Here is a 1,135,839-nt window from a genome sequence, read left to right as displayed (position 1 = left end):
AGGGATAATATTAGAAAAGATACAAGCCAGATTCTCTTTGGACATGTGAACATGATGCACCACATTGAATTGGATTAATGAATGTTGGGCACATATTGAAGATGTAAATCTGTAAATATCTAAAAAAAATAAATAGTTGGTAAGACATATTTACTTGCCATTTGTTCAAAAGACATTAAATAACCTTCCTTAATAAGTTTGTAAAAGGAATAATACCTTTGATTTTCCATATAGAGAAAGATTGATAAATTATTGATGGTTGAATTAAATAATGAGAGATAGCACTAGATAAAACAAAGTTTTTTTATATATTTAAAAATCCTAAAATTGGAACCAGATTCACAAGTTTAAGAATCTGGTCCCATAGATCCACCGATAAGGGTCTTGCAAGTTCCAATTCCAGAGCCTTTTTAATCTTGTCACGAAATAATGGATGTAATTTCAATAATCTACCATATATAATTCCAATTAATCCTTTCTGGGAAGGATTCAGTTAAAAAATATTATCCACTAGATCTGGTGGATATACAAGTAGAACGTCTAGTTATATGGTAGTAAAGAAATCTGTAAATATCTAAAAAAAATGAATAGTTGATAAGTCATATTGACTTGCCAGCTATTCAAAAGACATTAAATAACCTTCCTTAATAAGTTTGCAAAAGAAATAATACCTTTGATTTTTCATATAGAGAAAGATTGATAAATTATTGATGGATGAATTAAATAATTATGAGAGATAGCACTAGATAAAAAAGTTTTTTTTTATATTTAAAAAAAATCCTAAATTTGGAACCAGATTCACAATATATTTTTGAGTATTGGATTAGATATATCCTTATTGATCTTGGAAAAACTAAATGGAAGAGAGGTGCCCAATAAAGAGGCCACAGAATACTGCTGTATAGATTTCAATTCTAAATCTCTCCACATTGGATAATACAATTTTTCAGAATAAAAAGAAACATTCAAAAAGTTAGATAACCAATATTAACAGCCCAATAATATCTAAAATTAGGTCAGGCTTTACCTCTATCTTTTTTCAATTTTTGTAAATTAAATTTACTAATTCTCGAGTTTTTGTTCTTCCAAATAAAAGAAGAAACTTTTGAGTCAATATTATAAAAAAAAGACATTGGGATGAAAACTGGAATCACTTGAAATAGGTATAAAAACTTTGGTATTATTATCATTTAAACTGCATTAATATGACTTATTAAAGATGACGATAAAGGAGACCACCTAGAAAAAGGCAATCTCACATATTCAAATAGAGGAAAAAAATTGAGTTTGTCTAAATCTTTAAATTATTTAGTAATTTTAACCCCTAAGAGTGTGAAATTATCTCTGACAATCTTTAATAGAACTTGAGTGTAGATAGGGACCTGCATATTAAACAGAATAAGTTCACTTTAATGCAGATTTCATTTAAAGAAAGAGCTTGATAACTCAGGTACCATAGCTGGGATAGATCTTTTGGGATCTGAAGTATAATATACTCAATTTCTGATGAACACCCTGAGTGTCTATAAGGAGTATTACCAGAGATTCTAAAGCTAGATCAAATAGTAAGGGGCTAAGGAATCTAGTTCCCCTAAACAACCTAAATAAGGAGGATTTGTTATTATTAGTAACTACCATAGCTAAGGGGTACTATAAACGAATTTAATACATGATATAAAGCCCATACCAAAATTAAATCTCCTTAATGTTTCAAATAAATAGTTGCACTCCACTCTGTGAACAGCATTTTCACCATCTGGAGAAACTACACATTCTGGTACTTTATCCGAAGGGGAATAAATAATATTCACTAATCTATGGATGTTAAAATGTGAATAGCAACCTTTAATAAATCCAATCTGATCTTTAGATATAACAGAGGGAAGGATATTTTCCAACCTACTGGCCTAAACTTACAAAGAAAAAGTCTACATTCAGCAAAGAAATTGGCCTATCGGAAGTACAGTGATTCTAAAGGCAAATCAACAAGCTTCTTGTGCTGTACAAGAAAAAGGAAAATGTTCACTACTACACCTCTACGCAGAGAACGAGGAAGTGAGAATAATGAATCAAAGGCAGTGTTTGCTCCACGAGACTGCATGCATGCCACATGCACTTTGAATTATTTAAATGCTGAATTATAAAAGTAGTCACATACTTCAAATTTTGAAGTACAGCATAAAATAAAGCAGATGTTGATTAATGTCTTTTGTTTTGTTCCCACTCTATTGTGTTACTGACAGCAGATTGGTGGTCATCATTGTTGCAAGTTCCCAACTAGCTGAGAATTTGCAAAACCAATTCTACCCATGCAACAGTGGGAAATTAAACTGCTCAAAAAGTAATGAAAGGAGAAACTCAAATTGAAACCTTGATTGGATATTTCCAGAGCACCTTAAATGACATTGAAGTATCCAAGCTGCATTTTTCTTTCACAACCAGGGCGAATGAGAAACCATGATGGGATGGAAAGGTCCATGCCCTTCTCAGAGCTCATGAGATTGCCTTCAGGACAGGGGATAGGATACCACTCAGATCTGCCAAGGATCTCCCATGCATTCCAGAGGCAAAACAATGGTACATAAGAAGATAACAGACATCTTTGCAACATTATGCACATATTGCAAGGGGGGTCAAGACTATTACAGATCACAAGTCAACCTTGCGAATTAAGGATAATAAAACTTGTTTAGAAGGATGATGCCAAAGAAAGCTCCGTGTTCCCCTGATGAACTGGCCCTCTGTATAGCCACGGCCAAGGTGAGGAGAATCCTATCCAAGGTGAACCCACACAAGGCAGCGGAACCAGGCAACATACCTGGTTGGGTACTGAAGGACTGCACAGAAAAATTGATGGAGGTCTTCATAGACATCTTCAACACCTCACTGCAGCAGTTCATCATTCCTGCAGGATTCAAGACAGCTACCGTCATCCCAGTACCCAAGATGGTGACAATAACAGGCCTCAATGACCACCCAGTGGCACTGACCTCCACCATTATGAAATGCTTAAAGCATCGAAGCACACCTCCTAGTGACACTGGATCCAGGGGCAGCATGGTTGGTGTTGCAGTTAATGCAACGCCCTTACAGCACCAGCGATCAGGACTTAGGTTCAAATCCTGCGCTGTCTGTAAGGAGTTTGTATGTTCTCCTGTGTCTGTGTCGGTTTTCCCTAAGGGTTCTGGTTTCCTTCCACCATTCGAAATGTAGCAGGGGTGTAGGTTAATTAGGTGTAAATTTAGCGGCATGGGTTCATGGTCTATTACCATGTGGTATGTCTAAATTTGAAATTTAAAATTTCAATTTGCCTATAGAAGAAAGTGTTCCACAGATGATGATACAGCCTTGTTGCTTCATTCCATCTTGGCCCATCTGATGAATGATACCTCATACACCAGGCTGCTGTTCTTTGACTTCAGCTCGGCATATAATATGACCATTCCCCAGAGGCTGGTGGAGAAGCTATCCTCACTGGGACTCAACACCACTCTCTGTAATTGAATCCTGGACTTCCTACAGAAAGACCACAGACTGTCCGGGTCGGTAGCAGAATATCAAGCACCGTTACACTGAGCACTGGCATACCTCAAGGATGTGAGCTCAGCACACACTTGTTCACTCTACTGACATACGACTGCATTGCCAGATTCACCTCCAACAGTGCCATCAAGTTTGTAGAGGACACAACAGCAGTGGTCACATCAACAACAATAATGAGTTGCACTGCAGTGAAGAGGTGGACAATCTGGTTAAATTGTGTGCGGATAGCAACCAGAGTCTCAACGTGGACAAGACAAAGAAGGTGATCATTGTCTTCAGGCGGACCTGCAACAGCCACCCTCCACTACACATCAATAACTCTACAGTAGAGAGAGTGGAGAGCACCAAGTTCCTTGGAGTTTACTTAACTGGTCACCTATGGTGGACACTCAACATCTCCTCATGTATCAGGAAGGTGAAACAATGATTGCACTTCCTAAGAAGACTGAAATAGGCTAGGCTAATGCCCACCATTATGTCAACCTCTAACAAAAATTTGAGCACTGCTGTGTGAAGAATTCAGACACAAAGTCCATAGGCTGTACAACAGGTTTAAATCAATTTAAACTTGTACATACCAGGGCTCAGTACACTCCTGGCCCCACATGCCTGACTGTTCCCAAAGGGGCTGGCTTGAGTTTCTATACAGGCAGATACAGTGGTTGCCCCCTGCAGTAGGCTGGTAGGAGTGCAGTCAGTGTAGTGGTTGTATAACCACAAGGAGCTCCATCGAGAGCATCCTGATGGGCTGATCACAGTGTGCTATGGTTGCTGAAGAGAAATGGATCAGAGGTCAAATCATAAGATTGGCAGAGAGGATCGCTGGAGTCTCCATCCCTCCTGTCGACATGATCTACCAGATTGTTGTCTGAAGGGGCGGAGCAAAATCATTGAGGACTCCTTCCACCCTGCACACAGCATCTTGTAGCTGCTCCCATTGGGGATGAGATACAGGAGTATCAGAACCTGCACCAACAGGATGAGGAACAGCTTCTTCCCAAGGGCTGTGAGAATGCTGAACCACCAGAGGAACTGCTCACAAAACATCTGAGAATTTCGTTAGTACAAATATATATATATATATATTTTTTTTTTATATAGCTATAATACTTGTCCTGCATATGTATTATTTGTTTGTATGTGTGTTATGTCTGGTTGTATGACTGCATGTTTTGTTTTGTGGGGTTGTACTGGTACAATATCAAAATGGTAACGACTTCTATAGTTGCTTCTCGCAGCTCTATTTTTTAACAAATTCCAATATTTTACTAACATGATCACTCAGGGTCCCTCTTAAATCTCTACCCTCTCAAATTAAACCTATGCTTTCTAGTTCTGAAATTGTCTACGATTGGAAAAAGTCTGTGAACATTGACTTCATCCATGACATCATGATTTTATAAATCTCTATCATGTCACCCTCAACCGCCTCTCTGCAAGGGAAGAGAATCCACAAATAGGAGTCATAGGGACATACAAATCTACAGCAGAGTACAGAGCCCTTGTCCCAGAGTGTATGTATAATAGAACCACAGAATATTACAGCACAGAAACAGACCCCTTCACCCCTTCTAGTCTGTGCCGAACCATTTTACTTTTGCCTATTCCCACTGACCTGCACCCAGCACACAGACCTTCAAACCTATCCCATCCATGTATCTTTCCAAATTCTTCTTAAGCTTACGTGCACCACTTCAGCTGGAAGCTCATACCACACTCCCACATTCTCTGTGTGAAGAAGTTGCTCCTCATGTTCACCCTAAATTTTTCGGCTTTCACTCTTAACCCATATCCTCTGCTTTGTATCTCACCTACCTTCAGTGGAAAAAGCCAATCTACATTTAATCTGTCTATCCAATCATAATTTTAAATAGCTCTATCAAATCTTCCCTCATTCTTTTATGCTCCAGGGAATAAAGTCTTAATCTGTTTAACCTTTCCCTGTAACTCAGTTCTTGATGTCCAGGAAACATCCTAGTAAATCTTCCTATCTGATTGATATTTTTCCTTTAGATAGGTGACAAAAAAGGCACATAATACTCTACATTTGGCCTCATCAGTGTCTTATAGAACCTCACAATAACATCCCAGCTCCTAAACTATACTTTGATTTATGACAGCCAATATGCCAAATCCTCTCTTTACAACCATATCCACCTGTGACACTACTTTCATGGAATTATGTACTTGTATTCCTAGATCCCTCTGTTCTACTGCACTCCTCAGTGCCCTACCATTTACCATATATGTCCTTTCTTGGTTTCTCCTTCCAAAATATAACACCTCACGCTAAATTCCATCTGCCATTTTTCAGCCCATTTTTCAAGTTGATCCAGCTTCTTTGCTGTCCACAATGCCTCCAATCTTAGCGTCATCTGCAAACTTGCTGATCCAATTTTCCACATGATAATCCAGACCATTGATAACAAACTACAATGGTCTCAGCACCAATCCCTGAGGCACCCCACTAGTCACAGGCTTCCAGTATGAGAAGCAATCATCCAGTACTACACTCATACTTCTCCCATCCAACCATTGATGAATCTATTCACTACTTCACCATGAATACCTAGTGTCTGAACCTTCCTGACTAACCACACATGTGGGACCTTGTCAAAGGTCTTACTAAAGTTCATATAGACAACATTCACAGTGTTTCCTTCATCAACTTTCCTGGTAACCTCCTCAAAAAACTCTACGTTTGGTTAAACACGACCTACCACACAGAAAGCCATGTTGACTATCCCTAGTCAGTTTCTTTTGTTGGAATCTAGGGGTTAAAACAGTATGAAATAAATGATTAATTAATAAGTGTATATTTACTGCATGGTTCAGGGAAAAAGGAATGTGATTAAGTGGCAATCACAGCATGGAGCAAAGTTGGCTGAGCAAAATTGTCTGCTCCAAAATACAGGGAGAGGAAATGCATAAAACGATTTAGGAGGAATGCTCAAACTAAAGGAGGTGGTGAGTAGCACAGGAGACACAGGCCAGATCAAAACAAAGAATGGCCTGCAAGAAACAAAGGGAATGGAAAACCAGTGTAGGAGGAAGATTAAGGCAGGAGGAGGTGTTAAAGAGAACAGCAGAAATTGGCCGGACAAGAACAGAATGGTGATTAGAAATATCTGGGGATGAATTAATTTCTGATCAACACAACAGGATAGTCTGGCCTGGAGGATTAAGATGGGAGTGCTACACCCCAGATATCTGCAAAACAGGAGATGACTTGTGATAACCCTTATGCAAAAAGATCTAGCAAAGGAAGACAACTTTTGTTCTGTATGATAATGAAATCTAGCAAAGGAAGCCAACTTTTGTTCTGTATGATAAGGTTGACTTTTATAAACTGAACCAACTGGACAATAGGGGTCAGTCTTGGGGAGTAGCTCACTGTGCAGGTGACCTATGAACTAATGAGTGACCCAGAGCTCTGTTAAGTTTTATTCTTGTGCTGTGTAATAAATTGACTGTTGAACCGAATACCTTCTCCTATCACTTCATTCAAAGAACACGCTGGACTCAGACTACACATAGACTAAATTAAGAGTAAGGTAAAGCCAGAGTCCGACACTTTCCATCCAAATAATTGTACATCCAATATCTTAGAACACCTTCCAATAATTTACCTACAACTGACATCAGGCTCACTGGCTATAATTTCCAGGGTTAATTTTGATGCCATTTTTAAACAATGGACCAACCTGGGATACCCTCCAATCCTCTGGCACCACATCCATGAATATTTCTGCCAGAGCCCTCAAGGTCTGAGGGAATATCTTGTCAGGCACTGAGGATTTATCTACCCTTATATGCTTTACGACAGCAAGCACTTCCTCCTCTTTAATGTGCATAGGTTCCATAACCTCACTGCTTGTTTTTCTTACATCCAACAACTCTGTGCCCACTTCCTTAGTGAATACCGATGAGAGAAAAAAAAAAGTTAAGATCTTCCCCATCTCTTTTGGCTCCATACAAAGCCAACCACTCTGATTTTCAAGGTGACCAATTTTATACTTCATTTGCTCCGTGTTGTCTCTACCTCTATCTTCTTCCAAACCAGATCCCCAATATCCCTTGAAAACCAAAATTGCCAATGCCTGTTAACTTTGCCTTTAATCCTGACAGGACATGCAAACTCCGTACTCTCAAAATTTTACCTCTTAAAGTCCTCCGCTTAGCTCACACATCCTTCCTTGAAAATAATTTATTCCAATCCACATATTCTAGATCCTTTGACATTTCCTCAAAATTGGCTTTTCTCCAATTGAGAAACTCAACCTAAGGCCATGACCTATCCTTCTCATAATGAAACTAATGGCATTATGATCACTAGACACAAAATGTTCCCCACAATATACTTCTGTCATCTGTCCTGTCCTGTTCCCTTATAGGCGATCCAGTATTGCATTGTCTTTCATTGGTATCTCTATACATTGATTTAGAAAACTTTCCTGAACACATTTGATAAAGTCCAAGCCATCTAACTCTTTTACAATTTGGGTGTCCCATTCAATTTGTGGGAAATTAAAATCTCCTACTATCACAACCTTATGTTTCTTGCAGCTGTCTGCTATCTCTCTACAGATTTGCTTCTCAATCTACCCAAACAACTGTCTAGAATTTCCCTATAGCATAACCATCCATTGTTATCAGCTCTATGTACCTACCTAACAGTCTGTTAGGTAGGTACATACATTCCATGCATCCATCACTGTGTGAATGTTACTATTTACATTGCTGTGTGTGGAGGAACTGTGGCCACCCTGCCTCTCTGGAATGTGTGTATTGTGGATGATCACGTGCCCTCCCTGTCTGAAAGATATTCAGAGGTCACATCTCCTGTCGATCAAGGTTGGACTCCAGCCACCCATTAGTGTATACCTTGCCATTAACTAATTTAAAACACCTAGGGTCATTAATGGCTAGAAGCATAGATTGGCACTGTATAAAATATCAATGCATAGCACATTCTTTCTCTCTGCCTCATGGTCCAAGACCCGGACATCATTCCACGCCAGGTCACTACTCTGGATATCGCTGGAAGTGTCTTGGGTAAGGTGTGCACTACACTGAAGCTGAGCTATAGTATTGCAATAGATCAATACTTGGAGAGACCCTGTTGGTACAGGGAACTGGGTGTGTGCAAGAGTCCCTGTTTGTAGCGTGGGTACTCAAGTGTGTGAGTATTGTCGGAGTCCAACCTAGGTCCAAGGTGAATCTGTATATCATTGCTTAAGTGAAATAATAATCAGATACCGTTTAGCTTTCTCCCCCATTTGTCTCCCTTTTGTTAATTAAAGTTATGTGTGATTGTAACACTTCTGATCAGATTCATCTCTCAAAGCCATTGAACTTGATACTCATCCCTCCATGACAATTGGCGCTGCAAGGAGGGTTCAAAGAGTTTCAGCTGGACACATGTGTAGTCCTATCTATGTGGGTGTAAGAGATGATACTAACAATGAGAGAGATCATATTAACAAGTGTCTGTGTGAGCGTCTTGTAGGGTGCACCTGCTCCCACAAATAGGAGAGGGACCCAGGGGTTGGATTATAAAATCCATGGGTGGACCAATGACCGTCATTTGGTGGTGTGTTTGACAAGTCACACCATGCCAATCAATTGGATTGACAGGTTGGACTCCAATGGAGAGAAAATAAGGCACCATATGGTCTCCCACATGGAATTACTGGGGTTTCCCAAGGCTGGGGGGGGGGGGTAGTTTTCAGGGAGCCCTGTGGTTTATTATATCTCTGTTTGGCCACCAGTAGGGTATCACTTCTGAGTTAAGTAGTCAAGGTGCAAAGAAAGATAGCAAGATAGAATTCCTGCAGCATCTCTGTTATGCACTACAAGAGGCTGTGCAGATAGCCCAAGGACAAGAAACCAACCTAGAAACTAAAGTCATGGAGGCAGCTTCCAAGCTAGTTGGATCGCAACAGCTGCAAGCAGCTCGTTGGTCTGTTTCACATATTGACTCAGGGAAATTCCGAGCTATTGTCCAGTGGGGTGATGGGATCTACCCTTGGTTGGATAATGGGTACGTGTAGATGAATGGGTATGACCATGAGGAAACTGAGTCCCACGACACACATCCTCCCCCCACCCCCCATGCGCCTGAGCCTTTACAAGCCTGAGAGTGACCATGCAGTCCCAGATCTGCCACGAGGGAACCCCACCAACCGTCCAAAAGGGGGAGGTAGCCGAAAATGGGGGATGTATGTGGTTACAGTGAGACAATGGAGCCCCAAGACTACTCTGCCAAAGAGTTAACCGGGCGAGGGAACCGATACCACCGGCAGCTAGGTGAACACCTAGTCATGCCACTGCTTCACTTGAGAAGCGAGAGGCCTAGACAGTCGGTCTAAGTAGCAAACGATTCCCAATGCCTTGCGGGTGCCACCAGAAGGGGGTCAACGATGGTTAGGGTTAACAGGCTGGTGCAATCCCATCATTGATTTCAGGTAGCACCGTTCAAGCAACCAGCAAGAAACAGAATATTTCACCTATTATGCAAAGAACTCTCAGCAAGCTGTTACCTGGAAACCTAAACCTCAACACTGGACATTCAATTGCATCTTTTGTTATGCGCAGTCCGGGTGCAGATTTTGTAATGGAGCTTTTGTTTTTCTCAGTTTTTAATCAGCCAGAGCTGTAGTAATAATATCTTTAAGCACATTCAGGGAATTGGGGTTACAGTTCATTGTTTCAAAGTTACAGATATAAGTAGAGTGTCACAGATCAAACACTAGAAAGAAATGTATATATTTTGTTTCACTTGACCATTAGGCTTTTCACAGAAATCCTGCGATATTGTCCTATGGAAGACCCACCATTAAGCTGGCTTTGGTCATTTACACTGAACCAAACAAAACTGGCATAATGCATAATGTTCTTCTACACAGCAAGCCGGCATTTTGGGAGCAAAAGAGGCGGGTCATGTTACACCACAGCATTAGCATCTAGTGTCACGCATAACCTTCCATATTCCACTACATGTTAGACCACCTTTTTTTGCCAAAAAAAAGGCTAAAATTATTCCCCCGGTCTTGTATGTGAAGTTGAAATTAGGGTGATAATTGTCACTGCTTAGCTCACTAGCTTCACTGCTATCCATCCTGGCACTGGTCTTTGTTTTGTGGAGAAAGTGTCAGGTTTGAGAGAGATGAGTCTGGACACAAGGATTTGCAATCAAATTTTACTTTTATTAATACACAATTAATAAAAGAGCATGGGAATAAAACACATGCACAGAATTTATAAAATAGTGTGGGAATATCTACTGCAGAAAGTTAAGAAATCCAAGATGGCAGTTCAGGTTCAAGCATTGATGAAAGATCTTAATTTAGTAGATATTTGGAGACATCTTAATCCGACAGAGAAAGATTTCTCCTTTTATTCATCTAGACATGAATCGTTTTCAAGGATTGACTTCATTTTAGTATCGGCACACTTAAAAGGGAAAATACAACAAGCGGTATATAAAAGTAGGGTGATTTCAGATCATTCTTTGTTATATTTTACATATGCAACTTCTGAGAAAATTCAAGTGGCCTATCGTTGAATTACGTATGTTTCGCGTGATAATTATAATTTTTTTATTAATAAGTGGTTGTTATATTCAGAATATTTACATTTCAATTTACATTGATTAGATCTTAATATGTATATTTAATTTTTCTTTAATATTTTTTCTTTTTTTCTTTCTTTATGGCTCTCCTTAGGAGAGTTGGCTGAAGGGGGGGGGGTTCTTTTCTTTTTTTTTCTTTTGTTTTCTATATATAAAAAATAACGTTCATGTTTATGATTAATTGTTGTATATGTCATATATTATTTGTTTTTTGAATGAATAAAAAAAGTTTAAAAAAAGGAATATCTACTGCAAGTATTGATCTAGAGCAGTGATTTTCAAACATTTTCTTTCTAACATATCACCTTAAGAAATCCCTTACTAATCACCACTCTTTATCATTGGGGGCTGATGGTGGGCTGTCAGAGGGTGGTGGTAGGGGGCGGGGAGTGGTGGGAAGGATGGTGGGCTTCAGACTTTTAAAACTGAGAACAAACCAACAGACCAGCTTTCTCCCAGCACAAAATGACTAGAAACACCTGGGGACACCTGAGAGCGGGGCAGTGGGACCAGAGACACAATAGGAATTAACACGAATCTCCTCTCCCTTAATAGCTGAAGGTCTGTCAGTGACTGTCTTGAATACATTCAGTCACTAAGCATTCACAATCTCCTTGTGTAGAGTTCCAGATTCAGTACTCTTTGATGCATACTTTTTTAAATCTTATTCATGAATGATCAATAGCCACCCCACATCTGTCCTGTCAAAATCATGAATTGTGTTCTCCCAGCAACACATCAGTGTTTCACCCACCTAATGAAACGGTGAGCCTTGGGGGAGATCATGAACAATTTATTTTCTTCGGTATTCACTAAAGAGAAGGATATTGAATTATGCAGGGTAAAGGAAGCAAATAGGGTAATTATGGAAATTGTAGTGATTAAGAAAGAGGAAGTACTGGAGTTTTTGAAGCATAAAAGGTGAGTAAGTCTCCAGGTCCCGACAGGATTTTCCCCAGCACCTTGACAGAAGTTAGTGAGGCTCTGACAGTGATTTTTCTTATGTCATTAGAGATGGATCCAGTGCTGGAGGACTGGCATATTGCACATGTGGTTCTGTTGTTTAGAAAGGGTTTGAGGAGCAAGCTTAGCAATCATCGGCCTGTAAGTTTGACATCTGTGGTAGGTAAATTAATGGAAAGCATTCTTAGAGATGGTATATATAAGTATCTGGAGAGACAGGGTCTGATTAGGAACACTCAACATGGATTGGTGTGTGGAAGTCATGTTTGACCAATCTTGTTGAATTTTTTGAAGAGGTGACTAGGATGAGGGTAGAGCAATAGATGTTGTCTATATGAACTTAAGTAAGGCCTACGATAAGGTTCTGCGTCGATGGTTAGTTAGGAAGGTTCAATCGCTAGGTATTAATTTTGAGACAGTCAAATGGATTTAACAATGGCTGGAAGGGAGATGCCACAGAGTCATAGTGGATAACTGTTTGTCAGGCTGGAGGCAGGTGACAAGCAGTGTGGCTCACGGATCTATATTGGGTCTATTAGTGTTTGTCATACAATACAAACACAACATATTCCATCACAACATGTCCTCCCTGTCGGAAACTTATTCGGAAGTCACATCGCCTGTCAATCAAGGTTGGACGCCGGCCACCCATTAGTGCACACCTTGCTGTTGGCTAATTTAAATTACCTAGGATCATTATTGGCTAGAAGCACAGAAGCATAGCACATTCATTCTCTCTGCTTTGTGATCCAAGCCCCGGACATCGCTCCATGCCAGGTCACTACTGTGGACACCACTGGAAGTATCGCAAGTAAGGTACACTACACTGAAGCTGAGCCGTACTTGCAGAGAGCCACACCTCCATGGGTACGGGAACTGAGTGTGTGTAAGAGTCCCGCTTTGTAGCGTGTACTCAAGTGTGTAAGCGTGTCGAGTATAGGTGAACTATTGTCGGAGTCCAACTTAGGTCTGAGGTGAATATCTATATCATTGCTTAAGTGAATAGCAATCGATTACCATTTAACATTCTCCCCTGTTTATCACCCTTTTGTTAATTAAAGTTGCATGTGATTTTTATCATTTGCGACCAGACTCATCTCTCTGTGAATCCAATGAACCTGAGACTCTTCCCAACACGACATACATCCCCCCGTACCTACTCACAAGCGTTTTAAAACCATGAACCCTCATATCAGCCATTTCAGCCATGGAAAAAAAGCTTCTAGCCACCCACATGATCAATACCTCTCATTATCTTGTACACCTCTATCAGGTCACCTTTCATCTTCCATTGCTCCAAGGAGAAAAGACCAAGTTCACTCAGGCTATCCTCATTAGATCTTCTCCAATTAAGAGCATCCTTTAAAATCTCCTCTGTAACCTTTCGAGATTATCCACATCCTTCCTGCAAGTGAGGTGACCAGAATTGATCACAATATTCTGAGTGTGGTCTAACTAAGGTCTTCTACAGTGCAACATTGCCTCACAAATCTTGAACCCATAGTTAATCAAGACCGACACACCATGCTAACACATCTTCTGAACAACACTATCAACCTGGGCAGCAGCTTTAAGCATCCTATGGACACGGATCCCAAGGTCACTCAGTTTAATCAAATTGCTCAGACTCCTCCCATACGATGAGTGATAAAATTATGTGTCAAGGTCAAAATGAATGGCTTGATATCTAATTTCAAGAATTGGATTCATGTTGAAAGATGGTGTGGCGGCGAATATCCTCATGGCGAACTGGCCCCGCTTGTATCGCCACGTGGTGGGGCAACCATGGGGAAATGGTGTCGCCAGAGGTTTCTCTCTGACTCCAGCATCCCTTCCAGCGCCCACCCAGGGCACCAATTATGATGTCACAATGCCCCAAGTGACTGAGCTCATGCTGCCCTTAAGAGGGACGCGCTGAATTTGAATAAAAACAGTCGTTAATGATCCTCAATGTGGTGGCTGTGTTTCTTCCACTGCTCACACCGCCACAATGGTGACCCCGATTAGCCCAGACGTTTTTCTGGACTCAAAACACCATGGATTCAGCAGAGGTTAATGCTGTCTCCATCCAGCTTCCCCCGCTGCACGCTAGACCCAGACGGCTGCTGCCTGAGAAGCTCCAGCAGACAAAGGAGGAGTCTCTAGGCTCCAGGAACTGGGAATCGTCCGGTGCTCAGACAGCGCTTGGGCATCGCCACTCCATATGGTCTTGAAATTGTCTGGGGGCTGGAGACCATGCGGGGACTACCGTCAGTTGAATGACGCAACCACCCCCGACAGTTACCCAGTGCCCCACATACAGGACTTCTCCGCCAACCTCCACGGTGCACAGGTCTTCTCCAAAGTGGACCTCATGCAGGGATACCATCAGATCTCAGTGCATCCAGATGACGTGGCTAAGATGGCCATTATCACCCCTTTCGGCCTCTTTGAGTTCCTGTGTATGCCCTTCAGTCCAAAGAACGTGACCCAAATGTTCATGGACTCGGTTGGAAAAAGACCTTGCATTTGTGTTCATTTACCTGGATGATATTCTCATTGTCAGTCGCAACCGCGACAAACACAAAGACCACCTCCACACACTCTTTGACAGGCTGGCGGACTTTGGCCTCACGGTCAACGCAGCCAAATGCCAGTTCAGCAAGGAGTCCCTCCAGTTCTTGGGGCACACCATTTTATCGGCTGGGGCTGCGCCAGTGCCGGAGAAGGTAACAGCTGTTCAATGATTCCCCAAACCTTTCACCCTAAAAGGCCTCCAAGAGTTCATGGGGATGGTGAAATTTTACCATCGTTTCATCCCCGGAGCCGCACACACCATGCGCCCATTGTTCGCGCTCATGGCCACCAAAGACTTTATCATGGTCAGAGGAGGCGGACAGGGCTTTCATCACGACAAAGGAGGCTCTAGCCAGCGCCCACACGTGGAGGTACACATGGTGCTCTCTGTGGATGCCTCAGCTACAGCAATGGGGGGTGTTCTAGAACACTGGCTCGATGGACAATGGCAACTACTGGTGCCATGCTGCTGATGCACCCGTGGCTGGAGGCACACACAGTGTTCTCCGTGGATGCCTTAGCTATAGCGGGGGGGGTTCTAGAACAGTGGCTCGATGGACAATGGCATCCACCCTCCTTTTTCAGCAAGCAGCTGCGCCCGCCAGAGCTCAAATACTGCGCCTTTGACAGGGAGCACATGGTGCTTTCTTTGGCCATCTGCTATTTCCACTACTTCCTCGAGGGCAGGCCGTTCACAGCCTTCACAGATCAGAAGCCCCTCACTCAAGCACTGGCGATGACCAAGGATCCGTGGTCCTCCAGACAGCAGCGCCACCTCTCGTACTTGTCTGAGTTCACGACTGACATCCGACACAGGGCCAGCAAGGACAATGTAGTGGCGGTTGCGCTCTTCCATCCAGCCATCAACACTCTCGCACCCGACCTGGATTATGGGCAACTGGCTCAGGCACAGAGGAACAATACGGGGGCCTTGCGCCCGCCACCTCGGGCCTCAAACTCAAGGATGTCCGGGTGCCCAGCAGCCCGGACACATTGCTCTGTTATGTCTCAACAGGCACGTTGCACCAGGTGGTCCCGGCGCACTGGAGGGAGAAGGTCTTCAGTCTGATCCACGACGTCACTCACCCAGCGGTAAAGACAACCGTGCGAATGGTCACAGAGCAGTTTGTGTGGCATGGGCTGAAGAAATAGGTGGTAGAACTGGAACTGTACCAGGAGCCAGACCTCCAAGGTCCAGCAACACACATGACACCCCATCCAGAACATTGACCCGGCGGTTCGCAGATTCCAACTCATCCACGTTGATGTCGTCAGACCCCTGCCGGTGTCCAAGGAGGCTCGTTTCCTCCTCACAGAGGTGGATAGGGCCACAAGGTGGCCGGAGGCCATCCCAATTAAGGAGGCCTCCGCGGAGACATGTGCCAGGACGTGCATCAGCCAATGGATCGCCCATTTTGGAGTCCTGGCGCACATCACTAGTGACAGAGGGGCATAGTTCACATCTGCCCTGTGGATTCAGATGGCGAAGCTCCTGGGACTCAAGCTCCACCACACCACAGCATACCACCTGCAGTCCAACGGGTTAGTGGAGGTTCCACAGGCACCTGAAGGCAGCGCTTATGGCCAGGCTCTCCAGACCAGACTGGGTGGATGAACTACCCTGGGTCCTCCTTGGGATTAGGACAGCTCCTATGGAGGACATGCAGGCTTCAGCAGCGGAGATGGTCTATGGTGCACCGCTTTCCCTGCTGGGTGAGATTTTTGGCCCAGACCCTGACACCACGGTCACCGACAAAAACCTGCTGGCGGACCTACGCAGGCGACTCGCCTCCCTAGCTCCCCCACCCCCCAGCACGCCATGCCACCTGGTCGTTTTATCTCCCCAAAGACCTCCACTCGGCCCAGTTTGTTTTTTTGTGGAGGAGACCTACAGCGACCGTACAAGGGGCTATACAAAGTCTTCCATCGGTCTGGTGGAACCTTCACGCTGGACTTTGGGGAAGTGAGGAGCTTTTTATGGTGGACTGCCTGAAGGCGGCCCATCTGGACATCACAGCCGGTGCAGACGGCCGCACCCAAGCGCTGGGGCTGGCCACCTAAACCACAGGACACGTAGCCAGTTCTGGGGGGGTTTTGTGTGGCAGTGCACATCCTCATGGCGAACCGGCATCGCTTGTATTGCCACATGGTGGGGCAGCCATGGGGAAATGGCATCATCAGAGGTTTCTCTCTGACTCCAGCATCCCTTCCAGCAGGCACCCTGGGCAGCAATTATGTTGTCACAATGCACCAGGTCACTGAGCTCATGCTGCCCTTAAAGGGGCACGCTGAATTTGACTACAAACAGTCGTTAACGGCCCTCAACATGGTGGCAGTGTTTCTTCCACTGCTCACACTGCCACAATGGCAGAATAAAATTCCTTGCATTGTCTAAAAATTTTGCTAAAATCAACTTAATTTTAGGACTGATCAACTTTTTGTGCATTCTCTTCTGTTTCAGAAGCTTGTTTTGTCTTTCAAATACTCATCAGTAATAGGAGTGTGTTCATCAACCAGGCTGTGATTTTCCTGCAGTGGAGGATGGTTGAGTTTCTGTGCAGAGTAAATAAGCCAGGAGTACAGTTTGGCAGAATCACTGTATTGAATCCTATACTTGGTGCCTCTGGGAAGGCCCTTGGAATTCAGCAGTCTATTAATTCTAATGACAAAATAGAGGCAACAATCAAAACCCAGGCAGAATGAATATATGATTGTGGTCTATATTATGCCAGCAGAGGGTTGAGCACATCAGCAGAAGAAGAGGGATGGTTAAAGTTTTGGCTTGGAACCCTGGCAACATGGAGAGTGTAGCAATTAGCGCAGACTATAACAGTACCAGCAAAGAACTGGGTTCAAATTCAGTGCTGTCTGTAACAACGATACAGTCTCTCCATAAGTATGTGGGTTTCCTCCAGGTACTCTGGTTTCCTCCCAAGTTCCAAAGATGTACAAGTTAATCAGTTGCATGGGTGTAATTGGGTGATGTTGGCTCGTGGGCCGGGTGTGCCTATTACTGTTCAGCATCTCTAAAAATTAAAATAAAGGTTCTGGAGTTCATCAAGAAGATTGTTGCTGCTTCAGCATCAGCAGGACATTATGTGTCTCCATTGTCTTTCATGGGTCCTGGTCATTTGTTACATTCTCTTTGAGTGGCACTGTCAACAGAAGCAGTTATCAATGCCCCAGGGCTTGGGATTGAAGAAATCAGCTGAAGCGTAGATAAATTCTCTCACACGACTGGAGGGAGAACAAACACGTTTATTAGCTTTCAACAATGGTAGGTTTCACTAGTAGGCTTCAGAGGGGTTCTGGGTTTAGGCAGGAAACCAGGGTTATATATGGGTAAATGGGGGTGGAGCCGGGAGGCGGGGCCAGTCATCAATACATCACTCTCTCCGTGAATCCCAGTTCACTGTATTCACCCCTTCCTGCAGAATTAAGGGTCTGTGGATGAAGAGAACATGGGATCAGAAGCTGGCAGAAGTCAGAAAAAAAGAATACACACTACGTACACTATTTACAAATTTAGGTGGTCCAGATCTTGAATCCTGGGCCTTGGGTTTCTTGGGTCTCCTGGTCCCCCTGTGATGAAGGAGTAGTAGTGGCTCCAGCTCGATGAAAGGGGAGGGGTTCAGTCTCCTCCTGAACTGGATCCCCTGAGGCCCTGAGTGGGAGTGGAGAGAAAGTGTTCGGTCGCTCATGGGACACCTGAGGCAACGTACTCTCTGTTCCGGCGGGTGCCAGGTCCCTGATGGAGACGGCGTCCTCCCTGCCATCTAGGTACTCCACATAGGCATATGTGGCATTGGCATGAAGCAGTTTCATCCTCTCTAGCATCCAAAATATACAGACGAAATTTACAAAATTCATTCCTTTGAATGATAAATGAACTATACAATGTTTTTGTACATACACCAAACGGGACTGGGACACGAGGACGATTCAAAAATTAAAAGGATACATTTTTAAGTTATACTTTTGTACAGTCCGAGTCTATAAAACTTTCCTTGGAGCCCATGTTGATTAGGCATTTGGTAGAATGTCTGTTTACCTTCACTGTTACCATAGAGTTACTGAGCTGGTGTGGTCTGTTTCTGGTTGAGGACCAGCGATGCCAGTTCACCGGAGACACCTTATTCCTCACACGAGTGGCCCCCTCTGTCCTGAGTCGACCTATGCAGGTAAGATGGCGCCGACCTCGTGGCACTGCAAGACAGCCACTTTCCTTCCTTTTCTGATAATGATGACGTTGAATTTGAATTCGGGCGCCGGGTTGTGCAGCAGGCGATATCAGGCAAGTTCAGGGCAGTCAGCTTGCTGCTGGCATTGGATACAGGAGTGATGCAGGCATGGACTTCCCAGACCTCCCTTCATGTGGCAGACCCTCGCCGAATGTCCCTTCTTTCTGCAGCTGGAGCACACTGAGTCTTTACCGAGGCAACAGGCTTGGGGGTGCTGACCTTTGCAGAAAAAGCACTCCCTGGTGCAAGAAGTGACAGCTGTTAGAGCAGGGGCAGTCATAAAGGGAGCAGCTGGTCCTTGCAGGTGCTCACCTGAGTGTATGAATTTGCTGGCTTCAAGATTGTTGTTTTTGAGCCTGGCCTTGTTACAGTGATTTGGCCAGCTCGACATGACTAGCAAAGTCCTTCTTTCCTGGCTCGAGTAGTCGCTGCCTCACGTACCTCGAGCGGACTCCTGAGACCAGAGTGACCCACACCTGCTTGTCTTCTCGGACACAGCCCAAAGCCGCTTCATACCTGCACTTCTTAGCAAGTGTCTGCAGATCCAGCTGGCAGTCGTCAATTGACTCTCTGGGCCATTGGTGACATAGAGTGAGCCGGTGCCTCACTAGGACCTCGTTCAGGGCCATCATGTAAAGAGTCTTCAGTGCCTCTACAGTGGCTTTGTACAACTGGCAGTCTCTATCGACTGTGTATCCTTCCGTTCCTACCTGGGAGATGAGCGCCGACCTCTGGAGTTTGTCTGTGTGGAAGACATCCCTGGTTGCATTCAGGTAGGCCTGAAAGCAGTCTAGCCAATATGCAAACTCATCATGTTCTGGAACACCCAGAAGAGCAGACAGCTCTATTGACAAGTGAAATGGAGTAATATTTCAGGTTGAACACCCTTGATTGTCATTAGATATGGGGATAGTGCCGAAGGATTGGCGCATTGCGCATGTGGTTCCGTTATTTAAAAAGGGTTAAAGGAGGAAGCCTGGCAACTATCGGCCTGTAAGTTTGACGTCTGTGGTAGGTAAATAAATGGAGAAAATTCTTAGAGATAGTACTTATAGACATCTGGATAGACAGAGTCTGATCAGGAGCACTCAACATGGATTTGTGGGAGGAAGGTCATGTTTGACCAATCTGATTGAATTTTTTGAAGAGGTGACTAGGAATGTGGATGAGGGTACCGCAGTGGATGTTGTCTATATGGACTTCAGTAAGGCCTTCGATAAGGTACCACATGGAAGGTTAGTTAAGAAGGTGCAGTCTTTAGGTATAAATTTTGAGATAGTCAAATGGATTGAACATTGGCTGAAAGGGAGAGGCCAGAGAGTGGTAGTGGATAATTGTCTGTCAGGTTGGAGGCCGGTGACCAGTGGTGTGCCTCAAGGATCTGTATTGGGCCCATTGTTGTTCGTTATATTCATTAATGATCTAGATGATGGGGTGGTAAATTGGATTAGTAAATATGCAGACGATACTAAGATAGGTGGAATAGTGGATAATGAAGAAGGTTTTCAAGGATTGCAGAGGGATTTGGGCTGCTTAGAAAAGTGGGCTGAAAATTGGCAGATGGAATTTAATGCTGATAAGTGTGAGGTGCTTCATTTTGGTAAGAAGAATCAGAACAGGACATACCTGGTAAATGGGAGAGCATTGATGAATACAGAAGAGCAGAAAGATTTAGGAGTAACGGTACATCGTTCCCTGAAGGTAGAAACTCATGTGAATAGGGTGGTGAAGAAGGCTTTTAGTATGCTGGCCTTTATCAATCATTGCATGGAATATAGGAGTTGGGAGGTGATGTTGAGATTGTATAAGACGTTGGTGCGGCCTAATTTGGAGTTCTGTGTGCAGTTCTGGTCGCCTAATTATAGGAAGGATATAAACAGAGTGGAGAGAGTGCAGAGAAGGTTTACCAGAATGTTACCTGGGTTTAAGCATCTAGAGTATAGGGAGAGATTGGACAGATTAGGTCTTTATTCTTTGGAGCGTAGAAGGTTGAGAGGGGATTTGATAGAAGTATTTAAGATTATGAAAGGGATAGACAGAGTGGATGTGGATAGACTATTTCCGTTAAGAGGAGGAAAGATTAAAACAAGAGGACATGAGTTAAGAATTAAGGGGCAGAGGTTTAGAGGTAACATGAGGGGGAACTTCTTTACTCAGAGAGTGGTAGACGTGTGGAATGAGCTTCCGGGAGAAATAGTGGCGGCGGAGAAAATTGTATTATTTAAGAAAAGGTTGGACAGGTATATGGATGAGAAGAAGATGGAGGGTTATGGGCATTGTGCAGGGAGGTGGGACTAGAGAGGGGTGTTTGGTTCGGTGTGGACTAGAAGGGCCTAATGGCCTGTTTCCATGCTGTAAATTGTTATATGTTATATGTTATATGATTGGTTCAACATTGAACATTAAATCTGTTTCTTTCTCTTAAGATGCTGCCTGACCTGCTGGTTTCATTTTCATATTTGAAGTATCTAAATTTTCATAGGAAGTTGCTCAGTTGCAAAATGTAAAATGTCCAATGGTTGAAAGAAATCTAATAAACTAACAATAACTACAAAACATATTCCTACTGTGTTCCCTTACAATAAAAAAATGCAAACATGCAAATAACATGGGTGGCATGGATGTCGTAGCAGCTAGTGCAACGCCTTTCTAGTGCCAGTGATCGGGATCGGACCGGGGTTCAAATCCTTCGCTGTCTGTAAGGAGTTTGTACGTTATCCCCGTGTCTGCATGGGCTTTCTCCGCGGGCTCCGGTTTTCTCTCACCGTTCAAAACTTACATGGGGTGTAGGTTAATAGGGTGTAAATTGGGTGGGACAGACTTGCGGGCTGAAATGGCCTGTTACTGAGCTGTAGGTCTAGATTAATGAGCACAGACATATTATGACAAATTGTCTAAGGTGAGCTCAACTGAAGCAGATTTAGTTTCTGTGATAAAGATGCAGGCCATTCAACCATTAAATCCATGTGAGCTCCCAGATGAGCCATTTCTTCATTTATTCTTTCTCACTCACCCACACCACTTCCTTGTTTTGTCTCAGCCACCCACTTACACTAGGGAAAGTTACATTGGTCACTTCACTGAACATCCAAAATGCCTTTGCCAAGAGGGAGGAGGGAAGACACTATTGCATCCAGTGCAGAACCATGCTGTCACAGAGAGAAAACACAAATCCAGGTCCCTGTAGCAACAATTGTTGGCTGAATAAAAACTGTGAGTGGCACATGATTTAAGCCATGAATGATCCCTCACAAACAAACAGATGTTCAGAATGAAGGAAGGTCAGGAGCACCTTGTGTCTTCTGCCAGCGGCCATCTGATCAAACACGGAATTGGATAGAAGGCTGCAAACAGAGCGGGGTATAAGAGGTAATGCCCCTGAGGGGATAGCTCAGGAATGAAGTAGTCTGATCAAGTATTTGGATGTGAACTGGGCATGGAAAGAAATGGATTTGTTTAATGGCATTATGTTTGGTTCACACATCGTGGATGGAAGGGCATGTTCTTATGTGGTACTGTTCTATATTCTTTAAATGATCATCCTCAGACAAATCTAGCATTAATACATGCAGTGTGTGTGAGCTTAGGACTTTTAAAAGACCAAGTGAAGTTGTCCGCAGGTGAAAAACTTGATGGTTTTCAGTTGATGATACCAACCACAGTAAATCTACAGGCCAGGGACGGAAATCGGCTACATTGGTAGACAACAGCACTCACTGCTGCACCACTATGCCACCATCATAAGTTTAATACATTTCTTGAAGAGAGAGAGGTGGAGAGACTATCAGGGAAGGGACACAAAGGGATGGTCCTATACCCAGATGGAATGCGATCCCCATGTAACTCTACCATTCATCAAGCCTGTGGCCTCATTTCTCAGTGAGTGTCTGAGGTGAAATTGACATTCAGCAACAGATGAACTGGCATAGACATCATCACATTTAGAGAAAAATAGCAAACTGATTAAATTTGGTCAATAGTGGAAGCATGCACAACTTTTCATTGTAAAGTTTTGCCTTTAAAAGGGCTAGCGTTCCACCACCCCCTACTGGTTATATTTCTTCACTGCATCTCATCAGGAGCTATAAAATATGCTGCCAACGAACTAAAAGAATTTGGTGCAACTCCAATCCCATTGCCGAGACTGAACTACCACTGCCAAAGTCTGTGCACAGCATCATCTGCCATTTCTGCATGGTCACAGGGCAAGACATCAGCTGTTTAGGATAAGTGAGGGGAAACTTCCTGACTCACAGCATTATACTCCTTTGGATTCTTCATCTCAGGTGGCCATGAAGGCTAATTCAGCACTGACACATTTTCTGGGATAAAAAAGGATTTGGTGAGAATGTGAAGAAATGAAGTCTTCTACCTCCATTTCTGCTGCTACTGCCCGCTCTTCCATCTTGTCCATTTTCTTTCCCATTTCTGTTAAGGTCATCTCCATTTTATTTATTTTCTCTTCTGTGTTGTTTATTCTTTTTCTTAAATCCTTAAATTCCTGTGTTTGCCATTCTTTAAATGACTCCATGTATCCTTTAATAAGAGCAAGTATATCCTTTACCTTGCCTTTCTTTTCTTCTTCTATTTCACCGTACTCTTCCTCTTCCTCTTCTTCTTCCTCTGGGTTGACCATCTGTTGTTTCTTTGTTGCCCTTTCCTCCTCTTCTTTCTTGTTTCTATTGTCTTCTGTGGTCTCTTCTTGCTGCAGGTGTTCTGCAGCTGTCGTTGCCGGCTGTGGAGATCGACTCCCCAGCTGGTCCCCCCTCCCGTCGGTGTGTTTTTTTGCATGCGCGGTTGCGCACTTTTACTCGGCTCTGCGAGCCATTTTTGTAGTCCATTATTTACCGACCTGAGGGAGCGGGTTTCTCTCTCCGCAGCGGGCCTCTTCGGACAGGTAAGGCCTTCACCTTTTTCCTCCTTTGTCTTCTCTTCCTCTCTTCTTACCGTTGCTTTCGATTTTTCTTTTTTTGTCGCCATCTTCTTTCCACCTTTATACTCACTTTTCTGTAACTTTTATTTCTGTGCCTTTGTGTTTTCCTTTGTTTTTCCCGACTTTTCTGGAGAGGGCTGGAGTTCACCGTCCGGCCACTACTCCATCACGTGACTTGTCGGACTCTGGCTTTACCTTACTCTTAATTTAGTCTATGTGTAGTCTGAGTCCAGCGCGTTCTTTGAATGAAGTGATAGGAGAAGGTATTCGGTTCAACAGTCAATTTATTACACAGCACAAGAATAAAACTTAACAGAGCTCTGGGTCACTCATTAGTTCATAGGTCACCTGCACAGTGAGCTACTCCCCAAGACTGACCCCTATTGTCCAGTTGGCTCAGTTTATATAGATCAACCTTATCATACAGAACAAAAGTTGGCTTCCTTTGCTAGATTTCATTATCATACAGAACAAAAGTTGTCTTCCTTTGCTAGATCTTTTTGCATAAGGGTTATCACAAGTCATCTCCTGTTTTGCAGATATCTGGGGTGTAGCACTCCCATCTTAATCCTCCAGGCCAGACTATCCTGTTGTGTTGATCAGAAATTAATTCATCCCCAGATATTTCTAATCACCATTCTGTTCTTGTCTGGCCAATTTCTGCTGTTCTCTTTAACACCTCCTCCTGCCTTAATCTTCCTCCTAGACTGGTTTTCCATTCCCTTTGTTTCTTGCAGGCCATTCTTTGTTCTGATCTGGCCTGTGTCTCCTGTGCTACTCACCACCTCCTTTAGTTTGAGCATTCCTCCTAAATCGTTTTATGCATTTCCTCTCCCTGTATTTTGGAACAGACCATTTTGCTCAGCCAACTTTGCTCCATGCTGTGATTGCCACTTAATCACATTCCTCTTTTTCCCTGAACCATGTAGTAAATATAAACTTATTAATTAATCATTTCTTTCATAATGTTTTAACCCCAAGATTCCAACAGTCCCCCTTTTGGTCTCATGAAAATGAGACCAACCACCAGTTAACTTATGGGACCAAGACCTCAGGAGTTTTTGCAAGGACCAGCATCTCCGACCCCTTGTTAAACTTAACCTCACAAACTTGGCCATTATGAACACATTTCAGTCCAGTGGGCCTCCCAGGCTGACCACAAACCCTTTGTACAGTTGTTTCCTTCTCCAGATGCTTCAAGGGCTAGGAACAACATCACCCATAGTCCCCACATAGTGTCCATCACAGCTCCCTTCATTGTTTTGATGCCAATAAATCGATTATGCCGTCAACCACTGATACACAGTCACCGTAGTCCAATAGTCTCTTTAAAAAGTGATGTTAAGTGTTCTTAGTCCGTGGTTGCTTCACAGGTTTTCAGTCACCTCCGTTCGAATCTGTTCCAGTGTCCGTGTCGGTGGGTCCGTTGCTGCACACTGACTCCAATGATACCACGTCTCGCCTTTTCCTTGTAGTCGAACCGCGTGGGACGTCCTCTCCACCACTCTGTAGGGTCCTGTCCATCTGGGCTCCGACCACTTTCTTTTGATGACCTTTAGCAGAACCCACTCCGCGACTGAAGGTATCGGTGTTTCCCCTTCTCTGTTGGGACTTGTGACCTGTTGTGAAAAATCTGACACCAGAGCCATTAGTTTTTCATAATAAAGCTTGCATCCCATTGAACTTACCTCATTCTTCGTAGTCTGAATTCCGGCTCCCGGTCCTGGAAACTGGTGCCCTGTTTATAGTTCATATGGAGTAAATCCTGTCACAGAACTTACCGAACTCGTTATTGACATTAATGCCAGGGGCAACGCATCCACCCAATTTAGTTTGGTCCGTGCCTGTACTTTCCCGATCTTACTTTTTATTGTTTGGTTCATCCTCTCCACTTTCCCTTGGGATTGTGGATGGTACACCGTTCCAAAGGCATGTTTCAATCCCAACATTGCTTCTACCTCCTGTAGATCATTATTCTTAAAATGACTTCCATTATCAGACCTAATTTTTCTAGGAAATCCGTGTCTCGGAATATACTGGTTGATCAGGAATTTACATACCGTCCTTGCATCTTCTCTTTTGGCAGGGATTGCCTCCGGCCACCCTGTGAACACATCTACTGCTACTAAGAGGTATCGATAGCCACTTACCCTCTCAATCATGTTCGTATAATCAAGTACGATTTCCTGCCCTGGTAACTTAGGTAGCGGGAACTGACCTTCATGTGGCTTTACAGTCGCCTTTACATTGAAAGCTATACATACCTCACACTCTCTAATATGGTTCTCCACCATCGCCGGCAGGAAGGGGTGCCACCAATGTATCAAGTACCTTATCATCTGCTTCTTTCCACAGTGTGTTAGCCCATGCGCCTCCTCGAGGAGGGGTTTCATGAGTCCAGATAGTAAAACTGGCCTCCCGTCTATTGATCTCCATAGTCCTTGATCCTCGGTTGCCCCCCTTTCCTCCCATACCATCCTTTCCTGAAGTGATGCCTTTGCTTGTTCCTGTACTATTACTTCTACCCTACACGGTGGTAATAAGTCATGTGCTGTTCTGTCTGCCTGTATCATAATAAACTGAGGGCCGTATCCTGCTGCCCTTTTAGCGGCCATGTCCGCTTCCTGATTTCCCCGAGCCACCATCGTATCTGTTCTATCATGTCCTTTACATTTAAGAACTGCTAATGCCCTTGGTTTCAGGAGAGCCAAAGCCAGTTTCCTAACGTCCTTCTCGTGTTTAATTGGGGTCATTCCTGCTGTTAAAAACCCACTTCTAATCCATTGACTAAGTTCAACCTGTATTGTCCCTACCACATATGCCGAGTCTGTATATATATTGACCTCCTTCCCTTCTGCCCATTCTAATGCTGCTATCAATCCCTGTAGTTCTGCGAGTTGTGCTGACTCCTTTCCTCTCACTGTCCCTGTAATGATTTCTTCAAATCCTCCTGTAGTTTTTCGTACCACCGCATAGGCAGCTTTCAATCCATCTGTGGGGTGTCTGTAACAACACCCATCTGTAAACAAGGTTTCATCTGGTTCTCTTAAGGGTGTAGCCTGTAAGTCAGGTCTTATTTTAATATCCTTCACTACCCTCTTCTCACAACAGTGTGGTTCTCCCTCTCCCATATTGTCTGCCATGTTAATGCCTTCATGGGTAAATGTAACATTTGGAGCATTCAGGATCTTTTCTAGTCTCGTCTGCCTTAGTGAAGTCATTGTAAATGCTGTCGAGCTCACAAATGCTACAATGCTATGTGTTGTTAATACCGTCAGGCCATGTCCCATTACTATGTGTGCCACCTTTTGTAAAATCTTTGCTACTCCCGCTGCATGTCTCGTACATGGTGGGTGTCTGTCTTCCGTCGGGTCTAGTGTGATACTCACATACATGAGCACACATCTTCCACCCCCTTTTTTCTGAAAAAGAACATCATCAATTGTGTGTGCTTTTTCAGAAACATCCAAAAAGAAAGGTAGTTTATAATTTGGAATCGCCAAATCTATAGCTGTTGTAAGAGCTTGCTTCAATAGAATAAAACTCATCTCAGCCTGTGCAGTCCAATCAAGTGTAGCTCCCAGATTCCTCATCCCCTGCTCATTCACCAAAGTTCGCAGTGGATGTGTCAACTCACCATACGATGGGATAAACTGCCTACTATAACCTGACAAACCCAAAAACGAAAGCATCTCTTTAACTGTCTTTGGTTTTGTATGATGTAGTATCGCTGTTCGATGTGCAGGGGAAATCCCTGTGCCTTTCGCTGAGACCATTCTCCCTAAAAAGGTGACCACCTGTCTGCAGCATTGCAGCTTTGAGCGAGAGACTTTAAAGCCTGCCTTGAACAGTTGCTCTAGCAGGAGACAGGTGGCCTCCAAACAGGAAGTATGATCAGGTGCTGCTAATAGGATGTCATCTACATACTGGATCAGAACTACCCCACCTGGCAGTGCTAGCCCCCCCCAGCTGTTCTTTCAACACCTGATTGAAAATCCCTGGAGATAAAATAAAGCCCTGCGGAAGCCTAGTATACCGCAACTTTCTACCTCTATACGTGAACGAAAACACATCTCTTAATGGTTCTGCCAGCGGCAAGCAAAAGAAAGCATTCGCTAAATCTATGCAAGAGAACCACTTGTGGTTAGGGGTTAAAGCAGTCATGGCAGTATATGGGTTTGGTACTGGAACTGTGGGTGTTCTCACAATACCATTGATGCGCCTTAAGTCATGGGCCATCCGATATTTGCCCGTGTCTTGTTTAGGAACAGGTAAAATGGGTGTATTCCAACTAGAACGCGAATGTTCCAACACCCCTTAATACATAAGGCCATCAATGGTCTCTGCCAAACCTTCCTCAGCTTCAGGTTTGTGGGGATACTGCATCTGCCAAATAGGGGTGTAATCTGACAGTTCGAAGGTTATGGGATCAACCTGCTGACAAAAACCCACATCTGCTGATCCCACTGACCATAGGTTCTCAGGGAGAGAATCTAGCATAGGGGCCGAGTAGGGGTGATCCATCTTCTCTCTACCATGAAAGCATTCAATCTGTCTATGCTCAAGGAGGACTCGATCATATATCGGAGACAAAATTCTGTATGCCTGACCAGATGAGGAGAACTGCACTGTCGGTATTTGGGTGTCAGACCAGTCACTAAGGGACATCAAGTTCCGACACATCGGTCCCAAATCTTTTGCCTGGTGAGTAGTGCCAATTGCAAGGGTGACATGAGGAATGGCCTCACCTGCCATCTCATACCATTCCAGCTGTTCAGATGTCAGTGCCACCGTAGCGGCCACTCCCTCCTTTCCTACCACTATGTAGTCCGAATTAATTTCCCATAGCATGCCCTCTATCTCTTCATAAAAGACATGCTGATACATTTCATCCCCATCCCTATCGTAAAAGAGGGTAATATGGGGAGGGTCTGAGGGAGGGGTATACGGGTGTAACGTCTGGATCCACGGCTTCCATTGATTATAAAGCTTTAGCAGCCCTCCCATCTGTGGGTCCTCTGGTTGCAGCAACCCCCAGTAAATGTCAGTCCATTGTCCCTCAGACGCGGATCCTCCAGCTGCCGCCAACAACATCTGAGAACTGGAATGCAGTGTAGTTAATGAACAGTTCATAGAATATCCATTTGGAAAGGTGACCTCTATTCCGCTGGGTCCACAAAGGATCGATGCTCCGCACTTGACCAACAGGTCTCTGCCCAAGAGATTGGTAGGGCACCTGGCTGACAAAATGTATTGATGTGTAAAAGTCTGTCCCGCCACAGAAGTGACTAGTGGTGTAGAAAACAGCAGATTTTCTGGTGTACCCGAGAACCCTATTAGCTGGACGCAAGAGGATGATGTTTTATCTTGAAATTCAGTGCCAGTGAGTGTTGAAAATCTGGCTCCCGTATCCACTAAAAAGGATACTTCCATGTCCATTACTTTAATCTGCAGGAAAGGGTCTGCCAACCTAGCCTGCTCATGGGTGCTCGGGCTCCGTCACTGTCGGCAATATTGCTCCTCCTCTGTCAGCAAAGGGGATTGTCTCTTTGGAGCTAAAGCCGCATGGGGTGCCTGATGTACCGGGGGTGGCACTGACGATCTCTGGGGCTGGACCCAATGCTCATTTTGTGGTGGTCCATATCCCCTTCCCCCAGTGTCCCGAGGATCCCAAGCTAGGGGGCAGTCTCTCTTCCAGTGTCCTGGCTGACCGCATACAAAACATACGGCTGGTTGCATTCGTGGAGCACCCTGACCTCTCCCTCTTACTCGGAATCCCCCCATTGGACCTCCCGTTCAGCCCACATAGGTGGGACCCGGTGCCCAATATGGGGCCGGGTGCCAACTCATATTATTCCCTTGTGGTGGCTGCGGTGGCTGCTGAATCATCTGGTTCGCACCCTTTGAGGAATTCTTTTTTGTCTCATTTGCCTTTTTCCTAGCCTCTTCCAATTGAAGCTTAAGGAGTTGCACTTGTGCAGACTCCATGATTTGTTTGTCCTCCTTTTGCTTAGCCCTGTATCGTTTCATGTGATGGGTCAAATGTTTTTCCCATTGCTCACTCGAGCAGCCAGGAATATCAGGGTTATTCTCTAACGCCTCCCTAACTACAGCTGGCAGCCCGCTCGTTACTGCAGCCCTAAAGAGTGTAGTCTGCAAGGGATCTGTGGCTGGGTGTACTCCTGCTTTATCCGTCCAACTCTCCTTACACTGACTCAAAAAGGTCAAGATCTCCTCATCCTCTGACTCCTTTTGTCTATTGTGAGGAGTGGGGGTGGTGTGATCCTCTGACATTCCTACCGAGAAGGCATTCTCAAGTGTCTGTTCTTGCTCTCTCTCATTTGTTTTTTCCAGTGGCATACTAGTTTCCCTTACTTTACATACATCATTCTGTATTTCCTTTGTTAACTCCTTCATTTCCTCCACCCTTTCCTGCATAACTCTCTTAAGTCTCTCCTTCGCCTCCTGGAGTTTGTGACCTGCTAATTCAGTGACATTCACTATTCCCTCATTTATCTGCATCACTGGTATCTGGGGAATAGGATAAGGTGGTGGCAATGTCTCTGGTAACTTTGGATATAACGGGGCTGACGGCTTCACCTCCCCCGTATTCTCCTTAGTGTTATGGGATCCCTTTTTAATATCCTGTTGAAGGTTCGCTTCCACAGCCATGCAAGCCAATGTCATAATGTGTAAATCTGCCCTTCTCTGTTCCTTCACTTCTCTCTGTTGTTTAAACCTTCTTCTATTCCATATAGATCCTTGTCCTTTTGCCTCATGTTCCTGTACCTCCTTGGCTGCTTCCCTCTCTGCTTCTCCTAAGTACAGTACCAGCCGGATTTTTTCAAACCCTCGAGGTACCTTCCCCTGATTCTGCAGCTCTCTCCATATCTGTTCGTACCGTGCCATAGCCTGTACCTCCTCTCCCTTCGGTAATCCTCCCAGTAATTGATTCCTTGTTTTTTCCCACTGTCGGTTTACAGATGGGGGAACCCCTCTATCTCCCCCGAGCTCTTGCCCTACATCCCTATTTACTCCTTCCATCTCCGTTCTGATCTTTAACCCTTTAGACTTCGTACTTCACTGGGTCTCTCCCTGGTAGGACTTTGACACCCTGCAATATACTTCGTCCCTTCCCACGTTATTATGAACACCAGCAGCTCACTACACACGATCCTTAAACAAATACTTATTATAAACTATTATGATACACTAGACGATTCCTAAACAGATACTTAACCACTATAGAAGCAAACAACTATAAAACAATACATCTTATACAGATACTGATTATCCACTACTATGGTATACGATCCTTAATCAAATACTTATTACACACTATGAAAACAAATAACCATCACAATGCACCTTATACAGATACTTATACACTACTATGGCACACGATCCTTAATCAAATACTGCTTACACACTATAGAAGCAAATAACCATCACCATACACCTTATTCTAATTGGCCAAGTGTCTAAAGCTATCTTTCGAGATCGCTACGAGGGGACTCCAACCCCGTTCTACTAGGAGGACTCCAACCCCCTTTTACTACAGGGGACTCCAACCCCGTTCTACTAGGAGGACTCCAACCCCCTTCTACTACAGGGGACTCCAACCCCGTTCTACTAGGAGGACTCCAACCCCCTTCTACTACAGGGGACTCCAGCCCCGTTCTACTAGGGGGACTCCAACCCCCTTTTGTTTTATTCTTTGGCTTTAATGAGGGCTTTTGCAGAGTAGTGACAACACACAATTTATCTTTGCCAATAGCAGAACTTCGTTAAAACAGGCTTCTGCTTACCTCCCTTTGTAGGATGGTCACTTGTTGTTATCACCACACCACAATCGACCGGTGTTTCGTATCTTTTTCTTCCGTCACTTCTCCATCTTCATCACGTCGGGGTCACCAAATTGTCGGACTCTGGCTTTACCTTACTCTTAATTTAGTCTATGTGTAGTCTGAGTCCAGCGTGTTCTTTGAATGAAGTGATAGGAGAAGGTATTCGGTTCAACAGTCAATTTATTACACAGCACAAGAATAAAACTTAACAGAGCTCTGGGTCACTCATTAGTTCATAGGTCACCTGCACAGTGAGCTACTCCCCAAGACTGACCCCTATTGTCCAGTTGGCTCAGTTTATATAGATCAACCTTATCATACAGAACAAAAGTTGGCTTCCTTTGCTAGATTTCATTATCATACAGAACAAAAGTTGTCTTCCTTTGCTAGATCTTTTTGCATAAGGGTTATCACAAGTCATCTCCTGTTTTGCAGATATCTGGGGTGTAGCACTCCCATCTTAATCCTCCAGGCCAGACTATCCTGTTGTGTTGATCAGAAATTAATTCATCCCCAGATATTTCTAATCACCATTCTGTTCTTGTCTGGCCAATTTCTGCTGTTCTCTTTAACACCTCCTCCTTCCTTAATCTCCCTCCTAGACTGGTTTTCCATTCCCTTTGTTTCTTGCAGGCCATTCTTTGTTCTGATCTGGCCTGTGTCTCCTGTGCTACTCACCACCTCCTTTAGTTTGAGCATTCCTCCTAAATCGTTTTATGCATTTCCTCTCCCTGTATTTTGGAGCAGACCATTTTGCTCAGCCAACTTTGCTCCATGCTGTGATTGCCACTTAATCACATTCCTCTTTTTCCCTGAACCATGTAGTAAATATAAACTTATTAATTAATCATTTCTTTCATAATGTTTTAACCCCAAGATTCCAACAGACTCCTCCATTCATAAAGATTCTTATGAAAACTTTAACATCAAACTCTATAGTCCTTTAATTGGCCTTCCTTTCCAAATGAATCACAAATTTTTTGTGAAGCATATCGCGGTACATTGAAGCAGCAATGCCAAATGCCGATAGACATCAATGCAGTGCACCCAAAGCATCTGAAACAAATATATTGTGTGCATGGAAAATCATAATAAAATTATCTTTGCATTCATGAAGACAAAATTGTTTCCAGAAATTGACATCCAATTCCAAAGCTTTCATCAAGTGAATAACAACATTGGGCTTTGCAATGGAATTACTAACATAAGGTTTAATAATTACAAGAAAATATGCTAATACCATACAACTTAGTGGCATTCAATGTCAATCAGAAGGGAATTGGTGAGTTGGGGAGGGTGTTGAGTTGGGCAGGATCTGGTGGTTACATGGAGGTTCTGAGGATAGAAGATGAAAGAAATTCAGAAAGGTGGCTAAGTTAGGTTCTTAATACACCATTAAAGCCTGGTTAGGCTGAGTGCACTTCAGAATCATATTGACACTTTGCTCAGATATTCCAGTTGAAAGCCTTCTGTTAGACAGAGCTCTCAAACTTACACTTTAGTTCTCATCAATCCCATGATGACTGCAATCCACAACTGAACTCCATGATCCAGATAGAAGAAGTGGAAGAAGGTGTCATGAACAAGTACTAGGCAAGTTTCATCACCTTGTTGGTTTCTTGTAACATTAATCCAATAGAGCATCATTTAGTTTTAAAAAAAAATATTTCCTGTGAATTAGATAAAATAAAGATATGCAAAAAAGATTTTATTTGATAAATACACCTCCATGATAGTTAAAATGTCAACAAAGCCACTAAATGCTATTTCTCCTGAGTTGTACACATCCTAGCTCATGCAAGTATTGAACTATTAAATAATTTTGAGATGTACGAGCCCAGAGAACCCCAAAACCCAGCAGCAATAGATAATCACCAAGACAAATGGTTACTTAAACAAAAGTTGTTTTTAATTATCTTTAAACATGAAAACAGGATCAAACTTCATCTTATCACTATTAACTTAACTCACCTAACTTAACCCCCTTCTAAAACTAAGCACCCGTGTATGTAAGTTCAGAAATGTTCTTTGATTCACAGTCCAATCTCACTTCTCACTCCTCTAAGTTCACTGGTTGCAGGAAATTCTGATACTGTGCCCAGAATTTAACCTTTATGAAGTTCACCAGGCTTTGGTGTTTCAAGGTAAATGGTTACCGACCGCTCAGGAAGGTTCTTGTCGCTTTTCAGAGAGAGATTTGTTGTTCACTGGACACAAACTGATCCCTTCTAATCAGCCACATCAGGGCCTTGCCGAAGAAACTTGCCCCATCAGAGTTTTCCAGGTGATAGCCTCTTTCTTTCAGGTCACCACAGAGTTCCTTCTTGTTTCTTGTTTCCCCTATTTCAAGTGAAACATTAGGCAGCCAGTCCTCTCCTCTTCTATGGAGACCACAAGGGCTCACAACCCATCTTCCATATGGGTTTTTTTCCACAACCTGCTGCTGATCTAAATTCTTTCCTTCTCTCTTTCTCTCTCAGAGAAAAGCCTGTTTGAGCCTCTCTGCTTGCAAAACCACATGACCCTCTTAGAAAAGCAAGTTCTCCTCAGACAGCCTGTGGCTCCGATGAATTATTTCATCTGTTGCTTTTCAAACCAACAGTCCATTAGTGAAGTTCCTTGACATTTTTCAAAGCTTGTGCAAAGGCCTGTCTAGTTTGAGCAGAGCTCCAGTATTTTAAATGAGGTCTTTTTTGAAATGTTTGTATGTAACCTACACTAAAAAAAACCTGCTACACTTGATCTTCCCAAATCATATCTATACACAATATGAAACACAACATATTCTGTCACAATCTTTACATGAAAGTAGCATTCTCAAGTAACATCATTTTTGGCAGGCAAGTGACTAAGTCTTCCTGAATAATAAGCCTGTTATATAATATTTTAACTATGGCTAAAGATGATATACTGAAGAATGAATGACTAGCAATTACAGACATGAAGCTTTCAGGGCACTGACTGTGAATCTATAAATTTATCAAAGATGCTGTAATTGTATTTTGCACAAAAATGCTGAAGAAGCTCTGCAAAGAAAAAGATTCAAAACCAACGTTTTGGGCCTGACCCTTTCATCAAATTATGAGCAAAAGGTAGATAGATGCCTGAATAAAATGGTGAGGGAGGGGCAGGGTGAGGAGCACAGGCCCACAGGTGGATATGGGGGGGGGTGGTGGAGGACACAAGAGACAGGAGGTGAGAGGTGATAGGGAGAGGGAAGGAGCTAGAGGGAAGAGATAGAGGGAGGGATGAGAGTGGAAGACAGGGGAGTGGCCTAATGGGAACCAGAGAACTCGATGTGCCCTGATGGAATATTAGGGGTTGCTCCTCCAATTTGTAGTTAGCCTCAGTTTGACAGTGCTTAAGGTCATGGACAGGCATGTCGGTGTGGATGTTGGGTACAGAATTGAAATGGTTGGCCACTGGGAGGTCTCTGCTGTCATTGTACGCAGAGTGAAGGTGCTCAACAAAATTATCACCCAGTCCCTCCGATGTAGAGAAGGCCACAACAGGTGCAGTAGTTAACCCCCGCAGATTCGGAAGTGAAGTTTTGCTTCACTTGGAAAGACAGTTTGGTAGTGAGAGAGGTGGTGGGGCATGTATAGCATTTTCTGTGGTCACAAGATTAGGTGTTAGGGGACGATTAGTGGGAAGGGATGAGTCTTAGCAATCGAGTTTCTTTTGCATTGGTTGCACAATTTTGGAGGGGTGGGTTATGGGAACTCAATCAGAGTGAATGTTGGTCACCTGTAGAGACTGATAATGATGACGTTGATGACAATTGACATATGCACCCAAATTCTTACTTGCTGCACCAAACAGGTACTTTTAAAGAAAAACTATGAGAGTAAACTAATGGAATAAACACATATGATAAGATAGAAATTTTCACAGCAAACGTCAAGTAAAAAAATGACATAATGGTGCAGAGAGTACTTTTGTGTTATTGGAGCATTCACTGACAAATGTAGCAAGGGAAGGTTCAAGCCTGAAAGCTCTTGGAAAGAAACTGTTCTTTAATCCATACGGACGTGGATAAAACCCATTAATGCTGCATGACGTATACAATAGACTTAAATAGTTTTGGTCAATACACAAACTTTCTTCCATTCAAGGAATTAAAGTCATGGGTTCTAAGACCAATAACGCACATTTGTCTGAGCAGAAGACAGTGAAAGAGCTAGATGTTTATTTTAGATGGAACATGAAAAATTAATATATGTTGAGGAGGCAATTTACTTCCAAGTTCCCAAATGTAATTAAAAAAAACTTGGGTTAGGCATGGAAAAAACATGAGTAATTCATATTTAATTATTCAAAGCCGACAGATTGAGCACAGAATAAAAATCAAATACTTTGTTTTGAAGGTGACATGTTTAACTATGAAGAATAAAGGCACTTTCAAAATTTTTTAAAAAATTCAGAAGTTGAGTAGCTGTCTTGAGATTTGGAACTTCTCAAGGGAAATTGGGAAGGGACCCTTTGCTTAATGCAATAGTGTTTCTTCAATAAAGAATAAAATGAATTATGCAGGAGAATGCAATCATGAATAAACAGAAACTGTTGTTTAGCCAGTTAGTAAGGCAGAAATGTATTGGATATTTACACCTGAAATTGACTATGTATTTAATTAATAGTGAAAAGATGTTGTTTTCCAGTTTTAAATGTCAAAGAAATTAAATATAAAAGCTAGAATTCCTTCAGGAGCAGAGATGCAACGTTAAATGAAAAATCTACCATTTATTTATTCAGCATAAATCTTGTAGATCAGTGCTTTCTAAAAAAAGGTGTAAACTCAATATTTAACTGTATAGTCTCAAAATAAATGATGGTCTATTGGAGGCATGCATGTATTATAAATAACCCTCAATGACTTTAGCACTGAGAAGGCCAATGATGGCGCCACCTACCTGTGGAACAAGAATTGCAGTGGGCTCACAAACATTCTGAAACTTGTGTTTTGCCTTTCATTCAAATGGGAGTTGATGGCAAATTTCTATTTGTATGGCTGAGGCTGTCACTGAGATTGCCATGTGATGGCACTGGTGGATGTTGTTTAATCGCAAGTATTTTGTTTGTCTCCTTAAATCAAACACACCATTGTGTCGCCACATGAGACTGCAATATTTATCAATCTGATATGTTTCATACCTTAAGGTATCAGTCATCTTACCTTGCTAAGGGGAACCTTAAACAATCATTCAAACCAAATTTTCTAACAAACAAATTATTTAGTTAATTGATCCTAAATATTGTGAAAATTAGTGATTGCACCTAATAATGCATGAACACGCAATTCAGGCAATGTGCAAGTTTACAGGTTACCTACTTCTGTAACATAGGAACATAGGAAGTAGGAACAGGAGTAGGCCAAAAATGGCCCATCGAGCCTGCTCTGCCATTCAATAAGATCATGGCTGATCTCCATGTACTGCATTGGTTCTGCTCTGAAGAGGAACAGGGGAGTTATGCTCTGTAAGAAGTAAAAAGCAAAAGTTTGCAGACAACGAATCTGAAGTAAAAATGCAACGAGGGAGAAACTCAGCAGGTTCAACAGTGCACTTTATAAAGCAAAGGTAAAGATAGATAACCAATGTTTCATGCCTGAGTCCTTCATCAAGGAAATGAAAAATGTCAGCAGGTGCCCGAACAAAATGATAGGTGGGGGGGTGTAGGTGGGTGGGGTAGAGGGAGAAGCACAGTCCTAAAAACAGGAGGTAAGAGGTGAATAAGGGAGGGTGCACCAGCAAACAGAAGGAGAAGGAATGGCTCTGTGATTAGAGAGGGAAGGGGGCGGAGAGCTAAAGGAAAGAAGGGAGGGAAAATGGAGAGCAGGTTAGCAGAAACCAGATAAGTCGATGCTAATGCCATCCAGATGGAGAACGCCCAGATGGATAATCAGATGTTGTTCCTCCAATTTACAGGTGATCTTGGTGGGTTAGTACATGAGGCCATGGACAGACATGTGAATATTGGAGTGGGACACAGAACTGAAATGGTTGGCCACTAGGAGATCCCTGTCACTAATGCAGACAGAGCAAAAGTGCTCAGTGAAGCACCCTCCCAGTATGTGCCCAGTTTCTCCGATAAGGCCACAAAGGGAGGTTGCAATAGATTACTCCATGGATATACAAGTAAAGTGTTGCTTCACTTGAAAGAATTTTGGGGGCCCCAAATTGTGGTGAGGGAGGAGGTGTGGTCGCAAGTGTGACACTTACTGTGGCTACAGATGAAGGTGCTAGGGAGGGGGATTGGCGGGCATAGATGAGTGGATGGGTGAGTAATGGAGGGAGTGGTCCCTACTGAAAGAGGAGAGGGGAGGTGAGGCGAAGAGTATCTAATAGTGGGATTATGCTCTAGGTGGAAATTGCGGAGGATAATGTGTTGGATGTGGAGGCTGGTGGGGTGATGTGTAAGGTCAAGGGGAATCCTGTGTTTGCTTCACCTGGGGGCAGAGGAGGCCAGGGCAGATGAACAGAAAATGGAGGCGATGTGGGTAAGGGCCAAGTTGATGGTGGTGGATGAGACAGGCATAGCCGGGAGCCATGGATACTCCTTTGATTGTAAAGAACTGAGATAAGTAAATGTTATTAAGAATGAGAACAAGTTCTACCAGGTGGAGGAGGCTGGTGGTGGAGACAGACTAGTTGGATCTCTTGTCAAGAAAGAAATGAAGTACTTTGAGATCTTCTGTATGGGGATGGAGGTGTAAACAGATTAGACGTCCACTGTAACAGTGTGGCAGTCCTGATCAGTGAATTTGAAGCCATTGAAGAGATGGAGGGCATTGTGAAGTATCACAGATGGAAGAGGGAGGGGATGGACCGGGGAGAAAAAATGGAGTGGAGGTAAGACGATACTAGTTTGGTGGCGCAGAAGCAAGTGGAAACAATGGGTCTGCCAGGATGATTTGGTGTACTTATCTTGAGTAAAAGGTAAAACCAAGCAGTGTGGAGATGGGAAACAATGAGATTGTAAGTTGTGGGAAGGAGGTGACCAGAAGTGATGAGGTTGGAGATAATGTGGGAGATAATGGTTTGATGTGCTTTGACGGGGTTCTGTGGAAGGGGTAAGTAGGACGAGGTGTCTGAGAGCTATCATCTGGCCTTGGCGAGGCAGAGGCCAGTGCACCAGGCCATAACAGCACCACCCATTCTCCAAGTGATGTCACTCAGAATATCAGGTTATCCATTTAGGATGAAGATGAGAAGAAACTTCTTCACCCAGCGGGTGGGAAATCTTTGGCATTGTCTTTCCAAGAAGTTTGTGCAGGTTCAGTCACTGAATGTATGCAAGGTAGATGTGGGGAGATAATTAGATGCTAAAATGTGAGTGCAAGAAAGCAGTGCTCATGTAAAATATCAGCCATAAGCCCTTTCACTGGCAGACCAGGAGTCAGCTTCAACATGCTCTGCCCATAGACCACAAGACATTGCAATGAGTTATGAACGCAGCTCAAGCCATCACACAAGATCAACTTCTACTTAATCGACTCCATCTACACATCATACTGGTCTTTTAGGATTGCATAATTAATAGGGAATTCATAGTACCACATCCCAGGTTCAAATCCCACTGGTGCTTCATGAAGTTTGCACATTCTTAGTTCCATGTGGGTTTCCCCTAAGTGATCTGGTTTCTTCATAGACACATTGGCAGCTGTCAATTTCCCCAAGTGTGTAACAGTGTGATGGAATTTGGAGTGAGTTGTGGAGAGAATAAAAGTGGAGAGATATGGGATGAGTGTAAATGGGTGCTCAGTGCTTGGTAGGAGTATGATGGTGGGGAGACCTGCTTCTATGCTGCATGACTCTAAATTGCAGAGATTTTGATGTGGGCATATCCATTGGCCATAGTTCTTTTATTACAACAGTAACTAATCTTTAAAAACTATTTTATTAATGAGAGAAAACACTGTAGGTTGCCTTCATCCAATAAATGCCAGAATGCATGAGTAAGGTCGAAATTGGTGTCAGGAAAACAAAGCTTGTAGCATCAAATGATGGTTTTAGTCTTAGCATTGTTCAGTTACAGATATTTACAACTCTTCCTTGTCTTTGTGTAAAAGGCATACACCTAGTTATGGAGCTGTATATACAGTATAAGTACCAGCAGCATACATGTCGAGCGCAATCAGCACCCTTGCTACCACAATATATATTTAATATCTTGTGCTTGTCAAAAAGAAAAAAAATGGGGTTTAACATTTATTATCAACCCATCTTTAAAACTTTCTCAACCAGTCATATTATCACTTGTCTCAAACCTTTTGTTAGCTTCTTTTTTTTAGCCAACTGTTAACATTAATTGGACACTCTTGCACCAAAACAAATGTGGCGATCATCAACTTCAGGATGTAGGCTGGAGCACATGTCACGGGGTGCTGAAATGGAGATGGGAGGGAGCTTTTGATGGTTTAGGTGTAAATTTTGCCAACAGCTCTGGTCAACAAAGCACTCTCATTCCTCAGAAGCCTAAAGACATTCAGCAAATCCTTATCATTTTTTATAAATGCTCAATAGAATGCATCCTGTTCAGTTGCATCACGGTTTCAGTTGGGAACTGCTCTGCCCATAGGCCACAAGAAATTGCAATGAGTTATGAACGCAGCTCAAGCCATCACACAAAATCAACTTCTACTTAATCGACTCCATCTACACATCACACTGTCTTGGAAAAGAATCCAAATTAATATAAAACTCATCCCATCGTGGTCAAACTCTCATGCATCCTGTCAGGCAGAAGATACATCAGTTTGAAAGAGTGTGGCACCAGATTCAAGGACAGTTTCTTCTCTCCTGTTATCAGACTATTGAATGGAAAATACCTCTACCCTTGGTTTCTCTACAACACTATCCTCAGCACCTTTTTATTGCACTACCTGTTGTTCTTAGATATGGGTTGATTGACCTGGATAGAACACAAAACAAAGTTTATCACTGCATCTCTGTATATTTATCAATAAGCAATTCAATTCACTATTGCTATTGTATACATATACCAACAGCTTATTGCTTAATTAACCTCAGCGAGGAGTAGAAAATAATACTCTTCATGAGATTGAGATGCAAGGTCTCTTCTTATCTTTATTAGCAGAGAGATAACCAAGGAGATTATGACAGTAGTTATCAATGCTAGTTGTATTCCATGGTCGAGATGACTTCAGGAATATCCATAGATCCATATTTTCTGTGGAAGCTAGAAGTTTCTAGTGGTGAAATCAAAATAATGCAGCATTGACTGCAAGAGTTTAAGGTTATTTGAAGTTATGGAAGGTTCTATATGAATGTAAATGTATCACCTTCTGAAATGTAATGAAACTAAGTTTTATTGAGTATGCAGAATGCCGCACTAAATTTCAGTACTGGAGCAGTACAATGAAAGGTAAGTTCCAAGCATGATTTCAATTCAGTTCCATTTTATTGGTTTTAACTACACCTTTCCTTTCTCTGAAACACTATACTCTGCATTTTTTTGCTTTACTTTGCAGTACCTGTTGTACATGTGGATTTTCCTGGAAAGCATGCAGAATAATGTTTTTCACTGTGTCTCTGGATGTGTGACAATATTCAACAATTTAACAAAGCGGTTCATTTGCATGAACTGAGATAAAAAATATGGGTTGTTGTCATAAAGCCTTTCCGCCACTAGATGGGACTATCGGCCTGTGTGAAAGTAAACACATGCTGAACTGCAAGTGTTCTTTCTCAGATTGTACAGAAGTCATGTAATGTGAATCAACCAATACATGTGAGAGAATGTACCTTGCATTTCTATAAACTTGTGCCTGACTCATCTCAGTAGCACACTAAATGCTTGCAATGGCTCTGTTTTCATTTGTAGTTGAACAGTGCAGAACTGGTCCCTGAGCAAGTCCCATTTGCCTGCAATTGGTCCATGTCCTTCTGAACTCCTGATCCGTATATCTGTCCGTATGCCTCTGAGTATCGACATCTTACGTTGTTCTACAGTTTTTACCCTAACATCCCAACTCCTGTCCTCAATACTTTGATTTAGAATCAGAATCAGGATTTATTGTCTTGAAAAAGTCACAAAATTGCAGCAGCAATAATATTGGAAACATTCTTATTTTAACCATCTTACAACATTAACATAAAAAAAATAATATTGCATGTAAAGTGAGGCAGTGTCTTTGGTGCATTGATTATTCAGGAATCTGATGGCAGCGGGGAAGAAGCTGTCCTTGAGCCATTGAGTCCTGTCTTTAGGCTCTTGTCTTTTTCCTGATGGTAAGAGAGTGAAGAGGGCATGACCTGGGTGGTGGGGTCTTTGAGGATAGAGGCTGCTTTTTTAATATACCACCACATGTAGATGTTCTCAACGGAGTGAAGTTTGGTGACTGTGATGTTGCAGGCCGAGTTACCAACCCTCTGGAGTTTATTCTTAGCCTGAGACTTGGATCCTCCATACCAGGCAGTGATAGCACCCGCCAGAATGCTCTCCATGGTACAGCTGAGGAATTTTTGAGAGTCTTTGGTAACATACTGAATCTTCTTGGACACCTCACAAAGTATTACCGCTTGCGAGGCTTCTTCATGATTGCATCAACGTGGAGACTCTAGGACAGATCCTTGAAGATGTTAACACTGAGGAATTTGAAGTTTTTGACATTCTCCACTACTGAGCCCTCAATGAGGACTGGGTCATGTTCCCTTGACTTCCTCCTGAAGTCCACAATCATCTCCTTGGTTTTGCTGATGTTGAGCGCAAGGTTGTTGTTATTACACCATGCATGCAACGAGCTGATCTATCTCCCTCCTGTTCACTTCCTCATTGCTGTTTGTGATTCTGCTGTCAACTGTGGTGTTATCGGCAAACTTGAAGATGGCATTGGAATTGTGCCTGGCCACACAATCACGGGTGTATGAGTAGAGCATTATGAAGGCTAATGTGCAAAAGTGCTGCTTGGTGCCACATTCAGGGAATTCCTAGATCACTCTATTCCACCACACTCCTCAATACCCTATCATTTGCCATGTAGGGTATTGCCCTTCAAAAATACATTAAATTCCATCTGAAAATATTCAGTCCATTATTCCATCTGGTCCAAATCTCACCACAAGCTTTGTCAGCCTTCATCGCTGTCCACTACACCTCCAATCTTTGTGTCAACTGCAAGCTTACTGATCCAATCTACCACATTATCATCAAGATCAAAGTCAAAGTTCAAAGTTCAGATTTATTGTGTTTCAACATAGAAATTTGTCAAGACTATGGTAAATTCAAAACAATAATTTTGTATTAGTAACTGATAAATGATTAATAAATGATATAACATTTCTTACTTAACTCTAAACTTAACCCCAATGTGCAAATGTATATATATGTACGTGTGTGTGTGTGTGTGTGTGTGTGTGTGTGTGTGTGTGTGTGTGTGTGTGTGTGTGTGTGGGGGGGGGGGGGCTAGATCTCAAACCATTACAGATTAGGCACAATCCTGAAGATATTATTCAAATTTAAAGTTCAGTCTTGGAAATTTTTTGTGCTGAAACTCAGACTTTAAACTGATGTTCAAAAGTAACAATGTAGTTAAGACACTGAGACATCAACTTTTCAAAACTCACAAATTCTTGTAGAGTTGCTTTCAGTGCAATATTTCCTCACAATTATTTTTAAATTCCCCTCCCCTGCATGGAGGTTACAGAACCAGTGATTTCCATGTTGATTTTCCAAATTCAGGGAAGGTTTTTTGACAAAATGAACATTACAAATTGCCTTAGTAGCATTGCTCCATCAGAACTGGGAAAAAACAGTTGAAGTAGCCATTTTTTCCAAAGCCACTTTGATTCCATACTTCTCCCTTGACAAGGAGAATTCAGAAGAGTTCTTTTTTCACAGAATGTTACTGCATTTCTAACATGGTTATTGATGCATCTGTCCATTTTATTTAGGAATATGACAATAAACGTTCATACTCTTATCTATTTATGTGGCCATGCTCCCTATACAGTGCAACACATACATTAATATTTCCGTTGATTTAATTTTATGGTCAACAAGTAATGTCACGAGTCTCGACTGACATTGTGGGGGAGTAGCAAGAGTAAGAGTGGTGGTGAATAAGTTTGAAGGAGGTAAAAAGGGATGAATGAGAAAGAATGAAGGTAAGGATTGGTGATGGAAATCAGGAGAAATGGTGGAAGAAGTATTGAAAGAATAGGGAAGGAGCGTGCCCAATTTTGTTGGGGGGGGAGAGTATGGGGAGAAAAGGAAAGGGGAAAGCAGAAGAGAAGTGAACAAGGAAGAAAATAAGCTTGGAGAAGGTGAGAAACAAGAAGGGTAAGGATAGTAAAGGTGGAATGGGAGCCTTAATCTCATAGCCAAGAAAACTGGCTTCATATCCCATCCAATAATACTGTCTGATTTGTAAATGCATTATTTTATCTGTTCTGTGAGGGCAGAAGAGCTACAAGGTGAAGGGATGGGCCATGACGATGATGATTTCATCTGTTATCTCATGGGAGTGTTGAGATTCTCTCCACCCCTCCATGAATTAACAGTGAACATGTGAATGTTATGACACAGAGAAGGAATACAGTTGTGAATTCATCACTTCTCACTTCCACTACTTCCATTAGTGTTCCACACAATCGGAGGCAACAAGGCAGTGAGCTGCAACAGAGTCTCCCTCTCACCATTCCAAATATAACAGGAGAAAACAAGCCAGAACTGCAGAAGCAGCGAAAAGCATAAACAAGTTTAAGGCTCGTGCATACACTGAAGCATTTTTCACATTTGAATTGACATTTCATTTGCTATAAATCTAACCCTTGAAGAAATTTTCCCCTCTCAATGCAGAAGACAGAAATAACCATAGTTCAGAATTTCCTTGATCTGTCATCGGATGTATCCTGATCCACTTCAAATGAAGGCCAACATTCCATTAGCCTTTTCAATTGTTTTTTTTTGCATTTAGTGATTTCCGTACTTGAACTCACACTTCTGTTTGTTCACAGACTGCAGCTTTACACAATCCTAATTTGCTTGGAACTGAGGACATAATTCACATTTTGGGGCTGGAATTACACACAGACTAGAGCAGAAAATGATGGTAGACCTTCCCTAAAGGAATTTAGTGAATCAAATGAGATTTTGCCTTAATTGAATGGCATCATGGTGCCAATTGTTAAGACCACTTTATTTTTTAAATACCAGAGTTTAAACTGCCACGACAAGATTCTAACTCACATATCAGGATCAACAGTCCAGAGAGATAAAATGGAGAAGTGGGCCAAGGAATGCCTGTTGGAAATTAACTTAGCTAAATGTGAGGTGATACACTTTGGTAAAATAAACTAGGCAGAATAAACACTAAATGGTAGCCCCCTAGAGAGTGCAACAGAGATCCCTAAGGGTACAGGTACATGCTTCCCTGAAAGTGGTGGGAAAGGGAAATAGAGTAGTGAAAAAGGCATTTGGCACTCTTCCATTAATTGATTTTGGAAGGTGTGATGTCATGTTCCATCGTGCCAGAGGAAGAGGTAATGGTGAGTTCAATTATAAATGTTCAAAATACATTTATAGGTTCATGGATGGAAAAGTTGAGAGGAATATGGGTGAAATGCAGGCTCCAGAATTTGCTCAGGTGCACTGCTTTGTAGGCAAGGAAAGGTTGGGCCACAGAATCCATCTCTGTTCTGTAAAATTCCATCACTGCTATCTCACTATGACAGCACTGTGTTCCTGTACCTGTCGATTTACACTCATTCTCATTGATTTCCTTCTGCCACAGTTACCTATTCCCTCAATCTCAAATACTCATTGCATCCAAGTTTACTAATACACTGGGTATAAATGTATGAGTTTTCCAACCCAAGCATGGTTTCTGGGTACAAGAACCATAAATTATTAACTTGAGTCAGTGCAGAATGTCTCACTGATATAAATTATGTTCATGGTAACAACTATATTCATGGTTGAAAACTGTGTACAAATACAAATTTTTAAAATCTATCCTCATGCTATAAGCACAGAAAATGTTAATTGTTTATTAGATCAAATGGTGCTATGAATCAAACATCATCAGACTGAGAATTATTAGAAATTATCCTTTGAGAGAGGTTGTGGCTGGGGTTTCCACACGCAGTCATACTACAAGGAAGGCAACCAGAATGAAGGAAGGAATAGAAGATCCTTTGGAGAAGAAGCAGGAATCTGTTGAGCCAAAATCTCTTCCAGTTGAAAAGATTTTTGTGAATCTTGAATCTAAATTATCTTATACAATGCAGGTATTATTCAAGATTATGACTGAACTTGGTACTAGGTTTAATACTTTGGTGAAAATACATTCTCAACAGATGGCTGAGTTTGGAGCTTTTAAGCTTGAAGTGAGAGATAAATTTAATTCGTGTAAAGAAGATATAGACGAAATACGGGATCAAGTTTTTGATGTGACCAAAATGGTCGAAGACTTACAAACTCAAAATAAAAATTTGGTGAAAAAGATTGATTATTTGGAAAACCAATCCAGACGGAACAATATGAAGATTATTGGTTTGCCGGAAGGTATAGAGGGATCAGACCCAAGAAAATTTTTTACTGAATGGATTCCGCAGGTGTTGGGTCAAGAACATTTCCCCGAAGGTATAATACTGGAACGTGCTCACAGAGCCTTGCGTAGAAGACCTATTTCAGGTCAAAGTCCAAGACCTGTTTTGATTTGTTGCTTGAATTATTACGACAGAGAAATAATTTTATGAGTGGCTATTAGAAATGCACAACAGAGAAAATCACCCTTGATGATTCAAAATAATCGAGTTTTCTTCTATGCGGATTTGAGTCAAGAAGTTATGTTCCAACGACGGGAATTCAATCCTGCTAAAGAGTTGTTGTGGAAGAAAGGTTACAAGGCAACTTTTAGATATCCAGCTGTTTTGAAGGTTTTTCAAGATGGTTGCCAACCAAAGTTCTTTGATTCTCCAAAGGAAGCTATAGCATTTGCTCAAGAGCTGCCAATTACTCAGTTTCAACAGAGATATAGTCCGCCGCGATCTCTAAGGAGACAAGAGATGGAAGAAAAGAGCCATGCTCCAAGAAGGAATGGTTGTAATGGTGACTCGGCAGTTGGAGCTGATTAAAAGAAGAGTTGTCCTTTTTTTTCTAATGTTTTTTTTTAAAAGGGATATTAAATAATGATGATGTTAGTTTAAGATGAAGTGAGAGTTGGGGGAGAGAACTGGATAGGCACTATTTCCTGAAAGTCATCTGCTTCGTGTGAGTTATCTCACACCCATTTTTTTTTTGGGAGTTACCGCATTGCGCGGTTTAGACGGGAGGGGGTATTTTTAACCTCCTACCCGGTTTTTTTTTCCTTTTTTTTTGTATTATTAGATTAAAGAGTGAAGGGGTTTTTTTTTGTTTAAATATAAAAAAAAGCATAAGAAAGTACTTGATTGTTTAAAAAACTAAAAATTGATGTGGTTTTTTTTGTAAAGTTTATTCAGTAGATAAGGAATATCTGAAATTTAAATGTGAATGGGATGGATAAGTTTTTTTTATATTTTTTCTTTAACTTTAAGGTGAAAGGAGTGGTAATTCTGGTGTATATTATTTTGCTATTTTAGTTATAGAACGAAGGGAATAATGGTGAAAGTTATAAATTGAATTGTACAATTCTTAATGAGGCTTGAATTTTGTTTGTGGTTTATGCTCCATTCGTTGAAGATATAGATTTCGTTGTAGATGTGTTTTTATTATTTGGATATGTGAATTTTAATGTAATTATTGGGGATATTTAAATGTGGTATTGGAGCTTTTATTGGATAAAAATTTAAAAGTGAAAGGGAAAAATGGTGGAAGAGCACTAAAATTGAATTGTACAATGCTTAATGAGGTTTTAATTTTGTTTTAAGATGGTGGTTTATGTGACTAATATGATGATAGATGTGAAGTTAGTTGATATTTGGTGAAAGTTTATCTCTATAGAGAAAGTTTTTTTTCATCTTTTTTTCATGCTACAATTTTTTTTTAAGAATTGATAATTGTTTAAGAATTTTTGATAGATAATGTTACTAACTTTACTAATTTTTTTATATTACATTTGAGTTAAATATATGTTTAATCTTAACTCCATTTGTTAAATATATGCATTTAAGTTTGATTTAAATGTTTTTTAAGTCTGATATCTTAGTATTAATTATTTTTCTTTTTGTTAGTATTTTAATCGGTTATGTTTTTGTTTTTTTTTGTAAATGGGTTTTTTTCTCACATATATTATTAACTTTATTAATTCTTCACTCTTTATTTTGGGGAGGAAAGGGGGGTTGGACTAATTTGAGTTGGGTTATTAATGTGTAATAATTATTGGGGAGGGTATAGTTTATTTAGATTACTGATATTGTATTGTAATTTTATTATTTTATTCTTAATTTTTTTAATGTAATCCTATATGTTATTCATGTTATAAAATCTTAAATAAAGTTTAAAAAAGAATTATCCTTTGAGTTATGAATGTCCCATTTCTTATTTTGTGGGCTGAGGTATGATTGTGCATCTCTGTTGATAAATGGATGTTACAAAGTGGTCTTCTACTTAAATCTAGCATAGCATTTGACATTATTGCAGATGCTTTGAAGAAACATCTTAATTCTTTGTTGGAATGGAGAAAAAAAAATCCAAATTCTGTTTCTAGCATACCTGTAAATACACATTTGCAGCTTTCAAAAATATATGCATATATCTCGTCCATTGCTTCTTACCTGCTTTGTAACCCAAGCCAATTGTTTCTTTATTTTCTCACTAGCAGGATAGACCCTTATTATATCCGTAAATAATATATACAGAAAATGCTGGAAAAACTCAACTTGTCAGATAGCAGCTGTAGAGAAAGGAAAATAAAGGATTAAATGTTTCTGTTTCATCAAAACTTGAAACATTTAGAAAACTGGCACATTTTAAATTTTGGAGAAAAATGTTGGGGAATTAGAGAGATTTAAAAAAAAGAGAGACAAGAAATGTTACCCTGCGGCCAATGGTGCCATTTCCCCGTGACTGTATAATTGCTTTTAAAAATTGCATTCAATAAGGAGCTCCAGAATTTTAATCCAGAGCCCTTGCCCAAAGTCATATGGACCTTGCATATCACCAAAATATGTCAAAAATATGATGGAATATTCCCCACTTGGTTGGATGAGTGTTGCCCAAAAATATCCACAAACTCCTAGACATCTAGAGCAAAGCACTCCACTTGATACCCGATCCATCATGCGGACTATTCATTCCTTCCACCACCAGTCCATGATGGACACTATGCATCTAATCTAGAAAATCTAGTTCGTTGCTCAGTTGACTCTATTAGTATCCTCAGAATCTATAATTCTACCATCAAGAACAGGGCAGCACTAAAGCATGCAGGCCCTCCTCAAAGTTGCCAACCATCCTGACCTGGAAATACATTGCTGATCTTTCATTGTCACTGGGTTTAAATCGTGCTTCTTCACCAGAGGGACTGCAGTGGTTCAAGAGGTGGCTCACTACCACCTCTAAGAATAGTTAGGGATGGGCAAAAAATGCTTGCCTTTCCACTGATTCAGAAAAAGGAATACATTTAAGAACAGTTTCAACACTTAGTGTTCATGCTGGATGCACTTTTTGTTAATGAATTACTGAATGATCAATATGAACAGAACTGCAGTTGTGATCGGAGCCTTTGGGCCTAACCTCCTTAGCATAACTATGAGAAGTGTGTTGAAAATTAAACCACAAACCACGGGATTTTTGCAAGAACCGATAGACATGTGGGTCCACTTTCCTATCCTGCCATGAAAAAATGTAACTGAAATTTAAAGAAGGCAGAAAATAAAGCAGGATTCTGTCGTTGCATGAAGGTGATAACAGTGTGGTTTGGAGTACCTTGTGAAATTGTTTTACAGTTAGGAAGAGTTGTCAAAACTATAATTTATCAAATCATGTCCCCCCCCCACTTTTCCATTACTTCATATTTGAAGTAGTTAGATCCTGTTTTACTATCAACATTTACAAATATTTCCTGAACCAGTTCATTTCCCCCAGATCACAACCGTTTATACTGCAGTTGCTATCTGCTCTTTCAACAGTCGTCTGTACAAAGTCATTTACTGAACTTGAAACTTTAAATTCTCTCCATAATGACATAAGAACAATAACCACATATATCGTAACAATGGTTCCCGTCCAAGGAACTCATTGCTGATATCCATTGATGAATGTTCTCTGTCAAATTCTAGAAACTGTTATGTGTGCAAACTGCTTAATGCTGAAATATTTCAGTGCTTAAATTTTGACCTTGATCCATTAGAATCAGCAAGAAGATGTGGATTTAATTTTTACTAGAAGATCATGAGGATTTAGTTTTTTTTTTAAACTTTTTACTAGAAGATAATGTGTATTTACTTTAGAATCATAGTACATACCATGGGAGAGAAGCATCATTTAAATAAGTAAAAAATGCTTGTTAGAATGTTATGCCTTCATATTGGGGAGAGTATTTTCATCTATGTTTCAGATAAAAAGGTTAATGTGTGAGGTTTTGAAATTTTTGTTACTTTACTTTAATTAAATCCACTTTTAGTTAAGGAACTGAGGAAATGCACCCCTCAGTTTTGTAAGGGAGTTTTATGGTAATGTTCTCCAAGAATAACTATTAAGGGATCACTGAAATATTCTGTAGGGGTTATTTTTACTCTATTTATTAATTTAATTGGACAGAACTGAGATAGCAGAGGCTGGCAATTGCGAAGGGAACTGCTGGTGATCGTTTCTCATAGAAACATCCTGAAGTTAATGCAGACTCACCTATGTCTATGATGAGCAAAGTGACAGAATTCAGTGTTTAACAACATGGAAATCACTGGTAACACCAGGAGTTGGTGTCCATCCCTAATTATCCTTGAGAAGGTGGTGGTAAGAGGCCTTCTTGAACCATTGCAATCCTTGATGACGTTAGACCCATCGTTTGTAGGGTGTAGGCACAAGGTTTTAGACCCAGTGATGAAGGTATGGTGATGTATTTTCATCAGGATGGCATGCTGAAAGTAAATTTGCTTGCAGTTGCTTCTCTTGCCCTTTTAATTGCTGTGTTGGTTGACTTTAGTGTTGGTTTTCGAGTTGCATTCAAGTCAAATCAAGTTTATTTGTCATCTGATTGCATAAGTAGAACCCAATGAAACAGCATCCTCCAGTTCTTGGTGCAAAACATGCAGACACACAACCAGACATACAGACAAAGAATATATATGCAGGACAAGTATTTCATATATACAAATAAATAAATAAATATTGTTTCGGAACTATGAGAGTCTCAGATGGTTAGTGTGAGCAGATCCTTTGTTTGTTCAGCATTCTCACGGGAAGCAACTGTTCCTCAGCCTGTTGGTTTGGCTCTGATGCTTCTGTATTTCTTTTCCAACAGGAGGAGCTGACAGATGCTGCGTGTGGGGTGAAAGGGGTCCTCAATGATTTTGTGTGTCCTAGTAGATCACATTGATGGATGGGAGGGAGACTCCAGTGATCCTCTCTGCCACTCTTATGGACCTGTGGATTGACCTCCAATGCATTTCTCTGCAGGAACTACATGACACTGTGATGCAGTTGGCCAAGGTGCTCTCAATAGGGTTCTGTAGAATGTTGACATAATGGTGGCCAGTAGCCTTGCCCATTTCAATCTTCTCAGGAAGTACAGTCACTGTTGTGCCTTTCTGACAAGTGAGGAGATATTGAGTGTCCATGATAAATCACTAGTTAAGTGAACTCCAAGGAATTTGGTGTTCCCCACTCTCTCTACTACAGAGTAATTGATGAGAAGTGGAGGGTGATCATTCCTGAATTCCACAATTATTTCCTTCATCTTGTCCAAGTTTGTTACTCTCGCACCATTTCATGAGATTTTACACGTCTTCTCTATCGTTGTTGCTGATGAGCCCAACTAATGTGCAAACTTGATGACACAGATAGAGTTGGATCTAGCAATGCAGTTGTGGGTCAGTAGCCTGAGCAAGAGTGGGCTGAGCACAGCCTTGAGGTGCATCAGTATTCAACATGATGGTGCTTGTCATTCTGCTATTGGCCCAGATAGACCATAGTCTTTCTGGTAGGAACTCCAGAATCCAGTTACAGAATCCACTGCTCTAGACCCAATTGTTACTGAAATATTTTTTTTTTAAGAAAACTTGTCATTGGGGGGCCGTTGCATGACGGCATAGGATGGAGATGAGAAAATACATCTCTCCCGACAAATTAATTAAAACCTGACTGGAAAACCTTTTTTTTTAAATGGAGATATTGAGACTTATTTTAAAACTTACCATGGCTATGAAGAAATCAAACTGCGTAGAAAACAACTAAGAAATAGGTTAGCATGACTGAAGAAATGGGGCCTTTTTCATCGATCAATTCTGCCGAATTGCTTCTTCTCCCTCCAAGAACGACCCAACAATCGACGGCCAAGATGAATGTTATACCAGCACCACTTCCTCGGGGAGCTGACGAAGGTGACACTGGAATACAGAACAGAGTTCTTGAAATGACGTCATATGAACCACTGCAAGCGAGTGAAATTTAGCACATGCACATTATTGAATCGGCATCTCTCTATCAAACAACAGAGCCTGCTAAGCCCATGTCGACTAGCATCGCTAGTCACACCTGGGCTAAACAAAAGGCCTGAAGACAAGTGAAACAGGATTTTAACATCAACTGAGGAAGAAGAAATAAGAACAGCAGAGGAGGAGACTTTACAAGAATTGGAGTGAGCAGAATCAATATATCATGGACACAGACCCCAAGCTTTGCAAGGTATGGAAGAAGGGAAATTTGAAGTATTTCAAATTACACTTCAAGCTGTAGATTCTCTAGCTCAATTTTATATTATTTCAGAAAAATTAAAGCATTAACAACTTGAATAACTTGCCAATGAGTTTTATTAAAGTTGATATGGCAAAGGATACTAAAGCTGTGGATAAAGTTAAAGCTAAAGTTCAGAAAAATGAAGAAGATATTCAGGATTATCATCTCGATATAGAACAATGTAAGGATACAGTTAATAAAATTGAAGATTTACGTCTTGGGAAGTTCAAAGGAAGGAACATTTACAAAAAAATTGATATATTGGAAAATTATAGTCATAGAAATAATGTTAAAATTGTTGGACTGCATGAAGATTTTGAAGGTCCTAACACAGAACAGTTTTTTCAAAGATGGATTCCTGAAATTTTAGGTCCTGAAAATGTTCCGAATGGTCTGGAACTTGATAGAGTTCATAGAGCTATCAGAAAGAAACCATTTCCGACACAGACTCCACGCTCTATTAGATGTCTGTGTTACCAAGATAAGGAAATGATATTAAGATAGGCAGTCCAAAATGCTAGAAAACAGCAAGGTCCTCAAATGATTGGAAATAGCAGAGTATTTTTCTAAGCAGATTTAATTATGTCTATTGTTAAGAGAAGGAAATAATTTATTCTGGTGAAATCTGTTTTATGGGAAAAGGGATATAAATCTGTTTTTCGATATCCAGCTGTACTTAAAGTTTTTTGGAGAAAATCAATCACATTTTTTTTTACTGATCATGATGAAGCTTTGGAGTTTGCTCATTCATTGCCTGATAATAAACAAGGTGCTACTCAAAGTTATCCTTTTCAACAACCTAAACTGAGTCCAGATAAACTGTGAGATAGATCTCAGATGATGGAGCACTGAGATTGATTGAAATGGATGATAAGCAAGTAAACAAGGATCTCGAAGAAGCTTACCATATTTAATGGAATGATGAATATGCTTTTTTATATTCTGTCTGGGGAGGCGGACTTTTGTCCTCTCCTTCTGCAATCATGTGCCACTTAGTGGCAAAGGCCTCTTCCCGTATAATAGAGGGGAGTAGTACTCTGCTTTATATAAATACATTTTTTAGAGAATTTTCTCTTTTCTCTTTTTTTTAAATGAGTTTATTGCTTTCTTTCATTTGGAGATGTTACTTATTTTTAGAAGCTGCTGTAGAGCTGGGGTCTACCGAGAAAAGAGTTATCCATTTTTAGATTTATAATATGGCGGTAAATAATTTGAATTTTGTAACTTATAATGTGAACGGGCTCAATAAACAAATTAAGAAAAAAAACGGACTTTAACTTATATTTAAAAAGTTGAAAGTTGAGACTGTTTTTTTACAAGAGGCTCATTTAATTGAAAAAGAACATCAAAAATTTAAAAATGGAATAGATTTGTCAAGTTACAGCTTCATCTTTTAATTCTAAGGCAAAAGAAGTTGCTATTATAATTAATAACAAGTTGCCTTTTAAATTGCCATCTACTGTTATTGATGCTGTGGGAAGGGTTGTTTTAGTAAATTGCCAAATTTATTCAGAATCTTGGATGCTTTATGAATTCATATGCATGAATGCATATGCATGAATGTAGATGATGAGAAATTTATTCAGGATTGCTTTGTTCATTTTGTGGAAGCAACCTGTAATGTGATAATTGCTGGTGATTTTAATTGTTGTTTAGAACCTTTACTGGATAAGTGGTAAAAATCATCAACTGCGAAAAAAAATTTTGATTAAGTATTTGAATTTGGTTGATATTTGGAGAAATTAAATCCAAAAGAAAAGTATTATTCATTATTCTTATTCTAGAATAGTATTTTTCTTAATTTCAACTCATACATGCAGAATATAAAGCTATAATTTTATCAGATCATTCACCTTTATTGATTTCATGTTTAGGTTCTGAAAAAAAACTAATTCAATTTATAGATGGAGATTTAATTCTTCATTATTGAGAGACATTTATTTTTGTAATAATATAAGAAATGAAATTCAGTTATATTTAGATATCAATACTGATTCTGTTGAAAATAAATTCATTTTATGGGATGCTTTGAAAGCCTATTTAAGAGTTCAAATAATGTTATTCTACTAAAATTAAAAAGGACCATCTTAAATAGGTAGATAAATTGGGAAGAGAAATAGAGACTTTAGAGAAAAAAATTGCAGAAACATCCATCTGAAAGGAAAAATAAAGATCTAATAAATAAGAAAATATATTATAATTCAGCACAAACTTATAGAACAGAGAAATTAATTGAAAGAACTAAGCAGAAGTATTATGAATTGGGGAAAAGGGCACATAAGGTCCTGGCTTGGCAACTGAAGATGGATCAGACTGCAAGAAATATTAATACTACTAAAAGAAATTTTAAAATTACTTATAAATCTCAAGATATAAATGATTATTTTAGAAGCTTTCATTCTAATTTATATACATTTTAATCTAATAATGGTGAAGTAAAGATTGATGTTTTATTTAAAATCTGAAATACATCTTCCTTCTTTAAATTGCCAAGATCATAAAGATTTGGATTCCCCATTTACAAGTAAAGAAAGTGCCCTTAATTATATGCAAAGTGGTAAATATCCAGGGGAAGATGGCTTTCCATCTGAATTTTATAAGAAGTTTAAAGATTTGTTAATACCTCCATTAATGGAGGTATTGAAGCAAGCAGTGGAAACCCATTCTTTACCAAAGTCTCTTTCAAATGCAATTATATCTATGAAAGATAAATATTTATTAAAGCCTTAATCTTATAGACCAATTTTGTTATTGAATGTTGATTATAAAATTATAGATAAAGTTTTAGGGAATAGTTTGGCAAAGTATTTACCAAACTTAATCCATGTGGATCAATCTGGATTTGTTAACAAATTATATTCTGCAGATAATATTGCAAAATTAATTAGTTTAATTCATATATCTCAGAAGAAATCAGATTTTGCATTGGTTTTTATCATTAAATGCTGAAAAGGTTTTCAATAGATTAGAATGGTGTTATTTATTTAAAGTCTTGGAAAAAAAATTAGATTTGGATCAGTATTTATTAGTTTATTAACACTTTATATAAAAATTCTTCTGCTAAAGTGGTGAATAATGGACAAATTTCTTCTGTTTTTTCATTAACTAGATCAACTGGACAAAGATGTCCTTTGTCTCCAGTATTATTTGTTTTGAACCTTTAGCACAAGTAAAGTAAAGATAAGATATTAATATTAAAGGAATTACAGTTAATAGTGAGGAATTTAAGATTAATTTGTTTGCTGATGATGTTTTGATTTATGTAACAGATCCTGAAAATTCTTTGTGCTTATGATATACGAGACCAAAAGAATATGATGAAATATTAGGTTATAAAATTAATCGGGACAAAAGTGAAATTATGCCATTGGTTGAAGGGGATTATAATCAATGTAAACAGATTTCCCAATTTAGATGATCAGATAATGTAATTAAATATTTAGGTATTAAAATTGATACAAATTTGGATAATTTATATAAATTGAATCATTTACCATTACTCAATAAAATTAAGGATGATTTATGTAGATGGAATAATTTACGTACAATTTTAATAGAGTAAATTGTATTAAAATGAATATTTTTCCAAGGATTCAATTTTTTTTCAATCTATTCCCAGTCAATACCTCAATTTTATTAAGGATTTAAATTTCATTATTAGCAAATTTTTGTGGATAGGGAAAATGGGTAGAGTATCCCTGGAAAAAATAATTTGGAGATTTCTTTCCACCCACATACCCTTACGAATCACAAAGCACCTATGGCATAGGGAATACTTAAAGTGGTATGTGAGTGGAAAGAAAAAGGTTGAAAACCACTATTATAGTCTTGATCCCTTGTCACATGCACTTCATGTTATTGGGGTTGCACAACTGTCTGTGGATCTTCTATGCGTACCCCCAGTTTGCATTCTAATTACATGGGAGAGTTCAGCCCTGGTTGATTTTTATACCATCCTATCTCTTGTCCTGAAGGCAGCATCATCTGCTCTGAGAAGTACAAGGTCCTCTGCATCCAACTGTGGTTTCTGAATGTGATTGCAGTGTAGTTTGTAAATTATACATTCTGTAGCCACTCTGTGCCAGGTGGAGGGAACAAATGTGAATGGAATACCCAGCAAGCTATCCTGTAAATGGCATCAAGCATCTGGAGATTTGTGTTTTTTACAGATGTGGAGAATGTTCTATCATGTTTATGACTTGTGTTTTGCAGGCAATAGAAATGTTTTAAAAATCAAGGAAATGAGTCACAAGATACCCTGTTTCTCAAACTTCAATTTCAGTTCAAGGACATTTTATTTTCCAATACTATCAGACTACTGAACAAACCTCACACTAGTGAAACAGTTTTGGTCTATTCCATTCAAACTGATCTCTCACTGAAACCCATTCTCTATGCTGTGTCTTATTCTGCTGTATTTATGTAGGGATAGACTCGTTGGACAGCACACAAAACAAACATTTTCACTTTAGCTCAGTCTATTCAGCAATAAATTTGAACTTAAACTTGACCTGTTCTCTTAAACACATGGAAGCCACTGGTCCCACATGTGCAAGAGTGCATGTCCCATTGACATATCAATCAACTCAGAAACCAGAGAACTGAGGCAAATCATCCTGGATCCCAAGACACTGCCCAAAATGGATGAAGAGGTTGATATTAAGATAGTTCATTGACTTCAGTACCCCAATTATCAATTTCTCAATCATGTTAATAGACATGGACAGAAATGATCCTGAAACCCTTTGAAGAATTCTCCTACACTTCTGTGAAATATTGGCTGTAATAGTTTATGCCTACTGAGAGAGAAAGGACAGTAGTTCAATGTAACATCTCTGTACTTCCAACAGTGCAGCACCCTGCAATCTCAGCCTGTATTTTTATGTTCAAATCTTTGGAAGGACATGAAAGCCTACTGAGTCACACTGACAACTGACACCTCTAAGGGTTATGTCTATTAAAATCACTCCAGCCAGCTTAAATGTTTTTTTTTTAATTGGAACTGAGCTTCATGATATCGGTTATTGCTTATCCCTACACCATTTAGAACCTACTAATCTTAAATGGATTCAGGTCCCCAGGGGAGAAGCTTGATGATTGCATCTCAAAACTTGTTTAAAAGCAAAATCTCAGACAATTAGCACTGCTTGAAGTTTAGATTGGCATATTAGGTCAATGTTCCATCTGTCTGGATGGATATGAAAAACACCAGATTAAATCTGTGCTGCCCAACATCAATTCAATATTACACCTGTCATGATGCTTAATAAAATAGATGATTTACCTTATTTGGAGAACATAATGGCAAAGGACATCAGTTACCTGTTAAATATTTCCTGATTAATATCTCAATGTGTGTATGCTGGTCATGACTAATTGTTGAAGCAAGAAAATTACAGTGGGAGAACTATGTCTGTACGATGATGGTATTGATGTAATCTTATGAAATTGTTACCATCTTGTGCTCTGTTATCTTCTATTTCAGGAATGTGTATGATGCAATGATAGCCATGCACTCTATAACAGATGTAAGTACATAAGTAAGCCAGTCAAAAACAGTTTTCAAAATGTTTTACTGCTGATCTCATTATTTTTTGATGCCCTATTTTCTGCTGTACCTTTTGAAATGCACCAATACGCTTTCCCAATGTTACATGAAGTGTAAACCTCAGCTTGAATGTGGTATATGTATGGAGCATTAAGCATGCACTTTTTAATGTCTCATTAAAATTTAAGTTTGAAAGTGTGTACATACTGGAAAGTTTGCATTTATTTGGAAAGATGACAAATGTACTGCAGCTTTGGCTGAAATATCAATCTTGTAAAACTATCATTATTTGTTTTACAGATATTGATCAGACTGTTAGGCATTTCAGAACTTTGTGTTCATGTAACATTTACTGCTTGAACTTAATATTTGATTGATGGTTCTGAATTTATCGCACAATTACACAAGGAATGTGGAGCAAGGGGAAAACTTGGCAAGAGGAGTACTTGAGTGCTTCCAGCATGTATCCTGAGCACACGTGGTCTCACTGGGTTATAATATTCAAGTTTTGAATGACTCTAATTCCATGGTAATGTACAGTGGCATAAACATTTGTAAGGACAATCCTACCATATTCTACAGGATAGTGGCTTGTAGTGTGCATACTTGTCAACAGAAAGCAGAAGAGGTAGATCATGAAGCCAATGGGATAGGTTGACAAACTCAGTGGCTCAATCTTCCTTCCAATTTACCTGGCACAGAGTGAATGATAATCCAGCAAAAGAGAAGAATCATCCACCAAAATATTTAAAGGGGTCTCACTGAAAACCACTCCCTACTCCTTTGTAACCTAACAATATCTATCTTCCAAAATAATGAAATAAAATATATTCGGAAATCAGTGGTCAGAACTTGTGAAAGTGAACAAAGAAGGAGTTGGAAATGATATTGAAGAAAATTCATAAAGAAGTCGGATACGAAATCCAAATTTTTTAATACCATGTTGGGACAATATCCAACAGTTTTCCAGTGTGCTGAATGGAATTAAACAAGAACTGCCATTTTTTTTTGGAATGAGATTATGATATGCTGCATCAAATACAATAGGATATCTCTATGCTGTTTTTTTTGAGGCAGCCATCATGTATATGGTCTTAAATGTAAGTTCATAGACTTAGAGCCAGAAAGCATGAAAACGCATCATTCAGCCCATCGTACCAATCCTACGTAGCCCTGTAATTACCCCCCTAGTTTTCCTTTCACCTTTCTGTAAACTCCAGTGATCTAGATCCTTTATTGGTAATTGAACACATAGTCTTGCCTATTAAATGGAGTCATTAAGATGACTCCTTTATCACTATTCCTAAGCTACTGCACATGATCATTTTGCTGCACATGTTTTAAAAAGGATACAATATCCTAACAATAAAAAGCATCATAATATGGTGAGTTACCATTGCTCTAGTTCCAGTTCTCTCATTCCCTGTCTACTTCCATTGGCCCAAGTTTTTGCACTCCTTAACTACTCAATAGTACTCGTTTCCTGGTGCTCCCTAGAGACATCTAGTTCACTCACCAGTTTTCCCTTAAAACTTACTTGATTCTGTTTCCCACATTCCCTTTAATCTTTCTGGGATTGGTGAATGGAGTAACATCTTTAAAAAAATAATTAAAAGTGTGAGGATTAATAAATAATACTTGATACTCTGGAAAATGTGATGGTCCACCACCATTGCAGCTCCTAGGTGCTGGGGTAATAAAATTGTACTGCACTACACTCTCACCATCTTTTACTGTACTTACTTTGGCCTTTAGATGCAGTACATCCCAGCGTTTGTCCTAACAAGCTGGTGAGGATGATTGTAACAACATGGGAAGCTAGTTCTTTCACTGGCCAAATGCTTCATATATATTTTTGGAGACAGAATATTTAACAAGTTTCCTGACAATTTACAGATAAATCACCAAAAGTGTTTAGTTCGAGTTCCCATCTATTTTCATTTACTGACATGAGAATGAATTAACATGCTCAAATTGCCAAGCATTTCATTTGACACAGTCTATGATTCTCCCTCACTCTCATAGTTTGACACAGTCTATTATTCTCCCTCACTCTCATAGTTCTAATTAAACAGGGTGGAAATGTAACCCAAACCTGAAACAAAATCTTTTATTTTGTAACCATGTCCACATGCATTTTAGGTGGTCGTGTGATGCAGCTGGTAGAATGCGGCCTCACAACCCCACTGTCCATTGTTCACTTCTGGCCTCCAGTGATGCATATGAGTGGTTTGCATGTTCTCTTTGTGACTGCATAGATTTCTTCCTGCAAGTCTGCCTTAATTTCATATCCAAAGGGAAAGGCTGTTCATAGGCTGGTTTGCCCTTAATGGGATGTTGATAGAGATGTAGGAAGAATAAAATATATAATGTTGGAATAGTGCAAATGGGTGATTGATGGTCAGGGGATCTCAGTGAAGCAAAGGACCTATTTCTGTGCTGCATGACTTTATGATCCCTGTTCTCTACATTTCAATAGAAGGCAAAGAAAATCAGATTCATTTCAACAACCTTCTACATCATTTTGGAGAATATTAGTGACACATACAGAAAAAAAAATCCAAATAGAGGTAAGTTTTGATGGTTATAATCTGAATTTACAAATAAACAATATGCTTTCTAAAATGTCAACGTATCATTTGTCCTGGATGTTGACAATCTGTTGAATTTCTTCCCAATTTACTGATTTCATCCAGTTACTTTGAAGGTAGAGTATAAATGCACTGACATCCAGAGTAAAGGTGTGAAACCACATTCAAAAAGACTATAGCGACTTTGATCCAATAAATAGTTGCTTGAAGGCTAAGTGAGACCCTTTAGTGACGCGTTTTCAATGAGTTTCAATTCAAGTCCAGATGTATTTAATCTTTTATTTAATAAGTGAACTTGAAATGATCTTCTTTAACGTTGACATGAGCTATTCATAAATAACTTCTGCACTGATGCTCTGTAGATATAGAGTAACATTAGTGCACATAGTCAACTAAAGTTATGGCGATATCACTCACTCTTTTTGTACGCCATTGCCAGGTTTAATATTATATCTAAAACTCCAGATTCGCGTTCTTCCCCACTGCACATGCACCAACCAACACTGCAACCTAGAACACACTGTGCATGCTCCCGGTACCAGGCATGTGCATAAAAAAGATGGCTGCGAAAGATAAAAACCAACTCGGGGTGCCTGCGATGTCCATGCAAGGTAAGTAAACACTTTACACATTTTTGGCCATTTTGGCTCCTACAAATACACCAGGTAATTCTTTTGCAATTGTCATGACATTGGCTAGAAGATTAATAGGACTTCTCCAGTTGAATTTAAATATGATGCTAATGCATAATAAAGAGGTTGGCAAGCTTCTATACTCACTTTCATCTCCTATATTTTCTTATTACTTTCTTCAGTATTTTTAAAGTCATGATAAAACTCTCATCTTGTGATCAATATCATATTGTCACCCAGAGTTAATTCCTGAATTGGAGGAATAGGCTAACTACAAACATCTTCATCCTCAATTGGAGCTATATTCGAGTGCCCCTCTGACTTTTGATCTCATGGCTGTATTTTTCCTTGCTTTGTCTCTTTTTTGCAAAAGGCAGAATAGATAAGTAACGTTCTTACTTTTGGACCAATGGCATTTGAAGAAATTGTTCCTTTCAGCAGTCAAAATAGCTCCTTGATAGATCAAAATGGGTTCTAAATTATTATTAAAATTGGCCTAGATCTGGATTGATTTAATGTGAATTATTTTACCATAGTGAATTATAAATTGTTGTTGAATATTCACATTATGTCTCTTTGAATCTCTCAGGAAATGAATAGAAAATAATGTTCAAATACATTTATTTATATTTGAAAACAAAAGCAAGACAACTGGCTTTTTTAAGATTTCTGTAAGGGACCAAAATGAATTAAATATTAAAATATTTGAAGGACAGAGGATAGAGGTATAATGTAATGTGTCTTATTTTATACATAACACTCAATGCACAGCTGCAAAAACTGAGTACTTTGGAGAAAATTGTTTAAAGTCTTGGGTTGAAATGAATGCGTTCCAATTGTTTGCACGTCATGACATTCCTCAAATTGCACCTACTTTTATCGGTATTTCAACAATAAAAAAAATGAATACAGATGTTTTTGTAATGCTATTTAAAATTCAGGTGTGTAGACATTTCTTCTCACAGTGGGTGGTGAATCTCTGGAATTTTTCTGCCTTGAGGGTTGTGGCAATGGATCGTTCAATGTATTCAAATCAAAGGCAGATATATTTTTGAATAATCTGGGAACTGAGGGCTACGAGGAGGCAGCATAAACGAGGTTCTGAGCCCACAGAACAGCTATGATCACATTGAATGGTGGGGCAGGCTTCAGAGGCCATGTCGCTGGCCCCTGCTCCTGTTTTCTCATGTCCTTGTTAACTAGGATAATTGAGTTTGCTACATACTTTTCCTTCCTCTTCTTCCTAACCCTCCCTTCTCCTTTGGAGAAGTTGGTCAAAGTGCCCTTGCATGATGGGTAAGTTGTGGAACATTTGTTAGGATGCACTTATACTGCTCTGCACAGCTGCTCTAAAGCAGTCCAGGCAGAAGAAACTTAATTTTAGCATGTCATTGATATGCTCCTTCTTACTTTATGTGATGGTGGGGCATCTCTTACACCCAGGCTGTTCATGTTTCAGTGGGTAGCTCAATGGTGAGCTCCTTATATATCAGTAGTCACCCTTTGGTTTGTAATGGTGATTTAAATTCAGATGGCACACCCAAAAGCCACAAAAGAAAGATAACATGACTGCAGTCAGAAGCAGACAATAATTGGCACCATGCATCTGAGCTTTAAAATTAGTGACAGACTTCTATTTGCTAAAATAAAAACACAATGCTGCAGAAACTCAGCAGGTCAAACAGTGGACTTTATATAGCAAAGATAAAGATACAGAACCATTATTTTGGCCTCAGCCATTCATCAAGGTATGAGCAAAATGTACACGGATGCTGGGGTGGGGGTGTAGGGGCAGGAGGAGGGACACAGGCAAGAGGTAATAGGTGGATAAGGGAGGGAGGGCACAACAGTAAAGAGGATGAGGGGGTGGCTCTGTGTATGGAGAGGGAACGGGTGGAGAGATGGAGGAAAGGAGACAGAGGGATAGGGAAGAGAGGGAAAACAGGAAGTTGTTGAGCAGAAACTGGAGAAGTTGATGTTAATGCCATCCAGAGGGAGAGTGCCCAGATGGAATATTAGGTGTTGCTCCTCCAATTTACGGGTGGCCTTGGTCTGGCAGTGCACCAGGCCAAGGACAGACATGTAAGCACAGGAGTGGGATACAGAACTGAAATAGTTGTCCACTGGAAGATCCCTGTCATTGAAGCAGACAGAGCGAAGGTGCTCAGCAAAGTGATCTCCCACTCTATGTCCAGTCTTCTGATACAGAGGAGGCCACAGCAGGAGTAGCAGGTGCAGTAGATGAAGTCGTGTTGCTTCAGTTGGAAGGACTGTTTGGAAATTTGTTAAGGTATATCTCAGCTGACATACGTTGCATTCAATGACAAACTACACAAAAAGATCTGTAAAGCAATTTGCTAATACTGCCTGTGATTTATTGCAAACAGCTTCAGTTGAAACCCAAAGTTTAATGTTCATGTTTACAGTCACGAGAAGGATAATCCTACTCTTACTCTCAGATTGCAGCAGGTGACAGATTTCAGTGTGGCTGTGTTTACTGAACTACAAATCTCTTCCACTCTGCTCTGGCTCAGTTTACTTTCTGATCACTGCAAATGGATATAGTCTTTTTTATATTAAAAAAAATAATTTGTATCAATATAAAAAGAAACACAATTTTCTCTATTTCATTTAACCATTAATTCAATATATTTTCTGTAAATGGATTAACACCACTCATATTTCTTGGTTTAAAATACACCCATTAAGTTTTCCCAAGGCTGTTACACAGAACTACGTTCCTCTGTGCATAGCAGTGGTAGGACTCTAGACTGTGGATCCTCCTCACAAATCCTTTGCATTGGCTGTAGTAAGCTTTATTGTGTCACTCAGAGCATATTCCTGCAGTTGCCAGCCTTTAACTGAGAGCCCTTCTATTCTTCCCTTCCTTTCACTCTTTCTGTTCTGAGTAATTTCTGCCCATTTCCAGTCACTTCAAGGTGAAAACTTATTAATGCACCCGTGTACAGAGGCGAATATGGAAACTTGAAATGCAGGGAAACCCTTCTACACCTGGAATATCAGTCCCTGAAGACTGTAATTTGAAACAATTGCAGAAAGAACTCCAAGCCACAATAGAAACCACCTATACAAGTCAATTGGGCACCAACTGAATAGAGGAGGTCCTAAATCATACAAGGATTCAGAAATGATTCAGCAGGATGAATTTGGATCTCAAGGGCTTGAGTTACAAGGAGACGATAGAAAGACTAGAACATGTTTTCCCAAGAAGGGTAAGAGGTGATCCAATAGATATATAAGCTGAATGGTCACAATCTTTTTAGAGTAGAGGAGTCCAAATTAGAGAGCAGACATTTAAAATGAGAAGGGAAAAATTTAAAAGGAATCTGACCACTTCTTTTTCACACAGATGGTGAGGGCTATGTGAAATGAGTAGACAGAGGAAGTAGTGAAGGGAAGTACAATTGTGTTGTTTCAAAGACATTCAAGGAGGTACGTGGATTGGAAAGGTTGGGAGTGAAATGGGATGAATGCAGGCAAATAAGACTAGCTCATTTTTGAAAACGCAGTTAGCGTAGACAAGTTAGACAAGTTTCTGTGTTGCATGATTCTCTGGGAGACTAATAGGTGGAATGTTGAGGTCCAGGGTGGCATCAGACCAGCAGTCCCTGCAGTTACAGGGTCTCTGAACAGCAAGTGTTCTCATCAATCTACTAGACAAGCATAATGGGTAACAGGCACAATAATGGAATCAAATGGGTGTCAAAGAAACATTTGCTTCCAAATGAACTTTCCCTACCTTCTTGAATTCAGGTGTCTCAGAATATTGTGCAGTCAATATGTGTCAGAAATTTGTAGCTGTGATCCCAACATAAAAAGAAAATCGGCAAATGTTTATGGCAAGGTGGGGGGGAGGGTGTTTATGATGAGATTAGTTATTCAATGTTGTTGTTGCAAGTTAAATATTGACCAGGGTACCATGTGAACTTTATTCATTTTTAAATATTTTTTATTATACATGTTTTTTTATGATTTTTTGTCATTTATTCCTCAATGAGCCTGTTAATTCTTTTGAAATGTACCATCACCAATATAGCACTCTTTGTGTAATGAAATGAACACACAACCTAGGTTCCCAGCAGAAAAGATTCTTGGAGATTCAGAGGTATACAGCATGGAAATAGGCCCTTTGGCCATGAGTGCCTGGTGACCATCAACACCTCCCCTCATTCAGTATATGGGATGAATCCAAAATGAAATTGCTACCTAAGCAAATAAGGGCACCAAAAGCAGGGAGAACACCACACATTGAGAAGGAGCAGCATAGGAGATGACCCTATAGGATGAACTCCACAGAAGTGGACCAGTGAGGAGCTCAGCAGCTGAAGTACTCACATAGGTTGAAGGCTGTTGGCACCTTACGGTAGAAGGACCAATACAAGCTGCAGGCTGCTGGAGTCCGGCTCATGGGATCATTATTACATGGCAACAAAAGGAAAATTTGAATCTTTGAACTATGCATGATACTTTGGTTCCTAAATTTGTTCTGTGAAGACAATTAGAACAAACCTTTTCAGTAACTTACTGTAGAGCGCGTCAAAAGAATCAAAGGCTTGTTGATCCTTACACTTACATTTAGACACTTTTACATTTAGTCTTTTGTGGAAAATGGGCACTTTGCCAAAGAAAACTCTTGGCATTGTATTGTTTTCCTTGGTATGTATATTCATTGTGGATAAAGTACTTTTGCACTTGACATGGTCATGATGGACTGAAGATCTGTTCCATGATTAATATTTGACTTAACTTTAAAAAGAATGAAAAGAATTGTAGAAATTGAGACAATTGAGACATTATTGAAGTCAAACCAATCCGATTTTCCAAAAAGGACAGTGTATTTTTTAAAAACTTTCAACTGGACTGTAAAGTGACTGTGTCACAATTTTGCAAATGTTTATTCAATCAACAGACACTCGCTATGAGACTCCCTCAAGTTTCACTTTCCCTGCATAATGAAAGCAGGATGGGTCTCAGGCCTCTTTATGCTTGTCAAACTGGGGGATATTCCTGGGAAACAAAAGCTGGAATCGAAAACAAAGACGGTTAACACTGGAAGAACTCAGCCAGTCGAGCAACATCTGCGCAAAGTGAACCTAGTTAACGTTTCAGGGACCCTTCCTCAGAACTGCAGGGAGTGTGGATAAGGTGGTGAGCATGAGTACTGACTGACTACTTTTCGTCTTGTGTTCAATTATTTTTTTATAGAATCTTTTGTAAACTTTCCATTCCTTCTCCAGTACTGAGGAAGCATCGTTGATCCAAAACATCAACTTGTACATTTTTTTCACAGATGCTGTTTGACTGGTTTAGTTCTTCCAACATTTCTGAAATTGTGGGCTCTGTTATCCTGTGTGTACAAGTATTTTGGTATTATGAATAATCAGTGGAAAATTGCTTTCTGGCTTTTAAACCTTCATCGCACACTATTACTTCTGATACATTGTTTGCAGTGGAAATTAACTGCAAATGTTAAACATTGCCAACCATGTAGAAAATTACTAAGTAAAGCAGTAATTTAGGTTGGAATATGCTCAATAAGCCCAGTAATGACAGTGTTTATTTTCCACTTTAAGCATTTGTGCAATTAAACTGTTTTATTGTTATCACTTAATTTTCCATACTGTCAAAAAAATACAGCAAGTATTTCTGCAATACTTGCGATTTATAGTACTGTATGATAGGATGATTCCATATTTCATTCCATATCAACAGAATGGGCAGCAAGTAAATCTGCTGCCTCACAATGCCATTAATCTGGATTCTATCGATCTCCAGTGTAGGTCCGTGTAGAGTTTGCACTCTCTTCCTGTGACTCTGTGGATTTCATCTGGGTGCACCGTTTTTGTTGCACATCCCAGACGCCTGTGGTTTGGTAAGTTAAATGAGGCAGAATTTGAGGTTAGTTGATGGGAATGTGGGAAGAATGAAGTGTAGTTAGTGTATGAGTGTAAATAGGTGTTCAATATTCAGGATGGATTTGATAGGCCAAAGGGTTATTTATGTCCTGGTTGAGTCTATGATTCTTTAAAATAGCTCAATATTTATTAAATTGAGAAGATAATTTTATTTTAATTGAGCATATGCAACTGCACAAATGAAACAACAATTTGATAGAAGACTACAAAGTGAGGGAAAAATGGATTTGGATAAAGGAAACATTGATAGTAAAAAACCATTGGATGGAACAACAACCAGGATATGAAAATTTGAGAAAGCATCAAAAATGTCATTAACAAACACACTTGGCATTGTTTGGAATGTGTAATTCTTTGTCATTAAATATTAATGAAACCAGTTCCAATTCCTTTAAACACAAGGTGCTTAAAAGTTGGTATTGACCAGATGAGTGTGATTGGATGAGATTTTGTTGGGAGATTGTTACCTGAATGTCCATATCCTGTTATGTATTTAGGAATTTTAAGAGCTTTCTGTTAATTTACTAGGGGCATGTCTGAAGTGAAATGTTATAATATTCTTTAGGAAATCTATAAAGTTGCTGTTGATAAATTGGTTAAAACATTTCTTTCTTCCCTACTACCTGTACATGTTCCATGGCTTTCACCATGGATAATATTACAACATTTTGGTTTTTCATGTTTCATCTGATTTCTAAATAAACCTAAATTTTTAACTAATTGTACTTCTGTTTGCAAGCTTTCTAGTTGCTAAATTGTCAACTAGATAACAAGCATTAGATAAAAATATGGACTGAATGCATTACCATAAAAAGTTGACTATGTTATACCCTGTTTCTATTAATTTTATAATAACAGTGCAATGAATACATCATTGATAAGTCTGGAGATAATTGCCTAAGTCTAACTATTGTTGATAGGTTGGTGTCATCTTTAACTACTACAATCCACACAATGAATCCCAATGAAATTGCATAGAAAATCGTCTAATGCCATTAGAGGAATTACATGTCTGAATCAGGACAGTGTATTATATGTGTTTATGCACCTGCCTGCAGCCTTTGTACATCTTGAAAATTTATCAAGTTAAAACAGAAGGGGATCTTGATGAGCCCTTGGTGAATTTCATAGATTTACAGATTATGCAGAATGGAAACAGGCCCTTCAGCCCATATTATCTGTGCTAACCAAGATGCCTATTCACATTCAACTCATTTGCCTGTGTTTGGCCCATATCCCTCTAAACCTTTGCTATCCATGTACTTATCCAAGTATTTTTTAATTGCTATGAACAACATTCCATATACCCACCACCATCTCTGACAAAGTTGCCCCTTAAGACCCCCTTTTCAATCTTTTCCCTCTCACCTTTAACCTATGCCTTTTAATTTTATACTTCCTGACCCTAGGAGAAAGGCTGTGACAAACTATGCCATCTCTACACCTCATAATTTCTTCACATCTTACATTTCAAGGAAAATAGTCCAATCTTATTCATACTCAAGACCTTGAGTACACAAGCCCTTCAGTCTTGGTAACATACCGATGAATCTTTGCCTCTCTCTAGTTTAATTAAATCTTTTCTATAGCATGTACTGGATGCAACACTCCAAGTACAGCCTTACCAAAAATTTGTACATCTATATTGTAATGTTACAACTCTTATACTCAAAGCTTTAGTCAGTGAATGCCTTCTTTGCCACTCCTGTAACTCGAGTTCTTGCTGATGAATAACACTCCCCAGGGCCTTTCCATTCATTGTGTATGACCTGAGATGGTTTATCTTCTAAGAATGCACCATTTTGCATCTGTCTAAATTGCTGTAAGCAATTTTAGATGATCCATACTGCAGCCATGGTGATGGAATGAGGGAATATTTAGTGCAGTTTATACTTGGGCCTTATTAGTAGGAATGGTGAGTCAGCATACAGAAATATAGTGCCGTCACTAACAGACTGGTGCAGTGCCAACAACCTGTATCTGAACATTAATAAAACAAAATAGATGGTTGTTGACTTCAGGAAGTCCCAGGGGACCATGCTCCACTGACCACTGATGGCTCGACCATTGAGGACATCAAAAATACCAAGTACCTTGGACTGCATTTGACAGAGAATTTCACCTGGATCCTGTGCAACTTCATCACCGCCTGGTTTGGAAGTTGTACCTCCTCAGACCATAAGACCCTGCAAAGGATAGTGAAGTCAGTGGAAAAGATCATTGAAGGATCTCTTCCTACCATGAAGGACATCTGCAAAACTGGGTGCAGGTAAACTGGTACCCCCCTCATGTAAACTGTTCTCCCTTCTGCCATCTGGTAGGAGGTAGCGTAGCACACGGGTCCTTGCGTCCAGATTGAGGAACAGATTTTTTCCCCCAAGCCATCAGTCTTCTGAATTCCCAGAACTTTTGTGGATAGTGTACAGTGAACTTTTACTGTATACGTCTTAATATTTTAATATTTCAATGTGTTTAACTTCTACTCTAAATTGTATTTATGTACATATGCTTCGTAGTCCTGGAGAAATGCTATCTCATCTTTGCCATGTGAGAATGGTATGAACAACAAATAAAGGTGACTTGACTTGAAGGATTGCATCTTCATGAATTCCAACAAGCTATTTGAGTGGTATTGGGGCCAATACTCTATTATTCCATCACACTCATAATGTGCCTTATACATGATCAAAATGAAGTGAACCATTTTCTGAAGCATACCTCTGCTCTGCTGTTACATTTTGCATTAATATTTATGGTTCAATTAGATTTCAAGTCAAGAAGCAGGATGGAGATTCGACCATGGTTAAGCAATGAAGTGCCAAAGGTAGACATTTAGATTTAGATTTAGAATATTACAGCACAGTACAGTCTTTTTGATCACTAAATCCTTCCTACCTCGCAACCACCACATTGATTACCAAGAGGCTAGCATGTATCCAAGCAATTTTTTGGTCATATCTAATGAAACTTCCTATCTCAATCAATCTTTCAGATGATGAGTTTCAGATCTGACGGTGTAAGGTGCCAGTTATTAAATAATCTTTGAGGTTTTTAGCATGACATTTATAGAAAGACAAATCGCATTAAATCGTGCAAATTCATATCCTGGAATACAGTCTGGAACAAAAGTTCCAAATGTCACAATTTGTAGAAAAATATATAGATCAGTATTTCTTGCTCTATGTCTAGAAATTTACATGATTGCATAGTTGTTCATATTTGACAATTTGTACCAATCAATACAAGTGATAAAAATCGTATAGAGTAGGTGTGGCAAAATCATGATTCATGAGCAAAACGAAGGATACCAACTTTGATGAGGAAGGTCAAGAACTAAATGGAACTTCAATTAATCATTAATTTTGATTTGAATTACTATTTCCACATATGCTGGGTGTTTAAATATGGCAATCCATTCTCAGACCAATGGCAATGCTCACTCATCAATGAGCCATTCACTGATTCTTCCGATTGTTATTAAACATTACACTTTGTATTGTATTATATTTCCTTCACCCTGCCATTTTTTAATGATTCCTTCAACAGCTCATTAGACTTCCCAAGCACTGAAGATATCAATATTTGGTGCTGGAAAACATCATAAAGGATCCCTTTCACCCTCTTCACAATCTCTTCGCACTGCTATCTTCAAACAGGAAGTCCAACATGTCAGTGTGGAAAAAGTTTATTTTTCCCCCAACAGAGATCTGGATCTTGAATCTTCCCATAACTATTGCACTAAACTCACCAAAAGATATGCAATATGAAGCATTTTTTCCACTAACTGCAAATGTAAATGTTTATTTAACCATCTTGATTTTATTAACTATTTTTCTGTCTCATGGCATATTGTAGTAATTTAATTTATGCTGTTGATGGTGGTGGATCTTACATACCTGTGTGCCTGCAGCAAAAATTTGGACATTATACTTGTGTAAGACAATAAACTTTGATCGTCATACTCAGAAATACACCGGCATACTTGATTTTCTCTCCTATCTTTTCAAATCTAATTCAGCATCATTGCAAATACATGCAGGAAGGATCAGAAGTTCCAAAGATATCTCTCCTCTCACCTACCTTCAGCCCAGTATCACCCCCCCCACCCGATTAGTAAACACTGCCTCCACTGTCTCCAATGCTCTAATTAGTGTTTTTCAAACTGCCCCCCTAAACTCACATTCCACCCTAAGTAATCCCAATACCATAAGGGCTCTGTGATTAGTACAAGTACTCTATCCTTTATCTGGACATCTAAAATCCTGAAAGTTCTAAAATCTAGCAAGTGGGGAGAGAGACAGCAGCGTGAGTCGGGGGGAGGGAGGGGGAGTGACCAGCAGTGCGAGTCAGGGTGGGTGAAGGGGAGAGACCGGAAGCACGACATGGGCAGACGTGAGACTGGCAGCATGACTCGGGCAGGCGGGGGGGAGGGGGGGCGGAGGGGAGAGACCGGCAGCGTGAGTTGGGCGGATGGGGGGAGAGACCGGCAGCGCGAATCAGGCGGGCGAGGGGCTGGGAAGACTGGCAGCGTGAGTCTGCCAGATGGTGGGGGGGGGGGGGAGACGGTAGCTTGACTGGAAGGGAGTGGGGGTGGATACGGCAGCACAATTCGAGTGGGCTTAAATCTGGCTTTCCGAAATGCAGAAAAATCAAAATTTTGGAACACACTCTCCCCGAAGGGTTCTGGATAAAGGATCATGTAGGAGATTGCTTAATGTAATAGATGAATGAGAAGGGAAGGTTGAGAACTACTGCTCTAGACACAATTGTGACTGACATGTTTTGCTTGAGAAAAATTGACCTTGGCCCATTTCTTTGTAATTACGAGTCAATTACGTACGATTAAAACAGTGGTTTTCAAACTTTTACTTTCTTTTTTTATTTTTTTCTATTTTTCACACTTTTAACCATATTGACCAAAATACACATAAACATTTCCCTCTTGAATATACGCACTGTCATTTTCTCACCTTTAACCCCACTCCCTTCTCTCCTTCCTTCCCACCCCCTCCCTACCCACTCAACGCTCAACAAATATGATACATTAAACCCATTAAACAATGCCATCACACAATGAAAATAAGCAAGAAAATTGTGTCATCCACTTTTACACACTGGGTCAGTTCATTTCGTCTTCTTCTCATTCTGTTATTTTAGGTGGTGGAGGTCCATGGTAGGAATTCTCTGTTGTGTTCCATATATGGTTCCCAAATTTATTCGAATACTGTGATGTTATTTCTTAAATTATATGTTTTTTTTTCCAATGGAATACATTTATTCATTTCTATGTACCATTGCTGTATTCTCAGGCTACCTTCTGATTTCCAGGTTGACATTATACATTTTTTTGCTACAGCTAAGGCTATCATAATAAATCTTTTTTTGTGCTCCATCCAAATCGAGTCCATGTTCTTTACTTCTTATATTACTTAGAAGAAAGATCTCTGGGTTTTTTGGTATGTTGCTTTTTGTGATTTTATTTAATACCTTATTTAAATCTTCCCAAAACTTTTCCACTTTCTCACATGCCCAAATTGCATGTACTGTTGTACCTGTTTCCTCCTTACAGCGAAAACATCTATCTGATACTGTTGGGTCCCATTTATTTAACTTTTGGGGTATGGTGTACAGCCTGTGTAATCAATTATATTGTATCATGCTTAACCTCGTGTTTATTGTATTTCTCATAGTTCCGGAGCATAGCTTTTCCTATGTTTCATTCTTTATCTTTTTGTTTAGATCTTTTTCCCACTTTTGTTTGGGTTTATTTCCTCGTTCTCTTTCTCTTGCAGTTTGATGCACATGTTTGTTATAAATCTTTTAATTATCATTGTGTCTGTAATCACATATTCAAAACTGCTACCTTCCGGTAACCTCAGCCTGCTTCCCAATTTGTCCTTCAAGTAGGTTTTCAGTTGGTGGTATGCAAACATTGTACCATGAGTTATACTATATTTGCGCTTCATTTGTTCAAAAGATAATAATTTATTTCAAGAAAAACAATTTTCTATTCTTTTGATCCCTTTTCTCTCCCATTCTCTAAAGGAAAGGTTATCTATTGTGAAGGGGATTAGTTGATATTATATCAATATTAATTTTGGTAGTTAATAATTTGTTTTTTTTTCCCCTTTCTATGTGAATCTTCTTCCAAATGTTGAGCAGATGATGCAGTACTGGTGAATTCCAATGTTACACCAGCTTTTCATCCCACTTATATAGTATATGTTCAGGTACCTTCTCCCCTATTTTATCTAGCTCTAATCTGCTCCAATCTGCTTTTTCCCTTCTTTGATAAAAATCTGATAGGTATCTTAATTGTGCTGCTCTACAATATTGTTTGGTAGCTGTAAGCCCCCTTGTTTGTACCATTATGTTAATTTATCTAGCGCTATCCTCAGTTTCCCCCCTTTCCATAAGAATTTCCTTATTATTTTCTTTAGCTCATTGAAGAATTTCTCTGTTAGGTGAATTGGTAACGATTGAAATAGGTATTGTATACTTGGGCATATATTCATTTTAATGCAATTTACCCTTCCTATCAGTGTCAGTGATAAATCTTTCCAATGTTCTAAGTTGTCTTGTAATTTCTTCATTAATGGCTGATAATTTAATTTGTAGATTATTATCTAGTTGAATACCTAGGTATCGGATAACTTGTGTTTGCCATTTAAATGGTGATTCTTACTTAAACTTTGTGAAATCTACATTATTCATTGACATTGCTTCACTTTTATTTGCGTTGATCTTGTACCCCAATCCTTCTCCATATTCCTTCAATTTCTTATGTAATTCTTTTATTGATAATTCTGGTTAAGTATACTATGATGTCATCTGCAAATAGACTGATTTTATATTCCTTCTCTTTTATTTTTAGCCCTCTTATTTTATTTTCTGTTCTTATCAGTTCTACCAATGGTTCTATAGCTAACACGAACAGTGAGGGAGATAGTGGCCATCCCTGCCTAGCTGACCTGCTTAATTTAAATTGGTTTGATATATATTCATTTACTGTCATCTTCGCCAATGGTCCCTTATATAATGCTTTAATCCAATTAATATACTTCTCTGGTAGGTTGAACCTCTGTAGTACTTTGAATAAATAATTCTATTCTACTCTGTCAAAGGCTTTCTCTGCATCTAAGGCAACTGCCACTGTTGGTGTCTTGTTTCCTTGTACTGCATGGATTAAGTTAATGAACTTACAGATATTGACCATTGTTCGTCTTTTCTTAATAAATCCAGTTTGATCTAGTTTTACTATTTTTGGTACACAGTCGGCCAATCTGTTTGCTAATAGTTTAGCTATTATCTTATAATCTGTGTTGAGTAGAGATATTGGTCTATACAATGCTGGTGTTAGTGGATCTTTCCCCGTCTTTGGTATTACTGTAATTATTGCTGTTTTGCATGAATCTGGCATGTGTTTCTTCAATCTGATTCATTACTTCCAGGAGAAGAGGAATTAATAACTCTTTAAATGTTTTATAGAATTCTATTGGGAGTCCGTCCTCTCCCGGCATTTTATTGTTCGGTAGTTTTTTATAAATATATCCTGTATTTCCTCTATTTCAAATGATTTTATTAATTTGTTTTGCTCCTCTCCTTGCAATTTCAGTACTTCAATTTTAGCTAGAAACTCATCTATTTTCCCTTCATTCTCAGTTCGATATAATTGCTCATAGAATTCCTTGAAGTTTTCATTGATCTCCATTGGGGTTACATGTAATTTGTTTCTCCTTTTTCCTTGATGCCAATGCCGTTCTTTTAATTTGTTCTGTTTTAAGCTGCCAAGCTAATATTTTGTGTGTTTTTTCTCCTAGCTCATAATACTTCTGTTTTGTCTTCATTAGTTCTTCTTCACCTTGTACGTTTGTAGTGTTTCGTATTTTATTTTTTTGTCCGCCAATTCTCTTCTTTTAGTTGTATCTTCCCTTTCCAGCTGTTCTATTTCCCAATTGTAGTCCTTCTTCATCTTAGTTACATAACTTATTATCTGCCCTCTGATAAATGCTTTCATTGCATCCCATAGTATAAATTTATCTTTCACTGATTCCATATTTATTTCAAAGTACATTTTAATTTGTCACTCAATGAATTCTCTAAAATCTTGTCATTTAAGTAGCATGGAGTTTAATCTCCATCTATATGTTCTCGGTGGGATGTCCTCCAGCTCTATTGCTAATAACATGGATGAGTGATCTGATAACAATCTAGCTTTATATTCCGTTTTTCTAACTCTCCCTTAGATGTGGGCTGACAACAGGAACAGGTCTATCCTTGAGTATGTTTTATGTCTTCCTGAATAAAATGAGTATTCCTTCTCCTTTGGGTATTGCCTCCTCCATATATCCAAAAGTTGCATTTCCTGCATCGATTTAACCATAAATTTCATTACTTTGTTCTTTCTGTTAGTCTTTTTTCCAGTTTTATCCATCTTTGAGTCCAAATTAAGGTTAAAGTCCCCTCCTATCAGTATATTCCCCTACGAATCTGCAATCTTCAAAAAGATATCTTGCATAAATTTTTGATCCTCTTCATTAGGTGCATATACATTGAGCAAATTCCAAAATTTTGAATATATCTGACACTTTATCATTACATACCTCCCTGCTGGATCTATTATTTCCTCCTCTATTTTTTTATTGGTACATTTTTATTGATTAATATAGCTACTCCTCTGGCTTTTGAATTATATGATGCTGCCGTTACGTGCCCTACCCAGTCTCTCCTTAATTTCTTGTGTTCCACTTCAGTTAGATGTTTTTCCTGCACGAATGCTATATCAATTTTTTCTTTCTTCAGTAAATTTAACAGCCTCTTCCTTTTGATTTCATTATGTATTCCATTAATATTTATAGTCATATAGTTCAACATGCCGATTTCATATTTTGTTTACCTCTCATTTCCGCTTCCTCATCACCACCTTTCCCCCATATCCATTTGTTTTCTTTTTTGAACGCACTGTAAGACAACACTTCTAAAACATAAAATATTTCCACTATTCCCACATCTAAAATTCCCTTAACCCAAAATGTCCCCCCCCCCTCTCTGAGTTGCCCCTTGTCCCTTGCCGCGCAACCACAACTCCCCTCTCCATTTGGATTCTGAACCCTCTCGCAAGCGTCAACTGATTTTGCAGTGACTCTCCCACCCAACCCCCTCCAGAAAAGACTTATATCTTCACATATAACAAGGCTCACCCTGTTAATTCCCCTCTTACTTCCTTTCTTCCTTTTTCTTCCCCTCCTTAGTTCTTACTTATACGTTATTTTTCTTCTTTATATGAAGTTTGTCGTCATTCTTGTTCTTGTTACATCTCATCATCTCTCTTTCTGTTTTGCAGGCGTTCTGCAAATTCTCATGCTTTCTCCGGATCTGAGAACAGTCTGCCTTGCTGACCTGCGATAACTATTTTAAGCACTGCTGGATATCTTAACATAAATTTATAGCCTTTCTTCAATAGGATCGATTTTGCTGCATTAAACTCCTTCCTCTTCTTCAGGAGCTCAAAACATGTCTGGGTATAAAAAATTTTTTGGACCTTTGTATTCCAGTGGCTTTTTGTCTTCTCCCATTTTTTTCATTGCCTTGTCCAATATATTTTCTCTTGTCGTATATCTCAGGAATTTTACTAAAATGGATCTTGGTTTTTGTTGTGGTTTTGGTTTCGGGGATAATGTTCTGTGTGTCCTTTCTATTTCCATTCCTTCCTGTATTTCTGGCATTCCCAGGACCTTGGGGATCCATTATTTTATAAATTCTTTCATATCTTTGTCTTCTTCATCTTCCTTAAGGCCCACTCTCTTTATATTGTTTCTCCTATTATAGTTTTCCATTATATCCATCTTCTGAGCTAACAACTCCTGTGTTTCTTTAACTTTTTTTATCAGTTTCTTCCAATTTTCTTTTTAAGTCGTCCACTTCCATTTCTATGGCTGTTTCTCGTTCTTCCACCTTGTCTACTCTTTTCCCTATTTCTGTTATGACCAGCTCTAATCTACTCACTTTTTCTTCTGTACTTTTCATTCTTCTTTTTATTTCATTAAATTCTCATGTAAGCCATTCTTTTAATGCTTCCATATGTCCTTGAAATTTTTTAAAATCTATGTACTGTCCAATCCTTTATCTTCTATTCCTCTGTGCAGAGCTTGATGTTCTCCTTCTTCTTCTTCTGTGTCTGCTCTAGGGTTTGTGTCTTCTATTTCTCTTCCTTGTATCTGACTTTCTTGTTGGGCTGTTTTTCTCAGTTTGTTGGTTTTTTTTTTAATAGTGTCTTGATGTTGGTCCTCTTCTTCTGGGCTGGTTATTTGTTGTGTCTCTGGTTTCCTTTTTTCACTCTCATCTCTTCTGTCCCCGTTATTTTCTGTATCTTCCCACTGGGAGCCCTGCAGTCGGGTCTTCTCAGCTGTTCGTGCTGTGGAGTTCTATTCCACAGTTGGTCCACCCTCCCATCGGTGTTGTCTTTGTCATGCGCAGTTGAGCACCTCTGTTTGGCTCCGTGAGCCATCTTTGCAGTCTTGCGTTTGGTGGGTCACGACCCTGCGGGGTTTCCACTGACCTCAGGGAGTGGGCTCCTCATTCCATGGTGGGTCCCTGCTTCTTCATACAGGTAAGTCCTTCACCTTTCTCTTCCGGTGTCTTTCCTTTTTCTTTTCTTCCCATTGATTTTTGCTTTTCTTTTTTTGGTGCCATTTCCTCCACACCTTTATTTTTTATTTGTTGTGATTTGTGTGTCTGGGGCTTTGCTTTTTCTTCACTGTTTTCCTTCTTTTCTGGAGAGGTCTGGTGTTCTCCTACCAGCCACTACTCCATCACGTGACTCCTCCCAAACTTTTTCTTTCCATGTACCCATGCTTTGGATGCAATGCATCTTTTGGTGATAGACAACAAAAGTTGGAAACTTAAGTGAGAACCTCAGTGTTATTGTATAAATGGAGCACACGTGATAAATGTAGTGCTAGTCAAGTTAGCTGTTGTACCTGGATGGTATTGAGCTTCTGGTTGTACTTGTTTACTTCAGCATAGAATCAGGCTATTTAGCCTACTGGGCCCATGTCTGCAGATCAATCCCATCAATTCAATTCCCCTCTCATTTTTTTCCCTCCAGGCTTATAGCTTACTCTCTCTTATATGCCATTCAAGTGATCAAGAAATCCCAGATGATAACAGAGAGATCATGCAAACTGCTCAGACACCGAACCCAAGATCCAGGATGAACCTATATTGTTGGACTCATGTGGCCACAGCACTATCAATTGCAGCCCTGGGCTGCCCATCAGTATTGTTGGAGCTGTTGCCAAGCAGGCAAGTAGTGAGTATTGCATCACACTAATTTACCCCTTGCAGAAAGCCTTTGGAGCACCAAGAGGTGAATCATCTCTTCATATATGGTCTCATTATTTATGACTTTATATTGAATATGGAGTTCTTCCTTGTGGAATTTATTTCCTAGATTTATATTAATCATCATTTATTTTTTGACCATCTAATTTATACATTCAGTGATTTCTTGATAATGGTTTACTCTACTTTTCTCCCAGTTTGTTTCTCTTCAAATTGTCTTGTTAATCATATTGAGGTCTTATTGGTTTAGTTTGTGTTCATCAGACCTTTAAGTGCAATTATTTTAAATGATTATTGTCATGCTGTTAAATACTTCTAATTTAACTCCACATGAAGATTCTGTCAATTCTTCCACAAATATATCAATTAAAGTGCACCCTGCATTTCCTTAAAATTATCTTTAAAATTACATACACAAATAGATTATAGCACTTGTTTATTTACAAATTACCACAAAAAAAATTAACGTCATGAATAAGTCACAAAATTCATTATTTTGCGGCGGCTGCACAGTGCAATCATTCAGATAAACTGTCTTACATTAAATGAATATAGTCCACGAGAAGTCAAAGTAAGGCAGACTCTTCGATTCAATGATTATTCAGGAATCTGATGGCAGCGGGGAAGAAGCTGTGCTTGTGCCACTTAGTGCTCATCTTTAGGATCCTGTACTGTTTACCTGATAGTAGCAGAATAAAGAGGGCATTGCCTGGGTGATGGGCTGCTTTCTTAAGACATTGTCTCAAGTAGATGTCCTCGATGGAGTGAAGTCAGGTGCTCATCATGTCTTAGGCCAAATTAACAACCTTCTAGAGTTTTTCCTTGTCCTGAGTGTTGACACCTCCATACCAGACAGTGATGCAACCAGCCAGAATGTTCTCCACGGTACATCTGTACAATTTTTTGAGAGTCTTCAGTGATATATCTAATCTCCTCAAAAACCTCACAACATATAGCTGCTGGGAAGCCTTCTTCATATTGCATTAACATGGATGCTCTGGGACAGATCCTTGGAGATGTTGATACCCAGAAATTCGCTCTTGATCCTCTCCACTACTGAATTGACAATGAGGACTGGATCGTGTTTTCCGGACATCCTCCTGAAGTTCACAATAAACTCCTTGGTTTTGCTAACATCGAGCGCAAGTTTGTTGGTGTTCCAATTACAAGTGCTATGGAGAAATCAGTTTTTCTAATATTAAATACATTGCCAAAAATGTAGCTTTTTCTTGACTTCAAATAAAAAGACTTAGTATTTAGTACAAGTGTCCAATAGTAAATGTTAGCTAATCTAGTACAGTATAACAAATAATAATTTCAGCTATTATTGAAAAGATCAAGCTTGAAATCAGTATTTTCTCCAATGTGTATAGTAATTGCATCTCAAAGAATCTTCATGACACTAAATTCTACAATTCCTATTGATCAGTTTGTCATGAAGTATCAGCCTGGTATTTCATCCTCAAGTAATAGGATGCCTGGAGACCAATCACCTGATCGTGACAACATGCGCTGTGATGGTTAAGTGTACAAAGAAACTGCTTTGCATTAGTTTTTTTTTTAATTAATTTCACTTTAACTTGTAATGTTCAGCAAGTAAAGATCTTCCATTCTCCATGAAGTGTTATAATTTTCACCTTTATGTGGACTCATATTTCTGCCCTTTGTGTTCTAGGTATAAGCAAGGTTCCTTTGTGCATAGAACATACAAACAATGTAAATCCATAAAGGGAAATCAGTACTCTTATCTAACAATGTTTGAAAGCATGATGCAAGCACTATTGGGTATATCATGTGAGTGTGATCAGTAGGATAGATTGGAAAAAAACTGGAATTAATACCTTGAAAGTGAAATATTGCTTTCCATGCCTTTTTTTGGAGCCTGGGACACATTAACAGATTTGGAGAGACTGTCTTGTCAGTTCACTTCCCTGTTAAAGTCTCAGCTTTATTTGGATTATCGAGCATTACACTGGAAAAAGGTCAGTCATAACCTGTTTCAGGACAAATCTTCAATTGAATCCAACCCCCTTCCTCACTGAACTTAATGGGAATTCACATCTATATATTAAGGGGAAAATTCCTGAAATAAATTCCTTTATTTTCATGAATGCTTTTAGTATTTCTAGATCTTTCTGCATTTTTAATTAGCTTAATGTTTTTTTTTCCTGATGTTACTTACATGTTTTTGAATGTCAAATAAATTACTTCAAACACAATTTGCTGGAGGAACTCAGCGGGTCAACAACATCAGTGGGAGAAAAAGAATATTTGACATTTTGAGCCAAAACCCTTCATTGAGCCTGTAGTAGAGAAGCCAGAATAAAGAGAACAGGTTGAGAGAGGTTGGACAGGGCCCCCATAATGTCGTGGCAGACATTGACTCACAGCTCGGACTTCTGCCAGGAAATTTCAAGGGCAGAGCTTTTATACTAACTACATTGTCCATAGTTGAGGCGCCACTGTTTGCACCTTGCTGCCTGACTCAAGGAGGCAGAGGGTCTATGTGATGACCCCACTATAAGTGAAGACATTTAAGAACCTTTGGTGGAAAGCCTGGCAATGGACATGAGAAGTGTTGTCCGTGATATTTGGTGCTTATTTACTTTCTCCTAGCATCTCATCTCATTGAAATCAATAACCACCGAAAAGGAATTCTGCATTTTTTTGGCTGTAAGTCCATTGTGGCCATTTCACGTTTTAATAATTTTCAGAAGGTGCCGGAGAAAGCCATTTTAGATAAATCCATTAACTTGTATAGTGCAGTACTGAGGGGCAAATAACAACATACATTTCCTTACCAATTATATTCAACATGAACTATTAAGATTTGGTTAAAAATATAGTAACTTTTATTTATATGTTCATAGAATGTCTATATCTTTGACAAGACCAGCATTTATCATTCATCTTTAATTATTTCCTGGCCATTTCAGAATGACTATAAATTTGTTTCACGTTCACTTTCAAGTTTATTGTCACATGTATGAAGGTGCAGTGATAACATTTGTTTTGCTAAAAATCTCATACATAGTACAGTAAGTAAGAGGCAGTTCAGAAGTGCAGAGTTGCAGAGAGAGATCAGTTGTTACAGAGCAAAGGGTGCATAATTTTACAGTTGTGAGGGTCATTCAAGAATCTAGATATAGCAGAAAAGAAACTGTCCTTGAATCCAGTAGTGCATCACAGTCTGGCAGCTCACCCAAGCAGCAGGCGATCCGGCACTAGCAGTCGCTGTTGAGTCCTCAATCAGTGTGGGGCAAAACAACGGACAGAAAGTTGATGTTACTTCCACCCCACACAAGCGTTATGACCATTGGAGCCAGCGTGTTTGAATCAGTTGGTTTGAAATCTACTTGACTCAGCGCGTTTCTTCCACTTACGGTGGCCCCGACGGCCCTACAGCATTTGGACCTGACACAAATTATTCCAGAAACCTGGACAAAGCGAACAACTCGACTATTTAAAATGTAGTTTCACTTAAATTGCCAACTTTCTGGACCACTCAGCCCCTTGTCTGGTTTCAACAAAGAAAGGCCCAGTTCTGGGGCAGAAACATTGTCTCCGATAAGACCAGGTACAACTGCGTGGTAGCGGCATTTGACCAAGGTCCAAATAATGGACTCCCTGCAGCAGCCCCCAGAGGGCAGCAGGTATGAGGCACTCAAAGACTTGGTTGGCATCTTCCGCCTCTCACGTTCCAAACAGGTAGAGCAGTTGCTGCATATGGACAGGCCGGACGACCGTGCACCGTCGGACCTAATGAGTGACATGCTGGTGCTGGCAGATGGTCATAAGCTGTGTCTACTTTTCAAACAGATTTTTTTGGAGCAGATGCCAGAGGACATCGGCCTCCTACTAGAAAATGAGGAGTTCTCCCACCCAGGGAAGGTGGCTGTCCTGTGGCATGCAAAAAGTGACAGCGTAACAAGCGTCCCAGCAGCAAAATCAGCAATGCCCCCACCAAGAGATGACAACAGATTAGAGTCTTGGTGTCTCTATCATCAGAGGTGGGGATCCAGGACCCACCGATGCCAACTGCCTTCTCTTTCCAGGGAAACAACAGGGCCAGTCGTTGCTGATGGCTATGGCAGCTGGCCAGTGGGATAGCCTCCTGTATGTCTGGGACAGACACTCCAGGCACAGGTTCCTATTAGACACAGGAGCAGAAATCAGTGTCGATCCCCCCTCGAGCCAAGATACCAGGACCAGCAGGGCTGGACTGGAATTCATGGCAGCCAATGGCAGCATCATCCACACCTACCCCTTTGCAATTTTGTTTCAGCCAATTCACCATGGACATCTACACTGGCCGTGGGGTCAACCATTGTTGAGTGCAGACTTCCACCGAGCACACTAATTGCTGAAGGACTTGAAGGGACAAATGCTCGTCGACACAAAGACATTTCACACCTTTCCCCTCAGAGAGTCCAGATTGCCGGCTCCACACCTGGACTCAGTCACATGTTAGTATGAATTTGCCAGAATGTTGTCGGAGTTCTCATCCACCTTCATGCCGCAGTTTTCCAAGACAGCCACAAAACACGGTGTGATACATCACATTCCCACTCAGGGACACACCTTGCACATCTGAGCACACAGGTTACTACTAGATAAGTTATGACTAGCGAGGGAGGAGTTTAGCAAGATAGAGGAGATGGGTATCGTGCGGCTTTCAGACAACTTGTGTGCCTCTCCACTCCACATGGTGCCCAAGTCCACAGGAGGATGGAGGCCATGCAGGGACTACAGGAAACTGAACAAAGTGACAATCTCTGATAGATACCCAGTCCCGCACATCCAGGACTTCACGACCAACCTGCATGGGGCACGCATCTTTTCAATGATAGACCTGGTGTGAGGGTATCATAATATCCCAAAGACAGCCATCATAAACCCATTTGGCCTTTTTGAATCCCTTAGAATGCTGTACAGGCTCAAAAACAGAGCCCAGACCTTCCAATGCCTCAATGGGGAAGTAGGGCGGAACCTGGACTTTCTGTTCATCTACCTGGATGACATCCTGGTAGCCAACCGCTCCCACCAGGAACACCTAGCACACCTGCGCCTACTCTGCTGCTGCCTTAGTGTCTACAGTCTGGCAGTCAACCTCGCCAAGTGCCAGTTCGGCCTACCCGACATTTACCCTTGGGGCATCGGATCGACCATCACGGAGCTGTTCCCTTGCCAAGGAAAGTGGAGACCATTCGCAAATTTGCCAGGCCCAAGACAGTCAAGAGCCTGCAGGAATTCATCAGGATGGTTAATTTTTACCACCATTTCATCCCCTCAGTAGCCCGAATCAAGTGCCCCTGTTCAGCTTTACGTATGGCAAAACCAAAGAGGTAGCTTGGACAGAAGAAGCGATAGTGGCTTTCAACAAGGCCATGGATGCTCTAGCAACTGTCACACTCTCGGTCTACCGCTGTGTAGATGTCCCCACGGCCCTCATTGTAGATCCCTCCAAAGTGGCAGTTGGTGGCGCACTTGAACAGTTAATTGAAGGCCAATGGAAGCCGGTCACCTTCTTCAGCTGACACCTGCGGCCCTCAGAGATCAAGTACAGCGTGTTTGACAGAGAGCTGCCTGCCCTATATCTGGCTATTCAACAGTTCAAGCGTGGAAGGGAGGGAATTCTCCATCTTCACCAATCACAAGCCCCTCACCTTCACGTTTACCAAGGTATCCGACCCATGGTCAACCCGCCAGCAGCCACACCTGTTGTTCATATCTGAATTTACTACCACGTTCAAGCATATCTCGAGGAAGAGTAACGTGGTGGCTTACGCTCTCTCCTGGACGTTCATCAGTAGGAGCACGCTTTGGCTCTGGGAGTGCGTTATGTGGCATTAGCAGAGGTACAAAAGTCACTGGACTCCACCTTGAGGATGTACCATCTGGGCCCAGAGGTATCAAACTCCTGTGCGACACTTCCACTGGTAACGTCAGCCCATTTTACCGACTGCTTGGAGATGCCAGATCTTCAACACTTTGCATGGGTTAGCCCACCATTCCATCCGGGTGACCACCCAGCTAATCACAGAACACTACATGTGGCATGGCCTAAGCAAGCAGGTCGGCCACTGGACACACACTGGCAGACCTCCAAGATCAAGAGGCATGTAAAGGCACCACTGTGCCCTTTCCAGCCAACACACAAGAGATTCGAGCATGTGCACGTGGCCATCGTCGGCCCACTACCCATCTCAAGAGAAGGAAGGTACCTATTTACAATGGCGGACAGGTTCACGAGGTGGCTGAAAGCCATCCCAATCACCGACACAATGGCAGAGACATGTGCTAGGACACCGATCACACACAACTTGGGTGGCAAGGTTCGGGCTCCCTGCCTACATCACCTAGACAGAGGGGCACAGTTCACCTTGGCTTTGTGTCAATGGTAGTGCAGCTACTAGGAATCCAGCTCCACCAGATGACTATGTATCACCCTCAATTGAATGCTCTGGTGAAACTTTTCCCACAGGCACCAGAAGTCAGCCCTGATGGCATGACTCCCAGGGCCCAATTGAGTAGATGAACTCCCCTGGGTAGTACTGGGCATCTACACACCCCCTAAGGAAGACCTGGCAGTGTCATCCATTGAACTAGTTTATGGTGCACCGCTCACAGTACTTGGCGAATTCGTGCTTGCTTCCTGTGGCCAAGAGGACACACCAGCAGAGGTCCTGACCAGACTTCAGGAGAGACTCTGAACACTGGCTCCAGTGCTGATGTCCCACCATGGAGGATCGCCTTCCTTTGTACCCAAAGACCTGCAGCAGAGTGAGTACGTGTTTGTCCGCCAAGGTGTGTACAGATTGTATGAAGGACCTTTCAAAGTGGTACATCTTTATGGGGCAACTTGTGTTTTGGATGTGGGTGGCCAGGGGGGGAGGCATTTACCATAGACTGACTGAAGCCAGCACACCTGGACATTGAGCACCCAGTCATGGTCCCACTGAGGGTGGCCACACAATACAGACAGTGCATGGAGTATGGTTTCAGCACCTCCTATTGCCAGTTTTGAAGGGGGGTCATATGGCAGCAAACCGGCGTCAGCAGTTGCAATCAAGTCCGCACTCAGAGACCTACTCAGGAGCTCTCAGTGCGGGGCAAAGCAACAGACATGAAGTTGATGTAACTTCCGCCTCGCACGAGTGCTAAGACCGCTGGGACCAACAGAGACCTCTTAAGTGCATGAGTTTGAATCAGTAAATCAGTTGGTTTGAAACTCTACCCAAATCAGTGTGTTTCTTCCACTCGCGGTGGCCAATAACCACAACAGTTATGATTTTTTTTTACCTGATGGGAGGTGTGTGTAGTGAATATAGCCAGTATAGTCTTTTAATATTTGTTGCCTTTCAAATGCAACAAATCTTCTAGATGTAGTTCATGGGAGGGGAAGGGGGTTAGTGCGATGAAATGAGCTCTTTATGTGATTCTGAAGCCACTAATAGACCAGATTGAATAAGGGAATTAATTTCCTCCCTGAGAGATTACGACCATTACTGTTATTAGCTTTTTTCATGGTGCTCCCACCAAAGAAAAACTAATAAATTGGGTAATTCCAATTATGCAAAAACAGATGATGATAATTGGAGTTAGACTTAGAAGGAATTAGAAACTAACTAAAACTTGATCAGAACAAAATAAAATTCAAAATATACTACTTCCAGCTGCATATTAAATGGGATATTAAAGAACAGATGGATTCTTTAAAAGGATAATTGAATGGAATTACTATGAAGTACAGATGGGTTAAATGTATTCTTTGTGTCATTCCTCACAAACAAATAATATGGATTCATTCCAGGAACAATTATATTGATTCAGAAATCCATATCATATGTAGAGGTCAGAAAAACATGTGTTACAAATACATTCAAGCCTGTTACCGTGCTGTACATCTAAATTAAATTAAAAATAATTTGTTTGAAAGTGGTCTGCTGTGCATTTATCATACAGCATTCAAACAAATGAGTGAGCTAATGTGCAATAGGTTGGTTGATATAGTTAGACTTACAAGAAGTGTATGATTATAAGCTGGAAAAGCAGTAGCTGTTGTACTCGTGGTATTTAACTGAAGTGGGAAAATTGTACTTAAAGCCTCGCATGGTAGATCATGGTATAGACGCTTGTGTTATGTCCTAGGTTTGATCCTGACCAGTGGTGCGGTTCATGTGGACTCTGAACATTCTTGTGTGACAGAGTATATTTATCCACAGGTGCTCAAGTTGTTCGTTCACACATCCCAAAGATGTACTGAATGCCAGTTATCTTGGTTCCTGTAAAGTACACTTAGTTATTGGGCATATGAGAGAGAATAGTTTACAGGGGAATAATTAGAAGAATGGAATAAATGTAATTGCTTTGAGAGTTGACATAGGCTCATTATGCTGAATGGCCTTTCTTCTATGTCCTAAGGAAATCTGAGGAGAAAGGTTTGGTACAATATGTTTCTGAGTATCCAAGAACGACTACTGAAATTTTCAGTTATCCAAGAAAACTTTTGGTGGAGACATGATGTCACAAGATGATTTTTTTTTTAACCTGCCGTGCTCAAGTTGGTCTCTGATGCACTGTTAGCACAATTTTGAATCTAACAGAGCTCTCGTGTACTCAAGGTAAATTAATTAAACTTTATTTCGTGTTTGAAAAATCTTCCCTTGTTGTTATTGTATGCTGGTGCTATTGGGCTGGGATTGGAGCGGGGACCTCAGGCATCTGGGCAGGTTGGGTGACAGCAGTGTGGATATGTCGGGCTCCTGGGCAGGTTCAGCAACAGCGGTGAGGAGGTGTCAGGGATCCGAGCGGGGACATTGGGCGTCTGGGTATCTTCGGCGACGGTGGTGGGGCGGTGTTGGGGATCGGAGCAGAGATATTGGGCACCCGGGCAGGTTCAGTGATGGCAGTGGTTAGGTGTAGGGGATCCGAGCAGGGACCTGTGGCAGGCTCAGTGACTGGGGTGGGGAGATGTCAAGGATTGGCGACAACCAATATCAGTATTCTGCTGCTTAAACTGGGCTGCTTAAAGCCACTTCTCAGATATCCATTAAATGTAGTTAATTGATACATGTCTGGTCCTGAGTGTTTCAGATGATCGGAAATGTACTGTATTATTATACCTGATTCATCAGTTCTGGCTTCTTTATCATTGTTTTGATTTAATTTTGTTTCAGCATTCGTGCCTTTGAACATTTATTCATTATTGTTTATTTGCCCAAAGTATAGACTGCTGGCAAAGCCAGCAGTTATTGTCCATCTCTGATTTATCCCTGATTAGCATGGTAACTAAGGGAGCACAGAGTACAGTTAACAATAACCAACAGTAGTCTGAAATCACCATTGGACAAACTGAATCCCTCCCCAAAGATTATTGCCAACAAATAGGATGTTTTGCATCAAATCTGTCATGTTGTGATCATCATTACAATTTCATTTTATCTAATTCCTTGGATTTTAATTTGTCAATGACATGTTGAAATTCAAAGTTCTGCATTCTGATCAATGCTGCCAAACCAGCTGAGTGTTTCAGGATTGTTGGCTTCTGTTCAGATTTCCAGTATCTGCTCTTTTCATTTTTATTCTATATAACTAATCTGACTTTTCTTCTTCAATGAAATCCTGACTCTTGAGACATTACTCTCTGGATAATTGTTCTTATAACTGGCACATATTGAGGAGCTAGAAACACATTTATGATGACCTTCTGGAGGAATGTAATGGGCCAAGGAGCATCTGTGGAAGGAAATAAACAGTGGATGTTTCAGGTCAAGACCCTTCATCTTGGCCAAATGAAGAGTCTTGACCCTAAACATTGACTGTCCATTTCTCTGCACAGATGCAGAATGGTTTCTGCTCCAGATTAAAGCATCTGAAGTCTAGTGTCTGTCCATGCTTTGACAACACTGGAAATCAGTACTCCAGAATGGCTTATGAAACTATACCAAAGAGTTAAATTATTAAATTTGGCCACAACCAATACATTTGCAATTGATTTTCTTTACAACCATTCAATACATAGCCAAAATCTGGACTAACAACACCAAAGAGGCTCGGGGACCGTCACATGATGCGGTAGATTCAGCAAGTGGAAATCTGACACTCCCGGGAATTAGTTAAAAAGCGCCAAATAAGCAAAGTACTCTAAGCCAAAACAGTAGATAACTGCTCAAGATATATTTTATAATGATCTGAGAATGTCACCTAAGAAAGGAAAAATGTCGCTGGCCCATCGGGAATGCAACGAGAACATTGTCAAGAACAAGAAAGAAGGCCTACCACTTTGATGGATCTGTGAGTTGAGGTGAGTGCTCCTCCCTGGGCAAGTCAGGCCCCTACAGGGACCGTTAGACACTCTACAGCACCATCACAGCCGCTTCTGTAGGGAGTTGGCGTCGAAGAAGATGCTGAAATGTGCATGCGCAGGAAGATGTGCATGCACAGATCAGAAGAATTTGCTGGCTCCAATAAGTTTCAACTCTTACAACAAAAGGTTTATTGATCTGAATCAGGCCAGCAATGAAAATGAAGAAGACCAAGAGGAGGAAGAAATAAAACAAGTAGAACTTTCCAAAGACAAAAGTTGGAAACTTAAACTGCAAGAAGATGGTACGAAAGCTAAATTATTAAAAGAGAAAGAGATGAGAACAGAAATGAAAAATTCATATAAACAGATGAAGAGAAACTATTCTATTGTGAATAAAATGCAAAATAAATTGGATAGCGTGGATGATAGCATTAAAACTGAGGAGACTGGTATGGAGGAGGTAAAGAACAGAATGGGGAAAGTGGAAGATGTGACAAACACATTGACTATCGAAAAGAAGCAACTTTGGGAAAAAAAATAGACTTACTAGAAAACTTTAGTAGAAGAAACAGTATTAAAATTGTTGGCCTTAAAGAAGATAAGGAAGGTGATGATCTAATAAGATTTTTCCAACGATGGATTTCGGAGGTCTTGCGATCAGATAAATTTGAAGATATTATTGAAATTGAAAGGGCAAATAGAGCTTGGAGGTCTTGGCCAATACAAATCATAAATCAAGATCTATATTGGTAAAATGCCTTTGTTATCAACATAGAGAAAAAAAATTAGCACTAAGCAACACAAGGAGCGAGAAAGGGTGCAATGAAATTATATGGAAACAAGATCATTTTACTATCCTGACATAAGTTTGGAATTGCTGAAGAGAACAAAAGTATTTAACATGGTAAAGCACACCTTATAGCAAAAAGGTTACAGATTTGTCCTGCATCAACCTGCCACTTTGAAGATTTTCTTGCCAGGAGATTATGTCTCTGCAGAGGAATTTGTGGAAACACTGCCAATTAATCAGTAGGCAGGAACATGAAAATGCTTTGATTAACAGAGAGTAGATTTTTAGTTTTCTTTTGTCTTTAAATGAAAGATGTACATATATGGTAAAAATTCAGGGGGTAGGGGCTAGGTTTAGAGGTGGTATGGACTGACTGCTAGCGAGTTATGTGTGTATTTGTGGCATATGGAGGGGGGTAATAATGCATATTATTTTATCTATATTTTTTGAATTTTATAACCATTATGATTGTAAATTGATTATGTACAACTTCTTCTTTTTGTTACCTGAATTGCCAAGGAGGGCATCTGCTAATATGGGAGATAACAAATACTCGAATTGTCGAGGAGAGAGGTGAAGGGGAACTATCAGTAGACTGGGATTAAATTAAATATCAATGAGGAACACACTAATTTTTAAAAAAAGTTTTAATGTTAGTGGTCTAAACGGACTGGTGAAGAAAAAAAGAATATTGACACATATTAAAAAAAAATGAGAGTAGATACAGCTTTATTGCCAGAGACTAATTTAATTGAAATAGAGTATCAGAAATTAAAAAGAGATTGGGTGGGCTATGTCACACCTTCTTCATTTAACTGGAAATCAAGAGGAGTGGCAATTTTGATAAAGAAGACCCTTTTGGTACAGATACAGATTGTAGTAATTGACCCTGCAGAGAGATATGTTATTGTACATTGTCAATTTTTTTCTGTGTTATGGACTCTTATGAATATATAAACCCTAAATCTGGATGATGAAAAATTTATACAAGAAATATTTCTCAACTTGGCAGAAGCACATCAGTATATATTAATAGGTGGGGATTTTAACTTTTGTTTAGACCAGTGGTTCTCAATCTTTTTTTCTTTCCACTCACATACCACTTTAAGTATTCCCTATGCCATAGGTAGTCTGTGATTAATAAGGGCTTGCTCAAGGTGGGATATGGGTGGAAAGAAAAACTTTGAAAATCACTGTTTTAATCGTACCTAATTGACTCGTTATGTGCAGGGTTTCATAATTCTGAAGGAAATGGGCCAATGACAATTTTTCTCAAGCAAAATATTTCACTAACAATTGGGTGTAGAGCAGTGATTCTTAACCTTCCCTTCCACTCACATATCACCTTAAGCAATCCCTCACTAATCACAGAGCACTTATTCCATAGGGATTACTTAAAGTGGTATGTGAGTGAATAGAAAAAGGTTGAGAACCACTGGTTTAGACCCAGTCTTAGCTAGATCAACTAGAGTTATAACAAATGCAAAAGAAGAAAAACTAACTTTGATGTTAATGAAAGAATTTAATAGACACATGGAGAATAATCCATCTGAGAAAGAGAGATTATTTATTTGTTTTATTCAAAAAGATGATTCTTATTTGAGGATGGATTCATTCTTAACATCAACACATCTCCAAGGTAGTATTAAACAATTTGATTACAAAGCAATAATTTTATTGAATTATTCCCTTTTGTTAATGACAATTACAAAGTCAGATAAAGAAAAATCAGTTTATGGATGGAGATTTAACTCAATGCGATTAAAAAGACCAGGCTTTTGTGATTTTGTAAGGCAAATTCAAATCTTTTTGAGACTAATTCTAATAATAAATTTATTTCATGGGATGTGATGAAAGCATACTTAAGAGGACAAATTGCAAGTTATACTTCTAAAATTAAGAAGGATTATATGAAAGAAGTAGAACAATTGGAGAAAGAGATATATTTTAAAAAGATATGAAAAGGTGGACTTCTGAGGAGAAAGGTAGGACTTATTAATAAGAAACTTCATTACAAACATATGGAACAGAGAAAGCAATAATGAGAAATAAGCAGAAATATTATGAGCTGGGTGAGAGGGCTCAAAAGGTCCTCTCTTGGCAGTTGAAAAGAAAGCTAGTCTCAAGAATGCTTAATTTAATTAAGATGAATTTGAATGTGACTAGTTACACACCTAAGAAATTAATGAAGCCTTTTAAGCAAATGTATTCTAAGTTATATCAATCGGAGTCCCAAAGAGATGATAAGATAGAAGACTTTTTGTCACAAATAAGTTTCGAAGAGCAAGTGGATCTGGATGCCCCCTTCACTCTAACAGAGGTGAGGGAGGTATTGAGCTCGTTACAAAGCAATAAAACTCTAGGAGAAGATGGCTTCCTGCCTGAGTTTTATAAAGAATTTAAGGGTTTGTTGATCCTTCCTTTTATGGAGGTATTAGGCCATGCAGCAGAAATGCATACTCTCCCAGAATCTTTTTCTACAGTGATAATAACAGTAATACCAAAAAAAATAGGGTCCCTTTCAAATCATTGTCATGTAGACTTCTTTGGCTTGGCTTCGCGGACGAAGATTTATGGAGGGGGTAAAAAGTCCACGTCAGACTTCATTATTAAATGTTGATTATAAGAAAATTGCAAATATTTTAGCAAATAGGCTGGTGAAAATTTTACCAAAGCTGATAAATATGGATCAGACAGGGTTTATGAAAAAAAGACAGTCTGCAGATAATGTAGCTAGACTACTTAGTATAATACATATGGCACAAAAGCAGAGATATTTAAGTGTGGCAGTGGCTTTAGATGCAGAAAAGGTGTTTGATAAATTGAAATGGGATTTTTTTTGTTTAAGATGTTGATAAGATTTGAGTTGGGACAGATATGTACAAATTGGATTAGAGCTTTATATAATGAACCTAAAGCTAGTTGTAAAAAATGGATAGGTTTCTGCATCATTTCAGTTAACTTGATCTAGTAGACAAGGATGCCCATTATCACCAGCTTTATTTATTGTAGTGTGACAGAATATTTAGAGGTGGCTTGGGAAGAATTGCTAGAGCAGCTTGCACACACACATTTTGAAATACAGAATATTTGCAGGACTTTTACAGAGTGATTTTTTACAGCTTGCCTGGGAGAGCATGTGATTTTTGCAGGCAGGGGCAGAACAGCTTTGCCCTCAGAGTGAGAGAGAGAGAAAGAGACACAGAAATCAGTTCCAGGGGGACAAGCTGGCAAACTGTGGAAGGCTGCCTGGTCAAAGGAGAAGACTGGCAGTCTGAATGGTGACCTGAAAGAAAGAGGATCATCAAAAGAACCCTGAAGGGGCAAGTTTCATCAGCAAGATTGATTGAGAAGGAATCAGTTGCAGATGTCCTGGAAAGGAATCTCTCTCTGAAAACCAGCAAGAACCCCCCCCTTGAGTGATAATTATTTGCCTTTTAAGCACCAAAGACTGGTGAACTTTGTTAATGTTAACTTCTGTGCACAGTACAAGAATTGCCTGCAATCAGTGAGATTGGACTGTGATCTAAAGAATTTTTTCTAATCTTAAATATACATTACACACACCTCTGCTTAGTATTAGAGGGGGGATTAAGTGGGTTAATTAATAAGTTAAAGTTTAATTCTGTTTTCTTGTTCAAGTATAATTAAAAACTACTTTTGTTTAAGTGACCCTGTGTTGTGGGACATATCTATTGCTGCTGGATTTTGGGGTCCTCTGGACTCCGTAACACTAGTGATAGAACCACTTGCAGAATTGATATGATCTGACCCTGATATTAATGGATTTAAAGTTAATTGAGAGGAATATAAAATTAATTTATTTGCAGATGATATTATTATTTATTTGACAGAGCCAGTAGGTTCGATACATAAATTATATTTGAGATTAGAGGAATATGGGAAAGTATCAGGCTATAAAATAAATTGAGACAAAAGTGAAATTATGCCACTCTCTAGAGGGGATTGGATTCAGTGCCAAAGAGACACCCAATTTAAATGGCCAGTGAATGGAACAAAATATTTAGGGATACAGATAGATAATAACTTAAACAATTTATATATGTTTTCTGTATACTTACGGAAGATTGTTGTGAAGGAGGAAACATAATGTCATTTGAACAATTAAAAAGTAAATTTGGGTTACAAAACAATACATTTTTTTGTTATTAGTAACTAAGGGCACATTTAAGAGATAAATTGGTCCAACAACATCATTACCGAAATGTAGTGATGCGGAGATTTGATTTCTAATAGATATATACAGAAATTTACATCAGCTATGTACATTTTATTGCAAAAGCGAACTCCTCAGCAAGGGATACATAGATCCAGACAGAAATGGGAATTGGATTTAAATATTAATATTAATGAACAAAATTGTTCGGTGCTATGCCAAGATAGTATGACAGATAGAATAAATGTTAGCTACCCATTAGTTCAATTAAACTTTCTACATCAATTATATCTTATGCCACAGAAACTAAATAGATTGAAGTCATATTTATCAGATCAATGTTTTAGATGTGGCCAGGAGATAGGTACATTTTTACATTGTACTTGGACCTGCCCTAAAGTCAGCTTTTTAGGATAAACTTGAGAACATTTTTAGAACAGGTTACAGGAATTAAATCTCCACAAAATCTAAGACTGTAATTAAGATTAATTGTATATCAAAAAGAATTTGTAAAGATTGCATTTGCAGTAACAAGAAAATGTATAGCAGTAACCTAGAAATTGGAGTCTCATCTTGGTATGGACCAATGGAACACAGAAATGCATAGCGATGTGCCCCTTGAGAAGATTATTTATAATTTAAGAAACATATATGATGTATTTTTGAAAATTTGGCACTCATATTAACAAATTGTATGAATTAATTTATAGATGTTTTCCCTAAATTTTGAGAACCTCATTAACCTCCTTGGAAGAATTCAAAAATATGTGCTGGGTGGCGTCTTCTTGGCAAACAGGTTTCTTTTCTTTACCTTCTATTTTATTTATTTTCTTGCTTTTTTTAAATCTTTTTTTTTCTTTTATTTATTTGCATTTTTTTGCTAGGGGGGATGGGGTTTGGGGCTTTATACCATCATGTATAATGGACCCGACATTAATATTTGATTATTGTATTTTGCTAATATTACATGTATGGATAAAAACATCAAATAGACTCTGGGCTTTATTGATGCTTTCCTGATAAGTGATGAAGCTAAATTGCTCGACTTATGGATAACATAACAACAATGGGCCATGTTAGTGGTGAAGAATCCAACAATCGCTCTAGAATTTATCATGGCATTTTCAAGGAACGTAACATTGACCTATCTCACCTGAGTTCTCAGTGCTCCATTTGTAGTCTCCTTTTCCTACTGTTAAATGGAAAATGAGAAAGGATGATATTCATCAACAGTTTAATCAAATTATTTTTGTTCCTATGAGGCTGTTACTGTGATAGTTCAGACCTATCACCAATGTATATAGTTACAGTATCTAGAGTATGTAATGACTGTGCTTACAGCGATTGGGTGAGAGCTTAGCCACACCTACTGTCTGGGCCTTAAAGGGTTGTGTCCCTAGCCAGGTCGGATCATTCCGGACTGGTCGGCCACCTGTGAAGAGCTCCTCTCTTTTGCTAATAAAATCCTTGGTTTGGATCAACAAGTCTTTGGTTCTTTCGACGAGCTCTTACATATTTAAAATGATGAAAAACTTTGGATATTAGAGCTTAAGAAAATCTTTGAAAATTTAGTTTAATATCATATGTTCACATTTTTCAGCTGCTCATGCAAACATTTGATGTGGGGAAGTGCAAGAACTGAAAATGCAGAATCTTGAGCAAACAAAGAGAAGTTGGAGGGATTTACCGGGCCACTCAGCATCCACGAGGAGGAACATAGTCGAAATTTTGAGTTAGGACCCTTTGAAAGACTTATATATATTATTCTTTTGTGGCTTAGGGTTATTGAATTTATGCCAGTGTTTAAAAAATAATCCACCCCTTTTCACCATGCATGTATTCATTCGGTCTGTGCAAAAGTGTGCATAAAAACAGAATTCTCCTTGGCACGTTCTGATGTAAACTGAGCATAAATTCCATCGTGTGGGTAAGATTCATTTCAAAGCATTTGTATTGTTATGTATTTTCAGCAATAAAAAAATATGTTCAGTGCAAGAAAATGGATAAAGTTAACATGACAGGTTCATCAACTTACAGCAAGAATAAATAATGGATTTCTTCACCCATACAGATGATTAGTTGTGTGGAAAGTAGAACAGGTCAATTAACTCCTTAAAATTAATTTTTAAAGTAGCAAGAATAATGCTAATCAATGGTTGTAGATGTTTAATGAAGTCAGCTTCTCTTCTCTACATTAAAGAAGGTTTGCCCTTGCTTCCACTTGTTCCTTGCTTTTGAAGTATGTTGTGCACTCTCGAATGCATGATTTTGCATTTCCTCTGATCTGCACAATACAAATTTTCCATAACCCATAGTATCATCAGAAGGTTTTGAGATGTGGAAATTGTGCCTGAAATAATGATCGGTGGACTAATGTGATATTTTAGTGTGAATACCTTTGAGCATACAGATTTGTAATTAAGGCACTTTATTTCCCTCCTCAGGGGAAATAACCACTCAGGATTTTTCTTCTAGTTTTCAGGAATCTATCTCTTTCTCTTATTTAGTCTAACATAAAATTCGCAAACACACATTATTTCAATTGTCTTGATGTTCTTTTTTCATATTATTGACTCCTCAGCTGATTGTTCCCTTAATCCCTCTGTCTAAATATGGTCCATGCATCAGTTTAAAAAAATGCAATACTTTAAAGAAAATTCTCCCAAAATGCTTAATGTACACAATTGGTTGCTTCCTTTGTTTTGGACTCATTCACAAGAATACCCTCCTTCAAAGACAAAAATCCATAGGTTTATGTTGTATTTCTTAGTAAATATAAACCTTACACGGTCCACATAAAATATTATTGATTGTAAAGGATATGTCAACAATGAGATCAAAATCTGGTGTAACTGTTAATGAGTTCTTTGGTCAACGGAAGTACAATAATGAGTCGTCAGTACCCACTTGTCTTCTGATAAAGATCATTGCTGACCCAGCTACATTTCTCCAAGTCTGTGGATATTTTTATTGACTTGCCTGTCATACTGAATCTTCTGCATGTCACCAGTCTTGACAAGGGCAGTTCTCACATGGTGAAAGGCAAAAGGAATTTACAGCATTCAAAATTCTCAAGGCTTTTTCAGGCATGGTAGATTGGGGCATAATGTCCTATTTAAATTTGGAAAAAAATAGATATGCAATTAATGATTCAAACATTAGATGTCAAATGTTATGGGGCCTGTTTATGGATTATTACCCATAATTTCTAGGTTTAGTGTTAATACAGAATTTTGGCCCTGTGTTGTCCCACTTCAGTGAGCGACTTTGTTTCATCAACACTAACTTTCAACCTTATTTAGGGTTAGGGGTTTGAAAAATGGAAATTTGCTATGTCCATTCTTTATTATTATGGATATGCTTTGGGAATTCCTATCCATAATTATTCTTGTAGTGTTTTTCTTTATCTTTTTTTTCTGTAGCGCATTCCATAACTGTATTGTACAAACTTATTATCACTGAAAATCAACAAATATATTTTAAAAAGAATAGAATGGTAGAATGGAACTGATAAACCACATGGTTCCAGTATTTCATGAATCCCACTTCAGAGAAAGATTAAATAAATGTCATAGAATCATATTGTGTACTCTCTGGTTGCCTTCGTAACCATAAGTTGTTGTGGGTAGGTGGGTATAAGTAACAATCAGTCTAGTTATGATGTTTTATCATTATAACATCCTGTAAGCAATTCAGCTCTTTTCTAAATTTGCACTTGGTTGATATTGAGGAATATTTAAAGGAAGCCATATAGTTTCAGATTCATATTCATTTTAATGTCAATTTCTATTGAAACTATATATCAAAAATGTATTGGTAAAGTGTACAAGCTTGGTTGGGTAAATCAATCATTTATCAATTTTTTAATTGGAAGACATTGGGTGAGCAATCATTCCTGTATTTCAGTTGTTAGCAAACAATTTATGCAAGTTTTTATAAAAATAGGAATTGTTTATGAATATTTGCAAATCTCAGAAGATTAAATATCCATAAAAATGTTAATAATCTGTTGGTTGTTGCCCAAGAATCCAAGAATAACTTTGGAAAGAACAAAAAACAGAAATTGTGAAGTTCCTTCAATGAGCTTGTCAAGCATTTTGTTCTGTTAAAGCATAGTGGCACTTGGTATAAATATTAGTGCAATTGTTGTTTACATTCTAGCATTGTCATGTGCTCTATGTGGCCAAGATTTTACCTATTAGACATTTCTCGTGTTTAGAATGAGCATGGTTTTAAGCCATACTTCTGATTGAGATTAATAGCACGATCACAAAAATTAGGAGGGCAATACAGAGAGTTAATAGTTGGTCATTTTTCTTCATGTCCAAACAACAGAACATAGGATTAGGGCAAGGAGTAAAGGGGATCTGAGATGTTCTTTTCCCTCAGAGGTGACTGGAATCTGAATCATCCTGTCTGAATTGGTGGAGGAGACAGGTACTAAAGAAACATGTAAGAAGTGTATAAATCAGCTTGTATCGCCAAGTCACACAAGGCTTTGAATTAAATGGTGGTAAATATTAAATTTAGACATATAGCATAGTAACAGGTCATTTCAGCCCATGAGTTTATGTCACCCAATTTATACACAATGTACTCCTGGTACATTTCGAATAGTGGGAAAAAACCGAAGTCCCTAGGGAAAACACACGCAAACATGGGGAGTGTGGTGCACTGTCGGTCAGAAGCAAACACACAAAACCAAAAGACTGTATAACAGGCTTTATTCAACATATACTTCCACAGAGTCAGCTGTGAGGAGAGCTGCTGGAAATTCTGAGAGTGTCTTCGAAGGGCTGCCTCAGGCTTAAATTGCGGAGGGTGATTGACACCTGACCAGGTGTTTCCCATCCTTTTCTCACACCTCACACCAGACTGCAAGCTCGTGCTCTTCTGCAGCTACAGAAGTTGTCCCCTGCAGTAGGCCAGTGGTGTCCCACCACATTCACCTCCAGGTGGGGGGGGGGGGGGGGAAGTTGCAGTAAAGAGCTCCAAAACATATATACGCAGTATTTACAGATTGAGATTGTCCAGCAGCCGTCGGAGTCTCTGCAACCATTGCAGGACTGGCTCCTGGTCACTGGTCATTGAGGGTGTGCAAGATTGGGGGCAGGGACCGGAGTAGCTGACATGGTGCAGCACGGAGGAGTGGCCGGGGGGCCAGGGTTAAGGCTTGTGTGTCACATCAGATGGGCAGGGGGTAGGTTCATCCCCCACGGTTGTAGTAAGTCCTTGGTGTCCAAGGAAGTCTTAAGTGCTGGGACTGGGGGTGTGTATCAGAGGTCGTGGGCTGGGGGATGCTGTGCTGTGGTGGGTGCTCCTGCTGGTGCCAGGTCTCTGGTTGAGACGGTGTCCTCCCTGCCGCTGCTGAACTTAATGTAGGCTTAGTTGTGATTCGCATGTAGGAGGAGCACCTGCTTGACCAGGGGTTCAGCCTTGTGTGCCCACACGGGTCTACACAGGAGCACCGGTCCCAGGGTCATGAGCCATGCTGGGAGAAATGTTCCCGTCATTGATCTCCTGGGGGATGAAAACAGGCATTCGTGAGGGGTCTCGTTGGTAGCCGTGCACAGGAGTGACCAAATGGCATGGAGCACCTTGGGAAGAGCATCCTGCCAGTATTCTATGGACCACCTCTTTGAGTTAAGGGCCAGGAGAAATGCCTTCCAGATCACCCCGTCCTCACATTCCATTTGCCCATTACCTTTCGGGTTGTAACTAGTCGTGCGACTATTCGCGATGCCTCTTGTTGTCAGGTACTGGTGTAGTTCCTCCTTATAAAACTAGACCCCTGGTTACTGTGGATAAATGCGAGGTAGCCAAACATGGTGAAGGTCTGTGTTAGTGCCCTGATGACGGTGGTCGTGGAGGTGTCTGGGCAAGGGATAGCAAAAGGGAAGTGGGAGTACTCGTCTATGACCGTGAGGAAATAGACATTCTGATTTGTGGAAGACAGGGGCCTCTTTAAGTCCACGCTGAGGCACTTAACAGGCCAAGTGGCCTTGATGAATGTTGCCAGCTCAACTCTCCAGCGCAAGATCTTGTCGTTCTTGATCTTGCCCCTATGGGTGGTGTTGAACCTGAACACCACTGCCCACTAGTTGATGAGGAGGGTGAACCTCCTGCCGACCAGGTTGTGGCGCCAATGGCGGTCTGTTTCCATGATTGTCTGGGCCTCCTTTTCGATGGCAGAGTGCCCTAGCTCAGAGCCATGGACGATCCTGGAGAAGAAGGTGACCTTGGTTGAGGGTAGCGGCAAGGGCTACATCGGAGGCATCAGTCTCCACCTGGAAAGGGGAGTCCTCCTCCACGGTATGCATCGTGGCATCTGTGATATCCCGCCTGATGCGCATGAAGGCTGCTTGTGCCTCAGGTGGGAATGGGAATGACGGACCTTGTCCAAGAAGCGGGGAACCCACTGTGAGTAGTAAGAGAATAAACCTAGGCACTTGCGGAGGGCTTTGAGCATGGGGGAGGGGAAGCTCCATTAACGGGCTCATCCATTCTGGATCTGGGCTGACAGCTCCATGTGCCACAATGTACCCCAGGATGGCGAGGCAGGTGGTAATCCATGACCATCCTCGACTTCCTTCCCCCTTTGACCACTAGGACTTGAGCTCTCCAAGGGCTGTTGGTGGGCTCTATGACACCTTGCACCAGAAGCCACCGCACCTCCGCCCTCATGAAGTCTCTGTCCGCAGTGCAATAGTGCCTACTTCTGGCAGCTATCGGCTTGCAGTTTGGCGTGAGGTGTGAGAAGAGCGCAGGAAATACCTGGCCGGCTGTCAATCAGCTGACCTGAATAGACCAAGCACTACCCAGTCGGATGTCAATCACCCTCCGGTATATAAGCCTGAGCTGGCCCTTCAAAGACACTCTCAGAGCTTACAGCAGCAGAATGTCACAGCTGGCTCTGTGGAAGTTTATGTTGAATAAAGCCTGTTGTACCATCTTTTGGTTTTGTGTGTTTGCTTCTGACGACAGCGCACCACAACTTATTCGACATAAATTCTTAAAGCTGCTATGAAAAAGCTCCTAAGTGCCAGGAGCCTCCAAATCGACCCACACCACCCGGAAGCACAGACACGCTTTGAGATCAGGAAGCACAGGGTTGAAACGATCATCAAGGCTCATGCAGACGACACCCTGGTCTCTGATCGAAAGAGGCTCGTCAAAAATGGCTCCCTGAGCCTTCTCAAAGACTGCACCGGGTACTCAGAAGTGATGAACACACTTGAGACCATGTATAAACCTCGCACGAATGTGGTCTTTGCAAGGTACCTCCTGAGATTCCGTGCCCAACTACCTGGGGAGACGGCCGAGTCTTACCTGGGAGCCCTGCGTGAGTTGGCCTGACCTTGTCTGGCTGAACCCCGGGTAAATGAAAGGGAGGTCGAGAGGTTGATCAGAGATGCCTATGTCCGAGGGCTACATGTGAGGGCAGAAGCTGCTGGAGGACAATATCTACTCCCTGGCTAAAACAGTGGAGGTAGTCCGAACCCTGGAGGCAGCAGACCTGCACACTGAAGCCTTCGATTCCAGACTTCCTCAGACCTCCATGTGGTCAGCACATTCGGCTGCTGTGGCCCTAGATCAAGCTGGGAAAGAAAACATTGCTGCTGCGGGTGCCCAGCACCCATGTAAGTACTGTGAGTCCCAGTGTGGGTCTGATCATCGATTGCGCCAAAACTGCCCATCCAAAAATCAGTATTGTTCAAGATGTGACAAGAAAGGCCACTTCGCCAAGGTATGTCTCTCAAAGCCAGCTGGCAGCTCAGTGGCCCTCTATGACCTCCCCCCGCCCCGCCTCACAGTCCCCACCATGTGCAATTGCCGGGCGACACCATTGTCCCCGCAGCCACTTTTGGCCTCCCCAACACCAGCGGCCCAACTTCTGGCCTCGCCAGCAACGATCGGCGCGTGCGTGCCATGCACTTGGACCAGCCCTCGCTCTCGCCAGCGCCGCATCTCTACAACGATGTCACCTCCGGTCTACGGAATGATGTCACTTCCGCTGGCCAAAAACCAGAGCCCCTGGGGAAAACACTCGCAAACACAGGGAGTAAGTACAAACTCCTTACAGACAGTGCAGGATTCGAACCCCTGCCCCAATCGCTGGCACTGTATTGTGCTAATTGCTATGCCAACTACGTCACCCATTACTTTTCTGACACCTCCTGCTTAAAACTACAAAGCATAGAATAGTCATGAGGCCCCATTTTCGTGGTCTTTATTCATACTAAAAATCAAGATCAAGAAAGCATTTGCCCTTGTGCTTTATGGGAGGTTTCTGTCCTCCCTGAGCTCACTTTAGGACATCTGCGTTAGGGTGTATAACCCCAGTTGAACTCCCCACCTGTCGCTGTCCCCGGAGTGAGTTATGCCTGGCTGAAATGGTGCATCCAACCAGAAACAAGTACCCTTCTGAGATCTCCTCCCTGTCTCACCAGGTAAGTGAAACAACAATGTTTATCCTGATTCCATGAATCCTTAATCCCTGGCACTTTTTAAAAATGCTGTTATTTTCTCTTTCACTTGCCAGTCCCCAAACAACATAAAATGGTTGAAACTGCAATCTTAATAAAAGTTTGGCAATTATGCTCCAGTTACCAATTTTTGTTAAATACAAATAAAAGCAGTGTAGGTGCTTAATGAGACATGATGAACTTGTGAGTCTGCAGCTAAAATTATTAAAGGGAATAATTTTAGTTTTCTTAATACCATCTTAATAATAGTTAGATTACTATTGTTCGCTTTTAAAGAAAACTGAAAGATGTCCTGTTTGGTCCACAGTACGATGTTGAATTACTAAGCAGGATTCCAGTTCTCCTAATGGAAGCCCAAAGCTGAGAGTGCATCCTTATAATTCACCAGCATATTTTTTTCTTGTGATGTTATGTGACTTTGGCAAGTGAGAGCTGAACCCTTCCAGTCAATTTGAAATTTTGTTTCTTATGACAAGTTTTGAAGCATTCTATCATTTTTGAAAATTGATTTTTTTTTCATTCTAGAATGAAGCTTGTTAATAGCTGAAAATAACTGGTTTCCTTTGGTTCCAAAGAGCATCAATGTTTCTCAATCATTCAGCTGGAAGCGAGTCCCAGATATATACAGGCCAGTTGTCAGTTTGGGCACTGAGTGATTAACGCTACCATATCCACTGAAATCCAATCAGGACCCTTACTATTGCTGAAATTCCATAGTTCTTTCCAATTTCAAGTTTATTATCATCTGACATCTATCTATCTAGGAAATGTTGCCGAGAATCCAAAGACTGTTTGTGTATATACATTCCATAAATTTCAGCTCATAAGACGACGCTTGAAACTCTCAAAAAGCACTCAAATATAAGGGGTTGACTTGTATGCCAGTTATTAAAATTATACCGTAAATTCAATTCAAAAAACCACTTGATGTAGAATCAGTATATAATATGACCCTTGAAACACCAAAAAAACCCCAACCTACAACAAATTTTCAAGCTACCAATATATTAGAAAGAAAATTTTATTGGAAAAAAAACACATTTAAAATTATTTTGCTGGAGGCTCCATGATAACAACCACCTTCTGGCAACATTCAACAGCTCAGTCAATGTGATTTTTGAGGGAATCGACTTATATGCCTGATATAAAATAAAACCGTGGAAATGAGGATGAAAATTGCGACCTGACTTATCTGAAGGTTGATTTATATGCCAAAAAATACTATGTATCTATTTATATCTCTGAGTGTGTGTGTGTGTGTGTGTGTGTGTGTGTGTGTGTGTGTGTGTGCGCAATTTCCGATTAAACAAAAATCTGATCAAACAAACTTCAAAATATCCAAAAGTGTTTTCCAGATGTGACATGACATCACAATTTGAAAAAAAGTTGAAAAAATTTACCCATCATGATCAAGTGGGGCGAGGAAAAGGTAGCATTGATTATTTATTCATAAATTGTCATTTTTTTGCTATGAGTTACTGCAACTTTGTGATAAATTGCATTGTGGCATAGTCAGAATTTGAAATGAATATCGCACTCCCTCCCTGCTTGCCCGCCCGAGCCTCGCTGTCTTTCCCCCCTCTCCTGCCTGACCCACATTCTCTTCCCACTCTTTCTCCACTTACTTGTCCAAGCGATGGCCTCTTCCTGCTTTCTTCATGCTCGTCAGCCAAAGCCGTGCTGCTGCTCTCTTCCCGCTCGCCCGAACTGCTCCCTCTGTGTCCGGGGTCACTAAAAAATTGCTGGAGCACCATCCCTATAGGTGAGGTGAGACCTCGGGCTCCCAAGCTGGAGCAGGGACCTCACGATCCCGGGCAAGATTGGCGACGGCGATGGGGTTGGTATCAGAAGTCAGCAACTGCGTGGCGACGTGTTGGGATTTGGTGAGCTCCTGATGCTATTGGGCTGCTTTAGAGAAAATTACATAGAATCCGAAAAATCTGCTTAACTGAGATAGGTCCAGTCCAAAGCATTTAGGAAAATTGGAAATGTACTGCGTATAACACACACACACACACACACACACACACACACACACACACACACACACACACACACACACACACACACACACACACACACACACACACACACACACACACATGCACCCCTGTGTATTTTTGGGGGTCTTTTTTTTGGAATGATTTACTCATTTACAGGATACTGTTTATCAGTCTCAGATTGTGGGAAGAAGCCTGGTAATCCTGATTTTGATACATCTGTACCTCCTTTTTAATGGTAGTCGGACAAAGATACTAAGTGTTTGATAGAAAGGGTCTTCTATAATTCTTTGAGCTCTATTTAAGCAAGGCTAATAGTAAATGTCATCAATAGAGGAAAGGTAGACCCCAGTGGTCATCATAGCCATTTTGATAATTCTCTGCATTGACCTGGTCCAATGCTTGCAGCAACCAGACCATGCTATAATGCAGCCAGACAGGGCATTCTCCTGTAAAAAGTTGTCAAGATGGGAGAGGTAGCCTTGCCTCCTCAATCTCCTTAGGAAGTTTCTTTCTTTCTCTCTCATGAATTTATCATCTTTTATTTATATGAATTTGACCTAATTCCTTGAACGCACATCTTTTTCCCTTTGTCCTTACATTTATATGTCAACTAATTGGAAATCAGTGTGGGTATGACAACGGCTCTGTATACGCTTATCTTTGTGAGGTTTTTCAGTTGGTTGTTTTTCCAGACTCTTTTGTGTAGTCTTCCAAAGGCGCTATTTGCCTTGGCGAGTCTGTTGTCTATCTCACACTCCTGTTCGGCTCCGAATCATGGGTCCTCTACCGGCACCACCTACGGCTCCTAGAACGCTTCCACCAGCGTTGTCTCCGCTCCATCCTCAACATCCATTGGAGCGCTTACATCCCTAACGTCGAAGTACTTGAGATGGCAGAGGTCGACAGCATCGAGTCCACGCTGCTGAAGATCCAGCTGCACTGAATGGGTCACGTCTCCAGAATGGAGGACCATCGCCTTCCCAAGATCGTGTTATATGGCGAGCTCTCCACTGGCCACCGTGACAGAGGTGCACCAAAGAAAAGGTACAAGGACTGCCTAAAGAAATCTCTTGGTGCCTGCCACATTGACCACCGCCAGTGGGCTGATAACGCCTCAAACCGTGCATCTTGGCGCCTCACAGTTTGGCGGGCAGCAACCTCCTTTGAAGAAGACCACAGAGCCCACCTCACTGACAAAAGGCAAAGGAGGAAAAACCCAACACCCAACCCCAACCAACCAATTTTCCCCTGCAACCGCTGCAATCGTGTCTGCCTGTCCCGCATCGGACTTGTCAGCCACAAACGAGCCTGCAGCTGACGTGGACTTTTTACCCCCTCCATAAATCTTCGTCCGCGAAGCCAAGCCAAAGAAAATTGGAAATCAGTAGGCGATTGTGGTGGAAAATTTCAAACTTCTCTGTGGTATTAATTTTATTTAATCTTTTTAAGTAGAGTTTAACCTCTCACATCTTGACAATGTTAATAAATAATGTTGCACCTTCTCCAGCACTATTATATCATTTTACAACATAGAAACCAGAACTGTTTGCACAATTCCAAATATGTTCTGACTAAGCCTCATGACTAAAAAGCTAAATATAGATCTTTGAATTATTTTGTTTTAAATGCTACAAGTTGAAAATGGCTCCTACTGATGTCACAAGGTGCATCCTAATTAATATTTGTAAAAATGTTAAAAACTTAATTAAATAGGGTCCTGCGGGAAGAGCACCAAAATATATTTGTCCATCAATTTTCATCAATCATTTCCAGACTCCTCTGGAAGCCACAGAAGATAAATTAATGGCTGGCTGACTGTCTCTTTGCAGGTTTAAAGAACAAAAATCACATTTTGTGCTTGTGCAAATCACAATGAGAGGGTTGAATTTCATCCTTTATAACACATACTAAACAACCACTAGAAAGTCTGCTGCTAAATATGCATCCCGCCTGGTCTTCTGCTCTAATATATTTAATGAGCCAGGCATCAACCACGTCCTCCTCATAGCTCAGTATCCTTGCCAGCTCTTGGCAATATCAAAGCACAGAATGTGTTAGAATCAGGTGCTCTTCACAAGTGATTCCCTTTGCTTTATGCCAAGGATATTTGGCATAAGTGGTGAGATTCCATTCATTTGAATGGGATGAGCAACCTTGATTAAAAGGTAAATGGTTTATTGCTTATTAATTTATTTTTATCTGTGCCTTTAATTAAGTTCAAGTTGTTTTAAGTGGTTAATTCTTCCCATTTTTAATATATAATTATAATTATTTGAATTATTTTAAAATATTCTCTCCAAATTGCTCTCTGCTAAAAGGTTATCTGGGCAACTTGGGTTCAGGGTGACAGAAACATCGTCTGAGGGTCAGTCATGCTCACAGACATCATCGACCTGAGGAACTCCAGGGTGATTGGTCTATTTAGCAGTGAGAATAGCATAGGGCAGCAAGCATGGGAAGCAGACCAATAGAGTTAAATGCCAGGAGGCAATCGACAACAGAACACATTACAGTCTGCCATTATTTCTGAAGACCTCTCTAAGAACCAATACTTCGAGGCAATTGTGAAAAAGGCTCACCAATGTCTATACTTTCTAAGAAGACTGAGGAGATTTGGTATGTCATCGAATATACTGCAGGTACTTTGTGGGAAGTAAAACAAACTAGTTGCATGACAGCCTAGTTTAGTAATTTGACTGCATGGGAAGGCAGAAGCTACCAAACCTAACCAGTTCCATCATAGGCTCTGACCTCCAATCAATTGAATACATTTACATGAGGCACCGGCTCAAAAAGGCAGCAACATCACGAAGAACCCCAATCACCCAGGTTACAAAACCTCTTTTTAATGCTAATTTTGAGCAGAGAGAATAGAAACTGAAGACCAGCTCTTCTAGGTTCAAGATCATTTTGCAATTGTCAGCAAACCTTTTCAGTTGTGGCTTTAAGGTGGAAGAAATGGAGTTAAAATTGTTGGAGGTTGAATTCCTGCAATGATGTCCTGGGACTGGTACGATTGGCTTCTGACAACTGCAACGATCTTGCATTGTGTAAAGCAGTGGTTCTCAACCTTTTTCTTTCCACTCACATTACCACTTTAAGTATCCCCTCTGCCATTGGTGCTCTTGTGATTAGTCAGGGATTCCTCAAGGTGATATGTGGGTAGAAAGAAAAAGTTTGAAAACTGCTGTTTTAATCCTACCTGATTGACTCGTTATGTGCAGGGTTTCAGAACTCCAAAGGAAATGGGCCAATGACAATTTTACTCAAGCAAAATATTTCAGGAACAATTGGGTCTAGAGCAGTAATTCCCAACCTTCCCTTCCCACCCACATCACACCTTAAGCTATCCCTGACTAGTCACAAACTACCAATGGCATAGGGATTACTTAAAGTGGCAAGAAAAAGGTTGAGAACCACTGGTGTAAAGTGTCCTTCCAACTGTTAGACTGTTTGTCTTTTAATGTCTATTGACTTCAATTTTGCCACACCTCCTTCTTAGTACCCTTGATCAAATGCTGTCTTGATGTTAAGCGCAGTGACAATCACTTGGACAAATGTGCTGATGAGGTATTGAGCCAAGGAGTTTTGGGGAAATTCCAACTGGTTATCGGGGAGCAGATTGTAAGGAATAAGCTTCTCTTGACTGTAATGTCAACAATACTTTTCATCAAGCTTACTGATGATTGATAGCCAACTTCCATTGGACATACTTAACTAGATTAGAATGTTTCTACTTCTGTGTACAGGACATAGCAGGACAATTATTCAGATATCACTGTTGTCACATACTGAAATAGCAGTTATTTCTAGAGTTCTGGTTTTTAGCACTACAGCTGAAATATTGCCTGATCTCACCATTTTTGCTATGTATAGTTCCCTCAGCTCTTTCTTGTGAAGTGGATCGAATTTTCTGTAAACTGGCTTCAATACTAATTTACCCAGTTTGTTCTCCCCTCATTCTGATCAACCATTCTCAGATTTATGACCCATTTTAGTTTACCGTGATTCAGTTCAAGTTTATTATTATCTGACTGTACATATACAACCAGACGAAACAATCTTTCTCCAGACAGTGCACACGCAATACACAGCACACAATAATGATGTACATACCTAAAGATATAATTTTAAATAAATTAATACAAATATTTCAGAATGATTTACTCAATTACAGGCTAGTAATCTCACAAGCTGTGGGAAATAGTTATTTTCCAGCCTGGCAGACCTGATTTTCATGCTCCTTTACCCTTTTCTTGATGGTAGTATATATTTGGGATGTAGAAGGCAAGAGAAACACCCTGGGAAAACTGATACAGTCACAGGGAGAAGTGAAAACGCCACACTGCCAGCCCCCGAAGCCAGTACCTGTGATTCAGTGCCCCTGATGGTTATGCCACTCTGCTATCTTTAATAAGTAAAACATATTACCTAAAGACAAAAAGTGATAAACTATAGGCTATGAACAGATAGATGAATAAGAATGGTTCAGAGGAAAATAGATCCAATGCAAACACATTGGGACCAGTCCAGAATGCCAATCTGGTTGGCATGGATGACTTAGGTCGGAGAGTCTGTTCCATTCCCAGTGACTCATTTTATCCAATGTTATGGATATTTGGAGCTAATTTAACAATATCACTCACAGGACCAATAAGAGACATGTTTACTGAAGAACATAAGAAATCAGAAGTTGGGTTTTCAGTTCCTCCTGTCTGCTGTGCTAGCCCACAAAATCTTGGTCCTCACCACAATTTTACTGTCCCATCCCTATTGATTTATCTGCTACCCAGAAATGTGTGAATCTTTTGTTTTGAATGTAACCAACGCTGAGCTTCCATATCCTTCAAGGGTAAAGATTGACAGTTGAACCGTGTTAATGTATAGTGCTTTGCTGAGCAGCTTTACAAAGTTGTATTTACAAACGTACATAGCAAATAAAATGTTTCCAGTGTCAGCCTTTGCTCCCTAGTGGTATTCATCACTGACAACTCAGCAATAAATGCTGGCCTTGTCAACAAACCAGATCCTGAATACGTCATAAATAAAATTAAAATTCTCTTTTCCAAGCTTGTGGTTCACTCCAGTGACATCAGCACATATGTGTAAGGCTGAGTTATTCGCTGCACTCCTGAATGTGTTGTATTTCAGCCAAGAGGTCTGACCTCTCCTGAGTGGCTGAATGTATATTATCCCATGTTACAGGTTTGTCAGCTTTCCTTGACTTGAAATATTTCAAATTGATTTTAGGCCAGTGAATTGCTTATGAAGTAATATTATGCATGTTGTAATGAAGGAAATAGTGGCTGGCAACGTTTGCAAAGAAAGCATACTGTGTAATTCTTTCTGCTTCTGGACACTAACCGAGAATATGTTGGCATTCAATGCTTCCTTTGTTACAAAAGCGATTTCACTTCATAAGCAATTCACTGACCCAAAAGCAATTTGGAATGTTTTGTGTCCAAAGAAGGTGGAAAAGCCACATAAAGTTTGATTGCTCTTGATAAGGATGGATATTTGCAAAATCAAATACTGTTTTTCACTGAAGAGAGATCATAAGTTCGGTTCCTCAGTGTGCAGGGATTGCTAATGGTGTTTCTGGTCAGTGGCTGGTTCAACATGCCCTGTGTATAATTAAATTCCAAGGTAAACTGCAATGCTGGCAGATGCTTGATAGTGCACTGAAAGAACACAACTCAGCAGATTGTGATGACAATCCATTGCATAGCTGTTTCTGGATCCTGATCTCAGATCACTGAGTAATGTAGATTAAAAAGAACAAATGTGGGGCATCAGTGAAATAAGTCCCTGTCTGGTTTCCATCTCCACAAACTGCTTGATGCCTGAAATCAGCTGAATTTAAAAGCTATTGAAAGAGAAATTCAGTAAGCGTTAAAGATTCCTCAGAGATTTGAGAGCTGACAAAGCCGGGCTGTTTATTCATTCTCAAAATATTCAGGACATGCATTCTTCAGTACACCCCTCTAAAGGCTGTGCTGTAAGAAGCAGAGACGCTTCAAGCCAGGGATATTATTCATCTGCACCTGGTCCAAATCATTAGGAAAATATCATGGGCAATGGTTTTGGGAAGCAATTCTATACCAGCTAGATTTAGCCCCCAGTTATTTTGAAAGGCCATCTAATTTCTCAGCAAGCAGAAAAATCAAATAACTGACGAGTTTACCATTTAAATCCGATGCCAACTTGTTTATACATTGCAAACAAGAAACCGCAAAAAGCATTTTAATGAATGAATCCTTGAATATGCACATTAGAGATCTGGCTCCTGATGTCCGCTGGCTCAAGAAGTACCTAATATTTCATCAGCTGTGTGGTAAAAGTAGATTAGCACAATTCTTATAAAGCAGAGTTTCAACACGTAACAGGAAATTTCCTCTCTTAATTGCTCCTCACAGAATTTCAGTTCTTTGTGCATTGTTTGTAAGAAAATAAAAAGAAAATTAAAACAAAACAACATCCCAAGATTATAATTCTGCTAGAAATACTAAGAAACTCTGAAATACTTTTTTTGTTAACATAGCAGAAAAAACAAGCTCTTCTTTCATTAGAATATTAACTCAAATAGAATGCAAAACAACTTCAAAACAAGGGGATGGGGTTCCTTACATTCACTTTAAGAGAAAGCAGAATTTAACTGACATTTTTAATAAATTAACAGTCAGTGAGAGTGATTTTCATTCTGAAAATAAGTTGTCAGCCCGAACACATTCTCTTTTGGAGGATCCCTCCTGGAATTTCGATTCCAGACCATTTGATGGGATGGTCCTTGATGATTTTGCCAGATCGCTACCATGGGAATAAAGGTGAAAACCAATCGTTGGCAGATATCATTAATTCTTCTGGCAAGAGCTTGATATTGACAAGAAAAGAACACATTTGGATGACACTTGACCAAGCAAACCAGAAGGTGTCACTGTTCATTGCATCATTTTTACTTCTGTGCCTGTGGTGCACTTCTTAAACCAAAATTGACACCTCTTATTTGCGAGATCTGTACTCACTGCCAGCAGTAGTGAGTGACTATTAGTTCTGAGTGAATAATTAGCTGTTTTCATGGTATTTCTGATGAGTAATTTTTAAAGATTTTAGACATAGAACCCTTCTGGCACACAAGTCCGGGCCGCCCAATTACACCCAAATAGCCTACACCATCCTGATACATTTTGATAGTGGGGTGGGGGGGGACTGGAGCACCTGGAGGAAACCCCCACGTGGACATAGAGAGAACGTACAAACTCCTTGACCTCAGTGCAGGATTTAAACCTGGGTCCCAATCCCTGGCGCTGTAACAGCATTGCAGTCTGCTACGCAGACTGCCCTGTAAAGTTGAAAGAAGATGTTCACTCACCTTTGAATCCCGTTCAGGAATTTTCATCATGTTTTCCAGCTCACAAAATACTTTTGATCATCATTATAACTGAGAAACAAGACATCGAGTTATCATAGAGCAAGTTTCCACAAACATCACGTTACCCAAATGATCAGGGAACCCATTTTACCAATTTAGAACAAGGGATTAATATTGGTTAGAACACTGAGCTTCTTCCAAAACAATGATTGGGAATCCTTTGCTTCAATGTAAAAGCCTTCCATACAAAAAGGGTCCTCTGTTTAATACATTTTCTCATATTATTTTAGAGTGCTTAAAACCCCATAGACAAGCTTTGCCACACTCTGACCTAGCTTTAGGATTGATGTTTTAAGAGTTTGCCGAGCAGCTTTAAAAAAGTGCCTAATGTAACTCTCATCAATAATATTTAACTTCAAGTGAGAGAGAGTTTCACTTTTCTCGATAAGAGGGCAATGGAAGTTTTTGTTCCTGATTGATGACAGAGATAATGAATTTATTGTTATATACATTGTGCAATGTGATATTCTTACTTGCTCCAGCGAGATATAAAATAAAAGTTAATTACCATGGTAGATATTACATTCAATTTAAAGAAATAATAAATGTAAAAGATATATAGATCATAAATAGTTACTGTAGATCAAGACACAGGATGTGCAAGCCAGGAGAAGGGTCTGGCAATTGATGGATGACCTTCCACTGTCTGCTCGGTGGTAAGGGTGCTCACATTTGGCAGCCAAGCCGGAAAAACCAGGCCCGCGAGTTGGTGTCCAGACAAATTTCTATCTCTACCCTCCCCTTTGATACTAGGGAGCAGCTCCCAAAGCACCCTGCTCCATTGGAAACTCATTGATCCTGTTTGGAAGGGGGGAACTGGTGAGGCATTGTCATTGAATTTGATTATGTTCCTTGTCCAGCATATCCTTTTGTTCCTTTTTTCTTTTCTTTTTTTTAAGTTATAACAAATTTGTTCATAGTGATTGCAAAGTAATGTGAGGGGTGGAATGTTGTGTGTGAAGGAAACATGGCCTCCTTGCCGGTCTGGAATGTGCGTATTGTGGATGGTCACATGTCCTCCCTGTCTGAAAGTTATTCAAAAGTCACATCACTCGTCAATCAAGGTTGGACTCCAGCTATCCATTAGTACACAACTTGCCGTTCGCTAATCTAAATCATGTAGGATCATTATTGGGTAGTTGCACAGATTAGCACTGTATATAACACCAATGCACAGCACTTTCTTTCTCTCTGCCTCACAGTCCAAACCCCGAACATCGCTCCATACCAGGTTGCTACTGTGGACAACGCTGGAAGTGTTACAGGTAAGGTGTGCAATACGCTGAAGCTGAGCAACAGATCTCTGCAACAGATCACCACTTGCAGAGAACGGTACTCCTGTTGGTGCAGGGAGCCAAGTGTGTGCACGAAAGTTCCTCTCAGAGTGTGTACTCAAATATGTGAGCATGTAGAGTATAGGCGGCCACTGGTATCGGAATCCAACCTAGGCCCAATATGAATGTATATATCGTTGCTTAAGTAAAATAGTAAAACTGAGGTCCTCCATCAGCCAGCTCCCCACCATGACTACCAGCCCACCCACATCTCCATCGGGCACACAAAACTCAAAATGGTCAACCAGTTTACCTATCTCGGCTACACCATTTCATCAGATGCAAGGATCAACAACGAGATAGACAACAGACTCGCCAAGGCAAATAGCGCCTTTGGAAGACTACACAAAAGAGTCTGGAAAAACAACCAACTGAAAAACCTCACAAAGATAAGCATATACAGAGCCGTTGTCATACCCACCTCCTGTTCGGCTCCGAATCATGGGTCCTCTACCGGCATCACCTATGGCTCCTAGAACGCTTCCACCAGCGTTGTCTCCGCTCCATCCTCAACATTCATTGGAGCGCTTTCATCCCTAACGTCGAAGTACTCGAGATGGCAGAGGTCGACAGCATCGAGTCCACGCTGCTGAAGATCCAGCTGCGCTGGGTGGGTCACGTCTCCAGAATGGAGGACCATCGCCTTCCCAAGATCGTGTTATATGGCGAGCTCTCCACTGGCCACCGTCACAGAGGTGCACCAAAGAAAAGGTACAAGGACTGCCTAATGAAATCTTTTGGTGCCTGCCACATTGACCACCGCCAGTGGGCTGATATCGCCTCAAACCGTGCATCTTGGCGCCTCACAGTTCGGCGGGCAGCAACCTCCTTTGAAGAAGACTGCAGAGCCCACCTCACTGACAAAAGGCAAAGGAGGAAAAACCCAACACCCAACCCCAACCCACCAATTTTCCCTTGCAACCGCTGCAACCGTGTCTGCCTGTCCCGCATCGGACTTGTCAGCCACCAACGAGCCTGCAGCTGACGTGGACATTTACCCCCTCCATAAATCTTCGTCCGTGAAGCCAAGCCAAAGAAAGAAGAAATTGAGTACTGTTTGATGTCTCCCCTATTTGTCTCCTGTGTGTTAATTAAAGTCATGTGTGATGGTAACACTTGTATCCAGGCTCATCTTTCTGTGAACCCACTGAACCTGATACTCTTCCCAACATGATATTTGGTCACTAAATAATCCATTTTAGATTCTCTGTTGTTTAGCAAATGATGAGAATACAGAAGTCACTGTTACTTGATGTGGTTACATGCATTGAGGTAAACTGTTTTGGGAGTCAGAATGAAAGGATTAGGAGGTGAAATGAACAATTGTGAGGGGAGGGTTAATTACCTGCACAAATCATATTTTAATGTAGTTTTTTTTAGGATCTGTGTATTGCTGGCAAGGAAATTCTATATTGCCCACCTCAACTTTCCCTTCAGCAGATCATGGTGAGCTATTTTCTTCAACTACTGCACACTTTCTGAAGGTATTTTCACAAGGTTGGATAGATATTTCAGAAGGCTAATTAATGTTCAATTTAGAACATCTTGGATGGTGATGTTCCCTGTGCATGCTAACTCTATCCTTGGTTGTGGAGGCTATCGGTTTGTTTGGGAGTTGGACAGAATGAAGTGCTTCTGTCTTTGACAGTCTATGGAATCTAATTGTCCACAGGTAAAGTGGAGTCACTTGAAGGAGAAGTTGGTAAGCAGGCCATCTGCAGGTGCTAAGGTCTAGTACAATACACTAAAGTGCTGGAGAAACATGGCATGTGTGACTGTATGGCTGCAGCAAATAAGAATTTTGGTGCTTCTGTGCATTGTTCTTGTGTAGATGACAACAAACTATCATACAACAATACACTCTTATGCTCAAAGAAATGCACCACGTATAAAGATAGCAAAAGAGCCCAGACTCAAAGCTGAAGTTCTCATTGAGAATCACTGCTTTAGAAACAAGGCAGAAGAATCTATTGTGGATATACCATAGAACCTTGAAAATAGTGTGAAATCACTACACATAACTGCACTGAATGCCTTGGCTCTGTGATTTACAGATATGTCTTTTTGTACATCATGCATCGAAGGAAATGTCGCAAATCTGGCAGATGAATTCAATAAAACATTTTTCCATAGAATGCTTCCATGCACTTAATTATTTCTAATCCATTGTCCTTTCTGGCTTTCTGGCATCTGAAAGACTGATATTAATTGTTCTTATATTTAAATATGTGTCTCGTAATGCTATGATAAATAAACACATGCAGCTTTTAAAATGTTGAAGTATTGTTTTACTTTGTTCAAAATCTAGGTGTCATCTTTCATTCTTTAACAGTGTTGTTATTGCTCTTTTTGACAAAAATTGTAGGGGCTTGATTTAAAACAAAATACACATTTATTTGGAAATCTCAGAAAACATGAAGTGTCAAATGCCTTCAGAATTGCTATTAATAGGTCACGATAACAAGAAATAAAGTACAGGACTTAAAATACTACAGTTCAACCCATTTTTTTGCAGGAAAGTTTTCCAATTGAACTCCTAAGTAATTTATGCAGCGTTTAATCTCTACCTGGAACATCTCAAGTCAAGTCGTCACCTTTATTTATCATCATACCATGCTCGTACAGAAAAGACAAGATAGTGTTTCTCCAGAACCTTGGAGCATATTTACTTAAATTAAGATGGAAGTTAGATGTATACTGTAAGAGTGCCTGGTACCAAGTTACTCTATGCACATATTTTCTGGGAATTCAAGAGCCTGATGGCTTGGGGGATAAAACTGTTGCCAATCTAGATGTAAAGGTCCTAGTGCTACAGTATCTCCTACCAGATGACAGAAGGGAGAACAGTTTACCTGAGGGATGTGTGGAGTCCTTCACAATGTTTATTGCCTTTCATCTGGATGGAGTGTTGTAGATGCCCCTCAGGGTAGGAAGAAAGCCCCCAATGATCTTTCCCACTGACTTCACTATCCTCTGCAGAGTCTTGGGGTTCGAGGACTACAGCTTTCAAACCAGGTGGTGATGCAGTTGCACAGGATGATCTCAATACATCCTCTGTAGAATGTAATGATAATGGAGGGTGGGAGATGAACTTTCCTCGGCATTTTCAGGAAGTAGAGGTACTGCTGGGCTTTCTTGGCTATGGAGCTAGTGTTAAAGGACCAGGTGAGATTCCCCACCAAGTGCACTCAGGGAACTTAATACTCTTTTTTTTTCATAACTTTATTTATTCGTTCAACAAAGTTATTACATACAGTAAAAAAAAGTACATAATATGAACGATAAATTTTTTTTTAAAAAAAAGAACCCCCCCCTCCTCCCACTCTCAGCCAACTCTCTTTAGGAGAGCCAAATAAAAAAAACTGAAATATATTTACTAAAATCTAATCATGGTAAATCTAAATGTAAATATAAAGACCACTTATTAAGAAAAATAATCTTGTAAAACATACGTGATTTTTTTTCCATTACCAAACAAGTTTTCATCCCATTATGCCATCTATTAATATCAATCACATTAGCATTTTTCCATGTACTTGCTATACATTTTTTTGCAACAGATAAAGCTAAATATACAAAAGCAATCTGAAATTTGTCTAATCCCAAATCTTTCAAAGGCTCCAACTCACCCAACAAAAATATTGTCGGATCCAGAGGTATTTTGATCTTATACAAATGTTCCAAAAACAATTGAATTGCTTTCCAAAAAGATTGTATATGTACACATAACCAAACAGCATGAAAAAAAGTTCCAACCGAATTACCACATCTAAAACAAGAATCTGATTCACTAAAACCATATATATTTTTTTAACTTTTCAGGTGTTAAATACAATTGATGTAAAAAATTGTAATTAACCATTGCATAATGAACATTTATCGATCTAGTAACATGATCATGACAAATATCTAACCAGTCATCCTCAGAAAAAGTAAGGTTAATATCCTTTTCCCATTTAATCTTAGGTCTATCCCATCCCTTTTTTTCCATACTTTCCTGTAATATTTGGTACATCAATGAAATATATGCCTTCTTTGGTGGAATCACAAGAAAAGATTCAAATTTAGTCAATTTAGGTAAAATCATACCTCTATCAAATATTTATTTTACTAGGGATTGAAATTGATAATAAACAAATAAAGAATTCTCATTAATACCAAAATCTTCCCTCATTTGATTAAAGGATAAAAATTGACCTTCTTGAAAACAATCCCCCCAAGTTTTTTATACCTTTAGATTTCCAATGTAATAAACATTGATTATACATTGAAAAAGGAATAAGTTGGTTATTATATAACTGTGTTAAAGTCAATAATTTACCCTTAGAACCTATCGTTCAACTTTTCTTCATCCATAACTTCATTAAATGCTTTAGTATAGGCACATTATATTGTTGTAATAAATTTAAATTCCACCGAAACAAAAATTGACGTATTTCAAATTCAGAAATATTTGCCATCTCAATTTTAGCCCAACTAGGGGGCCGTTCCAAATCCATTAATGAACTAATAAATTTAAATTGAGCTGCCTCATAATAATTTTGAAAATGTGGTAAGCATTATCCCCCAATGCATATTTCCAGGTTAGCATATTCAAAGCTACTCTCGGAAATTTACCCTTCCGTAAAAATTCCCCAACCATTTCATTTAAATCTTGAAAAAAATTCTTATTAAGTAAACATGGAATTGACTGAAACAAATATTGTATACGTGGAAAGATATTCATTTTGATTGTATTTATTCTTCCAATTAAATTTATAGGAAGATCCTTCCACTTAATCAAATCAGCTTTGATCTTTTTCATTAATGGTACATAATTTAATTTATATAAAGATTGATGATCAACATCCACATTTATACTCAAATATTTAATTCGATCAGTCCATTTCAAATTAATAATATTCTTATAAACTGAATAATCTCCTTCACCTATCGGTAAAATTTCACTTTTATTCTCAATTAACTTTATATCCAGACAAAGATCCATATTGTGTTAAACATTCCTTCAAGTGTAAAAGTGACTGAGCTGGTTTTGTTAAATACACCAATACATCGTCAGCAAATAAATTAATTTTATACTCCTCATCTAAAACTCTCATACCTTGTATCTGTGTATTTTGTCGTATCAACTGTGCTAAAGGTTCAATTACTAATGCAAACAAAGCTGGAGACAAAGGACAACCTTGTCGAGTTGAATGAGTTAATTTAAAAGGTTCTGAGATCTGACCATTTGTCAATACCCTGGCTATTGGTTTATTGTATAAAGCTTTAATCCAACCAATAAAAGAAGGATCAAACTTAAATTTCTCTAAAATTTTAAATAAAAAGTTCCACTCAACTCTGTCAAAAGCCTTTTCTGCATCAAGAGGTATCACCATCAGATGGTCAGGGCACTGTCGATATTTATTAATCAAATTAATCACTCGAAGAATATTATCAGAAGCATACCTATTCTTTATGAAACCTGTTTGATCAACACGTATCAACTTAGGTAAAAATTTAGCCAATCGATTCGTTAATACTTTACGAGCCTGCAGCTGACGTGGACTTTACCCCTCCATAAATCTTCATCCGCGAAGCCAAGCCAAAGAAAAAACATTCAACAAAGAAATTGATCTATATGAAGACACCTTTAACAGATCTCTATCCTTCTTAGGAATTACAGTAATTAAGACACTAGAGCATGATTCAGATAAATCATAATGTTCATTAATCTGTCGTAACGCATCTCCAAATACTGTGGATAAATCATCATAAAATACCTTATAAATTCAACCGAAAACCTGTCATCACCAGGTGATTTTCCATTTTGCATTTCCAACATAGCCGATTTAATTTCTAAGGGAACTTAATACTCTTGACGATGATAAATGATATCACGTGGATATAGAGACAGAAGGACTGGACTGGGGGTATAAAACAGAGCGAGGTATCCCCAGGCCCTCCTGAAGTTGACAACCATCTCTTTTGTTTTTTTAACTTTCGGATGCAGGTTGTTGGCTGTGCACCAGTTAGTGACTGCACCTCATCTCTGTACGTTGACTCATCATTTTTACTAATAAGGCCCACTATGGTCGTGTCATCAGCGAACTTGATGACGTGGTTTGAGTTGTGTTTAGCTGCACAGTCGTGGGTCAGCAGAGTGAACAATAGAGGTCTAAGAACACTGCCCTGAGGTGTTCGTGTGTCCAGTGTAATGGTCTTGGAGATCTTAGACCAATGTAGTCTTTTCAGATCAGTAGAAAATGTGAGACCAAATCGATACTGGAAGTTTACGATTACAGAAAATTCTTTGGCTGTGCTTTTGGTTTTTTTTATCCCTATTTAGTTGAAAACCTATTAAAATCAGCTTTATGCATTTCAACTATTGAGTGTAATTGGATCCAATACTTTGCAGTCCAAAAAAAAATTGGCTCCTGATTTCAAAACAGTTAGCTGGAGGGAATTGGCACTAAGTTATGAATGGATTAGGCCAAACTCTTGAAACAAGCCAGGGTGTATAATAAGACGACAAGCTCATTTGATTGCATGGCGGTAAATGCAACTATAAATCAGTATTTGAATGCCAAACAAAAAAGATTTACAAATATATATGCAGTTGAATAAAAAATAAAATTGTTTGGCAAAGTGATTTTTATAAATGAATTTCAGCATTATGCATGCATGAGGTCATCCTAATCAAAATAATTAAATCAATGATAAATTTTTGCAATAAAGTTTTCAAAAGTTTTCATGTTTATATTTACCTTCTGATCGTCAACATCAAGTAAATCTTTAAATGAAGTTGAATCAATCTATAGCAGAAGTGAATTAAAATTCCAATTTTTTTTCAACAGACGTACAATAAATTTACAAGTCAAATCAAGTTTATTGTCATCTGATTATATCAGTACAACCTGACAAAACAGCTTTCTTTGGTCCTTAGTGCAAAATATGCAGGCACACAACCAGACATACAGACAAAAATTACTTGTGTAGGACAGCACTGATCCATGTACGACCCCTGGGCCAGCCGGCTTCCAACTCCCCCAACTTGCTCGACTCGCTGACTGGACGATGTGGTCAACGTCCGTGTGTACAGAATCGCGCACCCACCACACCCCACACTCCAAAGGGCACAGGCTGGCTGCTATTCACCGCAAATGTTGAGGAGCAGTGACTCAGACCCCAAGGTGGTCCTAGCATCCACCATGATAACAGAAGACATTCCTCATGGACTCAGGTGCTCAATGATGGACATCGCTGTCAATGGGAAGGTAACAAAATGTCTGTTTGATAGCAATAGTACTGAGAGCTTTGTGCGTCTGAATGTGGTCCGAAATTAAAGGAAATCGGCGACTGGCTAACATCTCCAAAAACCGGCACTCCTTCGCAAACACATGGTGTCCCACAAGTCCACTCCCTGCTCGAGCAGGTGCTCCTTCTTCATTCAAATCCAAACTGCGCCTACGTCAGTTCCCCAATGGATGTGAAGACACCGTCTCGACCAGAGATCTGGCACCAGCAGGGGCCCAACCTTCCCACCATGGGCACTCCAGGCCCACCCAGGATTCCCTGGTAGTTAACCCACTCCTCACAGATCTGCCCCACACATACACCCCCTCACTGCCAGACTCCATCCTGCCCTGGACACCCCAGACCCAGCCAACCCTCCTGACCATTGACCAGGAGCTGGCCCTGCGATGGTCTTAGAGGCACAGACAACTGCCAGACCACCTGAACTTGTAAATACTACCTAGTGCGAAAGGACACCACCACCCCCAACCGAGAAGTCATTTTAAGAAGGGGTTGAATATACTGATACAACCACAACAGTGGTCACACTCCTACCAGCCTACTGAAGGGGGCAACCACTGTACCTGGGGTGGACAAACTGGGAGGCTGGTCCCACCTGGCCGGCTGTCAATTACCAGCCTTGAGCCAGTCTCTCCTGGGTGCAGCAAAGGACAGTCAGGCACACGTGGAGCCAGCAAAGATATTAAGATTGGTGTGTACAGATTTTGAGCTGATTAAAGCCTGTAGTACCATCTTCTCATGTTTTGTGTTTGCTTGCTGCACCACAGGACATCACAATTAGTTAAGTGAACTCCAAGGAACCTGGTGCTCTCCATTCCTCCTGACCACATCTGTAACAAGTGTTGTTTGTTTGAAGAACTCAAAATCAAATTTGACAACCAGGAATCTGATCTTCAAACAATGTGACACATCGAGGAGTGGTAGAGCTACCTGGATGCTGTGTTTCAAGTGGCAGTCACACCCATGGAATTGGTTCCTGATGTTCTTGGACTGTTTTCCCTGGAGTGTTGCAGGCTGACTATTGACTTAAGAGAGCTTTGTAAAATCACGTGGACACAGCAAAAGTAAATAGTCATTGTCTTTTTCTTCCAAGGATTGGGGATTCTCAACTGAAAGGACATAGTTTTGTGAGTGAGGAAAGATTTAAAAGGGACTTGAGTGGCAACTTTTTCCACACAGATGACGGCTGGTTTATGCAATGAACTACCAGAGGAAATGGTAGAGGTGGACACAAATACAAAGATTTAAGGTTCATTGATAGGAAAGGCCCATATTAATATGGGCAAAGAAGAGACTAGCTTGGGCAGACAATTTGGTTAGTATGGGTGAGTTGGGCTGAAAGGCCTTTTACCATTCTGTATTGCTCTATAACTCTGTTCTTTTTGACTGGCTCTTAAGCTTGGCTTATTCATCTTAGATATAATTCGCTGTATGTGTTCAACATTCTGAAAAATTTGGCGAGATTAAATTAAGTGAAGTTATTCATAATTTCTCAAGAGGGCACAGTGGATGTATAATAACTGAAAGAGATATGCTGGGAAACCATTCTAGGCAACAAATAGTTATGATCTGGACACACAAGTGCTGCTTAAAAATGTAGATTACACCTAAATGACAGTTTAAAATGGAATTGGACAAATACCTAAAAGGGGAAAACAATCCTACAGGGACCAGAATTTGTCACTTATAATTCAGAAAAAAATTTATGGAAAATATACAATGTGATTTCAGGTCATGATTATAAAGCAGCTTTTCACAAAAAAAATAGAGCATGGGATACCAAAAAAAATCAATCTATTTGGAATTTAAAGCACTAGGCCTTGCATTGCACAGAAAATAGCTGGAATAGACTATTAAGACTCTGCATTTACTTCACCATTCTATAAGAACAGGACTGCAAACTAATTTCAGTGATTGGTGTAACTCAAATACCGGAAGAAATACTGTGTTCCCGCTAACAGCAATCATTTGCAGTTAATTGGATGCTAATTGACAAATCTTGTTAATTGAGTCTTTTAAAAACTGTAACTTTCACCTTTGTTGAAGTAAAGGTTCCATTATTGTCATGTAATGCTACATTTAGAATGCAACATACTATGAAATTCTTTAAGTTCGTCTACCGTAAGAAAGACAGAGAGGTGCCACTTTGCCCAATGCTCCTCATAGAAATGAGGCCCCAGCGAGGAACGAAATCAAAACCCCTGGTTTACAGGAACAGTGCTCGATCCACTGTGCTCTTTTTGTGATGGTTACGTATAAGAGTTTTTGTAACTCTTAACATAACATAACATAACATAACAATTACAGCACGGAAACAGGCCATTAGGCCCTTCTAGTCCGCACCGAACCAAACACCCCTTTCTAGTCCCACCTCCCTGCACAATGCCCATAACCCTCCATCTTCTTCTCATCCATATACCTGTCCAACCTTTTCTTAAATAATACAATTGACTCTGCCGCCACTATTTCTCCCGGAAGATCATTCCACATGGCTACCACTCTCTGAGAAAAGAAGTTCCCCCTCATGTTACCTCTAAACCTCTGCCCCTTAATTCTTAACTCATGTCCTCTTGTTTTAATCTTTCCTCCTCTTAACGGAAATAGTCTATCCACATCCACTCTGTCTATCCCTTTCATAATCTTAAATACTTCTATCAAATCCCCTCTCAACCTTCTACGCTCCAAAGAATAAAGACCTAATCTGTCCAATCTCTCCCTATACTCTAGATGCTTAAACCCAGGTAACATTCTGGTAATCCTTCTCTGCACTCTCTCCACTCTGTTTATATCCTTCCTATAATTAGGCGACCAGAACTGCACACAGAACTCCAAATTAGGCCGCACCAACGTCTTAAATAATCATGTGAATGAAACAGGACCAATAAGGCAGGGGTGATAGCTTTGAAACATTGATTGACATTCTTACATCATGCATCATAGCTGAACTGGAAACATTTCCGAAATGTTTAAAAAAAATTGGAACACTATAATTTTTTTAATGGTTGACTGCAATCCATAGAACTTGCAGGTTCTTCAGTTAAGTTGATCAGTTCACTTCACGTTACTTTGGTTCAGCTAGATTTTTAATTATGCTGGCTTCAAGCCTACTGTGCAATTTGTTGTTTTATTAGTCTGTCAATGTTGTGCATTAGGATTTAAAGTTTCTATTAAGCCTGGAAGCTCTTCTTTCAAAGAGAGCAAAATTTAAGTTATAAACAGGAAGCACCTAATGTGCACTCTTCTAAATCATGACCTAGATTAAAGGGTTTTGAAGTACTCCAACTAATTAATTTGAAATAGGGCGATGAAAAGATTGTTGTACACAAATAGATGTGACTGACATTGTCCAGAAAAAAAAAAGCCTTTTATTCTCTCAAGTTTGTTTTTCCAAATATTAAAACAATGCATATATTCATCACTTTGAAGTTCAATTAAAATGAACAACTGTTTGGCTTGAGTCTTGTTGTGCATGTTCTTTTGAACTTTAGACATTGATTGTGATCATTCTGAAGTGGTCTATATTTTTCACTGCTAGAAAATGGAATGGCAAAAGGTTACAGGCCATCAAATGACTCATTGTGAGACATTCCCTTCTATTCAGTCCGTAATATCTCAAAGTCACAATTTTCTCTGCTGTCACTTCTAAATCTATTCATAAAAGGTGCTGTTTTATGCAAAAATGCACCTTGCAAATAAACTAGATGGCTTGGAAAGTTTTGTATTATATAACTTATAAAATAATAATGGGGATAATATCGTCAGTGTAGCAGTTAGCACAATGTTATTACAGCGTCAGTGATACGGATTCGAATCTGATTTTCGTTCTCCTTGTGTTCCCATGGATGTCCTCCTACATTCCAAAAATGTATGGTGTTTGTAGGTGAATTGGTCATGTGTTACTGTGCTATACCTCTAACGGATTAAAAATTAAAATTAAAACAAATAATATAACTAATCAGTTTATATTGAAATGTATCATCTCAATTGCCCAAGTGCCTACCTATTCAATCATTTTTATCTTACAATGCATAAACTATTCATTTTCCCATTGTTCTTTGGCTGATATATTATACATAGAAGACACCAAAGTTGAAACACATTGTTTCTGCTCCATTCCCCTAATATTCCTTGGGTAACCAAGACAATCCCTTCTTCAGGAATTTGTAACCTCTGATTTAAGACTTGCTTGAAAGCACAGTATTCTATTTTCTAAACACCCTTTGGTTCCTTTTATGTGATTATTTTAATCAATGTTACCAGATCAATATTGAGATGTACTTCAAATTATGCTTTATTTACAATGGAAAAAAACGTATACAAGGAAAACACGGCAAAGATTTTTTTATTCAATCTATACATTTTGATTCGGTTCATTGTTGTGTTTGCCAATTTTTATTCTAAATAGCACAATTGCCACTGATGTGGCATTCTTGGGTGATACCCCTTTCAGTTGTTTGAAGGGCTTTCCCTACCTCTCAGCCCTCAAATCTCTGATGTTCTCCTTAAAGTCTTTCCATTAGCTGAACCAAGCTTCAGTACATCCTTGAGCACATACTCCTGCAGCCTGGAATGTGCTAATCAACAGTATTCCCACATTGACATCTTATTGTACTAGAAGTAGTGTTGGCACCAAAGGGAGGAGGGCATTCATGGGCACTGTCCTGCCAAATAAGTATTATGACCCCCCACTCCCACCCATGCTAGGGTGGCTAGATGTCATGTTTTAGGCCGAACAGTCTGGCTGTCCTCATTTGCGGCGTCCTGGGGTTCGTAGGCCAGGTGTGGCCATGTTTCTTCATGCGCACATGCACTAGTGCCAGCTGGCACATGTGCAATAGATTGGAGTACTGGGGCCTAGCGTCATTTCCATCAGAGGGAGGGGAAAGTAATGCTAGTGATGCTAGACCCCGGTACTCCAATCCATTGTGCATTTGCCAACCGGCACTAGCGCATATTGTAAGAAAAAAACAGCCCATGGATACCAGGATGCCACATTTAATATGGAAAGTGTTCCCCGTCCCGTCCCCCCCCCCCATGGAGTGAGTTTTCGGGTGGAAAATTGTGCCCCCCAATTACTCTATTACCCCCCCTCCACCGCTAAGAGCTGCTCTGGCACTGATCCTGACTATAAAGACGAGTAAATTTCAGATAGACCAAAGAGCGTCTTTCATTGAGAGGTGGGTGACTGTCTCCTCCCCATCACAGTCATCGTGAGGGCAATATGAGTCAGGGGTGATGCTCTGGTATTTTGAGAAGTATTAGGAGGACCCCTCTCATTGCCATCAAAGTGAGATTTTGGTGCTTGCTGTTGAGTTCCAGTGATGAGGCATTCTGCCAGATGTACAAACTTCTCAGGGTATAAATAACCTGAGGAACGTATTCAGGTGGAGATGGGGGGCTCAGATAAAGAATGACAAGATAGAAAGGCCTCACTTCAGTTGCATGCAGTACAGAGGAGACTGAGTTGCAGAGTGTTTGAGTGTTGCTTCAATGAAACCAACAAAAACTATTTCTAACTTTGATTCCCCTTGTGATTCACTTGTTAATGTTCTGCTCCATTTAGAAGTGAGTCATAAGGAACACAAAGGTGCCAAAAGCAACCTTTGATCTATGCCATGTTGTGGTGGTGATAAAAGAACAGTGAAATTAATTCCTTTAACTTTTGATTTCACTAAACCTTTGATTAACCAGAATTTGATTTATCAGGAATGAAGATTTCAGCTACATTTAGTCATCGAAGCATACCATTTGGAAAAAGGCCCTTTGGGACATGGAGTCCATCCAGGCCATCAAACATTCATTTGTACCAATCCCATTGATCTATTAAACTGTTACTATATTTAGCCCTTAATGTTCAATTAAGAATGCCAAAAATAATTACAACCTTAAAACATCTATCAGATAGTGGCCATGCTAATTGCTACCTGCAGAAATTGTAAAAATATTCAATGTCAGATCAGATAGAAAAGATGCAAGTTTCATTTGCTTCAAATTTAAATAAAAATTTAGACATACAACATGGTAACAGGCCATTTTGGCCTATGAGCTCATGCTGCCCAATTACATCCAATTAATCTACAAACCCCAGTGCATTTCGAAAACACGGGGAGAACATATTAACTCTTTACAGACAATGCGAGATTCAAACTTCAGTTCCGATCACTGGTGCTGTAACCTCATTGTGCTAACTGCTACGCGAACCGTGCTGCCCTTCATGGCAGGTAGAAGCACTAGAAGAGGGCGTGATGAAGATGTAGGAAATCAGATTAATGGTGGGTATTTGTGTGGGGGTGCACATATTCAGTGTGTGTAACTGCATCCTTTCTTGGCACCTCCCTATGATTATTCCCACTGGAATTCCATGCCACAAGAGATCCCAATCCTGTCATGACAGCTGGAATAAGCAGAGTTCTACCATTGATCCTGAATACAACACAAAACAGTTCAGCAAACTCATTCACAAACAGGAACCAATATCATCAATGTCCCAGGAAGGAATATTTTCCTCACATCGCCTATACTTCAGTGATACTGATTGTCAATTGCAAACATAACATTTGCACATTATAGGTCCAAACGGATAAGGCAGAGATGTGCACCAACATTTTTGATGTCATTTTCAGGTATGATTAACTCATTGTTTTAGGCATATGTCTCCCTTTAGAGTACAGAATGAATTGGGGGAAGATTGGATAATGTTTGATATTTAGACTCTGCTACTCAATCATTAGGGTCTTTTGTAGAAAGAGGATGCAAACTGAGCCATGTCCACAACCACTCACCCACTGAGGACATCTTTATGAGGTACTGATTCAAAATGGCAGCCAACATCATAAAGAACCACTAACACCCCAGTTACAATCTTTCCTCACTGCTACCTTCAGACAGAAGGTAGGGAAGCTTGAAGTCAAGCACATTTAAGTTCAAGAACAGAGGTTGTTTTCCAATAGCTGTAATGTACTATCAATTGCTCAAAGACTGAAGCAATCAAACTGAAGGCTTTTATTTGTAAGAGATGGACAGCATCCCTTGTGTTGCTGGCTCACGCTGACCCGGACTCAAAATGGGGGAGGGCTTGTGGCATGACATCCTTTATGGGGGAGAAAGGGGAGGAGTGTGGAGAGGTCACATGTCAGACTTGGTGATTGGGTTTTGGGTTTGCTGGTTGGCCATGTAATGGGGGGGGTGGTTTAAAAACTGCTCTTCACAGTCTGTAAAGGGAGGGTGGGGCCTATTGTACTCCATGGTGATGCTCTTCAAGTTGCACTAGAAGTCAAATCCCAGTAGGATACGTGCACAGAGCTGTGGCAATACGAGGAGTGTAAAGTTACTGTATACTGTACCCTGGACAGTCAGTGTTATTGTACAAATGCCACAAACCTTTGCTGAGTGGGATTGGGATGCTAAGGAGACACTGTACCTCACGGGCTTCACCTCAAGGAAGTAGTGCTGTGCAGTGTTTGGGTGAATGAAGCTCCCAGTGCTTCCACTTTCAAATAGGCAAGCGGTGGGGCGGCCATTTACCTGAACATTCATCATGGCCCTGGAGAGTCAATGTGGTCTGCGTTGATTCAGGATACCGATGCCAGATGGCTTCTGGCAGTCTGGTAAAATGGTGGTCAAGATGGCAGCACCCATGGTGCGCATGTCATTGTTCACTGGAAGAGGGAGAAGGCAGAAGTGATGTCATCATTGTCGATGATCTCCGTGGTGCGCATGTACAGGTCCTCAGAAGTGATGGTAGAAGTGACTGCATCAAAGATAGCAGCTCCCCTCTCACACGCTGTGCTGCTGGACTTCAGGGTTTGCTTGGACTTACAGACCTTCACGAAGTGCCCCTTCTTCCAGCAGTTGGATCAGATGACATCCCTGGCAGGGCACCATTTCCATGGGTGCTTAGCCTGACTGTGGAAATAGCGTGTCGGGTAGTCACTAATGGCAGTGGAGGTTAGTTCAAGATGGGAGGGGGCTTGTGATCTCGCCTCCCAAGGTGTCAAGAAAATAGCTTGTTCATAATACTATGCTTCTCTTTATTCATGCTTAGGCATTTAAAGTGGTAAAATAAAAGCAGAAGATAATGGAAATGTTCAGCTGGTAAAGAAATAGCATAAAGAGAAACAGACCACATTTCTCAACATTTACAGTATTTTCTAGCATAATTATCAAGGTTCAGAATTCTCAAATAGATTGGTTCTGAGAGATCATTATCAGATGGTTGACACTTTTTGTTTCAATAGAGTCTAATGCCTTTCACTCAGCTGTTCCCCAAGATATTCTTATGACCTCTGTGGCAGCAGATGCTAAAGTCAGGTAGAATAGATAGGCAGGTAGTTGGCTAATGTAAAGTCAAGTCTCTACACCTCAGTAGAAAACCTACATAAACCTGTGACAAGGACTCAATTTCAGTGGAAGGGGATAATTGAAAGTATCATTAGCCACATAATGAAATATTAACTCTTTCTTTTTCCACAGTTGGAGCCCGGCCTTCTGAGTATTTCCAGCATTTTTGTCTTGCAGTAGCTGAACCACTCTAATGTTTGAAATAATGAGAGTTCCAGGATAAAGTTACATTATTATTTTTTCTATAGTAAATATTGCATAATGTTTGAAGGCAAAAGAAGCTGCAGTTTCTGCAATCCAGATCAAAAAAAAAGCTGGAAGAACTTTGTGGGTCTAGCAGCATTTGTGAAGGTAAAAATGTACAAGAAAATTACAGAAGTTTAAAATTGATTGTTGAGACCGAGCATTAGGACTGAGAGAAAAGAGGAAAGATTGCTTGTATGTAGTAGAACAAGGAGTTATTGAGAGTAGGTGAGATTTGGAACTTCATGCATGGAATGATGGGCAGATAGAACCAGTTGGGCGGGCAAGGAGAAAGATGATGGGATAGGTGAAGAAAGGGAGAAATAGTCTAGGTGGATATGTGAGTGCATATGGGGGAGAACACTTAGAAGTGGTTAACCCTGAAGTCAGAAAATTAATTGTTCACTTAATTTGGTTGTCTGCTACCCAACTGGAATACAAGACATTCTTTCGATTTGCATTTGGTCACTTGGTCACCTCACCTAAGCTTGGTCTTGACAATGTAGCAGAGGTCACATCGCGAGAAACGAATGCTGCAGAGAAAGCGTTAAGGTTCAGGTGAACATCTGCCTCACTCTCATTCCCTGGATCATGGTTAGGATTGGGGGTGAGAAAGGAATGTGTGACATCATACTGGAGCTGGTAGAAATTAATGGTGGAGGGTGATGTGTTGGATGTGGGGGTTGGTGAAGTGAAAGGTGAGGACTAAGGGAACTCTGTCTGGAAAGGGAGTGAAGGGGTTGGAGTTTATTTAATTTTGCAGGATTATTTTACTTATTTTATATTTTGTATGTTAATTTCAGTTTTAATAATTCAATAATTTGATTTCAATTCCATAAGAAACTGCTTTAACTTGGTCTCTTATCAAGCATTTTATCAAGTGGCTTCTGAATCCATAAAATAACATCCACAAATGTTTTCCTGTTGATCACCTCTTTAAAAGAAAACTTTAATCAGTTACATCTTGAACAACATATCCATTACCAATACCTGTTGGCTCTCTCTAATCAGCTGAATAGTTTGATGGTGTAATTTAATCCTTAAATATGAGTTAATAATTACCTATTACACTTTAACATTTCATAGCACCTACCAGTGGATGTATATAACTTAAACTACTGTCTTTAATGTTTATTTATATAGTAATAGCCCCTTTATCTAGAATTCAATGAACCGGCAGCCTCAAGCAACCAGCAAAAATATTAAAGAAAATAAATAGGTAAAAAAATTACAGAAGTTTAAAATTGTCACTCCTTAACATTAGTTCACCAATCATGCAACTCATGGTCTCAAACAACCAGAAAATTCAGTTATTCTGCATCTACGAATCTCCATAGGTGTTGGATACCAGGGTTTTTACTGTTCCTTAATTCTGCCCATAAAGTCTTGATGACCTCTTTTATAAATGAAATGATATGATTCTTAATCTCAAAGGTTACTGTATAGCCCCATTTATTCCACTGAAGACTACAATCTGGTATATTTAGTTATCAGTCCTAATCATTATATAGCCATCTCCTGTTAGTTGGTAACATATTAAATCTTTCAGTCACTATTGGCAGTTTATTAAATTAGTTCCTTGTCATTATGCATTGAGAAATGGAACAGGCCTGATGGTAGTGTTTGGTAGCCAGAATTCCACAGAGAACACCCAACTAGATGTAATGTGCATGTTGGCATATCTGGACAGAGGTCTGGCACCAACTTGAGGTTGAATCCAGGCACATATAATCCCATTCTCTGTGTGGGCATATTGCAGAGCAGGACTTTTACCTCTACATTTCCCAAAGCTGTTGTGCATTGTACCTGTGAATTTAAAGGCAAAAATGATTTATACCAGTCTCATTGATATGCAGCACAGTTAGTATAGCAGTTAACGCAACGTCTTTACAGCGTCAATGATCGGGACCGAGATTCAAATCCAGCGCTGTCCGTAAGAAGTTTGTATGTTCTTCCAGTGTCTGTGTGGGTTTTCCCCAGGGGCTCCTGTTTCCTCCCACTGTTCAAAAGGTAGGCAAATTGGGTGGCATGGATTTGCAGGCCGTGCTGTATATCTAAAAATAAAAATAAATTCAATGCTTGGGTATTAAAGCTTGAACTGAAAGGCGTATGGTGCTAGAGTTTATGACCAAAGTGAAAGCCATGCCAAACAGAAAATGATCAAGATTTGGTACTCTAAAGACTATCAATAGTACCTGACTCAATCTGAGCACAAATTCCCTTGCACCCTCGCAATGTACGAGATGCAAGAACCATCATTTTCTCTTGTCATTCTCCTTTAAATTATTTATTATAGTTCTTATTCCATAATTTGTCTCAAAACATACAAGTTGCACTGCACATGTTGCATCAGAGTCAACTGACAAACATTCACATCTTTTGACTCCTATTCCATTAGTCACTTGCCTTTTTAGTGGACTTTTCCTTGGTCCATCTTTTGTCTTTCTTCTATATCTGATACAATGGTGTCAGTGCTATTAGAAGATCTGATGACAACTGAGCATTATTTTACCATGCCCAAGTCCTGTGTTGTATTTAGACTTCCTTGCTTTATCATTTCTTCTAACATTTTTTGACTAATTATTATCCACTTTTAATCAACATTTAGTCTGCATAACTCTTGCAACATGAATATGCATTTGTTGTTTTGAGCATTGTGTTGTATTCCCAAAGTTCCCCTCCAAAATATTAATTGTAATGATCAAAGATTTCCTTGTGTGTGTATGAGCTTGGATGTCACAAGGTATAATCAGATTCTTGCCAGCTCCACAGATCTTTAGAGCCAATTTCACACCACAGGGTGGTTTTGTCTACCAATGCTTGCCTCTCTATTGCCAAATATTGCTAACACTATTTGAGATTGAGCTGTAAATATGCACCTCTCAGCTCTAATGCAATTTTTTTTAACTTATGCCAATATAGATCAGGCAATGGACATTTCTCATTATCAACTGGCTTGATCAGTGGTATCCTGTAATCACCTAATAATTGAACAGTCTTGACTGCTCTGGACACTATAAACTGTTGCAGCTCAGTTATTCTGACTTGTCTTTACTGGAGCTTTATTTCATTCTAATCCTGTCAATTGTCACAGCAATTTGCACTGGTCTTGCCCAAATACTTTTGTTCTAATTTAGAACTTTACCCTTTGCTGCCATTTGTGGTTATATGTGTACCTCACATTGCATGAAATACCTTAGATTTCCTAGCCATCATTTCAATGAATCTCAATTCTGAATGTAGTGTCAAATGGAAGAGTCCATGCTCAATAGCCTTAATTTAATTTACTGATCAATTAAACAACAAACTTGTCATACAGTGCACAGTCTAAAGGCATGTTGTAGGTACAGTATTGAAACAGGCCCTTTCATGAAATAGGCCTGCCAACAATAGTGTCTGATGAATGGTTTTGAGTCTGCAGCTCACCACAAATATCATGCAGTTGAGGACTAAAATTATGCATAACTTTATTTATTTGTTAAACAAAACATATTTTACATCAAAGCATTTGATAACATTTGGCTTTAAAACTCAATTCAGTTGTAAAAATCTGTGACTATTGTGATAGGGTTCTTTCATGATGTTGGCTGCCTTCTTGAGGGAAGGGGTCACAGACATCTTGAGTGGATGGGAGGTCAGATCCTGTAATGAGCCTGGCTATGTTTGCTATCTTCTGCATTCCTGGTTTGACAATTCAGACAGCATACTTTTCAGTGCACCTGTAGAGGTTTGATAGAGAGTTCAATGACATGCCATATCTCCTCAGACTACTGAGAAACTGAAGGTACTAGTGTGCCATGTTCATCATTGCTTCTGTGCTGGGCCTATAAGAGATCTTCTGAATATGGTGTTATGAGCCCAGAGAACCCCAAAACCCAGCAGCAATAGATATGCACCATGACAGAGGGTTACTTAAACAAAAGTTGCTTTTATCTTTGAACATGAAAACAGAATCAAACTTTAACTTATCTCTATTAACCTAACTAACCCAAATTTACCCCCTTCTAATTCTAAGCGCACATGTGTGCAATGTGTATAAAAGTTTAGAAAAGTTCACAGTCCAATCTCATTGGTTCCAGGCAATTCTTGTACTGTGCACAAAAGTTAGCATTAATAAAGTTCACCAGACTTTGGTGCTTAACAGATAAATGGTTACCACTCAGAAGGGTTCTTGTTGGCTTTCAGAGAGAGGTTTCTCATTCCAGGTCAGCCACTCCAGTGTCTTGCTGACAAAACTTTCCCCCTTTCAGTTTTCTCCAGATGATAACCTCTTTCTTTCAGGTCACCACAGAGTTCCTTTCTGTTTCTCCTATTCCAAGGGAAACACCAGAGAGCCAGTCCTCTCCTATGACCAGGCAGACTTCCAAAGCTCTCTCCTCTCTCTCACTCCCTCCCTCTCTGAGAGCAAAGTTTGTTCTCCCTCTGACTGCAAAGATCACATGCTCTTCCAGACAGCAAACTGTTTTCAAACAAAGTTGCTGCTTTGCAGCCCAACATGAGTCTGTGAGCACTCTGCAAAAATTCTGTGTTTCAAAGTGGGACCTGCTCTAACAAACCTCCCAATTTATCTCCCAAACACCTCTATATACTCTGTCAGAATGGTCTCCAAGAAACTTGGTTGTGACTCTCTCCACATTTGTTCCATCAATGCAGGGAAGTTCATGGTCCCTCAGACTCCCCTTCCTTCTTCAATATATTTATTGAAATTGAAATTCCACATTGAAAAATACAGAGAACATAAAAATACATATTAAAAGACAAAAAACCACATTCCACTTAGATCATACCAATTCATCCAATTAAACAAATTATATTACAGTCATTCTTTATTATAAAAAAGATCTAGACCCACTACAAAAATGAAGCTGTTTGACAAGGAGAGGAATAAAAGAATTCCTTATCGAAATGATAAACTACCTTATTAGTCAATACTTCTGCATTCATATCAAATCAGAGATTCTAAAAGGTCCCCACAGTGTTTGAAAAATAAAATCTAATACATGCAAATCAGATGTCATTAGTTATGCCACTCTTTCAAATAAGGCAGTTAGAGGATTAGGCTTAAAATAACTTTAAAAAGTACAGAAAAAGTTTGAAATACTTCATTCCAGTATTTCTCAAGCCTATCACATGTCCAAAACATATGAATTAATGAAACATCTCCATTGTTGCATCAATCACAATGAGGAGATTCATCCACATAAAAATGAGATAATTTGACTTTGGACATGTGATCTATATGGGACTAATTTAAATTGTAGGAGGGAGTGGTGGGCACATAAATATTAACCAATTCGAAAATTACATTCTAAGTTTCTTAAGAGATTAAAAGCCGTAGGTCCTGTTCCCAGGATTTTTAAAAAAATTATGTAAAGGAGACTCTCTTATTCCCAACAACATATCATAAATGTTAGATAGTGAACCATTATAAAAAAAAGTTGCAAATTTAAAATGACATCTATTAAATTCTTATCAGTGCTCATAGGAAATGTATGTGATTGAGATCGCAAAAATTCTCTAATCTGTAAATAATGAAAAAAATTAGTATTTGGTAATCTACATGTAATTGACAGTTGTACAAAAGAAGCAAGATTTCCTTTGATAAATAAATCTTTGAAACATTTGATGCCTAATCTATACCATCCTTTAAAAGCAACATCAATCATGGAAGGTTTAAAGAAATAATTATTAAAAATAGGACTAGAAAGAGATCATCTCAATAAATCAAAATGTTTTCTAAATTGTATACAGATCCTCAAAGTATGTTTAACCACTGGGTCATCAGTTAATTTATATAAAGTTATAGGAAGTGAGGATCCTAGAAGGGAAATAATGGAATTATTTTTCAACAGAATTAGATTCCAAAGAGACCTATATTGGGAAAGCAGAATCTACTTCCTAAAATCAATAATAAGATCCTTGATCTTGGTGACGTTGAGAGCATGATTGTTGTTCTTGCACCACACAACCAGATTCTTCATCTCCATTCTGTATTCTGACCCATATTTCTTGGCAATATTCTGTCCTTTCTACCCACACCTTTGGCTTTCCATGCTGGCTTTACTCTTTCTTCATTGCTTCCCTCAATCTGCATTCTTTTCCCACACAATCCTCTCCTTTCCTGCTTTCTCCCACCCCTGCACCTACTCATGGTTCATATGCGGTACGGCCATTGAGAAAATATTATTGACCAGTATTGATGTAACATGCCAAATGCTCAGCAACAAGGTTCAGTTTGAATATGAGGAACTCGCCTCAGACCACATACTATGTTGAGATTTTCAATACAGGTCAACATCTTCCAGGAACTAATGTTGCGGCAGCCTCTTTGAACTCATATCACAGGAAACATTACATCAATTAGTACCCTTTAACAAAGCTGTTGCCTCATGCTTAGTTAGTTCATATAACCGATCATGTGATGAGCCACTGAATGAGTCTAATGAAACTATGGGCATCTCCAGAGACTTCTTTATTCATAGACTGGATAAAGATGATAGATGACCAATTAGGTAAAGCATGCAGAAAATTTGTTTTGAATCAGAGAGAGGCAAGTGCTTGATTTTCAGTTATTCCAAGATTTATCAAGACATGGATATGCAAGATTATTAGCTTTTCTGCCTATTGTGAGCTTTTATGGGCCAGTCCATAACCTGTCAAGTTAAATACACATTAATGTTTGTTTTTGAGCACTCAGTAAGTGCTATGTTATCAAAGAATCCACTTTCACTCTTCTGCATTTCCACTATTCCCAGTAATTGGGCCTGAGGGAGATGATCACCTCGTCTCTCTTCATTAGATCAGACATGGAGCACAAATGTTGCAATCCTTGGTCTAAATGATTATTGCAGAGGATTAAAGCAAAATTGGCAAACCTGCCATCAACTTGAAATGTCACCATTTGGCTCTTGTCGTAAAGGCACATTCTTTTTTTAAGAAAAAAAGAGTTGTCAAAGAAGTCTAATCATGTAAGGGAGCCACAATAGATGCTGGAATCTAGAGGGAAAAAACAAACTGCTGGAAGAACTCACGAGACCATTCAGTTGGGTGGGGCAGAGTGGGGATGGGGGGGTGGGACGGGGTGGGGATGGGGGGGTTGGGGTGGGGTGGGGATGGGGGTGGGGCAGGGTGGAGATGGGGGGTGGGGCAGGGTGGGGATGGGGGGGTGGGGTGGGGTGGGGTGGGGATGGGGGGTGGGGTGGGGTGGGGATGGGGGGGTGGGGCGGGGTGGGGATGGGCGGTGTGAGGCGGGGTAGGGATATGGGGGGTGGGGCGGGGTGGGGATGGGGGGGTGGGGTGGGGCGGGGTGGGGATGGGGGGTGGGGTGGGGTGGGGATGGAGGGTGGGACAGGGTGGGGATGGGGGGGTGGGGCGGGGTGGGGATGGGGGGTGAGGCGGGGTGGGGATGGGGGCGTGGGGTGGGGTGGGGCGGGGTGGGGATGGGAGGGTGGGGCGAGGTGGGGATGGGGGTTGGGGTGGGGTGGGGATGGGGGGATTGGGACGGGGTGGGGATGGGAGGGTGTGGCGGGGTGGGGATGGGGGGTGGGGCGGGGTGGGGATGGGGGGGTGGGGCGGGGTGGGGATGGGGGGGTGGGACGGGGTGGAGATGGGGGGGGAAGGAATTGCTAATGGTGTAACAGAAATTGTGTCTGGGTAGTCTACAATGCAACTGAATGAACATTGAACTTGCAAATTTCAGGACATCCTTTCTAGACTGTTCGACCATTCGTTAAGATCTGGCTATGTACTCTGCTCCACATTCTCCATAACACTTAATTCACCAGCTCTTTAAAACATTGAATGAGGTAGTTCCTACTGCTTCCTTGAGCAGAAATCTCCACAGATTCACTATTCTCCAGGATGGGCATTCTTCCTCATCTCTCTTAAATCCATTCTCCTGAATCTTCAGCTATGCCCCTTGGTTTTAGTTTTGCCTGCTTGTGGAAACAACCTGCCTGTTTCTATGTTATCTAATTCCTTCCATAATTTTATGTCTCTATAAGATTCACCAACCTCACCCCATCATCATTTATAAACACTCCTTGTAAGATAATATCTTTATTTCCAGAATCAACTTAGTGAACCTCCTCTGCACTGCCTCCTAAGCCAGTATATATATTCTTATATATACTTTGTGTGTGGCCTCACCAGCACCCTAGACAGTTGCAGCAGAACTGCCTTTAAATTCAGTACCTCTAGCAGTGAAGGCCACCATCCCATTTGCCTTCTTAATTGCTTCTGCAATTTGTACCAAATCATTGTGCATAGCAACATGCTGCAAATTTCTGTTACTTAAATTATAGTTCAATCTTCTTTCCAAAGTAGATGCATATTTACTGATGATGTACTCAGCCAGAACCTTGCCACTCACTTATCCACATCTCTCTGCAGATTTGGTACACTTCACACAATTTGCTTTTCTATTCAATTTTGTGTCAATAGGAAACATAGATGCATTACACTTGGTCCCCTCTTCAAAACCATTTATGTATGTTGAGAATACATCTAGGTTCAGCACTGATCTCTGCAGCACTCCATTAAATGCAGACTGGCAACTATACAAACACCCAACTCTGTCTTCCACTGGTTAATCAATATTCTATCTATGCATTACCCATAAAATCTGAGCATCTTTGTGCAGGAATATTTTCTGTAGAACATAATCAAATATTTTTGGAAGTCTAAATATTTCATCTTTCACTGCTTCCTCTATCCACTCTATGATATCTTCAAAGAATGCCAGTAAATTAGTAAAACATGATCAGAATCCATTCTACTTGTGGTTTTCACCCTGCTCTCTCTCCCCTTCCAATCAACCTCTGCTCCTCCCAATTTTTGTTTCATTTCCCATATCCTCCTTGCTCTCCCCATCTTTAATTTTCTTCCCTCTTTTCTCACCCCCTCCTGGTTCCACTCACCTAATATCTGTAAACATCATCATCAACATTCCCTTCCCCATCTGATTCCATCTGTCCCTCATCACCCAAAATGGTTCCCATCATCATTTTTCTTACTCATCAGTTTCCAGCACTGGTACCCTTTATGTGACTGCTTATCACCCTCCAAGAAGCTGTCTCCATCTTCACCATCCCCCACCTGGATCCATATGCCTTTTTTTTCCTTGTCTGCTTTCCACCTGCCTCCCAACTCTGCACCTTCCCACTGATCTCCAGGAGCTCATTGTCCTTCAGCCAACTTTGGTTTTCCTGGCTCCATCTCAATGATTTCTCCCATTCCTCTCTATACAGACTATCTTCTCTCTCCACTCGCAGGTCTTAATCCAGATGCAATGTCAAAAATTTCCCCCCCCCCCCCCAACAGATGCTGCTTGACGACATTCATCCAGCAGTTTGATTTTTGCTTTCATCATTTAAGGTTCTGTGCATTTGCATTTAGTTGAATAGCAACTTGTGCAGATATTCCTTCATTATGAAGGATGGCAACAATAAAAGCCTTGGATTGATATGATAAGAAATTTCTCCTGGCCTTGAATGAGTGCATGTCAAGGCAGTTGATAACTGTTTCATTTTATATGCATATGTGCGAGTTCTTAAGACAACATAGGGATGAAGGAAAATGTTACTTACTTTAAAGATGATGTAAAAAGCACATGAGGCATGTCATGACACTGCAAGTATCCATTACAGATACTGCATACTATGCCTTGCTCTGTGTGTCAGCCCCCTGCTGGTAGCCAAGTCTAATCAAACAGTAAGGCATTGCTAGTTGCATTGCAACCATGATAACTATTATTACATCTCCCTTTCTTAAAACAAAATTAGCTTACTTTTAACTAACATATTTTCTTTATATAACTCTGCAATTTTAACTTTAACATCAATAAGTTACATTTGGCATTATTATAAACATTGTTAACATTTTAAAACTTATTTTGTGCATTCACTTTTACAAACACTAAAACTTGACGAGTGAATGCAATAGAACTACTTCATTCTATAACAGGAGTCTTTAAATTTGTTCAATGAGTCTCTTTGGAGGATTCACATGTTTTGACAATCTCCTGATTGATGGACCTTCAATCTGAGTTGTTGCCTCAGACAATGTCTTCTCAGATGTGCATTCAGGTTGTTCAACAATATCCATCTTCCCATCTACTGTGATTAGTCCCATTTGAAGGTCTTGATGATTTCTTCACAGAACAGGACCTTCATCTGTCTGAATGGTGCATGATCTTGGCTGCACTTCACTAAGGACTGTTCTCTTCTGAGTCCATACATTTGTTTTGTCTTTAAGTCTTACTTTGTTACTAGTGTGGAGTTCTGGTAGGTTTTTTGTTCCTCTGTCAAAGTAATACTTTTGTTTCCTTTCTATTGTTCTTTGAACTTCCTCATGTTCTCTCCCTCTTTTGTTTTTAGGAGGTTCTCCTGAATGGGTAGCTTTGATCTTAGCCTATGTCCCATAATGAGTTGTGCTCATGACATACCACACTCGAGCAGCATTGTGTGGTATACTAGCATGTTCTGGTAGAAGTCTATTCCATTGTCTTTTGCCTTGTTCATCAATCTTTTCATTGCCTATACCAATTTTCCCACTAGATCTTTGGACTGTGGAAAATGAGGATATGACGTGGTGTGTACAAAATCCCATTCTTTGGCAAAATGACGGAACTTTAAATTGATAAACTGGGGTCCATTGTCTGTGAAGACTTCACTCGCCATGCCATGTCTGGAGAATATAGCTTTCATACCTGTTATTACAGCATCTCCAGTGGTGGTGTTCAGTTTACACACTTCTGGATACAGGGTCTATGACTACAAGAGAGTCCTTCCCTTGACATTTGAATAGGTCAGCGCCTACCTTCTGGTAAGATCTGTAGGTGCTGGGTGTGGCTTTAGTGGTGCTGCAGGATTACTTGCCTGATATTTTTGGCATATTGTACAGTTTGACACTTCATTTGTTATATCATTGTTGATTCTTGGCCAGTACATCAGCTCTCGTGCTCTTTTCTTACTCTTTTCGATTCCGAGATGTCCTCCATGGATAATTTTTAGCATCTCTTTTCTCAGACTCTTTGGGATAAGGATTTTGCTTCCTTTGTAGATGATGTCTTCAACCACTGATAGTTCTGCTCTGTAGTTCCAGTATTCTGAAACATCAGGTAAGCAGTCCTGGTTCATGTTGGGCCATCCATCCAAGATGTTTTTTTCTCAATTGTCTCAGTGTTTCATCTTTCTTTGTCTGTCTTTATCAACTCCAATTTTGCATCTGATATGGGCAGTGCACTTGTGATCATGTCCATTTTGGTGTTTGCGGGGTTTCTCGTGTCAACAGCTCTAGACAACATGTCAGCTGTGTACATTACCTTACCTGGAGTGTACGCTACATTCAGTGTATAGTGTTGAAGCCTAATCATCATTCTTGGTATTCTATGTGGATATTCATTTAATGGCTTTTGGAACAATGCAATCAAGGGCTTTTGGTCAGTTTCTACACTGATTACTTGTCCTGACACAAACTGATGAAATCAGTATGTGATGCTGAGTAGTTCCTTTTCAATTTGAGCGGATCACGTCTCCCCATCTGTCATTGAGCATGATCCATATGCAGTGGGTTGCCGGTCATTATATTTTTGAAGATGAACTGTACCAAGCCCACTATGTGATGCATCTGATGATATCTTGATGGGTCTCGCTGGGCTTTAAAACCTCAGAACTGGTTCCTCTGTGAGCAGTTTCTTTAGTTCCCTCCATGACTTTTCATGCTCATGATCCCACTCCCATTCAATGTTCTTTTCTGTTAGTCTTCTCAATGGAGCCACCTGTTCTGAGAGGTTGGATATGAATTTACCCATAGAGATGACCATTCAATTAAATCTCTCTATGTCCTTTTTGCATTGTGGTCTTGGCATGTTCCCAATGGTGGATACTTTTCTGGGATCTGGTCTGATGCCCTCACTGACAATAATATCTCCTACAAATGTTAGTTCTGTCACCTCAAGCAGGCATTTCTGTCTATTCAGCTTCAGGTTGGATTTCCTTGTTGCTTCCATCACTTTCCTTAGTCTCTCATCGTGCTCCATTCTTGTGGTTCCCCATATGATGATGTCATCCATTGAGGTATCAACTCTGTCCAGGTGCTCATAGACCATATGGATAGATTTAATGATTTGAAAAATCATTAGAATTGTTTATATGAACATAAGGAATAGGAGCGGAATAGGCCATCCAGGCTGATATTCAAAGTGATCATGGCTGATCTGATGATAGGTTTATCTCCATCTACCTGCCTTTTCCCTAGATCCCTTAATTCACTTACTATGTAGACATCTATCTAAACTTGTCTTAATTTTTTTTTTTTATTGAGGTTTCCTCCACTGATTCAATTGGCAGTGAATTACACAGATTCACCATGCTTTGGGAAAAGCAGATGCTCCTCATCTCTGTCCTAAATTTACTACCCTGAATCTTGAGGCTACATCCCTATTTCTGGTCTCCTTACTTACCTCAATCTTATCTAAGCCTTCTATTTTTTAAAATATGTTTCTATTAGATCTCATTCTTCTTAATTTCAGCAAGTACAGACCCAGTTGACTCAATCATTCCTCATTGGCCAACCTCTTCATCCCTGGAATCAACATGGTGGACCTCCTCTGCACCACATCCAAAGCTAATACATCCTTTCTCGAGTAAGGATACTAGAACTTCACATTTTACTCCAGATGTGTTCTCACCAGTACTTGGTTAAGATGCAGCATAATCTCCCTGCTCTTAAATTCCATCCCTCTAGCAATGAAGGCCAACATTCCATTTGCCTTCTTGATAGCCTGCTGTATCTGCAAATTAACTTTTTGTAATTCATGCACAAGCACTCTCAAGTCCTTCTACATCTCAGCATACTGCAATCACTTTCCACCTAAATAATATTCTGATCTTCCATTTTTCTTTCCAAAGTGGATAATCTCACATTTGCCAACACTATATTCCATCTGACAGACCCTTGCCCATTCAATTAATCCTTCTGCAAACTCTCCATATCCAATGCACAAATTGATTTTCCACTCAATTTAGTGTCATCAGCAAACTTAAAGACACTGCACACTGATCCCTCCTCCAGATCATTTATTTATACCATCACTGACCCCTGCTCACCAATGATTACCAATGAGAAAAACACCCCTGTACTCAAATTCTCTTCTTTCTATTGGCTAACCAATCTTCTATTCATATTAATTCATCACCCCAATTCCATGCATCCTTACCTTCTGTATAAGTCTTTTATGTGGCATCTTATCAAATGCCTTCTGGAAATGGAGGTAAACAATGTCCATCTGCTTGCTTATGTCTACCACGCTTGATATATCCTCAAAGAACTCCAGTAAATTTGCTGAATCCATGCTGCATCTGCCTGATGGATCCATTTTGTTCCAGATGCCTTGCTATATCTTCTTTAATAATAGATTCAAGCATTTTCCCCAACTGGCCGATAGTTCCCTGCATTTTGCCTGCATTCTTTTGTGAATAATGATCTAACATTTGCCATTTTCCAATCCACCAGGACCTGCACAGAGTCCAGAAAATTTTGGTAAAATATCACCCAAGCCTCAACTATAACTTTTGCCATTTTTTTCAGTACCCTGGGATGCATTCCATCAGGACCAGGGGATTAACACATCTTTCGACTCTCAAGTTTTCAGAGTATGATTTAATTAGTGACAGCTTACACATCCATAATGTGTTTCTGGCATGTTCAGCATGTCCTGAACCATGGATAACGAAGCAAAATAGTTATCCAAAACCTCAGCCATTTCCTCATTATCCAATATCAATTCTCCCTTCTCATCTTCCAAGGGTACAACCTTTACTTTTGCCACCCATTTGTGCTTTATATGATCATAAAACCTTTACTGATCATTTTTTTATATTTCATCCTAATCTTTTCTACTATTCTACATTCCCTTTCTTTATTGCTGCTTCATGGTTCTTTGTTGCTTCTTAAAGGTTTCCCAAAGCAGTCAACACAGCCTATGGGATGCTCTATCTTTGTTTCAAAGAACTTTGTCTACTCCCTCTTACTATACAATCCCAGGCCAGAAATGACAAATCGAGCCCCGAGATTTTCCTAGTTCAGCTGAACACACCTTCTGCCATGTTTTGACATGCTAAACTAAGAATTGTCTCAACTCTTGCAAGACTAGCCCACATACTAGCCACGACCCATTGAAGGAGAGAGGAGCTACAGGGGAGAGATTGAAAGCCCACAAATTTTGTCAAAGAGATTCAACCTTTTCATTGGTAAGATAAGTGCTTTTAGAGAAGCCTTATATTGCAACCAGAAGTGTCATACATTGTTGATTTTTGTGTTCAGATACTTTTTGTAATACGTCAACACAAAAATCTGTTTCTCCATAGTTCCCAGTCATTCACAGTTTGGAAAATATTTTTTCTTTCTCAGTCCCAGTGAATCGATTTTGAGATCCATTAAATTATTGTATATCATATGGTATTTTTGTTAAAATATTCCAGAAGATTGATGCTAGTCTATCCTATTTCCATAAATCATCTTGCCTTGTAAACATATTTATCATTAATATCTGATCATTTCAACATTCTTGCGCTGAAATTACTAGCACATTCCTTTCTGGCTGACAATATGTGGATGAAATACATAAGGTTTTTGCTGGAAAATTTGCAATCTCAGAATTTTAAATGTTCCGTTATTATTTGCTAGGTGTTTATATTAATTAAACTATAAAAAGGAAGGGAAGATCATCAAAAGGAATTTGAGGAAATGTTTTGCAGATGTGTTGCCTGCAATTTAATAAATCCCATTAGTTTTGTTCTGTTTGCCAATGACCAAATGTTACCTTCTTTAAAAAGAAACAATTACCCAAATCTTCACTTGCTCATTAATTTGTCATACTTTTTTCATTAGAACATATTACAACTTAAAAGTAAGGCTTTGTAATATGGCAGATTGTTTCAATTCTCTCTTATAGCAGGTTATAGGATATTTCTGAATTCCAGGTCCATGTCAGCAGGTGACTCTGAACTGGTCTTAAAATATTTTTTATATGTAGGCCTCTAGACATTTTGTTGAACTGGGGAGATTTTCAGCAACAATTAAAAGCAAAACTAATGAAGGCTGCATTTTTGGAATTTTGGTCATGTTTCATTGTCAAATAAAATTTTAAAATCAAGAGAAGTTACTTTTTGTTTTACAATAAACAAACGACTTTTTCTTAGTCCAAATAACCAGCAAAGCCTCCTTTAAGAAAGATATTTGCTTTTACAATTTATTTTCATTCTTGGATCATGGTTAGCAGTAAAAATGTAAATGCATTGCAGAACCCATCTAATTTATTGGGAACTATTGCTTCAGGCTGATGTCATGAGTTCAAATATTTTCTCGGATCCATTTTTAAAAATGTATTGCATTTGTCCAGAATGAGATTTTCCATTCTGGAATTTCACTACTAGATTTTGCAATCTTTGAGGTGCTGGAAGAACTAAACAGGTCAGGCAGCATCTGTGGAAGAAAAGGGATGGTCAATATTTTGGTTGAGACCCTAATGAGGAGTCATTGACACTGCCTGGTCCATTGAGTTCCTCCATCACCTCATTTTTGGCTCATAACTCCAGCATCTGCAGTCTCTATTGTAGCAATCTGATTGAAAACAGGAATATTAATGGCAATGTGTAATGAAAGATAAATATAGTAAAAATGTGCACATTTTAGTTGTGGTCTTGTGCGTTCAATTTAAAAAAAAACTTCCTTAAGATTACTTCCCCAGGAGAAGTGAAAAAGATTCCAAGCTGTCCAGTTGCAGAAAAAGAAAAAATCAAATGAATTTCAAAACAGGTTTAAAGAATGATGCATAATAATATAATGCTAAGACCAAGTCTCAAAATTAAGGTGCAGTAGATGCTGGAAATCTGAAATAAAAGAAAATGCTGGGCAATCTCTTCAAGCAGCCTCTATGGAGAGTTTTAATGTTCCAGATTAATAAAAGTAGATATTTTTAGAATAAAATATCAATGATATGACATTCTGAGGAGAATCCAGGAATATTTGTGTATTTTATAAAGATATATAAAATTCATATCCCTTAGGTTTATCTATGGAATTGTAGAAAAATTGGTATTGCATAGACACAAACCACGTTAACCAATTTTTTACATATTTCCAGAAATGCTAATTTTACTGGTTGTTAAGAATGTAGTTTTTTTTTGGTGTGAGATTTTTACAGTTTATTTCATGTTATTTGTTTCCCCAAATGACATCGACAGTAGTGGGAAGCACAATATTTATCTATAGTGAAATTGGTCATTGCATTAGTCTTATAGCAATTGTTGCTATACAGTCACAGGGAACACTGTTTAATATTCCTGAAACTTAAATTTAATATACTTAAAAGGTCAGACATTTCTCCTGCGATAGAGAGGAGTACTGCGCAATGCACTGTGAAGCGTACCTATACAAATGGGATCCAAGGTACCTCACTGGCAGATAGTTGCATCTGATCTTATAGAATTATTCATTGTTCTGTGTGCCGTTTACTGTAAAAAAACATGCTCTCCAAGCAAGTCGACTCGTTCACAGCAGGTAGTGCAATAGCAACAAATAAATAAACAGCAGAGGGAGTAGTGTTATAAGTGAAATAATGGAGGGTTCAAAGCAAAGTATATTAAAAAAAATAGTGCAAGAGTGTATCTTGCCAGTGAGAGATCTGTTTGAACCTGATAACAGGAATAAAATTATCTGGAGGTTTGTTTTCAAGCACAATACTTTGGTTTCACAAAAGGCGAGGATAGAACATGTCAAGGGTGGGATATCTCATTTACTATTTTAGCAGCTTTCGCAAGACAGCAGGCAATAGAAACATGATGGATAGGAGTTTGGTTTGGATGATGGCCTGACCTGCGTTTACAACTCTGCAGTTTCTTGTGATCTTGGATAAAGCAGTTCCTGTATCATGCAATGACACAGCAAGACAGGATAATTTCTATTGTGAATCTGCAAAAGTTCTCCATTGAAATGAACTGGCCAGGAACTCCAGAATAAATCCTGCAAAAAAGAACTGCTTCATGTTCACGATCAGAAATGAGAGGGAAAAAAAAAATAACAGGGCATCTGACAAAATAGCACAAAACATCATTTCTACTGAGGATTACTTAAATCCATACTTCCTGCATGGCCCTGCTTCAAAGACCAAATTGTGCTCATGACCACTCTCTTCTCTCTGTGTCATGTAACCACTTTTCGTCCAATAGGGGCTTTGTAAAATTGAAAAATAAGAAACTGACAAAGTTCAATTTTTGGTAAGAAAAAGCATTTCATACCTGAAAGGATGCAGAACTCCATTAAATGTAGACAATCATTGGCTTTGTGATCGATTGCAACAGTTTTGGAAAGGTATTCAATCTGTTTTTAACAGTTTATATAATATCCGTCTTGTATTAGATCCCGATATATTTTTATTAGGGAACATGCAATCATTAATCGATTTAGGTTTAGAGGATTATCAGATTTCATTTATTTATTTAGCTTTAGTTGTGGCTAAGAAATGTATAGCACTTACTTGGAAAGATAGAAATATACTAACTTTAGATAAGTGGTATTTGGAAATGAAATTTTGTTGACTATTAAAAGGATATATTTTTCAATTCAGGATAAGATGTCTTTTTATAAGTTAAAGTGGACTCCATTTGCTAATTATGTGCATTTAAGTTTGATTTAAATATATGTTTAAGTGTGATATTTTAGTATTGACAATTTTTTTTTGTTGTTAGAATTTTTTTAGGTTAAGTTTTATCTCTTTTTTGTAAGTGGGTATTTTTTTCATATATAATATTGTCAATTTTATTAACTCTTCACTCTTTATTTTGGGGGAGGGTTGGACTAATTTTAAGTTAGACTATTAATATTGTGTTACAATTAACGGGGGGGTTTATTTGTGTAGTTTTCTGATGTAATATTGTAATCATACCTTTTTAAATTTTTTTTTCTATTTTTCTTTAAATGTAATTCTTTATTGTATTCATGTTATAAAATTTTTAAATAAAGTCTTTAAAAAAATGTAGACAATCATAAATAGAACTGTTCCTTACAGCGACTGACTAGAGATACACAAAAATTGGTGATACTGAAATCTTGAGCAAACAAAGAGAAGCTGGAGGGACTCAGCGGTTCAGCTGAATTCATGGATAGTAATGGTCAACAAACTCGATAAAGGGTTTAGATCCAAGAATAGAATGAAGATTTATACACATGGAGGCTGCCTGACCTGATGTATCCCTCCAGCTTCATATTATTTGTCCATACAGTGACCTTATTGGCAACCATTTACCACAGATGTCTCTTGCACAGGAAAACTCCTTCCTGTATGCACTCTCCTGCAGAAGCCTGTGCATGTCCATTGGTCTCCTGGGAGGATCCTGTCAACTTGCTGACCTCTCCATTTTAATCACATGCACTCATTCATGGTTAGCTCCCCCAATGCCTGAAAGTTGTATTAAGATGTGAGCCTTGAGAACCTATCTCTGAGTTTAATCCTGTGAAAGTGATATTGATGCAAGAAATTCAATACAGGCTGTTCTTATGACAAGATAGGATTACATGGGAGGAGCGATGATTTTTTTTTAAAACTGATAAGGATTTTTTTTTAATTATCTTTTTGAAACAGCATCTAAGATTGCTCTTGTTTAACACTGAATGTATGTGAATTTTGTGAAATATTTCTGATGTAGCAATATAGATCTAGTTCTCCACTTGAATTTAAAAAAAATCGTTCTAAACTACAAAGGTAGCTCAAATAAAATCATGCGCTATGGGAAATACTCCAACCAAGGTTGCAGGGAACTGCAAATTGTCGTGATTATACAAATCAACAATCCCTCATTCGACATGGCCTATGCTTCCCAGTGCTTCAGGAAAGTTGCTGACAATCACAATCTCTTCTCCCTACTGTTGGGCAGCGAATACAGAAGTTTAAAACAACCATTTGATTCAAGGGCAGTTTTTTTCCCAGCCTTTTACAGACGATTGAACAGTCTTCTCAAGAGTAAATTATCTCTTTATCTCACAATTCCTATCTCTTTGTGCTTCTTGTACCATTTTAACTCTACTTCTCATTGTATCCCTATATCCTGGACTTTTGTTTAATTTTTGCACTACCTGTTGATGCACAAAGTGATCGGGGTGGAGGGTGGGGAGGGTGGTTGAGGCCCATTGCTCATTGAAGGTGAGTAATAAAGAATGCTTGGCGTTGTTGGGCAAGACACTAAAAGTAAGGAAGTCATTTGGAGTGATATACATTTTTAGATAGGCTGCACTTGGAATACTATGTGCAATTCTGTTTGCCCCTTTACAGGAAGGTTGTGGAGGCTTTGGATGCTTGGTTTAGAGAATACAAGTTATGGGAAGAGCTATGACAAACTTGGAATGTTTTCTCTGGAGGATCGGAGACTGAGGCGAGAAGTTATAGAGGTGTGCAAAATCATGAGAGGGACGAGGGGGGGGACAGTCAGAATCTTTTCCCAGGGCAAAAGTATCACACACTAGAGAACATGGGTTTAAGATGTGGGGGAGGGGGTGAGGGTGGGGGGGGGGGTAGTTAACAGGAGAAGTGCGGGGCATATATTTTGCAGACTGGATGATACTTTGAATGGGCAACAGGAGTGGTGATGGAAGTAGATGGAGGAATATTTATCAGATGCAAGCAGCAGAATTTCAGTTTAATTTGGAGACCATGGTTACGTGGCTGAAAGGTCTATTCTTGCACTGTTCTGTTCTGTGTAGAATATGATGGACTTGCCTGTATAGCACTCAGAAAAAAAAATATTTGTCACTATCTTGGTACAGATGACAAATAATTCAATTCAATTCCACAGGTACTACCTGGTCTGCTGAGTGTTTCCTGTTCATTTTGTTTAACTAGAGCATAAAGTGCACAGTTATTAAAGCATAACACTCTGGGGCTCTTCCCTCTTGGAACAAGAAGACTGATATTTTAAACACCAGGATTGTAGTTTGATAGGCAGCATTGGGGAAATGTTTCCATTTGTGGTTGAAAGTCTAATGGGGATTTGGGGAACTTCTTTACTCAAATCATAGTATTGAGAAGGAAAACAAAAGAGGAATATGTTGATGGTGTTAGCGAAGGATCAGTGTGAGGAGCTTCATTTGAAGCATAAATAATAACAGATCTCCTGGGTGAGTTTTGTTCTCTCTTTCAGAAAATTGCACAATAAAACTTAATTTGTGGATGGCTTTCTGCTGGATTAAGGCCGCCCTTTCATTTAAAGCACCATGTATTGGAAGAATTCTTGTGTTCCATAGTTACGGATTGCACCAGAAACAAACTCATTACTCCATCTATTCACACATATTAAATAACAAACAGATGGGTGATTGAAACAGGCTGCCAGCATTTCCATGAATGTCCTATTAAAAAAAACAAAGATGTTTTATTTGGGTTTATTCTCCATTTCTTTCTGCTTTCCTGGCAGATGGCAGCTGGTTGCTAAGGTTTGGACTGGCACAGATGAACTAACTGTCTGTTTGCATGAAGCCTGATAACTCTTTTGAACTGTTGCTACAATGTCTATATTTGTGGGACAGAGCCATTTGATATTAATGCACTGCAATGAAAATATCAAGCTTGAAGAAAGAAAAACCAACATATAATTAATCATGTCACACCCAGAAGAATGCAATTGCTTCATCGGTTTCTGTAGCCAATAGGATTAGATTTAGACATACAGCATGGTAAAGGCCATTTCGGCCCACGAGTCCATGCCGCCCAATTTACATCCAATTAACCTACAGCCCCGGTCGGTACCTTTTGAAGGGTGGGAGGAAATCAGAGCCCCCGTGGAAAACCCACGCAGACACAGGGAGAACGTACACACCCTTAAGAGACGTCGTGGGATTCAAACCCTGGTCCCGATCGCTGGCACTGTAAAGTCGTTGCACTAACCTCTATGCCATTGATGCCACTAGTTGCATCATTGTTTGGTAAATAACGTACCAGTTGATCTTAACTAACTGCAGAAAATGCTCCTAAAGCTTATATTTGAGAAGTTCATTGAATGTTAAAGTTAAAAAAACAATCTCTTTATGTCAAGATTCTGGTCACATTTCCTTGCTTGACCGAGTCAAATTTTATTTGTTAATGTTTTCTTGAAACACCTTGATATTTAAGGTAATATACTGAATCTTATTATTGAATTAGTTCATATCTATTTTCCTTTACTTCCATATAATTTCAAGTCCAATTTAACCAATAAAAGTTTACAACCCAAAATGTTGACTGACCATTTCTAACCTGACACCCTGAGTCTCTCCAGTCTCTTTTTGTTTAAAAATCAATGACTATGTTCCTCTTTAATTTATTGTTTATGTCAGATTTCTTTCTTTAGTTATTGTCTGAGTGGACACCAATCTGCATTGATGCAATTATTTTTGATTGAAGTAAGTGATTCTCGCTCCAATATGTTTATTAGGGAAGTAATATAAGAAGACTATATACTGCCTTTTAATCCTCAGTAAATTATTGCTGCAACATGGGTAAATGCAGCAGCCAATTTGCACGCAGACTTGTTCTGTGACTGTGTGGCATGAATCAGCTGATGAGAGGTGGTTGAGAGATAAATATGGCAAGTAGAAAAAGAATGGTGCCACAGGAACATGATCTGAGAATGCAAATTAGTGGCACAATTTTGCCCACCCTCATTGATGCAACACAAGCCAAGCAACTTAAATATTCTCAAGGGTAATGCTTGAACTAACACAACTTGAAATCTGAGTTCAGTGAGCCATACTTGATATCTGGGAGGATATAATGAATGACTTTGATATCCAAGTTTGAATAGAGTTTGACTTTGTACATTAAAATCCAATTATAATTGATACAGATAGAGAGGGTGAAATAGTACATCTTTCCCAGATATTTCAAATGATCAACAAATTCATGAAAAACAAAAAAGGAAGCTTGATATTTGACAGAAATGTAAAAAGTGGATGAACATCTGTACTATATTCTCTATATGCTATTTGAATTCAATGCTTTATCAACAATATTTAATAATGTATTGCTGGAGTTGGAAATGTAACAAAAGTTTACGGCTAAATGTCAATTAGATTAATGATTATTCATTAATTTCATTGTCACCTTTTCCACAGCTTTTAGTCTCGTGAACCTCATTGCATTACATCTACACATACAACTCCGATTATCCAAAATCAGATTCTCACAAATCCTAATTTATCCAAACAATTTTTAAAATTTTGGAAAAATTAGGATATCTAAAACAATCAGAAGTCCTCATTTATTCTAATCTTTTCGGAGCTGAACTGTCTGGGGACATCAGGCTGCTGGGCAGGAGTGGGGCCTCACTGGGGAGGTGTCATTGATCACAGAGGCCAGCATTTTTTTTGGTGAGAATTAAAATTTATTTTAATGCTTAAAAAGGCTTCCCTTGTTGTATGTTATTGTTTAAACACTGTTACATGTTATTTGCTGTTGCTTTTGGGCTGTTTTTTTTTTAATGGCTAGTTCTCCAAAAATTATTGTTTATCTGATAGGCCTGGTCCCGACCATTTCGGAAAACTGGAGTTATATGGTATTTCCCCCAATGGACCTACCACCTTCATGCACAAGTGTTAATTTTCAGTAACCAATTAATTATCAACAAGCATGCTTTCAGGTTGTGGAAGATAACCAGAGTACCCAGGGAATACTCAAGCAATCACAGAGAGAGATAGGCAGACTCCACAAGGACAATACTAGATATCAGAATTGGACCTGGGTCAATGGGATTACCTGTTACTCTAACATGCCACTTATTGTTAGTGGTTCTACAGATAAGAGCCTGTAACAACCACCTTTTAACAAATGTGCCCAAGCACTGCAACCACAGAATTCCAAAACAAGAAGGAGGACAGGTAACCACACAGTCGTACTCCTGCTCTGTATGAGATCACAAATATCCAAAGTTCAGAGACTAAAACACATTTAAATCAGGGATGGCTGACTTACGGCTCAATCCCATTAATTTTATAATGTAACCAATTTACACTGAAAATGCAGATACAGTATGCGGTTTATCTTCCTTCATTTTTGTTGGAGGTTTTTTTTCCCCCAATGTGAATTAGAACTACTGTTCTCTATTTAGGATAAATAAAAATATTCTCTTAGAAGGCTGAGGGTTTTTTTGAAATTTCTTCAAAGTGTGAGGAAACCAGTTTTCAAATATTTTTAAGATGTTATTGTAGTTCATATGCCAGTGGGTGACAGAGCAGAATGTAAGTTAAAATCAATCCGTCAATATTATTCAATGAGAGCTGAATGGTCTAGTCATTTCTAAGCTTTAATGAATTTGTCAGACAAGCACTTCATATCTGTTTCTTCAAGTAAACTGAAACTGATAGTAAATGTTGTTTCATCGGAGAAATAATGGCTTCTGACATCAGATATGTAGTGAGGTGAAGGGCTGCTCCCTGCTGTACAACTCCATGATCCAATCAAAGCCATTGCAAGAATACTAAGAGTGGGATTTGTGATCCCTACCTGAGGCATAGTCGCAGGTTTGTAGGAATGATAAGGCAGCCAAACTCATGGATGATCAGAACAAAGCAGCCATAGGTAAAGTGTAATCCAGCCCATTAATCAGCTATATTTGCAAACATTATTTTAATAAATGATGACAATGTTAAAACAAAACTCAAATCGTAATTATAATAATGATTCGTCAATACAAAGAAGCCAAATGAAGTAATTAGACTACCATGGAAAGGTTCTAGAAACTTTTATCAGTTCAAAAATGCTATTTTAAAATCGAGAATAAATATTTCATGTGCTACTCCTTTCATCCCTGCTCTATTTTTATGTGTAACATGATCCCACGTACACAGTGTGATTTTTAACTAAGAATAATTTGTCTCCCAATTAATCAAATCAGTTTGTCAGTTTGTATTTTCCTGCTGTACTTACAGCAGACACAGTAATTTACCAGACAAATGTAGTAAAAGGTTAATAGGTCATAAAAGATGTCTGAAGACCGAATAGGAAGTGTATAACTCTGTTTATAAGGAATGTTTACTTTAATAGACACCATATGACTAAGAATCATCAACACTGTTGAGACCTCTGCTCTCTTACAATAAATAAGAAAAAAAATCTCAATATTGAAAATTAGGGTAAATCCAATAAAGACAATGCTGTGAAGGAGAGAAATATTCTCTTATTGAGCTTAACTCTGCTAAATGGGATACAAAACTCTTTTTTAAAAACTCATTAAAAAAATATATTTATTTATGGACAGTGGGCATCATGAACAAGACAATCGTTTAACACCCAGAAATTACCATTCTTGAGAAAGAGGTGACGAGTCACTGCTGGCTGTGAAGGTCGCCCTGCAAGACTGCAGGGCAGAAAATATCTGGACTTTGATCAGGTATTTTGTTATCTGCTATTTAATATTTATATCAAGTAGCTCACCAATTTCCAGTTCTAAATTTGCAATACAACATGGGCTGTACATTGTATTCAACTGAAACTTCTATTTAGTTGAAGTCAATGAAAATCAATAAATTGAATTTTGGAAGTAGAATTTTGTGTCTATATTTGGTTCTACCCATCTACACTGACCAACTCCATTTTTCCTCACCCCATTGATGGGCTGAGCTGAATCAACAGGGAAGAATGCCTGCTGAGCTAGTCCAATTTATTTGCATTTTGCCTAACCCTTTTCTTTCCCATCCATTCTCTTTGGTTACTTTGGTTAAAGCAACTAAGCTAGAGTTTATTAGTGCATAGAAATTAGACAACTTTGTTGCACTCTGTGGCACTTTAAGCAAGGCAACAATTATACCAAATCCTGATTAATCTCATTGAGACTGAAAATTCTTATATCAGTTTATTGTTTAAAATGTTCATATTTTATGTCAGAACATTTGCTTATTTTCTCAATCTGTCTTTAGTCACATTTTCTGAATCTAGTCTTTTTTTTCAAATGCCTATTTACATTTCTAAACTGATTTCAAAATTAAATTCATCTCTTTGTTTTCATCTTGCATTCGTTACCCAATCATTTTATCTTATGAATCTCTTGGACTGCCTGTTCATTAAAGCAACTCGCCTCTTGTCCACTGCTGCTGCTATTTGTTGCAATTGTACAGCTAAATGTAGCCGATTAAATGAAAACGTGACCATCAACTTAGCTCATCTGGTGCCATCTTATTAATGAGATATTAACAGTGGCCAATGCCATAACAGTCAATGGAAAAGAAACTGTTTGCTATTATGTTATAAATATCAGGTTGTCAATTCTGGAAACCATTTAAAGTAGATTTGTTATGATTTTTATAATCATGCATTGGCCTCTTTAATCTTTCCAAATTTTGCATTCCAGTTAAGTTTTTTTTAAAATTTAGACATACAGTACGGTAGCAGACCATTTTAGCCCATGGGTCCCTGCCATCCAATTAACCTACACCCCCGGTATGTTTCAAATGGTGGGGGGGGGAGGGAAACTGGAACCGCTGGAGGAAACCCACAAAGACACGGGGAGAACATACAAACTCCTTATAGAGAGCGCGGGTTTCAAACTGGCACTAAAAATGCATTGCGCTAACCACTACTCCAACTGTGCTGTCAGATTTTCTATGAAATATTTACCTCAGCTACTTCAGAACATAAAGTTCATAGGGCATTACATTTTATTGGTTTTCCTAAATTAGAATTAAAATATAGTTGCATCGGACATTGTTGGAGCTTCATGTCAGAATTAACCAGAAAGAATACCTTCCTGGAATCTTATTTATCCCTTTAATGCTTTCAGACTGTATGATAAAAAGGATAACAACTATGTCAAAGGACCAGCTTTTGTGCTAGAATAGCTCTAGTCCCTAAAAGCTATCAGCATCTGGATTGTTTAGGGAATGTAAGAATTCAAAGTTATTTTACTGTGGTCATAACTCAACACCAATGAGTTAAAATTTATTCTCTTGCTTGACAACTCCAGTTCCTCTTTTGCCAGCAAGTGTTCCCTAGGTACAAAATAAAGGAACATTTATCTTCAAACCACAAAATATTTAATAAAAATATGCTAACCTAAAGCCTATTGAGTAAGCATGTATAGAGAATTTTGGAAGTACTCCACATGTCTGTTGTCATCTGTAGGGGGAGAAGCAGAGTTAACATTACAGGTTGCTTAACTTTCATCAGATGTGGGGAAATAAAGAATTAACAAGCAGAGAAAGTTGGCAAAACGTCGACAGCAAAAGGGAAGTCAGTGATGAGATGGAAATCAGGGGACACTGAATATGAGGGTTGATAAAGTGTGAAATGAGTGACTAATGGGGGGCATTTCTGGAAGAAGTGTGAAGAAGAGAATTTGAATGAATTCAAAATACAAAAAGAGAAAGGGACTCTTTCTTTCTCATCTGGGGCTGCTTGATCTGCTTTAAAAAAAACTTGCATTTCTATCTATTTTCTGATACTGAGTGTGGTGATACAACCACAACTCTGGCTGTGCCAACCTACTGCAGGGGGAAACCACTGTACTTGCAGGTAGGCAACCTGGGAGGCTGGCCCCATCTGGCCAGCTGTCAATCGTCGGCCTATATATAGACTCAAGCCGGCCCCTGCCAGGTCAGTCGGACACATGGAACCAGCAAAGGACAGCCAGGCACACGTGGAGCCAGCAAAGATATTAAGACTGGTGTGAACAGAGTTTGAGCTGATTATAGCCTGTAGTATACTCCTCTTGTGTTTTGTGTTTGCTGCACCACAGCATATCACAATTAGCATATGCAGTATTATGCTTTATAATATATAGGGAGTCATACCACATGAATTGTGATCTTATTGAATCTGAGAACAGATTAAAGGAGTTGATTGTTCTATTTTTATTGGTTACATTGGAGTACTAATTGAGATTTGTAAAATATGTATGGGCACCACCTACGGCTCCTAGAACGTTTCCACCAGCGTTGTCTCCGCTCCATCCTCAACATCCATTGGAGCGCTTACACCCCTAACGTCGAAGTACTCGAGATGGCAGAGGTCGACAGCATCGAGTCCACGCTGCTGAAGATCCAGCTGCGCTGGATGGGTCACGTCTCCAGAATGGAGGACCATCGCCTTCCCAAGATCGTGTTATATGGCGAGCTCTCCACTGGCCACCGTGACAGAGGTGCACCAAAGAAAAGGTACAAGGACTGCCTAAAGAAATCTCTTGGTGCCTGCCACATTGACCACCGCCAGTGGGCTGATATCGCCTCAAACCGTGCATCTTGGCGCCTCACAGTTTGGCGGGCAGCAACCTCCTTTGAAGAAGACCGCAGAGCCCACCTCACTGACAAAAGGCAAAGGAGGAAAAACCCAACACCCAACCCCAACCAACCAATTTTCCCTTGCAACCGCTGCAATCGTGTCTGCCTGTCCCGCATCGGACTTGTCAGCCACAAACGAGCCTGCAGCTGACGTGGACTTTTTACCCCCTCCATAAATCTTCGTCCGCGAAGCCAAGCCAAAGAAAGAAAGATGGGCATACAATACAGGAAATGTTATTCTTCAGGATACCAAATTTCTCTCGCAGATAAACTTCAGATAGGTGGAACATTTGATAGGATCATATACCTTGGCCACTGGGGGCAAATGAGGGCCGGGCCTGATGTCCCATTCACCAAGGGAAAGTGTATGTATAGCACAACCGAGTGTCTGGTGATATAACTGGATGGGTAGGCTGGGCTCTGTTGGAAACCAGCCTAAGGAAAGGACAACTCTGATTTTAAACCTGGGCAGATGGGGCTCCAAAGGGCCACAGAAAAACTTGATGCTGAGGAAGGTGTCTACATCGATTGATTTTCATTGATGCACCGATGGCAGCCTGTTCAACCTGAGTTGGCTATATTCCCACACGAAGGCTTTGGAGAAACTTATTCGAGAGCTACTCTTCACCGATGATGCCAGCCTCGTTGCCCATACAGAGACAGCTTTGCAGCATATAACATCCTACTTTGCAAAGGCTGTCGAGCTCTTCGGACTGGAAGTCAGCTTGAAGAAGCCAGAAGTTCTCCATCAACATCAGGAAGAGTACCACCCTCCTCGCATTACCATCGGTGAGATTGAGCTGAAGATAGTCCACCGGTTCAGGTACTTGGGATGCCAAGATTGATAAAAGCAAACAGTGCATTCGGCAGTCTGTACAAAAGAGTCTGGAACAACAAGCATCTGAAGAAAGGCACAAAGATCAGTGTGTACAGAGCCGTTGTACTGACCACCCTCCTGTATGGTTCCGAGTCATGTGTCACCACCTACACTTCTTGAGTGCTTTCACCAGCACTGCCTCAATATCCTCAACATCCACTGGAACGACTTCATCACCAACAATGAAGTCTTCAAACAGGTAGAGGTTCCAGAATTGAGACTATGCTATTGAAAATGCGCCTATGCTGGGCAGAGCACATCTCCAGGATGGAGGATCATCACCTGCCCAAGATTCTGCTGTATGGAGAACTCTCTACTGGCCACTGTGACAGAGGGGCTCTAAAAAAGAGGCACAAGGACTGTCTGAAGAAATCCTTTGATGCCTGCCACATTGACCATCACTAGTGGTTTGCTCTAGCCTCCGATCACATGGTGTGGTGAATCACCATTCATCACTGTCTCCTCCAAGAACACGCGCAGGGCTGGCCTTGAGAACAAAAGAAGATGGTAGAAGAACCATGGCACAACAGCACCAAACCCTGAACAGAATTTCCTTGCAGCCACTGTGGCCAGGTATGTCTGTCCTACATTGGCCTCGTCAGCTACCAGCAAGCCTGCAGCAGACATGTACAACCCCCCTTCTTAAATCTTCGGTTACGAAGCTGAGCCATGATTCCTTGACCTCACCTCCACTGATATTTATCACCAATTGGTTTCACAGATAATGCAATTGAAATTATGTTTGTGGGTATAGTTATTATCCGTTCTATCACACACTCTGAAAGCATTAAGTGGGTAAATAAGATCACAGGAAGGTATTGTTGCACATTCCTGCTTGGCTGGTTAACTCCAACATGCGGAGTTAACAGTCCTTACAGTGTCCTTACAGTGTCTGACATGACTATTTTAATTCTACTTTAGGAAAGCCAATCGAATGTAATATCCCACTAATTGTAATCTGAAGTAATTGAGGTAAATATATCAGAGAAAATCTTACTTAATCTTGTAACTGGAATGCAAAATGTGGAATGCTTAGAGGCCAAAATCATAACAAATCTACTTCAAATTGTGTCCCAAATTGACAACCTACTCTTTATCAACATAATAACAAACAGTTTATTTTCCATTGAGTGTTACTGCATTGACCATTGTTAATATCTCATTAATAAGATGGCATCCAGATGAGCTGAATTGATGGTCACATGCTTTGTACCTGTTCATTTAATTGGCTAGATTTAGCTGTAACATTGCAATGACCAGCAACTTCCTAAAGAATGTTTGCCAACTAAGCAGTGGATTGTAGGTGAAAAGAGGTGAGTTGCAGTACAGTGATTAGCTTAAATGTATAGGCAGACCAAGAGGTGCACAAGACAAAACAATTGGGTAATGATTGCAAGATGGAAGTGAGCAGATGAATTGAATGTTAAATCCAGTTCAGAAGGGAAATAAAGAGTTGAAAAGAAAGATGACTGAAAAAGTAAGCAAATGTTATGACATAAAATATGACATTTTAAAATAATTCACTGATATTTGAATTTTCAGTCTCAGTGAGTTTGATCCGCATTTGGTAGTAATTGTCACCTTGCTTAAAGGTTAGTTGCATTTATGAATGCTTTCTCTAAGTGCCTCTGGTGAAGTTCGTTTACATCTCCCCATCCTCCATCATCCTCTGTAGGTGCCTGCCTGCTTTTAGCTTATACCTTGAGAAAGGGCTCAGGCCTGAAACATTGGTTCAGTACCTTTGCTACATAAAGACCACTGCATGGCTTGCTGAGTTTCTACAGCATTATTCTGTAAACTACAATCACTATATTACAGATCTTTAATGTTTAATTTACATCTTCTCATGCCTACAATATGCAGTCCATATCTTTCAACAATGAGAGAAAAATGAAATATTATTGTCTTCAGAAGGCCAGTGGCAAAAGAGATAGCAACTTTTGGAAAGGTGTACTTCTTCACATATCTGCCTCAAGTGAAGGTAAAACTTTTCAATCATTCTGAAAAGTCATAAATCTACCTCAGAAGTTTTTTGTCAATAAAAAGTTTGCCTTGCATTAGCCATGTTTCTTATAACATTATTAGGAAGGATGTTCCCCAACTTAGTGACATTACCATGGAGATCAAATATTTTCCCTCCTTCTGTTGGACTCCCTGAGGATCCACTCAATGGTAAAACAATAACTTGCCATATGCGACCTTAGACAGATTATCTCAAGATTACTTTTCATGGGAATGAATTTGATTTATTTCCCCCACAAGTAGATTACCCAGTATTATTACAAGGTTTTATTTATCGCATTTATATAATGTTACACAGAATATAAAAAGTTGAGCATTTTCCATTATTCAAGTTTTCCTTAAAAAAATATCTGCCTCCAGCAGCTGCCAAAACCAGCACAACCAGAAGTAGTCAGTCAACAAATGGCAGATTTGCTTGTTTTTTTTTTCCCTTCTCTCTATTTGTTTTTGTCCTGTGACCATTTATGGAAATTCAATCCTCAGAACTTCAGGGAAACAGGCAAGGCCTTTCTTCCTTGGGAAACAAAATAATATAAAGAGGGTAGGTCCCTAAGGTCTGCCGCTCCATGATATGATTATTGCTAATCTGCCCCTTGCCTCTTCTACTCTTTCATGTCAATTTTAAATAGCTCTCAATTTTATAATCTTTCAAAAAATCTATCTTTAAATATTTCAAACCATCTAGCTTCTGCAACTCTATGGGGCAGAGAATAGCGAAGATTTAGCATCTTTTTCAAGAATAAATTTTGACACACCTCAGTTTTAAATAACTATCCTTTTGCCTTTTATCCCACCAGAGAAAATCTCTCAACATCTACCTGGCCATTCCTGTTTAGGATCTTGTATGTTTTAGTACCATCACCCCTTATTGTTTAGAACAGATCCAACTACTTTAACCAGTTGAAGTAATACCATTCATCCATCCTTCCAAACTCATTTGGACTGGAATGCCTCCAATGCTACTAAACCTTTTTTTTTTAAATGTAGACATACAGCATATGAGTCCATGCTGCCCAATTAACACCTAATCGACTTACAACCCCGGTATGTTTTGAACAGTGAAGGAAACTGGAGAGGCCAGAGGAAACCCAAATAGATAGGGGGAGAATGTATAACTCCTTACAGACTGGCCCAAATTTGAACACCAGTCACTGGCACTATAACGGCATTACACTCACCATGCTAATCATGCTTCCCTTCTTTAAATTGGGGTGGGTGGGGGGGAAAGGTGTGAATAGGGTATTTTTAGTGTGGCCTCATCAACAGTGTACATTTACAGCAACATTTCTAGACCCCAACTATATTTAATAAAAGTCAATATACCATTTTATTTAAAAACATGCTGCAACTGAATGCAATTACAGTTACAAGATCTTTTATCTGGAACCTTTTGTGTTCTGAATTTTGGATTTTTCCAGATTTTGGAAAGCCCATCCGAATTGTGCAGCTGCATCTATGACTACCCCCTTCCACACACTCAGCCGCCTATCCTAACGGCCAGTCCCTCAGCTGCCTCCCCTAACCGCTGGTCCCCACTTGCCGGATTTTGGAGCTTTCCGGATTTTAGATGTCTGGATGAAGGATCATGTACCTGTATTTTTGATTCACCTGTGATTCATTCATTTTCAGTCAATCTCCATTTAGACGATCTACCTCTTCATTCCTCTTAAAAATGTGAGGTCATGCACTTTTCCACCTTAAATTTCATTTTCCAAGTTTGTTGCCAAATTACTCAACCTATCAATATCCTGTTAGAGTGCAAATCTCTCAATTAAACCTGCGATCCTACCCCTTCCACACATTTCTGTGCTGTGGCAAGAATAGATATCTTGCATTTTGCACTGTCACTCCAGATTATTAGTCTAAATAGTTAAGGTTCAGAAATTGATTCCTTGGAACTCAATTAATTTCATCCTTCCAGTTTAAAAAAGAACATTCATATTTTCAGCAAGTATTCTCCGCAAAAAAAATGCCAATACTGTAGCAGCTGCTACACAGATTGAAATGCAGCATGACCACATTGGGGGTTTCAACAAACTGACTTATTCAAACTTCATGCGCACCCCTTTAAGGGTGGTGTGAGCTCCTCCCCTGCATCGGCGTGCGCCTTGCTCAAACCCCTGCAGCATGTAGGTCCCCCAATGGTGCCATTGTCTTGCAGCTGTCCCACCGGCGCGGAGGTAATAGCGGGGCCGGATCGCCACGAGGATGAACGCTGCTACAATACCTAAATAAACTTTGCAGAAAAGAATTTCATCCATGTCATAATGGTCTCTGCTTTCAAAATGATCCAATACTCGTACAGTGTTGTGAGAGATTTTAAGACCTGAATAAATAAAAGGCCTCTACCTTGCTGTAGATTTAAAAAAAACAAAATCCTCATTGAAGCTTCTATCCATAGTGTTATTGTAAAAATGCTGCAGCAGTTTAAAAAAAAATTTGGATTCCTTGGGCATGCTTCACCCAGTTAAGTCACCCCCCCCCCCCATTTATTTATTTAATTTTCAATCAACATGAAGTTGCAAAACAAAAATCAAAGAAACATTACAGATATACCAACCAACCTACATGTAGATGTACAAAGAAGGAAGAATCGACTCATTATCACAATTATCAAATTCTGCACTGTTGTTAATAAATACAAAATTACACACTGGGCCGATTCTCAAAAGAAATGTAGGAAACAGAAAAAAGGAGAAAGAACCTCCTCCTCCAAAGGAAAAGGAAAAAAAGGAAAAGAGGTAATTCTCACATATAATATGTCAAAATCATCTGTTTTCCAAAAGCATTAATTACATAAAGATGAATCATTTTGTGATTCATCCAGAGCTTACTTCATCATTTAAGGGATAAATGTCGACATAAACATAACGAGGGATATTGGAGATAGTGGTATTGGAGACTGAAGGGGGAGAGTCATCAAAGGTTAAGCCGCATGCACCTTAAATACAGGTTCCATATTCTTAAAAACATGTCGTAATAATTTCTGAGGTTATAAGTAATTTTCTCCGGCGGAACACAACTCTGCTTTTCTGACTTCCGGTGGGTCAGACTCAACTGGGAATCAGATTTCCAAGTAATGGCTATGCATTTCCTGGCCACCGCTAAATCAAGTTTAACAAATTTCAATTGAAATTTCAACAGCCTCATTTTAGGCCTTATTTAGGCCTAATTTCCCCAATAAAAAATAAGTCTGGAAAAGGAAAGAGTGAAAGAGGAGATCACATAACATAAAACTCATCAATTAGTTGCCATGGTTCAGAACAACACCACTAATGTGTGAAAAGGGGATTAATAATTCAACCCCATATAATCCAAATACGGGCTCTGTTTTAACAAAAAATAAAAAGTATTACATAAATTATGTCACCTTTTCCCAAAGTAATACAAGATTTCATTTCCAAATGCCATCTCTGAATACTCAAGTTAGTCTGATTTTTCCAAGTAATTGCCAAACATTTTCTAGCCACAGTTAAAGCCAATCTCCAAAAAGCAATTTGAAATTTATTTAATTTTAACTCCAAACTCAATCTCTTAATATTACCAAACAAAAATACTAAAGCATCAAGAGGAAACTTCAATTTAAAAATAGCTTCTAAAAGTTCTTTAAATCTATTCCAAAATGATTTCACTGTCTCACATAACCAAGTAGAATCTAAGAAGGAGCCGACTTCCTTATGACATCTAAAACATAAATCCGAAGAAATAAACATATTTCCATAATTTCTCTGGAGTTAAATATAATTGATAAAGAAAATTATAATGAACAAATCGATACCTTACATTTCCAATTTTAGTCATACTATCCTCATATAGATTCATCCAATCATCTTGAGAAATAGATACAGCCAAATCTTTTTCCTATTTTAATCTAGATTTATGAACATCCGGCTTAACCATTTTATACTGTAATAAAGCATACATCTCAGATATGAATCCTTTCTTGCCACCTTCAGTAAGTAAAATTTGAAATTTAGACCATCTATGTAACCATAAAGTATGCCCAAAATTATCCAACAATAAGGCTTTAATTTGATAATAAGAAAAAGAGAATATTCGAAGATGCATCATATTTTTCTTTCATTCTTTGAAATGAAATAAAATATACTGCTTCATAATAATCTTCTCCCAATTTAATGCCCTTTTAATCCCACAACTTCAAAAATTGATTATTAAGTATAAAATGAAAAAGCTTATTTTGATAGAAAGGGGTTTTGCCTGAAATTTTACCTTGAGTACCTATAGCTTCATTTTTTTTAATACCTTAAATCCATTAAGTGTTTCAACACAGGTAAATTATAGTTACTCAATAATTGAGGATTTCATTTATAACTAAACTGATCCATCTTCTTCTCACCAATATGAGATAATTCAATATTAGCCCATATCAAAATTTTATCCACTTCAAACATCCCATTAATAAATTTCAACCAGCTGATTCAAAATAATTTTGAAAATTAGGGAGTTTCAAACCTCCTAATGCATACTTCAAAGTTAATTTCTATAATGATACCCTTAACATTTTATCTTTCCTTAAGAGGTGGGGAGGTGGGAGGGATGGGTGGGTTAGGGCAGGGGGTTGTAGGGGATAATATTTACATTAAAATATATCATGTATGTATTCTGTTTTTTCTCAAGCTGAATTTTTTTAATTGGATGGTTTATCATTCTTAATAAATATTTAAAAAATAATAATAATTCTGGCACCTGAGAATATCAAATTCTGGTATTTATTTCAGGAGATTCCCCAAATCTTCCCAGAAGGATCTCACCTTTGGGCATGACCAGGTCAAATGCAAACAGGTCCATATATCTTGACCACATCAAAATCATTAATTGGATAATTCAGATTTGAATTTATTAAATTTTTGTGGAGTAAAGTACAGCTGATGAAAATAATTATAATGCACCAGCCTGAACCTTACATTAATTCTGATGCTCATGTTGTCCCAACACAGGTCAGATCAGCAAAATGGATCAATTTGTATCCCCAAATATGATTCCCATCTGTGTCTTATCTAGCCCGTGTTTAGGGGCTTCTGCCTGAAATAAGAAATACATTTTGGAGATAAATTTCTTTGTGATCCCCTTTTGAACCAGAGTCTCTATTTCAGTACATTGTGGTAAGGTCAGTACTGGACTGAATTTATCCCTTAAATAAGATCTTAACTACAGATAGCAGAAAAATTATGTATTTAAAACTCCAAATGCCATAAATTGTCCCTGTTCCAAACAATGCTTGATATATTTGATCCACTCTGAGATCAAGTTTCTTGAATTTTATTATCAATTTTTAAATGGATTGGTGAGAAGATAGCAGAACATTTTGTATCTAAATGGAATTCTAAATTACTATTTAGTCCTAAGGAAGTCCCCGTATTAAAACATATTAATACAATTTGGAATGAACTCAAAGGTCAAATTGGTGTTAGGGGAGGCCTCTCATGCAAAACACCCCTCGCTCAAAATAAATTAATCCCAGTGAAGTTTTTCAGTGAATCTCACAAGAGATTTTTTTTTTTTTGCTTTGTTTGCTTAATTTTAATTTCACTAGCAATGCCAACCCTAATTGCTCCTTACAGTGAATAATTTCCTGTACTATTTCAATAGGTTGTGAAACGTTAGCCACGTTGGTGTGTCTGGAATCACAATGGCCTGACTTTATAAAGCTGATAGTTTTCCTTCCCCGTTATTTTTTGAATTAGTTACACTAGGATTTATTTTCAAAATGTATTCTATTGCTTAAATGTAAGCAGGTTCCACAGTAAAACTTGAATTCCCATCACTTGATCAACAATGCAGGAGTCCATAAATAAGGCAACTAAATTAATCCACATGCTACTTCAAGTCATTTTATAGTTAAGCTTCATTAAAATTTGAAGCCTTATTGTCAAAGTACACATAATCAAATTTATAATTTTTAATGGCCTTTCTAGATGCACTCCATATTTGTTCACTTGACATCAATAATTTTATTTTTCTTTCAGTGCTCCAGAAGATTGTCTGGCAAGAAAAAAAAAGAAGATTTATTGATATGTAGCATAAAATTAATCAGCACTCATATCTCTGTCAAAACACTCTCAAATGACATTGTTATTCAATGAGAAATAACAAACTCAAATACAAAAGCTCAAATGGTGATGATGAATTAATTTCCCACAGTCCAATTCCTTGTCCACTTGGGAAAAGTGTGATGATTATGTTTGGCTATTTGTTAATCTCTTGATCAGAATTTGATTAAATTACCTGATTTAAGTTTTACTTGAAATAAAAGTAAACCACCAACAGGCTGTATAACTTGTAGTAATCTATTCATTTTTTATTGAGGTGGAGTGCACTGTATTCTTCAAAGGAAACACATAAAATGTGTAATGTATATCTGACTGTTAAATTCTGCTCTGAATCTCATTTCAACTTTCAGAAGCAGTGCTTAACCCACATAAATTACTAAACCATTCACTTAATTTGTATGGCAGAGGGCAGGTAATTCTCTAACAATGGAAGGGGACAGCAGAGCAAACAATATCTAAAAGGAAAAGGCTAGTCTTCAGTGCCAATGAAGTAACCCACTAAATGTTAATGCCCTTGTGCTTTCCTTTGGGTCATAGATGCATTTCTGATTCTTTTAACATTTAGAAGTATGGCAAAATATTATCAAAAATATTATACAGCCATAAGTCAAGTTTTGTATGGTCCTACTTGATTTTAATTTTTTTGTATTTTGTTGTGGCCATATTTCACAATGAATTTCTGTAAAGTTTTTAACTTTTATTTTTCCCTTGCTGTTTTGCTTCATCTATTCATCTATAAAAGGTTGCAGTGGAATAAGGTTGTAGCCTACCATGTCTGCCCTGAGTCATTATGTAAACTGTCTTGATTAAACACACCTTTTAGACCTGCAAAAGCATTTCTTAAGCTTGATCCAATTTGATAAAATATCTTATTCTTGAATCGGTCTTCCACTTAAATAGTCTCTAATGCAAATAATATCACTCTAAAAAAAGTATTTTCTCTTCTTTCTAGTTCACATACCATTCATTTTAAAATTATATTCTGCGATAAGAATGAAGCCCACGTCAACATTTATGTGCATAAAAGCCATCAATGTAGTTACTTCTTTTGGTTTATTTGTTCCTGCACATGAAAATGATTCTGAGTATCTTGTTTGCTGCATAAATTTTGTTGAACTATATCCCACTGTAGGTTGGATACACATCATTTGAACTCCTGTTGATCAAGTGAAAATATACCTGAAATGTAATTATTCCAAATTTCATAAGCAGATACCAGTTGTTTTCGTCAAAAGGTAGGTAGACACAGTCTTTTTCCTAAGGCAAAGGAATCAGAAAGTAGAGGGCAGAGAGAGGAAAGATTTAAAAGGGAAAAGAGAGGAAAATTTCTTACATAAAGGGAAATGGTTATATGGAACAAACTTTCTGCAGAGATGCAACAGGCAGTAAGCATTATGAAATTTTGAAGGTATTTGGGTAAGACAGTACATTGGAAAAGTTTGGAGGATACAGCCCAAATACAGGCAAATTGTACGAGTTTCAGTAGGAACCTTTGCTGGAATGGAGAAATTGAGCCAAAGGGCATTTTTCCATGTTTTACGTTACAATGACTGTGTGTTCCCAAAGACATTTTTTGTATCAGTTACTTGTGAAATCGCAACAGACTTTCACAGACCCAAAACTAATGTAAAACTGATTTCTCTTCTGTTTCAGGGAGTATCATCATCTTTGTTTTTTTTTACCTAACATTGTTAAATTTATGTTTACTGAAGTGGATTTGGGTGTCTGTGTTACTAACTCTACAATTGCCTAATACTGGGTTCCAATGACAGCAACTATTCTTCAGATACTTATTGGCATAGCAAAGCAACATGGGATTGACATTCCAGTTGGTCACATGTTCCTTTGGTCCCATCCACCTTAGCTCAGCATAACTGTCACAAAGGACACCTGTTTTTGAAGTGTCAAATTAAATAATATATTTCCCATATTCTTTTAATTAAACTACAATATTTAAAAAATAATTCTGAGGAACATCATGGTACCTATATGGTTACCAATTACATTTCTATTGACAATGATCTGGAACTTGCTGACTTGACCCTGTAAGTGTCATCCATGATTCTTTTAATCCAGTCTATTAATGATTTGGGTGCACAAAGATAATCTCACTGGCTGTCAGCATACTGCAGTCTCAGGAAGGGACCACAGTGAGATCAATGCCTTGAGAACAAAATGGAGAAGCTCCATCTCCAAAACGCTTTTGAAATCTTTCTGCGGTCAAAAGAGAAATAATTTTTTAATTTGTTTAAATATATCTGGTGACAATTTAAAAATATTCTGAATTAAATAAATTAGGACAAAAAATATTGAATTAACCAAAGACACTAAAGCATATTAATTGGAAAGACAATATAAAAACAAATTAAAATTAGATACTATTTATTGTCATGTCATAAAACATAGATGTAATATTGAATGAAAGTGCCTTTAGTCAACCATAAGACAGACAAAGATTTTCCATTAGCTTTTCCCAGTACCACTTAGTCAGAGAAAGAGAAGCAAAAGAGAGTCTCCCAGAATCAACGAGTGTCCATGGATTCACCCCATCCACTCCTGTAGCCTCTGCAACTGTGAAAACCCCTGTTTGATCCATCGGCATCCCAAGCTCCAGATCGAAACCTCCAACATGATGAGGAAGCCTTCAGCATCCAGGGCCCTTCAGGAGGGCGCCTTGCTAAAATTCTGTTAAAGAATTCTAAGTTTCCCATTAAATCTTTGGGCTGAAATCTGAGATTTTGGATGTTTACATTTCTAATTAGAATAGTGGGTGATAACCAATATGTTCCAGACCACTGTTTAATAAGACACTTGGGTATTTAATAGATGTAAATTAAGCCTCAATTCAATAACCACTTCATTTAATATCAAACCAATATATTATGAAATCCTCTTAAGTTCAATTTTCTTTTGTGAATCCAAATGAACAGAAGTGCTCTTCGCATTGTTGAGTGGGATTAAATTTTGAAAAAAAGTAGATACTATGCAAAAGTCTAGATTAATATTTCATTAAATAATCCAGATTTATGACTGTAATCACAGCCCTCAAACTTTCATCTATCATCAACTTTAAGAAATTGCTCTGAGGCAATACCTCATCAGAGAAAAAAATATTGTTGGGGTGGGGAGCAAAAATATGTATTGCCAAAAGAAAAAGTGTAAATGAAAGTTAACAATAATTATTTTTTCATCGTGTAAATATAAGAGGTTCATATAGAAAATATCCCTCTATAATTTTTTTTCAAATAATTGAAATTGATTGACTGATGAAGAGTGGGAAGGGAAGGATGAGAAATACTGCTCTAGACCCAATATTTAGTGAAATATTTTGCTTGAGAAAAGTTTGTCATTGCCCCATTTCCTTTGGAGTTATGAAACCGTGCACATAACAAGTTAATTATGTACGATTAAAATAGTGGTTTTCAAATATTTTCTTTCCAGCCACATATCACCTTAAGCAACCATTTACTAATCACAGAGCACCTATGGTATAGAGATTGTTTCATCTTGTATTTGTATGTGTGAGTTCTGAGACAACACATGGATGAAGGAAAAGGTTATTTACTTTAAAGTTGTAAACAGCAGCATGATGATGGCCGTGAGGCTGAAGTCTCCATTACAAATCTTGCATACTGTGTGTCAGCTGCTGGCTGGCAGCCAATTCTAATCAAACAGTAAAGCATTGCTAGTTGCATTGCAACCATGATCACTATCATTACATATCCATTTCTTAAAACAAAAGTAGTTTACCTTTAACTAACATGTTTTCTTTATAAAACTCTGAAATTTTAACTTTAACACCAAGATCTTACATTTTCATTATTATCAATATTGTGAACATTTTAAAATTTGTTTTGTGTTCACATTTACATACACTAAAACTTGAAGTGCATATAAGATAGCACTACTTCATTCTAGAACAAGAGTTGATGATCTCCTGATTGATTGTCCTTCAACCTCAGCTGTTGCCTCAAACAATATCTTCTCAGATGTGCATTCAAGTTGTTCAACAATATCCATCTTTCAATCTACTGTGGTTGGTCCCAATTGAAGATCTCAACAATTTCTTTGCAGAACAGCACCTTCATTTGTCTGAATGGTGAATAATCTTGGCTGCACTTCACTAAGGACAGTTCCCTTCTGAGTCCAAAAGTTTGTTTTGTCTTTAAGCCTTACTTGGTCACCAGTGTGAAATTCTGGTAGGTTTTTTGATCCCCTGTCAAAGTATTACTTTTGTTTTTCTTTCTATTGTTCTTTGAACTTCCTCACTTTCTCCCCCTCTTTTGTTTTTAGGAGGTTCTCCTGAATGGGTAGCTTTGATCTTAGCCTATGTCCCATAATGAGTTGTGCTCGTGACATACCACATTCAAGCGGTGTTGTGTGGTATACTAGCATGTTCTGGTAGAAATCTATTTCATTGTCTTTTGCCTTGTTCATCAGTCTTTTCACTGTCTATACCAATTTTTCCACTAGATCTTTGGACTGTGGAAAATGAGGATGAGACATGATGTGTACAAAGTCCCATTCTTCGGCAAAATGACGGAACATTAAATTGAAAAAATGGGGACCATTGTCAGTGAAGACCTCGCTTGCCACGCCATGTCTGGAGAATATGGCTTTCATACCTGTTATTACAGCATCTCCAGTGATGGTGTTCAGTTTACACATCTCTGGATACTGGGAGTAATCATCTGTGACTACAAGATAGTCCTTCCCTTGACATTCAAATAGGTCAGTGTCTATCTTCTGTTAAGGTCTGTATGGTGCTGCGTGTTGCTTTATTGGTTCTGCAGGATTACTTGCTTGATATTTATGGCATATTGTACAGTTTTACACTTCATTTGTTATATCATTGTTGATTCTTGGCCAGTACATACCTCTCATGCTCTTTTCTTACACTTTTCAATTCCTAGATATCTTCCATGTATCACTTTGGCATTTATTTTCTCAGACATTTTGGGATAACAATTTTGCTTCTTGTGCATATGATGTCTTCAACCACTGATAGTTTCGCCACGCAGTTCCAGTATTCTGAAAAGCCACGTGAGCAGTCCTGCTTCATGTTGGGCCATCCATCCAAGATGTTTTTTCTCAGTTGTCTCAGTGTTTCACCTTTGTTTGTCCCTGACTTTATGAGCTCCATTTTTGCATCTGATAATAGGCAGAGCATTTGGGATCATGTCTACAAAGGCATTCATGTCTTCATCCATTTTGGTGTCAACAGCTCTAGACAATATGTCACCTGTGTACAATAGCTTATCCGGAGTGTACACTATATTCAATGTACAGCATTGCAGCCAATTCATCATTCTTTGTATTCTCAGTGGACATTAATTTAATGGCTTTAGGAACAATGTAATCAAGGGCTTATGGTCAGTCTCTACACTGATTGCTTGTCCTGACACAAACTGATGAAATCTTTCACAGGCGCATGTGATGCTGAGCAGTTCCTTTTCAAATTGAGCATATCGCGTCTCCACGTCTGTCATTGAGCATCATATTTTTTGCAGAAGAACTGCACCAAGCCCAGTACATGATGTGTCTGATGATATCTTGATGGGTCTCGCTGGGTCGTAAAACCTCAGAACTGGTTCCTCTGAGAGCAGTTTCTTTAGTTCCCTCCATGACTTTTCATGGTCATGATCCTACTCCCATTCAATATTCTTTTCTGTTCATCTTCTCAATGGAGCCATCTTTTCTGAGAGGTTGGATATGAATTTTCCAATAGAGTTGAACATTCCATTAAACCTCTGTATGTCCTTTTTGCATTGTGGCATGTTCCCAGTAGCAGACACCTTTCTGGGCTCTGGTCCAATGCTCTCACTGCCAATAATATCTCCTATAAATGTTAGTTCTGTCACTCCGAGCTGGGATTTCTGTCTATTCAGCTTCAGGTTTGCTTTCCTTGTTGCTTCCAGCAGTTTCCCTAGTCTCTCATCATGCTCCATTCTCATGATTCCCCAACTATGATGTCATCCATTGAGGTATCAACTCCATCCATATGGATAGTTTTAGGAATCACTTCAGGAGCTGAGGCAATCCCGAATGGTAACCTTAGGAATCTATATCTGCCAAATGGACTATTGAATGTGCATAGACTTGAACTTGCTTCATCCAATTTTAACTGCCAAAATCCTGACGATGCATCAAACTTGCTGAAAAACTTTGCTTTTGCAAACTGTGACATAATTTCTTCATACATCTGAAGCTTAAATTGTTCTCTCCTTATTGCTCTGCTTAGATCTCTGGATACAGGCAAATTCTAAGCTTTCCATTCTTTTTGTCACAATGACGAGTGAACTCACCCATTCCATTGCCTCATCTATCTTCTGAAACATGTCCAGGCTTTCCATCCTGTCCAATTCTGCCTTTAGTTCCTTTTCAAGTGCAAATTAAACCTTTTCTGTATGGATGTTTTATCAGTGGCACACATTTATCAACTCTGATTGTGTGCTCTCCTGGAAGGCAGCCTAGACCTTAAAATAGGTCATTGTACTCTTTCATGAGTTCATTATACACCTTCTCTCCTTCGCTTTCCACAACGAGCACTCTTTTTACCAGGTTCAGTTTCTCACAGACTGTTAAACCTATTATGGCCTGTACATCCTTTGGTATCATGATGGATGCTAGCATGTGCTCTTTGTCCTTGTGTTTCACTTTGATCATGAATTCGTCTTGCACTGATATATCGGCAGCGGAATATCCTGTCACCTTCACTTTTGTTCCATACATCTTTGGACTGGGTCTAATTTTCTTAAAATCAGTCTCTGATATTACATTAATTTGTGCTCCAGTATCCAATTTAACTGAAATGTATACGTCATTCACTTTTAATCTCAACATCCAGTCTCTGTTTTCTTTCTTGTTTTCAGTCACAACATCTACATAGAATTCCTCTATCTCCCCTTCATCAACTGCATGAATCTTGCTTTGTTGCACTTTGTTCCAACAGCAACAGGCATAATGGTTGCTTTTGTTGCACATATTGCTGGACACTTTTTTGGTAAGTGTTGTGTACATGGCTTTCGATTGTCACTTTCATTTTTTTTTCACTGGTCCACCTCTCTTTCCAGTTTGGCACTCTCTTTGTTAAAATGATTTATGTCTGTTCTTGCTCACTGCATCCATGTTGCAGCTAGTTTCACTGAAAAGCACTTTTGCCTGCAATTTTACAGTTTCTGCAGCTCTACAGAGTGCTAAGGCTTTTTCCAAGTCTAGATTTTGCTCTCTTAGCTGTCTTTCCCTTAGACTGCTATCTGTAATACCACTCATGTCTGTCTTTTATCAGTGAGTCAGTCAGTCCACCGAATTCACAAGTTCTGCTTCTGTATTTCAATTCAGTTACATACTGATCAATACTTTCTTCTGTTTTCTGTACACGTGAAAAATTTGTGCCTCTTAAATGTAACATTACGTTTAGGTATGCAGTATGCCATAAACTGCTCCATTATTTTTTCCAGTTTCATTTTGTCTCTTTCAGCAGTAAATGTGAAGTTATTAAACACCTCCAGGGCTTCATCACCCATGATGTATTAAACTGATGCTTTCACTTTTATCATTTTTCTCGTCGGCTCCGACTGCCGCTAAATGCAATCCAAAATGCTGTTTCAATCTGTTCCAATTTTTAGCCAAATTATCTGTCAACTGAAGTTTCGCTGGTGGGTGTAATTCTTCCATTTTTCACTTTGTTAGCTTCTCTTCACTGATCAGTTGCTGACTTTAGATTTTACCTTTTAAAGTATTTCCTTCTAATTTTCTTCATCCTGCTTATGACACCATGTTTCATCTGGTATTAGTATGTGTGAGTTCTTAGACAACACATGGATGAAGGATAAGGTTCTTTACTTTAAAGTTGTTGCAAACAGCATGATGAGGCAGGCCATGAGGCTGCAAGTCTCCATTACAGGTCTGCATACTGTGTCTCCGCCTCCTGCTGTGGCCAAGTCTAATCAAGCAGTAAGATATTTCTAGTTGTATTGCAACTATGATCAATATCATTACAGGGAATACTTAAAGTGCTATGTGATTGGAAAGAAGAACATTGAGAACCACTGCCCTAAACAATGGAGAAAGAGAAGCAAAAGCTGCACAGATTCCAGGTCAAATCATTGCCAACCTGAGCTCCAGATCCAGATCCAAGTTGCACATCAGGAGCCTTTCTTGCCCTCAATACCCTGTCAAATCCCAGTTCTGGTACCTAGTTTCCAAGAGCCAGTCTCCAGCAGCCTGCAGTCTGTGTGACCTTTGACCACAAGCCGCCAATAGGCCATAGTCTGAGTGAGTCCTTCAGCCCCTGAGCCCCTTGCTATGTTCACCATCTTTTTGGGTCATTTCCTGTACTTCACCTACTCAATGGGGAGTGTTCTTCCCTATCCTCCCTTCCAGCCCTCTGGCACCCCCTTCCATCCCTGGCCCAACCCACCTTCCATCCAACCCTTGTTCGTGTTCGGCAATTATTTTTGGTTTTTGTTTAAATGGGAAAAATACAGATTTAATGTAATTCCACACAAATTATTTAAAGCACGTTCGGATGAAAAGCCATTCACCCTTTTCAATATGTTAAACACAAGCAAAGGAATGAACACATATATTCAACTCTCCTCTCAAACTGTTATCCATTTGAGCCAAACTTTAAAGTAGATGTAATGTGCCATTGATGTAGTGTATATTCATAAAGTTTTCAAACCTATTCCGCAGAAATGTAACTCCATTTCTGATGTAGTGATAGAGCACATAACCAAGGCCTGACTCCATCAACTATGCCTTATTTTGGATGAAGATGAATTGCATTGATTTTGTAATTCATTGTCTTGGATGAAGACCCAATTCAGTTCAAGCAGTGAGCAACTTTTCTCAGATGGGGAGAGAACTTGCACCACACTGCTTGACTGAGTCTAACATCTGAATACAACTACCTGCAGCTGGGAAAATTATCTAGAATTTCAAAGCAGCATTTTAAAGTCACGTTTCACACCAGAAATTCTATTTCATCATTTTGCAGCAGTAAGGAATTTCCAGACATAGTGTACAGTGACTGTCCCCACCAAATAGCTGTCTTGTGCACTGCAGAGAGGTATTATGCATACAATTGGAACATCTATGAGTTTTGCCTTCAAAACAGCACTCAAATCAGATAGTGCTGAATGCTTGTGTAAAAATGCTGATTAAATTTACTTTTTCTATATATTTAGACATATAGCACAATAACACGCCTTTTCGGCTCACATGCCCATGCCGCCCAATTATACCGGATTGACCTGCATCCCTGGTACATTTTTTTGAATAGTGGGAAGAAACTGGAGTCCCTAGGGAAAACCCACATCACAGGAAGAACGTACAAGCTCCTTACAGACAGCGCGGGATTCAATCGCTGGCACTCTCAGGCACTGCATTAACCGCTATGTCCCTTTGGAGTACAGATGATTCTCAGTTAACTATTCCTTCGTCAAATGATTCAACAAGCACAAAGTATGAGTCTTTATTTACTCCTTTGCACCTGGTGCTTGTTGGACTTCATCAATTTATTCTTGAGCTGTTCTAAAATGCTTGAGATTCCTGATCACCAATCTAAAATGTGTTAAAATAAATAATTAAATTCACAGAGTGCTGTTATTTGCAAGCACTTGATTAAACATAAGACATGCTTGAATCAGATAGAAACTCAATATTATAAACAGATGCAAGAACTCAGCAGACAAGGCAGCATTTGTGGAGGTGAAGGGGTGTGGAGTTAAAAGTTAGCTGGTACCAGATAAGGGGAGAGATTTTAGGCAGATGGAACCTGGTGGGTGAGAAGAGGGAATGTCTTCTCCCTCACTTGAGTTCATCTGCCCATCATCCATCCCTCTCTCATCTGGTTCACCTATTAGCGTTACCCCTCTCTCAGTTCTATATACTGGGTATATTTCCTCACCAGTCCTGATGCAGAGTTTCAGCCCAAAATGTCTCCAATCCTTTCGGTTCCACAGATGCTGCTTAACCATTTAGTTTTTCCAGCAGGTTATTTTTTTTTTGCTGCTGATTGCCGCATCTTCAGTCTTTATTTTGTCTCTAATATTCTATGGAGGTAGGATTGCTTTAGAAGTATCTTTCAAAATAATTCAATTTCTTGGGAGATAAATGAACATTGGACACAATTTGGCATAATATTTAATTTTTTTAAGTGTCAAATGTTCATAATTCTTAAAATTTACTTTAGTATGTAGAGTGCTGAAGAATTTAACGTTATTTTTCATTAAAGTTGCTCACAAAGTAATCGTAGGTAGTTGGCAATTTTTCAAGCCATAAATTTCCTGTGGTTCAAAAGGAATTTATCTGATGTGATTTGCAAGGTTACCTCGATCAATAATAGACCAGTAAGCATGCAAATATCAAAGAAAACACCATTTTAATTAATGTAATGATTTCAAAAAATATTGGATGCATGTTTCTAGCAAAGGTATAACTTACTCTATTCCCAGTAATGACAAGCAACACAATTGGAAACATACGAAGATTCTTGACCAAAGAAGCATGAATTATAACTTTGATTTGCATGAGCCAAATATTTTAAAGTTAATGGAGTACTACGGAAGACTGCAAAGTATTTAATTGCGTAAAAAAGGAGAACAGAAATTTAGGGGAGAGAGAAAAGAAAACATGTTTCAATATTGCAGACAAAACTTGTCTTATTTATATGGCTCTGTAGTCAAATTATTTCAGTTATTTATGTCAGCTGGTGCATCTATTCATCACAAAAATTACATTAAAACAGTCAAGATTAATGAATAGCTCTGCAGAGAAAAGATAGCAAAACATATGAGAAAGTGTGTAATATTATTTGTATGGTCATGTCAGTTGCTTATATAAGGAAATTAGTCAAAAGGCCAATGATAGAATTCTAAAACTGATGCTATTGATGAAGCTAGAGCAAATCTTTAAAGAAATGACATTGACTTGCCTACGCCATTTTGACAGCACCCCTCAAGCATCAGGAAAGACAAGAGAAGGTAGGTGTATGGGAACATCACTACCAGGAAATTCCTCTCTAGGTCACATCCAAACCTGATAATCTTCAGCCCAAATAGCCATTTGCCCTATCAGATCTATGTTGGATCTTAGAACAATTCTGTAAATTTTATCGATCCACTTATTTCCTTGTAACCGATTCACTCCCACATGTCCATCAACTTCCCCGTTTACCTTAGCGTTAATTTGCAGCAGCCAATTGACCTAACACTTGGGATGCATTTGGGATGTAGGAGGAAACTAGAGAAAAGCCAGAAAATCCACATCCTGTGATGTGGAGAGCAAGTTCAGAGGGTCCAAGAAGTGACGAGTCTGAAAAGAGTTTAACACAAACAAGGATCTTAACTTACATGCAGTGGAGGGAAGACAGGGGATGTCACAACAGCAATCACAGTTACAAACACAGACAGACAAACTATACCCAGTTCATGCACATCGGACACAGCTAAAAAAACTGATACGCCCTTCTCCCAACAGATTGTTACTAATCGCAGTTCTCGCAGCTAAACCTGAGAGTGAAAAAAATAGAGGCTGCCTCATACCCCTCACTAACTAGCAGGCATGGTATCCTGATTAGCTATGCTAATAGGAACGAAGAGGGCACAACAGTCCTTTCTGACGATAGACCCCCACTGCTACCGGTACACACTTTACAATTGACTCTCCAGCATCAACCATAGCTTGCAACATGGAGTGGAGTTAGGGTTCATTCTCAGGAGAAAAGAGAAAGAGCTGCTCCATCTGGTGGGTTTTATACCATACCCAGCTGGACGGGCTAGTTCACATATGCCCAGATGAGGTAAGGTGTTCAACAGATGCAATCGCAAGGTCTGTGCTCACCCACTTACAGGCAGTTGAGGAGTCTTTTATTTTTGAATATTTTGAAAAATTTTAAAACCACAATACATTTAATTCATTATGCATATAAAACAATACATATGGTATATAAACAGTCTCCCTCCACCCACCTCCCTCTCAAATATCCCTAAGAAAGAAAGAAGAATGGAGATTTTCAATGAATATATAAATTCCAATCAACCGCCATGGAACCAAGAACCACCATCAAATTTAAAAGCTTAAATTTTCAAACCAACTTGTTGTTGATATGGGATCCATATTTTCAAAAAAGAATGATATTTATCACATAAATTGTAAGTTATTTTTTCAAGAGGAATACAAAATTTCATTTCAGTATGTCATCTCTCCATTCCCAAATCCATATCAGACTTCCAAGTAATAGTTACACATTTCCTTGAAATAACTAAAACCAATTGTAAAAATTCAGTTTGATACATAATTAACCTTAGTTTTAAAATAAATATTTTAATATTACTTAATAAAAATAACATTAGGTCTAATGGAAGTTTAACCTTTAACACTTTTTTCTAAAAATAAACTAATTTATATTCTAAATGAATACACCACCTTGATACACTACCAAGTCAAATGAAAAATAAATCTATTTTTATGACATCTAAAACATAATTCTGAATAATTTTAAAAAACATTTTGAGGTGTTAACTATAATTGATGCAAATAATTATATTTTACTAATCATATTTAATTTTTAAATAACATTCTCCAATCATCTTGATCTATTTTTCTACATAAATAATTTTCCCACTTTAATGTTGATTAATGAATATCCAATTCAGACATTTTCCTTTGAAGTAATTTATACATTTCTGAAATAAATTTATTAATACTTCCTTTAGTAAAATTTCTAACTCAGATAGTCTAGGTAATCTTAAACTTTGACCTAATTTATCAAGTAAAGAAGCTTTAACTTGATAAGAAAAAAGGTATTATTTAGAACATTATTTTTTATTTCATTCATAAAAAGAAATAAAATAACCAGCTTCAAAACAATCTTCTATTATTCTAATCCCCATTTGATTCCATATCTTTAAAAATTGATTATTAATAGTAAAAGGAAAAAAAGTTGATTTTGATATAAAGGTGTTTTGCATTAACTCTTACCTTTCCCACCTATCTCATAATCTATTTTATTCCATAATTCAATTAAATGTTTCAGTATTGGTGGGTCATTATACCCAATTAATAATTTGATATCCCATTTATAAATAAATTCTAATATAGATAATTCATCTATTTTAGCTAATTCTATATTAGCCTATGTTAAAGATTTATCTAAATCAAACTTTCCATTAATTAATTTCAAATGAGCAGCTTTGTAATAATTTTGAAAATGTGGAAGCTGTAAACAACCTAATTCAAATTTCCAAATTAATTTCTCTAAGGATACTTTTACCATTTTACCTTTCCACCTAATTATTAAATTTAAAACCCTTAAAAATTAAGTTATATTACAAGGAATAGATTGAAAAAAGATACTGAATCCTTGGAAAAATATTTATTTTAATACAATTCACTCTACCTATTAAAGTATAGGTAAATCACTCCATCTATTCAAATCTACTTTAATTTTATTAAATAATGGTAAATAATTCAAATTATATAAATTATTAACATTTTTATTAATTTTAGTACCCAAATATTTGATTCCATTATCTGATCATTTAAATTGAACAATTGATTTTTTTTTTTGCATTGAGGTGGAGATTTAATACTTTGCTGCTAAGAAATGTTGATTTTTGTAATTATAGAAGAAATCAAATTCAGGAAAATTTGGATATTAATATTGATTCAGTTGATAACAAATTTATTTTATGTGATGCTTTAAAAGCTTATTTGAAAGGCCAAATAACAGCCAGTGAGAGTAAAAGCTAGATTTTGTAGCATTCTAGTAAAGCAGACAAGTTAATTCAAAAGGACCAATTAGCATGACAACTAACTACAGGAATTTACTCTGAACCAATCAATGAGCATGTCAATCTTATGTAACAATGGAATTTGTACTTAATTGTAACTGCATTGGTAAGAATGTATTGTGTGAGCTTTTGATTGGGCCAAATGTAACCTGACCCATGAGTAAACTGAACAAAAGCAAGCTGTGAAACACGAGGTCAGTCTCTGCCCTCCTTTATAGAGAGGGAATCTTTGTGTGGCCTTGTGCAAATAGCTGACAATTCTGTAGAATAAAATAGTCTGACTGGGACGAAAGTTTGGGTAACATCATTTCATGTGATCTACTGAACAAACTGGAATCCACAACTATCTTAAAGAAGTAGATAAATTGGAGAAAGGAATAGAGGAATTAGAGAAAGATTTGACTGAAAAGAAAAAGATAGACTTAATGAATAAGAAAATATATTATAATTCGATTCAGGCTTATAGAACAGAGAAGTTAATTCAGAGAACTAAACAGAAATATGAATTTGGGGGGAGGGCTAACAAGGTGTTTGCTTGGCAAATGAAAACAGAACAGGCTTCTAGAACTATTAATGCTATTAAAATAAATTGAAAAAAATTACTTGTACACCTCAAGATGTAATGATTATTTTAGAGATTTTTATATATCTCAAATTAATAATGATGAAATAAAGATTAATAATTTTTAATCTGAATCTTATCTTCCTTCTTTAAATTGTCAAGATCATGAAGATTTGGATTCCCCATTTAGAGTCAAAGAAGCTAGTAATTTACTTAGTTCTATGTAAAATGGAAAGTCTCCAGGTGAAGATGGTTTTCCATCTGAATTTTACAATAAATTTAAAGATTTGTTAATGCCTCCATTAATGGAGGTATTGAAAATGGCAAGGGAAGTCCATTCTTTACCAGAGTCTTTTTTTTTTATAATGCAATTATAATGTTAATCTTATAGATAATTTCATTATTAATTTTGATTATAAAATTGTAGCTAAAATTTTAGCAAATAGATTGGCTAAATATTTACCAAATTTAATTCATTTAGGTCAAATGGAAAAATGGTATTTTGAAGATAACATTGCTAAGTTAATAAGCTTAATTCATGCTTCTCAGAAGAAATTTGATTTAGCAATGTTTTTTATCATTAGATGCTAAAAAGGAGTTTGATAGATTAGAGTGGAATTTTTTATTTAAGGTATTTGAAAAAATTGGATTTGGATCAGTATTTATTAGTTGGATTAAAACTTTATATAAAATCCTTCTGCAAAAGTGGTGACAAATGGACAAATGTCTTCTACTTTTTCATTAACTAGATCAACTAGACAAGGATGTCCTTTGTCTCCAGCTTTATTTGTTTTAGCTATTGAATCTTTAGCACAATTAATAAGACATTAGTATTAAAGGAATTATGGCTAATTCTGATGAATTTAAGATTAATTTATTTGCTGATGATATTTTGATTTATTTGACATCCTGAAAATTCTTTGCATTTGTTGTATATGAGATTAAAGGAATATAGTGAAATATCAGGTCATAGGATTAATTGGGATAAAAGTGAAATTATGCCCTTGGTTGAAGGAGTTGGTGTCTTCTGACTCTTTGGCTTGGCTTTGCGGATGAAGATTTATGGAGGGATATGTCCACGTCTGCTGCAGGCTCGTTGGTGACTGACAAGTCCGATGTGGGACAGGCAGGCACGATTGCAGTGGTTGCAAGGGAAAATTGGTTGGTTGGGGTTGGGTGTTGGGTTTTTCCTCCTTTGTCTTTGCTAGTGAGGTGGGCTCTGCAGTCTTCTTCATAGGAGGTTGCTGCCCGCCGAAATGTGAGGCGCCAAGATGCACGGTTGGAGGTGAGATCAGCCCACTAGCGGTGGTCAATGTGGCAGGCACCAAGAGATTTCTTTAAACAGTCCTTGTACCTCTTCTTTGGTGCACCTCTGTCTCGGTGGCCAGTGGAGAGCTCGCCATAGAACACGATCTTGGGAAGGCAATGGTCCTCCATTCTGGAGATGTGACCCACCCAGCGCAGTTGCGTCTTCAGCAGCATGGATTCGAAGCTTGCGGACTCTGACTAGGCTCTCAACAAAGGGATCACGAGACCCTTCTCATTTCATGCCCTTTACCAGAAAAACTAAAGCAATGCAAAGCCAGCACCTTCATAAGGACAAGAAACTCAACAGGTCATGCAGCATCAATGGAAAGAAAAAGGCAGTTGATATCCATAATGTCACCTCTACCATTACATTAAGTTACATATGTCCATTGATCTTTCATGCATTTTTTCAATGAGATTTCAGGGTTTTTGTAGGCATCAATAAATGAAATAGTGGTATGTCTCTCAATTCTCTTTGCAAATTATTCACAGTACAATTCTAATAATCTGTTGTATAACTGTTTAGAAATCCCATTGGTTTGGCACTTGGATCACCAGTCTTAGGTCCTGAACTTCCTTTCACTTAAAGGGACCCACACTTCCATGAAACTCACCTGGTGTTATTTCCTGCACTCCCTTTAGAAAATGGACAATTTATTATTTCATTGCATAACACCTAACAATGAGAGTTAAAATTTGAAGTTGATATCCCACAAAGCTGCAGATTGGATGTTCTGCACATTCAGTTATTTTAGTAGCCCTGCATATTTCCACTTATTATCTTATGACGCAAAAGGGAAGCCATTTGACCTATCAGATCCATGTTGAATCTCAGAAAAATCCTGTAAATCTCATCAATCCACTTCTTTCCTAGTAACCGATTCACTCCTACATGTCCATTTACATTAGAATTAAAGTGTAGCAGCCAAATGACCTACCACTTAGGATGTGTGTGGGATGTAGGAGGAAACTAGCCTTGAGAAAACCCAGTGTGCCAGAGGAAAATTTGTAAATGTCACATAGACAACAATGGAGGTCAAGACTGAACACTGGTTGCTGGCACTGTAAAGAAATAGCTCTACTTACTGAACCACGGTGCTTGTTGGTGAGCACCACTGTTCCATTGTACCTCTTAATGCCAGGAACACCTGGACTAATGAAAGTGATGGATGGTTAGTGCAAAGCTGCTAAAGAGCCAGCAATTGGGGTTTGAATCTGGTGCTGTCTATAAGGAGTATATCTGTTCTCCCTGTGCTTCCTCCCACCATTAAAAAAAGAGTAGCAGGGGTTAGGTCAATTGGGCGGCATCGGTTCATGGGCAGAAACAGCCGGTTACTGTGCTGTTTGTCTAAATTTAAATTTAAAAAAAAGCATGAGCAATGAGACAGGGTAAGATGTGGGTTTGAGTAATGAGACTGAGAGTAGGCCTTATGGGTAACACTGGCAATGTTACTTTTCACCCTTTTGGGTGTAAAGCTGATGAAGTACCTTTGAAATATGGTCTATGAACAGTGCGACAATGTTTGTTTCAGCCATGAACAGCATCTGATCTATAAGGCCTTGGGCTACTGATGTCACTTGGAAATGTTCCTTTGTGTGCTGCACTATTGCAGAGATTACAGAAGGAAGCAATGTGCAGACCCAGTGCCTGGGGAATGTTTAAATAGGGTAGGTGCTGGTCTGGACAGAGAAACCTAATGGCTGGGGTATTGGTTCCCAAATTGGAACCAGAATTGGGAATGGATTAGAGAATTATGGTTTGGAATGTTATCTTGTTTGAGAGTTATCAGTGTTGGGATGCAGATTGTAGAAAAGCCAGGAATAGGTCATTGGAACATGTTTGTCCAGAGCGGCCCCCCCATGGGAATGCCTTAAACAAGTGTGTGTGTGCGCGCGTATATAATTATTTCAATCCATGCTTGACAAATGTGGAGATTGCATTAGCATCATCATTGTTCCCAGTTGGGAGTTAGGAGTCAAATTTCTGACGTAGTGTGTCAAGTCCAAGATGATCACCACCACATTGTGCTCTTATGTTGTACACAGTTGTTCGTCCATAGTTGCCAATGAAGACCTCGACACCACTAGTCACTTTAAGATTAGATGCGTTGTGTCCGAGGATGACTGGTCAATTGTTGGGCAGATGTGTAGGCAGGGCAGATGTTGCACTAGTGGCTCTAGACTTGCACAGCTCGAGCCTATGTTGAGCTTCAGCAGTGGGCCTCGTTTTGTAAGTTTGACAGCCCATGTGGATAAGGCCACATCAGGTAGGGCAGTTTTGTGCCATTGTTTCCCAGGTTGTTGTGACTATGTCAAGTGACTTCTAGGAGGCCTTTAGTGTGTCTTTGTAATGTTTCTTCTGCTCTCCATGCGAGTGTCTACCAGCAGAGAGTTCCTCAAAAAGGTATGCAGTCATCCAGCATACGGATGACATGACCTTCCCACTGTGTCTTTGTTCTCATCAGCAGTATGTGGACTAATGGTAGACTTGTGCTAGAGAGAACTTCAGGATCTGGTATATTGACATGCCATCTGATGCCTAATATTCTATGACGACAAGTCATGTAAAAATGGTTGAGCTGTCTTGCATGCCTTCGATACACAATCATCCAGGAAGGTAGTGAGTACCACAGCTCTGTAGACATTTAGTTTGTTGCTGGACTGATTCCTCAATGTTTTCATATAGTAGAACGCAGCCTTTTCTACAGTTATCAATAGTCAATGCACAGGAAAGGGTGCTGCCAAGGAAAGTGAACTGGTCCACTGCCTGTAGCTTTTGCACTTTGATTGCGATTTGGGGTCCTGTATACGGAGCATGAGGAGCAGGCTGGTGTGTGAATTCAGTCTTTTTAATGTTGATGGTGAGTCCAAGGTTGATACAAGCTGTCAACATTAAAATTTGTCCATAGAATTGCATCTCTGTCTCTGAGCCAGCATGCAAGGCACAGTCAATGGGAAAGAGGAAGTCTCTCAAAACAGTCTCCTTCACTTTGGCAATAGTTTGAAGTCTCCTCAGGCTGAAGAACCTCCCATCCCCTCTATACTTGAGACTGATTCCAGCATCACTGTCCTGGAAGGCATCATTCAGCATGCCAGTAAATGTGGGTGCAAGCACACAGCCCTACTTGACACCATTGGTGATTGGGAATGCCTTAGAGCAGGGAAGGCCAACCTAAGTTTTAAATTTAGACTTACAGCACAGTAACAGGCCATTTCATCCCACGAGTACGTACCAGCGGTGTAGGTTAAATGGGCGGCACAGACTGGTGGGCTGAAATGGCCTGTTACCCTGCTATATCCTAAATTAAAAGATTGAACATTTTTGCCTTAGAGGATTCTCTACCGTCCAGCATTCTGGCCATCATGCTATCTGGAGTGGCACACCATTTGAATGAATTTGGCAGGTCAGCCGAACTTTGACGGCTGACAGCATTGAAGTCTTTCGTGAAGTCAACAAAGGCTATGTAGAGTTTGAGATTCTGCTCCTGACACTTCTCCTGAAGTTGGCATGCAGAAAAAATCATGTCAATAGGACCACAACCTTTGCAGAAACCACTCTGGAACTCTGGCAGCAGGCCCAGCTCCAGATGAGTGACCAGACAATTTAGCAGGACTCTCGCAAGAATTTTTCCTGTGATGGAAAGCAGTGAGATACCTCCGTGATTGTCACATACTTGTCAATTGGCCTTTTCTAGTAGAGGTGTATGATGGATGAATCTTTAAATTCCTGAGGAATGGATCCTTGTGTCCAAAAGTACTGGAATAACTTGGTGAGCATCTCTATAAGTACAGGATTATTGGCATTATAGATCTTTGCAGGTCTGGTGTCTACCCCTGAGGTTTTGCCATTGGATAGTTGGCTGACAGCTTTCATGACTTTGGCTACTACTAGTGTGTCATCCATGCCGCTGTTGATATCAACCTGGGGAATCCTGTCTATCGCCTCATCGTCAAGGGCAGTTTTGAAATGTTCAGCCCCTCTCTGCAAGATCTGACCCTTCTCTGTAGTGAGAGTTGTACCATCTATACTCAGGAGGGGGGAGTTCCCAAGAGACTAAGGTCCATAGAGTGTTGAGGGCATCATAGAACCATTTCAATTCATTTCTGTTAGTCTATCCCTGTGTTTCATCTGCCTTGGAGCTCAGCCAGGCATCTTGCATTTTACGCAGTTTATTTTGGACTGTCCTGCGAGCGCTGGTGAAGATGTTTTTCTTGGCAACTGATGATGGGTCATTCTGATGGGCATGATGAAGGTGATTCTTTTCAACGAATCTGTATCTCCTCATCATTCTCATTAAACTAGTCATGCTGCTTGTGGGTAGAGGACCCTAGCATCTCCAGTGCAGATGAATGTACATATTGATGAATGGATGTATATTGTGCACAAGATATTGAACAAAGATCATGCCAGATTTTTAGGCCAGATTCATTTATCATAGTCTGCAAACATGTTTAGTTTTCAAAGTATGCAGACATAAACTGCTTTAAGTTCTGTCCCACTATCAATACAATCTCAGTATTAATAGGGTTTCATGTTATGTAAAGAATAACAAAGATATATTGATGTTCGTAGACATTTAGGATTCTGTTGCTCAATGATTATGTGACTTTGAGGCCTTTTCATTGCCACAGAGAAACCAATTTAAACTTAGGCAAAAGAATTGGGCTCTTCAGTTAATAACATAAATATGGATTAAAAAATGTTCTTGTTAAGTGTGGCCATGAAACTTGTAGGGTGCAATAACAACTCCAGTCTGTAGAGATGAACCAAGAAGATAATACTTGTCTCAGACCAAGAGCATGTGGTTAATCCTCAACTGCCCTCTGAAAGACAAAGAGTCTAAGAACTATCTATAAGTGTGTGCGATCTAAGCATCTAATGAACTTCCTATGTTACTAAATGGAGATGGAACTCTTCATGTATCACTGCAGGTTCAGAATGGCAAATAGTTTTTGTTTCTGAATTATAAACAGTGTATGGAGCAAGATTGATATTGAAAATCAAAACTAAAATCCCAGATGCAGAAAATCTGAAATAAATAATAGAAAAGGCTGGAAACCCTCCTGAGGTCAGCCAGCATTTGTGGAAAGGGAAACAGAGTTACTGTTTTGGGTCAGAGACCACTGAGGCTTCATCCTGAAACTTGATTCGGTTTCTCTTCCCAATGCTATCTCAAAGATTCAGGAAAATGCAAGCTAATCTTTTTTTTTGGCATAGAAGTTTCATTCAGAAAGAGTCCTGGTTAATCTTTGTTTAGTAGAATTAATTGATGAAGCATAGGTTGGTCGGCAGATTGAATTTTTTTTATTAACTAGCAATCGAAGAAACATTATTATTGCACTGCATGAGTGTAACTATATCTCGGTTCAATATAATTGATCCCAAATGCAGAATGAAGCACAATCTAAATTCAGCAGTATCATTAATTAGTTAAGGCACCATATGGATCTGTTTAAATTATTTTCCCACTTAATTTTCTAAACTTATTCTTATACTCAAAATATAACAAGTAAAGAATTAATCAACCTAATTAACACTTTGAAAATGGAAGTAAAACAGCGCATTTTCAAAATAAAATGAATTAATATATTATCTTGGTTCGCCATTCTCATTGAACATCACTTATTTTTTTCCCTTTCTTGAAATCTCTATAAACATTTATTTTAAAATTTGTTGTTTGGCTATTTTCCAATTTCACTTCTCATCCCACCTCTGTTGGGAACGTACATTTCCAGAAGGCAACATATCTCTGATACTTGATTGAAAACATTGGCCTTGACAGTGTGGGTGATAAATTAGTTGATAATAACAATGTAGAAAGGAATATCAGGGTAACATTTCTCAGTTATCTATCCTAGTCCTGAAGACCTTGACTGATGGAAAGTTTGGACAGTAAAAATATTGTTTTGGAAACCCATCCCTGAAAATAAAGCAGGAGACCAAATCTTTCAATATCCTTGGAGACATGCGAGAGAATGTAGATGTAGATGTTAGAATCTGGAGGAACACACTATCTTCTTGAGGAGCTCAGCACATTGAGAAGCATCAGTTAGAGAAAAATAATTTTCATTGTTTAAGAGGTCAGAGGACACGTAATAATATTAAACAAACCATTCCTACTGAGATAAAGTACTGAGCTAGGGAGCATGATTTGAAGGAAAATGTTTTGTTAGTACATGTGCCAGGGAAGATCCAAACCCAACCTGCTTAGCCTCCTTTTTCAAAACATTTCAAACCTGTGTTCTCAACTACCTGAAAAACATGGGCAACAGGCCACCCTATATATATTGAAAAATGTTGTTTTGTGTGCTATTCAGGGAAGTAAACTCATATTTGAGTGCAACGGCTCATGCAAAATAAGACAAGAGTAAAATATAGCATGTTATAATGTTCAAATATCACAGTGAAAGGTCATTGTTGTGGTAGTTTTGTGAGAACAAGAGATTATATTTTATCAACGAGAGATCATTTCAAAGGACTAATAACTGGAGGGAAGAAATTATCCTTTAATCTAGTCGTATTTGTTTTTGAATCATAGCAGATCACCACCACCTCCTCATGGGCAATTTTGAACATGCAGTAAATATGTCCATTCAGTGATACCTGCATCCTGAAACAAATAATGAATAAAACAATTGTTTTTATTGGGTAAAGCAGACCATTTGCTCTATGGGCTTGATTGAATTCTGCTATGGTTATAGGAGTATTGGAGGAGAAAATTTGTAGAGCGAATGCAGAAAACATCACAAAAAAATGAAAAAGTCATCATATGCTGCGTATAAATTGGTTGTAATATTACAGTACAGTAAAGGCCCTTCGGCCCATGATGTTGAGCTGACCTATATATAACCAACAATAAAATCCCTAAACCTTCCTCACTTCACAACCCTCTATTTTACTTTCATTCATGGGCCTCTCTAAGAGTTTCTTAAATGCCCCCATTGTTCCAGCCTCCACCACCACCCCTCACAAGGCATTCCAGGCACCATCCCTGATGTCTCCCCTAAACTTTCATCCCTTCACTTTGTACAGGTGACCACCAGTGTTTGCTACTCCCACCCTTGGATATTGATGCTGGCTATCTACCTTATCTATGCTTCTCCTTATTTTGCAGACCTAGATATGGGTTACTAGGATTCAAAAGGCAGAGAACCAATTGGCTTATATCACAATACAATTTGGGTGCCATCCCTCATTGGACTATTGATGTTTTGTTTCAAGATGTCACTCCAGTTCAGGTGCAACTGAATGCATCCTTATTACATAGTCCCAACTACCCTGCAAGAGAGCTCAATGATCCATGTACATGAAACACTCCCTTCTGTACCAACTCCTTGGAATGTGGAGAGAATGGTAAACAATGGGACTAGTGTAGGATTTGTGTAATTGTGTGTGTGATAAATGTGTAAATTTCTACAATTTACCGTGGAGATTATTCTGACTGGTATGGAGGTGCCAATGCACAGGACAGGAACAGGCTACAGAGGGTTGCCATCATGGGCATTAATCTTCACTCCAATAAGGACATCTTTAAGAGGTGATGTTTCAAGAAAGCAGCCTTTATCTTCAAGGTCCCTCACCACCCTTTTCTCAAAACTACCATCAGGAAGAATGTACAGGAGCCTGGTCGAAAACCCAATGTAAAACAAAACAGCTTGTTCCCCTCTGCTGTCAGATTTCTGAAAGATCATTGAACCACAGCACTATATCACTTTTTTTTCACATCTTTTGCACAAATTTAATGTTTTTTATATATAAATAGAGTATTTACAAAAATCCCTAATTCTTGCTCCGGTAATGCACAATACTGGATGCAAAGCAACAAATTTTGCGACACATTCATGACAATAAACCTGATTCTGATTCTAATAGTCAGTGCTGTATGTTTCTAAGTGAATAATAGGCAGAGATGAACGGTTGTTAGCAGAATACTGAATCATTTCATGTAATTAAATTCACAATTGATTTTTAATATATGCTGATGAAAGATAATAATCTGCAGTAAAAGCAAAACATTTGATCTTTAAATGTATCGTTAGAATATCTTTAAGAGGTCTATTCTTTCAATCTAGATCCAGCGCTGATACCTGATATCCAAATGACATAGGCCTCTGACATCCAAATCCTTATAATCTGAATTCTTGAATGTATTCTCTGAATTTTATTAGTATTGTAACAAAGAAAAGGAATTCACTGTGGATCAGTACTCAGTGCAGCTAGGGATAGATACCCTTTTACAGTCTCACGAGAGATCTGCCATCATATCTCCAAGTTGGTGATGAAAGAAAATCAGGTGCAACTGTAAGTTGGGAAAAGCAACACTGGCAAATAAAGTGAATGGGCAAGTGATGAAATTGTAGGAAAAATAAGAGATCAACCATTTTTAAAGTAGTAAACAGAAATGTAGAGTACTTCAGGAAATGTTGGTGTCAAAAATGACCTGTTTTTTGAGAATGCATCCCTCAACATCTCAGAAAAAAAATCAACTTTTGGTTTTACTGCAGATGTTACGACAAATCAGCTGGCCACTCTCTTCTGGTGGTTTCAGAGACTTGGGAAACTCACAGTAGGTGAACTCAAGAACTCATGACTTTCAGGAAATTCCCAATGGTAAAAGTGGAGAACTTGGCTGTAGAGTTTGGCTGCACCAATATCAGGTCAGCTACAGAAAGAATAACCCCATTCATTTCCACAGAGAGGAATAGCTGTGCGGTAAGTGTTGTGATTAACTAAGCCCCCTTATGTTTTTAAGCATCTACATGGCTACCAATGCCTCATTAGTTAGAATTTTGTTTCTAATTTAATGTTTCTCAATGTCAGGATCACCCAAAAATATACAAAATTCTTCACTTGCTGTCACAGTTTTACATAATTGTCTCAAGGCAAGGGCTTTAGTACTGCTTTATGCGGCTCACTATCAGGGCTTCATCAGAGATCTGGCCACTTTCTGAGAACAAGATGAGTGTTAGACTGAACTTTGGCAAGTTCATGCATATCTCATTGAGGAGTACAGCAGCAAGATCAGCCTGTTGCTACACATCAGAGAAGTAACTTTTTCCCCACAGTTGAATGTTTTTTTTTAAAGTTGGTAAAACATTTCTGTAAAGAACAAAATGGCTTCTTAATAAATCATGATGGAGCCATTAAGTGCATCAGTTTTTGAATGGTATTGTCAGAGCAGGGGAAAGAAAAAAGCTTTTACATGTAAAGATAAATTTTGATAGTGTTCTTTGTGCCATTGCTGCAGTGTCTTTCCCCTCTCATTCCTCCTTGGGGAATGTAAACATGTGTTCAACCACTTTTAGCTGCAGGAAATGGTGGTAGGAATTATCTTGAAACCAAAGTGGACAGGATTGTTTAGCATACATCCAAACATGATTTGATCAGTAAAAAAATTATTCAGCAAAGCAGAAAGTAAATGTCAAATGGTTGCAATACTTAGATCCACTGGGAGAATGAGAGAGAGAATGAAAAGACAAAATCTGCTTTTTTTCAACTACATCTTATACATCAATGATAACCCACATGATGACTCAGCAGCATGTTACTTAAATAATATTATGCTGCATTTAGATGATAAGGTTTAGAAATGGAAGCAGTTTCTCACAAAGCCACACAGAATCTGCTTTTAGAAAGCTTCGTATGTGTCCCTTCACAGGTTGAGGGTGACTTGCTTCCACTCTGGTGCCAAGGGCTCTGCTGTGGCTGATGAATTCCATGTTGGGCACTGAGACCATGAGCAAGGAGGTGGATGCTCTGGATGTTGGTATTTTTTGAACCAACAAAGTATTGTAGAAATATGTGAACATAGCTCACATGCAAACTAGGCTCCCCTCCAACAACTCAATCTTCATTTCTCACTGTTACAGAAAAGCAGCCACTTATTGAAATGCCCATCCTACTTTGGTCAAACTCTCTTCTCCCACCTGCCCCCTCCCATCTGACAAGATATACATGAGTTTGATAATACCCAACTCCAGATTCAAGGCAGTTTCTTTCCTGCTGTTACTAGACCACTAAATGGACTTTTTAATCTGTAAAAAGATGCTGTTCTTGCACTATTTAAATATTTTCTCCATAACATTGTATTCTGCTCTCTTGTTTTATTTTGCACCTCCCATTGTATGAGGATAGGTTGACTTGCCTGGATAGCACAAAAAAAAGGTTTTTCACTGTATCTCCATCCACTTGAAAATTTAGTGACAGAACTCTGAGTAGATTAATTGTCTCAGAAGTTTGGTATGAGACATGTAGACAAAGTGCCCAACCAATGAGGTAGAGCATGTTCAAAGATTCTACACTGGGTATGTTGGTTTTCGAGAGGAAAATGCCTTTGGTTCACCCATCCTGCCAATGGATTTGAAAGATTTAGACACACGGTATTTGCAGTACCTCATTAGTACCTGGTGTAGATCATTGGTGCATAGTTGGACAGGATCAATGCTAACATAAGAGACTGCAGATGTCTTGATCAGAAGCAAACAGAGATTTGGTATTACACCAGAAACTGTGGCAAATTTCAACAGAAGTGTGGTGGAAAGTGTGCTGACTGGCTATATCACAGTCTGGTATGGGGACACCAGTACCCCTGAGCATAAAGCTCTGGAAAAGATAGTGGGCACAACCCAGGACATCACAGGCAAACCCTTCACCACTACCAAGAACATCTACAGGGAACGCTGCTGTCTGAGAGTAGCAGCAATCATCAAACCTGGAAATCAGAAGAGAGCCTGAGAATACAGCAATGGTACATAGAAATGAATAAATGTATTCCATTGGAAAAAATAACATATAATTTAAGAAATAGCATCAGTATTTGAACAAATTTGGGATCCGTACATGGAACACAACAGAGAAGTCCTACCGCGGACCCACACCACCTAAAATGAGAGAATGAGAAAAAGACAAAATGAACTGAACCAGTGTGTAAAAATAGATGACACAATTTTCTTGTTTATTTTCATTGTGTGATGACATTGTTTAATGGGTTTAATGTATCATATATTTTGAATGTTTAGTGGGTGGGGAGGGGGGTGGGAAAGAGGGAGGGAAGGGAGGGGGAAAAAGGGGAGAAAATGACACTGTGCATATTCAAGAGGGAAATGTTTATGTGTATTTTGGTCAATATGCTTCATAGTGTGAAAAATTAAAAAAAAATTAAAAATGTACAACACCCAGCACCCGCTCTGTTCTCACAGATACCATCAGGAAAAAGGTATAGATGTCACAAGACACGGACCACCAGGTTCAAGAACAGCTGTTATCTTTCCATCATCAGAAAATTATTTAAATTATTTGCTCCTGAGAAAACTGACAGACAGAGAATAAATATACTGAAGTTTGAAATGGATAGACTTACAAACTTTGGGGGGTCAAAAATAGCAGGGACCTGGCAAAAAAAAAGTGAACTGAGATTAAGATTATATCAGACATATGTTTTTGTGAACAGCAGAACAGGCTTAAGGTTCTTAATAGCCTTGTCTTATTTATATTTTTTATGTCATGAGCTGAAACAGAGTTGAAGCAAGGAACAGTGCTTCAAATCCATTCAATTGGTATAAAGGGCAGAAGTGAATCAGTAACGGACAATATTAGACAGTTGACAATAAATGTTCCTCCATTAAATGTACCAGATCAAGAAGGCTTCCACCCACTTAGTGAGATCTGTTCATGGTAGGGTCTGCAGCATAAATAAAATTATGTTAAGAGGTGCAATCCCAAAATACATTTTGATGGTTTTATCCTGATACAAAAGCATATATTTGAATTGCACATGGTTTTTGTTAAATCCTTTTAGCGGATATCCTGCAATAGTTTGTACAAAATGGAGCAAATGGTAGTTTTGTGGTGACACACATAGTTGTAGTGGTGAACCAGCCCTGCTTGTCACATGCGGTTAGCAGTGCAGCAGCGGCAAAGATGGGGTCACAGGACCTTCCCTTCTGGTCCAGACCAGAAGAGTGCGTGCCTGCTTGCGTTAGCGTGACGCAAGCTCCGGAACGCAAGGTGTGGGCCAGAAACAGTCTTAAAAGCTTCAGTGTGGAATTCACAGTAAAGCAGTTGTGAAATTTTATAGATATATTTTTGGGAGAAAAATTGGGGCATGTTTTTTCAGTGTAGGTCACATACAAACACTTTAAAACAGATCTTATTTAAAATATTGGAGCTCTGCTCATGCTAGACAGGCTGACGGCAAGAGCCTTTGCAAAAGCTTTGGAGAGCGCCCAAGGGGCTTCACTGATGGATTGTTTTTTACAAAAATGTAACAGATGAAAGAACTTATCGGAGTTGCAGACTGTCTGGAGTGGAACTTGTTGTTCTAAGAGGGTCATGTAGTTTGGCAAGCAGAGAGAGTAAAACAGTTTTTTTTCTCTGTGACAGAGAGAGAGAATTCAGTTTTGCAGTGTTACAATCAGCAGCTGGAACTGGAACAGGTCAAGCTGGAAAGCTTGTGGGAAAACACCATTTGGAAGATGGGTTGTGAGTGCCTAGTTCAGCCTGGTCAAAGCCCTTGTGGTTCATACAAGAGGAGAGGACTGGATGCCTAATCTTTCACTTGGAATAAAAGAAACAAAAGGGAACTCTGTGGCGACCTGAAAGAAAGAGGTCATCATCTGGAGAACCCTGATGGGGCAAGTTTCTTTGGCAAGACACTGACATGGCTGATTAAAAGGAATCAGTTGTGGGTGTCCAGCGAACAACAAGTCTCTCTCTAAAAACTGACAAGAACCTTCCTGAGCAATAATCATTTACCTTTCAAGCACCAAAACCTGGTGAACTTCATAAATGTTCAATTCTGTGCACAGTATTAGATTTGCCTGTAACCAGTGAACTTGGAGGAGTGAGAAGTGAGATTGGACTGTGAATCAAAGAACTTTTCTAAACTTACACACACATTACATGCATGTGCACTTAGAATTAGAAGGGGGTTAAGTTAATAGTGATAAATTAAAGTGTGATTCTGTTTTCATGCTTAAAGATAATTAAAGGCAACTTTTGTTTAAGTGATCATTTTTCTTGGTGAATATCTATTGCTGCTGGGTTTATGGGTCCTCTGAGCTCATAACACAGTTGTGTTACTCGAGATCTCAGCCTGTTGTCTCAATCTTTTTGTTGTGCTTGCACACAATCCACTACACTGACAAATCTCCATGTCTTGAAGATTCAGCACAATGGACACTGCAGCTGTAGGTGCTGTTATGCTGAAGTTGCCAACTTTCTGGATGACCAGGCCTCGCACTTGGTTTGGCCAAGCAGAGGTCAAGTTCCAGATCAAACAGGTGACCTCCAATTCGATGAGATACATCAGGTGCCACAAGAGGAAGGTAAATACATGGCTCTTAATAACCTCCTCATTAGCATATACAGACTTTCACAGTGCGAGAGGGCCACCAGGCTCCTTCACTTGGATGGCTTAGTTGATAGGACCATGTCTGCCTTCATGCATGAAATGCTCACCCTGGCAGAAGGGCACAAGCCCTGCCTCATGTTCAACCAGGCTTTCCTCGAACAAATGCCCAAAGACATCAGACTGTTATTAGCTGATGTGGATTTTAGTGACCCGCGAAGAGTTGCAACAGGAGCAGATGTTCTCTACTGCTCCAAATGTGAGACCATAGACTCAGTCAAACACATTTCACGGGCAACACCCAAGTCCAGTCCACCAGATGAACAGGTCCCTTCCCGCCAGAAAACAGGAGGTTCTGACTTAAAATGGTGCTTCTACCATCAACACTGGGGGCATCAGCTTGCAGGTGACACCAACCATGTTCATTTCTGTAAAACAACAGGGCCAGCCACCGTGAGTGGCTATGGCTGCTGGCCAAATGAACAGCTTTCTCTATGTCTGGGACACGATCTCGGGCCACAGGTTCCTTATGGACAAGGGGACAGAGATAAACATCATTCCCCCTACATCTCTCAAAACATGCTTGAGACCTTATGGCCCCACCCTACGCACAGCCATAAACACCAGCATTAAAACTTTCAGTAAGAGGCAAATTTCTGTATATTTTGGTGAGACCACTTTCAGTTGGTCATTCACGCTGGCTTTGGTGGACGAGCCTCTATTTGGAGCAGATTTACTTCGGGCACATTCTCTACTGATGGACCTCCAGTGCAGAAGATTAGTCCATGCAGAGACTTTCCAAACTGTGCCTCTTGGTACATCCAATGAACAGTCCATCCTGCTTGCCTCCTTTGAGGCTCCACACAACCAACACAGTCGCCTCTTCGCTAGCTATCCCTCCATCTTCTGCCCCCAGTTCACTACCGTCATGCCAAAGCATGGTGTCCAGCACCACATTGCGACCACAGGTCCACTAATGTATTCTCTAACTTGTTGCCTAGCCCCAGACAAACTCAACCTCATCAAGCAAGAGTTTAAATGCATGGAAGATCTCTGCATTGTCTGCTGTTTCAACAGCCCTTGGGCCTCACCTCTTCACTTGCTACCCAAGTCCAATGGCAGCTGGAGACCGGTACAGATGCCTAAATGAAAATGCCTGATCGCTACCCTATTCCCCACATCCAGGATTTTGCGGCGAACCTCCATGGCACCAAGCTCTTCTCTAAAGTTGACTTGATCCGTGGGTCACCATAAGATCCACGTGCTCCTGGACAATGTCCATAAGACCACTATCATCACCCCTTTCAGCCTTTTAGAGTTCCTCCGCATGCCTTTTGGCTTAAAGAATGCGGCCCAGACTTTCCAGTGCCTCATGGACATGGTTGGCAGAGACTTTTCCTTCCGTTTCATCTACCTTGATGATATCCTGGTAGCCCGAGGAGCTCATTGCACATCTGCACCAGCTTTTCAACCATCTTGCAGAAGTTGGCCTCATCATTAAACCAGCAAAGTGCCAATTCGGCCTTGACAAGATTGACTATTTGTGTCACAAAATTATCAAAGATGCTGCTACCCCTCTACCCGTCAAAGTGGAGGCTATACAACAGTTCACCAAACCAATAACACTGAAGGGGCTACAGGAGTTCATGGCCAGGGTGAATTTTTACAACTGGATCATTCCTACGGCTGCCAAGATTATGCGCCCTCTCTTCACTCTAATGTCAGGCTCGATGAAGGAGCTCACATGGATGGACAAAGCTTACAACACTTTCAAGGAAACCAAAGAGGCCCTGGCTCATACCACAATGCTAGTCCACCCACAAATGGACATACTGATGGCCCTCACAGTCGACGCATCCAAAAAGGCAATAGGCACTGTCCTGGAATAGTTCGTTGGCAACTCATGGGGACCGCTCGCCTTTTTTAGTCACTATCTGCGACTGCCTGAACTGAAGTACAGGGCATTTGGCAGAGAGCTGCTAGTCCTCTACCTGGCCGCCCGCCATTTCTGCTACTTCCTGGGGGGGGTGGCCATTCGCTGTCTATGTGGACCACAAGACACTCATTTTCCCCTTCTCTAAGTCCTCCGACCCATGGTCCACCCGACAGCAGAGGTACTTATCCAATGTCTCTGAATTCACCACCTCCATCCGCCATCTCTCAGGTAAACAAAATATTGATGCTGATTCACTCTCCGGACCAGCAGTCAATGCCTTGTTGCAAGACATTGACAACCATGACCTAGCTTGAGCCTAGCAAGATGACCCTAAAATGCACAGGTTCAGGACTCTGTTCACGGGATTGCAACTCCAGATCCTCCCACTAGACGCTAATGGCATTGGTCTCCTCTGTGATGTCTCTATGGGTTAAACCCAACCGCTGGCCCCTGCCCAATGGAAGAGAACAGTTTTCGATACGATACACAGCTTGTCTCACCCGTCCATCTGAATGACAGTACAGATGGTGTCCTTTTGATTTGTCTGGCTCGGCATACGCAAGCAAATCACAGAGTGGTCAAAAAACCTGCACGGACAACCAGACTGCAAAGGTCCAGCAACACACCAAGACCCATGTCCAGCAGTTTGACGCTTCAACTTACACTTTCCCCTCAACATAGTCAGGCCCTTGCCAGTCTCCCGAGGTTTGCCCTACCTGTTCACAGTGGTGGACTGGTTCTTGATAGCTAGATGTGACTCACCTCCAGGATGCCTCCACCAATATGTGCACCATTTTGGTGTCCCAGCACACTTAACAACAGACCAAAGAGCCCAGTTCATCTCTGCCCTGTGGAACGAGCTCTCCAAACTCCTAGGCACCCAACTACATTGCACCATGGCCTACCATCCTCAGGCCGACGGGCCAAAGGGCCTACTCCAGCTCCTATTGTCTATAATCAAACCCTTCCATCAGCACCTGAAATCAGCATTGATGGCATGGCAAGAGGCCCAACTGGATAGATGAGCTGCCCTGGGTTCTCCTGGGGATACGCACAGTGCTTAAGGATAATCTCAAAGCCTCCTCAGCTGAACTAATTGAAGGCAAGACCCCTGCAGTCCCAGCCCAGTTTCTTCCTGCAGCATCTAATCAATCCACCGACATAGCAGTTGTACTCGAGAGGCTCCAAGATTGGGCTGCCTTGCACCACTGCCACCATCCCAACAGTGTCAGCCACCTGGCAACTACCCCTCCAGACTTATCCTTCTGCGACTATGTATTCGTGCAAAGGGGTGCACACAGGACTCCCCTTCAGTGCCCCTATGAAGGTCCCTACAAGGTGCTGTGAAGGAACACATCCACCATTACACTCAACATCAGGGGTAAGGAGGAACTGTTCACACTGGACCACCTGAAACTGGCCCACCTGGACTTGTGACAACCAGTACAAATGCCCCCACCGGTACATAGAGGTCGGCCGCCAAGACAGTAGACCATACCCTTGACGCATCGAGAGACCATCAGTGCTAGTTCTTGATGGGGGTGGGAGGTGGGGGGGAGGCGTGTGGTGACACACATAGTTGTAGTGGCGAACTGGCCCCACTTGTCACACATGGTCAGCAGGGCAGCCGCAGCAAAGATGGAGTTGAGGTACCTTCTCTTCCGGTCCACTGTGACGCAATCTCCGGAATGCAAAGTGCAGGCCAGAAACAGCCTTAAAGGCTGCAGCGTGAAATTCAAAAAAGCAGTTGTGTTTCATGAGCTCTTAGCCTGTTGTCTCAGTCTTTTCGCTGCACTCATGCACAACTCGCTATAGTTTCACTTAATATCTCCGAAGTATATCAGCCGTACCAGAGCTAGGGGAAATTAATAGAATGCAGAAGTAAATTAAGTCTGGTATTCCAATTCATCTTGTTAAGAATCTTTGTTTCAATAAGTATAGCACTCAAATTGATGAGGAACGTTATCTCAAGGACTTGATATTGATGCACACAAAGTAACACACAGCTCAATTTATATTTTGAAAAAAAAATTCTGAACAAATGGCAGTTAAATGTTGTCCCTTGAAATCACAAAATAGCCTCTACCTATTTCCTGAATTTGTTTTGTAACTCATTCAGTTTCACCATGTCTTACTATTTTTCCAAACTTGCTGAAAAATTCTTGAGAGAGAGAGAGAGAGAGAGAGAGAGAGAGAGAGAGAGAGAGAGAGAGAGAGAGAGAGAGATAGATAGATCTATAGCTGTATATCATTGTTTTGCTGTTATTTTACATTTTATAATTCTACCAAAGATTTTAATTTAATTTTTTGGATGTCAGAGTCATCAGGCAGTAGTCATTTAATAAGTTACGTGTTTCTCTTTGGTACCGGTGTGATAGTACGTAATCCTTTCAAAGCAGGTGGGAACATCAGATTGCAGTTGGGAGAGGTTAAAAATGTTCATAAGTACATGTAATTCAACCAGCTGGTCAATTCAGGTTGAGAACATGGTCAGGGATTGCATCCAAGTGAATCACTTTCCATGGATTCACTCACAGAGAAGGTGATCTGACATCTGCAAAAATGATCATAGGTACAGATGTACCCAAGGTTAATGGGGAAGTGTGGTGCTATGTATATTTGTATTGTATGGGCTGACCCGCCTCCTGAACCTGTGACTCCTCCCTCCCAGGTATCCCCAAAAACACTGTTACACACAAACCCCTCCCTCAGTACCTGCCTTGGAACCGGGTCAGCAACATGCCAGCTGTGCTGACACTTCAAGGTGATTAAACCCCATTAATCATGATTCTCTGTCTGATTGTGGTTGATTGGTAGTACAATTTAATCATTTTAATTTTGACACCAACCCCAAGGATCTGGAGGCCTAGACTAAATTCAACCAGTGGGTGCACTACCTCAATGCATTCATGAGGCACGATGACATGTGGAGTGAAGGAGACAAGAGAAAAGTGCTCTTTGCTCAAGTTGGCCACTGGGTTTTCCAAGCGATTAGAGACTTTGCTACTCGCTCGAAAGCGATGGAGTTCCTGCAGAAGCAGTACCGGGCCCTGACGAACGTCATATACACACGATTCCTCCTGGGCAGCCGAAAACAAGTGCCGGCTGAGATGATTGACGAATATCTGCTGAGAAGTCTCTGCAGCTGCCCACCTCGAAGGCCTAATATTGGATGCATGTGTGGCTAGGTTCAGATCTGACTACATCAGACAGAGGCTACTAGAATAGGCTGATTGAGACTGCAGGAAGTAATGAACTTGGCTAAATTGCTAGAGAGAGTGCAACGAAGCGCTGAAGCATTCTTTTCAGATAACACTGCCACTGCATAGAGTTCACAGGTGCCACCATCTTGGGACGTGGGGTTCCTCGTCACTGCCGCCACCATCAAGAGCCAGAACTGCTACTTCTGTGGGAAGGGGAAGCACCCCCATAAGAACTACCCAGCTCAAAGTGCCACATGCTCCACTTGGGGGAAAGAAAGAGCACTACACAAAAGTGTGTAGGTCCCAACCCTCCCCCAGCAAAGCCATGTGTGGCCAACAGCCATCACCACCTTGGACTGTCCCACTTTTGCCTCCACCACAGACATCACTTCTGGTTGCCGGGGATGTATCCACAGGGCCCTGCGGATGACTTCTGGCTCCAATTCCAGAGACACAGGACAGCACCACGTGCACGACATGGGGATGGCCATCTTGGCGAGCATGCCTGAACCAACACTGTAGTGGCTCAGATAGTGACCAGACGCTTGCCTCCATCATCCTTAAACAAGACAGCCTGCACCAACTGGCCAAAGCCATGATGAATGTCGAGGTAACTTATTATATGAACTGTTTATTTGCCACTGGAAGCACTGAGAGCTTCATCCACCCGGGTACTCTACAGCAATATTCCCTCATGGTGACCCTGACACAATCCCACTCAGCCGAGATTAGCAGCTGCTGCACCGTGATGCTGACTATGCGGAGCTTCAACTGCTGATCATGCTGAACCTCTGTGCGCTGGTCAGAGTGGGACTCGGCTTCCAGTGCCAGCTACACTGCGTCCGCATGCAGTTCAATGGCCCCCACATGCCCCTCACGGTCTTCAACACAAACCAGCCGACCCCCCTGAACATGACCTGCAGCCTCTCTATTCTCCAGGTCCCACCACCGTCCATGTTCGATAACGTTACCCCCAAATAGGGCAGACATTACTGCCCCAAGGACAGAGCCTTCATTAAAGCGGAGGTCAAAATACTCCTAGCGGAAGTGGTCGTAGAACCTAGCACCAGCCCATGAAGAGCCCAAGTAGTGGTGGTAAAGAACAGAGAGGAACAATGCATGGTCATCAACTACATTCAGAACATAAATTGCTTCACCCTGCTGGACTCCTACCCACTTCCTCGCATCACTGACATGGTCAACGAGATCACCCATTTCCGGGTTTTCTCCACCATTGACCTCAAGTCGGCTTACTACCAGCTATCAATCCAGCTGGAGGACAGCCCTTACACTGCCTTCAAGTGTAAGGCCACCTCTACCACTTTCTCCATGTTTTCCTTCCTGTCATTGTCATTGAGGCATCTGTAGTCTCCACAGGGTCTCCAGCTGTTGTTGGACTTGGGTAGCAAGTGGAGAGGTGAGGCCCATGGACTGTTGAAACGGCGGACGATGCAGAGATCTTCCATGTGTTTAAACTCTTGCTTGGCGAGGTTGCATTGGCAGACCTGTGGTCGTGATGTGGTGCTGGACACCATGCTTTGGCATGATGGTGGTGAACTGGGGGGAGAAGATGGAGGGATAGCTAGCAAAGAGGCAACTGTGTTGGTTGTGTGGAGCCTCAAAGGAGGCAAGCAGGATGGACTGTTCATTGGATGTACCACTTCCTCTGTTTTCCAGAGGGAGATGGACCACATAGTTGATGACTATGGATTCAAGGCCACATTCCCCTACCTAGACAATGTGACCATCTGTAGCCCCGACCAGCAGGACCATGATACCAACCTCTACAAGTTTCTCCAGGCAGCCAAAAAGCTTCAACCTAACCTATAACCAAAAGAAGTGCATCTTTAGCACTTCACAGCTGGCCATCCTGGGCTGTTTGGTGGAGAATGGCATCATTGGACTAGACATGGACCACATGCACCCCCTGTTGGAACTCCTATCACCCCAGATCCTCATAGCCCTGGAAAGGTGGTTGGACTTCTTTTCCTATTATGCCCAGTGGGTACACAATTACATGGACAAAGTCCACCCCCTGATAAAATAGGCCACCTTCCCTCTGTCAGCAGGAGCCCAAACAGCGTTCACACACATCAAACACGAAATCACCAAGGTGGCGATGTATGCTGTAGATGAATCTATCCCCCTTTCAAGTGGAGTGTGATGCGTCCAACTTCACTCTGGCCGCCTCGTTCAACCAGAACCCTCCAGAGCCCCAAGCTCTGGCACTCTGCCATCAATAAAGAAGCCCAAGCCATAGTGGAAGCTGTGCACTATTGGAGGTACTACTTGACCGGAAAACCGTTCACTCTACTGACTTACCAAAGTGCTTTCATGTTTAACAACAAACAGCAGGGAAAAATTAAAAACTATAAGATCCTGAGGTGGAGAATTGAGCTATCCACCTACAACCACGAGATCTCATACCAGCCTAGGAAGTTCAACGAGCCTTCCAATGCCCTGACCCGGGGGACGTGTGCCAACATGCAGCAGGATCGCCTCTAAGTCCTTCACAACAACTTCTGCCACCCTGGAGTCACCAGGCTTAACCACTTTGTTAGAACCCACAACCTCCCTTACTCAGTTGCAGCGACAGACAAAACCACCAGACAGGCGTTAACCTGTAAGGGACTTTGGAACTGCAACGAACACTAAAATACACCACCCTGCTGGACTTTGTTTAAAAAGGAGAGGTAAATGTGGTGCTACCACTATGTGTATTGTTACAAGCCCAAATGACCCCAAAACCCAGCAGCAATAGACATTCTCCAAGACAAGTAGCTACTTAAACAAAAGTGGTTTTTAAATTACGTTTAAACATGAAAAGAGAAACAAACTTTAACCTCTCTCTATTAACGTAACTAAACCCTTCTAATTCTAAGCGCATGTGTATGTTATGTGTGTGTAAATTTAAGAAAAGTTATTTGGGTCACAGTTCAATCTCACTTCTCCTTCTTCCAAGTTCTCTGGTTGCAGGCAACTCTCATACTGTGCACAGAATATAACATGTATAAAGTTGACCAGGCTTTGGTTCTCGAAAAGTAAATGGTTACTGCTTAGGAAGGTTCTTATCAGTTTTCAGAGAGATTTGTTGTTCCAGGACACTCACAACTGAGGTACTTCCATCAGCCACTTCAGTGTCTTGTTGAAGAAACTTGCTCCATCAGGGTTCTCCAGATGATAACCTCTTTCTTTCAGGTCACCACACAGTTCCTTTTTGTTTCTCTAGAGTGGTAAATATCTTTGATAGTTGTGGAGCAGTGGTTGAGAGTTTTTGGGGTCTCTGAGGGCATGAGACATGTTGGTAATAGTTTGCTAGAATCCTCTTGAATTTGAGAAACATAAACACTGCAGATGCTAGAATCCTGATCAAATAATAAGATGAAGAAACCCAGTGGGGCAGGGAGCCTCCATGGACAGAAATGGTCAGTCAGTGTTTTGGAGTTAAACAAGAAAGTCTGCAAGCCCTTGGATCAAATGTAATACACCAAGATGGTGGAGGTTATGCAGAATCTAGAGGAAGAAAAGGTGAATCAATTTTTTGGGCCAGAGTCCTTGATTAAAGTAAGAGCAAAAGACAGGCCGGTGCCAAGATAAAAGGAGAAATGGGAAAGCTGAGGAGTACAGGCTAACAAATAAGCAGACATGGATGGATTGTAGGTTGGGACTGAAAATTTAGTTTCAATAGAGGATCCCAACTTGAAACATTAATGAGCTGCCAGAGGAAGGTGTTGAGGCAGGTATAGTTGTGACATTTATTTAGATATTTGCATAGGAAAAGTTTGAAGGGATATGGGTCAAATGGAGGCAAATGGGACGAGCCGAGTTGGGCCGAGAGGTGTATTTTCATGTATGACTCAAAGCACACCCATGTAAAATGAATAATCCTCACCACAATGCATTTGCGTGCGTCTTGGTCAATTGTAAAGACATGATAAATCATTTAACTTTCAAGGACCATGCTGTTTAATGTACCTGTAAAAAAGACAAATTATTCTCTTTGAAAGAGTTGCAGGTGGCAGAGAAATCACGTCTCATCATTTGCATCAATTCCCCTTTCACAGATTGGAGAATATTCCTTGATGAATTGTGCTTCTGCTTCTAAAAGGTACAGAGCATTGCAGTAAGAGAAAGGGACAGGCCCGCAGACTGAAAGAAAAACCTCAGTCGAAATAAGAGCAAAGCATTTACTGTATTTGATGGTATTCAAAGCCCACGGGCATACAAGAACCCACGCCCCCACCCCCAAATTTTAGGAAAAAATTATTTTAGTGTATTTATGGGTGTGATAGTACAGGACACTATCACCAATGTAGATATTTACATATAGTAGTAGTGACTGGCTGAGAGCCGTAGCCCCACCTACTGGCAGGTCATAAAGGGCTGCTCCTAACCAGACCCAGGTCAGTCTGGACTGGTCGATCTTGATGTAATACGCTCTAATCCTTTGCTAATAAAAGCCTTGGTTTGAGTCATTCAATGTGCTACATTGGGTAAGTTGTCGAACGGGTTCTCCCTGCAAGGCCGCTTTTAAGGTGCAATGCAAGTGTATGTGCCTTCACTCACCTCAGTTGAAACCTTCCAGCCTTGCACAGCCAAGATGCAAAAGCCTCCTCACACATGAGCAGAAGCAGCAATATGTCCTCCTACCTGCCAAAATACACTAAAATACACCACCCCGCTGGACTTTGTTTAAAAAGGAGAGGTAAATGTGGCGCTACCACTATGTGTATTGTTACAAGCCCAAATGACCCCAAAACCCAGCAGCAATAGACATTTTAAGGCCGCTTCCCCCTCCCACCCCCACACTGTGCAAACACCGATTGATTGACAGGTGCACTGGGACTCATGGGCGAGAGGAAGAGAAGCCGGTCACCAGGCCAAAGGGCAGGGCCCACCATTGCAGGAGCACACAATCGATTGCTTGCTTTGTGGGGAGTGCTGGGCCTTAGCGATCAGGTTATATGCTGAGCCTTTGTTCAATGAGCACGCCCCCCTCCTCGAGCAAATTGAATGAGTCTCAGGGGTGAATGGTAGCTCAGCTCAGCTCAACAACTGCTCACTCAATGCCACCCACCCCTGTGCCTCATTCAATTTGCTCTGGGAGCTGTGCTCATCGAAATCGAACAGAGGCTCAGCGTGGAACCTGATTACTGAGGCCCAGCACTCTCCTCAAAGCAAGTGGTCAATCATACCATCGGCGTGTACTACAAACATGGATGTTGCGTTGCTGGTGGGGGCCACTGTGGTTGACCCTCTCAATGGGGGAATTGAGAGGCAATGGCAGCTCTGGAAAGCACAGGGCGCCTGAGGGAAGGTGGTCTGCGAAGCTGCCGGCCTACTTCCTAGGCAGCCACGGCACCTCCACGGGCTTCTTGAAGCTGGTCGAGTAGCTGGCAACTTGCTAAATTTCAACTTCACATACAAGACCCTGGGAGCATTTTTGAGCCAATTTTTGAGGAAAAAAAGTGGATTTTATATGTCATCAAATACTACTTTAATACCCTTTCATAAAGGCAGTGCACTTTCCAAAAAGAAGCAAATTGTGAAAAAATGCAAATACTGAAAATCTACAATAAAAAGAGAAAATGCAGAAAACACTCAATAGATAAAAAAGGTTGGCTGGACTCATCCAGAAAAGAAACACTTGTGGAAAGATAAGTCTGTTGGTTGTTTGGGTCAGGGACTTTACTTAGAACTGCAATGAGTGAATTTTCTTCAGTTGAAATGTTAGGTTCTTCCTACAGATAGGACCTGACCTGCTGAGTAAATCCAGCATTTTTCTTTTTTTTTGTTTTTATTTTAATTTGGAGTAAAATATCATTTTATTGGTGTTTTTCTATGAAACAAAATGCTTTATAGTTAAACATCTTCATGAGTATGCTCAACTTTGGACTAACAGGTAAAACGTCTGAGTAAATTTTAAGGCAGAACACTCTGTAATTATTCTGTGATATTAAAAGGTCGGATTTTGTTACTGAGCAGATTTGTGCTTCCTAATGGGGTTAAAATAGCAGCAGAAATATCACCTGTTCATTGGGAAAAATGACCATGAAATGTTATTCTCAAATTCAAATGAAAATTACTGTGTTCTTTTGTGAATGTTGCCGTGAAATCATTTCTCATTTCTCATCAAAAACAAATTAAGGACTGCAGATGGAAAATGGATGACAGGTTGACTATGTAGGAATTAATTTTAGATGGAGAATTGATTAATTTGCTTTCATTGAGCATTGAAAGTGTATACAGAATAAATTGAACTGGATTACAAGCATTTTGTGCATATTCTCTAGTTATCCTTGTCAAATTGAAGAATTTTGAAAAATTAACACCTAATCCAGAGGTAAATAGTAATCCAGCAATTGCTGAGGAAATTAATCAGTCTGTGTTCAACAAAGACGGTATAATGTATTACTTTTGCAAACTTAACATCTTCTCAATGTGACACAATCTTTCTGATGCAATTTCAATAAAAAGTTCGGAAGTGCAATTATCACAGTTGTATTTTATAAAAGAACAATCTGAAAAGAGAAAGCAAAACTGTTTCTGCCAGCTAATTAGTTTGCATCACATGTTATGCAGCCAGTTTTGGTTCGTTAATGAGTAGAATAAATAAGAGTGTATTGTGATTCATTAAAATGTATCTTGCAAGATTGAATTGTGCTCTTGTTCTGTTAACTGCAGTGTTTATTGGGAGGGAAACAGGAAGGAAAACAGATTAGAGCATATCTGAAAAATGTTGAGATAACAATAGACTAAATCTAAACTGGTAGGTTTAATCCATTAATGTCATGTTTTCCGCTGCATCATTTCACCAAGAAAATTCCTTATATATGAAGTAATTTATTATTTTATAATTAGTGTAATTTAAACTAAAATACAGCTATTTTTATGCCATTATTCCTTTTGTTCTTAAACACACCAAGCCCTGTTCACCAATCACCTATGTTGCCTTGCTCTGTTTAACTGTACACTATACCCTGATCATTTACCTTGTGCAACACTATACTCTGCAGTTTTGTTTTAGTCAAGTTTATTGTCACCTGTTCTCCAGTCCTCGGTCACACAGCAACAGACGTACAACCAAACAAAAACACACAAGCAATACATATGCAGGACATGTATTTAATCTATACAAATGAATATTGTTTTGTACATATTGGAGTGTCAGATAGGTCCCTTTGACCGTTCAGCATTCTCACTGCCCGTGCGAAGAAGCTGTTCCCCAGCTCCCAAAGGGAGCAGCTGAAATATGCGGCGTACGGTGTGGATGGGGTCTTCAATTATTTTTTGTGCCCTGTTCAAACAACAATCCCTGTGGTGGTTGGAAGGAGACTCCAGTTATCCTCTCTGCCACTCTTATGGTCCTATGGTTTGACTTCTGATCCATTTCCCTGCAGTGATACTGTGATGCAGCTGGCCAGGAGGTTCTCAATAGAGTTCCTATAGATTGACATAATGGTGGCTGGTAGCCTTACCTGCTTTGGTCAAAATGATGTAGCATCTTCAAGACAAGTGAGGAGATGTTGAGTGTCCAGGATAACACTGTAAGTTAATTCTTGTACTACCTGGGAGTCCTTGTGCAGGATGGCCTAAAGATAAACTTGCATGTTGAAGGCAGAAAATGCAATGCTGGCATTCATTTCAAAAGGAAAAGAATACAAGAACAGGGATGTGACGTTTAGGCTTAATAAGGCACTACTGAGACCTAACTTGGAGCATTTTTTAATCTTCTCATTTAAGAAAAGATGTGCTGATGTTGGAGAGGGTTCAAAGGAGGTTTACATGGATGATTCAAAAAATGAAAGGGTTATTATATCAAGAGTGTTTGACAGATCTTGACCAGTATTCTTTAGAATTTATGAGAATGAAGGATGATCTCATTGAAACATTTTGAATGTTAAAAGGAGTAGATAGAGCAAACGTAGAAAGGTTGTTTCCCATGTTGGGAGAGTCAAGGACAAGAATGCAGAACTTTAGGATTGAAGGGCGTACACTTAGAATGGGCCCTGCACTGAAAAAAGACAAGCACGAAGGTAATGTGCTCTTCCTGGATCCTGAGCCATGGGTGATGCTGGAGACCAGGTTGATTTGATATAATTATTAGATGTAATTAAATTATTGTTTGTTAGTGTGCTGTGACTGGTAGAAATAAAGAGAGTTAGTGGGTATTTAGTGTTTAACCCTCACATTCCCATTTGGGAGTTGAGAATGTTAAGCAGTGATTTATTTGCATCTGATGTGTAGTTATTTATGCATTATTGATGTATATATGTTTGTTAGTTGTGACCATTGTTAAACTCCAGGCTGTGAGGCATAGGCCGCTCTGGAGTACTGACTGCAAAGGGCCTGTCCCAGATCATGAGAAGCAACGACATTGGAGATCAGGTTCATGCGTGTGTACTCGATTAGTTATGCAGTATACTGTGTCTGTGGGCAGTGGGTTTTGAACAAGTTAAGCCCTCATTTATCAGAATACTATGCCTGTGGATGGTGGATGCTGAACAAGTTCAACCCGCGTTTCTTGGTATAACATGCCTGAGGGTGGTGGGTGTAAGTCTCTGAGTGCATGCCCTTTTTGTGAATTCCCCTGTGTGTAAATAAAGACCACTTGTGTGTAGCCTTCATTCTCTTTGAACCTGTCGAATCTATTCTTAAACACAACAGAGAGATTGATATGTTGTACTTAGCTTGGGCAACAAAGGTTATGGGGAGAAGGCCAGGCAGTGGAACTGGCTGGGGAAAAGGATCAGCTCATGATTTAATAGCGGGGCAGACTCGATGGGCTGAATAGCCCATTTCTGCTCCTATATCTTATAGTCTTATACTTGCATAAAAGAATGAAATTCACATTGGCTTCCAGTTAATTAATGCCAAAGTTTTTACATTCCTCTCTTCATTTTCAACTTTCTCTCTCCCACTAGAGTGCTTCAACCCACTAGTTATTTGAGATACCATCCTCCAATTCTGGATCATTTTTTTGGACCCTAAATTTAACCCTGAGTGAAATGCGTAAGTCTGTAGATGCTGCGATTGTAGAAAAAGTATGCTGAAAGGCTGCAGGAGCTCATCCGGACTTTTCAGTGTCCATAAAAAATAAAGATCTATTGCTGATGTTTCAGGACTGAGCCCCTCTTCAAGGAATGAACAGAATGAGCCAGATGAAGGAATCTCAGACAGTCTCCGAATTCAGACAATGCCGACTGGGGGAGGCCAACCAAAAGTGTTAATTGGACATATTAAAGGATGAGGTAAGAATTTATCATGTTTGTGCCTCTGTTTAGTTGCAGTGCTTTCAGCTGCTGAGACCCCAAAGCTCTCTATCTCTCCTTTCTTCTTAAAACTCCTTAAAACAATCTCCTTAGGTGGATTGGTGTCCATTTTTGCCAAAGAACACAAAACAAGAGAGTAGGAGGACATAATTTAGCCCCCTTCAGCTGGCCTGCCAATTAAGAAGATCATGCTGGTTTTCTAGCAGATTACTAATTTTCCAGTCAGATGATTCCCACTTAATTAAGATACCAATCACTGTTTTGAATTCAATCAGTGAGTGAACTTCCATAGCAATCCAGGGCAGAGAATTCTAGAGATTCACCACCCCCTGAGTAAAGAAAGTTAATCCGACATCAGGCACTTTTACACAGGCATTGAAGAGCAGAAAATTTCTTCTGCTTCGGTGGCTGTGCAAAGACAATGAGATGGAATTTATTATGTAAATTCCATCCCATAATTTTTCCACTGGGATCCCTACTCATTTTTTTTACGGAGCGGCTGCAGTGTAAAATGACCACAGCCACTCCATAAGAAACAAGCCTAATGAATACGACGTTCCCCCTCCAACGAACTTGGCCACAAAGGAAAGCTATGTAAAAGTGCCACTGTGTAAACGACCACATCAGGACATACTGGAGGTAAGTATTCTATTTTTTTTCCCCAAATAATTCAGAAGTTTCTGTGTAAAAATGTCAATAGCTTCTAGCTTATCACTGATTTACCCCATCCCAGAACTAAACTGTTGTATCTTCATCAGTGTTCAGCAGGAAGTACATTTTGTATAAGATAGAGATAACAACAATATGCGACACTCACCAAGGGCCTATATAATTGCAGCGAGATATCTTTAGTCTTTCATTGAAGACCAAAATATCATTTATAATTCTGGTCTGCTATACCTACATTTTAACACCATTCTCTTTGAACATCATTGTTTTCTAACTTCTCGCCATTTAACAGATATTCAGCATTCTGCTTTTCAACCATTTTCACTCTGTGCCTGTTTTCTGTATCTCAGTACATTTAATAGAAACAACTCAATTGAAGAGACACAAGAGACTGCAGACTTTGGAATCGGATGCAAATAGAAAACAACCTGCTGGAGGAACTCAGCAGGTGGAGCAGCATCAGTGGTAAAAACAAAAGGTCAATGTTTTTGTTTTGAACTCTTCATCGTATTGTAATTCTTTCTTATGACAGAATCAGAGACCATTTAAGTCATCAAAGCTTGACAGCAAAAAAAAACCCAAGATATGAAACATGAAATTCTGCAGATGTTATGATTTTAGTGAACACCAAAAATGCTGGAGGATCTCAGCAGGTCTCACAGGGTCCATAAGAGGCAAAATATATAACCAATGTTTTGGGCTAGTCTAAACTATTTACAGAATTCTTTGACTTAAAAGCTTGGAATTAATATTTTGCAAACTGAAATTGATGGCAATCACAACATAACCATGAAAATAACATTGAACAAATCTGACTATTAAGTGAGATTCTGCCATTTCTAAAATTCACAATACAGATTAAATATAGAGGATAAAATCTCAATTGACGACTCAGACTGCTCCAATGGAGAAATAACTTTTGGTATGTAGTCAAAAATACCTCATTGTTTTTTCATCTATATCAATTATTTTTGTTTCACATCTCCCAAACTAACAGGTAATTGATCTTGAATCATTCAACAGATTCTATGTGCAATGCTTCAGTCAATAACACTCTTCTCACAGTTGAAAAGTCTTAAATCTCAATTCTACCAAAATGTGCATTGACACTTTAGGGTAATATGCTCAAAGATACTGTCCTTTGGGTAAGATCTTAAACTGAAGTAATAGCTTTCCTTTTGGGGACAGGAAAAACCTCAGAGTACCGTATTGAAGAAGAATGGAGAAGTTATCACTGGTGCTCTGACCATTAGTTATCTTCTAATTCCCATTACTGAAAAGAATAGATTATATGGCAATCATTGTATTGTTATTTGTGGGAGATTACTGAATGCATATTCAGTTATTACTTGCAGCAGGCCACATATTTTATGTATGCAAGTTTACAAACAAGTGTAGTAGAAATTAAACTAGCACAATATTGCCATGTGACAGAAAAAGTGATAATAAATATGAAAGGATCGATAGATTAATATTCACAGTTGCAGTTAATGCAAAAAAAGTAGTTTCACTGGTGCCAATACGACTTAAGGATTTAAGTGCACCTGTACACTGTACTTGTGTATATGACAATAAACTCTAATCGTCATCATTTACACCCATTAGAGAGCACACAAGTGGATGTGCAATCTATCTTTGAATGTAACCATGCAGCATTGCCTCAGTCTGGTTTAAATTTGGGAGCCCAGATTATTGTGATCAAATCTTACAAGTGGTCTTGAAGACCATAGAACATTATAGCAGAGAAAAAGGCCTTTTGGCCTCTCTAATCTGTACCAAACCACTTTCTTTGCCTAGTCGCACTGACCTGCACCCAGTCTTCTGACTTCGATAAAACAAATAGGTGCAAATTAAGCCACAACATATGTGCATAATATTCCTAGTTTCCCCCCCCCCCCCCCCACATCACATAACAAGATAAAGTATGGCTGCAGATCCTACTGAAAGCTGTGAACCAGTTGTGTTCTGATGGGAACCTAACGAACATTAGGTTCAGAGAAATAATATATTTTCCCTTCAGCACTTTTCTTCACACAATTCTAAAAGCTGCAAGCAAGTTGTCTTTGAATTCTCTCAGTCTGAGAAAATGCTGAGCCTGAACCATGAATTACAACCTTGACCCTTTCCGAACAAATGCAATGAACATTTAAGGCTATTATATCTCAATAATTTTTCCATTACATGTACACCACACACACATTTTATTCCAAATAAATAATTAAGCAATTTTCATTAAGATTTTGAATAGAGCCATAAAATTAGAAGTAAGATCAATATCGATGATACTTGAACTTTGCCATGAAACCAATGCCCTGTCAAATTGTTCATCATTATCTTTGAAAGTCATGGGCATAAATTGATGGCATTGAATTTCCTGGCCAGGGTTGCCTGGATGACTCCTTGCCAACCCATTAACTTGAACATGTCTTTCCCAATCCATAAACCTGACCTGATCCTTGCACATTCATGAACGTGACCATGGTACTTGCCCAATTATTTAACCGCAAATTTCCCAGCGAGAACTTTCTAGGTAAATCTAGTTCTGACTTGATAGGTGAATCCATTTGCAGTGCAGGGTCTTCTTTTTGACAGTCCCACAGAAATATTTTGAAATCTGTTAAGATGCAGCTGCAGACTGAACTGGCTGTCACAGATTAATGTTCTTGATGTTTAGTAACAAATAAAAATTAGTTAATCAGTGCTTTTAACAATTCTAAAGGAAATAAAAATGCTAAAAATCAGTCACACATTATTAATTATAATAAAGTATAAATTACCTGTAACTTATTTTACCCCAATGAAAAAAAATGAGCCACTGAACTTGGGGACAAGTCTAACCTGGTTCAGCATCTGTGCACTGCTTTTCCAGAGAATTATACTCCAAAGCTATATTCCATAAGGATTGTTAACAAAATGCTGGGAGCAATTAACTGAGGAGATTTCATGCTTCACGTAAACTCACCCAGAAGTCCTGAATGTCCTCACATTTTGCGTAATGCTTAAACCAGTATAATTTCAAAGTAGATCTGAGATGGTTTTTGGATGAATACATTGTGTAATTTTGATAACGAATACTCCATGATTTTTTAATCTAACATGTCCCCTCAACCTATATCTAATTGCCTGAATAGATCACTAGTTCCATCAAATATAGAACGTAGGCAGAGGGACAGCCTCTTCAGCCCACAATACATGCACTGAATATGATGCTTAATTAAACTAGATCTCTCCTACTTCCACATTATACATACCCATACTATATGTGTCTGGTTAGCTGATTCTTCCTGATAACAGCTCAGTTTTAGCTGAAGTTCTGACATCATGTGCTGGGAAGAATATTCTTTGCCTCAGGGAAAGAGGGAAGCGAAATAAAAGAAGAAAATCAAATAAAACTCTCTGATACTACATACAAAATCTCACTCAAATTTTATCTAAGATTTACATGGAAATGGGAATAAGGGGCCCCAAAGAAGAGAAGCCAAATTAAAACCATTCAACATATTCCAAAACAAAAGTTTCATAGATAAAGTGGAATAAGGTTCTGATAGTTTGAAATATTTTACTGTATCCCAGATCTCAAGTGGGATTTGATCTTCATTTCAATAGTACATATAAGAGTTTTGCCCAACAAGATGTTTGTGCTTGAAGTTGTTGGAAGATCTAAGTTTTGAATGAGCTTTTACTTTCATGGATTTGCACTCAATAGTATGTTACCCACTACAGTACAACTCCGGTTATCCGAAATCTCAGTTACTAGGATATCTGAAATCGTCATTTATCTGATTTGTTTCCGAGCCAAACTGACCGGGGATATCAGGCTCCCAGAGGCGGCAGCAACATATCAGACCTCGGGCCCCCGGCGGTGGCGGAGCAGCGGACCTCGGGGCTCTGGACGCCGGCAGCAGCGGACCTCGGGCCCCCGGGCAGGAATGAGACCTTCGGGCTCCCAGCTGAAGCAGGACCCTCGATAGGGAAGTGCCGGTGAACGGTGGTGGTCAGCATTTTTTCGGTGAGAATTGAACTTTATTTTAATGGTTAAAAAGCCTTACCTTATTGTTGTATAAACACTGTTACAAGTGATTTGCTGTTGCAACTGGGCTGTTTTTTTTTAAATGACCAATTCTCCGAAAAAAAAAAAAAAAAGTTTATCCTGAACAGTCCCGACCATTTCGGATAATCAAAGTTGTTCTGTATATAAAAATACATATTAAAACAAGTGATTATGTCACTATGTCTTCTGACCTCATGACTCTCATAAAGCTATATTCAACTTTCCTACTCTCTTTTAGTTCTTGACTTAGTGGCTTGTGTTTAAGGGGAATAGTTCAATATAATTTAGACCTTTGATGGTGATCCAATCTTCTCTGTGTAGTCTTCCAAAGGCGCTATTTGCCTTGGCGAGTCTGTTGTCTATCTCTATCACAAAAGAGTCTGGAAAAACAATCACCTGAAGAAACATATAAAGAGCAGCGTGTACAGAGCCATTGTCATACCCACACTCCTGTTCAGCTCTGAATCATGGGTCCTCTACCAGCATCACCTACGGCTCCTAGAACGTTTCCATCAGCGCTGTCTCTGCTCCATCCTCAACCTTCATTGGAATGACTTCATCACCAACATCGAAGTACTTGAGCTGGCAGAATCCGCAAGCATCGAATCCACGCTGCTGAAGTCCCAACTGCGCTGGGTGGGTCACGTCTCCAGAATGGAGGACCATTGCCTTCCCAAGATCGTGTTATATGGCGAGCTCTCCACTGGCCTCCGAGACAGAGGTGCACCAAAGAAGAGGTACAAGGACTGCTTAAAGAAATCTCTTGGTGCCTGCCACATTGACCACCGCCAGTGGGCTGATATCACCTCCAACTGTGCATCTTGGCGCGTCACAGTTCGGCAGGCTGCAACCTCCTTTGAAGAAGACCGCAGAGCCCACCTCACTGACAAAAGACAAAGGAGGAAAAACCCAACACTCAACTCCAACCAACCAATTTTCCCTTGCAACCACTGCAACTGTGCCTGCCTGTCCCACATCGGACTTGCCAGTCACCAACGAGTCTGCAGCAGACGTGGACATACCCCTCCATAAATCTTCGTCCGTGAATCCAAGCCAAAGAAGAATCTTCTCTGTTCCCCAGGATGCTGCTCAGTTGCACAGATGCTCATGTTGAGGAACAGGTTAAGATTCGAAGGTTAGATTAACCCAAGAACATCATGGATGGCCATGGTGCTTCTGTTGCTATGAGAGACCTCTGTGCAAATTTAGGTTCCCCTTGCATGGCTGTGCAGAGAGTAGCAGGCACAGTGGGGGTCGGTGCTCTTGGAATGATCAAATAGCCAGAGGCTTGAGTTTAAACCTTACAATGACAACACTGCAATAAAAATTCAGCCTGATATTCCTAGTAACAATGATAAAAAAAACTTTTGAACATCAAAATCTTTACTTTTTCAGAAGCCTGAGAACATTTGGCATGTTCCCAGTGTCAATTTGCAATAGATGCACCTTAGAAAATGTCCTATACAAATACATCACAGCTTAGTATGGAAACTGCCAAGATCACAAGACACTACAGGGAGTTGTGAATGCATCCAACCTCCCTTTCAATTACTCAGTGTATACCTTCATCCATCTCTGAAAAGCTGCCAAGATATCAAAGGACTCAGAAACACACGAGAATCTGAAATATTTAAGTAACACACAATCTGTTTGAGGAAACAAGCAGGTTGAGCAGCATCAATGGGGGGGGGGGGGGGGGGCGGGTGAATTGTCAATGTTGTGGGCCAGAACACTTCACCCTGATGATGTGTTCTGGTCACGAGGTTCACCATTCTTTTTCTCTCATTGATGCTTTTTGACCCTCAGACTTCCTCCAGTAGATTGTGTGTTGTTAAAGGCCCCATCCTACCCTGGTCACTCTCTCCTCCCTGCTCCCATGAGGGTGAAGATAAACGATTTTGAAAATATTCACTTCCATGTTCAAGGACAGCTTCTTTCCTGCTGTTATCAGACTCTTGAACTGACTTCTCATTGTTAAAACAAATCCCTTGTACTGTTTAACCGTACTTACCTTTTTCACATTATAGCTGACATTTTTGTTTCATGTGACACCCAAGCCCACACTTATGTTGCAACACCATCTACTCCTTTGTTTCTATTCTTCCCCTATCTGGAAAGCACCGTTTTACATTGTTTATTGGCACATATTACAATAAAGAAATTCAATTCATTGCAATTTAATTATTTTCCACACAAAGTTCTTCTGATTATACCTTATTTTCCATGTCAGGATCTGCCATTCAAATGAATAGGGACAAGGCATTGATGTTGGTTGATTTAAGAAAAAAAATGAAGAGAATCGTAAAAAAATGAAAAAAATAAGGAGAAAACAATTGTCAACTTATCAAGACTGAAAATTTTAATTAGTCTGTCAATACATTGCACCAGTGCAGTGGATTAAACAGTGCATTAAAATAGAAATTTTAAAAAAAATGATAAAAAAAGTATTATTTTCAAAAAGAGAAATTATTTTCCTTTCTTTTAAAAAGTAATACATTTAAAACTATTTTTAAGAAGTAAAATCTTTAAAAATGACTGAAAAATTGCTTTAAAATATCTCAAATTTGGAAATATTTTAATTGCACAAATAATGTTTTGAACTGAATGAAAGTCAGAACTTCAAAACACTGGACATGAAAAGGCTTTCAATCCACTGCTCACCAGAAAACTACAAACAGCACTTTGTTCTCTGCTCGGCACAATTGCAATAATGCACTAACAAAAGGACCAATCTTCCATCAAGCAGTTTAATATCATGCTCTCAAAGTCATGAGTTCTAACTTTTTTCCTTACATCAGTCAGGTCCTAAACAAAATAATAAGCTTGAACCTTGAAAACTGGGGGTGTCTGGTTTTTTTTAATTTACTGTTGATTCACATTCAATTGTTAGTACATCTGCAAAAACATCGGGCTGAATTTTGTTGATTGCGATCTGTACATCATACTCATTAATTCCCATTTAGCTTGTCAATATCGAAAGAATAATCTTGCAGGGAGAGATTACCCTGTCGTTAAAGGTATCAGAGACATGTATGGTGTGATCAGGTCATGTGGACAACCCAGAGCAAACCCCACCCTAAAATTCCTACTTAAATCAATGGGATTTCAGATTCAGCCTCAGATGTTATTGTCACAAAATTTGAAAGTTGATTCTCAGGTTTAATGCTGATGCATCCCAGAAAATTTAGTCCTTCTGATGGATTCATGATACACTATCAGTAACTCCAAAAGACTGGAATTTATCAGACGAAAGGCTTTTATTCCCTTAAGACTGCACGTGCACTCATGTTTCTGGCCCGATTCCAGAATTCATACTGGAGCAGGGACTTGGGCGTCACCGCCTTTATCGGGGAATTCCAAGTGGGAGGAGTCACAGGGTTGGGCAACAGGGAGGCGGGCTAGCCAGACACACAGAGACAGTACAATGGAACAAATATCATTACCATGGTATCACCACATTCACCCCCTCTTTTAAAAGTAAGTCCAATAGTTCAGTGGTCTTTTCTGTCTATGGGACTGCTGTAGTGTCAGCTGTGGCTCAGCTGCCAGTGCTTGGGCAATGTGATGCATGTTGGCACTTTGCATGTCCAATGACTAGGTAGGAGGGGGGCAGCTGGGGCAGGGATAGGTAGTAGGGTATGTGGTGATTGGAGCAGCTGGGATGTGGGTCGGGAAAGGTGCTCAGATATGTAGTGGTCAATTGTGGTAGTGGTCAGTGGCACTCTCATAATCTCATGAGGCGCCAGGTCCCAGACGGAGACAGTGTCTTCGTGCCCATCTGGGTACGCCACATAGTCCTATTGGGGTTTGGTGTGAAGGAGATGGACCTTCTCGACCAGTGGGTTGGTCTTAAGGCATCGCCTGTGCTTCCGGAGCAGGACTGGTCCTGGAGATGTCAACTAGGATGGCAGTCTAGACCCCAACACAGGCTTCCTGGGGAAGGTAAATATACATTGCTGTGGCATGGTGTTTGTGGGTGTACACAGGAGGGACCTAATCCTGGGGATCACCTCAGGGAGGATCTCATGCCAATGGGAAACGGGCAGGTTTTTCAATTTCAGGGCAAGGAAGATTGCCTTCCAAACAGTGGCATTCTCCCATTCCACCTGGCCATTCCCCTGGGGGTTGTAACTGATGGTTCTACTAGTGGCGATGCCTCACATCACCAGGTACTGACACAACGCATTACTCATAAAGGAGGGCCCCGGGCACTGTGGATGTAGCTCGGATAGGATAAAGATGTCACACAGTTCCTTTATGACCATGTCCCTGGTCATGTCCGGGCAGAGGATGGCAAATGGGAACCCGGAGGTCTCATCATTGTTGATGGAGTATGGGAGGTTTCGGGTTTTGACAAAGTTTAAAAAGCCTGGTGACCCCAGAGTGGCAGAGGCCATCGTGGAGGGCTTGGAGTCGGTTAGACTGCACAGTGGCACATGTCCCCCAGGACAGGGCATCCGGAGGCTTGTTGAGCTTCCCGGTCAATACAATATGTCAAAGATGTAGGCGGAGAGTTCGATTCTCCACCTCAAAATCCTGTCATTCTTTATTTTACCTTGCTGCTTATTATTAAACATAAAAATCACTGCCTATTGGTCAGTCAGCAGGGTAAATCATTTGCCAACCAGATATAGTGGTTCCAGTGCTGCATGGCCTCTTTCGCGATGGAGGAGTGCCGAATCTCAGGGCCATGGAGGGTGCTTAGTTAAGGATGGCTGCTTGGGCAAAGTCGGAGCCATCACTCTCCACCTGGAATGGAGTGGATTCATCCACGGCATGCATTGTGGCCTAGGTGATGTCCACTTTGATACATGTGAAAGCCGCCCGAGCCTCTGCCGACAGGGGGAAGGAGGTGGCTTTCACCAAGGTCGGGCCTTGTTCATGTAGCTGGTAACCCATTGAGCATAATATGAAAAGAACCCAGGCATCTTTTCAGGGACTTTAGGCTGAGGGAAAGGGGGATTTCCAACAGGAGACGCATGTGGTCGTGGTCAGGTACCCTGACTCCATGTTCCACGATGCAGTCGAGGATGGCTAAATGTGATGTGCGGAACACACATTTGTTTTTATTATGGGTGAGGCTGAGTGCCTTGGCTGTTTGGAGGAATTTTTCTAAGTTTATGTCGTGGTCCTGCAGGTCATGACCACAGACAGTGACATTGTCTATATAGGGAAACATGGCCTTGAGCCCGTGCTGGTCCACCATTCAGGAATGCAGCAAAGGGGGTATGTATCCAGCTGCATGAAGCAGTTGATAGTTTGACTGTAATCAATCAATATGAGGAGTTTTTCCCCACTTTTGACCAACAATGATGCCCTCATTCAGAAGCCATTTCACTTCTGATCTGATAAATGCCCTGTCTCCAATGCTGTATTGCCTGCTCTTAGTAACAACAGGCTTACAGTCAGGGGTGAGATTGGCAAAAAGGGGCAGGGGAGGTATCCAGAGGGTGGACAGCCTGCAGGTTGGGTGCCGTGGGCGGATCGTGGTTTGCCACTTGCATAAGTGCTGAGGGGAGAGCATGCAGTTTAAAAACTGATTGTGAGGGGGCAATGGGCCCATCAAATTTCATAATGACACTCTTGAGGTAGCACTAGAAGTCCAACACCAGTATAACGGGTGCGCAGAGCTGTGGCATTACAAGCAATTTAAAGTTTTTATACTTTGTGCCCTGTACAGTCAATGTCACTGTGCAGTAGCTGCAGATCTCTGCTGAGTGGGATTTGAAAGCCATAGAGATCTTGCAACTCGCCGGGCTCTCCACGAGGGAATAGTTCTGCATGGTAATGGGTGTATAAAACTCTCTGTACTCCTGCTGTCAAACAGATAGTTCATTAGGCAACCATTTACCTCCACATCCATCATCGAACTGGCGAGCTGGTGGGGGCTGTCCTAGTTGAGTATGATCGATGCCAGTACGAGGTGTTATCCATGTCGTTGTCCGATCCAGACTGGTAAGGTGGAGCCTCTGGACTCGTACGAAGGTGGCCCCCCCCTCCATGGTGTGCACACGGTGCTATTGGTTAGGGACTGAAGTGACACCGGAACTGCCATTGGCCAAGATGGCAGCCACCATGGCACATATGTGGTACTATTACTTGGGGGCAAAAATGACATTGGCCAAGATGGCTGCTGCACCCACTGCCCACACACAGCACTGCCAGGGGAAGGGGAAGGTTTCAGCTTACAAACTTTTGCATAGTGTCCCTTCTTCCCACATCCTGAGCATACCACTTCCTTGGCTGGGCAGTGTTTCTGGGGATGCTTCTGTTGGCCACAGAAGTAGCAGTTCGGGTGCTCAGCAGAGCCACTGGCAGTTGAAGTGAAATCGGGGCACCACTGCATGGCAGCGGTCTAGGACCCCATTTCCCAAAATCGCGTCTCCCACGAGGCGGAAAATGAATCTGTGTTGCAGAGTGTTACATCCAACAATTTAGATATCTTGACAGCACTCTGCAAGGTCAGTTCGTCCTGTTCCAGCAGCCATTGGTGAATATAGGCTGATTGGATGCCTACTACACAGGCATCCTGGATGAGCTTGTCTGCATAGACATCTGCAGTAACGTCCCTGAAGCTGCAGGCTTTCCCGAGTTTGCTCAGGACCTGAAATTATTCTTCAAGGGGCTCACCACACTGCTGTTTGCGAGTGCCCAAGAGATGTCTCAAATAGACTTCGTTCATCCTAGCCCTGTACTGGTTTTGGGGCCTGTTCAATGGCTTTTTGTACGTAGTGCAGCCCCTGATCACTGTGTAGGCATGGTGGCCAACCTGCGATCGTGGTAGATGCAGCATGTTGTTGTCTGATCCCACGACTTGAGTGGAGGCTTGTAGAAAGTAATTGAACCAGTATAGCCAGAGCTCAAATCGCTCTGGGACTTTGGGTGATTGCAGATTGATGTCTAGCTTGTCTGGCCTCAGCAACTTGTCCATTGCCATTAAAAAAAAGATTTATGGGAATAAAATTGTTATGCTATCAATAGCTCCAAAAGACTGGAGTTACCAGATGACAGGCTTTTATTCCCATAAGACTGCACCTGCATTCATGTGGCTGGCCCGATTCCAGGGATCATACTGGAGGAGGGACTTGGGTGTAACTGCATTTATTAGGGAATTCCAAGGGGCGGGGTCACAGGGTTAAGCAGCAGGGAGGCAGGCTAGTCTTATGCATAGAGACAGTACAAAGGGAACAAATAGCATTACCGTACTATCATCAGAACTTAGAAGGTGGTAATACTGTAGATTTGATTCCCTGGACCTGTTCATATGTCCCTCATTGCATTTATTCCTAACATCGAACACTATTTTTCCCCTTCAGACATGCCTTTCAAAGTGAATCAAATATGGCCCATTTGTTATAAACGTGTTCTCCCTGTTGGCTGATCAGAAAAACTCACTTGTATTCCAAATATGATTCATGCCATCAGCCAATGCTCTACCCATGCTAGTATGTTTCCTGTTATACCATGGGCTCTTATCTTGACTCCAATGCTGCACATTGACAAAAGCCTTCTGAAAATCTAAATACACAACACCCGCTGCATCTCCCTTATCCAGCCTGCTTGTCATCTCCTCAAAGAATTACAATAGGTTTGTCAAGCAAGATTTTCCCCTAAGGAAACCTTGCTGGCTTTGGCCTATCTTTTCATGTGCCTCCAGGTATGCCATAACCTGATCCTTGACTATCAGCTCCAATGTTTTCCCAGCCACTGATGTCAGGCTAATTGGGCTATAATATCCTTTTTGCTGCCTCATTCTCTTCTTGTGATTTTCCAGTCTTCATGGAAAATGCCAGAATGTATTGATTCCTGAAAGAGCTTTACCAATACCTCAACAATCTCTACCGCTGCTTCTTTCAGAACCTGAGGGTCAATCTATCTGATCCAGGAGATTTATCTACCCTTAGACCATTCAACCTTCTGAGCACTTTCTCCCTTCTCTGATACCTTTCGATATCTGGAACACAGCAAATATCTTCTACAGCGAAAACTGATGTAAAATACTTATTTATTTCCTCTGCCATCTCCTTCTCTCCCATTATTATTTATCCAGTGTTATTTTCTAATGGTTCTATATCTACTCTCACCTCTCTTTTATTTTATATATTATCTGCCAGCCTACTTTCATACTTCATCTTTTCCTTCCTTTAAGTTTTTCTTTTATTTATCTTTTGCAAGCTTTTAAAAACTTGCCAAATCATTACCCTTTCACTTTGTTCCCTTGTATGAGCTCTCATTTGCTTTTGACATCTCTTGTCAGCCACAGTTGTACCATTTTTTATCTATTTCAATATTTCTGTTTTTTTGGTCTGTATTTATCCTGCACCTTCCTCATTACTTGCAGAAACTTCATCCATTGCTGTCCTGCCATCTTCCCTACTGGTTCCCCTTTCAAATCTACTTTGGCCAGTTTCTCTCTCATGGCACTCTAATTCCCTTTACTCCAGTGAAATAGTGACACATCTGACTTTAGTTTCTCCTTGTTAAATCTCAAATTGAACTCAATCATACTGTGATCACTGTGCCCAATAGTTCCTTTACTCTAAACTCTCTAATAATCTTTGGTGCAATCCAGTACAGCTGATCCCCTTGTGGGATCATCAACAAGCTGATCTAAAAAGCCATCTCGTATACTTTCGACAAATTCTCTCTCTTGAGATCCATTTCCAATCTGCTTTTTCCAATATACTTGCAAGTTAACACACTCCATGACTACAATATCATTGCCCTTCTTACACATCTTTCCTATTTTCTGTTGTAATTTATTGTCTACATCCCGGCTTCTGTTTGCAGGTTGGTATATAGCTGCCAATAGTGTCCTACCCTTGCCATTCCTAAACTCAACTAACAATGATTCTATGTCTTCTTATCCTATGTCACCTCTTTCTCATGGTTTAATGTTGTTCCTTACCAATAAAGCCATGCCACCTCATTTCTTACCTACCTATCCTTTCAAAACATTGGGCATCTTTGAACATGAAGCTCCTAATTACATTCATTCTTTAGCTACAACTCCGTTATTGCCGCAACATTATCCCTGTCAATGTGTAGTCGTATTACAAGATCATCCACTTTATTTTTTATGTTGGTTGCATGCTTTTAAATACAAAACTTTTAGCCCTTTATTTGTTACTTTTGACTCTGTCCCTATTGCATTGCAACTCATCTCACTGTCTGCAATTTTGCCTGACCTGCCTGTCCTTCCACACAATCTACCTGTCAGCTATCCTTACTTATGTACCAACTGCCACTTTCTCTGCCTCCCTCACCCCTGTGAATCTAGTTTCAACCCCACACCCAATAGAATTTGCAACTCTCCCTACCAGGATATTGGCTCCCGTCAAGTTCAGGTGTAACCTATCCCACCTTTACAGGTACCCCCTTCCCCAGAAATCTTGCCCCCTGCACCATCTCTTCAGCCACATATTTGTGTTCACTGTCTTCCTATTCTGACCTTCCCAAGCTCATGGAACTGGGTGTAATCCAGAGATGACCACCTTGGAGGTCCTACTCTTCAGCCTCTTTCCTAACTCCCTAAATTTACTTTGCAGGACTTCTACCCCATTCCTGCCCATGTCAATAGGATCAATATGACCTCTGGCTGCTCACCTTCCCCTTAAGAATATTCTGCACCTGCTCGGACATCCTGGACCTGAGCACCCAGGAGGCAACACATCATTCTGGAGTCTCTTTTGCATCTGCAGAATCTGCTATCTCTTTCCCCTGACAATCGAGTCCCCTGAGATTATCACTCCAACTGACTTCACCCTTCCCTTCTGAGACTCAGAGCCAACCACAAAGCTATTGGTCCAGCAACTGCCTGGCTCAGATTGGTCAACTCCCTTAGCAGGATTCAAAGGGGTATACATGTTGCTGAGGGGAACAGCCTCAGGGATTCCAGCCACTGCCTGTCTATTCCCTTTCTGTCTCCTGACTGTCACCCAGGTACTTTCACCCAGCCCCCTAGCTGTGATTCCGTCCAGCGTAACTTCTGTCTATCACCTCTTCGGCCTCCCGAATAACCTAGAGTTCATCCAACTGCAGTTCCAATTCCCTAATGTAGAAGAAAAAATCAGTGAAGAAAGTTTTAGTGGGTGACAGAGTTAAAAGTAAGCTGTGCGCTGCCACTTTCAAGTCTATTCATCAGTACAAGGTCTCTCGGTACATTAAGCTGTGTGCTGCCGAATAAGACAGTAGACCCTTTGCATTCTGCCACAGGCTTGGAATTGTTTCTTTATTAATCAACCAATGACAATTGCTTTCTCCCTTATAGGGTGGACGTTCTCAGAGCTTCAGTGTGTCATGTGTCTATTGTTTGTCTTTTCTTTCTTTGGCTTGGCTTCGCGGACGAAGATTTATGGAGGGGGTAAAAGTCCACGTCAGCTGCAGGCTCGTTTGTGGCTGACAAGTCCGATGCGGGACAGGCAGACACGGTTGCAGCGGCTGCAGGGGAAAATTGGTTGGTTGGGGTTGGGTGTTGGGTTTTTCCTCCTTTGCCTTTTGTCAGTGAGGTGGGCTCTGCGGTCTTCTTCAAAGGAGGTTGCTGCCCGCCAAACTGTGAGGCGCCAAGATGCACGGTTTGAGGCGATATCAGCCCACTGGCGGTGGTCAATGTGGCAGGCACCAAGAGATTTCTTTAGGCAGTCCTTGTACCTTTGTATAAATTAAACCAGCTGGTTCATGCTCAGGCAGAGCAGCCCCAGTATTTTGGTGGGACTGTTCTCCAAGATATCTTTTAAATAAAAACTCCTGAAGAGACTCCCTGGTTCCTCAGCCAAGTTATTTCGTTATAAAACACTTTCTACGCAACACCTAACATAGTCTGCAAAGACCTGCAGTTGGGTGCACTTCATGCAGATGAAGTCATCAGGGATAGTGTCGGCTTCCCTGACTACCCACATTCTGCAAGAGGGGCATGTCCCTGCCATGGCTGCCATTCATTAAAGAGGAAAGAGTGAGAAGAATCCTGTCCTGACCTTGCCTTAACTCTTACACCTCTACCTCAGCCTCTTCTCTCCGTAATACAAAGGAATCAAATTCTGCACCACTCATACAATGCTGCTCGGGTTTACCTTCCGTTCCTTTTATTGGCTATATCTAATTAGACAATGGACACATTTGAACAAGCACCTACCTCTCTAGTTGCTTTTTAAATGCTTCTCCTCTTGTCCATGGTCCTCAATGAGACCCAGGAAATGTTCCTTTATAAACTCTTCTCTCTCTGACCCAAGTGTAATTCTCTCACTCTGAGAATCGATTGCTCCACTGCTAATGTGCTGAGATCCAGAAAACCTTCTTCTTATGCTCTCCTCCCCAGACCGAGTGGAGTTCTCTCACACTGCGTATCAATTGGTCTGCAACTAATGAGGAAGAGGCTGTTCAGTCTGTGTGTATATTGTTTTTGAGCAACATATCTGATTTTGGCTTTTGTTGAATTATAGGAAGATTTGGGCTTTCCACAAGAGGAACCAAGGCCAAGTATTTCTGGGTTTTCCTTGCCATTCCAAGTTCCTGGTGGTTGACAAGGTTGAGACTCCCACAGATTTTACTGCTTAAATTCTACCAGCGATTTCTCAGCTGCACTCTGCCATTGAACTCTATTTGGAGGTTCATGGAGGAGTAGGAACTTACTGAAATTCCTAACATTTACTCTTGGAATTTGTTCCTGGTTCACGTGCAAGTTAGATGCAACACAAGCTCTGTGAGGCCACGAACTGGAATAGGAGATGTTGTATCAGGGAAGGAGAAAAAGATAAAGATGAGATAAAGGTACATTTTCTTGAATCACATGCTGCATATTAATTATTTACTTGTCCATGTCATATTTCATTACATAGAAGCTTTCCTCAGTTTTTAGTCAGTTTATATTTATTGAAAATGCTTCAAGGTTTTTCTAACATTTTATGTGCATACTATTATTTTTAGTGTTTCAGAAAGATGGACATTCAGAAATACTGAAGAGTTTCATGGGTGGGGTTTGTGATCTAATTAGATTGGTAAAGATTCTACTGCCACACAATACATTACTGATCGAATCTTGGATGATCTTGGTCATCAGGATCACCATTCCACACTTTTTTTTAAACCAAAAATAGACTTTATTCACAATAAATTATTCACAAAAAGGAAACTTTTCAAAGTCACTTCCCACCCTTTGTTTCGTGTGCATACCTTTCCATCACTCTATATAGTTGCACACGCCATTACCACCTCTATGACATCTTGTCATTACTCCTGTTGTGTGAGGGGTAAGCACTAGCCCCCATTGTATGGTGATTTGTATACGGCAATCCTTCAAACCCTTTCCATCTTGGATCTCCAAATGAACCGGAAGACTGCTCAAGTAACTGACAGGGTGGAGGTGCAGGGCATGGGTCACTGCTGTTCCAAGAGCACCACACACCTGATAACAAAGTTTTTTTCATATTATTGTAAGTGAGCTTCGTGCCCACATATCCAATTTTTGGTGGACTTTTGCAATCTGCTCCAACCAAATTTTGTTCTGCATCTCAGCCCCTCCAAACCAGATTCCAATCGCTTTCATATAGTCAGATTTGTCTTTAAAGGGGATAGATGATTGGTTGAACCAGTTATCAAAGAGCATTGACTTGATCTTCTGTCAGTTTACTCTGGAACTCGATGCAGGCTCAAAATGACCTCATTTGCTGACCAGTCTGTGGACTGATCATTTGTCTGAACAGAAAATGGCAACATTGTCAATATACACCTGCCTGACTTCAGACTTGATGGGAAAGCTATCAGTTTCCCACCCATTGATTAGAACTGTGCTACGGATGACCATGTAAAGCAGTTTAATCCCACTTCAGATGCCTTCGCCAAAGCCCTATTTGGAGAGGATGTTCATTATGTATGTGTGCAGTATTTTCTAGGAAATACAAGTATCCACCCCATTGTCCTGTACTTAGGGGATGGCATCTCTGAGCAACGAAAAGCTGTCAGAGACTTTTCTGCCTGGAACCATACAGGTTTGGTCTCTGTGGATCACCTGCCTCAGGACAGATGATTCAATTAGGGATAGATTTGGAAAGGATATTCAGATTTTGGATTTATTTTCAGAGTATGTACTGTGTCAGATTATCGATATTATTTTGGGAGATAAATTGTGACAGTTTATTTTTAGTGCAGATCACAAACAAAAATTTCAAAACAGACCTCTTTAAAATACTGGAGCTCTGCCCAAACTAGACTGGCTGGCTCCAAGAACCTTTTCAAAAACTTTGAAGAGTGCCCAAGGGACTTCACTAATGGATTGAAAAGCAACAGATGAAAGAACTCAGAGGAGTAGGTTCGGAGCCACAGGCTGTCTGGAAATGCTGTTTGCTGTTCTAAGAGGGTCATGTGGTTTTGCAAGCAGAGATGGAGTCCAACAGGTATTTTTTCAAAGAGAGAGAGAGAGAGGTCAGTTCTGCAGTTTTACAGCAAGCAGCAACAACTGGAACTGGAACAGGACAAGCTGGCAAGCTTGTGGAAAAAAAACATTTGGAAGATGGGTTGTGAGTGCTTAATTCAGGCTGGTCAAAGCCCTTTTAGTTCATGCAAGAGGAGAGGACTGGCTACCTAATGTTTCACTTGAAATAAAAGAAACAAAAAGAAACTCTGTGGTGACCTAAAAGAAAGAGTTTATCATCTGGAAACTCCTGATGGGGCAAATTTCTTTGGTAAGACACTAAAGTGGCTGATTACAAGAAATCAATTGTGGGTGTCCAGCAAACAACAAATCTCTCTGAAAACCAATAATGTTAAATTCTGTGCACAGTATAAGAATTCCCTACAACCAGTAAATGTGGAGGAATGAGAGGTGAGATTGGACTGTGAATCAAATAACTTTTCTAAACTTACATAAACATTACATACATGTGCGCTTAGAATTAGAATGGGGATAAGTTAGGTTAGGTAACTTAATAGTAATAAGTTAAAGTTTAATGATAATTAAAAACAACTTTTGTTTAAGTAACCATTTGTCTTGGTGAGTATCTATCGCTGCTGGGTTTTGGGGTATTCTGGGCTCGTAACATTACATACATGACATCACATACAACCTGAGATTCCTTTTTCCTGCAGGTGTGGCAGAATTACCCCTAATTGATGGTGCAAAATTATACTATACACTGTATAAACATGTAAATACATTTAAAAAAATTATAGGCAGATAACAGATGTAAACAAATTCACTGCACAGTACAGAGAGAACAAAGAAAATCAATAAAGTTCACAAGTAAGAGTCCTTAAATGAGTCTCTGATTGACTTTGTCATTGAGGATTCTAATGGTAGAGGGATAGCAGCTGTTCCTGAAGCTGGTGGTGTGAGTCATGAGGCACCTAGACCACTTTTCTGATGGCAACAGGGAGATCAATGAATGCACTGGGTGGTGTGCATCTGCCCTCTGACAGCAGTATTCCCTATAGATGTACTCAATAGTTAATGTTTAACAATGATATGGGTCACCAATTCCTGATATCCACCTTCTTCCCCTTAAGTTGAGGGTGATGATGCTCTACCTCATGGAGTCTGACATGCTGGCTGCCAATAGCATAGCACTGTATATCCAACAGGTCTTGGCTGACCCAGTCCCTCAGAGCCATGTATAATTGAGTCAGTAAGCCGACACTTCCAGAAGTTTTATTCAGCCATGGGAAATTGATGCAATCTGTAAGCTCCAGTGTAATTGGCTGGTTCAGACTCTTCCACTTGCTGTCATTGAAGACCATTGTAATAGAAGACTGAATGTTTTGGGAGGACATTCTGCCTGTACCTTTAGTGTCATACATTTAGCATAAAATGATCTCCAGATCCTCTCTATGCCTATCTGCAAGGATATGACTGAGCCGTCCTCGTCCTTAAAGCTGTGGATCACAGAGATTCCTTTGTGAACCTTTTGGAAGAAGTACGAGCACATCTCATCCTGATACACTGTGAAGGCTCTGGACTGGAGGATGGTCTTGGAGGACTCTGAGGTGAATAGTGCGGCTTGCTGGCTCTTCACCTCTTGGAGTTCCTCCCTCACATCCACCTCTATTGACTGCAGAAGAAGGAGTTGCTGCTGGTCAGTCTGGAGATGGCTCAGTTCCTTTTGCCTCTGCCTTGATCTCTAAATATCCTCAAGGATGACGAATCTTCTTATGTTCTCCTTGGTCACTTCCCACCAGTTTACTGGGGAGTCAAAGAAGTGTTTCACAGTTCTCCAAACTTCTTTCGTTCCTCTGTTTTCTGGGGTCAGCAACTTCAAGTTCCCCTGTCTCACTTCCAGTCCTGATATAGGTGACAGGAGATGCGAACCAGGCAGTGGTCAGAGAAGAACACCATTCCAGCACAACCCTGGTTTATTTACTCTAAAATGATCTGTTAATGTGAAATGTCCTTAAATAACTGCTAAATTTACTTCATTGCTCAATAAATGTGCTTCTGAGATGAGGTTAGATTGGGGCATTCAACACACAAAAATGCCCAATAAAGATCTGAAATTAATGGTAGGAGAATTATTGGTCACATGATCATTGACACACTACCAAAGCTGAAATGCACATTGATATTGGACCCAGTGAAAATGTTTTCAAAGCTGTGAGAAGATAAAATGTTGCTTCTCAAAATAATCTAAAATGCAAAAGCTTAGATAATGAAAAGGTGGAAGCGACCTCAGTTTAATCACAAATTGAATGATGCTGAATTTCTTTTACCAATCGCATCACCTTATTTTAATGACCTATGTAAGCAATTCATAATAAAATGCATGAACTTGTTTTCACCTTTTAATTTTAGTGTTGGTCTGAAGTGGCTTAAACTTGTGGTTATGAATAACGGCAGCAGATTCATTCTGGCTTGGGACCTCTCCACAAATTCGAATGAAGATGAATGGTCCTTAGGCATTAAAGCTTACAAAACTATCACAGTTTTAGGGTCTAATTTAAAATTCAAAAACATTGCATTTAAGTAAATCTTAACCTTTTGGTCTCCAGCCATTTTTAACCTTTTATCATATATACTCGAGACTCGGTCCATGGTCACCAGTACAACCCAGCTGGAGGTTGGGTATAAAACCAGTCCCAGAAAACGGGAACACAGAGTATATACATTTGTTGGTCATCCTTAAAAACTGGGCCATGGAGTCCAAATGGTTAAACTACTTCAAGAAAATATTAAATTTCATGGGAACATTTAGAATTTATAATTTTTTGCCATCTACTTCACAAAGTGACATTATACCATCATAATTGTATTTCCCGTTGCTTTTTCTGAGTTTAACCCAATAATCATAAATTAAAAATTTCAGCTTATTACATTCAGATTAGTGCCATTTTATATGCTTCAATAACATTCAAAGCATTCATACACAGAGCACTGTAATTAAAATTCCACAAAGATTTTAATAATACACTGAACAGTAAGCAATTCTTTTGAACAATCGTTAAAATATTTTGATTGATTTTCTTTTTGACATCAATTAATTATTTTAGCAATGTTGTCTCTTTAATTAAATTTTCCCAGTTTTTTTTTCATCTTCCAAAGTGTATGATCTCATCAGAGTAAATTTTAAAATATGCTGTATTGAAATAGTGAAAGCACCTTGGAAAAAAACATTGTAATCAACATCCAAATTGCTCCTTTTTGTTTATGAGAGATAAGGTGAAAACAGGCACCAACTGTTGAAATTACCCACTAGTCACAGGAAAATTATAATCTCGCTAAAGGTGTATTGTATGATTGATGATAGTTTTGTAGGAGTCCCAGGAAGCAAAATTTTTCCCATTACAAGCTAGTAGCAGAACATACTACCATTACAAAGATGTATAGCCAGAGGAGCAAAGGAGGTTGAGGGGTAACCTTAGTGGTATTTTAAATTTAGTCATACAGCACTGTATCAGACTCTTCTGGGCCACAAGCCTGTGCCATCTAACTACACCCAAATGACCGACAAGTCCATATGTTTTGAAAGGTGAGAGGAAACCAGAGCACCCAGAAGAAACTCGCGCGCTAATTCCTTACAGGCAATGCCGGATTTGAAACTTGGTCGCTGGCGCAGTAACAGCATTGCATTAACCACTCCGCTAACCTTAAAGATCGTCCACATGATGAAAAGTCATCATAGGTTGGGTAGTTTAAAATGAGAGGACATAAATTTATGGTAAAAGGGGAAAGCTGGAAAGAGGACCTGATGGGCATACGTTGAAGATGACAGGGGAAAAGAAAAAAAATGCACCTGAGGCATTTTTTTTTCCAGATATATGGAACAAGTTGTCAGAGTAAGTGGTTGTGGTGAATCTCTGCTAAGCTGTTGGTCTTCCCTTCAGCTAGCCTTGCTGTACATTAGCTGTGCATTATCTCTACTGTTAAGGACACTCCCCTTGGGTATAACTGTGTATACACCCATTGTCTTTCATTATTGTACCGTTAGTTTCTGCTAATAAAAGCCATGATTATTGTTTGACTACATCGTCTTTGTCTCCTTCATCAAGCACTTCAGCGGTAGAGATGGGTACCATTACAAAATGTTTAAAAGACATTTAGGCAAGTAAATGAATTGGGATGATTTAGAGAGATGGGTGAAATGCAGGAAAATGAAAGAAGCTTGGGTAAGCACCTTGGCTGACATGGAAGGGTTGGGCTGCAGGGCCTATTTCCTTGCTCTATAAGTCTATGATTCCTTGACTAAGACTCCAAATCCCAAGCCCTAGGAACTTTTTCCCTTTCCCAGGGGAAAAAAACTGTAATTATTAATTTTCTTTCTGCCTCCTCATGATTTTATAAACCCTGATGTCCTGACAAATATTTGCGCTTGACTCCATTTCACTGAAACAGATCTCCAGTTCATTGCGCTCAGAGGAAACATATTATGCACAAGTCAGTATACCGTTGATTTTCCTGCATTGCACATTAACGGTGGTGGGTGTGGTGTTACGACCACCAGCCTACTGCAGGGGCTGATCTCTGTACCTGCAGGAAGACTGGCTAAGGGCTGACTCCATCTGGCCGGCTGTCACTCAGCCAACCCGAATGTAGACCTGAGCTGGCCCCTCCTGAGCCAGTCACACGGGAGCCACCGAAGCATGAACTGGTGTTCAGACTTTTACCTGAATAATGTCTGTTGTACAGCCTTTTGAGGTTTGTGCTTGCTTGTTGTTCCCTCAGCGAACCACAGTGTGGAATGAGCTGCCAGACAAAGTGGTAAAGGTGAGTTCAATTACAAGTTTTAAAATACATGATGACTGGTCCCTGGATAGGAAAAGTTTAGAGAAAAATGGGACAAATGCAGGCAAATGGGATGAGCTCAGGTAGGCAACTTGGCTGGCATGGACAAGTTAGGCCATGTTCTTTCCATGTTGTATAATTCCCCAACGCTAAGTCTCTCTGACTAATATGCTAGGGTGCTTTAAACCAAACATGAAATGTGCAAAATAGATGTAATAATATTGTTGTTAAGTTATTAGATTAGCAGTTCTGATAGAGAGGTCATCAAGCTGAAATTTTAATGCTGTTTCTTTCTTCACAGATGATATCCGCCCTGCTGATTATTTCCTTCAAACCTTTTTTTCCCCATGGTTCCCATATTGACATCATTCACCTGCAAGCATACAAGTTCAAAGTAGATCGGCCATTCTACTCCTTGAGCCTTCTCCATCATTCAGTAAGTTGTGAGCTGATCTGATAATATTTTAATGCTTTTTAATCCCCTGCTTATAAACAATTGGTCTAATTCTGTCTTAAAACTATTCAAAGGAGCACCCATCATCCTTTCAATTTTTGGTCTGAGTCATAAGATTGAGAGAGATAAGTTCAAACCCGACCATAGCAACTGCATAAAGAAAGAAATCTCAAAAAACGTGAAATACGTCTGAGTGACAATAACCATGGCATTTAAGGACACACATTTAAGGTGAGGGGGAAAAGTTTAAAGGAACTACGGAGTGGATGTGTCTAGAATAAATAACCAGCAATAGTGGTGGAAGAAGACATAATAGTGGTGGTAACAGACATGATGTTGGTGGTAGCAGACATTATGGTGGTGGTAGCAGAAAGGATGGTGGTAGCAGACATGATGGTGGTGGTAGCAGAAAGGATGGTGGTAGCAGACACAATGCTGGTAGCAGACACAATGGTGGTAGTAGACACGATGGCAGTGGTAGCAGTAATGATGTTGGTAGTAGCAGACATGATGGCGGTGGTAACAGAAATGATGGTGGTGGTAGCAGACACGGTGGTGGTGGTAGCAGACAAGGTAGTGGTAGCAGACATGATGATGGTGATAGCAGACATGATGGTGGTGGTAGCAGAAAGGATGGTGGTAGCAGACACAATGCTGGTAGCAGACACAATGGTGGTAGTAGACATGATGAAGGTGGTAGCAGTAATGATGCTGGTCGTAACAGAAATGTTGTAGTGATAGCAGACACGGTGGTGGTAGCAGACACAATGATGGTGGTAGCAGACATGGTGATGGTAGCAGACACGATGATGGTGGTAGCAGTTACGGTGGTGGTAGCAGACACGGTGGTGGTTGTAACACAAACAATAATTGTGATAGACATGATAGTGGTGTTTAGAGGCTTTTAAACAGGTACATAAATATACAATGAATGGAAGCATAATGGTTATAGACAGAATGAAGAGATTTAATTTAATTTGGCATTGTATTTGGAACAGATATCGTGGGCTAAAGGGCCTGTTCCTGTGTGGTACTGCCCTGTTGCATAAACCAATTTGGTTTATTGCTGTTTTTCCTCCAAGATAGGAGATCTGGCATCGCCATTTACCCATTTCAGACCCGTTGGTATGGCTGGCTCATAATTGCCTCCTCAGTTTATTGGAAATTAAGGATGATTACAAATGTTAGCAGTACCAACAATGTCCACATTTGGTGAACCAATAGAAAAGAAAATAATTTGATTCTCTGATGCATTCACTGCTAAATCTAGACTTTGCAGAAAGATTTTGGACACATTGTGGGGTAGGAAAACTTATGATTCTACCTTCAAGTAACAGTAAATAAGTTAACTTAATTTTTCATCCCAATCATTTTAAGATAACTTGAAATCAATTTAATTATGTGAATTGTATATGATTATACTGTTCAGAAAACAGTGAAATAGAAAACAAAAAATAGTGAAAAATAAGACATAAAACAGACTTTGAAAAACATTTTTGACAGGAGTGAAATGAATCACATATGTTATTACTTAGTGAAAGGGGTCAGAACAGAATGGATTTGCTTTTAAGGCATCATTATGACACAAACACACATGGTACTTCTGGATCCTTGCGGTAAATAGTCAACACCATTAGCGCATATAAATAATGCAGAAGCTCTTTTGCTATCTCAGAAAGGACCTCACAAATCTTCTGTTACTGTTGTCAGAAATTCAATAATATTAGTTCTGGATTTGGAAGCATTTTATCTTCTACGCACATCATGTACTTTGCTTTCTCCCAGCCACACCAGAAGTGTTATTCAAAACATCAATTTTAACTCAACTTCTGCCCTCACTGTAATGGAAAACTCTTAATTGTGCATCATTTTCAAAACAATTGTTGAATACAGAGTTGCAAGATTTGTGTCATCGTCTTTTTGCCATTTACAAACCTAGTGTGGTAAAATTCTATGCAAATTAAAGGATAATTATGTGACTTTAAGCTATATTTTACACACTTAATACATGAAATGTAATTGCTAAGCTTGATTTTAAATATACCTCTTTATAATCTTATATAATCTTTATAATCTTATATAATCTTTATAATCTGACTTAGTTTTGAAATGTAAAAGAAAGATTAAGTAAAACCAATATATTGATTGATGTCTCCATTATTTTCCAGCAATGGTGATTTTTCATATTTATTGTATTTTCTGTGTTGCTTTATCAATCTCTTTATTAATTTCTGTGATAATCTTCACATAGATTTTGCACAAAGAGTGATGGCCGGCTTTTTTGAATATAGGAAACTAGCCCAAGGTTAGCAAAAGTATTAGAGTAAATGCATACTGTCAAATCAGCTGTCAATTTGATAGCACTTGAAAGGAAGACATATACAGTATATTACCCATTAAAAGTTGAAGGTAATAGCTTTGTTAGTTTCATGTGAAAAAAACTGCCCATCTAATCCTTACTTTTCTGAATAAAGAATGTGATATCTATTTAGAACCACAGGATCCTCCACACACCCTTCAACAATTCCCCCCCCCCCTCAATTCCATTAATACATTCGTCCCTCAATGACATCAACTCTGGTTATCTGAGATGTTTTATGTAATGAACAAATGAGATGAATAATGTTGCGGTCAGGAGTGTTAATGCATTAATCTAGCTAGACTTAGCAAGAGATTCTTATTTTCATAATGATGTGTTCTGACTTATTTGTTCTCTGATTTCCTATAATTGATTGAATCCTGCTACAAACATTTTTTTTCAAAACTGCAGTTAACCACTGTGCAAGTGTTTGCATAAAAGATGTAGTCATACGTGCATTAGAAGTCATAGACTGACCAGGCCAAGTGGCCTCGCTCGAAGAGTTATTTCGATCATACGCCTGCAAGTTCCCCTAGTAACGGAAACTGAATCCCTCAAACCTGCATTATAACAGTTCAATATCATTGATGAGTTTTACCACCCCAGAAAGGGCCAGCGAGTCTCTTTTTGTCATGTGGCAGATTCTAGGTGGTTAAAACAATTAATACTTGAAACTTTTAAATTGTGATCTTTGACCCTCTGTTCCTCTTATTTAATACAAACATTTCTTCTCTCTATTTCATATCCTGGACCAGATTTAAATCTAATTCACCTTCTTTCTTCATTGCTCCCTGTTTCTTTCTCAATCTTTAACTCTCACAGTTTAAGGCTCCTACTTAGAGGGGAGACTGCCTAGGAACACCAGGTGCTGTGGGTTTCTGGGAGGGGTGCTGGACAAAATGGCGACTCTGTCTGCCTTACGGTAGACAAAAGTTAAAGGAATTTCCTGGATATTACATTCTAAATGCAGTATTACATGGCAGATTGGCGCCTCAGATTGAAGAGACTGCCATCCGTGCGGCACGGATGGCAGTCTCTTCAATCTGAGGCGCCTGCAAGCTCACACCAAGACACAAGAGAAACTTGTCCATGAACTACTCTTTGCAGACGATGCCGCTTTAGTTGCCCATTCAGAGCCAGCTCTTCAGCGCTTGACATCCTGCTTTGCGGAAACTGCCAAAATGTTTGGCCTGGAAGTCAGCCTGAAGAAAACTGAGGTCCTCCATCAGCCAGCTCCCCACCATGACTACCAGCCCCCCCACATCTCCATCGGGCACACAAAACTCAAAACGGTCAACCAGTTTACCTATCTCGGCTGCACCATTTCATCAGATGCAAGGATCGACAATGAGATAGACAACAGACTCGCCAAGGCAAATAGCGCCTTTGGAAGACTACACAAAAGAGTCTGGAAAAACAACCAACTGAAAAACCTCACAAAGATAAGCCTATACAGAGCCGTTGTCATACCCACACTCCTGTTCGGCTCTGAATCATGGGTCCTCTACTGGCACCACCTACGGCTCCTAGAACGCTTCCACCAGCGTTGTCTCCGCTCCATCCTCAACATCCATTGGAGCGCTTTCATCCCTAACGTCGAAGTACTCGAGATGGCAGAGGTCGACAGCATCGAGTCCACGCTGCTGAAGATCCAGCTGCGCTGGATAGGTCATGTCTCCAGAATGGAGGACCATCGCCTTCCCAAGATCGTGTTATATGGCGAGCTCTCCACTGGCCACCGTGACAGAGGTGCACCAAAGAAAAGGTACAAGGACTGCCTAAAGAAATCTCTTGGTGCCTGCCACATTGACCACCGCCAGTGGGCTGATAACGCCTCAAACTGTGCATCTTGGCGCCTCACAGTTTGGCGGGCAGCAACCTCCTTTGAAGAAGACCGCAGAGCCCACCTCACTGACAAAAGGCAAAGGAGGAAAAACCCAACACCCAACCCCAACCAACCAATTTTCCCCTGCAACCGCTGCAACCGTGTCTGCCTGTCCCGCATCGGACTTGTCAGCCACAAACGAGCCTGCAGCTGACGTGGACTTTTTACCCCCTCCATAAATCTTCATCCGCGAAGCCAAGCCAAAGAAAAAGAAAAAGAAATTACATGGCAATAATGGAACCCTTACCATTACCTTTTATTGTGACTTGCCTGACAACATAAAAGGAAAACATGCTAAAAAAAACACCCTGCAGCATTTATGAAAAGAGAAACAATTAATGTTTCAGGTCCAAGATTTTTCATCAGAACTTGGAAAGAGAAAATTTCAGTTTCAGTAGCAAAGAATGGGGGAGATGAGTGGATAATACAAAGGAAATATCTGTGATGAGATGACACCATATGGCTTCATGTGGCAGTTGTGATCATATGTGGGAGGGTAGAAGAGAAAAAAACCTGAAATGTACCTCGTACCTGTTTATCTTCTACTCTCCCCCCAGTTAGCCTGTGTTCTCCCTCCTGCCCCTTGCTCGCTCCTCTCTTGACCCACCCTTTTTTTTTAAATTCAGACATCTGCCTGCCTTTCGCTCTTACGCTGATGAAGAACTCAGGTCCAAAACATTGGTCACCCTTTACTTCCTGTCGATGCTGAGTTTTTCCATCGTCTTTCTGTGTGCATGTATATCAAAGGGCAGTTGCAAATTTCGAGGCTACTGACATCAGGGGGTATGTTATTTAGGGACGCATAAAAGTATGTAAGTCAATCATCTGTAGAGTTGACATTTGCTCTGTAAAGTAGTTAATATTGATACTCTTCTGTTATTCTTCAATGTCAATCCTCAATGGACTACAATACAGATAGAATGCATTAAAAGGAAGAGTCAATCCATTCACTTCAGTAATTACCCACTACACTAATCCAGGCATGGAGCTGAACCGATTCACAATGGTTCGTCAATATTACTGCAATGTAAATATTTTTTCCTAGATTTAGGAAAGAGCCTGTCATACCAGCAAGTCGCAGAAATAAATGTTCAAGAATAACAAGCAATCCTATTGGTTTTAACATGAGAAAGAGCAGTTTAAAGCCCAAACCTACCTCAACAATCTTCTTCTTTTCTTTGGCTTGGCTTCGAGGAGGAAGATTTATGGAGGGGGTAAAAGTCCACGTCAGCTGCAGGCTCCATTGTGGCTGGCGAGTCCGATGCGGGACAGGCAGACACGGTTGCAGGGGAAAATTGGTTGGTTGGGGTTGGGTGTTGGGTTTTTCCTCCTTTGTCTTTTGTCAGTGAGGTGGGCTCTGCGCTCTTCTTCAAAGGAGGTTGCTGCTCGCCGAACTGTGAGGCGCCAAGATGCACGGTTTGAGGCGATATCAGCCCACTGGCGGTGGTCAATGTGGCAGGCACCAAGAGATTTCTTTAGGCAGTCCTTGCTCAACAATAATAACAGGGGGAAACACTGGTTGAGTTCAAAGTTACTTCAATTGATTTCCTCACCTCATGCTCACAATCATTGAAACCATTTCCTCCACAATCTCTATTAGTGGTGAAGCATCACAAGGCTGTGTTCTTATTCCCCTGGTCTACTCACTTTACACTTATGACTCTATGGCTCAGTACGACAATGACACCATCTACAAATATGCTGATGGTAGCATGGTAGTGGGTTGTGTAAAAGGGGACATACAGGAAGGAGATAGGTAGCTTGGCTGAATGTTGTATCAGCAATAACCTCGCACTCATTGTCACCAAAACTAAGGAGCTGTCTATGGACTTCAGAAGGGGAAAACTGAAGGTGTACATTCCAGGGATCATTGGGGGTTCAAAGGTGGAGAGGGTCAGCAAATTTAAATTCTTGAACTTTCCTGGACCCAACACATGAGTGTCATTGTGAGAAACATGTCAACGTATCTACTTTCTCAAGTGTTTGCAAAAGTTTGGTATGTCATTGAAAACCTTGGCAAACATCTACAGATGTGTAGTGGTAAGTGTGCTAACTGGCTATATTACAGCCTGGTACAGGGGCGCCAAGTTTTCTGAGCAGAAGACTTTGCAAAAAGGTAGTGTTCAAAGCCCAGCTTTCTGTTTAGCAGCGGGCCCTTGACATCTTCCAGGTCCTTTGGTTGGTGCTCCAGAATTCTCCTTGACATGGGTAGGGTAGTCCTGTTCAACCTTAACTATTGAGCCGATGAGCCCAGGGTGGTGTTGCAAGGGGCATTTCTTATGTTCAGTAGGCTGAGGAAGACGTTTGTTAGCTGGTTACCACTTGTCACCGCTCTTTCAGCAAGCCCAATTGATTGTGGGTACTTTGTTGATGTGGGTGAAACCTCATGCTGATGCAAAGTCATGGAACCTCTGGGTGGTGAACTGTCTGCCATTGTCCGTGAGAAGTGTGTGAGGTACCCCACGTACCAAAAAGTGCCATTTTAATTTGGTGATGGCAGCTGCAGGGTTGTGTTCCGAAGCAGGTCTACTCAAACCAGCCTGAGTATAAGTCTATTATACTAGGTAATGTTGACTTTGCCATTCAAAGATGTCTGTAGCCACAGTTGACCAGGGTAGTTCAGGTACCGGGTGTAGCTGCAGTGCTTCTTTCTTCTGGTGTGGCTTAGTACTGTTGCACACCCGAGCAGGACTGTACTTCTTCATTTAAGTTCTCTGTTAAACCTGGTCTGCAATTTGTCACTTTACTCTGCAGGATCTCCACGTATGTGTTCTTCAGCGTCCTAGGGTTAACTGCCCCTTGGCCCTTCATCAATAAGCAGTTTGTCGCAGTCAGGAAAGAAGGGTTACACTGCTGGAGGCAGGTTGCATAGTTTGGCCAGCCAACTGCCCTTAATGAAGGGGCTCAGAATGTTTAGGGTTGCATCTTCTGCCGTGTGTTTTCTTGGTTCATCCAGCCGGGCCAAGAATATGTGGGTTACCACCATCACATCAAAACTGTCCTCTTCCTCGATCTGCTGGTCTGTGCATTGCTGGAAGCCTGAGATAAAGCATTGGTTAAATACATTTCCTTGCCTCATTTGTGTAGTGACGTAATGTGGTATTTCAAGAGCCTGAGCATCATATGCCGCAGTCTCGCCAGCGCTGCATGAATTGGCTTGTTTATTATGGCCACCAGAGGTAAGTGGTTGGTTTCTACGGTGGCAACCTGCCATTGACATAATCATTGAATTTTGAGCAGGCATAAACCACTGCTAGTAGCTCTTTTTCAATCTGAGCAAACCTTGCTTCTGTAAGTGACCTGGAAGCGTACGCCACTGGCCTTCCATCCTGCAAGCATGCTGCCCCTAGGCCATACTGTGAGGCATCAGAGGTCAGTCTCACCAGTCTATATATGTCATAGTAGGAGAGGACTGGAGGGTAGGACATGTGTTTCTTTAGGGTATTAAAGGCAATTTTTTGTTGTTCATGCCAGATCCATTCAACGACTCTATGGGTCAACTGTCTGAGCGGGGCTGTCAGTTTACTGGAGTTGGGGATGAACTTGCCCAAGTAGTTCACCATGTCCAGGAACTGTTGCAGGGTAGCCACGTCTGCTGGCATTGGCATTTGGCTGATGGCCCTCATTTTGGAAGGGTCCACCTTCAGACCATTGCTGGTGAACACATCCCACAGAACTGACTTGATTTAAACGGAACCCGCACTTGTCGGGGATGAGCCGCAGCTTTAATGTCCTCTCCATCTTTTATCTTGGTGACCACCATGGAGGATACACATTCCCAAGTCCTGCATTCTGTCCAATTTGCCCTTGACTTTATCCTTCATTGCTACTAGAATGTAGTGTGCTGGCCAGACTACAGGTCTTACCTCCGGATCAAGCCGCATGGAGTAGGTCACCGACAGCCTCCCCACCTCATCTTTGAAAAGTTCACCATACTCAGAAAAGATTTTCTGTGAGAAATCATCCTTGAATGGGTTTATCTGATGGACTCCTGTACTGAATGAAACAAGTCCTATGTCCATGTTATGCACTGAGGCCTAGCAAAGGCTTGATGTCCTCGTGGATCACAAAGAAGGTTAGAATGTGGAGCAGTCCTTGTACGAAACACTACAGTGGTGTCATGCCATTGGTCTGGATTCTGCTGCCTCTATAAGTCACTAGGCTCATAGACATGATGCATTGCTTGACTTGTTCTGTCTTTCTCAGCCAGTTAAATGTCCTCAGTGACATGATATTGCATTTGGCCCCAGTGTGGACTTTCATCTCAGCTGTCTTGCCATTGACTTCCATGGATATGAAGGCCTCATTATTACCTCTGATCTGGGTTTCTGCTGGGTTGCTTGGCGTCAGTGTGGTGAGCCCATCAATGCAATACTCATCATCGGGGGTCACTCGATTTCTGCTCCGGTTCCAAGTGGTTAATGATCCTCCTGGGTCTGGTCTGTGTGGTGATCTGCTGCTTGGATCTGCAGCACCTGCTGGTGGTTCCATTTGCCACAGTTCCTGCACTGCTGGCTGATCCTTAGGCACATCACCCTTCTCGGCATGGAGTCTCCTCCGCAGTTGTCATATCCTGTCCTGGGTGTGGGGTGGCTCTTCATTCTGGCTTCCAGCCACTGAATGCTCACCGTTCCTGCCTCTATTGCATTGAAGCTTGTGGCCTGCTGTTGTGGAGAGGCTAGCCTTTTACTGTTTTCCTCGGTAGTTTTGTACAACAAACATATTGCGATGTTTTCTAGTGTTAGCTCGTGGTCCCACATACTATCATTGCAAATGCCACAGACCATTCTGTCTTTAATTAGTTCCTCGCAGAGTATGCTGAAATTGCAGGCTTTCCCTCTGATTTTTAAATCGCTGATGTATGTGTGCATCGACTCGCCAGGCTCTTGTTCTCTCATGTTGAATTTGTGCCTTTCCATTGTCACATTTCTCTGAAGGTTGCACATTTCTCTAAATTTGCGCTTTAAACATTTGTGATCCTCTCTTGACTCAGCCAGGCTGGTAACGAGGTTCCCACCACAAAATTCACCCATATATTCAAATGACTTTTCCCTTTCATTGGCTTCTGGGCCCAACAAATTTAACAAAATATATGCCCTGGTGCTGCCACTATAAATGCTGTATTCCTGTTCAAAAATGCACCAGCTTTCTGCCACATATCCATCAAACATGAGTGGATCGGGGCGTCTGAATCATCCACCATTATGGCGGCTGTGCAAAACATGGTTGTGGTTACTCACTGCGACCGATTTACAATTGGAAGGCTTCAGGCTTGGGACTCTCTTGATCCCAATTCTGACACCATGTTTGTTATTGTGTGCTTAATAACAACTCAAGTCAGCAGATGAGGTAAGCCAAACAAAAGACTTTACTGAACACAACCAAACATGCCAGACAATGGTAGAGAGAACCCACAGCATGGCATCTGCTCCCTGCCAACACTCAATTCAACTGACACACCCTTGCGGTGCTCGCGCATGCACAGAGCACTGTTGTGAGTACGGAGGCTACACTGCAGTAGCTGCAATGCAATTGCAGTGGGTGAAGAGCAGCCAATGGCAGCCACTTTCTATACTAACTATCCGAGACTCTCATATGTGCAAAACAATATTTATTTATTTGTGTAGATGAAATACTTGTCTTGTATACATATTGTTGGTCTGTTTCTGTGTTGTGTCTAGTTGTAATGGATCTGTATTCATATTAAACCTTAGTTTAATGTTAAAACTATGTTTTATCTAGATAAGGTTTAATAGATAGTTTTGGGTGGTCAGGGAAACAACAATACATTAACATTTCAACAGTCACACATGGTTCTTTGCAGCTGGTAGTTGGCTTCAGTATCAACAAGTGCATTTGCATTTTAAACACCATTGACCACAGAATCCGTTTGAAAGATGGAAGCTGCTGATTGCAGGTGAAGCCAAGAGATAAAAGGATTTATGATGGTTCTTGAGATACTGAAAACAATAGGTGTGATCTGAGAAGCACCTGTGTAAACTCACAGCCATTTTTTGACCATGTGGGCAGATATCACTTAGGCATAAGTAGACTTAGATGCTTTAACACATCAGTGTGAAAAGACATTATGAACTTTAAAGATGAAAATAATCTCACATACCATGTGATATGAGAGATTTGCCAGAAATATATTATTGAAATGAGAGACAAAAGGGAACTCACTGTCCTGTAGAGACAGGATTGAAAGCAGCAATACTTCCTGCAAAGGGGGAAAACCTGCCTATGCTACTCCTGATAAAGGGGAACACAGAATAAGTGGCTTTGAAATAAGTCACATTCCAACTGCTCTTTTGAAAATAAAGAGTGTAGCCTCATCATAGAAAACTGAAGACAGAAGTCAGAAAATTTGACCTCCTGGAAAGACAGGACTTGTATTATCCTATTCACAGGAAATACAGCACAAGTGGCTTTTAAATAAGTAGACCACTTGTCATTTGTACCCAAAAGATAGTCACTCCTGTTTGAAGAATATCTCTGAAAGACAGCTCATCAAGACTTGTGATTTTAAAGAGATTTGAAAATATAATGTTTAAAAGCACTACGTAATTATTTTTGAACTGAAAATTTGAGACCTTAAAGCAAGCCCAAAATTATGCCGAAGTGTTAAAATGGACTTTTCAGAGTTTGGGACTTTAATACACATGCGCATCTACATTTGCACATAGTAGGGTTAAATTTAGAGTTAAGTTTAGAGAAATGTAAGAAATGTTATGTTATTAATAGTTTAATAAAAAGTGTTATTTTCATTTTTTTCCCCATTGCTGTTCCTTTGTTAATGCTAACAAAGTCTCTTTAGTACATAACAAAATTGAGAGGGTTGTTAGTTCGTAACATGTTTTGCATCGAGGACCTGAGAATGCTCTTTTGTCAGGTTGTACTTGTACAATCAAATGACAATAAACTTGACTTGAATATATCTGAACTTTGAACTTTAAATGCTAACTCCATTGATCTACCTTTATTTATGATACACAAACCAATTTCAATTTAAAGTAGAATGCAATCGACATTCAGGAACTTTATTTCTGGAATCGTCATGTTTGTACATGGAAGAGCTAAATAGACATGTGTATTCCAAGATATTCACAAGCCAAATGTATAGAGAACGTGGTGGTAAGTAAACAAGAGATTGCACAACCCAATGTATTACAAACCATAGTCAGTGATTTTGATCAGACCTGTTCAAGTATCACCAGAACATATCCTACTGTGCCAGAGTTCCCAGCACACTTATCTGCTACCTGAAGATAAGGAAAGCCTCTCATTCTCTCCTGATTCCACATTTTGGCAAGTCAGATCATTTGGCAGGCTCCTTCTAACTGCATACAAACAAATAGAGAGGCTCTAGAGATCAGGATAGCAAGAAGGTGGTCGTGGGAGGCTAAAGAATAGTTACAGGATTGCCTCAAATCAGTCGATTTGATGGTGTTCAAGAACTCGCTGAGGATCTGAATGATTACATCAGTGCCGTTATGAACTTTATCAAACAGCTGTGGACGAATGTCTCCCCACCAAATCAATCAGGGTTTCCCCCAACTTGAAGCCCTAGATGAACAATGAAATCCAGAACCTGCTGAGAACCAGATCACAGGCATTGAAGTCCAGAGATCTAGAACACTACACAAGGAGCAAGTATGACCTATGGAAAGAATAGATTCAACGAAGGATACCCGACAGGTGTAGGAGGACCTAACTGCCATAACCTACCATGAATCCAATGAACTAAAAGATAGAAATGCTTCAATCCTGAGGAGTTCAATGAATTCTATGCCCTTTATGACCATGATAACTAGGAAGTAGCACTGCACACCACCACATCCCCTAATGATCATCTAATCTCAGAATCTGATGATGATGTGTGGGCTGCCTTCAGGATAGTGAATCTAAGGAAAACAGCCAATCAGAATGGAAATTGGTACCCGGCTGAGTACTGAAAATCTGTGCTGACCAACTGGCTAGTGTATTCACGGATATCTTAAACATTTCATTCCAGCAGGACATGATACCAACCTGCTTCAAAGAGGCTTCAATCGTACCAGTGCCCAAGAAGAATGGGGTAACCTTCCTAAACAATTATCGACCAGTGACACTCACATCCACAATGTTGAAATGTTTTAAGAGGCAAGTGTTGAAGCATATCAGCTCGTGTCTGAACAGTGATATGGATCTGTTCCAATTTGCTTACTACACCACAGGTCTACAGCAGATGCTATCTTACTGGCTCTTTACTAAACCCTGAAGAACAAAGATGCATCCAATAGATGCTTTTTATTGACTACAGTTTGACATTCAACACCATCATCTCCTCAAAACCAATCAGTAAACTCAAATACCTGAGCTTCATTACCAAATTGGATCCTGGCTTTCGTCACCTCCAGTTTCCAATCAGTGCAGATGAGCAAGTATACCTTCTCCACAATCTCTATCGGCACCAGAGCACCACTGGGATGGATACTTAGCCACCTGCTCTAGTTGTATTACCATCTATGATTGCGTGTCTCACTATAACAACAAGATCATTTACAAATTTGCTGATATAATAGGTGGTATAAAAAGGGGCAATGAGTCATCGTTCAAGAAGGAGATAGAAAACTTGACTGAATAGATTACTAACAACAACTTCTTATTCAATGTCACCAAGACCAAAGAGCTGACTGTATACTTTAGGAGTACAATCTAGTGATCATTTGGGGATCAAAGGTGGAGTTGGTGAGCAAATTTATATTTCTCAGAGTCGCTATATTGGAGGACATTTTCTGGACCCATCATACCAATGCCCCATCGTGTAGAAAGCATGTCAGTGCCTTTACTTCCTCAGGAGTCTGTGGAGGTTCAATATTTCATCAGAACCCTTGGCAAACATCTAAAGATGTGTAGTGGAAAGTGTGCTGACTGGGTACATCATGGCCTAGTATGGGGGCATAAATCCTTCTGATTGGAACACCCTGCAAAAGTTAGTGGCCAAGTACATCACAGTTAAAACTCTCCCCACTATCTACATGGAAATCTACAGTGGCAATCACCAAAAATCCACACCAACCACAACATGCTCTGTTCTTGCTGCTGCCATCAGGTGCCACAAGACTCTCGCCTCCAAGTTCAGGAATATCTGCTTCCCTGTAACCGTCAGACACCTCAACAATAGACTAGTTCAGAGACTCATTTAGGTACTTTTACCTTGCTCATTATTTATTACTGAATATTTATTTTCTGGACATGCAGTCTGTTTGTTGATATTTCTTTCTCCTTGTATACAGTTCACAGTTACTGGTAATTAGAAAATCAACCTGGCCCACAGGGAAAAAGTAATGTCAGGATTGTATGTGATGTCATGTATGTACTCTGAGTGCAGAAGAAAGGCCCTTGAGGCCAGTTCAATAGCAGCCAAGATCCTGAGTCCTGCACACTAATGAAATTTTCAGCTTTGAGCTTAATACATTCTAATATGTGCTGACCATTTTCTTGGTAATAATACTTTGATTTTGTCACTTAAGCTAAATGGGTTCAGGCAGATTGACTATTTCTTTATGAACAGCAGATGGCACTTTCCTATTCCACAGATCCTCAGATGGATTTAGACATTGATAATTTGAACCCGTGCATATATTTATATATCTATATCTATATATATAGATATAGATATGTATATATATCTATATCTATATATCTATCTATAGATATATATATATATATATATATATATTCTTTCTTTGGCTTGGCTTCGCGGACGAAGATTTATGGAGGGGGTAAAAAGTCCACGTCAGCTGCAGGCTCGTTTGTGGCTGACAAGTCCGATGCGGGACAGGCAGACACGATTGCAGCGGTTGCAAGGGAAAATTGGTTGGTTGGGGTTGGGTGTTGGGTTTTTCCTCCTTTGCCTTTTGTCAGTGAGGTGGGCTCTGCGGTCTTCTTCAAAGGAGGTTGCTGCCCGCCAAACTGTGAGCCGCCAAGATGCACGGTTTGAGGCGTTATCAGCCCACTGGCGGTGGTCAATGTGGCAGGCACCAAGAGATTTCTTTAGGCAGTCCTTGTACCTTTTCTTTGGTGCACCTCTGTCACGGTGGCCAGTGGAGAGCTCGCCATATAACAGGATCTTGGGAAGGCGATGGTCCTCCATTCTGGAGACGTGACCCATCCAGCGCAGCTGGATCTTCAGCAGCGTGGACTCGATGCTATATATACACACACACAATGAGCATGCACACACATAAACACATACATATACACAGATTCCTGCACAATACACAGGATCAAGTATATGCAAATGCTCAGCACACATGCCTGTGAACACAAACAGACCAAGCATACATGAAGATGCATAGTTTCTAGTATGACTTAGCACAAACACTCACACACCCAGCTCATAAGCAAATACCCATTTTTAAATGCACAGATAAAGATATTCAAGCAGACACTCAACAAGTTGTACTTGAGTAAAATGATTTGAAATGCTCCCCTTTGGAAATTGCCACTCACAAAAATAAACAAATTTGAATTCATTTTTCAAGGACCAAGGAAATAAAAGAAATCCACCTTGCAGGTAGAGCTTTGACGGGATATTATTATCTATATATTCATATTATTAATTCTGGCAGAGGACAAGGAATGTCAATTTTGGAATAAAATGAACAGAAACTGCTGCAAGTTTCAACAGAAATTCAGGAGAGAGCAACAGGTTTAAAAATTCAGTGCAATTAATGTTTATTCCTTTCTGCAAATATCTTCTTTATTTCTTTTTATATTCTCATTTTTTTCTCATGTGTGGTACTTTAATATAAAAGCTAAAATATATTCAGTGCATGTTAACAAATATGTTGATTTAAAGTACAAATCTTTACCAATAGGTTTGACCTAAAGTTGCAACATATTAAAATTAAACTGTGAGGAGAAGAGAAGGGATTCCATAGTTAGAGGGACAGATAAGAGGTTCTGTGGAAGAGATCGAGTATCCCGGATGGTATGTTGCCTCTCTGGTGCTAGGGTCCAATATATCTTAGATGGAGTTCACAGTATTCTCAGGAGGGAAGATGAGGTGCCAGATGTTGTGGTCCATATATATGTGTAGGAAAAGTGAGAAGATACTGCAAGTAGAGTTCAGGGATTTAGAGTTGAAGGACAGGACCTCCAGGGTTGTACTCTCAGGATTGCTACCCATGCCACGTGCTAGTGAGGTTAGAAATAACAGGATAATGCAACTTAGCACGTGGCTAAAGATGTGGTGCACAAGGGGGGGCTTCAGGTTTCTGGATCATTGGGTTCTCTTCTAGAGATGATGGGACCTGTTCCAATGAGACAGTTTGCATCTGAACTATAGGGGGACAAATAACATTGTGGGAAGGTTTGCTAGTACTGCTCTGGTCGGTTTAAACTAGATTTGCAGGGTAAGGGAACCAGAGTGCGAGAACAGGTGGAAGAAGGAAAGGATGATGTTAAAATTCCATGCACCATTAAAAGTCAACAGATTGAATATGGTGGAAATGATCTCAGGTGCATCTATTTCAATGCAAGGAGTGTTGTAGGAAAGGCAGATGAGCTTAGTGAGTGGATTGGCATGTAAAATTATGACATTGTGCCATTAGTGAAACTTGGTTGCAGGAAGGGCATGACTGGTAGCTCAATATCTCTGGTTTCTGTTGCTTTAAATGCAATAGAATGGGGTGGAAGGGGGTGCTTGGTGATGAAAAGGGGAGGAGTGGCATTGCTCGTCAGGGAAAATATCGCAGCTGTGTCTGTCCAGGACAGACCAGAAGGCCCAGCTACTAAGGCTATATGGGTGGAGCAGAGGAAGGGGAAAGGTAATGACAAAACTCATGGGTTGTATTATAGATCACCAATAGTCAGCAAGTATTGGAGGAGAAAATTTGTAAAGCGAATGCAGACAGCTGCAGAAAACATAAAAGTTGTGATAGTGAGAGATTTTAACTTTCCACATATTAGCTGGGACTCCCATACTGTAAAAGGCCTGGATGACTTGGAGTTTATCAAATGTGTTCAGAAAAGTTTCTAAACCAATATATAGAGCTACCATCTGGAGAGGGTGCAATACTGGATCTCCTATTAGGGAATGAGACAGAATATGTGACAGAGGTATGTATAGGCCAACATTTTGGGTTCAGTGATCATAATGACATTAGTTTTATGTTAATTATGGAGAAGGATAGGTCTGGGCCTTCCTGTGAGATTCTAAATTGGAGGAAGTATAGCGGCCCGCAGTCCAGCCATGGGCCGACACAGTAAATAGTCGTCGAACACAACGATTGGGCACATGGGATGAGACACCCGCTCCCATTTGCTGCAGGAATAGCGGTCAAATCAGCCAATCGCAGCCACCAGATCGCAAGTGGTCCAATCTTGGTCCAAGCATCCATGACAACCAATCAGCAGCAGGCCTCACTCAAGCCATGACCCAGTGGTGACAAGGCCAGCTGTCTATAAAAGGCAAAACTACAGTCCAATAAAGTCAGTGTCGATTACACTCCTTTGGTATGTGAGTCTTCTTCCTACCTCGAGCTATAACCCAAGCTGTAACCATAGCGACCCTGCTACAGTGGTGACCCCAACTGGTCCAAACAGCACTTTGGACCCTGCAATGGAGGAACAGCCTACAATCAATGCCATAACATTGAGGCGGCTTGGCTTCAGGATGTTGCAACCAGGGGTGTGGTTCCAGCAGGCCGAGGTGCAATTTTCCATTCACCAGATTTCCACAGTAGCCCTCATAATCAACTTCCTCCAGCAGCCACCAGAGCAAAGGAAGTATGTGGCCATCAAGGAGCTATTAACCAGCATTTTCGGGCTCTTAAAGCGCAAGCTCACGGTCCAACTGCTGGACATCGATGGTTTGGAGGATAGGACCTGTTCTGCCCTCATGTGTGACACCCCCTTGTCCATTGTTCCAGATCTTTCTGGAGCAGATTTCTGAAGAGATTGGGCTGTTCATCACAAAGGAAGACTTTGACGACACCAGGAAGGTGACTTCCCGAGCAGATGTGCTAGGGGTGGTGTTAGAGGGGCACCTATGCTTCACTCCAGCAGGTGATGGCACCTCGTCAGCAACACCCAGGCAGCAAGTCTGTCGACCAAATGTCCGAATGACTGACCACCCGATTGCCACTCCCCACCAGTGAGAGGTACTGTTTCTATCATCAACGGTGGGGTTCCGAGGCCCATTGATGCTGCTCCCCCTCCGTGTTCCAGGGAAATGCCAAGGCTGGCCATTGACAATGACTGCATCGACCGGCCAACTTTATAGCTTCCTCCACATCCAAGACTCCCTGTCGGGCTAATGGGTCTTGGTGGACACCAGGGCACAGTAAAGCATCCTTCCCCCGTCTGGCCTAGAAGTCCACAGATGCAAGGTGGGCCGAGAGCTTCGAGCAGCAAACAGCCCCAACATTTGAACATTTGGCACCCGCACAATTCCCCTCTACTTTGGGGACAGACACTTTACCTGAAAGTTTACGGTAGCGGTCGTACAACAACTGTTACTGGGTGCCGACTTCCTGAGACCCAACTTGCTACTGGTGGACATTAAGGGGCGTCAGCTGGTACATGCCCGGACATGTCAGACAATCTCGCTCAAGGGCATTGAACTTACTAACCCTCATCTGCACTTAATGAGTACTGCCAACAACAAATTTGCTTGAGTTTTAGTGGAATTCCTCTCCGTCACTACACCCCATTTCAACTTGGTGGAACCCAAACACAGGGTAAGACACCAAATAATTATGGAGGGCCCTCCCCTCCATGCCAGGGCATGGTGTCTTCCTCCCGAGAAACTCAACCTGGCTAGAGAAGAGTTTTGAAAGATGGAGGAACTTAGCCTTGTGTGGTCCTCCAATAGCCCACAGGCCTCTCCCTCCTTATGGTACCTAAGGCAGCTGGCAGTAGGAGGCCGTGCAGAGACTATCGCTGCTTTAATTAGGCCACCACACCCAACAGCTATCCCAAGCCCCATATCCAGGATGTCACCACTAACCTTCAAGGGGCACGGATATTCTCTAAGGTGGACTTCATCAGGGGTTATCAACAGATTTCAGTCCACCCTGATGTCATTCCAAAACTGCCATCATAACCCCCTTTGGATTTTTTAAATTCCTCCACATGCCATTCGGGCTGAAAAATGTAGCTCAGACATTCCAAAGGTTGATGGACACAATGGGCTGGGATCTGGACTTCACCTTCGTCTACCTCGATGACATTTTAATAGCCAGCCACACCTGCACAAAGCACACCACTCACTTAAGACTATTGTTATCCAGGCTAAGTGAGCTTGGTTTAGCTATCAATCCGGCCAAATGCCAGTCCTCGAACACTTAACATCTGACAGGGGAGCCCAATTCACCTCCAACCAGTGGACCACCTTAGCAAATGCCCTGGGGACTCAACTCCACCACACCACAGCATTCCACCCTCAGGCCAACAGGCTAGTGAAGAGGTTCCACAGTCACCTGAAGACAGTTCCGACTCACCGGACTAAACTGGGCCGATGAACTCCCTTAGGTTGTGCCCAGCTTCCACACCACCCCCAAAACAGGATCGTGAGGCATCCTCTGCTGAGTCAGTCTATGGTGCACTCCTAGTCATCCAGGGCGAATTTATGGCGACTTCCGAGGACTTGGGGGAGCTACTGGCAGCTACATTGTCTCGACTGTGTGAACACCTGGGCTCACTAGCCCCAGTTAAGCCCAGAGCTCACAGGCAGACTGTCAATACATTTTCATCTGACACGGGGCCCATTGGCCACCCCTTCAATGACCTTATGAAGGGCCATACCACATCGTCAGACACAAAAGCTCCACCTGCATGTTGCACATTGGTGGCAGGGAGGGGACCTTCACGCTCGACTGGCTGCAACTGGCCCATTTCGATGTTAACCAACCAGTTACTCACCCGACCCCACGGTCCAGGGATCGGGCACCAAAAGGCAGTGTCCCGATTGCCGGTTCTGGGGCACCACGGGCCGACACAGCAAACAGTTGTCGAACACAACAATCGGGCAGACAGTATGCAGGATAAGATACCTGCTCCCATAGGCCTTAGGAATAGCAGTCAAATTGGCCAATTGCTGCCAGTGGATCGCAGGATGTCCAATCTGGGCCTGCACATCCAGGTCAACCAATCAGCAGATGGTCTTGCTCAAGCCACGCCCATGGTGGTGACACAGCCGGCTGCCTATAAAAGGCAGATCTACAGCCCAATAAAGTTAGTGTCGATTACATTCCCTTGGTGTGTGAGTCTTCTTCCTACCTCGAACTATAACCAAAGCGACACACTACAAAAGGATAAGTTTGAGGAAATGAGAAATATTTAAAATGTCCTTAGCCACGGGTGTGCTGGCAGAGGATTGGAGTATAGCTCAAGTTGTTCCATTGATTAAAAAATTCTCCAAAACTAACTCTGGAAATTATAGTTCTGTGACCCTGATGTCAGTATAATGTAAATTATTGGAAGGTGTTCCAAGAGATCGGATATTTAAATATTTGAATAGCTAGGGACTGATTAGGGATAGTCAACATGGCTTTATGCATGGTAGATCATGTTTAACCAATCTTATAGAACTTTTCGTGGAGGTTACCAGGAAGGTTGATGAACGAAAGGCTGTGGATGTTGTCTACATGGACTTTAGTAAGGCCTTTGACAAGTCCCGCATGGGAGGTGAGTCAGGAAGGTTCAAGCGTTAGGTATTCATGGTGAAGTGGTGAACTGGATTCAATAATGGCTGGACAGGAGAAGCCAGAGAGTAATGGTGGATCATTGCTTCTCAGATTGTGACTAGTGATGTGCCTCAGGGATTGTGGTACTGGGACTATTGTTGTTTGTGATCTATATCAATGATCTGGACCAGGTGGAAAAATAGGCTGAAAAATGGCAGATGGATTTTAATGCAGACATATGTGAGGTGCTGCATTTTGGAAGGACAATCCAAGAAAGGACATTACATGGTAAATGGTAGGGTACTGAGGAGCGAGGAAGATCAGAGGAATTCTGAAAGTGGTGTCACAGGGAGAAATGATTGTAAAGAGAGGTTTTTGCACATTGACCACCATAAATCAAAGTATTTGGTACAGGGGTTCGGATGTTATATTAAAGTTGTACAAGTCATTGGTGAGGCTAAATTTGGAGTATTGTGTGCAGTTTTGGTTACCTAACTACAGGAAGATTATCAATTAGATAGGGAGAATGCAGAGATGATTTACTAGGATGTTGCCCAGTCTTCAGGGACTGAATTACAGGGAAAGGTTAAACAGGTTAGGACTTTATTCCCTGGACCATAGAAGAATAAGGGGTGATTTGATAGAGGTGTTTCAAATTATGAGGGGGATAGACAGAGAAAATGTAGATAGGTTTTTATCCATTGAGGGTGGATGAGATTCAAACAAGAGGATGAGGGTTAAGGGCAAAAGGGGAAATGTTTATGGGGAAATATGAGGGTATCTTATTCATACAGAGAGTGAAATGAGATGTCAGCTGAAGTGGGGAATGTGGGCTCAATTTTAACATGTAAGAAGAATTTGGACAGGGACATGGATGGGAAAGGTATGGAGGATTATGGACTGGGTGCAGGTCAGTGGGACTAGGCAGAAGAAAATTGACTAGAAGGGCTAGTAGTCTTTATGGTTCTTTGATTCTTTTTGAATGACTACTGGCATTTAAAAAAAAATAGAGTTGCAGCACCATAATAGGGCCCCTCCACCTTATGTCTTGAGTTGCCCAAATACACCAATTAACCTATAAATCCAACGTCTTTTTGGAAGGTCAGAAGAAACTGGAGCACCTGGAGGAAACCCACACAAATCATGGATTCAGACCGTGTTATAGTGTTGGTGTAAACCACTATGTTAATTGTCCTGGCTAGAAATAAAAATAAACTTTCATATTCACACCTACATCCCATATGCTTTGAATCAGGGCAATGTAATTTATAGTTCTCATTGCAGAAGCTATTTGTGGCATTTACTTTGTCAGATTTCTGCTCGATCCATTTTGCCTAATGCAAATGTCACATCAATGGGAATCCTGGTATCTAAGTGACAGATGTGCCATTAAAATTATTACAGTCGAAACAAAGTGTTGCTTTTATTCATTGTCATATTTTAATAACTTATTTTTATAAGTATAGCGTTTCCCATGAATATAAATTAAAGTTATTTTTCTCTGTATTCACCAAGCATATCAAGTTTTATCAACTAATTTTAGATTCTTATCCGAAGTTAGTACAAGAAGGGAATGGGAAAACAGATTAATCAATATGCCTTGAAAACAATCAAAATCATTAGGTTTTCATTACAATGTAATGTTTGATAAATTAATGCTATTGAAATTGCACGGTTTATCTATTATTGTGAGTCCATATTACCTGCTCCCAGTTCATTTTCATTTGAGTGGGACTGTCACTTTAAGAGAACAAATCATGCTGTGGGACAAAACAAAACTCCAGAGGGTTGTTAATTTAGCCGGCGACATCACACACACCAGACTTTACCCCATCAAGGACATCTACATGAGGCGATGTCTTAAAAAAACAGCCTCCATCCTCAAAGACCCCCATCACCACCACCATCCTCTTCAATCTGCTGCCATTTGGAAAAAGGTACAGGAGCCTAATGATGTGCACTCAACAGCACAAGAACATCTTCTTCCCCACAGCCATCAGATTCCTGAATAATCAATGAACCATAAATACTGCCTTACTTTTCATGACTTTTTTAATAGTAATGTTGTAAGATGGTTATAATATGAATGTTTACACTAAGATGCTGCTGCAAACACCGAATTTCATGACTTGTTCATGACAATAAATTCTGATTCTGATAATATCTTTCAGCCACTGAGCTTGGGTAGGTGAGGCAGCATCCCTCCATCTTATTAATACTGCACATCTAGCCAAAAGAGAGGCGAAGGTCAGAGGATGACATTTGATTCGAGTTAAACGAGTGTCATCTTCTCCAGTCATACCAAAAAGGGCAACCGAAAGGGTTGGGTTCCAGATTTAAATTAAGGATTAGGAACAAGGTTTGGACACGCCCAAGCCTCAAGAAGTACTGGAGGGGCATCTGCAGAGCATGTGAATAAGGGAAGCCTCACCTCTCCTACATTTGTTGCAACAAGAATCCACATTCAAATAAATACTGACATAATTAGACTTTAGATATATGAGCCTTATGCACGACTTTGAATTGCAACAAGACAGTGAAAGGCAGAGAGAGAAGAACAATTAACCAACTTAAAAATTGAATCCCAAACCTCATCCGACAGTGGAAGTTTTAAATCCTGTTCCCAGACAGCTTTGATTTAATTAAGAGGGGCACATCTGAAACCTGCCAAATTATCATAGATAATGGATATTAAACCTTTGTGTAAGGGTTGTAAGGTAAGAAACACATCAACAGTATTTGTACCAGATATCCCAGGGAAGATTGTTAACTGAGAGAGGAGAAAATGCCTGATTTGCAGATATTGGTAAATTGACTATTTGGCAGGTTACATTTTTCAGAAAGTTGTTCAAATGATGCAAAACTGTTAGTGATAAAAAGATCTTTAAAATGCTCAGTACCCATTCTGTACCTTACATGACATTCAGAATCTTGTGAGCAAGGTTGGAAGAGATGATTGGATAGAATGGAAATTGAAAGAGGAAAACCACAAAAAACAAAATATTTTCTGAACTGAGCCCATACTCTCTCAGGATGCCTGATAATCAGATTGCCAATTGATTTTATTTAAGGAAGGAGGAAGAGACGATCCAATATGTGCTGGAACAAAAAAGTTTTTAACAGAATTCAACTCCATTGCTACCCAGTGTACATTGGCCACCCGGTAATAAAATCGGAAATTAGGCAATGCCTTGCCTCCGTCCTTTTTAAATTTTTGAAATTGAACTTTATTTAGTTGAGGGTGCTTACCCTTCTAAATATAAGACAATATAATAGAATAATTGAGTTAAAAAAAAGATTTAGAAATGAAACTTGGTATAGACTGAAAAAAATTTAGGCAAAATATTCATTTTCATAGAGTTAATTCAGCCAACCAGGGATGTAACAAGGGTGACCACTGTATTATGCTCTGTTTCACACATTTTAACAAAGTGAGAAATATTTCTTTAAACACATTTTCTTGTGACTGTAATACCAAGATAGGTACATTGATTTTACACAATCTTAAAAGGAAAATTAGTATTCACTGATGTTAGTTTATTCACAGGGAAAAGTTCACTTTTGTGTAAATTTAGTTTGTATCCTGAGAACTGACAGAATTAGGTAAGTAATGACAGCATGAGGGTAGAGAGGTATCAGGGCTTGATATGAAAAGCAACAGATCATCCGCATAAATAGAAACTTTATGTTCAACTCCATTCCTTCAAATCCCTGAGATATCCTTGCAACTTCAGAACACTAATGGCTAATGGCTCAAAAAATAATGGGCTTAAAGGGCACCCTTGATGGTTTCCCCTTTGGAGATTGAAAGGTTGTGACTGTTGAAGGTCAGTGAGGATAGAAACAATAAGCCACAAGTACAGTAATTTTATCCATGTAATAAAACTTGGTCAAAAATTGAATTTTTCTAATACCCCAAATAAATACGTCCACTCCACATGGTCAAATGCTTTCTCCGGGTCTAGAGAAAGAAAACCTTCAGGAATTACATCAAATATCAAATAGACAACCCACATTAAAATAAGAGTAGCATTTTTAATAAAACCTGTTTGATATTAGGATATAATTGATGGTAAAATGTTCTCCAATCTACTGGCCAAAACATTAGGCAAAACTAACATTAACAGTTAATAAAAAGATTGGCCTATAGGAGGAGCACCGTGTTGGATTTTTACCTTTCTTTGCAATGAGAATGATACATGCTTCTTGGAATGATGCAGGAAATTTACCTTGCTTAAATAAGTTAGAGAGTGCAGAACATAGATGAGATGAAAGCAAAGAAGAAAATTATTTGAAAAAAATTCTGCAGGAAACTCACCAGGACTTGGAGATTTTCCAGATTGAAATGAAGAGATAGCTGCAACTATTTCCTATTGTGATATAGGTTCATCTATTCTTGTTTTGTTATTGGGGAAAGTATAGGGATGTTTAAACAATTTAAGAAATTTGCCATCAAACTGTCATCATTTGTAATTTCAGAGCATAAAGTATAAATAGAAATTCCTGAATAGAGTGATCCGAAATAATGTTGCCATCATCGAATTGAATTTTTGTGATTTGCCATTTTGCTTCAAATCCTCTCAACTGATTAACTGACGGATTGCCAGGTTTGTCACCATGGATATAGAAGAAAAAGTTGATGTTCATTTGGATATGTTGAGAGGACGTCAAATTTAGTTTCGAGTTGCACTTGCTTTTTATATAGTTCTGGATTTTTAATTTGAGTATATTTTTAAAAATATTTTATTTAAAATTTTAAAATCACATAATATTGATCATAATATATTGATACTGTGACAGTATATAGATAAGTTTTTGGGAGATAAATTGGAGCAGGTTTTAGAGAAGGTCACATACAAACACTTTAAAACAGATCTTGTTTGAAATACTGGAGCTCTGCCCCATGCTCGACATGTTGGAGCCAACAGTCTTTACAGAAGCTTTGGAGAGTTCACTAATGGATTGTTGTTTACATAAAGGCAACGGATGAAAGAGCTTGTCAGACCCGTAGATTGTCTGCAGTGGAACTTGCTGTTCTAAGAGGGTCCTGTGGTTTTGCATGCAGAAAGATTCAAAGAGGCTTTCTCTCTGAGAGAGAGAGACACACACACAAAGAGATCTGTTCTACAGTGTTACAGTCAACAGCAGCAACTGGAACTGGAACATGACAAGTTGGAAAGCTTGTGTAAGCCCCATTTTGGAAGACGGGTTGTGAGTGCTTAGTTCAGCCTGGTCAAAGCCCTTGTGGTTCATGCAAGAGGAGAGGACTGGCTGTCTAATGTTTCACTTGGAATAAGAGGGAAATAAAGCACTCTGTGGTGACCTGAAAGAGGTTATCATCTGGAGAACCCTGAGGGTGCAAGTTTCATCAGCAAGACACTGAAGTGGCTGATGGAAGTAAATCAGTTGTGCCTATCCTGGAACATCAAATCTCTCTCTGGAAACTGACAAGAATCTTCCTGAGTGGTAACCATTTACCTTCAAAGCACCAAAGCCTGGTGAACTTTATAAATGTTAAATACTGTGCACAGTATAAGATTTGCCTGCAACCAGCAAACTTGGAGGAATAAAAAATGAGATTGGACTGTAAATCAAAAAATGTTTCTGAACTTACACGCACATTACATACATGTGCGCTTAGAATTAGAAGGGGTTTAAGTTAGGTTAAGTAAGTCAATAGAGATAAGTTGAAGTTTAATTCTATTTTGGTGTTTAAAGATAATTAAAAGCAACTTTTGTTTAAGTAACCATTTTTCTTGGTGAATACCTATTGCCGCTGAGTTTTTGGGTCCTCTGGGCTTGTAACAATACAAATATCACATGATTACATAAACTCCCCCCAACTTCCATCAACCACCCCACTAACCTCCTCCCCAATCCACCTACAATGAAAGAAAGGAGATCATCAATTAAAACAACCATAATCAACTTTTTATCTGTGGACGTAAAGATATCCACTGGAGCAGATTGAGAGATCAAATTTTAACACCAAGAATTTTTAAATATGGGATCCACACTTATACAAGGTATTTATCTCTCAAATTATACATGATCTTTTCTAAAGCATATTATTGATCTATTTCTTTATTTTGATTGATTAATTCTAATAATTCTTTATTGTCCTTCCTTTTCATATTCATGGTATAAGAAATAACTTGCACCTAGATAAGCATTCCAAGTATCCCAATCAATCAAGTTGGAAGTTTCTTCTGAGGTATTTTTATTTTAAAAAAAAAGGTAATCTACTCCTCCATAAATTTCACCGTTATTATCTGAAAATAGGGTCAAATTAAAAGACCAGTGTCTTTTTTATTTAAGGAAGATAAGGAAAATTCATAGTACAACAGTGTTGTGATCTGTTATCACTTCACTTTGATAATCACTAGAATGGGGCAATGGGATCAGTTGATTGTCAAGAAGAAAAGTTATGGCGAACATGTGAGAAGAAAGAATACTCTCTCTTGTTTGGGTGAAAGGAACACCACACATCAGAGATACCAAAATTTGATGGAAAGGATTGTATAAGTATAGTGGACTTACTCATTATGCCAGGGTTAGGAGAAGATCGATCCGCACAGGATCTAAACAACAATTGAAATTCCCACCAAGCACAAGAGAATATGAGCTCAGAACCAGTAAGGAAGAAAAAAGCATTCAAGAAACCCCAGATCACCCATATTAGGGGTGTAAATATTAGCAAAAACTATAATTTTTTATACATTTCCCTGAGACCATGGTATAGCAACCGATATATTAAAGGTTAAACTCCCACTGGACCCGATTAGCTTTATCTGTTTCTAGGAAATAGACATTAGGTGCTGGAGTAAGTCATTCAACCCATTAAGCCAGCACCAACATTCATTTAGATCATAGCTGATCTTCCACTATCAGTGCCCTGTCTCTGGCTTCTCCCCATAACCCTTAATCCCCCAGTCCACAAGAACCTTATCTAACTCCCTCTTGAATTTATCCAGAGAACCTGCCTCTACCACCTTCTGTGGCAAAGTATTCCATAGACCAACAACTCTCTGGGTAAAAAAATACTTTCTCATCTCTGTCCTAAAAGGGCCTTCCCTATATTCTTAAACTATGACCCCTAGTTCTAGTTTCCTCAACATCAGGAACATGTAATCACTTTTATCATGTCCAATCACTTAATTACCTTATATACCTCAATCATATCTCCCCTCATCCTTCTAACTTCCAATGTATACAAGCCCAGGTTATCCAACATTTTGGCATAAATCAATCTTGCCATCCCAGGAACTCACCTTGTGAATCTACGCCACACTCCCTCAAAAGCAACAATGTCCTTCCTCAAATTAGGAAACCAGAACTGGACAAAATACTCCAACTGCAAAAGGACATCTATACTCTTATTTCCATGTTTATGAAGACCAACATGCCATTTTCCTTTTTTATAGCTTGTTGAGCCTGCATGCTTGCTTTTAGTGATTGATGTACAAGTACACCTAGATCACATTGCACCACCCCATTTGCTAACTTGACTGCATTTAAAAAAAATCTGTCTTCCTATTCCTGCCACCAAAGTGTATAACCTCACATTTATCCACATTAAACTACATCTTTCATGCATCTGCCCACTTAACTAACCTGTCCAAGTCCCCCTGCATTTTCCTAATAACCTCCTCTAACTTTACACTGCCACCCAGTTTCATGTAGCTATTACTTGGAAATCGAATATGTATTTAGGAATGCAAAGATGGCACATCGAAGTGAGATCTTATATTCTTCTTGAAAAAAATAACATAGTTCATGTGATAAATATCATTTTTTTCTGAAAATAAGGAGCACATATTTACAATATCTTGTTTTGAAAATTTAAGCTCTCAATGACTCATCCTTGTGGTGGTTTTCGGTTTCACGGTGGTTGATTTGAATTTGTATTTCTATTTTGATAATCTCCTTTTCTTTTCTTTTAGGTGGTAGATGGGAGGGAGGAGGGTGGTGGGGAGGGAGGGATTAGGTTTATATACTACATGTATTTCTATTTATATACATTTATATATATGTGTATTATTATTTGAAATGTAATTGTGGTTTTAAAAAAAATTTAAATAAAATATTCAAAAAATTATATAATGACCATTTAAATCTGATATTATGTTGTGATGCACAAAAGTAATATTTTGATTTATAAGAATTGAGATCCCTTCACATTAGCCTGGAAAGTGGAATGAAAATGCTGCCTCCGCCACCGTGCCATGAGGCGAGAATTATCAGAGTTACAAATGTGTGTTTCTTATAAAAATGCAATTGCTTTTTTAAGTTGATATATGTGTGAGAACACTTTCCTTCTTTTAACAGGGTGTTTTAAACATTTGACATTCCAGCAAACAAACTTTAAAAGGCTATCCATTAATTCTGGTTGAAAATGTGGGTTGGTAAGTACAAATGATTTCAAAACTCCAGGTGTCAAGCTTGAGACAGGAACATAAAACAAATACTAGAATAGAGATAAACCCTGCATAGTCAAGGTCAGTATAGACTCCTAGAACAGTAACAACAATGAAACATGCACCCCCCCCCACCACCACAAACCAAGACAGCTGCCAAAAGCTCTTAAAATATCCATTTCTAACCCCAAAAAATCTTCCTGTCCCCTGTATCATCATATTCACATCCATTATTGTTATTCAAAAGTACATTTAACACACCCAAAAAAACATTTAAATTATTTGAAGAATAACCAAATTTACAAAAATCAATTCCTCATATGATTTCTTAAGTAATTTTGAAAAGTATATAAAATTGAAATATAACCTACTACTCAAAAACTAAGTATAAACTTTCTTGATGATCTTCTCACAGAAACGGAATGGATCACTAAATTTAAAGCAGAGGAAAGTACTATAACCCAAGTGGGTATGTTAGCCCATAAAGTGTTACTAAGACAGGGAGGCACAGCTGGACCTCACCACCCAAATACTGTATAACATAGGCTAGAAAAATTAGAAGTAATAATAATCAATCAGCCACTGGCACCAAACAGACATTTACAATGGGCGCAATGTAGAGAAAAGACTGTCTATATAGTTCTGTGCCTTACCAACTGATGGCAGCCATTTCTTATGTCCACTGAGGAGTGTGATGCGGAGTCATGCAGGATACAGCAGGGTGGGCTTGACTCAACTCAAGATTAACTCAAGGTTAGACAGCAAGTCGTTCTCAACTAAACTTTAACCATTATGCAGGCTAATACATGCAAAAGATTGAGACAAACATAGAATTCACTTCAGAGTAATTGAAACCAGTTAACAATTTAGCTTTAATGTGTAGCTCAGCAATAGGAGATGTTATTGAGACAAAACTTGATTAAAACACCCTAGAAGTTTGCAATATTTATTAGAACAATAGTAGGTACCTGGAATATTTCAAAGCAGTAATCTAATCTCAAGGCTCAAGTAACATTATAAACTGCTTAAGGCTTGCTCTTACAGTCCATGACTTCAACTATATTCTCCTTAAATTGGGTTACAGAATGTTAATCAGTCCCAGGTGAGCATCACTCCTTTTATATGTGAATAGAAGCAATTTAAACTAGGCACATTTGAACAATAGGATCAGCACGCAAATCTGAGTTTTCATTCCTTACTTAATTAAGATGTCCAGGTGGTCGTTGAAATTAGATCTATTTAATTTCTTTCAGAATTCTGTGAGACAACATTTCACCAGAATTTATGATTTTTGTAATATTTTGGTGATGAATAACCATACGTGTTTGGCAATTACGTGGCATCTTTGATGTACTAGAAGTTCCAGTTCACTCACATAGTACAAACTGAGCAGTATGAAGAGATAACAGGATTAAGGATCAAAAGTTTGGTCGCATAATTACATTTCAAGGAGAATCTTAAGGAAAGAGAGAATATGAAAGAGATTTAGGGACATGTTTATGAAGGAAGTACCAAAGTTACAGACCAGGGAGCTAAAGACATTGCTGGCAATGATGTAGCATTTCAAATTTAATTGGGACTGCAGGAGAAAAGAGATCTTGGAAAAATAGAGAATGATTGGATCATGGGATTGTGCAGAAGGCAGCCATTTTGCATTTCATGTCTATTTCCACTCCTAACAAATCAACCCCATTCCCATGCTCCATCGACATGGATCTGTAAATTATTCCCTCTCAAGTGCTTTTTCCTTTTAGAAGATATTACTTTGTTGTGTTTCCAGTACACCCAATGGACAGTTGACCTTAGTCTTTCTGTGGATAAAATGTTTATTTGTCACACATTCCTCTTCCCCCTAATCCGTACCTTGCATTTTTTGTTAAATTTTATTTAACCTTTTGCATCATTACAGGAAAAAATGAATAAAACATTAATAAATATACAGAACCAATTATTAAAAAAAACTTTTATATTTTTCTTCCCATCCACCCTCCCTCCCAAAAGTAAGAAAAGGAAAGAAAAGAAAGAAACACCTACCATTTAATATATAATAATGTTAGCATAGACAATCATTAATTGTTATTAAAGATGACTAATTAAGAGAAGTCGATAAGATAGAAGAGGTGGATGGAAAATTATCCATAAAATCCATACATGGTTTCCAAATACTATAAAATTTTTCAACTCAATTCTTTAAACGTGATTTTTTTCCCCAAAGGTATACAATTTCATATCTCATTATCTTTCTTCTCTTTGGCTTGGCTTCGCGGACGAAGATTTATGGAGGGGTAATGTCCATGTCAGCTGCAGTCTCGTTTGTGGCTGACAAGTCTGATGCGGGACAGGCAAAGACGGTTGCAGCAGTTGCAAGGGAAAATTGGTGGGTTGGGGTTAGGTGTTGGTTTTTTCCTCCTTTGTCTTTTGTCAGTGAGGTGGGCTCTGCGGTCTTCTTCAAAGGAGGTTGCTGCCCGCCGAACTGTGAGGCGCCAAGATCCACGGTTTGAGGCGATATCAGCCCACTGGCGGTGATCAATGTGGCAGGCACCAAGAGCTTTCTTTAGGCAGTCCTTGTACCTCTTCTTTTGTGCACCTCTGTCACGGTGGCCAGTGGAGAGCTCGCCATATAACACGATCTTGGGAAGGTGATGGTCCTCCATTCTGGAGACGTGACCTACCCATTATCTTGTCTTTCTTGTCTTTGGCTTGGCTTCGCGGATGAAGATTTATGGAGGGGGGTAAATGTCCACGTCAGCTGCAGTCTCGTTTGTGGCTGACAAGTCCGATGCGGAACAGGCAGATACGGTTGCAGCGGTTGCAGGGGAAAATTGGTTGGTTGGGGTTGGGTTTTGGGTTTTTCCTCCTTTGCCTTCTGTCAGTGAGGTGGGCTCTGCGATCTTCTTCAAAGGAGGTTGCTGCCCGCCAAACTGTGAGGCGCCAAGATGCACGGTTTGAGGTGATATCAGCCCACTGGCGGTGGTCATTGTGGCAGGCACCAAGAGATTTCTTTAGGCAGTCCTTGTACCTTTACTTTGGTGCACCTCTGTCATAGTGGCCAGTGGAGAGCTCGCCATAGAACACGATCTTGGGAAGGAGATGGTCCTCCATTCTGGAGACGTGACCCACCCAGCACAGCTGGATCTTCAGCAGCGTGGACTCAATGCTGTCGACCTCTGCCATCTCGAGTACTTCGACATTAGGGATGAAAACGCTCCAATGAATGTTGAGGATGGAGCGGAGACAACGCTGGTGGAAGCGTTCTAGGAGCCGTAGGTGATGCCGGTAGAGGATCTATGATTCGGAGCCGAACAGGAGTGTGGGTATGACAACGGCTCTGTATACGCTTATCTTTGTGAGGTTTTTCAGTTGGTTGTTTTTCCAGACTCTTTTGTGTAGTCTTCCAAAGGCGCTATTTGCCTTGGCGAGTCTGTTGTCTATCTCGTTGTCGATCCTTGCATCTGATGAAATGGTGCAGCCGAGATAGGTAAACTGGTTGACCGTTTTGAGTTTTGTGTGCCCGATGGAGATGTGGGGGGGCTGGTAATCATGGTGGGGAGCTGGCTGATGGAGGACCTCAGTTTTCTTCAGGCTGACTTCCAGGCCAAACATTTTGGCAGTTTCCGCAAAACAGGACGTCAAGCGCTGAAGAGCTGGCTCTGAATGGGCAACTAAAGCGGCATCGTCTGCAAAGAGTAGTTCACGGACAAGTTGCTCTTGTGTCTTGGTGTGAGCTTGCAGGCGCCTCAGATTGAAGAGACTGCCATCCGTGCGGTACCGGATGTAAACAGCATCTTCATTGTTGAGGTCTTTCATGGCTTGGTTCAGCATCATGCTGAAGAAGATTGAATGGGCGCCTCCTGTTGGAGCTCTGCGCAGAACAGCGGCTTGTCATTACAAACACCCTTTTTCAGCAGTGGGACAGCCTTAAGACTACATCTTGGTGCGAGAAAGTGACAAACGAGATGTGCTCCACACCAGGGTCATGCCCAGCGCGGAATGCCACACTGACCAACGGCTGGTTTGCTGCAAGCTCAACCTTCACTTCAAGCCAAAGCCCAGGAACAGTAAAGCCCCCAGAAAGAGGTTCAATGTTGGAAACCTGCAGTCAGACGAAGCGAGAGGAAACTTCCAGGCAAACCTCAAAGCAAAGCTCGATGATGCAATCCGCCTCACAGACCCGTCCCATGAAACCCTCTGGGATCAGTTGAAGACTACCATACTGCAATCCACTGAAGAGGTACTGGGCTTCTCCTCCAGGAAAAACAAGGACTGGTTCGACGAAAACAGCCAGGAAATCCAGGAGCTGCTGGCAAAGAAGCGAGCTGCCCACCAAGCTCACCTTACAAAGCCGTCCTGTCCAGAGATGAAACAAGCCTTCCATTGCTCATGCAGCCATCTTCAGCGCAAACTCCGGGAGATCCAAAATGAGTGGTGGACTAGCCTCACCAAGCGAATGCAGCTCAGCGCGGACATTGGCGACTTCAGGGGTTTCTACGAGGCTCTAAAGGCTGTGTACGGCCCCTCACCCCAAGTCCAAAGCCCGCTGCGCAGCTCAGACGGCAAAGTCCTCCTCAGCGACAAGATCTCCATCCTCAACCGATGGTCAGAACACTTCCAATCTCTTTTCAGTGCCAACCGCTCAGTCCAAGATTCCGCCCTGCTCCAGCTCCCTCAACAGCCCCTAAGGCTAGAGCTGGATGAGATCCTCACCCAGGATGAGACATATAAGGCAATCAAACAACTGAAAAGTGGCAAAGCAGCAGGTATGGATGGAATCCCCCCAGAGGTCTGGAAGGCTGGCGCCAAAACTCTGCATGTCAAACTGCATGAGTTTTTCAAGCTTTGTTGGGACCAAGGAAAGCTGCCTCAGGACCTTCGTGATGACACCATCATCACCCTGTACAAAAACAAAGGCGAGAAATCAGACTGCTCAAACTACAGGGGAATCACGCTGCTCTCCATTGCAGGCAAAGTCTTCGCTAGGATTCTCCTAAATAGAATAATACCTAGTGTCGCCGAGAATATTCTCCCAGAATCACAGTGCGGCTTTTGCGCAAACAGAGGAACTACTGACATGGTCTTTGCCCTCAGACAGCTCCAAGAAAAGTGCAGAGAACAAAACAAAGGACTCTACATCACCTTTGTTGACCTCACCAAAGCCTTCGACACCGTGAGCAGGAAAGGGCTTTGGCAAATACTAGAGCGCATCGGATGCCCCCCAAAGTTCCTCAACATGATTATCCAACTGCACGAAAACCAACAAGGTCGGGTCAGATACAGCAATGAGCTCTCTGAACCCTTCTCCATTAACAATGGTGTGAAGCAAGGCTGTGTTCTCGCACCAACCCTACCCATTATACCATCTACTTAATAACACTTCTCTCTCATCTTTCCATGATATCGCTCTACAGTTGCTATTGCAATATTGAAAAATTTTTCTTGGTATTTGTCCAATTTCAATTTTATATACTTTTCATAATTATCTCCAAGTAAAAATATTCTTGGATCCTTTGGTATCTTTATATCCACAATTTGCCCTAATAATAAACTCAGTTCATTCCAAAATCTTTCCACATTTTCACAAGACCACACTGAATGCAAAAAAAGTCCCCATTTCTTTCCCACATTGAAAACACCTATTTGAATAATTAGCATTAAGTCCATTTAATTTATGTGGAGTATAATACAATTGATGAAGAAAATTATATTGAACCATTTTATATCTAACATTTACCATATTCATAACACTTTCAGAACATAATTTTGACCAAATCACCTCCTGAATTTGTATATTTAAATCTTTCTTCCATTGGATTTTTGATTATATAAATCTTTTTTCTTTACTGTCTCTCATAATTTTATATACATATTAGCAATAAATTTCTTAACCACAAATGTATCTGTTATTATATCTTCAATTTGATTTTGCTTTATACTTAAGTTTAAAATCTGTGCCCACTCCCACTTACAAAACTATTTGCTCCTTCTTCACCATATCTAAACTAATGTTTAAACTGTAGACCTTCATCAATTTCTTGCAACCCCAAGCATCTCCATTTTAAGCCTGAACCTGGAGAAGATTACTGAAAGAGGGAAATCCATGGAGGGATATGAAGTAAAAATCCTGATAGACATTCAGCCACAGTAAATTAACACAGAAACATTAGGAATAGGAGGAAGCCTCTTTTTTCACCTGTTCTGCCATTCAATAAGATCATGGATGACTTTCACTTGAACCAATCTACTTACTTTGACTTTTTGATTTCAATCTTAAAGCTGCTTTATATTTTCCTCCAGAATATATCATTTTCTTGGAGGAAAAGGGAGCAGTAGGGGATGGATCAGTTACAGATCTCTATCACTCTTTCTTTGAACATAACTGTCTCTTAAAGCAGAATTGGACATTTTGGCATCCGCAGTTTGGCGTTTGCATTTTGACGCTGGACATTTTTGAAAAAAATAAAGACTTTTGTAGCCCTTCAGACATTTTGCTGTCCACAGTTTGGTGCCGGATATTTTGGTGCTCACATTTGGTGATGGACATGGCATTTAATTTATTATATTTTTAATTAAATATAACAAATATAAAATTATTAATTTAATATCATTTTAATTAGGGTTAGGGTTAACCCTACACCCGTCTCCCCATAGTGACAACTCCACACTCCCCTCAGTAACATTGGTGCACTCCCATCTCTCCACGGTAACATCTCTGCACTCCCCTCTCCCCGCAATGACATCTCCGCACTCAGCTCTCTCCATGGTGACATCTCCTCACTTCCCACATCCTGCGGAGAAATCCTCCTAACTGTTAGCGCCAAAATGCCCAGTGCCAAACTGTGGGCGGTAAAATGTCCAGCGCCAAAATGTTCTAGAAGCTTCTGAAAGCAGACTGCATCTGCATGTGCAAAGAAAGGAAAATGACAAAAGCATCCTAATTGTATTGGATTTTTAAGATAATTTTAGGTCTATGATAAAGGGATATTATACTAATAAATTACACTTTAAATAATTCCATATCACTCTCTGCAGCTCTGCATTATGGACCGCCTAATAAGAAACCAACCATTCTCCAATGAAAGCCACAAAGTTAACATTTGAAAAATACTATTACTGCAATTCCCAATGGGGGTCAAAAGGCAGTAAAGGGGATACAGTTTTGGGAAACTTCCCTGTAGATTGCAATAAATATTCTAGAAACATATTTAAAGTGAATTTTTGAGGCTATGGATCCCTAAATATGCAGCTTTGACCTATAGGCATGATTACACTTCATCTTCACCATTGTTTCCCCTCTCCTGTTCATTGCATTGTGCTTTGGTTTAAATTGGCGAGTGCTCAGTACTATGCCCAACATTTAAGGGGAACAATAATTGTCTGTTACAATTATGCCAGATGGTGAACCTAATCATAGCAGCAACAATCTTTGGCTTGGCTTCGCGGATGAAGATTTATGGAGGGGGTAAAAGTCCACGTCAGCTGCAGGCTCGTTTGTGGCTGACAAGTCCGATGCGGGACAGGCAGACACGGTTGCAGTGGCTGCAGGGGAAAATTGGTTGGTTGGGGTTGGGTGTTGGGTTTTTCCTCCTTTGCCTTTTGTCAGTGAGGTGGGCTCTGCGCTCTTCTTCAAAGGAGGTTGCTGCCCGCCAAACTGTGAGGCGCCAAGATGCACGGTTTGAGGCGATATCAGCCCACTGGCGGTGGTCAATGTGGCAGGCATCAAGAGATTTCTTTAGGCAGTCCTTGTACCTTTTCTTTGGTGCACCTCTGTCACGGTGGCCAGTGGAGAGCTCGCCATATAACACGATCTTGGGAAGGCGATGGTCCTCCATTCTGGAGACGTGACCCATCCAGCGCAGCTGGATCTTCAGCAGCGTGGACTCGATGCTGTCGACCTCTGCCATCTCGAGTACTTCGACGTTAGGGATGAAAGCGCTCCAATGGATGTTGAGGATGGAGTGGAGACAACGCTGGTGGAAGCGTTCTAGGAGCCGTAGGTGATGCCGGTAGAGGACCCATGATTCGGAGCTGAACAGGAGTGTGGGTATGACAACGGCTCTGTATACGCTTATCTTTGTGAGGTTTTTCAGTTGGTTGTTTTTCCAGACTCTTTTGTGTACTCTTCCAAAGGCGCTATTTGCCTTGGCGAGTCTGTTGTCTATCTCGTTGTCGATCCTTGCATCTGATGATATGGTGCAGCCAAGATAGGTAAACTGATTGACCGTTTTGAGTTTTGTGTGCCCGATGGAGATATGGGGGGGCTGGTAGTCATGATGGAGGACCTCAGTTTTCTTCAGGCTGACTTCCATGCCAAACATTTTGGCATTTTCCGCAAGACAGGACGTCAAGCGCTGAAGAGCTGGCTCTGAATGGGCAACTAAAGCGGCATCGTCTGCAAAGAGTAGTTCACGGACAAGTTTCTCTTGTGTCTTGGTGTGAGCTTGCAGGCGCCTCAGATTGAAGAGACTCCCATCCGTGCGGTACCCGATGTAAACAGTATCTTCATTGTTGAGGTCTTTCATGGCTTGGTTCAGCATCATGCTGAAGAAGATTGAAAAGAGGGTTGGTGCGAGAACACAGCCTTGCTTCACGCCATTTTTAATGGAGAAGGGTTCAGAGAGCTCATTGCTGTATCTGACCCGACCTTGTTGGTTTTCGTGCAGTTGGATAATCATGTTGAGGAACTTTGGGGGACATCCGATGCGCTCTAGTATTTGCCAAAGCCCTTTCCTGCTCACGGTGTCGAAGGCTTTGGTGAGGTCAACAAAGGTGATGTAGAGTCCTTTGTTTTGTTCTCTGCACTTTTCTTGGAGCTACAATAATTTGCATTTAACTACACAAAGAACTTTAATTTTCTTACATTATATCATGTTTTACTCCACTTATTCACTTAACATGGCAAACAGAAAAAATGTTTTGTTGAAAACATGTCAATTTGCATGAGTGTTTTTTTTTGCAAAATTTTCATGTTTCCTTGTTCACCTGAATAACACTGTAAGATCTGGTGCAATGATTGGAAATGCTGCAAGGATTTATTAATGAGTTTTTTTTTTTCCTGCTGGCACTGTTAAATTTTAATATGCTCATGTTAAATATTCTGATGTTTCATGTTGAACTGATGGAGTAAGATTGGCTTTTTTCAACCGATCTCCATAGCAAAATAACGTGCACTGCAACTTTCAGAATTGTTGTTATTGATTAATAGTTACTTGCGACATGAAGGGATTAGCTTGACTTTACTTGGTGCAAACCATCTAATACAATCTAGTATTTAACCTTCTGAAGTCAATCGAAACAATATGAATTCATGTTCAAAACAAAAATTCCATTTTATGGAATTTTTTATGATGCACAAAAGTTATTTAAATTTATGCAACATATAATGTTAACATCCTTTCAAAGGCAAATGTGTTTTATTTTAGAATATCTAGAACACTGCATGAGCTAAAAGGAGTTAATATTATGAACATAGTAACTACCTCTCTTGCAACACAATGCATCTAATCAGTGACATGCTTTAGTATCCTTGGATATTATATTATTCATTTTATTCATGTCTGTACAGTACTTATTTGAGATTCCAAGCTCATAGCCAAAGCCAAACAGTAACACTAAAAAAAGAACACACCAGAAAAATTGTGTTAACGGTATAATATTACAAGCAAGGTCAGAGTCCTTTGTAATGGTGCAAAGAGAAATCATCAAATGCTGTGCTATATTTATCCAGTGACCCTGAACTGTCATTTTGACACTGATACCAAAATATTAAACTTCACTGTGCCAAATATGCTGCAGTATCTAGGCAATATTCCTGTCATTTTTAAGCAGGTAGGGGCTCTAATTATTTCCAACAAGAGCTACAACTGAATTATAACACTGAAGTCCAGATGAGATTAAACCCACATGACTGCCCTAATTAGTTCGAAATTATAAACGCAGACCCTCTCCAAGTTATTGTTGTGGGGCGGCTGTATCAGTTGGTTTCCATCTGTCCACTGATCAGAGTTAAGCCCAGACAGGGAAGTATCTCATTAATCCTGTCACACAGTGAGAATGAGGAAGTGCCTCAGCTTCTCATAATGTGACCCAGCTGCTGGTACTGACAGCATCTCCTTGTCCTCCAGGACGTTTCTCTGTAACACAACACTGCCAAAGAGAAAATATTAATGACAGCTCTGAATTTACAGAAAGAAATATGTGCATCTAAATGTTTCAGTAATATTTATTCCTAAATTAGTAAGTAGCGTGTGCAAACAATCAAGATTGATTAGTACATTGCAACGAGACCACTTGGTTAAACCAAGTCTTAATGAGAACTTTATATTCATCAACTCTGTGGACTTCCAATTTCCATTTGCTTATGTTTTAAATGTATAATCCATGATGCACACTCCTCTTGTCCTCACAAGGCATTCATTTATCAGCCACTCATTTTGCTATCATACTTACAACATCAGAGCCATCTTGACTGTATGTTCCCAGTTCTGCATTTTGTCTGGAGTGTTACTGTATTTATTTTCTTCTGTTTGCCTTCTAACATTTCCAGCTGGTCCTTGACAGCTCCATACTTTTTTTTTTGGTGGTTGGATGATATCTTGATTATTTATTATTTTTGCTTTATGTTAATTTTTTTTCTCAATTTGTTTTCTCAATAATGTCACTTTAAGAATTGCAGCACACAGCCAATTGTTCTGGGTGCACTTGATGGATTTTAGACATGCAGTACAGTTACAGGCCCTTCTAACTTGTGAGCGAGCCCATGTTGCTCAATTCACCGAAAACCCCTGTACATTTTGAAGGTGGGAGGAAGCTGCAGCACCCAGAGGAAACCCAAGCTGACATGGGGAGAACATATACACTCCTTACATGCAGCACCTGTTTCGAACCCTGGTTGATGGTGCTGTGCTAACCAGGCTGTATTATGCTCATGTATAACTTGCTTTAATCTGACACTGAAGAGCAGAATCTTTAGATTTCAGCATCTCATGTGACACTGTGTCATGGAATGTTTTGTGTTGTACAGTGATTTAAGGCTCATCATCAAGTGATAAACATGATTCAAATTTGGCAATGATCAACTTGAGCCAGATGGTTCTGGATCTGATCTTTATCTCTGCTTGCCTTACACACATCTGATCATCTACATCTGTGGGAGACTTCCGACAAATTGGAATGGGGTGAAGGTGTGTCATTTATCTTGGAGCCTAACGAAATGAGGGAGATCTTAAATAGATTTTTTTTTGCATCAGTATTTACTCAGGAAATTGGCATAGTGTATAAGGAAGGAAGGGAAACAATCAGTATAATGTAAGAAAACAATCATGGAACATATAGAAATTAAAGAGGAGGAGGTGTTTGCTGCCTTACAGTGAATAAAGGTAGGTAAATCCCATAGACCTGACATTATGGACCTTGAGGGAGACACGTGTGGAAATTGTAGGGGCCCTGGCAGAAATATTTAAAATGTCCTTCTCCACAGACGAGATGCTAGAGGATTGGAGGGTAGCTCATGTTGTTCTGTTGTTTAAAAAAGGCTCCAAAAGTAAACCAGGAAATTGATCCTGGAGTCCACATTCCGAATTGACATGTCTACAGCATGACTAAGTTTCTGGTTTTAAGAGAATATGTGAAGAATAACTTGATGGCTTTTTACCCTGATTTACCCAGAGACCTTTGGGACCTCTGATGTAATTTTTAAAGAACTACTCATATAGGCTTATGTTATACAAAATCTGATACAAGACTTTTTTTAATGATGACTAAAAGCTTCTTGAATTTCTAAAATTTGTTAATAAAACAAAGATGAGCAGATTAGCTGCATTTATTTTAGTTAGGTCTGGCAACTTCATTTCTCAATGGGAAAGCTTGGGGGTCCAGGTGTGAAGGACCTCAATGGCCATTCAGCTAATTTGCTACTCTTAACAAAAACTAATAGTGACCAGAAATCACTATTCAGAGCAGAAGTCAAAAATGAGCTGACCAAGGAAGGGTAGATCACTGGAATGATCTGACCTTTGAGTGACAGATATCCTCATGCTTAGTCAAAAAGAAATGCCTTAAACCAGGAGTCTACGGTTACGGATATAAGGAAATAACTTCAGACTTTGCAATGCAGCAGGCTAAGGACACTACAAGAAGCATTCATCTAGCAAATTCTTTAAAAATAATAGATTTCTATTTTCACTGGCAATACCAAGTAGATAACAGCTTGTCATGTTAGTTTTCAATGTCACTTGTATAAATAAACTGAAAGAAATTGTCTCATTGATAATATCTAGCTAAAAAATAATATTTGTGAACAAAATTAGAAAATGACTGAGGCATCTGCCTGTTAGACAGCAGATATTTGCAATGAAGCTGTCAGACACTTATTGTATTTTGCACTTTTTATGACTGGAATATGTAATGTTAATTTACTTTTAAATTAAGTATTCAATCCTTTTGAGGGGCACTGTTAACAAAATGCACTGGATTTTCATGAGAATATTTAAAATGATTTAAAACAAAATGAAGAACATTGAAAAACAATCTGCATGGAGCCCTTCACATTTCCCCACATAACCTACAAGAACTCTTACATAAATATTCATGAATACAGAAGCTCTAAACTTCCTCTGCGATGCCCACTGCCTTTTCCCAATTACAATCTAACATTAGACATCTCATGTCAGGATCTATCTCAGATTTGAATAATGAAAGATAGATGAAACCAATTGTGTTACCCACTGAATCCACAGGAACATTTAATACATTGCATCAGGCTTCTTCATCAAGGTTTTATCAATGGAACCATGCTGAAGCCAAAGCTGCTTTAGAGCAAAGTATTTGCAAGTTGAAGCCTATGGCTGAAATGCAATATTTTGTGGTCAATTGAGAATTTGTACCACATCCTCATCAATCCAGAGCATAGCATCATAGCAAGGACATTGGTGCAGGGCATTTGGCTTCTCAAACCTGCTCAGCCATTCATAAGGATTCAGCAGTTATTCCACCTCAGCCCTTACTTTCTCTCAGGTCCAAATTTAATTGAATCTGCTTTGAATTAAATCAATGACAGGCCCCTGCTGCTCTTTAGAGCAGTGGATTCCATTATTTCCTAGCCATTGAGTGAAGAATTAAATAACCATCCTATTTATCTTGAGACATTTGCTCTTAACTTTAGACTTTCGAACCAGGGTGAACATTCTCCCCATTAACCACACTATGGCCATCATAGATTTCATAAAGATTACATCAGGTTGCTTTGGCAGATAATGTGAAGGTAAACTCGAAGGGTTCTACAAGTATGTTAAGAGTAAAAGGATAGCAAGGAACAAAATTGTTCCCCTCGAAGATAAGAATTTTCAACTATGTATGGAGCCTAACAAAATGAGGGAGATCTTAAATAGTTTTTTTTTTGCATCAGTATTTACTCAGGAAATTGGCATAGTTCATAAGGAAGGAAGGGAAACAATCAGTAGGGGCATGGAACATATAGAAATTAAAGAGGACGTGATGTTTGCTGCCTTACAGTGAATAAAGGTAGGTAAATCCCATAGGCCTGACATTATGGACCTTGAGGGAGACACTTGTGGAAATTGCAGGGGGCCTGGCAGAAATATTTAAAATGTCCTTCGCCACAGATGAGGTGCTGGAGGATTGGAGGGTAGCTCATGTTGTTCTGTTGTTTAAAAAAAGGCTCCAAAAGTAAACCAGGAAATTACAGGCTGGTGAGCCTGATGTCAGTAGTAGGTAAATTATTGGAAAGCATTCTGAGAGATTGAATATACAAGTATTTGGACAGCCAAGAGCTGATTAGGGATAGCCAGCATGGCTTTGTGCCTGGTAGATTGTGTTTAATGAATCTTATACAGTTTTTTTCAGGAGGTTACCAAGAAATTTGGCGAAGGAAAGGCTGTGGATGATGTTTACATGGCCTTTGACAAGGGAGGTTAAGTCAGAACATTTAGACACTCCGTATCAATGGAGTGGTTGTAAACTGGTTTGAAATTGGCTGAATGAGAGAAGTCATAGAGTGGTAGTGGATGATTGCTTCTCAGACTGGAGGACTGTGATTAGTGGTGCCCCTCAGCGATCAGTGCTGGGTCCATTGTTGCTTGTTGTCTATATCAACGATCTGGATGATAATGTAGGAAAATGCATCAGCGGGTTTGCTGACAACATTAAGACTGGAAGTATTATGGACTGCAAGGAAGGCTTTCAAAGCTTGCGGAGGGATCTGGCCAACTGGGAAAATGGGCCAAAAAATAGCAGATGGAATTTAATGCAGTCGAGTATGAGGTGTTGCATTTTGAAAGGGAGAATGAAGGGATCTGGGATACAGATACATAATTTCCTGAAAGTGGCATCACAGGTAGATAGGGTTGTAAAGAAAGCTTTTGGCATCTTGGCCTTCATAGATCAAAGTAATCAATGTATAGAGTGCAGGAGTTGGGATGTATAAGACTTCGGTGAAGCCAAATTTGGAGTATTGTGTGCAGTTCTCACCGCCAAACTACAGAAAGGAGATCCGTAGGATTGAAAGAGTGCAGAGAAGATTTACTAGGATGTTGCCAGGTCTTCAGGAGTTGACTTACAGGGAAATATTAAACAGGCTAGGACTTTATTCCTTGGAGCAGAGAAGAATGAGGGAAGATTTACAAAATTAAAAGGGGTATAGACAGAGTAAATGTGAGAAGGATCTTTCCACTTAGATTAGAAGGGATAAATACGAGAGGACATGGTCTTAAGGAGAAAGGTTTAGGGGGAGCATTAGGGTGAAATTCATCACTCAAAGTGAGGTGGGAGTGTTGAACGAGCTGCCATCTGACATGATAAATACGGATTCACTCTTCAGTTTCAAGAATAAATTGGACAGATACATAGATGGGAGAGGTCTGGAGGGTAATGGAAAGGGTGCAGGTCAGTGGGATTAGCAGAATGATGTTTCAACACAGACTAGAATGACCAAATAGCCTGTTTTCTGTGCTGTAGTGTTGTATGGTTACCTCTCATCTTTCCTAAGTCCAAATCCTTTGCCAGGAAAATCTTTCCTCGTAGAACAGGCCTGTCAACTCACAAACGGGTATGGGAAATCTTTTTTTTTATGACCTACAGTATGGTAACAGTCACTTCCAGCCCATGTTGCCCAATTACAGCCAATTGACCTACAACCCCCCACTCCATGCAGACAGCACTGGATTTGAAACCTGTTGCTGGAGCTTTAACAGCACTGCACTAACCATTACACTAACCATGCCACCCCCTTCAGAGCACTTCCTTTACTCAAGTATACTTAATCTTCGATCAGTTCAGACCAAGTCATATTTTTACAGCACAGAAACAGGCCAGCCCAACGTATCTATACTGACGAAGTTGTCTACTCAAGCTAGTCCTATATACCTGTCAAATTGTTCAAAATTGTACATCATAATTAAGCTGCAGTCTCATCAATGACCTGAATAACTATATTAAGACATCTTCACTTGTACTCAAATCCTCCTGCAATAAGCATGTCATTCTAAACCCCTACTGCACCCACAACTTAGTTTTCTGGGACAAGTGTAAGAGATCACACTTATGTGAACATCAACACTTCCCCCTCAGTCATCATCATTATGAGCCCCCATGACCCCAAAAACTAGCAGCAATAGAAATTCACCAAGACAATGGTAACTTAAATAAAAATGTTTTTAATTCTCTTCATACATAATAACAGGATCAATATCAACTTATCTCCCTTCTAATTTAAGCACGTGTGTGTAATGTGCATGTGTTCAGTAAAGTTCTTTGTTTCACTGTCCAATCATTCACTTTCACTTCTCCAAGTTCACTGGTATCAGGCAATTTTCATACTGTGCACAGAATTGAACATCTATGATCTTCATCAGGCTCTGGTTCTTTAACCTAAATTGTTACCACAGAGGAAGATCTTTATTGGCTTCAAAGGGAGATATTCATTGTTCTTTAGACACACACGCAATTTGAACTCCTTCAATCAGCCACTACTGTGTCTAGCTGAAGAAACTTGCCCCTTTATGGGTTTTGCAAAAGATAACCTTCTCTTCCAGGTTACCACAGAGACTTCTTCTTTTCCCCCATTTCAGCAGAAACACATTAATCAGCCACATCCTCTTGTAATTGACTACAAGGGTTTAGAATAGGCTGAACTCAGAACCCAAAACCCATCTTCAAATGGGATCTTATAGCAGGTCTGAAAAAACTTGCATTTTCCAACACCTCTTCCTGCTGTAAACTGACTGTCTGTTCAAAGAGAATGGCTTGTTTTTATATATAATCTGTTTGCAAAACCACATGACTCCTCTTAGAACATCAACCAGACTTGGATCGCTAACACCTGCCATTAATCAGTTTCTGAGCCTGGACATCTGTTCCTTTAAAGACAATAGTCTATTTTGATTCCACAACATCAGTCCAATTAATGCCTACTTGTGAAGTCTCCATAGGCACCTTTCAAAATCACTGTAGACATGGAGTCTCTGCTTAGGCATAGCTCTTGCATTTCAAATTCGATGTCTTTTGTGAAATGTTAATGTATGCTTGTGAAGTCTACCCAAACTAAACCCCCACAATCTATACCTTTTAAAGATAATATTTTATCATAATTTTATTAACACATTCATCACACCATTTAAAAAACAACATAACTATTTAATTTTCTTTATCCTTGCATTCATGCAATTCATGTGCCATGTTGTTAAAAACTCATTTATACAGTATATAAACCCTTGGAACACTGCAGCCTTTGACAAAGTTACCATCCTTTCTATAGAACAGTGATATAGCTCAGCTTTCTATCTCCTTTGCTTAGTTATTTGTACAATTCTGCTGTCACCTCATGTCCTGTCTCACCAAAAAGCAATCTTGATTATTGATGGTTCTAAAGAGTTGATTCTGTCTAATACAAACAATTGAATCATGCCATTACTACAACTCATTGACATCTTCCAAGGGATGCAGTGACAACACAGATAGGGTGAACTTTTCATTTGGATTTATGTTCCAACATTTTAACATGGTCAAAACTTAAAATGCTTCACATATAATTTTACTCCTTGCCAAAGATACAATGTTGTCATTATTATTTTCCAAATTCTATTTTCAACAGTTAAAGTACACTTTATATATCTATGATGACCTAGATTAAAACCTAACCTGGAGGTGTGGAGCTTACATTTTCTCCTTATCAATGTGAAGTTTTCTGCCAAATGATAAGATTTCCTCCCAAACCCAGAAAGATGGGCTGGTAGGTTAATAGGCTACAACAAACCACCTCTCTGGGTAGGTGGTAGGAGATTCAGAGGATGTTATTTGGCATCTGAGGGACAAACGGTTAAGTGAGGAAATTGGGATTGATGGATGAAACGTTGTCCTATTTTAAATGAAAATGTGATAAATTTGTAGGATCTGGCTATCATTTTACTCCCCAGCATAAATACCTGTAAATGTAATTATGGGCGGTTTCATTACGTCATATGTAGCAGTTTGGATGAAGCTGAATGACAAAGTCAGGTGCATATTTGGATAAAATATATTTTTTGCTTGAAATATCCCTCATTTATACATCATCAGTTCAACAGATAAAGCAATATCAAATACAAATAAGGGCGGTGGTTAATTTGTTTAGTGGAGCTTCTCTGATTGTTTTAACATGAGCAGAAGATCAGTAGAAATCTCAGACAAATGTCCAGACAATAGTAGGCAACCTTCAAATTTAACAAGTCGATGTCAAAAGCTTGGCATTCACTCTTATCGTTAGGACTGTATAATTATTGGTGCAATTTTCCAGGATATATTTGCATTAAGTTTGGCCTAAACAGCTAAAAAAAACACTGAAGTCCACAGGGTCAGAAAAGTAATTATTTTGCAGTAAAAATCACAATTCTGAAGACACTCAGCAGGTCAAACAGTGTCCTTGATATAATAAACAAACTGGAATTAGAGATTCAATTGTGAGATAAATATTACTTTTTAAGAGATCCAAGTACAAGAAGATATAGGTGTTGAATATGATGTACCAAGTAAACCAGATCCCTTTAACTATTACAAAAGTAGACCTCATACCTAGCCATAGTTATGAAATATACTACAGGCCCTTCAGCCCTTTTGTCCATGCTGACCATGCAGTCCAATTTATTTGCATTTGATCCACTTTTCACTAAGCTTTTAGTGTCAGTGGATACTCCTCTGTCAGGTGTCCATACTGTACAAAAGCTATGGCAACAGAACATATATTTCTAACTTAGCATAGTCAATCACATTCATGTACAAGCTCCTTGAAAGATCCAGGACCAATTTTCCAATCATCAGGAACGATGCAATAAGAAACCAATTCATTTTACAAATTGCTTTTCCAGTTGATTTCAGTTAAGTAGCAGCTACAAACATGACACTGCACAATATAATTTCAAGGATGTAATCTGGTGTTTATCACATGACCACTTGTGTGGTCTTGCTATGCAACAATTGACTGCCTTATTTTTCACATTATCAAATGTTACTTTGCTTAGCAAGTGCTTTGGACATCTCAAGAAGTACTATATGAATACAAATTTTAAACAATCTGCTTACTATGAGATGACACTGAAGGGAGGTCTTGTTGAATTGAAAGGAGACTACAATTGTATGAGAGCTCTCTCACTTGCAAACAGCAATTGATTGTGCTGGTATTGGCATTGTTTGCTGATAAACTTGGAGATCAAGGTGCCCATTGTACTTATTATCCTTCACCTTTGAGTTGGTGGACATTGTAAGTCAGGAGGTATTGAGAAATTACCCAGAAATTCTTCATTCTACTTGCACAAGCTACTAAATAAAATGTGATTGGCTACTACACAGTCAAGTACACTAATATTCATCACTCTAGAAATTGAATTGTTGTACCTGTCTGTGCTTTTAATTCAGAACCAGAAACATCTACATTATCCACTCACGAAGATTTCACCAAATGCAGTGCAGCGTCAGTTGCAATGGCACCAATTACAGCACCACAAATTCAAGCAGTAGATTAACTGAGATTGTGCTGACAATTGAACGAGGTTCAATGCAATTAGTAGAATGAGTATTCTATTGGACTAAGTGCTGAATTTAATCATACAGATCAAGAATCCAAAACTGAATAAAGCTGTATGTAAAAGAAATGTGCATTATAAATTCAGTTACTTAATGACCCTTGTAACGTACTGCACAGGAGTAAAAGCAAAAAAAAACTGCATGTGTTAGAAATCTCAAATAAAAACAGTGAATGTCTGAAATGTATGGGAGATTAAAGGCAGTTTTAACATTTTAGTTTGATGAAATTGAAAAAAGCTAATATCAAAGACACAATAATGCAATTATTTGTTCAACGATTCCCAATATCCTTAAATTTGGCCTGCATTTGACTCCAGACCCATGGAGATGTGGTTGATTTTTGATAATATTTTCAAAGGATCCTGCAAGTCAAAGAGTTTAAATGTAATGAATGATGGGCAACATAAAAATCATTAATGATCCCATCTATCTGATTTGATTTATTTTTTAAGAAGCCTAAAAATAGTTGACTTGCATTTTTGGTACAAGATTCTTTTAAATGATCTCATCTTCATTCTGCAGGCACACTTCTGGGTCGGCAGTGGGGTGAAAAACATTAGGGTTGAGATATCAGACAGGGGGTATATTCTCAGGATTTCATTACATCATTATGCATTCCGAACTGCCTCCACCCTGCTTCCATCTTCCACGTGATCATTTGTAAAACTGACGTACATCTAAGGTGCTTGGTAGCATCAAATTAAATGCAACTCATGGTCAAACAGCCTTCTTTTCTCTGCTGTAATAATTAAAATTGTTCAATGGCAATAGAAAAAAAAACACGTTAATCCTATAAATGGTGAGGAACTATTTCCCTTCCCAAGGATGGTGATCTCATTGTTGAGAAAATGTGAGATTGATTTTATGTCCATAATTTAAATGTGACTATCCTCCACTCACTGTGTTTCTTGGGAACATAATCTAGTTTTACAAGTACAAGTTTCTGTCCTTTTTGAATTGGTGCTTCATTGAATGAATTGATATCTTTCTGTGAGTCATACACCCCACCCCAGTTCAAATTTTGTGGTTGATTCAGTTGGCAACAAATATTCTTTAAAAGAAAATCCTATGTAACTTTCTCAGATGTTAGCTATATCTTTCTACATATTTATGTTTGTATCCTTGAGACAATGATCTCAACAGTCAAAGGAATAATGGTTTGGGGCTTGTGATGTTTGCCCATTCAGTTTTCTTTTATCTCTGATTCAATTCCTTGTATATTAAATCATAAAATTGAACAAGTAAGATTCAGACTAGTGTAATCCCAGGTCCACTCTATGATCTTCAGATTCAGTGATTTGCTGATGCAAAAAATAACATTCAACTTTTAATGTTGGTAAATGACTGGAGAGAGGGACATTCAGAGAGTCAAAGAGAGAATGAACAGGATGCTGGATCAAGTGGTGATTGAGCTGCTCAATAGACAGTGCATTGTGGTTGAAACTTTAATGGACCGAGATAAAAATAAATGAGTAGATTGGTGCTGTGTGCAAGCATCTTTCTCTTTTAATAAGGGTTTCTTTCATGCAGATTCAAGTTTCATACTTAGGAGATTCAAATGAAATTCCAACGCATGCAAAAATAGTAGAGGATATTCAGTCATTAGAACAATAGCATGACTACACACATGAGCAGACAGCTGTGCTGTTAATGGTAAAAAAAAGTAATAATTTCCTGACTAATATTTTGGTATCTGAACTGCACTAAATATACAGAGATAACGTCTTCCTGGAAATAGCCATTGTACATTATAAAATATTTCCTTTGATGAATGCACAAGAAGAATCTTTCCATTTAGAGTTCCAAGTGTTTGATGGGATGGTAAAGCAACAATCTCGTAGTATGTTTGATATTCCTGCCCTTCCTACTTCTGAATGAATCAAACCCATCACTCACAAAAAAACAACCTAAAAAGGCTCAAATTCATATCTTATGAGTACACTTATATCAATTTGGATTGAGTTGAGGCCATTCCAATTCAATTAATTTATGGTTGTTACAGCTGACAGAAGAAAGGCACTACAGGGATACCAAACCAAATGTAATTAGTTTGAACAGTGTGGAAACTGTCCTCAGAGCTGGCTGACATTTCTGATATGTGGTTTGAGAAGCACAGTTTCCCCAGGAGGACCAGGTCTTTTTCAACTCTTTCCTAACATCCATGAGTGAAATATTGCTCCCTCTGTAATACACCCAATCTGGGCAATCAAAACTATTTCTGAATGGCATTTTAAACTGGGCTTTAAGCTCATCTACCTTGATTCATACACTGCATGCATTTAAATCGAGCAGTTCCATGTTCACCACCCTTCTCACATTTGTCTAGTGTTGCCAGACCTTATATTCTCATCCTTTTTTAAAAAATTGTCTTATTTTTATTCCGTCCATTTCAGTAACTTGTCCTGAGTTTTCCTTCCCTTTAATTCCATTCACACTTTTCCAATCTGTTGACACCCCCTCCCCTGCTGTTTTGTTCAAAGCCCAATCCACAGCTACATTTATGCAGCTTTCCAGGTCCCAGCACTGTTTGGGTGGAGGCCATTCATTGGAACAACACCTTCCTCCTCCCCCAATACTGGTGCCAATGTTCTTCAAATCCAAGCCCATTTCTCCCTTTCCAGACTTTGAGCCACATGTTTAACTCCCTATTCTTATGAATCATGTGGTGGCTCAGGTTACAATCCAGAGATTCACCCCAAGCTGCTCAAAATCCTTCTGAGTTCTACCTATGTCGATGGTTTCCACATGGACCACAACTACTGGATCTTCTGCCTCCATCTCCAAATTCCTCTGTTGGTCAAATGAGATGTCCTGAACACAGGCACCAAGCAAGCAACACAGCCTTTGGGACAATCAATCCTTGCTACAGGATTGTTTATTAATCCTTGTTTATTCCCCTCACTATGCAATTCACAATTGACATGACTCTTCTCTCCCCATTTTTGAACTAGTCCGCTTGCTCATCCCTCTAACATAAGGAGCAAGAATCTCCAAACTGTTAGATGACCTCAAGGACTGAGGCTCCACCAGTACTACCTCTTGTATCCCTCTACCTGCATTGTGAGCAGTCACACACTCTTGTTTCTGACCACAGACCAAATATGAAGCAGTTAATCTAATGGGCATCAGTGGCTCTTGAAATAGAATGCCCAGGTAACTTTCCCCAACCTGATGAGTTGCAATGTATGAAGCTCAGTTTCGGGTCATCAACTTTGAGCCTGAATTCCTTCAGCAGCCAACATTCATTGCATTTTAGTCTCCTGGGATCACAATTAGCTCCATCAGTTCCTACATCATGTAACTAGAACAGATCACTTGATCAGGCATGGCTACTTTGTTTAATTACTGATCATTTGGTTAATTTTACTTCATTGCTATGTTGCTAGTATAAAATCATAAAACACAGGAGCAGAAATAAGCCATTCAGCCCATCAAGTCTGCCCCACCATTCAATCATGAACTGATCCATTTTCCACTCAGCCCCACTGCTCATCCTTCTCCCATAACCTTTGATGCCCGGGCTAATGAATAACCTATCAATCTCTGCTTTAAATACACCCAATGGCCTGGCCTCCTGTGACAATAAATTCCACACATTCTCCCCCTGCTCTTATATAGCTCCCTAAATAATGCCTTTTAGTCCTGAAGGGGTTCTCTCTTGACCAGGGGTGATCAAATTGTTTTTTTTTAAATTATATTCTACCTTAAGTATTCCCTATGCCATAAGTGCCCTGTAATTAGTAAAGGATTGCTTAAGGTGGTATGTGAGTGAAAAGAAAAAGTTTGAAAAACTTGAGATTGGGAGAATGAAGGGAGATCTCATTGAAAAATTTTGAATGTTGAAAGGCATGGACAGAGTAGATATAGAAAGGTTGTTTCCCATGGTGGGAGAATCTAGGACAGGAGTTTTAATTGTACCTAATTAACTTGTTATGTGCACAATTTCATAACTCCAAAAAATGAGCCAATGACAATTTTAAGCAAAATATTTCAAATAATAATGGGGTCTAGAGCATTGGTTCTCAACTTTCCCTTCCCACTTACATACTACCTTAAACAATCCCTTACCAATCACAGAGCACATATGGCAAAGGGAATACTTAAGATAGAATGTGAGTTTTAAAAAATGTAGCCCACTCCTGTCCTAGATTCTCCCACTATGGGAAACAACCTTTCTATATCTACGCTGTCCATGCCTTTCAACATTCAAAATGTTTCAATGAGATCTCCCTCCATTCTCCCAATCTCATTTAATTTCAAGTACCAGCCCACTAGACAATTAGTGCGTTTGAGTGGTTTAAAAAGGAAGGTTCCCTGTGAAGTCTACAATCCCAAAAAAAAAGTCTAAAGGGAATATGAAGTAAATGTGGCTGATAAGGTAAGTTAAAGATATCAAAAAAGCAAAAGAGAGGGCATATGGTATTGAAATATTAGCAGGTAGCTAGAGGATTGGGTAGCTTTTAAAAACTGTTAGAAGGCAATTAAAAAAAAAGATGAAATATAAAAGTCAGTTAGCAAATAGCATAAAAGAGGATTACAAAAGATTTTTCTGATATATAAAGAATAAAAGAGAGATGAGAGGAGACATTGCGTAACTGAAAAATTATGCTGGAGGAGTGGTAATGTAAAGAATTTCTAAAAAGTCACACAGGAATGACACACGTTAAAGAAAGGAGACACTGCCTTGTGTAGACTGATAAAATATTTATTTGCTTTACAGATAGACAATTACCATTCATATAAACGAATGCAGAAATATCACTGTGGAATGTCAAACACTAAGGGAAACTTCCTTTGCTTTGTAGAAACATAGAAACATAGAAGATAGGAGCAGGAGTAGGTCATTCGACCCTTCGAGCCTGCTCCGCCATTCAACGAGATCATGGCTGATCTTAAAGTTTAGTACACCGTCCCCGCATTCTCTCCGTAACCTTTAATGCCCTTATACTGAAGAAATATATCTAATTCCCTCTTAAATATATTTAATGAACCTGCCTCTACTGCCCTCTGTGGCAATGAATTCCACAGATTCACCACCCTCTGGGTAAAGAAATTCCTCCTCATCTCGGTCCTAAATGGTTTGCCTATTATCCTCAAACTATGGCCCCGGGTTCTGGATTTTCCCATCATTGGAAACATCCCACCTGCATCTATTCTGTCCAGTCCTGCCAGAATTTTATATGTCTCTATGAGATCCCCTCTCAATCTTCTAAACTCCAGCGAGTACAATCCCAATTTGCACAATCTTTCCTCATAAGTCATTCCTGCCATTCCAGGTATCAGCCTGGTGAATCGCCTCTGCACTCCCTCCATTGCAAGAACATCCTTCCTTAGATAAGGTGACCAAAACTGCACACAATACTCCAGCTGTGGTCTCACCAAGGCCCTGTGCAGCTGCAGTAAGGTATCCTTGTTCCTATACTCAAATCCTCTTGATATGAAGGCCAACATACCATTTGCCTTTTTAACCGCCTGCTGTACCTGCATACTCACCTTCAGAGACTGGTGTACAAGTACCCCTAGGTCTCTCTGCACTTCCCCATCTCTTAATCTATTGCCATTCAAATAGTAATCTGCCCTCCGGTTTGTATTACCAAAGTGGATAACCTCACATTTATCCACATTGTAGTGCATTTGCCATGTATCTACCCAGTCCCTCAATTTATCCAAATCATACTGGACCTTCCTGACCCCCTCTTCCGTGCACACAACCCCTCCTAGCTTAGTGTCATCTGCAAATTTGGAGATAGTACATCCAATCCCCTCATCCAGATCATTAATGTAAATTGTGAACAGCTGGGGTCCCAGTACAGATCCCTGTGGCACCCCACTGGTCACCGCCTGCCACTCAGAAAATGAGCCATTTATCCCAACTCTCTGTCTTCTACCTGCCAGCCAGTTCTCAATCCACATCAATACTTTGCCCCCAATCCCATGAGCCTTGATTTTGTAAGCCAGTCATTTATGCGGGACCTTATCGAAGGCCTTTTGGAAATCCAGGTACACCACATCCACTGGCTCTCCCCCATCTATTTTACCTGTCACCATCTCAAAGAATTCCAATAGATTTGTCAAGCACGATTTACTCAGCAGGTCATACAGTTTTTATTTAGAATACTATTTAGCAAAGATAAAGATACATAACCAATGTTTCGGACTTGAGCCCTTCATCAGGGTATGAAGAAAATGTGGGCAGGCATCTGAACAAAATGTTGGAGGGAGGAGCAGAGGGAGGAGCACAGTCCCACAGGTAGGAGGTAATAGGTGGACAGGGAGAGGGGAGATGGCTCTGAGAATGGAGAGGCAATGGGGTGGAGAGCTGGAGGAAAGTGAGCAGAGGAATGGAGAAGAGAGAGGAAGAATGGGGAGTAGACTAGCAGAAACCAGAGAAGTCGATGTTAATGGCATCCGAATGGAAAGGGCTGAGATGGAAAATTAGGAATTGCTTCTCCAATTTATGGCAGGTTTTGGTTTGACAGTACACAAGGTCATGGACAGACATATCAGTGCAGAAGTGAGTCACAGAATTGAAATGATTGGCCACTGGGACTGAAAATAGATATAGGCATACAGATATAACAAAAGTTGTGTGTAACATCCAGACCAGCCATTCTCAACACTTTTTGTTTTGTCTATGGCCTCCGCAAAGTTTATTGGCCCATTCCTTGTGAAGCAGCCAAGTTTAGTTGGTTTCTTCCATACTTCTCGCCTACCGACTACACAAAAAAAATTAAGAGAGTTGTTACGAGGTGAAAAAAAACAAGTCTTTGACGCTGAGCATAACCATCTGTGGCTTTTGATTCCAGAACAAACACGACAAATAGGAAATAATTTTTATTGAACCTGCAGGAAAGACGAAAATAAGAACATTTTCAATTTTTTAAGAAGATTTTTAGAGTGCAATAATTTGTACACATTCAGGCATTAGGGAACCTTAAGCATAAACTTGGGAATATGAAAACTTATTAAAAGAACTTTTAAAGAATAAATCATATAAAAATGACAATTTTAGTGTGATATTTGATGTTTTTGTGAATGTTTATATTAGACTCCAACTTGGATAGTGAAAGTTGAAGGTCACCATTTGTTGTAGATATCAAGTCAGTTCCTGGATTTTGTCAAGGTAACTACCTTTGCTGAATCCATATTCAACTCAGTATATTGAGGGAAAGGGCAATGAAGAATATTTCGGCCTTTTCCCATAGTTTGGAAATCTATTCGGCAGATCACAATGAACCCCAATTTTGTTTCAGTTGATTGAATTGATGGCATGCAATTGTATCGCAATTAAGATCTATCAACCTCTCTTGAATTTCTGTGTCAAAATTGGTGGGTTGTTGCTCAAATTGATCTAATATCCAATACGGAAGGTTAAAGTTTAATACGTCATTAAATCTTTCATGAAGATCTGTGAGTATTTGCTTTAGGTGTTACCCATAAACAATAATGTCATCATCATTCAGTGTGTCTGTGTTCGTGTTTAGATTTGGAAATGTTAAAAATACCTGAGACTAATATTGATCCAATAGACTTTGATCTTATGAAGGAAAGAAACATTGGCTTCCATTCTATGAATGAGGATATTGTGGTTACCCTGTAAGATCTTGTTCAAGATAACTGCCACATAAAATAAGTCCTCCTTTGCATCAATGAATTTTTCTCCATGCTCATTATGAGAAACAAAGAAAATGATCATGTCCCAGAATACAACAAAGCCACAAAGACCATTTTCTTTTGACTTACACCAGCATCATCTTGCAGCAGCATCTGGAAATGCTTCTCATTTTTTTTTCACACAGCTGCTGGAAGAGATGATCTTGAAGAGGATGTGATTTTATAAAGTTTACAATCTTCATGACAATTGAAAATGAAAGATTTAAACATCCTTGTACATTTTTAGCCATTAAGTGCTCCCTATGAATGATACAATGAACAGTAAAGATTAAAGGTATAGTATAAAATTTTTCAGGCTTGTGTAACTTCTTGATGAATCATCCAACAATTGAAGCTGCACAATCAGTTGCACAGACAACTATGTTCCTATGTTCTCAAAAGGAAGGGGGGGGGGGGGTTCCTTTCTTTTCTTTTTTTTCTATATATAAAAAAATAACGTTCATGTTTATGGTTGATTGTTGTTTATGTTATGTACTATTTGTTTTTGAATGAATAAATAAAGTTAAAAAAAGGAATACAGTTCTTCACGTAATTCTTTTTTAATATTTTATTTTGATTTTCATAGACTAGCAAAATTCAAGGAGTATAATCTTTCAACATTCATACAATATACAGAGTCTGTGTTTATACCCTCCCCTCGCTCTTCCCCACCCCCACACCCTCAACCCTTACCCTACTGAAAAAAAAGTCAATTAAATTGTACAGAAACAAATTCTGGTGGGGTCATAGACCCCCTACAGAAACCTAGGGGGAAAAAAAAACCAACCAGGATGGTTAAATAATAATGGCTAAAAAAAATAAAAAGGGGGGAAAAAAACTTAAAACTAAACTTTAAAAAAACACATCACCTACACCATGTCCCACTTTCTTGGTCACTTTTGTTTCCCTGCTGGGACAGATTGCTATTGTACCCGATTTGGAAGCTGGGGGGTGGGAGTGCTAATCAACCTGTATGCCAATATATTTCAAGTAAGGTTACCACACTCCAATGAATGTGTTGTGTTTCTTCCTTGGATTGTACATGATTTTCTGCGGAGGAATGCAACTCTGCATTTCCATATGCCACCGTGGTATTTAGTTGGTAGTCGGACTTTCATGAAACCACTGTAAATTTCCTGGCTACCACCAAGGAAACCTTCACAAATGGAATTTGATCTTTGGTCAATCTAAAACTCACATCCCCAATATCGCCAGAAGGTACAACTCCAAATCCTGTGGAAAACCCACTTTTGTAATTTTTTTCAGAAATCATCTATTTTAGTAGGATCTCCCTCAATTCAGATTTATATAAATCTTTATAAAACTTCCTAAATGTATCATTTATTTCCTTGTGATCTTGCCTTCCCCAATTTGGATCACAATAACTTCTTGAGGCCTCCTCCGCCTACACCTGCCAGGACAAGACTTTATGGGCCCTCTCCCCCAGCTCATAATACGACTGTCTAGATCTTAAAAATTTACCTTTCAGTCTTTTATGTCTGTACTCTATTATGCTTTAGCTTTTTATTCACAAAGTTCCTGTATTTCTCTTCTGTGCTCAATCTTTGGTATTCCTTTTCCAATTGGGCTATTTTCTATTCCAAATCATTAATCTTCTTCATGTGCTTCTGTTTAATGCTCTTGGTGTTTTCATTTATCTGACCCTTAAGTAAGCCTTCAATGCGTTGCATATTAGGAAGTTATCCTCAGTAGTGGGGAAGTTCGATTCACAGAATAAATCAATCTGAGATCTAACAAAGCTTCAAAATTCCAGTATTCCCAACAATGACATTTTCAGGTGCCATCTATTACACTGAAGCCTGTTTATCTGGAATTGTAATAGATATCGTCAAGGGAGAATGATCCAACAATACTGTATACTCAGTATCCACTATCTACACTCCAATGCGACTGATGCCAAAAATAAATCGATTCTGCATAGGAATCTTGTTGGCTCAAGTCAAAGGAGTAATCCCTTTTTCTCAGATTTGGCCTCTTTCAGACATCTGAGACTTAGTTCCTTCAAAAAAGGTGGACATAGCCACCCTGGCCTTGTTACCTTCTTCGCTATTTTATCTATGACCGGATCCAGACAAAAATTAAAATCCCCTCCAATCAAAACATTCTCACACTTTTTGGTTACTTTCAAGAATATATGTGTATGAATTTTTTAATCATTGAAATTTAGGGCATATATATTCATGAGTCTCCAGGATTCCTAGTATATTTGACAATGCATCAGCCCAAATAGGTGAACACCTCGTGGATCATCACTGGAACATTCTACCCTATCAAGGTAGCCACTCCCCTGGCTCTGAAATTTAAGGAGGACATTACCACCTGGCCCACCCATCCCCCCTTTAACTTTAAATGTTCTTGTTTTGTAAGGTGGGTCTACTACAAAAGCACTATGTTGTGCCAAAACTATTTCTCCTTATCTCCCATTTACATTAAAACATGAATTTGATTGTTTTATCCATTACTGCAAGATATTTCCATTGTTTTCCTCCTCCTTTTCTTCCCTTGATACTTAACTTTCGTCCAATTTCTCTTTCATGGTCCTCCAATTCAGGCTTCCACACTCATCTTAGAACTTAAACAAACTAAAGAACCTAAAACCAAAAAACCTAAAAAAAAAGAAAAAAAAACACGCAATGCCATTTCACTCCTCTCTCGCTCCGTCTCACCTTCCCTTCACAGCACCTATACCCATGCGACTCATGTGAACTATCCCCTTTTAGTCAAGTGTGCCCAACACATCCATCTGCTTCCTACTCTGTTCCTTGCCCCCCACAAGCTACCCTTATCACTTCATAAATTAACATCAATATATTAACAATATAACACAAAACCAATCCCCTCCATTTTCTTATCACATCCAATATGTACAGCCCCACAATCCATTAGTTTATTCCCCAGTCCTAATTACCTTTAGTCCCCTGAGAATATCCTATTTTTGGCATATTCGATCCTTAAAATAATTTCTTAGCCCCTCCCAGCCTTACTATTTTTAAGGTGGCATGGTGGATGAGGGCGTATTCTATCTTTTTGTGTGAACACTTTTTTTTATTGTATCAAATTCTTTCCTGTGGTTAAGGACAGCGCTAATATCAGGGGAAAAAAGAATACCTTATCCCAATCCCTCTCCTTCACTCCCTCAATTGCCACCTGTAAAATTCACTCCCTGTCCTGGTAGCAAAGGAGCTTGACCAGGACTGAACCTTTGACCAGGGGCCAAGCAGGAGACTAGAGGCCGGTGGACTCTCTCTCTATATCCAAATTGGCAATTTTGTCCCTTCCCAGTACCTCCAGTATCCACTTTTTGAAGAAACCCACTATGTCTCTCCCCACAATACTCTCCCTCACCCCCATCACCTTTATATTATTCCTCCTACTCTGGTTCTCCAAACCATCCATCTTCTCCCACATTCAATCCTTCTCCCTCTCCCATGCATCCCACTCACTCTCCCTCCTTTCCAATCTCTCCTCCATTTTTTCCATTCTATCCTCTAGCATTTTAACACTTGTGGTTAATTTATCCATCTTTTCTTTAATTTATTTCTGCCCTCTAACACTGATTTTTTAAAAAACTGTATAATAGCAATCATTAATTCTTTGTTAGAGGGCCCGACACCTCTATATCCTCCTCCCGCACCCCCCCCCCTTCTGTCCCTATGGTCTTTCTTTTCTATTTCTTCTCTTTTTCCTCCTTTGACTCCACCTGGCTAGGCCTGACCGTTCTCCAACCAGTCCTCTCTCTACAGACCCTGATGCCTGGCAGGCCCGATGCTTCCTCCTTATTGCTCTCCACCTTGCCTTCACTTGGCACCCCCTACCAGTGAAGCGAATTTTTTCCTACCTCGGTGCATCCTCTGCCGCCATCTGTGTTGCCGTTGTCGCTGCTCCCATGACATCACACCCCCTCTTCCAATCCTGTCCTCTTTCTCATGCCCACCGGTGCTCCTGAATTTTCCCTCATGGTCTCTTCATGCCTCCCACGTGATCCTGCCACTTTTTGGCCATCCAGACTCGACCTCCTCGGGGGTCTCTTCTTGCTCGTGGAGGGTTCCAGGGCTGCATCATCGCCGCCATCTCCATCGACCCGGTAGGCCTCTCCTTCTCCTGTTCACCATGTGGCAAGCCCTTCTCACGAGGTAGGTTCATCTTCTCTCGCCAATTTTGGTTTTCTTCCCATCTTCTTGTTTTCTCTATATTTTCTTTACTCTCTGATCTGTATTCTGCTGATTTCTGCAGGGGTTTTTAATCTACTTTTTCTAATCTCACTATGCGGAACTCTCTTAACCCTCTACTGCTCTACTGCTGCTATTTTGCTCTCCTTTCTCTCTGTAATTCTTTACGTATTTGAAAAAAAGTTACAATTATCTGTTTTAATCCTTCTTGCAAACATCTCTTCTGGCAGCTTGTTTCCATTCCAGAATCTGGCAAAAGCCATGAGAAGACCATCATTCTCTTGCAGAGTAGATTTGTCGAATTGTAAATAGAATTTCTTGGATTGTAATGAAAAGACTCATTGTTTTTCCAATGTCCCTTGCCAACTTAACGGTTCTTCTCGAAAGAGAAGAATGACTCAAAGGAATTGTCTGAATAATTCCTTTGGCATTTCATGTCATGACTTCAGATATTATTATGGACACTGAAGGCAAAATAAGTGACTCAGAGACGTTATGAGCATTTGCACTTCGAGCAATTGATTCACTTATGTCTGATGCACGAAGACACATTTCTAATTTCTGTGATATTTCAGTAATTATCTGAGCATTAGCCTTCTCTAAGAATTATCTTGAAGGGTCTTGAAGTCACCCAAATATTTATCTTCCTCCTCTTTAGGTACTGTCTCCAAATGTTGTTTCAAACCCGTAGGCAGAGAAGTGTTTTGTGGAGATATCTTCGTTCGCAAAGCCCAGCCAAAGAATGAAATTAATATGATAAGTCTTTCAGCGAATACTGCTAGCACCTCTTTTCTTAGCTGAGGAACTCATGGATAAAATTATTTACGAAAGTAACAAAAATTTTAACTATTACTAAATGAAAGCACTTCTCACAAGGATTAGCTCAAAAGTCATTTTAAATTTTATGGAAAAATAATGAACAATACATAGCTTCTTTAATAAGGATTAGCAGAAGAAGATACATATTCCCTACCCATCACAAAAAGTTGAAGCAAAACTTTTCATCCTGCACGCTTACTTCCTGGAATTGAAGGCGATAGGACAAAAGAGGAAAACTACGTCGATGGCAATTCATACACCGTCCATGTCAGTCCAACACAATTATGTGAAAGCAAAGAATGCTCTGAAAGCATTGCTAATTTTCCATCTTTATCTGAGCTTTGCCTTAAGGTTTGCCAACTGTAGAGCATGCCAACCAGCAAAGTACTTTCTTTCCCCCCCAAAATGCTTAATCTATTCGGTTTCTATGGCCTTCTATACAATTTGAACCCACCTCCCCTCATTAATGATTCCTGTCCATGCCGCCCCTTAAATTTGCTGTGGCCCCCAGGGTGCGTATGGCCTCCATTGAGAATGGATGATCTAGAGAAAGTTATTGCATAAATGCATTATTCTTCCTTTTGCCGATGCTGGGATTTTATTTAATCCACAGTTAGCATGGTGGTTAGCGCAACGCTGTTACAGTGCCAGCGATCGGGACAGGGGTTTGAATCCTGCGCTGGTCTGTAAGGAGGATGTATGTTCTCCCCATGTCGGTGTGACTTTCCCTGGGGTCTCTTGTTTCCTCCCACCGTTCAAAATGTGCCAGGTATTGTAGGTCAACTCGGTGTATTTTGGCAGCACAGGCTCATGGGCCAAAAGGACCTGTAATGTACTATATGTCTTTAAAACTAAAACAGTGCTGGAGAAACTCAGCAGGCACCCCAGCACATCCATAGGAGACAAAGAAATACAATCAATATTTCAGGTTTCAGCTCTTCATAGTCTGACCAAAAAGTAGGCAAGAGCCTGAATTAAAAAAAAACAAATGAGGGGAGGAGAGAAGAAAGTGCAAGGGGATGAAAACAGACCAACAGCCAAGAGATCATAGGTGGACATGAATAGGAGGGCAGGAGGAGAAAAGCTAAGAATTGATTGGGGGGGGGGGGTAGCTCTATGAATGCAGAGCTGCAGAAAAGGAGAGAAGAATAGAGAAAGAGAGATAAGGGGTGGGGAGATGGAGGAAAGAAGGCAAATGGATAGAAAGTCACTGAAAATACCTTCAAATTCTTCAACCCTGTGATGATGGTTAGCTTCAACCATGACTAATTTTACCGAATAACTAGTATTGAACAAACATCAATCTCTGTTGTTCTATCAAATAGGATAGGTACCTTTTCCCTTCCATACACGCACACATACACAGACACAACAGCTTCCACACGTCAACAGCCATCCTATCATGAATAATTACTGGGCAGCACTCACTGACACTTGGGAAGAAAAGAGACTGCAATGCTGGAATCTCAAATTTAAAAAACAAACTCCTTGAGGAAATCAATGGATCACGCAGCATCTGTGGGTTCACTTAGACTACCCAGAAAAACACTTCATATTCCACTGGTAGTATGCAATGGCATAAACTTTGAATTCTCCAAATTTAGGTGGCACATTTTAATTCCTTTCTCTGTCGCTACACCAACACACACACTCTTTTCCCTCATCTGGTTATCTCCCCCTTGCACTCCCATTCCTGATAAGAAGTTCGGATCCGAAATGTCGACCATAACAGAGGGGGCCTGACCCATTGAATTCCTCCAGCAGTTTATTACTCATTAACACTTCCACTATCTTAGAGGACATGGTCACGTATGATCAGAGGGAAGAGCCACAACAACATTGGGTTGGCTGTGTTACGTCAATATACGAATGGCTGTGTCAGGTCAACACTGCTGTGAAAACGTTGAGTCAGCATTGAGGTCATGATACTGGCCCACAGTGGAGTGATTGTGTTGACCATACAACTGGTGGCAGATCAGAAACCTACATAATGATGCTATCCTTACCTATTCCTCACTCATATTCCTCGAGCCCCTCATCTCATGGTCTCTTCTGGCTTGTTTCATCTTTCTCCTCTGATCGATTCTCCCTTCATTTCTTCCTCTTTACTGAGAGTTGTGGAGTGAAATGATGTAGCAGTAGTACCAGAGCAAAAGGTGGATGATGCTCAGACACACTACCGTGTAGTCTAAGAACAATTTAAATGATATTATGTTACATAAGGGTTAAATCAGATTGGGATCTGCCGGTAGTAAGTCATTTCTTTTTAGATCTCCTTATGTCATTCAAGGAGCCAATTCATCTTATCAAATCTATGCTGGGTCAAAAAAAAACCTCTCATTCCCATTCCTCCATTTATTTCCATTAAACCTTCTCTGTCACACTTACTGCTCACACCTGCACTCCCATTCTCCCACCACTTTTTCCAACAGAGCAAATCACCAATGGACAGTTAACTTTCCAACAAGCATGTATTTGGATGAAGGAAAAAAACTGGAACAAATGGAGGGGTTAAAAAAAAACCACACCCAGTCACAGAAATAATATGTAAAGTCCTCAAAGACAAACCCGGAGTTCAGGATTGAACCCAGCTCGATGGATTTGTGGATTAGCATTTCTACCTTCTGTACTTTGATAGGTCATAAGTAGCCTGCAGAGAAAGGTTAAAAAAAGTAGATAATTCACAGGGTAACTTCTCCAGGAAGGATTTGCTCTCATTCCTTAAGTATGTACTCGTTTATTACGTGCTTTTTTTTGTTGGATATTTTTGGGGGAAATCCATATCTCAGTATATTTTGCACAATTTTTTTTGATACCCTTGGGGTAAAATGTTTTGATTCTCACTTACAAGTGCCACCATTTTATTCATAGTTTAAAAGCAGAATATTTCAGGGGCCTTCTAACAGCCACACCTTCTACAATACTTTGTAAATTGAACAAACAGGGAAAAGTCAACCACACTTAGAGGAAAAAAACCCCACATCTTTTATTACCTCTAGGACACAATTCCTTCAGTTGCACCTGTTGTGCTCAGTTCCTGACAATCAATCTCATTGAAAAACAAACTGCAAACACCTGGCAGGTCAGGCAAGTTATTTGGAGAAAGAATCCAAATGAAAAGTTGTGAGATAGAAAGATTTCCTTTGTTTCAGGCTCTATAGATGCCCTCTGACCTCCTAAATATTTTCAGCAATTTCTGTTTTCTTTTTCTGATTTCCAGTATCTGCAGATCTTTGCTGTTCCATCAATTCCTTAATGCATCAATCTCAGGATGTGCTTTTTACCATCTATGGACCACACACCTTCCACGATGTTCCTTTTTAGTGTGTGTATGTTGCAACAGGGTAGGCAAACTTTCACCTCCATTTTATGTCTGGGTGTGGAATAGATAATTATTGCCCACACAGAGGTGATGTTCATATGAATGTGTTCCTGATCATTGTGTACAGGTAGAATGTGGAGTGAGTTTAGTGTAATGTGGGGAGAATAAAATTGATGCTTGATAGTCAGTTCAGACATGATGGGTCAAAGGACCTTTTTTTCTGAGCTGGATGAAGGCATTGGTTTAGATTTTGGGCAAATAATAGCATAAATCAAGTTTTTAAAAAAAATACAGTTATGGATGTGAGATCGGGAAGGAATAATGTGCTCTGGGGTAGGTTGACAAAGGATGGCACAGTGTCATGTGCCAATGGGCCTCTACTATGTTGTAATGTTCTATGTTCTAAAAAAATATTCACCCTCAAAAAGGCAGTCTCTTCAGCTGATTGCAGCTAATTAGTATTTTTTTTAATTGACATGGCCACAAATCAAGTGAGTTTTTGTTTAAATCATTGTCTTTGAAAAAATTCCAATAGGTTTTATTGGAGCGTTGGCAAATTCTGAGCTAGGTTTGGACGAATTAGTGCAAATGACCAAAAGCTTGATCAAAGTTTTAATGAACATTCAAAAAAAGAGAATTAGTAAGGTTTATGGAGGGAATTACAAAGCTGGGGCTGCATTTAGCTATCAATGTGGAGCAGCTAAATTTGGAAAATTGGAGGAATAATATGCTTTGGATACTATATCCATCAAAAGGAAATGGAATGTATTTACAAGATAAAGTTAACAAATGTACCAAGACATTGAAGAAAATAATTAATCTTTATAAAGAATGTCAAACTCGCAAGGATTGTGGACGCTCAAGGCTGAGGTCAATAGATCAAGAGAATCTAGGGTGTAGAATGACAAGAAGGTGGAGATGGTACAGGTTCAGCTATGATTTTATTAGGTAATCTTGAGGAGATGGATAATAAACTTCCCTCTATTTAAGTTCTTCTCCAAGGCAGAATGATGAATGGTTTTCATTCCTTTCTGAGAGATAGATATACAATCAGATATATCACACATATAGGCAAGCAATACATTTGCAGTACATATGTAAAAATGAATAAATACTGATTAATATATAGTAAAGTCTCAGAGGGTTAGTATAATCAATTCATTCAGCAGTCTCACTGCCTGTGGGATGAAGCTGTTTCTCAGTCTGATGGTTCTGGCTCTGATACTCCTGTGCCCCTTTCATGATGTGAGCAGCTGAAAGATGCTACATGCGAAGTGGTAGGGATCCGCAAGGATTTTCTACGTCTTCTTCGAAAAACAATATCAGTAGATCACGTCAATGGAGGGAGGAGACCAAAGTGATCCTCTCTGCCATCCTCGTGGTTCGGTGGATTGGCCTCTGATCTGAAGCTCAACAGCAACTGTACCACACTGTGATGCAGCCGGCCAGGTTGCTCTTGATAGCGCTCCTGTAGAAAGTTGACAGAATACTGGCAGATAGTGCAATGACTGTTGCATCTCCCTGACAAGTGAGGAGTTGTTGTGTGCCCAGGATAGGCCAGTTGGTAAGTGACGAATTTGATGCTATCTACACTACTAAGTTATTAATGTGTAGTGGAGGGTGATCGTTCCTGGTCATCCTGAAGTCCAAAACCATCATTATCTTGTTCATGCTGAGACTCAGGTTATTATTTTCACATCAGAGGACAAGTTTTCCACCTCTTCTTTATAGGATGGCTAATCATTATTATTGATGAGGCCAGCTTCTGTCATGTGAACTTGATCTGATGTTGCAGTCGTGGGTCAGCAGTGTGAACAGGAGCAGGCTGAGCACACACACCTGCTCAGAGTGATGCTGCTCAATGATGCTGATCCAGACAGACTGATCTTTCTGTTAGGAAGTTCAGAAATCTGTTTGAGAGAGATGTTGAGTCCTGGAGATGACATCTTCTCCATCAGCCCCAAAAGTATGATCATATTAAATGCTGAGCTGAAGTTGATGAATAGCTCAGCTAAGGCGTATGAGGCATCATTCACCTGAAGGGTCAGGCTGGACTGGAGGGACAAGGCTATAACATTGTCAGTGGAACAGTTTCATCTACTGGTGAATTGAAATGGGTCCACTATCTCTGGGAGAGACCCTTTGATGCATTTCATCACCAGTCGCTCGAAGTATTTCATCATCGTGGAGATCAATGCCATGGGGCATTAGTCATTGAGGTCTATTACTGACGCCCTCTTTGGTACTGGGATGATGGTGGCTGTCTTGAAACCTTTAAGGTTCATGGACTGTTGCAGTGATGAGTTGAATGTATCTGTAAGGACCTACATCAGTTGGGCTGCACAGTGCTTCATTACCCATCTCACGATATAACCATTTATGGAGCGGAAACAGGCCATGTTGGCCTTTCGAGTCCATACCGGTTCACTAGAACAACTCCACTAGCTCAAACCACCCGCTCACCGCCAATAATGAAGGGAAAGTCAACGATGAAGCAGCTAAGGATGGAACTCCTGTAATAATGTTGGGCTTGAATGAATGGCCTTCAAAATTACAACTATATCCATGTCTATGAAACCAACAACTGGACTATGTCTTCTTTATGGGCATTTCTTGATGTCACACTTTGCCAAGTGCTATCTTGTTGATAAGCACAGTCACTTTCACCTTCCTTTTAAGGCACTAATTTAATTGAGTGGCTGCAATGTTATCAACACTGAGAGGAAACTTCTCTGATTTCTAATTGGTAATGGAAACCTGAACCATAGATGATGAAAGCACAGAAACAGGCCCCTTTGGCCCTTCTAATGTGTGCCGAACCGTTTTCTTGCCTATACACAGAGGGACAAAAAAATCATCCATTAAGTTTGATGGGATGGTAAGTCTATGAATAAGACCTTATATAATTCCAAAATTTAGGAATAGCACAGAAGCATCAATTATATATTATTTTATAGGCTAAATGCATGATATTGTCAGTATAGACAACATAATGACCTACAGGAAATAGAAGCTCTCTGGACCCAATATATCAGCAGGCACTGAATTTAACATCAGATGCCTCTACTCCATCTCACGCTTTTCATTTGGAGTGTGAATTTGCATATCACAAATAGCATATCACATGTTAAGGGCCTTTTCATTGCTGAAAGGCAGATCAACAAGCAATGGTAGGAGTTATATCTGTCAGTGAAGGAAAAGGTATCATCCCTGACCAGGTATGTTGTCTGGTCCCGCTGCTTTGTGTGGGCTCACCTTGGAGAAGGTTCTCCTCACCTCGGCCTTGGCTATGCAGGGGGCCCGTTAATCATGGGGACACAAAGCTTTCTTCGATATCAGCCTACTCTTCTCATCGAACCATGCACAGATGATGTTCAGTCTATCCAAAAGGGTGGTGTCATTGTCTTTAATTTGCAAGGTTCTCTTGTTATCTGTTATGGTCTTGATCCCCTGGCACCTACACCTTATGTCATTGGTGTCGCACAGGTGTCTATGGATCTTATGTGCCTACCCATGCTTTGCCTTCCTGGCTGATCTGAGTGCCATCTTGTCTCCTGACCTGAAGGCAGCATCACGAGTTCTGACGCGAGAGAGAGATTTGGCTGCCGGAGGTAGTGGTGGAAGCCAATAGAAGAGTAGGATTAAGTGGCTTTAAGACAGACATGTGAATGTGCAGATAAGAAAGGAATATGCATCATGAATAAGCAACAGAGTTTTAGTTTAATTTGGGCATCATGTTCAATGCATATACCATGGGTTAAATGCTCTATTCCACTGCTGTATGGTCTATATGAAGACCAGTTATGGGAAGATATTGAATTGACTGGGTTTCTTTTCTCTGGAGTAAAGGACACTTGGGATGACCTAACAAAGGTATATAATACTACAAGAGGCATTCAGAATCTTTGTTCTGATGGTAGGGTAGCAAAGACAAGAGGGCATGGGTTTAAGATAAGAAAGATTTTCAAAGGGAAATGGGTGGGGGGGGGATGTTCTTAAAGAGATAGCAGTTGGTATCTGAAACATTATTGGAGAACGTGGTGGATTCAGATAGTCAATATCTTTAAGAGACAGACGTCCCCTTAAAAAGACATATGGGTGTAGACCTATTGCGAGCAAGTAGGATAAGTGTTGATGGCAAAAATGGATGGCATCGATGTGATGGCCAAAGAGAGTGTTTCTATGTTGCATAATTCCAAGTCTCTTTATAGGGAGGCTACATTTTTGGGCAGCTTTTCACATTTAAGAAACTATTGCAACCAATATTTGCCTGATATAATATATCTAAATTGTTGGAGGTGGTTTTGTTATTGGAATAAACTATGCAGATTAATTGATTTACCTGTGCATATTTGTATTGCTAAGTGAGATGCATGTTTTTGAAGAGTTTCAATGCAAAGCAGATTAAACTATAACTAAGGCTGTGTGTGTGCATGCATTGGTGAAATAAATAAATTACATTAATCTTAGTTATTGGACTTCTGACACTGCTTGCACTGGAGATTTTTTTTAAAAAGGCTATCTACTATTATACCAGTATTACCTCATTGTAATAAATGACAGCCTTACTAAATTAACAAATTCTCAGTGTTAATAATCATACTTTATTGATTGGCATCTTTTTGCAAGTACTATTTTCAAGTACAATAAAGATTTAAATATACAATTCTATTGTACTGCTCTGCTCACCCTCTTTAACGAGAAACTTATAGCCAAACTTGCTAAGTCAAATTTTACTTTGAAGATTGAATGTGATTAATGCTTGTTACATTCCTGTTGTCATAACTGAAAGAATACAATAATATCTATTTTTTTCTCTATTTTAGTATCCACATTTTCCATTTACTTCCATATTTATAACAAACAGTGCCTCTGGATAGTTGATGAAATTACACAAATATATCACATGCTCATATCATTCCTAATACTCATGGATTTTAGATCCATTAGATTATTTATTTAATAAACAAGATTTTTAATGTTCAAAATTAGAGATTTAAATGAAATATGAAGGGAAATTAACATATTCTAACTTTAGAACTGTGGTAAAATTTGGGCCCTGTTTGTAAATTTCATAGCGTTTTACACAGAACACAGGGAAAGACAGAAAAACAGGGGGAAACAATGAGAAGCAGAATGAAATATTGTAGATGAAGCAGATAGTGATACACACAGATAAAAAGAAAGAGAGACAGACATTGAGAACTGCAGAGAGGAATGTCTACTGGGTTTTCAAAATAAGTCCGTTGAATGTAAAACCAAGCAATGATTTCATCAGGGCTTGTGTTCACAGTTACAAAAGATCAAATCTAATCACGCCCACCTGTGAGACAGAGATTCTATTTTCTAACATGTTGAAAGGGTAAGGGACCATACAAAGAGGACAGATGGAGCAAAAAGACAGGCCATTTATTTTCCTCCCTAATTTTATTTCATTGAAAACAAATCTGCTAAATTTGAAGGCAAACAAAAAGGACAGATTTAAGCTGACTGACTGCCTGATGAAAACTAAATAGCTGTATAGTTAATATTAGCCTGTGGAGATCACCCACACCAGTCCCATCCATTCCAATTTCTAGTTACCCAATTGTGTAAGTGGGAGACACTAGGAATGGGAGCAGATGTCGGCCACACCGCCCCTGTCTTTAGGGTAAACTGGGCCCATCTGATCCTGGAGGCATCCAATTTGCCATCTGCTTCCAACAATCTTTAAAATCCTATTCCTCACAACCCTCGAAAATCCGTTCCCCAATGAGCATCAGAATTTTGTTCCCCTAAAAACCCTTAGAACATATTTTTGTTCCAAAACAATCATCAGAATCTCGTTCACACAAACCTCAAAAATGCACCCAGCATACAATCATTTGGAGGAAGGATAGGCTGATAAGACCTTGCGCTAGCTCCATAATTCAATAAGATCAGAACTCATTTGATATTATTCACAACCAATCTACTTTGGTTCAGATAACAATCTTGCATCCTCCTGTTTATCAAATATTGAAGATTCCTTTATTGTTATGTAATAAAAACAATACAATATAACACAGAATTTGCTTTCATCTTCCATAAGGAAGACAGATTTACCATCAGCAGAAATTGCCTGAAGAACCTCTTCTTCTTTCTTTCTTTGGCTTGGCTTCGCGGACGAAGATTTATGGAGGGGTAATATCCACGTCAGCTGCAGGCTCATTTGTGGCTGACAAGTCCGATGTGGGACAGGCAGACATGGTTGCAGCGGTTGCAAGGGAAAATTGGAGTATAAGATAATGTACAGCATGTTGAAGACAGAGTCTAGTTTTCTTCAGGCTGACTTCCAGGCCAAACATTTTGGCAGTTTCCGCAAAACAGGACATTAAGCGCTGAAGAGCTGGCTCAGAATGGGCAACTAAAGCGGCATCGTCTGCAAAGAGCAGTTCACGGACAAGTTGCTCTTGTGTCTTGGTGTGAGTTTGCAGGCGCCTCAGATTGAAGAGGCTGCCATCCGTGCGGTACCGGATGTAAACAGCGTCTTCATTGTTGAGGTCTTTCATGGCATGTTTCAGCATCATGCTGAAGAAGATTGAAAAGAGGGTTGGTGCGAGAACGCAGCCTTGCTTCACACCATTGTTAATGGAGAAGGGTTCAGAGAGCTCATTGCTGTATCAGACCCGACCTTGTTGGTTTTCGTGCAGTTGGATAACCATGTTGAGGAACTTTGGGGGGCATCCGAGGCACTCTAGTATTTGCCAAAGCCCTTTCCTCCTCACAGTGTCGAAGACTTTGATGAGGTCAACAAAGGTGATGTAGAGTCCTTTGTTTTGTTCTCTGCACTTTTCTTGGAGCTGTCTGAGGGCAAAGACCATGTCAGTAGTTCCTCTTTTTGTGCAAAAGCCGCACTGTGATTCTGGGAGAACATTTTTGGCCACACTAGGTATTATTCTATTTAGGAGAATCCTAGCAAAAATTTTGCTTGCAATGGAGAGCAGCGTGATTCACCTGTAGTTTGAGCAGTCTGATTTCTCGCCTTTGTTTTTGTACAGGGTCATGATGATGGCATCACGAAGGTCCTGAGGCAGCTTTCCTTGGTCTCAGCAGAGCTTGAAAAACTCATGCAGTTTGGCATGCAGAGTTTTGCTGCCAGCCTTCCAGACCTCTGGGGGTATTCCATCCATACCTGCTACTTTGCCACTTTTCAGTTGTTCAATTGCCTTATATGTCTCTTCCCGGGTGAGGACCTCATCCAGCTCTAGCCTTAAGGGCTGTTGAGGGAGCTGGAGCAGGGCGGATTCTTGGAATGAGCGGTTTGCACTGAAAAGAGATTGGAAGTGTTCTGACCATCGGTTGAGGATGGAGTCAGAGAAAGCGAACAAAAATAAAATCCTCTCAGAGTCACTGAGTATCTGTGGATTCACCTCCAGCACTGCTGGAGCCTCCCCAAAACCACTGAGTCCAGTCCAAACCATCAGCAGCCTGAGGTCCGGATCCAACCTCCAACATGATCAGGAAACCTTCAGCAGAAAAAGAATGGAGAATAGGAATAATAACTGGTCAAGGATTTTTTTTTAAAATCCTAAGGAATCTCATCTACCCATCCTTGGTCAAAATCAATGGGAATGGCTTGAATTAAGGAATAGATGATTGAAAGCAGAGAAAGATGAAAGAAGGAAAAAAAGGTTAAGAGTGGTTCCCTGCTGGAAAAGGCAAGAGCAGTGTTGGGTAATCAGAGTTTTGAATGATGGTGCTGTGATGTAGTAGAAGCACACAGAAGACTGGGGATACTGGAATCTCAAGCAATAATCTGCTGCAGGAATTCAATGCAGTAGCAGTGGGAGTAAAAGAATTGCCAATGTTTCAGGCTGGTACTCTTCAACAAGAGTGCATGGTTGGAGTTTAATGGTTTCATCATGACAGAGGCATGGATTATTCAATTAAAGATATCCAACTGCAGTACATGGAGATTTTATAATCCTGTAACTAATTAAGTTTGGATTGGTGTAAAAACTCACTTGGCTTTTGCTTTGGAAATCTACCATTATTGCCTACATGTGACTCCAAGTCTTTCTAAAATGGTTGTGCAAACTATACAGTTCCAGGGACATAATGGGAGTGAGACAGTCTGGTGGGAACAGCTGAGTAGTGATTGGTTCGGACATGAGGTATGCAAGTGTGTAAGAGATACGCAAAGGAGATGTAGAAGGTCACATGTTAACAATACATTACTAAATGTGATTTACATCCATTGGTATTATTCTGTACTGTTCGAGTCCTAAATCTCTCAGCCATTAGAGACGGAAATAAAGATACATTGAGGATGACAGATTGAACAGCACTGAATAAGAGGGAAGGAGAGAGAATGATTAAGAGGAAGAGAAGAGGTAATATGTAAGTGAGAAGAATAAAATAAACCCATTCCCAGACTGACAAATAGTAACTGCTTCAACCCAGTGCAATCTTATTCTCCACTATGACAAACTGATCGCATGATTTTCAAATGGATATTAAAATTGTACTTTGTCAATACATTTACAAATATACCAGTGACAGTGCATGGGGTGGAAATCGTAAAAGTCAAGGATGGTCACCAGATGAAGTGGCACGAGGCAGCAAGGAAAAGTTGGACTATCAGGTGCTGACTGAACACAATTTGTAATTTCAAACATTTATGTTTTGTGTTCTTATTTTAACTTTGCCATAAATTATTCCTACATCACTGTTATTAACAAAGTACATACATGACCTTTCATGAAGCAATGTCCTCATTCTTCGACCAATAATGTAGTAACACTTCGGTAAGCAAGAGAATGTTTACATAAGCAGTCTCCATTATAAGTGCAGACAAAGGAATCTATAATAGGCAGTTTAAAAAGAAATCAATGCAGAGATGTTACATATCAATATTGTATAATTCATTGTTTTTTATCTCTTTGTTTCTAATTTTTTTAAGTAGAATACTCCTGTAAATTTGCTTTAATCATTACCAAGCCTTATCTGGGCTTTATCTGGTTATCAATAAACAGTGCAATAAATTGTTGAGATCCATAATGGAAAGATTCATTCATGTATATATATTATGCAGGAAGACAATTTTATTCTGAGCTTAGTTTATTTAAACCAGTTTGACTAAATGTTCTGATTACTTCAATATGTCAATAGCAATGAACAAATCATACTTTCTCTCAAAACCATGAGGAAATGTTAATCCCAGCATTGATTTATTGGTAAATGAAGAATTCTTTCCTTCACAAACTCAGATAAATAGATCAGTAAAGAGAAAAGGACATTGAGATGGAATAAATCAGGAGAGGGAGGAACAGAGTCAGAAGGAGAGAAACTAGATAGAAAAAGAGGGTTGCAGAAATAGACAGAGGTAAAATAAAGAAGAAAAAAGGTTGAAACTTACAGAAAGCAGCATATCTATGGCCAGTCTTACATTATTTTTTTTATTTTGCTATGTTATGAATGAAGTTTAAATCATTATTCTAAAAGTGATCAAATGTGTTGAATGGAGGGAGCAGAAGTCAGTGGGAGTATAGATGAAGAGAGAGGCTTGATGTTCCAAATGGCTTTGTTGCCTTTTTGACATTTTTTTTAAAGATCAACACAAAATTCTGCCATAAGCTTTTTGAATTGAATGAACTTCTGGTGAAATACCATTGACCACAGTAGAATGAAGGCCAATCGAGGTCAGTAAAACTCATTATTTACAAGCATGTTTCATTGGTTTGATTCTCACTTGAAATTTTCTCAGGCTGGATTAGCCTTCAGTTAGAATGTCGCTCAAAGGTATCTTGACATCAGTTCCCCAAAAGAGCAGATAAAAGCAATAGGCAACTGAAGCAGGGAACCTGAAAGGTTGAGAATCAAATTCTGACCTGTTCCAGTTTAATTAATTTGTGAGGGCCAACATAAAACGTAAATTTTTTCTCATCACTGCCAGATTAATGTAAATAATGCATAGTCTTTGTCCTCTTCATACATATTTATTAATATTTTACTGCAATCTATGAGTGGATACATCACACAAAGTATTTGAGTGATAGTCATTCAGAATGGAAGCAGGTCCTTCTGTGTGGCGAGTCCATCAAGTATCCATTTACATTTACCTACATGGATCCAATTTTATTCTCTCTCCATTCCCAAATACTCCTTTCAGATTCTTCCACTTACCTCTACACAAGGAGCAACTGACAATGCCCAATTAATCAACAAGCCCTTGGCTTTTCGGCATGTGGAACGAAACTGGAGTCTTTATGGGCAACCTATGTAGTTCTGGTCAGAAGATACCAACTCCACACCAATAGCATGGGAGGTCAGGATTGAACCCAGGGTCATGAGCTACTCTCACTGAAGTTTAAAAATAAATTCTACTCACAGGAAAGATCGATAATTATTCTCCAGAAACATGATAGTCATCCAAGTAATGAATAAAAAGGAATGTTTTAACCTAACAAATTATTCAACTCCGTGCCATGAAGTGGTTGAAATAAACAGTATAAATGTACTTGAGGATGGTGTCAAGTGAGAGAGGAAAAAATACAGAGGATCACACTGATTGAGATGGGGAAAGAGGGGAAGAAGCTTAATTGGAATGTAATAAGTTAGATGGGGTTCAATTTTGTTGTGGTGGAAGACTATTATTCCTTGTTTGTTGCTGATACACCTTGAGCGCCAGTAGATGGAGCCCCTCTATCCACCCAATCTCAATATTTGTACTACTCTAGAATAATTTTATGTTAATTTCAAGAAATTATGGCAGAATGTCTCTGGGCTTGCAGCTGTTGAACGGGGTGTTATCAGCCCTTCTTATTTTCCTCCTGTTACTATTGACGTAAACCAAACCGAATTTTGGGATTTCTTTCATTGAATTAACGATGTAACCGTCATTGCACAGGTATTTTGCTTCTCATACAGTCTCATTGACAATGGAATATGACAGTCTTTAATAAATTTCCAAGAAAGTAATACCTTCACTACAAATCTAAAGTAACCACTCAGACATTCCCTAATTTGTTTAAGTGATATCCTAATTCTGAAAAAAGTGAATCGTGCAGGTCATAAGATTCAGCAGTTAAAATGTTGCAGTTGTTTAACCGTTGTCTTTGTATATTCTGTGTCTGCATTACAGGAATTTTATATGCATGAATTTTTTATTGATTGAGTTGGTTTCAACAAACTGTAGAAGCAAGCTAAATTTTAATGAAATCTTAGCATAAATTAATTTGCTAATGTGAATTTAAATTTTTTACACAACTGTCCAATTCTCTGAAACACTCTGTTCTTTATTTTTGAAATTTGTTTTAAAGAGGAGGGTAGGTTGCGTTTTCTCAGTTTAATTGATGGGAAGGCCTTTTTTCACTTTTATCGATAGATATATCCATTTGTTGCAGATATTTCCCTTGGCCTTTGGCATATTGATCCAAGCTGTCGAGGAAGGATGAGTCCTTTGATTGCGCTTCACTTGAGAGCACAGTTAATGCATAAAAAACAGTTTATGGTGTGTAGGTCATTGGAAATGCAGGTTATTAATATGCAGCCAAGATTAAAAAAAGGATAAAAGCCGCTAATATTGATGAGAATTCATGATAAGGAGTGTGAGAATACAATTTAGAGCTATAACTCAACTGCACAGGGCTTAATACATTCCATTTCTCTTTAGTTTATATTCCATTTACTGGAACACTTTGCAGAATATATATTTAATTTCAACACAAGGTTGTATCAGAATTGTAATGGGAAAACCTGCCTTTAGAAACTGTTGACATAATTAAATTGGATTCATGAGGAATCTGTTTTATAATTATGAAATCTGAAAATTCTTCTGCAGCAAGCATCAGATTCAATACATTTTATTTCCACAAATCATGAATCAAAAGTGTGGCAACATTTTCTTGATTTCACGTTAACTAACTCTGCATCAAACTTGTGGGGGAAAAATATTTGCTGACAAATCTGCAAAAAAAACTATAAATTCTGTGAAAAGAAGGATGTGCCAAGAAATAAATCACAATAAGAATTTGCTTTGTCTATTTGGCAATCTGAAAGGATTCCTTGTGGAGAAGGTCTATAATCAGAAATTCTCCTTTCTCAGACCAATCCCTTATCCTTCCCAAATCATGCTTTCTTTGCATCTTAAAACTTGTTTTATCTTTAAATTTTAGCAGTGCTGACACCCTGTACATGAGCTCTGTTTCTCTTTCTTCATGATCTACCTGGTCTGGTCAGCATTTTCTGGGTTTTTTTTTAATTTTTGGCCTTGATGAACAATTTTGTAATATCTGAGGGTGTATGTAAAAATATTTGTATATGTATGTTGGTTTCCCTGTTTTAAAATCAGGACGACAATGTACATCTTTATAATGTGTATGAAGCTATTTTTGATGCTCAGTAAATGTATTTTTGGGGGGGGGGGGTAATGAATTCTGAGGTGAATGGGTTCAAACAATTAAACTGTGGAAATAAGTTTTCCTTGCTCCAATTAACATCTAGGATTCTCGGAAAAGAATAGTGATGAATGAAAATCACACTTGTCCTAACATGTTAATCCTGGAGGTGTATCTATAAAAAAACAATGCCACAACAGGTGGCATCTCATACCCCCAAAACCTTTCTCCAGAAATAATTTGTACAACAGGATTTTTCTGCCCTCCTGGAGAACAAATTACATTGAAGATATTGCAACTACAATCCTTGCACCATTCTGCAGAAATGTGTTTCATTTTCCCACGTGTTTCATGTGACAATATTAAAGGAAAGTTGTGGGTGATAAAGTCACACTTATAATGTTGGTTATGACTTTAATATGTTCCAAGGTTCTTTACAGTAAATGTTGTAATCTGGATATGTGGCATGCAGCATATGCAGAGCAAGATCCTACCTGGTGCCTGAGAAATGAATATTAGCCAGAATTCTGGGAAAAAACTCTGGGCACAAAGACATAAAAACATAGAAGTAGGAAGAAAGAAGCCAATAAGATCATGCTCTGTCTGAACTTGGCCTCGTCTCCACTGTACTGTTGAATTCCCAAATTCTTCATTCTACTATAGATAAAAAAATCATCTATATGAATCTTGGATCTATTCAAATACTTAGCCAGCACAATTTATGGAGTAAACAATTCCAATGGTTCAAAAACATTTGAGAGAAAATTCTCTCCATCTCTTTACAGAAATACTCTTTTTACAAGTTCTGTCCTGTCATACAACTTCTGGATTCATTGCTTCTGGATCAATTCTGCACATTTTAAAAATATATATATATTTTTTTAAACACTTCAAAACCACAAGGAATTTTAAATGTACTAATGAATCAAATTAAAATTCAAAGGAAAGTATGGTTTAAAATCTGCAATGTAGGAGCTGAGTTGTTCGTAAAGTGCCATGTGTGTACTTCAATACTGGAACATTGAGAGCAAAATCAGTAAATGATCATCCAGCTGCTAAAAAAACCTTTGACAGTAACTGCCATTCCAGTGTTTTTTATATTCCATTATAAGGGAGGCAGCCTATGATCCATGGGCTGGATCCAAATTTATTAAGCCCGCAATCTGAATTTATCCATGGAGTGCTGCTGCCACCCTTGCCCGATGTGCCAGCGCCACCCCTTGCCCCCCCCAAAATATCTGATGCCGTTGAAAAATCAGTGCGGCACACCATTCAACCACTGACTCAGCATCTACTCCATGCATTGTTAAAGTTTGGTCCCCCTGCTCAATCAGGTCTTAAAACTCCTAAAGTGTCCTGCAACTTTGATTCATGATCTCCATACATTTCCTCTCACATAGATTCCAGGATTTACTATTTAAGCATTTGATATGCTTTGGTAAAATAATCCAACCATTCTATCCAGAGCTCCTGGCACTAATGGTTTACATTCCACCTGTGTTTTTATTTAGTTGCATCCTTTTTTAGATCCTCAGGTGATATGGGAAGCTATATAGAATATGGAACATATGTCTGTGCCGAACAAAGCTTCCAAATCAGACTAAAACTCTTACACCCAATATATATTCCTCTAACCCTTTCATATTCATCTTAAATGCTGCAATTGCATCTACTTCCATCATTACTCCCAGTAGCTTGTTCCATGTACCTACCTCTCCCTGTAAAATATTATCTCCCTTAAACTTCCTCCCCCTCACTTTGAAACGCATGTCCTCTAGTGAGTGAAGCTTTTGCATATATTTATTTTTTATTTAGACATACGGCACAGTTACAGACCAATTTACTCCCAATTAATCTACACCCCCGGTACAATTTTGAACAGTTGGAGGAAACCGGAGCCCCCAGAGAAAGCCCATGCATACACAAGGAGAATGAGCAAACTCCTTACAAACAGTGCAGGATTTGAATCCTGATCCAATCCCAATCGCTGGCGCTGTAAAGGCATTGTACTAACCACTACGCCAAACATACTGCCTTTATTGAGAAAAGATTCTGACTGTCCACCTTTTTATGATTTTATAAACCTCCATCAGGTCACCCTTCAAACCCCAACCCCCCCCAAGCTTCAGAGGAAACAAACCATGTTTGTCCAGTTTCTCGCCATAATTCATCCAGTCTCTAATTCAGACAACGACCTGGAAAACCTGTGTATCATTTCTGAAGCCTCCACATCTTTCCTATAATAGTGTAACCAAAATTATACCTGTTTACCAATTGTGACCTCATCACATTTTTATATAGCTGCAATATAACTTCCTAACTTTTGTACTCAATACCCAACCCATTAAGCCAAATATACCATACACCCTCCTTACAACCCTATTAATTACATGGTCACTTTCAATGAATTATGGACCTGGACCCCACATCTTCTCTGAATATCAATACTTTTAAATTGGTCTAACATTAACTGTATATATTCCCCTTGTATTTGACACATTGTACTGGTCCAGATTAAACTGCCATTTCTCTGCCCATATCTGTAATTGATCCATACCCTGTTGTATTCTTTACAGGGTATTCTCAACTTTTTTCTTTCCACTCACATACCACTATTAGTAATCCCTAGGCCATTGGTGCTCTGTGATTAGTAAGGGATTGCTTAAGGTGGTATGTGGGTAGAAAGAAAAAAATTTGAAAACCACTGTTATAATTGTACCTACTTGACTCATTATGTGCATGGTTTCATTACTCCAAAGGAAAAGGGCCAAAGACAATTTTTCTCAAGCAAAATATTTCAGTAACAATTGGGTCTAGAGCAGTGATTCTCAACCTTCCCTTCCCACTCACACACCACCTTAAGCAATCCCTTACCAATCACAGAGCACCGATGGCATAGCGATTACTTAAAGTGGTATGTGAGTGGAAAGAAAAAGGTTCAGAACCACTGCTCTGCATTGTCCACAACTCCACCAACCTTTGTATCCTCTGCAAACTTATTGACCCCCCCCCCCAACATTCTTTAATTTTTATCCATGTCATATTTCAGATTTATTGTCTGGATACATACATGTCAGCACATTTAACCCTAATATTCCTTTTTTCTACAGGTGTGGCAGAATTATCACTAATTGGAAGTGCAAAAAAAAAGTATACTGCATAAACATGAAAATAATTAAAAGATAACCAATGTAAACAAACAATGCAATACAAAATTTTTAAAAAATCAATAAAGTGCACAAGTAAGAGTCCTTAAATGAGTCCCTGATTGAGTTTATTGTTGAGGAGTCTGATGGTGGAGGTGTGGGTCCTTGATGATTCCTGCTGCTCTCTGACAGCAGTGTTCCCTGTAGATATTCTTGATAGATGGGAAGGTTTTGCCTGTGATGTCCTGGGCTGTGTCCACGACCTTTTGGTCAGGAGTATTTGTGTTCCCATACTAGACTGATGCAGCCAGTCAACACACCTTCTACCACACATCTGTAGAAATTTGCTAGGGTTTCTTGTGTCTTAACAAACCTCTGCAAACTCCTGAGGAACTAGTGATGTGCTTTCTTCATGAAGCTATTGGTGTGTTGGGTCCAGGAAAGATCCTCCTAGATAGTGACTCACAAACTTAAATTTTCTCACCATCTTCACCTCTGATTCCCTAGTGATCACTGCCTCTGGTTTTCCTTTCTGAAGTCGGCAATCAGCTCCCTAATTTTGTTGACATTGAGTGCAAGGCTGTTCTTGTTGCACCACTCAACCAAGTTTTCAATCTTCATCCCATATGCTGACTCTTCCCCTTCCTTTCTACAACCCACTACTGTGGTATCACCAGCAAATTTATAGATGGCGTCATGGATATATATCACAAACAACAAGGATCCCAATACAGATTCATGTGGAACACCGTTGCTCACAGGCCTCCAGTGGAAGTAACAACTTTCCCTTACTACCCTCTGTCTTCTATAAGCCAGCCAATTTAGCCTGCAAATGATTAACTCACCATGGATCCTATGATTCAGCACCTTCTAAATCCGTGGACCATGTGGGAACTTGTCAAATAACTTAGAAAATTGTATATAATGGCCCATTGCCCTACCAAAATCAATTATCTTTGTTAACTGCTCAAAAAATTCCATTAAATTAGTAAGACATGACCTGCCCCTCAAAGCCATGGTGACTGTCCTGATATTAATCATAATTACTCCTTGTATCTGAAAAGTTAGGGTACTAAGCCAAGTAGCTGAACTCATTAGATCCTCTTTGAGTGCCACAATGCCATGCCTCCACCTCTTTAACATGCTTTTGTATCCCATCTAAAGCATCAAATCCAATGAGCTGCCAATCATGTCCCTCTTGCAGATGTGTCTATGTAATAGCCACAACATCATAATTCCGATAAATGATTCAAGCTGTAACCTCACCTGCCTTCCCCACAATACTCCTTGCATCAAAATAAGCACACTTCAGTCCCCCAGTCTCTTGCTGTGACCATTCCTATACCTCTTCGGTTCTTACTTTCAGGCTTACTTGCCGCAGCAGCTGCCATCTCCTTAACCGCTCCAGGCTGTCCTGCTGCTCAGGTTCTCACCCTTCTCTACCACTCTAGTTCAATCCACCCCATAGGCACTTGTGAATCACCCTATGAGGATATTGGACCCCCTCCAGTTCAGTTGTAAACTGCTCCTCATGGAGCTCCAAGCTTTCCTGTGAAGATCCCATTCTTCTCTGTGAGTGTGAGAAGCCCAATGATCCAAAAATCTGAATCTCTTCCTCCTGTATCAGCTCTTTTGCCATGCATTAAACTGCCTATCCTGTTCTTGGTTAACTAGCATATGGCATGGGTAGTAACCCTAAAATTGCATCCTTTGATGTCCTGTTTCTTAACTAACTACCTAGCTTCTTGAACTCATTCCGTGGGACCACATTGCCCTTCCTACCATTCTTGACCACAACCTCTGGCAGCTCACCCTCCCTTCATGGAATGAACTGTGTCTTGTGTTCAGATACTACTAAAACAGTAGTTCTCAACCTTTTTTCTTTCCTTTCACATACCACTTTAAGTAATCTCTATGCCATCAGTCCTCTGTGATTAGCAAAGGATTGCTTAAGGTGGTATGTGAGTGGGAAGGCAAGGGTGAGAATTACTGCTCTGGTCCTAATTGTTACTGAAGTATTTTGCTTGAGAAAATTTGTCATTGGCCCATCTCCTTTGGAGTTATGAAACCTAGCACATAACGAGTCAATTAGGTACAATGAAAACAGTGATTTTCAAACCTTTTCTTTCTACCCACAAACCACCTTAAGCAATCCCTTACTAATCAGAACACCAATGGCATAGGGAATACTTGAAGTGGTACATAAGTGGAAAGAAAAAAGGTTGAGAACCAGTGATCCAAATCTAAGATCAAGATAGATTTCAATTCTATAGACCAAACACAATCTCTTCTTGAATACATTATGACATGGTAAAAAACAGTTTTGTAAGTGTTTTAAAATTATTACAGATGCAAATTAAACCATTTTTTCCATAAAATAAATGGGCTAATTCTGCCTTTCTCATAACAGAAAGAAGAAATGTGATAAAACATTAATCTACTATCATTAGTAGAAATAATTTACCTCCTCTCTTTAATATTCTTATTAGAGAATGACATTAATATGTATTTCAAATCAAGCTTAACAAAATCTATGAGACTATAATTTTCACTGACATTATAGTGGATTCTTTTGAAAATAAACCAACGATAACAAAAATTTGAGTCCACAAGGATTTCGACAATATCTTCCACTGTGCTTATGGGAGCATGAACCTTAGCAATTGTGGAGGGCTCAGAGGACTGAAAATAGCACCAACAACAATTTACATGCAGTAGTCTTAACCCTGGTAAAATGTCCGAAGGTGTTTCACTCATTAAGGCATTACATCAGGATTGAAGACATTTTGCTTGCACTCATAACTGAGTTCTCAGATTCCTGATGCAGCCAATGTAGGATCCATAGACTGCTTCAGGTGGGGCAGGAAGTGTCCAATGGACGAAACGGTTGGGTACTTTTGGAGCAGGTGAGCCTCTTCTGTTATCTAGGCCAGCCATTCTTAACCTTTTTTTGGTTGACCTCCCCTCGGTTTCTGCTCAAAGTTTAATGGCCACCTTCCCTGTAGAGCAGTCAAGTTTTGGATTCTTCCATAATTTCCTCTTGCTGACTTCATTTAAAAAAACAAACATTAAAAATATTTGTTACATGAGGAGAAAATGTGCATTGGCTCCCAGAAAGACATATATGGCTGCCATTGAGAATGGCCAATCTAGACACTTCAGATCCTTCTTGTCCTTTCTGATTGATCCTGAGATTGATGTTTTATGAATCAATTGGAATATTGCATTTATTCAAGGAGGATTTGAGAATATCTTTGAAATTCTTCCTCATCCACCTGGAAATCTCTTGCTGTGAAAAGTTTGGAATTTAAAACAAAACTACAGATACTGAAAATCTCAAACAAAATCAGAAAATACTGGAAACATTCAACTGCTCAGGCTGCATCGGAGAGCAAAGAAACAAAGCTAATGTTTCAGATTGCAGTCCATTTATTTCAATAGAAGACAAAAGAAGGTTGCAATACTATAGGAAGGTTGTTGGATGGTTGTCTCTGACTAGGTAAAGCTGGGGTCATCATGGGAATAAGTGGTAAACATATTTATCTGGTCAATTAATAAGAGAACAAGAATATAGACAAAAAATTCAATGGAAAGAATGTGGGAGTTGCAAAATACAGAGCAAGAAGATAGATCAAGCAGGTCAGTCTGGACATGTCCTACACTCCCAGAGAGAACAAAAAACAATCATGCTAAAGCCAACATTGCAGATGAATGACTTGTACAGTCTGAGAAACCAAGTTACCTAGAGATTCAGAATTCAATAATGAGTCCACGAGGCTGTGACATGTTGAGGCATAAAATTAAGCACATGCTCACTCATCTCATCAGATACTTCCTACTGAATTGGAGCAAGAACCTGCTGTTCCTTCATTGAACCTCATGAGTAATCTTTGACCCTATAGTATCAGAACAGAAACAAGTCACGTTAATCCCAACACATTACTTAAGAAGACATGTCTAAAGAGAAGTTGCATAGTCGACTAAAAGATTTGTGCCAGGTTTTGATCCACAACACTGGACATTTTCTTTTCCTAAAAGGGTTGCTTCCTGAAAAATACAACTTAAAACTGGACACAGATCATTTCAGATATGCTGCATCATGTATGAAATTGTATAAACATTAAATTTTATTGAATTTGGCATGTTTAATCCCATAATGATGTGGACACAATGCATTAGTTCAACTGACCAAAAAATGTTTTGCCAGTGATTTTTGTACTCTGCATCTGATGGCACTTATGTCAGTGTCTATCAATAGTCAGCCAGCACTTGCCCTGATCCATGGTTGTAATGTCTTGGTGAAACTTTTCACCATGTTTGTCACTGATTGCACCAAGATCAACAGGGAAGAAATCCAAGTGCCAATGCAGAAAATGAATTTTCAAAGACATGGTTTTGTATGCTTGAAGTAGATGTAAAATACGACATAAATTACAAAAATAATCTAAAAATGGTACATGATAGGAAAAATTTAAAGTGACTTTCATGATCAGCAGCCTAAAATCTGTAAAAATCCACCCAAAAGATGTCAGGAAGCAAAATCTTTGTTGTCCAGTGTTACCAGTCTTTCTTTATGATATCAAAAGGTGAAAGAAGATAAAGACCAAGAGGAGCTTTAACCAGGACTCATCAAGATGATACCAAATCCACTGTCACTGTTGCAGTCCTTTCTCATTGAGAATTCATAACATCCTTTGTTTTAGTCATTGTGTCCTTTATTTCCTCATTAATAATTGGACACAATGGGCTATTAACGCCTATCAGTAATCTCCACATAGGAATCTGCAGATATGATTGAAATCCCAAATATTGGTAAGGATCTTCAGCCACACGTTATCTCACACACAAATATCACCTGTCTTTAAACTCCACCCTGCTTCATCTGTCTGTTAACCCTCTATCCTCTTTAATTCGCCAATCCCCTCCTGGCCTCTGTCTCACTCCTGCCCCTCTCTCCTCTTTACACTGGTCTCCTCTACTCGCCATACTCAGTCTTGTTGAATTGCTTTGAAGTTGAGGGGAAGAAGTCACCTGAAGATCAAATGGATTTAAAGAATTTTGACCTGAAACTTTGACAAGTTTTGCCTGTACAGCTGCTGCTCAACTCCAATAGATGTATTTTTGCTCAACATTCCAGCATCTACAGTCTCTTGCATCTCTGCTGCTTTTACACTTAGTACATCCTTGAAAATATTCAATTTAATTTGCTACCAGTATCCAACTGTGTTTATAGCTTGGCTTTGATGATTATGAAAATTTCACTGTGCAATGTGCTTGCATAAACATTAAATATATTCGTAGCAAGTTCTGCTGACTGTTACAAATGATGGAATTGTTAACCTCTTCATTTTAATTGAGCTAATACCTCTGTTAAAATAACAGATGAAGGGGTTTGCAAAGAACAAAGTAAACATGCGATCAATGATAGCACATAACTTAATTTGCAGGCTTGTGTCTTTTCCCTTTGTACATCTCCAACTAATAAGCCAATCAATTTAATACATCATCACACAGCCTAGATTTAGCTGAACCCATGAATAATTACTGGGAAATGGTAATAATCATTGCTTATAACTAAATGATTAATAATTATCTATGGTTGTTACCACAGAAATTTTAAGAATGATCATGCAAGATGAAAGGGATGCTATTTGTCTTAACCAATTCTAATTAAGGATTTAAAATATCAAACAACAAAAGTCAATGACAACAGGCTATGTAAAAATCATTATTCAGGACAGAAACTATATTATGGGGTTTCCTTACCTGATCATATTCTGCAATTTATTGTCATGAGAAGAATCTAGATTGATTTGAACGGAGGAATGGAAGCCAATTGGACTTGGTCCAGTTCAATTAAAATCAAACAAAATCAGTGTGCAGGCCAATCTAGTTTCTTTAAGGTGAAAGAAAAATAAATATACAGACAAACTAAATTTCTCCTAATTGGTTTATTTTCAAAGATTTGGCTACAACCCCAATTTAGAGCCTCCTTTTTTCACATCGTATCCCTCTGAACATTCATTCCCAATGTCTGCAATCTACATTGGTAGGAGATTAAAGGTAATCCCATTGCAAACATTTCTTTTCCCCCCCTCTTGGTTTTACATAATAAAAGAATTAATCGTAATGACCTTCATTCAAGATTGTGAGTGCACCCAATTCTGTGCATTATAAGTAGAACTAGACAAGCATGTTGCATCTTGAATAAGAATTACTTAAATTTATTTAAAATAGCTAAGAATCCATTTACTCAGTATAGCAAGATGGTATTTATTGTGCCAATTAGATATGTGTACTATTATGGAAACATAGCTGCAAAATAAACAAGTAAAGTTGCTTATTTCATGATCATGGCATGTCCTTGTGAAAATGTGGAAGACAAAGGGAACACATGAAGTCTGACATAATGGCTCAGAAGCATTCTCCTCTTAATATATCTATCACTCAGCTGGAATTAAGGTGAGCTGCCCATTCAAAGGGCCATGAAATGTGAAGAAAACAATTCAAGAACATTATGATAAAAGGAGAGGAGGAAAGATTAAAGCATTTTGTATAGTCTTGTAAATTGTTTTTTCACCACGAAACACGCAAAGTAGGATTCCATCTAGAGTGGAATATGATTGTGAAAATATTTGGGTTGAATTATTTCACTGAAGGAATTCAATCAAGCATACTGGTTGCAAATCATGCTTTACTAATGATGCAATTTCTACATGATGAAATGATCCTAATTCCATGTAATGCTGCCTCATAACATTGGACTGAAGACTGAGTCATTGTGCTGATTTGTGCCTATTATTGAGCTTATTCAGAACAACCAAGTTCAATGGTGTCCACCTCTGAGCATATTCCATTCAGCATCTGAGAACCCCAATGGTAAAGTCCTTTTATTTTAAGACCACTGCTTTGTGACACTAGTCATAATCCATCCTGATCAATCCCAGCTCACCATCTGTCTGCTGCCTTCAGCAATGGTGCTGATCCACCAATCATCCTTGAGGATCTATTCTCAACCTTAAATACCAGCCACTTGCTCAATTTTCCAAATAAACCTTTGATTTCCAAAACTGGAAATTTGTCTTTCACTTTAATTCGTGTGACTATTGTGGGTTTGTATCCCTAACAGAAAAGCTATTAATGTTCTGCTAATGGAGCCTAATCAATTTTGAAGTAATATTGTACTGATAGAAGTATTCACTTGTCACACACAATATTGGATGGACAATAAATTCCTTCACTAGCAAAGGCAATTTAGATTTCAGATTTATTGTCAGAGTACATGCATGACATCACCGATCTCTGAGATTCCTTTTCTCCTGTGGGTGCAACAGAATTACCACTAATTGGTAGTGCACAAATTAACTGCATACAGTGTGAACATGTAAACAATCAAAAGAACCATAAACAGAGAACAAATGCAAACAAACTGACTGTGCAATATAGGGAGAGCAAAGAAAATCAATAAAGTACACAAGAAAGAATCCTTAAATGTGTCCTCAATTGAGTTTGTTGTTGAGGAGTCTGACGGTGGAGGGCGAGCAGCTGTTCCTGAACCTGATGGTGTGAGTCTTGTGGCACCTATACCTCTCTCTTGATGGCAGCAGTGAGAACAGAGCATGTGCTGGGTGGGGAGAGTTTTTCCTGGAATGTCCTGGGCTGTGCTCACTACCTTTTGGAGGGCTTTACATTCAGCAATATTGTTATCCCCATACCAGAGTGTGATGCAGCTGGTTAGCACCCTTTCCACCACATCTCTGTAGAAATTTTCCAGGTTTCAGATGTCATGCCAAACCTCTGCAAATTTTTGAGGAAGTAGAGAAAACACTTCAACATAAAGTTAATCAAAATATTATTTGCAATATTTTAATTGCTGCATTAAAGATCGAGGAAGTCCAGTTATCCATATATGTTATCTGGAATCAATCCATATGAATAAGTAATCATCTTCCTTCACTTCAATCCAACTACATGGTTAAAAAAATAACAATTATTTAATGCAGTTATTCAGAGCGGGAAAAATGTTATTTCTTCCACTTGTATGATCCAAAATGAGAAAGGTCAGTGTTGAGACAAGTTCCAATGGAGGGAAGCATGTTGATGAGTATGGCAAAAAAAATGCACAGCAGGGCAAAATTAGAGGATAACTGCTTGCAGAATACTGGAGGTTCCAAAGATAGGACATGGGTTGTCAGCAAGGAATTAAAACATGATTTATGATATTCTATGTAATTTGAGAGTTTATTGTGATACACAGAAATCCAATGTACAGATGCACTAAAATTCTTAATAGCTGCAGCCACACAAATGTAAGATAAACCAGCAGTTAACATTAAATTATCATAATACACAATGAGATAGAAAAAGGTACAATACATATAGAAGAATATATAAATAAATAATTGTTTATTATCATCACAGTTGCAGTTCATTGTTTCGATTATATAGACATATATTTTGATGGTCCAACCATAATTTATAGTCAGGATAGTTTGTAGGGGTTCAAGAATCTAATACCTATTGGGGAAATCAAAGTTGTTGAACCTAGAGACTTGAAACTTCTATACCTTCTGCATGAAGGTAGCAGCAAGAAGAGGTTGTGACCAGGATGATAAGGATCTTTTATGATGTTGACTGCCTTCAATGGATGGGATGTTGATGCCCCTGATGGACTTGGAAAGGTTTGCCACTTTCTGCTCCAAACCTGTAGACCTGTAGAAGCTTGCTGACTTGCTGAATCTCCTCAAACTTCTTCAAAAGTAGAGATATTGTTGTGCCTTCTTCATGGTTGCCTTTATGTGCTGGCTCCTGTTGATGTGCTATAATGTGTGGATGCTCAGAAATTTGAAGCTTCTCACCCACTGCACCACCATCCCACAATAAATAAAAGTATGGTGTCTCCCCTTCTTAAAGTCCACAATATGTTCCTTGGTCTTGCTGATGTTGAGAGCAAGATTGTTGTCCTTGCACCACCCAACCAGATTCTAGATCTCCATCCCATATACTTTTTCAATATTTTTTATTGGATTTTACAGAAATAGTACACAAGTAAAAGCCATTAATCAATGGTAATATATAAAAAGGAATATACAGAAAAAAAGTTTATATAAGAAAAAAAAATTAAACAATTATATAATCTCAATATCAACAGTCAAAAGTAAAAAAGTAGCAAATACTTAAACCGGTGGTTCCCAACTTTTTACTTTCCACTCACATCCCACTTTAAGTATTCCCGGTGCCATAAGTGTTCTGTGATTAATAAGGGATTGCTTAAGGTGGTAGGTGGGTGGAAAGAAAAAGTTTGATAATCACTGTTTTAATCATTCTAAATTGATTTGTTATGTGCACAGTTTCATAACCCCAAAGGAAATGGGCCAATGACAAATTTTCTCAAGCAAAATATTTCAGTAATAATTGGGTCTAGAGCAGTGATTCTCAACCTTCCCTTCCTACTCACTTGCCACCTTAAGCAATCCCTTATTAATCACAGAACACTTATGGCATAGGGAATACTTAAGGTGGTATGTGAGTGGAAAGTAAAAGGTTGGGAACCACTAACTTAAACAATTACAACATATGGCTAATATGTTATTAAAAACATAAGATTAAACATAAGATTAAAAAAAATAACTATTATACTATACTACTCATTCTAACCCTTCCCTTCTGAAGTTATTGGGTAAGTACATAGTATTTCATGACTATTTAAAGAAACAACAAACTCATAAAGCAAGATGCAAGTGATCTTATAAATTGCAAAAATAATTAATAAAAGGATGCCATAAACTTACAAAATTTAAATCTGTTACAGTAGAAGAACATCTGATTTCCCCCAATTGGGCATTCCATCATATCAGATAGCCATTGAGTATCAATAGGAGGGACATCTTAACAAAATTGAATATCTAGTAATAAGGGAGGCAAAAGAGACTACATGGGGCTGAGACATAGTTACCTTCAAATCAGTTGTCTTAGTTGATCCATAAAGTGGGATTATAGGATTAGGTATCAGATTCACATTGAGAACAAAAGAAAAGGTACGAAAGATGTCCTCCCGAAAAATGGAAAAAGAGGAACAAGACCAAAACATGTGTAACAAAGTACCTTCTTCAGTCTTACACCTGTCAGATTTTGAGAAAATATTAGAGTGAAATTTAGTCAATTGAATTTTAGAAAAATAAGCTCTATGTACTTCCTTAAATTGTAAAAAGCAAGTGTTGGGCACATAAAGAAGATGAATTTACGAATTTGAATATAGAATCCCTTGTAGCATCTGAAATTGAAAGTTGAAGATCTTGCTCCCATAATTTTTTTTAATCTTATCTCAGGAATTATCACTAGACTTTAAATCATATATAGATGATATAAACTTTTACTGATTTGTTTTAAAATCATAAATTTTAGGAGATTTTTTTTGAACTCTGTAGTAGATATCCATAGATATTATAGATATCCATCCCATATTCTGACATCCTTTCCCATTATTCAGACAACAATGGTGGCATTGTTAGCAAATTTATTTTTTCCATTTGTCAAACTTGGTTCGAGGTGTCTTGTTTAAATTCAAGTGAAATTGATCAAAGGAGCATCATGCAGTGATATCCTAAAATAAATGTGGCAATATTTATAAATCCCTTACTCTTGCTTAGTTAGATCAGTATTCATGGACTGCTAGGGGGACAAATAATAAGCATTGTGGATAATATGGACTTAACACACCTGAGATTTTTTGATCTTGGAAGCTAAGCAGGCACAGGTCTGGTTAATACTTGGAGGGGAGAGCACCTTGGAACACCAGGTGTTGTAGGATTCTGTGAGGGATGTTAGTCAAAGTGGCGACTCTGTCTGCCTTACAGTAAACAAAAGTTAAAGAATTTCATTTATGTTACATTCTAAATGTAGTAGTACATGACAATAATGGAACCTTTACCTTAATTCTGATGATAGTAAATAAATCCACTGCTGCGTTCTTTTTCTTCTACTATCCATGTGCTCTGAGCATTTCTGACACTAGTGACATTATGTAAGAATTGAGGAAAATATCATCATGTTCCCTATTATGTTCTGCAATCCCTTTTCAAAATCCTGTATTTCACATGAACCAATTCTACTGCAGGTGAACTGACATCTTATTGGTTGCCTAAGCCAGAGAGTGATAGAATTATGAAATAGGCCCTTCAGCCTTACACATCCATGCTGATCTTTTTGCCGGGCTACACTGTCCCATTTGCCTACATTAGGACTGCATCAGAAGGATGCTCGACAGCTGTGTCAGGATCTGAGGTGAGACAAGGTAGTATTATTAACTGTGATGTATCATTTCAAAATAAATCTCTGCTTTCTACACTCACTTTGAAAGAAAAAGCAATGATGTACCCTCGAGAACTCCCTCAGTGACTCTGTGCTCCCCAGTTTCTGAGGCTGACTTGAAATGAACCTTCAGAAAACTGAATCCTTGAGAAATGTCTGGCCCTGACAGTTCACATGACTTTGTCCTTAAAACCTGCAGGAACCAAATGGTTCAAACCTGAAATGTTTGTTATGTGTCTTTGACTTTACTATTTAAAGTGCACTGTTTGACCTGCTGAGTTTCTCCACCATTGTGTTTTTACTTCAACCAGTGTCAGAAAGCTTTCATGTTTTACTTCTGGAACCAACTGGCTGGAGTTTTCTGACATTTTCATTCTCTCATGACAACAGTTACAATTTCTCACCTGTTTCAGAAGGACATCCATTATTCTAGTGCCCAAGAAGGACAAAGTTAACCTGCTTCCCCACTATTGGCCAGTGGCACTGATGTCTACTATGATGAAGTGCTTTGAGAAGGAGGCGGATTACAAAGCAGATTTACTCTTATCTCAGGAAGGATCCTGACTGACTTCAATCACCTGTCATCATAATAAAAAAAATATCCTTGAGATCCTCTTTCAATCTCTCACCTCTTATCTTAAATTCCCCAAGCATGGGAAAAAATAGTGATAATATAGCATATCTATCCTCTGAAAAACCTTAAATACTGTATCACTTTTTGGCCTCCTTTGCTCCAAAGGAAAACAAAGTCCAGCCGGTCTGATTTTTCTCCATAACAAAAGTCCCTTAAAGTTCAGATTAACTGTCAGAGCACACACATGACATCACATGCAACCCTGACATTCTTTTACCTCTAGGCTCAGCAGAATTTGTACGTATCAGTTGTGCAAAAAAATGTACTGAAGAAAAGCCAAGAAAAGAGAGAAATGTAAACAAAGAAAGATCGACAAATAAGCCAATTGTGCAAACAGAGAGAAAAAAAAATCAGTAATAAATAATGCGCACAGCAGGTCGTTCAAAGAATCTCTGATTGCATGTTGTTTAGGTGTCTGATGGTGTAGGGGTAGCAACTGTTTCTAAACTTGATGATATGGGTCCTGTGGCACCTCTTTCCTGATAGCAGCAACATAAACAAAGCATGTCCTAGGTGGTGTGGATCCTTGATAATTGCTGCTGCTCTCTGACAGTGGTGTCCCATGCAGACTTTCTGGATGGTGCGGAGAGTTTTGCCTGTGATGTACTAAGCTGTGTCTACTCCATTTGCAGGTCTTTGTGCAGGCAATATTCTGGTGCATCTTCTCTGCATTCTCTTCAGTGCAAACGTATCGTTCCCATAGCGTAGCAATCAGAATTGCATGTTACACTCCAAGAGCAGCCGAACCAGTATTTTGTACTGTGCTTGTATTGGTATGCCAGGCTCAGCATAAGATGCCATGCCGTGTGAATCTACATATTCAGAAATGGAGGAGTCAGCAGATTCTTGAAATCATTTACAGTTTTTGAAGGAAGTTAGGCTAAAATCCTGCTCTTAATTTATTCATAAGATGTCTAAATCCCATGATGCCAGCATTTATTGGCCCACCTTTGTTGCCCCTGGCTTGAGTGACCATTATAGAGGACAGTTAAGGCTCAGTCATATTTTGATTCAAACTGGAGTCATGCAGAGGCTCCACTGAATAAGGGCATCTAATGAAAAGCATTGGATGGTGATGGTGTAATTAAATGGTCTTCGTGCAAGTAATTGAAATGTCATGGAGATATGTATTTATGAGACACAAAGAAGAGAAGGCGCAAGATTTCATCATCAATCATTGTGCTGAACATGTAATGTAGAAATGGTTATGCATATTATACGGATTCTAACAAAGTTCAGCAGATTCAATGGCATCAAATCATGCAAAAGGTTTAGCATGAAGATGCTCCCATGTTCAAAATGATAGAGGATAAATTTCTACCACTATTTGGGTTTTTTTTGACCATTTTCAAATGCAGCCATAGAGACCCAGAATTTCCAAGAGCCTTGGATGCTACTGGTCAAGCCCCTTGAGCAGATCTTTAAGTGACATCTTCACCCAACCATTCAAATTCAACCTAGTTAAAAGGCCCTGAATGATGGAGATTCTTCATGCTGTGACTGGATTCAAACTAGATGCGTACACAATTAGGCCAGTAGATTGAGCTGTCAAATGACTTAAAAGTTTTCAGAAACAGTAAAAAAGTAAACATGCATACAGCATGAAAATATATATTAATAAATGTGTAAAAGTCAAGGGCATAAGAAGAATTAAATACCTTTCACTCTGATTATAATATTTTAATTTGACCTCTCCCCATTTCACCTGCTCAGTTCTGACTCTCAAAAGTTCTACTCTGGCAACCAAATATGTATTTTCATTTGGAGTCAAATGTTGGAACATAATTGGGAAACTCTCAGCAAACACCCATGGAAAGCCCTGGATTGCCACATTCACATGTGCTCACCTGGAAATCCTAATCTTCCACTGAGAGCTACGGATATTTCACAGGAAGATATGGTTTAAATCCAGTTCTCAGGCTCCAGGCCAAAAGAGGCATTTTCCCTTTAAAGTCAACATTCCCAGAATGTAGGACTCGACAATAGTTTAAGCTTCCATCAGTCTCAAATTTACAATATTTGGAAGATTAAGGATTTTTACAATTCATTCAATTTTGCATGATTAGCAAGCATTAATAATTCATTTTAACAGTCATGAACATACTTACATTTTACCAATAGTACTCAGCTCGTATTTAATTGAATACAAATGATAATGAAGGCCGTTATTGAAAAATAAAATATTGTAATCATTAAAAATGTGACCTTTTTATATCGTTGGTAAGAGATCATAGAATGAAATATGCCTCCCTGACATAACACATGACACCTGATTCCTCATTCATTGGTCAATGATATGTATCACATAAAACCAATTAAATATCTGTAACAAATACCATGTATCTCCTTCTCTCCTCAAGGATACAAAAATACAAGGATATCATCCTGCTTTCTCAAAGGAACAGATGAAACTGGTAACACTCAGCAGGTTAGATAGGATTTGTGAAAAAGTCAGTTTTTCAGCATGGAAGCTGGCCCTTCAGCATAACTTGTCCATACTAATAAATTCTGACCCATTTGTCTGCATTCGGCCCACATCCCTCTATTTCCTATCCATGTACCTCTCTAAATGTCTCTTTGATATTGCAATTGTACCCATTTCCACTGGAAGCTCGTTCCATATCCTACACCTCCCTGTGCAAAGAAGATTCCCCTCAATTCCATTTTTTAAATTTTTTCTTCTCTCACCTTATTTCTATGCCCTTTAGTTTTAGTTAAAGTCTTTTTCCCCAGGGTAAGGGAATTTATGCCCCTTATGGTTTTATAAATGTCTGTCCAGTCAACCTCCCTTCACTTCCAATGCCCCAGAGCCACTATCCTCTCCTTACCAGACTGAAGGCCTTACTGAAGTCTGGTAACATTATTGTCAATTTTTTTTTAACACCCTTTCCAGCTTAATGATTTTTTTTTCCTATCACTGGATGATTAGAATGGTGCACACAATACTCTTAACAGCAATCTCAAAAATATTTCGTACAGTCATAACATGACTTCCCTGCTCCTTTGCTCAATGCCCTGACCAATTGGGGCAAATATCTCAATTGCCTTCTTCTCCGCCCTGTCTATATAACCATATAACAGTTACAGCACGGAAACAGGCCATCTCGGCCTTTCTAGTCCACACCAAACCAAGTACTCTGCTCTAGTCCCACTTATCTGCACCTTGCTCATAACCCTCCATTCCCTTTCCATTCATATACCCATCCAATTTTTCCTTAAATGACAAAATGGACCCTACCACCACTCCTTCTCCTGAAAGCTTATTCCACATAGCCACCACTCTCTGAGTTAAAATTTTCCCCTCATGTTACTTCTAAACTTTTGTCCCTTAACTCTTAACTCATTACCTTTTGTTTCAATCTCTCCAACCCTCAGGGGAAAAAGCCTATCCACATCAACTATCTATCCCCCTCATAATCTTAAAAATTCCCCCTCAACCTTCTATGTTCCAAGGAATAAAGACCTGATCTGCTCAATCCTTCTTTGTAATCTAGATTCTGAAATCCAGGGAATATTTTTTGTAAATCTTCTCTGCATTCTCTCTACCTTGTAGATATCCTTCCTATAATTTGGTGACCAGAGTTGCACACAGTATTCCAAATTTGACCTCACCAATGCCTTGAACAGTCTTAACATCTCTTCCCAACTCCTGTATTCTTTGCTCCTGTATTTTATGCTCCTGTATTCTATGCTTTGATTTATAAAGGCCAACATACTAAAAGCCTTCTTCACCACCCTATCCACATGGGATTCTACCTTCAGGGAACGATGAACCATTATTCCTAGATCTTTCTGCTCCACTGCATTCCTCAATGCCATCCCCTTCACTGCATACATCCTGTTTTGATTATTCCTTCCTAAATGAAGCACTTCACACTTCTCTGCATTGAAATCCATCTGCCATCTTTCAGCCCACTCTTCTAAGCAGTCCCAATCCTCCTGGAATCTTTGAAAACTTTCTTCATTCTCCACAATTCCACCTATTTTAATATCATCTGTATATTTACTAATCCAATTTACCACCCCATCATCCTGATCATTAATGTAAATGACAAACAGCAATGAGGCACATCACCTGTCACCGTCCTCCAGGTGGACAAACAGTTATCCACTATGACTCTCTAGCATCACCCTTCCAACCACTGTTGAATCCATTTGACTATCTCAAAATTAATTCCTAACAACTGAACCTTCCTAACTAACCGTCCATGCAGAACCTTATCGAAGGCCTTACTGAAGTCCATATAGAAAACATCTACTGCTCTACCCTCATCAACATTCTTAGTCATCTCTTCAAAAAAATTCAACAAGATTGGTCAAATATGATCTTCCATGCACAAACTCATATTGAGTATTCCTGATCAGACCCTATCTCTCCAGATAATTATATATAAGATCTCTAAGAACACTTTCCATTAACTTTCCTACCACAGACGTCAAATTTGCAGGCCTATAATTGCCAGGCTTGTTCCTCAAACCCTTTTTAAACAAAGGAACCACATTGGTAATATGCCAATCCTCCGACACTATACCCATCTCTAATGACATTTGAAAAATCACTGTCAGAGCCACTGTTATTTCCTCACTAACTTCTCTCAATGTCCTGGGGAAAATCCCATCATGACTGGGAGATTTATCCACCTTTATATGCTTCAAAAGCTCTGGTACTTCCTCTTTCTTAATCACTTTAGTTTTCATAATTACCCTCTTTGCTTCCTTTACTACGCACAGTTCAATATCCTTCTCCTTAGAAAATACCAAAGAAAATAAATTGTTCAAGATCTCCCTTGGCTCCACACACAGCTGTCCACTGATTCTCTAAGGGACCAATTTTATCCCTCACTCATCTTTTGCTATTAATATATGTATAGAAACCATTTTGGATTTATTTTCACCCTGCTTGCTATAGCCACCTTGTACCTTAGCTTTTCTAATTTCTTTCGTGATTCTTTTAACATTCAATGTATTCTCCACGCATCGCCTTTATTCCTTGTTTCTTATATTTATTGTAAGTCTCCCTCTTTTATCAAAAGAAGTTTCCAATATCCCTTGAAAACCATTACTCTCTCAAACTTTTGACCCTGCCTTTTAAGCTAACAGGAACATAAAGATTTTGTACCCTCAAAATCTCACCTTTAAAAGACCTCAATTTCTCTACTACATCCACTCCTCATAAATCATTTCTCATCTCCTCAAATCTAGCTTCTCCCCGCCCCCCCCCCCACTCGAAAACCTCAACCCTAGGCCATGACCTATCCCTTTCCATAATTACATTGAAGCTAATATGATCACTGGACCCGAAATGCTCCCCCACACATACCTCTGTCACCTGACCTATCTTATTCCTCAACAATAGATCCAATCCAGCCCCTTCTCTAGTCGGTACATTTACATATTTCTCTAAAAAACTATCCTACACACATTTAAAAAATTCCGATCCAAGCAGCCCTTTCACAGAATGGGTTTCCCAATCTATATTTGGAAAATTAAAATCTCCCACCATCACAACCCTGTGCTTATTACAAATATCTGCTATCTCCTCTAGTTCTTGCTCCCATTGGGTGGTCTATAATACACCTATAGATGTGACTACCCCTTTCCCATTCCTCAGTTCCACCCATTCAACCTCCCTGGATGAGCCTCTAATCTATCCTGCCTAAACACTATTGTAATATTTTCCCTGAAATACAATGCTACACCACCCCTTCTTTCCCCTCCAATTCTATCAGACCAAAAGCAACAAAATCCAGGAATATTTAGCTGCCAGTTACATCCCTCTTGCAACCATGTTTCACTTAATCGCTACCACGTCATACTGCCAAGTGTCTATCCATATCTTCAGCTTATCTACCTTCCTTACAATGCTCCTAGCATTAAAATATATGCATTTCAGAGATTTCCCACTACTTATTCTCTTTTGCCCCAATCTTTACAAACAACTATATTATGTTCTTTTCCTATCTTCTCCCCTCCATCTTTGTACAGTGTACCTTCCTTCTCTATCACCTGCCTATCTACCCCCAAACTTTGTCTACAAGCTTCCTCTGTTTGCAATCTAACCTTCTCCTTGATATTCTCCTTCACTTAGTTCCCTCCCCCCAACCATTCAAGTTTAAAGTCTCCTGAGTAGCCTTAGCAAATGTACCTGCCAGGATCCTGGTCCCCCTGGGATTCAAGGACAACCCATCCCTTCTGTACAGATCCCACCTCCCCACCAAAAAGGTCCCAGTGATCCAGAAACTTGAATCCCTGCTCATGCTCCACACATTTATCCTCCACCTCATTCTGTTCCTGCTTTGACTGTCGTGTGGCACAGGCAGTAATCTTGAGATTACTTCCTTTGCGGTCCTTCTTTTCAGCTCCCTACCTAACTCCCTGTACTCACTTTCCAGGACCTTTTCACTCTTCCTCCCTACGTTGTTGGTACCTACATGTACCACAAACTCTGGCTCATCTTCCTTCCACTTTAGGATATCTTGAACATGAGCAGCAATGTCCTAGACCCTGGTGCTGGGGAGGAAAACCACCATCTGGTTCTCCTTACTGCATCCAGAGAATCTCCTATCTCTTTTGAGTCCCCTATGACTATTGCCCTCTTCTTCCTTTCCCTACCCTTCTGAGCCATAGGGGCCAACCCTGTGCCAGAGGTATAGCTACTGTTGCTTTCCCCAGCTTGGCTGTCCCCCATAACAGTACTCAAAGAGGAGTACCTATTATTGAGGGTTGCAGCCAAAGGGGTCTTCTCTAGCACCTTTCTCTTCGCCTTCCCTCTCCTAACTGTGACCCACTTATTCTCCTCCTGTGGCCCTGGTGTGACCACCTGGCTGTAACTTTTATCTATGACTACCTAATTTTCTCTGACCAGGGTAAGGTCATCGAGCTGCAGCTCCAGTTCCCTGGCACAGTGCCTGAGAAGCCGCAGCTCAGCACATCTGGCACAAACATGGATGTCCAGGAGGCTAGGACCTCCAGGACCTCCCACATCTGACAATGAGAACAGCAAACTCTCCTCACATTCATCCTTTCTCCCCTTCCTCAAGTGCAAAAGAAACAGCCTTACCTTAATGCGAACAAACTCGACCTCAGCATCTGCTCATTGAAGCCCTGTGAGCCAAAGCCTCTAACTCCCACTCCTTCTGAGCCACTCACTCGCTGGGCCGCTCCTTTTCCTTACCGTCCTTTTATTGGCCCTCTACCAATTAGCCTTGTCACTCTCTCCTCACCCCTCCTCCTCTGACGCCTCGCACGAACTACTAGGCCTGACCTCTGGTAAGTACTCGACTTTTAAAGTCCTTAGTTTGCCATCACTCTCTCCTCGTCCCTCCTCCACTCTACCTGTGTCAACACTTTCATAAATCTATGAATAAATGTGTACCTCCAAGTCCCCCTTTTTTAAAATACTTTCTAGAGCCCAGCCATTCACTGGAATGGTCCTGTCCTGGTTTAACCTACCAAAGTGCAACATCTCTCACTTTTCTGAATTGAATACCATCTGTCATTCCCATTTCACCTCAAACTTGTTGTAATCTTCAATAATCATCTGCAAACTTATTAACTGCATTCAAAGTTATTCATATAGAAGATAATCAGTTGATCCAGCACTAATCTCTGTAGCACACCTCTGGTCACAGGCCTTCAATCTGACTGACAACCCTTCACTACCACTGTATGCCTCAAACTATCAAGCCAATACTCTATCGAGCCAAAGCCTCTATCTCCCACTCCTTCTCTGGGCCACTCACTCACTGGGCTGCTTCTTTACCTTGCTCTCCTTTTATTGGCCCTCTACCAATTAACCTCATCACTCTCTCCTTGCCTCTCCTCCACTCAACCCCTCACACAAACTACTATGCCCCATTTGGATCAACCTACCATGTGAGGTCTTATTAAAGCTTTGCTATAGTCCTTGCAGTTATCTACCACCCTGCCCTTAATCATCCTCTTGGTCACCGCTTCAAAAATCTCAATCAAATTTTGAGACATGTTTTTCCAGGCATAAAGCCATGCTAACTATACTTAATAAGAGTTTTCCTTTTCAAATGCATGTACACCCAGACTCAGAATACCATCCAGTAACTTGTCCATGACTGACATTAAGCTCACCTGTCTTTCTCGCAGCCTTATTATAAAGTAAAGGCACCCTCCACTCCTCTGGCACCTCAGCCATGCCTAATGATGATGCAAATATCTTTGCCAGGGCTCCTGCAATTTCTTCTCTAATTTCCCATCATGCCTGAAGACACATTTCTCCTCTTCTGTGATTATTTTGAAGACATTGCTATTTATTTCCCTGAGTTCCCTACCTTCCATGCCTTTCTCTATGTTTATATAGATGATGAATACTCATTAGGACTTTGTTGATCTCCTGTGGCTCTGCACATAGATGTTGATCTTTAAGGAACCCTATTCTCTCCTTAGTTTCCATTTGACTACAATATATTTTAGAATCTCCAAGGATTTTCCTGAACCTTGACCTCAAATTGATCTCATACTGACTCTTCAGTCACTTACCTTTCCAAGTTTCCCATGTGTTCATGCGTTGTGTACTCCCTTGTCAGGCCATTTGCTTATTGTTTGAGCAAATTTTATTGGAGAGATTTAATAAATTCTGCCCCATCCAAGCCCTTTGAATTCCCAGTTAAAATATGAGGAAAGTTGAAATAATTTATTATTACAACTCTGCTATTCTGCAATTTTCCTACACATTTGTTCCTCTAATTTCTATAAAATGAACATCCCCTTCTTATTTCTAAGATCACTGGACAATGACCCAAGTCATTTTTCACAGACTTCTCTGTGCTTCATTTCTATTCCTTGTCAGCATGTGGCCCAGGGAATAATCCTGAGATTATAATCTGAGAGATCATGTCTTTTAATTTACCTCCTAGATTCTCAACTTTTTTTTTCCAGCACATCATCTCTCTTCCTGCCTATGTTGTTGGTACTAACATGGACCACTCTCCTAATAATAGTCTTGTAAATCTGTTCTGCACCTACTCTTGCTTAATTATTTATTTGCTATAAATAGGTGATAAGATCTTCTCATAATGTTCCAAGGGTAGGCTCACCAATATATAGTGTTAAAACACATCCCTACTTCTGTGCTCATTGTTGCGAATGATGAAGACACTACCCTGCTTACCTGCGTCACTACTTTTATGGAACTATACAACATTCTCTAGTACTCAGGATAAGCCTTAGTTTAAACTAGCAAAGTTCAACATCCTGTATTTGTCCAAGTTAGATTTCATTTGCAATTACTTGACCCACTTTCCCAGTATGTCTATATCCTATTGTAATCATAGATTACCCTCTTCAGTGGGGAATATCCCAGGAACCTCTAATGTTCAAAGTCAAAGACAAAACGTTCATATTTCAGATTGAAAACACTTCATCAAAACAAATAAATTATATCACACCCAAAAGTACTGCATATGCTGGGAATCTGAAACAAAACCAGCAAAAACTTGGCAGATCAGGCTGGGTCAGTGGTGAGAGGCACAAGTTTAATGTCAAGATAATTTTTTATCAGAATTAGTTTTGACTTAGCTCTGATGAAAGGTCATTTACCTAAAACATTAGTTCTGCTTTTCTCACCACAGATGCTGCCTGACTTGTAATATATTTCCATGATTTTCTGACTTCAGATATCCAGCACAAGTAGCATTTTGATGTTGAATTACTGTTTTCTACCAAGTGAGAATAGAACAGAAACAATTTTTGAACCACAATAAATACCATTAACTCTATATGGAAGAGAAAAGTACATTTTATGATGATTGCTATCTTTCAAACATTTGTAAAAGGGATCAAAAAGAGGTTAATTGATTAGCATGTCTCAGGAATAACATTTCAGTACCTTGGTTCAAAGGTTTTGGGGATGAGTTCATTTCTCATTCTTGAAGACCTTGGTTGGTATTGTGATGTGGAGAGCAATCCACTCATGGAGACACCACCTGCCTGACATGATGAGAGTGGTCTAGAATAAAGATAATGATAATGCTATCTGCGAAAGTACTGGAATGCAGTTCAAAATCTATTTGCTTCATCAATGTCTATCAGGAAAGGCAATCTGCTGTTCATTCCTGCGGTGGCAATGTATTTTTTGAACTTTAAAAGTAGGTTGCTGTATATAAATGATCCTATGGATCATTTGTAAAATATTTCTGACATCCTAAAATCAACATAATTTAAAAATTGTGGGATCTTTGAGCACTTGGATTGCTATGCTTTGAACATTACACTAGTATGTATACTTCAAAAGTATTTCAAATTTGTAAAGTTGTCCAGAATTGTCTGAAAGTCCTAATATTAATGCTCATCAATTTACTTCAACAATAATTTTCTCTTGCTACCAAACCAACACTTACAACACTCATTCTATATTGCATCCTGCCTTTGGCCAAAGATTTGGCATGGAATATAATTATCTTCACAGCAAGTGATCTAGTTTTCTGCAATGAAGGGGTTAGGTCCAAAACTTTGGTTACCTTTTATTTTCTATGGATGCTGTGCTACCTGCTGCGTTTCTCCAGCACATTTGTGTATAGGCTTCAGCAATATATTGAAAGAAACAACAAATATGTATCAAAAGAGATAAAGATGCAATTGTAAGACAATACAGTTCATATTATTTGCAAGTCGTGATTATTCTACATGCTGCTAAACAATAAGTATTTGCAAAATAGTTGCATTGCTGAGATACAGATAACCTGCATTACTCTACTGATCAAGAGGATATAAAAATCAAAGTTGTCCATGTTTAAAAATCCCCTCTTCAGCTATCCCCTCTTCCCAGGTTCTGCAAATGTGCACATGCATTTTCCAAAGTTAATTTGGAAATCTTTGAGCTGAAAATACACTTTCCTTTATCTTATCATTGGGCTGAGGTTCAAACAGTTTTCAATCTGCACTATCAGAATTTGGCTCCATCAACAGGATGAAATATGACAGAGGGTTATAATAACACTCAACTAAAATCTAGGGAGTAAAGTTTTGAAAGATCACCATGTGCCAAGAAGTACATAAAACATCATCGTAGAAATTCATCTTTGGAAATCTATCTCCAAATGGAAAAAGTTTTCCAGCGCTACATGACAAAATGATGATTCTTTGTTGTGTTGAATTTTAGTTCCTGCAGAAAACAGTTGGACAGACAACACTGGTTTGCTCTGTTTCATTACTGTGTAAAACTGCCAAACAGGGTACCCTGTATTAATTTTGATGAATATGAACCATGCTTCATAAAAGAGCCATGCCAAAACAAATATAAATTGAACTAAAAAGCATAGGCATCAAAACAAAAAAAATCAGTAACAATAATTTACTTGTTAATATGACAGATAAGTGCAAACAAACTGAACTGCGCTATGCCTTCAAGCATTTCAAAATGTTCTTCAATAAGATGTACAGGCACTGAATCATAAATTGCCAAGAATCTGATATGTGAACGTTCTTTACTGCATGAAGTGAATAACAACTGCTCATTATATCAATGGCAATTGGAATCAGAAAGCTTTGAATGCCAGAAAAACATCTGGTGCATATTCACCTTGTCTCATTATCTTTAAAGGAGGCTTTTATACCCTCTTCAGAGCAAGTAAAAACAGTTTTGCAATGATGAACGTGCTTGCAGTAAGTTCTTCCTAAAGCTGACAATGTCCAAATAAAAATCACATTGGCTTGAAATTCACTGGTATTGCTCACAGTTCTTCATGAAACTGTGGCTATTTATTCCCTATTAAGCCCAGCATTTGGATTTCCCAACCATGATACTGTTGAATCAGAAGCCCTTTCACACTTGCCAGTGATCCCAGGAATTATCTGCCAATCGGCCTTTAAAATGTCTAGTGTGAAAGGAAAATCAGCTCAACGCCGGCATCAGTTGACGTCATCTCATGCTGGGGATTGACAGCCTACAACCTGAGTACAACCCCTGCCATCTGCAGACACCAGTATTGCAATCAGGCAAGTGTGAAATGGGCAATTGTATTGTGGGATTGAAATTTTTGTTTGAGTGCAGGAACATGAAGGAAGAAAAAATTAAAACGAAGATATTAACTTTGCCATGGGAAAGTTAATGCACACAGTGTAGTGCGGGAGTTAGGGGGGGTGGGGAGGGGGGGGTGGGGAGAGGGAGACAGAGAGGGAGAGGAAATAAATCACAATAGCAGATCATTTTTAAATAGTGTGGGAAAGTTTGTAGCACAATTTATAAAGATCATGGGAAAAAGCAATGGCGGACCTCACTTCCCAGAACGACATGTGGTAGAAAAATCCTTCCATAAATGCTCAATTCTGCAGCCGGGCATACAGCCCTTTCTCTGTTGCGTGGAATTCTCAGAGGGCAGGTCCGCCATCACTTTTACCATGCTATTTATAAATTGTACGTGATACCTTTCTCATCCTATACAAATTGAGCACTATAGCGCTACTAACTTTCCCACTCTGTTTAAAAGTTGTCCACCTTTGCTATTATTGCTAGCATTTTCCCACAGAACCTTATAAATGTTTATATAGGTCAGCACATCAACAGGAGCTGAAGGGCTCATACTGTGCTGTACTTAAAGCTTCTTCTTCTTTGGCTTGGCTTCGCGGACGAAGATTTATGGAGGGGGTAAAAAGTCCACGTCAGCTGCAGGCTCGTTTGTGGCTGACAAGTCCGATGCGGGACAGGCAGACACGATTGCAGCGGTTGCAAGGGAAAATTGGTTGGTTGGGGTTGGGTGTTGGGTTTTTCCTCCTTTGCCTTTTGTCAGTGAGGTGGGCTCTGCGGTCTTCTTCAAAGGAGGTTGCTGCCCGCCAAACTGTGAGGCGCCAAGATGCACGGTTTGAGGCGTTATCAGCCCACTGGCGGTGGTCAATGTGGCAGGCACCAAGAGATTTCTTTAGGCAGTCCTTGTACCTTTTCTTTGGTGCACCTCTGTCACGGTGGCCAGTGGAGAGCTCGCCATATAACAGGATCTTGGGAAGGCGATGGTCCTCCATTCTGGAGACGTGACCCATCCAGCGCAGCTGGATCCTCAGCAGCGTGGACTCGATGCTGTCGACCTCTGCCATCTCGAGTACTTCAACGTTAGGGGTGTAAGCGCTCCAATGGATGTTGAGGATAGAGCTTAAGTATGTTATAATTATGCATGATTAATTTTGTTCAAATATAAGATCATAATACATTGATCAGGATTTTGGGCAGGTCCACCATCGCTCAATGCATCATGATGTCACCGGTAGGAGATAGAACTGTCCTAACCCCAGGGATGACTCCTTGCAAGTGTGAAAGCATTCAGGATCCCAGTTCGGAGTGGTCAGATGTGAAAAGCCAAACCTCCCTTCCTATCCTGGGTCACTGAACGGCCAATTTAGTGGGGACACAAGTGTGAAAGGAGCCTGTATCTGGTTATATTGTAACTAGTGCAGGTACAGCAAACACATTTGTTTGAAGAGTGACTGAGGGGAAAAAATGATTTTACGTATATTGCAACAATTGAGTTTGATATAGAACACATGAATCTGTAGCACAGAGCTAACCCTTCAGTCCAAAGTGTTGTGCCAATCTAATAACCTACTCTTACGACTGCCTAGACTCTCCCTGCTGCATAACCCTCCATTTTTCTTAGTTCCATGTACCTATCCCATAGTCTCTTGAATGATCCTATTGTACCTGCCAGTAGTGCATTCCATGCACCCACCATTCTCTATGTGGAAAAACTTAACTCTTCATCCCTTGGACATACTCCCAAGCACTCTTAAAACTAAAGCCCCTCATGTTAGGCATCTGAGCCCTGGGAAAAAGTATTTGGCCATCCACATGATCAATGTCCCTCATCATCTTGTACACCTCTATCAGATCACACCTCATCCTCTGTCACTTCAAGGAGAAAAGACCAAGTTCACTCAACCTATCTTCATAGTAATGCATGCTCTCCAAACCAGTTACCAACCTTGTAAATCTCCTCTGCCTGCTCTCTGTATTATCCACATCCCTCTGAAAGTGAGGTGACCAGAACTGAACACTATATTCCGGTGTGATCTAACCAAGGTTTTATAAAGCTGAAACATTACCTCAAAATATGAAATATTTCAAAAAACTATTTGAAAATTTACATTATATATTTTAATTGTTTTGTTAAAAAATACATTTTAAATGTTTAGTGGCTTATTAGTAGCATGGAATATTTCTAATTATGACAGGAAGTTTTTACCATATGCAAAACTCTGGACATTTTTAACAGATGGCAAAATCTGAGGGCATAGATTTGTTCAAATGTCTTGATTTGTTTTATGGATAGGGTTCACTCTGCTTTCTCCCACACCACAGTGGTGTTGAGTTGTGCATAACCTGTCAGTGTTGGAGGAATACATTGATTATTAATCAGATGATTATTAATCAGTCACCAAGTCGATATTGGCAGATCTACAAATAGTTCATACTTATATCAACAAAAGCCAAGCGCCTGCATGGTCTCTAAGAAAGGGAATAATGAAAGGCTTTAACAGTGACTTCATGTTCATTTCTTATATAGTATTTTCTTCAAGTGTAGGAGGAGGAGACAATTCAGTCTGTTGAGTTGATGCCAGCCCTCAAAGTATTCTCATTAGTTCCTTTCCCCAACTTACTTTCCTGTTACATCCTTTTTCAATGGCCACTAATTTCCTCCTATTTCTCTGTACTTACTTGTACCAGGAGCAGTTTACAGTAACCATTTAATCTCTGTAGGTGTCTTTCGAATGAGGCATGCAAATAGGGGGGAAACTGAAATACATGGCAAAAGCTCATACAGTCACAGGGAGAATGTGCAAACTCCACTCAGAGAGTGTCAGATATTAGAGTCAAACGTGAGTCACTGGGACTTCATGGCAGCAATATGAACTGCTGCACCACTATTTTACACAGTAACTAAATTAGATCAAAGACAGTGGGAAATAGTTGAGAATTATTTTATATTTAAGGGCTCCGTTTGACAACAAACGTATCTAATACTGGAATTTTGATTGATTTTAAAAGGTTAAACTGGCATTTTGTTTTAACACTTAGACATTTTTGAAATTTGTAATCAAATTGAATTCCTTTTTACCATACCTACCAAGTTAGAGCTTTGTTTTGTGAGTTATCAAGGCAAGTTTACTCACACTTAAGTGCAGCAAGTGGTGCAATAATAAAACAGGGAAGAGTGTTACAGTAAATCAAGTGTAGGACACCGTGTTATTGGGACAAGGTGCATGGAATAGAGAAAAGTACAATTAAACAATGCACCATTTTTCTACCAGTGAAAGGTCCATTGAACAGCCTGGTAACATGAAGAAATAAACTTTCTTTCAATCAGGAAACATGTATTTTCAACTCATATCTTCTGCCTGATGGGAGGGGGGGAAGATGATGTGACTAGGATGGAATGGGTCCATGGCAGCTTTCCTGGGGTGGCATGAGGTTCAGATGGAGTCGATGGAATGAAGCTTGGTTTGTGTGCCGACCTGAACTGCTTTCACAAATTGTTGCGATGTCTTGTGGTCTTGGGTAAGCATTCTGAGGAAATAGTCCTTGGTGTGATTTTGGCTGTAGCATTGATGTGGTTGGACTGGTGTAGGTTGATGGGGATATTTACTTCCTAGAACTTGAAGCTCTTCTGCATCTTCAAAGCTCCTCTAATACAAATAAACCTGTTCTTTTCCAGAAGTCACAGACCACCTGCTTATTCCTTTAATTCTGAAATTAGAAATTTTAATAATTGCAGTTAATTTGGGTCATTTTACAATACCAGAGAAACTCCTTGGAAATGAGTTTCCAGGGCCAGATGATAGGTCAGGTGCTCTGCCTCCATCCCATGAGTTTCACCAATCTAGTATCCTAATTTGTGAAACTTTAATATTCAAAGCTGTAAATGTGATAGCAAAGTATATGGCACAGCTTCCAAGGCCTTAGAGAAATGTAAGCCTCAATAAATAGATCTAACATTCAAAATGAGGGATGTTAAAGAGATTCTTCTTAACCCAATAAATGATCATGATCCAGAATATATTCCTTTGAAGTACCTTCAGTGGTAACTTTAAAATAAAGTGGATAAATACATAAAATCATGCAATTACTAGAGGTCTGTTCAAAGAATTGAGGAATGGGACAAATTAGTGGCATTTTCAATGTATACATTAATGGTACTTGACTAGCTATTAGTTGTAGAGTATAACATTTGTGACAGATTATATTATATTTTATATTGTACACAGATATGTTTTAAAGGAGATAAATTGTGGCAGGTGTATTAGTGTAGGTCACATACAAACATCTTCAAAACAGATCTAATTTAAAATGCCAGAGCTCTGCTCAAGCCAGACAGTCCGGGCTCCGGGTGCCTTTGCAAAAACTTTGAAGAATGCCTAAAGACTTCACAAGTAGGTGTTAATTGCACATGTTGTGGAGTAATGGATTATTGTTTTGGAAAGCAAAAGATGAATGGGCTTGAAGAGTAGGTCTGGTGCCACAGTCTGTCTGACTGCAGTTTGCTGTTCTAGGAAGATCATGTGGTTTTGCAAGCAGCGAGAGTCAAACAAGATTTTCTCAGAGAGAGAGAGAATTCAATTCTGTAGTTCAGCAGCAGTAGCTGGGACTGGAACATGACAAGCTGGCAAGCTTGTGGAAAAACCCCATTTTGAAGACTGGTTGTGAGTTCTTAGTTCAGCCTTGTCAAAGCCCTTGTGGTTCATACAAGAGGAGATGGCTAGCTGTATGTTTCTCTTGAAATAAGGGAAACAAAAAGGAACTATGTGGTGACCTGAAAGAAAGAGGTTATCATCTGGAAAACCCTAATGGATCAGGTTTTTTCAGCAAGAAGAAATCAGTTTGTGTTCAACGAGCAACAAATCTCTCCAAAACCAACAAGAACCTTCCTGAATGGTAACCATTTACCTTTGAAGCACCAAAGCCTGGTGAAATTCATACATGTTAAATTCTGTGCACAGTATAGGAATTGCCTAATACCAGTGAACTTGGAGGAGACTGTGAAGTAAAGAACTTTTCTAAACTTATACACACAGTAATAAGTTAGAGTTTAATCCTGTTTTCATGTTTAAATATAATTAAAAGCATCTTTTGTTTAAGTAACCATTTGTCTTGGTGAATTTCTATTGCTGCTGGGTTTTAGGGTCCTCTGGGTCCATAACACATTGCAAAATCTAGTCAAGCACAAAGCTGAAGGTGTTGTGTTGTCTTGGGTAAACTTGTACCTCTCATTTTGTTTGTTTTAGATTGGTCACAATGTTTGAGCTACCGAAAGAAAATAGACACACACACCGAGAGCAGTTCAGTTTATACAAATGTTTATTACAAATTCAAAAGCTGATTTCAAACTACAATATGCAAGCCCTTCCCAACTATACTTATCAACGCCTGGACTGGTCCCAACTGCCGAAGCGAGGCAATGACTGCACACTTGTAGTAGTTTGTCAGGGCGCCGGAAGCAGTTTCTCCACCTCCCCCGACCGGGATGTTGACTGGACTCTAGAAGTTCTTCTTCTTGCTGAGAGATGTAGCCACCTCTCAGAGAGTCTCAAACTTCAGCAGCAGGACCATGGCTTATATTACCCAAAAACTGCTTACCCAAGCACCTATTCCCAGCACAGCAAGAAAGATAAGCAAGCAAGATAGCATGCCTAGGCTTCAATCGAATAACATAATTTTCAGCTTATCACTTTGAATACAATGGTTTATTTTGCATCAAAGCTAGGCCTCTGACAGTCTGTGACCAAAACAAGCAGGACGATTAAATGTTCTTGGTACACAGATGTCCTTTCTTCAGATAACTGCATCTCTGGCCCCTCGGTGGAATTTAACTTATGTCTGCTGATTCTAAAAAAACAAGCAGGTTCTCAGCCTTGCAGAAGCAAAGGCTCCAAAAGTAAAAAACACAGTTAGAATCTTCCATTACATGTGTGGAACTGAATAGTTTTATGAGGCACTTCCCTCTCATGTGTTCCAATAGTTGGGGGATGGTATGACCAATGGATTGGTAGTCAATGGTTGGGTTGATGAAATAATGGAGGGTGGGGGAGAGGAGAGTACTATCAGGCTGGCAAAGTGAATGAAGACAAGGAGGTGGGGATTGGTCTGAGAACTTACTGCAGGAGACCAACCTGTGGTTGATTCCCTATAGCCTGGGCACATCTTAAGCTGGTTTCCTTAGTTTTATGAAGGAATTCTTCTGCAAGAGTGGTCCCAACTGTTGTAGGCCATAGAGCTATCCTCCATCTGACTGAAAGACAAGACCTAGGAAATGAAACTATCAAGTTCGGTGAGGCAAAGAATGCCCCTGGAAAAGAACACTCAAAATAATCCTCAATCCCAACTTGTGTCTTCTGTAGGTACTTTGGACTGAATCCTTTTGTGACTTTTGGGCCAGGATTACTGCCACTCATGATGGACAAGGTCATTTCAGTCAGGTGTTGCCTGATGTCAGAAGCTAACACGTTTGAACCAGCCATTCTTCATGGAGGTCCTACGCTCCCACTCCCCCCCCCCCCCCACCCCACCCACCATTGAGGGACACAAACTGAAATAATTAAAAAATGTTAAATGTATTTGATAGGAGTGAAATACCGAAGAAACTAACTAAACTTATCTGCTTCATAGGGAAGGGGACCCAAAAACATTGACCTAACGGGCCCATACCCAAAACAAAATTGAGAGCGGCAGGTCGAGACCACTGTACAGCAGTGTCTCAGCTGCGCAATTGGTACAAAGACAAATGGTCTGCTCTCCATTATAATTGACCTAATTGTGAAATTGAACCCAATCATGCACGAATACATGGTGCCATGCCACCCAGTTCCAGGTAAGGTGAATGAACTGGTTTTTCTCTACTACATTATTGTCTGGTTCTATAATTCTCGGGCACAATACTTTTAAAATGTTTCACAATTTTTGTCAAAGCCACAATTTATAAAGCAATAACTTACCATGATGACAAAATTCCAAATAATGAAGAATTGATTTTTGAAGTAATATATTCTGAATTAATACCAAACCACTTAACAATGTTAGATATTGCGTCAACTATTGGAAACATTTGCAATCAATGTATCAACAGCAAAAACACAAGACCCCGCCAAAAATAATTGAACAATTTATGAATACCACATGTTCATATCCTTTTCAGACAATATCAATGTTTCAAATCAATATTAAATCACTAAACCGACATTAATTTTCACTGTGTTATAAATATATGTCTCTCTTCATGTGCTTCTCAAATCCCCTTTGCCTCAATGCCATGTTTCCAAAACAATCTCACTTTCCTTTGCTTCTATTGACTGAACTAGGAGACATAGCCTCAAGATTCAGGGAAGAATAATGGTGAGATGAGGATGAATTGCTTGTCCTGGAGAGTAGTGAATCTATGGAATTGTCTGTCCTATGATAAGAGAGGTTACATCACTATAGACATTTGAATTGTAGAAAAATTAAGGGTTATCAGGGACAGACGAATAACTGAAACTTAATCCACAGCAAGATCAACTAATTTCTCATAGAAATGCAAAGCGGGATCGATGGACCAGCTAATTAACTTCTGCTCTGATTTCTTATGTTAAACACATCACAAATTTTCTCACTTTATAGCCCCTTATGTAAGTCAAGCAGCATCGTGGAGGAAAATGTATTGCTTCTTTAGACGTACTTGTTCTTTAGCTGAATTCTTGGTTACTCAACATCTCTCTGATCCATCTGCCAAATGCCTTCAGTCTCTGTTCCCTAGTTAGTATCCTCCCTACCAAGGGGCAGAGGACCTTACTGTTTTCTTACTTCTGGCCTGCATGCCTTTGTGAATTTCAAGAAACTGCTCCTCCATTTTACAAATAAATTTATCCCAGTTTCTTAGATTCTGGCAGTAACTATCCATCTCCTCTGCATCCTCCCCGGGTGTTGCCCCATCCTCAATGTAGTAAGGTAACTAGAATTGTTATTTTGTTGCTTTATCATTGTCCAGCTTTTCAACCCAGCTTACTTTCACAAAGAAGTCTGATAATTACATAGCAATTGCTCATGAAGTTGAGTCTTGTAGAGCTCGTCGAAAGAACCAAAGACTTGTTGATCCAAACCAAGGCTTTTATTAGCAAAAGACCGGAGCTCTTCACAGGTGGCCGACCAGCCCGGAATGATCCGACCTGGCTAGGGACACAACCCTTTAAGGCCCAGACAATAGGCGTGGCTTAGCTCTCAGCCAATCGCTGTAAGCACAGTCTAGATACAGTAACTATATACACTATGTACATTGGTGATAGATCTGTACTATCACAAGTCTGTATTGCATTATGAACCCACTGTAGCTAGCTGCTACAAGCTATGGCTCTACGGAGCCTATAGCACAAGAAAAGTTATAGCTGTATCCAGGTTAGCTTAGAAAGAACAAGCTATTCCCAGAATGAATGAAACAAACCCCAGTTGGATATACTTAACACACTTGGCTTTATTGGGCTCACAGTCCTGCTTTTATTCTCAAGCTGAGGGGCATGGTCAAAACCTTCTCAGCACTGATTGGTGTGTTTGTGATCTGCTTTCCTTGATAGGCCAGTTAAGCTCATTTGGGTGTGGCCAATTGGAGGGCAGCGTTGTGAGCCTCGTGCCGCCTGCTAGATCATCGCATTCATCCTTCGTTTTGTGAGGCTTCGTGGGGGAGCTGCAAAGGGCAGCCACACCACAAACACTTTGCTCCAAGTGTTTATTGTACAGGTGAATGTCCTAATGAATGATGGCAGGCTCCCCACCAATAGAGATGAATTTCATTATCCATGGCAAACTAAGACAAGCTGGAAGGACTCACAGGTCACGCAGCATCCATGATAAAAAGGTCAAAATATTTTACTCCAAAAAACCTTTGAAATTGAAATGTAATGAATATTAATAATTGGATTGGAAATATACTTACTGATCTTAGATACTCTAAAAGGTAAGACTGTTTCTAGAAAAGAAGCTAAGGAATAATTCTGGACAGATTTCAATTCAAAATCTACCCAGAGTGGACGATCAAATTTATCAAAGTAATAAATTAGATCAGCCATGATCGTATTGAATGGCGGAGCAGGCTCGATGGGCCATTTTTGTATAACTTTTTTGAAACAATTTCTAGAATTGAATGTAATGTAACTATTATTGTGGTTTAAAATTTATAAATAAAATAATCAAAAGAAGTAGATAGGGTGGTAAAAATGGCTGTCCATAAATTATGTTTATCACATCAGGGCATTGAGTATAAAAGTTGGAAAATCATGGTGCATCTGTATTTCATTTTGGTTAGGCCACGTTTGGAGTTTCATGTGACATTTTGTCCATTAAAATATTGGAGGATTTGGAAAGACTGCAGTAGAGGTTCACCAGGATTTTCCCTGTACTGGTGAGAATTAGCTACTGGTACAAGGAGTTAAATTGACAAATTTGAATTGTTTTATTTGGACCATCAGTGGTTGAGGGATGAGCTGACAGATGTGGACACAGTTTTGAAAGGAATAGATGGTATCCATAGCCAGAGTCTTTTTCTCAGTGTGAAAATGTCAAATTATGAAGGGGTTTGAGGTGAAGGGAGGGAAAGTTCAAATCAACCATTCTCACCCTATTTTGGCTGTGAGCCCCCCCCCCCCCCCCGCTTAGAATTCTGCTCAAATTTTATGCCTCCCCCCTTCCCTGTGAAGCAGTCAAGTTTGGTTGGATTTTCTGTACTTCTCTCTTACTGACTACATGAAAAAAAAACCTTTTAAAATATTTTCTGCTTTCAATTGCGACTCCCCTTAAATTTGCTGTGATTGATCCTAGGAGGGGCCGTATTGCTTCTGTTGAGAATGCTGGTTTAAACAATATCAGTGAGGCACGTTATTTTCCACAGTGTGTGGTAGGTATTGGAATATACTGCCAGGAGAATGATGGAAGCAGATATGGCAGAAACATTTAGGAGACATTTGGACAGGCACATAAACAGGCAGGTGATGGAGGGAATAGACTATGTGCAGGTAGATGGGATTAATTTAAATTGTCATTATGGTAAACATAGAATCATGGGCTGAAGGGTCTGATTCTGTGCTCTGCTTTTTTTATGTTCTATGTTCTGTATTCCTGAAACATTTACAGAATTTTGCCTCTCTTTTTTGGAAAAAAAATCAAATGCCAGGCTAATGATTTGGAGGACTATATTCTCAATCTGACACGGTGAGTGCTTGAATGTAAAACACTTTAGCTGTTGCCACAGAACTATAAAAATTAAAACCACCAGTATCATGGGGCAATTGTGCCTGAGGGGTTCAAGTCTTTACCTGCTGCTTACCCAATTTGTATATGTGTGGGTCTGAAAATCTGTTGTTTTAAGTAAGAACAGAATGTATGAAAAAGTCAGGGGAATGACAAATATTACACTCTGCAGCTCTATGCAGACTCTATGTGTGTCCATTGCTTTTGTGGGCCAAATTGAAAAATCAAATCCAATTTTAATTATTGGAATAAAAGAATACCAAGAGATAGAGATATATGCATAAAAAATGTGCTATTTCCAAGAACCTCTTTAATTGGAAGGTAATTCCTTCAGGGTATTCTAATGGTTCACAGGCAAAGTAAAGTTGACGGGCTAGGGAAAGGCTAATAGCTGCAGTGTTTTTTTTGCATGGTGACATTGCAACGCTTTGGTATGATGCTGCCAAAAAGATAGAGAAACTACAATCCATGGCATGTGCTTGTTTTGTTTTTAATTTGTGTTCTAACTTCCTACTTCTCTCCCTGCCCCCTAGGTTTTGCAAAGCCAAAATATTAATCCCCTGTTCCCATTTCCTTTTTACCAAAAGAAAATATGCAGAAAGGAAACGTAACTTCTGCTCATGTGGAACTCAATTTCATGGCACATTATCCCTTCCCATTCATTCTTCTCAACTCTCATTTTCATTAAGACCATAGACAAGCATAGATTAATAATTACTTCAGGTTGAATAAATGCAGAACATCTCTCCTCAGCCCTAGTTCTTTTCCCCTCACTAGTCCTTCATGTTCATGCTTACAAAATGTTAATTTAAATAACGTGCTTTGCCCTCATGAGACACAAACCTGTATTTTGCAAGTCTCACCAATGTGTAATGGTCTGTTCTAATTAGATGGCATTACCTTTATCTTCTGTTAAACGAAGCCTTTCACTTTCCTGGTGCAGAATTAATTCTCATTCAGTCTCCGATAATGCTCCCATCCACGTACAACAATGTGATTTCCACTGCAAAAGGAACAAAAGATTATTGAGGCTGGTAAATGACCAGAGTTTCCCTTCAACCAATGAAATGTCTATTAAACTGTTCCCACTCAAGATTCGACAGCGGGTTTAGAATGGTTGAATCCAACTTATAGAATTTGAGAGAGAAACAGAAAATGCTTGAAACACGCAGAAGGGCAGGTAGCATCTGTGGAGAGAGAAACAATTAATATTTCAGTAAAAATAATTCTGCACGTGCACCTTGATACCCTCAAAATTGAAGGGTAATTAATGTGAAAGATTAATTCTGAGAGTTCACAAGCATAGAATAATGAATACTACAAGTTGGATAAATGCAGACCAACTCTCCTCCGCTCTAGAGACACACGGAAACTGCAGTTGATGTAATCTAAAGCTAAACACGATCTGCTGGAGGAACTCACCAAATCAAGCAGCATAGTCGGAAAATAATTAATGGTCGCTTTTTGGGGTGGAAACGATTAAGTCTTTTTTTTCTCAATGCTAATTTTTTCATCTGGTTCCATTGTTCGCATCTGTCCTTCATCAGCTCCCATTCTCACTTTCCTCTCAGACTCCCACAACTTCCCCTTTAATGATCTCTTCCCGTACCTGTCTCTCCATTTCTGCCACTGTAATTTGTCCAATTTTGATCACATCTTGACTCTCCCCAGCCCTGCTCCCCTCATTTCATCCCTCCAGCCTTTCTTTGCTCACTCATGGAGATTGATTACAGTTGAGTGATGAGGTTGGTGGTCAATATAGCAGTGCCTCTCGGAAGTAGTGCAATTGGTGGGATATTTCATCCCCTCATTTTCCCCCTTCCAGGTGAGCTCAATAAACTTCATTCACGGCTCCATCCAGATCCTCTGGCCTTCACTCCAGGCATTGATCCCATTATATTCTGTATATAATTCCAGAGGACCTCCTATCTTCTTTAACAGCTCACATCCCTTTACTTTGCACTTCTACTTCACCAAAGGTGCAGGTTAACCTGCATCTGGTGTCACCTTTTCTGCATTCCTAACCATGCACACCCCGCATTTCATTGAAAAGGCAAGGGTTAATCACACATTGTCAGTTCCAGTCCATTTTTCACAGACTGTTTATTTTAGCTTCTTATAGAATTTTGAGTTAGAGCACTCATTTAATGCTGAAATCAGGTGACAATCACCTACTCACTAAGTGACTGAATTTTCAATCGTTTAAATCATTTGGAGAACAATATTCTCATACTCCGAGTTCTACTGCTCTTTTGGTGTTAACAAATCTGCAATTGCAATCCCCTTTTTCATCAGATAGGCCTCATTAATTTTGTTATTTGCCTCTCTGCTCCCTTATTATTTGATTAAGCCTAGAAAATGAGGTTGGGTTTATGTCCTTGTCAATGTTCACGGTTTAATCTCATACTCATAGTTAATTACAATTTATTCTTCTATACCTTTAATGCCAGAGTTGAAATTCACCCTCTAACAACTTCCACAATGACAACTTCCAACATTTCGACAATAGATCTGACATTGGCAGATTGAGGGTGGCACAGTCGTACAGATAATAGAGCTGTTGCCTCAGCTCCAGTGACCCTGGTTTACCTATCTCTATGGTGCCGTCTTTGTAGAGTTGGCACATTTTCCTTGTGACAACATTGGTTTTCCCTGGGTGCTCCACTCCCCTTCAACATCCGAAAAGTGTGCAGGATGCTATTGACCACTTTAAATTTCCACTTGTGTGTGGATTAATGGTGGAACCTATAGTATGGGGCAACTAATGAGAAAGTTGGGAGAATAAAATGGTTACGTTAGATCATGTAAAAATTGATGTTTGATGCTGAGTGCAGATTCAGCCAAAGAGTTCTTCCTGACTAGATGAGACTGAAACTTTATTAAATCAGGTTAAGCATGTATTTAACTCTCCACTTTCTGGGTCATGATCTCATGGCAATTCTACTAAGATCTGGTCAATTTAAATTATAATCTGTTTTAAATCTACTGATTTATAATCAATAATATTTTTTCCCCACAGTAAGAAATTCAGATCCAACTGACGTTCTCAGTGACATTTTTTGAAGCTTATAAGGTTTTTACATGTAGATATTATAAATATACTCAACTAGAATTGTCTTTTTTATTGAATATCCCATTCCCTGGTGTCTCTACAGAAATCTCTGATTTTGACATTTAAAATGAACATTGCCATTAAAGGAATTTGTGTAACATCTTTTCTGATTTCAAACACGGCAAAATGTCAGCGCTCATAGAACTGCTCCCTCACACTTTCAGGCTCAAATTTGACCATGGGTCCTGTTTGTGCGGAATTTGTATGTGCTTTATGTAACTTGGTAGGTTTTCTCTAGGTTCTGTGGTTTACTCAATATCCCAAAGGTGTCCAATTGTCTTATTCTTTTCCATTACTAGCGCTAGTAAATTACTAGAATTTCCTTTTAACCAATTAGCGTGCCAATATCTGTTCCCTATCAGAATTCAACAACCTAGAAATTTGACATCCCCAAAAGTTGACGCCTGCATTGACACAACCTCATTGGCTCACTAGAATGTCAATCAAGAATTTTGTTATATAGACCAAGATCTTAAACTGATAAGCTCTGATGCAGAAGGCAACGTCCTGTCCTGCAGACCAGAGAGCAACTTGGTAACAAGGGTGTACAAACTTTCTCTTGGAAAACAGAAACAATGACATTTCAAGATTGTATAAACTCCAATTGCATTTCCAACCTCATCCAAATGCTATATATATATCTATATATATATAGATATATATATATATTTGTTTCTTTTCTCACAGGAAAGATACAAAACCATGACAGGAAATTAAGAGTTAACTTGGTCACCATGGAGGTTGTATCTGATTGTGCATTTACAATCAGAAACAATTGAGTTAATGATTAACTTCTCAATAGATTTTTTAATAAAATCAATTAAACTCCATAACAATTATGTGTTGCTTAGTTAAGTACTGCAAACTGCACTATTTTTGGGTTAGGAGGCTCAAGTCATGAAAGATGATATAGAACTATTTCCTGTAATACATCTCCGAGTATCTTAAGCACTGCTTTGTCAGAATGGAAATTAATATACTTTTCAAACATTCATTTTCTATTAACAATCATTCAACAGAGAAAAAAATTAAAAACCAATCATCCATTGAAACCTGGAGGATTACTAACAACATCTTCAACCTTCATTCTAAATTAGACTGATGCAGGTACATTTGATTGACTCTATTGGTAAAAAGCTACCAATAGCTTATTAAGAGAAAAAATAGTTGAAAGCTTAAATAGTTAATCATTTTGGATAAATCCAATTGTAAAACTTAGAACCTGGGTTTATCAGCATACAATAATCCTCTTTTTTTCATTAATAAAAAAATCATTCCAAACAAAGCCTTCTGGGTCATGTATGCGAAGGTGACATTTTGGAGAACATGGTATTGCCACCTGGCCCTGGTATCAGGGACGGAGGGATTCCCCCATTGTCCACTGGTATTGCCACCAGGGCCTGGTATCAAGGAGGGAGGGATCCCCCCCAGGCCCAGGGCGCCACATGAAGGCCCCTACCCCGAGTGCCACTGCCACCTCCAAACCTAAACCCCCCCCCACCAGCATTGTTGCTGCCCCTAACCCTCAAGGAGTAGTTAAAATTTTAATAGATCGAGGAATTTCTGGAAGTGACATAGAGAAGGATACAAGGCCTGGGCCAGATCATTGATGATCACAATACATGGCAGAGTAGACTTAAAGGGTCCAGAGGCCAAATCCAGCTCCTGATCTTGGCACCTCTAATTTCAAGAACATTTTTTTCTCCAACATCCATAAAGCAATTGCATCTCCCTGAACCACACAAGCCCTGAACCACACAAGCCATAAACCAAGACCACCAAAACTCTGAATGTATTATAGAAACTTTGCTTTTTAGACTAATTGCAACTATTAATATTTATTTATCAATAATTTCTACTTATATTTTCTCTCTCATGAGATGTTGTGGTAATTTAACTTATACTATTATTGAGGATGTATTTGACATAATTGTGTGGCTGCAGCAAATAAGAATTTGGGACTATCTGTACACTGAACTTATGATATTGGCAATAAACTAATACTATTACTCTTGCAGACACAAAAGAACTGGTGGATGCTGGAATATGGCACAAAAAAGCAAACTGCTTGAGGAACTTAGCAAGTCAAGAAACAGGTGTGGGGAGGGGGGTGGTGGAGGGTAAAAATTGTTGATGTTACTGGGTAAAGATCCTGCATCAAGACTGAGAGAGGAGAGGGAAATTAATAGGATAAAGAAAGGAGGGGTGAGAAATCGGCCAATAGATCATCGGAGGATGGAGGAGTGAATAATGGCAGATCAGGATCAACTGTTATGTAGATTTGGATAATTCATAAACCCAATTACTTTGTGCATGAAATTATCAGTGTTTATCCTTGAAGATTCATTGGGTGAGAATGTTACAAAGTAAATGTATGTGCCAAACATGACTGCAAAGTAAATAACTGTCATCCAAATCATACTCTTCAATATGGCCTAACAAGAGTACAGGGGTTAGCAATGAAGAACTAAAAATGACAACCTACATGCAATGACAGAAATCACGAGATGTTTGTGAGGTTTTATCATTCTTTTATCTATTTGTGAAATGTAGACACTGGTGACAAGGCTTGGATTTAATTTCCACTCCTCATTCTGTGAAGAATTATCCATATTGTTGCCTGGAGTCAGGTTAGGTACAGATTGCATTTACCCTTCACGGAAAGCCATTGTTGAATAAAATGAGCTTAAAAAATCCATAAGATACTGAAGGAAGAGTGGGCTGGAGGGCATGCTTCATCATGACTGCTCTACCATTCAATAATGAGCTGGGGAACTAGTATCAAAGGAACACTGAAGGACATGCGGTATCCATGGTAAATAATAGACAATCAAAATTTTGGGTCTGAGTCCATCTTCTGGAATATTGAGAATCATATTCTACCTCAACACCACCTACTGGATGATGCACTGATGAAAAGCCAATAATTTATGGTCGATTCCATAGACAATAATCTGTGTCAACCTTCAATATGTTCAACAATTCAGCCACTATCAGCTCTCTGAAGCAACAATTCCAAACATTCATGTTCTTCTGAAATAAGAAAACACCCCTCACCTCATTTCAAAACAATGTAAAATGTTCAAAGCTCCTCAATGAAGGGAAATTCCTCTCTCAAGTTCTATCTTGTCAAGCCTTTATATTGTTCAGTATAAAACATAATCCTTGAACACAATTCAAGTTTGTCAAAGAGCTTGCAGAAAGCATTTATGGATTGGAAAAACCAACCCTATTCAATAATTATTTCGCCCATGTAAATATATAGAACATTATCTGAAAAATTGACTTTCTATGCACGACCATATTTATGTCTGTGCAGTCACAGAGATAAATTTGCACCCACACTAGTACCACAGAGCTGAAGAAAATATTGGGGTGGAACATTTAGCATAGCTGTTACAGTGCCAGTGACCCAGGTTTGGATCCCACGCTGTCTGCAAGGAGATTGTATATCTTACCTGTGTCTGTGTGGGTTTCCTTTGGCTTCTCTGGTTCTCTCCCACCTTTGAACAGCATACTGGAGTTGTAAGTAAATTGGGTTCATGGGCCGGAAGGGCCTGTTACCATTCCGTATGCATGTCTAAATTATTTTTCCTCTGATACAAAATTCACTGATGAATTGTCTTACAGCTGTCTAACAATAGTAAACTACAAAAATACATCTTCCTCTTCTTTAAATGGTGCTACGCTCCATGGAAATTTGACAGCTAATTGTAAATGCCAAAGGTATCTGCTAATACTTCAACACTAATACTGGAAAAATACATTGTCTTTAAATTTCTGGTTACCAGCACCTGCAGCATTTTTCTCCAAGTTACTGATTGATCTTTTCATCAGATCTAAATATGTTATCCAGTAAACACATTAACTTTAGAAACCAAAACGGGATAATACATAGATCATCAAGAAATCTCTTAGTATTGGATTAAAACATGCTTATCATTTCCTTGATGAAACATTGGCATTTTCCCATTTAAGTGTAAAGAAAGTCAACTCACACACAAGCTTAGATGTCCCAGTGATGTTGCCCAGGATCAGATAATGATTCCCCAACTGGTTATCTGATGGAGGCTAGTGATTTTCCTTCATAAACCAGGGATCAGCAGTGGAAGGGGTAAGAAACTTCAAATTCCTTTTGTGTTACCATCTCTGAAGACTTATCCTGGGGCCATCATGTCAATGCAATAATGAAGAAGGCACCCTGACTGCTATATTTTGTACAGAGTTTGAGGAGATTTGGTATGTTACCAAAGAGCATTCTGACTGGTTGTGTCCCTGTCTGATATGGAGGTGCCAATTCATAGGATATGAATGAGCTACAGTGAGTTGTGAACTCCGCCATCATGGGCATTAGTCTTCACTCCATTAAGGACATCTTTAAGAGGTGGTGCCTCAAGAACACAACGTCTATTATCAAGGACTATCATCACCCAAACCATACTCTTTTGCTAATGTTGCCCTCAGGAAGGAGGAACAGGAGCCTGAGGATGCACATTCAACATTACAAAAATAGCTTTTTCCACTCCGCCATCAGATTTCTGAATGGACAATGAACCTATAGACACTAGCTCAATTTTTCTATTTTTTGCACTATTTATTTATTGTTTTAAATCTTGTAGTTAGAAAATTGTAATTTATAGAAATGTTCCTCACAATACCAGTGCTGCAAACAACATATTCCATGACAAATGTTTGTGGCAATAAAACCTGATTCTGATTCGTTTCCCCAGAAGTTGCACTGGGGAATCCGTTGGCTAAATCTGTACTAGTTCAGACCCAGATGGAAATTAATCCATCTAGAGAGAAGTAAACATATCAAGTAACTCACATTTTGTTAATTCATTTAGGTTGCTTTATGCTTAATTTTTGATTTAAAAAAAAGTATTTCTATGCAAGTTAATTTTGCTTTAATTTCTACTTGTGCAATTGATAGAGTGATTGAGTGTTAACAATGACAACCAGAGGCATTTGAAATTCTTCGAAGTTTTGAAAGCCAGTTAAGATGTTAGAGCATAGAACACTATAGCACAGTTCAAACCCTAAAAAGAACTGAACCTGCCTACTTCATAGCCCTCTATTTTACTTCCATCCATGTGCCTAAGTTTCTTAAATGTCTCTAAATGTTTCAGCCTCCCCCATCATCCCTGACAAGGTATTTCAGGCACCAACAACTCTCTGCGTATATTAAAAAAACTTACCTTTGATGTTTCCCTCCCTTTACTTTGTACATATGTCCTCTGATGTTTGCTATTCCTGACCTGGGAAAAGGGTGCTGACTGTCCACCCTGCCTATGCCTCTCAGAATCTTGTTGAAACTATTGTCTTCTCTCGCCCTTCTTCACTCCACAGAGAAAAGTCCCAGCTTTGCTAACCTTGCCTCACAAGACTTATTTTCCAAAGCAGGCAACATGCTGGTAAATCTCCTCTGCAAACTCTCCATAGCTTTCACATCCTTCCTGTAATGAAGTGACCAGAACTGAACACAATACTCTTAAGTGTGGTCTCAGCAAAGATTTGTAGAGTTACAACATGTCTCTTGACTCATGAGCTCAATCCCTCTAGTAATGAACCCAAACATCCTGTAGGCCTTCTTAACCTTGAGAGATGTAAGGATTTGGACCACAAAGTCTCTCTGTTAATCCACACTTTTAAGTAAATGATTATTAACACTGGACTCAGCTGTCTGGTTTGTCTTTCCAAAATGCATAATTTCACACTTAACTGGATGGAATTCCATCAGTTCCTATTCTGCCCAACTCTGCATCCTGTCTATATCCTTTTGTAACCTCCCACAATCCCTCCAACCTCTGAATCATTCACAAACTTACTGACCCATCCTTCAGCTTCTTCATCTAGGCCATTCATAAAAATCACAAAAATCCCAGAGCAGATCCCGGTGGAACTCCATTTGTCACTCACCTCAATCAGAATACTTTCTGCCCACTACTACTCTCTTCTTTTCACATGGAGGCCATTTAAAAGAAATGCACATAGCCAATGTTCCATGAATCCCATGCCTCATAACTCTCTGAACGAGTGTCTCATGGGGGACCTTATCAAATGCCTTAAAAATTCCATATAGACTACATCCACCACCCTACCTGCATCAATTTATTTATTCCCTCCCTTCATAAAGCTATGTTACTATCCTTGAGTAGACTGTACTCTTCAAATGCTCATAGATCCTATCCTTAAGAATCCTCACTAATAGCATCTACACCACTGATCCAAGACTCACTGATCTATAATTCATAGGATTCTCTTTATTACCCTTTTTAGAGGATTCAAAATTCATTGTCCCAACTATTTCTTCCCTCATTTCCCACAGTAACTTGAGGTTTATTGCATCCGACCCTGGGTCCTTATCAACTTTAATGTTTTTTATGGATATCAACACTTCTTCTTCCATAATCTCAACATTGTCCAGCACACAAGCTTGTTCTATTCTGACCTCATCTGGTCACAGTCCTTTTCTCCTATGAATACCAACACCAAGTATTCAACCTCCTCCACCTCCAGATACATGTTGCGTCCCTTATCCTTCAGTGGCCCCTCCTTCATTCTCATCATCCTTCAGTTCTTCACATATTCATAGAACAGGCCAAGGCCTTTTCATGCCCCCTTTGAGCTCTCCTAAGTTCTTTCTTAAGTTCCTTCCTGACTACTAAATACTTATGATCCATTCCTGTTTCCTGCTTCCTATATCTAATGTACACTAATTTCTTCCTCTTGACTAGTTGCCCCACCTGTTTTGTCAACTATGCTTTTATTTTCCCTGTCCCAGTGAGACAAACCTATCCTGAACCCAGCCCAAGTGGCCCCTGATCTTCCTCCACATTAGTTCTGTGCTTTCACCCTTGAATATCTGTTTCTAATTTACTCTTATTAGTTCCTGCCTCATCCCATGCTAATTAGCTCCTCCCCAATTAAACACTTTTCCTTTTTGTCTGCTTTTATCTTATCAATAGCTAAGCTACTTTGTTGTGCCTTTCCAAATTCCTGAAGTATTTTGTTCTTTTTGGCAGTCTTATTTGTCTTATCTGGTAAACACAAAAATTTCAGAGCTACATGTGGGAGAAATAAACAGATAATTTGGAAGACATGGTTTGAATATGGGTTAACACAGCACTGTTACAGCAGGAGCGACCCGGGTTCAAATCTGACGTAATCTGTCAGGAGTTTGTGCATTCTACCCATGTCTGTGTAGGTTTCCTCTAGATGCTCCTGTTTCATGTTCAAGTTTATTTGTCATCCAATTTTACCAGTACAACCTGGTGAAACAATGTTCTCTTCTCCATGGTGCAAAACAATGCAAAAGACCCATATAGAAAAAAATGCACGTTTTGATAAACATGCTACATGTTGTAGGCATATATGTATATTTAAAATAATTATTCTGAATAAATAGTGGAGTCATGGCGAGTTGTTTAGCAGTAATTCAGCAGTTTCACTGCCCACGGGTTGCTGGTCGCTCTGCTTCTGAATGTAGCTGGACAATGCTCCATGCAGGGTGATAGGAATCCTCCTTGAGGATTCACCTCACCTCATTCGCAGCTATGTAAGGGACTTATACTTTAGGGGAAGAAGGAGCTTTCTTTGGCATCAGCCTGTTCTTCTTGTTGGTCCATGCGTAGAAAATGTTCAATCTGATTGGAAGAGATGCGTTGTTATCGCGGACTCGCTAGATTGATTTGTGGTCTGTTATCGTTGTGATCCCTTGCCACCTACTCTTGTCGCTAGTCTTGCACAGCTGCCTACACATCCTCTGTTTGCACCCACATTTTGCCTTCCAGATTTCACGAGGGAGTTTAGCCTTGGCTGATCTTAGTGCCATCTTGATTCCTGTCCTGAAGATGCACCTTGAACTCTGAATACCCCAAAGACCTCTGAGTCCAACCATGGTTTCTGGGTCTTCCTGGTTGTTTAGCATTTGATCTCTGTGACATCCTTGATAATGTGGTCAGTCACTGAGCTCGTGTACTCCTCAATGTTTACATATTGCCGCCTCCCTGAAACAGCTCGTGAATGTGGTCCCAAAGCAGTCCTGTAGCGCTGCTGTGCCCCCCAAACACCATTCCCAGACACATCCAGATCGTCCTTGAACTGGTTTTATTCATTTTGCCAGTGCTCTGTATTCCATTGTTAGCAGAATGAGTATATTGGTCTGAGTGTCCAAGGTGGGGGAAAGGTGCAGCCTTGTCCGCACCAGAAACTTTGGTGTACCCTGATCGAGGGTGTTCTCTCTCCTGGTGGCAAAGTTCACATGATGTTGAAACCTCGAAAACAGTTTAAAGGTTGGCGTGGTTATAGACACTGGTACAATCATGCCAACATCAGGTTGAGAATTCGGGGCTTTGCACAAGGTACCATGAAGCTCTTTCATTGCTTCACCTTCATTCGTCAAAGGCGGAATGTAAACTGTAGCAATCTGTGTGGCCGTGAATTCCCTGGGCAGGTAGAAAGGTTTGCATTTTGCCATGTGTTACTCTATCTCTGCTGAATGGGAAGTCTGCAAAAGAGACATTTGTGCACCAGTTCTCACTGATGCAAATGTACAGTCCACCTCCTCTAGTCTTGCCTGTTTGCCCTGAAGGAGATAAGGCCACCTTGCTGGATCGTTGAGTCTGGAATGAGTCCTAAAGCCAAGTTTCTGTCATCATTAGACCACAGCAGCCCTGCAGTTTCTCTCTGATTCAGATGCAGTGTCAGGTCATCCATTTATTCTCTAGGAATCTTACATTTGTGAGTAAGATTGTCTGGAACATGGACCTGAATAGGTTAATTCTCAGTCTAACCCCAATACTGGCCCACTTGCCACTTCTATCTTCTCACACAACACTTCTGATGACCTCCCATGCGTCTCCAGTGATCGGCTTCATGGTTCACTGCAGTCTGGCTCGCTTCCTTCAAAAGTTAAAATCACTCAATAACTTACTAATTTCCCATCCTTCAAAAACATGGGGATTATAGGTTAATTTATGTATTTCAAGGTTAACAGGCACTTGGACTGGAAGGGCCTTTTTCCATGTTATATGTTTAAATTTAAATTAAATTCATGGATATCTCTATTTCTCAAGCATCCTCTATCACTCCCCTCCTCCTAACAGTGAGAGTGTTACATTGTGCACCATCACACATGCACGCCTTACTTTAGATCTGCTTGACATACACCAGCAAATTAACATCACTTGATCCACAAGAGTGAATTCGATATGAGGTTAGTATGTCTGTCATTGGTAATTGCCCTGGGAGCAGGTTTTTTTTCTCCCACACATTTCAGACTTTTATCTCTTTTACCAATTTTTTATAGATGCATCATAGAAAATATCCTGTTCATTTACATCACAGCTTGTTGCAGAAACTGCTCTGCCCGAGATCGCAAGAAATTGCAGAGTTGTGAAGGCAGCTCATACGAATCTGACCTCCCCTGTGTTGACTTTGTCTATACTTTTCACGGTCTTGAGTAAGTAGCCAATAACAGCCGTTCTGACGTGCTCTCTTCACCATCCACATTGTCATGCTCTCTTCTCCCCTCTCCCTACACGAGGTTGAAAACATGCACCACTATCTTCAATGACAGGGTTCTCCCTCCTCTTGAATGGATATTTCATGAGAAAAATGATACTGCTCTTTCACCTTTTTTAACTGAAGATTTTCCTTGTAAGATTTCAGCTTTATTTTGCATACCTAATGCATTTAAAGGATAGGTTGACTTGCCTGGATGGAACACAAAGCAAAGTTTCTCAGTACATATAAAAATAAACAATTCAAATCAATTCTGCTTTTACCCATCTCATTGCTGTCATAGTTAGAAAAGGTTCTCTAAACAATAAATAAGTTCATCATAGCTGAGTAAACCATTCTTTTGGGACTAGTATCAGTGACCTGACAATAGGATTAAATTACTTGCCTCAGAACACAGGAGGCAAATGAATTGAACATTTCAGCTTTGTTTTCTGATATTTTCTTACCTCTGGAAAGAACTTGGGGAGGAAGAACATATGAAAACAGATAGCTTCTCTCATCGTCATCAGGTCAAAACAAAGTAATTGATGACACAAGAATTGGGACTACTTCAGATGCTGAAACAGGTCCTTCTTTATTCTATCAGCTCTCCCCTAACATCACCGCACAATTGTTTTGCTCCATCCTACTTGAGCTGGGCACACTATCTCAGTTGAATCTCCATTCCATTCCAGACATTGCTTCCCAGCACCTATTGGGTCAACATCTTTCCCCTTTTCACTCCAATGTTCCTTATGTAATGGTGTGAGCAAAGATTTCTGGCCTTCCCATGCTGTCCCAAAACTGTTAATTCTTCCTGGTTCCTTAATGATTTTCTTGGTGATGAACTAATTAAACCAGGTGTTCCATGTACAAGATACCTAACCCCAGACCTCATAAGCTTCAATTCTGCCTTCTTAACATCCATTCTTCATCCTATAAAGTGGTGGAAAGATGACCAAAGTGCATCTGTGATCATGACAGTTTGTGTGGAGGATGTCAAATGGAAGAAAAAGGAAAGACTTCTGCGTATGTTAAAATCTATCTATCTATCTGCTGAGCATGCAGTAAGTAATCCCAATTTCCGTGCTTGTTGAAGTAACAATATCAAACATCCTCTGGCAGTGCATTCTGCTGAATTATAAAAATGCTCACTCAGTGTACATCATCTGGCTGAAGTAATTTAGATATGGGAAAATATCTGTGAAATATATTGATTGCATTATTGATTGAAAAGTCAATTGCTGTTGAATGCCATTTCCCCCATTTTAATCTTGACACATTTTGACATATGGGCCAGAAATTGCTATTGCCTGAAGACAATAACAGCTCAAAAAGACACTGGAACAGTGATGGAGTGGGGGGTTGGTAGCTGAGGGGATGGGATTTGATGTCGGGGGGTGGGGAAGGTGAGGGAGAAGCTCAGCCTCGGGAAGTTTTTACAGAAAATCCTTCAGTTTGCAGAAATAAATAAATTGAGAATAAATAATTAATCCCTGCTTTTTAAAGAACTTTACTTCAAGGTTGATTGAAACTTTAGCCTCAGTCTCAATAAAAAAAAAGCTTCAAATTTTCCAGACCTTGAATTTTACAACAGTGCTTTGAATTATGCAGCATTCAGTCAATTATTCATCTCTTCTATCTTGAAATACCCGTGCTTGAAAAGCATGCAGAAATGGCTTTGCAGGAAGCTATGTATGCTGTGTCAACACATTTCACTCCAGATTGCTTACAAGACAAATTTTTGTTTCAACATTGATTCTATTTTTTTTCATGCTGGTTTGTAATAAGGTACCTGGTTCTGATCAAGCAGCCTTTAGTTTGGTAGCTGTTAAAGTGGAATTATGTTATCATTTCACTAAAGCTTCTGTAAGGGTTTTACTTAGTTTACATTACTGAATGATGTGCATCTCAAAATCAAATGGAATATTTCATATGTGGAAATAGAATCTCATTGCAAGCATCTGTTTATATTTAAAGATCCTGTTATACATTAAAATATATTGAATGAAACAATGTAAATAGATTTAAATTAATATTTATCATGAACCTTCTTAATGCGAAACTTGTTTTCTTAAGAAGGACTCATCTAAAATCCTTCAGACTTAGCTGAAATCACACATCTTACTGAGGGGCTGAATTATTCCTTGCCCTGTCATGTGAATGAAAAGCCAAAATGAAAATACAAATAACAGCGTCATAAATACAGAAATGAACATAAATAAATCATATAAATGTACGCAGTTTGCTTCGCTGGCAGTACAATTATGGAAAATGTGCTTGTTTAACAAGAACTATTGAGTCTGCTTTTATACTGCTTTGCCCTGTAGTAATTCATCTCAAGAAAATAGCACTCGAATGTTTCCCAGTCCTGAGTGCATTGTTTTCCTGTGTGCCATTGTAAATAGCTGACTTCTGTTGTTTTTACCCTCCTGTAGTAAGTAAATATCCTTCTAACATCTAGAAATCATACCAATTGCCTATGTTTTAACCCATCATGAACCAAAGCTCTGACCTGATTTCTAACCTGAGCAATTTGATGTATTGTCTAGGATGAGTGCAGATTTGTGAATCAAATCTGCAGCATTCAGCAAACCCTCACCCCTGGCACAACTCTTAGAGCCTAATGAATGCTAAATCCCTGACTCAGAACATTACTGATAGTCAAATTCAAATTTAGATTTGAATTTAAGACAGTTATTCAAATATGAATAACAATGGAGTACTTACAATAAAGATATTCTCAATCATCTCAACAGCAATAGCCTTAGAAATGGGTGAAATAGTCTAGAAGGACACTCCATGATTATGGCTAAACCTGAATGTTCTTCTACAGGATTGAATTTGACTATTAGTAATGTTCCGAGTCAGGGATTTAGCATTCTTTAAGCTCACAAATAAAGAATGGATGAAGTTGAGTGAGAGGCTTACTTCAAGAACACAAAAATTAAACAACTTTATTGGTGTCATCCATTTGTTCAAACTTCTTCCCTGCGCAATGAAGGCATGATGGCATGCCAATTCATGCTGTTGCCTCACTACTCTAGTGACCCAGGTTTGATCCTTACCTCAGATCTTTTCTAAGTGAAGGCTGGATTTTCTCCCTGGAACCACAAGAGTTTCTGCCCAGGCCTTCGGGTTTTTTTCCATCAATGTATTGGTAGTCATACTGATTGCTGTAAATTATCCCTTTAATGCAGAGAAGTGAAGGAGGATTAGAGGTTAGTGACAAGGGGAATAGGTTGCAGGTCAACAATGGAAATGGAAATAGGAAGATTGCTCTGCTGTGAGTCAACGTGGACTGATGGACTGAATGGTCTCCTAAAGTGCGTGAAGGTGTAGACCATCTGGACTTTGGTGTCTACTTCACTACAGATCAAGATCATGGCTGAAATTCCCCTTCAGTGCCAATATTCCCAGCCTTCAGAAATGTATCCATCTCTGTTTTGAATTGATTCAGAGACACTCTTCACAGCTTTCCAAAAGTTCACCTCCACCACCATCCAAGAGCAGAAATTGCTCCTTGACTCATTCCAAAATGGCTTACTCTATATTCTGGGATAGTGATCCTTATTCTGGACAAATCATATCTGTAAAAGTTTTGAATGTTTCAAATTTATTTGAAAGATAAATAAAAATGGCCTGGCTTCCTCATATAGCACATCCTCAACCCTGCCACTATTCTGGTGAATCTTTATTGCATTCCCTTTCTGGCAACTCTATTCTCCAATCCATATATCACATCACCTTGTATGCTTCCATGTCCTGTTAACCCACCTTCAATATGTAACTTCCAGATAAATCTTCACAAATTTCCTATCTATTGTTTTGTATGAACTGCCATGGAAAGTGCCATTTGACACATCTCTAGCTCCTGTTTTCCTTTGGAGAATAGGTTTTGTGGTTTCTTTTAGAGAGAAATGAAGGAACCTTGGAGACCACGTCCAATATCCTGACCTATTTTACCTCATTGCCCAAGACAGATGAGAGCAGTTGTGCTCAAACTAGTTGGGCCACACTTAGGAGATTGTACACAATTCTGTTCACCAAGCTACAAGAAGGTCATGTTGGCCCAAGAGATGGGGCAGAGGAGATTTACAAAGATTAGAGGATTATAGTTATGAGGGGATACACTCTAGGTTGGGGTTGCTTCCTCTTTACCAAAAGAGATTATGGGACATAGAATTGAAAAGTCCATACAGAGTAAATTGGAGCATATTTTCACCATTTGGGTATTAATTTTGGCATAGACATTATGGGCTGAAAAGCCTGCTCTGAAGTTCTAAATTATCTTTGCAGAAAGGTCAATTGCTGGAGAAAGATTTAAGATGGAATGATTAGAGGAAGGGATGATTAACAAAAAAAATCTTTAGTTTGGAAGTCAGTGTCTGAAAGGAAAGCAGAGAACCCTCATGTGGTGTGCTCTCAGTCAGAAGCAAACGCACAAAACCAAAAGATTGTACAACAGGCTTTATTCGACATAAACTTTCACAGAGCCAGCAGTGAGGAGAGCTGCTGTTAACTCTGAGAGTGTCTTCGAAGGGCTGGCTCAGGCTTATAGCCCAGAGGGTGATTGACATCTGACTGGGTGGGATTTGGTCTATTCAGATTGGCTGATTGACAGCCGGCCAGGTGTTGTCTTGTCCCCATGCTCTTCTGCAGGTACAGAGGTTGTCCCCTGCAGTAGGCCAATGGTGTACCACCACACCTCATTGTAATTAAAATGTATCTGGATGAGTATCTTAGCTGCAATCTGCAGGAGGGTGAACAAGAGCTGGTGTATTTCAAGGCAGCATGGACAAAATGGGCTGAAGGTCTCCCGCTAGGATCACAATTTTTTTTAACGACTCAATTGTTCTGCTCTTGATTTGAGATTTTCCACAGCAATAAAACTCAAAGGAACTTTTTTTCAAATGCACATCATTATCTTGCAAGCGACTGTCAACCACACTGTAAAATTTGGTTTATTAGGGGAAAATTGTATGAAGAGAGAAAATGCTTTGGGTGTTTTTTAAAAAGCAAAAAAAGATATAAAATGCAGCTCAGCAGTAAATTGGATCGCAAAGAATAGGCTTTCTGCAGTCATTAGTCTCATTTGAAAAAACATGTGTTAAAGGGCTTAAGCTCACAGTTAATTTATTGGGCAATTGTTCCCTGGACTGGTAAAGAACTCTGTGAGATTGGTAATAAGATAAATTGCTGGAGAAAGCAAAGGAGCTCACTTTCACTTGGTAACTTGTGCTGTATCTCCATGAGGTTTAGTTCATTGCAGAGCAGAGCTTAAAGACCATTAACATCAATAATTTCACTGTTCACATGATTTATGGTGAGTTGTGATTATTTTCTGAAAAGTGCCCTCCCTTAAATTAACACCCTTGGGCCCTAATTCAAAAGGTAAGCATTAATTTCTTCATGGTCACTGGGCTATTGTATCAGCATTTAAATTGGGAAACACAATTCAGTGCATGAATGAATTAAAGTTCATGCTGTCTCTGCATCTCAACATCCTTTATGAAAATATTTTCAAGAGGATTTTTCTTTTTATTTGAAAAAAAAGGAAATTGAATTATAACATTATCATCAAGCAATCGAGAAGGATTGAATGTAATTATTGGGAAGATATCTCAGTATTTTTGCAGAATGATTTTATGATGTTAACAGATGCCTTTACAAATTTGTTAAACTAATACACAGAGGAAAATACTGTCAGCAATCTCTTTTAGAAAATAAAGTACTTTAGAGGAGCCACAAAACTCTGCAGATGTTGGGATCTGGAGCAAGCAATAAGTTGCTGGAAGAATACCAGGTTAGTCCACATTTGTAGAAGAAAAGAGATGGTTGATGTTTTGAGATAAAAGGAGACATCAGTACTTTGTAGGACAATGTGGTTGGTGTAGTGCAAATGTCCACACTCTGATCTTCTTCACCAGAACTTCTCCATGGAGTTGAGCACAATAAACTGCACATCATTGCTTACTTGAAGGCTTTCTAAATGGTATAAAGGAGATATATGAATGTTGTTGCCAGAGCTGAAAATTTATTACCTGTCCTGAATTGCCTTCAAGAAGGTAGCAGTGAGCTACTTTTCTGAGTTGGTGGAACCCTCCTGCTGAATTTTTTTCCAGCATGCTCATAGGTGGGAACTTCTAATATTTTGATTCTGCCATGTTGAAGGAACAGTCACTTTTTTTCCTTCTGCATTTGACTGGTATATGACTTGGGGGAGGGTTGGACACATGAGAAGTGTCACAGTCCTAAGATGACACAATTGACAAGTTCTGATGCTTTGTGCACAGTTGTTTTGGATCCATTCTAAATTGACCCATCCATGTTGAAGTTTGAATTATTGCATTTCATGTGAATATATAAATGTGTGGTTTTTTTTAAAGAGGAATATGAGTTTGAGGTAGGGAAAAGTTAGATTGTTGTTACCATAGTTTGGAAACATCTTGGGCTGAAAGGCCTGTATTGTGCTGTATATGTTCTTTATGAATTACTGAAAAGACACCAGAAGTTGAATTTCAGAATCAAGAGGTTGATTTATCAGCAAGTTTGACCTATACCCATAGAAGATTAAGAGGTGATCTTAGTGAGACACATGATTTTGAAAGGGATGGACTAAATAGTGACTAGAAGGATGTTTCTTCCTGTGGGCTTAAATGAACTAGGCACACAAGGTTTCAGAATAAAGCTTAATCATTCATCAAGACAGAGAGAAGAAACCTCTTCTCCCATTGGGAGGAGAAATTTGGAGTAAGAGGAGAAAAATCTAGTTTCCGTGGTCGATGTGAATGCAAAGACATAGGTGGAATAAGATAAAGGGATTCAGTTGAGGGAATTTGAGCAGCTAGGGACTAAAGCAGTGGTTCTCAACCTTTTTCTTTCCACTCACTTACCACTTTAAGTAATCCCTATGCCATTGGTGCTCTGTGATTAGTAAGATATTGCTTAAAGTGGTATGTGAATGGAAGATTGAGAAGCACTGCTCTAGACCCAATTGTTACTGAAATATTTTACTTGAGAAAAATTGTTATTGTCCCATTTCCTTTGGAGTTATGAAACCGTGCACATAAAGAATCAATTAGGTACAATTAAAAAGTAGTTTTCAAACTTTTCCTTTCCACACACATACCATCTTTATGCAATCCCTTACTAATCACAGAACGCCTGTGGCATAGGAATTACTTAAAGTGGTTTGTGAGTAGAAAGAAAAGATTAAGACCCACTGGACTAAAGTAAAAAGCAGAACCAAAAACACAATCATCTCTGGATTGCTACTTGAGCCACATGCAAATTGGCACAGGGTCAATAAGATTAGAGAGTTAAATGCATGGTTCAAAGATCAGTGTGTAGAAGTGTTGGGGAAGGAGCAAGATGTTCTGATGGGACATGTTCCATTTGAACTCTGCTGGAACTAGACTGCTTATAAAAGGCACAAATCAGGCTGTGATTTGGGGCTTTAAACTGAATAGTAGGGAGAATAATTGAAAAGATTGTAAAATTGTGGATAAAACAAAAGGGAAGGGGAACACAGGAAAGGTTCCTAAAATCTCCTGAATAAAACACATCAGAAAGTTTAGTAAGGGATAGAATTTAACATCGGGCAACGTGGGAAGAAATGTGAGAAGAATAGTGGTAAATACAGGACTGAAGGTATGCAAAATGCAGAATAATATAGATCAGCTTAAAGCACAATTAGAAATTGGCAGGTACAGCATGGTGAGCATAATGGAGACATGACTGAAGGAGGATCACAACTGGGAGCTATGCATTCAAGGATCCGCATCCTATCAAAATGACAGGCTGGTGAGCAGAGAGGGTGGGGTGACTCACTTGGTTAAAAGTGCAATTAAATCCTTAGTAAGAAGGGACATAGAATCAGAAGATGGAGAATCCTTGTGGGTAGAATTAAGGAACTCCAAGGGTAAATACTCCATGATGGGATTTACAAACTGGCCTCTGAATTGTAGCCAGGGTGTGGGATACAAATTACAACAGAAGTTAGAGAAGGCATGTAAGAGAGGCAATGATATTAATAGATTGCATAGATTTGATTTATTTGCTTCTTTCTTTGCTATAAAATTCAGCAGCAAGGAAAGGCTAAACAAGAAAATACTAGAGTCTATTAAAGAAATTTTCTTTTAGTAGCAAAGTGCGAACAGGCTATAGAATGGAAAGCTAAACCATATAAACAATGTTGTGCCGATCCGCATATGGGCTTTCTCGCAGAAGACCCAGTTGTAGGTTACAACAGGTCTTCTTGTGTAACAGAGCACCTGCTTTGCAAAGCTAATAAAATTGTGTTGTACTCGCATTAGTTGTTATACACTTTTTTTAGAATTGATTTAAGTTAACATTTGGTGCAATGAGCAGGGTCTTGCTGGGATTGGAGGTTACCTGTCGACTGAGTAAGTGGTTGACTCCTGAAAAGGTAGACTGGGGAGAAAATCAAGATGCTTCAGGATCTCTTGAATTCTCTTTCTTGGCTGGTCTTCTGAACGGTATGATCCCTCGTCTGAGGTAGTTCTGTTGCCCTGCTGAGACAACAGAAGAACAACGCAGGAGGCATAATACGATGCTCAAGGTCATTGAGAGCAGTATATTGTTCATAGACAGGAAAGAAGCAAATGAAGCAAATCTATACAATCTCTGCTACAATCTATCAGATGGGGTTCAAAGTGAAGGTAGACTGGGAAAATCAGATTAGCACTAGATTGCAAGAGAAGGAATTTGCAGAATGCCTATAAGATGGCTTATAGGAAAAAAGGCAATTCTGTATTTGGTTCTATGTAATTAACCATTTCAGTACCTGCATGATTTATTTTTTTAACCCTTACTTAGATATTCTCTGTCACATAAAGTCCTTTCAGCCCACTATATGCATGCAAAAATATACCCAGGTGCTGCCTTCCATGTCAAAAGTAGCACATTGTCATTTTGTTTGAAGCTAAATGTTCAATCGTGCAGTTGGATAACCATGTTGAGGAACTTTGGGGGGCATCCAAGGAGCTCTAGAATTTGCCAAATCCCTTTCATACTCACAGTGTCGAAGGCTTTGGTGAGATCAAAAACCAACAAGGTCGGATCAGATACAGCAATGAGTTCTCTGAACCCTTCTCCATTAATAATGGCGTGAAGCAAGGCTGCGTTCTCGCACCAACCCTCTTTTCAATCTTCTTCAGCATGATGGTGAAACAAGCCATGAAAGACCTCAACAATGAAGACGCTGTTTACATCCGGTGCCGCACGGATGGCAGCCTCTTCAATCTGAGGCGCCTGCAAACTCACACCAAGACACAAGAGCAACTTGTCCGTGAACTACTCTTTGCAGACAATGCCGCTTTAGTTGCCCATTCAGAGCCAGCTCTTCAGCGCTTAACGTCCTGTTTTGCGGAAACTGCCAAAATGTTTGGCCTGGAAGTCAGCCTGAAGAAAACTGAGGTCCTCCATCAGCCAGCTCCCCACCATGATTACCAGCCCCCCCACATCTCCATCGGGCACACAAAACTCAAAACGGTCAACCAGTATACCTATCTCGGCTGCACCATTTCATCGGATGCAAGGATCAACATCAAGATAGAAAACAGACTTGCCAAGGCAAATAGCGCCTTTGGAAGACTACACAAAAGAGTCTGGAAAAACAACCAACTGAAAAACCTCACAAAGATTAGCGTATACAGAGCCGTTGTCATACCCTCATGTTCAGCTCTGAATCATGGGTCCTCTACCGGAATCACCTACGGCTCCTAGAACGCTTCTACCAGCGTTGTCTCCGCTCCATCCTCAACATTCATTGGAGCGACTTCATCTCCAACATCGAAGTACTCAAGATGGCAGAGGCCGACAGCATCGAATCCATGCTGCTGAAGATCAAACTCTGCTGGGTAGGCCACATCTCCAGAATGGAGGACTATCGCCTTCCCAAGATCGTGTTATATGGCGAGCTCTCAACTGGCCACCGAGACAGAGGTGCACCAAAGAAGAGGTACAAGGACTGCCTAAAGAAATCTCTTGGTGCCTGCCACATTGACCACCGCCAGTGGGCTGATATCGCCTCAAATCGTGCATCTTGGCGCCTCACAGTTCGGCGGGCAGCAACCTCCTTTGAAGAAGATCGCAGAGCCCACCTCACTGACAAAAAACAAAGGAGGAAAAACCCAACACCCAACCCCAACCCACCAATTTTCCCTTGCAACCGTGTCTGCCTGTCCTGCATCGGACTTGTCAGCCACAAACGAGCCTGCAGCTGACATGGACATTACCCCTCCATAAATCTTCGTCAGCGAAGCCAAGCCAAAGAAGAAGAAGAAAGAAAAGAAAAAGAAATGTTCAATCTTGAATCGAGATATCTCCCAAAATCTCTTCAATTTTGCCTTCACTTTGGCTATTTCTTCAATTTCTCTCTATTAAGCACTCTAGAACTTTTCATTGGATTTAAGAGCTCTGCAGAATCTGAAAACTGTTATTGAACAGCTTCAGTAAAAATTCTATTGTTGATTAATGCAGATTACTGCACAAGACACAGGGAAGAGAATTTGATTTTCAACCTATAAAGCAGTTATTCTTGCTTGATTCATAAAAACCCAATGTGTCAACTCTGAAATGAAAGCTATTACTAATATTCAGTTGTGTGAAATGCACTTATAATTTAGAATGGATAAAGATCCATGTGTTATTTCATCTTCATCAGATAACTATTTGCAAGATTATAACATTTTCCTTTTATTCTGCATATAACTTGTAAAATTAATACTGCATCTCAACAGAAATCTAAAGCTTTGTGTTCTGCTCATTGTAATCCAAGAATATTAATTGTTATAGATGGAATATTTTCTAAAGCTGACAAATATCATTACAAAAAGAGCAGGTCAAATGTATTAGAAATAGAACAAAATAGGAACTTAACACCTCATGGAACAGAATTACTAGCAGCGATACTTGAACATTGCACAGCAGGATTGTAATAGAATAGTGATTAATTTACTGGATTAGCAATCCTGAGGTCTGGAATAAATTCACAAAAAAAAACCCAAATCCCTTCTTGGAAATTGAGGAAATTAAATTTGTTACAATTCAGAACATTGAAAACATAATATTGATGGGTGTCAATAAAAATGTTTCACTAATAATTTTCTCATACCTGACCTGATCAGTGTTCCTCCGAAATGGCTCATTACGATCCTCAGTTCAAGGGTATTTGGCAATGAACGATAAATATTAGCCTTCTCAATGTTCTTACCTGGGAGTATAATAACACAAATTGACCACATCTCCGTCTGATGTAGAAGAAGGCTATTTTGCCCATAATGCTTTACAGAGGAATCCCATTCCCCACTAATAACCTAAACTTTACACATCCACACAATCTCAACAATTTAATATGGTCAAATGTTATGTTACCAGCTGCCATTCAGTGAAAATAGGATTCAACTATCATTGCTTAAATGAAGGATTCAGCTTGTGCCGTTGAATATCCCCAGTTGCATGACAGATCTAGCAGAGAGTCTATCATCGTCTTCATGGTCCTGACAGCAAGTAGGTATGCCACCAGGCTTTTCCCAAGTAAACAGGGAGGCTTAAGAGATGTGTGCAGTGGTCCACTTCAAGAAGGGTGAACTTCAGCAAAAGGCCAAGTCTCAAGCTCGAAATTTTGTCTTCTGAGGTTCAGCATGAGAACAGAATGAACAGAAAGATTGGTTGTGAGATGAGTGCTAAATGGAGACATAGAGACCTCTAGCACAGGAACAGATCCATCTGTGCCAATCCTGATACTGATCAAACTAATCCTTCTGCCTGCACACAGTCTGTATCCGTCAATTCCCTGCCTGTTCATGTGTCTGACTAAATGCCTCTTAAACATTGCTTTTGTATCTGCTTCGACTACATTCCCTAGCAATCGATTTCAACCACCTACCACTCTCTGTAAAAGAAAAACTGCACACCTATCTCCTTTAACTGTTCTCTCCTTCACCTTAAACCTGTGCTTTCCAGTATTTGACATTTCTACCCTGGGAATAAGACTCTGACAACATTAACTGTTTCTGTTTCTAAACGTGCTGTGTGACTTATTAAGAATTTTTAATATTTCTGTGTTAACTTGTTCAATTTGGGGTTGGCAGCCTATCTCCACTGGAAACTAATTTATGGAATGCCACCTAATTTTGCATAAAACCTTCTGAGAAGTGGGAAATTTGACTCAGTTGTATTTGTTGCTATTTCATGTTGTGGGTGTGCAGTTATCTCACATTCTTTGAGTGGCAATTTTCACGTGATGATCTCAATGATTAGATTGCTGACAGAAGTGGTTTGTTCCTGTTAATTGGGCTTTGCCAATTTCAGCATGTGATCTCACCTTAGAAATTAGCCTTAGACAAGCAGGTGGAGCAGCTTAAGGAGGAAAAGAGAAAATGGAATTTGGGAGAAAAAAAAACCTTGCTTTTGCTAATGAGCCTCCCATTGAGTTGTTCTTGTGTGGATTCCCATAGGATCATGCCATCCATGTACACATCTACCCCCATTTATGCCTTCTATGGGGTGCTCCATTGACCTGTGGAACACTTCTGGAGCTGAGGAAATTCCAAAAGGCATCCTCAGACAGGAGTAGCAGCCAAACTGTGTATTAAATGTACAATATTTTGTGTTATCATAATGGAGTTTTAATTGCCGGAAGCCTTGGGATGCATCCAATTTAGTGAAAAATTTTGCACCGACCATCTCACTTGTAATTTCATCCCTGGTTGGAATCTGATAATGTTCTCTCTTTATATTGGCATTGAGGTCTTTTGGGTCCATGCACACGGTTAGGTCACCGTTCTTCTCTTTGACATATAGCATTGAGTTCACCAATTCTGTGGGCTCCTCCACTTACTTTATGACAACGAGTGCCGTTACTTGTTCAAGTTCCTGCTTGAGCTTTTCTTTTAGTGGCGCTGAAACCCGCCTTGGGGCATCCACTACTGGCTGTGCATCCTCCTTTAACTGTATCTTAGAGATGAATGGTAGAATTCTAAACCCCTCGAAAATGTCAAAAATTGATCCAGTATTTATGCTGTTCAGTGCATGGTCACTGTACATGTGGTACACCCTCTTGACTAGGTTTAAATTTTCATGTGCTTTGTCACCAAGTAGTGATTCATGTCCCTCTGGGACTACTGTGAACCTGAGGTGGTGCTCTTTAACTTTTGCCTTGAGTTTACATGTGCCTTTCGTGTCTGTGCTCTCTCCATTGTAGGCCTTAAGCTAAACAGAATTTGGATGGTTGTATGGCTTTATCTTCATTGCCCTGATGTCGTACTCACAGATCAAATTGACTTTTGCACCTTCGTCCATCTTGAAAGGAATATTTGTTCCATTTATATGCAATGACCCAGTCCCTTTTCCTGTTCATGCTTGGCTGTTCATTGTCTATTGGTTTATTATCTTTCTGCACTGCCAACCCACAAAAAGTGATTCACTTAGGGCAGTTTCTTTTAGCGTGTGTACAGTTTTACTTCTGCTTAGTTTCCATTTGAAAAACATTGCTTTGCATAGTAATTCTCTGATCTTTGCAACTGTTACAGACCTTTCCATAGGCTGGGCATTGTTTTGGCACTTGTTGAGTGCCACATTGTTTACAAATGAAGGTTTCTCCGTTTTTTTTGTTGTTTCCTTATATGTCAACTTTCCCTTCCCACCCACATACCACCTGAAGCAATTTTTTACTAATCACAGAGCACTTTTGGCCTAGGGATTACTTAAAGTTGTATGTGAGTGGAAAGAAAAGCGTTGAGAACCACTGCTCTAAACCCAATTTTTACTGAAATATTTTGCTTGAGAAAAATTGTCATTGGCCCATTTCCTTTGGACTCATGAAACTGTGCACATAACAAGTCAATGAGGTACGATTAAAACAGTGGTTCTCAAACCTTTTTCTTTCCACTCACATATGAACTTGAGTGATCCATTACTAATCACAGAGCACTTATGGTTTAGGTATTGCTTAAGGTGGGATGTGAGTTTAGGGGAGCAGTTTAAAAACCACTGGTTTAGAAGGATAAGGGCCAAATACAAACAAATTAGCTCAGGTAGACAACTTGATTGGTGTGGATGAGTTGGGCTGAAGTTTTATAATTTGATAACTGTAATTGAGTCTTATGATCAATGCTGATCTTCATCATTCTCCACCCAAGTGATCATAAACTGAGCAAAGAATGTGTGGTCTTGAATTCTTGCGCAGTTGCAGCCATTATCCATCTGTCATCGTACAGCTATTGAGGCTAGGAAAGTAACAATAAAATGACTACAGATATTCTCTTACATTCTTCTGCAAATCAGCTTAAACTTCCTAAGTGCAGTGTCATTAATAACTGTCAGACAAGCCAGCTATTGTGCTTTTCAGGTTTATCAGTGTGATTTACCTAATGCTTGGGTGTGAGCATTAAAAGTACTGAGTGATATTTCCAATGCAGGACATGCACACACAAACAAAACAATCTCAGCATTTGTTAACAAATCAAGCTTGCAACACAACAAACAGCTTGAATGTGAACACACTCAAATTAAGTTTCTTTTCATACAGTGTACAAACCAGAATTACTTCTCAGTTTAATGGGACTTGCCTAAATAAAAAAAAACTGGAAATATAAGATTAGAAATAGGCCTTTCATCCCCTTGTGTCTGTCCTAAACTTCAATGAAATTGTGGTGCAACATTTACTATCTTGGCTTTGTTACTGTAGGGAATCAAGTCTAATCTTTTCAAGGGCAGTGCAAAAAAGAATAGCTTAACCAATGCCTGAAGGAGGAGTAGCTAACTCTGCCTGGGTGGCAGCCCAATCTATGGCCCAGGAATCCATACATTGACCAAAAGTGTAGTGTCTCATGCCCTGGACAAAACAAAACTCTGTGAATGTACACTCTGTGGTGTAATGACAGAAAGAGGCATAAATTGGCAGTTTAAGCATGTTTACTCTTTATCTGACCACCAATGATTTATAATGATCCAAAAAAAGCATAATATTGACAATATTAAATATTAATATTTAATAATGAAAGATTTTGATGCAAATGCACATTGTGAATGACATCATCAAAATGGCCTCGTCATGTAATGCTTGAAAATGTGATTGCATTCAGTCCCTGGATTTCCTGAGAGATCTGTTGCTGAGGACTATTCATGAGCTCATTTCTCCCTAGGTCTGTACTGTCTTTTTCTCTCATAAACCATATTGCTTCACTCTGCATATATTTGTTTTATAATACTTTTAGATCATTTAAAATAATGTAAACACTACCCATGATTAAACATGTGGTGCACTGTTAGCCAGAATCAGACACACACAAAGATAAAGACTGTACAACAGGTTTTAATCCACAAAGACTTCCACAGAGCCAGGCTGGCTGTGGCTGCACCAACTCTGAGTGAGGCCAGCGCAAGCTTATATCCTGGAGGGTGATTGACACCCAACCGGTGGGGCTTCATCCATTCAGGCCGACTGATTGACAGCCGGCCAAGTGTTGACCTGTCCCCTTACACTCCTGCAGATGCAGAGGTTGCCCCCTGTAGTAGGCTGGTGGTGTAACACCACATTCACCCACTTCTTTAAAATTGTCCCGGTTGGGGGGGGGGGGGGGGGCAGTAACAAGGAATCGCATCCACTATGTACATACAATATTTACAGGTTGAGATGATTTGGCAGCTGCTGGTGTCTTTGTGAGCGTTATAAGACTGGCTCCTGCTCACTGGTCAGAGGGGAAGTGGGGGGGCTGGCGGCAGGGGTGTGTGTGTGGTGCAGCGTGGAGGGGTGGCCGGTGTCGACGTATGTGGGTCGTATTGCATGGGTGGGGGTGTGGGTTCATCTCCTAAGGCTGAAGCGGGCCCCTGGTGGTCAAGGAGGCCCTGTGCACCCCAAAGCTGCATGGGGACGGGGATGTATGCTCGGTCAGTATCGTCCTGGGTTGGAGGGTGGCATGGTGTGGTGGGTGCTCCTGTTGGTGCCAGGTCCCTGATTGAGACGGTGTCCTCCCTGCCACTGCTGAACCTTTCGTAAGCGTGGTTATGTTTGCATGAAGGAGGAAAACCTGCTCCACCAGGGCTTCGGCCTTGTGTGTCCATACATGCTTAGGCAGAAGCACCGGTCCTGGGGACATGAGCCATGCTGGGAGTGACATTCCAGTTGCTGACCTCCTGGGGAATGAGAACAGATGTTCGTGAGGGGTCTCGTTGGTAGCCGTGCACAGCAGTGACTGAATGGCATGGAGCGCCTCGGGCAGGGCATCCTGCCAGTACACAATGGCCCACCCTTTTGACATGAGAGCTAGGAGGACTGCCTTCCATTAATCGCTACACCCAGCTGGATGCCTACCCCCTACCGAGGATTGCTGACATGGTCAATGAGATAGCCTGCTACCGGGTTTTCTCCATGATTGACTTGAAGTTGGCATATCACCAAATCCTTATCCACCTGAAGGACAAGCCCTACACCACATTTGAGGCAGACGGGCACCTGTAACAATTCCACCGAGTTAACGTGAGAATACCACCCCATTCTCGCGTTCCACTTGCCCATTGCCTCTTGGGTTATAGCTTGTTGTGCAATTGGTCGCAATGCCCCTCGCTGTTAGGTATTGGCACAGCTTGTCATTCATTAAACTAGATCCCCGGTCGCTGTGGATGAAGGCAGGGTAGCCAAACATGGTGAAAATCTGCCCCAAGGCCCTGATGCCATTGACCGTGGACGTGTCCGGACAAGGGATGGTGTAAGGGAAGCGTGAGTACTCGTCCACTACTGTTTTGGTTCGTGGAAGGCAGGGGCCCTTTGAAGTCCATGCCAAGACGCTCAAAAGGCCGAATAGCCTTTACAACATGGGCCTGGGCAGGGTGGAGGGGGGGGGGGGAAGAAAGCAGGGTTTACACTCCGCAGAGACCCAACAGGGCTCGGTCATGTCCCTGACGTCCCTGATGGTGTACGGCAAATTTCGGGACTTAATTAAATGGTACAATCAGGTGATGCCTTGATGGCAGAGGGACTCATGCAATGCCTGCAACCTGTCGTCATGCATAGACGTGAGGGTGCGAGAGAGGGCATCAGGGGAGTCATTAAACTTCCCAGAGGGGATGTCATAGCTGTAGGTTGCCAGCTCGACTCTCCAGTGGAGGATCTTGTCGTTCTTGATCTTGCTCTTGTGGGTAGTGTTAAACATGAATGCCATGGCCACTGGTCTGTGAGGAGTGTGAATCTCCTGCTGGCCAGGTATTGGCGCCAGAGTCAGACCGCTTTCACAATCACCTGGGCCTCCTTTTCAATGGTGGAGTGCCCTAGCTCAGAGCCGTGGAGGGTCCTGGAGAAGAAGATGATGGGGCGCTACCCCTTGATTGAGGGTAGCAGCGAGGGCCACCTCGGAGGCATCGCTCTCCACCTGGAAGTGGGAGTCCTCATCCACGGCCTGCATTGTGCCATTGAAATGTCTTGCCTGATGCGGGTGAAGGCTGCCTGTGCCTCAGATGGGAGGGGAAAATTTGTGGCTTGGGCCAGTGGGCGGGCCTTGTCCAAGAAGCGAGGGACCCACTGCAAGTAATAAGAGAACAGGTCCAGTCACCTGCGAAGGGCCTTTAGTGTGGGGGGGAGGTGTAACTCCATTAATGGGCACATCGTTTCCGGATCTGGGCCGACGACTCGATGGGCCATGATGTACCCCAGGATGGCGAGGCAGGTGGTGCTGAACACACACTTCTCCTTGTTGGAAGTGAGGTTCAGCTCCGTGGCCATCTGGAGGAATTTTTCCAGATTAGCATCGTGGTCCTTCTGGTCACGGCCACAGATAGTGACATTATCCAAATATAGGAAAGTCACCTTCAGCTTGTGCCGGTCTACCATGCGATCCATCTCCCGCTGGAAGATGACCCCGTTCGTGACCCCAAAAGGAACCAGGCGGAACTGGTACAGATGCCCGTCTGCCTCAAAGGCGGTGTAGGGCTTGTTCTTCGGGTGGATAGGGATTTGGTGATACGCCAACTTCAGGTCAATCATGGAGAAAACCCGGTAGCGTGCTATCTCATTGACCATGTTGGCGATTCTCGGCAGGGGGTAGGCATCCAGCTGGGTGTAGTGATTAATGGTCTGGTTGTAATCCACGACCATCCTCTGCTTATTTCCACCTTTGACCACCAGGACTTGGGCTCTGCAAGGGCTGTTACTGGGCTCTATAACGCCTACCGCCAGGAGTCACCGCACCTCCGCCTTGATGAAGTCCCTATCTGCAGCGCAATAGCGCCTACTTCTGGTGATGATCGGCTTGCAACCTAGCTCAAGATGTGGAAAGAGTGCCGGTAGGGTGATGCACAGTGTGGAGAGGCCATAGGTTGGCCGGGGCTGGTAGGTTGGTGTGCTGTGCAATGTAAGTGGAGGTTGGGGCCCCCTGAAGGCGAGGGTGACACTCTGCAGGTGGCACTGGAAATCCAGGCGCAGGAGTAGTGGGGCGCAGAGTTTGGGCATGACCAGGAGCCTGAATCCTGTGTAAGTCTCCCCTCCCCCCATTATATCGACTGAGCAGTGCCCAAGAGTACCAAGTTTTATCCTTGGCGGAGAGGGCGATCAAGCAGATGGTGGGGTGAACCTTTAACTTTAGGGAGTGGACCACACTCGGGTGAATAAAGCTCTCAGTGCTACCACTGTCCAACAGGAACTTTGTTACCTGCCAGTTGACTCGGATGTCCATCATCGAGCACCCGAGATCACGGTGGATGTCCTTGGTCAGCATGGTGGCTGATTCGGTGTTGTCGCTATCCGGAGGGATGGGGAGAGTCGATAGGATGGCCTGGTCATCGCCCGTGTTGACCACGTTGTCTTCGGTCACTGGTTACAGCGTGAGGCAGCTGATGGTACCCGGAGGCATGGGGAGTATTGGTAGGCAGCCTGGTCGTCGCCGGTGTTGACCACATTGTTCTCAATGTCATTGGGGGCCCTCTGTGTTGGGCGCTGCCTGGCCCAAGATGGCGGCGGCACATTGGGGGAGCCACTGCATTGCTGGCCTCCTTCCCCAGCGGTGTCCGCTGCGCCAGGGGAAGTGACATCATCATGGCTGGCGGCAGTGATGTTGTTACGTCAGCCGGAAGTGACGTCACTGTAGTTTTCAGTGAGCGGTGAGGGCGGGGGCTGGTGCAGATGCTCGAGGCACACGCTATGACGGTCGCTGGTGGGGCTAGATGTTGTGCAGTCAAAGTCAGGGAAGGGGGAAGTCATCGCAGGGACAATACCACCACCTGGCATGTGCACGTGGGGTGTCCGCAGGGGAGTTGGGGAGGTTATAGAGGGCCACTGAGCTGTCGGCAAGTTTAGAGAGGCACACTTTTGCAAAGTGGCCTTTCTTGCCACATCGGGAACAGTACTGGTTTCTAGCTGAGAAGTTTTGGCGTGATCGCCGATCAGACCCACACCAGGACCCACAGTACTTATAGGGTCACGAGGTGCCTGCCACGGCGATATTCTCCTCCCCAGCCTGGCCTAGGGCTGCAGCTGCAGTGTGAGAGGGCCATGAGGGAGCCTGGGGAACCTGGAATCGAAGGCTTCGACATGCAGGGGTGCTGCTTCCAGGGTTTGGACCACTTCCACAGTCCTGGTTAGGGAATAGATGTTGTCTTCCAGCAGCTTCTGCCGGATGGCCCTCGAGCATAGCCCTCGGACGAAGACATCCCGGTTCAGCCTCTTGACCTCCTCTACACCTACCCCAGGTTCAGCCAGACACGGTCGGGCCAACTCTCGCAAGTGTCCCAGGTAAGACTCAGCCATCTCCCCGGGTTGCTGGGGTCAGGTGTTGAGGAGGTACCTTGCACAGACCACATACATGGGGGGCTTGTACAAGTTCTTGAGAGTGACCATTGCACTCTTCTATGTGGAGCAGCCTTTTGGAAGGCGTGGGGACGCAGCTTTGACCGGAGTAGGACCAACCTCTTCCGATCGGATCCAGGATATCACCCTCGTGTGCGTCGATGATTGCCTCAACTGTTTGCTGCCAGATCTCAAAGTGTGTCTGGTCTTCCGGGTGGTGTGGGTCATCCTCGAGGCTCCCTGCGCATAGGAGTTTTTCTATAGCCGCTGTGGGAAAATTTGTGGATTAAATTGTCATGCACACACAAAGATAAAGACTGCACAACAGGCTTTAATCCACAAAGACTTCCACAGAGCCAGGCTGGCTGTGGCTGCAGCAACTCTGAGTGAGGTCTCGGAAGGCTGGCACAGGCTTATATCTCAGAGAGTGATTGACACCCGACTGGGTGGGGCTTGATCCATTCAGGCCGATTGTCAGGTGTTGTGCTGTCCCCTTACACTCCTGCAGGTACAGAGGTTGGCCCCTGCAGTAGGCCGGTGGTGAACCACCACAAAACTAATAGAATATATGTGTATAAGGTGTTACCTTTTGGCATGAAAAATGTCCCTGCAACATTCCAAAGGATGATTAATTCAGTTTTCTTCTTTGGCTTGGCTTCGCGGACGAAGATTTATGGAGGGGGTAAAAGTCCACATCAGCTGCAGGCTCGTTTGTGGCTGACAAGTCCGATGCGGGACAGGCAGACACGGTTGCAGCGGCTGCAGGGGAAAATTGGTTGGTTGGGGTTGGGTGTTGGGTTTTTCCTCCTTTGCCTTTTGTCAGTGAGGTGGGCTCTGCGGTCTTCTTCAAAGGAGGTTGCTGCCCGCCAAACTGTGAGGCGCCAAGATGCACGGTTTGAGGTGATATCAGCCCACTGGCGGTGGTCAATGTGGCAGGCACCAAGAGATTTCTTTAGGCAGTCCTTGTACTTTTTCTTTGGTGCACCTCTGTCACGGTGGCCAGTGGAGAGCTCGCCATATAACACGATCTTGGGAAGGCGATGGTCCTCCATTCTGGAGACGTGACCCACCCAGCGCAGCTGGATCTTCAGCAGCGTGGACTCGATACTGTCGACCTCTGCCATCTCGAGTACTTCGACGTTAGGGATGAAAGCGCTCCAATGGATGTTGAGGATGGAGCGGAGACAACGCTGGTGGAAGCGTTCTAGGAGCCGTAGGTGATGCCGGTAGAGGACCCATGATTTGGAGCCGAACAGGAGTGTGGGTATGACAACGGCTCTGTATACGCTTATCTTTGTGAGGTTTTTCAGTTGGTTGTTTTTCCAGACTCTTTTGTGTAGTCTTCCAAAGGCGCTATTTGCCTTGGCGAGTCTGTTGTCTATCTCATTGTCGATCCTTGCATCTGATGAAATGGTGCAGCCGAGATAGGTAAACTGGTTGACCGTTTTGAGTTTTGTGAGCCCGATGGAGATGTGGGGGGGGGGGCTGGTAGTCATGGTGGGGAGCTGGCTGATGGAGGACCTCAGTTTTCTTCAGGCTGACTTCCAGGCCAAACACTTTGGCAGTTTCCACAAAGCAGGACGTCAAGCGCTGAAGAGCTGGCTCTGAATGGGCAACTAAAGTGGCATCGTCTGCAAAGAGTAGTTCACGGACAAGTTTCTCTTGTGTCTTGGTGTGAGCTTGCAGGCGCCTCAGATTGAAGAGACTGCCATCCGTGCGGTACCGGATGTAAACAGCGTCTTCATTGTTGGGGTCTTTCATGGCTTGGTTCAGCATCATGCTGAAGAAGATTGAAAAGAGGGTTGGTGCGAGAACACAGCCTTGCTTCACACCATTGTTAATGGAGAAGGGTTCAGAGAGCTCATTGCTGTATCTGACCCGACCTTGTTGGTTTTCGTGCAGTTGGATAATCATGTTGAGGAACTTTGGGGGACATCCGATGCGCTCTAGTATTTGCCAAAGCCCTTTCCTGCTCACGGTGTCGAAGGCTTTGGTGAGATCAACAAAGGTGATGTAGAGTCCTTTGTTTTGTTCTCTTCACTTTTCTTGGAGCTGTGTTAATTCAGTAATCCAACGGTTAACACATACAGATGCTTATATTGATGACTTGGTCACAAAAAGTGACACATGGGAAGAATATCTGAGGAAACGGTACAAATTGTTTGCAAGATTATCCAAAGCAAACTTAACTGTTAATTTAGCAAAAAGTGAATTTGCAAATGCTACTGCAACATACTTGGGTCATGTAGTTGGTCATGGCAAGGTTGCACCTATTCAAGCTAAGGTGAATGCAATTTCTGAATTTTCTATACCCAATTGCAAGAAAGCAGAGAGAAGATTTTATGAATGGTAGGATATTATAGGAAATTTTGCTGAGGTTGCTCTTCCTTTAACCAATCTTTTGAAGAAAGGGGAGAAAGTTGTGTAGACTAAAGTTTGTCAGATAGCTTTAGAAAATTTAAAGGAGATGCTATGCCATTATTCAGTGTTGAAATCTCCTGAGTTTGACAGACCATTTGTTTTAACAGTGGATGCCAGTGAGGGGGAAGCAGGTGCAGTTTTGTTACAAAACATAATGAAATTGACCATCCAGTTGCCTACTTTTCAAAAAAATTCAATGTTCATCAAAGGAACTATTCCACTATTGAGATGGAACTGTTGTCTATAATATTTGCTCTGCAGAATTTTGTTGTATATCTCAGTACTTCTCATGAATTAATTGTGATATTTACTGACCACAATCCTGTGGTGTTTTTGAATAAAATGAAGAATAAAAACAGAAGGTTGTTAAACTGGAGTTTAAAGTTGCAAGAATATAATTTCTTTTATTGCAAACTTTATTTAATATTTTGCAAAATACAATATAATAAACACTTACAATAAAAAAAACTATAATCTACATCCCCACAAAACTAAAAAAAAACGAAAAAAAAGCCAACCCACCCCCCTCACCACTCGGAGCCTTTAAAAATAATATTAAATATTTTATGTTTGATGTGCCATTTACTTAAATTCTATAGAAATGTATTCTAAATACAAACTCCACATATCAACAAAAAAAGAATAATTGTCTCATAAATTATGTTATTTTTTTAAATATAAAGACTATTTCAATGCATTATGCCATCCTTGCAAACTCAGTTGTACATCATTTTTCCATATAACAGCTATACATTTTCTTGCTACTGCCAATCCTAATTTTAAAAAGGCTAAATACCGTTTAATCATTTGTAACTTTATAAAAAGCACATTAATATAACCCATTAAACACATCAATGGATCCAATTGCAAATCTATTTTGAACAAATCTCTAAAAAAACTTTATAACTTCCTCCCAAAAATGCTTAACTTTCTTACATAACCAAACTGAATGTATAAAAGTACCTTCTGTTTCCTACATCTAAAACACAAATCTGTTAATCTAAATCCATATCTCTTCAATTTCTCAGGTGTCCTATATAACTGATGTAAAAAATTATAATTAACCATATTATACCTAATGTTAATTAACTTTGTAACACTATCCACACATATTTTTGACCATTCTTCCCATGTCAAAAAATATCTAAATCATTTTCCCATTTCTCTTTAACCTTATTATTATTTACCTTTTCCATCTTCTCCTGTATCAACCTATACATATCTGAAATAAAACTTTTTCAACTTTATCTGCAATTAATAACTCATTTCATTTGACCTGGCAAAATTAACCCCTGGCCGTAATTCTTATTGAAAAATTATGAAGTTGATAATAAGCAAAGATTTGACAAAATACCATATATCTCTTTTAACCTTTCAAACAAACAAAATTTCCCTGTTTCAAAACAATCCAATATATTAACTAATCCTCTAGTCTCCCATCCTTAAATATAGTGAAAAAGGAATTAATTTATTTTGATATAATGGTGACTTTATAGATATTACCCCATTACAACCTATAAGTAAATTTCAATTATACCAAACATTCATTATATGTCTTAAAACAGGTAACTTAAATGTTTGTAATGATTAAGGATTCCATTTATAAATAAAACCAGTAATATTATTTTCAGAAATCTGATCCATCTCTATCTTTGCCCATCTAGGAGGTTGTACTATATCAAACAATCTATTAATAAACTTCAATTGTGCAGCTTTATAATAATTCTGAAAACAAGGTAATTGTAAACCACCTAACCCATACGCCAAGTTAATTTTTGAATAGAAACTCTTGAAAATTTACCTTTCTATAAAAATAACTTAATTACTTTATTTATTTCCTTAAAACATTTTTTGGTAATGGACAAGGTATTGTTTGAAAAAGATACTGTATTCGAGGATAAAGATCATCTTTATACAATTAACCCTTCCAATTAAAGTCACTGGTAAATCCTTCCACTTATTTAAATCAATTTTGATCTTATTTAATAAAGGTATATAATTTAAATTATATACTGATATTCTTTATTAACTATGCCTAAATATTTAATTTTACTAGACCATCTAAATTTAGTAATTTTCCTACAATCTCTATAATCTACATCAGGTATTGGTAAAATCTCACTCTTTTCCCAATTAACTTTATAATCTGATAACTTGCCATATTAATCCAATAAATCTTGTAATGAATTCAATGAGCTTTTTGTATTTGTTAAATAAATCAAAACATCATCTGCAAACAAACCTATCTTATATTCACCTCCTCTCACAGTAATTCCTTTGATATTAAAATCCTGCCAAACAGCTTGAGCCAAAGGTTCTATTACCAAAGCAAGCAAAGCAGGAGAAAGAGGACAACCCTGACTTGTTGAATGAGATAAATTAAAAGAATTTGAAATATGACCATTCGTCATTACTATTGCTGTATGTCCAGCATACAAAGCTTTAACCCAACTTCTAAATAACGCACCAAAATTAAATCTTTCAACTCGATCAAACGCTTTCCCAGCATCTAAAGATACTTCAATTGCTGTTAATTCAATTGCTGTTTTGCTATGTTAATTAATGAAATTAATTTAACTATATTATCCACTGAATATCTACCTCTAACAAAATCTACTTGATCAATATGTACCAATTTTGGCAAATAATTTGCTTATCTATTAGCTAAAACTTTAGCCACAATTTTGGAGTCAACATTCAATAATGATATCGGTCTATATGATGCCACTTTCAAAGGATCCCTATCTTTCTTTGGTATAACTGTAATCAATGCTCTTGAGAAAGACTCTGGAAATATACCCATTTCTGTTGCCTGTTTCAATACATCCTTCTATAACGGAAGTAGCAAATCATTAAATTCCTTATAAAATTCTATTGTGAATTCATCCTCTCTAGGAGACTTCCCATTAGGCATCGAATACAAATCTTTCCTCAACTCTAAATCAGTAAAAGAAGCATCAAAATCTTTTATATCCAGCTCATTCAATGACGGCAAATCCAATCTGGATATAAAGGAATCAATTTGATCCATCTCTTGATCACCCTCTGATGTATATACATTGTAATAAAATTTTTTAAATTCCTCATTTATATCCTCCCATCTATAAGTAAATTCACAGTTTTTCCTAACAGCATTAATTGTTCTTGATACTTGATCAATTTTAAGTTGCCACACTAAAACTTTGAGCTCTTTTTCCCAATTCATAATAATGTTGTTTAGATCATAAAATCATTTTCTCATACCTATATGTTTGTAAATTATTATAACATAATTTCAATTTAGATAATTGTGGCTTAACCCCCTCAGTACATTTCTTTCTGTAATTTTTTTCTCCAAACTTACTATTTTCTTTTCCAAACTTACTTTCTAATCAATACTCTTTTTAATCCTTGCTGTATAACTAATAATTTGACCCCTCAAATAAGCTTTTAAAGCATTCCATAAAATAAATTTATTCTGCACTGAACCTTCATTCATCTGTAAATAAAAACTTATTTGATCCCTTATATATTTAATAAATTTCAGTCTTTTTAATAACATTTCATTAAATCTCCAATGATAAGCAGTCTCAATTACTTCAGCATCTAAACATTTAACTAACAACAATGAATATAATCTGTAAATTATTCATATCAGAGGTGCAAATAATGTGATAGCAATTGTTTGTCAATATGTTAAAATTTATCATGTATAGAAATATATCCTCTCAACTTTGGGTTACATTGTTGTAACGTTTTATATTGTGTATTGTTATCACTTTAGTGATTTTAAAGTCAGTTTAGTTATAATTGTATTTTAACTTGAGTTAAAATTCCTTTGTAGGGAGAAAGTGTGACAGATTATGTTGTGTTTTATATTGTTCATAGATATGATTTTGGGAGATATTGTGGCAGGTTTTTCATGTAGGTCACATACAAACATTTCAAAACAGATCTCAGTTAATATACTGAAGCTCTGCTCAAGCTAGAGAGACTGGGTCCGAGAGCCTTTGCAAAAAACTTCGGGGAGAGCCCAAAGGGATTTCGCTAATGGATTGTTGTTTTGAAAAGTATCAGATGAAAGAATTCAGAGCCGCCGGCTGTCTGAGTGTAGATTGCTGTTCTAAGGAAGGTCATATGGCTTTGCAAGTAGAGAGGGAGTCAAACAGGCTTTTCAGTGTGTGTGTGAGAGAGAATTCCATTCTGCATTTTATACAGTTCAGCAGCAGCAGCTGGAACTGGAACAGGACAAGCTGGAAAGCTTGTGGCAAAACCCCATTTTTAAGATGGGTTGTGAGTTCATAGTTCAGTCTGATCAAAGCCCTTGTGGTCTATACAAGAGGAGATGGCTGGCTGTATAATGTTTCACTTGAAATAGAGGACCTGAAAGAAAGAGGTTATCTTGCCCCTGAGGGGGCAAGCTTCTTTGGCAAAACATTGACATGGCTGATTAGAAGGAATCAGTTTGTGTCCAGCGAACAACAAATCTCTCTCTCTGAAAACTGAAAGAACCTTCCTAGGCAGTAACCTTTCAAGCACCAAAGACTGGTGAACTTCATAAATGTTAAATTCTGTGCACAGTATAAGAATTGCCTGCAACCAGTGAACTTAGAGGAGTGAGAAATGAGATTGGACTGTGAATCAAAGAACCTTTCTGAACTGATACACTCATTAAATACACGTGCGCTTAGAATTAGAAGGGGTTAAGATAGGTTAGTTAATAGTAATAAGTTAAAATTTATTATAAGTTAAAATTTGATCCTGTTTTCACATTTAAAGATAATTAAAAGCAACTTTTGTTTTAGTAACCATTTGTCTTGGCGAATATCTATTGCTGCTGTGTTTGGGGACTTCTGGGCTCTTAACAGAATAATCTTGTGACTCTGGGGTGCCAAAGGTCATCGTGGAGGGATTGGAAGTGGCCAAGATGTGCACTGGCACATGGGATAGAGTGTGTGGGGACTCGTTGAGCTTGCCCGGCCAGTATAGGATGTTGTAGTTGTAGGTGGAGAGCTCAATTCTCCACTTCAGGATTTTGTCATTTTTGATCTTACCCCACAATTTGGTATTGAACATGAATGCAACAGCTCATTGGTCCATTAACAGGGTAAATCTCTTACCAGCTAGGTAATGACACCAGTGGCATACCACCTCAACAATGGCCTGTGCCTCCTTCTTATCAGAGGATTGCTGTTTCTCAGGACCGTGAAGGGTACAGGAAAAAATGGCTGTTGGCCTGCCTGAGAGTGGTGGCCAGTGTGAAGTCAGAGGCATTGCTTTCCTCCTGAAATGGGATGGATTTCTCCACGGCATGCATCGTCCCTTGATCTAGGTGAAGGCTGCCTGGGCTTCTGCCAATAAGGGGAATCTTGTGGATCTTACCAGGGGGTGGGCTTTATCAGCATAATTGAGCACTCAGTGGGTGCAACAGAAAAAAAACCCAGGTTGTGCAGGATCAGGAGATCCATAAGGGGATGCATGCGGTCAAGATCGGGGGTAATGACAAAATTTGCCATGATGCATTCGAGGCAAATTGTACTAAACACACTTTTTCCTTGTTGTAGGTCAGATTGAGGTAGAGGAATTTGTCATGATTCATGTTGTGGTCCTGATTGTCCTGATCACAGATGGTGACATTATCTAGGTGGGGGAACATGGCTGTCAGTTTGTGCTTGTCCACCATTGATCTATTTTGCTCTGAATTATGAAGACAGCATTGGTGACTCCAATGGGTACTCGGAGGAAGTGGTAGAACTTGCCATCTGATTCAAATGTGGTATACTGGCATTTTCCTGGGTGTAGGGGGAGTTAGTAGTACACTGATTTTAAGTCAATGGTGGAGAATATCCTATACAGGGCGATATTGTTGACCATGCCGGGGAATGGTCTATGCATCCAGCTGTGTGAAGCAGTTGATTGTTTGGCTATAGATGATCACCATATGGGGTTTACTTCTGCCCCTGACCACCACAACTTGGGCTCTCCACAGGCTGGAGCTAAGAACTATGACCCCTTCCATCAGGAGTTGCTGCACCTCGTCCTTTATGGTTGCCCTGTCCTCAGTGCTGTAGCATCTGCTCTTAGTCACTATGGGCTTACAGTCTGGGGCCAGGTTCTCAAACAGCGATGGTGGGGGTATGAGGTGGGTGAAGAGACTGCAAGCGGGGGCTGGCTGCGAGGCGTCCATGAGCTAGAGTTTGTATACAGTGTTGGGGTCCCATAAATGCCATCATGAACTCCTGAAATGGCTTTGGAAGTCTAGCCCCAGAAGGATCGGTACGCAGAGTTGAGGCATTAAGAGCAAATAGAAATTGTCATAATGTTCACCCCGCACTGTTAACGATGCAATACAACACCCGTAGATGTCAGCAGATTGTTCCCTTGCGGCCATTGATATTGTGCTGCCCGTTGGTCTGAAGGGGAGAGAGAGTTTGTAAGCAGTATCCAGGTGGATGAAGCTTTCAGTGCTTCCACTGTCGATCAGGCAGTTAGTTCATTTCCCATTTACCTCAATCTCCAACATCAAGTGGGTGATCAGGTGAGGGCTGCCCTGATCCAAGATGATGGACACAAGTACTGGGTCACTGTCGCTGTCAGAGAGGGAGCCGGTTCAGTAAATGATGGCCCCCGTGTTGACCGCAGTTGCACTGGGAGAGGCAGATGAAGAAGGCAGAAGTGACGTCATCCATGATGGCAGAAGAGGAGTTGGGTAAGATGGCGACCACCGGGTCACCCACGCGGCAAGCTTTTCAAGGCCAGAAGTGATGATGTCACTGTGGAAGGAAGTGAAGTCGGGTTTGATGGCCGACCCCTAGGGGTGCACATGGTGTTGTTCGGTAGGGAAGGATTCAACTTGCACACTATCTTCTAGTGTCTTCCTGCATCCTAAGCAGGTGGCTTCTCTCGCTGGGCAGCGTCACCGGGGATGCTTCTGCTGGCCTCAGAATTAGCACTTCAGGTGCTCGGCTGTGGCAGTGGCTGTAGGGCCAGTCCTCCCTGTACGGAGGCGGTCTGTGACACCATGTCTCAAAATGGCTATGCTCGGAGTCTTCACATGGAGCGCCCGTTGCCGGCTACAGTGCATTCAGTGTTGTGGTGGGCTGAATCTAAACTCTTAGCGAGCTGGAGGGCTCTCTGAAATGGCAGTCACTGGCAGATGTAATTGGACCTCACCCCAATCATGCAGGTATCCGGATCAACTCTTTCATGTACTGGTCCAACGATACAGGGGCAGGGACATTGCCCCTACATTCTCTCCCTGGATCACTCAGGGCCCGAAAGAAGTCTTTCAGATACTCATACGGTTACTGTTTTCTCGAGGCCAGGAGATACCGTGAATAGACTTCATTTACCCGCAGTCTGTAGAGGTTCCAGAGCTCGGTCATGGCTGAGGAGTAAGTGGTGCAGCCCCATATCAGCAAGTACGCTTGGCGCCGACCCTTGCTTGCAGTAACTTGAGTTTCCTCATGTTACGAGTCCACGGGGCCCTCAGAAACTTCCAGGATGTCTGTGAAGCACTCGATCCACTGCTCGTACATCTCTGGGCTCCAGGTGTCTGTGGATCGAGGTCTCATCTGAAAGGTCACAGCAGTTTGTCCATTAGTTTAGAAAATTTAATGTATAATAAATTGATAGGCTTTATCAATAACTCGAAAGCTGTAGAGTGGACTTTATTAGACTTTTAGCTGGCCCAATTCCAAGTGCTCGACTGAAGACGGGGAGAGGGAGGTGGAATTTTATTATAGGGTCACAAGGGGAGGAGTTACCAGGGAGCGAGTCACCAGTAGGGGATGGACCAGCTATCCATCGACAGTTACATATTCATATCACCACAAGTCTCAATAATGTTGGTATGTTCAGGAAAAAGCTAGCATAGAATTGGACCTGTTCCTTCGCTAGAACATTTGCATCCAACTTCGGGATGAAATAGGTTTCTTGATGAAAGTGTATTTACTGCTCTTTATGTTTATTGTCATATTCATTGTACACATGCACTGAAATCCTTACTTCCTGCAACCAAACCGGTACTTGTAAAGAAAACCAATGATGGTAAACTAATTGAATTAAGTTAAAACAAACAATAAATACATATGATAGGTATAAAGATCCACATTAATCCTAGTGCAGAAAAAGTGACCTGCAAAAATCCAGACTGTGCTTTTTCTGCTGAGATTAATCTATGATTGGTGTACCATTCGAATGTTCAAGACCTGATAGCTGTTGGAAAGAAACCGCACTTGAACCCACAGGTGCTGCTTATCAGACTTCTGTACCTCTTGCCTTGTGACCAGCATGGCTAGAATCCTTTATAATGTTGATTCCCTGCCTGTGGCAGCACCTCACGTAGATGTCGGCAATGGGTGGGAGGTCATAGCTTGGAATGCTGGCTGCGTTTTCCACCTTCTGCAGCCTTCTGGATTCCTAAGCCCTTGAAATGCCGAACCAGGCTGTGGTGCATCTAGTCAATATATTTCCCAGAGTGCGCCTGTAAATGTTTGTTGTCATGCAAAATCTCCTCAGACTCCTTAGAAAGTACATATTGGTGTGAGTGAAACAGGAAAGTCTACAGACACTGTGATGGTAGTTAAAAAAAAAACCAAACCAATATATTGCCAACTTCCCCACTCCACCACCATCTCCCCGTCCCAGCCCTCCTCTTCTCCTCTACCCCTCAGACCTCATCTCTTCCCTCTCTCTAGCCACCCTCCCTAACCCCTCTCCTCTGACCTCCCCTACCCCTACTCCCCCACATCTGACCTCCCTCCCCCTCTGACCTCTCTGCCCTGCCCCTCTGAACTCCCCAACCCCCTTCCCCCTGCCAACCACTTTCCTCTCTCCTCCTCCCAACCTCCCCACATCCCACCTTCACCTTCAGACCTCTCCAACCCTCCTCCTCACCCTCCTCCCAACACCCTCCATAATACTGATTTCCCCACTCTAACCCCTGCTTGGTTTTCAGTATCCACTTTGGCCTTCCGCTCTCTGAGATGGAGCACTCGGTCCTCAGTCGAGGCCTCACCTTTGTCTCCATCCACCCCCCACCTCATCGCACACCGAGATGACGAACTCTTCTCTGCCACCTCCACCTCTGGGTCCACTTCCAGTACCACGATTCTTCTCTTTCCCCCCCCCCCCCCCACCCTTCAAGACCCTTTCACCCGCTTCAAGCCTTCTTCCTCCTCCTGGACACCTTCGTTTTGGCCAGCTTCCTGCTCTGGACATTTTTATTTCCAACTGCCACAAAGACATCAACCGTCTCAACTTTACCACCCCCCTATCATATTCCAACCTCACCCTCAGAATGCTTTACCCTCCACTTTCTCCGCAACAATCTCAGCCTCACCACCAAATCCCCATACAAGGGTGGGGCAGTGGTAGTATGGCCCATTGACCTCTAACTTTCAGAGGCCAGTCGACAGCTTGCAGACACCTCCTCCTATCTACCCCTCCTTCAGGATCCCACCACTGCATATCAAGCCACTGTCTCCAACCTCATTGCCTCTGGTTGCCTCCCCTCTGCAGCGACCAACCTCATTCTCTCCCACCCCTGCACAACCCATTTTTGCCTCCTACCCAAGATGCATAAACTTAATCATCCAGGTAATCCATTATTTCTGCCTGTTCCTACCCCACCGAACTCATTTCATTCTACCTTGACTCTATTCTTCCTCCCCTGGTCCAATCCCTCCCCACCTACATCCATAACACCTGACATGGCCTCCATCTTCTCAATGACTTCAGATTCCCTGAACAGGACCGCCTTATCTTCATGATGGATTTCTAATACCTTCATACCTTCATTCTCCCACACAGGAAGCATGACTGAGTTTTGGCTGAGTTCATCCAGCATTTTGGTGTGTTGCTGGAGGCATCAGTGCGCCTTCTTCATGGTTGCTTCAATGTAATATCTCCAGGATAGGTCTTCTGAAATATGAGCTCAGTTGTGAGTGAACAAACAGGTTTCGTAGGTCTCAAAGGCAAGGACTCTGAAAACAGTTTTGATGGTGAAGGATTTTATTTACAGAAGGAAAGTGTGGGAAATGGTAACTGATTCAACACACACACATACACACCCCTCCCCCCCCAGAAATCATTACGACGCCCCACCACCCCTTGATTCAGTGCAGGGGCATGGCTATACGCTACAAGTAACACCAATGAAATGCTCCCAACCCTTTTAACAGTGCACATCTTACCAAGTTTCTCCAGTGACTTTCCACATTTCTGGGCCTGGAATGAAGCAGGGTAGTCCCAAGCTGGCAAAGAGAGAAAACAAAGAATGTATGGCACTTTTATACTGCTGGAAGTTCCAGCCCCGGTCGTTAGCAGGGCCTAGTGCCAGGAGGGTTAATTTAATTACAACAGCCAATGGCCCAAGGCCAAGTATAGGTAGGCTGGAGAGTCCAGTCCAGGTCATTTACATGGATCAACAGCAAGGTGTGCACTCATGGGTGGGGCGGAACCAAACCTTGATTGGCAGTTGGTGTGTTCTCCAGCTAGGTAGGGGGCAGTGCTGTCACATGACAGCCACAACCCTTCCCAATACAGGCTCTCAGGTACAAAAAAGGTCTAATTCTCTCCATCTCCTTCCCATTAATCTGGACAGGTACATGGTCCGCAGTTCCTCCTTCCCAAAATCTTATCTCCTCCTTGGTCTTGATGACATTGAGAGCAAGATTGTTGTTTTGGCATGATGCAACCAGATTCTCAATGTCTATCCTGTATCCTAACTCATCATTTCCAGTTATTCTTCTGGATTGACTAGCTGGGTTGCTTGCAAAAGCAACTTTATGACTGTATGTGTGCCAATAAACTTGACCTTGAACTACCTTTGGAGCTCCAGCTCTTTCTGTTGCTGTTTGCCTATAGATAACATAAGTACTGACTTTAGATACTGATAGAATTGACCAATGTTTATGACAGCCACCTCCATTGATTTTCCATGCTCATTCATATTATTATTTATTGTGAATTTAATGATGTAAATTAAACGATCAGCTGTTAAAACCTACACAAACATACCTGGTCGTGTTTGACTTTTTTTTAAGTGCCAATTTTATCATGTTGCTTTGGATTCTTTTCAATGCATCCAAATAGTTATCAATTGTTTCAGCTCAGTTTTTGGTTTACAAATTTGAAGCTTTCTCTTAAGACGTTAGTTTGAAGCAATTCCTCAAATCTTCCCCTACTTCATTATTAGAAAACTTTTTTGGACTGTTGGCTCTAGTAACGATGGTCAATGTACCCAAATCTACCTCGAGTGGTGGGATTGTTATCTTATGTTCTTGTTTGGCTTTAATTGGAGGAAGCACATTTTTGATCTTTCATCCATGTGGACAGTACACTATGCCCTGGAGAACATTTGTCTGTTCTGTGACAAAACTAAGGAAATTCAAAGTTCTTGACACTGCCGGATCGGATCTGAGTTCATGTTTCACAAGATTTTACAAGATTATACATAACTGCCCATGTACTCTACTCTTTGGATCTCTTGTGCTTGAATCTCAACTTGGGCTTAATCTCTTCAAGTTGATACAGTGAAGTTGCCAGGACAAATCATGAATTTTCAAGGCTCATCCTACTATCGGGAGCATAAAATTGCACAATATATTCAACAAGTGAGCAGTGTTAATCTTGATCCATTCCATTCTCATCAGTACCGTAACATTTATGCTCCTGTTCATAATTTTTTAAAAGAATCTCAGGGCTGTATGTGATGTACATGTATTCTGACAATAAATTTGAACTTTGGTAGAATACGATGCAGCGCCTGCAGAAGAAACACCAAGAATTCCAAATGTATGTCTGCTTTATTCAGGGCTGCTTTCTGACCATTAACATGATGCTCGCAGGATTGACTATGACATGTAGTTATGTGGTGCAAAGTTGCATGTCCTTCAATGGGCAATGTTCTACTGCCCTGCTGTCATGGTCTTCCTCCAGATTAACTTCACTGGCTTCACGAAACATTGTAATTTAAAAGACAAATCTTGACCCCAAGACATCCACAATCCCAACAATATCTCAATCTTGCCTAGAATAAACAAAGGCCCTTTGAAAAATAATGTAAACATTAATTAAAATTGTGTTCTGCATTTGCTTCTAGTTGAGCAAGTTCTGAGGTCTCAGAGGGTTATAGTACTTGATGAGTTTACAGTGCTGAAGGAGGAAGAAGTTGTAGAGATGAAAACTTCAAGTTCAAAACAAAGCTGAGAATTCTAAAAGGATGGCAGTTTAATGAGTGATCGAAACTGTCTGCAAGTATCAGACAAAGAAGCACAGCACAATTAAACCTGTATAATTCCAGCCTGTCTCTGCAGTGTTACACCATCTAAATAAATGGGTTAACCTTCATCCATTTGTTCTATAAACAGAGTCATTTAATCTACAATGTTGTTGCCAAATCTTTGCTTGAGGTCTCCAATTCAGTCCCATTCCCTTGTTTATATCCTCACAATTATTGTCTGTGAAGTGTGACATTAATCTTGGCCAAGGAAGATACCTTAGTAGTCAGAAAAGGTTTGATAAGCTTAAACAATAACTTTGTAGGCATCAAATGGAGATTTCAGACATTTTTATTAGCAGATTGTTGAAAAGAAAGAAAATTAAATACAATACAGTAAACGTGGTTCTCACATTTAAACCAGCCTCAAATAACTAAGCTACCATAGAAAAATCTCGATTTCTTGCATTATGATGTAAAAACAGATCTTTTTGTACAGATTTTGTACAACAAAATTCGTAATAACCTTTTTCTTTAGAAAACTTTAAATATATAGATAAAAATAGACAATTTTCGTATGTCCTTGTTGAAGATGAGGGTGTTCTGTTCCAAGGGCTTGCATAGAGTGCAAATGTGGTTATAATACAGGATACCGAAACATACATGTTCAAGATAAAAAGTATATAAACAATGAAGTGAAAATCAATTGTACTGAGAGGCAATGGACAGAGATGAATGAACAACAGAACTAGATAATTCCATTCTTGTTTAAAAAATCTACAACATACCCTTTCTATGACTTTATAATCAAAAACCTGCAATTCTGTGCTAGAGTGCTTTTTCATTTGAAATCTTCTCTAGTGCTGTATTAGGTTTCTATAAGATTCATTTTACCCTTCCAAGTTTCTGCTTTCAATGCATTTGGCATCTCAAACAAGTTGACAAAGACAACAGGCTGTTGAGGTGGAGAGGCTCAGCATGTCAGGTAGCATATATGGAGAAAAATGGTCACTCATTGTTTTGAGTCAGGATACTTTATCAAGTCTCTCGATGAAGGGTCTCAACCTTAACTGCTGACTGACCATTTCTCTCAAAGAATTCAGCCTGATATGCTGAGTCCCTCCAGCATATTTTTTTTTGTCCACTCAAGATTCCAGCATCTGTAGTTTTTATATTTCTCCAAAAGACAATAGGCTATTGGCCATCAAAGTGCCATTCACTCATTTCACGGATTAAGAGAATGGCATATAAAGATTGGCAGAATATAGTTTTTTTCTTGTCTTGACAATAGATAGCTAACTTGTTGAGATGCATATCAACACTCTTGAACTAACTTTATATGGGACAGGAGAATTTCCTGTCTTCTAACTGTCCCAGGATGATCTACATTAACTTAAAAACTCTATGCAAGGTGCAGAGGAACAACAAATGCTGGATACGATATGTTAAGATGTTTTTTTCAAACAATAATCACATGGGCAATTAAAGTTGTTTTTTTTTGTCAGAACGTGCATCATCTCAGGTGTTAACCCTTTCAAGACCACCATGGCCAGAGAAACAAACAGCTCACTTTTTTCTCCCTCCCTTTTGAAAGTTTTGCAACGCATGCTGGAAAGTAGAACAGTGGCAATGGGAAAATGAGATCCCTTCACGTGCCTGATAAAAATCTTTAGCGATGACACAGGTTCAGGCTTGTCTTGCTATATCTCCAATTTAATTTTCATTGAGATATTGGTTATGATCCCTGGAGACTAAAATATCTGCTTTGAAGGTAAATACTAGAAAGACATCTTGTTGCCAGATTTCTGGATATGGCTAAATACAAAACAGTCATTTTGTTGTTATAAGTCTAACTGAATCCAAAGGGTTTCAGTCAGACATAAAAACATCGATCAAATTGTTTGCTGCACTGGCCTTTAATAGTGAATTTCTCATTCCTTTGCCATGATTTCAAATTTGTATATTTTCTTTTGGAATTTGTGCTAAAAGCAAAATTAGTCTGAAGAATGCAACCTGGTTTCAACAGACCAATGAAATGTCAAATTTAAAAAAAAATAATTTTGTTCTTACAGTGAAAGTATCATGAAAACCTTATCGGTTCTAGTCAGTCAAAGCTTGCCAATAATCATGGAAAATGCCTGGCTACGATTAAATAGTCTGGGTAGATTTTGAACAGGATACAAAGATACCTCATAGTGTTAGAATTAGATGATGTGAATAGGTGAGGACTTGGCAGGTGAGATATAATGTGGAAATATTTTAAAATTGTATCATAAAAAAACTTGAATAAAAGTGAAAGGCTGTGTGTGTGTTTTTTTTTAAATGATGGGAGGTTGACAGATTAGTGTTCTGCAGAATTTAGTGTATAAGTCACTGAAAATCAATGTGTAGGTAAAGCAATCAATTGGATGGGAGATATTATGTTAACCATTGCAATGAGAGGATTTAGATTTCAAGATGTCTTGCTGTAATTATTTAAGGCCCTGCTGAGGCCATAGTTGGAATATTGTGTAGCGGTCCAGTCTTCCTAAAGAAGGATGTGTTAGCATGTGTTAGAGGGAGTGCAAAGAAGGTTCACCATATTGATCGCTTGACTGATTCCTGGGATAGAGTGAGGTTCAGTGCAGGGATTCATAGGAGAACAGACTAATATGACTAATATACTCATGAGCTTAGAAGAATCAGAGTCCATTAGAAACATCTAAAAAAAATTTAGAGCTTGAAATGATAGATGATTCTAGGATTGCCGAGAATAAATAATTGTGATCACAATATTAAGGGTCAGCCAGTGAGAAAAGAATTCAGAAGCACTCACATCACTGAAGGGGAGTGAATCATGGAATTGTCTACCTAAGAGGAATGAGGACAATCAATCTCTGTGTATATTCAAAGCAGAGAGAGGCCAGTAGATTTTTATGAAGGGAATAAGGGAAATGGCTTGGTTGCAGAAAAGTTAGGCTGAGTTAAGGATCATCCATTATATCACTGAAAGGTGGAACAAGTACAATGACCAAAGGGTCTAATCCTTCTTCATTTTCTTGAGTTCTTATGTCCTGCTGTTGGCACACTCTCTCTACAGTGGTCAAAGATGCTGGCTTGCATTGCTTTTTTCTCTTAGCAAGGATGGTCTTTTTAAACAGTTAACATGGCAGTGAACAAAGGCAAAATGAAGAGAAAAGGCTAGGCTAGCAAATTAGCACTGAGATGGAGTTTACTTTCAATTATTTGCACAAAGGTGATCACACATTTTATCAAAGACATTGATAATTACACAAAACCATCCTTCCCTATTACACAGGGAGAATACAGACTTTAACTCACCACTCATCTAGGTTTTTTTTTGTTTCAACCATTACATCAAGTGTTGCTAAGTTCCTTTTATTTATTTTGAAGAGAGCAACGCCTCGAGGTGACACAAAAATAATAATTATAGAAAGAAACAAAGAGAGAAACATTTCTGTTGCTTTATAATCCATCACGCTGCAACGCTGCAAATTGTAATTAATTTAATCAGTTCTGTGTCAGAGAGCAGAGACAAGAAGCTCCCCTTTTTGAATATCAGACAGACAGGGCTTCCCACCTGCCACACTGACCTTGAAAAGGGGCGAAACAGACGCCAAGGATCTTGTTCAGTAATACTGTGACTTGAGGACAAATATTTACATGCCTGCATGCTTTGTTAATGAGCTATATAACCAAAAAAATTGCAGTGTCTGGAACAAACAATGTGACAAAACATATCAGCAGTAAAATCTCAAAAGTACTGTGTTTTTTTTTCTCTAGTAATCTACTGCATACACATTACCTCCCTGTGTCATTTATATACACACGACCAGCAGCTTGGCAAGAAGCAAAAAAGTATTCACAAATATGTGTCTATGTGGAACGCACAAATATATCTCTTTTATGGCGTTTAAAACTTACATTCAATTTTGTTTCTTAGTGTGTGTTTATTTTTAAATTTAGCAGAGGAACCTCAGTCCCAGGTTTATCTCCCATGATTGGATTTTGTCTGAATACTCAAAACAGCTCTCTCCCCCTCTCTCTTTTACACCCCACCTCACCTCCCATCTTTCTCTTCTAATCCCCCTGTGATGCATCAATGTTCCCTGGAAATCATTTGATTTTTACTAACTTGGCAGCCCTATAGGTAAATTTCCTTTGGATCCAGGTGAGAAGGGTGTATGAAACATTTTTGCTGGTCTGAACATGCCAATTCCAACAAAAGGAAGTGGAGGGGAACAACAAACATTTAAAAAAAGACTTTGTTCGCTTCTTTTTCACTACTGGTGAGTTTTTTTTTTGCGCGATGTGCTTAACATTGTAATTGTCAGCACTGATCAGAGATTAGTCCACAAAAAGGACACGTAGTCCCAGCAATAACCTCCTGATGATAGTCACTATTTGAATCTGGGTGTTCCATATTCATCAGGATTGTCTACTTCAGAGAACTCTGCCATTGAAGTCAGTTGCTGGAGAGAATTATCATCATAATACATCAAACATTTCATGGATGGCAAAATAACACAGATATGCAACTGGGTAAAGCTGTCTCAAAAACACAGTTAACCCGCATGTTAGTGGAGGACTTTGTTTTTTTTACAATTTTTTTTCTCATGTTCCTGGTTGAATTTTCGAGTCAAATGGTGGAATTGTTTTAGTACATTACAGACGACTTCAGATACATCCTTCCATCTGAAAAAAAGACACAAAATGCATAAACTTCAATGTTTTGTAACAAATCATTAATTAATAATGGATGGATTCAAATTCAGAGGTTAGGAAGTCTTATTTTTTCATTTCAATGATGTGGAAGATTTCTACATGCATCTTTTATGCTTTTGAGAATATCTGCAAATGAAGACATCCAGCGCTTCCTAATTTATTCTAAACTGGACAGAGATTGTTGATTGTGTTAATGGAGTAGTTACACTTGAACAACAACTCTGGGTCAAGGCAGAACAAATGCAAGTATGGTTCCTATTTTGACTCACTCCAGTAAAACTTTGAGACTCCACTGATGAGACCACAAGATCTGAAGATCTGGAAACAAACTACTGGAGGATCTTGGCAAGTCAGGCCATGGTGCAAACTGATACCTGAGTTGAAAGCTTTCTCATACATCAAAGGACACCATTCATTAACATAACAGAGATACCTTATTACATGCAGGAACAGCCTATGGGCCAGATTTGTCCTTCTCCTACAGATGCTGCTCATATACCTCTCTAACCCTCACTCAACTGTGCTGACACAGTCTTGACCTTGCTGGCTCTCTGTTCCCCAGAATATAGTAATGGGGCTCAGCAGTGAATCAGTCCTATAGTGAGAACATCCTATTTCCAGAACACCTCTCACCCTCTTTATTTGAAGGCAAAGGTCAAAGCCATGAAGAGTTTTTTTTTAATGTTCTTGAACATCAGATTAAAGTTTAAGTACATAATTAAAAATTACAATTATTTAAAAAAATAATGTAGAATGCTGAGAATCACACTGGAGGGTGCCATCTGACCCATGGGGTTTGTGCTCGATCCAAACAAAACAATCAGGTTATCCCACAACCCATTCTTCCCCTTTAGCTCTGAAAGTCATATTCTTTACAATATCCACCCAATTAAACATTACTTTCCCTTTGGCCTCCTAATCCCCATTCTCAGAATCCTCATTATAATCAAAATGTTCTTGGAAATTGGCTGCCACAGGATTGTAACTGAAATTGCCTTGTGTGATGCTGGAAAATCCCAGTTAGACTGAGGTCCTCATGGACCACATTGCTAGGCAAGACATTTGTCTGTCACACATTATAAAGAATTCAACAGCAGGGAAACAGGCCTGGACCATGTTGTCTACAAAGGTTGGTCCCATTTACTTGAATTTAGCCCATTCTTGACCTTTTCTCTCCATATAACTATCATTATATCTCGAACTTCTCCTCAACTATCATGAAACTCTGAAGTTTTGATAGTAGAAAGTCAGTAGTTGCAATTAGACCCATCAATTCCTATGTGGCACTGTTAGTGTACAGGTAGAATGATTAGTGTATGGGAAGCATGGTTAGCATAGTGGTTAGTGTAATGCCATTACAACGGCAGCAATCCAGGTTTAAATCGGGTGCTTTCTGTAAGGAGTTTGTATGTCCACTTCATGTCTGCGTGGGTTTTCTCTGGGTGCTTCGGTTCCCTCCCAATCTCCAAAAAATATGTGGGGTTTGTAGGTTATTGTTGTATTTGGGCAGCTGGAGTTCATAGGCTGGAAGGGCCTGCTACCATGCTGTATCTCTAAATTTAAAAAAAATTCCATGCCCACAAAATTCATCATATGAAGATCCCCCAAGCAGGACTGCCCATATTCTTGTAGGAATGCAAATCATAGCAGGTTTACCATTGCAGAAAAATAAGTAATTCCTTCAAATTCTTAACACTGAGAACAAAAGAATAGAATGGTGTGGCAAGTTTCCCAGCTCCAATAACCTGAGTTTAGTCCTGACCTGAGGTGGGGTTTGTGCATTCTCCATGTCCACATGCTTTCCCAAATGTCAAAAACAAGTAGGTTGGGGGGCTGAGCAAACAATGAGAAGCTGGAGGGACTCAGCAGGTCAGGTAGCATCCATGGATATAAATGGACAGTCAACAATTCGGGTCAGAATAAAGGATATTAATGCGAAATGTTGACTGTCCACATTTCTCCATTGACACTGTCTGGTCCACTCGGTTCTTGTCTCTGGGTTAATAGATTAAATGACAGCTGTAACTTGTCCAACAGGTGCTGGTTGCTGGTGAGTGGTAGAATTTGTTGAACATTGATGGGAATGTGGGGAGAATAAAAGAAAATGGGATTGGTGTAAATTGGTGCTTGATGGTCAATGCAGACTTGTGTGATATGACTCATGATGATGTCATAATTAAAGAACTCTCGAAAGCCATTACACCTCTTTGTAATGGTCATCCAATTATCCCAAAATACCTCTTCTACTAAGTAGCGCAGTATTGTGATGGTCTTTATGTTTTATAGTTTATCAAAACGTCCTGATGGTTTTCAGTTTGTGCTTTATTAGACTTTTCATTCATTCATTCATCTATTGTTTCCAAGCAAAATCATGTCACCACTTGAGTTAGGAACAACTTGTGCTGCTTTATCAGCAGGTCATCAATAGTTAACAAAAAATGTAGGAGACAGTTGCTGATAAATTAATAATACTCGTTATTTCAGAACAGAAAAGCTTAATCTGCTGTCAATGGATTTGGTGAAAATGTTAACATAACTTCTGTCTGTATGTTTGTATAATGCTCCCAACAGATGGATGAATGTATTGTACAATTAAGATGCTGAATGAAATTTATCCTGCCTGCTTCGATTCGCACAGATAAGGTCCCCATGCAGCTTGTTGCATTATAATTTCAGACCTATCAGACTCAACAGATATTTAAAGTGAGAAATATACCCATCATAAAAAAAGCTACATATTAAATTTACATTTCCATTTATTTTTCAAGCTTTGCCAGGAAACAGTTTTCCCAATACAGCAATAACCTTATTTAGTGATTTTTCGTAACCTCTCAATATCCAAACAGTCAGAGGTCAGGACAGTACAAAATACAACAGTAGGGACCAGTCAAAATCTCACTGAAGACTAGACTCTGACTTGACACATTAACTCTGTTTCTCCTTCCACAGATACTGCCTGACATGCTTGCATCCCTGGATTTTTGAATCCCATTCCTGGAATGTCACATGAACCCATATCTTACAATGGAGAGAGAGGATTGGTAAGAGTCTCTGACCAGGACCCACTGATTCTCAGCTGACATCTTTAAAGATCATCAAGCTATTAAGTGGTATGGTATGAGATCTGAAATTCCTGGGGTGAGTGAAGAGATCGTAAACTTGAAGATGGATTTTCTGCCATTGACTTCTACTTTGAATTCAGCTAAAAATCAAAAAGAAAACTGCAGATGCTGGAAATCTGAAATTTAAAAAAAAAAAGAAAATGTTGATAACACTCAGCAAGTCAATGACATCTGCAGAAAAGAAACAGCATTTCTGGTCCAGGAACCTACATCATAACTAAGAGAGAGAGAGAGAGAGAGAGAGAGACAAGTTAGTCTGTACAGTAAAGAAGGTGTTCCTTTCTGCCCAGGCTCCACGATCATAACTGGCCAGTCAGATCCAATGTTTAGGTCTGCACTTGCCCCACCAAACATTTCGTCCACACCTCTGCTACCCAGGATATTGCATATCTTGGTTTTTCATTCTGATGAAACTCCTGGACCTGATCTGTTAACTGTTTCTCTTTGCTCAGGGTAAAAACACAATGCTGGAGAAACTCAGCTGGTCAAAAGTGAACTTAATGTAGCAAAGATTAAAAAAAATCTTTCCTCAGGGTTGCCTGACTTGACTAGTGTTTCCAACATTGTTATTGCAGGGTGGAAATGTGTTGAATTCATCTAGCATTTCCACCAGTAAAACAGCTTTCAACTCCAAGATCAGGTTTACCCTGCTCAGGGTTACGTCCATTCATTTTGTCATTGATTTTGACTGGAAGAGCTTTCATCTATTTTTAAAAAATTCTTTTCCAAGTATGGCTTTAAATATTTTAGAATATATCAGATTGTTTTCTTATTTTAAAGGTGTATTAATCACCACTTGTGGCTTCACTCTATGCTAACATTTCTACCCACCCGTTTCCTTTTTGGAAGAGCTCCTCAAAACCTACCATTTTGGTCAAGTATGGGAGGTGGTCAACATCCCACAGCACCTGGGTCATTAGGACCAGAGGTCAAAAGCTTGGTCAAGGAGTTAGGTGTCTTAAAATAGGAAATAGAATTAGAAAGGAAACAAGGTTTTAGATGATTAATTGAGAGCCATCAGCACAGTGAGCAATATAAACTGGAATTTCAGCAAGAGCCAACCTTCAACTTATTTTCCATGAAACCTCAAATGAAAGCATTATTTGAGAGCTCAGGCGTACGTGCAAATCTGAATGCGCATAACACCACTTGTAATACAGCCATTAACAGCATCTGTTAGATCTGGCATGTCTCCTTTTGATGTATCTAAAGGCTGTGGTTTATTTTTAAACACTACTGTGCCTGGAGAAAAAAAAAGAAAAGCATAATTTATTTCACAGTCATGCCTTAACCTGGTGCGCTAATCATTTTTCCTGAACAACACAAAAGAACCTGACGACAAACAAGTGATAATGTTTCATCAAAGCTGATAACAGACTAGAATACATCAAAATAAAAAGCAAACAAACATCTAGCAAAAACTAAATGTAGATTCTTAACCCCATTAATTTAGATTACTTAAAGCAGGAAGTGGCTAATTAGGGATGTACAGGAATATGAAAGCTGGGGTTTTTTTTTGCTTAGCTTGACTTACAAATAATTTAGAGATGTTGCTGTATAGACCAGAGTGCTTTAGAATTAAGGCAGGAAACCTAGGGAATGGGACTTAACATTCAGTGTGAGACAATAGTTTAGAAGTAGGCACAAAAGGGATTAAGTGGGAACTTGTTGGGATGTTATTCGATGAATGATCCACTTGCATTGGTTTAAATTACTGTGAGGAGGCTGGAAAATGGACCCAAATTTAATGAAATAAATCAGGAATCAGAAACTACAGCAGTAAAGGTGTCAATCGGGAAGAAAAGGGCAAATGTTGGAAATCTGGGAAAAAAAGAATGCGAGAAAAGTTCATTGTCAGGCAGAATCGCAATAAAGTTCCAGGAGAGTTGATTAGTCTAATAACCTAGGGCAGCACTGGCCAATACCAGAGGTACCAATACCATTTAAGGTGAGTGGAGGAAAGTTGAGGGGATATGTCAGAGGGAAGAATGTACTGCTGGGTGTGTTGAATGTGACTTTAACAATTGGGACATTTTAAAAGATTCTTTGATGGCACATGGATGTCTAAAACTGGAGCTGGGCCCAAGTTTGGTGTGATATGAGGTTGGTAAACTGAACTTGAGTAAAACACTAATGGAATCAGAAGATTGGGGGGAGGGGGTGGTTCAGAGTATTGGGAAAACTAGCGGTGTGGCCATTCTAGGGTATGAGGATTAGAGATTGAGATGTGTTGGTGTCTTGGAAGTTTGGAGAATGGGGGGGGGGGGGAGGGGGAGGTTCACTGGGGTTGTTGGTACTACAGATTGGAGAGAGGTTAATGGTGAGAATAATCTGGGCCTTATGGATTAGAAGAGATCATCTTATGGTGTAATAGAACCTTATGGTATTGGGTAGTTAGATGGTTGAGGAAATTGACCGCAGGGCTGGATGACAGGGCTTTGAAAGCAGGGGGATTGGAGTATCTGAGAAATTAGGCCTGGGCCAGATGGAAAATTGTGGAGAAGTGGTTGTTTAATTTGAGAGGATCAGTACTACTGGAAAATATGGGGCAGGACGGGGCTGGTGAACAATGCCTGAGTGGAGCCTCAGTCATTGCAAAGGCCTGGCTAACCCAGTTTTGCCCAACAAGAGTTGCTCCCAGGCCAGCTTGTTTCACAATGTTCCAAAAGGAACAATTAATGGGGAATAATTTGATTTCAAGCTTTGCTGATATGCACAAATGACCTGTGCAAGGAGCAACTAGCTGACTTGATGTGGCAATACTGTGACCATGGTCACCTTAAGATTTTACTCAATTGTAAACACATTCACTAAAATAAACAAATTAAGTTTCTAAGTAAGAGAGAATTCTGCTTTGAGGCAATAGCTTATTATGCATCTGCACTGAATGATTTCACCATTGGACATCAGATCTAACCATGCTACTGATGCTTCTTCATTGTTTGGGATTTATTATTAGATTGATACAGTGCACATCAGGCCATTCAACCCAAGGGGTCCATGCTGACCAAGTTGATAATCTGGCCTCATGATATTTGCTTACATTTGGTCCAAATATATATTTTTTATAAAAGCAGCCTCTATTCTCAAAGACACCCATGCCCTCTTCACTCTGCTACCATCGGTGGGGGGGGGGGGGGGGGGAAGGTACAGGAGCCTAAAGACGAGCACTCAATGGTTCAAGGACAGCTTCTTCCCCGCTGCCATCAGATTCCTGAATAATCAATGAACCAAAGACATGGCCTTACTTTTCATACACTATTTTTAAAAATTATTTATTGTTGGAATGTGGTTTATATGAATGTTTGCACCATGATCAGAATCAGGATTTATTGTCATGAACAAGTCATGAAATTTGGTGTTTGGTGGTAGCATCATGGTGCAAACATTCATATTCTAACCATCTTACGACCTTACTATTAAAAAAAGTAATAACAATTAAGTTCAGGGCCGAATTCTGTGGCTTGTTCATGACAATAAATTTTAATTCTGATATCCTTTTTAGATCTTCCTACCAATATATCTGTCCAAATGTCTTTTGAACTTTGTTATCATACCACACTTATACGACTTTCTCTGGCAGCATTCTATGTGTGGATCACCTTCTCAGCATAAAGTTGCCTTTCAGGTCCCTCTTAAATCTTTCCTCTTTCACATTAAACACATGCCCTCTAGTTCAAGAATCTTCTACCCTGGGATTTAAAAAAAAACCCTGCACATTCACTTTATCCATGACCTTCATGATTTTATAAACCTTTATAAGATAACCCTTCATTCTCTCGCACTCTCAAGATGTTGCCTGGATTGGAGAATGTGTCTCATGAGGCAAGGTTAACAGAGCTAGGTCTTTTCTCTTTGGAGCAAAGAAGGATAGAGATGACTTAATAAAGGTCTGTAATATTACAAGAGGCACAGATAAGGGAGAAAGTCATCTCCTTTTTCCCAGGTGGGAGTAGCAAACACCAGAGGACATCTGAACAAAGTGAAGGGAGAAAAGCTTAGGGGAAATATCAAGCGTGAGTTTTTTTTTAAACACAGAGTTGTGGGTGCCTGGAATGCATTGCCATGCTGGTTGTGGAGGTTGGAACAATAGGGGCATTTAAGAGACTCTTAGACAGGCACATGAATGAAAGAAAAATAGAGGGTTATGAGGTCAGGAGGTTTAGTTTTATTTTAAAGCTTTTTTTGTATATATAGGTCAGCACAACATTGTGGGCGAGTGAGCCCACACTGTGCTGTAATGTTCTATGTTTTAAAGAACTAGCCTGTAGGTCTCACCCAATAACTGGAGCCCTCTCGTCTCAGCAACAACCTAGTGAATCTCCTCTGTACCCTTATGGACAACCAGAATTTCACATAGTACTTCAAGTGTGGTCAAAGTACTAAAACCTTGTGCAGCTAAATCTTGAGGTCCCAGGTTTTGTACTCCTTTTTGGAAGGCAAACATTCCAAATGCCTTCCTCACCAGCTTGTCCATTTTCATGAAACAATGCACTTGATTTCGAAGGACTATAAGATTATTCTTATTACAGACCCCTGAGTAAATATTCATAAATCTGTTCCCTACTTGTTTTGATGAAGTGGAAGGGAGATTATATGATGAAATGGCATTCTCAGTCCATTCTGCTTTGAGTTTAAGTTTCTCCAATTAACCCTCCAACCCTACGTTTTGTAAGTAAAATTCAATTCTTTGCTTCAGTCCATGGCACAATAAAACTCGATGTCAAAGATAGCTGTCAAGAACTTCAATAGGGAGTTCAAGAGGATCTTTGTTTCCCAGGAAGAGTTTAAATAATGCCTTGGGGAGTAACAGAGGTGAATCATACAGAGGCATTTGAGAGGAAGTTAAGTCAATATATGAGGAAGAAAACATAGAAGAGTTGGATGAGTTTCCTCCAGTAGAGCGTAAACAATGACATGCACTGAATAATCTGATGCTGTACCTGCAATTCCATATAATTTAACATGAATCTATCTATTGGTCATTTTTTCATATTCAGTATGCTAATTTTGCATTCTGTCATTATTCAGATTTCAGATTTATTGTCAAAGTACATACATGTCATCACATACAACCCGAAGATTCTTTTCCTGTGACTGTGGCAGATTTACCACTTATTGGTAGAGCAAGGAAAAAAAGTATGTATACATGTAAACAAATAAAGAACAGTTCAGGCACAAAATCCATCTTTACCCTACGACATCAAGTTAACAACTTAAACCAGGGTCCATCTGAAATCTTAAACTTTGAGTGTCATTCCAGACCTGACTTTGAATAAAAGTCCTTCCTTCAGTGCAGACATTTTTTTGATTGCGACTTCCAGATGCATGGCACTCAAGATACCTGGTGGACTATATGGCCCAGTTTTACACAGTAAATTTTCATATTCTTTTGATCTTCATATCAAAGTGTGTGTTCCATTTTGAACTGAAAATGTCGATCAAAGTTATAGCCAGTAAGAGATAGTAAATTGAATTACTTTGATCCAAATTTTCAGAAAGATATATTAACTACACAGACGGCTATAAATGTTATAATTGAGTAATTAGTGATTAATGGAAATAGGTCCTCAATAATGTGAAAGGAAAAAGAGAGGTTGCCATTTCTAAAGCAATGTATGCTGTTCTGTGGCATCTTCACACAATAGACACTTTCACTAACCAAGGAGAGTTTTCATAACATGATGTGTTCTAGGATATATTTAATTGTCCTGTTATGCATGGCATTGTATTTGATAATGTTTGATACAAATTCTTTCAAAAAAAATAGACTCGAACCTTAAGATCAAAATTTATTGTCACAAACAAGTCACGAAGTTCGGTGTTTTGTGGCAGCATCACAGCTTTGGAGAAGGCCACTCCGATATAAAACCTACGACCCAAGGACCTCGCTGCCACGTCCCAGCTTGCTTGGCCAAGTCACACGAACCATGGGTGTAAAGGGTGGGGCCAGTACTGCGCACACTGCACTCCACCTAAAAGCTCCTTTGCGCAGGCCCGAGGACATGTCCACGTCCTCCCCCTCCATGAAGATAGCGCAAACATTCATATTATGAACTTTCTTACAACACTAATATATATATATAAAAAAATAAAATATAAACAGTAGTGCATGAAAAGTAAGGCAGTGTCTTTGATTATTCAGGATTATTTGTTCAGAAACCTTTTCCAGTCTTTTTTTATTGGTTTTTATAGGGAATGAAACTGAAAATACAGATTCACAAATGTGTGTGTATGTATGTATTTATACACACACACATACATAAAGATAAAATTTCAAACTGTATTAACTTGGTTCCCCCTCCACTGATTCCTACCATAAGATTTAAAAAAAACCAAAGGTAAAACTATATCTTATTCGGAAGAGTAAATACATCTAATCATATTATAAACCTGTATATCTTATGAAAATAAGATATAAAAGGTCACCAGGTATCTTCAAATTTCACTAATGAATCACATATGTTATCTAATTTTTTTTTTCTAAACTTAAACAGGACATAATGTGAGAAAACCACCGAAACACTGTTGGGGGTCTAGAGTTTTTCCATTTGATTAGGATGGCTCTTCTAGCCAACAATGTAGAGAAGGTCACAACTTATTGAACAGGTACAGAAAACCTGTCAATGTCAGGGTCAATAACCCTGAAAAGATCAGTTATTGGGTTAGGTCATAGCTCTACCTGGAGTATAGTTGAAAAGATATTAAACATTTCTTTCCAATTGTTTTCTAAGGATGCACAGACCAAAAGATCAATCAGAAATCTGATGGCAGCGGGGAAGAAGCTGTCCCTGTGCCACTGAGTGCTTGTCTTTAGGCTCTTATACTTCCTTCTGAATGGTAGCAGAGTGAAGAGGGCATGACCTGGATGGTGGGGGTCTGCTTTATGAAGACACCACCAGATGTAGATGTCCTCAATGGAGTGAAGTCTGGTGCCTGTGATATCACAAGCTGAGTTAGCAACCCTCTGGAGTTTTTCTCTTGTCCTGAGATTTGGCACCTCCATATCAGACAGTGATGCAACCAGCCAGAATGCTTTCCTTAGTACACCTGTAGAAGTTTTTGAGAGTCTTCAGTGATATACTGAATCTCCTCAAACACCTCACAAAGTATAGCCGCTGATGAGCCTTCTTTGTAATTGAATCAACGTGGAGGCTCCAGGACAGATTCTCGGAGATGTTGATACCCAGGAATTTGAAGTTCTTGACCATTTCCACTACTGATCCCTCAATGAGGACTGGGCCATGTTCCCCTGACTTCCCTTACACCCACCAATTCCCCCTACAATAATCTATTAAGCACAAGTGGGTTGAGGTTTGAAAGTCAGCAGTACAATGCAACCTCACAGTAGAATAAATGGTCGAATCCAGAAGGATAAATTAATGTAAGTGAGGATTTGGAACTGGACAATAACATGTTAAGAAGAAATTCCAATGTGTGATTAGTTAATGACAATATTTATACAAGGCTTTCTGTAGATTGGGCATACAATTCTCTGTCAGTTTATTCCCACCACTTCTTTGAACCAGTGTGAAGTAATGCTAAATTCTATTTCAATATAATAGAGCAAATTCAATTTGAACCAATATTTCCATCAATGCTTATTGTAGGTACATTTCCAAACTGGCAGCAAGGCTAAGTGAGTCACTTTAACCTTCCTTTCACATACTCATTAGGTGTGCCTTTTTGCCACATGACTGTGGATATTTGCTGCATTTGTAAGGGATAATAATGGCAGTTAATCTCACAGAATGTGCCAGGGCATGACTAGGAAGAGCAGGAAACCAGAGTAACTTTGAGCAATCCAGAGTCAGAGGGGTAAACATTTCATCATTGTTCTCTAGTTGGGAATTTTGAGGTCTACACTGCCCAGTTGTTTCACATGTCCCTGTGGATGGAGCTGACTTGGCTTAGAAAGTATCTGGTACATTATCTTCAATTCTCATTCTTTCACACAGAACTGGGATTAATTACGAAGCAAGTGATGAGATAAGACCTTCCACTTTCCAAAGACCCTCTGATATCTTTGGTAAACCTTAAGCATTGTTACAAATAAACATGGACTTCAATCCAAAATTATCTCAATTTGCGATATATCTCCATCCATATATTTGCCGGATCTGGATGACTATTCCAGCACAATTTTGGCTAGTTTCCTTTATCCTGTTCTCTGTAATTCCAAAAGTCTAAAGGCCATTCCTTAAATGTTTACCCTCTTCTTGCTGACTTAATTTGGCTCCCTCTTAGAGATGCATCATACTGATTTTAAAAAGCAAAAATTAAAGTGTTGGAAGAACAGAAAATGCTAAGCAGCATCTGTGGAGGAAAACGATGTTGAGACAGCACATTGACCATCCCTTTGCCTTCATATATATTGCTCAAGCCATTGAGTTCCCTCCAGCTGTTTCTTTTTTGCTCAAGATTCCAGCATATTGTGACTCTTTTATTTTAAAATCTCGAATACTGTTTTCAAATCTCTCTTCAGTTTGTCCCTCTTTGTGTCTTTAATGTCCTCTGATTCACTCCAAATCATCCATGCTCCTTAAATTCTTTTGTTTAATTAGTTCGCTTTTGATAATTATCCTTTCACCTGTTCAAAATGCTGAAATTCTCTCCGAACCTATCTCCCTCTATCTCCATTCTTAAGATGTTCTTCCCTCTGCACAATGATCTCCTCACATGATTTGGTGTCAACTTGTGTTGGTTAATACTCCTGCAGGACGGCTTGTCACATTAAGCTAATGTTAAGTTGCTGAGTTTGAAAGCCAAGATGGCGTTGTTAAAATTCAACACTGTCTAAATACAGATAGTGGGAAGATTATTGCATGATCGGAAATTATGCACTAAAACATAATGAGATCGTTTCCCAAAACATCTTCAAAGTCCATCTCAGAGACTCCAAAAATCTAAAGACGGATATTATTTCACACCGGAATAGTGATAAAACACCTGCAATATTATGAGGCATAAATGTGTTTGCTTTAATTGCTTTGATCGAGCTCAGTGGCTTTCTGTTTATTTTTCAGACAGCAGTTAGGGATCAAGCACATTGGCATTTGTTTTGAGTCAAATATAGATCACACTTAGTTGAGGACAACAAATTTCCTTTAGTAGAGGATATTAGGAAACCAGATGGATTTTTGTAACAATAGAGTGATTTCATTACAGCCAAATGCTGGCTTTTAATCTAATTTCTAATTTTTCCATGGTAGTATTGGAAGTTCTATTTGCGCTGGGTGGGTCACGTATCCAGAATGGAGGACCATCGCCTTCCCAAGATCGTGTTATAGGGCGAGCTCTCCACTGGCCACCGTGACAGAGGTGCACCAAAGAAAAGGTACAAGGACTGCCTAAAGAAATCTCTTGGTGCCTGCCCCATTGACCACCGCCAGTGGGCTGATCTCGCCTCAAACCGTGCATCTTGGCGCCTCACCGTTCGGCGGGCAGCAACCTCCTTTGAAGAAGACCGCAGAGCCCACCTCACTGACAAAAGGCAAAGGAGGAAAAACCCAACACCCAACCCCAACCAACCAATTTTCCCCTGCAACCGCTGCAACCGTGTCTGCCTGTCCCGCATCGGACTTGTCAGCCACCAACGAGCCTGCAGCTGACGTGGACATTTACCCCCTCCATAAATCTTCATCTGCGAAGCCAAGCCAAAGAAGAAGAAGAAGATTTGCAGTATGCAGGCTGTTGCTACCCTCCAGAATCAGGAGCATTGTTGCGACTACACCCAGGGGTCACAGTTGGCCATATGAGCATTATGCCTTGATCTTGATCATACACACTCTTGAAATACGTTATCTTTGTGCAAGTGGTGATGCATTATTTCTTTAAATTATAAACTGGGTTTTACCACCAGCCATGGGTTAAAAACTAAAGTAGAAGCAGTAGTGGGCAAGGAGGTCCCTTGAGCTTGTTCAATCTTTCATTGTGTGCCATTGTCCCTTTTTCTCCAATGTTCCTGTTTTCAAAATATATCCACTTCAACTTGCTTCCTTTCAATAACAGAGCAGCCATAGATCTCTGAGTTAGAGAAATCAAAATAATTCATGTCCTCTGGCTGAAGAAATATTTCCTCATCTCAGTAATAAATGGCCAACCCCATACGACAAAACCATGCCCTCAGTCTGGACCCTCTCCACCTGGGGAAGCAGCCTCTTTGCATCTACCCTGCTAATTAATCTCAAGGTCTTCCATGTCTCAAGGAGATCACTTCTTCTCCTTCCAAACTCCAGTGAACATTGGCCCATTTAATCGATTGTTGGGGACCAATAAACCAGTTATCACATCGCTCTTCTGTAATTACCCAGTTAAGAGAATACCAGTCAGGATCAGCCCTTGAATACAGAGACCACCAGGTAACAGCAGATGAAATAGGCCCATGGCCTGGCTAGTGAGAGGATTCAACAAGATGACTAAATCCAGATAAGCTGATGAGTGAAAATTTGGTTGGCTTGTGAGTGGGGAGGACAAGAGTGAGATTCAAAAAGATGCAGAGAATATAACATTTACAGTGGACAAAAAAGCCAGTTTGGCCCTACTAATCTGTGCCGAACATCTTCTCCCACCCTCCTGACCCACATTTGGCTCATAACCCTCCACACCTCTCCCATTTATATACCTATCCAAACTTTCCTTGAACATTAACATTAATCTCGCTTCTACCACCGCTGCCAGAAGTTCATTCCATATCCCCACCACCCTCTGCGTGAAGAAACTCCTCCTCATGCTTCCCCTAAACTTTTCCCCTTTTACTCTCAATCACTGCCCTCTTGTTTGAATCACCCCCACTTTCAGTGGAAAAAGCCTATCCACATTGACTCTATTTGACTCCCTTATAATTTTGAATATCTCTATCAAATCTCCCCTCAACCTTCTAAGCTCCAGGGAATAAAGTCCCAACCCGCTCAACCTTTCCCTGTAACTTAAATCCTGAAACCCAAGAAACATTCTCGTAAACCTCCTCTGAACTCTTATACTGTTTATATCCTTCCCATAATTTGGCAACCAAAACTGGACACAATGTTCCAAATTTGGCCTCACCAATGCCTCCCAACTCCTGTGTTCTATACTCTGATTTATGAAAGCCAACATACCAAATGCCTTCTTCACCACCCTATCCACATGTGATTCAACATCAGAGAATTATGTACCATGTAAATCTCTTTGTTCCACTGGACTCCTCAATCATCTACCATTTAACGTGTATGTCCTATTTTGATTAGTCCTACCAAAATGTAGCATTTCACATTTATCAGTATTAAATGACATCTGCCATCTTTCAGCCCCATTCTTCTAAATGTCCTATATCACCCTGTAAGCTTTGATAATCTTCCTCACTGACCACAACACTGCCAACCTTTGTATCATCTCCAAATGCATGAGGATATGGATGATGGAACATGAATGTGGCTAAATGTGAGCTCATACACTTTGCACACACAAGAGAAAAGCAGTGTTTTTTTTTTAATCGCTCAATATTGGGAAATCCTGAGGAATCATAGAGGTGTTTTGCACAAATCATTTAAAGCCAACTTGGAGAGGTAGCTATCCTACCCATCATTATTTTATGATAAGAGCATATGTGTGAGTAAAGATGTCTTGCTGCAATTATGGAGTGTATTAATGAGACCACACTTATAATGTATACAGTTTTGTTTTCCTGATGTAAAAAAATATACTTTTGTCATAGGAGGGTTGGATTAAAGAATCAAAGGCAGGTTTGGCCTTTGGGAAAGATTTGAGTATTCAATGACTGTATTTTCAATAGGAGACGATCTTTTGGAGGCTTCCAAAAGCTTTTAGGACCCAAAAGGGTTAATGGAGCAAGAAATGTTCCACTGGCTGTACCAAGGGCACAAAAAGCAATAGGCTTCTGGGTAACAGGGGAAACAAATGATGTGGGGATAGTACAGGGTGAGGGCTGACATATAAGGTTGGCCTTGATATTGATGGACAATGGAGCAATCTCAGAAGCCCAGGTGATCCACTCCTGCTCCAATTTCTTTTTTTTCTTATATTTTTGATATTTCAGTTGCACATGCTTTATTTTTAAAAAAAATGCATTTGCTTCTCAAATAAGATTCTCCTCTTTCCTGTTATTGCCCATTCAGTGGAGGTGGAGAACATAGAAGAAAAACGATTAAAAAAAACACAACAACTAATTATAACAAATTTTCAGTGACAAATGTGCAAAAATAAAGTGTTAATTTTTTTGATCCGTTGTGGTCTGAAGAGGGCGGCTCTAGTTTCAGATGAAGATGATAGATGGCCATCATTCTGTTGTAATTAAAAATGTAATAAATCCTACCATTAAGACCCATGATCTGATCTTGATAGTGTTTAACATAGTTATAAACTTATTAATAATTACATTGCAAATGCCAAAATCACAGATCTTCACAGGTATGGTGACACCAATACCCCTGAGTATAAAGCCCTCCAGAAGGTAGTGGACACAGCCTAGGACATTACAGGCAAAACTCTCCCCACTATTGTGTACTTCTACAGAGGGCGCTGCCATTGGAGGGCAGCAGCAATCATCAAAGATGCACACCACACAGCACACGCTCTGTTCTCGCTGCCGCCATCAGGAAAGAGGTATTGGTGTCACAAGACTTGCACCACCGGGTTCAGGAACAGATGCTACCCCTCTACCATCGGAATCCTCAATGACAATCAGAGACTCATTTAATATCTCTTACTTGTGCACTATATTGACCGATTTTCTTTGTTCTGTCTGTACTGCAGTCAGTTTGTTTACATTTGTTATCTATTTACAATTCTTTTATTTGTTTACATTTTTATGTTGTGTACAGTTTATTTTTTTCACTAGTCATTAGAGGTAATTCTGCCCTGCCTGTAGGAAAAAGGGTTCTCAGGTTTGTATGTAATGTCATTTATGTACTCTGACAATAAATCTGAAAAAATCTGATTGAGTCCTAAGAATTTAGAGTTTGATGAATGCAACATTCAGATCTATTTTTCTTCAACCTGTTGTTAGGAATTAATATGAAAATAATTGACTTGGTTCTTGGACAAATTTATACTTTTCAATTTTTTTCTCATCTCTGAAAGGTAATGTGCTTCATTCAGGAAAACAATATATGAGTTATGTGGCACAGAAATATTGAAATATTTTGTATGATGCTTAGAAGAAAATTGTTCAGGGTAAATTAATACTGGCTTCGTGTATGTGGTCTTTTCTGACTTTGGAACTGGTTGGCACCTCTGTTACTGTTCAGTGCAAGCAATATTGTCACTGACAGCAATTTCTGAAGTTCTTGCTGTTTTCCTGCCTTAAAAACATAGATTTTGTAGAACCCCATCACTTCTGATGGGCATTGTGTAAATACCATTTTTTATTTTAGTAGTGAACTGCTGGCACTACCTCTCACAGATGTTAGTAATTTGGGGTGTTGAGCTTGCTGGCGAAGATGTGTTACTGTTTATCTGGCATTAAACTCTGCATAGAGCCCAAAAATGTATACATTTTCTGAATACATCCTGAATGGGGAACTTGAATGGAGAACAGCTGTGTGGAATAAGGGTAGGCTAATTCACGTTTTTTCAACTAATTCCATTTGATTGACAATTCTACAGAATGGTTGTCATTAAAAAAAAAATATTTGTATACAAAAATATGTTAAATATATTTTTGATAGCATTTTAAAATATTTGAAAATACTTCTGTGAAGAGCCTCAACATGAAAAAGAACTATATAAATAAATGTTGTTCCAGTTGAATTCTCTGAAGCAACGATTCATTCCTGATTTAGACTTGATTAACAGAAGTCATGATTTAAGCGAAGGATTCTTCAGCTATGCCACGCTCTGCCTTTGCAAAGCTACGATGGGGTAATTAGAATGCCAAACACAGGTTAATTCAATAATACTACAAAGTTAGTTTAACAGAACTCTGGATCAAAAATCTCTTCCTTCCTGTCAGGTAGAAAAAAATATAGAACAGTAATAGAAAGGAATCTGACTGAACGATCCTCATAGAAATAGACCAGGGTGATTCTCTTTCCTATTAATCACAGACAAAACTCTTATTAGGGCATCAAATTCTTGTGGTTGCTTAGTTGGCAGTTTTTGATTTGCAGGGTAAATTGATTGAAAAACATCTTCAAAGCCCACAGGGGAAAGGAAGAGTGCATCAGCATTGCATTATGGCAGGACAAGCTGGAGTGTACATTAAAATGGTGTTCTTAAAGGTGAGTGAAAGTCTGTACTAGTGAAGGCAGTTAAAGCGACGTAATTTATAAAGTCAACAATGCAGTACCTCATTATTAAGATATATGAAGCTTCTCCCACTGCCATGTGTTTTTAAATTATCATTATTGTATATTTTGCAGGATGACAGAAAAGCAAAACTTACTCATTTGTAAAGAGCATTAACATCAGAAAAAACAATCACAGTTTACACCTTGTATCATTACATGAAATAGTTTAATATATATTCAATAGTTCAAAATAGTCTGTGGAGGCTAATTAAAAGAGTTCTTGCCATACTCAAAGTTTATTTTAAGAAAAATTAATTATTTGTAATTGGAAATGTAATGCATTTAATTAGTAGGACACAGCCCCAAGCTGCAGTTGGTCTCTTTACCTCTCCAACTGGTGCTTGGCAATAAACATCAAGCTGTGTGTTATGCAATGAGGGAGGTATTTACTGGGGTACATTTGGAATAGATATTGCTGCTTGGTCTATTAATCATTTGCCAGAAACATCCAAGAAAACAAATTCAGTATATTCATTTAAAAAAAGATCATTTGGAATTTTGCAGTTCCCACAGCTATTCATGGGAAAATGAAGAAAAAACCAGGGTCAATCCAGACTGTAAATATTCTTTAAATAAAGAATAAATATTCAATTAGATCTTGAATAAAACAAAGAAATAGTTTTGGCCTCTTTCAGCATAAAATACCTTTGAAAGATTAATTAATACATGCATATTATGCAAATTAGGCACATGCAAATATTTTATGAAGACAATTAAGGGAGGCATTAATTACTGCCTTTTTGCTTCAATGAGATTTGTTCTCTTTTCCCTCTGCAGTTTAACTCTTCAAGTGTGCAACTCTTGGGTTGGTCACATGACCAATGCTTGCAAGCATTTACCCACCCAACCCCTTCAGACAAATATGCACAAGTAAGAAGACATTAGACAATTAACCCTGCTAAAATAATGTTAACAGACACATATATTGCAGATTATACTTCTATTTCAGTGACAGAGGAGAAGATCAACAGAGTTTTCTGATGCAATGTACTGCCAGTAATTAAGAGTCTAGAAGTGAATTTGAGCTCATTCTTGGAAATGATTCAACTTCTGCAAAAGCAATTAATTTGCTTTGCCTATGCTAATATAGTGAAATTATAAAGCGTGACACAAGACAAATAGAAATAATTAGTTCTCCAAAATGATGTTCTCATTAATGCAGTTTTAACAGTGCAAAAACATTATTGCAGTGTGTCTACATTCTGTCCCTTGTCACAATGACCGTGATGAAGTAGTACACATCTAAATTAAGAATTTTTTTATTAGTAGTGTCATATTTTTAATATTAATCTAAAGGTACTCGGTCACTACTCTATAGTTTCTCAAACTGTTTGCTATTCAGGTCTCTTAGAATGGAGCAATATTCGGGAATTAATCTGTAAAACCTAACAGTCTCTTTTAATGGCAACATTAATGCCACTTAAAGTATTATTTTTCTGAAAAATAGATCCTACTACTGAGGACTGCATGAACAGTGCCTTATATTTTTATGAAACAATTCTTTAGTGAATGAATTTTGTAGATCTGATGAAGTGTTCAGCACTGAAGTGATAGGCGAAGGGGAATTCAGCTTCAATGTATGATATGCAAACCTGTGTACAGGGTCTTGTATATCTAATTAAAAGAAAATAATGAAAGGTTTATTGGCCTTACTTACAATTTGGATGTAATTACACAACATATATTGTGTAGGAGTGTTTCAAGAATAATTGGCACAAATAAAATGTGAATTTTGTAGCCTGACACCATACATTAACTGGGCAGAGAATGGCTTTAATTAATAGCAACAAATTCAGTCAATGATTTTAAAAAATATCTGTCAAGTAAAAATAAAAAGGAGGGATAAAACCCTTGGAGGACCCACTATATGTTATCCACAGCTGCAATAAAGAGAGATTGCATGATTACATTTCATCACACAAATCCCTGTTGAATTTCAGAGCTTGTATTCTTCTGAACCCTTCAATAAATGTAATCGAATTTTCACATAAACAATACCTCTAAGTATTCACTCACCCAATGCCTCATACAAAAACACACAGGTAAAAAGATATTTGTCAATTAACGCTACAAAAGTAATGTTAACAGACATATTGTTGCAGAACATGCATCAGATCACTGGAGTTTGTTTTAAAGAAAAGACTTGTCAGGAATGACACTTGCTTCAGAGAGCTAGACATGGCCAGAGCTATAGATGTTTTAAAGTTGCTGTCAGTCTACACTTAGATTTTGATCTAATTCTCCTGTGGAAAATGTGCTATATTATTTACTTTGAGTAAAAAAATTTTATATGGCAGCATCCCCAAAACAAAATCTGACACAAGACAAGTGAGAATTACATCTTAAAGAAAGAAATAGCTTTCACTAGGCCCAATGAAGATCCACTCAAATAGAGGTCACTGCAGTAATGTATGAAATGTGGTGGCTAATTTCCTCACAGAAAGTTCCCACAAACTGCGAAGTAATTGCGGGAATGATAACCTATTTTAGTGATTTTGGATTGAAGAATGAAAAATAGTCAGATCCGCAAAACGAATGCACATTTTCATCTTTCCGCATAATTGTGAGAACAAAGGACAGGTTGAGCTTTTGTCAGGTGAGTGCTTCCTCAGAATGGCACTGTCATGCCAGCTTGAATGAAGCACTGTCTCTGGAGTAGGAAAAACTAAGGAGGTGCATTCCCCAAAATTTGCTTCCATTGGGAAGCAATGGAGATCTCATATTCAACTCTCCAGGTGAACTCAGTCGAAAAAAAAAATGCAAACTTTCTTTAAATGGTAGTAGATGACACTTTTGACTCTTGAGTGAATCCAGCACACAAGCCGAATACAGAAGGCTAGGGCAGAAACTCATCTTCACGACATGTTAAACAAGTGTGTGAATTTCAGTGGCCAGAGAGTGTAAGACCAATCCCTGGGATGTGATATTTTTTTCACTTTTAATACAATTCAAGGCTTCCTCTAGGCTTGAAAAGAACATGCTACAAGCACTGATCTTCAAACACTGGTCTAACTCTGATCTTCAAGTTAATGTTTTTTTTCCCCAAAAGTAGCATCCTCTTTTCTTTGAACTCCTTTCATGAGGGTACTGACTCATGTTTGGCACCTCCTGGTGTGTGTCTCTTGTGATACTTGTGTCCAAGAACAAAGGAGAATAATTAGCTAAAAAAAACTTGTGTGTACTTTCTTTCCACATGTAAGCAGGCAGTTTTTCATTTCCCCTTGTACTTTCTCTATTTAATGGCAGAAGTTGGATCAAATATTTTCAATCTAGGAACTTCACAATAAAACACGAACGACATCATGTAATTTGGATATAATTTGTGTGCAGAAACTTGTCCTGAGAAAATTCTATTTAAAAAAAAAGGTGTCATCAGACCCTTAGTAACACTGTGTAGATGCTTGTGTGAATTTATATTGCGCACAAGCCCCTTATATTTACCTTTTTTGATACTTCAATTACTTCTGTTACAGATGTTAATGAATGATTTAACATTTATTTACCATAGCAAAAATATCCATTCTGCAACTTCTAAGTAAATTATTTCAATTCTGTCCAATTTATGGGGTAAGAAACTTGCAAGAAAAGTGCTCGACCACATCATGATTATTCATAGATATCTAAAAGATGAAATAAGTTCAGTATTCCATTTTTTTAAAATCCGGTCCACTCTACAAGAAGGGAGAGGGGCAAAAAAAAGTAACTTATAGACTTATCAGACTAACTTCAGAAGTTGGCAAAATTCCAGATTCCATTATTAAGTATGAGGTTTCAAATTACTTGAAAGCACAAGATAAAGTAGGCTGAAGTCAGCAAGGTTTCCTTCAAGGGAGATCTTGCATATTAATCTGTTGGACCATCTCTCCTTATTGTGCTCAGAGTGGACATTGGATCACACTGATCGAGGGGCATTAGGATAAGTGCGGAGTGGGGGGGGAGTAGCATATCTACACAAAATAGTGCTTATGGCAGGGGTGGCCAATGTATCAAAATAAACGGTGACAAGGAGGTCTTGTGAGTCCTGGCCTTGGTGGTTGCCTTGTAGTATTTGGCATTGTATAATTGAGAGTGAATGCTAGGACAAGGAAGAAGGACAAATGTATGTCCAGAATAGCATTCAGTGGAGGGGGCCACTTTTCAAGTGGTGCCCTGGGCACATGCTATGCCTGCCATATCCTAGATACAACCCCTGTGGGGGAGGCACTGATTATTTTGGCAACATCAGATCAGAGGTGGGGGGGGGGCATAGCCTGCAAATGCCCCCCATGACACCATCCCTGATGGTGCTGCAGGCAACATTAATGGAGGCAAGTACAATAGAATCCTTTAAGAGAATATTAGATAGGTACTTGGAATTGAGAAAAACTAAAGGATTATATAGCAGAGAATGTAGAGGCAGTCGTTGGAGTAGGTTATTAGCTCAGCTCAGTCCTGTGGTATCCTATGCTCTTTGAAGAAGAAGAAATGAACAGTATAGAAAATAATTAGTTTAGCTGTTAGCTCGATGCTGTTACAGCGCCAGCTATCAGGACCAGAGTTCATATCCTGCGCTGTCTGTAAGGAGTTTGTACGTTCTGCCTGTGACCGTGTGGGTTTCCTTTGAGTGCTCTAATTTCCTCCCTTCCTTCAAAACATACCAGAGGTTGTTGGCTGATTGGGTGACATGGGCTCATGAGCCAAAATGGCCTGTTACCGTACTGTAGGTCTAAATTTAAAAATTAAATGTAAAATTTTAAATTTGAATCAGTGGATGATTTTGGCTTGGATTTTCAGAAAATGTTTGACAGGATGCCACACAGAAGACTGCTAAATAATATCAGAGCCCATGGTATTACAGGAAAGATAGAAGCATGGATAGAAATCAGCCAATGTTCGAAGGCAAAAATTGGGAATAAACGGGGCTTTTTCTAGCTGACTGTCAATGACTAATGACGTTCCACAGGGATTAGTATTGATTCCTCTACTTTTCAGGCTCTATATAAATAATTCAGATGACAGGATTTAAGAGCTTTTTGGCCGAGCTTTTTGGCCAAGTTTGTGGATGATACAAAAATAGGTGGAAAGGTGGGTAGTGTTAAGGAAGTAGAGAATTTGCAGTGGGATGTGCATAAATTGGGAGAATGGGAAAGAAGACAGTGGAGGGAACCATATGGTAGAAGAAATAAAGAAGCAGACTACTTTCTAAATGGAGAGAGAATGCAAAATGTAGAGGACCAAAGGGATTGGGTAAGTCAGGATTTTAATGAACAGTAAGAACAGGATTCCCTAAAGCTTAACTTGCAGGTTGAGTCAGTAGTAAGGAAGGCAAATGCAACGATAGCATTAATTTTGAGGCAACTGGAATGTAAAGGGTGAAATGTAATGCTGAGGCTTTATAAGGAATTGGTCAGTCCACATTTCGAGTATTGTGAGTAATTTTGGGTTTGGTATCCATTAAAACAAATAGAATATTGAAAAGGGTGGATAGAGTGGACGTAGAGAAGGTTTGTAGTGGTGGGACTAGAGGGCACAGCCTCAGAATAAAAGAACGTCCCTTAATGAGGAGAGATTCCATCAGCCAGAGGGTGGTGAATCTGTGGAATTCATTGCCGCAGATGGGTGTGGAGGCAATGTCATAATAATGGGGTCAAAGGTTATTGGGAGAAGCAGGAGGGTTGAAAGGAAAAATACATCAACCATTATTTAAATGGTGGAGCAGGCTTGATGGGATGAATGGTTTAATCATCTAGGTCTTGTGGTGTTTTAGTCCCCTTGGCATGGGTGTTGCTGGAAAGGCTGACATTTATTGGCCAACACTGTTGTTCCATGACAAGCCATTATGAGATATTCTTGCAGTCTATTTGATGTAGATTCTCACAAACAGATATTGCAGAGGTAGTTTCATGATTCTGATCCTACCAACCAGAAAGGAATGCAATTAAATATCTAAATCAAGGTGGCAAATGACAATCTTTTAGCCACATCCTTCCAACCTGTGGTAGAGGTTAAAACCTTGTGTTTATGATTTATGGTTGTTTTATGACTTTTGTTAAAGATTAATTGTTTTTGTAGAGTTACCATAGCTACTATGATGTCATAAGTCGTAATATCTGAGCGGACAAGGAGCTTGTATTCATTCTTAGAATTACCATGGAAAAGATGAGAGTTCTCGAGAAATTTTCTTTGAATTTATCATTATTAATCATTATTAATCATTTATATTTGTTTGAAATTGAGTATTATTATCATTTACAATATGCTTTGTTATGAAGTGTGAAGTTATGAAAATGTTCATTTGCTTTTATCAATGACAAATTAAAGCTATTTACTGCTGCAATTACAAAATTTGATTTATTTGGATGAATAAGATACAATTTGGAATATCGAGGTTTACTTCTCTTGGAAGGTGACATGTTTTGAGATTGAAAATTTTAAAAGCTGGGAAATGTCACCTTACACCTGTGACAGGAGATGCTGAAGAATATATTGTCATCATACAGGTACTCCCCTACTTGCAACCTATGAAACTTGTGTCCATCCACACATATGACTGAATTTTTTTTTAAATAAAGAAAACTATAAAACTTGCACGATTACAGGTGAAAATCGAGCCTATCTATGGAAAATAACCCCTCTTGCGAGAGGTTGGTAGCAATAGCCATGTTGAGATATTTCACCACATTTTAACTCTGTGTCTCCTTTTTTTTCCCTGATTCTGTTGCTCAATATTCTGATAGTCAGTCTGATTTGAGAGGCCAGTAGAGTCCACAGAATGCTCAGGATCCACAGCAACATAGAGAATGAGGAGTATTTGGAGATTCAATCGTTTTACTCTTCAGAATCACAGGTAGAGCAATTCTGCCATATGTCAATTTTGAGATACAACCGGTCATCCAGAATGGAACACTGATGTATCTCAGAGAGTACCTGTACTGTATATCCTGCTATTAGTACATCGCTGGCTTGGGTCTCTCTCAGTGAGATATCTAGTACCTGTTTAAACTCTCATCTTAAGCTGAAGTTTACATAACAAAACTCATCAATGTCCAATTTATTAATTGAAAGTTGGATTTGGATCTAGAAATGGGGAATTGCTTCTTTTGACCAAGCTGCTTACGATGGCACAGTTAGCCTAGCGGTTAGCACAATGCTATAACAGCACTAGTGATCGGGACTGGCGTTTGCATGTTCTCACTATGTCTGTGTGAGTTTACTCTAGGTTCTCCAGTTTCCTGCCACCATTCAAAACATACCAGGGTTGTAGAGTAATTGGGCTCATGAGCCAAAAAGGCTTGTTACCATGCTGTATGTTTAAATTTAACCTGTCTGGTTTCCTATTGCCCTCCCTATTGTCCAGTACTCCCACAACCATGGGTCTGACTCAATGTTCATTGCCAATAAAGTAGATGGGCCAATTTAGCTGCACTAAAATGGTCTTTTGAGATGTTTCAGGCACTGTCAATTTGCCTGAATTATAAAAATATAAGAATTCTAGCTGAAGGTAAATTTTAATCTATTTAATCAGTCTGAATGTGACAAAAGGATCATGGTTTTAATTCTCCTATTTCTTCTCAATTACTGCATCCAAGAAATTCATTCACAATTTTGACTCCATGGCTTCCTCCTGCAACCTGACTCTTTGACCTCGCTATACCCCAACTACCTCCATGAGACAATCTTAACATAAATTCTAGTCATTTTCTTTCATAGGGATCAATGCAGGATTAGTTCAAATGGTTGGCTGGTGATCTATATAGACTCAACAAGATGAAAGGTATGCCCAGAGGCTCTTTATTGGCCAACAATTAGAAGCTATGCTGCTTAAGAATTTCCAACCAGAGATACCATTAACACCTGGAGTAGTCTCCGATTGACATGTTCTGCAGCCTCCAATAAATCTCTGAATAAATCTCCAATAATGTGAACACATCAAATTGAAAATATCCTTCAATATACAATTTTTTTCCAAAATATTCATTAAAATGTCTAAATAAATCTCCAATAATATGAATGGATCCAATTGAAACTACTCTCTAAAGTTTAAATTTCAGATTTACTGTCAGAATATTTACATGACATCACGTTATTTTTCCGATGTCATACCAGACCTTCACAATCTCCTGAGAAAGTAGACACTGCCATGTATTCTTCACAATTACATTGGTGCATTGGGTCAGGAAAAGGTCCTCAGGGATATTGGATACCAGAAATTTAAATTTGCTCACCCTCTCCATTTCTAAACCCCCCCCCCCCCAACCCATTACCACCTCCCCCAACCATTGTACACCTCTGGTTTTCTCTTCCAAAAGTTCACAATCAGCTCCTTGGTTTTGGTGACATTGAGTTGGAGCTTGTTGTTAGTACATCATACCAAGTTATTTTTTGATATTTTTATAAACATTGAAATTTTACATCGAAAAATACAGAGTACTATACATATCTTTCTTTTTTTTTTCTTTGGCTTGGCTTCGCTGACGAAGATTTATGCAGGGGTCTGTCCACGTCTGATGCAGGCTCGTTGGTGACTGACAAGTCCGATGCAGGATAGGCAGGCACGGTTGCAGTGGTTGCAAGGGAAAATTGGTTGGTTGGGGTTGGGTGTTGGGTTTTACCTCCTTTGTCTTTTGTCAGTGAGGTGGGCTCTGCGGTCTTCTTCAAAGGAGGTTGCTGCCCGCCGAACTGTGAGGGGCCAAGATGCACAGTTGGAGGCGATATCAGCCCACTGGTGGTGGTCAATGTGGCAGGTACCAAGAGATTTCTTTAAGCAGTCCTTGTACCTCTTCTTTGGTGCACCTCTGTCTTGGTGGCCAGTGGAGAGCTCGCAATATAACACGATCTTGGGAAGGCGATGGTCCTCCATTCTGGAGAGGTGACCCACCCAGCGCAGTTGGGTCTTCAGCAGAGTGGATTCGATGCTTGCGGATTCTGCCAGCTCAAGTACTTCGATGTTAGTGATGAAGTCACTCCAATGAATATTGAGGATGGAGCGGAGACAGCACTGATGGAAGCGTTCTAGGAACCATAGGTGATGCCTGTAGAGGACCCATGATTCGGAGCAAAACAGGACTGTGGGTATGACAATGGCTCTGTACACGCTGATCTCTGTGTGTTTCTTCAGGTGGTTGTTTTTCCAGACTCTTTTGTGTAGTCTTGCAAAGGCGCTATTTGCCTTGGCGAGTCTGTTGTCTATCTCGTTGTCGATCCTTGCATCAGATGAAATGGTGCAGCCGAGGTAGGTAAACTGGTTGACCGTTTTGAGTTCTGTGAGTCCGATGGAGATGTGGAGGGTGGGGGGGGGCTGGTAGTCATGGTGGGGAGCTGGCTGATGGAGGACCTCAGTCTTCTTCAGGCTGACTTCCAAGCCAAACATTTTGGCCGTTTCTGCAAAACAAGACATCATGCGCTGGAGAGCTTGCTCTGAATGGGCAACTAAAGCAGCATCGTCTGCAAAGAGTAGTTCATGGACAAGTGTCTTGGTGTGAGCTTGCAGGTGCCTCAGATTGAAGGGACTGCCATTCGTGCAGTACCGGATGTAAACAGCATCTTCATTGTTGAGGTCTTTCATGGCTTGTTTCAGCATCATGCTGAAGAAGATGGTAAGAAGGGTTGGTGCGATGACGCAGCTTTGTTTCACGCCATTGTCAATGGAGAAGGGTTCAGAGAGCTCATTGCTGTATCTGACCCCACCTTGTTGGTTTTCGTCAGTTGGATAACCATGTTGAGTTACTTGCGGGGGGGCATCCGAGGTGCTCTAGTATTTGCCAAAGCTCTTTATTGCTCACGGTGCCGAAGGCTTTGGTGAGGTCAACAAAGGTGATGTAGAGTCATTTGTTTTGTTCTCTGCACTTTTGTTGGAGCTGTCTGAGGGCAAAGACCTTGTCAGTAGTTCCTCTGTTTGCGCGAAAGCTACACTATGATTTGGTGACACTAGGTATTAGTCTATTTAGGAGAATCCTAGCAAAGATTTTGCCTGCAATGGAGAGCAGCGTGATTCGCCTGTAGTTTGAGCAGTCTGATTTCTCGCCTTTGTTTTTGTACAGGGTCATGATGATAGCATCAAGAAGGTCCTGAGGCAGCTTTCCCCGGTCCCAGCAGAGCATGAGAAACTCATGCAGTTTGGCGTGCAGAATTTTGCCGCCAGCCTTCCAGACCTCTGGGGGTGGGGGAGGGGGGGGGCGGGGATTCCATCCATTCCTGCTGCTTTGCCACTTTTCAGTTGTTCAATTGCCTTATATGTCTCTTCCCGGGTAAGGACCTCATCCAGCTCTAGACTCGAGGGCTGTTGAGGGAAGTGGAGTAGGGCGGATTCTTGGACTGAGCGGTTGGCACTGAAAAGGGATTGGAAGTGTTCTGACCATCGATTGTGGATGGAGATCTTGTCGCTGAGGAGGACTTCCCCATCTGAGCTGCGCAGAGGGCTTGGGGTGAGGGGCCGTACACAGCCTTTAGTGTCTCATAAAAACCCCTGAAGTAGCCAATGTCGGCGCTAAGCTGGGTTCGTTTGGCGAGGCTAGTCCACCACTCATTTTGGATCTCCCGGAGTTTGCGCTGAAGGTGACTGCATGCGAGACAGAAGGCTCGTTTTTTCTCTGGCCAGGAAGGCTTTGCAAGGTGAGCCTGGTGGGCATATCACTTCTTTGCCAGCAAAAGTTTTATAAACATTGAAATTTCACATCGAAAAATACAGAGTACTATATATATGGATATGTGTTAAAAGTAAAAAAAGATACATTACATTTGAATCGCATAATTTCATGCAAGGTACCTCACAGTTTAATCAAACATTGTATTGATATTTTATTTTTAAAAAAATTGAAACCCATATCCAAGGATGAAGCTATTTGGCCAGAAAATAAATAAATAGACAGATATATAAATAAATACATGGATAAATAGATAAAGGAAAGAAGAATTCTACCTTCATAACCAATCAAAGATTATAAAAGTAATTCAAAAAGGGTCCCCACAGTGTTTGAAAATTTGAATTCATATCAGAAATTGAGCATCTAGCCAAGTTTTCAATCTCCCTCTTCTACGCTGACTCATCAGCCCTTTTTATGGAACTCACTACCCTAGCATCAGGTTGCTCAATGATTCTTCCTTGTTCTGGTGATCAGATCTGGCATAGGAGACACTGAGTTCATCTGGGAGTGAAGTTTTGCCATCTACTGCACTAGATTTGGTTTTGTAGCAGGTTAAGTAATTGATGACATGCTACAGCTGTTAGGTGTCCTTCGTTGTTTCAATTCTCTTCCTGAATCTCCATTTCTCTTGGGATATGGCTTTTTGTAACTACTCCTTATGTAGTGTTCTTAATCTCCTCAGTGTCTGGGATCTTGCTCTCAGCAGGTTCCAGATTCATTGTTCATTCAGGGCTTTTGAACTCGCTCATCCACAGCTGTTTTGGTAAAGTCTGTAATGACCCTGATGTGATCATTCAGATCCTTATCTGTGTTCTTGAAGACTGCCCAATCCAATGCTTGAGACAGACATGTAACCATACTGCAGCCTCCCACAGCCACCGCCTGGCTGACCTGATATCTGGAGATTCTCCATTAAGGCTCTGCCTGTGGGCAGGAAAGGAGCTCTGCAGGTGATCTGAGTTGCAAAGATTTGGTCTCCGGACGAGCCGTAGGTCTTCCTTATCTTGCCATAGTAGTGATCAAATCTGCTGGGATGTCTGATACAGCAGGTTACATGCTGGTGGTAATTGGGCAGTGTTTTCTTGAGACAGGCCTGGTTAAAGACACCAACTATGCATCATGCAGTTCCATAATTCCCTGCTTGTAATTTGCAAAGAGAGGGATATAAACTCCAGTGAGAATCATTGATGAGACTATCAGGATAGATAGAAGGATCTATATTTAATTGAGATTTTCTCTAAGGCAGTGGAGCAGAAGGTCAATATTATTCCCAATGTTTGTTCACCACCTGGTATTATCTAGAAAGCACACACTTCCCCCTGTCTCTTTGCCAGAATCTGAGTTCTGATCCAGTCTGTGAATGATGAAACCCTTTGGTTGTATTACAGTGTCCAGTGTGTTCTCTGTTCACCAGCAAACAACCTGTCTCTGATAAAGCAGCCTTGCCCTGAGATCATGAATTTTATTTTCTAATGACCGGACATTTGCCAGTAGTATGGATAGTAGGGGAGGTGCCAGTCCCCCGTGCTTTAATCTACTCTCCAAAATGGTGTTTATTTTTCTTTGTGTATATATATTGAGAATTGGATTCTGACTCTTTGAATGAGAGGGTGTTAGGTTCAAAATCCACTTGAGAACCAGAAGTACCAAAACTGAGGCTGATGCTTCACTGCAATAATAAGTGAGTATTGCACTATTTTAGAAGTAGTCATTTGCCTGAGGTAATAAGTTAAAGCCCAATTGCTGTCCACTATAAGATCACATTGCCCTGTTTTGAATTAAAACAGAAGCGTTATCCCAGATCAGTCTTCAACATTTCAAATGTAGATTAACTGACAAATGACAATGAGGAAGTGAAGAGGAAGGAGATAGATCCGCTTTTTGAGTAGTGTTCAATGTTAGCAAAACCAAAGAGATGATTGTGGACTTCAGGAGGAAATCAAGGTAACACGACCCAGTCCTTATCGAGAGCTCAGTAGTGGAGAGGGTCGAGAGTTAAGATCTTCAAATTCCTGGTTGTCACCATCCCCAAGGATCAGTCCTGAAGTCTCCATATTGATGCAATCATGAAGAAGAATGACCAGCAGCTATACTTTGTGAGGTGTTTGAGGTGATTCAATATGTCACCGAAGACTCTCGAAAACTTCTACAGGTGTAGCAAGGAGAGCATTCTGGCTGGTTGCATCGCTATCTGGTATGGAGGTGCAAAATGTCAGGACAAGAAACAACTCCAGAGGGTTGTTAACTCTGGCTACGACATCACAGGCACCAGACTTCACACTGTCGAGGAGATCTACATGAGGCAGTGTCTTAAAAAAGCAGCCTCAAAGACCCCACCACCACCCAGGCCACGCTACCATCGAGGGAAAAAGGTATAGGAGTCTAAGCACTCAGCAGCATAGGACAGCTTCTTCCCCATTGCCATCAGATTCCTGAATAATAATTGAACCAAAGATTCTGCCTTACTTCATGTGCACTACTATTTTTTAAATTTATTGTTGCAAAATGATGCATAATATGAATGTTTGTACTGTGATCTGCCATAAAACACCAAATTTCATGACTTGTTCATGACAACAAATTCTGATTCTGATTCTATTATTAAACTGTTGCTGTAGGAGCTTACTGAGCACAAACCACCTGCTGCATTAGCTGCAGTACCACAGGGATGACATTTCAAAATAGTTTCAATGGCTGCAAAGCATTTGAAGATGGTGCAAAGGCAGGTAAAATACTATATATTCCCACTACACTCTCCTACAATTTAAAGTAGTCCATAGGGCTGACATGTCCAAACTATCTCATTTTTAAATGCAACAATGGAGATACTTCATTAATTCATATGTTCTAGACATGCCAGAGTCTTGAGAAATATTGGAACTAAGTATTTCAAACCTTCTCTGCACTTTTTTAAGTTAATTTTAAACCTAATCCCTTAACTGCTTTATTTGGTATTGTTGGAGAATGTGGCATTACATTAATGGCATCTGAGCTTTTATTTCTCTTACGTTAGGCAGGCGCTGTTGCTCCAATGGAGGGATGTTACCCATCTGATCGTGATCAATGGCTACATGACATCATGTTTAAATTTAGAGAAGATTAAATGCTCAATTTCCCATTTGAATTAATTTTCCAACACTATGGGGATACTTTTTGAGTTACTTTTATAATCTTTGATTTGTTAGAGGTTAGAATTATTGACTAATGAGGTAATTCATCACTCTGATAAGAATACTTTTTTTGGCCAAATGGCTTCTTTCTTGGAAGCAGGTTGAGATTTTCCTTTTTATACATAAAATAATCTGTTTGATTAAAATATGGGAAACCTTGGATGAAATGATATGATTTAAGTGTAATGTATCTTTGTGACTTTTAACATGTATCCATTTGTAGTCTGTATTTTTGGATGTGAAATTTTAATGTTCATAAAAAATATTGAAAAAGAAATGCTATATCAAAACAAGCCAGTCTTTCAAAATGGTTTCAATTGGCTTGGAAATTCAGTCATGAACCAACATCTTTCACATAAAAAAGTACAACTAGAATTCACTGGGAATTTATCTAGTTAATTAAAAGTCTAAAACAGTACTCTCCCTTATGCCGTGCCATTCAAAATCTCACACCATGACTGACAAATGACAATTCTATTCATCAGAGAAGAAAACTACAAGAATTACTCAGTACATCAGGCAGAATCTGGGGCTGCAGCAGATGTTTCATGATCTGCACAGCTGCCAAGGCCTTATTGCATGTTTGGCAACATCTGAATGGTGGTTTAGGTCTGTTAGGTCATAGACAATGTTTTGAATGATAGCTATCAACCAGGCCAGCAGTCCTTTGTACATGGTCCCAGTTTGTTAAATGGTGAAATGATAGCAAGGAGAGGTTTGGAGTAATTAAGTCCAGAGACATCAAGAAAGAGAGTGACCAGAGGATGATTTGAGTTGTGACAGTGGTACTAAAGAGAGGTGGAAAGAGTGATGTGGATCAAGAGAGATACAAAGGGAAGTAAGAAAGAGATAGCAGTGGAGAAAAATGATAATTATTAATAGAGAATATAATCATTAGTTATGAATCGACAAAGGGAATGAGATGGAGATAAAGAATAAGATGAAGAGATAGAGAAAATAAGTAGAGAGATATAGAAAAGGGAGAGAAGCAAAAGAGTGAGGGATAAATAGAGAGGGGTAAGATGAGAAAATGGGCAGCTAAATGACAATATCTGTTAGCTGTAGGGAGTGGAGGTGAGGGAAGGATTGTTGAAAATCTAACCCCTCTCTGTGATTTAAAATGATGGCCCCTTTATTTGAATGTGCCTGAATTAGCTGAGTTAAATGGTGTATATCAAATAGCTCTGTCTTTTCAAACATCTCAGCTAATTGAAAGTAAAAGGAGAAACTAGCCAATTTGCTGCTTCCAACTCAGTCACTCTGGATCCATTGGTAATAAAAAATGACATCATTGTCAGGCCGCAACAAAGCGTTTCCACCTCAGCTTTGATTTATGGATACCCTGGGGGCGGTATATAAAACACTTTGCACCTGCACTTTTCTTTCCTGCCTCTTGGCATCAGTTACAGCTCATTAGCATACTGATCTCACCTTCCCTTGAAAGGTGACATTATATTACGAGGATTTTTTTTCTCCTCGTGAAAATGAATGATGGGCAACAAATAGATCAAAGGTGTCAGAATGAGTGGAGCGGAGATGACATTAAAGGAAGGCATTTGTGATAATGTTATCCTGGGAATGAAATAAAGTGGAACTGGTCACAGGTTGTGGGGTGAGTGAGTGGGGGAGTTGAGAAGAGAATCAGCTGGAGAATTCTCTTCAAATTAAAGTGTATAATGTATAAAATACTGACTGCTTTGGAAATGCAAAGCAAAGGCTTTGAACCCAAAAACAGCATTTAGAGCTGAATGTAGTTCTTTTGTGTTAGCTTTATGATGAATATATCCTATTGCCATTAATTAATCTTATCAATACCTTAGTTCAGAGTCATTACAAGGTAGCTTGGTGGAGAAATTTAGCTTGCTTGAAAATATTCTATACTTAATCAAATAATTACACCTTAATCATAACTGGCACATTCCATAGAGTTGTTGCAGTCGGGCAGTATTTCTCAGCCTGTTATCTTCAGTCCACTAGTGGTCCATAGATTTGTGACAGTTGGCCCACATGGAAGACATATATCAATAAAATATATGGTTTGTAAAACAAGGCTGTGAATTTGACAATCACAAAAATATAAAATCTGAGAAGATTTTTCCACCAATAGACAACAAATGTCCTGTCAGTGGTCTGGGAAGGGGCTCAAGTTCCCTAATCTCAGCAAACCACCTGCTCCCCCCCACCACATCAACCCGTCACCCACCATCAGCACCAATGGCAGTCACATTAATTGCAAGCAAAGCTGTTGTTGGTGAAGGGATTATTTTTTTTTTTTAACAACTGGCCTGAATTAGAAGAGGAGAATTCACTTAAATTTGCAGAGAAAGAGACTTGAATGTAACTGTTGAAGCCATGACCCTGTCCTCTTTCTCTGTCAAAGGCAAAAGATTTTAAGGCACTATTTTGAAGAGAACCAAAGCAGTTCTTCCTACTTCCACCGTTAGTATTTATTCCATGATCTTCGTTATAAGAACTTTTAGTTGGAGATTGTTGTGCGCAAGTTAGCTGCCACATAGCCTTTATTTCAACAGTAAATGTATTTAAAACAAAACTTCATTGGTCAGAAGTTTCCTTGTGATATCTTGGGGTGATCAAAACCAAAGGTAAAAGCTCACTTTAGTTTGACAGATTATTCATTGCCATCAGCGAGTTACCAATTGGAGTTTTGGTTACATTAAAGTTACAGTAAAACAGTACTCCTCTTTTGCAGCAATCAAATTCAGTTTGCTTTGTAAACAAGTGTATTTAGAGAGCAGAGGATTCACATCACAGAAACTACTGCCAGTAAAAGTCAGGTAATTCCTGTAGAATATTACTGTAAATGGAGGATAATAACATTAATATTATGGGCATTAGATTAATCCCAGATACTGGCAATGGGGTGCTCATCAAGTTTGATTGTCAAGGGAATCACCTAATTATCTTTAAAATGGCTATGCAGTCTTTTAATGTACGTTGGCTTTGGGTCAACATGCGTTCTCTGTGCAAGCACACAGATCCAGAATGGCCTTGCCAAAATTTGTTTTTCATGATTATTCTGGAACCCTGTTAATTTGAATCATGAACAGAGGCAATGCAAAATATGCTGAAAGGTGTTGGATTTATTGATGTTGCCAACAAATACCTTGTATTGTCCTTTCAGTATCTGTTCGTCCAGTGCTGCGGTCTGCCTCCAGCTCCTGGGTCACTGAATCTATCAGAAGCAGATCAGAGTATCTAAGATCAGTTTGTAAATTAGTTCTTGTACAAAATGCCTTTCTATTATTTAGTTAATTATAAGGCAGGGAGACTTAACAATTATCATTAATATTGTTAATGTTCCAAAATCCACTGTTTCTCCTCTCAATTTAAAGGATCAGCTTGAAGGAGGAAAACTCTTCTCTGTGGGACCCTACTGCCCGGTCGTGATACTATGGCCCATTACAGCATTTAAGCAGCCTGTTAAAAGGGCCGATGTATTTTGTAACTATGGAGGACTGGGCATTAGGTGATGGCAGTCATGTTTGGCAGCAGACCACAATGGATCAGTGGACCAGTGTAGGGCTCGGTGGCTGGAGGACCAACACAGGATGGATGCTTCTGGAGATTGGCTCTTGGACACCAGGTATCAGGGCTGGGATTCGATAAAGTACGGAGGGCAAGTGCTACCAAAGGGTCCTCAGGCGCTGAGCTTCCTAAATTCTATTCTCTCTTTTTCTTCCCTTTCTAATATTGTTGAGGTGCTGGGTTATACTAGTGCCACCTCTTTGTGTGCTTTTACAGTAAGTAAAAGTTGACAAATGTGTATAACACAACATGATATTAAATGAATCTTAAATGTTGGAGATACAGATTTTTTTTGGGGGGTGAGTAAAATTAAAGCTCAGCTCCTGTGGAGGTAAAGACATTCTGAAGTGATCAAGTGACTAGAATTAGAGAAGAAAGATATTGGCGAGTTAGAAGGGAATACCTAGAGCTAAGAGCAGAGAGGGATTTGAGAAAAAGGACTGACATTTTAAATTGAGGCATGATTTAAATCAATTAATGTTAAGGGAATAATTGGTGAACAAGATTTGGTACAGGTATGGAGTTAGACAGAAAGTTTTTCAACCAGTTGCAGTTCGTAGAGAATAGAACAAAGCAGCCTGTTCAGAAGTGGGACGCAGTAGTCAAACCAAGAGGCAACAAATGGCATGAGCAAAGCAAACAGTGGAGTTTAGCAAAGATTGATAATGTTAGGGAGCTGCAGCAGTGTAGTGGGTTGAGCTCTGCACCTACCGTTCAGGCCCCTGAGATTGTCCGCAGAGGCAGCTTGTTTTAATGTCTGCTCGGCTTGCTCTCGTCGTTTGGTCTCGAATTCAAGTGCTTCCTGCAATTTCCTCTTTGCTTTCTTCTCTTTCTTTAACCGCTTCTGAATTATTGCTGGAAAAAGAACACAGGGTCGAGTAAAGTCTGTTTTATGGTATGGCCATGTTTTGTGCTTGGGTTAGAATACATCAGTCCTGTCAAGAAATGCCAGTATCTTGTTCCTTTTGTCCCTGCTGTGTGGGAGTCAGGTGCAGATGGTGGTGGTGAAGAGTGGGGAGAAGCACCAGATGGTCATCGATTACAGCCAGACCATCAACAGGTTCACCTTATTAGTGGACATGTAACCCAGCTGACTGCTCATTCCATTGCTTAACTCCACTGGGTGTGGGAGGGGTCACCAACAGTTGGGCTAAGAGCCCGTTCTTTACCCCAGCCACGATGTAAATTGTGCAGGCCATCATTTACGTGATGGGAAATGTGAATTCAACTGAGGATTTGTTTTGTTTCATTTAACTTTAGTGATTTCACTTCATTTCTATCACCAAAAAAAAATTAATTTATTACTTTTACAGTTTGAAAATACTTTGTGATAAATATTTAATTCCAGATGGTCGGTCAATGCACATATTGTACTGGCCCGCTTACCAGGACGCGACCTGGAGCACAAGATGGCCAATGAACATGGCAACCACACAAACCCCACGGGGGCCAACGTCCTTTGTCCCAGGTGAAAACCTGCATGGTGGGAAGCAACGAGCAATGATGGGAATGCCAATCAATCCAAGGCCGGTGCTGACATGATGTCATTCCTGTTATCAGCAGTGGGGAGAGAATACAAGCAAAGTTGTCATTGCAGTAAACCAGTCTTCGACTTCTAGGGTGTATGTCATTCATTCCACACTTCACAGTAGTATGCATGCTAAACTGGTGACCCTGACAGGTCCAACCATCAGTTGGACGCAGATGATGGACCAGGTGGGTCTTCATGTGGTTTCGTTCAAGCTGCTAATGTTCTGTGTGTCGCAGCCACACATGTGGTGTGAACAGACTGAGGCCCAGTTCCACCTCTGACAGATCACCCCTGACTCCACATGTTACTATTATGTGATGAGCTCGCAGGGTCCGGCAGCAAAGGTCATCAGTTTCCTGTGGTATCTCTAGAGCAAGGGAAATACAATGCCCTCAAGGCTCTCTTGGCATGAGCACGCCATCTGATTATTCCATATAGATGGATTAGGGGGGCAGGGCCCCATCTGCCCTCATGAGTGAGATCCACACCCTTACTGATGGACACAGACCTTGTCTGCTCTTCAAGCAAATTTTCCGACTCTTGCTTGCTGATGAGGACTTAAACAACCCAAGGAAAGTTGCAGTCCAGGCGGACGTGCTCTGGAGTGCGAAGAAAGAAAGCGTCACCTTAGTGGAGCAGATCACTAGGCCAGCAACAAGGCAACAGCAAGTGTAGAGGCAAGTGGACCCCCCCCCCCCCCCCACCCACCAGTACTGTTACCATCACCAATTATGGCATCAATGCCGCCTGCCCTGTGCGTTTCAGGGAAATGCCATGGCCAACCATCATTAATTGCTGCAGCGGTTGGCCAACGTGACAACCTCCTCCATGTGTTGGACTCTCTATCTGGAAGGCACTTGCTTGTTGATACAGATGCCCAAATAAGAGTCCTTCCCCCTTCGGCCTACAACACCAGGAATGGAAAACCGGGCCCGACACTGAGGGCAGCGAACAGCACCACCATATGAACTTTTGGCACCCTCACTGTCCTTCTCCGGTTCATGTTGACATTAATGTTTGTGGCAGTGGTGCAACCACTGCAGACTTCCTGCAAGCCCACTGCCTGTTGTTGGACCTTAAAGGCAGCATTTGGTGCATGTCAGGACTTTTCAAACAACACCCCTGGGGGAAGCCATGTTACCTACCCCCCACCTCAACTCAGTTACTTTGTCTGACAACGCATTCACGCGGAACCTGGCAGTGTTCCCTTCGATCGTGGTGCGACAGTTTTCCTCTGCTGAACTGAAGCACAAGGTAAGGCACCACATTCTCACTGAGCCCCCATGCCCCCCAACTCCACTCCATGCCAGGGCATGCCACCTCCTACTTGAGAGACTCACCCTCGCCAAGGAAGAGTTTTTAAAAAATGGAAGAGCTGGGGATAGTGGGGCACTCCGACAGCCTCTGGGCCTCCCCTCCTGAACATGGTACCAAAGACGGCAGGAGAGTGGAGGCCATGTAGTGACTACAACACCCAACAGATACCCCGTACCCCATATCCAAGACTTTATCGATAACCTACAAGGGGCACGGGTATTTTCAAAACCTGACCTCATCAGGGACTATCATCAGATCCTGGTCCATTCCAACGACATCCCTAAAACCGCCGTCATTACTCCTTTTGATTTTGAATTTCTAGACTTAAAAATGCAGCCCAGACCTTCCAGAGGCTGATAAATGCGGTGGGCCGGGATCTCACCTTTGCATTCACCTATTTGGACGATATTCTCATCACCAGCCGCAATCACATGGAGAACGCAGCCCACCAAAGAAACTGTGCACCCAGCTGAAGGAATTTGGACTAACTATAAACTCTACTAAGTGCCAGATTGGACTAGAAACGATCGACCCAGGGGCATCGAATCAACAGGCACAGTACAAAGCCCCTGCCAGAAAACGTAGAGGCTATTCGGCACTTCACAAAGCCCCATACAGTGAAGAGGCTGCAAAAATTTGCTGGTATGATTAATTTTTAATCACCATTTCATACCAAGTGCAGCATCAAAGGCCCCCTGTTACCCATGGTGGGAAAAGTAAAGACATTACCTGGCACAATGAGGCTTTGGAGGTGATCAGGAATGCTAAGGATGCACTGGCTAATGGCACCCTTCTGGTACACCCCAGGCCAGAGGCACCAACTGCTTTCACAGTAGACACCTCCAGCATAGCAGTACTAGAGCAATTATTCGGAGGGCAATGGCAGCTTGTGTCCTTCTTTAGCAGGCACCTCCGGCCACTCGAACTCATATAAAGTGCCTTTGACTGTGAATTATTGGCGCTGTATCTGGCAGTCAGGCACGTCAAGAATTATTTTGGAAGGTAGACAATTCATGGTCTTAACTGAACCATAAACCGTTAACCTTTGCCTTCCATAAAGTGTCAGATCTGTGGTTGGCCAGGCAGCAGTGACACCTCTCGTATGTATCTGAGATCACCATGGACATTCAACACATCTCTGGGAAAACCAATGTGGTGGCCATTGCATTGTCCCACCCCACGATCAAGTACGTCCAGGCCCTATCCCAGGGAATGTACTATACGGCCATAGCCAAGGCACAGCAGGAAGCTCCTGAGATCCCGCATACAGGATGGCAGTTTCCAGTATCAGGCTGGAGGACTGGTAACCAGCACTGGTAACCAGACCTCCCCACTGGCAAACCCCGTCCCATTATGCCGGCAGCACAGAGACAGCAGGTCTTCGACATGGTACACCCAGTCATCAGAACTTCTGTCAAATGGTGGCCAATAGGTTCATCTGGCACGGTCTCTAGACACAGGTCAGTCAGTGGGTGAAGACCTGCACTATTTACCATTCGTCCAAAGTGCAGATACACGTCAAATGCCCTCCCCCCCAAGACATTTGTGCCAGTGCAACATAGGTTCAACCACATTTATATTGACATAGTAGGGCTGCTTCCCATCTCCTGTGGGGTGAGATACCTCCTCACCATGATTAATTGCTCCATGAAATGGCTGGAAGCAATCCCACTGGCTGACAAAACCACCAAGACCTGCGCCTGGAGTATATGTCTTCCAATAGAGGTACACAGTTCACTTTGGGACTCTGGGTGACACTGGTCAACTTGCTGGGAACCCACCTCCGCCACCCCACAGCTTACAACCCTCTGGCTAATGAGTTGGGGGAGTGGTTTCACAGGCACCTAAAAGCAGCCTTGATGGCTCGGCTCAAGGGACTGAACTGGGCAGATGTGCCTCACTGGATCCTCCCGGGGATCCGCACCAGAAGAAGACTTCAACGCCTCAGCAGCCAAGATGGTGTATTGCGTGCCTTTGGTGATACCAGGGGAGTTCTTGACTGCTGCCAAGGACCCAGAGGACCCAATGGTCTCATTGACAAAGCTGAGGGAAAGCTGGGTACTCCAGCCCCTCTGCAACCTCCACCACACGGCCAGGCCAGGTCCTTCAGCCCCAAAAATTTAGAGACCTGTGAGTACATTTTTGTTTGGAGGGGGATACAGTGGCCCTGCAATGGCCGTATAAGGGGCCATACAAAGTAGTCAGACACAACGGGTTGATGTGCGTGCTGGATATCGGTGGTAAGGAAGAGACTTTCACTATTGACAGCCAGCACATCCGGACATTAGCCAACTGGTCTCCACACAGAACCCGTGATGCAGAGGTAGGCCACTGAAAGTGGCAGACAGCGCTCTGACTGCTGGTTCTTGGTGGGGATGGGGTCGGTTGCCGCCTCCTAACTGGGACACAACCTGGTACACAAGATGGCCAACAAATGTGGCGACCGTGCGGATCCCATGGGGGCCAATGACCTTCATCCCAGGTGACAACCTGCACAGTGAGAAGCAACAAGCAATAGCGGGAATGCTGACCGATCCAAGGCCAGTGCTGCCATGACGTCACTCCTGTCATCAGCAATGGGGAGAGAATATAAGCCAAGTTGTCAGTGCAATAGATCAGTCTTCGACTTCTTGGGTGTGTGTGGCTCTTTCCACACTTCGCAGAAGCACGCACACTACAATATGATTAGTGGGGATATTTTTCAAATGTGGAAATTCAATTAATAATTAAGCTATCAAAAGGATATTTTTCTGTTTGGAGGTGGGCTCTCAGGCCTAAGACTTAGATATGGCTCATAGACTGCTCTGACTTGGAGGACGGTCACAGTCATGAGGCTTTAAGAACATTTGGAATTGTGTGACTACAAATGTAGTCACACAATTCAACCCTGGCATTCATTCCTCTATCAAGATAACTGGAAGGAGTGTGTCTTCTCACAACTTACCTCTGTTTTTCTGTTCCACAGCTAACTGTTTCTCCAAATTTTCCCTCATTTCTCGCTCCCTGAACAGTTCCATCTTTAGCTCTGTCTTTTCAAGTTGCACCTGCTTTTCCTGGGCCCGGGCATTGTCAATGGCAACCTTCAGTAGTCCCTGTCAACACCAAGTCAGACAGCAACTGTTAACAAATCATTCAAGATATCCACAGCAGTGGCTGGAATCCAACACAAGTATATTCAAGGCTGGTCTGGTCTTGTACATTGATTGCCATAGAGGAAAGAAAGACTTGTATGAACATAACCTCAGGTCATTCCAAAGGGCTTTCCACCCAATGAAGTTCTGTCATTGTTATACTTGTTCTTATAAGAAGAACAACTTTACATGGATTTTACACTTAACCGACTTTATTTTCCTTGAACTGCTTCGACTGACTTCCAACCAACAACCTTCATATGTCATGTCCGGTTTCTGCCCCACTGCACACATTGCATGCTGGGAAAAAGTGCTTATTTACACACATAATAACAAATCTTTTCCCTTAAAAAAAGCAAAACACAATACTATGTCTACATAATAAAAGTATCTTCATTCTGTGGTCAGTCTCTTTCCACCAGTTAGTTGCCTCTGATGACTTCTGGCCTTACAAAGTCACTCAAGTGCATCCGCAAAATTCAGCTGATGTTCAGAAATCCGTGAAGAGGTTCCTGTCTATCAGCAAGTTCACAGTCACCAGAAGCTGTTGCTGTTCCTCAACACTCGATGATGAGAAATCACTTCAGAGGATCTGCTATGTCAGCAGAAATAGCTTCATCTTCACGTAAAATATGATTTCCTCGCACATCTTCTAGTTCCATCAAAAGCACCCTATTCTGCTGTGAAAGATCTGACTCTTGCATTTTTGCATCTCTGATTCTCCCTGTTGAGTAATGACGCTTATTCGCCTCATCAGTGCATTTTTGTAAACAGTGAATTTCCTTCATGGGATTTTCTATTTTAGCTGAGGGATTTGCCACAGATATTTGGACATGTTAATATTCTTCAGAGCTTTCATCTCCACCTCTTTCATAATTTCATCCAAATATGTATTCTCTCTTGCCAACAGCAATTGATCTTGGGTTTCAACATATCCATCATTCAACTCTGTGAGCTTCATTCCAGGCTTAACAATCTTAGCCACAGTTGCTGCAATGGGCGACGTAGCTACCACTTCCTCTTATGATAGTGGAACTTTCCACATGGTCACAGAATGTATTAAATCTCCATGCAGACAACACTCGAGTTCAGGATTGAACCTGGGTCTCTGGCATTTGTGAGGTAGTGGCTCTTCTAGCTGTGCCACTTTTATGATCACATCAGGGTGCAGACATTATCAGAAAGACACCTCCTTTATCCCTGCAATGGAGCTTTGGCCTAGATTTTATGGTTGGAGAAAAGTGAATCCACAACATTCTGAAACAAGAGAGCATCACTATGAACTAACGCACCCTAACAAAAGGAAATAATTGAGGCAACTATGTTGTTGCCTATACTGCTCAAATCATGCTTTAAAACTAAATTGAATTTAAGACAAGTTTCATTGTCCTGCTTTTTCAAATAATCTGTGGAAAAATATATTGTTCATGTCTCTTCCTAAGTGAGAGGGTGAATACCAGCTAAGGTATGTGAAATGAATAAAATATAAGAAATAGGAGTAGGAGCGGGCCATCTGGCCTGGCAAGTCTGCTCCACTATTCAAAGAGATCATAGCTTTTTTTTAAATTATTTTTCACACTGTGAACCATATCAATCAAAATACATACAAACATTTCCCTCTTAAATATACACAGTGGCATTTTCTCCCCTTTTTTACCCCCCCCCCACCTTCCCACCCCCCTCCAAACCCATTAAAAGTTCAACATACACAATACACTAAAACCATTAAACAATGTCATCACACAATGAAAATAAACAAGAAAATTGTGTCATCTACTTTTGCATACTGGATCAAGTGATTTTGTCTTCTTATCATTTTAGGGGGTGGAGGTCCGAGGCAAGCCCTCTCTGTTATGTTCCATATACGGTTCCCAAACTTGTTCAAATAATGTGACTTTATTTTTTTTAATTATATGTTTATTTTTTCCAATGGAATACATTTATTAATTTCCATGTACCATTTCTGTACTCTCAGGCTCTCTTCCGATTTCCAAGTTGACGTTATAGATGTTTTTGCTACAAATAAGGCTATCATAATAAATCTTTTTTTGTGCTTCATCCAGCTTGAGGCCTAATTCTTTGCTTTTTATATTACTTAGAAGAAAAGATCTCTGGATTTTTTGGTATGTTGCTTTTTTGTGATTTTATTTAATACCTGATTTAGATCTTCCCAAAACTTTTTCACTTTCTCACATGGCCAAATTGCATGTACTGTTGTTCCCATTTCCTTCTTACAGCGAAAACATCTATCTGATAATGTTGGATCCCATTTTTAAAAAACTTTTGGGGCGTGATATATAACCTGTGTAACCATTTATACTGAATCATGCGTAACCTTGTGTTTATTATATTGATCTAAACATGGATTCAGCTTCACTTATTCACCAATGAGCCATGGCCTTTAATTCCCCTCATATTGAAAAATCTATCTGCAACTTTAACATATTTAATGAGACAGACTCTTCCACTTGCAGATTCATCTCCCTCTGAGAGAACTAGTTCCTCCTCTGTCTTAAATCTACTCCCCTGAATCTTGAAGATATTTCCCTTACTTTTAGTCTTGCCTGCCAGTGGAGGCAACCTCAATGCTTCTATTTTGCCTACTCCTTTCATAATGTTAAGTTTCTATAAGATATTTTCTCATCCTTCTCATCTCCAATGTTGTAACCTGTGCAGAAATTAACACATTTAAAGGCAACTGAATACAAGCCTTAGCCAAATATTCCCTTGTCTGTTTACAGATTCCCAAAAAAGAACATTTATTTATTTGAATAAGGAAAAGAGAATGGAACCAGTACATATTTTGTCACTGTGGCTTCCTGAGTTTTGTGTTCTTGACTTAAGAAATGTCTGAATCATTATCTTCTTGCTTACTTTCTTCTTCAGTCATCAAAAAATTCAAAAGGGAATTCCGATTAAACTTCTTTACTGAATCAAATATTATCAATTCCAAATCCACAAGATGCACAACACCTCTATCCTACCTCACTCTGCTTTTGCCCTCCAACACTGTTACAACAATGCAGAGTGTGAATATGTGCAATAGCATCTCAACATTTGAGTTTGCCTTGTAGATGTGTCAACTTTTTAAAAAAACTGAATTAATCAGTCTTTATAGTCTTGTTATAATTTCAAGTATTCAATTTTTCTTGGCTTTTCAGGTTTACTTCATCTCCAGACAGATATTCTCCTTCCATTCAGCTTCTTTTTCACTAACTGACCTTAAAGACCCTCTATCAGTGGTACCAAACACACTTCAATGTCTTCTGGCCTCCATCTTATCACTAACCTTTTTTATTATCTCTGCACCTTTTCCCTTTCAATGCAACTTATAAGTTGTTTATCTGTACTCTAAGCAGTACAGTTGAAAAATCATTAAGCTGAAAGAGAACATAGAATATAGAAATAGTACAGTACAGGTCCTTCACCCCACAATGTTGTGTTGACCTATGTCGACTTATTCCACAGTTAACCTAATCCATCCCTCTCTCATATTCCATTAACTCCTGTTTTACTGATATTAATGTGTCAGAAGTTTTTTTTTAAATGTTTCTATTGTATCAGCCTCAACCATTCCAAGTACCCATTACTTTGTATAAAAAAAACTATTGACATCTCCTTAAACTTTCCTCCTCTCACCTTAAACAGCTGTCCTTTGGTAGTGGCCATTGTGGGCATGGGGAAAAGGTGATAGCTGACCACCCCATCTATGCCTCATAACATTATGCACCTCTGTCAGATCACCCTCTACAAAATCTTGCTTCCTGACCACAAAGATTGTCGTGGTCAAAAGCACTCGTGTCCCATCCAAGCTTTCTAGGGTTTGGCAATAAATACTAAATTTATCATTATCCTCTCAATGTGGTAAATGTAAGAAGAAATATTTTTTTCTCTCAAAAGACCCTATCATCAAGTGGAGAACTTGTTCAGAAAGTTGAATTATATCTGCTGCCAACACACACATCATCAATCATATTCAGCTTCATTTCTTGATTAGATATGCAATGCATTTTGAGAGGAAAGCACTCAGCCGCAACCAGTACATTTAGCACCAATGATTGAGGGCAGCAAATCATACAAAACATGTAATGCAGTAGAAGCTCAGCAGGTCAAGAAGTGTCCTTTATGTACCAAAGGTAAAGGTACATAACTCATGTTTCATGTTAGGAAGGCAAACTTTCATTCTGACAACAAAGTTTTTGAGGCATATTTGCACAAGTTGGTTCAAAATAACTCCAATCGAATTCAAATTTTGGGGGGTAGTAAATCCATGATTTCTGGGCTAACATATTTTAGGTGAGAGAGAAAGGATTTAAAAAGGACATCGGGGACAACTTTTTCCACATAGAGTGGGTATGTGGAATGCACTCCCAGGTGATGTAGTAAAGGTGGTTACAATTACAATGTTTAAAGGACATTTAGACAATACATCAATAGAAACAGTTCAGAGGGATCTGAACTAAATGTTAACAAATGGAACAAGTTCAGGATGACATCTTGTTTGGCATGGGCAAATGGGCAGAGAATCTGTTTCTGTTTAATATATTTCTGATTCTATGACTTGATGGCTTAGTCAGAGTATGAAAAAAATTATTGTTGAAAATTATCAAACATGAAGATGCTACATTGTCACATATTACATCAGTAAGTGACCTAGCATGAAAAGAAATTAGATGCAAAATATACAATCTTTATTATTTCATACAAACCTGAAAATATTTTACAAAAACACTAAATAACCAGAGTGACAGAAATATTAAAAGTAAATTATTGTCAGGAAATACAGCAGTAATTCAAGTGAGAAAAAGATTGTTACACCAGGACTGTAAATTCATGAGATGCAGGAAAGGTTAATGTAAGATTTAATAAAGGTATTAAAAATTATCATGGACTTTGATGGAGTTGATCAGGATAAATTGTTTCCACTTGCAAATGTCTCCGTAACCAAAGGACACATAATTATTGCCAAAACAAGGAGAAGGGAAGAATTTTTTTGAAGAATAGATTTCATTCTGGAATGCACTGCCGGGAAATAAGATAGATGCAGATTCAGTAATAATGATTAAAAGTAAATTTGTTACAAACTTAAAAAGGCAAATAATATTGGGTTACAAGAATAGGCAAAGAAAGTGGGACCAATAGATTACTCCATTAAGGAACTAGTGCGGAGAAAATGCATCATATTGCCTCACTCTGTGGTGTGAGAAATCAAATAAATTGATATGAAAATTATTTACACACTCAACATCGATAATTCTCAAATGGATTCATGAATAATTGAATCAATGATAATTTTTTTGCATTTGAAAATATCTTACAAACTGAACTGCCAGTGATGGTTTGAGGACATTCCTTTCCATTTTTGATTTACTTTATTTTTGGGATCTGAACATTGTGGATGATGCAATATTTATTGTTCATCCCAAATTACCCTTGAGAAAGTACTGGTGAGCTGCCTTTTTGAACCACTTTACTCCTGCTGAAGCTCTGCCCAGAGTGCCTTTCAAGAAGATGTTTCTGGATTCGGTGAAGGAACAACAGTAGTTTTCCCAGTTAGAGGGTGTGTGATTTGCATGTGTTGGTATTCCCATGCATCTGATCCCCTTGGCCTTATTAGTTTATATAGTTTCAGCTTTTGGAGGTGCCGTCAGAGTGGCCTGGGTGAGTAAATATCGTGCTTTTTGAATATGGGACACAGAACTTAGATCTGATTCATTGGCTATGAGATAGCTTTGACTGTTGCAAGCTATATTTGTGGTTCAGCATGTGACATGCCCTGTATTCATCTCAGAATGACTGACGCTGCTCCCAAGATGCACTGCTACACCTCTCCATTGAACTAAGCTAGGATGTGTGTTTAAATCATAGTAGCTGTAAACTCCAACAAGATATCTACTTCATTCATTAATCGCACATATTTGCTACTCCATAAAATAGTCATCACAGCTGCTTTTTCATTACATTGTCAAAGCCACTCCACATCCTAAGGAAGCATATTCTAACTCCTTTGTGTTAATCACATGTGTTCAAATTAATAAACTAGAACGTCACTTCTAGACAAGTAACCTAACCACATGATATGGAGTATTGTACACAATTGTGGTTGCCAAGCGATAAGAACAATGTGATTGAGCTGGAGAGATTGCAAAGGAAATTCACCTGGATTGGACGATTTTAGTTATGGGGAGAGAAAGGATAGGCAAAAATTGTTTCTCCTAGAATGAAAGGGACTGAGGAGTGACCTGTTAGAAATGCAGAAGATTATGAGAAGGATAGATGGTCAAAATCTTTTTTCCCCCTCAGAAGAAGGAGATTTCACCATGAGGATCTTAGGGACTTTTTTTTAACGCCAAGAATGGTTAAATCTAGAATGCTAATTTCAGAAGAATCAGACATAATTCTACGCTTTAGAACTCTTGAGACTGACTTATTATCATGTGGAAATATATGGACCTAATGCAGGCAGATGACATTAGAGTTGATGGGGGAAAGAGATGGCATGGACATGGTGGGTCAAATGGCCAATGTCTGCTATATAACTCTATGATTCCATTGTAATAATTTTGTTCCAACACCTACCCTCTTTGTAACTAAAAAAAAACAAGTTGGCTTTAGTTACAAAGTTTAAATGTAGCCTGTCCTTTTGAATATTTCTAGCATTTTCTGATTTCATTGAGGAAAATAAATTTCTTAATCAGAATCCAATAATGCAATTTAATGGCAACATAAAAATACCACAGTGTGGCCTCAAATTCTAGCTGTTCTCACCTGAATATTTGTCAGCAGAGTTTCTATGGAAGAAAGTCCATCGGGGAAGAGGAAGGGAGCTGGGAAGCCTGGTGGTAGATGTTGGCCAGCCAGAGAAAGCTTCTCAAAACAGTCTCTTGCAGTTGGATTTGAGATCAGGACTTCATCTGCAGACAAGAGAAAAAGTAAACATTACCCTATTTCACTTTGGAAGGTGCTAACAACCTTGTTTTCAACATCGATTCATTGTATGCAGCATGTATTTTTCCAGTTTCATGTAGGATCATTGAGTAAGAGGTAAGCAAGCAAAGTAGCAAATGAGAGAGAGAAGAGACTGCAGATCTGGAATCTGGAACAACAAAACGCCTTTGCTGGAGGAACACAGTGGGTTGAGTAGCACCTGTGTGGGGGGAAGGGATGTCCCATTTGGCATTCATGCTTAGCTGAAGATCCAATGGTGCAAAGCTACCATCTATGGGATAGTAACTGAATGACCCTCAGTCAGAATCCAAGCTAAAAGTTCCTCTTCACCCCCCCCCCCCACAGATGCTGATCAATCCACAGAATTCCTTTAGTATATACGTTTCCTGAAAGTAGTTGAGACAGCCTATTGCAATTTTTTTTTAACCCGAACACTGTGTCCATTCCTTTTTGACAAATCAGAGACAATGAAAACTGAATTCACCACACACTAAATCTCTCTTGGTTTAACTTATCAATGCTGCACAATTCATTGCATTCCACACAAATGGCGTGGCTGCTCTTAGTTATTGTATATATGAAAATGATTAAGACACTTGCTTGGGTTAAAATTCACCCTTCCAGTATCTCAACTTTGGTTTGAAGATTATGCATCTGCTTCTTCCTTAAATAAAACTTTTTATTTCTGTCCCACTTAAATTGTAAGGATAGGTGTTTTAATTTTAATTGAATACAATTTAGAAACTTTGATCTATCTTGTGATAAGACCATAAGAGACAGGAACAGGATTAGGTATTTTCTTTTCCTCTGCATTTTTATGCCTGCTCCATATGAGCTTTAATGCCCTTACTAATCATCAATTTATCAACCTCCACTTTAAATTTACCTAATGACAGTCTCCACAGCCATTTGTGGCAATGAAATCTGGAGACACATGCAGAAATATCTCCTTATTTCTGTTCTCAAAGAACATTCATTTGTTCTGTGGCTGTGCCCTCTGGTCTTTGACTCTATCTCACTACTGGAAAAATCTTCTCCACACCCACTCTATCCAGCCCTTTCAATATTCGGTATCTTTCAATGAGGTTCTGTCCTTCTAAACTACAGTGAGTGCAGGTCCAGAGGCATCCAACTCTCCACCTATATTAACTCCCTCATCTCCAGGATCATTCCCTTAAACATCCTCTGGATCCTCTTCTATACCAGCACATCCTTGGCTCTAGGGCCAACAAGGTTCCAATGGTTTATAATGCCTTGTAAAGCCTCAGCATAACATCATTGCTTTTATACTGTAATCCTCTCAAAATGAATGCCAACATTGCATTTGCATTTTGCAATGAACAGGAATTCACTTTGACTGTGTGTTGTTCTGATGGCTGGCTCATCCCTTGGCTCCACCCTCACCTACCCCAATAAAAACTTTGATTTTGCCACCTTACCTCAGATTCACCTGAGCACTATTGTATCTACTGGCTATTAATTGTAAGCTATTAAAAGCCTGTTTGTGTTTCTCTCAAGTCTCTGAGTGCAATCAGTCACATTACAGATTTCTTATTACTGATTCAACTTGCAAGTTAACTTTAGGGAATTTTGTATGTGGACTCATAAGTCCCTTTGGACCTCCTCATTCTGAATTTTCTTCCCATTTAGAAAATAGTCTAAATAATCTTTATTCCTTTTACCAGAATGCATGTCCAGGAACTTCTGATGCTCTATTGTATCTGCACTTATTTACTCAAGTTTCCAACCTGTCCAAGTCCTGCTGCAACCTCTTTGCTTCCGCAACACTTCCTGCCCTCCACTTATCCTTGTATCATCTGCAAACTTGGCTTTTTATGAAATTTTGTGTCCATCAACGTGAAAAGAGTAGAGAGTGACTGATATTTTACTGTTAATAGTTTAATGCAAGAATGGAATGACTTTTACTTATAGAAAAGTTCCAAAACCTTGTCATGAAGACCGTTTTTACGAGGTGAATGGGGACATAGGCTGATAGAAGGCTATCTGGTCTCTTGGTCAATCAGCTCAAACACCACTGGATTAGCTTTGTTGGTTTTTAACCAGAGATTTTGTTGCAATATTGGATAGAACAGAATTTTGCTTAAATATGCCAGATCCATAAATTAAACTTCCTGTTGTGATTCATGAATCATGAATCAAACTTCCCATGATCCATTTCAAGCTAATTTTTCAATGATGATCAACGAAAAATAAAACAAACCAATTTAGTCTTACTCAATATAAATTGTTCTCCTTTACCCATTATTATATTTTGCAGTGTGAGTGCTCTCGTAGAAAAGCCAGCTTATATCTGCCTCTTCAACTGTTCTTGAGAAAATGTAAACTATCTTCTTTTTGTGATCTACATACTACACATTGTAGCAGTGCTGTACACAGACTACAACTCCCAGAAGTCTAGCAAACCAGCAAGGGACATCATAACATCATGACATGAATAAACGAGTTCTGATTTACCTGCAACTGTGTGTGTGATAATTTCGCGTTCATCAGCCACCACTGCATATTCAGTGGCTAAGATTGGTGACCCCAATGGGTCCAAAATGAGCTTGGACCATATGGACATTGCAGCTGTTGCTGTTTAGCTACCGCCCTTCTGGATGGCAGAACTAGAGCTGTAGTTTCGACAGGCTGAGGCACAATTTCACCTCAGGAAGATCGAGGTGCACACGACTCGCTATTAACACCTCGTCAGTGCCTTGGAACAAGCTACCGCCAAGCAAGTTTGTGACATCCTGCATGATCCGTTGGAGCATGGAGAGCACAAATATGACACTCCAAAAGCCCCACTTCTGTGTCACCCTGTATGTTCTTGGAAAATGCCCTGGCCAACCATAGTTAATGGCCTTCTATGTTTGAGATCAGTTATCCCAACGTAAATTTTTAGTGAACACAGGATCGAAGGTTAGTATTTTTTCAACAACATTTTCGATACATATTATCCTACCCCTAACCTCCAACTCACAGTGGTCAATATTTCCAACAAACATTTTGTATGGCACAAAAAAATGAATGTTCAGTTCGACGGGAACTTTTACACATAGTCTTTTATTATAGTGGTACTGACACAACTGCTACTTGGGGCTGATTTCCTTCGAGGTCATTCATTCAAGGTAGATTTAAAATGATGTCAGCTAGTGGATAGTACCACCTTTCAAACTATTCGCCTAGCAGAATTGCATGTTCCTGCACCATGCCTTCAAGCTCTGCGTAAGACTGTTGATAAGCTCTCCAGACTTGTAGAAGCTTCCTGACTCCCCCCACTGCGAAACTCACCATATTTCTACCAAGGGTTCTCCCAATCATGCTAAAGCATGTCACTTGCCTCCAGAGAAACTGCAATTAACTAATCAAGAATTCCACAAAATGGAAGAGCTGGGGATAATTTGCAGGTCTGACAGTCCATGGGTCTCCATTACATTTAGTTCAAAAATGCACTGGAGGGTGGAGACTTTGTGGAGATTAGAGATGGCTCAATGATGCCACTACACCAGCTCGCTACTCTTTTCAGTGAATCTGCATGTGACGAAAATCTTTTCAAAAGTGGACAGTGCTTGGATATCATCAGGTGCCAATGGAACCAGATGACATCCTGAAAACGCCAATAATTATCCCCTGTAATTCGACTGATTGCTCTCAGAGACTTGTGAGGAGTAAAAACATCCTTTTAATAGCTTTCAATCAATGGCCGGTAGATACAATAGTCCTCAGGTGAATCTGAGGTAAGGCAGGAAAACCAGGGTTTATATTGGGGTAGGTGGGGTGAAGCCAAGGGAGGTGCCAGCCATCTGAACAACACATACAGTGAATTCCAGTTCACTGCATTCATCCTTTCCTTCAGAATAGAACCTGTGGGTGAAAAACAGAGACCATTCATTCAAAAAAACTTAATACTTTACAAATATTTACAAGTTATGTCTTTCAGGGTGCTTAGTTGTTCTGGTTGAGCACCTCAGTACTGGAGAACTTTAGGCTTTCTGAACTTCCTTGGCCCCCTGTGGGTCTCAAGGACTCCAGCTCTGGTCGCAGAGCTCACTTCCTGAGCAGTGTCATCCGGAACCCTGGCTGGAGTACCTGGTGGTTCCTGGCTTGTTTAAGGCATCAGATCCTCAGTTCCAGTGGGCACCAGGTCTCTGATTGAGACGGTGTCCTCTTTGCCATTAAGGTATGACATGTAGGCATAGCCTAGGTTGGGGTGCAGCAGGTGAACCTTCTCGATCAGGGGGATTGTCTTACTCCTCCTCATGTGCTTTCTCAGCAGGACCAGCCCCAATGCCATTAGCCAGGCTGGGAGGGTGGTCCCAGACGTGGATTTCCTCTGGAAAGTGAACATGAGCTCATAAGGAGTTGCGTTGGTCACACTGCAGAGAAGCGACCTTATTAAGTGGAGCGCTTGCCAGCATGAGTCTGGAAGACCTTTGAACCAGAGGGTCAATTTCACGACCTTCCATACCATTGTGTTTTCCTTTTCAACCTGTCCATTCCCCCGGGGATTGTAGCTAGTCATCTTGCTTGAGGCAATACATCTTATGAGCAGGTAGCTCTTTGCTCATAAATGATGAGCCCCAGTTGCTGGGATACCTGTAAATACAGTGCAAGGTGGTGGTCATGTCTAGGCAGGGGATGGCAAACAGAAAACGTGAATGCTCATTGATGATGTTATGAAATTACACGTTTCTGTTGGTGAAAGGGAGGGGATACTTGAAATCAACACTGAGTTGTTCAAAGGGACAGGGTGCCTTTATCGGGTGCACTTTGTCAGGGCTGTAGAAGTGCGGCTTACACTCCGTGCAGATCTGGCAGGACCTCGTCATTTCTCTGATATCCTCAATAGAGTAGGGCAGGTTGCATGTCTTGACAAAATGAGCCATGCAGGTGATGCCCAGGTGGCAAAGCTCATTGTGCAGTGACCACAACTGGCCGGTGTGTGCAGAGGGACAGCTTCCTCTTGACAGGGCATCTGGAGGCTCATTGAGAGTACCTGGCCTGTAAGCTATGTTATAATTATAGGTGGAGAGTTTGATCCTCCACCTGGCGATCTTGACGTTCTTTATTTTACCCCTTTTTGCTTTATTAAACATGAATGCTACTGATCGCTGGTCAATGAGCAGTGCAAATTTTCTGCCGGCCAGGTAATGCCTCCAGTGCCTGATGGCCTCTACAATGGCTTGGCCTCTTTCTCCACTGATGGGTTCTGAAGCTCGTGGCCTTGTAAGGTGCGGGAGAAAAGGGCAACCACCCTGCCCACCTGGTTAAGGATCATGGCAAGAGCTACATCAGAGGCTTCATTCTCCACCTGGAAGGGTGCATTCTCATCCACTGCATGTATGGTGGCCTTTGCAATGTAGCTCCAAACATAGTCAAATGCCACCTGGACTTCAGCCAATAATGGGAAGGAGGTGGACATTTAGATGGGGGCAGACTTTATCTGCGTAGTGAGGGACGCTCTGGGCATGGTAAGAAAAGAAGTCCAGACACCTCATTAAGGCCTTCATGGTATTCGGGATCGGGAGGTCTCATGGGCGCATTCGATTGCGGTCAGGACCAATGACACTATCCTCCACCACATAGCCCAGGATTACCAGACATTTCGTCCAGAACACGGACTTACTGAAATTTTATGTGAGATTCAGGGCTTTGGCAGTGTGGAGAAACTTCTGGTGGTTGGTGTCATGGTCTTCCAGAGAGTGTCCTCAAATGGTAATGTTGTTGAGATAAGGGAAGGTGGCCTTCAACCTATACTCGTGGACCCTTTTGTTCATTTGTCTCTGAAGTCTGAGACCCCATTAGTGATACCCAAAGGGACCCTCTGGATCTGATAGATCCATCCGTCTGCCTCAAATGCTGTGTAGGGGCAGTCTTCGGAATGGATTGGTAACTGATAGTTTGTAGCTTTCAGGACAATGGTCAAATAGACCTGATATTATGCAATTTCATTTCCCATTTCCAAAATTCAAGGGAGGAAGTATGCGTCCAGGAGTGTGAAATTATTAATTGTTTGGCTATTGTCAATCACTAGCCTGGACTTCACTCCCCCCTTCACGACTACCATGGTCATGCTGTTAGGGTGACACAGGAAGTCCAGGCCCAGCAACACAGAAGGATTCAAATCCTTCAGTACCTACAACTGGAACTTACAAAATTCCCCCCCTTTTACAGTTAGATATAACTATACAATACCCTGGATTGTCACAGAGTGCCAGTGCAATGCTAGGTAAATATGATAGTCTGTCGGATACACTTTTAATTTGTACAGCAAAGCTGTCACAGAGTTTATAAAACTCTCAGTGGAGCCAGTGTCTACCAAGCAATCAGTCAAATGTTCATTTACCCTTACCTCTATCGTCGGGTTATTCAATTGGTAATGTCTTGCGCCTGATCCAGGACGATTGATGCAAGTGCTCCAGAAAACCTGTCGCTCCCCATATTGATGTTGACTCTCTCCTCTGGGCCCACGGGCAGACAAGATGATGTCAATCACATGGCGCGGCAAGATGAAGTTGACCATAAAGTGCAGTAAGATGGCTGCATTGCTTCCTCGATGCTTTACTTCCAGTGGCGGGTCTTGCCATGAGGCACAGCAAGATGCTGACAGTAAACAGCATGGAGAGGCTGAGGCCGCCACTTTGGGACTTTGGCACAGGTCAAACGCCGATATGGGTTCCCCTCGGCCAGGCAGACCTTCACCCAGTGTCCTCGCTTACTACATCCTAAGCACACGGCATCCTTCACGGGGCATCGGGCACGGGTTTGCTGTGCCTGTCCACAGAAGTAGCATCCCCAGTTGTGTGTGGCCGCAACTGTCAGCACTAGGGCTGAGGGGGTCACTGGCATCCTAATGACCTGGTCCTCTGAAAAGATGCTGCTTTTGCCTGTGAGGTCATCAGCTGCTAGTTGGGCCTGTTCGAGAGCTTTCGCCAGCTCCAGGATGCTAGCCAAGTCTTTCTTCCCCAACTACAGCAGTCGCTGCCTCACGTACCTCAACTTCACTCCTGCCACAAGGATGTCCTGGATTTGATCTTTCTCTCTCACTCAGCTGTAACTGCTTCATAATGGAATTTCCTAGTCAGGTCCCACAGTTCAAGGAGATAATCATCCAGCAACTCACCTGGACATTGCCAACATTGATAGAGCCAGTGCCTCGCCAGCATGTCATTCTGAGGCCCCATGTAGTGGGCCTTTAAGCCTTCTATGGTTGACCTGTAATTTGCACAGTCCATGATGACAGCAAACCCCTTAGGGCCAACTCGAGAGAGAAGTGCAGATCTCTGGAGACTATTGGAGTTGAAGACGACTTGCGTGGCTGTCAGGTAGGACTGGAACCACTCCAACCAGTAGGCAAATTCCTCCATGACCTCTGCGGACAGAAGGTTGACCTGGAGCATGCCTGGCTTCAACAGGGCTTCCACCCTGCTTCAAAGTTAAGCTATTAAAATTATAGTGTGACTGATTGCACTTAGAGACAAGTGAGGTGTACAAACATGATTTTAATAGCTTACAATCAATGGCCAGTAGATACAATAGTTCTCAGGTGAATCTGAGGTACGGCGGAAAAACCAGGGTTTATATTGGGGTAGATGAGGGTGGAGCCAGCCATCAGAACAACGCACAGACAATGAATTCCAGTTCACTGCCTTCACCCCTTTGGGATTTTTCAATTTTTTTACTTATGACTTTTGAATTTAAAAAAAATACAGCTCAGGCCTTTCAACGAGTTATGGACGCTGTAGGCCATGGCATGGCCAAAGTCTTCATTTATCTCGACGACATGTTAGTTGCCAGCAAAACTAAAGAAGATCACATGGAACATCTGTGTACACTCTTGAGACATCTGCAAAAATTTGGACTGACCATCAATCCAGATAACTATATTTTCAGACAACAGCCCATAGAATTCCTGGAGCATACAAGGGTGTGGCTCTGCTACTTTCTAATTTCGACACCATTACTGAATATTGCAAACCAACCACTGTTAAAGATCTGCAAGAGTTCTTGGACATGGTTAATTTTTATTGTTGGTTCCTTCCAGTAGCAACAGGTCACGTATTGAAGCCTCTGTTCTATCTGCTGTCTGGTCAGGCCAAATGTAATCAGTGGGCAGATGAAAGTCAAATGCTTACATAAAGATAAAGGAATTATTAGCTCCAGCACCCATGCTCAGTTATCCAGTCCTAAACGCAACACCCGCCATTTCAACAGACACATCTGATGTGGCCATGGGTGCTCTGCAGTAGTATGTCGATGGACAATGGAAGCCATTGGCATTCTTTAGCCACCGCCTCTGTGAGGCTGAGAAAAAATACAGTACCTTTGATAAAGAGCTCCTAGCCATATATTTGTCCATCCGTCACTTCAGTAACTTTTTGGAAGGCAGACACTTCACTATGTTCACAGAACATAAGCCATTGACCTTCACGTTTTCAAAGGTGTCGGAGCCCTAGCCAGTTTGACAACAGCGGCAGTTGTCCTTCATTTCGGAAATTCACTACCAGAATAATGCAGATTTCTGGGAAATACAATGTAGTGGCTGATGCAATTTCTTGCTCAGTGGTGCTCGAGGTATCAGCTATGGACCACGGTATTGACTACATTGCTCTCGCCACTACCCAAGACAGTGAGATGGAGTCAATTCGCACCTCCGTAACCAACCTACAATGGAATCGATGCCGACTGCAACCTGCTAGTTTCTGACATGTCAACAGGACATCCACGGCCAGTGGTTCCAGCTTCATGGAGACATTGCATTTTTGATTCTATCCATGGTTTTTCTTGTCCATCCATCAGACTTTCACATGTTGACAAAACTGCCCCTATTCAACAGCCAGCAGGGGTCGGCCTCCCAAAACAAATTTATTTGGCACAGTCTGAAGAATGATGTCATGCAAGTGGCCAGATCTTGTGTAGGTTGTCAAAAAGTCAAAATCCATCGGCATACGAAAGGACCGCAACAACCCTTCCCAGTGGTAACTTGCCACTTCCACCATATCCATGTGAGCGTTGTGAGACCAATTCAGGTTTCACGAGGCTACCGCTATCTCTTCACGGTGATCAATAGGTTTACGAGATGGCCTGAGGCACTCCCCATATGGCGGATGTTCTTGTGAATGACCATTCCTTAATTCCTGGGTGGCTCGCTTCGGCCTACTGGCGCACACCACTTCTGATAGAAGACCTCAATTTACACCTTCATTATGGATTGCCTTATCTCAGCTGCTCGACTCTAGGCTTCATCATAAAAGCGCCTATCACCCGCAGTCCAATGGGATGGTTGAACAATTCCATCATCACCTTAAATCAGCTTTAATGGCCCGTTTGGATGGTACCAATTACCATGGGTGTTGCTCGGCATTAGGACAACTCCAAAAGAGGATTTTCACATTTAGTCTGTGAAACCGCCTTTGGTGGTATCTGGGAAATTTGTTCCACACGGATCCAGTAAAGAGGAAGATTCCCAAAGAGCTGCTGAGCAGACTAAGGGATACCGTAGGCAAATTATCCCCTGTACCACCATCATCGCATGGAAAACCACACAAACTGAAAGACGGTGAAAACGTGTTCGTATGTAGTGGACAGCCCTTGCAGGAGCCATATGAGGGACCATACAGTGTGATAAGATGAACAAGGTCAACCTGTCTCTTGTATATTGCCGGGCATCCTCTGTCATTCACAAATGACAGGCTCAAACTTTCGCATGTTGACAAAACTGCCCCTATTCAACAGCCAGCAGGGGTCGGCCTCCCAAAAAAACTACCAGTGATAGTACCGGTTCTGGGGGTGGGAGGGTAGCCGTGTAGTAGCACTATAGGTAGACTACAACTCCCAGAAGTCTAGAGAACCAGCACGGGATGTCACAACATTATGGTGGGTGCGGTTCAGTGATTTAAAAGAATACGCGCATGACATGAGTAAACGAGTTCTAATTTACTTGTGCCTGTGTGTATCGTTATTTCATCGGCCACCACTGCGTTTTCAGTGGCTAAAATAATCAAGTAAATCAAGTAAAATAATTGAACAGTTTGATGTTTCTAAAGGATATTAAAGTGGTATTCATTTCACATTCTCTACAACTTTTCATTACCTAACATAATTTATGAATCACCCATTCACATTTACCAGCAACATTCACTGCTGACCATGGTGAGAGGTCTGAAGATCAGCGGGACATTTTCGAAGTTGCCTGCAAACAACAAGGTCCATTCTACCATATATGAACTTTAGCATACAGAATACAAAATGGAGGTGGTGGATGAGCTTGGAGAAGCATTGTCAGGCAACAAGGACTTCTTGCCCTTATTTTTGCAAAAAGGTTTATAGTGCTGTAACAAATGTTGAAGTTACTACTAGCCAGAAGTCTGGGCCAATGATTAGGAGACACGTGTTTCAGTACCATCATAGCAGCTGCAGAAATTAAAATCATAATTATGCCATTCTGGAATTAAAAAGCTTGAACTAGTAACAGTGACTGGGAAACCACCAGGCTGTTGTAAGGGCCCATATAGTAGGAACTTTGCCATCCTTAACAGGCCTGGCTTCAGACCCAGTAAAGTGATTGTCTCTTAACCACCTCCTTGGTTAGGAGCCAGTGAGGAATGCTGCCATTATCAGCAACAATCATATCCCATGAAAGGGATAATTAACAAAAAAATACAATGCAAGTGATGCGCTGATGTCCCTGTTTCTGTATTGTATGAGGCAAAGATTTAATTGAAAAGGTTTGAGAGAGTAGAAAATCACAGCAGCCTGAACTCCTACATGGTTTTCTTTTCCATTTCCACCTCAGGTAACATGACCGGACTTATGAGAAACACGCTGGATTATTTTTTACTATTAATTATGCTTCTTGTACCTTGATCCTTACTGCTGGGTAAACTCAGTGTTCTGAAATGGTTTCTTCCCCCTCTATGTTTGCAATGGCATTTTCAAAGGTACGAAGCACATCACCCCAATGAGATCCATTATCCCAGTGATAAGACCCTGATCCTGTGCATCCTTGACTTAGTCTTAATTCTGGCCAAATCCTCAGGTGATACCTACTCCTGTTATGGTTACTGTTCCCACAGTAACATCTTTGAAAAGGCTGCAGCTTATGAATACCATATCTGTTTAGGAAAAGGGGAGATGCAGAGAGACTTGGGGGTTGCTGTGCATCAGTCATTGAAAGAGGGTATGCAGGTGCAGCAGGTGGTGAGGAAGGCAAATGCTATGTTGGCATTCGTAGCAAGAGGATTTGAGTACAGGAGTACAGAGATCCTGCTACAGCCTTGCTGATACCTCATCTGGAGTACTGCGTGCAATTTTGGTCTTATCTGAGGAAGGACATCCTCACCATGGAGGGGGTGCAGAGAAGATTCAAAAGGCTGATACCAGGGATGGAAGGACTTGCATATGAAGAAAGGTTGGATAGACTAGGCTTGTATTACCTGGAATTTAGAAGGTTGGGGGCGGTGGGGGGGGGGGTGGAATCGTATAGAAACATATAAAATTCTTAAGGGTTTAGACAGACTAGACGCAGGTAGATTGTTTCCAATGCTGGGAAAAACCAGAACCAGGGGTCATAGTTTAAGGATAAGGGGAAAATGTTTTAGGACTGAGATGAGGAAAAATTTATTCTCTCAAAGGGTGGTGGATCTGTGGAATTCTTTGCCACAGGAAGTAGTTGAGGCCAGTTCCTTGTAAATATTTAAGAGTAGGTTAGATTTGGCCCTTGTGGCTAAGGGGATCAAGGGGTATGGGGAGAAGGTAGGAACTAGATACTGATCAGCAATGATCATATTGAATGGCAGTGTAGGCCAAATGGCCGACTCCTGCACCCATTTTTCTATGTTTCTCTGTTTAACCCAGGAAAAGAAAATGTCTTTACCGATTGTAAACCATCACAGAGCCTCCGCACATATGCAGCCTATAGGTGCACCTTGGCAACTCTGACTAAAGAAAGGGTTTGTGTCCTTTTTGCCTGTAGTTTTCATTTTCATGTATTTATCAAGCAGCTGATTTTTATAAATTAAAGAAGTTGCATAATTATTCTAGGTCATTGCCTTCAAAAAGGACATAAATTAACTGAACCAGAGAAGGAAGAAACAAGCACTATATTCATTTATTATAAATACGTCATAAATAAGACATACATGAGCTCAAAGCAAAGTTATATTTCAGTACAAAATTGATGATATATTATGAATGCTTCTTACATACAATAATTAATGTAAGACGTTCTTTTGTCTATCCTTAGCATACAATTGTAAAGTACTCATGTATACCATATGTTAAATGCAATGTGAAAATGTCACCACTATAAATGATTGATGCTACTCTTTAACAAATTCCAGCTCACTTGGATTATTCATTTTTTTAAATAGGCACTGTTTTATGTGGAAGGAACAGTGGAAATCAGCTCACCTACTTTCATCTGGGGTAACAGCCAGTCTTTTTATTTAAAGTTCTATTATTTATATATGCTTGTGCACATTTTCTTTCAGAAGCAGAGGTGCAGATGTGTTTGCAACAGCCAGCTTGCACTCAACTCCACCCACTCCATATGGCAAGCTCAGCTTGGTCTAGGCTCTAACCCTCTCTATTCCACCCCCACCATATGGCAAGCTAAGGCTGCTCAGGGTCTTGCTCCCACTACCAGACCCATATGCCATGGTCAACTCAGCAAGCAAATATTTACCTTGCATTAATATTTTATCTTCTCTAAACACTATACCACAAGTTTTGACAATGACATTCAAATCTGAAACAGTGAATCTATTCCTGGTGATTGAATAGATTGCAAAATAAATGTTGATGTTGGCTGCTATCTTCAAAACACTGTACATGTCCTCTCATTTTATTTTAGTTTACCTATGAGTCTTCATTCAAATGAAGCAAATTATGTATGATATTACAAGCTCGCACATATCCTTCACCCACAAACCACCCTTAATGACTATCTGTAATCACTGCCACTAATAACAAACTAAAAGAAATAGTTTTTCAATAATCTGTACTGGACAAACATGCACTAAATGCATAGTTTTTGAAAAGAATCATTTACAATTCACAGAAGAAAGTTTAGCCATCTAAATCAGTTTAACAGCTTTTCTAATGAATTCTAATCTTCTTGCAGATTGAACTTATCGTTTCTTGGCCTTGTTCAATGATTAAGGGAGCACCAATTTTCACATAAATGTGCATTTTAGCTTTGCGGTAATTTAATCTCAAGGCATATGGTTTGAATTACAAATAACAGTAAAATCGGACAAGCATACATACACTGAGTATCAGGAGGAAAATTTCTATGAATTTCCTTTATCTGAAATACATTAAAGATAGGCTCCCACACGCAGAGGTTAAGCTACAACATAAAAGGATACAAAAAACACATTTTAAATCATAATATGTCAAAGGAGTTCAGAATTAAAAATTAAGATAAGCTCAGGCCAAAACACAAAGGTTAAATACCTAAAAAAAATCTTTTCCTCCTGTAAATCTAAGTAATGACATCATATCTCATCCATCAATTTTCACAGTTGCACATCTGCCATCTGTTCCAACTACCATAACTACCCCTTCTTTCTGTCACATCAACACACACACACACACACACACACACACACACACACACACACACACACACACACACACACACACACACACACACACGCACACAGCTATGTAAAGCCAATGAGCTATTAACTTGCATTCTAAAGGATTGTCAGACATGACTTCCTTTGCAAACTAAATTACGCAGAAAAATACTGCAGCCTCTAATTTACAGATGCCTGCCAAACAGTGGCAACAGCTGGTGCTGTGTTAATTAGTTTATACTATTATTCCATGTATTTCTACAGCAGATTGAGTGAAAACATTGTAGATAATGCCAGCATCTGCACATACACTGTAAGTATTTAGTTACCACTCCTATATCAGTCATTGCCTAATACAAAACATAAAAATGTTGGACACATCTTTTTTTCCCAGCCAAAATAAGTCCTGCTCTTTTGAAGTGATCAAAGCAAATGCAATGCACCCTTCTTTATAAATTGATGAGTCTTTGAAAAGAACATTCAAACAACCTTTATGTATATTTTTCTGTCTTCCAAGGCCTGAGTTTTGCTGATTTTCTTCACTGTAAGTGCTACTATGTTTCAGGACTCCAGAACTCATCCATCCTAAACAAACTGGCCGAGCTCCATCAGTTTCCTGCCAACGTACATAGAGTGGTAAAGCAAGAGCTTGCTGGGATTTTCACAGATGTCTTATGTTGGGTCACTACTTTCAGATCTCACACCAGGTGAGAACATTCATTTTCACAGTGATTTCTGGTTTGCATGGATTGGAAGAGGTACATTATTTTAACTATTTGAATTTTATTCAACATCTTGCGTATTTGAAAGTGTTATTGTTTATTGATAGACATTGCATGAGAAACATCATTAACATTTTGATCACTTTGAAGGCCAGCAAAAGTGGGGCCAGGTCTTAGTCATATATTAAGAGAGCTAGATGAAATTAGTGGTTGGGGTTTGTTATGATCCACTCGGGCCCTTGCTGCTTGATCATGTGGACTGTTGAGATTGGCTTTCCAAATTTGGAAAGGGTAAGCTCTGGGGAATCAGGAATACAGACAGTGAGTCTCACACGAAACAGTCATAGACTAGGGTTTATAATATATTGAACAAACATATGTAACTATAAAAAATTTATGCATTGCATTTAAAATAATTTGAGGTTGTGTTAACAGCATTTAAGAATATAAGAAAAAGAAGCAAATGTAAACCTTTTATTTGCTTGATCCTAATTCACCATTTAATAATAGAATGATTAATTCCTTCAGTTGTCATATCTTTCCCAATCATCTTCTCTGCATCCCATTTGTGCCAAACAATCCACTTGGCTTCAGCTTTGAAAATTCTCAATGGATGAGCTTTCACACCTGCTGGGCTGAGAATTCCAAACACATGGAAGCCACTGCCTAACAACATTTCTCCTCATCTCAGTCATAAATCCTGAGACTACTGCAATCACCAGTTGAAACAACCTTTTAAGAAAACAATATTTTCATCGGTAGCCTCCACTGCCACAAGGTTTCACGAGTTGAAACACTGCAAGGAGATCTGAATTTACAGTTACCTAGGCCGTCGGTGCTCTGTGATTAGTAAGGGATTGCTTAAGGTGGTCTGTGAGTGGGAAGGGAAGGTTGAGGATCACTGCTCTAGACCCAATTGTTACTGAAATATTTTGCTTGAGAAAAATTGTCATTGGCCCATTTCCTTTGGAGTGATGAAACTGCACAATTACAACAGGAGTTTTCAAGCATTTTCTTTCCATCCACATAGCACCTTAAGCAATCCCTTACTAATCATCACAGACCACCTATGGCATAGGGAATACTTAAAATGGAACGTGAGTGGAAAGAAAAAGGTTGGGAACCACTGATGTAGAACTTTATTTCTTAATTTATGCGTGAGGTCAGCATCCTGAAGGAGATGTGAATGATGAAAGAAGCCACCATGTCTCACTTATTGAAACTCGTACAAGATTGCTCTAAAATTACTGATTAGCCTGTCAGTCTCAGCCACATAGAGAAGCACTCTATTTACCAGACAATCATTTTTAAAGGAAACAGATTCATTTGTTGGACATCCATTTGTGCAGAGTAATGAGGACATTGATTGTAATTATTTTTCCATTCTCATTCATCTTTCCACCATAGGCAGTGCTGAATACTAACACAAATCATTTACCTTACGTGTGGCTGCACCTGTTTGTGGTATGTATGTTCGTGTTTATGCACACCACTGTAGTTGTGTGTGTGAGTGGGTTTGGGCATGTGTTTGTACATGCATGTGTGTGGGTTTGTGTAAATGTGCACTTGTGCTTGTTTTTATAGGTGCATATGTGTTTGTGTATGAGAGTCTGTGTAATTTTTGCAGAAATTGAATAAGTTATTTTTTCTTTGCTGAACATTCAAAAATCCATAAAATGAATTTGGATCTTCAACAGTAGAGCATCAATGGAATCTTTATTAAACAGCTTGGTTCCCTTTGCCTCTTCACTCTACATTCTTTTTAAATGAGGGCCAGGTTGTTTATTAATAGAAATTTAACACAGATGCAAAATGGTTTATTGTTTAAAACTGGTTAAAATTAAATGGAACAATCTTGAATTGATAGTCAGTCCATAGTTTATCAGACCTGACGTTTCTCTTACAATCTTAAGTTAGTGATTAATTATACAAACAGTGCAATCTTCTGGGAAAGTTAATAATTAAATTCCAGCATCTGCCACCTAAAAAATAGTTATCCCTCAGTTTCAGTTGAAGTAAACAAATTTGTTGCTTTCATTGGTGTAAGAATAGAAGATTCCAGGGTGGTAATCCAGTGAGTCGTATGCATTTTTATTTGACCATCAGTTTGCAATTATTGAGCACCACTTAATTACAGCAACAGCCGTTCGAGTGTTGGAACCAGAAAAATCAAATGCCTCATTTCCCGGTTATTTTTTTCCATCAGTTCTGCCAACAGCAGATGTGACAACCCTCAGGGCGTGCTGCAGTAAATACTTATCAAATCCTAACAGGTCACCTGTGTCACAAACAACATTACAGCCGCAACTCTTTCACCTGATAATAGGCTGCAAAGGAGAAATGGAGAGCTTTAAATACAATGTATTCAGAATGAAATGCCATAATGTGAAATTGCTTTTTCTCCAGTTACAACAAAGGCACGACAGATTTTGGCATTGATAAATAACCTTCAGATTAATTGTCTCCGCTCTCATTGTGAGGTTCACCATTAAAAGGGCCAGTCAAAGAAAGAATGACAGTGTATAAACATTAGAAAATGACAATGAAAAATATGTCAGTGTTAACATACAGTAAACTATCTTGGGCACTGGAGCTATCTATTTGTTAATGATGTGGTCTGTATCTTTGTACAGTGAGGTTCTGATATTCTAACATCCACTGCATGATGTGTCGCTGTTCTCAGATTCTTGGAAGGATCTCATCCTTTTTTTATGAATTATTAGTGGATATGATTAACTGTAGCATTTCTCAAACCTCTGCTAATCCTTTCAGGACGTTATTTTCTGTTTACAGATCATGTACCCTTTTCAGACTTTCAGCCACAGGATGTCATTTCTTAATTTAGTGGAACGGTCATGATTTTTTTAAAGGAGTCTCCTGCCTTGAGTACCAAGATTGTTGTGTTTTCGAGAAAAGAATTAAATTGTACTGAAATTCATCCTCCATGCTGCATCCTTGTAGGTCATCTGTCATGAAATCCAGGAAACACCTTTCTTGCCATATCTAACAGAGTAAGTTACAGTTGTGCCCAGTAGCCAGGCAAAGAAATGCAGAACCTATGTTTAAATACATTAAAGAGAATGAAAAGAAAATTACTTCAAAGTCACACCAAAGACCATTGTTATTTTCTGCACCCATAAACCGAACCTAGTGTTAGTGGATTCTACTTGCACATTACCCTCAGACCCTACATCAGCATTTGTGCAAAGCACCTAGTTCATATTGGAATCATCATCTCAAAACACAGAGCTGCCAGTGAAACCATCCTAAAATAATGCAGAGGAAGTGGAATACAAGTTCCATTGTAGATTTCTTCTCACAAGCTAACAATTGTGGCTTCACATACACTAGTTATCAACTTGGAATTTTGTTTCGGAGGTTCTTTTGGCTAATGGTTAGTTATGATGATAATTTAACAAATTCCTCGAAGTAGATTTAATCTCAAATTGAAGCACAAATAGTCAGCCGCAATCCAAATTTACAGTAGGTCTCCCAAATCAGTGATAACTTCCTATATGAATTAACTACCATGGGGAAATAAAATGGACAAGATAACCTCAGCCTTTGGCTCACACCGTCCTCAATACCCTAATCTATTCCTTCCGAATTTCACTAAAATGTCCTGACATGAATCGTTGACAGACTATTTCTACCCATGAATGCAGCGTGACCTGGCGAGTCCCTCTAGCAGCTCATTGTTTGATCTGTTCCTTCCTCTCACTCTCTCCTTAAATAGTATAAAAATCTTTCCATCCTAGATATCATCCCCATGACAAACAAAAAAAATTCAAATCATTAACAAAAGAATGAAATGAAGGAAACAAATGCCTCTGCGTTAAGGGAATTCAGTAATAACAAACAGTCATTGCATTAAAAACAAATAAAAATGGCAGACCAAAATAAATGTCAGCCAGTATTGAGGTACTTATCATGTTTCTATCAGGTTTAAGAGAGAACATTTGGGGAATAACATATATGCAAGCTGAACCACTGAGGATCTTGTGGGGATTGAGGGGAAGAGACCACATAAGCCACCATAGCCGAGTGTGAAAGAGACATGTTATTTTTCCATTAGTACATTGAGAGATTAAATGACAGGCTGTGCAAGCACATTTCCAGTGCCCAAAAAGGTGAAGGGATAATCGGTAAAATGCAGTGGTCCGTGTTTCTTAAATGCTATGGAAAACATTAGTGGCACAGCAGAAAATTAGTGATGTGACTTTAAAAGCTGACATTTAGCATGACTTTTCGGAAAGTGACACCCTCATATTTTCTTGGAGGATATCATTAAACTCCAGCTACCCCATGGCAGTGCCTATCCATTAATAACCAATTCACGGTGTCATTTTGGTGTTACTTTGAAGTAATGAGCCTTTCTTTGCCTTTAATAAATTTAAGCATATTCTCAAGGCCACAAAAGATAGGGAATCACAGATGGGTTGCAAAAAAAAAATGTTTCATAAATCCTTGACTGCCTGAGATCACGCAGTGCAAAACAAAGTAAGGCTCGTAAAATATTAAACAATCCCAGCTGTACCAATGCACATTCATTAACAAAAAAAGCCCATTTACTGCCTTTCATGGTGCCTGTGGCTGAAAAGTTTCACTTTAATCAATGCAGAGGCACCCCACACCACCAATACCCATTTCACATCCCTCGCCATTTCACAAACATTGAACCAAGTTGTGAATCAGATGATGCAATTTAATTTATCAGTTTGTTGTTTTCAGCATCAGACTTGCAATCACTGACCTGAGAAATAAAAATAAATTGAACTCGTTTAAGCCATTGATCTAAATTTACATGGTGAAGAGCCAAGATCCTGTATTAATGATGTTGATCTCTCCAAGAGGCCATTCTACTCCAACCAGTCATATATCCTGTGTGGTGGGACCATTTGAAGGCACTGTAGCTGAAAGGATCAATTGGTTAAAAGTGGGGGGGGGGGTGGGGAACAAGCAATATTTTCTCTTCATGTCAAGTGATAAGTATTTTGTTGTAAAGAACATCACATGTTGCCTGTCCATTTGGTTGGCACTTGGTGTCAAATAGCAAACACAATAGTATTGATGAGAATTTTAGATGGAAGAAATGGAGGGATGATAATGAGTTTATTGCCATACATACAAACTTCTTACTTGCTGCAGTAGAACAGGTACTTAAAAAGAAAACCGATATGTTAAATGAGTTGAAATAAATTAAATAAGACAATAAATATATAAAATAGATAATAAAAATTCACAGTAATCCTAGTGCAAGAAAATGGCTTGCAATAGTGCAGACAGTACATGATGAGTGTACCAAGGTGAGGTTCATGATCCCGATAGCTGTTGGAAAGAGTGAGAATGAGTTGTGACTGGGATGATAAGGGTTCTTCAAGAAGTTAGCTGCCTTCTTGAGGCAAAGTCTCAGAAAAGACAGATGACATGCATACAGGCAGAAGAAATTTAGTTTGATTTGAAATGATGTTTAGTGAAAATATTGTGGGCCTAAGACACTGTTCTATGATCTAAAAGTATTTCTGAGTGTGCAGACCAAATAACAGTTACAGCACGGAAACAAGCCAATTTGGCCCTTCTATTCCGCACTGATCCAAGTACCCTCCTCTAATCCCACTTACCAACACTCTGCCCATATCCCTCCATCCCCCTCCCATCAATATACTTACCCAACTCTTTCTTAAATGACAAAATTGACCCTGCCTCCATCATTCCACACAGTAACCACTCTCTGAGTAAAGAAGGTCCCCCTCATTTTACTCCTAAACCTTTGGCAGTCAACTCTCAACCTCTTGTATCCATCTCTCCTACTCTCAATGGGAAAAGCCTTTCCGCATCAAATCTATCTATCCCTCTCATTATCTTAAACACCCCTATCAAATCTCCTCTCAGCTTTCTACGTTCCAAGGAATAAAGACCTAATTTGCTCAATCTCTCCTTATATTTCAGATGCTGAAACCCAGGCAACATTTTTGTAAATCGTCTCTGCACTCTCTCTATCTTGTTAATATCCTTCCTATAAATCGGTGACCAGAACTGCACACAGTACTCTAAATTTGGCCTCACCAATGCCTTGTACAGTTTCCATCATTACTTCCCAACTCCTATATTCTATGCACTAATTTATATAGGCAAGCATACTAAAGGCCTTCTTCACCACCCTATCCACATGCGCTCCTACCTTCAGGCAACAATGCACCGTTATTCCTAAATCTTTCTGTTCTACTGCATTCTTCAATGCCCTCCCATTTACCACATATGTCTTGCTTTGATTATTCTTTCCAAAATGAAGCACCTCACACTTATCAGCATTAAACTCCATCTGCCATCTTTCTGCCCACTCCTCTAAGCAGTTTAAATCCCTCTGCAATCTTTGAAAACCCTCTTCATCATCCACAATTTCCCCTATTTTAGTATCATCTGCATATTTACTAATCCAATTTACCGCCCACATCCTCCAGATCATTAATATATATGACAAACAGCAATGATCCCCATACCGAACCCTGAGGTATACCGCTTGTCACCTGCCTCCAGCCTGACAAACAGTTATCCACTATGACTCTGTGGCATCTCCCTTCCAGTCATTGTTAAATCCATTTGACTATCTCCAAATTAATACCCAAGAACTTAGCCTTCCTAACTAACCTCGCATGCGGAATCTTATGGAAGGCCTTACTGAAGTCCATCCACTGCTCTACCCTCATCAACATTCCTAGTCACCTCTTCAAAAAATTCAACAAGATTGGTCAAACATGTCCTTCCATGCACAAATCCGTGTTGAGTGTCCCTAATCAGACCCTGTCCCTGCATATACTTATATATACTATCTCTAAGAACACTTTCCATCAATTTACCTTCCACAGACGTCAAACTTACAGACCAATAATTGCTAGGCTTCCTCCTCAAACCCTTTTTAAACAAAGGAACCACATTCGCAACAAGCCAATCCTCTGGCACTATACCCATCTTTAATGACATTTGAAAAGTCACTGACAGAGCCTCCGCTATTTCCTCACTAACTTCTCTGAAGGTCCTGGGGCTCTGCGGTCTTCTTCAAAGGAGGTTGATGCCCGCCAAACTGTGAGGCACCAAGATGCACGGTTGGAGGCGATATCAGCCCACTGGCAGTGGTCAACGTGGCAGGCACCAAGAGATTTCTTTAAGCAGTCCTTGTACCTCTTCTTTGGTGCACCTCTGTCTCGGTGGTGCCTGAAAGCTCACACCAAGACACAAGAGCAACTTGTCCGTGAACTACTCTTTGCAGATGATGCCGCTTTAGTTGCCCATTCAGAGCCAGCTCTCCAGCGCATGACGTCCTGTTTTGCAGAAACTGCCAAAATGTTTGGACTGGAAGTCAGCCTGAAGAAAACTGAGGTCCTCCATCAGCCAGCTCCCCTCCATGACCACCATCCCCCCCACACCTCCATCGGGCACACAGAACTCAAAACGGTCAACCAGTTTACCTACCTCAGCTGCACCATTTCATCAGATGCAAGGATCGACAAAGAGATAGACAACAGACTCGCCAAGGCAAATAGCGCCTTTGGAAAACTACACAAAAGAGTCTGGAAAAACAACCACCTGAAGAAACACACAAAGATCAGAGTGTACAGAGCCATTGACATACCCACACTCCTGTTCGGCTCCGAATCATGGGTCCTCTACTGGCATCAGCTACGGCTCCTAGAACGCTTCCATCAGCGCTGTCTCCACTCCATCCTCAACATTCATTGGAATGACTTCATCACCAACATCGAAGTACTTGAGCTGGCAGAGTCCGCAAGCATCGAATCCATGCTGCTGAAGACCCAACTGCGCTGGGTGGGTCACGTCTCCAGAATGGAGGACCATCGCCTTCCCAAGATCGTCTTCTTTTGCTATTTATATATTTGTAGAAACCCTTTGGATTTATTTTCATCCTGCTTGCTACAGCCACCTCATACTTTCTTTTAGCTTTTCTAATTTATTTCTTAAGATTCTTTTTACATTCAATATAGTACCCAAACATCTCCTTTTTTCCCTGTTTCTTATATTTATTGTAGTACTCCCTCTTTTTTTAAACAAAGTTTCCATTATCCCTTGAGAACCCCATGGCTCTCTCAAACTTTTGACCTGACCTTTCAACCTCACCGGTTTATAAAGATTTTGTACTCTTAAAATCCCTCCTTTAAAAGACCCTCTATTTCTCTATTACATCCTTCCCAGAAAACAAATTGTCCCAATCCACCCTTTGTAAATCTTTTCGCATCTCCTCAAACTTAGGTTTTCCCCACTCAAAAATCTCAATTCTGGGCCCAGACCTATCCTTTTCCATAATTACCTTGAAGCTAATGGCACTATGATCACTGAACCCGAAGTGCTCCCCCACACATACCTCTGTCACCTGACCCATCTCATTCTCCAACAGTAAATCCAACATAGTTCCCTCTCTAGTTGGTACCTCCTCCAAAGGGAAGAGAACAGGTAAAGGAAGCAATGTTTCGATAAGATGGAGAAAAGATTCTGTGTTCACATCAATTACACAAATACAAAATCCAGGAACAAATATTCTTTGAAATCCAGGACTCTCCTCTCACAATACCAGTCAAATGAGAGACCAGGTTAGAACTATATGTAGAGTTGTAAATCTACCACAAAATAGTCCTTTAATTTCTGTCCCAAACCCCACCCCACCTCCAACATAGATTTCAACAACCTAAAATGAATGTGATAGTCATTCATTTTTATTTCCTTTTATAGCAGTTTGCCAGATATTTGAGCCGACATCTGCAATGTCTTCACACCAGGGTCAAGAGATTTGGTAGCTTTAGTTGCTCCATCCTGGTGAGATCATGGCATCTTTCCCAGATTAGCAACAAGACTTGGAGCTCAAAACCAGCCTCAATTACCTCCCCACACAATAACATTCTTTGTAGATCCCAAAGGTCATTCCTCCTGCCCTCTGCCTTCAGGAGATGATCCAAAATTCCTGCTACTGATTAGTCTTTTTACCCAATCTTGCCGAGCTACTTGTTATTTCTAATGCTTCCAAGGTATGTTTGAGCAGAAAATGTCATATTCTGCTGTTTCTCCAGCCATGCAACCTATTATTCTGGTGCTTATTCCTGGAGTGCTTCTCACCTTTGGCCTTCTGTAAATGTATTCTCACTGACAAAGAAATCTTAAAATCATCCCTTAAAATTCTACAATGGAATAACAGAAATGCAGTGAAATAATGAGAAGGACAAAACTGGCAAGTATAACACCTTCATGCCTTATGCAATAGGGACAAGTGTATTTCTTCCAACTTCAACCCAACATTAATCTCTCCACTATCCCAGATAAATAATGTCACAGTAATATAACCTAAATATAGGATGGATCTGTTGTCAGGTGTGTAAATACTGATATCATACAACTGCATCAGGCCTACAATTTTAACATTTTGTTCAGCCTGTATTTGAGTTTTCTGTTAAGTCAATGGTCTTAACATTGTAGAGATCAGTGCATTGTACTCCGGCTAGATTTTAAGTAAACATTAAGGTAAATTAACCAATATGCTTTTTTCTAATTTCCACTTGGAAAGCGTTTCTTTAATAGTTTAACAATTAGTTATTTTGAATGAATTTTGTGATTGGACATTTTGCAGGAGGAAAGAAATTGCAGTAGATAATGAGCAGTAACATTATTTTCTGCACTCAACCTATGTACAACGGATGGCTAATAGCCAGTCTTGGACTGGCCTAACATGAAAGCTTCAGCTGTTAATGAGCTAGATGAAAGCCTTTTCATCTTTATTTTACTTCACTGTAATTTTCTGAGGTTTAATTTTGGTTTTGTAGCAGTCCAAATAAATCTATAAGTTGGCAGCCAATATTCACTTTAATGTTTCAGGTCCTGTTGAAAGTAGGAAACAGATTTAAGTCACTACCGTATATTTTGGCGTACAAGCATGAGGCAAAAATAAAGTAGAGAAAGTGCAGTATCTCTTGTGCAATTGGTGGTATGGAAGCTGATTTGTGATGGGACACTGAGGGCAAAGCTGAAATTGCCTCTTTGCCTCAGATGATGATAGCAAGAGTGATTTTGAAGGGTGCTAATTGGGTTGTTTTCAAATAAAAATTTTAAATTAAATCTGTCACAGTCTGGATCTGTTGAGTCGTGAAACCCAAAAAAACTCTCAAAAATGGGGAGGGGGGCGTCGGCTTATACACCGGATATACTTTGAGACCTTGAATTCAGCTCAAATTTAAATCCACTCTGATTCAGTGTATAAGTCAACCCTCAGAAACAAATCATCCAGACTGTGACAGATTTAATTTGAAATTAAATCACTTTGTTTGGTCATTTCAGAGTTTAAGTCTCTGTGTTACATTAGAAGAAAGGATTTTTAGAGAAGATCACCTGAATTCCTGAAACAATTACACCCAACTGGCGTCACCTTAACTCAGCTGAGAACATGCAAGAGGAGAATTCCCAACGCAACCATGCAAGTGATACTGAATAAAATAGCCTCTGCCCAGTGATACCAGAGTTTCACAATGGCATGAGAGATGTCGGTTTAGGCTCAGAGCTGTTGGCTGAACTGCAATTGGACATTTAAAAAATATATATATGTATTCATTCATGGATTTGCTTTGTTTCTGCCAGCATTTACTGTTCATCTCTAATTGCTCTCAACTGAAAAAATATTTGAGTTGATGCGGTCTGGAGTAAAATAAAATGACAGGCTAAGAGAATATTCTCCTCCCTTTATGATAATCAAATGATTTTTTTTTGCTGACTGTTAATGAAAATGCTTTCTGCTTTAATTTCATATTTCAAAATTTTAATTTAATTTAATTTAAACCACCTGAAATTCCCCATCTGCCATGGTGGGATTTGAACTCATGACTCATGACATGGTAAGCGATGGTACCCATAGAATTTTTCTGTGCATGAAGAATAGGATCTTCTCTCATGCATCAGAGCTGGTTGCAGCATGTTCTATATCACAGAAACCAAAGTAAAACATTAGCTGAAATGTGTCCAGAGAATGTGAATAAGAAATTTATTCACAAGAATATTTCACCAGGAACAATTTTTCTTTCAGGGATACATTTTGGCTTTGGAACTTACCCACACTTAATTTCCACTGGAATACTATGTTCTACATTGGTTAATGTTGCATTGTTGATGTCTTGTAGAGTTGAGACCATTTTCCATTGAATAGCAACAGATGAATGTGAATTGGAAACTCAGCACCAAAAGAACTATGTCCAATATTTTGATGCTGTACCTCAGAAAGGAACTGTCGGCGTTCACAGTATTATATCCCTGATTTAGAAAAATAATTCTGGGATTTTTAAAAAGAGGAAACCAACTGAGCTTGTTTTCTCTTGAGTTTCACATTTTTAAATCAATTCAATCAAGGTGCTAAAGTTTTTGATAAGGTGGGTGTATAGAAAGCATTTCTATATCACACGATTAAAAGCAGAGAAATGATCCTGAACCAACCATTAACCACTGTAGAGCTCGTTGAAAGAACCGAAGACTTGTTGATCCAAACCAAGGCTTTTATTAGCAAAAGACAGGAGCTCTTCACAGGTGGCCGACCAGTCCGGAATGATCCGACCTGGCTAGGGACACAACCCTTTAAGGCCCAGACAGTAGGCGTGGCTTAGCTCTCAGCCAATCGCTGTAAGCACAGTCTAGATACTGTAACTATATACACTATATACATTGGTGATAGATCTGTACTATCACAACCACCAATTTAAAATAATCCTACACCAGTTGTTCCCAACCTTTTGCTTTCTATTCGCATACAACTTTAAGTAATCCCTATGCCATCAGTGCTCTGTGATCAGTAAAGGATTGCTTAAGGTTGTTTGTGAGTGGGAAGGGAAGGTTGAGAATCACTGCTCTTGACCCAATTGTTACTGAAATATTTTGCTTGAGAAAAATTGTCATGGCCCCATTTCCTTTGGAGTCATGAAACCTTGCACATAACGAGTCAATTAGGTACGATTAAAACAGTGGTTTTCAACTTTTTTGTTTCCACCCAATAACCACCTTAAGCAATCCCTTACTAATCACAGAACATTTATGGCATAAGGAATACTTAAAGTGGTATGTGAGTGGAAAGAAAAAGGTTGGGAACCAATGTCCTACACTAATTCTGTTGTATTGTTCTCACATTCCCACTAACTTGGCTATAGATTCTGTCACTAGAGGGAATTGAAATGGCCTAGTAATCTACTACATGATATCAGCAATATAACATTGACCATTATGCTACAGTACAAATATTCCACTGGAAAGCTGAACTGGAAGCATACTGAGCACCCTGTGATAAACTCAGGTGGTTAAAAAAGAGAACATGCGAGCTCCATAAAAGCAATGCCTGGGATGTGAAATTGAACCCAGATCATGAACTGCAAAAGTAAAACAAAAATCTGCAGGCACTGTGGTTGAAGTAAAAACACAATACTGGAGAAACTCAGCAGGTCAAACAGTGTCCTTTATGTAGCAAAGATAAGGACACATACCACATTTTGGGCTTCAGCCCTTCATCAAGGAATGTAAAAAATTTGGCGAGTCCAAATAAAAAGGTAAGGGGAAGGCATATGGTGGCGGGGAGGAGCATGGTCACAAAGGCAGGAGGTAATAGGTGGAGAAGGGAGAAAGGGCACAGCAGCAAGCAGGGAGAGGAAGGATGGCTAGGTGAATAGAGAGGGAAGGGGGTGGAGAGCTGAGGGAAAGAAGTCAAGGGGAAGCGAAGGAAGAGGGAAAGGAGAGGTTAGCAGATAACTGAAAAGTCGATGTTAATGCCATCCAGCTAGAGAGTTCCCAGATGGAAATTCAGGCATTGTTCCTCTAATTTACAGGTGGTCTTGATAGGATAGTATATGAGGCCATGGACAGACATATGCACATGGGAGTGAGACACAGAACTGAAATGGTTGGCCACTGGGAAGTTCCTGTCATGGCTGCAGCAGAGAGATGATGCTCAATGAAATGATCTCCAAGTCTGCACCCAGACTCTCTGATGAAGAGAAGGCCACAAAGGGATCATCAGATGCAGTAAATAGATCCTGTGGATGTACGTGAAGCATTATTTCATTTGAAAGGCCTGTTTGAGGTCCCCAACTGTGGGCACAAGTGTGGCACCTCCTGTGGCTACAGGGGAATGTGCCGAGGGTTGGGAAGTATTTTTGATGGGGAGGATTGAGTGCACGAGGGATTTATGGAGGGAGGAGTTCCTATAGAAGGCAGAGAGGCGAAGATGTGTCTGGTAGTGGGATCCTGTTGAAAGTGCTGGAAATTTTGGAGAATATTGTGTTGGATTTCAAGGCTGGTGGAGTGGTAGGTGAAGACAAGGGGAATCCTGTGTTTGTGTGTCTGGGAGCAGAAGGGGCCAGGGCAGTTGAGTGGGAAATGGAGGAGATGTGGGTGAGCACTGAATTGATGGTGCTGGAGGGGAAGCCATGTTTGTGGAAGAAGGCAGACATTTCAGAAGATCTGGACTGGAAGATCTCATCTTGGGAACACATGGCAGAGACAAAGAAATTCTGCAAAATTTCTCCATCAAACATCTTGACTAGTTGTTCTACGATGCCAGCCGTAGGAAGCAGCTAAATAAAATTAGAGCTTGAACTCTGCCATTTCTGAATGTAGTCATTTTGTTGGACACTGACAGCCTTCTTGCTTCAATAGCTGTTGATGTTGTTTCAAAGAAAAATTCCTCAACTGAGAGCAATACGGTTTTGCTTTGTAATCATATGGAGAACAGAAGTCAAGGCTAGATTATACTGAGCAGGGAAATAAAAAGCTTCAGTAGAGAATTGTGATGTGTATTAGAAGTCCTTGTGGCTTTACAAAGTTTTATGCTGTGACAGCAATAAAAACAAATAAAGGATTCTTCCCATGTTATTTTCTTGAGTTCACAGTCAGTAAACAGGATTAGGTCTGAGTCCTTTCAAAATGTCACACTTGAAAATAAATAATTGATAAGCTTCCTCTCCGAAACAGAAGATCAAAGTTATTTTCTTTAAGATCACTGCATTGGAGTTTTCAAAATTTAAAAAGTTGTGAATAGTCAATCCATAGATTGAACAGCATATCAATATCTTTGAGAACTCCAAGGACAAACTTGGCATTTTTGCTTTTTCCGTATTTTTTAAGCAAATGGGTGATGGGGAATTTGCCAGCGTTGGGAGACATTCACTTGATTTCTTATCCACAAATTATAAATTTATTTCACAGGAAGCATGGTTCAGAAATGGGCCTTTCAGCCCATCTAGTTCATGATGGTGTTTATGCTTTAGTCAAGCTTTTTCTCAACTTGCCTCATCTGAATATAAAAGTACAACCTTCATATTCTCTTGTTCAACCTCTCCTAAATCTTCACTTCAATTACTCCCCTCGTTAATGAATTTCACATTCTCATGGATCTTCGTCTAGAAATATTTCAAATAAATTCCCAGTTGGATTGGTGACTAGCTTTTATTGATGGACTCTGGTTACATTCTTCCCCACAAGTTGAAACAACCTTTTTGTATCTACTCTCTCAAAACTTTTCCCAATTTTAAAAGTATCTCTTACGACACCCTTTCAGCTTTCTTTTCGCAAGAATAAATAGATCTATTATGATATTATTACCTACTTCAGGAGAATTCCATATAAAGATTCTAGCAATATATCTTTTAGCTTAAAAAAGGAGTCACCGGTTTTCTCTGTAATCACTTCCACTATTTTAAAGGAAACATTGTGCCACAAATGAAATTAACAATCACAACTTTTAGTTGTGGGAATGCACAATTAATTTGTGAGGCCTGAGGTATAAAGTTTAAGTTTATATTTCAGTTTTTAAGATCATTTTACTCATATACTGTATGACAGATTGACTGAAAACATTATTGTTTTTGTTTAATTATCCATGTCTTAATCAGTCTGCAATCTGACAGGTTGCTCGCAGCCTGGTATGGAGACAGCAACTCTCAGGACAAGAATAAACTCCTGAGGGTTGTTAACTCAGCCTGTGACATTACAGGCACCAGACTTCACTCCATCAAGGAGGTGACTTAAAAAGCAGCCTCTATCCTCAAATATGCCCACCACCCTCTTCAATTTGGTATCATCAGGAAAAAGGTAGAGGGGCCTAAAGATGAGCATTCAATAGCACAAAGACGGCTTCTTCCCTGCTGCCATCACATTCCTGATTAATCAATAATTTTATAAACCAGACACTATCTTACTTTTGCACACTATTAAAAAAAAATTACAACGATGTTGTACGATGGTTTATAATCCGAATGTTTACACGAAGATGCTTCTTCATGACAATAAATTCTGATTCTTCTATGTTCCACTCACATATTTTATGATTTTTAGGTAATTGCTTTGTTTTAAAAATGCTGACATTTTAAAATGTTATCCAATTGGCAGATTTAGAGCAGAGTTTATAGTTAGAATATTAGAGCAAATTGGAAAAAAAAAGTCTGTTATCTTCATTGATCCACATCATTCCATGTGTGAAAAGAAAGTCAGAAAACAAAAATTGCACCATAATTCTTTAAACAATACATTGTTTTGCATTGGAACAAAAGTAGTGGAAACAAGATAGGCTACATTGACTTTCATCCCTGCACCTCTACTGAGGAAGATCATGGCTGATCTTTCACCTCAATGCCTCCAGGTTCCTGCACTAACCCTTATCATTGGAAAACTTTGACATCCAAAAACCTATTGGCTTCTGTCTTCAATGTAGTCAGAATGACCTCCATGGATCGCTTGATCAGAAAATTCGAAAGATTTACAACCCTCTGGGTAAAGAATGTTCTTTATATCTCTGTCCTGAATTATCAACTCTTTGTTTTAAGATGGGAACATTTAACTCTAAATATACCAGTCAGGAAAATATAAATGGTACAGCTACCCTGGCAGCCTGACTGTTTCCCTACACTGGCAGCCTGACTGTTTCCCCTTCCCTTTATGTGTTCTGCGTGCTTGAATGAGATTTACTGTATTTTTCTAAAGAGAATAGAGGTGCGGTCTATTTAATCTCTACTCACACAATGATCTATCTATCCATCTATCTATCTCTTTCTTTCATATTATCTTTTTTCTATCGTTCTGGCTACTCACATGCTAGTTATATTTAAATTATTCTCAGCATATTTTATGTATCTATAAATCTGCAGCAATAAGACTAACCTGGCAATCAACCTTGTACTCCAAGTATTGCAAACATGTATTTTCTCTGGTAGGAAGACCAGATATCGTCATATCATTTGCCTTCCTAATTGTTTGCTGAATCTATCAGTGATGTACATGCAAAAGTGTTCCAGTTCCCCTTGAACAGCAACATCTTTTAATGTCTCACTGTTAAAAAAAATAACACCTTTCTATTTACTTTACCTAAACAGATAACTGAATAGTTTTTGTATTATATTCCAGCTGCCGGCTCTTTGCTTATTCACTTAGTCTTTCTGTAGGCCCTTGGAGCCATCCCGGCTCTTTGCTTATTCACTTAGTCTTTCTGTAGGCCCTTGGAGCCATCCCGGCTCTTTGCTTATTCACTTAGTCTTTCTGTAGGCCCTTGGAGCCATCCCGGCTCTTTGCTTATTCACTTAGTCTTTCTGTGGGCCCTTGGAGAAATCCCGGCTCTTTGCTTATTCACTTAGTCTTTCTGTGGGCCCTTGGAGCCATCCCGGCTCTTTGCTTATTCACTTAGTCTTTCTGTGGGCCCTTGGAGCCATCCCGGCTCTTTGCTTATTCACTTAGTCTTTCTGTGGGCCCTTGGAGCCATCCCGGCTCTTTGCTTATTCACTTAGTCTTTCTGTGGGCCCTTGGAGCCATCCCGGCTCTTTGCTTATTCACTTAGTCTTTCTGTAGGCCCTTGTTGCCATCCCGGCTCTTTGCTTATTCACTTAGTCTTTCTGTAGGCCCTTGGAGCCATCCCGGCTCTTTGCTTATTCACTTAGTCTTTCTGTAGGCCCTTGGAGCCATCCCGGCTCTTTGCTTATTCACTTAGTCTTTCTGTAGGCCCTTGGAGCCATCCCGGCTCTTTGCTTATTCACTTAGTCTTTCTGTGGGCCCTTGGAGCCATCCCGGCTCTTTGCTTATTCACTTAGTCTTTCTGTAGGCCCTTGGACCCATCCTGCTCATAGTCAATGGTGCCATTTGGCTTTGAATCATTAGAACACTATGAGATATTTAACATTTAATTCATTCATGCAAATCATTCATAAAGATTGTGAGTAATTGGGGCCTCAATATTGTTCCCTCTATTCAGCATTCACAGTTTCCCAACCTGAAAATGATCTATTTATTCCTAATCTCTTTAATATGTCCATTAACCAACCTTCCAACCACACCAGTTTATTATGACCAATATCATCCACTCTAATACTGTTGGATGCTCGCTTTTGTGCTACCTTATTGAAAGCTTTCTGAAAGTTTAAGTATATTATCTCAACTGGTTTACCATTATCTATTCTCCTAGTTACAATTTCAAAATATTCCAGTAAATTGTCATACTATTTTTTATCTCATAAATACATACTGGCAATGCCCAATCCCATTAATTTTTAAGTCTGGTTTCTGCAAACTTAAATATTATATTGTATATAAGAGCTTTCATTTAAATTGTTTCATAATGAAGTATTTTATTTAAATTGTTTCAATTCATGCAAGTATTTAGTGAAAATGACTTGGTTGAAAAAGATGGTCAGCAAAAGTGATTAAAAATGAGGCTTTTTCAATTTCAATTGCAAACACCTTCCAGAAGTGATAACTCCTCATTTTGGAGAAAATACTCTTCCTAATCAGTGAGCTCTGTTGAGTAAACACCATGGAATTTAACGAGGCTGAAGCAAAATGAAGTTTCCCATTAACTGGACAGCTATTTATTAACTTCAGCATTTATACTTCTAATCATTCCCAAGGTGTTCAGGAGTTCTTTGTGCTGGAGATGGCAGATAATGTACAGAAAGTGACCCATTTCCAGCTGAAATTAAATCTCTCAATAATGATCTTTACATCCCCCAAAAAAGGTCCTATAAAGCAGATAAGGTCCACTAAATAGCAATGTTGATAATTAATGGCAGTGGTGATATTATTGTTACAAATACAACACAAGTAACAGTGACAGCTTACATTTCAACAGTTTCCATTTACATAATGACTTCAATATGTCAAATCATTCAAAGACACAGTAAAATTCTCATATCAAAGAATTGGAACAGAGTCCCATTAAAAGATATCAGAATGGTTGACCTCTTTTTGGCTTGGCTTCGCGGACGAAGATTTATGGAGGGGGTAAAAAGTCCACGTCAGCTGCAGGCTCGTTTGTGGCTGACAAGTCCGATGCGGGACAGGCAGACACGATTGCAGCGGTTGCAGGGGAAAATTGGTTGGTTGGGGTTGGGTGTTGGGTTTTTCCTCCTTTGCCTTTTGTCAGTGAGGTGGGCTCTGCGGTCTTCTTCAAAGGAGGTTGCTGCCCGCCAAACTGTGAGGCGCCAAGATGCACGGTTTGAGGCGTTATCAGCCCACTGGCGGTGGTCAATGTGGCAGGCACCAAGAGATTTCTTTAGGCAGTCCTTGTACCTTTTCTTTGGTGCACCTCTGTCACGGTGGCCAGTGGAGAGCTCGCCATATAACACGATCTTGGGAAGGCGATGGTCCTCCATTCTGGAGACGTGACCCATCCAGCGCAGCTGGATCTTCAGCAGCGTGGACTCGATGCTGTCGACCTCTGCCATCTCGAGTACTTCGACGTTAGGGATGTAAGCGCTCCAATGGATGTTGAGGATGGAGCGGAGACAACGCTGGTGGAAGCGTTCTAGGAGCCGTAGGTGGTGCCGGTAGAGGACCCATGATTCGGAGCCGAACAGGAGTGTGGGTATGACAACGGCTCTGGTTGACCTAATGTTTAGGCAAAGAGCAAGCCTTTATAAAGTACTCCAAAAAATGCAGAAGAGGTAGTAAGGTTTGGAAGGGATTTCTGAAGATTCCTCACACGCTGCATTTTCTTTTGATGTTATTTCTAGATTCCAAATAAGTTCTTCAGATTTTCAAGAAGACTGTTAAAATGGAAGTGTTGGTGAACGAGCCGTCAATTCTGGTGAGGGGCATGAATGGGTGGCAAACATTTGGGTAACCTTATTTTGCCTTAGAGTGGAAGTAGCGGGGACAGGATTTGAATTGACAAATTTGAAGTTGAAAGGCATGGAAACATGTTCTCAAAATATTACACGAGAAATATTAACAGCCCATATTATAATAGACATGAGGTCTTGGAAGTAGAGTTTTCTTGCAAACAACTGTCTACATTATCTGGAATGTAGCATCCCATGCAGCTAACAGAGTAAAACACCTTGCCACAATACAAGCTTTAGGCAAGTGAGGCTCAGGAAGGATCTTCTATAATTTCTATTTATTTAGATTCATCTCCAGTAGACTGGATGAACAGATACAATGTCAGTAAAACTATTCTTCCCATGTGTCTATGCCATACTATCTTTAGTTGAAAACAAATGGGATTATTGTAATTGATGATATCCTTGGTGTCACTGGGAAGGAGCATCTTGTCCCCAGTAAAATGTTCTTTGACAGTATTTCCTTCAGCAGAAATGATAAAAAATGATGCTGCCAGAAATTCATTTCTTTTGTACATCCTGCTTCATAATAAGGGCACACTCTCATATTGGACACTCTTGCTATTGAACCTCACTTCAGTATGGAAACAGACAGTTACACAAGCAGGCTGATGGCTTTTAGTTTGAAAAGAGGGTGATCAAGATTTTTGGAGATCAGGATTTTCCATGAGGCAGAGAGCAGGACAGTTGAGGGGTGGGGAGGGGGGCGGTGGTGGGTGTTGAGGAAGTGGTGTTGGGAATCATATTAAGGGAGGAATCAATGTGAGTCGGTGGGGAGAAGGGGGCCTTTACAGAGGGTGATGTGTTTTGGGTTGTTGTAATATGGAGATGGATATGGTCCCATGGATACAGGTAAAAGAAAAACTAACCTCACTGGAGGCATCCCAGTCCAGCTCTGTATTGAGAAAGACAAGATTTGCTTGTATCAATGATGGGCCAAATTAGGAGTCTGCAGGAGTTTGCCAGATGAGGGTCACCCAGAAGGGGTCCAAGAGAAATATTACATAAATAATATCTTTCTATGTGGCTCTGACATGGATATCACCTTACATTCCTGAAAAAGTAAATCAATTTTCAATTGTAGAAAACAGTGTTTTGTAATTGAATTTTTGGGCATCAATAACCACTTAAAGTTTCAAACAGTGTTTTGTTAGTGCTGCAATGACAAAAAGAGGTAGAGGGAAAACACACTTTCCTATTTAATGGCTGGACCTCACACGTATTTCCTTGTCACCAGGCCGTATAATTTGGTCAAAAAAATGGGAGATTTTCAACATTCTCTTAACAACTTTCTCCATCCAGTTCTTACCACCAAACACATCTTATCCTCTCCTCCCCTCTTCCCCTACCGCAGTGACTGCTCCCTCCAGGAATCCCTCGTCCACTCATCTCTTATCACAAATTGCCTCCTGTAACCACTGGATATGTTACACTTGTGCTCAGCTCCTCGAACAGTCCTTCCGAGTGAAACAACACTTCAATTGTGAATGCACTGGTCATCTACTGCATCCAGTGGTCTCTTCTACCTCAAAGAGACTTGGCGCAGACTGGGAGATTGCTTCATTGAGCACCTTCATTCTGCCCATTGTAATAGTAAGGATCTCCCAGTGGTTCCTATTTCAATTCCTTGCCCCATTCCCATGCTGTCATGTTTATCCATGATCTCATACACTGCCAAATAGAGACCACCCAAAAATAGGAGCAATTATTCTGTTTGGGCACCCACCATCCAAATATCATGAGCATCGACCTTCAGTTTCCGATATCACTCTCTTCCCCACCCATCTTTGGCTTTCCCTATCCCTATGCCTTCTTTCCTCTAGCTCCCCACCACTCTACCTCTCCCTCTCCCATTTCCTCTGGCTTTGCATCTGCTGAGTTAACCCCGCCCCCCCCACCCCACCACCCCACCCGACCAATTCTCAGCTTTTCTCTTCTTCCTCCTATCCACGTCCTCTTGGCTGTTAGCCTGTGCTTCTCCCCCTATCCACTTCTACCCATCTTCCCCTGCCTTCTTTTTTTATTCAAGCCTGTCTGTTTTTTGCTCATAACTTGACGAAAGGCTCGAGCCTCAAACGTTGGTGATATATCTTTGCCTCCTGTAGATGCTGCAGGACCTACTGAGTTTCTCCAGCACTTTTGAGTGTTAACTGCAATCACAGTGTCTGCAGACTTTCTTGTTTCACTGTTTTCGCCTCCCCCTGTGATAGTTACCACCTCATTGGAAAAAGGTTAAAAGAAGGGTTGCTGTGATTCATTTATGGCAGCCACAAGATTTATATAGTGCCTTTGTGATGGCAAACCATCCCTAAGTGCCTGACAGGTGGATCGCTGAAGATCAAAAAGATCAATGAGCTGCAAAAGAGCTTGATCGTGGTGGAAAGTTTTTAGAAGCATCTTAAAAGAAGATGAGTCAGAAATTTTATAGGGGATTCAAGAAACCAGGAGTACCAGCTGAAAGCCAATTGAAATTAAGGTACACAATACACCAGGATTAGAGAATTCAAATATCTTGGAGAGATGTAGCAGAACAGTTGTGAGTTTTGGAGGGGAGGGACCACAGACTGGATCTTCAATGAGAGAAGTTCCTGAAAGGGAGTCCAAATATTTCCTCAGTGACAAGAACTTAAAAAAATGAGAAAGTTATCTCCAATAATTTGGTGTGCCTCCACACTATGCATTCTGTTCACACAATCTAACTTTGTTCTTTGTATGCAAGAGGCTGCGTGGGCATTACTTGGTTTCATCAAATGTTGATATAAATTGACAGGTTCTGTTTATTGCCAACCAAGTATTAACCTGTCTTCATTATATAAATCAGAGCATTTGGCCATTCAAACCTTAAGCCAATCTGAAAGGTACTTGTGTGAGAATGAGTGCTGTGTACAGGACTAGTTATATGGTGTACCCTGTGGTTGAGCAGTCAACTCTCAATCTGGTGAAAGTTGGCCATTGGTGTGACACACATCATCATTTTTAGCAGAGGAATAAAGGAAAGATTGACAGCGGCTGAAAAGTTCATCTTATTATAGCAGCCTAATAAGCTGGAACAAACAGTTTGCCAAAGATTATCAAAGATACCTTGCTCAATGACACAAAAGCAGTGTTACACTGGCTCAGAAAATCGATCATCCCTCCCAAAAGCACAATGAACCCATCATTCAGTGCCACATTCGCAAGAGAATTATTAACCCTCCAATTGGCACGGATGGGGGAATGACCGCAGGGAGGCAAAATATAGATACAGATTGGTAAATGAGTGCACCATTTTATTCTGCACAGAATTGATCTGATTCAGTAGCAGAAAGATGAAAGCTGCAGAGTGAACCCCATGCAGCGGTTTTTCTGATCTTTATCGCTTCAGGCCTGTATTTGATTTTGCTGAAAGTTTCTTTCTCCCCCCCCTCGCTGCCCTCCCATCCCACCACTTCCCCTACAACAACCCCCTGCCAACTCCTGCTCCCTCTGATAGCCTTTTATCTACTAATATGCGAAACAATTGTAATGTAAAGCATATGAGTGTGGAGTCTTTGCCATCGGGTTGTCATAAATCTTCCCCATTCCCAGTGAACAACACCAAATATTTGCAGCTGAGGAACATTTGGTCTGGCTTAAATTAATATTTCTCAGCAGTCAGAAGTCATTAAGCCATACCACTGAGTTGAAACTGTTTTTTTTTCCATTTCAAAAGCTGAAGCTAGCTGTGAAATTTGGTCTGGATGAGCCTGGGGGAGGAGGTGTGTGGGAGAAAAGCGTTAAAATGGATTTTTGTAAACATTAATGAAAAACTGGAGTCAGGACCACGAATCATGTTTAGCTGATTTGTTATTTAGACAATGTTGACTTGCATCAAAGGATTATTTTTCCTTGCTACATTCAATGGTAGGTGTTGAATTACACAGCTTGCATTTTGCGTCTTTCGAATAGTTAATTTGTCTTGTTTCCGGCCAGTATTCAAGGTGATTTGTGCTCCTCACACTAGATCTATCCCACGTCCATGCTGAATAATAGCCCTCAACTCCCACTTAACCCTTTCTTCACCCACTGCCAATAACAGCAGAATGGATAGTTACAGGGATGTTGGTGTTTATTGCCAAGTGAGTGCCTTCAATCTGCTAACGACTTTAACTATTATTATCATTCATTGTACTATTCTGAGTTATTTGCATTTCACCCAGATCAGAGATGTTTTGAACTGAATGACAGCTTGTCTTGCCCTGGGATCCACTGGCAGCTTGCTCTCCATTCATATTTAAACAATCAGCATAATTTTTGGTCGAACAATCCAGGCCACAGGAGTATACAAAAGACACAAGCATCTGGACTAAAGGGGTGTTTGGAAAATTGCATTCCTTGGATCAGAACCTATAACAAGAGTATCAGTTACTCAACCTTAATTTTATGCTTTAAGCCTATTCATACCCTTTGGTTGCAAAACAGACAGCATTAACTGTGTTCAAAACAGGGAAGGATAATGCAGAACTTAATGTGTAATGTTTCAACCAAGACATAATATACAATATAACTGAAAGGCATTTTAATTCTGACTTATGTAATGGGCTCCTAAGAAAAATGTTATCTTTGGAGTTCAATGTTGCAAAAAGCTGCATATTAATTCAACGTACTCATTTTATATTTTACTTATATTGTTTTAGGTAATCCGAATATGGTTCATAAGCAATGAATGATATTTGGAGTATTATCACTGTTGCAGTACAAGATCGTGATGCACGGAGAGTTCTCACAATCAATAATGTGACCAAACCTCAGAAGTTGCTGGACTTGCAGTAGCAGCCAAAAGTCTGGGCCATGAGTTTGAATCCCACTAGATAGCTGGGGAAATTAAATTGTTAAAAAAAGCTGGTGACAACTAAGTCACTGGGTTATTATGGAAACTAATTAGATTTACTGATATACTTCAGGGAAGGAAATCTGCTATCGTCTTGATGCAGTCTCGACGTGAAACATTGACAGTTCTTATTTTCACCTGCCTCCCCCACCCCCACCCTCCCGCCCCTCCCCACCCCGGCAAAGCTGCTGGACCTGTTGTGTTTCTCTAGCAGTTTGTCTTTTTATTCCTAACGACCCAGACCTACCGGTCTCTTAACTACCTCATCTGCTCATAAGGAATTAAGGATGAACAATAAATGCTGGCATTGGCAGTGATATCCATGTCCCTTGATTTAGTTTTTCTTAAAAAGAGCTTCAAGTTGTTTTGGGACAAAAATATTAAAATAATGGTGTATTTCACATCTTCTGACAGCCCAGTATTTTTTCAGTTTCTATTAATATCTTTAAAAATAATCAACATATTTTTTGATAACAGTATAGGACCATCAATGCTCCCTCTAATTTTTATTAGTCAGGGTGCGAAAAAGTCCTATGTTGTGCAAATTTTTTCCTGTGACAAAATTATGTGTGCACTAAATGCTTGTGCATATGTAAATCTGGAATTGTTTCAAGATCATTTTGGCACAGCCTATCTCTCATGGCTCATAAAGCTGCATTGGCATGTTTTAATATAATACTAGTATGATTGCATTCTACAAAGTAACATATTTAGTTAAGATTTTAATTTATACTTTGAACTGCTGTGTTCAGTTTGTGTGCACATTCATTTCCTTGGTGAGCTGGTTGCAAAACGTTTATGTGCACGCACACACACACACACACACACACACACACACACACACACACACACACACACACACACACACACACACACACACACACACACACACACACACACACACAGCTTAGAGGGAACAGGGCTGACCATTCCTATCCATGAACTTTGCCTGACCTGTTCAGGCCCTCCAGTTCAAGATTTCAGTATTTGCAGATCTTATGTTTCTTTTATATACTACGCTTTTAATTTTCCAAGTAAGGTCATCTCTTTGTGTGACTTTCTGGGGATGTGTTGAATAATTATGATAAAAAGAGATAGGCAGTGATCAACTTTTCCCAACATCTTCAATCACACATGAAGGCACGACATTTGATAGGATCTGCTAAATATTTCTGGAACTCCACTCAATGCCACTTGATGTGATGCTCCTTTGCAAAAACAAACTGCGATTTAATTTCAAGTGAGTGAAGCATTAACCCTCCATGGAACTAAATAAAGAACTCCAATCAGAGAATAAATGAGCAACATTTCCCATAAATATCACCAAATTTGAGTTTCACAGAGAGAATGATGAGTATCTAAGAATGATTAGGGTCCAGTTAACATATCTGGGAATAATGGATACCTGCAGGTGATTATGGGGAGAGAAGTGAATATGGAAGAGTGTTTGGAGAATAAGTTATATTGCCTAGGTGTGAATAATGGATGACCACCAGGAACTACAAAATGATAAATGAAATTCCAAGAATAATTATATAAAAGTGATTAGAGCACCATTAAAAATAGAGCAATTACAAAAAGGAAAAGGGGTATTGCAACTCAGAATGATTATACAATAACTAATTAGACAAAGGAGTAATTATAAAGCATGATGAATTTCAGATTTTTGCTGAAATCCCAAATATCCAACTTTACATAACTTTTAAAATCTCCAAAGGTGTATTCTCATGCCTTTTTAATTTACTCTGAATACTATAGACAATATTATTCTTTTGCAGATTTACCAAATGCCTCTGAAAAGTTAATAAGAAAATAACATTCTCTTTGCACTTGAGACAATTCAAGAGTTAAATTAAATGCTATAGTTTCTTGCAATATTTAATATTAAATTGCTGACAAGAGCCAGCCTCTGCAATGATGTGTATCTAAAATATCCCAGAATACTTTAAACCATATTGCAAAATGTCATACAATAAACTGCTGAACATGTCACATTTTCTGAACACATCAGGTAAGGAACAGAAACATTTTGCATAATAATGAAAAAACAAATGGTTGGTTGCACCATAAACATGAACAGGACAAAAGAATAGGCAATGATCAAGTGTACAATTTTTTTTTAAAAATTCCACAGAACTGTCAAAAATGTGGCAAAGTATAACATATTTGGATGCAAGAGAAATAGATGTAAAATTTGTAATCTTTTCAATACAGGAGATCCTCTGCTCAGTTCTCTTTACCTTTTTATTTAGGATGTCTCCAAATACCTATCACCTGAAACAACATTTTGGTCATCCACATCAACATCCATCTATGTGGTCTCTTTTTTTTTAAATAATGTCCTATGGAAAATATTTTGCTACATATGAGGTTAAAACCAAAATATAAATTTTGTGTGATTTTTCTCATAAACATTCAACCTCTTTGGGCATTATTTGTACATGCTACACGATTGTAAAATTGATCGTAAATGAAACATATTGAAACTTTGAATTGCACGCATCTATTTTCAACTTATCCAACTGTCTGATTTATTTGACCCTTGCCATCACCCTGGTCATGTTCTCTTGTTGCTACGTTGAGGCAGACGGTATAGGACCCTGATGTCTTCAGCACCTCCAGGTTCAAGAACAGTTTTATCCCAACCACTATCAAGCTCTGGAACCATCTCGTACTACTCTAACCAAAACACTGCACCAGATCTGCCTACATTGATCTACACTATTGTAAAGTCACATTCTTTGTATTTACTGCAACTGTGAATATTTATCCATGATTTCTCTTGTTCAATAATTTAATTTATACTCATTGCTTATTAGTGAATTTTATGTACCTGTATATTTGCAATAAACATGAAGAACTTCAGTACATTGGTATATTGATTATTGAGAATGGCAAGCAACTTACCTCTGATACTCCATTGCCTCATTAGTGTTGATATTGAATGACTTTTCTATCACAATAACATTTTCAATAGAATTGTTGTGCCCATATGTATAAAATAATAATAATTTAATTAAGTGAAAATGTACCAAATTACTTCCAGAACTAAAAGAGGCAATGATCATCAATTCTCAAAGCATGTTGAATTCAGATCATAGATGTTATAATGCCATCATCCCTGAATGATATGCATTAGGAGGATTTGAGTGGAGGGGGAATAACTAGACAAGTATTGGATTTGCGAACTTCTGGTGATCAGCTAAAAATAGATGAATGAATTCTTCAAAAGGATGGTATGGTACATTGCAACAATAGTACACAAACTATCCATATCAACAGAGAGAAAATAGTTAACAGTTGGGAGAGCCAACCTATGGATTCATGCACAATGTATGAATAGAAAACTTGTTCTGATCTTTCTTCTGCAGAGTGGTGCAGATAGCTCTGAGAAAGTGAAGGGAAAATGTAAAACATTATTCCATAAAGTGCTCTGCTATGCATTGGCCATTCTGCCCATTGTGAAGACAGATTCTGATCTAATATTTATGAAATTACCATGGGTTTTAAGATTTTTTTCTGAATTCAAAGCAACTATTCTGCTTGCAGATTAATAGGTTCTGCTGAGACTAAGAGACAACTTTTGAAACAGAAAAAAAGTCCCCATGAAAAGCTAGCATCCATTGAAACAGTTCTGAATGTCAATTGAAACAGTAATTTAGCAAAGATTGGGCAAAGGTAGGCAATGTAAACATAAAGAGCAAGACAAGAGTAAAGAAGGTTCTACTCAATAGTTTACTGAAACATATATTAGCAATTATTTGTAAATTCTCACTGAGCCACAGTTACTTCACCAGACTGATACAATCTATCACAAACATTCCCTCTTTTCTTCATCACTACAAATTGAAACACAATTGTTTCTTCACTTTTTCATTTCTGATGCAAGGTCCTTGACCCAAATCATTGTCTCCTCAGTGATGCTGCCACAACTGCAGAGTGCTCCCTGTATTCTCTGTTTTTGTTTCATGTATTCAGCATCTGCAGCTTTTTGTCTCATTAAGCAAGCACTTTCAAGTTTCTGTCCAAATCTTTAAGGTTACCATTCTTGTGGTCCGACCTGTAGGCTCATCAGATTTTTTTTTTTTTTTTGCTGTTTGTTTTCTCTTTCCTCTCCAACTAGTGTGCAAAATTTCTAAACAAAATAACAAATCTGAATATATTTTGTACTCAACAAAATTTGATCAAAGATTTGGACTGTAGTTTCTTTAATGCTATCAGAAGAATATGTCCTCGCGTTACAAACCTTGATCAGCTCTTTGAATCTTTCCACTTCAACCTTATATTAGAAAGCATCCTAGTGAAGAAACTGAATTGATATAATACCTTTCATATCCATTTCAGAATTCTCTGTAGAGTTCTTCAAAATACTGAATTTGCAAAGAAATGTCAGAACATTATAAATATAAAGCCAATTCTGGCATTGCAAGTCTCCACAAATAATATTATCTAAACAACCCATCAGTTTGTTTCTGTGATATTGATTGGGAGTTAAATATTGACCAGTACAGTGAAAATAACATCGATAGTCATCTTCAAAATACCAGTGCAATAATAGGCCCTGCCCAGCCCACGAGCCCATGTTGCCTAATTACACCCAATTGACCACAAACCCCTGTATGTTTTAAAGGGTGAGAGGAAACCAGAGCACCCAAAGGAAACCCATGCAGGCACAGGGAGAATGTACAAACACCTTACAGACAGCACCGGATTCAAACCTGGGTTGCTGGTGTTATAACAGTGTTATGATAACCATGATGTGTTTTATGACTACCTAGTTTACTATTTCATCCAAAAGATAGCATCTCAACAATGTTATCAATCATCAGTACATTAGATTATGTCTGGACATAACTAAGAAGATTCCAAAAGTGAGCAGGAAACATTAAGTTATTCCCTGCATGTCCATATATTGAGCCTTGCTCTTGCTCTGGGAAGATGCATTCCATGGGTTCTGACTGTCTCTCCACAAATTACCAGAACATGGAAGGATGCTGGACAACTTCAACTTTATTCTCAAATTTTTACGTAGACCCAGCCCCAGAACACCAAATCATCCTCAGGCCTCATTGGTACATCAAGTTGTGGATAACATGATGAAACATTCCACCTAAGTTTCCACGCTCCTGATCACAGCACATATTTCTGCCAGAGATTGAACAGTAGCTTCACTATCTAGAAGAGGAGAGGACAAGCCACTCCATTTCTGAGAGATACACAAAAATATAGACTTGATTCTCAGAGGTCATGTGCCTGAATTCCTAGTGTTGTACGGTCATTATCAAAATTGGAGATTGATTACTAGGCAATATTATAATGGCCCAGTGAATCTGCCTCGTGAGCCTGCTGTCCCACATCGAGAGAGCCCAGTGTTCAATTCCTGACTTACATTTTATTTATTAAAAGGATGTAATTTTTTTTTTAAAACCCCATTTATTGTTCACTTCTCATCGCCCTTTAAATGTACAGATTGGGGATAATGGTTAAAAAGCAGTTTAGTGGGAATTTGAAGCAATTTACATTTATATAGCTCCCTTTAAATCCATTTCAGGCTGCTCTATAGATCTTTTAATAACTGGAGTCATTCAGAATCATCGGAACATTTTCAACACAGAGTATTTGGAAATAAAGAACTTCGGGCCTAAATGGAACCATGTATTCTCACAATATTTACATATCTAGAAAAGCACTTGAATCACCAACTTATTAAAGTTATCCACCAAGTGCTGGTAAAAGATTGACAGGATTTAGCCCAAGTGCCTGTTTTGTGATGTATAATTCTGACTCACATGTGCCACCAAGCGACTTTCTTCATCGGCTCCAGTCATTCTGGTGGAATTGCTTCTCCAATGCTATCGAGTTAGAGATTTCAGGAAAAGAAAGACATTTCCAAGACATGATGATGACTGATCAGAGGAGGATAAAGCTTATCCTCAGAGTAGCCTGAATTTGTAACTGCAAAGTATTTCGTAGAGGACACAAACAGAAACCATGATGGCTTAATGGTGGGTTGACTGAACGTTTAGCATGTTTAGATGAATATACAGCATAGGAAAGAAATGTTTTTTTAATTAATGGAAAACACTGCAGGGATTGTGCTCCAGAGGATCTCCTGGAAATACCTATAAAATCATATAACACAAAAACAGGCTCCTCAACCCATGGTGTCCATGCTCTCCATTGCTTGCTTATACCAATATCATTCATGTGCATTATGTACTGACATTCTAGGTCTTGGCAATTCAAGCATCTGTTCAGGTGTATCTTAAATCTAATGAGAGTTTCTACCTCTCCCACATCTTCTGGTAGCATATTCCTCATTCCAATCACCCTCTGTGTGGAAGAAAAAAATCCCTTTGACCCTCTCTAACCATTCTTCCCCTCAGATTAAACCACTGTCCTCTACTCAAACACACTGTTACTATCAAGATTGGCAATTTTAGCTGCAAGCCATAGCTCTTCTCCTCAATCTGACCCAGAATGCATGCAACCGAGAAAAATTTCAAGAAGAAAAGCCTTACAAAATTACATCTGTCCTCAAACAAATAGTGTTTGTGCTATTCAAAATGTTTAAGTGTGTAAAAGTGAAGGGAAATAGATTGTATGCTCCAGGAGCTCTGTACAGCAGCTTTGTAATGTATTTCTATGTAATCATTCTTGAAACATACTGGAAAACTTGTTCATATACTGTTGTCTGCCAAAGATAATTTAACATGCGTAAGCTCTTCCTCAACAGGATAACGGGAGTTTGTTTAGATCAGCTGAATTCAAAATAAACATATTTTTATTCGCCTTTCATGATTAAATGACTCCTACCAGTTTTCAACAGAATTTTTGTTTCCAAAACAAAAAACTAAGAAGAACAATCTTACAAAGAAACAATCGTTAGTCAAGCTCAGTCTCTTCACTGTTTCCTATTTGAATATTTCCCCATAATTAAAGATACTTTTTAATTTAAAATTGAACTATGCTTTTAGACATAGACAACACATTCTCTGCACATTTTTTCCTTTACTTTTATAATTAATTTCTGCTGCCTTGAAGTACTTCACATCCTTAACAAAGAAACATTCTTCAAGAGTAACTCTTGCCACTGGGTCAACTGCACAACTAACCAATAGCATTTTCAGACATTCATCTACACTTTCCAACAGGAATCAATGGGAGCAATTAGGAACTGTACTTTAGGATGATTTTTTCTATTCCCTCATCAAAAGCTGCCGAAGCTAATCACTGTATTTCTTGGGTTGTCTTGCAAATTAACTCAGCATAAGGGCAGAAACTTGAGCTGGGATCTTTAAAGCATCATACAGCATTTGCACACATCAACCAAAGCCCATTTAATGAGAAGAAATACAACACAGCAGCTGCAGATTTCTTGTTTACCAATGTCCTGATGCATGGCACCTTCTGTATCATAACATGCAATATTTTAATGCATCATGCAATAGACTTTGGTGTGAAAAAGTAAGGGTGAGCATAATGTGCTTGAAGATGTTGCGCCTTTGAGCTGGATTAGTCCTAGGTACTTTCACACTGCCCCTGAAAACTGGCATTCAACTACCTTTTTACCATTTCACTTTCTTGTATGAACAAGACCAACACAGTATGTGGGGGGTCATCTTCATCCCTGTACTTACCCGTGAAGCTAGGTAAAATCAGAAGCGATGCATTTCGCATCCGACTTCCTGGGATGCCAATGTTATAATGCTGCAGGTCCCAACTCCTTTTGCACTGGGTTGACAGGTCCTTATGTAAAAGGTTTCACTGAACCAGGTTTTCTTGGAACAGTGTGAACTCTCCAATCTGACCCAACTTTAAACACAGGTCAATGACACGCCAATTTAATGGGATCTCAGTGTGAAAGCACACATGCCTGGTTATGTTGCTGTTGTAATAGTACAAAGCACAATTATACTTCTTAAAGGCTTGGGGCTCATTGATGCAACAAGTAGAGTTACTACTTCTCAGCTCAGAGACCCAGATTGAATCCTGACCTCCAATTTTGTTTTCATAGAGTTTGCACATTCTATCCCTTTTCACACTGGCCAACTTGTAAATTGGCCATTCAATGAACTGGTTAAAGAAGGTGCTTTTGTCGTTCACACTGGCCCACTGTTAATTTGTTCTCTGCGTCCTTTACACTCACCACCAGGCATCTCTGGGGAGAGGGCTGCCTATCCTCCTCTGGTGATGTCTGAGTGACACATCAAGCAATGGTGGTCCTGCCCTCCCAGAATTCTGTGCGGTAGAGAAACCCTTCCATGAGTGCACCATGCATACAGCCCTTTCACTAATGCACAGAATTCTGGAAGGCCAGATCCACCATCATGCTCTATCTCTGTTCCTCTCCCAGAACTATCTATCTGTATTTCATCCCCACTGCAACTTTCCTGTGGTCTTTATAAATTGTACAACTATGTATTTTATTTCCACTACCACTTTCCCATGGTCCTTTATAAATTTAAAAAAGGTTTATATAGTTTGGCACAATAACATAGGCTGAAGGGCTCATACTGTGCTGTACTTAATGCTTAATTATCTTATAATTAGGCATGATTAATTTTATTTATATACAAGATTATAATACATTGATCAGGATTTAGTAAATTGAATACAAAGTTTATACCTTCTTTTTAATCTTTTGTTTCCTTCACACTCCTGCACTCATGCAAAAACATCATCAATGCATCACTACTTTGTCCCCGGATAGTACATGTCCCTTTCACACTGGGCTAATTGGCATGCAGGCATCAGGTGACCAGGGATGATATGCTTTACCTGGGAAGTCCATCCTTGGGGTGATTTGATGTTGTGTAACAATTTGTGAGCATTCATACTGGCCCTTTAACTGGTATATTGGTCATTAATTACTAGGATAAGCTGCCATAGTGAAAGGGGCTAGTGACTGCATGAGTTTCCTTTGGATCCTCTGGTTTCATTTCACATCCCAAAATTGGCCACTCTAAATTGCAACTGATGTGTAGGCATAGTGCATCGTTGAGGGGTAGAATGTGTGGAGCATAAAAATAGGATTATTGCAGGATTCATGTAAATGGGTGGTTGAAGGTGAGCATGCTATGTGCCGGGTGGAACGGGTTCTCAATGAATTTGGCCAACAATAGTGGTAGATCACATCAATGGTTGTGGTGGGGGGGGGGGGGGAGGGGGTTGGTGGGGAGATGGAGACTCCAGTGTTCCTCTCTGTCACTCTTCTGGTCCTGTTGGTGTAGGTTCAAAATGCTGAATGGCTAACTCTGCATTATTTCCTGACTGTCTGACTCAAAGATGGAGCAGGCTAACACTGTCCTGTCTAAATAGTTCCTAGGTAATCCACCTTTGAGTTGGTACACAAAATCTTCAAACATATAGCAACTTTGGCCTTCCTGATCAGACTTATAGTTTTGCCGGTCAGGGAAATTGAAGAAGACAAATATTACCCAGGGACATTGTCCCGAATAATGAAATGTCCCACTTAACATCGGAGCAGGGTGCACGCAATCCCATTTCCATCCAACCACCCAAGCTGAGGCCTACCTAGAGATATGATGTGTCACTTTACACTGTAAACGGCTGCTTTAGGGATTCCAACTATTGTGTGATATAGCACTTTTCATTCAACTCTATTGTTGGATTATAAACAGGGCAAAAATGCTAGCAAATAAGACACACTGCATTTGCTCCATGGTCTCACACTAAACCTACTACAAACTGTTGCACATCATTGAAATGTTACAGATCACACTTAGGCCAATTTCTTTTAACTTTATTAATTGAAGAGCTTTATCACCCAGATTGTGGATATCACTCCTTTCTAATCTCATGCAGCTAATGCTTTTATTTTTTATAGGTTTTGAGAGAATATTTGCTTTGACAGTCATCTATTGTTTGAATGAATTCACAAATCTCATGATAGATCTGCCAGAAAATAAATCTGATTAATTTGATACCAAGTCTTTATTTATCAAAATTTACATTACTTAATTTCAGCAAATCTGTCTTAGTGTTATTCTCTAAACTTGGCTAAGTGATAAATAAAGCATGTTCTGCCCTCACATTATCTGATGCAGTTAACAGAAATCTAGAACCATTTGCATTGCAGATTTCATACAATCCAGTCCTATTGCTTCAAAGGGATTACCATTACAGATATTGATTTGATTATTCCCATTCTGAATTTTTTTGGCAAAGTGTATGGGCCCCTTTCCCTGTGAAGTTGTTTTGATTTTTCTGGACTTCTCTGTTGCTGACGACATTAAAAAAATACTATTCTACGTGAGGTGAAAAAAGACAATGCTTTTGCCTGAATGTGCTTGGCCCCCATGGGAGGGGATGGTGTGTAGGGTGCCTGTTAAGAATGGCTGGATTAGAACATGGTTGTGTTCTCTTCTGATGAAGTCCTAATACAGATATATATGCAACCATGTTTTCATCAGAACAGATTTCTATTTAGATTTCCTAACTGCACAAATATATGCAACAAAAACTACATTGTTCATGGATTGCTTATTGAGTTTTCTAACTCCCTTTCTTGCTGCACCATTTTATACCTTGGAAAATCTTTGAAACTAACTTCAATTTATGCACATTTTAGTTGGAGAATGTTTCCTTCAAAGTGGAATTTTTTTGAGTGTACATTCATTTTCTGTGTTCAAAATGATTTTTTAAAACATTTTCAAACTCCCTTTTTTATCCTCAGAGAAATCAATATCTTCATCAGTTATACGAGGAAGCTTTACTCTCCAATGGAGAGAGTTACATGTATTTCCTTTGGAAAGTGTTCCTTTGTGAGTGCTTTGAAATGAATTAGTTGCTACATGTACTGATAACAAGAAATAAATAGGGACTCTTAAGTATTTACTAATGCCTTCTGAGAAATGTAACATCTTGCACTCAAAGAGAGCTGTCCAGGGACACAAATTATTACAAGTGGAAGCTTTTAGGGCTGTGAAGTTTTATGGATGCAGAAAATTGTTCACAAATTGAAAGTATTCTGAATTAGGTGTGTCGTCTTTGCGCCTGATTCTCTGATCAGTTTTAGCTTGAGTGACAGGTCTTGAAATACCCTAGCATTATAAACATTACTTTCTAATCAAACATACCAAGTACAAAGATGGGACAAGGAACTGATAGTAGAAACACATTCTCTATGGTGCTTTTGAGGTCTGTCCAGGCATTTTTTGAAACAAATGTAGATTTATATTAAGAAAAGCATAGCACTGAAACTCATTTAAAATGCCCAGACTTACAATGTGAACCCAATGTACTTTATTATATTCAAGTGCAAATCAAATAGTTCTTCTTACTGCTCTGCTTCTCTGAATTCTGAGATGTTAAATGAGATGAGTGCAGGACCTCAGATCTTTCCATAGAAGGGAAAGGAGGTGGTTGACAGGACAGCTAGTTTGTGAGATGTTGATTATTTTCTGCTATTACTCATGGCTTCATTTTGCTCCCTGTCCATGAACTTGTTTACAATACCACCTCTTATGCTCCTTTAAATTAAACTGTTGTGGGTCATGGACTCTCACACGAGTGGGAGTATTGCATTTCTTCAAGGCTTAGGGCACATCCTTGAATACTTTCATCTATCCCCATCTCTTCTAACAACAAACACTGCCCTCCTTAACGTTTGGGACAAAGACACTTTTTTTTTCCTTTATCTGCCCCAGTGCTTCACAGTTTTAATTCGTAATCAAACAATTCTCGTGATTAAATTGCACTTTCAGATTCAGATTTCAGATTTTATTGTCATGACATCACATGCAAGCCTGAGATTCTTTATCCTGTGGGCCAGGCATAATTACCACTTATTGGTAGTGCAAAAAAAACTGTACACAATATACACATGTAAACAAAAAAATATATAAACAATTGACTGGGTAATACAGGGAAGAGAGAAAAAAGCAAAGTCAAAAGAGTCCTTAAATGAGTCCCTGATTGAGTTTGATGTTGAGGAGACTGATGGTGGAAGGATAATAGCTATTCTTGAACCTGGTGGCACCTATACCTCTTTCCTGATGGTAGCAGTGAGAACAGACCATGTGTGGATCCTTGATGATTGCTGTTGCCCTATGACAGCAGCGTTCCCTGTAGATCAGTATTCCCTCTCCCATCAGTACTCTGTGATTAGTAAGGGATTGCTAAAGGTGGTATGCGGGTGGAAAGAAAAAGTTTGAAAACCACTGTTTTAATCGTACCTAAATGACTCATTATGTGCACGGTTTCATAACTCCAAAGGAAATGAGCCAATGACAATTTTTCTCAAGCAAAATATTTCAGTAACAATTGGGTCTAGAGCAGTGATTCTCAACCTTCTCTTCCCACTCACATAACATGTTAAGCAATCCCTTACTAAAAGCAGAGCCCCGATGGCATAGGGATTACTTAAAGTTGTATGTGAGTGGAAAGAAAAAGTTTGAAAACCACTGCTATAGATGATGTTCTCTATAGTGGGGAGGGGCTCGCCTGTGATGTTTACCTCTTTCTGAGCTTTATGCTCGGGAGTGTTGGCGTCTTCATACCACACTATGATGCAGCAGGTCAGCACACTTTCCACCACACATCTGTAGAAATTTGCCATGGTTTTCGCTGCCATACCAAACCTTTGCAAACCCCTGAGAAAGTAGAGGCACTGATGTGCTTTCTTCATAATGCCATTAGTGTGTTGGCTCCAGGAAAGACTCTATGAGATTGTGACTCCTAAAAACTTTAATTTGCTCACCCTCTCTTCCGACCATTCCCCCAACCCCCACCAATGATCACTGATCATACACATCTAGGTTTTCCTTCCTGAAGTCAGCAATCAGCTCCTTGGTTTTGGTGACATTTAGAGTGATGTTATTGTTGGTGCACCATTCAGCCAAGTTTTCAAACTGTCTTCTGTATCTCAACTCATTGACTCATTTTTAAATAACCCACTACCATGGTATCATCTGCAAATTTGTAGATAGTGTTGTTGTCATACTGAGCCACATAATTTTCAAGGTTCAAGATTCAATTTATTGACATTGTAATAAAGCTGTCATATTACATAAAATTGCTCTTGCCTGCTCTAAGGCCGACAGATTGGCGATCAGCAGAAATTGCCAGAAGCACCTCTTACAGTCAGAGAAGGAGAAGCAAAAGAGATTTCTCCCAGAGTCACCGAGTGTCTGTAGATTTTCCTCCAGCACTTCCGCAGCTTCTGCATCCACACAGAGTCCAGTCCAAACCACTGGCAACCCGAGCTCCAGATCTGAACCTCTGACATGGTCAAGAATCCTTTAGTGGTTTCGGCACCCCCTTGCCTCCCGGTTCCAATACCTGGTACCCCTTCAGCCATTTCCAAGCTAGTCTTCAGCAGTCTGGAGCCCGGCACGAGTCTCCCAACAGCAGTCCATAGATGTAAAGTGAGTAGAGCAAGGGGCTAAGAACACAGCCCTCTGGTGCTCTCGTACTAATGGAGATGGTGGAGGAGATATTCTTACCAATCTTTACTAATCGTGGTCTGTAGTTGAGGAAATCAAGGATCCAATTACACAGTGGGGTATTGAGTCCCAAGGCTTGGAGTTTGCTGATCATTTTTGAGGGGATGATTATGTTTAATATCAAACTGTAGTTAATAAAGAGCAACCTGATGTATGCATCTTCACTGTCCAGTTGTTACAGGGCTATGTGTCGAGCCAGTGAGATGGCATCCACTACAGACCTGTTGTTATGATAAGCAGATTGGAACGGATCCATATCACTGCTCAGACAGGACCAGATGTGCTTAAACCCCAGCCTTTCAAAACACTTCATCACTATTGATGTGAGTGCCACTGGTCGATAGTCATTTAGGTCCATTACCAGGTGGGTACCATGCCCTGCTAGAGTGAGATGTTGAAGATATCCGTGAATGCATTGCTAAGTTGGTCAGCACAGAGTTTTAATACTCATCCGGTACTCTGTCCTGACTGGATGCTCTCCTGAAGGCAGCCCACACGTCATCCTTGGATACAGGCAGGAGAGGTAATCAGGGAACATGGGGGTGCTCAGTGGTTCTTTCTTGTTCTTGTGGTTGAATCAGGCTCACAAGGCATTGAGTTTGTTAGGGAGTGGAGCTTTGCTGTCTCCTATTGCACCGGTTTTTATAGCAGGTTATATCATTTAGCCACCGCAGTCAGGTATCCCTTGTGTTTTCCATTTTAGTCTGGAAATTTCACTTTGCCTGGGAGATGGCTTTCCACAGATTATACCTGCACCTTTCAAAGTGGTCTGGATCTCTGGACTTGAATGCTTGTAATATGGATCTCAGCAGGTTTCGGATTTCAGTGTTCATCCAGGATTTCTGGTTGGGGAAAACCTTGAATGATACACTCATCCAAAGCTGTTTTGATAAAGTCTGTGACAGCCCTGGCATAATCGTTCAGATCCTCAGCTGAGTCCTTGAATACCGCTCAATCCATTGAATCAAGGATGTTCTGCAAGCATTCTTCAGCCTCTTGCAACCACCTTCTAGCTGTCCTGATCCCCAGAGCACCTTTTTAGGCACTGTCTCCATGAAAGTAGGAGCACAGCTAGATGAACCGACTTGCCAAAATGATGACTTGAGAAAGAAGGGTATGCCTTCCTTATCTTGGGGAGGTAGTGATTGAGTGTGCTGGGTCCTCTGGTATAGCAGGTTATATGCTGCAAAAGTTGGGTAGGGTTTCCTTATGACAGGCCTGGTTAAAGTCTCCGACTAAGATTTGTAATGCTTCAGGGTAGATTGCCTCTTGTTTACTGACCACATCATGCAGCTCCTCAAGTGTCTGTCTGTAATCGGCATTGGGAGGGATATAAACTCTAATGAGAACCATAGATGAGAACTCATGGGTAAATAGAAGGGTTCCAGATTTTATTTAAGGTTATTTGTATACAATTTTGTTTGACATTGTACAAATTACAGCACTTTTTATAAATTGTCCCCTCATTTCAAGACACTATAATATTTGGGACATTTAGCTTCACAGATGTTTGAGTACTAAGGTAAGTTTAATTGCTTCAAAGGTGCAAGTATAAGAGAGCGAGGCTTGCTTCTAAGCTTTTGATCACCTTTGGGGTCTGTAGTTGCCATTTTTCAATATGAGGACCAGAGTTGAACCAATGAAAAATCGAAGACACCATTATGAGGCTAACAAACAAGAAAAATACAGAGACATTGCCAAAACCTTAGGATTACCAAAATCAACTGTTTGAAACATCATTAAGAAGAAAGAGTGTACTGGTGAGTTCAGTAATCGCAAAGGGACTGGCATTCCAAGGAAGTCTTCCACTGTTAATTACAGAAGAATTCTCATCATAAAGAAGAAAAATCCCCAAATACATGTCCGACAGATCAGAAACACTCTTCAGGATGCAGGTGTGGATATGTCAGTGACTACTGTCTATAGAAGACTAGTTAGCCACAGCAACAGGAATAGTATTCCAAGGAAGTCTTCCACTGTTAATTACAGAAGAATTCTCATCATAATGAAGAAAAATCCCCAAACACATGTTCAAGAGATCAGAAACACTCTTTATAAGGCAGGTATGTATATGCCAATGACTACCATCTACAGAAGACTTCATGAACAGAAAAAAAAAGAGGTTACACTGCAAGATGCAAACCCTGCTTTTGATCTTGGGCAGTTCCTTTATGGCTTCACACTTTGCTCTTGCCATTACTCTGATAAAGGTTAATCTTGGTCTCAAATGTCCACAAGACCTTTTTCTAGAATTCTGAAAGCTCTTTTAAATACTTTTTGGCAAACTGTAATCTGTAGTGTGGCTAACTAGTCTTCTATAGACAGTAGTCACTGACATAGTGTAAGGTAAAACATCATGAGATGGGAATGTGCAGGGCTGTAACAAGATGTGAATGCATCCTTGTACTTACAAGATAAGAGAGACATTGATGGATTGAGAGGCAGGAAGCTAGCAGGGAAAGGATAGCAACAGTTTTAGTCATTGGACAAGTAATGATATGATGATGTTCTAAGCACATATCCAAGGGTATAAAAAATCACCATTTTGCTGATAACGGCAGAATGCATTCTCCGACTAACATGGTTAGTCGCAAGTGTTACAATCCGGTAATAAAGAACAAAGAACCCTGATTTCGACTCAGTCTGGTGTTTGTCTCACTCATTCATGAACAAAGCAGACCTAACAATTGCCACACCTGTATCCTGAAGAGTGTTTCTGATCTGTCGGACATATGTTTGGGATTTTTCTTCATTTTGATGAGAATTCTTCAGTTATCAGCACTGGAGGTCTTCCTGGGCCTACCAGTCCCTTTGCAACTACTGAGCTCACCAGTCTGCACTTCCTTCTTAATGATGCTCCAAACTGTTGGTGTTGGTAATCTTAAGGTTTGGGTGAGGTCTCTTCCTGCTTTATTCTTGTTTTTCAGCCTCATAATGGCTCCTTTGACTTTCATTGGCACAAATTCAGTCCTAATGGTGAAAAATGGCAACTGCAGACTCCAAAGGGGAACAAAAGCTTAGAAGCAAGCCTAGCTCTCACACCTGCACCAATGAAGCAATTAAACATACCCAAGTACTTACAAACATTTGTGAAGCTAAATGTCCCAAATATTATAGTGCCCTGAAATGAAGGGACTGTGTATAAAAAGTGCTATAATTTCTATATGGTCAATACAAATTGTATATAAATAATCTTGAATGAAATCTGGAACCCTTCTATCTACCCTGAGAGTTCTCATCTATGCACTTTAATTACATGCAAATTGTTTGATTACAAATTTAAAACTGTGGATGACTGGAGCAAATAAAGGAAAAAAAAAGTGTCTTTGTCCCAAACATTATTAGCTTGAACCAGAGTCCCTGTCTCAATTGTGTTTATGGTGCAATCAATGTGGCTTGCCCAATGGGACCAAGTAAGCATGATTAGGGACTCAAATACTAGGTCCTAGCAGGGCAGGGGTGGCCAACCTTTTTTTTAAAATTTAGACACAGCAGTAACAGGTCATTTCAGCCCACAAGTCTGTGCCACCCAATTAATCTACAGCCCGGTACCCACTCGTAGGCCAAAATGGCCTGTTACTGTGCTGTATATCTAAATTAAAAATTATAAGTTTGCTCACCCCTGTCAGCTCTGGGAAATATTGGCTTTGGTTTACTTATCCTTAGTGTGTATTTGGAGTATTTTAGAGGCAGGGTTGGTCAGTTTTACTTTGAGGCACATCAAGGTCCTTAATGCAAGTTTATATACAGCTGAATATTGACATTCTACCACAAAGAACTCACATAATCAGTGCCTAAAAGATTGGACATATGGATAAAGGGTAGCTCAAAAGAGGAACAGAAGGATTGAAATAATTTTTTTAACAATTTGCTGTCCAGACTGTTGAAAGCACAACTCTAAAAGTAGAGGAAATCAGAGATGTGCAGAAGGCTGGAATTAGTTCAAAGGACAGGAGGAGGTTACAACTGGAGGTGGGGCATTAGGAAGGAATTAAACCTATTGAGAGACATAAACACACAGAAATGATTTTGAAGCTAAAGTTTTGCTCATGTGGACAAGGTTAGAAAAGGCCTTGGAGTAGGGTATTAAATGAATTAGTTGAGTTTTGGGTGAATTTGTGCTGACCAAAGATGGAAAAGGTCAGACTGGTCAGATCAAAATGGATTTAAAGAGGGCCATGGATGAGGGATTTACCAGCTGAAGCAGAGGAAGGGATGGCCAACATTACATGGATGGAACAAATAGGGAGAAGCTGGAAGGGGGGACTTAGCAGCTCAGGCAGCATCCATGGAGAGAAGTAGACAGACAAATGATTTTCTGATAAAGGATTAAAGACTTGAAGCGTTGTCTATGTCTCTCTCCACAAATGCTGTCTGACCTGTTGAGTACATTCAATATTTCTTTTAAGTTGATTCACTCTTTCTGAAAAGCCACTCAAATGTACAAAATAAAATCGAGTGTTCAAGAAGGATCTTAATTACACAACTCTCAGACAATAAATAGAAATATTTACAAAGAACCGTTGCCCATTTTGTAAGGGAGTACTTTGATGTAAACTGGGAATAAGTTCTCCCACCTGAACTAATCCCAATCACAAATTCCTTTAGTATCCAAGAACCTATAACATTTCTGCCCTCTTATCTGGTGTTTCCTAATCCCTCCAAAACAATTCTGATTGAGGTTAAAATTTATACTTTATGTGACTGCAACAAAAGTAGCTTATCCGTTCTTGTATCCATCAGCATATTTCCCACTGCGCATGGAGTTAACTACATTTTTTGTGCCTGTAATGCATAATAACACTGCCACAAAACAACAAATTTTGTGACATGTTCACGACAATAAACCTGATTCTAATTCACCCTCTATCACCCTCATTAACATTTATTTCCAGATTTGCATCACCAGGTTCAGGAACAGCTACTCCCCCTCCACCATCAGACTCCTCAACAATAAACTCAATCAGGGACTCATTTAAGCATTTTATTGTTTTATTTTTCTTCTTCTCTGTATGGCACAGTTTGTTCACATTTCATTATTTGTTTACATGTGTACATCATGTACAGTTTTTTTTTTGCACTACCAATTAGTGGTAATTCTGCTTCGCCTGCAGGGAAAAGAATCTCAGGGTTGTATGTGATACCATGTATGCGCTCTGACAATAAATCTAAAATCATCAATCTTCATGACACCTATACAGCAACTTAGGCTACCTTTGAAAATGCTATGATCAGTCTAGAAAAGGGTTCTGACATTAATATTGATTGTCCATTTCTCTCCTTGGTTATCGCCTGACTCATCGAGTCCCTCCGACTTCTTGATTGTTCAACTGTTCCTTTTTTAAAAAAAACAGGAAAGTGGTCAATCAAATATTCAGCCATAAGCATCAAATGCATTTGGCTTGAATGGTGTATTTCAGTTTTCCCTCAGCAAAATTAATTCTTGGAGCCACCTTGGTGCACAAATTTGCCTCAGGTTGCACACTTTGAACAAGCAAAATACCAGTGCATGAAAGTTGTACTCTTCCCCCAAAATTTGGTTCTGAAATTGATTCAAAATTTAGGTTTACTATTCATAAAGTTTGTGCAACCAAGCACAAATAATTTCTACTCCATGGATGCCAAGGGGACTTTACTGACATTCTCACAATAAAAGATTGCCATTAATTGAGCAACAGTCAATTGACAGGGGATTGGAGACAGCAAGATGGATCCAAATCCCAAGAGTTCTCGCCAGAATGGCAATCACTGCTTCTCACCACAGTATGTTCAAACAGCATCATCATCTCTACCCCACGGGAACAACAAAATATCAGGGTCTCCTTACACAGTGCTGTAGTTCTGCCCTAATGCCTCAATGATAAAATGATTGATCCTAATCTTGAATGCTGTCTGTGTGGAGTTTACACACTCTCTCTGCAAGTATTAGGTTTCTTCCAGGAGGTCCATTTTCCTTCCATCTCCCAATGAAATGCTAGTTTGTAGGTAAAATAACAGTTGTAAATTAGTCTTAATATGGGGGTGTTGTGGATCAGGAGGAGAAACAGAGGCAGTTATTGGGAAAATGTTAAATAATAGATTCTGGGGAGGTGGGTGTGAGGATGAGACTGATTTGTGCTCTCTGAGAGAAGGCATCACCTTAATTTGGTAGTGGATATTAGCAACAATGAAAATGCTAATTTTTTTCCACCATGGAACTCAAAATGTCACTGACCCCTGAATTATCAATCTTTTTTTTTATCTCCACAGATGCTACCTCGCTTTCAAGCATATAGAATGGGCTGCTAGAGAGGTGGTTGAGGAAAGTACTATTGCAATGTTTAAGAAAAAAAATGGACAGATACATTGACAGGGTGGGCCGAATGCAGGCAGTGGGTGTGTTTGAGTGGGACATTTTTGGTGTGGGCAAGTTTGGCCAAAGGGCACTATAACTATATTTCAAGTATTCTCCACATATTTCAGGCTTTCAGCCATTGTAATACTTAAGGTGTGTCCAACATATTTACTATACTCACTAGTTCATATAATCCCACTGATAACTGTAAACTTGAGCCCAGTAGTTGATTAATTTAGCGTCACATAGCATCACGTAGTGAAATGTAATCTTCATTCTCTCAGAATTGTTCTCAGAAGACTGTAATCCAGCTCACTGGGACAAATTTATTTTCTTCACATCTTTGAATGATACCAATCATTCAGAATATTTTCACCAGAAACACACATGTTTTGCCTTAACCTTGCAAATGTGCATTGATAAAGTTAATCTATGACACACTTAATCATCAATTGTTTTGGCATATACATGATAATTAAGCAAGTCTAAATTCTGATTCTGAATATTTTAAGCAAAAACATATTTTGAATGTATGAATTTAACTTGCCCATTCAGCCAGGAAAACCAGCTCTGATGAGTCTGTCTGCACTACAGTCTGTTAATCTATATTTTCCTCCAATAAATTGCTCATTGCTTTGTCTACTTCAGAAATTAAGACAGGAAATAGCCATGGAATGAGTTATGTACCTCATTTAATTTGATTCCAGCACAAATGCTTACATCTGTAAAACACATGAGGGGCACTGGCCACGGATATTTCAATGCTGTACCTTAACAAGGGTATAATCAACCTATCAGTCATTATGCAGATGCCTACATGTGCAGCCAATGCTTCACAGTAATCTCTTCTAATAGCTATAGCAGGTAATGGAACATTCCTAGTCTGTAACTGACAGACATCTCCAATCTTAGTTCCAGCACCAGTAGTAATATGGGGTAGAATATTATCAACTGCTTGATTTTGATTTATTTTCCAAATGGATATCAATAGCAAGAAAACTACTCACTTAACACAAAATAGCTCAGAGATGATATCTCATCAAATATTGTTTTCAACTAGCAGTGTCAGTGAACTATTCCATCTTGTGTAATTGGGCACTTATTCACCCAGTTTACAGTTGCATTGTATTGCACACAATGCCAAGGGATCTGACTAAAATAACAGAGGCCTAAAGCATGCCAATGAGTAAATATTGGTGTTGTATTGTGGACTGGGGAGGAGTAGGGTGTTTCAGAGAAACCAAACGAAAGCAAGGAGAAGGAGGTCGAGTGGATATGGGAGGAGAGAGAAAAAAATGGCCTTCAGGTGAAGGTGGTAGGGGAGCTAGGATGAGGAATTTGGACCTTGGTCTTGGGGATGTGATTGGGTAAGACACAGAAGTTTGGGGACATAATTAGATATGAGGTTATGAAAGACATTCAGAGCAAGGACCAAAAAGTAAGTCATTCCACAGTTTCAAAAGATGGGTTTTTTTATTAATTTTGTTTGCAGCACATTTTTTAAAAAGTGTATGATGCATAAATGTTTCTGGACCAATTTAAAATAATTATAACTGATGCTTCAGTCATCCAGCAACAGTAAATAATGGTGAAAAATGCACCCAAATTGTAGGTAGAAAAGAGCGTTTGACTGGTGTCCCATTCCTCCTGGGACAGAATTCTACATTAGTGACATGCAGAGCATCGTTTTATAAAATGTACAGATTTCTGGCAGCAGGGGGTTAGTACGACAGATAGCATGGCCTCGACAGGCAGTAGGAATGAGGAAGACGGTCTTGAGTGAAATTGCAACATGGACTGTCTGTTTTACATGGTGTCCCATTCACATATACACTTCAAAGTGCTCTTCCAGGGGAATTTCTGGATTTTAGATTATAAAGGGAAAGGATGATGTTTCCTGATCACTTGAAACCTTCAGTCTTTTAAACTATGCCTAAGTTTCATGTTTTGCAGCACCAAGCAGTTATATTGATGCCATGCTGTTAATGCAGTGACATATCCCAGTGGCTTACATAGCCTGGCTAAAGACATGGGGAATTTGGGCCACAAACACCTGAATTCGGAGCAGTAGATCACTTGGCCTCTCAAACCTGCTCTCCCATTTCACAAGATCATAGCTAATCTGATGGTAATGGCAAATACCCAGGGTTGGCACTAACAGGGGCATCCGCGGGCATTGCCCTCCCCAAATGAGTTGCTGTGCCCCCCCCCCCCAGTCGCGGCTATTGCTGGTCATCAAACCCGCCCACACTCGCATCATTAGAGCATAGCTTGACGCACACTAGTGACTCTCCACCCGCCTCTGGCTGTGTCACTAGCATACATCAGTGTCAGTAACATCTAGTGAGGCTCGACACAATAAAAGGAGGGACGTATGGTGTTAACAAGGGATAGGTCCTGGCATCCAATAGCAACAACCTTCCATCGACAGAAAGGTCCAGGCTAGCAACCCACCTCCTCCTGTTGACAGGCAGGTAGGTCCTGTCTAGCCCCCCATCCCCCCACAACTGAACGTCCTCCCTAACAGACTAATGCTCCCTCTAACATTTGTTCTGGCGCCGAATGTGCAAATCCACAAACGTGTGGTAACCATACCACCCCCCTACACAAATATCAAATATCTGTTTCTTCTTTATTAAGATATTCAAATATTTTACTCTGCTGCCATTTGTGAAAAATAATTCTAAAGTCTCACAAACACTTCATTTTTAAACATTGGCCCCTCATTCTAAATTGTTCACATATTCCTGGTCAGGACCTTTCAGATTAGGGATTAATGTGTGTCAGTACATAGCTACATTGATCACCACCAGTGGGCTGATATCGCCTCCAACCATGCATCTTAACGCCTCACAGTTCGGCGGGCAGCAACCTCCTTTGAAGAAGACCGCAGAGCCCACCTCACTGACAAAAGACAAAGGAGGAAAAACCCAACACCCAACCCCAACCAACCAATTTTCCCTTGCAACCGCTGCAACCGTGCCTGCCTGTCCCGCATCGGACTTGTCAGTCACCAAAGAGCCTGCAGCAGACGTGGACATACCCCTCCATAAATCTTCGTCCGCGAAGCCAAGCCAAAGAAAGAAGAAAGAAAAAAAAACATGGCTAAACTTGCCAATCTATGGATTCCCAGCAACATTTTTATACCCAATTACTTGCAATTTTCCATCCCAGTTTGGATCCAGGTTAAATTTAAATAAATGTAATAAACATAATATTAATTTAATTTGGACTTGCAAGCTTCAAAAATTGATAGCAATGTATGAAGACAAAGCATCAGTCGTGAGGTGCGGACATGAAAAAACGGGCAGGAGTAATTATTATAAATGAGTCAAAACATTGATTTGTGGTGCTCCGGGTGGCAAGCATAACCAAAGGCCAATAGCCCACACAGCAGCACTGGCCCCAACAAGCGAACTGGTGGGTGAAAGGCAAGAGCATCTTAAAAGCCCCAAAATGGCGCTGGTCTTGGTGCGCAACCAACCGACAGGGACCGTGCGCAGGGAAGAAGGACATTGTTATGCAGGAAAGTACCCATGTGTGGGAAATCAGCTTTTGTTATGCATGTTGTGATGTCACCCAAGGGGGTCCACGGCAGGAACAATGCAAATATAAAAGTCGGGCTTGAGCTCTAATAAAACTCAGAGCTTAACCTGACTACACTATGTATGTGTGTGTCTTCTTTCGAGTAGCGCGTGTCTACAATTAGTGACCCTGACAGTTTAGATGGCATCTAAACCAGTGATGAGTGAACAGGCAGCAGTCAATGAGATTGGTCTCAAGCTGCTGACCTTCTGGATGAATTGACCATATGTGTGTTTGACCAGGCTGAGGCACACTTCCAGATCTGACAGATCACAGTAGAATCCAACTAGTACTACCACATGGTCAGCACCCTAGACCAGGACACAACAGGCTGGATGGCCAACTTCATCCAGGTGCTCCAATCGGAAGCCACGTACACCGACTTCAAGAATGCTGATTGAGACCTTCGGGCTCTCACTGTGTGAGAGAGGGGCATGTCTGCTCCACCTGGACACGCTAGGGGACAAGCCCCCATCAGCTCTCATGAACGAGATGCTGGCTCACCTGAGCAAACACAAGCCCTGCATCATGTTTGAACAGGCATTCCTGAAGCAACTGCCCGAGGACATCCAAGTACTCTTGGTTGACGCAGATTTCAGCAACTCCTGGAAAGTTGCAGCACGAATGAACATTCAGTGGAAACAGAAGAGAGTGCTCGGCGTCCATGTAGCTCATCATTAAACCCCACAGCCAGACCCATGCAGAACCACCGAGAGAACAGCAGTGCCCCAGAGGAGATGATCCTGATGACGTGGTGTTTCTACCAGCAGAGATGGGGCACCAGAGACTGCTGGTGCAGGCTGCCATGCACATTTCAAGGAAATACCAGGGCCAGCAGTTGCTAACGGCCATGATAGCTGGCCACTAAGACAGCCTTCCATACATTTGGGACTACTAGTCTGGACGATGCTTCATCATAGACACAGGAGCAGAGGTCAGTGTCCTGCCCCCGGCAGGACAGGACACCAAATACATGCAGTTGGGCCCAACGCTGAGGACCTACGATACCCATAAGGTCCATCTGCAGTTAGGAGGTTGCCCCTTCTCATGGTTGTTCACCGGGCCACATTGGAACAACCAATCCTCGGGGCAGACTTCCTGCATGCTTCAAGGGAAGGAGATCAGTCCACATCAAGACTTTTTAAACATTCCCCTTCAAAGACACCAGGCTCCCAGCACTCCACCTGGACTCAGTACAGAGATTGGACAACAAGTACCCCAGGGTCCTGGCCGAGTTTCCTGCAGTGCTCACCCCCCAATTCACCATGGTGATGCCCCGACATAGAGTACAGCACCACATCCTGACCCAGGGCTCCCTGCTCCACGCAAGGGCAAGATGCCTTCCTCTGGAGAAGCTCCACATGGCACACAAGGAGCACCTCAACAACTCTTTGGTCGAACTAGTCTATTGAGCTCCATTGGTGGTCCCAGGAGAATTTGTACCATCCCCAGGCAGACAGCAGGACAACTCTGCAGTGTTCCTCAGCAGGCTAAGGGAAAAAGTCAGCAACCTGGCCCCAATTCCACCTTCCAGTCATGGACACATGAGGACCAACATATCCAAAGACCTACAGGACTGTGAGCATGTTTTCATTCACAAGGGTCTTCATCATCCACCACTTCAGAGGCCACATGAGGGTCCGCTCCGGGTCATCCTCAACAACGGGGCCATGTTTGAGCTGGAAGTCAGAGGCAAGATGGAGGTCTTCACCATAGACAGGCTGAAGCTGGCACATCTGAACGAGACATCAGCACCACGCTGAAGAGGCAGGCCACCAAAGGCTGCAGAGATTTTGCCTCTAGGCACCAAGGACAATAACAAGGACAATACTGCTGATTCTGGAGGTGGGGGAGTCAAGTGGTGGCGGCGATCAAGCTGGCACTCAGGGCGGTGAGCACAACCAAAGGCCAGCAGCCTGCACAGCAGCACTGCCCCAACAAGCAAACTGGCAGGTGAATGGCAAGGGCAGCTTAAAGGGCAGTAACTCCAAAATGGCACTAGCCTTGCTACACAGCCAACAGACAGGGACAGTGCACGGGGAAGAGCATTATTATGCAGGAAAGAACCCGCGTGCAGGAAACCCGCTTTTGTTATGCATGTTGTGATGTCAGCCAAGGTGGGTACAGTTCAAGTATAAAAGTCGGGCCTGAGCCCTAATAAAACTCAGAGCTTAACCTGACTACACTACGTGTGTATGTGTGTGTGTGTGTGTGTGTGTGTGTGTGTGTGTGTGTGTGTGTGTGTGTGTGTGTGTGTGTGTGTGTGTGTTTGTTGTGTGTGTGTGTATGTGTGTGTGTGTGTGTTCTTTCGAGTAGCGCACGGCTATAGATCAGCCTGATGGTTGAGATAAGACCTACCAATAGAAACTATCACAAAAGTGATCAGCAATTCCAGCAGAATTTTCAGAAATCTGATAAGCACGGAAATTAAGGGGAGAAAAATGGGTTGAAAATGAGGAATAATAATTATTGTGAGTTTTGGAACAAAGCTGCCTCCTCACATCAACAATGCTGTGGGATTTATGTGTGACCAAAGGTACCAATGAAAGGTTATAATAAATATCTTAAATCCAGTTGTTATTTCTGTTAATTATCTCCACATTACTTCAAGAAGGGATGATCTAATTGTATTAATGTGATATTGACTGTACACTCTTCTGACATTTATGTATATGAGAATACATGCAATATCTAGCAGAGGAAAGAACATTATGTTCCATGCCTTCCATTTCTCAGTCAATAATATTCCTGAGTATCCATGAACCAAAACTCATGGTCCATATTTCCTTACCCTCTCCATCATTCCCAAAAGGTTTCCACACCAATTGAACCTCTTCCCCTCCTTCCTCAGTTGAACCCAAGGCATAATTATTGGAGAGCTCTGAAGAAAAATCAAATGAATTACTTGAAATTCCCCAGTTTCAATCATTTTGTGACTGAGTATTTTCTAAACCAATTGTCAGCCAGCTATGACCTCTGTTTCCACTGACATAGTTCTTTCTCCTTCAATTCTTAACGTTCAGAGGTCTCCAGATATACAAATCCCTTCATGGCATTTGCTATTCCTATTCACTGTAACCTGTTCCATTCTCCCACATCCTCCAAGCAATCTCCCCTCTACTCTCTCCGTCATGATGCAGAGTCTTGACCGCAAATGCCAACCATCTCTTTGCCACCAAATGTGTTTCTTGACCACTGACTTTTTCAAGGTTTTATTTTCATCCCATATCCTCTTATTCTCACATTGCCTTAGAGACCTTTGGAAAATAAAACCCAAGCAGCAATCAAATTCCTATCTACCTTTCATTATTATTTCCATTATAACCATTCCATGCGCAGTATACCTAGTAAAATCAAACAAATGTACCATGCAGGAAATGCTTGACCTAACTTGATGATACCCACAGGACCACTGTCTCAGGAGCAAGCACTTCACTATTAAAGGACTTTACCATAAAATATAGCAAACTTCAAAGCCTTCCATCTGAGAAATTAGACAGAAATTCACTCCAGATAATTGATCACAGCATTCGAGGATTGTCCCAGCTTTCTGTTAAAGTTTCGAGATGCATTTATCATCCTGCAAATGTAATCAACTGTAGTTAAATTAGCCATTTGATGATTTTTAAAGAGAAATATTCTTGTTCTACTTAACAGCAATAAAATATTCTGCTTAGTGGAAGTAATTGATCCTATACTGTATGTTCAAACTAAAAGTAGTTTTAATGTAAATTATTCAACAAATCCTAATTAGGAGTTGTTTATAGAACAAAAATTATCTGAATATGATGTACTTAACTATTTGTCTCAAGAACCAATATGCTTTACACAACTAATCTTTGTTATCCCCTAAATGGGGGAGTCAGCTGCATTGGGCAGGCCATATCATTTACAATATTTTCCCAACACCAGGCTCCTGAAACAAGCAGTCATCCGAACTTAATCATGGGGGATAGAGTACAAAGTAGACAGAAGAAGAAGAAATATAAAAGGACATGTTCAAAACCTATTCAAGAAAGGCGGTGTCTTTTCATAGACTTCTGGGATTCATTCATCCATGATCACTTCAAGTGGGATAGTGGCCCATGTCTCGCTATATGTTTCTTCTAATCCATGTCCCCATCTAAATGTCTTTGAGCATTGCAATAATACCCGTATCTACCACTTCCTCTGGTAGATAGTATTGTGAGATAGTATTGTGGACCTGAAGGCCATTCATCAGGAATAGAAGGAGTTCAGCGGAGGGAGCACACTGCCTCACAAACTACCCACCAACGTGCTCCATTGAGTACCTCCCTCCTTCCCCATCTTTGGGAGCCATAAGTCTTCACAATGGCCTCAGTAGCCTCATTACTCACAACATCAAAATCAGTTCAAAAAGTGAGCAGAAAAGATTCACAAAGGTGTTTCTGGCATTGGAGGGTGTGAGTTACTAGGAAAGGCTGGATACATTGGGGCTTGTCACCCAGCAGAAGGCTGAAATGTTGAATTTAATGAGGTAAATCATATCTTGAGGAGCTTACACAAGGTGAATGGTCTCAATCTTTATCCCAATGCAGGAGAGACTGAAAACTTCAGAGCATAGATTTAAAGTGAGAGGGTAAAGATTTCAAAGGGGCAACTCTTCCACACAGAGGCATGTGGAATGAGCTGCCTGAGGAAGTGGTAGATACAGGTACTATTGCAAGGCTCAAAGACATTTAGATGGGGACATGGATTAGAAGAAACATATAGCGAGACATGGGCCAAGGACAGTTCAAAATAGGATGTCTGGTATCAGGCGTGCAAATGAGGTAGCTTGTTCAGTGAAGCTGATTCCCCTATTTAATAAATGATGAATGTGTGCATGTGCTACCTCCGACAACAAACATGACCCCCAGACATTTACTCCTGTTTCAAGTTTTTCAGTTTAGCCCAACATTGTTGCTTTTAATCTATAATTCAATGAGGATGTGACTGTGAATAACTCAGCTGATCATTGGCATATAATCTTGCTGTAGTACAACCCTTGCCTCAGTGAGGCACCACTGCACTCACTGGTAGTTAGGGGACATAATAAATGTACCATTTCTTTTAATTTATGACTTAGTCACTGCAAGTTAGGATTAAAGATGGAAACTTCAATGAATTAAAAGTGCATCTACCAAATCTTAATATTGACATTGTTTACCCATTGATGGCATCTGTTGAGCAAATTAACAATGTTGTTTCTGTTCATTTTTTTACTACGTTAGAAAAAGAAAGGAGATTGGACCCACATAATTGTAAAAGAAAGGTCCTTCATTGCTGAAGTTCTTGAGAAGTTCAGCAGCTCATGGAACTCCAGAGCTCTTGTTGAGGATCACACTTCAGGTTATATTCATCATCTGGATTCTGTCTGCTGCAAGTACCGAGCTTCTCTTGCATTGCAAAATATCATGTTCTGTGTCTGGACTCAATAGTGAACTCTCCAGTTGTTGATAAATTGTTTCATTCTCTGCACAAAAGATGCCCATTTCATTGTGACATCCACCTCGGCTCAATTTTCTCTCACCTTTTGTTCAGCCAGGCCCATTGAAGATATCCCACACGCCTACTATTTATAACACCTGCAACCAACAAGCAAGTTCAATTGCTTTCTCATCAACCCATTTGATCTGGGCTTACCCTATCACATATAATCTCTTTGTCCTATCCAACCCCACAATCACCACTGCAATTTAAATCAACAATTTTACATCCTTTGCAATCCTTTACATTAGGTTTCATTTGAAGACTGTTCTGGCATCAATTTCTTCTCCCTAATTTGGAAACATTTTCAACTTGTGTTTGTTAGAATAACTGGGTGCCACTATGACACAGTTATTTGACAGCTGTTGTAGACTATTCCACATTGATGGAACCACAAGGTTGAATGATCAGTGCCTGTGATTTGAGCATGAAATGAAGGCCAATGCCTTGAGGGTGTGTTGCCCTTGTCACAGGTGAAAGCAACTACTGTATCTCATGACTTAGTTCTCACTAATTTCCTTGGAATGATTTACCCTTTTTCTACCCTCTCAGATGCCACATGTTCAATGGACCACAGTTCTACAATAATGGGAGGTTGATAATCGGTGTGGATAGTGAGCCAAAGCTCCTGTTTCCGCACTGTAATTCTTAATGTTTCCATAGCCATTGGAGAACCACTTGTAATTCTTCTAAGTGACCTTTGTATAATAACTAATTCTGACATGGACAGAATATTTAAACACAGGGACGTGACTAATGAATTACAACCAGTACTGACAGACAATAACTACACATGCATGTTAGCAGGGATTTTGAGCTGGGGGGGGGGGGGAGGTGGATGGGGTGCGAATGTCCTTACTCAATTCCCTGTACTCTTTGTGTATTGAATTTTAAGTATCTTTACAATCCCCCTGCTGAGATTGGTCAATTCAGCTGTAAGACCGAGGCCATGTATCCTTTGGTTAATTTTTGCAGAAATGGCAGCATTATTCTAGTTGTATCAAACATGCCACCAGTTGTTACATTGAGGTATTTTGAGAAAGCTGAATTGTGAAAGTTGAAGGTAATTGGAAATATAATTTGAAAAACACTCAAATATTCTATAACTTAACCAAGGGATCTATTTGTGAGGCTATACATCTTGAAGCCATGATCTGACAAATTATTTGTTAACTCTTAGTTGAAATAAAGAATGACATTAGTATTTATCAAATCAATTTCCAGATTTTGGATCCACCAAACTGCTTCATAGCTAATGAAGGACTTACAATACAATGTAAGAGATGTCCATTTTGAACACAGCAAGTTTCCACAAACACCATTGCAATAGTTAAAATAGCCATTTTGTGATGATGGTTCTTGAATAAATATTGGGCAATAAACCCCAGAGAAGGATGGTAAATGGAAATACTACATGTTGGGCTGAAGACATGTTTCTATGTTAATGATAAAGTAATCATGTGCTTTTTTTTTGATCACTTGGCCTTAGCTTAACAGGAAAACTGCATACATCATTTCTTTTTGGCTGTATACATCCTAGTACATTTAGCCGGCAGCACACTTTCAACTGGATTACCTCTCTTATTAGCTGATCCAACATAGTAGTCAAATGCAGATCCTCTCCTCAGTCTTTTGCTAAGCCAAACATGTTATTTAAATTGCCTCATTTGTTTCAACAGCAATCCATTGTAAATTATGCTTACTGCTTGCCCTTCCACAGAACTCGTTAGACTAATGAAAACCTTTAAACCAAAAAAAACTTAAACAATCTGCCAAAAAAGGAGGTCTGAGGTTATTATGAAAATTGCAACTCTGGGAGCAGGATGAAGATCCTTTCATTAATTCATTCTCAGTAAATTGCCAAGCGATTTATTGCATTCCTCTGCATTAATGGTTTATTATTTTCTTAGATAAAAATGTACCTTTTTTAAAAAAAAAGACAGTGCATTTAAAACAATTCCAGATTATTCTAAATTATACTCATGTTTAATGGTTTTATCAATACAAATATATTTTTTGAATAATCATTTGAATGTTGGGTAGAATGACTGTAAAATCCTGCAAGAATGGTTTCAGTCATAGGATACCTTCTCAGTGAAGTGTGTCAATGACATTACTAAATTCTCTAAAGCTTCCTTATTTTAACAATTAAGCTGCAGGTAACTAATGTGCAGAGAAGTAAAAAATAATGGATAGTATACAGTGAACACCAATAGATTCCTCGTATTTCATCAAGGAGTAAACAGCGTGGCACAACATTTTCCTGAACAGGGCTTCTCAATGAATAGTCAATTGATTAGGCTTGTTTTTCCGATTCAGATTCAAAAAAAGTTATCCCTCCAACACTGATAAAAGTACAGAACTGAAAACAGTGCAAGAAGGCAAACAAAGTAGCACAGAAGCAAAGCTAGTGGACTTGCAACCTTGTAACTCCAGCAACCAGATTCAATCTTAACTCCAATTTTGAATTTGTTGCCGACCTATAGTATGACTCTATAAATAGTAACTTTGATCCAAACTGAATTAATTCCAAAATTGTCAAATTTTCCAATACTTAACCTTTTTTTTCTCACAGTTGCTTCTCTTCTTTGAAATGACTGAAGTTCCTTTAAAGTGTTAGCAATGACATGGTGCAGGTTCAGTGGTCGATTCCTGAATACAAATAGTAGGAAATTGAAATGGGTTCATGATTCACTGTTGCAGTGCAGGTGGATTGAGCTCAACATTCATTAGTACCTAAACCAGCTCTAGGATAGAGACCGTGCTCCATTATTTTCTGTCTACGTCGCTATCAGATAAAGGACATTCTGATCTGTGAGGCCTGGCGGAGATTAAACTGGAATACTATGGTCAGCAGATCCAGGTTGTGGAGGATTACAGTCCCAAAGTCCTGATTCAGCAAGCCAAGTACTGCGAGGTAATGTCAGATTATATGAGTGAGGACACAAGCCTTTCTTGCTGTATCCTGCATGACTCCACATCACACTCAGTCAACAAGGCATGGAGCTATATAGACAGTCTTCCCTCTACATCACACCCATTATAAATGTCTGCTCGGTGTCAGTGGCTGATTGATTATTATTACTTCTAATTTTTCTAGCCTATGACATATAGTATTCGGGTGGTGAGGACCAGCTGACCTTTCCTGCCTTAGTAACATTTTACATGTTACTTTGTCTGTCATTATGGGTATACTTTTCCCTGCCTTAAATTTAGTGATCTATTCAGTTTCTGTGAGAGGATCATTGGGAAATTTTATATTTAATTTTTTAGTAGTAGGTTATATTTCTATTTTATAATATATTTTTCAGATTTACTTAAGAAATCTTATGAGGAATTGATTTTTATAAATTTGGTTATGCTTCTAACAAATTTAATTGTTGTTTTGGGAGTGTTAAATGTACTCTTGAATAACAATAGTGGAACTGAAGATGATGATATAGGGGACAGGAAGATTTTTTTGGGTTACAAATGGAGATTTTAAGAGCTTGCTGCTGTGGCGTTTAGCAGCTGTCTTGGTTTGGGTATGGGGTTGCATGTTTCATTGTTGAAACTGTTCTAGGAGTCTATACTCACCTTGACTATGCAGGGTTTATCTCTATTCTAGTATATGTTTTATGTTCCTGTCCCAAGGTCAACTCGTGGAGTTTTGAAATAATTTATGCTTACCAACCTATATTTTCAAACAGAATTAATAGATAGCCTTTTAAAGTTTTTTTTAGCTGGAATATCAAATGTTTAAATCACCCTTTTAAAAGAAGGAAAGTGTTCCCATGCATCAAACATCTTAAAACAGAATTTAAAAAAAAAGAAACACACATTCGTAATTCTGATAAAATAATAGATTTTGCTAATGTCTACACCCCTATTACGGATGATGTTTTTTTGAGCATTTTTTTCTTCCTTACCAGTTCTGAGCTCATAATCTCTAGTGCTTGGTGGGTATTTCAATTGCTGGTTGGATCCTCTACAAAATTGTTCTTCTCCTAACCCTAGTATAATGAGTAAATTTGCCTTACTTATACAATCTTTCCTGTCAAATTATGATATCCCTGATATGCATTTTTTCATCAAAATAGGAGAGAGTATTCTTTCTTTTCACATGTTCACCATATCTTTTCTAGGTTTGATTATTTTCTTATCAACAATCAAATGATCCCATAGGCCCGCTCTTGTGATTATCAAACTATAGTGATATCAGATCATGTCCCTGTTGTACTATTAGTTTTCCTGACCTTCCTCAAATAAAAAGACACTGGCAGTTTAATTCAAATCCTCCATTGAAAGGATTCAAAGCAAAATGGCAAATCACAAAAATTCAATTGGATGATTGCAACATTACTTCAAATCATTCTATGATTAATGATAAATTAAGGAATTTCTCTGAATTTCCGAATTATAACAGTTTGATAGAGAATTTCTTAAATCATTTAAACATCCCTATCCTTTCCCCTGATAGCAAACCAAGATTAGGTGAACCTATAATTGCAAGAGGAAATAGTTACAGCTATCTCTTCATTGCAATCTGGAAAATTCCAAGGTCCTGATGAGTTTCCTGTGGAATTTTTTAAAAATAATTTTCTTCTTTGCTTTCATCTCATCTACATTCTGCACCATCTAATTCATTTAAGCAAGGTAAATTTCCTGCATTATTCAAAGAGTATCATTCTCATTGCAAAGAAAGGTAAATATCCAATACAGTGCTACTCCTATAGGGCAATCTCTTTATTAACACTTGATGTCAAAATTTTGGCTAATGTTTGGCCATAGATTAGAGAACATTTTACCATCAATTATACCTGAAGAGCAAACCTGCTTTATTAAAAACCGCTAGATTTACTTTAATGTGCGTCATCTATTTGATATGTTATACTCACCCTTGGATGCCATTCTTGAAGGTTTTCTTTCTCTAGATGCAGAGAAAGTGTTTGACCATGTGGAGTGGACGTATTTATTTGAGATTTTAGAAAAATTCAATTTTGGACCAAGTTTTATATTACATGGATAAAATTACTGTAATTGTGGCCTTTTGTTTCTAACTTCACCAACTTTCAACTGTTCCATTTCAATCTCCAATGGGGAACCCATCAAGGGTGCCCGTTAGCCCTTTACATTTTAATCTGACCATAGAGCCATTAACAATAGTGTTCTAAGTTGTGAGGCTATGTCAGGGATTTGGAGGAAGAGAGTTGAACAAGTTTCTTTTTATGCAAATGATCTGTTGCTTTTCATATCAAGCCCTGAAACCTCTCTCCCCTCACACTGTCATTACTCACCCAGTTCTCAGGACACAAACTAAATTTACATAAAAGTGAACTTTTCCCTGTGAATATATTTACATAAGTGTATACTAATTTTCCTTTTAAGATTGTGCAAAATCAATTTACCTATCTTGGTATTACAGTCACAAGAAAATATGTGTCTTTTTAAATAAAACTTTCTCACTGTTAAAACATGTGAAAAAGAGCCCTTGATTCATCCCTGGTGGGCCGAATTAATTCTATAAAAATGAATATTTTGCTGAATTTTGTTTTCCATTCCATATCAACTTTCATTCCTAAATCTTTTTTTTTTAAATCAACTCATTAGATTCTGTTATTTTATATTTTTAAGAATAAGCACCCTTGACTAAATAAATTCATCTTCAAAAGTCTAAAGGAATGGAGGCATGGCATTGCCTAATTTCCAGTTTTATTACTGGGTGGCCAATATACACAACCTTACGTTTTGGTTATATTTTCATACTGGAGTTGACTGTCCATTATGGGTAGCAATGGAGTTGAATTCTGCTAAAAAAAAATCTGTTCCAGCACATATTAGATACTTTCTTCCTCTTTCCTTAAATAAAATCAATTGGTAATCCGATATCAGGCATCCTGTGAGAGTTTTGTGATCAATTCAGAAAACTTTTGGGTTTTCATGGTTCTCAACCTTTTTCTTCCCACTCACAATCCACTTTAAGTAATCCCGATGCCATCAGTGCTCTGTGATCAGTAAGGGATTGCTTAAGGTGGTATGTGAGTGGGAAGGGAAGGTTGAGAATCACTGCCCTCAACCTAATTGTTGCTAATATTTTGCTTGAGAAAAATAGTCATTGGCCCATTTCCTTTGGAGTTATGAAACCATGCACATAACGAGTCAATTAGGTACGATTAAAACAGTGGTTTTCAAACATATCTTTCTACCCACATACCACCTTAAGCAATCCCTTACTAATCACAGAGCACCGATGGCATAGGCATTACTTAAAGTGGAATGTGAGTGGAAAGAAAAAGATTGAGAACCACTGCTTTACTCTTTCAACCTTTATTCTATCCCATCATCTCTTCCAACCTGCTTTACATGATTCTGCATTTCAAGTATGGTATAGAATGGGTATTGAGTGTTTTAAAGATCTTTTATCATTAACAGTTTTGCATCATTTGAACAACTTTCCGAAACATTTAACCTGCCAAATAGTCTTTTTTTTTTCCCCGATATCTGCAAATCGGACATTTTCTCCACTCTCAGTTACCAAACTTCCCTGCGATATCTGGTACAAATACAATTGATGTATTTCTTAGTTTATAACCCTCACACGAAGGTTTAATATCTGTTATCTATGATAAGATGGTAGATTTAAGACCTACCCCTCTTGATAAAATTAAAACTGCGCCTGGGAATAGGATTTAAACCAGTGGTTTTCAAACTGCCCCCTAAGCTCACATTCCACCTTAAACAATCCCTATGTCATTAGTAAGGGATTGCTTAAAGTAGTATGTGAGTGGAAAGAGAAGGTTGAGAACCCACTGCTCGAGACCCAATTGTTACTGAAATATTTTGCTTGAGAAAAAGTGCCATTGGCCCATTTCCCTTGGAGTAATGAAACTGTGCACATAACGAGTCAATTAGGTACGATTAAAGCAGTGGATGAGAATTGAGATTCAATATTTAAGTTGGTTAATTCTTTTTCTCTCTGTACCCATCACTGTCTGTTACATTTGAAGTTGTGCATAGGGCTCATATGTCCAAAGTCAAATTATCTCGTATTTATTCAAATATGGATTGTTGTTGTGACAAATGTGAGAGAGATGAGGCATCCCTTATTCATATGATCTGGAAGTGTCCCAGCCTTGAAAAGTACTGGAGAGTGATGTTCCAAGCCCTGTCTATAAACCTCAATTTAACTTTGGTTTCCCTATTTTGGTATCACTGGAGAAGGCAATGTTCATTTAACCTCAATCAAATGTTGCCCTCTGTCCTTTTCCCATCTTTTAGCTAGACATGCGATATTAAAAAGATGGAGGGATGCTGCCCCACCTACCTATACTCAGTGGATTAGAGATATTGTGCCTTTTTAAATCTAGAAAAGTTTTGCTATTCCATTAGTAATATAAACAAAAAGCTTCAAATGGTGTAAGGGGCCTTTCCATAATTATTTTCAGAACCTTACTTAAACTAAGGACTATTTTTTCATTCATTTTTTTTCTCTTTTCCTTTTGTTCTTTTCTCTTCTTCTAATATAAAATGCAACTTCCAGCAACTTAATCTGTTACCACAGGAATGAATTATATTTTTTAATATAAAACTTTGGTGTATGGATGGGACCAAAGAGTTAAGGGCTTTTGGGGATAAACTTATATGTTGTGCTTGTATAACATGCATGTGCTTTGACAATTTTTGATATTTATGTTGTGTACTTTACAAATTTTCTGTATATGCTTTGTTTATTCTTATAAAATTCAATGATAATATTATTTTAAAAATAACTGGTGATTACTGGATTATCTGTCCTCAAACAGATAAGTGGGTTAGGATGAACTTACACAAAAATACTGGAGAAACTCAGGAAGTCCCACAAACTTCTTAATGCAGCAAAGATAAAGAGATCTAGCCAATAATTCAGGCCTGAGCCTTTCATCAAGGTATGAGCAAAATGGAGCAGGCGCCTGAATAAAATGGTTGGGGAGGGGCAGGGTGGATATAAGTAGGAGGGTATAACAGAAAAAAGCTAAACAGTGATGGGGTGGAGATCTGGAGGAAAGGAGAGAGATGAACGGGGAGAATAGGAAGAAAGGGGAGTACACTAACTGAAAACAAAAGTCGATGTTAGTGTAATCCAGTTGGAGAGTGGAGGTTTGTTCCTCCAATTTATGGGTTGCCTTGGTCTGGCATTGCACGAGGCCATGGACAGACATGTCAACACAGGAATGGATGTGGAAATGAAATGGTTGGCCACTTGAAGATTCCCACCATTGCTGTGGACAAACTGAAGGTGGGCAGTGAAATTCTCTCTCAGTCTGTGTCCAGCCTTTCCGATGTAGAGAAGGCCACAACAGGAGCATCATACGCAGTAGATGACAGCTACAAATTCACATCACAAGTAACTTCACATGGAAGCACCATTTGGGGCACCGAACGATGGTGAAGGATATGGTGTGGGTGTGTGTAGCACTTGCTGTAGTCACAGGGTTGGGTACTAAGATTAGTGGGAAGAGATGAGGGACTCCCGGAAGGAGCAGTCACTGTGGAAAATGAAGGGGGGTGAAGAGGATAAAGGTGAGAGCTGAGTTGATGGTGGTAGAGGAGAAACCATATTTTTTTGAAGGAGGAGGACATCAGGTAATCTGGAATGGAAGATCTCATGCTGTGATGAATTTCCTCATCCTAATCCACTAACTGAGAATTATTTAAGGTTGACTCTTTAAAGTTTCTTTTTCACATTTAGGAATCTGCATTGAGGTGGATAACAATCTTCTCTTCACAAGAAATAAAGTGCAATTTTTATGATATGGATGAAGAATTATTTGAAAATTTTTAATGATTCAATGTGCACCAATTATACCAAGACAGTTGATGCTGTGCCTGAGCTCTCTATAGTTTAAGGCTCTACTGGCATCCAATCTCTTGATGATTGCACAAATCAGAAATGGTCCTAAAGCAGTAAAAAATCTATTTTTGGACCACTGCTTCCAGCCAGCAGGAATGCAAGCCAGGATCTTCCAGAAATACTCCTCAAATGAACAGCCAAAGAGATCAGAGGAAGATCAATGGGATTCTTTTCATTGTCTTTGACAAAGACCAATTTGGCAAATAGCTAACCTAGTAAAGTTACACCAGCAAAAAAAAGTGGGTTTATTTTTAACTAGCAAATAAACACCCAATCTATTATAAATGCTTAGTGCATGGTAGAGCACACCTAGAGTCTATTATAGTCCATTCTGATCGATGCCCAACTAATACCTATCATGCAATTTCTTTATGTTCCAACATCATATAATAATTATCAGTATAACTAAGAATTATCAGGCAAAATGTAAATAATTAAATGAGTTGAAATATATGTCAAGAATTGTTGCTTCATTATTGCATGAAGTTTTCAACTATTTAAAAAAAAAGCCATTCATTATGTCCTTTCTCATGTCATAACAATATCATATGCACATAAATTGGATTTGGATATTCACAGCTTTTCTGCAGATCAATACTATGCAATGTTGGTGAACACACAAGTAGTCACCAGGCAGCTTGAGTCACTTGTCCATTTAGCCCATCATTCCTCTTTTCTCCCATGCAGTGCAAATATTTCTATTCCATCATAAACTCCAACATTACATTAAGAATTTTTAATATATTCTACCTAAATATCATCTTTCTCAAAGCAGATCAATCACCATCTTTAAAACACCCTGTAATTATGCTTTCTATTTTAAATGTTTCAACTGACGACAGAACCTTTTTTCGATTAATCATTCATGTATGATTATAGATTCACTGAGATCGCCCCTTCAAGAGCACTTAATAAATAAACAACTTGCAAACCTTTGTAGTTTTGAAGCACCAAACAGTGAGAGCATGAATGAATCTTAGCATAATATTTGCCCAGTTTTAATTCTCACATAATATTAATAAGCACCTCGCATTTTTTTGAACTATGACACCAATCAGAATATTAAATCAAATTATTTTGGTTGCAAAATTTAATTGAAGTAAATCATCCCAAAATATTATATACACAGCTATTTATTTTAAATTATACCTTCATATACATATCTGATTATGGGGGTGGGGAAGGGGAAGGGAGCGTGTGTGTGCATGCGCGCGCGCACATTCACTGCGGGCGGGAGAAATGCTGTCTTGTCTGGTTGCAAAGGTACAGTCAAATGATAATAAACTTGAACTAGATGAATTACAATTGATTGCAAAATGCAGGTTGTCCTTCTTCGTTGCTTTGAGGTAAAGTGAAGGGAGGCATAGAGGTCACTGAAGGGTGGGTCAAAGAGGGAAAGCAACAGTGAAAACATACCCAAGTACTGGAGGAACTGAGCTGGCCTTTCAGCATCCATATAAAGCAAAGACATATTGCTGATGTTTCAGGCCTGAGCCCTCCTTAAAGGAATAAGCAGAGTGAGCCAGAAGCAGGAAATCTCAGAATTCAGACAATGCTGGCTGGGGGAGGAACCCAGACCAACAAAAGGTGTTAATTGGATATAAGGGGAGAGGAGGCAATTTATCATGTCTGACAAAGAGAGACAGGGAAGGGAGGGACAGAGCTGGGGGAAGGTGATGGGGGAGAAGTTGGGGGAGGGGGGAAGGGAGGGAGTTCAACAAAAGCTGGAAAAGTTGATATTAATGCCATCAGGTTGGAGGGCCCCAGTTGGAAGATGAGATGTTGTTCCTCCAATTTGTGGGTGCTCTCAATCTGGTGGTGTGTGAGACCATGGATAAATTGGTCAGCAAGGGAATAGGGTAGGGAATTGAAATGGGTGGCCACTGGGAGATCAATCCATGGTATTGCAGCGGACGGAGCTGAGGTACTCGACAAAGTGATCTCCCAGAGTGTGTCCAGTCTTTCCAATGTAGAGGAGACCACAACAAGAGCATCAAAGGCAGTTGATGACCCCTGCAGATTCACAAGTGAAATTTTGCTTCACTTGGAAGGACTGTTTGGGGCACCTAACTGTGGTGAGGGAGAAAGCATGGGTGTAAATAGCACATCTCCTGCGGTCACAGGGTCAGGTACCAATGGAAGGATTGGTGGGAGCAAGGAGTGGACAAGGGATCATGGAAGGAGTGGTCTCTGTGGAAGGCAGAGATGGGAGGAGAAGCAAATATGAGTTTAGTGGTGGGATTACATAATAGGTGGCAGAAATGGTGAAGGAGGATGTGTTGGATGTGGACACTGGTGCAATGGAGGTGAGGACAAGAGGAATCCTGCCGTTGCGCGTGCGAGCAGAATGGATTAGGGCAGATGTGCAGGTAATGGAGGACATGCAGGAGAGGGCAGGGATGATGGTGGTAGAGGGAAATCCATGATGTTTGAAGGAGGACATCTCTGATGATCTGGCATGGAAGTCCTTATCCTGGGTGCTGATGTGAAGGAGATAGAGGAATTGAGAGAATAGAGTGGAATCCTTATGGAGGATTATGAAGAAGTGTAGTCAAGGTAACTGTGGGAGTTGTGTTTATAGAAGATGTCTATCAGGTGTTTGACAAGATGGAGGCAGAGAGAGATCATGAATGGGGAGAAGTTTGCTAGAGATGGACCAAGTAAATTTGAGGTCAGGGTGGAATTTGGCAACAAGCTCATCATGGGTGCATGAAGCAACACCAAAGTAGCCATCGATGTAGCAGAGGAAGAACTGTGTAGACTTGTAGCAGGACTGCTCTATGTAGCCAACAAAAAGGCAGGCATAGCTGGGGCCCATGCGAGTGCCCATAGTTTCCCCTTTGAACTGGAGAAAGTGGGATGAGTCAAAGGAGAAATTATTGAGGGCGAGGACAAGTTTTGCCAGCCGGAGGAAGGTGATGGTGGAGGGGAACTCATTGGGTTTATTATCCAGAAAGAAATGAAGGGCTTTGAGAACTTTAGTAAGGGGGATGGAGCTGCATAGGGATTAAATGTTCAAGGTAAACAGAGGGCGATTGAGTTTAAGGAACTAGAAGTTAAAGTGATAGAAGATGTGTGAAGTTGTCCGCACATAGGTGGGGAGGGACTGGACCAGGGGAATAATAGAGTCAACAGCTCTCATTCAATAAAATCCAGCATATTTGAGGGGAATGAAATTAGGAATGCATGAAGAAAGTATTACTGTAGCCCCCAACAATTAGATAGACAAGTTCTTGAACATCTAATTCTGTTCTTCTACCAATGCAGAGAGCATAATGCAGCCCACCTGCAAAAATGTTTGCAGCTTATTGACTGCCATTTAGTGAGCTTAGGGGAGCATAGGAGCAGAAATAGGCTATTCAGTCCATCAAGTCTGCCCCACCAGTGAATCATGAGCTGATCCATTTTTCCACTCAGCCTCACTCCCTGGCTTTCTCCCAATAGCCTTTGACGAATTGAGACCAACTTATAATCAAGCAATTTCCTTAATGTGTGGAAAGATAAAGATGAGTGACACGAGAATAACCATAATGGTGTTCATTTCAGAATGATCTAACCAAGCTTGTTACATAAGGTCACATGTGAAGAATAACCAGTTAGAGAAATGGCAGCTACAGAGGTTAATGTCATTATTCTCTGTCTAGGTCTTAGTGCTTTAAGATGGGAAAATTGGAGGAGAAAATTATTTTCTGTGCAAAGCAGGTGCAGGTTGAACTCTGCTTTTGAAAATCTGTTCTATGGATACAATAACATCAATTTCCAGAAGTGGAACCCTTTGTACATACATCATTGCATGAAGATGGAAGCATCCTGAAGAGAGGATGCATTTCCCTTGTATTATCAAACAAAGAAAGCTTTATTTTGTCTCCTGTATCACACTGATGCCACCTTAACCTCAGTAAAATCATTCTGAAGGCATGAGATACATAAAAAATAATTAAGATATGATTCGAATTGCAGAGCAGACCCCATGGCCCAAATGGTCAAATTCTGCTCCCATCTCTTATGGTCTAAGACCATTATTAAATGAGTAAAAGATAAACTACAAGTTGAGAATGACCATAATTTACAGGTTGGTTTTTGCATTCCATATCCTTACCATCACTGAATTGTTTTCTTTTAGATGACTGCTTGATTTACAGATTACTTGCTCATAAATTCAATGACTGGGAGTTAAGAGTATAGAAACCTTTCAAGGTAATGGCACAGGTGAAGTACGGTCAGAGCCCTGAGTCAGGAAGAGCAGCACAGTGAAAACTATTACTAGGATTAAGAACAAATCCCAGATAAACAGAAATTCTTGCCTGCTCTCCAGCAATGGAATGTACTTCGGAATAATTGACTTAATAACTGCAGAACATATATTTGAAACACTGGATTTTACCTTTCTCAGCGTGTATTCTTTTTAATTCATGTCCTCCATCCTGACAGGCAAGATCTCCTTCCTTGGAGCCAGGTGGGATAGTGGGGGACAAACCCAGCAAGGTCTGGTTTATTGATAGTCCATTCTGATGGACAGCTGTCAGAAAAGGAAATAATTTTCAGTAATCAAGCAGCAACAAACAAGTCAGATTTATGAGCACACTACCATCTCTGAACCACATGTGCTTTGACAAAAATTTCCAATATTAATTAAATTTAACTTGCAAGCATTTTTAGTTTTACTCAACTGATAGCGGTAGGTGGCATTATTGGGAGAAACGTAACGGGAAAAAGATAAGTTGGTATCACCAGAAGAAACAGGTATTCATTCAGCAGTTCATGAACTTTTGTTGCTCACGGACAGAAATTCCAGACAAAAAAAAATGGTGGCACTGCCGGAGCTGCTGTACAGCAGCGCCACTGCTGGTGCAGACCTACAAAGAGCTGGGAGTGAAGTCTCAGTGCTCCCCATGGGGTCCAACAGCTCAGCTCAACTTCCATCAGCTCTCCACAGGCTTTAAACGGCGTGTGAAGGGAGCTGGCATTGGTCTACTTTAAAATCTGTTGAGCACGGGGGGGTCTGGGCCTAGATGGTGGCGCCTATGTCTGTCAGTGACTATGAGGGGTTGCAGACTCCAGTGAAGTGGAGGACACAACAGGTCACAGGAAAATGGGGGCACCATCTACCCCCATCTTTTGAGAAGGAGAAGTAGATAAGAAGACCCATAGGATAGTAACCTTGGCAGCGAACCAATGAGGGGCTCTGAGGTTGAAGAACACCAGGAAGCGAGCTGCTGGTGACTGCAGTCAAAGGATTCATAGTAGACTGCTTGACATCGGCTCGAGGGGTACTAGGTATCAGAACCCGGGTGCGAGAGAGCGCTGGAGGCTTCCTGATAGTGTCAGAGGTTTGCATCTGGAGCTCAGGTGCTGATGGTTCTGACTGAAGGCTGTGTGAGCACTGGAGGTGTATCCACAGGCACTCAGTGACTCTGAGGGGACTCTCCTTTATCTGGATGTAAAGGGCATTCTGCAATTTTTTGCTGATAGTGAATCTTCGTCTACCTTACGGTAGTCTAAAAGAAATTTCGTGTAATATCACATTTTCTGTTTTATTACATGACAATAAAATAATCTTGAATCTTAAAGACTTGGATGAAGTTTTATTGGGTGATGCCACAACAATTCTGAATAGGCCAGGTCTATCTTGCCAAGTCCTTCATTGCCAATCTTATAGCTTATCCATTGATCCAGAACAATCCAGATTCCAGCCATATGACCTGATCAGTGGCAGGGTCTCTTGCGTAATAGCAAGGGAACCCCTGTCTCAAAACAGCACTGAGAGATTTAAAAGCCAGAGAAGCCTCTTTTGACAGAGATTTATTATAGAATTTTTAAATCTCTGATATTCTGTATTATATGTGTTATATTAAAATTGGTTAACTAGAAATGTGTGAAATCACTTAAACAATTAAAAATATTACATGCAAGCAATGTGCCATCCTCACCCGTTGTCTGAGAATCCCAACTAAATTCAATAGGGTCCCAAATCCTGCACCCATCCTAACCCAGTGTAGGATCCCAGAGACCATTTCCTCCTGTAGCTCTGGAATATCTCTGCAAGATTGGCTTGTACCACAAGCCTGCATGTGTTTAGCTATGGAGTGAATGAAAAGATTCTGCATTCCGTCTGGAATTCATGAGCATACAGTCATTTAAGTAGCTAAATTCCAACTTTTCCTTAAGGAACCAGTGGATTTATCCAGTCCGATAATCCAGGAAGGTTAGAAGGTTGGAAATCAGTGAGAAAATATGCAGATTCAATTGCATTGCTTATTTGGGATTACACGATTCATCTTCTGTCATCTCTGTCCTGTAAACATGGTCAAAGTACATTTAAAATATACATTAGCCATGCATTTGGATAAATTCAGAAAGTCTCAGAGGAATGAACTTACGGATTCGGTCAGAAGAGCTCTCTGTCCGAGCTGGTGAACTGGATACACTGCTGCTCCGGTGGGAGGAAGGATGACTCCCTGGCTGACGGCCATCTTCCAAAGAAGGTGCAGGTGAAGGACTGTCGGGAACACGTTCCTACAAACAATAAACGCAGAATGTTAATTATACAGCTCCTTGAGAAACTGAGCAGTTTAGCAAACTGCTTGACCTGAAACGAGTTTAATCCATCTCTACAGATGCAGGGTGGGTGTATGTTCTATGCCAAGTCAATGTCACCCTTGGGAAGAATTTGAATTTGGGATGTTCTATCTCCAAGGTGAAATGGCTGGAAGTGGCTACAGTAAAGGGATGAGGTAAAAGTCTCCCACAACTGCTTCACTCCCCATGGTGATGGAGGTGTGAGAATGCCAAGACTTAAATCCAGCGACAATTAATGTATGGTGATAATATTAGACATAATGCATGTTGAAGAGAAACTTACAAGCAACTGTTCTGATGTGCATTTACATCTCAAAGTGTTACAGATCATGGGTTTTGGAAGTACAATTGAAGAAGCTTTGCATCTTTGTGGACGATGCAAACTTCAGTTTCTTTACACTGTTGTGAAAATAATTAATGTCTCGAATGGTTGACAACTTGGTGTTATTTAAGAAGGCTCCTTTGCTTTGGATGTGGTTGAGCTTATTATGTGTGATTGGGACTATACCTTTCCACAAAATTTGAATGTGCCATTTAATATATTTCTGATTTATCCATTATGGTTTACCAAAAGACTTTGAAAAGGGATGTAGGCAGTGATGAAGTAGTGGCTTGCTATGTGATGACCATACTGTACTCTATTCACATTGGCACAGAAAGACAGGGATGTGCATTTCATTTGAACTAGGACAAGAGCCACCAAAAGCAAAAAAGTTATCTTGTTTCAATGTGGTTGCAAAGTCAACAAAGTTGGAAGCAAATCTAAAACTTAAGTCTTGAGCTTGACTTAAGTAATCACTTAATCAGGGAATAAAAACATGGAGAAGCCTTGAGGGTGACTGGCAATCTTCCTCCATTTTACATGTTGGCTCATTAACCCCTTTCCACAAACCATTGAAATCACTGCTGCAAGGTTCAAATTGTGGAAATCAAAAGATGGTACATATATATATATAAAATCAACTTTTCAAGGCATGAGGTTATTAATAGGCATGCTATAAAAATACCTGTATGTAAGCCTCTTCATGCTTGAAGAAGATACATACTCCACGCCAATAATGGAGCACAAGAAATAGGATCAGGAGTAAATCATCTGCCCATCGAGTCTGCTCCACCTACCTGCCTTTACCCCATAACCCTTAATTCTCCTACTTTGCAAAAATCTATCTAATTCTGTCTTAAATATATTTAATTAGGCATCATTTACTATTTCATTGTGCATATAACTCCACAGATTCTCCACTCTCGTCTCTGGGAAAAGCAATCCTAAATCTTGATGCTATTCAAGTTCTTGTCATAACTACTATAACATTCCTAACTCTGTCTTTTCCCTTTCCTAACTTAATTTGTTTCTATGAGATGTAACTATGAATAGCTCAAATGAACATTTGTTATTTTTGGTCTTTTAAAACATGTTTACTTACAAATGATGCCCTAAGCAAATACAAATGATTTAATTTTTGTGATCAATCAATTTTCATTTTTTAAAATGACCGTAACCAAATTATCATTCTCCATATATCAAGAAATAGCTCTTAATGCAAGGTGAATGGTGGATGGGGCAAGGTTGCAACTGACAAGTTTCATTAGTTTGATTTGGATACTTGAGCTACAGATGAAATATGACCACAGCAATCTTAGCCCAAAACCTCAGTATATTAATTTATGGCAGAATATCAGCAATGGGAAGGCCAAATTTAATGGCAGCCGCTGGTTGCTTAGAGAAGTTGGTGGTGAGCTGTCTACTTGAAGCAGGGCAATCCTTCTGGCGGTGTTAAAGTGGACCTGCGAATATTTGACAAATGAATACAAATACAGCTGCAAAGTGCCAACTCCCTTGTAGTGAGACTAACTGCATGTGGCAGTTCTTCTTGCTGAAACTGACTTCTCATGCTTTGCAAAGTAACAGCAAAGCACTTGATAGCTGCATTTCTTTTAGATTGTCAAATATTTGCAGGTCCACTTTACTAGTGGAGGTGCTCCCGCAGTGTTTTTGTGTAGGGATTTCCAATATTTGGATACCAAATGATGAAGCAATGTCCAATAATTTTCAAAGCAAAAATTTGCATGCCTTGAATGGGGAACACATAGGTGAAGGTACTTCAGTGTTCCCTCTGTTTGTGACCAGATTAGGTGATGAAGACCATGGATTTGGAATAACCTTGTTATGTGGCTACATCAACATTTGTAACTGGGACACAGTGCAAAGATGTTGAACAGCAGGTGGAGAGAGTCAATGCATTGGAAGGTGGAGAGAGTGCTCTTTAATAGGACTGCTTTTGTCCATCAAAATATTTGAGCTTCTTGACTATAATTGGAAGAAATCTTAGCCAAGCTTGAGGCGGGTACTCTAACATATTTGGGATCTTATAATGGTGGAAAGCCATCAAAAACCAGGATCCTAACCAGATGTAGAAAGTTACCTTGCCTCTGACCTGTCCTGATAGCCATAGCATTTATTGATTTGGGCTGATTAGCTTTCAAGTCAAATTTGATTTCAGGATGTTGATCGGAATTAATCCTATAATGCCGATGAACATGAAGGGGAGGATGGATGGGAGGTGAGTGTCAACTTGCAGAGTTTCTGAAGTTCTTTGATACTGAAAGTCCAAATGTGGACGAGTTTTCTGAAGAATGAGGGAGGTGTTATGTCAAACAACAGGCATCTCGTCACAAGAATTATCTCCTCTTCCATCTGACTGACAATAAAAACCTTTATTCAGAACAGCTTCACCTACAACCAAGCCAGTACCCACTTGACTTTTACCTGACATGCACTTTCAAAGGTAAAAGATCCACCAATTTGTTGCATGTGCTTGTATTGACTACAAGGGAGAGCCTGCTAACTTCCAAATCCACCAGCTTTCCACCAGATGGCTTGGATTTTTTTTTAAATCACCCACATGCTTTGGAACTAATCCTCTTCATATTTCATTCTGCCTGGAGCAGCATAGCACTGTAGAGCGCGTCGAAAGAACCAAAGACTTGTTGATCCAAACCAAGGCTTTTATTAACTAAAAGGCTAGAGCACATCACAAGTTGGTCGACCAGTCTAGAATGACCTGGTCTGGCTAGGAGCAATCCTTTAAGACCTGCCAGTAGGTGTGGCTACGCTCTCAGCCAATCACAGTCATCCTACACTACAATCTGTACATATACACATTGGTGATAGAATCTGTACTATCGCATTCACCACTACCATCCTGCCACACAATGAATTAACACAGTTTACTCAGCAAGTAATAGAGGCCTCGTAAATCATCCGTGACAAACTCTCTAAGGAATCTAGGTCTTGACCACATATAGAACAAGGCCACAATTAGTCACTACAAATTTATTCATTATAAATGCTGCACGTTCATAGTTCTTATTTCACACACTCAGATCTTGTGTTCCTGTGGATTGGATTGAAAAAGTATCATTGCTGATGGTTTTCAAGTGTGGGTTTCACTTAACCAAAGTTTGAATCAGGTATTCCGAAGTAAAGATACACAAATATGCTGCACTTTTCATTCATTTGTGATTTGGATGCAACCAATTCAATTTCCTGATCTCCATTTCTGTGAATGAAAACCCCTCCTGAAAACCAATTGCCATATATATCAGCATTCAAGGCAGTATTTGAACCTTCAGAATGTTACCCCCAAATCAGGGGATGTCTTATATGCCAAGTATAAAATCCAAACCTCAATATCCTGTGGTTTAGAGTGTTTCCCCACCCCCCCCCCCCCACCCAAGGCAATGGAGAATGGCATAAAACACTCACCTAACTTCAATGGTTCTACCACTAAGTATTTTCCTACTGAAACTTACATTTGGGAAGCTAGATTAATAGTAATGTTATATTAAAACAAATGTATATTATAAACCTTTCTAACATACCTTAAAATAACAACCCAGCAAATGAAGCTAACAACATATACCAGTCACCATTTCCAACAGGTGGCAAATAGTAAGCATTCAGCCAGGGTCCCACGGTGCCTTCTGTTTACACTGCCTCATCAGGCCGATCACACTAAATCTGGCAGTGACATTTAGGAACATGGGAACATAGGAAGTAGGAACAGGAGTAGGCCAAAAATGGCGCATCGAGCCTGCTCCGCCATTCAATATGATCATGGCTGATCTAATTTATGAAATGGCTGATCTAATTTATGAAATGGCTGATCTAATTTAAACTTTTACAGACAGGGTTTCTTGGAAAGGCTCAAGTTTTCACTCCTTCATTAATAATAGCACTCTCTCTCAGTGGTAAGTGCCAGACTTGGGTTAGACTTATACAGTGAGTATAGCTCAAAACCTAACGTTTTAATTTTTAATTTCTATCTATGCTTACCTCTAATAATATAGAATGACTAAAATATTTGTAAAGCATGTTCTGTTGGCAAATCCGGAGGGCTGAGAAATTAAGGGCTATTTGCATCTGATAGTGAAGATCACAAATCAGATTTGCATAGGCCAAAGCCTCTGTCCAGCTGTTTCATTCCAATTTACGCAAGGGTTAGGCCGAGCTATATGCTTCTCACTCTCCAGCCATTCTGAAGATCTGGAAATAATGGCTCATAGGTGCATCAGCCTCAGTATTGAATAAAGAGGAACCGAAGAATACTTTTCCACATGGCTGAAGGAGCATCAAGGACATTTACATATGCCAGTAAAGAGATAAACATGAGCTTCAAATCTGTAATTCAACATTGGTCTTGAAGCAGAGTGAGGATAAGGAGAGTTGGAATGTTTTTTCCTGAAATTCTTCTGCAGTGAGTTTGAAAACAATTGCTAGCATACTGGTAAAATTTCAGTTTGGCTCACTGATAGAGCTGCTGCCCCACAGCTTCAATGATTCACATTTAATGCAGACCTCCAGTACTGTCTACACAGAATTACACATTCTCCGGCTGTTGGCAGGGGTTATTCCTGGGTGTTCCAGACCTTCTTTCACATCCCAAAGAATTGCAGGTTGATTGGTTCTGTAACTTGACCCTTGGATGGGAGCATCTGGGGTGAAGAGGAGGGGTGGTGAAGAATTCATGGGTTACGGGGAAAATGAGTATGGAATGGTATTGCTCTGTGAATTAGCACACACGATAGGCTAAATTTGCTTCATTTTTTGTATGGAACATAAGCACAGAGTAAAACGTCAGCCTGATCTCATGAGCTTGATCAATGATTTGTTCAATAGTTTTTACACCAACAATAATTGAGCTTATATAGCATTTATAGCAATGCAGAAACATTCCCAGACATGTTACAAGAACTTTCTCTGACCAAACTGGACAGAATATAGCCTCAGCTAATACTGGAGGAGGTTTAAAAAAAAGTTTGGTCTCTGAGGCAGGTTTTCGATATTTAGATGTGTGAAAAGTTCAGAGTTTGAGGTTTTCTTGGCAGAATGCTTGGGTTATGAAATAATAAAAACTGGGAATGATCAAGAGGCTAGAAATGAAGGAGGGAAATACTGCGAGGATTCTCGGACTTGTGGCAAAATCATGAATAAAGAGTGCTAAGACCAAGGATTATATGTAACACAGAGAAAATTAAAATTGTAGTGCTGTTGAACCACAACCCAATGTGTGGGGCAGTAAGGCATAGGAGTTGATGGGCAAACATAACTTTATGTTTGTTTGATTACAGTGGCAGATCTTTGGATGAATATAAGAAGGGAGAACATCCAGTAACACCCTGGAACAGTTATGGTTAAATGCACAAAAGGCATGGAGGAGGGTTCCAGTAGTCTAAGGTAGGAACAGTTATAATGCATCATTTCCATTACATCTAATGAAATCATATCATCCATTATAGTTAAACTTGAGATTGGCAAAATAGTTGTAGAGGGTTAGAAGTGCTATTTTTGATGCTTCTCTCACAAGGTAGCAGGGGCACGATTGGCCAAGACAGTGTGAAGCCATGAGTTCTGGCAGGTCCAATATGCACATATAACATGAATTGTATCCAAGAGCAGGAGAATTTGCCAGCCAACTTCATTCCGACATCCAGAGTACAAAAAATATGCACCTCAAATTAAATATGCTTAAACAACATAGCTTGTAGATGAAATATGGTGTTTTCCTGGTTCAAAGGGATCAGCTCTCAAGAAAACCCACAACCACATCTCAGTGACAATCTTCAGATATTCAAGTGTTGATTTACTTAATCTTGCCAAAGATATGAGATGAATGAAAAATATTTACTAGTATCCAATTTTTAATTTTACAAGAACAGGCCATTGATGAAAAGTATATACTTACTAATGTCTTAAATATCTCACAACATTCATAGAGTCCTTATTAGTTGCCTTTGGCTTGGACACATTCGCGTCTTACTAAAATATTGTTGAACTATTTCTCGCACAGTTTGTCTCAGCTCCTCAATGCACAACATTAATATATTCCAGGCAATGGAACTGTATTCATGACAGTGTGAATTTACCTTAATAACTGAGGTTTCCATTCTTGAAGGAAGGCTTTGTACTTGTGCTGCAGCTGCCATGTTAGCGATTGTGGTAAGGTGGTTCATCTGGCTCATTGCCATGGTAACTGATGCTGGAGGTAAGCTAACAGGAATAAGTGGATGGGGCATCATCATAAATGGGAGCTCCAAACCTGAAAAGGACAAGAGTATGAGAATAGTACAAGAATTATTTGTGTAAACTGACTCCAAAATGAATGCGCATTAGGAATAAAGGTTTTAAGAGAATGTTTAATATTCGGCATTTTGTCTTTCAGTATTCCTGTTCTTGTGTCCTTTTACACTTTCCTGCTGAAAAGAATTTTTGATTCCCTGGTCATGTGAAAAATATGCAGAGGAAGTTGGCTATGGATTGCATGTTCAAATGGATTTGCCTTTAGAAATAAGAAATAAGTAAAATTTAATTTATCTAAAACTAATTTTTTTAATATATTTACAAATTAGACACTGTTCAATCTCAGATCCCAGATTTTCCTTGAATCACCGAGGTGACTGTTCTTTACACTTTTTTTGCTCTACAATCTTCCCATAAAGGATTAACATCTTGTATTTATGATAATTTGGCTGATCTAAGACTAGACCCCCCCCCCCCCCCAGTTAAAATCAAAAATGCTTAGGAGCAGGATTTGAATCCTTAATTGTTCAATGAGGTATGGGACTTCATTTTTAATTTGATTGACACTACTTCCTTTTGTGCACGGCATCGTTTGCTGAAATTTAATGTGGTTCATAGAGCACATATGTCCAAAGTTAAATTGTCTCATTTTTATTTAGACGGAAATCCTTTATGTGACAAATGTAAAATAGATGATGCATCTTTAGTTCATATGCTCTTTAATTGCTCTAGTTGGATCACCTCAAGATGTTGACGTTTTACTGATTTCAATTCAAAACCGAATTTTATCTTTTACTACATTGATACCCAGAATGAAATTTTGGTTAAATGGAAAGATAATACTCCACACACACACGCAAACACAATGGCTAAGGGATATTATGCCTTGGTTAACTCGAGAAAAAAAATTAGATATGCTATCAAGGATTCAAATATTAAGTTTCAAAAGATATGGGGCCCATTTATGAACTATTAACACAATCTTAAGATTTAGTGTTGTTCTGGAATTTTGGCGCCGTGCTGTCCCTCTCCACATTGGTGTCACTTGATTAATACATGACAACTTTCAACCTTGCTTAGAGGAAGTGGTTTTGAATTTTTTTTCCTCTCTTTCCTTTTTTTTGTTGTTAAATTTTACTTCATTGTGCTCTGGATTTCCTTAACATGAGAATATTTTTAAGGTTTTCTTGAATCTTATAGCACGTTGTTTAATTGGCTATACTGTAAAATATCAAATGATATTTTAAAAATAAATAAGAAAACTACTGGAGGATGTTTGTGTAATCTGCAGGTGTGTTAACAGAATAGAATACAACTGAAAGCCAGTGAATCATAGAACATCTACAAAACACAAGGAAACCATTTGGTGCATTGGGTTTTGACCAGTCAAGAAAGAGCTTCCTGCACAATTTGATCTCCAATAATAAATAGGTCGGCGTTCTTCAAGCTCACATCCAACTACTTCTTAGAACAACTACTTCTACTAAGTGATAAAATTTATTTTTCCTCTAATCTTTCTGAGAATTATTAAAAACTTCTACCCCTCCTCTCCCCACCACCCCCCCCCCACCCGCTTTTCCTTTGCCAAGGGAAATAGATTCTCCTTACTCACCCTATCAGGTCTCCTCATAGTTTTTAGTCCTCTCAATTAAATCACCTCATCCAAAAGAAAATAGCCTTGGCTATTCAAATATTTAATTGAAATAACAATTTTTCAGTCCTAATGTAGTGAAATTGTATGTTTTTTGTACATTAAAGGAAACAAATTTCAAATAGATTTCAATGTTCATATGTTGCTAACTCAAACTTTTTGACCAGAAGCATCGCCACCTTAAGGGAAAACATCATTTGACTCAAGTACAATAGACCATGATTCCTGATGAAATTTCCTTCTCAGTTTCTAATATCTTCCAAACAATGTTTTAACTATTATTGTCATTTAGATTAACTACAACTATTCTGACTTCAGGCAACACATTATTTCCCACTCTTAAGGACTGTTTATCAAATCCAAATATAATTGGTCAAATTGGCCTTATGTAACAGTTAATGCAGCAAAGATAAAATATATTGAAGCAAATAATATTCATTCACGAATAAAATATAAAATTCAATTTCAATAATTGGGCTCAAAAGCTACCAATCAGCAATTGATCATCTTCAGCCCCAGTTCATGATTGACACACATCCTGCATAATAAGGAGCGAACATTGAACCTTTCTGAAGGTAATGGCAGTGTTCTAATTGCATGTGGAAAAGGCTCACTGACTTGCTTGTTACAAAGGCACAATCAGTCCAGAAGAAACATGTTGTCACATCAGGTCTGAAAACTGCTTATCCCAAGAAAATTTTGAGACCGACTTCATTAGTAACAAAGTTCATCCCATATAAAGAGAGGGACACATTAATCCCTGGCAAATTTCAACATCTGTGTGGTGTAAAATGTGCTGACTGGCTGCATCATGGTCCAGCAAAAGCCCTGCAAAGGGTCATGGATGTAGCCTAGGAAGTCATGGGCAATCTCCCCACCATTGAGCAGAACTACTGGGAACGTTGGCATCAGGGAGCAGGAGCAGCAATTATCAAGGATCCACACTATCCAGCACAAGCTCTGTTCTCACTGCTATTATCAGGAAAGAAGTATATGTGCTACAAGACCCACACTACCAGGTTCAGGAACACCTTCTACCCCTCCACCATCAGGCTCCTCAACAACAAACTCAATCAGGGACTTATTCAAGGACTTATTTTTGCTTTTTATTGACTTTTTTTCGCTGTATCACAGTCCATTTCTTTACATGTGTACATTGTGTCATTTTTTTTCCGCACTGCTGATAAGTGGCACCCACAGGAAAAAAAAAATTCAGGATTTTATGTGATGTCATGTATGCACCCTGACAATTAATCTGAAATTAATATAATGGCAATTTAATCCTTACACAACCTTGCATGCTGCTGGTACGGATAGACAATATTACAAAGGGTCAATTTTTGGTCCAAATTTGATGCATCAAGATTGCAGAGTCAGGCTTGGAGGTCTGTACACTCTCATGCCTCTCTCTGCTTTGTTATATATAAACCCACAAATATATTAATGGTTCAAACTAGGAACAGGAATAGACCTCTCAGCTTTTCAACCCTGCTCCAGCATTTGAATGATTTGACTGTCAACCCAGCCTCACATTTGTATCCACCCATGATAACATTTGCCCTTTGTTTATCAAAAAACTATATCTCTGCCTTAAAAATATTCAAAAATGTCTCCACCATGTCTCCACCACCCACTGAGGTAGAATCTTCCAAAGACTCACAACAATCACTCATCTCATCTCTGCCTTAAAGAAGCATACCCTTATTTTGCATATAATCCCTATTTTTCAATTCTTCCATATAAAGAAACATCCTTTATATATCCACCACGTTAAGATCCATCAGATCTTAAATGCTTTGAAATTATTTTTCTTTCAATATGCTTTCCATCCTGAAAATGAGATGACAGAAATAAGCTCTACTCTTAACTATCTCCAGGTGTTTGAAGCAATTTTATTTCCGTATATTGAAGTATGCTGTAATTCATTCATCAAACTAGCATGGCAAAACAGTAATCTTAAGCAACTAAGATCAAAATGATTCAGTTGCTTTAATTGTTTCATGTTGCTGGCGCTAAACCATAGAGGAGAAAACTGCTGGAACAAACAGATGAACTAAGATGATGGAGATTGTACTCAACAAGAAATCGTATAGCCAAGGTAATTAGTATGTTGGTATTAAGAATTGTCGTAAATTTCAGCTATGTTAATGCATGTGTATATATTTCAAGGTGTATTATTACCATGCTTTCTTATATAGATTTGACTTACATTTCAAGGTTTGTTTGATAATGCCAACCAGTGTGACTAAACTAGACACCAACCTTAAACTGGAAGCTCTACTGACAATTTCCTTCAAGATTCCACTCAATATCTACATGAGGAATCATATATAAATAAAGGGTCTCCAAACATTTCAGTGAGTTAGAGAAGTGATCACTGTTGCTCAGGAACAGTTACGATTTACTGAGTTTGATTCAAATCAGATCCACTGTTCTAATTGCTACTAACTACATGTATTTGGATTTTCATTCAAAGGAATGGACCCATGGTCATTAAGTAGATTTCATGAAATTAGTATTGGTCTATTCTTGAACTGTGAAAATATTGAATGTTCCCAGTGTTGATGTTTTGATGAGCAGAACACAAAAAACATTTTCAATTTCTTGTGCAATAACTTATAGTTTTTAAACACACGGAGCAACCCAAAGGATTATTCAGTAGCCTAAAACTGCACAGCAACCTTTATCTCTATACCCTGATCTCTAAAAAATATATCTTGTCTTTATTCTGTTGCTCGGAGAAATTTACCATTGCATTCTTTTGCAGGAGGTAATAGATAAAAATAATTAAAGATTAATTGGAAAAGCACTGGAGACTTAGAGAACCTGTGGAGAAAAATACCAAAAATGCAATTGAAGAGTTGGGAGAGAGTTTATGGCAATTCACAGGTAGATATTCAGATGTCGTTGGGAAAGGAAAATCAAATGAAGGAGTTGTACAAAACAAGCTCCAGTGAAAGCCAGATCTGGAGCAAAAGTGAATTTTAGATATGGGTGGAAGAAAGCATTAAAATCAGTCAAATAAAACCTTGTTTTTTTTAAAGTTCGTAGCAACCACACAGGTGCCATCCAACAATGAAGATCTGCTCAAATTGGACACCACTCCAACATACAGTGGATATGATAATGCTCCAAAATAACTGTCTGCATGCTACATACACAGAGGTAAAAGCAACAATAGAAAATAAGCTAGCAGAATCTAGAGCCACAGTTCTCCTACATTCTAAAAGGATTAATATGTGGTATGATGCAGAAACAATAGATTAGCATCAATACAAGGATAAAGTGCAGAAGCTCATTTTATAAAATATCTGTTCTACATGCATCACATTTTTTAGATATGATTTAATTAGTTATTTTTATTTGTGCAATGAATATCCCTTGAGGTGCTGTTGACCTACTAATCTGTAAAGTAATTAAATAGCCACTGGCTACCTTTGAACCATGCAAGATAAAAAGTTGCCAGCCACACATTGTTAATTTGCAGCCAACTCAGCATGCTCATTCAACATGGGCATAGATACAAAGGAAAAATGGCAAATACAAGGACATCTGATGACCCAGAACATTGTCCTCACCATTGGGTAATAAGTGGTTCTGCTGAAGGGAGTTGAGGGAATGATTTACTGCGAGGTTGTGATGGCTGGAGATGGCAGCATGGCTGACAGAAGCCTGTGCAGATGGGGCACTGGGAGACTGTAGTTTCTCTTTATCCCAGGGGCCATCGATGCTACCTGTAGGACAGGAAATAGAACACATTATGAGTGAATTGGACTTCACCAGCTTTTTCTTCTGCCCAGTGTCAACTGCTTGGCATCCTGTGTCCTTGATGGGATAGAGTGCATGAAGGACCAGGAGCTTTTGTTTGTGACTAATAGTGATCTCAGCAATGTCTTTTTATCCTATCCTTCCAAGCTGAAAGCATAACACCTTCCTTTTGGTAGTAGTAAACAAAATAATAGTTTCCATAACTGGAGGCTAATTCAATGTAATCAAATGAGACTTGTCTGCAGGACATTGACACAGCACTCAGGCATCTACATCAATGACCAAATATAGTCTAGCACAAACTTACATGCAATGTTTCCTTATAGCCCAATTCAAGCTGAGGAGGAATAGATTTATGAATTGTGGCCAAACCATGCCATTTATTTGAAGCACTCACACTTTCCCATGGACAGGGATAAAAGATAGAAATATTTTAGCTGATGTGGATTGTATACTTTGCCCAGAATTTGATGTTGATGAGGTCCATGAGTAGAATTTCAGAAGGTGAGCATCTTGGGAAGATGATGGTTGGGTTTGGTGCCAATGATGCACTTCCACTCCAAATAAATGTACCCACTCTACCCTTACTTTATCTACATATCCATTACCCTTCTATGTGCTGGGAGCAGCAGGGTGGAGAAGTGGCGGTGGAGGGGGGTGGGTGGTATTTTAGTAACTAAGATAAAAATTACATGGAGTGTACAGCACTGAAGCAGACAAAATGGCCAAACTGTGCTCTCGATGCAAACCTTCTTTCATCTTAGCCAGCACAACTTTTTATTTCTTTTTTTTTTCTCTCTGTGTGGTTCATTTTCCATTATCTCTTGTGGCAATGAGCTCCACAATCTAATAGCTGTCTGAAATTCTGCCTTGGGATAAGAAATCCATTCACTGATTCAATCCATGTTTCCATTTTGCTAAATCTAGATTGTAGAGTGTGAACACTGGTAAAATTTTTGACTTTCAGCATTTGTGAGCCCAACATGATGAGAATTTTGTTTGCCCATGAATAAGTGTGCAAAGAACTACCGCCAAGATCCACTGCTAATAAAGATCAGCACCATGGTACTATGGACCAGATAACATCTCTCCACCAATGATCTCAATAATGCCTCTTTCATCACTGTTGATCACATGTTAACAGGAAGCTCTACCTGTGAATGAGCCACATTGATTTTCTTCTCATGCAGATCCAACAAATTCCCTTTTTGGTTTTATGCTTGATTAGATAGAATGTTAGCACTGAAGGTTGTTGAAATAAACAACAATTTCAAGTTATCCTACTATTTTGACAGGTCTACATTTTTCTCAACAAGCCTACTTTGCCCATTTTCAGACTGAAACTATTAACAAAATATTTTGGTCTTATTAAAGGACCTTCCACTAAACAAAATGAACAGTGCTGGAAATTCTCAGCAGGTCCGACAGCATCAGTGGAGACAGTTCAGACAGTTGACTTGGAAGAGCACGATGTCAAGTCATGCCCTCCAGTGCTCTTCCACAGGATCCAACTGCCCGGTTGTTACACTGACAGCCCTGTATATATTTTAAATACCAGTAGAATAGGCAATCAGAGAACTGATGGGTGTCCATGCCATAAATGTGGCAGCTATATTTGGCAGGCCAGGCTACGATGGTTGCAGGGTCCAGGGGAACATCAGACCAGCACAGGCCACTAGAGCAGGACAATACCACCCTGCTAAGAAGGAGAGCCTGGAAGAAGGACCTACAAGTTAAGAGATGTCAGCAGTGGACCAAAGAGATGATCGGTGGCCAACATGAAACCAGCTCATGGGAAATAGATATTGCAACTGGGATTTGTATGGCGCTGAGAGTGCGCAATGCTCCAGAAAGGCCTCGAGTGTTAACAGGATGGAGGAGGGGCTGAGGATGGTGACTTGGATGCCTGCAGCTTGAGTTCACTGCTTCGGAAGATCGTGTGGCTATGGAGCTTACAGAAAAGCAGGGGACAGTGGCATGAGAGGAGGAGGTGGGATCCAGGATCCCCTTTCTTTTGCTCTCTTTTTCTTCTTGAGAGGAGTGCTGGATTAGTGGCACCTCTGTGTAGAATTTAAAGAGTTTTTTTTTAAGATGCAGGGAAAGGAAAAGTGAGGAAAGAAGAGTATAAAATGAAAGGTCTGTGATACTTAGAGAATAAGATGGCATAAGGAGAGTTGGAGCCAGGTGAAAGATAGTGAGACTGACATTAGCAACTAATCAAAGGCTAGTCCCAGAAACTTGTAAATAGGAGATAATAAATGCATGTGAGACATTACTCTCAAAAGGAGGATAAAAATAAAAATGCTCAAAATGTGAGATTACTTAAAGTACCCATCAGTGGCATTGTGCCTACTTGGAAGGTAAAAGTGTTGTTCTCTAATCTTGTATTGGAATTGGAATTTATTGGGACAAGGGTGGCATGGTTGGTGACCAAAGTTAGAGTTCCACACTGTCTGTAAGTAGTTTGTACATTGTGTGTGGGTTTTTGCTGGAGTCTCTGGTTTCTTCCCACTGATCAAAATGTTCTGGGGGCGTAGGCTAATAGGGTGTGAATTGGGCAGCATGGACTCATGGGTTGAAATGGTTTGTTACTGTGCTATCTGACTAAAATTAAAAACTATAAAAATTAAAAAGGACGGAGATGTCAAAATGGGGAGTTGCAGCAAGAACCAAGGTGTTCTATGCAACATTCACCCAATTTCCATTTTTTTTTCCAGCAGTTCTGCCGCAGTTAAGAAGCCAATGCATCCTCACCATATCAAGTGCAATTATGGATTGGAAATTAAATACTGGCTGAGCTTGTGAAGCCCACATCCTTTAAATCATTACAAACAATATAAGGGATCATGGGGCAGCATGGCTAGTGTAGCGATTATTACAATGTCTTTACAGTGTCAGTGATTGGGACAGATGTTCAAATCCTGTGCTGTCTGTAAGAATTTTGTACGTTTGCCCCATGTCTGCATGGTTTTTCCCTGGGATTTAGTTTTCCTCATAAAGTTTGAAACGTACCAAGGGTGTAAATGGGCAGCACGAACTCAGGGGCTGAAATGACTAGTTACCATTCTGTATGTCTAAATTTAAAAAAAATTAAATATATTTTTTTTAATTTAAAAGATCAATTTGTGAGAAAGGAATGCAGTGCACCAAATTAGAAGTTTGTCAATAATACCAACAATTAGGGGACATCTGTCTGACACAAAAAAAGGACAATTTCAAGCATGGGATGTGGCTGACAAAATTTGTTTAGTTAATCTGCATTTTCTGCCCACAACTGGGGCAGCACAGTTACCACAATGCTATTGCAGCACCGGTGACCTGATTTTGAATCCTCCTTCGCCATATGGGGTTTGTACGTTCTCCCTGTGTCTATGTGGGTTTCCTTCAGGTGTACCGGTTTCCTCCCACCCTCCAAAACAGACCAGGGTTGTAGGTTAATTGGGGATGGCATGGGCTTGAGGACAGGAAGAGCCTGTTATGTCTAAATTAAATTAAATTGAAATAAAATTAAAAATCTGTTGCAGTTTTTTTTTCACCCACTATTTTTAAAGTTTGTCTTTTGTTTAAAATAAAAGCTTAAACTCACCATTTATTAATCAACATTAACATTCCTGTGAGATAGGCACTTCTAAAATGATGTGTATTTATGTCTTGAGAATACTAAATGTGTTAATTTCCCGTTTTGTTCAATCTCTTCTACCTAAATTGCAGGACAACTTAAAATCCACATCAACAGTATATGACCTATTATACTCAATTTTAATGAATCCAAATTGCCTACGAGTTCCAGTGACACAAAACCTATTAATTTAGATTTAATATGAATTAAGACTTAACATAGATAGAACCAGTCTGTGTAAAGTATGTTGTGAGACTTAATGAATATTAACTATGAACTGCTATGTGATAACCTGCTTTAAAAATGAATAGGCTAGATTAATTTAGACCAGAGATTACATTCATTATTTGTAGCAAATCCAACATTCTCAGTTAGAGAGAAAGACCAATAAATTAATACTGTTAGCACTACAGCAAGAAGTACAGAAAACACATCCCCCCCCCCCCACATGTTTTTAAAGTAGCAGCTCAATTAGGCACAAGCTAATTTTTTGTGACTGTTTTATCTAAATTTAAAAAAAAATTAGATCTATTGTTGAAAGTGAGGTGTAATAAAATGTATATCCTCACCCACTTGCCTAAATCCCATTCCAAATCATTTAGAGGAGAGTCAATGAGGAGATGGATGCAGAAGGATGCTGGCTGGTGATATTTGAACTCAAGCCACTGACAATATGCAATTTAACATGATAATGCTGAATTGTGGACAAAGATTTAAGGAGAGATGGTAAAGATTGAAAAGGGAACCAAGGAGCACCTTCTTCACACAGAAGGTGGAGTGTACAATGAACCATCTGTCAGAGGAAGAGATGAAGGCATGGATAATTATAATGTTTAAAAGAAAATTAAACAGGAGTGGAAAGGTTCAGAGGGATATGGGCTGAGAGTTAAGGGTGCAAATTCAATATCGTCAGGGCTCTTAATTCTCGCAGAGGTGCCAACCGAACTCCAATACGCGAACGCACTGCACCAACCGAAGCCTTGCACATGTGCACAGGAATCAAGATGACCACACCTAGTCTATGGATCCTGACTAACAAATTAAGTTCACGCGTTTTGACTCTTACATGCCCTGTTATCCCCGTTATAGCTTGTCAAATATAACATAAACCACACAAATTTAATATTTTTTCATCTAAATATTTTAAAAATTAGGTCGTATATGCGGATGGTCACATAAGTCGCAAGTCAGGGAGTACCTGTACTCCAAGCCACTGAGAGAAATGTTAGTATAGGTAATCAAGAATTAGGTTGTAAGGAGAGCCCAGAGAACAGAAATGCAAAAAAGTGAAAGATTTTACTGAGAGGATTCTGCATCTGGGTGGCACTGTTAGTGCAGCAGTTAGTGCAATGCTATTACACCACCAACAATCAGGGTGCAAATCTAGCGCTGTCCGTCAGATCAAGTTTATTGTCCCCTGACGGCACAAATACAACCCGAGGAATCAGCGTTCTCTGGTCTTCACGGCAAAACACAGACACTCAACCAGACAAAGCACACCTACAGATAACAATACATATGTAGGACAAGTACTCATATTTATAAATAACTAAATATTGTTTCATAAATGCAAGAGTTTCAGAGTTTGTACATTCTCCCCATGAATTCTGTGGGTTTTTCCTGCATATTCTGGTTTCTTCCCATCCTCCAAAATGTACGGTTTGGTAGGTTAACTAGGTTAACTGGGCAGCATGGGTTTAAATGGGCAGGATGGGCTTCTACCATGCTGTATCATTAAATTAAAATGTAAAAGAAATGTTGGTCAGCATTCTGTCTCAATTTAAAATTTGTGAAAGACTTAAAGAGTGAGGAAGAAATACTTAATAGTTTTACTCCATGTTCAGGGAATTAACTGGGTCATGAAGTGCTAACTAAATCAGTCATAAGTCACCCACTACAAACTTGAGATCAGATTTTGGAATCAAAATTTTCCTATGAGGCCAAGGTCTAGGGGATTGATGACCTTGAGAAATTGCAAGCCCGTACAGTCTGAGCTGTAAGCAGGGATCGAGTAGGACTCTAGCCTTGAGTAAAGGTCAGGAATTCAAGATCTTGCTGAAAATATGAGAAAATGTTAGACATGGCAACATCCAGTAGATCAGAAAGTTAGGTGGTGTGCAAACAGGGGTTTTGGAGAGAAACTGGTTGGTTGGAGAGAATTTAGCTTGTTAAGAGTACAGTTTTGGGAGATGGCTTGAAAGGCAATACATCAGGAAAGAATTTATCTAATGTTGTTCTGTGAGGACCGAGTCATTCCAGGAATGTCCCTCTGGATAATGTGGCGCAATTCCACCTACATGGGACAGCCCAAACCATGAATGAAGCCAAACCCCTACACATTGAACCTCTGCTCTGAGACTTTAGCTGCCAGAGGCATCACAATCATTCGCACTACTCATCTCTATAGATGGACTGCTCACCTCAGTATTAAACTAATACTTTCTCTTGCCAGGCAAATATATTTTGTACTCTAAGAACAACTATTTTTATTTGCATAACTCTGAAAGTAAAAAGTGTAATGCAATTAGATTTATAGGCCAATGACAATTCAGCATCCAGACAAATTACTGATTTTCCATAACTGGGTAAATTTTGAATGTGGATCAAAGTAGTTCATTTAGCATTATGATGATGGATACATCTTTATATTCAGTACAAATCTGACTGAGTTATTATATTCCCACTACAATGCATTGGCATAAGAATGGGCAGGTATAGGATAGGATGGGTTTAGAGGGATATGGACCAAATGCAAGCAGTTAGGACAAGTGTGGGTGGGAAATATTGGACAGCGTGGGCAAGCCGGGTTGAAGGGTCTGTTTCCACACTGTATGGCCATGTTGAGCCCTGTAACGTTGTATTTTTGTTCCATGTCTGTTGCCAAATCAAGACCAGCTTTAAGAGAAAACACAATTCTCTGTGGGTTTACAGTATTTTTTCTTACATAAATCCCTATTGTCGCCATTGCTAAAACTGCTGTAGAAGCTTTGACGACTCCAAGTTCTTGTGATCTGGCTCCATTGAAAATATACACAATACTGCAAAACTTTTGTGAGACAAAATTAATCTCAAGGTTCAATGATTATAAAGTGAGTTCATGATTTTATTAAATGTTAAACCTGACCCATTCCCAACCCACAAGTAAATTATGGTTTTGCTTCAACCAGCTCCTACCATTTACTCATTATCCCTCAAGCAGTTTAATGCACAGACATTAACTTTCAATACACTGGAGTGTACAGTACATTTGCTTTGTTTGGGTTGGTTTCCTTGTTGTTTTGAGCCCCACCCCCCACAGCCTTCACATTTATGGAAATATTATAACATCTACGCAGAAGCACAAGGGGAAAGAGGGGATATAAGAAATGAATGAAACCTTTGATTTGTTTTAGCCTCAAACAAAGACTTATTCAGTTTGCACCCACTTCTATAAACAACATATATTGTGCTAGATTTATTTGACAACTAACCAGCAATTCTGTTCAGAAGAGCAACCAAGTCCAACAACCAAGAAAATACTTTCAAGAATTCCACACTTTCATAGGCACACTGCATGTGTAACGTCCCTCTGTCCCACTGGAACCTATTGTTGCTGACCCTACTAAGATGAGGAACTGGATGCACTTCATATCTAGGCCCTCAGTGTCACGTTAGCTGCTACAGCACAATTAGTTGAGTGAGAGTTTTCTACTTTATTTAATTAATATTAAACGTTAATTATTTTACATGTTGAATGTGATTTAAAATGAATTTATTTTTGCAATTCATCACCTTTTTAAACATTCCAACCCAGCATCTAAAATATGAAGTCTTTGATAGCACAGGTTATCAGGTGGGTCATGGAGGGGTTCTTACATTCTATCACCTTCCTGTTGGGAGTTGAGCAGCCATGATATTCAAGTTCAAATGTGGGCATCCCATGAGAATCACAGGCTAGGTCCAATGAGATCTTGGTCATTAAGACATTAATGTTGCACCTTTCCAAAATTAACAGGAACAGTCCTATTTTTTTTCTTCTGCATTTCATGCTTTTGCATGGTACTGTATTTTGAAACCCTCTTTAACTGATCTTCAGCAGAACCTTGCTGCCAATTTGGGCTAAGCCCAGATGCCAAGACATGTAGCAATGATCAACCCCTTGCAATCGCAATCCTTTACACTTCAGTCAATGTAGAGTCTTCTCCTAGTTCAGCAGCATCTTGGCTCCTTGATGCCACATGTTGGCAAATCTGCCTTGCATTAGTGGTGGTCACCTTTGCATCATTTCTGAATTTTGGCTCTATTGACCATGTTTGACCTAGAGTTTATTAAGATCTAGAGCTGAGTACATACAAACATTTGAATTCAAAGGAAGAGAAAAGCATTCAGCCTTCCAAGCTCCTCTGCTATTTAATGTTAGTTACAATGGCTCCTCCAACTAGAACCTCAGTTGTCATTGCTACATCACTACAATATTTCAATCTTGCTAATCAGTTTGCTTCTGACTTCAGAGAGTCTGTTTGTCTTCTAGTCATGGTGTTATACAGCATGGAATCAGGCTAAATTGCCCTTCTGAGCAAGTTCTATCTGCCTGCACTTAGCCCTTGTCCTTCAAAACCTTTCTTATACATATACTGGTCCAAATGTCTCAAACATGTCTTTGAACCAGTCTCTAAAACTTCCTCTGGTACCTCATCCCATGTACCACCAATCCTTGTGGCTCTCCTACACTGGGTTAAAGTCATCAAGTTTATTGTCATCTAACTGTACAAGATCAACCCGACAAAGCAGCATTATCTGGTCCTTAATGCAAAAGACACAGACACAACCAGACATAACACACATACAGACAAACAATACATATGCAGGAGAAGTATTTCATCTATAAATAAATAAATATTGTTTCATAAATACAGGAGTTTCAGATGGTTAGTGTAGCAGTTCCTTTGGTCATGCAGCAAACTGACAGGAACAGCTGAAGGATACTGTGTGTAAGGTGGAAAGGGGTCCTCAATGGTTTTGTGTGCCCTCTTTAGCCAATGGTCACAGTAGATCATGTCAATGGGGGTGGAGGGAGACTTCAGGGATGCTATTTGTCACTCTTATGATCCTGTGGATTGATCTTCGATCCATTTCTCTGCACCAACCATACCACACTGTGATGCAGCTGACCAGGATGCTCTCTCTAGAGCTCCTATAGAAGGTCGACGTAATAGTGGCCTGCTTCAGTCTTCTCAGGAAATGAAGTCACTGTTGCTGACAAGTGAGCAGAAATTGAGTGTCCATGATAGGTGACTAGTTACGTGAACTCCAAAGAACTTGGTGCTCTCCACTCTCTCTACTACAGAGTTGCCGATATGTGGTGGAGAGTGATGGTTCTGGTCCTTTTCATCATCTCCTTCAACATGTCCATGCTGAGACTCAGTTTGTTACTCTCGCACCATTTCACTAGCTTTTCCACCTCTTCTCTGAAGTGCAACTCATCATTTTTGCTGATGAGGCCGACTCCTGTTATGTCATTTGCAAACACGATGACACTGTTGGAGCTGGATCTGCTGATACAGCTGTGGGCCAGTAGCTTGAACAGGAGCGGTCTGAGCACCGAGCCCCGAAGTGACGCAGTGAATAGCATGACGGTGCTCGATGTTCTGCTGCCAAACCAGACAGACTGTTGACTTTCTGTTAGAAAGTCAAGGATTCAATTACAGAGAGGACAGCCTCTGGGTAATGCTGAGCCGAAGTGAATAAACAGCAGCCTGGCGTATGAGTTGTTGTTCATCAGGTGGGCCAGGACAGAGTAAAATGACAAGGCTGTAGCATCGTCTGTGGAATAGTTTCTTTTATAGGTCAATTGAAATGGTTCAAACGTCTCTGGGAGGGGACTTTGATGTGTCCCATCATATGATGCTTGAAGCATTTCATAATAGTGGACATCAGTGCAATGGGGGAGTAGTCATTGAGGCCTGTTATGGTCACCCTCTTGGGTACAAGGATGATGGTGGTTGTCTTCAACCCTGCAGTAATGATAGACTACAGCTACAAGGTGTTAAAGATGTCCATGAAGCTCTCCATCAATTGGTATGTGCAGTCCTTCAGTGCCCCTGCAGCTATGTTGTTTGGTTCCACCATCTTCTGTGGGTTCACCTTGGATAGGTTTCTTCTCACCTCAGCCACAGCTATGGAAGGGGTACATTCATCAGGGGGACATCGGATATTTAGTTGACATCATCCTGTTCTTCTCATCAAATCGTGTATACAAGATATAGAGTTTGTCCAGAAGGGACGTGTCATTATCCTCAACTCTCAAAGTTGATTAGTGATCCCTTGCCACATACGCCTCATGTCACCAGTGTTGCACAGCTGTCTGTGAATTCCCCCATTTGTCTTCTGGATTGCACAAAGAGTTCAGCACTGGTTGATATTAGTGCCATCCTACACCTTGTCCTGAAGGCAGCATCACGAGCACTGAGAAGGGCCCAGATCTTTGCATCCAACCTTGGTTTCTGGTTAGCCCTAGTTGTGAAGCCATTAACTGAACTTGTGCATGCTCTAGGTTTTCATGACCATTGTAGGTGACCTCCAGTCTGTGGTCTCAAAGCAATCCTATAATGCTAGAGTGCTCCCCCAAACCCACCCACTCCCCCGCTTGGCCATGTCTTGATCTCCTTGTGAACTGATCTAGTTTGCTTCCCCTGCGCGTTGTATGCCAGGGTTAGCACGATGAATATGTGATCCGAATAACTAAGGTGGGAGCGAGATGCAACCTTGTATGCATCAGGGACATTGGTGTACAACTGATCGAGGGTGTTCTCTCCTCTGGTAAGTACACATGCTGTTGAACCATGATAAGACCATTTTCAGTTTGGCGAGGTGAAAAGACTGACTATTCACCTTAACTATTGGAAAGTTACCTTTCCAAAACAAAAGGTAACTTTGAGGAAATGTTTGAAACACTCAAAAGATGTTTATTCTTCCTCGTCTTTGCCTTAATGGGCAATACCGGCTTAAAAATCAGTCACTCCTGGTTCTAGATTTCTATCAAAAGGATAATGTTCCACAATCCTTTCCATGTTTCAATCATATCCCCTCACTCTCATCTACACAGTAGTAGTCCTGGCAATCTTGGTCAGCAAGTGATAGATGAGTAAGTGCTTGATAGTTCTGACATTGACCCCCTTCATTTCTTTATTGATGATCAGGTTGCGTTTAAGGAATACATGTCCTTGCTTCACATTTGTTTATCTCACGTCCAAATACTGATTGCAATGTCCCTAATGCTTCCTGGGCTTAATGTTTGCATGCTAAATTCAGCATCAATCTTCATATATATCAGATGAACACTCAATGTGACTGTGACAGGGATGACAAGCCAGCTGTGCCGCAGGAATCTTTTTATGCTGACATTTCATTGTTTAAAAAAGAAGCACAAATCCTAATTTTTTTGCTGAATAAATAAATTAGTTTGGCCTTTATAGGCAATGAATTATTGATACCCCCAGAGCATATGCATTTGAATAATATATAAAATACAGCCTCCAAAACTTATTCATTAAATTGCAATTTATGTAGAATTTATATAATTACAAGGCATTCTATCTTCTAATTGGTTTCTTAAAGGAACACCCCCTTCCTACCACCCTGGCTAAGATCCCCACACAGTAACAGATTATTTTGACCCAAGAGGAGTATTAAATCACTTTTTATTTGCTCATGTTATTTATATGTTTTATTTTGCTAAAGAAAACGATGTGGGGATTATACTTAATTTTATTTTACTCCACTTATGAAACTGTTTGCATCGCAAACTAGGTCTGTCACCCCAAGTCATTCTATCATTTTACACGCACATATTGATTAAAACTCTAAAGTGCACTACAAAGCAACACTTAAGATTTAATGTGTTTGGAAAAGATGTGTGACTAATTTGGTTTTCAGAGAGAGCATAATGCTGACATAATGTAACCAGGGTGATAAATGGGATGCACTCGAAGTCACATTTTCTTAAAAATGCATGCATTAGGCATGTTTCCGTCAGGTAACACTTGCCTGTGTGTCAGAGGTTTTGAATTCATATCCATGTATCTTTTCTTTGGCTTGGCTTCGCGGACGAAGATTTATGGAGGGGGTAACTACACTTCAGGAAAAAGGTGTAATGCATGACGGCAGCAATATTTTGCATGGAAATTTCTGCCCCTTCATAACACCTGATTTCTCCCTATTTTCTTTCACTCTCTGGTCCAGGAACATTGCTCACAGCCATTCCCAAGAAGAGAAGGAGGAAAGACCATTGCCTATATTGCCATTTAACACAAGCAATTGAGGACAATTCTCTACCCCGAGAGCACAGGGGACTATCAATGGACCTACTGTGCCTGTGCCAGTTCTTTGAAAGAGCTCCCGATTTAATCTCTTGCCCAGCTTTATCCCTACATTACCCTGCATGTGTGATTCCAGTTTGAAATCTCCTGTGGGATTCAAAACCACTTTTACCACGTGCAGCTTTCTTTGAAAGATCACAGAAAGATTTGGGAGTGACACGGTTGTCACCTTTCCAAAACAAAAGCTGTCACAAATCATATCACTCCTGTTGTATTGATTCATTTATTGTCAGGACAGTTTCAATGCAATGCTCTCTGAGTAGAATAAGAAGGGAATACTAAACATCCATTTTACAGGAAAAACAATGCTTTTCAGAGTTAGCCCAAAATTAATCTGAATCCCTGTTAAATCTGTGATACAAAATGCCTTTGGCTTAAGTATTCATTACTCTTTGATTCATTATAAATCAAGGATTAAAACATCATTTTCAACATTAACGCTGCAGTCATAAATCATTTGACTTAAAACAGTTCACCTTTCCATGTTTATTCCAATTAAGACTTTGGTAAGAGTCAAGCGGAGGAAAAAAAATATGCTGAGCCCTTCCAGGGACCTATCGACCACGGTAAACTTTGGTGCTGGAGAATATGACGATGATTTATTTTGCTAATATAACAAAACAATATATACCAATACCCCAAATAGGCATCAATCCAATTAATTTGTTTTCTTTTACATTTAGAGCAACAGCATGTTAACAGGCCCATCTGGCCCATGAGCTCGTGCCTACCAATTAAGTGGCCAAACAAGATGGAGAGACAAAAGCCTCTTCAGTGCAACCCAGATTTAATAATGTAAACATCGCTGATCAATTCACTTCATTTTTCAACATTTATGCATGGACATCAACAGTGAAGGAAAAGTTGTGACATATTAATTATTTAGTTGTTTGTTGGCCAGTTGTTATTGTTTACTGAAATGCTAGGTCAGCTGGAGGGACAAATTAAAGGAAATAAATAGACCCAACCAGGATGTTAAACCTGAACAAGAATTGAAAGATACAAGCAGCAGCACTTGAATTTCTCCCTTTTTTTGCAGTACTCTCACCTTGAGGAATTTCTCCGGTCAAAATGGCAGTAATATATCTTTACCTCCTATGGATGTTGAGAGTCCTGCTGAGCTTCTCCAGCATTTCGCTGTTTTTACTACAACTGGAGCATCTGCCGACTTTTGTGTTTTACTGCCTTACTCTTGGAGCACTTGGAGATCTGTTGCTCTTGAAAATTCTTCAATGAAATACCATCTAAATTGTACACTGTTGATTATTTTCAGGTTTACTTTAAAAAAAACCATAAAATGATTAATTTGCATAAAAAAGCAACCTTAGAAAGCTACAACATGATTAATTCTGATTAATGTTATGTCACAGACTAGCAGCAATGGAAATTCACCAAGGCAGTACTATAGATATATTTATTTTAAAACACTATGTTTATTAGAAACTACAAATAATGTAACACAAGTCAAATCAAAATTGTGGCTGTGGAGTGGGTACAAATCAGAAAAGTCATTCTAAAGTTCCATCTTAGAAATCCCTTGTCAAAATGCAGACTTTTAAACTGATGCACAGAAGTAATCTCAAAAGTGATGGGAGAGACTGAGTGACTGGACTGCTGAAAACTCACAAATCCTTATTGAGTTTCTTCCAGAGAAATATCCTTTTGTACGAAGAGTTGTCACAACTCCCCTTTTCTTTGCATAGGGGAACAAAACACGTGACTTCCACAATGCCTCCAAAACCCAGGTATGGGCCATTCAAAATGACCATTACTTTGGTCACAATCTGATGCAGCAATTCTCCTGCTTCCAAAACCCAGTTAGGAGTAAATCAAAGTGACTTTTCCTTTAGTCATGCTGGGCATTCAATAATTCCCCTGACAGGGAGAATCAACTGAATTGTCCATTATCACACAGAGTCATTCTTGCTCAATGTTCGGTGAGATGGCCACTGGTCATAAAGTGCAATATCTTCAGTGTTTCACACATAGGATGCTCTCAACACCTGTGTCTCTGGAAAAAGCACCCAATGTCCGTTTTCCTCTCCAAAGTAGCAAATTTGGTACACTCTGTACTATCTGATGCCATCCAGTCTCTCCAAAGTTCGTAATATTAAAAAAAAACATTCAAAATTGGAGCTCAAGGAGATTAAGCAATGTTGGCAGTACCTTGTTATTACAGCTCTTATCGAACTGTGATTCTGTATCAATTACGGCTCACTCTGTTAGACTCAATTAAAAGCTCACTTACAAGCATCATGAATAGATGGCAAAAAAGCAAATTCAATTAGTCTGTCCGACTCAAATTCACGTTTCAAAATGGCAAAGAAAGCCAAATGATCTTCTTGCTTTGAGAATAGCACAAAAGTGCTTTGATTTGAATAGAGATAATAAAATAAATTAACTTCATTGCAGATTCTAAACTGATTTTTTTCTTGTAATTAAAATGCTGACTGTCCTCAAATGTGCAACAAAAGAGGGGCAGCAATTAGACTTGGCATTGCTGGGACAAAGAAGGGATAATCAGTTGCAGATGTACATACAACTGCTGCTTTAGTGTTCCCTTGTTAACAGAACCAGTTCAAAGAGATGAACCTGATTGCTAAACCAGCTATTATCTGAAGTTCCATAAAGGTTCTCAAACTTTTTCTTTCCACTCACATCCCACTTTAAGTAATCCCTATGCCATAGGTGCTATATTTTGAGTCAGGGATTGCTTAAGGTGGTATGCGAGTGGGAAGGGAAAGTTGAGAATCACTGCTCCAGACCCAATTGTTACTGAAATATTTTGCTTGAGAAAATTTGTCATTGGCCCATTTCCTTTGGAGTTATCTCCACATAACAAGTCAATTGGGTACGATTAAAACAGCGGTTTTCAAACTTTTTTTTTCCACCCACATATCACCTTGAGCAATCCCTTACTAATCACGGAGCATAGGGGTGGCATAGGGGTTACTTAAAGTGGGATGTGAGTGGAAAGAAAAAGGTTGGGAACCTCTGCTCTATTACTTGCAAAGTCAGTAGGATCAATAAACCTGTTGCAACATATGACCAAAGATTATTCAATAGGACTTCCCAAAGTCATGATCTTTCAAGGAAAGCCACACACACAAAGCATTATTTAAGGACTTGCTATTCACTCCCTCAATGCTGGGTCAAATCAAGATACACATTACTTATGGGCAATACAGAAGTACATTTACCAGAAGACTGTAGTATTTTAAAAAGGTAGTTCAAAGACAACCAGAGATAGAAATCAAAAGCTGCCTTGGCCAACACACTACACAAGCAGAAAAATATATGATCCCCATGACAAAAATAACATGTCCAGAGAACTTAAATGAAATACACAGGGCCTTGCAAATTTCAGTGACTTCATGTTTAAATTAGATTAAGATGACATTTGGGAAAAACAGGAGTTGAGAGGGCCAGTGGAGAGGAAAATAACTGGTTGAGGGTGTGGGTGGATCTTCACTAAGAATTAGGCCTGAGAACTGGTTAGCAATTAAAGAACTGGGGATGGAAGGGACAGATTGAGACAAAGGATTATATAGAACCTCAGGATCAGTGGATGCCAAAGATAGATTGAGAGAAATTAGGGGTGGATGTGTTTCTAGATCAGGGCCTCATTCAGTGTCTTCAGGCAATGGATGTCTTATTAGGGATAGAGAGGGATTGGAGTTTGGGCCCAGGGATGTTGCATGTGATATAGGGAAGAAAGGCGTAGGGTGGTGTGGGGAGGGGTGGGGGTCAGAAGGACAAAGGACAGCATAAGATCCACTCATGCTGTCCAATTCAACACTCATGACCCAGGAGTACATAATGATGGTCACGATGAAGGCAATTCAGTCCAAAGTTCTTCATATTGTCCCTTGTTATGATTTGCATATGGAATGATGTACGGTGAATCATTCTAGGAACCACCTGCTTGAATTACAGGAGTGATGTTTGGAAATGACAAAGAAAAACAATTTCTGAGTGAATAAGGCTGAAAGAAAACCACAGCTTAGTGCAATTAAATTGCAGACTGGCAAATCTAGTTAATGGCAGAAATCTAAAAGGAGAAAACATTGATTATAAATGTCTCCTTGAAAAGCAAAAGGAGAATAAAAGCAAATATACATGGCATTTGATACAAGATTGAAAGCTTACAAAAGCATGTTTTGATACATTAAAAATTACTAAAAGATTTAAGTGGGCTAAAATAGCACTGGAGCATGACCACACAAGAATGTTACTGGGACTACAGGGCTGGAGTTAGAAGGACTGACTAGGTAGACTAGGTTTTTCCCATGTAGCACTGGAAGGATGACCTCATAGAGGTAAATAAAATCAGAGTTGAATGGTCACAGTTTTTTCACCCCCTCAGGCTTTGTAAGGAGTTCAGATTTCAGATTTATTGTCATGCATGTCATGTACATGCATGACATCAAATACAACTTAAAATCCTTTAATCTGCAAGCATGGCAGAATTACCACTAATTGGTAGTGCAAAAATAAACTGTACACAGCATAAAACATATAAATAAACAAAGAACTGTAAAGATAATTAATGTAAACAAACTGACTGTGCAATACAAAGAGAACAAAAAGAAAATCAATAAAGTGCACAAGTAAGAGTCCTTAACTGAGTCTCTGATTGAGTTTGTCATTGAGTCTGATTGCGGAGCGGTAGAAGGTGGTCCTGAATCTGGTAGTATGAGTCTTGTGGCACCTATACATCTTTCCTGATGCCAGCAGCAAGAACAGAGCAGGTGCTGTGTGGTGAGGGTCTTTGATGATTGCTGCTGCTCTCCAATGGCAGTGTTCCCTGCAGTGGTGAGAGTTTTGTCTGTGATGTCCTGAGCTGTGTCCACTACCTTTTGGAGGGCTTTACACTCAGGGATATTGGTGTTTCCATACCAGATTGTGATGCAGCCAATCAGCACACTTTCTGCCACACTTCTAGACATTTTCCAGGGTTTCTGATGTCATACTAAACCTCCACAAACTCTAAGGAAGTAGAGGCACTGACATGCTTTCTTCAAGATAGCATTGTGTTGGGTCCAGGAAAGATCCTCTGAGATAGTGACTCCCATGAACCTAAATTTGTTCACCCTCTCCACCTCTGATCCCCAAATGATCACTGGATTGTATACCTCTGGCTTTCCTTTCCTGAAGTAAAAAAATTAGCTCCTTAGTTTTGGTGACATTGAGCGCAAGGTTGTTGTTAGTGAATCATTCAATCTCCATCCTTTATGCTGACTCATCACCTTTCTTTATACAACCCACTACTTTGGTATTGTTGGCAAATTTGTAGATGGTGTTATTATCGCATCAAGCCACACAGTTGTAGTTGTAGCCCTGTGGTCCTCTGAGATTGTGGAGGAGAAGTTCTTACCAATCTTCATTGATTGTGGACTGGAGGTGAGGAAATCCATGATACAATTACACAGTGGGGTGTTAAGTCCCAGGTCTTGGAGTTTGCTGATGAGTTATGATGGGACAATTGTGTTAAATGCTGAACTGAAGTCGATAAAGAGCATCCTGATGTCTGCATCTTTGCTGTCCAGGTGTTCCTGGGCTTTGTGTAGAGCCAGTGAGATAGACCTGTTACTACGATAGGTGAATTGGAATGTATCCATGTCACCGCTCAGACAGGAGCTGATTTGCTTTATCACCAGCCTTTCAAAAGGCATCATCACTGTTGAGGTAAGTGCTATAGGTTGATTTGTCGTTAAGGCAGGTTACTGCACTCTTCCTGGGCACCGGTATGATTGACGCCGGTTTGAAACAGGTGGACACCATGCCCTGCTGGAGTGATATATTGAAGATATCCATGAATACCTTGGTAAGTAGATCAGCACATATCTTTAATACTTGGCCAGGTACTTCTGTTGGGCCAGATGCTTTCCTTGGATTCACACTCCTAAAGGCAGCATACACGTCATCTTAAGAGAAGGGCAAGGTGGGATTAACAGGGGCTTTGAAAGTGCATAGGGGTGGTTCTTTGCTGGTACTGTCATCAAATCGAGCATAGAAGGCATTGAGATCCTTTGGGAGAGAAGCTTTGCTGTCAGCTACTTTACCGGATTTGGTTTAGTAACAGGTTATGGCATTTAGGACCTGCCAAAATATTTGCTTCATTTTTCTCGCACATTCCAAAGATGCACAGCATTGATAGGTTAATTGGTCATATGGGTTTATTTGGGTGGCACAACTCACAGGTCGAAATGCCCTGTAACTGTGCAGTTCTCTATTGAATTAAACACTCTTAAATTTCATTGAGGATCATTATGAAATCTAGTGAGGTCAACAAATCATTTAAAAGCATTGAAAGCCTTTGTTATCAAGAATGATGGTGAGGAACATAGCTCAAAGTGGGTAGCAGTGAAGATACAGGTGAGCCATGCTCTAACTGATCAAAAGAATCAGCTCAAGAAGGAGATCCCAGGTACTGATTATTGTCCTGCAATTTTCTTCTCTTAAAACTCCAAGTAAATTTTCAGAATCTCCTTCCTCCGAGTGGTGCATTTTTTTTAAAAAATACTGGATTTCAGGTATCAATTTCCTTCTTTAGAGATATGGAACTTATTTCCCTGAAAATTTGTTTTTCAAAAAATATTTCATTTTCATGTTTCAAATTCCTGGATTTATTTGGCCTCATTTACTAACACTCTTTACCTCATGGGCCCATAACCACAGATCATCCTCTAAGTACAATACATCTATCAAGACTCGAAAATGAGTACAACAATTTCAATTTGTTACCTTCCAGTATTTTCATTCCCACATTTCTTGTGAATCTCCTTCTCAATTTGCCACAGTCATTTTTCATTTTTTTTTAAATCTCCTCTTAACTTTTGTTCCTTTCTATTATCATCCACTCTATCATTTAATCGTTCTTGGTTTTCATCCACTCATTGACCTTCCCTGGCCATTTCTCCTGCCCACACCCCTTTCCCTTTATTTACATCTTGCAAAGTTAGTGTTAGGTACGTCTGACTTATGGACGACTCTTACTTATGAACTGACTGTTCCCCCAATTCGCACATGCGCATAATGTCACCTCACGAATGCCCTTCCCGCAATGCAAGACATGGATTGAACAAGTGCACAGAAGAGTAAAATATATACTATAAACATTTGACTAACTGCCACTAAAAGCACTAAATAAGAACCATACCTGTTCTGAGTTACCTACAAATTCAACTTAAAGACAGACTTAGGAACAGAACTTTTTCATAACCTGGGGGCTGCATGTAGAGTATTCCCAGTTCTGATAAACAGTCCTCAATACCAAATGCTGATAATGGTTGGCACATCCTGTACTCACTTCAGATTCTCAGCATCTGCCACATCTACAATTGGCATTTCATTGCTGCCTCAATTAAACAGTGGCTAGATTTCAGAAGTGTTTCATCAGTCCTTGTGGACATTTTCTTGAGATGAACACCTTTTTATTGTTTCAATTTCCTGCTGGCCTTTTGGCACTCTACGGAGATGACTTCTCACACAAGCTTGCACATACTCCCTATGATCAAGTGGGCTTCCTTCAGATGCTCCTCCCACGTTCCAAAGGTACTAATTGACCACTGTTAATGGGTGCTTGATGGCTAGACAAAGGAGGAAAAACCCAACACCCAACCCCAACCAACCAATTTTCCCTTGCAACCGCTGTAACCGTGCCTGCCTGTCCCGCATCGGACTTGTCAGTCACCAACGAGCCTGCAGCAGACGTGGACATACCCCTCCAAAAATCTTCGTCCGCGAAACCAAGCCAAAGAAAAAGAAAGATGGCTAGTATGCATTTAATGACCCATTTCCATGCTGCTTGACTCAAATAATGCAATCTTAGTAAGACCTACAGCAAGGTTTAAAGTACCTGAACACTAAAGAGCTGGAGACTTCCAGGACAGAACAACAGAAAAGATAAAGAAAATTCTTCCTTGCTTACGAATGGTGAATGCACAATATTATAGCCATTATGCATGGTACTTTCAAAATTCATCTTCATTGATTTCTAATGACAAAAATTCAGAAGGGGAGGACAAATTACTTGTGAGTAAGAATACATTTCTGCCTTATCGGTAATCTCACTGGGCTGAGTTGTTCCAACCTCCCTCAGACTTCTATTTATTTATTTATTTAGTTATTTATAAATAACTAACACATTGTGCCCATCCCTTTGCTTTAAGATGGAACCATTTAATCTGGTGACCTGTTCACAATTCACTCTCAGTCAATGAGAACTATTTAATTAGTGGCATGGGTAGTGCCAAATCAGGACTACTGGTCTGGTTAAACATTCCTGTGAAGATTTGCACTGCCATCCTCAATTTTTCTTTTCCTATCTCTTTTTCGTTTTTAAAAAAGCCTCCAGTTCTTTTTATCAAATAAAATCTGAAAATAGGCGGCACCTGGCAACTGAGGATCTAGATCCAAAATACTTGAGCCAGGCCTTTTCTGTGAAGAAAATCTTGATTAAAAGCAAGAGAAGTAGAGATTCAAGGCCATTATCAAATGCTGCACAGAAACCAGAGTCCAGAAAAATAGCTTTGTAGGTGACTGAATAAAAATGTAAGGCTTCCTCCTGCACTGATCCAACAATGCTTGGTTAGTTAAAGTATGAAAAGTAGTACTTACAAGGCTTCTGAAAGCATAAATGTCATCCCATTAGGAAAATGGCATTGCTATCAGTAAATAGTAGCCCCAAGGGAAATGTGTGTATTGATTTTATTACTGTGTCGGTTGGTGTGTATTTGCAGTCGTCAACTCTAATTTGAAATTGCACATTAAATGCTCCTTTACCAGCTCATTCAATGAATACTGCACCTTTGTCCAGGCAAATTAAACTTTCAAAGCATCTAAGCAAAAGACAAACACACTGCTGTGTAGAAAACTGTTTTGCTTAGTTCCTATATCATTACAGAAAATAAATATTCTTTATTCCATGGAGAAGGAATAGCAACTTGATGGTAAGATATTATTGCAAAAACTAATGCTCTGTTCGTCATCTTACAGAAGAAATTTTAAAAATATATTTTCTGTGCACATGGTCTAATTTTGTTTACATCATCTTTACGATGACGTAACTAAAATCAGTATAATTGCATCTTTTCTAACGTACTTTCCCTCTCCTTTTGAATGAAATATCATCACTAACTAATCAGGAAAGATTACAATCAAATTAAGATATATGATGCAACCTTTAGGAGGCTCAAAGACTACAAAACAGCAAAGGAAAGCTGTCCCTCATTCTGCAATGTGGTTGGCTAAAAGGAATTTTAGTACATTGCCTTGAATTTACATTCACTTAGATACTGTGAGGGTCCATCTAATTCATCCTTCTCAGTAGATAGTCTTTGAGCATTTAAAACATCTGCCATTATAACGAAACTAATTTTCTGATGTGTGGTTGCTTCTAATAACAAGTTATAATTTCTTTAATTTCAGTAAAACCACCCTGACTGTGCAGCCACCTATCCGGATCAATCGTCTTTTTAACATCTGGATTTGACTATTTAAACCCAGTGGTTCTCAACCTTTTCTTTCCACTTACATTACCAATTTAAGTATTCCCTATGCCATAGATGCTTTGTGATTAGTAGGGGATTGCTTAAGGTGATATGTGGGTGGAAAGAAAGAAATTGAAAATCATTGTTTTAACATAACATAACAATTACAGCACGGAAACAGGCCATTAGGCCCTTCTAGTCCGCACCGAACCAAACACCCCTTTCTAATCCCACCTCCCTGCACAATGCCCATAACCCTCCATCTTCTTCTCATCCATATACCTGTCCAACCTTTTCTTAAATAATACAATTGACTCCGCCGCCACTATTTCTCCCGGAAGATCATTCCACACAGCTACCACTCTCTGAGTAAAGAAGTTCCACCTCATGTTACCTCTAAACCTCTGCCCCTTAATTCTTAACTCATGTCCTCTTGTTTTAAACTTTCCTCCTCTTAACAGAAATAGTCTATCCACATCCATTCTGTCTATCCCTTTCATAATCTTAAATACTTCTATCAAATCCCCTCTCAACCTTCTACGCTCCAAAGAATAAAGACCCAATCTGTCCAATCTCTCCCCATACTTAATTGACTCATGTGCACGATTTTATAACTCCAAAGGAAATGGGCCAATGACAATTTTTCTCAAGCAAAATATTTCAGTAACAATCGGGTCTAGAGCAATGATTCTCAACCTTCTCTTCCCATTCACACTTCCATTGAGCCAGCAATTTTAGCCTGGTGCAATATAACTGTTCTCCCTTCAAGCACTTTTGTTAACTGAACAAAAGCTTTAATCAACAATAATTCTTCAGTCTTCTAATTTACAAGAGTGAAGTATAAATACAATAATGTTCCACAGGATGTCTTCCAAGCTTTATTAATTAAATAAACAGATTTGGTGATGTCAACATTTTATCATACAAAATGGTGTTGCTTACCTCAATAACCTCACACATATTGCATGGCCTAGTTCTATTTCACTCGTTGCAAGTTGGTATAAGAAGTATGCATTAGGTATATTGTTGTAACTTAGATTGAAATTTTGCAATCAAATTCAGTTTTGGAAAGTGCCCAAGAATGGAATAAAATGTTTTGTGGAGCCTGCTGATAGAGTGAGGGAGCAACAGTGGCAGAATGAAATGTAGAGTTCTTTGCAGTGTTGTATAATTCAATGACACATTGATGCAAAATATGCCAGTCTGGATTTCAAACTTGCTGCACCTTTCACCCATTCTCAGATGGCTCCTTTGTGCCACACTAGTGCTGCAGAAAGACCAGTGAGAAATTTGAAGTTGTCATAGCACTCTAAGGGAAAGACAATTGACATTAGGTGCAGGAGTAGGCCATTCGGCCCTTTGAGCCAACACCGCCATTCACTGTAATCATGGCTAATCGCCAGGATTCCAAAATGTAATTCTTTGTCCTTTAGTATATGATTAAATGAAAATCAAGAGCATATCTTAATCTACAGAACTAAAAAATGACCCCGGATTTGCTGCTTCGCTTCCTCAACCTTCTCAATCTCCCGGTCGTGGCGGGTCAGGATCATGAAGCTGGGGCCCCAAAGGTGCAGTGATGATAACTATTTTCATTGATGATTTTCTATATTCAGAACCGTGAACTCACAGTTGAGTGGAAAAAATGATCCATGGACGACTTCTTTAGCCATAATGCTACACTTAGCTGGAACTGGTCTGCTATTCCCAGAGCAGTTCCAGCTGCATGGGGGATTATGGGTAACAGAGTGGGTCATTGCTCACTGCATAGTTATGACAGGCATCACCACGGCAACAGTTGCCCTGTCTACAGTGGCTCCTGAGGACACATCGAAGTGCGGCTCCACATAAAAGCAATGCTGGAACAGCCTCTTAGGGCAGCTCTATAAAAAGATAAATTAAAATTTTTCTCCATGGATGGACCTGGCCTCAAAGCGGAGGCCCTTCATAAAAACAACTAAAGAAATAGGGCTTTTAAGGCAAAGAGAAGCAAAAGAAGGATACGCTCCTTTAAATACTTTCACAACAAATAATAATCACATAACATGTTTGACTGCAAATATAAATTTCAGTGCATATGTACATTGTAATTATGTATATGACAATAAATGCTCATTCTTGTACTTGTTCATGAAATGCGCAAGCACTGTAGCTTATAAAATATGACTGGCCAGAAAGTTTACATGTCAATTGTCATGTCTTCTGGAATAATTCACATTTTACAACCTTCAGCATTTTCAAAAGCAAACAGATAAATAATCTTATTTCCACATGTGAATATTCACACACCATCTGCCTCACTCTTGCTCCATCTGAGATGCAGTGTTCCAAGAAGTGATGATGCAAAATAAGCTAGATTTGGATCAGTGTAATGTCTCTGAGAGCAGAGAAATAAAACACTCCAGCCTGCTGAGCTAGGTATGGCATAAAATTACTTTAATACACAATAGCCTGTTATTTTCTGATTATCCAATGTTGACTTTTCCTTACAGTAATTATGACAATCATTTGCGGGAATATTAATGGATAATGACTGGCATTCGTAACTACATCTAGTATCAGAAAGAAACAGAGAAGGGTGGGCCAGTTGGCACAACACTGTTACAGCGTCAGGCACCAGGCTGCAAATCGCGCGCTGTCTGTAAGGAATTTGTACATTTTCCCCATCTCTGTGTTGGTTTCCTCTGGGTGTTCCGGTCTCCTCCCACCATTCAAAATCATACCGGAGGTGAAGGCCAATTGGGTGTAATTGGACGGCATGGGCACATTGAGCCCAAAGGTTCTATTACTGTGCTGTATGTCTAAATTTAAATGGAGATTAAATCACCCGGCAGAACTTCAACCATGTTCTACATGTATTGAATGAAACCAGACATCAAGTATTCATCATCCATCATTGAAAATTTTCTGCTCTCACCCCAATGTTTATCATTCCTTTTTCAACATTCCAAGATAACATTTATTTTACATTCACACCAGGAATTCATTATTACCTATTTTGTCACAACAGTGTTCCCAGCTACTCATTTCTAGGTATCCTTGTTTAATAGATCACTCCTAATTATCCATCATTCCCATGTCCGTGAAAGAAATGATTTAGAATATCACAGATCAACTCAAAATCATTTCCTGATAAACTCTTTCTAATTGAACCTGGAGACATTAGGTGTAAGAACTGGAAACCATAAACCTAGCATGAAAGAAATTGGTTCTCAAATATGGGCCAGGTTTATGCACCAATATTCCATTGAGCACGAAGGAAGGAGATAATGCTGGGCCAAAGTCGATGGGAAGGGTATAGTCAGGTGATTATTAGGACAGGGATTCTATTCATGAAGAAATTGATTGGTGGAACATTAAGGTAAACTGGTTTGGAGGCAATTAGAGAAATGGGTGTGAACAACAAGTGGCAATTGTGGGTGATGAACAAAGTGAATGAGTAACCTTGCATTGTGTTGGGAAGAGTATCAGGTTCAGTGGGTTAACAGAGAGACATGTCTGGACACAAGGGTTAAAAAAAACACACGGGAAATAAATGGGAGAACGTTAAACGGTACTCAATCACTATTTCATTTAAGCGACTTCAGTTGGGCTCCAACAATAGTGAAGTTATACTCAACCCAGTCATACACTACAATCAGGGACTTGTACACATACATGGTTCAATTATTGATTTGAGTGTGGTTGCCTGCAAGTATTGATCTATTGCAATACTCTGGCTCAGCTTCAGTGTAGTGCACATCTTACCCATGACACTTCCAGCGATGTTCACAGTAGTGCACTGGCATGGAGCAATGTCCAGGTCTTGGACCATAAGGAAGAGAGAAAGAATTTGATGTGCGTTGGTGTTATATACAGTGCTACTCTGTGCATGTAGCTAATGATGACCCTCTGTATTTTTAAAATGGCAAGGTGTGTATTAATGGGTAGCTGGAGCCCAACTTTGATTGATAGGTGATGTGACTTCCGAATAAGTTTCAGACAGGGTGGACATGTGACCACCGCAATACACACATTTTTGACAGGCAAGGAGGCCACATTTCCTCCATGTACAACACCTTGAAGTAGAAAGATTTTAAGAAGAGCCTAGCTGGAAGAAGAATCTCAGGATCTACAGGTAGATCCCTCTTTGTGGCATGCCAAAGTAGGTTAAATCCAGTAAAGTGCACATTGGGCAATGAAATAGTCAGACAATTGACATGATGTTGAATCCAGGTGTCTATGTGAAAATACAATGACCTCCTTGCATAGATGGTTTTTTGCACATGGAGAATTTAGATCAAAAATCCAGAAAAATACCTGCTTAGTCCCAATTGCAATTACCAAGTTAGCTCAGATAAATTCCATTAGGAATCTCTTTGCAGCAAAATTTCTAAGCCTTGTAGATAGGAAATACATTTTGGGTTCAGTGTAATTGAATTACTGATACTTTTTCATTCATTTGGCAAAACGATGCAACTCAAACAGGCCAGACCCACAAAGATAGATCAAGCCCCAGGTTGAATTGATCGCTAATGGGACCTTTGCTAATTGTGCTCATTTAGAGATCTTCAATGAAGCTCCGACGTTGCAACTGGATTTTTGGTTTATGAGCAAGAGAACACTTCCAAACACTGTAAAAGAATTTGCTGCTTTGATTTGCCTAAGGAACTGAACAGTGCATCCAGTCAAACATAAAAATTATTTTTTCTAAAGGCAATTTCAGTAATTCAGTATTGGATTACTCAGAGATTTAGATAATAAAATGTTGATTTTTAAGATAAATATATTTACTCCCAAATTAACCTTGGAATATATTTTGAAATTCTCTTTAAAACAAATTTATTTTTAGACATACAGTGCTGTAACAGGCCAATTCGGCCCTACTGCCTAATTTACACCCCATTCTCTTTGGCTTGGCTTCGCGGACGAAGATATATGGAGGGGGTAAAAGTCCACGTCAGCTGCAGGCTCGATTGTGGCTGACAAGTCCGATGCGGGACAGGCAGACACGGTTGCAGGGGCTGCAGGGGAAAATTGGTTGGTTGGGGTTGGGTGTTGGGTTTTTCCTCCTTTGTCTTTTGTCAGTGAGGTGGGCTCTGCAGACCTCTTCAAAGGAGGTTGCTGCCCGCCGAACTGTGAGGCACCAAGATGCACGGTTTGAGGCGATATCAGCCCACTGGAGGTGGTCAATGTGGCAGGCACCAAGAGATTTCTTTAGGCAGTCCTTGTACCTCTTCTTTGGTGCACCTCTGTCACGGTGGCCAGTGGAGAGCTCGATCTTGAGAAAGCGATGGTTCTCCATTCTGGAGACGTGACCCACCCAGCGCAGCTGGATCTTCAGCAGCGTGGACTCGATGCTGTCAGCCTCTGCCATCTCGAGTACTTCGATGTTAGGGATGAAGTCGCTCCAATGAATTTTGAGGATGGAGCGGAGACAATGCTGGTGGAAGCATTCTAGGAGCCGTAGGTGATGCCGGTAGAGGACCCATGATTCGGTGCCGAACAGGAGTGTGGGTATGACAACGGCTCTGTATACGCTTATCTTTGTGAGGTTTTTCAGTTGGTTGTTCTTCCAGACTCTTTTGTGTAGTCTTCCAAAGGCGCTATTTGCCTTGGCGAGTCTGTTATCTATCTTGTTGTCGATCCTTGCATCTGATGAAATGGGACAGCCGAGATAGGTAAACTGGTTGACCGTTTTGAGTTTTGTGTGCCCGATGGAGATGTGGGGGGGCTGGTAGTCATGGTGGGGAGCTGGCTGATGGAGGACCCCCGTTTTCTTCAGGCTGACTTCCAGACCAAACATTTTGGCAGTTTCTGCAAAACAGGACGTCAAGCGTTGAAGAGCTGGCTCTGAATGAGCAACTAAAGCGGCATCGTCTGCAAAGAGTAGTTCACGGACAAGTTTCTCTTGTGTCTTGGTGTGAGCTTGCAGGCGCCTCAGATTGAAGAGACTGCCATCCGTGCGGTACCGGATGTAAACAGCGTCTTCATTGTTGAGGTCTTTCATGGCTTGGTTCAGCATCATGCTGAAGAAGATTGAAAAGAGGGTTGGTGCGAGAACACAGCCTTGCTTCACCCCATTGTTAATGGAGAAGGGTTCAGAGAGCTCATTGCTGTATCTGACCCGACCTTGTTGGTATTCGTGCAGTTGGATAACCATGTTGAGGAACTTTGGGGGGCATCCTATACCCAAATATGTTCTTGAAGGGTGGGATGAAAACACAGCCCCCAGAGAAAACCGACATAGACATGGGGAGCACATACAAACCCCTAACAGACAGTGCGGGATTAGAACCCAGGTCTGTTCCCAATCGCTGGTGCTGTAAAGACGTTGCATGATGCCAACCTTGCCGCCTATATTCAAAAACGTCATCTCTCACTTCTCAGCCCTATAGTGATAATTGAATGGCAGCATTTCCATCGGACAACTTTTGAAAAGATTTAAAAAAACATTTTCAAATCCATCATAATTAGTATAAGTATTTCTGATTACATTTAAATTAAAAATTCTACACTGATTTTTTTTTGGAAAATGAGTGTTCTGGCTAGTGATTCAATTTTGCAAATCCCAGACAGAGAAGGGTGCAAGGGAGAAAAGAGAAAAATAAAACCTCTGTGATAGGGTGAGTAATTTAATGGAATCTTTATGCAAGAACAGAAGAAATGGGAGCAGGAGGGTGCTGGTTGTGACTGACAGGCCTTCAGTTAGATCATGGATGATCTGATCTGATCTTCAGCTTCACCTGACTGCTGGAAGCATTTTCGTTAATTTCTCTGCAGTGAATACTTTCCATAATCATCCTGACCCCACCCACATGAATACCCAACATCTGAGGGGAGGCAGGGACCCGAATCCAATCTCAGGAGCACCCAGCTCAGCCTCTTTTTTTTTACATTTTATGATCATAAGCCTTGAAAAACAATTAATATTTCCTCAAAGAGTTAGAACAACTGAAAAATAAAACTAAAATACTTCAAAATTGTAGTGAATAACAAATAATATTAAAACAAAACTAGTGAATAATATTTATTTTAACTATTTTCCATCTGATACATGGAGCTGGGAACCATTATTCAAATCCACGAGGGCTCCCATCCCCATGCCAGATCTGACTGACAATGGAACAGAGAGCCCAGGTTTGTTTGTGCAAAATTGGGAAATCCTGCACATGTGAATTCCAGAAATGGTGGTCTGGTGAAAGCACTGGCATCTTGAACTCTGTGGGGGCTTGTAATTGCAAGCTCAAGTCTAAGCTGTTATGGCACCAAGAAATCTCCAGAGCAAACAAATTTCTGTTTCGCTCTCCATCTAGTGGAATCTTAGTCTCCAGCTCACCCTGAACCAACAAATCACACAGACTTCAAACATTTCCAAACAAATATCTTTCCCTCCTATTCAACAGAAACAAGCCAATTATTTAATTTCTACTTTATTTCTTTCCTTCTCTACATTTTCTTCAAATAACTCAAGGCCATCCATCATTTTCTCTGCATTGACTTTTCTAATCAGGGCAGTTTTTCTAACCCCATCACCCCTGACCTTCTCCTATCACATTATTTCAGCAAATATTGAAGATCTCCCCTGACAAGAGTTAAAGCTGTGTCCACTTGCAACTCTGTTATCTCTTCAGTGGAATGATTTATCGTTTTCAAGTTGAAAACAGGGAGGAGAGAAATTGCATTTTTCACACCACAGCAACCTTACTTCAATTCTAGCCCTCCGAAACTTGCAGAAAACTCTGATGTGGTGTATAATTGATGTAGGCCTATTGTTTGCCTTCAGGTACAAGTCTGTCATTTAACCAGCAAAGTACCTTACAATTGTCTACCAAGAGCTAATGAAGTTGAATGACATGTCTATTTATCTTCTCCAACTTGGAGGACTGCTAACAAAATTTTTGCATTGCTGGACAAGGAAAGAAGAGTCATCAGTTCAAATCCCACTGTAATTGCAAAGGAATTTAAAACAAGTTAAATTAACAAAATTAAATTGGGACTTGATTAAAATGCCTGTAATGCTGACCAAGATATTGAAAGGATTATAAAATCCCACTATATTTGGAGGGGGGGGGGGGGAAACTATTCTTTCATTTGAATTCCCTTCTCCCCCCCTTGCTTTTTTGCTTTGTCAAGGGAGAGAAGCCTGGGTTATATAATGTGCCCTTGTGATTTAACCCTGTCTGAAGTCTCTACCATCCCCTTCAAACAGCAGAATATACTTCAATGGGCAATTGAGAGATGAAAGGATGTTTCAAGAGGCAAAAAAACAGAAATGCCAAAGAGAGGGTAGAAGTGATGTGTGGCTGTCATGCAGACATAAGGTCTATTTACACTGAATGACCAAGTTATTTACTGTTAAGTTTTAGCCTGTAAGGTCTGGAAGTCAATCAACACCAAACTACTGTATCATTCAAGAATCTATAGTTACTGTACAAATTCAATGCTGGCTGTACAGCATTGTCTGCATCCCAAAGAAGTACAATAAATAAATTGCTGGTAGTATGAGGCCAGGGGTTGGAAACACATATTCTTCCATTTGCCTCCCTGAAATCTCATGCATTAATGTAATTATAAACAGCACAGTAAATCTTGGACGAAATAAGAATCTGCTTAAATGTTGGGCTTTCTGAGTCTTGTACTCTATAATGGGAGTTAGTAGGGCTTTTAGTCTAATGCCTATACTGCCCATTGAATATTTTTAGGCAGCAGGTCAAATTCTATTTGCTAGGTTTCCACATCTGTTCAGAAGAATTAGACCAGAGAGAGGTTGCAGATTCACCAGAATGTTATCATGGTATTGTCTACACTTTAATTCTATTCCATCGACTCCCTTATCTGCTCTTCCCTCAGCACCCACCCTTCCACTACCTTAGGCACTTGAAGTGCAAATCTTGTCCTAACGTCACAACTCTCACCTCCATCGAGGGCCACTGGATTAGTTGTACTCGGTGTTGTCGCTCATACATTGCTGACGCCAAACATAGACTGGGTGACCGCTTCACTGAACACCAATGCTCTGTCAGCAGATCTCAGCTTGAACTTCCAATAGGCAACCATTCCCACACAGACATATCTGCCTTCAGCCTCATCCATTGCTAAGGTAGAACCAAGCTTAAACTTGAGGAGGATCATATTCTGCTTGGACAGCTTTAAACCCAATGGCATGAATATTCAACATTCAATTTTAGGCAACCCCATCTGGTTTCACTGTTTCCAACTCTTTTTTACCCACTCTAAGTCTTACTCTCTCTTCCTCCCTTCCTCCCTCACTCCCAGTGGCCTCTCTCACCTTCTGTCCAATATTGTATTACCTCTCCTCAGCTTCTTCTACCCCTCTCTTCCCCCCTCATTTAATTTCACTTCTTCATAGCCTCAAACAAGAGCACTGACCCAAAATGTTGACTGAGCCTTTCTACTCATGGATGCTGCCTCACTCATTAAGTTCCTCATTAAGCTTTTTGTAGTTTGCTAAAGATTCCATCATCTGGACCTCTTGTGTTTTGGTATACAATTACTTTGGGCCACAGCTATTCTGAACAGTTTCGACCACCAGATGGAATAGATGGAATTGCAATGGAAGGTGTAAAGGATTTCATGAGGTTATTTGCAAGGATTGAATTTTTTAAAAATTTGGAAACATAACTGGATTAGATTAAATTGTTTTCTTTCAAGCAGTGGGAGGGTGACTGGTGACTTATTTGAGGTATACAAAATTATAAGAGTAGTCAATCAAGTATATAGAAAATACTTTTTTTTACCTGTATGATCAATAAGGGGGAATACATTTATAATACCTGTGAAAAGATATCTGGAGGATGGTAGGAGCCCAGGCCTTACTGAATGAAAGGGTAATACAGGTTGAAACATATATCACATTTAAATGGTACCTAGATGCATACTTGAAGAACCCATAGGGTGACAGAATGAAGGCTGGTCTACATTTTACTGACCAGCACTGACACTTCGGACTGCCATTTTGGACTGCATTGGCTTCTTTAGTGTCAAGCATTTTCCATGAGTCTATCATTCTGTGATACCAGGACTGAAAACAATTGTGAGGCAAGCTGCATGGGCCCAACCTGCATTCCCTTCACTGCCCAGAAGATTAATGGCTGTTTTAATTGAAAGACTTGTATTTTTGTTGCACTTTTTGTGCCCTCCTTCAGATATTCCAAGTGACTGTATAACAGACAATAGACAATAGGTGCTGGAGTAGGCCAATTGACCCTTCGAGCCAACACCATCATTTATCGGATCATGGCTGATCTTTCCCTTTCAATAATCAATTCCAGCCTTATCCCCATAACCCTTAACTCCCCTGCCCACAAGAGCCTGATCCAATTCTCTCTTAAATCTATCCAATGAATCCACCCTCACTACCCTTTGTGGCAATGCATTCCACAGACCCACAACTCTCTGGGTAAAAAAAAATCTCCTCATTTCTGTGTTAAATGGCCTTCCCTGTATACTTAAACTATGCCCTCTAATCCTAGTCTCACCCATCATTGGGAACGTGTGCTCTGATTTCACACAGTCAAGCCCTTTGATAATCCCAAATACCTCAATCATGTCTCCCCTCATCCTTCTAAACTCCATCGCATATAATCCCAGTCTTTCTAACCTATCTGCATATGACAACCCTGCCTTCCCGGGATCTAACCTTGTAAACCTGCACTGCACTCCCTCAAGTATATCCCTTCTTAAATATGGGGACCAGAACTGGATGCAATACTCCAGGTGAGGTCTCACCAGGGCCCTGTACAACTGCAGGAGGCCTTCTCTACTCCTATATTCCAATTCCCTCTTTATGAAAGCCAACATAGTGTTCATCTTCTTCACTGCTTGCTGAACCTGCATGCTAGTTTTCAATGACTGGTGAACAAGTACACCCAGATCCCTTTGCATGATCCCACTCCCTAGCTCAACTCCATTTAAATAATACTCTGCTCTCTTGTTTCTGCCTCCATAATGGACAACCTCGCATTTACTCACATTAAACTTCATCTGCCATCTCCCCAAACCTGTCCAAGTCCCCTTGCAATTTCCTGACATCCTCCTTGCTCTTTACACCACCACCCAGTTTAGTGTCATCTGCGAATTTGCATATGTAGTTATTTATCCCCTCATCCAAATCATTTACATGAATGATAAATAACTGTGGACCCAACACCGATCCCTGAAGGACCCCACTCGTCACATCCTGCCATCCAGAAAATGGCCCATTTATCCCAACCCTTTGTTTCCTATTTCTCAACCAACCATCTATCCATGACAGCACCCTACCCCCAATACCATGCTCCTTGACTTTGCAAACTAGCCTCCTGTGTGGGATTTTATCGAAGGCTTTCCGAAAGTCCAAGTACACCACATCCACTGGCTCTCCCGAGTCCACCCTCCTTGTTATGTCCTTGAAAAATTCCAGGAGATTAGTCAAGCAAGATTTTCCTTTAAGGAACCCATGATGACCAGCACCGATACTATTATCCCTTCCTAAGTGTTCTGCTATTTCTCCTTTAATAGTGGATTCCAATATCTTCCCCACCACCGACGTCAGGCTGACCGGTCTATAATTTCTCATATTCTCTCTCGCTCTCTTCTTAAAAAGTGGTACAACATCAGCCACTTTCCACTCTGCAGGCTCTTCCCCCGAATCTAAAGAACTTTAGAAAATGTTGACCAGTGCTTCCACAATTTCAAGAGCAACTCTAAGCTCCCTGGGATGCAGCCCATCAGGCCCAGGGGACTTATCAGGCCTCAGTTCTAACAATTTACCCACAACCACATGTTTCTGGATCTGAATATCCATCAGATTCTCTGTTTCCTTCGGTAATTTCACCAAGTCCCTAGATACTGCTTGACCCCTACCCCTATTCTGATCATAACCTATATCCTCCTTGGTGAAAACAGCTGCAAAGTAATTGTTAAATTTCTCAGCCATCTCCATGTCCCCATTGATAATTTAACCTTTCTCTGCTTTCAAGGGCCCATTTTGGCCCTAACCAATTTCTTCCTTTTAACATATCTGAAGAAGCTTTTGCTATCCATTTTATATTACTATCCATATCAACATTATAATAATCGGATAAGTGATGGTAAGTGAGAGATAATTACCAATTAATACAATTACAGGGATTGATAAATAAGTAGGGAGAGATTTATACCACTGAGCAAAAGGAGACCAGTTTAAGAGAACACAAAGTAAAATTACATTTAAACAGTTCCGATATGTCAGGAATAAATCCTATACACAAGATTATTGGAAACCTGTTCTCTCCCACCACTGACCCCACCCCCAAAATATCTGTAGAGCCTGGAAGAGGCCAGTAAAATGTTAGATCTTTACATGAGATTACTGTGAAAACAGAATATAATGAAGATTGGAACCCATCAGTAAAATTGAGTTACATCACAGACCATCAAGGAACTAACTGGAGAAGCCTGGAGCCTGCTCCTGTGTTTGAGTAGGACGACGTGGATGAGATTGGCTTGAGCTGCCAGCTGGATAATTCTTGAATGTGATGACATGAACGACAAAATCACTGTGCACAGGATACGGATTGTCAGTTAAACTCTCAGGCACTTTATATCAAGTTACGTAAAAGCACAGCTTAAATTCATAGTGCATTGAAACAGATCTTCTGACTTGCCAAATTTACTCTTACCTCAAAGCAATTATCAATTTGCACAGATGCTGTTCATCAGCTGCTCCAAGATTCTATCTTTCAACACATGGGCAACAATTTATAATGATCACAGGGGAAATGCACAAAGTTCACAGGATAGCACCCAATATCAGAAGTGAATTTTGACACTGGAGATGTGGCATAGGAACGCTACCTACTGCACCGCCTAGTCTTAAGATGGGTTTGTGTAAATCTTGGCTCCTTTCCATTAAGTGGGCTCAGCTCATGAATAAAGAAAGAAATAATACGTCAAAATCCATTTAAAAATCACACACTAATCTTTTATAAACACAGAAATGTCACCATCGCTCAAAAAAGTCAGTCTTACTCAGGCATTTTCCACTGAGATGCCCTTAAAGTTCAATATCTGAACTTCAAGGTGCACTCTTAAGCTAGTGCTCCCAACCAATCATCATCACCTCACTCATGTCATTTTGATTCATAAGCAGTGAGTATTGAACTCTCAGCAAGTCCCTATGCCTCAAATCTGAAAGAAACCTGTTCTCTAAAGCCTTAACTTGTGTATTTGGATTCCACAGTATGAGAAAATTAGTTTGTACTTAAATTAAGAGAACCTTTTTAAATCTCATTTCACTTTTATTGTGAGGGAATTGGCTTTAAAGAGTTGATAAAGTTCACAATCAAGGGCGTTCAATTAGTGCCCATGCAGATAAATGCACAGATAGTCAAAATGAGATCATGACTGAATTGCTTCTGGTTTAATGAGCATCCCCTACTGATGTTAAATGAGCTCATTCTCTCTGTCATATTTTGTGCCTCCTCCAATCTGATGCCTTTGAACAACATTTTAACAGGAAAGATTTAACAAAAATTTTGGATTCTAGTCACTTTGTGGTTGATGGTCATGAAAATTGAGAGATTTATAGTTAAGAATCAATGCAAACTGAAGAGATTTAAAGTTAAAAAAAAAGATCTAGGATCAGAAACGTATGACTCAAATTAGCTAGAGCACTAGTACTGCTATGTTGAAATAAGATCCAAAAAATAAATCAAACATTTGAGTCTTATAAATGGCAGAAATATATTATGCTGCTCTGGCATTTTCCTCCCGACCTCGGCACCAGGCTCAGAAGCCTGTGCTTGGGGGCCCACATGACGCCCTGGTGACGTCGGGGGCCCCCAGCATGGTTCTCAGCCAAGTCTGGGCTGGGATTATAAGACCAGCCAGGTAGTCTGGAATAAATCAGTTTTTGCTCACTGAACTCAACCCGTCTGGTTGTGCGATCCTTCAGTTAGCAGTGTAGCCACTGCTACAATTGGTGACCCCGACAGGTTCAAACATCTTTGAACCCAACATGTATGATCCTTGGATCAACGCTATAGCCATCAAGTTTCCTGACTTCTGGGTTCAGGAGCCAGACACCTGTTTCAGTCATGCAGAGCCTCAGTTTCACCTTGGCCAGATTTCATCGGATTCGAACGAGTATTACCATGTGGTCACCGCCCTGGACCAGGCCACTGCCAAACGAGTGCTGTACCTCATTCAGCACCCATCCATGGAAGATAAGTAAGGGACCATCAAGAGGGTGCTTACCGGCTCCCTCGGCCTCTCCAGACGCCAGCGTGACGCTTGGATGCTGCGCCTCGATGCCTTGGGGGACAAAACGCCAATTGAGTTGATGGACGAGATGCTCGCACTCATGGGTGATCACACCAACTGCCCACTCTTCAAGCACATCTTCCTTGACCATCTGCCTGAAGACATCCAGCCGTTACTGTCCCAGGAGTGCTTCGTCGACCCTAGGAAGGTCGCTCAAAAGGCTCAGGAGCTATGGCTCGAACGATTCCCGGAGGGCTCAGCAGTCTAGAAGATTACGAGTCACGAGCATGACCACGCCAAGCCTTCCTCTAGCGCTGTGGTGGAACACCCGGCCCCTGTAGGAGCCTCAAAGAGCATAGCCAGAAGCAGGTCATCCACTTCAGATCTCTGCTTCTTCCACCAGTGCTAGGGAGCCAAAGCTCGGAAGTGTAATCAGCCCTGCTCGTTCCATGGAAACGAGCTGTTGATGGCTGCGGCGGCTGGCCAAGAACACTGTCTTTTCTACCTGTGGGATTCAGTCAGCAGCCAATGCTTCCTCGTCGACACCAGGACCAAGATCATTATCATCCCGGCCACAGCCATCGAGTCCTGGAAACAGCCTCGAGGACCTCCCCTCTGTGCAGCCAATTCGACAGAGATCCAAACATATGGAGACAAGACCATCCACTTCCAGATCAGCCAGCTTAAGTTCTTGCGGAGGTTCACCATTTTGTCCCTTCCAATCGCCATCCTAGATGTCGACTTCCTCCTCACCAATGGACTCCTGGTCGACATTCGAGAAAGGCGACTGGTAGATGCCCAGACCTTCCAATTCGTTTGCCCCAATGCCTCCTGCACAGAGCAGCCACAGATGGCCATGGTCAGCACGCCCAAGGACGAGTTTCAGCCTATCCTGGATGAGTTCCCATCCCTCCTCAAGACGCAGTTCTCTACTGCCTCACCATGCCATGGGGTGTTTCATTACATCCCCACCCAAGCCCCGCCGGTCCACGCCAAGTCACGTCGGCTCCTGTCTGATAAGCTCCAGATAGCAAAGGAAGAATTCTCACATCTGCAGGAGCTGGGGATCATTCGAAGTTCTGGCAGTCCTTGGACCTCACCACTCCACCTGGTCCTGAAAGCCTCTGGCGGCTGGCACCCCTGAGATTATCGATGGCTTAATGACTTGACAGTACCTGATTGTTACCCAATCCCTCACATCCAGGACTTTACAGCCAACCTGCATGGTGCAAGGGTATTCTCCAAGTTGACCTGGTGCACGGGTATCATCAAATCCTGGTGCACCCTGAGGACATACCCAAAACCGCCATCATCACCTCCTTCAGCTTGTTCGAGTTCCTAAACATGCCATTCGGGCTCAAGAACTTTGCCCAGACATTCCAGCACCTTATGAACACAGTGGGCATGGATTTGAATTTTATATTCATTTACCTGGACGACATCCTTGTCACCAACAGAGACCAGGCACAACACATGTCTCACCTGCGCACCCTCTTCTCCCGACTGGCTGACTTCGGCCTAACGATCAATCCGACCAAGTGCCAGTTCGGGAAGAAGTCCATGCAGTTCCTGGGCCATACCATCATGGCTGAAGGAGCCACACCTGCTGCTACGAAGGTCGCTGCAATCAGGGAGTTCCCACGCCCAGACAACCTCAAGGGGCTACAGGAGTTCGTGGGTATGGTCAATTTCTATAACCGCTTCATTCCAGGCAGTGCATGCATCATGCAGCCACTCTTTGCCCTCATCATCGCGGCCAAAGACAAGACACTCGCCTGGACTCCAGAGGCCAGCAGGGCATTCGAAGCCATGAAAGATGCCCTCGCGAAGGCGACCCTGCTCGTCCACCCATGCAACGACCTGCATATGGCGCTGTCCGTCGATGCCTCTGCCACAGCTGTCGGCGCTGTCCTGGAGCAGCAGGTGAATGAACAGTGGAAACCACTGGCATTCTTTAGCCGACTCCTTAGCCCGCCAGAGCGCAAGTATAGTGCTTTCAATCGTGAGTTGCTGGGCGTTTACCTGGCAGTGCGTCATTTCCGCCATTTCCTGGGCCTTTCACCATTTTTACTGACCATAAACCATTCATTCAGGTGTTCGCTATGGCAAGAGATTCCTGGTCGGCCCGCCAACAGCATCACCTCTCCTTCGTATCGGAGTTCACCACTGACATTCAGCACAAGGCAGGGAATGACAATGTGGTCGCCGACGCACTCTCATGACCGACCATTTGCACGCTGACACCCGGCCTCGACTTCGACCAGCTCACCCACGACCAGAAGTCTGACGAGGAGACGTGGGCCTTCAGGACTGCCATCACGGGCCTGCGGTTCCAGGACCTCCCGACTCCTCATGGTGAGGACACAGTCCTGTGCGATGTTTCCATGGACACCCCGCGACCAGTGGTTCCCCAGCAGTGGTGCAGGCAAGTCTTCCATCACATCCATGACCTTTCCCACCCTTCCACCAGATGGCAGAACGGTTCATCTGGCTCGGGATTCGGAAGCAGATTGTAGACTGGGCCAGAACCTACACCCATTGCCAGCTTTCCAAGGTACACAGGCACACCAGAGTGCCCGTACAATATTTCGAACTCGTCCAGGAATGGTTCAGCACATACATGTGGACATCGTTGGACTCTTGCCTATTTCCCAAGATAACCGTTACCTTTTCACAGTGGTAGACCACACCACTCGTTGGCCCGAGGCGATCCCAATGCCAGATGCCTCCACGGACTCCTGCTCCCGAGCGCTTTTGAATGGTTAGATTGCCTGGTTCAGCCTCCCGAACCACCTCACCAGTGATCAGGGCATCCAGTTCACCTCTGCGCTCTGGGCACAGCTCACCAACAGGCTGGGGATTGAGCTACATCACACCACAGCCTATCACCCACAGGCCAATGGGCTAGTCAAGCGATTGCACCACCACCTTAAGTCGGCACTTATGGCCTGCCTCACCAGCCCCGACTGGGTGGACGAGCTGCCTTGGGTGCTCCTGGACATCCGCTTGACACCAAAGAAGACCTACAGGCATCATCAGCTGAGCTGGTCTACAGTGCACCGCTAGCCCCACCGGTGAGTTCGTCAACACACCTCACAACGCCCAGCAGTCACCGCATGGTCTACTTCCCTGCCTCCGGGCACAGTTGGACTCCTTCATACCCCCACCGCTGCCCAGACACGGCCTCTTATGTCCCCAGCGAGTGTACTCAGCAGAGTACGTTTTTTATCAGATGGGGCCCATCCACAGCATCTCTACAAAGACCATACAAAGTCGTCCAGTGTTCAGGATCCACTTTCATGCTGGACATCGGTGGTAAGAGGGAACTGTTTACGGTGGACAGGTTAAAGCCAGCCCGCCTCGACCCCACCGAACCAGTAGTTGTGGCCCAACCCAAGAAGAGAGGCTGCCCAGCCAAAAAGGACATTGACGTCGGTTCTGGTGGGGGGGGGGGGGGAGGGGCTGCTGTGTGGCGGTACGCCATTAGGCAGGAGAACCGGCCCCACTTATTACGCACGCGGCGGGGCAGCCGGCCAAAATGGTGCCATCTGGGATTTCCTCCCCACCTCGGCACCGGGCTCAGAAGCCCACACTTGGGGACCCACATGACGTCCCGGTAACGTCGGGGCCCCCCAGCGCAGTTCTCAGCCAGGTCCAGGCTGGGAGTACAAGACCAGCCAGGCAGCCTGCAATAAATCAGTTTTTGCTCAGTGAACTCAACCCGTCTGGTTTTGCAATCCTTCAGTTAGCAGTGTAGCCGACGCTACACTGCAAATGATAGCAATTTTTTTTTAAATCCTGTTTTTTTTTCCACCTCCGATTAAGATGATGTCTCTGGTTTTGAGGCTGCAACCTTCTTTCTCCTGAACCTGCTTTCCCCAGGCACATATCCTGCCTTCTGTTCCTCTCATCTGTAATATTCTTCATGTGGCTTGATAGCAAAACCCTGCTTAGGAGCAAAGTTAAATTTGTTTGAGATGCAAACCCAATTAGAGAATATTTTTGTGCAATAAAAGGAAGACTTAGCAGCTGTTACTCCATACATTCTGCACAGTCTCTTTGACCTATTCAAGGTTTACCCAGAAATTCAGATCTACTTGGTAGCATTGAATAAGCTGTATATGAGGTTGTGTGGCTCCAAAATTCATTCCACTACTTAAATAAACAACAGCAATTAATGTTATCAACTTTGAATAAACTTATCATGTCTATCACACTGTTTTTATGGTACCTTAGAGGGGTTGTTAGCTGGCAGTTCACTCTCATGATACAGAATCTTAGAACCAAACTTCCATGATATTAAAAGATCCCTATAATGCTTGCAGCAGACGTGGACATACCCCTCCATAAATCTTCATCCGCGAAGCGAAGCCAAAGAAAAGAAAGATAATGTCTTACAGCCAATGAAAACTTTTAACATGAAATTGTTTTTGCAATATATGAAACATGGCAGCTAATTGGCCCACTGCCTTGACATAACCAATTTTAAACGTGAGAAGAGGGAAGTAATGGAAAGGGAAGCTTTGTGCAACATCTCCACAGATGTTGTCTGGCACAGAGTATTTCAAGTACTATCTACTTTTATTTCCAATTTTTCCAGCCTTTGTAAATCATTGATTTTGAACAAGGAGAGCTGTAATGTACTTCTTTGTCAGCATGAATTATTTGAGCTGTTGTGGGGAAGGTACTGCAGACTCTGGAGAATTGAAGATAAATGAATCTACATTGAAACACTTGATTCTGAAGGGGATCTGTTTTAACCAACACAAGCAAATTGATTCTTTCAATTTGGCCTTAATACCTTTGACTTCCTTATGAATTGCAAAAATGTCCTCCATTTTGTTTGTTACATTTCCAGTCCATCACTGAGAGTTTGTAAACTACTCGTGCACTATTTTTTAATAGTAATGTTGTAAGAAGGTTATAATATGAATTTTTGTTCTATGACGCTGCTACAAAATAAAACAAATTTCATGACCTGTTCATGACAAATTATGATTCTGATAAACTGTTCTGTTCCCTTTCATTTTACAGGCAAAAGCATTATATCTCCTCTTTGGGCTACAGCTTTATCCTTAAGTCATGTGCAACCGATGAAGTATTTTGAAGTGGGGCCACAATTGTGATAAAAGTAATGTGGCAGCCAATTGTGTGGAAAGTATGTGAAAATTACCAGGTAATCCATTGACTATCTTTCACACTGCCACTGAACATGGGTTGAAGTGGGCAATTTAGCAGGTATTTCACCTGCCAGTGTGAAAGCTCAGGCAGTGGGGGTGGGGGAGTGGGGTGTAAAAATCAACCAGGCTCTGATAAAAACCCCCAGGCTCTAATACATCCCAGGGGTTTTATCAGAATTGTCTCAGCTCCAATGTGAATGGACAACCTGCTCAATTTGGTACCATGAGTGATGTCAGTGTCTGCGTGCATCAGTCTGGTAGCTTTAATATCAGAGCAGTTATATTTCAAAGGCTTTTTTTTAGTGCAGGTGTTAATTACAAAGCACAAAGATTTGACACTAGGTCTGCCAGATTGTGAGGGAGCTGGTCTATGGGTTTGTCGCAAGTTTGAACAGTGTGAAGCCCACTGCAGTATATTTTACCATGGTCTTTTATACATTGCATGAGTATGTCTTGTTAAATTGTGTGCATTGCTTTCCTTTCACGCTTTCAAAAATTGTGCACACATGTGCTTTATTCCTGCTTCAATTTCACTGCGCCGTGAGTACGTCACTCTTGCCATCACCAACCACCCCCCCTACTTTCCCGCAGATCCATGAACCAGGGAATTCATGGTCAAGTGTGAACGGCTCACCCAGTACTGCAAGACAGGTCGCTTACTCGCCTATTTAGTGGATTGCCAGTGTGAAAGGGGCTTCGGGAGTCAATTAATAAATATTAGCCAAGTCACTAACAGTAGTAGTATCAACAAATATTCATGGCTCATATCTCTTCTGGAAAACAGCAGCAATTCTTCAACACTACATCGAAGTGCCAGTTTAGAGTTTTTTTTTTGTAGAAAGGTTGTGACTGATTTTCTGCAGCAAAACTCTCTGCCGACTGTGAGATCTCAATCGCTGCCATTAGCTGTCAGTATAACTTTATTTTTCTGCAAATTTCCATTTGTATGTGAGCCAGGATACGTGGGAGCAAACTGTCAGGGCAATCACGTGTTAGAATGTCTTCACTCAGAGTGAATCTATATTGCTCACCCAATGCAGTGTGACAGAATTGTGAATATTGGACAAGATGGAGCTGTTAGTTGTGCAGAGTACTGACCTCAAGTGACATATTACTGACAGCGAAGTTTTCATTTCAATCTTTTTGTTACCATTTTTACCAACTGAGGGTCAGCAAGCCATCTATAACACCCAACAAACCACTACACAGCAAATGATAGCAATTTAAAAAAAATCCTCTCCAGAAATATATTTCATTGCAGAATAATTAAATCTACAATCCATCCTGTAAAAGCCATGTCAGAATTGATCTCTCATTTCCAGTATATTAGAGTATAACCTCTAACTGGGTGTGAAGCTCAGATTCTGCTCTTACACAAGGTAAACTGTTAAACGGCGAAGAGTTAGGGTGAAATAATATAGCCTGTTGCTTCGGGATAGACAAATATGCTTGAGAGCCACATAGAATGAGAAGTATTGCAGGGGTGTTTGGAATTATGAAATGGAGTCATGATTGAGGATTCTTCCCATGGGCAGTGAGAATGCTGAACGGCAAAGAAACTGCTCATACTAACCATCTGAGATACATTTGTACAATACAACACTTATTTCTTTATTTTTATAGATATAATACAGGTCCTGCATATGTATTATTTGTCTGTATGGGTGTTATGTCTGTTTGTATGTCTGCATGTTTTGCACTGAGGACCAGAGTATGCTGTTTCAGCAGATGACAAGCTTGACCTGACTCTGTAAGAACACATGCACATTATAAGTTCTATTATCTGTGCCCAAGTCCCCTTCCAATATCTCTCATTCCAGAGACAAGTTTCTCTTTGGCTTTCAGAGTATCTGTCGTTGTGAGCAAGAAATCTAAAGAGTCTTAAAGAAACAAGCCAGGTAATTTTTTAAGGAAATGTGCCTCAGTACAGTTTTTATTTGATCTCCCTTTAATCTAAATTCTTGTGATTGGGATGATGAAATCCAAAAATTGTTTTTTTTTTCCCCCTTCCATGTTCTCTCTTACTGGAAATTTATCTGCCAAGACACCCAAGTGCAGAACAAAAGTTGAAAACGTTGACTCCTTTAAATCTTTTGCTCAGAATGTCTACCTATCAGTATGCATTTAAGAAGAAATAAAGGACACCTTGAGTTTATGTTGTGGAAAATTAGTCCTCAGATTGTTTGGAATCCTATGACTGAATCTTTTGTCTCATATACAAATGGCTAACAAAGCATGTCTCAATATAAATTGCTTTATTTTTGTGTTAATTGTGGAGCAGAAATACTTTCTTTGCTTATTATCTGAACACCGTACCCTCCGCTCTGTATAAATACTTTATTTTGTACAGTGTGACATGAGAGATTTACTTTCTAACATGGAACACTGGCTCTGTTTGGAGATTGATTAAGCAAAAAATATTTACTTTATATTTTATGAAACAAACCACCTGAGTTCTGCATTTTTAATCCTTGAAAGTCTCAAAGGAGACTATTATGAATTTATTTCCTTTATCCCTGATTTTAGTAAGTTTTTACATTTTGTCATTGTGCCAAAATAATGCAGATGTACAACATTGAAGACAAAATGGAAGTGATTTTGTTTTCGTGAGTATTTATTGGTAGATGAGCAAACATATCAAGACTCTTAGAACTCAGGACTGCTCAGCTCCAAGTTACAATAGACCTTGATAATGTTGTCTTAGTACTATGATAGGCTCTATCAATAACCACAGAGTCATAGGCTGCAGGAACAATAGGCTTTAATGCACACAAGACTTTGGCTGGCCCAGATCCAGGTACAGGACTGCCAGAAAGGGGGACGTAACGTGACCTTTAAGGCCAGGGGAAAACAAGGGAGGAGACTTAAGGGATGAGTCATTAGTGGGCAGCTCAGCCTCATATATATAGTAACTGGTAGGGACTATCTTTTCTTTGGCTTGGCTTCGTGGACGAAGATTTATGCAGGGGTAATGTCCACGTCAGCTGCAGGCTCGTTTGTGGCTGACAAGTCCGATGCGAGACAGGCAGACACGGTTGCAGCGGTTGCAAGGGAAAATTGGTTTGTTGGGGTTGGGTGTTGGGTTTTTCCTCCTTTGCCTTTTGACAGTGAGGTGGGCTCTGCGGTCTTCTTCAAAGGTGGTTGCTGCCCGTCGAACTGTGAGGCGCCAAGATGCACAGTTTGAGGCGATATCAGCCCACTGGCGATGGTCAATGTGGCAGGCACCAAGAGCTTTCTTTAGGCAGTCCTTGTACCTCTTCTTTGGTGCACTTCTGTCTCGGTGGCTGATCTTGGGAAGGCGATGGTCCTCCATTCTGGAGACGTGACCCACCCAGCGCAGTTTGATCTTCAGCAGCGTGGATTCGGTGCTGTCGGCCTCTGCCATCTCGAGTACTTCGATGTTGGAGATGAAGTCGCTCCAATGAATGTTGAGGATGGAGCGGAGACAACGCTGGTGGAAGCGTTCTAGGAGCCGTAGGTGATGCTGGTAAAGGACCCATGATTCGGAGCTGAACAGGAGTGTGGGTATGACAACGGCTCTGTATATGCTAATCTTTGTGAGGTTTTTCAGTTGGTTGTTTTTCCAGACTCTTTTGTATAGTCTTCCAAAGGCGCTATTTGCCTTGGCGAGTCTGTTGTCCATCTCGTTGTTGATCCTTGCATCCGATGAAATGGTGCAGCTGAGATAGGTAAACTGGTTGACCGTTTTGAGTTTTGTGTGCTCGATGGAGATGTGGGGGGGGTTGGTAGTCATGGTGGGGAGCTGGCTGATGGAGGACCTCAGTTTTCTTCAGGCTGACTTCCAGGCCAAACATTTTGGCAGTTTCCGCAAAACAGGACATCAAGCGCTGAAGAGCTGGCTCTGAATGGGCAACTAAAGCGGCATCGTCTGCAAAGAATAGTGGTAGGGACTATACAATGGAGGAAAACATATCAGTACATAGTCTGTACACCATCTGATCTGAAATCATGCACAAGATTACAAGAAAATAGAATCATAAAGAGGCCACTCAGCCAGCTCAAGTCTGCCCCACTATTTAATATAATGTGGCTGATCTACACTGGCCTTAATTCCTCTTCTGTACCAGTTCCCCATAACTCTCAGTTTCTCAAACTTTCAAATATTTATTTCTCCCTAGTTTCACACATGGCATTACCATTGCTCACAATGAAATCTATGTTATCCTTTGGCTTTCTCTATTGTTCTGCCTCGTCTATGAGTTACATGGCTGTGTGTGTTTATGTAGCAATCAGTATTTAGTCTTGATTCTGCAAGCAGAATTTCAGAAAGTAGGTTAGTTCACTTCCCCATAATTTCAGAAATGGACATCCCACATGTAAACCTTAGTAAAATACTATACAAGCAGCAGAATTTTTTCAAAGATAAAAGATTATTACACTGTGTCCAAGAAGAGATTTGAAATGTGAAATTAGACTGAGGAGTTTGCACTGGTGGTTTTATAAAGTCATTGAGTTTTACACATGTAAACAGACCCTTTGGCCCAACTTGACTCTGCCGACCAAGTTGTCTACCTAAACTAATCTCATGTGCCTGTATTTATTCCATATCTTCTAAACCAGTAGTTCTCAACCTTTTTCTTTCCACTCACATACCACTTTAATTATTTCCTATGCCATAGGTGCTCTGTGATTAGTAAGGGATTACTTAAGGTGGCATGTGGGTGGAAAGAAAACATTTGAAAACCACAGTTTTAATCGTACCTAATTGACTCATTACGTGCACAATTTTATAACTCCAAAGGAAATGGGCCAATTACAATTTTTGTCACGCAAAATATTTCAGCAACAATTGGGTCTAGAGCAGTGGTTCTCAACCTTCCCTTCCCACTCACATCCCACCTTAAGCGATCCCTTACTAATCACACAGCTCAGATGGTAATGAGTGAGTATGTGAGTGGAAAGCAAAAAGTTGATAACTGCTGCTCTAAACCTTTCCTATGCATATAGCTGTCTAAATATCTTTTGAACATTTTAAATGTATGCTCGTCTACCATTTCCTCTGGCAGTTCATTCCGCATAATGTCTGTGTGAAAGATCATTCTAAATCTTATTTCTCTCATCTTAAATTTGTGGGCTTGAGTTTTAAACGCTCTAATGCTGGGAGAAAAGACTGAGCATTCACCTGAATGATACCCCTCATTATCTTATATATGGTATACAAGATCAACACTCAGCTTCCTGCACTCCCAGGAGAAAACTTTCATCCTACGCAGGCAGCATCTTCTTTGAACCCAAGCAGTCCAGTCCTGGTAACGTCCCTGTTAATCTGTTCTGCAGCCTTTCCAGCTTAATGAAGCTTGATGACCGGAGCTACGCCCAATATTTCAAGTACCATCTCAGTAGAATCATGATGTCCCAGCTCCTATGCTCAATGCCAAAGAAGGAGATTATCTCAAATACCTTCTTCAATATCATGTCTACCTGTGATGCCACTTTCAAGGAATTATGTCCCTGTATCCCTTGGCCTCTCTTTTCTACAAGCCATTACTCTTTACTGTGTACTTACTTTGCATCAGTTGAAGTTATCAAGATGCAAGTCCTTGTACTTGTCTGAATAAAGTTCCATCTGCCATCTTTGGCCCTCTTTCCCAGCCCATCTTGATCCTATTGCAATCTTGGATAACCTTCATTGTTCACTATACCATGAATTTGGACATCATCCACATTGTTACAATCCTTGCTTTCCTGCCATACACTATTTGTAGCATGTTGGAGAAATGTACTAAAGAAACAGTTTAAGCAATAAAATGTATTCCTAACAAAATGTTAGAATCACCACCAATATATTAACCTTATTTGAGTAATATTGAAGAAGTTATGGAGATAAATGACATCAGAACAAATTACTTGGGTCAAAGATAACAGAGTTGATGATAAGGTTCAAGAAGGATGAGAAATTTCTTGTCCCACAAGGTCATAAATCCGTGGGACTCTTGACCCCAGAAGCTAAGTTATTGAATCCATTCGAAGTGGTTTGTGGTCTGACAGTGATTAAGGATTGAGGGGAACACGCATCAAAAGCCAAGGCCAAATTAGCCATGATCATATTGAATGGGAGAGCAAACTCAAGGTGACATGTGGCCTTTTCATGCTCCTATTTCTTATATTTTTGAGGGACTCATCCAAGGTGCTGATTCTGCTGATCTAATGATTAATGGCAAGATTGTGAATGCTCACTACTTGCTAGGAAAATGAATGCAACTCTGTGGAGATCAATGCAGCATGTTTACTGTCTTCCAAAGAGGTGCTGTCAGCACATTGGACCTTGGTTTGGACATATGTGAGGCAGGTAATGGGGATTAGAGTCAGGTGTGAATACATGTGCATTCCTCCAATCAGATCCAGCATCCCAATATATTTTTTTCCCTAACGAAATCGGATGCAGTTGAAAGTTGGGGAAGAAAATTGTCCTTGGATCAGTGGGGCTAAAAGACAATGTATTTTAATCTCTGTCTTCGGTTTCCCATTTCCAGAATATGTTTTCATTGAGTTAACCATGATCATATTGATTGATAGAGCAAGCTGAAGGTGCTCCTACTGCTTTATATGTTAAGCGCTATTGATCCTAATACAAATTTCTAGGTGAGAAACCAATTTGGTCCTTGTTGTGGCTTCCCAAGAAAACCTTTTGAAAAGCATTTGTTATACCTCATGGAAGTTATTCACAATTGAACGCAAACAGAATCTGAATACTTATGGAGGTTAATGCCTATTTCAGGCAGGAACTTTTGTGGTTAACTATTACCAAACCACTATGTCATTTGGTAAACATGCAGTGGTGAGCAAAAGAAAACTTGGAAGCAATTTCTGAGTTGCTGACCAAATATAAATGGCATAAACTTCTCTGTGTAATTTGTTTCAGACAAAATGATTGAAAAATCAGAATTAGGCTATGTCTATACATTATGAATTCAAAATTCCTCCAAATACTGAGAACAATGCATTATTTGCAATGTCAATGAAAGGGGTAAAATCACTTTTGTATTCAAAAGAATTAACTTGTATTGACTACTTCAAGAATATTTATGAATGTTTTAACTTGCCATTAATTTGAGCATCATCATTTCAAACACGACTCAAATACATTGGAGTCATAACATAAACAGAGGGAATGTTTTAAATGCATTTGAATTGTTTGAAAGAATAGTTGACTCTGGTTACAAAATATTTCCCCTATTGTTAGAAATAATACAATACACTTCCATGAATTTGGCCAATTTATTTACAGAGTAAATTTCAGTCAAATTTTCCATTATTGGCAATACAGAATAAGAGATATTGGATTGACCAGTCAAAGTGCACTCTAAATGCTTGTTTTCATTCTATTGAAGATAATGTACGAAAAACTCACAAAATATGTAATTTGGTAAACAATTGGGAGCTCTGAAAGGAAATGAGTACTGAGTTTATTTTCAACTTCATTGTACAACGTACACAGGCACCAAAATTCTTACTTGCTGCAGCCAAACAATACTTTGTTAAAAAGCTACAATAGCATATATTAAATTAATGTGTCTTGTTTATTCAAGATTCTTTTGTGCACTACCAGACCAGCACATGTCAGATCAAACGCATCATAAATGATGCCATACATAATTTACATATACTCTAATTTAAAAAAACAGGGTGGAAGGAAATTGAATTTGAATAGCCATTTTCAGGAATTTACGGCATCCTGAAACACTTTATGGCATGAATGTAAGAGTTAGAATGCAGAAACATTTGCACATAACACATTTCCGCAAACAACAAATTAAAACAACTACATTATCTATCAAGATGATGTTAGATAAGAGATAAATATTTGCCACAACTGCCCTTCTCTTCTTCAGAACAGATACACAGGATCATTTACAATAAATGAACTACAGAATTAAAGTTTCATTTTAAAGGAAGTATCGGTAACTTCAAAAGCATAGTAGTTCACCAGCTGTACTTACGATCCTAATCTAAATGATTACCTCAAGTCTCTGAGTGCAATTCACCTATGCAAGGATTGTCATAAACACAAGCCAAAGGCAACTTAAAATAAGCATTAAAAAAAATAATGTATATTTATTTTGCATGACAAAAATCTTTCTTAAAATAAACATACAAAAATAATAGTTTTGAAAATGTTCAAATCTATATTATGAACATCAGTAAAGTTGATAGGAATTCCACAACGTGGAAACAAGTAGAATCTGGCTTTCGTATAGAAGTGAATTCATGGAACACTTGTTATTCAAGTGCAACTATCAATTGATGTTGGGTTAATTATAATATGCAAACATAAAATGTAAAGATTTTTTGCTCTCTCAACATTATGGGGAAATGGTGGAAGATTTGAAAGCTCAATGACTTAATGCTGTTCTTGTAGTCCGATGTGACTGTAAATATTTACAGTAAAAGCTTATAATCTACTATAAATCACTCTTATGGGTGTTTTAAATAAGAGTATCCTTCGCTTCAAGGTTAAGCTAAAGCTGTGTTTAATTCAGATGATGTGTGGAGCCTCCGTGCTCTGAATCTAAATGAGTAAACAGGAAAGGAATAGACAAATAGAGAATTTCAGGATATCAAGGGTTATGGGAAGAAGGTAGGGGAATGGGTTGAGTGCGAGAATGGATCAGGGCCTGAGAGAATGGCAGAATGGACTCGATAGGCCAGATGGCCAACATCTGCTCCTATATCCTATGAACTTAGGCTATCAGGAAATATGTAGAGTGCTCCCTTATCATGATCATGTGAACTTATGTCATCAGGAAAGAGGTCCAGGTGCCACAAGACTCACACCCACCAGGTTCAGGAACAGCTGCTCCCCCTCCACCATCAGACTCTCAACAACAAACTCAGAGACACATTTATGGGTGAATATTATTTATTATTGAATATTTTTTTCTGTATTGCACAGATGCTTTACATTTCTCTCTTTTGTATACTTATCTCTACTTAAGTATAGTTTTTTGCACGACCAATAAGTGATAATTCTGCTGTATGTTCTCTGACATTAAAACTGAATTTTTTGAACTTTAAATAGATAATTTCAGTGATAATAGATATTGCAATAAATGACAACACTAAAGAGCAGAGGATTTTGTAACTTAGATTTTCTGATAAAATTTACTTTTTATTCCAAAGCTTGGTTGCTGTTCATATCAAAATATCCCCAAAATCTGTTAACCTTAGATCATGGTTCCAATGATGGGAGCTTGCAAAGCATGAAGTGTTAGAAAATGAACTATTTCAAAGCATCTCCACTAGGTATATTTTTACCTAAAATAAGTTCAAGATTTGGTTCCAAGCATATCATCAGGACTGGAAATAGTAGCTGTGAAGAAAGATTAGACAGGCCGGGGTTGCTTCTTTGGAGTAAAGAAGGCTGAGGGGAGAAGTGTATAAAATTCTGAGGAGCCCAGGAAGAAGATATTGGAAGCATTCACATCATAAGCTGATAAGTGAAAATTCAGGGGACACAGATTGAAGGGAATAAAAGGACTTTGGGCGGGTGGTGAGGTGGGGGGAGGGGGTGTGGAAGAAGAGGAGCACATTTTTTAATCTTGTGGGACATGGTGATCTGAAACTCACTTATAAGGATGGTAGAGGCAGAAAAGTTTCACTTTTTTTAAAATAAAGTACCTGAATATGTACTTGATGGACCAAGACAAATGTACTTACTCGTAGAAAGAAAAATTCAGACAAGTCGTTCTTTCATGACCAACTTGGGTACAACAGGCCAAATTTCCCCTTCAATGTTATAAATTGTATTTGATTAAATCCCAATTTTAAATTGAGTATTTGGTCTGACTTATAACAATGATATGCAAAATAAGATTGGCCAAGATTTTGAGGTAACTGGCACAGAGTTCAGTCTGGACAATTATTGTTCATGTACAGTATATCTGAGGGGCCCAAGTCCAAAGCCCGCTGCGCAGCTCTGACGGCAAAGTCCTCCTCAGCGACAAGATCTCCATCCTCAACCGATGGTCAGAACACTTCCAATCTCTTTTCAGTACCAACCGCTCAGTCCAAGATTCCGCCCTGCTCCAGCTCCCTCAACAGCCCCTAAGGCTAGAGCTGGATGAGGTTCCCACCCTGGATGAGACATATAAGGCAATCGAACAACTAAAAAGTGGCAAAGCAGCAGGTATGGATGGAATCCCCCCAGAAGTCTGGAAGGCTGGCGGCAAAACTCTGCATGCCAAACTGCATGAGTTTTTCAAGCTTTGTTGGGACCAAGGTAAACTGCCTCAGGATCTTCGTGATGCCACCATCATCACCCTGTACAAAAACAAAGGCGAGAAATCAGACTGCTCAAACTACAGGGGAATCACGTTGCTCTCCATTGCAGGCAAAATCTTCGCTAGGATTCTACTAAATAGAATAATACCTAGTGTCGCCGAGAATATTCTCCCAGAATCACAGTGCGGCTTTCGCGCAAACAGAGGAACCACTGACATGGTCTTTGCCCTCAGACAGCTCCAAGAAAAGTGCAGAGAACAAAACAAAGGACTCTACATCACCTTTGTTGACCTCACCAAAGCCTTCGACACCGTGAGCAGGAAAGGGCTTTGGCAAATACTAGAGCGCATCGGATGTCCCCCAAAGTTCCTCAACATGATTATCCAACTGCACGAAAACCAACAAGGTCGGGTCAGATACAGCAATGAGCTCTCTGAACCCTTCTCCATTAACAATGGCGTGAAGCAAGGCTGTGTTCTCGCACCAACCCTCTATATCTATTTGCCTTGGCGAGTCTGTTGTCTATCTCGTTGTCGATCCTTGCATCCGATGAAATGGTGCAGCCGAGATAGTAAACTGGTTGACCGTTTTGAGTTTTGTGTGCCCGATGGAGATGTGGGGGGGCTGGTAGTCATGGTGGGGAGGTGGCTGATGGAGGACCTCAGTTTTCTTCAGGCTGACTTCCAGGCCAAACATTTTGGCAGTTTCTGCAAAACAGGATGTCAAGCGCTGAAGAGCTGGCTCTGAATGGGCAACTAAAGCGGCATAGTCTGCAAAGAGTAGTTCACGGACAAGTTTCTCTTGTGACTTGGTGTGAGCTTGCAGGCACCTCAGATTGAAGAGACTGCCATCCGTGCGGTACCAGATGTAAACAGCGTCTTCATTGTTGAGGTCTTTCAGCATCATGCTGAAGAAGATTGAAAAGAGGGTTGGTGCGAGAACGCAGCCTTGCTTCACGCCATTGTTAATGGAGAAGGGTTCAGAGAGCTCATTGCTGTATAGCGCCTTTGGAAGACTACACAAAAGAGTCTGGAAAAAACAACGAACTGAAAAACCTCACAAAGATTAGCGTATACAGAGCCGTTGTCATACCCACACTCCTGTTCGGCTCTGAATCATGGGTCCTCTACCGGCATCACCTACGACTCCTAGAATGCTTCCACCAACGTTGTCTCCGCTCCATCCTCAACATTCATTGGAGCGACTTCATCACCAACATCGAAGTACTCGAGATGGCAGAGGCAGAGGGCATCGAATCCATGCTGCTGAAGATCCAACTGCACTGGGTAGGTCATGTCTCCAGAATGGAGGACCATCGCCTTCCCAAGATCATGTTATATGGCGAGCTCTCCACTGGCCACTGAGTCAGAGGTGCACCAAAGAAGAGGTACAAGGACTGCCTAAAGAAATCTCTTGGTGCCTGCCACATTGACCACCACCAGTGGGCTGACATCGCCTCAAACCGCGCATCTTGGTGCCTATCAGTTCGGCGGGCAGCAACCTCCTTTGAAGAAGGCCGCAGAGCCCACCTCACTGACAAAAGACAAAGAAGGAAAAACCCAACACCCAACTCCAACCCACCAATTTTCCCTTGCAACTGCTGCAACCGTGTCTGTCTGTCCCGCATCGGATTTGTCAGCCACAAACGAGCCTGCAGTTGACGTGGACATTACCCCTCCATTAATCTTCGTCCGCGAAGCCAAGCCAAAGGAAAAGAAGAAACAGTATTTCTAATAATCTGTGTGGCACCAATTTCCTCATTTCTGACACAAGCCATCAGTGCCAGATAATTTATGCCATGTTCGCATAGACAAGCTAATTCACATCTTGGTAAAATTCTCCCAGGAAGTTTATAAAAAGTCTTTTAACAAGGTAGCAAAATAAAGACTGAAAATATATGTAGACAATTTCAAAGTTGACTATCACAAATAAACTGCAAAAAACAAAATCAAAAACTGTCCTTATTTTTAAAATCTACTGCATTTTGAGGTATCAAGAAATGTCTTTCCACATGGATAAAAAAAATATTTTAGGGTCAGAGGGGTTGTTTTGCAGAAATTGCAACACAGAACACCATTAAAAGCTGTTGCAGTTCATTTAACAAGGTATAATCTTTTCGTGTTTTTTTTTATAAAGAGAGAAGAGTTCATAAAAAGTTGATGCTCGTGACAGATCACTGATTTCTGCTGATTACACTGGAAAAGCACATTGCAGAGGAGTAGGATATCACTGATCATAAGGTCTGCAGTTCCATATTAAATCTCATCATTCTTTAAAATCATAGTTAAACATATCACAAATTAAAACACATTTGGAAACCATTGACATATTTGAATATATAATTAAACTGCCAAAGTATTTTATGATTAAATATTTACTTGCAACTTTAACCTGTGAGTGGTAACTTGTTAAATGTGTCCTGCTTGATTATCGCAACAATGACTTCCACATTTTTATATGTGGTTATTTTATTCTATTCCATCAAATTACATTGCATATCCATATCTTTATTGCCAGAGGTTTGAAGTTGGTTCAAAGAGCAATGTTGCCCTCGGCAACATTAACTTAACTGTCATGATCTTTAGATCACTCCTTTCCTGCAAATGCATACTGTTCAAGACCTTGACCATAGAAGTTCAGGAATAATTTATGGCAGAAAGAGGAGCATCAAATGAATTTGTGAAGTATTTATGGGACAATATTATAAACAGCTACCTTTTACATACCTCGACAATCTACCTCAAGGCTATTAAGTATTCCTGGGAAGAGCATTTTATTGTATAACTCATTTGGGCTTATTAAGATTTTGCACAAACTGATAGTATAACTGACCTTGATCCTTATTCTGTCACTATACACACCAGGCAGTCCATGAGATTTGGGAAAATGCACACACTAGCTTGATACATTTTCCTATGAAATCACTGATGTTCATTAGACTGAAAGCACAAAACATATACGAAAGGACTATATACGAAAACCCTCGTCACTCAAGCAGTTTTCATGAAATTATGCTACAAACTTAATATATGGTGTCAAAAACATAATTAGTATATTATCCAGGCAGCAAATCAAAAAATAAAGTTGTTCCTTTATGGAGGCTATACAATTGTTTATATATTAATATATGTATGTATATATGATAATAAACTCATTATCAGTTTATGGTTACAACCCCAGTAATGCTCTTTACCCGGTCATTAACTATTCCCTGTTTTAAAAGATAGAATTTGCTCTTTATTCATTAAGGCCCCAACTAATTCCATTGCCCTCACTTTGAATGGATTATGGTCATTGCCACAGAATAACTTTCAGATCTGGAACTTCTAAGGGATTCTGTCTTTCCAGAATATGGCATATCATATGACCTCCCAAAAGGTTGAAAGCTCTATAACTAGAGATGGAAGGATGCCAACAACATTGTTATTTGGGTCAGCAACTAAGTTATAACATTGGTATGCAACTCATCTCTTTAATGCAAATAACTCCCTCACACAGTTCAAAATATCAAGTCGGTGAAATTAACATAACTCTTCAATGTCATTTCCTTTACATTATTAAAATGCAACATTATATCTTTCTCCCCCATTGCAGTTGGCACGAATGCTTTAAACACGTTGCATATCTGTCACAAGACTTGTGTCCTCATCTTCTCCAGAATGACATTTGATATTCCACCCTCCCCTCCTGCTGTCCTTGTTTCCTGCAGACCAAGCAAGTACAACAGCAAAATTTGAATGCAAGCAGATGCCTGACAATCATTCCAATCAAAGCCTGACAAACACAGGCACTGTCAGGGGTACAATAAAAAAAAACTAACAAAATTTGATTGCGGAGGGACTAAAAATAAACAGGTTTATCTCTCTCTTTTGCCCAATTGTACTTCATTAAACTTTAATCTAATTTGTATTTCAATTGCTGAAATTAATTGCACAACGGCAAAGAAACAGAAATAGTCCACTTCTTCCTAGGAACCCTTTGAATTCATGATGAAAATGTATTATTAACAGTAACTCCATGGAAATTGCTGTGTTTAGAACATTGGTCAGCATTTCCTCGTTTTCAAATGGCACATTTCAAAGGTATTTTGCCAGCTGTTTTTTTATCAGGTGACAAATGAACAATTAAGAATTTCCACTTGTGTGAATAAAGGAACTGTGTCCATGATGTGCAGATTCGAGAGAAGGCTCCAGATTTATGCTGTAATTTATTTGCACAATCAAAAAATAAAAGCTTTCAGTCAGCAGTCTGGTTGGAAAAAAAAGTGATTTTGCCTTTTGTCAAATTTCCATTAGAAAGTATACATTTGATCCATTTATATGTGGCACTTTGGTGAGATTTTGTCAATATAATTGAAAATAGTTCTGCCACTTGAAATATAGATTTTTAATCTAAATCAATACCTCCAACTGAGAACAGCCTATCCTGCTGGACTAAAAGTCTCCCTGGCTTTATCCATTTGGTCTGAGCAATGTCAGGGCGCCTGGCATTGAAATGAAGAAGCCCCATTCTCCAAAAAAGCCCTGTAAGCATTGAAGCCTCTCCCCAGCTATGATGGTTGTCAAATTTGTCACGGTCATTCAATAGATTTCCCTTGAATACCCCTTGAAATAAATCTATTGAATGACATTAAAACACATCAGTAATTAAAATCATTCTAAACCATTTTTTCCCCCCACACAAATTTCCCTTTGGATTCTTCTCTGAAGGCTGGGTCTTACCTTTTGGAATACCTGGGATACCTTTGTCTTACATTATCGCTGGTGAATAGTGCAATTTTACATGATTTATCAGCAAAATCCAATCTTTTAAGGATTTTGGTAAGCTGCTAAAGTGTGTCTGGCAGCAGCTGCAGAACCAATGAAGGTGGCATGAAAATTCTTCCTCAGTCAGTAGCACTAGTACCAGCAAAACCTTGTAATGTGAATCCTTCATTCCTTCATGTATGCATAGAGCCCCTTTGTTTTTTTCTTAATCCTACTACCCAAGGACTTCTTGTGCCCCCTTCTAGCCTTCCTTCATCCCTCATTGTGTTCCTTCCTAGCTACCTTATAATTCGCACGAGTCCTGCTTGAATTTTGCTTCCTAAACCTTATGTATGCTTCCTTCTTCCTCTTGGTTAACTGTTCTACAATATTGTTCTTTACACCCTCCCATTATTTCCCTACCTTAGTGAGGCAAACTTCTCCAGAACCCAACACAAACTAAACTTGATTGGCTTGGTTAGGCTTGTTTTCCCTGAAATGATGGAGGGTAAACTTTACAGATGCACACAAGATTACGAGAGGCAATAATAGGACAAATGATCAAATTATTTTCCCATTGTATGGGTATCAAAATAAAGAGGGCATAGGTTTAAGATGAGAGGTTGGATCTTAAAAGGACATTTGAGAATTTTAAACACAGAAAATATATGATGTTTACAACACATCCCAGAGAAATTGATGAAATATGATACAATTATTATGTTTAAGACACATTTAGACAGGAACTTGAATAAGCAAGGAGCAGAAGAATTAGACAAGATAGGCAAAATGATTTGATTTTATAGGGATAATGAATTGAATGGTTCATTTGTTACCTGTTCTGAAATACTATAAGAAGCTTCATTTGCATTTTATCCAAGCGATCCAAATCTTACAGTAGTTAGAACATTAATAACAAATAAATAAACAAATAAGACAAATAAAAGTGTTAAATAAAGTAAGAAAATGCAAATGGTGCCAGCTGTGGAAAAAAAGTACAAAAATATTGTGCAGGGAATAGAAAAAGTATTGTCATAAATAATAATGTCAGGACATCACCTTTTGTCAGTGTGAGATCCATTTAGGTGTCTAGTAATATTAGGGGGGGCGGGGGGGAACTGTCCTTGAGGCAGGAGGTTCAGGTTCTCAAACATCTGTACTTTCTCCCTGACAGAAAGGAGGAGAAGAGTGTATAACTGGAGTAGAATGGATCTTCTTAACATTTTGTCAGCTATGGACCAATTATGGGAATCACTCCAAAATATTTGGTCAGTTTAGATTAGATGGGCTGTGTGCTGTGAAAACTGCTGATGTGCTGTGACCAGTGATACAGAGAAAAGGCCCAACTAAGGCATGATCATCTTCTCCATTTCATTTTCAGAATGTTATGTAGTCACTCTGAAATCATGATGGCCGATACATGTACATATTCCCACAAAGAGCAGTGTGACAATTTCCAGATGATGTGTTGATTCAATCAACACACTTGAAATATCAAAGCAGGGTCTTTTAAGTCCACTGTAAAGAGCAAATAATAGGAGGAGTGCTCAATTCATGTTACCCAATTGATAGCTCTTCCAAATATCAACTCTCTCGTTTGTCTCTACACAAAGGTGTCAGCTGAGAATGTTGTGCTCCTCTCTGCTACAAGAATTGTGGAGTCAAAAGCCAACTAATTCAGGACAAGAGCCAGACACATTTTATATTCTAACGAGCAACACCAATCGTAGATCAACTATCAATAAAAATAAAATAAATATGCATTTTAATTGGATGTTTGATGGCGGAATCACAATGGGTGTCAACATCAATTCTACACTACCAGTTTTAGAATCCATATAGAGGAGACCACTGAGAGAAGTAATTTATTCAGAAGATAAACAAATGATATAATCTGTGGTCTACAATTAGAGTATAAATGTTCTAATCCCAGTGAAAACCCACTGTGTACCCTTTAATGTGGGGAAAATGCTGATAAATAATGTAGATAAGTAAAGTTTCATTGCATTAATTATTGAGGAGATCTTAAACATCTTTTGTAAGAAAAGCATATCCACATTGAAGAAATAAATTTGGAAGACCCAGTAATTTATCTTTTCGATTTTTGTTTCATAGTTCAACATTCATATCTTCCATGAGATTACTGAACAAATTAGAATTTGCTTTTGTTTGACTCAGTAAATTCAACATGGTAGTGTTTCCATTGTAACCTGGCCGAGCAGTCAAGGTGATTAAGCAGCCAATTAGTTTCCCCATTATGCAATGTCTGTTTTAATTAAGCAGAATCATTCATAAGATTAAGGGGCCACCTGCCAACATGGCCTGATATCATTGGCTCAGAACTGCTTTCTGTCCCTCCAAAACTTAAAAGGGACAATTTTGATTGTGGTGAATACTTCACAGCGCTCGAGTGGAAAGCCTGAAATTAAACATTTTAATGCATGACTAAATTTTCCTGTAAACAACTTTGAATGGACTTTATTAAATGGACTGTTTTGTAAAGGAACATCATTGTAGTACAGATGTACTGTATCAATAAGGACAGTATAAAGTGAACTCTGACATCAACGATATTAAAAATGGAGCAACATGCAGGATCATTTATTGTGCCAATAGTCACCTGGTCTGAAGTCTCAATACAAATAATAATGTGGCAAATGATACTTTAAATTCTTTAATATGGCTACCCCACACCTACAGGGAACAACCAAGATCATTTACTGATTTATTTTGCACACTACTTGATCATCAAGGTGAGAGATGATGAAAGCCCAGTATTCAGCCACCTGCTATCCAGTAATAGAACTGAGGCAGTGAGGCAGATTATTACCAGGCTTGAGAAATCAGTCAAAAATGTCAGCCAAATCATATGGGAATTTTTATGAAATCTGTGATAAGCCTGGAGCAGCTCATGTCCACAGTCATTGTCAATAAGAACTAGATAATCATACATTTTCCATTTACAAAGACTCAAGGAACTGATAATCCAGACATTTGGCGTTTTTGCTAGATATCAGCACCGTGACAAGGCATTGGTTTCCATCAGTTCACCAGTTTCATTACAATTCAAATCCTCTTTAGTGTCCAACAGATAAATTATTATAAAATAACGTAATACACACTTGAAGTAAAATCCTCAAGCCTGTCATTTTTGTGGGCAGTGGAGATACAGTTGAGGCTGGAGATCAAATAAAAATATCTAGAAGGAAGATATTTTCTCTAAAAGCCAGGAGTTGTTGAACCAATGCAGTTATTATACAAATCAGTCATGATTTAGAATGGAAGGGATCAAGAGGCTTTTATCCCAACATGTTTCACACAGGTTAATATACTTCACCATTAAATATTATTTATTTTGCATGAAACATTTTAATCAAATACCATTCCTTATGATAAATGCCGTGCTAATAAAATCAGACAAAGTACGTTCCCAATCAGCTGCAATCAAACCTCGAGCAGAGAATAGAATTTAATCAAGAACACCTTTTATGCGCACTTTGAAACTGAGAATTCAATGGTACCACAGAGAATCCCTGCAGAAGCTGGTGTCCTGTGATATCTGTCCATGAGGCCAAAGTCAGAACTTCTTTTCAAGAAGTACGTTACTGAAAATCTGTGCTCAAACTAACTGGAATGTTCACGGACATTTCAATCTCTTAATGCTGCATATGGAAGTTCTCACCTGCTTCAAAAGGGCATCAATCATACTAGTGCCCAAGATGATCAGGGTGAGCTACCTCAATGTCATCATCAGAATCACAGACGGCAATGAGGAAACATAGAGGAGAGAGGGAGGGAGATCAGCTAGTGGTGCCATAACCACAACCAAAGCCAAGGAACTGATTGTGGACTTTAGGAAGGAGAAACAAAGAGAACACAAACCAGTCCTCATCGAGGACTCAGCAGTGGAAAGGGTAAAGAATACGAAATTCCTGAGTTTCAACATCACAGAAGATCTGTCCTTAGGCCTCACGATGATGCAATCATGAAGAAGGCTCACTAGTGGCTATACTTCATGAGGAGTTTGAGGAGATATGCGGTCATCAAAGACTCTTGAAAATTTCTAGAGTAGCATGGAGAACATTTGGAGTGGTTGCATCATTTTCTGGTATGGAGGTGCCAATGCATAGAACAGGAAAAGACCACAGAGCATTGTGAACTCAGCAAGCACCATCCTGGGCTTTAGTCTTCACTCCATGAAGGACATCTACAAGAGGCAGTGTCTCAAGAAAGCAGTCCCTAAATGGCCAATGTGGCAGCATTTGAATGCACGTCTTACAAACAATAAAACAAATTGGACATCTATACACAAAAATGGGGCAAATATCTAGGTTTCCTGGGGTTGGGGTGAGGGGGAATTGTAGTGGTGAAGCATATCAATGAATGACAAGTTTTTTTTCCTGTTATTAGAGGACTAAATAGACATTATTATATTAATATTTTTGCTGCCATATTTGTTTCTATTTGATGGATTAGTTTATGTTTTGTAACTTATGATTTACATAACTTTACCATTGACTCAAGGGTTTGAGGATTTTTTTTAAAGAATTCAATAAAATTTAAATCAAAAGAAAGCAGCCTCTATCATCAGAATTCTCACCACCCAGGCCATGCACTCTTCTCACAGGAGCCTGAAGACATACACCCAACATTACAAACACAGCATCTTCCACTCTGCTATCGGATTTCTGAATAGACAATGAAGCCACTACTTCACTTTTCCTCTTCTTTTCCATTAATTTATTTATATCTAAATTTATAAATTGCAATTTTTGTACCCGTAATGCTGTCACAGAACAACCAATTTTCTGACAAACGGAAATAGCTTGTAATAAAAAAATGATCTCTTTTATTTTACCACCATTTACCCAAAAAATATTTCTGGCTTGTAATTTGCCTCCCAAACCCCTTCCGTGTAATGGCTTTATTTTTCATTCCATTTTTAAAGCTTGGGATGAGGGAAATTCCACACAGATAGAGAAAATAATCTTCTTCCATGAGATTTACAGATGACAAAAAATGGCAACCAAATTTTTCTGTTGACCTGAGAATTGCATAGGTCAAATACAATATATATTCCCTCCTCTGCTGCCCTGGTTGTAACACATCATGTTTGCACTCACGTTACTCAATCCTTCTCTCCTCCCAGACCAAGAGCACAGGCTTGTATGACACATTTAGAACAGTTTGATTTGTTCAACTGCACTGGGGGTCACTTTGACCTTGGTTGATTAAACACAAAAGGACAATATCACATCCTTCGCCAATTTTACATCTCTCCCAATTTTCACCATCACCTGCATCTCTCTTCAACATTTAAGAGATGCTGACAAAGAGTGAGGGAGCTCTGAATTACTTGATGCAAGAATCAATTGAATGCAGCAGACAGAGTTTGGTATGATTGATTAAAAAGACAATTTCTCTCTTCATTGACCTATACAGAGCTGGATTTTTATACCGCAAGCATCAAGGTCTCTATACATCAATGTCTTTCAGTGATCCAGGTCTTGTCAGATTGCTCAGAGTATTGTAAATAAATCAGTCAAAAATATACACAGCAGCACTGCAGGATATAGCCATCAATTTTATTTATAGGTATGATAAACTGCATTTTTTTTTATTTTGCTATTTCAACATAATTTTGTGAACAAACAACTTTTTTATTCCGCAAGCTCAGGTTTGAAGTAGTCTGTATATGTGTTTGACCACCAAGTATTGACACCATTGGTTGCAGATGGCAAACAATGCAATTTATTCCATGAGTGAATGAGGCGAACGATTACAGCTGCGATTGATTTAAAATGGAAAAAAAAAGCTCAAGACACTGTAGAAAAACAGAGTGCAAGGAAGAGTGTCATTGGTTCACATTTTAAATGATATAAAATGTAGATTGGTTGCCATGAAGAAAGTGGTACAAACTTCAAATGGAGGGAAAGAAGCAGGACAAAATCAGCAACTATTCTCTTGTAAACAGAAAATAGTTCTCTGTATCATTGACCCAATATTTACAAACAAATGGGATCCTTTCTACTCATTGGATGGGCAAACTGCCACATCAGCTACCTTCTTGAACCTCATCTCTCTCCCAATCATAGAGGGCCATGGGGGAAAAAAGCTCAGAGTGTAGAAGCTTAGTGAACTGCAACTGACTGGAACATGGATGCCGTTTTGCTGGTTGGATTAGTGTCCAAAACAGAAAATGGCAGCAAAGGACATGGTAGAAGCAGACAAGGCATCCTCTTTCAGAATTTCTGCCTGGTCATTTTTTTTTTTCTGAGTGTCATAGATTCAGAGGTAATTGTGATATAAGATTAAACTATTCCCCCAGTATCCATGCCAGTCTCATCCAACTTTCCGACTCATCATCAGAGCTTTGAAGGTAATGGAACATCAAGTGACTATCTAAGAACTTACAGTACATGGAAAAGTGCATGGTGAGTGTGTATGCCTCCACCACGATTTGTTTTTCTAACCCGCCTCAAACTCTTCTGTTAATTTAATTTTGGTTATTGACCTCCACACTCAGGGAAATAGTCAGTCCCATTCACTCTATCAAGTTCTTTCAGAATTTTATGCAGCTCCGTTTAATCTCCTCTCAGGTTCCCTTTGTTGAAAGGAAGTGACTCCTACCTACTAATCTTCCGCATATGGTCCATCATGTCACTTTGGAAAAAAAAACCACTGCAGTGGACAGTTTTCAAAAATAAATATGTATGAGTTCATTTCAGATTATATATTTCAATAAAAATTTTAGTTGATTAGACAGTTAGCATCATTAATCAGCTAATTTAATGCATAATAGGGAGTACTCACTCTGTGTCGCATCTTTCTTTGCAATGCAAATGAAGAAATAAGGTCATGTCTATTCAATGAAGCAAATATTCTGGGAGAAAGTGCTCTATATTGTACTCCAACCTTGTTGCTTTTTACTCTTATTATTAGCTTGATTAATCATCGCTGGTTGATGAAAACTAGCTATTGAGAAGTGTTCTGCTTTAGCCTGTAGTTTTACTGCTGTTACACCTATGGATGCAAAACTGAACTTCTGCCAGGGAAACAGACACTGAAGCCCATTCCAATGCATGATCAAGAATATTGCTGTTAAACTTACAGCCCATCTGCAAACCATCCCATAACATCCTCTTTGATCCAACATGTCCCTTGTACTTATTACTGATACAATTGCATTTACATTTTTACAATTCTGCATGTCCAGATAAATGACAGGCCTGATTAAAGCATCCACCTTGAGAGGTGGAGCAGACCACAAGTAGTGTCTAAGCCTCAGTCAGAGGGTCCTCTCACCCTACCCCAGATGGTTTCAATGCTTTTTGGTAATCTGTTGAAATTAAATATATTTGGGCCACTTTTAAAAGTCTCTGTAGAGCACACATGTCAAACTCTGGCCCGCGGGCCAAATTTGGCCCGCTATATAATTATATTTGGCCCGCAAGATCATTTCAAAAATGTATTAGAGGTGGCCCGCTGGCCGCTGCGCCAGTATAGCGCATGCACAGTAATACAACAAATCCCAGAATGCATTGGCGTCAGCCCGCTATTCGCCCCCACCTCCTCTGTTTACGTTGCAGGGTCTCACCGTGGACTCTGGTTTTGGGGCCTGACCGGTGACAGGGGAAGCCAAGGCCGCTTCCCAGCGCCCGGAACCAGAGGCCTCGGGCCTGACCTCGCCAGGACCATTGCCCACTCCCCCTCCCTGCCGCAGGCTGACCCGCGACTCACTGTGATGAGGCCGCTGATCTGCCGAGATGCCGCCCTGCATCGAGAGCCGATGCCCCCACACTGTCGTTGTCCAACCCGATCGCCCGCAAACCCCGCCCTCCCGCACACAGGCCTGAGTAAGTATTATGAACTTTAATCTCAGGATAAAACGATCTTCCAATAGTTTCATGTCACAGTGATAAATATATTCCTGGTTAAAAATGGTCCTGCACCTGGATACAAGCTCATTAGGCATAAAACTTGAAAAGTGTGTAAATCAAAGGATATCTGTACCAATGGAAAAAGGGCATGGCAAATAACCCTGCTAGAGTTCATGCCCACAATCAGTCACCCATTTGATTGTTTCAGGAATCATGTTATTCTCCCACATTCTCAATAGCCCTCAGATTTTACTATTCAACATTTGACAAATCCTCTATAAAGAAATATTATTTATTGAATATTTTATTTCTCATTTGTTAATGCTTCTGGAAAGAGTTTATCCAAAACTATTATTAAACATTTATTTTAATAAGAAAAAGTTTAACATTACATATGTTGAAATAAGAGAAAACATGCAGATGTTGTTGAAAATTTTCAATAAATATTTAATTCGGCCCTCGACTTAGTCCAAATTTTTAATTTTGGCCCTCCGTGAATTTGTGTTTGACACCCCTGCTGTAGAGGATTTCAAGAATGAAATAAAAATAGAAAAGCAGCATAATATCATAATGTTTCCAACTTTTATTTAATGTGGTATTTAATAAACTAGTATGTGAAGCCATCACACTGATAGTTCTGTTATGGATGAATTAAAATTTGCTTCAGACAATATTTTAAATAAATGGAGGACAGCTACTGATGATTACTCAAGCTGGTAGATTACCTGGTTATCATTACATTCCTCGTGATGAGAGCTTAAGGGGTAGATTTTAGCAACTGTGTTTCCTACATTATGTTGTAAATTATCCATAAAATAAGCTCATCGGCACTTTGGAACATTCAATGGTACTGAATAACTACGAGTGAGAAAAGCAAAGCAAACGTGTTGGATCTTCCCGGTTTCATGCACAAGAGTTCTTGGAAGTGAGTTATTTAACTTTGACAGCAGCCTGAATCTTTTACCTTGAAGGGTCGTAGAACATCTGTGTCCACCCACAGATCAACTAAGCCACCCCTTTCTGCATCTGTTCTTCACTTCAAAATGTATGTGCTCTTAATGTGCCTTTAATGTTAGTTAATGGCGGCAAAGTGCTCACACTAAAAATATTCTACTCATCCACTTTTAGTTCTTTGATTCAGACTTATCCCAATGGGGATAGGACTTATCCCAATAGGGTTGACCTATTTATGTAGTTGGTTGCAGTGATTGATAGCTTGATGTTTTGATCATTGTTGGAGAGTCCACATCACATCATAGTCTCACTAGAATGTGTCTTCAGAATCAGTGTGATTTTTGTTAATGATGCTTCTGAATCTCTTGAACAGTGTTTCTCTACCTCTCTAGAGTCATGGAGTCACACAAAGAAACAGGTCTTGCATCCAAAGAATACCAGCCAATTGCCCATCTAAGCTAGTCTAATTTGCCTATTTCACCCAGAAAGCTCTAAACTTTTCCTAACCATGTACCTGTACCCAATTGGCAATGTAACCTTGTGGACTAGGCTACCTTGTGGGGTTTTGTTCCACATTGTAATTGCCCCCACTTCTATCACTTCCTCTGGCAGCTCATTCCATACATCCAGCACCCTCTGGGTGGGAAAGTCACCCCTCAGGCATTCTAAAACTTTTCCCTCGTTTTAAGTCTATTTTTAAATGCATTATTTAGACATACAGAGCAGTAACATGCCCATCAGGCCCACGAGCCTTTGCCACCCAAATACCCCAATTGACCTACAACTCCCATAAGTTTTTGGAATGGCAGGATGAAACTGGAGCACCCAGAGGCAGATGCAGGGAGAATGTACAAACTCGTAACACACTGTGCTGGATATGAACCCAGGCTGCTGGCATTATAATAGCAATGAAACAACCTCTGTGCGAACTCATTGTAGATTCCCACCTCATTGTAGACTCCCCTACATTGGGGGAAAAAAGCTCTGCCCATTTACCTTATCTGTACCTCTCATGATTTTATATCCTTCAGTATCCACCCCCCCCCCCCAACATCACATCACCCCCACCACCCACCTCCTTTCCCAGCAGGGAATAAAATCCTAATCTATCTATTGTCTTTTAAAACTGAAGCCTTCCAACCCAGAAACATCCTTGTGCATTTGTTCTGACCTTTTCTAGCCTAATGGCATCCTTCTTGTAATGACCAGAGCTGGACATAATATTTTAAGTGAGGCCCCATCAATGTCTTGTACAGTTTTTATGTGACATCCCATTTCCTGTACTCATTATTCTAATTAATGGAGGCAAATGTGCCAAAAGTCTTCCTCACCACCACTATCATGGAAGTAGCACTTGTACTCCTAGGTGTCTCTGTTCCTTAACACTGTCCAGTACGCAGGTTTAAAGTCCCTAAATTCACACCTTGCATTCATACAAATAAAATTCCATCTGCCATTTAATTACTTGCATTATCAGTTCTTCTGCTATAATCTTAGGTATCATCCAACACTCTCCACTCTAGCACCAATTTTGGTGCCAACTGCAAACATCTTCATGAAATTGTCATCCATGTTGTTAATATTAGATAACAAATAACAGTGGACCTGCATCAATTATTTTAGTATACAAGCCAACAACTTGAAATATAACCCTCCAGTACTGCTCTTTGACTACTACCACTAGGCTAATTTTGTACCCAATTGGCAATGTAACCTTGTGGACTAGACTACCTTGTGGGGTTTTGAAATGGTCTTGCTAAAGTTCAATCTCCACTGTTTTGCCCTCATCAATGCTTTTTGGCACCTCTTCAAAAAAACTCAATTCTATTCATGAAATAAGTTCCCACACCCAAAGCCACACAGACAATCAGTCCTTACCCTTCCAAATGCAGTTTAGATCCTGGCTCACAGAATCCCCTCCATTAACTTTCCACTGATGTTAGGCCTGTGATTCCCTGGCTTGTCCTTGCAGCTCTTCTTAAATAAACTCTCCAGACTTTATTATTTCATCACTGGCTAATGATGAGATAAATATCTCACCCAGGGCTCCATCAATTTTTTTCCAAGCTTCCCACAATACCCTAGGATACACTTGGTCAGGCCCCACATATTTATCCATGTTTATGTACTTTTTACAACTGCCATCACCTCCTCTTTTGTAATATAGATATGTTTCATGATGTCACTATTTTCTTCCATTAGTTTCTTTGCTTCCAATGACCTCTTCAATGGAAGTACAGGTGAGAAATACTCATTTAAATAATTTCCTAGCTCCTGTGGCTCCACACATAGACAACCATGTTGATCTTTACGGAGACATGGTCTCTTTCTAGTTGGTATTTTGCTTTTAACATAATGATATATTCTTCTTGGATTCTCTTTTACCTTATCTGTCAAAGCTTCCTCATCCCCTCTTGTGGCTTCCTAATTTATCTCTGATGTGAACTCATATCACTTATACTCCCCAAGGGATTTGCATGATCCCAGCTGCTTATACCTGACATATGCTTCTTTCTTTATCCTGACCCATAGTTAAGCAGCCAGCAGCTGCATTGATCTTCAGATCAATACACTGACCATTAGCTTTCATTTTAATTTTAAAAGCATAGCTTTTCTGTCATTATCTTTAGTGGCGTACATGCTGTTTAAGTTTTGCTTCTCACTCTGCTTACCAATTTCAGAATCTCGTTCCCTGATTCTGGCTTGCAGTCCTGGCTCTACCCTGAATGGCTATATTTCCTTCCATTTAGCAACTAAAATGTTTCATTTCTTCAAGATGGTATACTTGTGAAGGGAAATAAACAAGATTCTGGAGGAACTCAGTTATGTGTAGTTTTTCATAATTGTCAGAACTAATGCCGAATCTTACCCAAAATAACTGACCTCTCCTTTGCCTCCACAGATACTTTTTGACCAACTGAGTTCCTCCAGCAGTTCATTCTTCCTCTAGATTCAAGAAATATGCAGTCTCTTGCATCTCTACCTAGGAAGGGTGATGTGCATTACCTCAGTTGCAGGGTTTTTTCCCCCCAGCAGTTTCGGCTTTACAGCAACTCATTCACCAAGATCCAGCTTCTTATCAGGACACATTCTCAAGCCCCACACTGCACACAGGCTAAAGCTCTTTTGGCAGACACCCAGTAATGAGTCCCATTCCATGGACACTCAAACCAAAAGCCTGGTGCTGTTAGTAACTTTGGTTCCCTGTTAATCCACATTCAAGCAGTTTTCCTTCACTGGATTTGTAAAGTAAATTATGATTTTATAATAGACACTTCAATGTCAGAATTAACAGTTCTGACTAAAATCCTAAATTTAATTATTTTGCATTTTACAAATGTAATGAATTAAGAGATTCTGCATTCTACCTAAACTTTGTGGATGTTCAAAAATCCTACTTGGGTGTAGGTCAATTGGGCGGCATGGACACATAGAGCCAAATTGGCCTGTAACAGTGCTGTAGGTCTAATTTTATTTTTAAAAAGTGTTTTTGGCTTGGTGACACTTAAGCCAATAAAAAATACAAATTGCTGGAGGAACTCAGTGGGGTTACACCTAGGAGTACAAGTGCTACTTCCATGATAGTGGTGGTGAGGAAGACTTTTGGCACATTTGCCTCCATTAATTAGAATAATGAGTACAGGAAATGGGATGTCACATAAAAACTGTACAAGACATTGATGGGGCCTCACTTAAAATATTATGTCCAGCTCTGGTCATTACAAGAAGGATGCCATTAGGCTAGAAAAGGTCAGAACAAATGCACAAGGATGTTTCTGGGTTGGAAGGCTTCAGTTTTAAAAGACAATAGATAGATTAGGATTTTATTCCCTGCTGGGAAAGGAGGTGGGTGGTGGGGGTGATGCATCTCTATCTTAGCATCAGTGGGGGAAAAAAAAATGGTAGAGTGGTCAATGTTTTAGGTCAGAATTCTTCATCAAGATTAAGAGTGCAGAGAGGAGAAAGCCTGTATAAGGGGGTCTTGGTTGGAGGGGTTGGACAAGGGCCAACAGGAGTTGGTGAATCATGAATGGCAGGTGCTAGATAAAAGGAGAGATGTGAAAAAAAATTTGGAGTCAGGTAGAGGAAGATGAGTCCTGTAGGGTGAAACTGATGGCTAGATGAAGATGTATAAATGGACACAAAAGCAATCTGTTAATCTGAGGTGGAGAAGTTAATGGAAGCTCTTTGGGGAGAGATGATGGATAAATTAGGCCAGATTGAATTGAAGATGGGGGGGGTGGGGAAATCCTGTTATTGTTGGTAACAGAAGGAGGAGAGGATTAAGTTTGGGTACCAGTCTAAAATGGGGGAGAAGAAAGAAGAACTAAGAAGAAAGAGGGAGCATAACCTGACATTTGAAACTGCAATATTCATATGCTATAGATTGCCCAGGCAGAATTGAGGTATTGTTCCTCTAATTTGCAATGGGCCTCTCTCTGGCAGTGGGGAAAGGCAAAGATAGAGACGGGAAGAAAAATTGAATTAGCAATGCACCCAAGTGCTCAGGATTTCCAATGTAGACAGAGTATGGATATAACATATGGAAATGCCTCGAGTTCCAATTGGTACACTGTATCTGGAATACTCAAAATTCTTCCCAGATTGAGCATGTGTGCAGAATGATGCACAAAATCAAATGTTATATGGTGACTTGATAGATTTGTATTATATAAGGATTTAACTGTTCATTGGCTTGGCCTGAACTTCCTCTTGAACTTCCTTTAACTCTAGCAGCTAGTGCAATATTATTAGAGTGCCTGCGACGTGGGTACAAATCTGGGCGCTGTCTTGTAAGGAGTTTATTCATTCTCCCTGTGGCCACAAGGGTTTCCTCTACATGTTCTAGTTTCCTCCCACTCTCCAAAAAATGATGGGGTTAGTAGATTAATTGACGTATTTGGGTGGCACAAGCTTGTGGGCCAGAAAGATACTATGCTGTATCCCTAAATTAAAATTAAATTAAACTTCAACACCTCTATTAACATCAACCCTGTTTTTCTCTTTATTCCAATGATGGCAGCTGTACTTTCAACCATTTGCCCACCCATTCAATGGAATTCATTTCATAGAGTCTTCTCACACCAGAAATCCATCCATTGGACAACTTGTACATGCCAACTAAGCCGGTGCCATTTACCTACATTTGGCACATATCCCTCTAAACCTTTCCTTATGTACCTGGGCAAATGTATGCTGAGCATTCCAATTTCCCCCACGTCAATCATTCCCCTCTGGCTACACATAGCCACTACCTTATGTGTGAAGATGGTGCCCCTCACCTTCATTTTAAAATGTTTCCACTTGCACCTTAGATATATAACCTCCAGTTTTAACTTCACCTATTGTGGGAAAAAAGGCTTTGACTATTTACCTTACAAATACCCTTCATAATTTTATAAATCTCTATAAGATCACAAGATCACAAGACAAAGGAGCAGAACCAGGCCACTAAACCCATCGAGTTTGTTCCATAAAACTATACTAAGCTACTCTACACTAGTTCCAATTTCTGGCCTTTTCCCACTAATGAGATACTTGTCTATTTCTTTTTTAAATACTCCCAGTGATCTGGCTTCTACTGGTGTATGCGGCAGCGAGTTCCACAGATCCACAATCCTCTGGCTAAAGAAGTTCTTTCCAATCTTTGTTTTATATGGATAGCCTCTAATTTTCAGACTATGTCCCCCTTGTCCTTGATTCACCCACCAAGGGAAATATCTTACCTGCATACACCCTACCTAAACCTTTCAAAATATGAAAAGCCTCTATGAGATCTCTTCTCATTCTCCTATATTCCAATGAATACAACCCAAGAGCTGTTAAATGCTCCTCGTACGTTAGCCCTTGCATTCCGAGAATCATCCTAGTAAATCCCCTCTGCACCCTGTCCAACAACATCACAGCCTTTCTAAGATAGGGGGTTTAAAACTGCATGCAATACTCCAAATGAGGCCTCACCAGTGCCCCATAGAGTCTCATCAACATATCTTCACTCTTGTACATTATACCTCGTGAAATGAATGCCAACATAACATTCGCTTTCTTCACTACCAATTTCGCCTGGTCATTAACTTTTAGGTTTCCTTGCACAAGGTCACCCAGGTCCCTTTGCACATCCGAGGTCTGAATTTTCACCCCATCCAAATAGTATTCTGCCTGTTTGTTTCCACTGCTAAAGTGTACAACTGTACGTTTCTCTACGTTGAACCTCATCTGGCATAATTTTGCCCAGTCTCCTCATCTGTCTATATCCTTCTGCAACTTTACGGTTTCTACTACACTTGCTGCTCTGCCACCTATCTTGGTCTCATACAGAATCCAAATCATTAATATAAATTGTAAACAACAGTGGCCCCAATACTGATCCCTGTGGAACACCACTAGTTACAGGCAGCCATTCAGAACAAGAACCCTTAATTTCAACCCTTTGCTTCCTGCCTATAAGCCACTTCTCTATCCAGTTTAATAACTTCCCTGTAATTCCATGGGCCCTCATCTTATTGAGCAGCTTAATATGCGGCACCTTATCGATAGCCTTTTGAAAATCTAAATAGATAACATCCACAGCCTCTCCTTTGCCTATCCTACTTGAGATTTCTTCAAAAAAACTCTAATAAGTTGGTCAGGCAGGATCTACCCTTTAAAAATCTATGCTGACTTGGACCTATCCTGTCATGCATCTCTAGGTATTTTATCACCTCATCCTTGAGGATTGACTCTAATATCTTTCCAACCACCGACATCAAATTAATCGGCCTATAGTTTCCTTTTTTCTGTCTCCCACCTTTCTTAAACAGCGGAACCACATTTGCGACTTTCTAATCCTCTGGAATCTCTCCAGAGTCTATCGATTTCAGGAAGATCATCGCCAATGAATCTCCAAAGCCACCTCTTTCAAAACCCACAGATGAACCTTATCTGGCCCGGGAGAATTATCAATCTTTAATCTGTTTAGTTAGCCTAGCACAATTTCTCTAGTAACCCTAACTGAATCTAACTCTACTCCCTGAAGCCTCTGTCCGAGATATAACTAATGTCTTCCATGGTGAAGACAGATGCAAAATTTTGATTAAGCTCCTCTGCCATCTCTTTATAACCCATTACAATTTCCCCAGCATCATTTTCGCATGGTCCCAGGAGAAAAGTCACAGGCAATCCAACCTCTCCTATGATTCAAGCTTACATTATAATTCAAACCTATATAAACCCACTTGCAATTTCATTCTTTCAAGATGTGTAAATTCCCAATCTTTGATCAACCCATTCACCATATGCTTAGTAATCCTTTTAGTAAACATTGTTCATTTCTACACATCGCTGTGAAATGCTGAAATTTTCAGTCTGTAGGTGCTCTATTAGTGCAAATTGTTCCTATTATGGTTTTTACATAGCCACTGCAAATGGAAAATTTCAAAAAATTCCCATAACGCCGGCTGGAACAGGAATGAGCAACTCATCCCCATTCCAAATTTTTTTCCAGTGGCAGTCCTAGTAATTTAGCTCTAGTCTAAACTGCACTGCAGGCAGTCTACAGTGGTGGGCTACTGAATTCAACGTGCTTGATAGACTGTCAAAGAAGAAAGGTAAGAGTTGCATTTCTCCAAGACCTTTCACATCCTTTCAGAACATCCCAGATAACTTAACAGCCAATGACAGATGTGTTAACACAATAGAAGGGTTAACAGCCAAGCTAAAAACAGGAAACACCCAGAAACAGGAATGTGTTGATGACATGATCATCTGATTCCCTTCTGCCCTGGATTGAAGGATAAATATTATCCATATTCCAACAGCCACATTCTGATAAGACAATTCCTAACAAAGCCTTAATTTAACAACTTATCTGAAAGTCAGTGTAAGGTTCTCCCAAAAGTACATCTGATAAAGAGCCAAGATTTTAGTTGGACATCATTGAAGTGGGATTTAATCCCATTGCCTTGTGCCTCAAATGTGAGCATGTTGCCTACCAAGTAATCCTGATGGGAAGAGCGATATTTTTAGAATATATTGAGGCCAAGCTGCTAATGTATTGATCTTGAGATGATTTATGATTTCAAGATCTGAAAGCAAAACAACTGAACTGGGTGAACAATTTACAAACTCTGGGTGAACCAGTGATTACATTCCACTAAACCATACACAGAATAACATGGTGGATACAAATGGTAATAACGCTACCCAACTTTAGAACTCAAACGAAGTCAATTTCTTTTTCCTGGATGGTCTTTCTTCCACCGCTTACACATTTCTAGGAATTAAGTTTATTTTCTCTGTATAGGTTCCCTGGCAGATGAACCCCCCTCCCCCCTCCACCCCTTTCAATCAAGCAAGAGGATTGTAGTAAATAGTAGATTATAGTAAAATTGGATCAGGCTCCAATCTACAATCAGACTTCAGCCATTCCCACTGCTTTGATGGCTATTTGTCAGCTTATCCTTGTCATTGTTCAAATCTCACCGAATGCAATGTAGAAGCTGCATATTATTTAAATAATTTTAAAAAGAGGTTAAAAAAAAGAAAACTCATAAAACAATGAATTTTTCAATAAAATACAGTGAAGTAAATGAAGTTGATCTTTGCGTACACTTTTCATAATTAGCAACTCTACATATGGTGATTGTGTGACTGGCTCTGCCTGCTGTAATCCTAGGGTCAGATGCAAAGTGCAAGCAGCCCCTTCACACATGTTATTACTCTATTGTCAAGTATAGTAGCAATTCTAACAGGAAAGAGTGAGGTCAGGTGACAGCTCATCTTGGACTTTCATGTTTACAGGCATTGACCTACAGATTGCAGACAGAACAAGGAATAGAAGGAGGAGTAGGATCATTACCCCTCCCCCCACTTGTCCCCCAGCAATGTTCTCATTGGTCCAACAGAATACCTGTGCTTAAACAACGGGAGATTGAAGGGGAGAGCACAGTAAACTCAACAACTTGCTGTCACCCATGATATAATGTGGGTTCTAATGCAAGGCCATCTATGGCCCACTAATCCAAGGTCAAAGATTGCAGGGACAAATTCATGTAAGGCATGGAAGAAGCCCACCCTCAACAGAATTTACATTCATACTTAATAGAGCACTTATACAGTACTTAATATTAATATACACTTAATGTTAACTTTCACAATTTGAATTGAATTTAATAGAGATGAACCAAGAGCTCTCAACATAAATTGGATATGTAAAAGTTTTGATCAAACTTGGGCATTTCAATTCATATAGCTTTTATGAATTTGTAAGCAGATGGAGTGGTAGATACGCCAATATCCCTTTATATTAGAATTGCAGTGAAACAGCAACTACATAGCGGCTGCCTCACATCTCCAGGGACTCAGGTTTAATTTGAATCCCCAGCGTTGTGTGTGTGGAATTTTGCACATTCTCCCTGTGACCATGTGGGCTTCCTTCCACTTGCATTTTTAGGTAACTAAGCCGTGTAAATTGCCCCTAATGTGTGATAAACAATGGGGAGAATGTGGGGAAAATAAAATAGATTTGAATAGGATTAGAGTGAATGAGTGCTTGAAAGACAATGTAGACTGAAGGAGGTGTTTCTCTGCTATGTGTCTCCTTGACTCTATGAGTAACTAAATATCACTAATGATTGAAACTCCAATGTTCTCTGGGCTCATTATTCCATGTAACTTGTGTAAAGACTTGGCTCTGTACTGGCTTTAAACAGCCTGTTAAAGGAGCTCAAGGTGTGTTTTTTTTTCCCAAATCCTGCAATTATGTGCTCTGTGCCCAAGATGATGGTGCCTGTACTGGACAGCATACCGTGAAATGTTGCAGACTTCAAAGGAGCAATGGACCAGCAGGGGACCACATATAGGAGGACAAACCCACCACCCCCCTCCCCCGAGAAGGAGAAGCATACGAGAAGACCCTATAGGGCAGTGATCATGACAGCAGACCAACAAGGGGCTCAGAGGCTGAAGGATCAATACAGGCTGTGGGCTGCTGGAGACTGGCTTATGGGAACCAGGTATTAGAACCAGGATTCAAAGAGGATACTGAGGGCAAGAAAGGCTCCCAAAAGGTCTTGGGCACTGAAGGCTTCCTGATCATATTGGAGGTTTGGATCTGGAGCTCAGATTGCCAATGGTTTGAACTGGAGTCTGTGCAGCTGGACAGGCTACAGGACCACTGGAGGCAAATCAATGGGCTCTGAAGGAACTCTCTTTGGCATCTCTTTCTCCTATTGTTAGTGGCACCAGACAATGCTCATTGTGACTCTTTGTTTGCCTGACAGCAGACAAAAATTAAAGTATATCGTGTATATTATATTTTTTAATCTATTATTAAATGACAATAAAATGTACCTTGTAACCTTGGCACTAACATGCTGTGGTAAACCACTGTTATACCATGACTGGCTGCTGCCGACTGGACATGTTACCCAAGACTGATCCTACCCATGCCCCTTGTGTGTTTCCCCTTTCTGTTTGCTTCGGTCAGTCAATTAAGTTGATGGTTGTTCCAGTCTTTAGTCAATAAAAGCCTGATAGTTTACCAATTCCAGCCCTTTATGATAATTGATGGTACATCTATTGATGGAACAGCACCTGAAATCTGAGAAGATTGACATTTATTCCCCAGTCACCGGATGCTCCGAACACATTTGAGCTTTAGCTGCTTTGAAAACTTCCTTGTGGTGGCCGCAAACACCATCACCATGGACACTAAGTGACTGAAACTTTTCTTCTCGTATGTCAGGCACCAATTGTTCCTGATGATCAGCAACACCAGTGCATACCAACCAGCTATGGAGATCCTCAAAGCCCAGTGTCACAGGAAGGTTAATGAGGTCAATGCCAACCACCTCCTAGCCACCAGAAAACAGAGACCTGGTGAGTCAAATGCCAAGTACCTGAGGGCCCTCCAGAACCAGTGCAGAGCGTGTGACTGTAAGACCATGTCAGCTGCCTTGAATGTAGAGGACCTCATCAGAGATACGTACGTGGCTGGTATCTGCTCCGGGTACATACTGGAATAAAAGATGCTCAATCTGCAAAGGGCAGTTGAACTTACTGAAACATCGGAGGTGACCCTCCAGAACTCAGATTGATTACTTGGCCACTTGTTTGCCACAGGCGCCACTATCCTGGGACAGGGCACCATCCCGCCCCTTGAATGACTGGTCCCCTACACCATCCCACTACTCTCGTGATCTGACCTTGGCTGCCATTGTGGGTCATCTCCTCAAATTGCTAATCCTGCAGGCAGGTTCAGCACCCAAGGAAATGCTGCCCTGCCAAGGATGCAGTGTGTTCCAGGTGCCAGAAAAAATGGGCATTACATCAAAGTTTTCCAGTTCAAACCAGCTGTGAAATCTAGCAGTGCCACATGCGGACAGTTGTTACTCCAGACAGCCAATTGGCGCCACCTTCCGTGCACACCAGATATGCCATGTATGAGTCAAGGCTGCACACCAAGCACCATCTTCCCAGGCATACGATACCATAAGGGGTCGAAGCTGGCCAACTTGGGGCCAAGGGTAGCCATCTTGGGCACGTGAGCACCCATCAGACTTGGACAATGAATCCATACTGGCCTCCATCACCATGAAGTAGGAGGCACTGCACAAACGCGCCAGGTCCATGATGGATGTCCAGCTAGACAGGCACGTTATCAACTATTTATTAGACAGCGGGAGTACAGAAAGCCTTATCCACCCCGAATCTGCTAAATGGTCACTTATGTATGGCCACCAACAATACATCTCATGAACAGATTTTTGCTTTCCCCAGGAAGGCAGCATCAGGGACTAAGCTGCCTGCCTGACTTACCTCCCCAGGACCAGTACTGCTCCAGAAGCACATCAGGCAATCTAAGACTGAACCGCTGGTCAAGATGGTCCGCCTTCTCCATGTGAACCACCAATATGCTTAAGTTGCCTTCCCTGATGGATGCAAAGACATCGTCTCAATCCAGGACCTTGCTCCACCAGGAGCTGACATGACCACCACTGACTTTCAATCGACACCCCCCCCGCCCCACTTCAACTTAGAAGTCCTGTAACCTGCAGCTGAACACCCCCTACCCCTGGCCACTGTTGTCGTCAATGGTGTACCAACTCCACACTCCCCCACCACCCCACCTCTCCCCACCCCTCGACAAACTGTTAACATGCCAACCTCACAAGTTGCTCAGGAGGCTACAGCAGTGACCCTACCATTACCATGTCACTCACTGCGGCAGAGGAGTGACCCCAATAGACTTAACCTGTAAAATGCATAGATGTACAAATGTTTCATCTTTTCTCTTTTTCTCACCCCGCAGGACTCTTCGTAAAAAGGAGTGGGGAATGTGGTAAACCATTATTCACTTTACTTCAATAAGTCAATGAGGTCAATGGAAGTTCCAGTCTATAGTAAATAAAAGCCTAATAGTTTCATAACTCCAGTCTCTTGTGATTATTGATGGTACATCATGTAAATTATTTTTTAAAAAAACTATTATTTCTGAGTAGTAAAAATGATTCATGGGTTATGTTCAGACATACTGCTTCAAGTTATTTTGAAGTCATGCAGTTCAAGTAAACTTTCACCATTCTGCCCCCTGATCCTTCCTTAAATTGGAATTCATTTTACATTGGATACAGACTAAAATTGTCTTGAGGGCCATTTGTTCCAAATATAAGCTGATCTCTCCAAAAGCTGATGGGACTGACATGTATTTATTCTGGTTCTTGCTATGGATGTCCTTTTATGTTTCATAGCTCATTATGAACTTCTTTTGTGCAAGATGATTTCATTCTTCAATATTTTATTATTTTCCACAATCAAAAACTGACCCTTTCTTTACAACATGTCCTATGGCAACAGATTAAGACAATAGGGCATAGCATTAAAGCAACAAAGTGTGATCTATTTGTAATTTAGTTGCAGAAATCACCGTGATGAGTTGAATGACTTCAACAATTAAAATGTCAAGTGGCAAGAATATCCACCATCACATCTGGGCCATCAGTAAAGAGAACCATCTATCGGGTACAGATCATAAAAGGAAAAACAAGATACATCACAGACAGATCTGGTTTGGAAAATAACATGCTGACTATTTCAAGGACAAACTGAAATGGGTGTCAAAGTGTCAATTACACAGAAATGCAACAACGTTGCAGCAAACCAATTACAGTGAACCTATCAGACAACATAAAGCACCACAGTGACAGAAAAGACAGGTATAAGACTACAATCCTGTGAGGAGATTAAGACATGTGCAAGACAACGGAGATGATCATGGGCCTCAGAACAAATATCCTCAGTAGTGGAAAGTGTAGGGAGAACCAAGTTTGTTGGAGTCCTCTTCTTTATACAAATTAACTGGCAACCTGGTCATTAAACACAGTTTGAGAATATGGGGACCATTTAGAAGGTTTTTGGATTTCAGAGTTTTTCTTTTGCTATCCCAATTATATTTAAGCACCTTTATCAACCTTCTTTGCAAGACTCTGCCTTCAAGGATTGGCACAGATTGGGGTTTTAAATGTTTGAAGACCTTTTTCATTGACAACAATTGGTTATAAGATTTAACTCATCTAAAGCTATTTTTTTAGATATTTACACATTAGACATTTTGTTCAATCTCAGATCCTGGGACTCCCGAGGTGAATATTCTTGATACAGTTTTTGAATTACAACATCCCCATTAAGGCTTAATATCTCTTATTTATGACAAATTGGCTGATCTAAGGTGAACCCTGTTAATTAAAATCAAGAAAACCTGCAAGCAAGATTTGAATCTTTTGCTGTCATATGAGGTTTGGAACTCTAATTTTAAAAACATTTCATCCCATTATGCTCGACATCATCTGTGGCAATTCAAAGTGGTGCACAGAGCGCACCTGTCTAAAGTTAAATTGTCTTGTTTTTATTCAGACATAAATCCCTGATGTGATAAATTTTTAAAAAGTGATACTTCTTTAATTCATATGTTCTGGACCTGCTCTAACTTAGAACAATTTTAGAATTAAATTTTTCAAATTTAATTCAGATTCTCAATTTAATTGTTCTTTTTGGAACATTCCGAGAAGATGAACTTAATTCAATGCCGCATTTTATCTTTTACTTTGTTAATGGTCAGACGTGCAATCTTGATTAAATGGAAAGATAAGACTCCACTTATATATTCACAATGGCTAATGGATATTATGCCTTGTCTAAATTTGGAAAAAAATTACATCTCAAACACTGTGTCTCCATTTACCTCCTCTGATGCTGCTTGGCCCTCAGAGTTTCTCTAGTCCAGTGGTTCTCAACTATTTTATTTCCCATCACATACCAATTTAAGTAATCCCTATGCCATTGGTGCTCTGTGATTAGTGAGGGGTTACTTACAGTGGTATGTGAGTGGAAAGAAAAAGGTTGAGAACCACTTCTCTAGTCATTCATTTCCTGCTGAGAGATAGAGCATTGCAGACAAAATTTAATTTCAATAATACTAAGACTCTGTCTGTGCTCTCAAATTAATGGAAAAAATTCATTGAGATTATTGTGAAGAAGAGTAAGAAAATTATCTCAGGAGTCCTGTAGGCCAACATTATAATAGATTATTGGTTATTACCATTATTATTTATGTGACCTTGGAATGAGCATGTTACAACATTGACTACGCTCCTGAAAAAAATATTTCATTGGCTGCATAAAAATATGAAGGTGTAGTGGGCTGAGTGACCGTGCAGTTAGACGGGCTGAATCACTGCCCCATTCGGCTGATGGCATTGGTCCCCTTCCTTCCCTTCTCAGGAGAAGGCTGCGTTTGGTGACACCCATTGCCAGGGAGATGTCGCCACTTCCTGGTCGCACATTGCTGGGCAGGTAGTGACTTCGCAACGCACTGATGTCACTCCCATAGACCAGCACGCCCCAGACAGGAAGTGGGTCATAACCTGAAAGTCAGTTACTGGTTCACCCTCGTGTTGTGTGGAGGTACTTCATTTCTGCGGCGCTGCCATTAGCAACCATTACAAAGGGAACTATGCATATGTTAGTCTCAACTTTAGCTTAATTACAACATTTTCTTGAAATAACTGTTGTAAATATGCATTTTCCTTTTTCAAAGATGTTTTAAAGCCTTTGTCAGAGAAAAGAAGCTGTGTGACTTTAGCTAATATGAAAATCTTTACAAAGTATTATGACATTCTACAGTTATATATCAAGTTGAGAAATAGATAACAATGTTTCTCTGCATTGGTTTCTCTACAATGCTTCTTGAATAACTATAATGGCATTTTGAATAAACTAATGCTGAGTTCTTTGCAGACTACATTGGAAATAGAATGATTAAATAACAAAAATATCATAGAAGTCTCCTGTAACTACAACTGTTATATTTATTTAAGTAAAGGGATCTGAAAACATCAATTGTACCTCAATCAAATGTAGGGTAATAACCTGCTTTCATAAATTGTCAGCTTTATTATTAACCATTAAAATGTGAGTTATTTCTAAACTTTGAAGTTTGATTTATTCCTTTACACCTTGAAAGTAATTTTTTAAACATTATGATATTTGATGTTCCAACTCTTGACCTTGAATGATGAAATGTTGTTGTCAACAGTTTAAGTGAAAAAGGTTTTCTGAGAATAAAAGCTCCATTGGTTCATATGAAACCAGAATTTTCCTGATGTTTTAAAATATGGAGCAACTTTTTTTTGTTGAGAGGATTCTTCCCATCACTTGGAAACCTAACAAAAAAGCTAACATAGTATTAAAAGAAAGGGCTACATATTTCAGACAGGGATGAGGAGGAATTTGCATTCTAAATCACGAAATGCTAGAAATCTCTGTGCCAGAGCCCCATGGAGGTTGAAATTGACACTTTTAAAAAATCTGTTAGAGAGGCAAAGTTTATGAGAAACAGCTTGGAAAATGGTGCTGAGGATAAGCGACAAGATAACACAAAATGTTTGAAAAGCAGGATAAAATCAAGGAATTATTTAGGACCTCTCCTGCTTCCACCTCCTATACTCTAATTTGGCAATAGATAAACACAAAATATATCAGGAAAAGACCATAGTAGTAGAAGCAACCCGTATTCACTTATCATCTCTGTTGCTACATAAAGTCTGCATGTTCTATGTTGCCATTTGTGTATGGAGATTCTACATTCTCTATGACCACATGGGTTTCTTCCAGGTGATCTGACTTCCTTTCCCATTACAAATACGTGGGTTGGAGGGTTAAATAGCCACTGTAAATTACCCCCATTGTGTATGTGGATGGGAAAAACAAGGAGAAAAGTTGGTGGGTATGGGGGAAAACAAAATGGGATTGTTGGAAGACAAGTGGGTGCTTGAATGTCAGTGTGGGTTCAATAGGTTGATGGACTTGTTTAAATGTTTTATGACTTTCTAATGTATTTCATTTACATAGGTACACTATGAACAACTTGGAGACCTAACTATCCCACCTTTCCAGATTCTCTGCATTGGCAGGACTATTTCTGATTCTCATCATTTCAAAGTCATGAGATACTCTAGGGTGCTAGAGATATCCCAAACACTTGGTTAACAATACACAGGTGCATTTCTTTCATTACACTGGCAGCAGTTATGGTGGACCTGTGGCCAAAATAATAGCATTATAAGCTATCCTTGCCTCTAGACTGGCAGATATCAGAGCTAACCCTTGCATTAGACTTGACAAGTTTGAACTGGTTGTTCCATTTAGAACAATATAACCAATAGACTGAAAGAAATCCCAGTGTTCTTGCCGAGAATTCAAAGGTATCAGAACTTTAGCCCCAAATTGACAAACTGGGAAGAGATGTCTGCAATTTCTCAAGTGTCACAAAAGAACAAGTAAAATCATTCCAAAGAGAAATTTAATAAAAAGACAATAATATCATTTGACAATAATAAGATTTTTGTAAAAATGGAATGAGACAGGCAAAGTGAAGCATACAGTGAGAGGTTGGAGAAACTCGGCAGGTTGGACAAAATCCATGGAGAGAAAGAGTCAATGTTTCAGGTTGGAATCTTTTAACAATTTAAGCTCTGTCATTCTTGCACTTCTATAATGCCTTGACATTTTTCATTATTCTAAAATAAAGCAATACTACCACAGTCTTCTGATTTTGGATCTATTCCTTATGAATCTGTGTTCAGCAGATCACTATTTGGTTTTATTCTTTGAATGCAACAACCACTGATGAAAAAATGAAGAAGAAAATCCAAAGAACAACATATAAAGCATTCAATTCACTTGCTCCACGATTAGCAGGGAACAGTTTTCTCCAAACTCTGTCCAATTCCTATCCTATTCATTCAGAAAAATACATGTCATATACTTTATCCTGGTTTACAAAATATCTTACCTAGCTTTTGTAAAGGTTAGGTAAGTTATAATGCAAACTATGAGAAGCTGGAGGAACCATGGATTAGACAGCATCTATAGAAAGAAATGGTCAGTCAATGCTTTTGGTTCTTGGTTTTTGATCCTCCAAAATATTCCCTATGGAATTTAAACTGGAGGTGGATAGAGTGTGCTTAAGGAGGAGGTTTTGGAGAAGAGCTGTCTTAAATTTAACTGAGTCTGGTTGTGTGAGTATGGTAGGTTGAAGATTATTCCATGCTTTAATTGTACGGGGAAAGAATGGATTGCTGTACACCTCTGTCTTGGAAGATGGCTCTACAAATCTGCTCCTTGCAGGCCTGGGTTCAGTGTTGGATTAATAGTCTATATTGAGCATTTTGTAGAAACAGGTCAGGCGATGTGCTTCATGTCTGTCTTGGAGAGAGCTCCATTTTAATGAATCCAAAAGATTTGTAACACTCGCTTCTCTTCCATATGTATTTATGACAAATCAGGCTGCCTATCTCTAGACTTGTTTGATGGTAGTAGTGTTTTTGTTTGTATATGGGTCCCATGCAGCTGCCCTTCGGGACCCTTCATTAAGACAAAAGTAGAAAAAGGGTGATATCAAATATTGTATATCAATGGGCGAGAAGAGATCGGGAGGGTAAGAGCATGGTGAGGGGCTAAGAAGTGATAGAGTATTGGACAGAAGGTGGGAGAGATTTAAAAAATCAGGTAGAAGGAGAGACCATTGGAGGATAGAGAGAAAATTCAGAACAGCAGTAGCTAAAGAAGAGCTGGAAACAATGCAACAAGATAGAGATAAGGGTTATTGAAAAATGGAGAAACTGATAGCATTGGATTTACAGCTGTCCAGAAGGAGTATGATATGTAGTTGATCAAGTTTACATCTGTCCTCACCCTGGCAATGGATGAGGCCAAGGGCTGACATATCTGTCTGGGAATGATGAGGGGAATTAAAATGCTTGGGAATTGAGTTCAAATTTGTGAATTATAATGTTGCACAATACATGTTTCAGATAAATCTGTAATTAGAACAAACAATTTCCATTTTCTAAATGTATGCAATTGAATTAAAAATTAGGCTAACGATAATTCACCATTTTGTGTTATATGAGTTTAATGAGACAATACTACTTACAACTGAAAATTTAAAGTATTTGACACACACACGCAGGATTATCAAGAATTAAAGACTGTGTATAATTAATGGAGGATAAATAATGGCAATTTTTTTATGGATAAAGAAGACTGATTAGGTTAAGTAAGTTTTTCAGTGAGTGTTTCATGCCAAGTATGTTTAATTAAAAAATAACTATAATTCTTTAAGGAAATGTGATGAGCTTGTCTTGCATAGATCAAATTAAAGTGTTGCACTATGTTTAAAAGTGACAATTCAATCTGGAATAAAATGTTCCCTCATATTTCCTCTGCAGCAAAATAAAAGGTTAGCATTCCTTCAATGTAATATTCTTTAAAAAAAACCAAATGACCATGTTACAATCTGAATGACTTTGCTTTGTGCTGTATATGTGCTAATTCATCTTCATCTTCTGTTAATCTGGTGCATTCTTTGCAAAAGCCCACTGTTCATGTGCAAAGTGGCCCATTTTTTGCAATGGCCATTAGTTTTCAATCTAGTTGTAGCGCTTAAGGAGAAATATGATAAATAAGACAGGGAAGGAGATATTTCTAGCTTTAAATGGACACAGACAAGCCGGCTTTCTGACAGCTGTTTACAGCTTTCCCATATGTATCATGGACATGAAGTGTTTCCTGATAACATTCATAGTACAGCTGAAAGTGTCATGGGGATCTGAAGCAGAAACGTCCTTGAGCTCCCGTTTTGTGTTGTGCTTTATATCATACACAAACATTGATGACAGAAATCATACTATGCATTTTAATCCAAATGCTGTCAAAATCAGGTTTCAACAAAATATGGATTATGGAATTAAATTGTAAAAGTGTTTTTTTTTTCCAGATTTAAACCTTCCACATCCTCCTATCTCTGCATGTCTCAGCAATATAAAACATTTCTTTGTATTTTTTTTTATTCATCAACAAAACACGGACATCAAGAGCAAGGTCAGCATTTACTGTAACATCCCTCACTGACCCCCTAAGCTAAATGCTTTACCAGGCCATTTCAGAGGGCAATTAAACATCAAGCACAAAGAGGCCAAACTAGGTCATGATAGCAAATTTACTGCCCTAAAGAAATGAGTAAACCCTAAGAATCAAATTGTTTTGTGGTCACTATTACCAAGTTTAGATGTTATTTTGAGTTCTAAATGTATTTAATTGCTGCACTCGAATTCCCAGATCCTATAGTGAGATTCAAGTTCATGTCACTCCTTCATGAGCTCAAGCCTGTCAATACTCATCCATTATCCTAACCTCTGTGCCCCTCCTTAAATTTCAGTCATTATTTTATAAAATATTATTTGATAACAGTTAGGAATTAATTAAAAATATAGTTATGAAGCGATTTAATCAATGGGAAGTATCTGTTTCTATTTTAAGGAGGATTGAGGATCAGAGGGTGTACATTTAATGTAACTGACACAGGCTAAGTGGCAAAAAGAGAAATAATTACTTTTTGGGATTTTTTTTACAATTTGGAATTCTCAGGTGGTAGAAACAGATTCGATGATAATGTGCAGAAAGAAAAAATTGAAAAGGTATTTGAAAGGGGAAGAACAATTGACCTTGCACAGAAAATGAGTGATTAGATTAGACTATTCGGGTAAATGAGTGAACGGTAAATCTAGATCTGTATTGGAGAAAATCGGAAACTACTGCAATTGATCACCAGGTCTGATAGAACATGAACCAGAGGGATTTCTGAATGTATAACTTTTAGGTTTATTAAAGCTAATATATTTTTCAATCCCTAAAATCATTGGGAAAACCATTGAAACTTCTGTCCTCATTGAAGGTTTTCCGGCACACCTCTAAATCGAGTATCGTATACAATTATAGTCATCTCATTACAGAAAGGATGTGGATGCTTTAGAAAGGATTGTGGTGGTGTGAGCAGTGGAAGAAACACAGTCACCACGTTGAGGGTCGTTAACAACTGTTTTTATCCAAATTCAGCGCGCCCCCTTTAAGGGCAGCAGGAGCTCAGTCACCTGGTGCATTGTGACGTCATAATCGCTGCCCAGGGTGCGCGCTGGAAGAGATGTTGGAGTCAGAGAGAAACCTCTGACCACGCCATTTCCCCATGGCTGCCCCACCACATGGCAATCAAGTGGGGCCGCTTCGCCATGAGGATGTGCGCCGCCATGCAACCCCCCCCACCCCGAACCAGCTACGCGTCCTGTCGCTTTGGTGGCTAGCCCTGATACTTGGGCATGGCCGTCTACACCCGGTGTGATAAGACCAGATGGGTCACCTTCAGGCGGTCCACCGTAAAAAGTTCCTCTCTCCCCCCAACGTCCAGGGTGAAAGTTCCACCAGACCGGTGCAAGACTTTGTATGGCCCCTCGTATGTTTACTGTAGTGGTGCACCTTGTGGTCCCCTCTGCACGAAAATGAACTGGGCCGAGTTGAGCTCTTTGTGGAGATGAAATAGCTGGGTGCCGTGGCCTGCATAGGCCACCCAGCAGGTTTTTGTCAGTGGCCGTGGTGTCAGGGTCTGGGCCGAAAAACTCAGCGGTAGGGAAAGCGGTGCGCCATAGACCATCTCCGCTGCTGAAGCCTGCAGGTCCTCCTTGGGTGCCACCCTAATCCCAAAGAGGACCCTAGGTAATTTGTCCACCCAGTCTGGTCCAAAGAGCCTGGCCATAAGCGATGCCTTCAGGTGCCTTTGGAACCTCTCCACCAACCCATTGGACTGCGGGTGGTATGCTGCGGTGTGGTGGAGCTTGACCCCAGGAGCTTCGCCATCTGAGTCCACAGGGCAGACGTGAACTGCGCCCCTCTATTGCTAGTGATGTGTGTCGGTACTCCGAAACGGGTAATCTATTGGCTGACTAGAATCCTGGCGCATGTCTCCATGGAGGCCTCCTTAATTGGGATGGCCTCCGGCCACCTTGTGGCCCAATCCACCACCGTGAGGAGGTAATGATCCTCCTTGGACACTGGCAGGGGCCCGATGACATCAACATGGATGTGTTGGAATCTGCGAATTGCCGGGTCAAATTTCTGGATAGGGGTTCGCGTGTGTCGCTGGACCTTGGAGGTCTGGCACCTGGAACAATTCCTGGCCAGTTCTGCCACCTCCTTCTTCAGCCCATGCCACACAAACTGCTCTGCAACCATCCTCACTGTTGTTTTTACCTGACTGATGTGGATCAGACTGAAGACCTTTGCCCTCCAGTGCGGCGGGACCACCGGGCACGGTGTGCCTGTTGAGACATCGCAGAGCAATGTGTCCGGGAGCAGGGCACCCGGACATCCTTGAGTTTGAGGCCCAAGATGGCAGTCTGCAAGGCCTGCGTCTCCGCATCGTTCCTCTGTGCCTGAGCCAGTTACTTGTAATCCAGGCTGGGTGCGAGAGTGTTGATGGCTGGACGGGAGAGCGTATCCGCCACTATATTGTGCTTGCCGGCCATGTGTCGGATGTCGGTCATGAACTTAGACACGTACGAGAGGTTGCGCTGCTGAGTGGCGGACCATGGATCCTTGGCCATCGCCAATGCTTGAGTGAGGGGCTTGTGATCCGTGAAGGCTGTGAATGGCCTGCCCTCGAGGAAATAGCGGAAATGGCAGATGGCCAAATACAGCGCCAGGAGCTCCCGATCAAAAGTGCTGTATTTGAGCTCCGGTGGGTGCAGCTGATTGCTGAAATAGGCCAGCAGGTGCCATTGTTCATCGAGCCACTGTTCCAGAACCCACCCCCAACGCTGCCATAGCTGAGGTGTCCACAGACTGCGCCATGTGTGCCTCCGGTCGTGGGTGCACCAGCAGTGTGGCGCTGGCTAAAGCCTCCTTTGTCATGATGAAAGCCCTGTCCGCTTCCTCTGACCACGATAAAGTCTTTTCTTTGGTGGCCATGAGCACGAACAAAGTGTGCATGGTCCACACGGCCCCAGGGATGAAATTATCGTTGAAAGTTCACCATCACCATGAAGTCTTGGAGGCCTTTCAGGGTGGAGGGTTTGGGGAATTGTTGAACACCTGCTACCGTCTCCAGTGCTGGCATGGCCCCAGCTGCCGAAATGGTGTGCTCCAGGAACTGGAGGGTCTCCTTGCCGAACTGGCATTCGGCCGCATTGACCGAGAGGCCGAAATCCGCCAGCTGGACCAAGAGTATGTGGAGACTGGCAATGAGAATATCGTCCAGGTAAATGAATACAAAGTCCAGGTCTTTTCGAACCGCATCCATGAGGCTGGAATGTTTGGGCAGCGTTCTTTAGACTGAAGGGCATATGCAGGAACTCGAAGAGGCCAAAAGGGGTGATAATGGCCATCTTACCCATGTCTTCTGGATGCACCAGGAACTGATGGTATCCCCGTATGAGGTGCACTTTGGAGAAGACCCGTGCGACATGGAGGTTTGTGGAGAAATCCTGTATGTGGGGCACCGGGTACCTGTCGGGGGTGGTTGTGACATTCAACCGATGGTAGTCCCCGCATGGTCTCCAGCGCCCGTACGATTTCAGGACCATATGGAGCGACGATGCCCAGGCGCTGTCCTAGCGCTGGATGATTCCCAGTTCCAGAAGCCTGGAGAACTCCTCCTTTGCCTGCTGGAGGTCCCGGGCGGCAGCCATCTGGGTCTGGCATGCAGTTGGGGGCCCTGTCTGGCGATGTTGTGGAAGACCCCATGCTGGGGCAGGGCAGCGTTGATCCAAGGCTCTAAGATGGCGGGGAATGCATGGAGGATCTCGTTGAACTCGTCCCTGGTGGCGGCACGGTGGTGATTTCGGGCCTGCGGGCTTCTGCTGTGTCCAGTCGGGTGGAGTGGAACATTCAGGCATTGACCAGCCTTTTGCCTTTTCTGTCAACCAGTAGGCCATGAGCTCTGAGGAAGTCGGCCTCTAACAGTACGGTGCCCACGGAGGCTAGGATGAAATTCCAGTGGAACTTCTCCTTCACAATCTGCATCTGTGTCGTGCGGGTGCCATAAGTCCTGATGGTGGAGCCGTTAGCTGCCCACAGGGTTGGACCTCAAGATCGGGTGCATCTCTAATGCTGTGGGGAGAAGGATACTGAGCTCACCCCCTGCATCTACCAGGAATCGGTGGCCAGTGGATCTGTCCGTCACATGAAGGAGGTTGTTTGTGTTGCCAGCTGTCGCAGCCATCAATGGTGGCTGGCCTGGTCGTTTCCCTGAAACCCGCAGGGCTGGCGGCACTTACGGGCTTGCGCTCCCCAGCGCTGGTGATAGAAACACCAGGTTGACTGGCCCTCTTTTGGCTTGGTCTTGGGAGCAGCTTGCGGTCAGCTGGTTCTTGGTTGTGTCACCTGGTTGAGGGCTGCCTCATTCTCCCTCTTCATGCACCAGGGGGCATCCACACGGGTTGCTGCTCTCCTCGGGTTCGAGAAGTCTTCATCTATGAGGAGCAGCTGGATGTCCTCTGGCATCTCTTCCAGGAATATCTGGCAGAAGAGAAAACAAGGCTTGTGGTCTTCCATCAGGGCCAGCATTTCGTCCACCAGCGCCAACGGACTACAGTCCCCAAGCCCATCTAGGTGAAGGAGCTTGGAAGCCCATTGCTGGGGAGTTAGCCCGAAAGTTCCAAGCATCAGGTCTTTGAGGGTGGTGTACTTGCCCATAGCCGGTGGGAGGGGGGCTGTATGATTTCGTCCACCCTGCCTGCCGTATCTTGGTCCAGAGAGCTCACGACATGATGGAACATCAGAGTGTCTGAGGAGATGTTGCGGAGTTAAAATTGTGCTTCCGTCTGTCCGAACCATGTTCTCAGTTAGTGGGTCCAAATTGGGGGGGGTGGGGGGGGGGGGGGGGAAGCTTGATGGAGACAGCATTAACCTCTGCTGAATCCATGGTGTTTTGAGTCCAGAAAAATGTCTGGGCTCGGCGGTATGAACAGTGGAAGAAACACAGTCAGCACATTGAAGGTCATTAATGACAGTTTTTATTCAGATTCAGCGTGCCCCTTTAAGGGCAGCATCTGGGTGCTGCAGGCTGGTGGGAGAACAGATAAAAATTTATAAAATTAAGATACGCTTGGTAATCAGAATCACTGTTGCCAGGGTTAAAATATCATATATGAGAAGACGCATGTTTACGATTGTAGGGTGTTGGAGGGTTGTGGGTGGCAGAGAGGCAGGGGTGGTGATTGAAATGAGATGTGCAGTCCATGTACTTTCACACAGAGAATGGTAGGTGTGCAGTGGTGGAAGCAGATAAGACAGCGAAGATCTCAGATGAATTGCAGGGAATGAAGGGTATGGATAATGTGAAGGCAATAGGATTTAGTTTATTTTTTCCATAAAACATGAAACTCTGAAGACACTGCGATTGAAGTTTAAACACAATTCTGGAGAAACTCAGCAGATCCATCTTGGATCCCCATATGAACCAGAAGACTCTTTCCATCTTGGATCTCCATATGAAGTAGTCTGCCAGAGTGGAGGAATGGGGTTGGGCCACACTTGCTGCAGATCCAAGAGCACTTCGAACCTGATGACTAGGTTCTTCCCTGAAGTTGAGAGGGAGTGGGTACCCACAGACCCAATTTCTGGTGGACCATTGAGATCCGCTCTGACAAATTTTGTTGCATGTCTCGGCCCTCCAAAAGAGATCCCCAACATGTTCAGGAAGTCAGATCCAAAACCAGAAGTTGACATTGAAGCACACGGAGATTGCACAATGAGCAATCAAACATTGTTCAAAGAAGTAGATATTAAGAAATATCTCATAAGAGAAAATGAGAAGGAGGAGAGGAGAAGTTTAGAAATAAATTTGGACTTAACACTCTTAGGCTCTGCTAATAATGATGGATATAAATTTGGAAGACATAAAAAAACAGAATTTGGAGAAATACAGCGAAAGGTTAGAAGATTTTCAGATCGGATTTCAGATTTATTGTCAGAGTACATACATGACATCACACACGACCATGAGATTCTTTTTTTTTTCCTGTGGGTGTGGCAGAATTACTCCCAATTGGTGGGCAAAAAATAAACTGTACACAGTATAAACATGTAAACCAACAAACTGTCCAATTCAGAGAAAACAAAGAAAATCAATAAATTTCACAAGAGTTCTTAAATAAGTCTCTGATTGAGTGTTTGATAGTGGAGGGGTAGCAGCTGTTCCTGAATCTGAGGGTGTGAGTCTTGTGGTACCTCTACCTCTTACCTGATGGCAGCAGTGAGAACAGGGCATGTGCTGGGTGGTGCAGGTCTTTGATGATTGCTGGTGCCCTCCGACGGCAGTGTATGTACTCATTAGTAGGGAGGGTTTTGCCTATGATGTCCTGGGCTGTGTCTACTACATTTTGGAGGGCTTTATAGTCAGCACACCTTCCACCACACCTCTATAGAAATCTGCCAGGGTTTCTGGTGTCATTCCAAACCAACACAACACCTGAGGGAATAGAGGTGCTGACATGCTTTGTTCACAATCCCATTGGTGTGTTGGGTTCAGGAAAGATCCTCCAAGATAGTGACTCCCATAAACCTAAATTTGCTCACCCTCTCCACCTCTGATCCCCTAATGATCACTGGATCATACAACTCTGGCTTTTCTTTCCCAAAGTCAACAATCAGCAACTTAGTTTGGTGATATTGAGTGCAAGGTTGTTGTTGGTGCACCATACAGCCAAGTTTTCAATCTCCATCCTGTACGCTGACTCCTCCCCTTCTTTTATACAATCCACTACCATGTTAACATTGGCAAATTTATAGATGGTGTTATTGTCATACCAAGCTACACAGTTGTAGGTGTAAAGTGAGTAGAGCAGGGGGCTAAGAACACAGCCCTGTGGTGCTCCGGTACTGATGGAGATTGTGGAGAAGTTCTTACCACTCCTCACTGATTGTGGTCTGGAGGTGAGGAAATTTATGATCGAATTACACAGTGAGGTGTTAATTCCCAGGTCTTGGAGTTTGCTCATCAGTCCTGAGGGGATGATAATCTTAAATGCCAAACTGTAGTCGATAAAGCAGAATCTAAAGTATGCATCTTTGTTGTCCAGGTGTTCCAGGGCTTTGTATAGAGCCAGTGAGATGGCTTCTGCTGCAGACCTATTTCTATGATAGATAGTAGGATGAGATAGAGAGAAGGATGAGGTAGAGAGAGGGATGAGGTAGAAGATAAAGCAGCAGATCATTCAGCCCTCAAGTCTGCCCTGTCATTCATGGTGATCTTTTGCAGGCCTTATCTCCTCCTTTGTGTCAGTTCTCCAACCACTGCAGCTCAGAGAAATGTGGAGCAGTGGGAAATGGTGGTGAATGAAGTGAAGGTGGGAGAGGTTCTCACCTCCCTTCGAGAGTAATTTTTCAGTACTATCAACCTTCAAGGTAGAGGGAAGAAGTCTCAAAAATATATTTTAAATTAAGTAAATAACAGTGGTTTTAAGTGTGACTAGCAAATAAAACAGGTGAGTGTGATGAATAGCAGATATACTGAGATGAAGAAAGGTTAGCAGAGAAGGAATGAAGTATAAAAATTACAGTAAATTACTTTATGTGGCAAAATTTAAATTTGCAACATATATCGTTGGACTAGAGCATCTTCTCAACAGTAAACACTTTCCTATAACATTCAACACATTTATTTTTTTTGCCACATAACCTGCAGAAAGTGCAAGCTAATGTCAAGGACATAAAGAAGCTCTTGCGATGAGGGAGATGCATATGTCTTTTCTCCCTAATAAATGAGAAGCATTAAAGTGAGGCCTATTGGACTATTTCCAGTCAAGCTTTGTAGGAGCAGGAATTAAATCAAATACAGAAAGAAAGATAAAGAAAAAGTGAATAAATCAGAATGAGAGAGAGAGAAAAAAAAGACAAATTCTGGATGAGATTTTCTTTAAGCTACAAAATTTTCTCCAATGCGGGAATTTGTTTATATTATTCTTCAAAATTGCTGCAGAATTACCAGTGTTATCATGTATGAATCATAGAGAACACAGGAACAGAAACTTCAGCTCACCGAGTGCATGATGACCACTTGTCGCCCACCTACATTATCCTTCATTAATCCTATTATATTCTCTCCAAATTCTCATCATCTCCCCCCAGATTCTACCACTCAACTACACACAAAGACCACTAAGAGTGACAAGTTAATCTGTCCCACCAGCACAGCTTTGGGATGAGGGAGGATCCTGGTTAAATCTTGCCCATTCTGTGTGTGGAGCTTGCACCTTGTTCATCGTGACTGCATTGGTTTACTCCAACTGGTCTCCCCTTGTACTCCACACTCAGAAAGATCAGGATTAAACCAGGATCCCTCGTGCTGTGAGAGAATTCTATCAGTTGCAGTGCAAATTAAATGTCTTTTTACAGTCCATTCAGTTTCGGTTTCATGTGCAAATCAATTACATTTCTAAAAATAATGGTGTAAGGATAAGAGTGAGATGCTGTTGAGTGAAGCAACTGGCTGAGCAATCTAAAAACAGTCAATCGACCTTGATGATCACAATCTGCAGTTTATGTTTTTATTCCCTGCATTTGCTAGCCAATTCATACAGTACAAATACAATGAGTTGTAACTTGTTGTACCATTCCCAACAACAACAATCTGCACCTATACAGTACTGTTGGTCATGTTGCTTCATGCTCCACAAATGTATTGTCAAACAATTTACAAAATTTGAAACTGAGCCATTAGAAAATTATACTCTGAGTCTTGGATCACAAAAGTATGTTTGAATAAAGAAGCTTAATAGGAGGGAGGTTTCGGATGGGGGTCTGTTGTAATTTAGAGATAGAGCTTGGCAAGAGAACCTTCTGGACCACGAACCTGCATTGCCAAATGCAGCCATGTAAGTTCTGGAGCTTTTGATCTCAGCAACTAATCATAGCCAAAATTGATGGAGGGCTAAAATTAGGGGGATTCAAGAGACTAGAATTGGAAGAGGACAAGCAATTTGATAGTTCTAAGGAATTTTGGACCAATCTATATTCTATGGCATGGTTAATGTAACAAAGTGAGAGCAAAGCTATTACAGCGCCAGCGATTGTGACCAGGGTTCTCTCTGTGCCTGTGTGGGTTTCTTCTGGATGCTCCAGTTTCCTCCTGCTGTTCAAAACATACTGGAGGTTGTAGGGGTCAATTGGGTAAAACTGAGCAGCATAGGCTTGTGGACCAAAGTGGCTGTATCATGCTGTATGTCTAAATATGCATTTAACACATATGCAGATAGACTGGCTTCATTTTACTGTACATTGTAAAAGGTTAACATTTAAATAAAGAATATGCAACTTGATACAGTGAAACCAGAAAGTCTGCAGATGCTGCCATATAGTTAAGATACAATAGTGCTGAAGAATCTCAGAAGGTCCACAGCATCCACAGGAGGCAAAGATTTTGGGTCTAAGCCCTTTGTTAAGGTATCACCAAAACTCAGGCAGGCACCCCTGAATAAAAAGATCCAGAGAGGAGAGAAAAAAGGAGAGGGGGAGTGGAACAGTTCAACAGCCAAGAGGCCATAGGTGGGCATGGATGGGAAACAGAAAAGAAAACCTGAGAACTGATCAAGGTTGGGGGGTAGCTCTAAGAATGGAGAACCGGAGGAAAAGAGTTACAAGGATAGGCAAAGAAGAAGACGGGGGTGGTGAGTTGGAGAAAGGAGATATAGGGAAAGTGCGAGATTAGGGGGAGGGTTGCTGATGGAAACTGGAGAAATTAATGCTAATGCCATAGGGTTGGATGATGCCCAGATGGAATATGAAGTGTTGTTTCTCCAAATTGAGGGGTCTCAGTTTGAAAATCCATATAAGCATGGACAGACATGTTGGCATGAGAATAGAGCTGGGGTGAAGGTGCTCATTGAAACGACCTAGCAGTTTGTTCTATGTAGATGAGATCATAATGGAAGCACCAGATGCAGTAGATGACCCCTGCAGATTCATAAGTGAAATGTGGCTTCACTTGGAAGGACTCTTTTGGGCCCCGAGTGGTGGTGAGGGAGGAGGTGTGGGTGCAAGTGCAGGATTTCCAGCGGTCACATGGTAAGTACCAAGGGGGGCACTTGTGGATGTAGATGAAGGAGTGATAGAGGGAGTGGTTCCTGAAGAAGGCGGAGAGGGGAGAAGAGTGGACGCTGTATCTGGTGGTGGAAAAACTCTGCAGCTGTCAGAAATTGTGGAGGATAATATGCTAGATGCAAAGGCAAGTGGGGTGGTAGGTAAGGAGAGCTGGTTGGAGACATTTTTTAGGAAGAGAATGTTGAAAATTTCCCATTTCGTTTGAACAATTATACTGCATGGTGACAGGGAAATATGTTTCCATCCATTAAATAGGAAAACATGTTTTCCTCTACCTCTTTTTGTCATTGCAGCACTAACAAAACACTATTTGAAAGTTCAAGTAGTTATTGATGCCCAGAAATTCAATTACAAAACACCATTTTCTTGTGTTCCATAATTGAAAATTGATTTATTTTTCTGGAATGTAAGGTGATGTCCATGTCAGGACCACATAGAAATATATTACTTATGTAATACTTCGAATCCCTACTGGGTGACCCTTGCCTGGCAATGTCCTGGAGACTTGGCCCATCATTGATGTGAGTAAATCTTGTATTTCTCAATACAGAGTGGGACTGGGATGCCTTCAATCAGGTTTACTTTTTTTACCTGGTTCCATGGCACCCCCTCAATCCCCACATTGCACCAAGCCCAAACCCATCACCCTCTGATCTATAAAGATCCATTTCACCCCACCTCCCCAGAAAACACACACAATTTCCTGCGTAAACCTCTGATTCACAGCAACACCACCCTCCCCCAGCACAAAATCCTAATCTCCAAAAATCTTTATCACCCTCTTTTCAAACAAAAAGGCATGACTGAGTATTCCAGCAGAGGTCCAATAACCAAAACAGCTATCAGTATCCCACAACTGTACTATTCTGAGACAGTCGTTGTGTATCTTGGAGTTTCTCAGCATGCACGTTTGTATAACCACTGTGTCTCCACCCTGAAGTGAGGTCCAATGGCAAGTTGCTGACATTGCTGTGCACACTTCAGGAGAGTGTGCCCTCTTTAACGATGATATTACAAAGCAGCATGTGCAAAAGCCATGGATTTCTGACAGGACTGGATCATCATTCTTATTATTTTTGCTGGAGGAAATACTGTAAAAGAACATTTTACTGGGGACAAGGTTGCTCAATGTCTACAGATGCTCCTTCCCATTGACACCAAGGATATCATCAATTACAATAATCCCATTTGTTTTGTACTAAAGATTGTATGGCACTGACACATGGGAAGAATAGTTTTACTGACATTGTGTTTTTTTTTTATCCAGTCCATTGGAGTTGAATCTAAATAAATAGAAATTATAGAAGGACATTTCTGAGCTTCATGTGACAGAAGCTCATATTGTGGCAAAGCGTTTTACTCTGTTAGCTGCAGGAATTGTAACATTCTAGTTTCTCCAACTCTCTGCCCTCTCACTCCCCCTCCTTCTCTCTTCCTATCCCTCTGCCTCCTTTTCTCCAGCTCTGCATTCAAAAATTACCAGCTCCCCGATCAATTCTTAACTTTTCTCTTCTACTCTCCTATCCATGTATTCAGGTGCCTATCAGGTTTTTCCTCGAACCTTGACAGAGGGTTCAGGCCTGAAACCTTGGTTAAATATATTTGCCTTCTATCGATGCTGCGATTCTCCAGCCCTTTTGTGTAGTTGCCACATAATACAGATGACAATAGGCCATACACATTCCTATGACATATTCTAGTTTGTGCTCTTGACCTCTGCATGACCCCAAAGGAAATAAGCACCATTTTCCTTTCCCCAATCTATCAGCAGTTGGAAGTGAGTGGGATAGTGATTCTATTCCACATTATAGCCTTTGTGGATCAGATGTAGGCCAAACTCCACAATTTACAGTGCCAGTATAAAAAAAAGCTATTCACATTTGCCCTTTCACAGAGACAGAATTATTATTAGAAAGGACATAAACAGACTAATTAAATCACAGCAGTGTGGCTGGGATGACAGCTGTTACTGCCTGTGACAGAGCAGATCCATATCTACAAGCAGGGTGCACTTCATTTCTAATCCATTCTTTATAATGTGCTTTCAGACTCACTGCAAAAGCATTAAATAATACCATATAATTTTAGAAGTAGAATTGATTAAAAAAAAGAGGAATGTGTTTCCCTTTGTAGCTACCCTCTTTTGGCTCAACTGAAAGGGCATTTGATGAGCATGTTACTTGACTGGAAATAAAACTGTAATAACCTCATTCTCCTTCAGCAGTGGGAATCCTTCCTAAAAAAAGAATAAATGACCTTTGCTAATTACACTGGGGGGGGGGGGGTGCAAATGAAACTAATGGACAGCAGTGCTATTAACTGAGAGATCTGTCCTTTGTCAGAGAGGCAAATGTTTGATGGGACTTGGGAGTACGAGCTGGATAACACAGTTGGAGTTTCACCTCCCCCTTGAATAGCGAAACCAAAAGCAGGTTAATTAAGGCCATGGATTGAAGTATCTGGTCTGATTGAGTCAATTGCTTCAATCCATGTTCCAAGCAGGATTTTGGATCATAGTCATTGATTGTTCCTCACCCTGTAGGCAGTTAAAGGAGTCTATAATTCTCTAATAATTCAACAAATAGGCATCACATATCCCATATGAAAGGGACTCAACATGGCCCAATATTTTCCTTGAAGCAAAATTCTGCAGACACTGTGATCGTATTAAAAATACAACAATGCCAGAGGAACTCAGCAGATCATGCAGCATCAATAGGAGATAAACCAACCTTCTATATATGAACAGCATTTCATGCCTGAGCCCTTCTTCAAGATTGGTATATCTTGAAAAAGGACTCAGGCCTGAAATGTTGTTGAATATCTTCCCTCCCATAGACGCTGTGTGACCAGCTGAGTTCCTTCAGCATCTTTATGCCAATATTTTACTTGCAGGCCATGAACCAAGTACTGCTGAATGGATGACTACAGCAAAGTAATTAATGCCTCTTGTGGATGTGGTCAACCAAAGGGTTTGTTTCTGTGCTGCATGGCATTATGACTCTTTCATGGTGAAAAAAAATAGAAGTCCAATGATGGTTTGCAATGGAAAATTTATGTACTAGAAAGTAAAGGGTTATTTCAGAACCAAATAACTAATCACGCTGGAATCTCGTGGCAGATTAGGTTAGTTATCGGATGTATTGTGTTCCTGATGACTTCTATGCATGTGTAATTGTATTCTGGTCTCCACACCGGCACAGCAATATGGAAAATGGTGGAGATATCCAGACTCCCAAGAAAAGTTACTGAATCTAGGGGATGTTCCTAATCATGCAGAATGAAGGGTCTGGATGCATGTCATCCCTATCCCCCCACCTACTCCTGGAACATTTAGTGTAGCCCTTTTTGTTTGAATGAGGTGTTTTAACATTTACTGTGAAGTTGAGGGATTTGGATGTTCCCCTTTGATGAGAATATTTTAATTAATTACAAGTACACTTTTTTTTTAATAAAGTGCCTTAAAAACTATTGTATTTAAACATAGTCAGCTTTTTATAAAACTTTGATCAATGGGGACTTTAGGAGACAATAGCAAAGGTCTCCTCACACTGCAAAGCTGGCAAGGTAGTCTGTGAGCAGAACATGGGGGTCTGCCATCTGAGGCCCAGTCACCTTCTGGTTCCACGCCACCACGCCCACAAGTCATAGCAATATATCAAGTGCAGCAGTGCTGAGCATGAACTAGCACATGAATCATCAAATGATGCAGGGCAGAAGGAGGCATTTTCCTAAAGGATTCACCATTTACTACCATCAATTTGTCCTATTTCTGCAGCTTGGAACATCATTCCTTTTGAAGACTGCACACAATCCCCCCTTTGAAAATTACTGTTATAATTCCACTACTCAATTTACAACACATTCCAACACATTGGAATTTATGGCATTGACAATTTCATCCCTGACCCTCTGGTTAATTCCACAAATTTGTGTTTTTAGGTTATTGTCCCTTCTGCCTCCTAGAACAAAATCTCCCAAAATGCTCTGTTAAAACTTTGGCCACTGTTAATTATACCTCACCTTAATATCATGTCTGCTTTTAGATTCCTTGTTCAATATCTCACAATGGTACTAAAACATTCCTTGGTTTTGCAAACCCATTATTATGGACCATATAATATATATATGTATACACACACATATACATGTATATATATATAAATAAACAAGCTGTCAGAAACTTTCCGAAGTTGTCATAGGATTTGTTGGTCTACTGTGTTATTGCACAAGACAGAGAAATGAAATTTCCTGCATCTGTTCCAGTTCTAAATTCTAAAATTAATTCTAGCCACCAGATTCTCTCTACAATGAAACAGCTTAATGCATCAACTCATGATTCAATTTATAAATTCCATGCCAATAGAAATACAATTTAATAATCCTATAGATGCTGGGAATCTAAAAGAAATATTGAAAAAACAAACTGCAAATGCACAGGGTTTGGCATCATCTGTGGAAAGAGAAGCAGAGTTAATTAAATGTGATGAAGGGGTTTTCACGTGAAATGTTAACTATTTTTCTTTCTCATCTCACTTGCTGAATGGTCCAAACATTTTCTGTTTTGATTATAGATTTTCAGCATCTGCAGGATTTTATTTTGATTTCATTGTCTCCCTCTGTGTTTTACAAGTAAGAAAATTCAAAGGAGGGTTAGTTGACTCATTGAAGTTATGTTGATTCACAACAGAACAACCAATCTATTCCTTTCTCCCCTCCATATATCCCTGCAGCCCTGGAACTTATTCCCTCCCTCACATGCCATAAATTCTCCTTTAATTATTTTGTTCCCTTACCTACATGATGGGATCATTCTTGGCAGTTATTTAACTTGCCAGCACATCTTAAGGATGCACGAGGCAAAGCAAAGCATCTGGCACCAACCCATACCTCACTGAGAAAACATACAAACTGCACAACAGTGAGAACCAAATGTCAGGATTGAACTTGCATTGCTGGTCCTGTAATATGGCAGTGCCTACTTTTACTCCACTGTGCAGCCAGCACTTAAACACTCCCATCCAAAATTGCTAGTGGTCAGCATATTTAAACAACAGTAAGTCCAGTAATTCCATATCTGGACTGTCAACCAGGCATAACCTGCTGCATCACCCGAGTCTCTACTGAGTGCAACAAGATTTTCATTAAATAATTGTATCTTGGATCCCTTCTGGCTCAGATCAAAATAGCATCCAGGACATCAATAATTTTTATGATTGTTGTGTGATGAGCATTTACAGTATTTTTCTTTATTTTTAACCCTTAAAGAGTGAATTTGACCATTCCATTTTCTCCAATATGATCATTCTTTTTCTCCCTCTGATGTTACTCAGCCCACTAAGTACTTCCAACAGATTGTTTTATGCTTCTGATTCCAGCAGTCACTTCTGTCTCAGATGCCAGAATGGGATTGATCTCGCTTACATCTGGCTTAGATGTAGTGGACAGACTAGTCTCAAACAAAATTGCAAGAATTGATAAGAAAATACAATAAAAATTTTAAAATAAAAAAAGCTTCAACTTCTCAAGTGGCTTGAATATTGTTTCTTTGAAGCTAACTATTAAATCTACCTTGCTTATTGTCTTTACTGACTGTTCAAAGTTTAGTTGTACTTCATGGTCAAATTTACAATCAGTCCATTGCTTCACTAAGTCAACTCTATGAACACTAATAAAATAAGTTCCTTTCCACTATTGCATTAATTTACATCTCTATTGTTTGGTCAAAGAAAAAATGACGCATTCCATTTTCTTACAGCTTAAAATAATTTTGTAGTGTTTATAAATGAAATTTTGGAAATGATAGTAACATTGTACATCCAATTAAAACTGGATTAGAAAGCAGTAACATCCTTCTTGTTAAATATATCTGTGCTACAGGTCATGATATTTTGCATTTGAAACTGCTCAACTGAGTCAACATCAAGAACAGCCTCCTTTTATATGAGTATCTAAGTCTCCTTTCATATGAGTGTAACTAAGTTCAATTATGACACTAGGAACTTACTACACTCTCAACACTGGCTGCAACCAGATCCCTACCAAGGCAACCTAGCAAGGGGGAAGAGCTGGTGGCAAAGGAAGATGAGAAAGGCTACCTTTCCTGTGCCACCAGCAGAAAGGTAAGCAGACTCATGTCTTCCTCTCTCTATCTCAAACCACAGGCCCTAAGAGGCTTGCTGAGAGAAGTATATGATCTATTCACCCCAGTTCAATTTTGTCCTGCCATGTCTGGACAGAAATGGTGATGGGAGAAATTGGCACAGGGATGTAAAGTGTTAAAATAACCAGACATCTTGTGTGAAGGAACAAGGCGAAGATTTTATCTCAACTTCAGAAACCCCATCAATGGTTAAGATAAAGCAAATGCTACTTTGCTGTGCTTTGGACTGTTTGAAACAGACTAAAATAGGAAGAAATATGTAATTTTCTTAATTGATATTCAATTTCCAAAATAATAAAACCAGTTCAGTCTTGGATACCCACTGTTTAAATCCCATCCCAACAGCATAAATACAATAATCCTGCAAAATGCATTAATCACTGCAATTAATTCACACCAGTAGGAGGCTGTATTCTTAGTAAAAGCACCAAAATGCTGGAGGAACACAGCTGGTTTATTCAGCATCTAGGATCTTTCTGACAAAAATATATTGCTGACGTTTCAGGCCTGAGCCCTTCTTCAAGGAAAAGACAGAAACAGGATATATAACAGAAAGTCTCAGAATTCAAACAACAGGGGAGGAATCCAAAGCAAAAAAAGTTGTTAATTGGACGTGATAACAGTCTAGGTGGAATTTATCATGTCTGTGCGCAATGAGACAGGCAATGGAGAGATGACGGGGGAAGCAAGGGGGAGGGGGGGGGGGGAGGGGGTGAAAATTTAATGAAACCCAGAGAAGTTGAAATTAATGCCATCCAGTTGGAAAGTGCACAGTCTGAAGATGAGATGTTGTTTCTCCAGTCTGGTAGTACATGAGACCATAGACAGACATGTCGGCAAGGGATGGAGAATTGAAATAGGTGTCAATTGGGAGATCCACTTTATTGTGTTGGACAGAGCGGAGGTGCTTAATAAAGAAATTTCCCAGTCTGTGTCTAGTCTCTCCCATATAGAGGAGACCAGGGGAAGCACTGGATGCAGTAGATGATTCCTGCAGATTCACAGTGAACTATTGCTTCATTTGGAAGGACTGTTTGGGACCCTGAATGGTATTGAGGGAGGAGGTGTGGGCGCAAGTAGAGCATCTCCTGCAGTCCCAGGGTTAGGTCCCAAGGGAACGACTGGTGGGGAGGGAGGAATGGAGAAGGGAGTCATGGATAGAGTGGTCCCTGCGGAAGGTGGAGAGGGGAATATGTCTATTAGTGCAATCATGTAGTAAGTATGGCAGCAGAGGAAGAGTTTGATGAGGTGGCTGTTGGGGTGGTAAGTGAAGACAAGAGGAATCCTATCGTTGCTGCATGTGGGGGCGGAGGGTGCCAGGGCAGATCTGCGGGTAAAGGAGGATATGCGGGTGAGTGCCGAGTTGATGGTGGTAGAGGGAAAGCCTCATTGCTTGAAGAAGGAGGACATCTCTGATGATCTGGTGTGGAAGTCCTCGTCCTGAGTGCAGATCCAATGGGGATAGAGGAATTGAGAGAATGGAAATGGAATCCTTACAGGGGATAGGGTGGGAAGAGGTGTAGTCGAGGTAGCTGTGGGAGTTGGTGGGTTTATAGAAGATGTCTGTTGAGAGTTTATCTCCTGGGATGGAGACAGTGAGGATTGAGGAAAGGGAGAGTGTTGCTAGAGATGGACCAAGTGAATATGAGGTCAGGGTGGAAATTCGCTACAAAGTGGATGAAGTCAATGAGTGCATCATGGGTACATGAGGTAGCACCAAAGTAGACAGTGATGTAGCAGAAGAAGAGTTGAGAGACTTTGTCAATTAACACTTTTTATTGCTTTGGATTCCTTCCTCGTCGATTGAATTCTGAGACTTTCTGTTATATATCCTGCTTCTGCCTTTCCTGATTTTTCCTTGAAGAAGGGCTCAGGCCCAAAACATTGGTAATACATTTTTGTAAAAAAGATCCTAGATGCTGAATAAACCAGCTGAGTTTTTACTGCAATCACAGCGTCTGCATCCTATTGTGTTTCTCTCAGGCTGTATTCTTAGCTGTGTTTATTCAGCATCTCAGAGGTAATTGTTTGACACCAAGATGCAGAACTAATGTGAAATGCAATTATTAATTTTGTAGTGTTTATTTACAAATGTTCATGGGCTAACGAATAGCATATTAAGCTGTGGATAAGTGGAACTGGGTAGTCATTATTTCAATTTAGGCAAAAAAAATGGTAGAAGAAGCAGTCATATCTGGTGTTATTGTGAGCTAATAATCCCTGTACTTGAATACATGTTGTAATAAAATGCTGCCTAGTTCTTGAGATATAAATCTTTGGCAACTTGGTCAATGCACTAAAGTGGCAAGAATAAGCAAAGATATTTTGAACATTATTTCTTTTTTGAGATATGAGTGTTATTGACATAACACGTGTTTATTGCCCATTCTTAATAGCTCAACATAGTAGTGGTAAGATGATTGTTTGCACTGCTGTGGTAAAGTTATACTGAGTTGGCTTTGAATTTGTTTAAGTAATGCATCGTGCAAAAACAACTTCCCAGTCCAAATGTGTGTAGATCCTATATTTAAAATCTCCTCTTGTATCCATTTGGCCAAGTGAGTCCGTAAAATTTCCAAATTTGATTTGTTAACTAGGATGGAAGTCTGTGGATAGAAGAGAAATGGAAAGGGAAGGAAAATGCATTAACAAATTATTCTAGCCTTATCAAAACAATGGTGAGAAAGATTCACAAAGCTTTCAATCGAATTGGAGACCTTAAGATGTAAGGAGAGGATGGATAGGCTGGGTTTTTTTTTTCATCACTGGAGTATAGGAGGCTGTGGAGGTATATAAAATCATAGATAAGAAATTATCACAATCCTTTTTTTTTACCCAGGGTAAAAGTAGAGGGAATCTGTTTTGGTGATATGGGAAAGATTTAAAAGGGACATAAGGGCCAACTTTTTCCACACAGAGCATGGTGGTTATGAGGAATGAGCTACCAGAACTTTCATGTGTTTATGCTGATGGATTCTTCCCCATGGCCCTATGTCACAGAGGCCATAAGAAAATTCATAGTACCATTAAAACATACTTGAATGCTTTGTTTCATTTTCTTTGAATGCTTTATTTGTGACAAGTGTGTGAAGATGGAAATGTTGACTAATTGATTGGCAAGTGAGAAATCATCCATTTGGAAGGTAAAGGATGGGTGTATAGACACCTTTGTTCAGTGGTGGAGTGGTGCCACTGGTGGGGGCCCGTGGGGAGAGAGGGAGCAGAGATGCAGCGCTCCCGTGGGATCCAGCTGCCAAGTCAACTGCTGACGGTTCCACTCGGGCATGGAATGGTGGCTTTAGTTGAGATCCCATGACTGTAGCAGTCTGTCCCCAAGATAGCGGCGCCTATTAATCGGCAGCAGCCACGGGGGCTGCAGACTCCTGGGAAGTAGAGGGACTGAAGTAGGTCACCAGAGGTTGGGAAGAAGGAGAAGCAGAGGAGACGACCCACGGGGGCGAACACAGAGGTGGACAAGTGAGGAGGCTTTGTGACTGAGGGACCAGTGCATGCGGTGGGCAGCTGGCGCCTCGAGGCGAGGAACCCATGGAAGCTGCTGGAGACTGCTGTCGGGAGACACGCACCTGGCTGCCGTCTGCTGGAGACTGACTCGAACTGGCTGGAAGAATACCAGGTATAGGAACCGGGAGCTGAGGAGGTGCCTGAAGGGTCTCTGACTGTATCAGAGGTTCAGATCTAAAGCTCGAGTCACTAATGGTTTGGATTGGACTTGGGGTGACTGCGGAAGCACTGGAAGTGAATCTTCAGACACTCGCTGACACGGGGGGAGGGGGTCCCTCTTTTGCTTCTCTTTTTCTGACTGTAAGTTTGACTGTAGATCTGACTGTAAACAATGTAAGAGGCACTAAGGCAATTTCTGCTGGTGGCAAATCTACTTGCAGCGGGCAAAAGGAATTTCATGTAATAGGACACTGTTTTATTACTATGACAATAAATTGAATCTTGAATTATGATTCTTGAATGTAGGAGATCAGATGATGAAACCACCAGGAATGGATTCAACCAGAATGGTATTTTTGACTACCAAGCATCAAGATAATTATTGAACTCCATATTCTTCAAAGGAAATCTGGATCTCTCATCTCATGCACTTCAACTGGTGCTAGTATAGTTGAAAGCAGGATTAGCCATGTGATAATTAGAAGTCTACTGTCTGAAGCAACATACCAGAGGAATTCAGCGTGTCAAGTAGCATCAGTGGGAGAGAAAGAGTTGTAATGTTGAGCCGGAACTCTTCATTAATACTGAACATGCAGAGGGGAGAGCTGCTTTAATGTGGGCAGGGTGAAAGGGATTGGACACAGGGCACTGGTTATTGGTGAATCAGAGAGGGGTGAAGGATGACAGACAGGCTGATTGGCAGGTGGAGAGAGAGAGGGGTTGGGGGCAAGAGTGGCTAGATGGGAAAAAAATGGGTCAGATGGAAGCTGAGTCATCTATGGTGGCATGATATGTTGAGACAAAGGCTGCTGGATTTTGATAAGAAGAGTTGGTAATAACAGTGGCAATTATGTGAGCTGTTGAGAAAGAGCAGTTCGGGAAGGACAGACAATTTCAGATGGACCCAGATGGAAGGAGGGAGGGTAGAAGGATCCAAGGAAAATTTGGTGAAAGAGGATAGAATGAGAGAGGGAGGGGCATGAAAATATGTGTGGGGGGTGGGTGGGGAAGGGACAAAAATAGGGCAGAGGTAGGGAATGAACAAAATGGTGGCACTTGTGCTCAGCAGTGACAATGAGGAGTTATAGGTTCCAGGGAGCAATGGACTGACGCAGGCACCAGAAACATGGAGAACACCCTCTGTTGAGAAGGAAAAGCGTCTAAGGTACCCAAACAAGCTGCAGGTGACTTGTGGTCGAGGGAAACAGAAGGGTTTCAGGCTGCTGCTCATGGAAACCAGCTATCAGAGTTTGGATTTGAGAGGGTTCTGAGGGCAAGAAAGGTTCCCAAAGGGCCTTGGGCACTGAAGGCTTCATGTTGGAAGTTTGGATGTGAAGGTTTGGATCGGACACTCAGATTGCCAATGGATTAAACAGGAAAGCTGCGGGAACAGTGAACGTGAATTAATGGACACACAATGATTCTGAAGGGACTCTCTGATGCTTCTCTTTCTCTCTTACTGTAAGGGGCGCTAGGTAACACAAATGGTGACTCTTTGTCTGCTGTCTAGCAGGCTGAAGCCAAGTTTGTTTAATATTGCATGATCTGTACTATTTCATGACAATAAAGGAATCTTGAAACTTGAATCTTGATCTATAGATGGGAAGAAGGAAGAGGGGACTGACATAAAACTGAAAAATCCAATGTTCATCAGGCGAGTCCACTGCCTGAAGCTTGGGTGGTCTGAGCATAAGCTCTCTGGCATAAGTCCCAGGTAGGTTCCACTGCATAAACCCTGCTCCAGTTTAGCATCAAGTAGCATCAGAATGGGAGGAAGGTCAACAAGGTCTGCCTCAAAGTGAGTTCGGAAGAGGAAAGAGAAAGTCCACAATGGAGGAAGTATTCTGCAAATAAATGTAAAACAAAACACTTTTTTTTTGGTTTGAGACATTTGTTCTTTATCCTTTTGCTTAAATCACACTTTCTCACTGGTTTGCTTTAAAAAGTGCCACTCTTGTGAACACATCTACCTTGGCCCCCTTTGCCCCTAGATGCAACAAAAACAGGATATCCCTTGTCCTCATTTACCGCTCTGCCAGCCTCTGCATCAAACATATTATCCTCTACAATTTCCATGGCCTATAACATGATCCCATCACCAGACAAATCTTTCCTTCTCCTCCCCTCTCCACCTTCCATAGGGACCACACTATCTTGTCCAATCATGCCCTCCCATTAATCACTCCTTTGGCACCTTCACCTGTGACCGCAGGAACTTCCACACATGCACCCACACCTCCTCCCTGACCACCATTCGGGGCCCCAAACAGTTCTTTCAAAGGAAGCAAAACTATCACTTGTTGTAGTGTAACAGTGCTGGTGATCTTCCTGACCACTAGAGGAAGTTAGAGAGCAGTTTGTTGCAGCTCTGTTGGATTCAGAATGGATGCCTCCACATGGTTTTTTTTGTCTTGTCAATAGCTAATAAAGTAATAGTTGTTTTAAAATAACCCAAGTTTCTTTAATACAATAAAATAAACATCACATGGTACCAGGAGGGGAACAAATGCCAGGAGTGTGAAGAATGTGGATCAGTTGTTATCAGCAAAGATATGGGGAGTGTAAAGCATTCTGATGCTGTAAATTGGACTGGAAATATCAGTGGAGGTTGTTCAAACAAAGATTCATTCTGTACCTACTGCTACTCACCATGGTGGGATCTCAAGCATCAGAGATTTTCAATACATTTGTTATTGCCGAGGCAGAAGAGCAGGGCAAGTTCAACAAGGTTACTGAGATATTTGATGAACATTGTTCACCAAAGAAAAATGAAACACACACAGCTGCAGGAAGAGAGCTTTGATTTTTTTTTAAACAAACTTGAAATTAAAAGCAAGAACATGCAATTTTGGATCACTGCAAGATTCAATGATCCATGATGAAATTGTGTTTGGGATTATTAATAAGAAAGTGAGAGAGAGGTTGCTGCAAGAGAGAGAGCTTACCTTAGCTGGAGCTGTGAAGATATGCCATGCCAGTGAATAAGCTCTGCAGCACATGAAAAAGGTTGGTGAGAGTGCAAAAGAATACAGTGAAAACAAAGGCATAGACATAGGCACAGAGTGTATCTACACACATAAACAAAAAATGAGATATAGGAAACAACAAAAAGAAAAGACATTCAATTGTAGGTGTGGCAATCAATATGCACCAAAACAATGTCTAGCCTATGGAAAAGTCTGTAATATTACCACGGGCAGAATAGTTATGCAAAGTAATGTTTTTCCAAAGGGAAACAAAACAGAAGTGAAAAAATGCACCCTGTATACACTATAGAAGAAACTGTCCTCAGTGATACACTCTTCATTGGCATGGGAGTGCAGGAAGATTATAAACCAACAGACACTGAACACCCAAGCACGAACAGAGTCAAGCAGGACAAGTGGACTGTGTCATTATGTACAAATGGAACAAATATTCTTTCAAGCTGGACACAGGGGCAAAGGCCAATTTGATCTGTGAGCGTGACATCTGAGAAATGAAGATAAAGCCATACATCCATGCAAAACCTGTACAGCTCAAAGCCTACAATGGATAGAACATCGACACAAAAGGTTCATATAAACTCAAGGTAAAAGTTAAAGATAAAGAGCTTCAGGTTCCCAGTAGGACATGAATCACTGCTTGGTGACAAAATGTGTGAAAACTTAAACCTAGTCAAGAGGGTGTACCACATTAATAAGAACAGTGCATGGAACAAGATAGAGGAAATACTGAATCAATTTCAACACATCTTCAAGGGTTTTGGAGTTCTACCATTCACCCATAAGATACAGTTAATGGTGGATGCACTGCCAGCAGTACACACCCCTAGCAAGGTTCCAGTGCCAGAAAAATAAAACCTCAAGCAGGAACATAAACAAATGACTCACTAAATGTCATAAAGAAAGTGGAGGACCCATAGAATGGGTGAATTCAATAGTGTGTGTCATAAGGAAGAATTATGACCTATGTCTATGTATGGACCTGAAAGACTTGTATGCTGATATAAAGAGAGAACATTATCAGATTCCAACCAGGGATGAAATTACATGAGATGGCCGGTGAAAAGTTTTTCACTAAATTGGATGCATCCCAGGGCTTATGGCAATTAAAACTGCATGATGATAGCACAAAATACTCTACATTTAATACACCATTTGGCTGATGCTTCTGTATGAGGATGCCTTTCGGAATTTCCTCAGCTCCAGAAATGTTCCACAGGACAATGGAGTACATCATAGAAGGCATAAATAGGGTAGTTGTATATATGGATGACATGATCCTATGGGGATCTATACAAGAACAAAACATTGGTAAATTCATACTAAACCTGTCTTCTAAAACAATGTACCTAAGGAAGTTCTTACAGGACAAATTTGAGTTCAAGTGGACAACCAACCACGAGGAAGAATGGGGATGACCAAAGACCATGAACCGGTGCTGTTGATGTTCTTTGATGCATCCAGAAGGATGAAAATGTCTACAGATGTTTCAAAACATGGAATAGGTGCCATACTACTGCAGGCTGTGGGAAAGGATTTGAGCCTAGTGAAATGTTTCTGAAAATCTAAAGATTAATGATGAAGCTACAATGTTACAAAATTCAATTGGTGTACACATCAGGGAAACTTATTGTGTTAGCTGATGTATTATCCAAGGCAATGATACAGAGTGAAGCACACAATGAGAGTTCCACAGAGACAGATGAGAATCTCCAAGTGAACCTAATCACTGAATCTCTTCCCATATCTGACATGAAATCCAAGCAGATCACTGCTTGAACAGAAAGGGACACAGTTCTACAGAAAGTCATCAGGAATCTGAATGAAGGATGGCCTAGAGATGAATGTCAGCCATACTGCAACATCAGAGCAGAGCTGAGTGTACTCAGACAGAGCAGAATTATCATTCCTCAATCACTGCGACAAGAGATGCTCAAAAGGGTGTACCTTGGAATGGAAAAATTCAAGAGGAGGGTCAAAATTGCTGTTTAATGGCCAGGGATAATGCTGACCTTGACAAGATGGTTTCCAGCTGTGAGATGGGTTTGAAAATTCATGCAAAGCAGGCAAAAGAACCCATGATAATAACGGACTTACCAGCAGAACCATGAGAAAGTTGGTACTAATCTGTTCCACATGGATAGAAAGAATTACTTGCTGACTATTGATTATCTATCGAATTATATGGAGATTGTGCTGCTTCCTAATATGTCTATAGTTTGTGTGATCAAATAAACTAAATTCTTCAATTTCCTCAAATTATCTACAGTGACAATGGACCATGCTACAGTTGTAGAAAATTCCAGAACTTTACAAAAGTATGATTTTTGAAATGTGACTTCAAGTCCTCTGCATCCACAGTCAAACAGTAAAGCAAAGAAATGAATTCACATAGTTAAATAGTTGCTCATGAAAGCACTAGATAATGGCTCAGATCTGTACCTAGCTCTATGAGTTACAGAGCTTCGCCAGTTGAACATGGTATGCCACCCGCTGAACTTCTGATGTGATATAGACTATGCGTAACATGTCCCTACTCTGCAGACCCAAACAAGAACAAAAGTGTCAAACGGAAACAAAAACATCTGCGATGGAGACAAAAAGCAAACTATGTCAAGTTAGCAAGAAGCTTAGGGCCACTGGCAAACATGACACAGTGAGACTCAGAGATTCCAACACTTGGGACAAAAGGCCACTGTTCAGGAAGAGACACTGCAGGACAAATGAAGAAGATCCAGTCTGCCCAGCAACAGAGGAAACAGCAACAGTGCTAGACATTTGTGGACCAGCAGAGCCGACACAAGCACCGGTGTTAAGAAGATCCACACGTGTTATCAAAGCATCTGGCAAACTGAATCTCTAAAATAGAAAGAATGGCACACTTAAAGAAATTGTTCTTCTGATATTGTGTTTACATTTGTGTTGAAATTTAAATTGAAATGAATACAGTATTAGTGTGTCATGTTGTTAGATTAAACATCTCAAGGAAAGGGGATGTAGTGATCCTTCTGACCACTAGAGGGAGTTGGAGATTAGTTTGTGGCAGCTCCATTGGATTCAAGATAGATGTCTCCACATGGTTTTGAGTTTGTTCTATAGCTAATAAAATTTAGTTATTTTAAGAGAACCCAAGTTTCTTTATTACAATAAAATAAACCATGAATCTGCAGGAGTCATCTACTGCAGCCAGTGCTCCCATTGTGGCCTTCTCCAATCAGATAAAATGGATGCAGACTGGGAGATTGCTTTGCTAAGTGCCTTCACTCTGTCTAAATCAATGACAAAATCATCCAATGGGCAACCATTTCTATTCTGTGTCCCACTATCGTTCTGTCACCATTCATCCAGCTCTCCACTCCAATTTTTCTCCCTGCATAGAGCTACTTGCCTTCCCTATTTTCTGTGGTGCATTCCCTCCCTTATCCACCTATTACCTCTTGCTTGTGGGCCTGTCCTCCTCCCCTGCCCCTCCTCCCCAATATTTTATTCAGGCAGCTGCCTACATTTTGCTTATACCTTGATGAAGGGCTCAGGCTCAAAATGTTTGTTATGTATCTTTATCTTTGCTGTATAATGTACACTGTTTCTCCAGCATTATGTTTTTACTTCAATCCACCACCTAAAATGACAGAAGGAGAAGACGAAATGAACTGACCCAGTATGTAAAAGTAGAAGACACAAATTTCTTGTTTATTTTCATTATGTGATGATATTGCTTAATGGGTTTAATGTATCTTATATGTTGAACGTTGAGTGGGTGGGGATGGGGGGTGAAGGAGGGAGGGAAGGGAGGGGGAAAAGGGGAGAAAATGACACTGTGTATATTCAAGAGGGAAATGTTTGTGTATTTTGGTCAGTATGGTTCATAGTGTAAAAAATAAAAAAAATAAAAAAAATAAAAAAATCATGGTGTCTGCAGACATTTTTTTTACTCATTAGTTTCCTTCTTCAGTTTAGATAACTTTTGTGGTGGATTATTTTGCTTCACGTTATTCATTACCTGGTAGCAGACAAGATTAGTGACTTTTTTCTGTTTCATGGGTTTCTTCATTAGCCAAGATACCTCCCTGTTCCCAAACCTTTTATCTTCCTTTCTCAAGTAGCATTGTGGTAGAGACTGATTGGCATTCATATTTGGAAATCAGTGAACTGTATATATTAAGTAGCATAGCCTGCTTCCTTCCACAGCTCCCAGTGCCTTGCAGCATTGGTTTTTTCAGGCCCATTGCATCGCAATAGTCACCAGATTGCCCACATGTGGTCCTCAAGTGCTGCAGACGATGAAGCTGCCCTCCACACACCACATATGATCCTGAATGAACACATTGTTGCCACAGTTCTGTTTTTTTTAATAATGAAAAGGGCATAGCTGCCAGCAAAAAAAAAATCAATGAGATCTGAATTGGAGAGTGTCCAAACTTGCAAATTTTTGGTACATTTCAATGATTTCATGCTGGTTGTTTTCTTCCCTTAATAAAATGATGCTGCTTTTGCAATTTTGCAGGGAGCATGTTGGACACATCAGAGATGCATGCAACACCACCTGGAGAAGGAAAGTCAACCCATTATTTGTAGTATGTAATTGTTATTTTGCTCTGTTGACGTTAAACATTAATTGCAATGTGTGCTTTTATGGTTTGAAACATTGTTCATGATATTATTATAGTCTTTTTTTTTCTTCGATATCTCTTTTCAAGGCAAATATCCCCAGTGAGAACATTCTACAGTGTTCTGTTCCCAGGTGATTAGGGAGATAATTCATTAGACATTCTAACGATCCACAATATATATATCCAAAGTGTCCTCACAGATACAGTTCATTGCATTTATTATGTTAATAAATGTCTCTATTTTCCTTAGCATTTATCTGCTTTGGATTCCAACTAGGTAAAGTAGAGCTCTAAGTAAAAATCAGTATATTCATTTTCAGTCTTTGGAGTTCTAGCCAGTGCTTTGTTAATTGGTTACCTTGCATATGTGGGCAATGATTTGCTTTTCTTCAGATAAAGAAATCTTTGGATTGCCAATCAGAAAGAAAATAGACTCCATAAAAAACTGGCTATTGTACAATGAGACTCTGGAACCAGCCCTCTGGCTGTATATATCAGAAAGTGTTCATTGTAATTTAAATGTTGATGTAATCCGAGCTGTGAGTGGAGTAAGGTACCCTGGAGTGTCCTGTATTGTACTTAACCTAATTGATCTGTGGTCCACTCTGCCAAATGTGACAATCTGTAATGTATCTGCAGCAATTCTATGAACAAAACATATAATTGAACTAGATTAGCCAGGCTTCTTGTTCACTCATTGGAGAACATGTTTGTTGTAAACAAGTACCAGGCCTATGTATTGTACACCTGCCTCAGGTGTGTATGCTCCATAAGGAGGCCACCAGATAGAAGTGGCAGAGTAGAGGTAAAGATGTACAGCAAAGTGGTAAAACTGAATCTCCCATCCAAGCTGGAGAAAGCAAAGGATGCAAAGTGACCAGTGCCATTAATGGGAAGTTCAAATTCCAACCCACTTTTGTTTGACATTGAACAATCAGTTGTGGGATGCAGATTCCATTTGGGCAATCGAACTGTGCCTGTGGCCCAGCAATAGGACCTAAGGATCCTCATAATTATGTAATCAAACAAAATGAATCTAACCACATTATCTGTCATGCAAAGGCCCAAAAAGGTTTTTTTTTCTTAATGGAGTAGAAAGAGAAAATGATGGCTTTGTGAGAATGTTCCAGAGTTTAGGCCCTGGGGAACAGAAGGCATAGCTGCCAATCATGGAATGGAAGGAGCACACAAGCATTGAGTATTAAAGAAGCAGAGAGAGCTTAGAGTGCTGCACTGTGGAAAAGAAATTACAGAGATAGAGGATTGAAAATTAAAGGATACTTTTAAAATTTCACCTTTGTTTAACATGAAAAGTAAAACTGATTAAAAATAAAATAAACGGTAAAAAAGGTCAGATTGAACAATAAAATTGAATTCTAGTACTTTGTAAATTGGTGGTGCATCTGTCAGTTAACCCCATGCACTTTTTAGGAAATTAGCTGCTTAAAATTGTGAGTTGAACCACAAAAGCCAAAAGGATTAACTTCAGCATCCATCGGAAAACACCAATAACACCAGTAATTGGAAAGAAATGAAGACGAATGGGATGAGAGATAACGAGCAATTAACTCATCAGATATTACAGCTGTGCTCTGAACTCAGAGCCTTCACCTGAGCTTGCCCCTTGCTATACAAAAGGCCAGATAGGAACAGGCATCAAGCACCCTGACATCTCCCAACATCTTCCCTGGCAACTCTGTGTGGACTAAGCAACAATTGTTGGGGCAATGTTTTGGGATATCCTAAAGTTGTGAGAGATGCTCTCTAAATGCAAATCATTTCACTGCCATCCATCAACAAAGAGCCAATTTGTATCTATTGTATTTAAAAGCTTCCCTTCAGCCTTCAAAACTGAAAGGGAATGAGTACCATGAAGGGAGCTCAAATTCCCTGTCACTCACTTCATTAAAAGTGCATCATCTGTTTGGAAATATAAACAATTCCCATATCTAATTATGGTGAGGATTTCAGGTTCATTACATCAACAAGGCAGGGAATTAGATGAGAAAGTGCCAAGCTTTGCTCTGTGGTCTGCAAGTACCTTGGCTTTTACCAGAATGCCATGAGTTCTGCAAAAAAAGAAATTCCATTTGCAAATCCAACATTGACCCTTGTTCTCTGCTGAGGTTTGCTGTAATTGGAATCAGTTGCACCCTCCAATCCATGTTTGTACTCAGTTTGTTTGAAATATCAAAATGAGGTCTCCTCTGTTATAAGATTTTCAGAAATATTTCATTTGTTTACAAAATGCTTCTGCATAACCCAAGATTGTGATACAAAGCTTGTAAGATTAATACAAAAACAGTATATTTTTTAAATGGAGACACACCTCAGAAAGCTTTAGCTCAGGGAGATATACGTGAAGACATACCCAGAATGCAGTGAATTACGTGAGAGTACAGCAAGTCCTTCATGATGGGGGGTCAAAATTACAAAGTCCTACTACAGCTCTATTGGGTGAAGAGTCAACCACTGGAGGACTGTGTTTTTTCACTCAACTTATTTAAAGAGGTGTATCTTTACATTTAATGTGTTTTGGAGAACATTCATTTGATCAATCCCGAGATAAGTGTTTATGTTTTGAGAAGTAAATTAGCAAGGTCAGAGATATCATTACCTATGTGTTGGAGAGGAGGATGGACACATGCCTCGACAGCTTGCACCTGAGGAAGGCTTTTGACCGGATATTGTATATCATACATACTTTCCAAAATTGGTTTTGGGGGAATCCAAAATTGGATTAAACTGCTCTACATGGACATCTGTAGTGCAGTTCAAATCAATGGGTGGGAAACAGAAAACCATAGAACACTACAGCACCGAAAAACAGACCATTTGGCCCTTCTAGTCTGTGTTGAAACATTTTTCCATTAGTCCCACTGACTTGTATCCATTCAGATACCCTCTTAATCAAATCTGGAGTCAGGCAGGTTTGTCTGCTTTCTCCAGTGTTCAGCTTAGAGGCCTTTGTTGAATCCAGCAGGAAGGACAAGGGCGGGGGCGTGGCAAGATGGCGTAGAGTCTAGATGTGTAATCTCGACCTCTCTGGCCAGACTTTTAATTACCTGTTTTTTAACCCTTTGTTTTCAAGTTTAAACTTTTTAAATTTTAGTTTAAAGTATTAAGGAACTATTATGGCCATTAATGGTAAAAAGATTAAACCTCAAGTACAAAAGAAGTTATATTTTTGAAGTGTTGAATATTTGGGGCCTAGACGACTTGATACAGCCCCAGGCTTAATCTCTTCAGTGTCTAAACCTCAAAGACTGCCTGTGGGAGGTGGAAAAAAAATGTCTATTACTCACCAAGTGAAGGATGGCGCTGGAATTACCCGTTCTCTGGAAGAAGGAGCGTGTTCCCAAGAAGTGGATCCCGATTTGGAAAGCCTTTCTATTTCAACGAAGGGAGCATGCAGGAAGATGACTCCATTGTTGGAAATGCATCAGGAAGCATTTCAATCTGAAGGTATCGCTTTCCTTCATGATTTTGTGAAAAAACAACAAGATGCGGGGGAGACCAGCGGCAACCCCCTGAGGAAGTCGGGGTCCTCACTGGGAGTCCAGAGCCGCAGTAAAACTTTTAAAATGCCTTCTGTTGAGTTGCAGCAGGAGCTGCAGTTTCCTTGTTCTACCACTACGTCAGAGAGAGCAGGGCTGAGCTTTTCTGATCTACAGTGTATGCAACTAAATGCAGTTATTCAGCCTCTAATGAATGAGATGGTTCAAATGATAAGTTCAGAATTGAATATAGTTAAAGCACGTGTGGGTGCATCTTATGAATAATTTTAAAAATTTCAGACTGCGTTTTTGGACTGTAAACAACAAGTTGCTTCTAACACAGAAAAAGTGTTGAAGGTTGAAAAATCAGTCATAGAATTGGGAGAACGTGAGAAGAAGTTAGAGAGGAAAATTGACTACTTGGAGAATCAAAGCAGAAGGAATAATGTGAAAATCGTTGGTTTGCCAGAAGGTATAGAAGGACAAGATCCTCTTCGTTTCTTTAAAGACTAGATCCCACAAGTATTAGGGCAAGAATTTTTTTCTGGAGGATTGGTACTGGAAAGAGCGCATATAGCTCTAAGAAGAACACCCTCAGCTGGTCAACCATTGAGACCGGTAACAATTCGATGTTTGAATTATTTGGACAGAGAAGCAATACTTCGACTAGCAGTGCAAAATGCGAGACAACGACAAACTCCGTTATTGATTCAGAATAGCAGAGTTTTTTTAATCCTGATTTGAGTCAAGAGGTCATTCAACGTCGACGTCAATTTAATCCAGTTAAAGAAGCTTTGTGGTGTAAAGGTTATAAGTCTACTTTTTGCTATCCGGCAGTGTTGAAGGTGTTTTATGGAGACTATCAATTTCGTTTTTTTGAGAATGATTGTGATGCAATGATTTTTGCTGATTCATTGCCAGATATAAGAGGACAAAGACGTAGCCCACCATTGTCTCCTAAAGAAAAATCTGCTTGTTCTGGAAATGGAAGAAATGGCAGAAATGGGAAAAACGGGAATGGAAAAAGTCCAACTTCTTCTGAAATGGGATCTTCAAGATTGGAATCTCTTGGATGAAAAGAAGAATTTTCTTTTTCTTACTTTATTTTTTTGTTATGATATTTTGATGTTATTCTTTGTTTGGCTGGGGAGGGAGAGATTTGCTCTAAGTTCTTTACTAGTCATCAGCCACTGGTGGGTGACCCACACCCAAGTTTTGTTTAGGGATTACTGCCTTTTGGTAGTTTTTTTTGGGGGGGGGGGTTTCTTTTTATTTTAGTTAGCTTTTAATTTGATTTTTTTTCCTATTGGAGGGCCTATATACGTTGATATTATTGGTATTTAGTAATAATAGTAGATATGTTGAAGTTGAGGGTTGCTACTTTTAATGTTCGAGGATTAAACAGTCCGATTAAACATAAGTGAGTCTTGGCGTATATTAAGAAAATGAAAACTGATATTGCTTTTTTTACAAGAAACACATATGAATGTGAAGGAAAGTATGAAATTAAAGAGGGACTGGGTTGGGCATGTATATTCTTCTTCATTTAATTCTAGCAATCTTGATACATAAAAAATTATCTTTTGAATTACAATCAATGGAGGAAAAGGGAGGATGTATTCTTAAATTGAATTGAAAGATTTTTAGTGAATTCTGGACTTTACTTAATATTTATGCCCCAAATGCAGATGATGAAATATTTATTTCAGATTCATTTTTATGTTTGGGTCAGGCTAATGATAATATTTTAGTTGGTGGTGATTTTAATTGTGTTTTGGAACCTTTATTAGATAAATCTCTGAAGAAAGTTAAAAAATCTAAGATGGCAGTTCAGGTTCAAGCGTTGATGAAAGATCTTAATTTAGTAGATATTTGGAAACGTCTTAATCCAACAGAGAAAGATTTCTCCTTTTATTCATCTAGACATGAATCATTTTCAAGGATTGACTTCTTTTTAGTATCAGCAAATTTACAAGGGAAAATACAACAAGCGGAATATAAAAGTAGGGTGATTTCAGATCATTCTTTGTTATATTTTACATATGCAACTTCTGAGGAAATTCAAGTGGCCTATCGTTGGAGGTTTAATACAATGTTGTTAAAAAATATGGAATTTATTGATTTTTTGAAAAGAAAAATTAATTTTATTTTGAAAGAAAATTCTAATTCTATTCAAAGTAAGTTTGTATTATGGGATGCTATGAAAGCTTATTTGAGAGGATAAATAATTTGTTATACTTCTAAAATAAAAAAATTGATTAAATCAGAGTCTTGAATTAGAGAAACAGATTGATGAGTTAGAAAATGAATTCCAGAAAGATGCTACAGAAGATCAGAAAATAGAATTATCTCAGTTGAAATTGGAATATAATACTTTGCAATCTTATCAATTTGAATGTGTGATTAATAGGACTAAACAACGGTATTATGAATGGGGAGAGAAAGCACATAAGGTATTGGCGTGGCAATTGAAGAAAGAACAGATTTTGAGGACTATTAATGCTGTTAGACAGAATTATTTTATTACTTATAAACCTCGTGAGATTAATGATGAATTTTGTTCATTTTATAAAAAGTTATCTACATCTGAAGGAAAATGAGAAACTGGATCGATTGATTTTTTTTTAATCACAGTTGAATTTACCGATATTAGGAGATGAAGATATACAGGAGTTAGAAGAACCATTTATTGATTTGGAAATTAAAATGGCTATGATGGAAATGCCAAGTGGTAAATTACCTGGTGATTATGGATTTTCAGTTGAATTTTATTAAAAAAATTTATGATGATTTATCTACAGTGTTTGGGGATGTATTACGTCAAGTTGGAGAACATTATGAATTACCTAAGTCTTGTTCTAGTGCTTTAATTACAGTAATCCCAATAAAAAGATAGAGATCCTTTGAAAGTATCTTCGTATAGATCAATCTCGTTGTTAAATGTAGATTATAAAATAGCTAGAATATTAGCGAATAGATTGGCTAAATTTTTACCTAAGTTGATTCATATGGATCAAACAGGTTTTATAAAGAATAGATATGCTTCAGATAATATTTTGTGCGTGATTAGTTTGATTAATAGATTTCGAAAATCTTCAGATCACCCGATGGTGATATCTTTAGATGCAGAAAAAGCATTTGATAGAGTTGAATGGAATTTTTTGTTTAAAGTTTTGGAGAAATTTAAGTTTGGTCCTTTCTTTATTGGTTGGATTATGGCTCTATATAGTAAACCAGTAGCTAGGGTATTGATGAATGGTTTGATTTCGGAACCTTTTAAATTGACTCGATCAACTCATCAAGGTTGTCCTTTATCACCAGCTTTGTTTGCGTTAGTGATTGAACCTTTAGTACAGCTGATAAGACAAAATACACAGATACAAGGTATGAAAGTTTTAGACGAGGAGTATAAAATTAATTTATTTGCTGATGATGTATTGGTGTATTTAACAAACCCAGCTCAGGCACTTTTGCACTTGAAGGAGTGTTTAATACAATATGGATGTCTTTCTGGATATAAAGTTAATTGGGAAAAAAGTGAAATATTACCAGTAAGTGAACAAGATTATTCAGTTTATAAGAATATTATTAATTTGAAATGGACATATCCAATTAAATATTTGGGTATAATTTTGAATGTTAATTATCAATCTTTATATAAATTAAATTATGTTCTGTTAATAAAAAAAAATTAAAACTGATTTGATTAAATGGAAAGATTTATTGGGTAGGATAAATACAATTAAGATGAATATTTTTCCACGTATACAATATTTGTTGATAATATTTTTTTTCGAGACTTGAATAAAATGGTTAGGGAGTTTTTATGTAGAGGTAAATTTTCGAGAGTAGCTTTGAATAAATTAACTTGGAAATACGAGTTAGGGGGATTACATTTACCACATTTTCAAAATTATTATGAAGCAGCCCAACTTAAATTTATTAGTTCATTGATGGATTTGATACGGCCTCCTAGTTGGGCCAAAATTGAGATGGCAAGTATTTCAGAATTTGAAATATATCAATTTTTGTTTAGATGGAATATAAATTTGTTACAACAATATAATGTGCCTATACTAAAACATTTAATGAAGTTATGGATAAAGAAAAATAAAATGATAGGCTTTCAGGGTAAATAATCAGCTTTGACTCCGTTGTATAATAATCAACTTATTTCTTTTTCAATACATAATCAAATTTTATTGCATTGGAGATTTAAAGGTGTGAAAATTTTGGGAGATTGTTTTAAAGAGGGTAAATTTTTATCTTTTAATCAGATGAGGGAAGATTTTGGTATTGATAAGAACTCTTTGTTTCTTTATTATCACATTCGATCTTTGGTATAATGAAGAGATATGATTTTACCTGAAATTACTAAATTTGAGACTTTTCTTATGAAGGAATCAGAGAAGGGTTATTTTTCATCTATGTATCAAATATTACAGGATGGTATGGATAAAAATGATTGGGATAGATCTAAAAGTAAATGGGAGGTGGAGATTGGTTTTATTTTTTCTGAGGATGATTGGTTAGATATTTGTTATGATAGTGTAACTACATTGATAAATGCACGTTATGCAATGATTAAATATAATCTTTTACATCAATTATACTTACCTGAAAAATGTTAAAAAGTATGGTTTTCCTGAACCAGATTGGTGTTTTAGATGTGGTAATACAGTTGGAACTTTTTTTCATGCTGTTTGGTCATGTATATATACATATACAATCTTTTTGGAAGAAAATTCAAAGAAAGTAGAGAGAACAAAACAAAGGACTCTACATCACTTTGTTGACCTCACCAAAGCCTTTGACACCATGAGCAGGAAAGGGCTTTGGCAAATACTGGAGCGCCTCGGATGCCCCCCTCCAAGTTCCTCAACATAGTTATCCAACTGCACGCAAACCAACAAGGTTGGGTCAGATACAGCAATGAACTCTCCGAACCGTTCTCCATTGACAACGGCGTGAAGCAAGGCTGCATCCTCGCACCAACCTTCTTTACTATTTAATTCAGCATGATGCTGAAACAAGCCAATAAAGACCTCAACAATGAAGATGCTGTTTACATCCGGTACCGCACGGATGGCAGTCTCTTCAATCTGAGGCGCCTGCAAGCTCACACCAAGACACAAGAGCAACTTGTCTGTGAACTACTCTTTGCAGACGATGCCGCTTTAGTTGCCCATTCAGAGCCAGCTCTCCAGCGCATGACATCCTGTTTTGAGGAAACTACCAAAATGTTTGGCCTGGAAGTCAGCCTGAAAAAAACTGAGGTCCTCCATCAGCCAGCTCCCCACCATGACCACCAGCCCCCCCACATCTCCATCAGGCACACAAAACTCAATACGGTCAACCAGTTTACCTATCTCGGCTGCACCATTTCATCGGATGCAAGGATCGACAAAGAGATAGACAACAGACTCACCAAGGCAAATAGCGCCTTTGGAAGGCTACACAAAAGAGTCTGGAAAAACAACCACCTGATAAAACACACAAAGATCAGCATGTACAGAGCCATCGTCATACCCATGCTTCTGTTCGGCTCCAAATCATGGGTCCTCTACCGGCATCACCTACGGCTCCTAGAACGCTTTCATCAGCGCTGTCTCTGCTCCATCCTCAACATTCATTGGAATGACTTCATCACCAACATCGAAGTACTCGAGCTGGCAGAGTCCGCAAGCATCAAATCCATGCTGCTGAAGACCTAACTCTCCAGAATGGAGGACCATCGCCTTCCCAAGATCGTGTTCTATGGCGTGCTTTCCACTGGCCACCGAGACAGAGGTGCACCAAAGAAGAGGTACAAGGACTGCTTAAAGAACTCTCTTGGTGCCTGCCACATTGACCAATGCCAGTGGGCTGATATCGCCTCCAACCGTGCATCTTGGCGCCTCACAGTTTGGCGGGCAGCAACCTCCTTTGAAGAAGACTGCAGAGCCCATCTCACTGACCAAAGACAAAGGAGGAAAAACCCAACACCCAACCCCAACCAACCAATTTTCCCTTGCAACCGCTGCAACTGTGCCTGCCTGTCTCGCATCGGACTTGCCAGTCACCAACGAGCCTGCAGCAAACGTGGACATACCCCTCTATAAATCTTCATCCATGAAGCCAAGCCAAAGAAAATAGAAAAGATAAGATTAAAATACTTTTAGATCCGACAGAATTTTCATTGGGTAGTTTGCAACCTCTGAAAAGCTTGGAATTAAATAAGTTTCAGCTTGGTTTTGTATATTTAGCTTTATCTGTAGTGAAAAAATGTATTGCTACTACGTGGAAAGATACAAATATGATTGATATTAATAGATGGCATAATGAGATGAAATATTGCTTAATAATGGAAAAAATTATGTGCGTTTTGTGTGATAATTATATTTTTTAATTAATAATTGGTTTTTAATTAATAAGTGGTTGTTATATTCAGAATATTTACATTTCAATTTACATTGATTAGATCTTAATATGTATATTTAATTTTTCTTTAATAATTTTTCTTTTTTCTTTCTTTATGGCTCTCCATAGGAGAGTTGGCTGAAGGGGGGGGTGGTCTTTTCTTTTCTTTTCTTTTTTTCTATATATATATAAAATAACTTTCATGTTTATGGTTAATTGTTGTATATGTCATATACTATTTGTTTTTTGAATGAATAAATAAAGTTTAAAAAAAAAGGAAGGACAAGGGCATAAGGGGAGTGATGTTGCCAGGAAGTGGAGGAATTCAGGTCAAAGTCTTCCTGTACATGGATGACGTTGCCGTTTTCGGTTCAGACACATGATCGGTCCACAGACTGATCAGCATCTGTAGCCAGTTGGAGCTGGCATCGGGTGCCAGTTTAAAATGGAAGAAGAGCGAGGCAATGCTCTTTGGTAACATGTCTGACCAATCTGCCTTCCCCAAGATTCTACCTGTCCAAGGTATTGCAAAGGATGGACTGTTGTCATGCAATATTCCAGTCAGCTTGACTTTAAAGATAAAGGTAAAGGTAAAGGTTCCATTATTGTCACATAATACTACATTTAGAATGTAACATACATGAAATTCTTTCACTTTGTCTCCTGTAAGGCGGACAGAGAGTTGCCACTTTGTCCAGTGCTCCTCACAGGAACCTACAGCATCTGGTGTTCAAAGGCGGTCTCCCCTCCAAGTACTGACCAGTCTTGAGCCTGCTTAGCTTCCGAGATGAGACAACCTCAAACGTATTCAGGACACTATCTATCCTTTGTGGAAAAGGTTTTCCAGACAAACACCTTTGACTACAAATCCGCTAGGCAGAGCTCAGCACGGAACATCCTGCAGACACAGAGAGACAAGGACTCAATGGATATGGCGGGGTGGTTCCCTGACCAGGTAATTTAGTTCAATGCCTCATCACCAGTGCTCACTAATAAACAATAGGACTTGGCCTGGCTGGCAGTGAGAGGAGCCCTCCCAGTTAAATCCTTCCCTTATGACAGAAATATTACCTACATCACACGTAGTCCACCAAATGACTGTGGTGGATTGGAGACAGTTGCCCACCATTTTGAAGAATGCAGATTTGCTTAGAGTGTGTGGAGAAGGATGCAAAGGTCCTTGTGACGGTACATCCCCAGTAGTAATGTGACAGATGACTCTCTGAATTATGGCTGATCCCAGAGATGCACATAGAGACAGACATCCAGAACTTCTGAAAGATCATCAACTTGGCAAAAGACACCCTTTGGTCTGCCCCATGGTTGGTCTTTCAGCACACAGAGAAGTCGGTGTGGGAATGCTACCAACTGACACATTCCATGCTACAGGAGTACATGCTGAGGGACACACTGAGGCTTGGTGTACCAAAGGCGACGGCACTGTGGGGAAGGACTACATGTGAGTGTCGTTCCGTTACTGGGCATCAAGGGGCATGAAACGGAGAGGAAGTCCTTCAAACAACAGATGTGTGGAGTAATGACAAGGAATCACTGATACTGAAAAGAGAATGCTGTAACGATATAAAATGATGTAAATGTATGGATATGAAAAAGATTTTGAGCGGCTTCTTTTTGGAAATAATCAATTGTGAATAAAGTTTATTTTTGGAGAAAAGAAGCAACAGTTTGGACTCGTGTTAATTTAGCAGTTAGAAGAATGGATACAATCTCAATGAAACATAAAATTTTGATTCCGCTTAAAGTAGAACCATAGAACACTACTGCACAGAAACAGGCTCCTTCGTCCTTTTTAATCAAGGCTGAACTATTTTTTTGCTTAGTCCTACTGGCCTACACCCTGTCCATAGCCCTCCATACCTGTTCCATCCATGTACCTGTCTAAATAGGTTAGATGTTGAAGGCTTGTCTCTCCTGTTGTCCAGTGTTCTAGAACTGAGGGGCATAGTTTCAGAGCATGGAGGTGAGCAGAATTAATCCTTTCAGATGGTCAGCTCTCTGGGATAGAAATTTTCAGCATTCTCATTCCAAGAAAGCAAGATGAATTTCTGGGCTATTGGGAGGTCACAGGTTATGGTAAAATAAAGATGAGGCTAAAGGATCAAACAGGGTTATGATTCCAAAATTCTGGACATATGAAAAATAGAAAAGAAGGCACTCATTTTTGCCCAACAAACTAACTGCTAACAACCCTTTCTTTTTATTTATCATTTGTTCCATGTTTGCAGTTGATGATAGCTATATTGTTGTTCATGTATTTTAAGTGTCTGTGAAGCTGCAGAAAGACTTTTATTGCAACTGTAGAGTGTACATATGTATGTGTATAATAATAAACCATTCATTAGTTTATTCATTCATTAAATGACAGTGTCCCAGTGTCCCTCAGCATCCAGTTTCTTTTTCGTACTCCATGCAAACTCCTGAGCATTAGTGAACTTGTGGGCACAGTCACGTTCACCATTCATTTTTAATTTTCCATCTCTAAACTTACTGCAAACTTTACAGTTAAACACACATATATATATATATATATATATATATATATATATATATCAGCCTCCATGTTCATTTTTTTGTGAATGTTACAACAGCAATGAAATATCTTGTTTCTCCTTCAATTAAAAACTTTAATAATCCACATTAGCTAAAATTCCACACACACAAATAACTATCGATCATACAGTAAGACTATACTTGACACAAAATGTAACACAGCCCAGGTACTATAAACTATACTTTGTGAGGAGTTTGAGGAGGCTTGACAAGGGGATAAGGGGAGTGTTGTTGCCAGGAAGTGGAAGAATTCAGGTCAAAGTCTTCCTGTACATGTCAACTTCACTCCATTGAGGACATCTACAAGATGAAGGGGGCATGGCATGATGGTGTGAACAAGGAACGGGGGACTATGCCTCCCCCAGGAGAATTAATTAATAAATGACCTTTAAAAAGTTTTTTTTTTAATTAAATAACTAATATATCTTTGGGAACTTACCTGCAAAGTTTTTACTATAGCTTCAAAGAAAGGGAAGATACAGACAAGTAGAAAAATAGCAATGAATTTTTTTTTAAATCTGAGAACGTTGAGCCTACCTTAACATTGGAACCTTGGGCTGAAGTTCCTCTTCCTCCTTAAGTGACTGGAGATGCAGCCGCAAGCATCCAGATAATTCCAGCACCACCTCTCAAGGGAGCCTAAGAAGATGGCGGTGGAGTCCAGAAGAAGATCATAAAACTACAGAGATTGCAAAAAAAAATGCATGTCCGAAGCACTGCCTCACATGTCCTGCCTCCTATAGAGTCGGAGGAAGACTCCTAAGTTCCCTTTTCAACCTTAAGTGACATAGAAGGACAAGAGAAAGATGATCAAGTTGAAGAAGAGGAGGAGGAAGAATAAGATGGAGATCAAGATGCCCAACTAACACAAGGAATGAAGACCATGCAAGTAAAGGCACCTGAAGTTAGGAGAAAAGGTATGGGCAGACAATTGATGAATCAATTACAGGCAATGAGTGAGAAGATGGATATGTAGTTTGCGTGATGTTAATACTCATTTTGAATATGTTAAAGGAGAGATGAAAAAGATTAAGGAAGAAATGAAAAAAATATATTAAAGTTATCTATAAAGTTAAAGCACAAGTTCAGGAAGTTGAGGAAAACTTGCAAGAATATCACGATGAAATGGAACGATGCAAGGATGTGGTTAATAAAATGGAAGATTTGGTTATGGGATGGGATGTCAAGAAGAAACAGCTCTTACAAAAAATTGATATACTGGAAAATCAAAGACAAAGAAATAATGTGAAGATTGTTGGGCTTGATAGAAGATTTTGAAGGTTCCAATCCTGTAAAGATTTTTTTCAAAAATGGATCCCAGAAATTCTTGGGTCTGATAATATCCCGAATGGAATTGAATTGGATAGAACACATAGGGCCAATAGAAAGAAACCATTACCTGGACAGACACCACACTCTGTCTTGATAAGGTGCTTGCATTATCAAGTTAAAGAGAGAATACTGAGAGCCGCTGTCCAGAATGCTCACCAACATTAAGGCTCATTGATAGTGGCTGATAGGAAGCTTAGATATTTGATCATTCTCTTGCATGTGATAAGAAGGATCAATAAGTTGATGTGCAAAGCTTGATATTCAACAATCCAAGAAGATACAAGCTAAAGAGAAAGAGTTAACACAACAAGAAATTGAAGATCTTGAAGACAAACAAGTCAATAGAGATCTTGAAGTGACTGCCTATGCCTATAAATGAACTGATTTTAAATTAATATAATGATTGTTCTCTCGGCGGGGGGGGGGGGGCGGGAGGGAGAGAGGTTTATTTTCTTTCTCCTTCCTTAACTATTATGTGCTTCTTAGTGGCGAGACCCACTTCCCTCACAACAGAGGGAGGTAGCACTGGCCTTTTTTTTAAATAATATTTTTTTGGAGGGGATGCTTTTTTTAAAAAAGTTTTTTTCTTTACTTTGTTCCTTTGGATGGAGATGTCAAGTATGGTTAACAGTTTTAGATTTGGGAGGCCCAAGAGGAGAGGCAAAGGGGAGTTCTGCATTCTTGAGAAGTAGATCAATGGCTATTAGTTGAGTATTAAATTTTGTAAATGTTAACATAATTAGGCTTAATAATCCAATTAGGTTTTTAGCTTATGTGAAGAAAATTAAAGTTGATATTGCTTTCTTGAAAGAGACTCATTTAACAGAGAGGCAACATCAGAAACTAACAAAAGACTGGGTAGGTCAAGTGATAGTTTCAACATTTAATTCTAAATCAAGAGGTGTGGTGATAAAGGTAAAGAAAACATTACATATTAAAATTCAATAGGTGGTTACTGATCCTGTGGGGAGGTTTGTCTTGATCCACTGTCACATTTATTCTGAAATGTGGACACTTATGAGTATTGATGATGAAGAATTTATTTGTGATACATTTATGTTTTTAGCTGAAGCACATGAAAAAAAAATTGATATGATGGGATTTTAATTGTTGACTTGATCCCGTTTTGGATAAAACATCAAGATCAGTTACTTGAGCTAAAGCAGCAAAGGTAACTTTGAGTACAATTAAAAAGTTGAACTTGATAGATATATGGCGAAGGTTAAATCCTAAAGAAAGGGATTAATATTTTTATTCACATAGGCATGTCTTTTATTCTAGAATTCATTTGTTTTTGATATCAGCGCAGTTGTAAGGAAGAATTATGCATGTGGACAATTAGGCCAGAATTTGGTCTGATCGCTCACCACTTTTAATGACGTGATTAGTGTCTGAGAAGGAGCAATCTGTTTATAGGTGGAGATATTGTTGAAGAGGGTGGATTCTGTGACTTTGTAAGAAAGCAAATCCAAGAATTTTTGGAAATAAATTCTAATTCAGTAGTTAATAAGTTTATTGTTTGGGATGCATTGAAAGCATACTTGAGAGGTCAGACAATAAATTTTACAGCAAAAATTAAGAAATATATGAAAAAGGTTGATCAATTAGAAACAGACAGAAGATTTGGAGAAGGATTTACAAAGAAAGGATTCAGACAAGAAAATAATGAAATTAATAATTAAAAAACTTCATTATAATACAATTCAGACATATAGAATGGAAAATTAATTGAGAGAACCAAGCAGGGATATTATGAAGTAGGAGAACGATCTCATAAGGTTATTGCATGTCAGTTAAATACAGAACAATCCTAGAATAATCAATCCCAGTAGGAAAATCCCAAAGATTATTACTTTTTAACCTCACACATTAATGATTAATTTAAAGATTTTATACCAATTCATATAAATCTGAGTCTAGTAGAGATGGTTATTTTTTTTTAAACTCAGATAAGTTTACCTACTTTGAAATATTGAGATCAAATAGATTTAGATGCTCCCTTTATGGCAAGAGAAGTCAGTGAAGCACTTAGTTCATTGTAAAATGCTAATTCACTGGAGAAAGATGGTTTTCTGCCTGAACTTTTTAAGAAGTTTAAGGATATTTTAATACCTCCTTTTATGGAGATGTTAAATCAAGCAGCAGATTTACTGGAATCTTTCTCAACTGCAATAATTACAGTTATACCAAAGATAGGGATCCATCAAATCCAGCATCTTATCGACCAATATAATTACTGAATGCAGATTATAAAATTGTTGCAAAAATTTTAGCAAATAGATTAGCTAAATATTTACCAAATTTAATTCATATGGAACAAACAGGATTTGTCAAAAAGAGACAATCTGCTGATAATGTTGCTAGATTGATTATCCTAATTCATTTAGCTCAGAATGATTTAAGTGTGGAAGTAGCCCTGGATGAACAGAAGGCTTTCAATAGATTAGAATGGGATTTTTTCTTTAATGTACAAGAAAAGTTTAGCTTTGGGTTAACATTTATAAATTGGGATACAGCCTTATATAAAAATCCTTGTGCAAGGATGGTGTCTAATGGACTAATGGACATTGCTGTATGATGTATGAGGTGACTAACTAGCAAAACAAACTTTCTCACTCTATCTGTACAGTGAAGAAGTGTTTTGAGAGACTGGTATTGAAGCATATGAGTTTCTGTCAGAGCCACAAGATGGATTTGTTGCAATTTTCCTACCGCAGCAACAGATCTATAGCAGATGCCATCTCACTGGCTCTACACAAAGTCCTGGAATACCTGGGCAGCAAAGACTCATACATCAGGATGTTTTTTATTGACTACAGTTCAGCGTTCAACACAATCATCCCCTCAAAAATTATCAGCAAACTCCAAGACCTAGAACTCAATACCCCACAGTGTAAGTGGGTCCTGGATTTCCTCACTCCATACCTCAATCAGTGGGGATTGGCAAGAACAACTCCTCCACATTCTGCACTAGTACAGAAGCTCCATACGGCTGCGTACTTCGCCCCCACTTTACCTGATTTACATCCATGACTGTGGAATGACAACAGCACCATCTACAAATTTGCTTATGATACTAATGTGGTGGGTTGTATAAAAAGGGGAGATGAGTAGGAGGGTGTAGAGCATGTAAAAAGAACCAAAGACTTGTTGATCCAAACCGAGGCTTTTATTAACTAGAAGACTGGATGGAGCATATCACATGTAGGTCGACCAGTCCAGAATGACCTGGTCTGGCTAGGAACAATCCTTTAAGACCTGCCAGTAGGTGTAACGCGTCGAAAGAACCAAAGACTTGTTGATCCAAACCAAGGTTTTTATTAACTAGAAGACTGGAGCGTATCACATGTAGGTTGACCAGTCCAGAATGACCTGGTCTGGCTAGGAGCAATCCTTTAAGGCCTGCCAGTAGGTGTGGCTACACTCTCAGCCAATCACACTCATCCTACACTACCATCTGTACATATACACATTGGTGATAGAATCTGTACTATCACAGAGGGATACTGAAATGACTGATTGATGACCTAACAACAACCTCTCACTCATTGTCACCAAAACCAAGGAGCTGATTGTGAACTTTAGGAAGGGAAAACTAGAGGTGAATGATCCAGTGATCACTGGGGCATCAAAGGTGGAAAGGGTGATCACATTTAAATTCCTGGGACTCACCATCTCAGAAAACCTTTCCTGGACCCAACACATGAACGTCCTCATGATGAAAGCATGTCAGTGCCTCTACTTCCTTAGCAGTTTGCGGAGGTTTGGTATGACATTGGAAATACTGGCAAACTTCGGCATAAGTGTAGAGGAAAGTGTTCTGACCATCTGTGTCATGACCTGATATGTGGACACTGATAACCCTGAGTGGAAAGCTCTGCAAAAGGTAGTGGACAGAGCCAAGTACATCACAGGCAAAACTCTTCCGACCATCAAGAAAATTTACATGGAACGCTGTCGATGAGGAGCAGCAGAAATTATCAAGGTTCCATGCCACTGAGGACCTGCTCTGTTTTCACTGCTGCCATCAGGAAAGAGGTATACGGTAGGTACCACAAGTTGCATTCCAGCAGGTTGAGGAACAGTTGCATCAGACCACAAAACAACAAATTCAATCAGAGGTAAATCATGAAAACCTGTAGACACCATGGTTAAAGTAAAAGCACAAAATGCTGGAGAGTTAAACTCAGCAGGTCAAAGAGTATCCTTTCTGTATCAAAGGTTAAAAATACACTTCTTTTTACCTTTGCTATATAAACGACACTATTTGACCAATTGAGTTTCTCCAGCATTTTGTGTTTTAAATTCAATCAGAGACTAATTTCAGTATTCTGACTTTGCACATTATTGATTACTGAATTTTGTTTTAGCATTGCACAATTTGTTTACATTTCTTTCCTTTTTTAAAATTTCTCCCTTTTGCGTACATTTTGGTAGTGCTTTTGGCATTAGCGAAAAGTAGAAATCCTGCCTGGCCTGGGTTGTATGTGATGAATCAGAACTTTGTCCTTGACAATGTGACAGTAAGTTGAACATAAATTTAAAAACACTATTTTTGTGTTTGCGGCAAAGATCAAAACAAAGTTTATTGAACAAAGTTCAATATTTAGAGTATTACCCAGAGAAAAATAATACACCATATATTTTATGCTGAATATAATTAATTACATAGATTTGTGGAAACTTGCCATTAAGTTCAAATGAAGCCTAATTAGCTCCCTGTCCACTTATAATAACCACAATTAAATGTACATTGATGTATTTCTGAAGTTTTGAAATGTGCCAAACTTTTAAAGGAATTTTTTTTAATGAACTCCAATCATTTGTTCTTTGCTTGTGGTGGATGGGATTAAATTCATGAAACACTGGTTCTAGGGTAGATTTTGAACAGCTGGGGTATACATCAGAGATTGGCAGGCTTCACAGGAACTGACATCATTAAAATTAGCTGGCGGAAAACTGTCCAACGCCTCTGACCTCCATTGTTTGAATTTACAGTACATTTCTCGTAGCACTCAAAATTCACCCATGGGAATGCTAATTTTCTAAAAGCTGCTCCTGCCATGTGCAAAGAATAATTTGTTGGTAGCTCCATCATTGGTTTAATTTTTCTAAGTCCTTATGCTCCCATTTGTAATAGAACTCTGCAAACTTATCACATTTGTAATTATGCCCTCCTGCTGGGTGATGATGTCCAACTCACGCTTGAAGTTCCAGCTTCTCAGTCTTTATCATTTAAAATGCTACTGTTCTGACTAACAGGTGCTTTGAGGTAAATATAAATAAAGTGTCAACCTATGAAAATGTGCATAACAATTGGCCATGCCGGTCCCTATTAACCCATGCTGCATCCTAGGTTCCTTAATCCTCCTAAAGAGCAATGGAATCCCCCCCAAAAAATTGCTAACTGCTGGGCCTATGGAAACAGTCAATCTTTCTAATCAATTTTGATTTTGAAGGACAAAGCTCATGCCAAAATTAATGAAGTTTCATATAACTTATGGCCATTTTGATCTTGTAATCTTTTTTTAAAATGTTTGATTTATTTAAAAATAGCCTTGGATTACTTAAAATATTTTTTTCTCTCCCTTTGTTTTTCTTTTAATGATAATCATTTGTAGCATCTGCAATGCTGTTGGGGAGGGGAAATTAGTTTTTTTCTTTCTGTTTTGTTTCTCTTTTTTATTATTTTTATTTTTTTCTGTCTTTTCCTTTTTTCTCTCTTTATTAGTTTTTTTTGTTTTAAAAATACCTGGACTATGAATTATGGATATGTTTTACAATTTATGTTTGTTTTTGATTTACTGATTGTTTAATTATGTATCATCTCATTGTATTGTATTGTTATTAAGCTCTTTATTAAAATCAATAAAAATATATTAAAAAATTTCTGTGGATGAGCTTATCAGTACAGAGTTGTCAACATTTGTTCACTGCATTATATAAAATGGGAAGTGCTGAAAAGGATCAGCAAGGCAGGCAGCAAATAAAAGTGACCTATTATCAGAACATCAGCCTTAAACATTTTATTTCTCTCTGACCCAACGAACATTTCAAGGATCTTCTCTTTTATTTCGGATTCCCAGCATTGGCAGGATTTTACTTTTGTCCACTGCAGGCTTTAGCAGAATTAGGAATTTTGGAAGGTTCCAAGAACATATGCCTGGAAATAAGATCTCACCCTAATTTATCCTCTCAACAGGCATTGCATGTACCATTAATATCCAATCGAGGGATGCCTAAAGCATTGTGAAATTGGGAAAAAACTTCTGTTTAAAAACAAATCATTAGCTGCATTAAAATCTAACCTGCAAGTTCCCAATGGCAACTGCCTGCAGAGATTGCATCTGGTGCATCTTTGCTTCTCAGAATCTTGAGAAGGAGATTGAAGCCTGAAGGAACTCTCTCCATGAAAGGTACAATGAAGTAGCATGAATGGCTGCCATGGCGGTGAGGGAAAATACAGGGTGTTGGAGAACATTTTACAGTGTGTTTGGTTGCCTGCCCTCATTCACCAGGATTAACTGAATTCTATGTCATAATGATCCCAAGACAATCCAAGTTAAAGGTTAATTGTTCTGCTCTGGGTCCTAGTGTAAGCTGAAAAGCATACTGTGTCCTGAGAGCATTGAGTCTAAGCAACAATATAACAAACATGAGAAGCAATGAAAACTCAGGCAGGCAGATAAGGACAGCAAAATATCAATGTTCCCAGCAAATGAAATATAACTAAAATATATTAAAGCAGAAAAAGATGGAAATACTCAGCAGGTCAGACTCCATATTTGGGAAGTAAAACAGAATTAATATTTCAGGTTGAAGACCCTTCATCACAAATGAACTCATATCTTTTTGCTAACCTGCAATGGTGTTTGCACCTTGTTCTTCTAAGATTTGTCTTCGTAAGTTGTAGGTAGCACGTTATTACTCCAATTTCCCTCAGTAAAGTGGGGATTAGCATTGTTAACATTGACAATCTGATCACATTGCCAGACAATCATCTAACATGCCGAGATCAATCACAAACCAAAATGTCTACTTTTTAAATGGATGCAACTTCCACTGGAAATGTTTGCTATTTTCTTGATTTCATGCAGACCTTGTGCACAAAAGGCAACATTGGAAATTTGACAAGTACATTTTGCTTTCTTGATCGACATTTTGATGTCGCCTTAGGTACTAGTGTGATGTGGCAGGCAGTTTAAGAATGAACACTGTAATATCTTACCATCCATTGGAGTGATTCCCAAAACCCACGTACAACCAGGGAGGCCATTAGCGATCCCATCTGCTAGATATAAGATTCCCACTGAGTGCTTAACCAATGGTAGCCAGCACTATCAGAAGGATATCTTGATCGAGGAGCTTCCAACTCAGCTCCAGTGAACTCAAAAAGCAAAAAAAAAATTTAAAAAGTTAGAGTGAAGAGGTGCAAATAGATGAAGTTTTAAATGGACTATGCATTCTATGCATAGTCAACTGAATTCCAGTTGTTAGTTGCCATGAACAAAATCAATTATGCAGTTTTGAATTGATATTGGCAAAAATGAGTGAAAGTTATCACTGCACGTATCGAGGCTTGACAGAATCACCTCAGAAAGCAACATAAACCGAGATTTTACTATGAATTATTTGGGTCGCGAATGTAACATTCATTTGTGAGGTTCATATTGCATCATCAGTTTGGGAAGACACAAGTTGTACTGCTTCAAAATCTGCATTCTGAGCAGAACACAATGCTGCAAGGCATTGTTGGATAAGGGAATAACAGACATTCCAATTCCTTGGAATTTCATTGGGAGCAAACAAATAGAAGCTGCAGGGACTCAAAGGGTCAGGCAGCATTCATGGAGAGAAATATTTTGGATTAGGATGCTTTGTTGAGCCTCAACCTAGGGCCAAAACCCAAAACTGTGACTGACCATTTCTCCTCAATGCTGAATTCCTCCAGGTTATTCAGGTTCTGGCTTCTGCAGTTCTTGTCTCAAAGGCCCATTTCTTTGATAGCTGTAGTAAATACAGACACAAGGTGACTGGACCATTGACCAACTAGTGCTGGACTTGTCTGCCATACATATCCATCCATGTTTACTTTATCCAGATGCAGAGGGTCAAAGGCATGAGGTGAAGCAGGCTTGCAGCAACAACCAGTCCGCAGATGTCACATCCCAAGGTTTGTGCCCCAGAAAGCTTTAAGAGTATTTCACAATAAATCCTTTCCAACTGTTAAGATACATTTGATAACACTGGACAACATTCTTTTTTTCCGTAGGTTTGCTTCCTGAAAAAAATTGAGTAATATGATGGACAAATTCAAGATTAACACAAAGATAATTTCAGAATTGCTGTATCATGTAGAAACATTAAATTAGATCTTTTTTAAAAAAATTAGCATGTTTAATCACATAATTATACTGACATATTTCATTAGTTCAGTTGACATAAAAAATATTTTGCTGCTGATTTTCATTTGTACTCAGCATCTGATGCCTCTCATGTCAGTGTCTAATAGTCGACCAGCATTTGATGGATTTCAGTTACCTTGATGCCACTTTTCCATTGTCACAATGTCCTGGTGAAACTTTTACCATGTTCATCACTGACTGCACCAAGATCAGCAGGGAAGAGCACCAAGTTCAAATGCAGAAAATGACATTGAGCATTGAACACAAGAGCACAGTACATGCCCTTTAGACCTTGGTGTTGTGCCGACCCATATATCATTTCCACAAAAAAAATTACTAAACCCTTCATAACCTTCTATTTTTCTTTCACCCTTGTGGCTACCCAAGAAACTCTTAAATACCCTGAATGTTTCAGCCTTCACCAATATCGCTGGCAACACATTCCAAGCACTCACAATTCTCTGTGGAGAAAAAAACTATTGCCTGATGTCTCCCCTAAACTTGCCTCCCTTAATTTTGTACATATATCCTTCCATGTTTGCTATTCCACCCCTGGGGAAAAAAAAGGCTGGTTGTCCATTCTGTCTATGCCTTTCAGAATCCAGAGGACCTCCATTGTCTCATCTCATCCTTCTTTGCTCCAAAGAGAAAAGTTCCAGCTCTGCTAACCTTGCCACCTTAGACTTATTTTCTAATCCAGGCAACATCCTGGTAAATCTCATTTGCACCCTCTCCATAACTTCTATATCCATCCTTTAATGAGGTGACCAGAACTGAATACTCTGTATGGTTTCATCAGAGATTTGTAGAGTGTATGACCTCTGCTTCTTGAACTCAATCCCTATATTAATGAATCTTAACATTCCATAAGCCTTTTCAACTATCCTATCAACCTGTGTGATGAACTTGAGAGATGTACAGATTTGGAACCCAATGTCCCTCTGTTTATCCACACTCTAAAGTATCTGACTATTAACCCTGAACTCAGCCTTCTGGCTTCACCTTCCAAAATGCATCACCTCACACATCCAGATTGAACTCCATCTGTCACTTTTCTGCCCAACCCTGCATCCTGTCTATATCCTTTCGTAACCTTCAATGCTACCCATAACTACTCCAACCTTTGTATCATCTGAAAACATACTGACTCATCCTCTTGCCTCTTTATCAAGGTTATCCATGTTGACCATATCTACCTCCTTACCCTCATCAATTTCTTGTTACCTCCTCAAAAAATTCAATTAGGTTCATGAGCCATGACCTTTCCTTCAAAAATCCATGCTGACTATCCTTGAATAGACTGTACTTCTCCAAATGCTCAGAGATCCTATCCAATTGTTTGCACACCACTGACATAAGACTCACTGGTCTATAATTCCCAGGATTCTCCCTATTAGCTTTTTGTAAAACAATGGACCACACTTGCCATTCTCCAATCCTCTGGCACTTACTCTGTAGCCAAAGAGGACTCAAAGATCATAGCCACTGCCTCAGATATCCCTTCCCTCACTTTCCAGAGCAACCGAGGGGTAGATGACATCCAGCCCCTGGAACTTGTCAAATCTTAATATTTTTATAAGAAGATCCAACACTTCCTCTTCCATAATCTCAACATCATCAACATACAAACCTGTCTTATTCCAACTTCAGCCTGATCAAGGTCCTTTTGTGAATACTGAAGTAAATATTCATTTAGGACCTTCCCAATCTCCTCCACCTCCAGGCATATGTTGCCTCCTTTATCCTTTAATGGCCAGACCTTCATTCTCATCATCCTTCTGTTCTTCACATATGCATAGAACGCCTTGGGGTTCTCCTTAATCCTACATGCCACGGTCTTCTCATGCCCACTTCAAGTTTTCCGAATTTTTTCTTAAGCTCCTTCCTGGATACCATGTAGTTCTCATGAGCCATTCCTGTTTCCTGCTGCCTAAATCTAATGTATTCTTCCTTTTTCCTTTTGTCTAGCTGCCTCACCTGTTTTGTCAACCACAGTTCTCTTTCCCTACCATAGGATAAACCTATCCTGAACCCAGCACGTGGTCCCTAAACTTCCTCCACATCATTTCTGTCCTTTCACCCTTGAACATCTGTTTCTAATTTACTCTTGTTACTTCCTGCCTCTTCCCATGGTAATTAGCTCCTCCCTAATTAAACACTTTCCCATTTATCCTAATCCACAGCTATGATAAAGCTCAGGGAGTTGTGGTCACTCTCACCAAAATGCTCCCCCACCAAGAGGTCTGCCACCTGACCAGGTTCATTATTCAGTATCAAATCCAGTATGGCCTCTCCTCTCATCGGCTGGTCCACATACTGTGTTAGGAATCTTTGAACATACCTGACAAATTCAGCCCCATCTATCCCTCTTGCAGTCAGGAAATGCCAGTCAATATTAGGGAAGTTGAAGACTCCCATAACAACAACCCTGTAATTCCTGCACCATTCCAAAATCTGCTTGCTTGGTGTCCTGAGGTCTATTTGCAAGCCTATAGACTACTCCCAGCACAGTGATTACTCCCTTCCTATTTCGGATTTCCACCCACACCAACTCAGTTAACACTCCCTCTGCAACATCCTCCCTTTCTATTATCAGGACACTATCCCTAGCCAGTACTGCTACTCCCCCCTCTCTCTTACCTCCCATCCTATACCTTTTAAAACCCCTAAATCCCAGTACCTGCATCAGCCAATCCTGCTCTTCCTTCAGCCAAGTCTCTGCAACGGCCACATCATAGCTCCACGTACTGATCCATGCTCTAAGTTCTTCTCCTAATATTCCTTGCTTTGAAATAGACACATTTCAAACCCTCCAACTGACTACATTTGTTTCCTCCCCTGCCTTCCTCACAAACTCAGAACATTGCATCATGCTTTTGACCTTCTGCCCTATTCTGTGCACTCTCATTCTGGATCCCACCCCCCACTCCACCCCCTCTTCTCCATGCCAAACCCTCCATTGTGATAGGAAAATTTTAAGGTGATTTTCATGATCAGCTGCCTATAGAATTAATCCAATCGTGTTCAGGAAGCAAAATTGTCATTGTCTAGTGTAATCAAATTGATATTAAATGTTTACAAGCAGACATTTAGAAAATGTTTAAAAAGAAGCAGCATCAAATTAAAAAAATTGGAAAGTGATAAAAACAATTCTAAAATATTTTTAAAACCCTCAAAGCTGGGTGCTTTACAGGATTAGTAAAGAGAGGTTTAGAGTTAAAGAGCTTTACAGCATGAATACAGGTTTTTGGCCCAACTTGTCCATGCTGACCAAGTTGTTCTTACACTAACTTTCCCTTATGCAACATTGAGAGGGCAGATGCAAAGTTCAGGCAATCATGACCTCTTCTCACTGCTACCTTCACAGGTTTAAGAACAGTTTTTCCACCATAGGTCATCAGGTGACTGAACCTTCCAAACTATCCTAACCATAAATTATCCTGGGACCACCAAAAGATCTGTCGGCACTATTGAAACATCACTTATGTTTTGCATAAAATGCAACTGTGAATATTTATTTATCTGCCCTTTATATTTCTGATCTCTTTCTGTCTCATGGGGCATTGTGATAAGTTAACTTAGAGTTTGGTTCTTGATGTACCTGTGTGGTTGCAGCAAACAGGAATTCTGTTACAGCTATACATTGTACATTGTGCAGTGTACTGTATATGACAATAAACTCTCATATCAAATCATATAAATTGTTATCCTCATTGCACTGTGGCTCCATCATTAGGCAAAATGGTGATTCTAATGGTCGAGCAGGAGGTGGGATCCAGTGAAATGGACACCTGACCTTCCAGCCAGTCACACGTCTTTCCAAACTTGCACTGTGGACAGTTGGCAGCTTCTTGCTGGTTAATTAGCACAAAGCAGAATGTTCTGTTAGGCACCACAAGCATCGTTGCCATAGTTTGCTGTTTGACCATGCTATGTCTTTTGATGTTAATGTTAGTGTATTCCTGTCTAAATAAAAACTCTACCTTGAAGTATAAGCACACTGCAAAGCCTATGAATCTTTCAAAGTTCTGAGACACCCTTTGTAATGCTGTCAGGTCCAGTTGGCTGTGACACACCGTATTTTGTCCACCTTATCGGTAAGTCATTAGCTCAGATCAGCAAATCCATCACAAGGCCATGCCTGATATAAACAAGAGATCACAAAGACATTCCTGGTAATCAATAGTAGGATGGTTCCTGTATTGAAGCCCCTCAAGTGCTTGTGATTTTCCCCACTCTCCATTTTTCTGACCAAATGAAGCATTAATTCCAACAATAAATCTGAGGTGATTTAAACCGTGGACCGTGTGTCTGTCTGCTTTGATGATTTATTTTGTATGTTTCACAAAGCGGGAGATTTGTCCATCCCGACTGACAGGTCACCTTCAAGTGCCACTGGCAGGCCATTCTTCATCATACAGACGGCCATCTCATCCCAGCAAGTAAATATTAAAGCAAAGGAGTCCAATTGATTGTGAATGGAGGAGGATAGGTATCATGACCATATATTTTACTCAAACTGCTAATGCCTCACTTTCCATGCCGTCTGCACCTCATTTACTAGAATTATAACGCTGCTTCAGGCTGTGGCTCAAGGTTACTGTGTAAAAGGGAAGAGATAAAACAGTTTTCTATTAGTTTCATTGGCATGTCAGCACTAAGTTAATCAGCAGATCTCAGCTGGGCCAATTAGTCTGACCCTGTCAGCTTGCTTATCTGCAGTAACAGCTTCTCCATCTCAACTTCCTTCACATTTTTTTTCACAAAGAAAATTCTCGTGGACATTTTTCTGGTTTGCATTTCAGGGTGTGTTTTATTTCCAGAATGCCAAGGTCACAGTAACTTTAAACAAAGCACATACAGGTAGAGGTGCAAGGTTTTGATCAGGGAAATAAATAGTAAACAATGATAGCTAAAACTGAATGCACGTAACAAACAATATTTTAATAAGGAACAAGGTGGACCAAGACCACCCCAGAATTAGCTTCAATTAGGGGAATATATTTGTATTCTTTCCCTATTGAAGAAACAAACTCTCTGCTGCGATTGTTTTCTCCATTTTCCTTTGCTCGTCGACTCTTGAACTTCCAACACTATCTGCCGTACACTATTGGCTTTAAGACACTTGCCAGTTGCTCTTTTGCCACTTTATTGCCCTTCCTGTAACTTCTCCACAACCCTTGCTCCCATTATCTTTATGCATTATCAGCCAACAGTCCGGGCTCTTTTCATTCATCCCAAAGTGGGTCTGAATAAACTGGATGACCAGCTTGATTGGAAAATTGCAGGCAGCCATTACAAAATGACAGACTTACAGGCAAATAGCAATGCTTTACATCAAATTCTATTTCCTTTCATGATAATGAATATGCAAGGTCAGATGGAACGCCATCCACCCTTTATCTAAAATTATTGGATCTAACGTAGAACACTGTACTCTTACTGCCTCTCGACAACACATCAACTTCCATTTCTCAGTGAAGCAATGAGAAGAGCTGCTTCCTCACAGTTACCCACCTCAGGTGTTGTCTGAGTGGAACTGGCATGTTTGTGTGAGTATGCGAATTTTTACATAAATATAGTATACTGAACACACTGAAATCCTTATTTACTTCAGCCACACAGATATGCAAGATATACCAACAACAATAGCATAAATTACCACCATGCACCAGGAGACTGAAAAAGAGACAATAATTATAGGTGAATAAATATGAAGAGAAACACTAAAATTTGCAGATGCTGTGATTGTAGTGAAAACACAGAAATCCTGGAGGAACTCAGCCAGCCCATGAGGAAGGACTCAGGCCCGAAATGTCAGTAATAAATCTTTAACTCCTATGGACACTGCAAGACAAGCTGAGTTTCTCCAGCATTTCTGTGTTTTTACTATGTAAGTTAATATTCACAGTTGAAATTAATGTAAAATAATTGAGGTTTCAATAAGTCAGACAGATTGTTTTGATGCTCTTGGTTTATGATTCAAGAGCCTGGCAGCCGTCAGGAAAAATCTGATCTCAAATCTAAAGATGCTGAACTTCAGACTTCTTCTCGAGACCGGCAGCGAAAAGAAATTGTGAAGCAACCGAGAAAGAGATAATAAATAAATATCCCCCATTGACTCTGTGGCATTTCTCCATGTGCTCCAGTTTCCTCCCACACCCAACAACGTGTGTGTTGGTTGATCATTGGTCACTGTCAATTACACCTGTAGTGGTAGAACCTGAGGGATTCGGTTAGGAATATGGGAAGAATATGGGTTAGGGCAGGATTAGGGCACTAAGTGATCAGTTGGCCAAGTAGCCAGTTTTCATACCGACTCCTTTCACACACCTCTACAATCAAAATAAATCTGAGAATCATCCTAACTTGGAAGAGAAAAAGAGGGTGAAGTTCAACACAGTTTCCACTGCTGGATATTCACAAAGTAGACAAGAGCTCACTTCTGAATCACAATCCACCATTTCATCTGTTCCACTGGTGAAAGGAAGAAAGACGAACTTGTATTTATCATGCATCTTGCAAACAATCATATGTTGCAAGTGAGAAAGATGCCCAACTAACTAATGCACAATGAATTCCCACAAACATATGCACAACTGCATGCATGCTTTTAAGGGATGATGCGAGTGTGATTGAACAGTAATAGTTCCCTTGGCTTGAGAACAGTACATGAGGGGAATGGGGCAACAGAAAAGCATGAGCAGCATGCAGGCTTTACAGCCTATTTGCCTCATTTTTTTAAGTGCTCATATCTTGAGGGGGTCTTGAACTGACAATCTTCTGAAATGTAAGGCATGATCGCTGCCAACTGACCACGATTCTTAGGTGAAGAATGCCATTTGCATGAACTTCAGAAGGATGTTGAATCGTACTCAGGGATGAACTAGCAATAACAGGAGAGGGTCAAAGAAAGGAGATAAACATACACTTAAGCATCTGTAAGAGGATACTCGAGAGAGTATATCAGTTGTTTTATCTTTTTCAGTCAAATGCACAGGACTGCACAGTGCCTTGAATTCAAAAATGTTATAAATCTTGATGATTTACTGACAACCTACAATCAGCACAGAAATTCTATTTGCAATTGCCACTGCCCTCTCCAAATAATTCAAGATCTGTCAAAAGGTTAAAGAAACTGGCACAGAAAGGAATATTTTATTTCCTTATGAACAATAAACGCTGGTGGAACTACAGGGGAACAGTGCAGAATTTGCATTTTGCTTTAAGGTTGCCCCAGATGATGAGAATGTTGACTGATTTTGTTTGAACGGGGTGTCCTGGTTGGTGCTGCAAACTGAAAAATGGCGGGAGCTTAAAGCCCAACTGGGAAAGGAGCAAGAAACCAAAGGTGTGCATGACTATGGAGAAGAAAATTAAAACTTTGTTAAAGTTGATCAATGTCTTGAATTTTGCTCCAGAGGCTTTGTGGCCCAGGTGCAATTTTCTGACCAACTTCTAGTGATCAATGAGCAGCTTGTAAATTTTGTGACTGTAGCGATCACTTTAGGGCCAAACACATGTCCTGCCAGATTGCAAAGTAGTTTTTTCTTCAGTTTCTGCAAATGTTTGAATAATGCATGGCACAAATAATGAGATCCACTCACTCTTTTAAAAAAAAACAGAGATAACACCAGCCTTTATCACCATGTTTAACCAATGTCAGGGGTCTCACATGTGTACTGGCGTACAATCAGGGTAAGTACATTTCAAATTACCAACAAGGTGCTTGCAAAATCAATGTACAGATATATCTCATCAGCCCACGACCTTTTGTTATTTTACTTATTTATGCTCATAATGACTAAATTTTGATGCATTTTGACCCAGTTCAAAATCCAAAATTAGCTGATTTTTGCATGACATGAATAAAATCCAAAAGAACAATTCCAGGCCTAAGGGAAAATACAAAATAAAATGCAAGTTCCAACCCCTCCTTTGTTGAAATGTACACTTTCTTTTGCTTAGAAATATTAATATAGAAATGGCCATTGCCTACATTTTCATTGCTCCTTCAAAGCAGTTCACGTGAGGATTATCTAAATGAAATTTGATACCATGCCAGATCCAAACATGGTAGTGGATTACTGGGTTTAAGGATGTCCAGGTGGAATATGCTGTGTTACTCCTCAAATTTTACATTTGGACTCACCCTGGCAATGGATGAGGCTGTGTGGGAAAGGTGAGGGTTGCCAATTGGGAGTTCTAGCTTAGACCCACAGACAGAGCGTAGATGTTGAGCGAAGCAGTCACCCAATCTACATTTGGTCTCAACAATGCAGAAGAGGCCATACTGTGTACAGCAAATGCAGTAACCATATTCAAACATAACATGACAGGAAACTAAACCAATGCTCAACAACGGACATAGATTTGAGTCCTAAGGGAAAGGCCAGTTTGTTTTGCATTGCACCTTGTAATGTGCTGGGGTTTCTGACCAAATTGGATGAGGAACCACCTCCAGTACCTTTTCTCAGAGCAGAGATCACTTCCTGATACACTGTAAGGCTGCAGTGCCAATGAATTAATTTTTGTAAGATTAATTCCTCTGCAAGTGAGAGCTGAGTTGATTATGTTTCATTTTTCACTTTTGACCCAATTTATATCAGTGCAGTCAGTGTGTTTTGAAATCTTAATTTGTTATATTCAGTGGAGATGCAGATCAATCTTTACCATCCAACAGCCCTTCCCATTCTCACCTTTTCCAATCAAAACAAGAATGTATTTTAACTTCTTAGGCTGGTATTACTTCCCTCTTTTTTATAACAGCACCCAGGGGGTTTCAACCCTCGTTAGGTGTTCATGCTTCTCTTGGTATATATCAACAAGAAACCCTTTCTCAAGAAGTATTCAACCAAGACAGCCAGATTTTTAAAAAAATTAGATTATTTCAAAGGAATACTGCATGGGGCTGGAAGAGTAACACAAATATTAAACAATTTAGAGTGCATGTTATTGCATGAGATTGAGTCATATGCAAAGTTAGATTTTGACACGGAAATTTAGATAGAAATAAAGTGCATAGGTTTAAGGTGAGAGATATTTGGTTTTGAGAAGATCTAAGAGATCTTTCCCACAAAGAGAGGAGCTGGAATCTGAAGATGACAACTGAAAGCCCCTAGTGGATTCAGGCCAGTGTAACCAGAGCACACAGCCATGTAGCAAAGACTTCCGCCCATTACAATTACAGTAATCTTATGCTATTCTCCTCACATTCCCATCAATTCACCTCAGATCCTACACTAGCGGGTCAATTTTCAGTGACCAAGCAATTTTGGGGATGTGGAAAGAAACCAGAGAACCCAGAAGAAACATGTATGGCAACATGGGTCATGCGCAAACATCACACAGCCAACACCAGAGGGTGCTGAGGCCAGGATGGGCTCCTGAAGGGCCTTGGGTGCTAAAGTCTTCCTGATCTTGTCAGATGTTTCAATCTGGAGCTCATGTTGGCAATGGATCGAAAAGGAATCTGTGTGGCTACAGAAGCTGCAGGAGCCCTGGAGGTGAATTCATGGATACTCCATGACTCTGAACTGGCTCTCTTTTGCTACTCTTTCTCTCTTACTGTAAGGGACACCGGACAACAAAACTAATAGCAACTTTTTTGTCTGCTTTACAGCAGGCAGAAGGTAATTTTGTGTAATATTACTTATTCTGTACTATTACATGACAATTAAGGAATTTTCCATCTTACCAGGGGTAGGATTGAACCAGGATCACTGGAGGCGGCAGTACTACTGGTTGTGTCATTGTGTCAATCTGTATCAACTTTATCAGTTAGATTATTGTTCAAATGGAAAAAATTAATGGTTCCTATAGCGCCCCGCGGCCCACTCCTTGGGCCGACACAAGAATTGGCTGTTGAACGCGGAGACCGGCAAATCAAGAGTTCATAGATATGCTCAACTTTTATCGCCTCTTCATACCTGCAGTGGCCTGCATCAGGAGCCCACTCTTTCCCTTCATGGCAGGACCCAGAAAAACATACAATGGATGCAGCAGGCAACTGAGGCCTTCCAGGTCTCCTAAAATGCCTTAGCTGATTTCACCCTCCTCGTGCACCCGCGGACAGATGCCCCAACCGCCTTCACAACAGACGCTCCACTGTGCTTGAGCAACTGGTGAATGATGAATGGACAATGGAAACCGCTGGCCTTTTACAGTAAACACCTCAGGCCACCAGAGCTCAAGAACAGTGCTGGTGGATCACAGTAATGTGATCCAGAGAACAGTTAGCTTTATATCTGGCAATTCGGCACTTCTGTCACTGGAGGGGAGGAAGTTCAAAATTTATTCAGACCACAAACCCCTTACCTTCACCTTCAGTAAGGTGTCATATCCGTGGTAAGCCAGGCAACAGTGGCACCTGTCCTACATTTCCAAACTTACAACGGACATTGTACACAAAGCCAGCAAATCCAATGTGGTGGCCGATGCCCTATCCTGTCTGGCTATATTGGCGATGCACAACCCTACCCCTGGCATTGACGACGCGGCCCTGGCTGATGTGCAGCAAGCAGACCCTATCATTACGGCATACCAGATAGCGCTCACCGGTTTACAACTGGAGGACATTCAGATCACTCCCGGCTATCGCATGCTGTTCTGCGACACCTTGATGGGTAAACTTCGTCCTGTTATTCTGATTTCATGGAAGAGACAGGTTTTCAACACAGTCCACAACTTGGCTCACTCCACCATCAGGACTAAAGTCAAAATGGTGGCGAACAGGTATGTCCAGCTCGTCTTCCACAAAGAGATCGCCCTGTGGGCCAGGACTTGTACTCAGTGCCTGTCATCAAAGCACCACCACAGACATTTGAGCCAGCACGTCTTAGCTGTAGCCATAGTGACCTCGCTACATTCCATTCATTTTACAATTAATCATTTTAATTTGATTTTTTTTATTTTCAGATAGCGTGAGAGGAAATTTGGATGGAGTTTAAACCATAATTGGTTATGTGACCAGTATGGTGCTGTTAATGGTCCGTGAAATCTCTTGGTGCCTGCCACATTGACCACCGCCAGTGCGCTGATATCGCCTCAAACCCTGCAACTTGGCGCCTCACAGTTCGGCGGGCAGCAACCTCCTTTGAAGAAGACCGCAGAGCCCACCTCACTGACAAAAGACAAAGGAGGAAAAACCCAACACCCAACCCCAACCAACCAATTTTCCCCTGCAACCACTGCAACCGTGCCTGCCTGTCCCACATCGGACTTGTCAGCCACAAACGAGCCTGCAGCTGACGTGGACATTACCCCTCCATAAATCTTGGTCCGCGAAGCTAAGCCAAAGAAAATATATATTCCATTATAGCAACTGGCCTTCAAAAAGAAAACTAAACTTCATAATACAGATATAGCAAAGATATACTCTTAGTCAGACTGTCTCTAATCAAATAAAGTGTAAATATTCAATCAAAAGCACTGAATTAAGAAGAATTGGTTAAAACCATTGGTTATGCCAGAGTTAAGAAGCTTACTTGCAATCATCGTTCCAATAGGCTCACAAATAACTAATACAGGCACAACAACTGACTTTGGACACAATAAGTTAAATTTCACAGCCAAAAAAATCCTCTGCTTTAAATCATGAGGAGGATAAAGGTAAATCCATGGTCAGTAAAGTGTTTAAACAACCGATGATAGCAAATTATTTTCTTTGTAACATGAAACTCTGACAAATTGTATTTGAATATTTATCAGTACTTATTGATTACTGTAAATGTAAAATAAAAGTCACTCACACTTTTGAAGGCAGAAGCGAGATTTTTTTTTTGTATGAACACAACAAAGAAGTACAATGACCTAACACCAGGTGCCATAAATCGTACTGAATACTGAGCTTGGGGCATATTTAGTACCCACTAAAAATGATTACCCACTGTCCAGATTTGTCCTGGAATGTCTAGGAATTAAAGAGTCACTGCCGCTTTCATTCTGGTCTATTGGCTCTGAAAGCATCGAAAATACTGACGATGAGTTTGTTGTCATATACATTGTAAAATGTACATCTGCCCAGAAATTCTTACTTGCTGTAGTCAAAAGGTGATTAAAGTGCATTTTAAAAAAAACTGATGGCTAATTAGGTAAAGGAAATGCCATTCATTTCCCCATTGGCTGGGTCAAGAAGGGGTTGTGTTAAGTGACCAATGATGGGATCCTGATGCTGAGCCTGGTGCTGGCTATAAACTCCAACAACTACAAGCCTCAAGATTGATAATTAAATACATGCTCTGCAAAGTGGAGAAAACTGAACTTCTTCATTGCTGCCTCGCATTCCACAAACCATGCTGACAATTTTACACAAGCTTGCTTAAAGGGGAAATATTCTTCAAGTTAAACCTACTGCAACAAAGTCAGAATCCTGTAAATGGCATGATAGGGTGTATTGGTGAAGAGAGAAACAAAGTCAATCTTTCAGGTCAGTAAATTTCCATCAGAACCAAAGGTCATTGACCTGAAACATTGACCATTTTTCTTTTTCTACATTTGCTGAATGAATATGAATTGCTTAGTGCAGCTCAAGAACATTAAAAAAAAACTTACCTTCCCTCTGTGGAACTTCTAGATCTCCTTTTTTGTTCCCCGTGGAAAGACACCAAACATACAGAAGGACCCATCACATCCCAGACACGCTTCTGTCTCCCTCTACCCAATCAGGAGAGGACTTAAAAGTGCAAAATAATGCACCAACAGGATTAAAGACAGTTTCTTAATGCAACCCTCAGGCTCTTGAATGATCCCCACAACAATACTCTTACTTTGCAGTAAATGATTATTTTTTCATTGCAACTCCAAACCAATGGTTCCCCGCCCCTTTCTTTCATCTCACCTACCACTTTAAGTAATCCCTATGCCACAAGTGCTCTGTGATTGGTAAGGGATTGCTTAATGTGAGTGGGAACGGAAGGTTGAGACCCAATTGTTACTGAAATATTATGCTTGAGAAAAATTGTCATTGGCCTATTTCCTTTGGAGTTATGAAACTGTGCACATAAAGAATCAATTAAGTTCGATCAAAACAATGATATTCAAACTTTTTCTTGCAGAAAATAGAACTGGGAGGTAATATATTTGTATGGCTGGAAAATTGGTTAGCTAACAGGATCTGGGAGGGAACCACAAATGGGACTTCCTTTGTCGACAGGGTGAAATAAAATTAAATTTTAATTTTAAATTTAGACACACAGCACAGTAACAGGTCCTTCTGACCAACGAGCCCATGCTGCTCAATTACACTCAATTAACCTACAACCTCCCGTACGTGTTCGAAGAGTGAGAGAAAAATGGAGCACCCAGAAGAGACCCACACAGACACAGAGAGAACATACAACTGCCTTACAAATCTGGGATACTAGCACAGCAACAATATTATGCTAACTGCTACACTAACCATGTTAAAAGATTCAGTGACCACACAGTTTGGATATGAAATTTGCTTCCACAGGCAAATGGGACAAGCTCAGATAGCAAAGTGGTCTGCACATACGAATTGAGGCAGAGGGCTTGTTTCCATGCTGTATTGATTTATGATTCCAACTCCATGACCAGTAAAAAAAACTTAGAGGCAAAAGGAAAGATTTAATGCAAACACATTTGTTGATATCACACAGAGTCTCAAATTACATTTCCAGCTGGTGAATCATAAAGCAGCCTTAAAGCAATTGTGGAAAGAATTGGCAATCTAGCTAATCAGGCTGTCCCAGTGACAAGGTTTCTGCATGGTGGGACAGCTTCAAATTGCTGGCAGAAATGAGGAGAGATGGCAGATGGCAGTAACAGTCCTGTCCTTCTTTCGAGAAGAGGGTAATCTTATTTTGTAAAAACCATCAAGAAGGTGAATAGTCAGTTGCCCTCCTGCTCCCAGTTGGGACACAATCACAGAAGGTTCAGCAGAACTTATGCTGCCTTCTGCATATCGTTCTCCAAACTTTGATAAACCTTGAGTGACGGGCACCAAATTTACAGAATTATGTTTTGATTGATAAGAGGTCCATCAAAACCAGGAAGGTGGAAAATGACCTGGGAAATGACTGACATTTTTACAGAATTTGCAATACATGATCATTGAACTTTACTTCCTTTTTATCCTCGCTTTCAGAAGGAGCCACGACGTATATCTAAAGCATATATCCCACAATTATTGCACTTGGATAAGATTAATTGGATTCTGCTGCAGATTATTACTGTGAATAGATATTGGAGCTCAGTGTCTCAACACTGGATTCTCTAACAGAATATACCATCCCAGCAGCCCAGTGTCCAGCTGTATCATTTGTCTGTGTGAAGTTTTAAACCTTCTCTTTCTGGGTTATCTCCACATTGCTTAGTGCAAGGGTTGTTATAGCATATTCATGAAATTGATCAAGAACAATTATTTTGACTTTTCAGTTAGGCTGACAACATTTTATGGTCTCTTCTACAGAAAATGTTCACTATTAAATTGGAGAATATGTCTTATGAGGCAAGGTTAACAAGGGTTTTCTCTTTGGAGCGAAAAAGGGTGAGAGGTGATTTAATAGAGGTCTACAAGATTATCAAAGGCATAGATAGCCAACACCTTTTTCCCAGGGTGAGAGTAGCAAACACCTGAGGACACCTGTACAAAGTGAGGGGACGAAAGTTTAAGGGAGAGGTCAGGGGCAAGTCTATTTTAGCCAGAGAGAAGTGAGTGAATGGAATGCATTGCCAAGGGTGATGGGGGAGGCTTGTATAATAGAGACATTTAAAAGAGTCTTAGACAGATATATAGATGCAAGAAAACTACATGTGTGCAGTAGGGAAGGTTTAGTGAGTTGAGCATAGTTATGTACGTTGGCTTCGTGGACTGAAGCCTGTACTGTGCTGCAAGGTTCTACGTTCTATTAATTTCTGCAGTGATTACATGTGGCTTTCATATGCCTTGGACACAAATGCCACTGTTATTTCTGAGTCTTATTTCACTCTTATTCTGAATCTCATGCAAACTCCTGAAGTATAAAATCTGGCCCTTTAACCTGGGTTCCTTGAAGAAGAGCAAACCATTTTTCTCCCATTCCTTGATGAATATGTATCCCTCAATTAGCATCATTAAAACAAATTATCTGGCAACATCTCGTTGAATTTTGAGAGATTTTTGTTGCATTCAAATTGGTTGTTCTGTTCCTTTTGGTAACTGCAGTCATTTTGTAGCTGTAAATGTTTGCAGAACTTCTTATTGTGGTGGAGTCATGAAATAAATGTTGGTCTTTTTTTGGAGGTAATTAAAAAAAACATTAAACTCAGCCACGTTAGTGAAGGACCCTGTGTGGGTTAGGTTTATTTATTTATCTTCCAGTAATTTAAATAGTAGGGTGCTTGGAAGTTGCTTGGTAATGATTCACAAATTCAGCATCTGCAGCAGGAATCTATGAAAATCTAGAATATCAGATTGATTTTAGTATGCAGGAAAAATATTCCTCATCATTCGCCATTTCCTTTCACAAATATTTTCACCTGGTAATTTTTTTTTTAAGTTCTTGATACATAATTAGAACATGAATTCTGCTGCAAGCCATCCCAATGAATAGAACCCAGCCTGGGATGTCTGAATGGATTGGTATATAATGCAATTAAACCAAATATCACTTGGTAATGACAACTAAAGTGTTCTGCCTATCTCCATCATTTTATTTGTGACAATCTGTAAAATTCCTTGCAGGACTGACATAAAATTACCTGATATAAAAGAGGTTATTGCTACAAAAAGACCATCTTCTCCCCTTCCCATTTTCAATTTTGAAGCAATGTAATTTTTTTCATGGAATTTGTTAATGCGTTAAACATTTATTTCCTCCACTTATTTTTAAAGGTCTACCACAATATTAATTTCCAGTATAAACATGTTCAGCTCTTGCAACTTCATCCAACCTGTCAACCTGACCAGCCTTTCCTGCAAAATTGGCACGATTATTGCCATTATTCTGAGATCAAAATGCAGAGTACTTCAGAATGCGATCCTGTGTCCCACAAAGATTTATTCATTAAGATTTGTGCTCTGTATACCATGCTGTGCTGTCCAAGAACTCCTTACTGCAAACTAAACTGATTGCTTTAGAAAACCAGTCACCACACCACTGATATGATCAGGATCATATCTTGATCAGTCCAATGGTGAACCCAAACTGCTAGTTCTGAACCATTGATATGATCAGGAGCTCTTAACACCCGAGCCTCTTTGGGAGCATTTCTTTCCATCCACCCACTTACAAATCCTTGATCCCGATACTTGGTTCGCATGAGCCAGTCTCCAGTGGACCACAGCCTGGGGATAGGCTTTTTTTTGCCTCATTGATCCACTGCTGTGGTCACCTTCCCTGAAGGGGCCCCGCAAGGGTTTCTCCTTCTACCAGGGGCGCGGTGAACGTATTCTTCTGCCCTGATCCCCTGAGCTGGTTCGTGGATCCTCCGAGGCCTGTGAGTCTCATGGCTTAAGCTCCTAAGCCCAGAAAGCGGCATCTTGGGCACAGGCCTCTGTGGTATTGCTGATGGTTTAAGAAAAGCACCACCAGCCCCTTCCATGGAATGTTTAAAACTTGTTCAGGACCATTCCCATAATGACCATGCAGTAGGACCTCATGGAGGAGAACTGGAAGACATGTTTCTACTGTTACAGCAGCCTCCACTTTGAATTTGAATGGGATTGGGGAAGAGAGAAAGATGGTATTGCTATTCAAGAAGTAACTTTTGCATTAATAGTGATAAAAAATAAACAATTAAACAGTCTCAAAGGTATTATTACTTAAGAATGAAAGTCTACCACATAGCATAGTAGATTCCCTTTAAGAGTTAAACACATACGATTATTGGCCTTTAGTCTTGCATTAAAGTTTATGGCACCAATCTGAATGTACACCTGAATTTCACAAACAACAGTGATGTAAATTCAATGCATGATGAGCATAAATCAATGGAATGAATAATATTGTCAAGTTAAAGTCGGGCTACCATAATGTTTAAGCGCATTTAGCAAAATGGACCATTTGCTGAGTTTGCAAAAGAACAAAAAAACTCTAAATATTATGGGCAATTCAGTGTGATTATGTTCTAAAGTTTATGGTCAACACAAAAATGACTGGACTTGCCGCTGACCTCAAGAAACACTCCATGCAAAGACCTGACAGTCTTCATGGCGTGGAAATCCAGAGTTGGATGCTGTTGGGCATCAGTCTCATTGGATCTCTGGTGCCCACTGCAGTATTATCATCAGCTAAGGACACGGATAAATGAAGAATGCATTTAGAAGAAGAAAACAGAATTTTTAAACTAAATTTAAAGATACTCCACAGGGCAAATGAAGACAATTTAACAGTAAGTTTGAACAAAACCAAAACATATTAGCTGAAAAGCACAAAATTTTGAAATAATTTACTAAAGAGTTCCACATGTTTCATTTTCTCAGAGCCACAAAATTCTTAAATAATAATTCAAGCATAGGACACAATTCAAAGCATTCAAAGCTCTGACATTTTCAAGGCTTTGGAGTAGGGTGTAATACAGCAGACCCTGTGGAGGACTGGGGAATTGCAGACACGTTCAGAGCACACTGAAAGTTACTGTTCATTTACCCAGCTGAGATCTGACGATCTCAGATGTCCCTCAGCTCAGATTCTTGAAAATAATTACTAAACATGATCAAAAATAGCAACTTTGGTTCCTGCTGTGTTTTTAGTACCACTTTCCATCTAGTCCGATGTAAATATAAATACAGGAAATTTGTAGTCTCACAGTTTTTGGGTACAGCTTGAGCTACGTTAAGAAGTCAAGACAATATGCTCACGTGGTGTTCTTCATTCAGGAAACACTGAGCCCTTTTGCCCAATGTACAACTTATAATCTAGTATAGTTGAGAAAACCTCATGTTAACTAATATGTCAATAGGATTGAAATCAGAGCTGATAATTTTTGTGAGGGGGAACTCACCAATACTGGAGTTCACATCACCATTTTCAGACTCAGTTCCATGCTGGTGGTTGCTCCCGTGGAAGCTATTCATGGCTTCTAGTTTTATTTTCTTTGCCTTCATAGCCTCTGCGATGGCTGCATTGGTTGCTGCTGCCGCAGCCGCAGCCGCCGCCGCTGTGAGCCCTGTGAGAGAGGGAAAGAGAGAGAGAGAAGAGAGGAGATAAAGTCAGAAAGGCAAACATTTCCACCATCAGTCGGTTGGTGAATTTTAAGCCCAAGGCCCTCTGGAACTGAACACATGGCAAAAACTTTTCACTTTAAATATCTGCCTTCTCTGCCAATATGTCATTAAGGTTACACAGCGTAGGGACCGGCCTTTCAGCCTATTATGTCTGTGTTAACCATTTTCCTGCATTTCCCTCTCAACTTTTCCCATCCATGTACCTCTTCATATGCCTTTTGAAAGTTATGGACCATTTGAATATGGACTTCAACATTAAATGAAATCAGTTTCACCATACTTTATCCATCATCCTATTGGCAATTTTAATGAATCTTATCCATAATAACATAATGGTACTATAAATTGAGCAATCAAAATATCAGATATGGGGTGAAAAAGTTAAAACCTTGTGTTTTTGATTCTTAGTTAATTTTGTGCCTATCCCTTTAAGAAAAACTATTGTTTGCAGTGTTACTATAGTGACTATAATCTAATATGTCATAAAATCCAAGCGGACTAAGAGCTTGCATCTCATGCTTTGACGAACCATGAAAGAGACGTGAGCTCGAGATACTTTTCTTTGAATTCATCTTATTTTGTCTTATTTCCTTTTTCAAGTTGAATATCATTATGTCTTTAAATACAGCAAATGCTTTGTTTATTCATTGTTATGAAATCTTAATGTGAAGTTATGCAAAATGTTTATCCATGTTATCAATGAATTAAAGCTACATAAAGCTGCATCCACAAAGTTTGGTTTATTGGATTAATAAGATAGTAACTTGGAATATTGTCCCCATGTTTCTTGAAGATGACACGTTTTGAAATTAGGATATATTAGAACCTGGAAAGTGTCATCTGTATGGGGTGAACTACTTTCTCCTGAACAGATATCATTGAGGCAGAATTGCACCAGCTTATGGAGAGGCAGTGGGAGGAGGCTGGGGAAGTAAAAGAACAATATTAAAGATTATTCTTAGCTTCTCTGCCTTTAAAGATTTTGAGCCTTTCATGCAGATCAGGCTGTGGTTTGCAACAAGGAGAAAAGTACAGTTGAACAGTGGTTAAGTTACTGATCAGAATTCAGCGGTCTAAACTTTTGATCCGAAGACCTGAGTTTGAATCCCACCTCAGCATCTGGAGATTAAGATCTTTAAATCTGAGTTACAAAGTTGGCTGTAGTAACAGCTGAGTTGCTGTAAAAGTCCACTGGTTCCTTAAATTTCCTCCAGGGAAGGAACCCTCACCCAGTCTGGCCTGAATTTGACTTCAGATTCAAGGATAAACAGGATGGGTATTGCTAGTCCTATGAAAGCATTTAAACAATTGCAACCAACAGAAACAGAGAAAGAAGACTTCTTATTAGCTGAGATTTAGAAGTATCTTCTAGGAAACAATTTAATATCTATTATTCAGGCTCCTGTTTTTTTTAAATGGGTAAAACATAAGAAATAGGAAGCAGGAGTAGGCCACCTGGCCATTCAATGAGATCATGGCTGATCTGATGATAGGCTCATCTCCACCTACTCCATGTCTCTTAATTCCCTTACTATCAATCTAGAATCCAAACTGAGGTGTCTTCCCTACTTCAATAGCAGGGAATTCCACAGATTCACCACCCTCTGGGAAAAGCAGTTTCCCCTCATCTCCATCCTAAATCTACTATCCAGAATCTTGAGGCTATACCACCTAGTTCTGGTCTCGCTTACCAATGGAAACAACTTATCTATCTTATCTATGCCTTTCATAACTTTATATGTTTCTATAGGATCCCCTCTCATTCTTCTAAATTCCAGCGAGTACAGTGCCAGTGAACTCAATTTCTCATCATAGACTAACCCCTTCATCCCTCGAACCTCCACTGCACCTCCTCCAAAGCCAGTACATCCTTCCGCAACTAAGGAGACCAGAACTTCATGCAGTACTCACCAGAACCTTGTACATTGCAGCATAACCTCCCTACTCTTACATTCCATCCCAAAAGCAATGAGGACCAACATTCCCATTTGTATTGCAGTTTTATACATATCTCATCTTTCAACTTTGCATACATTGCAGCAACGTGATTCAGCGCGAGGTCTAAGCAACGTGAATCTGTTTGTTTTGGGATGTAATGGGGAAAAGGATTTGAAGGAAAATAGGGACAGACAAACATGTGGCATTGATATGCAGCCCTGATTCCTAAACATCAGACAGGCAGATGGCATGATGCGGACTTTCCAGCTGAAATGAAGGGCTTCATTATGTAAAACCTTGTTTGCATTCTAATAAATAAATGTGGAAACCAGCAGCACACAGAGGTCATAAACAAATTGAGCCTTCCACTGGCACCATTTACTGAAACTGACACTACACATGGCATTGATTTTGTTTCTTGTGATGAATGTCAATTCCTGTTTTTCAATCAAGGAATTACATTAGTATGCTGCATTTCTGAAGCATTAAGTGTTTGGTGCAAAGCAATCAAAGAATTCACTGACAGCTTTACAAAATTACAGTACCTCAGTGTCCTTAGGGGTGCAAGGTTTGGAGCATTGGCAGGAGCTAAGGGGAGTTGGTATCACAATAAACAAAGCAGTTGTATCATGAATTTGGGGTGGCACTGTTAACGTAGAGGTTAGCGCAATGCCTTTACGGTGCCAGCGATCAGGACCGGGTTTTGAATCCCGCGCTGCCTGTAACGAGTTTGTACATTCTCCCCGTGGGCTCGAGTTTCCTCCCAGTGTTTGAAACGTACCAGGGGTGTAGGCTAATTGGGTGACACTGACTCATAGGCAGAAAAGGCCTGTTACTGTGCTGTATGTCTAAAAAAAAATTAAAAATGAACAAAGAATATATGCATATAGAATCTAAGAACAGGAGCACACTCAGTTTCTTCAGCCTGTTGTGTCAGTCATCAATAGTTTGACTCTTAATTCAAGTAACTATCTTGATCGTTTAATATTTAAGAAAAACTGCAGATGCTGGCTATCTCATAATGTTATCTCCTCTACTTTGGGAAACAAATGCAAAATGGTAGGTGGGAAGGGGTCAGGGAGGAGCATGGCCCCAAAATCAGGCGGATTTAAGTAGATAAGGGAGGGAGGGATGGTTCTGTGAATGGAGAGGGAAGGGAGTGGAGAGCTACAGGAAAAAAATACGAAGGGAAAGTATTCCATCAGAAACTGGAGGAGTTGATATGAATGCCATCTTGTTGAAGAATGCCCAGCCAGAAAATCAACCATGGTTCCTCCAATTTACAGGTGGTCTTGGTGAGATAGTATAAGAGTCCATGGACAGACACGTGAACATGGGAATGAGGCACAGAATTAAAATGGTTGGCCACTGAAGATTCCTGTCACTGGTACAAACAGAATAAAGGTGCTCAGCAAAGCGATCGCCCAGTCTGCACTACGTGTCTCTGATGTACAGAAGGCTACAATAGGAGCACTGGATGCAGTAGATGATGTCTACGGATTCACAAGTAAAGTGTTGCTTCACTTGAAAGGACAGTTTGGGGCCTCAAGTGGTGGTGAGGGAGGAGGTGTGGGCACAAGTGTGGCAATTCCTGCAGAAACAGACGAGGGGCGGGGCAATTGGTGGGGAGGAAGGAGTGGAGGAGGGAGTCGCGGAGAGAGTGGTCCTTCCAGAAGGCTGAGAAGGAGGGAGAGGGGAAGATGGGATTATATTACAGGTGGCAGAAATTACAGAGGATAATATGTTGGATGCAAAAGCTCATGGGGTGGTAGGTAGCGACAAGGAGAATCCTCTGTTTGTTATGTCTGGGGGCAGAAGGGGTCAATGCAGATGAGTGGGAAATGGAGGAGGTGTAAGTAAGGGTTTCTCCAGAATTGTGTTTTTCAATTCTTCATCCTGCTCCCTCTCTGGATGGCCTCTTAAAATGAAGCTTAATGCTCATTTGAGGAATAGCAACTCACCTGTCTTAACTCATTGCTGCCTTATAGATCTCATATTGAATTACAGAACTTGATTTCCATCAGTATCAGTCACCCATTTGTGATATTGACTTAGCTAATGGTTATTTTTCCTTTTTTTTCTTTTTGTCTGGGAGTGGAGGATATGTTCAACTTGACTCTGGGCAAGAATTCTGGATTTCGCAAGCCTTAAAACTTTTTATCTGTGTTGTCGAAGTTCTCAGTCTCTCAAGAGAGGAGTATTCATCACAATAGCTCACCCTTCCCTCACCATGTTATTTGATCGTCTGCTTATATTTTGCTCATTCATTAATGAAGGCCTCAAGCCCCAAACGTTGGTTATGTATTTTAATCTTTGCTATAGAAAGTACACTGAGAATTGAGTTTTTACTTCAATCATGGTGACTGCGCACTTTTGTGTTTTACTCCGATTCTCTCACTGCCTGAAAAAATTGTTTACAACTACATTAATTCCAGTTTTACCCTGTCAAAAGTGTTTCCCCTCACCTCCCCTCCCTGCAACTTTAAAAGTTACTTTGTCTACTTTCAAGTTCTGACAAAGTATTTCTAACCTCCTCCTCCTGAAAATGCAACCTGATCTGCCAAATCTTCTGTTTATGTTTTGGTCACTTAGTATCTTTGCTTCCAAAAAAATGTCATCACACCCACCTATTCCCTTCCAACCTCCAGCTACTTTTCCACACAACTCCCTACTCTTCTATGGAACCACTTTCCCACTCTACCCCCATTCCCTTTACCACCCCAACTCCACATGAGAGGAGAAATCAAGAAGGCCACCAGATGTGCTTCCCAACATAACACCTAAGTGAAATTACTTTAATTTAAAGGATACATTTTCTTTCTTACTGTTTCTAATTAGGGTCAATCACAAAGGCGGCTCACAGGTGGCTATATTTTGTGAGGTGTCTGAAGAGATTTGGTATGAGACCAAAGACTCTCGTAAACTTCTATAGGTGTAGCATGGAGAGCATTCTGGCTGGTTGCATTACTGCCTGGTACTGGAGGTGCCAACTCAGAATAAGAATAAACTCCAGAGGGTTGTAAACTCAGCCTGCGGCATTACAAGCACCAGACTTCACTCCATCAAGGACATCTACATGAGGCGGTGTTTAAAAAATATCCTCAAAGACCCACACCACCCAGGCCATGCCCTCTTCACCCTGCTACCATTGAGAAAAGGTACAAGAGCCTAAAGACAAGCACTCAGTGGCACAAGGGCAGCTTCTTCCCCGCTGCCATCAGATTCCTGAATGATCAATGAACCAAAGACACTGCCTTACTTTTCATGCTCTATTATTGTTACTATATTTTTTGAATACAATAATTTTGTAAAATGGTTATAAATATATATGTTTGCACCATGATGCTGCTGCAAACCATCAAATGGAATGACTTGTTCAATGTCAATAACTACTGGGACCAATGCCTGAAGAGGGCGCACAAAATCAGTGAACCGTTGCGGACTCGAAAGGCCAAGATGGCCTGTTTCCGCTCCCTAAATGGTTATATGGTTATATGGTTAAATCCTGATTCTGAACTGCCTGATGGAGCCATCTCACTGAGACACAGCAGCTCAGAGGCAGCTGACCATTGGTTCTGCCATCTAATGTTACTTGATTAGCTTTGGGTCATATAACTTCACTCAGAATGTGACCTAATCACCCAGCAAAATCTCTGTGCTGATCTAATACTTGTTCAGCCCTAATTCACTTTGTTACTTTGTTATTGAAAACCATGCCTTCAGTTACACAAGTGATAAGTTTTGCAATTCCTTCCATGAAGCTGCACGTCTCTTTGGCTGTCTTTCCTCATCTAAGTCTAAACTTACTGCTTTAATCAATTTTTTTTTTTCAAATTTATTTTGCTAGCTGCCAAATTCTGTCCATTGATCATGCCTTGGGCTGTTTTATTTATTGCATTAAGGAGCTAAATAAATTCATGAGACAGTGATATTCAAAGGGGTTCTCCAGCACTTTTCTGCAATGCACTTGACCCCAGCATCAGCAGATGCTCTTGTTCAACTTAAGATATTCTTAAATGTAAAATGCTTTTGCAGATGCCCAAGATTCTAATGCAAAAGAATACAGCATTAGAGTACAGCAGAGAAACGAACCCTTCAGCACACCTCAAACATGCCACCTGCTATAACAATCTGCACTAATTTAATTTGCACACATTAGGTCTCAGAAGTTCTATTCCTTGTTGATTCAAATTACCACAATTAAAAGTGAAACATGTTTCTGACTGGATGCTCTACATGGCTTAATATTAGTTTTGATGAGAGAATTCTTTTTATCCTATTTCGCTATCCAAGAGAAATATCCCAAACATGCCTCAGGATGGAACCTACTCTCCAGTAATAATATACCAATTTTCAAAGCATAGTGGTAATGGTGGAGCGAGATTATGAGAGTTTATTATCACATGCCTAAGTACAATGCACAGATGCACCAAAATTCTTTCTTGCTTCAACTACAAGATGCACCAATCACGAAATTAAATTTTATGCAGCAAACATTATGCCACCGAATAGAGTTGGTTTACTCGATCATGGCGTCCATTCTTTAAAGAATTTCTAATTCTGATTGACCTAATTCTGAATGATTAATATCAAATGGCTTCGTGCCAACAACCAACACAGATTTACATTTCAGCTAATGATTGCCTAATCTGTCCATCCCACATCCAGCTGGTAAGTAGATTCTGCTAGAACTGATTGACTGAATCCTGACCATCAATCAAAGTCACTTTTTTTGTCTTCTTTAAGGTTCTAACCCTTGCCAGCTCTATCCCATCATTGCAGACAGATCACTTGGCCTCCCCCACCTAAAATCAATAATACGGTACTTTAAGACCAAGTACTATTCTCTAATAGATTGGGGTTAGGATAGTGTTCTGTGTGGAAGAACTGTGGCTTCCTTGCCTGTCTGGAATGTGTGTATTACTGGTGGTCGTGTGTCCTACCTGTCTGAAACTTATTCGGAAGTCACATCACTTGTCAGTCAAGGTTGGACTCCGGGCACTAATTAGTGCACACCTCACCATTGGCTCATTTAAATCACTTAGGGTGATCATACTGCGGACATCATTGGAAGGTTTGTGAGTAAAATGTGCACTACACTGAAGTTGAGACATAGTGTTGCGATAGATCAATACTTGCAGTGGAACTGCATCCCCGTTGATCAGGGAACCGGGTGTGTCCATAAGAGACCTGTTTATAATGTGTGAGAGTAGTTGAATATAAGTTTACCATTGTCAAAGTCTAACTGATGTCCGAGGTGAATGTCTGTATCATCGCTTACATGAATTAGTAATTGTGTACCGTTTAACATTCTCCCCTGTTTGTTTCCTGTGTGTTAATAAAAGTTACATGTAATTGTAACACTTGTGTCCAGACTCATTTCTCTGTGATCCCACTGAATCTGATTATCTTCTCAACACAACAGATAGGAAGGTAAGGTGGTGGAGGTGGATCAGATATCAAAAGGAAATGTTACATCATCAAGATATTATTGGAAGCCTCCTGACTTTGATACTTAGGAGCTTACTGATTCATATTGTGGGCAATTAATCTGAATCATGAGAAAATGAGGCAGTAATCCTTAAACTAGCAGTAAAGCAAAGACTGAATGCTAAAAATGTTAACTTCCATTTTAACTTAACATGTAAAATAGAGACACTAATTTGTCTTAATGTAAGGGATACAGATCTATCCATCACGCTTTCAGGTTCAAGTTCAAATTTTTTGTCACATATCTTCTGCAAGCAGTCTAGCAAATCAACCCTAACATACATACAGATGTGCAAAGTAGAAGACCAAGAGCGCAATTACGGAGTATAACAGATATGGAATTACAGTGTGAAGATTCATTCCATGGCAGTCTGTTGACTTTGGGGAACAAACCATGTTCATACCTTTTGGTACACATTTTACACAGGCTTCAACTCTCTCCTCAACAGGAGAAGGGAGAAGAAAGGGGGTCGATAATGGGATGGGCCTTTCAGTATATTGACTGCCTTTCCTAAGCAGCTGGAAATCTCAATGGAGAGGGATGTTTGTGTGATGTTCTGAGTTGCTTTCATCACCTTCTGAAGCTTCTTCTGATCTTGGGCTGTACAGCTGTCGTACCACAGTATGATGCATCCGGCAAGCATACTTTTGATAGAACACCCATGGAAGTTGTTAAGGGACACATAGGATATCCCAAACTTTTGAAGGAAAATGAGGCATTGGCATGCTTTCTTGACCAGCATATCAACATGACTGGCCATCCAGGCAGCTCACTGGAAATGTTTACTCCAAAAACTTGAAGCTCTTTTTTACTATGTCCAATTCAGCGCCATTGATGTGGTGAGAGGAATGGGTTTTATTTGCCTACCCTCTTCTGAAGATAGCTCCTTTGTCTTACTGATGTTGAAAGATTGTTATTTTTTGCACCAGGCCCAGGCCACTAGATTAAAAGTTCAATTGAGTCATCAGTAACAATTCACTTTAACTCAATTGTTGATTAAAAGCAAAGGGCTACTCTTCTGCACCCTTTTGAATATCTTGGGAAATCAGCAGATATTATTATATATTTTTACAGTTGATTTTCACCTCAGATTCTTAAACATTTTTCCTTCAACTCTTCAATCACTCATTATCTGCCAACAAACCTGATCATTGATATTTCTCACCATTACTCAAATACACTGTATACACATATATATATATATATATATGTAAAATATGCACAAGTGCATTGGTGTTCATGTGCACTTGTACTATAAGGGGTGCTAGACGACTCTAATAGTGGCTCTTTTTCTGCTTTACAGTAGGCAGAAGGCAAGTTCATGCAATATTACTTGTTCTGTACCATTACATGGCAAAAAGGAATCTTGAAATGAATACTTATATTCACCCATACACACATGCTCACAAGCATGGAATTCAAGTACATAGACAAAAGTAGGGATACAAGAGCATAATTCTGTGAAAGTGACATCATAAGTGGACAGATAGTAAAGGAGAGATTTGATATGCTCACCTTCATTGGTCAGAGTATTGAGTATAAAGGTTGGGATAACTTGATACAGCTGTACAAGGCATTGGAGAGACTACACTTGGAGTACTGTGTGCAGTCCTGGTCATCCAGCTATAGGAAGGATATCAATGTTGGAAGGGATGCTGACGAGAATGACCACGAGGTTGCCTGAATTATATGGAGAGATTAGATAGGCTGGGTCTTTATTCCCTGGAGCGTGAGAGGCTGAGGGATTTTATAAAATTTATAAAGATTTATAAAATTGTGAAAGGCAATGATTAAAGGAATCTGAGAGGCAAGTTTTTCCATTCAGAGGGTTGCCTAAATCTGGAAAGGGCCTGCCAGAGGAAAATATAGAAATGGGTACAATTGCAATATTCATAAGGCATTTAGGCAGATAAATGGAAAGGAAGAATACAGAAGGATCAAGTGCATGCAAATAGTTGTAGCTTGGAATTCCAACTGAGTCCCCATGGTAAGGTTGGGTCAAAGGGTCTGTTTCATGTTGTTTGACTCTATGACACAGATTAGCAGCAATAAATAAAGGTATTTGGTATTAAATTTCACTCTGTATACTGCATAGATACTCATTTCAGTGTACAACCTCCCTTCCAAGAATGTTTGAAGGAGATCAAAGGAGTACGATGCCTTTATTTAAAAATCATGCATAATGAATATTTTCCTTTGGACATATAAAATACACTCTACTCCACAAACATGTTTCATAGAAGTTTATTTTAATCATTGTGTCACTCTTTCTCAATTCCTTCAGAAAAGTAATATGTTACTTATCAGAACTAAAAGTCAGTCAACTGGGCTATTCACCTTATGCCCAAATTCAGGTCACATTAAAAACAGCATCTCATGACTGTCGCACCCAACGTATTACTGGGGAAACATCTCAGTAAGAGGTCAAAGGTTTTGTTTCAGTAAGTATTATCTTACAAATTCTTTTTAAGCTAAAATAGAAAAGCAAAACAGGTTGGAGCCTGATTATAAATGAGCTCTCATGGCCAGGGGATCTGTGCCAGTTAATATAGTTTTCATTGAAAGTTTCTTTCAACTGTGGGAAGACAACAAAAAAAATATACATCTTGAATTACACCCACATTCAATCCTTTAAATGGACATTGTGTTTCATCTCAAGCCCCATCCAAGGAAGATACAAAAGATTAATTGTATCCTGCTTTCTTTATTTCACACAAACACAACGTAAATTTCTCAAGCTAGTGGGAAACCATGGTAATTATGGGGGTGACGTTTAATGAGAAAGAAAACAGGTGAAAATGTGCATTGCATATTTCAGATCAGAATACCATTCCTCACCAAACTAAGCAGCAATTATTTCTTCAGAGAAATACTAGAGGGTGTGCAGAAGTTCATCTGACCTGTCATAATTGTTTGCTCCTTTGCCAAGTAGAGTGTGTCAGAAATTACATACTTTTATACTTTATGGTCATAGTCTCCTGTGTCCATTTTCATTTAAAGACCCTTTTTTAGTAAATTTCAAACTCTAATGCTTCAAGAATCTGGCCCATTCACAAGTTAACATAAGCCTAGTTGTGCCTTCCTCGATACAAACGGTCTCGTGGGCATATTCCACATGATTTGGCCCTGACAATGAGGAATTCAATCAGGCAGAACAAAACTGACCCCTAATGCCCACTGCCAATTGGCCTGCATTCACATAGATAAAACAGGTGTACACTGTTACAAGGCAACAAACCATTAATCCCTGATTACCCGGTTACAAATCTGCTTGATATAAACTGTTGGCAAGAATACATTGGGATAAATCCTGCTGACTATAGCCTTACCAATTCCCCCACCCTACACCTCTTCATCTTCCCCCATCAATTACATACATGCACCAACATACATACAAACACTTACTCGCACATACATTGCTAGAGATACTCTGATGTAGGCACACACTGTCCCCCACATGTGAATGCACTCTAGCAAATGTGTGCGCATGCACACACACACACACACACACACACACACAAACTTGGGTAAGCCTTCCACAAATGTGTCATCTGCCACAAAAGTTTGTGACCTACAGTCCTATTTGGAAGATTCCGTAAAGAATATTTATAGCTCTTTCTTTATGTTATTTGTTTTTCAGGATTTGGACATCACTGGCGAGGTCCATCTCTAATTGAGAGCATGAAAGTTATTGTCATATACATAAGTACAAATTACTGATGCAATGGAAATCTAACTTGCAGCAGTCTCCCATTGTACAAGAAGATAAAACAGCATTCACTCTAAAAAGAGGAAATTAATAAACAAATAATTAATTTTTTTCACAGTTGGCCATCGAGCTAAAATGGGCTGAGTTAGTAATACAAACAGATTTTGGTGTAATTCAAGGATGAACAGTGTTCAGGTTCACAAGTCTGAAGATCCTAACTGCCTTTATCTTCATGTTACCAAGTGACCCGAGAGCCACAGTAAAATGGTTGATTCTCAAGATTCTAACAGAAATAGCGAGCCATTCAGAGTAACAGAGTTGAAGACATTCATTTATTTGGACTATAACTGCTAATAATATGCAACATGTGAAAGTCATGATGAGCCAACTACCTCTCACATTAAATGTGACATTTCTTCAGTTGATTGACTTATAGGCCCCTTGTCCGAGTCCAAGAGGCAAGCACATTATAGTCAGTCTGCACGTGTGCAAGGTAAGGACAAAAGACTGTCCTTTTAGAACAGAGATGAGGAGAAATTTCTTCAGCCAGAGGGTGGTGATTCTATGGAATTTGTTGTCACAAATGCCCATGGAGGTTGCCATTGAGTACAGGTACTCCCCTACATACATTCGGGTTCCTAACTGGATGATTGGCCGTACCTCAGAATGGATGTATGTTGGAACTGCCCTACCTGTGATACTGAAGAGTAAAGCCATCAATTTCTTTCTATTCTCTATTTCCGAATCATTCTCATTCTCTCTGTTACTGCGGACCCTGAGCATTCTGCGGTCTCTACTGGCCTCGAAAATCTGACTGACCATCAGAATATTGAGCAATAGAATCAGAAAAATTGGACACAAGGAGTTAAAATGCAATGAAATATCTCAAAATGGCAGCCACCAAGGCCAGCTGTCACGAGAGGTTGGACAACAGCCACCATAAATTGGCTCAATTTTCACCAAAATCGGGTAAGTTTTATATGTTTTCTTCATTTAAAAAAAAATTGGCCATATGTACAGATGGACATAAGTCACATAGGTTGCAAGTCCTATACCTGCGTATGTGAGGTACAGTAAGTAAGGGTGTCAAACGTTTATGGACAGAAGACAGGAGAATGGGTTTAGATCAGCCATCATTTGAATGACAGAAAATGGCCTAATTCTGCATCAGTCTTATCGTCTTAAATTTCTTCCTCTGTAGGTTGTAAGTGAACTTTGTTATTTTAGTTTCTTAAGGACCAGATAGGCATTTTATTTTAAATTCCAGGTTACTTAGCTATCTACATTTAAATTGCACAACAACCCTGGTGGGATTTGAATTTACTAGGACGGTTATTCCAAGGTTCTGGATTACCAATCTGGTAATACAACTAATGCGTCACCATCAGCCCCCTGCTTTACTGTTGATTTTCCTAATCCCTGTAAATTCTGGCCAAGCATAGTTAAGATGCAAATCAGACTCCCAACTGCATTGTTGAAGAGGGATTTGAATATGCTTATGAAGTGTACACCTATCCAAGAGGTGACACTCACAAACTTCTGAACAAGTTCTATAAAAAGTAGTTGCAAGTGTATCAATGATTCACACCCTTTTAAAGTTAGACATTCGGATGAGCATGGGCACTTTTTTTCAACTGCTCACTGTGCAAATGTCTGTAACATAGGCAATTTCTAATTAGGAATTTAAAACAACATCACATGCTGTCAACTACCGACTATTATTAAATAAGTAACCACAAATGACTGTGGTTTGCAACAGAAACACCTGCTGAAATCTCTGAATGAATTGCAAATCACTTAGTTTGCATTTTCTCTGATCTGCTCGTTGGACAATAAGAGCACAGCAGATTAGTTGGCATTTTGATTTGGCACAAGAAAACTTGGTGCAATAATGTGTTAAATAGCTTTATCGTACATTATGTGCTCCAAGATTCTATAATTTAGAACAGGAACTGTAGCAGCCTGCAGAGTGAATAAACGGAATTTTCATGTACTTTAGGTAAATCAAGTGAAAATTTTAGTCCAGTGACATTTATGGGGGAACTTTGGAAGTGACCTTTGTAAATGCCTTCGCAAAAGGGGGCAGGAGATCCAGGTAGAAAATAAGAATGGAAACCTAAATCAGTGCCATCACATCCAGTGGGCACTGATTAAATTGACATTAATTTCATGAAAATCTTCATTATCCAGACGGTGTGGAATGTAAAATTTGCCACTACAGGGAATAAATACTTCATACAAAGCATAAAAATTTCAATGGGAAACCAAATAAATACATGGGGGGGAACAAGGAATGGGAATTTCCCATTGAAAAAGGATGGGATGTGGTTTTACATGAAGCATGGATGGATTGGAGTGAATGTTGTACTGTAGATTTTGACTTGTGGAGTTCCCTGTCACTGTCTATTTGGGACCACTGTCTCAAGAAGACAGCCAATATCATTAAACATTCCCATCACCTGCGCACAATCTCCTCTCTCTGCTAACTTCAAGTATAAGGTGCAGAAGCCTGAAGTCCTGAACCTCTAGGTTATCAAACAGTTTTTATTTCCCCTGCAACAATCAGACTCTTGAGACTTCCCATACTGCCACAAATATAAACCACTCCAGGACTATTGAAACATCACATTTTTTTTTTGCACTAACTTTAACTGTAAATATTTATTTATCCATCCTTTTATGGTCTATTTTTTCTATCCCATGCAATATTGTGGTCATTTAATTCATTTCATTGTTGTTGGTATACCTTCTGTACCTGCTTTGCTACAGCAATTAAGAATTTTGGTACGTCTGTACATTGTACTAATGTATATGACAATATGCTCTCATATCATATCTTAGCAGAGAAATATTGTGAGTTCTCCCTCTTGATACTTGAACAATCAAACTGAAAATTGCTGAGAGACGACTATTTTTTCTCACTGTGTGTGCCCCCAAATTGGGGATTATCACAAAAGATGGCCAGGTCTGTAAGGGATTTTTACATCTGCATCCCACATCAAATCCCTGACAGAGTATTGAAGATGAATGCGAATTTGCAGCAATTTTGCAAGAGCTCCACTGGAGTCGCTGCTGGACTAACATCATTGTGAAGTATGATAGGCAGGAAGAACAAGGGTACTGATTTCAACAGAGATGTATGGTTTGAAGTGAAAAGAGCAAGTGCTGGTTATTTTGCATATTTCTTTTTTTCTTTGCCTTGGCTTCGCGGACGAAGATTTATGGAGGGGGTAAAAAGTCCACGTCAGCTGCAGGCTCGTTTGTGGCTGACAAGTCCGATGCGGGACAGGCAGACACGGTTGCAGCAGTTGCAGGGGAAAATTGGTTGGTTGGGGTTGGGTGTTGGGTTTTTCCTCCTTTGCCTTTTGTCAGTGAGGTGGGCTCTGCGGTCTTCTTCAAAGGAGGTTGCTGCCCGCCAAACTGTGAGGCGCCAAGATGCACGGTTTGAGGCGTTATCAGCCCACTGGCGGTGGTCAATGTGGCAGGCACCAAGAGATTTCTTTAGGCAGTCCTTGTACCTTTTCTTTGGTGCACCTCTGTCACGGTGGCCAGTGGAGAGCTCGCCATATAACACGATCTTGGGAAGGCGATGGTCCTCCATTCTGGAGACGAGACCCATCCAGCGCAGCTGGATCTTCAGCAGCGTGGACTCGATGCTGTCGACCTCTGCCATCTCGAGTACTTCGACGTTAGGGATGAAAGCGCTCCAATGGATGTTGAGGATGGAGCGGAGACAACGCTGGTGGAAGCGTTCTAGGAGCCGTAGGTGGTGCCGGTAGAGGACCCATGATTCGGAGCCGAACAGGAGTGTGGGTACGACAACGGCTCTGTATACGCTTATCTTTGTGAGGTTTTTCAGTTGGTTGTTTTTCCAGACTCTTTTGTGTAGTCTTCCAAAGGCGCTATTTGCCTTGGCGAGTCTGTTGTCTATCTCATTGTCGATCCTTGCATCTGATGAAATGGTGCAGCCGAGATAGGTAAACTGGTTGACCGTTTTGAGTTTTGTGTGCCCGATGGAGATGTGGTGGGGGGGGGGCTGGTAGTCATGGTGGGGAGCTGGCTGATGGAGGACCTCAGTTTTCTTCAGGCTGACTTCCAGGCCAAACATTTTGGCAGTTTCCCCAAAGCAGGACGTCAAGCGCAGAAGAGCTGGCTCTGAATGGGCAACTAAAGCGGCATCGTCTGGAAAGAGTAGTTCACGGACAAGTTGCTCTTGTGTCTTGGTGTGAGCTTGCAGGCGCCTCAGATTGAAGAGACTGCCATCCATGCGGTACCGGATATAAACAGCGTCTTCATTGTTGGGATCTTTCATGGCTTGGTTCAGCATCATGCTGAAGAAGATTGAAAAGAGGGTTGGTGCGAGAACACAGCCTTGCTTCACGCCATTGTTAATGGAGAAGGGTTCAGAGAGCTCATTGCTGTATCTGACCCGACCTTGTTGGTTTTCGTGCAGTTGGATAATCATGTTGAGGAACTTTGGGGGACATCCGATGCGCTCTAGTATTTGCCAAAGCCCTTTCCTGCTCACGGTGTCGAAGGCTTTGGTGAGGTCAACAAAGGTGATGTAGAGTCCTTTGTTTTGTTCTCTGCACTTTTCTTGGAGCTGTCTGAGGGTAAAGACCATGTCAGTAGTTCCTCTGTTTGCGCGAAAGCCGCACTGTGATTCTGGGAGAATATTCTCGGCGACACTAGGTATTATTTTATTTAGTAGAATCCTAGCGAAGATTTTGCCTGCAATGGAGAGCAACGTGATTCCCCTGTAGTTTGAGCAGTCTGATTTCTCGCCTTTGTTTTTGTACAGGGTGATGATGGTGGCATCACGAAGATCCTGAGGCAGTTTTCCTTGGTCCCAACAAAGCTTGAAAAACTCATGCAGTTTGGCATGCAGAGTTTTGCCGCCAGCCTTCCAGACCTCTGGGGGGATTCCATCCATACCTGCTGCTTTGCCACTTTTCAGTTGTTCGATTGCCTTATATGTCTCATCCAGGGTGAGAACCTCATCCAGCTCTAGCCTTAGGGGCTGTTGAGGGAGCTGGAGCAGGGCGGAATCTTAGACTGAGCGGTTGGCACTGAAAAGAGATTGGAAGTGTTCTGACCATCGGTTGAGGATGGAGATCTTGTCGCTGAGGAGGACTTTGCCATCTGAGCTGCGCAGCGGGCTTTGGACTTGGGGTGAGGGGCCGTACACAGCCTTTAGAGCCTCGTAGAAACCCCTGAAGTCGCCAATGTCCGCACTGAGCTGGATTCGTTTGGCGAGGCTAGTCCACCACTCATTTTGGATCTCCCGGAGTTTGCACTGAAGATGGCTGCATGCGCGACGGAAGGCTTGTTTCTTCTCTGGACAGGACGGCTTTGTAAGGTGAGCCTGGTGGGCAGCTCGCTTCTTTGCCAGCAGCTCCTGGATTTCCTGGCTGTTTTCGTCAAACCAGTCCTTGTTTTTCCTGGAGGAGAAGCCCAGTACCTCTTCAGTGGTTTGCAGTATGGTAGTCTTCAACTGATCCCAGAGGGTTTCAGGGGACGGGTCCGTGAGGCGGGTTGCATCGTCGAGCTTTGCTTTGAGGTTTGCCTGGAAGTTTCCTCTCACTTCGTCTGACTGCAGGTTTCCAACATTGAACCTCTTTCTGGGGGCTTTATTGTTCCTGGGCTTTGGCTTGAAGTGAAGGTTGAGCTTGCAGCGAACCAGCCGGTGGTCAGTGTGGCATTCCGCGCTAGGCATGACCCTGGTGTGGAGCACATCTCGTTTGTCACTTTCTCGCACCAGGATGTAGTCCAGGAGGTGCCAGTGTTTGGATCGGGGATGCATCCAGGTGGTCTTAAGGCTGTCCCTCTGCTGAAAAAGGGGACCATTTTAACCATCACATTTAACCATCAGTTAAATGTATTTCTTTTTTAAAATATATATATTTTAATTTTTTTTCTCAACACTCATGAATTTTACAGTTTTGCAGTTGATTAACCCTAGGGACAAGTGCTGACCAACATTTGAAGTGTTTCTCAGCTATATTGTGGGTAAAGCCTATTTCTGCTTGTCTGTATGAAACACAAGGTCATGCAAAGGGATAAAGCTTTGGCTCAAAGGAAGGAAATGCCTGAGGGTAGTGAATGGACATTGGAAAATCTGGAGAAGTTTATATTTACCTGAGGAGGGGGTGGGGGGGTTGGGGGGGCGGATGGGGTGGAGGTGGAATAGTGGAGGTTAGTGGGGAATGTGACTGGTGTATCATCAGTAACTAGTTCTAGCCTATTATGTGAAACATAATGACTGGGCTTACATGGGGAAGAATAAATAATAAACAAGGGAATATTCTGGATCACAGAATAACCATTTCTGAAAGCTTTTCTCCCTGAACATCGAGGCATAGTAAAGTTGGTCATAAGTTTTGTGACAACAATTATTAAACATTACACTAGCAATGACCAAGATAAAATATAGAAAAAGACTACTTGAAGCTTGTATCTGCAACATCGCAACCTTGACGAGAACACTATAATATCTTAGAGAAAAGATATCCATACATATTGAGCTCAAAGTCAAGTTAAAGTCAGGTTAAAACATAAATTGCTTTACTCATGAAATTGGACAAGCTCATTGCGTTGATTCTCCACCAAGATAAGACTCACATACGTCAGCATCTATATGATATATTCAGACTATTTTTTGGCATGTATGCAAAATAAATTTTAAGAAAATCTTTATTTTGCTTTTCTACAAAGGCAAATAAACAATCACTTTGTAATCTGGTGCCATTATTAAAACGAAAAAGAGAAGCAAAGAAAGTCCCTTCAGAGCGATTGAGTGGCCATGGATCTCTTCACATACTCTAAGGAATCGACCTCTGCTCCCTTATGACTTCTGTAGCTGGATAGCATACTGTTCAGCAGTGAATCCAAGCTCAAAGCCCCATATCCTAATCATATCGCCTCGTCCCTGGTTCCAAATCACTGAAGTTTTGGAAGCTGTTGATGCCCGAGCCCTTTAGGAAGTCTGCTAGCCTTTGTACCTACTCAAAATCCGGTCGCGATTCCTGCAGCCTGGCACAAGACCTTTGGACCATGAACCCCAATCTGGAGTATGCTACAGCAGCCATTTTAAGCTGCTTGTGGTCAGTAGAGCAACCCAGCAAGATCGCTAGAAGCCTCCATTTCTGCAGAAATCTGTAGATTGGACCATGAACCCCAATCTGGAGCATGCTACAGCAGCCATTTTGAGCTGCTTGTGGTCAGTAAAGCAACCCAGAAAGATCACTAGAAGCCTCCATGTCTGCAGCAATCTGTAGATTGGCCTTTGCTGACCTGGTCCACTGCTATGGTTTTTTCATCCCACAAGAGCTCTTCCTGAGAAGGTAGGTGATCTGGATGCTCTGCATCAAGCTATCAATGTCTGAGGATCCTGCAACCCTTGAGGTCTGGCTGATTGTGGACACCTCCATCTTGGATCGTGGACCTGAGACAATGTTGATGCAAAAACCATTACAGGCTCCATTTTCTACAGGTGATTAAAACTGCATTGGAGGCAAATTCTGATTAATGGCTGTACAGCTTGAACCCTGGAGGGTAATGCGGAAAGGCTGTGGCTTCACTCCACCTGTCAGGCCCACAGCACAGCAGTGCTTATAAAATCGAGGCTATTCCCACCCCCAACCCCCACTTCGCCTCCCAGCTCTGTGTTTCTCCCTTTTCCCTATCTCCTTTTGCACAAACATGAGAAATTCTTACCTCATCATATCCAATTAACATCTTTTGATGGTCTGGATTCCTCCCCCAGTCAGCATTGGCTGAATTGGCTGAGTCTTTGAGATTTCCTGCATCTGGCTCATTCTACTTATTTCTTGAAGAAGGGCTCAGACTGGAAATGTTGGCAATATATCTTTGCTTTTTATGAACGCTGAAAAGACTGACCAAGTTCCTGCAGCATTTCGGTGTGTTTTTAATACAATCACAGCGTCTGCAGGCTTTCATGTTTCACTCTCTTCTGAACACTATCAACAATCAAATGTTAAAGGTCTAACATAATCCAAGCAAAAGATTCTTCTCGCCCACATCTTATTTACCTATCTAATCTTCAAATGCTGAAGGTAAATTAGATACTATCTTCTACGATATGCTGAAAAAATACAACAACATTTTCCAGTAACTTGGTGGAAATACTGAAAATGTACCAATTATTTTCCAAGATTTTTAAAAAATCTCACAAACCAGGTGTGAGTGTGGGCGTGTACCAGGGGTTGGAACTGAAAAGGTTTGATTGTAGTAGATAGACAATATTTTACATCTACTCTTGTTTTCCTTTTATTGCTAATGGACAAGGGAATTACAATAATATCAGTGATGTTTTGCATCATTTACCAAACATCATTTCACCACCACATCACCTCTCCCCCAATCTTGGTCTTCCAGTTCATTTCTGTAAATTATGTTCCAGGGACATGATTATCCCAAATGTTCCAAAGACTATGTATTTCTGTTCATGAAATCTTCTGTGGATAGAAGACATATCCACACCTGCCTCCTAAAAGATACTTCTTATCTATCGGACATACGTTTGGGGATTTTTCTTCATTATGAAGTGAATTCTTCCATTATCAGCGGAATACCAGTCCCTTTCTGATTGATGAGCTCACCAGTATGGTCCTTCTTCTTAATGATGATTTTGGCAATCCTAATATTTAGGAGAGGTCTCTTTCAGTTCATTTTTTTTTTTGTTTTTCTGCCCCATAATGGCTTCTTTGACTTTCATTGGCGCAACTCTGGTCCTCATGTTGAAAAAAATGACAACTACACATTGCAAAGGTGATCAAAAGCTTAGAAGCAAGTATAGATCTCTTATACTTGCACCAATGAAGCAATTAAACAGACCTGAGTACTCACAAACCCCTATGAAGCCAAATGTTCCAAATATTATGGTGCCCTGAAATGAAGGGACTACCTATAAAAAATGTTGTAATTTCTATATGGTCAAACCAAAATGTATACAAATAACCTTGAATAAACTCTGGAATGTGCACTTTAATTACATGTGAATTGTTTCATTGCAATTTTAAAACTATGGAGCACAGGGGCAAATAAAAGCAAACAGTGTCTATGTCCTAAAAATTATGTACATCATCTGTTCAGATTATTGTTGGTAGCCTCCAGAGCACTCATTATTTTATTACAGCACGTGGAGATTTTTAAAAAATCCAAGCCCTCAATTTTAATGAATAACGGTTGTCAGCCACAATAATTGAAAAAAAACACTTTGAAACGATCTCTGAATATTTACCAAATCATGAGCAGATTTCCAATCATTTACACTTGTTGATTGGGAAATTGATATTTTAAATATTGCTGACTTGGTTTAATTTATTTATTTGCCAGATGTGAGTGTTACTGGCAAGGTTTTGATCTCTAATTGTTGAAGTTCCTTTCAAGGAAGGCACTGACCAAGTACATTTTCATTGGGAGCTCCCAGAATGTTGTTTGATTTGGAGGGGGATTGGTTGGGGTGGTCATTGGGTTCTTATTCACCTGCTTGGCCACCTGGGAGATGGAGGTTGTGGGTTTTATGTGCTGGTTTTGTTTGGTCGCAGTTTAGTGACTACATGCACATCCTTAGCCAGGAACGTAGTCCACATTGGACATGCAGTGACCTCCCCCCACCCCCCCACCCCACCCCAGAGCAAAATAATCATGGCCATAAAGTCTTTATACAAACAATAATCTTACTGTAGAAAGCAAAATAAAGCAAGCTGTAAATATTGCAGAGAAAACAGAAGCAATTCTCAATGGTTATTTTACACTATATCTGTTGCAAAAATCAAGCTGCATCAAAATGTTAGGAGGAAAGTAGATCCTTTATCACAGATTGCTATGGCACCTGGATTTCCCATACATTTGTAGGCCAACCTACAAATGAATTGAACCTCTATTGTTACCATTTGATGTTGACTATGCTCAATACATTCGTCAACTCTCAAATTTCAGTAAACTGTTGTCAGCTTCATTCAGGGGTATGATCAGACAAATAAGGTTGCAAGACAGCTGTAAATGTTACCTCTACGGCTGCACTCATTCAATGTTCCTTGTGCCACATATCCCTGGGGCACATCTGGGGCCTCATCTTGTTATGTGAGAAAATAGGAGGGGAGGATAAACATAATAATTTGCCCAATCTTACTAAAACATACAAGATGGGGCACCCAACCTTTTCTTCCTGATCAACATTTGGCGAATTTTCTTTATACAATCATTTTCTTCTTTGGCTTGGCTTCGCGGACGAAGATTTATGGAGGGGTAAATGTCCACGTCAGCTGCAGGCTCGTTTGTGGCTGACAAGTCCGATGCGGGACAGGCAGACACGGTTGCAGTGGTTGCAGGGGAAAATTGGTTGGTTGGGGTTGGGTGTTGGGTTTTTCCTCCTTTGTCTTTTGTCAGTGAGGTGGGCTCTGCGGTCTTCTTCAAAGGAGGTTGCTGCCCGTCGAACTGTGAGGCGCCAAGATGCACGGTTTGAGGCGATATCAGCCCACTGGCGGTGGTCAATGTGGCAGGCACCAAGAGATTTCTTTAGGCAGTCCTCGTACCTCTTCTTTGGTGCACCTCTGAGACGATGGCCAGTGGTGAGCTCGCCACATAACACGATCTTGGGGAGGCGATGGTCCTCCATTCTGGAGACGTGACCTACCCAGCGCAGTTGGATCTTCAACAGCATGGATTCGATGCTGTCGGCCTCTGCCATCTCGAGTACTTCGATGTTAGGGATGAAGTCGCTCCAATGAATGTTGAGGATGGAGCGGAGCCATACAATCATTATACTAACCTCAAAATGCATGATGTAAATCACAAGATTTATTCGATGATGCGCTGCTGTCCAATAAGCTTCACCCACCCTTAGAAAGAAAAAGGCAGGTAAATGTTTTATCTGCAGGCTCCTTTCCAATTCACACACTATCATGACTTGTAAATAGATCTCTATTTCATCATTGTTGCTAAGTCTGAGTCATAGAACTTCCTTTCAAAAGTACTGTAAGAGCATTTTCACATGAAGGACTCTGGTGGTTTAAGAGAGTATGCCACCACCTTGTTACCATTTACTGTTTCTTCATTCATTGATGCTGTTTGACCTGTTGAATGCTTTTACTTCACTTTTTCTTGCCTTTGGGTTCACATTAACAATGTCAAAATGAGGTAAAAGTGAGCTGATTTGCCAAATAGATGAAGTTATGACATAATCTGTGATATCTTGAACTTTATCCATGCAATTTGCCACATAGGCTTTTGTAGATGTGAGTTTCCACTGGTCTTAGGAAAAAAAAACTTCCCCTATGTTTTACTGGAACCATGAGTGACCATTATATATTTTTAACCTTTGGTTTCAATCTTTCAAGCTCATGGAAATGTCCAGGGTTGAAAATCCAGCAATTATAGATTGCCTGTGGTAATATGTAACAGCAAATGTCAGAAACAGTATATAATGAAGAGTTCCTGAGGCAAATTCCTCCACATCTAACTTGTAATTCATGAAACCTGTTCCCAATTTCCAGCATCTGCTACATTTGTGTTTCTCAATTTCCCCTATCAGGTCACACCTCAGCCAACTCTTTCCACAAATAATCATTGGGCCTCTCTAATCTTTTTGTGAGTCCTTGTTGTAGGTTCCTCTAATTTTCAGTTGACATTTCAGAGCATTCCCAGCTTCCTTGCTGTTTTGTTTTGCCTTGCAGGATTAAACTCAATGCAACTGTAATATGATCACCATTCAAACAGAATGCAAAATTGGATAAGGCCTTATTGTAAAAATAACAATAACTCAGCTGAGTTAATTAAAGGTAGGTTAGTACCTGAGCTCAACCCTTCTTTAGATCACTATCCTCTAATCAATTGTTGGTACCCATTATGGTACATATCATCACTCATTAACTCTAAAGTGCAGTTTTGCAAATATCAGAATAATTTGTATGGAGCTTTATTGTTTTAAACACTAATCTTCTTTCCTGTCTCATCTGGTCTTATTAAAATCAGTGGGAGACTGTCTCCCAGTCTAATTGGTGGGAAAAGTATTCCACTTGTTTTGATGGCATCAGGCCTATTAGAACTCCTGGGATTTTAAATGGAGATTGTCTTCAATGAATAAAAGTCAGCTCATTATTTCCAAGGAACTGAAGTGTGGCTTCAAAGTTTTAGCCAAGTAAACTAAAGACTGACAACTTGACTGCTTCCAAAATAAAACCATTGTATTTTATTTGTGGTGTAGTGAAAACTGAAATATTTTGATGTGCCATCAAAATCAGCCTGTTCTGTCCATTTGCTACATCTATTTTGTTACAAAGTATGGCCCATGTGGGCCATGTAGTCTATGAAAGCGCTCAGAGCAATCCCATCCCCCCACCCCATTTATTTTACTCTCGCATATATATTCTTTCATAGGTGTCCATTCACTTCTTCCTTCCTTCTCCTGATTCTCCCACCAGAAGCATAATGTTATTACAGTGGCAGTGACCAAGGATGCTGTCTGCAAAGGAGTTTGTACAATTACATTGGTTTCTTCTAGTTCCCTCCCACATTCCAAAGGTGTAGGAGGCTGATGTGCATTTGAGCACCATAGGTTCATGGGCCGGTAGGGCCTGTTACCATGCTCTATATTTAAATTACAGGAGGGGCAAATTACAGTTCTGAATTAATCTACCAGTCAACCCATTTTTGGGGTGCAGGAAGAAATCAGAGCACCAAGGGGAAAACCCACACAATCAAAATCCACAATTCACTCAGGATTGAACCTGAATTACTGGAGCTGTGGAGCAGAAACACCACCTGTGTCACTTCCTTGCTCACTCATTTCATCCCACTCGTTCATCTCTCTGTGAACTGACTTATGATGGTTAGTTCCTAGGGGAACAATGAGTCAAGGAGACCCATTCTAGTTGGGTAGTTTCATCCTTCCATCTCTGTCATCTCTTCCTGCCCTACTATGCCCCCAAGACCTCAGAATACATAAAAATCTGTCCACTTTGCACAAAATTCATGGGTTTTGTGACCAGCTTCTAACTCTTTATGTTCCAGATTTTTCTTCCTCTCCACTCTTTAGTCCTCCTCTAAGTAGCTATTGAACAAACCTTTGAGTTCATTGTCCTAATATCCCCTAGTATTCAAATTTATTATTCAATAGTATTCCTGTGTCACCAAAAAATTATTTTCTTACTTGCACTAGACTTCTATTGAGGTCAATTTACTGTATATCTTCCCCAAAGTCACTGTGCTGTGAAGACTAAAACAAAATTAGGGCCTTGGATTTCCTAAACTCATATTCCAATCATCAAGTGGAACACAAAAATCTGCAGATGCTGTGATTGTAGTAAAAACACAAAAATACTGGAGGAACAAAATAAATGATTATATATCTTTACCTCATGAATTTCTCCAGCATTTTTGAATGTTTTTTTTAATACAAATTTCAACCATTATTGTTCAGAAAGTGACACAGTTTAAAAAAAATGTAGCACCAAATTACATTTTAAGATGATGGCCATTGAGATTCAAAACGTCATAGCCAGGATTAAGGTTTATTGCCCAGAAATTGGATTTCTCCCTTTTTATTAGTGCACAAATTTTGCACAATGTCTAGCTTTATTGACAAAATTGAAGTCCAGAAAATTGCATATATTGAGATATCCTTACTTTAATGTTCTGTGATTGTGGGTTTCCCCCCTTTAAAAAAAAAAGCCACGAACTCTGCCTTTATCTATTTCATATCCACCACAGCTTGTTATATTCATTTGAACACTGATGCATGGGAACACTTTTACTGCTGTTATAGCGATCCTTCCAGTGGGAAACTCAGGCTATAATAATTAAATCAAAGTGGGTTAAGGGAAGTTGCAAAAAACAGTAGGCAATAGTTCATGGGCATTCCCCCACCCCTTCTTGTAGGCACCAAAGGGGCCAATTTCACATCATGTCTCTGGATTATCTCAAGGCTCCACAATCAATAACATGGATGGAGCTACAGAACAAGGGATATGTTGATTGCAGTTGTCAATTGAAGGCTGCTGGCATCCAAGTTTCTTTCTTTGCCTTGGCTTCGCAGACGAAGATTTATGGAGGGGTAAATGTCCATGTCAGCTGCAGGCTCGTTTGTGGCTGACAAGTCCGATGCGGGACAGGCAGACACGGTTGCAGCGGTTGCAATGGAAAATTGGTTGTTTGGGGTTGGGTGTTGGGTTTTTCCTCCTTTGTCTTTTGTCAGTGAGGTGGGCTCTGTGGTCTTCTTCAAAGGAGGTTGCTGCCCGCCAAACTGTGAGGCGCCAAGATGCACGGTTTGAGGCGATATCAGCTCACTGGCGGTGGTCAATGTGGCAGGCACCAAGAGATTTCTTTAGGCAGTCCTTGTACCTCTTCTTTGGTGTACCTCTGTCACGGTGGCCAGTGGAGAGCTCGCCATGTAACACGATCTTGGGAAGGCGATGGTCCTCCATTCTGGAGACGTGACCTACCCAGTTTAATACAGACAAAAATCACAGGGGATCATTTTAAACTTGTTGCAATGACAGTCCCAAGGGGAAACTTTAAGTCAAACCTATTCCCTACTTTTACCTTGATGTATACTTTGTTGATATGCAATTTAATTACGAAGGTCATAGGTTACGATCTTTTCATACAATTTCTCTCCGCAAGTAACTAATAGGCTTTGCGTACCTCAGTGGTTCTTAACCTTTTTCTTTCCACTCACATACCACTTTAAGTAATTCCTATGCCATCAGTGCTCTGTGATTAGTAAGGGATTGTTTAAGGTGGGATGTGAGTAGAAAGGGAAAGTTGAGAATCACGGCTCCAGACCCAATTTTTACTGAAATATTTTGCTTGAGAAAAATTGTCATTGACCCATTTTCTTTGGAGATATGAAACTGTGCATATAATGAGTCAGTTAGGTATGATTAAAATAGTGGTTTTCAAACTTTTTCTTTCTACCCACATGCCACCTTTAGCAATCCCTTACTAATCACAGAGTACTGATGGGAAAGGGAATACTTAAAGTGGTATGTGAGTGGAAAGAAAAAGATTGAGAACCACTGTTCTAGCTTTTATTTCTATTTTGCCCTCCCACTCATCCACCTATGAAGTCTTGCCTGTGGGCCTGTGCACCTCCACATGTCCCTGCCCACATTGTTTTATTCAGGCTCTGCCCTGCTTTGTGCGAAAGCGTTGATGAAGGGCTCAGGTCCCAAAATGTTGGTTATGTATCTTTGCCATATAAGAACACTGCATGGACCTGCTGAGTTTCTCCAGCACTTTTGTGAATTAAAGTCCAAAACTTGCTTTTTTCCACTTAACCAAAGGGCCCAATGCTTATCTTTCCTAAATTTAATGTTGAGGGTTAGATGTTTTCAAGATTTCAGAGTTTTGAAAGGGTAACCTCAATGAGAAGAGAACCAAAAGTTGATAACCTACTTTCCATGAATATCGATGGTATTGGCAATTTGATGAGGGAGCCAATTGAGGAGTCTAATATTAGGAGAACTGGCTTCTTGAACAATTAATTTTATTGTTGGAACAAATAGGGACATTCACCTTGCATGTTTTATTATGGGGTAAGTCACAGCTTGCTTTAGAACTAATTTATGCAAGCTTTTCTAAAAATACACATATTTGACTAAATGTTTGTCCTGTCAAAGACGATGGAAATGTTCTCTGCTCTTCCTCCTTTCTTTAAGGTCCAGGAATCCAGAGCAGCCATAGAACCCTGATTAAAAATTAAACTTCCCTTATCCTCCATCATTAAATGAAAAAAAAGAAAGAGCTGGAGCAGAAGGAGATAAAAGTGAAGACAATCAAACCACAGCCCACTTCACTGGTAAAGGTACAAAACTGACGATGGACTTAAAAAGAATTCAAAATGTATTGCAAGGCTGACAAATATTAATTTGGAACTGGGATTAAGTCTACCTTCAACACTCATTTGCTGCTACTTGACTGAAATGATTTGTAATGTGAAACCCCAATGTATTTGCGCTCTGTTGTCTTAAGCATGTGAATTATTTTTGTTCAAGTTTTTCAGCTGGGCTCTGGCCGTCCACGTCCCTCTGTAAGGCACGTTGTGTTGATGTTAACAATAAACTACTGGAAACTATTCCTGAATACAAGCATACAAACGAAGTATTATTGCTGCCTTGGGCATTCCAATAAAGCTGCTCACAGAGTTGACTGCCTTCCAGTATTGGTGTGGAGTTTACAGGCCAATTCTGCGCAATGTTTCAACAAAATGGGGTGGCGCGGTGGGCATAGCGATTAGCGCAACACCTTTACAGTACCAGCGATCGGGACCAGGGTTTGATTCCTGCGCTGTCTGTAAGGAGTTTGCACCTCTTCCCCATGTCTACGCGGGTTTTCTTTGAAACCCACTGGGGGGTGTAGTTTAATTGGGTGGAAATTGGGTGGAACAGACTCGTGGGCCAAAATGGCCTCTTGCCATGCTGTACGTCTAATTTTTTAAACAAAATCAATGGATTAAAAATTACAATCTTACTTTATGTATTTTGATCCTGAGTTGTAAAAGGATTATGCACCTGAACAAGACAAAATCAAGTTTATCTCCAATGCAAGATTCACCCATCAAGATGATGAAGAATCTTCTGATTTTTCATTGGTGTAGGCAAGAAGACACACATGAACATCAGCATCTGCACATTGTATTTATGAATATGGCAATAAACTCCCATCAGCAGTAGACAACAGTATGAAGTGTCAAAAAGCCTCCCTCACTTTTGCTCCAATGTTAAAGCCATAATACATTAAAAAAAAAGCAATGTGGTAAGGAAGATGATAATTATTTCTTCTTTTCTTCTTTGGCTTGGCTTCGCGGACGAAGATTTATGGAGGGGGTAAAAAGTCCACGTCAGCTGCAGGCTCGTTTGTGGCTGACAAGTCCGATGCGGGACAGGCAGACACGATTGCAGCGGTTGCAAGGGAAAATTGGTTGGTTGGGGTTGGGTGTTGGGTTTTTCCTCCTTTGCCTTTTGTCAGTGAGGTGGGCTCTGCGGTCTTCTTCAAAGGAGGTTGCTGCCCGCCAAACTGTGAGGCGCCAAGATGCACGGTTTGAGGCGTTATCAGCCCACTGGCGGTGGTCAATGTGGCAGGCACCAAGAGATTTCTTTAGGCAGTCCTTGTACCTTTTCTTTGGTGCACCTCTGTCACGGTGGCCAGTGGAGAGCTCGCCATATAACACGATCTTGGGAAGGCGATGGTCCTCCATTCTGGAGACGTGACCCATCCAGCGCAGCTGGATCTTCAGCAGCGTGGACTCGATGCTGTCGACCTCTGCCATCTCGAGTACTTCAACGTTAGGGGTGTAAGCGCTCCAATGGATGTTGAGGATGGAGCGAAGACAACGCTGGTGGAAGCGTTCTAGGAGCCGTAGGTGATGCCGGTAGAGGACCCATGATTCGGAGCCGAACAGGAGTGTGGGTATGACAATAGCTCTGTATACGCTTATCTTTGTGAGGTTTTTCAGTTGGTTGTTTTTCCAGACTCTTTTGTGTAGTCTTCCAAAGGCGCTATTTGCCTTGGCGAGTCTGTTGTCTATCTCATTGTCGATCCTTGCATCTGATGAAATGGTGCAGCCGAGATAGGTAAACTGGTTGACCGTTTTGAGTTTTGTGTGCCCGATGGAGATGTGGGGGGGCTGGTAGTCATGGTGGGGAGCTGGCTGATGGAGGACCTCAGTTTTCTTCAGGCTGACTTCCAGGCCAAACATTTTGGCAGTTTCCGCAAAGCAGGACGTCAAGCGCTGAAGAGCTGGCTCTGAATGGGCAACTAAAGCGGCATCATCTGCAAAGAGTAGTTCACGGACAAGTTTCTCTTGTGTCCTGGTGTGAGCTTGCAGGCGCCTCAGATTGAAGAGACTGCCATCCGTGCGGTACCGGATGTAAACAGCGTCTTCATTGTTGGGGTCTTTCATGGCTTGGTTCAGCATCATGCTGAAGAAGATTGAAAAGAGGGTTGGTGCGAGAACACAGCCTTGCTTCACGCCATTGTTAATGGAGAAGGGTTCAGAGAGCTCATTGCTGTATCTGACCCGACCTTGTTGGTTTTCGTGCAGTTGGATAATCATGTTGAGGAACTTTGGGGGACATCCGATGCGCTCTAGTATTTGCCAAAGCCCTTTCCTGCTCACAGTGTCGAAGGCTTTGGTGAGGTCAACAAAGGTGATGTAGAGTCCTTTGTTTTGTTCTCTGCACTTTTCTTGGAGCTGTCTGAGTTTAATTCATAGTTAAATAGATTTAACGGTAGGAAGAAGTGCTAAAAATCAGAGTGGTGGTGGTAAGTTTGCACTTTGCTGGTTTCAAAGGTATTCTATTGCTCACTTTTACAGTATTGACAAAAATGTTCAAGCAAGCTTATCGTGTTCTTTTGATAAGAATTGTTAGGAGTGCAAGGTATTGGAACAGAAATAATATTGCAGAATTTACACCCTTGCTGCAATTATGGTCTGACATGGCACACATAAGTTACACAGAGATGCAGTGCCAGGGAACAGGTGCTGGGAGATTTAATCATAATTTCTGTCAGTGGATTTTAATCACAGGGATATAAACAATGGCAAGATTTTATGATCGATTTGAATAATACTCAGCTGGTGATTGAACAACAAATTATATCAGTGATCTCATTCTTCCATGGCTCGCAATAGTTTCAGTTACTTATTGTTAGAAATAACTCCCAGGGAGATTGCTTGTTTATTCTCCAAAAGGATGTTCCCTAAAAATAGTAACATGCATTAGTCAGCTGAAGTGTAATCATTAATTCAAAATATTATCCATTTATGCTGTGTTGCATTTTGCCTAATTCTTTCACCTTAACGGCTCCTTAATGAATGCAAAGTTCAAGACAAATAATTGTCTTCTTTATTTATAACTATTTTCCCCATTCAAGAAATCTGACCTCCAATACAGACAAATGCTTTGAAGTAGCAGCATTCGCCCAGAAGGTCTATCAATAATCTCCATTGTTCCAGAGAGGATGAATTGTTATGATGAACGTGGGAGATTTTTGATTATGGTACAAGTCTACCAATGAAGAAGTCAAAGTCAATCCAACTCTGTTGAATTGTGATACTGAATTGACCACTCTGATATAGTATGAGCTTCGTTGCCCATCTTGTCATGTAACGTGATCAGTATTGAGCATTTATTTCCAATGAGCAATAAAAGTAGCAATACATCCCAATAACTAATCTGTTTCATGGATCTTCCAATATCTAAGAAGGAAATTTTGTATTTTAAAGGGCCCCCAACAACAAACACAATTTGACGAAAAGAGGCCCTGTACTTGTGATACTTTATGTTCAGATTTGAGATGTTGGTTGGTAATTATGACCCACATTATTATTTTAAAAGTATGTAGAATGGAATAGGCAAAATTCTACTTCTTGCAACCCAGTTAATTTAAGTCTAAAATCAAAATATATTAAAGCCATTCAACCATCATGTAAACAACATTGGGAAAAGAGCACAGAACAGTTATTTAAACACCATCAAAGTCATTGCCACTTTCCCAAGGTTAGCAGATCAATTTTCAGGAAGCAATGAGTTAATTTCGGAAACTCCAAGCCCCAAATAGCAAAGTTGGGGAATTATATTAAGTTATTCCATAATTCCAATACTCTTACAACAAGTAAATCAAAACATCTGAGTGAATCAGAAAAATTTCTGGTCATTATGTCTCCTCAGGTACAGAAGGATGAAGACCAGCACCTCTTGGTTTAAGAACTTTGTTTTTCCAACAGGTATCAGGATATTGAATCTCCCAAACTATCCTAATCATAAATTACTCTGAGACAACCAAGAGTTCTGTATGCACTCTTAAAACATCACTTCTTATTTGCACTAATAGCCAGTATGGAGATTTATTTGGGTTTTAAGCTACAATAGCTGGGGTGGGGAGGGGGGGGGTGGAAACTTGAAAAACAGGACAACTAACGGAGGAGTTAAGGGCATGGCTGATGCTAGGGCAAACAGGCCAGAAAGGAAGGACAGGAAGAGATGGGTGAATGGGGGACTGAAATGTGTTTATTTTAATGCAAAGACTAATGCTGATTCATAAGCATGGGACTTATGGTGAGTTGATAGTTTGGATAAGAAATTAGCTGGCTCATAGAAGACAGAGGATAGGGGTGGGAAAGCTGTTAATCAGGCTGAAGGCCTGTGACCAAAAGCGTCCCAAATAGATCAGTGTTGGGACCCTCCCCATTACTTGTGATGTACATAAATGACATGGATTACAAAGGTAGGTGGGTGGATGGTAAGTTTGCAGATGATACAAAGTTTTGTGGAATTGTTGGATGTAGCCTGGTTTAGGGAGAATTAAAAATGGGGAGGGATTGGACAAGGTTGGGTTGTTTTCTCCAAAGTGCAGAAGACTGAATAATGCCTTGATAGAAGTTTATAAAATCGTGAGAGGCATTGAGATACGATGGACAGTCAGAAAGTTTTTTTCCCAGGGCAAAAGCATCACATACCAGACAACTTGCTTAAGGTGAAGAGGAGGAAGTTTAGGGAGATATGTGGAGCAAATATTGGACATCATCAGGAGTGATAGGTGCCTGGAAGCTGCCAAGAGTGGTGGTGGAAACAGATATAGTAGTAACCTTTAAAAGGCTTTGAGATAGACATGTGAATGTGAATGGTGTAGAGGGCCATCTATCAGGTACAATCAGCAGAGCTTTCATTTGATTTGAACATAATGTTCAGCACAGACAAGTGGGTGAAAGGGGTTGATCCTGTACTGTACACTATATGTTTATTTTTATTGGTGTATCTTATGAACTTGTGTTGCCGTAGAAAATAAGAATTTTGGTGCATCTGCATTTTGTATTTATGGATCTAACATTAAACCTTCATATCACATCAATTGCATTTCTCTTTTAATCAATCCGTTTGAAAGATTGCAAAAACAACTATGCATGAGAAGAGAAATCACTATCTTCCAAAGTGTCAATATCAATTAAAGCCTGATGGAAAGAGGGTCTCTGGGTTTACCTGCAAATGAATCGAACTGGAAACAGTGCGATTGCAGAATCATAGACAATGAGGACTGGGTTGGAGGAATGAGGATAACTTCTAGAAAAAAAAGGAGGCTGACTGGAGGTCGAGGACTTCAGATAGAGAGGAGAGCTTCAGGTAGAAGTCTGGTAGGGTTGTAATGGATTATTACAAATTAGCTTAAGGGGTTGACACAAGGTGTAAGCTGGGCGGTCAATGAGACATCAGGTCAGCAGTCGGGAGAGCTGTGGAAGGCGGGCTATAGATTTATTTGTTGGCAGGAATCTATCAAGGTACATTGATTGGCTGGAGGTGGTCGCTGGGAGGATAATGGCAGGGAAGTAAACTTAGTTCTCACAAAAGCCTAATCATTTACCTTTGAGATTTGATGGCATTTATATTCACCGAATCCTGTATTTCCAATTCCACAACCTTAACTGGAAAAGCAAGATAAATGCACATGCCTGGAATGCACATTGGATTCTACAGATGCTGGATTCTCAACCTGGACATATATCTGGAGGAACTCAATGAGTCAAGCAGCGTTAGTGCAAGAAAAAGGACAGGTGATGTTTTTGGCCCCTGAAGTCCTTTATTGAGACAGAGATCAGAAGTTGGGTATCCCGAGAGAAGAAACTCACTACCCAAGTCTGCAAAGTCATTGTCTCATTTACACAGCAAGTCAGCAGTGGAATGGAATATACTCCACTTGCCTGGACGAGTGCATCCCCCACAATACTAACTAAACTTAACAATCTGCAGGACAAAGCAAGCCACTTGACTGTCACCCTTTTCACCTTCCTAAAAAATTCACTTCCTTCAGCTCAGGCACACTACTTTGAAGTTTCTATCATCGACAACATGTCTGCAGCATTGGCAAATCATCTTGGACACCATCTCCAAAACCCATGACTACTACCAATTAGATGGACCAGAACAGGAAGTGAGAAAGAACTTCACCACCTCTAGCCTTTCCTCACATTCCACCCTGACCTTGAAAAATATCAATGTTTCTTTGATGATATCACCCTCCCCAAAAATAATGGCAGTACATTCACCAAGTGGACTGCAGTACTTCAGGGCAGTGAACAGCCAGTCATTTCTCATTATTTTGCGATAGGCCCCAAATGCTGACCTTTCCAATGATGTCTGTGAATGAGTCACAAAATCCATTAAATATGCTCTCTGATTCCAGCAACCATCCCTAAAATGGAGGCTTTTCACAGATACTATCTGTTGTGAAGCAGAATCCAGCCAGATTGACTTTGATTGGTCATAAATGGAAATCATTTCCAGGGACTCTAGTAATGCTGACAGATTTTTGCTTCATAAATGCAGCTTGCTGCAGGGAATTAAAATAAACACAATAAAATAAAATCAATCTTACACTGAGTGAAATTTTGGAGTATAAGCATTGGCAGCTCATATTGCCCAGAGCACAAAATCCGTTTGCCATTTGATGATTAGTTTGATTCACTGCACTGGCTCATGTTGAGCATTTCATACCTGATTTATGTTTAATTGAGTCACCTGTTCAATGTTAAGGAGGGTTGCAGTCAAACAGATGGGATATAACTGTTAGAACAGAATGCTTTGTGTAGCTCATGAGTGAATGCAAAGGCACGTTATAGTATATACATAGGCAGCAAACAACAAATCAAATGCTGGATGTACTCATGTAATCTGCATGTAACAGAAAAAGATAAGCTCTGTTGTTAATAAACTCAAAAGAATCCCTCCATTTTCATAAAAGTGTGCTGATATCTTGCTCTTACCTTTAGATCATTACCTTTCAAATGTTTTCCAAAATAATGTTACAAAGCACTGCTGTAGGACCTGCAAGCCAAAAATGATGCTTGAAAATATAATTGTTTAGAAATTCCATAAAACTTGATGGGCAGAATTAGACCATTCAGCCCATCAAATCTGTACCACTGTTCATGACATGGCTGATGCATTTTTTTCCTCAACCTTTATTAATCAAGAGGCTATTTACTTTAAATAGACCCAGTGACTTGGCCTCCGCAGTCATCTGTGGTGACGAGTTCCACAGATTGACCACTCTCTGGCTGAAGCTGTGCACTCTGCTCCATTTCTACTCCAAGATTCTCCCTCCATTGGAAACATCTTCTCCACATCCACTCTATACAACCCTTTCAATAGTTTAGGGGAGACTTCAGGTGTAAGATAGTTACATAGAGAATTGTGGATGCCTGGAATGCATTGCCAGGGGAGGTGGAGGAGACTGGAACAAAGGGACATTCAAAAGTAAGAAAAATAAGGGATCATGGGTGTGAGGGAGGGAACATTTAGATTGTGTGGAGTAGGTTTACATTGGCCAGCACAACATCATGAGAAAGGCCTATACTGTGCTGAATTACTGTTCTAATATTTGATAGGCTTCATTAAGATTCCCCCTCATACTCTGAACTCCAGTGAATGCAGGACTAGAGCGATCAAACACCCCTCACAGTTCAACATTTTCATGCCCAGGATCATTCTCTTAAACCTCCGCTGGACCCTCTTCAATGCCAGCACATCTTTCCTTAGATGTGAAGACCAAAACAGCTCACAATGTTCCAAGTGTGGTCTGACCAGCATTATACAAAACCTTAGCATTACAGGCTTTCTTTTATATTCTAGTCCTCTTCAAATTAATGCTAACATTTTATTTGCCTTTTTTTCTACCAACTCAACCTGCAAATCAATCTTTCGGGAATCCTGCACTCTGACTCCCAAGTCCATTTTGATGTCTGCTTTCTGAATTCTCTCTACTTTTTGAAAATAGTCTTCATCTTTATTCCTTCAACCAATATACATGACCCAACTCTTACTGATGCTGCATTCAATCTGCCACTTCTTTTTCCATTCTCCTAAAGTGTCAAAGTCCCTCTGCAGTCTTCCTATACTACTACTAGCCCCACCACCTATCACACTGTCATCCACAGGCTTGGCCACAAAGCATCAATTCCATCTTCTAAGTCATGAACATATCATGTGAAAAGTAGCAGACCCAACACTGACTCTTGTCGAACACCACTAGTTATCAGCAGCCAGCCAGGAAAGGCCCCCTCTATTCCCATTCTTTGCCTTCTGGCAGCCAGCTACTCTTCCATCTATGCTGGTATTTTTCCCATAACACCGCAGCCTGATGTGCAGCAACTTGTCAAAGGCCTTCTGAAAATCCAAGTTAGATACGTTAATTGATTCTGCATTATCTGTCCTGCATATCACTTCCTCAAAGAATTCCAGCAGATTTGTAAGGGAAGATCTCTTTAAGAGAAACCATGCTGTCTTTGGCCTACTTTATCTTGTGGTTTCAAGTACTCTGAAATCTCAATCCTTAAGAATGGACAAGAGAATATTATTGAAAATAATCTAACTGATCTATCATTTCCTGTCTTTGGCTACTCATCTTCCTTCCAGAGTGGAGATGCATTTACAGTTTTCCAGTCCTCTGGAACCATTCCCATCTCTAGTGATTCCTGAAAGACACTATTATGCATCCATAATCTCTTCAGCTCCCTCCATCAGAACACTGGGGTGGAGTTCATCCAGTCCAGGTGACTTATCCACCTTTGGACTTTTCCGCTACTACCTTGACTTGTGCCCCTGAGTCTCGAATTTCTGACATATCATTGGTGTTTTCTCCAGTGAAGTCTGACCCAAAATAATTATTCAGTTCTTCCACCATTTCTTTATTCCCCAGAACCACTTCACCAGCATCATTTACAAGCAGTCCAATGTCCACTCTTCATTCTCTTTTACACTTGACACATTTGAAAAACTTCTGGTATCGTCTTTATTTTTGTTTCTGGATAACTTAGCTTCATAATTCCTTAATTCTCCCCTTAAAACTTTGTTAGTTGCCTTCCGAATCCTATGGCTTCCTGCGAACCTTTGCAAGTTACAGTATATGCATTGCTGTGCATATGCATATACTTCCTTTGTCAGATGGAGATACCTCATCCTCCCTTTAGAAATACTGCCAGAAATCCCTGCCATTGTTGGTCCACCATAATCCCTGCAAGGGACCCCTTCCAATCAACTTTGGCTAGCTCTTCTCTCACGCCTTTGTTGCTACCTTTACTCAACTGTAATACCAATACATTGATTAAATTTTAGCGTTTTAGCGTTTCTAATTCAGACCATTAGAGGTGAATTTTTAGTGTTGCCAATATTCATTGTTTCTGTGTGTAGTTTCCTAGCTGAAATGCACCATACTGGAATTAAAAAGAGTAATTTACAAATAGGTTAAGCACTTTTTTGTGTCAGAATGTACCAAGAGAAGTTTTGCCCTGTTGTTTTGAAATCTCTCTGCCATTGGTGCCACAAGGAGTTAAGAGCGCTTGCTCCACCAGACTGCATTTTAAAACGTCTGCCAGACAGGATGTAGTAATGGTAGGACCTCACTTTTCTACTCATATTCTTGCCTCCAATTGGACAATATAAGTAACTCCAGACCCCCACACCCCCAACGATCACCCATCCATCAGCTTTATGTCATTTAGCATCCTTCCTAATCACCAAACGTCCCCAGTGCTCTCTCTCTCTCTGTGACCCAGCTGGCTCAAACTTAACTATTTGCTTATTTATACTCAAAATTCACAAGAAATCAATAAGAAAGGCCTTCAGATATGGTTCTATCTGTGGGACAGTGAAATATATACATCCATTTGTGAGTCTGTGGGGAGCATAAACCCATCTATGGGATAATAAGAGTCACATTTCCATCTCTGCGACAGGGATATGTCCAAATCTATCTGTGGCACCGTCATGTGAATGAATCCATCTCTGGGTCAATGAGGTGTGGTTAACAAATCCATCTGTGAGATAGTGAAGTGGACAATCCACCTCTGGGACAGAGAAGAAACTATATGAAAAAATTGACCTGTTTGAAAATAATGAATAGTTGTTTATTCAGAGGGACATAGTTAAACAAAATGCCGGACTACAAGAACAATTACCGGGTTCGCCTGCTGCTTGCTCAAACTTTTACATGTTGCGACATTCCACCATCTCATTCCAACACATAAATGGCATACACCTTGGGCAAAATTACAAAGACTTCCATTTATTTGATACTGTTGCTCAGGAAATCTTTTCCCTCTACTTTTTTTCTGTGATTGTTAAGGCCTTACACTAGGCCCTGGGCTGATGACAACTGGCTCATGGAACTAGGTATTGCGACCGGATTCATGAGGGTGCCCAAAGAGCCCTGGACATGATAGCTTCCTCATCCCATCAGGGCTTCAGAACAGTGGCTGAGGAGCGTGACAGATGCCTCAAGCTTGGGTTCACCGCTGGAACAGACGGAAGGCTGTGTGACTATGGAGGTTAAGGAGGCTACAGACTCAATGTTTCTAAAAGGGACTCTCTTTTGCTTCTCCTTCTCATCTTGGTAGTGGTGCTCGATGTGTTGCCTCTTTGTGTGGCTTGCATGGCTTTATGGGACAAAGAAAGTGTGGTGATACATTTCCTCCACTGTATAGAGTTATGATTGACTACTGTATTTATGGAGCTGTTGACTCATACCCTATGATTCCTCCCCTGTGGTCCTGGGCCATAAAGGTTGAGCCATCTCTCCCTTCCCGCCATACCTATACCTGGATCCGGGCCAGCAAGGTTCTTCTGTACATTAAAGCCCATTGTTCTCTCAGCCTAATTTTTGTGGTTACTGGTAGTGCACTACAGAAAGGAAAATAAATGTTGTATATTTTGTGTATATGGCAATAAAGGAATCTTGAATCTTGAATTGAATTGGGAAGGAGGGTGGTAGTGTGTTATCTCAATAGGAAGTAATCATCAGTTAGATTCCTGATGTTATTCATTAACCTCATTGTTGTTCTAAGATGTAGTTACTGTCCTCCCTTGGTCCTTTGATCATCAGCTTTGGAAGGTTTTATTTACTATTTGAACATCAAACTTTCAGGATATGTTAGTGCAGAAGCACAAACATCATTATGACAACTGAGCAAGGTCAGGCAGAAGCCAGGATGGAACTTGAGTGTAACCAAACTGGAGAATATTTGGAGAACTGACAGTTGAGTTTAATTGCCGAACTCATAATGGGTCACATCACTCCACAGTGAAACTTTACACCATTTTTTTTTTCAGTTCTGCCACTGTAGAGTGGCACAGTTGATCAACATTTAGCACTGCCACATCTTAGCTCCAGAGACCAAATTGAAAACTGACATGGTACGTGGAATTTGTTTATTCAGCCTTTCACACTCAAGGTTTCCATTGGGGGTGCTTTGGTTTTCTTTTACATACTGATGATTGCCCCTTGGTGCAGCCAAGTGACAAAAGAACTAAAAAGAAGTTTAATGGGCACATGAGAGAGTGAATAGGTTGCAGAGCTTTAGGGCAATAAGGAGAGGGGGGAATGGGATTTATAGGTTTACTCTGCTAGAGGATGGCATGCACACAATTAATTAAATGGCATCCTTCTCTGTTGAAGTAATTGTACAGTAATAGTTGGCCACTAAAACCTCCATTTTGGGAAGTTAGAATACACAGAAAGTAACATAATGGAGAAATGAATAGAAGGTAATGCAGAAAAGAGGAAATGAATAGGGCAATAAAGGCTTGTGTGCACCACTACCATGCACCAGATGGACTAATGACCTATTTCTATGTTGTAATTTCAAGTAAATGACTCCTTGCCACCCAACCATGCAAAATTCACAGATACATTGTGATTAAGAATAACACCTGTCCTAAATCTCAGTCAAAAACAAACATCCAGTAATTGCAATAAATATAAAATCTCATATAATGTAATAAATGAATATCATTTGTCACACGCCAAACAAAGGTGGAACTCAAAATTACAGTGGACCGTGATCTGGAATTCACTGTCTGTGTGTTGTTCTGATGGCTGGCTCCTCCCTTAGCTTCACCCTCACCTACCCCAATATAAACCCTAGTTTTCCTGCCTTACCTCAGATTCACCTGAGGACTATTGTATCTACCGGCCAAGCTATTAAAAACGTGTTTGTATTCCTCTCAAGTATCTGAGTGCAATCGGTCACATTACAATTTTAATAGCTTAACATTGAAGCAGGATGGAAGCCCTGCTGAAACCAGGCCTGATCCAGGTCGATCCTCTGTCCCCAAAAGAATTTACCTACTAGCTGGAGAGCTTCCAGACCTACCTGACAGCCACACAAGACTCCTTCAACTCCGATAATCTCCGGAGATCTGCACTTCTCACTCGAGTTGGCCCCAAAGGGTTCGATGTCATCAGGGACCATGCTACTTACGAGTCTGCCATAGAAGGCTTGAAGACCCATTAGACAAGGACCCAGAACGACATGTTCGAGAGGCATCGACTCTTCAACATCGGCAACGTCTGAGTGAGTCGCTGGACGATTATGTCCTTGAACTCTGAGCCCATGACTACAAAATGCCACTACGAAGCTGTCACGGCCTGGGTTAGAGAGGAGGAACAAATCTGGGACACCCTCGTGGCAGGAGTAAGGTTGAGGTACATGAAGCAGCAACTGCTAGAGTTGGGGAAGAAAGACTTGGCCAGCATCCTGGAGTTGGCAAAAGCTCTCGAACAGGCCCAACTAGGAGCTGACAACCTCATGGGTGAAAGTGTTGCCTTTTCAGAGGTTCAGGCCATATGGCCAAGGCCCTGAATCTCATATACAACTCCAGTAAATGTGTTTTCCAGACTAAACGTCTGGTGATTCTGGGCTATGTGGTGGAGAATGGCGTCATTGGCCCTGACCTTGATCGAATGCACCCACGTTAGACCTCCTGATCCTGAAGACCATGAAGCCCTTAAGGAGGTTCCTGGGCTTCTTTTCCCACTATGCCCAATGGGTCCCTCACTACGCGGAAAAAATCCGCCTCTTCATAAAATCCATCTCCTTCCCATTATCGGCCAAAGCCTAGGTGGCTTTTGACTATATTTACAGCTATATTTACACCCAACACCCAACCCCAACCAACCAATTTTCCCCTGCAACCGCTGCAACCGTGTCTGCCTGTCCTGCATCGGACTTGTCAGCCACAAACGAGCCTGCAGCTGACGTGGACTTTTTACCCCCTCCATAAATCTTCGTCCGCGAAGCCAAGCCAAAGAAAGAAACAGCTACATTGCAAAGGCCACCATGCACGCAGTGGATGAGAATTCACCTTTCCAGATAGAAAGCGATGCCTCTGACGTAGCTCTGGCCACTATCCTTAATCAGGCAGGCAGGACAGTTGCCTTTTTCTCCAGCATCCTACAAGGCCATGACCTTCGGAACCCATCAGTGGAGAAAGAGGCCCAAGCCACTGTAGAAGCAATCAGGTATTGGAGACATTACCTGGCTGGTAGACAATTTACACTGCTCACCAACCAGCAATCAGTGGCATTCATGTTTAATAATGCAAAAAGGGGAAAAATAAAAAAAATGATAAGATTGCTAGGTGGAGGATTGAACTCTCCACCTATAATTATGATATAGCATACAGGCCAGGTACTCTCAATGAACCTTCACATGCCCTGTCAAGAGGAAGCTCTGCCTCTACACACACCGGCCAGTTGCGGTCACTGCACAATGAGCTTTGCCACCCAAGCATTACCTGCATGGTTCATTTTCTCAAGACACACAACCTGCCCTACTCCATTGAGAATATCAGAAATGACCAGGTCCTGTCAGGTCAGCACTTCAACCACCCCAACAAAGTGCACTTGATAAAGGCATCCCGCTCCTTCGAACAACTCACTGTTAATTTCTTTCAAGGGTCCCCTCCCTTCCACCAATGGAAACATGTACTTTCTCAATGTCATTGACAAGTATTCACATTTCTGTTCGCCATCTCCAGCCCAGACATGACCACCACCGGGGCCTTGCTCTCTATTTTAACTCTGTTTGGGTATCCCAGCTATATCCATAGTGACCGGGGCTCTTCATTTATGAGCGAAGAGCTATGCCAGTACCTGCTCATAAAGGGTATTGTCTCAAGCAGGATGACTAGCTACAATCCCCAGTGGAATGGACAAGTTGAAAAATAGAATGTTACTGTATGGAAGGCCGTAAAATTGGCTTTCTGGTCCAAAGGCCTTCCAGACTCACACTGGCAAGAAGTCCTACCCACGGCGCTCCACTTCATAAAAGTCGCTCCTCTGCACGGTGATCAACACAACTCCTTACGAGCTCATGTTCATTTTCCAGAGGAAATCTACATCCAGGACCATTCTCCCGGCTTGGCTAATGGCACCAGGACCGGTTCTGCTGAGACAGCGTGTGAAGAGGAGCAAGACAGACCCCTTGATCAAGAAGGTGCACCTGCTGCATGCCAATGCAACGTATGCCAATGTGGCATACCCTGACGGCAGAGAGGACACCGACTCAATCAGAGACCTGGCACCCACTGGAAATCAAGAGAGCCAGGAACTACCGAGAACCCCACCCAGGGTTCTGGACGACTCCACTCGGGAAGTGGTCCAATCCACTCTGCGACCAGTGCCGGAGGCCACGAGACCAAGTAATCCTGTACCACAGGGGGTCCAGGAAGTTCAGGACGCCCATGGTCCTCCAGTACTGAGGGGTTTGACCAGAATAACTAGACCACCCCCCCCCCCCCCTCCGACATAACTTGGAAATGTTTGTCAACTATTAGTTATTTTTTTGAATGTAGATTCTCTTCTGAAGGAAGGGGTTTATGCAGTGAACTGGAATTCACTGTCTGTGTGTTGGATGGCTGGCTCCTCCCCTGGCTCCACCCTCACCTACCCCAATATAAACCCTGGTTTTCCCACCTTACCTCAGATTCACCTACCGGCCATTGATTGTAAGCTAGTAAAAACGTGTTTGTCCTCCTCACTTGTCTCTGAGTGCAATTAGTCGTGCTTCACAGTGTTAATTAATCGTATTATATAAAAGATGTTACATCTGAAAATTAGGTAAAACTGTACAAAGATATTTATTTTCCATCAGAATGCTGGTTATGTAATATATTGAATTCTTTATAATGAAAACACAGACTTTATGAATTCTTCCCCATGCTAAATCCCAGAGGGGTATCTATTACAACAGTTTTGTGTAGAGATTCTGTGGTAGATCGAGGGATTGAATCTGATGTAAGTATCCACTGGAGAGTAATGTGGCCTTTTTAAGCAGATGATGATATGTTAGGTAGTAAAAAGTAACTGTCAGTTAGTTCTCCAAACAATGCTGAATTTTGATACTCAATTTTTATCTTCATTTCTGCGTAACCTTGTCCAATTTCTGTTATAAGATTTGTTGTTTTTCTATGTGTTGTACATCAAACTTTCCTCGTACAACCACATCTACAAAAAACTCAACATAATCTTGTCTGCCATTTTTAACCCATAGCGGAGTAAACCAGCATCAAGAAGATTGGAAACAGAGGTTGCTCTGAAGATAACTCTTGCTCCTCATCTGATCATGAAGAAGTAATATGTATACTTATTGCCCCTATTAACATTAATAAATGATCAATATCTAACAAAGAGTCAATTGCACAGTGGTTTCTTCAAAGGACTAATGTATTTATTATGAATTGTTCTCAGTTATATTATTTTCAAATATCTTCAAGATGTACCATATTTGACAGCATACAAGACCCATGGGTATACAAGTACACCTCCCTCTCCCCCCCCCCCCCCCATTTTCAGCAGGGAATATTAAGAACTTTTTGTTGGTGTATTTACAGGTAAGTTGGCAAATAGGTTTGCTGCACCTCTTCCACTGCTGGAGGAGGCCACTGTGGTTGACCTTCTCCCCGGAAGAAGTGAGAGGTGGAGGTGGCTCTGGACGGTCTTGCACAGCTGGCAGTGACCACCGTGGTTGGCCTTTTCACTGGGGGAAGTGAGGAGCGGCGGCGGCTCTGGAAAGCACAGGCCACGCAAGGGAATGTGGCCCACGAAGCTGCAGGCATGCTTCCGGGTCAGCTGCAGCATCTTCGCAGGCTTATTAAAGCTGGGCAAGTAGCTCAATTTCAACTTTGCATACAAGACATGGGGGACATTTTTGAGCTAATATTTTTGGGGGCAAAAAAGTGGGCCTTATATGCCAAAAAAAATACAGTAATGATATTATATTCTCCGACTGTCCACCATAAAGCAGTGGAATTTCAGGATTCATAGAAGGGCTGGGAGGAGTGACTCTGAAAGGTAAATTGATTAATTGTGTTTGGACATCTCCTGTTAATCCAATATTGCACAATGCATTGAGTAAATGTATTTTACCAAAATGTATCACACTTTCAAGTAACCTTTCAAAAATCTAATTTTAATTGTTTTTGACTGTAGAGTCTAGCACCATTGTTACCTGAGTTGGTGCTCTTTAGCAAAGACAAAGGGTGAAAAGAAATGACAAGCCCAGTTATTTAACTCATCAAACTTGATTTTTACTAATGCCTCGCATAATTTGATGCATCAGGCATTCTATTCAACTGATGTAATCTTTCAAGAACAGTTCTGCAAATTTTATTCTCTAGCTATTAAAACTGTCAAGCAAACTATCACATAACTGACCGACAGTCATTCTGCATTTTGATAAACTGTGTAATATGAATTGACCATCATAATTCCAAGAATAGAAATCAATAATTATGAAGAGATATTCATGATACAAGGGATAATTTCAATGGAGCAGAGATGTCAAAGAACAAATTCTGTCAATAATTTTAAAGTCCAGAAGTGGCTTTTTACTTGAATTTCCTTTGTTTTGGGATCTTGTGGGGTGGAGACACTGGGAGTCACTGAGAGAACAAAAATAAGAAAGAAGAAATAGCTTTATTCAGAGAGATAATAGATCCTGAAATGTTTAATTAAGGGGCGTGCAACCTTTTGCCATGTGTGGGCCGCACTGATGCTACCATGAATGAAATGAAAAAAAACAATTGATTGAATATGATGCCGCTTTTTAGGTCAGGGAAGGCATCTTCAAATCTCAAAGTGCACCAAAAATCACGTTAGTCATTAAAATAACACATAGTAAAAAAAAAATCAAAAAGGAGAAAAATTAGGAGAAAAATGGAAGCAAAATAATTAACCGCAAAACAGACAGCAGCGAGAGGGGGAGAATATCACACAAAGATGGGGTGAGCCTCACACAGAGTGGGGGCTCTCACACAGAGAGAGGATGAGTCACACACAGAGAGAGAAAGTGACAAAGAGAGAGGGATTTCTGCACAGATACGGGAAGCCATACACAAAGAGAGGGGTTCCAACCCAGGGAGAGGAAGCACAACACTCTGAGATGGAATTTAACACAGAGAGGCAGATGATTGCAGAAAGACGAGGAGACACACAGAAAGATGGCATCATTGGTACACACAGAAAAAGTATCACATCCAGGAACAGGAAGAGAGAGAGAGAGAGAGAGAGAGAGAGAGAGAGAGAGAAAGAGAGAGAGAGATTCTCACAGACATGGGCCTCTCATGCAAAGGAGAAGGCTCTAACAAATAATGCGATAATGTCACGGTGAAAGTGGGTAGAACTACTCTGTGGGAGGGGGAAAATTACACCATGGGAGAGGGGAGAACAACATGGTGAAGAGGGGGAGAACGACACTGTGGAAGGGGGAGAATGTCACCTTGAGAGTGGGGAGAATTACATCATAGAGGGGGGAGAATGACACCGTTGGGGGGGGAGAAGAATGTCACAGGGGAGGGCTCACAAACAGGGCAGTAGGTGTCTTGCACAGAGGGTTGTGGGAGTCTTGCACAGAGGGTGGTGGGTGTCAAGGGGAGGGGTCTCCAGCACAGAGGGCGAGGGGTCTCCAGCGCAGTGAGTAGGAACCTCCAATGCTGAGAACAGAGGAGCCAAGCACTCAAGTGGAGCTCGCACTGAGGGGTGTGCAGCCTCAAACCGGGTGGGGGGTGGGGGACAGCCATGAACCAGGCAGAATAGTTTTGGCTTGTAGGTTTCCCATCACTGCTTTAATTCATCCAGATTCTGACGTACCCTTAGTAAGTGAAAAGAAAAAAAATTGCTTTTGCGTGCCATTTTGTTATCCTAGATGGCCGCAATGCTCTTTGCAGCAGTTTGAAGTCCTTTTAAAATATTGTCAGCATTATAGCACATTAGGGTTTCATTCAGAAAACTCATCCAAAGTTGTGAACTTCCTCAAATTACTTCCAGCCCAGATTCTACCAAATGAAGGTTTAAGCAGCAAAATATAAAAAATGTCCAAAGAAGATACCCCACTTCCCCCAACATTGATCTTTCCCACTCCTCTGCACCAGTGTTGGGATCTGGCATAAGATCAATTTTGACTGATTTCGACTCTTCCACTGGCACTGAAAGAGACCTTCCATAACAAACTCAAGCATCAATTCACTTGAATCAAATTTTATTCTCCCCACCTTCTCATCAATCCTTCCTCCCACCCTCCTGATTTATCACTCATTTGCACTCAAGGAGTGAATTTTGTGGTCACAGAGAGAACGTGGGAACCCATAGAGTCATAGAGGGAATATACAAACTCCATACAGAGAGTGGCAGAGGACAGAACTGAACACGAGTCTCTGGAGGCACTAGTTCTACTAGTTGCACTACTCTGCCACGTGAATTAAACTTAGTATTCACTGTACCCATTTGTTATACTTAAAATTATGGGCATCAGGACAACCGGCATGTAATTTGTACAGCTAATGGTTTGTAACTTAAAATAGACATTTAGGCTTCATCTAAATATTCATGAGGAAAATAATGACTGTAGTGGATGTGTCTCTAAGCAGGGACCTTTCCCCACTCTGGAATCAGCAATGATCTGAAGCAAAGAGTCACTCTGTTTAAATAATAAAAAGTGCAAAACTCGAAAATGCCAGATATTTAAAAATAACGTAACCTAACATGACAACAGAGAAAGATGGAAACATTCAGCAGGGAGAAACAGCCAAAGTTTCATTTGGATGACCTTTCACCCAAACTGTACTAAAAAGTTGGTCCTGCAAAGACAGAAATAGTGATTCGTCAACATTCGTTCAATGATAGCCAGGGAACCTAAATAAAAATTAGACATCAGACAATTTTTTTTAAGAACAGAAAGAATTTACACAATATGTTCAATTCTAAAAATACATTAGAGCAAATAAGTCTTGAAATCAAGGACATAGCTTTAATGCTAGGTGTTATATTTCTGTGTTACTTGGGAGGCTTCTTAAATAACTTAGAGATGCAAGATTCAAATAACAAGAGAAACTTTACCTACAGATGTCTTCACCCATCTCAGGAAGCTGTTCACACACTCACATATACATACGCCCCACAGTGGTGTGCCACAGCTACCACAGTGAGTAGGGTGTATTCTTATGTGGTTACAAAATAGTTCACATTATCCTGACTATATCACACTGGGAACGTGATGATCAATAAGTGCCCAGCAAGGTCACAAACACAATTACTGCATGAGATGATGATCAGATGATCTGTTTGATCCATTTTCGTTGAAGGGTAAATATTTTCAAGGACAGTAAAATGAACTTTACCACATTTTATTTCAAAACAAATTGTTAACAAATTACAGAAGATGATTGTGTCCAGTGGAGCTTAGATGGTTTGTCTGCCTTTTATTTGCAGAACCTCTCTAATGCATCACGACAGCAGCTCCTGGCACAATCTGTAATAATTAAATGCATTTATTTAGACTGCTGGTAGCAAGCAAGATCATTCTGTCATTAGGGTCTGCCTGTTCAGCAGTGATACAGTACAACTCTAATTATCCAAAATATTCAGGTCCAGGCCTATGTCAGATAAATTTTTTTTAGAAAACTAGTCTTTTTTTTGAATAACAACCAAGTAGCCACAGCAAATCACTTGTATCAATGTTTAAATAACAAATAACAAGGGAAAGATTTTTAAGCATTAAAATAATGTTTAATTCTCACCAAGAAAATGCTGGCTGCTGACAATCTCCAAGACGAGCCCAAAGTGGTCGTTGATCAACAAGACCACCCAACCGCTGCTGCCAATCCCTGACACAAAATGACTGCCACTGCTAATGCCAGGGAGGCTTCCAGGGCTGGTGGAACTCTCACTAATAAGTAGGTGGGCTCCTGTCTCCCCAGTCACTGGAGTTCCTGACGCTGAAGTCTCGACTCTGAATCCTCTCCTCAGCCTAGTGCACACGCACACCAGGGGAGTAAGCTGAGGGGAGGATTTGGAGTTGGCGTTGGTGCCGAGGAGGGGGGGAAAGAAAAGGAGAGGAGGAGAGGGGACAGAACGCCACTGAGCCCAAGGTCCCGCTCTTGCCCAGGAGGCCACTCTTCTTGATGATACTGAGACAATGGATTCTTTCGCCATTGCGGCTGAGAGACAGTGGCATGCAGTTTGACAGGGAGAGTTGGAAAGAAAAGTCAATAGGGTAAGGTAAAGAAGAAATGAAAAGAGAGAGGGCATGGAGTTATTTGAAATGAGGACAATTATTGTTCTAATTTCATGTTGAGTGATTTTTTTTAAACTGTGACATCAGTTCAGCTCCAAAAAAGTTTTGGATGAATGAGGATTTCTTATTTGTTTCCAATATTCTCATTTATCCAACTTTATTTTTAAATTCAGATAAATGAGGATTTTGGAGTATCCGATTTCTAATAATCCGAGTTGTACTATATCTGTTAAAAGTGTGAGTTAAATTTCATTTTCTGCTCTTTGAATGATTTCAAAATGCAGTAAAAGAAGTCTTTTGCAAAAAAGGTAGAAGTTTGTATAAAATATATCACATACTAATTAATTGAATGCTAAGGCTTGAGGTGCTGGTGTGGGCTGAATGTCTCAGACCATTAGCAAATCTGCCTGACACAGTTCAAGTTACAAAAATTCGCCCTTCAGGAATTCATAAATCACTCCCAAAAATCAGGAATACAGGATAAAAATTCACTTTTTCGAATTTTATGCAAAATTTAAAGGAGTATTGCACAACATGTAAACAAAATTTCTACTACTTACTCCAGACATCATTATCAAACACTAGTCTGAAACTGCTCACCAAGAAATGTTCTTACTAAATAAGACTACTGTGGTGAGGTCGCTATGGCTAGGTTATAGCTCTCGGTTATAGCCCTAAGGCTATAGCTTGAATCCACAGGAGAAAGACACACACACACCAGTAGAACGTATTTGACACTGAATTTATTCACTGGCAGCTCTGCCTTTTATTGTCAGCTCAGCTGTGTCACCACCAAGGCATGGCTTGAGTGGGCTGGCTGCCAATTGGTTACCTTGGATGCCCGGGCCCCAATTCGGCCCCCTGCGATCCACCAGCGGTGATTGGCCAATTTCACCACTCTGCTGGTGGCCAAAGGAAATGGGTGTTTCAGACCGCATGATGCTTTGCCGGTCGTTGCATTTGATGGCCATTTCCTGTGTCAGCCCAAGGTGTGGGCCGCTACACTACCAGTATATTGTAAAAGGATTTGGTATAATTATTGTAGATTCTATAAACAACTATACTGAAATCTCAGAGGACAAAGATTGCAAATTGTCTGATCTGTAATTGATAAATGGGTCACAATGGTATAGAATATTCACTCACCAATCGATAAAAATGGGGTAAATTTACAAATTAAAAAGGATGGTGATAAGATAAATGAGAATAAACAAAGTGGTAAATTTTTATTTGTAGCTATTTAGTTTCTCATAAACTTAGTTTTGATGGAATGAAGTTAAACATATACAAAGCTGAGAATTATTATGTCTGTTCAACCTATTGAGAAGATTAATGACTCCACAATTGGACCTACAGCACTGTGGATATAAGAACACCAATCTTGTACAATAGGGACAACCAATTACCAGCTGGAAGCAACATTTGCAATTTATCAATCAGTCAAGGAAACAGACCTGCTCCAGAAACACAAAGATCATAAGTAAAAGATGCAGGAAATCAAAAGTGAAAGCAGAAAATGCTGGAAACGCTCAACAGGTCAGGTAACATCTGAGGGAAAAAATAAATATTTCAGGTTTGTCGTATGCTGCCCGACCTGCTAAACATTTCTGGTATATTTTTTATTTCCAAAAAATGTTATGCTGCACGATAGAAATTCATTGTCAGTGCAATACTCAAAACTATTTTTAAAAATTGTGTTCCATTTTGACAAAGCCTCAGTTAGAATGATGTGGAGAGCGGAGATGTGTGTTGCCTGGGTATAAACAACTTCGGCCCTCCCCTCTATAACACTTTCTCACTTTGACACAAATGTACACCTGTTTTTTTTTGACAATGAAGGAATGTGCCTGTTAAGCATTGCTGTGTAAGCACTCAGAGAAAATGTTCAGGATGACCACCACTTAACTTCTTTTCTATTTACTTTGATTCTTGGAAAACAGGCTTTTAATTTTACTCACTGCCTCCTTTGTAAGAATAAACTGAAAAACTTTCCTTGCATTAGATGCAAGAACCCAACAACTTCTTGACCTGATCACCAAACCTCTGTTAACAACACTTTTAGTCATCACCAATGTATTCTGAATTAAACATGTATGCACTCTCAACAGAAAGAGTTCAATTGCATGGTGTCAAAAATACCAAGGTAGTGAGGCATACCACTTTACAAGTCACTGAGAAGTTTGGACGAATGATTTACATTAATTCAATTTTGGTAAGTAAGAATATTTAAAGCATGAAGCTAACAGCAAAGAACTAGTTTTTCATTAAAAAAAATGTATCTAGTTTGTGGATGAAAGATCTGCCATCCTTACACAGTCTGAGTTTTCAGATGACACCTGACACAGTAATGGAGCTCACTCATTTCCTCCCTCTTCATGGAGATGAAGGGCCATTAATTGTGATCAATAAATGTTGACTTTGTCACAACACCTTTTTACTGTCATAGAATAAACAAATCTTTGATTTAAAATTGACTTTGAAATTTAGAATTTTTAAAATCTTTGTCGTTTTCCCTTCTTCATACCTGAAGGTCCAGGGACTTCTGGCAACTTGAATGAATTATTATTATGCAGACTTGTTATGATGTTTTCTTCTAGCATTCAATGGCCAGGTAAGTGATATTGACACATCCATGTAACTGCTCAACACCACAATCAGCAAAAGGAATCCCAACTTAATAACCATCAATTGTTCTACCACTCTTTTCTTTGGCTTGGCTTCGCGGACGAAGATTTATGGAGGGGGTAAAAAGTCCACGTCAGCTGCAGGCTCGTTTGTGGCTGACCAGTCCGATGCGGGACAGGCAGACACGATTGCAGCGGTTGCAAGGGAAAATTGGTTGGTTGGGGTTGGGTGTTGGGTTTTTCCTCCTTTGCCTTTTGTCAGTGAGGTTCAACCATTTTAATTCTACACAAACCTTGGGATGAACTAATCTACATGGCTCAGCATTCAGAACCATGTCCATTTGGAGTCAGATTCAGTTGTTCTGGTTTAACCATAAACTTGAACAAAAAGTTCGAAATTTGCTTCCATAGCAATCTGTCCGCATTGGCCACAGAACATTAAGCACCAGCATGCTGGCTACTGGCACACCTCAGGCCGTGTGCTCTGCCTGCTCCTATTCATGCTACTGACCCATGATCGCAACACCAGATCCAGCTCCAACGGAGTCATCAAGTTTGCAGATGACACAATAGTTGTACTCATCATCAACAATGATGGGTTGCAGTACAGAGGAGGTGAAAATTTTCGTGAGATGGTACAAGAATAACAACTTGAATATTAATGAGGACCAGGGACGATCACCCTTCTTACTCATTAATAGCTTGGTAGTCAAAAGAGTGGGGAGCAACAAGCTCCTCCGACCCATCTTGGACACACAACATCTTCTTACTGGACTTCCTTAGAAGGCTGAAGCAGGCAAGGATACAGGCCAGTATTCTGTTAGCTTTCTGCAGGAGTTCCATCATGTGTCCTAGCCTGTGCATTACAGGGATGTACAGTTATAGTAGAGCATCAGATCAGAGATCAATTGACAAGACTAGAAGCAGCATCAATGTGATCTACAAGGATCATTGTTTAAAGAGGGTTTGCAAAATCATTGAGGACCCCTAACACCCAGCATCTTACAGGTTCTCCTGTAAGGAAAAAGGTACAGAAATATCAGGGCCAGGACCACCAGGTTCTTCCTATTGGCAGAGAGACCGCTGAATAACTGCTAAAACAACTCTCTGTGACTCTAAATATTAATAGTATTAATACTATTAATAATATTTATTTCAACATTATTACAAACTAACAACCTTTTAAATTATTTTTTGGACTAAAGGGATTTAGTTAGCACTGGCAAAGGTATAGCAATGGCAAAATTCACCAGGCAATGGTAAATTCAAAATAATAGTTTTTTTTTAATTAAACAATTAATATCATAAAATTTCTTACTTAACTCTTCAATCCCACTATGCGGAAATGCAAAGTGTGTGTGTGTGTGTGTGTGTGTGTGTGTGTGTGTGTGTGTGTGTGTGTGTGTGTGTGTGTGTGTGTGTGTGTGTGTGTGTGTGTGTGTGGTAAATTCAAAATAATATTTTTTTTTAAATTAAACAATTAATATCATAACATTTCTTACTTAACTCTTCAACCCCACTATGCGGAAATGCAAAGTGTGTGTGTGTGTGTGTGTGTGTGTGTGTGTGTGTGTGTGTGTGTGTGTGTGTGTGTGTGTGTGTGTGTGTGTGTGTGTGTGTGAGATTAAAGTCCCACTCTCAAAAGTCTACTTTTAAAACTTCAGCATCATTTTGGTTTTACTTGAAGGTCTTAAATTCTCAGTTCAGAAATAAATACAAAGTGCTTTTAAACATCATATCTTCAGGTCTCTTCACTCACAATTCTGACCTCTTTCAACGAGACAGAGAATGTGGCTATTTACTTCCATGATTAATTCACTGACCCAGACAAGGGTTAAATGAAGTGGCCATACAAAAATAGACCTAGTAGAATTCTGATCTCTTTTCCAAAGAGACAGTGACATGGTCTTCCTTATTTCAAAAGTCACTGATTCAGCGTTGCCTTTTTTTCCAGGAGTAACACAAACAACAGCACCTATTCTGGTTACTGTAGCTCAACCCTGTCTTTCACAAGGTTTCAACTCCTGTGTCACAAGGTTTTGACTTCTGTAAATGCCAAACTGAACTAAAAGTGTCTGAATTCGATAATATATTTCTCCAAACCATGTGACAGATACAACATCAATGAGGTCATTCTTAATTCCTAGAAAACATGTGATCAGTTATTAGAATTTTAAATCTTCATTTTCTATCTTGTAGACGACTCGACTCCATAAGATGACCTCACTTCTGTTTCAAAGGCTTAAGTATATCACTTGCATGGCTCTGAATTTCATTTCTATTGTTCAAGAGGCCTTAAATTGTTTAGTTTAAAAATAGATGGCTTCGTTCAGCAGTTCTTATTGAGTACTTCGATACTCCAGATTTTAATAAAGCAAATACACCATTGTCCTTGAATAATTAAGACTCAATTCAAATCCAATACATGTCTTTCCAAAAATGAATTCTCTTCTCTGAAAACAATGGTTCTCCATAAATGTGCTATGATTTTTGTGTCACCCTATACCAGCCCACAACTAACTTACTAAGAATACAGATACAATATTTTAACTCTATAATTTACTTCACTAAGACATTTTTATATATGAGAATTAGAGTTTAACATTAAAAATGAAAACAAATCCCTTAAATATATGTACATATGCACTACGTACATGTATCATTTGTGAGTATGTTTGTTATGTCTTTATGTATGTTTTGCACTGTTCTACACCATGGAACAGAGAACATTGTTTTGTCGGGTTGTACTAATATAATAGGATTACAAACAAACTTGAATTTCAACAATCCAAAAGTTAACTCAAATTTTCTTTGAATGGTTACTTCTTGACATAACATTTCTGGCAATTTCTATTTCATGAGAAATTTCCTGTTTTTGAACTTTATTATTATAGAAAACCAACAGAATGAAACAAATGGAATCTTGCTGGTTAAACTACATAGATTTTCAGACAGATTAAACCCATTAAATTTATTCTATTTTATTTTTAAAATGTCAGATTAATGCCAATTTAATTTCTCACACTCAACATCTTTGATGAAGGCATTGATCTTTTAAAAAAAATAGTTTCTCTCTGTCCAGAGTTAAATAAGAAAGTCTGCAGACCTGGGGTCGAGTGCAACACACAAATGAGCTGGAGAAACTTAGCAGGTCATGCAGCATCCAAAGCAATTAAAGGACAATCAAAAATTTGGGCCTGGACCCTTCTCTTTGTCTATCTATTTATCTCTCTCTATTTATTTCATCAAGGGAACTAAACCTACCATCCAAATTTTTACCTTTGAAACACAATAAAGGGTTTCGACCCAAAGCCTGACTGACCATTTCTCTCCCAGATTTTTATATCTCTGGGGATTTCTCTGCTGGTGATCGGCCTAAACATTTCCAAAAAAGATTGCTCCCATGAGTTTAGAGTGCTCCACAAAGAACGATGGTGTCGTGAGATCAAGATCTTTTCTTTTGCATTTTTAGTTTTCCTGTTTTCTATAGAATCGATAATTCATATGGCTTGGGTACATTTGGCAAATGGAATAAAAGGAGAATTTTGTTTATTACATAAATATATTCAAAGAACATATGCTTCAAATAACTAAAGTGCTGGTTCTGACATTTGTTATATAAATCCCAATTCCTGTTCTCTCATTTAGAACATATTTGGTTTGTTTGCAATCTACCAAAGTTCAAAGTTCAAATTTATTGTCAGAGTTCATACAACATCACATAAGACCAGATTCTTTTTACTGCAGTCTAGGCAGAATTTTGAGTTATTGTTAACTGTAAACAATAACAAAAATAAATGTATACCATAAAAGAGAAATGCAAACAAAGAAAGAAATGTAAACAAACTGCAATACAGAATAAAATAAATATTCAGTAATAAATAATATGCAAAGTAAGACCCCTTAAGTGAGTCTCTGATTGGGTTTGTTGTAGAGGAGTCTGATGGTGGAGGGGTAGCAGCTGTTCCTGAACCTGGTGCTGCCAGTCTTGTGGCATCTAGACCTCTTTCCTGATGGCAGCACCGAGAACAGAGCATGTGCTGGGTGGTGTGGATCCTTGATTATTGCTGCTACTCTCTGACAGCATTGTCTCATATAGATTTCTAAATGATGGGGAGAGTTTTACTAATGATGTGCTGGGCAGGGATTTCCACTCAGAGGTATTGGTGCCCCCATAAAAGGTCATGATGCATCCGGTCAGCACACTTTCTGGGACATATCTGTAGAAGATTGCCGAAGTATCTGATGTCATACCAAACCTCCGTAAACTCCTGAGGAAGTAGGGGCACTTATGTTTTTTTCTTCACGGTGATCTTCTTATGTTGGGTCCTGAAAAAGTTCTCCGAGATTGTAACTCCCAGGAATTTAAAATTAAGTTCAAGTTTATTATCATCCGATTATACAGTACAACCCCATGAAACAGTGTTCTCTGACTGTTAGTGTAAAAATATTCAAACACACAAACAGACGTAACACACATACAAGCAATAAATATGCAGTACATATATATCTATATAAAAAAATATTGTTTAATAAATAGGAGCATCATGGAGTTCATTCAGTCATTCAGCTGTTTTTCTGCCCACATGAAGAAGCTATTTTTCAGCCTGGTGTTTCTGAATCTGATACTCCTGCATCTCTTTCCTGACGGGAGTAGCTGAAAGATGTGCATGCAGTGAACCTCTCTGCTGCTCGTAGTCCTCTGGATTGACCTTTGATCCAATGCTCTACAGCATCCATACCATACTGTGATGCAGCCGGCCAGGAGGCTCTCAATAGAACTCCTGTAAAAAGATGGTGGCCAGTAACCTTGCATTCCTCAGTCTTCTCAGTAAGTCCAGTCGCTGTGTAGTGGAAGCTGATTATTTCTGGTCCTCCTGAAGTCGTCAATGATCTCCTTTACTATGTCCACGTGGAGTCTTGGGTTGTTATTGATGCACCATATCACGAGAGTCTCCACCTCTTCTCTGCAGTGCTGATGAGGCCAACTGCTGATGTGTCATTTGCAAACTTTATGACTCTGTTGGAGATGGATCTGGTGATGCAGTCGGGGGTCAGTAGCGTGAATCGGTGGGGGATGCTCACACAGCCATGAGGTTCTCCAGTGTGATGATGTTCAATGTTCTGCTATTGACTCAGATACGCTTGGTCTTTCCATTAGGAAGTCTGCAATCCAGTAATAGCAAGGGGCTGTTGAATCCCAATGAGGACTGTTTTACATCAGCCTCTGAGGAATTTTATGTTCTATCCTGAGCCAATTAATGAAGAGCAGTCTGGCGAATGAGGAATCGTTCTCCAGCTGGGGATGACAGAGTGGAGGAACAAGACTATAGCATCATCAGTGGAACGGTTTCTTTGAGAGGTGAATTGAAATTGGTCCAGAATCTCTGGGAGGTGCGCTTTGATGTGTTCAATCACCAGATGCTCAAAGCATTTCATAATGGTGGGGGTCAGCACCACAGGGTAGTAGTCATTGAGGCTTGTTACTGTCACCTCCTTTGTACCAGCATAGTAGCTGTCTTGAAATTCGCAGGGATAATGGGCTGCTTAGTGATGTGTTGAAGATGTCCGTAAGGACCTCCATCATTTGGTTTGTGCATTCTTTCAGTGCCTGACTGGGTATGCTGTCTGGTCCTGTTACCTTGTGGGGTTCACCTTGGTTAGGTTCTCTTCATCTTGGCTGCACCTATGCAGAGTTTCATCGGGGAACACGGAACTTTCTTTGGTATCAGCTTGTTTCTCTCATTGAACCATGCATAGAAGAATGATCCCTCAATGATCAGTGGAAAGTAAACCTCTGGGTTTCCTTTTCTAAAGTCTACAATCAGCTCCTTAGTTTTGGTGGCGTTGAACACGGAGTGAAAGGTCCCTTTTATACAGCCCACTGCTCTGGTATCATCAGCAAATTTATAAATGGTGATGTCGTACCGAGCCCCAGTACGTGTAGGTCTTAAAGGAGTAGAGCAGGAGGCTAAGAATGATGCTCCAGTGGTGATGGAGATTGAGTAGGAGGTTTTCTTGCCTATCTGCACTGATTGGGGTCTGGAGCTGAGGAAATCCAGGATCCAAACTGCACAATGGACAACTGAGGCCTAGGACTTGCTGATCTGTTTTGAGGGGATGATGGTGCTGAATGCCGAAATGTAGTCAATACAGAGAATCTTGATATATATGCCTTTGCTGTTCAGGTATTCCAGGGTTTTTACTGAGCACCTGCCATAGACCTGTTGCTATGGAAGGCAAGTTGGAACAGGAGCTGATAGGCTTCAATACCAGCCTCTCAAAGCTGTGGATGTGAGTTGCCATTGTAAGTAATCATTTAGGCAGGGCATCACACTCTTCTTGGACTATGACATAATTAAGCCTGTTTGAAACAGATGGGTACCATGCCTTTTCAGAGTGAGATTTTGAGGATATCCATGAATACATTGGCCAGTTGGTCAGGATAAGTTTGCAGTCCTCAGCCGGGTACTCCATCTGGGCCACATGCTTTCCTTCGATTCACCCTCCTGAAGGCCCTCCATTAAACATCTTTGGATACTAACAGTAGAAGATAATCAGGAGACGTGGTGTTCTGATGGTCAAATTGGGCACAGAAGGCAGTGAGCTCATCTGGGGGTGATGCTTTGTTTTCTCCTATTGCACCACATATAGATTTGTAGCACATTATGTCATTTTGGCCCTGCAATAGCTGTCAGGTGTCTTTCATTATTTCTATTCTCATCTGGAATATCTACTTCCCTCAGGAGATAGCTTTCCATAGGTTGTACCTTCTCCTTGTGTTGTGTCCTGGGTCTTCAGACATAAATGCCTGTGATCTTGCTCTCAGTAGGTTCCAGATTTCATTGTTTATGCAGAGCTTCTGGTTGGGGAAAACCCTGAATGATCTGATGGGGATACACTCATCCACATCTGTTTTGATAAAGTCCGAAACGGCCCTGGTGTGATATTCAGATCCTTACCCGAGTTCTTGAACTCCTCCAAATCCACTGACTTGAGACTGTCCTATAACCATTCTTTACCTTCCATGACCAGCCTCTGACTATCCTGATCTCTGGGGCCTCTCTTTTTAGGTCTTGTCTGTATGCAGGCAAATGGAGCACCACCAGGTTATCCAACTTAACAAAATGCAGTCTCGGGAAGGAATAATATGCCTTCCTTTACTTGGTGTAGCAATGATCAAGTGTATTGGGACATCTGGTACAGCAGGTTACGTGCTTAAGAAAGGCCTGGTTAAAGACATTGACTATGTATCATGGTGGGCCATCTCTAGCTTATTGACCACATCATGTGAGTACTTATTTGTAATCAGCATTAGGAGGGGACATGAACTCGAGTGAGAATCACTGATGAGAACTCTCAAGATGGAGAGAAAGGTTTGCAATTAATTGATATTTGCTCTAAGACATGGAACAGGAGATTGACATAACCCCAACATCCATGCATTACAGTCAAGTACAGAAGCCTCAAATGACTGATTAAAGAGTTTGTCATTTTGGGAATAGAATTTAATGTAACAATTATCATGTGTCAATATTAGAGCTAATATTTACAAATAAAAGCATTATATTCCTAACCTCCCCACCCTCTCTCTAGCTCTTAATGACGTGAGCCTGACACTCCTACATAGTCTTGAGGGAATGCTGCACTGTCAAAGATGCCATCTTGCAGATGTGACCTTAAGCCTGTCTTGGTGACAGAAAAAAAATGTTTGCAATGCCTTTCACTTCCCTTTCAGTCATCCCAAAGGGATTGACAGCTTATGAACTAATTATGAACTGTCGGTACTACTGTAGGACAGGAAATATGATAGTCAACATCTATATGGTCATCTATGAGCATGAGAGTTTATTGTCAGACACACACGTACACTGTAGAAATGCTCCAAAGTACTAACTTGCTGTAGCTGCACAGGTACGTAAGATACATTAACAAATTAAATTCCCACAATGAAAGAGATAATAAAATGGAATAGATAAATAAAATGCACGGTTATATTTAGTTAAAACAAGTAATCTTTCAATAGAGCAGACAGACCTATTTGTAGCTCTGCAGTAGCTTATGCTTAGGGTTAGGATAGCGTGGTGACATTGAAAAGCTCAATAGCTGTTCTTGAACTTTGGAGTAGGTGGACCTCAGGCATCTGCACCTTCTCCTTGAAGGTACCTGAGAGAAGAGTTTGTAACAAGGATGGTGAGGATCCTTTGTGATGTTGGCTGTCTTTTTAAGCCAGCACCTCACACAAATGTCTTCACTGGATGGGAGGTCAGTACCTGTGATGGATTTAGCCTGGTTTGCCACTTTCTGCTATTCTAGGCACCCAAGTTTCCAAACCAAGTTGAGATGCAGCCAGTTAGTATAGGACCATAAGCAGTACTGTGAAAGTAACTAAATAATCTGATTTATTAATGTTCATTCAGGGATAAATAATTCCCAAGGCAACTGTGATATTGTGGGGGGTGGGGGAATACAAAGGCACTGGTGATCTGTTTTTTTTTCCATCAAAGTGAAATCTTGTGCCTACTCATGAGAGTAAGGTCTTAGTTTAATATCTCAAATGAAATATGATACTCCATAGAGGTCAGTTCTCATTCAGTAATACAGTGGAGATTCTGCCAAGATTTTTGTATTCAAGTTTCTCAGTCTCTCATCTGGGGCTGGGAGCATGAACCTTCTGTCTTGTGTGGATGAATATTAGAACATAAAGAAGGTTGAGCAGCTACTTAATTTTGCTCTACCGTTCAATGAAATTGCAACTGACATCACTGCTCTATCCATAACTCTTGACTCCCTGAAAGAAAAAAATCTCTTCATCCAGATCTTATAAATATTTACTGACTCAGCCTCCACAACTTTCTGGGGCAGAGAATTTCAAAGATTCACAAACCCCTGAAAGAACAAATTATCTGCATCTCCACTTTAAAAAGACACTATTCTTTTTTATGAAATTAAACTTCCAAGTTCATGATGTTTCATAATCAATTTTGTCAAACTGCCCTTGACTATTACATTTCAATTAAATCTAATGACAATAGGTATCATGTCACGTAATGAAAGAGCATGGAAATGGTCTTTCAGTCCATGACATCTACACGAGCTTTTAGGCACACATTTACACTAATCTTCCACATCCCATTTTATTCTCCGAATCGTCTCCACCCCACCCCTGAATCTACCACTGAGGGACAATTTACTTGTACAACTTTGGGACATGGGAGGAAACTGAATCACGGAGGAAAACAGGAAGAACATGTAAACTTGGCAGCACTGGAGATCTGGGTCGCTGGAGCTATAAGGCAGCAGCTCTACCCACTGTGCAGCTTCAGTTGGACTCTTCATTAAACACCTCCTTCATTCTGGGAAACAACCTCATGAAACCTTGCTGCACCACCTTGAATGAAGTTTATCCCTCCTCTAATAAGGAGGTCAAATGTTTTCATGGAATTACATGTATGCTCTCACCACAACCTGTACAGTTGTAGCAATGAGGAGAAATAACATTTCAAATTTTTACCACTTTTGAGCCATGACAAACTTGTCAATAAGATCTCTGATGTTAATTTCATCAGGGTTCACAGCCATCTTGTCATTTAATATCCTTCCCATCCCTTCCCCCATCACTCATAGCACCAAGCTTGCTCCCCTGTCCAGGCACTATTTTCCCCTCATAACAGGGCCAAAGTCTCTGCAATAACAATCTTAAGATTACTGCAGGAAGCTTGACATTTCAGAGTAATTTCAGGAAATCAGGTAAGAAGATGTATTAAGCTAATAGAATAACAAGAAATTTTCTTCATCATTTCAACTTTATCTATCAAGCCCAGGATCAAAAGACCCAAAGCATCGGTCACTAGATTTGATCTCGTCAACTGCCAAATGAAATAAATGTTTACTGCAAAAAAAAACTAGTCCTTAAAACCTAATAGGATCTCATGCATTAACAGGAAAAATCATTTTCAATCATTCATTATTGAAGTTTGAGTTTATTTCCATTCGACTTGGAACAACGTTTAGTAAGCTGGAATATTGCTTTGGACAATAATCACCATATCCCAATGATCTTTTTGGGTTTTAATCATAGTTGTACACAGAAGCAAATACAAAAGATCTGCCGAAACATGTGATGTGTATTTTTTCTGATTGCAAAAACCTTGGAAACCCACAAATTGGGGAAACTTGTGTTCCATTTGTAAACTGCAGGTAGCCTGCTTTGAGACTCTTTGAGTGGGTATGCTTGATGAAGCTTGTGATATGGTGAGAAAAGATAGCTATGTACCTCAAGTAAATTGGGACCACTAATTTGTGATGTACTTCTTTAATGGCAAAGAAAAATAGAAGGAAAAAAAAATCAAAAGTTCACTTATCTTAACTAATTTAGACAAATTCTACATCTTGCCAAATAAAATGGAACTCTATACATCAGTATGGCATTGGTTATAATGAGTTTCATGCAGTTTTTCAGAAATAAACATTATTTAATAAGGATAATTTAATAACTGATTGGTTATTCTGGTAATAATCATTATAAGAGACTATGTTTATGGCAACATCAAGGATTGTCCTGGCATGGGACAAAAATAGCTACCAAATGGAGTTACTACAATGTCCACTAAAGTTGAAGGTGATCTGAGGTCTTGATTCACAGATTTAAAGACTTACAGTTTACAGATTTATTACTGTATTTTGTTTAGGAAATTATGCAACATGTCCACTTTCCTCAAACCATTTTACTCCTTTCAACTTGCAAAAGGTGAACAGAATCACAGCATACAGCCTAATGCTTTCAAATGAATTTTCATATACATAGTAATATTCAAAAAATGCCTCTCCAATTAATTTCAACAGTTGAAACCTCTGCAGATATTACTTGCATTGCCATTGACATTGCCCCTCCTCTCTACTTACACCAAGGGTAATTTAAAGTAGCCAATTAACCTACCAATCAGCACATATTTCACATGTAGGAAGAAACTGCAGCAACTGGGGGAAAACCGACATGGTCCCATGGAGGATGTGTAAGGTCACGATTAAGCCCTTACAAGGCAGCAGAATTAACCACTGTGACATGAACTAATTAATTTATTTTAGTTACTTTCGATGAGGATTACTTATTGGAAAGATCACTGGGGGCATTTCAACTCCTTTTCTTCAAAAGAGTAGCCATGGAATTTGATTTGCATTGGGGGAAGAACAAGTAATATTTTATCTGAAAGGCAAATCCTCCAAAGGTGCAACACTCCCTCACTTCTCCTTGCCTAACCTTTCATCCGGGGCCATTGGGACCAGACACCTGCCATTGTTCAGAATCCTCTGGATTTCAGAATCATTTTAAAATGGTGGATCCTTTAAGCAAATGCAATGTTTCAAAAATCACGCAAATTTGCACAAAACAGGGGGTGTGGGGTGTTAAATGAATTTAGATAAAAAAAGACAATAAAAAAACATAATATCTTAACATTTTTTTAAATTTTAAAATAAAACTTCCAATAAGACTGGCTCAGACATTGCGGTCATCTAAAACAGTTCAAATGCAGTAAACACATATTACAACTTAAATATTGCATCAGAATGAACTCTTTATGAAGACTTCTTCCAGTGTCATCTGTTTCATTAAAAGAGGTTTCTGTCTAAACAGTCTCTCTTTAATTGAATAAACACCCATAATCTCATGCTCACTGTTGTTCCATCCCACCAATTAAATGATTGCACATTTTAACCACATCATCGATGGTCATTTTTTTCACCTGTGCGTCAATGTCTCCATCCTCATCACTGCTCTCCTCATGCTTATCTGTAGGTAGCACTATTTCAGCAGTTTCCCCATCACTCAAGGGAAGCACAACAGCTCTCTTTGCCGTGCTTATTGTCTTCACAGAGGTTTCTGACTGGCAGTGTCGACTGGGTGGGCAGATGGTGAAGACAGTCAACAGAGAGGGGCTCTTATAAAGTAACGGTCACGCTAATCAGCAATGATGCCCATCAGGGAGTTGCTCTTATAAAGTGATAATCACACTAATTAGCAACTGTACACCATGAAGGGCCACATATTAGGTGGTAATACTACAAATTATTGACATGGAACACGACAGGATACATGGGAGTTGAGCAATGGTTGTGTCGGGTCACGTTTGGTGCCATGCTCCATCTTTGATGAGCAGAAGTTATCTACCAAAGAAAGTGCCAGTTTTTGGAAGTTGCTGGTTTTTGGAATTCTAGATAAAGGGTTAGGCATCTGTACCTTGGCCTTCTCATGCTAAATTCAGAATGGCATGCAATGCTGATTTGATATAGTACCATCAAATGGAAGCCATTGCCCCCAGTTAACACCTAATGCGGTGTATAAAGTCTTCCAAAAGAGATTTTGATAAGATACAGAGATCACAAAACAAAATTTAAACATGCAGTGGTTCCATCGGGATAAATCTGACATGGTGATTACAACAGATAGATGTACTTTGAATAAGAATGTGTAATGTATTTCCCTCCCTATAATTTTATAAGATAATTTAACCTATTAATGTAACTGGACCAGACCTTAACATAAGCTCACATGGATTGTTTATTACACACAAGTTTTTTTTATCCTTCAAAATTAATGCACAAAATCCTGTCTATAAACACATGGTATAAATTTGGAAAGGAACAGAGCCCTATGACCATCATGACTTCATGATTTCTGATATAGATGCACACTAAAATAGCATTGCGACCATTTAATTTCTGATGCTGACTCAATGACTAAATATTCTCAGCACATTTTTGTGTTAATTTTGTGAAAGCTTAATTGCGATCATTGGTTCAACTCAATCATGTGAAAGTAACTAAAATACATAATTGGAGTATACAAGTGGCTGTGTAATTTTCACTTTTCCTTCCTTCAATGTCTATTTCTTGAGAGAATCAGAGAATTTGAAGTCCAAGTCTTTAAATACAGCTTCCCTTTGCATTTTCCATAGGCAGTGTCCACACACTGTTCAGCACTGGCTTTGGATATTTCTAGAGGCAAATGTTTATGAACACTGTTCTCATGATTTGACGACTGAACACAAAATGTAAGAATGTCCTAGCAATTTAGTGAGAGACATCGATGGCGTTTCTTCACAACAGGTAACATCAAAGCTACTCAAGGTAAAGCAGAATTATGGGCTTGTTGGATTCAAGTGCATAATTTGACAGCAATAGCTACCTCAAGGAATTTATCCCATTGGTATACTGGAGCTTTTAAAAGGGCACTCAGTGCCACATACAGAGAATAAGCATTTCCTCTCCTCTTTCAGTCTTGTTACATCTGTCGTTCAGATTCTTGCTGACCTTCAGAAAGCCTGGTGATTAGGGAATCCCAGCTGAGTACTCCTTTCAAACAGACATCTTCGCTAATACTTCCTATTGTCTTTTAGTGCCATGATGGGATCAAAAACTATTTCCAGAATATTGTACACTGATATGTCAGCGAAAAATATCATTAAAGTTAAACATTTACTAACGCTCTTTTTTTAAAACCCCAGTTACAATTTGGTAGTTAAACTAATTATTTAATGTTTCACACAATGATGAAAGCTGAAAGGAATGCATTTTTATTCTTTTTTCAAGAAAAATACTTCATATGTTCTCTATCATGGCAGAAAATGGGTTATCGCATAAGATAACAATTCTTCACAACTAACAATGAATTCTCATTATCCCCACACTCAGTTCAAACCAAGACTCATTATATTGACTCAAAGTAAATATTATTGCTCTGTTAGTCAAAAGGAACTACAGAGAAGGCTGCATCATCATTCCACCCTGTAGTCAACCTTTCTCAGCATAATGCTGCACCACACCCCCAACCTTCTTGTTGGAGTGCAGCTATCAAAAGGACAAATGGGAAACTGTTCAACCAACAGAGCTTCCACACAAGATCCAAGGTCGCTCAACCTTAGTTACTTAAATGCAGTATGTAGATAATGCATGTGTATGTGCAATTTCCAAGTGGCCTGTCGGGAGGTATTCGAGTTTGGAGGCAATGGAGTTCCTTGACCACGAAGCCTACACCATCGGGCACACAAAACTCAAAACGGTCAACCAGTTTACCTATCTCGGCTGCACCATTTCATCAGATGCAAGGATCGACAACGAGATAGACAACAGACTCACCAAGGCAAATAGCGCCTTTGGAAGACTACACAAAAGAGTCTGGAAAAACAACCAACTGAAAAACCTCACAAAGATAAGCGTATACAGAGCCGTTGTCATACCCACACTCCTGTTCAGCTCTGAATCATGGGTCCTCTACCGGCATCACCTACGGCTCCTAGAACGCTTCCACCAGCATTGTCTCCGCTCCATCCTCAACATTCATTGGAGCGACTTCATCCCTAACATCGAAGTATTCGAGATGGCAGAGGCCGACAGCATCGAATCCACACTGCTGAAGATCCAACTGCACTGGGTAGGTCACGTCTCCAGAATGGAGGACCATCGCCTTCCAAAGATCGTGTTATATGGCGAGCTCTCCACTGGCCACCATGACAGAGGTGCACCAAAGAAGAGGTACAAGGACTGCCTAAAGAAATCTCTTGGTGCCTGCCACATTGACAACCACCAGTGGGCTGATATCGCCTCAAACCGTACATCTTGGCGCCTCACAGTTCGGCAGGCAGCAACCTCCTTTGAAGAAGACTGCAGAGCCCACCTCACTGACAAAAGACAAAGGAGGAAAAACCCAACACCCAACCCCAACCCACCAATTTTCCCCTGCAACCGCTGCAACCGTGTCTGCCTGTCCCGCATCGTACTTGTCAGCCACCAACGAGCCTGCAGCTGACATGGACATTTACCCCCTCCATAAATCTTCGTCCGCGAAGCCAAGCCAAAGATGTGCAATTTGCAATCTCCTGGCCATTGGCTGAAGTGTCTGAGAGAGTTGACCTTCCACTCAACTTTGACTTAAGTCCTCTACCTCAATTCACAACTCACATACTGACAATACTTGCGATGAGTCCCTGGAAAACAAACTACTTTTCATATCCCAATAAAAGCAGGCATGTGTAATGAAATTTGCCATTGTTACCATGGTGAATGAGATTTTGAAGCTCATTGGCTTATGCTGCAGTAGTGACTTCACCCTATCTGTTTCCTTCATTTAGACTACCTACAACAGACACTACGAAGTACTCATGAGCCAATACAAGTTCTGAACCTGAAAAATCTTCCAAATCAATTTGCTGGTTAAATATACTCTCACAAGCATTGAATTGTAATTGGACCTAGGTGTTTCAGTTGGGTTGACCATGTGAGAGGCATGCTTGATATCAAATTCTACCCTGAACACCATCAGAAGAGATGACCACATGGATGGAGGAAAAGATTCAAGGATGTTCTTAAAGTCTCCCTGCAAAAGTGGAACATCTTCATTATTCCAGCAATTTCTACATATATTCCACATCCACAAACATTTCTCATTTGAATCTCCAATCGACCTCAAGTATTGGCAGCTAATGAGATATCCAGAGCAACATCAAGAAAGTTTAACCAAGGAACACACATAAAGCTGTAAGTAAAAACATGCAAAAGCAATGGCCGTTGCCATACTCACCTTGACACAGTTTTATTGAAGTCAATGGAATTTAATGTGCTAAAATTAGTACAACTGGCACTCAGTACTCTCTGTGAGCTGTGGGTCAGCAGCTCGACTGGGAGTGCCACTGTCTATCCCATAGTCTGTGTTTCAAGGTGTTCTGTTACCATTGAGATCTTCCTCTCTCCTGTTCATGCTCCAGTTCACACCCATTTTCACTATGCACTCTGGATTAGAGGGTATGTGCTGCAAAGGGAGATTGGACACACTTGGATGGTTTTCTCTAATGCATCAGAGGCCGAGGGGACACCTGATGGAAGTTTATGAAATTATGAAGAGTATAGAAGGGGCAAACTGTCAGGATCTTATTCCCAGGACAAAAGTGGTAAATACTGGAGAAAATGCCTTGAAGATGAAAGGAGATATTAAGGAGGTATTTTTTAATAGAATAGTAGGCATCTTCAATGTGCTGCCAGGGATGGTGGTTAAAGCAGATGTGATAATAGCATTTAAGAGGCTTTTAAATAGACATATTATGCTAGGAATGGAAGGATATGGATCCTTGCAGGTAGAAGAGATTTTGTTTAATTTGGCATCATATTTGGTCAAGGAATTGGGGGCCAAAAGAACTATACTATAATGTTCTGTGTTTTATTGTCTATGCTAGGCACTTTTTGGAGGGGGAAAGGAGGAGGAAGGGGCAGAAGGAATGAGTAAACAAGGGAGAAGGGAGGAAGGAGTAAGAGGAGGAAGGGAGGACAGGAGGACAGAAGAAGGAGGAAAGAAAATGGAAGGAGAGAGAAGGGAAAGAAGAAAGAGGGAAGGATGGAGGGAGGGAGGGGGGATCCAGTATCAGCAATGTCATAAGCTGGAGGTTTTTTTTTCAGTAGAAAGACAGCTACACATTGGTAAAGAAGATACAAGTAAGTAGGAGTAAAATTGATTATGGCTATAGCTGGGTCACCAGGGAGAGGTGCAGATGAGCTGGTGTGACAGGAGGTCTGGAAATCTGGGGACTCAGATGATAAGATCTTGATATCTTGGAAAGAGTTCCCGTGGAGACATGGCCTGGTATAGTTGGGAATATCACAGGGACAAGCTGATGATGGTGCTTCTGTTGGAGAGCAGAAATATGAAGAGATGACAGTTGGGAAGGAATTGTGGTCAGAAGGGAGCATATGATAGTTGGAAAAACAGGATGACTGTGGATAGCGGCAAATTTTTACAGGTTAGCTCATTGGACCTAGAAAAAATCCTCCTCCTTCTGAAATAATACAAGCAGTATTGATTTTGTGAATTTATCCTTATTTTAATTTCATCCCTTAGTTCACTTGGGACCTGATAAAGCCAGCTGGTTATGGTAAAAACACTCTCCACTGGAAGAAATCAAGAGTGCAATTATAGATTTAAATAGTGAACTCAATTGTCAGCCAGACTGGCTGAAGCTTCATTAATACAAGGACTGAGGTGGGACCCACTGCTCTTTGTGATTTTTTTGGCTATTTAACTACTGATTACTCCAATGTGAATTCAGCCCAGAGACACATCAGGCTAAGAATCAAACTAACCCTGTATTTTCTATTCTGCTGGGCATTGATCAGGACTAGGTATCCAGTTTTTTGCTCTCTCTCCTTTCCCCACCAAGGCTTTGGAACAATGGAAAAAAACACGAGAGAAGCACAAACTTGATTTTAAAAAATGACAGAATCTCAAATAATGTCAAGGGTCAAGCAAAGTGAAATGAAAGGCAACTATGTAGACTGGATGAAAATAAATTGCATTACCTGTAGGTGGAATAATTCCCGGAGACATTAGGCCCGGCACAGTGTGTGGCATGATGTGAGAATTCTCAGGGGATGTGACACTCTGGGATCGTTTTGGAGGTCTTCCTGGCCTGGAACTGGAAAAGGAAAGAAGATACTGGTTGAAAATTAATGGAAGGCTCAGATTTACAATTCTGTTGTGCCTTTTGCATCTATTTCAGCCTGCCTCAAGGCATCCCACAACCAATATTATTGTCTGCCAAAATACAATCATAAACTCATGGCACGGAAACAGGCTCTTTGGCCCATTATATACAGACTGACCATCATGAACATCAACATTAATCCCATTTCAATCCTCCACATTCCCTCTGATTCTCCCAAGATTCACTCACTCACTAACACAATGCCATTGCAGTATCAACAATCACGACTAGGGTTCGTATCCTGCACTGTCTGTAATGAGTTTGTACATTCTCCCTGTGTCTGCATGGGTTCCCCCCCTCCTCCCCGGACTCTGGTTTCCTCCCACCTTTCAAAAACGTACCGAGAGTGTAGGTTATTGGGTGTAAACTGGATGGCATGGGTTCATGAGCCGAAAGGGCCTAGTGTATCTCTAAATCTAAATTTTAAAAAATACTGTTGTATAGTCAGGATATGGTGAACTATTTTGTAACCGCATAACAATACATCTTTCTCACTGTAGTGCACCACTGTGGGGTGTATGTATATGAGAGTGTGTGAACAATGTCCTGCCATGGACATTGCCAAGTCTCTTCTTTAATCTAAGCTATTTAAGAAGCCTCCGAAGTAACACAGTGACATAACATAATAGCAGCAGTATAAGGGAACAAGAACAAGGCCATACAATTGATTGTAAGTGTTTGAAATATGATGGGAAAGAGGAGAAAAACAATTAATGAAAAAAAATGGCTGGAGCAACAGCAGTTCACCCAATGATGGACGGGGAGGCTGAAGACATTGTTGAATCATTTAAAAGGTTTCAGCAGAAGTGAAATTTAGTATTCTAAAGTGATTTTAAAAATGCAACTGCAGAGGAGAAGGTCAGTGATATACTTCTCTGGACAGGGGAGCAAGGCCTTTGACTTATTTACTAGCTGGGAGCTTACAGAGGTGGAGAAAAAATGATTCTGAGCAGATATTTGCAAAGTTTGTTTCTCACTTTGAACCCAGGTCTAATCATAGAATTAAACGCTATGAATTTCAAGAGACTGATGAAACTGTTGATAACTTCCTCACTAGACTAAAAATTGTTGCTGCAAAATGCAGATTTAAGGATATAGAGGGAAAATTAGTTGATCAACTAATATAGGGGAGTGCCCATCCCAAAGTGCAGAAGTGTCTTATAGGGAAGGAGAGCTTGAAGCTGGCCAGAGCTGCAAATGAAATCCCTATCTATGCAGATACACCCACAGCAAAAAGAAGGAAGGGTTGATGTTATAAAGAACACAATCAGAAAAGTGCAAACCCCCCCCCCCCCCAAGACCTGCAGGAACTGTGACAGACAACACCCATTCGATTAACGAAACAAATGCCCCGCATATAGTTCTGAATGTAGAGCCTGTCGTAAAGCAAACCACTGGGCGAAGATGTGCAAGTCTGGTATGAAGAAAACAGTAATACCAATAAAGAAAGAAGAAGATCAACCAAATCAAAGGAAACAACAATGAGGACTCCGACACCCAGATATTGGACATGGAATCCATACACCTTCACAAGATGTCAGGTGAGATGAAAGAAGGAACTGAGTTCACACAAGGATCCAAATACAGAGGACAATCCAGAACAAGCTTATGCTATTTAACCTAAGGGTGAAACTAGATATTGGATCACAAAGCAACGTCCTTCCACTCAGACTCTACCAACAGATGTTCCCAGAGAACATAATAAAAGGGGATCCAAAAGACAGTGCATTGAAAACAGCAAATGTCAGATTAATAGCCTATGTTGGACCTATGATCAAGCAGCAAGGGAGAGCTAAGATCAATGGCTGCCGTAAGGGAAAAAACATCCTCTCAACATTCTACGTGGTAGATGCAGATGGTCCAGCAATTCTAGGTCTGGATAGCCGCTGGGAGTTGCAGTTGATCTCTGTCAATTATGAGATCCAGATGAAGAAGATATCCAAAAAGAACATTAGAGATACTCCATTGGAGAACCAACCTCATCTGCACGAGGCCACGGAGAGAACAAGAGGAGCTGGAATTCAACTTAATGCAGACAAATGCATTATAAAAGGAATACCAATTCTTTGGAATGGTGTCCACTCCTGATGGGGTAAAGCCAAGCCCAGAGAAGGTTAAAGGCATTGCTGAGATAGAGCACCCAAAGGACAAAAAGGAACTCAGAAGTTTCCTTGGGTTGGTCCAATATATGAGTTCCTTCACACCACATATGTCAGACTACACAGCAAACATCAGGGAGATGCTGAAGGAAGACATGGAATTTCAGTGGTCACCATCACATCAGAGAAGTTTTGACCAGCTCAAAGAAACAATATGCAGAGAAGTGGAGTTGAGATTCTAGTTAGAGAAAAAGCCCTCACTCTGCAAGTAGATGCATCTAATAGAGGCCTTTGTTCAGCATTAGTACAAGAAGGAAAACCAATAGCTTTTGCCTCAAAAGCACTAAAAATAGCAGAGACCAGAAATGCCAATATTAAGAGACAGTTGTTGGCGGTCGTATGTGGGTGTGAGAGATTTCACGACTTTCTGTATGGAAGAAAGTTTATAGTGGAAAGTGATCATCACCCACTGGAACATCCAGAGAAAGAACCTAACCAAGACACCAGCAAGACTGCACAGATTACTTCTACAACTACAATGATACGACTTCGACTTAAAATACATACCAGACAAAGATGGTGCCTCCTGATACCTTGTTACAACTTTCTCCTAATGTAAAATATGAAATGGAAGACATGGGATTCAAGATACATCATCTCGACAGTGTGACCAGTAATAAATTAAGCCAGATCAGAGAAGAAACCAGTACATCAATATAGGTTTACCAGAGACAACATATTGTTGGAGAATGGTCTTCTGCTGGGTGGAACAAAACTGATTATACCTGAAACAATGCAAAAAGAGGTTCTCCATAAAATACACGAAGATCACATGGGAATGGAGAAATGCAAACTCAGAGCGAAGTCAGCCATGTACTGGACTGGTATAAACAAAGTCATTGAAAATTTGGTGGCTACATGTCAAATATGCCAAAAGTACAGAAACACACAACAAAAGAGGAAATAATTTCCACAGAAGTACCTGCCAGGCCATGGCACACAGTGGGAACAAACATGCTCACCGAGAATCAAGAGTGGTATTTAATAGTAGCCTGTTACTACTCTAAGTTTCCATTCGTCAAAAGGGTAAAAGACCTGAGAACGTCAATTATCACCTCAGAAATGAGAGCGCTCCTTGCTGAACAACGAATACCCAAGCAAGTAATATGTGACAATGGAACACAGTTCGTGTCACAAGAATTCAGAAAGCTGGCTGCAGAATATGGGTTTATTATCATTACATCATCCCCATACTACCCCAAAAGTCAAGGGTTCATTTCAAGACAAGGGTAAACTGTGAAACGCACACTAGTTAAGTATCGCAAAACAAAAGATCCAGATCTAGCTCTTCTATCATTACGAGTAACACTTTTAAGGGCTGACATGAAGTCCCTGGCAGAACTTCTAAATGGCAGGAGATATAAAACAACTCTACCAAGCAAAATGCACCCTCCAGGAAACCAGAAGAAGACTGGCTGACACACAAGAAGAAGGACACCAGCATTATAACAAACATGCACAAACTCTTCAAAGGGCAGCAGGTGCATATTGAAGAGCCGATGTTGAAAACATGGACCCCAGCAAAGATCATCAGAGAAGCTGAGACACCAAGACCATACATTGTTGAGACAAACTCTGGCAATCAGCTGAGGAGGAACAGAATTCACATCCGGCCGACACAAGATGTGATGAAGCAGAAAGCTTTAATACCAGCAAAGCCTGCAACACCAATATCAAGGGAGGTATCAGGTGAAGAGACCACAACCACGAATACCGAAACATCAACACAGCAGTTGGCAGGTGAAGCACGACAAAACAGCAAAACAGAGCCGAACGGTCGCCACAAGGTGGCGAAGCAATATACTGCCACCAGTGCGATAGCGATAAAAAAAAATTAAAAATTAGTTGTGTAAATAAACTAGTGTACAAGCTCAGTTACTTAAATTGCACTGGAAAGAAAGTGATACAGAACACTAAATCTTTCTTGATTTTAGAAGGAGGGATGTTATAGTCAGGATAATGTGAACTATTTTGTAACTGCATAAGAATACACCCTTCTCACTGCAGTAATGGTAGTGCACCACTGTGGGGTGTATGTATATGTGAGTGTGTGAACAGTGTCCTGTGATGGTGGAGGACATCAATAAGTAAAGTCTCTTCTGTTACCTGAATATCTAAGTTATTTAAGAAGCCTCCCAAGTAACATTACAAAGTCCAATTAATCAACCAATTCTCACATCTTTGGGGTATGGGAAGAAACCAATGCACCTGGAGGAAATCTACTCTGTCACAGGGATAATGTACAAATCCATACAGGCAGCCACCACACACACTATTGTGTTATACCAATGTAGCCAGTGTAACAAAGTGGTATTGATACAAAAGAATTAGCAAGCTTCCACAATGATCTGGATAATGAGGAGATCATTCCAAGTGTCTGGAGGGAATTCTCCTGATCTCCTTTGAAATATTAATGTGGGATCTCACATGTCAGCCTGAAGATTCAAGCAGCTTTCAAATTAATATGTAAAAAACCAGCACCTTCAACAGTGCTCCAATCCTTCAATATTACATTGGAGTGTCAGCTGGGATCATGTGTTCTACTCTCTGAATTGGAACTTAAACACACACGCATCAGACTCGGGTGAGTGTATTACAAAGTGAGCTCCAGCTGGCGATGAAATGCACAGCAAAGTTCAGTGAACATCCCCACCAATGGCAACAATCTTAAAGTTGTTGGAAGTACTGGGAGAGACTGTAAATAAACTTATTTCAAGGACGGCTGCTTTTTCACTGGATTTAATAGACTGCCTTTACTAATTAGATTACATGCTGAATTCATTTCGTTCATAAAGAACAGCCACTGCTAATGTATTATTCATAACTCGTACCTCGTTACCTGATCCTCAATATTAATATCTATACATGTTAGAATTGCCTAGTTTGCATATGCTAAAATTCGACATGGAGCTTTCAGCTTGAAAATTATGCTCTAACTTGTAATAATTACTGCAGTTAGCTTGATATTGATTTATGGGATTTTTAAAAGCCAAATATATGTAGTAGTTTAAATGAAAGCTATTCTAGGATTCTGCAGAAAATTAAAAGGCAATGTCAGCCCTAGGAGATTTGTTCCCTCTGCTTTACACTTTTTAATCTGGCAATTAGCTGGCAGGATATAAAATGAGGGAGGGGGTTGGGCATACTGTATGCGGCAGATTTTGACCAGCAATCCAACCAGTTGCCATCCCCTCCTGTGTACAACACTATTCTCCAGACCACATTGTACTGAAGTAAATTTCCAAGTGGAAAAAAAAATGTGGCTGGCATTATGTTTTGTCGTTTTGGTGGTAATGGTTTGCCCTCTGTCAAATATGCTAAATGTGTGATGCAATGATCTAAAATGTATTTCCACCCAAGTCAAATGAAGTGAATTTTAGACATGATCAACATATTTCCAATCCCACACCCCCAAGTAGCATTTAATGCACAGGATAGGGGTTAAACTTGTACACCAATATATATTATTGTCCCTTGAGGCTGCAATATCTGTGTGAACTTTGACAATTCCAATCTGTTCTCACTGACAGGAAACATCACACTTCAAAAGACAAAAGAAAATTGGGTGGGGCATGAGAATGATAAGCAAATCTATTGTTTACTCAGAGTGAATAATACTACAGCACTTTGCCAATTATATCAAGGCAGCAGTGTTGGCACTGGATTAATGCAGACAAAATGGTTGCACAACAATTTAAAAATGATTCCCATTGTAGTTGGTCTCCAATATAGACATTTTAAGAAAACATATCTCCTTATTGTTAATTCCATCATTATTTATCAAATGTAATAATTTTGCATTGGAGCATTTGATCTAATTAATGTAATTGTTGATGTTAAGACAAAAAAACTTCATGTCACCTGTGATGTGTTACAAATTAGTCTTGAAGCCAGTGAGGACTGAGGGGTATTTTAAAAAAAAACATCCACAATAGAGAATTAAGTCAGTGGAGGACTTGAGATTTATTAGCACTCAGAGCTCAGAGCAAAGGCTAATTAATGGCTTTAAGCATAAATAAAATACTGCAGATACTGCAAATCTGAAATAAAAACAGAAAATACTGCACTGAATATACTCAGCAGAATAGACTGCAAAAAAGGCAAGAAAAAGTGTTAACTGAACTGATGCGTCCAGCAGGATTTTGTACTGTGCATAAGTACTGTAGCAGACAAGTTTGCAATTGGTATATTTCAGGACTGTCAAACTCCTCACATCTTATACATAATTGAAGATAGACAACTTCCTGCTCTTTGAGAGTGATAGCACCACTTTTTAAACTTTTTGAGCATTTTCCATTTCCTGTTTTGATATCATGTTCAGTCATTTTGTTTTATCTTTCTTGTTTGTCCAACTTGCCCACCACCTCCCAGCAGTGTACAATGTAGTTGCATGAATGATAAATGATGCCATCGAGATATTCCCCTTATTTTGTACATTCCTCCTCCAATCTATTGGAGGGGGGGGGGCGGAAAAGCAACATGCACCTTCCTCTTTCCTATGTCCAATGAAGGGCTCTAAAACTGATACATTGGCTGCTTCTCCCTTCACAGATACTGCTCAGCCTGCTGAGTTTTTCTATCATATTCCACTTGCATTCCTGAACACTAGAATCCATTTATGACTTAAATCCAAGGTCACGGGTTTTAAGTTATAAATACTGGACAAACGGATTAAACTTTTTAGCAATTCCCCTCCCCTTAGGTTGCAGTTGAAACAAATGATTACATTATCTGACATACTTTTTAATGTTATGTTATAAAAGGGGGAAGGAAACAACTTAGTACTCCTCTCGTCAAGAATGTTTGAAATTTATTTTTGGTTATTGAAAGTCACAGTTGCCATTTTCCATGCTAAATGCTTGTTTGGTAGAAAATGGCCGTGATTCAAGAGTCTACCCGCATCATATTTAAAAACAATTGAATCCAGAACTTAAGGATAAACCTGCTTGTCTGTAAGTATTCAGTTTTACAGTAATTCTTAAAAAGGTCTTGAAGGTAAGTTTACAACATGAATATTTTATTGACTCAAATGTGCTCTAACCAGGAGTTCTGCAATATCACTTTACATGCTTTTTGAAGTGCCAACGATATCATTTTCATCCAAAGTATAAGTGTTAGGCTCTCAGAAGAAGATAGAGAGTCAAGAGTGTATTTTAAGTCCTAATGTCAATTGGAGCCTTTCTCAACAGTAAAGGTGAATTATCTTTCCCGAGTGTGGTCCATGGTATGTGCTGTGTGCCCGACAGCCATTTTCATACCACATGAGGTCATCCACGGAAAAAAATAGGTGTGATCCATATGGTTCAGATCATATATGCCCATTTCTAAACAGTGTTATTTGACATCATTTAATGTGTTGAGGAACTAGTCAAACTTTTGAGGATACTATTAGCTTGTCAAGTAATGGAAGAACATATTAGCTGCTAATTTCAAAATTTTCAAGAAAAGCATTTTAACTTTTTTTTAAATTGCCAGCCTGAAGCAAAAGTAAATATGTTAGACAGAGCTCATAACATAGCAAATCTTTTCATATTTTATTCACCCTGGCTCATATAGTCTTAAAATACTCAGTAAATCAGACACAGTCTGTATGAAGTCTATAGCTATCAAGTGCTGTCAAGATAGGTATACTATTTGATTGGCAGCTTTCAAGTTTTTCTTGTGGTTTTTTTCCCCTTTCCTTTCCTTCTGCTATTTATTTCCATTTATTGCCATTAAGGTCTCCAATTAAATTTTGGCTTTTTAGCATGAGTGGAAGATATGTTATAGTAATGTGAATGGCCACAGTCTTTTTCCTAAAGTAGTGGAATTTAAAATGAGAGGAAATAGGTTTAAGGTAAGAGGGAAAAGATTTAAAAGAGACCCAAGGTGCAACTTAAACACACACACACACAGTTGTACGTGAGTGGAATGAGCAACCAGAGGGAGTGACAGAGGCAGGTATAATTACAATGTGTAAAAGACATTTAGACAGGTGCATGGATGGGAGAGGATTAGAGGTATATGGGTCAAATTCAAGCAAATGGAGCTAGCTAAAGTAGGTAATTTGACTGGCATGGAAAAGACTGCTTCGATTCTATATAACTATGAATCGAAGATTACAACTGATCTTTTACCTCAAGGCCATTTTCCTGTATCGGTTAATTCCCTTAATATCCAGCTATCAATTTCTTCTTGAACAAACACAAGGTCTGAGCATCCACTGTCCTGGGTTCAAAATACCAGAAATTCACTCCATTCCAAATGAATCCTCATCTCATTCGTAATTGATCTACTCCGTATTCTGAGACTGTGACTCCTTGTTAGATTTTCAGCCAGGTTAAAGTTCCATGCTGCATCCATCCTGCCCATTCCTGTAGGAATATTCTAAGTTTTGATAAGACCACCACTCACCCTTCTTAACCCTAGAGATCGAAGGCCAAGTCTCCTCAATCTTTAGCTTCGCAAATTTATGAGAGCTTTGACAAGTAAGACCTCTACGGCTAGCTCAGCCTCTTCCCAAGGTTAGCTTGATTAGCCCTCAACATCTGGAGCAAACTGATTACAGCCAGAAGTCACAGGCAGTAAGCTAAATTCAGCTCAATTTGAGCCATTAACTTAAAGTGAAGATTAAACCATAATGTTCTGTGTCCTAGCAAAAGAGAATGTGGTTTTGCATGTGTTTAAATGCACCAAACCATAGCACATTATATACTTTGCAAGTCTTATTTCATGTTGTAATTCATGGAAGATAGCATATTATTTGAAAACGCTAAGAAGGAACAAATCACAACCCAATCACCTCTTTTTTGTGATGTTATTTGAGGAATAAATAGAGAATTCTGGGGCAAACTATACTGCTCTACTTCAAATTATACATAGTTCAAGAAGACACAAATACATTTACTAAATGTTAAGAGGCTCCATAACTCAGTGGTTAGAGCACTGGTCTTGTAAACCAAGGGTTGTGAGTTTGTTTCTTGCTGGGACCTCACCCCTGTGAGGGGTGCTGGACAAAGTGGCGACTTTCTGTCTTCCTTACAGTTAACAAAAGTTAAAGAATTTCATGTATGTCCCATTCTAAATGTAGTATTACATGACAATAATGGAACGTTTACCTTTAAATTAAAACAAGAAAGTCTGCAGATGCTGTAATTTATACATAAAGTGCTGGAAAAAATTCAGCAGGTCCTGTAACCTCCATAGGAGGCAAAGAAATTAGCCAACATTTCAGGCCTGAGTCCTTTGTCAAGGTATCATCTGATCTTGCATTCCATCATACACTTGACTCATGTCTTGAGGAAAGGCTTTGGGGTGTAAGGTGACTCAATGGTGACTCCCAGGTAATTGATGGCAGGGGTCTCAGTGATGACAGTGCCATTGAATATGAAGAATAGATTGTTAGACACTTTTTGGACATGGTCATTTGGCTGGCTTTTATATGGTGCAAATATTACTTGCCGTTTATCAGCATATGCTGCAGGCTGCGCATTCCTCAGTGAACATCTCCACAATGGCTTATGATGAAAGTAAAGTTGTTGGTGTTTGGGCCTGAAACTGCCTCGAAATACTGATATCTTGCACTGATATCTTGGGACTGGGATGTCTGATTTCAACAACGATAACTTTTATCCTTTGTGCAAGGAATGATTCCAACAGTGGACCATGTTAAGCTTTACTGAAACTCTTGATCCTTCATCCTTCGCAGAACGAGGGACATTGATAGCATTTGTTTCAAAACGAAGCTCATTTAGCTCCCATTGGTAGTACAGTAGTACAATGTTGAAACTAAAGTATGTTTCAAATTTTTTTTAAACCAGTGGTCTTTAAAACATCAGAAAATATAAAAAGACCTTAATTTATGACATGTATTCTCCTGCTGCAAAGGTTCAGAAATGATCATTAATGATTTAAAAGGAACTATAAGTAGTGAACATTTGCACAATAGCTATTGTTGGAATCCCCATTGCATTTCAAACAGTAGTGGATGAACAATATGTTTTGTTCCCTTCATTAGTCAGTACCCGACCTCTCTGAGGCACACATAACCATTTGAGTACTGAGTTTCCATCATTATCGAAAAAGCACAATCATTTCCTTTGTTTAACACCTGTGGAAGTGATTGGCTTTTTCAATAGCCTGCAGAAGGAATGACACCTAACAGACAAGGGACAAGCAAAGAGCGGCAATGGAACTTTCCTGCTATAGCAGCAAGTGTAAGGACCCTCTGGCATATGAGAATATTGGCAGAGATGCAGAGTGTGTTTTTTAAAAAAAATATTGTATTACTGTTTCTTAATGGCTAATAAATGATTCCGTTAACATGTTCTTCACATGATGCTAGAAAGCCTCACCAAGGAGAACTGATTTTCCCCCATCACATTCTCCACCTCCCATTATGAGCAGGAGAAGGCTTGATATGTAAATTTGCACATTTAAGAAACCCATCCCCAGATTAATGGCCAGACACATGTCCCTATTTAAACAACAGTATATTTTGCTCTGAGTAACCCATTCTGAAAAGATTGGTTCACCATTATAATTTGTGAATGGGACTTTGTTCCCAGGGCTGGTACCAGACTATTTTGTGCCCTAGGCTGGGCTGACTGCTGCGGGGTACTGGCCAGACTGAGCGGGTGGGGGGGGGCATTGCTGACATGGGAGGGCAATGGGGAGAAGAGGAGGAGGAGACCACCTCTGTTGTGTTGTGCACAGCCAGCATGGAGATGAAGTGGACGATGGAGAAATTGACCCGTTGTCCTCTGCAGGTGCAAGGACAGCGCCTTGAGGACGTCGGTGAGCTGGCCCGGGAGAGCAGAGTCACAGGACGGGATGACAGCAGATGTGGCTTCGGAGCAGCCGGGTAAGTAGTCATCCAGCCCCTTGAAGAAGAGAGGGCCATTCTGTCAATGAGGGAGGTGTCTGCTTTGGCCAGCTCGGTGCAGAGCTGCAGGAGGAGAGGGCCATCGGGGTGGTGAAGCCTGGCACTGGCAGCTTTCAGGCGCTCCACCAGCTCGTCAGGCTGTCTCACTCCAGAAGCTCAGTGAGATGTGGAAGAGTGCACTGGTGCTGGCCATCGCCGACACCTTCACCCTGGGTGCCAGGACCAGTAACACACTGGATGTTTGGCCACTCTGATTGCACCCCTCTAAGGTCTGCGCCCTCGGTAGCTGTTTAGTTTGCTTAGTGATAGTGCCAACCCAGTGTGTTCCTAATGCATAAACTTATTATTAGGGAACATCAAACAACCTTCGTGTTGGCTAAAACTTCTCTTACCATACAATGAATAAATTTATTGTCATTTACTCAAGTACAAATTTCAAATGCATTTAAAGTCTTGTCCTGACATCAGCTAGAACAACTTTTACCATCCAAACTAAAGAAAATTGTGGACACTTAGTATCACAACCACAAGCCATGCAATGTCCTCAATTTAGAAATGCATTTTCAAACCTTCAGCATGACAAAATCAAACATTTTGAACTCCAGATCTAACTGAACAGTATGGTTAGCGTAGCAGTTAATGTAACAATAATGAAGGCCTCAAGCCTGAAACGTCAGTTATGTATTTTTATCTTTGATATTGTTTGTCCTGCTGAGTTTCTCCAGCATTGTGGTTTTTACTTTTGTGCAAACACCATTTCAGTGCCAGTGACCTGGGTTTGAATCTGGCGCTAACGAGGATTGTAAGGAGTTTATACATTCTCCTAATGTCTGTGTGGGATTACTCCCACCCTTCAGAAACATACGGAGATTATAGGTTAATTGGTATATTTGGCGTTGGGCATGGCTTATGGCCCCAGAAGTCCACGCAGTATGTCTAAATCTAATAACTGAAGATCAATTTCCAACTGTGCAACAAAGTAATAAACAAATAACATTGGCCATCCATGACGTAGATGCCAAAGAGAAGAATAAAAGCAATGCCCAGGAATTCCAAACCATTTTACTTCCTCTCTCTCCTTTCAGAATCTACTTAAAACTTGTCTTAATCTGCTGGAATAACTCAATGCCAAATATTATCTATCACCTCCAACATATTATTCACCGGAATTTCTGGCACTTACAACAGGACCCAATATAAGACAAATCTTCCCCTCTCTATCCCTCTGTGCCTTCCATAGGGACCACTCCCTCCATGACTCCCTTGTGCACTCATCCCTCCCCACCAATTCCACCCCCCCCCCCCCCCCCCCACCCGGCACCTTCCCTAGTGCCACAGGAGCCCACACTCCCTCCCCAACCACTGTCTGGGCCTTAAATAGGCCTTCCAAACGAAGCAACACTTCACGTGTATCCACAGGATTGATTTACTAAATCCAGTGCTCCATTTGTGGCCTTCCCTACATCAGAGAGACAGGATGCAGACTGGGAGACTGATTCTCTGAGCACCTTCACTCTGTCCACACCAGTGGCAGAGACCTCCTAGAAGCCAACCATTTCAGTTCTGCGTCACTCTCCCACACTCATGTCTGTCCATAGCCTCATGTACTTCCCACCAACACCACCCCTAAGTTAGAGGAACAGCACCTGATTTTCTGTCTGCACACTCTCCAGCTGATAGCATCAATATCGACTTTTCCAGTTTCAGGTGACCTTTCTTTTCCTCCTCCCTTCCCCCTCTATTCACCTAGCCATCCCTCCTCCCCTTGCTTGCTGCTGTGCCCTCCTTCCCTTTTCCACCTATCATATCCTGTCTTTGCAATGACACCACACACCCCCCCCCTTTCCCTTTTATTTCAACGCCTGCTGACATTTTCCCATACTTTGATGAAGGGCTTATGCCTGAAATTTCTTTGCTATATAAAGGACACTGTTTGACCTGCTGAGTTTCTCCAGTTGTGTTCTTACTTCAACCACGGTGTCTGCAGACTTTTGTATTTTACTTCCAAATATTATTTGGTTCAACTTCCCATTGCTAAAGATGTTCAGTAAAGTTAATTATTATTATTTAATAATGTCTAAACCTTGAATTAATTACTACTTTTGATTTGCCTTCAGAAAAATAATACTATATTTCTCTAGTCTGACAAGAATCTTGAGTAATTAAACTTTCTAATAATGCTGCAGCTTCTTTTAGCTCTAAGTCAGGCTTTTGCCATGCAACACAGCACCAAAATGCCTTGTTGAAGCGGTATTATTCTGCAGCGTCAAAAGGAACTATTGCTAAAAAAAATGTAGCTAACAATATAATCCAATCAACACACTAGCCCTGGATTCTGTTCAGTCACCTTACACATTCAGAATATGCTTCGTTTTATTTCTTGAAGAAGGGCTCATGCCCAAAACATTGGCAATATATCTTTGCTTTTTTATGGAACACTGAAAGACCGGTTGAGTACCTCCAGCATTTCAGTGCATTTTTAAGCTAAAAAAAAACTAACACCATGAGCCTTTTTAGTCATATTGTTCTTGGACATTGTATTGTACAAGATGGTATACTGATAAATGACAAATATATTCATGAGAATCTGTTGCACAGTAAACTATCCTTCCAGTAACTGATTTCTAAAGAGCAATGATATCATTGAGGGTGAATCATATCACGTTGAATGTATTATTTGTTCAGTTGTTGTTCTGAGAACCACCGCAATTAACAAATTGTTCTTGTTTGCCAGAGCACAATATAGCAATGGCATACGATATTAGTGTTGAAACATCAGATCGTGTCCGAAAAAACTTTGAGATGGACTTTTTTTTAAAACCAACAGCATGAAAGCAGCACTGGAATACTCTCTTGGAATTACATAGTGCAATTAGTAAGGGATTGCTTAAGGTGATACGTGAGTGGGAAGGGAAAGTTGAGAACCACTGTTCTGGACCCAATTGTTACTAAATATTTTGCTTGAGAACATTTTTCATTGGCCCATTTCCTTTGGAGTGATGAAACCATGCACATAACGAGTCAATTAGGTATGATTAAAACAGAGGTTTTCAAAATTTTCTTCTTCCCCCCCCCCATCATATACCACCTTAAGTATTCCTTCACTAACCACAGAACATAAGGATTACTTAAGGTGGTATGTGAGGGAAAGAAAAAGTTTGAAAACCACTGATACAAGGTGAAGTGAAATCCTACCCCACCAGCAAAAAGAGAAAGCAGGCAGATATGTTTTGCAAAAGAGCATCACATTTGTGTCTGGACTACCATCGTTCTCAAACAACATAATTATAGTGCACTGAAACAAGCCTTTCAGCCCATAATAACCTTGTCAACCAGCAGCAACCCATTTGCACCAATCTCATTTTATCTTCCCCATATTCCTATCAGCTTCCCCAAGATTCTTACACTCAGCTACACACTAGGGAAAATTTACAGTGGCCAATCGGTCCATCAATTTACAAAGATCCTCCAAAGGAAACCCATGCCTGGACTCAAATGGTCAAATCACTTCCTTTTATGACATGAGTAAGCTGAAACATGTGTATATTAGTGTCAGAGCTGTGCATAAAAACTTAAATACAATCACTTTTGAGGGGGATGTAGAACAAGTATGTATCTATGCCATTTCACGTCCTTAATGTGCTTCATGTTATATAGAGTAGGAAGGGGGCCAAATCTACAATGGCATTTCCACGTGCATGGGCCTGAATAGGAAACCACCACAACCTCAAATAGCAAATGCTAGCATATCTGACAAGGACTAGAATTCTTGATATGTGTAAACAATTTGTTTCAACATCTTATACCAGAGCACACACAGAAATAGTGTTAAACTACAATATGCTAATATGCAATTCATGCATCTGTATCCTTGACTTCACATTGAAAGACCACAGTCAGAAACAATAAGAAACAATGTCTCCTCCTTACCGATTATCAACACAGGCACACTCCAAAGATGCATGCTTAGCCCACTGCTCTACTCCAGAGGTAATGTTGAGCGCAAGATTGTTATCATTACACCATTCAGCGAGCTGATCAATCTCCCTCCTGCACACTTCCTCATTGCCGTTTGTGATTCTGCCGACAACTAAGGGTGTCATCAGCAAACTCTCAAAAACTTCTACAGGTGTGCAGTGGAGAGCATTCTGGCTGGTTGTTTCACTGCCTGGTATGGAGGCGTGCACCCAGGCCATGCCCTCTTCACTCTGCAACCATCGGGAAAATGTACAGGAGCCTAACAACCAGCACTCAGTGCCATAAGGACAGCTTCTTCTCCACTGCCCTCAGATTCCTGAGTAATCAATGAACCAAAGACACTGCCTTATTTTTCGTGCACTATTTTTTTCTTTATTTATACTAATGTAGTAAGATGGTTATTATATGAATAGTTGCACCATGTTGCTGCCACAAAAGACCAAATTTCATGACTTGTTCATGACAATAAATTCTGATTCTAAATTCTGACCAGGGTACATATTGTTTAAACTTTATTAAAGGCAACAGAGGTAAAGTGAAAGCAATATAAACTTTTAACTTATTTATAATAGATTCAACTTCTGAACATCTGTGTACAGCTTACAAAACAAGTGAAAGGCACTCTTGTTTACACAGGAGATAATTGTGAGGTTTATATATCTGGCTACATTTTTTAAACAATAACAAGCTACTGTACCTCCAGGGCTCATTGCAGGCAAATGCAGGATTTCTCCTTTCTTGTTTTGTAACCATGGTGAAACAATAGAGCCCGAACTTTCGCTGAACCTTGCTCCTTTAATGGAATGGGTCTATGTTGACCTAGCAATGCAGGATTGAACCTGATACCATCAAACAAACTGCTGGTAAAGCAATCAGATTAAAGAGAAACTACACTCAATTACTTTCCTAATTTCAACACAACAAAGTCGTTGTCATTGGAGAAAGATGAACTGCATCAATTAATCACCTTTTTTTAACTCTCTCTGGTTTTTATTCTTTCAAAAGAACAGTACTATTCAGTAGAATGATCAATGAAATTAACTTGTGCACAAGCTTTGAACTGTTAAAAAATACACTGTTAAAATCCATGTTTTGAATCATAATTATGCCATTTAAAGGAGCCAGCAAAAAGTCATAATTAGTACTTTCCAACCAGATGAAGGTATTCAAACAATATTGGATGAATTGGAATAAGAAACTCAAAGCTCCATTTTCCTTACCATGTCTCTAAGAGTTGGATAATGACTGTTCGTCTTCAAAATTGATGAATTAATCAAATAATCAAAAATAAAATTATCCATGTTTTTAGTTGTAATAACTTACAAAATGTGCACAACAGTTCATGACAGGATGAAATTGAGATGGCCTTTTTTTTGGTTTCCAGTATTGGCAGTATTTTACAAGATGGGAATAAATGCAGTGATCATTTTTAGCTGGTTTTATGCTCCAAATCTATGTTGAAATATCAACAAACAATCTTCTTTTTATTTAATTAGCTTGTTATCTGACATAAGAAAGCACAGGATTATTACCTTCCGAATGAAACCACTGAGAAAGTGACATGGAGAACATTTATTTACACCATGAGAACCTTTGGGTGTTATTCACTTTATTTCAAAAGAAAGGAAAATGAAGCAATGTGTTTGGTCGGCTGCCTTGTGGATTCCCTGCTACAACTGAAAGAGAAACTCATCTCTGCAGATGCACATCCTAGTTCCCTATATTAGAGGATAACAGAACCTGAGTGATAGGATGAATTATTGTTGAGTTTAATTTTGTAAAATCTCACAGTTTTGCAATCCAGAGGAATGACATGCTTCCAACTGAGTTTCCAGGCAAGATTGCATTACCCTAGGCCACAGCTTGATCTGTTATCTCTTGCATCAGCAGGAATAAACTGGCCTCTTCAGTAGTGAGCTGGCATTTAGGGTCATAGAGATCATACTGTTGACCAGCATGGAAATAGGCTCTTCCACTCACCAAGTCTTCACCGCCCCCTTTATACTTATCCTATTTTACCCTCCTCATATTCCATCAACTTTCTCCAAATCCATGCCACTTATCTACACATGAGAGCAGTCAAGTAACCCATCAACCGAGTAAGGGACATTAGTGGCAGACTGGAACATCAGTGGGTGTGTCCTTTACATTTATCTCATTTTGGTGCCCAATAATATTTCTGCAAATATATATCCTGGTTGCAATAATTCATGGTGCAGTAATTTCATATCATTCTTAAAAGAGGACTGGAAAGTATTATTCCCATGAAGGGGTGCTCAAACAAGTATCAACCAATTTTTAATATAATTAATTATACATCTTTCCTGGATACAAATGGTTGAAAATTCCAATCAAAATGAATTAATTGCAAATAAGTAAGTATTAACTGAATGCAGGAGTTAAGACAGCAAAGTGCTGGAGAAGCTCAGCAGGATAAAGCAGTGTCCTTTATGTAACAGAGTCAAAGATATATCGCTGACCTTTCGAGCTTGAGCCCTTCATCAAAGTATGAGAGAATGCCGCCAGGCGTCCGAACAACAGAGTAGGAGGGGGGAATGGGAGGGTCACAAAGGTGGGAGATTGGGACAGATAAAGAAATGATGGAGGGGACAGCAGCAAAGAGGGGGAGGTGCGATGTTAGGGCTGTGTAGGTGAAAGAACTGGAAAGACAGAAAAGGGGCGAGGGGAAAGAAAGGCAAACAGGTTAACTGGGAGACAGTAAAGTCAACGTTCACGCCATCTGGCTGGAGAGGGCCCAGACGGAAAATAAGGTATTGTTCCTCCAATTTGCAGGCGATCAGGGTGGGACAATACATAAGGCCATGGACAGACATGTGAGCACGGGAGTGTGACCAGAATTGAAATGATTGGCCAATGGGAGGTTGCTGTAGTTGCGAACGGAGAGAAGGAGCTAAGCAAAGCAATCTCCCAATCTGCGATGGGTCTCTCCGACATAGAGAATACCACAAAGGATGGACCAGATGCAGTAAATAAGTCCTCTGGATGTGCAAGTGAAGTGTTGCTTCATGTGAAAGGCCTGTGGTAAGGGAGGACTGTGGCTGCACCTCCTACCAGCACAGGGGTACGATGGGTAGGGAGGGATGAGTGCATGAGGGAATCGCGGAGGGAGTAGTCCCTGCAGAAGGCCGAGAAGGGACAAGAGGGAAAAGGGTGTCTGGTGGTGGGATCCTGTAACCTAACCTAACCCTATCCTCCCTCCTTTCTTCACCTATCATCTCCTCCCCTTGTCACCCCACCCTTCCCATCTCCCACTCTTTTGTTCAGACACTTGCCGGCATTTTCTCATACTTTAATCAAGGGCTCAAGCACAAAATGTCAGTTATGTATCTTTGTTTTTGCTGCATAAAGGTCACTGTCTGACCTGTTGAGCTTCTCCATCAGTTTGTGTTTTCACTTCAACCACCGTGTCCACAGAATTTTGTGATGCAGGAAGTTGCCATGGATTAAGGCAAGCTCTTTTTTGTTATCCATAAACAGGAACATTGAAATGTGTTGTTTAATCGCAGAAATCACATCAAACTTTCAAAACATTCAAAACAAAGAGTTTACATTTTTCTGAATTTACATTATTTTTTAAGTTTAGACATATAGCACTGTTACAGGCCCTTTCAGCCCTTGAGCCCATGCATCCAAGTACACCCAATTGACCTACACCCCCAGTATGTTCTAAACGGTGAGAGGAAACTGAAGCACCCAGAGGAAATACATGCAGACATGGAGAGAATGTAAAAACTCCTCACTGATGATGTGGGATTCGAACTCAGGTTGCTGGCGCTGTAACAGTGTTGTGCTAACTGCTACACCTCATTTTCATATCACTATGCCATAGATATGTTCCTTCAAATTTACAATCTATTCAAAAAAGAATCAAATTTTATTTCCATGGAAATGGAAGTGGGCGGCTTCAATAAAAAGGCATCTGATCCATAATACCAGTCATGGCAAATTAACAATCTGTAATTAAGTAATCTGGCAGGAAACATTTAAAAGAAATGTTGTCCCAGTTTTCTGTCAGGAACACTTCCAGTAGGGGAAGAATCTGAACCCCACTCATATGGCTTGCAATACTATTCTGGGTAAGATTTTAAATCTCTGAAATAAAATATTGGACCATCAAAGGGAACAAACATTTTACCAACCATTTCCAGATCTATAGAAGAACAGTTTATGTGTGATTGCAAGCTCTCTTTCATTGTTAATCACGATAGGTGATTGGTCTCTTGGCTCTCCTAAGCTCTACTACCATCCATAAGGCACACATTAGGAATGTGATGAATACTCTTCTCTTACCAAGATGACTGTGGATCCAGCAACTTTCCAAAAAGCTGACACCATCCAGGACAAAGCAACCTTATTGATTAGCATGTCACTCGTCACCTTAAACACTACCACAGGTGCTCCCCGGCTGTAGTGTGAATTATTCCCTAAATATATTGCATCTACTCTCTTAGGCAACATCTTTCAAACCTGCAAATGTCACCGTAGTCTTTATGGGAAGACTATTACCTGCAGGTTCCCTGCCAAACACACTCCATTCGATATTTGTTGAATGTGTGGTATGGGAGCTTCTCTGCACAAGGTGAAGCTCAGAACACCACACAAATTTTCCTCCCTTTTAGGGACTTAATCTATTTCTACCATTGTCAACGAAAGACACCCAACATCCATTAACCCTTGGACACACTCTCTTCTCCCTCTATGCATCAGAGAGAAGGCTTAAGAATGTGAAATTGTGCACCAACAGGCCGAAAGACAGTTTTTTCTTCATGGCCTAAATGAACTCCACAACAGTGTTCTCAGATTTAAAAAGATTTTATTTTCATTGTTATCCACATTGTGCAAGTCTGTTCTTGTCTTTCTGATTTCTACAGTTGTATATGTGTTAAATTTGACCTGTTGGACTGCCCGCAGAAGAACCCTTCTCACTGCAACAGGGATTAGTAACAAATAAACTTAAATTGAAACAAAACAAATATTGTGACTTTACCAGCAGGAAACAGACCACCACCTCCCCTATGATATACAGTCGTGGCCTTAGCAGTATTATATGCATTAACAATTTTTTTTGGACCCACTATAGGGTATACTTTTGTATGCATGTTTCATTAAATATCCCGCACTTCTCTAACCAGGTCAGCGCACATCAGATCCAATTCAGATTTTCTCCCACAGTGTTAAATTAATCTTCACTATGTTGTTGCATTAACCCAACTCCCTCTGCCCAACATGTCAAGTAATCACAGACAAAGCATATGCTGGGTTTGATGTTGGGTAAAAGTTTGCTCTATAGCATCTTATCTAGAATTCCCAAATCAATGATGCATAAAACATAGTGGAGAGTGTTCACAGAATACCTTCTCCTTGTGTGACTGAACTAGATTTATATCGACATCCTTAAGATAAAGTGGATTGAAACACCTATCCCTTGCTTCTTGTACTTGTCACCTCAGGCTTCTATGCTGCCTTTAATTCAAACATTCCATCCACTCCATTTATCCTAAATAAAAAGTGTTTAAAATTGGCATCTTAATATCCATCCAAGAAGACACTGTGTAATTGCAAAAGAAACATCAAATCCCTGTGAAGTGATTTCTATCAGCACGGTGCTTTGATTCATTAAAACATATAGTGGGATTATTTGAGGTCCTATTTGCACAGACAGAGTTAATTTAGTCAGTATGCACTGCTGGTCTTAAGTGCACTATTTAAACTAAGCCTGAAGCTGGAATTACTTCAGGTTTAGCATGTATAAACAGGTGGCATGAATGGTAAGTGCCTTGTACATACTACAAGATTATTTCACAATGCCAAATTATAGTGTGTGCTCTTTTTCTTGAAAATTACTCCAATGCTGTCCTCTTGAAATTAAAAATCCTTCCACGTGGAATCTATCATCACACAAACACAAGAAGCTAACAATGAAAGAACGCCATGTGCATTGATCTGAAGTTCTACAGTGTGGAGACAGTTTGATATCAATGGTAAAGAGATTAAGGTGAACAAGTATTACAAAACCTGAAGATATAGTACGTGTGGCCTAGATCTAGTAACAGGATATGTCTCTTTAGAACAGAGGTGAGGAGAAAGTTCTTCAGCTGGAGGGTGGTGAATCTGTTGAATTCATTTCTGTGGAGGCCAAGACATTGGGTATATTTAAGGTTGAGATTGATATGTTCTTGATGAGTAAATGTGTCAAGGGTTATTGAGAGAAGGCGAGATAATGGAGTTAAGAGGAAAAATGCATTAGACATGATTCAAATGGAAGAGCAGCCTTGATGGACTGAATGGCGTCATTCTTCTTCTACATATTTTGGTTGGTACAATTAGCATTGCAGTTAGAGCAACACTGTAACACCACTAGCGATCGGGACTGGAGTTCGAAGGCCGTGCTGTCGTTAAGGAGTTTGTACATTCTCCCTGTGTCTGCATGGGTTTCCTCCCACCCTTCAAAAACATACTGGGGTTCAAGGTTAATTGGATATACTTGGGCAGCATGGACTTGTGGACCGAAAGGGTCTGTTATCATGCTGTATGTCTAAATTTATTTTTTTTTAAATTACAATCTAACAATCATTACAACTAAACCTGGAAAACAAACCTGATTATAATCTTCACTCCCTTAATCTTCAACAACCTTGTAGGACCTCCACCTTCAACATCCTGCAGGTGTGGATGGAGTGAAGGAGGGAGGGCACCCCCTTCTGAAATTGCTCTGCCCCAGCCACACAAACACTGAGGCTCCAACAGCAGCTCATTGTTTGTCACCCTGAAGCGAATAACTAAGCTCCTAACACCCCAAAGGCTTTCTGAAAGCCTTTCTTCAAGTCACAAGTTAAGAGCAGTATAGAATGATGTATTCTTTCTAAGGAGCATCAACATGACTCTAGAAGCACAACGACACGCAGACAAAGAAGGCTGGTATGACCTCAATGACACATTCCTTCCATCACTGGTGCAACATGTCTGCAGTGTGTGCCACCTTCATTATGCAACTCTTTTACACACCCAAGCCACTTTGACAACACCTCGGTCAGAAGGATAAAGGTAACAGGGTACATGGAAACACACTACTTTAGGTTGCGTGCCATCCTGGCTCAGTAATATCTTCAATGTCACGATGTCTAAACCTGTAATGAACAACAGAGCACTTTCACAGGAAAAAACTGCAGTGCCTCTGAAAGGTAAAAGTTCATTATTGCCACGTAATTCTACATTTAGTATGTAACATACATGAAGTAATTTAACTTCTGTTTACTGTACAGCAGACAGAGAGGTGCCACCTTGTCCAGCGCCCCTGGTGTTCCTAGGTGGTCTCCCCCTCCAAGTACTGACCAGGCCTGAGTCTGCTTAGTTTCCAAGCTCAGACAATCTCAGGCATATTCAGACAATTATTAGGCTTCTGCAAGGACAATTCAAAATGTACAATAAATGTTGGTCTTGTCAGCAACATACACACCCCAAGCAGTGAATAAAATAACTCAATCTCACTATTGGCTATGTTCCCACAGGTTATTGTCAAAAGCATTTATTCTATTCTGCGAAAGACTATAAAGAGCAGCAGGAATCGAATGCAAATGAAGAAACTTTCTATAGAAATTGCTTTTATATCCAACCTGCTGTTATTTTGGCATTTTTCTTGACATTTTGCAAAAGATTGGATGTGTACGCATTGAGCATTAAAAAGACACTGCAATGATAGGTTGAACCTGCTCTTGAGATTCATTCAATCCCAATCAATAGCTGGCTTTTCTCAATTGTTCATCAAGAGAAAGAACACATACTCAAAACACCACGAATTTGCTCAGAACAGGCAGCTCCAAAAGCATAACTATAATTTATTGCTGATCATTTAACTTGAAAGGTGGCCACAATTCATTGCCCCAAAGAAATATCATTGCAGCTATATTAGTTGCAGTTTGTTTGGAATGCTGGAAATAGAGCCAGCAATTTGAGCACGGCACGCTATGAGAAAGAGCAACGTGAAGACTACTATATAAAATTTGGAAATAATTAAAAACAACTGCAAGTGCTAAAAAAAAAATGAAATAAAGATAAAAACAGAAAATACTGGATAAAGTCAGGTCAGGCAGTACCTGTGGATGGAGAAACAGGCCAAAATTTTTGGACTGCGACCCAGTACCAGAATATTTTGCAAAGCAGGTTAAAAGTTAAAAATTAGACAGCATACCAAGAAAATTAATCCCTTTTCGTGAAAGAGCGCCACAGGTTCTTTTCAGAGTAGAAAGGAGTGCCCACAGTTTAATGTTACATTTGCAAAATACTACTGTTGACACTATGGCATAGTATACTGCAGCAGGCACTGAGACTATGTTGAAAAGCTGCTTCAAATGTTAAGGATTGCTGACCAAATGAGTAAACAATTCTCCAATCACCTTTAATAACATTTGTGCTTTGAATATTCTCCTTGGGGCTTTTTAAACCCAGCTGCAAAATGGAACTTATAATCCAATAAGAGTAGTCATTACCTTTCCAAATGCTTTGCCAAATATTCCCTAATTGTTCTCAATATTATCTCGCTCCACCAGTAAGCAAATAAATTAACAGAATAGCTTTTATGTCATGCAGGGTAACCTTTTAACATAATCATTATCTCCAGTTTATTTTTTTTATATATTTCTTTTGGACGAGGTAAGGCTGCATACTTTATGGATTAATTTGCTGAGTTTCTGACCAGAAATGTAATCAAGGTCTCTAAGTTATTGTCATCCTGGGGAGAAAGTACATAAATGTGCATGAGGAGTAATAATTAAAATATGATGTGCATGCAGAAATCTGTTTATTGGGCACTGAGAGTCCTGGACAAGTAAGGCAAATTTACTTCAGTTACACAGTACCTGGATATTACTCAATCAAAGTTTCCCCCAAAAAATTATCTTTTAACACAAGGGCCCAGGGAATAAACTGAAAAATTATTAATTAGCAAAATATGATCATTATATTAACTTCTGGCTAATCGAGAGCAACTTGCACCAAACATATCAGGAGATATCAAGATCAAATGTGAACTGTCCATGAGGGAAACTGATAGTGAATGAGGACTGATCATTGAGAGAAAAGAATTATAATATGTGAACACAAAACGATTTGGAAAAATCAGTTCAAATTTCCACTCAAATAACTTGGCTAAGTTGAGTTCTGCTTCAAATTACAGCTGCTTAAGAACAGATATAAAATCTCCTTGAACTATCATAGTCAAATAGCCTCATAGAAGATCAGAGAAACATTTCTCTACATCAGTGAGGCCAAATGGAGATTGGCCGATGGCTTTGCTGAACACTAAGCTCTGTTTGTAGGTCTAAACTTGAGCTTCCTTCGCCAACCATTTCAACTCCACCAAGCATTGCTACACAGGTATGTCTGTGCTTGGCTTTACCCTATCAATGCATGAGGCCAAGTACAGACACAAATGTGTAGCAATTCTCCCTCTTTCTCTCACCTCTCATAATTTTTTTCCTATACCCAATCACCTCCTGACTCCTCCCCAGTTGATTTCCCCCTTTCTATACATCACAGCACCTTATTTTTCAATTTAGTTTTGATAAAGTGTCTGAACCTTTCTTGACTGACTATTTCTATACATGGGTGTTGCCCCTGACGTAAGGTCCTCCAGCAGCTCAATCTTTGCTTTTATAATATCATTTTAACATCTGTCTTTCTGATTGAAAATTAACCCTTGACATATTTAGAAGAGGCAGTTTGGCCAAGTTAGCAGAAAATGAGTTAATCACCCAAAGTGCCTGCTTCTACAAGGGATTTCCAATTCACAACTAACTTGCAAACACATCACCTTGTGTCCTGTAATCTTTCAGAAGAGTAATTATTTTACATGTGATCAGCACTCATTTCCTTAAGCTACAAACTAGTGGCAAGTGAATATTCAAAGCACTATGAGAACTCAGGGACCAAGAAGAGTTAAACATGCATACTATCCTTTGCCAAGAACCTACAAAAAGTGTCAAACAGAAGAAGCACCATTGAAGATAAAACTTTTATATGAAGTAAGCATTCCACATTTACAAAGGATCTCTGTTCACTCATTTTCTACATTAATGAAAAAAAAGTTTTGTTTATTTCCCATTATCACTTGATCTTTGTTAACAACCTTTTAGCATGTAGAGACCCAAGAAGAAACAAGTCTATCTCAGATACACAGATGGAAATGAATGTTTATTTCCCATTATCACTTGATCTTTGTTAACAACCTTTTAGCATGTAGAGACCCAAGAAGAAACAAGTCTATCTCAGATACACAGATGGAAATGAATGTCTCTCTGCCCATCAGTAAATTCCAGTGTGCCAGGTGCTGGGAATGGTATGGGCTTACTGAAGAGAGATTGCATACCTCAGGTTAATTCTGCAATTCCCCCTAGATCTCCTAATGTTTATGCTCATAAATTATAGCAAACCAGAGGTTCCTGCTTCAACATCTCCAATCTGCAGACCAGTTTTCTGGTTGCAATCCATCCATTGTTGAATGCTTCATGGACTCCATAAGCAGAATAGGAACTGACTAACATTTCCTCCACTTACTGGGAATCGCTTCTCAGATCCTCTTAGGTTTACAAAACTATGAATGTGTTGATAAACTAAATGGTAATCATCTTTTTTTCCTCAGAGCAGGGAAATCTAAAACCAAAAGGCATCGACTTAAGGTGAGAGAGAAAAGATTTAAAAGTGACCCAAGGGGCACATTTTTCACACAAAGGATGGTGGTTCAATAAAGCAAAATGCCAGAGGAAGTGGATCTCTTAGAACCAGCACATCAAGATAACCATGAAGAAAGACACCAATACCTCCACTTTCTAAGAAATCTGAGGAGATTTGACATTCATTGAGCACTTGACTGAAGTTCCACAAGTGCACTGTCGAAAGTATACTCCGTGGTGGGATTGCATTCTGGTTTGGAGACTTGAGTGCCCAGGAAATTAGAAGACTGCAAAAAGTGGCAGATCTAGCCTGGTCCATCAGAAGACATCCATCATTGTAAAAGATCCCCATCATCTTGACCACAACCTCTACTCTTACCAGAAGGGTACAGAAGGCTGCAATCCAGCACAGAGGTTGAAGAACAGTTTTTTTTTCCAATTTATTATGCAAAAACTAGAATCCACTCTTCCCTTCTTTCAGATACTCAAAATCTAACATCAACCAACCTTCAGTCATCTACTCCATTGGTTCAGAGCGTGCCAAATCTTGTTTGATTATTACATTGTTATTATTATTGTGTTATGTTAATGCGATGTGTATTTCCATTTCAGGTACAGTGCGTACAGCTTTGAGAATAAGGAGAGAATCACAGTGAAACCTCACTATAACGCAATCATTTGGGTCCATGAAATCTCATTGCGAAAAAAGTGGGGTCACACTAAATCAGGGTTTCACTGTACTTGCATTTGCACAACCTCTCTGCTTCTGCCAACAGCCTGAGGTCCATGCTCCTGCCGGCAGCCCGACATCCCAGCTGCTGGAGGGAGACTGGCCTCCCTGCTCCTGCCAGGAGCTTGACACCTGAGTCCAATGACTCCTCGCATTATATCTGAATTTGAATTAAACTTGGGTGCGTAAAATGGGGGTTTCATTGTACACAGCAATATAGCAGCAGCAATGGTGGACTCTATTTTGTTATGCAATAATCTGTGATTTTAATCACTAACACAATGGCAAAACATTTAAAATTTACAGCATGTCCAAAGTCAGATAAGCTGGAGTTTCAGAGGTTGTCCTCACCTTGATCTGGAAAGATTCTATTGGCTTGGAAGGTCCATCTTATTCTTATTCTGGGACAAGGACACATTTCTTTCTTGAGACTGCCACAATTTATTAGAGCAGACACTTTTCAGGAGACATCTACACAAGTCACAAGGGACAATTGGAGAGGGAAATACTGGTAATATTATATTTCTCATAGTGTTGGAGAGAAAGGTGGCAAGTGGTGCCAACTGTCAGGCATTTTCCGTTAAATTCTTACTGGGATGGGATCAGAAATGGAATCTTACAAAACTCAATTTAAGAATGGTTGATGAACTAATAAGTGGCATCTGCAACTTGGCTTCATGAGGCAACAATTAAGAGACCTGGGAAAATGATTATAGATGGTTATCCTTTACTAATCTCTGTAACCTGCTGCTGTCTTCTTCCTTTCCCAACATTTGATTGCAAATAAAAAAAAATGCTGGAGGAACACATCGAGCTTGGCAGCATCTTTGTGAGAAATGGGCAGTCAATGTTTTGAGTTGGGACCATTTTCTGAGACCTAAAATGTTCATTCCCCATTTCTCTCTACAAATGCTGCCTAACCCACTGAGTCCCTGCAGCTTTTCTATTTAAAAAAAATGATTCTATATATCTACTTGGAAAACAATGAAAATCAGAAAGGATTTTCTAGTTCTTTAAATTTACAAAATAAAAATTCTGCTCTTATTAAAGGCAAATAAAATTTAGAGTATTCAAGATCCATAGAATGAAGTGGTTAATGGCAGAACTGTACCTTCATAAGGACACTTTCACTTCCTTGAAATATTTGGCCCAAAACTTTTTTTTTAAATATTTTCCTGTTGCCTCATTTAATGGGAGCTACTTGGAAACCTCATGCAACATTACTGGCCTCCATGACGTGCCAGAAAGCAAAAACTATTCTCCCACCAATTTTGTGTGGGATTCTTTGGGAAAGCACCATGAGGGTGGAATTGAAATTCATAGTTGAATGCCAATAAAAAATAATTACTATGGTCCTGCCAACCAATTTAGAGTTCAATTTTGATAATGAAACCATTTCACGTCTACTTAAAGTGCTACTAGAAACCAGTGAACACTTTCTGATCTTATCTTCCAATTAGTGGCTCTCAATAGCAGTGCTATATTAAAATAATTATTTTCTTTTAATACACTCTAGTGGGCATTTTTAAATAGAAAAGTGACACATGCATTCTCAATATCCTGCCTCATTACAACAAGTAAGAACTGTTAGGATTTAGAAAATTTATACACAACTTCCTGCTTGCTAGTCTTTCAAACTCATCAAATTGGGAAAGTTCCCCAGATCAGAAATGGATGGCAGAATTCTTCTCAAAAAGACTTCAGAGCTGCTCGGGCAAGATTCTAATAAACAGATACCAATGAATAGGAATTAGTATACACTAGTAGATATGATCTGTTATGATTGGCCTAGGTTAGATAAAAGAGGCAGTATTCTATTTATGCCACAGATAGATTTTAAAAACAAAAGATACACACCACTATTATGTGCAGAGCTCATCTCTATTCAATGTCAATATGTTGGCAATAAGTACCAAGAAGACAGGTTACTGCATAATCCTCTGACTCTTGTGACCATTTGAAGTGCAACATCTACTTATGAACCTCAGTTTGAAATAAAGACTTTGATATTTTTCCTTTGAAATATACTGAATTGCTTTCAAAGGTTATATTATGCAGATTGAAAGGAACTGAACTCTTGCCATACTATAATATGTACTATCTGTCTGAGCAAGATGTTATGTAACATAATGTGTTTTCATCGGTATATGCTGTGACAGCATTATAAAACTGTTGATTTATACTGAAGAGAAAAGAATGTATTATCAATCATCTATCTCTCAAAACTGTCAGTATGCAAGCAACTCCAAGTAATCATGGCCGGATTATCAGACAGGCCCATCTGTAAAGAAATGTTCTTTACCACTGTTCAAAGAGAATTGCTTTCTTTTTTGGCAGTGAATAACTTGTTCTTTTCAAGACAACTGGAAACATCAAATGGAAATAAAATCAGTTTAAAGGGAAAAGGTAAAAGACAGCTGCTGCTACCTTGGTCTTGAAATATTGGCTGAAGATCTGTCAGAATCTCCTGCTAATTTGCTACACGCAAAAGATACAGAGACATTTCTAATGTATTTTTTAAAAGGAAAATCCTTCCTCAAGCTGTCTGCTTCTGGATCCAATTAAGTATATTGATAATTTGTCACCCAGCACTGATGTTCAGTTGGATTTTCCAGAGCTGCACCAGTAGGTTAAGAATGGGCTCAGCTTTCCTTGAGGCACTAATAACCTTCATAGTTCCTTGCAACTATCAATGTTATTCAGTTTCTATAACAGACATGTATATCATTTTGCAGATGTAGGTTTCCATGCCTTTATAGAATAAATATGTCCTAATAGGGCTCAGGTGTTTTCATGCAATTGAGCAGATGACTATTCCACTGGGCTTATTTTCATATAAGGATAAAACAACATTAAGCAGACTCTTAGTGAATAACATTCTGAGAGTGGGTAATACATTGTACATGCAAATGCATAAACTCAGAAATAAATACCATGCCAATATCCATTTCCAGAAATGCCCAATAATAAATCTTGGCAAAAATATCCCACTCAACATTATTTGGCATTTCTCAGGGTTTATCAACAAATCGAATTGTTCTGCATATCTGACTGCCACTAGAGTGAAAAATATTTGCAGTTCTAAAACAATATTCACTCACTGTTTCTTTGATGTAATAAGGTTCACAAGACATTTGGCAGAGAAATAACCAAATGCACTTCTTTATGTAGATCTGATTTTTGATAGATATTAAATGCTTGTCTACTCAAACAACCAGGCAACACCGAATCTCATTAAAGCAAAAAGCAATTCTGAAAAACCTGTTTTGACTGATCCACTACTTTTCACAGAATCCATTAAATGTGGAACAAGTCTTCAAAAAGAAGGCCAGAAAACAAGTCAGGGTGCCTTTGAGGATATTTAATTAAAATCTAATCCTGCATTCATTAAGGCTCACATAAATTAAGCTGTCATTCATAAGATTTATGTATTCTCATTTGCATATTGCATACAATTCATCAATTACTCAAGTATGAAAGCATCGCATTTCCCTTGGAGCTGCCTGTTCCTCTGCCAACATTTGAAATGAGAGAGAGTGCAAGCCTGTCACACGTTCTTGCAAACTTTCCTCTGACTGTCTGCCATTAGGTTGCTGCAATTTTTATCCCTCATTACAAAGGTTTGACAAGCAAAGTGCTTGAAGCTTCATTCTGTGTGCTCTCCATATCGAAAGGTACCACCTCATTTTCATGTTTTATCTTACCAGTCTCAATTCAAGTTCTTGGAGCAGTTTGTGAATGGTATTTTACCCATTGCATAAAAAATAGCCAGATTAGATATTTAGATGGAGCTTAATCCTAAAAATGATTATTTAAATTCATTTTTCAGGACCTACTCTTGCGTGGCGGCAAAGCCATCATTTATTGCCCATGAGGAAGTGATGGTGAGTCACCTTCTTAAACTACTGCTGTCTTTTTGTTGGAAATTTTCACTCAGCTGTTGGGCAGCGAGTTCCAGTATTTAGACCCAATGACGATGGGGGAACAATGATGTATTTTCAAGTCAGGATAGTTCATGGGTTTGAGAGGTATCTGCATGTGATGGGGTTCTCAAGCACTGTCTTCAAGAAAGCATCCAGGAGTAGAGTTTTGGAAGGATAATTAAATATTTCCAAGAAAATCCTTCATGCAAAAATTATGCTGAGGAGTTTAGCCATCACATTTATTTGGAAGGGGAGGAAGTGCTTCTTTGCTCAATATTCTAGCCCTGTCCATCACTCAAGGAAATGCTTTGACCAGCAGGATGAACCCCTTCTTGGACGGCCAGGTAAATTTGGAATGGTGTGATTTTGGCAGGAGATGTGCCAGCAAAATGTCAGCCCCAAAAATTGAACATTTAATTTTGAGCTCTACTTTTCTATTTCTTCCATTTTTAAATTCTATTTCCTCTTCTCCACCCTCAGTTTGTTTCTTTTTCTGCATCAGGTTGGTTTTTTTTGAGGTGTGATTATAATTTAGTCAGGGCAGCACGGGTTGGCATAGTGGTTGCACGATGTATTTACAGTGCCAGCGATAGGGACTGGGGTTCGACTTCCATGCTGTCTGTAAGAAGTTTGTACGTTCTCCCCCTGTCTGCGTGGGTTTTCCCCAGTGGCTCCAGCTTTCTCCCATCATTCAAAATTTACCGGGGGTGTAGGTTAATTGGATATAAATTGGGCAGCACGGACTCGAGGACCGAAATGGCCTGTTACCACGCAGTATGTCTAAATTAAATTTTAAAAATTAACCTCCTCTGTTTTTTCTCACTTTCTCAAACCAATAAATCATTAAATTAAGGAGGTAAGTGCTGGAACAAATGCCCATTGAGGTCACAGATCCCCTATTTGTCCTGACCAGACGTCCAACAAATTGCACCGATGGATAGGGAAATAAAGCTAAATAACTACCACAAGGTGCTGCAACATTTACACAGTGTAGACACTTCACATGTATTAAATCCTGTTAAAAGTTCAAATTATTTATATTATTACAAGAATTCCATACAGCAGCCTTTTCTTCTTGCCTGAAGACAAAGGTTGCTTGAGATCTTCTTCTGGGATACATCTCAGGACAGAAGATGACCTAGAGACTGGCATCAGCTGGTTAACAAATCAGGTCAGTGTGGGAAGTTTGGGAATTCTACCATTCAAAATCTGCTTCTGACACACAGACCTGAGATTTTCGATGCACCTTCTACAGAGGTTGATGAGCTGTTATACTTTCTCAAAGAGGGTTGGCAAATCCCCTTGAATCCTTTTCAGTGTTTACCTGGTAATCTTTTGCTCAGATGATGCTCCAAGTGTTGTTTCCATTTGAGAATCTTTTGGCCTTCAAAACTAGGGATCAAATAGAGAGAAGCAAGAGAGACTCAACATGTCAAGCAACATCCATGGAGAGAAATAGACAGTAAATCTTTTTGATCAGGTCCCTGTTTTTGAGACTAGGATGGGAAGGGGAGATATCAGGATATTTTCACCCCTCTTTTTATGTCTGTTATTTCCCTTCCCATCCTAGTCTCAGAAAATGATTCCTATCGCAACCTGTCCATTTTTCTCCATAAACGCCACCTGCAGCTTCTCATTATTTGCTCTGGATTCCAGCATCTGTAGTTCTTTGGTACTTCAGTGTTCGGGATTTTGCCCAGGGTCAGGGCACTGTAGCTGGTTAGTTTTTGCTATCACTGAGGTCATTGAATTATAGAGAAATGCAGCATGGAAACAGATTCTTCATCCCAATGAGCACAAACCAAACATCAACCACTCACTTACATGGGAGCATGTTGAAGACTACCTTCTAAAATACACAATATCCTGACTCAAAAATATATCACTCTCCTTTCATGGCTTGGTCACTGGGTTAGAAGTCTCATATCTTTCCCACAGGACCAAAGCAGCACCACTATTTTCTCAAGGTCACATATCAACTGATGGGCTTGCTAGAATTCCAATCAACCCAATGAGATATACAATAAAAAAAAACATTATCTGGCACCTTGGGGGATTGTGGCTGCTCCATATCTGAAGCATCGACTGGCTCTTCATCCTGGACACCACCATTTTATTCAAATGCAACTTTATTGAAACTTTATTCAAACAGCTGCTGTGAGCAGGGCATGACCGGGTGCTCTGCTCGTTGAATATTTACTCCTAAGGGGTTGTGTGTTGCTTCAGAGAACATTTAGTTTTACAATTTGAAACTTTTATTTAAAACTTTATTTATTCTTATTCATTTTCTAAAAATATATTTATTTATTACCTCAATTTCTTTTTTTTTTGCCAGTTGTTTGAGTTTCCAGTTGATAGATTGCCGAATACCGGGCATTTTACTGTACACAGAGACTGTGAAGTTTTCCCAACATGCACAAAACAATGTTATTCGCTTGAGAGCATTACAATAGTTTATTGTCATCTACATAAGTATGATGGACCAACATTATTACCTGCTGCAGCCACACAGTTATGCAAGATACACCGACTACAATAATATAGAGGGGCAGCACAGTTAGTGTAGCAGTTAGCGCAACGCCATTACAGTGCCAGTGATTGGAACCTCAGTTCAAATCCTTCTCTGTCTGTAAGGATTTTATATGTGTCTATGTGGGTTCTCCCCTAGGGCTCTGGTTTCCTCCCACTGTTCGAAATGTACTTGGGGTGTAGGTTTATTGGGTGTAAATTTGGCTTGTGGGCAGAAATGGCCTGTTTCCGTGCTGTATGTCTAAATTTTAAACATGTTTACAAACAAAATAAATTACCACAATCTTCCAAGATAGGAAATAAGATGATAAATACAAAATAAATATATTCACAGTTGTGATTAGTGAAAAAGCAAGTGATATTTTAGTGATACAGACAGATTTTTTGCTAGCCCTGCTGCAGATTATGCCTAGGGTTAGAGTATTTCTTTGGCTTGGCTTTGCGGACGAAGATTTATGGAGGGGGTAAAAGTCCACGTCAGCTGCAGGCTCGTTTGTGGCTGACAAGTCCGATGCGGGACAGGTTAGAGTATTACAGTGCACCAAAACAAGTGTGGCAATCGCCTTTTATTCTAGTTCTTATGGAAAAGACATGTGTTTGGACTGATATCTCCTTTTGATAACGAATGAAACCACAGGAAATCTCCTTGGAAGTATTTAGAGCATTGTTACACACACTGGACCGATTTGTTATTTTATAATATCAGTAGCTCACTACTTTGAAGGAAGTGAGGAGCCATTGTAAGCTTATAGGACGTGTTTGAGCATGGTTGCACTAATTTTCGTGGCTCCATATCACATGAGAAACAAGTCTCAGGAGAAGAACATGCAGTTATAACTGCTGTAGCATACCCAGGAAAAATAATCCATCAACTGTGTAATTATAACTAGAACAATGTAATCATTTATACGCATTATTAAAGAAAACTTTCTAACCACAAGCAAAATCAACACAATTCCTCTCCCAGAGCCTCCCATGACATTAACAACCTCAGTGTCTCCAATAAATCAGAATGTTTGGTTTATGAAATATTACTAAAACTAATTTTCAGCTGTTTATTTCCCCTGATTGCAGACAGATATTTTATTCCAAAGTTTCCCAGCATGAGCTGTCTACGAGAATTGGCCCAAGCTGTGTTGCAATGGCAAAAGAATTTTCCTGCTTATAAAAAAGGGACATTATTTCATTTCTAGCAATCTGTACCACCTGCTCTGCTGAACGACACAATCCAGGGAGTAGAGAAACAAGACATCAGACTGCGTCTGAAACATTTAATGAAAGGTTAAGTTTGAAATGCGGCTGCAGATATAGGGCAGTTTATTTGTTTTATTGTGGAAGCTAAGAGTTGTTTATTTAGAGACAGCACAGTATGAGTTCATGCTTGGAAACTTCACCAGCTGGGGAAATATGGAGCTTTATGCAGTGCAACTAATAACAGTCAAATTGCACTGTCCCATCTACTAAGAAATTTTTAACTAAATAACGAAAACCAATTTGTTGGAAGAACATAGAAAGTCTGGCAAGACCTTGGTTAGGCCCTACTTGGAAAACCATGTTCAGTTCTGGTCACCTCAATATAAGAAAGATGTGAATGCCACAGAGATTTACAAGGATATTGCCTGGATTGGATATCTGCATCATTATCAAAGATCCACACAACCTAGGATATGCTCTGTTCTCACTCCTGCCATCGGGAAATAGGTATTGTTGTCACAAGACTCATACCAGGTACAGTTGTTAACCTTCCACCATTAGATCCCTAAACAACAAACACAATCAGTGACTCGTTTAAGGACTCTTACTTTGCTCATTATATATTACTGAATTTTTTTTCTGTATTTGTACAGTTTGTTTACATTTCTTTCTTTGTTTACATTTCTCTCTTTTGTTTAAGTATCTTTTCTTTAGTACAGTGTTTTTTTTTGCACTAATGATAAGTAGACATTCTGCCAGACCCACAGGATCTTGGTATATTGTACACTTAGAATATTGTGTACAGTTCATGTCACATAATTACAGGAAAGAAGTGGATGCTACAGAGATTTTTCACCACAGGTAAGTAGAAATTCTGCTTGTCCCACAGGGAAAAGAATCTCAGGGTTGTATATGATGTCACATACGTACTCTGACAATAAATCTTAACTTTGGACTAGAGAGCATGCCTTATGAAGATAGTTTGAGGGAACTTTGTCCTTTCCTCTTAGAGTGACGGAAGTTGAGGGGGTGACACCTGATAGAGGTGTACAAGATAATGAGAGACATTGATCATAGAATGTAGAAATCGGCAGCACAGTGGATGTCCAGAGGTTATTTCCCAGGGCTAAAATGGCTAACATGAGGAGGCATCAATTTAAGGTGCTTGGGTGTTAGTACTGGGGAGATATAAGAGGTAGGTTCTTCACATGGAGAGTAATTGATGCATGAAATGTGTTGATGGCAATTCTGGTAGACAATCAGATTTTTTTAAGAGACTATTAGATAGGTACATAGAACTAAGAAAAATGGAAGGAAATTCTCAATAGATATTAGAGTAAGTTATTAAGTCGGCACAACACAGTGGGCCAGAGGCCTGTACTATGCTGCAAATTTTTATGTTCTATGTTCTGAACATGGAAATAAATGGACAGTCAATTATTTATGTCAAAGCCCTGTTTCTCAGTCCTGGAAAAGTGTTTCAACCCAATATGTAGACTGTCCATTTTCCTCCATGGATGCTGCCTGACCTGTTGGATTCCTCCAGCAGTTTGGGGTGATTTTGCCTTGAGATTCCAGCATCTGTTGTCCTTGAGACTGAATTAAATGGCAACTGTATGTCTTTCAATATAGATTGTACATTGTAAAAGGCAAGAAAGCACAAGTGCTTTAACACATTTTATCTTCACTTTTATATTTTAAACCAGTAGTTCTCAACCTTTTTCTTTCCTCTCACATACCACTTTAAGTAATCCCTATGCCATCGGTGTTCTGTGATTAGTAAGGGATTGCTTAAGGTGGTATTGAGTGGGAAGGGAAGGCTGAGAATCTCTGCACTAGACCCAAATGTTACTGAAATATTTTGCTTGAGAAAAATTGTCATTGGTCCATTTCCTTTGGAGTTGTGAAACTGTGCACATAACGAGTCAATTAGGTATGATTAAAACAGTGGTTTTCAAACACTTTCTTTCTGCCCACATACCACCTAAAGCAATCCCTTACTAATCACTGAGCATTTATGGCATAGGGATTACTTAAAATGGTATGTGAGTGGAAAGAAAAAGGTTGAGAACCACTGGTTTAAACCAAATGAAGGCTGTTTCACTGAACACCTACACTCTGTCTATGGGTCTAAGCTTGAACCCTAAGTGTCCAAACATTTCAGACCCCTCAGCATTCCCACCCAGTCATGTCTAACCTCAGCTTCATCCATTGCTAGGATGAGGCCAATCGTGAACTTGGGGAATAACATATCATATTTCTATTTCACAGTCTTTAACCCAATGGCACGGACATCGATCTTTCCAATTTTAGGTAGCCCAACTTTTGTCTAACACCTTGCAATCTCTTTAGCCCCTCTCCAGATTCTCTACCTCCTCCTTTTTCTTCTCCCTTTGATACACATGAATATTATCCCTTCCTACTTTATTCTTGATAAAGGATCCTATTCCAGAACATTGACTGACCATTTCTACCTGTGGATGCTGCCTGACCCATTGAGTTCCTCTAACTTCTCATTGTGTGCTTCCCAGTATGATAGGCTCCTCTGCAGAAACGGCAAAAAAAAAATGACATTTAACCTGAGATTGGTTAACTACAAACCAAACCAGCCATTCAGATCACCTGAATCACAAATACAGCTTTATGATTTTGGTATTTCAGATCCCAGGTCAGACACAAGTCAATCTTGAAGTTGCAAGTGGATTGAAATGAATGTAGGGTGGTGGCAGAAAGCTCTTCAACCTGTTCATCAAAAAAAAATTAGCACAGGGCTTGCTTCAAACAAAGATCTCAAAAGAGAAAGAGAAGAAAATCGAAGACACAAGAGATTGAAGATGGCAGCTCCTAGAGCATAAAACCAACCTACTGGAGGAATTCAGTGGGTCAGGTTGCACTGCCATTACCTTTCTCGGATGCTGTCCAATCCACTCTTCCTTGTTGTTTTTGTGAGTAAAGAGATTGCAAGGTGTTAGATTTGTTATTACTCTTTGCCAGTAATAGCATAAAACTTTGCATTGACTGTTTATTAGGCAGAGGTTCACTTGGCCTGGGTGAGATATTGCCATAATAAGCAGAGAAACAATGGAGCAGGAGCAGGCCATTCATCCCTTCCAATTGTTCAGTGCATTCACGGCTAATCATCTATCTCAACACCATATTCCCGCTCTCTCAAAATGTCCCTTTATAATTTTTATGTCTAAAAATCTGCCTGAATCTTTAAAAATACCAGCAGTTCACCAACTCAAGCTTGAAAATAATCAGTGAAAATTGACTGCGATGGAGTGAAAAACATTTTGTTTCAGAATAATCATGGAATTATTTGTGGATTAATGTAACCTATTACTACAGTTGTACAACTAGCAGAGCCACAACTTCACAGTTCTAGTAATCTGGCTTTGTTCCTGATCTCTGTCAATGCCTCTCTGATGTTTCAACTTCCTCCCTGTGACTACAATAATTCCTTTGGAATTAATTAGTTTCTTCCTATATCTCAAAACCGTATGGGATGGTGGATTAATTGGCCATTGTAAATCTCTTCAAGTGTATGGATGACTGGTAGAATCTGGAGCTTAGTGTGGGGAGAATAAAATGTTTAATGTTAACTAGCAATCAACGATCAGCATGGACGTGGTCATCTATTTTCCTTCTGCATAACACTGTTACTCTTGAAAATCCATCCTAACCAAGGAATGAATAAGGACAAACTGCTGCAGTTACTTCTTCAAGAATGTTTCTCAAATTCATCAGACATCTCGATTGGATGATGAAAGGAAGAAGATATAGAAATCTGAAGTTAACCACATCAAGGTTCAAGAATATTCTTTCTCCAATGGACAAAATCAGTGAACCGGTGCGGACTCGAAAGGCCAACATGGCCTGTTTCCGCTCCGTAAATGGTTATATGGACAAAGGCAGCAGCGGCTTGAGAATGTTGTTATCTGCAGGTTCCCCTCCACTACGCACCTTATCCTGCACTGAAAATATATTGTTGTTCCTTCATTATTCCTGTGTCTGAACCCTGGAAGTCCCCACCAAGTAGCGTCATAACAGTTCATTCAGAAGGCAGACATCAACAGTTCAAGGTGGTGGTTCATCACTACCGACTCAAGGAAAATTAAGAATCTGCAATAAATGCTGGTCTTACCTGCAACACCCACACCAGGAAATTAAACAGAAAAGAGAGTAAACATTAATATGACTCATTGAACATAGTTTAAAAAAATTATAAAAATTGAAACAACTTTGAATTAAGGGCATCACAATTAGCATTGCAGTTAGTGCAATGCTGTTACAGTGCCACCATTCAGGACCGGGGTTCAAATTCTGCGCTCTCTGTAATATAACCATATAACCATAACCATATAACCGTTTACAGCACAGAAACAGGCCATGTCGGCCCTTCAAGTCCGTACCGGTTCACTTGAACAACTCCACTAGCTCCTCTGCAAACTCCTGAGGAAGTAGAGGCTTTCTTCATGATGCCATTGGTGTGTTGGTTCCAGGAAAGATCTTCCGAGATAGTGACTCCCAAGAACCTACATTTGCTCATCCTCTTGTGTAGGCTTCCTCTGGGGGCTCTGGTTTCCTATCACCATTCAAAACGTACCAAGGATGTGGGTTAATTGGTTGTAAATTGGGTAGCATGGACCTGTGGGCCGAAATGGCCTGTTACCATGCTGTATGTCTAAATTTAATTTTTAAAATGTAATCGCCATGAAATTAATAGCCACAGAAGAGCTGTACCATATTCAAATTGTCAGTACATGTTTTTGTTGCAAATTGAAAAACAGATTTCTTAACAATTAAGTAGCAAATAGTGATCTAAAATTTTATCCCACAGTATATCTTGCTTGAAAATCTGGATAAGAGAAGTAAATCAATGTGTGAATGCAAATGCATAATGGGCATTATGTTACCAGTTGTTTTGGTGGACATCAGAGAGCTGGAATATTTGAGCCTATGGCTGTCACATGATTGCATTAAAGGCCAATAGCACACCAAACACATTGCAATTAGACCTCAAAAACATATGATCATGATACAACCTCACTGCATCTCTCCCCTGTTGAATTTTCCTTCTAAGATTCATCTCCATTCAAGTCAGGATGGGATATGAAGTGCTCAAGCTCTAGATGGACATTATCAATGATTGACCTTGTGTGAAGAGGTTCATTGTATTGTGAAGAAATCAATCATCAATGATAATAAATGAAATGCTCCATTAAAATTCATCTCCAAGGATTTCAGTTACAAACATAGGAATTCCTTTCCATTAGTAATCATAGATTATTGGGTTGATGATATAAAAACTACATTGAATTTTTAAATTATTCAAGAGATGAACTGTATTTTCAAAAGTGAAAGATTGCATGTGATTCAGTAATTTAAGCTCACCCCAAATTTCTGTTCATTAAAAATAATTGTAGAAAAACTGTTGGGGGCAGTGAGCCATATTTTCAAAATGTTCAGCAGATTCAGTCTTGTTCTGACTGCACTGTTTCATATCTAACATGCTTTTCATTGCGTGCGCTACACTAATGCAGAATCAATTCAGACAATTAAGAAATCAGCATGTTTTAAACTCAAATCTTTTGCAGTTTGCCATTTCTCTTTCAACTAAATGGAAAACCTTGTTGTGTTCAAGTGTAGATCTCCACACAGGAAAAAGAAAGAAAACATATTTTCAAAATAGAGACAATTAATGTGCCTTTCCATTTGAGTTCAACAGGAAATCCTTTCTGATTAATATTGATTGGTATGAGGCCTTGCAATGGAGCTACGTAGCTCTATAAACACAAATATCCCAGTGTTTATATTCTTTTGTCTTTAATTATTAATGAAATGCAAATACAGTCAAGGGAGTTAACAGTTTGAAATTGCTAACTCCTATAATCACAGGCAGATGCCTGAACAATACTTTTATCCAGAAGGTTACAAGTTTGCGCACTTTACCATCTTCTGAGTCAGAAACAATGGTGCCATATCCCCTGAGTATTTGCTGTTGGAAACTCTTTGCATATTTAGTTTTGTTTCTGCTTCTCCACTCATCAACTGAAATACATTGTAATGTGGCCCTGATCAATTTTGCCAGCTGTGTTTAAGTGCTGTTTACTAGAATACCCTCACTTTGCATTTACACTTGGAAAACCAGCTGCCTAACAGCACCCAAATGCATTGAGAGATAAAATTAGTCACATCCCTTCATCAGAATGGAGCTGCTCTCAGCTATTGCATGTTTAGCCAAAGTGAAAAAAAATTCTCATTTATTAATTCTAATTTGATAATGTGAACATCCTTTGTTGTTTTTCTGTATGGGGAAAAAAAAGTAAAGGAGAAAATTATGAACCAATATAACAATCTTCAGAAACCACTATCTCTCCATCAAGGTGGTTCAGCTCTTGACTTGATTTATTTGTTCTTCATCTGATGGATTTCCCTTTCTTCAATCTTATCGTTTGTGACCAGATATTTGTCAATAATGAGGGTGAAGAGGTCTTCCCAAAACATTGCCAATTGTCCCTATCTTGTGGCTAGTCAGTGTAAGCACAGACCATTTCAATAATGTTTGAGGACAGCCCCAATCAATAGAGGCCTGATACTTGGTCAGATCCAATCTTGAAGTAGACTGCTCATAAATACAGGGTTCTGCTGTGGTTTAGTTAATGAAATTCTCTGTAGAAGAGGACCCTTACTGGTCTCTAACACCAATACGCACACATTAAGCCCAAACGTTGAAAAGGTAAATGCTGAGTGACCATAGAAAACACCTTTGGTTGAAAACATCTTGATATGGAAACACAATCTGCATTGCATTATGTTTCAAAATACTACCAACAGAAAACCCAAGATTGAGCTGAACATTTGCTTTGTCCATCTCCATGAAGGAAAGAGAACACCGAACCAACAAGTTTATTTATTGCTTATTTCCAGAATTTCAGATTTTCATAAACAACCATGTTTTGCACCTTTTTTTCTCTCTCCCCTTCCATATTCAACCCCTCCATATTTATCAGATGCGATTAAGGATCCATCACCACTTCCTGTCTCTTTCATCAATACCAGCTGTTCTTCTTTGGCTTGGCTTCGCGGACGAAGATTTATGGAGGGGGGTAAATGTCCACGTCAGCTGCAGGCTCGTTTGTGGCTGACAAGTCCGAGGCGGGACAGGCTGTACCATTCAGTCAAACTTCGTCTTCACCTATCATAGGACTCCCATTGTCCTCTCCCTACTCCTGATTCTCCAGCAAATTAAAACATAGGAATTTTTAATTAAAAAAAAGGAATTGCAGACACCGGAAATCTGAAATAAAGAGCAAGTAGCAACAGTGGAAAGAGAAACAGAGTTAACATAGACTTTAAGCTGAAATATTAACTCCTCTCTTTCCAACAATGTTACCTGAGCTACTGTGAGATCCCAGCATTGTCATTGTTCTTACTTTATTCAAATTCCAATGAAAAGGAATTGGCTTTAAGTGCTAACTCTCCTACCAACCCAATGAGATATACAATAAAAAAAAACATTATCTGGCACCTTGGGGGATTGTGGCTGCTCCATATCTGAAGCATCGACCGGCTCTTCATCCTGGACACCACCATTTTATTCAAATGCAACTTTATTGAAACTTTATTCAAACAGCTGCTGTGAGCAGGGCATGACCGGGTGCTCTGCTCGTTGAATATTTACTCCTAAGGGGTTGTGTGTTGCTTCAGAGAACATTTAGTTTTACAATTTGAAACTTTTATTTAAAACTTTATTTATTCTTATTCATTTTCTAAAAATATATTTATTTATTACCTTGAGACTGTTGACCGACTAATGAACTTTCACATGAACCCTCCGAGACTCTACTATTGTATTTATTAAACATTTACTCTATCTGAGTATTCACAACTTTTTCTGTTTTTACTTCATATTTATAACCCTTGTAACTTTTGATTTGGTTTTTTGGGGTGGTTTGGAATAAACTGTGCAGGACAACACTTAAATTATGGGAGATGTCTCTCTTCAGTCTACTTCAGTTTGCCCTGCAGCAAGCTTCAATTGATGTAGAGTTATGTCAGCGGAAGGATAAATATTGTCCAACACACAGCTGACAATTTCCTTTTTTTTTAAATAGCCACTTTAAAGCATGCTTAAAGATAAAGAACATAACTAAGATTGTATCATGGATACTGTAACCAAAATTCCATCATGACACTGGCTGATTGGATAAATATTTCCTTTCAATGTCAGAAGCAAAGGATTGTCTGGATGTTGTGATGCAAAAAGCACAAGCTCAGATGGGCAATTCATCAGCAATTTTTAGTTGACCTGAAGAGTTTGTTTAATTGCTGTGTAACTCTCTGACTCTTTGCTAATAAGGGAAGTTTCAGTCAGCCTGAACTGAACTTATAATACCATATAACCATATAACCGCTTACAGCACGGAAACAGGCCATGTCGGCCCTTCAAGTCCGTACCGGTTCACTTGAACAACTCCACTAGCTCCTCCGCAAACTCCTGAGGAAGCAGGGGCTTTCTTCATGATGCCATTGGTGTGTCGGTTCCAAGAAAGATCTTCCGAGATAGTGACTCCCAAGAACCTACATTTGCTCATCCTCTCCACCTCTCTGTTCAGAAATCCGATGGCAGCAAGGAAGAAGTTGTAAGTGCCGATTTCAGGTGACGGTGCAATCGCTCAACTAGCCCGTTGGCCTTGTGGGTGATAGGCCATGGTGTGATGTAGCTCGATCCACAAAATCACCAAAACGATATTGATCAATAACCTGTTATATTTTCAATTAAATTGGGCAGACACATCCTTTGCATGTTTAAAACAATACAACTATAATCTTCCCCTCTTGCTTCTTCAGAATACAGGAAAGGTTAATCCAACATTTACTATCACACCAATAATTTGTAAGTATGAATATCAATACAATAGCTCAGGCAACACCTGAATAACCAGCATTCAAACACAGATAGCGGAAACGCACTACATCCAAAATACAAAGATTACCCTTTGGTATGAATGACTGGGAAGAGAACTGCGATTATTATGCTAAATGTTTCCCACCAATTCTCTCTAACAATTCATTTGGATCAACTCTAATGAGGTTGACATGCCACTGTCTTCCTAATGAGGCAGACTTTATTCAAAGGTTTCTATACCAACAGATTTTGCCCTTCAGAAATTTTGCATTGATTATTGCTGCCTTATCTTTTAATTTTATCAAGGATTTCCTATGCTATTCAAACCAAGCAGTTCACTGAAATCCAAACAGTCACAACAGATTGACGATTAAAATATCTATTCAATGCCTCTAATGCCTCTAAATGAAGGTTGATTTCTTTTAAACTGAAACGATTTGGTCTGTGCTTTGTAAAGCATGTTTTATTTTCCCTAAATCATAGCTGCATCTAATGTTACTATTGTTGCACATCTTTCTTTTCTTACAAACAAAAAATAGATCTTGAAGTTTAATGTGTTAATGAGTATGTTGATCATTTTAAAAAAGTTACCTATCCAATGTGCTTTTGTACTTTCAATGATAGCATTGGGCAAGAGGCATTTACAGAAACATATGAATAGACAGAGAATGGAGAAACATCGACCAGGCAGTTGGGATAAGTTAAAATTGACAATGGTTGGCCCAGACATTGTGGGATGAAGCGCCTGTTCCTGTACTTCACTGTTCTATGTCCTATATTCCTATCGCCATCGGGTGAATGGACCACTGTAGGCACGTTGGCTATTGGTGCCTCAGCACCTCCTCCTACACTACTGACAAGTACCATCACCCGATTGTCATAAATAAAAGCAGAAATTGTTGAAAACACCCAGCATATCAGGCAACATCAATGGAAAGAGAGTCTAAGTGAAAGAAAAAATTTTGGTGCGTATTTACATTGTACAATGTATATGACAATAAGCATTAACATGCTTAGGTCAAGCTTAATCAGGGAAAGGTTAGGAATTTATTCCTTGGAAGAAGAATGAGGGGAGATTTGATAGAGGTTTACAAGATTTTGAGAGATATAGACAGAGTGGATGCAAATAGGCTTTTTCCACTAGAGTAGGGGAGATACCTATGAGAGATCATAGTTTTAAACTGAAGGGGGAAAGGTTTAGGGGAAACATTAGGGGGAAGTTCTTCATTCAGAGAGTGGTGAGAGTGTGGAATGAGCTGCCATCTGATGTGGTAAATGAGGACTTGATCATGTGTTTTAAGAATAAATTGGATAGCAAAACAAAAGTTACATAGATGGGAGAGGCCTGGAGGGTTATGGAATGGGAGCAGGTCAGTGGGCCTAGTGCAGTGCTTCCCAACCTTTTTCTTTCCACTCATATCCCACTTTAAGTATTCCCTATGCCATAGGTGCTCTGTGATTAGTAAGGGATTGCTTAAGGTGGGATGTGGGTGGAAAGAAAAAGGTTGAAAACCACTGTTTGAATTGTATTTAATTGACTTGTTATGTGCACAGTTTCACAACTCCAAAGCAAATGGGCCAATGACAATTTTTCTCAAGCAAAATATTTCAGTAACAATTGGGTCTAGAGCTGTGATTCTCCACCTTCCCTTCCCACTCACATACCACCTTAAGCAATCTCTTACTAATCACAGAGCATAGCATTAGGATTACTTAAAGTGGTATGTGAGGGGAAAGAAAAAGGTTGGGAACTACTGGCCTAGAGAGATGATGGTTAGTAAAGACTAGAGGGGCTGAATGGCCTGTTTTCTGTGTTGTAACATTCTATGGTCACAGGGCCCACATTAAATCTAGCAGAGTGATGAGGCTCTTTTTCTCTCTCCTTCCCAATTCTGATGTAGGATCTTGGACCTGAAACATGAACTGTTTCCCTGACATATGTTCTGCTGACTCGTTGAGCATTTCCAGCAATAAATGCCAATACGCATGTCACTTGCTGTCCCACAATTCTGCCCATGCTGAAAGGTATAGAAATAATAACTTTGGATGTTTTAGTTGCCATGTTCTGGCAATTTAATTTTATAAAAATGCTCAAGAGATGCTGAAAAACATAATATCCTGGTTCATAGCTAAAAAACATCACTGCTGACCAAGTGTGGAAAAAAATAGTATAAAACAAACTGTGCAGAAAGATATAACATCGGACTTTTTAAACTAAAACTCTTGCAATGTTGCTGAAGGTCTTACTTAAATGCAATATTGCAGAGTTTGTGAAGTCATTATATGAACTCTTCCACAATGAGCCACATATTCCCATCAATGACTGCTTCCAGGATTTCTGGTATTTATCTTTTATGCTCTCAATGATTTTGTCCTGCATCATGGACACTCCCAGGGTCTCTCTCTTCAATCCTGACTGCTCAATGACCCTATCTCCCTGTTGGTAACTCCAGAAGTCCCTGACTGCCTCAGCCCTTCCATGGCATCTATGTGGGCTCTATGGCCTTCTTCCCAGTGGCTACCAGAGCTTGCTGTTTGTTCAGCTGATCTCAAAGAACAAACTCACCTAATTCTGCAAGATAATGGCAAACTAAATCAATGACATCACTGAATTGGAGCAATGTGCATCACTTGATGTGCAATTAATTAAAAAAAATTAAAATGATACTCTCCAAAGTCATGATATAATGGGAATAATGTCTAAAATATTATAGAGACAAATTGTTATGGCTTAAGCTGTTTTTCTTTCAGAGATGAAATCATTCATTGAATTTTACAAACTGATGCAATTAAGTAAATATAACTTTTCTTCAATCTTATTTGTCTTGACTTGAAGTCTCAATTTCTTGAATTTCATCCCAGATCTAGATGACATGCAAATTATCCATATTTTTACAAATTATCAGTCCAAGTTTCTATTGAGTAGGACTCTATTTGATCCAACTTGCTGCTCACACTTTCCCCCAATTTGCACTGAACTTTTTCTCCACACCACGCACAAAATAAAACAAGGCCTTGGTTCTGGAAGCATCCTGTGAGTGTAGTGGATGCTACTGGTGACCAGGTCTTTAAATCCAGAACCCGGAGACTTTGGCCCAGCCCCATCCTGATTATCTTTACTATCTATTCACTCTATCCCAGGCCTGTTTAACTGTGATAATTTTAAACATTAAAAATGATTAAAAATGCAATATTAATAAACATACTTAAAACACGTGTCTACCCTTAATGAGATAAAACTAATGAAATAAAGTGAAAGAAACAAAAGAATAAGCACTTTCCTTGCTTATGAAAGTCATTCTGATGAATGAGGCCATGTTACATACATCAGCTATGGCTGATAAGACCCAGGAGCCAGGTACAAAGTGGCCCTCACCCCAGAAACCTACTGAGTGCACCTAGGTTCAGTAGTGAGTCTAGAAAGAGGCAAGAGGTCAGACGTGCATCTGCAGATCAACTCGCCAATTGCAAGAGTTATCCTGCCCTTCCTTTTGAGTGGTGTAAGGTAAAACATCATGAGATGGGAATGTGTAGGGAGTTACCCTGTGCAGGGCTGTAGCAAGATGTGAATGCATCCTTGTACTTACAAGATAAGAGAGACATTGATGGATTGAGAGGCAGGGGGCTAGCAGGGAAAGGATAGCAACAGTTTTAGTCATTGGACAAGTAATGATATGATGATGTTCTAAGCACATATCCAAGGGTATAAAAAATCACCATTTTGCTGATAACGGCAGAATGCATTCTCCGACTAACATGGTTAGTTGCAAGTGTTACAATCCGGTAATAAAGAACAAAGAACCCTGATTTCGACTCAGTCTGGTGTTTGTCTCACTCATTCATGAACAAAGCAGACCTAACAGTGGGTAATCACAGAATCAGATTTGTCCAGATCCTTAGTTGATGTATACCGTAAATAAATCTGGTTGTTTGTGAATATGAAAGATAAAAAATGAAGGAAGTCAAATTTCGATCATATCTTTTGACTTCCTGCAGCTCAGCATTACCACATGAAGTGTCAAGCTGTATTTTTGTACTGAAATTTTGAGTAGAGCTTTGAATCACAATCTGACTAAGAAACTGCTTGACAAGTAAAATGAACAAAAGGGACATGGAAATTTCCATCACCCAGGCATTTATTCAAGCTGATTTTGGGAGGTTCTGATCAATAAATGTTGTTCGGATTAACACAGGAGCATCCATAGATTAATCATAATATTCTACCTTGCTGCTTTGATATGTGGGATATCTTTCATATCTTAATGTTTGATTAAGAAAGGTAATGCAGTTTGAATATTAGGTTTGAATTTATAAATAATTCCTTAACCCTCCAGATCAGTGAAGTCTTCCCTTAATAAATTATGTTCCTTTGTGAAATGTTTTTGGGATCTTTGAGCGTTGCCTAAAGCAATCCAATTATATATATATATATATATATATATATATATATAAAAAGATATATGTTAGGTTTTTTTTAGTTTAGTGTAGTTTTAGTGGGGGTAGGTAGGGAATGGAGGTTTCTTTTTGTTGTTTCATTTTTTTTCTTTCTTTTTTCTTTCTCCTTTTATTTTGTTCAACATGTATTCAATCAATTATTTGTAACAATGTGATATATGCTTTTTATTGTTTTATATGGTGTTGATTCTAAATAAAATATTCAAATAAAGTTAATGCAAATGACCTTAATCTAGAGACTCATTGCCTTCATAACACAAAAATGCTCCAGCATACAAAAGTCCCACACACAACCCTCTCTTTTGTACACGAGAGAAAGATCTCTCTAGTTAGACAAGTGAAGCATAATTATAAGCACATATTTAAAATTAATTTTCATTGCTTATAAATGTTACCTCCATCATTGGTTGTGACTAATTCATTTGAAAATATGCTATGGAAACAATGATGAGATTCTACAACCTACTGTTAGAGTAGGGTTTCATTGTCGTGAGTTTTGGTTGATGAATGTCCTTAAGCTTAATCTTACGTCTACTGGGACAGTTAAAGTTTTAATGTCACACATTTTTTATTGGTGTGTAACCTTGTTGGGTTATTTATCATGAAGTAAAATTCAACCCCAATTTATCCCTTGCATATTTTTCTATATGTTCATTGAAGAACAAAAATCTCCCTTTCTGGAGAATTGGCATTTTGTTTTCCTTTCTGTCTAAAGCAATGTCGTGCATGATAGAGACTTCAACCTTGGCAAATAAAGTTGATTTTACTTGAGAGATACGAAACTGTAAACAGGCCCTTCCAGCTCAAGAGCCAGCCCCACCCATATACACCCATATGATCAATTAATGTTCTAATCCTGTAATTCTTTGAAATGTAGAAGCATATCCAGACAGTCACAGTGAGAACGTACAAACTCCTCAATGTCAATGGCACATTCGAACCCGGGTTGCCTGTGCTGCAATAGCGTTGTGCTAACTTCTACAATAACTGTGCCACCCAATGCCCAATGTTTCTCGGCTGCCATTTTCCTCCTTTCCTTATGGGAATGTGGCAGGTACCAGTCTAAATATTAGGAAAGTACAGTAGCTCCGTGAGACACCTGAGAATCTGGCCCTGAGAAATGGCAAATTGGGTAAAATAAGAGTAGATGGAGAAGGTGGCAGAGAATGGAAGACAGTTATTGGAAATGAAGGCTATTCCTCGGTCAACATCAGCCTCTATCACACCAAATTATTTCCCTCACACATGAAATTTTCTGTCCCCTGATCCTATTCCCTCTCTCCTTGATCTCGCATTTTGTCTCATTCACTGTTCTACACTCTTCTGTCATGATGGGATATCATACAGAAAGAAAAAGCTGGCACAAAGTTTGGGTGGCCATTTGCTAGTGTAAGACACCTTTAGCATGGCTTGTTGTCATTGATAGAATCCTGGCAGTCTTGGCAGCACCATTCCATCAAATGAAAACACAAGGCGGTAAAGTTCACAGCTGTGTGATCTCAGCAGACCAATGAGCAAAACATCTTGAGAAATATTAAATGAAAGATTACTATTTGGAGCTTAATTGAAGGCCATTGAGCTTGGCTGTGAAGCAGTGGGTGGCAAAGCCACCTCTGGATCAGAATTTTATGGGTTCAAGTCCCACACCAGAGACTCCTGCACAAAATCCAAGCTCTGCAGTGCCAGGGGAGTGGCACATAATTGAAGGGAGCATGTGAATTGCTAGGGGGCATCTGCAAGACTGGACACAGAGTGGGAGATGACTTTATTGAACACTTTCACTGCAGCATGAAGGATCATCCAGTGGCCAGACAATTTAATTCCACACCCTACTGCCACACTGACATGTCTGTCCATGGCCTCATGTCCTGGCAAGTTGAGGCTACCCACAAATTGGAGGAGCAATGTGTTCTATTCTCCCTTGGTGCCTCTTCCTTTTCTTTATCTCTTTCCCATTCTCCAGCCCTACAGTCAGTTCCCTTCATTCTCCTCTTCGAGAGCTATCTTTTTTAGCCCTCTGACCTCAACTCCTATACTTTTCAGCTTCATCCTCTTCTTGCCTCTTCCATCTGTATCCACCTATTACCTGCCCCTCCCCTTCTTCCCGACCCTCACTCCCCACTGATTTTCAGCAGTCCAGATCAAAACCTGAACTTGCTTTTGATTTCTATGGATAGTGCATAACTTTCTCCAGCACTTTTGTGTACTACATCACAAACAACAGTCCTGTGGTTCTAGAGAAAGTGCAATCCTTGTGGACAAAATCCCCCTGAGAACTCTCTATTTGCTTCTGGTTAAGTAAATGCTAATAACTGGAAGGCACAATTACAAAGTAAGTGTGGTCACAATACTATAGCATTCCCATCAATCTTGCTTTTTCTTGGACAAAACATTTTTTTTTTGTTTTCTTTGGAATGGATTTAATATTTTAGATTTGGACCATTTGGAAAATCATATCATTAATATATTTTAATGGGCAAAAAGCCTTTATGCATTTATTTTTCTTTTTATTTCTGAACTCTTCTTACTGAGCTAATGAAATGTAAAAATGTCTGAAGGCTTCTATTGGATACTCTGTCTACCATAATTCCCCCAGCTTACAGCATGCTTTTTAAATTAGGTTAACAAATCTGTCCCTTGTTGAAATTCAACATGCAAAGTTTTCACAATTCCAATTCTATCCTCAAATCATTTTTGGTCAGATTTGTATTGGTCCCCATTGTAAAATTAACAAATTGATATATAAATTCACAATAATGTACAGAAAAGATAGAGTGGCAACTTAACCAATGTCAATAGAATTTACATCACATGAAAAATACAGAATGTGTCTTTCCTGATCTTCTACAGTCAGTTACTCTAAAATCCCTGTTATCCAGAATTCAAGTAACCTCAAGCAATTGACAAATAATAGCTGTAAATAAAAAGGTAAAAAATGTTTAAAATTGTTGTTAGTCTGCCAATTCATGCAGCATACCATCTCAAGCCAACAGAAAAATCATTTATCCAGCATCTACCAATCCTCATTGGTGCCAGAATCGAGGGGCTTTACTGTAATTACATTTGAAGTATAGCTAAAATATGGCATAAGAACATGAACAGGAGAAGGCTATCTGGCTCCTCGAGCCTGCTCCACCATTCAATAAGGTCATGGCTGATCTGATCACTGACTCAAATCCACCTACCTGCCTTTTCCCCATATCCCTTCATTCCTTTTTTGTTGTAAAAATCTATCTACCCACTTCCCTGGGTAGAGAATTCCACATATTCACTACTCTCTGGGGGAAAAAAAAGTTTTTCCTCATCTCCATCTTGAATCTACTCCCTTGAATCTTGAGGCTGTATCCCCTAGTTCTGGTCTCACCTACCAGTGAAAACAATTTTCCTACCTCTATCTTATCTATCCTTGTCATAATTTTATGTTTCTATATGATCTCCTCTCATTCTTCTGAATTCAAGTGAGTATAATCCCTTATGATTTAGTCTCTCCTCATAGGTCAACTTCCTCATCTCTGATATCAACCTGGTGAATTTCCTCTGGACTACCTCCAAGGCCAGTAGCATCCAGTTTGCATTTATCAAAATCGCACAAAAGTGATAAGCAACTTGACCATTTAAACCTGCTAACTATGCTTAGTTGACAGATATATACTGCTTAAAGAGCCAGGAGAACTTCCTTGCATTGCAATTTAAACACTCCTTTGAGGGTTTAAGTTTTTCACCTGAAAGGTAATATTGCTGACAGTAGAACAATCATTCAGTACCACACTGTCAACTTGAACTCTGTGTTGTAGTGAGGATAGAGTGAAGGTACAGCTCCAAAGTACAACAAATGGTATTTAGATGTGTGTTTGAAGAGTTGTGATATGACCTAGTGCCAGAACATGGGATTAAGTATCTTTTTTCTTGACTAGATTAGCCACAATGGATTAAATGACTTCTAACTGTGTCCTGACTTTTCAATGAATATTGTGATATTTAATGGTTCCTAATTTCACAATGTCTTCAAAGGTGAAGGGTCCTTCCAACAGTCCTGGATTGTTTAATAAACAATGAAGTACTTATTTTTTCATCATTCTCCAATTTTAAATGTTTTAAAAGCTTAGACAGAAAACACGGTAACCGCCCATTTTGGCCCACGAGCCCATGCGGCCCAATTAACTTACACCCCCAGTACATTTTGAATGCTGAGAGAAAACCAGAGTCTCAGGGGGACAACCCACTCAAACACAGGGAGAACATACAAATTCCTTACAGACACAGCACAGCGTTCAAATCCCAGTCCTGATTGCTGGCGCCGCAAATGTGTTGCGCTAACCGCAGCGCCAACCATGCTGCATTCAAATGATGACAGGAGATCCTGGTCTAACACCTTATCTAAAAGAAAGCCTTCCACAGGGTAACACACCCATCATTAGCCTCTCTCACTCAACACCTAATAAATTGTTTGGTATTGTTGGAGAGACAGGTATAACTTTAATGGCATCTGATTTATATGTATTCGCTTTTATTTCTCTTATGGCTAGGCAGGTAATGCTGCTTAGATGGAAGGAGGTTGCCCTGCCTACTCGCACTCAATGGTTACGTGATATTGTGTCATGTTTGAATTTACAGAAGATTCAATGCTCAATATCCAATTTGATTTTAAATTTTCATACGCTGCGGGGACCCTTTTTGAATGACTTTCAAAAATCTTTGATTTGGTATTAAAGCAGAGGTGTTGATTAATAAGGTAATTTATTACTGCAATAGAGATTTTTTTTTCCTACTTTGCCAAACAGCTTTGGTTTTAGTAGTGGGATTAGATTCTCTTTTACAGAAAATATTTTAATAATATAATTTGTTTGATTAAGAATGTGGAGTATTGTGGATGAAATAGTATGATTTGAGTACAGTATATTCTGCACTTTTCTATTTTTTGACTTTTAATATGTATTCTTATGTACTCTGTATTTTTTTGGATGTGGAATTCTAATTTCAATAAAAATATTGAAAAAGAACACCCAAGTATAGGCAAATAATTTCCACTGACTATTTTCTGGGAAATTGCTGAAAAGAATTTTCAACAAAAGAAGAGCTTGGCATTGTGGTGGACACAGACCTTTTGGGGGGTGTGGATGTAGGGAGATAACGGTCAGGGTTCTCCGGAGGTCAGAGTGCTTTTATTTCAGAGCGTGGATGGTCAGAGAGGATATTGAATACACACTAGGTGTTGGAAGAGAGGTGGAGAGTTGGGAGGGGGTCGGAAGGAGTTGGAGGAGGATTGAGGGGTAAGGTAGAAGGATGAAGGGGCCAGAGGAGTTGGGGAAAGAGTGAGAGGGTCTGGGTGTAGGGGAAGGGTTAAGAAAATCAGGAGTTGGGAATTAAGTGTGGGAACTTTATTCAATTAGGATCAGACTTACATAGGATCCTGGGCATATTTCCTTTTCTGAAAATGTCTTTCTACTTAGTCCACCTAGTGAAAAAGAGGTGCTTTTGATAGTGTAACATTTGTAGTGGTTCCAACTCCCTTTCTGTGAAGTGCTTTGAGAGATTAAATGTGGTATTACTTAAGTTTATACTTACTTCATCACTGAACTCTGAATATTCATTTATGTTTATGTTAGAAATCCCACAACAAATAAAAATTATTTGTAGAAAAAATTGCTCCCTGTACAGGGAGAGACTTCTCTCTAGGTACCAGATTGAATACTAATTAATATGGTCTGGAAATGAGAGTATATGGAAGACTATTTGGTGCCTAAAAAGTGGACACTCTTAGCCCCAAGATGTTCAGCAAGATGCTGTAACCAATTGAACTGCTATATATTGGGTAAGGATAACCAAAAATTGTCTTTTATCCTTTCATAGATTGGGCATCCAACCCACACTGCGCATGGAGGTAAGATGCCTGTGAGATTTCTTGACTGGTTTTGTATGAGGTGTATATTCTGGGCGTTGCATAAAATGTCACCCTGTCACCTATTGTGGATCCACTATCTCTTGGTCCCATTCCTGATCCTCCATTTATCATTCCTTTGTTAAGATGTGACAGTACATATTAGCCCATGTTTTGATGGATTTAACAGAGAAAACAAATTCCAAACTATCTTCAAGATACTTTTGTTTCAACTAATTCCTTCAATGAATTCATGTTTCAATTAGCAGTTAAATGCAGTTAATGATCCTTTAAAGCAAACACTTTTAAATGAGCAAACATGAGATGCATCAGGCTTCACCTCTTAGGAGGCTTTTCCTGAATCAAGCATTACTTGCTTCTAACTCTGGTTCTGTGCATTTGATGGTTACAGCTGAAACTAAGGAGGGAAAAGCAGATCTTCTGTGGATCAAGCAAGGTGACTGATTCAACACGTGATGGATAGTTTCAGTAACGATGACCTTATCCACCTTCTATACTGGCCATTTTGTGAACTGACTTCTATGTTCCAGCTGGAATGTTCATGTTCGACTTTGAATAGTGGTGAACCAGGAATTCACAAAAGTCACCAAATTATCTACATTTCTTAACCCCAAGGAAGATTTGAAAACATCTGGGAATCTTTTTCCCCCCCCCCCCCCTTTTTGGTCATTTCTTTCCATGACAAAGCTCAGCTTTGAATAAAACATTTAAAAAATGCATACACTGGTCATCTAAAGAAATTGTATGACCTGTTGCAGATTGCAGCATTTCTAAATTGGATTAGAAGAGCTTTTTTTTTGAGAATTTCATGTAGGGCATTTTGTGGATTGTGGTGACTGTTGAAATTAGTAGTGAGAGGATGCTGGCACAATGCTTCACCAGAGAGAGGGCTGCTAGCAGCACCAACATTTGTACGAGGTATTCCCCTGCCTCACGATAGCTCCTGTCACTCTCAAGCTCTTTGAAAGGCCATCCTGAAATTCACCTCCATCTTAAATCTGGTTCAGGATCACAATTATAGTGGCACTAAGACTGTGACCTAGTGACTGTGACCTAGTGACTGTGACCTAGTGACTGTGACCTAGTGACTAGTGACATAGTGACTAGTGACATCGCCCTGACATTTTTCCAATTGCTGCAGTGCTGTACCTTATCTTAACCAGCTTCCTGCTGGAATGGAATTAATCTTTAATGTTCAATTTATGGAATCTGCACCTGGTACCTCAGCCCACGAATATTATCATTGAAATGCACAGACAACTTTTGCATTTTCCCCATTTAAGACCAAGCTCCAACTCATCGACAATTTGTTCACTGAAGCATATTGAAGAATGGATTTAACACTCGATATTGGCAAGGCAGCCTCCTCCCTCTAGCAATAATGGCTCATGGCAAGATCATGGAAAAATTGGACCACTGCCCATGTTTTGGAGGTTTTGTCTTAGCAACCACAGATAAAGTTCACCATCATAGTTAGTGGGCTAGCACTACCTTTGGTGACTGAGGAAAAAGACATGTTTGAAGACAAAGAAAGACCTCAAACCTTAGCACAAAACATTTAATCTACCAAGCACCAGTGGTCTCTGGCCTCCTATCTACATCTGCTCTTGAGGCTTGGACTGCAGGAAACATCTCAATGTGATTGAAAAAAAAGGCACCATTACTGCTCTGGAAAATCCCACAAAAGGATAAGTGAACCAATATCAAAATAACATTTACATGTGCTGGGAAGCACTAACCACGCTAAGAAACTGATCTAAGAACATGCCAAACTATGGCATGTGCACATATATTTCTTGTAAATTGCCAAGAGCATTAAGAATTCCATTCTCCCAAGGAAATAAATGTGTGCTTCAACACAGCAGCAGACGCAGCTGTAAGTGGTAAAGCAGTCATTAAGTTGTGAATCGTCATGGCTCGTTTAATGCTATTAAAAAAATTGCTTTTTCCCAGTCTCTACAAACTTGCCAGTGTTCAACAAGGGGCCAATGAGTTCCAAAGTACTCAAAGACCAGAAAGAGCATTCTAATATGCCTGAATGTCTGGAGAAGTTTCACCTGGCATAAATTTGTGTGAGAGAGATGAAAGGCAATACAATTTGCAATCAGAAATGAGCCTACAAGGAAACCGGAGGGTTTCAGATAATAGTCCTTTGCACAGAAGCTGATGCCAACATTTTTTGTTAATTAATGGACATCAAGTAATAATAAAACAAAAACTCAAGCAAACTGGAAAAAAAAATTCTAAAGCTGCATGCAACAGATTTTATTACATGCCCCCGGATTCTGAAACTTTGAGACTCACACAGTGGGAATTTAAAAAATAAATCCTGGGGGAGACAAAATATTGGCAAATGAAACTCCCAGAAGATTTTCCCTACTGTTTAATCTTCTTATATAAAAAAATTCTACTAGAAGCTTCTCCTTTCAAAATAAAACTATAAATAAAAAGAAAATCTCTAAAGAATGTGAAGATAAACAGACCACACAGGCTAAATTAAAATTACAGAGAAACGCTGAAATCTGAAAACTGTCCAATTGTATTTCTAGCAATGCACATTGTATGGTTGTATGACAAAGAAGCACAAGAGGAGATCGTTTGGCCCATTTTCCGATGCTATACTTTGAAAGATCCATATACTCCATTTTCTGATCTCACTCTTGAGCTTCCTTCGGACATGCAGCATGGTGTCAGGCCCATCCAGCCCACAAGCCCGTGCCGCACAAATACCACAATTATCCTACATTTCCCGTACGTTTTGAAAGGTGGGAAGAAACCGGAGTACCCGAAGGAAACCCACAGAGGCACAGGGAGAGTGACTAAACTCCAGACAGTGCTGGATTTGAACCTGGGTCGCTAGTGCCGTAACAATATTCTGCTGATTGCTGAACTAACCATGCTACCCACTTCTTTACCTTCAGACCATTTGTCTCTCATTCCCTTTAATGCATTCATATTAAACCTCTCATGTTATTCTTCCAGGGTGTGAATGCCAGGTCACAACAACTCAGCAAAGTAGGAAGCTTTTCTGTGTTTACTTTTAGTCCTACTGAAAACATCGTAAATCTGGGTGTTCAAAAAGCCTACTCCACTTCCACTGCAAATGTCGATTCATTCAAACCTCTTGTATGTTTTTTTTAACAATTTTATCAAACTCTCCCCTAACCTTCCCTGGTGGAAAACAACTGCTTAACTTTCTCATTTATTTAGCAAAACAACATTTTGGCAAGTGATGGAGCATTGATTATCTTATTTTTCTCCCAAAGTGAACAAATACATTGCCTTCTAATTTGGGATTGAGTCCGACCTTGGCTAAGATGACATCATTCACACAGTCAGCTGATTTATTGACATGAAACATGATGGCAAAAAATCATTTCTGTCATCATGTTCACTCTTTCATCTCCTTGTGCCAAAGATTACTTTTTTTGGCAGCCTTTTTTTGCTCAGCTACCTCAGCAAATTCTTGGGACAGTAACTTGCAGAGTGTGAGTAAAATTACATTGTAAACAAGGACTATATATTTTGTGCACAATTATAAACAAATGATCAATTACGCTGTGAGTGAAACCAAGCTTATTGACATAAACCACACCTATCCATATGTTAAGATTCACTCTGCAAGCATGGAAACAGTTTCCATAGAGCACACATAATAACACACTTGTGTCCATCTTTCTATCCCAGCTGTACGAACATGTGAGAGCTATCTCTATTTATAATAAACAGGACTAAAGCAATCCTATTTGTCTCTTGCCAGAAACATAATGCATTAAGTGATGATCTTATTTCTGTTCCCAGCTGCTTGGTCCAGAAACTTTAAATCCATTACCAAGATTGCTAATTCTGATCTCCCAAAGCTTGCAGTCTGAATGAAAAATCACGAACAGCAATGAGGAAGCGTTCAGGAGGAAAATAGATCAGCTCGTTGAATGGAGTAATGACAACAACCTTACACTCAACGTCAACAAAACCAAGGAGATGATTGTGGACATCAGAAGGAATTCAGGGAAACACGACCCACTCTTCACCGAGGGCTCAATCGTGGAGAGGGTCAAGAACTTCAAGTTTCTGGGTGTCAACAACTCTGAAGATCTGTCCTGGACCCTCCATATTGATGCAATCACAAAGATGGCTTGCCAGCGGCTATACTTTGTGAGGTGTCTGAGGAGATTTGGTATGTCATCGAAGACGCTCGTAAACTTCTACAGGTGTACTATGAAGAGCATTCTGGCTGGTTGCATCACTGCCTGGTTTGGAGGTGTCAGCTCTGAGGACAAGAAAAAACTCCAGAGGGTTGTTAACTCGGTCTGCTACATCACAGGCATCAGATTTCACTCCATGGAGGACATCTACAAGAGGTGGTATTTTTAAAAAGTAGCCTCTATCCTCAAAGACCCTCCACCACCCAGGTCATGCCCACTTCATTCTGCTCCCATTGAAAAAAGGTACAAGAGCCTAAAGACAAGAACTCAACAGACCAAGGACAGCTTCTTCCCCACTGCCATCAGATTCCTGACTAATCAATGAACCAATGACACAGATTTACTTTTCATGCAGTACTATTTTGATTTTTTTAATTTATGGTAATGTTGTAAGATGGTTGTAACATGTATGTTTGCACTGTGATACTGCCACAAAACACAAAATTTGATGACTTGTTCGTGACAATAAATCCTGATCTCAATTCTGTTACTGAACTGAATGTGATTCAACGTGATGTGAGGGCCGTCCACACCTCTTAGCTGGTCTAGATGCCAAGTTAATGAGTTGAACACTCATTCCCATACCAACATCTCCTCCCACAGAACCCACCCCCTGCCCCATCAACCCCATTCTACACTCACACAACCAGGATGTGTCTAGGGAGGTGAAGTAGTGGCTCAGAATCATGCAGGAGACTGCAGATACTGGAATCTGAAGCAAAATGTAATCTGGTGGAGAACTCAGCAAGTTATCTCTCACTATTGTTGTTTGACCCACTGAGCAACTTTAGCAGGTTGTGTTTAGTTTGAAGCAGTGCCACAGTGCTGAGTGAGTGTTAGAATACCCACCCTGAATCCCCATCATTACAGCCCCTGACAGGTGATGGAGAGTGTAACTTGATGTGTGAGGGAAAACGTGGTGGGAGGTGGCTTGACCCATTGCGTTCCTCCAGCAGATTATGTTTACCTTCAGATTCCAGCATCTGCAATCTCCTGTTTCTCCCCAACGCTCTGCTTCACCTCCCCAGACACTTCACAATTGTGGGAGGATGTTCAACTCATTTGCCTTCAGCAAATCGCCTTCCCAAGATTGTGTTCTATGGCAAGCTCTCCACTGGCCACCGAGACAGAGGTGCACCAAAGAAGAGGTACAAGGACTGCCTAAAGAAATCTCTTGATGCCTGCCACATTGACCACCGCCAGTGGGCTGATCTCACCTCAAACCGTGCATCTTGGTGCCTCACAGTTCAGCAACCTCCTTTGAAGAAGAACACAGAGCCCACCTCACTGACGAAAGACAAAGGAGGAAAAACCCAACACCCAACCCCAACCCACCAATTTTCCCCTGCAACTGTGCCTGCCTGTCCCGCATCGGACTTGTCAGCCACAAACAAGCCTGCAGCTGACGTGGACATTTACTCCTCCATAAATCTTCGTCTGCGAAGCCAAGCCAAAGAAAAGAAAGATGGCATTAGTTTAATTGGTCATGGTGATCGGCACAGACATTGTGGGCTGATGGGCCTGTTCCTGTGCTGTAACATTCTCTGCTCTATGATCTAAATAATTGAGGAAAGACAGTAGAATTACTACTATTTTTATGAAACAAGAAGTAAGAATAAACAAGTTTACTTTCCTGTTCGCTTTAATCATGTCAGAAATTCCAATTCAAATGATTGGGGATTTGATCCCATTTCAAGTATGTCTGCTGCAAGATTCCAGATGCAGGTTGCTCATTAAAAGCACTTGGAAAGAACACAGTCAGATTTGAATGCTGGACTCTGCAAGGATAGTATATCCAGGCAAAACACAATGGATCATCCGTTTTATCTCGGCTTGACAGAGCCTATTATTCACCCCCGTTAAATCATGTTGCAATACAAAGCATGGATGTTCTTTGTAAATTGTTGTGAACTTTCTAAGGATTATGTTAGATTTACCTTGAATAAAATCAAGAGGTCGAGTGTTATTGGTTTTATTCCATTTCCAGACACTTTTCGCCTTTCTCTCATCACACTTCCAAATATTTTAGCTTAATTTCTTCAGGGAATGGGCTTTATTCTAAACCATAGAGATATAGCCCCACATTCTGAATCGGCCAATATTCCGGGCTTTGTCACAGAAAGGGATTACCAGACAATTAAAGGAAAAGATCCAAGGATGCATTCAAAGCATCCTTGCAGTAATGCAACATCTCCGCTGATTTCGTGGAATCTCTGGCCCACTACCAGCCAAAGTGTAGAAGAGACAGTCGGGGTGAGACCATGCATCAGGAGCAGACAGGAACCCCGTGTAAGCGGCATGTTGTAAGATGGTCATAAGATGAATGCCCACTCACCCACCCTGTCAGCCACCTCCTGCCCCATCTGTGTATGCATTTTCCACACTGGTTTCACCTCAGAACCCTCAGAAATGACATGGATGGAAGTCTTCCACAAGCTCCAAGGATCACTGGAAAGGAGGACTTTCTGTGACCAATCAGACAGGCAAAAAGAAGTAAATTAAAACATTCTAAGAATGTCATGAGCTCTTATCTATTTAACACCCAAAATATATTTGAGCTGCTAAAATCTGTTAAAGTAATTGAAACTTGAGATTGTTCCCTACAGTCTTTTAAATTGGCATCTTTCCTGGTAGCCCGGAAAATTCTTTAAAGCTGCAAATTAAATCTGCATAGGCTTACAAGTGAAATTACACCACATTCCCTTGAGCTATTTTAATTATATGTGTTCTAAAAACTTCCACTTTTTCTTTCATTAAAGTTAAAACCTCCCACTCAGATAATGTTGTTGCCAGCTTCAGTCATGCTTTGCATCATTCGGTTTTTCTGCAGTCCTCTTACATTCTCACCTTGCTCTGCCCTTGTCATTGAATCATTCAAGCAGAGCACAGGAGTGTTTACTCATTTCCCAAGTCCATTATCTCACACATTAATCATCATTCTACAACTTTCAAAAGCAAATCTGTAAAAGCATTATATCTACCAATATTGTCACTGAATTCATTGGACTCACAGTGCATTTGTACTGGTTTAATTTCTGTTACACTAGGCTTATTCATGACATTGTAAAGTATGTGGACTCTGCACATTCTGCTGAGGCTCTTGAGCAGACAAAGAATTGCTGGAGGAATTCAATGGGTCAAGCAGTATCCACGGGTAGAAATGGTTGGTCCAAGCCCCATACTCTACCCTGTCTGCCATGCGTGGCTAACGTTACCTGACCATCTCTACTCCTAGGTAAGGCATTCTTAGCCCCCTGCTCTATATGCTATACACTTATGACTGTTTGGCACGATACGACAACAATACCATTTACAAGTTCGCTGACAATACCACGGTAGTGGGTTGTATAAAAAGGAGCAAGGAGTCAGTATACAGGAAGGAAATTGAAAACTTGGCTGAATGGTGCACCAACAGCTCAGAGTCATCAAAAAGATTGTTGGCTTCAGGAAGGAAATATCAGAGGTGTACGATCCAGTGATTATTGAGGGATCAGAGCTGCAGAGGGTGAGCAAATTTAAGTTCTTGGGAGGCACTATATCTGAGGATCTCTCCTGGGACCCAAAACATTAATAGCATTGTGAAGAAACCATATCAGCCCCTCGACTTCCTCAGAATTTTGTGGAGGTCTGGAATGACATCAGAAACCCTAGCAATTTTTTATAGATGTGAGGTGGAAAGTTTGCTGACCACCTGCACCATAATCTGGTATAACAACACCAATACCCCTGAGATAAAGTCGAGCAAAAGGTAGCGGACACAGCCCAGGACATCACAGGCAAAACCATCCCCACCATCAAGAACATCTACATAGAGAACGCTGCTGTCAGAGACCAACTGAAATCATTGAGGATCCATATCACCCAGCACATGCTCTGTTCTCATTGCTATCAGAAAAGAGGCATAGGTGCCACAAGACTCAAATCAAGTTTATTGTCATCTGATTACACATGTACAGCCTGATGGAACAGTGTACTCCTGTCCTTGTTGCAAAACACTCAGACCCTTAACCAGACCAACAACACACATGCAGGTCAAGTTTTCAAATAGAAAAAATATATATTATTTTGTGATTATAAGAGTCTCAAATGGTTAATGTGAGCAGTTCACTTGGTAGTTCAGCATTCTCACTGCCTGTGGCCTGTGGGAAGAAGCTGTTCCTCAGCCTGGTGGCACTGGCTCTGATTCTCCTGTATCTCTTTCCTGAAGCAAGCAGCTGAAAGATGCTCTGTGCAGGATGGAAGGGGTCCACCACCAGGTTCAGGATGATACCCCTCCACCATTAGACTCTTCAACAACAAACTGGGGAGCATGGAAAGATGGCGTAGAGGGAAGACATGCAGTTCCACCTTTCCCCAGTTAAACTTATAAATACCCGATTTTAAAACCTGTAAAAGTTGTTAAAAATAGTATTCACAGACTTTGGAATAGTGGACGATTGAAATGGCTACAAACGTGAAGAAATCAAAAACTCAGTTACAGAAGAAATTACCCTATAAAAGTGTTGAAGAATCGAGGCCTACCTACCAAGTTGAAGCCACGGAGTCGTCGACTGGAGTTCCCAAGTCTCAAAAGACCCCTGCTCGGCTGAGTATTACACCAGCGCCGATCGCGCATCCGCAAGATGGCGCCAGTTCTGTGATGAGCTCGGTCAGCCCTGACTCGCGCCCCTGTGAGCCTGGGCATGTGGGCGGATTGGCTGAGCAGGGACAGATGTGTGAGTCCACAGTAATGCCTGGTGGTCTGGGGGTGCGCAGTGTTTCATCAGAGGATGCACCTGCATGGTCGGTGACTCTTCCGGGCATCCACGGTGTGTCGTGAGTTCGAGATTTACTAGAGAAGGTGTGGGCTGTGGGGGACCCTGATGGGACTCAATGGGTATCCAGACCCACAGCCGCACTGGAAGAGGAACCATTGTGTCAGAAAAGGAGAGCCCAGTGCTTTTCGAATCAACACAGGAAGAATATATGGGGACTGGGACCAGAGAAGGTAGGCCTCAAGGGGAAGTGATGGAACCTGGAATGGATTCTGTGTTTACAGTATTGGAAGGGATTGCTCATCAAATGGAAAACATGTCAATGCAGATGTCTACTCAGATAAATCAAGGATTTATGAAAGTGAAAACTAAAATGAACAATATGTGTGAAGTGATTACCTCTATGAAGAAAGATATGACTGTAATTAAAAGTAATGTTAGTAGATGTATAAAAACTATGGACCCTGTAGATGATCATTTTTTAAAAATTGAAGAAGCTTTTTTTGAATGTAAGAACCAATGGAAAAAGTGGAGGATTCTTTCATGGATTGGGGGATTCGGAAAAAGGAATTACTGAAGAAGATCGACTCATTAGAGAATGAAGGTTGAAGAAATAATGTAAAAATAGTAGGTCTCCCAGAAAATATGGAAATTTCAGATCCGGTAAAGTTTTTTAAGAAATGGATTCCTGAAGTACTGGGAAAGAAATTTTTTCCATATGGTCTAGAGTTGGATTGAGTGCATAGAGCACTGAGGAAAAAAACTGTTTCCAGGTCAACCACTGAGGGCAATTTTGATTCGTTGTTTGAAATATCAAGATAGAGAAATGAAATTACGAGTTGCAGAAGGCACGGCAAAATCAGACTCCAATGATGGTTCAAATTAATAGAGTGTTCTTCTATGCAGATTTGAGTCAAGAAATTATTAGAAGGCGCCAAGAATTTAATTCATCTAAAGAAGTTACCCGGCTGTACTTAAAGTTTTTTATGGAAATTTTCAGTCTCAATTTTTTGAAAATGATCATGATGCATTAATTTTTGCTAATTCGTTGCCAGGTTTGTGAGGAAATGGTCGGTCACCATTATTGTCGCCTAAAAGGAGGGTAAATGGAAAGAATGGGAAACACGGAAAGAATGGAAAGAAGGTTGAATTGACACAAAGTCTTCTTGATATTGAAAACCCGGAATAATCATTGGGACTGAAATCGTTGGGTTGAATATGTCTGAATAATTATTTTGTGAAAGTCTGATTGGAGGGTTGGATGACACTGAGACCTGATAGTCATCTGCCACTAGTGGGTTTTACCACACCAAATTTTTAGAGAGTTACTACTTTTTAGTAGTTTACTGAGAGGAAGTATTTTTTTTGTTTTTGTGGTATTTTTATATGGGGAGGATTTAGAATATTTAGGGAATTAGAAAGGGGAGTAATATTTTATAGTAGAATTTTTACTAAAATGTGTAATTTGAACTTTGCAACTTTGAATAATTCTATTTAGCGTAAATGAGTATTGGTTTATATTAAAAAAATGCAAGTCAATATTGCTTTTTTGCAAGAGACTACATTTGATTGAAAAAGAACATATGAAATTGAAGAGAGATTGGGTTGGTCATGTATTTTCTTCTTTTAATTCCAAGGCGAGAGGTGTAGCGATCTTAATTCATAAGAAATTACCGTTTGAATTAGAATCCTTTGAAGGGAATGCAGGGAGGGTTTTGAATTGTAAAATTTTTGCTGAATACTGGACTTTGTTAATTATCTACGCACCTATTGTGGATGATGAAAGGTTTATTTCAGAGACTTTTTTCTTGTTAAATCAGGCCAAGGAAAATTTTTGGTTGAGGGAGATTTTAACTGTGTTTTAGATCCATTGTTAGATAGGTCTCCGAAAAGTATAAGGAAATCAAAGACGGCAATACAAATAGGGGCCTGGATGAAAGATTTGAATTTAATTGATATTTGGAGGAGAGTAAATCCTACAGAGAAAGATTTCTCCTTTCATTCATTTAGACATGATTCATTTTCTAGAATAGATTTTCTTTTTGCTACCGGCACATTTACAAGGAAGAGTTCTCCAAGCCAAATATAAAAGCCAGGTCATATCAGATCATTCTATCTTGTTTTTCTCTTGTGCAAGTCCAGAAGTGGTGCAATTGTCTTATAGATGGCAGTTTAATACAATGCTATTAAAGAACCCAGAATTTGTTACTTTTGTTAAGGAACAGATTGCTTTATTTCTGGCTGAGAATATTAATACAATGTCATACTTTTGTATTATGGGATGCTTTGAAAGCATATTCATGTGGGCAAATTATTAGTTATACTACGAAAGTTAAAAACAATATGTGGCAGAAAGCTTAACATTGGAGAAACAAATTATTGAGTTGGAAAATGAATTTCAGAAAAATGTTACAGAAGATAAAAAGGCTGCTTTAGTGAAGTTAAAACTACATTATAATACCCTACAAACCTATCAGTATGAGCCATTTAATTAATCGATCTAAACAACATTATTATGAATTAGGTGAGTGGGCTCATAAGGTGTTAGCATGGCAATTAAAAACAGAACAGACATCGTGAATTATTAATGCTGTTAAAATAATTCAATAGTTACCTATAAACCTCAGGAAATCAATGACCAGTTTTACTCATTTTATCAACAATGATATACTTCCAAAGGAAAGCAGGAAGCTGGTTCTATTGATTCTTATTTATCTAAATTAAATTTACCTGTTTTAGGAGAGGAGGAGGTTAGGGAATTAAAGCTCCACTTACAGATTTCGAGATTATACAAGAGATGGAGAATGGGAAGTCACCGGGGGATGATGGATTTTCAGCTGAATTTTATAAAATATTTTATGAAGATTTATCCTCGGTCTTTGGAGATGTTCTAAAGCAAATAATTGAGGATCAGGTGTTACCAGAATCTTGTTCAAATGCTATAATTACTGTGATTTTAAAGAAAGATAGGGATCCATTGAAAGTATCTTCGTAGAGGCCTATTTCTTTACTAAATGTAGATTATAAAATTATGGCGAAAGTATTAGCGAATAGACCTGCTAAATATTTACCTCAGTCGATACATGTAGATCAAACAGGTTTTATTAAGAATAGAAATGTGTCTGATAACATTCTTAGATTGATCACATTGGTCAATGCATCACGACAGCAACTGGATGTGGAAAAAGCTTTTGACAGGGTTGAATGGAAATTTTAAATTTAAGGTGTTGGAGAAATTTAATTTTGGCCCTTATTTTATTGGTTGGGTTAAAGCTTTATATAAAAACCCAATTGCTAGGGTGCTGACAAATGGTCAAACTTCTTTACCATTTAAATTAATGTGGTCGACTCGGCAAGGTTATCCATTGTCACCAGCCTTGTTTGCATTGGCTATTGAACCGTTAGCTCAGACAATATGATAGAATGTTAAGATTAAAGGGATGAGAATTCCAGATGATGAATATAAGATTAATTTATTTGCGGATGATGTGTTGGTCTATTTGACAGAACCCGAGCAGTCTTTGAAATATTTGCAAGATTGCTTGCTGAAATTTGGGGAGTTATCTGGATATAAGGTAAATTGGGATAAGAGTGAAATATTACCAGTTGGGGAAGGAAACTATTCAGAATATAAAAATGTTATAAAATTGAAATTGTCAGATAGAATTAAATATTTGGGAGTAATAGAAAATGGAGATTACCAATCTTTATATAAATGATGTTCCTTCATGAAAAAGGATTAAAATGGATTTAATTAAATGGAAAGATCTTCCGTTAATGTTAATTGGTTGAGTAAATTGTATTAAAATTATATTTTTCCTCGAATCCAATATTTGTTTCAGTCGATACCTTGTTTACTTTCAAAGAGTTTCTTTCAGGATTTGAATAGCATGGTACAGAAATTTTTATGGAAGGGGAAATTAACAGGAGTAGCTTTATATAAACTTGCATGGAAATATGCATTGGGTGGTCTTCAATTACCTCATTTTCAAAATTATTATGAAGCAGCTCAGTTGAAATGTGTTAGTAGATTGATGGATATGGACTAACCTCCGAGTTGGGTGAAGATGGAAATTGCTTATATTTCTGAAGTTGAGGTACATCAGTTCATATTTAAATGGAATGTAAATCTATTCCGGGAATGGAATATGCCGGTATTAAAACACTTGTTAAAGATATGGGGTAAAAGAAACATGGTTTTAGGGTCGAAGGGTAAACTATCAATTCAAACTCTGTAATAGCATAATCAACTTACTCCCTTTTCAATGTTTAATAATCATTTAAGAAGATGGAATTCTAAGGGTATAAAGATGGTTCAGGATTGCTTTGAAGAAGGACAGTTTCTTTCCTTTAACCAATTGAGGGAGAAATTTGATACATCTGTAAATTCTTTATTAGTGTACTATCAACTCAGAGCTTTGATAAAAGATAATTATGGTAAAGAGATGAATTTACCTATGTTGAAATTTGAGTCTTTGATTTCTTCTATACCAAATAAAGGTTATATATTTCAGATATGTATCAATTATTACAAAATAGTATGGATATACATTGGCATAATGAATTAAGAGCTTGTATTCCATTGGAAAAAAATTACATGCAACTTGCATGATAAATATTCCTTCTTTGTTAAAATGTGGTCTTCTTATTTGGAATATATGAATTTGAAAGTACTTTGAAATATTCTATATATTCTGTTTTGTTTTTGTATTTGGCTCCCCTTAAGGGAGCTGGCTGAAGGGCTGGGAGGGTTTTTCTTTATGTATCTAAAAACTTCTTCCTGTTATTTGATTGTATTTTGTCTTTAAAAAAAATCTTTTAAATAAAATTAAAAAAACACTCAATGAGTCAGGGACTCATTTAAGGTTTCTTACTTTTGCCCTCTATTGATTTTTGTTCAGACTTACACAGTCTGTTTACATTTCTTTATTTGTTTATGTGTACACGTTGAGTGCAGTTATTTTGTACAACTAATAAGTGGTCAATCTCCCTCGCCTGCAGGTAATATAATGTTGGGTTGTATGTGATTTCATGAATGTACTCTTGACAATAAATCTGAAATCTAAAAATCTGCCTAACCTGTTGAATTCCTCCAGCAATCATTTGTTTGCACAAGATTCCAGGAACTGCAGCTTTTGTGTTTCACTTTAGAACAAATGTAGATAACACCTTTTGTGTGTATTTTATGAATTTTGAGGTGCTAATCAGAAAATTTACCTTAAAAACTTCCTATCACGTACGGTATTTTATATTTAACCTATTTTTGTGATGTCCTGTGATATTTTCAATGATCCTTCAAGCCAACAAAACCATAAAGTGCAACATGTCATTGAAAATTCATTTTCTGCATTTGCACTTGGAATTCTTCCCCGCTGATCTTGGTGCAGTCAGTGATGAACATGGTGAAAGGTTTCACCAGGACATTGCAACCAAGGAAAAGCGGTATCAGGGCAACTGGAATCCATCAAAGCTAGCTGACTACTGTTGGACACTGACACAAGAGGCATCAGATACTGAGTACAAACAAAAATTAATGGCAAAACATTTTTAGGTCAGTTGAGCTGACGTAATGAGTCAACATCATTGTACAATTCAACACGCTAAATTCAATAAAATTTAATTTAATGTTTTTCCAACTTCCTATGTGATGCAGAAAATCTGAAATTATCTTTATGTTCATCTTGAAGTTGTCAATCATAACCCCCAATTCCTTTTTAGAAAGCAAACCTGTTGAAAAATTTGTGGTCCAGTGTTATCTATGAATTGGAGCGCAATGATTCAAAGCAGTCCACCCCAATCTTTCTTTAAATCTTTCAACAAAGCTAAAATACTGAAAAAAATAGAATGAAACGGTTGTCCAGATAAAATACAACACATGCCAGAATAATAACTAGAGGCACTGATCTTATATTTTAGGAATAGTTTCAAAGGGATAGATTCTGATATATTCATCGTATACAATGTGTGTTTTATAATGGCATACATACTTAAACTCCTGTTCGGCTCCGAATCATGGGTCCTCTACCGGCACCACCTACGGCTCCTAGAACGCTTCCACCAGCGTTGTCTCCGCTCCATCCTCAACATCCATTGGAGCGCTCACACCCCTAACGTCGAGGTACTCGAGATGGCAGAGGTCGACAGCATCGAGTCCACGCTGCTGAAGATCCAGCTGCGCTGGATGGGTCACGTCTCCAGAATGGAGGACCATCGCCTTCCCAAGATCGTATTATATGGCGAGCTCTCCACTGGCCACCGTGACAGAGGTGCACCAAAGAAAAGGTACAAGGACTGCCTAAAGAAATCTCTTGGTGCCTGCCACATTGACCACCGCCAGTGGGCTGATAACGCCTCAAACCGTGCATCTTGGCGCCTCACAGTTTGGCGGGCAGCAGCCTCCTTTGAAGAAGACCGCAGAGCCCACCTCACTGACAAAAGGCAAAGGAGGAAAAACCCAACACCCAACCCCAACCAACCAATTTTCCCTTGCAACCGCTGCAATCGTGTCTGCCTGTCCCGCATCGGACTGGTCAGCCACAAACGAGCCTGCAGCTGACGTGGACTTTTTTACCCCCTCCATAAATCTTCGTCCGCGAAGCCAAGCCAAAGAAGACATACTTAAAACCAAAAATAGATGCCCTATAATAACTACACCTGCAAAAATAATTTCAACTTTGCTATAGGTCACAGTCAACCTCAAGGGAACACAGTCAGTAACATAAGATGAAGGAAAGTTGGAGCAAATTGAAAAATGTGTTGAAGTGTTTGGAAGATTAAAAGGACATTTTATTGAAACAAAGTTGTGACATAGTTGGTACTGAGACAATGTTTTTACTAGTGGGGGTATATACAACCAGGAGCGAACAACTCAAGGTCAAGAGTTGAATATTTAGTATGGAGAAGTGGGAATCACCAGATTCAAGATCCAGGGATATAATGGAGAACCCGTCAAATATGTTTCAGAACCATCATTTAATCCCCACCCCAAAAAATGTGCATGGCACATGAATTTCAAGGTTGACTGGTTACTGTAGAAACTGCATGTGTTCCATTTCCAATGGAGACAGTGATAAAAGAACTGTGTCCTCCTTGCCTTTCCATCCATTAGCACTTTATCTTCACTATATAAAGTATGCTGTTTGACCTGTTGAGTTTCTCCAGCATTGTGTTTTTACTTCAGTCACGGTGTCTGCACTTTCGTGGTTTACTCCTCTCTCTTGATACCCCACATTACCCAGCAGATGCTGATTACCTACCCCAGCAGCTCAAAGAAGACTCAACTGCTTAAAATGTAAATGATTTATATGTGAATGACAGTATTTTGGCAATGGTTCAGCAGAAAATCTTTTCCTGCAATTCTTTACAATTTTGTGACCTGAAAACACACCAGCTAACTTCATCAAAAATCCTGTTATTTTGAAGGCATGTTTTTATTTTGTTTTGGTAGAAAATGTGCTGCCAGATTCCCACTATATACAATATTTACCCAACAGACAGATGGACTTGCTTATTTATTATGCTGTACACATCCTCTATTTAAATAAAATTGCCAAAAAAAAGTTTTATTGCTGGATTCAGGATGGATTTATTCTCCACAGGGAGAATAGTTTAAAAGGGCTTATCTTGCATGCCGTGGTAAGTCACAAATGCATGCTATGCTATCTCTGGCCCTCTTCATTTTTTAATACATTAATCTAAATTGTTCAAAACTCTTGTTGATCCTGTCTTAATCAAGTTACCCTGCTCAGTTTTGATTCGATTCTGGTTGAGCAGTACCTTGATGTTATTGTTGAACTTGCTTTCACATCCCTCCAGGATTGCATCCAACCCTATTTCTGTAAATTCTCCTCAGATTTCTCCCCCCACCCCCACCTCTCCATAAATTTGTGCTGCTTTAATTCTGGACTCCAGATTATTTTCAATGGCCAAATTGCTAAACCTGGAATTCCCTCTCATCAACACTTTATCATTTAAGATGCTCCTTATAACCTATCTCATTGACAAAGATTTTCTGCTATCTGCCCTTGTGGCTTGATATCACTTTTATTTGACAATGCTCTTGAAATGTCTGCAGAGATGTTTTATTGTTTTAACAATATCATGTAAAGGAAAGCCGTTGCATGGACACATGATGGTTTAAGAAAAGCATTAACAATACAATTCAATAATGATCACATTATGCTAACAGCAAATGGTGCTGTGTGTTTTGGTACAGTGCAACTCTGATTATACAAAATGGTCAGGACCAGGCCCATTTCAGATAATCGATATTTTCAGAAAACTGGCTATTTTAAACAGCAAATCACTTGTAACAGTGTTTAAACAACAGCAAACAACAAGGGAAGGCTTTTTAAGCATGAAATTATGTTTAATTCTCACCAAAAAAAAACCAACTTAAACAAAATAAGATCAATCCATCACCAAAAACAAAATTCTACTCAGAATTTTTTCCAAAATTCCAAACGATTTTGAACCGGTGACATCAGTTCAGCTCCAAAAAAAAATTCAGATAACTGCTGATTTCTGATTGCTTCAGATATCCTCATTTAATCCAAATGTTTTTGTAGGCGAAATGACGTCACTTCAGTTTCAAATTTTTTTGAACAAACAAGGATTTCAGACTTTTCTGAAATCCTCAATTATCAGAAAATTTTTTCGGAGCCGAACAGATGTCATTTCCAGGTCCAAAAAAGTTTGGATAATCCGATTTTGAATAATTGAAGTTGTACTGTATTTCAATCCTCCTCAGCTATTCCATAGCTGATGTGGAATTCTTAGGTAATATTCAGTAAAAGATGGAGAGAGATAAGATATTGAAAAAGGTGGGGGAAATAATAAACAGAGCAATCTTTCTAAAGATTCTAATTTTACTTTGTAAGCATCTTGTTGAATTGAACCATTCCAGGACTGGAGTAATTTATTTACTTGGAAACCAACCTATGGAAAAAAAAATACATTTTATTGCCTCACTAGCAGACTATAATGAGACACGGACAGCAATAACATTGCATTTAATGATTTCATCTTGTGCTGTGGACAGAACCCCTGTTCTGCTACGGATGTTTTCCCAGATCTCCTGTGGCAACTGTCAGGAGAAAGAGGCAGAAGGAGAAAAAAAAAACATCTGAAATTCAAATAAATGAGCAGTGTCAATAGCTTAAAAGAGTTTACTTAACAGAACAATAGATCTTTAGAAGGCACAAATGACAAGAAATGGGGGAAAAATGATGCAGCACAATGGTGTCCTTTTCCTGAAGCAACTTGTTATCAAAGCAGTCAGCAGGTCTCAAAGAATCTGCATAAAAATACATTTCAATTCCATCCCCTCATTTGCATTAATTTCTCCCATTATATTTGAAATCGGTGAATGTCTATCAGACACAATGCAGCAGCCTATCATACACAGATTGCTGTACCTGACACCAATTTATTCCACTCGGTTCCTTTCATTACATTTGCTGATTTTGACAACTGGTGTTCCCTTACTGTCCCAGGGAAATTCTCAATTGGATTTGCTTGTGGTGACAAAATCATTTTGCTAATGTTGGGGGGAGGGGTGTTAGTTTGTGACAGAGCGTCCATCAATCTGCCATGGGAAAACAAGAAGTGAACAATTCTCAGTCGTTCTCATTTCTACTGTTTGTTCATCACTGGGCCTATTTATCTGCAGAAAAAGTAACAAGTGAGTAGTAACCAGTAGGCAGACAGCAGAACAAACAGTGACAATTTCACAAACATGCAAAGATTTAGCACACACACACACACACACACACACACACACACACACACACACACACACACACACACACACACACACACACACACACACACACACACACACACACACACACACACACAACCCCCACCTGAAAACAAGACCAGATACAGAGATACAGAGAAGCTAGAAAGACTCATTGGGTCAAGCAGCATCCATGGAGAGAAAAGGGCAAAAAGGGGAGTAAATGTTGCAGGTTAGAACCCTCTTTCAAGACAAAAAGGGTCCTGACCTAAAATGTTGACTGTCCATTTCTCTCCATAGATACTGCCTGACCCATTGAGTCTTTCAAGCTTGTCACACAAACAGGATGTACTCAAACAAGAAATAATCCTAATTTAAGCAAAGCTCTGATAGAGATCAGTTATTGTTCCAGCTGATCTTCTTTGCTTCATAAAAGTAAGTATTTAATTAAAATTTAAAAAAAAAGTATTCATAACCTAAAAAGACAGTTGGTTGAAAGATAGTGGGATAGAGCCAGTGAACGTGTTAAAAAAAAGTTTTTTCATTTATTGACTTTTTTTTCCAAAGCGAAGAAGACAGCAGTTTTGTTTATGAAGACTCATTATGTCCTTCTTCAAATAAAAATACATGATCGGTGTAAATTACTAACGGTGCAAGGAAGAAAGAGGGGAGAGGGGAATATGATAAAAGGCACTCAATATTCCATCGGCCTGAACAACCACAGCTTTTCCCTCCTCATCCATTTCCCAAGGATTGGGGTGAGTGAGGATTTGATCTAAAGTTTTTTTTTAAAGAAAGCAAAGAGGAAGAGAAAAGGAAAGGAATGAAAAGCTACGGACAGGGTAAACTGATGAGATGCCACAACAGTTTACAAATCAAGAGTGAAATTAACAGCTTCGTGTATGTTTCAGCTGAATGTTACATTTTCCAGGCACTGGATGGAAGAGTTTGAAAAGAAAATGGTGTTGAGTTATAAGCAAGTACATTTCTTTTAAAGAAAAGTGAACTTTTGAAGTTTTTGTACTGGTGATGCATTCAGTTTATTTTGTATGAAGAATAAGATGAAATTTGCAAACAGAACCTAGAGGTCTATTGTGAAATATTTCCTGTTTCTGTCGTTTATGCTTCTGACAACATTTTGCATTCAAAATCTAATGCTCATTTTGCTTGTCTCTAGCTGTTGTATTCTCAGTGACAGTCAAGAAATATCAAACGTTGTTTGACACTGAAGCTACTTGCTTCACTGGGGAGACAAGGTACAACCCTTTACAATTTCACCTTGCATTTTCTCCCATCTTTATGCATAGGAAAGGATCAAAGGATATGGGCCACATGCAGGCAAGTGGAAAAAGTCCACAATGCCAACTTGCCCAGCATGAACAAAAAGGGCTGAAGGGTCCATTTTATGATGCACAGTTCTACAACTCCATTACTTTTAACCATTTTCCCCTTTTCCATTGGCACTCTGTCCCAGGAATTAACTTGGAATTTACTGGGACAGGGTCCAGTGGAAAAGGAACACTGTCTGAATGCCAGTGTCAAATGACGTTATTTCACGCTGGGGATTAACCACCTCTATCCCTACTCTAATCCCTGGTGTTTACTGTCACCAGCGTGCTTATAAAACCAGTGGAAAAGGGACAGCAGAAAGTCACCCATTTCCAGTTGAAGTTAGAACAATCTGATCCCTGGGAATGAGTGTGTTCAGTGGAAAAGCAATTAGAGTCCCCAGTTAAGGGTGGCCCAGTGGAAATAGCACAAAGGGCTTCCTATCCCGGGACACTGCACAGTCAATTAACTGGGATGCCAGTAGAAAAGGGGCTTTTGTCTATCTTTCCCTCCTTATCTCAGTTTATCCTCACCTTCCACTCACTCTAAAATCACTTTTTGGGGAATGTTTGAATTGAACTTGAATGGTTGAATCCTGGCCCTGTTGTGGCATGGCAGAAACCAAATGTTCAGACATTAATATAGGAAATGATTCTCCCTGAAGATATGAGAACACAGAACATGGTAAACTACTGCAAATGCAAAATACTCTTTTACATAACCTGAATTCAAATTGAAGAATAGCACCATCACCTAATTTTACAAGAAAACATAAATAAGTAACTCAATTAAGATATGGATTTGGACATAACTGAAGCAGGCCTTTAAGGCTAATTTGTCTGTACTGACCAAGTTGGCAATTTGATCTAATCCTGTTTTCCTGCATTTGGTCCATATCCCTTCAAATCTTCTCTATCCATGTACTGCTTAAAGTCGTCTAAATGTTATAGCTGTACTGGCCTCTGCAGTTTTCTCTGGCTGCTCATTTCATATACCCACAACCCTCTGTGCTGGAAAAGTTGTCCTTCAGAGTCCCTTTCAACCTACGCCCTCTTCTTTTAGACTTATCCTGGAGAAATGACTGTGATCATTCACTTTCTCCATGTCCCTCATAATTTTATGTACCTGGATAGGATCACCAGTCAGACTTCAATGTTTCAGGGAGAAAGGTCCCAAGCTTTCATTACAACTACCTCTTTTCAAATGTATTTATAAAAAAAAATGTTTCAGCTGAGAAGCTAAATGCATCTGTTTACTTGGGTAGGTTTAACACAGCAGGACAACATGGAGGTTACAAATATAGACAATTTGCAGTGATACTGCTTGCCTGAAAACACTTACAATTAGGTGCTAAACATGACGAGGGAGGGGGTCTGTGCTGAAAAGCTGAAATAAAAGCAGAAATGCTGGAAACCCTCAACAAATCAGGCAACCATTGTGAAAAGAGAAACTGAGTTAACATGTCTGCCCTATGGATTAATTGTAAGGGATTAATTGTAAAAAAAAAGGTCCCTGTTGTGATATACCAATGTATATAGTTACAGTATCTAGAGTGTAATGACTGTGCTTACAGCGATTGGCTGAGAGCTTAGCCATGCCTACTGTCTGGGCCTTAAAGGGTTGTGTCCCTAGCCAGGTCGGATCATTCCGGACTGGTCGGCCACCTGTGAAGAGCTCCTGTCTTTTGCTAATAAAAGCCTTGGTTTGGATCAACAAGTCTTTGGTTCTTTCAACGAGCTCTACACCTGTCCAGCACTGCAGAATAAAGATGCAGTTATCCCATTCTGACATCTTGATTTAAGTCCTCCACTGTGATTTAAAAAAAAATGTTTTCTGGGCATTGCCATGCGAGAGTGCACCCAAAAGTGCCTGGTTGTATTCAGAAGTAAAACAACAAACCTGCAGGATTGGTAATTATTATGCTGAACGTGGGAAATAAAAATCTTGATCAGTCACTGAAAATAAACAGATCTGGCCAATGGTATGCCCCTTTGCTGCATTACGCTGTCATTTGCTCAGGTGGAAGCTCATTGTGCCATCAAATTGGGAGGGAAGCTTCTCTCCTTCTCAAACACATAAGAACCACAGACTTTTGCTATCCATCAACAATTTCAGTCTAACATGCTACGTTAGTTTTTTATTTAAAATGTTGCAATAGATTGAAGAAGCATTCATCCTCTCCAACAAACATCTTGATTGATCTCACATTTCAGCCTAAACATGGTGCAGAATTGTATTCTAAGGCCGGATGGATTTAATGTTAGTGTTACATCTACTGTCAACTCCCTCACTATCATACCACTTAGGAAAATAATGAAGATTTGAAACAAGAGTCCTATTTCTGTAGTCTTCCTCCCCCAATTTCTCATTTTGCAGTCCATAAATTTCTTTACTATTTGATTTTCATCCCATGAGTTCAGCAGTTTAGTTGCTGCAATATTCAGGCCATTTAAAACTCCTGCAATGGGAAAAGATCCTGCAATGTTAGGTTGCCCAGGATAAGTCAGAAAATCACCATAGATCCATCATTAATTTCCAAGTTATTTATCTTGTTTCCATTTATGTTGCTGATGGCAAATGACTGCTGTTCACAAGAGAGTTTCTGCTAATTCCTCTTCTTTCTTGTACTTGGTCAAACTCTCTTTACTATCTAGAAATGGCCTGAAATACCTAAGCATTCAACACGAGTCTCTAGAATGAGCCTTGGAGAAAGCCAGACCAAAAAAAAAAAAATCACAGGGATAGAAAATGTGCTTTTTAATTTTTACTTGAACTCTTTTCAGAGATGGAGTGAAAGTGTCGTAAAACTCAGAAACAAGCCCTTTGGCTCACTATACCTATCAGGCACCTAAGTACATCACTCTCATTTATCACCAGTTAATCTGCAGCCTTCCATGCCTTGGCTAGAGAATTAGGATCACACTTGTTTTGGAGGGGGTCATGCTTGGGATTAGATGCCAGGAGGCAGGTCGATGGAGATGGCAGTTTGGGGAGTCACAGGGTTGAGAAGATGCTGATTGGGAGGCAGGGAGGAAATTAGGTGGTCTCCTTGTTATATAGTCAGGATAATGTGAACTGTAAAGTCTATTCTTTCATCTGATTCTTGCATCTCTAGGTTATTTAAGAAGCCTCCTAAGTAACACAGAGAAATAACATCATGGCAGCGGTATAACAAGAGTAAAGTCATACAATTGATTGTAAGTCACTGAAACATGAAGAGAAAAAAAATTACTGAAAAATAAAATGGCTGAAGCAACAGCAGTTCACACAGTGATGGACAGGGAGGCTGAAGAAATTGTGGAGTTGTTTAAAAAGTTTCAGCAGAAGGGCAATTTAGTATTCAAAAGCTATTTTAAAAATGTAACAGCAGAGGAGAAGGTCAGTGATATACTTCTCTGGACAGTGGAGCGAAGCCTTGACTTATTTAATAGCTGGGAGCTTACAGAGGTGGAGAAAAATGATCCAGAGCAGATATTTGCAAAGTTTGTTTCTCACCTTGCACCCAGGTCTAATCATAGAATTTAATGCTATCAATTTCAAGAGACTGATGAAACTGTTGATAACTTCCTCACTAGACTAAAAACTGTTTCTGCAAAATGCAGATTTAAGGATAAAAAGGAAAGATTAGTTGATCCGATAATATGGGGGAGTTCCCATCCCAAAGTGCAAAAGTCTCTTATAGGGAAGGATAGCTTGAAGTTGGGCAAAGCTATAGACACAGTCAGAGCCTTCAAAGGCATGAGGATGCAAATGAAATCCCTGTCTATGCAGAGCCACCCACAGAGAAGAGAAGGAAGGGCTGATGCTATGAAGGACACAATCAGAAAAGTGCAAACCCCCAAGACCTGCAGGAAGTGTGGCAGACAACATCCCTTCAATGACCGAAACAAATGCCCTGCATATGGTTCTGAATATAGAGCCTATGGTCAAACAAACCACTGGACGAAGATGTGCAAGTCTGGTATGAAGAAAACAGTAATATCAGTGAAGAAAAAGACAAGAAGATCCACCACATAAAAGGAAACAACAATGAAGTCTCCAACACCCAGGTACTGGACATAGAATCCATACACCTTCGGGAGATGTCAGGTGAGATGAAAGAAGGAAGTAAGTTGTGCACAAGGATCCAAATACAGAGGACATACCAGAACAAGGCTATGATATTTAACTTAAAGGTGAAGCTGAATACTGGATCACAAAACAATGTCCTTCCACTCCATCTCTATTGCCAGATGTTCCCAGAGAACATAATAAAAGGGGATCCAAAAGACGGTGCATTGGAAACACCAAATGTCACATTAGCAACCTATGGTGGACCCATGATCAAGCAGCAAGGGAGAGCTAAGATCAATGGCTGCCGTAAGGGAAAGAACATCCTCTGTACATTCTATGTGGTAGACACAGACATACCGTAATTCTAGGTCTGGATATCTGCTGTGAGTTGCAATTGATCTGTCCATGATGAGATGCAGATGAAGAAGATATCCAAAAGGATCAACATTGGAGAACCAACCTCCAGTCACAAACAAGGCTGAGCTTATGAGCATGTACCACGAATGCTTTGATGATTCAGTTGAATATTTTGGAGACTTTGAACATCACATTATCATGGATCCAAACTGCAAACCAGTCATCCCTGCCCCAATGAAAGTCCCTCTTGAGCAAAATAAGAAACTGGAGCAAGAAATAAAGGACATGGAAAGAATCCAAGTCAGAGCCAAAGTGACTGAGCCGACTGACGGGGTAAATTCCATCGTGGTCACAGAAAAACCAAATGGCCATTTGAGAATATGTCTGGACCCTAAAGACTTACATCAAGCAATAAAAAGGGGTAACTACCTAACACTGACACTAGAAGACATCACAGCAGAACTAACAGGATCCAAAATCTTCAGCCAGCTGGATGCTAAGAATGGATACTGGAATGTGAAACTAGATGAGGATTCAACTCTACTAACAACATTCAATAACTCCATTTGGTCGTTACAAGTTCCTGCAAAGACCTTTCGGCCTAAAGGTGAGCCAGGACGTGTTCAAACAGGAAATCGATGAGACGTACAGAGGGTGGAAAGGTGCTGTTGGCATCGCAGATGACATCCATGTTTTTGGCAGAGATGGAAAACCTCGTGACCTCCATCTACACGAGGCCATGGAGAGAACAAGAGGAGCTTGAAGTAAACTTAATGCAGACAAATCCATTATAAAAGAGAATGAATGCCAATTCTTTGGAATGGTTTACACTCTTGATGGGGTAAAGCCATGCCTAGAGAAGGTACAAGCCATTGCTGAGATGGAGCACCCTAAGGACAAAAAAGAACTCAGAAGTTTCCTTGGGTTGGTCCAATACACGAGTTTCTCCACACCACATATGTCAGACTCACAGCAAACATCACAGAGTTGCTGAAAGAAGATATGGAATTTCATGGTCACCATCACATCAGAGAAGTTTTGACCAGCTCACAGAAATAATATGCAGAGGAGTTGAAATGCTATGATTGAGAAAAAGCCCTCACTCTGCAATGAGGTGCATCTAACAGAGGCCTTGGTGCAGCATTAGTACAAGAACAAAACCAATAGCTTTTGCCTCAAAAGCACTAATAACAGTGGAGACCAGATATGCTAATATTGAGAGAGAGCTGTTGGTGGTCGTATTCAGATGCAAAAAGTTTCACAAGTTTCTGTATGGAAGAAAGGTTATAGTGGAAAGTGATCATCACCCACTGGAACACATCCAGAGAAAGAACCTAAACAAGGCACCAGCTAGACTGCAGAGATTACTTCTACGACTATAATGCTATGACTTTGACTTAAAATACATACCAGGCAAAGAGATGATATTTGCTTATACTTTGTCACGACTTTCCCCGAATGGCAAATATGAAATGGAAGACATCAGGATCAAGATACATCATCTCGTCAATGTGACCAGTAATAAATTAAGCAAGATCAGGGAAGAGACCTGTAAAGACGATGTGTTGCAAATGTTTTCTCAACAAGTAATACGAGGATGGCCAGAGAGGATAAAGCAGATATAGCCTTCAATACATCAATATTGGTTTATCAGAGACAACATATCGTTGGAGAATGGTGTTCTGCTGGCTGGATCAAGACTGATTATACCTGAAACAATGCAGAAAGAGATTCTCCAGAAAATACATGAAGGTCACATGGGAATGGAGAAATGCAAACTCAGAGCTGCGTAATGGACTGGTATATACAAAGACATTGAAAATATGGTGGCTACATGTCAAAAATGACAAAAGTACAGAAACACACAACAAAAGAGAAAATGATTTCCACAGAAGTACCTGCCAGGCTATGGCACACAGTGGGAGCAGACTTGTTCACCGAGAATCAAGAGCAGTATTTAATGGTAGCCTGTTACTACTCTAAGTTTCAATTCGTCAAAAGGGTAAAAGACCTGAGTACATCAACTATCACCTCAGAAATTAGACCGTTTATTGCTGAACAAGGAATACCAGAAGCAGCAATATGTTGCAACAAAACACAGTTCACAACACAAGATTTCAGAAATGTTGCAGAGTATGGATTTGTTATCACTACATCATACCATACTACCTCAAAGTTCATGAGTTCATTGAAAGACAAGTGCAACTAGTTAAGAATCGTGAAACAAAACAAGACCCAGACCTAGCTCTTCTACCATTATGAGCAACACCTTTTAGGACTGACATGAAGTCCCTGACAGAACTTATAAAAGGCAGGAGATATAAAACAACTCTGCCAAGCAAAATACACCCTCCATCAGACCAGGAGGAAACCAGAACAAGACTGGCTGACACACAAGAAGGAGGACACCAGCATTATAGCAAACATGCCCAAACATTGCCAGAACTCTTTAGAGAGCAATACGTGCATATTCAAGAGCCAATGTTGAACACATAGACCTCAGCAAAGGTCATCAGAGAAGCTGAGACATCAAGATCATACATTGTCGAGACAGACTCTGGCAATCAGCTGAGGAGGAACAGAATTCACATCCATGACACAAGATGTGATGAAGCAGAAAGCTTTAATACAAGCAAAGCCTGCAACACCAATATCAAGTGAAGTATCAGGTGAAGAGACCACAACCACTAATACTGAAACATCAACACACCTATTGTCAGGTGAAGTGCAACAAGCTGGCAATGCAGAGCTCAACAGTCACAGCCAAGTCCACAAGATGGCAAAGGAACATACCAGCGTTATATCGATAATAAATAGTTGTGTAAATAAACTAGTGTACAAGTTCAGTTACTTAAGTTGCATTTGAAATAAAGTGATAAAGAACACTATTTTTTTCTTTATCTTGAGAAGAAGGTATGTTATGTAGTCAGAATAATGTGAACTCTTTTGTAACCGTGTAAGAATACACCCTTCTCACTGTAGTAATTGTAGTGCACCACTGTGGTGCATATATATGTGAGTGTGTATGTGAACAATTTCCTGAGATGGTGGAAGGCATCAGTAAGTAAAGTATTTTTTGTTATTTGAATCTTGCATCCCTAAGTTATTTCAAAAGCCTCCCAAGTAACACAGAGACACAACATATCAGATCATTTCTGCCACCTACTACGTGATCCAACCACCAGAAATATTTTCCACTGTGCTCCCCTCTCCGCTTTTCACAGGGACTACTCCCTCACCCACTCCTCCATTCCCACCAAATGTCCCCTTTTGTTTAAAAATATTTTTTTATTTTTCACACAGTGAACCTTATCAACCAAAATATATACAAATGTTTCTCATTAAATATACACAGTGGCATTTTCTCCCCTTTTTTCCCCCTTACCTTCCCTCCCCCCTTCCCACCCCCCTCCAAAACCAATAAATATTCAACATAGCAAAAGATCAAATTTGTCTTTGGAAAAACAGTAAATTTTAAATTTGGTTCAGAAACTGGATTTTTATTTCATGTGTGTGGGAATTTCAATTTCCTTTCTGTTCACTTACGGTTGGCAGTAAATACCACCAGACTTCTAACCAACACACCAATGGCATCATGAAGAAAGCCTCTACTTCCTCAGGAGTTTGCGGAGGAGCTAGTGGAATTGTTCAAGTGAACCGGTACGGACTTGAAGGGCCGACATGGCCTGTTTCCGTGCTGTAAACGGTTATATGGTTATAACACTCCTTAAGGTCAGGACATGTCAGGGGTGCTTTTAAATCATGTGGGAGTACAGAGCAAGGTAAAGATTAGAATCATATTTTCATGTGGGCTTTCCAATTCAATGTTGTGATGTGAAGATCTCATTGCCCTGTGATTACCCCAAGACAAGTGCTCTAGGGCAATGTGGTCCAGTTTCCCTGCAATACTCCTTGGAGAATAATGGATATCCTGCATCTCACACTTGGAAATCACATGAGGACTACAAGGGTCAAATGTAGTCAAACTTTCAGAATTATATTCTCAGGAGTTTGCGGAGGAGCTAGTGGAGTTGTTCAAGTGAACCGGTACGGACTTGAAGGGCCGACATGGCCTGTTTCCGTGCTGTAAACGGTTATATGGTTATATTAATATTGACTTCTCTGGCTTTCGTTCCCTCCCACCCCTTTCGTTCCATCACCTTCTCCTAGCTCCGTCTCTCCCTTCCATGTATCCCTTCGCCAGTCATAATAAATTAGCACCTCTCCTCTTATCATATCAAAGTAACACCTTTTCTTGGTCTGGATTCCTCCACCAGTCAGCATTGTCTGAGTTCTGATATTTTCTGAGATTTCTTGCTTCTGGCTTAGTCTGCTGATTCCTCGAAGATGAGCTCAGGCCTGAAACGTGGGCAATATACCTTTGTTTTTTATGGAAGCTGAAAGACCAGCTGAGTTCCTGCAGCATTTCAGTGTATTTGTACTACAGTCACAGCATCTGCAGGCTTTCGAGTTTCATTCGATATAAAATCTGAAAACTTATTATTGAGCTTCATTCTTGTGAAGCGATTTTAATCAGCATCATATTTATTTAAAAAGAAAACAATCTGCAATTTAATTTCTCAACAAATAGATTCCCTTTCAAACACTCCCAACTAATGAGGATCTATTCTCCCAGAATGATTTCAAGAGCAAGCAAGAAACTTTTGCACACATACTGTACCTTCTGAAGTACAATTATCTTATGTACCTCTAGAATAAAATAAACATTTTCCTTTAACAAAATGCCTTGCTCATCTAAGTATTCTGTAAATCAGATAGATTCTAAAAAAAATCTTAAAGATTGTTAAAAGGCCTTCTTTTCGCAGCAGTGCACATTAAGCTGTGAATTGTAATCATTTTGCTGCCCATTCTATGTGCCTTCCCATTGTCTTGTGTAGCCTCCCCGTCATTTATTGACAGAAACCTACTGATTAATTCCGCTTCACTGACCTCTGCAGCACTGACAAAGCTGAGTTTGCAAATGCTGTCTTTTTAGTTGCATCTGAAGGTTTGATGCCTTTCACATTAGCTCAAATAATGTTTAACATTCAGTTAGTTTACAATGCAAGGAGTCATTTATGGACAAATCACATATCACGTGTTTTTCCCCATCATTCTCCCTCAAAACCAAAAAAAAATGGCTATTTATAGCCTAGACATGAGAAATTAGTTTGGGGAATTTAGCACACATGAAAGATTGGAAAGCTTTTGCTTGTACACTTCTGTTGAATCTATGAACCACATTTGCAGCTACCTGAGTGAATTCTAATGGAACTGAAATGTTGAAATAATATTTTTGTGGCCCTTTTATACTTACTGAGTGAAAATAAAAGCTCTTTTTCCATTCCGTACCACTGCTCAAGCTTCACTCAAGCAGTTCGTCATAGCGGATAAGAGTCAAGAGTTGGGAATTTCTTGATCAGCACATTTATAGAAGACCATTAGTCTAAAGTAGCCAGTTGACTAGGTGGGCAATTTCAGAACCTGAACCCTTGGGGTCATGTGTGGAAAATGAGGTGCTATTAACCAAAATAGATGGTGTTTTGCCCAATTGTTCTGTATCACCATGTTGTTCTTCCATCTTCAGAGGTAAGGAAATATTAGGAGTTATAGGAGATGATCAGAAAACAGTCAATCAGGCCATAAGCATTTCTATAGTCTGAGTCTGTCAGCAGAACTTCACCCTATTTACTCCATTTAGTATTCCCTCTGTTTCTGCTGAACTTCTGCTTCTATCACCTCTGATGAACTACATTCAGCCAAATATTTGCAAATTGAAACAATGATTACAGTCTCATTTAGGTCAGAAGATTCAAGGTCCAGGCACAATTCTTGTAAAAGTTAAAACCTTGTGTTTTTGATTTTTGTTAATTTTATGACTATCCCTTTAAGGATAAATTATTTTTTGTAGTGTTACCATAGTTATTATGACATCATATCCTGTAATATTCAGGCAAATGGGGAACTTGCGTTTAGTCTTCGAAGGACCATGGAGGAGGCGCAAGCATTGAAATACTTTTTTTTTTAATTCATCTTATTATCGTCTCATCATATTAATCATCTTATTTCATTTTAATCATCTTAATTTTGGTTTAACTCTTTAAAGAAGATTATCATTATGCTGAATTTACTGAAGTTATGAAAATCTTGATACAAAATTATGCAAAATGTTTTTTTCAATGAATTAAAGGCTACATAAAACTGCAACTATGAGGTTTGATTTATTGATAAGATTGTAATTCAGAATATCAGTGTTTACTTTTCTTAGACGATTACATGTTTTGAAATTGAAAATTACTAGAACTTGGAAAGTGTCATCTACAACTCTGATTGCCCCACTTTATTCTGTCAGCAGTTCTGCCCTTTGCACAAGATGTTAAATTAAGGCTCCATCTATCTCTTGGAAGGATATCTAACATGTGACACTACTTCAAAGAAGTGCAGAGCTAAAAATGAATATTCATTTAACAAGACTAAAACTGTTGATCTGATCATTATCATGTCACTGTTTTTGGGAGCTGACTCCATGCATATCAGTTGCCATTAATTCCCACATTACAACAACACAGAGGCCTTCCTTGGCTATAAATGTGAGGATATACTTTTTTTTTCCTCACAGTCTTATTTGGATATTCTCTCCTTTAAGACAGGATAGGCTCTTCAACCATTGCAATGGGTCACAATACTGCACTGTAAATTATTATAGATTTATTATTCTGCATAATAACATATAGAATTATAGAAAAGCTGATTTATTCCCCACCAGCCTTTCAAGTTCTTTTACATCCATCAATTGTTGTCTTTAAACAGAGGCCAATGAGGCTGTCTTTGCATTGGAACCTCTCATCACAGGCTTTGCAATTTGCAAAGATTTCTGCTGTTCAGCTTCAGAAGACTCTGTAGCCTCACTGTACTGTTTTGTCAGACCTTTTCTCAAGCACAATTTATGGCTGGAGTACAATACACTTGACACTGACAGAGAAATGAAAGCTAATCGGTTTCTATTATGACCTTAACCAATCATGTTGCTCCCAGTACCTCAAAGCACTTCAGGCTTCATAGGCCTTGTAAATGCATCTTAACTGCGTAAGCTTGTGTAACCACAAAATAAAGATGGGCTTAAGCCTGCTGTTCTCTCTGGTGAGATAGGAATAATGAAGAGCTCGAGGTCCTATGTTGAACATGCAAGTCATCAAAGCACAACAATTAGAGCATTGCTGAGAGATGACTTGTGCCAAGTTTTTTTTTTAAAAATGGCTTTGGAAATCTTAAAATTAAACTTTAAAATGCCAGAGATCTACTCTGGTGGCTATATCCGAGCTGGGAATCCAACTATCCAGAGATACAGAAACAAATTACCTCACGGTGCCTCAGGTGTTTACATTAAGAAGCTTATGTTGGAAATAGCAACAACAAAAACAACAGATTGAGGTTTTAAAAAAAGCATTTGACACACTCCTGTCTCTTGTTGGTTAGCTCATTTATGCCCACTCTCGTTGATGCTGAACTGTCCTTGGAAATGGAGACTGCATTCAAGAGGGGAATTACAAATGTTAGCTTTGTCAGCAATAGTTAAAATGAATCATTAAAAGGGAAGGTTTTACAATTAAGCAAGCTTCAGGTTGATGCCTGCAAGCTCATGGGCATAAATTTCGTTTCAGAGATTGGAAATAGATCTATAATTGGAAAATCACCAATTTCCTTTTCTTCTTCCGTTGAAACAGCCGGCTTTTTCTAAATCCCTTCTCGGATTTATTTTCAGCAGTTTTCCTTCCTCAGCCATTCCCCCCACCACCATCACCAGAAGACTCAAAGGGAATGAAGCTGTTTCTGATGGCATGTTATTGCATTGTTTTTAATAGATAACAAATGTCTACTCCATCATTCCTAAACCCTAGTTCTGCTCCCCAATAAGTGTGCGCTCCAAATGACTGATGCCAATTAATATGGTTCTTCATGTACCACTCTAGCAAACAGCCACTCCTTGGTCAACTCCTGCATCCTTTCTTCATTTACTGACTATAGGTTAACTTTTCTCGAGACCACTATTTTTTAGATAGTTAAAGCATGCTGCATTGGAATGAAGAGCATTCTACTCAGGCAGAGATTGTCACCATATAGTCCAGTATGGAAAATGGCCCATTTGATGAATGCATTTTACCAAGTTCTTGTTAAATCCCAAGTTAACAAAACCAGGTCTCAACATAACACATGGTCACTGGTCAGTACACCATTTAACAGAGTCACAGAGTCAAAGTAGCAGTTAACCTCACTTCAGTAGCCCAAATCCAAGCAACACATTTTCCCCACACACAGTTGAACTATAATCGGCACAAGTGTAACCATGAAAAAAGTAAGAGGGTTTTCATGAGTTTTAAGAGGAAGATGTTAATCTTCAGTCACTTGCACTTAACATGTTGAAAACTGCTTCCAAAATTCATTGGCATCAACGCAACAATAATTTAGAAGAAGAAATACACAGTCAATCGTGTTTACCACAAGCAGCTAAGCAAGAATTCCTACACCATTTACTATTTATGATATTGCAAAGGTTAAAAAAAAAGCAGGCAAGTACAGCAAATAATTGAGTTCATTTGCTTGTTGGCAAGTTCCTAGTTTATTTTTCCCCTACTCCCACATGCACCAACCACCCGACCCTTTTGTTCAAGCTTCTTCCCTCTTTCTTTCCAGTCCTGTGCAAGGTTTCCAGCTCAAAGAAATGAGTGCCGATTGCCTTCAATAGATGCTGCCTGACTTGTTGAGTTCCTCCAGCATTTTGTGCATTGTTCATTTGTCACATGCATCTTTTATTTAATCCATGTTCTAATGTAGTAATGTCATTACAAACCAAAACAAAGCCTATGAGTTGGTTGAGGCCATGGAAAGGATCACTACATGTTCTTCCTGTGACAGGCTAATGATAATATTGTTTGAAAGCCCACTATCAGGAAGCTCACTAAAGCAGGAGGTTCACTGTCCTGCCTGTGTCACACATGTAAAGTTTAAAAGAGCCATGGGAGAAGGAAACTTAGAATATGGGTGCATAGCAGTCAACAGTGCATTTGGGTACACAAGTCAGGTGCATAGAGGATTGGAAAGGAATATGGCAAAAATTTGGAGCCTGTTATTCTCTATAGTAATAGAGATTGTATTGCATAGCACATGTGAATATTGAGATTTCCAATCAAACTTCTCATTTCCCAAATTTATACCTCATATGTTAATTAATTCTAAATATAAAAAGGAAGAAAAAATATTTCTGTCATTTGCAATTCATTTTGAATTTTGAGCCTCATGGTTATCACAGATACAATTGTCCAATGTAGATCACAGTCTTTAAAACTCCCCTTATTCCAAAGAAATTGCGAGTTTCCCAGAAATCAAAAGAAGCCACATTCACTCCATCCATTAAATTTACTAATTTAATTTTTAAATTTAGACATGCAGCATGGTAACAGGCAGCACGGTAACAGGACTTTCTGGCCCATGAGCCCGTGCCACCCAATCACACCCAAATGACCTACAACCCCCCAGTAGGTTTTGGAGCATGGAAGGAAACCAGACCCCCAGGGAAAACCCACACAGACACAGGGAGAATGTAAAAACTCCTTCCAGACAGCATTGGATTCGAACCACAGTCCTGTTTGCTGGCTCTGTAACAGCTTTGCGCAAATTGTGCCACCCTGATAAGTATCTTCCCTGATTCCCAGTGTTTTCAAATTCAAAAACATGAATAAAACACATAGTTAACATGCATGTATAATCGACATATCTGGACACATAGTAATCATGTATCTGCAGCTGCCCAGATGTTTTATCATGCATTGTTTATTAGGTGATAAACATTTACCCTATGTGCACACAAACACTATCTGTCTGAATAAACAAGACAAATATCCATGCTCAGATTGACTTGTCTGGATGGTTAAGTGAAATATATAGTAAAATTCCGATCATCCCATACCCTCAGGATGGTGATAGTATAGTAGACTTTTTTGGACTTCTTTGGACTTTTCATTTTAATACAAATTGATTTTTGTTATATGTTATATGATTAACTTTCCATTGAATCAGTTGTATTCATAGGGAGTATTATCATATAGAGTGGAAACAGGCTCTTTGGTCCAACTTGACCACGCTCACTTAAAATGTCCCACCAACTCGTGTTTGGCCCCTATCCCTCTAAATGATTTCTATCCATACACCTGTCCAGGAACCAAAATCTACTGATTTTAAATGGAGCATGGGAATCAGGACTACAGTGAGATTAAAGGGAGTTTGGGAAATTGCTTCAAGTGAGTTTAAAAGGAGCACAGGAAACGGCACCACAATGTATTTAAGGAAGCTGAGAACCTGGGCCCAATGAATTTAAAGGGAGTGTAGGAAACAGAAGCAAGTCTGTCAGAATTCCTGTCAATCATCAGGATATCCAACCAATGGGTCAATAGACTATCACAGAGTTTTAATGGATACAGCCTTGCAAATTTAAAATTAGCACATAATTATAATTTCATTCACAATTCGAATGATTAAAATTTGTGACAAATCAATTCTGATTCATAATTCTTTTCTTTATTTTTTTTAATCTGTCATGTAATTTTTAAACAATTGTTTTTCAGTTATGTGCATTTCAATTCTATTTTTTAAGATGGTGTTCCCTTGCCATTGTTTTTACTGTCACATGATGTTCCATGTCAAATTACTTCTCCAGTACATGCTGTGCTCCTCCATGCTGGGACAAGTTAAATACATCAATTACTTGGCTAACTAATCCAGTGGGGACACCAGTGCAATTACTTTTCTGTCCTTTAGTGCAAGGTGTTTGATACAACTTTCCATTAAAGGAGCTAAGAAGCAAAAGAAACATGGCTTGCATTTGGATTGTAACTTGCACATCCTTTTCAGGATGTTCATTAGGCCTGCGCAGTCAGTGTTGAGCTTTTGAACCATTGTGAGGCAGAACATGTAACAGCTAATTTTGGCACAACTAACCTCCAAAGAAAGATCATCTCTTCATCCAAGACTAAATGTGAGATAATTAGCTCCTCTATCTCATTCAAAGCATCAGTGAGATCTTTTGCATCCACCTGAGAAAGTTGTCTAGGGTTCAATTCAATAACTCAGTCCAAAGGCAGGACCGCTAATGGTGCAATAATGGAACATTAGGTGAGATTTTAATGATCAAGTTGTTGGAGTAAGACAAGCCCACAGCCCCTTGACTCAGAAGCAAATCAGGTTCTCACTGAGCCAGCAGGAAGAAAGTTATTATGAATGTGTTCTTAATTTACACGTAAAACTTGCCGAGCTTATTAACATCAATTGTCACTACAGCGGTATGCGAGTGGGAAGGGAAGGTTGAAAATCACTGCTCTAGGCCCAATTGTTACTGAAATATTTTGCTTGAGAAAAATTGTCATTGGCCCATTTCCTTTGGAGTTATGAAATTGTGCACATAACGAGTCAATTAGGTACGATTAACACCCACATACCACCTTAAGCAACCCCTTACTAATCACAGAGCACCGAAGACCTATGGATTACTTAAAGTGGTATGTGAGTGGAAAGAAAAAAGTTGAAAACCACTGGCTTATGCTATTCCTTCATGGTTCAATTCTGACCTCCATTGCTGTCTATGTGAAGTTTGCACATTCTCACTGTGATGGTGTGGGTTTTTATTTAAAAAATGCTCTAATTTCTTCCAACATCCCAAAGGGGTGATGATTCATTGGTCAATTGGTAACTGTAAATTACCTCATGTTCGGAGAATCAGTGTGGTCAGACAGAGCAAGGATTGACAGGGAAATAAGATAGCTCAGAGATCCAGCATAAGATTGATGGGCCAAAATCCATCCTTTTATGTCAGTGCTACAAAAATATGCAAAATGAGATTAAGCTACAATGCTATGCATGTGCTGTGTTATAATGACAGCATTTTAAATATCATTATTTGTCATTCATAATTAGTGTCTTATGGTAAAATGATATGCTAGACAAATAATGTAGTGTGGTACACTGTCCAGAATCCATCCAGACCTCATTCCACAAGGTCTAATAATTTTAAAATATTGCACAGCAGGACAAGTCCATAAGTAGCTCAAATTACTGTCAGTTCAAACAGTTTCTCTTCATTCAGTCTATAAACACTGTAAGGGTAGAATCATTTGAACAGCATCAGGGTTTCCACATTTAACTCCAAGTGCTGAAATCTTCAAGTTACTGTCAGTTTGACAATTATGACAACTTGTGCTATCATTAATACTGCAGAACTGACTCATTATCTTATCGACCACAAGTCAGTTTCATCAACAAGCACAGTTAGTGCTTTATTTTTTTAAAAAGAAAATCAATTGGAGGAAAATTTCCAAATTGAGACATAATACATAAATTTTAAAATTCTTTAAACAACGTGAAAATTCTTATTTGATCACATTTGGCTTCAAATATTTTTGGAAAATGTTTGAGAAACTATTTTTTCTTGCTTCCCACTATATACTACCATAACACAGCCTTCCCCAAAGCATTTATACTGTTGATAAAAAGATTGGAAAATAAATAGACTTTTTCACTTTTAAAAGGAATTCCTGACCATGTTCACTGAGAAACTCAGGCGCATTTTAAAGAACAAGCATAATTTTAAAATAAATCAAAAAGTAATGTCTTTAATACCAAATAATTTTTCTTGCAAAACCCAGCAAAAATGTGTGGTTCAGTCCCCTTGATTGGACAATACTGTTTAAGGGCAAGGAGTGAATTTTTATAGCCCATGCCTTCCCCTTTTAGATTTGTATGCTATTTGGTGCACTTGCAAGTTAGTTAGTGTCTTTGCTGCAATGTTTAAAATATCTGTTAAATTTTTAGTGTTAGATAGTTACAAGCAATTGCCTTGATTTGCTGGGAAAATCAGGACATGGTACGGTTCAACCTCAGTCCGCCTGTGCACAACTGTGTAATGCGACTCTACTCTTTCAATTATAGCTATGGCCTGTTGGGATATACGTGTGCCATATTCATTATCAAAGATGTTCAGCACTCATATTTATACAAATGTATGTTAATAATATTTGAACCTCTGCAATGTGCTTCCTTGAATGCTTCCATTGCTGAAGTCTACACAAGAGTCCAGCCCATTTTTTATATGTAAATTTCCAGGATATGACAATACCAGCATCTATTGTCCATTGTATCTATAAGGAAGTAATGGTGAGTTGTTTCCTTTGATCACTGTCATTTTGTTAAGGTGTCATCATATTGGCCAGAATTTAAACCTAATGATGAGGAAACCCCACCAAAACATTTCCTTGTCAGTCTCGTGCACTTCCTTATCAGCTCTAAAAAAGCACGAGACATGCTTCTGCTGCTTTCATTCTTTTGGAGTTCATAGTTTTGGGAGACACTCTTGAAAGAGTGGTTTTCAGCAGAAGGGAACTGTTTCTTCATACTATAACTCAATACATTTTATTTTCATTTGTAATTATTAAAATGAAAAGTTTTACATCGACATCAAAGAAGCTCTTTTAAAATAACTGGAAATGTGTTTAAAAACACATCCACCCATTGTGAATTCAGAATATTAATGACTCTTGGGAGTATTTCAAATAATGTATTACTTAGTGACTGCATCAAATGGTACAGAGACACCTGACATAAAACATTCAGAATGTGCAAGAATCTAAGAAACTTCATCTTCATAAAGAGAAGCAGAGTTGCTTTTAACAACATAAAGGGCATTTTTTTTAAAAACTTTCATCACCCATATTTCTTATGATCATTGTTAGCTGGAAAACTAAATACTTTACGATGGCACGAACAGACCTCAGGCACAGAATAAGCTACTCACTGATCAAGGTGGCTGCTCCAGAGATTTGTGCAACTTTTAAGCAGTGCCACGCTTAAATGCAATGCCTTAGAAAAGGCTTCGAAATTGCATCGAAATGCAGAGAGCTGTTTTGCAGAGCAAAAGAAGCTGATGAGACAGGTTTAGTTTAATCTCAGGCAATAAAAGTCATTAACCATTCTCACAGGGATTAAAATATTGCTTGCCCTTATCTTCTTTCAGTTATCATTAACATCACTTTAATCTCACAGCATTCTACAATGCTATTTTAAATCACTACTTGCTGTCTTTTGAACTCTTGTAGAGAAAAGGGCTTGTGGTCTGATTTAAAAAGGGAAAAATCCATTTTTAAGTTCAAATTGCCTTTTTAAATCAAGACTTTAAAAGAAGGGCCTTACGTTTAGTGTCTGAATGCTCTTTTGAAATCAGCTCCCGAACAACTAAAATTAAGATCCGGTCTGTCTGAAGATTTAATTAGGTCTCAAGAAATAAAGGCACATTGTCAAACAGGAACCAATGAGGAAGACGGAGGTGTGGTCTTATTGAAAGAGATAAGCTCTCAAAGGAGGCATGGCAGGGTAGGTGTTCAGATATTTTCACTTGTGGGAGAATTTCAGATGAAGTGACATACTTTTAAGGGAAGGGGTCATCATATAGACCTAAAGCATTTCTTCACAGAGAGTGCTGAATTTCAAGATTTTTTTATGCAAGAGTTGTGGAGGGTTAAATCATTAGAAGGTATTTTAAAGAGAGGCCAATATTTTTTTTGAAAATATTTTGGGCCATGGGTTTCAGGGAGCGAGGACAAGATGAGGCCGGAGGTAGATCATATTAAATAGAGGCAGGCTTAATAGGCCAGGTGACCAATACCTGTTACTGTGCTCTTGTGGGTTCAATGCTATTATGCAAGAACCATCCCTCAAACTTTCTCTCTAAATTTACCATCAGTGATCTGTTTTGAAATTACTTGGTATAGGGGCAAAAACAAATACTGTTTGCTATTATGCGAAACATAGCTCAGACAATCACATATACATCATTTTCATCTCTGACTCCCGCTGCCTTGGAAAAGCAGCCAACAGATCTCATCCAGTCCAGGCCATACTCTCTTCCAAACCCCTTATCGCTCTTCTCTCAGGATGAACATTCACGTGTGTGAGATCACACACCACCACATTCAAGGACAGCTTCTTTCCTGCTGTTATTGGACTTGAAAATAAACCCCAAAATAGTAAATGTTGCCTTCGCTCTGTACCAACTGGTCTGTCTCCATAACTCTGGATTTTTGTTGTCTTTTACTTGGTACACTATGAATGAGATGTTTAATTGGCCTACTCACAAACCAACCACTATCATTGCATTTTGGTGCATATGACAATAAACGTGAACTTGTAATATCACATACAGCAGATAGCCATTTTATACATGATCTTTATATATTTACACTCACTGAAAATAGTTATGTCACCATTAGGAAATGATCACTTGCTTCTCATGCATTCTCACTGTACATCAAAAGTATAATGCTCAATGCAATAAAAACAGAAACTGCTGGGAACTCTCAGCAGGTCAGGCAGCATAAAGAGAAACAGGCAACACATCAGACCCAGGAAGAAGTCCTGAAACATTTGTTACATCTCTCTCCATAGATACTGCCTGTTTTGTTGATTGCTTCCAGATGTTATCTAAGGTTCTAAATGTCTGCAGTTATTTGATATTCATAAAATTCATATGCTTGATTTATAGGGATATTATTCCATCTGACCTCTGCTACATCTTTGCGTGTACTAATCTGTTTCATCAATGGCTTCAAGCTCCAAGTGACTTTCAACTATAACAATTTCATAATTAATCTCCAAAAACATCTAAATATCTATTTGTAGAAGATTGCCTCAGAGAGTGTCTGGATTCTTCTCTTGGGAAGCCCCTTGAGACCAGGGTTGATTTGCCTTCACTCTGGTTTAGGAGATGACCAATGAGGGCAGGAGGTAGGAGGGGAAGGTTTGTGAAGGGCTGTGATCCTTCCTCTGCTTATGCAGTACTTCAGTAGCTTCCATATGCTCCTTCTTTCTAGTTTGAGAGGTCACAAATCAGGAATTCCCAAGAGTCTTGGTGCACATGCTTCATTTTATTTCTACTGCTTGCTTGGACCTCTATGACAGAAAGCAGAATGGAATAATACCAAATAATCTATAAAGTGAATACATTTGAAATGCCAGTAAGAACAATTGTTTTAAGGCTTCTTCTATCTTGATGCTTCCACAGTACAATGCTCATATTTCCTAAGCATTGTGCTGAGGGGTGATCAAACCAGTATCCTGGCAACCTATAGCCAAATAAAAGGAAAGGTTATCACCATAAGCTTCCATTTTCCAGAAACCAGTAGAACAAAATAACATCATTCAATTAATATACTTCCTTTGACTATTGTCTTTTTTTAAAGAAAACAACATATTCCCAATACTCCCATCTCCCACTAAAGCATTCCAATGGTAAATATATGTCAAATATCTCCTAAAAAATGTCTCAACATGTTTGTGTACCTTTCATGGGAAACCTTACTGAAATCCATATACTCTGCATCCACTGCTCCATCTTCATCAATGTGCTTTAATATATCTTCAGAAAAATTGAATCAAGTTCATGAGACACGACCTTCCGCTGACAAAGCCATGCTGACTATTAGATTTTGGCTCTCTAAATGCTTGTGAACCCAAAAGCAGGAAGGCCATGCTAGATCTGTATGAAACATTAGTTAGAGTTTTGGATATAGTTCTGGCCACCATATCACCCGAGGCTGTAACAGCATCAATTTTTTTGCATGGATGAAGTTATGAAGATATTTCCAGAACTGGGGAATAGTGGCTAAGATGAATAATCGGCTAGACTAGGGCTATTTTCTTTTCAAAAGAGGAAGCTGGGGGTAAATTGAATCAGTGTGTTAATAATTTTACAAGCCTTGATAATGTGAGTGGGAAGGGCCAATTCCTCTTGGCAGGGAGACAGAACTTGGATCAGAAGAATATAAATGAATGTATAAATTTAATACTTTTGAAGATTACCAGGGACATTAGGAGAAAGCTTTCTTTCAAAAATGATGGTCTGGCACTCCTTGCCTGTAAGGGATAGGGATATCTGTAACACTCAATAGATTTTAAAAGTTCCTAAAGCACATTATTTAAGGTGACAGACCATGTGCCAAGGAGATGAAATTAAACTAAAATCTATTTTTAGGTAGTATAGGTTAAGTGATCTCCATCCAGACCATAAATTTATCACATTATTATATGGCTCAGTTTATAAAACATTCTTTTCACAACTGTGTTTCCACAGCATTTACCTGCAATTGAACTTAATTAGTATTTGAGCCATCGCATCTTTCTGTTATTCAACACCTCAGGGTTATATTTTATGAATGATAGGCAAGGATTGACCAGCCTGATTATCCTGTTTTAATTTGCTGCACTCAAAAAGGAAGTCAGATATAATTACACCACTCTTTCGAGCTCCTTTTAAAATGAAAGCAACATGCATATAAATAAGCTCTGCATGCAATCATTCTTTTTTTTCCATAGACATCATGGGCTTTAGTCTCTATAAAAGTTACATTTTCGTAATTTTGTCAACCAGACACATTTCTCGGTCCAAGAATTTCAGACAGTATTCGTGTTTATATTCCTAGACAAATAAAAATAAGGAAAACTATTTAATTCTCTAATTTTAAAATGGTTTAGTGGCTGTTTAGGAATATAGAGCTGCTTGTTAATTTTACAAAGGTATATGTGTTCTGGAAAACATTTTATCACGTGAAAAATTGTCAACTGAAAAGGCTAAGCAAAATGTAACTTCAGGAATTTGGTCAATGCATTCCACTGTAGAGAGAGTGGAACATTATTTGTTATGAAGAAAATAGCATCGCGAATCAAAGGCATGTATTCCATCGACTTCATTGTGAAAAGTTGCAGATCAAATGTTTGTATATCAAAGAATAACTGCATTGTTGATAATGGTCTGTTATTGCTTAGATGCAAAGTTGCCACTGCCATGGAAAATATCAAAATGTATAGTTATTGGGATGGGACTTCAGAAATCACCAGTCAAATGGTTAAAACCATTGTCATTGAGTCATAAGAGTTATGCAACTTAGAAACAAGCCAATAAGGCCACCCTGTTCTCACTGACCTGTCAGCACCCACCCATCATCCAGAATTTGGCCTCCAGACCTTTTGGCCCCAGCAATACAGGTTCTAGTGTAGATGCTCTTAATAGTGGTCAGCAACTCTGCTACTTTCTCTCTCTCTTTCCCTTCCCTCCCCCCTCCCCAACTCCCCTACTCCCACATAAGTGGATTCTTCAAGCAGAAGAATCCAGGCTTACTGTACCACTCTTCTACTTAACATTGGAAACATAATTTCCGAAATTCAATTTGTCCTGGGGAATGGACTCCAACTGAGCACAATGCCCAGAAACACTACATGTTCATAAAAAGCCAGAACCATTTATTCCATGACACTGAGGTTTCATACACATTGTTTCTTTCTCAAAATGATGTTCGAATTTAACTGAAAGCTTTAGCACATCATCTCAATTGGAAAGCTAGATTTCATCCAACTACTCAAAATATTCCCCAGCTCTTTGCTGAGTTTATTTTATTTATGTGCTCCTGGGATATGGATGTTTTCAGCAATGCCAATATTTATTTTTCTTTCCTAATTGCCACTGAGCAGAAGAAGCCATTACAATTCAACCACATCGGTGGTCCTGAACCAATTTATGTTAAGATGGCAGATTTTCTTCCCTAAAAGACAGGTCAATTATTAAAGTGCAACTTTTAACTAACATTCCAGTCGATTCATGGTTGATCTTAACTTGAATAACTTTATTTTTGATTCCAGATTTATTTAGTTACTTGACTTCCAAAACTATTTAATTTCTTGAATTTAAGTTCCCCTATTTCCACGGTGGGATTTGAAGCCATGCTTTTGGATCGAACCTTTTCCTCCCACTCAAGTTAAAAGTTATTCCTAAGTTTCTTTCTACCTTGTGCTTTTGATCACAATGCAAATTATTGTAGATATGAGAGAGAGAGAGAGAGAGAGAGAGAGAGAGAGAGAGAGAGAGAGAGAGAGAGAGAGAGAATACTTTGGTAATTGAGATGGAGAAAACTCACACTGCCCGAGAGAGAAAATGCAAATTCCATACAGAGTGCACTCAAGGTCACAACTGAACCCAAATTTCTCACAACGTGAAACAGTAACTCTACTAGCCTTGTCACAGAACCGCCACTTTCCATTGAAGTTCTTCCGTCTTGGATTCTAGTCCTACTCCAGTGTTTAAGTAGTGGAGTGGTGAGAGAATTCTCTTTCCCCTGGCTCAGTCTCCTAGGACTAAGGTTGACTTAGACATTCTTCTTCCTCTGCCTCAGTCTCCCAGGTCTAAGATCTGTGGGGTCTGAGGTGGCTGATGAGGTCAATGTAGAAAGCATAGACATGAGAGTAGGACTAAGAGAAGATATGGACCTCTGTCTACCAGTTTTTTCTAGGTTTCACTGTAGTCCCAGTGAGTTTGTGATACCATCCTACAGCTCTTTCTTCATTTTTGTTGCTCATGAGCCAAGGATTCCCATGAATTTTCAATTTTATAAGCATTGTTTTCTCAGACCTTTGGGTAATATCTTGTCATGGGGTGATGCATTGTCACATTAGTTTCTTACCCAAGCCCAGGATTCCCTTGACACATGCAGAAGCAAGTTCATTGTGGCCCAACAAAAAACTTTAGTTCGAGTCTTGCCAAAGAGGACATTAGTATCACTTAAAATTCAAAGTATCTGCATTATTGAGTGAGCCTTACTCTCAGAGGATTCTTTTCATACAAGTCTATGGGAAAGATAATTTTTCTAATTTATTAATATTCTGGATCTGCATTGTTGTTAAGGCCAGCACTTAGAAACCTCTATTCCTCAATATTCTCCAAGGTCCTAACACTTTTACACAGGAGGAACAGAGAGACCTTGAAGTACAAGTCCAAAGATCACTGAAAATGGTAACACAAGTCAATAAAGTGGTGAAGAAGGCACTTGGGATACTTGCCTTCATTAACCAGGCTGCCAGAGAATGCAGAAGAAACACAAAGATTGCAGATGTTGGGATCTTGAGCAAAAATTAATGGGGAACCAAGTTCAGGTAGCAATCATGGAAGAAATGGTCAGTTAAGGTTTTGGATAGGGAGTCATTATTAAGAATAACGATTTTTTTTTTAAAGTGGTGATATTGCTTACACAAAGGGGGAAGAAGCCAAGGGATGGGTCAAGGTGATTGGGGAGGAAGTGTAAGGGATGGAAAGACTGATAGAGGGAGAGTCAAATGGGAAAGGGAAGGTGATATTCAAAAGAAAAGTGCAAGAACAGGTGAAGAGATGGAAACAGTAAAACCAGATAGAGATGGGGGGGGTGGGGTTACCTAAAATTAGAAAAACATATCAATTTCCATACCATGAGGCTTATTACAGTCTGGAAAGAATCTGATGAGTTTTCTTTTCCAAGTTTACATTTGGCCTCATCCTGACTATGGTTGAGGCCAGGGATAGACATATCTGTGTAGGAATAGATTGGGAGACTTCTTCGCTGAACACCTACACCCTGAAGGTCCAAGCTTGAACTTCCTGTAGCCAACCATTTCAATTCACCCAACTACGTGAGATATCACATCAATTAGTTAAACAAATGGTGTAAGGATGGTAACGTGTCTGCAGCTATCTAATAGGCAATTAGCAACTGATGGAAATCTGGAAAAATTTATAAGGCTGAAAACTCATAGAAAATAAAATTTTCGGTAAGCACAATGGAGAGAAGTTGCAGTATTATCCAATCAACATTTTAAACCCTGAAACACAAAGTAATGTGTATATGGGTACTGAATCTACAGAAGAATTGATGGGATTAAAATGTATATGATTTTGAGTATTGTTATAATAACATAAATTCAATTTATTTCTTTATGTACCAGGAAAAGTCTCATGACTTGATTCAGATATTGATCTGTCTTTGATTGCTGGCTTCAAGGGGCCTTTGTACCTTTTGAGTTGGAGACCCTTTTGAACTCGTGCTAACTTTTTTGAACCAATTGCTTTTATTCAGAATCATTCCCAAGAACAACCCATAGATGAGCAAAAAGAAAGAAATGGCTGTACTCAACATTACATCATATTTCTGCATGGAATGAGCAACTGAATCCACATTTTTATTTTACTATTTGGAAAGGAAATGTGTGCATTTCAATCACAAACCAATGAATGGTCGAATAATCTGTCAGCTATGTCTTTGCAGTGCCCATTTCTGGGATCTGAGCACATGCTCAGTATTCATGCATTCTCTGCAATACGGTTTGAAGATTTTCACGCAACTTTAGAATCTAATTCTCACTCTTATTTTGAGCTGCTGGGGAATGTTTGTACTATATAAAACACAATAGAGATGGGTACCATTTTAATCTTGCATATTTAAGAAGGTTATCACTTGAATTATCAGACAAACTGGCAGTAAATGCCATTGATTTCAATAGGTCAGCATTGACATGGTGGGCCAAAGGGCCAGTTTCTGTGCTTTCAGAATGCCTGAGGTTTATTGCAGCCAATGAGCTTTTAAGTGCAGCTCTGGTTGCAATGAAGAAAATGTGGCAGCCAACATGAGCACAAAAAGATCACAAAATCAGCAATAATTAGCTGTTCTTGAATGAAAACTAAGTATAAGCAGATGCCTAGCCTCCACTGCTCTTTTTGAAGTTGTTCTACAGGATGTTTAACATTTATTTGGGGAAAAAAAAGATGAGACCCCAATTTTACATACAGCAGCACAGTGATACAGCTTGTAGATGTTCACAATACCAATGATCCTGCTTCTTTCCTGACCTACGCTACTGTCTGTGTGGAGTTTGAACATTTTTCTTGAGACCATATTGGTTCTTTCTAGGTTCAGGTTCCTCCCACATCTCATGAATAATAGGTTAAGAGTTAATTAATTACTAGAAATTGAGCCAAATGTATAAATGTGCGGTAGAATTTGTTGGGAGGAGTTGTTGGAAAATAAAATAGAGTTAGTGTAGGATTAGAGTAAATGGGTGTATAGGGAAGCATAGCTCCTCTATTGGGGGGGGGTGGGGTCCTGCTGTGCCCTTTTCAGGCAGCTCGTCCACCTTTGGTCCCCACCTGATGCTCCAAGAAGCTGTAGCACGTGCAGTGGCCGCACCCTGGTAAACCGTCTCGGCAGATCGGCTAAACCAGGTGAGGGTATCTAATAGGTCCTCGACCCTTGGTGAGGAAAGGGATCAGTCTATCCCAGCGTGTGAAGTCTGGTCCTGGCAGATTGAGTGGAAGAGACCGATTAATGGTCTAATGTTCAAGATGGTAGGCCCAGCATGCATAGTGGAGTACTAAGAGGATGACAAGGCACTTAGACAACCTGGTCATTCACTGCAGCAAGAGAGGTCTCCAGCCGTAACAGTTGTCTGTGCCTCTGGATCAAGGACTCTTCTGCCAAGACAGTGGGATCACCCCTATGCAATGACTGCTCCACTTAAAACTCGATCACGCACAGGTTTCTGTTATGCGATTCATCTCAGTTAGATTCCAGACTGGGACTGCAAAGTCACTTTCGTGTCCACAGATGAAATGCACAACTTCTTTGAGCCAAAGGACTACCAATAAGAGAGTAAATGAACACTCAATTGTTGGTAAAGAAACAATGTCTCATCGAGTTATAAAACATGGGATATAACTATTATATTACATTTGAAGGACGCTATTCACTACAGTCCTCAACTCCCTGGTTCTGCACTAGAATGTTATCCACAACATTATGAGCCAGGAATATAGTGACTGGTGCACAGCTGAAACAGCGAACATATCAATGCAGAGGAATCTTTGGCTTGGCTTCGCGGACGAAGATTTATGGAGGGGGTAAAAAGTCCACGTCAGCTGCAGGCTCGTTTGTGGCTGACCAGTCCGATGCGGGACAGGCAGACACGATTGCAGCGGTTGCAAGGGAAAATTGGTTGGTTGGGGTTGGGTGTTGGGTTTTTCCTCCTTTGCCTTTTGTCAGTGAGGTGGGCTCTGCGGTCTTCTTCAAAGGAGGCTGCTGCCCGCCAAACTGTGAGGCGCCAAGATGCACGGTTTGAGGCGTTATCAGCCCACTGGCGGTGGTCAATGTGGCAGGCACCAAGAGATTTCTTTAGGCAGTCCTTGTACCTTTTCTTTGGTGCACCTCTGTCACGGTGGCCAGTGGAGAGCTCGCCATATAATACGATCTTGGGAAGGCGATGGTCCTCCATTCTGGAGACGTGACCCATCCAGCGCAGCTGGATCTTCAGCAGCGTGGACTCGATGCTGTCGACCTCTGCCATCTCGAGTACCTCGACGTTAGGGGTGTGAGCGCTCCAATGGATGTTGAGGATGGAGCGGAGACAACGCTGGTGGAAGCGTTCTAGGAGCCGTAGGTGGTGCCGGTAGAGGACCCATGATTCGGAGCCGAACAGGAGTGTGGGTATGACAACGGCTCTGTATACGCTTATCTATAGTACAGTTTTAAATATTGACAGTGTTTGCATCAATCATAAGGTCAGATAAAGAATGAAGGGATTATAGTAAAGAAGTTCAGAGTTGGTGTGAAAATGAAAAACTAGTTAAATACTTCAAGGAATTATCTTGTATTAATGGAAAGATCCATTCAAGAGTCTGATAACAGAAGGAAAGAAAATTTCCTTGAATCAGAAGGTGATTGTTTTTAAACTCGTGTATCTTTGGGATGCATTGTATGTTGTGCAATACACAAAAATGCTGGAAAAATTCATCAGGTCACACAGCATCTACAGGAATTAGAGGGCAACATTTGGGCATGAACCCTTCACCAAGATATGAGCAAAAAGCAAGCAGGCACCTGTTCATACTTTGGGAAAAGGCTGAAATGTTGCTTACCCTTTACATCCTATAGATGCTGCATGACCTGCTGGGTTTCTCTAGCACTTTTTAGTATTGCTCCTCAACTCCAGCATCTGCAGACTTCCTTTTTCTTTAAAAAAATACTTATTTTAAATGTTAGCCGTTTTCCTGAGGCAGGAGAAGGTGAAGATGAGAGTAGATGAAGGGAGGTTTGTATGGTGGCTTGATCTCCATTCACAACTCTCTGCAGTCTTGGGCAAAGCAGTTCCCATACCAAGCTGTGATCCATCCTTTCAGATTCACTCTACGATGTATCAACAAAACTCTGTACCAACCACTGCAACTTACATCAGCACAACACATCGGAATCCATGTGATGTCTTCTGTTAATCTCTATGAGGTTCTCAAACTTTAAAGAACAGTTATGAACATGGAAATACAGTGACAGAAGCCACAAGTGGATAAAGTTTCTTAGAACTTGAGTGAGAATAAGCTGGGATTGGGTATTAAAGTGTCGTTATGTTCTAGTGTACACATTCCCATTTGTTTTATACACTATTTTAATGCAGTGATTAAATAACATACTTTGATTTGAAAAATACATGTTAGACCCACTTAATTTATTCAACCTACTTAAGCTACCAAGCGTTACAATTGGAAATGTAATATTTTGTCGAACTAGTCAAATAAAATGCGATAACATGTGTAGTTTCTCAAAGCTGGATCATAGTATTTAGTCCTGGCCATCATGTTACCAGCTATTTGACATTAAGCAGGTTAATGGAAGCCATGGATGTAATTTGTTTCAACTTCTAGCTCTCACATTCTACTTTCACCTGTCCAGATACAGTTCTCAGCTACTCAGTGTTTACCTCCAACGTAAATAAAAGAGCACAAAGAACAAGCTGTTGGAAAGAGTCAATGGATCAGGCAAAAACAGAGGAAGGAAATGGGTGATAGGCATTTTGCACCAAGACCCTTAATCTGGAATTTTTAAAAAACAAATGCTGTTTTGGTAATGTCTAAAAAAATTATGATCACTGACGTTTAGTCAGTTTCTGATTGTGCTTCCAATATCCCCTTCACAACAATGGCAATCTCCTTCCTCTTAAAGTAGCTTCCAATTTATTTTGCTCACTGACACTAGGCTTTTGTATATAAATTGAGAGAGTAAGAGTAATTTTAGTCAATAAAAATTAAACTTTTCAATTCAGTGAATATTTTGGAAATATTCAAGACTTCTCAGAGGGCTTGAGAAGTTCATAAAATAATACAGCATGGAAGCAGGCTGTTTGGCTCAACTCATCAGTGCCAACCAGTGAACACCCTTCTTTTGCTCAATACTTGGTACATAGACCTCATGCCTAAGGGATACAAGCATTTATCTTGACAATTTTTTTTAATGTTGTCAATGATCCGGCTTCAACCATTTCTCAGTCAATGCAATCCAGGTACTTAACTTTTTGGAGTGCAATAGATCCCCCTCAAAACTCCTCTGAAACATTTCCTCTTACCCTAAAATAGTTTTAAATACCACTGAGAGGGAGAAAACGCTCCTCCTCTCAATTCTATATGCCTCATAAAAGATAATGGCTTGAGAAGGTTCAGGGGGATATGCGCCAAATAGATGATAGGCATTTTGCGCCCAGGCACAGGTAGGCACATTGGTCAGCAAAGACAAATTAGGCTACAGAATATTTTTAGATGATGTAAAACGCTATGGTTCTCATTTTATACATCTCAATCATGTCCCCTTAACTTCCTGTGCTCCGGGGAGAAAAGACCCAAATTCTCCAATCCTTCCTCTTAACAAAACTGCTCTATCTCTAGTAACACCTCTACACTTTGTCCAGTGCCATTCCATCCTTCTTCCACCTTGGTGACCAGAAAGGCACACAGTCTGCATCTGAGTTCTGACCAAGGTTTTTCATAGTTGGAGAATAACCTCCTGACTTATGTGTTCAATACCCCAACCACTTAGATGATCTGAGCAGGTTTCCTCTGGTCGGAAACCAAGAACGGGAATGCACAAGTGGTCACTTGTTTAAGATGGCGATGGGAGGGAATATCTTTGGTCAGAGTTATGGCTTATTGCAATTCTATTTTCCAGAGAGCAATGGACCAATGAATATATTCGAGGTGTACACATCTAGTATTGTCATTGGAGCAATGGGAACAGGAAGGGAGTCAGAGTTAATTCAAGACCATATCACCAATAATCTTATCAAATACTGGATCAAGCTTGAGGAGCAGAATGGCCAACCACCATCCCTATTTTTTGTTCCAAGGTCTTAAATCAAAAAGGATTAAGATCCCAGGTTCACCAAAATTGCAATGCATTTGTTTACTGCATTAGGACATCAGTAAGGGATGATGGGAAGCCTTTAATTCCTTGAATAAGTCATCTGTGTTCAGCATAGGCAATATTCATAATGCACAGTTGTTTTTTGAAGCGGCAACTGCTCCATCATGGATCATCCTCTGATAGAGCAGAACTGTGATCAGAATAATTAAGATTACACAAAATTAATTTCTGCCTGGATTTCAATTAAAACGCATACCATCTAAGAATTTTAAACAAGGCTAATAAAGACCTACGAAAAATATCATGATCAGTCACATATCAAAAAGGTAAAGAAATTCGTGGTCTATGTCTCCCACTCATGTTTGGCACCATGTATGTGATATCCCTGACCAAATGTCATTAAATAATTCAACACCATTAGTTTCCTTTCAAAATTAGTCAGTGGCATTAGCCGTTGATAAATGTATTGGAAAAAAAAATATTTATGATAGCCACCAAGAAACTTGTGTTACTGTGCTGCCAATCTGTTTTGTCGTACTCATCACCTGCACATTTAGTTCCCGGAATCAAGTCACTATAAATGAAGGTGGAAGATGTGTAGAGCAAGCATTTGATTGCCAAAGCAATATTTATTAATCTTGGACTGTGGACCATGGATTGCCTGGGTTTATTGTAGGTATTCTGTGCTGATGGCCAATATTACCAATGTAATATACTAGAACAATGCAAAACAAGATGGTAAATTTGACAACAAAAACAAATTCTCAAAACATTTTCCCACCACAACAAACCAAAAGTCTCATTGATGGCCTGAGAAGGAACTCAAATTCATCAGTTTCCCCTGGTCCCCCACTACTGATGGTCTGTGGATTTGTTGTAAGTCGCCTGCGGTAAGTAAAGCAATACTCAAGATAGAATATAGGTATAAAAGGATGAAAACCAATGATGCAGAGGTGGGTAGCAATATGCATCAAACATCAATTTGGAATTTAATGATTTTAGCAACAAACCTGGAATGACAACTAATGTGGTAATGTGAGCTGTTAAATGATCCAAGGTATGAACATTTATTACCATGTACAATAAGCAGCAATCAGTTTCAAATAAAATATCAATAAGAGATCCATGAATAAAGGATAGTCAGCATTCAATATTTCCCAGCCTGGAATTTTTTTGTCACATCATCTCTTATTGTCTAATTTTCAAACTTGTTAAACATAAACTTTCAAGCTTTTATCTCAGTGTCAATGGAAATATGTTTGAGTGGTCAACTTTCATGTGCCAAATTGACAAATACAGCCAATCTCATCCGACCATCATTCATTGTACACATATATTAACAATTACAATCATTAATCAGGAACAGAAAGGCTGTTCCTTTGTACTCTGTTGCATGATTACTAAAACAACTATTTCACAGGGAAATAGGGGAAGGAGTAGTTCAATTGGCCTCTGAAGCCTGCCATGGCATATGACATAACCACAGCTGATCTGCCCCAGACATCATCTTCTCTTCAGTGCTAGTTTTCCATGTCCATCAAATCTCTAATCTTTCTAAAATCTGTCCATTTCCTCTTTAAATAATGCTAATAATCTCCCTTCACTGTAAATATTGCTCCTTGTTCAAGTTTCCCCATGAGTTGGGACATGACGACGTCTGCCTTTTAATACCTCACCCCCAAACCATCCCAGAATCTTGTATGCTTCAAGAGGATCACCACTCATACTTCAAAATTCCAAGGAATGAAGATCAAATTCTTCAGCAGTTTGTATTAGGATAAATCATTCATCCCAGGAATTAGCCTCTGAATCTCTTTTGGACTCCCTCCAGATTTCTATCCAAAGTGGTACCTGCTGCCTCAATGTGGTTTGTGCATTACTGGCTCAGGTCAATCACTGCTTATGCCCAATAGACCAGGGTAGGAGCACACAAGTGAAATTTTAATAAAAGATTTGAGACCCTCTGCAATTGTTGACTTCCCAAATCTTCATTGTTAGGAATAAAGTGACATTATTTTGAATCCACTTACAAGTACTTACATGTACAGAAACATTTCCCCATCTGACATTCCTGAAGGAATGATGTGTGGAATAATGTGAGATATCTGTACATGTACAATTGATATGTCTGATATAACTATGTCAGCATGATTATTCTCATATTTTATCAAATTTATTCTCCTACTTCTTCATGGAAGGAATTCATTTGGCTCAAGTTCATACAAGTGTTCAAAGCCTTCCCATCAATCCCAAACCTCCTTTGACATAAGCAGATTCTCAGCCATCCATCTAGGCCTGGGATAATTTACATTAGCCAATTAACTTACCAACCAGCATGGGATGAAACCAGAGCACCCAAGGGAAATCCACATAGTGAAACAGAGAACATACAAGTTCTAATCAAGATTGAGAACAGACCTTAGTCCCTGGACCTGTGTGCCAGCAGCACAAACTGCTGGGCCACTGCATTACTAACCAGCTGAATTGTGCCTACCTGTTGTGATGTTTCTTCTATTACAATCCCCATAGAGAAATTTAGGTTCTTCTTAAAACAACTAGATTTATGAACTAAGCAAACAGCACAAACGACAGAACATACACATGCCAGACTTTATGTGGAGGCATCTATCTTGAATCTACCCAAGATGCAACAGCATTCCCCAGATGCTACACACTCTGCCTCTGTCTCCTCCTGGTGGTAGCACTGTATCACTGCATCCACTTTCCTTGAGCTGTTTAATCAGCCATGACACATTAATACAGTATTCTTTTAATTTAAAGTTCAACAGAAACGTAACATGAACATCAATAGAAATGTTTAAGTGTGCAGTTCTTTTTTATTTTAAAGATTCAGTCTGTCAGTTGCTTTGACAACTCATGTGGATCTTTTTAACACATGCTTGTGTCAGCTCTGCTGGTTCACTACTGTCTAGCATGGGTGATGTTTCCTCCATTTCTTGATGCTCTACATTAGTCTGTTCCTGCAGTGTCATTTAAGTTTTCAGCAGGCTCTTTCTAATTTCTAACGGCCTGCTCCTCTCCCGGCTCCAGCCCCAAGTCATCTGCCCCGAATTCGCCTGAACCCACCAGCTGCGCTACATACCAAAGGAGGGTGTCTGCGAGAAAATGGCGCAAAGAGGCTCAGTGGCCATCTTGCCATGACTCAAAGTCAAACTCTGTACCATCATTGTCAGAGGAAGGAGAGTGGCCATCTTGCCGTACCACGAGGTCGACGCCATCTTACCCAAGGGCAACTCAGGACAGTGGGCTGAGATTTCATAAAGTCTGAGACACGGCATCTACTCAATGAAGGTATCATACACACTCCTGGATGCATACCCTCTCCCTCAAATATCGGACATGGCCAATGATATATTGCTGTATCTGGTCTATTCGAATACTGAACTGAAAGCTGCTTATGACCAGCTGCCAATCCATTCCAAAGACCATCCATAAACAGTGTTTGAGGCTAACGGTTGTCTCTATTGATTCTGGAGGGTCCCTTTCAGTATTATTAATGGGGTTTCTATCTTCCAGAGACAGATGGACAGATTGGTCAATGAGTATGGGTTGAAGGCTACCTTCCGCTACCTCAATAACATCACCATCTGTGGCCCTGGAGGGACGTGACACCAAACTTTAGAGTTTTCTACACCCAGAGAAAGCACTGAACCTCATTTATTACTCTAGCAAATGTGTGTTGAAGACTAAACGTCTGGCCATCCTTGGCTCCATGGTGGAGAATGGCATAATTGGCCCTGACCCTGATATGAAACACCCCTCTTGTTAGAGTTTCCCATTCCCAGGTCCACAAAAGCTTTGAGGAGATGCCTGGGTTTTTTCCTCATATTATGCCCAGTGGATCCCTCTCTTAAAAGCCACTTCTTTTCCCCACTCAGCTGAAGCCCAAATGGCCATCTCCAAAACCATATTGCAAAAGCTACCATGCACGCAATGGACGAGAATGTACCTTTCCAAGTGAAAAGCCATGCCACTATCCTCAACCAGGGGGGCAGGCAGGTTGTATTTTTTTCCCCTCAGACATTGCAAGACCACAAGCTCCAAAACCCTTCTGTGGAAAAGGAGGCTCAAGCCATTGTAGAAACAGTGATGCACTGGTGGGACTACCTGGCTGTAAGGGAATTTATGCTCCTCACGGATCAGCGCTCTGTCATATTTATGTTTAATAGCATCAAGAGCGGCAAAATAGAGAATGACAAAATTTCTAGGTGGAGGATCAAGCTCTCCACCTAAAATTATGTCATTGCCTCTTGGATAGGACCCCTTAATGACCCTCCAGATGCCTTTTCCAGAGGAAGCTGTGCCTCTGCACACACTGGCCAACTGCGGTTTTTGCCATCCAGCGGTTACCCACATGGCTCATTTTGTCAAGGAGTGTAATCTGCCCTACTCCATGGAAGATGCTAGGGAAATGACCAGGTCTTGCCAGGTCTGTGCGGAGGGCAAGCTGCACTTCTACCGCCCCTCAAAGGTGCATCTGATCAAGTCATCCAGGCCCTACGAATGGCTCAGTGTCAATTTTAAGGGACCTCTCCCCTCCACAAATGGGAAAATTTTTCTTCCTCTCTATCATCAATGATTACTCCCGCTTCCCATTCGCTATTCCATGTCCAGACATGGCCAACGTCAATCATAAAGACACTAGATTCCATTTTTGCCCTGTTCGGGTATCCCAGCTATATTTATAGTGACCGGGACTCATCCTTTATGAGTGACGAGCTACGTCAGTACATGCTGGCAAGAGGCATTGCATCCAGTAGAACTACTTGCTATAGCCCCAGAGGAACAGACAGTTTGAAAAGGAAAACGCCACAGTCTAGAAGGCTGTCAAACAGGCCCTCGTCAAGAGGCCTTCCAGACTCACACTGGCAGTTAGTCCTTCCTATGGTGCTCCATTTCATCCAGTCGCTACTATGTACCACAATCAATGCTACTCCTCACGAGCTCCTATTCAATTTCAAGAGAAGGTCGGCATCAGGAACTACACTCCCAACTTGGCTCACCACTCCTGGTCCAGTCCTTCTCAGGAAGCATGAGGAGAAGCAAGACTGACCCCCTGGTGGAAAGGGTGAAACTGCTTCACGCCAATCTCACATATACCCATGTTGAGTACCCAGATGTCAGGGTAGGCACCATCTCCATTAGGGACCTGACACCCACCAGAACAGAGGATCCATTGTCTCAAGTGCCCTAAGAGCGGGGAGCTCATTCTCATCACTCCCAGTCAGGCCCTCAGGGAATCCAGTTCAGGAAGAAAGTGCATCCACCTTCACTGTAGTCCCAGAGACCCCACCCACCACTCCTCCCTTACAAGGGGACCATGAGGCCCAAGGCCCTCCGACACTTAGGCACTCCACCAGGATCTCCAGACCCCCAGATCACTTAAATTTGTAAATAATTATATATTTTTCAAACTTTTTTCTGAATCAATGTTCTCTGACTTCATCCACAGTCCCTAAATTCTGCAGTGAAGGGGTGAATGCAGTGAACTGATATTCATTGGTGTTGTGTTATACAGAAGGCTGGTTCCACCTCCCAGCTCCAGCCCCATCTTCCCATATATATCCTTTGTTTCCCACCTAAACCCAGAGCCCATCTGAAGACCACTAAGACCCTACCCTCAGTTAGAAGCTAATAAAAGCCTATGTTCTCCTTCCAGTCGTGAGAGCTTTTACTCAAGTTACAGAGTTATACGCCAGACACATGCTAACCACCCATAGACAGTGAATCAGGTGAGTTCCTCTGGGCCCTGGGAGGACTTGCACGGGCGTGCACCTTCCAGGCAGTATCGTACTCCCAAAGTACGAAGGACATAATCTGGGACACCTATGTAGCAGGCATCAGTTCTGATTACGTGAACCAGTGGTTACTTGAGCAGAGTTAGTTAGACTTAAAAGGAGTGATCATTCTTGCAAAGTTGCTGGAGAATGCCCTCCACAACGCAAAGGCGTACTCTGTGAATGGGCCTACATGGGGGTCACCCACCTGGGACATGGGTCTACAGGCCACTGGTCCGCTACTACATCTGATTAGCGATCTCACCTCACCCACAGTCTCCCAGGAGCAGCCAAAGTGCTTCTTATGCAGCCAGGCAAAACACACCAAAAACATGCAACATGCTCCATGTGCAAGAACGCAGCCACTATGCAAGAGTATGCCGATGGCAGCCCTAGCCCCGCCATGTGCACGGCATGGCAACTGCCATCTAGGACGCCAGCATCTTCCAGAGATGACAATGCCACGACATGAAGGCTGCCAGCTTGGATGCTGCCAACTTCTAGGGAGACTCAGCATGGGTCAGACCACGGACCGACCCTTCCTTCAGTGGTGTTGAACCAGAACAGCCCTCACCAACTCGCCTGCTCCATGGTGGACATCTCCATCAACGACCAGGTTGCCTACAAAGTCATCCTAGCCTCAAAGTCTCACTCCGCAAAAATCTATAGTTACACCACGGTGATGCTAACCATACGGGGCACAACATATAGAGACAAAGCTCCTCATTATGCCACAGCTTTGTGCACCGATTCAATTGGAGCTAGACTTCCAGTGCCACTTAAAGAGCATCTCCATGCATTATGATAGTCCTCTTCCACCCCTCATGGTCGACAACCCACAGTTCCTTAACTGGCCACGCTGACTCCCCCCCTTTCCCCTGCTGGCCCAACCAACACACAGTCTCTCTACCCTCTACATCAACCCACTGCTGCTGTTCACCAATCTTAGCCCCAACAGTAAGTCAGTCGCTACAAACAGCAGATGATACAGTGAGGAAGACGAGGTGTTATTAAAGGCAGAGGTATGATGACTCCTGGATGAAGGGATTATCCAGGCCAGCACTAACCCCTGGAGAGCTCAGGCAGTGGTGGTCAAGGGCGGGGGTAAATGCAGAATGGTGATCAACTATAGTCAACCCATTAAACATTATATACAGCTGGATCCATACCCCCCTTCACATCATGGATATGATTAACAAGATTGGCCAGCATCATGTGTTCTCCACTATAGACCGGAAATTCACCCTCCACCAACTTCCCATCCACCCTGCGGATCATATGTGCACAGCTTTCGAGGTGGACGGACACCTATACCATTTCCTCAGGGTTCCCTTCAATGTCACCAATGGTGTTTTCCCTTCCAACAGGAGATGGACCAGATGGGCCCCGACCCTGACCACATGCAGCCTCTGCTACATCTCTGCCTTCCCCACAACCTCAAAACTCTGAAAAGGTGCCTTGGGTTCTTTTTCTTAATTACGCCTAATGGATTCCCTCTTATCGTCGACCTCTTTTCCCCTTACAAATGAAGCACGGCAGCCTTCTGCTGCATAAAGGAGGACATCATGAAAGCCAAAAACTGCTGTGGATGAATCTTCCCCTTCGAGGTGGGAAACAATGCATCCAATTTCGCCATGGCTGCCATCCCCAATCAGACAGGCTGCCCCATTCCCTTTTTCTCCTGCATCCTCCAGAGCCCTGAAGTCTGACACTCCTTTATAGAGAGGGAGGCTCAGGTGATAGTTGAGGCACTACAGCACTGGAGGCACAACCTGGCCAGCAGATGTTTTACCCTGCTCATAGACTAATGGGCTGTGGCATTCAGGTTCAACAATAAACAGGGGGGTAAGATAAAGAACGATAAAATTTTGAGGTAGAGGATCGAGCTCTCCACCTACAATTATGACATCCTGTATGGGACGAGGAAGCTCAACAAGCCCTCAGATGCCTTGTCATGAGGGACACATGCCAGCGCACAGGTGGATCGCCTCAAAGCCCTCCACAATTACCTCTGCAACTTCACAAAAGAATTTTAAGCCTGCTTTGGTGACCACCCTAACCTCTTGGCTGATCTCTCTGGGGGGCCGTCCTGCTGCAAAAACATGAGAGAGGCTATAAAACTGATCCCCTGGTCAAAAGGGTTCAACTCCTCCACATGAAGCCCCAATACGCATATGTGGCCTACCCAGGAGGAAACCTTCTCCATCCAGGACTTAGCGCACACATTGGGCCCCGAGGAGTACACCCACCAAGCAGCACCCCACCTTCCTTCAGCAGTCACACATTACATACCACTGCATCCTCCCCCCACCCCAATCACTCTGCGGAGCCATCAAGCCCCCTGCAGATCGCCACAACACTGGAGATTCAGGGCGAGACAGTGGCCCTGGCCACAACACTACAGCCACCACTCAGTTCAGAAGATAAAGCCACCGGGCTGATTTAACCTGTAAGACTTTTTGCCCCATGTCACCCCACCAAACGATTAAAAAGAACAAGGGGGTAAATATGGTGAACTGCTGAACTGTACTGTATTCCTGATTACCTGGCTCCACCTCATCCTGCTTTTGGCCTTGCATAAAGCCTCCATCACCTAGACCCTTCCCCAGAAAGTCCAGGTCATGACACAGGATGAGGTCCTTGTCCATTGTAAATAAAAGCTCGTTAGATCAGTGACTCAGTCTCGGCCACTTAAGTTATTTACTGAACCTCCCAGTCAAGGGAAGAACACAGCGTCTCCAGCAATCTGGCACCCATTCGGTGCATGTATAGAAACATTGTATAGTTCATCTGTCATTTGAAGGGGGGGAATTTTGTAAATTTCACATGAACATTTTTGATGAATTGTGTGCTCCAGTATTGTTGGGTCTGGACTTCCTGTATCACCTTAAAAGCATGACCTTGGAGTTTTCTGGTGCCCTTCCCCGGGTAACGGTTCAGAATGGAGGGCCCTCAAAACCACTTGCAGATTCTCCACACTGAACATCAACCCCCCCCCCCCCCCACCGCTTCTGTTTCCAAACCTGTCTGCCGATTGTAAACACATTGCCACCAAGAGCGGGAGGTACAGCGCGCAGACAGGATGTTTATAAAGATGGAGGCCTAGCGCTTGCTGGAGGAGGGGATCATCAAACCCAGCACCAGCCCATGGAGAGCGCAAGTGATGGTAGTAAAGGGGGAAAACAAGTCCAGGTTAGTGATGGTGAGGGGCATCACATCCAGCAGTACTACCAGGGGAACTGGCAGGTTGAAAAAATGAACACCACGATCTAGAAGTCTGTCAAACTGGCCCTGATGCAAAAAGGTCTTCCAAACTCACGCTGGCAGGATGTTCTCGCCATCGCGCTCCACTCCATTTGGTCGCTACTCTGCACTGTGACCATTGCTACTCCTCATAAGCTCATGTTTACATTCAACAGAAGGTCAGCATCAGGGGCTACACTACCAGCCTGGCTCACTAGTCCTGGTCCTGTCCTTCTCATGAAGCAAGTGAGGAGAAGCAAGACCGACCCCCTGGTGCTCTACGCCAACCCAACACAACCGGAGTACCCGGATGGCAGGGAGGACACAGTCTCCATCAGAGACCTGGCACCCACCAGAACAGATCTGTTGCCTCAGGTGCCCCACGCGCTACCAAGCTCTTTTTCCCCACCCCAGCCCAGGGCCCTTGGGGACCCGGTTCAGGTGAAGAGTGAACCGTCCTCTATCATCGAACCAGAGCTCCAGCCCACTACTCTCCCATCACAGGAGGATCAGGAGACTCAAGGAGCCCAAGGCCCCCCCCCCCACCCAGAGCTAAGGCACTCCATCTGGATCTCCAGATCCCTGGACCACCTGAATCTGTAAATAGTATTGCAAATATTTCTCTTCTGTGTCTATTACCGGCTTCTGATCCTTGTTCTCTTCATCCACAGACACTTAATTCTGAAGAAAGGGGTGAATGTAGTGAACTGGGATTCACTGGAAGTGTGCAGTACTGGTGACTGATCCTGCCTCCCGGCTCCTCCCCTGTGGGCCTGTATATAACCCTGATTTCCCGTTTAAACCCAGAACACCTCTTATGCCTGTTTGTGAACCCTACCTGTGTTGTAAGCCAATAAAAGTGTTAGTTCCCCCTCCAGTTGAGTGTGAGCTTTTACCTGTGCTACAATATAGATGGCTGGCCCTCCTCCCTGCAGACTGTATCAGTGACTCCTCCCCTTGGAATCCCCTAATAAAGGCTGTTACGCCCAAACCCCTCCCCTAGCACGAGCTCTGGACTCGGGCCAAGCAACGTGAGCGGACATACAGTTTTAAGTAATTAAAAGCCTATTGTTCTCGCAACTTGTCCAGCATCTCTGTGTTATCACTACAATCACAGCGTCCGTAGAATTTCATGTTTCACTACTATTTTTGGTCTCCAGTTCACTTCTGCTCATTCTGAATGAATGCTTTATCTGCCCTTCTGCAGAAGCTTCATCTGTTGGGTGGTGGTTCGCAAGTAAACATAAGGAGGTTGAGGCAAGGCCAGGTCAGTGGTAAACATGGCAAGCGAGATTGTGCAGTGAAGTGCAAGCACTATGTTCCCATGTGACCAAGGATGTGTGTACAAGTTTCATCATCTGAAGAGAATTCTCTTGATTTGTATGGCGAAAAAGTACAAACCGCACAGCCTGGAGAGGAGACCAGGTCCCAGTTGAGAACTTTGGGATTTCCGAGTTAAATGACAAGAATTGAGGTCCAAAAGTGAATGCAGCAAACACTGTCAGCTCTGCAATCTTTACTTCCACCAAATCTTTGCACATTCAGACAGAGGAAGAAAGGGATTTTAAGAAGAATAACATTCTTGTTAACAAAAAATGTTTATTTGTCAATATTTATTAAAACAATTTTAAGGTTTAGGATCAGGTTGATACGATTTTACCCACACCTCCTAAACATAAGTGACATCTTTGGTTCATTTTCCCTATAGTGTGCTGATCACTGCATTAACCTGCTGTCTGTCCTCTCCCAGGATACTGGCGAAAGCCACGTCACTTCTCTCCTTGCAGTTAATCATGCAATTCCCTGCCTCCTGCTCCGAATGTGATGATGAGGAACAGCCCAGACAATGCTTCGTTCCTGGCCTTTTATTTTGGCCTTATCTCTGAAGGGTGAAAGAGGGAAAATAAATCTCCTTCACAGAGTAATAAGTCTGAAAATCAAATGCATCAGCTGGGAGGTAGGACACTCCTTCCCCAGTCACTGTGGAAGAGCAGATGCAATTAAAGCTCCCACAGGAATTGAATGAAAAAAAGGGAAGGGGGAGGGTTAGAGGGAGGGCGTGAACACTGCATTGTCACTTCCAGAACTGCTTAAACCTTGTTTGTCAAAATATTCAAATTTATAACAGGCATTCGGATTTTCTCACAGTGCACTCAAGTGAATAATGCAAACACAGTAGAAAATGAAAGACAAGTCATGCTTGCAGCAAGATGAGGAAAGTTGAGCAATGATTGTCAGCATTGATTGTCAATTGTATGTTCTCAGAGGCTACTTTGAGCGCAAAAATCAGGCAGCCTTCAGATCTCACTGGGCCTTTTCAGACTGCAATGTAAAATGGGATTAACCAGGCAATTTGCCCCATTAGTGCCCCAGCTAGTCAGCAGTAAGAAAGGGTATGACCCAGTCAACCCCATCAGAATCCAACCAGGTCCCTGACCTACTTCAGAGGTCAGTCAGGGGACCCAATAAAACTTACCTAGGTTGCGTCCACAGGCAATTTGAAAATGAAAATGGCTGACCCACTTATTCCGGTGACGTCAGCGCTTGCGTGCATCATCGGGCAACAAATATCCGAACATCCGGCAGAATTTCCTGTGAGTATGTGATGCGTCATTCCAGGGCGGGATCCCCCTTAAATCGCCGGGTTGCTGATTTAATGGGTCGATCCCCCTGCATCCTTCGCCCCAGTTATTGCACCTGGGTCCCAGGAGGGCTACCCAGGTGCTGCAGTTTAAAAGAAGCTCCTGCAAATTTGATCACAAACACTAAACCAGCAAACCCCCCCTCCCCCTCCTCCCTTCAGTTATATTTTCCCTTTTGTAAATTCTGCCTGCTGTTCCACACCCTTGCCATTTATAATATATTCCACAAGCAAAGGAGTATCATTTGGTCCTTACTGCTGCCCTTATTTACTTACTTTAGAGTATTTAGTCTCACCATATTAAAGGTATTCACTTTGTTTTCTTCAACCTTCCCTTACTTTTTATGCAATGAAAACTACCACTTTCTCTCTTTCCCAGACCTGGACATGAAAGTTAATTATTTCAAATTCCATTATTTCTGCATGACCTGCAGATATTTTCCAGCATTTTCTGTTTTTGTTAGAAGTCACAATATCTCTGTACCTGACTGAAATTCTAATTTCACTTCCACTATTCCAGACCCCACCCCACTATGCAACCTGTGACCACTGGCCTCCTTGTTTATCTCTTTTTGCATGCAAAGCACAACCTGTTACACTTGATACCTTAATCTTCATGCACAGTAGAAAAATTTCTGGAAGTCACCATGTAGCCAACAATTAGGAAGACAAACAGTATATTGGTTTTCTTTGCAAGAGGATTTGATCACAGAAGTAAAGACACAATATTACAATTATATGAGACCATGCTGAACTGCGCCTGGAATAATATGCAAAGGACTGGCCTGCCACTCGAGAGAGAATGGTAAAAATGAAATAGAGTGGGTACAGCAAATGTTTACCAGATTGATTCCTGGAAGAGGGATGTTGTCCTGCGACGAGAGAATATGCAGAACAGGCATGAAGAATGAGAGGTGATCTCATTGAAAAATATAAAACACTTACGAGATTTGACAGGACTGGTGCAGAAATAATGTTTCTCTTGGCTGCACCATCAAGAACCAAAGTCCCTGACTCAGAATCAGGGATTTCACTGTCATTGAATGATTCAAGGGACAGAAGATACAAATTTTATGTGAAGGACAAAAAAATATATACAATGTGATGCAAGATAAAAAAATATTTTGCCTGAAAACAGAAAATGGAGAAAATTGGGATCTCCTTACCTGCAACACCAATCGAAATAGCATCAACCGGGGCTTCAAAACAAAATGAACTAGATACCTAGAGAAAATGATTTTAAGGAGATGGGAGATGATCTACAGTAATGGGCTCAAATGACTCCCTTCTATGACACAATCATGCAATGTTTGATGAGTTCTCCTAACTGGAGGTTTCTATCCCCTTCACAACTCATTTAGGAAGAAGACAAAAATTCCACTCTTTGACACCATTAACACCTGGGAAGATGTTTGACAAAATGTGTTTAACAAACGCTTTAGATTTCCACATAATCATAATGGCCTTTGGAGCTGTTTAGTCATGTGCAGGTTTTTGGATGCTATTTTCACGTGGGATTTTCTGGTCATATTTTGTAATGTGTTATGTTAGTGGCTCCTGCAAGCTAACTTGAACCAACCTTTTATTTGCTGATCCCATCTGAAAACACCTCGGGAAACAAAATAGCCATCTGATGCATTTACTTAAATGCGATGAAGTTGGGCTTTCTCATTGAACTCCACTTTTGAAATTGAGTGCCACGCCCAACAATCTCTACCCTCTGAAGTCTTAGAGATCTACCAACTCTGACCAACTGCTCATCCAGATCTCCACTACTGGCAAGTCATAACTTGAACTACCAGTCTCGTCTGCTCTGGAATTCCCTCTTTTTTTGAAAATTTTATTCATAATTTGCATCAATAAAGAACATTAATTCAATGAAATAATAGCTTTTATTGAATCACCTTGAACTTTTCCACCGCTCAGAGGCATTCTAGAGCTGAAAAATTATAGTCTCAGAAAGTTTCTGACATAGATGTGATTGATTGACCCATTGTGCGGGATAAAAGAGAACAATCCCACCCTCCAGAACTTGTTACAGCCCTGCTGGTCAGAACTATTCAAGTACACGTGCACATATTATGTGATCAGGTTACTGCCTTCATTGCCTCTTCAGGGCAGTGAGTTCCAGACCTCCATCACCTTCTGGGTAATATTTGTTTTCCCTCATCTCCAATTAATCCTATAGCAATGACTTTAATTCTATGCCCTTTGGTTTTTGGCCTAGAGTTCAGTTCTTACCTATATACCTCCCATAACTTTTCATATTTTAATTCATTCTCCCTCCACCTCCTCTGTTAGAAAGAACATAACCAGTTCATTCAATCTCTTCTCATAGTTGAAGATTTCCAGTTGTGACAATTCCTTTTGAGGATCAACACAGTGATGTACCAGTTAATGCTGCTACCTGACAGCTCCAGCAGGGAGTGAGAACATGTTCTTTCTGGACCAAATGGTCTCCTTCTGTGCCATCATAAAAATAATGATAGGACAGCATGGTCAACATAGCAGTTAGCATAAAGCTGTTACAGCACCAGCAACTGGGGTTCATATCTGGTGCTGTCTCTAAGGTGTTTGTAAGTTCTCCCTATGTCCACGAGGATTTCTTCTGGGTGCTCCGGTTTCCTCCCACCATTCAAAATGTACTGGGGTGTAGGTCAAAATAAAAAGAAATAAAACATGCAAGTCAGCAGACACCATGGCTCAAGTAAAAACACAATGTTGGAGGAACTCCATGTACTTTATATAGCAAAGATAAAGATACATAACCAACATTTTAGGTTTGAGCACTTCATCAAGGTAAAAGTCAATTGGGTATAATTGGGCAGCATGGGTTCATGGGCCAAAAGGGCCTGTGAGGTCTAAAAAAATTAAAAGTAAGACTTTGCATCCTTTCCAGTGCTAACTTTCAACCTTGAGTGGTAACCTCAGGCTACTTCCTTTCAAATTCTCCAGTCAGACACGTGTCCCTTCAATGAACATGATCTCACAATATTTGCTCAAATACTCTACTGTGGAAATCTTCCATGGTTTTACGCGTGAGAAAACTATATTAGTGAATGTCTTCCCCCAGCTCCATCTCATCTGCTCACAGGCAATTTGTTTTGGAGCTACGTACGAAAAACAAAACGATATCTGTTCACTGCACTGTCACAATCGATTTTACAAACAAATGCTGGTTAATAATAGTTTTGATAAATGATACAATTTCTCCAGCAGCATTCGATTTCTCAGTTCACCTATAGCTTAACCCAGTGTTTCTCAACTTTTTTTCCCCACTCACATACCACTTTAAATAATCCCTATGCTATCAGTGCTCCGTGATTAGTAAGACATTGCTTAAGGTATGCAAGTGGGAAGGGAAGGTTGAGAATCACTGCTCTTGATCCAATTGTTTCTGAAATATTTTGCTTGAGAAAAATGGTCATTGGCCCATTTGCTTTGGAGTCATGAAACTGTGCACATAACGAGTCAATTAGGTATGATTAAAACAGCGGTTTTTAACCTTTTACTTTCCACCTACATACCACCTTAAGCAATCCCTTACTAATCAGAGCACCTATGGCATAGGGAATACTTAATGTGGAATGTGAATGGAAAGAAAAAGGTTGAGAACCACTGCCTTAACTTGTTAGCATGTCAGAAACAATAAAAAATTTGAACAATCAACTTTCAAACTTCATTTTTCCCTGAAATAACATAACATAGCATAACAATTACAGCACGGAAACAGGCCATTAGGCCCTTCTAGTCCGCACCGAACCAAACACCCCTTTCTAGTCCCACCTCCCTGCACAATGCCCATAACCCTCCATCTTCTTCTCATCCATATACCTGTCCAACCTTTTCTTAAATAATACAATTGACTCCACCGCCACTATTTCTCCCGGAAGCTCATTCCACACGGCTACCACTCTCTGAGTAAAGAAGTTCCCCCTCATGTTACCTCTAAACCTCTGCCCCTTAATTCTTAACTCATGTCCTCTTGTTTTAATCTTTCCTCCTCTTAACGGAAATAGTCTATCCACATCCACTCTGTCTATCCCTTTCATAATCTTAAATACTTCTATCAAATCCCCTCTCAACCTTCTACGTTCCAAAGAATAAAGACCTAATCTGTCCAATCTCTCCCTATACTCTAGATGCTTAAACCCAGGTAACATTCTGGTAAACCTTCTCTGCACTCTCTCCACTCTGTTTATATCCTTCCTATAATTAGGTGACCAGAACTGCACACAGAACTCCAAATTAGGCCGCACCAACGTCTTATACAATCTCAACATCACCTCCCAAGTCCTATATTCCATGCAATGATTGATAAAGGCCAGCATACTAAAAGCCTTCTTCACCACCCTATTCACGTGAGTTTCTACCTTCAGGGAACGATGTACCGTTACTCCTAATTCTTTCTGCTCTTCTGTATTCATCAATGCTCTCCCATTTACCACGTATGTCCTATTCTGATTCTTCTTACCAAAATGAAGCACCTCACACTTATCAGCATTAAATTCCATCTGCCATTTTTCAGCCCACTTTTATAAGCAGCCCAAATCCCTCTGCAATCCTTGAAAACCTTATTCATTATCCACTATTCCACCTATCTTAGTATCGTCTGCATATTTACTAATCCAATTCACCACCCCATCATCTAGATCATTAATGTATATAACGAACAACAATGGGCCCAATACAGATCCTTGAGGCACACCACTGGTCACCGGCCTCCAACCTGACAGACAATTATCCACTACCACTCTCTGGCCTCTCCCTTTCAGCCAATGTTCAATCCATTTTACTATCTCAAAATTTATACCTAAAGACTGCACCTTCCTAACTAACCTTCCATGTGGTACCTTATCGAAGGCCTTACTGAAGTCCATATAGACAACATCCACTGCGCTACCCTCATCCACATTCCTAGTCACCTCTTCAAAAAATTCAATCAGATTGGTCAAACATGACCTTCCTCCCACAAATCCATGTTGAGTGCTCCTGATCAGACCCTGTCTATCCAGATGTTTATAAGTACTATCTCTAAGAATTTTCTCCATTAATTTACCTACCACAGATGTCAAACTTACAGGCCGATAGTTGCCAGGCTTCCTCCTTGAACCCTTTTTAAATAACGGAACCACATGCGTAATGCGCCAATCCTCTGGCACTATCCCCATATCTAATGTGTCACAAAGAACAATGAATCAGATAAATATTTCTGATTTCATTAAGTAAATGCCCACTATAGCATTACTTGTGGTGTGAATCACTCATGATTAATGTGACAACATTAAATAATTAACCAAGACAATAAATTTAACTAAATTCAAATTCTGCAAATACTCAACCAATTTGGCAGATAGAACGCCAGATTGTATAAGGCACAGATTTAAACCCGTTTATGCTATTAGTTGCCCAAATGGTGACTTGTACATGAAGGTGTGAGGGAAATGGAAACAGTACTATTCTGGCCTCTGTTCAATATCCAATGTCCAGTGGGGATTTCATACATGATAAATGTGCATTGCTTTATTGTCTTTCATGTCACCTTGCAGGTCTTTGCAGCCTGTGAAATAACTTTGAAGAACAGAGAGTTTTGGAAGGTGGAATGCAAGGCACCAATGTTACCATAATATGGTCCCACAGCAATGCAACAAGGTAATTGCCGAAAACTTGAACCCAAGATAGTCAGCTAAATGCACTAGATTGTAATGGCTGTGTTCCAATGCACTTCTGAAAATCAATGAAATTGAATTTCTGAAAAAGTGCAACCTCCAACAGCACTACTGAGTGGGGATGAATTCTTGGGCAATCCTGCTTTTTTTGTTGAAATAATAAAAATTGGTAATTTCTCCAAGAATAACTCTTCTTTGGCGTACAAGTCAACTGGAAGATAGGTCGACTCCTTTTTTGTTAGCCTCATTTTAATGGTTTTATGATATATCCAGTGTATAAGACGACCCCCATTTTTCAGCTGTCCAGGCCTCTCAGGAACAACCTCAATATTTTTTTTTTTTTTAAAAACACCCCAATTGCAAGTAACAAAGCTATAAATTAAGTAAAAAACCTCGGTTGACTGGGCAGGTGCAGCAACAGTCCACGGAGCTGGAGCAGTGACATCGTACTCTCGGAATGAACAGGAGCAGCAACGGCGATGTCAGGGTCCTAGGTAGGAGCAGTTACAACAGCACCAAGCAGTGGGGCGGAGTCAGGGAGCAGTGGAGCTGGTGGTGGGGAGGAGCTTCCAATATCGGCTTATACGCCAAATCGATGTCAATCTGGTGGGTTTTTTTTCAGTAAATTTAAGGTCTCAAAAGTATATGTGGCTGATAGGTTGACCCCATTTTTTTGAGCATTTTACAACTCTACTTATACACCAAAATATATGGTAAGTAAGTTTTTCATGTTCACCCTGTGCTACCAATCAATCACATTAGACAAGGATCTATGATTAATAGGCTTTGATCACCTTTAGATGTCACCACATCTTACATGTTGCTGGCCCAGTTCCAAGAAGAGGTACTGAGGGAGGGGTTTGGACTTAACAGCCTTTATGGGAATATCCAAGAGGGAGGAGTCACAGTTCGGGGTAGGCCAGCCCATAAGCAGATACATACAATATACATTGTGGTAGCACCACAAACTTCTCACCCACAAGACAGCATTTGCAGCATAAGACTGCCACCTATTTTAAGACCTTCAGATTTCAGGACAAAAGCCCCCACCACCAAACCACAATACAAATCACCCAAATGTTATTGAAAGTGGGAGCAAACTCTTGCACAAAAATAAGTAAATTGCTTTCCTCATGGGGTTTTCATGTCTCCTACAATAAGACCATAAGGCATAGGAGCAGAAATGAGCTATTCAGCCCATCGAGTTTTCCCCAGCATTTATCAAAAGCTGATCAATTATCCCACTCAGCCCCACTGCCCGGCCTTCTCCCCATAACCTTTGATGCCCTGGCTAATCAAGAACCTCCCTTGATTACTCATACCTTGAAGAAGGGTTTAGGCCTGAAATGTCAGTTCTCCATCTCTACCTCCTATGGACACTCTGAGACCTGTTGAGTTCCTCTAGCATTTCTGTGTTTTTGCAACAATCACAGTGGCTGCAGTTTGTCTTCGTTTGTCAAACTCTTTAGTTTAACCTTCTCTGCTGCAACTCTGCACCTTCTCTGTATTTACCTTAAGCTCCTTTATCATTCCCATTTTTTCATGCATTTTTATCATGTAATCCTTCTTGTCTTCTACATAAAGACAAATCATCCCTATTGTTGATCCCCACTTCCATCCCCTTCACCTTAAATTTACTTGAAAGTCACACACTTCAATCATCAATGCATCTTTCCAGCTGTATTTCACCCTCTGTAGACATTTCCTGACTTGCTGAATATATCTAGCATTTTCAGCTTTGAATTTCACATCTCAAATATCCCAGTGTCTTAGCTTTACTGCTGTTAATTTAGTTACATTAAGAAAAACAAATTCAAGTAAGAATTAAGCCCAAAACAAAGAAACCAAGGCATAATATTTTGCAGTGCAACCATTTTCACTAGTCATTATGTCAGGCTGCATGTTTTTCCTTAAAAAAATTCTGTCAAAGAATTTGGTAATTTATGCAGTAGCCTCTCTCAATAACCATAGAAAAATGAAAGCTCTTTATTTTGTTCTTGATCAAGTGAACAGCCACTGTGAACATTTTCAAATTATTTGAAACAAAACTGTTTAATGTGTAACATGTCCTGTGTGAATTGATGATTTAGAATACTTGTCCCCAAGTTAACCAGAAACACAAATTATAGAACAATAAAATGGTAATACTGTGGTTTTCTCAAATGCAGAGAAATCCCAGTTGAAATCAGCCCCGTCAATGTAAGTATAAACATTTAAAGTCTGCCTGCTTCAGTAAGATTAGTACAAAACTTCCTCTGGAAAAGTTGTTAATCTTTTTGAGAAGATTGAAAGAATTGGAAAATATGACGTGACAGACCATTAAATCTGAAAACTGCTGAGTACATAACTGAGCATATATTGGAGCTGTGGGACATTGTTGCTGCCAATTCACTGTGCCAATAAATGTGAATGGCACACAGTCTGGACTTAATACCTTCTAATGAAACTCATTTTATCTAATTAAAAGACACAATAGCTTTCAGGTCAGCAAGGAAGGCAATTGATTGGCTGACATGTAGTAAGTCACTAAGCTCCAGGTTTGTATTGAATCAGACTTTGGTGCTAGCCTCTAACAGCCCAGGTTTTCTGTGGAACTACATGATCATTGAAAAGTCATATTTTCCAATTCTACTTATATCACTGTTCTTCTCGATGCCATCTTATCCAAAATGATGAGACAATACACAGACACAGGACCTTACAAGATCTGGCCAATCCCCTTCAATGAATTCATGGAAATATATTTGACAGCCAAATAAGCATCAATAATTGTCAAACCTAAGAAGGATTAAATGCTTCTGAATATTCATTGATATTCAGAAACATTTGGAAGCTATTAGAAGGATCAAAGATGCAGTAATAAAAAAAAAATCAAATAATTTTAAACTCTTCTACATAATGAAAAACAATTAATCATATGAATCTTTAAATTTCAAGCATAAACACATATTTTAACCCTTATTATTGACCACTGTCCCCACCCACCATCATCATCTATCAGTCGATGTTCCACTCCATGACTCATTTATTGCCACAGAGGCAAAGGTAGGATGGAGATTTTTCCCCAAAAAAATGTTTCCATCATTCATGGATTAGGGGCAAGAAGCAACAATTTGTGTCATGTACCATCTCGAGCCAAAATGCAACAGGATGCATTATAAAAAGTTCCTACTATTAGCACAGAATCTCCCTTGACGATGACTTATTTATGCAGGCAAACATCATTGCCAACACTGTCAAACATCTATCACTATGAATATTTAATAACTACTTCACTTTTTTCCCCATTCTTTTAATCTTGTCCTTTTTTTGTTTCATGGTGCCTTGAGTGTTGATGATGTTTCTTAGTGTCTCTTTCTGTGCCTGAGAAGCTGCAGTAAGAAAGACTTTCATTCCATCTGTACATTGTACTTATGTAATTTGACAAAACTCTTTGTTCATTCAAAATCAGATAGACAAGAACTCTGAGAATCAAATATCCCTTTTACACTGAGATCTCACGATATTGCCATGTCAACAACCCATATTTAAAGCCAGGTCAGGTCGGATCGGAGTGTCAGTGGCGGCATCCTGGTCCAAAAGGAGGTGGGACTTGCAGCATTGGCATCCAGGGAAGGTGGTAAGCTGATGCGCTCTGATGCTACCTATCTAGGAGGGTAAGTACCAGGATGAAAATGATCCCCATCCCAGTTTTGTCACATTCAGACAGGTAAGTGAAGCAGTTAAAAGGTGGTTAATTACAGTCTTTCGAGGGCAGTGCAAAAAGATCTATCATTCTGAGTCTGTCCCTGGTAATTTGATTTGTTGCTTTATTTTTTTAATTTAATTTTAATTTTTTAAAAATTAGACATATAGCACAGTAATAGGCCATTTCGGCCCATGAGCCAGTGCTATCCAATCACACCTCCTGGTACGTTTTGAAGGGTGGCAGGAATGACGAAGAAATTTCTTAGACAGCGCAGGATTCAAATCCCCGTCCCGATTGCTGGCACTGTAACAGCATTGCGCTAACCACGCTGCCCTTCAACAGACATTATTTTTACACTGACTTCATGGGTAAATTGTCTGGATCTCAACTTTGCTTTCAGAATCTGAGGGAAAGGTGTGAAAAAATACTCTCAGGTTAAATTTTTAAGTGCTGAGGTAAAAGAAAAGCAGAATTTAATGCCAACCACCCATGTTTTCTGGCCTGGTCAGTATTTTATGTGTGGTCACAGGTCCCTTAAACAACTCAATGGTACCAGTCAAATAGGAAGCATGCTGGTCATGAGCAGTGACCAGCCCTCAGATGGCAAAGTATGAAGGCCTATCGTGGAATGCATTTTAATATCTTAATGCTGTCAATACCCTGTGAAGAATTCTCTGCACTTCTCTGATGCAGAAACACATTGACAGATTCAGTTTTCATTCACTTTTTTTAAAAAAATGAATAAAAGTACATTTAAAACACAAATGCTAGAAATTGACTAAACATTATTTAAAAAATATATGCTTATTTTCTTAGTCAAGCTTTTTAATCTAATCTTTTCAACTGGAATGTTGCCCTAATTATTAACAACTCCTCCCTTCTCACCCTATTTTGTTGTCCATTTTGTCATGGATTTTAATCATGGTCATCAATCCCATTAAAAAAGGTTAATTCAAATAGCCAAATATCATCAGAATAGGTGCTTGTTGTCTGGTTAATTGGCCATTAGGTAGTTGATAGGAGAAGAGCGAGTGAAAAAGTTCCTGCACAGGAAATAAATCAGAATCAATGGGGTTTCATATGTGGGAAACATATGAGGGATTGCTCTGAGAGCTGTCATAGATGCAATGGGCCCAAATGTTAGACAATAGGTGTCGGAGTAGGCCAATTGGCCCGTCGAGTCAGCACCGCCATTTATTGGATATTGGCTGAACTTTCTCTTTCAATAACCAATCCCAGCCTTATCCCCATAACCCTTAACTCCCCTGCCCACAAGTCCTTTATCCAACTCTCTCTTAAATCTATCCAGCGAATCTGCCTCCACTACCGTCTGTGGCAATGCATTCCACAGATCCACAACTCTCTTGGTTAAAAAAAAAATTCTCCTCATTTCTGTCTTAAATGGCCTTCCCTGTATTCTTAAACTAAGGCCTCTAGAATTAGGCCATAATACACATGAAAGCTTAGGATATTTGTATTCCTCCTCTAGATGTATTGCAGTCTCCAACATAGAACAGCCGCTCAACCATATTAGCATCTGATGTCTACACTCACTAGATCTTTGTGGATCTGTTGCCTGAAAGCAGGTATGATCTTGACCATTAAATCCAAAGGACAACCCCATAAATTCCAAAGGTTGGCAGGTTAACTGGTCACATGTATGTATTTGGACATGGGCTGGAAGGCCATGTTACTGTGCTGCATCTCTAAATTTAAAAATCAATTGCAAAGAGAATGACTTTGCACAAGGATATGTGTCCAACAAGTGTGTGCACGATCATTGGAATCTGAGCAAAATAGAAATCAGTTGCTTCAAATCAGCAAAAAAAATTAAAAAAATAAAAACAAATTCATTGCCCTTAAAATATGATCAAATATAATCCTCTGAATGCTATTAACTTGTTTCACCACTGAAAAAGGTTCAAAACCTTTGTATTTGTGAAGGAAGCAATGGACCCTTGTGTTTAATTACAGGGATTTGGCTGGTAACATTAGTATAATTGAATTTACAAGCCCTGATTGTAGGGTATCACCATTTGACCTGCACCAGGACCTTTTCCTTCTCACTTTCTAATTTTAAAAAAATCTATAATATCATAAATGTTTACAATTTTAAACTAAACTCACACTTATCTAATATTACTCTAATAAAAAAAATCTCATATTTTGTACTTTGGAGGTATTGTAATGTTAGCCTTAAAATACCTTGGAAATTAAAAGAATGGAACTTCTAAAGCAGTGGTTCTCAACCTTTTTCTTTCTACTCACTTACCACTTTAAGTAATCCCTATGCCATCGCTGCTCTGTGATCAGTAAGAAATTGCTTAAGGTGGTATGCGAGTGGAAAGAAAAACGTTGAGAACCCACTGGTGTGGACACAAGAGACTACAGATGCTAGGATTGTGTACGAAAAAAATCTGCTGAAAGGAGCATAATGGGTGGAGAAGCACAGGTGAGGACACAGGAATTGTTGGTGCTCCAGTCAAAGCCCCTCAACAAGATTGATCATGGAGAGGAGAGGTAGGAAGGAGATGACACAGAGACGAGTAGGAGATTAGTGAAAGTTGACAGTCAGACAAGGTGGGTCAAGGTGGAGTTGAGAGATGGAAGCAGCTGATTGGTGAGTGCCAGACAGAGAGAAAGGAAAAAAAAAATGGGCAGGTGAAGCAAGATGAGCCAAGGGGGAGGTAAAGGGAGATAAGCAGAAATGAAGGATACCAGTGTCGATTAGTGAAAAAGGTGATGATTGGAATTGTTAGGGAAAAGGAGATGGGCTGGGGATTCGGTGGGTGAAATATATGTGTGGAGGTGGATGGCACAAGGAGATGAAGGGAAAATTAGTGAGGATGGTGGAAAAGGGAACACAAAGGAGGGGGATGGGTGCAGGAAGGACTAGAGATGGACTTCAAGAGGAGAGCAGATCAGAGGAGGTGAGGGTTACCTGAAATATCATTGTGCATGGAAATGCTTAAGCATTTTCTCAGAATAGCTGCAGCTCCCCCAGGAATTTCTTTTTCCTTCTGCGAGCATTTTCAGTAGAGGATTAGCTTGGGATAGCAATGGAAAAAAAACAGAAGGGAAAATATGTAGCCCAAAACCATACAGGTAGCAAAGCATTCAAAATGTCCAGTAGCATTTGGTAGGAAGCAACTGAAAAGTTGCATTGAGATGATTGATCTCTGACCTGGTGACAAGGAGGCAACTACAACTGATATCAGTTCACCTCAACTCTGGAAATCATAAATCAGCTCAGGATTGCTCTTCAGATTTTATGTGGCAGGAACTGCTGATAAGGTTTATTACCTTTTTTTAAAAAAACAACTTTCATTCTGAGTTTTAATTGTTAACAGTTCCTATCAAGGACAACTGGTTTTTGGATTTTCATTTTGACACTTCCTCAGGAGTACAATGAAAACATTGTTACTTCTTGTTATTGCTTTTATTACAACGCGATCTTGTTCTTTCAAATAGGAAAAAATATAAGCACAGAAAGTAGTTATTTTTACCCATTTTACCACCACAGCATTGCTTAGAGATTTCAACATGAAATGAACAGGACTTTGAAAGGTCTGGTGTTGTTAACCACATCAAGTTGCAGTTATAAAACTTTATTAACAGTATGCAATTTCCCAGTCTGCTTCACAAACCAGATTAGTAATAACTTTTCACATAAAGTCTAAGCATAACTTAAAGGAAGAAATGGAGGTAGGGTTGGGGGCAGGGGGTGGGGGGAAGTGAAGAAGCTTATGGGAGCATATTCAGAGCATAGGGATTATATAGTTGAGGTAGAGTACAGAAATCAAACAAAACTCAGAGAGATGAAGATCCTTCAGATAGAAGCAGGGCTAGAGTACATTTCAGGGACAACAACTTTGAATTTATAAATGAGAGTTAGTTGCCAGGAAACTGACCTTTCACTTGCAGGCTTTTTCCTCAAGTTCCAGCAAGAGAGTTTAGCAAAAAAAAACTCAACTTCAATACACTGCACACAGGCTGCTGGCCAGACAGAGGTGCCAACATCATTAAAAGCCCCAGTCTGATTATTTTGATAAACAGGAAGAAATTTTCAAAGGAATAGATGAAATTCTGCAGAACTTTTCAGGTGTTAACCAGGTAGGGTGCATTGGGCAAACTCCTTAGAAGAGTGGATTCTATCTGATCTGGGCCAACAACAAGCTTTGTGGGCTTACTGATTCTTAAGTACTCAGGTATCTTACTTCATTGCAAAGGGACCCTCTTGAGTAAATGTATGAAAGGTGCAGCATATGCCACATCATTGATAAAATCTTGGTTTCACCAAATATATGGTTCTGCAGGTAAAGTGATAACCAATGCACTAAAAAAAACTCTCAAAGAAAATTACTGATGCAAAGAACGGGTGGGGCAAAGATGCCTTAGCCAAACATCACAAAGGGAACCAGGGAAGTGAATGCTGACATTACAAACTGTCTATTGCAAGATTAGGAATGTGCTGATTGACAGTTGCCATGAGACCAAGCAGCCTGCTTTGTTGCTGAACTTCATGCTGTCAGGTGGGTGAGAGTTGGCAAATGAGATCAGCTCAAGGTTGGCATGGACAAGTCGGTCCTGCTTTCATTTTATGTAACTCTGTGTCTGGATGACTCTCAGGACAGCCATGAAATGACTGAACTGTTATCATATTCCACTCTGGGGTAAAAAAAAAATCAATGTTCAATTGGATAACTGTTAAAGAAAATGTTATGCAATGAATTTCTGGTCAACAGTTTTTAAACCAACTCACAAACCCATCAGCCATGGATTAATTATTGTCTGAGGCCAAAGATTATGGGTCCAGTCCCGCTCTACGAGCGCAAATTCCCAGTGGACTCTAGTGTTTTCCCATGGAGTGTGACAGTCAGAAGTGTCCTCGCATTAGATGAGACACAATTGTGTCTGCCCTTGCAGGTAAACATAAAATTTCCTGTAACTCTGCTTCAAAGAATTGGAGCGGTCCCCTGTGTCTTGGCTCTTGACCAACATAAAGATACTATTTCATCACTATTTTGTATCCTTGTTTGATACAAATAGATTTTCCTATACTTAAAAATTCATAGACAGCAGCATGGAAACACAAACTTTTATTCTATTGATGCATCATCAATAACTTAAAAGACTAGAGTTACGGAACTGTAAGCTTTTATTTACAATTAACCTGAAGGTCAGCCTGAGCTGTGACCCAGGATTTGGGGGAGGGGTTATGGCATTGGAGCATTTATATAGGAATTAATGATTGTACAGCAGTTTACCAAATTCACCCCTTGTTTTTTTTTTAAATTTTGTCCAGCAGGGTGACATGGGGTACAAAGACTTATAAAGGTTTTACAGGTTAAGTCTGACCTTTGGCCTGGTCTTCCACTGTGACCGGTGGAGACCCAAATCCCTGCAGCTGGACCTGTTGTTTCATCCTTCACCTCCAGTGCTGTGTCAGCCAGCTGGGGACGTGGTGACTCGACCAGAGTGATTGGGGCAGGGGTGGGCTTAGGGAACGATGGTATGTAGTGTGTGTCCAGGGGAGGGGAGGATGTTGCTTGATGGGTAGGTTCTTCGGGTGCCCACGCACGGTCGAGGTCCCGGATGGAGGTAGTTTCTCTGCACCTATCCAGGTAGGCCATGTATATGTATTGGGGGTTTGCACGGAGGAGCTGGACCCTTTCAACCAGTGGTTTTATGACTCCTCACATGCTTCCATACCAGGACCGGCCCTGGGGACATCAACCAGGAGGAAAGGGTGGTCTCTGCTGTGGACTTTCTTGGGAAGGAGAATATTTTGTGAGGGGTACCGTTGGTGGTGGTACATACCAGTAACCTGATTGGGTGGAGCGCCTTGGGAAGGACCTCCTGCCAGGGAGAGACTGGAAGCCCCTTGAACTTGAGGGCAAGGAGGATGGCCTTCCTCATGGTGGCATTCTCCCTCTCTACCTGGTCATTTCCTTGGGATTATAACTAGTGGTCATGCCTGTGGTGATACCTCTGGCCAGCAGATATTAGCGCAGCTCATCACTCATGAATGAGGAGCCCCGGTCACTGTGGACGTAATGACGGATACCCAAATAGAGTGAACAAGTTGTGCAGTGCCCGGATGACTGTGGTTATAGTCATGTCTGGGCAGGGGATAACAAAGGGGAAATGTAAATACCCATCAATGACTATGAGGAAATACATTTTGCAGTTGTAGGAGGGGAGAGACCGCTTGAAATACATAGACGTTCAAACGACTGTGTGACTTTCACCAAGTGTGCCCTCTCTGGTTGGTAAAAGTGCAGTTGTCCTCTGAGCAGACCTGGCAGTCCCTGGTCATGTCTCTAACCTCCCCAATGGAGTACAGCAGATTAAGAGATTTGATAAAGTCGAAAAATCTTGTGACACCAGGGTGGCAGAGGTCATTGTGGAGGGTCTTGAGGCGGTCTATCTGGGAATTGGCACATGTCCCTCAGTATAGGGCATCTGGGGGCTTGTTAAGGTTTCCCGGCCCATACAAAATATCATAGTTGTAGGTGGAGAGTTCAATCCTCAACCTCAAAATTTTAATCATTCTTAATCTTACCCCACTGTTTATTGTTAAACATGAATGCCACGGCCTATTGATCCATGAACATGGTAAAACGTCTGCCACCCAGGTAATGTCTCCAGTGTCGCATTGCTTCAACTATTGGCTGAGCCTTCATCTTGAGGGAGGAGTGTTGGATTTCAGGGCCCGGGAGAAGAAGGCCACAGACCAAACTGCCTGGTTCAGGGTGGTGGCCAGGGCAGTCAGACACATCGCTCTCAACCTGAAACGGGGCAGATTCATCCACCACATACGCTGCAGTTTTAGCGATGTCCTCCTTTATCTGACTGAAGGCTGCACAGGTCTCTTTTGTCAGGGGGAGAAATGTGAACTTGATGAGGGGGCGGGCTTTTTCTGCATAATTCAGCACCCATTGGGCGTAATAGGAAAAGAACCCCAAGCAATTTTTTAGTGCCTTGAGGCTGTGGGGCATGGGGGACCTGTGGGTCGGGGCTGGGACCAATGATTCCATTCTCCACAACACAGCCAAGGATCGCCAGGCAGGTTGTGTGGAAAACACATTTATTCCTGTTTTAGGTGAGGTTTAGGCATTTGGCTGTTGAGTTTCTGGAGTTTGGCGTCATAATTTTGAAGGTCATGGCTGCAGATCATGGCATTATTCAGGTAGGGGAAAGTGGCACGCAGGTCATTTTGGTCTACCATCTGGTCTATCTCCCAATGTAAAACACAGACACCATTGGTAACACCAAAAGGGACCCTGAAGAAATGGTAGAGGCTGTCATCTGCTTCAAGTGATGTACTGGTGGTCCTCCAGATGGATGGAGAGCTGGTGGTAGGCAGATTTCAGATCAATCATGGAAACGATATGATATTGGGCAATTTGATTGAATGCGAAGGAGGGGATACGCATTCAGCGTTTAACAGTTAATAGTCTAGCTATAATCAATCACCATCCTGTGTTTCCCCCCACCCTTGACCACCAACACTTGAGCTCTCCATGGGCTGGTACTGGGCTCGATGATGCCCTCATTCAGGAGTCACCAGAACTCCATTTTAATAAACACCCTGTCCCTTTCACTGTATCGCCTGCTTTTCGTAGCGACTGGCTTGCAGTTGAGGAATGAGGTTTGCGAACAGTGATGGGGGATCGATACGGAGAGTAGAGAGACCGCATGTAGTTGGACCGGTGGAGGAGGGTGGCAGTGTGGGGTGGGATTCTAACAAACTGAGGGTTACCAACCGAGATGGGGGTAAGGAACCATCATATTGCTTTGTGATGCTCTGAAGTGGCACAGAAAGTCCAACCCTAGCAGCACTGGCACACAGAGTTATGGCATGATGAAGAGTTTAAAGTTCCAATAGGTCATCCCCCACGCAGTCAGTGTCACAGTGGTGCAGCTGCGGATCTCAACTAAATGGGACTTTGAGGCCAGGGCAACTTTACGGGAGTTACGTTGCACTGTATTGGGGTGGATGAAACTCTGTGCTCCCACTATCGAAAAGGAATTTTGTCACCTGATTGTTGATTGACATGTCCATCATAGACCGGGAGAGTTGATGTGGACTGTTTTGGTCCAGCACCACAGAGGCTAGTGTTGGTTTGTAGTCTGGCACATGCTGACTCCTAGTCTGGGAGCATAAATGCGGCGCCCAAGTGGCTGCATGGTTATCACCGGAAGATGATGGCATCCAAGATGGCATCTCCCCATGTCATAGTGAGATCATCCCTGGAAACTGACATTGAACATGGTAGCAGGCTGCTGGCCCTTGTACCCGAGTCCCAAGATGGTGCCCCCCCCCATGCGGACCCAACGACATGCGCCAATTATGCCTCCATGTTACGGAGGATGATCTCCAGCAATTTCACAAGGTCGATCACTCCTCTTAAGTCTAACTTAATTTGCTCGAGTAGCCTCTGGCGCACATAGTCCAACCTGACACCTGCAATATAGGAGTCTTGGATCATGTCATCTGTGTTTTGGGTGGTCGACACTGACTGGAAGTTGCATGCTCATGCGAGTCTACTCAGAGCCCAGAGGAACTCATCGCTTGATTCACCCGATCGCTGTCTGCGGGTAGCTAGCGTGTGCCTGGCATATACCTCATTGACTTTCTCCCTGTATGGTCTTTGAGTATGTTCATTGCCTCTGTGTACACCTCAATGGCCTACCCGGGAGAAAAATAGGGGCAGGTTGTTTGCCTCCCTGGCCAAGAAGGTGGAATTCTGCAGGAAGACCTCAAAACAACACAACCAGAGTTCAAAGCAGTCTGAGGCTTCTAGTGATTGTGGATCAATCACCATCTTATGAGGCTTCAAGAGTTGTTCCATCTTTGGAAAAAAATAGTAAATAAATCGATGGGCTATCAATAGATCAAAAGACTAGAATTACAGAACTGTAGGCTTTTATTTTCAATAAAATTGAAGGTCATCCTGTGCTGTGACCCAGGGTTTCTGGGAGGAATTATGGTTTTGGAGCCTTTATACAGGGTCAAGAGAGAGGAGCCATGGGTACAGTCACAGGGTGGGGTGGAGCCAGATTAATGAGCGTACAGCAGTTCACCATATCTATCAAGATGAGAGAATGGTTGAGATAGAACAATAAATTTAGTGGGAAAGTTTATTGCATTTTGTTCCATTTTTATCTTCAAGTCAAACATGCAACGACAGGAAACAGCCACTGTATTCACTTATTGATCCATGCAACTGCACATCATTAAACCAACTGATAAACAATAACCATTTATCAGAATACAAGTTAGTTACAATTGTAATAAAATATTCATGGCTTTTTCAAAATGGCTACTGCTGAGGCAGCATTGATAGAGTCTGTGGATAATTAGCCGATAGTTGATTGATCCACTGGAGATATTAGTGCAGAAACAACAACTTCCATTATTTTTTTTTGCTTTTCAATGTGAAATAAATGTTTCACAGGAGCATAATCAAGCAAAGTTTGACACTGGGTAATAAAGGAAATATTTGGATGTGTCCTGAAGTTTAGTAAAACTCTACTGCACTGGTGGGGTCTAATTGGGAAAGGATTCCTGAATATGGGACCTTGAAAGCAGAATCCCCAAAGGAAGCATGGTGGTGATTAATAGGAGAACAGAGTTCCAATAACTTACAGAGTGGGAGGTGGTCAGAGAGCTTGGAAGGGGCAAGATTGTAGAGGAGTTAGAAAGAAGAATGATTAATGTAATCTCCTCATATTGCCTGAAATGGATAAGCATGTTTGGAATGAGAAAGCAATCTTTGGCAAAACTTCCATCTCCCAGCAAGTAATTACATTTTTCCCATGATAACTTGAAGTGAACAATGATTGAGGCAGAAAATTAGATCCTATCATGGGCATCAGTCTTCACTTGATCAAGGACATTTACAAGGACCCTCACCACCCGGGTTATGCCCTCTTCTCACTGCTACCATCAGGAAGGAGGTACAGGAGCCTGAAGGCAAACACCAAATGGCGCAAGTCAGCTTCTTCGACTCTTTAATCATATTTCTGAATTGTCAACGAATCACAGACACGACCTCAATTTCTCTTATTTAGCACTCATTTGTTTATTTTAAATGCAACTTATAGAAATATTTGCACTGTATTGTTGCTACAAAACAATGAATTTTATGACATGTTCATGACAATTATTTCTGATTCTGCAACTTGCCCTGTTTCAAAAGCACGAGAGAGAAAAATTATATTTTCATCCATCTCATCAAGTCAATATTTCACAGCCTTCTACTTGACACCTCAACTTAATTATGCTGTGCAATGTATGGAATGTAGGGAAAGACTTCAGTGGAAGGGAAGCAAATTCATACATAGAAAAACAAGCAAACACATGAAATGGTAGGAACATTTCAAGCTGCCTAGAAATCCTAGGCATCAACACATTAGAGCACAGAGAGGTTAGCAGCAAAGTAAACAGGCCACTGCTTACACTAAACATCAATCCTTCAGTGGTTTTATTAAGGTGATGGACTGCACACAGTGGATGCTCAGATAAAGAGCACAGGAACAGTTGCCAGACAGAGAAAAAGATACACTCTGCAACCAATGCAAATGTCACGAGTTCAGAAAATTTAAAAAAAATGTGTATTAAAAAAATGACATCAGACAAGCAATTTCTCAGTGAAATGCCTGTTTGCTTTTCAACACAGAACAAGGCCATCAAACACATCCTTTTTTCTTACTTTATCTTGATTTGAAGACTGTTTCTCACCACTGTTAGCTACAGTAGGTTATCCACGATCATCCTTCAATAATTTGTCTCAGAAAGCATATTGTTATAATGGATCAGATTACAGTGCCAATGGCAGTTTTTACAATGGGAATTGTCAGTATTCACTCATTCCCATGAAGTAATTCGCAGGTTTAACACAAAACTACTCTACATGTGTTGAATGACAAACAAAAAGAAAGTCAGTAGTTGAATTTACCTTTCCAAATCTGTGCAGTTCGATCTTTTATCCAGTTAAGGCAGTGGTTCTCAATATTTTTTTTCTTTTCACTCACATATCACCTTAAGTAATCCCTATGCTATCAGGGCTCTGTGATTAGTAAGGGATTGTTTAAAGTTGTATGTGAGTGGCCTGAAATATTTTGCTTGAGAAAAATTGTCATTGGCCTATTCGTGTTGCAGTTGTATACAATTTCAGTTAGATCACTCTTGGAGTATTGAGTACAGGTCTGGCCAGCACATTACGGGAAGACTATGGTGACAATAGAGAGAATGCAGAAGAGATTCATCAGAACGTTGCCTGGAATGGAGGGCTAGCTAGAGTTACAAGGATAAGTTCATAGGGTGAACTTAGAGGCTTATAAAATTATAAAATAAATAGATAAGATTGATAGTCTTTTTTCGGGACAGAAGTGTCAAGAACACGGGTTTAATGTGGTGATGAGAAATTTAAAGAAGATCTAAGGGGTAACATTTTTTAAAAAAGCAAATAGTGGCAAATGTGTTGGCAGAGGGAAAGGCAATTACAAAGTTTAAAAGATATTTAGACAAGTACATGGATAAGAAAGGTTTAGAGGGATATAAGCTTAACGCATGCAATTGGGATTAGATCAGTTGGGCAATTTGGCCTGTATGTTAGCGTTGGACCAAAACACATTTCTGTACTATATATCTTTATGACTGTGACAACATTTAAAAGGTACTTAGATGAGGATATTGATGGAAGAGGAGTTGAGGGATATGGCCTAATGCAGGTAAATGGGGTTCATGTAGTTAGGTACTACAGTTGGCAAAAATGAGATGGGCCAAAAGGCTTGCAATTGTGCTGCACTGTACTATGATTCTATATTTAATTTAAATGTTTTTTTTTTATTGATCTGAATGTGTCTTAATAGATTTCGATTAAGTTTTCTAATTAACTTTTTACAATTTAAATTATTTTAATATGTCATTGAATATCATTGAATTAAGGTCTGCTCTGTTGTTGGACATCCAAAAATGAAGGCAAGGTCATATCTTCAGCTTTATTTCAGATAATTCATATTGAAGGCTAATCATAACAGAGGCCTTACCATTACCTCAGTACTGTATTCCTGGATGCCAAGGGTCAATGAGATTAATCTGGGCAGGAAATGGAGGGTCAAAGAGTTTTAGTTTGATTTTGACATCATGTTCAGAACAGACACATGGGCCAAGAGTCTGATCCAATGTTGTTTTGTACCATATTCCAATGCCAGAGGGGGTGAAGTGGTGTTGGGGGCAGTGAGAGTTCTGGATATGGGTCCTTTGCAGAAACCTTCAAACCTTTATCGCCCTTTTCAGTTAATATTTGTCATGCAGTACAGCTTCAATGTCACAGGTGTAGATTAATGTTCTGGAAAAACAGCTATCCAGAAAAATTCATACAAAAAAAACAGCATACCACCAAAAAAAACAGCAATTTGAGAGTTTTACAAGGCACTGGCTTCATAAACATGATCAGGAAGGCTAAAAGAAGACACAAAGTTGCTTTGGCAGACCATTTGAAGGAGAATCCTAAGGGTTTCTGTAAGTATATTAAGAGCAAAAAGATAGCAAGGTCCCATTGAAGATCAGAGTGGTCGGCTATTTCTGGAGCCAAAAGAGATGGGGGTCTGTACGAAATACTCCAAGTGTGGTCTAACCGATATTCTATACAACTGCAACATGACAACCCAAAGAACCATAGAACATTACAGCACAGAAACAGGTTCTTCTTCCCTTCTAGTCTGCGTGATCCCTTTTTTTCCTACCTAGTTCCATTGACGAGCTCCTAGTCCATAGCCCTCCATACCTCTCCCATTCATGGCCTTGTCCAAATTTTTCTTAATGTTAAAATTGAGCCCCCATTCACTGGCCTCATGAACATGAAAGCATAAGAAATAGGAGCATGAGTAGGCTATCTGGACCATCGAACCTGTTCTACTATTAAATAAGAGCATGGTTGATCTGACTGTGCGCTCCATAGATCTTAATTCTCACACTATTCAAAACTATCAATCTGTGTCTTTAAATGAGGTATCCTCAAGTATTTAATTGGGCACAGAATTCCACAGATAACTCCCATAAACCCTACTTGGACAGGATGCATACCTGGTGACATTCAAAGTATGGACACAGGAGAAGGAAAATGTATCAATCATTCTAAAGGGCTAAAATGGAATAGAGTTTCACACTTAAAGGAACAATGGTAACATATGCTGCAAAATTGTCGAATCCACATTTATGCACCTTGATGAGGGAAAAAAAATCAGACTCTGGGCTGAACTCAGTTGGATTCAGTTCAAAAATAAAATATTCCTTTTCATTCTTCTGGTGCAGTGCTATAAGATTTTAAAGTACTTTCATGCAAGTTAGATGTAGTAACATTCTGAGAATTATTACTTATTTTCTGATTGTACAATAAAGCAGTCTAACAATTTATTCCAAATACATTTAGGATTATTTCCTTTTCGAGAATCAAGAGACACTTCAGTGGAACATGCATGCAATGTTCAAGGTCATAAATATAGCCATGTTTCAATGAAACCCAACAGGATATACAGGAGAACTCCCCCCCCCCCCACCCCCCCGAGACCAGTTGAAGGCAATAGATATATTTCAAGAGAAATTCAATAAAGATATGAAGGAGATGAGATGAAGGGTGATGTTGATAAGGAAAGATGAGAGGGTTGGAAGGAGTTTAATGTGATACACAACATGCTGTGCTTTTCCCTTTTGTACTTGGCATCTTGTTGCATGGAAGCATTCTAACAATGAAATGGAGCAAGCATTACAAATGAAGTGAATATGTAATTTGTTTTAAATAGGAAAAAAAACATGCTGTCAAAAAGCAATATTCATTTTACAATATGATTGTAAAAGCAATATTTAAGATTTATCTGCATGGAATGCCTTCATGCTTAGATAAGCAATTCCACTGGAACAATCTTTGAAAAGCATTTGAAGTATTGATTCAGAATATTTATGACCAAAGCATTTCAGTAAACAGTGTTAGATACTGTGGCAATACCTTAAAGAAAAAATTGTGAGTACAATTGCATAAAGAGTCACTGGAAAATTATTTCAAAACAATAACATTCTCACATCTCAGCCTGATACAATTGTGGTTGCAAACTAGCCTCTTAAGCAATGCTATTGGATAACAAGTCAGCCAGTGTTAACATATGCATGCCATTTTTTTTTAAAACAAAGACATTTTCTAACTTCATCATTAACTGCACCAGGTTTTCCAAATGAAGTCAGCAGTGCTCGGAAAATCAGAGTGCATATTTCTCTTCACTGTGAATGACGAATGATTAGGTGTCAGTCTTGTTGCTTTCATTGCATTCACACCTCCAAGTTAGAAGGTCAAGGGTTCAAGCACCACTCTAGAGTCCTGACTAACAACATCTACGCCACCACTCCTGTGCACCACGAAAGGACAACTGTATGGGTACAGAGAAGATTTCCATTTGACTCATTAGCCAAGATAATGTCCCCTGTTCCTTTGAGGAGGAATGGGGAAAGCTGCAAAGTTCCTGATTATTATTTACTTCACAACCAGCATTTCATTCATTGTTGAAAACTTAATGTGCATAAATTAACTAACAAAATTCCCTTTGACACAACCAATGAAGTTCTTTCAGGAATAGATCACTAGCTTCCAAGAAAACCTATATTTCTATAGTATCTTACACATCCTTTTCAGGAGGCCTTGAGTTACTTTGCAATAAACTGTTGCAATGTAGGAAATGTAGCCACTAATGTGTGCCTAGCAATCCAAAATAGACATGAAGTTTCTCCACTCTGTAACACTGACTTTCTCTTTCCAGATATGTTGTCCAATCAGTCAACTACTTCCAGCATCTTCTGATTTTATTTTGGAATTCTAGTACCTGCATGGTTTTTATTTCATGTGCTCATATTCTCTTGTGAATACAATGGAATAATGACCAGATAATTTACTCTAGAAACCTTGAACAAGAACTAAATATTGGCCAGGATATTTGGAATAATTGTCCCAGAATAATTAAGATGACATCTAATAATTCCACAAATATTTTGACCTTTTATGTTCCACCTAAAAGATGGCAGCTCCAACAACATGGCACTCCCTGGGCACAGTGACACGGTATTAGATCTGGATTTCTGACCTCAAGTCTCATGCAGAGGGTAAGTGATATTAGGGTTGGGTGGAGGTAGTGGAAGAAGTTTTAATCCCCTTACCCATACACCATGAAGTTGGTCTAATTGCCATGACCAATTGGTCTATCTTGCCATCAGTCCTAATTTTTTTTTTAAACAATACATGCAATCTGTTCAAAACCTTTTATTAAAATGTTCTCAGTCACCGTAAGAAACATAAAAATAGAGACATTAGTAAAAGAAGAATGGCATCAACTTAATTCACCAGTCACAGGAAAAGCCCTGCATTCCTAAGTGATACAATTTTTTACACTGTTGTCTTTCCAGTTTATGGCGAGTAAAGTGTTGGAAAGATGTTTGTGGAAGGTGAAGTAGCAGTGCAGTCACAACTCTCTCCCATTCCCTTTTTTCCACATGGATTTGGCAACTTGGGCGAATGCTTATACAAGAAGCCTGGGAAACATTTAAATTATACTTCCTCATGGCAAGCTGCAACTGAATTAGACAATTGTGCAGACGTATTGAGTTTCCACTGAACTAATGAGACACATGGAAACAGAATGATAGCATTTCTCAAGGTCTGTGCCACTGTGCAGCATGAGAGGAAGTTACTTACGAACCCCACCAGTGAACCATCGTATGAAATAATGGTAGAGGAGTCTTTGAACAGTGGTGGGCGATTATTTTTTTAATATAATCTCACATTCTACCTTAAGTAATCCCTATGCCTTATGTGCTCTTTGATTATTAAAGGATTGCTTAAGGTGGCATGTGAGTAGGAAGGGAAGGTTGAGAACCACTGCTCTAGACCCAATTGTCATTGAAATATTTTGTTTGAGAAAAATTGTCTTAGGCCCATTTCCTTTGGAGTTATGAAACCATAGACATGATGAGTCAATTAGGTACAATTAAAACAGTGGATTTCAAACCTTTTTCTATTCACTCACATACCACCTAAACCAATGCCTTACAAATCACAGAACACTTATGACATAGGGAATACTTATGGCAAGTTTTTTTTTATAAAAGTTGCCCACCCCTACTTTGGAACTTCTTTGCACACATGCAGGAAAAGAGGAACAGCATATTAATACCACAATTCATAAATATATTAGCTAAACTATGGAAAATTCTAAGTCTTTTCACATCTCAGGAAGAACTGTTCTCAATAAAGGATTACAAATGATTTCATGGTACACACTCTTAAAATTCCTTTAGTACGCAATAATGTAAACTGAGCAAACAGTGATAAGGGGCAGGGTGCACCAGAGTTTGGGGGGGGGAATTTCTCCTGACCTCAAAAACATACGAGGTGGATTGTGCCAGCTGTGCCTCATGTTCAGTGCCTTGCTTGTGCTTCATTAACTGCTCCAAAGTTGGTGTGTGTCTTGTTAAAAGCTATTTACTAAACCCAATACTGTAAATTTGTGTGCTATCCTTTGCAGAGTTCATTTTTAATCAAGGAATATTTTGCAGCATAACAAAATAAAATCAACGAGGCTTCTGGGCTCATCATTATTGAGGAATAAACTGAACAGCAGTTTCTGGCATACATATAGGTGCAGCTGAACACAAGTTTAGGTTTTACTGTAATTTCATCAAGAGAATGAACAATAAACCATATTGAAAAGCATGAAGTTGTTGCATTTACACAGCAGAGGCCAATTCAAATCATCAGAATTGTATAAAAATATAGTTTGACCAGACGGAGGTGAATACCCTTCTAATGAGAAGATTTCAAATTGTAGGTTGCTTTCAGATATTATAAAGTTGCCCTGTTAAGAGGATGCTCATTTTTTTTTCCTATTCACACCTATCCCTGAATTCATTACAGAGGGTACTGTATAAAAAAAAACTTTCCAATTAATCTCTTCCACCATGAAAGTGGTAAAATGTAATGGCGCCGAGGAATGCAGAAAGCTGCAGTAAGTGGCAAATCTGGCCAATTCCATTGTGAGCCCTGACCTCCTGTCCACTGAAGACATTGAACTGAGACACTGCCTCAAGAAGGCAGCCAACATCAGAAAGGGCCCCTATCGCCTCGGTCACAATCTCCTCTTGCTGCTACCCAAGAGCAAGACCTTTAGGTTCAATTGCAGTTCATTTTCCTCCAACAGCTGTTAGGTTATTGAATTTTCCCCAACTACCCGTCTCCAGAATCAGCAAAAGATCTGTCTGCATTGTTGAAACGTCGCTTTTTTTTTACTTGCACTAAAAGCAATTGTGAATACTTATCTATTCTTTTATTTGAATATCTGTGTTTCTGCCTTGGTACATAGTGGTAAATGAATTTATATTATTGATGTTTGTGGACCTTATGTACCTGTGTGGCTTCTGCAAGTAAAGATTTCAGAGCATTGTACTGATGTATGTAAATATAAACTCTATTTTTCATCATCTCATGTGCCCATAATGAACATTTGTTCATCCTAGGTAATCTGCACGTTATAAAGTGAGATTACAATCTGGGTTTTCAGTGCTGTTCATTTTTCCACTTCACTCTAGCTACAGGTTACAGGTTCAATCTGGGCTGCTCTATTTGATTTCAGAGCACATACATGACATCACACACAACCCAGAGATTCTTTTTCCCTACAAGTGAGGCAGAATCACCACTAATTGGTAATGCCAAAAAACTACACATGTAAACAAATAAAGCAATGTAAACAGATAAAGAAATGTAAACAAATTGACTGTGCAATACAGAGACAATAAAATCAAATCCAAAAAAAGTGCACAAGGAGAGTCTTTAAGTTTATTGTTGAGAAATCAAACGGTGGAGGGATAGCAGCTGTTCCTGAATCTGGTGGTGTGAGTCTTGCAGCACCTATACCCTGTACCTCCTTCCTGATGGTAGCAGCAAGGTGGATCCTTGATTACTACTGCTCTCCGACATCAACACTCCCTGCAGGTATTCTCAATGTTGGGGAGGGTTTTGCCTGTGTAATTCTGGGCTATGTTCACTACTTCTTCGAGGGCTTTACATTCAGGGGTATTGGTGTCCACATACCAGACCATGATGCAGCCAGTCAGCATACTTTCCATCAAACGTATATAGAAACCTGATGTCATACCAAACCTCCACGAACTCCTGAGGATGTAGAGGTATTGACTTCCTTTCTTCACCATGCCATAAGGGTGTTGGGTCCAGGAAATATCCTCTGATATAGAGACTACCAAGAACTTACATTTGCTCACCCACTTCACCTCTGATCCCCCAATGATCAATGGATCATTTACTTTTGGTTTTCCCTTCCTGAAGTTCAATAGTCAGCATTGACATGGAGTGACATTGAGTGTTGTTGGTGCAAGATTCAGCGAAGTTTTCAATCTCCCTCCTATTTTGTCTACAACCCACAACCATAGTATTATCAGCAAATTAGTATGACAATTAATACCATTTACAGAGACAAGTAAATTCCACAGTAAATTTCAAAAATATAGTAAAATGTTTGAAGGAGGGAAAACTGCAGGGAAAGAAAATAGACCGCTGAAAATGCCTTTCAAAATACTGCCACAAACATAAGAAGGCTATTTAGCTCATTTTGTGGAATAACAATGCTGCTTCACATTTAAATACGATTAATGTTAACTGCTTTATGTCAGTGAGGTTAGTATGGCTGAATTACTCAGTCATCGGGGTGTGAAAATTGAGGAAGAGAGCCACACAGACATAATTCACACTCACTTTATGTAAGGAGTCTAATTCTGGTCTGTGGTCAGTTGACTTTTGCCTTCCTGGTTGGATGAACAAGTGGAGACAAGAGTGTGGCCAGGATAGGATGATTGGGTCAGCCACTCTATTTAGAACAATAGCCTTTGGAGGATTAGGTCAACTTTGGTTAAGTATGTTTCTTTAAATTAGTTTAGATAACATGTATGCATTGTTTTTACTTACTAATATATGTGCTTTAATATTTTGTTATAAATGTAGAATTATTTTTAAATATTGTGGCATTTTCAAATATGTTTGATGAATGTTGCTAGTCTTGTTCAAAGTTTAACTCTCATTCCAACTACAGTACTTAGATAGTTTGGACTGACAATAAGTGGCCTAATTTAACAAGGTGTCATAGCATTTTTGAGGATTGAGCTTTTTACTGTATTTGATGGCATACAAGACCAGCTTTTTTTCTTTTTTTAAATGGCTCAAAAACATCCCCTTGGTCTTGTATGCAAAGTTGAAATTGAGCAGGTTGCCGGCTACTCACCCAGCTTCAAGAAGCCCATGGAGGTGCAGCAGCTGTCCAGGAAGTGGCACCTCAGCTTTGTCGGCCACCTTCCCTCAGGTGGCCTGTGCTTTCTGGAACTGCCGCCACCATTCACTTCCCCCAGTGAGAAGACCAACCACAGTGGCCCCCACCAGCAGTGCAAGACCATGCTCTCCAGAGCTGCCACCACCTCCTCTAGTGAGGAGGCTGACCACAGTGGCACCTGCCAGCAGCGTAAAAGGTGCAAGAGGAACCCATTCACAAACTTACCCGTAAATACAAAAAAGCATTCTTAATATTCCCTGCTGAAATGGTGGCGGGGTGGGTGGGTGAGTGGGGGGCAATCCTTATATGCCTGTGGATCTTACAGGTTCTCAAATATGGTGATTGCAACAGGAAGGCTCTGCATTGCCAATCAGAATTCATATGCAACAACTTTATCGAAATGAAAGTAGGTAGGGGAAAAGTGAGGTTGGGATGCTCACTTATCACCAAAGTGGTTGTTAGAAAAAAATCCCTTCCTTTAAACATTGCTCTACTGCCATCTTCATGATGTGAGCTGTGTTAGTTGCAGATTGTCTAAAAGGTATTCAAAATGCAAGAATGCACACAACTGTCCAAGCACAAAGGCCAACATTATAAACTGCAGGAAAGAAAGCTTCATTGTCAATAATCGTGAACAATATTCTTTTGAATAGGCCCAAATTAGACTTTGCTCCAAACTTTAGCCCAGTTTTCTTAAAACGTCGAAGTTTACATTGTAACACTTTGACTGAGAATTTTGGGGAGAAATTGCACTTTTGTAACTTCCTGAGTTTGTCAAGTGGAGGAGGATTAGCAGATCCAGGAAATAAATATAATGACTGATCACAGAGGTACCTGTGGAGCCAGCAATGTATCACACCTTTAGGCAAGGTAAGGAATAGACAGAAAAATAGCAAACAGATATTTCATTAAATTGTAAAATTAATTGATTCTTAAAGGGACAGTTAAAATATTTCAAGAGCACCCTACAATAAAACATAATTTAATGTGGGAATTATTTAGAAGTATGATGCTTCATACCATTCTAGCACCTTGCACTATTCAGTTCTGAGTAAAATGTTGAAAGGTAATTTATTCTCATCTGGTATTACATTCCTTTTGAACTAAAAAGGTGTAGGTTGAGTCCCTCTCAAATTCTGACCACATAATCTAGATGGCAAAACAATAGTTGGCCTCATAAGCAACAAAGATGAGTCATACTACAGAGAAGTGGAAAATCTCGTGATAATGATATGAGAGTAACAACCAAGTCTCACTGTGGAGATACAGTGGAAAGAAAATTCATAACATAATCGTAGAAATTTTGCATAAATATTGAATCATAATCACTCCGACGTGATTCTAACTTGCCACCATTAGTGTTATCAATGTTCTCTCTTACAATGGTGCAAATGTTGCATGCAGTTACATATAACATGTTGATTCTTTACACCACCACACATTTACTCTAACTTAAGCAAACAAAATCAGTTAACTTTCATAAACCTAACATAATACATAAACTACTTTTGGCAAAAAAATATGAAATCACTAATATTCTTACTTGAGCTATAATTGAGATTTTGATGAAATACAAAGTAATCTACACTGTTTAATTACCAATGTCCCAAAAAACCTCGAATTTTATATATGTAGATTAAATTCTCTCACTCCTCATTATACTTCTAAAGAATTACATTGTTTTGATTTATAGTTGTGATTTTATACCTCCCAACTTAATCTTTCTTTTTTTCATGAAAGTTGGCTAAAAATGCGTCCATTTTACATCCTGTTTTGCTTTTTGTGAGAATTCTTTGTTAATTGGCTACTCAACCAGTTTGATAGCACCAAGGTTCAGCATAAGCTTGACAATGGTTTTCAAACTGTCCCCCTAAACTCACATTCCACTTTAAGTATTCCCTATGCCATGTGCTCTGTGATTAGTAAGGGATTGCTCAAGTGATGTGAGTGGGGAAAAAAGTTTGAAAACCACTCTTTTAATCGTACTTAATTGGCTCATTATGTGCATGGTTTTATAACTCCAAAGGAAATGGGTCAATGACAATTTTTCTCAAGCAAAATTTCAGTAATAATTGGGTCTACAGCAGTATTTCTCAACTTCCCTTTCCCCACTCATATTCTTCTTTCTTCTTCTTTGGCTTGGCTTCGCGGATGAATATTTATGGAGGGGTATGTCCACGTCTGCTGCAGGCTCGTTGGTGACTGACAAGTCCGATGCGGGACAGGCAGGCACGGTTGCAGTGGTTGCAAGGGAAAATTGGTTGGTTGGGGTTGGGTGTTGGGTTTTTCCTCCTTTGTCTTTTGTCAGTGAGGTGGGCTCTGCAGTCTTCTTCAAAGCCACTCATATACTACCTTAAGCAATCCCCCACTACAGAGCACATGGCATATAGATTGCTCAAGGTAGAATGTGATTTTAAGGGGGCAGTTTGAAAGCCACTGTTATAACAGACGCTGAATGAAAAGGAGGTCCCCACAAAAAGATTGCAACATTTTTGTGGGCAAGTTCCTTTGAAATCTCTGGATTAATCTGTCATTTCACCACTGACTATAAAATCCAGTGTAAAACAAATAATTTGGGGAATGATTAAGGAATGTGACACAACAGTCAACCTCAAAATATAACTAATCAGTTTGTTGGTTGAAAAAAATATTAATTTTAATATCAATGAAAGTTAAAGTGATTATTGGGGGATCAGAGGTGGAGAGGGTGTGCACATTTAAGTTCTTGGGAGTCACCATCTCGGAGGATCTTTCCTGGACCCAAAGCACCAATGGCATCATGAGGAAACTCCTCAGGAGTTTGTGGAGTTTTGGCATGACACCAGAAACTCTGGCAAATTTCTACAGAGGGGTGGGGGAAAGTGTGCTGACCAGCTGCACCGTGGACTGATATGGGAACACCAATAACCCCAAGCATAAAGCCCTCAAAAAAGGTAGTAGACATAGCCCAAGACATCATAGGCAAAACCCTCTCCACTATTAAGTACATCTACAGGGAACACTGCCATCTGAGAGGAGCAGCAATAATCAAAGACCCTCGCCACTGAGTACATGCTCTGTTCTTGCTCATATCATCAGGAAAGAGTCAACACTTGCACTACCAGGTTCATGTACAGCTGTCACCCCTCCACCCCAATGACAAACTCAATTAGAGACTCATTTAAGGAGTCTTACCTGTGCACTTTATTGATTTTCTTTTTGTTTCCTCTGCACAGTTTGTTTACATTTGTTAAATGTTTACAGTTCTTTGTTCGTTTATGTTTTACACTGTGTACAGTTTATTTTTTGCACTACCAATTAGTGGTAATTCTGCCTGGCCCACAGGAAAGGAATCTCAGGGTTGTATGTGATGTCATGTAGTTACTCTGACATTAAATATGAAATCTGAAACAAATTAAACCACATTGAAGAACCCAGGACTACAGCTGATGGAGTATTTGTCACCATGCAGGATTCCCGTTTGTGTGACTGCATTATAGAACAGTTTCTGGGAATAAGGTTCCCTGCTAACTCCCTAATGAGACAATTCAGACTTTTAAGGAAATCTATATTAATGTGCTTACATAGTACAAGCAATGCCATAAAGAATTTAGATAAGTTTGTCATGGCTTTTAACATTGATCTGTACATATTACCCATAGACAGAGTTCAGCAGGGAAGCAAAAATCAACATTTTTGGAGCAAATTAAATTATTCCTTTGCCTCATGGACTTTTCTAACAATGTGCAGTTATATTTTCTCGAGTTGAATGTGTCCCAATCTTAGCAATAGTTTGTTTAGATTCTCACAACATGCTTCTTGCTTATGTCAACTAATATTTGACAACCTGCTAATGTGGGTCTTCTTGAAACTTGTGATGGCGAGAACATTGCCAAAATTCAAATTCATGTAATTAAAAGTTCTTGTGTCTTTACAACATAGATATAAAAATATTTTTTATTGGTAAAGGCATTATAACAATGTGAACAGTGGATCACTGAATAGAGCAATAGAAGTGATAATAATCTGGAAAAAACCTTTGTTATGCCCGACTTAATCTATCAAAAAGGGTTCCATTTGTCATCACTGACATGCCTCCCTTTTATCAATGCCAGTATATTGACACAAATTTCTTTTGTTGAATTGGAACATAATAAATGCATGATTCTAACAAATATGTAGGAATGTGTTAGCTTTCTAATAAAATGGTTTGTAAATGTGACTAAATGGGAAATAGCCACAGTTGCATACTTACAAGAAATTTACAGCTAACTGTAAACATTTAACTGAACTAACACAATTATAATACACCTTGCATTTTAATTAATGCACATGTACATTAAAAAAAAATCACAGGTGCAAGGATTGACATTATACCTCATCCTGGTGGAAGTTTGCCATCATTGCGATGTCAGTGCTTGCTTCTTGGTCAAGTCAGGGGTATTTTTGTGCCACAAACTGAGAATGCAGAGCTGGCAAGGGGGAATGGACTCCAACCAGGTATTAAACCTGAGTTTCAGCTATGCTGATACTGCATTTATGAAAGTAAAATGGGAAGACATTAGAGTGGGTGGAGGGGGTACAATAAGATTTTTAACCTACTAAAAATGTAGGCAATGAAAACAAATTAAGAAATAAAAAATAACATGCTGGAAGTAGTTCACGGGCTCAGCAGGCCCTGTGGAAAAAGAAATAAATGTTCCAACACAAGGTCTATGACCTGACATGTAACTCTGCTTCTCTTTCCACAGATGATGCTTCTGAGCAGTGTTTCCACTGTTTTATTTCTTAATCCAGATTTCTAGTATCTACATAATTTTTTCATTTAATTTCGAGGCGAGTTAAGAATATATTTCTGATGGAGCACAGCTTTCAGAATATTCTAGACCACAGAGACAAGGTCCTTAAAATCTTGTACCCAGAAGTTAAAAAAAACTTGTCAAATGGATGCCCATGGCTAGGACAATATTGAGGCCCTTTGTCAATAATATCTGCTGCGAATACAAAGAATGCTCCACTTTTCATTCATAATAGCCAGTTAAAATACCTAATTGAATATTGATTTCCTGCTCTGGTGCCCACTGCAGTGTTTCCTCTAAGAGGTGCATGCGTGCACACAATGGAAATTGCTGTGTCCGTGTGTTCACACGCACAGCTTAGAGGGAACACTGGTTCCCAGAGCCACAAAAACTGTAAGTGACTTGACATGATAAGAATTATATGGGGGAGATGATTGCAAAATGACTTTGTTGCATTGCTGCCCAACAAGTTTCCTGCTCTCCCTTTTACCTGAATGCAACATGTGCTCCCTCTTTCATCACAACCTCCTCTAGCAGCAGCTCTGGACAGAGTCCAACAGTCCGATACCTGGAGCCAAAAATTGTATGTACCCACTCAGCACTTCAAGGGTCAAACATTATCATCATCTCAGCCTGATTAGCGACTAACTTCGTCACAGAACACAAATGTTCTCAATAATTCCTGCCGATCCTCTGTGCTGATTTGATTTAGGTGCCTGTGGGGAGACAGCATTTGGTGGTGTATGAATAAAGAGTGCTATCTGGGTGTGGAGATGGGGGTGGGGGGAGGGGAATATTGGCAGAGAAAGAGAGAGAGTCATGTGCCAGAAGTGTTATTGTGTCAGTTTGATTTATTAAGTGAGCTTCATTTCCCCGAATGTTCAGAGATATTTATTTCCCCAAAGGCTTCACATAGATATGAACAGACCAGTATCCACAGATGTCATCATTGCTCATTTTACAGAGTCAGGAAATTTTCTCCTCGCCAATTTGTCCATCTAAAATTGCTGCAGCAGAAAACTGTCGCTCTACTTCCCACTACCTGCTTTCCCAGTGAAATGTACTCCTTCAAACTAATCCTGCTGCATCGTCAATACAGAAGTATTTTATTTTTAAAATTGCCTCAAACAACAAACTCATTTCTGGAGAGGAGAGAGGAAAAAAATAATAATTCCAGGCAATTACAAATTGCATTTTAAAATGACACTTTTGTTCAATGCCCATTGTCACATCATGCAACTGCTGGGTCTTTAATGGATGGATCCAGAGAAGGTTGGACTTTGTTAACACAAGGAACAGAATCTCTGATGAAAACTTTTTCCTGAAGGCTTTTGGACCTTAAAGCAAGGAACCGCCACTATTGCTTGGCTTGTCCTTCAGGGTGCACTTCTGTTGATTGTTTATAAACCATTAATTAGCTCTTTATTCCACAACAAAAAGGAAACAGATGTGCAAGAACAGTGAAAGACTTAATGTTCATTCTGCTTTGTGAAGACACGGTATATATGTTGGCCTGTCAAATACATCAGAAAAGATGCAACCCAATCAGATGGCACTGCTTCCTGACATGTTGCGACCCATGCCAGACCTAACCTTGTACCACACTCAGAACATCTGGAATAATGATTTAAAGTAAACACTAAGCCAGTGTACGTCTTTCTTCTGTAACATCCTTCTTCAGACATCTTTACTTTCTGTCTTCTCAAAAAACAAAATGTTTTGAAAAAATTCTGCAAATTACATTCATCTCCTATTCTGAAGTAGATCAAATTTCAGCACGTCTCACAGTTTGTGATTTACTCTCTCAATCATTGAACTTATTGTTTCTGAACAATTTATTTTATCTGTATTTTTGAGGATATCTGTGGTTTAATATTGATTTCTATTTAACAGGCTAGTTATAAACTTTTCCCCCGAGTTCATTTTAACACAAAGGGTCGGCAGAGATGGCATAGGGGAGGCATGGATAGTTTAAGGGTTGCTGTTACAGAGCCAGCGATTGGGACTTGGTTTGAATCGCGCATCGTCTGTAAAGAGTTTGTACATTCTTCCCGTGTCTGTGTGGGTTTCATCTGGGGGCTTTAGTTTCTCCCACCATTTGAAACATACCGGAGGTGAAGGTCATTTGGGTGTAATTGGACGGCACAGGCTCATGGTGGAAATGGCCTGTTACTATGCTGTATGTCCAAATTTTAAAAATGACAACCCCCATATTCCATACGATGGGCTGATGTTCCTTTGTGAAGAAAGTGAATTAACCCACAATCAATCATTAACTCAAACAGATGTAAATGAGTGATTTATTTTTCAGAAAAGCTCAAGACAGTGAGATTGGTGGAATCTACTAGTTTTGCTCTTTATACACTGAATGAAGTTATTGCAGTGGATTTCTGACTGCTCCCCATCAACTGTAGCCCAGTAGTGAGCATGCTTGCCTCATAATCATGGCTCTTGGATCCAAAAACAGGGGAAAACATCGAGGCTGCTGTAATGAGAGTATGCTGCTCAGTCATAGATGCTATCATTTGGATGAGACTTTAAACTATGGTCTCCTACAGTGGTTTAAAAAAAATCATGGCTCGACATCAAAGAACTGTAGGGGAGCTCAATCAACATTACTAAAATAGATTATCTGGACATCATCATATTTGTTTGTGGAAGCTTTCCTTGCTTAAATTATCTGGAATGAGTTGTACAATACAAGTGATGAAATGTCAAAAGTATTTCATTGACTGTAAAGTGTTTTCAGACATCATGGAAAGGTACAATAATATTTAAGTTAATAATAAATGTATTTTTTTTTAAATCTATTAGCAGGACCAAACATTTTAGTTGAATGAGCAAACACTTCAGAATAAATTACGTGTTGAAAAAAAATAGAGAACTTGCTCAAAACTGAGAAACCATAGCAGGAGTGAAAGTTGCACAGAATTTGGGGAGAAACATTTCTAATTGTTTTGTGATGCCAAATTATTTGTCTCAATTGGCCGTTGAAATTAGTGAAAATAGATAAGGCAACCTCTTCTGAAACAGAAAACTTTACTACCAGACAGGCATTAAGCTCATCCAGCTGCTGATGGAGCTAAATCAAGTTACACTTTGGAGAGGATAACATTCCTGTTCCATGTGCAATGCTCTACACACAATAATTCTCTGCCCTTTCGAGCGTTCTCCCCTTCAGGGAAAACAGGGTAATGAAAACCAAGCCATAAAGAATCACAGAGTGTTTTGTTTCAGCTTGCATTGAAACTTCCAAGGCTTTTGAAGTCAGAAACCTGTAAACAAGGCACACACGGCAGATAAGAATTATAAAATGGCACAATGCAATTAGGCTGAATTCAATCTGAGCTCCCTCCATCCATCTGTCAGTGTGAACAAAACCTGAAGCATTCCATTATTACCCAATCCCCCCCCCCCCTTGTTAATTTCCTTGCAGAGAGATTTAAATGTCTAGAAACTGCACAAATTAAGCAGCTACAGTGTTCAATGAGCAAGGGTAGATCCTCTTTAAGTATCACCAGATGGTGGAAATCAGCCCTAATCAAGTGGCCAAACTATTTCTATCTGATTAGAGAGCTTTTTAATCCCCTTTCAGTGTCTGCTTTTTAAGTAAATATATTCTGCCTCTTTGCACAAAACTCAAGATAACTTATTCTTTCTGTTGTAAATGAGGAAGCATTTATTTCTTTTTCTATTTTTAAACAATTTCCTTTTAAACTATTTTGACAAACCAGATGTTCGATTTTGCTGTTGATAAGCATTGTCATGAGCAAAGCCTGCATCCGAAAGCAACTGATTAAAAGGCCAATTATTAATTTATGGAAATGCATCTAGACGCTATTGATGTAATCCAAGGCTTCAGAGTGAAATATTTCACGACAGTTCAGGGTTGGGATACTCTGTGGTGCACGCTTGATGGGGACTGTTGAATTCGGAACAACATTACACTGCAACAGAGTGCGAGCTTTAATTCCAAAGAGCACTTTTTTCATCATGTAGCTTGTTGAGATTCTACAAAGTGGACTGCCATGTTATTAAAGATTAAATCTCCTCATAAAACATTATTTTCTTCTCCCTCCCCCTCACCAGTATTCAGGCCTGGATTGAGTATCTTTGAAAAGAAAATTAGTTTGATTGCTACATAATAATATTTATGGAACCATAAATAAAGATGAGAGCTAATTTCAGTGCACAACTGTCAACTTGACTGAATGTAATTAAAATGGCTTGAACTTTATGACAGTTAAAATGAAAATGAATACTTAAGAGATTATGTATATTTTTGTTTCAATACATACAATATCTAACAGTAAGGTCATTGAATTTTTAAAAACAGCTTCCTTGGGCCACAATAGTCTGAGAAGGAATTAAACAGGTTTTTAAAAGACTGAATGGATACACTATGGTGTCCTACATAACAACAACCTGTTGTTAAAGGATGTTACAATTAATGAAACACAACGGCCAATTTGCCCTGAGCCAGCAAGCACAAACAGCATGATGAAAAATAGCCAGATAATTATCTTTTTAATGAATTATAAACTGCAACTAGACACTCTTCTCATAGCATTGTAGAAATTTATGGGGCAGAAGAAAGTTACTAACAAAAATGGAATCCTGTTTGATCCCACATCCCAGCACTTAGTATCTAGACCTGGTGGGTTTTTTGTTTAGGTCATCCATGTATTCTCTCTATATAGGGAAGGTTTCTGCCTCCATCACCCATTCCGACAGTGTATTCCAGATCTCAGACAATCAAGTCATCTCAGTTTTTTTTTCTTCTTGAGTATCTTCTGTCTGTCTCCTTCTCGCTTCCTCAATGTTGCACACTTCAATTTCCTTTGTTCCAAAGAAAATAATCCCCTCCTCACAATGATCATGACTTTACTGTCCTATACCTTGCACAATGCATATAGGCACCAAAGTTCTTATTTGCTGAACATGTACTTTGTAAAATAAATCAACGACAAAACAACTAAAAACAATCACATACTACTTAACCGAATTTTTAAAAAAAGCACACAAAAAAAGTTGGATGATAAATATTCACAGTGATCCTACTGCGAAAAAGTGACTTTGCAATGGTGAAAGCAATCCTTTTGTGGTGTTGGAGCAATAATTCTTCAGGGATAGCAAAGGAGTTTTCTGTATCCATCTGAGAACCAAAGCTGCCATTTCTTTGAAGTTTCGGCCAAGACAAACCAACAACTATTTGACTCAAGCGAGCTAAATCAATTCAGTAGCAGTAAAAGGAATCCACTGCTGATATTATAATATATTTTGCCTTAAACTACAGAGTTTCCCTTAAACTTCAGTGATTAACAAAATGTCTTTAAGTTTGATTTGACACTAATATTTTAAAAAGGAATTGTGCCAGGCATCAGCAAACATGTAGTTTATTCTAGAAAATGTGTGAAATCAGGGATTTAGGATGACAGATTCTATATGAATAATCATACAAAATAATATTATTTTATCCTCAAAATTTTGCTTATGAAAAGTCTATCTTATGCGCAGAATCTCAAAAGTTTTTGGAATTAGAAAACCAAAATCTTGATTACAGGGAATTATCTGAGGAACCAGGCAAACAACAATATCAGTGAAGCAAATAAACACAGGCAGAAGGCATAGCCAAAAAGAGAATGACATGAATGCACCAGGGTGGTTGCGCTGACCCCTGTTGATTCTTTAATAAAACTTGCTTTTCACATTGCCTGGGGTCACAGAGGGTCAAGTTGCACCTCCCCCACCCCCCATAATGTAGGTCAATCCAAATTTGTTTCCACAGCAAGAGGGAGAAAGAGAAACATAACACTACCGATACATGTCCAAACTCATCAGCTTTCGAAAGGTACAATGCATTCTAATGCAACCTTATTAATCTCAAAAGCCCAAGACCAATAACCTCAGTTTAGTGTCAATAATTAAGATGGGAGGAAATGTAAATCAAATAAATGCTTGATGGAACCCTTGACATATTCTGTTCAATGTTTCTCTAATTATAAAATATGGTCTACATTGAAACAAAAGTTTTGCAGTCCTCCAAGGTTAGGATATTGAAGAGAAACTGAATTATTGAAGACCAAAATCTTACGTTGGCAATTAGAATTTTACAGCACAGAAACAGGCCTTTCAGCCCAACCTGCTCAGAAACAGGCCTTTCAGCCCAACCTGCTAGTGCTACTTGTCACATTTCCCTGCATTTGGCCCATTTTTTTTAAAGCCTTTCCTATCCACTCACCGGGTCTAAGTGTCTTTTAACCCAGTACAATTGTCTCCACCTCTGCTACTGGGTTGAAGCTCACTTAATATATTCACCACCCTCTTTAGTAGGACACCAGAAACCCTGGAAAATTTCTACACCCGTGTGGTTGAAAATGTGCTGACCAGCTGCATCATGGCCTGGTACGGGGACACCAATATTCCTGAGTGTAAAGCCCTACAAAAGGTAGTGGCCCCAGCCCAGGTCATCACAGGCAAAACTCTCCCCACCATCAAGATCATCTGCAGGAAGCAGCAGCAATCACTAAGGATCAACATAATCGAGCACACACTCTATACTCACTGCTACCATCGGGAAAGAGGTACAGGTGGCACAAGACTAACAACGCCAGGTTCAGGAACAGCTGCTCCCCTTCCACCATCAGACTCCTCAACAACAAACTCAATCAGAGACTCATTTAAGGACACTTACTTGTCCACTTCATTGATTTTTTTTCCTCTCTCTATATTGCACTCAGTTTGTTAATATTTCTTTATTGGTTTACATGTAAACTACCAATAAGTGGTGATTCTGCCTCACCTGCAGGAAAAAGGATCTCAGGGTTGTACGTGATGTCATTTATGTACTCTGACAATAGATCAGAAATCTGAATCTCTATGTAAAGAAGATGCCACTCAGATTCCTTCTAAATCTTTTCTCTCTTACTTTAAATCTAGGCACTCTGCTTTTAGTTTTCCTAGCCTGGTAAAAAAGATCATTAACATCTACCTCACCCTCCTACGCCCTATCAATTTCCCCTTGTAGTTCAAGCCCAGCAGTCCCACTAACATCCTTGTGAATCTTTGAGTTTTGTTTGGTGGGGAAATCGATGAAGGAATAATAGAAGCTGCAGCAACTGCAATATTTGGAATAAAGGGACACTAAAGCTTTACAGGGCATTCTCCAGTTCCTTAGATTATTTACGAAGTCCATGTTATTGATGTCTATTGGCCTGCATTTTGCAGTCACCAGCAAAACAATGACGTTTGCCATTCCATCAAAGAATGCTCCCACCAAAGATCTAATCACATGGAAGACAAGATTTCCCTTATCCTGCCTTAGTGCTTATCAGGCATCAGTTCAAGGAGATAGCTGGCATCCAGGAACTGTGATAACATCAAGAGAATAGAGCAGCCATGAAGAATTATGACCGACAACAAATGAGGAAGTGATAAAAGATCCCATTTTAATCTTACAAGCAGTGAAATACTGAAAAATGCATGAGGAATTAAGGTTGACATTGAAATATCTTAATCTTTCAGCAGAAGTCATTTCAACATTCATTATATTCTATATTTTAACTGTGAGAATGACAATCTGAACAAATAAAAGCAGAGGTTGTTTAGCTGTGATTGTCTGAATACATCATTAAAAACTAACTTGAACTGCAAGTAATGTGTTTTCCCTTCTTTTTTTAGCATGCTCTGCTTCCACTCCAGTGATATGGACTGAGGTGGCTGAGGAGATCAAAATGAGAGTTATTGACACTTCTGCAGAGAGTCCACCCCTTCTGCCTTGATGCGCTCCCCACGCAAGGCCTTGAACTTCTCAACGCCTTCACAAATGCTCCTGAGCAATCATAGGGCAGATGTTAGTTGGAATATTGCAAGGAAGCTCAGAGGACAACTTGGAATCTCTTCTTCTGTTGGCCAATTTTCAGGAGTCTGGGGTCATGTGACATGCATGCCATTTGGAATACACACCGTGGCCAAATCAGTGTAACAAGCTAGAGAAGTTGGCTCGGGACAGAATACTGATTTATCTTTTCTATAAATTTGGAGGGTTTTGCAAAGCCGGTTTTGGTGGTATCTTTCCAGTCCTTTGCCTTGCCTGGTTAATAACAGCACTGGATTTGAACATTGCAAGCGATGTACTGTGCGCCGCTAGCACTGCATATCTTCTTTCTTTGGCTTGGCTTCGCGGACGAAGATTTATGGAGGGGGTAAAAAGTCCACGTCAGCTGCAGGCTCGTTTGTGGCTGACCAGTCCGATGCGGGACAGGCAGACACGATTGCAGCGGTTGCAAGGGAAAATTGGTTGGTTGGGGTTGGGTGTTGGGTTTTTCCTCCTTTGCCTTTTGTCAGTGAGGTAGGCTCTGCGGTCTTCTTCAAAGGAGGCTGCTGCCCGCCAAACTGTGAGGCGCCAAGATGCACGGTTTGAGGCGTTATCAGCCCACTGGCGGTGGTCAATGTGGCAGGCACCAAGAGATTTCTTTAGGCAGTCCTTGTACCTTTTCTTTGGTGCACCTCTGTCACGGTGGCCAGTGGAGAGCTCGCCATATAATACGATCTTGGGAAGGCGATGGTCCTCCATTCTGGAGACATGACCCATCCAGCGCAGCTGGATCTTCAGCAGCGTGGACTCGATGCTGTCGACCTCTGCCATCTCGAGTACCTCGACGTTAGGGGTGTGAGCGCTCCAATGGATGTTGAGGATGGAGCGGAGACAACGCTGGTGGAAGCGTTCTAGGAGCCGTAGGTGGTGCCGGTAGAGGACCCATGATTCGGAGCCGAACAGGAGTGTGGGTATGACAACGGCTCTGTATACGCTTATCTTTGTGAGGTTTTTCAGTTGGTTGTTTTTCCAGACTCTTTTGTGTAGTCTTCCAAAGGCGCTATTTGCCTTGGCGAGTCTGTTGTCTATCTCATTGTCGATCCTTGCATCTGATGAAATGGTGCAGCCGAGATAGGTAAACTGGTTGACCGTTTTGAGTTTTGTGTGCCCGATGGAGATGTGGGGGGGCTGGTAGTCATGGTGGGGAGCTGTGTGCATTCCAGAAGTTTCTACCAGTTTTATTGTGTCGTGGCAACAAACACAGATTATGTACTTTCTCAAACTACGATGTAAAAGTGGAGTATTAGGAAAATAAATGGAAGCTTTCTCTACAAACAATTTATGAAACATAACACAATAGTTGAGCATGCATAATATTCAGAATGACCATTTCCAATATATCATAATATTGATATAAACATAATAAAAAAAACCTTGGCTTTGAAGCCATGATATTTCAGGAGTGTGTGGCGGCACAGCACCATGGCAATCAAGGCAGCGAGCGCAACAATGCCAACAGTCCATGCAGCGGCATTGGCTCCAGCAAGTGAACTGCTGGGTGAACAGCTTAAAGGCCAGTGACCCCAAAATGGCACTGGCCTTGCTGCACAGCCAACAGTCAGGGACAGCACACAGGGAAGAAGGGATTATTATGCAAGGTGCCCGCACATGGGAAACCCACTTTTGTTATGCAAATTCATGAATTAAAAAAAGGGGAAACAGCGGGAAAGTGAGGAGTATAAAAGTCGGGCCTCAGCCCCTAATAAAACAGAGAGCTTAACCTGACTACACTAGGTGTGTGTGTCTTCTGCGTAGCGCGCGGCTACAAGTGAAAAATATAGTGCATGTGGAATCTCATCTTCATCAATAAGGCCAATGTCTTAATATACAACAGTATAAACTGCATGAGGTCACACTCATTAAAACTATGAACTGTTTTTAATCAGGTATCATTGGAATTCATTTTATCACCAAATTTTGATGTATGAGAAAAAGACAAACCTTGACAAAATTGCCCTTGCTACACTACAATTTAGCTATCTGATTTCTTTGTCAATACGACAACAACAGGAGACTTCCTCTTTTACTGGGGAGATGTCAGAAACAATGTGGATCATCGCCATCTCAACTTGAACAGGTTTACCAAATGCTGCACGTTGTACAGAGATTGAATCTTGATGAATGCCATAAAATAACTTAAATGGAAATCAAACATACATATCCTCTGATATATGTGACAGTATTACTTAGCTGTCCCAAATTTTAAGACGTGCATGCAGCTCATTGCATATCGTTCGCACAATGTCCAACCAACTACAATATAGGAATTCAATTTCACATTTCATGCATCAAAAGGTGAAAGAATTAAATACATATTTTTCCATTCAATGTGCTTTGTCTGTCCAATTGGATGTAGTATATTATTATTACATTAGCAATACAAGTGCTTTTCTGATGTTTTGTTGCCAGTACTTTGTCTCCTTCCAAGCTACTTTCAGCAGGTGTCCAATATATACACCACTGAAACATGTTCAAGTACTGGTAAACTTCTATTATGAATAATCTCACTCCCCATGATCCATTGTCCCTTTTATGGCATCAGATAAGTAATGTTTAAATGAACATAATGAAAAATGTTAAACAGGTAACTGCTGGCATCTTCAAACCTCCAGCAACTAGGGTTCAACGCTGACTGTTGATGCTGTTGGAGTTGGCACTTTCTCCCTCTGTCATCCCAAGAATATGATAATGGTAAGTTAATTGGCTACTGTGAATAACCCCTGGTGAATGCAAGTGTAGGAGAATTCCATTGTGCAGATGGGAGGGAGATAATGGGAACACGGAAGGGAATAGACGAATGTAATATGATTTTAACACAGCCGCTAATTTGCGTAAGTTTCCCGCGACACAGGCAGTGTAAAAAGGTTGGGACAGAAATTATTAGCTAATTTCCATCCCAACATTTTTCCTGCAGGAGCCCTAGACATGTTTATGAACCGCCTGCAGTCGAAACAGAACTGCAGACAGTCTGCAAAGATGGGCTAATGAATATGATGTTCCTGACGACGCGTGATGACACATTCAGCTCATGACGGGCAACACGGAACTTTTAAGTCTGCAGCAAGCTAAGGAGACATTCGACTTCTATTATTTTTTGAATATTTTAAATTAAGTTTAACATATAAACTTGCGTAGAAAATTTTAAGAAAAGCACATAACAAGTCATCTCAAACAGATACAAATACCCACAATAAAAAAAAAAGGATGGAACTACATTAAACAGTTCCATTATGGTTCATTCGCATAATGCTAAAGATACACACTGCCACCCTTAACATGATCTGTGGATCGAGAGCCATTTTCCCCCTTCTTTCTGGAGGATTTTTTGGACACAGGTTAATGATGTCAATGATGACATCAACAGAGTGATGCTGTGCGTCGACCCACGTCCACCCTCTGACAATCACCACAGCAGAGGAAGTCAGTGTAAACATGCTTCCTGTGTGAATGGCCATTCCAGAGGTAAGTATGCAAATTTATTATGGTGAATTATTGGAACTTGTATGCAAAAACCATAGGAGAGAGAAAAGTACATTGATGGGATTATTCAGAGAGCACACACTGACTTAATGTGCTAAATGGCCCCCCATTTAATAACACAAGGAAATGAGAACATATCTATGCACCTTCATGACGTTGCAACATGAAAGCAAGCTACTTATTCCAACCAGACCATTCTGGCTAGCATATACACATGGTCCTTAGCATGATAGATTTGCACATTTTTTTTCCATCTCATGTTTGTTAATTAACCAATCCAGTCTAATGTGAAAGGAGATATTTAAGCAAAAGCAATCACCCACGCTGCATCTGAATTCTCAATACATTAAAAGAACAATCCATCCTTATACCAATCTATGCAAAGAAAATTCTATTTTTCCAATGTTAATCCTGTTCTCTTTCTCAGCCCACGTATTACGTTCATTTATCCTGCCCCATGTTTGCATAATTTAAATCACTGTAAATGTTTAAAGATCAATCACATGAAGATTTGAATGATGTGAAAAATATTTATGCTAATAAAAAGATATCTCCCGAGTCACCCATCGCTTCTACATCAAACTTAAAAATTAAGTCCCTTGGTCTGATGGAAACAAAACACAGAACCAACTCCCAGATTCAATTCACTGTGCATTTAGCCTATGCATAAACAAATAACTCACTGCACAAGAGTTTAAATAGTTTAAAATTTAGACATTCTCAAAACATCCTTTGATAATTAGTTAACCTTGGGAGTGAACTTTTGAAAGCAAAAACAAGTGTTTAATAACTTCCTGACTTGATTGAGCAATGGCAATTTTGCCTCGAAGTTCATATATACATGTTAGCTTGCACTGAACATTTTTCATATAGTCATTTATCCTTTGACCTTTCACAACAAGTGCAATTAGTTTTTAAGTCAATTGTATTAATTGAAACAAGTTTGTAGCTTTGCACAATTTCTACCATTCTGTGACCAATTACATAGATTTGCCTGGCATTTGCAGCCCAAAAACAGATCATTAAAAGCCCCAAAGTTGCTTAACTCCACATATACATGTTTCCTCACAAAGTCAACCAACTGCACTTGTCTCATCTTCTATGGAGGGGAAATACAATTAAAGTTTCAGGCCAAAAATTACCTGCAGAACTTAGAAAACATTGTTTCACTTTCCAAAGATGTCATCTGATCCACTGAGCATTGCCCACTTTTAATTTGTATTCTCAACATCAGCAGAATTTTTCTACAATAACCTATTCCTTTCTGCCTCATGGCATTATCCAGCTTCCTTTTACACAGCTACTGATCAGTTTATCTACTCGTTAGTGATGAGAAAGTTAAGGTAAAGTTTTACCTTAATTCTTTAATGGATTTGTTGGTAATGCACCTAGTTGGCCTTCTTCCTCATGATAGGAATGCTTCAAAATATCCACCCAATCAAACCTTTCAATTAATTATTTTTACATTCCCTGAAGGAATAAAAAAAAACCCCATGGAAAAACGAGTCAAACATGGTTAACAAGATATAATTGCAAAAAAATGCTTACTTCAGCACCACTTGATTGCAATCATACTTCCTAATGAATGGACTGATTTAAAGCTGTGAATTTCAGCATCGTCCACATTCCCATGCAATACTCCTTCCTTTTTAAAATATTTGTATTGATTTTCACAAAATAAGCATTATATACAAAACATTTATTGAATGCATAATATTAATGACAAATTAAATAACTCACCAAATTATAAAACACATAAATGCAACCATAATTCTAAATTACAAAAAAAGAGATTAAAAAATTCACGTGTGTCTAAACCCTATCCCCTAACTCACAGTGTAAAGAAAATATGTACAAAATTCACAAAATAAAATGGCAAGTATTAAAATTCAAAATAATATTCTGCCTAGAGGTTATGAAAGTAATTCAGGAATGGCACCCACAGCATTTGAAACCTTATACTTGAATTATTAATTGAGTAACAGATCTTTTCTAAATTTAATCAGAATATATGTCCCTCAGCCATTGAGCATGAGTGGGCAGGGCAGCACCCTTCCATCTAAACATTATCACACATCCGGCCAAGAGAGATGCAAAAGACAGAGTATGACATTTAATTGGAGTTAAAAGAGTATCATCCTCTCCAGTTGTACGTAAAGGAGCAAAGGGTTGGGCTCTAAACTTATGTTAAGAATCAAATATAGAAGTTGAAAAACCTCCCTCCAGTATTTTTCAAGGCTCGGATACATCCAAAACATATGATTTAAAGAAGCCTCTTCTCTCTGGCATTTATCACAACAAGAATTTACATCTGAATAAATACGAGATAATTTAGCTAGATGAGCCTATAACGTGTGAGGAAATAGTTGCTGTTATTTCTTCATTACATACAGGAAGAACTTCAGGACCCGATGGGTTTCTAGTCGAGCTTTTCAAAGCTTTTTCTCAACTACTTTCACCCCAATTAAGTTCAATGATATCGGACTCATTTAGGCAGGGCAATCTTCTGGCAACATTTGACGAAGCTGGTATATAGTATCTCTTATTGCAAAGTATGGTAAAGATCTAACTGAGTGCTCCTCTTACAGGCCAATTACTTTATTAAATGTTAAAGTCAACATTTTGGCTATTGTTTTGTCCTGTAGATTGGAGAATATCTTACCATCTATAATCTCTGAAGACCAGACTGGTTTTATTAAAAACTGTCACTCTTATTTTAACATACGTCACTTATTGGATCAAGTTCAAGTTCTTTATTATATATATAGCACATTTTTTTCAACTTGCATTGACCAAAGTGCTGTACAGCAATTGATCGAAACCCGCACAACTATTTACAGAACAATGGATTAAGGCATTATAAATAGACCACAATTGCCATGCTGTCGGAGGTTAGGAATGAACAAATGGTTTAAGACGTTAAACACTAATGACAGAAGGTAAGTTTTAATCTAGATTTAAAGCAGTTGAAGGAGGAGCTAGTTTAATGGTCAGGGAAATGCTGTTTCACAATTTTGGAGCTACAACCGCGAAAGACCAGTCTCCCCTTTGTGTACATTTAGTGTGTGGAACAGCCAGGCATCCTGCGGTAGCCGACCTGAGCTGCTTTGGAGTGGAGTAGGGCATAAGCAGGTCAGAGATATTGTGGGGTATTGAGGAACCTTATATGTAAATAGCAGCAGCTTGAAGTCATTTCTGAGCTGCACCGGCAGCCTCTGGAGGGAGGCCAGAATTGGAGCGATATGGCCCCTTTCTTGGCACCTGTCAGGACCCTAGCGGCAGCATTCTGAACCAATTAGAGGCAGGTTAGGGATGAATGGCTAATCCCAGTGTATAGAGAATTAGTTTGGTCCAGACATGAGAAGATAAAGGTTAGAATAACCCTTTCGAGGACCTTGAGTGAAAGGACCGGTTTTACTTTAACAATGGTGCGGAGTTGGAAAAAGCAGGACTTCATCCCGGCATTGACCTGTTTGTCAAATTTGAATGCAGGGTCGATTATCAACCCAAAGGATTCAACATGGGGTTTAATAAAAATGGACAGATTACCTAGGGAGTCGTGTAACATTTTAGTGAAATTATGGGGGCCGAATAGGATGATTTCAGATTTTGCCTCATTAAGTTGCAGGATGTTTCGGGCCATCCAGCATTTTAGGTCTTCCAGGCAGTTGGTGAGGTTGGTGATTTTTGACTGGTCATCCGGTTTTTGGGAGAGGTAGAGCTGGGTGTCATCGGCGTAACAGTGGAAGGAGATGCCATGTTTCTTCAGGATATGGCTGAAGGCGAGCACGTACAGCGAGGAAAGAATGAGGCGAAAGATGGATCCTCGTGCAACCCCGCAGGAGAAGGTGGCTGAGGCAGTTGTGTAGTTGCCCATGTTGACCCTGTCAGTGAGGTAAGATTTGAAACAGCTCAGGGCCACTCCATTGATGCCAATCTCCTGCTGGGAGATGGTCTATCAAAATAGCATGACCAATGGCGTCGAACGCTGCGCTGAATTCTGGATGCATTAAAACAGCGGAGCTGCCCGAGTCCGTGGTGACGACTAGATCATTGTATACCCTCAATAAGGCCGACTTCATGCTGTGGTGGGCTTTCTATCCTGGCTGAAAAAGATCCGTTATTTTATTTTAGTGAAGGTAGGGTTAAATATTACTTTTTCAAGGACTTTGGAGAGGAAAGGAAGCTTTGAAACAGGTCTGTAATTTTTGGGGATAGTGGGGTCAAGGTTAGGTTTTTTCCAGGAGGGGTTGAACCACTACATGTTTGAAGCAGGTTGGGACAGAGCCAGTGGCTGGGGAGCTGTTGATGATGGAGGGGATGCTCTGACCCACGATGTCAAAGACATTATTCAGGAGGGTGGTAGGGATCGTGTCAAGGGGGGAGGTTGTAGGTTTCTTGGTAAACATGATCTTTCTGAGGATGGGTAGTGTGATGGGTCTGAAACCATCCAGGTTATGTGGACAGAGCTGTGGTCCAGTTAGGTTATGGCTGGTGGGGGGGGGGGGGGGGTGGGGGGGAGAGTGGGAAGGGAGGCTGTTTTTTCTAATGTTCTCAACTTTGTCGATGAAGAATTTTTTAAATTCTTCACACTTGGCGGGGGATGTCTCCAGGTTTGTAGTAGTTGGAGGGCCTACAACTGAGTTTATGATGCTAAAAGAGGACTCTAGTGGTTATGGGAGTTATTGGCAGTTAGGTTGACGAGGTATTTTGTTCTCACTGCCTTCACCGCATCTTGATATATGTTCAGAATGCATTTTATGATCTCGAGGGAGACGTGGAGTTTGTCTCCATTCAGCCTTCTTGCACTCTTTAAGGCCCTGGTCACATTATTAAACCAAAGGATTGTCTTGGGCTTGGTTTTTTTCAGTGTGTGTAGAGCCAAGGTGCCCAGGATTGAAGAGCAGGCTGCATTAAACAGGGAAGTGAGCTTCTCAGTGTTGAGGTGGGAAGAGAGTGCCTCAATGGTGGGAGTACCTGGAGCAGCGATGAGGGCTCTTGCGAACTCCCCTGCAGTCCGAGAGGTAATACATTGGGAGTAGCAACTGTGGGCTAGGTGGGATTTGTTGGGGGGGAAGGGCAGGGAAATATCAAAGGCTACAGCAGTGTGGTCCGATAAACCTGTGTCAATTAATGTTGGGTGCTGATGATGAGGTCACCTGACAGGTAGATCATGTGTGTGGCCTAGGCTGTGGGTGGGTCCTGTAGGCAGCGGATCTAAGTTGAAGGATTTCAATAGCTGCTTAAACTCACCTATCAGGGATTTAGATGGGCAACAAACATGAATATTGAACTCAGTCAACGTTTTGCATGGCGTTAGAGAGGAAGTCAGCGAATTGGGTAGTAAAGTCTTTGTGTATTTTCAGTGAGTGGTATAGGAGAACAATTAAGAAGAGATTTATTAGGCCCACTTTGATTAGTTGGACCTCAAAAGCAGAGGTTCCTCTGCAGCAGCTGAATTGATCTTTAAATATAACAGCTAGACCCCCGCACGGTCTGGAGGTTCTTGGGGTGCTGAGCTCTGTGGACAGAGCTTGTATAGAGGGGTAGTCTCACCTGTGTTCAGACAGGTTTCAGTCAATTGGGCAGTGAAGAAATTGTTAAGGATGAATGTCTTGTTTGCCAAGGACCTGATGTTGAATAGAGCCATTTTCATTGGGACTCTGTTTTGATATGACATTGGTGCAAATTTCCATGTGCAGAGATTATGGGAGACTCCTCCACCGCGCTTCATGGATGACCTGGGGGGAGTGTGCAGGGAGGTGAGTTTGCATTGGTGCTCGTGGCTGGGCTTACCAGTCAGAGAGAGGTATACCTGGGCTCAAGGGATCGCTGGTGAATAAAGTGACAAGATTGTCTGAGTCCACATCCAGCCTGTCGCACTGCGTAGACTCATGTAGAGCTGGAGCGGGTGAGATCACTCAGCCAAACCATGATGCCTGCCCACTTATTCCATCCTTTGGGTCATGTTCGACGTTGAGAAATGAGGTGAAGTGGTTGCAGCTGCCCGGGACGGCACTTGCATGAGGCGTGTGGTTGTGTCGAGCAGGTCGGGTATCACCTGGAGGTGAGCCATCGGGTGCGATCAGTTCAAGAATTTGTTGAGTGGTGGATGGTCAGGTGGGCCAGGTCCATTTTTGTGGGAGGGGGTGAATTAAGTTGAATGGCTTTGCACTCATTGGGGGTTGGGTCAGGATATTTTGTATTTCCCTTTGAGTACAGTTCCTGAATGTGTTCTCTCCCTTGATACGGAGAAAGAGTTTGATCACGATGAATGGAAATATTTATTCACAATTTTAGAAAATTCACGTTTGGATCAGGCTTTATTTCATGTATTAAATTAATGTATTCATGTCCTATGGCTTCAATTCTTACTAATTTACAACAATCACAACCTTACAATCTCCAATGAGGAATCCGTCAAGGGTGTCCTCTAAGTCTATTATTGTTTGATTTGATCTTCCAGCAATTCAGATTGCATTTCGAGAGTGTGGAGATATTTCAGGGATTGTAAAAAGGGAATTGAACATAAAGTTTCCCTTGATGCAGATGATCTTCTGTTCTACTTACCAAAGCCTGAGATTTCTTTGCCGTCCACCCTACAAATACTTCCCCAGTTCAGTAAAATTTTAGGATATAGATTAAATCTGCATAAAAGAGAACTTTTCCTTTGAATCCCCCTGCATCAATGTATACTAATGTCCCTTTTAAGATTGTGGATAACCAATTTAAATATCTCAGTATTACAGATACAAAGAATCATAAGTACATTTTTAAAGAAACCTTTCTCACATTATTAAGTGAAACAGTCACTAACGCAATGATCCCTGCTCTTTATCCCTGATCAGTCATATTAATTTTACTAAAATGAATATTTTACCTAAATTTTTATACCTTTTCCAGTATATATCAATTTTCATTCCCAAATCGTTTTTTGATTCACTTGATCATCTCATATATGGAAGGGTAAGCACCCTCATCTAAACAAAGTTCATTTTCAAAATACTAAAAGGAATGGAGGCATGGCTCTACCTATTTTCAGATTGTACTACTGGATGGTCAACACACACAACTTTATGTTTTGGTTACATTTTCATAGTCGAGTGGACCACCCAATATGGCTAACAATAATGGGCTGAGTTCTCTACCACAATTCTTGGGCATAAAAAACATTTCATCAGGAAACATAATTAGTTTGATCTGCAGACCTAAAGTTTCTTTGCTTTTGGACAAAACTGAGATAGTCCTTGCAACAAACTCCTCTCATTGATGAAGGTCAATTCATATGAATGTCAATGAAGGCATCACAATTGAGTCTCTTGGGAGAAAGCAAATCTGAATATCAATGAAGATTAGGAGTCAACCTCTCTTCTGAGGAATCACATTTGGAATCCAATATGCTTTATGACACTATGTCGCTCAGAGCGAGAAAGTGGGATAATAACTCTTCAAGCAAAGGCACATTTTCAGAAATGGTCTGGTGCCTCCGTTTTGTCAGATTTATGCAAATTATTTGATTGAAAGCACAAAAAATCAAAGTTCTGAAATTTGGTGAAGACATAAAGGTACAGAGTTAAGTAAGATGTGAAGAAAATATAAGGAGACCAGAGGGCATCATCCCTAGTCTAGATGATTAGGCACAGATCAGGGGAATGTATGAAAATGTGTAATTGTCCCATTTTGGCATTAGAGATGAATAATGTATATTATTTGAATGGTGAGAGAATGCAAAGCTCTGAGATGTAGAGGAATCTGATTATCCTATTCACAAAATGCCAGATTGCAGATCAGGAAAGCCCAACAGAATGTTATTGCTTATTGCTGTGTGAAGTAATAATAAATTGGAATGTTATGCTTTACTTACATGGACCACATCTGGAACCTTGTGTATAATATTGGTCTCCTAATTTAAGGAAGGGTGTTAATATGTTCAAAAAAGGTGAAAGAATTATGACTAATACCTAAAATGGTCAAGTTATCTGGTTGAGGAAGCTAGGCTTGCATCTGCTGGAGGTTAAAGAAGACATGATTAAACATAAAAGACCCTGATGGGTTTTGACAGGGTGAACATTTCCTCACATGGGTGAATCGAGAACTAGGGATCATTGCTTACAAACAAGCAATTGCCCATTTTGGGCAGAGATGAACCATGTATTTTTTTTTCCAGTCGTGTGTTTATGGTACTGTCTTCCTCGAAGAGCATTGGAACCTAGGCTTTGCATATTTTTTGAAGCAGAGTTATTTGATAAGCAGCAGTGTGAGAGGTTAACCCAATAGATACGAGGGTGGAGTTGTGTTTATGATCAAATTAGCCATAACCTTATCAAATCACAGAGTAGGTTCAAAGGGTTGAGGAGCCGTCTCCTAATTCATATCTTTCTGTGAAAATTCCAGCTTTATTCCCCTCAAATAGTGTTTCATTTTCCTTCACTGTTCAGAACAACCCCACAAAAACAAATTTTTAAAATATTATGAAAGATAGGGCTGGAGTTGCCATGAGAATAAAATAAATAATTTTACAGTACAAATAGTCCAATTTGTTCAAACCAATGAAAAGGATGAAGTGATTTTAAGCATAAATTTATAGACATTGCAAAGCTGAATCGTCATGACATTTTGCACTCACATTTAAATAAAATATGTCCCCACCACACCCACCTTGGCCACAGAAATGAGTAGCCACCCCTCCTCTGCAGAGGAAAGTAATAATCGTGGCAAGTTTCAGCCAAATGTACTTGTTTATAGACCTCCGAAATTGTTCTTAAAATTAAGCTTGCTTGCTATTAGGCACAAGGTAACAGATCCTTTAGTTTTCTGTAATTTACTGAGAAATTGAATGAAGGACATCAGAATTACCAATGAAGACACCCTTTATAGTTTTTAAAATCAATTTCCAGGTACTTAACATCAGGTTTACTCACAGCTGGTGAACAGCCTATACTGTCTAAGTGCTCATTTTTAAAAATAAATCCATTTCCATTAAGGTATTCAAAGTTCACCAGAACTCCTCTACCACTTATACAAATGTCTGTAATGCAAAAAGCAAAGTTCTGCCAATTTAGGAAAGATCTCACTTGACCCAGCTTGCAAATGAGTTTTATCTGAAACTTGCACAAAAATCCAATTCAGAAAAATGGCACAACTTTGAAAGCGATTTGCACCTTGATTGGTAAGTGTATCCTAAATGGATACACTGGCGTGCATTAAGCATACTGAAATAATAGAAGTCACTGGGGAATTTAAAAAAAATGTCTGTGATATCAGAGAACAATTCTGCAAGTATCCAACAGCCCAAAAGCCAAAGAAGTTTCCTGTCAAAGGCTTTTGACTGACGTCAGTTTAATTAGCCTAATCTCCTTTTATTTAGCTTGCCTTCACGATGCGGTATCTCAGAATCTCCATATAGATTCAACAGGCCAGCCAAGCAGCAAAGCACCTGTCAAAGATGACACAGGATGGGCATCTTTTAAGAGGCTGGCCAAAGCCAGATCAGCAGCTAGCAAATCTGTCCATTTTATGCTTACAATCACAGCATTTCTAAATACTAATAATCATTATAACCATACATATAACATAGAACATTACAACACAGTGCAGGTCATTTTCCCCATAATGTTGTGCATACCTATATAAACCTACTCAATAATCTAAACAATTCCTACCTCACCTGGATTTTTTTTCTTACATCCATGTGCTTGTCTAAGAACTTTTTCAATGTTCCTATTGTACCAGCCGCCACAACTACCCCTGACCATGCATTCAAGGCAGCCACTACTCTCTGTGTAAAAACAAACTGTCATCTCCCCTAAACTTTCTTCCCCTCACCTTATACAGAAGACCTCTAGTATATGCTACTCTTGTCCTGTGAAAAAGGTGCTGACTGCCCACCTCTCATAATCAGGTTGATCTCTATTAAGACATTGAACATCCTTCTTTGCTCCAAATAGTTAAACCCTACTCTGAAAACTTTGCCTCGTAAGACACATTCTCCAATCCAGGAAATATCCTGGTAAATCTCTGCACCCTCTCCAAAGCTTCCATATCCTTCCTGAAACAGAACAGAATATTCCAATTGTGAAGTGTGAATGAATTGCTTTGCATTCTGTTGCCAGTCAGACTCACATGAAACAACATGAAGCCCAATTTTCCTGAACTCTTTTCTGTTCACTGTTATTATTGATTTATCAAGGAATCTGTTTAATCTCCACACTTTTACCTAAACTAGTGTTTAGGTAACAAGACGCTGAAACTTTACCATACCATTTTATGTTTTTATTTAATTAAAATGTGTATTGGAGACCTACTGGATAAATTTATGGCAAAACAAACAACTTGTACCCTCAGAGACATCCTTCATTCTGATTGCCAAAGTCATAAACAGTTTGGTAATGAACTGTAGTATAGTCTTTGACATCATTTAATTGAGACCTGGTATTATTGAGAATATTCAACAAACCAACTCAGCAAAAGTATCTATATGACAATTTAATCAAAAAGAAACAGAAGATGCTTCAGTGAACTTTTTTAATTGTAATCCATCAATACAAGTCATCAGGAATGCATTTAGGAGATTGGAAAATGAGAGCAGTTTAGACTTATCTATCAATTATTTAATTGTGTTCAAAATGAAGCAGCAAAGAACTGTAGATTGAGAAACTCTGAAATAACAGGAAATCTTAAGAAATGCTTAGCTGGACTGGCAGCATATGGGAAGAGAGGAAGGTAGGTAAAGTTTGAGTTCCGATGAATGATTCTTTATCTGAAACAAGCACTCTGTTCTCTCCAAGGAGGTGTGATTTATTTTACAAAATATATAGTTTAACTTTGCTTTATAATGCTCTCATTCCATTTATTCCTGTTACAAAAAGAACAATTATCCAAATGTTGATCCATCAATGGCACATGCTGAACTGTGCTCTACGTAAATTGCTAAACATTCTGTTAACTGAGGAAAGGCATTTTTTAATTGCCTGTTCAGTTTCTTTTTGTCCCTAAAAGTTAATGACAACCCATGCTTTAGGTATTCTGTGCACATTGTCATCAAAGATTCTGTAAAACATCAGATTAATAAAGTATCAAAATTGAAAAGAGGACCAGAAAATTGGATTTTCTTGATCTCAAAACATTTTAACCTAAAACAAGGTACTATTAAAGTGAAAGAAGAAACATTATAGTACAGCAAAAAATAACAAAGCCAGTTCCAGGGACATCCAGATAAATCCACTGGAATCGACAAAGGCATTGGATTTCAAAAGCAGAAGCCAAAGCAAAGCTGGCTATCACACTTTAAGTTTGATATAATTCAAGATTCATGATTCAATTTATTATCACAGTAATAAAACAGTGTGGTATTACATGAAATTTCTTTCTGCCTGTTGCAAGCCAGACAGATTCACCACCAGCAGGAATTGCCTAAGCACCTCTTACAGTCTTACAGTCTAACAGTCAGACTTGCAGTCGGTGAGAGAGAAGCAAGAGTCCCGCCCAGAGTCACCGAGTGTCCGTGGATTCACCTCCAGTGCATCCACAGCCCCACAGCCACACAGAGTCCAGTCCAAACCATTGGCAACCCACGCTCCAGATGCAAACTTCCGACCTGGTCCGAACCTTTCAGAGTCCCCGGCACCTCTTTGCGTCTGATGCCTGGTACTCCTCAAGCCAGTCTCCAGCTTCTGTGGGTTCCTCACTTTGAGTTGCCAGCAGCCGTTGCATGCACTGGTCCCTCAGCCACAGAGCCCCCTCACTGGTGACAAAATTCTACTCAAATATTTGCTAATATCTCAATTCAATAGTCTGAAATAACTTTCAATTTTAAACAATAATTCTCCGAACAACACACTCTCTCTATCATACCGCATCCTGATTATTTGTCGAACTTAAATTTACAATTTAAGGTATTGACAAGGGTTGAGTTCCTCTTTAAGTAAGAAACTCTGAATCCATATCCTTATCTCCAAAACTCACTTAATGGAATCACTTGAGGATCAACCTGTGGCTATAAAGAGCAATAATTATGAAGGGCTCAAGCCCGAAATGTCAGTTATATATTTTTATCTTTACTATATAGAGGACAGTGTTTGACCTGCTGAGTTTCTCCAGCATTGTTCTTTTTTTTTACTTCAACTATGGTGTCTGCAGATTTTCGAGTTTTACTTATGGTTAAATTTCCATACCAGTGCTCCTCTAACTGCAATTTCTTGCCCATCCCTGATTTGAAGCTGGAACTCCCTACCCAGAAGAAATTTGGAACACCTTCACCAAGAAGACTGAAAGCATTGAAGAAGACAGCTTTTCAAGGCAGTGCAGATGAACAATCAATGAGGCCACACTGGCAACATTCACATCTTATCCACAAATATGAAGAAAAACTGTTCCTTGTTTGGGATCCAAGCCCTCAACCTCCAAGGTTTAAACTCCCCAATCCACTATGCCTTTCTCCCCTCTCAGTTAGGTTATAACTCTTCAGATGTCATCTGAAGTCACATCTTCTGTATACTGTCCATAGCTTCTCCCAACTCAGGTGGCTAACTGAAGGCATTCCTGAAGGCTTTGCCACACAACTCTCCTCTTTCTCTCTCTTTCTTTGTCCCCACCTTGGCAAGCATAACATTGAAGATCACATCAATGTTAAATTAAACCCAAAGCAGGGTTCAGATGAGGTCATGTTGAAGGTCAAAATACAATAAATAGATAGAATTATCAATTACACTCACCTGGAGGCTGCAACTAATCAATTTGTCTGAATCTTGAGTTTAAATATTATATTGAGAATGCCTATCTTCATTATAATTGCATCCATTTTATATCACAGATGTGTACCAGATTGAGAGATGGGCTGAATCCTTAAGGTAAGTGTCTTTACAACAGTTTTTTTTTGTGTTAGATGAAGGAGGCAGACTTCCTCCAAGCTTACCCAATCATGTAGTAAATTTAACATCAAGATTATCCCATCTCACACACATCTCTTGACAAATATTCAGCCCCCTTGTGATCACCCTATTTCCCAACCCCCCCCCCCCCCACCCCCAACCCCACCATTTGAACTGAAATCTATGTTCAGATTCTGAAATATTCCCCTCCCATTAACACTTTCCCATCTTCCTACATCATCTTTCAGACTTCTGGAAAGACATTCCACCCAAAAGGCCTCTTCCCTCTTCGACTGTAGGAGAGAAAGACTCAGGAAAGAAATTCAACAGCTGAATATGAAATCTACCACAGTATATTCAACATCTCAGCTCCCCTCGCACAGCAGCACATAATTCGCCACTATTCCAAACCATCTACCATTTTCAATGCCAACATACAAGGTCAACATAGTCCTCCACCCTTACTGGTCAAACCCCTCAATCAGCCAAATATAACTCTTCACATGTGCAACCTGCATTGGGGAGTCACTTCTACTGAAAACATATAACCCTGAGTGGCTTTCATAGGCTATATGAGGAGATTATATTTCCCCTTGTATGAGAATCATCCTAATACAGCAGTACTCTTTTCCCTCCTCCCACTGGGAAGAAGATTCACAAGGGAGAGATCATGCACCACTGTATTCAAGGATAGTCTCTTCCCCGCCATTATCAGACTACTGAATGAACCTCACATGAATAAAGTTGTGTTGCCTCTGCTCTGTGATAACTGACCCCTCTCTCTGACTCTATTGTACTGTGTTTTACTTGCTGTACTACCCATGGACTGTCTAGCTGGACAGGTTGCAAAACAAACCCTCTCACTAAAGATGGGTCCTTGTGACAATAAACTTGAACTTGACAATTCATTAACGATGTACCCTTTTAAGGCAGATTTATTTTGCTGTTCACGTACCTTTGGAAGTCTCTACATCAAAGGCTTGTGGAAGAAGAGTCTTTAAATGTTTTTTTTTATGGTACTTAGTCAATCCAAGTTGACAGGAATGTGAAGCCAGCTTTACATTCAGGTCAACCATGAACCCATTGAATGGCAGACAGACTTGAGGGGCGATATGGGTTAATCCTGCTTCTAAGCTATATGTTCATATATTTACATTTCTAATCCTTCTCCAATAAATTTACAGATAAGCAAAGTGCTCTGAGGGACTGAAAAGGAACCTATTTATTTATGGTGCCCCAACAACTTTAGTTCTGGGTTTGCTTAAATATGTGCCTCTTGGAGAACTAGAGACAGTGTGGAGGGTTGACAATCCACAATTTCCATTCAATCACAGCCAGTACAAGTCCTGCTAAGTATTCTTTGCCTCAACTATAACTCGGGCTACAAGTTCATCCTCTTGGAATACGAGCAGTGTGCTTGTGCTATGAAAGAAGACTCAATAAATCCATTCTCCAAAGCCATTATGTTTTCTCATAAACCTTTCAAGCAGATAAGCAAGTCCTGGATAGTGGCAAAGTTCCAAAAAAAAGTTAATGTTCATATAAAGACAAATAAGTATAGCTTGATCCAAAATTGTCAAATGTGCATTGATTCATTCCGTTGCTCAGTCATTTTGTATCAGTTTGATCTCAATTTGAGTCCAGTTTGTTGGCATTTAAACTGCTTTATCATTCATTAAAATATAAGACATAAACTTGACACACACACAGACGATGAGAGATTTATTTTGTTCCTGTTCAAAATGCTATGACATATTAATATTAATACCAGAGCAACACCAGTTTCATGTGCTACCTGATGATTTTAGCAATGGTACGCCAATAATTGTTGTATGAATTTACAATTGCTCCAATTGCCTTGCTGGGGAAAACAAGAAGCCCAGTGTTCAGGACTGTGTAAGCAAGAGAGGTGGTCTGCTGTCTCAAACAGTGATCTTATTCTGCAGAGCCATCTCCACGCATCAGCATTTTTAAGATCAGTTTAAGTTTCTCGTAACAGATGGATTTGAATTTAAGCTTCGAGCAGATTGATCTAAATCCTTACCTGCCCTGGGTCCAACTCACTGTGGATAAATCTAATTCAAATCAATTTAAATCAGTTTAAAAGGATAGGCGTGCACTAAATTCATTTCATTTGCTCAACTCTGTCACTTTGTGTTTTACTGGCTGCACTGAGACACCACAATGCTGTTGATGACTAAGCCAATAAGTAGGCTGCAATCCCTCAGTGACGTGAGTTATTATTTTATTTAATAATTACTCATCGGTGGTTCATATTCACATGTAAGCATCTTTTTCTCCTCTTGAATAGACAAATAGAGGTAATTCCCTATAATTAAATGGATGGAGGCCCAGAGACAAATTCCTCTCAGGAAAATATATGGACTGCCAATCAGCTACACAAGAACCACATATCTGAGCCTTTAATTCTATAGCCGTCTAATTTCAACATGCTACAAAAGACAATAAGATTCCAAAAGGTATGTAGAATTGACTTGAAGCAGACAATGTCATCCTTGGAAAGGTTCCTGCTCCAAAGGTAAGCATCAAAGTGTGGAATGATTTTTCTCACACTTTCTCAAATAATTTCTCCACCATTCCAACTCTCAACAAAACAGAATGAATAATGCAGGCTGAAGGAAATACTTCACCTGATTGTACAAAAAAGGACTGTCAATTATTTTTGCATCAAGAAAGTGGGTTGCTTATTGTATTTCTCATAACAAAAGGTTACGCATGATACAATATAATTGGTTACACAGGCTATACACCACGCCCCAAAAGTTAAATAAATGGGACCCAATATTATTAGACAGATGTTTTCACTGTAAGAAGGAAACGGGAACAACAGTACATGCAATATGGGCATGTGAGAAAGTGGAAAAGATTTGGGAAGATCTAAATCAGGTCTTAAATAAAATCACAAAAAGCAACATACCAAAAATCCAGAGATCTTTCTTCTAAGTAATATAAGAAGTAAAGAACTTGGCCTCGATTTGGATGAAGCACAAAAATGATTTATTATGATAGCCTTAGCTGTAGCAAAAAAATGTATAATGTCAACCTGGAAATCAGAAGATAGCCTGAGAATACAGCAATGGTATATAGAAATGAATAAATGTATTCCAGTGGAAAAAATAACATATAATTTAAGAAATAACATCACAGTATTGGAACAAATTTGGGAACCGTTCATGGAATACAACAGAGAAGTTTTACTGCGGACCTCCACCACCTAAAATGACAGAATGAGAAGATGAAATGAATTGACCCAGTGTGTAAAAGTATATGACACAATTTTCTTGTTTATTTTCATTGTGTGATGACATTGTTTAATGGATTTAATGTACCGTATATGTTGAACGTTTAGTGGGTGGGGAGGGGGTTGGGAAGGAGGGAGTGAAGGGAGGGGGGGAAAGGGGATAAAATGATACTGTGTATATTCAAGAGGGAAATGTTTATGTCTATTTTGGTCAATATGGTTCATAGTGTGAATTTTTTTTTATAATTAAAAAAAAGAAAGTGGGTTGCATTGTCAAGGAGTGGTCTAATGCTGCTGTCTGTTAGTTCCTGCCAAAAATCTGGTGCATTCCATGACAAGTTTCAACTTTCACTCAGTGGGCTTCTTTCTGGTGCTCCAGTTTCCTGCCATATCCCAAGACATATAGGTAGGTTAAATGTACCCCTTGTTGAAGGTTAATGGCAAAAAGAAATAAAAGGTAACTGAGAGGCTTATAAATTGGAATTAAGTGCAGAGACACAGAGAAATAGGGGGGGGGGGGGGGGAATAAGATTATAAATGAAATCAGCTGCACCAAAATATAGATTTTAATATAGAGACATTGGTTATCAAGTTGATACTGTGAAATCAGCCTGCACAGGACCATCTACATTGGCAAGCTTTTGAGCCAAAGCCTGAGACACTGCATAGGCTGGATATATATCAGATTCTGCCTTTGTCTCACCAATTATTGGCTTAGTTGTCCATTGCACCCCAGGGATAACTTTACCCTCTGCAAGGTCATTTCCTAATAACAATGAAACTCCTTCCACTGGTAAACTTGATTGGTTCCCTATCGTAACAGGTCCTTCAACTAACACTGATGTCAACACTTTCCTTGGCAGAGGTATCGACTCCGGATTATCCCCCAGACCTCAAATCAAATCTATTTCACCCACGGCAGATGCATCACCAAACTCCAAAGCACCATCCAACATGAGTGACTGGGTGGCCCCAATATCTCAAAGGATTTTCACTGGCATTTGTGGTGGCCCTTCCTTTACTGAAACTAAACCCTCTGACACAAAATATTTGAATTCACCTCTAATGTTATCAGCAGGTCTGAAAGCTTGTAGATTTCTATGTTTTTCATCTTTTTGAATACATACATCTGACGCTGCCTCCTTTTCTTTCTTTTTTTCTCAGCACAGAACAATTTGCTATCACGTGACCAAGTTTCTTAAAATAGAGGCAATGTGGACCTGAAAGTTTTTCCTTTACTTGCTTCTCTTGTGGATTAAAGCATATTCATCTGCTAATTTAGCATATTCTTGCCAAGTTTCCACTCCATTTTTATCTAAATATGCTTTTATGTTATTAAGAATGCATCTTTTAATTTCCTCAATTAACACCAGCTCTCTCAGTCAGAGCACACAGCCTTGTCATACACAAAATCCATATAAGACTGGTTCACTAATTTCCTCAAATTCCTGAATTTTTTGCCTATAAACTTCTGGAACCAATTTATAAGCCTCAAGCATGACTTGTTTACAGTCTCATAATCAGCAGCTTATTCGGTTCTAAGGGCAGAGTATGCCTGCTGGACCAATGATTTTGTGGCCATTTTAAACTCTCACCAACTCTCTCAAATTGCTGGAAGTATTTATCAATCTCAGCTTCATCAAATGGAGGAACTAACCTAACCTCCTTACTGGTCACAAACCTCTCTCTAGGACCAGAAGGTGCAACTCCATTTCTCATCTTCACTCTCTCAAACTGCCTTTGCTTCTCCACTTTCTATGTTCTTTTTACTCAATCTGTTCCAACAGTAACCACTACTCATTGGATTTACTCTTGGGAAACTGTTTAACTCCTCTCTAACTTCCCCACTGCTTTATAGGTTTTTACTATAATTCTCCAGATTTCTGCCTTTTTCATAGATGGTTTTTTAATCACAAGTCCCAATGTTTGGGCAATAACCCCCATGTCATCCTTTATCTCCTCTGCAAACCCACAGAGGATGGCTATTTCAAAAACTCATCAATATCCATTGATGGTATTTTCACACACACCCACAAGCTTTCAAAAGGAATTGGCTTTCCAAAGGATTTTTTAATCAATCAAATCAAAAATTAATTGATCAATAAGCTCCAATTTTGGTCATATCCCAGACAAGCCCTGAATTTGTTACATCACAGACCAGCAGCAATGGAAATTAACCAAGGCACTGTAAAATATTTTTTCTTTTAAAACACTATTTCATAATAACTACTAATAATATAACACATTAGTCAAATCAAACCCAACTACGTGTGAATATACATATATATATAGATATCTATCTATCCATCTATATCTATATCTATAGATGAGGTTTTTCAGTTGGTTGTTTTTCCAGACACTTTTGTGTAGTCTTCCAAAAGCGCTATTTGCCTTGGCGAGTCTGTTGTCTATCTCATTGTCGATCCTTGCATCTGATGAAATGGTGCAGCCGAGATAGGTAAACTGGTTGACCGTTTTGAGTTTTGTGTGCCCGATGGAGATGTGGGGGGGCTGGTAATCATGGTGGGGAGCTGGCTGATGGAGGACCTCAGTTTTCTTCAGGCTGACTTCCAGGCCAAACATTTTGGCAGTTTCCGCAAAGCAGGACGTCAAGCGCTGAAGAGCTGGCTCTGAATGGGCAACTAAAGCGGCATCGTCTGCAAAGAGTAGTTCACGGACAAGTTTCTCTTGTGTCTTGGTGTGAGCTTGCAGGCGCCTCAGATTGAAGAGACTGCCATCCGTGCGGTACCGGATGTAAACAGCGTCTTCATTGTTGGGGTCTTTCATGGCTTGGTTCAGCATCATGCTGAAGAAGATTGAAAAGAGGGTTGGTGCCAGAACACAGCCTTGCTTCACGCCATTGTTAATGGAGAAGGGTTCAGAGAGCTCATTGCTGTATCTGACCCGACCTTGTTGGTTTTCGTGCAGTTGGATAATCATGTTGAGGAACTTTGGGGGACATCCGATACGCTCTAGTATTTGCCAAAGCCCTTTCCCGCTCACGGTGTCGAAGGCTTTGGTGAGGTCAACAAAGGTGATGTAGAGTCCTCACAAAGATAAGCGTATACAGAGCCGTTGTCATACCCACACTCCTGTTCGGCTCCGAATCATGGGTCCTCTACCGGCACCACCTACGGCTCCTAGAACGCTTCCACCAGCGTTGTCTCCGCTCCATCCTCAACATCCATTGGAGCGCTTACATCCCTAACGTCGAAGTACTCGAGATGGCAGAGGTCGACAGCATCGAGTCCACGCTGCTGAAGATCCAGCTGCGCTGGATGGGTCACGTCTCCAGAATGGAGGACCATCGCCTTCCCAAGATTGTGTTATATGGCGAACTCTCCACTGGCCACCGTGACAGAGGTGCACCAAAGAAAAGGTACAAGGACTGCCTAAAGAAATCTCTTGGTGCCTGCCACATTGACCACCGCCAGTGGTCTGATAACGCCTCAAACCGTGCATCTTGGCGCCTCACAGTTTGGCGGGCAGCAACCTCCTTTGAAGAAGACCGCAGAGCCCACCTCACTGACAAAAGGCAAAGGAGGAAAAACCCAACACCCAACCCCAACCCACCAATTTTCCCCTGCAACCGCTGCAATCGTGTCTGCCTGTCCCGCATCGGACTTGTCAGCCACAAACGAGCCTGCAGCTGACGTGGACTTTTTACCCCCTCCATAAATCTTCGTCCGCGAAGCCAAGCCAAAGATATCTATAGATATAGATAGTAGATATATATACATATATATATACCCAAACCATTACAGCTTAGGCAGAATTCTGGACAGTCACTTCAAAGTTTAGTCTTACAAATCCATTGTCAAAATACAGACTTTTAAACCAAAGCACAGAAGTGATCATGAAGGAAATGGGGGAGACTATGTGGCCGGACTGCTGAAAAGTCACAAATTCTTGTCAAGTTTCTTCCAGAAAAATATCCTTTCATATGAACAGTTGTCACTACTTGCCCTTTACTTGCATAGGGTAAATAAAATACTCGACTTCCATAATGCTTCCAAAACCCAAGTACGGGTCAATTAAAGTGACCTTTCCTTTGGTCATGGTGGAGTTCAATAATTCCTCTGATAGTGAGAATCAGCCGAATTGTCCATTATCACACAGTCATTCCTGTTGAGATGGCTGCTGGTCAATAAAGTACTGTTCCTTCAGTGTTCCACACACAAGGCTCTCTCACCAACTGTGTCCATGGAAAAAGTACCCAAAGTCCTTTCTCCTCTACAAAGTAGCAAATTTGGGTATAACCTGTACTAGCTGTTCCCACCCCATCTCTCCACAACTGTGAATGGTTGCAGCCTTTACTACCCCTTAAAGTGATATTCACACTAAATGAAATGGGGGCTCCTAATAATACATAGGAAACCAAACATAGTTTATATGAATGATTCACTGAACATCTGTCTGAAGGTCAAAGCTAAAACTCCTCATTGCCAACCATTTTAATTCCCCTAACCATTCGCACACAGACATGTTCATCCTTGGTCGGATTCACTTCCAGAGTGAGAAACTTGAGGAGAAATACATCATATTCAGCCAATTTTATGAGATTGGACAGTCTTGAACCCAATGGTGGGAATAATGCATTTTCTATTTTGCGTGAACCCCACCTCCACTGTTTCCAGCTCTTCTTTATCTACTCAGGTTCTCACTTTTCTCTCTAGCCTGTTCTGCCCCTTCATCTGTCTCTCCATCTCTCCCATCTTCTTCTGTCTAATACCCTATTGCATTTTAAATGCTCCCCTTTTCATCCCCTTTACAATATCTCCACTTATTTATTGTTGAAAATGAGACCTCACCTCAAATGTAGATTATCTCCCCTTCCTACTTTAGTCTCGATAAAGGGACCAAACTTCAAACAGTGATTGACCACATCTATCCTTGGATGCCGCACGAACCATGGCATCCCTCCAGCTCCTTTTTGTTCCACCAACCGTAATAGTGTTAAGATACTTTTGGATAGTGCTTCCTTGTTGCTTTATTTATAAATTCAATATCCCTTAATCCTTTAGACTCTGGCCATTTTTAATTTTTAGTAAGATATACTCCAGACTGGGTCCATGGGTAAACTACAGTATAAACACCAGTATGAACCAGTGGTTAGGCATGAAAACAGGGACACGGAGTAAGTATATGTGGTTGGTTGTAGTCCCTGAAAACAGGGATACAGAGTCCAAAGGGTTAAAATAACCTTGAGTTTTGAACATCAACTGCCTTTCAATTCTGTAACCTAGACATTACAATGAGCTGCTCCATTGTGCAGTAGAGGAAACTGTATTAAGCATAGATTAATCAATCAATATGTTTAAAATTTATGAAGAATGTATCTTTTGTATAACCTCTTATAAATGAAGAACTAAATGATGTGCTCCAGCTCTCGTTAATGTCAATAAGACAGTATGGTAAACAATTAAACCCATGCCCTCTCACCAAGAGATAGTTGTGTGTTTGCCTACTCTGCTGTGTCTTCTACCTTTTGATGCTCCATCTAGTGGCCCTACTGAGTTTTACACAACTTGGACAGTGATGTCATTTGAGTTGAGCTATAACACTTAAATTCTAGTGATTTATGATGACAGTCACCAGACCACCCATGAAATTATGTAATAACTTCAAAAAACAACTATATTTCAATGGTAATATGAGACATTGCTTATTTAAAAGCCTCCGAGTAAAGAGAATGTTATTCTGACTAAAAGCTCATTAAAAAGTCAGTGAATTCTATATTACGCATATTTCACTTCCATCTCAATAAAGTACCAAAATCCAACAGAGATTTTGCACAACGCTATTACAGCACCAGCGACCCGAGTTCGAATCTGCCAGAGTCTGTAAGGAGTTTGTACATTCTCTCTGTATCTGTGTGGGTTTCTTCCGGGCATTCTGGTTTCCTCCCACCTATCAACATATACTGGGGTTTTAGGTTAATTGGGATATTTGGGTGGCACAGAATCGGGGGCCAGAAGGGCCTGTTACCGTGTTGAATATCTAAAAAAAGATTTCTTATATTCTTTTTGTCTCACTTGACTTTGGAGCAATTTAGCACAAATTTTGCCTGGAGCTGTCAGCCACCTGCAACGTATTCCCATTCTCCCAACATTAAAAGCACTTTTCACAAATTAGAATTTAATAAATCACCCTAACATCTGACAGAGTTTATCTGCAGGGGTCAGTTTGACTCCAAACATAACCCACTAACCATCAAATTTGAACAGATAAGGCTTGAAATTTTAATACACAAAACAGGGAAAGAAACATCAGGTCAAACAGCATTTCACACAAGCCTAACTTTCCCCAAATACAACTTCACAGGAAAAAAAGTCAACGGAACCTGTCTTTTCTGTCACTCTAAATGATTCAGTCTAGAGTCCGTGGTTTATGGAGCTTTTTATTTGGACGGATGTATTTTCAATGAAGAACTGAGATGTTGACCAAAATTATTTTTAAACCTGTGCTATCCTGGGAATAGTAAGCACTGATGCAGGATACTGTCATAATTTCTCCATGCACTGAGCAAACTCATATGTTTAATCAGCTACTGAGCATACATTTGGAAAAAAAACCACTCTGCTTGCTTATGCATTCAAATATCACCAAAGACTATATTGACTTTTGTCTTAGCTGCTCTCCAACCAATCACAACTTTTATCACAGAATCTTTTATAATTACAGTCACAATCCAAACATTAGGTAATTGAGCTCTTAAAACAAAATCATACATATTTTAATAGCAGGAATTGAATTTTCAAAAACATATCCATTATTAAATCTTCCATTGCCATTACACAGTGAATAAATTCCTGTTGATGCTTGCACTGTGCTATCTTTCATTTGCCCTTGTTGTAGTAGTGGGACTGTTTTTGTTTTGGCTGAAAATGTATTTTCTCAAGCCAGGTTGAACAATAAGGTTTAACATCTTCCCAACAATTCACTTCACGCACCAAATGGAAATGTTATCGAGTCTCACTCTCTACTTGTGTCAGAAAGGGCAACAAGGGATCAAAGTGTTCCCTTTGCATATAAACCAACACATCAGAGGAAAGGTAACTGTACACTTTACTTTCAAAGAAAACCCATCGAGGGTCAGGGCAAGAAGCTCATTTTGTCCCCTGCTTGCTTCACTTATTAAATTACAACAATAAAACAACAGCCCAGTCCTACTGGTGGGAAAACAGTGACCCTGGGGTGATTAATAATCTTGTGCAACCCTGACCATACTACTGACCACACTTTATAGAAGAACCATATCTGTTACTTTAACTGATGTTTTCCTGCTGTGACAACACTGTGGGATATCTGTCATCACACAAGCATTTCTGACACACCACATTATCTCTACGCATTGCTCTTGTGTTATTTCAACTGAATTTTAACTTAACACAAAGGCAGATCAGCGATTGCATGAGATGTCCTTTAGGAAATGGAAAATAATGAAAAGAGCTGATCAATGGGTATTCTAAAAAAAATGCATTCTCAATGTTCCCATTATTTTTGATTTTAAAAAGTGAACTCCATTAAAATGAATTGTTTTTACACCTTAAAAAAATTACAATGAGCTGTAGACCAAACACCTCAGAGTGCAGAGTTCACTTCAAGTAAGTATGACCTCCATTCAGAGGTAAATTAAGTTTGGCAGGACAAAACATCCATTGTGTTATTACTCTGGTATAGAAATTCACCTCCTTCTGTGGTTAATTTTAAACCAGCATCAGAACTCTGTTAATGACCGAATTATCCAATACGAAAGACTCTTTTGATTTCCCTTCCCCCCACTCAAGTTAATGTGATGCTCCAGGGAAGTGTTACCATTCTTATAGTGAGAGATGACTGCATCAGGAATTGTATCATTTCTAATTTTCACTTCTTCAAACATCATCAAATACTAATCGCACCAACATAACCCATCACATAATGTCTATGCCCTCAGTCTCACCAAACTATCCACACTGCACTGGTGTGAGATTGTGATTCCTCACGTTAAACATCATTATTTTTTCACTAATAGAAATTTTTCAATTCAATCAATGCTGCACAACAGTGTGTTATTGTGGATTCATATCTAACAGGAAATAGAGTGCCAACATAGCCAGGTCCATCACAGGTTATGACCTCCTATCCATTTAAGACATTAATTGAGGTGCTGCTTCCAAAAGGCAACCAACATTATAAAGGAACTTATCACCTTAGTCACAACCACTTCCCACCAGTTCAGGCAAGAAGGTAGAGAAGCCTGAAGTCTTGTACCCCTAGGTCCAGGAACAGTTTATTTCCAACAATTATCAAGCTCTTGAAATAAAACACCAACGTCTGCAGATGCTGTGATTGTAGTAAAAACACAGCAACGCTGGAGGAGCTCAGCAGGGAGAAGGTTAAAATGTAATTCTGACATTTCAGGCTTAAGCCCTTCCTCAAGGTATGAGCAAAAATCAGACAGGGGCCTGAAAAGGCTGGTGAAAAAAAGAAAGAATAGGAGGGGAGGCATACAGATGAACAGAAAAATAGAGTTAATTGGATGTGATAAGAGGAAAGAGGAAAGTTGAGAATTGACTCGGGAGGGGGGGTAGTTTTTGGCTCTGTGAAAGGAGAGAGAGGGAAAAGGGAAGAGAGAGAGAGAGAGAGACAGATAATGCATAGACAGATAATGCATGAGGAAAGGAGACAAAGGGAAAGAAGAAGGTGGGCGGGGGGGAGGCAGGAACCAGAAAAGTTGATGTTAATGCAATCCGGTTGCCCGGACAGAATACAAAGTGCTGTTCCTTCAGTTTGCGAGTGGTCTCAGTCTAGCAGTGCATGAAACCATGGACAGATGTGTCAGCAAGGAAATGAAGCAGGGAACTGAAATGAGTTGCACTGGGAAATCCAGACTATTGCAGCTAACCGATGCAAGGTGCTCAATAAAGTGATCTCCCAGTCTGTATCCAGTCTCTTCAATGCAGAAAAGGTGACAATGAGATGCTCCACTGCTTCACTTGGAAGGACTATTTTGGGCACCGAATGTAATGAGGGAGGAGGTGTGGGCATGTGGATCACGTCCTGCGGAAATAGGGGTAGTTGCCAAGGATGCGATTGGTAGGAGCGAGGATTGGATGAGTGAGTGAGAGAGGGAGCGGTTCCTGCAGAAGACAGAGAGAGGAAGAAAAGGGAAGACATGTCTGGTGATGGGATCGCATTGTAGATGGCGGAAATGGCAGAATATGTGGGATGCAAAGGCTAGTGGGGTGATAGGCGAGGACAAGGGGAACTTTGTTCTTGTGTATGGGGACAGGGAGACAAAACAAAGTTGTGGAAAGCGGATACCAGTTCAGTGCAGCACGAGCAAGCAGACATGATAGGTGTGCCAAAACAACTGGGTTTGTGGATCTTGGGTAGGAGGTAGAACCAGGCAATGCGGGATTGGGAAACAATGAGGTTCATACCATGCAAGAGAGATGACCAGATGCGATGAGTTCAGGGATATTGCAATGATACAATGGTTTGATGAGTGTTGATGGGATCCTGTGGAGGTGTAAGTAAGCGGAGGTGTCTGAGAGTTGTCATCTGGCTTCAGCCAGACGGTCAGTGCAAGGTTAGGATTATTGTGGAGAGAGTGGAGGACCAGGCAATCTGAGGGCATGAGATTGGAATGAGTGAGGCAAGTAGTGAAGTTGAAATGGTTGATGTCTTGCCAGCAGTTTTCTATATAATAGTACAGAGCAGACAGATGGCCAGAACGTGGTGCCCAGGTGGAGCTCTTCAACCTCCCCTTACTCCACTAATCATCAACTACTGTGACCCTGCAAAAGAAAATTGTTTTCACCATTGAAACAACATTTTTTTTTCGTTGCAGTATGGTAACTGAATATTTATTATCCTTTCATCATTATTTATTTATTTTTAATTTAATTTAATGTACGCTATTGTCGTTTTTTTTAATTAAATGTTTGGGGGCAGCGTGTAAGAATTTCAGCAGATATGTTCATTGCACAATGCAAATGACAATCAACTCACTATTATAACCATATGATTGCCATTACTTTATTTTGAAACTTTGTTTAGGGCCTCAAAATGAATTAACTAGCATGGAAAATAAATGGCATAGCATGGAATATTTTTCCAAATTTGAACCAAAATTCAATGACAGTAAACAAATGCTCTCTCAATCAACAGCTAAGTAAAAGCATTCCTTGGTCTTAGTTTACGCTTGAAAAATAAATCCAAATTTGTCAGTCCAAAGTTGAAAATCATTTTGACACTGACTAGGTGAATCTGAATCTTAGTCTTGATTTGCCTGAGACCACACCAGAAGTTAACCAACTTAACTAAAAGATAAGACTTTAGTCACAAGATAACTCCACTTGCTATTGCTTTGAAAAGAACTGCCCGAAAAGATCTCATCATTTACGTAAAGGGCTATCAATAACTTAAAAGACTAGAGTTACAGACCTATAGGCTTTTATTTTCAATAAACGAAGGTCATCCTATGCTGTGACCCAGGCTTTCTGGGGAGGGGTTATGGTCTTGGAGCCTTTATACAGGGTCAAGAGGGAGGAGCCATGGGTACAGTCACAGGATGGGGTGGAGCCAGATTAATGGGTGCACAGCAATTCACCACACTGCGGCATGAACTTCCTTTTCTTTGACATCAACCAAAGTGCTCAATTCAATGGGGTCCTTTGCATTTCAAGAGACAAAAGACAAGTGATGTCACAAACATGATGAAGAATTCTCACTAACATCACCAGAAATAGAAAGATTTTTTTTTTACGCTGATCATTTCAACATTGTAAAGGGCTTGAATGAATAAATTGAACATTTATGTGTCTCCAAATTTAAAGCCCTGTCCATGTATCTTCAAAATTAAAGGTAGATTCAATATATGATTAACAAAGTTTGAATAAACATTTTACATTTTCATCTTGATGTTTTGTTCTAGTTGGGGAATCATATACTATTGGATTATGTTTGAGGACCAAAAGGTTTGCCATATAATAATTATTGTCTAATTTGTCATTGATATTTTCATGTGCATAGACAAGAATTTAAATAGGGAGACACAAGATCTGGAGCAAAAAAGTAAATTGCTGGTGGAACTCAGTAGGTCTAGCAGTCACGGTAAATGGAAAGGAATTGTTAACATTTTGGACATAATTTTGCTGTTGGATTTTGGATGATGACCTTTGGAGAGATGTTAACCTTGCACATGTTCCTTGTATATCTGCATTCATGTATTTTTAGTGGGCTTAATTATTATTGAAAAGGGGCCTATCTCTCCTTGCAGCGCCCTTTCTCCTTCAACTCCCCGCATGCATTCCAGGATCTAATGCAACAAAGCATATCACTTTCAGGATATTCTGATGCTCAGACATACGTGTTATTTACACTCAATTCCCTGAAGTCTAGTGAAGATGGCAGCAAAAGAACTCAACTTGAAGAGAAGCAAGGTCAGTATCTCCAAGTTAAATTCCAATGCTTGCTTTTCATTTTTTGGTATAATGACACCCAACATGGATATTATTACCACCGTTATACCATAAAGGACAAGCCAATCTAATTAAGTTTATCAGCAGTTTTAAATAGAGATGCTGAGCCTCTGGATAGGAAAAAAAGAAATTAACATGACACATTGTCAATTCTTGATTAAAGTTGAATGCTTCACAGGTACTATAGAATGATAAACTCCCTTGAGTGTATCTATTGTATTTACTACAACACACATTTAAAAGAAGGAAGCTTTGGGAGAAAATTATTTATTTCTCCCATTGCAGAATTTCTTAAGTTAAATTTTCATTATTTTTCTAGACTACCATGTGCCTATGCAGCAACAGTTCAATGGAATAATTGCCTCTCACTAATAAATATTGACTGGTTTTAAATATTATCTACTGCAATTAAGAAGAAAATGTTAATATGCTAACATCAATGACAAATGTCATCTTTCGTATTGGTAAAAACTTGTTAAATTGACCATCTTTACATACAATTAACAATGGAAGTTACAAATAATTATGGAGTCAATGATGAGCAGTTTTTTTTCTTCAAATAATAATTTAATCATGAATAGAAGGTACATGGGCACGGTTCATGCAACACAGTTACAGCGCCAGCGACATGGGTTTGAATCCAGCGCTGTCTGTAAGGAGTTTGTGCATTCTCCCCCATGTCAGCATGGGCTTCCTCCAAGCGCTCCAGTTTCAAAGTGTATAGGTGTTGTAGGTTAATTGGGTATAATTGAGCAGGATGAACTGGTGGGCCTGGATGGCCTGTAACTGTGTTGTACATCTAAATACAAATTTTAAATTTTAAATTTTAAAATTTAAAAAAGAACTAAACTATATATGGTTTGATTGGCAATGCAGTTCATACAATATAATTTCCACAAGTTTGTTCAATAGAATTAAACAGCAAATCAGATAAAGTGGAAAAAAAAGCAAATGGCCATGTGACCATAGAATGTTTCATCAAAATAAATGTATTGAGACCTACCTATTTGATTTTTTTTTCATTTGTATAATTATCTGGATTACTCTATCTAATAACCATTTCAATGTTATCCGTATTAATCCATCAGAAACTTGGTTACAAAGGATATAAGTGAATGAAACAACATCAGGTGCTAAATTCATATGAGCACAAAACTGGTCTGTTGAATCAAACCAGACAAAAATAGTTCTTGATCATACTTAGGGACTTATCAGATCTAACCATTTCAAACCACTTCATGCAGTTAATTACTTCTGATGTGCAAAAACTGCTATTATGCCGATGAACACAGCAACCATTCTGAACCACAATTATTGCTCAAACTATTATGAGATGAATGCCTAATTAGATATTTTTTAGCGGGATTCCTTGCAGGAAGTATTCTGGTTAAAAGACTAGAAGTTTTAAAATTATGTCTTAAATCTTAAAAGACCAGCAGAACCATCAAAACAGAATGATGTGACATCTGTTTAACATTCTGTCCATTATACAGCATCTCAAATAATGCATCATTCCCTTGGCAACATCTTACTGTCAGAGATTATCAGATCAAACTCCAAGGTGGAACTTGAAGTTAAAACTTCCGGCTCAACTAGGAATGTTACAGTGGCCCGCGTTTATCTCTTGAAAAGATTGCCACTTCACTGTATCTTTTTACCATTGCTTATTAATGCCGAAACAATTGTAGTAGGAGTCCTAGCTTGATCTTTGATGCACTTGGATCAGTAATACACAAATAGAATGAAGGTTACTTCCTTATCCCAATGCTGGCTTTGAACTTGTGTATTTGTAAAATGCACTGTTTACAATCAGCTACTTTCATCCAATGATCATGGAAACTCAAAGAGAACACTGTGCTTTCAATTCAGATTTCAATGCATGCTTTCCAAATGCACAAGCAAACACATTGTAACTTGAGCCCTTCCCTGAAACCAACCATTGCAAATGATTGAGAGATGGCTACATTTGAAAGCTGCTTTGTTTCAGCAGCTCTATCACCCATAATTTTAATGACAAGACTTGCAAACATTCCATCTGTTGAGATAGGACTGATTTTACAACTCCTAAAGTGGCCCAAAATGTCAGCATAAACAGTTCCAGTGGGGTTTAATTGAAGACCCCCTTCATAAATGAGTTTCATACATCTTAATGCATTGTACCCTCCCCCCCCATCACCCCCACAACCCCCCCACCCCCACCACCCCCACCAACTTTCCAGCATTGAGATGCCATGGGAACACAAGACTTAACTGACAGAGTACACATTCCAGGGTCCTAGTTACTCATAGAGTATATTGACTAAGGTCATTAAAAGGGACTGCTGCAGGCAAAAAAACAAGGATACTAACACATTTAATTAACTGCTTGTGATCTCTTCTGAAGTTTATTATGTCCTTCCAATATTCATTCTTAAGAAACAATTGTTATAATAAAATATTAACTGTATTGGAAAGGTAGGCCATTAAAAACATATACAGTATGTCAGTAAGATTACATGAAAGTAGAAATGAGTAACAAGTTTACTTTTGATATGACAAACAACATTAAAAGTATGCAAGGGCATACATTGGACTTGGATGTCCTTTTCTCTAAATGTTTATTGTTCAATTCAACAAAATTATGATGTACTGATTATACAATTGCATCTCATTGCAATGCTGTGTTCTACAACTTCCAATTACGCAATAGTTACATTTAAACAATGCAGAGCATTTTCCCAAAGTATCTAGCAGTGTTCGTCAAAGAGGCATCTCTGGTCAACCTTTGTACTCCTCTGTTAATTAAAATGACTTTGTTTTGTAAGTGGGGAAGGGGAATGGGGGGCATGGGTGGGTGGGGGTGAGCATTGGATGAAGAGACAGAGCTGTTCTTGTTTTCACTTAGCCTGTATAATTAGTCATCCAATTTCATTGGAAGAATGAAGGCCGACTGCTTTAAGGCCTTGTAGTTGAGATGGCAAACAAGCAGATTTTCTTTCTCCAACAATTCACATTCAAAATAAATTAATTTTCAATTATTCCCTTGTCAGATTGTAAAATGTATGCAACATTGTCCTGACAAACAAATCTTCCTTTTCATGCATGGATGCTTGAAATTTCTGTTTAGGATGAAATGAAATAATACCATTTAAAAGAAAATGTTGGTTTGTTTCTTTATTACAGAGGCATTAATTATTGATAATCTTGTTTTGTGATGTTAATCTTATGCAATCATTTAAATTTCTTCAAATTATTTGAATAGTTATTAAAAGTTAGTGCTTGCAAAAGATCAACAAGTTAAACTTAGAAGGACCCCTCTGTAGATAAATATGTTCATGATCATTTATATTGTTGCAACAGGCAAAATGATATCAAAATAGCAGTAGTGACTCAAAACTCAGACAAATTCCGCATTAAGACCTTTCAAAGTGAAAGTAGCAGTGAAAAATCAGCAAGATGAATATATTTTTAATCTATCTAAAAATGACACTGAATACTTAATACTACAAACCAGGTTCATCCTATGTATAATCAAAAGAAGAAACAACTCTATTTAAACGCAAATTCAAATTTCTCTTTTAAATCTGAAAAGATCATTATTTTGTTCAGAGGAACTATTTTCAAATCTGTGAGAAAGAAATATCACTTTTTTTCAACCAGAGGAACAAAATTACACCATATAGGATGGTTGTTTAATTGTTTGAATACTAAGGTTTTGGAAATAACTATCATTAATATAAAGGAAACAAATTCCGACCAAGAAGTGTTTTGCTTTCCTCCCTTACACTCTTGCACAGAGAGGATGGGTGGTCTACTGGGGTGTTGTATTTAGCTATTCGAACAAACTTGAGAACCTTCAGCTGATCCAAATCCAATTTTACTGCCAAGATTACTGTCTGCTGGGGCTCAGCTCGCGAGTAGCACTTCTGCTTCCGAGCCAAATGGTTCTGAATTCAAGACCCCACACCAGAGAATTGAGAACAAAAAGATGTCTGTAATAAATACAGAGGTGTGCATTCTGAAAATATTCAGACTCTTGGACATAGGCTCTATAATAATTCAGTACTCTTGGGAGAGCACCAAGCAAAGTATCTGAATATTCTCAAAAAAGGGTTCAAACTTGAAGTGTTGACTGCCCATTCTCTCCATGGATGCTGCCTGGCCCATTGAGTACCTCCAGCTTTTCATAGAGTGAAGATGCTGTGATTGTAGTAAAAACACAAAAGTGCTGGAGGAACTCAGCAGGTCTCACAGTGTCCAGAGAAGGTAAAGATAAATAACCAAAGTTTTCGGCCTGAGCCTTTCAAAGAGAAAGGAAATGAACAAAGAGAAGGAAGACATCTGAATAAAAAGGCTGGGGTAGGAGGAGTACAGGCCAACAGGCAAAAGGCGATAATTGGGCATGGTTATGAGGTCAGGAAAGATGAGAATAGCTTGGGGGAATAGTGTGGCTCTGTGAATGCAGAGTTGGAGGATAGGAGACTGAGGGAAAGGGGGAGAGAGAGAAAGAACTAGAGGAAAGGAGGCATGGATAGAGAAAGGGAAAGATGGTGGGGGGGGGGGGCTAATGAAAACTGGAGGTCAGTGTTAATGCTAAAAGGATGTCAGGTGTTGCTCCTCCAATTTGCATGTGGTCTCAGGCTGGTAGTGCATGAGACCATGGACAAAGATATTGGAATGGGAATGGGGCAGGGAATTGAAAAGGGTTGTAACTGGGAATCCCAACTCTTGAGGCGGACAGTCAAGGTGTTCGGTGAAGCAATCTTCCAGTCTATCCAATGTGGAGGAGCTCACAACAGGAGCTCTGGATGCTGTAGATTCACATGAAGTGATGCTTCACTTGGAAGGACTGTTTGTGACCCCAAATGGTGCTGATGAAGGAGATGTGGTACAAGTATAAAATTTCCTGCTGTCACAGTGGTAAGTGTAAGGAGGCAATTGGTTTACCAATTCCCTTAACAGAGAAATTCTTTAATGAACTAAAGAGAATAATAAGGAAATTCTTGTGAAAAGGGAGGAAACTGAGGATAGCGTTAGATAAATTAACAGGGAGGTACAACCAAGGTGGTTTGCAGTTACATAACTTTAAAAATTATTATAGAGCAGCACAATTAAGGTATTTATCAGATTTTTGCCAGACAAGGGAAAAACCAGACTGGACTAAGATAGAACTAGATAAAATAGGGGAGAAGGTACCAGAACATATAACTTTATAAGTGGGATGAAAAGTTGGTGTGATATAAAAGCTCACCAGTACTGCATCATTTACTCAATATATGGAAGAAGATCCACTTAGAAAGGAAAAAAATGAAGTACCAAATAGCAAAATGACTATTGACGCAAAATCCGCTAATCCCTTTTACAATAGATAACCTTTCCTTTTGAGAATGGGAGAGAAAAGGAATCAAAAGAATAGAAAATTTTTTGGGGGGAAATAATTTATTAACATTTGAACATTTGAAGTACAAATATGGAATAACTCATGGAACAATGTTTGCATATCATCAATTGAAAGCTTATTTAAAGGATAAATGGGGAAACAGACTGAGATTACCAGAAGGAAGCAGCTTTGAATATGTGATTACAGACACAATGATAATTAAAAGATTTATAACAGACATGTACATTAAGCTGCAAGATAAGGAAAATTATGAAATAAGCTATAAACCCAAACAAAAGTGGGAAAAGGATTTAAACATAAAGATAAAAAATTAAACATGGGAAAAGTTATGTTCTGGAACTATGAAGAATATAATAAACACAAGGTTACGCATGATACAGTATAATTGGTTACACAGGTTATATATCATGCCCCAAAAGTTTTTAAAAAATGGGATCCAACATTAACAGATAGCTGTTTTCTCTGTAAGAAGGAAATGGGAACAACGGTACATGCAATTTTGGCATGTGAGAAAGTGGAAAAGTTTTGGGAAGATCTAAATCAGATATTAAATAAAATCACAAAAAGCAACATTCCAAAAATCCAGAGATCTTTCTTCTAAGTAATATAAGAAGTAAGGAATTAGGCCTCAAATTGGATAAAGTGCAAAAAAGATTTATTATGATAGCCTTAGCTGTAGCAAAAAAATGTATAATGTCAACTTGGAAAATGGAAGAGAGCCTGAAAATACAGCAATGGTACATGGAAATGAATAAATGTATTCCATTGGAAAAAATAACATATAATTAAAAAAATTAAGTCACATTATTTGAACAAACTTGGGAACCATACATGGAACATAACAGAGAGGGCTTGCCTTGGACCTCCAGCTCCTAAAATGATAAGACAAAACTACTTGATCCAGTGTATAAAAGTAGATTACATTTTTCTTGTTTATTTTTCATTATGTGATGACATTGTTTCATGGTTTTATTGTATTGTATATAACCATATAACCGTTTACAGCACGGAAACAGGCCGTTTTGGCCCTTCAAGTCCGTACCGGTTCACTTGAACAACTCCACTAGCTCCTCCGCAAACTCCTGAGGAAGTAGAGGCTTTCTTCATGATGCCATTGGTGTGTTGGTTAAAAGTCTGGTGGTATTTACTCCCAACCCTTAGTGAACAGAAAGGAAATTGAAATTCCCACACACATGAAATAAAAATCCAATTTCTGAACCAAATTTAAAATTTACTGTTTTTCCAAAGACAAATTTGATCTTTTGCTATGTTGAATATTTATTGGTTTTGGAGGGGGGTGGGAAGGGGGGAGGGAAGGTAAGGGGGAAAAAAGGGGAGAAAAGGCCACTGTGTATATTTAATGAGAAACATTTGTATATATTTTGGTTGATAAGGTTCACTGTGTGAAAAATAAAAAAAATATTTTAAAAAAGGGGGCATTTGGTGGGAATGGAGGAGTGGGTGAGGGAGTAGTCCCTGTGAAAAGCGGAGAGGGGAGCACAGTGGAAAATATTTCTGGTGGTTGGATCACGTAGTAGGTGGCAGAAGTGATCTGATATGTTGGATGCAAAGGCTAGTGAGATGGTAAGTGAGGACAGGAGGAATCCTGTCGTTGTTGTGTATGGGGGTGGTGGAGGGAGCCAGGGCAGATTAATTAAATGAATTAGACATACAACACAGTAACAGGCCAATTCGGCCCTATGAGTCAATGACACCCAAATCACACCCCATTAGCCTACACTCCTGTAAGTTTTAGAAGGGTGGTAGGAAACTGGAGACCCCAGAGAAAACCCATGCATGCTTGAGGAGAATGTATAAACTCCTTACAGACATCAAGGGATTCAAATCAAGGTTCAGTCATGATCGCTGTAAAGGTGTTGCACTAACTGCTATTACAACTGTATAGGCAATGGAGGATATCCGGGTGAAGGCCAAGATGGTGGTACTTGAGGGGAAGCCACATTTTTTTGAAGAAGGAGGTCAGTTTCTCATAGTTTACTTAATATTCTAGCATCTGCAGTTTTTGTGTTCCTCTACTTGAAAACTCTGCTGGGCCTGGATTATACACTGATTTTACAGTGGAAAACCACACTCTTCCACAATTCCAGACAAGAGTGCTCTATGAGGTAATGTGATTGTGGATAACCTTGGTCACCATTCTCTAAATTAGAATATTGTAATTAAGACCAGCCATTTGCCTTTCAATAAATATTCCTAAAAAAACTGGCGACTTGATCACTGTCACATTTGCAGGAGAATGGTTTTTAGAAGCGGGCAGGAAGTTTTCTTCACTACAATTCAAAAGTCTTTCATTAACTGGAAAACCCTTGAGTTGTTCTGAAAGGTCCCATATGCAAGTCCTCCTTGTTAATGTCTCAAACTTATAACACAGACTTAATTCCTTTTTCTGCCACTCGGAACTGGAATTTTGGGTACTTCCAAAGTGACATACTGTATTAAATGCAGAGACAAAAGTGGCATACTAAAATCACCTTGTGGTACTGTCATTCATTTTAAAGCATTCATTGGGACTTTCTCCATTTTATATATGTGCAGTGTCAATAGATTCACTGATAATGAGATTGTTGATTGTCATAATGTGCATATACACTAACAGGTACTTCACAAACAAAGACAATAGTACATTTATGAAAACTGAATGACAGAGAGACAATACATTCAAAATTTGGATAATAAATATTCACATTAATCCAAGCCCAAAAATAGTTTTTTGTGGTGTCCAAGCAATACTTGATGAGTGCAATGAGGTTAGTTCAAGAGACTGAAAGCTATTGGAACCTCTTCTTGAACCTAGAGGTGCAGGTCTGGTTTCTTTATCTTCTGCCCAAAGATAGCAGTGAGAAGTGTTGTGACCTGAGCGATAGGGGTTCTTTATGATGATGGGCGCCTTCTTTTATGTAACTGTACGGAAAGTTAAACCCTTTGACGAACCTGACTATGTGTGTTACAATCTGGAGTCTTTTGCATTCCTGGTCATTCAAATTCCCAAACCAGGCTGTGACGCAATCAGTCAGCGTACTTTCCACAGTTCCCCATCAGAGCATTCAATGTTATATCAAATCTTTTCTTCATGGTGGCCTTGATGTGTTAGTTTCAGCAGGAGATCTTGTTAAATATGTTTTCTCTGAGGTTCTAACCCATACACCTCCATTCTATCAATGCAGACAGGTGTGTGGTCCAAATACCTATCCTATCTAAAATCAACAATAAGATCCATGGTCTCAGAAACATTAAAAGTAAGATCATTGTTCTGACACCACCCAAACAGATTCTGAATCTTCATTCTCTATTCTGACTCATTATTTCCAGTTTTTTGGCCAATAACGGTGGGGTTGTCAGTGAATATGTGGATTGAGTTGGAGCCAAACTCAGCTACACAGTTATGACAGAAGAGGGAGTGGAGTGGGGGACCAAGCACGCAACCTTATGGTGCCCAGGTTAGTGATCAGCAGGGAGGAGGTGATGTTGCTGATTCACACTGATTAGGTGTAGTGCAGCATCCAGTTACAGAGGGATGAACAGAATCCCAGATCTTTTAGTTTGGTCATGGGTTTTTCTGGTATGAAGGTGTTGAATGCTAGGCTGTAGTCAATAAACAATACCATTATATAGGCATTCCTGTGGCCTCGGTGATCTACCACAGAGTGAAGGGGCATTGAGATGGCATCTGCTGTAATTATAGGTGAGTTGGAAGCTCTAAACTCTTCCTGAGATAGGAGTTGGTTCATTCTTGAACTCTTGAACCACCTCATCACTGAAGGATGTCAATAGCATCTGCTGATAGCTGTTAAGTACAAATATGCTCTATTTGGGCACCAGAATAATGAATGTCTTTGTCCTCAAAAATTCCAGTTAGTGTTCTGTCTATATGTTTTCTTCATATTATAGGTCATGTTATCTCACGTTGGGTTATATTAAAAATCAATGTTTTTGGTAACCCTCCCATATCTGATTCCACTGGTTCCCCTTCTCATCCCCTTCTCCTAGTGCTCTCTCTCTCTCAAACACACACACACACACTCCCAACCTGTCTCCCCACCTCTCCCACCTTCTGACAACCTTCCCAGTCTCTTATCATCTCTTCCCATTTTAGTCTGGATCAGAAACATTAACTTCTCATCCATGCAGCCTGACCTGCGGAGTCCTTCCAGCTTGCCGGGTGTTTTTTTTTTGTATCGCTCTCATTAAATCAGACTTGGCGGAATAGTTTCGCAGATCATCCTTTCGGTGCAAACTTTCAACAGAAGCTTTGACAAAAACGAGTTGTGGCCCGGCCTAATAACATTTTCTCTCTCTCTCTCTCTCATCCATCTGTGAATGTCTCCGCAATTTCTGTTATATTAAAACAAAACAGAGCAATGGAAAGAATGCGTCTCCAAAAGAAAAATGTTTGAGTCATGAAAAATATTTGTCTTTTCCTCCACAGAACGAGGTCATCCGGTCATAATTGCAAATCTTGCAATAAATCAAGGGCGCGGCATCGATGGATCCCGCTTTAATAATGAAACAACACTTATTGGCATGCGATGTCAGCTTGGCTTAATTCACTCTAGATTCAGAATAACCAATCCACAATCTGCAAAGCACGGACGACACCAGATAAATCACTCTGCTAAATGATAGCCTTGAAGGATCATGTGAACCTCTTTTAACTTCTGCCGTGGATTTCCCAGCGATGGATTTCACATTCTATTTACTAAGCAGGAACTGAAATCTCCAATGGGATAACATTAAGCTCTGCGGAAAGTCCATCTAAGCGGCTCTCGGGGCACTGGGGAATAGTGACTGGAGACCTTTTATTTATCATGTTTTATTTTTTGCTATTCCCACTGCACTTTAGCATTTTTCTTCGATTCGCCTTCGTTCTGATATATTAAACGATTTGATGTCAGTCTTTGCCATCGAAATTGCTGAGTATTAAAATAAAAGCACCGGGTCGTCTATCATGTCATTAAACAACCATGTTCCTTTACCCATTACGATTATTAATGCTGTTTTAATATTAGCTTGCCTTTCTCCCTCTTATAAGGTCATCGGTGCGCTTTGAAGGGTTCGGGTAACTTTCTTCTGCATCGCCTCCCTGAACAAAAGCAGCAGTGTTTTGGAGTGGCATCTCTCGATTCGTGTCATTTTCAACTGCTCTGCCAGTGGAACTGCTCATTAGCTAGTAATTGCTAGTGGGAAATATTGTGGTAGCAATTTTAATGTGCACAAAATTATTCTTTTTACCTAATCGTTTATGCACTCAAACTTTACCAGATGCAAGCATTTTAATTACAGTGAACCTTCTGATCTTCCGCAATAATTTTGTTAAAGCAGCAAGTGGCAGGCAGCTCTGTTTTGCCATCCTGTTATCAAACATTTTGGTCATCATCACCGCTGACCCTTGCTCATTCTTTTCTCCCTCCGTCTCCCCATCGGAGGATCAAAATCCTCGAGCAAACAATGCGAGGCTGGAGAAACTGAACGGGCCAGGCTTTCGGGTCAGGGGCCCTATATAGAGGCTAAAATAGGAAGCGTTATCAAATGCGTGTGTGGGAGGGGAGGAGGGAGGGAGGGGAGGAGGGAGGGAGGGGAGGAGGGAGGGAGGGGAGGAGGGAGGGAGGGGAGGAGGGAGGGAGGGGAGGAGGGAGGGAGGGGAGGAGGGAGGGAGGGGAGGAGGGAGGGAGGGGAGGAGGGAGGGAGGGGAGGAGGGAGGGAGGGGAGGAGGGAGGGAGGGGAGGAGGGAGGGAGGGGAGGAGGGAGGGAGGGGAGGAGGGAGGGTGGGCTCATCTCCTCGACATCAGCGGCCACAGCCTGAAGTCCCGGCCATTTCTCTCCCCCGTGGATGCTGACTGACCAGATGAGTCTCCCTAGCTTCTCAATGTTGGCTCGAAATTCCAGCACCTGGAGGCTTCCATCCTGCTCGCAACTAACTTGCATTGCGCTTTCACCGTCGTGACACAAGCTCGGCGCCTGGAACCCCCTCAGAAGGCAAGACTTCACCCTCCTCGCGCGGTCGAGTCACCGTGTCCTTCGGAGTGAGTGCTTGATATTAAATAAAGCGTGGACCCCCAAAAAAACGTAGTTAATGCTGGAAATCCGACATTTTTTTTAAGTAAAATTCTGGAAACACTGAGGAGTCAGGGAGCCTTGGTGTGGTTGATGCGAGTCGAAGATGCGTAAAATTGGATGGTTGGTCAGATGCCAGTGGATAAAAAGCCATCGAGGATTGAGTGCTGCTCAGAACTTTCTCCATTTGCGCTGTTGAACACTCTTTAGGTGGCTAAAATGAAAAGCTATCATATTCAGAAACCCTCCATGCGCATAAACTCAACTGTCACCTGGCTGATTAAAGTATTCCCCAACTTGGTTTCTTTTTGTTGCAAACTGTAAATTCCGCCAACGCCCATGGGAGCGGTCAAGACCCGACCATCTATCTACCTCAAAGACCTTATAGTTCAGGCAGTCGCCTTGCATGACAGGTCACTGAGGTTTTGCCTGAGAGCGCGAAGCGCTACATTTTTTTTCCCGCTCAAAACCAAAAAGACCAAGTGTTTATGCCGATTGAGTGGGGTAAGAGGGAGCTGCCTGTCAATTCCATGCGTTCCCTATTTCGAAAATGCGGAGAGGGAGATTTGCAGCCTTTCGGACCAGTCCGGATTTGTGAGATCATTGAATCCTTTCAGCAAGTGAATTAAGTTCCTGCAAGTTCCCCAGGCAACCCCCCCCCCCCACCTCGCCTTTTCTCTGGAGGTGTTCTCGCGTTCATCTCAGTTTTGCAGACTCCAGGGAGACTCTTCCTCTTCCAGCTCTGGAAGGCAGCCTAATTCATCGTGACCGCGCGATCAACTCGCTCGCTCTTGCGCAGCTCAAGGTTTAATACTGAGGCGGGCGGGGGTCGACATCAGTCAATGCCAATCAGTCGGCCGGGTTTCACTCTCCCCGAGTGAAGTCTGTTTTTGCATGAGAAAGGTGCTGTTTCCGAGATCCCTGCTGAAACTGTTGACTACATCCCCACCCCCCAATTCCTTCCTTCATCGGCTAGACACTCAAAACAAAAGCTGAAATGTATTAACCACAGCAATTCATCATCCCGAGGTTGTAAAGCAGGAGCCGGAGAGGGCTTGAACGACCTACTCCAATGCTCACAATAAGTGCAGCATCGACATTTCATTGGAAAACTCATATTCTTGGAGCTTTATTCTATCAAAGTTTGGAAAGGAGTGGAAAGATACTTTCTTAAATTCCAGCCCTGTCATTTCCAATTTTATGCTTTTTGGTCATGCTTGTATCTAGATTCAGCAACATCTATTCAGCATTATCAATCCTAATTAGAGGATCCGCAGCTAGAAAGGATGGAAGATGGGCGATTTGCATAATTTAATCATAAATACTCAGTGATACATATTTCCAAATGCGTTTGTACAATTATCTTTCCACCCTTGGGGCAATCGTATTAATATGATTAGGCAATATTTCTGCAAAAAAAACAGGCAAGTGTGCACTCTTTTTAACTGCAGCTTAGGGCGATATGAAAAATTAATTAATTTCTGAAGAAAATCAATTTCTGTACGTGACCATATTAAGCACACGCCTAACCAAGAACCGATCCCTGTCTCCTTCAAGTCTTCTCAGCGTCAGGATGTCAGTTAAGTGATATTGGAATGAAAGGGAGCAGAGATGTGTTCATTTCGATTTTATTTTGGAGGGAGTCGACACAATTGACAAGTCAGTTTATACATTTGTAAAAATCTCCTTCTGATTTGATCAACCTTCACACACCAGCTGAATTTGCTTTTGGTCACCATAATTGATTTATTCACTAATTCACTACCCAACCTAATGCATTCCCAAATACATGGCAGTGATATTACAATGCAATTAGCAGTCATGGTTTCCCCTCTCTGTGAAAAATTATATCACGAGACATCAACTGAATCGTTAGCGACAGTGCATTGGACGTTTTGAGAAGGTCAGTGCACGATTTGAAGATATTGCTGATGCATTTGGATTATTCATAGTCGCGAATAAGTAGATAGGGGAAGGAAGAAGGTCGAGGTGAAATGATGGTGGAGGAGTTTGGGGGGGTGCGGGTAGGTGGCGGGGCAGAACTGATGAGCTCATGTATTTGTCTATGCATGGGAGGGGGAGAGTTGATGGGAACTGCTTTGTTTTAATAATAGTCTGGATTAAAGGCTGAAGAACAACACTAATTAGGAACAAATTAATTTAGTCTCCCTAATATGCATGGGGTTTTAAAAGCACATGTTCCGGTCCCACCTTCTTTCACCCGAGAAATACAGGTCATATGTGTATGTATAAATCAACTTGGATGTTTTTCAGATCCCTCCAATAATGGTCTGAATTCCAAGTCTATTGAAACATCTTTAAAATTATGATCAGTCAGAGCCATTTCGCCTCGACTGACATTTGTCAAGCCTTTGAGTGAATTCTGTAGAATTTATGCCCCATTTCTCCGCCCCATTAACTTTAAGCCTTCACTTTTGGAAATGATTGGAAACCTGGATCCCACCTGGATGGGGTTGCTGAGTGAGGAGTATCTTAGCATCCAATGCCACTATGATCTCTCTCTCTCTATAATTCTTTAAAATTATGATCAGTCAGAGCCATTTCGCCTCGACTGACATTTGTCAAGCCTTTGAGTGAATTCTGTAGAATTTATGCCCCATTTCTCCGCCCCATTAACTTTAAGCCTTCACTTTTGGAAATGATTGGAAACCTGGATCCCACCTGGATGGGGTTGCTGAGTGAGGAGTATCTTAGCATCCAATGCCACTATGATCTCTCTCTCTCTATAGTTTTTTTTTAAGTCTCCACTTATTAAAAAATCTCTTCCATGAACCGAGCCCAGCTCACTGCTGATGTTAAATGTTCCGCACCCTTTCCTACGAATGTTGGAAATAGTCAGTCTCTTCAAAGCCCCATGTTGCATAGTACTGCAGTGTGCCAGTACCAAATGTCCACATCAGATTTCTTCTCCCTTCTACCTTCTCTAAACACCCCTTAGTTCTTTCTCTTCCCTATAAGGGACTGGACTTTCTGCCTATGGTAATGATTGTATTTTCCAACCCATTCTTGTAGACTTATTTTTCCCCAAAAAATAATTGTGAAGTCAATAAAGTAAGATAAATATATATACTCTCATCAACTGTACTTTCAGGATGACAATATTTTATTTTGAAACTAGATATTCATATTTAATTTTAAACTGGTCAGTCTTGTAATTTAAGTAAACATTATTCACTTTTACAAACCCATTAGGAATACTTAAGGGTTTGATTTCTCTGCCTCCAACCAGATGGGGGTATTTTCATATATCTGACCAGGAAATGTGATCTTTGTCTGAAGATCTTCAAAATACATTATCCAGAAGGATGGCACATTTGTTTAAATTGTTGGCAGTTTGGACTGCTATTTGTATAGGACAAATGAAGATTATTCCCTTTAGCCAGTCATTCCAAATTGATATTACTTGTGATAGTACTTTGAAATCATAATCTTTCTTATGACATATTTTGGTCATAAATACATAATGTATTGGATGATACCAACAAGGAAACCATCACTGAATCAGTAACTCTCTGAAAGACAAATGCCTGATTAATGGTATTACAAAACAAGAATACAACCTAATGAAGATGCATTTAATTCTGGTTGTGTGCATGCCTGCACTTTCTTTCAGCTGTGATGTAATGGTTCCTGAAAGAGTGCAGAACAATTGTGAAATTGATTGATTTCAAACTAATGCAAAATTCAAACCAGGTGCTTTCAAAAGCTTGTTTACGACAGTATTGGCTCAGTACCGTCCCACTGTTAAACTCATATTACTGTGTTAAAGAAAAGATAGCAACACTACCCTTCCCCAGCCCCCATCCCATTCATAAAATATGCAGAGTTTATTGCAATTATCTTTTTCCAGAATTATCATTCCTCTATTGCTCAAAAACTGATTCATATCCGTATACAATTAATTTGGAAGTGACCAGACTCTGTAAGTGCAGCATACACACTTTTGGTTATTGTTCGGTGATAAAAATGAATGTCTCCTCCTCAGGACTTCACTTTCTGATGACTGCAATTAGACTTTATTAAGTGGTATAAGATAAAGGTTTGTTCCATAATCTTGAAATTATGTCATAATTGAAATTTTAAAGGAATTTTCTCTTTCACTTACATTAGGAAAAAATAAAGTCTTGTAATAAGTTTATCATTGTTTATTCATTGAGGTCCAAATAATCTTCTGCTACCAAGTTTCCTCACTGTGGTCTTCCTGATGCTCACAATAGCTCTCAAAACTTGTTACATGAAGCAAAAGGTTAACTTGGCAAAATGGCATAATAAAATATTGTTTGTTTTTTGAAAAAAGTCTTAAAAATTTCCTTTCAATTCTGGCCTATTGTGAATGCAGAAAGAGGGAATAAAATTATTTCAGAAAGCACAGAAAAGGTTGAGGACATTTTTGGTTAATGAAATAAAATAAATGCTTACTGTGAAAGCAATATAAGCAGCTCAAATATTTGGCGGCGGCATAAGATTTGAATCAATAGATTATCATGATCTTTATTAACAGTGGTCTCCAGAGTCAAGTTATTTGGGGGGAAAAAAAGTTTAGTTTATCAGGTTAACTAACATTTTCTCTTTATTTTTAGAAAAAAAAACTTTATTCCTTGAATCAATCTGTATTACTTTGTATCAGATATGATCTGAAATGTGGAATCAAGCAGCAATTCTACCCAAAGGCATGCTTGCTTCCCAGTATCTTTCTTTAAATATAAACACAGTTCCTTCCTATGTACATTATACAAAGGAAAACGTAATTTGTGTCACATTTATGTAACAATATAAAATGCAGCATTCCAATTCACTAATATCAAACTCTATTACACTTCTTTCCTTCCTACCCCTTCACTCACAAGAAGTCCATTAGCCCTCTGGAGATTAGTTTTGGGCACAAGAGTGTAATAAAACATGTTCAGTATTGCTGCTTCTTCAGCTTTGCATTAAACTATAGACTGCGTGGTTAGCATGCAGGAAAGATTTATAAGAGTACATGAAACATTTAGTAGAAAGTCATTTGTACTCACTGGAAGTAAGACTAATGTGAACACTTTGGAACATATAAACTAAATTGATGATATAACGGCAGGTATCAACTAACTCTCATGAAATAGTCCCACATGTCATGACAACCTCTACGGATTGAGGAATTTTGCTTGCCTATGCCTTCTCAGACATGACAGCTGCTGTTGTCACTAAACAGATTTGGCTTCCTTTGGAGACTTTCTTCGAACTAGGTGATCTCTTGAAGGCCACTTTTTGGAAGGAAAAACAATCACTTTGCATAGGTTGGACAAGGACTTCAAATTTCTGTAACCTACCTCATGATCATTTATTGATTAATAAGGAAAATATGGCATCCATGCTTGTAAATTGGACATTTTGATGGAAATGTTTGAGTGAAATGTGCAATGGAAGATTTTTGCATATATTGGTGTGTTTGGATAATTCTTGAAAAGAAAATGTGTACTCAATCCTGTATGTAGCTTCACACAAGACATTACAGATTCCTAATCATTACCTTAACTGATTTGATCGCACAGAAAATCCAACTGATGAATATTTTGAAAGAATCAGAATTAAAACTCTATAAAGGTATTCCTGGATTGTTTTAGGATATGCTATTTTTAAATAGTATAATTTGAGAATGACAAATAGAGAATGTTTTCAATAAAATATTTGAAAAGAAAAATGTAGCATTGAAATTGAGTCCTAAAACCAAAGTATATGATGCGCTGAACAAAATATTATTTTTGGGCCCTACTTGGAATGTTTTCTCTTTATGACACCAAAGACATGTATAATGCATATTGTTTAAGCTAATCTACATTATTGAAAAGTATAGAAATTTTATAATTAGACAATGATAAAATGAAATAATAGATTTTTGCAAATACGAGAATCAGTTCTTGTGGACACAGTATCAGCACCGTGCTCTGCCATTTCCTACAATTGTGATAACGAACGTATCTTTATAGGACAATGTAATGGAGAGAATTACTCCACTTTAAGTGTTATAATGTGGCTGTTTAAAAAATATAAAAATAATTTTTTGTCTCATAACAGTCAAAATAAGTTCTATTGAGATACTGTATATTATTGAGTATTAGGTAACTATTATATCTAAGCATAAGTACTATCCATAAGGATTATATTATCATAACATTGTCAAATTAAACATAAAATATTGATTGTATTTCATTCCCCGTGCATCTTCAGACATTGCTAGTTCTCTGCTCAAGAATGTAATGATTAAGACATAAATTTGTCACTGTTGATAATTAAATCTAGGAATGAAAATTTAAAGCAATAAAAATAATCAAAATTACTAATATTTTCAGATATCCAATATATTATGCCTTTCCTTACATCAGCATCAATTTATGTGACAACCCATATGATAACATGAGCAAAACTTTCTCTCACTCTAAAGTAATTTCAAGAGGGATGCATCGGATGTATAAAGACTTCCATGGTCGCTCAGTAAGAAAGCACGTTTTGAAAGTATTTTATACTTATTGGACCCAAAGAAATCACAGCTATCATTCTGTGCTGTATCAATAGGAAATGAGGTTAATATTTTCAAAATCATTGAGCCACTGTGGAATTGCATAACACTGACGTTTTAATAATTTCTTGCCTTATCTATTTTGATCATCTGAAGAATAAATTAATCTGTAGCTCTGCATGAATAAGACAAGGATTAAATGACAGAGGTGGCTAAGCAAGTTATTCTAATACTACCTGCTCTAAATATGTTTAAAAGCAAACAGAAAACAACCTATTGCCCCCCCCTCCCCAAAATCTTCCTTTTAACTCTCAGTTTTAAACCAGCAGAACCATACTGTAGCAGTGAAATCCTCATTGAGTTAAGTTTAAGATTATCCATTTGATCATGGTTTTATCAAAAGTTAGGGCAACATTTCACACAGGTGTCAACATGATATCATATTTTAAAGTAATTCTTTCATGCAGTAACATCATTTTACAGAATATTGGACTGTATTCAGCAAAACCTGCCAACATTTTCAATTTACTAATGGATGCCTGAGTGAAATAAAACAGAATAAGGGACACTGTATGATTCTGAAAAAAAGTATCAGTTTAACTCTGTATTTTTGCAAAATATAAATGTGGTTATAGAAAAAAGTCATTTTGACTAAAACTAAAAAAAACATAATGCAGGTTTAATACTTTAAAACAACAGAAACCTGATGAGGGCTAAGGAAGATATTGATGTGGGTGTTGTGAGTGTTGTCCTTGCAACATGTGATACAACCAGTCTCTTTTAAATTGATGTGGATCATTAAAGAAGCACAGAACAAGCGAACACGTCAGAACTCAGTGATGTGCCATATACTGTATACTAAAGTATAAAAAGATGAAAGTAAAGCTATTAATGGATGGTGTAAAAGCACAATTGTTGGCAGCCATCTGGTGCAGTCTGTTATTCTGGAGCACATCATAGTGAGAATGTACTCAATAGGTTTCTAATATTTGAAAGATTTATTCATTAAACCTATGAAGCAGTAAAAGAAAGTTGATAGTTTATGCATCTTATCTCTTTTTAAACTGGTGTGGCTAATTATTACTCAAAGGTTTAGTCAGCATTTTCTAAACGAGTTTAAATATTGACTGAACTAAAGTAGAGCAAAACTGAAGTCTTTTTTTTCTCTCCAAAGATTTCGAAGGAAAATGTACCATGATTTGATTCCTAATGTCCGTGTGGTGGGTACTGGTATGAACACATGTTCATCAGAGGAGACAGAACCAGGCTCATATGTCCCTGTATTCATGGAAGGTCTTTTTTATTGTTCGACCATCAGGAGTGTGAGGGGGAATTGGAGGCTTAAAGTTCTCTTTCACTATCTTTCTTTACTCGGAAGAGCATAGCACTGCCAAAGATTCTACCTTAGCAGACCGAACATGTTTTAGCTTGTATGCAACAGCAAATTTATTTACTTGCACGGAAGCATTACTGAGGAGCAAACGCATTTGTTTGCATCATTTTTAACTTCCGAGAATGAAAGAAAGCGAAATATTTAAATTTCCCCCCCACTTAGGGCCTGTGATGTGATGGACAGGCGCTATTGGGAAGAAATCCGCTATAACCGGCGACGAAAGTCTATCGACCTAAAACGTTTTTAGTTCCCTGCGGTTACTGCCTGATGGTGGAGTATTGTCAGAGCGTTTACATCCTCCAATCTGCAGGCATATATAAATATATGTATGTATATATAAATAAGTATTTTTAGATAAGAAAACAAAAACGTTTTGGGGACTGGTCGTCCAGGATTATTTGTGACGGGGTGGGTGTGGAAGGTGGGCGCATCACACAGGTGAGACGGGTGGCGTTAGAATGACGGGAGCTCGCAGAGAAATGTAGGTGAGGCATGTCAACGCAGGAAATGTCCCTGGGAACAGCAGTGAGGTCGCAGGGCCGCGGCTCCTCGCAACTTTAATCACTTGCGTCGAAACAAGGGAGGGAAGTTCAGCAAACCCCCGCACCCCCCCCCCCCCTTCTCTCTCAACCCCCTCCCCTTTCCCCCTCCGAGTGTAAAACTTTTGCTCCAGCTTTTCAGGAACTTCCCTGAACATTACAAATAAGAATAAAACTTTCGCTTTCACTGTGTTGGACAAGAAAAGCCTTCGCTGCTTACAACTGCTCGCCCTGTCCCGCCAAGCCGTGTCAGTTCCGAGAGGAGCCCGTGATCTTGTTCGAAGGGAGCCCAGCCCTCGCCCCAGCCCAGCCCAGCCCGGTACGGGGCGCTTACCTGGCATTGGTACAGTCGTTGTAGAGGATCTCGAAGTCTTTCCTGGAGATCAGTTTACAGCGGTTCACCCCGGGCTGAATGGCCCCCAGCCCTCGGAGAATGCGCACTTGTTCCACATTGCAAACCACCGGAGTTATATCCAGCCTCTTTAATTTAGTGTAGACAGTGTGAAGCCCCCCGACTAGGTGTTTGAGGAACAGGTCGAAAGCCTGAGGCAAACAGATGAGCTCGTGTCCATCTACAGTGAACGAGGCCACTTTAGCCCCTCGCAGCTCGACCATTTTACACTCGTTGTTCTGCGGTGTGTTTTCCACCGGAGACGGCGTGGAGTAAACCGGCTTAGAGCTCCCATCCGCCCGGTAGAGAGTCTGTGCTCCCCCGCCACCCCCTCCGCTGCCAGCCGCCGTGGACGCAGGAATGGACGAGATGGCCGGCGAGGAAGAAGAGGAAGAAGATGAGGAGGAGGAAGAGGACGGAGGGGCCGCGATCAGAGTCTGATTCACCGGGGCAGGCGGGATCAGAGCCATCGGCGCGGCCATGGTCGCTGGTACATATAGAATTTGGTGAAACACCCAACCGGTTCAATTCTCAGGGTTGGCTCTGTATCTGATCAAAGTTGTCTCTCTACACTCTGGAGTCCAGCACTGGCTTTGTTGAAGTTGTTATGTTTAAGATTCGCGAAGAGCAGGTCCGCCGGACAAACACACACATAACACACACACACACACATACACACACACACATACACATCAAAAGGAGAAATGACTTGTCACACGGTATCCCGGGGGCGGAGCAATTAAGTTTCCAGCCAGGAATAAATCAAATGGCACCCTTACATTCGCATCAGAGAGAGAGAGAGAAGCTGATTCGTACACAAGAACAGTTAGGACAGAGCGCTTCAAGAGGGGATGGGGCTAGTTTACAATAAATCTTTAATATAATTATTGTAAAGTTAGTTTTATTTTAGAGAGAGCGAGCACAGACACACACACACACGCAGAGCAACGCTACTGCCAATACGTGCCAACTGATCCAAATAATAGCACCGAACCCATCGCCTTTCCACGCACCAAAATAAAACCAAATAGAGCCCACACGCTCTATGCACCCACCTACTGAATAAATCAAACCGGATCACCGTACTAAGCAATGCGTTCGCAATATCATCGCCAAAGATGGGAAGGGATCACCGAATCGACTTTACGACTACGATGTGTCGCTTCCACCCTGTCCGACCTGCAACGTGAGTTGGGTTTGTAGGTGTGCGCGCGGATCCCTTTGCTTCGGGGGAAGTGGGATCCAAGCCGCGATCGCGAGGGCGCATCAATCGGCTGGATTCGGTGTGATCGGTTACTTTGCTATTGATGCGAGGTTAAAGCAGGGGAGAAAACAGATCAACAGTGGGATTTTAAAATTAATCTTCCATTCGAAGGATCTGTGTTTCCACCCAGGAGCCAAATACCTGCTGAACCCCCGCTCCCTCTACCCCCTCCCGGCGAAGCCTGTCATTTTACATGAAAACATGAAGAAATACCAAAGTTATTAAAGCACAGCGGGACAGAATGAACAGGTCAGCTTTTCAGCGGGCCATCTGATTCTGCAACAATTAAACACACACTCACTCTCTCACACACACTCTCATACACACACACTCACTCTCTCACACATCCCCCCCCCCGCTCTCACACACTCTCTCTCACACACTCTCACTCTCTCACACACACCCCCGCTCTCACACCCTCTCATACACACACACACACTCACTCTCTCTCACGCACTCTCTCACACACTCTTTCTCACACACTCTCATGCACACACACTCACTCTCTCACACACACCCCCGCTCTCACACACTCTCTCTCACACACTCTCACTCTCTCACACACACCCCCGCTCTCACACACTCTCATACACACACACTCACTCTCTCACACACTCTCATACACACACACACACACACTCACTCTCTCTCACACACACACACTCTCACATACATACACACTCACACACACACTCTCACGCACAAACACACTACACACACACACACGTTCTCTCTCACACACACCCACCCCGTGTGAATAACCAGATGAATGGCCGAATGAGTTGATTTTGTACAAGCTAGGCATCAAGCAGTATCAATACAACAGGACTAAATGCAACCATTCAGTTCGAAAATAGCCCACGTTTTTAAAGACACTCACTTTAAACCATCGCTTCTGATAAAGGGTTAGTGTGGGGGTTGTGGCAAGGTAGATCAGTGACGGGGAAAAGTTTGTAAGGCAAACATTAAGAATTTTTAAATCGTTGATGTGTGTTTGGAGGGGGGGGGTGGCAGTTTCTTTTCACCTTATATTTTTTTCCCTCGACATAAAGCTGAGACTTTAAAGTCGTGGATTCTGAAGTGAGTTCACAGTAAATGGAGCGACGGGGAAAAAAAAACCTATAGAATACCATTTGCAGATAAAATTAAATATATTTACCCCACCCCCCACCCCCACTTTGATTTGATGAGGGAGACCAGGAATTGTTTCAAAATAGAGAATCGCTGCTCCAGAAGCTCAGAAGCGACAGATTGTGATGCGAAATAAATCAATAAGATCATTTAAAATTCAGCGGCTTCGAGACAAGGGTTTCAAATTGTCCTTTTGTTATCTACCGAGCTCAAGCCAGTTTATTGTCTCTGTGGGGTACTGGCAAGAACGCCAGCTCAACACAAACCTATTTTAGGAAGGGGATAATTGGGAATGGGGGAACAAACTGCTGACATTCAATGTTCCCTCAATCGGAGGGAGTGGGGTGGGACCAATGGTTAATTAGTGCAGGACTCATTTGTATTAATAAAGAAATAGAAAGCTTCAGACAGAAGAGTTGGCGTAAATCTGAAAATTACGGGCGCAAAGTTCCCCATATGTTTTTGTTTTTCAACAGGTCGCCGCGCACATATTATTTTAGTCTTTCTCAATGCAATGTGAAAGCTTCGGTGTCCTATTATTTATATTTTCCCTTCGAAAGAAATGGTGTTTGTCCTTTTTGCAGAGGCTTGCTTGCACGTGCGAGATCAGAAGCTGTGAATAAACATGGATTAATTCCCAAAGCAGCTGACAGTCAAATATGAAGTTCATTTAAATGGTGACCAGAAGAGACTCATGATTAATAGATGCAAGTGTCGAACTGATATTCCAAGCACGTCCCAATGGTAATTGTATTTGCTTTTAATTGAAGCCAAACCACTTCAAGAAATCGCATTTGAATTCATGTGGAAATGTGTGTGTGTGTGTGTGTGTGTGTGTGTGTGTGTGTGTATTTGTGTGTATGCGCTTGTGTATGTGCACTTATATGGGGGGGGGGGGGGGACACACGCCTTGACTGTAGATACTTAGATTGAGAGCAACGTAAATTTGACAATGTTTTTCACAATGTGCTGAAAATAACCAAAATAGCTCACATGAACTGCCCAAAGCAGACAAACGCCAACCAATATTATAAGATTTTATTTGCGACCCATTACATTCCTTGCGTTGCATTCTCAATTTCTGAACTGTTCTGGTGAAAGATTGTGACAGATTAGAATGTGGAATATTTCTCGGCGATGGGAGCAATGGAAAAGTGAAAACATAAAACGTTAAACACATTTGAAGTAGAACATATTTGTTTATTTAAATTATCTAATTACACATTTAAATATTCCTCTTTTTCAACCTATGGTCGCTTTTTTTTGTGCAACCACAAATATCTTTCTCCTTCACACTTCCTTGATGTGACAGTTACTGGGTTAACGATTGCAGTGAGCAATTCTAAACGTGAACTTGACATCAAGAACGTAATACTCCACATAGGGAACACGGGGTATGGATTGGTCAGGAGAGGAGATGCACTGGTTCGATGGGTGGACGCCGGGACCCCGATAAAATAGCGACTGTCCGACAACGGTTCCAATAAGGAACACACGTCTCGTCATGGAGATTTTATTGTATCTTTATTCCAGAGCTGACAAGGTAGCTGCGAAATCTCAAGTCAAATTTTAACGCTTTTAAAACGTGCAAATATTTCCTGTCAATAAATAACTTAGATTGCTAGTACATCAATAAAGTCCGGAAAACAAATTTAAAATTGGTCTTGTAAATACTTATTTTAATCGTTTTTTAGTTATTGGTTATTTGTTAATCTTTGCAACAATTACTATCAGAATGTTACATTGATCAATCACACCACATGAATACATGTAGTTTCAGGGTGCAGACTGGAGTAACCAGACAAATCAATCATTTTCATAGATGGTGCAAACTGCGATCACCCCATCCATGAGAATCAGGGAGAGTACTTTTAAACTATTACAAGAACATAATTTCTTTTGGAGTTAACTCGAAAGGAAAAAGATGTAGACACCCCCCCACCCCGCCATCCTCTGCTTCAGCAAGCAAACAATTACAAATCCCCGTTTTGTTCATCTAATCTCGGACCCCCACCCCCTCTCCCCCAGGATCTAGAAACTCCGAGCCCAATTTGACTAGAGGGGATGCTTAGCTGAGGCTGCCGGACACATTGGTCAACGGCGGTCCCTCACGAGGAATATCAAGAAACTAAACAAAAGGCCAATTGCACATGATGTGATGTTCATTTTAATTACAACATGCGACGTCTCAAGCTTCCACTGCAAATATGATCCATACCGGTTACGAACAGATTGCTCAGATGACAATTTCCTTCATCTCAGCACTGACAGTTGATCAATTTCAAGGCAATCTCCTCGTCAGTTTAATTACAAATTTGTTGGATGCAGAGTCGACGTGCATAAAAGAGTTTACTCTAGCAAAACTTTTCGTTACACCATTTTGGCAACTTTGACGCGCTTTTGAGGTTTCTTAGACTTTCAAGGATAGGGATGTGTCAATTTAGCTCGATCATCCGGATCAGCTCATAACGTGAACTTGGCAATGCCATTAAAAGATTTTTAACAGTTGTCATGGGGTAGAAAGGCAGGGTTATCTCCATCTGATATGGTTTCGAAAACCCCATTCTAAAGTACTTTGGAGGTAAAAACAACCCATTTTTATACTTCACTTCACCCCCAAAGATAAGGGCGTAGATACCTGAATGAATGAATGTAGCGCGGACTCGCTCCTTGCTCATTGAAGCATAGCGCATAATTATAGAGACAACTGAGTGATCTGTAGTGACTGGACATCTCTCCACAAAATCAACGGTTTTATTTTGCAGCTTCCTAGTGTACTTTAAACAATGAACGTGAAACATTTTGCAGCCAACATCTAGCTAATGCATTAAAGCAGTAAACAAACACGAGAGCGAATATCGATTTAGTTTTCATTGTATTGTCTGGTTAAAAGACGACCTTTCAAGGGAATTACTCATTCCAAACCGAGCCCTGCAGAATTTGAAATTACCTCTTAGCCTTTCGACCTTCTTCTTTCTGGTCCAGGAGCTGGTATCTGTTGCTAGCGCGCGTTATGTTAGAATAGTTCAGGGTATCCTGGCCAGTAAATTGATTAATTTCTTGAAGATCGAATGGATGAATTTTATCGTGGAGACCTGCGAGTTGAGGAAAGCTGCCCATTATGCTGATTTGCATTTTAAATATCATTGTTAATGAAGACTCTCTGGGGCTAAACTTATTTCCTTGTGACATTTTTACTAATGCATTTATTATAAATAACGAAAGGCATCTCTAGTGTGTCCTTATTACATTTTGTTATATTTTACTTTACACAGCAAATAACGCACTGGCAGATTTTTTTTAAACGAACAGATCGATTAAAGGATTTAAGCGAATTAAAGTTTCTGAATAGTTTTGTGACACGTTCGCATATTTTTTCTATGCCAGATCCAGACGAAATAATGAGATAAAAGCGACCTCTATAGGATAAAGTTGATAACTTCATCTCGTTGCTTCGTTATTCTTAGGCACAAGAACATGCTTTCTTTTGCATTGATGCAACGCATATATGTTAGTAAAAAGTACATAGAACTACATTAAAAATATATATATATATATACACATATTGTTTCAAGAGATCACTACATTTGGACAAAACCTTTATTATTTCAATAGTAAATCACGAAAATCTGTAGACACCTTAGTTGAAGTAGAAACACAAAATGCTGGAGAGACTCAGCTGGTCAACTCCTGTATGTAGCAAAGGGAAAGATACGGAACCACCGTTTCGGGCTTGAGCCCTTCATCAAGGGATGAGAGAACGCTGGCAGGCGTCTGAACAAAAGATTTGGGTGGGAGGGAAGTCACGTGATGTGGGGAGAGTCGGAGGAGGTGGAATCCTAGCGCTCCTTTGGTTTTTTTCAACAATAAATAGAGTAGAACTGAATTGCCAAAGTACCAAAAAATGACATAGGAAGAAGCCAACAACAAATAATTACTAAGAAGAGTAAATTCGCAAATAAGGGCATGAAAGAATCTCCATCAAAGTGAGAGACTCAACCCAGAGAAGCCTCCTGGTGGGCAAAATGGAAGGGCCACCTGGAGGCCCAAGGAGGAAGGTGAAGCTCCTGGACCCAGCCAATGGGGAGGACAAGTCTCAGCTGAGGATCGCACACTGCTGCCTGGCAAATACACAAAGAAAGCCCCTCCAAAGTTCCTGGGGATGGGGAGAAGCCTGGGCCCCCTCCTACAATGGAATGCCAGATTGGGCTTCCTCGTGGTATGTGCGGGCCCCATGATGACGTTGGCACCTCTGGCATTTGCAGGGCAGTGACCCTGAAGATTGTGGGGAGCGGGCTGACCCAAACAGAACAGATGCCATGAAGAACCAGCATGGACTCTGGAACTGAGAGGGAGGTTGATACTTAGCTCAGCTCCAGTGGCAAATCTGGGGCCAAGCTGCGTGGTGCAGCTGGCAATACAACAGCAAGAGGCATTGGGTCGAGCGCAGCAACCAGCAGATCCAGCGATGGATGGGAAGAGATGGTTAACACTGACAGCAGCAGCCGCAGGGCCAGGAGCTCTAAAAAGGATGAAGGCAGTGGTGGAGGATGGTTCCGTCAGGCTGTGGGACTTTAAAAAAAAACAGGGCCCTGTCAAAACAAAACAAGCAGGGGGCTCAGAGCCCTCCCTGCGTGATGTTATAGACTCGCTGGGCCAAATGGAAGAGAGGCTTTTCCAGGCTGTCGAGAGGAGAGATCAAGACATGGGAGGGAAGCTGGATAAGGTCTCGGTCACCCTATCTGGGCTGATGGGTAGGGTGGAGGAAAGGGTAGGCAGAAATGAAGACACCATACATAGTATGGGCCATAAATTAGAGATGCTGCTGAATGAGAAGAAGACTATCTGGAAGAAATTAGATACCCTTGAGAACTACAGCAGGAAAAACAACATTAAAATAGTGGGGCTAAGGGAAGAGATCAAAGGGCAAAACCCAGTAAGTTTTTTTTCAGACCTGGATCCCCAAGGTGCTGGACAAGGGTATACTGGGAGAAAAGATTGAGAAAGGAAGGGCTCATAGATTCCTTTTCCCAACACCAGGTCCCGGGTAGAGACCATGTTCTGTCCTGATAAGGTTGTTGCATTATCAGGTCAAGGAGAGAATATTAGGAGTGGTGGCGATGGGTAGAAATAAAAGACAGAGGGAAATAAAATCTTTTTTTACCCGGACATTAGTGAGGCACTTTTGAAGACTAGAAAAGTGTTTGAGCCAGCCAAGAGGCTGATTAAGCAAAAGGGGTACAAATGTGTACTGAGACACCTGGCCACCCTGAAGGTGATATTACCGGAAGGAGAAAGGACAGCAATTCGCCGAAGGTCTGCTTGCATTGGGGAGCACAAAGTAAAGCCCAACTGGGGATTAACTTGCAATGATTTTTAATTCCATTGTGAATTTAATCCTCAGGGGTGGATTTGTATTGTAAAAAGGTCTGAAATGAGGTTATGCCAAGTGGACAAGAAATAATAGTTACAGTTTTTCTTGGGGAGTGTGGGAGATGGGGAGAAGAGCAGATGGATGCTGGTGGCACAGCCTGTTATGGGGGAGGAGGAGTGTTGACAACTGAAGGAGGTTTGCCAGCAGAGTAGAGTGGAGGGTGAATGTAACATGGGGCAAAGGGTATGTTGGGAGGGTAATAGTGGGTTAGCAGAATGTATGGCTAAGAATGGTCCATGCATCTTATTTTATTCCTTTTAGTTATTTGTGTTTCTGTCTTTGTCCTTGTCCCCACCCTTGTTCCTTACCTAGTTATTTTAGTTTTAGTTTTTATTCCCTAGGGTCCAACATGGTGCATGCAGATGGGAGCCAATGGCTCATGGTGAGAGGCTGGTTGAGGAGGGGCCTTTGAGCTACTGAGGTACAAGGACAATTTGGTCATGAAAACCCATGCAGCAATGAATAAATGTGTAAAGTTCATGAGCTTTAATGTTAATGGTCTGAATGGAATGATTAAGAGAAAAAGAGTCTTGACACACTTTAAGAAGATGGTAGTGAACCTGGCCATCTTTCACGATACTCACTTAATGGAGTTTGAACACCAAAAGCTGAGGGGCAGGTGGGTGGATCAGGTATTGGCCTCTTTGTTTGGTTCAAAAGCAAGGGGGATTGCAATTTTGATTGGGAGGAGTTTTCTGGTGAGAGTACAGAGTGGGACAGTATACCTAGTGTCGCCGAGAATATTCTCCCAGAATCACAGTGCGGCTTTCGCGCAAACAGAGGAACTACTGACATGGTCTTTGCCCTCAGACAGCTCCAAGAAAAATGCAGAGAACAAAACAAAGGACTCTACATCACCTTTGTTGACCTCACCAAAGCCTTCGACACCATGAGCAGGAAAGGGCTTTGGCAAATACTAGAGCGCATCGGATGTCCCCCAAAGTTCCTCAACATGATTATCCAACTGCACGAAAACCAACAAGGTCGGGTCAGATACAGCAATGAGCTCTCTGAACCCTTCTCCATTAACAATGGCGTGAAGCAAGGCTGTGTTCTCGCACCAACCCTCTTTTCAATCTTCTTCAGCATGATGCTGAACCAAGCCATGAAAGACCCCAACAATGAAGATGCTGTTTACATCCGGTACCGCACGGATGGCAGTCTCTTCAATCTGAGGCGCCTGCAAGCTCACACCAAGACACAAGAGAAACTTGTCCGTGAACTACTCTTTGCAGACGATGCCGCTTTAGTTGCCCATTCAGAGCCAGCTCTTCAGCACTTGACGTCCTGCTTTGCGGAAACTGCCAAAATGTTTGGCCTGGAAGTCAGCCTGAAGAAAACTGAGGTCCTCCATCAGCCAGCTCCCCACCATGATTACCAGCCCCCCCACATCTCCATCGGGCACACAAAACTCAAAACGGTCAACCAGTTTACCTATCTCAGCTGCACCATTTCATCAGATGCAAGGATCGACAATGAGATTGACAACAGACTCGCCAAGGCAAATAGCGCCTTTGGAAGACTACACAAAAGAGTCTGGAAAAACAACCAACTGAAAAACCTCACAAAGATAAGCGTATACAGAGCCGTTGTCATACCCACACTACTGTTCGGCTCCGAATCATGGGTCCTCTACCGGCACCACCTACGGCTCCTAGAACGCTTCCACCAGCGTTGTCTCCGCTCCATCCTCAACATCCATTGGAGCGCTTACATCCCTAACGTTGAAGTACTCGAGATGGCAGAGGTCGACAGCATCGAGTCCACGCTGCTGAAGATCCAGCTGCGCTGGATGGGTCACGTCTCCAGAATGGAGGACCATCGCCTTCACAAGATCGTGTTATATGGCGAGCTCTCCACTGGCCACCGTGACAGAGGTGCACCAAAGAAAAGGTACAAGGACTGCCTAAAGAAATCTCTTGGTGCCTGCCACATTGACCACCGCCAGTGGGCTGATAACGCCTCAAACCGTGCATCTTGGCGCCTCACAGTTTGGCGGGCAGCAACCTCCTTTGAAGAAGACCGCAGAGCCTACCTCACTGACAAAAGGCAAAGGAGGAAAAACCCAACACCCAACCCCAACCAACCAATTTTCCCCTGCAACCGCTGCAATCGTGTCTGCCTGTCCCGCATCGGACTTGTCAGCCACAAACGAGCCTGCAGCTGACGTGGACTTTTTACCCCCTCCATAAATCTTCGTCCGCAAAGCCAAGCCAAAGAAAAAACAGAGTGGGATGATGGATAGATCCGGTAGATTCATAATGGTGCACTGTCAAATATATTCAGAATCCTGGACCCTATCAACATATGATCCCAATATAGATGATGAAAAATTCATACAAGATACTTTCCTGAAATTGGCAGAAGCAAAAGAGAATGTTCTAATTAGGGGAGATTTCAATTTTTGTCTGGATCCTGTCTTGGACAAGTCAACAAAAAGAATAGTGAGAATAAAGATGGCACATGCCACTGTTGATGGTATGAAAGAGCTGAATTTGATAGATGTATGGAGACTGAAGCATCGAGAGAGAGGGATTATTCTTTCTACTCAAGGCAACATAACTCCTCCTCTAGAATAGACTTTTTTCTGGCTTCAGCCCATTTAGATGGTAGGATCATGGAAGCTGAGTATATGGTGAGGCTACTCTCAGATCATTCATCTTTGGCAGTCAAGATTGAAATGCCAGATAAGCAGGAAACTGTATACAGATGGTGTCTTAATGTACTGCTGTTAAAGAACCAAGTTTTGTAACTTTATAAGAGCACAGATAGATCTGGTCTATGAGGCCAACTGTGCCTCCACTCTGGATAAATTCCTTTTATGGGACACCCTCAAAGCATATTTGAGGGGTCAAATAATTTTATATACTAAAAGAATAAAAAAAGAATATGAGAGGGAGGTGGGTGAATTGGAACAAGAAATCGCTCATTTAGAAAAGGACTTTCAAAAACGGGCTCAGAAGATCAATACAGGTCCTAATGAATAAGAAGATTAAGTATAATACAGTCCAAGCGTATAATATTAAAAAGGCCATACTACAATGCAGGCAAAAAATATTATAAATTGGGGGAGAAATCCCATAAAGTCCTGGCATGACAGTTGAGAACAGAACAAGCCTCAAGAATTATTAATGCAATACAAGGGGGGATGGCAGGATCTCTTACAAACCAAAGAAAATCAATGACACCTTCCGCAAATTTTATGAAGGTTTATATAAATCAGAATTGGAAGGGAGGCTGAATAAAATGGCTGAGTTCCTATCAAAAATAGAATTGCCAAACTTGGATCCAGAAGCACAGCAAGGCTTAGACTGTGCCTTCATGGAAGAAGAAATAGTGAATGCATTGAACAAGTCTCCAGGGGAGGATGAGTTTCTGCCTCAGTTCTATAGGGAATTTAAAGATTTGTTAATACCTCTTTACATGGAGGAGGTAGTCCAAGCAATGGAGACTCATAGACTCCCTGAATCTTTCTCGACAGCAATCATTATGACGATATTGAAAAAATGATAAGGACCCATTAAAGCTGCCTTCTTAAAGATATATTTCACAATTAAACATGGACTATAAGATATTTGTCAAAGCCCTGTCAGAACTAATTAACAAAGATCAAGTGAACTTTGTATCAAAAAGACAGTCAGCAGATAATTGGGCAGACTACTAAGGATAATACACCTGGCGCAAACTAGAAATGAGAAGGGTCTCACAATGGCTCTCGATGCAGAAAAGGCTTTTGATAAATTAGAGTGGGACTTTTTATTTAAAGTTCTGGAGAAAATTGGGCTAGGGCCAATGTTTATTAATTGGATAAGGGCTATATCATGTGCCCAAGGTAAAAGTTGTGACCATCAGCAGATTTCTTCAGCCTTCCCACTCACAAGATCAAGCAGATAGGGATGTCCGCTATCTCCAGCTCTGTTCGTACTGGCAATGGAACCGTTGGCTGAAGTTATTTGTCAGGATCCAGACATTAATGGATTTCAAGTAGGCCAGGAAGAACATAAGATCAGTTTATTTGCTGATGATGTATAAATTTGTTGCCCAAGCTGCGATCTACTCAGGAGGACTCCAAGTACAAAATAAATTAGGACAAAAGCGAGATTATGCCATGCACAGGAGGGTACTGTAGCCAATGCAACAAAAAAATAGTTACCTAAAGTTGCCCCAAAATGGGATTAAGTACCTAGGAGTCAAAATTTATAATGACTTACCCTATATAAGTTAAATTATATCCCCTTTCTGAGAAAGATTGAAGAGGACCTAAACAGGTGGCTGTCCCTGCCCATAAAGCTGGTGGGCAGGGTCAACAGTGTGAAAATGAATGTGTTGCTGAGACTTCAGTATCTCTTTCAGACCTTGCCTGTGGCATTGCCTAGGGGTTTATTTTGAGTCTTGCTCTCACGGTTCAGCACATTGCTATGGAATGGGAAGGTCGCCAGGGTCTCTAAGGAAAAATTGACCTGGGACTATAGTCTGGGCAGATTACGGTTACCAGACTTTAAAAAATACTGTTGGGGAGCCCAGTCGAGGTACATTTCCTCATTCTTTGAGGGGGGAGAGGTACCATCCTGGATACACTTGGTGGGCGAGAAGGTATAGTGATATTAATTGATATTTAGGAATAAAATTGGAGCTGTCTCAAAAAACACCCCTGACTCTGAACCATTTAATACCTTTGACAGTAGGTAACAAGATCCTAGACACCTGGTGCAGGTATGGTGTCGGGTCCATAAAGGACTGTTACGAGCTGGGACAATTAATGTTATTCAAGTAGCTCAAACAGAGGTATAATTAGTCAAATAAAACATTCCACTGCTACTTTCAGATAAGATCTTTTCTCCAGGACAAACTAGGTCCAACCATGGCCCTGCCAAAGTGCAGCGACATAAAGATTAGGATTTGAAGGGGGAACAGACAAAAATTCATTTCAGCAATAAAGCGAGACAGAGGTGGGAGTCGGATCTGGGAACAATGATTGATGAGCGGTGCTGGTCCGACTTGTGTCAGATCAGCATGACCACGGTCATCATTGCAAGATACAGGCTGGTGCAATACAACTTCTTGCATCAGCTGTATCTAACACTGCAAAGGAGTAACAGGTGGAACTGCCCGACCAGTGTTTCAGATGCGGCATTGAGACAGGAACCTTTATGCACATGACTTGGACATGTACCAAGGTGAGAACATTCTCGCAGAGCTAGGTGAAGTCCTAGGGAAAATCGTAGGTAAAGAATTCCTGCAGGATCCTGAGTTGTTCCTGCTGGGTAACATGATGGACTTACAATAAAGTTGTCCAAATTCTAACTTCAATTTGTAATGATCACATTGGCAGTGTCCAGGAAGTGCATAGCTGTTACTTGGAAATCTGACTCTTACCTGAGCATTGTGCAATGGAACAAGGAGGTGTGAGCCTTTGTTCCCCTGGAGAAGATTACCTATAACTTGAGGGGAAGGTGCAACATCTTTCAAAATATCTGGCAGGTGTACCTGATCCACATAGGAGCACGGCTGTGAAAAGTATAATCTTGCCTTGGGGCCCGTCTCACCCTAAACAAGGAGCCTGCCTTAGCCCAGCCAGGAAAAGTCAGGGAACAAAGGGAAATCAGCCTGGTTCCTCTCTGCTGCACTGGACCTGACCCATAATTCCCCAATATGATTTATCCCTATGTTTCTGATATTTTGTTGTTTAAATGTCCTTTTTGGTTACCCACTTGTCCATGTGTTGAGTGTTTGAGTTTTAGGGAATTGGATGGGGAGAAGAGAGAGGATAAAGGGTATTAGGTTTGGATTTGATTGTAAATTTGTATAGATATAACATAGATAAGTAGCAATTGATGTCAACTTGTAATGACTATAGCTGACAAACTGTAAATTACCATGTCTAAACCTGAAAAACTATAAATAAAATATTCAAACAAAAGGACCAGATGAGTTTGAGATCGGGGTGGAAGTTGGCCAGAAAGTGGATGAAGTTAACAAGCTCATCACGGGTGCATGAGGCAGCTGTGATGTAGTCATTGATATACTGGAGGAAGAATTGAGGGGTCTTCCCTGTGTAGGCTTGAGGCATGGATTGATCCACAAAGCCGACAAACAGGCAGGCATAGCTGGGACCTATACAGGTACCCATAGCTACTCCTTAAATTTGGAGGAAGTGGGATGAGTTAAAGGAGAAGTTATTTAGAGTGAGGACAAGTTCTACAAGGTGGAGGAGGGTGTGTGGAGACTGTGGTCCAGAAAGAAGCAAAGTGCTTTCAGACCTTCTGAGTGGGGGATAGAGGTATAAAGGGATTGGACATCCATCGTGAAGATGAGGCAGTCCGGTTCGGGGGAATTTGAAGTCATTGAGGAGATGGGAGGCATGTGAGAGTGTTATAGTTGTAGGTGGGGAGGGATTGGACTAGTGGAGAAATGATAGAATCAAGGTAGAATGAAGCTAGTTTGGTCAGGCAGGAACAGGGAGAAACAATGGGGCTTCACAGATGGTTGGGTTTGGGTAGAAAGTAGAAATGAGTAGTACGGGGGTGGGAGAGAATGAGGTTAGTGATCGTGGGGAGAAAGTGACCAGAAGTGATGAGGTTGGAGATGATGTTGGAGATGGTGGCTTGATGTGTAGTGGTGGAGTCCTGTGGGAAGAATTGATTGGAGGAGGAGTCTGAGAACTGTCGACTGGCCTCAGTGAGGTAGTCAGTGCACAATTACACCACTCTCGTCTGCAAGTTTGATGGTGATGTTAGGATTGTTGTGGAGAGAGTGGAGGGCAGAGCATTCTGAGGACATGAGATTGGAATACGGGAGGGGTGGGTAAAGTTGAGATGGTTGAATTCTCAGAGGCAGTTTGGAATAAAAAAGGTCCAGAGTGGGCAGCTGGCCAAGATGAGGGGTCCAGGAGGAGGAAGAAGGCTTGAAGCAGTAAAAAGGGTGAGGGGGGTGGTGGAGAGTTATGGTCATGGAAGTAAGCCTGGAGGCAGAGACAATGGAAGAAGAAGAAGATGGTATCATGCATGCTCATTGAGGTGTGGGCAGAGAGAGACAAACGTGAAGTCTCTATTGTGAACTGAACATTCCATCTCAGAGAGGGGAAGGTCAGAGGGGATAATGAAAACCAAGCAGGGGTTAGAGTGGGGATCGGTTTTGTGGAGGGTTTTGGGGGGAGGTGGAAGTGAAGAGTTGGGGAGGTCCAAGAATGGAGATGGAAAGAAGGGGAGGTTGGAAGGAGGAGGAGAGAGGGTTGAGGGGCTTGGTGGGGGTGGGGTGGGGACATCAGGGGTGAGTTGGGGTGTTGGGGAGGTCAGAAGGGGAGAAGGGGGTGGAGGAGGACAGAGGGGGAGGTTGAAGAGGGGAGGAGGGGGAGGGTCAGGGAGGTCAAGTGGGAGAAGTGGGTCAGGAGGTAGCCAGAAAGTGGTGGGGGGGGGGTGGCGGGAGATAGGGTCTGAGAGTTAGGGTTTGGAGAGAAGAGGGGACAGAGAGGGAGACATGGGGATAGAGTAGTGAGAGGTGAAGGAGGATAGGGAAGGAGAAGTGAGGAGGATAATTAAGTGGGATTCAGTAGCGAGATCAGGACTCTAGTAGCAGTCTGTATCTGGAGCCACATGGTGAAATTCAGCATGGAAGGTTCCAGCATCTTCTCCTGCAGGTATCAATATGTGTTGGGAGTTGGCAGTCAAGGTGTCAGGAGCTCCAGTGAGTATGACTGGGCAGCCATGGCATCAGGATTACCTACCGATGGGTTGGCGGCTGGGGCTTGGGTAGGAGTGTGAGGCCTTGGGACCTCAGTGGGGTCAGCTGCCAGGGCCAGCGTATCAGTCAGCAGCAGTGGTGTTGGGAGCTCCATCGGGTGGGAGCCCGGGCAAGAGATCAGGAGAGCGGCTGTGGCATTGGGAGCTCCAGTGAGTCAGTGATTGGGGTCCAAGTTCGGTTCAGCACTCATGGCTTTGGGAGCTCTGTAAGGTGGGCAGCCGAGGCCAAGGCTCATACGGCGGCATGGTGTTGGGAGCTCTGGTGGATAGGCAGGGGCTGATATGGGGATCGACTTCAAGGGTCCCTCTAAATTTCAGTATGTTGTTTCTGTTTGGGTTGCAGCGGTAAAACACAAGATGCCAAAGGATATTCCTTTCATTTTAGGCCATCTAAGCAGAACAGAAAAATGCAAATCTTTCATTTGTTTATTAAATGAAAGGCATTTATTTTCTCCCCACCAGAGATTGTTCTCAAAAGTTGTTGGATTTTTTTAAAAATGGCAAAAACATTCTCAAATGACTCTCACTGATTTTAAGCAACACATTTTGTGTTGGTAATGCACCTTCACAACATTCAGTTCTTGGTTTAACTGACAGCCATATCCAAATTCACAATATTTTCCCACACCACCCTTAAGCTCGCTAACTTGCATTGCCTTTGCTTTAGAGTCTATAAAATGTATTTTCAGATCTCTCCATGATCATGACCCTTTTTAATCAGAGTTACCTCACAACCGAAATCTCTGCATTCTTCTGCTTCTGGGCTCTTGTTCATCTCACTTCATTACCTGCTTGGACACCAAACTCTGAAACTTCCTCCCTCAACTTCATCTTTCTACTATTTTTCCCCTCTTCTTTAAAAGACCCATTCAAACCTATCTATCTTATTAATTTATTTTTTTTTCTCTTAATTTCTCAACATGAATTGATGTCAAATTTAGTTTGACAACTCTCCTGTGGAACCCCTCTCACAAATTTTGATGATGTTTGCACATGCAATAGGAGTAAGTATCTATGGTAAACCCACTCAGCATCTCCTTTCAAACTTAATGAGCCCTGATTTGTCCTGTATTTCTTTTGGCCACAATCTGTTAATGCCTTGAGTTATTTATCATGTGTGTCACTGCTGCCTTCATATTTCCTTTCTGTTAATAAATAGCACAACTATAATTGCACGTGTCACAGGAAATTATCGAGGAATGACCATAATGTAATTGTGCTATATATTTCTTTAATGACTTTGAGCACACCAGAGGGGGTGGTGTCTATGTCCCTGCTATCCAGCCTATCTTCTCCCAATCTGTAACTATAAACAATCCCTTCTATGTGCATTCCAAGCCAAGCCTGCCTCCATTCAACTCACTAACTTGCCTCCGAACATTTTATGTATCTGAGGCTGTCAGTTCAGAGCATTACAGAGGAGGGGCTATGTCAGGAAGATTGACAGAGCATAAGAAGACAAAAAAAATAGAAGTAGCTATTTAGCCCCATGTACCAGCTGTGTTCAGTTATATCATTGTTGGTCTTTGACCTCAGTGCCATTTTCCTGATCTAACAACTTCCCTTGATTCCCTTAACCTGACATCCAGTATCAGCCACCAGCCAGTTTTGCTTTTCATGGTCTCTATTGCTTTGACCTGCCACATGGGTAAACCTAGTTTTGGGTGGGACAAAGCCAATGTTCAGTTAACTACTCTCACTAGATCTCTATAACCAATGCACACTTGGTCAATAAGTATCTGCTGATCAAACTCAGTGGAGAGTTCTGTAAAATACTTTCAGTTATTTCAAATATTATTGTGGGTTAGAATTCATACAAATACTGAATCCACCAGCATTGTCTCCACTCCATCCTCAACATTCATTGGAGCGACTTCATCCCTAACATCGAAGTATTCAAGATGGCAGAGGCCGACAGCGTCGAATCCACACTGCTGAAGATCCACCTGTGCTGGGTAGGTCACGACTCCAGAATGGAGGACCATCGCCTTCCCAAGATCGTGTTATATGGCGAGCTCTCCACTGGCCACCGTGACAGAGGTGCACCAAAGAAGAGGTACAAGGACTGCCTAAAGAAATCTCTTGGTGCCTGCCACATTGACCACTGCCAGTGGGCTGATATCGCCTCAAACCGTGCATCTTGGCACCTCACAGTTTGGCGGGCAGCAATCTCCTTTGAAGAAGACCGCAGAGCCCACCTCACTGACAAAAGACAAAGGAGGAAAAACCCAACACCCAACCCCAACCAACCAATTTTCCCTTGCAACCGCTGCAATCGTGTCTGCCTGTCCCGCATCGGACTTGTCAGCCACAAACGAGCCTGCAGCTGACGTGGACATTACCCCTCCATAAATCTTCGTCCGCAAAGCCAAGCCAAAGAAAGAAAGAAGAAATAAATAAGCCTGGTTACAATTGTTGGCAACAAATATGATAAATTTTATCATCATTTTTAATTGTTTCACCAGACAGGTCATATCTACATGGACAGTTTTTGATGCATAATGATTATATCCACACTGAATTTTGTCTGATAACATTCCGCCACTTCATAAATTCTCTCTAACTCCTTTTTTATATTATTCGTTCTTTGATTCAACATGTCCTTCACACAATGTCTTCCTGTTTACTTTCATTACACAAATAATTACATCAAGGCTTGCTACTGGATAATGGCATCTGATATGTAAAACAATGCTTATATGCCTGATTTTATCTGAAGTTTAATAACGGTAAAGCTTTATGGCTCCTTAGGACAAAGGAGTTTACATCTAAACACGTCAATATTCACATGGCTTTTAAATGTGATTCTTTATAATTAAGATAACATAAGTAATGCCTTCTTTCTGAGTGAACTGTGTTGAAGATTTTTAAAAATTCATTAATATAATAGTTGCCACTTATATGTTAGATGTGTGCATAGTAAAATGTCTGAGGTGGTTTATACCTGCTAAGTTGATTGGACAGATGAAGTGTCAAGAGGCTGAATTTTATAATTCAAATAGGGTTTCCAAGTCAGTGCATAGAAGTGTCCACAATTCCACATTTAAAAAAAAACTTTATTGATTTGAAGAATCATTAATAGTAATACAAAATACATTCCATAAAGAAAATTTTATATGAGTATATATTTAAAAAAACAAACAAAAAGAATCAAGTCTCCCCCACCCCCCCACCCCATCAGCCAACTCTCTTAAGGAGAGCTAAAAATATATGAACAGAAACTAAAAGCATATAATAAATCAAAATATATCTAAATGCATATATTCCAAATATGGTAACCACTTATTAACAAAAAAAGAATAATTGTCATGTAGATTATATGTAATTTTTTCCATAACAAATACAAGCTTTCAGTTCATTATGCCATCGCATTATATTAATCACTATATTATCTTTCCATGTACTTGCTACACATTTTCGAGCTACAGACAATGCTAAATATATAAATGCAATTTGAAATTTATCCAACCCTAATCCCCTTAAAGGAATCATATAACCCATTAAAAAAATAGATGGATCTAACGGTAACTTAAAATTATATAATTTTTCCAAAATTAACTTTATTTCATCCCAGAATGGTTGTACATGCACACAAGACCAAACAGCATGTAAAAAAAAGTTCCAGTACATATATCACATCTAAAACAAGAATCCGAATTACTAAAACCATATTTTTTCAATTTCTCTGGTGTTAAATACAACTGATGTAGAAAATTATAATTAACCATTCCATACCGCACATTTATCAATTTAGTAGCACTATCCACAATTCCACAATTCCACACTTCATGAACAAAGATATCCTTTCTCTGAAAATTTCAATATTTTTGCTTGCTTAGTTTTTGGTACAGTGGGCGGTGTTCAAGGACTTAGCCAAGGATCTGAATGATTACACAAGGGCTGCCACAGACTTTATCAAAACAGATGTAAACGAGTATGTCCCCAACAAATCATTCAGGGTTTTCCCCAATGAGAAGCCCTGGATGAACAATGAAATTTGGAACCTGCTGAGAGCCAGATCACAGGCATTTAAATCCGGAGATCTAGATCACTACAGAAGGGGCACGTATGACCCACAGAAAGTCATGGATTTACAAAAGGTAAATTGTGCTTGACAAATCTATTGGAATTCTTTGAGATGGTGAAATAGGTAAAATAGATGGGGGAGAGCCAGTGGATGTGGTGTACCTGGACTTCCAAAAGGCCTTCGATAAGGTCCCGTATAAATGACTGGCTTACAAAATCAAGGCTCATGGGATTGGGGGCAAAGTATTGATGTGGATTGAGAACTGGCTGGCAGGTAGAAGACAGAGAGTTGGGATAAATGGCTCGTTTTCTGAGTGGCAGGCGGTGACCAGTGGGGTGCCACAGGGATCTGTACTGGGACCCCAGCTGTTCACAATTTACATTAATGATCTGGATGAGGGGATTGGATGTAATATCTCCAAATTTGCAGATGACACTAAGCTAGGAGGGGTTATGTGCACGGAAGAGGGGGTCAGGAAGCTCCAGTGTGATTTGGATAAATTGAGGGACTGGGCAGATACATGGCAAATGCACTACAATGTGGATAAATGTGAGGTTATCCACTTTGGTAATACAAACCGGAGGGCAGATTACTATTTGAATGGCAATAGATTAAGAGATGGGGAAGTGCAGAGAGACCTAGGGGTACTTGTACACCAGTCTCTGAAGGCGAGCATGCAGGTACAGCAGGCGGTTAAAAAGGCAAATGGTATGTTGGCCTTCATATCAAGAGTTTTTGAGTATAGGAACAAGGATACCTTACTGCAGCTGTACAGGGCCTTGGTGAGACCACACCTGGAGTATTGTGTGCAGTTTTGGTCACCTTATCTAAGGAAGGATGTTCTTGCAATGGAGGGAGTGCAGAGGCGATTCACCAGGCTGATACCTGGAATGGCAGGAATGACTTATGAGGAAAGATTGCGCAAATTGGGATTGTACTCGCTGGAGTTTAGAAGATTGAGAGGGGATCTCATAGAGACATATAAAATTCTGGCAGGACTGGACAGAATGGATGCAGATGGGATGTTTCCAATGATGGGAAAATCCATAACCCGGGGCCATGGTTTGAGGATAATAGGCAAACCATTTAGGACGGAGATGAGGAGGAATTTCTTTACCCAGAGGGTGGTGAATCTGTAGAATTCATTGCCACAGAGGGCAGTAGAGGCAGGTTCATTAAATATATTTAAGAGGGAATTAGATCTATTTCTTCAGTATAAGGGTATTAAAGGTTACGGAGAGAAGGCGGGGACGGGGTACTGAACTTTAAGATCAGCCATGATCTCGTTGAATGGCGGAGCAGGCTCGAAGGGCCGAATGACCTACTCCTGCTCCTATCTTCTATGTTTTTATGTTTCTATATCACCCCGGTGAAGTGGAGCTTTTGGACAAAGATGAAAACAGCAAAGGAAACCCAACACCAAGGCCAAAATGACATAAGCCGCTACAAAACCAAATCCAGGGCAGTAGGAAACAGCAAAGCCTCACTCCCTTTTATGCCCTATTTAACCACAAGGACAAGAAAGAACCACCAATGCACATCCCCATGTCCCCCAGTGATCCTCCCCTGTCTGTATCCGAGTAAAATTCAGCATTCACCACAACCATCCCCTCAAAACTGATCCGCAAACTACAAGATCTGGGCCTCAATACCCCGCTTAGATCCTCCATTTCCTCACATACAGACCACAATCAGTGAGGATTGGTAAAAATATTTCCTCCACAATCTACATCAGTGCTGCAGTACTACAGGGCTGCATTTTTAGCCCCCTGCTCTACTCACTCTACACCTATGACTGTGTGCCTCAGTACAACAACAACACCATTTGCAAATTTGCTGATCATAACATGGTAGTGGCTTGTTTAATAATAATCAGATGGAGACTGAAAACTTGGCTGAATGATGCACCAACAAATCCTGGTACTCAATGTCACCAAAATCAAGGAGCTGATTATTGACTTCAGGAAGGGAAAACCAGAGGTGTATGATATAGTGATCATTGGGGGATCAGAGGTGGAGAGGGTGAACAATTTAAAGTTTTTGCAAGTCACTATCTCCAAAGATCTTTCCTTGTCCATCAGACTAATGGCATTGTAAAGAAAGCACGACAGTGCCTCTACTTCCTCAGGAGTTTGAGGAGGTTTGGTATGACATTGGAAACCCTGGTAAATTTCTACAGATATGCTAACCAGTTGAATTACATTCTGGTATTGGAAAATCCTGCAAAAGGTAGTGGACACATCCCAGGATATCATAGGAAAAACCTCTCAACCATCGAGATCAACTACAGACAGAACAATCATCAAAGATCTCCACCACTCAGCACACGCTCTGTTCTCGCTGCTTTCATTAGGAAAGAGGTGTCGGTGCCACAAGACGCTCACCATCAGGTTCAGGAACAGCTGTCCCCCACTTCACCATCAGACTCCTCAACAACAAACTCAATCAGGGACTCACTTAAGGACTCTTACTTTTGCAGTTTACTGATTTTTTTTCTCTGCATTGGACAGTCAGTTTGTTTATAATTCTTTATTTGTTTACATGTATACATTGCTTCTTGAATACAGTTTTTTCTTTGCACTACCAATTAGGGGTAATTCTGCCTGGCCTGTAGGAAAAGGAATCTCAGGGTTGCATGTGATGTCAGGTATGCACTCTGACAATACATACATCTGAGTAATGGAAGTGATTCCTGTTCTTACTGACTTTTGTTGCTTCCCAGCTCAATTTTAAACCATCCTTGATTTCAGCTTCTTCCAATGGCTCTTTCTTTACCAATTCTGTAATTACCACCATTTCTGCAACCTTCTGAAGTCCCCAGATATGGCTCCTTGATGTTCCCCTTTAAATTTGGTTATTTCACCTGTGGCCATCAAGGCTTTAGTTCCCAAGGTCCAAAGCTCTCTCATGCCCCCATTGAACTTTTCTACCTCTTCACCTCTTATTGCTCCTTTAAAAAACAGTCCTTAAAGTTTACAACTTGTTCATCAACCTTGGATATTTCCTGAGGAGGTGTTAAATTTTGTTCAAAAATGCTCCTGTAATCGTTTGGAGGGACTAAAATTGTTAACTAAATTTTCTTGCATTTACAAACTTTTTGTGGACCTGCAAAATATTGCAATTCTTCAGTTTAATTAGGCTTCATGAATTTTCATGCCACACGTCACAGAGAACTCTCAATATCACCTATTTTTATGGAGTAAAATCAAAGGCAACAGTAACAAAGTATTAAGGAGTGAAACATTACTCAGGAATAAGATTATGATGCTCAGCAAAGTGTCATCAAATCTGCTGCTAGGGATATGTTGAAGCAAAGGCGACAGAAAAAAAAAATCTTATTAAAAAGCTTATTTTACTGGTATAAGAACTGCTGCTGAAGAGCGTAAGAAATTGCAGAGTTTAAAATACAGCTCAGGCCATGGCCACAAACCAACCTCCCCTCCATCAACTCCATTCATCAGTTTGTGAGAGCTGTTAAAATATGAAAGGATTCCTCATCCCATTCCGATCACACCCTCTTCTCCCCCCTCCCATCAGGCAGAAGATGAATGCACGGCTAAAGAGCTGGTGCAAGGGACAGGGGTTCACATTTGTGGATCAATGGGATCTCTTCTGTGGAAGATCTGACCTGTACAAAAATGTACACTTGAACTGGAGGGGGACCAATATCCTGGCGGGCGGGTTTGCTCGAGCTGTTGGGGAGGGTTTAAACTAGTTTGGCGCGGTGGGGGGGGGGGGGGGGGAGGGGGTTGGGAATCAGAATGTGAGTGTGATGATTAGGGAAGAGGAACACCTAGATTGGAAGGGAGAGAGGAACCAGAATGTTAAAGTGGTGTGGTAAAAGTACATGGTAATCAAAGGAGCGTATGTAGGGGAAATTCTCTCAAGTGTACATATTTCAATGCAAGGTGCATTGTAAGTAAAGTGGATGAGCTTAGAGCATGGACTGACACATGGAAATGTGATATTGTAGCCATCAGTGAAACTTGGTTGCAGGAGGGGCATAATTGACAGCTAAATATTACAGGATTCCTCTGTTTTTGGCATGATAGAACAGGGGGATAAAAAAGGTAGAGGAGTCACATTGGTTGTTAGAGCAGTGCTATGGCAGGATAGATTGGAGGTCTTTTCTAATGATGGAAGTGAGAAATGGGAAAGGCATGAAAACACTAAGGGGAGTGTATTCTAAAGCCCCCTAATAGACAGAGGGAATTAGAGGAGCAAATTTGGAAGGAGATAGCATATATGTGTAGTAACCATAAGGTGGTGATTAGAGGAGATTTTAACTTTCCACACATTGACTGGGATGGTAAAAGGGCTGGATGGGTTGGAGTTTGTCAAATGTGTTCTGGAAAGTTTTCTAAATTAATACATGGAAGAACCAACTAGAGAAGGGGCTGTATTGGATCTCCTATTAGGGGACAAGATAGGTCAGGTGACAGGTTTGTGTTGAGGAACACTTTGGGTCTCGTGATCATAATACTATTAGTTTTAGGTTAATAATGGAGAAGGATAGGGCTGGGCCTGAGGTTGAGATTCTTGATCGGAATATGGCAAATTTCAAGGAGATACAAAAGGATTTAGAGGGGGTGGATTTGGGATCATTTATTTTCAGGGAAGGATGCAACAGAAAAATGAAGGTTATTCAAAGGGGAAATATTGAGAGTACAGAGTCAGTATGTCCCTGTGAGGGTTAAAGGAAAGGTTAGAAAATATAGGGAGCCTTGTATTGGGAATTTGGTTTGGAGGAAGAGTGATGTGTACAACAGGTATCGGCTGCAGAATACATGAGGTGCTTGAGGGATATAAGGAGTGTAAAAAAAATCTTAAGAAATAAATTAGAAAGGCTAAAAGGAGATATGATACTGCTTTGGCAGGTAAGGTAAAAAAAAAATCCAAAGGGTTTCTACAGGTACGTTAAAAGTAAAACAATAGTGAGGGATAAATTTTGGTACCTTGAAGATCAGAGGGGTAGGCTATGAGAGAAGTCAGAAGAGATGGGGGAAATTTTAAATTATTATTTTTCTTCAGTATTCACTAAGAAAAGGAATATTGAGCCAGATAACGTATAGAAATCTGGTAGTGAGGCCATGGATAATATACAGATTAATGAAAAAGTAGTATTGGCTATTTTAAAGAGAATAAAGGTGGATAAATCTTCGGGTCTTGACAAGATATTCCAGTGGACCCTGAGGGAGGTTGGTGTACAAATAATTGGGGCTCTGACAGAAATATTTAAAATGTCACTGGCCACAGGGGAGGTGCGGAGGATTGGAGGGTAGCTCATGTTGTTCCGCTGTTTAAAAAATGCTCTAAAAGTAAACCTGGTAATTATAGGCCCGTGAGTCTGATGTCTGTGGTGGGTAAATTAATGGAGAATGTTCTTAGAGATGATGTATACAATTATTCAGAAAGACATGGATTGATTAGCAGTAGCAGATGATGTGATTGTTTATTTGACTGACCCAGTAAATTCACTAAATAAATTATATACACGACTAGAGCAGTATGGGATGGTTTCTGGATATAAAGTTAATTGGGACAGAAGCAAGATTATGCCTTTGACTTTAAGTGATTAACTCAGTGTAGATAAAATACAAAATTTAAATGACCTGATAATGGAATAAAATATCTGGGAATTTGAATTGATAATCATTTGGATAACCTGTTTAATCTTATTTATGGACTGTTGTTCAAGAAAACTGAGGATGATTTAAAAAGATGGGTTGTTCTACCAATCACATTAATTGGTTGAGTAAATTGTATTAAAGTGAATATTTTTTCCTTGAGTACAGTGTCTATTCCAATCCCTGACCACTGATATTCCTAAAAAGTTTTTTAAAGATTTAAATAAATTATAAGGACATTTTTATTGAAAGGTAAAAGGTCGAGGATATCTATGGAAAAATTAACATGGAGCTTTGAAGTGGGGGGGGGGGGGAGTTATAACTTCCAAAATTTAAATACTACTATAATGCAGCCCAGTAGACATTTCTCTCTTTTTTCTTTTGAGGAAGGGGAAAAAGTGGCTTGGGTTACTATAGAAATGAATAAGATAGGTGAAAGAGTATCTGAAGATTTTTTATATAAATGGAATGAGACATTATTAATGGGAAAAGGAGGCACTCCTACAGAATATTATCTATTGAATATCTAGTTATGGGAATTATGATGAAGAAACCATCATACGGACTTTGCCAGTAAGATGGGAGAAAGAGGGAGAGAGAGAGAGAGAGGGAGAGAGGAGAGAGAGAGAGAGTAACCAAGGACATTTTGAGACAAAAATCAATTCTCACCTCTTTCACTGAGCCATATCCTAATGCCTGCCTGATTTCTTTAACACAATAGTGCTAACTGACTACTACCTGTTCTTTTCCTTTCTTTGGCTTGGCTTCGCGGACGAAGATTTATGGAGGGGTAATATCCACGTCAGCTGCAGGCACGTTTGTGGCTGACAAGTCCGATGCGGGACAGGCAGACACGGTTGCTGCGGTTGAAAGGGAAAATTGGTGGGTTGGGGTTGGGTGTTGGGTTTTTCCTCCTTTGTCTTTTGACAGTGAGGTGGGCTCTGCGGTCTTCTTCAAAGGAAGTTGCTGCCCACCGAACTGTGAGGCGCCAAGATGCACGGTTTGAGGCGATATCAGCCCACTGGTGATGGTCAATGTGGCAGGCACCAAGAACTTTCTTTAGGCAGTCCTTGTACCTCTTCTTTAGTGCACTCTGTCTCGGTGGCCAGTGGAGAGCTCAGCATATAACATGATCTTGGGAAGGCGATGGTCCTCCATTCTGGAGACATGACCTACCCAGCGCAGTTGGATCTTTAGCAGTGTAGATTCGATGCTGTTGGCCTCTGCCATCTCGAGTTCTTCGATGTTGGAGATGACTACCTGTTATAAGCAAACTAAAGACTGCAATAAGTGTCCAGCACCACTCATTACCTGAATGGCATTGTTTCAGTGCTGAAATTTTGGTCACCATTGTCAACTTCAAGAATCTAAGATTACTATGAAACTAATCATTTACGTCTAAATTGGAAACCAAAAATCAGGAACCCAGAGAATGGATACTGATGTGTCTGTGATCAACCCTTCCAGACTACTGTTGATTTTTTGTATACTAGAGGATGTTCTTAATTATAACTGGTACATGATATTAAATTACCAACAATAAATCATTTCACTGTCTTTAGGAAGTGGATTGACAAAATGTAAAACATAAGCTGTAGCAATACCTTCAAAGAAATGTTATCCAATTTGCATGCAGGAAGGTGCCTTAAATATTGTATCCTGTGACTGTGTTCTTTGAATGAGGCCAGTCATAGTGAGGTGACCTTGTCAAACCCAACACTAAGAACTGCTCATTCCTGCTAGCATTATTCAAATAAAGTCTATTTGAATTGTATTGTATGGCTTGGTTGTACTTTTACTTTATTGTATCTTGACAGGAGCTTGACTTTAACACTTTGATATTAAGACATAAGGTATATTTATTGATGGGTTTTAAGGGGTATGGGTTAGGAAAGATGCCATTGTTTCAAGACAATTTATCCCATTTATGTTAAATAATATAAATTTTATTAATTGGTCAAAGAAAGGAATAAAATCTATTAATTACTGTTATCAAGGTAAATATTTAATGACATTTAATCAATTCAAAATTAAATATGGAATACAAAATAATACAATATTTGGATACTATCAGTTAAAAGCTTATCTGCGGGAAAGATTAACTACTTATCTATTGCTAGAAGAGGATGAAATAGAAACAACAATATCAAATCTAAACATAAAGAAGTTTATATCTGGGATGTATTTATTACTTTTAAGGGGGGTGAAGAGGAAGGATCTATATAAATCGAAACAAAGATGGGAAAAAGACTTGGGTATTGTTATAACCCTTAGAAATTGGACACAAATATGTTACGATAGTATGAAAAACAATAAATGTGTGATATAAAATGGTATAATATAATTTTATACATCAGTCATATTTCAAACCACATTAATTGAATAGATTGCATCCAGACATTTCAAATAAATGTTTCCAGTATAGACAGGTCATAGCTACATTCTTATGTCCTCGGCTGAACATTTTTTCGACTAGTTTAATTGATTTTTTTCAACAGGTAATAAGTGTTAGACTCCCGAGGAATCTTATGTTATTTCTTTTGGGAGATATCTCACGGATAAATCCAGAATCAAAATTGGATAAGTTTCAAAGAGACTTTTTTTAAATTGCATTAGGTGTGGCTAGAATGTGTATAGCTGTTTCATGAAAACTAGAAACTGATTTGGTATTGGATAGATGGCATGGAGAGATGCAAAGTTGTATATCACTGGAAAAGATTACATATAATTTAAGGAATCAACACAAAGTCTTTATGAAAATTTGGTTTCCTTATATGCAAAAGATTGGTGTTATAACTTTATAATTTCTTATTAAACTAATTGTTAAATTATAAATTGTCCTTTGTCACTCCCCAGCCTCACCTCACCTCATTATTCTTCACATTGTACATTGGTTCGCCAACATGAGATCCCATCCGTGGATGCGTAGCCATTTTACATCCATTGACTTGCGAGGAGCAGCACGCGTTTTTGGCGTGGGAGCAAAAGCGTTGAATCAGTGGGGATTCGCAGTAGAGAGATCCCAAAAAAGCACTAAATTAGTGGGCCTGCAGGAGCAGTGCCCTGAGGGAGATTGCAGGAGAGGGATCTAAAAAATGAAATTAAACCCCTGAATGGGCCCTCAGGAAAAGGAGGGAAGCAGTAAAAATTCCAGGACTGCCGGTGGGAGGTTCCCGGGTCCCAATGAGAGGAGGCCCTGATGTAACCCTCCGGAGGTGGAGGTGTACCAAAAAAGATCCGGGACAACCGTCAGGAGATTCCCAGGTCCCAATAAGGGGCTGGGGCAGAGGAAGAGTGGAAAGAGCCCATGGAGAAAGGCCTCTAAGAAGAGCCCCTGTATCGCTTCATTAGCGCCAAAAATCTAGCAGGCATGTAGGGGTGCAGTGTCCAAGCTGAGGAGCAGCAAGGCTGATCTACCTCCGCTGGGGGTGAGATCATGTGGCAGTGATCTACCTTCGCTGAAGGTGGGGTCCAAGTCTGGCTGCACAGACCTGGCTTTGTGGAAGCTGGGACCTCAAAAAGAAGCAGTGATACCGTTATGCCGCTGTATGAGATGATTAGACCTCAGTACATCAAGTGGCAGTGAAGTGGAGTTCCCCGCACAAGAGCAGGTAGGATCTGAGCTAAACTTAACATGTCGTGTTGCGAAGCCGCCCACTCGATGGGCGAGAATAACCAGAAAAAGCCCGAAGAAAGGTGTGGTATCTGCACAATGGGCACCCGGTCAATTGGGGGCCAAGAGCAAGGCCTGTAAGAGAGCAGAGGCTTCAACCAGCAACAAAATTGTAAGTCATCTGGACAAATTGGAGGAACTGGTGACGGCCATGGTGATCAGGTTTCCTATGCCATCAGAGCAGGGGGACAACATTAATGATTATACATGGGAAGATGATGAAGGGCCATTAATGGAGGCCGAGTCACCCAAATCCCCATACACTGCTCAGGCCAGTCAGGAGGAGAATATACTGGCTATTGCCGCAAAGTTTGCAGCACTGAGAGGTATCAGCCATTCACTAGAGGATGATATTGCGGGGTGTATAACATGTATGGTGTCAAATGCTTTTCAGGAGATGGGACTAGAAGAATCCATCAATAAATACCCCTGCACTGTTAACTGCTCTCTGTTGGAGGTGCCTAAGTAAAACCCTGTGATATGGGACAATTTGAAGGTTTCCACAAGGGTAAAAGACATGAAATTGCAAAGACCTCAGGGGTCACTGGTTAAAGATATCACTGCATTCACACAAACGCTCTCACACGATTTATTGGAGACCCAACAAGACACTCTAGGGCTGGTATCCCATGCAAACTGTGAACTGAATGCCTTCAGGAAGGGGCTCACCAAGCTCGACCTCAATGTAAGATTGCTCATTTGTGCAGACCATCTAACCCTGTAATGAAATTTCTATTTGGTGATGATCTCAGCAAACAGGTGAAAGATTTGAATGAGCACCAGAGGGCAGCGGCTGGTATGGTCAGAGGGCCGAGAGCACAGGCAAGAGAACCTGTTATGTTTCACCCCTATTGCAGGTATGCTGGGGAACTTAAGCAGGTTATCCGAGGTAGTTTCCCGCACCAAGCGGCTAAAGCCAGCAGGTCTTTTTTAGGGTAACGCCCTCCGTGAAAAAGCAGCAGCAGCATTTTCCCGCTCAAAGTGCTTTGCGGAGGTACGCCCAGAATACACCAGCCTGCAGACTAGGTGGGTAGAGGAAGTGAAAGCTACGCATTTACAGTTGAGTACCCTTGATAATTACAAGGCTTTAACAGTTGGCAGTCGATTGACACTATTCTATGATAGATGGTATAATATTATCACTGATGCTTCTATTTGGTAGTGTGGTGGTACACCATCGGCCTACTTCAGGGGGCAACATCTGTACCTGCAGGAGTGTAAGGGGACAGGACAACACCTGGCCGGCTGTCAATCATTTGGCTTGAAGGGATCATCCCCACCTGGTCGGGTGTCAATCACCCTCCAGGATAAAAGCCTGCACTGGCCTCCCGAAGCTCACTCAGTGTTACTGCAGTGACAGCCAGCCTGTGTGGAAGTCTTTGTGGATTAAAGCCTGTTGTACAGTCTTTACCTTGTGTGTGTCTGATTCTGGCTAACAGCGCACCACAATTTAATCCTCAAAATTTTCCCACGGCTGCCATGGAAAAACTCCTGAGTGCAGGGAGCCTCGAAGTCGACACACACCACCTGGAAGCCCAGACACGCTTTGAGATCTGGCAGCATACGGTCGAGGCAATCATCGAAAGAAGTGTTACATTTGCATCCTCCAGTACCCCGATACAAGGATATTTGGGACATAAAGATTGTTTTGGATTATCTAAGGCGACTGTCACCAACTTCCAGTTTGGATTTACGTAGCCTGTCCCATAAGCTGATAATGCTGGTGGTCCTGACATCGGCCCAGAGGGTAAAACTTTGTCTCACATTCATATGGACTCTATTCATTGGGAGGAGGACTGTGCCAACAAACAAGTTACAGACATTTTGAAACATAACAGGCAAATGAGAATTGGGACAGAATTTTCACTTTATGTATACGGGGAGGATGAAAGATCATGTGTGTTAGATATTTTAAAAATATACATTGTATGTACAAAACATATTAGACTAAATGAGAAATACCTCTTTATATGCTATAAGAAACCCCATCAGTGAGCTACCTCCCAGATGTTGGCCAGATGGCTACGGGAGGTCATGAGAGTGGCTGGAGTGGACGTTTCTCAGTTTGGGTCCCATTCAACTAGAGCGGCAGTGACCTCAGCGAAGGTCCCTATATAGGACATCCTCTGCTAGGCAGGATGGAGTAAGGAGAGAACCTTTAATAGGTTCTACAATAAACCTTTAAATTCAGAGGGGCAGAGTTTCATAGCTTCCATCCTACACATGGTAGATTGAACAAGACCGCGGGAAAGGGGTCCCATTGAACTGATTATGGTCTGTCGAACCACCCTAAGGGGATAAGGCACTGAGCTACAAACTCTCACGTTAGCGAACCAACGTACATTGCAAAGAATAATGGAGCATTAAACAAGCACTTACCTGTGCGAAGTTTGATTATTATTTGAGCGATGGGAGTTGGTGAGTCAACGTGCCCACCTCTCCCTCCCCTCTTTTTTCTTGTTTATGGATAAAGTTGTTTTGGCTGCAATAAACATGTTCAGTCACAGGTTCGTATTATGGTTGGTTTGTTTAATTTAGCGCATTTAAGACAGTGGTTTCTCCCTTCTGGACTGTAAAGGAACGGCTGCGCATGCATGTATGGGATCTCACATTGACTCACCAACTCCCATTGCTTGAATAATAATCATCAAACTTCGCACAGGTAAGTGCTCGTTTAACTCTTCATTTTATCTGTTTATTTTTAAACTTAAACTATTATTAGTTTAGCTTATTTTATATATAATTGTGTTATATGTTTTTTAGAATTAAACTTTGATCAAGTATTTTAGGTAACATTGTAGTTTTTTTAAGTTACTACATATTTTATAATTACTGGGCATAAGTATAGTTGTAGGAGATAATATTCTTAGAATATAATGTAGTTACAAGAAATATATATATATTTATAAATTATACAGTTTGCTTTGTGATTTTCTTCTATCTATCGGGGGGGGGTTCACTGTGGGAGGGAATGGGAAAAATCATAAAATCATGTGGGTTTATTTACTTGTATAAATTATGGCTATATATCAAAGATAAAGATACATAAAGGACACTGTTTGACCTGCTGGGCTTCTCCAGCATTTTGTGTTTTTACTTCAGCCACGGTGGCTACAGATTTTCATGATTTACTATTTGAATAATGTTTCACCACTTACTACATCTATTTATCTGTCAGTTATTTTATCTATTTACCTGTGCACTTCCTACTAAATGAGTTGGATTGCCTGGATAACACGTCAAATGAAGCTTCTCATTCTATCTCATCACGCGAAAAAATTTAAAAAAAAATCATTCATTCATTCATTCAGTTACAAGTTGACCTGAACATTTCAATTTCCAAATTATATAGAATTAGCCTTATGCCGAACATTGGATGACAATACAATGCTGAACAATTGTGCTCTGTTCAGATGTGCTGATATGTGAATGTACAATGTAACAACAGGAATAAACCATTTAGTCCCACATCTCTCTGTCACTCAATATGATTCTGGGTGTGTTCTGATTATTACCTTACTCCACATTCCTGTCTACTTGCAGTAACTTTTCACCCATTGTTTATCAACTATCTAATGCTCCCTTAAAATATTTAAGAACTCTGCTTCCCCTGCTTTTGATGACGAGAATTCCAAACATTATTTCCCCTCTGAAGGAAAGAATTTCACCTTAGCTGTACGTTAACCAGGCAACCCCTTATTTTCAAACAATGAAACCTAGTTTTACATTCTCTCTCCATCCATCCATTTGAAACTCCTCACAATCTAAATTGTTTCAATCAAATTGCCTCATTCCTCTACGCTCAAACTAAATCACGGTAGTTCATTCAGCATGACAAATGATAGCTCTTCGTCCTCCATTCTGAACACTGAGAGCCCTTGTGCTCATTAAAAAGCACAACTGCTTGACTGGAAATCTGGCAAAATGTGGCGCTGTCCACTGTTGTGCCTTCATTAATGAGCTGCCAATGCTTCAGTGAGGAGACAGCCTCAGCAGACTGATGTTGAGCAGGTCTGGCTTTTGGGGCTTAGGGTTGCACTTTGGTAGCCTCAATGAGGCCTGGTGCTACTGGTACTGGTAGCGCCTGCTCCTGACATTGTCAGTCCACCCAGATCCTACAGCCTCTCTGCTCCTCCTGTCAGATGTGATAGAAGCTGCTCTTTTTGTGTTGATTCTTGGCTCTCAGCAGCCCAGAGATTTTTCTGTGGTAATAAGGTCAATGGCCGAGGTAGGTAAACTGGTTGACCGTTTTGAGTTCTGTGTGCCCGATGGAGATGTGGAGGGGCTGGTGGTCATGGTGGGGAGGTGGGTAGGTCAACCAGTTTACCTACCTCGGCTGCACCATTTCATCTGATGCAAGGATCGAAATAGAGATAGACAACTGACTCGCCAAGGCAAATAGTGCCTTTGGAAGACTACACAAAAGAGTCTGGAAAAACAACCACCTGAAGAAACACACAAAGATTAGCGTGTACAGAGCCGTTGTCATACCCACGCTCCTGTTCGGCTCCGAATCATGGGTCCTCTACCGGCATCACCTATGGCTCCTAGAATGCTTTCATCAGCGCTGTCTCCGCTCCATCCTCAACATTCATTGGAATGACTTCATCACCAACATCGAAGTACTCGAGCTGGCAGAGTCTGCAAGCATCGAATCCATGCTGCTGAAGTCCCAACTGTGTTGGGTGGGGAGGACTATCGCCTTCTCAAGATCGTGTTCTATGGTGAGCTCTCCACTGGCCACCGAGACAGAGGTGCACCAAAGAAGAGGTACAAGGACTGCTTAAAGAAATCTCTTGGTGCCTGCCACATTGACCACCGCCAGTGGTCTGATATCGCCTCCAACTGTGCATCTTGGCGCCTCACAGTTTGGCAGGCAGCAACCTCCTTTGAAGAAGACTGCAGAGCCCTCCTCACTGACAAAAGACAAAGGAGGAAAAACCCAACACCCAAACCCAACCAACCAATTTTCCCTTGCAACCACTGCAACCGTGCCTGCCTGTCAGTCACCAACGAGCCTGCAGCAGACGTGGACATACCCCTCCATAAATCTTCATCCGCGAAGCCAAGCCAAAGAAGAAGGTCAATGGTGGATGTTGGGTGTTGGTTCCTGCATGGAAGCCACTGTTAGTATTGGATCTTTTCAGATATTTTATGATGACACATTTTCAAAGTAATTTAATTGAGTCTTTCAATCTTGGGAATGCACACGTAACATTGTTTTATCAGTATAAAAGACGAATATAGAACATTCAGTAAAATCCCTGGTATCCAGCACCTACAGGGATTGCGGATGCTGGATATGCAAATTTTCCGGTTGCCTGAGACACACTCTTAGAATGCCTAACTATTACATCTGCATTAAGAACAATTAAAAGACAAAAGACAGTGTGAAATCTAAAGTAATTTGAAAAAAATATCAGTATTGTAGACCTTAAAGTTCACTTTAATCAGGTAATTCTCATAACTTACAAAATTTAAATTTGAATCTCAGTTGCTAATGCTATAACAGCATTGTGCTAGCCTCTGCATTAACCACGCCACCATCATAATTACCACCCCCCCCCACCCCCTTTACAGATAAAGGCTTACTAATATACTTAATACTAGTAAAAATAAAGACTCTTACTGGACAGGAATAGAGAGAGTCGTCCCAGCAGCGAGCAGCTTCATCCTGGGCACCCACCACCATTTTATTCAAACACAACTTTATTTAAACTTTATTAAAAAGTTGCTGTGGGAGGGTATGTTGCTCCCATCTTCACGAAATGGTGTGTGTTGCTTTGGAGAACATTTGCTTTCATGATTTTAAACTTTTATTTAATGTTTTATTTATTTCAAATGTTATTTATTTCCTTGATTTTTTTTTTATTTTGCCAGTTGCTTGAATTCCAGATACAGTGGATTTTACTGCAAAACCTGTCAACATTTTCCTCAAGTCATATCATTGACTCCAGGTTTTAGTGTTAAAATATTTAGATCCTCCCTTAAATAAGGACACCAATACTGAACACAACATTGCTTTGGTCTCCAGATCTGGTTAGTGTAGGTTATTTCTGTATATGGAATGAACACTTGCACCCACATCCACCAAAGGAAAAATCTAGCACCCTAAATCAGCCACATAAGACCAGACATCCAATTTTCTGAACCAGGACTTAAAGGATTTATATATTTTTAAATTTTATCAAGCTTAAATTTTATTGTGATTATTTCTGGAGGCTTCCAAAAAATGACTCGTGTTATGCTATTTTTGGCAGAAGGATTACACATTACATTCACAAAAGAACAATAAGTGCTCTGACAATTTAAGAAGAGAGTTGCCAAGATTCCAGATTAAGTCTGGGTCCTCTGGGAACTAACAATCAACCTTCAAGAGACTTGCAAATGGCCTTGGAGAAAGATCATTAGGGAGGTTTAAAAAATTAACACAACGAGGAACTACTAGATATGGAGCAGAGGAAAATGTGATTCAAAGATAATATTAATCAGGTATCAAAGTCTCCTACCTAATTGTTGTGGAGAAAAAATAGCTAAGAAAAAATAGAGTATTGAGATGGTTTAAGGTTTGATGAAAGCTTCAGGTACAGTCTAGCAAACAGATCACAAAACCAATGCAGCAAGATTGGCAACATATTGAATTAGTGTGAGACATAGAAAACAAATTTTCACTTGAAATACTTTTAATTGTTCAGGGAAATTCATCTATGAAAATCACAGGTACAGGGCTGAAAGCTTTACTGTCAATAGTAAGAACTTTCTCAAAGTAACCTTCTTACTATGTTGCATTGTGTTAATAGATTCGATCATAAGGGAGCCTTTGGGTGCAATGGTACTTTGTGTTTTTAGGTATAGGTGAAACACACACAGAGGACAGAATAATAGGTATTTTAACAGAGAAAATATGGAGAATACATTCACTTTGAAGAACAATAGGCAAGATAGCTGATCTTACACTTGATTTATATTTATTGTTCCAAATTATCTGCACAAGTAAAAAACAAGCAAGTTGATAAATGGCATTGTTATATATAAATTTGACTGTCACATAGCTCCCAAGACAATGACCCAACTAACCAGAGAGAAAATCCTTCATATTTTGAGAATGCAGACAGAAGTGTTTTTACTCTTAAACAACTTTCCTTTTCACAAGATTTTACTTAAATTAATGGACTGTACAGGAACTTTCTTAGTCCTGCTTAATATTTTGATAAATCTCAAGGATCAGTCTCTAGTTAAGCCCCTGTGACTTGTGAAATGTCTATTTAACAGAAGCGACTTCATTCAGGATTCTGCTGAAATTCACTTTGGATAAATGGAACCGCGTTTGTGCCATCAGGAACAAGAAAATGCATTACACCAATTAAAATTTGCAGACATAATCATTTGTAATTTTGGTATTTGGTCTGGGTATGGTTAGTTAACGCTAGCTATTAATAACAAATCCACAAATTCTTTGCATTTTATGTTTTAAAATATAACCCATGTTAAAGTTCTTCATATTTTTTTAAAAATCAAGATAATTTATTAAAAATGCTATTTTCCGCATGTTAACTGAGGCAGTTCTATCGGCTTATAGGACTGGAAAATTAATTGCAGGCCATAAAGTTAAATAAAGAGCAGAGTTGCTGTTGAGTAATTGAATTAACTTTTATTAACTCTGCTTGCATATAAACTGTTAAATCTGTCATCAAAACATCTTTCTTTCCCTTCAACTATGTTTTAGACTGGGGCAATCAATTGGTGATGATTTGTTCCTGAAGCTGACATAAACAGGGAGTGGAAAAGGGGAAAATGGTGAATGTCACCGTGCTAAGATAGGAATTCAAAAGAAAATCTGGAAATAGTGGAACTTTGAGGGAAGAAAGCATATTAGGTTACCATTGGGATGAGACATTTGGTTCTTTTAACCCTTTTTTAAAGCTCTGATTTGGCATATATTCTTGCTCGACCTGTGCAAGTTTACTCATCTGTACAATATATTCATCATTACTTTATTAACTACTTATTCATTGCTGACAAATATGCCAGTGAAACTGTTGTTCTTTGTTTGGGTTAAATATATATTCGATTCACAAATTGCTGGATGCAGACAAAGATAAAATAAACAGAAGACCCAGCTTACAACTGTCTGGCATTACTTGGCTTAACTTTCACTGTAAGATCATAACAATGAATTTCTCCAATTCCTAAATAGGTTTTCATCTTTCTCCCATCACATCAAAATTCACCTGGATAAATGCCTGATGCCAAAAACACTTAGTGATCCTCTCCTGAGATTGAAAAATGACCAGTCACGAGAGGCAGCATGCACCTGGTAGTGGTGGGTGGGTGAGGATCATGGAGGCTAGCATGACTCCATCCACAGGGTCTGAAGGTCCAATGGGAAGAGGGATGCAGATTGGGCACTAGGTACTGAGGCATGGCCATGAAACTCTGGAGGTGGTTCAATGTAGATGTTGAGGTAATGATGTGAGTACCACTGGTCCAAGACTATGTTGTCCTGGGACTAGTGTTGCCCAGCCAATACACTCCAAATTGCCCTGCATCATTGCAAAAGGAGTGACACATAGGAAACTATATTATCCAGTGTGGCAATTTGGGGACATGAAGGCAACTCACAATATTAAAGGCTCAATCGAATTTCTTGCTCTGATTTGGCAATGTAATGGCAGCAAAGTAAAAATGACGTTAAATCAAATTTCAGATGAATCATTCTGTTAAAATAACATTTCTGAAAAGCAACTGTATTAACCGTGAGAGCTTGAACTCACTTCTTCATTGACAACATCGTCTCCAATCTTAGTGTCATCTAAGAGGCCATTCAATTCATTCTGACAGTGCCACAAATTGATCATGTGTCCAGGTAGTTTCTGGGTCGATTATAAACCTAGGTTATAGTAATTTAATCAGCAGATATGGAGGAACTGTTGAATACGTGTAGTTGAATTTTAGAGTCAGGGTCATAAAGCTCTGCAATGAGCTCTTCAGCCCACCACAGTCATTTTAGCCTTTTTTTGCCCAACTTCACTATTCCCATTTGTCCACATTGTGATCACATCCTTCTATGTCTATTTACTCATCTGCTTCCTAAAGGTATGGAGTTTATCTAATTCCACCACCTCCTCTGGCAGCACATTCCAGAGATCATCCGCACTCCATGTCAAAAATGTATCCCTTTCAAAATCCTTCCTCTCATCTTGTTTATACCCTTTTTTCTATCTCTACCATGGGGGAAAATGACTATTTATCCTATTTGTTCCTCTTGCAATCTTATCTTTTTTTTTTAATCAGGCCATCCCTCAGCCTCATTCACTCCTGGGAAAACAAGCCCAGCCTGTCCAATATTTCCCTATAACTAAAGACCTCTAATTAAGCAGGCCTTTGATCAGGTCCAACACAGGACAACAATTAATACAGTTTTAGCACATGTTGCTGGAATAAGAAGCAAGGGTTGTGAACTGGTGATCAGACAGAAAGCAAAGAGCGTGTGACCAGTGGTGCATTACAGAGATTTGTGTTGGGTTTCAGCTGTTCCTAATCTATATCATCAATTTACTTAATGGTCCAAATGTTACTGTTCCAAATTTGCCAATGTTGCAATACTAGGGAGGATTGTGCACAGAATGAAGGATGTAAAGAAGATTCAAGGGATAAGGGACAATTGAATGAAATGTGCAAAAACATGGCAAATGCAATACAATGTGGATGAGTAGTGTAGGGAGGTTAAAGTTGTTGAAAAAATACTGTTCTTAATAATTTTAAAACAAATTTAAATTTTATTTACAGCATGATAAAATCTGATTCAGAACATTTAAATCCATGACACCTAATTACATCCAAATGAACCTACAACCCCATATGTTTTGGAGGCTGGGAGGGAACTGGACCTCTGGGAAAACCCACACAGTCATGGGGAGAATGTACAAACTCCTCACAGACAGCGCCGGACTCAATCCCAGGTCACTGTCACTGTCGTAATGTTCTGCTTACTGCGACGCTAACTGTCTCTCTCTTTAACGTAGAGATGCTGGACTTCAGGCTTCTGTACCTTTTATCTGAAGGTAACCGTGAGAAGAGGTTGTGACCAAGATGATGGGTGGGGGGGGGGGTCCTTTGTGGTTTTGACTCCTTCTTGAGGCATTATCTCATATCACAGGAGGTCAGTGCCACTGGTAAACCTGGTTGGGTTTGTTTTTTTATACAGATTTCTGCATTCATAAGTCACCAAGTTTCCAAACCAGGATGTGATGCAACCAGTCAACATATGTTCCACAGTAATCCTGAAGAAGTTTGTTGCCATTTTTGATGAAAAATCTCCTTAGACATTTTGGAAAGTTAGAGGCATTTGGTGTGCATTCTTTACACTTCCATCAATATGCTGACTCCAGGGGAGATCTTCCAATAATGTGAACTCCCAGGAACTTAAAACAATGAATGCCCTTCAACATCATTCCACCAATGAAAACAAGTGTGCAGTCCCTCAGTCTCTCCTTCCTAAAGTTCACAACAAGCTCCTTCATCGAGCTGATTCTGAGAGCAAGATCATTGTTCTCATACTGTACAATCAGGTCATCAATCTCCACCTCATAACCTGTCATTTGGCCAACAATGTTGATGTCATCAGTGGATTTATAGATTATATTACAGCAATCTTGATTACACATTCATGGGTATAGAGTTACTTTGGTGCACAGAACAGAAAAGTAAACCATTTTTTAAATGTTGATATTCAAAGGCAATTAGTCATCTTTAGACACAAGTTAGCGAGAGCCAAAATGAAGGTACTGGAAATGATTAGGAGGGAAAGTAGGAAATTAGATTTAATTGCAAGTGGTTTTGAGATAAGAAGTAATGTAGTCTCAGTGAAATTATGTGGGACATGGATGAGAATGTACTGATTTGTTTTCCTGACTCTTGAAGTTGGAATGTGACATTCAAATCTGTATAAAGGATAGAGTATTGTGACGGGGGGTCCATAACTTGATCAGGATTGCCTCAGTCATATTGCATAGAACTCCTGATATGTAGACTGTGTATTAAGTGACCACTGCAGCCAAGCCTCCTTTGTGGCCGATTTAGAGCCTTCTATATTTTACCTGGCATGGGTTAAAATTAAAAGGTATTAACATTGGTTTAAGAATGGTGATGTGATTGTGTAAGTTTTTTAATGTTTATTTCATTTTTGTGCTCTACACGGGCCTGGGCACCTCAACAAAGATTTCATGGATTAAATTAATCCGCATCTGGGACTACTCTCCTGGCTTGGCTGATGGCACCAAGGCCAATCCTGCTCAGAAAACACATGAGGAGAAGCAAGATAGACCCCTGATTGAGAAGGTGCACTTTCTACATGCCAACCCAACGTATGCCCACGAGCATAACGTGACAGCAGAGAGGACACCGTCTCAATCAGAGACCTGGCACCTGCCAGAACTGAGGATCCGACACCTCAAATGAGCCAGGAACTACCAAGTACCCCACCCAGGGTCCTGGATGACTCTGCTCGGGAAGTGGTCTAATCCACTCTGCGACCTGAGCTGGAGCCCTCGAGACCCAGTAACCCTGTTCCACAGGGGGTCCAGGAGGTTCAGGAAGCCCATAGTCCTCTAGTACTGAGGGGCTCAACCAGAATAACTAGACCCCCTGACAGACTTAATTTGTAAATATTTGTAAACAATTTTTTTTAATGTGTGGTCTCCGTTTTTCACCCACAGGTTCTCTTTTGAAGAAAGGGGTGAACTGGAATTCACTGTCTGTGTGTTGTTCAGATGTCTGGCTCCTCCCCTGGCTCCACCCTCACCTACCCCAATAAAAACCCTGGTTTACCCACCATACCTCAGATTCACCTGAGGACTCTTGGCCATTGATTGTAAGCTATTAAAAGGATGTTTGTACACCTCACTTGTCTTTGAGTGCAATCAGTCACATTACGGAGTCCAGAGGAGATTCACCAGGATGCTTCCATGTCTGAAGTTCTTACATTATTGGGAGAGATTGGATAGGCTGTGATTTTATTCCCTAAAGTATTGATGGCTAAGGGGTACCTTAAGGTGAAGGCTCAGAGGCCTTTCTCTAAGATAATGATTCTAGAATAAAGGGGAGATGTTGAACGTGTGGAAGAAGAGATAAAGCAGGACCTGAGAGGCAACTGTTTCATTTACAGGGTAGTCTGCATATAGAAAGAGCTGCTAGAGGAAGGTATTGAAGCAGGTAGTTACAATGTTCAAAAGACATTTGGACAGATACATGGATAGGAAGGGGTCAGGACAGGGACAAAACGCAGGCCAAACTGCAACGCCAACTTAGTCAACATGGATTGTGCTGAAGTGTCTATTCAATGATTTTTGACTATGTCTCTTACTTCCATCTTTTTGAGAATGGCTTTAATTCATGTTAATTACTATGCATGAAGGAGCTTTCTTTAGCATGTAAGCTAATGCTACCTGATATAGAATATATATATATATATATATATATATATATAAGAACACAAAATTAAAGGGAACCAACAATTTAATGCTTGTATGCTTCAGACAAAATCAGTCAATTCAATGACAGTGCACTGTGTCATATATTTCCTTGTCCCTCAGAAACAATGGTGAGAAACTGAGAAACCTTCATTGTTAGTAACCAAATCTTTTGTTAGCAACATTTGTGCTTGAAAGTTAACAATTGCCTTTCTTTCCACATCCTCTAAAGTGCATTGAAGTCTGAAAAAGAATGTTATATAGATGTTGCCTTTTTTTCTGCTGTTCATTTTTTTTCTATCGTAAGTTCTCAAATTGAATCTGTGACTCCTGCGATAATTTATACTTTAGTTATTCTTCTTCTTTGGCTTGGCTTCGCGGACGAAGATTTATGGAGGGGGTAAAAAGTCCACGTCAGCTGCAGGCTCGTTTGTGGCTGACAAGTCCGATGCGGGACAGGCAGACACGGTTGCAGCGGTTGCAGGGGAAAATTGGTTGGTTGGGGTTGGGTGTTGGGTTTTTCCTCCTTTGCCTTTTGTCAGTGAGGTGGGCTCTGCAGTCTTCTTCAAAGGAGGTTGCTGCCCGCCAAACTGTGAGGCGCCAAGATGCACGGTTTGAGGCGTTATCAGCCCACTGGCGGTGGTCAATGTGGCAGGCACCAAGAGATTTCTTTAGGCAGTCCTTGTACCTTTTCTTTGGTGCACCTCTGTCACGGTGGCCAGTGGAGAGCTCGCCATATAACACGATCTTGGGAAGGCGATGGTCCTCCATTCTGGAGACGTGACCCATCCAGCGCAGCTGGATCTTCAGCAGCGTGGACTCGATGCTGTCGACCTCTGCCATCTCGAGTACTTCGACGTTAGGGATGAAAGCGCTCCAATGAATGTTGAGGATGGAGCGGAGACAACGCTGGTGGAAGCGTTCTAGGAGCCGTAGGTGGTGCCGGTAGAGGACCCATGATTCGGAGCCGAACAGGAGTGTGGGTATGACAACGGCTCTGTATACGCTTATCTTTGTGAGGTTTTTCAGTTGGTTGTTTTTCCAGACTCTTTTGTGTAGTCTTCCAAAGGCGCTATTTGCCTTGGCGAGTCTGTTGTCTATCTCATTGTCGATCCTTGCATCTGATGAAATGGTGCAGCCGAGATAGGTAAACTGGTTGACAAAACTCAAAACGGTCAACTTTAGTTATTATACAGAGCCTAATTCATCAAATTAAAATGGTACTCTGATTAATGGAAATGTCATCACAACTTCTTAGAAACGTGTATTAAAATCTTTGCTGGAAATGGTATCCTTCAATTTCATGCTTATGGGAATGCTTTGATTTGACAAGCATTAAGAAAAGCTGCAAACCTGATAATGCTGGATTTTATTCTCTCAAGGTGAATTGCATGTTACCACACAGGTGAACTTTATCAAGTAGCAGGAGTTTGATGAGTGGGAGCAGGTGAGAGTAAGTATAATGGATCCACTCATTGAAATATCAAGATTCTGGGATTTTGGTTCCTCCAGCGGGAACATTGAGAACTAAGGAAAATAGTCTTAGGTAAGGTATTAGAAATTTGGGATTGGAATGGAGAGAAGATATGAGGAATTCTCTCTCCTAAAGGTCTGTGAATACTGAGCTATTTAACATACACAGAATATGATTGTGGAAGTCCGCAATCAGTGGAAGCAACATCTCCTTCTCACCGACAATCAACACAGGTGCATAGACTCGACCTGCTCTACACCCTTGATTTTGATGCTGGGCACAATTCAAATGCCATCTACAAATTTGTGAATGACACCACTACCATCAGTGGAATGACAATGAGGAAACATGGAGGAGTGAGATAGATCAGCTGGTTGAGTGGTGTCACAACAACAAGTTTGCATTCAATGTTAGTAAAACTAAGGAATTGATTGTGGACTTCAGCAGGGGAAATCAGGTGAACACAAACCAGTCATCACTGAGGGGTCAGCCGTAATAAAGGTTAAGAACTTCAAATTCCTGGGTGTCAAAATCTCTGAAGATCTATCCTGGGGCCTCCATGTTGAGGCAATCATGAAGAAGTGGCTATACTTTGTGAGGAGTTTGAGGAGATTTGGTACATTACCAAAGATCCTTGCAAATTTCTACAGGTGTACCGTGGAGAGCATTCTGACTGGTATAAAGGTGCCAATCCACAGGATAGAAAAAAGCTCCTCGGCCACTGACATCATTGGCAATAATCTTCACTTCACAAAGGACATCTATGAGTGGCAGTGTCTCAAGAAAGCAGCCTGTGTCCACAAGGACCCCCACCACCCAGCCCATACTTCTTCTCACTGCTACCATCAGGAAGGAGGTATAGGAACTTAAAGATGAACACCCAGCAGTATAGAAACAGCTTCTTCCCTTTTAACATCAGATTTCTGAATGGACAACGAACCACAGACATGACCTCACTTTTCTCTTCTTTTTGCACTAATTTATTTATTTTAAAAATGTAATTTATAGTGGTTTTGCACCTGTAACGCTGCCACATAGGAACATAGGAAGAAGGAACAGGAGTAGGCCAAAAATGGCCCATCGAGCCTGCTCTGCCATTCAATATGATCATGGCTGATCTAATTTATGACCTAACTCCACCTACTTGCCTTCTCCTCATATCCCCTAATTCCTCTATCATGTAAAAATTTATCTCACCGAATTTTAAATATGTTTAATGAGGCAGCCTCAACCACTTCCCTGGTTAGAGAATTCCAAACATTCACTACTCTCTGGGAAAAATTATTTTTCCACATCTCTGTCCTAAATCTATTCCCCCGAATCTTGAGACTGTGTCCTCTCATTTTAGTTTCCCCGGCCAGCTCAAAAAACCTTCCTACATCTATCCTATCCATACCCTTAATAATCCTATATGTTTCTATAAGATCTCCTCTCATTCTTCTGAACTCGAGCGAATACAATCCTAGATGATTTAATCTTTCATCATGTCAACCCCTTCATCCCAGGGATCAACCTAGTAAACCTCCTCTGGACCGTCTCCAAAGCCAGTATACCCTTCCTCAAATATGGAGACCAGAACTGGACACAGTACTCCAGGTGCAGTCTCACCAGTACCTTATACAGTTGCAACATTACCTCCATACTCCTGAATTCAATTCCTCTAGCGATGAAGGCCAACATTCCATTTGCCTTCTTAATAACCTGCTGCACCTGCAACCTAACTTTTTGCGATTCATGCACAAGCACTCCCAAATCCCTCTGCACAACAGCATGCTGTAGTTTTTCACCCTTTAAATAATATTCAGCTCTTTTATTTTTCTTGCCAAAGTAGATAACCTCACACTTACTAACATTGTACTCCATCTGCCAGACCTTTGCCCACTCATCCAGCTTAACTATATCCCTCTGCAGACTCTCCACATCCTCATTACAATTTGCTCTTCCACTCAATTTGGTGTCATCCACAAACTTGGCTACACCACATTTTGTCCCCTCCTCCAAGTCATCAATGTAAATGATGAACAGTTGTGGGCCTAACACTGACCCCTGCGGCATCCCACTTACCACTCTCTGCCAACCTGAAAAACTCCCATTTATCCCAACTCTCTGTCTCCTGTCAGACAACCAATTTTCAATCCAGGCCAATATACTTCCCCGGACTCCACTTTCCTGTAACTTACTGATAAGTCTCTTGTGCGGCACCTTATCAAAGCTTTCTGGAAATCCAAATATACAACATCAACCTGTTCCCCTCTATCCACCGCATCCATTATATCCTCAAAGAATCCTAACAAGTTTGTCAAACAATATCTTCCCTTTCTAAAACCATGTTGCGTCTGCCTGATTGAACCCTAACGTTCGAAAAGTTTCACTATTTCTTCTTTAATGACGGCTTCAAGTATTTTTCCAACCACAGACATCAAGCTAATTGGCCGATAATTTCCAGTTCTCTGCCGACATCCCTTCTTAAAAAGTGGCGTGACATTTGCTGTCTTCCAGTCTGCCGGGACCTGCCCAGAATCCAAGGAATTTTGGTATATGACCACCAATTCATCAACTATAACTTCTGCCATTTCCTTCAGAACTCTTGGATGTATATCATCAGGACCAGGTGATTTGTCTGGCTTTAGTCCCATTAGTTTCTCCATCACTACTTCCTTTGTAACAACTATTTTATCAAGGCCCTCCCCAACATTCGCATCCTTAACTCCGCACTTGGGCATGCTGGACGTGTCTTCTACCATGAAGACTGACACAAAATATTTGTTTAATGCTTCAGCCATTTCCTCATTTTTTGCTACTAGTTTTCTTTTCTCATCCTCCAAGGGTCTGATGTTAACTCTGGCCACCCTCTTCCGTTTTATATATTTATAAAATTTTTTGCTTTCTGTTTTTATATTTTGTGCCAATTTACTTTCATAATCCTTTTTCCCATTTCTTATTACTCGCTTTGTAACCCCTTGTTGTCTCTTAAAGTTTTCCCAATCTTCCAGTTTCCCACTGCTCTTTGCATCCTTGTACACCTGCGCCTTCAATTTTATACTCTCCTTTATTTCCTTTGTTAACCACGGTTGATTTTTCCCTATTTTGCTGTCGTTTTTCCTGACCGGAATATATTTTTGTTGAGCATTACAAAATATTTCTTTGAAAATCTTCCACTGTTCCTCAACTGTTTCATCAATTAGCCTGTGGTCCCAGTCCACTCTGCCCAATTCCTCCCTTATCCTATGGTAGTCACCCCTGTTTAAGCATAATATATTAGTTTTAGATCTAACTATTTCCCCTTCCATCTGAATGAGAAATTCAATCATACTATGATCACTATTTCCCAGATGGTCTCTGACTATTACATCATTTACTCTACCTATCTCATTGCACAACACTAGATCCAAGAGAGCATTTTTCTCTTGTGGGTTCCTTAACATGCTGCTCAAGAAAGCTATCGCGGATGCATTCTATGAAGTCCTCTTCCAGACTCCCACGACCAACTTGATTTTCCCAATCTATGTGGAAGTTAAAGTCCCCCATGACTACTGCCGTATCATTATTACATGCCTCACTTATCTCTCTATTTATTTCCTGTGCCACTAAACTATTGTTATTTGGTGGGCGATAGATAACACCCACCAATAATTTTTTCCCTTTGTTATTCTTTATCTCTACCCAAATGGACTCAACATTATGCTCTTTAGATCTTATATCATCCCTCACTACTGCTTGGAGCCCATCTTTGATTAAGAGTGCAACTCTGCAACTCCACCTCCCTTACCATCCTGTCTATCTCTTTGCACCACCTGATACCCTTGAAAGTTTAATACTCATTTAGGGTCACCTTGTAGCCATGTTTCCGTGATGGCTACCAAATCATAGGCATGGGTACCGCTTTGAGCCTCAAGTTCACTAACCTTATTTCTAATACTGCGGGCATTCAGATAAAGTGCCCTTATGCTCTTTGTCCTTTTAATATCTAGTGACTTCTGTAACCTTTTCTTTTGATTTTTCTGCCCACTATTTTCCTTTGTAATTTTCTTAACACTATCATTGACCCGAAAACTCATTGCACCATCTGATTTTTTTACTTTCTCCTCCAACATTACTTTTCCTATTTTACTTTTCCTGGCCATTACTTTATCTTCCCTACCCTTTTCCCTATCACTCTGGTTCCCATACCCCTGCCAAATTAGTTTAAACCTTGCCCCACTGCTGAACCAAACATACTTGCCAAAATGTTGACACCTTTTGGATTTATGTGCAACCCGTCCCTCTTGTAAAGATCATGCCTTCCCCAAAAGAGATCCCAATGATCCAAGAAGCCAAATCCTCACCTTGTACACCAGCACCTCAGCCACACGTTCATTTTCCTTATCCTTACATTCTTTTCATCACTTGCATTTGGAACAGGTAGTAATCCTGAAATCACCACCCTAGCGTTCCTGTCTTTCAGCTTTCGTCCCAGCTCACTGTAATCCTTTTTCATTACCTCCTCCCTTTTCTTGTCAATGTCATTTGTACCCACATGTACCAAGACATCAGGCTACTCTCCCTCTCCTCTCAGAATATTTTGGACCCGATTTGTGATATCTCGTACCCTTGCACCAGGGAGGCAGCACACCATGCGGGTATACTTATCTGGCTCACAGAACCTCCTGTCTGTATCCCTGAGTCCCCAATAACTACTGCATTTCTCCTTTTCCTTTTCTTTTGCACCACTCTGCCAGGCTCATTACTATTGACCTGGTGCCCGTGGCCATCTTCTGTCCGGTCATCTCCCTCAACAGAATCCAACACAACATAACTGTTGCTGAGTGGGATAGTCACTGGTGTGCTCTCCATTTTTCTCGCTTTTTTCTTTCCCCCCCTGACAGTTTCCCACTTACCTGACACGGGTTCTGGAGTATTTATCGGCCTGAAAGTTGAGTCGATTAACTCCTCACTCTCCCTTACAAGCCGCAGGTCATCAATCTGCAACTCCATATCCCTAATTCGGTCCCTTAGTAACTACATCTCAGTACACTTGGTGCAGATGTGGCCATTTGGGAGGGTGGAGGTCACCCATTGTTCCCACATCTGACACCCAGTACAGAGCACTAACCCTATTGGCATGACTCTGAATACGAAGGCAAATAACGCAGCTTAACTTTTCTCCTTGCCTGCTTTCGCCGATGCCTGATAAGCCAAAGCCAGGAAGTCTCACTCCTTCACTGCTCCACTCACTCACTGAGCCATTCATCGCTGGCCGCTCCCTCCCCTTTCATTCCTTTTATTGGCCCCTTGACCAATTAACCCTGTCACTTTCAGTAAGCTCCTCCTCCTCTGACTCACAGTCCGACTCTCTCCAAACTCCTCCTCCGACTCCCAGCCGAACCAAGTAGGCCCAAGCCCCGGTAAGCCCCCGACTTTAATAGCTTACCTTCTCCTCACTTCAGCAAGCTCCTCCTCCTCCTCTGACTCACTTTCAGCAAGCTCCTCCTCCTCTGATTCACAGCCCGTCATGAACAACACATTTTGTTCATGACGATAAATTCTGATTCTGAGAAGCATCTTGACAGAGAAAGGATCTAGAAATCGAAGAAGTAGGCAGATTAGATAGAAGCCGAGGATCAATGACACAGCAGACAGGTCAGGCCAAGTGATATACTTGTGCTTCCATTTCTCACATTCTTATTTTCCATTGTGGGGTCTCAGAAGAAAGGTGATGACAAGTTTTGAAAACATGATGTGCAAATTTGTGTGTGTGTATGTGTGTTTAATTATGATCAGTAACTGCTCTATGTGGCTTAGATTATGTCATTAATGTATATACAACTAGCTCCCTCCCATTCACTGCAATTTTCTGGACAAATTGCCTTGATTTTGTTAGAAGTTGACATTGATCCTGTTTGCTTTTCAAATATATTGAATAATTTGACTTATTTTTGCAATGCTGTAGAGTGCTTGCTATGAATCATTAATCCACTGGGGGAGTTTTATCAATACATACCTTATTAGGGTGGCATAGTGGGCATAGAGGTTAGTTTAATGCCTTTACAGTGCCAGTGATGGGTACTGGACCTGAGTTCAAATTTTGCACCATCTGCAAGGAGTTTGTACATTCTCCCCGTGTCTGAGTGGGCTCTTTCCAGGGGCTCTGATTCCTTCCCACCATTCAAAAACGTACCAGGGATGTAGGTTAATGGGGTGTAAATTGGGCAGCTCAAACTCGTGGGCTGAAATGGCCTGTTGCTATGCCGTATGTCTTTTTTTAATATTAATTACTCTCCCTTAGATTAGAAATGACTTAACTCAACTAATTATCACTAATTGGTTGAGTGTCTGTTTGCCTTTACCATATTGTGAATAATAGCTGGAATTTCACACTGTCAGGTATGATACTTTCATTGGTTAATATGTCACCCACAAATGCCAGTTCAGTGATTCCAAACACACAGTTGTCTTCTTTTACATTTCAGGTTGAATCTTCTCATAACTTCAAATCTTTATGAAGTCTATGTCATGTTCTTCTGTGGGTGAACAGCACACTTTTGTGTCATCAATCAATGTGTCTGCACCATCATTCTGTTCATATATCACATAATTGTGTGATGTATGAATCAATATGGAAGAAAAGCCAAAGAATTCTGCATAAGTGTTAAACATCCATAGGATTGAGCTTGCTCATTCATTTGTCAGAAATCTGAGCATGAATTCAATTTCCTTTTTGATTAGCAAATTGCCTTAATTTATGAATAAGTTGGATGCTTGAAATAACCTTTTGATAGACCTCTGTGGATTTTAGACAGAGTATTTTTGAAGTTTCCAATTTAAGTTTAATGTCAGTGATGGTATCAAGCCTGGTTCAATCACTGCATTGTTTTGACGTATTGCTCCGCATCATGTGACAATCATTAGACATTAGACATGAGTTGGAGGCATGACCTGTGCTATCATTGCAACAGTTAATGGGGAGAGGAGAATACATCCTTTTATCTCAGATGAGGATCAATCGCATTCAATGATTTCTCCCACAAAATGGGGTTTAGTATTTTGAGTAAAATAATTAAATGTACTCATCATAAGCTTCATCATGTGCAAGCTTCACAGATGTAAGAGCTGAAACATTTCTAGCAGCTACTCAGATATTTGGGAATGGGATTCTAACTGTATGCATCATTTATGGAGTTCCATCTACAAGGGGTGAATCTAGATGATCCTCTGTCTGTTTGGTCTGGGAATGTACATTGCAAAAAAATATTTCAAGTTACATATTTAATGCTCATTTTTAAGCAAAATGTATATTATATATTTTTTACTTTGAAGCAACTGTACTCGCAGAAAATGTGCTCAGTGGATTAAAAAGGAATGACACCCATCAATTCCACAATAGCTAGCCAGAATACATTGGACAACCCTTCCTTTGCCTGGCAAAGACCTCTTATACTGTACATGAAGTTATCCCAGACCTCACTACTGGTGTCCAGAATTTCAGCCATGCAGAAGGGATTGTAGGGATTTGTAGAAATTGTCAGAGAATTATGCAGCATTTAAGCAGGTCCTTTGGCCAACTCACCCATGCTGACCATGTTATTTACCTGGATTAGTCCTATCGATATATCAGTCCAAAATGTCTTTTAAACTAACTGTACTTTGATTTAGCAAATATAATCTACAATGCAATCTTATAATATGTCATGAATAAATATTTAATCTCATGAATATGTATGTAAAGTCTCCTTTGATTGTTGCATTACCTCCATCATCCCCCCACCTTTAATTTCCTAATTTATGCAATATGCAATATTACAACTATTATTCTGTGCCCGATTATTAACACCTCTCCTGGTGTCTTACTCTAGTTTTTGATTCACGACCATCATCCTGGTGTCTTCCTTTCAGGTCCACGGACCCTACCTACACAGATCGTTTAGTATTCACCCTTTCAGGGCTGCTTATGTTCCATGGTGTCACTTCTTTCAGGTCTGCTTGACCACCACTTTCCCCAATCTGTGGGACTCTTACACTGCTCAGTCCACATTCACCTTTTCATGTCCACCTGCACATATCACCCTGGTGTACTCCTTTCAGGTCCACGATACTTTCACCCTGCATGGTCCATTTAGACTTTACCCTTTCAGGACTACTGAGACTAAATGAATGACTCTTCCCTTTCCGATCACTTTGCACATCATCCTGGCATCTTCCTTTCAGATCCAAGGGGGTTTAAACCTTCACTGTTCTCTTGCATCCCATGTTGTCCTCTCCATTTCTGGTCCACCAGCCTTTCATTTCACATGGGCAACCAGGCACTCATCATTTCAGGTCCACACTAGTGAATTCCTTTCAGGTCCATGGGGCCTTCAACCTATATGGTACTTTCAATCATCATTTGTTTAGGTCAGTTTGAGTACATAGCTAGTGTATTCCTATCAGGTCTGTGATGCCTTCATCCTTCATGGTCCCTTTGCACTCCATCCTGGAGTATTGAGTTCAGGTCTTTGGGGCCTTCACCCTATGTGATCCATTAACCCTTCAAAATTTCAGGTCTGCTGGGGCCCCATACAGTCTCTTCCCTTTCAAATCTGTTTGAGGACCACCCTGGCATATTCCTTTCTTTATTTTATTTTAAAGTTTCAAATGTCCATTGTTTTATTTATTATTTTATGAGTATTTTATTTCTTGGTATCATGTGAAAATCTATTTTATGTAATTGGACTGGTATCCAGATTGGTCTGAAAGCACAAGTTGAATCAACTAGAAAATTTGAATTCAAGTATTTGAATGAAAAAAAGTTTTAAATTTAGAAAAAAGACTGGCCCCAATAATGCTGATCACGACATTATTAAATTGATTTAAAAAGCCATCAGGTTCTCCAAATAAATCCATCTCCCTTGACTGGTATAAAGTGAATCCACACAACAAACTGCCTGACTCTTAACTGCCTTTTGAAGTTGCCAAGAAGGCAATTGAGGATGGACAATAATTGTTGGTGTTGCCACTAATACCATATCTTGTGGTAGTAATGTAACCTAACCTGGAATTATTATATACAGGCAAATGATTGTTCAATGCTGGTGGTCACACCAGTACACTATCAAGACTAACACTCTCATTATCCCTGAGGAAATCTTCCAGATTTTATAACTTCCTATTGAAAATGCGGAGCTTTTGCAGTTGATTGCCATGATGTGACCACATCATCAAACCCTCTTTGGTTTGACAGGGTTAACTAATTATTTCAGCACTGTTCATTTCAGTCTGTATTCACTGTCTGGCCCAGTTTCCTGATGCAGGAACATGGAAAACAAGAAATTAGGAGAAGGAGGTGGCCCTTTGGCCCCTCAATCATGCTCTGTCTTTATGTATGACCTTGGATGATCTATGCAGGCTTCAACTCCTATGTCTCAATTCTCCGATTTTTCAAAATATATTTACTCCCACCTTAAACATTTCTGATGATCTGACCTTAACCACCCTCTGGGCAGATAGTTTTATTGATTTTCCACCAGTGCAAAGATAAAATTCTTCACGTATCCATTTTAAATTACCATCCCCTTTGCTTGGAATTATGCCTCCTCAATCGAGACCCTACCACCACTGAAAACATCTCAGCATCTACCCTGTAATGCCCCCTTTGGATCTTGTCAATAAAGTCACCCCTCATTCTCCTCAATGTAAGAATGCTGACCCATACTGTTTAGCCTCTGACAGAGAAAATGCAAGGGGTTTCAGACTTGGCAAACGAAGAGAGAAATAAATAAAAGATTTGGAATTTACATGGGACCAGAAGGTTTTGTGAATTTAAGCAATTCATTGTAATTAAGCTATTAGTAGCAAAATGATTAAACACAGTAATTCACTGAAGTGTGATATAAAATTGCTAATTTCAGTGGATAAAAATGATAATTGTAGTTTAAATAATAACATTCATTGCAGCATGACTGGAACCAATAATTCACTGAATGATTCATGGCCCAAAAAAAATATGACAGTGATTCAGATGGAAATTTATGTCACACGAGTTTCTGGTGCAAAAACAACAGATTTTTTTCCAAATATTCCCCTTCCCCTTTGATAAGCAATCAACATCTTTTCTTGAAAAACATGAAGGCTTCATCATGTCCCAGTTCATCAACAAATCTTTGAACAATATTCCTGATCATTCCTTTATCTCCAGCTACAACCCAATTGATTTACTAGTTCCCTTCTCTTCCAATCCATATTTCTGAATGTCCTTGGAGCAAAATTTAAACATTGGGTCATAGCTGATAGACAACCAATGCTGAGCTTGAAATGTTGAATGTCCACAAAAACATGGATGGGTGCCATGTATAACTACAAGACTCAGAGGAAGGAACCATCTCTCACAGATATGGATTGATATCTGGACATCTGTTTATTCTAATGCTTACATTGATAATAGTCAATAGAATGACTAATCTGCACTTGGAACTTCCAGATGCACTCAGAAGAAAGAGCGTAACAGTATTCCAGTAAAACAGTCCGATGGTGTTTGCCTGTGGACCAAATAGAAAATCAAACGTTTGTTTGTAGGAGTTAGGATGGTCTCAGGTGATCAGTCCACATACTTTCCCCTTTCAGTTTATAAGTTGATCACATGATTTGAAAATAACCCCATAACTCTGAAACAGAGTGTAGTGAACTGGGATTCACTAGAAGTGTGCTGCACTAATGGCTGGTCCCGCCTCCCGGCTCCTCCCCTGTGTGCCTGTATATAACCCTGGTTTTCTAGCCTAAACCCAGAACCCCTCTGAAGCCTATTCATGAGCCCTACCTGTGTTGTAAGCTAATAAAACACCGTCTTCATTGTTGAGGTCCCGCACGATGGCAGTCTCTTCAATCTGAGGCGCCTGCAAGCTCACACCAAGACACAAGAGCAACTTGTCCGTGAACTACTCTTTGCAGACGATGCCGCTTTAGTTGCCCATTCAGAGCCAGCTCTTCAGCGCTTGACGTCCTGTTTTGCGGAAACTGCCAAAATGTTTGGCCTGGAAGTCAGCCTGAAGAAAACTGAAGTCCTCCATCAGCCAGCTCCCCACCATGACCACCAGCCCCCCCACATCTCCATCGGGCACACAGAACTCAAAACGGTCAACCAGTTTACCTATCTCGGCTGCACCATTTCATCTAATGCAAGGATCGACAAAGAGATAGACAACAGACTCGCCAAGGCAAATAGTGCCTTTGGAAGACTACACAAAAGAGTCTGGAAAAACAACCACCTGAAGAAACACACAAAGATCAGCGTGTACAGAACCGTTGTCATACCCACACTCCTGTTCGGCTCCGAATCATGGGTCCTCTACCAGCATCACTTATGGCTCCTAGAACGCTTCCATCAGCGCTGTCTCCGCCTCATCCTCAACATTCATTGGAATGACTTCATCACCAACATCGAAGTACTCGAGCTGGCAGAGTCCGCAAGCATCGAATCCATGCTGCTGAAGACCCAACTGCGCTGGGTGGGTCACGTCTCCAGAATGGAGGACCATCGCCTTCCCAAGATCGTGTTCTATGGCGAGCTCTCCACTGGCCACTGAAACAGAGGTGCACCAAAGAAGAGGTACAAGGACCGCTTAAAGAAATCTTTTGGTGCCTGCCACATTGACCACTGCCAGTGGGCTGATATCGCCTCCAACTGTGCATCTTGGCGCCTCACAGTTCTGCGGGCAGCAACCTCCTTTGAAGAAGACTGCAGAGCCCACCTCACTGACAAAAGACAAAGGAGGAAAAACCCAACACCCAACCCCAACCAACCAATTTTCCCTTGCAACCGCTGCAACTGTGCCTGCCTGTCCCACATTGGACTTGTCAGTCACCAACGAGCCTTCAACAGATGTGGACATAAATCTTCGTCCATGAAGCCAAGCCAAAGAAGCTAATAAAAGCATTAGTTCTCCCTCCAAGTCAAGTGTGAGCTTTTATCTAAGCTACAATTTTCTTAACTGACAAACAAGGGTAGATGTGTTGTTTAAGCCCAGAATGCTGCTAATAGACCCCCAGTCTCCCGACATGGCTGAGGAGTTTGCATATTGGCTAGACTGCTCCCAGGCCTACCTGAACGTGACCAGGGATGTCTTCCACACAGACGAAATTCGGAGGTCAGCGCTCATCACAAGGGTAGGGATAAAGGGTACGCAGTTGTCTGAGACCGCCGTCGAGGCACTGAAGGCCTGCTACATGAAGGCCCAGAATGAGGTCCTAGCGAGGCACTGGCACGTCCTACGCCACCAATGGGCCGAAGAGTCGATTGTCGACAACCTGCTGCATCTGCAGACACTGCCTAAGAAGCGCAAGTATGAGGCTGCTTCTGGGAAGATGAACAGATTCAGGACACCATAGTCACAGGGGTCTGCTTGAGGTACGTGAGGCAGCAACTGCTCGAGTCTGGAAGGAAGGACTTCACTAGCCACTTTAAGCTGGCCAAATCACTGGAACAGGCCAGTCTCGAGAAAAATTACTGGAGGCCAGTGAATTCATGCTCTCGGGTGAGCACCTCCAAGGACCGACGGACTCCGCTCTAACGGCTGCCACTTCACAAGCCTGGGAGTACTTTATCTGTGGCAAGGGACAGCACACCTGTGCCCGGCCAAAGACTAGGTGTGCTCCATCTGTGGGAAGAAGGGACAATAGTCTAGGGTCTGTTGTGCGAAGAGCGGTCTGGGGAAGTCTACAGCCTATACCACTCTGGGATCCGATTCCAGCCCCAAGCTGTCTGTCCCGGACTTGCCCGATATCACCTGCTGTGCAAACCACTGCCTACGGAAATGGCGTGAAAAGTCTCGGTGGCCATCTTGCAACAGCACGATTTTATAAAGACAGAGACCCAACACTGCTGGAGGAGGGGATCATCGAACATAGCACCAGCTCATGGAAAGCGCAAGTGATGGTAGTAAAGGGGGAAAACAAGTTCAGGTTAGTAATTGACTATAGCCAAACAATTAACAGATACACACACCTAGAAGCATACCCCCTCCCTCGCATTTTGGATATGGTGAACGATATTGTGCAGAATAGGGTCTATTCGATCATCGATCTGAAAGCTGCCTATCACCAGCTGCCAATCCATTCCGATCACAGACCATACACAGCATTTGAGGCTAACGGTCGACTCTATCAGTTCCGGAGGGTCCCTTTCAGTATTAACAAAGCGGTGTCTATTTTCCAGCTTACATAGTCAGGATAGTGGACAAGTATGAGATAAAGACTACCTTCCCCTACCTCAGCAATGTCACCATCTGTGGCCACACCGTGGAAGACCATGATGCCAATCTCCAGAGATTTCTCCACATGGTGAGAGCCCTGAATCTCACCTACAATTCTGATAAATATGTATTCAGGACTACACGACTGGCTATCCTTGGCTACGTGGTGGAGAATGATGTCTTTGGCCCTGTCCCTGATAGGATGCACCCCCTGTTAGAGCTTCCCTTCCCCACAAAGGCTTTGAGGAGATGCCAGGGTTTTTTCTCATATTACTCCCAGTGGGTCCCTCAATACACTGACAAGGTTTGTCCCCGCTTAAAGGCCACAACTTTCCTCCTTTCATCTGAAACCCAGTCAGCTTTTAATAAGCTGCGAAGTTACTTTGAAAAAGTCGCCATGCATGCGGTAGACAAGAACGTACCTTTCCAAATGGAAAGTATCACTTCGGACGTAGCTCTGGCTACTACTCTCAATCAGGCTGGCCAGTTGCATTTCACTCATGGACACTTTAAGGCCACAAGCTCCAGAACCCGTTTGTGAAAAAGGAGGCTCAGACCATTGTAGAAGCCGTAAGGCACTGGAGGCACTACCTGGCTGGTAGAAGATTTACGCTCCTCACGGACCAGCACTCTTTCGCATTCATGTTCAGCAACATTAAGAGGGGAAAAATCAAGAATGACATAATTGTTAGGTGGAGGATCGAACTCTCCACCTACAGTTTTCATGTCGCCTACTGGCCAGGGGCCTTTAGGGACCCCTCAGATGCCTTGTCCAGGGAATGCTGTGGACCATACACCATGAGCTCTGCCATCCAGGGGGGTCACCCGCATGGCTCATTTTGTCAAGTCCTGCAATTTGCCCTATTCAATAGAAGACGTCAGGGAAATGACCAGGTCATGCTAGGTCTGGCTGAATGCAAGCCGCATTTTTTTCGCCTCACGAAAGTACACCTGATTAAATCATCCAGGCCCTTTGAACGGCTCAACATCGACTTTAAGGAACCTCTCCCCTCCACGAACAGGAACACCTATTTTCTCTCATTCATTGATGACTATTCCCGCTTCCCGTTCACCATCCCATGTCCAGACACATCCATCTCATCCATTATGAAGGCCCTAGACTCAATTTTCACCCTTTTTGGGTATCTGGGCTATATTCATAGCACTGGGGCTCTGCCTACATGAGCAACAAGCTGCGTCAGTACCTGCTGGTGAGGGGCATTGCGTCCAGCAGGACTACCAGTTACAACCCATGGGGGAAGGGGCAGGTTGAAAAAGAGAATGCCACCATCTGGAAGGATGTCAAACTTGTCCTGAAATAAAAAGGCCTTCCAGACTCGTGCTGTCAGGATGTCTTCCCCATCACCCTCAACTCAATCTGGTCGCTACTCTACACTGTGACCAATGCTACTCCTCATAAGGTCATGTTTACATTCGACAGAAGGTCGGCATCAGGGACTACACTCCCAGCCTGGCTCACTAGTCCAGGTCCTGTCCTTCTCAAGAAGCATGTGAGGAGAAGCAAGACTGACCTCCTGCTGGAAAGGGTGAAATTGCTCAATGCCAACCCCGCTTATGCCTACGTGGAGTACCCGGATGGGAGTGAGGACACTGTTTCCATCAGGGACCTGGGACCTGCCGGAACCAAGGATCAATTGCCTCAGGTGCCTCATGACCTACTGAACTCTTTTACCCCCAACCCCGCACAGGGCCTCAAGAGGACCCGGTTCAAGAAGAGCTGGAGCCCCAGCCCACTACCCTTCCATCACAGGTGGACCAGGAGACTCAAGGAGTCCAAAGCCCCCCTGGTGGTAAGGTGCTCCACCAGGATCTCCAGTACCCCAGACCACCTGAATCTGTAAATAGTATTGTAAATATTTCTTTCTGTGTCTATTACCGGCTTCTGATCCTTGTTCTCTTCATCCACAGACCCTTAATTCTGAAGGAAGGGGTGAATGTAGTGAACCGGGATTCACTAGAAGTGTGCAGCACAGATGACTGGTCCTGCCTCCCGGCTCCTCCCCCGGGGGCCTGTCTATAACCCTGGTTTCCGAACTAAACCCAGACCCCTCTGGAGCCTGTTCATGAACCCTACCTGTGTTGTAAGCTAATAAAGCCGTTAGTTCTCCCTCCAGTTGAATGTCAGCTTTTATCTACACTACACAGAGACATTACCATTATGACCAACTACCTTCGAAGAACATTGTTCTTTCTCATTTGTCAATCCTTATGTACCGCTAAGAATGTGTGATAGAATATTTTATGTGTGATAGCTTATTTTACAGCACCCTTAAGATCTATTGTCTGCACACTTCACTTTTTATTCATATTCAAAAATGGTTTTCATTCATAGAAGCATAGAAATATTATTGTCCAGAGAAGGCCAGGCATTGTTGACTTTGGAACAACAAATAATCCCTTTCCCTATTCTTTCCTCACACCCTGAAAATCATTCTCTTAAATACCTATGAATTTTTCTTTTAAAATTGCAATTGACTCTGATTCCAGCAGCTTTGTAGTTAGCTAGCAAGCTCTATGTCATAACAACTTCAACCCAAAATGTTAACCATTTCCTAATAGATATTCTCTCACTTACTGAGAGCTTCCAGCACGTTCTTTTTTATTTCAGTATTTTTTTATAAAGTGATATTTCTCCTTGAAGTAAAAGGAAATAAACAAATCAAAGTTGCAAGAACATGGGTGAAGTTTTCATTTTCTTTCTTTTATATCTTGTCCATGAAAATATATTGAAGACACACAGTTGGATCAAAGAAAGCACTTCACATGGAATGTCAATACAGCAGAATGACAGGAGATGAGATACGACCAGCATTGAACTGATCCTATTAATTTCTTATCATGTAATAATGCTTTTTTTTTATGCCAGTCCTACTTTTGGTTTATATATCATGGAAAGAATATGCATTTCACACCAATAATGAACACTGAAGGATCTACATTCCATCATCCATTTCTAGAAGATCAGTTCCACATCAATACTCATGTGCACAATGTTATCAGGTAAGCTCTTCCAAAACCACAACCTGCTGTGTACTTGAAGTGAGGCATTCCAGCCAAGTTGTGTTCATTACCACCAGCACTTCTGTCAATTGAGAGTGTTATTGATGGCTTCAAAGGTCCTGTGAAATACTCTTTTGTTTCTTCTTCTGAGCCGAAATATAAGACGGCGTACTTAGATTGGAATCAGTCTTGACTCAGTAAAGTCTAAAGCATGAAACCTTCTTCCCACCATTGTGCAAGATTAGCTGCAGTTATTATCCAGTAGTTCTTGTCTCAGGATACATCTCACCTTTATGCAGGAAATTCCTTGGCATCCAGTTTCCTTTGATTATACCCAAGATTCTCTGTAGTATGTGCAACATCCAACATTAACATGGAGTCAGGAATAGATCTTCTTCCTTGACCAGAGTCCCCCATTACAGCAAATAATCCCTCATGGAGTCCTTGAAGATACCATCAACTCCCACAGAGTACCCAGTTTTTGGGCTGAGTAAGTTGGCTGCTTATTTTTCGTTGGTTGAAATTGGTGCCAATGCAGCTTCTCCGTTGAAATTAATATGACGGGATTACCCACAATAAGTGGATATATTTTATTTCATTAAATGCAGTTCACGATTTTAAATCTGTTTTACTTGGTTTTTTTTTAAATGTTCAGTAATTTTAATTTTTGTGTACTTTTATGTTTTTCATAGATCCCAGGTATCCTGCAATGTTTGTGAATGTTGTTGCATTCAATTGCAGTGACAGCTCTGTCTGTTTGTGAGTTTGTGGGTGGGGCTTCTCAATAATCTTTCTTAATGAAACTCTTTGTAGTATTACACTGCTTTGGGGCTTGGCTGCACATTGGGACCTGGTCTCATGGAAAACTGTGCCCTGGAGCAGTGTGGTCCAATGGCAAACAGCTTATGAACTCAAGGCAATGGAAGATCAATGTGACAGGACAATGTTTATGGAAAGGAAGATGTTAAACTTTTTCTTGATTCACCCCTCAAAGAGCAGCATTTTCAGATATGGCAGAAGTTTGAAAGGTTGCAGTGCCAGGTGTGGGGTTTGTGTCTTTAATGTGGCCAGCGAAACGACCTTGGTATGAGGGGGTGGGGGTGACCCATACAGATACATTTCATATTCACCATCATCTTGCTTCATTAATTGAGTTTCAGATCTTGACATCAGAGGGGAGGTCAGCATTGCCATCATTATAGTGTTTACCAATGAGTGATAAAACACATATATATTGTTTTTCATAATCTTAGGGGGTACTAAAACATTTTACAACCAATGAAGTTGGTTAATTGTGAGCAGTGCTGTTAGATACAAAATGGTTAGCCAATTTGTACATGACAACTTGTGTATGCAGCAATTTCAATTCATCCCACACCTTCAGTGCAGCATAAATGTCCCAAGACACTACACAGGAGTATTTTTAAATACAGTAACAGTTTGTCAAGATCCAGAAAGAGCAGGTGACCAAACGTTTATCCAAGAGGGAAGCATTATCTTGAATAAAGAGACAGGGGATCAGCCACTCAGGTGGGGAAGCTCGGAGCTTATTCCTTGGGAACTAAAAGAACAGCTGAAAAAAGTGGGGTGATCAAAATCAGAGGTAGGCAAGAGACCAGCATTAGATTTCAGTAGTTTTCGAGCTAGGAGATCACAGGGGCTGTGAAGTCATCACCCAAACATTTTTTTAAATTATGTTGTGAGATTAACTGGAAGTGGTGAGAAATGTATGGTGTGGGGATACTTGAGGAATACTGCAGTGAGGTTAGGTGATTTGCGTGGGGCAAGAAGCAAGGGTGACAAATAGTCAGTCATTATTGATGAAAAATGTAGGTTGCAAATATTTCTACTTTGAGCAATAAGGATGCACAGCCTGAGAAGTTGTTGACGTTTTTTCTTGCACTATATAATTTACCCTGCGAGTTTAGCTCATTGTCACAGCTCTCTTCTTAATCGTAACCAATGCACTGTCTAAGGATCTCCCTGACTCCCTTGAATTAGGTTGAAAAATGAAAATCTGCAGACACTGATTGTAGTAAAAACACAAAAGTGGTGGAGGAACTTTGCAGGTCTCACAGCATCTACAGGATGAAGGGCTCAGGGCCAAAACATTGGTTATCTATCTTTACCTCCTATGAACGCTGCAAAAGCTGTTGAGGTCTCCAGCTCTTTGTGTTTTTACTTCCTTCAAATTAGCATGTGAAATTACATCCAAAAAAATGGCTGTACCTTTCCTTCTTCCTCTGGCTATCAATGTGTCAACCATAATCACAAGGTCACAAGAAAAAGGAACAGAAGTAGGCCATATGGCCTATCAAGTCTGCTCTATAAAACCTCCCTGAGCTAAACTGTTCTCGCATCTAGTTCCAAGTTCAGGCCTTGTCCCCATATCCCATGATACCTGACTAATTAGATACCTATCAATTTCCCCTTTAAGTTCCCCCAATGAACCAGCCTCCACAGCTGCATGTGGCAACGAATTCCAGAAATCCACTATCCTCTGGCTAAAGAAATTTCTCCTCATCTCTGTTGTAAATTGGTATTTTTAAAATTCTAAGACTGTGCCCTCTTGTCCTGGAATCACCCACGGGAAAACATCTTATTTACATACATTCTATCCAATCAATTCATTATTCAAAATGTTTCTACAAGATCCCCCTCATTCTTCTATATTCTAATGAATAGAGTCCAAGAGCCGCTAATGATTCCTCATATGTCAGCCACCTCATTTCTGGAATCATTCTGGTAAACCCCCTCCGTAACCCTCTAAGATATGGGGCCCAAAACTCCAAATGAGGTCTTACCAGTGCCCCACAGAATCTCATTAACACCTCTTTATTCTCATAGACAATCCCCTTTGAAACGAATCCCAACATAGCATTCGCCATCTTTACCGTCGATTCATCCAGGTGGTCAACTTTCTAGTTACCCGGCACAAGGTCCTCCAAGTCCATTTGTACTTCTGCGGTTTGAATGTCGCCCAAAATCTTCAATTTATCTCTGTGTTAACAAGCAGCTCTGACAGAATGCAATTGATGAGAATGTATTCCTGTTTTATTATTTATTGAGCACTTGAATTGCAATGACACAGAGGGCTATGGGCTGAGTGCAAGAAATGGGATAAAATATAAAATGATGACTGACATGGACATGGTGGACCAAAGGCCTGTTTCCATGTTGTATTACGTTTTGACTCTTGATTTATTATTTGTACATCTTGGAGCATTATCGCTCCTATCAACAGCATAAAGATTGGCACTTGAGATGATTGAGACAGTAAGTTGCCGAGATCTTGTTAGCACCAATGGGTAATAGCAACAGACATTTCTTGATGGATCGTCAGAGCCTCTCCAAGTTTGACAGAAGTGGGCAGTGATGTAAAAATATTTTTTTTCCGATCTACAAATAATTATGTAGACAGATGAAAGCTTTCCAGCAAGTTTCAGAACTACATAAGATTTCCAAGTGTAACATTGAAATAATAAATAACTGAAGATGCTATTAATCTGAAGTAAAACAGAAAATGTTGGAAATTACTCAACAAGGCAGGCAGCATCTGAAGAAAGAAAATTTAGTTCATGAATCAGGCTCCCGACCATTCATCTGGGATTTGGCTTCTTTTTCCATAGATAGTCCTGACCTTCTGAGTGTTCCCAGCATTTTCTGTTCTTATTATGCTTTAAATTACATTGACATTCAAGCTAACCAATTCATACCAGCATTTACATTGGACTTGAGGTCATCGAGGTCCATTTTTCTTCATTCTAATATTTATCTATTTAACATCCCCTTGAATCCATCATCATGATTTGCTTCAACCACAACCTCACTTGATGGCTGTGGACATAGAAATCAGAGGCAATTTTGGCAATCTTCTTTCACTTCAGCATTATTTTGCAAACTATCTTTAGGAATATTTCCTCTGGACTCTTCCAATAGAACAATGCTAATGCATTGCTACTCTTAGTGGAAGCTTGGTAAATAGATTTTAGACCAGTATTGGATTTCCAAGGCAAATAGAAAGGACTCTAGGAGTCACTCCAAGCCTTCCAACTCCTATCTTTTAGGTAAGAGAGACTGATATGTCTTAGTTGCCTCGGAGCATCAGTCCATCAGGAAAGGTGGTTATGAACAATCTAAACATATATCGGTATTAGGTAGTAATGGTGGGCATTGGGACAAGATCTGAAAAGAGAATTCTGATGTCAAATTAAAATGAGAGGGAAGGAAATAGACAGCACTGATAGGATCAAAGCTATGCAGATACAGAAATAAAAGAGAAATCAGACAAGAAGTCAAGATGAAAGAACTCGCACAAAAGCAAAAAGGCAAAGATAATAGAAGGAAAATTAATCCATCCATCAAAAGGATTTGCCAGCCATTATGTTGATGGGAAGCAAAGAGGACGTACAACAATAAAATGTGATCACAAAAGGCAGAGTGTTACCTGTACTTGTCTAGAATGGGAACAAAGTAAGGATGACAAAATGGGTAAACAAGATATGACAGAGTAGTTATATAGCCCTGTTGCATGCAGCAAATATATGAAATTGCAGGTTATAGTTACTGAACTTCATCTCTGACTTGCAGTTTAATTAATTAATTATTACCAAATTTCAGAAAGAAATATGGCTCAAACACATTACAAATGTGTTCATTTATTTCTTGCAGCCAAATGATAACTTACCTTTCAGAGAATCTTTGGCAAAACTGAGCACAGAGCATTGGGGTAAGTAGGTATGGATGCAGTATACCAGTACAGTTCATGAAGTCACATTCAGGACCGGTGAGCCAGAAGCAAAGGCATAAAGCTGCTGTGCTTATTTCACCTGTTGCTAGAAATGCTCACTCTTTGTCTGGTGGATATGAAATAAGTTTCAATTCCATCCAGCTTCTAAGAGACAAGAGTAATGACCATACTTCAGTATTAATTGGCATAAACTTGCATCGGAAGATCATTAAGGCAACCTGGCGCAAAGTGTTTTCAGTGTTCATCCACACAAAGAGAAGGCCTAAAACTAGATAAATACAGAAAACAATTGTATTCCTCCAAATTATATTCATGCCAATTTATGTATCATATTTGTAATGTAGATGGTGAATATCAATTTGGAAATAGGCTTTGTGATGCATATGAAGAACCTCAAAGAAATAAAATGATTCACTGGTCCTGTATATGTTATTTTTTGTATAATTAATCATAAAAAAATTAAATGAGAACAGTAAATTGGGAGTAAAGGGGAGCCAGAAGTGCACATGCAATAATGAGAAGTATCAAAATATAATTATCCCTAGAGTGTAAAAGAAAGAAGTACTGTCGTAATGCCAATTTAATGTGTACGCTGTGGAGTAATTCATGATTTTGAATTTGGTTGTCTGTACCATTACTTAACCTCTGCACCTATGTCTTGTGCAAAATTAAAGATTTATTGTCATAGTCACTGTTCACATTTTTATTACATACTGTGGAACACTTGCTTATTTAAAATGAACAATTTATCTCTCTGCTAAACTGCACGATGCTTTATTAAAACCCAAAGCAAGATTCAACATTGTGATATTAATTTCTTCAAAAGTCCCCTTATTATCAAGGATGTGGAGTTATAAAAGCTCTCAGACAATTTAGGAAATTAAAACATGACTTCCAATTTCTTTCTGAAACCCGCAATTCTACTTAGGCTTCATCAGGTGTGTAACAACAGATGCTTCACTTGAGGTTCACCCTGCACCTCCTTTGTACTTCCCATAAATTCAGCAGGAAACATGTCATCATTTAAATTAAACTAACAGTAGAACACAATTAATTTTACATTTTAGTGGAATTTTACATCTTACAGGAGACAATTATTCAGACCCTCCTCACCTGCTACTATTCAACTAGATCATGGTTGATATGTAATACGACTCTAGCTACTCAGCTTGATTCCCCAACCTTTACTCAAGTTGCTCAACAAAAGCCAATCTATGAGATTTTTCAAATTTTTAATCTCTCAGTGGCATTTTGAGAGTGAGATTTTCAAAGAGTCAGTGTCCAAGTAGTGAAGTGCGTTCTGGCAATTTTTCTTCATGGTCCAAGTTCCAATTTTATTAAAGCCCTGAATTTATCCATGGAAGTCATTGAATTTGTTGGTAAAATTGGTAACAGTTTATCTCCCACAATTACCCAGCAGGGGGTGAAGAATTAATGTATATCAATTGTGGCAGTTATTTCGAGGATAACAATTTTAATGAACTGTGATTTAAGGAGACTGTGATTGCATGTGTGGCTGCTACATCATTCTGTTCTGTATGCCTATCTATTGCTAAGGACCAGTGCTACCTTATGCGTTGGTTGCTATTACCTGAAGAGACTTGTCCTCGCTATTTCTTGTAATAGTTTTGTCCACATTCAAAGTTCATTAGCAGATAGTCTGTCACAAATAAAAGTTCAATGTACTTTACATCCTGTCTCTGAAAGGGTACACATGATAATAAACTCTGGAGGCCAGTATGGAAAAATAAACCCACAATGCACAATGAGAGAAACCGTCCTCATTTATTAATTAAAGGTGTTAAATTATTATGGTGCTTGATAATCATTGCAAGGTGTTAAAAGAGTCTATTGTCTCCAAACAATGGGAACTGTACCCCACAAAATATTTCTGTCATCAACAGAAAGAATTATCTACAAAATAAATGTGAGACATATTGTAATAAAAGTGATTCAAATTATTATATTACATATGCCACAGGTATTATAAAATGTCAGGTAATCCTGTAACTAAGGAGGGGGATTACAAAGTACAAATAAATTAATGGTTGTTAATTTACCCCAAAAAAACTGAGTAATTGCAAAAGAGCAAAGGGCAACAAGAAGACAGGATTTCATTGAAGTTGGCAATGTGTCTTTATTAACAGAGATTTTGTGAATTAAATTGCTGTGCTTGGCTTTAATCTAAGCCATTTACTGGAGGTATTGTTAGATGCAGACTGGGAAATCGCTTTGTTGAGCACCTCAACTCTACCCTACTCCCTTGCCAACATGCCTGTCCACGGTCTCATGTTCTGCCAGACTGAGACAACCTTCCAACTGGACACCCTCCAAACGGATGGCATAAATATCAATTTCTCTGGCTTTCGTTAAATGTTTCCCCCTTTCAATTGCCTGTCTCATTGCACACAGACATGCTAAGTTCCACTCAGACCATTATCACATCCCATTACTACCTTTTGTTGCTTTGGACTCCTTCCCCATTGTTTGAATTCTGAGACTTTCTGTTACATCCTGCTTCCGCCTTTTCTGATTTTTCCTTAAAGGGCTCAGGCCTGAAACGTCGGCAACATATTTTTGTCAAAAAGATCCTAGATGCTGAATAAAACAGCTGAGTTTCTCCATCATTTCAGTGTTTTTACTACAATCACAGCGTCTGCAGCCTATCGTGTTCCTCCCTTGTTAACATCATGATGGCTGACAGCACGATAGAAAAATTGCTGCCACTTTCCAGAAATCTCGTAGCATGTAGTGATACAAAAGAAAGTGGAATACTATTAACCAGTGAGTCTTATATTTAAAAATATGTAACATTCTCCAAGGTTTAACAATGGCCTGAACAATATCTACTGAACTTTTTAAAAACGTGTGTGTGTGTGTGTGTGTGTGTGTGTGTGTGTGTGTGTGTGTGTGTGTGTGTGTGTGTGTGTGTGTGTGTGTGTGTGTGTGTGTGTGTGTGCATTTGAATTTTTAAGTGAGAGATTGCAGATATCCATTGACCCCACCAGAGTGATTTCATTAGTTATGTACAGTAATTGTTTGGAACAGGACTGGTACATTTCAAGAGCTGCTTGTGCATTACTCCACAAAATATATCTCAATCCTTAGCTTCAGCAGCATGACTTTTCTGCCATCGGAGGTCTGTGCAGCGTGAGTACAGGGACTGTTGTGCTTTGGCCTTCACAGAAACGTGGCTCAATGACTGGGTCCCGGACACCGCCATTCATCTGGATGGGCTCACTTTATATTGGGCTGAGAGAGAGGCTGCTCTGTGTGGTAAAGCCCATGGCGGTGGCCTGTGCGCTTACATCAACACGGAATGGTGCATGGATTCTGCACAAGTCTCCGGTCACTACTCAATGCTGGTGGAATTTGTGACTGTCAGATGTAAACCATTTTATCTACCCCAGGAATTCACCATGGTCCTCATAGTTGGCGTGTACATCCCCATGGTGCTAATGCTAAGGAGGCAACCTGGGACTGTATGGGGGCTATAAACGAACTGCAGACTGCACACCCTGATGGATTGATTATTATCGCTTGGAATTATAACCAGGCTAACCTCAATTTAGGGCTAGCTAAGTTCCATCAGTATATGGACTTTGCTACGAGAGAAGTGAACACATTGGACCTTGTGTATATGAACATTTTCGATGCCTTTCGGGCAGAGCCCTGCCCTCACCTCAGCTACTCAGACCAAATCTCTGTAATACTAATCCCATCAACAGACCACTCATCAAATGCTCCAGACTAATTCTGAAGCAGGTTAAATCCTGGCCAGTGGGGGCCATTCATGAACTTCAAGACTACTTTGGGTGCACTACTGGCACATGTTCAAGGAAGCAGCAACTGATGGTGACTGCATCAACCTGGAGATGTACGTGACATCAGTGACCAGCTACATTAGTAAGTGTACTGGTGACGTCACTGTGCCCAAGACCATCATTACTTGCTCTAACCAGAAGCCATGGATGAGTGTGGAGGTGCGTGTGCTGCTCAGGAACATGATGCTGCCTTCAGAGCAGATTACAAGGTATCCCAAGCTATTGCAAGAGCCAAGCTGTCTAAGGCCATCAGGGAAGCAAAGCTTGCACATGCTGAGAGCACTCATAGTCACTTCTTGGACAGCAGGGACACATGACGCATGTGGAAAGACATCCAAGATATCACCAACCACAAGACTACACCATCTGCATGTGCTGGTAACGCCTTCCTCCCAGATACACTGAATAATTTCTATGCATGTTTTGAGGTAAAAAACAATGTGGCGGCGAAGAAGACCACTGGTCCTCCAAACGATCAGGTGCTGTGTCTTACATTGGCTGATGCGAGGAGTATGTTAGGCAAGGTCAACCCACGAAAAGCTGCTGGATTGGATAACATTCCCAGCAGAGTGCTCAAGAGATGTGCGGGTCAGCTAGCAGATGTTCTTACCAACATCTTTAACATCTCCCTGAGAAGAGCCGTGTTTTCAACGTGCTTCAAACCCACCACCATTGTTCCCATGCCCAAGCCGTCTGTGACCTGCCTCAATTAATTCTGCCATCACACTCATGTCCATCATCATTAAATCCTTCGAGAGGCTCGTCATGGGGCACATCAAGCTCCTGTTGCCCCTGACACTGGACCCCCCTGCTGTTCGCATACAGATCCAACTGCTCTACAGATGATGCTATAAGCACTGCCCTCTATCCATTTAGCCCTCAACCATCTGAAAAATAAGGACTTGTATGTTTGACTGCTGTTTATCAACATCAGTTTGGCATTCAACACAATTATACCTCAGTACCTGAGAAGGAAGTTGAGCCTACTGGGTCTAAACACTTCCCTCTACAATTGGATTCTTGTCTTCCTGTCGGGTAGACCTCAGGATTGATAACAGTACTTCCAAGACCATCACACTGAGCATGGGGCTGCATGCTTAGTCCATTACTATTCACTCTGCCAACCCACCCCTGTGCAGCTGAACACAGCTCAAACCACAATCATCAGGTTTGCTGATGACACAATTATGCTGGGCCTTATTAGCAAAAATTGAGGAGTCAGCGTACAGAGATGAAGTGCAGTTGTTAACAGGCTAGTGCAGCAGCAACAACCTGCATCTGAACGTTAATAAAACAAAAGCGATTGTTATCAACTTCAGGAGGGCCCGGGGGGGACTACGCTCCACTGACTATTGACGGCTCAACCGTTGAGGTCATCAAGAGTATCAAGTTCCTCAGAGGGCACTTGGCGGAGAAACTCATCTGGACCCTTAACACCAGCTCCATAGACAAGAAGGCCCAGCAGCACCGCAACTTCCTTCCAAGGCTGAGGAAAGTCCATCTCCCACCCTCCATCCTCACTACATTCTACAGAGGATGGTTTGAGACCATCCTGTGCAAGTGCATCACTGACTGGTTTGGAAGCTGTACCATCTTGGACCATAAACCCTGCAGAGGATAGTGAAGTCAGAGGAAAAGATCATTCTCTTCCTACCACAAAGGACAGTTACAACACTTGATGCAGGCATAAGGCAATAAACATTGTGAAGGTCTCCACACACCCCTCACATAAACTGTTCTCCCTTCTGCCATTTGTTAGGAGGTACCGTAGCACTCAGGTCCTTACATCCAGATTGGGCAACAGTTTTTTCCCCCCAATCCGTCAGGCTCTTGAATTCCCAGAACATACGTGGATAGTGCACCATAGACTTTTACTGTATATGTCTTAATATTTTAATATCTTAATATTTCTATTCTAACTTATATTTATGTAAATCTGCTCTGTGGTCCTGTAGAAATATTATCTTGTCCACGCGATCATGGTGTGAACAATAAATAAAGGTGACTTGACTTCACTTGACTTGACTATTACATTCTCTGATTTTACTCTATTTGAGATAATCCAATTAGTGATCATTTATACAAATTAAATATAGCTGAAAACATTATATTACATTCTATCTGATATAATTTTCCATTGATCATAGTAATTATATTCCTTCTGCATGTTACACCTATAGGGTTTTTTTCCCCCTCCATCATCACAGATGTAGCAAAATTCTCAAACTAATGTTAACTTCCATCAACGTTTATGAGCATATCAGTTTCAAACACTGATATGATTCACCTTTAAAATGTCTCTCTGAATCCTTTGATTATTAATGTCATCATTTTATTTGATCTCACAAGCTCTCTGACTCAGGGTTAAGGCCATCTCATTCAAAGATTGAATGTACTCAATGTCTACAGTCCAAGGACCAATGGGAATTGCAAAGAAAATATGACTAAGAAAGACACAAGAGACTGTTGTGCCGGAATGTGGAGCAAAAGCTAATTATTGTAGGAACTCAACAGGTCAGACAGCACAGGTGACGAGTCAACACTTTGGGACAAGACTCACATTTACTGAATGTGGAATGGAAGATAGCCAGTATAAAGAGAAGAGAAAGTCGGGAAATTAAAAGGAAATACCTAATATAAGGAGGAGAGGGGGAAGGTAGCCAATATAAAGAGATGAAGGGAGATAACCAGTATAAAGAAAAGGCAGAGTGGGGGAGTGCTTGGCATTACCCAACTTTAGAATTTATTACTGGCAGACAATATCAGATATGTTATTTTTTTGATTCATCATAGATGCTTTAAGATGGATTTATTTAGAAATTAAGTCTATTAAAATGTATTCTCTTCTTTCAATACAGAGCAAATTTACCTTTCTCAGGTTCCAAATTAACTGATAATTTTGTTGTCAAACATGCATTGAAAATTTGGTTTCAGTTTAGGAAACGTTTTGAGTACCATAATCTTTATTAATTAGTCCTATTTTAGGTAATTCCTTCATTTTACCTTCGGTTCAAGATGTTGGTTGCCACAATGGTCAAATTAATGTATCCAATCCTTTTTAGATGTCTTTATTGACAAATATCTTGCTTCTTTTGGACAATTAATACCTAAACCTCACTTTTTCCATTATTTACAGGTTAGGAGCTTCTTGAATTCCTTAATTTTGAGGCTCCCTCAAGACCTGTAACCTAATATAATATGGAAGAGTTATAATTTCAAACCTGATCATAAATGGATGTTATCCATCCTTTATGAACTACTTTTAAGATCAAGTGATAGTTCCCTGGACAGAATTTTTAAAAACTATAGGAACAAGATTTTCAACAGTTAATTTCTTTTTTAAAATATTATTTTAATGTTTCATACATGCATTAATATCTAGATGCAGAAAATATCTCACATACATCTCAAATTAGTAATACATAATGTTATCTCACCCCCAACCCCTCCCTTCCCTTCCCCCAAATCATAATAGCCTCAAAAACATAAAAAAGAGGAATAAAAAGAGAGAAATGAAAAAAAAAAACATTTGGTTACTGAAGTTAACACATTCATTCAAATTTTGCCTTTAAAATCTTAAAAATATTAAATCTAAGGAGTTGATAAGGTTCTTGAGGTTTAGGGGATAGTTTTCAAAATGTAATACCTGCAATATATAAATATGGGACCAAATTTTTAAGAAAATATATTTATTTCTTAAATTATATGCAATTTTCTCAAGTGGCATACAACTATGTATTTCAACATGCCATCTGTTCATTCCCAAATGTTATTCAGGTTTCCATGTTACTGCTATACATTTACTTCCAACCACTCATGCAATTTTCATAAATTCCTTCTGCAATATTTAATTTCAGTTTTGGCCTTATCCCAGATATGTTACCCAATAGGAATAATATTGGATCTTGAGGAAATTTAACTTGAGTAACCTGTTCTAAAAAAAACTCTTAATTCTGTCCAAAAAGGTCTCAATTTTTAGCATGATCAAGTCGCGTCTAAAAAAATAAGCAGTCCCCCTCTTTATCTAGTAAATCTGATTGCAATCTATTTAATTTCTGTGGGGTAAAATATAATTGATGTAGTAAGTTATATTGAACCAATCTATATCTGGCATTTATTGTTTGTCATACAATCGTGACACATTTCCAACCAATTTTTCTCTCCAATACTAACATTTAGATCAGTTTCTCACCTTTGCCTAGATCTGCAAATTCCTTGTTTTTGCATTACCTTTTACAATAATGTATACATAGCTGAAATAAACCTCAATAGATCTATTACAAATGAAAATTTCTATTTCACTCCTTTCAAGTAATAAGATTGTGGACCCAATTTATATGGCTTTATTTGATGATATATTTATTCCACAGAATTTTATTTCAGGAATTAAATAAATACGTAAGAACATTTCTTTGGAGTCTTGTTAGAAAAATTAACTTGAATTGAATTATTATAAAGCAACACAAATGAGATTTCTCTCTTCCTTTTTTGAAGAGGGAGAGAAACCAGTGTGGATTAAGATAGAGATGGATAAAATAGGGGAAACAATGCCTGAAGATTTTATATACCAATGGGATAAGAGGTTAATAATTGGAGATAGGGATACTCCATTATTGAAACATATGATTAAAGTATGGAATATGGTAAACGTTGAAATGGGGGATGAGGAATTATGAAATACCTAAAATGCCATTGACTCAAAATACTTGGTCTAGTAAGGGAATTAAGAGAATAGTGGATTGTTTTGAAGGGAGAAGTTTAATGTCATTTGATCAACGAAAAAATAAATAAGGGATTCAACAGTTAATTTCTGAAACTACATGGGATTCTATTTTGAAACAAGTGCAATCACCCTCTCTTTGTACAAGACCGTCAGTATTAAAATTTAAGGTAGTACACTGGACCCACTATTCCAGAGTCCAATTGGCTAAATTCTATTCTAATCTTTCTTCTAAATGTGATAAATGTATAACTGAAGAAGGCACACTCATGTCCCTCTCTTTCCAATTTTTTGGAAGGGGTATTTTGTACCTTGTCTTTAATTCTTAATATTAAATGACTCCAAATCATTTTCTTGCCCCTTTTGGAATGTGGGCCAATGGGTCTGATATTGAATGCTTCACAATCCCATGTAGTTGCCCTCATCTCCCTTATTGCTAGAAGGGCCATATTAATGAGATGGAAAGATGCTGTACCTCCCATTCATATTCAATGGCTGTCTGATATGGTGGCATATTTGATTTTGGGGAAAAAAAATATGTTCCACTACTGGAATGGATCCTAATTTTGTTTCTTTATGGTGTTCTTTTTGTAATTATATTCAGAATTTGTAACAGTAATTAATTTTTTAAACCCTATTGATTACCATCCTTTTTATTATCGGGGGTGGACTGCTTATGTTTAGCCAGTAGCCTCTGAAGGGATGGGGTCAATAAAAGTATAGTTCTTTTTAATTTTTTTTAATTTCTTCTCAATTTGACATAGGTCTCAACACTTTTTATTATATGTGATTTGTTAATACTTTATTATTATGTACTATGTAACATTTAGTTGATGAAACCAATAAAAATATTGAAAAGAGAGAGAAGAAAAGAGGGATAGTAGGGAGGATAGTCAGTATGAAGAGGAGAGGAGGAGGGAGCATAAAGTTGAAGAGGGTGCCAAAAAGATCAACTCATTCAATGATGAGTGACTCACATGGGGAAGTTGGAGAAGTGGTGGAAGTTTTCCTTTGAACAGTGCTGAATGGCTGCATCACAGTCTGGTATGGGGACACTGATACCTCTGAGCATAAAGCCTAACAAAAGGTAGCCTAACAACAGCCCACCATCAGGAACATCTATAGGAAACACTACCATCAGAGAGCAGCAGCAATCTAAATCTAATCAATCATCAATGATCCACAGAACCCAACTACCTTCTCACTGCTACCTTCAGGAAAGAGGTATCAGTGCCAGAAGACTCGCACCACCAGGTTCAGAAACAGCTGATAACCCTCTACCATCAGATTCCTCAACAATAAACTCAATTAGGAACTCGTTTAAGGACTCTTACTTTTGCATTTTGTTGATTTTTTTATCTCTCCATATGGCAGTCAGTTTGTTTATATTTCTTTATTCGTTTATATGTGTACATTGAGTCAGTTGCGCTGCCAAAAAGTGGTAATTTCTCCTCACCCGCAGGAAAAAGAATCAGGGTTGTATGTGATGTTGCGTGGTTATGGTTGCATACTTACCTTCACTGGGAGCTGCTGATGAGGTAAGCCATGTGACATGTGGGGGTAATATTGCACATACACGGGGGGGGGGGGTAATAGCTTGCATGCATGGGTGTGTAAAGTATCAGTATATGTGTGATGAATTTCAAATGCAGGAGGAGAGTGAGAGTGTCAGGTATAGTGATAGAGAGCTAATAATTCTCTTGACTGCTAGCAGGAATCAGAGACTAGTTTGTTGTAGCTTGGGTAGATTCAAGATGGATGCCTCCACATGGTTTTGAGTGAGTTCTTTAACTAATAAAGTGAAGTTGTTTTAAAAGAACTCATTTCTTTATTACAATAAAATAAACATAACATGATATGAGGAGTTTGCATCAGTCATTATCAGCAGGTATATGTAGAGTGTAAGGAACCCTGATGCTCTAAATTGGACTGGAAATGTCAATCGTGAATGGAGGTTGTTCAAACAAAGATTAATGCTGTACCTGCAAGCCGTTGGACTCCATTGTAAGCGTGATGCATGGAAAATTGAACTGCTACTTGCCATGGTGGGACCTAAAATACTAGAGGTTTTCAATAGATTTGATTTTGTCGAGGCAGAAGAGCAGGGCAAGTTCGATAAGGTTAACAAGGCATTTGATGAATACTTTTCACCAAAGAAAAATGAAACATTCAAGAGGTATGTGTTTCATTTGCACACCCAGCTGGAGGGAGAGATACTTTGATACTTTTTTAAAAAAAGTCAATCTTGTAATTAAAAGCAAGAACAAGCAATTTTGGATTGTTGCAAGATTCAATGATCCATGATCAAAAAGTGTTCGAGACTATTGATAAGATAGTGAGAGGGAGGTTGCTGCGAGAGAAAAAAGTTACCTTAGCTGGAGCTGTGAAGGCATTCCATGCCAGTGAATTAGCTCTGCAGCACGCAAAAAGGTTTGCTGAGAGTGCAAAATCCAGTGAAAATGAAGGCATAGCAATAGCCACAGTGTGTGTCCACACACATAAACAAAAATTGAGATATAGGAAACAATAAAAGGACAGAGTCACTCGAGTGGAAATGATTGACGTTCAACGAGCACCAAAACAATGCCCAACCTATGGAAAAGTCTGTGATATTGACACTCAACATGCACCAAAACAAAGCAATCACTTACTAATCACAGAACACTTATGGTATAGGGAATATTTAAAGTGGTATGTGAGTGGAAAGGTTGGGAACCACTGCACTAGGAAAAATTTTAAAAAGTGAAGGAGCCCACAGAATGGGTGAATTCAATGGTATTTGTCAAGAACAGTCACTGTTCTGTCATAGACCAGCAGCAATAGAAATTCACCAAGACAATAGCATCTTAAAACGATTTTTTTATTAATAACTATTAATAATATCTAAACTTAACCGCAACTATTTGCAAATGTGTGTGTGTGTGTGTGTGTGTGTGTGTGTGTGTGTGTGTGTGTGTGTGGATCACCCAAACCATTACAGCTTAGGCACAATTGTGAAAAGTCAAATTCAAAGTTCAGACTTAGAAATCTTGTGTTGAAAGTCAAAACTTTAAACTTTAAAAACTGTTGTTCGGAAGTAATTATGTTGCAGGAGAGACACCAAGTCAGCAGACCTCAAACTCAAAAATTCTTCTTTTTTTTCCATACAAATGTTTCTTCATACAAATTATTTATCACAATTCTCCGCTTTCTTGTATAGAGTTTATGGAACTTGTGACTTAACAATGTGATGTTTTCATGAACTCAGGCAAGGGTTAAACAAAATGACTATTAAATTGATCATGATCCAAATGCAAGCTCGATCTGGCTTTATTTCCCAGATACAGGTCAGCTTAACTACTCTATCCTGACAAAGAGTAACATCTGAAGTAACCATTTTCCTCCAAAGTCACTTTAATACTGTCTGCAGATGATTTTATGATGAACTAAAATGCTGCTTTCTGAAGTGTCTTAATCACATGCTTTGATCAAATACTGTTTTTTTTCTAGTTTCAATTCCCCAAAAGCATGAGCCAACAAGCAGATAGCCTTTTGTTTGAACAGGTGTTTTTTCTCAGCAAATAATCCATTGTTTCAGTGTTTCAATTGAATGATAAACAAACTGCTTACTGACTTGAAATAACTGACAAGCTGTCTCCAGAATGTTGTTATCTGTGCCTTTCCCTATCCCAAACCCCCACAGTAACTCTCTAAAATATAATATAAAATTAAAGATTTTTAAAAAGTATAAGCCTGAAACAGTGTGTGCATGGGCCCAAAAGACTTGAATGCTAATATAAAGAGCGAATACAAAGAGATTCGAACCAGGGATGAAATTACAAGTGAGATGGCTGATGTAAAGATTTTCACCAAATTGGATGCATCTTAGGGCTTCTGGGAAATAAAACTGTATGATGATAGCACAAAATACTAGCCAATATTTGAGGATTTTTTTTGGAATTTCCTCAGGTCAGGACAATGGATCACATCATAGAAGGCATGAGTAGTGTATGTGTGTACAAAGATGACATGATCCTATGGGGATCAAGAACAATACAATGAGAGACTCATTAAAGTGCTACAATGCATCCTGAAGTATGGGTTAAAGTTTAACAGAGAAAAATGTAAGTTTGGTTTGAATGAAATCACCTAAGCAGCCAAGCAGGTGTCAGACAAGGGGAAGGTGAAAGCAATTCTGGAGATGCCAGACCCAATAATAACAAAGGTGTATTGAGAGTGCTGTGGGGTTAATTTGTGTAGTTTAATGATGTAGTATTCTAATTTTTATTATCTTATTTTTTATTATTTCTTTAAATGTAATTTTTATTTTATTCATGTCATAAAATTTTAAATAAAGTTTAAAAAAAAATGAGAGTGCTGGAAATGATTAATTTCATTGGTAAATCCAGACCAAACCTGTCTTCCAAAACAATGTACTTAAGGAAGTTGTTACAGGACAAATGTGAATTCAAATGGACAGCCAACCATGAGGAAGAATGGGGATGACTGAAGACAATTCTAACTACAGAACCAATACTTTTGATGTTCTTTGATGCATCCAGAAGGACGAAAATATCTGCAGATGCTTCAGAAGATGGAATAGGTGCTGTACTACTTCAGGCTACAGGAGAAGGTTGGAGTGCAGTTGCATACACATCTAGGATATCGACAACATCTGAATGTCGATATGCACAGATAGTTGCGATTATCAAGAAAAAATCTGGGTGAAATGATGCCGTGAATCCAAAGACTAATGATGAAGCTACAACATTATGACTTTGAACTGTTGTACACACCAGAGAAACTTATTGCGTTGGCTGATGCATTATCCAGGGCAACGATGCAGAGTGAAGCACATAATGAGAGTTCAACAGAGACAGATGTGAATCTCCACATGAACCTGATCACTGAATGTCTTCCCATATCTGACATGAAATCCAAGCAGATCACAGCTGAAACAGAAAAGGTCACAGTTCTGTAGAAGGTCATCAAGAATGTGAATGAAGAATTGCCTAGAGGTGAATGACAACCATAGGATTATCATTCCTCAATCACTGTGACAAGAGATCCTGAAAAGGGTGCAAGAGGGGCACTTAGGAAAGGAAAAATGCAAGGGGAGGGTCAGAACTGTTATTTATTGGCCAGGGTTAAATGCTGATGTTGACAGAATGGTTTGAAGCTGTGAGACCTGTTTGAAATATCTCACAAAGCGGAAAAAGGAACCCATGATAATAACTGATGTAACAGCAGAACTATGGCAGAAGGTTGGGACTGATCTGTTCCAAATGGATGGAAAGAATTACTTGTTGGTTATTGAATATCTATTGAACTCTCCAGAGATTGTGCTACTACCTAATATGTCTGCTGCTTGTGTGATCAAGTATATGAAATCAATCCTTTCAAGACATGGAATTGTCTGCAGTGACAATGGGCCATGCCATAGCTGTAGAGAATTCCAGAACTTTGCAGAAGAGTATGATATTCGACATGTGACTTCATTCCTCTGCACCTCCAGTCAAACAGTAAAGCAGAGAAAGGAGTTCACATAGTTAAATAGTTGCTCAAGAAGGCACTAGAGAGTGACTCAGATCCATATCTAGCTTTAAAGCACAGAATTCTGTAGACATCATGGAAAGTGAATAAACACACAGCACTTCGCTGTTTCCTGGACCTCAGACATGATCAGTCACCTTCCACCACCACCCTTCTCTGCCTGGCAGAACTTCTCCTCACCCTTAACAATTTTTCCTTTCACTCCTCCCACTACCTCCAGATTAAAGGAGTAGCCATGGGTACCCACATGGGTCCCAGCTATGCCTGCCTGCTTGTGGGGTTTGTGGAGAAAAACACACTACAACCCTACAAAGGCAAGAACCACCCCCCCCTCAACTCTTCCTCGGGTTCATCGGCGACTACATCGGGGCAGCCTCATGCACCCGTGGTGAGCTTGTCAATTGCATCAATTTCTCAGCCAATTTCCACCCGGACCTCAAATTCACCTGGTCCATCTCTGATAACACTCTCCCTTTTCTGGAGCTCTCTGTCTCCATCTCAAGAAACAAACATTTATTACAAACCCTATAACTATTATGTGGTTTTCCATATCAAGCTTTATTGAGTTACAGAGCTTTGCCACTTGAACATGGCATGTCATTTACTGAGCTCCTGATAAGATGTAGACTATGCACAACATGTCCTTACTCTGCAGACTCAAACAAGAACATAGATGTCAAACAGAAATAAAAGCATCTCCAATGGAGACAAAAAAAGCAAACTATGACATGTCAGCAAGAAGCTTAGGGTCACTGGCACAACATGACACAGTGAGACTCAAAGATTCCAACACTTGGGGCAAAAAGGACACTGTTCGGGAGGAAGTAAATCCAAGATCCTACATGGGTCAGAACAGAGGGGGGTCAAATACTGAGGAGGAATCGAAAGAGCCTGCTGAAAATGCAAGAGACACTGCAGGAACAGACAAATGCAGAAGATCCAGCCTACACAGCAACAGAGGAATCACCAAGTGCTAGACTGTAGTGGACCAGCAGAGTCGACACAAGCACAAGTGTTAAAAAGATTCTCGTGTTATCAAAGCATCTGATAGACTGAATCTCTAAAAGAACAGGAACTGCACATTTAAAATGTCTGTGCTGCTAATGTTTTTTCTGTATGTGTTGAACTATGAATTGAAATGAATGCTGTATTAATGTGTCATGTTGCTAGATTAAACATATCAAGGAAAGGGGATGTAGTGATAGAGTGCTAATGATCCTCTTGATCACTAGAGGGAATCAGAGACCAGTTTGTTGCTGCTTGGGTAGATTCATGAAGGATGTTTCCACATGGTCTTTCAACTAATATAGTATAGTTGTTTTAAAAGAACCTAAGTTACTTTATTACAATAAAAGAAACATCACAACAGTGTCACCCGTGTGGCAGTGAGCCAATAAGAAGGTCAGAAGAATTTAGCTGGCAGTGTTTGGGGAGTCAAAAAATGCCACATTGTGTCCAGAGAATAATAAAAGAAAGTTGACTTCATGATGTGCTGAAAGGGTGAGTGCATTCTTTATTTATTTGCAACCTGTGGTAAATCAGTGGCTTTATAATGTATGTATTCTGACAATAAATCTGAAATCTAACAATAAAGTCTCAGAGGAGGTTTGGATAGAAGAATTCAAAATCAAATGGGTTTTCATATAATAAACAAAGTACAATTTTCCAAGAGTCAGAAGGACTTGTTCACACCCCCCCTGACCAATCCCCTTATTCATTTTGCATCTATACAGCCCTTGTTTACAGTCCCTCTGCACTAAGCCTTTTTTCACACTCCTCTGCATCAAGCCCTAGTTCACACTCCACTCTGCATTCAGCCCTTGTTTCCATCCTCTCTGAACCCAGGGCTTTACACCCCATCTGTACCCAGACCTTGTTTACATCCCTTCTGTAGCCAACCCTTGTTTCTTCACATAGCCCATGAGTAGTTTTTGAAATGTGTGATTAACCCTTTTGTCAGCTAACCCAACTGAAGACCTTCCCTTTTGATGTTACTTTTCAAACCTCTGTCCGAGGTAGAAAAATTACATTTCTAAATTATTCCCAGTTTTGATGACAGATCTGAAGCATTAGCTGCGTAACTCTATTTTTCTCTCTCCAAAAATTGTGTCTGGACTGGTGAGAATTTCCTACACTTAATGGCTTTATTCCATCCAAATTATGGCCTGTCTTGGACTGTGAAATTGTGCACACAAGACCCTTGTCTATGACAACCCACATTCATAACTGATAAAAGATGAACAAGAATTCCATCCCATCCTGACAAGTTTCATCTTGTCTATATTGTATTTGTGTCTTTTTTATACACACCTTCGCTGCTCCAGAGGTTTAACCAACAGCTTCAGTACTTCATTAGTGGTACACCTGAATGATTCAAGATGCTTTCATTTTAATTTTAATTCTTAGATTGCTTTTTAAATTTTGTCTCTTGACTTTTTTCACAAAACCTGAGACACATCAACATAATAGAAATATTAACCGAAGCTGACAGTTGAATCTTGTATTCCGCATTATTACCAATAATGTGTCCTTCTGGCCCATTCCACGCTTTAAAGCAGAGTTTTCTGTAAAATGTTACAGAAATCTTCAAATGCATCTCACATATTTTATATCAACATAAATTTAACAAAATACAATGTGAATTGTTAGATTTGACATTTTAAGCACCTTAAATCAAGTTAATGGAAGTAGTTATTTCACTTATATGTTCATAATGTCGGTTATCATAAGACATAATTCATGAACAACAATATCAGAAATTGTAACTAAAAGTTTTGTAGACAACATGTAAAGATTGCTAATTAGTACTAACATTCACTTCAAAAAATTAAATTTGCAGGAAGACTGGGGATTTTTAAAAAGTATCAAATGACTGTAGGCAATCTTTAAATATCTGTCTGATTAGTGTTTGTTAACTAAGTTACAATGAGGTTTAATAAAATGTAGAGAAGAAAATTTGATATTAATATGGCTATTCCTATGAGCCATTTGATTTATTTTTCAGGAACTCCTGTTCCTATTTGGTTATAAATGGTGCATTGTCCCCAGTGAACTACCAAATTGTCAAATGCATTATTTATGGTCAACTTTCTAATCAATACGGCAAATGCAGAGTTGTCGCTTTGTCTTTTTGAAACCCAGTGTTAATTTAACTGCACTCAAATAGTTGCCTACAATTAGTTCAAGGCTATTTACCATTAGAATTAGGTGTAATTATTGAAGAAGTGATTAAGGATACTCTCAAATATCTGTGCATGCAATGCACCATAACATTTATATTGTGATTGTACAATAAATGAAATTTTAGAATGCAAATAAACAGCCCGTCTTCCTCTCTGTAAAATAACCTAGTCAGGGACTATGACATAATGTTGTGAGGATATTATCTTACATTAATCACTTCACCATCCTGCAAAATTTGTGAGATGAAAAGAAAGACTTCCATTGACACACTATCTTTCACAACCTCCAGATGTCCCAGACTACTTTGAATCCATTGACATACTTTTGAAATGTGATTTCTGATGCAATGTGGGATATTTTTAGTTGGTTGTTTTCAGATGTATTCATGCTGTCCTGTGAAGCAGATATTTTATGCAATATATTTTTCATGGCTAAGATTCTTCCTGTCTATTTTTGACGGTGATTTATTGACAATTCATTGTCTCTGTTCACTTTTGTTCCAGTACTGCATATTGTTATGACAGTACAGGAAATTATAATGCGATGGTGGTAGCAATCAAAGTGTTTTGCTTACTTGTGTGATTACCACATAACCAAATGATAATTGGCACACTTAACATAAAAACAGTTACTTCAAAGCCCTTGAAATGACCATGGCATTGCAATGAACATCTGCCTTTGGCAGATCTGCTGCACATAAAAGAGCAGACACTCAATTTGGTGGTTGACAAATTTCCTGTGTAAATGCTAATGTGCCATTGCGCTGTCTAACAAAAAAAATCTATGTTGTGTTAAAAAATGTCAAAGAAAAACCATGTGTGGAATATCTATTCATGTTATTAAATAACATTTGGTGAAGAAGACATATGTTGCAGTAAAATTTTCTGCATATTTCATGAAAATACGATTTTATTGCTCCTGGAGGTTTTGTTAACTTTTCAGTACAACAGTTCTACCAGACATTAAGCAAACTATAATCAGGGAAAAATAAGTGGTGGCGTTATTCTTCTTTATATCTCTCATGGTGTGGTGAATGCTATGTATTTTCTTAATGCTGTGTGGTTTAATTGCAAAATCAATAGCCTTATACTCCATGAACCAGAGTTATGAGATCCCTGAACTGAGATTGCTTGCTATATGAATACATAGTTTGCAGGTCTCCAGAGTACAGTTAACTAATACATAAAAGTTACTGATACAACAGCACTTTCAAATTTCTTCTGCTGCGGATGTTCACAAGGAGCTTTATTGCTCCCACTCTAGTGGAAAAACATAGCTGGAATGCAGAAATCTAAATTTGCAATGGTTGCAGTAAAGGGATGTTTTTATATGCAAGCTGGAGATCAGGAAATGTTGTGGGAAGGAATTAATTAATCACTTAGTCCACTGATCTACATACATGACTACATTAAATTTAATCTTCAAATTTGCTGATTACACAATGGTTGTTGACAGAATCAAAGACTGCATTGAGGAAGCGTACAGGAGTGAGATTGATCAACTAGTTGATTGATGTCATACCAACAGCCTTGAACTCAACATTAGCAAAACTAATGAACTGATTGTGGACTTCGGGAGAGGGAAAATAAGGAAGGCACAAACCAATCCTTATCGAGGGGTCAGCAATGTAAAGGGTTAAGAATGTCAAGTTTCTGGGTGTTAACATCTCTGAAGATCTACCCTGGGACCTAGATGTTCATGCTATCATGGAAAAGGCTCACCAGCAGCTATACTTCATTAGGATTTTGAGGAGATTTGGTACGTGCAGCAGACTAACAGAGAAGGGTAGCAACAGCTTATTCATTGGACAATGTAATGGTATGATAATTTACTAAGTGCGTGTCCTGATAAAAAAAACACCACTTGCTGATATCGGGAGAATGCGCCTTCTCCAACTAACACTGTTAGTTGAAAATTTGTATATGTGTACTGCGGAGAGCATTGTGACTGGTTGCATCACGGTCTGATATGGAGTTGCCAATGCACAAGACAGGAAAAGACTACAGAGAGTTGTGAACTCAGCCAGTGTCATCATGAGCATTGGTCTTCATTCCATTAAGGACGTCTACAATAGGTGGTGTCTCAAGAAAGCAGCCTCTATTCTCGAGGACCCTTACCACCCAGGCCATGGCCTCTCCTCACTGCTACCATCAGGAAAGAGGTACAGGAGCCTGAAAATAGACACCTAACATTACAAAAAACAGTTTTTCCCCTCTGTCATCAGATTTCTGAATGGACAATGAAACACTTCCTCCCTTTCCCTTTTTATTTTTTTAATGTAATTTATAGCAATATTTGTACATCTGATGCTGCCATAAAACAACGAATTTCATGACATGTTCATGACAATAAATTCTGATTCTGATTCGATTGATTGTTAACCTGCAATTGTACTGCATGATAAAACAGTGACATTTAACATTTTGAACTGCTTGACTTCTAGTGGCACAGGCAATGAAATGTAAGCCGATCTCACTACACTGGCATTTGCTCAGGCTATGTGGACATTTATGTGATACAAGATATTGTGCAAGGGAACATTGATTTTTGTGACTGATTACCATTTGATCTATGATCAATAGCACATTAATTTAAAACCAATTTCTTGGTGTAAAGTATCTCTTGCTTATTTCTAAGAATGGGAAAAATTGAAACAGAACACTACTAGAAAGTAATTGATGGCTTTCAAAAATCATTTAATACCAAGAATAGACCTGATATACAGACTTCATGCAACCAGGAATATTACTGAAAAATAAATACATCAACTATGCTAAAGGATTGAAGCATTTTGTAATTCATGCTCAGAATAATAGGACCATACTTAGTGCCTATCCAGAGCTGGTCTGAGAGAGGAGTTTGGCTGTCTTCTGTAAGGTAAAAACATCATGAGTTGGGACTGGAGAAGGAGTCACCCAGTACTAAGGAGTAACAGGATGCAGGTGTGACCTTGTACGCTCAAGATAAGTGTGGCAATAACAAGATGATGTGCAGCAGACTAACAGAGAAGGGTAGCAACAGCTTATTCATTGGACAATGTAATGGTATGATAATTTACTAAGTGCGTGTCCTGAGGTATAAAAAAAACACCACTTGCTGATATCGGGAGAATGCGACTTCTCCAACTAACACTGTTAGTTGCAAGTGTTACAATCCGGTAATAAAGAACCTTGATTTCGACTTAAGCTGGTGTCTGACTCACTCATTCTCGAACAAAGCAGACCTAACACTTCCTAAACTGCAGCTGTCCAAGTGGTAAAACTTCATCCTGGTTTCTTTTGCTAAGGTGGCAATGTTGTCATGGCTGCGTGTTATACTGTGCTTCCAAAAACTGGTTCTATTGACATCATTGATAATCATATTCAATGTGTGCTATTGATTAAAGATCACTGATCCATTCTCACCAGCCTTGTTTGTGTTGGTCATTGAACCATTTGCTCAGGCAATTCGACAGAATGATAATATTGAAGGGATAAGAATTGAAAGTGATGAATATAAGATTAATCTATTTGCTGATTATGTATTTATTTATTTGACATATCCAGAACAATCCTTGAAATATCTACAAGAATGTTTAGTTCAATTTGGCGTATTATCTGGGTACAAGGTAATTGGGGCAAGAGGAGAATTATGAAACGTGTAAACATATTATAAAATTAAGATGGTCTGATAAAATTAAATATTTAGGAGTAATTGTGAATGCAAATTATCAGTCTTTATATATATTAAATTACATACTTTTATTGAAAAAGATCAAAATGGATTTTATTAAATGGAAGAATCTTCCATTAACATTAATAGGTCAAGTAAATTGTATTAAAATGAATATTTTTCCCTGTATTCAGAATTTATTTCAGTCAATTCCATGTTTACATCCAAAGGGCTTTTTAAAAGATTTGAATAGGGTGGTGATGAAATTTTTATGGGAGGGAAAATTAGCTCGAGTAGCTTTAAAGAAGTTGACGTGGAAGTATGCTTTAGGTGGACTTCAGCTGCCTCATTTTAAAAATTATTATGAGGCTGCACAGTTAAAATTTGTTAGTAGAATGATGGATATTAATCAGCCTCCTAGTTTGGCTAAGGTGGAATTAGCTTGTATTTATGTATTTGATGTTCATCAATTTATACATAAGTGGAATTTGTGTTTATTGTAGTGATATGATATGCCGGTATTAAAGCATTTACTAAAGATATGGGTTAATAGAAATGATGTTATAGGTACGAGGGATAAATTATCATTTCAAACTCTGTTATATCAAAATCAGCTTATTTTTTTCCCAATGTTTAACAGGAATTTAAAGATATGGCATTCTGAGAGTATAAAAGTAATCCAGGATTGTTTTGAAGAGGGACAGTTTCTTACAATCGATTGAGGGAGAAATTTGGTAAATTCTTTATTTGTGTATTAACAATTTAGAGCTTTGATAAGGGATAATTATGGAAAGGATATAAAATTACCTGAGTTAACGAAGCTTGAATCTTTAATTTCCTCTATACCAAGGAGAGGTCAGGTCAAAGCTCTGCTGTCTTCCCACATCCTGTCATGGCTGTCAATTAACAATTAAATGGTTCATGGAAGTGAAGGTCCCAAGGACACAGTAGAGCCCAGCATACGAGACAAAAGCCAAGGCTGACATCTACCCAATAATGTGAAAAAATATCCCCAGGATGTGATTTTCCCAAAATGTTGGACAAATCCAATCCACCCTCCACATAGGTATTAATCATGGTGCAATCAACTGAAAAAATTGTGGCACTAAAGGAGCCGACGGTGTTTGTAAGTAACATCCTGCAACCACGGAAGTCTGTGCCCAAAATGGCGGCGCCTGTGCTGGCAACAGCCATGAAGGTTGTAGTCTCTGTGGTGGTGGAGTGGCGTGGGGCATTAGAAATGGGGAAAACATCCCCTATTAAGAAGGAGAAGCAGAGGAGATGACCCTATGGGACGGAGATTCAAGAGGGTGCTAAGGGCAAAGAAAGGCTCACAACAGGCTTCAGACACTGAAGGCATTCTGTGGAAGGTTTGGATCTGGAGTTCGGATTACCAGTGAATCAAACAGGGGTCTGTACAGCTGCAGAGGCCTGAAGGATTGCTGGAGGTGAACCCACGGACACTCAGTGATTCTGTACAGATTCTCATTTGTTTCTCATTCTCCGGTACTTTGAGGGGCGCCAGATGACTAATGATGACTTTTAAATTAAATGTAGACACGCAGCACAGAAACAGCCCCTTTTGGCCCACAAGCCTGATCCGCCCAATGACATCCAATTGACCTACACCCCAGTAGGTTTTTGAATGGTGGGAGGAAACCGGAACACCTAGGGGAAATCCATGCAGACACAGGAAGAACATACAAACACCTTACAGACAGCACCAAATTCTAACCCTGGTCACTGGCACTGTAACAGCATTACACTAAAGACCATGCTAACTATGTCACTCTTATGGCAGGCAGAAGGCAAGTTCATGTAATATTACATGTTCTGTACTAGAACCTGACAATAAGAAATCTTGAACTGACACTAACCAAAAACATGTTCATTTTTGACCATTTTGAGTTTCGTCTGGAGCACAAACATGGACTGAAGAGCTGAATTCCAGAGATGAGGTGAAAGAGACAGCCTTTAATATCAAGGTACCAATTGGCATCAAGGAACTCTTGAAAAATTAAAAATCAATTGGGGAAACAATGGTTGGAGTTGTGACAGGGCTGTACAAAGATGGTTTGGTTTTGGAAAATTATCTTTGACCTGAAACATTAACTCTTGTTTGTCCCTCCACAGATGCTGCCAGATCAGTGCTTGCAGCATTTAGTGTTTTTATTTCATCTCTTCCGCATTTGCAGTTTTCTTTTCATCTTCATGGCTGTCATTGTTGGAAGACAAATAATCCCAAATACAATTTCTGGGGATAAAGGTGCTGAAGCACAGTGACCCTTTGCTTGCCTTTGAATGCCATGCAAAAAGAGCATTTTCCTCTGTATCTCAGTCCACATGGCAAGAATAAATAAATACACAACAGCCCCATGGGAGTATATCGACCAAGTGAACTGCAGTGTTTCTGGAAGATGTGCTGCTAAATCTTCTCAAGGTGAATTAAGGATGGACAATAAAACTGACATGAATGTAAACAAACACTTAAGTTGACAGACAGACCAAAAAATGAACAGCCAAAGTGCACACCATCTTCTCCTTCAGTTCATCCATAGCCCTTTTCCCTTTGACTTCAGTCCCATAATCTTCACCCTCAGTAATAACTGCCAAATAGTTTCAATCACTTGAACTCTACTATTAAATAACTTCTGATCTGCACTTATTTTCCTTTTAAAGCCTTACATTTTGAGAACATCCTTAATATTTATCCAATTGCGCATTTTTTAGGTAAATCCTTCCAATCTCTTTACTGTAGATATTTTTCACTTCAATAGATAAAGTACCTGGCACATGTGATTTGTTGAATACACTCTAAAAACAGTCCTTATTGACTGTTCACATGAAACCACAAAGCTAAATCTTGAATGTTATACATTGACAAAATGCTGATCCAACCTACATTCAATCCAAGTGCTTCACGAACATTTTTATTTTGTTCCTGTCGCAATCATTGGATTACAGGTGGTGTGAATGACGGGTAATTTTACAGCAATAAATTTATAGCAGTGTAATCTACAACTGTATAGTTTAGAGATATTATGGCTGTCAGAATGCTAAGTGAAATATGTTGAAGCAATTTTTATACAGATCCCTGCGGCAGCTTTATTTTATTGTGAAATTGCTCTCACAGATCAAAATAAAGTAGCAACAAAATAGAATACTCCACAAAATAGGTCAATTTTTCGAGTTATTCTATCATACTCAATGTATGACATACAGCCAAGATACAGTTTTCCAGATGAATAATAATAATGTTCTCAACACACATTGCAGGTCAATGGTGCAATGGCAAAAATGAACCAATCTCAATTAAGATCAACAATACATTAACATATTTGTCAAAGGTTCCAAAAACATTTCCTAACACAGTAAAACCCCTGATATCTGGCACCTACAGGGGTTGGTAGATGTACTTGCCTGTTGCTTGAAATTGCGTGTTGCATTGATTGGCAAACTGAGCCCTAGTGTGTTCCATTTTTAAATTTCCGTGATTTTTTTGACAATCGTTTGAGGCTGCCTGTTGCTTGAATTCCGGAAAATGGGGATTTTACTCTGGTGTGATTTCCTCATGCATTATTCCCTTTGAGGCTAATCGACAAGTTGCTGGGGTAAATGCTCCTGAACACATTTAACAAAGTTCACCCCCTCCAATCCCCTAGCCTTTTGGGATTCCCATTCAATGATGGCCAAGACGAAATTACCTATGACAAAATCATGTCTAGATTTTCACCCGAAGACTTTTCTTGCTGCTTCAGATTAACGAACATCACTGGAGATCTGTGGTACTTCTGATAATGTTTGGCTCATCCTAATGCTTACCTTCAGCTCTCTGTCTCTCCTGGCTCTCTAGTCAGGTGATTTCAGGTGCCACATCAGAGATGTAAGTGAATTATACAGTGACACACTGGTACATTATAACAGTATATTGTTTGAGTCCCTTAATTGCGAATGAAATGTTAAACTAAGCATCTACATTTTCCCTCTCAGGCAAATTGCACATGACTATCTCACAGCTTCAACATCGAGTGTACTGGCCAATATTTATCCAGCCTCAGTCATATGCAGACTTTATCGCATTTAAAAAAAAATATATGCCCATGAATTATTATTCTTGCATAATGAAATGCTAGAAATATATTGTATCATGAAAAATATGGATTACGTTAAAACATGTGTATTTTATTTGTCTATTATCTCAAGCTGTATGTACATGCACATAGTTATATAAACAACAGTGCTTTCCTCATTTTGAAAGTGATTCACTGTCACTTTATGTATAGATTTAAATTTTCTACAGCCGTTCTAAGTTGCTTTGATCTTCTGAAAGGAATATGTTGTTGTGGATATATCCATCTCTTGACTTTAGGAAACGATCACTTTTTGACCCTGTTCAATAGATACGAGACATTTCTTTGATGGTTTCCATAGCAAAACTATTGGAATACACTCATAATACACAACACTTTAAAGGAGTTTTGCACATCTCACAAGCAATTAAGTTATTTATATGAATATTTCTAAACTAGTCTCTAATTTTGCAGAGTATCTCTTTGTATTCCTTTCAAAAAGTCCGTTTTGTAAGTTGTTCAAACCTGGGGTTTTTTAAAATGTTTTTCTCCATGGTTTGAGCTATAATTTTGCATATGTTCATTTTCTCCTCTACAAGATTAGCCCTGTGTCCACACTGCAACAATAACTCAGCAGGACTGCAATCTCTTAAGGAATGCGTAGAGGATCTGTAGTTTAGCAAATGGTTTTTCTAATTGATGTATCATCGTTAAAAAGAGGAACCCCTGAAATACTTGCTCATTCAGTAATTCTTTGATAATTATCAATGATCTTTCTGTTTCACTCTTTAACATCAGATATGATGAAATAACTGTGTGCTTAATACAATTTTGTTTCATAAAGCCCTCAAATAAGAATGAACAAAACTGAGAGATGTTATTTGAGAATGATTTTTAACCAATGACATGAGAAAATAGTTCCCAAATCTATTAGAACTCTGTTATAGTTCAGAGTGGAATGTGTTTCACTTCCATCCATTTCAAAGATTAGTTAAAAATGTCAATTCCTGAATTAGAATTAGAAATCGTATTATTTGGAAAGAGTTTCTTGTGGCCATTTAGCAACTCTTTGAAGTTGTGATCACTTCTTTGATTCTGTTACTTTGAATATTTTCAGGTTACCTTGCTTTTAAAATTCTTCCACTACAAGCAATCGATTTGTATTGTCTTTTAACCCAAGGTCTGGAAGGCTGGCAGCAAAACTCTGCATGTCAAACTGCATGAGTTTTTCAAGCTTTGTTAGGACCAAGGAAAACTGCCTCAGGACCTTCGTGATGCCATCATCATCACCCTGTACAAAAACAAAGGCGAGAAATCAGACTGCTCAAACTACAGGGGAATCACGCTGCTCTCCATTGCAGGCAAAATCTTCGCTAGGATTCTCCTAAATAGAATAATACCTAGTGTCGCCGAGAATATTCTCCCAGAATCACAGTGCGGCTTTCGTGCAAAGAGAGGAACTACTGACATGGTATTTGCACTCAGACAGCTCCAAAAAAAGTGCAGAGAACAAAACAAAGGACTCTACATCACCTTTGTTGACCTCACCAAAGCCTTCGACACCGTGAGCAGGAAAGGGCTTTGGCAAATATTAGAGCGCATCGGATGCCCCCCAAAGTTCCTCAACATGATTATCCAACTGCACGAAAACCAACAAGGTCGGGTCAGATACGGCAATGAGCTCTCCGAACCCTTCTCCATTAACAATGGCGTGAAGCAAGGCTGTGTTCTCGCACCAACCCTCTTTTCAATCTTCTTCAGCATGATGCTGAACCAAGCCATGAAAGACCTCAACAATGAAGACGCTGTTTACATCCGGTACCGCACGGATGGCAGTTTCTTCAATCTGAGGCGCCTGCAAGCTCACACCAAGACACAAGAGAAACTTGTCCGTGAACTACTCTTTGCAGACGATGCCGCTTTAGTTGCCCATTCAGAGCCAGCTCTTCAGTGCTTGATGTCCTGTTTTGCGGAAACTGCCAAAATGTTTGGCCTGGAAGTCAGCCTGAAGAAAACGGAGGTCCTCCATCAGCCAGCTCCCCACCATGACTACCAGCACCCCCCACATCTCCATCGGACACACAAAATTCAAAACGGTCAACCAGTTTACCTATCTCGGCTGCACCATTTCATCAGATGCAAGGATCGACAACAAGATAGACAACAGATTCTCCAAGGCAAATAGCGCCTTTGGAAGACTACACAAAAGAGTCTGGAAAAACAACCAACTGAAAAACCTCACAAAGATTAGCGTATACAGAGCCGTTGTCATACCCACACTCCTGTTCGGCTCCGAATCATGGGTCCTCTACCGGCATCACCTACGGCTCCTAGAACACTTCCACCAGCGTTGTCTCCGCTCCATCCTCAAAATTCATTGGAGCGACTTCATCCCTAACATCGAAGTACTCGAGATGGCAGAGGCCGACAGCATCGAGTCCACGCTGCTGAAGATCCAGCTGCGCTGGGTGGGTCATGTCTCCAGAATGGAGGACCATCGCCTTCCCAAGATCGTGTTATATGGCGAGCTCTCCACTGGCCACCGTGACAGAGGTGCACCAAAGAAGAGGTACAAGGTCTGCCTAAAGAAATCTCTTGGTGCCTGCCACATTGACCACCGCCAGTGGGCTGATATCGCCTCAAACTGTGCATCTTGGCGCCTCACAGTTCGGCGGGCAGCAACCTCCTTTGAAGAAGACCGCAGAGCCCACCTCACTGACAAAAGACAAAGGAGGAAAAACCCAACACCCAACCAACCAATTTTCCCCTGCAACCGTGTCTGCCTGTCCCGCATCGGACTTGTCAGCCACAATTGAGCTTGCAGCTGACGTGGACTTTTACCCCCTCCATAAATCTTCGTCCGTGAAGCCAAGCCAAAGAAAAGAAAGAAAGAAGAAATAGCTTAGAGTTATTGTGAGATACAACATGGAAACAGGCCTTTCCAGTTACTCAGTCTGCATTAATTATCAACCATCTATTTACACTAATCCTACATTTATTCCACAAGGGGCAATTTTTGACAGCTGATTAGGCGACTAACCGGTACTTTTTCAGATGTGGGAGCACCCAAAGGAAACCTATGTGATCACAGGGTAGACGTGTACAAGTTTCAGAGGTCAGGATTGACCACAGGTCATTGGTGCTGTGATACAGTGACTTTATTAGCTGTGCCACTATGCCAGAAATGCTTTTGAACTTTACATTTGTGTTCATGTCACCACCTGAAGTCTTTGAATAATTATTGATTCTCTTTTGTGGCACTTGTGACGATTCTATATTTTCTTCTATGATCTATAATATTTATTGATGCAGGTTGACAATCTTTAAAATATTATTTTGCTGCATATGTAGCTGTTTGATGAATAAAGGCTCCAAAACCATCTACAATGTCACTGATAACATCACCATGGTTGGCTAAACAACTAGTCACGATGGACCAGAATATTGGATTGAGAATCAATTGCATGGTGCCAGAACAACAACCTTATTCTCAATGGCAACAAGTCCAAGGAGATGATTGGGGAAGGTGAAGTCAAGGGGCCATGAACCTGTCTTCATAGGCAGGATGAAGTTGGAGAGGGTTAGTACTTTCAGCTGCCTGGGAGGATCTGACCCAGAGCCAGCACATTGAGGCAACTGTGAAGAAGATATACCAACCCTTCTACTTCCTAAGAAGCTTGAAGAGATTCTGCTGAATACTCCATTAAACTCCTGCAGGTGTACTGTGGAAAGTATACTGAAAGTTTGCATTGCAGTCTGCAGAAAGTGTCAGGTATAGCTGAGTGCATCACAGGCACCAACTTCCAGATCATTGAAGACATCTATGTGAGGAACTGCCTTAAGAAGGCAGCCAACATAATAAAAGACCTCAGGCATCTCTTCTTTCTTTTAGTTTCAGGTAGGGTACAGAATCATGAAGTTTGGCACATCAAGGTTCAAGAAAAGTTTTTTTTTTTCTAAAGGCCATTAAGCTCATGAATTTCCCACACTATCTCATCCATAACATGATTCCAAGGTCACCAAGGATCAGTCTGTCCAACTGACACAATGCAGCGGCTACTACGGTAGAGCTACTAAAGTAATACAAACACACGCCAGATTAGTCAACTCAAGATTGATTTATTCAGAGTTTACAAGCTTCTTTTATCTATCGCATGTCCTTGGCTCCACAGGACAAGGTGGAACACCACTATAGGTTTGCTGCCGATCCACGGGACCATCAGGTTTAAATTAAGCCTTGTGAGTTTCCCACGCCTTCCGGCAGGAGACTCAGCAGATCGAAGTGCCATTCCTCAGCACTCAGTATCTTTCACGTGTAGTCCATTAAGTTCATGATACTGCACTGTGCACCCGCTTGTCCCACTACCCAGCCACTACATCACCCCCCCCCCCCCCCGAATCGTCACCAGAAACTAAAACACCAGTTGCGTGTGTCTTAGGTAAGTTCATGATACTGCACTGTGCACCCGCTTGTCCCACTACCCAGCCACTACATCACCCCCCCCCCCCCCGAATCATCACCAGAAACTAAAACACCAGTTGCGTGTGTCTTAGGTGGACACCTATGCCGTTTGGGCTGGGGGAATTGAATGGGTGCCGTGGGATCCACATGGGCAGGCTTGACTGTCTACACTAAATAGCTGAGAATGCCCCCCCCAATGTCCAAAGTAAATACAACCCCAACCCTCTTAATTACAAGGAAAGAGCCACCCATATGGTCATTGTAACGGCGCTCCTGGGATCTGTCTGTGTACAAAAACACAATCAGCGTCCAGGAGCAGTGGGACACATGTTGTTTAGGGATTCTATGCCAGTTGGTAGGAACAGGTTTGCTGCTAGTGATACCATGTCAAAGCTGCTGAAGAAAGTCCAGGTCAGAATTGGTTGCAAACTGAATGTCCCCTGGAACTGTAAGGACAGTACCATAAACCATCTCTGCAGGTGATGCAGACAAATCTTCCTTTGGGGCTGTGCGAACTCGCAGTAGAACCCATGGCAACTCATCGACCCAATTGGGACTGGTGAGTCGGGCCTTACGTGCGGTCTTTAGCTGCCGGTGGAAACATTTCACAAAGCTGTTGGATTTTGGATGGTATGCTGTGGTGTGGTGCAGATGTGTGCCACAAAAGCACACAAAGGCAGACCATAATGCAGAGGTGAATTGTGATCCGCAGTCTGAAGTTATGTGCATTGGGACACCAAATCTAGCAATCGAATTGATGATGAATGCCCTAGCACATGTTTCAGTGTCACTGGATGGCAACGGGATGGCCTCTGGCCAGCGTATGAAATGGTCCACCATTTGACCAGAATGTATCTCATGTTTTGAGATACTGGCAATGGTCTGCCCAGATCCACATGCACGTGTTTAAATTTCCTGTGTACTGCTGTAGAAGTCTGAAGAGGTGCCTTGGTGTGCCGCTGAATTTTGGCAGTCTGGCATGAGGTACATGTACGTGCTCATTGAGTAACGTCTTTTTTTTTAGTCCATGTCATATGTATTTATTTGACATGAGCTTGTTTGATGTTCTAAAGGACGTATGAGTCAAGCCGTGTATCTGATCAAAAAGGCGTCGCCTCCATGATGCCGAAATCAATGGTCTAGGGTAGCCCAAAGACATGTCACAAAGAAAGGTTGGGTCGCCCTGTTGGGGTGCTACCTGTTGTATGTCCAGGTTAGTAATGGCTGCACTGTATGCCTAAACATCGGGGTCTATGGCCAGTGCACTGGCCAATTCAGAAATATCGATTCCAACCTGAATATGATATACAGTCAGTTTGAACAGCAAAAGACGAGATTGTCTTTTCCTGAAACATTGTGCACGTCCTTCGTGAATTCTGAAATGTGATAAGTGACACTGCTGTAGCTGCATCCATTATGACTGTAGACTCAGACTTCGGCTGAACCTTGCAGTCGGGGGTCACCAAATGGAGTGGCTACTACCGTGGAGCTATTAAAGCAATACAAACACACGGCAGATTAGTCAACTCAAGACTGATTTATTCAAAGTTTACAAGCTTCTTTTATGTACCGCATGTCCCAGGCTCCACAGGACAAGATCAGATGTCACTATGGTTTTGGTGCCAATCCACAAGACCGGCAGGTTTAAATTAAGCCTTGTGAGTCTCCCGTGCCTTCCGGCAGGAGACTCAGCAGGTCAACGTGCCATTCTTTGGCACTCAGTATCTTTTGTGTGCGGTCCATTAGGTGAGTACTGCGCTGGCAACAGTTCATGATACCGCGCTGTGTGCCCACTCGGCCCGCTACCCGGCCACCACAACAACTCATTTTTCCTCTGCTGGCCAACTGTAGACATCAATTTATTTATTTATTCTTTTCTCAGCATTTTATAGTTATATTTGGTTTCACTTTGTAGCACCTTATGAGTTAATTATATTTAAATTATTGTTAGTGTTTTTTATGTACCTGGGAAATTGCAGCAGGCTTTGTATATTGCACTTCTCTATGTGACAATAAATTACATAAATTTGTAAATTATTGCCATATATTCCTTAATTGTTCATACTGACCAACTCATTATACATTTATAAGGCATCTTGTTTGGTGAAAACTTTGGCTCTAACCAACCACTGATCCCATGAACTAGGCAATGGGCTTTGTTGAAGAATAGTTGCATAGCTTCATGTTACCTTGTAATCACCACAGGGTCAATTGTTTCTTCTGCTTTAAAAGTATTTCAGCCTTTGTTGTTTTCCACTCATTTGGGCTTGTCTTCATTAGAACTCTATTTGTTAGTGACTTAAAAAAAGCAGCCTCTATCCTCAAAGATCCCCACCACCTAGGCCACACCCTCATCACTCTGCTGTCATTGGGAAAAAAATATAGGAGAGCATTCAATGGCACAAGGGCAGCTTCTTCCACGCTGCCATCAGGTTCCTGAATAATCAACGAACCAAAGATACGTCCTTACTTTTCATGCTCTATTATTCTGATTTTTTTTTTTACAGTAATGTCGTAAGATGTTTATAATCTGAATGTTTACACTAAGACGCTGCTGCAAACCCCGAATTTCATGACTTGTTCATGACAATAAATTCTGATTCTATTTTGTTTCATTTTCACTAATTCCTCCTCCATATGCTAAAATGATGATATCACACAAGAATGTCTGGTGTCCCACAATTTCAGTCCCATTTAATTTAATGGCTGCATCCTGTGATTTATTAAACTGTCTTTGTCAGCATGATTTCCCCTACTGGTAGCTCTACATTCCAGTGCACTCAACCATCCAACGTCACTGTGCTGGATGAATAATCTCTGATTAGCCTTGATTTCCACAAGAATTGTGCCAGTCTCTCCCAAAGTATTTGTCCAGGAGCCTCTCATCCATGTTAATACCCTTTTTCATGTAGAGTTTGACCTAAGTATTCTCCCCCTTCCTTGCGCTTGCCAGCACTCAGTATCACTGCTGCTATTCTTAACATTAATGCCTCTATCTCAGACACTGCCACTGGAGATCCACTCAGGGGTAAAGCTTCTCACTTGAATTAAACTTGTTTTATTTTGCACAAGGCCATATTTATGTCTTTGTCACCAGTTATATTATCTGTGTGGATTCCTATTCCACAAAAGAGTTGTGGTGGCAGGAATATAACAAATAGCTGCTTTATTCCATCCTCTTCAGTTATTGTGCACATACATCACATACATATGCCATACATTTATAATTCAAAGTCATCAGTGATTGTTCATACATATTGGTTCAAATGTGCAATGTTCAATTCTTCTGATCAGTTACTACTTGCTTTAAAGTGAGACAAATCCTGAGCACATCTTATTTAAAAAAAAAATTATTGGATCAAATAGTCTGTGGCTGTTAAGACTATTTGGGCAATAAACACATGGTAATTACTCGCAGTTACTGTTCATCTGTTAAAATGCCATTTTCTGCTTTGCTGCACGTTTACTGAAAGTTAAACCTACCCAATGGAACGCAAGATGTAATAATACAAATTAAACAGTTTAACAACTGGAACTGACCTTCCTGACCCTTTGTTAACGAGTGTAACTTATTCAGTTGTGATATTTCAGATCCAAAATGACTCACTCAATTGTACTAAATTTTAACATGTTTCGGAGAATACAAGTTTCATACTTTACTGCAGAGCTCATTAGAAGAAAGGAAAGACTTTACTAACCCGAAAATCCATTTACATACAGTAACTGGGTCTTTTAATAGCTGAATCTATCAGCACATGTAAAATAAGATGTTTCAAAAACCAAGAGAGGTAGTGAACTGTAAAAAGAGGCTTAATAGCATCAAGAAATGGTAATAACAGACCATAAAACCAAGGCAAGGACAGAGTGACAACCAGTGAAGCAGAAGGTAACACAATTTCAGCTTTTATGTGTAGATGAGACAAAAAAAATTAGACGTTAATTGCATATAAATTAGGTCAGCAAGATGCATGATAACACAAGTAGAAACACGTCTTCCATAGTCTAAACAAAATACACAATGTGGTAACATGCATGCATTGGACTGCACCTCTGAAACTCAATTGTATTGGAGTCAATATTATCGGAGTTCAGATGCAGATTTCAATGCACATTAATTACTAATTTGTAAAAGAATGTGCATGGAGCAGAACTATATTTTACCCTTATTTCTTGACAAATGTATGCCTTGCAAAAGCTATCAGCAAGCATGGCACTCTGACATGTAAGGAATAAAATTGTGCTTTGTTTACATCGTTATGCAAAGGCTTTGTCCTTTCAATTGAACAGAATTATTTATTTTCTCTTGATCTGAGGTATTGTGAAAATCTTTGTTTTACTTGCTATTGTGACAGTATATAGATATGTTTTTGGGATATAAATCAGGACAAGTTTATTCGTGTAGGTCACATCCAAACACTTTAAACAGATCTTATTTAAAATACTGAAGCTCTGCTCATGCTAGGCTTGTCGGGGCCTCAGAGCCCTTGTAAAAGCTTTGGAGAGTGCCCAAGAGACTTCACTAATGGATTGTTGTTTACAAAAAGGGAACAGATGAAAGAGCATGTCGGAGCTGCAGACAGTCTGGAGGGGAACTTGCTGTTCTAAGAGGATCATGTGATTTTGCAAGCAGAGAGAGTTAAACAGGCTTTCTCTCTGAGAGAAAGAAAGAAAAAGAGAGAGAGAGAGATCAGTTCTACAGTTTTATATTCAATAGCAGCAACTGGAACTGGAACAGGACAAGCTGGCAAGCTTGTGGAAAATCCCATTTGGAAGATGGGCTGTGAGTGCTTAGTTCAGCCTGGTCAATGCCCTTGTGGCTCATGCAAGAGGAGAAGACTGTCTAATATTTCACTTGGAATAAGAGAAACAAAAAGGCACTCTGTGGTGACCTGAAAGAAAGAGATTATCATCTGGAGAACCCTGAGGGGGCAGGTTTTGTCAGCGAGACACTGAAGTGGCTGATGGAAGTAAATCAGTTGTGGCTGTCCTGGAACAACAAATCTCTCTCTGAAAATCAACAAGAACTTTCCTGAGTGGTAACCATTTACCTTTCAAGCACCAAAGCCTGGTGAACTTTATAAATGTTAAATTCTGCACTCAGTTTAAGTATTTCCTGCAACCAGTGAACTTGGAGGAATGAGAAGTGAGATTGGACTGTGAATCAAAGAACGTTTCTGAACTTACACACACACACATTACATACACATGCACTTAAAATTAGAAGGGAGTTAGGTTAGTTAATAATAGTGATAAGTTAAACTGTGGTTCTGTTTTCATGTTTAAAGATAATTAAAAGCAACTTTTGTTTAAGTAACTATATGTCTTGGTGAATATTTATTGCTGCTGGGTTTTGGGCTTTTAACACTATGCTGGAGGTCAATCTATATACAGTACAGCAGGTAGTGCATGAATAAAGACAAACATTCAGATAATATTGTTACAATAAATTAGATGTGTAGGTTCCAGTGTTACATATGACAAAAGTAGAGGGTATAATGTTAAAGCAAAAAATACACTCAAAAAGTGCAAGGCATAACCTCTTTTTACTAATAGGAGATCTTTTCAAGAGCCCACCTTCTCATTTAATACAAACATTGACTTCTTTCACATAAGATGCACCTTTCAATTCACATGCATTGCAGATTTAATTTTTGTGCTATGGTTCATGATGTATAATTTAATGGTCCAAATCCAGGCAATAACTTGCATTAATAAAGTTACTTACGGCAATAGTAAAAGATAAAAATCTGTGGACACTGTAGTTGAAGTAAAAAGTTAATGCTGGAGAAACTCAGGAGGTCAAGCAGTGTCCTTTATATAGTGAAGGTAAAAATACATAACCAACATTTCAGGCTGGAGCCTTTTATCAAGGTATGAAAAATGTCAGCAGGTATCTGAACAAAAGAGTAGGAGGGAAGGTGTGGTTGCAAAGGCAGGAGGTGATAGGTGGAGAAGGTAGGGAAGGGACAGCAGTGATTAAGGGGAGGAAGGGTGGCTAGGTTAATAGGGAGGGAAGGGGAGAGGAGAACTGGAAAGGGGAAGGAAAGTAGGGGAGGGGGAGGGGGAAGTGGAGAGCAGATCAGCAGAAACCGTAAAAGTCGATGTTGATGCCATCTGGCTGGAGAGTGTCCAAACGGAAAATCAGGTGTTGTTCCTTCAATTTGCAGGTGGTCTTGGTGGGAGAGTACATAAGGCCATGGACAGACATACGAGTCTGGGAGTGTGACACAGAAGTGAAATGGTTGGCTTTTGGGAGGTCTCTGACACTGGTGCAAAGTTGTTTCAAGTGAAAGACTAGACCAGAGACCTGACCAGTCACCCTCTACCTCTGCCTGGCAGAACTTATCCTCATTTTAAACAACTTCTCCTTTAACTCAACTCACTTCCTCCAAATCAAAGGAGTAGCCCTGGGTTCGAGCTATACCTGTCTGTGGACTTTGTGGAGCAATCCATGCTGCAAGCCTGCACAGGCAAGACCCTCAACTCTTCTTCCAATACATTGATGACTACATCGGGGCTGCCTCCTGTACCCATGATGAGCTTGTCAACTTTATTCACTTTGCAGCCAACTTCCACCCCCACCTCAAACTCACCTGGTCCATCTCCGAACACACTCCCTCCTTCCTGGATCTCTCTGTCTCCATCTCGGGATACAAGCTTCCCGTGTGGCCACCGGAGGTTCCATACTTGTGTCTGCATCTTCTCCTTCACCACAGTAGGACCCCAAAGAGGCCTTTCAAGTGAAGTAGCCCTTCACTTGTGTATCCACAGGATTGATTTACTGTGACCTACTCCACATCGGACAGACGGGGCGCAGATTTGGAGATAACTTCCCTGACTACCATTGTTCCATCTACATGGTCAAGACCTCCCAGTAGCCAACCATTTTGTTTCTGTGTCACATTCCCATGCTCACGTCTGTCCATGGCCTTCCATACAATCCCACCAAGACCACCCACAAATTGGAGGAACAACACTTGATTTTCCGTCTGGGCACTCAACAGCCAGATGGCATCAACATCAACTATTCCTGTTTCTGCTAACCTGCTCTCCTCTTCCCCCCCCTCCCCTCCACCCAGCCAGCCATCCATCTTCTCCTTGATCACTGCTATACACTTCCTCCCTTCTCCATCTATCTCCTCCTGCCTTTGTGACCAAGCATCCCCACTTCTCTTTTGTTCAGACTCCTGCCAACATTTTTCTGTACCTTGATGAGGGGCTCAAGCCTAAAACATCCATTTTTATATTTGCTAAATAAAGGACACTGCTTGACCTGCTGAGTTTCTCCAGCTTGTGTTTTTATGTAGGTAATGTCTTTCAAAAGTATTGCCTTAGGAATGAGTGTTGGGTCCATAGTTGTTTGTCATCCATATCATTGATCTGGATGTTGATGTGGTAAATTGGATCAGCATATTTATAGATGACACTATGATTGGAGATTTAGTGTACAGTGAAGAAGGCTTTCAAAACTTGCACTGGTACTGGTCCATCTGGGAAAAAGGGCTACAGAATGGCAGATGGAATTTAATATAGACAAGTGTGAGCTGTTCCACTTTTGGAGGACCAACCTGGGTAAGATTTATATGGCACATGGGAATACAATGCAGAGTACAGTGAGCTGAGGGATTTGGGAATGCAGATACCTAATTCCTTCAAATGCCATCAGAGGTGGATAGGATAATAAAGAGAGCCTTTGGCATATTGACCTTCCTATATCAAAGTATTGAATACTGAAGTTGGGATGTTATGTTAAAGTTGTATAAGACTTTGGTGAAGCCAAATTTTAAGCATTGTGAGCAGTTTTGGCCACCTACCTAAAGGAAAATATACCAATAAAATTGAAAGAGTGCAGAGAAAACTTTCAGGGATGTTGCCATAATGTAAGAATTATAGGTAAAGGTGGAATAGATTATTCTCTGAAGCATCAGAGAATGAGAGGAGATTTGATATAGGTATTTGCAAAGGCATCAATCTTACCTCCGTACCTGTAGAGTGAGCTGCTTCAATGACTATCACCCAATAGCACTCATATCTACTATAATGAAAAGCTTTGAAAAGGTTGGTCATGGCCAGAATTAACTCGTACCTAAGTAAAGACTTAGGCCCACTGCAATTCACCTACCGACAAAACCATTCCACTGCAAATGCAATCTCACTGGTTCTCCACTCAGCTATGGATAAATTTGACAAAAGCAACACTTACATCAGGCTGCCTTTCATTGATTGCAGCTCAGTGTTCAGCACCATCATCCCATTAGTACTGGGCAGCAAGCTTCAACACCTGGGCCTCTGCACTTTCATGTGTGGATCCTTGACTTCCTCATCAGAAGGAATGACTCCTCCTCACTGACAAGCAATGCAGATGCGCCTCAAGGATGTGTGCTGATCTACTTTCTCTATACCCATGACTATGTGGCTAGCCACAATTCAAATGCAATATACAAATTTTCCGATGATGCCACAGTTGTTGGCAGAATCATAGATGGAGAAAGCATATAAGAGTGAGAGAGATCAGCTACTTGAGTAGTGCCACAACAACAACCAGTCTTCATCGAGGGGTCAGCAGTAGAGAGTGTAAAGAACTTCAAATACCTTTGAAGATCTATCCCTGGGGCATCATGTTGATGCAATCATGAAGGAGGTTTGCCAGCAATTAAACAAATCCTACCCGACCCCCTCCATTAAAAATGTAGACAGAAGCTGACCTTTCATCTGTTTGATTAATTAAAAACAATCACATTTCTATTGCAGTGTGAGGTGAGCATTTATTAAGGTTTGTAGCAAATGTGCTCAACAGTGATGATACATTTGTATTGAGTTTAATTGGTGGACTATCCTATAGCTTTTCTCTATATCTATGATATCTAAATTAAGGTTTAGCCTTTTCCTGACTCATGAACACTTCTTTGTAGCCCAAATTTTAACTCAAAATTGAAAGACATAATTGCACTTCCTCCTGAAGTAACACTGACAAATTCCATTGCTTTGCTTTCTCCATTAGCTAGGTAAATCATTGGGCTGAATGATACATGAAAGAAAAGTATGTTTTCAAGACCTGCAGATCTGTAAAGAAGGATCAAATCTGATGCTGCGTGAATGATCAGGATTTGGAAAACAATTTAATCTGTGGCATCAAACTGAGGAGTTCTTTGAGTAGCTGCAGATGAATGGGTGCAGCTGCGGGATAATGATTAGTCATTCTCAAGAGAACAATATGGTTTGTGCCACAACTCAACTGACACATCGTGCATCAATGGTGAAACAATTTTGTTTTATTTAATCTAAATACTATGCTCAACAAGCCATCTTGTGGAAAAGCAAGTGCTTGATGAAAAACACATATGCTATGGGACAAATGGTAAACATTCTGAGGTGCAACTTGTGAGTTTGAACAGTGTTTTGATTTTTTGTAAAACTTCCCAGAACTTGGGAACTGTGTCTTATAAATCAGTTCACAGATTTGGGGAATGACGTCAGCATGAATGGAGACCATTAAGTCTGCCTGGCTCGTAATGCTTTCAAATAAAAGCAATTTATAGAATCTCACCTTGCCTCCACCTTCTCAAAACCATGGAAATTCTTTCAGATGTCTATCTACATTTCATTTGAAAGCTACAATTGAAGTTGTCTTCACTGTTCACCTGCATTCTCCATCCTAACGATTCACAGTGTATTTTTCCATCCTACCACCTTTACTTTCTTTTATCAACCAATATCACAGGGTCAGTTCGACTTCCAAAAGGCCACATCCTCAAATCCACCCACACGAACCGAGAGTTACCTTAAAGATTTCATGGAGGAAAATATCCACCCAATGATTTGGATTGAGTTGATTTTGATGAATCAGTCTTCCATCACCCACTATTCATTTAATGTCTTGACTCCTCTGCCAAAGAAACTAATTTGCTCTGTCTAATTTCTCTACAACCCTCCTGAGTTTAATTAACTGATTTCTTCACAGTCTCATCTGTTCCATGGGCAATGATGCCAAATTCTGCTATCTATCCACATAACCCTCAAAATGAAGAAGTTCAATAGATTTCTAATTAAGTGCAGGCAATCAAAGATATATTAGAATCCCTAGGTTTATGTTTTTGACAATAGATTTGGATATATCTACTGGATACAAAAATATTTGTAAGGCTGTATTCGCGAGTCAAAGATTGGGATTAGTTTTGTAGCTCATTCAAAAAGTTGGCTTTGGGACAACTCCTTTTGCTCTGTGCAGCACAGAAATCAGTAGTAGTTAGATTTTTCCCATAATGTTTCATATTTCGCATCATTCCCTGGGGAACACCAGCCTTCAATTTGTTTCTGATGGCATAAAATATCCAATTCTGCAATACCTGTGTTCCAACGTAAAGTTCTCCTGTTACTTAATTACCAAATCACACCTATCTGCTGACATATCACTGCTTCTATACATTATTCTTTGTATTCAGGAAGATTAGGCACATCATACACAAACAACAGAATGTTTGGATCATAGCATTTGTTTTATCAGACATAACAAACGCTCAATGACATCCAAATAGCACGTCTGCTGGCTGGACGTATTGTGAATTATTTTTTTCCCTCTGACCACTTTTGCTTCTTTTATCAATCACATTCATTCAATGTTTTGACTTCTCTGCCAATGAAACTCAGGCAATTAGTTCATTTGAAAGATACAGCATGAGCAAGCATGATGCAGCAGCAAGATTCCCCTGCCTATGCTATTTGAAAGGAATTATCAAATATGGATATTGGTTGACTTTGTCTGCCTGTTGCCCAACTTTGACTTATCATTGGTACTTTCTTGCTACAAAGGTCCACAGGACAACGTAAAGTTATATCGGAGCAACACAGCTTATTAATTTATTGAAGACCAATATTTGCTCTGTTAATATTGGATGTGTTTGATGTTACATAGAAATACAATGATTTATATTTTATGAAGTCCAACAAACACTTTGTGAGTATAAGGAAAGTGCAGACAAGGTGTAAAACTCGATAGGCTAAACAAAGCACAACCTGCTTTCCTTCACTTGCACTAAAGACTATTTGCATGCCTATTCACAAACTATAAAACACAAACCCATTTGTCAATTGGTTAAGAAAGCCAGCCAAATATGATTTAATATCTTAAATTTACCCAGTCATTCCCTGTGTAACTACAGATTTATTTTCTATTAATACACGTGAATTAATTGGACATTTTATAATTCAAAAAGGCTTCAATATAAATGACTTCATATTAAGCATTGATGTATTATTTAAAATCTATTATAAATTAATCTAAATTTATGACTTCTGAGTTTTAATCAAACTGATACTATGTACTGGGAAGAGTTGTGGCCTACCTAGTCAGAGGACGCACCAGCTGGCAATCAAGGTTTGTTTCTGCCCCACCCATTAATGCATACCTTGCTGTTGGGGCCATGTAAATTACCTGGACTGGACTCTCCAGCTTGCCTGTACTTAGTCTTGGCCATTGGCTGTTGTAAATGGATTAACCCTCCTGGCACCAAGCCACTGATCCCTGCTAATGACCTGACCTCCAGCACTATAAAAGTGCCATGTGTTCTTTGATCTCTCTTTTTGCCAGCTTGGGACTAGCTTGCTTCACTCCAGCCCTATAAATATGGAAGGGTGCTAGAGAAACTCTTGATAAGATGTGCACTGTTAAAAGGGTTAGGAGAATTTAATTACTGTCCCTTGTAGCATAGAGCTGTGCCTGCACCAAGTCAAGGGGTGGTGAGGTATTGTAATGTGTGTAGTCCCCATGCTATTTTATCCATATTTGTTATTAATTGTCTGCTATTTATTTTCCACGGCTGCTGTAAAATGTGTGTGTGTGTGTGTGTGTGTGTGTGTGTGTGTGTGTGTGTCTGTGTGTGTGCGTGCGCGCGTGTGCTACATCAGTTACCATTTCCCACACTTGCCTTCTGTAAATAAAATCTTTCCCTACCAAAAATGTGTTCAGAGTCCTTGCCTTTGAAACCTACCAAACCTGTTTCCTCACTCACCAAATACTATAAACCAAAAATCTGAACTTCAATAAAGAGTAGCAAAGTGTTTCAAAGATATATGGTGTGACCTATCATATGTACCTTGAATTTCTCTGTTCACTGAATCTCTTGTGTCACCTTTCAATATTGCAAGTTCAGTATAATTCCCCCAAGGTCACATGCTCAAACACACCCATACCAACCAGGTGTTTACTTATAGATTTCATGGAGGAAAATAATCAAAAATTGTTTGGATTGAGTTGTTTTGATGAATTATTCTTCGATCACCCACTATCAGCAAAAACACTGGATAGATGATTGCAATGTAAGATATTTAAATCCTTTAAATGTGGCAATCCTATCGGTCATTCATCCCTTATCCAATTTCTGCAAATGATTAGGTTTGTTTTTGTTCTTTTTTTTGTCTGAACGTTATTTCTTAGAGTGACGACCAAGGACAAGTTCCCACTTCTTAGATGATACAGAAAAATATTCTAATTATAAAGTCATTGCAACTTTATCTTAAAGTAATAGATATTTGATGTACAGGGAAATTTCCTCACTGACATATTATCCAATGAAGATTTAATGCCCTGAAACAATGACACTTGCAATCTGTTGACTTTGACTCTACACAACCACCTGTCATTATCAGATGATGACACACTGTGGTGGCATCAATGGTCAAGATAGATCACAAGCTGTAATGATTTTAGGCAATGAGTGATCTTTCCACCATCCAGACTGCCCTTTCAATTTCCCGCAACAAGATCATGAAGCGTTTCTAAAGCTAATGGCCCTGAACTCTATTTGCTGATAGTAACTTACCATGGTCATTTTGTAAATTGAAAATAAAAGCATGAATCATAATGAAACATGAAAAAAAGATTAAGAAAGTTAGGTTATTGTGAAATAGCTGAGTCTTTGTAAAGAAAGATGCAAGGGAAACTTGCACCAGCATGCAAAGCTATTTTGTGATGCAAGCTGGATTTCTTCTGTTGTAAGTCATCAAAACCGAATAAATCATGGAATTATTTTGAAATTATTGTGGCCATTTCCAATATAAATTGTTATTCAGAGCTTGCTCTCTGAATAATAACTGGATTATCTGCTAAATTAATCAAATCTTGATTCAGGTTTTGCTACCCAATACTAATCATACAATTGGCATTGCAGAGGTCTGTTGGCAGCTCTTGGATATCTCCTCGTAGAGACCTCTAGATCAATGGTTTTGAAACTTTTTCTTCCCACTCTCAAACCACTTTAAGTAACCCCTTACTAATCACAGAGCACCTATGACATAGGGATTAATTAAAGTGGTATGTGAGTGAAAAGAAAAAGTTTGAAAACCACTGGTCTAGATCATGACTCCACCAATGAACAACAGGCTCCTGTCTCTCTCCCCCCCCACCCCCACCTCGTCACAGATCTCATCACATCAAAGATCTCCTCACCATTGCCTCCAACCTGATAGTGTCTCATAACTGCAATTCCCATTTCAAACTTTTTACCCGTGACTTACAACAGGACTTTCCTGGTCCATTCATTGTTTCTGCCTGTTCTTGCCTCACTGAACATATCTCCTCTTGTCTCCCAATGTCCAATCTTCCTCCACCTACACCTGGAACACCTCACATGCCCTCCACCATTTTAACAACTTCCAATTCCATCTTCTCTTTGAAAATCAATTCTTTATACAGTAAAACCCCTAGTATCTGGCAACTGAGTATTTGGTGAATTTTCCAGTTACTTGAGATGTTGTGTGATTGCCAAACTAACGGTGAGACACACTAATTTTAAACTTACGTCTTTTTTTAGCTCTATTTTCTGCAATTTGTTTCTTTTGTCGGTTGATTGAAGTTGCCAGTTGCTTGAATTCTGGACAACAGGAGTTGTATAGTATTCCTTCGCTCCCTATCAGGAATGTGTTACAATCCTCTGTTTTTATTCCATCCAGTTTCCCTGCACCAAAAATCTCATCCACGTGGCAGAACTTGTTCTTATACTGAACGACTTTTGATTCCTTTAATTTCCTAGGAAGGTGGAGCCATGGACACTTCCATTCCAACATCATAAAATACACCCAGTCACCCTGGTCACAACCTCTTCTCACTGCTACCTTCAGGTAGAAGAGACAGAAGCTTCTTCCCAACAGCTATCCGTCTCTTGAATCTTCCCCTGCTGGACTAATCAGGGACTGTCCAGGCACCACAAAAGCCTGTCTGCACCATTGCTAATTCACCTTTTTTTTTGCATGAGGATATCTATGAATCTATCCTTTTTGTTTATTGTCTTTCTAATTCATTTAAGTACACAATTGTTGTGCCTCTGCAGTTGTTTTTTTTTACAGCTGCCATTAACTCCCACAGCTGTCAAGACTAGACTTTTAGTTAATTTAGACCTACAGCTCAGTAACAGGCCTTTTGCGGCTCACGAACCCATGCCGCCATTTTGTACAGTGGGAGGAAAGTGGAGGCCCCAAGGAAAACCCAAGAAGTCACGGGGAGAATATACAAACTCCTTACAGACAATGTGGGATTCGAACTGGGGTCCCAATCACTGGCGCTGTAACAGTGTTGTACTAACTACTATGCCAACTGTGCCACCCTGACCCTCTTTCTTCTCCCCACCCCCACCACCATTTTCACCATCTCTGCTGTATCCGCTCTCAAGACGAGGCTTTCTATTACAGTAGATTTGAAATGTGTTTCTTTTACTGGAAATGAGGCTTCCCTTCGACTCTGGTTCATGGAGCCCAGTCTTGCATCTTCTCTTTTTCTCAGTCTCTGATCTCACTTCCTCTCCCTCTGAACCAAAACGCTATAGATTTCCCCAGTTATATTTGCTAAGTGGATTTGTATCAAATAAAAAAAATTTAAAATTTCCCCAGTACTCATTTTTTGCTCCACTAAACTCTGCAGCACATCATTCTTTCTTTCTCTCTCTCTCTCTCTCTCTCTCTCGCTCTCTCTCTCTTTCTCCAAGTGCAAAGTTTGAGAGCAAGGGAATAATGAGTGTCTATTTTTACAGTCTAGGAACGGTTTGTTAAAAAATCCTTGATCTAGAGATAAATAGATCTGAAAAATCCTAAATCAGTGAGTTTAGCAACCAGCCTGCCTGGAATAACAGTATTAAAAGCAGAACTAAAGTCTATAAAAAGCAACTTCACATAGCATCCCTGTTGTTCTAAGTGGGTCAACGTTAAGTGAAGAACAGTGGCAATAGCATCCATAGTTAAAACTATTAGCCCTGTGGATCAAAGGTGGGAGGGAGACTGGCTTTAATGTGCTGCAAAACCAGCCTCTCGAAGCACTTCATGATGACCGGTGTTAAAGCTACTGGACTGTAGTCATTGAGGTCCTTGATAACCTTTTTAGGCAGTGTAGCAGCCTTTAGGCATGGCAGGATGATAGATTATTGACAGGGACTTGTTGAAAATCATTATGAAGACATCAGAGAGATGGTTCGCCCACTCCTTCAGCACCCTGCCTGACACGCTCTCGGGGCTGGCGGCTTTCCTAAACACCTGCCTCATCTCATATTCTTGCACAATGAGGACCTTGATCATTAGGGACCGGTGGGTACGCTGCGTCCACCTCTTTCCGCTTCCACCTCAAATCGAGTGAAGAAATGATTGCCATCCTTGGCCAGCCTAACAACACCATCAACAGTCATGCCACTGTTGTTTTTATAACGCGTGAAGTCCTGGATGCCCTGCCGCATTCATCGCAGATCATTATTGTTGAAGTAGTCCTCAATCCTCCTCCTATAGGCTGCTTTAGCATCCCTGATGCGCCTCCTCAAGTTGCTTCTAGCTGCACTATACAGTACACCCTCACCAGTCCTGAAAGTGAAATTAGGGTCCTTGAGAATAATTTTGACATCATTGGTCATCCAGGGCTTCTGGTTCTAGAAGTACAGCAAGATTCATTAGACTAGTTCTTAGGGGACAGGTTTACTGTGTGAGGAGCAATTGAAATGACCAGTTGCGAAGGGGGTCTCAGAGTTTAGAAAAATGAGATGAGATACATTGTTAAAAGGTTAAAAAGGATAGATATTGGGAAGATTCTTCCATTGAATGAGGAATATTGAACCAGGTAGAATGTTTCTGAAAAAGGATAAGCTATTTTGAACTAAGATGAGGAGTAATGTGAATCTTTGGAATTTTCCACCCAATCAATTTTCCACCCAATCATTATCTTCATTCAATTTATAGCATTTTGGACAATCTAGAAATCAAGTAGTATTGGGATTATCTTGGAAAATAGTGCTGAATGGATTTCAGTATCTTTATAAATATTGGAGCAGGCCTATTACTGAAAAAATGTCATCAGGTTTTAAAGTACAATCTATTTTGAATCTCTGCCAAGAGTGATTAAAACATTCAGTTAGTGGTAAGTGTTATCCCAGAAAACAGGTCAAATACTTGTACATTACAATACCATATCCATTTTCTCACCTTTGTTGACCTCACCAAAGCCTTCAACACCGTGAGCAGGAAAGGGCTTTGGCAAATACTAGAGCGCATCGGATGTCCCCCAAAGTTCCTCAACATGATTATCCAACTGCACGAAAACCAACAAGGTCGGGTCAGATACAGCAATGAGCTCTCTGAACCCTTCTCCATTAACAATGGCGTGAAGCAAGGCTGTGTTCTCGCACCAACCCTCTTTTCAATCTTCTTCAGCATGATGCTGAACCAAGCCATGAAAGACCCCAACAATGAAGACGCTGTTTACATCCGGTACCGCACGGATGGCAGTCTCTTCAATCTGAGGCGCCTGCAAGCTCACACCAAGACACAAGAGAAACTTGTCCGTGAACTACTCTTTGCAGATGATGCCGCTTTAGTTGCCCATTCAGAGCCAGCTCTTCAGCGCTTGACGTCCTGCTTTGCGGAAACTGCCAAAATGTTTGGCCTGGAAGTCAGCCTGAAGAAAACGGAGGTCCTCCATCAGCCAGCTCCCCACCATGACTACCAGCCCCCCCCACATCTCCATCGGACACACAAAATTCAAAACGGTCAACCAGTTTACCTATCTCGGCTGCACCATTTCATCAGATGCAAGGATCGACAATGAGATAGACAACAGACTCGCCAAGGCAAATAGCGCCTTTGGAAGACTACACAAAAGAGTCTGGAAAAACAACCAACTGAAAAACCTCACAAAGATAAGCGTATACAGAGCCGTTGTCATACCCACACTCCTGTTCGGCTCCGAATCATGGGTCATCTACCGGCACCACCTACGGCTCCTAGAACGCTTCCACCAGCGTTGTCTCCGCTCCATCCTCAACATCCATTGGAGCGCTTACACCCCTAACGTCGAAGTACTCGAGATGGCAGAGGTCGACAGCATCGAGTCCACGCTGCTGAAGATCCAGCTGCGCTGGATGGGTCACGTCTCCAGAATGGAGGACCATCGCCTTCCCAAGATCTCTCCACTGGCCACCGTGACAAAGGTGCACCAAAGAAAAGGTACAAGGACTGCCTAAAGAAATCTCTTGGTGCCTGCCACATTGACCACCGCCAGTGGGCTGATAACGCCTCAAACCGTGCATCTTGGCGCCTCACAGTTTGGCGGGCAGCAACCTCCTTTGAAGAAGACCGCAGAGCCCACCTCACGAACAAAAGGCAAAGGAGGAAAAACCCAACACCCAACCCCAACCAACCAATTTTCCCTTGCAACCACTGCAATCGTGTCTGCCTGTCCCGCATCGGACTTGTCAGCCACAAACGAGCCTGCAGCTGACGTGGACTTTTTACCCCCTCCATAAATCTTCGTCCGCGAAGCCAAGCCAAAGAAAGAAGACAATACCATATCCATTTTCTCAAAGTACTGTTCATCTGTAATTTTCTTAGGCTATCTCGTCTTCCTTCTGATGTTGCCATTCCATATTTATTATCATGACTTAAGTTACTTTGAGCAAGTGAGCACTTTATGAATAGTTGAGTCCTTGAATTGAGGTTTGCCTTTTTTTCCCCTTTAGAAAATGAGTTCCAGGGTTCTCAAACGGAAGCATTGAACCAAAGGTGATATATTTCAGGAAGGTTTGTGATTTGAAAGGGGACATAGTTGGTGAAGTCCCCAAGAAAGTTTTGCCTTTGTCTTTCAAGACAATATAAAGTTTATCTCTGGTTTGAGAAGTTTTATTGAAGAAATGCAAGAAGGTGTTGCAGTCCAACTTCTCGGTGCATTGTTCTCTGCCAATTGTTGCTCACCAGCAGGATATTGAGGTTGGGAAATCAATTTCAGTTCATGAAGAGAGCAACATAATGACTGTCAGTTATAAATTGCTTCATGGAGAAATCACAAACTGATTAACATCACTTGGTCACTCCAAGCCTTTGCTGACTGACAAATGAATAACATTACAATTTAAACATTAACGGCCACATGCAACTCAACAGACCCAAGCAAATCTGTTCTTGCCCTGGTTTCAGGATGCCATCGTAGCAAATATTTTTGAAGAAATACTTCTTGAAATGATTATATCTCATTTACAATTTCTCATTGGTAAGAATACTTCTCCTCAAACACATTTCTCTGGAATCCTTCCTTCTCACTTGTTTCTCATCCTTCCTCCTGATCCACCCAACATTGCCTTTCGTTATCCCAATCCATATTATCCAATGTGACCAAACTCCTGATCACCTTTCTGAACTTCATCTTCATTCTCCCAATCTATCACATTCCAAAGGGAAAATATTTTCATTTACTTGTATCATGAATCAGTTGGATTATTTCAAGAAAAGCTTGATGTTAGCAAAGATTTCTGTGGACTTGAGCAATTTGAAACCAGTCTTGAGAACAGCAAACATTGGTGGAAAACTTGTAAGTAGACATTGAGTGCTTCAATTAGAAATCATTTAGGACTCTGTCATCCTTATTGCATGAACAACTATGAGAATTAAGATATATTGGCTAGAACATTATTTTTCAAAACAGCAGAACAAGTCATAAAATTTGCCTTTGGATTAATACTGCCTGCAATGCATACATTTATTGTGCATTCACTGTGAACCCAGAAACCTATCTAATAAAAACTTTTAACAGCCTATCGGAGGAGCTGATGGTGTTTTTTTTAACATCTTGTAACCATGGATATCTGTGTCCTCGATGGCAGAACTTGAGTTTGAGTTGCGGACTGGCGCAGGGCACCAGAAATGGGGTAACACCCACATTAAGAAGGGGGAGCCTTCGGCAGTGGACCAGTGAGGGGCTCAGAGTCTGAAGGACACACACAAGCTGTGGGCTATTGGTGACTTGCAGTTGAAGGGCTCATACAGGGTGTGGGCTTCTGGTGACTGGTGGATAAAGGACTCACACCAGTCAGTGTAATTCTGGAAACTAGCTAATGGGAACCACAAATCGAAACTGGGATGCGTACCGCTTTCTCTTATTTCTCTTATTTTTGCAGGTGCTGAGCAATGCTAGTGGTGATTCTTTGTTTGCCTTTGTGACAGGCAAAATTTGACATCTTTTGTGTATATTACATTTTTTTTTTACATTATTACACAGCGATAAAGGAATCTCGAATAAGGTAGCCAGAGTGATATATTTCTTAATGGACATTGTTTAGGTGGTCGAAGTGCTTTGGTGGTGTTGGCCTGGAGATGATGTTGTCTCAAAAGTTGATCAGAAATCAAGAGTGAGGCGCAAATTTTATTTGTCATCGTGAGGATCAGACGGGGTCAGCCTGTGTCATCCAGTAAGCAGGCAGGTCATTCAGAAAGTAACAAAGGAATTTGAACACAGGCTCCCTTTTATGCTGAAAACTGGTTAGATCAGAAATCTGTCCAAGTTGTTCTAACTCTGCAGACTGCACTGAATAAACAACATTACTAAAAGTTTACAGAAAAACTGGTGATTATATTAACCTGTACATAAGTGTACAGAAAGCTGAAACTTCAAGGAGAACACTAAAAGGAACAATATTGATCCTAATCCAAGAGTGGTGACCAAAAACAATAAATAACTGTCAATATAAATTTCAAAAGCAAGAGAAAAAACATTCATGTCAAGCGAGAGGAATATGTTTTGTGTGGGCAGTGCTAGCCAAAGAGATGAAAAGGAGTTCAGTGTGAAATAAGAAAAGTGTGCTTGCAAATGGAAAACAAATGAAAAAAAGAGTCAACCCTTCAGAAAGGTGTCAGAAATCTGTTTTATTTTGGCATGAAAATCAAATCACGTACTTGGAGTGAACAAAATGCTGTTGTGTCTTGTGCGAGACATACCTAACTGCTGGAAAATGCATTACTGATTCGACTGAAGATTTTGTCACAATGATCAACTGAATTTTGGGTTGATATAAATGTTTAAAAGACATTTCAACAGGGACATAGATAGGAAACATTTAAAGGGATGTGGGTCAATCACTGGCCAATAGGATTTGCTTGGTTGGTAAGGCTAAGTTGCAGCAAAGGGCCTGTTTGCATGCAGTAAAACTTGCACCTCTTAACTTTAGATATTTCATCCTCATTTTAAAAAAATCAGATAGATTTAAAAGCACGAGATGTTTGCTGCAGCAGAAGATGGCAATGGTCAAAAGTATGTGTGTGAGAAGGACAGGTGGCTTAATTTTATTCTTTACTGTGGCTAAACAGACAGACATGTGGACCTTTTCTTAGTCAGGAAATAGGCGTGGCGAAGCCCAAAGCAATTTCCACCTAAGTCTCTGAGTCTGGATTCTTAGTTTAAGTTGATAGTGTTACAAATTAGATTAGCAGCAATGGTAATAAACAAGACAATGGTTTTTCAAAAATATTTCTAATTATTAATTATTAATAACATAACACTTCTTACTTAACTCTAAACTTAAACCAACTATGCACAAATGTAAATGTGTGTGTTAAAACCCAAACTGAATGTCTAAAAGAAAAAAAACTGCACACTTAAAACGGCTGTGCTGCTGATGTTGTCTTTTCGTTTGTGTTGAACTTTAAATTGAAATGAATACTGTATTAGTGTGTCATGTTGTTAAATTAAACGGTGACAGAGTATATAAATAGGTTTTTGGGAGATAAAATGGGGAAAGGGTTGTTAGTGTAGGTCACATACAAACACTTTAAAGCAGATCTTATTTGAAATACTGGAGCTCTGCTAATGCTAGACATATCGGCTCCACAGCAAGAGCTTTAGAGAGTGCCCAAGAAACTTCACTAATGGATTGTTGTTTAAAAAAGGCAACAGATGCAAGCGCTTGTTGGAGCTGCCTTATGTCTGGATGGGAGCTTGCTGTTCTAAGAGGGTCGTGTGGTTTTGCAAGCAGAGAGAGTCAAACAGGCTTTTCTCTCAGAGAGACACACACACACAGATCACTTGTACAGTGTAACAGCCAGCAGAAGTAGCTGGGACTGGAACAGGACAAGCTGGCAAGCTTATGGAATGCCCATTTGAAAGATGGCCTGGTCAAATCCCTTATGGTTCATGCAAGAGGAGAGGGCTGGCTGTCTAATGTTTCACTTGGAATGAAAGAAACAAAACAGAACTCTGTGGTGACCTGCAAGAAATAAGTTATCATCTGGAGAACCCTGAAGGGGCAAGTTTCATCAGCAAGACACTGAAGTGGCTGATTAAAAAGGAACAACAAATCTCTCTCTGAAAACTTGCAAGAGCCTTCCTGAGCAGTAACCATTTACCTTTCAAGCACCAAAGCCTGGTAAACTTTATAAATGTTAAATTCTGTGCACAGTGCAAGAATTGCCTGCAACCAGTGAATTTGGAGGATTGAGAAGTGAGATTGGACTATAAATCAAAGAACTTTTCTGAACTTACACGTGTGCTTAGAATTAGAAGAGGGGTAAGTAAGTCAATTGAGATAAGTTAAAGTTTGATTCTATTTACATGTTTAAAGATAATTAAAAGCAACTTTAGTTTAAGTACCCATTTGTCTTGGTGAATATCTATTGCTGCTAGGATTTAGTGTCCTCTGGGCTTGTAACACTAAGAAATATATATTTTATATACTGTTAAAGATTTTAACATTAAAGATTAATATTATCACAATTCTGTTACAATAGGAAAATTTGGACTTTAATTCTTTTTAAAATATTTTTAATATTTGGGGGGCGTGGCAAGATGGCGTAAGGATCAGAAGTGCCTTCCAGTCCTCTCCTGACTCTATCTTATTGTTTTGTCTAGAAATGCCCGTTAAAATTCTTTAAAAGTTTAGATAATTTCAGTGCTGTTAATTTAACTTATGATGGTACAATTGATAGAAAAGAGCAAAAAAAAATGACAACAGATCATCAAAAAACTACATTTTCCAAAAGTTTAAGTTTTGGAGCCTACGTACAAGAAAGACACCAGGACTCACAGTGAAATGGATCCCAGGAGAGAGGTACAGTGTTCGGATGTAGAGCTCTATGTTACATCGGTAGAGCCCCCTAAAGAGGGCACCAAACAGCCTTTAGAACAAAGAGTTACTCAAAGGCATTTGTCAACTGTAGAGGTGGCGCTGCAAACTGCATTTCTTGAGATAGAAAAACCTATACAACTTGATGTACTGGGAGAACTTAATACATTATGGACTGGGGAAAACTCCGGCCAGCATCCTCCAGTCATTGCTGGAGAGGCTGTGGCTGGGGTTTCCACACGCAGTCATACTACAAGGAAGGCAACCAGAATGAAGGAAGGAACAGAAGATCCTTTGGTTATGCAGAAGAAGCAGGAATCTGTTGAGCCAAAATCTCTTCCAATTGAAAAGATTTTTGTGAATCTTGAATCTAAATTATCTTATACAATGCAGGGATTATCCAAGATTATGACTGAACTTGGTACTAGGTTTAATACTTTGGTGAAAATACATTCTCAACAGATGGCTGAGTTTGGAGCTTTTAAGCTTGAAGTGAGAGATAAATTTAATTCGTGTGAAGAAGATATAGACGAAATACAGGATCAAGTTTTTGATGTGACTAAAATGGTCAAAGACTTACAAACTCAAAATAAAAATTTGGTGAAAAAGATTGATTATTTGGAAAACCAATCCAGATGGAACAATATAAAGATTATTGGTTTGCCGGAAGGTATGGAGGGACCAGACCCAAGAAAATTTTTTACTGAATGGATTCCGCAGGTGCTGGGTCAAGAAGATTTCCCGGAAGGTATAATACTGGAATGTGCTCACAGAGCCTTGCGTAGAAGACCTATTTCAGGTCAAAGTCCAAGACCTGTTTTGGTTCATTGCTTGAATTATTACGACAGAGAAATAATTTTACGAGTGGCTATTAGAAATGCACAACAGAGAAAATCACCCTTGATGATTCAAAATAATCGGTTTTCTTCTATGCGGATTTGAGTCAAGAAGTTATGTTTCAACGACGGGAATTCAATCCTGCTAAAGAGTTGTTGTGGAAGAAAGGTTACAAGGCAACCTTTAGATATCCAGCTGTTTTGAAGGTTTTTCAAGATGGTTGCCAACCAAAGTTCTTTGATTCTCCAAAGGAAGCTATAGCATTTGCTCAAGAGCTGCCAATTACTCAGTTTCAACAGAGACATAGTCCGCCGCGATCTCTAAGGAGACAAAAGATGGAAGAAAAGAGCCGTGCTCCAAGAAGGAATGGCTGTAATGGTGACTCGGCAGTTGGAGCTGATTAAAAGAAGAGTTGTCCTTTTTTTTTCCTCTAATTTTTTTTTTAAAAAAAGGGATATTAAATAATGATGATGTTAGTTTAAGATGAAGTGAGAGTTGGGGGAGAGAACTGGATAGGCACTATTTCCTGAAAGTCATCGGCTTTGTGTGAGTTATTTCACACCCATTTTTTTTGGGGAGTGACCGCATTGTACAGTTTAGATGGGAGGGGTTATTTTTAACCTCGTACCTGTTTTTTTTCCTTTTTTGTTGTATTATTAGATTAAAGAGTGAAGGGTTTTTTTTGTTTAAATATTTTAAAAAAGCATGAGAAAGTATTTGATTGTTTAAAAAACTAAAAATTGATGTGGTTTTCTTTTTAAAGTTTATTCAGTAGATAAGGAATATCTGAAATTTAAATGTGAATGGGATGGATAAGTTTTTTTTATATTTTTTCTTTAACTTTAAGGTGAAAGGAGTGGTAATTCTGGTGTATATTATTTTGCTATTTTAGTTATAGAACGAAGGGAATAATGGTGAAAGTTATAAATTGAATTGTACAATTCTTAATGAGGCTTGAATTTTGTTTGTGGTTTATGCGCCATTTGTTGAAGATACAGATTTCGTTGTAGATGTGTTTTTATTATTTGGATATCTGAATTTTAATGTAATGATTGGGGATATTTAAATGTGGTATTGGAGCTTTTATTGGATAACTATTCAAGAGTAAAAGGGAAAAATGGTGGAAGAGTACTAAAATTGAATTATACAATGCTTAATGAGGTTTGAATTTTGTTTTAAGATGGTGGTTTATGTGACTAATATGATGATAGATGTGAAGTTAGTTGATATTTGGTGAAGGTTTATCTCTTTAGAGAAAGTTTTTTTTCATCTTTTATTTCATGCTGCAATTTTTTTTAAGAATGATTATTGTTTAAGAATTTTTGATAATGTTACTAACTTTACTAATTTTTTATATTAAGTTTGAGTTAAATATATGTTTCATCTTAACTCCGTTTGTTCAATATATGCATTTAAGTTTGATTTAAATATGTTTTTTAAGTCTGATATCTTAGTATTAATTACTTTTCTTTTTGTTAGTATTTTAATCGGTTATATTTTTGTTTTTTTTTGTAAGTGGGTTTTTTTCACATATATTCTTAACTTTATTAATTCTTCACTCTTTATTTTTGGGGGGGAAATGGGGGGTTGGACTAATTTGAGTCGGGTTATTAATGTGTAATAATTATTGGGGAGGTGATAGTTTATTTAGATTACTGATATTGTATTGTAATTTTATTATTTTATTCTTAATTTTTTTAATGTAATTCTATATGTTATTCATGTTATAAAATCTTAAATAAAGTTTAAAAAAATATTTTTAATATTTTATAATATAAACAATTAAACAGTGTGCTACAAGATGCAAAAAAAAATTACAAATATTTTCATGATAAGGAAATCCAGAGCACAATCATGACGATGAAGCAAAATTTAACTACAAAAATATCCTGAAAGAAATAAAGGAGAAGTAAATTCAAAACCCTAACCCTAATGTCCCCAAATGCGGGATACTCGACTGCAAAATTTGTGGTAGTGGGGGACTGCGTTCGCGCTCCTTTTTATTCTTTTTTTAATTAAAAATAAAGGTTAGGATTAAGGGTTAAGGGTTGTAAGGTTGTGCTGTCTCGCTCCAACTTGCACAGAGCCAAAATTCCAGGACAACACTAAGTCTTTTTTTGGAATATTTTATTTAAACAACACTAATTCTTGAAATTATGAGAATAGTCCATAAATAGGCTCCTTGACTTATGGAACTTAATATTTGAACCCTTGATACCATATCTATTTTTTTTTGATAAGCCGCAATAATTTGGATCCCATCCCAAGGAACAGAGGGAGTGGCTGATGAAAAATTTGGTGATTTTTATAATTTAATTATTTGTTTGCATTCTTCTGATAATTGAATGTGAGCAAATCTGATGAAGAATATAACCTCTATAAATTTGTAAAGCAGAGTTGAATAGTACAAAATGTTCAGGTTACTGTTAAAGGATACTTGAACTGGACATGCAAAAGAAAAGTAATATTTGTTGTTAATAACTTGTGTTGCAGTTATTGGTCTCCTCAAATTAAAATGGACCCAAAATAATTTCATCAACCAGTGACAGCTCCTGCCAATAATTTTGTCTTTACCTCTTCTACACAATGTGCATTAAATCTGAACTGACATCAAGGAAGAAAGGTGCCTTTTCTCTCCCATTCTCTAAAGGAAAGGTTATCTACTGTGAAAGGGATTCGTTGATTTTGCATCAATATTAATTTTGGTCATTGATGATTTGTTTTATTCCTTTCTACCCAAGGTTGAGCAGATGGTGCAGTACTGGTGAATTCCTATGTTGCACCAGCTTTTCATCTCACTGATATAGTATATGTTCAGGTACCTTCTCCCCTATTTTATCTAGCTCTAATCTGGTCCAATCTGGTTTTTCCCTTGTTTGATAAAAAATCTGATAGGTATCTTGATTGTTCTGCTCTATAATAATTCTTAAAGTTGAGAAAGTGGAAAAGTTTTGGGAAGATCTAAACCAGGTATTAAATAAAATTACAAAAAGCAACATATCAAAAAAATCCAGAGATCTAAGTAATATAGGAAGTAAAGAACTTGGACTCTATTTGGATGGAGCACAAAAAATATTTATTATAACAGCCTTAGCTGTTTTCCTTATCATGAAAATGTATAATGTCAACCTGGAAATTAGAAGATAACCTGAGAATACAGCAATGGTACATAGAAATGAATAAATATATTCCATTGGAAAAAATAACATATAAGAAATAACATCACAGTATTTGAACAAATTTGGGAACCGTACATGGAACACAACAGAGACGTCCTACAGCAGACCTCCACCACCTAACATGACAGAAGGAGAAGATGACAAAATGAACTGACCCAGTGTGTAAAAGTAGATGACACAAATTTCTTGTTTATTTTCATTGTGATGACATTGTTTAATGTATCATATATGTTGAACGTTGAGTGGGTGGGGAGGGGGGTGAAGGAGGGAGGGAAGGGAGGGGGGAAAAGGAGAGAAAATGACACTGTGTATATTCAAGAGGGAAATGTTTGTGTGTATTTTGGTCAGTATGGTTCATAGTGTGAAAAATAAGATAAAAAAATTAAAAAAAAGGAAGAAAGGTGCAAGAATCTATTTTAAAGTTATTTTATTGGTCTTAATTTGGATTCCCCCCCCCCCCCCATAGAAAGTCATGGATGTCTTAGAGTACTCCAAGTCTTATCTAGCTCATTTAGGTTTGTTAGATTTCATGCCTGTGATACAACTTCCACCTGCATCTATTCAAAAAGGAAAGGGCAGAATTTCATTTATGTTGGTGCTTATTTTATTTTGAGTGGAACAAGGAAGTCTGCAGATGTTTGATTATAGTAAATATGCAAAAGTGCTGGAAAAACTCAGCTGGTTCTGCGGCATCCACAGGAGGAAAAAATAATTTTGTGGGCCTGAGCCCTTCATCAAGCCACGGACCAAAAAAGATGGTTATATATCATTGCCTCCTATAGATTCTGTGGGACATAATGTATTCCTCCTGCATTTTTGTATATTTTGTTTTGTTTTTTTTAAATTTGCCTGTCGCTGAATGTTTTTAATACCAATGCATATTGAGCCTCTTCTTGGATTTCCACTGCTTTATGGTTTTCAGAACATATTCCATTCTGTCCTGTTTTGATAAAATATGGGCAATCTCACATTTGACTTCTATGAAAGTAATTTCCTATTTTTTTTCCTTTATGGCTCAATCCTTTAATTTTCTTTTGTACATTAATTATTATTAGTTATAAATTTCTACAGCATGGAAACAAGCCCTTCAACTTATCTTGTTCACATCCACCAAGCTATCCTATCGGCTTGTGTTCAGCCCATACCTCTGTAAAACTTTCCATCCAGATATCTGTCTAAATGAGTTTCGAACATAACAATTGCCTCAGCTCATTCTATATACCCACCACCCTCTGTGTGAAGGCCAACTGCACTGTTTCAAATCCCTTATACCAGCCATTCTCAACCTCTTTTGGCTATGGCCCCTCATGACTCTGCTCAAAGTATATGAGCCCCCTTCCTTATGAAGCAGTTAAATCTAATTGGTTTCTTTTGTACTCATCTTCTACCACTCCAGAAAAAACATGAAAAAAGTTTATGACATTAGTCCATGGACCCCCTTAAATGTGTTGTGGCCCCGGGGGTGGGGGGGAGGGGGGGAATATATGGCTTCTATTGAAAATGGCTGCCTTATACTATCTACAAACTTGAACACCTTCCATGCTGACAGATGGCGTAAGGTATTGATTTCCAACTACATCTTGGTATCAGTGGTGGGGTTATGGGCTGGCTAGCTCTTAAAGAACACTGATGGTGGTGAGAGTGAAAAGGTGATCATGCGGAGAAAAACAGTGGTCCTGCACTCTCCAAAATGGTGTCTTAGTAATCCATTGGTTATTGGATCACTAAACTATAGAGCCTGTTTGAACAATCATCTACAAACCCAGTGTGGCAGCAAAGTTTAGTTTCCTTGAATGATCTAAATCCAAAGGAGGGAATGCTTGTGTGGTAATAGAAGTTAAAGCATAGGGCATCAGCCACTTATTATTGGGTCTGCAAATATTGTGGCCCTCCTCTTCCAAGTTGGAAGATCAGAAATAAAAGAATGACATAACAGTGTGGATTTATCTCCAATTCTTCTTTCTGTTATTGAAGGAATCCAATTGTTTTTATTTAATTGATGGGGGCTGATCCCAAGTTCATGGGTGGGAAACTTCATGGTGACAAAATCTCCAAGGACTAGTGGAGGGGTGGGACAAGAGGTCAGACTATAGCTCAGACCAACTGTCAGTATTGCTGTGACCAACTCTGCCAACTGGTGCTATCTGAATTAGGAATTATAACAGGAATCTGGAGGTAATCGCCAGAAAGTTGTGGATTGGTGGACTGGAGCGCTGATTGATCAGTGAGTTGGTGGAGAAATAGCATGTGGTTTGGTCCCAGAGAAGGCTGAGACATTGAGCCTGCTGGAGAGGTAAATATCTTTAAAGGGACCTACTTTAGTAAGCTTCTCAGTACTATTTGGACAGGGTTGTTAGCTAAATGGGATTAGCTCAGATGGGCATTGAGGCTATCATTGACAAGCTGGGCTGAATGGCCTGCTTTGTCTGCTTGTATATGTACAATCAGATTATAATAAATTTGAATGAACTTCTATGCTTATCAAATCTATAACTATGCTGCAGAAGGCCTCCTTTAAATCACTTAGAAAAGGAATAACTCTTGAAACCTACGAGCACTGAGAGCACTCACAGTTGGTGCAGTACAAAATGACATGTCCTAATTTCTCTTGAAACATTCTGCACATGGCACAACATAAATGCAAGCTCATTTTACTCATATGGATTTTGGAAACAATCTTAATAACATTCCATTCTGTAAAAATAATCAATATTCTGACTTGAGGGATTGATAGAAAATAGTTCTGTGTAACATATTTTAAATATTGAATGGTGCAATAGAGCAGAGATGTTGCAGTACTCAGCAAACACTGTAGAGATTAGAATATATACAAATACATGAATTTTATTCAACAGAAAATGTACATTGAATTGTAATATCCTATTCACCTGAGAACAGTGTTCAATGCATTGTTTGAGACATAACAATGTAGTTAGATTTATTTTTCCCAGGTTTTGCTCAGGAAACAATTGTATTGTTCATTTTGCTGGATTATACTTCTTGTTTAAACATATATTCTCTGATGATCGAAAATGTGTAACATAAGCCAAGCCTGTGTTTGAAGGTTACAAATTCAAATTGTTTTGAATTGTAAACATGTTGCTTATCTTATGCTATCAAAATTTGCAAAGCATAACCACCCTATTCCCCTCCAATGCAACCCATAGATGTTAAAGAGGCAAACAAGTCTCTCTAGATAATAAAGAAAACATCTGAGGAAAAATAATGTGTCGATCAAATGAATATACTGAAGTTATCAAATTATTAGAAGGAGGCAGCTATCACCTCTTCCATATTCTCACACACACACACACACACACACACTCAGCATGGCTGACACTGCAGTTTCATTATCTATCTGACTGACGACTATTAAGCTGCTTGGTGCCAAAGCTGACATTATCATTAATAGTTCATAATGTGCAGGAATGGAATACTTTGGTCTTTTTTCAGCTGGTTGTATTTACTTCTGGTTGCATTTTGGTTTATAGCTGGAAAAAAAACACCAGTTGGCAACATTTTGCACCTTTTTTGTCACTTGAGCATCTTATCAAATATAGGCTTAGCTGGTCTTTTTTGTTGACTGTGATCATTTCCACAAAGACTAATTAAGCTGTGTAAAGTTTGACCATCTGCATCTAGATGAGATAACTAAAATAAACTGAGGTCTTCACTTGGTATTTGTAATACCAGTTATATCAAATGTAATGTCTCACAGAGCAAAAATTTATTTTTAAGCACCTTTACAAAATACAAAGTTTCTTGTAATGAAAGTACTCATTACACCAGAATAAAACACATCAGATTTTTAAAAAAAAATAGTAAATGGTTCGGTATTTTAATTAAGGCAGTGGATTTTTGACCTTCATGCAAACAGTTTAAAAAAAAATTCAATATGTGTATACAAAGAATTTAAATGGTGCCTTTGACATTTTCTTCCATGGAGTTTTCTTTTTTATGAAGTGGCCATAAAATCCAAAAATGTTATTGACTAATATTAATCCATTACCTTTTTCTCAACAGAGGAATCATAAAGGCTTATCAAGGCACTTGTTATGCAAGTAAAGAAACCTTTGCCCTTTTGAACACACATTTCACCATTTTGTATGAGCAGATGGTGATTATAATTAATTAAAACCAATTCCTCATCTCATGCCACAACATCAGTTAAAATTGGGGAACTTGAGAGACAACTATAACACTTTCCACTTCCATAAATAAAAAACTCTGAAAACAAATATTTCTGGTGGCATAAGTTTTTAAAGATAGTCATTACTGAGATAAGTGGGGAGCAGCTCCCCATCCCTGAAGTAAGCCTGACCAGCCTGTAGTTCTCTAGATTCTCCTTGCTGCCCATTATAACTAACAGTATGACATTAGGCATTCTTCAGTCTTTCATCACTTCACCCAAGGCCAAAGATTAAATAAATATTTCTGCAGGGCCTCTGTAAATTCATCCCTAGCCCAAGGATGCATCTGATCAGGCCCTGGCAATATGACCTCCTTAAAGCATTCCAAACCTCTGATACTTACTCCCTGGAACATCCTATGTATTCCACGACATCATTTGCTTCAGTTGCTTGGCTTCCATGAACTTCTCCAGTTTAGACTGGAGAAAAATTCATTCAAATTCTTATTCATCTTTTGTGGCTCCACACCAAGCAAGACAACCACCTTCATCTTTTATATGATTATTTCTCTCCCTAGGCTTCTTTTTACTCTTTATATACCCATAGTATCTCTTGGGATTTTCCTTTATTCTGCTTGCTTGATGCATCTCATCTCCTCTTTTAGCCCTTCTGATTTTCCTCTAAAGTGTACTCCTGCACTTTCACTCAGTGAGGGGTTACCTTGATCCAGACTGCTTAAACCTGAGCAGAACCTTAAAATCCTGCATCAGCCAGGTTCTTTATACTTGCCTGCCTTGCCCTTCACAATAACTGGAACAGGTTAGTTTGAACTGAACTCTCACTTTTAAAACTTCCTTAGTGCCAGCCATCCCCTTATCTGTAAACAGCCTCTTTCAGTTAACCACTGCAAGTTCCCACCTAATACTTCCAAAATTGGTCTTGCCCCAAAGTATAATCTTAACTTGTGGACTAATCTTATGTTTCTCCATAACTTTTAGGAGTTGGTACATTCTCTCCATGTCTGCGTGGGTTTTCACCAGGGGCTTTAGTTTCCTCCTGCCATTCAAAATGTACCAGGGATATAGGTTAATTGGGGTGTAAGTTGGCCTGTTACCATGCTAAATGTAAAAAAAATCAGCTACTTTAAAACTAATAGTCATGATCACTGGTCCCCAAAGTGCTTGCCCACCAACACTTCAGTCACTTGCCCATCTCATTCCCCAATAGGTGATACACTTTTCCCCCCATTCTCAAGTAAAGCCCTCATTGTATTGATTCAGGAAGCTTTCTTGGATGCACTTTTACATGGAGCCTTAACCCATTCAAGCCCTTTGCATGTAAATGATCCATTTAATATTATAAGTTACAATCTCCCAGTAGTACTGCTCTATTGTTGTGGAATATTTTTTTTTAATTTATTTATAGTATCTCCATACATTCATTTCAAATTGACTTAGTATAATATTACATAATAGATACTAAATAATTTTCAAATTTTCACCCCCCCCCCCCCCCCCCACCTCCCCTAACCCCTTAGGAAACCACCTTGTGGTGATTAATTCCCAAAAACCCAAATGGGTGTGGTATAAACCACAAGTGGCATATGACTTTCGGGAGCAGAAGTACCACTCCCTCCCCCCCCCCCCCCAGGCAGACAAAATACACGTATAAACCGAAAAATCATCATTTCTTATATCCATAAAACCACGGTCCATCAATTTAACCAATCTTATTCATAAACTCTTTTTTTTGAAAATCCAAACTTGATATTAAATTTTGCACCCTTTCCACCCTCCCAACACTGAGTTAAACATTGTTTACAATCAATAAAAGATTTAAAAAAAAATTTTTTTTTCAAGTCTTCCTGAATTTCATCCACTGAATTAAAACACCTCTGAACATCCCAGTTCAACACCGAATCTTCCATTCTTCTCAGTCTCAAGTTGAATTTGTAGCTTACTTTCAAGAAAAGTTTTTTTCAAATCTTTTAAAATTTTCTTGAACATAATTCCTTCAGTCTTGATCTTCTAAAGCATCAATATTATTCATAAGTTCTTTCTTCTGTGTTTCCCAATTTAATACCAAATTTTCCACTTTGTGAATCTTCTCAATGTTAAGTTGAAATTATTGTTTATTTTCAAGAAAAACTTAATCAAAATTTTTAACTCTTCTTGGACATTGCTCCTTCGACTTTAATTTTATAAATCATCAATCTTGTTCATAGTTTCTTTCTACTGAATTTCCAAATTTAATAATAAAGTTTCCGTTTTTTTTCCAATTTTCTCGATATTAAACTGATCTTGTTGATTAGTTTAAAAAAAACCTTTTCAAAACTATTAAAATCTGTTTGCAATGTATGCATACTCACAGATAATAAATTCACTCTTCCAATATTCCATCCAAAAAAAAATCACTGATAAACCTTATTGCAGGTCAAGGAGTTCCATATATATGTTTATCTTCAGAAAATATTTCAAATATTTCAAATCAACATTCGTCGCCATCTTTCAAAAAGGAGTCCGAAATCAACTTTAATAAGTTCTGTTCTTGAGAAAATTCCAGCACCAACTCCGGCTCTGTCTGGGCAAATAGGTCAAATTTCTTCCAAAGTCAAAGAATGTAATTTTGTTCTGTATTTATACATAATAAATTCATCCTTCCGATATTCCATCCAAAAAAATTCACTAATAAACTTTAATGTTATCTGGATTTTTAAAACTCACGGGCAACCAATGCCAATTACTGCAATTTATCTTCATAAAACATTTCAAATCAATATTCATCACCATCTTTCAGAGGGGTGTCCAAGGCCAGCTTATCCGACAGTCCAATTAATGAGCTCCGTTATTAAGAAAATTCCAGCCTTGACTCCGTGGTTCTGTCTGGGCAAGTAGGCCGAGTTTCTTCCAAAGTCGGAGAGTGTAGTTTTGTTCTGTATTTGAACTCTATTTTCCTTAATCTTTGTTGCCATTTTAAACATCTTTCAGAGGGGTGTCCAAGGCCAGCTTATCCGACAGTCCAATTAATGAGCTCCATTCTTAAGAAAATTCCAGCCTTGACTCCGTGGTTCTGTCTGGGCAAGTAGCCCGAGTTTCTTCCAAAGTCGGAGAGTGTAGTTTTGTTCTATATTTGAACTCTATTTTCCTTAATCTTTGTTGCCATTTTAAACTAAAAACAATTGATAAACAAAACAAAGACTTTTAACAGAAAAGAAATATTCTTAAAACGGGCATTTATATAACTGCCTGGGGGAGACCGGGAATGCACGTCTGCTCCCTACGCCATCTTGCCACGCCCCTTGTTGTGGAATTTTTGATCTCCCTACACCTCAATTCCTGTCGATTCTTGGGATGGTCAAAGATGAAAGTTCAAATTTATCGTCAGTGTACATATGTCATCACGTACAACCCTAAGATTCTTTTTCCTGTGGGCTCGGTAGAATTTCTAATTACCAGTAACTGTAAACTGTACTCAAGAGTACAGAAATGTATACAAAGAAAGAAATGTGAACTAAAGAATGACATACAAAGAAACTGACTGAGCAAATGTAGAAAATAAGAGCCCTTAAATTAATCACTCAATGAGTCTGTTGTTAAGGAATCTGATGGTTGAGGGGTAGCAAATATTACTGAACTTGATGGTACCTGATCACCCATAGGTTGGAGGAACAACACCTTGCATTTTCTCTGGACACTCTCCAGCCAAATGGCATTAACATTGACTTCTCTACTTTCTGCTAACCTGCTCACCTTTTATTTCCCCTCCCCCCTTTGCAGTTTTTCCAGTTCCCCCCCTCCCTTTCCCCTCCACCCACCTAACCATCCCTCCTCCCCCAATCGCTGCTGTCCGCTCCCTCCATTCTCCACCTTTCATCTCCTGCCTTTGCCACCCCCTCCTCCCTACTCCCCCACCCCACCTTTTGTTTGTACACCCACAACATTTTTTCATACCTTGATGAAGGGATCAAGCCCGAAACATCGGTTATATACTTTTACCTTTACTACATAAAGGACACTGTTTGAGCAGCTGAGGTCCTCCAGCACTTTGTATTTTTACAGCTGATGGGGAGTTTGAGTGAAAGGACAGGCATACATGTCAAAATTGCACCCAGTGGGTTGAGCTACAATGCAACAGGAACACAGAGTCAAAAGTAACAAATAAAAAGCTAAAGGTTTTGTATTTAAATGCATGCAGCACAAGAAATAAAGTGGATGACAATGGATGACCTTGTAGAACAACTACACATTAGCAGGTATGATGTTGTGGCCATCACTGTGTAGCGGTTAAAGAATAGATGTCATTGGGAGCTTAATGTCCAAGGATACACAGTGAATCAAAAGGATAGGAAGGTAAGCAGAGGGGGTGGTATGGCATTGCTGATAAGGAGCAACATTAAATCATTAGAAATGAGGTGACATAGGATCAGAAGATATAGAAACATTTTGGGCTGAGTTACGAAATAGGAAGGGTAAAAAGACACTGCTGGCAGTTATATACAGACTGCAAAACAGTAGCCAGGATGTGGACAACAAATGGCAACAGCAAATAGAAAATGTGCATCAAAAGGGCAGTGTTATGGTAGTCATGGGGGAATTTCAACATGCAAGTAGATTGGGAAAACCAGGTTGGAACTGGATCACAAGAGAGAATTTGTAGGAATCCTATGGATGTCTTTTTAGAGCATCTTGTTGATGAGCCCACTCGTGGATCAGCTATACTGGATTGGGTGTTGTGTAATGTACCTGAGGTGATTAGAGAGATTAAAGTAAAGGAGCAATTTGGGGAATAGTGATGACAGTAAGATTGAGTGCAATTTGAGATTTAACAAGGAGAAACTAAAGTCAGATGCATTGGTATTTCAGTGGAGTAAAGGGAATTCAGTGGTAAAAAAGAGGAAGTGGTCAAAATAGATTGGAAGGGATCATGAGAAGGGAAGATAGCAGAGCAGCAATGGATAGAGTTTCTGCAAGAAATGAGGAAGGTGCAGGATAAATAAATGCCAAATACATGCAGTGTGACACAGTTAGCATAGCGATTAGTGCAACGCTGCTACAGTGCCAGCGACTGGGACCAGAGTTCGAATCCCGTGCTGTTTGTAAAGTTTGTATGTTCTCCTGTGTCTGTATGGGTTTCATACAAGTGCTCCAGTTTCCTCCCACCCTTCAAAATGTGGCAAGTTGTAGGTCAATTGTGTCTAATTGTGCGGCATGAGCTCATGGGCCAAAAGGGCCTGTTACCATGCTACATGTCTAAATTTCAAATTTGAAAATATTCAAATGAAAAAAACATCACCACTGTAGCTGACAAGGGAAGTCGAGGCCAATGTTAAAGCAAAAGGGAGGGCATACAAGGAAGCAAAAATTAGTGGGAAGTTAGAGGAATGGGTGGTTTTTAAAAACTTGCAGAAGGCAATTCAAAACTCAAAGAGGGAAAAAATGAGGTCTGAAAGTATGCTAGCAAATAATATCAAAGGGAGTACAAAAAGCTTCAAGTAAATAGAGTAAAAGTGAGATGAAGAAATAATAATGCAAGTCAAGGAGATGGCAGATGAATGAAAATAGTTTTCTGTACCAGTCTTCACCGTGGAAGATATTAGCAGTATGCCAGATGTCAAAGGATATCAGGGACGAGAACTGTGTGCAGTTTCTATTTCAAGGTAGAAGGTGCTCAGAAAATCAAATGGTCTAAGAGGGGATAAATCTCCCTGATAACAACTCGAGTTCTGAAAGAAGTAGTGCTAGAGATTGTGGAGATATCGGTAATCAGGCATGGTCCTGGAGGACTGGGAAATCGCAAATGTCACCTCATTCTTCAATAAGTGAGGGAGGCAGTAAAAAGGAAATTACAGACTGATTAGCCTGATGTCAGTGGTTGGGAAGATGTTTGGGTTGATTGTCAAAGATGTGGTTATGAAGTACTTGGAGCCAATAGAACAAGATAGGCCAAAACCTGAATGATTTCTAAAAGGGAAAATCTTGCTTGACAAACCTATTGGAATTCTTTGAAGAGATAAGCAGACCGGATAAAGGAGGAAATGCAGTGGATTTTTTGTGCTTGGATTTTCAGAAGGCCTTAGGAACATAGGAAGTAGGTACAGGAGTAGGTCAAAAATGGCCCATCGGGCCTGCTCCGCCATTCTATATGATCATGGGTGATCTAATTTATGACCTAACTCCAACTACCTGCCTTCTCCCCATATCCCCCAATTCCTCTATCATGTAAAAATTTATCTCACCGAATTTTAAATATGTTTAATGAGGCAGCCTCAACCACTTCCCTGGTTAGAGAATTCCAAACATTCACTACTCTCTGGGAAAAACTGTTTTTCCTCATCTCTGTCCTAAATCCACTCCCCCGTATCTTGAGACTGTGTCCTCTTGTTTTAGTTTCCCCAGCCAACTCAAAAAACCTCCCTACACCTATCCTATCCATACCCTTCATAATCCTATATGTTTCTATAAGATCTCCTCTCATTCTTCTGAACTCGAGCGAATACAATCCTAGATGATTTAATCTTTCATCATAAGTCAACCCCTTCATCCCAGGGATCAACCTAGTAAACCTCCTCTGGACCGTCTCCAAAGCCAGTATATCCTTCCTCAAATATGGAGACCGGAACTGGACACAGGACTCCAGGTGTGTTCTCACCAGTACCTTATACAGTTGCAACATTACCTCCCTACTCCTGAATTCAATTCCTCTAGCGATGAAGGCCAACATTCCATTTGCCTTCTTAATAAGCTGCTGCGGGGGGGCGTGGCAAGATGGCGTAAGGATCAGACGTGCCTTCCAGTCCTCTCCTGACTCTATCTTATTGTTTTGTCTCGAAATGCCCGTTAAAATTCTTTAAAAGTTTAGATAATTTCAGTGCTGTTAATTTAACTTATGATGGTATAATTGGTGGAAAAGAGCAAAAAAAAACGACAACAGATCATCAAAAAACTACATTTTCCAAAAGTTCAAGTTTTGGAGCCTACCTACAGGAAAGACACCAGGACTCAGCGTGAAATGGATCCCAGGAGAGAGGTACAGTGTTCGGATGTAGAGCTCTATGTTACATCGGTAGAGCCCCCTAAAGAGGGCACCAAACAGCCTTTAGAACAAAGAGTTACTCAAAGGCATTTGTCAACTGTAGAGGTGGCGCTGCAAACTGCATTTCTTGAGATAGAAAAACCTATACAACTTGATGTACTGGGAGAACTTAATACATATGGACTGGGGAAAACTCCGGCCAGCGTCCTCCAGTCATTGCTGGAGAGGCTGTGGCTGGGGTTTCCACACGCAGTCATACTACAAGGAAGGCAACCAGAATGAAGGAAGGAACAGAAGATCCTTTGGTTATGCAGAAGAAGCAGGAATCTGTTGAGCCAAAATCTCTTCCAATTGAAAAGATTTTTGTGAATCTTGAATCTAAATTATCTTATACAATGCAGGGATTATCCAAGATTATGACTGAACTTGGTACTAGGTTTAATACTCTGGTGAAAATACATTCTCAACAGATGGCTGAGTTTGGAGCTTTTAAGATTGAAGTGAGAGATAAATTTAATTTGAGTGAAGAAGATATAGATGAAATACAGGATCAAGTTTTTGATGTGACTAAAATGGTCAAAGACTTACAAACTCAAAATAAAAATTTGGTGAAAAAGATTGATTATTTGGAAAACCAATCCAGACGGAACAATATAAAGATTATTGGTTTGCCGGAAGGTATGGAGGGACCAGACCCAAGAAAATTTTTTACTGAATGGATTCCGCAGGTGTTGGGTCAAGAACATTTCCCGGAAGGTATAATGCTGGAACGTGCTCACAGAGCCTTGCGTAGAAGACCTATTTCAGGTCAAAGTCCAAGACCTGCTTTGGTTCGTTGCTTGAATTATTACGACAGAGAAATAATTTTATGAGTGTCTATTAGAAATGCACAACAGAGAAAATCACCCTTGATGATTCAAAATAATCGAGTTTTCTTCTATGCGGATTTGAGTCAAGAAGTTATGTTTCAACGACGGGAATTCAATCCTGCTAAAGAGTTGTTGTGGAAGAAAGGTTACAAGGCAACCTTTAGATATCCAGCTGTTTTGAAGGTTTTCCAAGATGGTTGCCAACCAAAGTTCTTTGATTCTCCAAAGGAAGCTATAGCATTTGTTCAAGAGCTGCCAATTACTCAGTTTCAACAGAGACATAGTCCGCCGCGATCTCTAAGGAGACAAGAGATGGAAGAAAAGAGCCGTGCTCCAAGAAGGAATGGTTGTAATGGTGACTCGGCAGTTGGAGCTGATTAAAAGAAGAGTTGTCCTTTTTTTTCTAGTTTTTTTTAAAAAAGGGATATTAAATAATGATGATGTTAGTTTAAGATGAAGTGAGAGTTGGGGGAGAGAACTGAATAGGGACTATTTCCTGAAAGTCATCTGCTACGTGTGAGTTATCTCACACTCATTTTTTTTGGGAGTTCCGCATTGCGCGGGTTAGATGGGAGGGGGTAGGTTTAACCTCCTACCCGTTTTTTTTCCTTTTTTTTGTATTATTAAATTAAAGAGTGAAGGGGTTTTTTTTGTTTAAATATTTTAAAAAAGCATAAGAAAGTATTTGATTGTTTAGAAAACTAAAAATTGATGTGGTTTTCTTTGTAAAGTTTATTCAGTAGATAAGGAATATCTGAAATTTAAATGTGAATGGGGTGGATGTTTTTTTTATATTTTTTCTTTAACTTTAAGGTGAAAGGAGTGGTAATTCTGGTGTATATTATTTTGCTATTTTAGTTATAGAACGAAGGGAATAATGGTGAAAGTTATAAATTGAATTGTACAATTCTTAATGAGGCTTGAATTTTGTTTGTGGTTTATGCGCCATTTGTTGAAGATACAGATTTCGTTGTAGATGTGTTTTTATTATTTGGATATCTGAATTTTAACGTAATGATTGGGGATATTTAAATGTGGTATTGGAGCTTTTATTGGATAACTATTCAAGAGTAAAAGTGAAAAATGGTGGAAGAGTACTAAAATTGAATTGTACAATGCTTAATGAGGTTTGAATTTTGTTTTAAGATGGTGGTTTATGTGACTAATATGATGATAGATGTGAAGTTAGTTGATATTTGGTGAAGGTTTATCTCTATAGAGAAAGTTTTCTTTTCATCTTTTTTTTCATGCTACAATTTTTTTTAAGAATTGATTATTGTTTAAGAATTTTTGATAGATAATGTTACTAACTTTACTAATATTTAATATTAAGTTTGAGTTAAATATATGTTTCATCTTAACTCCGTTTGTTAAATATATGCATTTAAGTTTGATTTAAATATGTTTTTTAAGTCTGATATCTTAGTATTAATTACTTTTCTTTTTGTTAGTATTTTAATCGGTTATGTTTTTGTTTTTTTTTTGTAAGTGGGTTTTTTTTCTCACATATATTATTAACTTTATTAATTCTTCACTCTTTATTTTGGTGGGGGAAAGGGGGTTGGACTAATTTGAGTTGGGTTATTAATGTGTAATAATTATTGGGGAGGGTATAGTTTATTTAGATTACTAATACTGTATTGTAATTTTATTATTTTATTCTTAATTTTTTTAATGTAATCCTATATATTATTCATGTTATAAAATCTTAAATAAAGTTTAAAAAAAATAATAACCTGCTGCACCTGCAACCTAACTTTTTGCGATTCATGCACAAGCACTCCCAAGTCCCTCTGCACAACAGCATGCTGTAGTTTTTCACCCTTTGAATAATATTCAGCTCTTTTATTTTTCTTGCCAAAGTGGATAACCTCACACTTACTAACATTGTACTCCACTCATCCAGCTTAACTATATCCCTCTGCAGACTCTCCACATCCTCATTACAATTTGCTCTTCCACTCAATTTGGTGTCATCCGCAAACTTGGCTACACCACATTTTGTCCCCTCCTCCAAGTCATCAATGTAAATGATGAACAGTTGTGGGCCTAACACTGACCCCTGCGACACCCTACTTACCACTCTCTGCCAACCTGAAAAACTCCCATTTATCCCGACTCTCTGCCTCCTGTCAGACAACCAATTTTCAATCCAGGCCAATATATTTCCCCGGACTCCACTTTCCTGTAACTTACTGATAAGTCTCTTGTGTGGCACCTAATCAAACGCTTTCTGGAAATCCAAATATACAATATCAACCTGTTCCCCTCTATCCACCGCATCCATTATATCCTCAAAGAATCCTAACAAGTTTGTCAAACAATATCTTCCCTTTCTAAATCCATGCTGCATCTGCCTGATTGAACCCTTAAGTTCCAAAAGTTTCACTATTTCATCTTTAATGACGGCATCAAGCATTTTTCCAACCACAGACATCAAGCTAATTTGCCAATAATTTCCAGTCTTCTGCCTACATCCCTTCTTAAAAAGTGGTGTGACATTTGCTGTCTTCCAGTCTGCCGGGACCTGCCCAGAATCAAAGGAATTTTGGTATATGACCACCGATGCTTCAACTATGACTTCTGCCATTTCCTTCAAAACCCTTGGATGCATATCATCAGGACCTGGTGATTTGTCTGCCTTTGACAAGTTACTGCACATGAGGCTACTTAACAAGACATACTGTAAGAGCCCATGGTGTAGCAGGAAGCATACTAGTGTGGGTAGAGCACTGGCTGATTGGCAAGAATCAGAGTTGGAATACAGGGATCGTACTCTGGTTGACTGCCAGTTGCTAGTGTTATTTTACAGTGGTTAATGTTGGGACTGCTTCTTTTATGCTGTGTATTAATGATATGGATTATGGAATTAATGACTTTGTGACCAAGTTTGCAGATGATACAAAGTTAGGCGGAGGAGCAGGTAGGGTTGAGGAAACAGGGAGGCTATAGACAGATTAGGAGAATGGGCACAGATGTAGCAAATGAAATATAATGTTGGAAATCATACGGTCATGCACTATTTTTAAAATGGGAGTCCCAGATGCAACGGCGACTGGGAGTCCTCATGCAGGATAGCTAAAGGTAAACTTGCATGTTGAGTCAGTTAGTGAGAAAGGCAAATGCAATGCTGGCATTCATTTCAAGAAGAATAGAATACAAGGGCAGGGTACTTTATAAGGCACTGGTGAGACCACACAGGAGTACTACGAGCAGTTTTGAGCTCATTATATAAGAAAGGATGTGCTGACATTGGAGAGGAGGTTCAGTCAGATGATCCCGGAAATAAAATGGTTATCATATGAGGAGCATTTGACAGCTCTTGATCTGTACTCATTGGAATTTAGGATTAAAAAGGGGAAATCTCATTAAAACATTTTGAATGTTGAAAGGAGTGGACAAAGTAGAGATAGAAAGACTGTTTCCCATGGTGGGAGAGTCAAGAACAAGGGGTCACAACCAGGATTGAAGGACATCTGCCTAGAACAGAGATGCAGAGGAATTTCTTCATCTAGAGGGTGGTAAATCTGTCACATTTGTTGCCACAGGTGGCTGTGGAGGCCAGGTCATTGGATGTATAAGGCAGAGAGTGATGGTTCTTGATTAGCCAAGGCATCAAAAGTTACGGGGAGAAACCTGGTCAGTGGGACTGAATGGGAATGATTAAATGGTGGGGACAAACTTGATGAGCTATTTCTGCTCCAATGTGTTATGGTCTTTTGATCTTAAGAGGAAAAAAAGTAAAGAAGTATCTATGGTTCATTGGACAATTCACCTGTTTTTCTACACTCAGCTCCTTGGTCTTGGTGACATTGAGTATGTGGTTGTTGTTAGTACACCATTTGGCCAAGTTTTCAATCATCCTCTTGTACGCTGAATAATTGTCCCTTTTTAGATCACCTACGACAATGGTACTGTCAGCAAATTTGTGGATGATGTTGCTGTTGTACCAAGCTACACAGTCACTGGTGTGGAGTGACTACAGAAGGGGGCTAAGAAGGCAAACCTGTGGTGCCCTGGAGCTGATGGAGATTGTGGAGGAGATGTTCTTGCCAATCTGGTCTGAAGGTGAGGAAATCCAGGATCCCATTACACAATGTGCTATTGAGGCCTAGGGTCTGGAGCTTGCTGATATGTTTTGAGGAGATGATAGTGTTGAATGCTGAACCATAGTCAATAAAGAGAATCCTGATGAATGCATCTTTGCTATCCAGGAGTTCCAGCATTTTGTGTAGAGCATCTTCTGTAGTTCTATTGCTGTGATAGGCAAATTGGAGCAGATTCATGTTGCCACTCAGACAGGTGCTGATGTCCTTCAAAACCAGTCTTTCAAATAATTTCATCACTGTGGATGTATGTGCCACTGGTCAGTAATAATTTTGGCAAGTTACCGTACACTTCTTAGGCATAGTACAATGGAAGCATGTTTGAAACAGGTGGGTACTATACTCTGTTGGAGTGAGATGTTGAAGATATCTATGAATACACTAGCGAGTTGGTCGACAAATATTTTCAGTACACAGCAGGGCATCTGTCAGGACAATATATTTTCCTTTGATTCACTCTTAAAAAGGCAGCCCACATGTCATTTTTGGATACTAACAGTAGAGGATCCTCAGGGGATGAGGGATATGCAGCAATTCTTCCTTATTCCCGGGGTAAAATTGGGCATAGAATTTTTGAGCTCATCTGGGAGTTGAACTTTGCTCTCTCCAACTGCACCCGATTTGGTTTTGTAATTTTTGGCCCTGTCACAGCTATTTGATATTCTTTTTTTTTCATTTTTGTGCAAAACCTTCACTTTGCCCAGGAGATAGCTTTTTGTAGTTTGTACCTGCCCCTTGTGTAGTGTTCTTGAACTCTGGACTTGAATGCTTGTGATCTGGCTCTCATAAGGTTCCAGATTTCATTGTTCATCCAGGACTTATGGTTGGGAAACCCCTGAATAATTTGCTGGGGATACACTCATCCACAGCTGTTATAGTAAAGTTCATAACAGTCCTGGTGTATTCATTCAGATCCTCAGCTAAGTTATTGAACGCCGCTCCATCCACTGACTCAAACCAACCCTGCAACTGTTCTTTTGATCTACAATACAACCCCATCTTAGTGATAATGTTAACCTGGATAATTGACCAACAATAGCTTCTTTAAACACTTGCTTTTATTTCTCCATTTATCAAAAAGACAACCCTGTCTTCCTCTCTTATTTGCACCTTTATCATACCTGTGGTGTACTGTCAGTCAGAAGCAAATACACAAAACCAAAAGACTGTACTACAGGCTTTATTCGACATAACCTTCCAGAGCCAGCTGTGAGGAGAGTTTCTGTAAACTCTGATCGTGTTTTCAAAGGGCCAGCTCAGGCTTATATCCTGGAGGGTGATTGACACCCAACTGGCTGGAGCTTGGTCTATGCAGGTTAGCTGATTGACAGCTGGCCAGGTGGTGTCTTGTCCCTAAGCTCTTATGCAGGTACAAAGTTTGCCCCCTGCAGTAGGCCAGTGGTGTACCACCACAATACCTGCCCTTTAAGTCACAGTTTTAAGAAAATTAATCAAGAGTTTTTGTAATTGGGATTGGATATCTTTCATTGAAGTGGTAGTAATGGTAGGGCCCTCAGATAGAACCATAAGAATCCAGGAGTGGACAGTTGGCTGATGGAGGATAATTATTATTGATGGAGATAGACATAAATGAAGATGGCTAGAGTCTCCGGTGAGTCATATTACAGAAATGTGCTGATCCTCATCATGTAATAACCTTAAATTTAAGGTAAAGAGAAAATGAGAGATTCCATGACCCAGCATCATTCTTCAGGCTAGTGGATTCATTGATGTTAGTGGATTATGCAAGCTACCAGTGAAAATCTGATCTAACCAGAAAATGCACAGATGATAGTCTCTCATCCTCTCTAATGTAGCTATCTGTCCACTGAATGGTATTTCTTAGTCTCTCTCTCTCTCTAAAGGACCCATCTGTCCACTGACTGATGTCTCTTAGTTCTCTTTCTAAAGTAACTATTGGTACATTGACTCATGTCTCTCAGGACCCCCAATCAGGGAGTGGTCTTAGAATGACGTGTCATTCAGTATCCTCCCAGTACATGATCTGGTGTCTCTCAGACCTCTCTCCAAGGGTCCTATCTGTCCTCTGATTGGCTTCTCCCAGTCCCTGATCTCTCAGAGAAAAGTCCACACTGGTAGAATTAGAAATTTGAGAAAAATGTGATTTTTGCATGTTTTTGGCCATCAGTAGCATGCAGAGGTGAGTGCAAGTAGGAGTTGGTCCTCACACTGGTGCTTAGCGCTATTCAGCAAAGATGAAATTCTGTTTTGTATTAAACTTGTATGGAACCTGATATGGAATACTGTGGGCTGCTACAGAATCCAAATGGTCTCAGAAAGTGTACAATTGAGGTGTCCCCCCCCCTTCTCCCATAACACATTTCCAAAACATTCTGATGACTCACAACAGATTTTATTGATAGTGACATTTCAAAATGGTTCTAACATTTGAAAAGCAAATTAAATGTTTTTTTTTTCTAAAATGCTATCAAATAATTAAAAGTTTAAATAAAGCAACAAAGCAATATAATTCGTATGATCATCTGTATTTATATATTTTCACCAGGCAGGTAACCATGTTCAAATATATTGGGTGACTATCTTTGCACTAGCCCACCCTGGTGTAAAACTGAGTATTCCCATGTCCCACCACTTAGACAGGCTGAGCCATAAATGGTAGACAGCTCGTGGATTTGTTGTGTTCAGCCAGACTGAATCGGCCCCAAGAACCTATGCTGCACTGTGGTGGTATGCCTTGGTACATCCTGTTGCAGCTAGTGCCACAACCCCACTGTACTGCTGAACAGTTTAAAACTCAGTACATGGCAGGCAGTCTCTGACATAGCTCAGCTACTTTTACAAGCAAGAGGAAAGATTTAATTGTCTTAATCAGTATTTGCTTTGTCTTTGTTTTCATTTTAAGAAAATAATCAGGGCAAGGCAGTTATTGTCTTTCACAGGAAACTTAACTGCACACTTGACGCACTACGAAATGATTTATCTGTTGGGTCCAAATCTCCCGTTGCATATCTGCAGTTCTGAAAATGGAAATGATATGACTATTGGGTGTGTTGCCAGCTGGAAATAAATGGCATCACAGATACAATTAGGAATGCTAATAGATTTTGAAAAGTTGGCCTAAAATGTGTAAAAATAAACTGCTGACATGGTTTCAATGAGTTTGAGTTCTCTCGTGAGGTTGCATTGGTGTAAATTTTATTCCTGGTACTGTTCAAAACACAAAAACATAAAGGAAATGTTTTTTAAAAATATTGACTTGATTCATGAAAACTAACGAAATGCATATGTCATTAATCAAAGCCAGTAACATTTTTACTGTATGGATGATAAATCAGATTTTTTATTATATTCAAGTGTATTTGCGTAAACATTTTTGTTTCACTTGCTCCTAGTTAATGGTATGCACAGTTTTACAGTCTATAAACAGATCTGGACTGTAAGTGGTAAATGTCAAGATTTGCATTTCATTGGAAAAATATCCTTTCTGCATTTCAGAAAAGATCAATCTTGGAGCCCCTCAGTATTATGCCAAAACAAATGCTAATGGCACCTATTGGAATTTCAGAAGCAGTGACAAAAAAAAATTAAGCCCTGTGGTGGCTCAGCACCATCTCCTGTTCAGCTGTTTGTTTTACGTGTGTGATTGTGCATGCGTTTGTGCATTTGTGTGCGTATGACTGTTTGTGCAAGGAAGTGCCTGTGTGTATGCCCGCATGTGTACACATTTGAGAGCATGTGCGTGTGTGTCTGTGGTCAAACAGTATTTCAGCTTCCATTTGGCATGGCTGCTTCTTGTTTTTACAATGTATATTAGCAATGCTGCTGCCAGCAGTACTGCTCAACCATTCAAGTAGTAAGTGCACACTGGCCTCTACTCTTCATTTAGTTTACTGAGAAGGGCATTAATGGGAATTTTTTTTAAAGCACGAATGATTAAATTGTTTGTCCATTTCAGCTGAGGATATTCGGACCAACTACCAAGGGACATAAGCACAGAACCAGTTAGGAAAGTGTTAGACTTCCTCTTAAGTAAAAGAAAATATAAGCCAATGGGGCAAAGAGATGTTTAGAGACCATTGCTTTTTTACATTCACAAGATAGATGTGGGGATTGTTTTAGCCAAAGAAGCATAAAGAGGTGCAGACTAAACTTGCAGGATACACGTTTTTCTTAAAAATGTCAGCAAAAAAATAAACAAAAGATACAGAATGGAATTATGTACAATGGTCAGGGAGGTTGCACATTATAATTCATCAATTTATCCTTTCACTTTTGTGCTAATTGTGCATTTGAGTAGCATCATTGTAAATTAATAAGTAATATGAAAACAGGCAGTAAAATTTCTATAACCATACAACAATTACAGAACGAAAACAGGCCATTTTGGCCCTTCTAGTCTGCACCAAATTAAGTACTCTCCTCTAGTCCCACCTACCTGCACCCTGCCCATAACCCTCCATTCCCATCCCATCCATATACCTATTCAATTTTTCCTTAAATAATGAAATGGACCCTGTCACCTCTACTTCTCCCGGAAGCTCATTCCACACAGCCACCACTCCTTCTGTCAGAGAGAATGAGAGTAGTTCAAGTAAATTTTGCTCTCTTAGAGGATGAGAAAATTCAATTAACAACAGGAAATAAAGAAATGGCAAAGATTAAAATTATTTACATAACTTCTGGATTGGTCTTCATTGTCGAAGACACTAAAAGGATTTCAATTATAAAAGAAAACCAAAGGGCTATAAAGAGGGAGGAACAAAACAACTCTTTTTATTAGAAAGAAATCGTATGAAGCAACTTAATGGCAATGATGATGTGTTCTGGACTTAACAGCTTACATTTGAGGGTGAGATTGGAAGTGGCTGCAGAGATAGAAGAGGCGTTGGTTGTAATCCACCAAAATTCCTTGGATTTAATGAGGTCCCAGGAGATTGAATAACCATGTGTTATGCCACCATCCAAGAAAGGAGGAAGCAATGATCAGGTAGTTAAAAATGTCAGGAGGAGAAAAGGCTATAGATTAGTAATAGCAGGTAATTTAGAAAATTATAAGACAATCATGCAGAATGAAGAGATTTTTTATTAAAGAGAAATAATGATTATCAAATTTGTTTTTTTTTCAGAATGTAACATCAAGTGGAACCAGTAAATGCACTGCATCTAGATATCCAGAAGGTATTTGCTGAGGTGCCATAGGAGAGATTACTGCACAAATGAAAAGTACATTGACTAATGCATTGCCCTCTATAGGGAGCTGGCTAACTAACAGAAAAAAAGTTGAATGAATGCATCATTTTCTGATTGGCCGTGTTTCTGGCTGTAAATCACTAACTCAATTTGTCAGGCAGCATCCATGGAGGAAAATGGACAGAGGACATTTTGGGTTAAACTCTGCCTTGGTCCCGTTTGGTTTTTTTTTGCACTAGATTCCAGCATCTGCCATCCCTTGGCAACCATGGTCTTGCTGAATGGTGAAATGACCTCCTTCTGCTCCTATTTTCTTGTATTCACCTACATTCCATGTGCAATGTCAGACAGGGTTTGTACACAGATTCCAGCGCCTCAATGTATAATGGACACTACAAATATAACCTTTGCCCCAAAGAGTCTTTGCCTCAGGTATACCAAGCTTTAGTCTGCTAGTGAGGTCATTTCAAAGTGATCACAGGTGTTCATCAATCTGCAGACTGACAGGATCCATGCAGAAGACAGTAATGTCACTCATGAGCAGAGAAGTTTTGACTCAAGTGCCTCTGCTCCTTTTGATTATCATCCCTCTTATTCCCTATTCCTTCCAAACAGATACTGCAATGAACTTGATAGAACACATAAACAATGGAAGGAGAGAAAACTCCCTGGCCTGACCACTGTGAAGAAAATGTGCATGCAATGTGTGTAATTCTCCTGGTACAGACTGGTCAAGTGTACTCACCTGGCTAGCTCATTCATCCCAATCATCCACGAACAGTGTCCTTTCAGGCTATTTCTAAGGCAACCACATTTTGGGGCCTCATATCAGCCAGTTAAGGATAGCAGAGTTCCTTTCCTCAAAGACATTTGTGATCCAGATGGATATTCACAACAGTTCTGCAGTTTAATGGTCATCATTCATTAGATGAGCTGTTTGGTTTAAATTCCAGATTATTAACTGAATTTGAATTCCACAGCTGCAATGGAGTAATTTGAATTGAGTACTATGGATTGTTAATTCAGCTGTCCAGGTTGTTATTTTGGTAATTTAATCATTGCCACTTCAACACATTCCAGTTGACTCACCCTTCTTCTGCAAGCCATACAATCCCAATGCATATGACTGGGTGAGAGAGCCTGAATCAGGACTAACCTGAGTAAATTCCTACTCTATTGACTGATGACATGCAGAATCCAAAGACCTTCCTATATTCCTATTGGTTTGTTGTAAGTTGTTGGTCTTCATACTTTGTGGCCATTTGGAATTGGAGCCATGTCTTTCTCTATTATTTGTGACATTTACTACTAAGCATAGGGATTTTGAGGTATTTTTTCACCCGTCACATGGAGAAAAAAGAGAATGCAGGTGCTGAAAGCTCATGCATAAAACAAATTGATAGAAGAACTCCACAGGTCAGGCAGCATCCGTGGACAGAATGGATAAAGTCTTGTCACAGAGATCTGGCCTGAAACATTGACTGTCCCTCCATTGGATGCAGGCAGAGTGCATTGAAAGAAGGAACTGATGTTTTAGGTTGTTTATCAGACAGACTTTGAATTGAGCACCCAGATAAAGGGAGATGATACTCTTTTTGCCTTGTAGATGGTTCATAAGCATTGCAAGACCAGAAGTGAGTCACTTGCAATAGGACACCGTGACTTTGGCCTTCTTTTGTAGCCATGGAACTGATGTGATTGATCCAGTTATGTTTCTACTGAATTGTAACCCCAAGATATTGACAGTGATGGACGTGGTGATAATAACATTCAATAGCAAGAGTAAGTAATTAGTTCCTCTTGTTGGATTCACATGAGTGGGGCAACTTTTATGTGTAACCCATTGACTCATGTTCAAGCATCAAGCCAGATTATCTGACCTGCCAATTGCCAGCTATTTTTTCTTCTTACCATTTCCATCAAACTTCATTACCCTTGATGAACTCTCAATAGATTTCAGTTATCAACTGGCTTGGAAATCCTGTGCGGGTTCAAACTTTATCAGTACCCACTAAAAACCAAAGGTGCTGATGATGTATTTTCTGTGGTTAATCATGTATTGAAACTAAGGGGACAGAGACTTTGAGGATTGTGTGATTAGATTTTTTAAAACTTTGGCCTGGTATCCTTTGAAATGGAAGAGAAGTGCAATCTGGTTTTAATACAAAACAGGTAAATGGAGTGACTTAAGTGAGCAAGGTGTAAATGAATTTGACAGAAACAAGCATGAGACAGCCAAAATAAAGGGCAGTAAAGACTGAAACCAATACGGGAAGCAGGCTGAGGTTACCAGAAGGAAGCAACTTTGAATATGTGGTGACAGACACAATGATAATTAAAAGATTTATAACAAACATGTACATCAAGCTGCAAGAGAAAGAGAACGAGGAAACAAGCTGTAAACCCAAACAAAAGTGGGAACAAGATCTAAACATAAAGATAAAAAATGAAATATGGGAAAAGCTATGCTCCGGAACTATGAGAAATACAATAACCATGAGGTTACGCATGATACAATATAATTGGTTACACAGGCTGTACACCATGCCCCAAAAGTTAAATAAATGGGACTCAACAGTATCAGATAGATGTTTTTGCTGTAAGAAGGAAAAGGGAACAACAGTACATGCAATTTGGGCATGTGAGAAAGTAGAAAAGTTTTGGGAAGATCTAAATCAGGTATTAAATAAAATCACAAAAAGCAACATACCAAAAAATCCAGAGATGTTTCTTCTAAGTAATATAAGTAAAGAACTAGACCTCAATTTGGATGAAGCACAAAAAGATTTATTACGATAGCCTTAGCTGTAGCAAAAAAATGTATAATGTCAACCTGGAAATCAGAAGAGAGTCTGAGAGTACAGTAATGGTACATAGAAATGAATAAATGTATTCCATTGGAAAAAATAACATATAATTTTAAAAATAACATCACAGTATTCAAACAAATTTGGGAACCGTACATGGAACACAACAGAGAGGGCCTTCCACGGACCTCCACCCCCCTAAAATGACAGAAGGAGAAGAAGACGAAATGAACTGACCCAGTGTGTAAAAGAAGATGACACAATTTTCTTGTTTATTTTCATTGTGTGATGACATTGTTTAATGGGTTTAGTGTATCATATATGTTAAACGTTTAGTGGGTGGGGAGGGGGTGGGAAGGAGGGAAGGATGGGAGGGGGAAAAAGGGGAGAAAATGACATTGTGTATATTCAAAAGGGAAATGTTTGTGTGTATTTTGGTTAAAAGTGTGAAAAAATTTTTAAAAATTTAAAAAAGACAAAACCAATACATAACATTTCCTTGCTGTAGTGCACATCAATGAATGTACCAAATTAATTTACAAAGGTCACAGGAAGGTAAAGGTGAAATAGTCCACCATTGGGCACTGGGTCCTTGTGGCAGGGACCTTGGGTATACTCAACAAGTTCTTGCATCATATATAAACAGAAGAACATGCATAAAATGAGAGGTCTCTCTTTCTCTCCCTCCCCTTTTTTAAAAAAAATGTTTGTATATTTCTATGAATTATATGACACAAGGGTTGTTTGTGTGAAAGAGTTATTGGTGGCCACGAAAGCTGCCAGAACCTTGAGTGAACTAAGGATTTCATATTCTTCTGACCATATAGTTAAAATATGAATAAAATCGCATATATTAAGTGAGTAGAGTAGTTACAAATGAACGTAGTACGCTGTCCTTCTGAAATGTAGCTTTAATGAAGTCAATAAAATTGAATCTTGGATGTTAGATATAGCAAATTTTATCTGATTAGGCTGAAGTTCTGTGGTTAGTGACCAACCATTAAGTTAGTACAACTAGATTCACTTTCTTGCTATTTCACTTTGATGGATAAACAGCCAAAGGCTTCTGTAATTTTTTTAATGAACTTTGGACCTCAATTTGAGTCCTGCAGTGTTAAGTTTCAGACAAGGAACCCAATATATAACTTTTTTTTGCGTCTTCTGCACAAGCAACCAAGATCAAAAGTCCACCCTGCGGTTTTTCCATACTTTCCTGATGATATGCAGAGTATTGCTGTCATTTTATTGTTTTCTTTGTTTACAGTTTAAAGGAGGCCTGATTCCTGGTAGCCTTTAATTTGAGATTGTTGTTTGCCACAAGTAAACTATCGAGTTAGCATTAGCATTGGGATAGAGGTTTGGCAAATGAGCTTAACTGATGACTATCTGTTTATTTTTATAATTATGAGACCAGTTGCCATGTTATGAATAATGCAACTTCTTCAGTTTAACACTCAAACAAAATCTGTCAGAAATAATCTTGTTAGAAATGTAATTCATAAAAAAATAGATTTTGTTTCATTTTAATAGTCTTTTCACACATCATCTCTTTTTATGATCTGTCTTGTCGAAACTACTCAATTACTGCTGAATTGAGTAGAATTGTGATAAGAACAGCCTTCCATGGGAACTTGACTGAGACATACCAAGCCCATTTCTCGTGAATATTATGACATCACAGATGGTGTCAGTAAAGTATATTTAATAGGCAGCTAGGACTCTGGGCTCAAATTATTCAAATATTCATTGTTCTATTGTTGGATTATTTTTCCATTACATCCAGATAGGATTTTGTTGTGCAGCACTGGCTTGATGTGAAGTTGAAAATTGCACTTAACCTTCTAATTACAGTCATCCACTATATATCCATTTGAGATATGGGAGATTTAGAGTTAATGATATTTTCTCTTGATCATGTATTAGTTCCTTGTATTTTTTGGCTTGCGTTCATTCATCTTTACTTTATGAGCGCTGGCAGTATCAACAGATAGAACATAATTTTGCCTTCCAACTGGCAACACCATTCTGGAGTGCAATTTTCTTTTAATGAGAAAGGGGAGAGTTTCATCCTCCTATATTATATGCGAAAAGTACACTTGGGAACATGTTTAATTTTAATTGCATGACCTTTATGATATTTAACAAACAATTTCAGCACAGCTCCTCTGCACAATCAACATAAGGTACTCCAGTCACTTTCATTCCATACCAAGAGTTTTTGAAAATAAATGTTTTTGAAGTTGCATATATTCTGCATATGGCTTCTTCTATATCATTATTAATTCAGAGACAAATCCAACAAAATGTCTTTGTTTTTGAACTGCAGCACTGCCTGAAATGTCAACTGTATTCCTTTCCATGAATCTTGCCCGATCAGCTAAATTCCTCTAGCAATTTGAGTGTTGCTATTGCTTTAGCCAGTGAATTATTTGCCCTCTGTTTCACAGTGGACCAGCAGGTTAAAAGGTGGTTGACTTTAAACTCCGAAAGTGGGCCAATGACATTTATAAGGCCACCTCCACTTCCTGCTTAAATAGGATACGGGAGCAGATTTCCCAGAAGCCCAGATAGAAGGATGAGCTGAGAATAACCAACATGTGCTGATGCATTGGGCATAGCAGAGATAGACTTCATGATCAGCATGGATGAGTTGGGCCAAAAGATTGTTTCTTTGCTGTACAAATCTATGACAGCTGTTGCACCTATGCGTTTCATTTCATTTTTTTTAATGAAACCCTGTAGCCTTGGCAACCAGGCTTCAGCAAAAACGTGTGGCATTGTTGCACATTTTCCTGTTTTACAGGAAGATGTTTGCAAATATTTTCACCTGGCATACAAGGCAGGCTGGTGCATAGGAACACAATTATGAATAGCTGCTTGGTTCGAGTGGCTCAGTGAAGAGGTGACTTTGACAGCAAGGGCAGAAAGTGCTCCCCTGTTGCTGGTCAGGCACTGCAGACACAGTGCCAACTGACCTGGTGAACAGTCAGTATAGAAGTCAGGCTTCATCTGTCAGTGTTGAAGGATTGTTCAAATGCCCCCATCACCCCAGTCACAATCTCTTCTCACTGATACCTTTGCACAAAATGTTCAAAAGCTTGAAAAACAGCAGCTCCGGGTTCAAGAACAGTTTCTTTCCAATGGTTATCGGACTCTTGAACTTCCCCTGGGTACACTAATCATAGACTGCTCTGACAGCACAGAAGGACTGTCTGCCCTTTAGGAAATAACTTTTTTTTTTGCATGAGGATTACTGTAAATACTTATCTATCTATATTGTCTCTTTTAATTGAACTCTGTTTACTATTACAGTTTGTTCCTGTTCAGTTGCAGCAAGTAAGAATTTTAGGCAAATGCACTGTGTGTGTGAGACAGTAAAATAATTATATTATCAAATGACTGTGTCTTGCAACTCTTTGTCTCTTTATGGTGTCAGACCATTACCATTCCTACTGTCCATTGAATTCACCACCTGCAGCCCTATGGAAATCCCATGCTAGGCACTATGTTGCCATCTACTGGCAATGATTATGGATTTATTGAGTTACACAGGAAGAAACAGGCCCTTCGGCCCAATTTATCCATGCCAACTAAGATGAAAAGCTAAGCTGATCCCGTTTGCCTGCATTTGATCCATATACCCTGCTTATGAACCTGTCTAAATGTTTTTTCAAAGATTGAAATTGGATCTACTTTTGTTACTTCCTCTGATAAATTTTACCTAATGCCAGCATCTTATCTATCAAAAACTTTAAATCCCTCTACTCTTGCCTTTAACCTATGCCCTCTAGTTTTAGACTTTCTAACTATGAAGAAATAAGACTGTGACTACCTATGCTCCTCATACTTTTATAAATTTCTATAGATTCATCCTCATTCTGGGTAAAATATTTCCAGCCTATCCCAAACTCTCTTATATCTCGTCCTCTCGCAGAGACAACATTATGTGATTTATTTTCTATACTTTCTCTGGCTTAATCACATCCTTCCTATGGTGTTGTGATCAGAACTGCACACAATAATCCAAGTGTGGTCTAACCAATCCGTCTGTACAACTGTAACATGATATCCAAACTTTTGGACTAAATGTCATGGCTGATGACAGCCATACACTTTCTTTGACACCATCTACCTGTATTCCCATTTTAAGGGATCTACGTAATTGACAGCTAAGCTGTCTGTTTAATAACATTCCTCAGGCTCCTACCATTCAACTGTCTATGTCCTTGCCTGGTTTAACTTCAAGAAATTTATTATTTCATATTTATCTGAGTTACATTCAATCTGTTGTGCATTTGTCTACTTTCCTAATGAACCAATATCCTGATGTAACTGCTTAAACATGGTAGAGGAGCAGATTTCCCAGAAATCCAGATAAGTGATAATGAGAATTCTCCATTGACTGTTCGAATCCACAGACCATAAGATGTTGCAGCAGAATTAGGCTATTTGGTCCGCTATTCAATCAAGGTTGATTTATTTTCTTTCTATTTGGCATGATGATGCCTTCTCCCTGTAACCTTTGACATCCTTCTTAATTAAGAACCTGTCAATCTCTACTTTAAATGTACCCAATGAATTGGCCTCCATAGAGTCACCTGTACCTGTGGCAATGAATTCTTCAGATTAACCACCCTCCAGTTGAAGAAACATTGACTACATTTTACATACATTGATTTTGTCCAGCACTTTTGTGTATTGCATTGGACTCCAGCGTCTGCAGATTTTCTTGTTTACCTCCCTTGCTTTTCTTTGTTAAAGCACCACAGGATCTGCTAAATCCATTTGAGAAAAACAGCATTAAACAAATGAAGTTACAAAGAACCAATGTGGAGACATAGCAGCAAGGACTTGGATAAAATACTGTGAATGCAGGGAGGTCGGATAGTTTGGGTCAGGTGAAATTGCCTTGGGTCTAAAGAGACAAATCTGTCAAGTAAACTACAAAGATGGGAGGAGGAACAAGAAGAAATTAAACAAGAGTAAATATAAAGGAAATGTAAAGAAGACTAATACCATATCAAGCAAAGATGGTATCCTGCTAATCTAAGCCAAAATACGCGAACAGGAGTGAAGTGGGATGGCTAAAGTTAGAGTGGAAGGATTTGCTATTAAATTGAGTTAAAAATTTGTACAACAATTCACACTATACTTCTATTAAAAGGGGAATAATAGGTTACAAGAAACCAGATATATCAGGGATTAATGAGACATAGCTATATTTTTTAAAAAACTCAGGAATAGGAACTAAAAAATATAAGCTTTATCTTACGAGAGAGTGAAGGAGGCAACAGCTAATGGATAGACAAAAATGAAATATTTGGACTTTAGTCAGAGATGTCCAGAAGTCCAGAGAAATTACAAGAGTTCAACTCTAACAGGACATAAGGTTGGCACCCATTTTTTGCAGTGTTAGGATGCAAGAGTTGAAGATAAAATCCTCGCAGTGTGGGTGCGTTAGTGCTCCGCAGCACTTCACTATCCATGATATCATGGCCAATGGCTTACACTGACAATATCTTGGATGTATTGAAAGCTCAGATTGCTATAGTCTGTAATGTAGTTTGTGAAAGAACACACTCAGCAAACCTTCTCCAACAATCGCATGAGGAGATGCTGCCCTGGGGAAATGAGAGGAATGCAGATTGAATGTATTATGTTTCCTCAGAAAGATATTGATTCTCTCAACCTAAACTGTTACTGGTCAGCCTGGAGGTCCAGGCTGCTCCTTTAGTTATTAAATAGGTAAGTCTACAGATGCTGTGATTACAGTAAAATACACAAAAGTCCTGGAAAAACTCAGTAGGTCATGCAGCATCAATAGGAAATAAAGGGTAACCATTTTGGGCCTGAACCATTCATTGGCAGGAGCAAAAAGCAGGCCAGAGACTGAATAAAAAGTGAACAGGAGGGTAGGGGAGGAGGAGAGGGACTTGTGGCTGGTGACTGGCTTAAGTTAGGTGCTCTCAATTATTTTTTAAGTATCCCCCATTCAGTAATTTTTAATTTTTAACCAGAGTGGTTTAACATTGCCTCTTCAACATTTAATATCTTTGCTTTTCGAAATGATGGTAACTAAGGCGGCGCAAAAAGGGAAAATGGACAAGAAGAAATAGCTCCTTTGTAGGAAACCTGGCAGAAATGCTGAAAAAACAGTCACGGGAATTAACCCACTGATGCAGTGGGTTAATGCAGAGTCAGCGAGAACTTCATGTTAAGTTGGAAAAAGTTCAACAATTGATTTCAGCTGTTGACAACCGTTTGGATGTTGTTGAAGGAAACTTGCTGACTATCAATTATTGTATTGATAAGTTAGAAATTAGCTTCTATCCAATGGCTGCCAGAAACTCCAAGTTAGCTTCTAAGGTGCTTGATGTGAAGAGCAGATGCAGATGTCAGAACTTATGGACCCTGGGTTTAAAAGAAAATACAAAAAATATAAAGTTAACTGATTTCTTCTCAGGCTTGCTTATGGAAGTGTTTGGAAAAGATTTCTTTACTACTAAACCTGAGCTCGGGTAGCCGTTAAACCAATCTCAGAACATTGCTCTCGTTCAGTAATTCTTCATTTTTATTATTACCAAGAAAAGGATTGGGTTATTCTTGAAGCTCGTTGGAACAGAAATTTGATCTTTCAGGGTCAAAAATTGAGATTTGTTGAAGATTTTTGCCCTGAAGTAATGGCCATGCAAAAATAATATAGAGGAGTGATGACTGAACTTTACAAGAAGGGTCTGAAACCTTTGTTTTATTCTGCTCATCTGCAGATCACTTTGGAAAGTGGTCAAAAGACAGTGTTGAATTTGGTGGATGAAGCCCAGAAAGTCTTAGAGGATTTCTCTGCAACTTCAAGCTAGATATGAACTAATGTCTCTGACAATGGAGAGGTTTCTTTTATTCTGAAGGTGTTTTTTTTTCATTAATGGGGGAAGTTTGGTTATTCTCTTCTTTCACTGTTGGAGAGGTTAATTGATTTAATCAAATGATTTTATTTGAATTTAGTTCTTTTTCCATTCACTTTGGTTTATTTTTTATACATTGTAGAGTTAAATAGATTGTATTCATTTTATTTTATTATTGTAGACAGCATTTGCCTAATTTGATTATTCATTTATTAATACCACTAGCGATCTGATGCATGTATTAATAGACTGTAGGAAAGTGGGTCTGTGTGATTAGTTTATTTTATGACCTTGAGAATATGCGGTCAGCAATGAAGCAATGTATAGCCCCTAAATCTATTTTAACTTTGGGAATAATTGTACTTTATTCATATAAGTCATAATGTTTATGTCATTGAACTTGGATAGTTAAAAGTGGACTTTTTTTTATAGTTCAAAGTGGACCCCTTTTTTAAAATTTATTCAGGATATATGTATTGTTTTGAATTCTTGGGTCCCAATGGTTTTTCTTTAATCTGCTTTTAATGGTTAATCAAGAGGTTTTATTTTAATTTACTTCATTCAGTTTATTTTGGGGTTTTTTGATGTTAAATATTTATATAGTTTGTATCTATTTTATTAAGGTAGACAGCATTTGCCTAATTTGATTAATCACTTATTAATACCGCTAGTGATGTAATGCCTGTACTTTATTAACTGACGGTGGGAAAGTTGGCTAATTTGGTTGGGTTTTTTATTTGACCATGGGAAAACGCGGTCAACATTTGAATAATGTATATGTGGCCTGGATCATGAAGTTACTGTGCATGTGTTTATATTGTTTATCCTTACCGTAACATTGTATTTTTTTTCCCTTTGTTTAAATTTCCTTTGCTTTTCATAGAAGCTTAATATTGGGGGAAATTTATTATTTTTTTTAAATATTAGGAGCTACATTAACATTTACAGTAGAAGTGTGTAGGGTTACAATGTTTTTTTGGAGCAGATTGTCTATTGCCTAGGCAATATTCAGAGCTGGGAGGGTTTTTTTTGGGGGGGGGGAATGTTTAGTAGGTTTGCAAGTGTGTTTTGATTTCATGGTCTGCATATTTTCTCTCACAGTGTGCTGTCAAGGTGGCGGCTCTTGGAAGGATGACAGATATAACTGGATTATTTTTAATAACATTAATTAATATTAATTAAAATTTATGATTAGCCCATTAGACTTATTTCATGGATTGAATGGTCCAGTTAAACATTCAAAGATATTTGCCCATGTTAGACACATGAAGGCTGATATTGTCTTTCTTCAAGAAACCTATATCATGAATTCTGATATGGATAGACTCCTGGCAAAATAGAAAGGACAACATTTTAATTCCTGTTCCGATGCCAAGATTAGGGGAGTGTCCATTTTAATTGATCAGAATATCCCATTTGTTCTTCATAACACTTTATCTGATAAACAAGGCTGCTATATTATTTTTATTGGTAAATTACATAAGAAAAGGGTTGTTCTTGCTGTTTATATCTGACACACGGATGAACCAGAATTTAAAAAAAATATTTTTTCAACCTACTTGATTTAAGTCATTACTGATTGATATTTGGCGGAGGCGGTGGGGGGGGGCGGTTGGATTTAATTGTTGGCTAAATACTGTTCTAGGCTGTTCTTCTTCTAAACCTACTGTTCTAAGTAAATCTTCAGCAGTAATTCATTCTTTTAATAAATTATGCTAAATCAGATATTTGGCATTTTTTAAATCCTAAAAGTAGAGAATACTCTTCTTTGAAATGTGCACCATTCCTATTCTCAGATAGATTATTTGACAAATCAAGTGAATTTCAAGGAATAGTAAGTAATATCTGACCTCACACCTATTACCCTATCTTTGAATTTCCCTGATACTCCTTTTACAGCGAGTCACTGGCAATTAAATTGTTCCTTACTTTCAGACAAGGATTTTTTGGAATTTTATGGAGGATAAAATACAGTTCTTCTCCACTACAAATTCTCCTTGATAATCTGGAAAATTATTTCTTATACAGCTAATATAAAGAGGAAGACAAAGGGAAAGATTAGATTTGGTCAATCAGATCAAACAAATTGATTTACTGTATGCACAAGATAAAAATACTGATTTGTATAAAAGGAAAGTTGGACTTAAAACTAAATTTTGATTTTCTTCCTATTTATCCCATTGAACAGCAACTTTTGAGGGGTAGGAGTCAGTTCTACATTCATGAAGAAAAGTCTGGTAAACTTTTGGCTAACCAAATGAAAGGAATAGCTGTAAAGAGACAAATTAATAAGATTTGAATGGAAGATGGTACAGATACTACTGATCATTTTAAAATAAATGATATTTTTTGGCCCATAGACTGGAGAATATTTTAACATTTATCATTTCAGAAGATCAAACTGCTTTTATTAAAAACCGTTATTCTTATTTTAATATATATCATTTATTGAATATTTTATATTTACCTTTCACTCCTGCCCTGAATGTATTCTCTCTTTAGATGCAAATAAGGCCTTTGATCAGGTGGAATAGGGTTATTTATTTGCTACTTCGTAAAAATTTAATTTTGGGCCATGTTAAACGGATTAAATTATCATATCTACGTCCTAATGCCTTAATTCTTACTAATCTACCAAAGTCAAAACCTTTTAATCTTCAGTGGGCTACTCGTCTGGGTTGACCTTTAGGTCAATTACTTCTTGACTTGGTAATGGAACCTTTAGCAATTGTTCTTCATGAAATGGAACCTTTAGCAATTGTTCTTCATGAAAGTATAGATTTTACTGGGATCCTGAAGAACAGCATTGAACATAAGGTTTTCTTATATGATGATGATCTTTTGCTTTTATGTTTCTAATCTAGAGGTTTCTTTACCAAGCAAACTGACTTTGCTTTCTCATAGTAGTTAGTTTTCTGGGTATAAGTTGGATCTGCAGAAAAGTGAACTTTTCCCTTTAAGTGGGTTTGTATCAAGATATTCTAAGACTTATTTTAAGATTGCGTGGAATCAATTTACTTACCTCAGCATTAAAATTACTAAGAGCTAGAAGCATCTTTTTAAGGAAAATTTTTCCACCCTATTTAATCAGGTTAAATTGTTGCTATTGAGATGTTCACTTTTATCATTTGCAATGATTAGTGGCATTAACTCTATTAAAATGAAAATTTTACCTAAATTTTGGTACCTCTTTCAATCTGTACCAATTTTCATCCCTAAATCTATTTTTTTTTTTTTAATTCACTCAACTCACATATCTTTCTACATATGGCAGGGGAAACACCCTCGCTTAAAAAAAAAACCTCATCTTCAAAAACCTCAAAGGAATGGCGGACTGGCTTTTCCCAATATTAGATCATATTATTAGGCCGTCATTATCCATAAGTTAATTCTTTTGTTACATTTTGATAATTTGGTTCACCACACTTCATGGGTAGAAATGGAATTAAATTTTACAAAGCATACTTCTTTGATGGCAATTTTAGGGTCCTTTTTTATCTTCCTCTATATAAATTAACTGATAATCCAATATTTAAACATAGTTTGAGAATGTGGGCATGATTTAGAAGGTTTTTTTAAATTTCAGAATTTTCCCTTGCTAGCTCATTATATATAAAATCACCTTTTTCCACCTTCGTTGCAGGATACAGCTTATAATTATTGGCATAGATTGGGCATGAAATGTTTCAAAGACATTTTTATTCAAAATAATTTTGCTTCTTTTGAACAATTGGTGGTAATTTTTAACTTACCAAAAACACATTTTTTTAGATATTTACAAGTTTGACATTTCGTCCAATCTCAGATCCCTGACTTTCCGCAAATACCCGAGGCAAACGTTCTTGATTTAAGTTTTGATTTACAACTTTCTCATAAAGGTTTAATATCTCTTATTTACAACAATTTGCTTGATTTAAGAATGGCCTCATTAGTTAAGATCAAGAAAGCAGGATTCGAATTTTTCATTCTCTGAGGTTTGGGATTCCATTTGTAATCTGATTAATACAACCTTCCTTTGTGCATGGCTTTGCTCATAGCAATTTAAAGAGGACCAGAGAGTACATACATCGAAGGATAAATGATCTCATTCTTATTCTGATATAAATCCTCTATGTGACAAATGTAAAAATGCTGAGGCTTCTTTGATTCACATGTTTTGGACTTGCCCGAGTTTGGAAAGATTTTAGGATATTTTCCAAACATTATCTGTGATTTTTAAGGTTAAATTAGAACCTTGCCCTTTAATTGCTCTTTTCAAATCATTTCAAGATGATAACATATTACTGACTTCAACTCAAAATCAAAATTTATCTTTACTTCATTATTTGCTAGACATGCAATTTTGATTAAATGGCAAGATAACATACCACCTGCACACACAAAATGGTTAAATTAAATCATAGATTGTTTAAGTTTAGAAAAAAATAAATTCATGTGCTACTTACCTAAAGACATAGGGCCTTTTATGGACCATTATCACAATCTAAAGTTTAAGGGTTGTTATAAGTTTTGATGCTGTCTATTTCCAGGTTGTCGTCATACCCACAAGTTCTTTTTTTTCCAATCTTGTATAGTGGTAGGGGTTTTGAATTAACAGATTTTTTTTTCTTTTTCTTGTCATTTGTATTTCAATATATAATGGTATTCTTTAATTTTTGTATTATTGCAAACTTCAATTAAAAAAAGAATGAGGAGAGAAGGAGGAAGCAGGGGAGTAGTACACATTTACATGCAAGGGTATATGTAGATATAGGTGGGAGGGTAGAAGGGAAAAGAAGGTGAAATTATATGGTGAGGGGGTAGCACTGAATGGAGAGGGAAGGGATGAGAAGGTGGAGGAAAGGAAACAGAGGGATAGAAAAGAGAAAAACCTAGAGGAGATGTTTAAAGGAAACTGTTAAAGTCAATATTAATGCTGTTTGGTTGGAGAGTTCCCAGATGCTATATTAAGTGTTGCTCCTCCAATTAGCGGATAGCTTCGGTTTGGCAATACATGAGGCCATGGGCAGACATGACAGTGTGGGAATGGTGTGTGGAATTAAAATGAATGGCAACTGGGAGGTCCTTGTTTTGCAGCAGAGACACCGAAAGGGCTCAACGAAATGATTTCCCAGTCTGCAACTAGACTCATCAATGCAGACGAGGCCACAATGAGAGCACTGGATGCAGTAGATGGCCCCTGAAGATTGCTTTGAAGTGTTGCTTCTCTAGGAATGACTGTTTGTGGAGGGAGGAGGTGTGAGCACCTGCATAGCATTTCTTCTGGTCACAGGGGTAAGTACTGAGGGGACAATTAGTGGGAAGTGATGAATGGATGAGGGAGTTCTGGTGCTCCTTCAGGTGCCTGTGATGTTGAAATTCTATATCATTTAGTTCCTATTTCTAAACTGAGTTAAAGAAAATCTCATCACATAAGGAGCCAACAGTCAAGGTTCAATATACATTGAAACTTTGGGGGAATATTCAGTCCCCTTCAACTGTCTGATAACTGGAAATAGAGGAATGCTCTTGTCACTGGGTATCACCTGTTAATGATATAGGATGGATAAGTATAAAAAAATGTTTAAACTCTTTGTCAGTTAACAAAAGTAAAATCTCAGCTTAAATTGTGCCTTAAACCCTAGGTAACACACCATATACCTGGGATATGAAGCCAACATTTTAACAATAGAACGTACTATGTGCCTATTGTGGATTAGTCAAAGTTAACTTCAGAAATTTGAGCACATATTCCAGGCTGATTCTTTCATGCCATTTTGACCAAGTGCCACATCATTGGAGATGCTCTTTTGTCATTAAGGTTGTTCAACCTAGATATGTTCTGTCTCCTGAGATGGATGTAATATATTCCCTCGCATTATTGTGAAGATCCAGGTCCTTGTTGCTGTTTATAGAATACTCATGTTACATTCCTTACATTCCAAAATAATTGAATTGCTATGATGTGCACCGTGACATCTTGAAATTGTGTAAATCAAAGAATAAACACATGGTTTTTCCTTCTCTTCATATTTCTCGTAGGTGAAGATAACAATACTAATAACATATTTCAGTCCCAAATATTGAACACTACACTTGATGCCTTAATCACTTTCATTAACAATTGAAATAAAAATGTAGACTCAATATTCAGCATGAGACAGTCATTTTTTTTTGCTCAAAACAGCCTCTGAGACTTCAAACCAGCTGCAAAAATTTTGTAACATGCAAATGCCTTAGGGAAGTTTCAGATCCTTTTTCTACTGCCCAGCCATCAATATTAATTATTCTAATCACCCAGGTGGATGAAAGTTGCTGATGGATTTTTAGGCTAATTCAGACTTCAAAGTTTCTTGCAAATGTATCTGGCAAAGTGCCTTTTTTAATGATTAGAGAAATTAGCAAAAATGTTACGACACTGCATTCAAGGACCATCCTAACCCTCTGCAGGCAAAGGATGAAGAAAATCTCATCATCTAAGAACGAGTAGTCCAAGCTTCAACTTGTAACCTTAGTGTATTAAAACTTCATAGAATAACAAGATGGCAGAAATATTTATAATATACTTAAATATATTACATGCACAGGTATGGTAGAGAACATTCAAAGCACTCAAGATGAAGCAAGCAAGTGATCAATAATTAAATTCCCTTGCTAATAATTACTTGGAACTTACAACTTGCTGTAAATTTCTTAGCAAGTTTTTCACCAAAATTCAAACCAAACCAATTACAAATGTCTAGACATTCAAAAAAGATTTGAAGCCTGTTGTAAATCTGTTAAATGCAACAGAAGAACAATAATTTTGTTTGTATATCTAATGTACTAAATTTCACATTGTTTGCAATTGATTGGACTCTGTGTTTTGTAAACAAAAATAGACTACCCATCCTATTCTTCTGAGGCCAGGCTTGGAAATATAGACAAACATCCCATTGGACCAATAGCCAGGATTGAGGGATGTGGGAAAGGGTAGTAAATACACAAATGGATAGGTTGGAGAGACATCAGGAAATATGGTACTGTATTTTATGAAGAATTGGTATTGTGACAGTATTTTAGAGGTGACTTGGAGGAATTGCTGGAGCAGCTTGCACACACATATTTTAAAACAGAATTTTTGCAGGACTTTTGCAGAGTGCTTTTTGCAGAAAGAGCCACAGAGTTGCAGAATTCAGCTGGCCTGGGAGAGCACGTGATCTTTGCAAGCTGGTTGTGTTGTGGTGTATATCTATTGATGCTGGTTTTTGGGGTCCTTTGGACTCCATAACAGTATAGATAGTAAAGGCAGGAACAGGATGTTGGGGGTGGTAATCAGAATGACCAGGAGATTTATAAGAAGGAAAAACTGTGGCCAGACTGGAAAAATGATATTGAAGTGAGGGGTAGGTGCATGTGACTGGAATAAAAGGGAAATTAGATGCTTAGGGGTCGCAGATCATGGGATGATAGAAGAATGAGATGTTGCTATTGGTTCAGTGTGAATGGAGATGTTTCAGTGATTGAGGTAAGTTTCCTACTTAATCAAGGTTAAAGCTACCTTTATTGTTGTGTATGAAATTTGTTTACTTTTGTTTGCCCATGAAGGCACACAGAGGGATCATTAGTCCAGTGCCCCAGTTAAGAAAACTTCAAAGTTTATTTGTCAGAGTACATGTCTGACATCACATACAACTCAGATTCTTTTTCATAGAGCCCAGGCAGAATTTCTACTTATCGGTAGTACAAATAAATTGTACTCAAGGGAAGGTATATATGCAAAAGAGAGAACAGTAAACAAAAAAATGTAAACAAACTGACTCAATATAGAAAATAATATTCAGTAATAAATAATGTGCAAAATAAGAGTCCTTAAATGAGTCTCTGACTGAGTGTTGCATTGGAGTCTGATGGTAGAGGGGTAGCAACAGTTCCTGAATCATGGCACCTATACCTCTTTCTTGATGGCAGCAGCGAGAACAGAGCATGTCCTGGAGGTACTGCTGCCACCATACCAAGCCGTGAGGCAGCCGGTCAGCAGACTTACCACTACACATCTGTAGCAGCTTGCCAAGAAATGTTTGATGTCATGCTAAACCTCCACAAACTCCTAAGGAAGTAGAAGCACTGATGTGCTTTCTTCACAGTGTAATTAGACTGGTGGGTCCAAGGAAGTCCCTCCAAGAGGAGAGAAGCAAAGGAAATTCCTTTCAGAGACCACTGCCTCCTGCACTCAATAACCTTCATAGCTGCACAGCATCCTGTCTGTTCTGGCGATGAACCCAAGTTCCAGACATCCAAGGCACCCACTCAGCCCCTACATTGAATCCCTGATACAAAGGGCCTGAGGCCTTTGGGACCCCTGCTCATGTTCACAAATCACAGTCCCAATACCTTGTTCCCACAAGCCTCTCTCCATCAGTAAACTGGTATGAGGCCTTTGGGTGCCAAGCCTTTTGTTGGTCATCTGCTGTGATCTCTTGCCTTGCAGAGTCTTCTCCCAGGTTTTTCTTTCTCAGAAGGGGAAGTGGGAGTGTTCTCCCACTCTTTTACTCTTATACTGGTCTGCTAATCCCCCTGGACCCTGCAAACTTTGTGATCTTGGGAACCAAGCATGGGTATCCTCATCTTGGGTATGGACTCCCATGATTCTCTGATGCTAAGAAAAGCGCTGCCAGCCCAGTTCTACAGGTGATTTCAGGGCCATCGGCATTACAACTGGGCAAATGATGTATTTTGAATGGGTGAGGATTATAAAGCAGTGCTTTCAAGACTGCTTCTAGCTAGTTTTAGAATGTCTGCAATTCTGTTATTAGAAAAATAGTTTCCACCAGTGTTACTGTGCATACAGACATTGAAAATGTGTATTACACATCTGTAGGATCATGCCTTTTAAAAATCTTAGAGCATAAAAAGTAAAAGAGGCTTTCTGCCAGGTCTGCCATCATGGTGGATCTTTTACTCAGTATGACTTTTCTGCACTGAGCCGATATCTCTTCATTCCTTTAATATCAAAACTTTTTTGATCTCTGTCTTGAAGATGATCAGGGACTGAAACCTTACAACACTCCTGTATTGATAATTCCTATGATCCACTACCTGCTAGGGAAAGAAATTTCTTTTCATCTCAACCATGAATGGCTTGTTCCTTGAGATTGTGACCCCTGACTCCACACACACCAGCCAGGGAAAACACCTTACTCAATTCACTTAATCAAGTCCCACTTGTAGGTTTGACTCATCACTTATTCTTCTTGATTGTGGCCAGTAAACATTCTGCTTAATCTTTCCTCATATCATAATCCAATGTCTCCGTCCCCACCCCCCCCCCCCCATCCCATCCTCCCCATCCTGCTCCAGCCCATGAATCAATCTGATGAAATACTATTCCATTCTTTCCATCCCAGGTGCATGCTTTCTTAGGTAAGGAAACCACAACTGTACACAATATTCCAAAGGCCCAGGTATAGAGCGCGTCGAAAGAACCAAAAACTAGTTGATCCAAACCAAGGCTTTTATTAACTAAAAGACTGGAGCATATCACAAGTAGGTCGACCAGTCCAGAATGACCTGGTCTGGCTAGGAGCAATCCTTTAAGACCTGCTACGCTCTCAGCCAATCACAGTCATCCTACACTACCATATGGACATATACACATTGGTGATAGAATCTGTACTATCACACCATGTAATTGAGATAAATTGTATTTTCAGATTATCAAATAGTACCGCAAATGCAAAACACTATTTTACCTTCTCAAATGCTTGTGGTATTTGCACAATAACTTTCATGGATTTGTAGACACAGAGACCTAGATCTCTTTCACCATTCAATCTCTCATTATGACTTTTAATTTTTCTACTAAAGTGAATGGCCTCATATTTTCCACAGTGTATTCCTTCTGCTTTATCTATAGCCATTCTTTTTCTTTGGCTTGGCTTCGCAGACGAATATTTATGGAGGGGTAAATGTCCACGTCAGCTGCATGCTCGTTTGTGGCTGACAAGTCCGATGCGGGACAGGCAGACACGGTTGCAGTGGTTGCAGGGGAAAATTGGTTGGTTGGGGTTGGGTGTTGGGTTTTTCCTCCTTTGCCTTTTGTCAGTGAGGTGGGCTCTGCGGTCTTCTTCAAAGGAGGTTGCTGCCCGCCAAACTGTGAGGCACCAAGATGCACAGTTTGAGGCAGGATCAGCCCACTGGCGGTGGTCAATGTGGCAGGCATCAAGAGATTTCTTTAGGCAGTCCTTGTACCTCTTCTTTGGTGCACCTCTGTCACGGTGGCCAGTGGAGAGCTCGCCATATAACACGATCTTGGGAAGGCGATGGTCCTCCATTCTGGAGACGTGACCTACCCAGTGCAGTTGGATCTTCAGCAGCGTGGATTCGATGCTGTCGGCCTCTGCCATCTCGAGTACTTCGATGTTAGGGATGAAGTCGCTCCAATCAACGTACAGTCTATAACCTCTTGACTCTCACACTTGCACCCAATTTAATATCATCACCAAAAATGAAGGTTATGGCACTTGGTCCCTTCATTCAAATCACTAACACAGATTGAGAGGAGCTGGAGCTTTATTGTGGCACTTCATCTCACAATCTTCCAATCCAAAAATGGTTGGCTTGATCGTGCTCTGTTTTCTATCAAGAAAACAATCATCAGACATCAGCACTTTGTTGTCTCCAATGCCCAGTGCTCCAATTTGTTCATTATCTCTGGAAGTTTAAATACACCATATTCGCTGGTTCCCCTGGTCTATTCTCCTCAGTAAAAGTCCAGACACTTTTCACCAAATATTTTCAGAGATTTTCACTCTCAATAATCCATATTGACGCACTCAACCCAATGATGTTATTATTTTCTGAGTGTCCTATCATCATTTCCTTAATTAGAGGTTCTTTTCATTAGCACTGATGTCAGGCTTGATAATATCTGTGGTTCATTATTTTCTCTCCCTTTCTTAAATAGTGGTTTAATTTTCCGCTTTTTATTTAATACAAACACCATGGAATTTAGGGAACCAGAAGCAAATGCAACCATTATTTCCAGAGCAATCCCCACCAAAACATTAAAATTAACTTGGACCATTTCTAACACTACCTAGATTTTTCTGACTCTCTCTCATGAGACAAGGTACATAATGACATTTACTACAAATCTACTGACCCCTGCAGCTACCTTGACCACCTCCTACCATCAGTTTTCTTGTAGTGATCACATCTCTTTCTGCCAATTTCTCTGCTTTAGGCACATCTGCTCCAAAAATGAGGTCCTTCATTCCCAGATATCTAAAATATCTTCACTTTTCAATCAACACAGCTTTTCCTCAATGATAGATCCATCTCCCATTTTCACCTATCTCTTAATGTTCCACTCTTAACCCCCCCCCCCACCCCCACTTCTACCCTCCAAGGGGAGTAGGCTTCCTCTTGCCCTCACTTTTCACCCCACTAGCACTGTATACAGCATTATCTTGTGCTTCATTTTTGGCTGGCTGGAACTCGATTCCACCAGATGTATCTACCCTTCCCCTGATCTTACCAACTTCCACCTGGATGGCTCTATCACGGACCCAAAACCTTGTTTCCCTTCTATGCTCATCCCTTCCCACCACCTCTCCATGACCCCTGATACTTTTTCTTGCTATCACACCACCAACCAGGGATCTAAATAACCATCCCATGTGAGGCAAAGATTTGTGTGCATCTGTAACATCACTTACTGCATTAGGAGCTCCCAGTGTAACCTTCTCTACATCGTAAGATCTAACGTAGACATGGGGACCACTACATAAAGCATAATTGCTCTGTCGATAATGGCTAACCTGACTTCCCTGTTGCTTGCCATTTCAACTTCCCATTCCCACACTAACCTGCCAATCCTGGGCCTTCACCCCTGCCAGAGTGAAGCCCAATGCAAACTAGAGCAACATGTCATATTCACCTGGAAAATCTACAGATAAATGGTATGAACATTGAAATTTCTAACATCAGGTGATGAGTCCTTTCCTCTGTACCCTTCTGCTCTTCCCTTTTGCTCTTTTTCCCCTTTCCCACTCACTCCTACCCAGCCCCTCATCAGTTCTCATTTCCACTCCCCATCTCTGCACTGGATTTTTCTGCTCTGATCCCTCACCTCCCCAACTGAATTTCCATCTGATCACTCTTCAACAAGCATCTACAGTCTCTTGTGGGTCTCCTCTCAAAGCCCTATGTCTGTCACAAGATCCTGGGGTTTTATCAAATTTATCAGGTTTTAATAAATAATTTAATTTAATTCCTCATTCACACAAAACCAGTTTTCTTGAACTGTGGTCCATGAACCACTGGTGGTCCAAGGGTTTGTTACAGATGAGCTGCAGTAAATAAAGGAATATTCAAGACGGTCTGGAGATGATGAAGAGGTTGGGAATCATTGCTCTGGACCAATTGTTCTCCATCATTTAATTTTAGATGTAAATTCAAATGAAAGCAATGTACCTTTAAGAATCTTGCCTTTCAAGATATACCAGTTGGTTGCAGCTAAGTGCAAGTTCATTTGAGACATTTGTCGCAATTTAATATTCTCCCCACAGGATTGCATGGGCCATCTCAAAAATTCTAAGAGCAATCAAGTTACAAAATACAGCAGTAAGCTAATTAAAACTCTCAGCAAAGCTGATGTTATTCCATCATTGTCTTTGCTGGTATCCAGGGAAAAATTGTATGAAGCCTGTACAAATGGACATTGCAAGACATAAATTAACAGCATCGTGCCAAAGTTATATTGGCAAAATGGATGCATCAATATAATCTGCACCTGGGTTCCAAGTATGTTAGTAGGTTTGGATCACAGAGCAATTTAGTCCCAGATACAAGGATCCTGTACTGTTCTAATATCCATTTTCCCTTGATTCTTAATCCTGTTGAAGTTAAACTGCAAGATCAAGAGTAAAGCTGTGGAATTCAGCAACTCCCTAATTCAAGTCTGAACTAAAAAGCTGAAACAGCTTCACACTGACATTGAACTGGTCCTTAAATGGAGATTGGCATTGTTTGTGACCAACAATACAAAAGCAGAAATCCATAATCAGAGAATAAAACTGGAAGAAAATAAAAAACAATGACTTTACCCATGAGTATAATTTGCTTTTATGAAATGACACATTTTTATGTTCAAATTCATTTTACTTATTAATCTCCCAGCTGTGGGTTCTTTTTATCCACGGAAGCACTTTCTTTTTAAGAACTACACTTTTGTTTGTAAGGGAATGAAGCTTTGTCACAACAGGTTTATTTCACAAATGCAAGCAGATGCTTTCCATTCACACTGAGCAAAGTGTCATTGGTTTTCTGGACCCTGAGTACTGATGTTGTTTTGTTAGAATGCCTGAATTCCAATAATGAACAGGCAGTAAATTAGTTATTTAAAAGTAATAATGGGATACATCTTCCCTCCCCAATAACTAATGCTGATGCTTCTACCACAATGTTCCCACAGTGCAATAGAACAACACAGACATTTACAGAGTTCGCAGCTCTCATGCTATCCCTAGTCTTGGTTATACCTGGCCCGAGTACAACCATCTTCATTTAAATGAATGGGGGAAAACAATTTCTGTTCCTCTTTATGTATACAATTTCTTAGGTTCTATTTTAGTCTTGATAAAGTGTTTGGTCCTAAATGTTGACTGAACATTTCTACCATTTGACCTGCTGAGTTCCTCCAACAATTCTTTGTCTACCGGAGAAATCTGGGAGAAAGATAATTGGCGTCTACTTGATTTAATGAAGATAAATTAATGCTCTGATTGTTTTCTATCTTCTCTAAAATTCACAATCCATGGCAGTTTATGATTGTTTTTCAGTTTTTTTAGTAAGACCTTTAATTTAATTTTTAAAGTTGTTGTCTGAGAACATCCAGTTGACAGCATTAAAATATCTGTTGCAGTGCCCTGAGGTTCCAAAAGAAGACGGTGAGGGGAATCATTCAAGGACCATCTCATATTAATGATGTGAGGCCATTCAGCCTTGTGGGTCTGTGCTGGTTCTCAAGATCAATTCCATCAAACCCATTCACCAATCTATTTTTATGTAAATTATTCACTTTCACATAGCCAACAATTCACCCAGATTTGCCTGTCACTCACCTCCATTCTAAATTAAATTTATTAGGGGCAGTTCACATAGAACATAGAAATCTACAGCACAGTACAGACCTTTCTGCCCATGCTGACATAATAACCTACTCTAACAAGTGCCTAGAATTTCCCTATTGCATAACCCTCCACTTTTTTCTGTTTCATGTAATTATTTAGTTATCTCTTAAAAAATCCTGTTGTATCTGTCTTGATGGCCATTGCTGGTGGCACATTCTATGCAGTCACCACTCTTGGTGTGAAGAACTTATCTCTCATATCCCCCTTTATACTTACTCAACAGCACTTTAAAACTGTGCTGCCTAGTTTTAGTCATATCAGACCTGAGAAAAACCTCTGGCTGTTCACATGATCAATACCTCCAATTATCTTGCACATTTCTATCAGGTCACCCCTTATCCTCCATCAATCCAAGGAAAAAAGACAAAGTTTACTCAACCTATCCTCATAAGACTTGCTCTGCAAATCCAGGCAACATTATTATAAATCTCCTCTGAACCTTCTTAATAGCAACCATATATTTCCTGTAATAAGAACTGAACACAATAGCAAAGTGAGGTCTAACCAAGATCTTACGTAACTGTTACATTACTTCCTGGCTCTTGATCCCAATCTTAGAGATAACCTACCAACCAGCTTACCTCACAAGATATAGGAGCAGAAATGGGCCCACTGGCCATCGAGCTTGCTCATCCATTCTAGTCATGAGCTGATTGATCCACTCACTCAGCCCCAGTCCCCAGCTTTCTCCCATAACCTTTGATGCCCTGACTAATTAAATACCTATCAATCTTAAATACACCCAATAACTTTGCTTCCACAGCCACCTGTGGCAACAAGCTGCACAGACTCACATCCCTCTGAGTAAAGACATTTTTCCATATCCCTGTTTTAAGTTTTGGCTGCCATTTTATCCTGAAGTTTTGTCCGAGAATCCCCTACCACGGGAAACATCCTTGCCACATTTACTCCATTCTGGCCTTTCAGCATTCAAAATACATCTAGGAGGTCCTCCCCATCCTTCTGTACTTCAATGAGTACAGTCCAAGAACTGACAATTGTTCCTCGTATGCTAACCCTTTCATTCTTGATATCATTCTTGTAAATCTTCTCTGAATCGTCTCCAACTTCAGCATACCTTTTCTCAAATAAGGTGCCCAAAACTCTACACAGTACTCCAAGTGAGGTCACACCTAGTGCTTTCTAGAGCCTCAGTGTTACTTCCCTGCTCTTATACACTATTCCTCTCGAAATGAATGCCAACATTGCATGTGCCTTCTTCACTATTGACATGCTGGAAGTTAACATTTAGGGTATCCTGCATGAGGACACCCAAGTCCCTTTGCACATACAACTTTTGAATTTTCTCCCCATCGAAATAATAGTCTATCCCATCTATTTCTTCTCCAAAGGTGCACGACTGTACACTTTCCAACAGTGTATTTATTTTGCCATCTCTTTGTCCATTTTCCTAATCTATTCAAAAGTAAACCACCAAAATCAGTAGACACCTTGGTTGAAGTAAAAAGCACAAAATGTTGGAGAAACATTTTTCTCCATGTCCTTTATGCAGCAAAGGTAAAAGAAAATACATAACTGACATTTTGGGCTTCATCAAGGTATGAAGGTGTCTGAACAAAAAGATGGTGGGGGGTGGATGGCAAAGGAAGGAGATGATAGGTGCAGAAGGGAGGGAGGTAACAGCAGTGATCAGGGTAGGAATCTATCCAAGTGTCTCTGCAGCCTTTCTGCATCCATCAGCACCATCTGCCCTACTGAATATTTTGGTACCTTTGGGATTTGGGAAGAAACTGAAGCACCCAAGGAATCCGACATGGTCACAGAGGGAGCATGTAAATTCCACATTGAGTGCACTAAAGTCAGAATCAAATCTTGGACATTGGAATTACATGCATCCTCTGGTGCTGCCATTGGGTAGCAGAAGATCACAATACATTATCTGAATATTTAGAAATATTATTGTTGTCTGAGGACAAACCATGTAAAGCTGTGATAAATGGAGTTCTATGACAGTTATTCATCCATGCATAAACATTTAATGCATAAGCGATCTCCAATTCTGAATTGACTTCATTTACAGGAGAATATGAAGGAAATTAAGTCTGGATTCCATTTGCAACACAAGCTTTTAAGATTTATATTCAGTACAAATAAATAATGGGTGAATGACTGCAGGCAAAACACATATCCTTAAATATTTTACCTGGATTTCTAAATTCTCAAGCTATTTGGGATTTGAAGATCTGATGCTTGAGCTTTAAATATTTTAAAACATTTCAATGTGTCTGAAGCACAACATGAGCAGATAGAGGTTTAATTTGAGGTAAAGTACTACAGGTGTGAATAGAATTATGCACAGCTCTGATCAGGTGTCAAATACAAGGCATTAAGAGTTGTACAAGTTCCCAATAGGTTCTCTATAATGTCCACTGAGTTCTGTGGACTATGAAGTGCTGAGGATGCAAATATGGCAGCAGGACTTCACCTGGCACTGGTGCGAAAGAGGTCATTTAATATAAACTAGAAGACTGAGTACACACTGAGCATTTAAAAAAAAACATCCACCAGGCCTGAGAACATTTCCGGAGATCGTTACTTTTAGACCCCATTAATTTTAGAAAGAGGGTCTATATTAAATATAAAGCAAATGTTCAAGGCCAAGATTTAACTTTTTGGACATTAAAGTCAGGGCTTCTGGGTTTTGGTGGGAAAGTGGACATCATGAATCTTTTCAATGACACCAAGTTAAAGAAGGTGTATGCCTTACTCCTGCTTCTATTTCTTATGCTCCTCTGTTGTTGATCAAGGGTTAACCTGCACTTTCAAAATCAGTTGGGCAGGCAAAGCAGATAGGCATACCAAAAATTCTCAAGTGAAGAAAGTTTTTGGCAAACGTAAGGTTAATGTCATTAAGTGCCAAAAAAATTAGTAATCCAAGCATGTATAACTTTATTCAGATGTTCAGAACATTAAACTTCAAACTGTTGGCCAGTTAATCTAACATCAATGGTATAGGGATGTTGAAGAGCTTTTCATGGAATATGATTTATGTTTATCCAAGGAGAAAGTGCTCTTTCTTGCTTTATGTAAAGAGCTAAATTCCAGTAAGTAGTTAGAACAGGCTAGTTATACTTCAATAATGTAAGGAGTTCTGAGGAAAGGTAAGTACATTAATGGATAGGTATAATTTACTTCGATTGGAAGTATTTGATGACATCCTATTGCTGTGGCTTTGAAGGAAAAGAGTAGCTCATAAAATTAGTTTTTACATTAATTACCTGATTTGAAATGGGTTGTACAGAAGGAAAAGGAAACAATGTACGGAAGAATTTTGCACTGATTGAGCAATGACCGGCGAAGTACCACATGAATCGGTTCTGGGTCCACTTCAGAAAGCGAGGCAACATGATGATGATGACATTCGTGGGATTCAATTCAAGCCCAAATGTTTGATCTGAATGCATAAGGTAATACATTAGTGTAATTAATGTATAGTTTAGAGAACAACAAAGGAAAATAACTTTGTTGGTTCGCTGCTTCTTCCCCTCGAAAGAGAAAGCCAGCTTGCCTGATTTTACTTCAGCAAATAATTTAGTCCACAACTTCCAAGTTAGAGAGGCTAAAGCCGCAGCTCAGAAAACCTCCAAAAGATGTTCCCAAAAGTATCGGCTAAACCTTTGCAAAAAGATTCAGGTCTATTTTGAAAGAAGGGATCTTGGTGGCACTTCTGAAGGACTGCAAGAGAAACTTAATTCAGCATGTAAATCGGCAGTTCGCCTAATGTTACACATCAAAGAACTCCATTCTAATTGTGCCATAATCTGTGTTACTTTGCTAGCTGCCATTTTATAGTCTCCAACAATGCAAGAATTGGATCAAACACTAGTTCTTAAAGATGCGGAAATGCCAAAGAGATTTGGGAAGTGGGGAACAATCCAACATATCTGGCCTTTTGGAGTAGGGCAAGGAAACATAC

At 40.0% G+C, this 1,135,839-nt stretch overlaps 1 protein-coding gene and 3 long non-coding RNA genes across 6 annotated transcripts; 3 read left to right on the top strand and 1 right to left on the bottom strand.

Moving 5' to 3' along the window:
* Positions 1–392,549: 392,549 nt before the first annotated feature.
* Positions 392,550–967,800, bottom strand: dachc (dachshund c). 2 transcript variants are annotated; one of them, XM_069890584.1, is made up of 12 exons: positions 967,059–967,800; positions 758,640–758,755; positions 690,945–691,109; positions 539,004–539,159; positions 533,621–533,793; positions 526,996–527,131; positions 525,000–525,134; positions 444,408–444,553; positions 437,453–437,600; positions 432,372–432,515; positions 431,239–431,307; positions 392,550–396,882 (listed from the first exon to the last, which is right to left on the bottom strand). In XM_069890584.1, exons 1-12 carry the CDS (start codon positions 967,595–967,597, stop codon positions 396,845–396,847), a joined length of 1,965 nt encoding a protein of 654 aa, XP_069746685.1. In that variant the 5' UTR covers positions 967,598–967,800; the 3' UTR covers positions 392,550–396,844. The 2 variants fall into 2 exon arrangements, with proteins under 2 accessions (XP_069746685.1, XP_069746687.1); XM_069890586.1 differs by lacking the exon at positions 539,004–539,159.
* On the top strand, positions 443,813–447,045 carry LOC138739102 (uncharacterized). Its single transcript, XR_011341997.1, has 3 exons — positions 443,813–444,147; positions 444,426–444,683; positions 446,866–447,045. It is a non-coding gene; the product is annotated as an uncharacterized lncRNA (long non-coding RNA).
* On the top strand, positions 922,033–957,178 carry LOC138739101 (uncharacterized). Of its 2 annotated transcripts, none has more exons than XR_011341995.1 (5): positions 922,033–922,160; positions 932,033–932,069; positions 934,402–934,570; positions 946,622–946,784; positions 956,651–957,178. It is a non-coding gene; the product is annotated as an uncharacterized lncRNA (long non-coding RNA). The 2 variants fall into 2 exon arrangements; XR_011341996.1 differs by lacking the exon at positions 956,651–957,178 and adding an exon at positions 948,317–948,807.
* Positions 967,801–968,133: 333 nt separating the features above from the next.
* Positions 968,134–970,298, top strand: LOC138739899 (uncharacterized). The gene is made up of 2 exons (XR_011342532.1): positions 968,134–968,301; positions 970,095–970,298. It is a non-coding gene; the product is annotated as an uncharacterized lncRNA (long non-coding RNA).
* The last annotated feature ends 165,541 nt before the right edge of the window (positions 970,299–1,135,839 follow it).

Source organism: Narcine bancroftii, chromosome 7, assembly GCF_036971445.1.
Source record: "Narcine bancroftii isolate sNarBan1 chromosome 7, sNarBan1.hap1, whole genome shotgun sequence".
Classification (NCBI taxonomy): Eukaryota; Metazoa; Chordata; class Chondrichthyes; order Torpediniformes; family Narcinidae; genus Narcine; species Narcine bancroftii.
Note: the sequence above shows the minus strand (reverse complement) of the source record. Positions and strands in the feature narration are given on the sequence as shown.

What these genes read in the sequence shown, in the direction of transcription:
- dachc (XM_069890584.1), bottom strand. Translation starts at nt 967,597, where the DNA reads ATGGCCGCGCCGATGGCTCTGATCCCGCCTGCCCCGGTGAATCAGACT. An exon ending in TGATGTGAACTCCAGTATTG is followed by an intron (nt 539,160 to 690,944) that starts GTGAGTTCCCCC and finishes CCTGTCCTACAG; the next exon opens with GTAGCATCGATGGCCCCTGG. An exon ending in TGTGGAACAGAAAAACAGAG is followed by an intron (nt 432,516 to 437,452) that starts GTAAGTTGTGAG and finishes TTCTTTTTCCAG; the next exon opens with CAATAATTCAGAAGCGGTTA.